This window comes from Ambystoma mexicanum, chromosome 1p (genome assembly GCF_040938575.1).
Source record: "Ambystoma mexicanum isolate Mex_15411 chromosome 1p, UKY_AmexF1_1, whole genome shotgun sequence".
In the NCBI taxonomy this organism is placed as follows: Eukaryota; Metazoa; Chordata; class Amphibia; order Caudata; family Ambystomatidae; genus Ambystoma; species Ambystoma mexicanum.
Window position 1 is genome coordinate 761,329,310 of NC_090921.1, and position 1,153,433 is coordinate 762,482,742.

A 1,153,433-nucleotide genomic window follows, 5' to 3' on the forward strand; every position below is an offset into this window, starting at 1 on the left:
CACGGGCGTTTTCCATGGCATGTGGAAAAGATAAGCACGTCCGAGTGTCAAAGCGTGTAATTGGTGGAAAGGGCCTCAGCGCGTATGCGCGTCTGTGACGTGCGTGCACGGGCGTTACCCTGTACACGGGTGCATGTTACACGTCCAATAACTGCACGTCAGAGTGTCAGCTCGTGTAATTGGAGGATAGGGCCTTAGCGCGTACACGCGGAAGTGACGCTGGACGTGTGGGCATGTTTAAAAGGCACGTGTAGAACGCCATTTCCTTGTACGTGCTTTTCCTGGAGAGCGAGTGGGTGAAATCTGTACTTCTTGTCGGTTCACACGCGATTTACTTCACAGCGTTTCAAGTTCGTACTCCCTGTTACCTCTGACAGCTTTTTCTCTTTTTGTCTTTTTTCTGGGCCTGTTTCCTCAAACAGCGTACACTTCTTCTGTTGTCTTGTCTCCTCAGACAGCGCACAATTCTTCTTTTGGCGGGGTGTTGCCAGCGCGCACTCACGTGTCTTTTTCGCGCTTTTTTTCCTGGCAGACAGTGAGTCGCGCACGTATTTAACATCTGTGCTTGCCCCGTGTGTCGCGTACCGCTTCAGAGGTCATTCTAGGCTGCGTGTGACACCCATACGTTCATTTTTGTGTTTCTGGGTGCCACAGCGTAGTGCAGGTTTATTTTTCCACGCACGTGGTCTAGGAGGGGTTGCGTGCACGTTATCTCCCTTTTTTGGGGTGCCTGTGCATTGCGTGACCCGTCATCTTTCCCCAGGGGTCACATACAGCCTTGCTAGAGCACTAGGGTACGAATTCCATCTAGTACCCTACCCCTTTGACGCCCAATTGCCCAGGACAATAGTTTACTGCAACTCCCATACGCAGAACAACATTAGTGCCATGGCTGGGAGGTGAGCAAGCGGTAAGGGTGGCAAGGGTGGCCGAGCCTCAAGAGGTGGGCATGGTGGATACGGTAGAGGACGTGGCCGGGACTTGCAGGGTGCCCCTAGCCCCCCATGTGTGGAGGACCAGTCAGGGACACCCATGCCCCCCCCTGGTTGAGGGTAACGTGGCTGACACCATCCCTGCTCAGCCCTTGTTGGACCAGTCCATTGTGGCACCAGGCCTGGCACAGGGTGAGTCCCAGGCTGACTTCCAGGTCAGCAGGTCTAGGCCACGTATGGTGGTGCACGTTGGTGTCACCAGGCCACGTGAATCAGGGGCAGCATCAGGGGACTGCTGCCCCAAGTAGGCAGGGTGTGGAGGCTGCAGGGGCAGCTGCGGCTCCATCCACTCCAGCTCTCACTCACCCAGCCAGGACAGTGTCGGTCCCAGTCCATCCTGCTGATGTTCCCCCTGACTACATCACACTTCAGCTAATGCCTGCACCAAGTCCCATGCTCAGTGTTCATTCCCACACTCCTAGTACACAGTCCACCGGGGCTCCTGCCCCTAGTGTCCAGAGCGGGGTAGGACACTCAGGATCCCCACCACCTTCCAAGCAGAAGAGGAATAGTGCTCGTCCAGTACAGGCTGATGCCCCAGACACGGCTGCACAGTCCGGCACCTCGAGGAAGCCTAGCTTCAGTGAAGCCGAACGTGATGCACTTGTGGAGTATGTGTCCGCACATGACTGGGAAATGTTGATTACTGCAGGGTGCAAGACGACACCTGCTCAATGTCAGGCCCACTGGAAGATGATCGCGGACATCATAAGCGCCCTTGGAATCGTGAGGCGCACAGCTAATGATTGCTACAAGCGCTGGAATTACCTGAAGCGCAGGGCAAAGAAAAAGCTGGCCTCAAGTCATGCCGCTACTCTAGTGACTGGAGGTGGGTCTCCAGCAGAGGACATTGAACTCACTCCACATGAGTATGTTGCTGGGACCTACGTCACGGAGGAACAGATCCAAGGCGTGGGAGACCTGCCAGATTACGAGGCATTGTCCGGTGAGTGCACATGCATGTGTGTGTCATCCATGTGCATGGTGTGTGTGTGAGGGCTTCTGATTGAGTGCCAGGTGAGGGTGTGTGTGCCTGAGTGGTTTGGGTCACCCATGTGCTTCATCCAATACATTCTGCGCACCAGGATTTGGGTATTGCAGTATCCCTTCTGGCAACAGACATTTAGCCCAACATCACGCCAGTTGCCCTTGAAGTGTCATCTTGCCACAACATTGTTGCATATTTTTCTGTGTTCATTCAGGCTGATTGTTTGCATTCCACCACTTTCACTAGGCATTTCTCAGTCCTATTGTCATATGTGTGACATGGCTATGGTACATGCCATCTGTGTGATGGCATGTGTCATGTATGTGTATTGGACATGCCAATCACAGGCCAATGTGTGATGGCACTGCTAGCCAGCATGCAGCAAATGTGTTGATCTTCCATCTTGGTGTCATCAATGTGTGCCATTTGCCTCCCCTTCATACGCAGTGACGGTGCATGCATGGGAGGGTTATAGTCATGTGGGACATGTGTCAATGAAGTACTGGTTCTGTTGCTTCTCGGCCCTAATTGTGTGCCATGGTGCTAATGCCTGTTCCCATTTCTTTCTTTTCTTTCATGTCTTTGCAGGGGATGACGCACTTGATACTGCTGGGGTTGTGGAGATGGTGCAGACCCAGGAGGGATCTCAGGGCCGACCGGGCACCAGTGAGGGACGTGGTGTGGTGGTGGGTGAGAACCTACACTTGCTGCAGACCATTCTTTCAAGGGGTGACTCTGGGTGCACCTCCCCCGAGCTCTATTTAGGTGTCGATTCAGATGATGAGACCTATGTGAGGTTGCAGGTAAGTGTTTCTGGGAGGGATTCTGTTCTGTCCGACCCACCTGCACCAGGGGTAGAACCCTCAATGGGGATGTCAGTGTTGGTAGGTCCGCCTTTGGTGGTTACGGATGCAGGGTCACACTCCGCAACATCTGATCCTATTCCTGGGCCAGCAGATCAGAGGGGGAATGCAGTCCTGCAGCCTCAGGCAGTGCCGGCACAGCAAGGCGCAGTTTGCCTTGCCCCAGACAGGTGTGGTGCCCGCCGACACGGTGGCCGTACACCACCTGGCAATACCACATGGGAGCAATCCATATACGGTATGGCAAACCAACAGGCAGCATCAGCTGAGATGATGGCTCAGGCCATGGATAGGGTGGCCACTTCCATTGTCCCCCAAGAAAGGCTGATGGAGCAACTACAGCAGGCAACAGACTCCATTTGCCAGTCACACAGGCAGGACATGTTGGCGTCCAACAGGGACAGACGGGCGGCACTGGAGACTCTGCGGGAAGCCATTTCTATAGAGTCCCAGGGCCACAGGGAAGCCCTGAGGGTGGAACTCCGTCACCTCAGGGTGACTCTTGTTGAGTTTGAGGCTTCAACTGACACGAGGACAGAACAGCAGCTGGGGCGTCTCACACGTACGCTCTCAGCTGAAATGCAGGCAACTCGGGAGGAGGTCTGGGCATCCCGTGAGTTGTTGCATGGGGACCTCCGCACGATTATCCTCCAGAACCAGACCTTCCACACCCGCATGCTTGCTGCCATGGAGGACCAGACTAGGGCTTTGCGTGGGCTGCCTCCCATAGTGCCACCACCTCCTGATGCAGCTGCAGAGGGTGGGGAGAGTGACAGCAGCGATTCTCCCACAATAGGGTAGCCGTGCAGGCCATGAGCCCATGGAGGTGTTTTTTTTTGCAGAATCCACACAGGTGGGTTTTGGCATGCACCCTGTCCTCGGACCTCCTGGGTGGCCTCCCCCATACCCCCTGGCCCATACATGGCCATTTTTGATTTTTGATTTTTGATATTTTTTTCAGTGTGTTGCCTTGTGTGGCTCCCGTGGGCATCTGCTGTATTGTGGCTGGGCACATGCAGGCTTGTCCTGAATTTGGGTTAGATGCTTGGGTTTGTGAGACACACATCCCTCCTGCTTCCCATTTCCATGGGCTTGCAAAGTGTGTGCCCAAGTGACATTGACTTACACAGTGACGTTGGACTCCCATGTGCTGTGTGGGCAGTCTGTAGTCAATACTGTGTACACATTCCTAGTGCATATTGTTGTTGTATTGTACACTGCATGGTGTATTGATGTGTGCCTCTGCATCCATCTCATCCTCCTGATTTGCAGGTCCATTCCTCATTTCTTCACAAGGCCGTCTACTTTGGAGATGGAGTCCATGTTGTAAGCAGTGCACCTACACTTTTGCGTGGCGCAAACACTGTACAGTTGGAAGTGGTCGAAGTGCTGGCATTATCAGGTAGTGAGACTCCCAATATTTTAAAATTCGTACTGTCAGGTTTATGGTAGGTTTGAGGTTGTGTAGCTGATTTGTATTATTGCTAAATATTTGCTCATGTGTGTTGTTGGTCCTGCATTACTGTGAGCATTTCATGTGTGGCCAGTTTCCATTAGGGACACTGAACTTTGTGACACTTGTGTCATGTTGTGGGGATTACTTTGTTTGCTCTCACATTGCATGACATGCCATGGTGTGTTGTGTGGCGGTGCCTGGGAGGGGTTGGGTGACATGGCACTGTTCTCATGTTATATTTTGCAAGTGGGTATTCATTTCTGCTGTATAGAAGTGTGTCGTTTGATGACACTGCATTGGTGGTGTTTGTGTAGGTAGGGATGCACACATTGTAACACTTCCAGGTGAACAATCTCAGGCTGCTATAGTTGTGACAGTTGACTGTTCCTTCATTCATCTTCATTGTCTGATTGAGGCATCATTGATTGTCAGATGGTATGTGCCAGGGCTGTGTGTACGCCGCAGGGGTGTGATTTCTATGTGAAGTAATTAGCCACCAGCTGCGTACGGGCTGCCTCACCCTGTGCCCTTTCCCCTCCCATGCGCAGCGGGCGTGCATGTGGTTGGGGATGTGGGGGCACCACCATGTCCACAGCCAGGCCCCGGCGTGTTGCAACATTGTGCAGGACACATGCTGCCACTATGATCCTGCACACTACTGGGGGAGCGTACAACAACTGCCTGCCAGAATGGTCAAGGGAGCGAAAGCGTGACTTGAGCACTCCGAATGTGCGCTCCACTATGCCCCGGGTTGCAATATGGGCTGTGTTGTATCTTACCTCGGGAGGCGTGATGTGGTTCCGAATTGGCGTCATCAAGTGGGTGCTCAGAGGGTAGGCACTGTCCCCTGGGGAGGTGGTGATGGGTATCATTAGTGGGGTAGTGACATTACTCTGTATCTGACATGCATGCATGTGCAGTGGCATTTATACTCACCAAGCAGCCATGCATCGCCATGCCGCCCAGCTTCCATGTCCCTGTTTAGGGTTGACATTCTGTAAATGAAGCTGTCGTGGGTGGACCCTGGATAGTTGTCATATACTGAGGTGATGATTCCCTTGGCATCACATACTACATGGACATTGATGGAATGCCAGTGCTTGCGGTTTCTATAGATGTGCTCAGATGCCCTGGGGGGACGTAGAGCCACATGGGTGCAATCAATGGCACCTAGCACTTTGGGGAATTTTGCCACCCCATAGAAATCCTGGGCGGCAGCCTGACTTTCTGCAGGTGTTCTTGGCAGGTATATGTGCCTGCGGACTGATGGGCGTGCAGTGATGATGGCCAACACCTGGTGTAGGCACCGTGACTGCGTGGCCTGTGACACCCGCCCCACTATGGCACTTGTCCGCTGAAATGATCCGGTAGCCAAGAAGTGCAGTACATTGAGGACCTTCTCCAGGGGGGTGAGTGCTTGGGAGCAGAGGGTGGGTGATGTGAGGTCATCCTCCCACTCACTGACCAGGTCGAGTATTATGTGAGGTGGAAGCCTGTACCTCCCATACACCTGGTCATCAGACATCCCAAAAAGGCTGGTTCTGGTTGTGAAGATTCTGGCCCTGACTATCCTCCTCCTCCTCCTGCGGTATCCCACGGCCACTGCTGCTAGGAACGGTATATTCATCCTGGCGTATGAGCTTGTTTGTTGTTTGCGTGCACTTTTATGCTGCGCGTGTCGACGTACGCCTGCTTCCTGCGAGTCGACGTACGCCGGCTTCATGCTGGCGTACGTGTTTCCGGATTGGACCGTCTTTTTTGGCGCATTGTAGGCTACTGTGTAAATCTTCCCGCCCACCCCAGGAATACACGTACCCCGCTCTACCAGGCCCAGTCACGTGTGAATGTTCACACGCACCCCTGAAATAACGTATCCTGCCCAATCGCGTGTGGAACCACCTGCACACCCCGAAATGCACATACCCTGCTGAAATCGCGTGTGGCACTTCCCGCGCACCCCTGGAATACACGGACCCAGCCCAATCACGTGTGGAACTTCCCGCGCACCCCGAAATACACTTACCCAGCCCAATCGCGTGTGAAACTTCCCGCGCACCCCGAAATGCACGTACCCTGCTGGAATCGCGTGTGAAACTTCCCGCGCACCCCTGAAATACACGTACCCAGCCCAATCACGTGTGGAACTTCCCGCACACCCCGAAATGCACGTATGCTGCTGAAATCGCGTGTGGCACTTCCCACGCACCCTTGGAATACACGGACCCAGCCCAATCGCGTGTGGAAATTCCCGCGCACCCCGAAATGCACGTACCCTGCTGGAATCGCGTGTGAAACTTCCCGCGCACCCCTGAAATGCACGTACCCAGCACAATCACGTGTGAAACTTCCCGCGCACCCCTGAAATACACGTACCCAGCCCAATCGCGTGTGGAACTTCCCGCGCACCCCGAAATGCACGTACCCTGCTGAAATCGCGTGTGGCACTTCCCGTGCACTCCTGGAATACACAGACCCAGCCCAATGGCGTGTGGAACTTCCCGCGCACCCCGAAATACACGTACCCAGCCCAATCGCGTGTGAAACTTCCCGCACACCCCGAAATGCACGTACCCTGCTGGAATCGCATGTGAAACTTCCCGCGCACCCCTGAAATACATGTACCCAGCACAATCGCGTGTGAAACTTCCCGGGCACCCCTGAAATACACGTACCCAGCCCAATCGCGTGTGGAACTTCCCGCGCACCATGAAATACACGTACCCAGCACAATCGCGTGTGGAACTTCCCACGCACCCCTGAAATACACGTTCCCCGCTTGGCGTTTGCTGTTTGGCAGCCCTGTAAACTGGTCCAGGGTTAGCGCAGCCCTTTGCGCTGAATTGAGACTTTTGATGGATTTTCCTTGCGCGAGGGCGTTCTTGGGGGCGTAACTGGCGCTGCTGCAGGGTCGCTGCACCACTCTGCGCCACGGCTGGTTTTGGAGGCTAAAATCCATGAATACGCTGTGCGATGGAATGGATTTTATTGCATGCGGCTGGCGCAGTCTATCGCACGGGAACACTGTGCGCCAGCCACGTGCTCCACTTTTGTGCGAAATTCCATGAATTACCCCGAGTATATCATGACACAGGTAAGTGCTAGTGAATAGGGAGAAAAGAAACAAAAGAGGTAAGTACTGGTTCACACCATAAGCGTGTGGACACAATGTTGATCATTATTAGGAGTAAGAGGACCCAGGTTAGTAACAGAAAAAGAGGCAGTTAGAGATATAGTATTTTAATTATGTAGCCATTTTTCCCAAGATAGGTGCAAATAGGTGTGAATAGAGCAGCATATAAATGCAAGCATGGCCACATCAGACAAATGCAGGACATAGAAGACGCCGAATGAAAGGTGGGTAACCTTTTTTATTGGTAGGATGCCAAAAGGGGTAGACGTGGTAAAAAATATGGGAAAGTATAGAACAGGCAAACAATGAATATATAATTTTAAAATGGGAAGGCACGTAGTAAGAATCTGTGCCAGATTCTAGAAAAACAGGGGTAGGCTAAATTAAGTGTAGTGGGGTAAGGAGGAGATAATGCGTAGAGAGATGTTTATTGTGTCTCAAACAGGATGAAAACCCAGCATGGAAGGAAAATGACCAGGGTCCAACGCGATCGAAAGGAAGATGGCGAAGGAAAGATGAGCACATGCAGCAAAGCTGATGAAGTACATGCAGCAAAGCTGATGAAGCATTTGCAGCAGAGCAGATGAAGACCGTTCAGCAAAGCAGAGAAGATCCTTAAGTATCAGCTTCAGCGTTATACTGGGTCAATAAGAAGTGTAATTATTATGTGCACCAACAAGTCAGAAAAAGCCTTTGAGTTAAACGGGCTGAAAGAAAAATGAAATGATCATGCATAGACATTTTTGTTAGAAGCAATGAGAAAAGAGTTTAGATCAGGAAGAAACTTGACCCCCTTGCCAGTTCCCAAATGACGTTTGTCTCCATTTCGATTTTCTACAGAGAAAAGGGATCCCTGCCCGCGATGTCTTCTTCTGCTACAGATGCGCCTAGAAGAAAAGAAGACACTGTTCTTGTTATGATCTTTTTTTATTTGTTTGTTTGTCGTTTATTGTTTTTGTCTCCTTGGTCTGAAAATGTCAACCTTAGGAGGAAAATGTATCCTCCAGAAAGGACAAATAATTTTTATAAAAAGAAGCCCATAAGACATAAGGCAAAAATGAGACAGGCAAATGTATTTATTGCCTAAAAAATAGACAAAGCTGAATATGTTTATTGTAAACAAACCAGGTCCTAGCAAGCAGACAGCATGCAGTAAGATGAAAGTAAAATGTGTACAAAAAAGGGAGAGGATTGGTAGAGGAATGGAGTTTGTTCAGAGGGCAGGAGGGCGTGAAAGATGCAAGAGGGTAGATTTTTTAAGGATTGAATTGAGAAGACAAGTATTGATGATAGACATACTTAATCTGCAAAGAAAACTCATTCAGCTTTCTATTACAGGTGGACGAAAGAGGAGGTGTATACAATGGGAGATTGATGGCACTCGACCCTATGGGCAAAAGACTGATTAAGGAACCCAACCACAAATGCCCATTTATGATGTACTTATGTTTGAGAGAACTGTTTCTGCAAAGGCTCCCCCATCCTTGTTTACCCCAGAAAAAAAACGAACAATTGTTTCCGATCGACTGTTCTTTGATGATATAAAACAAATGTATTACTGCTATATAAAGATAATAAACTCCTGGCCCAGGCAACAAGAGGGACTGTGAGACTTGCTGCAAAGCAGCCCAAAGGACAAAAAGGATCAGAACAGGAAAAAATGGAAGATGCCAAACCCAGAAAAGGTGTCGGGATCATCTATTCAACAAGAATACAACTATTTACATTTCAATTAGAATCAGCATTTTACAGGAATTTACAACAAATTCGCTAGATAATCACCTGTATGGTATGAGTAGAGAAACAAAAGGATAAAGTATGATGACATAATATCAATGAAAAATAGAACAAATGTATTATTCAGATAACATGCACTTAACAAGTTTGGCCTAGCAACCCATTTCCTCCCATCTGGATTATAGTAATTCTTCTTTGTATCTTGGCCTCCCTTACTACCTCATGCAACGATTACAGTGCATTTAAAATATCCCAACCTGCCTCATCTGGTGCGTGCATGTCAGACTTCATTTAAAAGTGGGCCATGGACATCAGACAACCTTTACTTAGCAAGTTAAAATCCCACATCAGGGCTGAAATAGCCATTTACCCTCCTGAGATGCTATCCATGATTGTGGTCTCCAGACCATAGGGCTGAAGCGGGACGCACAAAAGACTATCAAACATAGACCGACGGAAGTACACCCTTCTTCAGCCCTGTGGGCCAGAAACTGCATTTGCAAGGGATGCAAGGGCTGAAAGTTAAGGAGGAGAGGGGAGAAAACTCAGGGAAGTAGCGGTGTGGATGGGGTTGTGCGCAGACCGCACAGTGGGATGAGGGAGTTGGTGTCCACCCAAATCAGTCTTCCCACTGTGCACTTCCCACTGCACGGCTCCCCCTCCCCTGAAAGTGCCAAAGGGAGAGTTAAGAGCATCATTGCTGGAGGGGGCCTTCACCCAGCAACCCTCCATAACGCATCTCTTTTGTAAGCGATCTTTGGACATAGATCTGCAATCCATCATGAAGCCACATAGCAAAACACAAATATCTTAAGGGAAAAAAGTTCTGACCAGATTGTCCCTCTTCAGGGGTCACCTAAGGCACCACACACACGGCGCCTGTCCAGGGACGGCCAGACGGCGTCGGCGCTTTACTATGCCCAATTCATCCTCCTAAGGCCTGGGCATCAGGTCACGCTGCATCAGACGCCCACACCAACAAGCTGCAACATCAGCGACAGCTAACTGAGGCAAGCAGACCCACGCGAAAACGCACTGCCACAACAAAGCCTTGCCGCAAAATCCCTAGACGGCGCAGGGAGCCATCGTCGCATGGGCAAGTTGCCCTGATATTCCACAAAGCAGACCACGAGGTCTACCCGGAATGGCAGCCGGCATTAATGTTTACTGGGTTACTTAGCAACCACAAGGAGATTCCACTGTCCAGTGGCCTCCGATCTCATTTCCTGGGAAAGTCCACGCCGTCAGCCCTTGCCCGCCATAGCGGTAAGCATTTACTAGTTACATTGCTACCTGAACGGCCTGCTCACTCTAACAATTGACATATTGTGCGATCGGAATACGATCCCTGGCCACACCTCCCCCATCATGTCGCCACCATAACATTTCTCTCTTGATACCCTCATGACACTGTGTACCATGCTACGACCTATCTGTGGCCCACAGCAGACGTTAGCCACAAGACAGACATTTCATTCTACATACAATGGTATACCGAGCCACATGCGCCACATGATAAGGGCACTATTTTGTTGTCCTTGTAGTAGATGCCACTGATCCATATCCTTAACTGCATTATCATCGTGCATACGCCAGCTCACTTATCTCCTGAAGTGCAGCACGTTAGGTAAATACAGACCACACAGAATAATCTATCTTAACTCTGTACCCCATACACCAGCCTATGCCACCTGAACAAACATGTTAATGTCACTTCATGTCTTTGGATACTAACCACTCAGAAATGTTGCCATTTCGTTGTCTATGCTGTGATACTTGCATCTAGACTATCCTGTGATACTTGCATCTAGCCTATCCTGTGATACTTGCATGCATCTAGCCTATCCTGTGATACCTGCATCTAGACTATTCTGTGATACGTGCATCTAGCCTATCCTGTGATACCTGCATCTAGACTATTCTGTGTTACTTGCATCTAGCCTACTCTGTGACACGGACATTCAGCCCCATTTGTACACCTACTACTAGCCTACTACAGACTTTTAGTCTTCGACAGACCAGTAACTACAGTATCTACCTACCAAATTGCATGGCAAACTCATCTACAGCATGTACACCCTGCCTCTCTACGTATGCCTGTTAAGCACCTTACTCCTTGAAATGACTTCACCTAACCATCCTAGCTTAGAGCTCAGCTACCATGACTACTACAGCAATAGCTGTCCTCTCACTATGGACATCCTGCCTAAGCTCACACACCACTTCCCATTAACTTCCATGCCACCCCTATACTTGCGCCACTCAGAAATCGCCGACTAGGCCCACGCACCATCAAAGCTAACACAAACCACCACTGCGCCAACGCCCATAAATACCACAACACAAAATTAACCCATGCCGCACCTAACCACAACTCCTACAATCAACGTACCACTTCAACTAAGACAGACTCTCCACCTATACCTAAAAAGAACCTGTGTCCCGTGCAATACAAGTGCACTTTAATCAATGTACATTCTATCAACGCCCATGCTCTAGAAGTTAATGATCTTATAACCATCCAAGACCTAGACATTCTAGCCATCACAGAGATTTGGCTTCACAAAGCCTCTGGCCCAGCCATCACGCTAGCCCTACCGCAAGGACATGCCATCCTTAGACAAGATAGGACTCCCAAAACAGGAGGGGGTGTAGCTCTTATTTACAAAGAAACCTTATCTATCAGAACTGTACCTCACCAAGGGGAAGGAAATGTAGATATCCTATCAGTCAAACTAGCACTCTCGCCAAACTGCACCATAAATATCCATGTCATGTACCGTCCACCTGGCCCCACCACCAACTTCATAGGTCAAGTCACCCACCTTCTAGGGGACAATATTAAAAGAACCACCAAAACCTTACTCATAGGAGACCTAAACCTAGGATTCAATTACCCCAATGACAAAACTGCTATCTCTCTCGCTAAGGACCTCCTCGATTTAGGCTTCTCACAAAAAATCACATCGCCTACTCACACAAAAGGGTGCATCCTAGCCTGGATAATAGACCACAATTGCAACACAGTCATCGCCTCTAATACTAGCCTCCCAAGGACAGACCACAACTATCTTCAATTTGCCATCCCAGTAACACTATGCACTAAAGCGCCTACCACAGCGCCGGCTACCTTAGCCAGAAGTGCTATAAAACTCACTGCGGACAATGTCAGCGCATATCTCAACTTGCCATGCCTAGCACCACCTTTCTCCTCGGACCCCAACATCCTTGCAGAGATATTCAAAGACACCATCATTAGGGCCGTCAACACTGTTGCCCCACTGGAAAACAAAAAAGAGAACAAATCCTTCCACGCCAACTCCTGGTTCACAGAGGAACTCCAGACTCTGCGCAAAAACAAACGCCAGGCGCTCATAAACTGGCAGAGCAATCCTTGTGACACCACAAAAGATAAATTCTGATCCAAAGCCAAGAAATACAAAGACTCCATTTTCTAACTGCTAACTCTGAAGCCTACAACCACCGTATCACCGCTGCCAACTCCCAAACTAAAGAACTCTTCAGTATCTTTAAAGAACTAACTGTACCACCTATCTGCAATGATGAGATCATCAAAGACGAAGCATGGTGCACAGGCATACAAACCGCCATGCTTGAAAAAATAAACCTCCTCCAAAACAAAATATCTCACCAGTACAAAGCCTTACCCAAGCAGAGCCCTCGTGCAGAGACACAAGCCAATGCCAAAAAAAGCAACCTGCCCAAATTTCCATTCACAGAAATCACTGAAGCAGATGTTATTGACATCCTTAGACACCTCAAACCCTCACAATGTAAGGGCGATGTGTGTCCCCCACAAATCACTAAGGAATGTGCAGAACCACTCGCTCCTCTTCTTACAGCATTCATCAACGCCTCATTCAAAACGGGCATAGTCCCAGATAGCCTTAAGGAGGCTTGGGTGCACCCTCTTTTAAAAAAACCTATGCTAGACCCGTCTAACCCCAATAACTACCGACCCATAACAACAGTTCCATTCCTTCTAAAAATACTAGACAAGGCCGCCCACAAACAGTTTCAACTATACCTTGAATCGAACTTAATCTTAGGAAAGAGACAATCAGGGTTCCGCAAGGGGCACAGAACCGTAACCGCCCTTCTAGACTTAAAAAACGAAATCACAAACATCCTCAACAAAGGCAAGCCTGCACTCCTTCTCCTCCTTGACCTCTCAGCAGCGTTCGATTTGGTAGATCACAACACACTCACCAGTCATTTTACGCATGCTGCGCATTTCTCCAAGGACGCAGCGACATGGGTAACCTCCTTCCTAGAGGAGAGAGCCATGAAAGTGTTCTCTTACACAGCTCATACAGCTCCCTCTATCATCCACTGCGGTGTCCAACAAGGATCCTGTACTGCCCCCTCCGTATATAATATTTTTACCAAGCCTCTCTTTGATAAATTAGGTGCACTTGGGATCACATACACAAATTATGCTGATGACACCTAGGTGCTCCTTCCCCTGACGGGGCATTATCATCAAGACGCTACTACACTACAGCAAATCTACTCCCCCATACAAGCATGGATGGCTACTAATGGCCTCTGTCTGAACGGGGAGAAGACCAAATCATCATTCTTGGCCAGAAATCCACATTATCCAACCTTAACCCGCTGTGCCTCAATTTCAGCATAGATAACTGCATCATCCCAGTATTATCTTCGGTTAAAACTCTTGGTGTCCACATTGACACGACCCTATCCATGGATAAACAAGTCAGCGCCATAGTCTCGGCCTCCGCACTGAGTACTAAACTTATCAAAGCGATAAAACCGTTCGTAACTAAGGAAAAACTGCCTCTCGATCGCTAGAGCAACCATAGGAGCCAAACTCGACTATTGCAACGCGCTCTTAGCCGGCACTTCCAAAAAAGATCTAACCAGACTCCAAACAACTCAAAACAATGCTCTTAGAGCGTCCCTCAGCATACCGAAAAAAAGACCATATTACACAAGCTAGAAAGACCCCTCACTGGCTCCCAGTCAAGGACTGCATCTCCTTCAAAATTCTCACAACCACACACAAATGCATTAACCTCTCAGCACCCTCATACCTATCTGACACCATATCTAGATCTCAATCCACCAGACTGACCAGACTACGATATACCAATCAATTAACGATACCTTGCATCAACAGGAGCAAGGCAGGGGGAATAGGTTTCCCCTACCTCGCACCTAAGCTATGGAATATCCTCCCTACTGATCTCAGAGCCGAAACGTCTCTCTACACCTTCCGCAAAAAACTCAAAACTGCTCTCTTCAATAAACTACGCGCTCACAGATACCTACCTTTCAATGTATGTATGTAAATAAGCCAGCTCGTCCAATGTAACATATACGGACTTGAATTGTATGTAACTAAGTATGAGCACAACTGTAACAAGCGCCACGATGCCTTCGGTCTGCTGTGCGCTCAACAAATGCAAATAAATAAATAAATTTGAGGGTTGCTAGGGGTCGCAGTTTTGACCCCTGGCATGGCCTTTGCGCCCCTTGTGCTTTTTAAAAATAGCTTGTTGTTTTCGAAAACAACGAACTATTTTTAAAAAGCGCAAGTTCCATGATGCCTGCGGCAGGCGCAGCCGTGGTGAAGGCACCACTGTGTCTGCAGTGTTCTTGACTCAAGCTCATGGTTGCGGAGCAACCATGAGCTCATCCGACGTCTGTGCTCCCCCACAGGCAGCCGTAGCCCTGGAGATGAATGACTGCAGATTGTAGACAATGGGCAGACATGCAGAGCGAGACCTCCCTCCTGCGTCCAGCCACACTACTAGAGTACAACAAAGCATGCTGCCTGCCCCTTTCCAGGCTACTTTTAAACACAGGCAAGTCGTAGGTGCCGAGTGTTTCTAAATCAAACCTTTCTCCGTAACAGCTGTCACCTCCGGAAGGCGCGACACAGCCAAGCGGCGCAGGAGCCACGGGTTAAGACAACTGGATGGAAATGCAATTTCCCTGCAGTTTGCCTCTGCTTTGGCAGTATTCCATGTGGGGACTCCTACTCCAATGGGAGGGCAGTGCTTCACTTTGTCCTCGCCACTCTGCCCCACTTTCATAGTTAAAGTCGGCACCAGAGTCACTGACGCTTTACACTGCTTGGAATCGCAAGGGCTGTGCCGAGAAAGCTGCGGCCCCCGGATACCTGGACTAGGCGCATGAACCTGACCACCCTGTGCACAACACTCAATCGCTGGACCCTCGGTGGTAAGCCCGGGAAGGCGACGTGGTGGCTGGTTTGGACAGGGTAAGAGTTGTCAAACTTTCTCACCAGGGCTGCACAGTGGCTGATAGTGAGCATAGACAGGGCACACTGGGCCTCATTACGATACTGGTGGTAGCTGTGCCTGTGATACAGGCACAGCTGCCGTCAGTATAATTTTTTTTCTGGCGCCCAGGAATGGGCAATTACCGGGTCATTATGGCCTTGCCGGACCCGGTAATAACCCATTCCCAGGGGCCGGAAAATATTCTTCTCCATTCCCATTTGAGCCTCATAGGGCTCAATGGGAATGGGGAAGCCGGATGCACCAGCACCATTCGTGAATGGTGCCAGTACATCTGACATGCTCTGCTCACGGGTGCCGGTACGCCCGCCAGGTCAGACCTGGTGGGCGGAAGGGAATCGGCCCGCAGAACTCTGAGTATGCCGGTTCGGTAACTACGGTACCAGCAAGCTGATCGGTACCGTAGTTACCGGACCGGCATACTTGTAATGAGGCCCACTGCGTTTAAGTGAGCAATGCTTTTTTTTTAAAAGGTAGGAGGAGCCCCTCTCTAGAAAGAACATGGCATGATAACCTGTTCTGTGGGTTTTTCCCACTTTGAGAGTCCGCAGCCATTGCTTTTTGCTCACTGTACCTTTCACAGATGGGAAATATCTATTTGCATATCAGTCTTTGTCCCACCCACATGGGCAGTCCAGCACTGAAATGCTATGGCAATTCCCTTCTGAACAAGAGTACCTACAGCAACCCCATAAACGTGTTTCAGCCTTGTTGGGCCTCATCAGTGAGGTGGAGCTGTGCCTCTCTGAGCACAGTAAACAGGGAGTCCACCTCTGGGTTCCCCCAGATAACTTAGGGTGACTAACCCCAAGTTCCTTGCAAATATTCTTTTAAAAGGTAGCAGGCGCCCCTCTCTAGAAAGAACATGGCATGATAACCTTTTGTGTGTTTTTTCCCCCCAAGTCGGCACCAGAGTCACTGACGCTTTACACCACTTGGAATTGCAAGGGCTGTGCCGAGAAAGCTGCCCCCCCTGGATACCTGGACTAGGTGCATGAACCTGACCACCCTGTGCACAACACTAAATCGGTGGACCCTCGGTGCTAAGCCCGGGAAGGCGACGTGGTGGCTGGTTCGGACAGGGTAAGAGTTGTCAAACCTTCTCACCAGGGCTGCACAGTGGCTGATAGTGAGCATAGACAGGGCACACTGTAATACAGCCACGGCAGCCAACGGTATCATTTTTTTTCCAGTGCCCAGGAATGGGCAATTACCGGGTCATTACCGCCTTGCCAAACCCGGTAATCGGCCATTACCGGGCGCCGGAAAAAATTCTTTCCCATTCCCATTTGAGCCCCATAGGGCTCAATGGGAATGGAGAAGCCGGTTGCACCGGCACCATTCGTGAATAGTGCCGGTGCATCCGACATGCTCTGCTCGCGGGTACCGGTACGGCCGCCAGGTCAGACCTGCTGCGCAGAAGGGCACCTGCCCACAGAACTCGGAGTATTTACCGGTAGCGTAGTTACCTGATCGGCATACTCGTAATGAGGCCCACTGTGTTGAACTGTGTTCAAGTGAGCAATGCTGGAAGGACAGCTGGGAAAGGAATGCCAAACCTTTGTGCTGTGACACGGACTGTAATCACACTCGCTGATAAGAGTGCCCGGTGCTGTACCTGATCATTCCGTGCACATGGGAGTCTGCACATTGCTGTACAATTAACACATTATTGCACTGAAGCGGACAGCGTGTAAGGGTGTTGTGGGCGGGCTGACGGTGTGGAGCCTGTACCAGGACTGCCCCGGTACATAGTGCTTTACAATGGTCCGAAAATATCCCTGATGCTACGAACCTGCAGACTGTGTACATAAGGTAACCGTGCACACGGAGGGGCCATGGGGCCTTGAGGTTCTGCACCGTTGTGAAAGGTCCGAAGTATAGACTATGTGCTGTGCAAGGGCCTCCATTGGGCACAGTGCTGTTGAGAGGACTGGCCATGAACCTTCCGACCGCTAATAGTATTACAGGCAGATGATGCACAGAGCTGTGTGGAGGCAAGAGTGTGCACGGTGGCGATGGAGTTGCAGTGCGCATAGTACCGTATGTGTAAGTGTGCTCAGTGTTGTCGAGCGTAAACCTGGGTGCAGGGCACATTGTTATCGACTCTGAAATTGCTGCAGGGAGGAGCTGACAGTGTTGTGCGGTGTGCACAGTGCTGTGCAAGAACCGTTAATATGAGTTATAGTACAGATGCTCAGTACAAGGGGGAGTTCCGCCGTTTCTCACTATGCAATGGAACGCCCAAATTGTAGTTGCCAGGAACGAATGGCTCCCTGCTCCCCACCCTTTCGCCTCTGAGCTCAGTCTTTCCCCAGCAAGTCTTGCTCTCCACGTTCATGCTCTACTCCCCTAGTAAGTATTTCCGCTTTCTCCTCTCCCCACTCCCACAAACTTTTGCTCTCTCCAACTGCTTCCTCCTACTCTGCCACAGCCCCTTTGTTCACCCTCACTTCCTCTCCCACACTTCTTCCTTCTTGCGCTCTCTACTCCCCCGCAGTCTACGCTTTTTCTTGTCATTGCTTTGCTCTCTTAGTAGCATCCAACTACCTCTTGGACTCTAAACCCCCATCAGCCCTTTCTCTTTTTTAGTTTTGGCTTTTAGGTGGCATTAAAGTACCACCTATAAGCAGAAACAGTTGCATTGGAGTTCAGAGGGGGATGGGATGAGAGGAGTGACGCAGCTTGTGGGTGTTTAGTTTTTCACCCACCCATTGACTGCTCATGGCCATACTACTTCCCATGACCATTACCACCCACTCCCTGCCCACTCCGTCCATAACACAACTTCCTACGATATCTTTGAGCTAGCTTTATTAAGCAGTAAGATCAAACGTTTCATGGAATTTGCTTGACAGTGCTACTTCAAAGCCGCCTGCAGAGTTTTAATGGCTTAACTTCGGCTCCAAACGTGCAACTGGAGCATTGCCATTTCTTAAAGTGTGCCCCACCCTGTCCTAGCAGTGGCGCACAGGGGCACCTGCAAGACCGGCAAGAAGTGTTCATGCAGTTATTGCCTCTTCTATTTTGGTAATATATGCGTGTTTCAGAACAACATCACATACAATATATTAACTTAAATGCTTAGTTCATAATGTAAGCATTCACTTTCTTAAAGAGGAATTCATCTGAAATAGCTCTGATGCCACCTGGGGGACAGTGGACAAGAGACGTGGCACAAATCAACAGTTGTAGAGAAGTCGTTTGGTACCTTAAAATCAGACACGTACTGGACACGGAGTTTTATTAAATGAACTGCGTTGCCAGGGGAATACCTTCATGGGCCTGGCACACAAGTCAGCACTAGACCCAATTCGGATGTGGAGGGCAATGAATGTGGAGAGCGCAAGACTGGGCGATTCTCTCGCATTTGAGGGTACCCATCACTATTTGGCAAGCGCATTCACCGCAGATGTAATTCTGGGGAGGATAAATGGGGGTCAAACACTTTGGGATAGGATAGTATGTTCAGCAACGTGGCTAAGGGCGGGTGGCAGAGAGGGTCACAGACCTTACATTGGCCCTCATTACGACCCTTGCGGAAAGCGACTGACCGGAGCGCCACAGCGTAAATAGCGTTTCCGCCATTGCACGAAGGAGCAAAGTGCGGCCCATTCCGACCCATCGGGCACGAGCACCACGCCACGGCGGAAGTGCAAAGTCCGCGATGGCGGAAATGACCCCAAAACGGCCCACACCGCCGCCGTACGGCGCCCTAGGTGCAATACCGCCACCCCTCTTAGCGGTCACCGCAGTGTGCGCCTACCGGAAAGTACGGTGACCGGAAATATACGGAAACGGAAGTTAAAACATGGGCCCGGAACGGGAAACATCCCGGCGTACACCTATAAAACCACTAAAACCACACAACCACCAAAATCACTACCCTGAAACACACCCCAACCCGTCACCCACCCTAGCGAAACCAAGACAAATGGGAAAAGTAGCGAAGAAAGCGTGCGACCGCAAGCGGCAGGTCCACTTCTCCCGCGAGGAACTCACCGTGCTAACAGAGACCCTCCAGGAGAATGCTGCCGTCGTCTTCTCCACGCAAATGACCAGAACGGCACTTGCAAACAAGAAGACCATATGGGCTCTGGTGGCACAGCGGGTAAGTGCGGTGGGGACCGCACCCCGCACCCCACAGCAATGCCGCAAGCGATGGGACGACCTGCGGATACGCGTCCGCAGCATACTCTCTGCCAACCGCAACATTGCCACAGCCACCGGGGGAGGTCCTGAATCACCCATCAAGTTGACCCCCTGGGAAGAAATCTGTGCCTCCACCATCGGAATGGAGAGCATAGAGGGAGTCGGAGGGATGGAGAAAGGAGTGCAGACATCCGAAGATTCAGGTAGGTGTACCAGATAAAACAATGCCAAATCCACACAGTCCATCCATGTGAAGTACCATGCGTCCACATAGTGCAACAGAAACACATGTCCAGGAGAACGGCCACACACATCGGCCTGATAGCGCACGTTAAAACCCACAATAAATACATAAATAATTAAAAACCCCTAATACACGCACTACACGTGCAGCAGGCACACCCTAACTGCAGGCTGCCAAACAACTGCACCCTCACTCCACACACAAATCAAAGCACCTCCAAGGACCCGACCCAAATCACCCTCAGGTACCACCCCAGAGCATGTGATACAATGCCATTCCAATTCCCACAGACCCATCATTAACCCTCGCCCTCCTTTACTCCACCACAGGGTCCGATCCAAACGACGAGCTACAGGACACCCCTACCAGCACACCTGCAAAGAGGGCCAAGACCAACGGCCAGAGACCCTCCACCTCAGCTGCACGCATCAAGACACGGCAGCAGCACAAATCAGGTGGCAGCACAGAGGAGGGAACATCAACAGGCACCCCAGCAGCCAGCATGCCCACAACACCACCACCACAGGTCCCCCCAATGGATGCCACAGAAGGCACTGCCTCTGGTGGCAGCAGCACCATAGGTGACACCCCATTGATGGCAGCATGCTCCGACACAGAAAACGGGGATGTCGAAGTCAGATCCATCCATGACCTGTCCCAATCCCCCTGTCTGTCCCATCCCGTACAACATGAGGATACCACGCAGGGGCACCCACAAGACAACGACTGGCCATCCCCCACAAGCCCTGTGGCAAGGCAACATGAGGACAACAGCCCCTCTGTGACACCCCCGCAAATGGGCATGGCCCAGCAGAGGCAACAGTCCCTCGACAAGTTAATCGTGCAACAGCAGCAAATGGCCACGCTCCTCAAGGACCATGCCGATGAATGTGGGGGCACTAAGGCAGACATAGAAACATCAACTGAGACACTTAGGGCAGAAATGGAGAGAGGCACAGAGACGCTAAGGGCACAAATGGAGAGAAGCACCGAGAGCCTGAGGGGGGAACTGCATGCGACGTCCAAAGACGTATGTGCCGAACTTGCCGCAGTGCGCCGTGTGCTCACTGAGCTCTCGCAAACCCTTAGGGACATGCATGGACGTGAGCAGGCAGACACATCATCCGTTGCAAGTTCCGTCCAGGGCAGCCCCCAACGTAGATCTGGAAGGAACCTGCGCTCCACAGGCAGGGGTGCCCCTGATACCCGCAGAGGGGGCTTGCAATAGCGACAGCCCACTGACAATGAGCATCTTTGGACACTGGGGTTCGGGGGGGAGGTAGGAGGGTGGAGGGGGTGTGTTGGGCTCACTTGGGTGGCGGGTCGATAGGGTGTTCAACATGACATCACATATGCCATATAAAGTGCACGATCAACCAATGAGATGTGTGGACATTGATTTTTGTGTACTAGGCCATCATAGGCGTACAGTCCATATTGTGCATGTCCCAGACACGCACAGTGCCACGAGTCCCGTGTCCATGTATCAGCCACCAGGCGTGAGTGCTAGAAGCATACATCAATGAGATGCTGACGAATGTCACGGGCCTCCGGTGCCTCGCAGACTCCATGAGGTGCTGCCACATCCCCACCCTCATCATGACCATCATCAGGTGCTTGCAGTTCTGCGTCAGGGGGCATGGGCACATTTCTACATACGCACATGTTGTGGAGCATGACACATGCCATCACCATCTTTGCAACCTTCTCATGGCGGTACAGGAGTGCCCCGCCAGACCTGCTGAGGCAGCGGAAACGAGTCTTCAGTAGGCCGAATGCCTGTTCAATGACTACACGGGTACGTGAGTGGGCATGGTTGTAGTCCTCCTCATGCTGGTCCCGTGGGTTCCGGACTGGTGTGAGGAGCCATCTCTTCAGTGGATATCCAGCATCACCTGTATGTGGACGAGAAACCTATGATGTGGAATGCCATTGATACGTACGCACACCCCCCCCCCCCTTCCTGCCAGGTCATTGCCAAATCACATTCCCCACATAATCATGCATGTAATGAGACTCACCGAGTAGCCAGGATCTGTTCCCTGCGTGTCGCTCCATGTAGCGTGGTATTGTAGAGTTCCTCAAGACCATAGAATCATGGGTAGATCCAGGGAATCGGGCACAACAATGTGTAATGATCCTGTTGGAGTCACACACCATTTGTACATTCAGGGAATGAAATTGTTTTCTGTTGCGGTACTGGGCCTCCATTGCATGTGGGACGACCAATTCCACATGGGTGCAGTCGATGGCACCAATGCAACCCGGTATGCCGGCAAGTGCATGGAATCCCACTTTTGTGTTGGTAATTTCCTGCTCCGAGCGTGGTAGAGAGATGTAGTCGTCTGCGTGCTGCAGGAGGGCATCGAGCACTTGCAATAGTGTCCGTGAGAACAGTGGCTGAGAAATGCCATGCAACTGTCCGACTGTGTGCTGGTAGGTGCCTGTGGCCAGGAAGTGGAGTACAGACACCACCTTCAGTAGGGGTGGGATGGCGGTTGGGCTATCTATCATGCTGACAAGGTCAGCCTGTGTCATGTCCACAATGGCGGCTATGGTGTCCCGGTCCAGACGGTAGAGGGTGTGGATCTGCTCATCAGTGAGGTCGAACGGATGTGCTCGGAGGCGTGGGATTGCGGGCTGCCTGCGTGGTGGTAGTGGCTGTGCTGGCGGCCCTTGCTGGCCCTGCCTTGCCCTCCTCCTCCTCCTGCGTCTCCTTCGTGCGGCCGGTTGCAGTTGGTGTTCGTCTTCTTCTTGGAGTTGGAGTAGTTGCAGTGCTATCATGTCCCCCAGGGCCAACATCGCGAGTCCTGCCGGTAGCATTTCGGTGTGGTTGTGGGAGGAGACTGGCTGTGCAATTTATGTGTTTTCAGGCTGTATGGCCTCCACCTGTGGTGATTAATTCCACCTGTGCAAGCTGCTCTCCCCTTTGGCCGAGCACGTCCCGCGCACAACGCTGCAAATCTGGGAATGGCATCTTGCTATTGCAATCATGTATTTGTACCCGATGGCCGTGTAACATTGGTTGACATGTTCATTCTGCTGTGGTCCCATTGTTGCACATACTATCTGTGCAGTCGCGAACAGACTTGTGAAGGGTCAGTGGAACGTAGTACTCGAGTAACGGTGGGCCCTCATGCATCACTTTACCGAGTTGCAATGACGGGCGGGGCGTCCCATTTGTGGGTGAAGGCAGTTGACATTTTCACACACAGCCGCACTCGATGGAATAATTAGTGATTTCAAACGGCCACAGATGCCTTTTCGGCGTGATGTTGCAAATGTGGAATTCCAAGGGCGGCGCTTTCGGTTTCCAGCTAGCGGCGAGGAGATGCCCACAGGTCTGACTGCAAATATAACGTTCTGTTGTTCAATGTCCTTGAGACAGGGCCCATGGCGAGGGAGCAATGATTGATATGAATAGTTTGGGATGCGCAATTGCTACGTGGGCGATGAGGCCGGCCGTTCCCAGATACATGTTACTTCACAACACCGGAATTACGGGCTGGGGCACTGTGGATTTTGCAGGCTGCATAACGCACAGACTCAATGGATGTTTCTAATGTTATGTGAGTAATTATTCAGGCGTTTTGATTCCGGGATGAGGGAATGATGAATGGATGCATGGGCAGGTGATTTGATACAGAGTTTGCCATGTACAGGGCTTCTTGGGATCTATCCGCCTCCCCTACGCTATGTGATGCAGGGCTGCCATGGTGGGACCATCGTCTATCTGGCCTTGTTGAGCCCTCCCTGTCTCGACACGCCCTCAGACACTTGTGTCCATGCACATTAACATTCCCATCTGATGGATTCTGTTTTGACAGACGCATGCACAGGTACACTCGTTTGTGATGGTGTTTGCACCTCGATATAGATGGTTAGGAGTCGCAAGTGGTTTTGGGGTGGTGATGATCCTTTGGAGTGGGCTAGCATGCATATGGCTGTGGATTTCGTGTGATCATTGAAGTGAGTTGTTGGAATGTAGTTCTGATGGCCATTCTGTTCTTTTTCTTTTCTTTTGGTTGACAGGTATCTCCTCCCCTTTTGCCACTGCCATCTGTATGCCACTCCTGCAGATGGGTTTTACTCCCGACACCTGCTGCTTCGTGTTAATCAGTGGAGCAGCATTACGATCTTATGGGACGATCGCCAATGGCCCACATGCCCTTACGCTGTACTGGTGGCTCGGAGCAACATTTCGGCCTTTCGGCTGGACTAGTGCCTCCCCATTGGGACGGCCCTGCGGTTCTGTGCGCTTCCATGTTGCCTTTTCGTACGTGAATGTGGCTCTGTGTACCATGAGGGAACAGGACGACACACAAGTAGTGGCTGGTCATTTCTTGCGGATGCAGCCCACAATGGTGATTGGTGTTTAGGAGTTCATGGCCTGATGGCTGTATGGGCTTGGTGACTTTGATGTGCATTACATTTCTATTCTGATTTGGCCCGTGTAGCGTTTTTCTTTGCAAGTGATGTGGCATATGCCTATTTGGGGGGCGATGTATTGTGAGGAGATCTGCATTGGGTTCCAGCTTCGGAGTTTAGTTGCGTGGTACTGTACTGGGCGCGTTTGCCTACTAAGCCCGTGAGGTCAGGGATGGGGGCTGCCAATATGACAGTTTGAATGTTGTCATGCTCAGGGGCGGGGGATTGGGTTTTGTGTAACAGATGCCGGTCAGCCAGGTGGACTGGTGGAATGATGTGATTCTCGGAATATGACTGGTCACAGGTGCCTGTGTTTGCGTGCGTTTCTTGGTGGGGGACTGTGGTCATGTCCATTGGGATGGCTTCTGTGTTCGTGCCATCTGTGCCCTGCAGCTCCCATTGGCCCCTCTTGTGTTTCTTTTGTTCGTTGCCATGCATGGGTGACTTGTACATTTCAATGGTTGCATTGTGGCTTCATTGCACCTACGGGGAGTTGTACTTTGTGGGCAGGGAGCGGTGTACAGGCACTCAGTGGGGCCGTTTACGGTTGATTCGCGATGCCGTACTTCTCACCATGGCGGAATGGTACATTACGCCATGCCTGATGGCGTTAGGTACATGTCCGCTAGGGTCGGAATTGGCGTACCGTTGCGCCATGGTGGTGTTTGCGGTTTGGCATGGCGCGCGCGCGCGTGCTTGGTGCAGTTAGCGTTGGCGTTCACTACGGTGTCGCTAATGGCTTCGTACTTTGCGGTGACGGGTCATAGTCGCACCGAGCGCTATTCGATGGCGGTATTGCATTTCCGCCATCGTTTTCCGATTTCCGCAAGGGTCGTAATGAGGGCCATTGTGTCTGTTGGCGGACGTAGAAGATAAGGGTTGGATCCCAGTTTGCCCACATGGCTTAACTGTGTGACCCTGGGCAAACGGCAACCCTCCTACTCATTGCGTTGATCTCTAGGAGTGAAAGACTGAGCCAGGCTCATACCTGTGACTTGCAACATGAAACGCATGAAACGCATGGACATATACAGCAGTGGCTCAGCACAAGTACAGCAAGGGTTGCTTCTTTGAGGGGGTGGCGTCAGTAGCCTGGAGGATGGAACACAAAGGCTACTTTAGGAGTGGAACAGGCTGGGAGCCTTGGAGTGGCAAGCTACTTTGGGATTGGCAGAAGCCGACCGCTTTGTGGTTACAGTTTGGTAGTGTTGTAGCTTGCACGTGTTGTGTTTTCCTTGGAATATTTCATTATAAATTGATGGGTTTAAAAGGTGGGCTCCTTTTATACTTTGTCAGCATAGTTATTGGACATTCTCATCTCTCGGGGTATTTTTCCAGTGTTGATTATTTGAAAGGCAAATACTAATTTGTCTTTTGCACTTTCTTCTAAAGCAGGAATAGAAAAACGCCATGTTTTAAACCATCTGTGCTATCCAATTGTGACACGATATGCTGTAGAATCAATTGTGCAGTTAAAAAGAAACATGAGGCTATCCACCAGCCTCATGAGTCCTTTAAAAAAAATATAGCACTACAATGATCAGGTTTACTAGTGCAGCATGACATATCCCTGCTGCTTCTAAGCACTGTAATAGTAAGTGTTAAGTTAATAAGAAATGTAACCCCCATAGCCAAAACATTACCAAATGCTGTGCTATGGTATGCACATTTAAGGATACATAGCTGGTAAGATAGCTCAGTGTGTTAAGTGCTCACTGCTGCGGTCTATGTGTGTTCTACCATTCTTTTTTTTTATTATTTATTTTGGTTGGTCAAAGTAATTTAACCTTTCAAAACAAAAACATTTCTAGAAAATTGGTTCATTAAAACACATAGTTTCCATTCTCAATCATCATGATGTACATTCACATCACAAATTTTCATAATATTTAAGTGCACATCACATCAATTTCAATTATTTACAACTAAAAGAAAAAAAGGGAAGAAAGAAATCTGAGATATGCTCATCAATAGTTACATTCACAATAGTAATAATTAATCAGTTCATAATTCAAAAGCCACACACCGAAAAATTCAGTTTTAACAGAGTTTGCATTATTATAACACGATATTTCAGCATAGAGGACTGATTATAGATTCAGCTGGGAGCAGTATTGATTTTAAAAACTGCATAGTAGCTATTCTTATTGAGATTTTAGGTGTGGCAAACAATTCATACCATAACTCATCAGCAGAACGAGATATATAATGTGATTGAGTGAGTTTACGGATAATCATTTCTCTTTGTGTTTTTAGACCAACACATGCAATCAGTAAGTGTTTAAGAGTCTCTTCCATCTCAACAAGTTTACAAAATCGGCAATGTGCAACTTCTGCTTTAATTAAACCTCTTCTCAACAGTATTTGATTTGTTGGCCACAAATTTAAACAAAACCTTAAGATCTGATTTCTCAGTATGGCTGATGGGCATTTCAATAGATAGTCAGCCGCCTGTCGGAATTTCTTATGACCGAACAGTGCTCTATCAAAATCTTTTAATGCCAAACATTTTTGTTGTGTACATTGCTAATCAAATATATACAATTTCAATTTTGCCCTGTTTGGATTATGCAATAACAATTCCAGTGATATATTTGCTTCACTCAAATTATCGAACACAGTAGTTCTCCAATTTCTTGGAAATGGATGTTGGGAACGTAATAGTCTGCCAGTACTGCTAGCACACTATTTGCAGTTAGTCCCAGAAGACATTTTCGCAAAAGATTGCATCTTTTCCAGGCTGCTTGAATATGCATCGAAAGAGTGCCCAATTCAAACCGCAGAAGAGCGTTTGGTGTCGAGCTCGGTAGATTAAGGTTTTTTTTCCAAAATTGAGCTTCGATTCTGTCCCAGTATTCTCGTTTTTGGGGTGTCCAAGTTTCAGCCCCATAAGTCATAATGGGAATTACCTTTTGTAGGTAAAATGTAAGAACATGAGAACAAGAGAACTTACCAAACTTAGCTAAAAGTATTTTGGCCTGCGAGATTAAAGATAATAGTTTCCTACTCAAACTACTTTGTTCTGGTTTATTTGCAGAGGAGTTGCTAAACATTACACCAAGATATTTATATTCATCAACTATCGTTAGTTTTTGTTTATGCAGAACCCAATCATTGTGATTCCGATGTTTCAAATTATTATTTCTTAGTTCCATAACCTGGGTTTTTTCCAAATTAAGTGTAAGATTATTCTTGACAACAAAACATCCTAGCTGATTAAGAAGTAACTGAAGTCCACTCGGTGTTTGTGAAATAAGGACCAAGTCATCCGCATAAAGAAGCCATGCGATGGATTGCTTGCCGAGTTTAGGTGCATCATTAATTACCTTCAGAAAATCTATGCCTAGGTCAAAGATGAACATATTAAACAGGGTTGAAGCAAGGATGCAGCCTTGCTTTAGGCCGCGTTTAGTATGAATAGTTTCAGATAGCAACCCGTCTAGGTTCAATTTGACTTGCATTGTAGTATCAGAGTGTAATAGTTTTATTAACGAGATGAGTGATGTTGGGCAACCAAAATTCGACATTTTATTAAATAATAATTGTCGATCAACAGAATCAAAGGCAACTCAAAAATCGACAAATGCCAAGTAGAGAGATTGTTGTTTCATTGCATATGCTGCTTTAATAGCATTAAGTGTAGTTATATTGATAGCAGTACCTAGCCCCGCTACAAAGCCCGTCTGAAAAGGGTCACGTCTGTTTTCATTAAGTAACCAAATATTAAGGTCTCTCAAAATGATTCTGGAGAAGATTTTCCCAGGTGCGTCTAGCAATGCTATTGGGCGATAGCTTGCTGGGCTTGTGCGATCCCCCTTTTTGTAAATGGGGACTATTACAGCTTTGCACCAAGATGGAGGAATGCTTTGTTTTACCTGAATAGAAAGAAAAACTGCGTGTAAAACATTAGCCCATAGAGTCGGATTCTGTTTTAGAGTATAATTCGACAGACTGTCAGGGCCCGGAGCTCTAGATGAACTTGCCTTATTAATATAAAACAGTATATCGTCCAGATCAAACTTTAAAGAGAATGGGAAACCATCCAATCTCGATAGCTCTTGTTCGCTGTTATTTGATGGTAAGTCATACATGTTCGTGAAATATTCAACCCAGCATTTCTCTGATACACCATTAGTTTGGGATGATAATTGTGAACATGTTGTGCCAGAGTTAACTAATTTCCAGATCTGAGAAGTATTTTTTATCTGAGCTACTCAAAGCCACTGTTCACCATCTTTTTGATACATGCTTGCTTTATGCGCTCTTATCCAATTTTTATAGTCAGTTTTTATTCTACGTAGAGCTGAGTCGCGATATTTCTGCGGTAAAAGCAAGGATTGTCTTTTTTGTTTACGAAATAAAGATTTTCTGTGTCTAATTGACTGATCAAATGCATGGGTAGGACGAATATTATTATTTGTTTTATGAGCAATTGTGCTAGAAGAGGCAAAGAGGTGCATTTTATCATGATATTCTAATGGAATAAATGCTTTCTCTGAAAGAAGGTGATAATCATTAATCAAATCTTCGCCCAACGCTTCTAAGTCAGGATTCGTCCAATATAGCCTATTCAGCTGTGTGTTGACATTCAAATTTTTTAGTTGCTGTTGACAGACCTGCAAATTACTCTGAGTGTGGATAGAGAATTCAATCGTCAACATCAGATGATCGCTATCCAAGGAGGGTAAAACAAGAAACTTGGATATCTGACTGAATAGTACTCTATCTACATAAACATAGTCGATAATTGCTTTGTGTTGTCCACTTGACCAAGTGTAAGAAGGTGGAATATCAGTTTTAAATGCACCATTCAACATTAACAAATCCCAAGTTTCTACAAAAGAAAGCCACTGAGAGGCCCGTTCCGAATTCCCTTTTTTAGATGTCATGAGGAGATGAATGTTCAAATCTCCAGCCAAAATAATATGCATGATGTTAGGAGTAGCAGCAATGCTTTCCATGATGGCATTGAGAGCCTTTAGAAAAATAGAGGTTAAAATAGCTACAGGATTCCAATATAAATTAATGATTGCAATTTTTATGTTCTGAATTAAAATTACAGACCATTGCATGTAGGAATTCGGAGAGGGGCAATCAGCTACATTGGTTATAGTAGAAATATCAGAAATTATTGTTAGACCAGACATTGGTCTGCCTTTCTGGCCTTTAATCGCAGGGGCCAGATGAATATGATGATTGTCCCATGATGGAGGAATCGTTAACCAGGTCTCTTGTAGAAGCACTATATCAAAATGTGTTAATATGCATTTTGGGTTGTTCAATAGGTGCTTGTGCCCTCTGGTGTTCCAACTCAAAATTCTGATTTTGTGTGTAAGAAGGCATGACTCATCAAATACTACTTATGCATTTTTGCAACAACAGCAGCTATTGGATTGGATTACAGAAGATGTGCTTTCATTTGGCAGAGTTGCAGGAGTTGATCCCACAGCTTCTATTCTTTCTGTAGATTGCATGTCCTCAGTTGGATGATTTTCACCATTAGTAGGGATTAATTTGAATCCTAATTCAAAAAGCGCCAATCTCGCAGACCATATGATGTTAAAAATAGCCCGAGATCTAATCCACAAACATGAGACAGTTAAATCATTTTCATCAGGAAATTCAATCCTATCAATGTCTCCTGAGGCAAGACTCTCCAACATTGGAATATCAGAGAATATTTCCATGATACTCCTTCTATTCATAGTGTATTTCGGGAAGGAACCGCCTCGACAAGTAAGAAATATTGAATGTAATTGAGGTTTTTTTTTATTTCCACTACCCGAAGTCATTAGGACCGTTTTCTTTGTGCGTGGGGCTTCTTGTATAGAGTTGGTTTTCTCAATAGCTGCTGGGAGCTGAAATGAAACATTTCTAATATTAACTTTCTGATCTGCAGTTAATGTGGGATCAGAATTGTAACCACAGATAGACATTTTCATGGCAGATTTAAGTGTCTTTTGTTTTATGGTTAGGGCCACTAAGCAATCCCTAATCGAGGATAAGATATCAGTTTGCACATTTGCCTGTAATGCCGGTACTATTGGAATGTCAGAAGGATTCTTTGTACCTATACCAACTTCACCATTTCGAAGTGGCAAGGCAAGTGGGTAACCAACAATTTCAGAACTCTGCGTTAGACTTTTATTCAGGACAAGATTGGATTTCATCAGCGGATGTGACAAAACCGGATTTGGTCGAAATTGACACATATAATCATCCACGGCTTTTCTAAGTTCCGCACAAGTGAGTAAAGATCCTTGGCGATCAGAGTTATTTTCCGTGTCAGGCTTATTTGGTTCTGTTAGATGCTCCTCAGCAGGTGAGTCTGCACACTCATTATCACATCCTTCCACCGCCTTTACCAATTTGTCTAATGGAGAAAGATTTAGATCTGCCTGAGAATCCCTCATCTTGTCATTGATAGATCTTTTTTTTCCCCTGTACCAAATTAGTGTATTTTTTAGTTATAGCATTAGAGGCCAATCTTAATCCACTCACTGGTTTAGAGAGTGACTTAATAAACTGTTTGGTCTGACCATTTGATGATACCTTTTTAGATTTTTGATTTTTTGTTTTCTTCACATTTATAATAGGTTCGGATTTTTGTTTCTTAGAATTTCTGTCAAAAATCATATAAACTTCTTTGTGTACTTGTGCGCTTTCAACAATAGGAAGTATCTTGACAGAAGATGGTATGCATGATTCATCAATAGATGTTACTATGGGAAGTACTTTATCAGAGAGCGTCAAAGGTAATTCATCGATGGATTTCGTAAGCAGCGAGGGCACTGCAGCCAGAACCTTCGGTGGAATCTCTCGAATAATGCCCTCTACAAATGGGACAGCAGTTTTTAAAGTTGGTGCAAGTTTATCGGTTAAGCATCGACTGCATTGAGAACCATATTGATCCGTGACCATTTTGAGTGTAGATATAAACTCAGGTATTTGATTAAGTGCTAACAAAGCAGCTTTTTCATCAAACATCTGCCTCTGGGCCAAAGAGTCAGCAATCGATTTTTGCCAAATAGCATTGTTTTTAGAATTGTCCAAAATCGAGTTTACTTTGGTATCAAGAATCGTTTTGCAAGAGATGTTATGGCAATATTCATCATTTCTAGCGTTATTATTGGAGATTTTTTCAAGAGCGACTCTCTGGTCATAGCAGAGTTAGCTCGATCCGGCCTTCTTGGGGTCGGAGGTATAAATGAGATAGAAGTTTCAGTTTCAGAAGTACTTTGATTCTGAAATAAGGCAGGAGATTTGGAGAGATCATGACTATCTTCCTTGGCCGAGAATCATGAGTGTGATGAGTAAAGATCAATTACAGCATCATCCACATCATTGATGATACTTTTTGATTTATTCAGTGTGTTTGGAGCATTGCCTGTACGGGCGTTTTGCAGTATCATGGTGTCTGATAAGGAAATATTGCATGGTTGCTCACAACCTTTATTACTGACATTAGAGTCTAATGCTGTTGGGGAGCTCATTAAAGGTTGTTTATTTGCTAAGCATTCTTGATTAACAAGTAAAGGTTGAGCCTCTACGTTTGAGACGCTTAAGTTGGCTAATTCAGGCATTTTCGCCATCAAACGACTCACATGCAATGCTCTGAATCCAAAGTCTCGGATATCACCAGCCGGTGTATTAGAGCGGGTACGTTTCCTCCCAGCTCGTTTATCCGGTTGAGGACCTTTTGTAATAGGGCGAGCTGATTTCGGAGTTAGGAGAGGGTTGACTTTATGTGATGAGTCACATAACGCACGTAATCGTGATGGACATGGCATGTCCGTGCGTAGATTATAGATCTTTCCCCTTTTATCAGTCATGATCAACAAAATGTGTTAAGAACTATATAAATAATAAATTATAATATAAACGTTTGTGCTATTATTCGTGTGCTGTTCAGCAATTCAAGCACAATAACGGTTTACAGCATTACCACGTTTCAACTTAATAATTAAAAAAAAAAAGAACAGAAATATTTAAACACATTAAAACACATTAAAATAAAGGAAAAAAAAACGTGCAGAAAATAACATAACAGAAGAAATTCTGCAAATTAAAAAAAAAATATAATAACCCTCCCCATGCGCCGCAGCGCCGCGGCGAAGCGGCAAAGCGGGACTTTCAGGGGCTTCCACGGGTGCGCGCGCGCGAGCAAAGTTATATAGGCATGCCCACTAAAGTTGGTTGCAATGCCTAAACAAAGAGAAACAAAGATGTAAGTATCTTTTTACATCAATATCAACAGTCTCTGTGCTCCTTATAGTCTTTGTTCACCTTATGGAAGCTGTAGTTAAGAATAAGGCGAGTAATTCCAATAAGTCCAGCAAGGTCCAAAGAGCCTACCGCGGCAAAGCGGGTCTTTCAGGGGATTCCACGGGTGCACGCGCGCGAGCAAAGTTATATAGGCACGCCCACTAAAGTTGGTTGCAATGCCTAAACAAAGAGAAACAAAGATGTAAGTATCTTTTTACATCAATATCAACAGTCTCTGTGCTCCTTATAGTCTTTGTTCACCTTATGGAAGCTGTAGTTAAGAATAAGGCGAGTAATTCCAATAAGTCCAGCATGGTCCAAAGAGCGTACCGCGGCAAAGCGGGACTTTCAGGGGCTTCCACGGGTGTGTGTTCTACCATTCATAAGTTTGAATCCTAGCAAGATCTGCCACTGACCATATAGCTCAGACATGCTTGGTTAATAACATATAAAGACAGCAGCATATAGGAGTACAATGCCATGGTGTCCGCCTCCTGGTCTGCCTGATGAGGAATCGTGTATTACCTTACTTTCAGTTTGTGTATGAACTTTTGATTTCAAACTTGACTGTAATATTTTCTTGATGACATTTGTTTTTCAAAATTCTCTACCAAATCCAAGGGAATTACAGATAGTCAAGATATGTTGTCACTTTTTCTGCATTGCCTCTTTTTTTGGTTAGGTGCACGTTGCATTCGTTATAAATGTCTGGCATGGTTTCACACGCTCAAGTATGTTCACTGTCGTCAGGCTGAGAATCCTCTGTAAAAGAAAAACAGTTTTATTTTCACCTACGAACTGTATTTCTACCATAAAATCTCAGGTGTTACTACTAGGGGACCTTAACCTTGGCCTATCCGACCCTAAAGAACTGAGGTTGCCACAACCCTCGACAACCTAGGATTCCAGCAACGTATTCTTGAACCCACCCATAACAAGGGCAGAGCGCTTGACTGGATTACAGATCTCAATTGCAATATATCGATAAGTTCCAACTCTGCTTGTGCTTGGTCCCACCACCACATTATAATCTTTCACTTACCAGCCACCAAACCTCACCATCCATACCCCCTGCCATTCCCACCAGGAATAAAAAGGACATCACAAGGGACAAATTACTTCCTATCATCCTTCCTATTCTAAACAGCTGTTCCTCTCAGCATAACGACCCTACTGTCTTAATAGACACCTTTAATCAAACACTGCTCAAAGCCATTGATACTATAGCACCGTTCAAATTACGGAAATCCAAACAATGAGCCCATCTGAACTCCTGGTTCACCCCGCAACTTAGAGTTCTGCGTAAAGAAAAACAAAAGGCTGAAGCTCTTTGGAAAAGTCTTCCTCGCGAGGCCAACAAAGACCTCCTCATCACCTCCCTCAATTACAAGGAAGCTATCATACAAGCCATAAAAGAGACCTACAACCAGCGTATCTCACAAGCCGAATCAAACACTAAGGAGCTATTCAAAATTCTCAAAGAATTAGAATCCCCTTCACCTGTCCCTGACTCCTGTAGCAAAGACAGTACATGGTGTAACAACATCCAAAATGCACTCCTCACCAAAATAACCACCCTGCAATCTAAAATCAATGCCAAAGAAAACACCCTTCTCTCTTCACCTCTAACTATGCCCACGATGACCAAAACAACCACATCCTTCTCGCATCCTCCATTCAGCTTTGTGCCGCTCACCATCCCAGAGGTTGAAAAAATCATTTGCAATTTAAAACCCTCCAATTGCCAAGGTGACTCCTGTCCAGCAGGTATCATCAAGGAATCGGCACACGACCTTGCTCCCCTCATAACCACCTTCATCAACTCCTCGTTTCAATCGTGAACGGTCCCTAATAATCTGAAGGACGCCTGGGTCATCCCTCTCCTAAAAAACCCAACCCTAGATCCTGAGGTACCAACTAACTACAGGCCCATCACGACGGTTCCGTTCCTTCTAAAAATACTAGACCGAGCGGCATACCTACAGATATAGAATTATCTGGAAACAAACAATCTCTTTGGTACCAGACAATCGGGCTTCAGACCCAAGCACGTGACAGAAACAGCCCTCCTAGACTTCAAAACGCAGATTGAGGACTTAAAAGACAACGGCAAGCTGGCCCTCCTACTCCTGCTGGACCTATCTGCAGCTTTCGATTTGGTCAATCACCAAATCCTCCGCCAACATCTCAAAATTGCAGCCCACTTCTCTGACACTGCTACTAATTGTATTAGGTCATTCTTTGACAATAGACAAATGAGAGTATTTTCACCTTCCTCCTCTGCTGACCCCACGTCGGTCCCTTGCGGAGTCCCTCAAGGGTCCTGTGTATCCCCTACACTCTACAATGTATTCACCAAACCTTTGTTTGACATGCTTGACTATCTGGGTGTTACCTACACTAATTATGCGGACGACACTCAGCTACTCATTCCTATCACTGGTGATTACATTGTAGACTCTAAAGCTCTGAACGACATCTACCAAGTCATCCAAGCTTGGAGGGCCCAACATGGGCTTTGTCTCAACGATGACAAGACAGAGCTCCTCATCCTGGGAACACAACAGAGACTCAACAAGCTGAACCCTTCGTTCAGCTCCTTTAATATTGATGGTAATTCCATCAAGGTATCCAAAGATACCAAAACACTAGGACTCCACACTCTCCTTACTTAGACAAACCAACGCAGTTGTTGCTGCCTCAGCTTACACTTGCAAGCTGATCACAGCCTGCCGCCCCCATTCCTATCTACTCAAAATTGCATCACCCTCGCCAGGACTTTGGTTATGTCCAGATTGGACTATTGTAACGCACTGTACTAAGGAACCAACCAACGCAACCTTAACAAACTCCAGATTACCCAAAACAACGCGATCAGAGCGGCCCTCAACATTCCCAGATCAGCTCATATTTCTGAAACTAGGAAGAACCTTCACTTGCTCTCAGTCGGCCAAAAGATCTCATTGAAATCGCTGGCCCTCACCTACAAATGCATGAACAACCAGGCTCCCATCTACCTTGCCTCGCGATTCACCCAATACACTCCACCTCAGCCACTCAGATCTGCCCAATCTCAATGCCTCACTATCCCTAAATACAAGCTTCAAACAGCTGGAGATGTCAGCTTCCCTGTACAGGCTGCCAAACTTTGGAACACTATACCACCTACCATGAGAAATCTTACGTCACTGAACCTATTTAAACAAAAGGCTAAGCACTGGCTAGTCACCACACATAACTAATTGTCCTCTTGAACAAGCAAATTACCACAACCTTATGTATGCATGACTATGTTTGACTAAATCTGCACTGATCTTGTACTTTACTGCTCCTGCATATGCATATGTCTGACTATATCATCAACTGGAGCTCCTCATGTAACCATGCTTGAAGATATGCGCCCGGTTGCCCCTGGGCCTGGCTGCGCTATACAAATAAATAAAATACAAATACAAATACAAATAAACCAATCACTGTCCTCTGGTCATACCGCCCCCATCCAATAACAGTCCTCTCCCTAAACCCCTCCTCTGGCAGCCATCTTTAGATTTGGTAAGCACGTAAAGTGGCAGTATGACCAAGAAGAGCCGCAGAGGGGACAGATGAAGAGTTTGCATGTAAATCCATGCCAGACTCATGCTGGAGAACAATAGTTACAGGTAAGTAACTTCTTCCTTCACCAGCATGGGGTCTGCCATGAATTCACATGCTCAAGAATAACGAATACACAGCAGTACAACATTACACAACCACGGGAGGTGGCAAGGCTCAACAGAAGCAATTGACTCTTACCTTTGGAACAGACTCACCTCAAGTGAACAGGTTGCGTAGTACTGCTTGGCCGACTCTGGACTCCTCCCTGGAATCCCTGTTGAGCAGTAGAACTTTTTGAAGGTGTGCATGGACCTCCACGTAGCAGTCCTGCAGATGTCCAGTAGGGGCACACCAGCCAGGAATGCTGTTGTAGCAGCGATCGCTCTGGTGGAGTGGGCTCTCGGACGGCTGGGCAGCGGTCGGTTCGCCAACCGATGACCGTGCATGATGCAGCCAGAGAGGCACCTTGAGATGGAAGCCTTGGACAAGGCCTTCCCATGGTTCATAGGACCAAAATTCATGAACAGCTGTGAAGTCTTTCAAAAACTCTTTGTGCATGCCACATAGAACTTCAGGGTACGAGCAACGTCTAGCGAGTGCAAGGCCCTTTCAGCCGGTGACAAAGCTTTCAGGAAAAAAACAGGTAATATCAAAGGATCGTTGAGGTGGAATTCCGACAGAGCCTTCGGCATGAAAGAGGGGTGCGTCAACAGCACCACCCTCGATTCATGGAAAGTCAGGTATGACTGTTTGCAGCATAGGGCCTGTATCTCACCCACCCTCCTGGCGGAGGTGATGGCCACAAGGAAAGCTGTTTTCCATGAGAGGAACTTGAGAGGGGCCTGATGCATAGGCTCAAAGGGGACCCCCCTTGAGCCTCGTCAGAACCACGCTGGGGCAGGAGACTTCACTGGCAGGAAAGATCAGAAAAGTTCTTTGAGGACAGCAATCCTGGCTCGTGATGCAGGATTGTGCCTCCTTCGCCGGTGAGAAGATCCGGGACTGCTGTGCCACAAGTTCTGCGCTTCCCTGGAGAGCGCTGGTGATGCAGTGCCCCCCTGTTTCCTGATGTAGAACATTGTGGTGGTGTTGTCCGTGAAGATCCTCACCACCTTGCCCTTCAGAGATGGAAGAAACGACTTGAGGGCCCAAAACACTGCCGTAGCTCCAGGATGTTGATATGGAGATAATTCTCTTCTGGCAGCCACAAGCCTCTGGCGTGCAGATGCCCGTTGTGGGCTCCCGAGCATTCCAACGAAGCGTCCGTTTCCTGTAATGGGGGGGGTTCTGAAATACTGTGCCCCGGACGATGTTGGAGCGGATGCCCCACCACTTTATCGCCAACAGCACTCGTAGTCCAGAGTGATCTTGTCCACAAGGTTTCCAGACAGTTGTATCCGGTGAGCGTCCAGGAAGGCCTCAAGAGGTTGCATCTGTAACCTGCAGAGCCGGATGAGGTAGATGGAGGACATCATGTGAGCAAGGACTTGATGGTTCGCACCGTGGCTGTCTTCATGGACAAAAGCCGCTGCACCTTCCCTTGAATGGCTACTACCCTCCTCCAAGGGTGATGCCAGGCAGGAAACTGTATCGAGTCTGGCTCCCTGGAACACTGCGATCTGCAATGATGTCAAACAGGACATTGGCTAATTTATGAAAAATCCCAGATCCGTCAGTAGCTTGACATTGTGTGTCTGACGGCCAACTCTCGCGAGCAGGCCGGGTTGAGCCAGTCATTGAGGTACGGGTATACATGTATCCCTCGTAAAGGAAGATGGGCCGCCACCGGTGCCAGGCACTTTGTGAACACTCTGGGGGCAGACTTCAAGCCGAAGGGTAGGGCTTTGAACTGGTGGTGCTGTCCCTGCACCACGAAACGTTCATTGTTTCCTGTGAATGGGGACGTGGAAGTAGGCGTCCTCCAGGTCCAGCGACGTCAAGAAATCCCATCTTCCAGTTGACGATGAGGACGGGTTAGCCGATGTTTCCTCACGGCCACCGACACCACTGAATCTGGAAATGGTTGCGACCTCAGGCACTTGGGAGCGGACTCCGGCACCCAGTACTTCTTCTCCAGCCTATCCCGTTTGGTTGGAGCCGTGCAAGGGTTCTTCCAGAGAGCCAGGGCCTCCTCCCACACATCATCCGGGAGGGGAACTGCCATGATTGTCTTCCTCTTGGCCTCGCGCCTCTAGTACAGGAAACCCTCCTTCCTGGTTTCTTCGGGCACAACCTGGAACAGCTCAGAGGCTCTGGCGATCATGGAATGAAACAACCCAATTTGTGTGTTGGGAAAGCCCTAGGATGCGGGGACCCGCCACCCGCTGTCACAATGTCGTCCGTCGTCGCCGTGGCCATATCTGTCCCCGTACCTATGTTTGGGTCTGCTGGGGGAGAAGGGGCCCGACATGGGTGTGGAGGCTGAGATGGGGGTGTCGGATGATGCTTCCTCTTCTTAGCTGGCGGCTGATCGGGGGCCTGGGAGACCATTGGAACCGGCCCTGGTGGCATCTTCCTCTGGATCTCTGACATCAGGTGTGGAGGGTCGATAGGATGTCCAGAGACACATCCCACTGTCGAACTGGTGAAATTGGAACACTAGGCCCTGTGCTGTCATCGTCATCATCCTCCTCTACCATGTCCTTGCGCACCGTGCACAAGTACTCCAGGTCCTCGTCGTCTATGGATGAAATTTCCATGACCTGGGCCATGGCCTGGGAATGATCCGGAGCCTCCTTGCCCCCCCTTTTTTTACCCTGAGGGGCTGGAACTGGGTTCTATGACGGTGTCCCCATCTCTGGCATGCCGGCAGACCTTGTCAAAGTCACTACGGTGGCCTCACACCTCGGAGGGAGGGATACCTTCAGCGCTGTGGGGGCTACCTTCTCAGAGTCAGTCCCCTTAGCTTTCGAGAGAGCAGCTGCCACTAGCTCTATCATCGAGGACTATTTATCCTATGCCGCCTGGGCCTTCTTGGGAAGTTTAGCCTTCTTCGCCTCTGCCCGCGTCTTCTCTGGCTTCTCCCGCAATTTAGCCAGGTTGGACGATTTTCTTTTTGAGAAGGAGCTCGATTGCGAGTTGGCGATGGAGGCTGAGGGTGATGTCGATCGCACCCTGTCTGCCGTGGGACCCGCTTCCGCAGTGACCCCTGTGGACCCGGACTTGCGGTTCTTGGCCTTATCTTGGGCCCCATGGATGAGGCACACTCACATGACTTAGAAGACCGCTCCTCGGACCGGCTGGCCCTGGGTGAGGCATGACCCTTCTTGGAGCACGGGGCAGAGGCCTTGGCATTCAGCCACGCCGCCAGTCTACTGTGTCTGTCCTTGGTCTTCTTAAGGGAGAATCCGTGGTTTATCTCGCATTCTCCTTCCTTGTGGCCCGGAAGCAGGCAGTAGAGGCATTGCAGGTGCTTGTCCTCCACAAACACATTTCGAAGCTCGCACTTGGTGCAGGACTTGAAGAGGGTCCTTCCTTCCTTCTTCTCCTCAGTCATGGTTGGAGGGTGCTAAGTAGGCCCGATGGCCTTCTGGAAACTTTGACGATCTTCGCCCTTGAGTGGGCACTGAAATTCACTGACAACTGACCCTTGCTGTCAGCAGATGGAGAGAAGAGCACAAAGGCTCTTTTGGAACAAAAATATAACCTTTTTCCACAATAAAAAACATGATAAAACATTGAAGTACCTCACAGAGCAAACTCGAGAACTCCCAACACTGATGCGTGCAGTAAAAATCTGAAGATGGCTGCCAGAGGAGGGGCTTAGGGAGAGGACTGGCATTGGATGGGAGCAGTGATTGGTTTATGGGAGAAATACAGTTTGTAAGTGAAAGCAAAACTGTTTTTCTTTTACTGAGGAGTCCCAGACTGATGACATGTGAATCCATGCCAGACACCATGCTGGAGAAGAAGCAGATTTGCCATGAATTTGAAAAGATAATGTATGAGAAACTCAATAAAGAAGAAATCTATTAGAACAAGTGGTCCTCCTTCAGTGGCCTCTATGCATGGGATTTTGATGCACTGTATTAAAGGTATGGATTGTAACCCTTTTTGGGTAGCTTTTTATTGTTTGTCTCTGTGCTGGTTTGCCTTTTGTGTTGGTACTGTCCACTATTTTACATTGCTTAAATCACTTGATTTTTTAAAATTAATTCTATTATTGGAGGCTGTTCTGGATTCATGAAATTATATCAGAGGCCATATGTTCATATATGATAGTATTGCTAGTTCGTAGGGGTTGGTTTGTTTCCTTATTGGTGTAAGATTTGTTTACCTCTCTGCTATCTGGGACATTGTTTTACCATGTGCACTTTTTCAAGATGGGCTCTTACTCAATATGGTGGCTTGAGCTGTTAGCTCTGCAGCCCATAACTGAGAAAGCAGCTTGAATGCCCTTCATGTCGCCTTGCGGCTCAAAACTAAAGGAGAGGCTGTCGGAATACCTGCGGCACATGCAGTAACGTTCTGAAGGCTATCTGATCGGCGGTTGCTATGGGCGAGTCCGTATACATGCTCGGCTTGAGCCCAGCATTCCAACATGGCGGTCCTCTGAGGTGGCCTAGGAGCGCCCTAGCCCCTGAATCAGCTCAAGGCTACATCTGCCAGGACCACTATTATACCATAGTGGAACTCCTGAGGGCATACTTGCTTTGCCCCAGCTGCATTCCGCTGCAAGTATCAGCGGGTGGAGGCCGGCAGAGTCTCCGGGGAGCTAGTATGCTCAGCGACGCTGCCTGCAATCCTGCAACCCGTGTCGCTAGTCTTGTGGGATGTGGTAGAGCCTCAGGCTACCTTGTGTGTTTTTTTTTTGATAATATATTTTTTATTGGTTTCTTGAACAATCACAGTTAACAAGCAAACAGAAACAAAATAAAAAATCATAACTTGTGCATTCGAAGAGTAAATCAATATTTAAGTATGATTAAAGTCCGATGAGTCCCATCTTTAGCCAGCTCCATGTGTTCACAGGACGTCAGACGTCAGAGGCTACCGGGAATCGCGTTCCTCCCATTTCCCCCAGACTTTAGAAGCTTTGGTGTGGCAGCCCCGTGCCTTGTAGATTCTATATTCCAACATTGCACAGGTGTCCATATCGTCTGCCAGGGGCGTCGCTAGGGGGGGCTAGAGGGGCTATAGCCCCGGATCCTTTGCTTGTAGCCCCGGATGAAAATCACGGGGCTACAAGCAAAGGCTAGCCCCATGGCGAACATCCAACATTATTTTTTATGAAGCCTGGCCTGCAGTGCTGGAAAGGCGGGTGGGCGGCACAGGTAGACGCAGCATGCAGGCAAGCCAGGAAGCAGCAACGTTCGTGATTTGAATAAAAAATTGTGAGTGACACGAACATAGCTGCCTCCTGGCCCTGGGCTGCTACTCATGCTGTTGCCTAATGACAGTCTGCGCTTGCGCAGCAGGGAGCCGAGCCACCGCCCAGGCACAAACGCACGTGCCCTGGGTCTTTCCCTGCATGCGCACTTGCGCAGATCATGCCAGTAGCAGGTCACGCCCAGCCCCATGCCTGCAGACACTGATGCATGCTTCCAGTCCCTGCTGTGAGGAAAGCAAGCTGCCACGAGTCTGACGATGCCAGTCGCCACCATCTACTGTGTGACCCCGCAGCCGCGTCACCTACCCGCCCCCCCCACCCCTGTGAAGCTGCAGTGCACTACCGGCTGACTCCGAGCCCCATGCCGGCGCCAAGCGCTAAGGTAGGTATTGGTAATATGATATGATATGATATGATATGGTATTTGTAACGCGCCTATACACAAGTGTTTCAAGGCGCGACGAGGCAGGGAGGGGGGGAAACAAGGGGAAGACAGACAAACGATCCTACTAGGCCAGGTGTCATTCAGATCGCGCAAGTGCAGAGGTAAGGGGAAAAGGAGAAAGTGCAGGGGGAGGAGGTGGGGGGGAAAGTGCAGTACAAGGTAAGTAGCGTAATAAAATAATAAATAATAATAAAAGGGCCAGCTGGTGGCAAGTGCGAGGTAAGTGCAGAGCAAGTGCTGGGAAGGGGGCTGTAGGGATGCATTGACAGTCCCACAGTGCAGGGGGAGCCAGGGAGGCAGTGCAAGTGGAGAGTGGCTGGGCCCTGGACCGAGGTCACAGAGTGGCCCAGATGCAGGTTTAGTGCAAACTTCAGTGGGGAGTTTAGCAGGTTTAGCAGGGGAGAGGGAGAGAGAAGGCAGAAGCGAAGAGGAAGGTTTTGAGGTGCTTCCGGAACCGGAGATGGTTCTCCTCAAGTTTCAGGGAGGCAGGAAGGCTGTTCCAGAGGGAGGCCGCTGCTGCGGAGAGAGATCTACCCCCAGCTCGTTGCTTCGAGAAGCGGCTGACCATGAGGGAGTTGGAGACGGATGAGCGAAGGGCTCGTGAAGGCAGATATTTAGGAAGAGAGAGTTGAAGGTATTGTGGCCCCAGGCCCCAGAAGGCCTTGTGGACAATGCAGAGGGTTTTGAACTTAATCCTAATAGCCACGGCCGGCCCGTGGCCTACGACATGACTCGCAATGATTGCTTTCAGTCTGAATATAAATCTGCAATCCGGACAGATTCAAGTTTTTTTTACATACTTCCGACATTTAACTGTTTCTGACCAACCAATGCTTCCTTTTACTTGATCATGTTTTTGTTTTTAACAGAATAGTGCACCCGTGCGAGTATCTTTGCTAAACGCGCAGGCAATAGCACCATCCTATTTGGGAAAACCTTGACAGTCTTTCAGAAAGACACTTGGGGCCTGATTTAAAAAAGCATTTTACAATGATGCACTCCCATTGAAAAACGCTCTGTAAATCAGGCCTTTCAGCTCTTGTAATAATGGCGCCACAACGTGTCTTTACAGTGATTGCCTTATAAATCAACAATAATCAATACATTTTTTAATATATACCCAAAGTGAATTAGAGGTCTTCGTTCTGCATCTGGCATTCTCAGATGGAGTTCGATTTGCTCTTCAGTTCTGCTCTCAAAACGTTAAAGGGACCAATCGGGAATTATCCTTGCATAGACCAAACTAAGGGAGGGCACGTGAACGCCTCAACTAAACGCTCATATCAATTTGTAGCAATCCCCACCTTGTATCTGCAGAAGCCTGCGCACATATTTTTGCCTGGTGATTACTTTTTTGCATTAGTGTAAAAAAGTGAATTCCACCAAAATGTGGAATAATAGCTCCCCACCCGAGTTAAGGTAGTGATATCTGTGCTTCACAACACTGTTTTGGGGATCGATTCTCATTTGGAAGCATCAGCAGTCATTAGAGTAAACAATTGGTCTTCTATGCCATCCAGCTGGTAAATTCCCATCCCTTGTGCCCACTAGTTTTCACAAGGTAGCACAATTTTAGTGTATGAAAGTTCTGCTTGACATCTGCACCCCCGTTTGAGTGTGATTTTCTCCAGCTGTTACCACAGATGGTTTCTCGAAACAACAATGCTACAATAAAGGTTGACGAGGACTGGGAAACCAAAAAGGTATCTAGCTAGAATTCCTACATTTAGTTAATTCAACATAAATCTAAAATAAAGTCAAGCGTGAATCAAAAACATGTACCAGCCTTTGGTAAGGGCAGTTGTTTTGCCACCTTCATCCTCATTTGTGGTTATTAATATTAGGCTATGTATTGAGTGCGGACCTGGCTATGGGATGCAATGCACTGTTTACCATTCATGAGATGTAAAGTTTGGGATTAAAGATGCCTCTTTGGACACATTTAAGTTAAAATATTGGCTCTCCCCCTTCCTTGCGAATGCTATATTTCTATTTCGTTAACAGAAGTTTTTATAAAACACATCCCTGAAATGCAGTTTATTGCGAGCTGAAGTCAGAACTAGTGCTCAGATAATGTGCAACTATGAGTACTTGTTGTTTCCCAGACACCTTTTATCTTCCTTATGTTGAGATGTAATGTTTCTTATTAAACGTGCTTGCAGGCATATGTTTAATTCATAATGCTGCCTGTCAGCCTTTCTCATATAAGGTAAATTTCCTTTCCCTGATGCAGGAAAAGGTGATAGGACTTAATGTTGAACAGAACTCACAGAGGTCTGGGCTACAGTTCATAAGAGACGAGCCCAGGGAAAGTCAAACACCGGGTTCAATGTCAGTGAGAAGCTTGGGGGAACAAGACAAGGTGCTAAAATTTCCCCCAGAGTGAAAACAATGAACACAGAAATAAGTGAGGTGCACATTGCTGAGGCGACACTGGAGATCGAGTGAACTCCCATTGTGTGTCGAGGAAGTCGGGGTTAAGCAAGAAGGGCTTTCTTGGGGAGGAATAGGGCATTTCTGCACAGGTCCTAAAAGGTTAGAAACCTCACGTGTGCAAGTGTTGATTAGGTTAGATATATTCTTAATGAATTTAATAGCTTTAAGAACGTGAAGCCAGTGTCTGCCGGTCCATAATGTGCATGCAGGTGCAGGCCCTCTCCTTATGCCATGGCCGTCACTCATGCTGCCAAGAAAAGTGCTTCATTTAGGAAACACAGTGCATGACAGAATGATGGCTAGAACTATGTAAAAAGTCGTGAAAGCATTTTCTTTTGTACATAGCTTTGCCCTATATTGCATAAACTGGTGGGGAGCAGCCGTTCAATGTTACACGCGCATGCACATTGTTTTGGGGTTTTGGCGTGTTTCGTGTGCCCCTGCACCATATGGAGGACACTTGCATCCTGCTCTCAAGCAAAATAGTTAGGGCCACAATAATTTAAAGGGAAAGTACAAGAAAATGAAGGAATGTGGTCACGATCACACGATCCAGACGCGGGGGGTGCCGGTATTAGAAACCTAACAGCGTTTCTGGCTCCAGTTTCAACAATGTAGCCACTTCTAGACCAATCTCTGGTTAATTCCCTGCTTACAAATGCTCATTTCACCATCTTCTGAAATGTTGGCTGAATATGTGGGGGATATGCATTATGCCATAAATCAGTTGGGTGTCACGTTTTGGTGTTTTACCAAGAGACGAAAGGGGTCATCTGTGGTACATACTAGTCAAGAGAGTTGATGTAGAAGGCCTTGGGCTCTGATATTACGAAGACGGCAGATTAGGTTTGGCTGCTGCGCCTCTCCCGCCCCCCCTCCCCTTCACACTTTCTCAGACTGCGTGTTGCCAATGCCGGTATATAAACCCCAGACGTGATCTCAGTGTCCTATGTAACCCAGTGTTGTGCAACCTCTGCAAAGCTTAAAAACCCTGTGATCGCCTGTCCAGAGGTGGCCAAGGGAGGACGCTGCTTGCTGTGACTCACTGGGGGACCTGTGCGGGGGCTGAAATGGAGCTTTCCATGCCTCTCAGTCTCTGCCCAGTCTCGAGACTTTTAGTTGTTTAATCGGCTGCCCTTTTCTTTACAGTGTAGTGCTTGGTGCTTCGTAATTGCTAAATCAGTGTTTCGTGAATGAATGTACACCGCATGGCATGCATACATGAAAGGGGCTGCTAACATGTGAGGACATTGGCACAACACCATTGGGCAGCTCAGGTTCAAGCCCCCTCCTCCCCTCCTCCCCTCCACCGTTGGGCTATGTTGACTCAGGCAGAACAGGACAGAGTTTAAACGGTGCCCGTGCTTCGCTGTTAACAAAAACCCTGCAATTACTACGTCACTGTAGCACTTGCATTCATATGCATACATTTTAAGGCAACTGAAGTTGTGATGTGGGGTTAGTACTTGCGTGCCAGGGGAGTGATTGGAAGGGTGGGTGGGACAGCTCATTCTCACAGCAGTCTTTCAGTGTGTGGCTTCAAACAGGAAGGGGAGAGTTAACTGCTTGTAACATTGGAACTGCACTCGACCTGTCTTATTAGAATGCGTAAAGAAGTTAGATGTGTCCAAACAAGTACCTTTGCTCCTCCCTCACAGTCTCTGAAGTTAGTGCCACTCCCAACATTTTAAGTGTTAGCCCCCCGACCCTCCAAAACTTTAGCCTAGGGTCACCCCTGTGTAAGATCATGTGCTACCAGCATCCGCCTTCTGGCTTCTGAACGGCTTCACCACCAAACGGATTGAGGCCAAAATGACTGCCTATGCACAGTTCTAAACATATGCAACAGCATACATCACGTGCTCTGGCTGGCCACCATGGACAGTGTGTGTGGGTTTGGGTGCCGCTATCCAGAATCTGGAGGCTGCAAACCAACCCAAAAATTGCAATGGGCTCTAGCCCCGGATCTTTTACAAACCTAGCAATGCCCCTGTCGTCTGCCCACTGATCCAACGTCGGGGTTTCCAGGGCACCCCATTTCTGTGCGATATTACGTTTCATCAGTCCTGCAGCCGTTGCAAGGAGCAACCCCTCCCATTTATTTGCAGTGTTTTCCTCGGGTTAACCCAACAACAGAATTTGGGGGTCTAGTGCTATGTTACGACCCAGTGTTCTGGACAGCTTCCCACAGCATTCACCCCAGAAAGTCTGGATTCGGGGGCATTCCCAAAGGATATGTATAAATGTTCCAGTTTCCCTCCCGCATCAGAGGCAATGCGGGTTAGGAGCTTGCCCCCATCTGTATATCATGGTTCTGGGGTAGTATATTCTGTGTAGGATTTTCAGTTGGACTAGACGGAGCCTGGAAGAGATTGCAATTTCCCTGGGGTGCATTAGGATTCGGATCCAGTCTTCTGCGTCTATGCTACCTACTTCTTCCTCCCATTTGGATTTAAGGTGAGGGAGTTCCGGAGTGGCGAAGGAGGCCATGGCGTTATACAATATGGAGGTAGATTTGGTGGGGATGTATGCCGGGAGTATGTACGTTCTATGGGTGTGCTTTCGGGAAAAGCAGAGCCTGACTGGATATGTATTCGTAGAGCTTGAGCCAACTGAGTATAGTGATATTGTTCAGTTGTTGGGAGCTGAAATTTTAGTCGCAGTGTTTCGAATGAGGCGATTTCCCCACCATCTAGGATGTCCCCGATTTTAGTGATACCGGCTTTCTCCCATTTGGGCCATGGTTTGAGTTTGCCAAGCTCGTTCAGGTTACTATTATGCCACAGGGGTTGCGCAGTGGTGATCTTGTCTTTCCGACCTACAAAAGCATGTGCCCGTTTCCAAACCATAGTAACATGTGCTGCCATTGTTTGTGGGGGGGGGGGGGTTTCCCAGGGGCTGATAGAGCAAATGTAGTGGTTCTGTATCGTGCAGGGCTGCTATTTCGGCCCTTATGTGTGGTAGCTCCCGGTCCCCGTGTAGTAGGTCGTTGACCACAGCTAATTGGGAGGCCCAGTAGTATGCTCGAGGGCGGGGCACGCTGATTCCTCCCTCCCAGATCGATCTCTGCAGTGTGGCCAGTGCAATGCGGGGTTGACCCCCACCCCCATATGAGTTCTCTACGGAGATTATCGAGGCGGTTGAACTCGTAATCTTGGATTTCAAGCGGGGCATTCTGTAATACATAGAGAAATCTGGGCAGAGTAATCAATTTAAAGAGGGCGGCCCTGCCCATGAGTGTCAGGGGGAGAAGTTTCCAGTGACGGACATCGTCTCTAAAGCGGTCCATGATTGGTTGGAGATTATGGAACGGGTAACGAGTCAAGTCCTCCGATATCCAAATCCCCAGGTATTGGAATCCGCCTGCTTCTACTTTGTACGGGCAATCTTGGGGGATGACTTGTGTACCGTCCTTCACCGGGAAGAGGACAGACTTGCTCCAGTTAATTTTCAACCCGCTAAATTCGCCAAAGCGAACAAGCATCTTCGTCACTATAGGGCAGGTTCGTATTGGATCACCCAGATAGATCAAAAGGTCGTCAGCATAAAGAGACGCCTTATCCTCATGACCCTCCGGCCATTAAAATCCAGTCCATTCTTCGCTTTGGTGGAGCCACAAAGCGAGTGCCTCTATTGCCAGAGTGAAAAGGAGGGGGGGCAGGGGGCATCCCTGTCGTGTGCCTTTGCCGAGCGGAAAGGACTCCGAGGGCCACCCGTTTACCTTCACCTCTGCCTTTGGATCTGTGTAGAGGAGTTGTACCCAGCCCAGGAAGTTATTTCCAAAGCCCATTCCCCGCATAGTTTCCCAGAGGCTGCCCCAGCGAACCGAATCGAATGCCTTTTCAAAATCTATGGCCAGTAATGCCAGTGGTCCGTCTATGACTGGGGCTCTTTCTAGTAGTATGTGGAGACGTTGTATATTCATCTGTGTTGATTTATATGGCATAAACCCACATTGGTCTGGGTGGACCAGGGAGGTAATGACTGATTGCAGCCGGTTAGCTAGGAGTTTGGCGAGGATTTTGGTTTCGGTGTTAAGTAATGAGATGGACCTGTAGGAGGCACACTGCTCAGGTGGCTTGCCCGGCTTGGGAATGACGACAATCGTGGCCTTGTGTAAGTCTGGCGGGAGGGCACCTTGGTCCCAAGCCCCGAGGAACATCTCATGGAGGTAAGGTGTTAGCTTTTCCCCACCCAGTTTCTTCCAGGTCTCAACCGGGAATCCGTTGTGGCCCGGTGTTTTCCCGGACTGTAACTGGGCTATGGCCTCAGCTATCTCGGCTTCGGTCAGGGCTGAGTCCAATTGCACCTTTTGCTTTTCTGACAGCTGGGGCAGTGCAATGTTATCCAGGAGAGAAGGGTTCAGCGGAGACACCGGGGTGCTGTACAGAGCGGCTTAGAAGTCCGTAAAAGCCTTCGCTATTTTGCGGTCAGCGTGGCATCCTTCGCCTTGCAAAGTTATAATTTCTCTGACATGGCGTTGACCCTCGTCTCTCCTCGCGAGCCAAGCCAGCATTTTCCCAGCTTTGTCCCCCTGTTCGTAGACCCTTGCTCTGGACTCTCGATGGGCATGTTTAGCGTTGTCCAGTTCGATGTTCCGGAGCCTCTCTCTAGCGCCCTTGAAGGATCTGAGGGTCTCAGAGCATGGATCAAGAACGTATTTGGTCTCGTAGTCGTTCATTTCGGTTTCTGCTTTTTCTAGGTCGCGGAGGCGTTCCTTCTTTTTGTTTGCCGTCCAGGAGATTATCTCTCCCCTCAGCACTGTTTTGTATGCCTCCCAAATGATAACAGGGTTATCCACCGTAGTGGTATTGTTTTCAAAATATTCATTCGTTGCTTCCTTGATCCGGTCGACAAACTCGGGGTAACCCAGATAATAACTGTTCAATCTCCATGACTTGGGAGGAGCAGTACCCCGCATCCACAATGCCATTATCAGGGGTGAGTGGTCTAAGATGCCACGGGGGAGCATGTCCGCAGCCGTCACCCCCTGTGTATGTCGGTATTTGGGAGGAGGAAGTAATCCAATCTAGACATGGAGCCATGTGCACCCGAGTGGAACGAGTAGGCCTCGGTGTCAGGGTGGAGATGTCGCCAGACATCTCGGAGGCCCAGGGCTGACAGAAATTTAGCTAAGTTGGTGGAGGTGCTCAGATTGCGGTCCCTGATGTGAGTGCGATCTTTACTGTTGCACACAACATCGTGAAAATCGCCCCCCAACACCCACATGTCGGGTTGGTGTTTTGCCATAAGGATAACCAAGTCTTTTAGTAATTCCTCCCCGAGCCCCGGCGGAGAGTACACTGATGCTATGGCTAAAGTTTCTCCCCCTAGTGTTCCAATTGCCACCACATAGCGACCTCTGGGATCCCGTTCTACTGTCAATACTTCGAATGGAAGGCGTTTGTGAAGCAGTATGAGTGTGCCGCTGGATCCCAGATATATCCCGCGTGTAATACCACTCGGTAATTGGTTCTCCGAAAGAAGGTGCAATTAGTTCCGGCTAAGTGTGTTTAATTAATTAGGGCGATGTCTGGGGAGTGTCTGTTCAAGAGTTGCATCACAAGACGTCTCTTAATTCCGGAGCCTAGCCCATTCACGTTCCATGTGATCAGCTTGAGGGATTTGGGTCGCTCATGAGGTGAGGAGTGGTTCATTGTAGGTGTCATTTATAACTTCCAGGGTCGGGTTCACAGATTTATGCAAGCCGTTGCATTGGGGCATTATGCGGGGGTTGGTTACGGAGAGGGTGTGTTGCTGTTCGGGGGTAGCATACGGCGACATGTGCTGGCCGGAGTGGTTCAGTAGGTCTATGAATGCACCAAAACTTTAGCTCAAAACAAAAACAACATGAATTGCCCCTTTCCCCCACCCCATACTCCTCCTCAACACGAAGTACCTGTTGCCCAAACATGAATACAGCCTAACTTGCAATTACACTAAAACATAAACTTTCGATCGTAGATCAGTTCTGTACTGTTTGAGCTTCACAGTTTGTGCATGTACACTGAAGCTTGGGAGCTCAGTACTCTTGCTGGCTGTTGTGTGGCCGCTTCCTCGTTGGGGGGGGGGGCGGTTCAAGTTGTGGCCGCCAGCCGTATTTCTCCTTGTGATGCTTGCTTCCGTTTGAGGCAGAGGTTCCGTTGCATTCCGGTTTACAATAAAAGTACTATTTTCAAATCTTGCCATTCATTATTATTCGTTTCCTTGTGGCGGAATTGCGTCCTGTTGTTGCTGGGGTCTAATGTCTGGTGGTCTCTCAGGATGTGGTCTGTTGCGTTCGCCTCGTGTTATCTTTCTGGCACTCCAGTCACCTTCTATGTGGTTTTCCACCCAGTTCCACGCTTCTTTTGGGTCTTTAAAGTATAGTGTTGTGCCATTGTGGAACATTTTGAGCTGGGCGGGGAAGATTAGGCCATATTTCGTACCCATGGTCTGCAGTCGGTTTTTAAGTGGGTCAAAGGACTGGCGCGCTTTTTGCACTTCTTTGGTGAAATCAGGGAAGAAGGCAATTTTAGATCCATTATAAGTGACAGTCCCTTTCGCCCTTGCCATCGGTAGTACAGCATCACTGTCCCTGTAGTTCAGGAATCTCGCGATGACCGTGCGCTGTGGAGCTCCTGGTATGATCTTTCTTGCCCATTGGCATGCGGTGCGCCCGCTCAATGGAAAAGAATTTGGAAAAGGATTCTGTGCCGTATGTTTTCATGAGGCATTCTTCAAGGAAGAGTTCCATACTTGCTCCCTCTGACTTCTCGGGGAGGCCGAGTATGCGGACACGCAGTATTATTGCGCCTGGGTCTTCCTTCACTCTCATCCACTCTTGCTTCCAGGACTTTAATACGGTTTAGCATTCCAGACATGCCTCGATTGACTCCACATAGGTCATCCTCAGCCTGAGAGATACGTGCTTCGGCCTCACTAATACATGAGGTCAGCTTTTGGAGGTCGTGTCTCAGTAGGGATACGTCCGCACCAATGCTGTCCATCTTCTTCTCCATTGATGTTCTGGAGTTGCTCTGTGTGGTGGTTTTCCTGGGTTTATCTTTCCCCATATTGCCTTGATGCCGTGGTATTGTTGGGCTCTCCTTCGATTCCTGGGGGGGATTGGTAATTTTAGCTCGCCGTTAGGCTGCGAGCTCCTGAGGCCTAGGAGGACAGGCAGGGGACTGCGGTCGTTAGGTGCCCTTACTGTTACCCTCTTTCCCCTCTCCTTACCTTTGCCCCGATATCTGAGCCCTCAGGGTCGCTTCCACTGCTGTGAAGGAGAATCGGCAGGCGCTCTACGCAGAGCGGAGCGCCCGCGCCCGTATTACGGGTCTTGATAGCTGTGTCCAAGGTTGTAGCGTGCGTACCAGTCACCACCAGGGCCTGGGGGGCTCCTGGGGGTGATTTGTTGTCAATGCACTTTCGTAGGATTCGGTTTCTAGGATTGTTCTAGATTCGTCTGGTTCACAACCAATCGTTGTCCACCTGGGGCACCAAGGGGGCGCTCATTCGTGCCCAGGTTGGAATATGGGGTCTGTGCGTGTTAGTTTTGCCTCTACAGGGCATCAGCGTCACTGATTCACCCAAGGGGTATCTTGCAGGTTGTGCTGGGGTTTCGTATGGCTTGACCTGCTAGCGGTGTGCGTTGTCCCACTTGCGTGCACCGAGGTTCAGTACGTGGAGGAGCTCAAGTACATTGGAGCCTCCAGTTGCCTCATGCCTTGGGTGCTCGTTAGATATCCTAGGTTCAATCAGTCCAGGCCCCAGTAGGATCTATCAGTGAACATCTTGTTTTGAGAGGTATGTCACAGGTGTTTACAGACAATGTCGGTGCCTCGGTGGAGGTCGTGCTGCTTCGACAGGTTTTCCCCGCTCTCTGATCAATCCACCTCAGTGTGCAGTGTTCAGTTAGATTTAATATAGTTATTTCCTGTAGGTGGGTCGATGAATCCCTTTAAGTATACTAGGCAGAGATGTGTTTCCACTGGTACCCCTTATTAGGAAGCTCACTGCCAGGCTAATCGGCGCTGTGGATATGGCTTTTGCGCGTTGGGGTTGTAATCTCCACGTTGTTTGCTAACATGCACGGTAAAGCACAGTTTTTTTACATCACTCTTTCGGGCAAGCGGCTGCACGTGTTTATTGTTACGGGTCTACAGGGGATTCCAGGTAGGCAGTTAGCGCTTGGTGCCGAGTGCTGCGTCGCCCCACGGATGTAGCTGCAGGAAGTCTGCCTTATGATATGGTCCTTGGAGGTCTAGCACTCAGTCGCAGCACAGTCACTTAGGCTGTATGGTACACTTTAAGAACAGTGCATTGGAGTAGCTTGCCTTATATCAATTATTCTCGCACCACAGGCCTCTTATCTTCAGTGTCCAATTTATTTCTAGACTATGTGTTGTTCCGTAGTACCCGCTCACGCTATAAGTGCTCGTGAGGGATCAGTATGCCATCCGGAGTCGTTCTTGAGTATGCTATTTTCTCCTTGCCCTTCCTTTCAGGGGGGGTCGTGTTTACTGCTGTCTACCCGTATCACTTTAGTACGGGATCCGCTGGTTTGACCCTTCGCGACTGCAGAGCCAGCAGGCAGCGCACTACAGCCTGCTTATTTCACACTACCGCGCAGGCCCAGTGGCCCGTTCTCGCAGCCGATGGTGCCGCGGTTGTGCGTCGCGGCTCCCTGTGTCCGCAGCAGGTGGGCACTGATTCTTGGCAGCACTGGGATGATATGGCAGGGGGCTGGGGGGTTCAGTCATGCCACTCCCTACCGCTGACCTGGAGCGCTTTCCGGATGAGCCCCCGTCTGTGTCCTCCAGCACCTCCGCACTGTCTCGTCCGAGGCGAGGGACGCTGACGATTGTTCGCTTCAGAGGATGCCCTCAACACTTCCACACAGGGATCCCTTCGGTTCGACGCATCGCTCGTCCTCCCCAGGTTCACAGCACCGCAGAGCTGGTATGTGGTGCTGCAGGGCGCTTGGCTCAGCAAGGTCGCTCCGGTAGTGCGCGTTCTCCACTAGTTCGCAGTCCCGGCGGCCATCTTGTCCGACACTCGCCGTCGGTTGTCACCCACTTCAGCAGTGCATATCTCCCAAACCACGCGCCAGATCAAAAAGCACCTCACAGCGACCAGTTGCAGAAGGGTTCCGTCGCACATAGATATCTCGTTTTGTGGGCATAGCAATACAAGATTACAGGATAAATGCAGGATGTAGCTGGCGGCCCCGGGAGCAGTGAGGAATCACGTCGTCATCGTACCCTCGCTGGCCACGCCCCCTACCTTGTGTGTTTTGAATTGGTATCACGGGCCTTGCACTGGACTGGTTGACCTCATTCCTCCCTGAACGACCTTCCCAGGTTGAATAGGGCCCTTTTTTCTCCCCCATCACTTTCTCCTCCTGCAGTGTACATCAAGACTCTATCATCTCGCTGTGGCTCTTCAACATCTACCTTGCCCCTCTGGCCCATCCGTTCGCCTCCTCTCCTCACTTCCAGTATTTTCCATACGACACACAGCTCTCCTTCAAGCTTCCCTCCACTGCCTCCTCTTCCCCCTCTCTCATCCCTGACTGATATTCAGGCATGGAGTGTTGCCAATGATCTCTGCCTTGATGCCAGTAAGACTGAGATTCCTCTCATTGGGACCTCAGCTCCCTCCTTCCCTCCTATCCTCTGGCCGCCCTCTGTGGGTCTGCTCCCCTCACCCTCTTGTGAGGCAAAAAACGTGGGTGTCATTTTTAACTCCTCTCTCTCTCCTTCTCTCCTCACCTCTCAGACCTTGCCAAGAAGGCCTTCTATCAGTTGCACCTCCTCAGAGGGATTCTCCCATTTCTCACCTTCCACCAGAAACTCAATGTCTCCAGAGCTTGGTACTCTTGAGGTTGGACTATTGCAACATCCTCCACCTCAGCATTCCTTTATCCTCCCTTTGCCCACTTCAACTAATTCAGAATAGGACTGCAAGACTTATCATTGGTCACAAGCCCATGGACTGCATCTCTCCAGCCCTAAAATCTCCCCACTGGCTCCTGGTTGCTGTTAGGATCAAGTTCAAGACCCTCTGCATCATCCATGAGACTTTCTAGAGCATGGAACCCCGCTACATCCAACTCTCTCTCCCTAAATACCTCCCTAATAGAGCCCTTCGGTCTTCTAGCTCCAACTTTCTGCAGATCAGATGATTATTTAAGCAGAGAGTGGAGGGGTAGATATCTCTCCTCCGCAGGAATGGTCTCCCTGACCCTCTCAGGCTTGAGCCAGATCTCCATAAGTTCCGGAAGCTCCTCAAGACCCTCCTTTTCTCTTCTTCCCTCCCCAAATCCCCTGCTAACACCCAGTTGTGCCGCAATTATTGGCTGCCTGGCTTGTCTCTGAGTTCTACAGGGCACCAGCCCCCCCACCCTGTCCACCCCCTTCCGTGCACTTAGCATGTGGACCCTCATCCTCTCCGCACTCGCCTAGCCCCTGTGCCCCCCTCCCTTTTTACTTGCACTCTCTCCTCTTGCCCTGCATTCCCCTTCCAACCCTAGCACTTTGCATTTTGCGCACACTGGCACTCCCAACCCACCTGCACTTCTTGTTAGTACTTGCATGATCCAAATGTCACAAGGTCTAGTAGGACTGTTATTCTTATCTTATCCGATAAACTACGATCTCTCCTGTGAAGATATATCGGATGAGGAATTGGAAAATTCAACGACTGACATAACTCTAACGAATAATGGACGAACACAACCTCTACCAGAAATGAGAAAATGTACGCTACATCGACCAAAAATCATGGAAAATAAATATAACAATCCGACAAACAAAAATGAAGAAAGCATGATATACTCACATCTGATTCCCCCCCCCCCTATGTGTCAACTGGCATCCAAGAAGCAATACAGCATATTGATACTATCAGAACAACAATGAGTGACCATCCAATCTTGTCACTTACATGGGCCAAGGGCCAAATACGAAAAAAGCACCAGTTACTGATCATGGAAATAAATGCCCAGGGCACCAGATTACAAATAAAGCCGACCCAAATGGATCACCTTGTTGGGAATTCCATCAAACAGAGAAATAAGGCCTTGATAAATTGAATTACCAATGGCTTCTAGACCCGTACACTCGAAAAAGAAACTCTTCTACAAACCAAACAATTATTCATCCCCATTATTTCAATTGTGAGATCAAGAAAAGGAAACAAGATCTACGCAAACTCCGAAGAAAAAATACAGTAGAAAATCGGTTTATCGATCCTAGAAAAAAATGAAGGAACATGTTATATCATTGGTCCATCATGCAACAACGAAAGATCCGGTTATATTGAACAGAGCAAATATACTGTGACTGTTTAAAGCTATACCAGAACTAAAAGAGATATCCACAACAGATCTAAAACTCGTGAAATTTATAGACGAGGAGTTACTTGACTCAGTAGATATTGAATTCTTCCAGAAGTCACAAATGAATATGGTTCTTAAAATGCATAAACAGCTTGCATACTTAGGATTTCACTGTGTATTCGAGCAACCGCACCACATGACAACAAACGAGCTAACATATCCATGTATGCGAACAGAAGAAGATAGTGAAATCAGTAGCGAAGAATGGCTAAACACACAAGCAAGTGACATCTCATCAAATAGCTTCGAAACATCAAGAAGCGACAACATGAGAACCAACTATAAAATGGATAAAAAAGAAAACTATCGCATAAGAAGAGTGATGATTGATCAATTAAAGGAATCCGTACGAAGCTCGCCTACACAATCATAACAACCACCACATTTGAAGAACTTAAACTGGTCCATAACCTCATTGAATACCTGAGAACACGCTCACCTTTACTCAGAAGTTGCCTCGGAACTAATGTAGTCACACATAATTTTCCCGCAAGAAACGTGGCTAACAACACAACCAATATGTGATGGCTTCATAGTGCATATGAACCCAGCCATAACGCAATATAGAGGTAGACCTTCATCTGGCTTACTGACATTGATAAAGCTTGACTCAGTGTGGACCTCAATTGTTTCAACAAACCTGAATCCATGGATTCAATATACTACCCTGCAGAGATGGGATACCACGAAAACACCCCGGTATCATAACAGAGAGATCTCTCGATTAGGGATATTTAACTTATATTGGAACCCAATGGCTATAAAGAGACAACATTTCTGGATATTCTACTTACAGAAATAGACAATATAATAAATAAATATAGGTATATTAAAATTATAATATGTGGGGATCTGAATATACACATATTTGACACTCTTCGATACCAGAGACTAAAACCAAAGCAGCAGTAAGACAAACGACTAAACGGCAAAGGACACTGACAAGCCCCAGAACCAACTGATAAGCACTGAGGGCACCAGGAGGGGTGACGCCAGACAGTGTGGTACACATGCGAGACCCACGGAGACGGAGGCAACAATCCCAGCCAATTCCTACCATCCCCAACCGCAGTATAGCTACAACTAGGTACCACTAGGTTGTGGAACTAGCAAGATACCACCAATCACTGCACTAACTAAGATATGGACACTGGCAGGTTCACTGGCCATGTGGGTGGGGGTGGGGTTGGGGAGCATGCAACGCTGTTGACAGAACGGGCAGAAGAGGCAGTGAGATGCTCAAGAGGCTTCGTATACAAAACGAGCACGAACCTCCAGAGGCACATGATGCCCAAACACCCCATCGGGCGAGATTGCGCGAGCCCAACTGGTCAACCAGGATATAGATGCCAACTAACCGAGACCACTAACAATTTCCTCCTCCGCATACATCTCTCAAACTCCAAACCAAACACAACCACAAACCTCCAGCACAACAAACCGCACAAACTTCACCACACTGTGACAACAAAACAATAAATGCACATAGACCCGTACATCAGTACACGACGACTACCGGCCGCATACACCCCAGGCCCAGCCAACGGACCCACCGGGCTGAGGCTGCCAACAGTACATCACTGCTCTCTTGCACTTTTCCAACCTCCACCCACTAACTCACCCGCCCTCCCTCCCTCTTACAGAGCCGCCAGAGCGCCAGGGGACCACTCCGGTGGTGATAGTGCACGGTACAAATGTCCTTTAACATTAACATTAACATTAACTCAAGGAAAACACCTCTCTAAAAATGAATTAACTGGGAGAGTGAAACTATGGCTGAAAGAAATGAATCTAAGAAACCTGACCTATGCCGGAAGACCTCAAGACGTGAACAAACAAATGATTCCGACATGGTCCCGAGGCACCTCGAAGGCTATATTAGATTATTTCTTTGTGCCAACTGGCATCCAAGAAGCAATACAGCATGTTTATACTATCAGAACAACGAGTTACCATCAAATCTTGTCACTTACATGGGCCAAGGACCAAATACGACAAAAGCAACAGTTACTGATCATGGAAATAAATGCCCAGGGCACCAGATTACGAATAAAGCCGACCCAAATGGATCACCTTATTGGGAAATTCCATCAAACAGAGAAATAAGGCCTTGATAAATTGAATTATCAATGGCTTCTAGACCCGTACACTCGAAAAAGAAACTCTTCTACAAACCAAACAATTATTCATCATTCATCCCCATTATTTCAATTGTGAGATCAAGAAAAGGAAACAAGATCTACGCAAACTCCGAAGAAAAAATACAGAAGAAAATCATGCCCAAATAAGAATGGAAAACCAAAAATACTGCAACTGGCTAAAAATGATCAGAAACACATTAGATCAATTGGACTCAGAAAAAATGCTAGCTACACTAAAGAATCAGAAAACATGAGATTTGTGGAGTTTATCAAATCCAACGCATTCTAACCAACATTTTAATCCACAATGTTACCGAAGAAAAATGGAAAACACACTTTGCTCAATTATATGCCAAAAGCCCAGAACCTTTATCAGAAGAACCTATAAAACTAGGAGAAAGATGGAAAGTTCCATGGTTAAAAGAGGATGTAATAAAGATAATTACACACCTCAATACTTCACGTGCTCCTGGGCCCGATGTGCTAACAAATGAGAACATCAAGCAAGCGCCAGATGCATGGACTGATATCATGATCCAAATACTCATCTCAATCAACCAACATAATCAAATTCCAAACACATGAAATCTCGCTACTCTGATCCCAATATATAAACAAGGTGAAAAGGAAAATCCGGCAAACTACAGGCTGATAGCCTTATTAGACCCTCTAGGTAAAATGTTTGGGTCAATCTTGTTTAAGAACTTATGTCACTGGCCCACTAAAACAAATCGATTTGCCACCAGACAGACCGGATTTGTGCGAGATGTTGGAACAAACATAAATTTAATCCTGTTAAATCTTATTAAAAGAGATGCAAACCAACAAAAGACAACAGTATGGGGTGCTTTCGTCGACCTACACTTGGCTTTTGATGTAGTGAAGCGCCAATTGTTATGGGGAAAATTAAAGAAATGGCAATGCCCATCGAATATCCTGGAACCCATCAAACCATTATACTCAAATACAAAGATATGAGTAAGGATAACAAAAGAAGGAGTTTACACGGCCTACATTAAGACTTGGAATGGCCTCAAACAGGGCTGCCCATTGACCGCCACTTTAGTCAATCTTTTTACTGCGGATTTCGAAGTGGAAATGAGAACATCAAAATTGAAATCTCCAAAAATGAAATCTACAGCCCTCCCACTCATGATGTATGCGGACGACATCGTCCTACTTGATAAAACAACTCAAGGTCTCCAAGAGAGCCTTGATCTGATGGGAACTTATATGGATTCAAATGAATTAAAAATGAATATACTCAAAACCAAAATCATGGCCCTGAATAAGATAACAAGAAAAAATGCAAAGCCACTGATACTAAGTATAAAAGGAAATCCATTAACAGTACTATCAAAATGTAAGTACTTGGGCATGTTGTTTAACCAGTCGACGGATGAAAAAGAATGCGAAATTCAGATGATGCAAAAAATACATTCATTAGCACGACAAGAAAAGGTATTGCATGGAAAATACAGAAAATGTACATACAAACCGATTATAACATTTTACAGGAGCAAACTGGTTCCATACATCTCATATGGAACTGAAACAATGATAAATTTGAATCCAACAATATGGCCAAAAATTGAGGCAATTTTTTGGCATAAAATCATGATGTTTCCATCTTCCTTTCCTGCAGCAAGAATTTGCTTTGAAGTCACCACGCAATCTATGGCATCAATAATAACGTGGAAGAAATTGGATCTCTTCCGGAAAATCATGAATCAGGAAAAAATTCCAGCTATCGATATTCTAAGAGCAAAAGATAACGCAATATGCACAAAAGCATTAAATTAATGGAAAAACCAACTGAAAACCATTTTGATAAACAAGAACATAACTGAGGAAATGCTAATAAATCAACCACAACAGGCAAATCGAAAACTGATGCAGAATGACTGGCTAAAAACAATGACCGAAAAGACAAAATATCAGGAGAATCTAACATGCGATCAGGATATTCTTGCTCTCAATCAATTGCTGAATTACCTAATAATCTTCCCAGACAAAACAATAAGGACGCTTTACATGAGGCTACGCTTGAATATACTACCTACAATATCGAGACTTGCACAAATAAAACAACTTGATGCCTCACAAAAATTTTGCAGATTTTGCAAGAACTAAGAAATCACAGAGACGATCTTTCACATTAATATGGAATGTCCGGAACTGCAACAGGAGAGACAACTATGCAGAAACTTTTTCAAGATTGATAAAACAACGACAGACGTAGAGTGGCGATGGGCCCAGATACTTTTAGGAAATGATAAAAAGTTGATTTATACAATCATACATTTTGAATGAGAATTATGAAGATTGATGAATTTGATAATAATGTTAAATGAAAAATAGAAATAAAAAGTATAAACGATGAAACCCTTATATGTAACCAACATGCCTCTAAAACCAGATAAAATGAAAAGTTTATTTTAAAATATAACATTTTTAATAATAAAAAATATATACAAGTTATCTTTCTCCCTTGTTCCCCAACACCCCTTTTTGTCTTGTGGCACCTTGAAACACCATTTGTTGTACAGGCACCTTACACACATATCCATTAAATAAATAAATATACTCTTGTCATTATTCTTTTGAGGAAAGACATTAGGAAGTAATTTTGATCAAACAATCTGACAAAAGCAGAACCCTGGTTACACAAGCTAAACAACAGTTCCCGATTGAAGCTTACTCTCAACTGAATGAGAAGGTATATGAAAAGCCATTGCATCACATGACAGGTGAGGTTGTGCCACTGATTGAGGTGGAGTTTATATGGCATTTAGAGAACATGGATTCTGAGTAAAACCAAACAATTTCTCATGAATAAACATCAACTGACACCAGTGTTGTATTTTGCCATAAGGTTAATAAAAACCTTCCTAACCCTCTTGAAAGGCAAATTCAAGCAGGCACAACGTGTGTACGAACAACCAGCAATATGTTTACATTGATAAAGATGGAAGTTCAGCAACCTAATTATCTTCAAGTTATAAATGACTACATTTGGAAACTGGAAGCATTAACTAATCTACTTCCCACGTTTGATTTGGTTTCATGCAACATATGGAATCTATTCAAATGTCCCCTATGCAGTCAGGATGAAGATTAAACCTTGAGTCCACGGCAAATACAGGAAACACAAACATGGGAGGAAGCATAGCTCGGGGGCAATGCGTTTGTCTTGGAAGCTAGAACACCAGGCGCAACCCCTTTCTGGTTTAAGATCTGGTTTAAGCGCGTTATAAATAGACAATGAAATGAATGAAATACATGATTTCATTGACCTACTTACTGTTAAGCATCATCACAGCAACAGCTACTTTAGATTTCATAATGTATTTCACAAAAATATGGGACATCTATGGGTTCCAACATCACACCCGGGAACTCAAATATGAGCATGACAAATCTTGACTCAAAGTACATGTTGAAGAATAAAGATTATATGAACGACATTCATTTAAGCTGTTTTGTTTAAGGTGTTGTTTTGGATGGAAAAGTAAGAGGGAAAAATGGGGAAAGGGAAAACAGTTAAAAGGATGGGATGCAGGTGTAAGGGCATAAGGGAAGTTGTAAAGTTTGCTAATTTTTCAGGGAGTCGTGAAAAATCCCAACCCGCAATTTTGACATATAACCAAATTAGGACTGGCAGCATTTCTTGAACATGATGTACACACTACAATTAAATGTACAGAAAAATGCTGTGGTAAAGTCATACATTTCCTCAAATTCACTTTCACATAGAGGAAACAGATTGAATCATCATAGTACTAGCACAACGTTGCCACACTTTACCTTTGGAAAATAAAGGCAGGGAGCAACATTTCAAGTTGCAAGCTACTAGCCAGTCATAGAAAAAGTCACTCGCCACCTCAATTCTATACATTCCAAAAGCACACAATTTCTTACTCACCAAGAGTCCATTATCACTAGCCAGTGGCGAGCGCACATTTTGCATCCTGAAAAAGGGATTACCTTACTGCATCATATCATGACTGCCTCCATTAAAAGAACGGATGAAATGCTTAAGCAACTGTGAAAGGGTTAGCAATCTGACCCTGTCAACAGGGGAAAGGGAACCCTCTTAACATGGGGCAGGAGGCCTACCAGAGTGTGTTCCAGAGCCAGTCCTGCCACAGACGTGGGGTAAAGTTGGGAGGGCCCCAGGCTCTGTCCCCTTCATTTGTGCCTGGTTAAATTCACAGAGTACCACTTGCTATCCCCCCATGCCTACCCCCTCATGTGCTGGCAAGTGTTTTTTTCTCATGCGGAAATGAAGCATGCCAGCAATCCACCAGGGAGAGAGGCGCAGCGAGCCCATGACAAGCAGAGAAATGCAATTGGAAGATCGGTGGTCCAGGCACACATCTCACTCCAAGAACGAACCTCTAAATTGACTTTGCATAGCAGGCTGCCATTGAATGAACCTAGTGGATCCACAGGCATTAAGGGCTTGGGCTTAAAGGGATCTTTAGGGATTCACAGAACTGTAACCCGCCCAGGGGGAAAGGAAAGGAAGCAATTGGCCCAGGGAGTCAGCCGAGTAGAAGGGCCAGTGGGAGTGGGAGGAGGAGAATAATGGGACCTAGGAAGGAAGGGTCAGTGTGGGTTGTTTGGGTGAGGTCAACGGAAGAGAAGGATGATCTAGAGAGCAGATAGAGGAAGGGCCGTGCAGCAGAGCATGGAGGAGGATTTTAGAAAGCATGTGCAAGGTGAGGCATTGGTTAGTGACAGAAGCGGTCCTTGGATGGGAGTGCGTGTCATGTAAGTTGAGTGAGAAAGACTAGGGGATAGTATAGGGGTGTGAGTGAGAATGGTTTGGAAATGTGACTGTGGGACTGGAGATTGACTGTCGTGGACGGTGGAGGAGGAGAGCATTGGAGAGTAGTGGGAGGAGGGTGTAGTGAACAGTAGTGGGAGGAGATTGTAGTAGGCTGAGGGTGTAGTGCAGAGTCGTGGGAGGCGAGTGTACAGTAGGAGGAGACAGTAGCAGAGAGTAGTGGGAGTGGATAGTAGTGGGCAGGGACAAAATAGCAAATGAGTGGATGGCACAAGAAAGAAGTATAGGAGAGAGGGAGATATATATCGGAGGGATGGGAGAGAGAATGGACAGAGAAGGGAGAGATGGTGGCAGGAAGGTGATGGACGAGAGTAGGAGGAAGTGAAGCAGACAGAGATGATCAGGGAAAGGAGTACAATGGCCTGAGAACAGGGAACAAGTGGTACCTAGGCAATTGGAAGGTACCTATGTCAGTTACTAAGATCATTGTCATCCTTGTGGAACCCCTGGATAGGATCAACCTAGAAAATCCCAGAGCGAGACAGCGAGATAGTGTTTGCCATTAGGTCATCACAACTAGCCAGTCAGTGGTTAGATAGAATGAGTTACCGATCTCTAGTGACTACCTTGGGACTTAGGGTGCCTGGACTAGGGAGGGAAAAGCCCATGAGAGAGAGAGGGACGCCCTTAGTGAAACCTTTCTCCATAAGATCAATAGAAACCCTTGAAACTCTTTTCAGAGTTGGTGTGTTCTTAAGGACATCTGTGGAAAAAGGTTGTGAAGGTGGTGACCCTGAATTCAATTTGCATCCGGTAATATAAATCGGCACATTGCGGAAGTAGAACAAAATAAAACGTTAGTATGTGTAAAGTAGCCGATTTGCATTCATTTGCTCAGAGACCCATCAGTCTTTGCATATCCATGTTGCAGAAATGTAAAGGAAGTATTAACATAGGCAGGTTGGGATGTATGTACACCATCTGTCACTATTAACAAGGATGATTTCACGTATTAACCATCAAAATACGATGTTCAGACATTGTACACTGTGTCGCTTTAAGTGCAAGGTGTATATGCTGAAATACCCAGGTGGGCTAGACTACATGGAGGAGCTGCAAAACTGCTGGAAACAGGAGTTGAAGGGTGAGGTCCATACGAACCAGCTGAGTCCCGAGAAGCCCTGGCAGGACAGGGAGGGATGTTCGAGGGGCAATTATGACTCTTGATTGGGTGAACCTTTAACTATTTCAGCTTAATTAACAAAAACGTTCATGACACCACACACCATGACAAATATGCATGCTTTAAACATTTCTCAAACTGGTTTGCCTAAGGCAACTCATATTGGGAATACAAGCCAAGATGCCTACCGTGTTCAGTTCAAATATTTATATGCAGCTGAAAATGCTATAAGGAGGAGGAGGGCAAGAGGTCGTGATTATGTAATGAGCCGCGCGTGGCAACCCATCTGAAGGCCGACGAATCCAATTTCAGAAAGGAACACCCATCTGTATACTTTGCTGATGTGGCCATCAATGTCGCAGTTGTATCCCATGTATGTCGTTGCTATGAGAGATGACATCCTGTTTGCTCAATAAATACAAACACGATTACACCTGGATAGTGTCCACTTGATAACAAGCAACGAATGCACCGGGCCTTTCACTATGACACACACAGAGGTACGTTCTTAAAGATACTCCCTGTTGAGGGTGACTGGCGCCCCCCGCGCGCATCGCCGCAAGCCCCGGCCCCAAGAACTCAGACCCACACGTCCGTCTTGGTTCGGGCTTCCCGGTCGCTCTAACGCGGCCGGGAAACGCCCCGTTTATTTATACTGCACGCGACGGCGTGCAACATCACGCCGCCGCGTGCGCGCCCGTCATCGGGCAGCGCAACACTCCTCCTTTTTCGGGGAGAACCAACAACTATCATTGAACTATTCACTGCAAACTATACAACACTGCAATTGAAACAAGTCATGAAAACAATGGGACAACGAAAACAAATCACAAAACCCCTGTTCCATGAACACCCCTTTATTGGCATCCACCCGGGTCCCCTTAGCTAGCCTTTCTCACGCTCCGGATCCTCAGCCAATTGTCCCAGCACGTAATTGGTGAGGCGAGCTGGTTTCCCTCGCCCAGCCCTCTGGGGGTACCTCCGGCTCGCCTCCGGCACAGGTGATCTGTCCGCCGACGGACCCCGAACTTGGGACTCCGGCATGCAGGGTGGGTCTCCCTCGTTCTCCAGGACTCCTCCCAGGTCCGGATCAGGAGGTGGGTCAGTTCTAGGGTCTCTGATCTTTTTGAAGAAACTCACGTTGCGAGTCACTTCCGACCCTCCATCCGACGCAGTCACCATGGAGCCCCGGACTGGCACGACATCCAGTGGCTCAGGCTCATACGGCAAAGAGAGTTTTCCATGCGGGTGTCGATTGCGAATGAGAACCTCATCGCCTGGCTCCAGCTGTTGTGGGCGAAGCCCCCTCCGCACGTTTTCTTGCTCTGTTCTTGCTTGCCGGTCCATTTCGACTCGTTGGTCGTCAATCACCGCAGGTTCTCGGTCTCCGACCTCCGGCAACAGCCCTCGCGGACACCTTCTGAACATTGCCTCTGCCAGGGCCACCCCTGTGGACGCATGTGGCGTGGTGCGGTACACCCTCAAGAATTGGTACAGGGCTCTCTGTAGGGACTGCCCCTGTCCTTGGTTAATTCTAAATGTCTTATTGAGGGTCCTCATCAGGCGTTCCGCCTCCCCATTCGCTCGAGGCCACAGAGGCATGATCTTCCGGTGCACCACCCCGCAGCTCACCATCAGTTCAGCAAATCGTTCACCCTGAAATGGCGCACCATTGTCTGAGCACAGCGTGTGAGGGAATCCGTGAGCCGCGAACAACTTTTCCACCGCCACTACCACGTGTTCGAACGACACGGATTCCACGAACTCCACCTCGGGGTACCGGGAGTACTCGTCCACCAGGACCAGGATGTGGGTGCCCATGGTGGTGGACCCAAAATCGGCATGAACCACCTCCCACGGATGGGTCCCCCTCGGCATCGCCTTGATGACCGGCTCCCGCTGTAAGGGCGAGGCTGCCTGACACCAGACACAAGCCGCCACAAATTCGTCCACCTTGCGTTCCAGCTCGGGGAACCACACCTTCATCCGGAGGCGGGCCTTGGTCTTGGCGGCCCCTTGGTGGCCCCGGTGTGCCAGTGCGATCACCTCACCCACCTTTGACTGGGGAACTACAATCCGGTCACCCCGAAGTAGCAGGCCCGACGCAGAGAAAGACAGTTCCTCACAAACCTTCCATAGTTGTTCTAAACCAGTCCGGGCCTCCTGAGTGCGTCCCTCCAGGGCCTCGAGCGCTGATTTCCAGGAGCCTTGCTGCATGGACTGCCTCAATACTTTGAAGCACTCATCCTGTGCCGCCGCAGCCTCTAGCTCCTGAAGAGGCATGGCATTCGGCGTGGCTGCTTCTACCACGACTTGGACATGCTCCTCAGCTTCTTGCTCACAGATGTCATGGTCTCCTTCTCCAGGCGCTCCGGGGTGTCTGGATAGGTAGTCAGCTGCGTTGTTTACCCCTGGCCGGTAAACCAGGGTCACCCCATACTCCAAAAGAGCCAGCATCCACCTCTCAATGTGTGCCGGCGGTTTGGATGACGACCCTGCTAGGATGGGCAGCAGTGGTTTATGGTCAGTATCCACCGTCACCGGGCGTCAGAGTACATAGAGCCGGAAGTGGCGACATCCCCACAGCACCGCCAGCGCCTCGCGCTCAATCTGCGAGTAGCGTTGTTCGGCATCTGACAGCGCTTTGCTGGCATATGCGACTGGCCGGACGCCGCCATCACGGTCAACCTGTGTCAACACCGCACCCAGGCCAAATGTGCTAGCGTCAACGATGATCTCGATGATAGGGCGGGATCAAAGAACGACATCGTGTCCTCGGCCGTGAGGGCACCCCTAATGTCATCAAAATCCGCCTGTTCCAGCGGACCCCAATTCCAGATGGTGTCCTTTCTTGTCAGGGCCCGGAGGGGCTCAGACCTGGATGCCAGGTTCTTGATGAACCGGCCACAGTACGTGACCATGCCCAAGAAGCTTCGCACCTCCGACACAGAATCCGGTGGTTGGGCCTTCTGTATGTCCAGTACCTTTTTTGGGTCAGGAGACACCCCCCCATCCTTGAACACAAACCCGAAGAACTCCAGGGAGGGGCGCAGAAATTCGCACTTCTCCTTATGTAGTGTGAGTCCCAGCGACTGCAGCCTCTCGAATGTTTTCGCCAGACGCCTCAGGTGGTCCACCTCCGTCCTTGCGAAGACCAGAATATCGTCGCTTATGTTTAGGACGCCCTCGAGGTCGGCTAGGGCATCCCGAATGATGTTCTGGAATACTTCCGCGGCCGAGGACACCCCAAAACTCAACCTCTTGTAGCGATATAGTCCCTGGTGTGTGCCCTTGAATCGGGGTGGAGGACGACCTGATGATATCCGGCCCTGAGGTCGAGCTTCGAGAAGAAACGAGCGCCCTGCACCTCCGCAATGATGTCATCCAGCGTCGGTGTGAGGTGCCTCTCCCTCTTGATGGCCTTGTTGGGGATTCTCATGTCTACGCAGATCCTGACTGCGCCCGGTTGTTTGAGTTTCCTTGCCACCACTATGGGGGACACCCAAGGAGTCGGTCCCTCCACCTGCTCGATAATGTCTAGATCGACGAGGCTGTCCAGTTCTTTGTCTACCTGCTCATGGAGGTGGAAAGGTACCCTCCGATGTTTGAGGGCCACCGGCTGTACCGAATCATCAATGTGCAGCCGCACCGGCTCCCAGGCCATCTGCCCAATCCCCTTGAATAGGGCATGATGCTTCTCCAGCAAGTCATTAATGTCCTCCAGGTAGACGGAGTACGCGAAGCTTACGATGCCGAGAGCCTCCGCCGCTGCACAACTCAACAAAGTGTTCTTACTCACTGGGGTCACGTAGAAGCGGGCTGTGATGTGGGAGCCATTGTGTTCTACTTTTGCTACAAAGGCCCCGTCCAGAGGGATGGGCTCCACACCACCTAATGCGAAGATGCAGGCCTTTGGCGTGACCAGCCTGGGCGGCTTATCCATGGCGTTGTAATGTTCTCGGGCCATGACGTTCACCGATGCCCCTGTGTCCACGAGTACAGGGACTGGAGACTGGTTCACTTCGACCACGCACCTTGGTTGTCGTTGGTTCCTGCCTCTTAGAAGCTCCACACTTGAGACAAAGAATATGTTCTCTTCATCTTCTTCTTCTGCTTCTTCCACCTGAGCCTCCTCCTCGCCCTGGTCCACCTGGGCGACACTGGACGGCCGACCTTGGCGAGTGGAGACAGCTCGGCCTTGGCCCCTTGGCACCAGTACGGGCAAGGCCGCCCTACACACCCTTGAGAAGTGGTCTGGCAACCCGCACCGTCCACAGGTCTTTCCAGCTGCAGGGCACTCCGCTGGGTGAGGCAGGTCGTATCCGCATTTTTGGCAAATCTCGCCTGCCCTCCCAGCTCTGTCCCGTGTGCCGCCGCCATATCTCCTAACACCTCTCCCCCCTCGCCACATCGCACAGATCTCTTCAGTTTTAATGGGGCGCGACCCGGCCTCCATTCTTGCAGCTCTCGCCTCTGACACCTCGTGGCACCTTCCTAGCTCAAGGATGCGCTGGAGCGTTATCCCAGGCTCCCTCAGCACTTGGCGCCTGAGCTTGCCTGATGAGCACGCCTGGATAAGCATGGTCCTGATCATGTCCCCTGCATCGCCCCAGGCGCAGGCGACCGACAGACGCCTTAGGCGCCCATAGAACGTGTCCAAGGTCTCGTCATCTTTTTGTTTGGCAGAGAGCATCACAAATCGCTCATAGTCCGCGTTGGCTAAGGGCAGAAAATATGCCTGGAGGGCGGCCTTTGCATGATCGTAGGTTCCATTCCCTTGTGGCAAAGATTCAAAAGTCTCCTGGACAGAGGGCCCTGCCGAGTACAACATCGTGGCCAGTCTGGTGTCATCATCGACCACTTGCGCAGCCCTGAAATACATGTCCAGGCGGTCCACCCACCTTCTCCATCTGGGCCCCAAGCTGGATGGCGGGCCCGACACATCGAATTCGGGGATGGGCTGCAGGGCAGCATGCGCACGTACCTGTGCCATGGCAGGCGCTGCCTGCTGAACACCAGGAGCAGCAGCAGGTTGAACTGGGGGTTTAAGAGCGGGAACCGCTGCCTGACCATCTGCTGGAGCTGCTGGTTGCTGCATTGGAGGTAGTAGACCCTGCGGTGCCACTGGTGCACGAGGATGAAACTGCGCCGCCACACCGTGTGCTCCGTCCTGGTCCTCGGTGTCACTCATGAGTTTGAGCGCACAGGCACCCCCATAATGCTGATTGGGGCCGCAACTCAAACATTCAGCCCAAAGTGATCCTCAGCATGGACCACCTCTGGATGCAGTGACTCCTGCCACCTCTGTGATGATGAAGAGGATGAAGATAGGTGGAGTCACCAGGATGATGATGAAGGGGATGAAAAAGCAGTATGCAAAAATTGGTAGCCAAATTAATAACTGGATTCAGCAGGCCCAGCCAAGATAGGCCTTCTCCTAGCTTCCACTCGACGTAGGAAACCCAAAATTGAGTTGATGCACTAATTGGGCATACCTCCGTGCAGATGTAGCTGTCAGCTACTGAAGTGTCCAAAAATTAGGCCTGGGGTCCTTTCAGGGCCCAAACCGGAGCTCCTTGAAATCCCACAGCCCGTTGCACAAAATGGCCACCAGCCACGTGGGCAACGCACTACCCGCGGCATGAAACGAAGTCTGTCTTCCGACCTCGTTTCGGTGAAAAATTATTCTGATGATCACCGCCGGGCCCGGGCATCGTTTCCCCCACTCGTCGCCACTGTTGAGGGTGACTGGCGCCCCCCGTGCGCATCGCCGCAAGCCACGGCCCCAAGAACTCAGACCCACATGTCCGTCTTGGTTCGGGCTTCCCGGTCGCTCTAACGCGGCCGGGAAACGCCCCGTTTATTTATACTGCACGCGACGGCGTGCAACGTCACGCCGCCGCGTGCGCGCCCGTCATCGGGCAGCGCCACACTCCCAAAGTTGAATGCTTGACTTAGAAGGCCCTGGAAAAAGTGAGTCAGAAAACGCACAAAGCAATCCGGTGTGGTCAGGCCCGAAGCATTCCAGACACAGCTCTAGAACCGAATAGCGCACTAGAGTGGCATTGGCAAACCAAACCTGAGAGACAAACGTTAGCGTGAACGGCAACCCAGGGTCGGGGGCGGGGGGTGGTGTGGGTATCTGTTGGAACTTAAGCGCTTCTGTAAAATCTTGCCATTAAAAAATGTGTTTATCACACGAGTGCCATGCAGGCGCTAAAATGTGCCTAGTCCTAAAAAATAAACTGGGAGGATGGAGAGGTGTGTGAGGGAGAGGAGGTGTGTTGGTGCTGCCTCTCTCTCTCTCTCTCTCTCTCTTTCCCTCTCTCTCTCTCTCTCTCTCTCTCTCCTTCTCTCTCTCTCTCCAGTTTTAATATTAATCTTTGCTGAGGAACCACTCTATTCGTCCAGTCTTCCCTTTTGGAGAAGAGTCTTCCAGAAGTATGGCAGAAGGAGGATGGGACTTAGCAGTAATTGCTCAATGTGTCCGTTCAGTAAAGTTTCTCCTGCATTAGTTTCAGAACTGGCCCAAATATACCATTAAATGAAATTCTAACCTCCAAAAATTAGCCCAATAATGTATTTAGCAAATACCTTTCTACATGCACATCATGTACCACATTAACATATCTGAAAGTAAGATCCATCGTTGTTTTACATAACCCTTAACATTTTAAAAAAATATCCCCAAAAAGCTCCGAAATTATGCACACATAACTGATTCAATATGCCTTGAATTGTTAAGATGACATTGTTTGTATTGGTCATTAAATGCACTAACAAATAACACTAATTCACAATCTGTCCCCAAATAGGTCATTAAATAGTCCCAAAATCAGCACTACACTTGTTTTCATTTCCCTTTTGCCACAACACGTCTTGCATGCAGTGGCTGTGAGAGAGGACGCTATTAGGGCTGAGGAGCAGGTTCTGTTGGGTCCGGTCAACCCTTTATGAATTGAGGGGTCAATTAAAACCCATGGAGGTAGCGATAGAGGATCAAGGAATGTAGTAGGGCTGCCCCTCCAGCCACAAGCCCATCTCCAATTTCCCCAGAGAGAAGGGAGAAAGGGAATTGTCAGACTTGTCCCAAGAAGCAGCCCAGCAGTTTGTTGCACTATATAAGCGACATATGACATAGAATAACAAGGAGGAGGGGGCGAGTCTCTTGGGTAGGAAGCATAACTCCCAATTACATCACATGTAAAATGCCTTGCTTACGAAAGGAGAGCCTCCCTTCGTAGTAAGGCAGCAATACTCTCTCAACCACACCAGCACTTGTAGGGTCAGGAGAAGACATGCAATATTAACATCACGTGTTTATTTTGTTTCAGCAGATTTGCAGGGCGATCCAAGGTGAGGAAGAAAAGATCCCATGACTAAAAGCAGTCCCATCTCAGACCCTTTCACCACAGACAGTGAGGTACAACGGGTGCCTTCAAGCATAAGAACAGTTGGAACCAACAAAAGATAGTGACACATGCTACGCTACACACGATGTACATGAGTGAAGCCAGGGTTACCTGATGGAACCAACTATCAGAGTTGGGTGTGTGCCCTGAAAGGACTTTGCCTGGAAGTGACCTAGGGGTCATGTGGAAAGAATGAATGGTTGGAATGTCAAGGGGCACCAGGAAGTCACACACTCTGTAAAATAGGTCAGGTACACCACCTAGATTCTAGGCAGCACTGGGCTCACCTCTAAGATAGCTGTTGAATTGAACCTGCAGTCTCTTTTTACTCTATACTTGTCTGGACTGAATAATTTGGTATGTATGAATGAGCTTCACATGTGGGTTAGCCCTGCTAAATTCCCTTACAGTATGTTCTTATTGCATATTTGCGTCAAGCTCTGCTCAAGCCTGCTTGTAACCAATGGACTGGAGCCCCCAGGCCAGTGGGAAGCTTGCCCTACCCTAAGCAAGCCCCCAGAAGCCTGTCTCCACCAATCGATGCGACTACCTTGCCCCTGGGTTCCCCACTAAAAGGATGAAAGCCTCCAACCAAAGTAAGCAGTAAACACGCTAATTCTCAGCTGTTTAGAGGCACCGAAATCATCATGTTTCAGTCTAAGAAGGACCAGACCTAACACTAGGCAAAAAAACTAGGCAAGACCATACGTCATGAGAAATTGCACAGCTCAGATGCATTGATTTGCCCCTGATGGGGCACTGGGCAATATAAAGAAAGTGTTAAATATGCCTGGTGGCATTATGTTACACAAGCGACACCTTCAAATTGTTAAAGGAAACCCACAACAATTGACTAAAGAATACGTAATGCTCCACTTTCACATGGATGTGATTTAGATTACCAAAATGATGTATTTTTTTTACTGTGGCATTTAGCAATCATGATAGCGATAGTTGAAGCGTCCGCCCACCGAACCGGAAGGACCAAGGACAAGGGCCTGTCTGCGCCTGTCCGTGCACAGTCACGCCCTAGTACGCTGTTACGCTGCAGTACAGCTCATCACCTGCTCGTAACTACCAGTACTCTCACCAAAGAAACCCTGCCCAGTATACTCATATATACCTCCCACTTTTGCTTATTCAACACCCCCTATTCGATCCTCTTGCGACCCGCCACCAAGTGGCTATCACCACCATCTACGACCGCGCCTGGCTGTAATGCTCTACCTGATCCGCTACACCTCGCAGCACTCGAGTAAAACAAGCACAGTCTTGTGATCATCTCCAACGGCCACAGGCAAACAAATACAGACACCTCCACCGAACTTATGCTCTAACTATACCTATGTTATAGCCGGATATTACCGCTGTTAGCACTCTGTTCCAATCATTCTGCATTTAGCATACCCTAATATTTGTGTTGGCGTTTCTACTCTGCACCTCAGCCAGTCCTGATACCCTGTTATGGATCACATTGCATTTGATTTTCCCTGTAACTTGTGCTATTGCTGTACTCTTGCATCTAGCATACCCTGATATCTGTGCTGCTACTATGATACTGCATTTTAGGTGACCAGCCATGATATTATTCTATAGTTTAGTCACTGTACTTAGTTCTGCCAAAACAATTTCAATACTGTTAGTCTAGTGAACCTAATACACCTCAACAACTTAGTTGTCTAGTTAGTCTAGTGAACCTAATACACCCCGAAAACTCAGTATTCTGACGTAATTACCTCATTTTTAATACAGTGATGTTAGTTTGGTTACTTATCACCATGTTCCCATACTGCGAGATTCTTGATAGCACTCCATGCACAGGAAACCACCTGTTGTTTTTCAGAAATGGGCTATCTAGGCTAGCCACCACCCCATACCCTGGCCAACTCCATTCCTACCATCCACTACGCCGATCGCTACCAGTTTGATTCATACACCCACTCTCAAGTCCTTAGCAGACCCTAACACCAACCCTATTGTAGGCAGTGCCAGAACAATTCGCCTAAGATGATGCAATAAAACCCTCTGCCATCACCATACCTCCCCTATTGTGAAGACAACGCCCTGCAAGCCTAACCACCCTAGACCTACCAAAAAACAAATACTACCTACTGGCCAGGCCACTAATAGATCACCCAAGGATGCTCAACGACAAATACCTAACAACACCACCAAAACTAAACCCAAACCACTATCTAGCTTCAAAAGTGCCGTCATTAATGTCCGGTCCCTAGGAGCCCATGCCACCGAAATACACAATCTTATCAGGGAACAAAACTTGGATCTTTTGATAATCACAGAATCCTGGCTTCACCAAGGCTCAGGCCCCTTACTCGCCTTAGCCCTACCTCCTTACTACAACATACTAAGATCTGATAGGAAAAATGCCATAGGCGGAGGCGTTGCCATCATACCCAGGACCAATATACAACTTAGATCTATTCCCATTGAAGATATCTTAGGTTATGAACTACTTCTAGTGAAACTAGCCGTAAATGAGAAAACCACTATCAATATCATAGTTATATATAGAACTCCCAGTATAAACAGACATCCCTCTCCTACAAGCACCCCACATCAAACCCAATACAAAAAGCACTATCCTCGGAGACCTGAACCTAGGATACGACGACCACCAAGATCATAAAGCCACAATACTACAAGCGGCCCTTAAGGATATGAATTTCGACCAATTGGTGAATGAACCCACCCACATCAAGGGTAGAACCCTGGATTGGGTTCTTTCACTTAACACCAGACTTACCATTGACTATCACCCCATTTGTATGGACTGACCACTACTGCATAGAATTCACCATCTTGACTGATGAACCCCAACCTTCTAAACCTAAACTAACGGACACCATCGAAACCAGAAATCCCAGAAAGCTCACGGTAGAAAGCTTCGCCCCACCCTTAAAAAAAACCTACTTTCTAACTTAGACACTAGTGATGATCCTAGTGTTATTTCAGACTACTACCACAATTGCCTCACCCTTACAATTGATGAAGTAGCCCATGCCAAAAGTAAAACCTGCCGCACTGATAAAAGGGCCCACTTTTGGTTCAATGAAGAACTAGCCTCCTTAAGAAGAATCAAAAGTTCTCTCGAACATTCCCATAACAAACATCCCACCCCTGACTCCGCCAAAGCCTACAAGGACTCTAATAAAATCTACAAGTCAGCCATTAGATCCCACAAAGCCAACGCGTACAATACACGTATAAACAATGCCTCATCTGATGCCAAAGAACTCTTCTTTATCATTAGAGAATTAGAAAATCCTACACCTAATTCCACTTCAGAAAAGGCCAGAAAAGAATGGTGCACTACCATTCAAGACGCCCTATCCGCTAAAATCACATTATTACAAAACAAAATTACCACTAAAAGACGGCTCCTAGCTGACAAAAACCCTATAGACACAAACCCCCCCTCACCAACCTCCTGCGATAAACCTAAGCCTCCCATCCACTTCAGCCCAGTCTGCCAAGAAACAGTACTCAACACCATCACCAAACTCAAAGCTTCCAACTGCAAAGGGGATAGTGTCCGAGCTAAACTAGTGAAGGACTGTGCAAGCACACTCGCCCCTATCATTAATTACCAACTTTGTCAACTCCTCCTTCAACACTAATTCAGTCCCAGCCAGCATCAAAAAAGCATGAGTCACACCACTCCTCAAAAAACCATCATTGGACCCCACAGTACCCACTAATTTCCGGCCTATAACAACGGTCCCTTTCCTACTCAAAATCATTGATAAAATAGCTTATACACAAATTCAAGCACACCTTGAACAGAACCAGCTGCTAGGAACCAGACAATCAGGTTTCAGGCCCAACCATAGTACGGAAACGGCACTCCTATAGCTTAAAATCCAGATGGACACTATTAGAGATTCAGGTAAACTCTGCATTCTCCTGTTAGACCTCTCTGCAGCTTTTGACCTCGTGGACCATGATAAACTCTGTACATCCCCAGCCAATGACTTTAATTTTTCTAATGATGCCACAAAGTGGGTGAAATCTTTCCTGGCTGAACATACTTCCAGAGTGGCCATAGGCAAGGAAGCTGCCGACCCCATACCAGTACCCATAGGAGTACCCCAGGGCTCATGCCTCTCCCCAACATTTAACAATGCATATACCAAGCTCCTCTTCTCTGCCCTTGATGACATGGGTGTCATCTACACCAATTTATCAGATGACACCCAGATCCTCATACCCATCACAGGCAACTACGACCAAGACACCATAGTCATTAATACAATATACACGATCATCCAAAACTGGATGGCATTGAACAGTCTCTATCTCAATGATGAGAAAACAAACTGAAATTCTCATTGTGGGATCCCCACCTAAAACAGCCACACTTCACCCGGACTATGCCTCCATCAACATAGACGGATCCCCAATCCCAGTGCTCAAGCAAATGAAAACTTTAGGTGTCCACCTAGACGCTAACCTCACAATGACCAAATACATCAGCACCCTCTCTTCATCCACAGCATACACGTCCAAACTGATTGAATTAAGCGCCAATTCCTGACCCCAACCAATTTCCTTACCTTAGCCAGAGCGCTGGTATTATCTAAATTGGATTACTGCAATGTACTTTTGCTAGGTAGCTCTAAGGCTAACATTAGTGAATTGCAACTTATGCAAAATAAAGTTCTAAGAGCAGCATTAGGAATAAAAAATATCTGATCACATCTCACAGATTAGGAAAAATGCACATTGGTTATCGATTGAAGCACGAATAATCTTCAAAACCCTATGTGTTGCACACAAATGCTTGACTAAAAAAGCACCCATGTATCTGATTAATGTAGTACAGAAACAAGAAAGTATCAGAACACTACGTTCTAATGACAACCACTACCTAATGGTTCCCCGCTACAACACCAGAGCGGGGGCAAGTAGTTTCCGTTTACTAGCACCGCATCACTGGAACTCTTTCCCTATCCACATCAAAAAGATACCACATTCCCCAGCTTCAAAAAGCAATTGAAAACCTGGTTATTCAACCAATACTAACACCCGTCTCTCTCCTGTACCAGCTCAATGATTAGCCTTCTAAATTAGTAACCCGGATTGTACCTAACCTGTCTAATGTATGTATTGATGTAATGTATGACACGTTGCCTGCCTGACATGCTTCCTGTTTTCCCTCTACAATCCTTTCCTTTCTTGTAAGACTAATTATTAAGATGTCTGTAACCACGCCGTGATACCCCATGGTCTGGGCGTGTAACAAATTTAATAAATAAATAAATAGCATGCTTTATTACTTGCAGTACAGAAATTCCATCAATTTACAAATGGCCAAAACACTGGTCATTGCTTTACAAACTGGGATGCTCGGAAACACCTTGTGTCACAGGAGCAAAAAAGTGTTACCGTCTACTAGTGAAAACAATTGAGCCACGTAAAATTCAATCATGAAGCATTCTTTTGATGAAGAAGGTTATAGCCATGCAATCATTTAATTATCTTTTCTGCATAGTGCTCACACCATACGGTTATGAGAAATGCCCTCTCCTCCAGGACTACACTCTTGATGAAGCAACATTCAACTACTTAACCAGACAGATTTCTTTGCTCTGATCTCACTGCTGCAAACTCTCCACTACCCTGCAAGCTATGCTCCATCTCGTCTTTCTTATCTGCAAACGACTTCAGCTATACTTCTTATCCAAGTTCTTCAGAATCTGGGCTGACTTAACTGCCTTGCTCCTTCTCCAACCTTGTTTTGCGCCCCTCCTCTCACATAGGCTTTTTCCCTTTTCTCCTTTTCCCCTACCTCCCTAGCCGAAATTGAGCCGATTATCCTTGGAGCCAATCCACCCTATGTCTTGATTAATCCTTTTGCTCCAAAGACAAATCAAGGACCTGGCTACACTCGCTTGCCCCTAACCTCACTTCGCTTTTCAAATTAGTATTTTATTTAATATTTAAATCACATATAACATCAACTGTGGACAGGGTCCGGAACATGGCACCCCATCCATTAGGTTAATTAAACGACTTCAAGTTGTTTTTTCCCCTCGCCCTTTTCTTCCCCCAAAACCCCTCTTTGGTACAACTTTTTCCCCCTTCACAGAACACCACTCAACACCTTTAGGTACACTGACTCATTAACTGTTAAATCCCATGGCTACTAGCCTTCTATATGGTAACACATTTTCAGAGTCAATTGATAGGAGTCCCCTGGTTCCTTGTGCACTTGGTTGCCTCGCAACCCTCCCACCCTGCTCGTTCCAACTGTTCCGGTCCATATAATCTATGTGTTCGGTCCATATATTTTGTCATGAATTCAGCCCATTCCATCTCAAGAAGGCCTGCCAGTCCATGGAGCCCCGCTGTGATTCTTTCCATGGTATATATATTTTTTGCTACATTGGTCCATTCCCTTTTACTCAGAGGTTGCACACTTTTCCATTTCATAGCTATGCATGCCCTTGAGGCCAACAGTAATGCTGCTGCCTTTTTCAGGAGTCTTGTGTACTCCCCATCCTCCTCCTCCATACTAAACATGACCAACATGGGTGACTTGAATCGGACTATACCGTCTAGATCTTTAATCCAACCCAGGACCTCGTCCCAGAAGATTTGTACTCTCCGGCACCCCCACCACATATGCTAGTAGTCAGCTCCCTCCTCACACCCTCTCCAACATATGGGGCTTGAGTTTTGGAAAATATTTGAGAGTCTGACCACGACATAATGCCACCTATGGAATAGTTTAATGGAGTGGAGTCTGTATTGGCAGGAGATTTATGTTTGAGCCACACCCCTGCAGAGTCTATCCCAGAGGTCCAGGTCAATGTTGGTTCCCAAGTCCCGTTGCCATCGACCCCTCAATTTCTCTGTGGAGCCACTGCTCGACCCAACCAAGGCCCTGTGCATTGCTGAAATCAACCCCCTCGTTTCTGTCCTCCTATCTAGGAGTGCTTCAAAGGGTGTGATATCCCTCTGTATCTTTTCCTTGAGATCCATACCTGTGAGGACCCCTTATAGCTCTAGATAAGAGAATACCAATAGCTTCCCTATGCCCAGCGCTTCCTCTAGCTCGATTGTGGTGATAAAGTTACCCTCTCTCCAGAGCGGTCCTATCCTTTCGAGCCCCACTTCCCACCATTTTTGGAATCTTTCAGGGTATGATATCGCGTCCCTAACTCCCGGTACCCAGAGATGCCCCAGGGGTGAGGGCCATGTGGTCGCACACATCATATCCGTTCCTTGTCTCCAAGTGTCCCATAGAGTCCTCACAATAGGGGGATCACGGATCCTGGTCGGGAGCTTGTTTCTTGGGACCCATAACCATTCTCCTACTGTGGCCGGGTGTAACTGTAGGTTGTCCAACGCAATCCACTGTAGGTCAGGCTGGGACCAAAGGTGAGGTATTAGGACTCTGAGTTGAGCAGCTTTATAACAGAGCTTTATGCCTTGTGTAATACCAATACTGCACTGGGAATCCTCGCCTTTTTCCCCTGCCACAGGAACCTTGAGACAGAGCCCCAAATCTCTCGGAAGAATGAGTCCGGGACCCGGATGGGGAGCATTTGGAATGCATAAAGGATCCTTGGGAGAACCACAATTATTAACGCATTGAGGAGGCCCAGCCAAGATATTGTAAGCTTCTGCCATTTTAGGAAGTCTGCCTTTATTTTGGAAGTTTGCCTCAAATAGGCTCCCAATATCCTGTGTGACATTTATGCCCACGTGTTTCATTGTGTCCAGGCTGATCTGCATCCCAGTGATGTGCACCTTCCTATTTCCCGTCTCTTCTCCTGTCTAGGGGGAAAAGCACCGATTTGGATCTGTTGATTTTATTTATTGATTTAAACTTTATTTATATACATTGCTTGACCTTGCAACAGGGAAGATTAAATAAAACATTGATACTCAGCTTGCCATGAATAAGCACATAAGCATTAGAACTAGACATATGGTCCCGTATGGTCATGACCGACAGGTGAAGGAGTTTAGGTAACGACATGGCAACATTCAGAAGACAATAAATCGCTTAAGGAGGGGAGTGCGTAGTGGAACGAGTGTCAACAGTATCATGGTCATCATCACTCGTAGAGGAGAGTATATACGAGCGAAAGGGGGCCCAGGTGTGTTGGGGTCTGCTTACCATTGGTTGTAGGGTGACCCGCGCTCCACGGTATCAGAGGCCCAGGTGAGGGCTTGGAGCCATTGGTTGTGAGTGGGGGGGTCTAGTGTGCAACCAGTGGAGTAGGATACAGCGGGTAGCCAGCAGCATACACAATCCAACCAGCTTTCCATAGTTACGGCCCATCCGGGGGAGTTCATGAAACAGACAGGCAAGGGGGCAGAGGGCAATAGCACAATCATCAACCTGGGATACGCTTGTACACACTTCTGACCAGAATGAGGAGAGTTTAGGGCAGGACCAAAGCATGCCGAGATAGTCGCACTGTCTGCTCTGCACTTTGGGCATTCAGACGGTCGGTCTGTTGACATGTGGTGAAGCCTGACTAGATTGTAGTGGAACCTATGTAGGATTTTAAATTGAATGAGCTTAAATTTGGAATTTACGGAGACATTGCTGGTACGGGAGCACATAAACTCCCAACAACGATCTGTGATATCGACGCCTAGGTCTCCCATGAACGGACCATCACGTGTTGTAGAAGGCTATAGAACTTGGAGACCCGGCCTCTGATGGCACTTCCCAGCATAACCTCCGCTAAGAGTGGGTCGTCCGGGGGGTGGGGGGCTGTGGGGAATACCGCCACCTGCTTTTCAGGGTTCGTCGGAGACCCGTGTATTGGAGCCAGCAAGAGGGTCTGCCCCGGAAGGGATCGGGAAGGTCTGGCCACTCCGTAAAAGTCCCCATAGTGAGCACATCCCGGATCGTAGCAAATCCTCCCTCTGCCCAGCGGCAGGCCATGCTAACATGCACCTGGGGGGAGCCGGGGAGATAGTTCCATAAGGGAAAGTTACCATGAAAAGGATGTGGGGTACAAGTTTTCCTCCAAAGTTTATTCCATGCTATAATCGTGGATCCGGTGGGGAACCATAGAGTCTAACTTAAGGGCTGGGGAGCGGAGAACCAGGGAGCGTACATCCAAATCTCCAGCTGCGAGGCGCTCGAGTTTAACATGAGGGAGAAATTCATCATTGTCAAACCAGAAAGCCGCAAAGTGAGCCTGCACAGCGATCTAGTAGCCCTCGAAATCAGGGGTACCCAACCCACCCAAGGTAATCGGAGAGACCAATGTGTCAAGTTTCAAATGAACAGCTCCGGAATGCCATAGCAAGGCATTAACGGTTCGAGTCAGTGATTGAAAGAAAGCTCGTCTGGGCCAGGAGCTGTGGTAAGACTATCATCTTGAGAATAGCCATCCTCCCGGCTAATGTGATCGGTAATTTGGTCCAATTTGCCATCTTCCGATCAAGAGAGGTAAGGTAGTTTCCGAAATTAAGATCGTATATAGGGATCCAGTGACGTGAGGCTGAGACTCTGAGAAAGGTGATCGCCGCCTGGGACCAGTTAAACCCACGAAGATCTATATGGGCGGTGGTGGCATCTGTCAGTGGAAACAGAATAGACTTGGTGCAGTTAATCTTTAAGCCTGAGAGTTCACAAAGAAGGATGAAGTTGTCTAAAATAGGGGCCAGAATATTCTCAGGGGAACGAATATAAAGTAAGGCATGGTCCGCATAAATAGAAATTATCTCGGGGGCCCCCGAAAGCCTGATCCCCCTATGAGTGTGGCATTGGCAGATCCGATCAGCAAGTGGTTCAATGGCCAGTGCAAATATTAAAGGTGAGAAGGGGAAGCCCTGCCTAGTGCCTCTAGCTATCTCAAATAATGTGGAGCACCGTTCTTCAGTACGGACCCTGGCCATGGGGGAGGCATAGAGAAGTTTTCATGTCCTCTGCATCGCCCCAGGCGCAGGCGAGCGACAGACGCCTTAGGCGCCCATAGAACGTGTCCAAGGTCTCGTCATCTTTTTGTTTGACAGAGAGCATCACAAATCGCTCATAGTCCGCGTTGGCTAAGGGCAGAAAATATGCCTGGAGGGCGGCCTTTGCATGATCGTAGGTTCCATTCCCTTGTGGCAAAGATTCAAAAGTCTCCTGGACAGAGAGCCCTGCCGAGTACAACATCGTGGCCAGTCTGGTGTCATCATCGACCACTTGCGCAGCCCTGAAATACATGTCCAGGCGGTCCACCCACCTTCTCCATCTGGGCCCCAAGCTGGATGGCGGGCCCGACACATCGAATTCGGGGATGGGCTGCAGGGCAGCATGCGCACGTACCTGTGCCATGTAGTTCTTGTTTTTACCCAAGAAATAAAACAGGGACCAAAATTACATTTCTCAAGCACCAGTCACAAATATCGCCAGGAAACCGAGTCAAATGCTTTTTGCATATCTAAGGTGGCTGCCTGTTACACTCACCTGGTATCCACAGGGACGCCACCCAGCCGGGTTACTCGCTGGTATGCTTCTCAGCTTTGCCATGATGTGGTCTGCGGGGAAGGTTCTGCCTGAAAATACAGGAGGACTGTGTTCACGACTGACCGACTGGGGTAAGTATCCTCCCTCCACCCCCATATGATTTCAGTCCCTCTGGTGCCCTCTCCTCACCTTGTGGTAGAATTAGGCACACTCTCCGTCCTGCCTTCTTTGCAAGGGCGCGTTGGCTTTCATGGGCGAGTGCGGTCCAGTTACCTCACTGACGCCGGCCCGTTTGATATTGTTCAGGTAGGTCTTATTGCCGTTCTTTAGTTTTGTTGCTATCCGGCATGCCTTTCTTTGTTTAAAATGTCTCTTTTTTCTCCCGTAGGTATGCGGAGCTTCAGCGTGGCGAACTGGCTTGGTTGAGCCCCGCTGGTAAATGATGGCGCATTAAGAGCGCTATGATGCGGTAAGTAAGCGCTATGCGCAGCGCTGCGAAGTCTTGCCTTTGCTAACCTGTGTTTTCCTTCCTTTTAGGTCGCGGTGTTCTTCAGCGCAAGTGGAATGTCCTGAGTGGTGCAAGCCGAGAGGCGACCAGCCAGGTAAGCCTTTTGAGCAGTTCGTAATTTGTAAATGTCTCTACTGCTTTCTTTAATTTTGCCTCTATCTTCCTCTTTCAGGTCGTTCTGTCCGGGAGGCGTGCAGATTCTTGGAAGCTGTTCTCAGTAGCTGCGAGTGTTTAAAGATGAAGACTGCAGGTAAGATGCTGCTGCTAATGATGTTCCTTTTGTCTCCTTGCAGGTTCTGCTTCTCCGAGGTTCGAGGGAATAGCTGGACACGGTGAGCGTCACGTTGCAAGCTGAAAAGTATCGCGAAGCGTGTTGTCTTGCTTGGGTGTGGTTTAAATAGCCCCAACAAAATAGTCCAGGTAAAGTAGTCCCTAGGTTACCACATCCAAAACACTAGACCGCATAGCTTGGTTCTTAGGAACCAAGCTATGTGGATGCCTCCATGTTGGCTGACAATACAATAAAGTAGTTCCCAAGCACATTGTTTTTCATGGTGTATAAGGCTGGCGCCATACGCGCCAGGACTGGCCCCATGAGGGCTTTTGAAGAGGATGCCAGGCTCAAGAGGCCCGAGTCCTAACTCCACCTGGCCAATGGGTTTGCCAGAGGGGGTTTTGGGTGAGGGTCGTGACAGTACTCCCCCCTAAGGCCCCTCCCATTGTGTTCCTTCTGTCTGGCCCAGGTTTGGTTGGGAAGTTCTGATGGAATTTCCTGATTAGACGTGGTGCGCGGATATTCTCACTGGGCTCCCAGGATCTATCTTGTGGTCCAAATCCTTTCCAATCGACGAGATGATATAGCTTGGCCCTAGAGTATTTAGAGTCCAAGATATCTTTGACTTCGAATTCTGGTTCTCCGTCAACAAGGATGGGCTTAGGTGGTGTCCCAATCCGTGTGCCGGGTTGCATTGGTTTCAGGAGGGACACATGGAATACCGGGTGGATGTGTAGATTAGGAGGTAAATCCAGTTTCACGGCTGCTGGGTTGATAATTTCCTTAATGGCATAGGGTCCTAAGAATCTGGGATGAAAGGTCCGGGTTCCCTTGATGGGTACGAATTTAGCGGCTAACCAAACTTTGTCTCCTACTTGATAATCAGGGGCCTTTTTCCGGTGTTGGTCGGCGAATCTCTATTGTTTTTCTTTGGCATGAATAAGGTGTTCCTTTTTCCTTTTGAAATCCTGAGTAATGATTGTGTCTAGAGTCTTTACCGCTGGCATTTCCAAGCTGGCTGGAAGGTCTAGTTCAGAGGTACGTGGATGTCTGCCATAAAGGGTATAGAAGGGTGTTTGTCCCGTGCTTGAATGCAAATAATTGTTATATGCATATTCGGCTATCCATTGTAGGTCTTTCCAATTCGTTTGTTCGTGGTGCAGCATGCAACGTAAATATTGCTTGAGTGTCTGATTGGTTCTCTCGGTTTGCCCGTCCGTTTGGGGATGGTGACTGGTAGATAGCCGAACGTCGATCTGCGCCATTGCACAACATTTCTTCCAGAAGTTTGAAACGAACTGGCTGCCTCGATCAGATCCCAGAACCGAAGGGAAGCCATGTAGCTTAACCACGCCCTCCAGGAACACTTTTGCTAAAGTGGCTGCATCTGGGAGGCCTTTGAGAGGAATAAAATGGGCCATCTTCGAGAATAAGTCTACAACTACAAGGATGGTGTTGAACCCTTGGCTTGGAGGTAGATCAGTGACGAAGTCAAGGGAAAGAGTGTGCCATGGAACTGGCGGAATGTCCAATGGTTGTAGGAGACCAGATGGTTTTTGTTTCTGTGATTTATTTTGTGCGCAGACACTGCAGGACTGAATATACTAAATGATGTCCTTACGCCAGGTAGGCCACCAAAAGTTCTCTTTCACTTTAGCTAGGGTTTTGGTGATCCCATGATGCCCTTCGATCAGTGAACCGTGATAGTTTGAAATAATATGCTGTTGTAATTCCTTCTTGGGTACATATAGGCGATCCCTAAAAAAGGGTAGATGGTCCTTGATGGTATATTGTTCTCCTTGAGTTTGCCATGCGAGGTAGGCATCAAGATTCATTGTCCATTGGATTTCTTTTCGTAGTTCTGCTTGTGTTAAGGCTGTCGTGATACCCAAGAGTTTGTCTTCAGGTATAATAGGTACTGGGTCTGGATTTGTATATACTATTTCATCTATGCCCATGCGAGATAAGGCATCCACCTTTCCATTTCTGACTCCTCGTCGAAATGTGATTACATAATCATATTCGGGGAAGAAAAGGGCCCACCGTAGTTAGCGCGAGGACTGGGCCTTGGCTGTTTTGAGATATTGCAGGTTTCGGTGGTCTGTGATGACTGTAATGGTGTGTCTGGCCCCCAGAAGGTAGTGCCTCCAGGCTCTAAAGGCGGATTTGATAGCCAGGAGTTCCTTGTCCATGATGGCATAATTAATCTCTGGAGGTGAGAACTTTTTCGACCAGAAGGCCACAGGATGTAGCTGGCCGGTTTCCGGGTACCTCTGTGAAAGGACAGCCCCCATTGCGAGACTGGACGCATCAGTTTCAACGACATAAGGGAGGTCTGGACGAGGATGTCGCAGGATTGGATCAGAGGTAAACCTTCGTTTAAGTTCCTGAAAGGCTTCTTCTGCTTCTTCGGTCCAAGCAAACTTTTTGTTGTTTTTTCATAATAGTACTGTGATTGGGTGCACAACCTGAGAGAAGTCTGGGATGCAGCGGCAGTAGAAGTTCGCAAAGCCCAGCATGCTTTGTATCCCTTTCAGAGACGTCGGTGAAGGCCATTTCAGAATGGTATCTACCTTGTGCACGTCCATTCTGATGCCTCCTGGAGTAAGGATAAAACCAAGAAATTCTACGTGACGTGAAAAAAGCATTTTTCAAGCTTTGCAAACAAGTGATGTTGACGGAGCTTGGTGAGGACTGAACGAACATGCCTGACATGATCTTGTTCCGAGGCTGAGTATACTAAGATGTCCTTTATGTACACTAATGCGCACACATCAATTAACTCCCTTAAGACGTTATTCATGAAATATTGGAATGCCGCAGGAGCATTGCATAACCCGAGGGCATGACTTGATATTCAAACAAGCCGTTCTTAGTACGGAAGGCGGTTTTCCATTCATCTCCTTTTCTGACTCGGACCAGGTGGTACGCTCCTCGAAGGTCCAATTTGGTATAAATCTGGGCATCTTTAACTTGGTCTAGCATCTCAGGGATAAGTGGCAAGGTGTAGCGGTTCTTCACGGTGATCTGGTTCAATGCGCGGTAGTCAATACAGGTTCTCAAGTCTCCTTCCTTTTTCGGTACGAAGAACAAAGGACTGGCTGCGGGAGACTTCGAAGGACGGATAAATCCGTTTGCAAGGTACTAGTCTAAATAGGATTTCAAATGAAGGTTTTCTGGTTCTGTGAGAGCGTAGATGCTGCCGCAAGGGATTTGTGCACCAGGAACAAGGTCGATCTGACAGTCATAAGGCCTGTGCGGCGGCAATGTATTGGCTTGGTCCTTTCGGAAAACATCTTGGAAATCATGGTATTCACTTGGCAAGGTATTAGTTGCTCCCAGGGTTGATACTGTCGCTCCGGGAGTCACGGGGATACAGATGTCGGGTTTCTCCTCTTGGTAATAGCAGGCAGGGGAGCAGTCACCGGGGAAGGTTAATTTTCGTGCCAGCCAGTCTATCAAAGTGTTGTGAGCAACCAACCATGGCATCCCTAGTATTAGCCTGAACTGAGGTGCCTTGATGAGATCGAATGAAATAGACTCCCGATCTCTGTCCTGGCACAGCAAGGTTACCCTGGCTGTGCACTGGGTTACTGGTCCGGAAGCGATTTCTGTCCCATCCACGGTGGTTACTTGTCCATAGTTGGCTTAGAACACAAAGGAAGCCCCATCTCTGCTGCCAGTTCTTGATCAATATAATTTCCAACTGCTCCACTATCGATGTATGCTTCAACGGCATGCATTCTTGACGACTGTTGGTGGTTAATTAAGATCACTGGTATTGCAAAGTGCGAGGTCAGCAACTCTTTCTTCTCACTCGACAAACTGACCTCTACGTTTGTCGAGCTTGGTAGTTTTCCGATTCCTTAGCTTCATCCTTTTCTGTGGCCCCGACTGTTCTTCTTGGGGGTTTTACTGGACAGTCCTTCAGGAAATGTCCTGGTTTCCCACAATACAAACAAAGCTGTTGTTGTCTTCTTTTGTCCCGCTCTTGTTTTGTCAATGGCGGCCATATCCCTCCAATCTGCATGGGTTCTACAGCGTTTTTAGGTTCACGGGGTGTGTTTTCCCTTGGTCGAACATACACGGTCCGAGGGTCCGTCTTAGACCGGTCTGCCTTTCGGTCCTGCAACCGGTGGTCTAGCTGCACGACCAGATTTATGAATTCTGCACAGTCTCTGGGTGTATCAACGACCTGGGCTGAGACGTCCTTTAATTCGCCTCGTAAGCCTCGATGGAATAACGTGGTTCTTTTGTTTTCTGGCCACCTAGCTTCGGCAACCAGTCTGTTGAAGGTAGCAATGTACCGATTCCCCTGTCGGAGAGACAAGAGTTCATTGTCTACTGCTTGTTCCTGGGTATGGCGAGCAAAATGTTTTTCCATTTCTCTCTGGAACCCCCCAAAGTCATGTAATAGAGGATCGTCATGGGTTACCAATGGCACCGACCAATCTGCTGCACTACCACTCGGGTATGATAAGACAAAAGCTACCCTAGCTTGGTCGTTTGGAAATGCTCCAGGCCTACAAAGAAAATGAAGGCGGCACTGATTGATGAATGCCGCATACTTCCGTGGGTCGCCTGAGAACTTTTCTGGTGGTGCCAGGGGCACTGTTCCAGGTAACGTGATCTGTACCGGAGTGGGTGGTATGGCAGGGTTTTGCATCGTTGGTTTGCTTCCAGGTAGAGGTGACTGTCCTGCCTGTGATTGCAAGTATTGCCTGCTAATCTCTTCAGTGCATTCTTTGGTCACTATTAGGTCTCTCCGGAGGGCATTAGTCTCTTGTCGGGCAGCATGAACCTCAGCACAAAGCTCTCCTAGTAATTGGGCCAATTGGTCCATTTCTGATGTCTCCATGGCGCCCAGGTGGATTTGTTATGGTAGGCTTTGCGTTCTGTTACGCTCACCTGGTATCCACAGGGACGTCACCCAGCCGGGTTACTCACTGGTATGCTTCTCAGCTTTGCCCTGATGTGGTCTGCGGGGAAGGTTCTGCCTGAAAATACAGGAGGACTGTGTTCACGACCGACCGATTGGGGTAATTATCCTCCCTCCACCCCCGTATGATTACAGTCCCGTTGGTGCCCTCTCCTCACCTTGTGGTAGAATTAGGCATGCTCTCCGTCCTGCCTTCTTTGCAGGGGCGCGTTGTCTTTCATGTGTGAGTGCGGTCCAGTTACTTCACTGACGCCAGCCCGTTTGATATTGTTCAGGTAGGTCTTATTGCTGTTCTTTAGTTTTGTTGCTATCCGGCATGCCTTTCTTTGTTTAAAATGTCTCTTTTTTCTCCCTTAGGTATGCGGAGCTTCAGCAGGGCGAACTGGCTTGGTTGAGCCCCGCTGGTAAATGATGCCGCATTAAGAGCGCTATGATGCGGTAAGTAAGCGCTATGCGCAGCGCTGCAAAGTCTTGGCTTTGCTAACCTGTGTTTATCTTCCTTGTAGGTTGCGGTGTTCTTCAGCGCGAGTGGAATGTCTGGAGTGGTGCCAGCTGAGAGGCGACCAGCCAGGTAAGCCTTTTGAGCAGTTCGTAATTTGTAAATGTCTCTACTGCTTTCTTTAATGTTGCCTCTATCTTCCTCTTTCAGGTCGTTCTGTCAGGGAGGCGTGCAGATTCGAGGAAGCTGTTCTCAGTAGCTGCGAGTGTTTAAAGATGAAGACTGCAGGTAAGACGCTGCTGCTAATGATGTTCCTTGTGTCTCCTTGCAGGTTCTGCTTCTCCGAGGTTCGAGGGAATAGCTGGACACGGTGAGCGTCACGTTGCAAGCTGCAAAGTAACGCGAAGCGTGTTGTCTTGCTCGGGTGTGGTTTAAATAGCCCCAACAAAATAGTCCAGGTTAAGTAGTCCCTAGGCTACCACACCCAAAACACTAGACCGCATAGCTTGGTTCTTAGGTACCAAGCTATGTGGATGCCTCCATGTTGGCTGACAATACAATAAAGTAGTTCCCAAGCACATTGTTTTTCATGGTGTATGAGCCTGGCGATAGGCGCCAGGACTGGCCCCATGAGGGCTTTTGAAGAGGATGCCAGGCTCTAGAGGCCCGAGTCCTGACTCCACCTGGCCAATGGGTTTGCCAGAGGGGGTTTTGGGCGAGGGTCGTGACACTGCCACAGTTTACGTATTTGGGTCAATCCGGGCAAGAATATTAAATAAACATCTGAATTTAAGGGAAGTAGAGCATCCCGTTATGAAGCCGGACTGATCTGAGTGGACTATGTACGACATGTATGGGGCCACCCAGAGAGCGAGCACTTTAGAAAATATTTTCACATCGCATTTGATAAGTGACAGTGGACGGTAGGACCCACAGCGTGTTACCGGTTTACCAGGCTTCAGTAGAACCAAAATAGCCTCCTCCCTAAGGGAGGGGGGAAGCACACCAGCCTCACATGCTTCATCCCAGATGGCAAGTAGATGTGGAACTAGGCGGGATTTGTAGAGCTTGTAAAATTCAGTGGTAAGCCCGTCCTATCCTGGCACTTTACCGGAAGAGAGGGAGTCTATTGCCTTAGAGAGATCTTCTGCCGTAACCGGTTGGACAAGAGAGTCTCTGGTTTCTGATGACAACGTCGATAGGGTTAGACTATCTAGAAAGGATTCAATGACAGCAGTGAGGGTGATATCTGTGTTACTATACAGTCTTTCATAGAACGCGCAAAATTCATCATTGATGCCCAGGGGGGAGAGTGCTAAGGAACCGTCCGTCCTGTCAATGGCTGGGATATGAGGCGTACCGCTTTCCTGGTAGATTAGTCTAGCCAACAGGCGACCAGGATGCTTGCCCTCCCCGTAGCTCCGAGCGATCCGGGGGTCATCAAGGAACTTGCGTTCACGGTCAGCCCACTCACGGAAAGGTATCCAGAGCCGTACTGAGCTCGCCCAATGTAGCCATAGACAGAGACGTGGCGTGTTGGGCCTCGAGTCTCAAAAGGAGAGATTTGCTCTCCCTGATGGTCCTCCGGATTGTTTTAAGGATACCCGCTTCCTTGGAAAGTGCAATACCCCTGATGTAGGCCTTAAACGACTCCCACAATGTGGCCTGAGAGGCCACAGACCCGGAATTCAGTATGAAGAAGTCATTGATACTGGACCCGAGCTCTCAAACGAAGACCAGATCCAGTAAGGCGTGGGGTTTCAGTCTCCACGAGCGGGATGTGTCATGGTTTCCGCTCCAATTTAATGCCACCGTGACCGGAGAATGGTCAGAGAAGGTTCTGGGTAGGATGGTTTTGTTTGTTTGTTTGTTTATTATTTGATAATGCGCACAAAACCCAGGGGGGTAGCCGGGCGCAGCAGGTACAAGGTTACTTAAGCTTAGGTTGCATTCAGAGTAAAGGAAAAAAAAACATAGCAATACAATACATACATGTCAATACAGGAGATTGGAATGAGAAACTAACATGTTTCAGTATTGAGAATGTGTACAAAGGTAAGAAGGGTGAGAGCAGAATCGTCTTAGACTGGGTTGCAGAGATATCGTGGCCGTTGGGTAACATGACAATTATTTGTCGTTGGACCAGAGCCAGTTTTTTACCTTACTTCTGAAGTTAGAGTAGGGTAAGTTCGCTCTCAGCGCAATGGCCAATGCGTTCCAGGCCTGGGCAGCTCTGACAGGGAAGCTTACACCGCCCGCTTTGGATCGTTTAAATCTGGGATTTTCGAGCAAGAAGTGGTTGGTGGCCCTGGTGTGGTGGCTGGATAATTTTCTAGACAGTCTGGCTGAGATGTAAGGGGGGGCTGTGTTATTGAGCCCTTTGTGGGTGAGCGATAGTGTCTTGAGCAGGACTCTGTCGCTGATTTTAAGCCAATGGTGGTCTTTCCGGATATTGGAAATATGTGCTCTGCGGGGTATGTCAAGGGCTGCTCTAAGAGCGTTATTTTGAAGGATTTGCATTTTATCTATAATGGTTTTATTGGCTCCTGCATAGAGGGCATTACAATAGTCCAATTTGGACATTACTAGTGCGTTGGCTAGCATGATGCAATTAGTTTTAGAGAGGTAAGGTCTACAGGTCCTGATGAGTTTACAGGTGTACGCTGTGGAGGATGCCAGGGCGTTAACTTGTTTTTTGAGAGATAAAGTGGAATCGAGGTAAAAGCCTAGAGTTTTTACCTCAGTCGCCACCTTGATTGTGTTACCATCTATGTTGAAATTGCGATTGTTGGGACTCAATTTTTTTATGTTGGTGTCGGAACCCAAGATCAGTATCTCAGTTTTATCGTCATTTAGACAGAGGCCGTGGGAGGCCATCCATGCCTGAATGAGGAGGTAAATTTTGTTTACTAGCGCTGTGTCTTCGACAAAGTTGCCAGATAGTGGTATGAGAATCTGCGTTTCGTCCGCATAATTAGTATATGTTACCCCTAATCTTTCAAGTTTGTCGAAGAGAGGCTTAGTAAAGATATTATACATTGTTGGGGAGACACATGAGCCTTGTGGGACACCACAAGTGATCTGGATTGGGTCCGCTGCCGCTACAGGGGAGAACACTCTCATCGTACGGTTAGCTAGGAAGGATTGTACCCATGCTATAGCTTCACTTGAGAAATGGGCGGCCGACGCTAAATGGTTGCATAATACTGCATGATCCACCAGGTCAAAGGCCGCTGATAGGTCAAGGAGGAGGAGCATAGCTGTACTACCTTTATCCTTCAACTCGTCGATTTGTGTCTTGAGGTCGATGAGGGCTGTTTCAGTACCGTGCAGTGGTCTGAAGCCAGATTGCCGTGAACCTAATAGTTGGTGTCATTTAGGAGACATTTCTCACTAACATGTTAGAGATTAGCCACCTGTCAATGCGGGAGTGTGAATCGTGGAATAAAACAAAAAAAGACGAGAATCGGGGTGCAATAGCCTCCATGCATTCACTAAACCTAGTTGTGATTCTATTTCCAAAATGGTTTTGGCGGCTCTAGAGAGTTGGCAGGGTCTTGTGCCGGATCGGTCTAAGTTAACATCCACGATGGTGTTAAAGTCCCCTCCCCACAGAATAGGAATAAGAGGGAACCCCACCAGTAGAGAGGAAAGTGAGTGAAGAAGCCAGGGTCATCCATGTTGGGACCGTAGATGTTAAGCAAGACCACTTCCTTACCCCAGAAAGAGCCAAACACCAGTACATAACAGCCCAATCGATCAATATGTGAGACCTTATGTATGAATTTGAGGGATCTATGGATTACTATCATGACCCCTCCCCCCGGTTCTGGGCCGAGTAGGTGGTGTAATATCATTGGGAGCCCCATGACCTAGCAAAACCCCTCAAATCCCCCGGACAGTGCATGGGTTTCTTGCAAAAAAAGGACCTTCACCTGGTGGCGTTCCACATACAGTTATAATTTACGCATTTTAGTTGGATTACCTAGTCCACTGACGTTCCAGCTCATGCAAACAAACTGTTCATCCACCATCTAGTTGATAAATACGTATACCTGGGGCCCTGCCCATGCAAGGGCATGTACCACAAGGCATCAACCATATTAAAGGAGTTAATGTGTCAATTTCATGATTTTGGAGGTGATCTGGACCGAGTCCCAGGTTGCGCGTCAAGCAGTTTTTCAAACCTATTTGCCACTCCTTCCACCCCCACCCCCTCCCAACCTGAGGGATGATGCCCTAAAAACCCATCAACCAAACGCAACTGTAGCAACTTTGCTTGAGGGACTGTGCGTGGACCGGTGTCGCCAGATACAGCATGGAGTATTTAACCCCTAGCTCCCCTGGATTTTTCTTAACGGCGAGGAAGGTCTTGTGCTCTTGCTGGATGGCCACAGAGAAGTCTGGGTACAGGTGTATCCTAGCTGAGCCCAAAAGTATCTCGCCCTTAACTGTTGCAGCGCGCAGCAAGGCGTCTCTGTCCCGGTAGTTCAATATTCTCGCTATGATGGGGTAAGGGGGAGCGCCAGGTTTGGGCTTTGATGCCAGAGAGCGATGGGCCTGCTCAATTGCAAACTGGGGCGAGAGCTTCGGGGAATCCAGTATACTTAGGAGGAGGCGCTCCACGTACTCCTCCATTGAGCCATCTCTTTTGTCCTCCAGAACACTGATGATGTGTAGATTGTTCTGCCTGGAACGGGACTCTAAGTCGTCATTTTTCTTACTGACCAACTGGACCTGTCTAGAGAGTGCGGCAACCTCCACTCGGAGGCCACTGATGTAGTCCTCAGCCACCCTACCCCTGGTCTCCACCTCCACCACCCTGGAGTCTGTTTTGTCGATTCAGGCTTTGATAGAGCTGATTTGCCCACTCATGCCATCCAATTTCGAGTGGAGGGCAGTGAAACCCTCCCGCATTTACTCCATCATTTTTTGGAGTTCAGTGGGCTCAGAGGGTCCTGGCAACAGAGTTTCAGCCCCAGAGGTGGCTTCGCTCGTCTTTGGCATCCCCTTTTCAAACATATCTATAGAGCTCTCTTTCTTGTTGGCCCCTTTGGTCATGTTTACCCCGAGGGGGTCTGCAGGGTCGAACGATAATACGGTGTGGAAGGAGAACCTCTGGCAATCTCCCCAACAATAATGACAGAAGAAGGATCCTCCCACAACGCCCCCGTCTCAGAGGCAAAGGTCGGCCACGGAGACCGTCAGGAAGCACCAGAAGGGCGTGAGGGTGTCAGATGGCAATTGAGTGGAATCCAGAGCCCTCAGGGAGCCTGAGTGGAGGGGAGGGGCAAGCCTATCTAACATGCAAGTGTGTCCAGAGGGGAAGGCAGGTCACTGCATAGCTGGTTTCCTCAGATATAGTCAAAGCGTGGCGTGTCCATACAGTATAGAAACGGACTGTCGGGCCTCTCTGAGTGAGACCCCAAGGTATTGGGCAGGAGCCACACCTGCAGGCCGATCACAGAGACCCTGCACCCATCAAATCAAGAGCCCGAGTAGCCACAGCCAGTGGCAGTTAGGACTGATTGCAGCCCTCTACGTATGGTCCAGGATATAGTATAGACCCAAGTACCAACCTCAGGAGTGCCTCAGGTAACCAGGCCGCAATCTGAGGTCAGTATCATAGATAGACCTGAAATGTGTGGTCGAGTAGGAGCAGAGCCACACAGGTCGAAGTGGCGCAAGACGTGGAGCCAGGCCACAGAGCAATAGCGGGGCAAGACCTTGGATAACAACACCCCAGGTGTTGAGGGTCACGGGACAGGTCACTATTACAAGGGTAGCCCCCCCTAGAGTTTAAGAGGATCTTGCTGTGTGAGGGGAGAGCACTGAGCAGCGAGGAACCGTTCTGATTAAGGGACCCTCCAGGGGTCGGCAAGTGAAGCATTTCAAACCGGGGTCCCCGGGCACCCCAGGTGAAGAAGCAGAAGGCAGGGACAATCAGGCCTCTCAGAATATGTAATGTAGGAGGTTCCAGGACAGACCTACCGTGGTAGCGGTCTCTCCTCCACCCCACCGGGAGACAGTGTCAGGGGTCGCTATCCAAGACCCGCAGGTGCAGGCGAGCCCGGGCTGGAGCAGCCGTTTCAGCCTGTTGGAGCACAACACTCCGGGTCCTCTCACGCTGACTGGAGAGGTGAGTCGGGGTACAGCAACTGCCGTCCCAACGGAAGGGCAGGTGTAACGCAGGTGATGAAGTCAGCGGCTCAGGAGTCGAGCAGGGACCGGGCTCCAGATCTCCCCGAAGGATCCACCAGCGCCAGGCAGGGAAGCAGAAGTAAGCGTTGCACACAGTTAAATGTCCCTGTGTCTAGTCGGCTATTATGCAGGTCAACAGGGGGTCTCCCGACTAGTGCCAGGAATAGGGGAGACACCACCCCTCAGAAGATCTCCAAGGTGCTGTCAAGAGCCCGCCCCATGTGGAGACACACGGCGACCACAGACCCATGCACCAAGAGGGTGCCGGTGAGCACCAACGCCAGTCTGGGGCAGACTTGGGGCACAGTCGACCCTCCTTGTCAGGTGGCGCGAGTAGGCGTGGGTCTGCTCCACGTTGCCAGCGGGTCAGTGCTGAAGTAGGCGAGTAGGTTTCGATACGCAGTGCCTGTGTAGAGACCCTTGTGTGCAGAGGGTGGGTCAGTGTAGCGGAGGCCGTCTACCCCCCCGTGCCAATGCTTTGAAGTGGGGTATAGTTAATTTAGGCAAATCGAGTCCAGCTGTGAGGATCGATGCTGGGGAGCAAGCAGAGCTCCTCCCCTAAATGCGGCCCAGAGAGCAGTGACTCTCACGTCATCTACAACTCGTAGCCCATGGAGCCACGCCCGTTTCGCGACTCTGGGATCAGTCGGCCAACCGTAATACACAAATATCTCCACTGTGGCTCCCAATCGAGTCACGAAAACTTGGCAGCTGTAGCCAGATGATGTCGGACACCAGTTCGACCATGTCAAGGCTCGAAACGTGGCACCAGGAAGGATTTATGAAGTATGAGGATGTAGGTAGCCTTTCCCCTGCTCAGTATATCATAGAACAATCAGTCATGATGGGGAATAAGGCGGGGAGAAATATCTTATAGAATCCTACAGAGAATCCATCCTCTCCCAGGGCCTTTCCCAGTGGCAATCTCACGACCGCGTTCTTAATTTCTTTGGTTATGGGGGCCTCCAATATGCTAGTCTCCACGAGGGAGAGTTTGGGTAGTTGTATACCAACCAGGTACTTGTCTATATCACCCACCTCTGATTCGTATAGTTTCACCTAGGAGGCAGCGAAGGTTTCGGAGATCCCTTCCCCGGAGGGTTCATTTGTCCCTCCCGCACCCTAGATTTCTGCAAACCATCTTTCGGCTCACTGCCCCCTTAATCTAGCCGCCAATAGAGCATTTGCTTTATCTCCTTTCTTGTAACATTTGTGTTTAAAAAATTGAAGGTTTCGGATTAGGTTTCCCTCCTCTAGATAGCGCAGTTCCTCCCTTTTCCCCCTTGCCTCCAGTATGTCTTCTCGCCTCCCTGCCGGGTTGTGCGCCATTTTGTCCAACACTTTTATCTCTTCCCTCAGCCTACTTTTGATTAGTGATCATTCCCTCTTCTTCTTTGCCCCTTCCCTGATAAGGATCTCCCTCCAGGTAGCCTGACCAGCCTCCTACATCATGCCTATCTCCACTTCCCCTGTGTGATTTATCTTAAAGTATTCCCTGATTTCTTTGCCCATCTCCGAGTGGAACCCCAATATTCCCGGCCGATTACCAACTTGGGATCCTTCTTCCCCCCCTTTGCAAATCTGATCTCTTGTAGGAACAGAATGTCTAGTCCCGACCTCCGGATTTCCCTTGCAACCAGTGATCTTTTTGTGGGCAAATTCAATACTTTTACATTCAAGGTGCCCACCCTAAAGAGTTAATCCCGGGTTCCCATGTCGACTGTAGCCATCATATTATTCCTGGCCGGGGGCTCATCGCGTGCCACCTCAGAGGTTTATGTGTGCCAGTATGAAGGCAGAAAAAAAAGGTTGAGAGCCCGTACCGCGGTCCCCTTCTCTCTCCTCTCTCCCCCCACCCCCGGAAGTCCAATCCGCCCGGTTAAAGGCACCAGCTTGAAACCGAACCACCTACGGTACCCGTTCAGTCAGATCCCTTTCTCATCAAACCATTTGATCTACAGCCCCCACTTCTCGTCCCCCTAACAATTTCTCAAAAAAGAACAGATGAAATACCTTGAGTTTCTCGTTTCCCCAAACACACCATTCACAGGATAGCCGCCGGAGCGGATGTCAAACAAACTACAACTGAGAGCCTCCAACATAGGCGTCTCTTAGTTTTGATCTCCATCCTGCAAGTGATGGTCGTAGAGACGGTGCCCAATGTTTGGTCAGGTCCCCAACCCCGGTGGGGTGTTCAGATTCCTGAACTTCCGGAAGCGTGGAATACATCTTCTCGAGCCCTTCATCTGCCACTATCCTTCATCCACTGTGCCTTCCCTGGAGGCGTGTGGAGTCTCTGTATCACCCATGAGCTTCCTGGTGACCCTGTGTATGTCCCCCTCCATGACCAGCCTCTATTTGTACCCATCGATTTCAAAAGTGATGGAAAATGGGAAAACCCACCTGTATCTGATCCCTTTCTCATTTAACCACTTGGTGAGGGGTGAGCAACGCCTTCTCTTGGTGAGGATGAGCGAGGATAGATCCTGAAAGACTGATCTTCGCCGAACCATATAGCACAAGGCCCTTTTTCCTCACTATTTCAAGGATCTTGAGTTTGTCCCCGTAGTTATGAAAGCAGGCGAGGACTGACCTGGGACCTCCAGCTATGCCTCCCGCACTGTGGATCTGCTCAATCTTTGACTCATCTATTGTGTCGTTGTCAAAGATGAGTTCTATGATTTCGTACAGGGTTCTCTTCAAGTCTTTCTCAGTCTCTCCCTCTTTGTCCAGGATCCCAAAAATTCTGAGGTTGTTGTGCGTTTCATGATTTTCAAGGTCATCCATTTTGAGCATAATCTCCTCTTCTCTCCACCTCTGAAAGACACACATCCCCCTTTGAGTTTCCAAAGTGTCAAGGCATGACTGGTTGTGCTCCACCCGCTCTAATCTTTCCTCCATCTTGTCGATCCTTGGGTAATTGTATCAACCCTGCCCCCAATGTCTGCTCTCATGTTCCTAATCTCTTCCATTAGTGCCTCTACATCCTCTTTGGTTGCGGCGGATTCCTACTAAACCAGAGACATGGTGTTCCGTCTGACTAGTCCCCCTTCGGTTGTTCTTGGGGTGTATTCAAAGTTGGACAATTTGGATCTTACGTCCATGTGACACCTCTCTCTTCAGCGTGTGCACTTGAGCGTGGATAGCGTCCTTGCTGGTGCTAACTGGTGACTTTATCCACCTGTGGCGAGGGGACTGTCGAGCGTCGGTGGCCTCTGGGTCCTCGTCATCAGTTTGGTCTCTGGTTTCCTTTTAGGCCTGTCAACCTGGGCAGACCCTCTAATACCACTTTGCCCAGGGCAGGCTGTCACTTCAGTTCGTGGGTCGTAGGGTCCCTCGTATGCCAGGGCCACCACCTCGCGGACCGGGGGTCTTCTGTCCGGGTCCAGCCCACCCAGACTTCTCTAAAACTCTTCTGGGTGGTAAGGCGGGCACACACCCCTTAATAGGGGGCCAACACCCCACTGTTCCTCCTCTGGTCCTGTGACCCTGCTGGTCCTCTGGGTTCGACCGCGCTTCCACCAGACCTCCGACCTGGCTACAAGGTTCCCAGACTTTGAAGCTGCAGGCCTTGTCCAGGTCACTCAACCTGGGTGGCGGGCCAGGGCACAACACTGCCATCTCTATGTGTCCCAGACTTCAGCACCTCATGTGTAGCAGGCCCCAGGGAGCTTACTCTCACGCCTTTGCGAGGGCCCTGGGGTCACTGTGTGTGTCCTCGGGGTCCAGTCTCCCTAATCCCTCGCTCTCAGGGGGTGGGGCAACCTCGGTCAGGCTTCCGGTAGTCCTGGCTGTTTGGCACTATTAGTGCTGATCCGGGCTAAGCGAGGGCTGAGCCGGGTAAATGGGGGGGCTCTCACCCCCCTCTTTGTGGCCTTGCTGCCTAATAGGTGCTACGGTGAGTCCAGGGCCCCGGTTGCGTCCCTGAGTCTTTGGGCACCCGTGCTACGGGATACAGGGGCCTGGAATGGGCAGCAGGGCGGTGGCTCACCCACCTCTTTGTTGCTCTGCTGGTCGCCCCTCCGGCTCCGCGGGTCTCTCCTCGAGCTAGCTGGCCTCTCTCACTCACTGTGCGCTGCATTCTTGTGGCTGCAGGCCCGAGGGGTGCGGGGGCCTGAGATGGGCAGCAGAGGGGGTCTCTCCGTCTTCTTACAGCTTTGCTGGTCACTTCCCCAGCTCCTCAGGACTCTGCGTAGGATGGGCGGCCTCTATCCCTCACTGTGCTCCACATCCCGGGTGGGATGGAGCACTTACAGTTTTGGCCGTTGTTTCGCCGCGGCCGTGCTTTGCGGTTGCTTTACGGTTTTACACCGCTGTTTCACCCTCCAGGGTGGGGGGGACCTCCTATCTGCCTTGGTGCAGGGGTAATCCCGGGGGGAGAGCAAAAGTGGGGGCTAGCTTCACTTATCCGCTGGGGGAGAGAAGCGCCTTCAGGGACCTTCCATCAGCGCCTGCCAACTATAAACAAGTCTTCCTCCCTGCTCTAACGTACTGGAATGCTGTGTTCAGTTATGTCACAAACTACCTTGATACCAGCAATATGTCTGGCCCCCTCCAATTGGGCTTCCACTGTCGTCTCTCCAATTAATCACTCATGCTCAATTTCTGACCTACAGCACACCACTCTAATATTGCTTTGACTCTCTCCTTCTGGATGCTGCCTTCCACACTGCTTGCCCATTCCTTCCTCCTACAAGCTTTCTCTGACCTCGGATTTCAAGGTGTTCTTGCCTGCATTGCATCCTACTTCACGGATCAATCTTACTCCACCTTAAAACCTCTGAAAACCTCCATAGGACCAGGTGGGCTTACACCAAGGTAACATCCTGGGCAGTTTGATGTCAACCAGATCTTTAACTCCTTTTCTACCTTTATCTCAGACCTCTCTCCGTTTCTCCAACTGCCTTTCTGCAATCTGCCACCACATGGCACTTCAATGTCTGATAAACAATGGGCCTCATTCCAAGTCTGGCAGTAACCGAGCCGGAAAAACCAGCAGGTTGATGCCGGACTTGGTATGAATTACCGCCTCCGTGATTGGCGGAATCACCAGGGCATTACAAACCCAGTGACTCGGTAATTCCAGAGGCGGAATTCCGTAAATCCCCATTCCCATTGAGTCCGATAGGGGGTCATGTCCGATGGGGTCAATGGAAACACTGGTTCTGTCTATGACGGAGCAAGTGTTTCCATTTCCTTCTGCAGGCTGGTGACGTTACTCCCGCCAGCTCAGACCTGGCCGGAGTGACACCACCCGCCTGCAGAACTCGTAATCTGCTGGTCCGGAAACAAAGGTGGTGGTGGGTTTACCGCCACTGTTGATTCGGGACCGGCAGGCTTGTAATGAGGCCCAATATCTCCAACACCAAAGTCATCGACCTCCACGCCTCCCATTTCTTTCCCTGCGCACTTCTCTTTCCATCCTCCAAAAGCTTGCAACCATGGAGTTCTCTTTGAAATCAATCTCAGACTTTGATTCTTCACCTCCACTAGGACCACGGCAAGGATCAACCTCCTGAATATTCAATAAAAACTCTTATATTCACCCTAATACTCAGTCATCTTGATTACTGTCCCAGAATACCATTATGCCTGCCTCCGTTCATTGTCCGAGCAATAAAATGTGTACATTTGCTACTTGCACCCTCTACAACTCCACTCCTACTTCTACATAGAGACTCCATTTTGGATGGCTATTGATGCCGAATTGGTCCCTCTTTAAATTCATCAATGGCATATGTATTCATGGGATTGCCCACTAGCCTAAGGAACGCCATCAACTGCTACTCCCCAAACTCTATTCTTCGCTCTACCCGCCAACTCAATTTGTACTCCCCATGCCCTCCTTGAGCTGTGTTCTGCTTTTGCCGTCATTGTCTACCTCCACTGCACATTTCTTACCCCTGTAATTTAAAAACACTACCACGATCCAGGCATTCAAATTCACATTAAACTTCCATCTCTTCTTCATTGAGGCAACCCCCACCCCAGTGCTGTGATTTAGTCTAGACAGGCGACTAGAGGGAAATGGATTGAGCCGGGTATGGACAGATTTGAAAACAAGGAGCAGAGACTTGAAAATGGAGTGATTATGTATAGAGGACCACCAGCCGCAGTGATGGTACGTCGAGGTTGGAATAGATCTAGGGAGGTTGCACAGGGTGCATGTGGCAAAGTGCATGTGTGGTCTGGGGAGCAAAAGAATAAAGTAGACACATGAGTAGGCTAAAGCAGTGCTCCAGGGTACTGAGAATCATGGTGAAGTTGAGAGTTTTGAAGGAGTGGTGTGTGAGGTTTAGGTGGACCTTCCTGATGATTAGATGGTTGACCCGGGATACAGTGACTGATGAAACGATACAGGTTCTCTGCAGTCAAAGAGTAGGTTGCAAGCCTTGGGTCATGGCATGAGACGGTCATAAAGAAAGGAAATGGGGAATGTCAGAGAGGGGTGGATATTGGAGGCTGTGAGAAAAAGAACTTCAGTATTAGATGTGCTTAGCATCTGACAACACAGTGCCATCTAATGTCAGATGGTAGCGAGACTGAGTGGTGCACTTAGATGTCAGGGGTGAAGCAGAAAAGGAGTAGAAAGCACCCTATTCATGTAATGCCTCAGCCCCAGCTCTACTCCCATACCAAACGTATTGAGTCTGGTGTGAAGCAGCCTGTTGTGGAAAGCTGGTAGCACTTTAGTATGGCAAAGGCACACCTTGCCATGAATGGCTTTGTGTGTCAGGCATAGGATCTTGACGTCGATGTGTTGTTTGGTTAGAAGCCAGTGAAATCACTTCAAGGGCCATGTGATATGGTCAATTCTCTTCAGTCCAAAGATAAGGCAACATGCCAAACATGGGGCATTTTGGCTGGGGCTCCGGCATAGATTTCATGGCAGCAGGGTGGTGAGCAGAAAATGTAGTGCAGGTAAGTACAGTAGAACATGTGCAATTATGGAAGACTAACTAGGACAAGGATTTCCAGGCAGAATCTAAAGTTAAGATCAGTAATGGTATGGAGTTGGTCTTGGTGGGTTTGATTAAAATGCATACGACTATAAAAAGAGGATACATGTTTTAGAAACCCCACTTGCACGCAAAAGAAGCAACTTGTCCCCCTCAATTTTTCCATGCAAACTAGTACACGAAAACAATACTGACTATGCATAAATTTGAATTTGAAATTAACAACTGCCAACTTCCAGACATAACATTCTCCAGTTTCACCTCATACTACATTCAAGCCAGGATTCAGCAGTACCAATAAAAATCCAACCCACACTCTGTCTTGTGAATAGCAGAAACATCATGATCATATCCTTGGTAGAAGATTATTCTAAAAAGTGGCCCTAAATGATACAACAATACCCCCTTATAAGTCATGGCTGTTAATGGCCCTCCTTTTCCTCCAATAAGTGAGCATCAAGAAGACGGTGCCAACTAAGACCTGTAACTTATGACAAAGAGCGATCAACAACTTTGGGTCTGAGAGCCATAACAAAACAACAAATATGCATATACAAATGTCAGCACTTTATTGCTAATATCCAATGTCCATGTTTATTTGTAATTCTATCAATGAATCTTTCCATATTTCAGGTAATAAACGTTGCACATTTTGTTACAATACTTCACCAGGTCAGTGAACTGCTAAATTTAATTCAGCAGTTGAAATAATATTAGAGGGCCATAATAAATATCTTGACAGTTCGTAAGCACAAAATTGGCTAATGTTAGTCGGCCCAAAAGAGTTGCTTTGTTATGCACGCTTATTTTACAAAGAGGAAGCCCCAAGCAGAACAATCCTCAAAAATAACACTGTTCTGAACCAAACGCTGATTTCGAATCCCCTTGAGAACATATTAACACAGTTGGTGATCCAGAGATCATTTACATTACAGGAACATGAGTCCCATAAGAAAAAGGCAGTGTCCAATTAGGAACTCTAAAATACTCATCACTTACATTAAATAGACAGGAATGAATAAATACACATTCTATTTAGAGTACAACAATACATTGTTAGATGTTATTTTACATTGAGTTTACATGTGTCCCCAGATTTGCTAGGAATAAAGATTTCACAGATGAGCATCTAAGCATGTCAAACATATAGTTCAAACATACGAGGAGCTTTGCTTGCTGGGGAGGCTTCTGGTCTCCTTTCCATCTCTGTGGTTCCATCACTTGCACATCTGGAGTTGAAGGGCCCCTTCTTTCTTTTCAGGATAATCCATGATTATACATTCATTCATTGTTCGTATGTGCAAGGATTGTACAATAGCAATACTCAATTTGCTTCCTTCATTTAACCATCTTATATTATTGAGTCCATTTTTATCTCTGAAATGTGTTTATACTTGAATTTTTCTATTGAACAGTTTATCAGCAGGTAAAACTAGCAGTGATCCAAGATTTGCGCTACAATTGAAACACCATTCAGCACCATAAGTATGACACATTCAGAATATGTTTCAATAGTCATAACAGCCATAAGGTAGACATAGATAAGTCCCAAACATTCTAGTGGCATACCCAATGTGCACTTTTGCAATGAAAATGGAACCCAAAAGTATCAATTTACTCAACTGGAGGTCAGCCAAAAAAAGCGGATGCAACAGTGGCCCTCTGGAAGCTCGGCTAGGTATTGCATCTCCCTGCACCTTGGCCCCACTGCTCTCTTTCAGGAAACAAGCAGGAGAGAGAAGTGATAGGCTGGATCTGTTTACGAATCTAGAAGGTGGTGATCCAAACAAGTGCCAGATCACTGAGCAAGGTATGACCGATTGTTCAGTTTGTGAACATTTTTCTGCCGGTCTGACCATGGGGCCAAATTATGTTAAGGAAACGTGGCAAACATTTCCTCAGAGCACTAGTTTCAACAACATATGAAACTACTCAGACTAGTGTTCAATTGCTAAGAAAACATGTATGTATAAAACAATGAAAACTTCAAATAAGTGCTGTAACTACTCACTGTTGTTGCTCTTTCACGCGCACATGCCTACTTTCTCGTTTGTTTTGTCTACAGAATGGAAAGATGGCTGGTGTGTTTTTCTTTTTTGCTGCAGTGCAAGTTTTAGACCTTTGATAATAAAGGTTGTGAGAACTAAACTGACAAGCTCATTAGGAAAAATCGTGAGCCAATCAGATCGTAGCTACTACAGATGAAGTATTTAAATCATAGAACAGCTTCAACCCATCTTATAAGAACTCTACACTAATACATTTCCTTTTGAATAAAAAAAGTTCAGTCTTCCATCTAGGTGCTAAAAGAGTATTCACTTTGTGGTGTTTCTAATAGTCAATATTATATTTGAAGATGGTGCGACCAGAGCTTGCTTAAAACCAACAGTATTATTTAGAGGACGTTAACGATGATGTTGCTGTGTTGCATGCTTTTGCCTCATTTACCATGGGTGTTATAAGAAAATATAACCATTAGCGGAAAGCACCTGCTTCTCAAGAGAACCATTCCCAAATCTCTATGCGACTAGCTAGATAGCAGCATTCAAAACATGCAGCTCCTACCTAGATGCCTATAATGCCCTCCTGTAGAAGAGAGTGAGGGATATGGCCATCAGGTAACACAGTTTCAGTGAAAAAAGCACTGCATTAATAACTGCTAAAGAGAGCTTGTCATCTCTTTACAGCCTAGTGGGGCCTGCTTTGGATTAACACTGAGTCGGTTCAGCAACTTCAAGGGTTTGTCTTTACTGACATCATCTGCCCAATGTGAGTAGTTGGTGTGTGGGCACAGCTGTTATATATAACAATAGTTGTCAACAGTAATGAGCTAGAATATTGTGAGTGGTTTGCAAACCCTCGAATAGTTTTTCTCCACCAGACACTGGTTATAGTAAAAGGAAAAATAACCAAGGCTAGAAAGCCCACAGTGAGGGCTGCACACCCTAAAAACCATTAGATGGTTAAATCATTGTATAATAAGTTGGTGTTGCATTTATAGAAAGGTTCTCCAATTTGTACAAAGATAGAAAAGTGATGGCTTCTAGTCTTGGTCTAGGTCTTTTTTCTTTTTGCTATCATCTGCCCATAAATCATCTGTATCAAATTGGGAGCCCTTTCTTTAATAACGAGGACAAGTTAATGACATCCCTTGCATGCACATTACGTATAACTGAGAATGTAACACTAAAAGGTTGATCCGTTTTATTAGGTCACGTGGCATTAGTTTTGATGGCCTGCGTGTCACTCACTCTGTCATCAGTTAAGAAAAGAAATGAAAGGTGAATAGAGCTATGGGAGCCGGTATTGGAAATCACCAGTCCAGCACCTTGGGAATCAAGGCCAGGTTACTCAAAGGCATTCCTGTGTCTCCTTCACGGTCAAAGTTCTGTAAAGAATGGCCCAGAAAAGAAGAAAAAAAATTCCCACAACTTGACAAATACCACAATTGGTAATACAGATGACTTGGAAGATATGGGGGCGATACATGGTCAATTTGAAGTGATAAAAAATCAATGAGGGACACATTTGTTTCTAAATGTACACACAAAAGCCACACAAACGAACAAATATACAAATAGGGAATCCTGGAAGGAATTCAGCTGCCCTTATTAGGATTTAGGGTGCCATTTGCAAGAAAACCAATGAGGGACAATGTGTGGAAACGCAGGCAAATAAATAAGAAAGCACACAGAGGAACATGGCACAGCGATAGAATAGGGTACTAGAAGCAGAGGGAACCAAAACATGGGAATGCTGTGCACCATGGAGTCGAGCTGCAAAGCCCACACTGTTCAGGTGGCCGTATCACAAAATGGAAGTGACCTCCAAAAACAGGCACTCATTAAACGTAGAGGTCCTCACTGACATTCACAAAGCCGATGTTAGCTACACAAAGCCGCCTGAAAATAACATCAGACTGAATCTGTCAAAGCCAGCTTGGAGCACCCAGGAAAGTGCTACCATCAAACCAAATGCTGAACATGATGAAACGACACTGGTTAAACACAACAGACACAAGAGTCATCCAGTATAACGCAATAAGAAAACATTCAGCCCATCACATTGTGCACCTCTAACCCAAAACGTAAAGTTCGCAGCACTTGTGACTTTGCACCCTGCTACACCCTTCAGCATAAGAGGGAAAGTTAAATATTCTAAAGTAGGACAGCGACAATGCAAGCGTGACTTACCCAACCTTCATGAAAACTGCACATGGAGTCTTCATTTTAAGTGTTTTGCTTTTATTCTGTCCAAAAATAGATAGCGCATCCTCCAAGGAGAGTAAGGTGGCACGTGCATTGCACTACAAACTCCAGTGAACGCAGGGCAAGCCACGTTTGCATAGCTGAGGGAGTATATATTATCTGCAATGCTATTTAAGAAGGAGGGTGTTAAAAGGCAGAATGGGATAACATTCAACCCAACCCCAAAGACTGAGAGTACATTTCAGGGAGGGCGGGGGAAGAGGGTGGTTCTGTGGAGAAATGGGCGTTTCAGGTCAGTGGTGTGCTTTAGTGGGAGCATTCTTAGCCAGGAAGAAGAGTTCAGAAAAGCAGATTTGGACTGATCGTCTAGTAATGATGTGCACAAAGTAGCATTCACATTTGTAAAATCTATGTAGGCACTCAGTGCTCATATTTGGTGATCGTCCATGTGAAGAGTGCTCTTGGCCCTTGTTCTAGCAGAGCCCATCACAGTCTGGACTACAGCAAATGAAAATGTCTAAAACATCTTCAGGACATAAAGCCTTCACTCGGAGTTGCCTGTGCCCCCAGTCCTTGAGGCTTGAGTGTGCTGCTCGCCGGTGTGAGGGATTCAGGTGAAGGCAGACTAGTAAGTCTCTTTGTACCCCTTATCCTTACCTACTTGGTATTCGCAAGGCGCATGTGATGAATGTAATTTGAAGTCAAAGGTAAGCTTTATTTTGGACCATCACTCCCTAAAAGTAGAGTTAAAACATTAATAGACTAAAATAATATCATACATTCAGAAACGGAGGCAGTAAACCCATAGATTCCACATTTTTAAAACGTATTTTGGACAGTCAGTTTTCAGAGGTGTACATTAATTGTATCCACAATTAATGAGTACATTGACCTGCTTCTAATGGGGATGGCGTTAGGCAGGTTTCAGCAGATGAATCACACCTCAACCCTGTGAGATATCAGAAATGGTAAATGGGATGACAATGTACAACAGTAGCATTAGATGTTCACTGTCTGCCTTTATGCAGATAAACCCACTGCATGCCTCTCAAAGCTCTTGGTGCAGGATCTACTTCTGACTTGTAAAGTGTATTGCCATTCCCCTCTTGAGTTCTGTACAGCAGATGGCATGTGCAAAACCAAGCCAAGTACTTTCAACCTTTCTGTGAGATATTGGAGGAATAACCTAATGCAAACAATAAAGCACAAAACAGATGTAGGTAAAACGATGTAGTCCTGTGGCTTGAATCTGGCATGCTCAACAATGAACCACCACCTAGTGGAGGGAATCACGACTGCTGTAGATGTATGGATTTAACCACAATGGAATTGGGACAGTAAAGACTGCTGATATTTGTGTATGCATTGTGTGTAGCAGGTCTCGCTCTCGCTGATTATTCAAAGGGTTTCATGCATGCAGGTAGTGATAGGCTGCCTTATGTCTTATCCTTTGGGTGTCGAGGCAGGTGTGCAAATGCGCTGTTACATTAGCACCAGGGGAAATCAATTTGCAACGTCTCTGCAATTCCGCAATAGTGTATGTGAAAACTTTGTTTGAACATTCACAATTGTATCATAACCCCAGCCCAGGAATTTCCAGCAAAGACCCCCTGCCAGTGTAAGGGAAGGGTGTTTCCTACTCACTTCTCTCAATGGTAAGGGCCTATTTTGTGTTTCCCACAAAGGTTTTGCATATTACATTCCCACCATAAAAAAATATCTTTGTATTAAAACGGGTTTATGGTGAAAGGGTCGAATGCAATTGTTTTGAATGTAATAGTTGCGAACCAAAAGGACCGAAAAAAAAAAAGAAATCGAACGCACGTTTTTTTTTTTGGGAGGGTTCCCCCCCTAATCCCCGTTTTTGGGGTAGAAACCAGTTTTATTATTTCCTATACCAAAGCCAAAAAAAAATACATTTCAAAAAGGCATGCGACTTTTTTTTCGGTCCTTTTGTTTCAAAACTATTGAATTTCGAAACAATGTATTCGACCCTTTGACTGGACACCATTCCATTAAATTAAAACGTGTGCACAGTGTGCACAGTACAGTAACACAGTTTGAAAGCTGGAAACATGAAAATAACGAGTAGGTTGGATATATACTACTCTTTTACTGTGACGGCAGCAAAAAACACTATGCTAAGCCCAAAGAATGTGCATTGGCTCCGATCCAGAACATGACCAACCATAGCTAAATGGATCTGCAAGCTGCTTCTCTTCTGTGGGTAAGAACGCTCACACCAATGGGTAGGACTCCCCCTCTTCTTATGCTTTACATTAGGTACTGCATGTGATGGGCACTCTAAATTTCACCTGCAAAATTGAAAGTTAAGTGGGACAACACAGAGGACTTTGAAAGGCAAGGAAAAAAGGATAAGCCATTTTGGAGAAGGAGTGGCCTTGTTGAGGGCATGATGGGGGACTCTCCTGCTATGTTCTTGCGTAGTAGCCTTTATCTCTTCCCGAAGAGCCTGTTATTTTCGTTTTTTCAGTTTGTTTTGGAAGAGCCTGTTCTGGGCCACAGGTTTCTTTTGCACAGTAACCGTGCTGTGTCACAGAGGGTTTGTTTTTCTGGATGCTCGGGCACTCTCTCCATGCACTTCTGCACCTTGTGTATTTTATGCATAATAAGCACTTTATTTATTCTCTGGATTGTCTGAGCCTCTGGCAGTTGTAAAGTCATTTACAGTTTGATAATGAATATGAGGGCAGCGGTGGAGGACTAGCAGACCCTTGGAGGAACCTCCCTTAATGACAATTTGACCAAGGATGGCAGTTCATTACAAGGGAAACAGAAGAAGGGGTCAAGGGGCACAGAACCTGGGGAAAGGCAGAGGATATGAATGGAAGAAGGGGTTATAAGGCAGAGTACTTGGGATAGGGGCAGAGGACATGATATACAGTTAGGTACAGGACATCAGTTTGATCTGGTATGGTACACAGCTGTATTATAAGTTCAATCGAGGGAGAATTAAGGAGATTTCAGATTTAGAAATGAAGTAGGAAGACACATTTCACCCCTCATCATGTTTGACTGTGATTGCATACAACACCTGCAGTCATCAGAATTTCCTCAATCACCTAGAGTGGCACGCACACTACATGGTGCTAAGCCTAAACAAACCTCAGGGTAAAAAAAGTGAGTGTGAAAATGAAAGGGTGCATAATGCACTCCAGTGATGGATTGGCACCTTCTGGATTTCAAGTCTAGAGGTCAAAAAGACCATAAAAGAGGCATGAACCATTCCTAGCAATCAAGCCAAGATAAATTATTGGATTTGACCAGGCCACTTGCAAAAATCATGTGCCTCTCAGAGGGACATTTAGACATAGAAGTCCCAGTAGGTTCTATCACTCTGGCTAACTGGGCTCAGGAAGCGACATGCTTGCTTGATAATGCTAATTGTGGCATGTTCAAGAATACAGCAGAGGCCTGCTCTTGAAAATCGTTACGAAGTTAGGTGCATTAGCTTCCTCAGAGGCAGGGACTCTGGCCAACAGACTCCTTATTGGAGAACATACAAAAGAGTTGGGGATGTTTGTCAACCTATACATGGTCCCAGATGAGGTCCAAACATTTCTGAAGAAATTGCTCACACCTGTCTTGCGTTACTGGGTGGGCCAGTTGGGGTAGGAGCCATTTGCCTGCCTCTTTCAAGGGTTCCGAAGACAGAGGAGCATGGCAGTACTTGGGAAAACCTTCAAGAGGACTCCTTCCCTTCCTGAGGCCAGGGCGGTGGAGGCCGCCATTAGAGGACCTTCAGGTAACCAACCATTAGAGAAGGAGAGAATTACAGAGTGGCAGACCCCTCCAGAGGATGGCCGTAGAGTGATATTTGTTCACCATGCAGAGCTATTATGATGGACAAGGATATGGTGGCTCTGTCCTTGAAGGGGGGCATATTTTATTTATTTGTTTAATTATAATGCACCGGGGACCATCGTGCATCAGGGCGCTCAAAATCACAGGTGGACAAACATATAAAGACATCACTCAGAAAATCCCACCTAATCAAGGGGGAACAGTGTTCATACAGCAGGAGAGTTTAGAAATGACTTGAAGAGTAGGGTTTTCAAGGATGTCCAGAAGGTTTGCATATTTTTCTCCATGCGTAAAAATACTTGGCAGGGAGTTCCAGTATTTTGCTGCTGGACAGGGAAAAGCTCTACCCAAACCTTTGGCCTGCCCTTCTGACCTTGTGTGAGCTAATCAGTCCAGTATTTGTAGAACGTAAGATACGTTTGGTCTCATGTAAGGTAATGCAAGCCTTCAGGTACGCTGGGGCCTTACCAACAAGGCATTTATGCACAATCGTAACCATCTTGAAGTGGATCCGAGCATGGACCGGGAGCCAATGCAGCGATTGCCTGGCAGCAGTAACGTGGCCCCATCGTGGAATACCTTTTACAATGGGCACAGCATAATTTTGAAGGGTCTGTAGGGATTCTTTACTTGCCCGATCAGCAAAGCATTGCAATAATCGAGGCGAGAAAGAATTATAGCTTGTGCCACCGATGAGCAAATTGCCTCCGAAATAATAGGTTTAATGTTCTTAAGGAGTTTCAAGTGCTAGTGACAGTTTCAGGATATGTAGTTGCCCTGGGTTTCGGCACTAAGCGATGAATCAAGAAATACGCCCTGGGTTTTTACTTTCCCGGCCACTGGAATATTACAATTCTTAATGCTGAAAGAGGAATACTCCGTCCCTAATGTTGCTCTAGCCTGGGCATTTCCGAATAGCAAAAAGTTTGGTTTTAGCTCAGTTTAAACAGAGCCAATTTTCCGTCATCCATCTGTCAATGATCCCGTTGATGGAATTAAGGTTAATCGAATCTACTTCATGGGGCCGGCAAAATGTAATTCGCAGGGTTTCTTAAGAAATCTTTTCTTAGTTAATAAAGTATGTCCATAATGAAGTTAACTATTTGGATAATTTACTGTCATTTCAAGATGGACGATCTTTTCATGCTTGTGACATAGTGAGAGAAATTAAATGGTTGGCAGACCTCGACTTGCAAGACAACTCTATCTGACCATTCTCATAGTCTCCACTCAGAGAAGGTTCCTGTCACTTCTTATTGGCTTGAAGCACTCAGGAGTTAGTCAGCCTTCCCTTCTTACTATTCCCCACTCCATAGCCTTTCACAAAATGTCTGAAGCAGGTAGCACCTGCCCTCAGGTCCCCATGAATCAGGATGGTGATCTAGCTGGACAACATGATTTTCATGTCTCTAGTCCAAGAAGAGTTATCGACACATGTTCAGATTCCCTAGGGCATCTTCACGATGTGGGTTTCCTTATCAACTGTGAGAAGTCTGCTTCCCCTCTTGCAATCTAGAATTTCTAGGCTTCCATGTGGACACCATCTCAACGACTCTGATTCTGCCATACTGGAAAGAATAGGAAGTAAAGAAGGTGCTAATCCATCAACGTACAGAGGCTTCTCTCAGTGAGCTATTCAGGATGGTTAGCCACTTAGTGACCAGGTGTGTCCTACTCCTAAATGGTTCCACTAGACTTTGAGGCTTCGAGGGATATCCATTGCTAGCTGGAACATAGGGATGCCTGCAACAACATGCCATATTCTGCTCCATGGAGGACTGTGCGATTGAGTCGATGTCAGTGGAATTGGGTGAATTGGTTGGGGAGCCAAGTGTGGCCTACAGGTAGTAAATGATGAGTGGAGGAATTGGGTATCCATGCCAGTTGCTTGGAGCTTCTGGTGGGCCTGTTAGCAATAACAGCTTTAAGTGGGAGAATCTGTGTACTTGTGAACATCTGCATACTTCTCAAGATGGACAACGTATAAACTGCCACATCAAACAGCAGGGAGGGTAGCAGAACTAGCCAAAGACTTCTGGCATTGTTGTCTTCAAAGAAAATTAGGCATCTCCAATGTGGTAGCGTACTGGTGTTCCAGACCCCTCTGAGACAACGGATATTGCAGATTGAAACCAGAGGTTTTTGTGAGATACCAGAGGTGTTATGGTCCTTTCCGGACAGTCTTGCTTGCTTCCCGGCTCAATGGCCGACTGCCACACTTCAGCTGGAGGCTGCGATTGCAAGGGATGTTTGTAGAGGCCAGGGACCGAATCCCCCACCCCGTTCATTCTGATAGTGAGAGTGCTGGTGAAGGTGTCGAGTAAAAAGCTGTTGGGAGTTCTGGTGGCAGCATCCTGAAAAGGGCAAGCATGATTTCTAGTTCTTCTGGAACTTTCTACAGATTTTCCAAAAATGACACTTCCACAGACTTGCTTTATTCTATGGAATCTCACAGAAGCAGCCAACCCTATGATTCTGGAAGAATCCATATGCCTAATGGCCTGAAGGACTGAGTCTCGCTGGAACATTCCAGGCTTTCGGCATTGTGGAAGCTTGGGCACCAGCCATTCCTAGATGTTAGGAGGTGACCCGCACAGTATGAGATAGCCGATGTGTGTGTGTGTGCATGAGGCATTGTTCTTGTTTCAACACCACCGGTAGAGATACTTAATTTTTTTTGGTCTCCCTCTTGGAGGACAGCAAGGTTTCTGGAGACTAAGTGTATCATTCCGCTATCTCCACCAGACACGAGTACGTGGAGAGTGAACATATGGGCAAGCCCCCCTGGACTATCATTTGCTAAAGAATGGTCGTTTTCTCCTTCCCCGACCTCCAGATATTCCTCTTACCAGAACATGAACACAGACCCCAGCCTTTTCAAGGACTGAGGTGAAAATTCAGATCGCTTGTTAAAATCCTTATTGGGAAAGTTGACCATTTTACTATGCCGGACATATCAGACGTTGGGGCACTGGAGTTCACAAAAAGAGTATTTACTTTGTAAGGGGTGACTTTCATATCTTGTCATATGACAATGAGAATTTGCTACGTTACGTATCCGTATCCAGAATTTCGTAGTAATCTCACTCTGTGTGGTGCATTGCTTGAAAAATTTCAAATTAGTGATAGGTTGACTTGGCCAGTAAGTGATATACAGTTGATGTTTGGTCTTGTATCACCCTCTCAGACCCTTTCCACTCCCACATTGGCACATTCAGTACACATTCCATGAGGGGCACTATGGCCTCCAGGGCTTTTTACATGGGTATCAGGCTGGAAGATATCATGAAAGCTGCCAAATGGTTTGAGGCTTCAGTGTTTAAGGAATTCTATTTTAAAACCTATTGAAGATATAGCATTGTTGGTGGTAAGCTTTGAATAAGCATAATACTCGCATCAGTTTCCCGCCATAGAATAAAGAGTCCCCGTACTTATTAGTGCAGGGGAGTGCTAGTTGTATTAAGGCCATGTAGGAGAGTATTATACCACCTGATGGTCACAATGAAATTCTATTGACAGTGGTGTTGTGTTTATTTGTACTTTTCATTTAATTAATTGCTCCTGTTCACACCCATGGAGTGCCATTGTTGTATATCTTCCATGAGGGATCCCAAAGCTTCAGGTACACATTGTGTGCTCCTGGTAGTGGTTGTCCTCGTTAACGAGATATTGCTCAACTGTTTTGTTAGCCTGATTGGAATGTAGGGACTTTGTCCTGCCTGAGGGTGTGCTTGATTTTCCTGGATATCAGGTCATCAATTTAATTTTTTAAGCAATTCACCAAAGAAAAAGGATAAGCTATATACAGTATGTGAGATCACTAGAGACACTACCTACAGGATTGGCCAACTAGATATTGTGACTTGTTCTGATAGGATGGAAGATGAAACGACCATGTTTTCTGGGAAATGTCATGTTTATGTAAAGTTTCTTTGCTGCTGAAATTTAAAGGTAAGATTGAGAAACATAATACTAATCTCCGTGTCTATAACAGAATTGGTACTCACTTGTACTAATAAATGCTGTCAGTCTTCATTATTTAAAACATTACAGGTAAGACTTGCAGATAACTAATAGCACATTTGCGTTTTTCCTAGTTGGCCTTTGTGTTAGCCTTGATATTATGCACCTAATGAAGATGCTTCTGATATTTTAAAGAAGCTGGAAGCAGAACTAAGGGTCCTGCCCCACATTGTTAGGCAAGGACTTTTAACGTGGTCCCTGATGATATTTCAGATATATCTGTAATACATTCTGGGATAATAAGTGGCAGAAAAAGCAGGCACTTAGTTTGAGAGACACATACAAATAATGAAAGGTCTAGAGGGCAATGCACTTGGTCTGATTAAAGTGAGTGTGCATTATTTTTGCTTCCTCAAAGCCATTATAGCAGAATTGACCTGATATATGGAGAGGCAGACCAGTTGGATGGCAGAGACAATGAACATTTGGAGATGTCACTCTCCCACCATGCTCCCTCACTCACAAAGCCATAGTGGTAACGGAGCATGTCATGCTCATTTGACTGTAAGGACCTTGTGGATTCTGAATTCCGTGAATGTGTGTGGGCAAACCTAACGGAATTTGTGGCGGTCAAGGCCTACCACTGGAAGAGAGAGGAAAACAGACTTTGATATCTAGGTTTAGAGCTTTGGATGGTAACTACACATAGCTAGCAATGACTGGTACTTCTGAAGGAAGGTTACCTCAGCAGTTGATTCTGGCAAGGGCAGCCACCTGCTCGATTAAATAGGAAATTATCAAATAAATGTGTAAAATTATATAAAAGACTGCATGATTGGTGGTAATGAGAGTATGGGAATGGCCTGGCACAGTGGAATGGAGTGGTCTCTGAAGATGGCAGGGAGGTTATATACAAGCAGTCCTGCAGGAATTCCTAGACTACTATGCAGTCTACTATGCACAAATGTCAAAATTCAATAACTGGAGGAAGAGGGCAACTTAGGCTATCTGGATTCCGCTATCCTGGCTGGTCTGCCTCAGAACCACATTGACATAATCTACCCACCAATAGCTAAGGAGGACATCCTGCAACCTACATGTTCATTGCCAAGCAGTAAGGTGGCTGGCCATGGTGGAATTTCCAGTTGAAGTTCATCACAAATTTAAGAACTGCAGCTTTTCCCCTATTAGCTGAGATGTGTGCAGGGATGGTGCATTCTGGTACAGCTGCTGAGAGACATTGCTATCTGGGGGAACCACTGGCTTTCCTGCACTTTTACTGAAGTGGAAAAGTCACTTGACAGGGTGGCCTGGGGTACCTCTGTGAAGCAATGGGCAATTTCAGCTTCAATGCTTCTTTCATTATTAAACGTCATTTGTCCAGCAAGTTTGACAACACTGATCAGGGCAACCGAAACAAACTGGCGCTGTACGAGGACGATTAAATTGTGTACTCTTCTCAACCAACACAGGTGCTCCCAGGAGTTCTGCAAAGCCCCACAGATTTAGGCACCATCTCGGGTTATGAAATAAACACTACAAAGAGCCCTGCAATAGTATGGAACACAGATGCATACAGCAAACTACAAACCTAGTAAATGGCATATTTAGGAGTTGATTTGTGTAAAAATCCTGCAGTTAGGTTCGAAGAACCTTAAGAGGGTTTGAAAGGAAACACAGTTAAATAAATAGCTGAATCTTGCACATCCGATTTAACCTCTTAAAGAAGATCATTCTGTACACATCTCTGCATATTTTGAGGGCCCTTGTCATACATCTTGGTGCAAAGGAGCTTAGTCCAATTAGTGCTAGCATGACTTCATTTGTGTGGAGCAAAAAGAACTGCAGACATAGCAGGTAAAGTTTATGTTGGGAATTGGATGAAGGTGCCTTCTCGTTCCCTGACTTGAAGCACAATAACTAGGCATCGCTCATACATGTTCCTTAAAGTATTATTCTTCAAAGATGGGGAAAGCTTCTGATACATTGATATTTGAAAGAAAGAGGGGAGCAGTCAGGGCGAATTTAAGTACTTAGATACAGAAAACATGAAAAAGTTAGTCCCAAATGTGTGAGAGTGTTTATGGCATGACATTCGGTGTTGCTACAATCTGCCTGTGGACCAATTCGGCATTGCCATCTATATTTTCTGACTCCTATACCTTTTGTTGGGGGGCTCCTTTTTGAAAATGCAGGGTTAAAGGGTGAAAGGAAGCTTGATCTTTTATCCTGGGAAGATATTTTTTAACGGAATAAAGAATTTTGAACCTGTGTATTCTAAAGTTCCATTTGGCTATAGTTCTCACTACTTCACTAGAAGCTCCAGTTCTACCCTTCCGAACTATGTATTGCCTTTCTTGTAAGGACCTTTCCTCTATATCCCATCTGCAATTTAGTCATTATCAAAAACAAGACTACCTAATACAGACTTGAATAACACCTTCAATTGTACAAAGTTACATCACTGTGGTAATTGGGTTTTGAGAGAACGACTCTTGGATTCACAGCTCAGTTTCCCAGTCATCGGGCACACCATCCCCTATATGTGCTAATGTCAGATGAACACGGCGCTACTCTGTGGATAAGTGTCAGGACCAAAGGAGATTGAGAAATGCATTCCTGCTTTGGTTGTTGACACTCAGTCTGCCTATTTTGTTGTTGTTTTTAAATAGGCGCATGCCATCATTAAGGCAACTTCTGCAGCACTTTTCCATTGTCATTTTAGCTTTCAGTACATGCAGGTAACCTCTTTGTTCTGCAGACATCCAAAGCTTTGCACCTAAAGGCAACTGATGTTGTTTTGGCCCTTTACAAAATGCAATTACCCACTTATTCCATCAGTGCTGCTGCCTTCATCTATGTAATCCATTCCAATGCATCTTTCTCTTCCTTGTGTCCTCGATTGTGAATGTAGAGTTGCTCTCCACACTTTCAAGGAAATATCGCCTTCAAAAGTTTTAGTTTGCAGTGAGGCCATTCATTCTTGTGTCAAACCTCACACACATTTACAATAATTAGCTATGGTACCTGGCGGGTGTTTTAAGGAGCACTAAACGCTTCTATGCATTCCCACCAAAGCAGCCTTTGGGTTCAAGGTGCCAGGCAGGTACTGCTGCTAATTTATTGGTTTCACTAGCAGCACAAGGGGGATAGGATTCAAATACCTGATCAGTCTATACAAGTTAGAAAAAGGAAAGGTAATGAAAGCTGGTGGTTTAGCAGAGTAAATCCCCTCACAGGTAATGTTTTCAAATGCAGGCTTTCTGTCTAGAAAAAATAAATAATGAAATTATCTTACTCTTGCAGAAGGGGCAGTGAGCAACAAGGTTGGACATTTAGATTCTCCAACCTGGAATGGTCTAAGAGAGAGGGGGATTGGTCCTACTCTACTACTCTTCCATGGACAGGTACCAAAGGATCTGCTTAGGTATGGACAGGGCAGTGAGAATCATCTCAGAAACCTCCAAGCCTAGCGGGCAAAGAGGAATCCGAAACACCACTTTTCTGAGGCATGAGACAATAAAACAATTGTTTTGGAGCTATACAATGAACAATAAAGTAGTCAATTGAGCAATAGCAACATATTCCTGTCGAGAGTTAGGGTATAACAAAGGGCGGTAATGGATTTCCGGGTGGTAATGGGACTACGCCAGGTGATCGGTATACCTGTTACGTAATACCAGCAATACTGGGTGGTAGAGGCTCCCACAAACAGAGTGGGCAGAGACACAGTCATATGTCCTAGGCTAATCTGGTACAATCCACAGCAAAACCTTTTCCAAATGCCTAACCAGTACTACGAAGCCTGTGGTGCAGGGTAAAAATCCACCCAATGTTACACTCATTCAGATCGTATCATCGTGGATGATTTTTAGTGGGGGCAGAAAGTGCTGTGGCTTGAGGGAAAGTCACAAGGGGCACTAAAACTTGCTGTGGCGGGATACTCCAGGGATGGCCCTTGGCAGGGACCTGTTACATTTACACTTTTGAGTAAACAGATCCCTGCCGCATAATATTCAGAGTGCAAAAAGGAATGTAAAAAAAGCAGTGTACATGCTTGTATACGACCCTTTTGCACATCATCTTTCATACTGAGAAAATGGATTCCTATAGAGCCTGACTGCTTTTTGCTGTTGTAAAATGCAGGCGGACTGCATAGGAATCTACAGCATTTGCACCAACATGGAAATACAGTCTTGTGCAAATGTGTGAAGTATTTGTATGGCTGAGGGGTGGGGGGAGGCAGAATCGTAACTTACTATCCGTCCCTCCACTGCGCTATACAATTCATGAAAATATCGCGTGGAATGCATGTGTAAAACATGTACGCATGCATTTTATGCATACATTTCATGCTATGCCAGGAGCAAAATGAGCGCCTTACTGGAAAGAATTACTGTCTGCCTCAGGGAACAGTACTTCTTACATACCAAGGGCCTGAGTGTTTATTACCAGGATATCTGTCCTCCATTTAACACTTCTTACTGGAAGAAACATTTCATAATACATTCAGCTAAGTCTAACTGTATCCTCCCCACCACCTATATGGCGCAAACTTGACAACATGTACAGGACTGACTGTTCTTCAAGCTAAAAACAAAAGATAAACCTACAATGAGATGGAAAACGCAGGCGACACAGTGTGTAACTAACAGAACTCTCATGGAAGGTGGGATAAGACAGTAAATATAGACACCAGAGAGTGAAAAAATGAAGATGGTGGGCAGATGGGAGTTCTTCTGGCTCTTCTTGATCTTCTTAAGGGCTCGTCTTTTCACCTTCCGTCCAATTCAGACGAATAAACAGAGCTTGAAAAAGGAGAGATGAAGTCAAGGAATTAATACAGAAGGCCATCACAAATGAATAAACAAAGTAGCAACAATATCCAGAGGGCACTCCAACCTCCCGCTATTCTTCCCTACAAGCAAGTTGCAAAATGCCTCCTTTCATCCTGCTTCAATGTGCAGTTCTACATGTACGGTGCTGGGCAAACTAGGATGGTAGCGTAGACCTCCCTGTTTATTTGCCATTTTTAACTAAACAGTCACGATTTTGAGACAGAAATGTCGACGTCTGCACAAATGGTTACGTGTATTAACATTATATGATGAAGCATTTTAAAAAATACAGCGACCTCAAGATTCATCTGTCAGCATTCCTCACATTACCTGCCACTTTAGTCACCCCATTTCTTTCTTTTTCACGATTCTTTCTTCCCTCTTAGACGACCTCCCCATAACCATTCTTTGTTCCTTTCCACTCTCCTTGATCCCATGTTCTGCCCCGCCGCAACACCAAAACAACACGGTTGTCAACTAGAGGGATTATCTTGTTACGATTCACTCAAAGCTCTCTGTAAAGCTGGTCAGTGAGCTTTAAACTCGAAAAATCTAAATACTCTGCCAGAGCCACATCTTGAATTTTCTCTTTTGGGTGGTAAGCTTATTGCCTTCCATCAAAAAAACAGAGCTGGCTTATCTCTTAAATTAAGATCTATTGGGGGCGCTGTTGCACAGCAGGCTGATGCGGACGTGAGCTTCTCTCGCTCTGACGCGCCCGCCTAAATCCTGCTGTTATATCCTGGTTCCCCGGTATGTGGATTACGGATGACAGCATTCCTGGTTGCTGGAAGAGTGTGGCTATCATCTGCTCCGCTACTGTCGGAAATCGGACCCTGAAACCCTGAAAACGGACCTCTGCCCCAACCCGGCACGGCAACCAGCGCCATTTTGGGCCACACTTCTCTTCATTCCATGCGAAGATCCGGACCCGAGGAGCACCACCATAATGCGGGGAGGCTCAAAACCCCCCTTGTTTCCCCCGCATGGCGCTCTGCAGGGCGAATTTTACGCAGACAGAGCTGCGGTTGGACAGTGGTGCATCCCGCCAAAACCAAGGACAGCCACTGGAGCCCTGCCGGCAGGCATATACGCCCGGGACAATGGCGGACTAGGGGGAGGCCGGTCTCCTTTTCATGTATTCCGGATAACGGGCGGACCATAGCGGAGACGGCGGGAGAAAGGATGCTCGCTGGAGCCTGGATATCGAACACACACGCCCGGAGGAACAGCTGACACAAGGTGAGGAGTGGGTGCCCTCCCTCCCACCCTACAGCCTAACAGAACAGCATAAAGCAATAGACCACACCGGAAGGTTACTACCACGGAGGTTACGCTTCCTGGGCCTGGGCAAACTCTGCCCTCCACACCAGACTGGGACTGCCTGAAGGGAAACGTGCCACGGCCCCATCTCCCTTCAAGTGAGGGGAATCAAGACTATTTCAGTAATAGCCCCCACTCGAGCCCGGGGAATAATGTGCAACAACGCTTGAGGCTCACTGTAAAATACCCCCTTGCGGAGGAATCAACAGCAGGCAGAACACTGCTAGTTCCAGACATCCAAACTCAACAGAGGCTGGGTAGCATCTGACAGGATTCCATCACTGAGATCACCCCGATATACGACATCTGTGCCTGCCACAAGGAAACCGACGCCTGAGTGCTGGAGGCCAGGAGTAGACAGTAACTGGCGCAGAGACACTGAACACAATCACCGGGACTGGCTGTAGGCGCCACTGCTGTGGGGCCTATTGTCTACAATTGACTGCCAGAATAGTGACAGTCATCCCAGGTCCTGAAGTTGGGACCACATAATGGTCAAAGACCGAACCAAAAAACTGGCCCTACAGAGTAAAATAGACCAATTTACTGTGGGAGCTATCCAAAGGCCCACAGCCAATGCACCAGAGACCGCAGACATGGGCGATGGGCTACAGGACCCGCTCATCTCCCTCAATGATGTCATGAAGGCCATTGGTGAATCTCGGTCATCCCTGTAGGAAAAGCGGTCTATCCACTGAGGTGTCCTTCCTCCAACAGGATCTCCGCAACTTGGAATCGAGGGTGGGGGTTAGGGGAGACAGAACAAAGGATTTCGGACTCGGAGGATGCCATCAAACAAATGGAGAAACAATTAGCCACGGCCCCTCAAAAGCGGACCCACCTTGAAACAGGGCAGAAGACAACGAAGGGCGTGCACGCCAGAATAACATACAAACCCTCAGGGTGCCAGAGAGGGAGGAGGGACCTAGCGCGGAACTCTTCCTCGAACAATGGGTCAACTAACTGTTTCCCCCAAAGAAGCTGTCCAAGTTTTTCTCGATTGCACGAGAGCACAGAATCCCGACTGGATGCCTCGTGCCCGGGGCACCACCATGCACAATAATCGGCAGACTCCTTAACTTTGGGGACAGGGATGCCATACTTCAGATGCCCCGACCGCCGGCCCCATCACCTACAATGGCTACCGTGTCAGATTTTATCCTGACTACACCAGGGAGGTCCAGAAGGCTTATTTTTTTGACGCAGTTAAAAAGAAGTTACAGTCACTGGGCCTCATTATAAGTTTGCCAGTCCAGGAACTACGGTACCAGTAAGCTTGCCGGTACCGTAGTACCGGACCGGCAAACTACAAGATGTGCTCGCGGGTGCCTTTCTGCCGGCACCCGCGAGCACAGCAAACCGGATGCACCGGCACCGTTATAAACAGTGTAGGTGCATCAGACTTCCCCATTCAGCCCTATGGGGCTGAATGGGAAGCATCTTTTTTCCGGTGCCCGCAGGGTCGTAATGACCCGGTAATTGCACATTCGTGGGTGCCAGAAAAAAAATGACACCGGCAGCAGCCGTGTCTGTATTACAGGCACGGCTACCGCCGATTTCATAATGAGGCCCATTGCCTATAAAATACGCCATGTATTTTCCAGCACAGCTCAAGGTGCACCATGGGGGTGTCACCTACTTGTTCCCTCTAAAAGAACCATGGAAACGGCTTGAAACTCAGATCCTCAATAGACACAGGCCACCACGAACATCTGAAAGGCAACCGGGACAGAAACCAGGAGGCAACCAATCCCCGATCCAGTTTGACTCATAAGACGTGGAGCAGCCTACGCCTGCAAAGACTGGGAGGGACATGGACGAAAATGGATGACCAACGACGGTCACTCAAGATTCCTGAATAGATGGGAGTTGGACGGGGAACTCAACATGGGCGGCCGCTGACTACTAATGTGTGACTCATATCTGCAGCAATGGCGGACACCCCACAGATGCGTTACCGAGTTGTTTGGCACCAGGATAGCGCACAGTTCGGGTTAGGTGATTCAGCTTGGTAGGAGGTGGTGGGAGGGTACAGGGAGGGATGTGGGCATTATGGTTTTATGCAATGGACCATGGTTAGGGAGAAGTTACAGACGGGGGGTTTTGGGTATTTTTTCTCATAGTTCTGTTTGGTTGGTTGCACAGCTTGGCGGGGAGGCGGGGCACGGGGTACAGGCAGACATTATGCCGGCAGGCAGTGGGTGAACAGTTAGGCCCAACACCCCAGGGATCTGAGAGATGGACACTGACCCACACAAGAGGGTCCCATTTCAATTGAGGGAGGTCCAGGCGGATCCAAGAGGACAATTCGTGGTGGTAACTGGGGAAATATGGGGCAACACCTGGGGCATGGTGGCGGTATATGCACCCCCTCCAATCGAACTCCTGAATGACATCCAAGCGGCAATGCTTGGCAAGCAAGCAGATACGTAGGTGTTGCGTGGGGACTTTAATGAGGTAATGGAGGTGGGTAGGGACAGATCTCATAAGGGCAATAGAAACCCCGATCTCCCGACTAAACTGAATTCCTTCGCGACGGCACTGGGGCTGGTGCATGCATGGAGGATACTACACGTGATAGAATCTGGGTTCTCGTTTTTTTCCAACGCACATAAGTCTTTGTCCCGGGTAGACTCCTCCTTCGTCCCACATGGCATGGCACATAGACTGGTGTCTGCAATGTATCTTGCCAGGGGGATCGTGGACCACTCCCCCTTGCTCATAGCGTTAAAAAAAGGATGGACCAAACCTAATACCACCTGGCGCCTCAACGCATACTACCTCTGCAGAAACTGAAGATTTTCATCCAGGCTTACTCTGCAAGTACCGGATGGCGGGTGGCCTTTTTATGCTGTGATTGCTCTTGAGAAGGTTGACTCCTTTCTGAACTCTAACAGATACCCCCTTATGTCCTACCGTCTACTGGGAGCTCAAAGCCTCAAACTGTGTTGATCCGCTGGTTCGGATGATATAGAGAAATTGGTCCTTAAATGAAGCAGTGCCTGACTTTTCGTGGCGAACACTCTGGCTCCCCTTTCTATGCTCCTTCAGTTGTTTGAACTAGCACCTATGAGCGAGTGACTGTTTTGTGCACAGGATTAGGTTATTCACTACTTTATCCCCTAAAGCTAGAACTCTGGGGTCCGGCTGCTGACCTGAAGCAAGTAAGTGTGGAGCAGGGGTGGTGAGACGGACTCCGGCAGCCCCTCATGCCGTTGGCCGTGTCCTGCTCACACGTTTGATGACTCTTGCATTTTGTACTGGGCATCGGGTTACAATGGACTAAAAATGTGTTGCTTATTAGTGACTAACTGTGATTATGTATCCAAGAGTTTTCTTAAAGGCTGCATCTATTATAGGGAATATTCACTAATTATCTGTTGTCTGTTGTATTATTCCTGTAGGTCCACTATGTCTAAAAGGAAAGCAATAACTTCGATCTCACCAAAAGATTGCACTATGAAGCTCTATGAAATGTTTGAACTGATAAAAAAGTGATAAAAAAGTGAATGATTTAATTTCTGAGATCAAAGATTTGATACAGGACACTGGGGGACTTAAAGGTGGTGAAATTTGGGGGAGCCGGGGGGACTAAGGGTAGAAAGGATTGCAAAGAAGTGGAAGTTCAAAATGTTTTAGATAACTTCCCAGGTTCTAACTGTGTGGTTTTGGATGGGGATTCTATGGGAATTTTACTTGAGGAGAGAGTATCTGAAGCTACCCAAGTCTTATTTTATTTGAAAGGCCCCATAAATCCAATAAGCGAACTGAGGACACCTTGATGCTCTTTGGAGTAGGGGCAGGAAGGGGGAAGACATTTTGTATGTGCTAAAACCAACATAGGAGTTATTATTGAGATCTACCCCACTCGGGGTGGAGGACTTGGTAGATCATAGAATTCCCAAAGTCATTGATGTGCTGGTAGAAGACCAGGATTTGCCTTAACAGCTGAGGAATTAAAAGCATCAGAGGAACTAGAGTTGAATTAACTTGTACAATTTTACAGGCCAAGGAGAGTGGGGGGGGGGAGTCTAGGAGGGTAGTGATTGATCCTCCAATGCCCTATCGAATAGATTTTTACCTTTAGGTGGGCAATATCATGATCTACGGAAGGTGGGGGTGTAAAGTACAGCAAAAAAAAGTGATTATTACCAAGGGTCATGTGGAAAATGCACAAACTAAGGGGGGGGGGTCCCCAAATGTAGCAAACTGAATATGAGTATAAGTGTCATCATAGAGCCAACTGGCGAATCTACAGATGGAGCAAATTTACTTGAAACATTTCAGGGGAGCTAAGAGAGTTCATTAGCATACTTCAAGCCCAACACATTGTTAAAGCTATTCAAGACTTGACGAATGAGATCAGGTCCCTGAAAGATGCCATGCTTACACTAGCTTCCAAATTCGAACAGAAGGGGGCTCTTGATCAGGGCAGGATTCTTACACTGAAGGATGGGAAATCAGCGTTCCAAACTACCAAGGGGATCATTCCGCCCAGTTTGGTCTCGCTTCTGGCCGGATATATACCCCTGAGGGCAACAACTCTAAAGCCCTAAGGAAAGAGAAGGCACCGTTGGATAATTTATATCCCATTGTTAATGTCATTTATCGATGGTCGGCTAATAGTCACCCAGGCAGAGAGGGAGTATCACCTTCCTATAGGGGTACGGGAGATAGAGGAATATTGTTGGTTAATCATTTGTGGAGAAAGAGACCCATGAGGGGTGTTTCTGTGTCAATGTATGGTGTTCCAGGCTTCTATTGGGTACACTAGAGAGTCAGGCCTCCCTGACAAATACATGCATCCACAAGGCATGTCAAGGGTTCCTTATCCATCACCAGGGAAGACATTGTAAAATGTACAAGCATAAGGATTCAACAGATTGTATTCAGATCTTCTCTGACAACAGACAGTTGGTGGAAGGCCTTCGAACTTACACCCCATAGGGCACTTCAATTAGCCTTAGAGCTTCTTCACCATCATAAGAGAAACAGAAGGAGGGTACCACTGTGGGTAGTACTATGCCTACTCCTGCTATTTTGAACCGATTTTAGACCTGGGTCAGCCCGATACTGTGACCTTGATGAAGTAGATTTACATAATTTGGGTGGTTGTGCAGTCTTTTTGGCTGCATCTTGTAAAATGCTCTCCTGAAATATGGCAGGAATTTTCAAACACTTGCTAGCTCCAGAATGGAGAGATTATATAAGTGGCTATCAGCTAATCTTTTTCCAAGAAACCTGGGCAAGAGAAAGGATTGATTGTCATGATGCCTACCCCCAGGCATCCAGACCAAGTCCAGCAACCCCGGAAGCAGGCATCATATTACCCAGAGAAAGCCCAGCAACCCTTGTTAGGGGCTATATGGGTACAGTCCTGGCGTCTATGGCGCCAGGCTCATATGGGGGAACAGTCCTTGCGCCATAGACGCCAGCCTCACAAGTTAAAACTTACCTGATGCAGACCATGCTGCAAGAGATCCAAGCCCATGTGAGGCTTGGAAGGAACTACTTTACCTAGGGACTATTTTGTTACTCGGGTGTGGTTGTGGAGGAATACTTACCTGGGACTACTTTGGTGGCTATTTAAACCGGCCCGAAGGGGAGCACACGCTTCGCGTTATTCTGCATCCTGCAGCGTAACGCTTACCGTGCCTGCAGTCAGCATCCAGCCTCGGGCCACGCCCGCCTCGAGTCCAGAGCGCCTAGAAAGAAGGGGAAAGAAGAAGAAAGGTTAGAACAAGAACATTGGTTTCTTACCTGATTCCGGATTCATCACTCCTTTGAACAAGAAAAAGACTTTATTTAAACACGTCGCATCGCCAGCAGCAGCGCCGCGCCATACTCACCGTTCCTCGCAGCATCTCTATGATCCGGCGCTGCCTCCATCATTATGTTGCCACATTCCAGCACCTAAGGGGGACAAGAAAACAACAAGGTGAGCCGAGGGGAAACAAACAAGGACAATCTCTTGCCACCATATACTTACCTGATTTTACCGCCGGAGGTATTATTCACCAGCACGCCAAATCTTCTTACGCCGCACCTGTAAGGAAGGAGAAAGCAGCAAGTTAAACTTTGGCTTCATTTAACGGACAGCACAGACTCTTACCTGAACGCTTTAGCTGCCACAGAACTATCTTCTTTTGGGTCTAAGCTGCAAGATAAACAAAGGAATTGGACAAGAGTGATTATTCAGACATTTTTGAACTCTTAAGAACTATATGCTTACGGTCCTTCGCTAGGAGTTTTGGAGCCAAGATTTGTCTAGAACTCTTCCAATATCCTCAAGCCAGTGAAGTAACTGGTCATCAACGCGCCCCTGCGTTCCTCGCAGGATGGAGAGCTCATCATTCAAAACTATAAGGTGAGCTTTGTAAACGGGAATATCAGAGGTGATTAATGGGGACGCAGTGAGGGGCTATCACTCAGATCCACGGGTGGCTGATTCCCTTTCTCCGCCTTTAGGAGACTACTTCTACGGGTCAAGCAGATGAAGCTAGGTGGGCCAGTCCAGTCAGTCATCTCTGTACTACGCATCACATTGGTGGAGACCGTGGCTGTCCAGTTCCGCCCGACACCCCTGTGGGAACCAGGTGAGCGTAACATTGATATGCTAGTCTCATAATCCATCCACAAGCCAGCTTCCATGGGAGCTAGGGGTCGTCCAAATGGAGGGTGATTAATATGGGTTGACCCCCTGTTGAACTGGTGTGCAGAGCCTAGGCTAACTGATTTGGATGATCTCCAACACATAGTAGCATCTACTCCTGATGGATATTGTTATCTGATGTTTAATGTATATAATAGGCCAAATACAAGGTCTCTTATTAACAAGATCTACGATTTGATTAACTGCTACAATGGGCAGGATCCAAGTAAGACACATATTATTATTGCAGGGGATTTCAATCTTGAAATTGAACCTCTCATGATTCTTGAGGGCATTTGGTAGGAGCAGGATGTAGCCTGGAATCCCACCCTTGATTGTTGACAACCCAAAAAAGGGCTCATAGTCTTGCTGTCGAGACTGCTCGTATTTTGTATTCACTTGACCTGAGAGCCCGCAATGGGCAGTTTAATAATGATCAACCAGCCAACAAGACTTCTTTTGGGCCTTGTGGTTCTACTTTGATTATGTTTTAATCCCCGTTAGTGTTTGGAAGAACGTAACTAGCTTTGCGATTTTGCACAAATATGACAATGATCATAGGCCATTGTCTACTACATTCTTATTGCACAGTGATTGGCCACTAACCAGTTTGCCTGCCTCTACAAATCAGGCATTACATGCTGTGGGTCATGCACGTAAGGCAGTGAAGTGGGCCAAAATAATGGAGCGGGACATCAAACCGGACCTCTATGAGGCTTTTCTGGCCCACATTGAATTGGTCTGCATGGATGACATGCAAGAGCACGCGATTCTCGACGAGTTTGGGAAAGTGGTCGCTGCAATTTACCATCACGTTACCCTTTCCAGTAGTAAAGAAGCATGCTATTGCTAAGGTGGAACGCTATGATGAGGAATGTGAGCAAGCCAGGCAATCATTAGTTAATAGTTTAACTCTGGGATTGTAGGTGGATAAAATACTGGTGTGCAAAAACAGAGTGCGGTATAAAGGTGTAATAAAATACCAAAAAGATGCACTTTTAAACCGAAAGTGGGAAGATCTGGCAGAAGCATTTGACAGAGGGGATAGTTCTACTTTTTGGAAATTAGTTTTAGGTGTGTTCTTGCTCTGCTTGTGGAGAGCTAAAACTGATTCTAAATACAGATAAAACCCAAACGAAGTTTTTTTAAGCCTATGTTCACGAAACTACAAACCATTGATATCATGGTAGCAAATTGTAGACTCGAACAAGTTAAATTTTACGACTACTTACGGCCCCGATTCCATGACAACGGCTTCCGAACGGCGCAATTAGATAAATATTGTGCCACATTAGAAAAATATAGTGGGGCTGTACGAGGGTTCTTTAACTGGCATGGAAGGGGGGCCATTGCTCCAGCAGTGGAGCTGCACAGGAAACACGCGGTTACCTCTTCTCTTTATGGCGCTGAACTTTGGGGAAATGTGAATTCTGTAGGATTGGGCAGAGTCAAGAAGACATTCCTCAAGGATAGCCTTATGCTATCCCAGGGGACCCCAAATATGACAATACATTTTGAAGTTGATCTATGCCCCATAGGACACATGGCCTCTATGAAACATGTCCTGTTTTGGCAATACTCCTGGCCTATGTATGTATCGAAATTAGTAGCGGCTCGTCCATTAGGGCGGAGAGGGCAGTGCCCTCCCTAATCTGAGCCACTCCCTCTCTGAGTCTGACTACAGCGCAGGCTTAGCCCTGCTTCTGCCTGTTTGAATAGTGCATGTGTAGGAAGAGGGGTCCTTTTTGCACAGCCCCCCCACCACACATGCACAGTTCCGATGGGAGGGTGGCGTTTGGTATGGGCCCGAGTGGGGTGATAGCTTCATTTGCCATGGACCCGACCACTGCAATGCCTCTCCTAGGCTGGGGTGGGGTCTGGGCTGCTGGCCCCGCCCCAGGCTGTGAAATGCACTGCCAATTGGCTGGGCTAAGGCACTGTCAATCTGCCTGGCCTGCCGATGTGCCATCCAACGTCAGCAGCGCTGTCCACAGCACGAGGGCCCGAATGTTCGCCGGAGCCAGAGTCAACTCACAGTGGGTACATGATTGCTCAGCCAAGCCTATGCAAGTACATTTGAGGAAAAAGAAAAATAAAGTCTGTTTTTCTTTGTTTTATAAAAGTAAGATTTTTGCGGTTTGGCTGTTTCTGCAGACTGCATTTGCATGTGACACATGTCTCGAGACGACTCCTGTCCTGTGCCGCCGAGTCTACAATGGCTGCTCTGCTCCGTTTGTGCATCGGAGAAGATGAGTTTTCTGGCTAGGTTATCTCCAGTCGTCTGCTCTGAGCAGAGCTCCGACAAGCCAAACTTTGCCAGTGCAGAGCTCCATACCGGCCTATTTATTAAATAAATCATAAGCTCTTTTCTGTTGATGGCCTTGACTCTGGAGGCATGAGGATGCCGCCCGCCCAGAGATGCTGAGATGAGTTGGGTGGGCTCAAGTATCCACATTTGGTGTCCAAATCATGTGGCCACTTGAGCCTGACCCACCTCAGCATCTAATTTTGGAGCCATTCCTGCCACTCGCTGCGTTGTTGGATAAAAGATCCCTAGACGGGCAGAGATATCAAGTTAAAGAGCTATGCCACATGTAACTCCACAAATTTTGCCTATGCGATTCACTGTCCTTGTGGGCTATACTATGTAGGGCTTACAAGTAGACGAGTGAAATTAAGGTGGACAGAACATAAGTCCCGAATTCGTACTCACAACCAGCACTCCCTAGTAGTGTTATATTTTCAAGAAAAAAAATCATAACATTGTGCGGATGAGATTTGTGATACTTGAACAAGTGAGCCTCCCTCATAGACTTCAAGCACCTGAAAAGCCATGTAAAGTTATACCAGATGTCAACTAAGGTTGAACTGGATTCTCTGTAACTTGGTTGAAGGACTAGGAGACCACAGAGACTCACACAGACCTATGATGGGTGATGTGGATAGGCGAGTGGATGACATAACAGATTCATATCTGTTTTCCTCCGTAAGCATTGAATTTCACTGGAGAGACCAGCAGTGTGTGTCGGTTATGATCCAGCTGCTCGCAGATGGGGCACCCAATGCCTACACCTCATGGGTCTGGACATTAACACACTTCCATTACAATATGAAAGGATGTCAAAATAGATCCATATCCATTTTCCTCTTTAGGCATAGAGTTTTATTGGTGAGGCCAGTGGTGTATGGTAATGGATGCTCCAGCTGCTAACAGACGGGCACCCAACGCCTGCACCACATGGGTCTGGACATTAACACACTTCCATTACAATATGAAAGGATGTCAAAATAGATCCATATCCATTTTCCTCTTTAGGCATAGAGTTTTATTGGTGAGGCCAGTGGTGTATGGTAATGGATGCTCCAGCTGCTAACAGACGGGCACCCAACGCCTGCACCACATGGGTCCGGACATTGATACACTGCGAATGCAACGGTTTTACAGCATCATGAATGAGGTGTGGGGAGTATTCCTACGTTTATGTGGACAGAGCATTTAATAACAATGAAGATGTGGGAGTTTAGGAGATTAGGAGAACATTCAGGAATGCTTGAGAATCCAATTGAGTGCCACATATTCACATCCAATATGGCGACCAGCGTGAGCACAACACACAGGGGGAATGCGCACATGTGCTAGGAACGCACTCCCGAAATATGGAGACACTTGATCTTGTTATGAGTGAGGACGCAGGTTAACACGGCTCAAGCCCCAAGGAGAGCGTTATCTGCACAGGCAAGTGAGCTTTCAGCGGCAAAGACAGCTTTACTTTTGCACTGTATGTAATGCAGGGTGGGAATGATTGGATCTATGAATGATGCAGCCCATGTAGTGAATATCATTTTCTTAACACAGGTGAAGATATTATTTCTTTGAAGGGTAAACCAGCATGAAACTAGCTATTACGGGAGAGTCTTGTTAGACTTCTGCTGAAGAGATCTGATTAACTAGGTTTTCGCAAAACAGAATTTGTTGGTAAGTAATATTGGGGAGCGGCAGCCACAGTCAAGTAAGCATCCTTGACATCAGGGAATTGACATGCATATACTTTATTGTATTTGTAGGAGTGACCTGGGTGCAGTGAACGGTCCCACACAGGGGAATAGTTGGAAGTTAACAGAGAGGCTACCTGCCATAGAGATATATGGGGTGGGGGTGTCGAGAATAGGCGCTAAATAATAGGGGATGAGGGGCTTGGGGCAGGGGAACTGCCCAAAAATAAAAATACATGAATTTCAATGAGTTTTTTCAGTAAAAAATGCTCAGAAAAAACCCCATTGAAATGTCACCAAAATCGATGAAATGAGATAGAACTGCCACAGGTATTGTAAGAGACCAGGGGGCAAAGGGTGCCTTGAAAGGCTTCTGCACGATCACATTATTACTAGCGTAATAGATGCAAGTGCACATGCGGAAATAGCAGCCATTTTAGATATTAGCAGCCAAATTGTGGCACAAAGCTTAAAACGCAGCGTGGCAGTCAGCACCCCAGACCTAGGGCACGAACATAAGTAAAGGAGTAAGTTGTATCCCGGGCACTGATGAGAAATGCCAGAGCTACACAGATCCATAAACCCTTCATTGTCCTAACCCGTTGCCAAACTTTGCGCCCTGGGAAGAATATGCCCTGCAAGGCTATGGAAGAAGGGCCGAGTGTCTGTGAACAAGACGATCCCATGAGAAGGAGGGCACAGGCCTCCAACCCCCACCAGGCCCAATTTTAAGTTATGGCCCCCAAATGCCCTAGCATCAGGACCTCTGATTTCCAAGGTACCAGCCAGGCCCAGACCACTGATCATAAACCTGTTAGAACCCCGATTGATCAAAAAGATCGGAAAGCAGGACTTTCCTGCCTTCACTTCTAGGTCAGGTGATTTGTGCTGCGAGGTGCAGGGAAGGATGCAATTATAGCCCAGAACAAGGGTGGAAGACCGTGGAGAGGTGGTGACCTGTCTGGGAGCGAGTGAAGTGTGTGAGTTAGGATGACCTCGGCTTTCCCCCCGGGTCCCTGTCTGCTCGTACCAGGTACACCGTTACATAGATACAGGTTTGTTTTTCAGTTTGCAATATCATTGCCATCAGGCTTTCTGACTGATGATGACTGCAGGATCAATCACATGGAAGAAGATGGATGGACGGGGGTAGAACCAATGGCCTGGCATCCCCTATGGAGCAGGTAACCTACGTGTAGGGTCACACCAGCCAGCAGTGCAGGTTTCTACTGTATGTAATGATGTCTCTGATGACGTTGTGTACCTTCATAATGTGTTGCTCATGCAGATTCTGGCAGAACGTTCTGCGGCAGTAGAGTTCTTTGTTGGCGCTTCCAATTTTGGGTGGAAATAAACTTGTTATCCTTGCAAGAGGTGTATTGGGCCTTTTTCTCTAGCGGGTTGTATTTTGTCTGGTGTGAGTGTCTAGATGCTTTACTACACCTATTTGGGTATGTTTCAGAATCAATGATTCAGTTACAAATGAGTACAAATTAATTTTTATTGTTTGTAGCAACATGGATAAGGGGAAATACCACTGAAGATGGACCTGTGTCCCAAAACCCTTTGAGCCAAGACATCTATAACTTACTTTGGGTGTTTAATATGTATTAGAAAGCTTGTTGTTTGTTATAACGACAATTGGTGATCATTATTTTATTGTTAAATGTGAGCACAGAGTATACACTTTGGACCTCTACAAGGTGTTAAATAGGTGTGAGGGTTAAACACCATAGTACTTGAACATTTTATTTCAATATGTCATGTTTGTTTTATAAATACACAACAAGGTAACTGTCTATATCATTTAATTAAGAACTTCTTTGAGTACTATTAGAACAGTTTGTATTTTCTAATTTCTTGAATAAATTGTACAATCAACATTACGGCCATTAGGTTTTTTTTTCGACCAATATATGAGTGTGAAGTTGTGTTCTGGATTGGTTTATTCAGACATCTGTTTTGCTTGTTGTTACTTGGGATACTAGGTTGTATTCCTTTACAACCAGCACCTCTGAACCGTCTGTGAACTATTTAAGAAATAACACGACTGACAGCTGAGTGCAGTCTCCATTGTATTTGTATTTGGTTCAGCTGATTGTGTGCCCATAACAGCTTCTAGGTTATCCCCCACAGTTTATCAGTGTGGATGCAGTGTTGTATGGTGGCTCAGGCATGGGCGTTTGGTTTCCACTGACATTTTTTTGCCTCATTTCATTCAGTTCCATTGAAATCTGTCCATATTCCTGGGCTCGCTGTGAGGGGAAATGCCAGTTAGCTGAAAGGAAATGGAAACTGACTACGCATCCACTTCTGAGTGTTGCTTTAAGTGTTCTTTTTGAGCAAACTCTTGCAAGAGGGAGGAGAGGACACAGGTTTCACCACCATACTCTTACGTCCGTCCCCTTTTCTCCATACTGAATGGGCGTTCCTTTCAAGGGACAGGAGAGGGAACCTTTTTCACCAGAAAAAACCTTCTTCCCCTTTAAATTTAGAGGCCCGCTGCGGTGCGGCCCAGGGAGCATGCGATGCCCTGACCCCGCCCACCAGCTCCACACCTCAGTCCCCTTTTCACTTTGTGAGTTGACAGGATCTTGCCAATTATAATGCAAGGCACAATATGTTCATTTAGCTGTATTTATTCTACAATTTTCATTACAATGTATTTTTCAGGACAATATTTTCATTTTATTGTAGAAAATGTCTGAGGACAATGAAATATCAAGAAATGCATACGAGCACCAACTCATGCTCTTTCCCTCTCTTGGTCAGTGGTAGCTGTTGAGAGTTTTCATTCGATGGGCATTGATCTTTCTCACATATGTACACGAGTGACAGAGCATAGCGAGAGAGCCCCAATCAACCAAGGAGAGTTTGGGAGGGGTCTCCACCTGAAATATATTTTTCAATGATTAAAATAGGGAACTTTTTAGCACCCTTTTGTGAACAATTGGGTAAAAAGTTATAATCAACTTAGTAGGGTATCACCCGAAACAATCCAGCAGATTCCAGGCCACAAAGAGAATGCATGAGCATTTTCTAAAATGTTTTAATTATGCCTTTGCCCACAATACAGGCCAATATTCTGCCAATGTTACAAGACATTTCATGTTGGCTTTGCCCAATAATGCTAGTTATGACACTATAAGAGAGCAGCATGTCCTTGGTGCTGCGCCAGTACATGCTAGTATTGCCACATTAGACACTAACGTTGGCTTTGCAAATAATACCAGTAATGTCACTGTATAAGAACGTGTCCATACTTGCTGTGCCAATAAATAACGGTATTGTCACATATAAGAACACATGTGTTGGTTTTCCCATAGTACACTAAAGTATAAGTTACTCACCGCAGTGACTAGTGGACTCCTAGTCCATAGTCCCCTTTCCTCCATAATGTATGGGCGTCCCTCACTTGGGGCGGGAAACTGAACCTTTTTCACCAGAAAGAATTGTCTTACGCTGACTCCGCCCACCGGTGCCACTCCTCAGTCCCCTTTGACGCGTCGACAATATTACAATTGCCTAATGACACCGTTTTATTACGGGGGAGGAAATTGGGACACATGGAGGAAAGGAGACTATGCACTAGGAGTACATTAGTCACTATGGTGAGTAACTTATAATTACTTTTACGTCCCGTCCCCTTTCCTCCATACTATATGGGCGATTACAACTTAATGCAGCCCTGGGGAGGAGAGGTGCCCCGCTAAGAAAACAAGTTCTTCAGAACTGCCTGGCCAAATGCTGCTTCAGACCTGGCGCTGGCATCTAAGCAGTAGTGTTTGCAAAAGGCCGAAGGGGTTGCCCAAGTAGCCGCATTGCTGATCATCTTGCCATGAGATGTGTCTTTGGAAAGCCACAGCTGTGGCCTTGGCAATTATGGCGTGGGCATGCATGTTTGCTGGCAAAGGCCTGTGCTGCCCCTCATCCGCATCCTTGATGACCACCACCATCCACCTTGCTATGGAAGCCTTGTAGGCTTGATAGCCTGGTTTTGACCTGCCAAAAGTGATGACCAAGGCGTCCGATTTACAGAAGCTCTTCGTCCTGTCCAAATAAAATCTTAGAGCACGCCTGACATCTAGACAGTGCAATACCCACTGAGCCTTATCCTTCGGATCGGCAAAGAATGTTGGGAGTACTATCTCTCTAAGATGAAAGGAGCAAACAAATTTAGGAAAAAAAGCATGGTGTGTTCTAAGTACCACCTTGTCCTGGTGGAATGCTGTATAGGGCCCAGAAGCCACAAGGGCCTGAATTTTGCTGATCTGGTGTGCCGATGTAAGACCAACCAGTAGGGCTGTCTTAATGGTAACCAGCCTAATGTCTGCTGATGCCATGGGCTTAAAGGGTTTGTGCGCCAGGGCGCCCAGTACCACATTAAGGTCCCAGACCGGATGTGGATGTTTGACCGGCGGACATAATCTGGTTAGGCCAGCCAGGTGTCTCTTAACCACTGGATTGGAGGATGAAAAGATGTTGTCGCCGGAATTCTTGCAGGCCCCTATAGCCGCCAGATACGTACGGCAGGTGTGTACCTGCACACCTGAATGAGCCAGATGTGCAGAGAAAGACAGAACGTCGTAGAGCGAACATGTCAGCGGATCAGTCTTCTTTGTTTCGGCCCAGTGACAGAACCTGGTCCACTTGCTCCTGTACTGACTCCTGGTGGAATCGCTTCTAGCGCCTTGTATGATAGCCAGGTTGTCCTGTGACAGGTGTAGATGCTTCAGGGTAACCTGCTCAGCAACCAAGCTGCAAGGGCTAACTTCTGCGGAGCGGGTTGAACCACTGTGCCCCCTTGCTGGGAGAGTAAGTGGGTCCGGCCCACCAGGATGTGTACCAGGGGCTGATCCAACAGACAGAGAAGCTCCCAGAACCACGGCCTTGCTAGCCACCATGGTGCTATCAAGATGAGCCGAAAGCTCTGACTCCCTGACCCTCCAGATGACCCTGTGAACCAGGGGAGAGGGGGGAAAGGCGTACGCATTCATGTTGTTCCACGGGATCTGCAATGTGTCACCCAGAGAGGGGTTGCCCTGCCCCAGCCAGAAAGCACACTAGGGCATCTTCTGTTGGCCCTCGTGGCAAAGTGGTCCACCTGTGGGCGGCCCCACCTGCTGAAGATCCCCTGGTGGACTTCTTTGTTCAACTGTCACTCATAGTTGTCCATCCCCAGCCTGCTGAGCCTGTCCACCTCCAGGTTGGATTCCCCCGCAAAGTGGACTGCTGACAAATGAATGTTGTTCGACAGTGCTCCCTCCCAGATGTCGATGGAAAGCATGGTATCGCCCTGCTTGGTGATATAACACATTCAGGTTGAGCAATCTCTTTGGATGCAGACCCACTTACTGCCGATCATGGGGAGAAAAGCTTTGAGAGCGAGCCAGTTGATGTGTTCCAGCTGCTCCTGATACAACCATACTCCATAGACACTGTGGTTGTGCAGGGTAGCCCCCCCACCATCTTGGGACGTGTCAGTGGTAATGGTGATCTGTGGCAATGGCTGCCGGAATGGCCTGCCTGCCAACACATTGGTTTCTGTACCCCATCAGACCAGGTCCTGATGTAAATGCTGTGGTATGCGGACTGGCTCCGCCTGAGAGCCCACCTCCTGATTCCAAGAAGCTGAAAAATGTAGCTGGAGCTTCCTCATCTTGAGCCTTGTATATGACACAGCGAGGATACAAGACACCATTATTCCCAGCAGGTGCTCGAACCACCATGCTGAGGTTGCTGCTCTGCTGAGGAAATGCCTTGTGGCCCTCTTGATTGCTGTGATCTTGTACGCTGAGGGGAAGATCTTCTCGTACCTTGTATCCCACTTAAGACCCAGAAATGTCAGAGTCTGAGTGGGCAACAACTGTGACTTCTTGAGATTGAAAGAGAATCCCATATTGTATAGTGTGTGCATGAGAGCGGAGGCCGTGTGTCACGCTCACCTGATTCCCACGGAGGCGCAGGTCTGGCTTCGAGTGCTGATGCTTCTTCTATGGTGAAGCGCAGGACTCTGAAGATGGACTCACTGGCTCGCAGGAATATTCCCCTGTGCGTGAAAAGGGAGTATTACCTACTGACGGAATAATGCTCAAGCCTCCCACTCCCTTCCAACCCTCCACGATACCCTTCCTCGATTCCCCGTGAAGTCTCACCTTAGGGTCTGGAAGGATGAGTTCTCCATCCTGCTTCTGATGCAGGGGCGCGTTGAGACCCAGTTACTTCACTGGATTGAGGTTTGATGGGAGTTCAAATAAGCTTGACTATTCAGGTAAGGCGCTGTAAGAGTTCTGTAGCAAGTTCAAAAGTTCAAGCTTAATAATAATGTTCATTGTCTTATTGCAGCAAGCGCTAACGCTTATGTCTTTTTCCCCTTAGGGGCCGGGGTTCGGAATGCCAGAGATATGGCGCCGACCCGAAGTGAAACGTGCAGTTCCAGTAAATGACAGGTAAGTTCTGGATGAGCGTTCGGGTAATGTCTTTGCATTCGCTCATTCAATGTCTTTGTCTTTTTTCCCCATGGGGGCCGGGGTCCGGAATGCCAGGAAGCGGCAGGACCCGAAATGAAATGGGAATGACCCAACAGGTAAGTCTTAGAAGGAAACTGAGCTTTTCCTATTCCCTTCCTTCTCTCACCTTGTGTTCTTGTCTTTTTCTCTCTAGGCTCTGGGATGTGGCTGAGGATCCGGGTGATCGCTGCTGAAGATAGAGGTGCCCAGGAAAGGTGAGTGAAATGCAGCGCCGCAGCGATCGAAGCGAAATGCTTTTAAAATGATGTCTTCCTTTTCAGGATCGTCGGTGTGAAGTCTCCGTGATGCAGCTTTAGCAGGTAAGGTCTTCTTTCTCTCCAATTCTCTCTTAGCAGGTGACCCAGGATGCTGACAGGCGTGGCTGAAGTCCAGAAGCAGGAGCTGACACGGTGAGCATCCAGCTGCGAGGAGCAGAACAACGCGAAGCGTGAGTTGCTGATCAGGCGTGGTTTAAATAGCTTTGGAAGAAGTTCCAGGTATGTATCCTTCCACCGATCAGGTATGTACCCTTCCCCGACCACACCCAGGGGAAAGTAGTTCCACAGGTAAAGTAGTTCCATTCAGGCCTCAAGAGGGCCTGGATGTAGCAGCATGGTCGGCATCAGGTAAGTGCACCTTAAAACACTTGAACACATGTCTAGCTTTATGAGCCTGGCGCCTAAGGCGCCAGGACAGGAGTCCAACATGAGCCTGGCGCCTAAGGCGCCAGGACTGTGTCCAAAGGGCCCCAGCTTGGGCCCGCTGGCACTTCCCTGGGGGAAATGATGCCTGCCTCTGGGGTTGCTGGGTCGGACCTGGCTCCTTGGAGGTAGGCATCATGACAGTACCCCCCCTCAAGGCCCCTCCCAAGGTTGTTCCCTCCAGGGGTTTTGGCTTGTTCGGAAATCTCCGGTGGAACCTTTGTATTAATCGAGGTGCGTGAACATGGTTACTAGGCTCCCACGATCTCTCCTGAGGTCCATATCCCTTCCAGTCAACAAGATAGAAGAGTTTGGACTTTAACACCTTGGAGTCTAAAATGTCTTTAACTTCGAATTCTAATTCCCCTTCAATTTGAACTGGGTCTGGAGGCTTGGACAGTCGGGTCCCTAGTTGTACTGGCTTCAAAAGTGATGCATGAAAAACTGGATGAATACGCATGGTAGACGGTAAATCCAGTTTAAAGGCCACGGGATTGATTATAGCCTTGATGGGATAAGGTCCTATGAATCTGGGATTGAAGGTTTGCGGGCCCTTGAGGGGTAAATGTTTCGTTGCTAGCCATACCTGATCTCCTACTTGGTAAGGAGGAGTTTTACTTCGGTGCAAATCAGCGTTTTCTTTATACTTTTTCTTGGCTTGCTGTAAATGAGTTGCAGCTTCTTTGAAGGCTTGGGTTATTGTGGAATGCAGATGATTTACTGCGGGCATTTCCAGGGTCAGAGGTGGATCTAGATCAGAGGTCCGAGGATGGTGACCATACAAAGTATAAAAAGGAGTTTGTCCGGTTCCAGAATGCACTGAATTGTTGTATGCATATTCTGCGATCCAAAGGATGTCTTTCCAATTTAACTCGGATTGATGTAACATGCACCGAAGATATTGCTCGAGTGTCTGATTGGTTCTCTCGGTTTGTCAGTCGGTCTGGGGGTGGTGGCTGGTGGATAGCCGCACATCTATTTGTGCTAGTTGGCAACACTTCTTCCAAAAATGGGAGATAAATTGACTTCCACGATCCGAGACTAATATGGAAGGGAAACCATGTATGCAAACTATATTCTCCAGAAATTCCTTGGCCAAGGTGGAAGCTGAAGGCAAACCTTTTAAAGGGATAAAGTGGGCCATTTTGGAGAATAGATCCACAATTACAAGGATAGTGTTGTAACCAGCACAAGGAGGCAGGTCAGTTATAAAGTCCATTGACAAGGTGTGCCATGGTGCCGGTGGAATATCCAAGGGTTGAAGTAGGCCGGCTGGCCTTTTTCTTTGACCCTTGTTTTGGGCGCAAATTCCGCAAGACAATACAAAAGACTTTATGTCTTTTCTCCAAGAAGGCCACCAGAAGTGGCATTTGATTTTTTCCTCCGTTTTAGCGATACCAGGGTGTCCTTCCATTAATGATTCATGATGATGGGCAATAACAAGTTCTTGCAATTCTTTACTAGGCAGAAACAACCGCTCCTGGAAGTAGGGTAAGTCATCCTTAACGGTGTAATGAGGACACTTTAGACTCCATTCCAGTAAGGCTGAAGAGTCTAGAAGTTGTTTTACTTGCGTTTGGATGTCCTCAATAGTTTGCAATGAAGTTAGGCCTAAAATTCTTTGTTCAGGTATGATTGGCACAGGTTCTAAACTCGAATTGGGTTCTTCCATGCCAATCCGGGATAAGGCGTCCGCTTTACCATTCTTGCAGCCAGGGCGATAGGTAATTACAAAATCAAATTCCGCAAAGAATAGAGCCCATCGGAGTTGTCGTGAAGATTGAGCCTTGGCCGTCTTTAAATACTGTAAATTTCTGTGGTCCGTAATTACGGTGATGGTGTGTCTTGCCCCGAGAAGGTAGTGACGCCAAGCCTTGAAAGCAGATTTAATAGCCAGTAACTCTTTGTCGGTAATTGCGTAGTTGATTTCAGGAGGAGAAAATTTCCTGGACCAAAAGGCCACAGGGTGTAGTTGGATAGTTTCTGGGTCTCTTTGCGACAGGACAGCTCCCATGGCCGAACTGGATGCGTCGGTTTCCACAATGTAAGGGAGAACTGGGTGCGGGTACTTCAATATAGGTGCAGAGGTGAATTTGGTTTTCAGGTCCTGAAAGGCTTGTTCGGCCTCAAGAGTCCATTCAAAGCGTTTGTTTTTCTTTAGGAGAGCTGTGATGGGTTGGACTGTTCGGGAAAATTCCGGATGAATCTTCGATAGAAATTGGCGAAGCCGAGCATGCTCTGAACTCCCTTCACCGAGCTAGGAGATGGCCATTTGAGGATGGCGTCCACCTTTCGCGAGTCCATTCGGACTCCTTGAGGTGTCAGGATGAATCCGAGAAACTCCACTTCTGTGGTATGAAAAACGCATTTTTCGAGCTTTGCAAATAGTCTGTGCTGGCGCAATTTCTCAAGAACTGCCCTAACATGTTTTCTGTGATCGGATTCTGAAGAGGAGTACACCAGGATGTCGTCAATATAAACAATGACACAGACGTCGATAAGTTCCCGAAGAACATCATTCATAAAGTACTGAAAGGCGGCAGGTGCATTGCACAAACCAAAGGGCATCACCTGATATTCGAAGAGCCCAAATTTGGTGCGGAATGCAGTCTTCCATTCGTCGCCTTCTTTTATATGCACCAGGTGATAAGCTCCTCAGAGATCTAAATTGGTGCAGACACAAGCGTCTTTCACCTGGTCGATAAGCTCAGGGATCAGGGGCAGAGGATAACGATTCTTAATCGTTATTTGATTTAGGGCGCGATAGTCTATACATGTTCTAAGGTCGCCCTCTTTTTTCGGCACGAAGAACAGAGCTGAGGAGACAGGAGACTTGGACGGGCGAATAAAACCATTGGCTAGGTACTGATCTAAATACTGACGCAAATGTAGGTTCTCAGGTTCCGTAAGAGCATAAATCCTACTACAAGGTAGTTGAGCATTGGGTACCAGATTGATTTGGCAATCATAAGACCGAATGGGAGGTAACGTGTTAGCCTGTTCCTTCTGAAAAACGTCTTGGAATTCTTGGTATTCTGACGGTAGTTGTACAGGGGTGGAAGTTGCTGAGGCTAGACCCATAACTGGATTTCCTGGGTAACAAGTTGGTTTACAATTAGGAAAACATATCTTCTTTGCTCGCCAGTCAATTCTGGGATTATGTGTTTCTAACCAAGGAATTCCAAGAATTACTTGAAATTGTGGGGCCTTGATCACATCAAACACGATTGCTTCCCGATGTCCATCCTGACCCACCAGTGTCATTTCAACAGTGGAATGCGTTACAGGCCCTGAGGCTATTTCGGTTCCATCTACTGTAGTAATGACATCTTGGGTTACTTTCAGGCGGAGAAGGAGCTTAATCCTGGAAGCCAATTCACGGTCTATGTAATTTCCAATAGCTCCACTGTCGATGTATGCTTTTATAGCATGCAACAGCTGAGGCTGTTTTGGGTCCACGAGCACCATTGGCATGACAAAATGCGAGGTCAAAGAGTTTGTTTTCAAGCTCGGCAAGCGGACCCCTACGCTTGTCGGGCTAGGTCGTTTCCCGAATTAGGTGTCAATAAATCATTATCTGTGGCTCCAACCACCTTCTTAGGTGGTTTAACCGGACAATTTCGAAGAAAGTGACCGGAAGTCCCGCAATACAGGCAAAGTTGCATTTGCCGCCTTCTCTCTCGTTCCTTCTGTGTTAATGGTCCTTTAACACCGCCGATTTGCATAGGTTCGGATACGTCGGTACTCTTTGAATTAGCGTGGGTTTTGATCGGTACTCGGGTTTCGTACTTGAACCGATCTGCTTTTCTATTTTGAAGTCTGTCATCAAGTTGAACCACCAAGTCTATGTAGTCTGCACAGACCTGGGGTGGATCTACTATCTGAGCTAGAACATCCTTAAACTCTCCGCGCAGGCCTCGATGAAACAATGTGATCCTTTTGTTTTCTGGCCATCCAGTTTCCACAACCAGTCTATTAAAGGTGGCAACGTAGGACAGAAGATCCTGATTACCTTGTCGTAAGGATAGCAGTTTGTTATCAAGGGCCTGTCCTTGAGAGTGTCGAGCAAACAATCTTTCCATGCTGGCCTGGAAACCCTGAAAATTCTGGAGAATGGGATCATCCTGATTTACCAAAGGAATAGACCAATCGGCAGCACTGCCACTGAGGTAAGATAGTATAAAGGCTACCTTGGTCTGGTCGTTAGGGAAGGCCCCGGGTCTGCATAGAAAATATGAACGACATTGGTTCATAAAGACGGCATATTTCTTGGGATCCCCCGCAAAACGTTCAGGCGGGGCCAAAGGCATGTGTCCAGGTAGATTGATTTGTACCGGGTTATTCAAACCCATTGATGTGGAAGTATCTCCGGAATTAGGTAAAGGAGTGTGCCCTGCCTGGGCCTGCAATAACCTTTTGGCCAGGTCATCTGTTCTTTCCTTGGATAGGATCAGTTCTCTTTTGAGAGCGTTAGTCTCCTGGCGGGCTGAGTGCACTTCTGCCCGTAATTCCCCCAAAAGCTGGGCCAGCTGATCTGTCTCGGAAGTCTCCATAGCGCCCGGGTGGGAAATTGTGGGTAGGCTTCGCGTTCTGTCACGCTCACCTGATTCCCACGGAGGCGCAGGTCTGGCTTCGAGTGCTGATGCTTCTTCTATGGTGAAGCGCAGGACTCTGAAGATGGACTCACTGGCTCGCAGGAATATTCCCCTGTGCGTGAAAAGGGAGTATTACCTACTGACGGAATAATGTTCAAGCCTCCCACTCCCTTCCAACCCTCCACGATACCCTTCCTCGATTCCCCGTGAAGTCTCACCTTAGAGTCTGGAAGGATGAGTTCTCCATCTTGCTTCTGATGCAGGGGCGCGTTGAAACCCAGTTACTTCACTGGATTGAGGTTTGATGGGAGTTCAAATAAGCTTGACTATTCAGGTAAGGCGCTGTAAGAGTTCTGTAGCAAGTTCAAAAGTTCAAGCTTAATAATAATGTTCATTGTCTTATTGCAGCAAGCGCTAACGCTTATGTCTTTTTCCCCTTAGGGGCCGGGGTTCGGAATGCCGGAGATATGGCGCCGACCCGAAGTGAAACGTGCAGTTCCAGTAAATGACAGGTAAGTTCTGGATGAGTGTTCGGGTAATGTCTTTGCATTCGCTCATTCAATGTCTTTGTCTTTTTTCCCCATAGGGGCCGGGGTCCGGAATGCCAGGAAGCGGCAGGAACCGAAATGAAATGGGAATGACCCAACAGGTAAGTCTTAGAAGGAAACTGAGCTTTTCCTATTCCCTTCCTTCTCTCACCTTGTGTTCTTGTCTTTTTCTCTCTAGGCTCTGGGATGTGGCTGCGGATCCGGATGATCGCTGCTGAAGATGGAGGTGCCCAGGAAAGGTGAGTGAAATGCAGCGCCGCAGCGATCGAAGCGAAATGCTTTTAAAATGATGTCTTCCCTTTCAGGATCGTCGGTGTGAAGTCTCCATGATGCAGCTTTAGCGGGTAAGGTCTTCTTTCTCTCCAATTCTCTCTTAGCAGGTGACCCAGGATGCTAACAGGCGTGGCTGAAGTCCAGAAGCAGGAGCTGACACGGTGAGCGTCCAGCTGCGAGGAGTAGAACAACGCGAAGCGTGAGTTGCTGATCGGGCGTGGTTTAAATAGCTTTGGAAGAAGTTCCAGGTATGTATCCTTCCACCGATCAGGTATGTACCCTTCCCCGACCACACCCAGGGGAAAGTAGTTCCACAGGTAAAGTAGTTCCATTCAGGCCTCAAGAGGGCCTGGATGTAGCAGCATGGTCTGCATCAGGTAAGTGCACCTTAAAACACTTGAACACATGTCTAGCTTTATGAGCCTGGCGCCTAAGGCGCCAGGACAGGGGTCCAACATGAGCCTGGCGCCTAAGGCGCCAGGACTGTGTCCAAAGGGCCCCAGCTTGGGCCCGCTGGCACTTCCCTGGGGGAAATGATGCCTGCCTCTGGGGTTGCTGGGTCGGACCTGGCTCCTTGGAGGTAGGCATCATGACACCGTGTGACGCACTGCCTCTGGGGACCCAGCTCTGAGCAACCAGTCGTTAAGGTATGGATAGATGTGTTGGCTTTCCACTCTGAGCAGAGCTGCCACCACTTCCATTAGCCTCGTAAAGACCCTCGGGCCGAGTTGAGTCCAAAGGGTAGAACTCTGTTTGAAAGTGAAAACCCATGATCCTGAACTGTAGGAAGGAATGATGGGGCTCCTAAATCGTGACGTGCAGGTAAGCATCCTTCAGATCAAGGGAGCACATCCAGTCTCCCCTGCACAAAGTCTCCGCAATAAAGGCTGGAGTAACCACCTTGAGCCTTTGGAGGGAAGGGAAAGGTTCAAGGAAAAAAGGTCCAACACAACTCTCAGGCCAGCCTGGTTCTTTTTGTGTATGCCGAATATCCGGGAATAGAAGCCCCTGCCTCGCTGAGAAGCTGGAACTTCCTCCACTGCCCGGCTTGCTACAAGCGAGCAGAGGTCCACCAACAGAGTTGCCGTCCCAATCTGTGGGAGTGGAGGGGTGCTTTGACGTCCTCTGGAGGTGATCTTTCGAAGAGCTCTCTCCACCTGGCCAACCGATTCTTCAGAGCTTGCGGGGTCAATGTGTCGAATGCAGAACAGCCGTCCCCGCCATGGTCTGGGCCAAGGCACTGGAGGCAGAGTGCATGAGGGTCGGAGGCAGGGAAGGTAGGGAAGGTACCCTCACAGGCTGCACACCTGCTGAGTCAGAGGAGCCCAAGCTCCCAGTGCCGCGCCCCCACGCGCATCTAAATTTAAAGGGGAAGACACTTCTTTCTGGTGAAAAAGGTTCCTTTTTTCCCCATCCCTAGCGAGGGATGCCCATACAGTATGGAGGAAATGAGATGGGAGTATGTCAATTTAAGAAGGCATGTCCATAGTGCTGACTCCAAATTTTCGCTGTTGGCCTTGCCATTTAATTCTTCCCCCTCTCTCCAGCCTCACTGCAATCCCTGGCCCTTTACTTCCCTCCTCCTCCCCTTGCCACAATCCCTGGCCCTGTATCTACACCCCACCCACACCCATCGAAACACACATTACACTCAAAAACACATTACACCCGCACTCGGTGTTTCTGCAGAATGCATGGCTCCTGTCCTGTGCTGCTGAGTCTACATGGGCAGCTCAGAGCAGATGAGTTTCCTAGGCTATCCCCAGTCCTCTGAGCAGAGCTCCGACAAAACAAACTTTTCCGGCCCATTCCATGCACTGTTCTTTCCCATTGATGGCCTGGAGGCATGATGATGCACCAGGAATAGAAAAAAGCCATGTGATTTACAGGAAGGTCTAACATGAAACCTTTCAGCAACAGTCATCTAACCTGCTGAGTTGTATTTGAAGCATTCTGTTATAGGATTCCGTGCTACTCCCGCAAAGCAGATGTAGCCTGCGCACGCCATCCAATCGAAGGCCAGGTGGTTCATTAGTGAGGCTCCTTTCCACTTTGAAGTGAGCAGTACTTGCTAATTTTGCAAGATGCATGCTAACACGCCACCAAGCCTGATCCAGATGGAGAGAACGATTCCTGACACAACCAGTGATTTAGATGAGCATGGCAAGGAGAACACGGGTGCACCTATGCCCTCTGCCTCCATGTACTCAGCGCCTATGCATATATTTCTGAGATCCCCATGCCTCGACATTTTAGGAATTGAACCCTGTTAATTTTGTTAACATTTGAAGACCAGAAACATTCTTCTTACTTCACTGATTCAAGACCTCCCAGGTAAATAGGCTATCGCACTATAAGGCAATCCTGGAGTAACCACAATTTCCCCTGACTACCAGGGCCAATCCCTGCCCTGACATGACATCATTGGAACTTGCGTGCAGTTTATTTCTGTTGATAGCCAAAATAATCCTTATCTGTAGCTTCTGAAATGAATGTATATTGCTAGTTTGGACAATATGGGCAAATATATCCACAATAAAATAAAAACAATTGGGAAATGCCTGCAAAAACAACAGTAAACTTCAGTTAGCAAAACACAATGACCATAGTTTTACAATGCCTTCCAGTCAAATGGTCTTTTTCAAACAAAAGTTTCAAAAAGACTTTTTACAAACAATATTTCTACCAATTACATCTGGGAATAGATGTGTTCAAGTTCCTGAATTACAGACTGGTCTCAAATCCCAGCTTCTCCACTTAACCAAAGCGTGTGCTCCCGGTCAAATCCTTTTTTCGCACTATTCTTATCTGCCAAAATTAAAAGTCTGTTTAAGGTATTTAGCTCACACTGTCTGCTACTTCAAAAAAAGTCTCACTCCTGATATTATCACATAAGTAAATATGAATTGTGACAATTCATATACTGGACCTCACAGTTTATTTCTCTCCTGCCTTACTCATGGCAACAGGTTTTTATTTTAACTTCCCATGATACCGTTGCATATTGAAAACTCAATCTATAATATTTTCTGTAATATCACTTATGTCATTATTTATGCATATAAAGGGGACCCATACACCTTTTGCTGCCATCGGCCATGCAAATCTTAAGGCCCACCCTGCTCGGCAGCAAGCCACTACTCCCCTCTTTCACTCATCTTCTTAAAATATAACTCTGCATATAGACGTGAAAACATTGTGTGCTGGGCAGTGAGGCGATGTGTCACGTGCCCGGTATCGTCACACTCTTTTGCTGAACTTTCTGGGGTTTTTTTGCCAATAAAAAAGCTGTGGGTTTTGATTGAATTAGACAACTCTCAGATTGCCACACCTTTTGAATTTTGTCCTTGCTGTTTCGGGTGTGCTGTTGATGTCTATAGATTTCCTGTGCAATGACTGGTATATAATATAGCCCCAGCACCTGATGCAGAGTACTACAATCTCATCTACACCCATCACCCATTATGCACGTATTTCACTGTGTACATGAACCAGAGCATTTAGAGGGCTTGAAGTCAATTATTCTACACCTTTAAGTTTACTCCAACTTTGTGGCTTAATCTAAACAATGTACATGCCACATACAGTACTGCTCTTTCATCTGCTCTTCTAGTTTGTGAGGGTTGCTCAGTTCAATTAATAAAGCAGAGGGACAGGCATAAAGAACAGACAATATGGATAGAGAAAGTGGAACTAGCCCTCTACTTCACTAATACTAAAAAACCTTTCTCAAACGCGACATCATTTCTTACCGTTATGTTTCTCTAAATGTATGCATCCAATGGCCACCTCCTATAGGAAGTGGCCATTGGATGCGTACATTAAGAAGTAGAGGGCCAGTTCCTCTTTTTCTATTCCTTATTAGATAGGCGGCAGATGGGCGCTCCCTAAGATAAGAGGTTAACTGCATAGGGATAGCGCATGTATTCAGTGAGGGAGAGTAGTAGTGTAACCTGAGGGCATTTATTGCATTCTCTGGAATTACTCTACCGCTTATTTCACCTGTCAAATATCAAGTGTATGGTGATTGCGCTAGAACTTGGTTTCTTCATTTTATCATACCCTAAAATATGGTTCGCTAATGTATGGGTACAGCCAGTGTGAAAATGTTTTATACCGGCACATATTGTGGGCAAAGGCATCATGAACATGTGTTGGAGAAATGCTCCTGTGCATTGGTGACTTGCATCTATTGGATTTTTGAATGAGTTACCCTACAAAACCAATTGCTTTTTACCCAATTTTTAAAGAAAAATGTCCTCTAAAATGCACCATTTTAACCTATTATTTATAAAATGTTCTCAGGGAGAGACGCACCGTGAACACCCCTTGATTGGTTTGGGCTCCTTCACTACGCTCGGTTGCTATGGTATATCTATGAGAAATACTTACGTCCCTCCACTTAAAAATGTCAGCAGCCACCACTGCTCTCAGCCACGGACCTAGCCAGAAATAGAAAAGTGTGAGAGACTCATTCGCTGCCTTCCACAATTTTGTAGTCTGAGTGTTGAATTGAGGGTCGCTGTTTGAGGAAATGGGGGTGGGCGGGGGCTACTTTCCTGCTCTTAGGGACAGGATCAGCATGCTGGGTAACATTTTCTAATGACAAAATAAAATAAATATAATTTAAAAATAAAAGGCCTTAGACTATTTGATACATTCCATCATTAGGGTTGCTGTAAGGCCACATCCTATACCATCTTTTGGATTGCTTACATTCAGGCCGCCTTTCGCCTTAATCATGTGCTACCAGCCTTTCCATGCATAGGAACATACCTCCTCTATCTCAACTATTTCATGCTCTTTGTTACCCAGTGAAGTCTTCATTGTTTTTTTGTCAAGTTTAGCAGTTTGATCCTGGCAACAGAGCCAATGGGTGAGTTCCCATGCAATGCAGCTCTCTGTCTGTGGCGAAGCTCTTAAAAGATCAAGCTCTACATTTCCTGTCATGTTAATTAGATTAGCCGCCAGGGATATCAATCCCTTTGCAGTCCCACATAGTTATCAATAAAAACATTGATATGCCACCGTTGTAAAGGAAACACAGAAAGCAGACAATGTACTAAAGGGGCACTCTAGGTTTGAAGACAGGGGGTGGACACGCAAGAATTTCAGCAGCAAATGTTCAAGTTCAATGTAGATGTCTTTTATTAGGTAGAAGGCTATGTTTTAGAATACACTTGGGCCCTTTAGAGCAGGCCACGGGGACAGCACGTCTTAAAATACCCTTTGGTCTTGTTCTGGGGGCTCCAGAGGCAGTGGTTCTGTGTCAAAGTTGGTGAGCTGGTCGACTGGGTCCAACACGCGGCATTGTCCAAGCAGCAATGGCAAACAGCACAAAGAAACTTGGGACAGGCAAACAATTCCATAGTCTGTGGCCCTCATTACAACTGAGGTGCTAAGTGCACCAACTTTACCACCATGGTGTAAACTACGTTTACACCATGGTGGATGGCGGATTTACCGCCCCATTACAAGGTGAGTGGGGCGGTAAATCCCCATTTCCCATTTTCCCTTCCCCATTCCCATTTTTGCCCCATAGGGCATAATGGGAGTGGGGAAGGCGCTAATTACGGCACCGTAAATTACGGTGCCGTAATTAGCACCAAGGTGCCCTAGCACCATGGAACTTAACGCCTGCAAAAAGCAGGCGTTAAGGTGGGAATCAGGCGTTAAGGGTTAACGGTGGCGTTAACCCTTAACGCCTGAGTTGTAATGAGGGCCTGTATCTCACAAGGAGTGCAAGGCGGGATCCAGGGCAAAGGGTTGTTTCTTGACTTCTTGGTTGCTGGAAGGCCCCGTCCATGATCTCTAGGGGCAAGGGAAGTCTTTGTTCTGCACTTTCACACCTGGAATGTTACCATAGAGTGTCTGCAGGAACTGCTACTTCTGGAGACCAGTGTCCTGCTTACAGTGGTCAGGCAGCAGGTAAGGCCTTGCTCCACACCGTAGTGTCATCCCAGATATGCCCCTGGGATGGTTGGGGACAAAAGCCTGCCTACTGCATAAAAGTATCCGGTCTTCACCTCTCTGACAGATGAATTCGGGGCAGACAGTACTGCCAAACAGGTTCACAGGGAATCCCTCGGTTTCAGCAGTCCAAAGATGATTTAACTATGGAGAGGATATAACCCCTTTTATAGTGTGGGGAATCTGAGGGCATCAGCACTTCTTTCCCCAGAATATCCTCCTCCCAGGGGGCCAGGTAAATGCTACCACTTTTGGATCCTGATCGTGGCGGCGGATATGCGAGGGAGCCAAACAGTTTGCAATTGGGAGTGGGGATTTAGGGAGTGGGGATGAGGCACCCTTGGACGAGACGCGGTATCCCCCATTTCCCTTTCACCAGGAGTTGAACATTCCCAAGACCTTTATAGGGTGTTGCCAATCCTGTCCTTGTTTTCCCCACTGACTCTACTGAGAAGTCTAAAATAACAAGACCAAAGGCTATTTAAACATCCACATGTAATATCCTTTCTTTTAAATGTACAAGTAACAAATCTGTTAAAGAAACTCAACGTAAACCCTTTTCTAATTGCGACTTGCACACAGACAAACGCCAGTCTATTACTGGGATGAAGAAGAGGAGTAGGAGGAAGAGGATTGCTAACCACAGTCAGCGATCTAGTTGTGAAACATTTGTGATTGGTTCCTGGCCTGTCAACTCTCAGCATCACTTATTTAAAGATGCTGCAAATGAAAGTGAGAGAGTTCCTTGATCCCAGGCAGCTGCTTGGGAATGGCGTGGCTGTCCAGTGAAACCAGCTGGGAGGAGAGGAGTGGAAGCAGAGCCGGCGAGAGGGGAGCAAGACCAGAGAAGCCGTGGTCAAGAAGAAAGGAGCAACAGAGGCTCCCAGAGCGAGCAACCCAGACGGCAGGAGAACCGGAGAGGCCGTGGAGATGCCGCGCTGGCGAGTGGGAGAACTGCTAGGCCCCACAGCCCTCGCGGAGCACAACAAGGCCGTCAGCATTAAAGGAATGGTTCGAGCAGAAAATATTATTGTCCCTATGGGTCGGCCATGTGGTTTTAATCATAATTTGATCGATCGTACAACCATTTCCTATGCACCTTGCCCGAGTTTTCATCTCTTGAACACAAGCAAAATCAGGCAGCAGGGCGCGGCCAATTTGTGATAATCTTATCACTTTCCGCATCGCCCTGGGTGACCTGCGTTTGCGGCACTAAATCATATCCCCCGCCCCTGATCCTAACATGACTTGACGCGTACCGCCCATTTCACAACGCCAAAGCACGTCTCATGTCTACATTCTCTGCGCCTCAGCTACTGACGTGTCGTCATGGAAACGGCAGGAAGCCTCTTTCCTGGACAAGTACAAACAGAGCATTTCACAACGCACAACAGCAGATTTTCGTTTCCATTTCTCTCACTGTATTTCTTTGAGTATTCTGTAACTCGTTTCTGTGCTCTGGTCAGCTACCTTTGTTGCTTGTAGCCAGTGTGAACAGATATCAGTACCATCGCTATAATTTATTTTAGTTTCTTTACCACACAATGGCAACAATAATGCCCTACCTGTACGAGCCTGAGTATTCTGCGGAGGAATTACTGGAAAGAGCAATCTCTGTAGACGATGGGGATTTGGACAACAGTTGGGCGGACGTTTCAACAGATGAAGAGCCTGGGCCTAGTCGCATGAATGGTGTTTCCACCTGGTGCACCTGCAATCGGTGCGCGCTAATGTCAACCGAGGTGGAGAACTGCTGCTGCCAAGAAAACTCTGGATGCTTGTCCTACATATCGCAAGGCGATCCACAGCTGCAATGCGTTAACGAGCTGCCAGACTTCACGGCGGTCAGTCTCACACGGTCGGTTCGTGTTGAGGATTTTGATGGTGCTTATGCCCGAACTTCACGCATCAGTTCGCCCTCGTAATCCAAGCAACGAGTAAGTGAAGTCTGGTTGTGATGTCAGTTAGGCCACTACTATTTCACGGTTGTCCCCTATATTCTCGTAACTTCAAGATATCATTGTCATATCCGTTTAGTCTTGCAATTCTCTAGTAATAGTCGCATAAAAGTCGTTCAATATTGTGCAGTATCTAGTTAGCATTTGTCCTGTCAAAAATGCCATTGTATACAAGAATTGTCATTGACAACTAAGGTTTAATACACTTACCTTGGTCATTTCAAAACAGATAGTATCGTTTTCTTTCATAGGTGGTATCGGCTGGTTGCCTTTCGTTCGTACACATGGTGGCTTCATGGGAGGCTTGGACACCGCGTTCGAAGAGTAATACCCACCTGTGTCGTTGGCGCCATTAGTCAAACTTTCCCGAGTGACACCGGTTAGTACAGGGTATTTTCCATCGCCGAGCTGCAACCGGACCTTTACAATGAGTAGTATTTTGATGTGCCATCAAAATCAAAATAATAAAACAAATAAAACACAACATATTTTTTATCTATGGTTGTTTCATTTTTTTTAGTGAATCAAGTGTGTCTCCATTCAGCAGTGCTCCGGTGCCTTGTCTGCATGCCTCACCGGCCCATCCATCCCACCCCCCACTATTAAGGGCAGATCGCACCAGTGGATGTGCGCTGCCATGGGGGGATGTCAGGGGCGCGAAGGGCCTAGGTGCCAAACAACATGTACACTTCAAAAGGTATCCCACGCCCAGGGGCCATTGCTCACATGGCCTCCTCAGACCCTGTGTCTCCAGGAAGGCCTCCCCTGAAGCAGGCGCGCCCCTGCAATGTACATAATACCACGACATATACACGTCATTCATTCACAAACACACCCCTTTTTGTTATTCTTTATAGACCACTGTATGTTTACCATGAGAACATCTTTGAGCACTGCAAGTCAACTCGTGAACGTGCTACTCTGTGACCGCTTCGAGTGAACTCGTCAGTGTGCTACCTGTGAACATCTCCCTGTTCTCCTTCCACTAATTACTCTGTTTGCTGAATCCAACTGTTTGTTGATCAAGGTAAGGACATGTATCCTAATCGTATTGCATCCTTCGCGAGCTGTGCCTATAGTATAAGCATGTTTCATTTTCGTGCATGATAGAACATTCAAGGGACGAGTAACATGTTCTGATTTTCATCAATGAATCGTTTGTGAAATGTATCCTATTATACAGCCGCACACGCTGCACTGGTTTTGCTGTGGGGCCCAAAAGAAAGCGTGCATTGAAAAATGTATGGTCCAATTAATTCTTTCTCACATGCTCATGCAAAATAGTTTTCTAATAAAGTTGACCTTTATTTTGCAGAATTTACAACAATGCCGGCATGTGCTATTTTCGGTTGCCCTTCGAAGACCCATGACAAATCTGAAGGCATTACAATGCATGTATTGCCTAAGACTGTTGATCGAATAAGAGAATGGGTCAGACGTTGCGGATATATACTGGAAGACCTTGAAAGTAGAGTCAACCAAGTCTTGGAGGACAAGAGGGGTCATCGATACCGCATCTGCAGCCTGCACTTCTAACCGGATATGTACGACACATCCTTGTACACAAAGAGGAATCAACAGAGAGCAACTCGGAAATTGCTCCCAAACACTATTCCGACTTTACTTGTGAAAATGCCGCCACAGGTGAGTCACGCTGCAGGATTTAGCTTTACGCCTGTATTTTCGGTGTAAATGCCACTTATAGTACTTTCCATATTTATGTGATTGAATAACTGCTGAAATAATGAGTTTTTTGCTAAACATCAGTCCATGTTTTGTAGAACCCACATAGAAAAATGATTTATGGGGACGGATAACTATGCTATATTATGCGTTTCAACAAGTGTAATTTTCTAGTATTTAGTGTCCTTACATGCCATTTTGTAATGTTTGAATTTCTAAATCGAATAATACTTTCCCTTTACCACTCCATTACTATCCACCGAATATGAAGGAACACGATTCAACATCCACGTGTTGCCTGGAGTTATCAACTACTTCGAGCGCGTATCAGGTAATCTTACCTAGCTATACTGTTCCAGACTGGTTTTATGTACGGAATTCTAGATAATGTGATCATATTTTTGCAACGTATCATTGCATTATACAATGTTTCTTTACCACTTTACTGTTGATAAGTACCTTTGTCGTCTTTCCAAATTGTGTGTACCGTTTCCAATCTTTTCGACCTCACTAATGAAAGTACTGTGTTTCAGGGAGATGCTGAAGCGTCCACTACAATGCAAACACCACGCGCAGTAGATCCGGTGTCAGAGGTATGGGTCTTCATAGCTCAATAGGATGAGATAATCTGATCATATCTTCGCAACGTATCATTGCATTGCCCAATGTTTCTTTACCACTTTACTGTTGATATGTACCTTTGTCGTCTTTGTCCTGTTTCCAATCTTTTCAACCTCACTAATGAAAGTACTGTGTTTCAGGGAAATGCTGAAGCGTCCACTACAATCCGAACACCCCTCGTAGTAGATCCGGTGTCAGGGGTATTGGTTATCATAGCTCAATAGGACGAGATAATCAGATCATATTTTCGCAACGTATCATTGCATTGCACAATGTTTCTTTACCACTTTACTGTTGATATGTACCTTTGTAGTATTTGTCCCGTTTCCAATCCATTCGATCTTACTAATGCAAGTACTGTGTTTCAGGGAGATGCTGCAACGTCCAATACAATTACATTATCCATTGCGGTTGTTCCGGAAACAGCCCATACAGTTGCTCCAGAGCTAGAGGTATGCGCATTGACAGTACCATCGAATAAAAGAAAGTCGGTCTAATTAGATGTGTAATGCCAATGACTTATTTTAAATGGATACTATATTTTGTAGGGATGTATACAAGATCTGTATATTGAACCGGAGGAACGTGTATCAGAGTCAGTCCGCCAGTTTGCTGATGTTAGAGTAAAGAAGGTTTGAAAGAAAAGAAATAAAAATAAGGTTAGTTACAAACACTTTCTATTTTTGGCAAAAGTTTTGTGCTAATGCCTTAATTATATGCTTTTTTATGTCAATTGTACAACACTGTATGTTGGATTTAGACTGAACATCCCTTTTCCTATCTGTCCTGTAGTTGCCCAATCGAGTACGGACTATGCAGACACAGACAGCGATACAAATGACAGATGCTGCTTGCCAAACTGTTTTCACCATGGAGGAACTATTCATTGAGGCGCGTCGTGTTCACACTCGAGATGCCTATGTCCAATGGCCAGAAAATGAATTTAATAAGACCGGCGATTCCAGCAAAGTGTTGTTGGACCATTGCTACAATGCACCTGCTCTACCAGAGGAAGACGCAATTGAATTTATAGAAGATAGTTTTACATTACTCAATGACCACTTGACACAATCGACACCCGCCAAAAAAATGCCCCCCAAAAAACAGTCCACATTGATGTTTTCTCCTATCCATCGTCAAGTAACAGATGTTGAAATGACAGAAACTGAAGCATCAACACTATTGACCGACGAAACAGACAAAGATATCGACTATAGTGTGTCCAGTTTGGTTGATATGTCCACAACGGTTCAGTCCGAAACAACATTGTTGCCAGATGACAGTATAATAAAAGAGGCCAAATACATAGTATTCAACAGCAGCTTGATCGAGATTATAAAGATGCTGAACTGTGTGCATTCAGTGGGAGGGGAAGTATGTGGAAAGCCATTGGTGAGCGTGACTCGTCTAACACAAGGTAGTAACCTGAAAATACATGCCACCTGTGAAAAGTCACATAAAGCATTTTCATGGTCCGCTCAACCGATTCTGGGGAAACTGCCAGCTGGCAATCTACTGTGTGCAGCAGCTTTACTTTTCAGTGGCTCTAGTTTCACAAAGTTATCCAGTTTCTTTCAGTTTGTGGGACTCCATTTCATTTCTAAAATGCAATACTACAAATACCAACGTGATTATCTATTCCCTGCCATTAGTGATGCTTGGAAAATTGAACAATTGGCTATTCAAAGTACATTCCCCGACAAACGGTTCAGGCTAGCCGGCGATGGATAGTGTGACAGCCCCGGATTTTCTGCAAAGCACTGCACCTACCATCTTCAGGACATGGAAAGTAAGAAAATTGTGAGTTTGGTGGTCGTGCAGGTGTCCCAATGTAAATCCTCGGTGGCCATGGAGAAACTTGGTTTTATAAAATCACTGGAAGATCTACAATCGAGGGGAATGCAAATCGACCTCATAGCCACAGACAGACACGTTTCAATAGCCAAGACAATGAGAGAGCAGTATCCAAATATTAAACATCAATTTGATGTATGGCATGTTGCCAAATCAATCAATTACAAAATCTCGGCTGTAGGGAAAAAAAAGGTTTGGAAGGTATTTCGCAATGTTCCCAGTCTTTCAGCAACCATCTTTGGTGGAGCTCAAAAACATGTGATGGGTCTGTGGAAATTCTACTGGAAAAATGGCGCTCACTGATGCACCACTGTTCCAACGTTCACCACTGGACAGAAAACCAACAATTCCACCAATGTGAACATGGCCCTTTGTGCCCAGACCAGGCACGGAAGAAGAAGTGGTTGATACCATCTTCACCTACACACAAAGCCCTTGAGAAGATTGTGTTTGATAAAACCCTATCAAGAGATCTGAAGGGACTCACAGAATTCTGTCACACAGGAGATTTGGAGGTGTTCCACAATATGTGCCTAAAGTACAGGCCAAAGAGATTGCATTTTGGCATCCAAGGGATGAAATGTAGGACTTTACTAGCGGTATTAGCGCATAATGAGAATGTTGGCCGGGAACAATCTAGGACTGCAGGAAACTTGGGGATGCTTCGCTACAATATGGCCTTTACAAAAAGAAGCAGAAAATGGGTGGTCAAGCCAGTATATGATCAAATGGAATTCGATTTTGTGAAAGATCTCATTGTTAATGTCGTCGAGATGCATACTCATGGAATCGCGCACAAATCTGTTCTGAGCACACATACATTGCCACAAAACATTGCCAGCGTACCATGTCCACCCAAAGCAGAGCTTGTTAAATCGTTCAAATCCCGGTTGAAATGATTACCGTCTGTTTTTATTTTTGCAAACAAATGTTTCTATAATCTGTATAAATAAAGTATGCATTTTGTCTTTTGAAATCTATCCTCTCAGTCCTTTATCTTGAAAATATATTACAATTATTACGATTGCTTTCACATTTCACAGTTTAGTTGAGATACTGTGGGACCTTCATTTTTAGTGTTAATGAACAATGGGTAACAGTGTGTAAGAATATTTGGGTTTTGGCAGCTGACTTGCAATAAAGTTCTGCAAAAAGCTGAATAACTGCTGGACCTACAAAAGGGATTAGACATAGGCCACAAAACATTCTAGGTACGCAAGAAGTACCGAGTGTGAAAACATGCCATGTGGTAGGAGGCCGTGAAATAAGCAGTGCTGGCCCTATTGGCAAATTTCACCTACAGCTAAGCAGCGCCACGAATAACGAGCGGCCCCCTATTTCCTGAGTCTGTGTTTCAAAATTAATTTTATCATGGATGCGTTGACACGGGATGTTGCAAAGTAAGAATGTACGTTCATTTTGAGTGAAGGTCGGCAGCTTTGAATTTCGCCTTGGGAGCTGTGAGGCCCCATGCGTCCATCGCACAGTATAAGGTTCTACTGTTTTTTGACCTTGAGAGGCAGTGACCATTGCGAAAGGGATTGAATTGAAGGGGGGTGTAATAACGTATGATATGATTAGGTTGCCCATTCCGAAACTGCACCCTAGTTACATGTAAGTTCAGTTTATGAGAAAACGTTGACACGAACGGAGGATTCTGCATCACGGTCTGCATTACGCCTAGAGAATGGAAATTGCAAATTTAATGTAAGTTTCTCTTTAGACGATTTCATACCAGATCTAATCGAAATAAGAATAGCTGACCATTACTGATGGGTGACATTATACTTGTTCGTTCTGTTTGGCATTTTGCAATGAAGTGCTAGTACTTCTAGCTACCGGGCAACAGGGGAAGGCCAGCATCGAGACGCATGTAGACCACCACTCGTTTCTCCCTGGCTCAACGCTAATAAATCATTACATTGTTTTTGCACCTTGAATTATTGCCCCAGTTTACGCATTACGTTTAGAGCTCAACATTCTCATTTGCACTATCCGCGGAAGCAAATAGCAGAGTACTTTGATATTGCACGTTTTATTCTCTCGGTTCACATTGTGTCACCTCTACGCTAATAAAGGAAAAGAATAATTGTAATAAAGATCGGCTACTGAGACACTTTTTGATTTTTATCTTTTGAAAACAGTTACATCGTGCCGTTCTGCGATTGTCATATATTCCAGACCCCGACCAATGGCTTCTTCAACCACCAGCTGCAGCTACATGTCAATCGCTGGATCTACTTGACCGTATTTTGGGACGACAGACAAGGTCCAATCTGTCCGTACGCGGTACCGGCAATTAGGAGCAACATAACAACCTTTACGGTAGTCTAGTGCCAAGTTGAAGCACCAGCCTTGCAACTCACTGTGCGACCGAAGTGCTTTGATTACCCAAAACGAATACCCTGTGTACCCAAAAGGAACAGCGCGTGGCTCACGATAAATATTTGCGGATTTATTACCCAAAATGAACACCCTGTGTACCCAAATGGAACAGGGCGTGACTCACGATAAACATTTGCAGATTTGTTAGCTAAAACAAACACCCTGTGTACCCATTAAGGAACAGCGCACGAATCACGTAAACATTTGGGGATTTATTAAATGACAGACAAGGTCCAATCTGTCAGTACGCGGTACCGGCAAAGAAAAAAAGTTCTATTTTAATTGATTCGGTCACACGCCGATTGTTATCGAAACATTTAATGTGAAATAAATGTACTTTGCCAATTCTACAGTCTTGTTGTTTCCTTTTAAAGTACAGTTTCATATTCCTAATTGTAACACGATGCGCTGTGAGGCGATGTGTGTTGTTTTCCGGGTTCCGCGTCTAGTCGCGTAGGTGACGACTTGGTGCGTTTGGCCACGCTGCCCAGCAACGTCACGGAGAGAGGCGGAGAATATAACTGATTTGGTGATGTCAGGTTCAGGGGCGGGGGATATGATTTAGTGCTGCAAATGCAGGTCACCCAGGGCGATGCGGCAAGTGATAAGATTATCACAAGATGGCTGCGCCCTATTGCCTGATTTTGTTTGTGTTCATGGGACGAAAACTCGGGTAAGGTGCATATGAAATGTTTGTATGATCGATCGAATTAAGATTAAAAGCCATGGCCGAACCATAGGGACAACAATATTTCTGACCGAACCATTCCTTTAACCTTTGAGCCTTTCCAGGTATATAGGGCACTGCAGCGCTTCATACTGTGTACCACTTGCATAAATCAGCCTCTGAGATTCCGTCGATGATCAGAAACATTGGGAACCACTGGGAGGCATATGAATGCTGGCAAAGTCCTGAACAGGATTATAATGCAAAAAGGCAACAAACAGAAATCTGTGAGAGCAAACAAGTGTTGGCAAGAACCATTTGAAACTGTGAATTGAGAAGCGAATAAGCATTGGCAAGAGCCATAGAAACCTATGAACTGCAACCTGTCAATAGTAGCAAGACAAACATGGTAAAGCAGCATTGTGCATACAACGGAACGGATGAGATGGGGCAAGAAAGGTGTGTCGGTTGCGTGACCTATGATGGGTGGACTGTGTGGTACGAAAACTACACCTAGACTGAGGAACAACTACCTATAGACTAGCCACGCAAATTACCTTTTGAAAATGGTGTTAAGCTTTGTGTGAACTAACATTAAGGACATTTTGTTGAGAAACTGGTGAAGAGTAACCAAACCAGAGGAGCAGGGACGTATCCCTGGAAATTGTGTTTGAAGAAGCTGGAAGATTTGAAGCTTGGGGAAGGGAAACCCTGGGCATTGTGAACTGTCCTGAAGCTTGGGGAAGGAAACCCCTTGGCACACCTAGAGCTGGAAGAAGCTCTGAGCCATTATGTGAACACTTATTTCGTTTGATGCTGACATCCCTACATTTTATGTATAAGTAGATGTGAGGGCAAGTATAGGTTTTGGACACAGTTATTTTCTTTGGACTTCCTGACATACACTATCCTTAGTTTCAGGTAGGTAGGGAAATCCCACCGTAGCGTAGGGCAAGATAGGCCTTTTTCCAACCCGTTTTACTTTAAGTAAAAGTTTGTATCCCAAACTTAATTTCTGTGGTCTGTGTCAACTTTATGATGCCTTGACAATAGGCAAAATGATTAAGCGGATTTGTTCACAGAAAGCCTGTTACAGGTCCAATCCTGGCTGCTGCAACATGTGTCCTTTGCCTGCTGATGTCATATCCAGAGTGCCTTCCCTGAAGGAACTAGTATAAGAAGTTTGAATTTCAAATTTAGGTAGAAGTGCTGTGTACATGTCGACTTCCATAACTAAAATCTCAACCCCATTATTATTGCTAAGCGATTTCAACTTGGATTATCATGACCATAAAGTTTCCTTTGCCTCACAATTAAAGCTGGACCCATTAGGTTTCTCATACATCAAGGTTTGTTGTCTGGATTGGTTATCTCCACAAAATATTAGCCTCAATGAAAGCAATATTACCTAGGTAGACTGGACAGACCATGCAACTGTAGAGGAGCAGGTGAATGCTTTCTCACTTGTGTCCGCCCCTTCCCCACCGACATATTGGAACAGCAGACAAAGGGCAATGGCTAGGACCTCTTGTGTAATCCCACTACTGCATTGAGTGTATGAGAGACGTTATGCACTGAGACAGCCATGTAGAATGTACCATCGCACTGAAAGTGTGGTAGGATGCTGCATGCAAGGATGTCAGCATGCACCTATGGACATCATGTAGCGTTAAGTGAAATGTGACGAGGACAGAGCGATGTAATGAAGAAGATACATGAACCTATGCTGAAACGATATGAAAATATTTAAGAGTGACAATGTAACTGAAGAACCAAGAGAAATACGTACCTAAAGCTAAAGTAATCATGGATCTAAAGAAGAATGAAGTATCTTACTGGTTGATAACAGGAAATACGCAGTAACGCAAGATAGATGAGACATATAGAAGCTTGCTATAGAGGCATAAATAATGTAGCAAGGCTGGCCATGATAGGAAAATGGACGCTGGCTCATGTCGAATTCAACCAAGCTACCTCAGAGACAGACCAGAGACAGACCAAGGCTGCAGAATCTGGATACGCTGGAAATGCAGTTCCTGTGCAAAACAGCGATGAGTCGAGGTTGGCCTAGGATCAAGGCTACTATTTTAAGGAATAATTTCAAGTCACAAGGAGAGTTACACGGATAATGTGAGACAGTCCTCTTAGATTAAGAAGAAGACATCTGCAATAGCCAAAGTATTGAAAAACTAAAAGTGTATGAAGTCTGTGCGAGATAGAGTGAATAAGTCTCTAGAGGCCAAGAGGAGCAACAGCAGCCTGCATTATTGAATCAAATAGCAGTAAATAATAGATTGAAATGGACAGATTTGTGGTCTCTTCACATGTGACTCAGAAGTTGAAGACAAGGGATATTCATTAGAGCCTCAGGCAAACATAGTGGTGTCCTCTCACTCCCTCAAATGTTCGAGGACAGTGAGCAAGCTACAAGTTCAACTTCAGACAGAAGACTTTGGCTTATGGCTGACCGATGAGGGATGATTGGTGTCCCAGCTCTGAAGCATCCGACAACCTTCCGGACGAGTGCCGGCAACAAGTTAACCGTAAAGGTGAAACCATAAAACGAGTAAAGAAAACAACTGAGAGCATCGCCATATGAAAGATGCAACCTCGATTAAATGAGAGCTATTGGCCCTGCTGATGGACAATTTGTCTGAAATGCATTGGCATTTTTAGCATTTTGTGGCAGAGGCTGCTTATTGTGGTATGTAAAATTTGTGACATCAATACAACTAGTTTTCTTTATGAATTATGAGTGTCAGTAACGTTTTTCGCAGCACACAGTTAATATTATAAGAGAAAAGGTTTGAATGCATGTAATTGAATGTTCGTCTAGTCTCAAACTAATCAACTAGATCAAGTTCTATTTTACTGCATTTTGTGTCAAGAGCTACCCAAGCGAGTGCAACAGCAATTAAAGAACCAGGTGGGAATGGAAGCAAAGCCATGGCCAGAAAAACAATTGACGATCGTGCATCACTGCAGATTGGTACAGGAGAAGAATAAAAAGAAAGCTGAGGGCCGAAAGCAGGAAGAGGCGAAGTTAGTTCACAAAAAGGTATCTAAACTCGCTATAGAGGGAGCGGTATTGACAAGTAACAAGGGTGTGGTGATACAGGAAATGCAATCAGCACAGCAAAACAACATAACGTACCACATGGATCAGGGTGGGTACAATTTATAGCCAAGAGGAGTAGGGAATGGGCTTAAAGGAGGAGGACAATATGGATTTCATAACCCTCAAGGAAGAGGAGGATTTAATGGCGGACAGCTGCAACAATGTGGTTATTGCGGAAGAATAGGACACATATCCAGAACATGCCGAAGCAGAGGAGGCATACAACAGAATTGGCAAGTTCAAAGAGGGGGAGATGGGTTATGTTCCACAATACAACATAGAAGGTTTAAGTTACTTACCTGTTACTAACATATGTGCCCTGTAGACGCAGGTGGGCTGCCACTGGTGCCAAGCATTTCATGAACACTCTGGGGGCCAGTTCAAGCCGAAAGGTAGGGCCTTGAACTGGTAGTGCTGGCCCTGAGTCACAAAACGTAGAAACTTCCGATGTTTCTTGTGAATGGGGACGTGGAAACAGGGGTCCTCCAGGTCCAACAACGTCAAGAAGTCTTCTTTTTCCAGTTGGCCGAGCACATGTTGCAATGTGACCATCCTGAGCTTTTGGAACTTTAGGCATTTGTTCAGATGTCGTAGGTCTAGGATGGGGCTCCAGCCCCCTCTCTTCTTTCTGACTAGAAAGTATCTGGAATAGACTCTGGAGCCCCGGAGCTGTTGGGGAACCAGCTCTATCACCCCTTTTCACAGCATGGCTCGTACCTCTTCCAGAAGCTGAGAAATATGCTGGTCCTGACGGGGAACTGGAGGGATCCTCTGACACCTGCGTTGGAACACCAGGGTGTGTCCTTGGGCGAGAGCGTCCATCACCCATCTGTTGGTGGTGATCACTCACTGACTAATCTAGTCAGCCGGTCTCCCACCTGGGTGTGCGAGTGGGATCCCGACGTCCCGTTCGGTTCAGGCTTGCTTCGGCGCCGGCGTTCTACGGGCGATGGCAATGCTGTCCTCCACTACCGCAGGCCTGGGAATGGCCTCTGTAGGCTTCTTGCGTTGAGGATCTGGAAGGCTGTCGGTACGATGTGGAGAACCCTTTTGAAGACATGCTAAACTTTCCCCTGGTGGAGTGGAAAGAAGACAAGCGTTGCTGCTGGAGAGTGCCCAGGGAACAGGTCGTCTCTGTATCTGTCTTGATGGCCTGGAGGGACTCGTCGACAGCCTTTCCAAACAGATTCTCTCTGTCGAAGGGCATGTCCTGCATGTCCTGCACCTTCGTTTTGATGGAAATTAGTGGCTTTCATCCAACCTTGTCAACGAAGGCAGACACCGTTCCCCATTTGCCGGAACGTCCAAAGCCACTGTGATGGCACGATCCAACGCCACTTCCCCTTTCTGGAAGAGAGCGAGGGCCTACATCATCTTATTGTCGGGGAGGAATGCCAGGATCGGTCCGAGCTTGTACCAAAATTCCCTGTCGTACCTGACCAGGATCGCCAATGCGTTAGCTGCCTTGATAGTGGATGCCACGGTTTAAATCACCTTCCCCATGGCGTTGATCCTTTTCCCCTCGCTGTCCGCAGGGACCGAGGACGGGTTAGCTGACTGTTCCCTCGCGGCCATCAACAGCACCAAATCTAGCGATGGCTGCGACCTCAGGCACCTTGGTGCTGAGTCTGGCACCTTATATTTCTTCTCCAGCCTATCCTGTTTGGCAGGAGCCGTGCAAGGGTTCTTCATGAGGGACAGGCCCTCCTCCCAAATATCGTCCAGAAAATGCACTGCCATGATCATCATCCTCTTGACCTTGTGCCTTTGATACAAGAAGCCTTGTTTCTTGGTTTCCTCGGGCACCAGCTGGAATAGCTCAGAGGCCCTGGCGATCATGGATTGGAAATTGGAACGATCCCACCTCATCCGGTGGGGACACCCTATGCGGAGCATCCAAATGTGGGGATTCGTTGACTGCTGCAACAATGTCTTTGTCATCAGCCGGTCGTGGCGGGATCCGTTGCTGTACCCATGTCTGGGTCTGCTGGGGGAGAAGGGGCCAGACATGGTGGAGGAGGTTGATATGGATGCATCGGATGACGCTTCCTCTTTGCTGGGTGCTGATCGGGGACCTGGGGAACCACAGGTACCGGAACCAGAGGCCTCCTCATCTGGATCTCTGACAATAAAGGTGTGTAGAGGTTACAGAATATCCAAGGAAATGTCCCTCAGCTGCGAAGGCAGAACAGGAAAACTAGGTCCTGCGCCGTTGTTGCCCTCCTCTTCAACGTCCTTGTGGACCGTATGTAAGGACTCTTGATCTTCATTGTCCGTGGACGAGACCTCCATGGTTTGGGCAACGGGCTGGGAGGGGCGACCTCGCCATTCCCTTCTTTCCCTACTGAGGGTCTTGAAACAGAGCCTGGGCCGGTTTCACCAGTTCTGGCGTGCTGCAGACATTGCTAAAGTCACTGCGGCGGTGTCGCGCCTTGGGGACAGGGACACTTTGAGCCATGGGAGCTACCCTCGTAGGATCAGCGCCCGTAGCTGTCGTGGTAGCAGTAGTCATCGACGGAGTCGCCAACGAGTTCTTAACCTGTGCTGGTTGAGCCTGCTTGGGCTGCTCGGCTTTCTTCTCCTTCGTCCGCGGCTTCTCAGATTTCTCACCTAGTTTAGCCGGGGTAGATGACTTCCTCTTTGAAGACGATCTTGATGGTAGGCTGGCGGAAGGTGATGCTTACTGCGCCCTATCCACTTTGGGATCCCGGTTCCGGCGACCCCAGTGGACTCAGACTTGCGGCTCTTGTCCTTATCTTGGGCCCCCATGGATGAGGTGCCCTCAAAGGACTTAGAAGACCGCTCCTCAGACCATCCGGTCCTGGGTGAGGCATGACCCTGCTGGGAGCACGGGGTAGACGCCTTGGCGTTGAGCCATGCCGCCAGCCTACTACGCCTGTCCTTTGTTAACTTCTTGGAGAAACCAAGGCATATCTCGCACTCTACCACCTTGTGGGCCAAGGGAAGGCAGTAGAGGCATCGCAGGTGCTTGTCCTCCACAAACACATTCCATAGCCCGCATTTGGTGCAGGGCATGAAGAGGGACCTTCCCTCCTTCTCTTCTGTCAAGTTTGGAGGGCACAAAGTAGGCCCAAGAGGCCTAGTAGAATCTTGGATGGATCTTTGCCCTTCAGTGCCATGGAACTTCACTGACAATGGGTCCCCACTGTTGACAGATGAAGAAAAGAGCATGCAGACTTCTTTGAAACAAAAATAGAACTTTTTTCTGTAGAAAACGCAAAAAGCGTACCAATAGCTTGGAGAGAAAACTTGAGCATTCCCAACACTGAATCGTGTGGTAAAAATCTGAAGATGGCTGCCAGAGGAGAGGCTTAGGCAGAGGACTGCCATTGGATGGGGGCAGTATGACCCAGAGGACAGTAAGTGAAACTGTTTTCTCTTTACCGAAGATTCCCAGCCTGACAACGGGGAATATTCATGAGCATGTGAATCCATGCCAGACCCCATTGCTGTAGAACCACAGAAATATTATGCCCAAGATCACACGCAGGCTCAGACACATGCACCGCAACCCCAACAAATGCAGCAAGCGCTGCTGCAAATGCAATTGCCACAAGGGCTACCACAGCAACAAGTACAGCAGGTACAACCCCAGCAGGCACAGACACACCAGGCTATAGTACCACAATGGTACATGACCCCCAGGAGCCCAACAAGCACCCACACTGTGAGAAACCTGAAGGTGTCTCACCCGGTAGTCCCCGGGATCACTATTGGATCCAGGTCCTGGGGGTGGACCAGTGCGGGAGGATCACCTGGATGGGGGGTGGGTCTTTGGGGAGTGGAAGTGGGACACCGACGAGTGTGACGCGTACCCCCCGTATAACACCTTTTCCCCATCCTACCCCATAGTATATGTAAAAGCTCTACCCCCCTTTTTCCTACACGAACACTTTGTAGAGGAGCAGCTGAATACCTTTGCAGGAAGTCCCGCCCCCCCCATTGCCTGTATTTTGGAAGCCTGAAACTGCACCATGCTTGACACCAGTAGTTGTGACCATACTGCGACAAGTGTTCGAGAAAAGGTATCCATTAAGAAAACCATACCAGCTTCATGCACAAAGACATGATAGTCTCTTGGAGGAGATTACCGGAGGAATATGAAAACAAGAGAAAGAGAAGCTGGAGACATCACAAGATGGCAGAGTGATGCACTAAGATGAGAAGATGATGATGTATGGACCTTATAGAAACTGATGACGAAATAAGGAATCGAGTGAACGCCCTTATGAAGAAAGAAAGATTGCGTGTGTGTGTGACTCACTGTGGAAAATGCAAACCGTTCAATGAATGTACAGATGCAATTACACAAGTAGACCAAGTGATCATAGAAGCTGGCTATACATAGTGAATAGACTGCAGGCGAAGCCACCACTGTATAGTGTCTGGACATCGGTGCCACAAATTTTAGTAAGTGCAAACCCACGGAGAAAGAAGGATCGAGAGCTATGTGTGTCGCAGCAAAGAATTAACTGGAGATCGTGAACTTGAAGGGTGAAGCTGTTTGGCTTAGTATCAAAGCTGGAGCAAGCCAAGGCCGGTTATCTACCCATGAAGAACAGTGAATGTGAGAAGTTGAATTATCCCTCGTTAAGGTACAAGGAGGGAACATGAGTGCCAGGTTTATTAATGCAAGACAATTAAATATTATAAAATGGACAGAATTGCGGTCTCCTGTCACATGTGCCAAGGATGGAAATAGGAGTTGGCCATGCAGACTAGAAATGTGGTAAGTGTGTGCCCATACTCCCTATTATTCCCAAGAGAAGAGAATCTACTACAAGGCCAAGTACAAAGACAGTCTGCATGGCAGAAGACATGGGCGATGAGAAATGTCGGGCTAATTGGGTGGGAAGCAAAGTCATGTCCTCCTCCCAGCACCTGGGAATGAGCTTACGTGCTGCTAAGGAGCAGAATGTTCCAGACATGGCACAAGCGTGCTAACCAATTGTAGAGGGCCATATAATTAATGGCCTTATAGTTTAAGAACCAAGAGTATTCTGTGTAGTTAAGTGTTGAAGATGACTTGCACTAGAGGCAGGCTTAAGTTGTCCACCTGACAGTAGATGTCCTATCACAACGCGCCCCAGTATAGAAAGCATACTTGGATGTTCCCCTTGAGCCAACCACAATCCCCAGTAGGTTTTTCTTATTTGCCACATAGTATGACGCCATGTATGAAGAATCTTTGCTATATAAATGTATTCCTATGTAATTTCCGCGGAGAGCACAATCGTACATCCGTTGATGTCCATTGTAACTCCCTGTTTTAGACAATTGATATTGAAACAGTCAGATGAGACTTTGCCAACTTCCTGAGTCGGTCTGATTATTTGGTTTAAGAGTTACTTTGTATCCCATTCTTTGCATGACATGTTACTGATTAAGGACCTCATGTTCACGTGGTTGCAATGTCGGATGGTTAAAGGCCCATCGACCTGTTAAGCTCCAGAGTTTCAGACAATCTGACATCCTCTGCCATTTAGATGGAAGATCGCAGGCTTTCCTGTGACGAGCGGCCAAAGAGAAATGTTGCAACAAAATCGAGACGTGGGCAGGGTCCCTCTTTGTTGAAATTCCCACCTGGTTTCCACAGGCACTTAGCGGACGGAAGGCGAAAGTGGTCAGTTGGAGGAGGAGACAATACCGAAGGCCTTTAGTCAAATGATCAAATGGTGAGGAGATTGATGGGAATGGCAAATTAAGTGGACATGATTGTGGTCATTTTAAAGTAACTGGAAATATTGTGTGAAGAGATAGAGGAAGCGCATGACCAGTCCTGATTCAAGGGAGTTCCAAAAGAACTTGTCTCACACTCCAATCGGACCCTTTAGGCGACATATGAATAAGTTCATATAAGGAGACGGGTTAAACTCTGTTATAGAGTAATTGGTTAGAGGCAAAAAGGAAACAATTGTGGTCACAGAGTACTTTTAGCACATGTGCAAAGTCGACTACTTTGTCTTGTTTTTCTGTTGAAGAAGAAGTATTTAAGAGGCAGCAGAAGCTGTGAAATTATTGTTGAGAAGAATGGAGAAGCTATAAGTAGATACTGTAGTGGAAAAATTGGTATCAATTCAGAGGCAGACAGAGATAATTGCAAAAGGGTAGAGGTTTGAGCAGCGATTGTTGGAGCGTGCTCATAATTGTTGTTTTAAAAGTATTGAAAGTGGTGAAAGCAATTTTAATAAAATCTGGTAAGCATTATCAATCAATTGAAGCTCATCACAATATCGCGATATCACTCCTCTGATGCATTTATGTAACACATTGCCAAAGCACATGCCCAAGTTCAAACAGTATAGTACGGATTGGGAGAAAGGCACGGCAGATAAGATCTTCATGCCATGGCCACAAGAGGGATCGCTGTCAAAAGTGGTACTGCAACACATGACCACATACTTGCACGCTGCGTACAAGGGGAAGAAATTAGAGAAAAGGCTAGCTATTTTAGAGATTTGGAAGATGTACCAGGAAGAGAGGGAAGATCTGCCACTTGAGGAGTGGATGTTTAGTCAGAGAAAGGGGGAAGGTGTTGAGCCTTTGGCTCCCCTTGCCTCGCCTGAAGAGAAAGGCGTCGATATAGAAGATATAGGATTACATCCGTTAAAGGAACTGAAGGTGGCGGCAGGGTATAGTAATCAGATATAAAAAACACCCACGTATAGCAGTGACGATCAGAAGAGAGTAAGAGAAAAGAGGAGATCTTTAAGATCATACAAGGTAAAGAAGAGAAGAGTGAGCGATCGAATATATCAACAGAAATAGAACGCGAGATCAAGAACTGGAAAGGAGAGAAAGATCAAGCTGATGAGATAACGTTTGTGCAGAACGAATGGATGCGAGGACAGATATTACTCAAGTTAGATGGGAAAAGCATTGAGGAAGTAAGGCAGAGAGAAGACAAAGATGAACAGGACAGAAAAGAGAGGGAATGGAAAAAAAGATTGAAGGAGGACGAAGACAAAAGAAAGAGTTGAGAGCGGCGAGAACAGATGTATCAAGAGGAACAACAAAAGAAAGAAGAAGTGGCAGAAGAGCAAGGAAAATATGATAACAGACAGAGGGCAATGGAAGATAAGGATAGAAGAGAAAGGAAGAGAGAAGAGGAAGACGCGCAGAAATCATGGAACAAAATAATACAGACACGAAGAGATGAGGAAGAAAGGAGAGTGGGAATGAGGAGAGAAGAGATAAGACAAAGGAGGACAGACTCAGATGGGAGGCAAGAAAACAGAGAATTAGATGAAGAATTAGAACGAAAAAGGAGACAGCAGGATTCTGAACATAGCCTTGCTCGAAGGGAGCCAGTAGGGCCAAGTCCAGAAATATGATGGTACAGGATACAAGAGTTTCTTCCAATGAAGGAAGAAACGCCAGGGGCATCAAAAGTAGCATTAGACGAGGAAAATTTCGACATAGGAGGCATTGGCGAAAGGATTGATAAGGCCTATCGGGAATTAAAGGGAAATAGCAGTTATGAAAGCCGAGGGAAAGGGGATGTGTCCCAGCATTTAAATCATGAAAAGAAGAAGAAAATCTGTTCTGTCTTGAGCATAGAGCATTGTCCTTATGCAGACTGAACCTAGAACAGGGTGAAGGGGAGATTAGTCATACTTCTTGGGGACAAGAAATGTCAGACGAAGAAAGAGAATCTCTCCTAGGGGAGGAGGAAGGAAGTCCATGCACCCTGTGAGGTAGTCTGCAGACAGACAAGGAAGTGAGATGGTCGGATCTAGAACAACCTAAGGACAGGACGCCCGATCCCATACCATATCCAGAACATCCCCGAGGATGATCATATACTGAGAAGGGAGAATCACTGCCATATGTGAGCAGGTTAAGATCGTTACCATCAAGAAGACAATCAGAAGTGGTCGTACCGTCATGGATAGACAGACGATGGGAGCCGACTACAAGTTAGGGTTTAAGCAGTTTCCTTTATTGGAAAAAGGGGGAGCAAGACCACAGTATATTCCATGGCTGCAGATGGACAAGGATCATTTAAGGGGCAAGCTCCCGAGTTTGACATCGGTTGCTGGGAAATGGATATATGAGTTAGAAAAGATAACAGGAGGAAACACGTTGGCCATAGGAGACATTAAGGGTATCTTGGCAGCCATTATTGGAGAGAGAGCTGATGACATATGGACGAGAGCAGGATATGCCATTGTAACACAACAACATATAGCACATGATGGAGCACTGTTTAATAATTGTAGAGCAGACGTGTGGAGGGCTCTCAAGGTACAGTATCCTGACACATCAGATATGGGTGTAATTATGACACGTAAAATTAAAGATGAAGACCTGATGACTTACAATCAGAATATTCAAGAGCGGTGGCAACCTGAAATGAAAGAGTTGTGGGAAAAAACGGTGACATTATTTTACCACATTTTAAATCAAGGGTTGCCTGAGTCAGTTCAGAGGCAAATGAAGAAACGGGTGGGAATGGAAGCAGAACCGTGGGCTGAGATACATCTGACAATAGTGCATCATGGTCGGCTATTGCAGGCGAAAAATAAGAAGAAAGATGAGGTAAGTAAAACTGAGGAAGCTAAATTAGTTTAGAAGAAATTGTCAAAATATGCCATAGAAGGGACGGTATTGACGAGTGTAGAAGGATGGGGAGTGCAGCAAACAGTGGGTGTATCGCAGGCAAATAATGCCTGATAAATCAAGGAGGGAATGGGTTCATGCCAGGAGGCAGAGGTAAGGGATACAGAGGAAGAGGTGGATTTAAAAAACAATCAAGGTGGGTTTCTAAATACACAGAATGAGAATCAGAATGTGCAAGGAGGATTTAACCAAGGGGGACTAGTTAGGCGGTCTCCCCCTGTATGTTGGACTTGTGGGATGGTAGGGCACATTGCACGCTTATGTGGGAGCCAAGGGAAGTGTACAGAATCGACAATTCACCAGAGGGGGGACAGCTTATCCTCCATCATACAACACACAACCTAGGGAAGGGTTTGCCCAAGATCAGTGTATCAGAGGCAAGCACCGCAAATACAACAGACACCACAACCAGAGCAAGTACAAATGAATCCACCACAAGGGCAATCACAACACGCCCCCATGGAGACACAGCAATATGCAAACACGGGACAATTATTGACACCTAAAATAGGAGGTGCCACTGTGATGGGAGCGAATCCCTTCACAGGTACGGGGGTATGTATATGCCCACAATAGGACAGCTCACAGGGTGACTTGATGTGTTCAGTACCATCTATGATACCAGACCCCAAGAGGAACCAAGAGTCGATGTGGCAATAGGAGGCAAATCGCTTTCTTTTTTAGTAGACACTGGAGCTTGCACATTCGTGTATACGAGAGGGAAAATATCCAATGTCTGGAATTGCCATGAATGCTCAAGGGTTCTCTGGAGCTACAAGTCGAGTTCCTTTTACTGATGAATTACCAGTCTCTGTAGGAGAGTGAGACATGTCTGTTCCATTGTTGTATTCACAGCAGACACCAGTTAACATTTTGGGAAGAGATCTGATGACAAAACTTAACATGACGATTTCATTTACTGATGAAGGGACAATGTGTTCCACTCCTGTAATACACTATTTAAACGTGGGCAAATTTATACTGGCATTCACAGGGCAAGTGGCTCTGCGAGGCGTTCCAGTTGATCCAGAGGTTTTTCTTTATGGGGTGAGCATTTTATTAACATTGTTACCTGGCTTAGTGGGCAATACTGAGAATATCTGACAAATTATTGTTTAGACCACAGATACCTATGGACGAAGAGGGGGGCGAGACTATCCCTATCGAGTTAGAAGCAGCCATAGTACGAAGGGAAATGGCAATGCTGGAAGCAACAGGTGATGAGGGTAGACTATGGAGGACAGTGATAGCTCCCGAAGAAGGGTACAGGTTGACTGACATTACTGACGATGACATGTTTAGAGGTGACCCAACAGACAAAGTAATGTTCTTTGTGAGCATCACTCACTGCGTAAGAATAGAGAAAAGGAAAGTCCTAAAGCGAATGATAATAATGCGGTCCTTTGGACCACAGGCCGCGATGACTTAAGTTTGTTAAAGGGGATAGGGGAAGCCAAAATATAGCTGAAGCCAGGGGTAATTTTACCTCAATCAAAACAGTACCCCATGTCTTGAGAGGCCGATGAGGGTATATTCAAGACCATTTCAGCACCGATGGAACAAGGCATTCTGGTACCATCAGAATCGTCGTTTAATACTGTGGTGTATCCTGTGAAAAAATCGAAGGGAGGGTTGTGGATATTCACAGGACATGAGGCCGATTAATCAGATTGTAGACACAAGGTTTCCTTTAGTTCCTAACCCGGTGACGATACTGTGCAGTATCCCATAGAAGCACAATATTTCACGGTGATTGATTTGAAAAATGCATTTTTCTCAACCATTGCACAAGGACTCACGCGCCTTGAAAAACTTGTGTATAGGTGCGTTATAAATGCCATACCATACAAGATTTGATTTAATTTATGTTTGGCCAGACTCGTCTGAAACATAGTAGGCAGCCCCAAGAGAACTGTGAGTCTCCATCGATCTTTAATAGGGTCCTCCAGATGGACTTGAGCAATGTTGATTTGAAAACTACGGTGATACAGTACATAGATGACATTTTCATTTGTAGCACTACAGAAAATTAGTGCAGACAAGACTCCATTCAGCTGATGACTATCCTAGCAGACAAGGGATACAAGGTGTACAAGGACAAATGACAGTATTGCCAAGAAGAGGTGTTATACATAGGACAGTTGATTTCACATGAGGGAAAGAAGGTAACACCTGAAAAGGGCTGAGGCTGAAAACCGCAAAACCGCACACTGTAAAACAGGTGCAACAGTTTTTGGGACTATGTAATTATGTTACAGCACGGGTGTTCAGTTACAGTTCAGACACAGGACCTCTTTTGCAGGCTTTAAAAAGGCACAAGTGGACAAAATTAATAGAATGGACTGAGAAAATGGAGGAAGGATTTGAGGAGTTGGAAAAAAGCAATTTGTACAGCTCCTGTTTTGGGGATTCCTAATTATGCTGAGGAACTTTTATTTCATCTCGCACACAAATGGGACAGTCATGACTGCAGTGCTTACACAATGAACCACATTGGAGTACAAGCCTCCAGCGTACTACAGTGGGATTTTAGACCCAGTTATGAAAGGACACTTTCCTTGCAAACAGTAATTGGCAGCTGCCGTATTCGCAATTGACAAGTCTAAAAGCATTGTGATGGGCTGCTCAATGACTCTCTTCGTGGAGCATGCTCTGTTCGCCATCTTAGAAAAACCAAAGGGCACAATGACATCTCAGAGAGCTTCTGTCTATATAATGATTTTGAACCCGACAATCAAAATTGTCAGGTCCAAAATAGTGAATATTTCCAAGTTTATAGCTGAGCCAGTGACAGAGGGTGACCATATGCATGACTGTGCAAATTATGATGAATTTTATGATATACCTTGCAAGGCATAAAATAAGCGGTATCACATCACAATTTGCGATATAATAATGATGTTTTGCTGTTTATTTTAGGAATCATGTTGCACCAACTGCGATATGATTTCCACAGCAGAAGAAAAAAAAAAAAGATTGTGCCTTTAAAAGTTCTGCCTCCTGTGCACAACGTGCACTGCAGGTGAGGCAGAAGCACCCGGGCTGGGCTCAAAACATTGTATCAATGTTTTGTCAGCCCAGCCTGGATGCAGCGTCATCACGTGGTCAGAGGAGGTTCTCAGCCCCCCTCTCACACTCTGGCTTAACTTTGAGGTAAGGAGGACAAAGGACTTGCTAGGGGAGGTTTGGGTGGGGGAGCCGGGCCCTGCTTTTCATGCAAATGTCGTGGGTGCAAGTGTCTGATGATAATATTTATCCCGCCCGTTCGGGTGGGAGAAATATTATTCTCAGCCACTTGCTCACACCCAGAACCCGCCGTAATAACGCAGCCTGCTGCTCATAGAAGAGGCCTTCTATGAGCCACATGCTGCGTTATTACGGCGGATTACGGCGGGTGCTGGATGTTAGAGAGCAGCCGCTCTCTAACTCCCAGCCCTCGCCGTAATAACGCAGCATGCAGCTCATAGAAGAGGCCTTCTATGAGCTGCATGCTGCGTTATTACGGCGGGTGTTGGATGTGCACCCGCCGTAATAACGCAGCATGCGGCTCATAGAGGTCTTCGATGAGCCGCATGCTGCGTTATTACGGCGGATTACGGTGGGTGCTGGATGTTAGAGAGCAGCCGGTCTCTAACTCCCAGCACTCGCCGTAATAACGCAGCATGCGGCTCATAGAAGAGGCCTTCTATGAGCAGCAGGCTGCGTTATTACGAGGGATGCTGGAAGTTAGAGACCAGCTCTAACACCCAGCACCCACCATAATAACGCAGCCTGCTACTCATAAAAGAGGCCTTCTACGAGCAGCAGGCTGCGTTATTACAGCGGGTGCTGGATGTTAGAGACCAGCTCTAACACCCAGTACCAGGGGAGCGGACTTATGAATTTGCTCACACCCAGCACCCGCCATAATAACGCAGCCTGCTGCTCGTAGAAGGCGAGCAGCAGGCTGCGTTATTATGGTCTGGTGCTGGGTGTGAGCAAGTGGCTGAGAATAATATTTCTCCCGCCTAAACGGGCGGGAGAAATATTATCATCAGACACTTACACCCAGCACTCGCCATCGTAATAACACAGCCTGCTGCCTTCTACGAGCAGCAGGCTGCGTTATTACGGCGGGTGCTGGATGTTAGAGAGCAGGCGCTCTCTAACACCCAGCACCCGCCGTAATAACGCAGCCTGCTGCTCATAGAAGAGGCCTTCTATGAGCCACATGCTGCGTTATTACGGCGGATTACGGCGGGTGCTGGATGTTAGAGAGCAGCCGCTCTCTAACTCCCAGCACTCGCCGCAATAACGCAGCATGCGGCTCATAGAAGAGGCCTTCTATGAGCAGCAGGCTGCATTATTACGGCGGATGCTGGAAGTTAGAGACCAGCTCTAACACCCAGCACCCGCCATAATAACGCAGCCTGCTGCTCATAGAAGAGGCCTTCTACGAGCAGCAGGCTGCGTTATTACAGCGGGTGCTGGATGTTAGAGACCAACTCTAACACCCAGCACCAGGGGAGCCGACTTATGAATTTCCCGTGGGGCCCAAATACAGTAGTCGTAAAAATTGGTGCAACGGTGCGTGGGGGGTGGGTGGAGGCGCGTCAAGAAGGAGATTTAAGCCTTCGAGTTGCATTCCAGTAGGCCATCACTGCCCCTACTCCACCCCTCTATAACCATCCAGGTTGTAGTAGCCCTCAAAAGGCAGAGCAACACAACTAGGATGGGAGAACGAAATGCCGTCCCATCCTGTGAATGTGCGAAACTTCAGAGCAAAGACTGTGCGTGTGCCTTCTACCTTGGAGCACAATCTCACTAATTTGGTGCAAATCTCGCAAGTGGGAGCAAGGGAATCCCCGGCATGTGTGTGGGATGCAGACCCCGGATCACATGCTCACTTCTTCAGTGTAAAACTCTGGCGAAGGCTCTTTGGGCAAGCATTCAGGATGGGTCTCACACCTATAAACAGTGTGATATATTGAGTGGGCACCTCACTCCTTGGAGCATAGTATCTGCCGTTGCTGGTAATCTCACAACTGAATGTACAGTTTCACTCTTGGTCATCTCAGTGACCCCATGTATATTAATGGAGTCAGTCTCCCATCTGGGAAGACAATCATATCTCTGTTAAAACACTCTGAATTGTCACTCCAGTTTTCTCGATCTATAAATGCATACCATATTCATTCAATGTGTGTGCAGGGGTGATAACGTGTGTCTGATAGTTCTCATTCTTTAATTCAGGAGAGATAAAGGGGTAACAACCCCCTGTATATAGGATCAGGCTCATTTTGCCCCATGGCCCCTCCAGAAGAAGTGAGCAGGTGTTAAGACCCTGCTGATTCTGCTATCCGACAGACTCGAGCCTTCTATCCCTTGCCCCATCACGGCTCCCAACATCCTGAGCGGCAGCTTATGGACAGTAGGCAGCTCCGGACATGCCTGTTGCCAATTGAATGTAGACAGATCTACTATTTAGACACTGGGAGAGAGCCATGAATCGACATTGGTGGTAAAGAAGCACTCAACATACAGAACATAATGGCAATTCTCACTCTTGCATCCTAGCTCTCACACCTTAGCCCTCTCAACATGCACACTACTATCACACTCACTTATGTTTTCAAATAATGCTACTTCTCACTCTCTCTAGCTGTCATTTTTACTCAAAACTAGTTTTCATGCGTTCTTGCACGATAGCTCTCAATCGGTCACCCACAGTACATGCACCCGAGTTCTCACTCACAGCTGCGCTCTAATCTTGCATATAGCCCCCCACTCACCCTTGCTCCCTGTCCCATGTTTCTTAGTGTTCATTCTCACTCTCACTCACCCCACACACCCTTGTTCTCTCACACACAGCCTGCAATAAAAGTATTTGAGTTTTTAAAATGTTTACCAGAATCCAACTGCACTTATCTTGTCTGCCATCTCGCAGCCTGATGCCTCTGTTCAGAAGCGCATGGCAAAAGGTCCTGATCTCGATGTACCCTCCCCTTTTGCGGCTAAGCCTACATATCTACAGGGTAATTCATAGAAATTCGCACAAAAGTGGCGCACGCGACTGGCGCACAGCGTGCCCGTGCGAATGTCTGCGCCAGCCGCGTGCGCTAAAATCGATTTCCACGCACAGCGTATTCATGGATTTTCGCATCCAAAACCAGCTGTGGCGCAGCGACCCTGCAGCAGCGCCAGTTACGTCCCCAAGAATGCCCTTGCGCAAGGAAAAGCCTTCAAAATCCCCAAATAATCGCAAAGGGCTGCGATAACCCTGGACCAGTTCACAGGGCTGGCAAACAGCAAACGCCAAGCGGGGAACGTGTATTTCAGTGGTTCGCAGGAAGTTCCACACGCGATTGTCCTGTGTACGTGTGCATCAGGGGTGCACGGGAAGTATCACGCGCAAAATCAGCAGGGTACGTGTATTTCAGGAGTGCGCGGGAAGTATCACACGCGATTCCAGCAGGGTACGTGTATTTCAGGGGTGTGCGGGAAGTATCACACGCGATTCCAGCAGGGTACAGGTATTACAGGGGTGCGCGGGAAGTTCCACAGGTGATTTCAGCAGGGTACGTGTATTTCAGGGGTGCGCGGGAAGTCCAACACGCGATTGGCCCCGTGCGAGCAGGGTACGTGTATTTCAGGGGTGCGTGGGAAGTTCCACACGCGATTGGCCCCGTGTGAGCAGGGTACGTGAATTCCAGGGGTGCGCGGGAAGATCCACACACGATTTCAGCAGGGTACGTGTATTTCAGGGGTGCGCAGGAAGTTCCACACGAGATTGGCCCCGTGCGAGCAGGGTACGTGTATTTCAGGGGTGCACGGGAAGTTCCACACGCGATTTCAGCAGGGTACGTGTATTTCAGGGGTGCGCGGGAAGTTCCACACGCGATTTCAGCAGGGTACGTGTATTTCAGGGGTGCGCGGGAAGTTCCACACGCGATTCCATCAGGGTACGTGTATTTCAGGGGTTCGCGGGAAGTTCCACACGCGATTGGCCCCGTGCGAGCAGGGTAGGTGTATTTCAGGGGGGCGCGGGAAGTTCCACACGCGATTGGCCCCGTGCGAGCAGGGTACGTGTATTCCAGGGGTGCGCGGGAAGTTCCAGACGCGAATTCAGCAGGGTACGTGTATTTCATGGGTGCGCGGGAAGTTCCACACGCGATTTCAGCAGGGTACGTTTATTTCAGGGGTGCGCGGGAAGTTCCACACGCGATTGGCCCCGTTCGAGCAGGGTACGTGTATTTCAGGGGTGCGCGCACGCGATTGGCCCTGTGCGAGCAGGGTACGTGTATTCCAGGGGTGCGCAGGAAGTTCCACACGCAATTTCAGCAGGGTACGTGTATTTCAGGGGTGCGCGGGAAGTTCCACACGCGATTTCAGCAGGGTACGTGTATTTCAGGGGTGCGTGGGAAGTTCCACATGCGATTTCAAAGGGTACGTGTATTTCAGGGGTTCTGGGGAGTACTACATGTGAATTGGCCGTGTGGGTCCTCCCAGGTGTTCTCTCTACAACCTCCACGGCCCCTGCAGGCAGCCCACACCACGGGGGACTACCCTGCACCCCTGCTCATGTCCCAACAATGATCAACAATGCATGTCTCCCAGCACCCCCACCCCCCAGCAGTCAGGGGCACCCTCCACCAGGCCCCCAGTCCTGCCTCCCGGCACCCCCACCCCCCAGCAGTCAGGGGCACCCTCCACCAGGCCCCCACACATGTCTCCCAGCACCCCCACCCCCCAGCAGTCAGGGGCACCCTCCACCAGGCCCCCACTCCTGTTTCCCTGCACCCCCACCCCCCAGCAGTCAGGGGCACCCTCCACCAGGCCCCCACTCCTGTCTCCCTGCACCCCCACCCCATAGCAGTCAAGGGCACCCTCCACCAGGCCCCCACTCCTGTCTCCCTGCACCCCCTACCCCCCAGCAGTCAGGGGCACCCTCCACCAGGCTCCCACTCCTGTCTCCCAGCACCCCCACCCCCCAGCCACCAGGGGTAGCCTCCACCAGGCCCCCACTCATGTCCCCTATTACCCCCACCCCCCAGCAGTGCAGGGGCAGCCTCCACCCGGCCCCACCCATGTCCAACTCATGTCTCCCACCACCCCCACCCCCCAGCCACCAGGGGCAGCCTACACCAGGCCCCCACTCATGTCTCCCATCACTCCACCCCCCAGCAGTGCAGGGGCAGCCTCCACCTGGCCCCCACTCATGTCCCCTATTACCCCCACCCCCCAGCAGTGCAGGTGCAGCCTCCACCAGGCCCCCACTCATGTCCAACTCATGTCTCCCACCACCCACACCCCCCAGCCACCAGGGGCAGCCTCCACCAGGCCCCCACTCATGTCTCCCACCCCCCCCCACCCCCCAGCAGTGCAGGGGCAGCCTCCACCAGGCCCCCACTCATGTCTCCCAACACCCCCCAGCCACCAGGGGCAGCCTCCACCAGGCCCCCACTCATGTCTCCCATCACCCCCACTCCCCAGCCACCAGGGGCAGCCTCCACCAGGCCCCCACTCATGTCTCCCACCACCCCCACCCCCCAGGGGCAGCCTCCACCAGGCCCACACTCATGTCTCCCACCACCCCCACCCCCCAGCCACCAGGGGCAGCCTCCACCAGGCCCCCACTCATGTCTCCCATCACCCCCACCCCCCAGCCACCAGGGGCAGCCTCCACCAGGCCCCCACCCATGTCTCCCACCACCTCCACCCGCCAGCAGTGCAGGGGCAGCCTCCACCAGGCCCCCACTCATGTCCCCTATTACCCCCACCCCCCAGCAGTGCAGGGGCAGCCTCCACCAGGCCCCCACTCATGTCCCCATGCACCCGCACCCCCCAGCAGTGCAGGGGCAGCCTCCACCAGGCCCCCACTCATGTCTCCCATCACCCCCCAGCCACCAGGGGCAGCCTCCACCAGGCCCCCACTCATGTCCCCTATTACCCCCACCCCCCAGCAGTGCAGGGGCAGCCTCCACCAGGCCCCCACTCATGTCCCCATGCACCCCACCCCCCAGCAGTGCAGGGGCAGCCTCCACCAGGCCCCCACTCATGTCTCCCACCACCCCCACCCCCCAGCCACCAGGGGCAGCCTCCACCAGGCCCCCACTCATGTCTCCCATCACCCCCACCCCCCAGCCACCAGGGGCAGCCTCCGCCAGGCCCCCACTCATGTCTCCCACCACCCCCACCCCCCAGCAGTGCAGGGGCAGCCTCCACCAGGCCCCACTCATGTCCCCTATTACCCACACCCCCCAGCAGTGCAGGGGCAGCCTCCACCAGGCCCCCACTCATGTCCCCATGCACCCCCACCCCCCAGCAGTGCAGGGGCAGCCTCCACCAGGCCCCCACTCACGTCTCCCATCACCCCCACCCCCCAGCCACCAGGGGCAGCCTCCACCAGGCCCCCACTCATGTCCCCTATTACCCCCACCCCCCAGCAGTGCAGGGGCAACCTCCACCAGGCCCCCACTCATGTCTACCACCACCCTCACCCCCAGCCACCAGGAGCAGCCTCCACCAGGCCCCCACTCATGTCTCCCACCACCCCCACCCCCCAGCAGTGCAGGGGCAGCCTCCACCAGGCCCCCACTCATGTCCCCTATTACCCCCCAGCCACCAGGGGCAGCCTCCACCAGGCCCCCACTCATGTCTCCCATCACCCCCACCCCCCAGGGGCAGCCTCCACCAGGCCCCCACTCATGTCTCCCACCACCCCCACCCCCCAGGGGCAGCCTCCACCAGGCCCACACTCATGTCTCCCACCACCCCCACCCCCCCAGCCACCAGGGGCAGCCTCCACCAGGCCCCCACTCATGTCTCCCATCACCCCCACCCCCCAGCCACCAGGGGCAGCCTCCACCAGGCCCCCACCCATGTCTCCCACCACCTCCACCCGCCAGCAGTGCAGGGGCAGCCTCCACCAGGCCCCCACTCATGTCCCCTATTACCCCCACCCCCCAGCAGTGCAGGGGCAGCCTCCACCAGGCCCCCACTCATGTCCCCATGCACCCGCACCCCCCAGCAGTGCAGGGGCAGCCTCCACCAGGCCCCCACTCATGTCTCCCATCACCCCCACCCCCCAGCCACCAGGGGCAGCCTCCACCAGGCCCCCACTCATGTCCCCTATTACCCCCACCCCCCAGCAGTGCAGGGGCAGCCTCCACCAGGCCCCCACTCATGTCCCCATGCACCCCCACCCCCCAGCAGTGCAGGGGCAGCCTCCACCAGGCCCCCACTCATGTCTCCCACCACCCCCACCCCCCAGCCACCAGGGGCAGCCTCCACCAGGCCCCCACTCATGTCTCCCATCACCCCCACCCCCCAGCCACCAGGGGCAGCCTCCGCCAGGCCCCCACTCATGTCTCCCACCACCCCCACCCCCCAGCAGTGCAGGGGCAGCCTCCACCAGGCCCCCACTCATGTCCCCTATTACCCACACCCCCCAGCAGTGCAGGGGCAGCCTCCACCAGGCCCCCACTCATGTCCCCATGCACCCCCACCCCCCAGCAGTGCAGGGGCAGCCTCCACCAGGCCCCCACTCATGTCTCCCATCACCCCCACCCCCCAGCCACCAGGGGCAGCCTCCACCAGGCCCCCACTCATGTCCCCTATTACCCCCACCCCCAGCAGTGCAGGGGCAACCTCCACCAGGCCCCCACTCATGTCTACCACCACCCTCACCCCCAGCCACCAGGAGCAGCCTCCACCAGGCCCCCACTCATGTCTCCCACCACCCCCACCCCCCAGCAGTGCAGGGGCAGCCTCCACCAGGCCCCCACCCATGTCTACCACCACCCCCACCCCCCAGCAGTGCAGGGGCAGCCTCCACCAGGCCCCCACTCATGTCTCCCATCACCCCCACCCCCCAGCCACCAGGGGCAGCCTCCACTAGGCCCCCTCTCATGTCCCCTATTACCCCCACCCCCCAGCAGTGCAGGGGCAGCCTCCACCAGGCCCCCACTCATGTCCAACTCATGTCTCCCACCACCCCCACCCCCCAGCCACCAGGGGCAGCCTCCACCAGGCCCCCACTCATGTCTCCCACCACCCCCACCCCCAGCAGTGCAGGGGCAGCCTCCACCAGGCCCCCACCCATGTCTACCACCACCCCCACCCCACAGCAGTGCAGGGGCAGCCTCCACCAGGCCCCCACTCATGTCTCCGGTCACCCCCACCCCCCAGCCACCAGGGGCAGCCTCCACCAGTCCCCCACTCATGTCCCCTATTACCCCCAGCCACCAGCAGTGCAGAGGCAGCCTCCACCAGGCCCCCACCCATGTCTCCCACCACCCCCACGGGCAGCCTCCACCAGGCCCCCACTCATGTCCAACTCATGTCTCCCACCACCCCACCCCCCAGCCACCAGGGGTAGCCTCCATCAGGCCCCCCACTCATGTCCAACTCATGTCTCCCACCACCCCCACCCCCCAGCCACCAGGGGCAGCCTCCACCAGGCCCCCACTCATGTCTCCCACCACCCCCACCTCCCAGCAGTGCAGGGGCAGCCTCCACCAGGCCCCCACTCATGTCCCCTATTACTCCCAGCCCCCAGCAGTGCAGGGGCAGCCTCCACCAAGCCCCCACCCATGTCTACCACCACCCCACCCCCCAGCAGTGCAGGGGCAGCCTCCACCAGGCCCCCACTCATGTCTCCCATCACCCCCACCCCCAGCCACCAGGGGCAGCCTCCACCAGGCCCCCACTCATGTCCCCATGCACCCCCACCCCCCAGCAGTGCAGGGGCAGCCTCCACCAGGCCCCCACTCATGTCTCCCATCACCCCCACCCCCCAGCCACCAGGGGCAGCCTCCACCAGGCCCCCACTCATGTCCAACTCATGTCTACCACCACCCCCACCCCCCTGCCACCAGGAGCAGCCTCCACCAGGCTCCCACTCCTGTCTCCCTGCACCCCCACCCCCCAGCAGTCAGGGGCACCCTCCACCAGGCCCCCACTCCTGTCTCCCTGCACCCCCACCCCCACCAGTCAGGGGCACCCTCCACCAGGCCCCCACTCATGTCCAACTCATGTTCCCCTGCACCCCCACCCCACAGCACTGTGGGGCACCTGCCAGCAGGCCCCCACTCATGTCCAACTCATGTTCCCCTGCACCCCCACCCCCCAGCACTGTGGGGCACCTGCCAGCAGACCCCCACTCATGTCCAACTCATGTTCCCCTGCACCCGCACCCCCCAGCACTGTGGGCCACCTGCCAGCAGGCCCCCACTCATGTCCAACTCATGTTCCCCAGCCAACATGTCATCACAATCTAGATCCCTGGTCCCTATGGTCAGCCTCCAAATGCAAAACACCCACCCGAGTATTGCATCCACCCACTCAGAAATGGCAATAACATGATAGAACAGCAATTGCAAGTTTGGAAACGAACACATGTCCCTCACATACACCCAATGGGTGTCAGTGAATCTCAAAACCCATATCATGATATGCATGAAACCAATGAGATGATACTACACATTGAAGTTTGATCAAAAAATATGTATTAAAGGAAACATGAATTGAATCAAAAATAAACTAACAGAAATGGGAATGTAAAAAAAGTAAAAAGAAGCATGTCTGTGAAAAAGTGCAAAACCAAAAATCAGAATCCAAAGGAATGGTGTCCAAAGTCACATTCCACAAAAGAAAATCCAATGGGAAATTATAATTGAAAGCCATTGCTCCATGGGTAAATTGTAAAAAGAAAAGAAAATCCAACAGTGAACTATGTACAGGTGAACAAGCCAGGGTCCATGATCCCAAAAAAAGACAACACAACCTAATAAAAAATAACTATATACAAAAATGTGGCCCATTGTCCAAAAGGTCCAAAGAAAATGCAAAAACAAAGGAAACCTAACACTAACTACATAACTATTTACATGGGCAGCGGGCTAGTCCAACGGCTCACTGGATGTTGTCATGGGCCAGGGCATCATCGAACTCCTGTTCAATGGCTTGGAGGCGGGCATGTTCCCTGGCCCCGAGGTCTCGCAGGGATAAAGCAGTGTCCAGCTCCAACTCCCTGCGAAGACCCTCGAGGCACTCAGCCCGCCTCAGCGCCTTCCTCATGGAGTTCTCCGCCCTGACCATTGTGAGCCGTTCCTCCTCTGCCCGCTGCCGCTCCGCACCTATCTGCTGGCCCAACCGCTCCCACACAGAAGCCACTCCCATTCCAGGGTTCTCCTACCCTCCAGCCGATGCCTGCACCCCTGATGTTGATGGCCCCGAGCCATGATGCCTCCCACGTCAAGCCTGCCGCTGCCTCCGACGCAACTGCCTGTGCCAGCACGACGGCATCCAGGATGATGGAATCCACCGACGCCGTCGTGCACGTGCCCTGCCTGATGATGCCGTCACATCCTCCATCTGCTGGGGTCCAGTTGCTGGTGTGTCCACCCCTGCTGGACCTCCGACTCCCGACTGTGGCAGGGATGGGATCCCCACCGAGCCGGCTGCATTGGTCGGGGCAGGTCCACAGGGGGCCCTGGTGGCATCTGGGTCAGAAGACGGCACGGAGAACGACTGGTGCATAGTCTCCACAGAGGAGGAGAGGGTTGCCAGATTGGCCGACACATGTAGGAAACCCCCGACCATGGCTGATCCTAACTGGGCTACGTCGGCACTGTGCTCTCCGTGATGACGTGCATGCTCCTCCCGGGAAGCACGCACCTCATCACGAATTGCACCTGTGCGCAACGCGACACCAATCAGGACCTTCTCCATACGGCCAGGGCTCCCCTCGTCCGCAGGTGGAGGGGAGTCAGATGACATGGACATCCCCCCTACCTGCGGACGGGCCTGGGATGGGGCATCCCTGCTGGTGCATGGTGGTGCAGTCACAGTGTCAGGGACAGTGACATGCACAGGCCCCTCCACGGCGACCTGTGCTGCCTCCTGCCCCTGCCCCTGGACTGCAACACTTGCACCAGCAGGGATGCCCCCACCAGGCCCCATGTGCGCCTCAGTAGCGGCCTCCTCCTCCTCTGTGGAAACCACCAACCTGGATGGCTCCACCCCGTCTTCCGCCGTTGCAAGCACCTGTGGGGGCTCACTCACCCCTTCCGCTGCAGCCGTGGGGGCATCCCCGCCGCTTTGCTCCACAGAGCTGTCTCCGCCCTCTTCTTCACGTGGCGCTATGTAGAGGGAGACATAGAACACAAGCATCAGGGTACTGTACAATGGTCCCCTAGACAGGAAGCAATAGCAGATGAGTGGCACTGTCAAAGATCACTTCCATCATGTCCCTCCACAACACATGGCTCAGTGCAGGTAAAACACATGCGGTAACAGGCATGGCGCATGCTATAGACATTAGCATACATGTTCAAGGGATTCTTGAAACATACACTGTTGTTTTGGAACTCACATGCATCATGGGCCATGCCTATCACATGCACACACTTCACCCTAGTTTCATCCATCTGGCCTCGTACACCACAGACACAGTGGATACAAGGATGACTAGGCTGCATCAGTGAACCTGAACATTGCGACAGACATGTGTCATGCATCCCTGGCATTCACAAGTCACAGACATGCAGGTCAGACACACAGACATGGACAGCATACATGTACATGGCATCAGCACCAATCCCTCACCCCCACCCATGTCCAGGAACAGAGACTGGCATGCTTTCATGTGGCCATTCCGCATAGGGCAACCCATGTTGCATTTGAACACATGCACCAACCGTCTGGTTCACACATTACTGGTCTCACATGCATGACGTCCCTGCACACACACATGCATGCATGGCCTATGTCACACATACAGGCAAGTATCAGACAACCAGCACACTGCGACATGCCCTGTCTCACACAGCAATGCTTGGCCACTTACCGCTCAACTCCAGACGGGTCTGCCTCTCAAGGATCTGGGCGTGGAGCGCTGGGCCTACGCGTTCCAGGACCCTCATCTGGATGGTACTCATGCGGCCCCGGCCCCCCTCCACGAGGCGCCGGGCCTTCAAGAGGGTCCTGGACCTGCAGTCATCCCGTGCTTCTTGACATGTTGGTAGTCGCGGACTGCCACCCCCTCAGCGTTGATGGCAGTCACGATGTCCGTCCAGATCCGAGCCCGTCCTTCCTTGTTGGCGCGCTTACTTCCGAAGAGGGCATCATACTGCCCCAGGACTTGCTCCACCAGGACACCAACTTCGGTGGCAGTGAAGCTGGTGCCCCTCTGCCTCTCTGGCCGGGGGTTGCCAGTGGTGCCAGATGTTGCAGTGCCCGACATGGCAACCCCAGAGGCAGGAGTGGGTGGGCAACTGGGTCCTGGGGCTGGGCTGTGGAGCGATGGTATCCCAGTCGGGAGTCTTCTGTTCCAGCAGGGGTGGACACAGCAAATGGACCCCTGCAGATGGCTGATGTGCAGGCACCAAATGGCAGGGCACGGTGGCAGCAGGCAGGAAGGCAGGCAGCAGCAGATGGCTCGTGGGAGGCTGCTCGGGCCTCTGGGGGGCAGTAATTCGGCCTTTTGGGCAGGAGCGTGGTCTTCCGTGTGCTTACGCGTGGCCAGCTTGATACGGAGTGATTTGGCACGTGAAAATCCTGCACGTCTGCGTGTAAATCGAGGAAAGGCCCTTAGCACGTATGCACGTCAGCACGCATATGCGATTTCATTGGACCAAAGGCCCTTAGCGCGTGAGCGCGTCTGTGACGTGAGGCGCGCGGGTGTTTCCCTCATTACACGTGATGACAGAGCACACGTATGCGCGTCTGTGATGTGTGTATAAAAGGTACATGTAGAACGCCATTTCCTTGTATGTGCTTTTCGTGGAGAGCGAGTGAGTGAAATCTGTACTTCTTGTCGGTTCACACGCGATTTACTTCACGGCGTTTCCAGTTCGTACTCCCTGTTACCTCTGACAGATTTTTCTCTTTTCCTCTTTTTCCTGGGCCTGTTTCCTCAAACAGCGTTCCCTTCTACTGTTGTCCTGTCTCCTCAGACAGCGTACAATTCTTCTTTTGGCGGGGGTGTTGCCAACGCGCACACGCGCATATTTTTCATTCTTTTGTTCCTGGAAGATGGTGAGTCGCGCACGTTTTTAACATCTGTGCTTGCCCCATGTGTCGCGTACCCCTTCAGAGGTCATTCTAGGCTGCGTGTGACACGCATACGTTCATTCTTGTGTTCCTGGGTGCCACAGCGTAGTGCAGGTTTATTTTTCCACGCACGTGGTCTAGGAGGGGTTGCGTGCACCTTACTTCGCTTTTTTGGGGTGCCTGTGCGTTGCGTGACCCGTCATCTTTCCCCAGGGGTGACATACAGCCTTGCTGGAGCACTCGGGTACGATTACCATCTGGTACCCAACCCCTTTGACCCTCAATTGCCCAGGACAATAGTTCACATCGACTCCCATACGCACAATAACATCAGTGCCATGGCTGGGAGGCGACCAAGCCGTAAGGGTTGCAAAGGTGGCCGAGCCCCAAGTGGTGGCCGTGGTGGATCCAGTAGGGGACGTGGCCGTGACTTGCAGGGTGCCCCTAGCCCCCCATGTGTGGAGGAGCAGTCAGGGACACCCATGCCCCCCCCTCCCGGTTGAGGTTACCGTGGCTGACACCATCCATGCTCAGCCCTTGTTGGACCAGCCCACTGTGGAACCAGACCAGGCACAGGGTTACTCCATGGCTGACTTCCAGGTCAGCAGGTCTAGGCCACGTGCGCCGGTGAACGCTGGTGTCATCAGGCCACGTGGATCAGGGGCAGCTAGGTCATCTGCTGCCCGGCGTAGGCAGGCTGGGGAGGCTGCAGGGGCAGCTGTGGCTCCATCCACCCCACCTCTCACACACCCATCCAGGACAGTGTCGGTCCAAGTCCATCATGCTGACATTCCCCCTGACACCATCACACTTGAGCTAATGCCTGCACCAACTCCCATGCTGAGTGTGCAATCCCACGCTCCTGCCCGTAGTGTCCAGAGCGGCGTAGGACACTCAGGATCCCCACCACCTTCCAAGCGGAAGAGGAAGAGTGCTCGTCCAGTAGAGGCTGATGCCCCAGACACGGCTTCACAGTCCGGCCCGTCAAGGAAGCCCAGCTTCAATGAGGCCGAACTGAATGCACTTGTAGAGTATGTGTCTGCACATGACTGCGAAATGGTGATTGTTGCAGGATCCAATACCACACCTGCACAACGTCAGGCACACTGGCAGACCATTGCGGACATCATAAGTGCCCTTGGGATCGTGAGGTGCACAGCTAATGAATGCTACAAGCGCTGGAATGACCTGAAGCGCACTGCAAAGAATAAGCTGGCCTCAAGTCATGCCGCAACTCTAGTGACTGGAGGTGGGTCTCCAGCAGGTGACATAGAACTCACTCCACATGAGCAGGTTGCTGGGACCTACGTCACGGAGGAACAGATCCAAGGCGTGGGAGAGCTGGCAGATTACGAGGCATTGTCCAGTGAGTGCACATGCATGTGTGTGTTATCCATGTGCATGGTGTCTGTGGGAGGGCTTCTGTTTTGGGTGCCAGGGGAGGGTGTGTGTGCCTGAGTGGTTCGGCTCACCCATGTGCCTCTTCCTATACATTCTTGGCACCAGCATTTGGGTATAGCAGCATCCCTTCGGCCAACATTAGACATCCAGCCCAACACCACACCAGTTGCCCATGGAGTGTCATCTTGCCACAACACTGTTGCTTATTTACCTCTGTTTATTCAGGCAGATTGTTTGCATGCCACCACTTTTACTCGGGATTTCTCAGTCCTATTGTCACATGTCTGACATGGCTATGGTACAGTGGACTGGCTCAGTTTCGTGGACATGATTAGTTTGGACATGTCCCTGTGCTATGGGACCATTTTTGACTGGCAGCTGCAGGTTAAACATTTGAACCATTACAATGAAAATAATCAATTATATGAGCAAACTGGACTGAATGAACAATTGGTGACCTCCTCTCCCTCTTCACTTCATGGCTAGGGTACATGCCATCTGTGTGATGGCATGTGTATTTGACCTGTCAATCACTGGCCAATGTGTGATGCCACTGCTAGGCAGCATGCAGCAAATGTGTTCATCTTCCATCCTGGTGTCATCAATGTGTGCCATCTGCCTCCCCATCGCACGCAGTGACGGTGCATGCATGGGAGTGTTTTAGTCATGTGGGACATGTGTCAATCAAGTACTGTTTCTGTAGCCTCTCAGCCCTAATTGTGTGCCATAGTGCTAATGCCTGTTTCCATTTGTTTTCTTTTATGTCTTTGCAGGGGAAGACGCACTTGATACTGCTGGGGATGGTGCAGACCCAGGAGGGGTCTGAGGGCCGACCGACCACGAGTGAGGGACGTGGTGTGGTGGTGGGTGAGAACCCACAACTGCTGCAGGTCGTGCTCTCAAGGGGTGTCTCTGGCTGCACCTCCCCCGAGCTGTATTCAGGTGTCGATTCGGATGATGAGACCTATGTGCCGTTGCAGGTGAGTGTTCCTGGGAGGGATTCTGTTCTGTCCGACCCACCTGCACCAGGGTTAGAACCCTCAATGGGGATGTCAGTGTTGGCAGGTACGCCTTTGGTGGTTACGGATGCAGGGTCACACTCCGCGACATCTGATCCTGTTCCTGGGCCAGCAGATCAGAGGGGGAATGCAGATCAGAGGGGGAATGCAGTCCTGCAGCCTCAGGCAGTGCCGGCACAGCAAGGTGCAGTTCGCCTTGCCCCAGACAGGTGTGGTGCCCGCTGACGTGGTGGCCGTACGCCACCTGGCAATACCGCATGGGAGCAATCCATTTACGGTATGGCAACTTCCACTTCCATTGTCCCCCCCGAAAGGCTGATGGAGCGACTACAGCAGGCAACCGACTCCATCTGCCAGTCACACAGGGAGGACATGTTGGCGTCCGACAGGGACAGGCGGGCGGTACTGGCGACTCTGCAGGAAGCCATCTCCATAGAGTCCCAGGGCCGCAGGGAAGCCCTGAGGCTGGAACTCCTTCACCTCAGGACGACTCTTGTTGAGCTTGAGGCTTCAACAAACCGAAGGACAGAACAGCAGCTGGAGCGTCTCACCCGTACGCTCTCAGCTGAGATGCAGGCAACTAGGGCGGAGGTCCGGGCATCCCGTGAGTTGTTGCATGGGGACCTCCGCACACTTATCCTCCAGAACGAGACCTACCACACCCGCATGCTTGCAGCCATGGAGGAACAGACTAGGGCTTTGCGTGGGCTGCCTCCCATAGTGCCACCACCTCCTGATGCAGCTGCAGAGGGTGAGGATAGCGACAGCAGTGATACTCCCACAATAGGGTAGCCGTGTAGGCCATGAGCCCATTGAGGTGTTTTTTTTTCGCAAGATCCACACAGGTGGATTTTGGTGTGCACCCTGTCCTCGGACCTCCTGGGTGGCCTCCCCCACCCCCCCGGGCCATTTTATTTTGTTTTTTTTTTGGGACAGTGTGTTGCCTTGTGTGGCTCCCGTGGGCATACGCTGCATTGTGGCTGGGCACATGCAGGCTTGTCATGGATTTGGTTCAGATGCTTGGGTTTTTGTCACACACACCCCTCCTGCTTCCCGTTTCCATGGGCTTGCAAAGGGTGTGCCCAAGTGACATTGGCGTAGATGGTGACATTGGACTCCCATGAGCTGTGTGGGCAGTCTGTAGTCAATACTGTGTATACATTCATAGTGCATATTGTTGTTGTATTGTACACTGCGTGGTGTATTGATATGTGCCTCTGCATCCATCTCATCCTCCATATTTGCAGGTCCATTCCTCATGTCTTCACAATGCGGTCCACCTTGGAACTGGAGTCCATGTTGTATGCAGTGCACCTACACTCTTGCGTGGCGCTAACACTGTATACTTGGAAGTGTTCGGAGGGCTGTCATCATCAGGTGGTGAGGCTAGCTAATTATTAAGTCTGTAATGTCATGTTTAAGGTAGGTTGGAGGTTGTGTAGGTGATTGGTATTCTTGGTAAGTATTTGGTAATGTGGGTTGTAGGTCCTGCATTACTGTGAGCATTTCATGTGTGGACATGTTTCCATTAGGGACACTGTAGCTGCTGAAACTTGGGGCATGTTGTGGGGATTAATTTCTTTCCTCTCACATTGCATGACATGCCATGGTGTGTTGTGTGGCCGTGCCGGGGAGGGTGTGGGTGACATGGCACTGTTTTCATGTAGTATTTTGCAAGTGGGTATTCATTTCTGCAGCATGGAAGTGTCTTTTCATGACACTGCATTGGTGGTGTTTGTGTAGGTAGGGATGCACACATTGTGACACTTCCACATGAACAATCTCAGGCTGCTATGGTTCTGACAGTTGACAGTCCCTTTGTTCGTCTTAATTGTCAGGTCGAGCATCATTGCTTATCAGATGGTATGTGCCAGGCCTGTGTGCACTCCACTGGGGTGTGATTTCTATGTGAAGTAATTAGCCACCAGCTGCGTACGGGCTGCCTCACCCCGTGCCCTCTCCCCTCCCATGCGCAGCGGCCGTGCATGTGGTTGGGGATGTGGGGGCACCACCATGTCCACAGCCAGGCCCCGGCGTGTTGCAACATTGTGCAGGACACATGCTGCCCCTATGATCCTGCACACTACTGGGGGCGCATATAACAGCTGCCCGCCAGAACGGTCAAGGGAGCGAAAGTGTGACTTGAGCACTCCGAATGTGCGCTCCACTATGCCCCGGGTTGCAATATGGGCTGTGTTGTATCTTACCTCTGGAGGCGTGATGGGGTTCCAAATTGGCGTCATCATGTGGGTGCTCAGAGGGTAGGCACTGTCCCCTGGTGAGGAGGTGATGGGTATCATTAGTGGGGTAGTGACATAACTCTGCATCTGACATGCATGCATGTGCAGTGGCATTCATACTCACCAAGCAGCCATGTATTGCCATGCCGCCCAGCTTCTAGGTCCCGGCTTAGGGTAGACATTTGGTAAATGAAACTGTCGAGGGTGGACCCTGGATAGTTGGCATATACTGAGGTGATGATTCCCTTAGCATTACATACTACCTGCACGTTGATGGAATGCCAGTGCTTGCGGTTCCTATAGATGTGCTCGGATGCCCTGGGGGGACGTAGTGCCACATGGGTGCAGTCAAAGGCACCTAGCACTTTTGGGAATTGTGCCACACCGTAGAAATCGAGGGTGGCAGCCTGCCTTTCTGCAGGTGTCCTGGGCAGGTATATGTGCCTACGGACTGATGGGCGTGCAGTGATGATGTTCAAGACCTGGTGTAGGCAGCGTGACTGCGTGACCTGTGACACCCCACCCACTATGGCACTTGTCCGCTAAAATGATCCTGTGGCCAAGAAGTGCAGTACATTGAGGACCTTCTCCAGGGGGCTGAGTGCTTGGGAGCACAGGGTGGGTGATGTGAGGTCATCCTCCCACTCACTGACCAGGTCCAGTATAAAGTGTGGGGGAAACCTGTACCTCCCATACACCTGGTCATCAGGCATCCCAAAAAGGCTGGTTCTGGGAGTGAAAATTCGGGCCCTCACTATCCTCCTCCTCCTCCTTTGGTAACCCATGGCCACTGCTGCTAGGAATGGTATATTCATCCTGGCGTATGAGCTTGTTTGTTGTTTGCGTGCACTTTTATGCTGCGCGGGTCGACGTACGCCTGCTTCATGCTGGCGTACGTGTCTCAGGATTGGACCATTTATTTTTCGGCACGTCGTAGGCGAACGTGTGAATCTTCCCGCCCACCCCAGGAATACACGTAGCACGCTCTCCCAGGCCCAGTTGCGGGTAAATATTCCCGCCCACCCCTGGAATACATGTACCCCACTCTCACAGGCCCAATCGCGTGTGGAAGTTCACGCGCACCCTGAAGTACACGTACCCAGGCCAATCGCGTGTGGAAGTTCACGCGCACCCCGTAGTACACGTACCCAGGCCAATCGTATGTGGAAGTTCACGCGCACCCCGAAGTACATGTACCCAGGCCAATCGCGTGTGGGACTTCCCGCGCACCGCGAAGTACACGTACCCAGGCTAATCGCGTGTGAAACTTCCCGTGCACCCCGAGGTACACGTACCCAGGCCAATCGCATGTGGAACTACCCGCGCACCCCGAAGTACACGTACCCAGGCAAATCGCACGGCTGGGGGTGGGGGTGCAGGGGGACATGAGTGGGGGCCTGGTGGAGGCTGCCCCTGCACTGCTGGGGGGTGGGGGTGCATGGGGACATGAGTGGGGGCCTGGTGGAGGCTGCCCCTGCACTGCTGGGGGGTGGGGGTGGTGGGAGACATGAGTGGGGGCCTGGTGGAGGCTGCCCCTGGTGGCTGGGGGTGGTGGGAGACATGAGTGGGGGCCTAGTGGAGGCTGCCCCTGCACTGCTGGGGGGTGGGGGTGCATGGGGACATGAGTGGGGGCCTGGTGGAGGCTGTCCCTGCACTGCTGGGGGTGGGGGTAATAGGGGACATGAGTGGGGGCCTGGTGGAGGCTGCCCCTGCACTGCTGGGGGATGGGGGTGGTGGGAGACATGAGTGGGGGCCTGGTGGAGGCTGCCCCTGGTGGGTGGGGGTGGTGGGAGACATGAGTTGGACATGATGGGGGCCTGGTGGAGGCTGCCCCTGCACTGCTGGGGGGTGGGGGTAATAGGGTGCATGCGTGGGGGCCTGGTGGAGGCTGCCCCTGGTGGCTGGGGGGTGGGGGTGATGGGAGACATGAGTGGGGGCCTGGTGGAGGCTGCCCCTGCACTGCTGGGGGGGGTGGGGTTGGTGGTAGACATGGGTGGGGGCCTGGTGGAGGCTGCCCCTGCACTGCTGGGGGGTGGGGGTGGTGGAAGACATGAGTGGGGGCCTGGTGGAGGCTGCCCCTGGTGGCTGGGGGGTGGGGGTGGTGGTCGACATGAGTGGGGGCCTGGTGGAGGCTGCCCCTGCACTGCTGGGGGGTGGGGGTGGTGGGAGACATGAGTGGGGGCCTGGTGGAGGCTGTGTGGGCAGTCTGTAGTCAATACTGTGTATACATTCATAGTGCATATTGTTGTTGTATTGTACACTGCGTGGTGTATTGATATGTGCCTCTGCATCCATCTCATCCATCTCATCCTCCATATTTGCAGGTCCATTCCTCATGTCTTCACAATGCGGTCCACCTTGGAACTGGAGTCCATGTTGTAAGCAGTGCACCTACACTCTTGCGTGGCGCTAACACTGTATACTTGGAAGTGTTCGGAGGGCTGTCATCATCAGGTGGTGAGGCTAGCTAATTATTAAGTCTGTAATGTCATGTTTAAGGTAGGTTGGAGGTTGTGTAGGTGATTGGTATTCTTGGTAAGTATTTGGTAATGTGGGTTGTAGGTCCTGCATTACTGTGAGCATTTCATGTGTGGACATGTTTCCATTAGGGACACTGTAGCTGCTGAAACTTGGGGCATGTTGTGGGGATTAATTTCTTTCCTCTCACATTGCATGACATGCCATGGTGTGTTGTGTGGCCGTGCCGGGGAGGGTGTGGGTGACATGGCACTGTTTTCATGTAGTATTTTGCAAGTGGGTATTCATTTCTGCAGCATGGAAGTGTCTTTTCATGACACTGCATTGGTGGTGTTTGTGTAGGTAGGGATGCACACATTGTGACACTTCCACATGAACAATCTCAGGCTGCTATGGTTCTGACAGTTGACAGTCCCTTTGTTCGTCTTAATTGTCAGGTCGAGCATCATTGCTTATCAGATGGTATGTGCCAGGCCTGTGTGCACTCCACTGGGGTGTGATTTCTATGTGAAGTAATTAGCCACCAGCTGCGTACGGGCTGCCTCACCCCGTGCCCTCTCCCCTCCCATGCGCATCGGCCGTGCATGTGGTTGGGGATGTGGGGGCACCACCATGTCCACAGCCAGGCCCCGGCGTGTTGCAACATTGTGCAGGACACATGCTGCCCCTATGATCCTGCACACTACTGGGGGCGCATATAACAGCTGCCCGCCAGAACGGTCAAGGGAGCGAAAGTGTGACTTGAGCACTCCGAATGTGCGCTCCACTATGCCCCGGGTTGCAATATGGGCTGTGTTGTATCTTACCTCTGGAGGCGTGATGGGGTTCCAAATTGGCGTCATCATGTGGGTGCTCAGAGGGTAGGCACTGTCCCCTGGTGAGGAGGTGATGGGTATCATTAGTGGGGTAGTGACATAACTCTGCATCTGACATGCATGCATGTGCAGTGGCATTCATACTCACCAAGCAGCCATGTATCGCCATGCCGCCCAGCTTCTAGGTCCCGGCTTAGGGTAGACATTTGGTAAATTAAACTGTCGAGGGTGGACCCTGGATAGTTGGCATATACTGAGGTGATGATTCCCTTAGCATTACATACTACCTGCACGTTGATGGAATGCCAGTGCTTGCGGTTCCTATAGATGTGCTCAGATGCCCTGGGGGGACGTAGTGCCACATGGGTGCAGTCAATGGCACCTAGCACTTTTGGGAATTGTGCCACACCGTAGAAATCGAGGGTGGCAGCCTGCCTTTCTGCAGGTGTCCTGGGCAGGTATATGTGCCTGCGGACTGATGGGCGTGCAGTGATGATGTTCAAGACCTGGTGTAGGCAGCGTGACTGCGTGACCTGTGACACCCCACCCACTATGGCACTTGTCCGCTGAAATGATCCAGTGGCTAAGAAGTGCAGTACATTTAGGACCTTCTCCAGGGGGCTGAGTGCTTGGGAGCACAGGGTGGGTGATGTGAGGTCATCCTCCCACTCACTGACCAGGTCCAGTATAAAGTGTGGGGGAAACCTGTACCTCCCATACACCTGGTCATCAGGCATCCCAAAAAGGCTGGTTCTGGGAGTGAAAATTCGGGCCCTCACTATCCTCCTCCTCCTCCTTTGGTAACCCATGGCCACTGCTGCTAGGAATGGTATATTCATCCTGGCGTATGAGCTTGTTTGTTGTTTGCGTGCACTTTTATGCTGCGCGGGTCGACGCACGCCTGCTTCATGCTGGCGTACGTGTCTCAGGATTGGACCATTTATTTTTCGGCACGTCGTAGGCGAACGTGTGAATCTTCCCGCCCACCCCAGGAATACACGTAGCACGCGCTCCCAGGCCCAGTCGCGGGTAAATATTCCCGCCCACCCCAGGAATACATGTACCCCACTCTCACAGGCCCAATCGCGTGTGGAAGTTCACGCGCACCCCGAAGTACACGTACCCAGGCCAATCGCGTGTGGAAGTTCACGCGCACCCCGTAGTACACGTACCCAGGCCAATCGTATGTGGAAGTTCACACGCACCCCGAAGTACATGTACCCAGGCCAATTGCGTGTGGGACTTCCCGCGCACCGCGAAGTACACGTACCCAGGCTAATCGCGTGTGAAACTTCCCGTGCACCCCGAGGTACACGTACCTAGGCCAATCGCATGTGGAACTACCCGCGCACCCCGAAGTACACGTACCCAGGCAAATCGCACGGCCTGGGGGTGGGGGTGCAGGGGGACATGAGTGGGGGCCTGGTGGAGGCTGCCCCTGCACTGCTGGGGGGTGGTGGGAGACATGAGTGGGGGCCTGGTGGAGGCTGCTCCTGGTGGCTGGGGGGTGGGGGTGGTGGGATACATGAGTGGGAGCCTGGTGGAGGCTGCCCCTGCACTGCTGGGGGGTGGGGTGCATGGGGACATGAGTGGGGGCCTGGTGGAGGCTGTCCCTGCACTGCTGGGGGTGGGGGTAATAGGGGACATGAGTGGGGGCCTGGTGGAGGCTGCCCCTGCACTGCTGGGGGATGGGGGTGGTGGGAGACATGAGTGGGGGCCTGGTGGAGGCTGCCCCTGGTCGGTGGGGGTGGTGGGAGACATGAGTTGGACATGAGTGGGGGCCTGGTGGAGGCTGCCCCTGCACTGCTGGGGGGTGGGGGTAATAGGGGTCATGCGTGGGGGCCTGGTGGAGGCTGCCCCTGGTGGCTGGGGGTGATGGGAGACATGAGTGGGGGCCTGGTGGAGGCTGCCCCTGCACTGCTGGGGGGGTGGGGTTGGTGGTAGACATGGGTGGGGGCCTGGTGGAGGCTGCCCCTGCACTGCTGGGGGGTGGGGGTGGTGGGAGACATGAGTGGGGGCCTGGTGGAGGCTGCCACTGGTGGCTGGGGGTGGGGGTGGTGGTCGACATGAGTGGGGGCCTGGTGGAGGCTGCCCCTGCACTGCTGGGGGGTGGGGGTGGTGGGAGACATGAGTGGGGGCCTGGTGGAGGCTGCCCCTGGTGGCTGGGGGTGATGGGAGACATGAGTGGGGGCCTGGTGGAGGCTGCCCCTGCACTGCTGGGGGGTGGGGGTAATAGGGGACATGAGTGGGGGCCTGGTGGAGGCTGCCCCTGCACTGCTGGGGGGTGGGGGTAATAGGGGACATGAGTGGGGGCCTGGTGGAGGCTGCCCCTGGTGGCTGCGGGGGTGGGGGTAATAGGGGACATGAGTGGGGCCTGGTGGAGGCTGCCCCTGCACTGCTGGGGGGTGGGGGTGGTAGGAGACATGAGTGGGGGCCTGGTGTTGGCTGCCCCTGGTGGCTGGGGGGTGGGGGTGGTGGGAGACATGAGTTGGACATGAGTGGAGGTCTGGTGGAGGCTGCCCCTGCACTTTCGGGGGGGTGGGGGTAATAGGGGACATGAGTGGGGGCCTGGTGGAGGCTGCCCCTGGTGGCTGGGGGTGATGGGAGACATGAGTGGGGGCCTGGTGGAGGCTGCCCCTGCACTGCTGAGGGGTGGGGGTGGTGGTAGACATGGGTGGGCGCCTGGTGGAGGCTGCCCCTGCACTGCTGGGGGGTGGGGGTGGTGGGAGACATGAGTGGGGGCCTGGTGGAGGCTGCCCCTGGTGGCTGGGGGGTGGTGGTAGACATGAGTGGGGGCCTGGTGGATGCTGCCCCTGGTGGCTGGGTGGTGGGGATGATGGGAGACATGAGTGGGGGCCTGGTGGAGGCTGCCCCTGCACTGCTGGGGGGTGGGGGTAATAAGGGACATGAGTGGGGGCCTGGTGGAGGCTGCCCCTGCACTGCTGGGGGGTGGGGGTGGTGGGAGACATGAGTGGAGGCCTGGTGGAGGCTGCCCCTGCACTGCTGGGGGGTGAGGGTGCATGGGGACATGAGTGGGGGCCTGGTGGAGGCTGCCCCTGCACTGCTGGGGGGTGGGGGTAATAAGGGACATGAGTGGGGGCCTGGTGGAGGCTGCCCCTGCACTGCTGGGGGGTGGGGGTGGTGGGAGACATGAGTGGAGGCCTGGTGGAGGCTGCCCCTGCACTGCTGGGGGGTGGGGGTAATAGGGGACATGAGTGGGGGCCTGGTGGAGGCCGCCCATGGTGGCTGGGGGTGGGGGTGATGGGAGACATGAGTGGGGGCCTGGTGGAGGCTGCCCCTGGTGGCTGGGGGGTGGGGGTGATGGGAGACATGAGTGGGGGCCTGGTGGAGGCTGCCCCTGCACTGCTGGGGGGTGGGGGTAATAGGGGACATGAGTGGGGGCCTGGTGGAGGCTGCCCCCTGCACTGCTGGGGGTTGGGGGTGGTGGGAGACATGAGTGGGGGCCTGGTGGAGGCTGCCCCTGGTGGCTGGGGGGTGGGAGACATGAGTTGGACATGAGTGGGGGCATGGTGGAGGCTGCCCCAGCACTGCTGGGGGGTGGGGATAATAGGGGACATGAGTGGGGGCCTGGTGGAGGCTGCCCCTGGTGGCTGGGGGGTGGGGGTGATGGGAGACATGAGTGGGGGCCTGGTGGAGGCTGCCCCTGCACTGCTGGGGGGTGGGGGTAATAGGGGACATGAGTGGGGGCCTGGTGGAGACTGCCCCTGCACTGCGGGGGGGTGGGGGTGGTGGTAGGCATGGGTGGGGGCCTGGTGGAGGCTGCCCCTGCACTGCTGGGGGGTGGGGGTGGTGGTAGACATGAGTGGGGGCCTGGTGGAGGCTGCCCCTGCACTGCTGGGGGGTGGGGGTAATAGGGGACATGAGTGGGGGCCTGGTGGAGGCTGCCCCTGCACTGCTGGGGGGTGGGGGTGGTGGGAGACATGAGTTGGACACGAGTGGGGGCCTGGTGGAGGCTGCCCCTGCACTGCTGGGGGGTGGGGGTAATAGGGGACATGAGTGGGGGCCTGGTGGAGGCTGCGCCTGGTGGCTGGGGGGGTGGGGGTGATGGGAGACATGAGTGGGGGCCTGGTGGAGGCTGCCCCTGCACTGCTGGGGGGTGGGGGTAATAGGGGACATGAGTGGGGGCCTGGTGGAGGTTGCCCCTGGTGGCTGGGGGGTGGGGGTGATGGGAGACATGAGTGGGGGCCTGGTGGAGGCTGCCCCTGCACTGCTGGGGGGTGGGGGTGCATGGGGACATGAGTGGGGGCCTGGTGGAGGCTGCCCCTGCACTGCTGGGGGATGGGAGTAATAGGGAACATGAGTGGGGGCCTGGTGGAGGCTGCCCCTGCACTGCTGGGGGGTGGGGGTGGTGGGAGACATGAGTGGGGGCCTGGTGGAGGCTGACCCTGCACTGCTGGGGGCTGGGGGGGTGGTAGACATGGGTGGGGGCCTGGTGGAGGCTGCCCCTGCACTGCTGGGGGGTGGGGGTGGTAGGAGACATGAGTGGGGGCCTGGTGTTGGCTGCCCCTGGTGGCTGGGGGGTGGGGGTGGTGGGAGACATGAGTTGGACATGAGTGGAGGTCTGGTGGAGGCTGCCCCTGCACTTTCGGGGGGGTGGGGGTAATAGGGGACATGAGTGGGGGCCTGGTGGAGGCTGCCCCTGGTGGCTGGGGGTGATGGGAGACATGAGTGGGGGCCTGGTGGAGGCTGCCCCTGCACTGCTGAGGGGTGGGGGTGGTGGTAGACATGGGTGGGCGCCTGGTGGAGGCTGCCCCTGCACTGCTGGGGGGTGGGGGTGGTGGGAGACATGAGTGGGGGCCTGGTGGAGGCTGCCCCTGGTGGCTGGGGGGTGGTGGTAGACATGAGTGGGGGCCTGGTGGATGCTGCCCCTGGTGGCTGGGTGGTGGGGATGATGGGAGACATGAGTGGGGGCCTGGTGGAGGCTGCCCCTGCACTGCTGGGGGATGGGGGTAATAAGGGACATGAGTGGGGGCCTGGTGGAGGCTGCCCCTGCACTGCTGGGGGGTGGGGGTGGTGGGAGACATGAGTGGAGGCCTGGTGGAGGCTGCCCCTGCACTGCTGGGGGGTGAGGGTGCATGGGGACATGAGTGGGGGCCTGGTGGAGGCTGCCCCTGCACTGCTGGGGGGTGGGGGTAATAAGGGACATGAGTGGGGGCCTGGTGGAGGCTGCCCCTGCACTGCTGGGGGGTGGGGGTGGTGGGAGACATGAGTGGAGGCCTGGTGGAGGCTGCCCCTGCACTGCTGGGGGGTGGGGGTAATAGGGGACATGAGTGGGGGCCTGGTGGAGGCCGCCCATGGTGGCTGGGGGTGGGGGTGATGGGAGACATGAGTGGGGGCCTGGTGGAGGCTGCCCCTGGTGGCTGGGGGGTGGGGGTGATGGGAGACATGAGTGGGGGCCTGGTGGAGGCTGCCCCTGCACTGCTGGGGGGTGGGGGTAATAGGGGACATGAGTGGGGGCCTGGTGGAGGCTGCCCCCTGCACTGCTGGGGGTTGGGGGTGGTGGGAGACATGAGTGGGGGCCTGGTGGAGGCTGCCCCTGGTGGCTGAGCGGTGGGAGACATGAGTTGGACATGAGTGGGGGCATGGTGGAGGCTGCCCCAGCACTGCTGGGGGGTGGGGATAATAGGGGACATGAGTGGGGGCCTGGTGGAGGCTGCCCCTGGTGGCTGGGGGGTGGGGGTGATGAGAGACATGAGTGGGGGCCTGGTGGAGGCTGCCCCTGCACTGCTGGGGGGTGGGGGTAATAGGGGACATGAGTGGGGGCCTGGTGGAGACTGCCCCTGCACTGCGGGGGGGTGGGGGTGGTGGTAGGCATGGGTGGGGGCCTGGTGGAGGCTGCCCCTGCACTGCTGGGGGGTGGGGGTGGTGGTAGACATGAGTGGGGGCCTGGTGGAGGCTGCCCCTGCACTGCTGGGGGGTGGGGGTAATAGGGGACATGAGTGGGGGCCTGGTGGAGGCTGCCCCTGCACTGCTGGGGGGTGGCGGTGGTGGGAGACATGAGTTGGACACGAGTGGGGGCCTGGTGGAGGCTGCCCCTGCACTGCTGGGGGGTGGGGGTAATAGGGGACATGAGTGGGGGCCTGGTGGAGGCTGCGCCTGGTGGCTGGGGGGGGGTGATGGGAGACATGAGTGGGGGCCTGGTGGAGGCTGCCCCTGCACTGCTGGGGGGTGGGGGTAATAGGGGACATGAATGGGGGCCTGGTGGAGGCTGCCCCTGGTGGCTGGGGGGTGGGGGTGATGGGAGACATGAGTGGGGGCCTGGTGGAGGCTGCCCCTGCACTGCTGGGGGGTGGGGGTGCATGGGGACATGAGTGGGGGCCTGGTGGAGGCTGCCCCTGCACTGCTGGGGGATGGGAGTAATAGGGAACATGAGTGGGGGCCTGGTGGAGGCTGCCCCTGCACTGCTGGGGGGTGGGGGTGGTGGGAGACATGAGTGGGGGCCTGGTGGAGGCTGCCCCTGCACTGCTGGGGGCTGGGGGGGTGGTAGACATGGGTGGGGGCCTGGTGGAGGCTGCCCCTGCACTGCTGGGGGGTGGGGGTGCAGGGAGACATGAGTGGGGGCCTGGTGGAGGCTGCCTCTGGTGGCTGGGGGGTGGGGGTGGTGGGAGACATGTGTTGGTGATCAGTAGTGCAAGGTGACATGTGGGTTGGCTGGTGGGCATGGCCATGGTGGATGGGTTGCCTGTGGGACATGAGCAGGGGTGCAGGGTAGTACCCTGTGGTGTGGGCTGCCTGCAGGGGCCGTGGAGGGTGTAGAGGGAACACCTGGGGGGACCCACATGGCCAAATCACGTGTAGCATTCCCCGGCACCACCGAAATACACGTACCCTGCAGAAATCGCGTGTGAATCTTCCGCGCACCTCGGAATACACGTACCCAGGCCAATCGCGTGTGGAACTTCCCGCGCACCCCCACCTACCCAGGCCAATCGCATGTGGGACTTCCCGCGCACCCCGTAGTACACGTAGCCAGGCCAACCGCGTGTGGAACTTCCCACGCACCCCCACCTTCCCAGGCTAATCGCGTGTGGAACTTCCCGCACACCCCGAAGTACACGTACCCAGGCTAATCGCGTGTGGAACTTCCCACGCACCCAGGAACACGCGCACACGCTATTTTTCACACAGCGGGTGTCTGTGTTTGTCAGTGCCCCTTTGCACCTCATTTGTCCTAGAGGGCCACTGTATGGCCCATTCATCATGGCTGTATATGGGTGCTTTTTGTTAGCGCACATTTTGGCGCACATTTTTTTCAGTCGCAGGGGCGCTACCGCCTGCTTTCTTGTGGCATACTTGTTTGGCCCTGTGCGCGTCTTTGACCGTGCGCTGGTTTGCCCTATTCGATTCCATGAATACGGGTTGTAGGCGAGCGTGTGGGCGTTCCGCGCACTTGCCTCCTGTACTTCCCCTGTGACGCCCATACTTTCACACGTTGTTCCCCATTCCGAGTGTTACGCCCCGTGTTCCGCCTACTTTTGTGATGTGCGCCGCGCTATGTGCGATTTCGCAGTGGCCGTGGCACACGCTGTTGGATGACCTGTGCGCCAGCATGCGCGGCGCACATTTTTAGCGCACATCCAATGTTTTTCTCGCACATCCAATGTTTTTCTCGCGCACGGACTTCCATGAATCGCTGTGCGCTGGTTTTCCTGCGAGTTTCGCACTTGCACTGCTGAATTTTCGGCGCACATTAATTCCATGAATCGACCCCCTAGTCTTTTGAACTGTTATTTTTTGCGCCCCTAAATCGACCACCCCAGCCCCAATTACTTTTTGGTAGCTGGCATTAGTGGAAGATGGCATTTTAACACATAACAAAAACAAACAAAACTCAGAATCATTACAGATGCAGCCAATGATTCTGCAGTTTTATGCAGGAAACTTGGAGCTCTGTACAGGCGCTCTGGGGCAAAATACATGCAAACCTCCTAATTTGCATAAAGGTGAAAGGCCCCAACGCTTTCCCCGATTGCTGGGCTGGGTGTTGGCAAGTGGCTGCACTGGTATTTGTTCGGCTATCGATTCTCGAGCCCCCTCCACCCCCAGAATGAGTGTGCATTGTGGATAGGTAATGAGTTGCTTTTTGCCTATTTTGTGGGAATTGGTCTGCAGTGTAGAGGAAGATTAGGCAGAGAGGGCCTTCCCTCTGTGACTTAGCAACATGCCTTAAGAGGTAAGCAAAGCCTAGCCCAATTTTTAATTCTAAAAATATCTTTTTAATGTAATTCAAAGGCCTTCTGCAAGCAGGATGTGTTATTGGTGCAGGTGGCCGTGCTGGGAATTAATTTTCTCCTGACCGTTTCGGTGGGAGAAATCAATACCAGCCACTTGCTTGAGCTCAGCCCCACACTAAAACTGTGCTGCAACAGTGACTGCATGACCCAGCCACACATCCTTGAACTGAAAAATGTTTTAAGAGCTTTGTTTGGCCATGCAACCGGCGAAGCTTTACATTTTACAGACATTGCACTGATGTTATACTTCAGAGGTACATAGAAATAATTTCTGCATTCTTGCTAATTCTATATCTTGGGGTACAACTAATTCTGGTGACATTCAATATTAGTACAAAATTGCTAATCAAATGAGTTCATTTGCTAATCAAAAAATGTTAATTAGCAAAATCTGCTAATCAATTTTTGAAAACTAATTTATGCCCTGTTCAATATTAGTACAAAATTGCTAATCAAATGAGTTCATTTGCTAATCAAAATATTTTTTATTAGCAAAATCTGCTAATCAATTTTTGAAAACTAATTTATGCCTTGCCTTGTATAAAAGAAAATGCATTGCCAGGAGGAGAAACTCTCTTTATTGATGGTTCTTCGAAAATGTATCAAACTAGTGGAGGAAGACATTCTGGCGCAGCTGTAATGAAGCATAGACCGAGAATTCGAAGTTGTGGATTAGAGGAATAGTTCCTCGACCGAATGGTCCTTTTCAGCATTTACAGGTATCTGATAGTGGTGGTGTGTCCCTTCTCCAGGTGGACAGAGGCAGGTCAATGTACACACCCTGACGCCACTTGCGCAGCTAAGTTTCTAGTGCGCAAAGTCTTTCGAAGATGGGGTGTGTGTGAAGTGCTGAGTTCCGATAATGGGCCACATTTTGTCAATGAGTTGTTTGAACAGATATGGCTTCTATTAAATACTAAGCATACTTTTTCTTCTGCATAATACCTGCAAGCAAACAAGATATGTGAGAGGCTCAACGACTTGCTTAAATAAAGGATTGCCAAGATCAAGCTAACTCTAAAGAAGGGATGCTATATTGCCTGCCATTAGCTTTAGATACCCTAAGGAATCAGCCTGGTTCAGACCATCACCTCACCCAACACAAACTAGTAACAGGGAGGCAAATGAGAATGCCTCTTACACCTCCATCGGGGAGTAGAAGTGATGCCCAGAGGACAGCAAAAACGTTAGGAAATGAATTAAATGAATATTTGGCATGTATGACGTCTAGAATCTCTCTCATTTCAGATCAACTGAAGCGCCAGGGGGGGTCGGTCTCAGAACACAGATGAAAACCATTCAGCAACCTGATCAGTTGAACTATTATCAGCACCAAAATTGTTTATTGGAGAGGCCGTATTAATTCGATATTTTACCAGAAAGTGGCACGTGCCACTATTTAACGGCCCCTTTTGTGTTGAAAATGTCATTCCCTCAGCAGTAAAACTCCAAGGCAGACGAGCTTGGCTTCATTTGAACTATGTAAAACTGTATACCGGCGAGACCGCACCAGCCCCAGCTGTCGGTTTAGAAACAAGACAAGAAGAATTTCAACGTGTGCAGACTTGATCAATGACAAAAGGACGATAATGCTACTAGCTGATAAATGCAGATTTGGATTTGGACTGTGACTCCCCTTGGACACTTCCTATAGATATTATAGCAGGCGTGCAGTTCTTTGCTAGAGTCACAGGAAACTTTGAAAATGAACTTTAGAGAAATATTGATGTATCACGATTATGCCCAAACGACAACATCCGATTAAGAATTGGAAACGAGAGCAATGCCCCAACTCTTTTCTCACTGAGTATCTATTTGGCTAGCTCTATGGTCCTCACAGACATTGATGTACATCGTCTTGTGCTTGCTGTTTTTGTGTTTATTCTTCAAACTTATCCTGCTCTTGTCAGAAGAGACGTTGCTGTTTGCACTTTTTTACAGGATCCTTAAAATGGGCCACTGATTAGAAGACTACTAATCACAATTATTGAACAGGTATTACAACTGTAGGAGTAAAAGTATTTATTTTTCCTTAAATTATCACAGTAGAAATGAGGAATAATTAGGTGAACACAAATTTGGAGGTTGAGCAAGCCCAAGAAATTCCAGAATGGCACAAGTGGTGGGGACTAATATGTTGGTTTGTGATATACATATGTACAATTATGCTTTGTGTCTTTCTGTTTCTCCTGATTTGCCTTTTCTATGTCATTGATCTAAAGAAGGCAGATGTCCCTTTACTCCTCCCCACTCCAGGAACTATTCTTGATTTACCCATTACCGAAGAACCAAGCTGCTTTAAAGTTGTTTCCATGGGCTGCAACCATTATGTTAGGGCAACACAGGAGATGTGTGGGCGAAGATAATGAGGGCATAAATACATACTTGAATAAAGTAGAACACCTGTGTAATAACACGTGATATCAGCACATGAAAAGGGTGGGAGCGAGAACATGTAAGGGGGTTTGCTATGTGTGTTCCCTCATACCTTGTGCTTTAGAAACTTCTAGAATATTCATAGCCACAGAAGTATCAGTGAAAAAATCCCTTTCCCTGACGCATCTTGCACTTTGCCTGACAAGAGGACAGGTCCAAGGTAGAACAGCATTTATAGTGTGGATGAATAAAGTGAAATCTCAAAGAGAAGACAATTATATGCAAGATTTAAAGACCAGAGAGAAGCCAGAAACAAGGCATCGAATAATAAAATATGAGCAGCCTGGAATAGATGGAGCTGGAATCAAGGTAGAAGAAAATAAGATGCTAAATTGCTAAGGCAAGAAAGAAGAAGAGATATGGATATGTTGGGAAAGGGGACAACTACACATTAAAGAAAAAGTATTGACTCACGAAGGATGTGTTGATGGACTGGTTGTGTGCAAAGCAGCAGCACTGACCGGACAGTGGAAAGCAGTTGTAGAGAATGCAGAAACAAATGCAAAGATCAATGGCCGAAGATTACAAAATTGTTGACATGGGTTGGCGATCAAGGAAGACCATTGCAGATATTAGCCCTGAAGGACTCATCCTTATGTTTCAGAAATGGTATGGAGAAGGTTGGAGAGAATCACCAGTGTGGCCGAATTTTGGATGTAGCAGATATGAAGGATGGGACAGCTGTCTTAATGGATCATTATTGGGCTTGGGGGACCAAAGCCTACAAGAAGCTGGCCAGGGTATGGGGGAGGGACATGCTCCTTAGTGCTTGTCCATGTTCCAGCATTAGTGATTCCTCTGAGTGACTTGAACATTGGTGAATTTCCGAAAGCAGATGCCCATTTGAGAAGGAGAAGATCACTTGAATTTCTCAATCGAACGAGAAGGGATAATTATTTCTCAGCAGACGCCATAGAAGCCTTTGATGCCATCCTGTATGAGCACAGGTTGTTCAGCAAGACTGCTTCAGTATTTACAGTTATCTTTATGCCAGAGATCCAGACGATGGCTAATGCAAAGTGGTTACAAATCACTCGCTGGGAGCTTCTGCAGACAATCAACACCACCATAAAAGGATTTAATGCTATCAAGGGAGAATTCAGGGCCATACGACTAATGACCCTACAGAACAAATATGTCCTGGATATGATCACAGCAATGGAAGGAGGAGTTTGCGCCAAAATCATCAATCATGTTGCACATTCATACCTTCTCACAATGACGAGAATGGGACCTTGACAGAGGCCATAACGTTGCTGACGAACCTGCATAACAAGATGGAAGACTAGACAGAGGATGTTGCACATGACAGCTGGTTTGCATCTATCTTCTCATAGGTCCCACAGTGGATGGCGAACATCTTCAAGCTTCTTGGAGCAATATTGGTGATGGTGATGTTTGGATTCTGTGTGATCAGGATAATTGCACAGTGCAAGAAGACAGCCAAGAAAGCAGTGGTAATGTAAATCATGATTGATGTTGAATCAGGATTTGAACCCAAGGAATTGACTGAAAGAAATCAGAGGATACATAAAGGCCAGCATTGTAGCACCTGAATGAAGTCCCTGTATCCGAAGAACTGCAAGAAGTGCGTGGGACGATGGGTTTATTGTAACCCGAATGGACAGTGCAGTGACATGACCTGGAGTGAGGACGAACATGTTAGATCAGCCGCTTCCCTTTAGGAAGTGATGAAAATCTGGACTCCAAAGAAGCACTTCTTCAAGAAAGAGTATCAAGATGTGGAGACTGATGAAGGTGTGGTCGATGACTCGACCAGAGGGGGATTGTAGAGGAGAAGCTGAATACCTCTGCAGGAAGTCCCCCACCCCCTATTGCCTGTATGTTGGAAGCCTGAACTGCACCATGCTAGACCAGTGTTCGAGAAAAGGTATCCATTAAGAAAACCATACCAGATGTATGCACAAAGAGATGATAGGCTCTTGGAGGAGATTCCTGAAGGAATATGAAAACCAGAGAAAGAGAATCTGGAGACGTCACAAGAAGTGTGAGTGATGCACTAAGAAGATGAGAAGTAGTTGATGTTTGGAACCTTATACAAACTGATGACGAAATAAGGAATCGAGTGAACGTCCTTTTGAAGAAAGGAAGATTGCTTGTGTGTGTGTGTGACACACTGCAGAAAATGCAAACCGTTCAATGAGTGTACCGATGCAGTGTATGGAGTGACTGTTTCATTATCTTGGTTACCCAGATTGGTAGATCAAATATTGAGAATATCTAATGAATTCCCCATAGACGACGAAAAAGGGCAGATTATGCCCTTAGAATCAGAAGCAGCATTGGTCAGAAAAGAGAGGGTGATGCTTCATGGGACATATGATGAAGGAGGAGGGTGGAGAACAGAGATAGTCTTCAGTGAAGGATGCAAGTTGACAGATTTAACAGACAAAGAAATGTTTAGAGATGACCACTCAGATGATGAACTAGTGTTTTTCACTTAGATTAAAGTAGAGAACATAGAAATACTTCAGAGAATGGCTCTGGTAAAAAAAGACCATCATTCCTCCAGAAAGACTTAGAGAAAGTGCCAACGATTTTATGGACCACAAGCCTATATGATGTGGGTCTATTAAAAGGGATAGGAGCAGTTAAAATCAAAGCAATATTCCATGTCCATAGAAGCAGATGAAGGTTTATTTGAGACCATTTGCATTAAAAGGCATATTAGTCCCATCAGATTCATCATGTACACGGCCATGTATACCGTGAAGAAATAAAAGGAGGGTCCGGGAGATTCATACAGAACCTTCGCCCCCTAAACAATGTAGTGGAAGCTGAGTTTCCTTAAGTTCCAGATCCCGCAACATTACTGTGTAACATCCCATCTAAGGACAAATATTTCACAGTTATAGATTTTAAAAATGCATTATTTTCGATTCCCCTTCATGAAGACTAACAAGATTGGAATTCCTTTTCGTAGAGAAATACCCACCAGAAACATACTTGTTTTCCCCAGGGGTACTGTGAGTCCCCTTTGATCTTTAACAGTGTCCTCTAGATGGACCTGGGTAATATCCAACTCGAAAGTGCAATAATCCAGTACGTGGATGACATTTTGGTGTGCAGTGAGACAGAAGAAAGATGCCGAGAAGACTCAGTTAAACTCATGACTATACTCTCAGAGAAAGGATACAAGGTAGACAAGGAAAAGGTACAATATTGCCAGGAAGAGGTCTTGTACATAGGACAGTTGATCTCTCAAGAAGGGAGAAAAGTGACACCTGAGAGAGCAGAAGCAATCATGAAAACCGTAGCACCTAAAGCAGTGAGAGAAATACAACAGTTTCCAGGCTCATGTAACTACTGCAGGGTCTGGGATTTTGATTACAGTACATATATTTGACCACCTTTAAACAGACATAAAGAAACACAGGTGGACAAGAGCCCAATAACATGGACAGATCAGATGACTGAAGAATTTTAAGAATTAAAAATAGCCATCAGTACAGCCCCTGGGGATAATCTGGGGATCCCAGATTATAATGAAGAATTGTATTTATTTTCCCAGTCATATGGAGAAGTTATGACAGCAGTTATCACAAAGAAGACAACATTGGGACATGGACATAAGCCGTTGGCTTATTATAGTGGGAATTTAGATCCAGTTATGAAGGGACACTATCCCTGTAAGCAATCTTTAGATATTGCTGCATTCGGAAATGAAAAGGCTCCAAGCATGTCCAATAACGTTATTTGTAGAATATGCATTATTTGCGATTTTAGAGAAACACAAAAGTACATTGACTACACAAAGAGCATCAGGGTATGAGGTGATTATTTCCAACCCTGCGATCAAAATTTTTAGATGTAAAACAGTAAATCCAGCAACGTTCACAGCAGAACAGTAGGAGAGGATTATTATGTACATGATTGTACAACGTATACTGAATGTTATAATGATATTCCACAGGCTAAGTTGCTTTTATTGATGGGTCATCAAGAATTGACCAGACAACTGGGGGAAGGCATACTGGAGCAGTGGTAGTAAATCTGAATCGAGAAGGTGAATTCGAGGTAGTGACAAGTATGAGATTGTCTTCGAATTATTCAGCACAGGCTGCAGAATTAGTGGCGCCCATTGCAGCGCTGCAGAGATTTGAGGATGAGGACTCTGGGTGTACTCTGACTCCGTCTATGTTATGTAAACTGTACACACAGGTTGGTCAGATTGGAAAAGGAGGGGCTTCCTCTGTGCAGACGGCACTCCAGTGCAACATGCAGCCCTATTGGATAGTCTTATAGAAGCATTAAGCCTCCCATTGACCCTAGTAGTCGTAAAATGTGCAGCTCATGCCAAAAGAACAGATTTAATCTCCCGGGGAAACAAAGACGCAGATTTAGAGGACAAAAAAGAAGCCTATCATCCACCCATATGTAGTTTTGAAGTAGAAGATGTTAAACAGATGACAGGAGGATGCATGTTAGCAAAGGAGGGTTTTAACATGATGTCTTTTGTCCAGTTAATTAAGATACAAGGTCGAGCCTCACAAGAAGAACATGATTTATGGAGAAAGCAGCTGTGTTCTTTATCCCCCACTGAGTCAATTTGGAGACAAGATAGTACCGGAAAGCCAGTTATGCCTCTAGCATTATTGAGAGTAGCACTGGGGCTGCTTCACTACCCATCACACATGACTTGAGAGAGTCTTGCTACTACAATTGCAGAAGAATGGTTATCGCCCAATTGTGTGCCAGAAATGTATTGCCGGGCGCACTTTCCCAACAGTAACAGGAGAAATTCCAATACCAAATGGCCCATTTCAGCATCTACATATAGATTATGTGGATATGTTCCAGACATGAAATGGCTACAAAATATATGCTGGTTGTGTTATGTCCTTTTTCTAGATGGATCGGGCAGGTCCATGCCCGCACTCTGAGGCCTTGTGTGCCACCAGGTCCTTGTACGCAAGATGTTCCCCAGGGGGGTGTGTGCAAAGTTTTGCCATCTGACAATGTACCACATTTTGTAAATTAGATGTTTCAACAAATAGTTCTCATATTAAGTATTAAGCACAAGTTTTCTTCTGCTTATCACTCACAGGCAAATGGCATTTGTGGGAGATTAAATGGACTATTAAAGGAAATAAAAGCAAAACTAAGAATTACCTTAACAAAAGGGATGGCTAGATTGCCTACACCTTGCCCTATATGCTCTGAGTAATCAGCCTGGTTCAGATCACCATCTAACACCTCATGAGTTGGTGACTGGATGCTGTATGAGAACCCCACTTGCTTCACTGACTAAGGTAAGAACTGATGCACAGAGTGTAGTAAAGACATTAGGTGAGGAGATGATGATTGCCTAATAACAATGACTGCAAGTATTTATTTCATGTTTCAATAGGTCAACGAGGGGTGGGGTCTAAAAGAAGCGACAAAGACAACCCAATGATTTCAACGATTTACTGCAGCCACCTGTTTTGTATCCAGGAGACCAGGTGCTAGCATGGAGATGTGTGTGTATGTGGAGCACACCTCGTTTTGAAAGTCCCCACAAAGTGGAGGAAGTTAGTCCCACTGCATTAAAGTAAAAAGGATGGCAGGCTTGGCTGCATTTACATGATATCAAGCCATACAAAGGATGAATACGGATCCCTCATGCAGCTGCCTGCAGTGAAGCAAGAGAAGTTCTGTGCATGCTGACTCGTTCGATAACCGTGAAACAAGTACAAGAAGAATGAGGAGCATATAGAAGCATCTTAAACAAGGGATCAATCTTTTCAAATTTGACCAAGAATAAATAGACTTGCAGTTATCCTGGGAACCTTTCTTCTTTTCCAGATGGGGTCAAGGAACAATGGGACAGAAAAACGGAACCCAGAAGAACTGAATCACATTTCATCTTTCATGATGGCTATTGTGGACAGTATGCACACACTCTTGTATGTTGTTTTTTCCTACATATTTCAGTCTTATCCAGCTTTAATAAGACAATACGCAAATATAGTGACGTCTCGCAGTAATTCAAAGAATAAATATATCATTTTTAGAATAATAGTGGCAATTATCTTACATTTTTTGATAAACGTGTGAACCAAAAGGAGATAATAGATTTGCATATTAAACTAAATACAAAATGCAGAGGTTTCAAAATTTCAGAAGTTCACTACCATCCAGAAAGCCAATAAGTTTTCATGAAGTAATAATTGTGATATCATTTTGCATTATGATTTCTGTTTTCTTCCTTATCATGATGATGTTTAGAGATATCAAATAGGACAATACAGATATGAAGGATGTTAATTAAATAACTATTGTTCCCACTAGAGGCACAGACAACTTTTTCTATAATATAACTAACCATCTATGGTCTCGATTTAAAAAGGATGTTGAGGAGAACCATGAAAATATAAATATGTATCTTGACAATTCAGCTCATTTAAAGAATAATCTATGGTATCAACACATGAAAAAGGTGGGGAGAAGAACGTCAGATGAAAGCTGTTATGTGTGTTCCTTTACACCTTATGCTTTGGGAACATCTAAAATATTCATAGCAAACAGACGTTTCGTGAATAAGGCACATTGCCTGATGCACCGTGCACTTTGCCTGACAAAAGGACAATGCCAAGGCAGAACAGCACCCATAGTATGGGTGAATAAAAAGACACCTTAAAGACAATTAGGTACAAGATATAAGGTCAAGAAAAAATCAAGAGACAAAGCATTAGAAAATTAAATATGAACAGCCTGTAATAAATGGAGCAGGAATCAAGATAGAAGAAAATAAGATGCTCCAATGTGAAGACAATCCTGGGTAGGGAAGACAAAAATGCTGGGAAAACGGCCAGCTACGAATTAAAGGAGCAGTGCTTACCTCTGAAGGACGGGTTGATGGAATGGTTGTGTGCAAAACAGTAGCATTAAAAGGACAATGGGAAGAAGTTGTGATGGACGCAGAGGAAGAATGCAAAGATCAATGGCCTAAGACTGCATGATTGTTCCCATGGGTCAACGATGAGGGGGGACCCTTGCAAATACTACCCCTGAAGAATGCATCCTTATGTTTTAGAAATAAAGGCACAATCAAAGGTGGCGAAAATTTCAAGTGAAGCAGAGTTTGATGGCCCGGGCATGAAGGAAGGAACAGCAATTCTGATGGACCACTATTGGGCCTGTGGATCAAGAACATATATGAAATTGCCACCAAAATGGGGAGCAGTGTGTTTATTGGTACTGATAAGTATACCAGCCTTGGTAGCACCACAACATGACTTGCAGATAACACATTTTTTGAAGAAGGATGTACAGGTGTACATCCATCTTCAAAAAATGTGTTATATGCAAGTCACTTGGAGGAAGAGAAGGTTGTCCAACGAACACAGACAAAAGAGAGGGATTATTAATCCCCAGCAAAATCAGTAGAAGCTTATCATGATATTCCAGATGAACATAAGCTGTTTAGCAGAACAGCAGTGCTATTTACATCTATCTTCATGCCAGGAGTTCAGACTTCAGTGAATACCAAGTGGCTGCAGATCACCAGATGGGAGGCGCTTCAAATGATCAATATGAAAATAAAAGGATTTAATGCAATCAGAGAGGAAATTAGGACAATCAGGCGTATGGCCCTTCAGAACAGGTATTTCCTGGACTTAATCACAGCAATAGAAGGAGGCGTGTGTGCCAAGATCGGGCCTTCCTGTTGTACATTTAGAACTGCCCATGATGAAGAAAATGGGACCCCGACAGAAGCAATAACGATGTTGTCAACCCCCCGCACATGAAGATGGTGGATGAAGTAGATGAGACTGAGGAGGTTGATTTGTTTACATCTCTGATTTCGTGGGATCCAACCTGGCAAATGCCTTCAAGATACTTGCAGCAATCTTAGTGTTTATATTACTAGGATTTTGTCTTATAGGGATCATCTTGGGACAATGCCAGAAGATATCCAAGAAAGCGATTGGAATGAAGATAATGATTGATACAGATACTGAAACTGAAGAGCAAATGCAGAATGAAACCAGTACTTGTGAGAATATGAAGAAAAGCACTCTTGCACCTCCAGGAACAAAGTTCTACTACCAAGGATAATAAAACATGTGTAGGATGTTGGATATTCTGTCCACCATCTAGAGATTGCTGCCACATGACCTGTAGTGTGGATGAACATATACAGAATGCAGGTCACCTGAGAGTGCTGACAAAGATATGGATCCCAAAGAAACGACAATTTGAAGAAAAGATGAAGGAGGCTGAAGAAGAGAATTTGGTTGAAGATTCGACCAGAGGTGGGAATGTAGAGGGAGAGATGAATGCTTTCTCACTAGTCCCCACCCCCTCACCGCTGACATATTGGAACAGCAGACGAAGGGCTAAGGCAGGGGCCCCTTGTGGAATCCAACTACTGCATCGAGTGTATGAGAGACGTTATGCACTCAGCCGGCCATATAGAATGTACCCATGCACTGCAAGTGTGGGAGGACGTCAGCACGCACCTATGGACATTATGGAACATAAGTGAAATCTGACAAGGACAGAGTGATGTCATGAAGAAGATATATTAACCTATGCTGAAACAATATGAAAATACTTAAGAGTGACGATGTAACTGAAGCACCAAGAGAAATATGTACCTAAAGCTAAAGTAATCATGGATATAAAAAATAAGTAACTTACTGGTTGATAACTGTAAATACGCAGTAACTCAAGATAGATTAGACATATAGAAGCTTGCCATAGAGGAATATAATGTGGCATGGATGGCCATGATCGGGAAATGGACGCTGGCTCATGTTGAATTCAACCAAGCTACCTCAGATAAAGACCAAGGCTGCAGAATCAAGAGACGCTGGAAATATAGTCTATTTCCAGCGTCTCTGGCCTAGGATCAAGGATACTGTTTTAAGGAATAATTGCAAGTCACAAGGGGAGTTACAAGGATAAGCCCTGAAAGTGAGACATTCCTCCTACATTAAGAAAGAAGAAAACATCTGCAACAGCCAAAGTATTGGACAATTAAAAGTGTATGAAGACTGTGCAAGATAGAGTGAGCAAGTCTCTAGAGGCCAAGAGGAGCAACAGCACCCTGCATAACTGAATCAAATAGCAGTAAATAAAAGGCTGAAATGATTCAGAAGTTGAAGACAATGCTATTCATTAGAGCGTCAGACGAAGATAGTGGTGTGCTCACACTCCCGCAAAAAATCCAGGATAGTGAGTAGGCTACAAGGTCAACTATAGACTGAAGACTGGCTTATGGCCGACCGATGAGGGTTGATGGATTAATTAGAACAGGGAGTAATCTGATGCAATTCAAACCACCTAGGTTTCGTTTTACGTATGTGCTGCTAAAGAGCCAAAAGTCCATGGTTAGGATAGAATGCCAACCAATCAGTGGGTGTAAGGTGCAACCTGCTAGTCAATGTTGCATAGACCAATCCGCTGCTATTTTGTCCACTATAGTCAGTACTATACGTATTTTGAGGTAGTTCAAGGTGTACCCACCAGGTAAGGGGCATTCAGTAATATTGTTAGTACTTACATAGTATATATGTTCCCCTAACTAATCGCTCCCTTCGATAGGTTTTATGATTTGCCACGTAGGATGAAGTTATAGATGATGCATATTGGGGTATAAGACCTCTGTGTAGTCAACTTAATGTGTGAGTGTGCATGCATCAGTCCGATGCCTATCAGTTCTCCCTGCTTTATTAAATGAGAATAAAGTAGTACTTTGCCATATTCCTTGAGTCTGTACGGTTATGTGGTCTGAGATCTTTATTATTCCATCTAGTACAAGAGACGCTTCAATCTGCTAGAGCACACTACCATTTCTATGTCTGTTCCTTGATGTTTTTGTATCTCATCCCAGTGAGATGAAGAGCTAGTAATCCATTTCAGAGACAAACGAAAACTGAATTCAAGTATATCAAATCCGATCTTTGCACACTCAGACCAACTTACTGATGTATTAAAACTCTTAGAATGAGGATGGCTGAATACTTATGCTGTTTTGAGATTATTAAAAAGGAAATTGTCAAAGCCAAACATGTTGGTAAAATCTGGTTTACAGATGAACTTGCTTCTCTAAAGCTGGACGTGCAAAGTACTGAGCATAATTGGAAGAGAAATCTAAATTGGCCTAACAGCCTGGGTTTGAAATACCAATGAGCGAAATATAAAAATGCCCTTCTGAAAGCCAAGAAGCATTTTTAGATGAGAAAATTAGGGAAGCAGCAAATTCCTCTAAAATTGTATTTACATTTTTAAATGAACGCAAACCTCTACTCTAAAAGCTAGCCCTAACTTGATCACAGATTCATGGTGTATTAAAATGCAGCTACATTTGAATACCAAAATATCCAACATTTGCAATGATTTTTCAAAGTCAATAAAAGACAGGGCGGCTACCAGTCACCCTATGTCAGACAATGAATTATCAGAATGTTAACCTCTGCTGGACATTGTGCATGAGGAAACGATTTATCAGCAGAAATTACTGGCTCCTTATACAACCATCTGTGACGATGCTCTCTTTCTTAAGTATCTCTCTGCTGAAGATACAAAGCAGCTGATATTAGCACTTAACTCAACAAACTATCCTGGTGATCCTTGTAATTCCCAGTTAATTAAAGGTTGTGCTGACTCTTTGTCACCTTTGGTGACACATATTATTAATTCCTCTTTCATAACTTCCATTATTCCAGAGAGTTTGAAACAGGTGTGGATAAGGCCCCTGCTGAAGAAATCTACCTCAGATCCCAATGATTTTGCTAACTATAGGTATATTTCCAATGTACCATTCCCGCTTAAAAATCTGGATAAAGCTTTAAAAATACAGCTCCAGGAAGATTTGAAAATTAAACCACTCCTGGGGGATAGGGAGTGGGGTTTTGTCCTTTTCAGAGTACCGAAATTGCCCTTCTCAGTGTCAAGGACACCCTTTTGGAAATCACAGACAGCAGACCAACAGACATATTGAGGCTCCTACATTTGTTGGCATCCTTCAACACCCTCAACAAGTTATAAGAATGGTTGAGGGTCACAGCAACAGTGTGAGAGGAGGCGGCTACTTCGTATGAGTCTTTCCTATCCAAAAGATGTCCCAGAGTTAAGGTCAAGTTCTCCATGTCAGTGTCCAAGGTGGTGACATGTGGCGTGCCACAAGGGTAATGCATTTCCCTTTTACTTTTTAACATCGATATAAAACGGTGTGTGTGCAGTGTATTTCTTTAAGATACCATCTCTTTTATAGCAGACTATTTTACGATCAATTGCTTCAAGCATACTGCTGAACTGGGGCAGTATACAAAATACCATGAATTAATTAAGCCACAAATTCCCAAAGTGAAGCATAAAATGCCATAAAATTGTTGTGCATAAGAAATTTACAAACGTAAGGCTCACAGTTCAGTCTATGGTGGTGAAGATTTGTGGGCACATTTTAAATTCCCAGACCTAATGACTGTGGGAAAATATGTTTAATGAAGCTATGATTTCCTAAATTTGCGCTTCGCCAAAATCTAACATGGGAATCATGAGTCCATGGAATAAGAAAAACAGTTGTCCTATTGCCACTCAAAGTTTGGATGGGTTTATAGAGTAATGCTAAAGTGCAAGCCTATCAACAAAACCTGAAGGATATCTTGAGCCTGAATACTTCCCTTTCTGAACCATGCTATATTACATTGCCAGAACGCCATCCACAATTTGGTTAAAACACATGTGGGATTCAGGACAAGGTATTGCAGCTGGACACTGAGGTTGGCATCATAGAAGGAGCCACAGACAAATGATTCAAAGTTGAACAATCTTTTATTAAAGAAAATGTCAGGATATGGTAAGTTCTAAAACTATAATGGCTGGTTTCAGAAAGGACAACTACTACAAAGACAATCTCAATAAAGAAGAAAGAATAGCCATGAGGAATTTGGAAACCGATAAGTTCATTACAATAAAACCAGCAGATAAGGGAGGAGGGATAGTCGTCTGGGATACCGCTGACTATAACATCGAATGCCTACGCCTCCTTGACGATCGAGCTGCTTATCAACCTCTGGATCATAATCCCACAAAAGATCTTCAGGAAGAAATTGCCAGCCTGACACAGCATGCTCTAATGCAGGGTTGGATATGCGAAGAAGAAAAAAGGTTCTTAAATAAAACAAACCCACGCGTTCCGGCATTTTACATTCTGCCCAAAATGCATAAGAATGTTAAAAACCCCCCTGGCAGACCAATAGTGTCTGCCTGTGAATCACTTCTGGAACCACTATCTGTTTACACAGACCATTTTCTAAAACCCTTCGTTCTGAAGATGCCCTCCTATTTAAAGGATACAACGAGCACTATCAATCTGCTAAACGATCTCACATTGAGCACCGACAATCTACTCGCCACAATGGACGTAGAGGCTTTATACACATCGATCCCCCAACTTGATGGTCTAGAAGCCATACGAGAATGCCTGAACACTAGAAATGATACTGAGTCCGCCCCGGCGAATTTCATTTTGGAGTGTGCCAGGCTTGCGATGTCGGAGAATTTCTTCCTTTTCCAAAACCAGATCTACAAACAGATTAAGGGTGTCAGTATGGGAGCCACTTTTGCCCCTGACATTGCTAATTTATATATGTCACACTACGAAAGCAAAAATGTATTCTGTGAAGAGAACCCTTTCCTAGGAAACATCTCCTTATGGAAACGATTCATCGATGATATTATCATCATATGGAAAGGGACCCCTCTGGAATTACAGAACTTTCATCTCTGGATAAACTCAAGAAATCCCAACATAAAGTTCACAATACAATGGGATCACCACCAAATCGACTTTTTAGACCTTCATATCTACAAAACAGACGACCGGCTGAAGACAGAACTTTTTCGGAAACCCACTGATCGTAACAGTCTTCTCCATTTTCAAAGCTACCATCCTATGGGCTTAAAATATAACCTACCTTACGGGCAGTTTTTAAGAATACGGAGGAACTGCACAGACATGGAAAAATTTCAACTGCATGCAGAGGATTTAGGAAAAAGACTAATCAACAGGGGTTACCCACGAAAGGCCATCAGTCAGGCCCGAAAAAGAGCCAAAAACACACCAAGAGATATCTGTCTGGAAAATAAACCCAAGAAAGAGTTGAACAGGATGGTATGTGTCACAACCTTTGGACCACTAAGTCCATTGATTCAGAAAACCATAAAAAAGAATTGGCATTTGATCAAACATCCGGGGACACTGGACAAGGTCCCATGTTTTGCATTCAAAAAGAACAGGAGCTTAAGAGACGCATTGGTTCACACGTTCATAGAACCACCACGAGCAATACAAGCCACATTATGGGATATGCCTCCCTTAGTGGGCCACCACAAGTGTGGCCACTGTGTAGCATGCCCTTTAACTCTACAGAAAAAAACTTTTGAACATCACGGAGTAAAATGGACCATGAATGATTTCACTAACTGCAACACAAAGGGAGTGATCTACGTGATACAATGCCCTTGCAACCTGATATACGTAGGCAAAACCATACGGGCCATCAAGATGCGAATATCGGAACATCGGTCCTGTATCAGGAACAAAGTTGCCGACAAGCCACTAGTAGAACATTTTACCAACAAAAACCACAAAGATACAGATCTACGATGGTTCATTCTACAAAAAGTAACACCTGCAAAGCGGGGGGGGGGGGGGAGACTTAAATAAAACACTGACGCAATTAGAACAGCGTTGGGTCCACAAACTAAACACTGTGCACGCAGGTTTGAATATTGCGGTAGAATGGAAATCTTTTCTGTAGATCCCAAACATTGGCAGCGTCATTATGTATATGCACCTGTAAAATGCCTATGACCTGCGGTCAAGAAATGTAATATGAAATCTCTACCAAAGGGCTATGAATGAATTAAGATGCCTATCAGTGTTTATCAGCGGTAAAGATTTCCAACAATGTCGAATGGCATGCATAACACTGAATTGACTGGGCCACTCGAACCTGTTTACAAATTGTCCCTTGTCGAACATGTGTACAAATTGTGCTATGTTACTATGTGGATTTGTTTTCCATTACTAAAAGCATGTCAACATCACGTCATGTCACTACCCTGCCAGTCATTTCAAGCACAAGGAGCGCTTTCAGTGTTCCAATTTATTTTAATTTCCCTTTAGTTTCACTAATACGCCCTGTTCTTCAACAAGGCTTCTGAGGTTACCATGGAAACCATTTTTCAATTTTACACTTCTAAATTACTTTTTTAGACAGGCCACACCATGGCTGAGACTGATAAATGTTTATTTTTTCAATCCGAGCATTAATGGTGGAGTTATTTGTCTTTTTCGGACGCACTCGATCCAACATGGCCGACATGTTTTCAAATTTACATTCCAAATTACGTTTTTAGATTGGCAACACCATGGCCAAGACTGATATTAGTGTATTTTTCCAATCCGAACCCTAATGGTGGAGTTATCTGTCTTTTTCGGACGCACTCGATCCAACATGGCCGACATAGATATCATTTTTCAAATTTACATTCTAAATTACGTTTTTAGATTGGCCATACCATGGCCAAGACTGATAATAGTGTATTTTTCCAGTCCGAGCCCTAATGGTTGAGTTATCTGTCATTTTCGGACGCACTCGATCCAAAATGGCCGCCGTATAAATAGAAAAGGCTCCTAGTAACAGCATTACTAACGCTATGCCGCCAGGCCCCTTTCGAGCCCCGGAGTGAGTCAGCACATTTCTACAGCGCTCTCCACTGGCCCGCTATTCGTGATTCATGCACAAAGGTAAGATCTTTGTAGACACACCACCATTAGGTCAGGCATTTTGTTCCCTGAGTGGAACCCCCACTAATATGCCCCTTATTCATTTATGTGTTCAGGTTTCCGCGCGAGGACCGCATATTTAAAATCAGAGTCCATCCCACTCCAAGATCCTCACAAATGAGGTAAGATTGGTTGACCTATAACTCATTTGTTATTTAAGTATCTGTAAGACACCAGATCACTATTGAGTGCCCTTCTTTGCTTTTTAATAGGATTACACTAAGATCCTTCCCACGCCTGGCGTAATACTAGAAATTCGTGCCAGTGGAAATAATTATCCACAGGTAAGCTGGGGCCTCACAGTATTGGATTTATTCCTTTGTTTAAATGATACACGCTCGAACACACTCCCCTGACGAGTTTTTCCCTTTCCCCTGCAGCACCTATTCCACCCCGTGCAGCACTTCGTCCTGATGAAGGCCGTACATATGCTGGGACATAATTGGTCCACCTAAACGGCCGAAACACCTTGGTGTAGACGCACCCCGAACAACAGTGCATTGTCACCGTCCACTACCAATTGTCAATTCACGAACCCCTTTTTTTCTGTTGTTGCTTACTTTGTCTAATTGTGTTGTTTTATACTGAAGTATATGAATCACCATAACAAACTATGTATTTTGATTGAGTTTGCGTTACCTACACGACTGTTGTGTCAAACTATGTGACCCCATGTGTTTGTAAATATATCCTATAAGCCTGTACGGTTGGTTTCATTGAACCGTGTGATGTTATGCTGTTTGGAGAACTGTTCACTCTATGTTGATTTTTTTAACTGCATAGATAAACAAACTATTATTTTCTCAAAACAACAAAGAAAGTGAGTTTCTTTCTTTTTCTCCTTTAATGCAGAGGGTAATAAGGGGTGAAACAGTGTGTTTTCATTAGAGCACTCTTCTTTGTACCTATTCAATTGTAATTTTTGTCTTTAGGATATGGTAAGGCCTAACTTGCCGTATTCTAAGGTGGGGTTTTCCTACCCAAATAAACTAAGAAATAGCATTGTCAGTAAGTTCAACGTAAAAGTCTGTCTGTGTCTAAATCCTATACTTGCCCTCACAACTAGTAGAAAACAAGGTGTAGTGACATTAACCATAACTCAAATAGTGTTCCAAACAATGTTCTGAGCTACTTCTAGTTCTAGCTTATTCGTCAGCTTTCTCTCCCAAATGTCAATACGTTCACCGCAAAGATCAGTTTCTCCTTTTTTTCGCATTAAATGAAATACAGTTCTATCAAGGTCAAGATGCCCTTGCCCAAGTTCAACACAGTTCCAAGATAACACAGTTCTAGGACACCAAAGCTTAGAGTTCCCTTCGCCAAGCTTAATGATAATATTAAAAGAAAGTATCCTGAAGCTTTAGTCTTTAATCTGAACTTGCAGGGTTCCCTTCCCCAAGCCTGATGTTTGTCAATATTTGGTTTCCTGCTTTCACTTCAGAAAGCTTCCTCGTTGACATAAAGAAGTTCTCTAGTCAAGGCGCAGTTTTAGACTGCACAGTCCACCCATTACATGTCACGCAACCAGGAACCTGACATTTGCTTTCCCATCATCCTTTATTTCACCTTTAGTAGCTCTCTGGTGTTGGTGCAGTTTTAGACCACACGGTCCACCCATTACAGGTCATGTAACCACGAACAGTCAGGTTTCTTCAAAGTTCAAGATTGGATTTAACAACAGTTTCTAAAAGTGCAGCTTCACAACTTTACCACCTTTGTTTGTTTCCTTGAATTTACTGTGGTAAAAATGTTTGGCGCGGTAAAAAGTCACGAATTTAGCAGCTGCGGGAGTAGCCTGCTGAGATGGGAGGTGGCTTCATTGATAGCCTCTCAATTATATTTTGTGCACCAGACTGGAGAATGCCCTAAATGATTGTGTTTCAAGGCAAGTAACATAGGCAATGAAAATAGGCTGCAGGTAAGTATACGTGGTTTAACATTAGACTGGGGCACTGTAAAAAGGTTTCAGAACATGCTTTTGATTAGAAACAAATTTGCATTTTACTAATGTGCTTAGTAGCCGCAGAAGCTGATGGCACATTGAAAATGACATGTTCCCAGGACCATAAGGTAAGAAATTAATAGCTCTTGATACTTTAGAGGTCAGGGAGCTAAGCTCATGGGTGCCGAAGATAGGCAGTGGGTACACAGTCATTTTATAATTTGGCAAATTAATTTACGAAACTGGTCTACTGGCGGTTCCTGAGTGTCCCATATCGGTTTCAAATTGTCCCTTGGCACATATGAGCCTCAGAAAAGGTTTGAAGAGTTCTAAAGATGCAACATTAAAATGGTAATTTGTCAGTGGTTCAAGGCTCCTCCAGTGTCATGATCGACTATATTCTCATGAGAAATGAATGGAGATGACCGGCGGCAGATGAATAAAGATCCGCTGGTCATCTCAAATGTCTCAATTTTTTGCCAGTATTGATGTGGGAATTGTGGGTCGGACTGCTACGTCACAGAGGTGGGACGACGGAGCTCCACCAATCAGCTCCACATGCAGGACTATTTAAATGTTGCAATGTGCTTTGATGCTAATTGGTTTGTATGGTTCTCCAGCATGGGGTCTGGCATGGATTCACAAGCTCAAGAATATTCCCTGTTGTCAGGATGGGAATCCTCGGTAAAGAAAAAATCAGTTTCAATTTCATTTCTGAACTGTCTTTCTACTAGTAACCAATCACTGGTCTCTGGGTCATACTGCCCCCAGCCAATGACTGCCCTCTACCTAAGCCCCTCCTCTGGCAGCCATCTTCAGATTTTTACCACACGTTCAAGTGTTGGGAGTCCTCGTGCTATAGCGTGCTATAGCGCTCGAGCTTTTACTGCGTTTTGGGATTTTTCAAAGAGTTTACTCTCATTTTTTCAGTCAATCGAGCCTCAAGCTCCACCGATTCCACTTCCGATCAACGGGGCCCCGTTTTGGAATTTTCTACGCCCCTCAAGAGCAAGTTTTCGTCGAGTTTCGCTTCTTGGAGGATTCCAGAAGATCTTTGGGGCGTACCCTGCGTGGACATGGCCCAGGACAAAGGAAACACGACACTCGGATCCAAGCTTTTCAGGAGCTTCCCTGGATGCGGATTACAAAATGTCTTCAAGGAAGATGAGCACTCTCAGTGCCTCTACTGCCTGCATGATGACAAATCTCACGTGGAGAAGGACTTTGCGTTTTGTAAGAATATGTCCGAACAGACAATGAAGGATCGTCGTACTCGACTCACCAACTGGTTGAAGAGGATGAGCCCAGCTGCAGATGAGAAGAAGAAGAAGTCTGAGCGGTCTTGTAAGAACTTTGAGGGCGTTCAGGCGACGGGGGCCCAACAGAAGGCAAAGCACCGCGAATCCGCGGGCACCGGGAGCGCCGATGGGTTGGGCTCTTTGGCTGCCAGGCAGGGCGCAATGTCACCAACGCCATCAACCACAATGCCCTGGCTCGGGGAAAAGGAAGTCGGAGAACCCGGGTAAGCTTCGGGAGAAGTCCCGGTCGATCCGACGGCGGCAGCCGAGGGGGAGCGAGGCATCGACCCTTCCCCCAAGGTGAAGGCCTCCGGTGCGCCCAAAGTCGCAAAGGCCCTGATTCACCCGGCTAAGGCCTCAATCGAGGGAGTCGTGGCCACCCTGGCAAAGCCTGCAAAGGCTATCCCAGTGGAGACGACCTCCAGGCCTAGAGTTTCCCTGCCACCACAGAGGGAATCCTCTTTTCAGCCCATTGATAAGACCCCCGTGAAACCCCGGGCGGAGAAAGAGGGGGGGGCACGACAGCCATTATGGATACAGATACCACCTCTGAAGATGAGCTGGCTGGCGTTGCAAAGATCCTGGACAATAAGTTCGAGGAGGTCCGGTCCCACGGGAGGGATCCCGACGAGGCGGACGACGAAAGCGACGGTGGTGCCGACGAGCAGCCGCAGACCGTGGAGGAGACGGAGGATCCTACTCCCCAACCATCGCTCCTGTCACAACTGGTGCCTGTGCCACAAGATAACTCGGGAGCAATCTTGATGGCTATTCAGGCCTTGTGTACGGAGATAAGGACAAGGTTGCCCTTACCCCCAGCGGACGATCCAGCGGAGCCTGGACCGCCGGGAAGCCCACCAAGCAAGCGCAGGCGAATCCATCCCCCTCCTCCTTTTCAGCCTTCACAGCCTTTACCTCCTTCCCCTCCACCGAGAGATGAGACGGGAACGGAGATGGCGACGACGGGGACGGACGACGACGGTGGTGACAATGGAATGGACCTCCCATCACCACCCGCTCGGGCCTCCATCCCCGACGAAATTGGCTACTTCCACTCAATGATCGCCAGGGCAGCTGAGCTCTTCCAGCTCTGCCCTGATGAACAGAAAAAGGAAGGTTTCCTTTACCAACGGCAGGAGGCCAAGAGGAAGACTGTCCTCTCAATCCCGTTACTGGATGACATCTGGGACGAGGGACTGGTGCTCCTGCTCCTGAAGAACCCGTCCACGGCTCCTGCTAGGAGGGACCGGTACGAGAAAAAGTACCGGGTCCCGGACTCTGCCCCTATGTGTCTCAGGGCACAGCCAACCCTGGATTCGGTGGTCTCCTCGTCGACCAAGAAGAAAGCGGGGAGGCCGACGGCGTCAACTTCAACGTCCCCACCGGACGGCGAGGGGAAAAAGCTGGATGCCATGGGACAACTGGTCATCTAGTCGGCGGCGATGACGATCAAAGCGGCCAATGCCCTCGCGATCGTGGCACGCTACGATAGGGAGCTGTGGTTTAAGATCGCTCCCCTGCTAGACTTCCTCCCGGACGACAAGAGGGCTGAGGCCTTGGAGATCCTACAGGAAGGTGAGGTGGCTTCGGACCACGCCATCACAGTGGCCACGGACATCGCCGACACCGGCTTTCGTCAGATGGGCAAAAGCGTTTGCCTTCGCCGGTGCGGTTGGCTCGAGGCCACCGACTTCCATCAGGACGTGCAGACCAGGGTACTGGACATGTCCTTCGACGGAAACAACCTGTTCGGCAAGACAGTGGACGAGTCGCTGCAGGCCATCAAGGCGCACACTGAGACGGCTCGGGCCTTGGGTGTTCTTCAACAGAGACTGCCGTCCTTTCGGAGCTCCGGAGGCACACAAGGAGCCTCCAAAGGATTCGGTGGCAGTTCCTCGTTGTACCACAAAGCGGCCCGCTCCTCATCGCAGGAGGCCTACAGAGGACACAGCAAGCCAGGAGGATCCCGTCGTCGTCGCTAAGGAGGCCAAGGCGGCAAGGCCGCGGCGAAACAAGACTGAACCGGCCGTGGCATCGGGCCCCCACCGAAGCACCCCGGTGGGAGGCCAGCTGGCGAAATTCATCAGTGTGTGGGAGTCCATCTCCACCGACCATTGGGTGCTCGATGCCCTGGCCCGTGGGCACACCCTGGAATTCCGAAAGAGGTGTCCCCCACATTCCACCCATGGCCAGAAAGGAAAACCACATCCCACAACTGCTTCTAGAGGTACGAGCGATGTTAAGGAAGGGAGCCATAGAACTCGTCCCAAAGAGGCTCTGGGGCTCCGGAGTGTACTCGCGATACTTCCTCGTCCGAAAGAAGACCGGCGGGTGGCGACCCATCCTGGACCTTCGTCGTCTAAACAAGTACATCAAGTCCCCGAAGTCCCGGATGGTCACCCTCCAGCACGTGCTGGGACAGCTGCAGCAAGGCGACTTCCTATCGTCGCTGGACATGTAGGATGCCTACTTCCACAAATCCATCCTAAAGGGACATCGAAAGTTCCTGCGATTTGTGGTCCAAGGGCGACACTTTCAGTTCAATGCCCTTCCCTTCGGAATCTACGTCTACCCCTACCTGGACGATTGGCTCATCCGAACAAGGTCAAGAGAACTCGCCGTTGATCACACAGCGAGGACCGTCCAACTTCTCACGGATTTGGGATTCTAGATCAACTTCGCTAAATCCCACCTGGTACCATCCCAAGTCTCCCTGTTCCTGGGAGCCAGGCTCGACAAAGTGGCGGGATTGGCTTCACCGTCTGAGGAAAGGACGAAAGCCATCTTGGGTAAGGTACAATGGCTGTTGACCATGGATGTGGCCAGGGTGAGGTCCATCAAGTCCCCGCTCGGCATGATGTCCACGTGCATCTACCTCGTGCACCTATGCAGGCTGCGGATGCGACCCATAAAGGAGTTCCTCGATGCCCGTTGGAGGCAAGCAGCAGGCAGCTTCAAAGACAGGATCTCTCTCATCGATACTTTCCGACAAGCGATTCGGTGGTGGGGCAACCGCGCACACCTAGCAGCAGACATGGGCTTCCAGACTCGGCGCATCAGGAGACGGTGATGACGGACGCCTCCCTGGAGGGATGGGGAGCGCACTCCAGCGATCTCCACGCAAGAGGCCACTGGCTCCCGGAGGAGAGGTCAATACACATCAACGTCCTGGAGCTCCGAGCCGTGTTCTGGGCCCTCAGGTCGTTCCTCCCGTCCCTCAAGGGCAAGGTGGTAAGGATCTTCACCGACAACACTGCCACGGTGTTCTTCATCCGGAAGCAGGGGGCACCAGATCCCAAGCCCTATCCAAGGAAGCGCAGGACCTGTGGCACTGGCCCGTCGCCCAAGGGATGTTCCTGGTACCCTTTCATCTGGCAGGAATAAAGAACACCATCGCCGACTCGCTCAGCAGGGAGCTACGCTCGTGCCACGAGTGGGAACTTCGGTAGGATCAGGTGGATCTCCTGTTCCGACAATGAGGCTCTCCCCAGATAGGTTTACTCGCGGTGGCGACGAATACCAAGTGCCGGAGGTTCGCCAGCAGGTTTCCCCAGCCGGGGAGCATGGGCGATGCCTTCTCATACCCCTGGGACGGCCTGTTCCTGTATGCATTCCCCCCCGTTGCCATTGCTGCTACGTCTCATCAGTCAAGTGAGATGGTCCCGGTGCAGGATGATCCCTGTTGCACTGGCGTGGCCGAGGCAGATCTGGTTCCCGGACCTTCTGGACATGACAGCGTCCCTTCCAGTCAAACTTCCGACGGACGCAGATCTTCGCGCCAGGGAAGGAGGCGCCATCCTCCATCATGACCCAGGATCGTTGAACCTGCAGGCCTGACTCCTGCAGCACTAGAGTTTGGAGGGTACCATATCCCGGCAGACTGCAAGGAGGTACTTGCTAAGGCCAGGGCGTCTTCGACTCTCAAGTGCTATGGACACAAATGGAAGAGGTTCTCTGTCTGGTGCCGTGCACAGAAGATTAACCCTCTACGGATTACAGCCCCACATGTGCTGCCGTACTTGCTATCGCTGGCCAAGGCGGGGCTGGCACATGCCTCCATCAAGATCCATCTAGCGGCTATCTCCCGCTACACCAGAACCCCGGGACGATCATCTCTGTAGTCCCATTGCCTGGTTAAGGAATTCATGAAAGGACTGTTCCGATTGTTCCCGCCGGTGAAGGCCCCGGCCCCGGCATGGGAGCTCAACGTGGTGCTGGCCAGACTCGGGGGGCCGCCATTCGAGCCTCTTCATGCTGCACTGTTGAAGTTCTTGTCGTGGAAGACAGCGTTTATTGTGTCCATCATCTCTGCATGTCGAGTGAGAGAGATCCAGGCCTTCTCGTGTAAACCGCCGTACCTGACATTCCATCAGACGAGGGTAGTGCTGAGGACGCACCCATCCTTCATGCCCAAGGTGCCGTCGGACTTCCATCTCAATGAGCTCTTGGTGCTACCTGTTTTCTTTCCGTCGCCTTCGTCGCCGGCTGAGAGGACTTTGCACTCGCTGGATGTGGCTAGAGCGCTGAGGTTCTACGCGAACCGCACGAAGGACCTTCGGAAGACATCACATCTGTTTGTGAATTTTGGACCTGTGAACCAAGGGAAGGCCCTCTCGAAAGCTTCCATTTCAAGATGGCTCTCCGGCTGCATCATGCACTGTCACCGGTTGGCAAACCGACCGTTGCCCGGCGGTCCGAGAGCCCATTCAACCAGAGCGATCGCTGCTACCACGGCGTTCTTGTCTGGTGTGCCCCTGCTGGACATCTGCAGGGCTGCTACGTGAAGGTCGACGCACACCTTCACGAGATTCTACTGTGTTGACCGGGATTCCAGGGAGGAGTACAGAGTCGGCCAAGCAGTGCTGCGCAACCTGTTAGCCTGAAGGTGGGCCTGGTGAGGAGGTAAGAGATGCTTAATGTTTTGAGTTGTTGTTATGCTTAATGTTGAGCCTTGCCACCTCCCGTGGTTGTGCATGTGTGTACTGCTATGCATTCTTGAATTCATGAGCATGTGAATCCATGCCAGGTCCCATGCTGGAGAAGGAACAAGTTACTTACCTCTAACTGTTGTTCTCCAGCATGGGTCTGGCATGGTTTCACATGTGAACCCTCCCTCCTACCCCTCTGCAGTTCTTCTCTTGGTCCTACTGCCACTTTACGTGTTACCAAATCTGAAGATGGCTGCCAGAAGAGGGGTTTAAGTAGAGGGAGTAGTGTTTTATGTACAAGCGCCCTGATGCCTGTGGGCTATCGGCGCTATATAAAAACTAAATACATACATACATACATACATACATACATACAGGGCCGTCATTGGCTGGGGGCAGTATGACCCAGAGAGCAGTGATTGGTTACTAGTAGAAAGACAATTCAGAAACAAAACTGAAACTGATTTTTTCTTTACCAAGGATTCCCAGCCTGACGACGGGGAATATTCATGAGCATGTGAATCCATGCCAGACCCATGCTGGAGAACAACAGTTACAGGTAAGTAACTTGTTCCTTATAAAAACGTTTGTCTTCGGTGCATATTTCGGCAGCGTCTTTCATGCAGAAATGTTCTGGGACCTGTGTGAATTTTGCTTTCCAAGCGCCGCCTGGGCCCAGAATAAATTGCATTATTTCTTGTCTAGTGTAAACTATAGGTGTGTGTTGCTTTCATACAATTCAATATCTCTTTGCTTCTGTATTCCAATATTCCAATAAAGGTCAGCTGACTTATTTCACTCAAGACAGTATTCAATAATGTTGCCTTTTGTTCAGTTCATTTAGTCTGGTATTCACCTTAAGTTCCTTTCACTTATTTCATTCAATTGAATATTCATTAGAAGCAATGTGGTTGTTTCCATTCCATATGTTAAGTTATTTTCACTTGTTTCATTCAAAGCGCTAGGTTGCTTTTGCTTATTGCATTCAGTTCAGCATTTATTATAAGTAACATGGTTTGTTTCATTCAATTGACCGTTACTGCTTGTTCGGTCTCCTTCGCGTGCCCCAGGTCTTTTAAGTGTCCCAGACACTTACCCAGTATCAGCGGCTCCTTATTTCTACTTACGTCTTCCGAGGGACAGCCTAATAACCGTGCACTCCACTTCGCACTCGCCGGCTGTTATGCAGAGCTTCGCCTTTGCCTTCTTACAGCGCCTACTGCTCATCTACCCCGCTTAGGGACCTCCGATCAGCGTTCACCTTACAACGGGCTTCACAGGGCTTCTCGTGGCATACTGGTGTCTCAGCTTCTCATACTGCATGGATTCAACTCTGGTCCTTCTGCTCTCCAGATTTCCCTGGCCTCTCTGACTGCTGCTGAGGACTCCACTTTTATGCACCTGTGCTTGTCCAACAGGTTGCAGGTGAGCGTCAAGGGTTTGCCTTGCCTGATCTTAATTAAGCAAATCAACGGGACATGTCAGACCTTCAGGTCTCTTCTTCATCCCAGTACTTAAATAGACAATGGAGATAATCTTCACAGCTCCCAGTTGTTTCTTCCTCGTCTCAATATTGTTCAGTTTCTTAAAGGGGAAGTGAAGTGAACACTTTTATCATAACCATAACGGTTGGGGGACGACCAGGCTGGCTATCCTGAGGATAAGGGGGATATAATGTCTCGCCTAAAGGTACCTCACTCCCAATCCCCAAGGGTCCACCACCTAGGTGATCCTCCCTCGCCTGTCCAACCTCAGGTTCAGGATCCAATAGTAATGTCATTTTCCTGGTCACCTGCATAGAGGACCCAAGGGTAGTAGGAGTGAGAATACCCTTTCTCACAACACCTTACTATTGAGAAAGAAGGATATTGTCATAAGTGAATAATCATGTACCCCAAACTGCTGCTAATTCCAAACTTATATCCTGCATACAAACAACATAGATACTTAGTTTTTGGAACAGTATCTTGACAGGGACCAGTTTTCTGAACAAAAACATCCTTTATCTTAGACCTAGGTTAGGGATACTCCCATTAGCCAGGGTTACCTATTGTTGGACAACAGCCAAGTATGGGTCACGTGACTGTTTTTGTAAAAATGTTAGTCTGGACCCATTAAAACATTTTCTATTTCTCTGACCCGATTACCAGAACTTGTGCAGAGTATAGTTGTTCCCGATATCGAAAACAAATAATAATAGAGCATTAGCCAATGCATTATATGGTTGTAGTCATACCTCACTAGGATTGATCCAATATGCAGTGTCTAATTTTATATTTCAGGATTGGGATAAATGGAAAAGACACTTGCGAATGGCAATATAGAATTAGCATGAGTTCAATGGGTATGCGAGCTTCAAGCCCCATTATATATATTATGCCATCGCACTAGCGCATGTCATACTAAGATCAACACAAATTGTCTATGAAGTTTCAGAAAATAACTTTTCTTAATAACTCTACAATAATAATAATAATAATTAGTTTATTGTGATTTAGTTCAATCTAGAACTTTACACAAATTTAAACCAGAACTTTACACAAACTTAAACCCTTTCATGAAAACATTTTGAAGTAGCTGCCTTTGCATAGAACATTTCAGAATGTGTCATGCACAGCTTCACATTTTAAAAATAAATGTTACTTCGATCGCATTTTGAACAGCTTTTAACATGGGGTTTTCCAATAGGCGAAACAATATTTGTTTGGCTTAAATAGCTCAAAAGTGTCTGTATCAATTTTTGTAATGTTTGGCATGCACCTAGCTCTCATCAGGAAATGGTGCACTGAAATAAAAATTGAAAACCGATAGCCAATTTCAAGAAATAAACAATTTAAAATGTTATTTATGATGCAGACGCAAAATGAATGTGCATATTTGATACAAACTGTACGTGCACAAGTGGAAAATGTACCTTACGCAAATGTACACTACAAAACATATGAAAACTCACATCTATCATCCAGTTTTCAGGAGATGTAAATTGCAAACAGGTGCAAACTGTTGTATGTATTGAAACTCAACATAAAAGTTGTAGCTCACTTTAATGTGAGCGTTCATACCCATGAGAGGCATACAACCCTTTAGCAGAATGATTGTACATTTTATATACAAACTCTAGATGTACATGTGGGAGATGTACATTTTGAACATGCACACTAATATATGCCTGAAAACTCACATGAAAGTCAGGGCTGACTTTGATGCCAGTTTTCAGGAGATGTAAATTTCGTAATTGTACAAATTGTAAAACTCATGTACGCCTCTTGTACATATTGAAACCTCTCATCCAAGTCAAACCTGACTACAATGTAATCATAAAGGAAGCGACTGGGACATGTGCAATTTATGACTTTATACAACAAACAATCACATGCGGGACACTTACACACTTAACACTGATATGATACAGAGTCTTAGGACATACGCCCCAATGACACATTTTTATGACACATACTCCCACGACATACGCTCCTACAACACTCTACTAAGCCACACAGAGCATGCAGTCTCACCACACATACTCTTACAACACGCACACTTACAACACACACAGTTATGACATAAAACACTTATGCCACTTGCTGTTACGGAACATGCTCTTATGCCACACACACACTCACGCTACATGTCCTTACAACACACGATATCACAAAAAATGCTAACAATCAATTTACTACTTGCATACAAAATGTATAGGTACATGTAGAAGATGTAAAATTCGTACATGCACGCTACTGTACATATGAAAACTATTGCGCACACATACTAAATATAAATTGTATATCTCATGTGCCATATGCTCATACGCTAATACGCTAATACACTCATGATACATTGATTCATACTTCATACACTCCTCCCATGTTAACTCTTGATTTAAAAAGTTTATGTAACAAAACAGTAAGCATACAAAGAATGGGAATAACAATATTAAGGTCAATATAACTAAAATTAAAGTGTACAAACAGTGGGAATAGCAATGTTAAGGTACAAACATGTACTATATACACAACTGCAAATTCAAACATGAAACCAAAGAATTAACACTCATTCCAAACCACTACAAATTAAACCTTAACACTCACTTCAAGTATAAGGCAGGTTACATCAATACCATAGCCCCATCGATCCTCCCAATGCTAAGTCTTAATTCAGTCCCTTTACATAGCTAGTGCGCACTATGGGAACTAAGCACCTCCAACTAAATATAGGGCCTCTTTATCAGTTGGGTAGTTATGAAAAATCTGATATATTTGCCAAATACCACCAGATTTACCATCTTCACAATTCATGATTGGAGAGATGGAAAGGCACTAGGTGGCAGAAGGAGGGTCGACTAAAGAGGAGAGTGTAGCAGGTGCCATGTCAAGCCAATGGAGCGTCTGGAGACGTTCGCAGTTCACTTTCGGGTTGGTTCCATCACGGTCATGCTGTAAGCACAACTAGCGGTCGAGTGTATTCAAAGATGGCCGTCGCTCTATATCAACACTACAGTACCGTGGCTTGGGGTGTTGCAACCCTTGCATGTCTGCTGGCCTAGTCGCCGAGTGTTCTCGCTCCTTTGCTTTGACTTTCGCTTTTGCCCACTTACTCGCTACTATACCCCGTTTCCCCTCTGCCGACTCTTTGCTACTTGTGGCGCTCCACTGGACCTTGGTTTACCTTGGTGCTACCTTGCTACCATCCTACTTTTGTTGCCCTGTGAACTACAAGTGCTGTCATCATCCACACCGTGGGAACCGTGTCTTTCTTCCCAAAACCATTGATCAACGACCCAAAGACAGCGGGAAGGGCATCCCAAGAGAACCTGTTTTTTTTTGTGCTGCAAGGCTTTTTCCCCTAAGGGCTGTCTCCCGGGAGTCCACACTGCCGAGGTTGTCCCCCAACCAGGCGCGGTGGCCTCCAACGGAGACGGACCCTATTTCTTCTTTGGTATAAGAACAGTCAAAGATAGAAAGGAAAAGAAGAGAAAGGATCGACCACACAAGGACACACACGAAACATCAAGGGAGGACTTTGACCCTGATACAACCCAATCTGAGAGTAGAAGAGAAAGCAAAATCCCAGAAGGGTGGTCCTGGGTTAGGGATAGTCCTGGATCTGAGCGGTTGATCTTAAGGAGGGTGGGGGAACAAGCATGGCAGGCCAGATCCTGGGCCAGGTCTAGTTAGGGAAAAGACTTCCCGGGTTGGGGTACTCTGAGCCGGACTGCCACTCTTGAAGAGTTTCCACTTGTGAACAGAAGGTCTCGCTTACTAGCTGGTGTACAACACTAGTGGTCAAGCTGTCTTGACTGAGGGGGTACAACAGCTTGGAAGGGCTGCGGACCAGATGAGAGGGCCAAGAGGAATCTAACCAGAGACTGAGATCCTGTTGTAAGCTGAAGCCTGACTTCAGTATAAAATTTGAGTTGTGTGCGTTCTTAATAGATCAGCGGTAAAGAACATCTGTGGTTGTCCATGCATTTTTTATGTCATACCTGCCCTTTGACTGGCAAAGCTCCTTGTCCACTATGCTCCTGGGAGAACCCCAATATTGCATGCTTCTTTAACATTTGTTCCAGTGCCTCCTTTAGCTGTACAAGATGTTCACTTGGCACCCTTCTCACTGCAAGGAGGTTTGATCTGAAATGTCAACCTGTGGCCTTCACTACAATGTCTAGAACCCCATTGCCCAATGTTATGGACTGCCAAGAAGGAAAATTACAGGCTACTTCCTCCAACTGTGATGCTGTAAGTGGGAGGAGGTAAGGCTTTGTCAGGCCTGCTTGGTGGGTGGAGGCTGCCAACCCCTTTTTCTTTAAGTGGATTGTAGGAATCTTGACTCTTCTGCAACTAATACTGGCCAGACCTCAAAGCTGATGGGTGGTATTATGGTGGGTGTTTTGGAACGATGATGACTAGCCCTGTTTGACTGACAAAAAATATAACAAGCGCCTAGATGGTAAGGGCCCTAATGCTCCCACAGTCTCCGTATCTGCCTTGAAAATTGTTAACACAACATCAACTTGTGTCAAAGTGTGCCTCTCCATCTAATGTGAGGTCCAAGATCTTAGCCAGAAAACAACCTTTTCTCGTCAGCTCCAGTAATGACTACTGCCTAAAGACCACCCTGCTATTCATACCATTGAACGATCCCCCTAATCCAATGCCAACCTCATGATATTATCTAAGGTCAGGGTCCCTACCTCAAAAAAATCTTCTGTCTCCATTGCTTCTCCTTGGGTGGGGGTCTCAAAATTGAATGAACCGTGTACAACAGGTCCCTTCCATAGTGAGTCAGTACGCTGCAGCACAGGAGGCCATGAAAGCCCGAGATGCAGACTGAATAAGTCTTCTTTCCATATGCAGCATCCAACGTCCTTGTTTGGTGGAAGTATAAGTGAAGATTCCTTTGTACTTGACTTACATTTCAGTGCTCTAACTACAAAGAAGTCTGGGCAAAGCTGGCTCTGGCAGCATGGTGGGGGAGAATTATAGGCTTTATACATTTTGTCTTGCCAAATAGCTACTGGAGGTGATGAAGCTGGTGTCTTAAACAGCTACTGACCTATTTTCCTTATCTTGAGCATGCTTGGGACCATCAAAGCTGACTTGAGCACTTGAATGACAGCATAAAGCCCTCCTCCTGAATACCCTGGACGTGCAGATGCAGGTCCATCACTGACAAATCAGCCTCTGAAAGGGTGCAGTATTGTATGGTGGAGATATGGCAGGTGGGAATTGTAGCATCTTTGAAGTAGTAGTGTCATCCTCTAAGGATAGCTCCACATACACTCCATCAGCCTGCCCCTCAGACATCTCAACCATGCACTCAGAATTCCAATGATGTACAAGAGTCCTTTGCTCCAGACCTACATGACCTAAAATAACCTAACCACGTTGAAGATCTTCTCCATCAAACTTTGTGGTAACCCTTCTCCATCAACACCAACAGCCGAGATTGCTCAGAATCAAATAAGAATCATCCCTGAGCCTATGAGGGTCGACAATATTACCATATCGACAATGCCTGGACAGCGCCAATATCTTTAAGCATAAATTCCCTCAACAATGACCAGCGACTGGTCAACACATAGGCAAGTAACTTATAGTGACTCAGGTTTCACCGGAGACAATGGTGGGTCTATATTCACCAATCGGGACAGAGGACAGTTCTCTGCAGGAGATTCCCTCAATGCCAGATGTTCCAAAGCTGGGCCAACTGATGATGCCGGTAACTCACCCACTGGTCCTTCTGTCAATGGCACAGTTGATGGTCTCTTCTTCGCTGCTGCTGGAGTCGTAATGGCTATTACCTTTGAACTTGCTGAGGATTCCCAGGCTGGTCTCGGGCAAACGATATCTGCTGCAGGCCTCAATGTGCCCTTTCCAACATGCTTCTCTTTGTCTTTCTTTTTCCCCATCAGCACTAATTTGCTTTTAGTGGTATTTAAATGTCTTTTCATGTCTGGGCTTTTGAAGCCAGACCAGAAGTCAACTTTATGTCCTTTTTTTCTCCTGGTGGACAGTTCTTGGCACAACTCAGATGATCAGGCACAGAACAAATCATCATGTGGGTGCAAGCAGAAAATGCAAAACCCATTTAGTTCCTTCAGGCGCATACTGTTCATCAAGCAATTGGGCCACACTGTAAATAGTAACATTTTGTTTGCTGCAGAGAAAGGTTCAAAGCTATGCAACTATTCTGAAACCTTATATAACAGTATAGGGAGCAACATACAGTGAATTGTAATTTCGCTGCAAATTCATTTCACTACCACAAAAATATGCTCATCTTGCACACAGCTTGAGAGATTCAACACCAGGCATTAGTGGTGAATAAGCAGGGTTCTGAATATCTAGAAGCAAACCCTGGGATACTGACACGAAAAAGCAATAACATTTATTGTAATCTTTGTACACAGAGCAACAAAATAAAGTACACAGCTTCATAGCAGTGCCCTTCCATTGCTGCCCACTATGTTCCATCAAATGTAGCCCTAGCTCAAAACACTTTGATCAGCTCAGTTATTGGAAAGAAGTAGAAACAAAGGAAGGGAGGGCATTTGTCATGCTTCCACAGCAATGGAATTGTCAAGCATGCCATGTAATGAGGATGAGCGAGACATCCCTGCTTTCTTACCAGTGGCCTCAGAGTAGAGGATGGTGTCATCTGCACTTCTGGCTTGACAAGATATGAAAATCTTCCTGCCCTCAATTTTCTCTACATAGCTTTCCACCACGACCACAGAACCAAGAGGAAGAGGGCTGAAAGAAAGACAAAGAGAGAACTGAAACATTATATCTGCAGAAATACATAAAGAGAAGGAGGCATCCTGTTACCCTAGAGCTGCAGGTGAGGAAACAAGTAGTACTTGTCATCTCAGCAAGCCTTATCAGAAACACATATTTCCTTTTTTCCCTATTGCAGCTATACCTAAAGCAAAAATAGCTGGAGGAGAATCTCTCAGGCAGCGCTTTACTTTATATTTTTCACTATTATTTTAAAATGTAAAAACTCGTATGACACAAAATATACTACAATTACAACACACTGTTTGACTGAAACTTGCAATATTGTTCTTACACAGATGAGCAGACTAGAAAAAAATTACGAAATACAATAAGGGGTCCCTTACAAGAAAAGGGAACAGCAATTCGAGCCTGGTTGAAACCTCTCCACCAGTCCACAATTGTTTTTTTTTTTAAGTCTGGGCCCAATGCTTTCCATGATCGCCTTGGCATGTGTTGTCAAGGGGTGGCTGCGGGGTGTTCCATAGGGGTTGGGGCTGAACTGGACTAAATATTAAAGCAATCTAATGTTTTGCATGGTTCTGACTACCTAGTATTCTGGTTCACTTCACTTTGCTGTACTTTTAAAAGCCTGTGTGAAATCACTGACTCCCTTCTTCAGCAAAGAATTGCATTGCAGCTGAAATAGTTTCTGTCCTAATTTCACAGGACTGAAGTCAGAGGCAGGGTAATATGGTGAGCCCTAGGTTTCAAATGGCACATAAGTCAGACTTTACTATGTGTTTTCATGAAACCAAACCTCAGGAGTGAAGCTAGGTCTGGAAAAGATCTGGGGCTACGCTAATGTCGGGCTAACATTTTGGTTGTAGAGCCTGAGCTTCTATCTGGGGCTACAACCAAAAGACCTGGGGCTATAGCCCCCTTAGTCCGTGCCCTTAAAATGCCTCTGCCAAACCTGTTTCTTGGAGAACAATGCAACTGTCACCAAATAGTTGATGGGCTTTGTACAGTTCTGTGCAGTGGAAAATGCTCCCTGTCTTAACGTCATTTTCCAAGCACGAAAGGATTGGGTATTTGACCCTGTAAGGAGGTTAGGGACCACTCTCAACTTGAGGCTGGAAGCCTACCAGGGCTTTTTCCAGAGCCTGTCCTGCACCAGAGGTGGGGCTTGGCAGTAGGCAGGGCCCTAGTCTCTAGCCCCACGTTATGTGCTTTTTTGTAATTGGAGTGTACCACTATCATCCACCCAATGTCTGCCAATGTGGCTAGAGTTCTCTCTCTTCCTATGCAGGACTACAAATCCCAGAAGCCCCTGTTGCAGACTACAAACTACTCAACCCATGAGAGAAAGATGATTTGAGATATAAGGAGTATGCAAAAGGCAGCTTACCACGCACCAGCAACACAGACACTCCACCGCTGCAAAATACCAACAAACAGCCGCCACTGAATGTCAACAGACCCGCAACGAAAAAGAGACAGGGATAAAGGCCCTTTGAATCCATTCTTCTGTATAAACTGACACTTGGGGAAAACACTGATGTAGATTAGTCTCTAGGAGCAGATGAGCTCTGCATTCTATGGACGGGAGGAGGCCTCAACAAAGGAAGGAGGAATATAAAAGGAATGGATGGCAGTGCAGAGAATGGGTTGTTTGGCTGAGTTGAGGCGGAGAGGAGGCAGACCAAGAGACTAGCTGGAGGAAGGACAGTGGCTGTCTAACCCTGGCAGAGTGTGCAGGAGTGTTGGCTGTGTTGGACCCCTGCGAGTTCTGTGTTTGCTGCTGAACACTGCTGCACAGGAAGTTTGCAGTCTCTCTCCTATCTCTTCGGCTGAGCCGGTGCTGGTGCTTTCCTTCAAAACCTCATTCTGGTCGCAGAGCGATGCACAATGTGCAGGAGTGTTGGCTGTGTTGCCTGGGAGGTCGGGGAGAGCGAGGCAGTGAGAAATGTTGCTTTGGCCACAGCGTAGTAATTGAACCTGTGTTGGATGCACTGCGCTTTTTTCCGATGCCAAGAACAAGACTGCAGCTGAAATCCCAGATGAGTGGATTATCGGTAAAATCTCAAAAGGCATGAAAACATTCTAAGCTTGTTTTACCTCTACCTTAAGCGACCCCAAAACGTGGGTCTATATGCGTAATGAAAGATGCTAAAACTTGGTTGCAGGATTCTGCGGGGGGGGGGGGGGGGTAGAATGCACAGGTCTAACTGACGTGCTGAAGGGGAAAAAACTGCCTAAACTGGCGGCGAGCACCCGAAGAGCAAACCCCTCAACGTCTCTTCCGTTAAAGTGATACAGCAAGCTGATTTACTGATAGGAACATTACGAGACAGTCCTTTTTAAATAAAAGTATTGTTCTTGATCTAACAGATGCCGAAATTCTACAAAGTGAGGCAGCTGCAGATAACTTTGACACCAATTGTACTGAGAATGTCTCTAGTCCAAGGCGCCATTTCCACCTAGAGACAGGAAGGACAGTTCCCGATAAAGCCTTGGATCCTGGCAGGTTGCTTCTGGATGACGTTCTACTTCACTCATTGGTCCCACAGATGACTCCTAAAGGGGAACGTGTGGTTGGTCATCAGGATGACAATGAATGTCCAGGGTTTTTAACGACCATTGGTGACTTTCCTAAAAACATGCCTTCCAATGTAGAAAAGGCCCCTCCTGTGATAACCAAGGCGTCTTCAGATCGGGATAACAATGCAAGAAAGGAGGAGCCAGTATATCTGCCTGGCAAGATCCATGAAGATGAAAGGATATTTTGACTGATACATGCTCTAAGGCACTTAGTTTTCTTAGGCCTTGACGAAAACTGACATTACATCACCCGTCGATTATGTTCAACATTCTCTTAATAAAGACATGATTCTTTTAGGCAAAGATGAACAGTGCCTAATTTCCTTTTCTACTGACTTGGAGGCCCATCAATCGGTTCCTAAGATCCCACAGGGCCCGTCAACTGTGGCTTCACTGGATGATTCAGTCTTTTCGCTTAAACCCTTTGAGGACACAAAACAGGGTTTGAACTCAACAGCATTTAAGTCACAATGCAATATGATGGCTGCTTTGGCCATTTTGCCAGCGTCGTTCTTGAAGTTGTACAAGTCCATAAATGAAAATACAAAGGATTAGTCAACTTTGCTTGCTATGATCCATTCGAAAATCATCTATATTGAGTCCTTCATAACAACGTTGCAATCTAAAGTGAACGATGAGGCAGAATGTGCAAATATGATCCAAAAAAAGCTCCTAATGCACTGGACTTGGAAAGAGCAGACAAAAAATGTCCACTGAATTCAGTTCTGAAACTGCTACAATTAAAATCACTGGTGCAAAACAGAAAGGTGGAGTAATTAATTATGCCTAACTCAGACTTGTCTAATGTGACAATTGATGATTGTACCAAGCCTGGTGAAACACAAATTGCCCCAATATCTAACGGTCAAGGTAATGATCCCAGACTCGGAGAACAGAAAAACCTAGCCTTGCGATGACGCGATCTCAAACTGGATTGTATACTGGGTGGGATACCGTAATAGAATCTCAGAAGGTTGTTGACTTAACGATGAAGGCGACAACGATAACAGAGACACAGGCTATCTCAGTTCTAACTGAAAGCCAAACTTTGCCTAATAAAACGGCAGACTTACAACCGTTTTAGATTTTCCAAAAAAACAAAAAAGGAAACTCAACAGAAAGAGACGCCTCAGAGGAAGAAAACAATGAATTTACACTTGCCTAAGACCAAGAATTCTAACGCTGTTCATGTTTTCATAAGAAACCTTCCTATTCCGTAAATAATCCTACTGCTTACCACCCAGAAAAAAGAACAGTCTTCTTCATGGAAGGGCCTAGCTAATCCACTGGAAACCCCCTCAATGAAAAATCAGATGAGAGAGAATACATGGTGGAAAGTTTTGAGGGTACTGACAAAGACTGTTTGAACTGCTCCGTTTATACGATGGAAGAAGAGGAGGCTCGCAATGAGATGCTGTCTCCTCCAGCCCCGCTCGAGGTACCTGTTCAAACAACAAAACAATGTATTGAACTAGCTCAACAAGCTCCCCAAAAGACTGATTTGACTTTGGGCTCCAGTTAGTTTTGAACAATTGAGGATGTAATGGTTCCACAGCAGGTATTAAAAATCGGCCAGGCCGTTCATAACGTTGGCAGAAAAAGACAAAGTGTAGCTTTATTAAACAGTTGTGCTACGCTTAACCAAGACACCTATGAACAGAAAGTGGGAATCAGTTCAGCGCCCAGGATAGAGTCTAAGCAGATGCTCAGCTCACCCAAGAGGGGGGGGGGGGATCCCAACGAACCGCATGATAAAAAGCCTGTTACTGCAGACCTGAAATGAACACCACAGGAACCTGTTTGGTAACCTTGGAACGTTTATTACCTGTAAAGGATGGCTTGATTCAGAATCGTTCTAATGCCCTAAAGTTACTCCATAATGTGCCATTGTTACCTTTCCTTCAATCAGAAGATATCGTGATAGTGGAATTCCTCAAAAACATATAACTGATAGGGTGATTCTGCATTTGCGATCAAGTGGTGTCAAGACATCCCTGTTGGAAATGGCTCATCATTTTCTCCCAAAGGATTTGAATTTTCAAATTTGTCGGCGAAAGCTGAAATGAAGATCTTCCGCCTTTGATTCAAGACCCTCCTTACTGTCGCAAAACTCCTGCACGGAGGTGAGAAGAAATCATGACCAAACTTTTAACGATGAGAGACACATTGACGACCATAATCTAAATTGTAACAAGTAAAATGATATAGAGGCCGCCGATTAGTTAAGAAAACCTCAAGGGCCACTGAAAATTACATTTAAAAGAAGTGCATTACTATGCTTGCGAAGGATACGGACCAAGGAAAAATTGGCCTGACGGGACGACAAGGTGTTGCCATATATGCAACCAGAATTCTGATTAACCACGAGAAACCTATTGGTGGATGGCTTTTTGGAACACTAGAGGTTTCGCACATTTACCTACGGACTATGACATACAATCGAGTGAGATGAACATAATTTGCTTGCAGGAAACCTGGCCCCTCCTGGTGCCTTCTTTGGATGGTTACGCTTCCCTACTTACCCATGCCTATGGGGATGTTAGAGGTCGCCCATCGGCAGGCCTCATCACCTTCGTTATAAATGGGAATGGCAATGGAACTGTTTGAGAACCCGAATTCCTTTGTGCAAGTAATCAGCGTGCAAAAAGTCTTGGGCCAGGAGGTTCGATGAGGTCTGGTGTTTAACATCTATTAGAACACTGTGGTATCCTCCATTACGATGTTTACCAATATGGCCCTAGACAAATGGGTCTGGTAATGTAACCCACATTATATAATTGTAGGAGGAGATCTTAATTGCCCTTGCATCGGAAAGGGAACAGGTCATTCTAATCTGAGAAATAGTTTACACACCTCAAGAGAAAGTAGAGTTCATCAATTCTAACCACTCAGCAGCTCTAGGGATCTTCGTATCCTCAACGGTCAAATGTTGGGAGATCGTCCTCCAAGAGTAACTTGGTCTAATGGAAATACGTCCAGGATCTTAGATTATGTTTTTGTTTCAAGTTCTCTTTCAGGCTCCCCTCAGTCACCTCTGCTTCTTCTCTCGTCCCAAACTGTCTGGCCGCAATTCAGGAATGGTGTGCCACCAATGATCTCTGCCATAAGGCCAGTAAGACTGAGATCCTCCTCATTGGGACACCAGCTTCCTCCTTTCCTCTCTCTCTCTGGCTGCCCACTCTGGGCCCTCTTCCTGGTCTGTCCTGTGAGGCTAATAACCTTGGCGACATCTTCGACTCCACCTTCTCTCCTTACATCTCTGACGTTTCTAAGAAGTCAAACTATCAGCTGCACCTTCCTGTTCTCACTTTCCCCCAGAAGCTCACTGTCTCCAGAGCTCTGGTCCTCTCTAGGCTGGTCTATTGTAACGGCATATTTCTAAATCTTTCTGCCTCTACTCTTCAACATTTACAATTTATCCAGAACAGCGCTGCAAGACTTGTCCTTGACCTCAAGCTCAGGGATTGTATCTATCCAGCTCTGAAATGTCTTCGCTGGCTCCCCGTGGCTTCAAGGATCAAACTCAAGACCCTCTAAATTGGCACAAGGTTTTTTGGGGCATGGGACCGCTCTACCTCCAACTTCCTTCCAAAACCTCCTCCATCTCAAGCTCTCAGTTCATCCACCTCCAACTCTCTGAGGGTCAGACGCTTCTCCAAGCAGAGAGTTGGGGGGCAGATCCAGACTGGGGCCTCCCTCTGGAACAGCCACCCTGCCTCTCTCAAACTTGAGCAGAACCTCCTTCGGTTATGGAAACAACTCAAGGCCTTCCTTTTTGCTCCTGCTTTCTCTCTTCCTCTCCCCTGCTGATGCACCCGACTGCACCGTGCACTGGTCATCTAGTCACCCCCTAAACTCGGGCCCAGGCTCCTGCATGTCCAGTTGCCCTCACACTGCCACAGAGTAAGGGTGGATGAATATCTACCAACAACTTTTCAAACAAATTGGTTGCTTCAACCAGGTTTTGCCCACTAAAGCAGGCTCTAGGTGGGTGTTTCTGCTGGACCTACTGGACGTTGAATTGTTAATTAAGAAGGCTAACCACTCTAGAGCCCCGAGTCATGACGGTACCACAAACTCAATAATTAAGGAATCTCCTGAGCTTTGGATCCCTTTTTGTTTTTGAGTTATTTAAGCAGATTATGAAAGTGGGCGTGAGTCCAGGCTCTTGGAGATCAGCGATTAGTTGTCCCCATTTATAAGCGCAGCGACAGGGCAGATCCCTCAAATTCCTGCCCAATTGGGCGTTTAGACTCATTGGGCACATTATTTGCGGCCTTCTTGTTAAAACAACTTCAGAAGTGGATTAAAACAGTGGAAAGAGAGCAACCTAGACAGACAGGCTTTGTTAAGGGTGTCAGTACAGACGTAGACCCTTTTTTACAAATTCGTCTTAATTCACAAGGTCTTTTGACCAGGCCTACCAACACTTTTGGTGGCCTAATACAGGGTTGCCCCTTGGCCCAGACGTTATTTAGCTTATTTATTTTTGACATTGGGAAGAACTTGGATAAGGCCAGAGTATTTCTGCCAAAAATAGGAGGCAAAGGTGTGACAAGACTTCATTTCGCCAATGATTTGGTGCTGGTCGATATGACACCAATTGGCCTCCAGCAGAGTTTGGATGCCCTCAACCAATATATGGCCACAAATGGACTGGTGATGAATACAGCAACGTCTACCAGCATGGTACTGAGCCCACAGGTTCCCAGATCGAGTTCATTGTTCAAATGTCATGTTAAGCGAGAACCCCTAGTCTGAAACCAACAGGTAACTTATCTGGGGGGTCTTATTAACAACAGTAAGTCGAATCTCCCCCGCCAACAAGCCCTGAAGGACAAAATGAAAAATGTTATAACCCAGGGTAGGCTGGTTCAAAAGAAATACGGTACATTTTCCAACTTGCCAGTTCTGAACTTTTTTAATGCTAGACCACGTCAGTATTTATATACAGAGCCGAGGGGTTTCGGCTGCCAGCAATATTTACAGCGCCTCCAGGTTGACTTGAAAGAGCCGATCAACGATAATGCCAAGATTAAGTGGAAGTTGTGGCAGGACGATTGGATCAAAACCATAAAAGAAAAGAACACAAGATTCAAACTTCTATGAGAGACAAACATAAGTCATGCGGTTCTCTCCCAAAGCATTTAATTACATTTCCTAACAGATGGTATAGGAACCAGTTTATGAGCTTTAGGATGAACTTGCTAACACATTTTGAAAATGTACAAGCAAGTCCTTTCTGCGGATTGTGGATAAACCAAGATTGTAGATTTTGTTATAAGGAAGGGGTGAAAGAAACACTTAACCACAATTACACTGTTCTGCCCAGGCTTGACTGAATTAAGATCCAAGTACTTGGGCAGGGCAGTTTCTGAAAGACAATGTGTGTATGCAGATGAATTTTGGTCTTTCCTCCAGCCATGGGAGCACTTTGACAACATTTGGTCTTGTGAAGTAATTTAAAGATGTCTTTGACAGAGAAAGTCAAATTTAATTGGAGCTAATGGAGGTGTCAAATATGATCTGATGTACTGAACATATTTGGTATAGGGAAAGATTTGGTATTCTATGATAAAAGGTTTGTAATAAACCAAAAATAAAAAAATAAACAATATTTTTTGTGAGAGAGTCGTTCCTCTTTATGCTTCCAGGAATGGGCTCGGAGCTTCTTCCCTGGGGGATTCTCTCGAGAATCCGTGGCATAACATGAGGGCCTACGCCTTCCCGCCTCTATCTCTGATTCACCGGGCGCTATGCAAGCTCAGAAACATGACGAATTGCACTCTCCTGTTCATAGCCCCTTGGTGGCCAGCCAGATTCTGGTTTTCGGAGCTTCAGCATCTGTCAGTCTGCTCTCCGATCAGGCTCCCGCTGATTCCCGACATGCTTCACCAGAGCGATCAGCAGATGTGGCACTCCTCCCCACAATCTTTCAGCTTGCCAGCCTGGCGCCCGAGTTGAAATCTTTAGGGAGTTTCAATTTGTCAGCGGATAATATGCGTATTATCCAGGCGGCTAGGAAACTTTCAAAAAAGGTCTCAGTATAGCAGCAAATGGCTCCAGTTCTGTCACTGGTGTTTAGCTAAGCAGCTGGACCCCACAGAAGCTGCCATCAACACGGTCCTGTCATTCGTTGCTCATCTGGCAGCTTCAGACACACATGTCTTGTCTTGTAGGACTTATTTGTCGGCTATCACCGCTTAACTGTCCACAGACTCTTGCTCTTTTTCATTGTCAAACCCTGTCATTAAAAGGCACTTTGCAGGTCTACTGCATCTTTATGCACCTGTGTGCAACCCGCATCCAAAGTGGGAATTGAATGAGGTCCTCACTGCCTTATGCCATAAACCTTTTGAGCCCATGGCTACGGTGGACTTGAAGTTCCTTTCATGGCTTTTCTGATTGCGGTGACTTTGACAAGGCGTGTAAGCGAGCTTCATGCCTGGTCTGTACAACATCCATTCCTCACCTTTCATGAGGATAAGGTTGTCCTCCGGAACAATCCTTCTTTCCTTCCAAAGGTGGTATCCGATTTTCATCTGAAACAGTCTATTTCCTTACCGTTTTCTTTCCAGACCCGGCTCAGATACCGAGAGGGTATTGCATAATTTGGATGTGAGACGAGCTCTAAAGTTTTATTTGGACAGAACATCTAAACTGATGAGCTCTTCCCAGGTTTTTGCGACCTTCGTAGACCTGAAAGGAAAGCCGGCCTCGAAAGAAACTATCTCCCGATGGATTGTTTCCTGTATTTCGGAGGCTTATACCGTTCAGGACCTTCAGCCTCCAAAGGGAATTCATGCCCATCTTGTGTGGGGCAAGGCAGCTGCCTTCCAGAAATATGTTCCCTGGGAAACCATTGCCAGAGCAGCCACGTGGGCTTCCCCATCAGCTTTTTGTAAGCATTACTGCTTAGAGCCGATGCTCAGTTTGGTCAGGCTGTTCTTAAGAACCTCTTCCATCCACCCGTTTTCCTGTGAGGAATGCTTGGTATTCTCCCAAAAGTATGGAGGGAAGGGGACGGGACGTAGGAGTATAACAAAGTTACTCATCGTAGTGACTACCTTACTCCTAGTCCATAGTCCCCTTTCCTCCATACGCCTGCCCGCCGTCCACTCTAATAAGTATGCTCTATTATTGCTTAAATGGTCTCAGACCTGGTGACAGAAAAGGACTGAAGGGCGATGTGCAGGGCGGAGCTAAGGAGGGCAGGGTTAAGGCCTCGTGCGGTACCCCGCGTAAAAGAGAAGGACACATTTTCAATTTGATGCTTTTTTACAAAAGGTGCTCCGGTACCGTCCCACAGGACGGAATGTCCCAAAAGTATGGAGGAAAGGGGACTATGGATTAGGAGTAAGGTAGTCACTACGGTGAGTAACTTTGTGAACATGTCATTCTCATCACATTTTGCCAAACGAGATATAATAAGTAAATCATAATGGGCATCATTATGATTTGGGGGATTGTGGTAAAAGGTAGTGATAACAGAATTACTGCCACTTTTCCCGCTCCGATGAATTACAGGATACAGAAACCAGCACTAACTCTGCACGGCTGAATTAATAGCACCCAAAAATGATGGTAATTCCGCCAACGTTAAATTCATCCAGTGGACTGCCATAGAATCCAGTATTAATTACACCATATTAATGCCAATAACTGGCAGTAATTCTGCCAAAAAATGTGCGCAGTTGCCTCCTCCAAAAAGGTGGCTGTAAATACATCCAGATGACGGTGCACCAAATGGCCTCTAACATGGTATGAAAGGGACACACCTTCCCCAAACCCACGTCCAGCATGCAGCCCCAGGCAGTTACTAACGTTGGCATACAGGAACCCCTACTCTACATTGACCTACAGAGAATAGCACAGCAGCTGCAACAAAGGAACCCACCATTGTCAAGGTGGAGGAGACGTGTAGGAAGGAGGCCACCCATTCCCTGAGTCAGACCATCACCCTGGGCACTGAACCATTGCTCTGGGCACTGACAAATGTGCAGTTGATTAAACTTTATGGGCTAGGTCAGCAGACCATAGCAGACCTCCTCACACTCATCCAGCCTGATATTGAGAATGGGATCAAATATACGAACATATCAGCTTCAACAGCGGAGGTATGCATCAGTCATGCACTTTTGTGCCACAGGCACGTTGCATGGTTCACGGCATGTCACAGCCACCATTTTCCAAAGTGCTGGGACAAATGATGGTTGCACTATTGAAATATGTGCACTTATCGTTCTGCCCAGCACCCCTGCAGAAGTGGACGCGATGAAGGCCAGATTTTACAACACTGCCCACTTCCCAAATATAATAGCCTTGGGCTGCACACATGTGGCATTGGTGACACTCCAGGATTCAAAGCATGGAAACCGTACCATTCTATGAATGTACAGTGTAGATGCAACGCAGACATCATGTCGACCCACTGTTGCGTCCGTTATCCTTCAAGTCATGACACCATGGTAATTTGGAGACACACTATGCCTACAAACATGTACACCCACAAAGACAAGCACATTTGTATCCTGGGTATTTATCCACAAAGATAAATAAAGAAGTGAATTGGGGGTTTGGGGAGGTATTGTGCCAAAGATACACTATGCACGTGTAGCAAGAGGCTTCATGGGGCATGATCCACCAGGCCTCACTAACACTGCATGCCATTCACCCTCCACACTGAAGCAGTTGGGCTGAAAAAACGGCACATTCCAGAATGCATAGGAGAGCATACCTGGAATTGTATTTAATTGCTAGAATCGTTGCTCTCTCACTACCTAGAGTTGATGATCAGCCCAGGTGGTTACCCGTGGAAAGCAACCCACCACTCCCCATTAGTACACAATTGTCTGGAGATATACAATAATAAAATATACCAATTGAAAACACTGCAATAGGCACACATCAAATACACCACAATGACCCAAGAAAAAGCCAGCACAGGCCACAATATGCCAAGTACCCTGTGGCATGTGCATAGAGGATTGGGGATGCAGAATATGGGGGGTGCATATATATGCTGCAAATCAGGACGGCCACAACTATGGGGCATTGTCAACTGCAAGGAAAATACACCCCGATGACACTTGAGTGAACCCAAATTACTTCATGGAAGTCAAACGCCATCACCACTTAGGATGGATGAGTAAGACCATTACCTATATGAAAGTGAACCAATGTCATTCCATTTACAGGTGACTCTGGCTTCCCATAACTACCATGGCTCATGGCCCTGATAAGGAACTCTGGGACACTACAGGAGATTGCCTACAATGAGGCACACACAAGGACCAGGTGGTGCATAGAGCGCTCATTTAGACTCCGGAAGAAAGTTTCTGGTACTTTCACGAGACAGGAGGGGCACTTATGTATAGTCCAGAGAAGGTTGGGAAGTGTGACGAATCGCAGAATTCTGTCTCTAACCCCTCAGGGTTAGGCAGGTGAGTCTGCTACACGATAGCCTCTCTAGTGATAGAGGCAGGAGGGACCACACCTAGAGAGTCCCCCCCTCTTTGGGGACAAAGCCTGCCGTTCTGGAGAAGAACTCCTTAAGTCACATCCCCACTATCCTCCTTTTAAGACATTCTGTGAAGAAGAGGAGGCGAAAGCCCTCCAAGTTTGTTATTGCCAATCAAGTCCTGTGCTCCTACCTATGAATGAAAATACACAATGTAATGAGATGAAGAAACTCAGTGGAAGTATAACGAGTAGGAAGCAAACAGTAATAAAAGATTCCTGTTCCGATGAGAAACTCCCTAACACACTTACATATAAACCATCAATAATAGCATCCGCTGGGAGAAAATACGAAGAGCAAATTGATATGTGTTATCGTCATGCAGAATCCTTGAATAAACCTGCAAAGCAATACTTCTATGGTACTGACACAAAGAAAACCACTGGAGTAATACAAATTGCAAACAGAACAGAAAAGGACTTTGACGCTGCGCCAGGGAAGTTCCATGCAGCATCATGAATTGCAGCGGAGGAGACCCTGGAGAGAGAGAGGCCCAGGAGTTTCAAATCAGCTGTACGAGTAAAGTTGAAGGAGAGAGAGACGCAACCCTTCCAAGTTCAGAAGGAAAACGGCGTGCACATCCGAACCTGTGGCAAATTGAAGGAGAAATCGAAGCTGAAGGACTGCTGAGTCCTAACAGCAGTCGAGTACGAAGTGCTGGCGTGACCGAGAGTCAGTGGACTTGGAGTCTAGGAAACACGCTGAGAACACTTGTCCGAGTACACTGAGAAGCATGCTTACCAAAGCAGAAGCCAACCTGAAAGTCACAGAGGAGTATGCCGTCTTGAAAGGAGGCACAGTGACGCAACCCCTTCAAGATAAAGGTACCATGGAAAGTGGGATAGCAGGGAGGGAAGTCGAGAATAACAAAGGGGATATTCCTACTCGTCCCAGTAAAAAACAAATATCGAAGATACCGAAGAAAAGCAAGAAACATTACAACACTCATACACGTTCCATAAATTACCAAGTATGGAAAAAAAAGGGAGACTTATTATTGAAACAATCGTACTAGTCCCAGTAGAAATAAAGAGTCAAATAAAGAGTCAATAACACATGACGAGCACGATAATAGTTACTGGCATGATCATACTCGTCCCAGTAAAAATAAAGGGGCGCATTACAAATCTGGCGGTATACGTTAAAAGGGTCAGTAATGGTATTACCACCACTTCTACTGTACCGCCAAATTAGATGCTGACAGTATTACCATCAGCGGTAACACCACCAATGGTAATACCGTTGGCAGAATGAACACTGTCAGTATTACCGCTGGCGGTATTACCACTTTATTAGGAAAATGGCATTAATACTGTTCAAATTGGGCGGTAATACTGCCAAAAGCACAGTGCACCTTACTGTGCACCTAAAAGAAGGTACATGCATACAGGTAATGGAAATTAAGCCACAGGTGCACCCAATTCACTCAGGAAGGGTATATAAGGCCCACAATTTCCCCCAAACACACTTTTCAACACCATCATGTTGCCACTGGCTTTTGTGTGCATGGACATGCAGCTGCTCCAGCTCTGCATTGAGCTGTAGAGGCTCCAAGAGCAGGATGCAGAGGAGAGGAGGGGAGGGGGGAGATGCCATGAAAGGCGAGCGTGCATACCCTGGGTCAGGCCCTCACCCTGGACCCTGACTGACAACCAGCTAATTCACCCTGCGCCGGCTGAATAGGGAGACCATTGCTGAGCTGCTCATCCTGATCCAGGATGACAGAGAGCAGGATCAACATCAGCACAACTTTAGCCCCCCTGCTGAAACTTGTGTCGGCCCTGAATTTCTTGGCAACTGGCACCTTCCAGGATACTGTGGACATGCTCCACAGCATGTCCCAGCACACGTTTTCAAATATGTTCCTGCAGGTGCTGTAAGTACTCCTGCGCAATGTCTCCCAGCACATCTCCCTGCCCACCACCCCTGCACAGGAGAATGACATGAAGGCGGATTCTATGAAGCAGCACACATGCCCAAATTAATAGCTGCATTGGACTGCACCCATTTGGCATGGGTGGCCCCTGTGGCATCTGAGGAGGTATACCACAACCGGAAGCCGTACCACTCCCTGAATGTCCAGGTCACTTGCAATCCTGGACTGCTGTGCCCTGCTTCCCGCTCACAAAAACCCCCCTTGCAACGTCACACACAATTGTCACTGGTGCATCTTGGACACCTGCTTCAGCACCTTTGGTGTCAGGTGGTGCTGTGAGCGGCACCTTGGGGTGCTGAGCTGTGACCCCTCTGTGGGAGTGTCAGAGGTAGAGGGCTTAGACCCACGGCACCCGATATTCTGGAGGGTGGGCATCATGCAGACATTCAGCAAAGGCAGACATGCCCTCTGTGTGCTCACGCATTCTCTGCCCGACTGTGGACATGGCAGCGGTGGCCTGGCATAGGGAACAGGACATACGGCAGGAAATCCTTTGTAGGCAGTTCTTCATGGCCTGAGTATGATCGACCTGCTGGCCCACCAGTATCACAAGCGATGCTTGCCGCTGCTCTGTGGCATCTAGCCTTGTCCATATAGCTGTCATATTGTGCACAGGGAGAGGTGGTGGGCTGTGGGGAGGGTGCGGGCTGAAGAACAGGGAGTGGAAGCACATGTCCTGCTCCTCCTCCTTATTGGTGTAGCCGCTGACCATGCCACAATGATGTTGGGGCTGCACTACCCGTGACGGTAAGGAGTGTGTGCTGGGGCCCTGGCGAATGGGAGCCGGAGTGGAGACTGCAGCTGTATTGACTGCCACAGGTGCCGGCTGTGGCAGCTTGAGTGGCAGCCATGCCACCTGCATCACCTTTGGAGGGGCCATTGGTGTGGGGATGGTGATGTCCTCTGGACATGCTGGAGGTTACACTGCAGTGGAATGTGGCTGCCTTGCTCCGCTGCCTACAGGTCCAGCCTGTGCAAGGGTGGAGGTGGATGGTGTGACAGCAGTGGAGGGTCTGGCATTCTCATTGTCTGTGAACTGTGTACCTGTTGGGAATACAATTACATACTGTCAGTCATCTTGTAGACATCAGTGGGTTTGCAAGACACTCATACAACAATGTGTGTGTTCTACATATGCACATTTAGTTTGACTGGCATGGGTACTAGTAGGCCAATGAGTGCTACTACTAGTGCTACTACTACTACTACTACTAGGTGGAGATAGAGTCTACTATGGGTGTAATCTATGCATGCATGTGCATGTTGCTTGTTGGCCGGCCTACGTTGCTTGTTGTTGTGGGTGCACGGGGACTTGACTTGCCAACATGGACTGTCATGGCACACATGGGTGCTTCTCATGTTTCATATGTTAGCGTGCACATTTCACCTACACTGCATGTGCATTACTACATTTCCCCGCATCCCCTGGCACATACATGTACTCACTGTGCATTTGCAGTGATTGTCGCGTGTTTGCTCGTTCCCTTACCCATTGTGCTCATCTATGCTGGGGGACTCATGCTATTGGAAACTGCATACACATGTACGTGGAGGTCTGATAGGCTAACCGCCATCTGTGGCTTCCTGCTCCGGCCTCTGCGCCGAATTCTCTCAATGCCCCCCATGTGGATGATGGAGCTGGCCTTCTGCTCCCAAGGCATGAGGGTGAAGGGTTCCACTGTGCTACCTCCTGTGGCAGCACTCTCCCTTCTGTGGCGTGAGATCAGGATGCAGAACTTTAACTTCAAGTTGTTCCAACGCTTGCGGCAGTCCTCTGCATCACGTGGAATGGTACCCACAGCCGTCATCTTTGTCCCTAATGTTGGACGATAGAGCTGCCTTCCTCTGACCAGAGGTCTTTCGTTGCCTGCTTCCAAACAGCTCCTACGCATGGACAATGACTGCATCAGCCAGAGAATTAAGCTCTGATTTAGTGAAGTTAGGCTTAAAATCTGGGAGGCAAGCTTTTCCCTTTTCCTGGGACATGGTGATTCCCCAGGTATGGTGTCCAGATGGCAACAGGTAATGGGAGATTCAGCATGGATTCAGTTTTCCAACATGGCTTCCGCCGTGCTTCCTGTTCCGGCAGTGACATTATTTCTGCCAGTGGCAGTACCGGCGGGTGTGCCAGCGGTAACAGTAATACTGTGTATCTCAGCGATATTACCACCAGCTGATCACTGTTGGCAGTAAAACTGCTGGACAGTATTACTGTTATCGCCAGGGGAATTTGCGCATGCCTGTCAAGTCACGGTATGGCAGTAATTCCACCTGACATCCTGGCGGTAATAGTAATACCGCCAGGGTGGAATTACCACGGTATCTACGCTAAACTCGTGATAAGGGCCAACAAGTCAAGAACACGTGATGAGAATGATAATCGTTACTAGCACAATCATATTTGTTCCAGTAGAAAGAAAGAGTCAAGAAAGTGAGAATCGTTACTAGAAGGCTTATACTCATCCCAGACAAGAGTCAGTCTTGAAAGAAAGACAAGAGAAGGGAAATCAATATTGGAATTTCCAAGCTCATCCTAATCAGAAGCAAGCAATACAGATACAACAACAGAGTGAGAATCATTGTTGGGGCGATCATACCTGTTTCAGTTAAAAGGAACAAATAAGAAAATAAAGAGAGACAGAGAATAATCAGTAGAAAAAGTCTTGAGAGTCCCAGGCAAGATAAAGTCCAAAAAGGTTGAAAAAAATGTTGAAATAGATATGGAATATGGAATATTCCTACTAATCAAGATAAATTGAAAAGTTGTAATCCATACAAAGAATGGCCATTGATTAAAGGGACTGTAGTGAGTAAGAAAATAGAGCACGTAAGAAGCCTATAGCTTAAAAGGAGAGTGGAGAAATTATATAGAGAGAATAAAAGATTAAGAGCCAGAGAAATGGAAGAAGATAACATCTTGAGAAGCCCGAAAAGAGAACTGTATAATTTCAGAAAAGTCCTTAACCGGAAGTGATGATTAAGATCAAGAACTGTTCACTCAAAAGCACCCATTGGAACTATCTGAGGTGGAGAGACCTCATAACAGGAGAAGGGAGTCATTCTAATTTTGAGTTGTTCTAAATAGTGGTAGGATCAGGTCAGATTAGTTTGGACTGCAGACTGGAGTTGCTTTTAAGACTATCACAGATGACTGACAAGAACATTAGTTTGTTTGTTAGGTAGGGAACACACATAGATCAGGGAAAGTTAGGCGTTTGCCCATTCATGTTCAATGAAACTACCCTAAAATGGAAACTCTGAGTTTGTGTCCTTCTTCTGACTCGCCACAGAAGATAGTCCTTGTGTGTATGATACTGAATAATATGTGCAACAGGAGGAACGCACCACTGCCTGCTGAAAACAATATGGCACTGACTGACTTGTCAGAGGAGGATGACGACACATTTGGGCTGGCATACCAAACAGGATGGCCATGCAGAAGACAGGGATGGCCACTTGCAGCATCGGGTACTGATAGATAATATTTTCTGAACAATAATATGCACACTGCACTATATAAATAGAGAATTCACTGTAGAAAGATCTATTACATGACCCAAAAGACTGCCGGATCTTTGTTATGCAAACTGTATTTGTTAGAACTATCCCCTCTGTGAAAGGACGGACAATTGGACATATTTGACACAGGATCTTTACTTACAAAAACAAAAACCTCCCTCATCACTACAAAGAGGCTTTCCTGTCTAAGAAACTACATTTTAAAAGGTGCTCGCTAGGATGTCTTACACAACATAACATTGTCCCCTGTCCCAAACCTAAGCTACCTAACTGGCCCTATCACTATAAAGAAAAGAATTAGGAAATGTTGTAGATAAATCTATTGGCTTGGTTGGTTATTGAGTGGTGCGTGACCACCTCCCACTCTACGTGTTTCGCAATGTCCTTCTCAAAGGTCTTATACAAAAGTAGAGTTAGCCCTCTTGGCCGATTCCTCTTTACAGTCTTTATGCTTCAAGAAAGATCAATTGTGGTCTTTTTAAGTTTTCCCAATTCTGATACGTGACAGTTCTCAGAGGTCATCCAAATCAAATGAATAGGGCAACTTGCAGGCCCCTTTGTTATGTGCTTTATTACCCTTGTCAGTGTATTTATTCCTTGTCTTAACAGCTGGTGTATGTCTGAGGGTAGTTTTGATAGACCCTTAGCTCGTTCCCTTTGGATCCTCTGTTCGGGCGTGTTCACAACTAGCGCTTAAGCTGTGTAGGTTAGTTATTGTATAGCCACATTGCCACCAACATCAGCTGACATCTACCGACACCCACTAAGGTGTAAGGAGGCACAAGCCAATGTCTGGCATCTTGCGCCCAGCAGTAGCAGCAGTGGCAAAGGGAGCTAAGCTAGAAAAATGTTCCAAGCAGGGCCGATAGTCACATGCTGCAGGCCTAGGCTATAGACCACTTGTTTTAAGTACCTGTGTACGTTCAATGGGCACAGGAAGGATTTAAAGGATCCTAAGTAACTGTTTTTCCTGTCTATCAGGGAACAAAAGTAAATGAAAGGCCCAAGGAAATGCTAACATTTACGGAGCGAGGGAGTTAACCTGCTGCCGTCTGATATCCCACCTAGTGTAACGTTGTCAGAAGAAACTGCTCAAGCACCCGATAAAAGTAAAATTTGTAGCTTTTAAAAAAATCTTTCAGTGAAGTAGTCAAAGGCACCACTGTGGATATGGAATTACCCGGGACTGGAAATCATCCCGGTGAAGATACCATCTGCAAAATATCACGGCTGGTCTTAACTGAAGTTGAGCCGAGACCGAGTATCTCCCACCCTGCCATTGGGATGAGTCTGGAAATTGAACTTGGTGCGTGTGATACAGGGACAGAAAGACTGATTGTGTCACCTGGACTGTTCAAGATGCTGGACTCTAGCGATACCCAGGATCTGAGTGCCTTGGAACAAGACGCTGATTTGGAGGGATCGTTTAGAGAAGACCATTGTTCCCACCCTTTCCTGCAAAGACAAGGACTCTAGCTTGAGATCATTGTCGGCCCTAAACATTGTACTTCAATCGTTTATTCATCTTTTCGCCACAGTAGTGTATGAAGTAAGGGCCAACTCAACATCCCTGAATTAATTTGGCCTCAAAGAGTAGGGGCCCCAGGCGCCCCCAATAACATGATACCAACTTGTACAGCCAAAGAGGCAGCAAAGGGTATTAATCAAGGGTCGTAAATTGATCAAAAGGGCCCGGAGGTGAATTTCTGCAATGCCCAGCCATCCCAAATGACCACAGATAGAATAGCTCCTTCTGTGGTTTTGGCCACGGCCCACAGAAAGAAATCTAAGAATATGAAAGGGTCCAGTTGGCAGAAAAATAATCGGTCGAAAAAATTATTAAGAACACTGCTTAAGGCTGCTAAAAATCAAACCAAGACTGAAAAATCTTTGAACCAGCTGGGAGTGGCCCAAAATAACAGCGATTGTTGAATAGTAAACCCAGATGCCACCAAAATTAACACAGACAAGAAAAGCATTTCGAATTTCAGCAAAGGAGAAGGCAAATGATCCACGATGGAAGTCAAGAACACTGACTGGCAGACAGTGATCAGGAAAAAACTGAAAAAAAGAGTTGTCGACCTCCTCATTTGGACCTGGTGGTGGATGCTATTACCACACCTTCTAGCACCAATTTAAGATCTGACACGATCCCAGGTGGAATAAAGTACACGGTTCACATATCAAATACAAAGATTGATGTGGAGGAGTGATATTCCAAAACATCCTCACCTTCCACTATAAGTGAGGATTCATCAAAGAAATACAGTGATCATCTGCATGGGTGGCGGGAGGCCACGGACTTGAGGCAACAAGAGTCCAACTATAGAAACCCCTCACTCGGCCTAATAAAACCGTTACTTTTTGAAGCTGTGCTCGAGGAGAAAGTCCCATTAAACTGGGCGAAAATGCTGTCCCTCCTCACCTCCATACCCGACCTGTCCTCGATTTCTATGTCAGATATAAAATTCATTCATCTTTTTGATAGAGCGCAGCTGGGGAAATGTGTGGTTCACTTTAACTCAAAATTGATTGAAACCCTAGTTTTTCATCACCAGGAAGACTTTCTGCTTAAGGGCTTTGAGTGTAATTACCACAGCAAAGGGAGTGATCAGGAGAATGATCGTAAACAAAACTTATTGTGACCTGCCACTTTGAACATGATCATCAGTGGCCTACGGATAAAACCTAGCCTGATGCAGGATGGAATTGTCTTGCCCCTACATTCCCAACCATCCAACCATCTAGTCCGGGATTCTAATGTTATAATTTTATGCTGTAACACAAGTGTGTATAACACATTTTTACATGGTGAATGTTTGCTATACTTGTCAAAATATGATATTATATTATTTCAAGAAACCTGGCTATCCGAGCACCAAGTAATGGATGGCTGAATGATCAATTACAAATCAGCCATGAAAGGGCCACGAGACTGCCCCAAAGGAGGCCTATTAACAGCTTATAAAATCAGTCAAAGTCGCTCGCTAAGGAATTGGTATTGTAAATTTGAAGCCTTGTTGGCCACGGTATTCATTGATAAATCTGGCCCAAATAAAATGTACATGATGATTGTGAATATTTACATCAATTCTATTTCCTCCCCAATTTAGGAAGTGATGGACGATCTAGAAAATGTGTTTATAAAGTGGCATTGGGTCCACTTAAAAGCACCAACTGTTGTGGAGGGCGACTTAAACTGTGAATGCTTGGTGAATGAGGAGGAAGCAGATATTGAGGAGGAAACAATCTCCACCTCAGTCCCTCCTCCCATGAGGCCGGGGACAAGGGGATTTTATGGCAGAAGCCGGTCCTCATTTCTTTCTAGTCGGGGGTTTGTCCAATTCAACTTATTATTTGATGGCAAATTGGCAAAAAACATCTACCTGGCATAATGTTGGGGCTGAATCGACTGATTACGTATTTATTTCTAATATGAATGGCAGCAATATATGCTCTCCTGAGATTGAGACCTCCCGAAATGACCACTCAATGCTCCAGTTAATCCTTAATGTGGGAATCTCACCAATAGTGGACAGGAGTGGACCCACCAATCTGATCATAACTAGAACTAGCAACAGGATCAAGAAAATAGGAAATGTGAGCAAAGCAAATAGTAGACTAGGTACGTTGGGCGTCACTGCTAATACTCTCTCTATTAACCCTTTTGTCCCGAACCAAATAAAACTATATGATGTTATTAATGAAAAGAAAAAGAAAAAAAGAGGGCATTAAAACTATTAAGGATAACTTTGTGCACAGGGGGAAAAAAATATATAATATAGTAGATGGCTTAAATCACATCGACTCCAGCTCTATATTAGGGAAAATCTAAAATGTTTCAAGAAACTTGTTGTTAAAGAAACTCGCTCGATGTGGAGAATGTTAAATTGTATGGAAAATCAACAATCAAATTTGCAGTCATGTTGTGTATTAGAGGGAGTCTGGACTGAGCACCGGGGTCTGCTATATGGGAATTTGACTTTGATAGGACTGATATTAAGGTAACTGAGAAACTGAATAACTCTAGAGCATGCAGACCCAATGGGGTCTCGAATCAAGTCTTTAAAGAAAGCGCCTAGTTGTGGGCATACATTCTATTTAGACCAGGGGCGTCACTAGGGGGGGCTAGAGGGGCTATAGCCCTGGATCCTTTGCTTGTAGCCCCGGATGAAAATCACGGGGCTACAAGCAAAGGCTAGCCCCGGGGCGAACATCCAACATTATTTTTTATGAAGCCTGGCCTGCAGTGCTGGAAAGGCGGGTGGGCGGCACAGGTAGACGCAGCATGCAGGCAGGCCAGGAAGCAGCAACGTTCGTGATTTGAATAAAAAATTGTGAGTGACACGAACATAGCTGCCTCCTGGCCCTGGGCTGCTACTCATGCTGTTGCCTAATGACAGTCTGCGCTTGCGCAGCAGGGAGCCGAGCCACCGCCCAGGCACAAACGCACGTGCCCTGGGTCTTTCCCTGCATGCGCACTTGCGCAGATCATGCCAGTAGCAGGTCACGCCCAGCCCCATGCCTGCAGACACTGATGCATGCTTCCAGTCCCTGCTGTGAGGAAAGCAAGCTGCCACGAGTCTGACGATGCCAGTCGCCACCATCTACTGTGTGACCCCGCAGCCACGTCACCTACCCGCCCCCCCCCACCCCTGTGAAGCTGCAGTGCACTACCGGCTGACTCCGAGCCCCATGCCGGCGCCAAGCGCTAAGGTAGGTATTGGTAATAGCCGCGGCCCGTGGCCTACGACATGACTCGCAATGATTGCTTTCAGTCTGAATATAAATCTGCAATCCGGACAGATTCAAGTTTTTTTTACATACTTCCGACATTTAACTGTTTCTGACCAACCAATGCTTCCTTTTACTTGATCATGTTTTTGTTTTTAACAGAATAGTGCACCCGTGCGAGTATCTTTCCTAAACGCGCAGGCAATAGTTCCATCCTAGTTGGGAAAACCTTGACAGTCTTTCAGAAAGACACTTGGGGCCTGATTTAAAAAAGCATTTTACAATGATGCACTCCCATTGAAAAACGCTCTGTAAATCAGGCCTTTCAGCTCTTGTAATAATGGCGCCACAACATGTCTTTACAGTGATTGCCTTATAAATCAACAATAATCAATACATTTTTTAATATATACCCAAAGTGAATTAGAGGTCTTCGTTCTGCATCTGGCATTCTCAGATGGAGTTCGATTTGCTCTTCAGTTCTGCTCTCAAAACGTTAAAGGCACCAATCGGGAATTATCCTTGCATAGACTAAACTAAGGGAGGGCACGTGAACGCCTCAACTAAACGTTCATATCAATTTGTAGCAATCCCCACCTTGTATCTGCAGAAGCCTGAGCACATATTTTTGCCTGGTGATTACTTTTTTGCATTAGTGTAAAAAAGTGAATTCCACCAAAATGTGGAATAATAGCTCCCCACTCGAGTTAAGGTAGTGATATCTGTGCTTCACAACACTGTTTTTGGGTTCGATTCTCATTTGGAAGCATCAGCAGCCATTAGAGTAAACAATTGGTCTTCTATGCCATCCAGCTGGTAAATTCCCATCCCTTGTGACCCACTAGTTTTCACAAGGTAGCACAATTTTAGTGTATGAAAGTTCTGCTTGACATCTGCACCCCCGTTTGAGTGTGATTTTCTCCAGCTGTTACCACAGATGGTTTCTCGAAACAACAATGCTACAATAAAGGTTGACGAGGACTGGGAAACCAAAAAGGTATCTAGCTAGAATTCCTACATTTAGTTAATTCAACATAAATCTAAAATAAAGTCAAGCGTGAATCAAAAACATGTACCAGCCTTTGGTAAGGGCAGTTGTTTTGCCACCTTCATCCTCATTTGTGGTTATTAATATTAGGCTATGTATTGAGTGCGGACCTGGCTATGGGATGCAATGCACTGTTTACCATTCATGAGATGTAAAGTTTGGGATTAAAGATGCCTCTTTGGACACATTTAAGTTAAAATCCTGGCTCTCCCCCTTCCTTGCGAATGCTATATTTCTATTTCGTTAACAGAAGTTTTTATAAAACACATCCCTGGAATGCAGTTTACTGCGAGCTGAAGTCAGAACTAGTGCTCAGATAATGTGCAACTATGAGTACTTGTTGTTTCCCAGACACCTTTTATCTTCCTTATGTTGAGATGTAATATTTCTTATTAAACATGCTTGCAGGCATGTGTTTAATTCATAATGCTTCCTGTCAGCCTTTCTCATATAAGGTAAATTTCTTTCCCTGATGCAGGAAAAGGTGATAGGACTTAATGTTGAACAGAACTCACAGAGGTCTGGGCTACAGTTCATAAGAGACGAGCCCAGGGAAAGTCAAACACCGGGTTCAATGTCAGTGAGAAGCTTGGGGGAACAAGACAAGGTGCTAAATTTTCCCCCAGAGTGAAAACAATGAACACAGAAATAAGTGAGGTGCACATTGCTGAGGCGACACTGGAGATCGAGTGAACTCCCATTGTGTGTCGAGGAAGTCGGGGTTAAGCAAGAAGGGCTTTCTTGGGAGGAATAGGGCATTTCTGCACAGGTCCTAAAAGGTTAGAAACCTCACGTGTGCAAGTGTTGATTAGGTTAGATATATTCTTAATGAATTTAATAGCTTTAAGAACGTGAAGCCAGTGTCTGCCGATCCATAATGTGCATGCGGGTGCAGGCCCTTTCCTTATGCCATGGCCGTCACTCATGCTGCCAAGAAAAGTGCTTCATTTAGGAAACACAGTGCATGACAGAATGATGGCTAGAACTATGTAAAAAGTCGTGAAAGCATTTTCTTTTGTACATAGCTTTGCCCTATATTCCATAAACTGGTGGGGAGCAGCCGTTCAATGTTACACACGCATGCACATTGTTTTGGGGTTTTGGCGTGTTCCGTGTGCCCCTGCGCCATATGGAGGACACTTGCATCCTGCTCTCAAGCAAAATAGTTAGGGCCACAATAATTTAAAGGGAAAGTACAAGAAAATGAAGGAATGTGGTCACGATCACACGATCCAGACGCGTGGGGTGCCGCTATTAGAAACCTAACAGCGTTTCTGGCACCAGTTTCAACAATGTAGCCACTTCTAGACCAATCTCTGGTTAATTCCCTGCTTACAAATGCTCATTTAACCATCTTCTGAAATGTTGGCTGAATATGTGGGGGATATGCATTATGCCATAAATCAGTTGGGTGTCACGTTTTGGTGTTTTACCAAGAGACGAAAGGGGTCATCTGTGGTGCATACTAGTCAAGAGAGTTGATGTAGAAGGTCTTGGGCTCTGATATTACGAAGACGGCAGATTAGGTTTGGCTGCTGCGCCTCTCCCGCCCCCCCTCCCCTTCACACTTTCTCAGACTGCGTGTTGCCAATGCCGGTATATAAACCCCAGACGTGATCTCAGTGTCCTATGTAACCCAGTGTTGTGCAACCTCTGCAAAGCTTAAATACCCTGTGATCGCCTGTCCAGAGGTGGCCAAGGTAGGACGCTGCTTGCTGTGACTCACTGGGGGACCTGTGCGGGGGCTGAAATGGAGCATTCCATGCCTCTCAGTCTCTGCCCAGTCTCGAGACTTTTAGTTGTTTAATCGGCTGCCCTTTTCTTTACAGTGTAGTGCTTGGTGCTTCGTAATTGGTAAATCAGTGTTTCGTGAATTAATGTACACCGCATGGCATGCATACATGAAAGGGGCTGCTAACATGTGAGGACATTGGCGCAACACCATTGGGCAGATCAGGTTCAAGCCCCCTCCTCCCCTCCACCGTTGGGCTATGTTGACTCAGGCAGAACAGGACAGAGTTTAAACGGTGCCCGTGCTTCGCTGTTAAAAAAAACCCTGCAATTACTACGTCACTGTAGCACTTGCATTCATATGCATACATTTTAAGGCAACTGAAGTTGTGATGTGGGGTTAGTACTTGCGTGCCAGGGGAGTGATTGGAAGGGTGGGTGGGACAGCTCATTCTCACAGCAGTCTTTCAGTGTGTGGCTTCAAACAGGAAGGGGAGAGTTAACTGCTTGTAACATTGGAGCTGCACTAGACCTGTCTTATTAGAATGCGTAAATAAGTTAGATGTGTCCAAACAAGTACCTTTGCCCCTCCCCCACAGTCTCTGAAGTTAGTGCCACTCCCAACATTTTAAGTGTTAGCCCCCCGACCCTCCAAAACTTTAGCCTAGGGTCACCCCTGTGTAAGATCATGTGCTACCAGCATTCGCCTTCTGGCTTCTGAACGGCTTCACCACCAAACTGATTGAGGCCAAAATGACTGCCTATGCACAGTTCTAAACATATGCAACAGCATACATCACGTGCTCTGGTTGGCCACCATGGACAGTGTGTGTGGGTTTGGGTGACGCTATCCAGAATCTGGAGGCTGCAAACCAACCCAAAAATTGCAATGGGCTCTAGCCCCGGATCTTTTACAAACCTAGCAACGCCCCTGATTTAGACTGTTTTACCACATTACGGCAGGCGCTGACTGCTCTACTTCTTGGAATAATGCAATTAATGTATCAATTTTTAAACCTGGGATCAGAACAAATCCAGCCAATTATTGTCTAATTGCCCTAATCGATTCCTCAGCAAAAATATCTGCAAAAATAATTTTAAAATACCTGGGAAAGAACATATTGAGCCCCCTGCAAACAGGCTTTAGGAAGGGGGTGGGCACATTGGTCAGTGCAATGGCTTTATCCACCAGTACCTCTGATATAGGTGGGATCTTTGGTAAATCTCTATATGTGGCTGTTTTGGATTTAACAGCAGCCTTCTATAACATTGCCTATGGGAAAAACTGGAAAAGTGGGAAATCAATCGGTCTGGGGCCTACTGAGAATATTCAGCTACTCTATAGGAATAACTTGATTATTGTGAAATTGAACACTCAGGGGGACCTGTCTAATTCTATTCCTGTCTCACGTGCAGTTCGTCAGGGATACATAATCGCTTCCATTCTTTTTAATCTCTTCTTAGAGGACTTGTGGAAGGAGTGTTTATTGTGGAAGGGCTATGCGCCAAGATGAGGGGGGGGGATTTTAGGATTAATGTTACTGCCTAAGCGGGTGACCTGTTACTATTGGAATATACTCCAGCTGTCCTTCAAAAGCTTTTGGATGGAGTACAAGAGTTCTTAGGAAAAAATAACCTGAAAATTAACTCCCATAAATCATATGTATTAGCTTATTCTACCAAACGAAAGTTAAAGTTTTATTCATGGAAGATAAATAGGGTTAGAATCAAACAAGTTTCGAGAATAACCTACTTGGGTTTTCTGATGGTGACAAAAAAGCACTACCGTTACGAAAAGAGAGAATGGAATCAAAAACAAGCCCAGGTATCACTCTGATGAAGGTGCAAATAAAACAAGCTTTGCTCTTTCTCACTGTTGCTGTTAATTGAACGGAAACATATGGCAATGAGTTGATTCCTTTCTCGAATAGAAGATTTTTGGACTGATTGGAAGGTAAAATATGGAAGGTAGTGTTGGGCCTCCCTAAGTCCACGCCTATCAGTGCTATCTGATTAGAAATGGGTCTCACATCTTGGTGGGCCCAATATATAAAAAGAAGTTTATCATTGTATACCAAAATTAAGGAGGCCGAAAGCAATTCTTTGTGCTCTTACATGAACGACTTACAAAAAGGTAGTCTAGCACAAACCTTCTTTCTGTCCAATTTCGTAAAAGGTGTGATGGGTACTTGTCACTGATATCGTTAGACATCTCTGCGAGTGAACATATGAAAAAACAGAAAATAATACGTTGAGACAGAAATAATGATCACGAAGATCTAAATAGACTAGTACTGTTTAGAGATAACTATCATATATTTCTACCATCAGGAAAGTTGAGATTTTCCATACAAACATTTCCATCAAATAAATACAGGGATTTATATCTTACATTTTGTTTAAAGGCTTTGCCCACATTGGAAGCCACTGGCCCAGAAATTGGCCTTCTGCTTGAACTGCGCAGTTGTTGTGTGTGTGGAATGGCTCCACTAGAATCCTTGGCCCACCAGGTACTAGAATGTCACTCCTTTCAGGACCTTAGAATTCGCCTTTTGGGTGGCGTTTTGCTCTCAACAGCAACGGTACAGACTCAGGATTTATGGGTAAGGCTGATGACTACCTCTAATCAGGCACTAACAATTGCATTTAAGAAACTGTTAGAAATATTTTTTGGGGGAATTGAAAAGTAGAATATTAGAGGGGGAGGCAACATGGACCGAGATTTGGGATTAATGAAGGTGTTTAGTTATGGGGGGAATGTGTGATCACAAATCTGAATTGCTTGTACGAACACATAGGGCCTGATTCACAGAGCGCTTTCCAATCGGATTGCGCCATTATAAAACACTTCTGTGAATCAGGCCCATAGTGTTACTGTGATTGACGATTCACATCTGTCAAGAACTAAAAAGATGATCTATTATGGCACAATTTGCTTATCTTTAATTTTATGTAGTAGTGGTGTAAACGTTTCTTGTAAACTGTAATACACTTTGAATTTTTAAAAAAAGGGGGAAAAAAAGAAATAGGGGATCTGGGTCATTCTTCGAGCCAGCTCAGGGCACTGACAGTGTCACACTCACCTGTGTCTCAAAAGGAGCGAAGGACGAGCCTCCCTTGACCCCAAGTCTTCACTTCCTGTTTCACCCGGCAGAATACCTTGATTGAGGGTGTGCACTCCATCCTGCATTTGCAGGGGCGCGATTCACTCATGTGATTGGTGCCAATGTCTGAAGGCTGAGTTCAGATGCCAAACGCTGTTTTATGCCTTCACAGAGAGGCCGAGAGCTCAAGGCACCAGTTTCTTCACTGGCTAGAAAGTCCTTCCCACAAGTGAACATTGCGCAGAGAATGTTGAGTGTACAAAATTGTCCGTATTGTCTTTGTTTGCCGGTATTTTTGTGGGTGAGTAGCACTGCGTGTAGAAGCTAGCTGCTGGTAGGTTTGCGCAGCGCCTTCAATTCGAGCACGCCTGGTAATGTCTCTCCCTTTCCCTTGCAGGAGAAATTATGTGGTATTAGCGCCTTGAGTCCGGGTTCAGCGCTACTGGAGACTTGGTGCTTAGGTAAGTTTGCACAGAGGCTTTTGGTAAGTATGCACCGCGTAGAGAGAGAGAGAACGCAGTGAAATAAGTGTCTGTGTTATTGGAGCGAGCACAATGAATAATGTCTCTTCTTTCTTACAGGAGTTTGTGCGCTTGTGCAACTAACCTGGATTCCAGCGTCGCGGGAAGATTCGGCGAGTATGTGCAGCGTTACTGATGTGCGTGTGTTAACGCTGTTCTTCTTTCTTCTTATAGGTGCCGGTGTTGAAGTCCCCTCTTGACTGGAGATAGCTGCGGCGTGGAGTAAGAACCAGGTAAGCTGAATGATCCAGAGTGGGTAAGCAGAAGTAGGATGATCCGTAGCAGTTAAGCAGAAGCAGGATGATCTGCAGCAGGTAAGCAGATGCTGGCTGATCCAGAGCAAGGCAAGTGTGTTGCTGATACAGCTCACAGTAAGCAACACGAAGCACTGGAAGAATCTTGGATGTGGCTTATATAGCCAGCCACACCCAAACACTAGAGAGCTCATAAGTTATCATGCACTTCCTGTTTGGCAACAGGAAGTGGTAACCCGGAAGTTACTACGAACACTAGGAAGGAATGAAAGGAAGGATTTGTTATGGGTTCTTTGTGTGCCAATGCCAGGCCTGCCAAGCCTCCACCCAGCTTGCCACAACTACCTGTCTGATACCCATGACAGACAGTCACTTCTTTGATACATCTTTCTGGCTCTGCCCTTTGGGATATCTCTCCTATACTCGGTTCTCCAAGGACCCCATAGATGGGGGTGGGGGGATATCGCTTCCACTTCTGTCTGCCTTTGGGTGGTATCTTCAATGGGCCCCTCCAGCCCATGCGTCTGCATTGGCATCTACAAGGGAGAGCGAAGCAAACAAGGGGAAGGCACCATGCTGATGGCTCAATGCATGTCCCACAGCCCAGACATGGAAGAACATGAACAGAAGAATGGGGATCCATTTCTTCTTGCTCTTGGCTTCAGATCATGTTTGTCTACAATCTTCAATAGCATTCACTTTGGCTTGAACTATCCAAATGAAATGTTTGCTTTATTAAGTGCAATGTCCTCTTCTGATCGAAAATCTACCCACTGTGTCTCATTACACTTCGAAAAGTGTTCTTTGCTACTACACAATTTGTTGTAAATTGGACACATCCTTGAGGACGATACATGATTTCTGCTTCCTCATCTATAACATGAACTTTGAATTTGTAAGAAATTAATATGTGTTCAGTTAAACTGTTTTTAAATGGCTGCTCTTTCTGTGCCTCTTCTTGATATACATCATCTGGGATATGTGAGTGTAGTGTCTTTAAATTCTGTTGTGGAATCTCACTGCTCTTTGAAATTTCAGTCATGGTCTGTAATGATGGACTTATCTCAGTATAACGTTGCTCTAGTACTTTACTGTCATTGCTCTACAAAAGAATTTGATCTCTAAGATGTTGACCCTGATCTGCCTGAAACTCACACGTGGTTGCCAACGTTCTCAGTGTCGTCAATCGCACATCAATGGGTTTACTGGGACCTTGTTTCCTTAACTAGAACTTATTTTTTTGTCTTTATGTGGGGTTTCAAGAGGTCTCATGGTTCTCTTGAAGGCATTCCTCCCTTCATAGCCTTCCATGCTCGATAGATGCTTCATGATGCCCACCGCCCACTCGCCCAATGTAAACAGCACATTTCTTTAGTGGTTTAAACTTTTCTCCAACCATATCTTCTATGTAGGCTTTGAACAGTGCTATAAATTAGTACCATTTTAAGTTAAGTGTTCCAGGAGTCTGCAAGAATTGTGGGGGAGAATGCGTACTTTGCATTGTTTTTACAAGGAGGGGCTGAGAGAAGTACAAATGCCATTGGTCTATTTCTGAAACTGTACTCTTTTTTTCTGTGCTTATTTATGTCTACTTTATAGAAATATTCTTGTGTGCTTACACGTTCACAGACGTGTCCTTCGATCATGCAAGTAATGTAGAGCCAACACTGCTGTATAGGCTTGCTTCTCAGACTATACAGCAGTCCCTTTTCCTTAATTGCTTTGTGATATCACAATGGACTTTCAAGTGAGCCTTTAACTTCCTGGGGGTGGGCTGGGAGTGGGTGGATGATATAGCACTGCAATGTCAGTTCATGAAGCAGTTTCAGTGATTGCTAGAGATCTGACATTCTTAGTCTCTCATACGGCCATTATACGTGGCTGCAATGCCCAGATCCGGGGTGCGAAATTAGGATTGGATAAGCAGAAGCTAAAAGCAGCTCCTGGGTATCAAGCATTAACCAGTGGCCAGGTGCTACCACTGGGGATCGAGGGGCTAGTAAATACCGTTCCACAAATCGACCTTCCACATAAGATGCACACATTTTAATTTCTTCATTATTTATGACCCCTTCTGTTTTAAATGCCGTACAGTGAGTTGTACCACAATGTTTATTTGTAGATTGTTCCAAACACACATAATTAAATTCACATAGGTGCTTGTTCAACATCGGTTGGCCTGGGGAGTCAAATGTAACTCCTGGTAGCTGTTGATGTGAAGCTAACCAGGCTCTTCTAATCTACAAGCAGGAGCTAAATAGCTCTCAGCTTCCCTCAATTTCGAACCCCGCAGATCGCTCCAAGCAGCCTCCCCTTGATTACAAGAAGCCGATTCAATGCCTTGATTTTGTTCATCGCTGCACCTAATCTCATCGAACGCTGCCACTGACCTGACAATTCCTTATGATGCCGAGGGATGTTCATTTTGCTGGATGAGTCGCCAAACACAGCCTCATTGCTACTTGTACACACAAAGACACATCATCGTGCATTCATTTACATATCAGCACACTCCCCAAAATCCGAACACAATTCACTTTTAAAAACACAAAACTATGTTTCAAAAACTTGCAACCAGTACCCTGCCCTGCTACAATAAAATGCTGTAACATTTTGAATTTCAATAATACTGCAATACGTACAATTGAAACCACATTTTTCTATTCTATTTTTCCACTTTCTATACTCGTTTTTTGACATTATGTACCTTCTATCTTTTTCATCCAGCATTTTCACCTATTATCATTTAATCGAGCCAACATAATTCAAATTTTTCTGTAGCTTTCTATTAAGAAATCCCCATCTGCTTTGCATTCTTAAAAAACCACCTCAAAGATATGCTAGACTTTCAAGTGATCAACAATACTAGGAAAAGGAGCATATACTTGATTAGGGTCAACCACAACATTACAGTGTTAACTTTTGAAAATACGAATCTATAAATCTGTTCTATCTCAATTCATAGTGATTAAACATTTCACTTACTTTCTGTAATTAATGTTGAGGTTAGCTGTCATCACCTTGCCAGCAGTGTAGATGGCAGACATGCCCGACACAGCATCTAAAATTGTTGCAATGCAGCCTCCGTGGGTAAAACTGAAGGAGAAAGTGGGGAAAACAGAGCTTATACAGGTCGGCTTACCAACAGAAATATTCCACTCAGTTTAAATGGCTGCATTTGGAAATGGGGTGAGCTTATTGGTGTCAAACATGTTCCATTTGTTCGGGCTAGTAGGCCGCCATCTCCCTTCTCTAGATTGGTTCCTTGCCAACCCTCTCTGTCACTGCTGTTATCTTGACCACTTTCTCTCATAGCCATCTGAAGGAACATTTTATTCCAAAATCTCAGCATTATGGATCGAAAAGTCTGACAATGTTAAGTAAGTTCAGCAAGTTACCAGACCACGCAACACCTATTTCTTTGGAATTATTACTGTGTTATGGCTTGAAAACAAACCTTTTACAATTAGAAAATGTAACTGCACAATGTAATGCAAAATCGACTAGTGCAAATACAAATGCTTCTGCAAACTGCAACATTGTGCACATCTTGCAATACTAGGAGAACATTCCTTACATTAATTCATACATTTTCATATGTTAAAAAAACAAAAAACGATTCAAATTAAATTGGGAATAACGCTAACAAGAATCGTGATACAGCTAACATTAGGAAAGTGTTATTCCCTTCTAAAATCCTGATCGAAAATCCATTTGTTGGCAAGCAGTAAAAACCATTTGTAAAGCATAAAGAACATATCTCTCGTAATGATGCAAGTGCAACACACTATCAGGAGATGTCCTAATGTTTCAATCTCGGTCTTACTTTTACAAAATCTACAATTCCTCTCTGATATCAGTAGTTTTGCCCTGATTCCCAGAATTACGTTTGTAGAGAGAATGTTTAATCTAAACCTCAGAAATATCTGACACCTTTTTGGACACAGGAATTGTATCAGGTACTTCTGAAGCACCCCTAGGCCCAGCTCCATGCATGAAATGTGTTTATTAAGACGAGTAATTAAACTCTGGTCTGTTGCATTTAATAGACTCAACTGGACCTGACCGAATTGTTTACAATTCGTGAGGCTCTGGTTTGAGCTATCCTGGTGTAATTTGCTGAACAGTGAATCATGTGGAGAATCCAGAATTTTTCTATACAAGGGAATTATTTTCCATGTTACCATTGCTGTCAGGGCAAAAGGCTGCATTTGAAGCGGAGGATTTATGCTGGCACCCTTCTGGGCAGGATGAGTATATATCCCCAGAAGGTACCCTCCATCTTTAATCACAAGTTATGATGCTGCATGCCCAAGGTCTCTGCTCCAAATATCAATGTAGGTACTACCTCAGCTTTGTAAAATATAATAATTATTATTAAACACTACATGCCCATGGACCTCGGAGCACACACAAAACACAGAAAACGAGGAAACCGAGACACAACATAACATGGTCAGAAACAGGGGTAGGAGCAGACCAAGAGCTGACTGTTCAATTGCGTTTAAGATTGAAGAGGGGATCGTTAATCCATTTTTAAAGACAGCAATTGTGTCTGCTGTTCCTGGAAGAGCATTACAAGCCAGGGGGCTTGAACATCAAAGGTTGTGCTACCAAACCTGACAAGCTTGTATCTTGGTTGAAACAATTTAAGGGCATCGTGGGAGCGCATTTGGCGTCTTGGTTTGTTTACCTTAATCCACTCCTTGGGGTATTTCGGACTTGCGCTATTCCATCATTTGTAGGACAAAGTCAGTATTTATGAGTGATGCAATGCCCTACAGGAAGCCAATGAAGTTCCCTTCGGCATTGGAGACGTGATTCTGCCTTGACAGAGCAAAAATGGCACAAACCACACCGTTTTGCAAGACCTGCAGTGTGTGTAAATTTGCTTGCGAGTACCAGCCAGCAAGCTGTTGCAATAATCCAGCCTTGAGTTCACTAATGCAGTGGCTAGCAATGAGCAGTTGATGGTTGCGATAAAAGGGTGAATATGACTCATCAGCTTTGTACTGAGGCTGCACAAGGAGTGAATAAGTGAGACATGATGTTTCATAGCAAGTTCGGCTTCTAGTCAGATGGTGAGTGTCTTCACACTCTTGGAGACAGTAATGAAATTGCCAGTGATACTGAAGCTACTGTAGGCTGGACCGAGTTTCTTCAGACACTGGCCTGAGGCTACAATTAGAAGCTCTCTCTTGTCTCTATTTAGGGCTAAGGAGTTATCAGCCATCCAGGTGTGTAGAGCATCGTAGACCATATTAATAACATCAGTGTTCTGAGTGTTGTTTCCGTTAAGTACAGGGACAACCTGGGTGTCGTCTGCATAGTTGGTATACTGCACACCCAGGAGGTCCAGGAGACGAAGCAGAGGCCTGATGTAGATATTGAAGAGTGTAGGGGCAATGCAAGAACCCTGTGAAAGATGTCTAATGAGCTGGCCTCAGCCACTGCCACTCTGATGGTATGTGGCCCAAGAAAAGAAGCGATCCATTGAGAGGTCAGCTCTGAACAAAATGACTGGTCCTTTAATCTGTTGACCAACAAGGAGTGATTGACCAGATGAAAGGCTGCAGAGAGATCTAATAACATCGGTAGGGCTGGGTGTCTGTGATCCACTATTCTGGCCTATGTGGCTTTCAGATCCAACATGGCGGTTTCTGTCCTGTTCAGAGCTCAAAAGCCCGATTGGCGAGCCCCCAGGATACCCTGTTCTTTGAGGTGACTCTGCAGCTGCAGATAGGCTACCTTGTCCATGATTCTAAGAAAGAACAGCACTTTGTTTATAATGGGGCGGTACTTATTGACCAAAGCTGGATCTAAGATGCTTTTCTTAAGCAGTGGCGTAATTCAAAGCCTGCTTGAGAGAAGATGGAACCATGCCCTCACTGAAGGATAGATTGATCAGTTTGGCTAGCCATGGTATAAGCAGCTTGAGGGAGCCTTTAAAGATATCAGCGGGCAGCTATCTCCCAGACACAATGTGGGTTTCATACCAAGGATGATATTGCAGATTTCTGACTCTGGGCAGTGGGTAAAGTTAAAACAAATGTCATTGGTCTGGAAGCGGAGGTTATCCTGGCCTAGGGAGGAAGGCACTCTATGCCCAGCAGAACGCTCTTGCAGGTCACTCATGGTCTGCCTGTGGCCAAGACTTTTGGAGGAAAATGCATTGTGAATGGTCTGACACCAAGTTGAGACTTTGGAAAGAACCTGTTTCGAGGTTGGTAGATCCTTAAATTCAGACAGAATTTTAAATAGTTTGCTTGAACTTGACCGAGCATTCGAGATTCTGGAACTAAGGTGGGTGGACTTGGCTTTAGTGATGGCGATTTTAAATTCTTTCACTGCCTGTTTCTACTGAGAAATAATATGTGAGCTGGGATTTTTCCACCACTCTCTTTCAAGAGACCTTTTTTTCTGTCTGAGTGAGATGATACCATCATAATACCACATATTATTGTGGGCCTCAGATTTAATCTTTTTAGTTTTCAAAGTGGTTAATGATTTGATGGTGGAGGTAATGGAGTCAAGAAGATGTGTCACCAGGTTGGAAGAGTCGATAAAGTTATGGACGACACCATTGCAGAATATTTGGCAGGTGTAACATATTTGAAATTATGGCGCTGGTAATTGCTCATGAACATTAACTAAGTGATAGTCAGACCAGACACAAGGGGAGACCCTGACATACGAAAGGGGCAAAAGGTGTGCAGTAGCCTAGTTCAGTGTGTGTCCCCCCTATCTGTGGTAATATTGACCCATTGAGAGAAGCCACTGTTATCAAGGGCCTTAAGAAGAGAGACGGCATGTTTGTCAGATGGATCTTTGGCCCAAAGGTTCAAGTCTCTGAGAATGATTACTGGAGGCTTGGCTTTGGTAATGAGATTAAGAAGGTTGAGTAATTGTTTTTCAAACTGGGGGGAGGTCTGAATATAACCAGGACGCTCAAGGAAACGTTTGCATTAATTTTAATCTTCACAAGAAGAGTTTCACAGTCATAGTGAGTAACAACGTGGCAGTCAAGATGTTTTTGAACATGAGGGCCATGCCTCCACCCTTTTGGGTAGCACGATCAGTCTGCAAGAGCAAGTAATCAGCCGGAAGTGCTAAAGTAGTATCAATGGGTATGGCGAAATTCAGCGACGTATCCGTGAGTGTCATCACATCAGGGGCGAATTCGGCTAAATGGTCGGCAATCTCCACTCCATGTTTTAGAATGGAGCATGTATTCAGGAGTGGTATCCTAGTGTTTAAAACGTGAGTTTTGCCAAGGGGGAGAAAGCCCTTTAGAGACTTAGACTCCGAAGCAGACGAGGTTGGCAAGAATTGAGCTTTGTGTACAGGATATTTGGGCAAGCCTCATGAGTACCAGTATGAAAAATTACATCCTTAAAGATTCATGATTAGGGGAGTCTCGACCAGGGGTTGTTAGAACAGTTATTTGCTTGCAAGGATCCTCTGAGATGGTCTGTGTCATATTTTGACCTGTGAGAGCGGAATCTGCTTTGTCCCAACCACAAGGTGACATGGGGAGCTCAGTGGTAGTGTTAACCACAGGGACATTCAGCAGGTTGGGGTAGATCCAGCCCTTGTGGGCGGGAAGATTGCTTCAAATGCCCGTGTTGTGCGGTGAGGCCGTTTGGATGGTGGTAGCACAAAGTAGGGACAGGGATGGCATCATCTTGTAAAGGGCAGAGCTATTTAAAAATACTGGCCTGTTTGGCGTGATATGAGGCCACGTCATGCGTGGAGGAGGATGGAGATCTTGCACGCAGGCTTTTGTATGAGCTCGCAGATAGTGGCCCTGAAATCTCTCCACTGGCTCCCGGTTGCTACAAGGATCAAGTTCAAGACCCTTTGCATTGTCCACAAAGCTTTCTGGGCCCGGGGCCAAACTACATCTATCACCCTCTTCCAAAATACCTTCCTTCTCAAGCCCTTCACTCAGCTACCTCCAACTCTCTAAGGGTTACACACTTCCCCAGGCAGAGAGTGGGGGGGATATATCCCTCTCCTATGCAGGTTAGCCCCCGAACCATCACTCACTGCCTTCCGTAAGACCATGAAAACCACCCTATTCACCTGACAACTCCACCTTCTGATATGACGTCCATCCCTTCCCCGAGATACTACGAATTGTGTGCGTTTTTATGCATAACATGTATACCATCTCTGCTTTCCAATGCACCAACGTATGCTTACTGTAACTAAGTCTACTGCAAGTAACAGCACCACAATACCCCTGGGCTGTCTGTGCGCTATAAAAATGTTAGAAAAAAAATGTAGGTTTTGTTGCACCCCTGAACACAAGCACACACACCATTCACCATATACACACATTCACAGCCAGCCATCCATACAGAAAACATTTCTTTATGAATACAGAGTGACTTCAAAAAGATACTGGGGATCATTATGTCCCTGGTGGTAGCCGTGCCAGTAATGGGCAATTACTGGTGCATTACAGCCCCGGCGGACCCGGTAATTGCCCATTCCCGGGCGCCGGAAAATATTACTTCCCATTCCCATTTGAGTCCCATTGGACTCAATGGGAATGGGGTGGCTGGATGCACCGGCACCATTCATGAATGGTGCCGCTGCATCTGTCGAGTTCTGCATGCCGGTGCTGTTCCACCCGCCAGGTCAGACCTGGTGGGCTGAAAGGCACCCGCTTGCAGAACTCGTAGTTTGCCGGTCCAGAAACAACAGTACCGGCAAGCTTACTGGTACTGTTGTTTCCAGACCGGCAAACTCCTAATGAGGCCCACTGTTTCTTTTTGAAGTCATAAGTCTTCCCCACCCTATGACATGGAGCCCTCCAGCCTAGGGTCTTCCATTGCATGAGGTGGGGGTTCCCTCGGTTTTCAAAAACAAAGTTTCTTTTTGTAATCACTCAGCCTTCATAAAGACATTATTTCTGTTAAGGAAATCATTTCTTTATGAATGCAAAGTGAAATCAAAAAGAAGAAAACAATATTTGAAAAAGAATATTTTTCATTTTTTTCCCCTCCAAGTGGGGCCCCCTCCCAGGACATGTGCTGGGGCCCCCCCGCACAGCAGGGGCTGCTGGGGCCCCTGTTACTCCAGTGGCGGGGGCAGCATTAACTTTTGCAAGCAAGCTTACAGTTACATGACAACTGCAGCCTGCATTGCAGGCTGCAGTCGTATTTAACATGCTGCAAGCAGCATAATCTGGGGGGATAAAAGCTATTATATCACCCCACTTAAAATTGTGGGGGGATTTGTCCCTCCCACCCCGACCATGTCCTACGCCCATGCCAATTTGTGTTGAGTTTTTGTATTGTCTAATATTATTGATTCTGTACTTTGTTATATTTAAAAATCATTCAATTTCGCAAATAAAATCTGTTTGTCTGTTCTCTAGTGTATCTTTAGTTGTGACAGAATGCAATCTGGTCACAATGGACTAGCCTGCGCTTTTCTGATTTTTATTAACATAAAATAATGTGGGTTATTCTGTTCCTGAAAGGAAGTTTTGCTAATTAGACACTCTCTTTCATAAATGTCCCATGCCAATATTATAGCTCAAACCTTTGCTGTGATAGCCACAGGTACACTCAGGTTCAGCTATGCAGTGGCACAGGGCCGGTTCAAAGCCCATATGCATTCCTGACTGTTGCTGGAACACAACGTTTCTGCAGGCTGAGGTTGTTTTCTAATTTTCTGCACATTTGATCTAAATTATAATAATTGTAAGGGGATTGGGGTTGAAAGACTGAGATAGAAATGTTCAAAAGACTGAAGATTATTTTTCTGAAATAACGTTCGGTCTTTCCTCCCCCGAATATTTCTGACTTGGCCCCCACCCCCACCATGCCCCCACACCTCTACTTACCTTGCTGCCAACTCGCTGTGCCCCTGCAATGCCTGTTCCCTTTCACATCCGTGAAGGGGAAACAACACTGAAGGGTGCTTTCCCTTATTTGTTTCTTTTCTCTTCTTTTTTTGCGGTACCGGTTGCTGGGGACACCCCCACAGCCCACACTCACAATATAATGGGCAAGGGTGTGGGGGAAACCCCCCGCATCCCCTGCCACCGAATGGGGGATTTGGTCGAACTTTTCGGTCGTTCAGTATTTTCGAACCTTTGAACTCTGTCTTTTTGACTGATTCCATTGTATGCACCTAACTCAGTTTGGTGGCTCTAAATACAAGCCATGCTTAGTCGTGGCATGGTGACTGCTGAGCACACACAATCATACAGCCACATCAATTTGATATCACACTAGCGTCAGCATTGTGAGCAGGGTGAGCCACGACAGGACTGATGTGTATTGGTGTCTCGGCCGACTATCTCCACATCTGCATGTTAATCAATAGCCAGGATGCTGCCACTTTGATTTCCCAGAGGAAAGCCAACACCTTCCTCCCAGGGCACAGGGACATCTGACAGGAGAGCCCCTGGGAATCAGTGCTTCAAAGACAGCAATGACATAAGGAAAAACACTCTCACACCGGGGTGCACACCACTAGAGTCCCCTTACAATCAGCAGGCCTTGGGAAAGGGTGGAGTTAGAGTAGCCAGGAGGGCAAAGGGGCTGAGCGAAGGGTTCACCCATCTTGATTTATGTTAGGGCTCTTCCTGTCCCCCTCCATTTCTAGCAGGCAATGCACTCTTTGTGTCTTGTCAGAAGGCAAAAGACACTTGTTACAACAGCCTGGATTGAACACTTGTGGGGTGAAATATAGCCCCTGAATGCCAGAAATAAAGAGGCCAGAGTGATTTGTGAAATCTCATTGAAGTATAAGGCCACCACAGAAATTGTGATGTCAGACATGAGGCCTATTGGGCTTACATCTGAAAAGTGCAAAGATATGTGCAATGCATTTCAGCAACGAAAAGAAAGACATGTGGCTGACAATGCTGAGTTACTATATCATAGGAGAGCTGCACTTTTTTTTACGTAAAGAGACAGACATGCAATATCTTCATGCAATATGAGACTGATCTCGAAATTGTAATTGAAACTAAGCTTCTTGCATTTACAATAAATAAAAGAACTTCCTTTTTGTTTTTCCCCTCATCCAAATTACAGTATGATAAGAGAAGTGCTCACTAGATTTTCAGAGTTTGAACATGGTTTTATCATATAACTGCCCTATACGTATGGAGAATCCAGAAATGATACTCATGTATTTTGCAACTATGAGATTAAAGAAGTACACTACATATCGATATAAAGGCCAGGTGTCTTCTAAAATGGCATGTGAAATGCTTTGTGTGTGAGTTTAAAAGCCATTGCTTGCAGAATCTTACATGCAGCCTGTCATTTCTCCTAAAGATGAAACTTATCCTCCAAGAACTTTTCCTCTGCTGTCCTGGAGAGAAAGGTCTGGTTGTCAACCATCATTCAGGGTCATTGTTTAAAAATATAGAAAGAAATACACTGCTTAGATGCAAACCACAGTGGAAACAGATAAGGCCATGCCTGTTCTTCCAGCAGAAGTGACCTTGAGTCACAATTCCCATAAAATGCCCATTAGTGTTGCAGCCTGGGCCGTTACAGGCCAAGAAGGGAGGGGCGAACATAAATATGAGCCAGCCTCTGGTTGATCACATGCAACTTAAGAGACCAAAGGAAAAGGCTGCAGTTTAGTTAATAGAAAAATACATATTATTGTATGAAAAGGGCAGCGTATATGCCACAACGGTCTTTCTAGACTTTTATTAAAGGTGACAGTAACCCCCTTTGAACCACGCTAAAACAATTTTTGTGTGATACACATAACTTAAGTTATTACTGAACATTTGAACATTCCGAGAGATTTGAAAGTTGGTGTGAGGGTGAAGTAAATAATTAACATGGGAACTATGAAGTGGCATATTTTTCACTGATACGGCTCCTGAGTAAACAAATTAGCATCCTTTGATTTGCCTTAAAATGTAGTTCTTATAAATATATTCATACATGTAAAGATTTGAAAATTAGGGTACGTGCCCACCTTCTCCTACCACAGCTTTCCTAATTCACACCCATCATCTGCTTGTCCTATTACCACACTGGTGGGAGGTCGGTAGAGAAAACCAACCAATCCCTTTCGCTGGAATCATGACAAGTTTGTGATGTCATTTGCCCTATAAGTAAACCAGTTTACATTAAAACTGGGCTTTTTCCACTTATTCCAGGAGGTAACGTCCTGCTGAACTCTTGCGACAAACATCCAAGCAGAGAGGCCCCAAATCTTGCATTGGAGACAGGAACCTTGACTGACACCCTTGCTGTCCCAGAGATGCCCTACTGTTCCCTGATGTCCATTACAAGGCCTCTCCTGTAAGTAAAACTATCCCCAAAGCCATAGATTGTATAGACCCTGCATTTACAAGCATTGTTTTAGTTATTTGCTCATAGCAAAATATCCTGTTTGTGTAGATCACCAAAAAGAACCTGAATCAAAATCATAGTGATTTATTGTGTGCCACATTTGTTGGGGGGGGGGAAGGAACTCCCTGAGTTGAGTGTGACCACGTAATAAACCGCAACAAAAACTGGGGGCTCGTGCCGAGATTAGTAGAGAGTGTCCACTCGTGACAGTGCAGTAGCAGCAGGCTATTGATTTAGGTGTAATTGCATTTCACTGGATGGAAAGTTGTGTTGCATTGTCAAGGTGCCATTCAGACCTGTACCATGGGTTTCAGGGCGGTGTGTAGATAAAACAGTGTTGATTTGAGTTGTCATTTTGAGTACAAACTAAGCAGGAACAGGGTTGAGATTTTTCCCTTGCATAGAGAGCATATTAGGTGCGGAACACATTTCAGAATGAGCACCACAGAAATCAATAGCCAGGAAGCACCTTCTATCCAAATTGTTTATTAAAGGTGAATGGGTACTGTGGCAAGCTAGAATGATGCAGGAGGTTACCTCTGCAAATGTAAATATGTGGCAGGATAGTGGGCTGTTACATCAGGCCCTGACATACTTTTATATGACACAGACCAGCAGAGATGAGAAAATTAAAAGAGCTCAGCTCACAGCATATATGTACTTCCGTATGATGATTATGGAAGAAAGATACCAGGATAGTGTAGCCTCTGTGCAAAACCAATCTGAGCTTTTGGATCAAGCACAGAGAGATTTGAAACAATTAGAGGAAAGAGCACAACAGAGCCCAAATTCAGAGCTAAAATTAGAAAACATCATTTAGCAGCTAAAGATGTTAGTGACACAGCAGCACGCGAATTTAGAGCGAGAGGCTCAATTTTCTGCACGGATAGAGGAGTATCAAAAAGGTGTTCAAAACCTGAGAGCGGGTCAACAAAAATTAAGTGAGCAGGTTGTGCGCAATAGAGCCTGCTTAGAGGACATTTTTGCATTTCAAACGCAAATTAAACAACTGAACGATAAAAATAGCCAGTTCATCCTTAGGGGTGTCAATTCCCCGGTGGAATTCGATCAGATGCGATCTGAACACTCACAAAGAGAGCCCCTCAGGGAAGAGAATGGCAAATTGTGTCAGGAGAAACGTGCCCTTTGTCAGGAAGTGTGTCAGTTAAGGAAGGACATGGAGAAAAGTGAGTTATGTTCTCAGGAACTAACATGAGGAAAGAAAATTAAAAATAAATGGAACATGTGAGGCAAGCAGAGTTTGACATAGAGCAGGCAACATGGGCCAAAAGGGCACAAAGGGAGGAGATTAGTCTCCTGCAAAAGAAGAGGTCTGAATATGCCCATACAATACAAGCCTCACAGAAGAAAATTGTGTCCCTTTGTGAGGAGAACAAGGGACTCATTGTATTGGCAGAAAATAAAGTGCTGGAAGCTACTCAAGCACTGGTATCAGAGTTAAACACTCAGGTGTCTATATATCACCAAGAGGTAGGGGCTGAGAAAAACAAATCTGAAGGATTGGAAAAGGAAATAGCCAAATACAAACAGGCTTTGAGGAATCCCGACCAGTAAGAGTATGGAAAGGAACCCTCCGAACACAGAGTGATGACCTCTTTACCAGGGACCTCAAGCCAACTCACCACCTTATATGCACAGGGTGCTGCTAACTTCGTGAACTGGGAGGAAGACTGGGAGGCACTATCTGTTAAAGTTCTTAAGTTTGAAACAATACGTCAATTATCAGTGGTGTTTACAGTTCTCAAAACCTTGTTTCAGATACAAGAGGGTGGATGTCACAAGGCCACTCGGGACGAGATATAACAAAGCAAAACCAAACCACACGTTGCTGTATGTTAGTCCTCAGATGCACTCCTAGGGGGACCGCTAATCCCAAATCTAATACATGGTCTATAATCCAGGGTACAACGAGCAAAGATTTACCCGGGATATAGACTCCAACCTGAGTTAAATCAAAAATGATTCCCAATTTTTCAAAATTTTGCAAAAGAGATAATATATGTCGGCAGTGCCACAGATAACATTTTGAGGTGGGAGTATTTTACTCCCTATTTTTAAACTTTGAGAGTAAATGTGATTTTAAGAGAGTAAAAATGACTTTTCTCCCGTGCAAGAGAGTAAAATGTATGTGACATCCAGCCGACGTGTGCAAAAACTATATGGAAATCATTACTATGCGGCAGCTTTCTGCATTGTGACAGAATACACCTCTCATTATTTCTCTGTCTGGCATTTGATCTCTCCTGTATAGATTTAAATGTTAAAAACACACAAACCTAGCCAATTTCATAGTAAAGCAAGCATGAATAGTATTGTATGTTTGTACTGCCCCCATGCTAGTTCCAAATATCTGGGGAAAGAATCCATCACCAAATTTGAAGAAATTGTTGTTTAAAACTAGTTTAAGCAGAGTCAGGACCAAGAGCCGATCAGCAAGGCAATTTTCAGATCTTAAGAGGAGCCATTCAACAGCTTCCAGGCCTGGATCATGGACTATATTAGTGTACAGGGAGGTGACATTCACCGTGAAGAGAAAGTCACACCCCACGACGAATTGCAAATTTTTCAACTTTTGTAGAAAGTGCATGGTATCTCTGAGGTAAGTAGCCGTGTTCTGAATAAGAGGCTGTAGTAATATCTCATCCCGAGTGGCCTCGTGATATCCGCCCTCTTGTAACTGAAACAAGGTTTTGAGAACTATAAACACCACTGATAATTGACGTATTATTTCAAACTTAAGAACTTTAACTGATAGTGCCTCCCTGTCTTCCTCCTAGTTCTTGACTCGATCAACGGCCACACATTGGAGAGAGCACACACTGAGAATTTTCTTACATTGGAGACTACCTTGTCCTTCACGAACATTGACCAAGCAACCAACAATAGAGCTGAAACCCTAGGTTTCAGTGAGAAGGAAGCAAAACGTATACTTGCGCTTATTAAATCCATGTGAGAAGAACTAACTACTTCAGACAAACTGCAGGCACTCATTAAACAGCTTAAATGGAAGGTGCATCATGAGATCAACCTCAAACTTCATGCGTCTATGCTAGCCCAGTATTTTAAAGCCCAGAGAATCCCGCGCGGACGGAGAGTGAATCTAGAGCCCACATTGTGCAAAGAAAACCCTGCATTCACCAGATCCTCAATAAATGCTCGCTTGACTTAATACTCTTGACTATTGAAGAGCTGGCACAGAATTTGAAGACTTTGGATGAGGACATTGAAAGCATCAAAACATTGCTCAGTAAAGGCCTTTCCACTGATCAACTTCGACAGTTTTCAGAGGACAACAACCAATCAAAAACTGTAGAGATACAGACAAGAATTGGAGACTAAGAAGATTAGGAAGTTTAGGCGGGACACGCTGGACTATAAATTATACATCATTTATACATGGCAGGAGTATTACGGCCATCGCCCAAATAAACCCTACCAAGGTCATACACCTAAGCCGGGACCATCTATCTCAGAGACCACCTCATCTGACGCCTCAAGTACAGAAATAGAGGCTGTATCCAATACCAACACTGAGGCAGCTACAGGCACACGGGAAGAATTACCAACTGCATAGAGGCTTAGTTTTTTGGAAAAGGACCTACCAGACTAGGTCGCAAGAAGAAATCCGCAGAGAAAGAAGACACAAAAGAAGAGCTACAGGTCTTGATGAAAGGCCTCTCCTTTGTCCCGCAGAGTAATAGTACATTTCTGAAGGAGAGCATTGAGTTCTTTAGATTAATGCGGAAGTTGAAGCTTAAAGTGTTCTTTGACGCTCTTGATGAAGACTCGTACCTGGAGGAACCGCCTGAGTTTCTTGAAATCAACCCAAAGAGTACTTTCAACCCGCCTGTGCAAAACCACATTTCGTCAGTCTTTGAGAAAACTGTCCTGCAAGACTTTAAGAAATTACATTTTAAAAGCAAAGGGCATGTTCTCTGTGAGGGAGAGACAGACCCTTAGGAATCTATTGGACAACACTAACATCATCTTCAAACCAGCTGACAAAGGGGGTGCCCTTGTCCTTATGGACATACAGGATTACCTTGACGAAATTGAGTGTCAGCTCGCCGATACTGAAACCTACAAGGAGATATCTTTTTTCTAAAGCTTTATTTAATGTTTGTGGTACACTTCACACAGCAACACATCACAATATATATATATATATATATATATATATATATATACGAACAGCATGGCAATAAGTAACATAGGCACACATCACATCGTACAGTATACTTAATCAGTGCACATAAGGGCCTTTGGGGCTTTCTTCTTCCTCTGATACCATTTCACACAGATATACCCTAAACGGGGCCCATATATCTTTGGGTTTGTTTGTCCTTGGCAATGTCATTGCATATTGTTCCTCACACTCATTTACATACGTAAGGTCTTTGAGAAAATGGTTTACATGTGGTGCGTGTGGCCTCTTCCAGTTCTGAAGAATACACTTCTTGACCACCGCACATGACACATTAAACAGTCTTCTGGTTACTTCCGCTCTTTTGCCTATATCCCCAAATAAATATTTCTGGGGAGTGAGCTCAACTGGTATCTGCGTGATGTCCTCCAATATCTCAGCCACCTCCCTATAAAAACCGTAAGATAAATGGACAGCTCCAGTACATATGGAATGAGTTGGCCAGTGGATTTCCACACTTCTGGCAGTTACAAGGGCTGACTTGTGTAAATTTAGCGATGTTGGCTGGCGTATAATGGAGTTTATTTAATACCTTGAACTGAATTAGCCGAAGACCGGAATTAATAGATACCTTCCTGGATAATTCACAATATCTTGACCATTTTTTATCATCAATTGCAATCTCCATATCTTTTTCCCAGGAAACCTTAATGGTATTAAGCGAGGGTGTGTATGTTTGTATTGTTGTGTAACGTTTAGAGACACTAGTGCCAGACTGAGAGGACAAAGACACGAAGCACTCATGTATTGACGGCTCATCCGGAAATAGTGGCCACCTAGCCCTGAAAGCCAGTCGCATACAAAGGTATTGCAAGATACGGACTTGCCCCCTCCACCCCCATGGCGGCCACAAAGTTGTCTTAAGTAACAAATTGCCCGTTGGGGAACATGTCCCGCATCTTTATTTCCTTGTTGGGGTCCCATATCTTTTGCATGTCTGTGTCAAATGAGGGAGAAATGCCAGGGAAGTTCCAAAGGGGAGCATCGGGGCTATATTGTGTCTACAGTTGTAACCTTTTGTAAATTTCAGACCAGGCGTGGACTGTTATACTAACTGGGTCAAACTTGCATTCATCCTTGTGTTTTGCCCTAAATAGGATAGAGAGCAACTCAGTCGGGTGTGCGGCATGCCGTTCTATGGGGATATGTGGTGCAGTGTCCAGAGGGTCATACCAGTGTTTGGCAAATTGAGATTGTGCCACTAGGTAGTACAGCTCAAAGTCTGGGATAGCTATACCTCCTGTGTCATATGCTTCTACCATCTTCTCCCACTTCATCCTGGCTGTACCCCCATTCCAGATAAACGCTACAGTAATGGATCGTAGGGTATCAAAACATTGTCTTCCTGGCCATATCGGAATATTACTGAATATACATAACAGCTTTGGCAAGATCACCATTTTTAAGATTGCAACTCGGCCAATCAATGATATAGGGAGTCTGGCCCACAACCGGAGTTTGGTTGAGATTACGCTTAGCAGTTGTTCATGATTATCAGGGTATAAAGAGGTATAAAGAGGCTTGTACTTTTGACAAAAGAATCCCCAAATATATTATCTTTGTGGGTGAACATTTAAGTCCATATGTATTCGTTGGATACCTAGCGGCGGGAGTAAGGGGTAAGGGGGACAATATTCGATTTAGAGCTGTTGGTTTTATAGCCCGAGTACTCTTTGAACTCATGTATGGCTTCCATTACAGGGCCGAAATGAACTTCGGGTTCTCGTATGTATAGTAGAGTATCATCTGCATATAAGGATATTGACTGGGTCAGCCCCGCCATCCTGATTCTTCTCTGTCCCTGATGTTGCCGAATCACCGCGGCCACTGGTTCTATTGTTAGAGCAAACAATATGGGGGAAAATGGGCACCCCTGTCTGGTACCTCTACCCAAACTGAAAATATCTGAGATTGTTCGGTTGGTCAGTACCCTAACCCCAGGTCTAGTGTACAGTAGCTTAACACATTTTTGGAAATAGGAGCCAATACCAAATTTCTCAAGTACGCCAAACAGGTAAGTGGATGACACCGAATCTAACGCCTTTTCAGCATCGAGGGAGACAACCACCGCCTGAGCCTCAGGTTTAATCTGGGGCATGACCCCGAACAACCTCTGTAAATTTAATGCCGTGGACCTTGTCGGGATAAAGCCACATTGGTCTGGGTGGACCAGTTGGGTTGTGTTAGGCAAAAGTCTGGTGGCCAGGATTTTAGAAAAGATTTTAGCATCGCAGTTTATTAATGAAAGGGGTCTTTAGGAATGCATGTCTAAAAACGGCCATCTGGGTTTCAGCAGCACTGTTATAATGGCTTCTCTCATGGTTTCCGGCAGAGTCCCCAGTTCAATTGCTTCTTCCCACACCAATAGTAATATGGGGGCAAGTTCAGCGTTGAGCTCCTTGTACAGTTCCGCTCCCAGAACGTCCGACCCAGGTGCCTTCCCAGAGGATAAGGATTTAATAGCTACAGTAATTTCGTCTTAAGTTATCGGGTTATCAAGGGTGAGCTTATTCTCTAATGAGAGTTTTGGGAGCGTGATTGCATCCAGGTAGCCCACCATTTCACTTGCGGGTTTTACATCATGGTCAGCGTACAATTCTGCGTAAAAACCAGCCAACTCCTTGTTAATACCCTCCTCACTAGTGATCATGTTGCCATCTCTTGCAACTATGCCAGAGATCGGAGCATGGTACCGCTCTGCCTTCAGCAGATTCGCAAGAGAGCGTCCCGCTTTATTCCTTTCACCATAATGGCGTGCCCTCAGGGGGGTCGCCATGCATAGCAGTCCCCTGCTAGCAAGTGATTGAAGTCCTGCAGACGACTATTAATGTCTGCAAGCATCTTTTTTTCATGAGCAATGCTATATTGTAGTTCCAGTTCCCTCAGGCGCTTCTCTGTCTCTGCCAACTCAGATATGACAGACTTCTGCAATCCCGTGGATTTAGATATCAGTATCCCCCTCACCCAAACCTTGAAGGGTTCCCTTAAAGTTGCACTCCTGACAACCGACCCTGTGTTAGTTTAGAAGAATTCCTCAACTTCGATATGGAGGGCTTCTGCTACAGTTGGGTCTTTCAGGACATCAGGCGGCATTCTCCATCTTCTAACCAGAGGTTTTACATCCTCCAGCACTATTTGTAATGTTATTGGGGAGTGGTCTGACAGGGTACGGGGGAGTATCTCGCAATTGTTGATTGCATTAGTAAGATGAGTGGAGACCAACCAGTAATCTATTCGAGACTCAGTGTCATGTACAGAAGAGTAAAATTAGTATTGCCTTTCTAGTGGATGCAGAGTTCTCCAGGCAACGACCATGGACATTTGTGTTAAGATCTGTTGTATAGTTGCGGCTGCCTTTATGGGTGCTCTATTTTTACTAGAGGATCGATCGAGGATGATGTTGAAATCACCCCCCCACCCTTCTACAGCACACTTTTACCATCTAACTGGCCTATTTCATGTAGTATACTTATGTAGAAATCGGGATCATCCATATTGGGTCCATATGAATTTAACAGCACTACTTCACTTCTGGCAATGTTACCCCAAACAATGACATACCGCCCCCGTCGATCAATGTTGCTACTGACGAATTGGAAACCCAAGGAGGGATAAACCAACGTGAGGACCCCTCATGCTTGGGTCGAGTATTCAGAATAATATCTTGGCTGTCCCCAGTCCCACAGGATACTCATATTTACCTTCTGGAGTGCGTGTGTTTCCTGTAACATGACAATGTGTGGGTGATGTCGAGCCACATAGGCTCCAAACTTCCTTGACTTAGCCTGATTGTTAAGCCCACGGACATTCCATGTGAGGAGTTTAATTCTCAGCCCCTTAATTTTTGCAATGTTGTGCGCCATATATATGATGTATATTCATTTTTTGTCATCCTTATTTTTCCTGAGTATGTGTCGTGTGTAGCAGTGCATCCACGCATTTTCACCAACTGAACCCTTTCAACTTGGTCCCAAAATCCCAACACCCCTGTTCCCCCTACATAATAACGTAATACTGTTATTCCTCTCCTTAGTTTCCAGCCCCCACCACGCATCATCACCCCCACCTTGACAATGCTGCCCCCTAACTCTTAAGAACTCCCCAAGGAGCATCCCCTTAACTTGTGGAAATTTCCTGAGGGTCACTCGTTACAGCTACATGGCTGCCCTTGACAGCGACTCGCGCGCCCGATTCTATCATCCATCTATTGGGGCCATCCCTCTTGACTAAAGATCACACGTACTGTAAAGGATATAGTTCACAACGTATCTCAATATGTGGGGTCTTGTCTCTCCTCTCTCGGTCGTGGCCAAATATTTTGATCCGCTGCCTGGTCCCTGGGGGGCAAAGGAATGGAGGCCTCCACATACGCCATTGCTTTCGCAGGATTTTCAAAAGAATGTGCTCTTCCCCCCGTGTTGGATTCTCATCTTCGCTGGGAAGATGTGGATGTAAGGAACATGGCGCAGTCTGAGTTGTCTCTTGACCGGTTCATATGACCTTCTCTGTGTCTGAATGTTGGCTGAGAAGTCTGGGTATATGTGCACTCTCTGTTTTCCACGTATTGTAGTGTGCCTTTTTCTCTGGATAGCCTCAGGATAGTGTCTCTGTCCCTGTAGTTGAGGAGGCGGGCTATTATTGTGAGGGGCGGTGCACCAGGCTTGGGAGGTGGTGCTAGGGTTCGGTGGGCCCTCTCTACGAGGAAGTGATCTGAAAAGGATTCCACGCCCAGAAGGGTTTTCAGAAGGTTCTCCACATGCCTCTCCATCGGGCCTTTACAAAAGGATTCTGAAATTCCGACAATACGGATTTTATTTCTCCTGGATTCGATTCGAAAGCCTCACGCCTCACACTTGTTTTGGGTCTAATGCAGGTCATTTTTTAGTTGCGCTATGTCCTGGCTGTGTTGAGCTATAGTGTCTTCGTTTGTACTTATTCTGTTTTCCGTTTCCGTTATGCGTGCACTCTCCTTCTCCACTCTTGTCTTTAGGGAGCCAATGGTTGCCACTATATCATCTAGCTTGACGTTTACTGCCAAAAAGTCATTTTGTACGACAGTCATCAGGCGATCTTCTTTTGAGTCGATTTGGGTCTCAGTCTGACTGTTAGATATGGTTGGTGACATCTCGGTCGGCCCCTTTGGCTGGGAGCTAGCGAAACAGTCCATTCGGCCGGTCTTTTTGGCTCCCAAGCTTTTCTTCACGTGGTGGCCCATAAAGTGCAGCTCTCCACCAGAGTGTCGACTGTTTACTCCCACTTATCTGTCTCAATGTGGGGCTATTTCGCTCCGATATTCTTGCGCAGAGTAGGTGCTTCTTAGACAAGTGTTTGAATGCTCACTTTGCTGTCACCGCTCAGCTCAGCTCCTGCTGTTTCCAATGAAGTCGTGTCGTCTTTGTTACAGCCGTTGTATCAGGGAATTGGCTTAATTCAAGTTCTTTCAGGATTGAAATTCCTGTACCTTAGTGTTACATCTGAGGATCGGCAGCAAGCGCTGTGGACGGTGTCTCGATCCCCGCAGCAGCTGATATTTGTCTTAATAACTGCAAAGTGTTGCTCCCATAGTGGGCGCCCCAAAACACTCACCGGTTGTGTAGGATAGGATTGTATTAGGGGTCGTTGCGGTATCTGCTAGTACTAGGGCTCCCCTTGCTGCAGCGTTCCCTCTAAATTGCCCTAGTAGGAGTTCTGTGTATAGGTAATTCAGTGTTGCCCACCTGTTTTCAACTTATTGTCTTTTACTGCTTCAACTCCCACAGCCCTGCCCCCTGGAGTTTAAATATCCTTAATTGCAGTTCCAGATGATTCTGATAAGGTTATGTGGCTGCTTTTACTTGCTTGCTTCGCAGAATTGATACGCGGCTCATGTTTTACAAGGCATCTGCACCTTTCACCTGGTGTGTAATTGCTCCAGTGTGGGGCGAGCTTAGCTTCCTCAATATGGCAGTTGTTTAGCCTTGAATGTTTTATTTGATCCAGTGCCCACCACCACTGCACTTTATTAAGTTGTGTACAGTTATGAAGATAGAGAAAATATAAGGGATGCCTGCTTTTATTGTCTGTGGTCTATCAGGCAATATAATAGAACTGTAGAAAATTAGACCATCCAGACCAGAGATCACATCCGATTACTCTTTCAATTGTAATCGTTGGCTATTTATTTTACAAAAGCCATATATCAAATTACACAATGACAATTATATTCATGTAAAAATGTGGCTCTTTGAACCAGAACAAACACATCCCTCCATACAAACTTCATTCACAACTTCTTCATGCATTCATCATATTCACAAACGATAGAAAATGATATTTTGTTCATATCACAATAACAATAGCAATTAAAGCAGGTCTTAATTCAACACTTGATTAATTTACAATGTGTCCATCTGAAAACATTCAGAGGATAGAAAAACTGTTTGTCAACATGTTTCGGTTGAGTTCTTTTTAACGTGGGCAATTGATTCCCTTTGTGTATTATATTCAACCTTCTTCAGGACAAGAGACGTTCGCTAACTCCGCGTAGTCTCACAGAAAAGTGGGGGTGTGTAAGGCAAAGAGGCCTTGGGTCTATAAAATAAGAGAAATACAAATAGATGTTATCTCTGTTTCATGAAAACCCATTTATTGAGTAACAGCTGACTAATAAAGCTGCGTAGAACCGGCTCACCTCCTCTGTTTTTTCAGTGGCTGGGGTGTCGGTTCGTTGGAATAAATCCCGGCATGAAAAATCTCAAATAATGAGCTTCACGTACTATGTCCTACAAGGTGAAAGGACATATAAACTCGTATGTTTATGGAAGGAGTATAGCATACTATTAAAACTAAGCATTAGTTGATCAGTACTCACTCGATTAGAATGAAAGGGCTCGAGAAAGTAAACGAGCTGTGAGTTCGAGCGAGCTGCAGAGGAGAAAACAGAACAGGACAGGGCTCATAAATCTGGGTGCTCCTAAATGCACGACCATGCATCACATTACTAACATAATTAGTACGGAAGGCTTACTTTAAGGGATTGTTGTAGGTGCCAGCTCCATAGAATGGAATAGACTGTGAACCTGCAATGTGGAGACAAAGACAAGGACCCTTAAGTCTACAAGTCTGAGCCTCTGTGTATCTACGCTGTAATCAAGCTAACACGCATTAAAATTAGAAAAATTGCAAGAAAATGCTGCTTACTTATTTAGTTCCCTGTAGTAATTCCCTTAGGGAAGAGTTGCTGGTCAGTCACAGGTAACAATAACACGAGGCTGTAACAACAAGCAGGATGCGTGATGTTAAATATAGAGCAGGGTGAGCATGGACTGACATAGGCCTCTGCTCTTATTTGCTTACTCGGTATTTTCCTCAGCTTGTTCATCAAAGAATACTGTACGCGCTCCTCCGTGGTCTGTTCACTAGTACTTGCGGCGTCTCGGCGTGTGTTACAAATAATAATAACAACGCGCGGCCGCTCAGAATTCTAGTCCGTGTGGCATGCAGCTGCTCGGCATTATGGACAACGTAGTTCCCGAGGATAATTAATGCCTCCATAGTGATGTACACACAGTTACTGGACGTTCCTGAATGGCAACAATGCAGCAATAGATATGCTGCGTACGGCAAACGACCACTATTCATTAACACAGACATTATGGGATATGCAGTCCCAAGGTTTAAAATAACCTCAATTGCTGGTGTTACATTGCCTAATTAGTAGAATCTGCACGGTCTCCTATGTGAAGAGGCTACAGATGAATGGAATAGTTTACTTGCCTGTCTGTTGATGCTCTCCGGCCCGACAGTTACATAAAACAAACGGCCAACTGGGCGTTATAACTGAGCATTATGGGATATGTAGTCCCAAGGGCCTCAAATGGCCCAAGGCCTCAATTGCTGGTGTGAAATAACCTAATTCATGCACCCTGACCTCCCATGACGAGAGGCTACGGAAAAAGACTATAGGATGAATGAGATAGTTTACTTACCTGCCTGTTAATACTCTCCGGCCACCGAAGTTTATGTACTATTCAGGACGTTCCATTCCACCGAAACATTTACATCGTTGCCATTCAGGAACGTCCAGCAACTGTGTGTACATCACTATGGAGGCATTAATTATCCTCGGGAACTACGTTGTCCATAATGCCGAGCAGCTGCATGCCACATGGACCAGAATTCTGAGCGGCCGCGCGTTGTTATTATTATTTGTAACACACGCCGAGACGAGTACTAGTGAATAGACTGCGGAGGAGCGCGTACAGTATTCTTTGATGAACAAGCTGAGGAAAATACTGAGTAAGCAAATAAGAGCAGAGATAGCCTATGTCAGTCCATGCTCACCCTGCTCTATATTTAACATCACGCATCGTGCTTGTTGTTACAGCGTCGTGATATTGTTACCTGTGACTGACCAGCAACTCTTCCCTAAGGGAATTACTACAGGGAACTAAATAAGTAAGCAGCATTTTCTCGCAATTTTTCTAATTTTAATGCGTGTTAGCTTGATTATAGCGTAGATACACCGAGGCTCAGACTTGTAGACTTACGGGTCCTTGTCTTTGTCTCCACATTGCAGGTTCACAGTCTATTCCATTCTATGGAGCTGGCACCTACAACAATCCCTTAAAGTAAGCCTTCCGTACTAATTATGTTAGTAATGTGATGCATGGTTGTGCATTTAGGAGCACCCAGATTTATGAGCCTGTCCTGTTCTGTTTTCTCCTCTGCAGCTCGCTCAAACTCACAGCTCGTTTACTTTCTCGAGCCCTTTCATTCTAATCGAGTGAGTACTGATCCACTAATGTTTAGTTTTAATAGTATGCTATACTCCTTCCATAAACTTACGAGTTAATATGTCCTGTCACCTTGTAGGACATACGACGTGAAGCTCATTATTTGAGATTTTTTATGCCGGGATTTATTCCAACGAACCGACACGCCAGCCACTGAAAAAATCAGAGGAGGTGAGCCGGTTCTACGCAGCTTTATTAGTCAGCTGTTACTCAATAAATGGGTTTTCATGAAACAGAGATAACATCTATTTGTATTTCTCTTATTTTATAGACCCAAGGCCTCTTTGCCTTACACACCCCCACTTTTCTGTGAGACTACTCGGAGTTAGCGAACGTCTCTTGTCCTGAAGAAGGTTGAAGATAATACACAAAAGGAATCAATTGCCCACGTTAAGAACTCAACCGAAACATGTTGACAAACAGTTTTTCTATCCTCTGAATGTTTTCAGATGGACACATTGTAAATTAATCAAGTGTTGAATTAAGAAATGCTTTAATTGCCATTGTTATTGTGATATGAACAAAATATAATTTTCTATCGTTTATGAATATGATGAATACATGAAGAAGTTGTGAATGAAGTTTGTATGGAGGGATGTGTTTGTTCTGGTTCAAAGAGCCACATTTTTATATGAATATAATTATCATTGTGTAATTTGATATACGGTTTTTGTAAAATAAATAGCTAACGATTACAATTGAAAGAGTAATCGGATTTTATCTCTGGTCTGGATGGTCTAATTTTCTACAGTTCAGTTATGTAGATAGCCAGCAGATTACAGGAGGTCTCATGTAGCTCCCCCCGGCTTCATCGGATGCCCACGTTCACACGTTGCCGATATTGTTCATAAGCCACCAAACTTAAAAGCCTGTGGCAGTATTCACCTTTGCCAAGCTTCGGTTTCCTCCGGTGCGATTTTGTGTCTCCTTGTGTGCCGCTGCACACACCCAGCAGGGTGCTGCCCTCGGCCGTAGCCCAGCTCTTCCTCAGTACGGGCTATCCGGAGGCCGCCGCACTGCAGCTAGTGTCACTCTGAGCCTCCCGAGGCCCGACACGACCCCGGGGTCTGCGCCAGCAGTCCCCTCGACACACGCACTGTGTCCGTGAGGTACGGCATCAGTTGGAGGGCAGAGAGTCGCAGCGCCGCCGGCCTGCGCCTCCCTCAGCGCTTTCTCCCACGGCTGCGCTGCTGCGGGCTGTGCTCCACCTCTGAGCCCTTCAACTACCTCTCGCACCTACCTGCAGACTCGACCTGTCTCCTGGTTGCCCGGCGTAGGGCACCCCCGTCCAATCTCTGGGTGCACCTGCAGGATCTTACCAAGGGTGTTAGGCTCCCGGGTCGCCAACGAGGCCCCTTGCTGCCACTCCGATCGTTGTATCCAGGCGGTCCTCTCTCTCGCCGAGCCCAGGTATGTTCAGATCTACCGCCAAGAGGGCACGGCACTTACTATGTGCTGGAGCATGTTACGCTGATGCCACAGCCTCACTGATGTAGCGATAACACCACCCTTCCCCCACATGGCCTTCCAACTGCCTCCTCCCACAGTCCAGCATGGTTATTGCGTGGAGCCCTCGCACGTCATCTCTCATTCCATGCAGTGCCTCAAGATTCCGGGCCCGATATCTACACAATTACTTGGCCGATTGAAACAGCATTTGCAGGGCTTATACTTCGCACCTTCCGGGTACAGGACCTCGATATATTTGATGTCTGGGCGGCCCCTGGCAGGATTAATTTCTATCAGGATATTTCTCGGGTCGGTGCTCTCTCTTCAGGCAGCCATCCACTAAGCGTGTAACAGCCCCCCCCCCAAGGAGATATCTTTCAATCCTACCACACAGGTGATGGAATTGATATGGCAAGTACTGGATGAGGCTGAAAGTAGGGGAGTAGTATCGGAGAAGACCCATAGATTTCTAGAGAATAAACAACCTATAACTCCTGTGATGTATATTCTTCCAAAGATCGTCAAGCCACCGGGGCGCCCTATCATCGCGGCCTACGAGAGCCTGTTGGAACCTTTGGCACAACATATTGATAAGATTCTACAGCCTCTTATTCAGAACAAAGCTACTTACCTCAGATATTATGCACTTTCTACAAAAGTTGAAAAATGTGCAATTCGTGGTGGGGAGTGACATTCTCTTTATGATGGGTGTCACCTCCTTGTATTTGTCATTTGGACCAGACCAGCGGATGAACCACGAGCATTCTTTACCATGATGAATCAAATGCATCCCAGGATCCATTTAACTTTTGAGACCAGTGAATCTGTAATTCATTTTCTAGACATTGAAGTCTACACCAAGGATCAGAAGTTGGAGACATGCGTGTTCACAAAAACCACTGACAGGAACAGCCTGCTTCTTGCCACCAGCCTTTACCCTCAGAGAACTATCGATAGCGTGCTGATGAGCCAATTTCTTAGATATAGGAGGAATATCTCTGAACCATCTGAATACACAAGGCAATCCTCAATTCTTGAGTCCAAGTTCAAGTCAAGAGGTTACAACGCCACGCTCATTGGGGGCATTGCAGCTGAAGCAAGCACCATAGAGAGGGAGACACTCCTCACGCCTAAACCTCCCAAAGATGGGCAGTACCTGGTCTATGTGACCATACACTTGATTCAGAGTGGAAAAATTAAGAGAATCATCCAGAAAAACTGGCCGATGTTACAAATGGACCCTCGATTGCAACAACTGTTCCCACAGGTACCAAGGTTTGCCTATAGGAACAACAGAGCACTCCGCTCCGTTCTGGTTAAAACAGAGATACGGACACCAACAGTAAAGAACACCTTTAAGGGCACTATACTTTGTCAGAACTGTCAACACTGTGCCAATGTTATCAGAAGCAACATCATTACACACCCACATTTGGGGAAGCCCATCTGGTTGAAACACACTTGCACTTGCAATGCCATGAATGTGATCTATGGTCTGAAATGCCCATGCGGCTACTACTATGTGGGTATGACAACAACGAAGGTGAAGACGCGGTTGTCCGAAAATAAATCTAACATCCGCACTAACAACCAGAAATCTCAAGTCGCTACCCATTTCCTCGAGGCCATTTCACTGTGGCACAACTTAAATGCGTCATCCTCGAGCAAATTAAGTTAGGTTCTCGTTGGGGGAACCTGCATAGGAAACTCCTCCAACAGGAAATATTATGAATAGACCTGTTAGACTCACTTAGCCCGAGGGGAATGAACGTTGAATTTGACTTGATGCGCTTTATCTGAAATGCGTTGGACCTGATGTGTTTTCCCTTAAATGGGGGAGGGCATGGGATTGGCCCTGTGCTACCTGGTGGGATCTGCACGATGTTATTTTGTGCTGCTGTAGTGATAGGCACTGCTGCTACCCATTACTTAAGACATTGTTGTACACTGTGCCATGTTGGGCAACCAGATTGTAAGCAGGTTCACCACAAGAGATCTGGTCTAAGAAGTACTGCTGGCTACTTGATGCCGTAGTACGTGTTATATCATGGAAACTGGGTACCTGATTATGCATTAACATTACTATGTGTGTCAGAGATTGGTTTTGATTCTTGTTCATTTGGATTCTATGTTGGATTTACTATTGGAGTGGATTGTGGGCATGATATACTGAACAATATTGTGAGCGGGGTGGTCCCCGTGAGTTTTTCCAGTCGGGCACTATCCTTGTACTGGCTCTTCGGCGTGGCGTAATGTTTTATTTTGTTCTTTCCTTACCTTTTTAGCTGATGTTGCCTATAAGAGGCTTACCGCCTACTGTATGCCGCCTGTCCTCCTATGTGGTATCGAACATGGCCGGCACGGGGGCTGGAGCACAATTCCTTCTGCACTTCCCCCGTGCTTGCTGCTGAGAACTACTTAGCGTGCCCTTACGGGGTGTGTAGTGTTTAGGCCTTGTTTTTACCTTAGGTACCATGGGTAGAATCTGCCCCCCCGGGCGCCTGTGCGGCTGGTTTAGTTTACGTTGTTGGGATCGTATTCCCACAACATGATGGCGGCTTGCTGGATCTGACAACGGCGCACCTGCGCATGGTTGTCATGGCAACCGTTAAAGTGATCAGACACTCAGCCATGCGTGCGTGTACGTGTCAGTCGGTTGATTCTCTCCTTGTCTTCGCCAGGGGCAAGTTAGATCTGCTTAAATGTTTCTATCGTGAGAAGGATCTGTCATTTTGACAACCATTATATATATTTACTATCAACACTGTTATCTAGTATGTTTGAAGATCGGGCACCGTAAACATTTTCGTTAGACCTTGTTTAACTGTTTAGTCAATGCAGCCTGCACATTGATTTGCTCTCCACTTGGTATTAATTGATCCACTTGTAGTGAGCTGAGGTGGTCATGCTACATGTTATGAATGGCACCTTTAGGCAGTCCCTTTTGCCTGTAAATAATCCTTGGAGTAGAGCCCATGATAGGACAGCTAACGGAACATGCTATGCTTGGCGGTTCCCCTTTTTAGTAGTCACACAGTCGTTGCAACCGGTAGGTTTGACACCATTAGTGGTGCCGACTGGCATACTGGTTTGGGTTACAACCAGTCTTTTGTTTTTTGTTCCTCTAGCTATTGAAATTCGCCCAATACTTTCTTTCACTCAGCTGCGGTGGGGTTTACCTCTCCAGCCGGGTAAGTACCAGCCCAGAGCGCTACGCTTCACTCACTTATTCAGTGTTTGGTGTATTATGAAGTGATCAGTATTGAGTTGTAGTCTTTATGAGTTTTTTTCTTTTATCTAGCAGGTTCTGATCCAGCCCTTGAATATAGGACATGGGGTTAAAGGTTGGTGCATCACTGCTTTAAGTTATACTATACCTGTCCTGATTTGAATTCTTATATTGATATGAATCTTCTCTATAATTTCTTAGGTATGCGCATATTGAACATTATTCGCCAAGTGGAATAGATAGCTTTCTCAGCCCGGAGGATGGATTTTTAGAATCCGAAACAGGTTGGCAATGTACCAACTTCTAAGGAGCTATTTTGGACTTTGTTGAAAGACTGCTTATTATGTGCTGATTTGGCAGTACACTGATTTGATTAGGAGCTTCTGTGAACTTCTTGAACACTGTATATTGTGACAACCTGTACCTGTTTAAGATTGAACTGACATGTGCTTGTGTTACCACGTCACGTATGCTTTTCATTTCTGTACACCATGTATTTGAGTTTATTTATGCATTGAAATGATGAGATAAAGTTTTGTTTTTCCACCAACTGGAATTGTGTATGAATATGATTTGTATGCACCATGTCTTACTATGAGATTTTTATGAATCTGGACTCCAGTTGAATTACCCAATCATAATACTGACATATATTCTCTATTTTGGAAAATTCTGAAAAATTGGAAATAATTTGTGATTTAACTCAGGTTGGACTCTATATCCCGGGTAAATCTTTGCTCATGCTCATTGTACCCTGGATTATAGACCACCGTAATAGATATGGGATTAGCAGTGCCTCTAGGAGTGCATCTGAGGGTTACCATACGGCAACGTGTGGTTTTGTTTTGCTGCCAACTTCATGCCTGCCAGTTTTCAAGAACAGGCAAACATGAGACAGCTGGACTCAACCAGGCCTAGTGCAACTAAGCCGGAAGGCCAGTCCTTATTAGACACTGACTGGTATTCATCTCTAGCCAGATTTATTTTTTAAACTGTTTTTTTATTAACTTTTACAATACAAAAACCATCTAATTCAATACAACCCCCTTATGGGGCTTAACATCCCCCACCCCAACCCCCCCTCCCAGCCTCTTCTGAATCATGCATGCATATCACCATAAAGCATCAGCATATTTATGTCACAATTCCAAAACCACCAAAAAGAGAAAAAAAACCGAAGTGTTCAGTTTACAGTAGAGGGCATAACCCTCAAACAGCGCCACACCAAAAAAAAAATAAAAAAAAATAAGAGGAGCCCAGTGGATGTTCCAACATAGTGGTCGTAGTCTTTCAAGGCAATGCTGGAGCGTTCTCCAGAGCCCCTTGGGTCGAGGAGGGACCCACACAGTTCTGTTCATCCGATATATAGCTCCTGAAAGACATCCAATAGTCTCTGGGTCTACTATTAAAAGGAAGCGTCTGATTATATTGCGTCTCTCTCGGTTCACACATCGACATAAAGTTCAGCCAGTGTTGCACGGTGGGAGCTGTGGTTGTCCCCCACGAGCGCGCCACCAGGGACCTTGTGGCCACCGAGGCCATGCCTAGCAAACATTTATCACTGCCAGACTGCATGTACACCAACGCCAACAACCAAGTTTCAGGAGTGAAAGGGATCGGAACATCTACTAGCTTCTCCATGACCTTTGCCACGGCCGACCAGAAGATTTGAATATGAGGGCAAAGCCAGGCCACATGAAAGAAGTCGGCCGGGGTCTGTTGACATCTCCTGCAGTTCGGGGACCTGCGTGGGAATAGCTTATGCAGCGAGAGGGAGGAGTAGTACGCCTCATATAGGAACTTATAATGGGTCAATCGATGCCTATTGTTGGCAGAGATCGCTTTGGATTGAGTAAGTACAAAACCCCACTGTGCCTCTGTCAGAGAACATGTTAAGCTGCCTGCCAATTTAGCTTTATATTGGGAAGCTGAGGGAGACACCAACGATCGAGCCAACCCATACAAGAGAGAGACCACTCCTCTAGTGGAAATCGGATTAGTAACATACTCCAAAATTGGGGAGATCGAGGGAGCCATGGGAAAATCAGGCCATCTAGATCTCAATACTTCCCGAAGGCGGAAGTACAATAGCATAGGGATCGGAGACCAATCGCCCCTAGACTTAAGTTCTTCCCAGGTTATGAATTTGCCATGTGGCGCATCATCACCCAACGTATGGATCTGCAGGGCCTGAAAGTGCAGAATGAAAATGTGTTGAAAAGTAAGGGGTATCCTTCGGACCCTGAAAATGGCCATCATGGGGGAGTACCATGGTCCCAATCCAGCCCACCTCGCTAGCCGATCCCAAGCCTTCAACGTGGTCTCTAGCGTTGAGCCCTCTCTAGTTGAGAATGGGGACAGCTATTCGTAGGGGACCACCACCAAATTGAGTACTGGATCTGGGCAATAAGATAATAGAGAAAGCGATTGGGAACCTCTAGCCCACCCTGCGCATAAGAACAACACAATGTGCATAGAGATATACAGAGACGCTTTCCTGCCCATATCAACCTGGACATCAGTGCCCTTATATGCTTCCAAAAGGGCATAGGGGGCCATACCGGGACGTTATTAAAAATATAAAGTAGTTTCGGTAGGATGACCATTTTAGATAAAGAGATGCGGGACGCCTGGGACAGGGGGAGTCTGATCCAAGCATCCACCCTATGCTCCAGGTGGTGCAGGACCGAGGCGTAGTTCTCCGCAAAGAGAGTAGTAGGGGACTCTGACACCCAGATACCGAATTCCCCGTGGACCCCAAGCAAAGCCCCCCCCCCCCGACATCTTGAGGTAGGACCCTAGCTGTGAGTGGAAGGACCTCAGATTTAGACCAATTAATTTGTAGACCAGAGATGACACCAAAAGCGGATATTTCCTCCATCACCGGCTGCAAATTAGACTGAGGATGTTTTATGTATAACAACATGTCATCCGCGTAGAGGGAGACAATGGATTCACAGGAATGGATAGTCACACCCCGATGGAAATGCAACTCTCTCAGAACGCAAGCCACTGGCTCGATAGCCAATGCAAATAATAGGGGGGAAAAGGGGCATCCCTGCCTGGTGCCTCGGGTGGGATATACAGGCACGGAATAAAGCCCATCTGTGTATACCAGGGCGCGTGGGACCGAGTAGAGAAGCCTGACCCAATGGAGAAACGTGGTACCCACACCCGTACGACGAAGGACTTCGAACAGAAAAGGGCCACTCAACAGAGTCGAACGCCTTCTCCGCGTCCAGGACTACCACAGCAATAGGGACGTCCGGGTTCAAATTATGCATTAAAGTGAATAATCTACGCAGATTGTTCTGTGTCAATCGACCAGGGATAAATCCTGCTTGATCTGGGAGAATCAAGGCGGGCATGTGGGGGAGAAGTCGGTCTGCAAGCAGTTTGGCCAAAATGTTATTGTCTGTTTTTATCAAGGACAATGGGCGATAGGATGAGCATTGCCTAGAATCCTTGTTGGGTTTAAGCAGTACTGTAATCAAGGCAGTCCGAGTAGACTCCAGGAGAATCCCAGAGGAGGCCGCCTCTTCAAACATGTGACATAAATGGGGGACAAGCAAATCTGGGAAAGCTTTGTATAACTTAGCTGTAATCCTGTCTGTTCCGGGGGCTTTACCATTTGGAAGTGACTGTATCACTCTGCGGAGTTCCTCTGCTGTGGTGGGTTCATTAAGAAGCATCCCAACCTCCGAGTCAAGCCAGCCCAGGGCAACCATATCCAGGTACTGGGTGATGGGGTCGTGTCTGGCTGAACTATGGGCAGTGCACAGCTTCTCGTAAAACTGACAAAAACCTCATTTATCCCCACCACATCCCTGATTGCCTCTCCCCTAGGAGATTCTACTTCTAATATAGGTTCCAGGCGACTCTCCTGTCTTATGGCCCAGGCGAGGGTTCTGCTTGGACAATCTCCCTCCCCATACCTTGCCGCCAGCACCGGGTCCCCCAAGAACCTCTCCTCGCTATCATTAATGAGCAGATTTCTCGTCTTTTCGCCGACAGCTGACTGTAGCGAGGGGGAGTTCAATTTTTCTTGAAGGAGCTCCGAACCTTTGATATCTTTTTCCAAGCGGGCAATCACTCCGCAAATTCTCCTCAGGACCCCTCCGTCTTGGGACATGCACCATCCCCGTAAATAGACCTTGAAAGTCTCCCATATGACACCGGGCAAGATACCAATCCCACATTCAGCTGGAAGAATTCTGCAATGGCCTGGCGCAAGTCTTCTCGAAAGGCGCCGCCCTCCAGGGCACGAGCCCGGAACCTCCATCGGAGTTGCCTGGGTGGGGGTGATGCACCTTTGAACTTCACCAGCACTGGGGAGTGGTCCGACAGAGTGTGAGGGAGAATCGCTGCACCCTCCGCCACCCGCGACAGGTCCATGGACAGAAAGATAAAATCGATTCTAGAGGAGCTCCCATATGTACTGGAGTGGTATGTGAATTCCCGCGTGTTAGGGTGAAGCCAGCGCCAAATGTCAACCAAAGAGTAGTCTGACGCTATGGAGTGCCACTTCTGAGCAGCTCTGGGAAGTGGCCATGAGGCTGTAGTAGACCTGTCCAGTGTAGCAGAAAGAGCTAAATTAAATTCTCCCACCCAAACCACCTCATACCCCGGAAAAGACCTGAGGTGTTCCAAGCAAGTCTGGAAGAACTCGGGAGAGTCATCATTTGGACCATACGTGTTTATGAATAAAACGGACCAGGCCGCAATCTCACCAGCCACTAAAATAAACCGGCCTTCACAATCCACCACTTGCCTGTGTAATCTGAACTCCAATGATCGGTGTATATAAATTGCCACTCCCCGAGAATGCGTGGAATAAGAAGAGCCATATCTATGGACCCCCACCCCGCCAGGGCCAGGAGTTTTTGTTCCTTCCCTAAATGGGTCTCCTGCATACATAAAATGTTGATGTGGTGATTTCGGACATAGTTGGAGATAAGGCATGTTTTTTTTGCATTAGTAAAGCCCCGAATGTTCCAAATGAGAAGGACAATCTCAGTATCAGTAGGAGCATGAGGCTCCTGCGGGGTAGTCAGGTTAAGAGTATGTTGGGAGGGATTGGAAAAACCCGATACCCATACAGAGCCTCCGGTGACGTGTTTCTGGAGCACTGTACTGAAACATGATACACAAAGAGCGTACTAGACCCAGAAGGAGAAACCCCACCCCCCCAACTCCCTGAAACCAGGAACTGCAGAACCCATAGCACCAACCAATAATAAACTATGGATACCCCTACCACCCCCTCCCACGCCAGAAACCCCAAACTACCGGCCAACAATACCCACCCCCCACCCAGCTAACAACAACCATACAACTTCAAGACACTGAAACGCCTCTTGGCATGGGGGGTGCCGGCAGCCATAGTGCCTCCCAATAGCAAGAGGCTCATTTACCATATTAAACTGGTCCATTGGTAATAGCAAGCTCAGTAACTGGTTCTTATAGCTGCAATGCGAGACCCCAGAGCACGCCAAGGCGCACCCAAGCAGAGCACGGCAACGCGAGGCCTGCCTCTGAAAACAGGCGAACTAAGATGACTGACCGGGGGAGGCCCCCGCAGTTGGAAGTTCAGAGGCAAATCGCTCCGCCGACTCCAGAGTTGTAAAGAATAGTGTTTTCCCTTGACAAACGACCCTAAGGTTGGCAGGGTACATCATAGAGTAGCGGATGTCTTTCTTACGCAAACTGTATTTCACCGCCTTTAAGGGCTTCCTCATGTCCTGTACTTGTTGACTGAAATCCGGGAAAAGTCTAATTGTAGCAGAGCCCCTTCGAAGAGATTTTTTTTCCCTAGCAGTATGAAGCAAAATATCTCGGTCCCGATAGTTGAATATACAGGAAATGATGGCTCTCCCCCGTGCTCCAGGGGGGGGGCTTGCTGCTAGGGAGCGGTGGGCCCGCTCCACCATAAACATGTTCAAGACGGGAGGGTTGTCAAGGATCTCCCTAAGAAATTTCTCCATGAATACTTCCATATAGTCGATGGAGGTGGATTCCGCCACGCCTGTAATCCTTATATTGTTTCTTCTGGACCGACCCTCCAAGTCGTCGTTCTTGGCGACCACTCTTTTTACCATCTGCTGTAGGGATGCCACCTCTCGCTGAAGTACTGCAATCTTGTCCTCTCCCTCTCCAATCCGGTGCTCCACTTCAGACATTCTGCCACATAGTTTTTCGATTTGTACAGCTGACACATCCACTTTGCACGTAAGCGCGTCAATTTTTGCGCCCAAATTGTCCATACTGCCTTTCAGCGCTAACAGGGTCTGGTTGAGAGCCATGAAATCGAATTGGGATGAGCTAGGTTCAGGTTCCGGCTGCGAAGCTTCAGACCTGGCATATTGGTCCATCTTTGCCTGTTTCTTCTGATTACCCATGCCAAGGGGTGGGTTGTGAACTCAGATTGCACGTACCTGGAGCCCAAGGTTATAGGATATAACTCAACATGGAGGCAGACGGGGGGAAGGGACAGCCAAGGCAGGGGTCCCGATGACTCCGGGCGAGGACCATCTAGTAGTGAGAACCAAAAGGCAGGATAGCAGACCCCCGTCGACCAGGTACGGTCCCCAGGGTCCCAGAATTGTAGCACAGGATGCTGATGGTCGCAGAAGAGAGTCAATTAATGATGAAATGAATGATCACACCTCAAGTGATCGCCAGCAGTTCCAGGTTGTGGTACCTCCAGGTTTGAGTGGGGCTCGAGTCCCCCCCGCGTCCCTCAGACAGATGCAGCAGGCAGATAGACCCCCGCCCCCCGCCATGCAGGGAACATATGGTCCGGCCGGACCAGGACAGGCAGCTCCAGCAGGGGCCTCCACTCAAGTCCAGCACTGCTGAACCATCAGGATGGAAAAGGTCCACAGCACAGAGATAGGAGAGGAAAAAAAAGAGAAGAAAAGGGGGGGCGGGACCAAGATAATGCACCAACAGACTATGCAGGTAAGGACCAAACCAAGTCCTTAGTCCCCACTGCCCCCCACCCCGCAACTGGAGCAGCCGCCGCACCCTCCTCCCCCAGCCACCCGACTCACCGCTTATAAACTGTCAAGCCAGCGGTGCCGGGCGAGGGAGGGAGGACACAACAAGTCCCGCGAGTGATGGGGGCAAGGTCCCTCCACCAATGCTGGCAGATTCCGCACAGGCAGTGCCCGGTCAGGCCTGGTCACTCCAGCGCCGCAGGTTCCCCGGCAAAGGCAGACCCAGCCTGCGCCCCGCGTTGGGAGAGGGGGACCGCTCCTCCAGGCAGCCGCAATCCGCCAGCGGGGGACCGCCGCCACCGCACAGCAAGGGCCTGCTCGCCACAGGGGCTGCCGGCGGGGCTCGCCGCACCGACCCCTCCGTCACAGGCAGCCGACCACTCCAAGGAGCGCGAGGAAGCTCTGCGTCACTGCCGCCGATGCCGCCAGGCCACGCTGCCTCACAGTGCCACAGAAGGGGGAGGGGCGGCCCGCCGATACCAGCCACACCACCGCGCCCCCAAGGAGAGTCCCTACAACTCGCGCTCCACGGGGTTCACAGATGCAGGGAGTGGCAGATCTCAACTCCCCGAGGGCACCACAGCTTCAGTAGGGGGAATCACACCGTAGTATGCCACAGAACCACCGGATTATGGCCATATGTTGGAGCCTCTGCTGGAGCACTCTCAGGCAGCAGACATCTTACGGCCCATGCAACAGCGCCCCCATCTCTACCCAGATTTAAAAATACCCTAGCATGTACTTCTGACTAGGAGGGCTCCTATGACGAGAAGATCAGGGAGTTAGACTGGCAGAAACTAAAGTTACATAAGGGACCACCTGGCCCGCTTTGCAGACAGAAAAGAACCAGAATCCAGGCCTCAAAAGAGTATTTTAAAAACTTTCACACATTCAGGGAGGATGGGGGGGGGGGAATCTCCACCATACCCAAAAGAAGAAATTAGGAAGAGGAGTACTTCCCTGTGCAAAAAGGGGAGTTCAAAGGAAGTGACCATGAGAGTCCACAGTACCACAGGGGAGAAGAGATCAGACCATGTCATTCTGGGAGGGATTCCCAGTCCAATGGGGGTAGGGAGGGACTAGAGGACAGGGAGTGGACCACCAATAGTAGCAACTTTGAGTCAGAGGGTGAGAGGACTCAGGTGCAGCGGAAAAGGAAGGCTGCCAAACAGAAAGGTCTTGTAAAAGACCTAATTCTGCAAATAAAGGCCATAAAGAGCTTTATGACTCCCTCAACAAGAACGCCAAATGCTCAGGATAGGAGTATCTAGAGCTGTATGACCGAATGATGACATAATTTGGCATCAAGAATGACAAAAATTCAATGGAGTTCATCATATGGATGTTCTCCTCGGAATACTCCAGCTTCTTTGCAGGGCTGGAGGACCAAGATCACCATAGATGGTCCACCTGTAAGGCAGCTATCTTTAAGCATTTCTCCACTCACCGGAACCCTCAGGAGGCCCGCAAGGCGGCCTGCAACCTGCAGTGTGGGGAAGACCAAGCACCTAGTGAGTTTGTGCAAGAGTTGAAGCAGGCATTTGCCCAGACCTCTAGGTGGGTGAACAACAATAGCCGGGAGTTCATTAATACTTACTTCGATGCACACCCAAAATACATTATGACCCAACTGGTAAGGGACTTTCATGAGCATAGGACCCTAGATTGGGTGATAGAACAGGCCACCCGGATATATGAAGTACAAAAGCCGTCTGAAAAAAAAAAATATTCCTAAAAACCCCAAACCGTCAACAACCTCTGCTGTTGCAAATGTGTCAGAGGTAAACAATACCCCCATATTGGACTTGGAAATGGGCGGGGCCTAAAAATACTCCTCCTGCTAATACTAATAAGCAGAATGAGAGGCAGAGGAGACCCTCTGATCCAACCCAATTGGGTGGTAGCCAGGCAGGGTATCCGACCAACGCTCCATCTAACACTGGCACTTATATTAGACCTAGATACAAGAGTAACAGACCCATCTTGGGGTATGAATGGACTTTCACGGCACAAGGAGGGGCCCAATCAGGTAAGTACTGCCCCAGGAAACCTCCCTCAAAACTTCCCTCAGAACATCCCTCAGGAGGGAAGAAATACTACACCCCCAACCTAAGTTTCTTTCCCATAAACCCTTCAAACTTCAATTTTCAGAACAATCCACCTCTCTCTCCCTGCTTTCAGGACAATAGATTCCCAAATAAGGGACAAGGGAGACCAAGGATGGAGGGTTATCAGGGAAACTCTCAATACCCGAGCTACCCTGGAGAAGGGACAGCTACCCCTTCTGGGAGCGGCAAGGGTATGAATCCAGACCCCCCCTACCAACCAGAAAAGAAGTCTCAACTGGTGCGCCAGGTCCAACATTTAACACAAGACCTGGGTTGCATGTTGAGGGCTCAGAAGAGCCCTCAAATGGAAATTGCTGACCAGAACAGCTCAACACCCGGGTCTGGTGCCACGGAGCAATGATTGGAATAAACCCCTAACAACCAACAGGTACCAGAGGAGGGGGCCTGGGGGAAGGGAGATGCAAAGCCCTAGAGGAAGCTTCCTTTCTCACCAGAACAAAACCCCTGGAAACCTCTGAACCTGATCACAAATCTTCTACCCCCGAAAAGCTGGAACCTAGGTAACAGAGTGTAAGTAGAAGTAAGAGAAATCAAGAACAAAAGAGAACCCACTTTATGGAGGAAGTCAGCATCAACCTGTTCGAAGGGGAAGAGTCCCTGGAGGATTCAGGGAAAAAAATCTTCTCTTTTAGGGATGGAGGGATCCCTCCCCCCGAACAATGGTTCCCAAAAGAAATTAACTTAGACTGGGTAAGTATGGAGACTGACCCAGAGCAGCAAATTCCAAAACCCCAACAATGTTACCCCGATGACCCTGAAAGCAATGAGGGTTCCTCCACCCAAACAGGTTATGGTAACTGTCTACAGGAAAAGGACAGCAAAGAATCAGGGGAAAAAGGGGACTTTTTCCCACAGATATCTGCATGCAAATTCATCTTTACAGATTCCCAGACTGCGACACAGAAAACTGTCCAAGATCACAGTGTCGGAGTTCAATATAAAAGATTTTTACTGCCAAATTGGCCCAAAATGCACCTTTTCATTGTCCCCTTGAAGAGAGAGAAGGAAGATATTATGCCTCCGTCAAGGTACAGGGTCAATGTGCATTATCAGCGCTGGTGGATATTGGATCCCAAGCCACCCTGCTGTCCAAAAAGGCCTTTCACCAAATTAATTCAGGAAGGGAGAGTCACCAAATTACCCTCACACCTCTTCCTGGACAACTCCAAAACTTTGATGGGAATTATATTTCCGTCGAAGGGACTGCGGATCTGGAGATCAAAATTGGGCGACATAGGGTGAAACACCCAGTGATAGTCGTCGCTCCAGAGGGCACACCTTGTCTACTGGGGAATGACCTCCTTCTGCAGATATCACCCCTGACTGACTGTGTGAACAAGGTCTTCTGGACTCAGGCTAGCCAGCTAATCAAATTAAAACAAAGTACACATTTTATGAGTTTAAATGGCACATTCCACGTGATTGAACAATGGTCTGATAAAATAGAATTCCATTTTAGGAACAATCAAGTCCCAGACATCACTGTCATCTCGGTAGGAGAGCAAACTGGTGATGGGAATCCATTTTTGAAAATTAACCTCACTCTCAGTTGTAAGTGGTATTCCACACTGGAAGGAAATACTTTAAAATTGTTTACCAATCCACAATCGAAAGAAAACCCAACTCCTACGATGAAAGATGATGGAAAAACCAGCTCAAAGTTTGACCGACATCCAAGGAAAGGGCGAACAGCTGTTTTTTCCAGTTGAGGTAAATGAGTGGGGGGAGCCTGTTCTTGCCAGAGTATGCCTGAATAACAGAAGAAGCTACATCAGCGAAGCATTATTCAGGAAACTCCCCAAAAATCAGACCATTCCCACGTTTAAGTTGTTTGATAAGTGTGAAATGGGCCTGGAAACCCAAAATTCCAAACATATCCTGCCTAGCAGGTGCATGCTAAAAATGTCCATTGGCGACAAAAGCATAGAACATAATTGTTGGGTTGTGAGAGATGTCCCTCCCCTGCCTTTTACTTAGGCAGTGACGTTCTCAATCGATTCGCAATTAATTTGGACCTAATTAATTACAAAGCCTGGTCCTGACTGGGGGGTAACCCCATAGGCTTTGACAACACTGAGAAAGTGTTTCGGTCAGCTCAAGTGCTGCCGTAAGCGGTTGAAGTTCAAATCGGAGAAGAGGTCACCATCCCAGGAAAGGTATGACAATTTACAATTCCCCTCAAAATTAAGCGAGGACAGAACCTCAAAAACAAGAATGCTTATATAAATTTGAATCATCACCTCCAACAGGAAGGTTTGTATTTACATCCAACACCCCTAGTTGACCTAGAACATGCCACCATTCGAATATTGGTGGATAACAGCGACCCTAGAAGTATCACTTTGGGCGCAGACACCTTTATTGGAATGGCGATTGATGCCCAACATTATTCTATTGACGTAGGTAATAAGATCAGCGGACTGATTCCAAATGACTGTTACAATTTTGACAATGATATCCCTCCTGAAAGATTTACACCAGGCAAGGGGGGAATTTCTTGGTGTACTCCTCCTGCCCTTATGTTGGGGAAGAGGTGACCTGTGACATCAGGAAGGATGAGGGGGCATTTCAAGTCAACAGTGACTACCTCCCATCCTTGAAACCTCATGTCCAGGCCAACACCATAACAAGAGATCTCTCCACCCAACTGGAGGATACCGCAGAAATTGCCAAACCTGAGGTCTTTCCAGGTTTTAAGCAGCTGGTCGAAGAACGAATCAATCTCGCTAATGCCTGTGAGACCGAGGAGCAAAAGCAAAAGCTGAAACAGGTGTTTTTGGATTTTTACAGAGATACATTCAATCTCCATACCTACAGATCCCAAGATGGCTCCCGTATTTGTGAAGCAATACCGGTTGCCTCTCGCGTCTATGGAGTCACTCACAGAGATCATTAAAAACGTAGAATCCCGTGAAATAATTCGCCCAGTCCACAGTACCTTTAATAACCCGCTACTGGGGATACGCAAGCTCAATGGCCAATGGAGACTTTCCACAGACCTTAGTGAGTTAAATAAACAGGTCCACATGTCAAGATGGCCCCTTCCCTACATCGAACAGGACTGGCCCAGACCGAAGGGTCAAAGCTGTATACCACCATTGACCTGACCAACAGTTACTGGACGTACCCGTGAGTAGGGAAGACCAGTACAAGCTTGCCTTTACCTTCGGGGGCAGCAATACACGTGGACCCGAGCCCCCATTTGATACATAAACTCTGGCAATTCATTTAACATCTTTCTACATAAGACCATGCCCATGTTCTGATCCAGTTGCAGAAAGCCGAGCGAAACTGTCCTTTCAGAAGGCACAGTGGTTTAAGACCCTCTTGAACTTCTAAGAGCATGAAATCACCCCTGAGGGTCTCAGTCCCCATGTGAAAAAGGTGGAAGCATTATTGAAATTGGACTCACTAATTACAGTAGAAAGTTCATTGAAGACTACGCAGTAGTATACGAAAAGCACGACAAGGTCAACAAAGTAATCTCGTACGTGAGCAAGTCTTTATCCTCCGTGGAGGAAAAATTCAATGATTGCAAAAAGGCACTCTTGGCAATGGTGTTGCCATTGAGGAATTACTGCCCGTTCATCCAGGGGGAGCACATAATTGTTGAGACTCCTCACCAGCCCTTGCAATATCTCCAAAGGGACAGAATCCGAACAGGGAACGTGAGTATTTCCAAAATTACTTCCTGGATTTTGTTCATGCAAAGCTTTCCTTTGGAGGTCAGATATAGCCAAAACAAGAAGAGTCGCCTAGCGCAAGGTTTGGCGGACTTGCATGACTGTGCTCAAGAAAACTGTCTCGAGGACGAAAGTCTAAAGACCACAGATAATATGGAGGCGTACCATACTTCACTGCACAAAGTCTATGAGGAAGACACAAGCCAGGGGATACCCACAGTTTATGCGGATGGGTGCTCCTACCAGGTTGATAATAACAGGGAGAAGGAATTAGTGGCTGGTGTTGGGAATGCAAGGTGAATGATGCCCCAGAGCCCTGCTGGATACAAAATAGGTCCCCGACCGGGTTCAAGTGGGAGTGGGGTCCAGAACAATCCGATGCAGTAAAACAACTAAAGAGAAGCCTTTCCCCCAAGCGCCTTGTTTGGCTTAGCCCATAAAGAACAAGGATTTTTTCTAAGAGACAGGGTTCTCAAATACTTGCTTAATGGCAGTATAATACCAAAAGCACGACAAGGTCAACAAAGAAATCTCGTATTGTCCTCAGTGGAGGGAAAATTCAAGGACTTTGCCCTCTGCAGAGGAAAAATTCAACCATTGTGAAAAGAGCAGATGTGCTTCAACAGAGATTCCTGGAATGAACCCAGGCCACAGGGAAACAGAAACCCCACTCTTGCCTTGCTCTTCTCTCTGTCTCAATGGAATCAAAGAGATGGGAGGGAGGATGTGTGGGGTAAAATATAGCCCCTCAATGCTAGAAATAAAGAGGCCAGAGTGATTTGTGAAATCCCATTGAAGTATAAGGCCAACACAGGAATGGTGATGTCAGACATGAGGCCTATTGAACCAAAAACTGTCCTAAATCTCAAAGGAAAGAAAGTGGGCTCAAAACTCGAACGTGAGAATATATGCAAAATGCATTTCAGCAAGGAAAAGTCAGACATGTGGCTGCCAATGCTGTTTTACTAAATCCATGGAGAGCTGCACTTTTACATAAGGAGACAGACAGCAGCTTGTACAATATATTTATGTAACATGAGACTGTGATCCCGAAATTGTAATTGAAACCAAGCTTCTTGCATTTACAAGAAATAAAGCACTTCCTTTTTGTTTTTCCCTCATCCAAATGACAGTATGCTTAGGAAAATGCTCACTAGACTTTCAGAGTTTGAACATGGTGTTCTCATATAACTGCCTTATACATGTGGACAATCCAGAAGTGATATTCATGTATTTTGCAATGGTGAGATTAAAGAAGTACATTACATATGGATATAAGGCCCAGGTGCCTTCTAAAATGTCATGTTAAATGCAGTGTGTGTGAGTTCAAAAGCCATTGCTTGCAGAATCTTACATGCAGCCGGTCATTTCTCTCAAAGATGAAACTTAACCTCCAAGACCTTTTCCTCTGCTCTCCCAGAGACAGGGGTCTGGTTGTCAACAGTCAATCAGGGCCATTGCTTAAAAATATAGAAAGAAATACATTGCTTAGATTTAAACCATGGTGGAAACAGATAAGGCTGTGTCTGTTCTTTCAGCAGAAGTGACCTTGAAGTCACAAGTCCCATAAAATGTCCGTCAGTGTTACAGCCTGGACCATTAAAGGCCAAGAAGGGAGGGGCGAACATAAACAGGAGCCAGCCTCTGGTTGACCACATACAATTTAAGAGAACAAAGGAAAAGGCTGGAGTTTAGTTAATAGAAAAATACATATTATTGCATAAAAAGGGCAGCGTATATGCCACAATGGTCATTCCCTACTTTTATTAAAGGTGACAGTAACCCCTTTGAACCATGCTAAAACGTTTTTTGTGTGATAAACATAACTAAAGTTATTGATGAAAATTTGATATGGGCCTTCCCTCGATTCCGAGAGATTTGAAAGTTGGTGTGAGGGTGAAAGAAATAATTAACATGGGAACTATGAAGTGGCATATTTTTCACTGATACGGTGTAAACAAAGAAAAAACTATTCTCTCTATAGGAAGGGGGTGCCAACTTCAGATTAGCATCATCTGATTTGCCTTAAAATGCAGTTCTTAAAAATATATTCATACATGTAAAGATTTGAAAAATTAGGGTACTGTTTGGAACATGTCGAGTCCACATGTCAGTTTGGGATGACAACGCTTTCTCCTCCCACAGCTTTCCTAACTCACACCCCTCATCTCCTTGTCCCATCAGCACACAGGTGGGAGGTAGGTAGAGAAAACCAACCAATCCCTTTCACAGGAATCATGGCATGTTTGTGATGTCATTTGCCTTATAGGTAAACCAGTTTGCATTAGAACTGGGCTTTTTCCACTTTTTCCGGGAGGTAACCTGCTGCTGAACTCTTGCGAGAAACATCCAAGCAGAGAGACCCCAAATCTTGCACAGAAGCTGGCTGGGACCCCCTTGGAGGATTCAGAGGAGACTATCCTTGACTGACACCCTTGCTGTCCCAGAGGGGCCCTGCTGTTCCCGGATGTCCATTCCAAGACCTCTACTGCAAGTAAAACTATCCCCAAAGCAATATATTCTGTAGGCCCTGCATTTTCAAGCATTGTTTTAGTCATTTCCCCATAGCAAAATATCCTGTCTGTGTAGATCCCTTGCATATTTAATTTAAGTAAATCAATTAATTCCCCTATAGAAATCATGCAATGTGTCCTGTTAGCATTCGAAACTAACAAGCACTTCCCAGTGTGTTTTGAGCAGGCATAGACAAAGATTTACCAAAATAATCAATTCCAACAACCTGTTTCCATGTGGGTGTGCAGCGTGCAAAACGAAATTCCCCATTGATCCCCTGCATTTTAAATCAGAAGTGTGAAGCCTTGTATTTCTTTTGCATGTATGGTAAAAAAACCGAAATTGCACCTTTGTTTCCAATGTGCTGTGACCAAAACCATAAAGCCCTGTCTGTTCTTTTTAGGTGTGGCAAAACGTATTTTCCCACGGCTTTTCTTTCCCTCATATTGCATCTGTGGCAATAAGTAAAGAAAAACGATGTTCCCATTGTGCTCCCACTCTCTGCCACTGTCCTTCAATTCAGAGGTGTCAAGTCTAATTAATGTTTGGAGGTTGGGGTTGCTGGGAGAAAAGTATTATAACCAAATCAGCAATCCCTGTGTGTCTTGAATTGTGTTTTTTTGTATTGGTGGGTGATTTGAAAAGAAAGCTGTGGAAAATTGTGACTGCATATCTCAGTATTATCTGTTGGTGAAATTACGGAAGTCATTTTTGTCCTGGTGTTGCCACAGCACTGGTGGCTGATGTTTGTCTATTTGTCAAATTTGGTTTAAATAAATTAATAAATCTATATTCATACATGCCAGCTGGTTCCTAGTCCATTGTGGCAACGGGTATGTGTTGGGGTTGGTTGTGAGACGGGTTGGAGGCCTTAGCAAACTGAACCTGAATCAAAATCATATTGATTTATTGTGCGCCACATTCATTGGGGGGAAAGGAACTCCCCGAGTTGAGTGTGACCACGTAATAAACCTTGATGCCCTTTCCAACCGCCAGTCCACTGTGAGATTTTGCCTTTATAAGGAGAGGAATTGCACCCCTTCTTTGATTGATCTTTGGACCTTCAAAAAAAACAAGACAAAATCATTTGGATTTCTGCTAAGGATACAGTCTATCCCAAAGTGTTCGGCCAGGGAGGTGAAGACAGAAGGTTTTCAAAGTAGAGGAGAGCTCTTTCCCCAGACTATAGCAATGGAACAGTGGGGGGTGAACTACTGCTGGATTAAGGACTGCACTGATTGCAATGGAACTATGCTCCTGTTCAGTGGAGGTAAAGGATCTGCTGTAGGTGCAGGCCAAGCTCCATTAATTGGGAGTGTAGAACATAAGTAGTCACCTTGAACCTGGAAATCCTGTACTGAAATCTCCCAGCAACCATAGAACCAAGGAAGTGACCCTTGGCTTTCCCTGTATGTCTGATCCACTAGAGAGCTGTTCTGGGCACCTTTCGATGCCATCCAAGATGCTGCAAGAAAATCGCTGGAGTCATCACTACAACGGCTCTGCATCTCTGAGTGTGCTTGATGCTTAAGCTATGCCATCTCTGCATCTGAAAACTACTAGTCTTATAGCATCCCCAACTTGACACAGCCACTAGGTCCCTCGAGCCCCACGCTGATGCTGTGCCCAGATGCCATGTTGAGCCAGCCGAGCTCACTTAACTTCAAAGACATGTCTTCGCTTCTCCGTTCCCAAGGTCACCAAGACTTCCAGGGCTGCAGATCTCACACTGGTAGCCATTCCCAATATCTTTGAATCACAAACCAATGCAGCTGAACAGCAACACATCATTGGGACCTGTCATATGACTCAACCACTGCCCGCCACAGGAAGCAGCCACACTCCATTTTTGAAACCGTAAAGGCAGGTTCAATACTGTAAAGACAAGAATAAAGGTACTGTGAAAAGGCCCTACCCCCTGTTGCACTTCATGGGACCACAGTGACCTTTAAGCCACCTTCCTCTACTATGTTCTACAAAAGCAATATCTTTGAACAGTGACCTTTTGCAAATGTATTTCACGAACACCCATTCTCAACTACCTAGACTGCCCTTTAACACACATCTATATTCTCTGTGCTTCTTTCACAGGGGTGGGTTTTTTATAATGTGTTAATTTATTGCATTTTATTGTTTGGTTAAAGAAGCTATATCTTTTATAAAACCTTGATTGGAAATTCTTTTAGTTTGGAAACAATGTACTTAAGTTATTTGGTTGCAGCAAAACTCCCCCACAAAAGAAATAGGACATTGATGGTTCTTATATAGGATTCCGAACTCGTTTTCTATAGAAGAACTCACTCAAATACGTGAGAATAGGTGAATCGGCTGTCACTATGACACCCTCGGTCGAAACCTTGTCCGTTGCCCAAATCCCTGCCCGGGCTTCCCAATATCATTTGGACACTTAAGAGGAATTCAGACGTCCCAATTGCTACAGTCTATCCCAGATTGAGCCCTTGGGGATCCGTGGTGAAGGTGGGGGGTTGGCGGGGTGTTTACAGAGATACGCCCAGGCTTACTTGTAATATTGCTTAACAAACGTTTTGAATGTCATAGCTAGATGTTGAAGTTTGTTGACATGAATGACTTTAATAAGCTTTTTTTTAAATGAAGCCTCAATGGTTATAGCCAATCCATATTCCGTGTATCTATGAAGAGGAGTAAGGTTGTCAGTTATTGCTCTGGAGATAATTTTAAAAAAATAAGGAAAAAAAGTACTAATTCCTACTAGCTGAACCTGGCATATCACACACCGTCGTAACGTAATCTCTCTTTCTCCGTGCTCTCTTTCGCTCTCTTTCTCTCATTTTCATTCTCTCTGTTAGAATCACCTTCTCAGGTGTACATTTGCTAGAGCTCCCCAGCTGTTGCAGACAGCACAGTGAACAAAAAATAAAGATATTGTGAAGGAGGAGTTTCGGGGAGAGTGGGGAAAGGGGTACTCTGTTTTATATGGTTAAAACTAGAACCAGAGCACCAGCGACAGAGGCCGCCCACAATTTGTGTAACAGGCTGGTATTTGGAGGCATACATTGTCACTTTTTTGTAATAACACTGATGGCGTCCTGTCTATATGGGGTGTGAGTGGCACGTAGATGGGCTCTGCAGGGAGTCCTAGGGTTGTTAAAGACTTTATAAAGGGACCAGGCTACAGGGTCCACGCCTGCACTTTGTAGTTTATTTTTGTTAATTATCAGTGTTTGTGTGCAGTGAAATAAATGCAGCACTGCCAACCAATCACTGGCCAGCGCTGCCTTGGTAATAACAGAAGAAACATGCTTTAATATGAGTATGCCCCTTTCCATGGAAGGACATTTTGAGAGTCAAAATGGTGTGACAAAGACACTATTAAAAAAAGGAAATTAATTCAAGAACTAACAGTTTAAATGTGCTCTTTTCAATAATGTACAGTGGTAATTTACAGTTATCAAACCTACACTAAATATCGGAATTATTTTCTGATAGAAGGCTATCATTCCAAGATGAACAGCCGGGTTGGCTCTTTGTGTAGTCTTTCAAACTACCACTATTATACAGGGGAAGACGAAAAATAGCACCAATAAGAATTTCCGGCTGCTTTGCTTAAAATCAAAGAGCATTCTGGGAAAATACGATTGACCACCGATCTTTATGTTTGAGAAATTTGTCAGTGATAAAATGGTTTTATCCTTGAATCAGTAAGTATATACTGCTAATTGGGCTTGGTGCTCATTATATTTTGCAAGACACTTGCCTTAATATTAAAATCTTCATAAGCATGAACCATATATACATATTAGTTCAGCATCAGGATTTGTATGTGAAAATCAAATGGCTGTGGCATCGCTTGCTCCCCTTCCTAAAAACCAAGGGTACTCCTCAATGCACAGACTCCCTTAGAGAATTATATCTTACATCGGATTGATATAGTGCACATCAGACACTGAATTGTTTCTAGGGTCTCTTGAATGTTGCGTTATTATGAACTCAATCCCATGCAAAATGCGTTTGGGCCTCCTCCCGTCATTTAATCTTAGTGCGGTTTGTATGTGTCGAGGTGTGCGATTGGCCGAGTTACTTATAAACCAGCCTGGGAGGAAGGGATAGTGAAGTACTTCATATTGTGCTATAACATTTATGAACTCTGGAAATCACTCAGCTTGGACAACAAAGGGCAAGTCAGTCTCACAGCTAAATTGTTTGTTTTCCTCCCGCACGAACATATAGTAAATTCCTGACTTTTGACATTAAGGTCCTTAATTAAAAGTGGGTCCAACAAGGTCTAAAGCTTTATTAGTTAAGAGTAAAGCCTTTTGCTTCCAGATCACTTTAAATGAATGACCATGAAACATGCAGCTTGTACGATTTGCCAGTCAGAAGCACGAACTGTTTTAAATGAATTTAACATAGTACACAAAAGCCGGGCCATCCATCTCCCAATCATCTCTGTCTTCCTAGAATCCAGTGACTTAGGTGTTCTTTAGGCGCTTGACATCCTTCAGAGACAAAGCAGAAAGAGTAATGAGCCTGGAGTTGTACACTTCACCAAAAGCATGCCGATCAGAGTAAGGACATGTCGATAATTAGCCCTACTTGCAGTGACAGCGTAGTGGCATTTGAAGGTTTTGCTACAGAAATTGACCTCACACCTCTGGGGTACCCTGACAAAGAAAGCTTCGTAGCTTTTCTTCAGGGTTTCAGCTCCCATGCTGAATGCCTATCTTTGTTCTGTTGTACAGGAGGCAATACAACGTTGCTCGCTAACCTGTCCGCCACACAAACCCCAGCATTGCTTTGTCGAGGATTTTGTCAAATAGTTCCAGTCTGTGCAAGGCCGTTACTAATCATCTTATCCCTGGAGCTATGTGAAAATACATAATCTTTTACTACGAATCCAAAAAATTCAATCACCCCCCACCCCCACCTGTCTGCATTTTTCCGCACAAATAAAGGCGGGGGAAGACCCCCCCCACATCCGCCCCCACATACCCATTCCAAAATGAATACCCCTGCCCCACTTACCATCTACATATGTGCGGAAAAAGTAAAAATATTTGACTAAAAAAGCCTCCATTTTCGAGTTCGCAGTAAAGGGGTTCGATATGTTCATCCTACTCCCTTATTCACTAGGCCAGATTCAATTGTTAATATTATTTTGTTCTAAGAGGCCTTTAAACATGCAAGAAAAATATGTATGAGAAACAAAAAGATCATTTTCAAAACATTATTCTCATTCTTCATAATATATTAATTTTGTGATCAGATAGGTACCCCCGAGACATAAAACTGTGCCAATTTAAACTGCGTGTGCCTGAGAGAAAGTGTATATACGTGTTTCCACTGACCTTTTTTGGAAACCAAAAACACCAAATCCGTGTTTTTTTGCTACCGACATGTGCAGGCGAGGTTTCACATTTGAAGACAAGGGTGCCCCCCAGTGGCTCCTGCTGTATACAGCTCTGAAGTTGCGCACAGTTCAGAGCGATGTGCACATTTGTCAATCGCCTGGCAGTGCAATATGTGAGCCTGATAAACCTCAATAGGTGCAAGTCACCAATAGTGCACAGGAACACTTCTCCCAACACATTTTCATGATGCCTCTGCCCACAATATACGCCAGTATAAAACATTTTCACACTGGCTGTGCCCATACAGTTCCATGCAATCTGCACAAAATACATACCACTATTCACATATAAGAACATACTCATGTTTGCTTTGCGCATGCCAGTAATTATACTATAAGAACATGTACATGCAGTATCCCCACCTAAGAACAAACTTGTAATGCCACAATAAGAAATGGCCAGACTGTACCAAAAGGCCACTCTAGGCCGGTAATAACACTGATCATGCTTGCTGTATACACTATGCCCAATGCAAAATGTCATGCCACAGTAGGAAATGGACAGACTGGCTGCATCAAAATGGCAGTTTAGCCACATACTAACACTTATGATGCTTGCTTTATCACAGATGCCTGGTAGAAAAATGCCATGCGTGCCTGGTGTGTCAGTGCCTTGCACTCAACATAATCACATGCATTGTGAATGTGATTATGTGTGTGTGCCAAGCGCTGCGGGGCTTAGGGGGGAGATTATGTGTGCAAGGCGCTGGGGACCCTGAGACAATCGAGGCAATGTCTGTCCTAATTGTGTGCGTCCGATGGGCTGGGTCCCAGGCCTGGCATTTTTTATTGGGTATCTATCAGATACCCATTCAAAAAAGGCATGCCTTCCCTCTGAGCCTCCAACGAACAGATAATCAATTATGTGTGCATCCAAGGTGCACCGGGGGCCCAGGAGGCAGTCATGACATTGCATGCAAGGCGCTGGGAATCCCAGGGGACTGGCATTGCATTCTTTACAGGACATAGTCAGCAAAACATGCAATGCCTTCCCTCTGGGCACCCCAGTACCTCAGATGCACCCAGTACCTCAGATGCACACAATCAATGTGATTATGTGCGCATGCGAGGCACTAGGGCCCCAGGAGTTAGGCATGGTATGTTTTACTAGGTATCTACTAGGTATCTATCATACATACCCAGTAAAAAATACCATGCCTGTGCCCTGGGCCCCCCCAGCGCCGCACACACAAACACAATCAATGTGATTATGTGTGTATGCAAGGCGCTGGGTGGCGTGGAGCGGAGGCATGGCATTTTTTTTTAACTAGACATCTATCAGAGGCCCAGTAAAAAAATACCATGGCTTTCCCCTGAGCCCCCCAGCGCATCAGACGTGGAGATGATTTTGACCAGCGTGGAGGGGGGATGGCATTTTTTAAATGCTGTTGTACAATCCTCTGCCATGCACTCGCCAAAATCAGCTCTTCAGGTCCAGTACAAACACACAACGAACATTCAAACAACATTCACACGCAGCAAGCACTCGCTCATACGCACGTGCACCCATCATCATACACAAGCATCCACACATCCATCCACATAGTTAAATTAACATACCTTCTGCTCCAGTCCTGAAGTTTCCTCCCAGTATCCAGCTCCCGAATAGCACGAAAAGGAATCGGGAGGCAAGCACTTCCTGGCTCCTGCACACACACGCAGGAGCGGAGTGTCCATGGATGAACAGCCTGCTTCATTTGTATGTATGGGGAGGCACAGGAGCGGCACCTCCCACATACAAACATGCAGTCCGCTATCCAACATTCCCAAGGGCTATGCAAGGCTGGGGAAGTGAAATCCCCCCGCCTTGCATAGCTCATCGTGCATGTGCGGCTGGGGAACAGAACGTTCAAAGGAAATCACGTTTCCCTTTCAAAGTTCAAGCCAGCCCAGGAGCGCTCCCTCAGGTGCAAAAAGGAGCTGAGGGTGCGCTCAGTGTTTACACTGGCCTGGCTCCTCAGCTCCTTTATAATGGTGGAGGGTGCTGGTGGGTCAGGGCCCCTCGCCCATTATGGATGAGTCGCCACTGCCTTCACTAAAACCTTGATCTACCCTTGTTTTCAGTCACCATGACTACTGCTCCAGCCTTCTCCTGGGTTTAACCCTCTATTCCTTTGCTCATTTGAACTTGCTACTGTGACCCTGGATTAACTCCTCCATTCCAGACAGCTGTTCGTGGACTGCCCTGGTACCCCCATCTGACAAACTTTGTGACCTGCTGGACTCCCCCTCTCACTTTCCATTATCGCCACCTGTACGAACCCCCAGCATTTTCTGTGTATCTATGTAAATAGAATCCATTTCTGATTAGCAACCTAGGCGCTAGCCTGTCGTCCTAATTCTATGTGGCTCCCAAATATTCCTCTTGTCATTAGGACTCTGTCCCTACCAACGGACAGCACCATTTTACTGGAATCTTCTGTTCTATATGACTACTCTTGTAAAGTGTTTTAGGAAAAAGCTCTCTAACCCATGACTTTAAGTGGGCTGGGACTAGCCAGGGCTCAGCCTCGGCAGTCTACAAATGTCTGAACCGACTGTCCTGATTAAATCTCCTCCTTACAGTAATGTGAATACAAAGCTGCATGACAATACTGCTTTTCACCAGTCAATGTCAGCATCAGTCATGTTTATAATTACAACATCAGTTAAATACATTTTGAATTAGTTGCTTTCAAATAAGTTTGGTTGTTGCAACACATTATATTAAAGTATTGTCATTACAATGATGTAATTAGTACAAAAGAATCACAGATTTCTTTCAAAGGACCTGTGGGATTTCATGCTGCAGTGACTTATTTGGATTTGAAGTTGTATTTAATATATAAATGATTATGAATTATGTATTGGTGGAAATATGAAAGGTTTATAATAAACCGAACATAACAAAAATAAAAAAAATGTATCAATATGTTTATTTTGATCAATATTTTAAACACTTTTATATTATTTAATATATATTTTGAAATATAATTCACTCCCTTTTATTGTACATATGAAACCTCGATTGGGCCTGTTAGGTCACTCTGAATGAGGTAGGCCCCCAACTCTTCTAAAGGTTTTTGGATTTGAGGGCGTGCCAGACCTTTTTTGGGACCCACCAAGCCCTACAGATAAAGGGTGTATCAGCCACTTTTACTCCCTAAAAATAGGCAGATACTTCCAAAAAATAAAAACAGGGAGTATAAATACTTGTAACAAAACATGGGAAACGGACACGTAGGACCTTGTGTCCTTGCTTTCACTCGCACATCTGCATGAATAGGTTTGGGACAGTAGTGCACTCAGTACCACAGGATGACATTACTATTATCAATGCCTATTCAGAAGTAGTACCCCTGTATGTTTTAATGTGCATGAATAACTAGGCGCAGAGAAAAAAATTATTACATAAACATTTCTGTTTTCCAGAGAAAACATGTTAACTCACTTATAAAATTCTCCCATTGGGTATTGGACTTTCATGTTTACTCCCTAAAAACATTTGACTCCCAACTTTAAAAAATAGCGAGTAAAATACTCCCATTTCCAAATTCTATCTGGGGCACTGGCCCCACCCCAAAAATGTTCATCATGGTGCACTAGAGTCCCCCAACCACCTCGATTACTTATCCCACTTAAAGCATTGCTCTTCTCCCCTCCATAATAAATAAGAAATCCAAATGATCAGTTTGAGTTTTCCCAATTTAGAAAATTATTTTTGGACATGGAACTGCAGTATAATTAGGACAGAAGACTTGTCAAAACTGTCCAAAGTCAAAGGAATTGCCTTTACATTTTTGGGACAACTGGTAATGTTTGGTGGCATCTGAAGTACATTTCTGGACCTTTGTGACTCGTTAGTACTCAGGCGCTTGTGCCTAGGCAATCAGAGGGCTCAAAATCTGGGCTTTACACATTAGAAATGGCTGAAATCTGAGCCCATAGATCAGCTGATTGCGCTGCTGTGCCCCCCGCCCCCTTGCCCTCTTGCTCTGCAGAGTCCATACGACCCCCCCCCCTCATCAAAATGCACCCACCACCAGCTGTGCCCAATGCACTCTTGTCCGTACCGGCCTCCGGACCAATAGCCCACACTGCTTCCCTTCACGATCACCCAAAACGGAAATGGTGACAAGACTGTAGTTCCCGTCGTCATTTTCATGGCAGACATCTTTTTTAGATCATGAAGGCGGGTGTGGCTACCAGAGAAATGGAATCACGACTGTGTCCACAACTTTGGTATCATTAGGTCCGATGGAAAGCTCCTGACGAGAAGGTGCTTTGATCACTTGGGTGGGCTCAGCAGTATTACATCCTGTAATGCCGTGCCCCCAGGATGGACTGCTAGGAAGTTGTTATGGTGTATGTTCCTGGCTCTGGTATGATGTCATCTCTGCTGGAATGTTGGAATGCCTTTGGTTGTGTGAGCGTTCCAGGGTGTCAGTTGGGAGTGAGCCTGAGTGTGAGGTTGGCCTGTGGTGGCTACAGCTGTGTCCCCTCCCCATCCCCAGTCCTGTCTCCAATGACTTGTAACAAGAGTAACTGGAATCTACTGTAAATAGAGTACAATAAAGCTTCCCTGCAATACCTAAGACTCCCTGGGTGGACTACATCGATTCACATTACTGGGGACCCCAACCACGACAGAAGTCCATTGCTAATGTAACAGACTAAATGTATCTATTTGACTTTTCTGTATGAGGTTAATTGTGCAAACTGTGTAACCCTCCTCCCCCAAGGTTTCTGTGCTCAAGAGCCACATTTCTGGGACGGGGGTACTATTTATATACAGCTGTATGTAAATAAACCTTTGCTGTCTGTTTCGCTAGTGGAATACTTGGTGATGTTCTGTGGGTTTCGGCATTTGGTGCCTTCATGCCTCAGATTTGCAATGTCCAGATGAGAAAGTAAAGGGAGTAGCGAACCGCTTCCCTTTGAACGCCTTAGTAAACAAAAAGCATAGGTGCAAGGCCTAATTGAAACCTTCAAAGGGGTTTCGGGCGAGTGCTTCCAATGCAGGTTGGTGTTTCTCCCTCGACTGTGCGAAAGCGTAATTAACAAAGCAGTGCCATCGTGGATATGTCAGGACATACAAGTCATTTTAAAAAGGAGAATAAGACTTAAAATCAAAGAAATAATGGCGGGACATTTAAAACACAATGCAGGGAATCAGAGAATAATGAGCGAAATGCAAAATAAAGAAGATCAGAGTGGCGGGTGGGGGTCACAAGAGAAAAGATACAGAAGACAGGCACCAAAATACTTCCCATAAGAAAACAAATGGTATGCCAGTAGGTAAGAGATATATTAGAATACAAAATGGAAATGGATGCACCACGGAACTCAAGGAACACACGTGCAAGTGGTGCAATCAATGGAAGCAATGCTAGCGCAAGCCCACTCCGAAAATCTGGCCAGCTAGACAGGAAGTGCCTCCAACACTAGTCCTTGCCATTTCCGGGTAGGTGCAATTAATGGTGCAGAGAATGCACAACTCCAAGCCGCACTGATACATTTACCAGGAGTGGGTGCTGATGGCAATGGCAGCCTGGTAACGGTAGAGGCTCAATGGACTCCTAGGGATTTGAGGAATTTGTGTAAAGTGTTTCCGAATCTTAACGACAAACTTGAGAAATTCCCTCAGGAGTCATACAGTTATACAGTGCTATAATGCCTTGCGGGCTGATCTGAAACCACTCATGAGAGGGATCATGCCTGAAGAATGGCGCCAACCTTCGATTCAAGAGCGTATCCGGTCCACATAAAATGTAGAGTAAGGTGCAAAATTGGACAGATTACAGCTGCTTTGGTACAAAAGATTGCTGTCCAGTGCCAACATAAAAACCAGATTGGGGAAACATTTATTTTTGCAAGGAGTGAAAAGATGAGTTGCCAGCTGATTTTCTAGATCGATTTAAGGTTTTCATGCATCGTTCTGGAATAAATAAGCTGGCAAAGGTGGTACAGGAAGCAATAACAGGGGCATTTGTACAGAAGCTGCTGCCTAAATTGCAGAAACAACCTCAATATTTTCTCCTATTGTAAACATGAGGAGGATTGGAAGTATTAGTACCTGAATCGGCCCCAGCCCCCAGCTGCAGGAAGAGCGACTGTGGTTCCTCCCGCCCCACCTTTTCAAAGCATGACAAAAAGCACAGTTTCGTAGACGCAACAGAAAAATGGTTAGGATTGCTCAAGCACAGCTGATACCATACTGTAAAATAAATGGTAAATTAGTACAGTGTCTAATAGACACAGTAATTACTCCGCAGGAAAAGCAAAAGACTTCACAAACGTTGCCTTATCGACTGAAACAATGAAGGCAATCAGCATTTCTAAACAACCAGTAATTCATCCTATGACTGAAGCATGTATAGTCTCTCTTGGTTCCATTTCAGAGCAGCATGCTTTCCTGTTAAGCTGCAATTGTGAACCAATACGAATCCAAATACACCCAAATAATCCCTTACCCAGGAAGTCTCAACATCCACTGACACAAAATGGAGAAGCAGGAATATCTATAGTAATAAATTCATTACTGGATCAGGGAATATTAGCAGCCACAACTAGCACTTGTAACCCAGTTGTACCTGTTACGAAAACCGTCTGGGATATGTTATGGTTTGTGCATGATTTATGAGCAGTAAATGCAGTAGCCCATTCCCACTTGTTCCAAATACTACAACTATATTGTGGCATATACTGCTTAATGCCACATGGTTTACAGTAGTTGATTTATGTTTAACCAGCATTAAAAATGCAAAATATGATTGCTCTCCTAGAAAAAATAAGACTCCCAAAAGAACTAGCAGTCATAATTTTCGCTGCCCACCAAAGCCCGACGGGATGTAAGAGAGGAGTAGTGTCCTTTACCTTGAAACTATGGCAGAGAAAATGATGCCTGAGAAGCAAGACAGCTAATGCCTTGCAACATGGACCCCATTTGCACAACTTCAGCGCAACTTTATCCAGATGCTGAAAGTGGCAGCTTGCAATATGTGATCGTTCTAGTCTAATTATTGTCTAACTGGGTGCAGCTGTATCCCAAACAAAAGGCAGATACATATGCAGTTCTGAAGGCTATCATACAAGATTGTATTCCTAGGTTTGGGATATCAGTATCAGCAGTGATAGATGGACCCATGTCATGGGAAAACTAATCAAGAAGCTATGCAAAATACAATATAGGAGCTCCACTGTCCATATCACTCACAATCATTGGGGTTAGTAGAACGCAAAATGGGACTCCTAACAGGGAAAATAGCTACAATATTTGCAGGATCCGACTTGAAGTGGTCATATGCACTGCCACTAATGAATATACTTTAAAGGAATGGTGTGCTCAGAAATATTATTGGCCAAAAAGATGGCCAATAATAAAAAAAATATCAAATAAATATATTTTTTAAAGTCCCTATGTAAAGTATCGAGCAAATGAAGCTCAAACTTTAAAATGGGAAGCACTAGGAGGCATCCATTTTGTGAAATGGATGCCGCCTGTGCTTGCCTTTGCGGCACTAATGAAGCAAAAGCCAGCCAGCTGTAGTAAACAAAAGCTACCACTGGGTGGCTTTTGCTTCATTGGTGCCGGAGGACGGAGACCAGAGACTGCAGGCAGGAGCCCAGAAAACTTAGAAATAAAACCGCAGCTTTTAAAACGTTGTATTTATGTTTGCGGTAGCTTCAGCTTGGAGCCCCGTTGTTGTATTTAAAAACGCTGCGGGTTTCTTTCTAAGTTTCTCGCACTCCACCCAGCTGGAGGAGCCTGAGAAACTTAGAAAGAAAAACCACAGCGTTTTTGAAACACAGCCGCGTTGTGTTTCTGCCTGCCGTGGCTATCACTTTGGGTCTCCGGGGATTCTCCGGAGACCCAAAGTGAAAGCCAAGGCAGGCAGAAACACAACGCGGTTGTGTTTCCATGCCGCAGTGTTTCTGCCTGCAGCAGCTTTCACTTTGGGGCTCTCGGGCTCCTCCGGGGGGTATACAGTTCTTTTGCCGCGGGATTTTTTTTGGGGGGGGGGGTTAAAAATTAAATAAATATTTTTGGGTGAAAGGGAATAATTAAAAAAAAAAACAGAGGGTTTGGGGGGGTGACCCCCCCAAAAAAACACGTTTTTTTCGATAAAAAAAAACGGCAATTAAAAGTCCTGCGACGAAAAATCCTGTGGCAAAATAACGTAGAACCCCCGGGGGAACCCGCAAGCCCCAAAGTGAAAGCCGCTGCAGGCAGAAACACAATGTGGGTGTTTTGAAATGCCTGTGGCAGCTTTCGCGTGGGGTCTCCTGGGCTCCCCCAACCTTGAGGGAGTCCAGGAGCCTCAAAGCGAAAGCTGCCACGGTGAGAAATACAACGTTTTTGTATTTGTAAATGCTGCAGTATTTACAAATCCAAAAACGTTGTTATTCTGAATGCGGCAGTTTTCGCTTGGAGTCTCCTGGACTCCCTCAGGGTTGGGGGAGCCCAGGAGACTCCATGCGAAAGCTACCGCTGTCAGAATAACAACGTTGTTGTATTTATGATTTCCGTGGTTTTCCAACCACGGCAATCACAAATACAACAACGTTCTATTTTTTTTTTTTAAAATTCAAAATTTATTGATTTTATGCAAAGTCAACAATCATCTTCATACAGAGTTTATCAATAAGATATTGTAAATGGCTTGTAAGTAGAGTACCGTTTCCGTATGGAATGCGCATTAGTTCCTTAGAATTGCTCAATATTGCAAGTAAAATCTGTAATACCCAATCTCGCTCCCTCCCTCCCCCCTCCCCTCCCTTCTTTAACATTTCTAACTATGGGATTGAAAAACGACATTAAACAGTAAGACCACATCAAGAAAAGCTTTGAGTACAAATATAGTATTCGACCAGGACATATGACACGGCCCGTGACGCCGCGATAACGAAATTCATCGTTCATCGTTAGTATTGACAGAAATCACAGCAATAGTCTGCACACATTGATTTTACAGGGCGTGTTTGGCTCTGAACTCAGACCAGGCACTTTCAACATCCGTAAGGTCACCGCGTAGGGCGGCAGTCAGGTGTTCCATTCTGTAGAGGGTTTGGGCAACCCCAAGCCATTCGGTTTTACTCGGGAGCTTTGGCCTCTTCCATACCATAGTGAGGCAGGCTCGTGCAGCCATCAGAAGACCGAGCACCATCGTGGATGCCTTTATAACTTTGTCCTCTGTTTCAATCAGACCAAACAGAATGAGCATTGGGTGCTGTACCCTTTCTTCATTGTCCAGGTCCTTAATCCAACTAAGAACCTCCGACCAGTAAGTCTGAACCATTGTGCACCCCCACCACATGTGCCAGTAATCAGCCCGCATCCCACAGCCCCTCCAACAGTATGGGCTGACCCCTTGATACATCTTGGCGAGTCTGATCGGGTCATACTGCCACCTATACAATAACTTTAGTGCATGCAGTTTATACTGGCAGGATATAGAGGATTTCGCAGTACGTCTGCAAATTTGTAGCCACAATTTTTGCGAGATTGGTCTACCCATATCTACTTCCCATCTGCTCTTAAGGACCAGGGAGGAGGAAGTATCAGCCTCGATCAAAGCCGAGTACATAGCACTTATCAGGCCACTGGAGCCCGTACATCGATCAAGGATCATTTCAAACGGAGTAAGATCCCTCTGCAGTTGGTCCTTCCAGATTGACCTTGTCATCACCCCCTTGAGTCTTAAGTATAAGAAGACTGAGAGTGGGCCTATGTCAAGCGCCTCCTGGAGCTCCTGAATGGTTATAAAGGTTCCATTGCGCCATAATTGACCCGCCCTTTCCAGCCCTGCTTGATACCATGTATCATAGCCTCCCGGTTCTGGGATTGCATCCCGAATTCCTGGTGACCAAAGGTGTCCCAAGGGAGATGGCCATGTCGTGACGCCCTTCATTTTCCCGCCAGGTTTCCATACAGCCCACAATGCGCCCAAGATAGGATGGGATCTGATTCCCTCCCGCAATTGAGATCTGGGGACCCACAACCATTCGGACACAATAAAGGGACGGAGGTGATAATTATCCAGCGCTATCCACTGAGGCTCTGAACGTTGCCTAAAGTGCGGGACGAGAACCCTAAGTAGCGTCGCCCTGTAATATGTCTCCATATCCGGGAGGCCTACTCCTGCGTTGTCTTTGCGGAGCTGGAGTAAAGGTCTCGGAATCCTTGGCTTCTGGCCCTGCCATAGGAAGGTCAGGAACAATTGTCTCACTGCTGTGAAATATTCTGGGGGGATCCTAATGGGGAGCATCTGAAATAAATATAATATCTTGGGGAGAAAGACCATCTTTATGGCATTTAAGCGGCCCATCCAGGAGATCGTGAGCTTAGACCACCGTTGGCTATCTTTCTGTAGAGCGAGTGATAGTGGTGGAAAGTTAGCTCCATATAAGGAGTCAAGGTCACGGGTGACATTGATGCCCAAGTAACGGAGGGTAGTTAGGCTGACTTGAACTCCTAGCGGGGCAAAGCGCGCGATCTCAGAGTCCCTGTCTTTATCAATCGGGAGGAGGACTGACTTTCCTGTGTTGATTCTTAAGCCGGCCAGTGCACCGTATTCTTCAATTATGCTGAGCGCAGCTGGGATTGATTCTAAGGGGTCCGTCAGATGAAGCAGGATATCATCCGCGTATAATCCCAGTTTGTACTCCCGATCTCCTACCTTGATGCCCTTAACTCTACTGTCACTCCTTAGTTTCTGCGCCAATGGTTCGAGGGACATCACAAATAATATTGCTGACATTGGGCAACCCTGTCTCGTTCCTCTCTCAAGGGGAAACCAGCGAGAGTATCCTCCATTCACTGCCACAGACGTCGTGGGGGAGGTGTACAACGCTTTAATGGCGCAGCGGAGCTTCGGTCCCAACCCATTAGACACTAACACTCTTTCTAAAAAGTCCCATGACACCCTATCAAAAGCCTTCTCAGCATCCAATGACAGAAGAGATGGGTCCCCCTTCATTCCCTGTGCCTCGTGAAGTAAGTGTAGCGTTTTCCTCATGGTATCTGCGCCCTGCCTACCCAGGACAAAGCCAACTTGGTCGGAGTGTATTAATCTAGGGAGATATGTTTCAAGCCGGGCCGCAATGACTCTGGCATACACTTTTGCGTCGATGTTAAGGAGTGATATGGGGCGATAAGAGCTACAGTATTTGGGGTCTCGACCTTCCTTAGGAATTACAGCCAGGAGGGCCTGAGAGAAGGATGGGGGGGCCTGACCTGTATTGAAGATATGATTAAATAAGGATGCTAGGAAAGGGGCAATAAGGCTGGAGAATGTTTTATAGAAACCTGGTGTGAATCCATCATCCCCCGGGGCTTTCCCTATTTTCAACCTCTTAATGGCATTGTCAACTTCATCCTCAGTGATTGGTGTATCTAGGGATTCGGCCTCCGTACCCGTGAGAGTAGGAAGACGTGCGTCCTCAAGATATGCGTCTATGCATCCCACAGGGGGAGGGGGGTCACACATATATAGGTCTTCATAGAAGTAGGCAAATGCCTCTTGTATGCCCTCCGGGGACGTGACCGTCGTATCTATAAGAGTGCCGTCAGTCCTCTCAATTATATCGACCCATCTTTCCGCCTTCTGTGCACGAAGGCGAGCCGCCAACAAAGCGTCTGCTTTATCCCCCTTCTCGTAATACTTTTGCTTAAGGCACTGTAGGGTCTGGGCTGTTTTGCCAGCAATCAGTATCCTCAATTCCTCTCTGAGTTGTTTGGATTCAGTTAAGTACTTAGGCCTATCGGACGGGGAAGATTGCGCCAGGTTCTGGGCCACACCAAGCCTCTCCCTAATGCCCCTCTCCACTAAGGCACGTTCCCTTTTCTTTCGGGCCCCTTCCCTTATGAGGACTCCCCTCCAAGTTGCCTTGGCTGCCTCCCACACAGACACCTTCCCCACTTCTCCTGTATCATTAGTGGAAAAGAATTGCGCGATTTCGGTTTCAAAGGTCTCCTTAAAGACTGAGTCAGCCCAGAGGGAATCATTACACCTCCATTTGGTATTTCGGAGTGCGAGCTCAGTCCAAGACATGTCAATCGCAACCATGTCGTGGTCGGACCATGCGGAGGGATATATGGTGGCGGCTTGCAGCACGCGCAGAAGGTCGTTGGAAAGGAAAATATAGTCGATGCGTGTGAGTGTGTCGTGGGGGAGGGAGTGAAAGGTAAAGCCTCTTTCTAACGGGTGCAGATATCGCCAACTGTCAACAAGGCCATACAGGTCAAGGGTAAACTTAATGTCGGCCTCAGTTCGGATAACGGGCGGGTCCAATGCGTCGGCTCTGGTTTGTCTGTCAATGGAGCTGTCCATCCATGTATTGAAGTCCCCACCCAGGACAGTGTGCCCCTTAGCCATATTGAAGACCTTTTCGGAGATTTTATGAAGGAACCGATTTTGTCCCTGATTGGGTGCGTAAAGTGTGGCCAAAGTAATTATTATGCCCCCTATGTTGCCCACAACCGTGACCGCCCTACCTTCAGTATCTGTCCATATGTCAAGAACTGTCATCCGCAGAGATTTGCGAATCAGAATCCCCACCCCAGCCTTCTTCAGTATACCCGAGCTCCAGTAAGCGAGCCCAATCTCCCGTGATGGTATGGCCCTCTCCTCACCCCTCCGGTATCTTGTTTCTTGAAGGAACAGGATGTCTACTTTCGAGTGCCTGAATTCCCTGGCCACCATTGATCGTTTTGTGGGGGAGTTCAAGCCTTTGACGTTAAGTGTGCAAATGCGTAATGTGTCGCTACAGGACATAGGTGCCATCATAGATACAACGTTCTATTTTTAATTGACGCACCTCAGCTTTTTGCCTTCATTTTACGTTTTCTGTGCTTCCCATGGTTTGGGGAGCGCAGAAAACGTAAAATGAAAGTGAAGGCAGCCTCCTCAGCTCTGCTCTGGCTGCAGTAAGCAAAAGCTGGGATGGATATAGGTCTTAAATGGAGTTGAAAGCAAACTAATCCCCATGCTGATACTGTTTGGGATGGAAAGAGTGGAGGGAGAATAGAGACTGCTACCCCACATGGTGCACTTTCTGCTGCTGGCTGCAAAGGCATGTGTGGCAGCTGGGTGGAAAAGGGAGGCCCTTCTCAGCGAAAGGCAATGGGCCTTAAAGGCCTGAGATATCTACGTGATGGAGAATCTGACAGGGCAACTACATGACCGCACCCCAGCGAGAGAGTTTGAATGGTCAATGTTCCTAGGCAAATATGGTCCTCGGAAAGAACTACCAGTAGACTAAGCTGTGCCAAGGGGGATTTTTTATGAGATTCCAATTGCGGTTAATGATGCGTTTGATGTCATTACTGACCGGATTGAACGTGGTCACTCATACTAGCCTCTCGCTTTGTTGTTTTTCTTTACTTCTCAAGCATATTTCCCTATCTGTGTTGGCTGCTCTCTTCAGGTTGTCGTTGACCAATTTCTTGGGGTAGCCCCGTGCTCGTAGTCGTTATTTTAGATGTTTAGCATGTTCATTATAGTCTGCCCTTGTGGTACAATTCCGCCGTATGTCTAGGAATTGCCCATAGAGTAGGTTGCGTTTGAGACCATCTCGGTGGAAACTGGAATAATGGAGCAATGTGTTTTTATCAGTTTTCTTTCTATATGGAGCTGTAGTGAGTGAGTCCCAGATTTTCTTGTCATCAAGTTTAGGAAGGTTATCTGGTCCCTACTCCATTCGATGGTGAATTTGATGTTCACATTGCACGTGTTGATCCGTATCAATTATCCGTATCGGGGATTAATCCAAGGTCTCAAGACCACCACCCGCTGAACAGACAGTGGAGGTGAGTCTTCAATACACAACAGACAAGAGCATGTTGTTTAGACAGAGATATCATGTGTCAGTCAATTATAAAGATAACAGGTTTAGGTGAGAGATGGTAATTAGTATCACTATTCTGTAACCCTTTTAGATTGAAAGGCTCACAGATCCCATGAAGATACCACACGGACTGGAGTGTTGTATCTCATCCTGAGGAAGGTTGGCTAGAACTGTTGGGGGTAAATTTCACAAGCCCGCATCACAATGCAACCGAAACACGTGTAGACGATAATAAACTCTCTATAATAAGAACAGAGTGTCACATCTGGAAGACACAAGAGTGTTGGACTTGAAATTGCAAATCATTTCTATGCTGGGTATAATGAACACCCATGTTTGTTGAAATTGTATTAGTATGAAGATGACCTGTATGAGTGAAGTATGAATGATGAATGATGGGATAAAGTTTGTAAGGTTCAGTCTATTTATAGAGAATTTCTGATGTAAAACTAAACACTTAACATTTTCTGTTATGTGAAATAAATACCATATCAAGAAAAAATATTTTTTTTGAAAAAATCATAAAAGATTCATGTTATCTTTGAACCTATTGGTCCATATTCTGATATTTTTATACAACCTTGACACAACAGTCCCTCTTATCATTGGGTAATAATTGGACAAGGAGGTTTATAATGTACTTCATGTTCATGGTTTAGAAACTGACATTCATCCCTGGACCACTGGTGCCCCGGAAGTTGATTCATCACACCCAGGGAAAGACACACCACACGCAATTCATGCAATCAGAAAAGGCCAGACAGGTAACGCATTAAATTGAAGCATCACCCTAACAATTGCTCACCCATTGCTGCCCTGTAGATCACCACTTCCCCAAGTGTATTATAATACCAGCTGTGCACCAATTTAGCAGCCAACCACACAATAGGCGAAACGTAACTGCCCCAACTAATCCCTGCCGAGAAAATAGGAAACACACAGGGTAGAACCAACCCCTGCCCTCAAACCCATAGGGGAAGTCAGCCTCCATGCTTGGAGAGGAGGCGGGGCTGGCCGACAAACCACAACTAAGAACGTGGCAAAGTACCATTGAGCAGCAAACAAAGACGCACTTCAGAGGCACTATCAAACTGACCAATGTACTAACCAATCCTTCCTTCCGTCGCTTCCAACATAACCAACGCCACTATACACAACTAGGCGCTACCCACACTACGCATAGACACACTGAGAACTAATCTAATACTCACACTCAACCAACTCTGAGACTGTAGAAGTAACCTTAGAGGAACACACCCTTGCACATAGCCCATCAATCCACTGACGCAACACATATGAACACCAACACAATACAATAAAACACCTAACAGTCATCAACATAACATAACATGTATCTACCTGCCTGGACACATGTGGCGCACTATGCGCAGCAGCAATGCAGAACATTGCGCAGATAGTGATTCATTGTAGACGTGCCTATTGTTTAGAGTCATTATATTGCTTTGACTGATCTGGGTTTCTGTGAAGGAAAGATAGTTTAACACTTGTGTGTCAGGTAGATTAAATAGAATAATGGAAAAAAGGGCGATTGTTCGAGAACAGGTAACAATGGTGCAGATCAAGAGTTGTGGGAGTGGTGGAAATGAAGGAACACAGTTACCTGGCAAGGTGGTACTTGTAGGTCTCATGGGCAGGACTGTGACATTGACTAGTTTATTGGGTTTATCCCAACAGCAAAGCAACGTGCATTTGGGCAGGATCACTCTGTATGTACCACCTTGCCAGACTGGGTCCCTGAAGATTGGGAGAGGGACATTTTTGCTAGAGTAGCACCAGATTCAAAATGGGCAACAGTTAAAAACTACTCCATAGAAAATTCAAAAGCCTATGATTAATCCTACACAATCAGTGACAGAAATAGAAAAATGTAAAATGTCTGGACAAGCAACCACAAATTATCTGATTATTTTGCTAAACACGTGTATTTCCAGGACATATGCAGACAAATGCATAGCAGGATCATACAGGGAATTACTAATGGAACAAGGATGACAAGCAGAGATTTGGTATAGTTGAAGGATATATTTAGCAGCACTATGACTGGATATTGCCAGAGTAGATACAGCAGTACTGCCTGGGATTTATTTACCTCCTCGTCGAGGTCAAACAACAGGAAGCCAGGGTTATAATCCCAACATAGAGTAACATATGCAGTTTCATCTTGCCAAACACTGGTCCTCAATACGAGTTTGGTGGTAATTTGGCAGTAAATCTGACGAATTACCACCAAACTCAATTACTCTTACACATGGATAGCTCTGTGTGAATGGAAAGGTTTCCTTCAGGCACCAGCAACAGTATGTGAAAATTAACAAGTGTAAAAAAGTTGCACATTCCTTTATGTTTGCACAGTAACACGAGTTCTTAACGGCATGACTGACAGATTTACGACCCTCTGTGAAGCAAACTCTTTTATCACTTTGCCAGCAGCCACACCTGTTCCCTGCTACAACTCCAACAATGCTACGTATCGCTGATTAAGACATCCGATTATTCAAGCACAGATTTCCTTAAAATCCAACAACTTCTTGCTTTAGATCAGCTGTTATGTCAAAATGATGTGAATAAAAGATCTCTTGGCAACCTTGTTACTTGGTAATAAAGGATCTTTGATGTAGGTTATAGCAAAGTATTTCTCTTTGTAGAGCAATATCGTCTCAACAAGGGATAGGTTGCGTAAATAAAAGGAAGGAAGGACCTACGCGCAACAAGCAGCAAGGTTCGAAGACAGCAAGCGCTGCTTGACGGGCTCCCGAGAAGCATAAGGGGAGCGAAAGGAAGCAGGAGAGGGGAAAGAAGACGCCCTGAGGAGGGACTGCATACCAGTCAGTGCTGCGAAAGGAACACTTAGAACGGGGCGCTCCCGGGGCTGCGAGCACCCATATATTAATGCTGATCGAACTGAAAACTATGACCATTGGTCTTGGAAACCAAATTGAGGGTTTATGTATGCCGAACAAGCTGCAAAGTGTTTTTGGTTAAGAGTGCACCAAGTAATATTGAATACAGGACTAAGGAAAAGATATGATGAGCATATGGAAAATACAGAACAAGTGATGAAAGCAAGTGATGAGCACTTATGAACAAAGTGAAAGCAAGGTGGTGGTAAAGGGTGAAAACCACAGAGTAAGTTGTGTGGAAAACACGTTGTGGCAAAGCCTTGAGCCTGCCAAGGAGAATCAGAAATTAGTGTTTACCAATGACACAGGTTCAGAGAGAGAAAACCTTTGTTGGCAAGAAAGCCCGAAGAGCGATGAAACAACAAAAATGCCAAGGGTCATCAGTTGCGTGACCTGTAATGGGTGGACTGTGTGGTCCGACAACTGCGCCTAGACCGAGTGACCTATGCTTGAAAAGAGCCAAGGAAAGCAAAGATAAAGAAGCTGTACTTTATAACAGTTGCTGAAGTGAATGTGTGAACCATTGAAAAGCCAGGGTAATAACTGGAACTGTTCTTGAAAGTCAAGTGATTTGAACTGTTTATATTTTGGAAGCTGAGAGATCTAATGTCTTGTGGAAAGGAGCCCAGAGACATCGTGAACTATGGTCAATCCTTGGGGAAGTGAACCCTGAGGCCTTTTGAAACTGTTCTAAACTAGATTTGAACTGATTGTACTTTTGATACTGGAAGAACTGACTTCTTGGGGAGGGGAACCCTGAGACTTTATGAACAGTGGTGAATTCTTGGGGAAGGGAATCCCGAGACCTTTTGAATCTGGAAGAGCCGACTTCTTGGGGCAGGAACCCAGAGGCCTTTTGGAACTGTTTTGAATTTGGGGAGGGGAAAGCTGAAAAGTAAGCCAAGAGCTGGAAGAAGCTCTGAACTTTATTTGGAACATAGTTTCTTTTGTGGCTGACATCCCTGCACATTGTATATCTTTAGGTGTGAGAGCAAGTATAGGTTTTGGACACAGAGAGACTTTTGAGTTGAACTTACTGACACAGACTATCCTTTGTTTTTTTATGTAGGTAAACCCCCACTTAGCATAGAGCCTTACTCCATCCTGACATATAAAAAAATGTTTAGAAAATGTAATCTATTGTCTGTGCCTTACTTCATGATGCCTTCACACCATGCATTACCTCAAAAACAGGGTGGCGTGGAGTCATTGGAGTCATTGCAAAGAAGAAATGTGACTGGTTCTGGACACTAGAGAACATATCTGTCGCTGGCCCATCTTGCCAGGTCTGTAGGGGTGAAAATGGAGGGAGAGGTCTTTAAAGCACAGTTTTGGCCACCACAAAGAAGATAATTGGAGTCAGGTCTTACAATATATCCTTCTTCCAGATGCCCCCACTGAAGTGATATGAAAACTCTTGAGCCGGGCAATTAGACAAAAGGACTGGAGGTAGGCCAACCAGCTACCTCTCCCAGCTGTGGGGACAGAAAACAAAAATAACCATGTTTGAGAAAAGGCAACTTACAATATAGCCAGAGCATGAACAAACTATGATTTTGTGTCCTCACCCACCTGTATCCACAGGAATTTGCTGTGCTGATCCTCCAGAAGACAATCTGAATTATTCTTTAGTGTTCATTAGTCCATAGGCCAGAACACGCCTAGTTCTTCAAGGAAAATGCACCCAAACGGAACTCCAAAATAAGTCCAATAAAAGTTCATAATGTAGCTGCCCCAACAACACAAGGATATACTATGGAGGATGAACAGTAAAAGTGGGACGTATATGGGAGTGAGGGGCCCCCCAGGCCCCCTTGCGCCGTACACTCCTCAGTACGGGACTTGGACCACGTGCCTCCTGTAGTGGGATTGCCCCTTGCCCTTATGTAAGTATAGATGGGACTACTGAGCAGGACACGGGGCATCCATCTTTTGTGCCCCCTTGCAACTCCATCTTGGGTAAACAGGCCTCACTGCGATAATACAGCAAGGCTCAGCTCCCCTTCCACCGCAACAGCCAAGGAGAGAGGCACACACAAGTCGCGCAGGCAGCTGGCTGGCCCCTACCCTTGCACTCCCCCTGCAAAGGAAAACTCCGTGCTCCTATTCTCACGCTTAAGCTGGAGAACGTTGCAACAACCAATATGATACAGTTATCTTACTCTGAGATCACTGCCAGCATGAGAACCAGCATGTGAACCAGGATGAGCTAAGCACCATTTGCTCGTTCGTCCCCATAAACGTGCAAGCCACCCACTCCCATTTAGAGTAATTTATTGCCATCTTGACCCTGCGCTCCCTGTAAGGTATTTCTTTCAAGTACCAGACCCTCGCCTGCGCTGCGAAACCCATCCAACACACCCAGTACTAACCTTAAGCACCTTGCCACAATATATGTTTTTACTTATACTAATGGGTCTAAAGCTTAGGAGATATGTGAAACACAGCTTGACTCTTTTTACATGCACAATAAAGGTCAATGCCTCCAATTAAAGCCACAAATGACCCAATTGTACTGACAATAAATACTATGTGTGATTTGTGTAGAAATATGAAAAGAAGTATAAAATGTTTAGATAATTTGTTATTTAGTGTTTTACGAATGCAACATATTAGTTTAGGTAGTGACCACAGTGACCGGACCCTGACCTGCGTGGAGCACAAGATATTTGACGTCCATCATCTCGTCAGCCCCTCAGCCAATCAGAAGCAAGAGATGGCACCCACACCTACAGCACCACACCGCCTGGCCAATCGGGTCCATTTAGTATTTTTTGTTAGAGTTACTTTAATTGATATATATAAAGGTAATGATGTAAATGAGAGTGTTTTTTTTTTTGTGGGTTATTTCCTAGCTGGAGAAATAAACCATCCTTTGAACTCTTGCAGCCGGTTTTCAGTGCCTCCTTCCTCGACAGGGGTAGTGTTGGTTATTTTATTTTCTCTTACACGTAGTAAGCTGGGGAAAGGCACCTACAGACGCCAGCAGGAGAGAACAAGGTTGAGCCTTTCAGGATGGAACTGACTCACTTACCTTCAAATCCGAACCCATATTCAGGGAAATAACCCTGAAAAACAAACGGGATCCAAAGTAACCAAAAGCATGAATCACTAGATAGACGCCAATCCAGTCAGGAATCCAGCGACAAAAAGCAGGGAAACAAAATATCCAAAAAAGAAGACTGCTGCTCTCTGTAAAACTCCTACTGAGAAGTGACATGAGGTAATAACCCGCTCCTCTTGATTGTGCTAATTTAATGCTGGCTTCAACACTGGCAAAGTGGTTGTAATGACATTGAGCGATCCTTGGAAAACTGGGAGACAGAGTCCTCCACCCATACCCTTGTCACCACTGTCCAATTAAGCTACAATGGGCATAAATAGGGCATTGGTGGTTGTGCCTAGACTGTGTTGTAATAGTGTGACACACAGGTTTACCACAGATCATGACAGGAGCTCTCCCTAAAGCCTGCTTGTCACATGGTGAGTTGGGATGAGAGATGTTAAACCTGCATAGCAATGCAGGTGTTTGCAGGTTGTTCCCGGGCTTCCAAGCTCTCTCTTCCGGACTGTATTACTTCCAGTCGACAAAAAAGTAGACCTGTTCTTTCTGTATTCAGGATACCGGTATATTGGCTACCTCTTATTCCTCTAAAGACAATAGGAGGACGATGACCGGGGAGCCTAGTGTCGGTCCTGCAAGGGCGAACAAGGGAAACATGAAACACAGAGTGGACCTTCCATTTGTCTGGCAAGGTCAGTCATACAGAGCTGGATTAATCACTCGGTTAATGAAGTATGGACCTAAAAAAGGAAGCAGTAGTTTTCATGCACCAGGTATACTGAGGTGCACGGTGGATGTGAAGACTTTGTAGGTAGGGCCTGTTTGCTTACATTTATCTGCATGAGACTTGGTTCTTTTTTTGTGAAGACGCAATTGCTCTCCTACCATTTCTTGCACTTGTTTCAAATGGTGCAGGCAGTGGCTAGAAGCAGAAGCCATGGACAGATACAGGCCTTCAAAGGACAAGGTCTGTGGATGTTGTCAAAATAGGGCGCAAAAGGGGGTTGTTCCAGTGGTGGAGTTCACCGAATTGTTCAAGGTAAATTCAGAATAGGGAAACAGGGACAACTAGGTGTCTTGGAAATGTAGGCACAAGCAATGCAAAACTGCTGTTTGAGGGTGATAGGACAAGGACAACCACGATGCCTAAAAGTGCATGCCAGAAACGGTATGTGAACTGGAGGACATGATCTGAGATGATAACAGTGGGTTGTTAGGAAAGATTTTCTTTTTGCTGCTTTCTTCCCATAGACATTTATGGAACACCCTTTATTTTTTACTTTGTTTGTACTCCTGATCTGACTTTTTGTAGGTAATTAAAGCCCGTCTCCCTTAGTCAATCTCTTGTATTGTTACAATAGCACACATCAGCCTAAAGTGAAGTGAAGTGAGGATACTTTGTATCTTTATAACTGTGTCTGTATTGCCTTTTTGGGTGCATTTACAATTTGCCTAGGATGCCTAGGATGTGCTGGTGGTGTATAAGTCTTAGTTACTTACCTGTAACTGTATTTCTCCAACATTGGTATCTTTCATAGATTTGCATGCTTGAATATTCCCTGTCATCAGAACGGGAATCCTCTGTCATTTAAAAATAATTATATATATATATATATATATAAATTATTTCCATAGAAAAAAGGCAATGAGGATTGCCCATTATGTCCAATGAGACATTCACTTATGTAGTCCCTCCACCTCACTTTGGTCCTTTATGACCCTAACCAATGTGGTGGCAGGGCTTAAGCTCCACCCCAGGCAGCCATCTTCAGATTTTGAGCCAAGTGTGACTGCATATATGATGACTGACAGGCTTTGGAGCAGCCTCTCAGGGGAGGCGGGTGGAAGCATGTGAATCTATGAAAGATACCAATGCTGGAGAAGCCGAGGCTAGCCAAACAGTCCAACCCTAGACAGACCAAGTTCGCCAAATCGATCCCATGGAGTGCTCGGAAAAGAGCGCCCCCAGCAGGCCAGTCTTTACTGGGGTGCTGCGCAAAGCAGTGGTTCGCCACGGAGCCCGGGTCGGGCAGCGAGAACCCGGAGGATGCGCAGACAGGGCCTTCTCCCCCTGTCTATAGTAATCCGGAGGAAGGTGACTAAGCTTTCTTGTAATGCGTGCACCCGGAACGACAGAAGGGGACCCCTCGACAAAAGCATCCAGGCTCCTTATAGACCCAACTGGAGACAAATTTCAAATTGATGCCCATTGGGATTTACGGAGCAGCAATCTGGTCCTTGCAGTCGTTCCTATGGCCGACAACCAGATGGAAGGCTGGGAGAGCGGATATCTGGTAGGGTGATGCATTCCAATGGGCCTGGACAGGAAGGGCCTTTGGCCCCTGCCTGGCGAAGGGCTGAGGGCCGGCAGGTGCCCAAAGGGCATGGGCCAGCACTGACGGTCCTCCTCGAGCTGCGGCCAGGCGGCCTTGGAGCTTCTCCTGCCATATTAGAGCTTCTCCCTCCGGGGAGGGACAGGGACCCCGCCGGGGCACCCCGGGACCGCCGCCAGGCTTCGGGTGACCGTCGACCCAGACATGAGACAAGCACCCAAGGCCCGGGAGGGGGGGCAGCACTCCCACACAGCCCCGCTGGAGTTTTAGCAAGGCCCCTTTAGGACCCTTGGAGGGACGGGGACCCCGCTGGGCTTGGGGACCTTTTTAGACCCCTAGGCACCCAAGGCCGGTTTGCAGCCGCCCCGGCCACCTACCTGGAGCTCTGGCCCAGGCCGCATTAGAGCTTCCCCCGCCACATTAGAGATTTTCCCTCCAGGGAGGGACGGGGACCCCGCCGGGGCTCCCCAGGGCCCGCCGCCGGGCCGGTCAACAGGTGCCCAAGGCTGTGGGTTTGTGGCAGCCTGGAGCTCTGGCCCGGGTCACCTTAGAGCTCCCCCCCACCACATTAGAGCTTCTCCACACGGGGAGGGATGGGGACCCCGCCGGGGCTCCCCGGGACCACAGCCGGGCCGGGGGGACGGTCGACAGCCGCCCAAGACAGGGGGTTTGCGGCAGCCTGGAGCTCTGGCCCGGGCCGCATTAGAGCTTCCCCGCCACATTAGAGCTTCTCCCTCTGGGGAGGGACGGGGACCCCGCCGGGGTTTGCCGGGACCGCAGACGATTTGAAGACGGTTAACCCACTCGCAAGGAAGGCACGCAAGGCCAGGGGCCAGCCCCTCCAGCCACCCGGTGCTTCAGTTTGGCCCCTTTAGAGACTTTCCCTGTGGGGAGCGATGGGGACCCCGCCGGGGCTCCCCCCAACCACCACTGGGCCGAGGACCTTCAAAGACAGGCGCCCAAGGCCGGGGGGGCAGCAGCCCCGGCCACCCTGGAGCTCCGGCCAGACCCCCTTAGAGCTTCTACCTCCACATTAGAGCCTTGCTCTCCGGGACTAATCCACAAACGCTGTGGAACACAGGTCCAGCCACTGCGAGCACCCCTTGACACACGCACCCCATTTTGGACTTGACCGCACACAGGAGGCACTGGACCGAGGACTGGGAGCAACCCACGAACGCCATGGAAATCAAGGCCGGACGCTATAAGCGGTTATAGCCCTTTGCAGGGAAGGGGCCCCGCTCAGGGCACCACCTTGACACAAGCACCCCGTTTTGGACTTGACTGCATACAGTTGACACTTGCCCGAGGACTGGCAGCAGCCCACGAACGCCATGGAACCGAGGCCGGTAACAGCGAAACAGCCGCCCCAGAGGCCGCAGGGTGGCACCACCACGCCGACTATTAAGCCCCCACTGTACGGGGGCACAGGCTTAAGGTTCCAACCCTGCGCTCAAGGAACCCGACTGGAGAGGACAAGTGCAGGAGCCAGCCGTGCCAGCCGCAACTCGGGCCACCTGGTCCGCCGGCCACGACTCAGGCCATTTAGTCCTATTCCCCATCCGGGGCACAGGGATTAAGGAAGGTTCCAAGCCCCCACACGCCCTGGGGTGGCTTGCAGCCTCTCTTCCCCCACCCTGTCCGGGGGCTTAAGGCACCACCTCAACGCCAGCCCGGGGCCGAGGCCTTCTGGTCGGACAGGCTGACCGGGAAAGGTGAGAGGAGCGCTCTTCGCCCAGCCCGCACACCCCTGCGGGTGTGCACCTAGTATAGGAGGAGTTTCCTGTGTGCCCTGCAGCCCGGCGGGAGGAAGGAAGGAAGGATGGAGACCCTTGGAGGCCCTTACAACAAAAGCTTGGCTCAGATAGATCGCAGTGAGGTAGCTGCTCTGCTACTTACGAAACCCTGACCCAGAATCAGGTCGTCTACAAATGATTTAGCGCCAGGTTCCCCACGAACATGCGGTGCACTATGGGCGAGAGAGGTGGCCCCCTTCTGTCCACACTCGCATTCCCCCTGTGACACTCTACCCCCAAACATCAATTGGATTGAATTCCTTTAAATGGAAGGCAGTGGCAGGGAGTAGCAATACAGTGGATAAATCGGTTTTCGGGTGGTGCCCACAGAAACAAGATGGGGAACTAGCAAAGAAAGGGGAAATTTCGTTTGGGTGCACACTGGAAAAACGGGTTTTTAATAATGTAATACTATTGCTATGGGACAGACAAAAGGGATTTTGTTCAGCTGATACTTATTAGACAGGCAAGGCTTTAGAGAATACTGGCCAACACACAAGAGAAAACTCGAATTCAGAATACGCAAATGAAAAGGGAATGCAATTGGAAATTCGTTTTCACAATACAGTAGAGAAAGAGGAATAGAATAAGGACAACGGTTTTAGGAAGGTTAAGCACAAATTCAATGGAAAAGAAGATGCAAATGGAATTCGTTTTTTACTAAGGCTGCAAATGACAGTCAAACTCTAAGCACTAGAAAACTCACAATAGGAAAATCGTTTTTTAGTTAAAATGACAAGTGCAAATAACAGGTACGCTCTGGGCAAAGGAATAGCTTACAATAGGAGAATCAGTTTGGGATTAGGATGACAGAGCAAGGGGAACATACAGTGCAAACAAGTTACTTTCTTACCTGGTAATGTTCTTTCGATGGGATGTTCCTCCGACATATTCCACATCTATGACGGTAATCACCACAGCTGTGCTGCCTCTGAATTTTTTTCGGCGTAGGCTTCCTGCGTCGATGACGTTGATACGCTGTCCTCAAGGGCCTCAGTCGAGGGTCGACTTCACCAAAGGTTATATCTAGGACGCACGGCGCCCGTAGCCTCAGTTCTAGTTTTTTCCCCAGAACGTGTGGCACCAATCTCCTGCCAGTATGACTGCAGAAAGCCTTGCAGAAATGTAAGCTGCAATCGCATAAGTAATTCTGTAGAGGGGCAGGCTGGGAGGCTGCGATGTGGAATACGTCAGAGGAACATCCCATCGAAAGAACGTAACCATGTAAGAAAATAACTTTTTCTTTGAGGAGATTGTGTCCTCCGACGTATTCCACATGTATGACAGACTCCCAAAGCAGTACCAACGTCTGGAGGTGGGAAAAAGAATTTAGAATTTTAGAATGCCCAATCAAATTGCAGAATAGAGGACCGCCTTACCAAAGGCCAAATCTTGCCCATGGATAGAGTCCAGGGAATAGTGTTTTACAAAAGTATGGACAGAGGCCCATGTGGCTGCTTCACAAATATTACGAATGGGAACACCCCTCTGCAGAGCAGTAGAGGCAGCCACACCCCTAGTAGAATGAGCCCATAAGCCTACTGGAGGGTCCTTACCCGCCAAACTGTAACATTCAGAGATCGTCAAAATGATCCATCTGGACAAGGTCTGCTTGGAAACAGCTTGACCTAAACACCTTCCAGCGTATCCTACAAATAGCTGATCGTCCGCTCTGACCCGGGACATCCGTGAGAGATAGAAGCTCAAAGCTCTCCTCGGATCCAACCTATGGAGCCTCTCCTCTTCCTTACCAGGATGCAGAGGAGGATAGAACGGCAGAAGAATTACCTTCTGGCTCAAATGAAATTCCGACACAACCTTTGGAAGAAAAGAAGGACAACCCTGCCCTTATGGAACACTGTGAAAGGTGGCTTGGCAGAAAGTGCCTGCAACTCACTCACTCTGCGAGTGGAAGTAACAGCAACTGAAAATACAGTCTTAAAGGTCAACAGTCTCAATGGACAAGAATGTAAGGGCTCAAACGGAGCTCCCATTAGGAATTTTAGAACTAAGTTCAAATCCCATCCCTGTACCTGGAAAGGTGACGATGGAAACACATTAGTTAGCCCTTTTAGAAACAGAGAAATCAAAGGAATCTTAAAATAAGAACACTCCTCCGACGAGCGCTTAAATATTGACAGCGCTGCCAAGTAACCGTTAATGGTACCCACTTGCAGGCCCTTGTGAGTTAATGAAAGCAAAAAAGACAGAACCACAGGAATTGAACACTGAAAAGGATCCACATTCTGAACCCTGCACCAGTCGCAGAACTTTCTCCAACGGCAACGGGATTTTGTTGCTTGCCTTCTGGCCAAAAGCCACACCTCCATCACATCTTCAGGGAGGTCTCAATCCTTATACCTCAACCTTTCAGATACCAAGCATGAAGGCTGAGAGACTTGACCTCTGGATGGAGAACCCGACCCCCCTCCCGTGAGAGTAGATCGTCTTGATAGGGAAGACGGCATGGAGGGCAGATGGACATGTCGAGAAGGTCTGGGTACCACGCTCTCCTGGCCCATACCGGAGCAATGAGGATAATTCGGGAACCGAACCTCCGTAACCTCTGCAACACTTGCGGAATGACGGGGACTGGAGGAAACGCGTACAGCCCTGGGAAGGACCACTCCCCTACGAACACGTCCCCTAAGGCTCCTCTTAGAGGAAATTCCTGTGAGAAGAATCTTTCACACTTCCGGTTGACACTGGTGGCAAAGAGATCCACTTGTGGGGTCCCCCCAAGGGCGAAGATCTCCAAAAGAACTTCCTGAGCCAGCTCCCACTCGTGAGAGAGCGTGCTCTGCCTGATCAGAGCACCCACCGCCGCGTTTATTTTGCGGCCAGATGCACTGCCGCGATCAAAATTTCCTGCTGGATGGCCCAGAACCAGAGCTGCATCGCCTCTCTGCACAGTGGGAGTGACCCTGCCCCCATTTTTTTGTTTAGGTAGTGGATGGCCACTGTATTGTCCGTCATAATCAGGACATTCTTCCCCTGCACAGATGGCAGAAAAGCCTTCAGGGCTACCTGACGGCCCCTTAGCTCTAAAAGATTGATGTGGAGTCTGGACTCCGACAGAGACCAACGACCGCTGACTGTCTGGCAGGAGCTCCCCACCCCGTGAGGGATGCGTTCGTCACGATCGTCACCTCCGGCCATGGTAGCCAAAATGGTGCTCCCCTCATCAGATTGCCTTCGTCGGCCCACCACAGAAGATCCTGGGCAACCAAGGGCAGCATCTGAACGGGATCTGACATTCTGCTGGAGGACTGCGACCACTGCATCTTGCGAGCCCACTGCAGAGATCTCACCCGCAGCCTGGCCTCCGGCACCAATAGAATGCAGGATGCCATGAGGCCGAGCAACCTCAAGAACTCGAACGCCGGGAGACTCTGGGCATGTTGAAACTGGTCCACCATCTGCAGAATGTGATGAACCCTCACCTGGGGAGGCGACCACTGCCCCAGGGACGTGTCGAGCATTGCTCTGATGTACTGGAGCCGCTGGGTAGGTGTCAATTGAGACTTCTTTAAGTTGAGGGAGAAGCCCAGCTTGTGAAGGGAGTGGCAGGTGATCCTCTCGGGAGTGGCTCGGGAGAGCGCGCACTGATCAACCAATCGTCCAGGTAGGGGTAGACGTGAATCCCCCTTACCTGAGATAAGTTGCCACCACCACCATTAGCTTGGTGAAGACCCTCGGGCGGAGGTCAATCCGAAAGGCAAGACCCGAAACTGAAAATGCGAGTCGCCAACCGCGACCCTCAGGTACTTCCTGTGCTTGGGATGAATTGGCACATGAAAGTGAGCATCCTTGAGGTCGAGGGACACCAACCAGTCCTGAAGCTAAAGGGCCTGGAGGACTTGAGAAAGAGTAACCATCTTGAACTTGTCCTTCCTGAGGAGCTTGTTCAAACCACGCAAGTCCATGATGGGTCTCAATCCCCCATCTTTTTTCGGGATCACAAAATATGGGGAATACCATCCCTTGGTCCTCTCTGCCACAAGCACCAGTTATATGGCGCCTTTCTCCGGTAGGGATAGGATTTCCTGCGCAAGGAGCGGATCCGGACTCTTCAAAGAAAGATTCCCCGGTGGATTGTGGTGAGGCCTCTGCCGGAAAGGAACACAGTAGCCGTGGGCTATGATCTCCAGAACTCACACATCTGAAGTAATGGCACGCCATTCTACAAGATGCTGCGCCAGCCTTCCCCCAACTGGCGAACCATGGGCCATGGCCTCATGACTGAGCGGAAGCGGCTGCGGCTGTGCCTGAAGGCAAGGAGGCAACTGCCCGAGCGGCTTTGGCACCTCGAGTACCTTGTTTTCCACCTCTGGTACTCCTACGTTGGCCCCTTTGACTGGCAGCTCCCCTCGATCTACCAAAGGAAGAGTAGTATCGAAAGGAACCTCCCCTCCATTGCTGTCCCCCAGGATGAAAAGGCAGAGGTTGACGTACTGCAGCGCTCAACAACTTTGCTGCAGCTTTGGAGGTCTGCAACCTCTCAAGGCTCTCGTCAGCCTTTCTACCAAAAAGATGGACACCATCAAAGGGCATGTTGAGAAGCCGGGACTGCACATCAGGAGCAAACCCTGACTTCCGCAACCACGCAAACCTCCGCATCACGGTGCTTGCCGCCATGGACCGGCTGACACAGCCTGCCATGTCCAGACCCGACTGAACGGATTCACACATGGCATCCTTGCCATCCTGCATGAGGGCTAGGAAGCCATCCCGTTCCCCCCCTTCGGGAATATGTTCAGCCGCCAAAGATAAACAATTCCACAGAGTGTGAGTGTATCTTGCTAAGGCACAAACAGAGTTGGCTGCCTTTAAAGCCATACCCCCAGATGAAAATATTTTCTTCGCCCAGCCATCAAAGCGCTTGTCGTCCCTATCAGGAGGGAGGGTAGGGTACGCAGCCTGCTTCGCTTGGGCCGTAGCCGCCTGCACCACCAAACTCTCCGGAGTGGGGTGCGTAGACAAGTAACAGGGGTCACCCCTGGCGGGACAGTATTTTTTTTCGGAAGCGACTTACCCACTGCCAGGAGACTCTCCGGAGCAGTCCAAGCCGCCGCCACCCTTCTTTGTAAGGCCATATGAAATGGCAGCACTGGGTCAGTGGGTAGACCTTGGTCCAATATATCTGTCAGGTCAGAAAAATAAGGTCAGGTGCGCACTCTAGTTCCCAGTCATTTAATCTTGATGTGAGTAATAACAGGGTTAAATCCCAACAAAGTAAAAAAAAATAACAGGGTTGAATCCCAGATGCAAATAGCCCCAACAATGTTAAAACATTACCAGGGTTAAATCCCAACTGCTGCAGTTCAAATGCACACTAGTTCTACTCCTCCAAGTACTTTCAAGTCTCAAACTCTTTTCAGGGAGGCTGTGTTCCTTTTCAGGTGTTGCTGATTACTTTTTCAATTTCAGTCTCAAGGGATTCTGGTTATTGTAGTGATAGCACAAGTGTTCATTGAGGAGACCAGGAACCAACTCCCCTCCAAACACACAAATCTTACCCAAAATTGGGGGAGGGGGAAAAACCATGACTATGGCTCTCCGAAGTGGGGGCATAATAACCCCGGCGGTGCTGCCTCTGGAGCGGGGTCTCCTGCAACATTAAGTAGAACAAGGAGGTCAGGCGCGCACTCTAGTTCCCAGTCATTTAATCCTGATGTGAGTAATAACAGGGTTAGATCCCAACAAAGTAAAACAAATAACAGGGTTGAATCCCAGATGCAAATAGTCCCAACAATGTTAAAAAATTACCAGGGTTAAATCCCAACTGCTGCAGTTCAAATGCACAATAGTTCTAGTCCTCCAATTACTCTCAAGTCTCAAACTCTCTTCAGGGAGGCTGTGTTCCTTTTCAGGTGTTGCTGATTACTTTTTCAATTTCAGTCTCAAGGGATTCTGGTTATTGTAATGATGGCACAAGTGTTCATTCAGGAGACCAGGAACCAACTCCCCTCCAAACACACAAATCTTACCCAAAATTGGGGAGGGGGAGAAACCATGACTATGGCTCTCCAAAGTGGGGGCATAATACCCTGGTGCTGATGCCTCTGGAGCCCTGGTCTCCTGCAACATTAAGTAGAAAAAGAAGGTCAGGAGCACACTCTAGTTCCCAGTCATTTAATCCTGATTTGAGTAATAACAGGGTTAAATCCCAACAAAGTTAAAAAAATAATAGGGTTGAATCCCAGATGCAAATAGTCCCAACAATGTTGCCCCGGAAGTTGGACAGCGTATTGACGTCATCGATGCAGGACGCCTACGCCGAATATTTTTCCGAGGCAGCACAGCTGTGGTGATTACTGTCATAGATGTGGAATACGTCGGAGGACACAATTCCCTCGAAATCCGTTTTGTAGGGCACACTTTAAACACAGGGACAATTTTGTTTTTCGGTTCACAATGGATGAATTATTTGGGGGAACACTTTATAACTATAACAACTCACAAGACACTAGGAAGAGATAGTTAGTTTTGAATTCCAACTATCCCCATCCCGTGAAATAAATGTGGAAATGAATTGATTTACTGAGAAAAATATACACTACAGATCTAATCGGGCAACTGGGGATTCTTCAATGTGAAATGACTGAAATACACGGGCACAAAAATGATTTTCAATGGGAAAAGGACTACAAGGCACAGACAAAGAAACGGATTCTTGAATGGGGAACGTATTACAATGCACAGACAAATAAAGGACTTTTCATTAGGAAAATGACTTAAATACACAAACAAAATTTTTCCATGGAGTGATCTCTATGGCAATGCTGAAGAGGATAGGACTTATTTAATCTATGGCTGGGGATGGCTATACTTACAGGAGAGGGCTTGATGGACATCAGGGAGCATCAGAGCATCACTGCTGGGACCATCAAGGGGTCAGCCAATGGTTCGCTCTGTCCTCCCAAGAAGGGTCCCAAACCAGCTACTTCAGCTCCTGGCTCCACTCCAAGATCTAGGCCTCACTCTGCAGGGATGGTTCCAAATTGTGTCAGCTGCATGCCTCAGGACTTAGTGGGGAGAGTCTTGATTTGCGGCGGAGTTACTTATTTATAAGGCAAGTGACATCACTAATGTGTCATCGTTCTCGCAGAATGGATTGGGCAGTTTTCTAAGGCACCCTCCCATCTGTGGGACGATAGGTCCTGAGAATGTGGGAGTGTTTTGGAAAACCAGAGGAGGAGACCCATCGATCATCTTACTGGGACAGGAGGCTGGGTCCGGTGTTTTGCACGTGGAAATCTCATTGTATGACACATGCCCTTTCTCTCCATATTTCAACACATATGACAGCATTTAGAAGTTTGTAGGTTATTCTATGGCCGAGCTATGGTTTTCCCTCATTTACTCCCGAACTATATTAGTGAAAAATATGGCGCTCAGTGGGCAGAATATACATCATGTTTTCCATAGTCTCTCAAATTTGTATGGTTCTCACATTCATACAGAGGGCCACATTGCATTTTTCTTCATAACCTTTAGTATGTTGGTGTCACCAAATTGTTTTTGGTTCACCAGAAGCAGCTCACTGACAGCTGTCAGAAATCCTATCATGAATAGTGGGCGACAGATATTGCCAAAGTTATACCATAAAAAGCATGGTCCCTATTCTGCACAATGAGAGTGAAACTACTCAGTACTCCTGGCCCCCACCCTTGGGATGGATCTGTAGCTTGCTGTGACGGCAAGAGGAATTCCTGTGTTTAGATTAGCCCTGGGCTTTAAAGGCTAATTGCCAGCTACGGCCAACTTTATTGAAGTCTAAGTGGTTTGAGGCATAAAAGCTGGGGAGCAGGGCAATTCCTAATCAGACCCCACCACAAAAGTGATCTCTACCAGCCTTTAGCTTATATTTTTAACAGAATGGCCTAATGTTTGAAGGGGGAACAGACCTCCATTCCCATGACAAGCTTTGAAATCTAGTTTCACAATTTGAAGACCCACAGCAAAGAAACAAAACCTACTGGTAAACAATTCCCTTAACCTTCCCTTCTAAGCTGAAATTGCATTTTTAGCTTGCATTTTAATTTGACATGAACTCTGTAAATGCACCCCATTAATATATTAAAATATCAATGCAATGTTGTTCCCTGCAAACAGTGATTAAATTTGGTCAACATAATTACACTTCAAGGCTTTGATGCACGTCTTGTTTTACAAAGTGTTACTTAGTTGAAAATTTGAATAGTCTTTTTGTAGTCGCAGCCTAGGAAAAGGTCTTCATTTGACTGCAGCAGTTTAACCCAGTTCAGGCTTCCAACATGACAGAAACCAAACTCTTAAGTTGAAAGTTTTGCACACATTTTGAGCAGCATGTCTAACTGAAAGGGAAAAACAGATTGTTCATGCATTTGTTTTTGTCACAGTAAAAATATCCATTCTGCTGCGCAGGCTTGCACACAATCTTGGCATTCTCATTTAACATTCTGGACACTGCTGTTTCTGACAATGTGACTTCAGCTCTCTAAGACCTTTTGCAAATGTTGGCTCATGTCTTTCCCTTATGTAAGGCAATTAACATTGTTATGCATCTCCATGTTTTGATGCTTAATTTCACTCCTTTCTGCTTTGGAAGTGCAGGGCATCATTTCCACATGATTTCGGTATAGGCTTGAGAGGTTGGGGAGTCACCATAACAGACTCTGGCCTTCTTATGTCTTACAGTTTTGGGTCATTTCACCCCACAAGGTGATAGATATAGGGCAGTAGTTGGCTGGGCAAGTGGGGTCTGTTGAAGGTTTTTTCAAGAGGGGGCGCACAAGGGAGTGCTTGAGGGAAGAGGGGGAAGATTCAGTGCCTATCTGCCCCTAGGAAATGGGCAAAACAAACAATACATTAAAACAAATTATAACTTGTTTTGCGTGGGTGTGGGGGGGCACTAAACCACCATGGATGTGTTTAGTGGAAAGGGGGTGGCCCTCTCGCCCCACACCAAAAGGAAGGGGGGCATCTCATGTAGCCATCCCTGGGGGCAGATTTATTAGTGCATCCATTTGGGGTAGGTGGGGGGAAGAGGGCCACCAGAAAACATTGGAATGGCCCCCAATGCATGGGCCAGTATGTTTTGCCAACCCTGGGGGCAAAACAAAAAACATTATAACTTGTTTTAGGTTGGTGTGGTGGGGGGGCTCTAAACCACCATGGATGTTTTAGTGGAAAGGTGGGTGCCCATGGGTGTCTTCTTTTCAGAAGTGCATGGTGTTCCCCATATTCCTTGGTGTCTTCAACAACCTAGGCTCAAATCTGTAGGTTGTCCACATGAGTAAAATCTGCTCTGCCGAAAGGCTTGGGCTTACCAGTGGGTCAGCCTTTTCCTTTTGTGCCCAGGTAGGTGCACCCACACATGTGAGGTACCGTTTTCATCGGGAGACCTGTCGAAAAGCAGGATGGTAGGACGTGTGTTGTTGGTGGGGTGTTTTGGTGGGTGGGTGGAGGGAAATGTCTGAAAATTGTGTTTTTTCCACCAAATTTCAGACTTTGCCGGGGATTGTGGGTAATAAATTCCCGGGCGAATTGCGCAAGTCACACCTCTGTGGATTTCCACAGGTGTCCTCTTTTCGGAAATGCATGGGGTTCCCTGTTTTCCTTGGTGGCTTCGACACCCTAGGCCCAAATCTGTAGGTTGTACACATGAGCAGAATTCCTCAAAATCTGCTCTGCCGAAAGACTTGGGGTTACCAGTGGGTTAGGTTAACCTTTTCCATTTGCGCCCAGGTAGGTGCACCACACATGTGAGGTACCGTTTTCATCGGGACACCTCTGGAAACGTGGGAAGGTACATTTAGTCGCTGCTTTAGGCACGGTGCACTTTTGTAACCTGCACAAGTCACCTACCCTTCAAAAGGTCTGGCTGTGCTCTTTCAAAAAATGTATGCTTGCCCTTCCTCACCACATTTGTTTTCCTTATTAACACATGCTAAGTACGTCTGTTTAGGCCGTAAGAATAAAAATCCAGTGTACCATGGCTCCATTTTTGGCTTGTGGTATTGCTTGTTTTGTGAAACATTACGAAAAATGTGTGATTTCCTAACTGGAAGAGTAGGAGGAATGTAGCAGAGCATTGTTTTTCTAAAAATTCACAGAAGCCACTGCCTTACTGGGCCTACCATGTCCACCACATACATTTTTTTCTGTCATTTTCCCGTTTTTTCCCCAAACTATGGAATTCTTCCATGCATAGTTGTTGCCTGACCGGCGCACATCACCCCTTCCTTACTTTTCAGAAATGTATGCCTTTCTGTCTTCCCATTCAGCTTTCCTGCCCTTCTCTTCGATTCCGTCCACGCATGTCCTATTGGAAAAAAAGGCCAAAATCGCCTACCTCTCACAAAACGGCTGGTAACCATATCAAAGTATGTTTTTTTAGTTCCCACTCAACCTGTTCTTGAAAGCCTGGAAAATGGGGAATTCAGGACAGCAACCATTTGTTCCTAGCACTTACAAGGAAAAAGAAACACATGCTTCTTTGTACATCATTTTATTGCCATTTTCCGAAAAACCCAAAATATTCTCCCTTTTTGGTTATTTTCCCACACCCCCCTACAGCAAACAAGGATTCCTTGGTGGCGTTAAGACCACCTAAATGTGGGGAAAAAAGGGGCCAAGTTTGGCTGAGATATCTCATGTAACAAAAAATGTACAAGGGATTGAATGGCGACATACTGCAATCACCAAAAAAGGTCTTGGCACTCGGGGGTGTGTGTGGGGGAACCCACGGCAGTTAAGGGGTTAAAGGGCAGCGCCGTGTTGTTAGATGCACCAGAGACGCGTGCCTGGATATGGGCCCTTTTCTTGGCGCGGATCGAGAGTCTGTATTGTCTTCAGAGCAGTCTACAGGCCCGTTTGTCAGAGGGAGGTTCGTGAACGAGGTTGGCAGGACTGGAAGAGGTGTGGTCAGAGGGCAAAGAGGACCCAGGTGAGAGGAGAGGAGAGAGTGGTCTGACCAGGAGAGAGGGGTGATCAGTGGGGAGGAGAGTGAAAGATCAGAGTGGATGAGGGTATCAAGAGTGTGTCCAGCCGAGAGGGTTGAACCAGAAGGGAGAATGTAGAGGGAGAGCAAAGTGCAAAGGTCACAGAAGAGAATGGATGTTGTGATAGAGGCGTCCAGATGGATGTTGAAATCGCACAAGAGAAGGAGTAGGGAGGTGGTTGTACAGAGAGAGGCAGAAATCGGCCCATTTGGAGAGGAACAGGGTGGAAGAGCCAGGTGGCCTGTAGATAGTGGCAATGGTCAGAGAGGAGGAGGGAGAGATGACTAGCTTGCAGACCAGACTCTCAAAGGAAGAGTAAGGCTGGGTGCGTATGAGGGAAGAAGGGTCCCACTCAGGAAAACTTTAAGGCAACCCCACCGCCTGCATGTTTAGGCTGAGTCTTGGAGATGGTCTTGTAGCCATCAGGGAGAAGGGAGTCAAAAACAGTGACTGAGCTTGCATAAGAGCACATCTCGGTAAGAGCGAGGATGTCGAGGTCAAAATCTTGAAGTAGGAGGCAGATGTTGGCAGAGTGTTTGATGGTTTAGCGAGAGTTAAGTGTGGCTAGATGTTAATGTTAATGGATATTTGTACCGCGCACTATCACCACCGGAGTGGTCCCCTGGCGCTCTGGCGGCTCTGAAAAGGGAGGAGGGGGGTAAGTTTGTGGGAATAAGCTGGAAAAGTGCAAGAGAGCAGTGATGTGCTGATGGCAGCCTCAGCCCGGTGGGTCCGTTGGCTGGGCTTGGGGAGTTATACTGCCGGTAGTCGTCGTGTACTGTTGTGCAAGTCTATGAGTGGTTTGTTTTGTTGTTGCAGTGTAGTGTAGTTTGTGCAGATTGCTGCATTTGAGGTTTGTGGTTGTGTTTGGTTAGAGTTTGAGAGGTGTATGCAGAGGGATGAAATTGTTAGTGGATTGGTTGGTTGGCATTGCTGTCCTGGCACATGCTAACATTCACATTTCTATCTAGATCCGACGCAGGCTAGGTTAGGAATTCCTTCTAAGTGTGGCATATGCTAACATACACATTTCTATCTTGAACCAACGCTGGCTAGGTTAAGAATTTCATCTAAGTGTGTCATATGCTAACATTCACATTTCTATCTAGATCCGACACAGACTATGTTAAGAATTCCTTCTAAGTGTGGCATATTCTAACATTCACATTTCTATCTAGATCCGACATAGGTTAGGTTAAGAATTCCATCTAAGTGTGGCACATGCTAACATTCATATTTCTATGTAGGTGCTATGTAGGCTAGGTTAATAATTCCATCTAAGTGTGGCACATGCTAACATTCATATTTCTATGTAGGTGCGGGGCAGGCTAAAGTTGAGGATGACATCTAAGTGTGGCATATGCTAACATACACATTTCTATCTAGAGCCGACGCAGGCTAGGTTATCATTCAATCAAAATCCTATCTAGATGCGACGCAGGCTAATGTTCACAATTCTAAGTGTGGCACATGCTAACATTCAAGTTTTATCTAAGTGCAGCGCTTCTTGACCTTGACAAGTATGTTAGTATGTAATGCATGGCAACTTCTACAATCCCGTCATGAATAGGTTCAGTCTGGTGGTCACAAATCTCTCTGAATATGCCTGGTGCGAGTCTATGGCAGTCTATGTTATTGGAAGGTAAGACAGAGTGGCAGGGGTTTTCTGGAGTAGAGTAATTGCTCCACTCCCCACGCATGCCACAATCACAGTTTTTCTTGGTGTTTGTTGACTGCTGGCTTCACTGGCTTCCCCTGCTGACACCTGTAGACACATCTTCGAGCTGCCAATGCAGGAGCCGCCCATTGCCTTGAGGCCCAAGACGAAGGGGCTGCCGGGCAGTGGGCTGCCCTGGGGTGCCCTTGATGAGGGTGTAATGGGCCAATAAGGGCCAATGGGAGGTGGGGATAAGGGAAGCCAGGAACTGTGAAGCCCGGGGAGAGACCGCACTACCACGATGCACCGCATGCTTTTTAAGGCACTGGCGCTGTCCTGGGGGGTTGTATGGGGCCATAGGGGCAGAGAGGCAACTCACCTTGCCTGGGGTTTTCCAGCGAATGGCGCTGATGCCTCGTTGTTTGCAGGTCTCCAGGCCTGTGTGGTGGAGGGGATGGCTTGGCCAATCAGGGCCAGTGGGAGGCGGGGATAAGGGAAGCCAGGAACTTTGAAGCCCAGGGAGAGACCGCACTGCCGCCATGCACCGCATGCTTTTTAAGGCACCGGCGCTGTTGTGGGGAGTTGTATGGGGCCATAGGGGCAGAGAGGCAACTCATCTTGCCTGGGGTTTTCCAGGGAATGGCGCTGATGCCTCGCTGTTCGCAGGTCTCCAGACCTGTGTGGTGGAGGGGATGGCTTGGCCAATCAGGGCCAGTGCGAGGCGGGGATAAGGGAAGCAAGGAACTGTGAAGCCTGGGGAGAGAACGCACTGCCGCCATGCACCGCATGCTTTTTAAGGCACTGGCGCTGTTTTGGGGGGTTGTATGGGGCCATAGGGGCAGAGAGGCAACTCACCATCCCTGGGTTTTCCAGCGAATGGTGCTGATGCCTCGCTGTTCGCAGGTCTCCAGCCCTGTGTGGTGGAGGGGATGGCTTGGCCAATCAGGGCCAGTGGGAGGCGTGGATAAGGGAAGCCAGGAACTGTGAAGCTCGGGGAGAGACCGCACTGCCGCCATGCACCGCATGCTTTTTAAGGCACTGGCGCTGTTTTGGTGGATTGTATGGGGCCATGGGGGCAGAGAGGCAACTCACCTTGCCTGGGGTTTTCCAGCGAATGGCGCTGATGCCTCGCTGTTTGCAGGTCTCCAGGCCTGTGTGGTGGAGGGGATGGCTTGGCCAATCAGGGCCAGTGGGAGGCAGGGATAAGGGAAGCCAGGAACTGTGGAGCCCGGGGAGAGACTGCACTGCCGCCATGCACCGCGTGCTTTGTAAGGCACTGGCACTGTTTTGGGGGGTTGTATGGGGCCATGGGGCAGAGAGGCAACTCACCTTGCCTGGGGTTTTTTACCAGCGAATCTCCAGCGAATCTCCAGCAAGGTCTCCTCCTTTGAAGGTTTTCCAAGGAGGGGTACAGGTGTGCGGTACGCCAGTCAGAGGCTGGTGGGGTCAGAGAGAGTGGAAGAGGGAGTAGCAGGGAAGGAAGTTGGTGAAGGACAGCAGATACCTTTTTACTATGCTCCCATCAGCAATCACCCCATCAGCTGTATCTGTGGCATCTAGGATGTTTTTTAGAACCACGTTTGCAGGTTGTTTGCCCTCAGTTACAGTTGTGAGCATTTTAGTTCTGAGGGGGTTCTTGGACATTATTAGTAAGCTCCTCCAGGTGGTCCCATTGGGCTCTATTGAAACTAGCCATTAGGGCTAAATTATTGGCATTCTGCTTTTGGTATGCTGCAGGTGGTGCCACATTTTGCCAAGGGCATATATTTTTTTACTTTCTTTGCCAGGAGGAGCTTCTGATGTTGCTAATGGAGATCCCACCCTCTTACGTGTTGTTGTAACAACCAAGGAGTCTGGCTTTAAATAAAAGAGGGCCTGTAGGGGCTGGTTTGAACCTTTTTTCAACTCATGGGTTGTTTATTCTGGGGTAGATAGAGAGGGGTCTGGCTGTCTTTTAACAGATTTATGTAACAGTATTTATTGGCCAACCTGCATTTTTTCATTGAGGATGTCATCCACAAAACCTTTGACCTCCCGAGTCTCCATTTTAAAATAATGTGCAGCTTTTTAAGCAGATCATTGTAAAGGATATTGTCATCTATTGGTGATGATGAAATGGGGTCATTAATGTCTGGTGAGGGCACAGGAAGGTGTTCTAGGTTAGTGCCTGTGTCTTCTTCCACAAAGTCTTCCTCTTCGTCAGTATAAAGTTCTATTTCCACTGGTTCCTCGTAAGGGACAGTGGGTTCTGTCTTCAATTTTTTTCCAGAGGTACTTCATCCTCCTGTAAAACCGGTTTATGTTTTAATGGAAGTTTGTCCATAAACTCCATGAAGAAGGCCATCTTGTTCATTGGGAGTTTGAATCTTTGTTTTGTCCATTCGCCTGATGCACCTGGGGATGTCTCTGGAGGATGAAAAACATCCTCCTGGTATAGACCTCCTTGCTGCAGTGTGTGTATATGTTTTTTCTTCTTTAGCGAATCTGTTATTGTGGAACTACTCTCGATGTGTGTGGACTATTGTTTTTCTACATCCATCAAAATGGGCGTCTCTGGCGCATGCAATTTGGCCTTATTTATATTTGTATTAGCCTTTGATGTGGAGGCGGTCGGAGTGGACATACTCTTTTGGACATGCATCGAGTGTGAAGCACTCAGAGCAGAGGTTCTTTGTTCCACCGACCCACTAGGCACTGAGGATACCTGCTCCGCTGAGGATTTAGGATCTTTTGACAAATATGTCAAAAACTTCCTTGTGGGTAAAACGTGCTTCAATTTGCTCTGCGTCCCTGTGGAAGGAGCTGAAACGGTCCTATGTATGGGTTTAGAGTGTTTAGCCTTGGCGCCAGGGGACGCCTCCTTCGCAGCGCGTGACGCCTGCCATTCGGAGCTAAGGACCGGCCCTCAGGAATCTTCAGTTTACCATTCTGAAACCTATACAGTGTCAGATTCGCAGCCGGGGCTGTCCTGTTCTGCCTCGGATTCCACCGCACAGGCGGGGTATTACATTGATGCCTCAGCCTACATCGCCAAGATCGCCCAGAATTTCAACCGCCGATATTTTTGTATCTTCAACTTGAAGAGCTTAAACGACAGGCATTTATCTTCCTGGTGGTCTCTAGGAAGACAATAATTACACACTTGGTGGGGGTCTTTGCACGAAAACCTCTTGTTAGATGTGGGACAAAATTTAAAAGGGGGATTTTCCATGGTGAAAGCTGGTGGACAGAGAGAATAAAAGTATTAATGGGGCTATGTATGGTGACATTATCCTCGAACTATAAAAATGTAAGTGTTTTCCCCACTCTCCCTACTGTGTAGGCCGAAGCCTGAAGCTATAGGCCATCGAACGCTGACCTCGGATGCCACTGCGCGCCACCTGAGATGAACGATCTTGTGGTCATCATGCTCTGATGAATCGTGACGGTCATGTAGACTGTAAAAAGTATCAATATTACGCTTGATCATTGTTGTATCGTGCTTGTTATGTATGTATGAGCTGAGAGAATGTTGATGTGCTACAGTGGAATGTTTGGGTGCGACTGTCTGTTAAAGGTCCAGCCTCAGTCAGTCGGGTCAAGTCAGCCTGGGTGATGGGACCCAGTGGTTCGCTCTGTACCATCTTAAAGAGACTTGCAATAAAGCATAACTTAAGGAACCTAAGTGAGTGTCCAAGAAGCAGCTTTATTACGCTGGCGACGAGCAAACTAAATAACCTGCGCGAAAAGATAGTGGACAGATGAGTAGTCTGCTGAGGGGGGAGCAGCAGAGAAGAAGTGGAACCACTGCCCCCCAAAGAGAAGTAAGTCCAATCACCCAGGGGAAAAGGGTTGGGAAGCAGAAGCCCCAGCGTGGTACCCAGGGGGGAAGAGATATGAAGCAGAAGCCCCAGCGCTGTACCTTTGGGAAGAGAAATGAAGCAGAAGCCCCAGCGCTGTACCCATGGGTAAAATAAGTGAAGCAGAAAGGGGAGAAAAAGAAAAGAAGCATAAATCCCAGTGAATTATCCAAGGGAAAAGGTTGTGAAGTGAAAGCCCCAACATGGTGCCCAAGGGAAAAGGAAGGGAAGCATAAGTCCCATGCGGTATCCAGGGGAAAAGCAGGAAGCATAAGCCCCAGTGAGGTTCCCACGGTAAAAAGAAGGGTACAAAGGGGTAACCGCCATGCAGTGTGCAGGGAACCAAGCAGGCATATGCTGGCCTATATGCATGAGAAGTAAGACGCAGACTAATGAAGGAATGTTTGAAAAACGGCCCTAATCAGGGAATGAAGCCCTGAGAAGTCCCGGTTAGATACGTGCCCTGAGAGAGAAAGTAAGCAGAAGCTTTGTCATAGCTCCAAGGAGAGGCTTATGAGGGACAGTCACGGCGCACGTGAGGGATTGGCCCTAACTAATGTGCACAAGTCAGAGAAGTGCCTAAAGACTATGTGGTACCAGTGTCTTACGAGGAAAGAGGAGCAGGGAGGGCTGCGGCGGGGCCCTGTATGCGAGGAGGGCTCCCAGTAAAGCTGTGGTATCTAGATAACTGTTCCGTCTAGAGGTCCCGTTGCACTCACTGTTGAGCTGTGGGAGCGTCGGAGCAGCATATGACCTTTGGAGGTTTGGCCATGAAGGAGCTCAGCACAGCTCAGGCTCACCACAGTAACTGGTGACATAGCCTCCTTTGTGTAGAGAGATGGCAGAGGTTGGAACGCCTGCCAGTGCCACCGCATTCTGTGTATCTGTGTACGTCCGGCGGTTTAAAGTAAAGAACCCTTCAGCTCTCTGGTTTTGTACGGAACTTGAGAGCAAGGAAGGTGAGGGCCAGAGGACATTCATAGGGTCAGTCGGCGGTTAGAATGGATGAAAATAGTGAAGAACAGACAGTAAAGTTCCGTGAGGTTGCCCGCAGCAACCGCTTTTGTTTCGTTTCCAAGAAGTAACGATGGACCGAGCTCCTGAAAGGTTATTTGTGAATGGAACAATGGATACAACTGCGGATCGTCTGGCAAGTAATGCTGGAACGGTGTAACGCGTCTCATTTTATGTAACTGCTATGGGAAGTAAGGGAGCGGTTGGAAGCCGATGGGGGACAGATATTGGAGGTGCAGTTGAGACAGTCATATGTTTTTTTTTCATTGTGCATTGATGGAGAAGCAGATGGCACAATGCGGCCATTGTATCCTTTACAAAACATGTATTGTCATTGGGAAATGTTGGGGGCTACCTGTGCTTAGGCACCCAGTGCGAGATGTGTCAGATGGGGCAAGATGTGACCTGTGGAGGTTTTCTTGAACTTCAGTGTTCTCATGAGGTCAAGTAAGTATGGTACCTTATGCAAGCATGTGGTATGTTTACAGGCATTGACAATCTTATAAAGTGGTGAAAGTGCATGAAGTATGCCTGAGTATGTTGTGTTAGAGTAATATTTTGAGGATTTGCATGATACAGGTGCCATGCACCTAAGGACTTTTTGGAATTAAAGTCATGTGTTAAAGTGACCCCTGTGTTGTGAGAAGATGAGATGTGGGTTAGTGATAACGTTTTGAGGATTTTCAGGGTTAGAGCTGAAATTCAGCATGGACTTCTAGTTGCTAACATTTTTACATTTTAAGTGAAGTGTTTAAAGCAGCTAAATAATGCATGTGGAGAAGTATGCAGGCACAGTGCGCGTGGAAAGAGATGTTTGCCCAAAAAGGTTTGGGGGCCGCGCCTTTATGTAGAGAATGGGTGTATATTGTTCTACATGAATGTTGGGTAGCGCCTTCTGTTTGAGTATGAAGTGATGGTATAGTACATCACAGTTGTGGAGGACGCGCCTTCTGATTATGTGTAAATGAGGCTGTGAATGGATGGTAGCGCCTTCCATGTTTAAGTGAAGGTGACGTGAAGTACTTTGAAATTAAAGTTGAAGTGGGTATATATGTAGGTGCCCCATATAACCCATGATTAAGGGGGTTGCGCTCCCTGATATATATAGTGTGGTCATGTTGTCATAGGGTCTGGATAGTCGTGCCTCCGGTTGGAAAAGTGAGTGAGAGTATGGCTGTGTGTGAGACACAGGGTCCGGACGGTCGCGGCTACAGTCAAAGAAGTGAGTGGGAGTGTGGCTGTGTGTGTCACAGGGTCTGCATGGTTTAGCCTCTGGTTAGAAAAGTGATTGTGCAGAATGTATCTGTACTTGCAAGGGATGAGTTTCCCGAGAAGTTATGAAGTGTGCTGAATGGTAGGTAGCAAACGAAGTGAGGGGGAGACGCCCTTCAAGCATGGATGTGGAGTATGTTGCGGTAGTGTCCCCAAAATAGTTTATGAGAGTTGCAGCTCTCCTTAAAAAGATGCACAGCTAGAATGTTCCCTCGTGCTTCCCCGTGTGGTCTTGTGTGTGTATGTAGAAAGGGAGATGTGTTGTATCGTGCTTGTTATGTATGTATGAGCTGAATTGTTGATGTGCTACAGTGGAATGTTTGGGTGTGAGTGTCTGCCAAGGTTCCAGCCAGAGTCAGTTGAGTCAAGTCAGCCTGGGTGATGGGACCCAATGGTTGGCTCTGTACCACTTTAAAGAGACTTACAATAAAGCATAACTTAAGGAACCTAAGTGAGTGTCCAAGAAGCAGCTTTATTACAATCATGAGCAACAGTACTATCTCGACAAACTCTGCAAACTGCGACCAACAGGATGGCAAAAAACAATCTGAGGACCTTGTTGCGTGATGGATCATGGGTACCGTACACATCACAACAGGGATAGTATTACAGAAACATCCCATCAATGTGATGTTGTTGGAATCAAAATATGTAATCATGTAATACTCCATATCAACCACTAGATGTCGGCCTATGCAAAGCATGTGATTCTAAGCAGACCCACAAGCCTTAGAAAAATCGTTACGATACATTGGTTAATGTCACTTTTAGAGGAGCAGGTGGACGTACTATCCCTAGCCCCCGCCCCCTCACCACCATCATACTGGAACAGCAGGAGAAGGGCTCTGTGTGAGACCCCGTGTGTTATGCCTATACCTCATTGAAAGTATGAGACGATATGCACTCAGGCAACCGTATCAAATGTACACTCGCACTGAGAGTCTGGAAGGATGCTGTATGGAAGGATGTCAGCACGCACCATTGAACATCATGGAGTGCTGAGTGAAATATGACGAGGGCAGAATGATGTTTTGGAGAAGATGTACAAAGCAATGCTGAAACAATATGAAAATACTGAAGTGTGACGATATAACTGAAGTGATAAGAGAAACATGTACGAAACAATAAAGTAATTATGAATGTGAAAGATGATAAAGTAACTTGCTGACCTATAAGTGTAAATACGCAGCAATGCAAGGTAGAAGAGATGTATAGAAGCTTGCTGTAGAGTAATGTGGCAAGACAGCCATTACTGTAAAATGGAGGCCTTGTCGTGTAAATATTCAATTCAACTACCTCAGAAGCCGATGAGGGTTGCAGTGTTAAGAGACGCTGGAAGAACAGCTTTGTATGCAAAGTAAAGGGGAGTCAATGTTGGCTGGGGATCAAGGATGCTATTTTTAAAGAATAGCTGCAAAACACAAAGGGAGGCGGACGGACAAGCCATGGACGAGACATATTTCTCTAAGATTAAAAGAGAAGAAAACCTTTGCAAGGGCCAATTAATGGACAACTAAATGTGTATAAAGTCTATACAAAGTACAGTGAGCAAGTCTCTAGAGGCCATGAGGAGCAACGACACCCAGTATAATTAAATCAAATAGCAGTAAATAAGAGGCTGAAATTGTCAAATTTGTGGTCTCTTCACATGTGACTCAGAAGTTGGAAACAAGGGCTATTCATTAAGCCTCAAATGAAGATAGTGATGTGTCCTTTGAATATCCTAGAACAGAGCACAGGCTAAAAAGCCAACTACAGACAGGAAACTTTGGCTCATGGCCGGTCTGATGAGAGATTATGTACTAATTGGGAAAGTGGGGAGTAATCTGACGTAATCCAAGCACCTGGATTTCGGATTCCTTTCGTGCTGCTAACCGAGCCATAAGTCCAAGGTTGGGTGAAAATGCCAACCAATCAGTGGGTCTATGGGGCAACCTGCTATAAAATGGTGCATAGAACAATCTGCTGCCATTTTTGTTTGTATATGTATTTAGAAGTAATTTGAGGGTTGTCTTACAGGTAAGGGACAGCCAATGAAACACTAACCCATATATAGTCTATAAGTGGATATATTCCCCTAACCAAGCCCTCCTACTAATAGGTTTTACGTTTTTTGCCACGATAGATGACGCATATCGGGATATAAGACCTCTATGTAATCAAGTAATCCTCGCTCATTCCCGACGGTCTTTCCACGATTCAGGCATGGTACGCGTCTAATGATCTCTCCCTTAATGCCAGTTGGACTGAGATTCTTTACATTCGGACCGCTGGTCACACTTTCCCTCTCTTACTGTGGATGCCCTTCTTGGGCCCGCTTCCTTTACCTTCCTGTGAGGCAAAAAACATTGGTGTCATATTCAACTCCACTCTCTCCTTCTCTCCTCACATCACCGACCTTGCCAAGAAGTCCCACTACCAGCTATACTTCCTCAGAGGTATTCTTCCTTTTCTCACTTTCCCCCAGAAGCTCACTGTCTCCAAAGCCCTGGTTTCATCTACACTGGACTACTGCAACAGCCTCTTTCTCAATCTACCTTCCTCAACACTCAGCCCTCTACAACTAATCCAGAACAGGACTGCAAGACTTGTCTTTGGCCTCAAGCCCTGGGACCGTATCTCTCCAGCCCTGAAATCTCTCCACTGGCTCCCGGTGGCTGCTAGGATCAAGTTCAAGACCCTCTGCATCGTCCACAAGGCTTTCTGGTGCCGGAGCCCACACTACATCCGACTCTCCCCTCCAAAATATATTCCTTTGCGAGCCTTCGCTCAGCTACCTCACATTCTGTGGGTCAGACGCTTCTCAAGGCAGAGAGTGGGGGGGAGATCTCCCTCCTATGCATGTGCCTCCCTCTGGAATGGCCTCCCTGCCCCTCTCAAACCTGCGCCGGACCACCTAAAGTTCCAGAAGCAGCTAAGACCTTCCTTTTCTCCTCTGCTTTTTCTCTCTCTCCCCCCTGCTGACCTACCAGTCTACTCGCCGACTGGTTGCTTGGCTACCCTCAGAGGCTCATTGGGTACCAGGGCTCCTCCATGATCAGTCCCCCCTGCACTGCCTCCGGGCACTGCGTGCACTTAGGAGCTGTAACTACTACCCTATAGTCCCCTGCCTCCTTGTACTTACCCAGAGCCACGCTGCAATTAGCCAGAGCAATGCTGCCCTGGCTGCACTTCCCCCTTCCCTCTCCCTGGCACTTTCCCTCTCTCCCATGCCCCTGCACTTTGCCCTGTTGCACTTGCATGATCTGAGTGACACTAGGTCTAGTAAAATCGTTGTCTTGTCCTCCCTCGGTCTTCCCTCCCTTGTCTTGTCGCGCCTAGAAACACTTGTGTACAGGTGCGTTATAAATGACTTATCATATCAATATGCAAGCATCTATCTGATGTTTGTCAGTTGACCCCGCTTTATGTTTACCTGAGAATAAAGTAGTACTTTGCCATATTCTTTGAGTCCCTCTGGTTATTTAGTCTGAGATCTTTATTGGTAATTCCATCTAGCACAAAAGACGCTTCAAGGAGCTAGAACACATGTTGGTTGCGGTGCGGATGGTTCAGGTCTAATCGACCTAGGCCCAGATCCAGATTCTCAGACGTTTGGCTGATACCGCCATTAGCCGGAAGACCGTAGAGCTTCGTGTGGAGAATGGCGCGCAACAAATCAAGTGAAAAATATACGGTTGGCAGGTTCCCCTTTGACGAAATTCCAGTCCTCTCCCCGCAGGTTCCCCGTGGATGGAAGGGTTACTGGTCGGTTGAGGGACAGTCGATGCTGAGGGACTCTAGTTGAGCCACGGATGTAAGAAGAACAGCAGTGGCAGAAATAAGAGGGAGGGACTGTGTTGTAAATAATATATATATATATATGCATAAAAGTAACAGGATTCTGGGGGGATTATAAAGAAGAGAAGTGGATACCTTGATTCCCGGTTCCAAGGGGACGGAAGGGTACGCACTCAAAAGATTCCAAATAGGGGTGCTATGGATACCTGGGGCAAAGAAAACAAGAAGAGTGTGTATCAAGCTAAAATATTGGGCAAAAATGAGATAAGATACATTTACTAAAGATAGTAGAGGAAGGCGTACGCAGGAGAAAATGTATTAAAGAGCACATGTGTGGGGTTATAAATATGTCAGTAAAAAGCTTTTGTTGTGGTTAAACTAGTGGATATAAAACTAAGATGATTACCAAAAGATTGACATCAATTCAGAAGGATAAAAATCAAAGGCAACAAATACATAAAGATACTCTTAAAATATCAATGGTAGAACGACGAGATGTTAAAAAGTTAAAGAAAGTGTAAACGAAGGAACAAAAAAAATATTATTGTGTAAAGTTTTAAAAGTGGATACAATATTTAGATTTTTGGATAATCAAGCAGCAATTGATGGTTGCTGCTCAAATTGATCAGTGTGGTTAATTTGATAATTTAAAGAGAAGAATAAAAAAATTAAAATTGGGGAATTATAGACAGTCGAGATCAACTGGGCTTTATGGGAGACACTCCTCTCTTACACTTATGCAGGACATTGCCGAGATACACAGCTAAGATGAGGAAATATAATTTGGAATTGGTCTGAAGGGATATCCGTGAAAATACTGTATGTAAAAAAAACTGCATTTGTTTTGATTAGAATTTTTGGTAAAAATGGGGGGGTGGGGGAGTCCCCCTGGACCCGCTCTCTATCACCCACCTTAACTATTTCCCTTACCCCACCCCACCCCTATATTTTGTAAAAATGTCCCCAAAATTGGATAAGTAATTGTAAAAAAGATGCAGTCATTTTTCTATTTGTTTTTTTTTCTCGTGATTTTTTCTACGGATACCGGTTTGAAGCACGACTAATAAGACACTCATGCCGTGGCCTCAGGAGGGTTCTTTGTCAAAAACTGTATTGCGACATATGACAACGTATTTGCATGCTACATTTAAGCGAAAGAAGTTACAGAAAAGGTTGGCTGTTTTAGAGTTATGGAAGATGTCAGAGTGAGAAAGAAGATCAAGCGGAAGAGTGGATGCTTAATCAGCATAAAGAGGAGAATAAAACGCCTTTGGTTCCCCTTTCCCCTCTCAAAAACAAGAGCGTAGATACAGAGGAGAAGGGATTTTATCTTTTCAAGGAATTGAAAGCAGAACTGGGGTATGTTAAACCGACATATGAGCCCCCTGTTTATAACAGTGAGGACAATGCGGAAGAGAATAAAAACAGAGAACATAAATATATTTCGACACACGATTAAAGTTGAGAGGAAGGACAGACAAGATAAACTAATGGAGATAAAGGAAGAAGCAAAAAGAAATAAAGGATAAAGCTAAGGGAATAACAATAGTACAGAACGAATGGATGAGAGGACATATATTACACAAGCTAGATGATAAGAACATTGATCGGGTTCGGGAAAGAGAAGAGCAGGAAAGAAAAGGAAGGAGAGAGGACATATAAAGATAAAGAAAGAGAATGCAGGCAAGGGAAGAATGAAGAAGGCATGAGGCAAGCAAAGAAAAGGAGCGACCAGAAGAGAAAAGACGAGAGGAGGTAGATGCACAAAGAATGAAAGAACACAGGTTGCAAAGAAGGCAAAAGGAAGATGAATTAAGGGAGATGAAATGAACAGAAGTAGGGGACAAAAAGATGACGAGATAGATTACCTATGTCATCGAAGCATAGTGCCGTTCGAAGCACAAGAACGATGTTAGGATGAGAGAGGGTCACAACAGCCCTGCAGGGAGCTGCAAGGGGTACCAATAATATCATTGTGGCTGAGGGACGGTATACAGAAAGCGTAGAGAAACGACTTGGGGAGTTATATAGTCGAAGGAGGGATAAAACAAGGTATAAATATACAAGGATCTCTTTCAAGGGAAACTGGTGGTATGTTAGATGACGTTGTGACAGGTGACCATAGAACGTTGTCTTTACATCTTGAGTATGTGGAAAGGGATGAAAGCCATATAAACTGGGCTTAATGATGTCAGATGAAGAAAGAGAAGAAAACGAGAAAGCGCAAAGCAAGGGCGAAGGTGGTTTTTCAAAAGATTTGAGTGTAGAAAAAGGGGTACAATGGTCAGATTTAGAGGACCCTAAAGAGAGAACACCAGAACCGATATCATACACTGAGCGACCACAAGTACGAATGCACAGTGCAGAGGATATATCTCCGCCTTATGTAAGCAGATTAAGGGCACTACCAGGATGAAGACAAACAGGCGAGACTAGCCCAACCTGGAAGGCGAGAAGTGTAGGTAGATTTGATTATGGACCAAGATTTCCACAATTTCCATTATTAGAGAAAGGGGAGGACGGCCACAACATATACCATGGCCACAAATGGATAAGGACAATTTAAGGTGTAAATTACAGAGTTTAACTTTCGGTGCAGCAAAATGTATTCATGAGTTAGAGAGGATGACATCAGGAATGACGTTAGCTATAAGTGACATAAAAGGCTTGCTAGCAGCTATCCTAGGGGAGAGAGCTGATGGCATTTGGAAGCAAGCACGATACGCAGGTGTGACTGCACAAAACACGACACATGATGGAGTGCCATTTAATAATTGCAGAGCAGAGGTATGTCAGGCGCTCAGAGTACAATACCACGATACATCAGATATGGGTGCAATTATGACTAGGAAAATGGGTAAGGAGGAAGACTCTGTTGCTTACATTCAAGATATTCAAGAGAAATTACGCCAATGAACCGTGGGATAAAACTGTAGCATTATTTTACAGCATTTTGCCCGAGCCAGTGCAACAGCAACTGAAGAAACAGGTTGGAATGTAAGCGAAGCCATGGACAGAAATACAATTGACGGTCGTGCATCACTGCTGATTAATGCAGGAGAAGAATAAGAAGAAAGCCAAGAATAGAAAGCAGGAGGAAGCGGAGCTAGTCCAGAAGAAGTTGTCAAAAATAGCCATAGAGGGAGCAGTGTTGACAAGTAATGAAGGCGGGGTGACATAGGAGATGCAGTCAGTGCAGCAAAATAACAGTCTATCCCACAGATCAGGATGGATACCATTTTTGGCCAAGAGGAAGAGGATATGGGCCGAGAGGAGGACGACGAGGTGGAAAAACCCTCAGGGAAGAGGACGATTTAATGGTGAACAATCGCAACAATGCTGGAATTGCGGAAGAATAATACACATAGCTAGAACATGTACAAGCAGAGGAGGCATGCAGCAAAATTAGCAAGCTCCAAGAGGGGAGATGGGTTATGCTCCACAATATAATACAGAACCACAGGAATATTATACCCAAGATCCCATGCAGGTTCAGACATATGCGCCACAAACACAACAAATACAGTCAGCACCGTTACGATTACAATCACCACAAGGGCAATCACAGCAAGTACCCATGCAAGCATAACAGGTACAAATGCAGCAAACACGGACACAACAGGCTATGTTACCACAATGGAATATGACTACAGGAGCTCAGCAAGCACCTGCACCTAAATTAGGGAGTGTGACTGTGGTAGGAAGAAATCCTTTCCCAGGTACAGGGATTAATTTATGTCAGCCCACAGAGCGACCTGGTGTGTTCAGCACTATCAGTGACACCGGACCCCCAAGAAGAACCGGGTAAGGGTAAAAATAGGAGGCAAGTCATTTTCATTTATTGTAGGCACCAAAGAAACTCGTTCCTGTGTCCGTGAGAGAAAATACCCAATGTCAGTTATTGCAATGAATGTGCAGAGATTCTCTGGGGTGATGAGTTTAGTTCCTTTTACAGATGACTTACCAATCTCTATAGGAGAACACAACATGTCACCGCCATTATGATATTCTAGGCAAACGGCAATTAACATACTCGGGTGTGATTAATGACGAAACTTAAAATGACGATATCTTTTACTGACGAAGGAATAGTGTGTTTCACTCCAGGAATACACAATATTAATGTGAGAGTTTATACTAGCCTTTACAGGCCAGAAGGCATTACGAGGAGTTCCCTTAGATACAGAAGCTTTTTTGTATGGAGTGACTGTTTTATTATTGTGGTTGTCCAGATTGATAGGTAAACTATTAAGAATACTCGATAAGTTTTTGTTCAGACCAGAAATCCCCATGGAGGATGAAGACTGGCAGATTACCTCCTTGGAGTTAGAAGCAGCAGTGGTCGGAGAGGAAAGGGTGGTTCTTCATGGGACAGATGATGAGGCAAGAGGATGGCAAACAATGACAGCCCTCAGTGAAGGATACAGGCTTACAGATTTGGCAGAAGGGGAGTTGTTTAAAGATGAGTACTCAGATGATGAACTAGTATTTTTCATAAGTGTTACTTATTGGATAAAACTAGAGAATAGAGAGATACCACAGAGAATGACGTTGGTAAAAAAGACACCGTAATTTTTTCAGGAAGATTTAGAGAAAGTTCCAAAGATTGTATGGACCACAAGTCTATATGATGTGGGTATATTAAAAGGAGTAGGAGCAGTTAAAATCAAGCTTTGACCAGGAACACTTTTGCCACGTGCAAAGCAATGTCCCATGTCCAGAGAGGAAGATGAAGGTTTATTCGAGACAATTTCTGCTTTGATGAAGCAAGGAATATTGGAACCATACGACTCTCAACAGAACACAGCTGTGTACCGAGTGAGAAAATCAACGGGCGAGGGGTGGATTTATGCTGGTTCTTCGCCCTCTAAACAATATAGTCAAAGCTGAGTTTCCTTTAGTACCAAATCCCACGACAATATTGTATAACATCCCATTTAAGGCCAAATATTTTACAGTCATAGATTTTAAAAATGCGTTCTTTTCAATACCCCTCCATGGGGACTCACAGGATTTGACTTCCTTTTCGTATAGAACGATTCGCATGAAACATACTCAATTGCCCCAGGGGTACTGTGAGTCCCCTTCAATCTTTAATAGAGTCCTCCAGATGGATTTAGACAATGTTCAGCTCGAAAGTGCAGCAGCTCAATATGTGGATTACATTTTGTTGTACAGTGAGACAGAAGAAAGATGTAGAGAAGATTCAATTAAGCTCATGAATATCCTTGCAGAGAAAGGATATAAAGTGGATAAAGATGTTACAATACTGTCAGGAAGATGTCTTGTTTATAGGACAGTTGATTTGATTTTCATGAAGGGAGGAAAGTTAGGCCTGAAAAAGCAGAAACAATTAGGAAAACCTCCAAACCTAAAACAGTGAGGGAAATGCAAACATTTTTAGGCCTATTTAACTATTGCAGGGACTGGGTTTTCGATTATAGTACTTATATTCAACCACTTTTAAAAGGGTTTAAGGAAGCACAGGTGGGCAAGAGTAAAATAATATGGACAGATGAAATGATGGAAGGAATTAAAAAAAGCGATCAGTACAGCCCCAGTGTTGGGAATTCCAGATTATCGTGAAGTTTTATTTATTTTCTCATTCAAATGGAGAAGTCATGACAGAAGTTCTTACACAAAAGACATTAGGACATGGACACAAACCATAAGCCTATTATAGTGGGATCTGTGGGAAACCAAAGGGTGTCTCATCAACTAGTTCCATGGGATCTGTCATCCAGGTGCCCGGGGCACGGCCATCGCTATTGGATCCAGACCCCGGGCGGACCAGTGCGGGAGGATCACCTGGATGAGGGGGTCCCTGGGCAGTGGAAGTGAGGCACTTGGAGGAGAGACACTCTATCCCTGTACCCATTTCCCTGTAGGACACCCTCATTCCATGTACTATCTCAGAACTTTATCCCCCCGCACCTTTCCTACACACATACTCTGCTGCACGGACAAAACACTTCAGGGAAAGACAGACTCACACACAACCAGTCAGTCAGTTGGATATGTCCCAACATCAGAGTCAGGCAGAGTGAGGCACTTAACCTTAATGACTCGCGCCTGAATTGTGTTACCATTCCCCACTAGGATAAAAGGCAGAGCATCAGAGCACCTGGAGAGCAAGTCAAGAAGGGCAACCGAAGCGAGCAATACCAGCAGAACTAAAGGGCAGGAAATCCCGGGAAGGTGACGCAAATATGGAAGCAGAGCAGAAGGCGAGCGAAAGGCCATGGTCCTACCGGGTGTGAGGTGAAAGTCGCTACAGAATCCCAAGGGGGTAACTCCATGCTACTGTAGACAGTCACAGCGGTACCTCCTTCATGTGCAGCCTGAGGACTTGAAAGGAGGCTAGCCGCATTGGGCCAAAAGCCTTGACTGAACGGAAGGTCTTGATAAATTGTATCAGCCGCTGCTAGTGAGTGAAAAGGGAGACCGGCTTGTGATTGTGAATGAAAAGGACATTAACGTTTGAAGTGCTCATTAGGTTGTCGAGAAATCGCGAGCGAAAGAACATTGTAGCAAGAGGGAAGAATACCGAGATTGTGCATGTGAGAGAAGCTGCAAGAGAAAATAACTAAGAAACGAGGTGAATAGTCAAAGTGGTCACACGAGGAAAAAGTCAAGGGTACAAACTCCCTCGTACAGTCGAAAGTCTTTGACAAGAAGTGAAAGGAACTGCAGATACCAGAAGGCCTTGAGAGAGGAGGCTGGTATAAACCTTTAAACTATATCCAGTATTGTGGGATGTGCGTAGGACGTCAGCCTTGAGAAAGGGAAGCTTGATTGTGAAAAGTAAATGCACTTGTTACGATATAACAGAGTGGCCGGAAGTCTCTGTATCGAACTGGCAAGTACGTTAAAAGTGAAAGCATGAATGATTGCAAAGAAACAAGTGTGATGATGGTGCTTTGAAGGCTTGCGCCTGATCGAGGAAAGCCAGAACTGCCTACACAGTGGAAGATCTGAGCCCGGAGGAGGGGGACCTGAGTGAATCGGTGAAAGTGAACCAAATATTTGTTTAAAAAGACACTTGGAGTTCCTGAATGCTATAAGCTAGTAGAACTGGTAAAGCTAACTGAACTGTTATTTGAAGGCTACAGTCAACCAGACGGACGGATGTCAAGCGAAAGCAAGGGAAGGTGAATCCCGCATTTCGATAAAGTGACTAAACAGTGAGGTAAAGAAGAAGGTTAACCCAACGAAGGGGTATCACGAGAAAGCTGCAGAAGAGGGGAATACCGCATGGAGAGAGTTTGGGAAAAGTCTTGCGCTGCCAGGCAAAAGACATTGGGCCTCATTCTGACCCTGCCGGTCTGGAAACAAGGGTTCTGGTAAGCTTACCGGCACCGTTGTTTCCGAACCAGCAAATTACAGGTCTGCCTGCTGGAGCCGCCATGCCTGACGGGTCTGACCATGCCGGGCACAGCGGCAACGGTAGGCAGACCCATCCCGTTAACAACGGTGCCGGTGCTTCCGTGTACCCATTCCTGGAATGGGGAACAACATTCTACCGGCACCTAGCTCCCGGTCTGCCGGGACTTGTAATGTCCCGATGGCACCAGGAAGCTAGGTGCCGGTAACTATTACGAGACCAACGACAACCCACCGGTAGCCCTGGCAGGGTTACTGCCGAACTCGTAATGAGGCCCATTGAATAGAGGGATCCTGCCTTTTCGGAAGAAACGGCTTCGTGATTCCTATAGACTCAAGGGGTGCTCGCAGTTTTGCCACTGTTCCGCCTTGTGCCGTGATTCAACGTGGGAAAGGAAGTGTATTAGTTCAACAGTCCTGAACTACCGAAACCCGTTTGGACATTTTAGTTTGCATTACACTCTTCTGTTATACATATCATTGTCCCGCACCCTTTTGCTATATAGAGTAAGGATTTGGCAATAGTTTTGTTTAGTATAGGCCATTTTGTTTTGACACAACACCACTTGGATAGCGTTTCCTTTACTTTAATAGTCGTAGCTTGCCCCGAGCTTAGATTAGGCATTTTTCTCACCCATAAACTGTTCAATAAACACCCTTGGATTGTACTCTGTTTGTCTGTCGTGCTTCTGATAACCATCCCTTCCTTATAGATTTTAGATCCAGTTATGAAAGGGCATTACCCTTGTGAGCAGCCTTTAGCTGCTGCTGCATTCACAATTGAAAAGGCTTCAAGTATAACAATGGGTTGTCCAGTAATATTATTTGTTGAGCATGCATTATTTGCGATTTTAGAGAAACCCAAAAGTATATTGACCACACAGAGAGCTTCAAGATACAAAGTAATAATATTGAATCCTGCAATTAAAATCGTGAGATGTAAGACCGTAAATACAGCAACGTTCATAGCTGCACTAGGAGAGGATGACTATGTACATGATTGCACAATGTATAATGAGAATTATAATGAAATTCCCCAAACTAGAGAAAATGCCCTCGGGAGGGGGCGGGGAGGATGTTTTTATTGATGGTTCTTCAAATATGTATCAAACGACTGGCAAAAGGCATACTGGATCAGCAGTAGTAAAGCTAAATCGAGACAGTGAATTTGAAGTAGTGACAAGCACGAGATTACCTTTGCATTGGTCAGCACAGCTTCGGAGATTTGAAGATGAGGAAGTGACGGTGCATTCTGACTCCGCCTATGTGATGTCAACCGCACATGCAGGTTTGTCACGCTGGAAAAGGAAGGGGTTCCTCCGTGCCAACGGCACTCAAGTGCATCATGCAGCCCTATTGGATACACTTATTGAAGTAATAACACTCCCATTGACTTTTACACAGCACATTCTAAGAGGACAGATTTAATTTCTTGCGGAAACAAAGCTGCAGATTTAGAAGCCAAAAAAGCAGCCTATTTCCCAACCATTTCTAATTTTTAAATAGAGAGTGTTAACAAATGAGAGGACGATGCATGTTGGTAAAGGAGGGTTTTAACATGTTGTCTATTGTCCAGCTAATTGAGATACAAGGGAGAGCACCACAAGAAGAGAAGGAAATATGTAAAAAGCAGGGGTATTCTTTGTCCCCCATTGAGGCAATTTGGATATTGGATAGTACTGGAAAGCCAGTTATGCCTCTAGCATTATTGAGGGTAGCATTGGAGCAGCTCCACTACCACGCGCATACAACTCGAGAAAGTTTAGCTTCTGCAATAGCAGAAGAGTGGTTTTCGCCAAACCTGTTCAAGCATGTGGCACAGAAATGTACTGCAGGGCACACTTTGCGAACAGTGAGAGGAACAATTCCTAGACCCAATGGCCCATTTCAGCATCTACATATAGGTTATCTGGACATGCTGCAGACATGCTGGTCGTGGTATGTCCTTTTTCTAGATGTATCGAGGCAGGTCCATGCACACACCCTGATGCCACGTGCGCTGCCAAGTTCTTTGTGCGTTAAGTGTTCCCAAGATGGGGTGTGTGTGAGGTTTGGCGGTCTGATAATGGACCGCAATTTGTAAATGAACTGTTTGAACGAATAGTTATTTTATCAGGCATTGAGCATACGTTTTCTTCCGCTTATCATCCAGAGGCGAAAGATGTCTGAACAATTTAACAGATTAGGAGAGCATTGCAAAGATAAAGATAACTTTGAAGACAAGATGGCTACATTGTCTACCCTTAGCCTTATACACTCTAAGGAATCAGCCTGGCTCAGATCACCATCTAACTCCTCATGAGTTGGTGACTGGACACCGGATGAGAACCCCCCCCCCCTTGATCCTCCAACTAGGTTAAAAACGGATGCCCATAGTGTAGCGAAGACATTAGGTGACGAGATGCATGATTACCTAACAACAATGACTGCAAGTATTTCTTTCATATCTCAACAGGTCAAGAATCGAAGGGAGGGATCAAAAAGAAGCGACAAAGATGATCAACCCATTGAAGCAGAGGATTTGTTACATCAAACAAGCTAATACCTAGGAGCAATGTTCCCTCTAAGCTGTGCGCATGTGCGCTTGCCCAACAATCGTCTGGTTGCCGCTCAGAAGAATTTCAGCAGCGCAAACAGACAATTCCCACCTATTCAAAAAGATGTAATGATGGACAAGGCACAGCCGGTACCTAATATTTGCTTTCTCTCAAAATGAAGCTAAATTATATGAACTAGTATTGATATTCTGGTCTAGCTTATTTACATTGCCCTACTATGCAAGCTTGACCTTAAAAGCCCCCAAACCCTAACAGTAGAATACATACACAATAGGTTAAAAACTAATATGAAAAAGTTACTGCATGAACAGAAGATATAGATAAGAGATGTCTACCCTCCCTACCCATGAATCCTATATTTGACTCTACCACACTTATACCTTATGACTCGAACTCCCGCCCGCGGCCTCATTCAGATATTAGCAGACAACCTTGACTCTGCCTACCTTGGCTCTGCAAAAGGTTACCAGACTTGTACCTACATTCACTTGTTTTATGTTTCTAATATGAATGACGTTTAGGCACAAGAATTTCTGTTACTCATGGGGCCCTCGGCAAAAGCGTCATCAAAACTATGGAGCCCAACTGTCACCTGAAATATCAGATACTGAGTGCAAGTAACCAGGCTACTTGAATGTGTAATCTCATACGATGATTCCTATTCTTTGTACATATGTCAAAAAATCACTTTGAAGCGGCCCCCTTTGCAAGTTAATACATTCTAAAACTCAAATATTAATTTGCCCTCTAAGGAGCATGAGTAGGCAAATGTCATGTCTACATCATAAGCAGAGAGCTTGCAATATTTAACTGGCCTGCAAGGGATAATGGGTATGGACTATGCCTGCCATTATTCGTATATAGTACTAGGGCAACGGGGTTTATAGTCATAATGTCGAAAAAAAAAAGTCGACAAACAAAAATGTCGAAAAAAAATTTAGAAAACAAAAATGTCGACATCCTATACTTATAATGTAAAAAGTCATTTTTTAGAAAAAAAAATGTCGACAAAAAAATGTCACTTAGAACTATCAACACCTCACCCAACACCCCCCTGCCACCCCCCTCCACACCCCCCACCACCACCCTCCCACCCCTCATACTCAACACATTCTAATTATATATTTATTTATTTATTTTTTCAATAAATAAATAACCAAAAAGAGTATTATTTACTATTGGGGGGGGTCCCCCCCAACCCCCCTCACCCAACACCCCCCTGCCACCCCCCCACACACCCCCCCAACCACCCTCTCACCCCTCATACTCAACACATTCTAATTATATATTTATTTATTGATTTATTTTTTCAATGAATAAATAACCAAAAATAGTTTAATTTACTATTGGGGGGTCCCCCCAACCCCCCCTCACCCAACACCTCCCTGCCACCCCCCCACACCCCCCCAACCACCCTCTCACCCTCATTCTCAACACATAGTAATTATATATTTATTTATTTATTCAATAATTAAATAAATTAAAAAAGTATCATTTACTATGGGGATGTCCCCCCAACCCCTCTCACCCAAGACCCCCTGCGGCCCCCTCCACACCCCCCACTCCTCATACTCAACATATCTTAGTTATATATATTTATTTATTTATTCATCCAATAAATACCAAATTTCGAAAAAATATCGAAAAAAATGTCGACATTATTGTTTGTCGACATTATTTTTTTCGACATTTATTTTTCGAAATTTTGACTGTCGACATTTTGACTGTCGACATTATGACTGCCCACCGGGCAACGGATATTCAGATTACTTGAATACTTTTCACCTTGCCACCTTTCCATGTTTTCAAAGTTCCATGGGGCATAGACCTTAACAAATTATAAGCTAACTCGCTTCTATACAAAAACAGTTTCACTGAGCATTTTTATAATCCTACCCAACAATTTAAAGGTGGGGTATGTTGCAAACAATCTTGTCTACACTTCATAGCAATTGGTCCCTTACAGATTAACAGCATTTTCTTAAACTGCACATTTTACTGCTACAATCCCTTACTTTCTACAGAGCCCTGTCAACTGGTATTTGAGGCTAGCACAGGAGCCGGGGTGAGGTACAGATGGAAGTGCACAGAAGAACACTCCTTTGGGGTGAAAAACAAATCATCAACGTTCAAAAACCAAATCAGACGTTTTGGCAGCGCAGTACAGTGAAGGAAATGTGTTTATTTTCTGAAGGATAGGATACTCTAGGAACAGTCTAGGAAACCGTGTCTTTGGTTTCTTTCTCTGCTCAGCTGATGAGGGCTTTTCAATATGATAATGTGTTTGCGTTTATTGCCTCTAGCATCCACGTGTATCTTGTACAACTGATAACAGCACATTTCATAACAGGGGTCCCTAGTTAAAGAAGAAAGCACTCAATCTGTCTTACCTATGAACATTGCTTCTATTTACTTAAAAGGCAAATATATTTGATTTTCTTCGAAGATGCTCCAGAAAAACCTCAGTAAGACTCTAGTGGAATTGTGTCTAGGCTGTGGTGAGAAAGGGTGGGCTAATCTGTTAGCTGTATTATGTATCCCGTCATATCACTTCCCATGTCAGGGTTACAATGAGGGCTCTGATATGATGTTACCCCCGAATCAAATGATTTTTCAGGGAGTAAGAAAGTAATTAGCTTTGCCAGAAGGGATATTTCATGGTTATTAAAATATGTTTTTCCTTTTAAAATTCTACTTGAGATTGGGCAGTAGTATTATTTGAGTTTCTACCAAGACCACTGCTCTGCGGGTCACTGATTCAAAAAAATATCAGTGGAACTTTGTGCGTAGAAGCAGGGGGTAGGTTCCTAAATGTTCATGGTTTCCCGTTTCTGTTGGGCACATTTTCCTGTTTTTAGGGAGTAACAATGGATTGTGCAATGCCTCTCAGCTGTAAGGCTGGTTTTTAGCAAATGTCACAACTCACAGGACCACGTAATGTGGATAGCAAGCAGAGGCCCAGGAATTCTGATCATTATATTCTGTGGTGCAGTTATTCAATGATCAGCCTAACACACATTTTGAGGCATGTTTTCCTGGCCCTTGAATTACTTTATTAAAGTGGCACATGAATTCCTAAATGCATGTTTTCTGACACATTCCTTGTAAATTGCCATCATTTCATTTGCAAACATTTTATCCTGTCTGAATATTTTGACATCCACATCAGTGATAAGTGATATTTGCTTTTTTGTAATAAACATGAGTATTTTTAGTTAATGGTTTTACACACTTTTTGCATTGTCTCTAAGCAGTGTCGACAAATGAATAACCACAACTAAACCTATTGTTTATCCCGACCATACAAAGCTTTTTTGTGCATACACATTTTTTTCTCTGCACATGAGTAATTTTGGTAAGGAACTACGCATATTTTGAAGTCTTGGAATGGTTGCTGAGCTCTCCTTATAACCACATAAAATATTTGCTTTTTTAAAGCCTATATGTTTGAAAAAAGTGTTTCAAGATGCACCTTTTACACTGACTCGTAAAGAATTGGAGTGGTTGGGAAGGAGATATTCCTTTCCAAACTCTTTGGAGATAGTAGCTCATCAACAAAGCATGCTCACAAAGTAGCTTCCCTCGTAATTTTGTTGCGCACATGGAAAATAAGTTGCGCACAAAAGCTAAGCATTGCCGCACTTGTGGAAAAATAATTAGAGAGAACATTGCCTAGGAGACCAGGTGCTGGTAAGCAAATTCGTATGCCCTCAGAGCACTCCTCGCTTTGAAGGTCCATACAAGGCGGAGGAAGTCACACCCACAGCAGCCAAGCTAAAAGGACAGAGGGCCTGGCTTTGTTTGCACGACATCAAGCCATACAAAGGAGAAACCCCGACCCCTCCTGCACCTACCCACAGTGAAGCAAGAGAAGAAGGTCTGTGTATGCAGACTCGTTCTATGGCCAAGAGTTAAAATCAGGAAAGTGAAGAACACAGCAGCACCCTAGACTAAAGGCCAATATCTTTTAATATTTGACAATGAGTAAAAAGACTTGCAGTGATCCTGGAACTTTTAGAAAACCATGCATTGAGGTACCAGAGCTGAAATAAGAAAAGCACATTTCATCTTTATGTTACCTATTGCAATACCATCTCACACATTCTTGTATGCTGTTTTTACCTACATATTACAGACTTAACCAGCTTTAATACAAAGATACATTAATGTTCGCCCATTTTTGGCAAATTCTAAGAATAATTATATTACCTTTAGAATAATTGTTGCAATCATCTTATAGTTCTTGATATAAATTTACGATTCATAAAGATTTATAGTTACATATTAAAAATGTAAACAAAAATGAGGAGGTTTCAGGATAAGAGGCTCATTGCCATCAAGAAAAGCAATGAGTTTCCATGGGATAATAATAATTGTGGTGTCATTCTGCGTTATGATCTGTGTTTTCCACCTGATTATTATGGCATTTAGACAAGTTATAAGAAATAATACTGAGATAGTGGGCGACAATGAAACATTCTCTGTTGCCCAGATGGAATCACAAAAAGCATTTTTTATAATCTTACTAGGCATTCATTTCGATTTAAAAAGGGACGTTGGAGAAAATTATGAAGATATAAATACATATCTCGACAATTCAGCTCATTTACAGTATAACCTATGGTAACTAGCACACGAAAAAGAACGTCACATGAAATCTGCTACATGTGTTCCCTTACACCTTATGCTTAGGGAACTGCTAAAATATTCAAAGCAACAGAAGTATCAGTGAAGAAGGCATATTGTCCAACACATCTTGTACTTTGCCTAACCAGAGGACAGTTCCAAGGCAGAAAAGCATCCATTGTATGGGTGGATAAAGCGACCTCTCATAGAGAAGACAATTATGTACAAGGTATAATAAAGTCATGAGAAAAGCCAGAACTAATGCATCAAATAATAAAATGCGTACAGCCTGGAATAAAAGGAGCAGGAATCAAGATTGAAGCAAACACGATGTGACAATGTAAGGACAAGAAAGGTAAGGAAATACAAGAATGCTGGGAAAGAGGTTAATTACAAATTAAAGGAACACTTATTACTCCTGAAGGGTGGGCTGAAGGATTGGTTGTATGCAGAGCAACGGCATTTACTGGACAATGGAAAGTAGTTGTGGCAAATGCAGAAAAGGAATGTAAAAATGAATAGTCTAAGATTGCAAGATTGTTGACATGGGTCGATGATGGAGGACCATTGCAGATGCTACCCCTGAAGAATGCGTCCTTATGTTTCAGAAATAATGGCATGGTGAAAGTTGGAGAGAACCGCAAGTGTGGCAGAGTTTTCGGTGTACCTGGCATGAAGGAAGGAACAGCACTCCTGATGGACCATTATTGGGCCTTTGGATCAAGAGCATATATATAATTGCCACCAAAATGGGGAGGTGTTTGTTCATTAGTGCTGATAAGCATACCAGCTTTAGTAGTACCACAAAGTGACCTGCAGATTACAGACTTCCCAAAGATAGACACACACCTGAGGAAGAAATTATTGTTTTACCAAAGCAGACAGAGGAGAAGCCATACTCTCCACCGCACGTCGCGCGGCATGCATTTGTGCTCTATGTGAAAAGAGACATTCTGAATGACATGGCCATGTATGGCTTGTGCAAGTAGAAGACAGAAAACATTGCCGATTTGCTGTTTTCATCTATAAGTGGGTGCTGGTGGAGGTCATCTTGAGAGATCCTTTGGAATTTGGATTTACCCTACTAATGAGGAGAAAATGTGTGTCTGGCACAAGAAGTGATTTATTCAACAGTAAAGCAGTGTTTTGGGAGTGGTCGCCAACTAAGTGGAGACCACAGTGTGCATCTGTCAATATGCAATTTGTGAGTCGGAGAGCCCCTGAAGAAGGTTCCTCCAATAAAGTATAGGAATGAAACATGTCAGGCGTTTTTGGACTAAAAACACATCTGGGCCAATTTTGAACTTTGCTTGGGCCTACGATATGAGCTGTTTTTTTCTGTAAAAATAGGTAATAATCCTCTAGTGGATGTTGCATGGTGATTTGCATTCTTTGTGGCGATTCCGATTTTATGTGCTTGATTCAGCATTTTAGTTCTGTGTTTAATAGATTTTTTTTTATCATAATAAAACAATTTTTGTGTTTTTGAATTTGCATTTTGGTTGTTTATTTTGAGGGTGGGACAGACGTCACCAATTTGACATGCTCTTTTTCTCTTTTGTGTACATCTAATATAAAGACACCCAGACAGTAGAGAAGAAGGTTTCTATGACTTCTGTCATGGGGCATCTGGTTTATTTTCGACCAATGTATAAAAATCCTTCTCATCTCAGAACTGCAAAGCCTCCAGAAAGAGAATGACAAGACTGGAAGTACAGCAGACGTTTTGAGGAACAAATGTCAATGGTGCATGGGGGCATCATGCATTGTGGCTACCGTGGTACCATCCTTGACTCCAGAAGCAAGCCAAGCCAGCAGGTCTGACACAATTGGTGAGTCGGAGGAAGCCGTTGGCGAACTGCATCGTATTGAGCCCAAGGTTGGAAGTGGCAACATTAGATGAACGCAAGAACTTGAACATTTGGGGAAAGCCCAGAAAAGGGCCAGTTGCAGAATGGTCAGGTGCCGCAGGAGTGCTCATTCGAAGGACTCTTGCTGGCCCCTTCTACAGTGAAACGACAAGTACCAGGAGGCCCTAGAAAAGGGCGGTGTGAGGTGTCAGGGTGGTCCTACAAGGTTTATGTCAAATCTCTTGTACACTTGAAAGTCTCCGACACATTGGCAAGAGAAAGCCAAGGGAACTGAATCCTGCATCATGAGAAAGTAAAGTGAACTGTATATTTGGCAAACTTGAACACAGTTGAGGGATGCCTGCGAGTTGGGGTGAAGAATAATACACCGTGAACATTGTGTAGACAAGCATGAACCCGGCCGAGTGTTGTCCGCAGTGGGAAGTTGCAAGCTGCATTTTGAGAGGCCGCATTCAACCTGACAGAGGGAGGCCCAAGTTGCAAGAAGGATCCGAGCCCGCCAGAGAGAGATCCAAGCAGCGAAGAGCAATCGCCCAAGGTATAAGACTACAGAAGGAACTTTAGTTTGTTTGTTGTTTTTATCGATCTGGCAATCTAAGGCAAAAGACTTTGCAGAGAAGAGACTTGGAGCATGAAGGTTCAGATATCATTGAACTGGAATTGTGAGCATCGTGCTGGAGAGGCAAAGGAGTGTGGTGTGATCAGAAGTCCCGCCTTGTCCCGTTCTAAAAACACGGGGAAGGGAGACCCAGCCATACCATCCTGACTTATCATTTCGTGAACACTTCTTTCTTTTCTGATTAACATTATCCCACACTATTGTTTTGGAACTTAGCGGTAAGGAAGGTCAATAGTTTTCTTTAGAATAGGCCCTTTTTATTTTACAAGACGCCACTAGGACTGCCTTATTATTATTTGATGGTTGTAGCTTGCTCCAATCTTAGATTTAGTTTTAGATTAGGCGTTTATCTCACCCATTATAAAGTTCAATAAACACCTTTTAACTGTGATCACTTGTGTCTGTCTTTACTGTTGCCACCGCGAGTTCCTTACAGAATATAAAGAAAAGTGCCTTTGCACCTCCAGGAACGAAATTCTATTATTTCAAGGAGCATAAGAAATATTTAGGACGGTGGATATTCTGTCCACCATCAGGAGATGGATGCCACATGACCAGAAGTGTGGATGAACATATAAAGAATGCGGGTCACCTGCGGGGGGTGAAAAAGATATGGGTCCCAAAAAAACAAAAGTATGAAGAAATGATAAAGGAGAATGAAGAAAGGAATGTGGTCGAGGACTTGCCCAGAGTGGGGAGTGTAGAGGAGCAGATGGATGTACTATCGCTAGGTCCCACCCCCTTACCACCGTCATACTGGAACAGCAGGAGAAGGGCTCTGTGTGAGACCTCATGTGTTATGCCAATACCTCATCGAGAGTGCTAGGGAGAATTCTCAGAAATGTGCTAATTCCTCTCTACTTTAGAGACCCCCAGCGACTTTGCTAGATTTTAGGGCTTTTCATTTTTAACCTGGAGAGAGTGAGACCTTTTTCCCACTCTTGCATGTATTTTTTGTGATTTGGGTTCTGTGTTTTTGTGACTTTGGAGTCTGACAAACTCCATAGGCATCATCTTTGGATTGTGACAAGGCACCTTCAGTGCAGTGGCACAGGGAAGTCCCTTCGATTTCCCAAAGGTTTAAATACCTTCTCTTGGTGAAACTACTGTTTTTCAAGAGCAGGGAAGTGAAACTGACTTTACTTATATGTTACAACTTTCTAGACCCAGCACACACACTATCTTACCACAGGGTGGAGGGGTTACTTAGTATCCCCTTTGTCCAGATTCTCATGGAACATTTTTATGTTACCCTTTCTACAGTTAATGGCTGGTGGCAGTGGTTTACTTTTTACTACCATTGTGTGTTTTTAATGTGGGCTGCATTTGAGGCTGCAGTAAGGCACCCGTGGGTGCCCATTTTGTCAAAATGCCCCCGGTCTTCTTTTTTCGCCATTTCCTGCTGGAAAGGTCCTGCTTGAGATTTACTCTGCTCGGCAAACCAGGTTTGGTCCCTTTGTAAGTTTTGTCTTTGACGGGATTAACAGTCAAGCCCACCTCTGGCTCCAGTATGTCTGGCAGGAAGTGAGGGAGGTGCCCGAAACTCCCTTTGCTTAATCCCCTTGGTTACAGGAATGCACCCAAAGGTGATTGGCCGGCTGGCTGTCTGGCAAGGCCAGACACCCTGCTGTGTGATTGACAGCTTGGCTGGAAGGAATGGGAGAAACCTGCATAAAAGGTGAGGATTTTTGGCTTGGAAGGCAGAGTCGACCACTGGACGAAAGAATCCGAAGAAGAACTTGGAAGAGACCCCTGCTGCAACTCCTGAACCGTTGGTTTGCCTGGGGAAGCTCTGCTTCTGTGCTGAAGCTCCAAATTCGTTTTGACTAGAGAAGCCCTGCAAGGACGAGTTCTACCCTGGAGTTGGTAGGACCAATCAACTCCAAAGTGGACTCGTTTGGACATCCTCTCGGAGCTGGCTGTACTTCCAATACTTCCAATGCTGCTGCTGCTGGAACCGAAGTGCCAGGCAGAGGAACACCGAACGGAGTGCATCACTTTTAAGAAGGACCTGTGCTGCGGGAAGATCCCCCGGACTCCTTTGAAGCAGGACTGACCAAGCCTGAGCCACCTCAACTGAGTGCTAGACCCCAGATGCAAGGAAAGTCCAGAGTGGTATCCATGAGACCGCAGCAGTGCTATTTGCTGAGACGCAAGGATCTGAAACTGCGAAGTGCCGCTGAATAGAAGTTTGTCCTTTTCTGTCGCCGGCTGTACCATTGTGTGGCAGGAGTCGCCAGAAGTCCCCACGACTGAGGCACATGAACAACAGGATCTGCAAAGCCACACAGGAACTTTCTAACTAAAGGTACTGTACAGTCTAAGAGAACTTACCTCTTATTGTAAACTTACTTGATCTCAGTTGAGACTTGTCTTAGTTACTTCTGTAGAGTTGCTTGCATCTTCTACCTCTCACGGCTCCCAGCTTGTGGCCCTACATTGATTCTATTTTTTCTACAAAGACTTCTAAAACATTGTGCAAGACTTTTAGTCACCTACAAGAGGTGCTTCAGCTCACCTGGACTTTTGCCCAATTGACATTGGCTGGCCTGGCTCCCTGAATAACTCTTCTTTCCTCTGACATTGCGTTTTACCTTTCCTTCCAGGAAGGAGTTAACTTACTTTACATTGGGGCTTCAAAAGTACTTACCTGCTTCAGAATAATTGTGTGATATCTTTCTTTTATTCTATAACCATTTCTTTAACACACAAAGAGTGTGTATTTTAGAGTGCATTTGTGTGTTACTGATAGATTGCCCCTTCTGAAGAAGGCTTATTCAAACTAACTGTTAAATAAATTAATAATTGCTTAATCAAGAAACCTTCAGTATAAGTGTTTATTTGGGTACTTGTCTCACTGAATCTCTGTGTAACTCCCCTACTGCTCACATTGACCCTTCTTGAGATAAGCCTGGCTGCTCAGCCACACTACCAACCTGTGTAGTACAGACTTATACCAAAGGTTGGGTTCCTATTGCCAGGAGGACAAGGTTGTTGTAGTGCACCCAAAGGGTACTGCTCCAGATCTTGCCTAACAGAGTGTATGAGAGATGATATGCACTCAGACAACCGTATCAAATGTACCCTCGCAGTGAGAGTGTGGAAGGTTGCTGTATGGAAGTATGTCAGCACACACCATTGGACAGCATGGAGTGCTAAGTGAAATCTGACGAGGGTAGAATGAGGTCATGGGGAAGATGTACAAATCCATGCATGAAAATACTTAAGTGTGACGATATAACTGAAGCAATAAGAGAAACATGTACGAAACGATAAAGTAATTATGAACGTGAAAGAACATAAAGTAGCTTGCTGACCAATAAGTGTAAACACGCAGTAACACAAAGTAGAAGAGATATATAGAAGCTTGCTGTAGAGGAAAATATAACGTGGCAAGGACGGCCATTACTGGAAAATGGATGCCGGCTCATGTAAATATTAAATTCAACTACCTCAGAAGCGGATCATGGTTGCAGAGATAGAAGACGATGGAAGAACAGCTTTGTGTGCAAAGTAAAGAGGAGTCAATGTTGGCTAGAGATCAACAATGCTATTTTTAAAGAATAGCTGCAAAGCACGAAGGGAGGCAGATGGATAAGCCATGGATGAGACATAATCTTATATTTAAAGAGAAGAAAACATGTGCAAGAGCCAAGTAATGGACAATTAAAAATGTATGAAATCTATACAAAGTACAGTGAGCACGTTTCTAGAGGCCAAAATAGCAGTAAATAAGAGGCTGAAATTGACAAATTCGCGGTCTCTTCATATGTGACTCATAAGTCCAAAACACAGGCTATTCATTAAGTCTCGAATGAAGATAATGATGTGCTTTCACGCCCTTGAATGTCCTAGAACAGAGAACAGGCTACAAGGCCAACTACAGATGGGAAACCTTGGCTCATGGCCGGTCTGATGAGAGATGATGGACTTATTGGGAAAGTGGGGACTAATCTGACATGATACAAGCACCTGGGTTTCGGTTTCCTTACGTGCTGCTAGCCGAATCGAAAGTCCAAGGTTGGGTGAGAATGCCAACCAATCAGTGGGTCTATGGGGCAACCTGCTATACAATGCTGCATAGACCAATCCGCTGCCATTTTTCTTTGCTGCAATCAGTATTATACATATTTAGAGGTAGTTTGAGGGTTGTCTTACAGATAAGAGACAGCCAATGAAATACTAACCCGAATATATTCTACAAGTGGATATGGTCCCCTAACCAATCCCTCCTGCTAATAGTTTTTATAGTTACCAAGTCGGATAACGTCATAGATGACGCATATTGGGGTATCAGACCACTGTGTAATCAAGTTTATGTGTGAGTGTGCAAGCATCTGTCTGATGTTTGTCAGTTGACCCTGCTTTATTTAACCTGAGAATAAAGTAGTACTTTGCCATATTCCTTGAGGGTGTCCGCTTATTTGGTCTGAGATCTTTATTGGTAATTAAAGTTAGCACAAGAGACTCTTCAAGGTGCTAGAGCACATGACTGGTCAAATTGATACAACAGCTGTAAAGGTTGTATCGCTTGCAGGTCACACCAATTAGAATAATCAATGTCACCTGAAAAGATGCAAAGAACAGTCAGATTAATGTTTCATATTTCTGTATTTCAAAATATGAAGAACAAAGTGCCAACTAGACTTCTTTATCTACTCTACCTCCACTGGACTTTGCTAATTATTTCTCAAATAAGGTTTAACAGTCACCATCCTCTCTTTCATCTTCTTCTGCTTCCCCACCACTGCCAAGCTCTCCTTCCAATTATCTTTCCGCTTTCACATATATGACTGAATCTGGCACACTTTTCCTTTCTCAGGCCCATCCTACTGCTTTACCCTTTGGTCCACTACCTTGGTATCTTATGCCTTAGGTTTTCCCTCGTCTAATTGCTCTCTTTTTCCTTACACATTTTCCCACCCCTGTCACTTTCAATTATATAACATTTGTAAAGCTCACCCTTTTTTCTCCTTGCACGCATTCACACTTATTACTTCTCTTGCTTTCTCCCTTCTGGATTATTGATACACCCTTCTGGTTGGCTTTCCATTATGGTCCAATTTCAGTTAATCTATCCATACTCTCCTTCAACCTTTTCCTCGTACTTCTATTTCCTCTTCTCGGCTTTCAATGTCTTGGGTCCCCTTTGAGTAACGCCTCCTCTTTCATTTTCTGTGCATTGTTTTTAATGTGCCATTGTCATGACCCTTCTTATAAGTCTTTATCTCTATCTATATTCCTCCACCAACTTTTTGTTCTCAAAATCAGGTTCTGCCGTCGTTCGAAAACCCTGTGTTCAAACCAGTTTTCACTCTTATTCTACAAAAACTCCAAAATATTTCCTCTTTCTATCAGGCATTCTCCTGCTCTTTCCTTATTTTGCTCTCGGCTTAAAGTCAATTACTTATCCTCCCTATTTTAACTCTATTAGTTAATGATTGATTCTATTTGCCACATTCAAATTATTACTGTACCATTTTGCTGGTTCTGTACAGAGCTTGGATGAAAGAGCTTTAGAAATCAATAAATAAAAACACAAATACAAATATTTACCAGGCCCAGTGTCCACTTCACCCTACCACTACCAGAATGACAAAACACTAAATATTTTACCCAAGCACTACATCTTTAAAACACTAAAATGAATGCTTTGTCAGTGCCAGGGTGAACACAAAAACAATGCTTTTTCAGTGCCAGGGTGAAGCCACTTTACCCTGGAACTGACAATGACAAGAACTAACAATATGGAAAATGTGCACTACTATATCATTCAATGGTGTAGAACACTTACGTATAGCTAGTTTAAAGATATTGGGTTCACACCAGAGCCGTCCGGAACTAGGAGAGCATAGCAAACTTGTAGCCACTACCTGGTATGTAACCTGTCAGAAACTGGGTGAACGCCTTGCGTAACTACCGCTTCAAAAGTAAAATAATTAATTATGTGTATGCATAGTTCTGTTATCAATATGATACACGCGCATCCGAAGTGGGCTTCCTAAGTGGCTTTTGGGCTGCATAGGTCGTGGATTCTTTACTAATTGTGCCTTGCTGTGACCTGTTCAACTTGCCATCAGCGAGAGGAAAAACGCGTGCTGTCGCAATGTGCCTTTCACTGGAATTCCTTTCAACTTCTTTGCTCCGCCTCCTGCCCGGCCCCCCAACTGCCTCCACCCGTGCCTCTTCCTACTTCTACTGCGGTGCGCGCGCACCCGAAGTGGGCTTCCTAAGTGGCTGTTGGGCTGCAGAGGTCTTGAATTCTTTACTACGTCTGCCTTGCTGTGACCTGTTCAACTCGCCATCCGCGAGAGGAAACACGCGTGCTGTCGCAACGCGCCTTTCACTGGACTTCCTTTCAAGTAACTTGGACTTCAGTTATTTGCATTTCTACAACACCACTACTGTTTTTGTTGTTGTGCCATGGTTTCACCGCGGCTCAATGCTTTATCTAAGACCATCCCGCCCACACTTACCTGACCTCATTTTCTTTCCTCTCCTGCAGCTTCTTTGCTCCGCCTCCTGCCCGGCCCCCAGCCCGCCCCCACCCGCGCCACTTCCTACTTCTACTGCGGTGCACACGCACCCGCGTGTGTGCAACCGAAGTGGGCTTCCTAAGTGGCTGTTGGGCTGGCGGTAGCTCGGGTGCAGGCTACGCTGAAGCAATTGCCTTGTGTCTGCATTTGGGTAATTGTTTGTAACCAAATGTACATCTGCATTCTTGTTTTGTGGTTCTTAGACCTACTTATTGAAAATGGTGAAGAATAAACTTCCCATAATGAGAAAGGACGCTAGAGCTGACTTTTTTGTTGCTGTGAGTACGAGAGATGCTAGTCTCGCTCGTGCAGCAGCTTTACCATTACCTGAATCCAATGAGGACGAAGATGCACTCTTGCAATGTGCACAAGAGTGCTCTCTTATGGGTAAAACAACGGGGGATCAAATTGATCCCTCCCAGCCCTTATTCTTGGAAGAAGTGCCATCTGTGCCCACACCAGGTAACAAAACTACTAACAACACAAACAATGTTAATGGACTGCCATTTGTTTCAGAGGACACAGGCAACTTTAGCTACGATAACATTTTGAATGTTCCTTGTACTATACCATCGAGTGATTACACTCCTGTAGATAACTGTGCTGGGAGCTCGAATGATCCATCGGGCCTAGCAAAAGGCTCTGACTTAACTGTCATGATGGGTATCTTTAACAGACTGATGTCATTTGAATTGAGAAATCAGACGGCTGCCATTACAAACTTGTCTGCTGAAATTGGGTTATTACCTCTGAGACTTTCTGACGTTTTAACCCAAGTTTTTGAGACAAGGTCATTTTCTATAGAGGAGAGGGGTCATAATCTCGTACAAGGGAATAGTGGGTGTGAACCTGATGAGATAATTACCATACCCTCTACACAGGAAGAGGCTAGTGTGTTCCCAGTAATTGGTAACGAGGTTGAGAACATGGATCCTGTTGGGAACGATAATCGAGCTAATGGAGTGAATGATGCTCATAAACAAGACGACACCTTTGAACCAAAAATGTCTGAAAGGCAAGGGAAAAGACTAGCGAAAATGAAAAAAAATAATTATAATGTGACACGCAATAAATCATCGCTGAAATTCATGAGAGACAAAGCCCCTACACAAGAAGATGCTGATGTAATTCTAGTACCTGTGTCCAAAGCATCCAAAGAAAAAAAAACTCTCAAAAAATGATCAGCATTTAGAGGCCAAGGTAACAAATGATCAAGCATCGCAGAGTGAATTATCTGAGGGAGACTCTGCCCTCTGTGATGTAATCAAAAAGAATAGGGATGTTATGTTTGAAGTTTTCAAAAATAAACCTCCAACTAGCTTTGAATGGGGACAGAATAGTTATGACAACTCTACGCTGTCTTCAGTTACAAATATAAGAAACAAGGAACTCCCTCTTAAATCAGGTGAATCTAGTGATCAGAGGATGAAGTCTTGGGAATCACTGTTAATACTGGTTTAGGTAACCCAGACTGGAAATCCTCCTCTGTTGTAACAGGGACTACCTTGTGGAACGAAAAGCAGCAGGGCCCCTCTACGTCTACATATCAATTGACACTGCCATCTAGACCGACCGATAGAGTCGGATAAGGCCGACCAAACCCGCCAGGAAGGTGGCCTGCGTCAGCTGATCCTCGAGGTGTTCAAAGACAACATCCGTTAGAGATTAGGGGTAACCGAGAAGCTATACTCCAAGCATGCACAACAGGAGTAAGTCGACAACATGAAATGCAAGGATATAGCTGTTACCAAAGCAGGTGAAAATACACTACCACCTAGGGTAATATACAACCTTTTGAAAGAGTCAGATAAGGCAGCCCCAACTAACAAAGAAGATGACTTGCGTCAGCTCATCCTTGAGATGTTCAAAGACAAATTCCCATTAGAGACCATGGGCAACTGTGCGGTAACATCTATGGCAGCGGAAACCAACCTGGATAAACAGGAATGGAGATGGCTGGCCCTGTCTCTGCGGGAGTCTATTGACACATTGAAACAGTTGGGTAAGCCCCTCTATCTTCTCTAGCGACTTAAAATTAGTAAATTGGAACTCTAGAGGATGCTTCAATCTGATGCACAATGAGGAATTGATGCCTGATCTCCCTCTCTATGATTTTGTACTGCTACAAGAAACCTGGTCTAGAGTACAAATGTGTTGGGAAGTTTTCATTGTGTCATCACTTTGTGCACAGGGTGGTAATAAGGGTCGTCCTAAGGGTGGCCTTGTAATTGCTGCTAAAGAATCCAATCACCTGACTAAAATCAAAGAATGGTCTTTCGGTAATTACTTTTTGCTGGTTTCCTATAAAATGAAATTGAATGGGGTAAGCATACCTTTACTTATAGTGAATGTATACTGGAATCCCTCTGAAATGTCGGACCTGCAACTACAGAACGAATTGACTAAATTTGGATCCCATTTTGAATTATGGTCACAAGACAACCCTGGGGGCAAGTTTGTCATCGCAGGGGATATGAATGCAGATTGTTTTGGCGATCGTTTACTTGGTGATATGTGTATTTCTAACATCGATTCATAGCGTAGATTGGGGGGAAATTCCAAATTGCGTGGGAGGTTATGGACCCACTTTGCTGAAGTATGGGGTTTTGATATTATGGTTAGCGATCACTATACCTGGAAAGCAAGGGGCTACGAGTCAATTATTGATTATATCTTTTTATCAGTAGGGCTGTCGAAATGCATGATGAAGTTTAACTAACAACTTAACGAATAAACTATTTAAGTTTGATCCTGACATATGGGCAAACATTTTGTCTTTCTTATTTGATAATGTTTTGACTACCAAGTTAATCCCGCAATCATGGAGGATTTCGATTGTCATACCGATCTTTAAAAGGGGGTCCCGACAGTGTCCCTCTAGTTATAGGCTGATCGCCACAGCCGATCCGGAGTCTAAATTGTTTGCTTCCCTGGTACTTAAGGATATCCAAAAATGGATCCTAGAAAAACACATTCTTGACCCGAAACAAATAGGATTAAAAAAAAATATTGGGACTGACTGTGGTGGCTTAATACTAAAGTGCATTATGGCCAAATCAATGCAATTAGGGGAAAGACCAACTTTTGTTGCATCCATGGATTTTGTTTGTTTGTTTATTTATTTATTTATTTGTATAGCGCTCCTGACCCAGGGGTATATGGGCGCTTAAGCATCTGGTTACAGGAACATTAGTATAGTTGTACAGCATATGTAAAGGTGGCAAAAAAGCAGTCATTACAGATATAGTAGCAGATATAGTATACATTCATATATAAGGCATACATACATAGTTGGTTATTTATTGAGTAACCAAGTGATAACCTTAGTTCTGAATGGTTGGAAGGTGGGGGTGCATTTGATAACCAGCGGAATGGTGTTCCACAGTTGAGAGGCTAGAACTGGGAAGCCGGATCCACCGGCTCTTTTAAGGGAATATTTGGGCACCGTCAGTTGTAATGTATTAGAGGATCTAGTGGTTCTAGTATTCTGTCTAAATGTGAATTTATTGGTTAGATAAGGTGGGGCTAGGTGGTTGAGAGCTTTGTAGGTGAGGCAGATGTTTTTAGGTCTATTTTTTGTTGGATGGAGAGCCATTTGCATGAAATTCTTGTGGCCGATATATATGTTCTCTTCTGGGAATATTTAGGGAGGCACGGACTGCATTGTTTTGTAGAACTTGCAATTTATTGATTACCGTTTTGTTGACACCTACATAAAGGCTGTTACAGTAATCCAGTTTGGATTGAGTAAGTGCTCTGGCTAGAGTGAGGCAGTTGTTGGGGGAGATCAGAGGTCTGCAGGCCCTAATTAATTTGCCCGTGTAGGCAGTGGCTGAGGTGGTCATATTAATTTGTTTGGCGAGGTTGGTATTCGTGTCTAGGTAGAAGTCAAGGGTTTTTACATTTTTGGCGATGGGAATAGTGTTCCCGTCGATGGTGACGCTGAGGTAGTTGGGGCTGAGTTTCCAGATGGTATAAGGTGAGCCGACAATGAGCAGTTCGGTCTTGTCATCATTCAGGCAGAGGCCATCCATGCCTGAATGATGGAGAAGACTTCATTGATCCGGTTGGCGTCCAGGTTGTAATTACCGGATAAGGTGAGGAGTATCTGGGTGTCACCTGTATAATTAGTGTAGGTGACACCCAGATGGTCCAGTTTGTCAAATAAGGGCTTTGTAAATATATTATACAAAGTGGGTGAGACACAAGAACCTTGTGGGACACCGCAAGTAATGGGGATAGGGTCGGCCACTGCTAGGGGTCAGAAGACCTGCATGGTCCTATTGTCCAGGAAGGATTGGATCCATGTGACCGCAGAGTGGGAGAAGTGTGCTGCCGATGACAAGTGGTTGCACAGAATTTTGAGATCAACAAGGGCCGTTTCTGTCCCATGTTGAGGGCGAAATCCAGATTGGCGAGATCCTAGTAATTGGTTAGTCTCAAGGTAATCCTGAATTTGTAAATAGGCCACTCTGTCAAGTATTTTTAGTAGAAATGTGACGGGTAATGGGTCTATAGTTCGTGGGTATATCTGGGTCAAGAGTTTGTTTTTTTAGCAGTGGTAGGACCCAGGATTGTTTCAGATTACTTGGGACCGTAATATTGGCGAATGACAGGTTTATTAATTTGGTAATGAAGGGGTTAAGATCCCTGGCTGCATCTTTTATGATCTGTGCGGGGCAACTGTCCCCCTTAAAGTTCAAGGGTTTCAAAGATGCTATGATTTTTGTTGTACTTCAGGTATGGTTACTTTTTTGAGGGTGAAGCCTGAGTTAGTGGTGGTAGGTGAGGGAAGGGTGGAGCTGGAGGTAGGACCATGACCATGGTAGTGAGCTGTTGTCGTTTGTTTGTTAATTTTAGTTTGGAGCCCGGAGATTTATTAGCAAGGGCATTCTGGATCTCTGTGCACCATGGTTTATCCTTAGTGCATGTGTCTGTGGGAGGAATGGGGTTTTGTAACTCCTTTAGGATGTTGAAGAGCTCCTTAGTGCTAGAGTTTGCATGAGAGATCCTGGAATTAAGAGATTCTTTCTTAGCACGTATAATCTCATTTTTGAAGAGAGTGGAGATATTGGTAAGGTTAGTTCTGTTAACTACTGAGGGCACTGATTTTCATAGCGATTCAAGTTTACTTTTTTGTTGTCGGAGAAGTTTGAGCTCCGGGGTGTACCATGTATTCAGGTGTGCTTTTGGTTTCCCTTTGCGCATTTTTAGTGGGGCAATGATGTCAATGGTTTTAGCCATGGAATCATTGTAGACGTTGACCAGCAGGTTCAAGTCAGTTGTGGCTGGTAGTGCGTTCAGAATAGGGGTCCTGCCTTTGACCCGGTTGACAGAAAAACTTTATGGCAAGTTTTAAAAGATCTCGATATGCCTATCAATCTTTTGGATATCATTATGGCTCTGTATTCTGACACCTGGTTGAAGGTTAGACTCAATTCTGATGGACTACTTTCTACAGAACTTATAATTCCCAACGGCCTTCGTCAAGGCTGTATGTTGGTACCAACCATATTTCATTTATATACGAGTGGTGCGGGTTCTGCCCTTTCTAATAAGGGTTTAGTTTCTCCTAAATTGTATAACGTTCGTCTGCCTTGGATGGCCTATGCTGATGATTTTTTTATTGATGGATAATACCAGGGTTGGTTTACAGAGACTGTTAAAAGCTTTTGAGGTCTTTATACTTGGTTTATCAATCAAAATAAATCCAACTAAAACAGTAATCATTCGCCTTGGTAGTCCTAACAAGAGAAAAAGTGCCTTTTCATGGCAGTGTGGTAACAAAAAGATAAAAACACAACCTGCTCTGAAATATTTGGGCTATTACTTTTCAGGGGCTGGTGGTACCACCCTGATCAAGACTCAGCTTAAGTCAAAAGCAGAAATGGCCATCAGGCAAATGCATGCCATCGAGTCCAAATATGGGAAATGATCCATGGTACCTCTTAAGGAATTCTATCTCAAAAATGTAATAACACGATTGATGTATGGCATTGAATTGTCCTCAATTGAATTGAAGGAATTTGTGAAAGACTTAGAAAGTAATATTTGGAGGTCGGTGCTCTTTTTCTTACCAAAATGTATTCCCTGGAATTGATAAAATATGAATTTGGTCTACAGTCCTGGTCAATGCATGTATCCTGGAAAATAATGTGTTTGTGGAGAAAATGTAAAATCGCGGTTGAGGGCGACTTGTATGCATGTGCTGCTAGTGATCTCACCAAATCCTTTATACATAATCTAAATGCAGAGACGCTTAAATGTGTATGCATGTGCTGGTAGTGACCTCTCCAAATCCTTTATACATAACCTAAATGCAGAGACGCTTAAATGTCTGGGAGAGTTAGGTATGTTTGTCACTTCTTTACTTAACAAACCCAGAAAGATTAAAGAAAGGCTCAATGGTTTTAATTGGCATAAAACTAGAAATAGAATCCTAGAGTGTAATTTGTACAAACATGCATGTTCAACATGGAAATGGTACCCTGACATGGAAAGGTATCTAATGAAATATCCTAGTAAGCGTGTTCGTAATGACTTCATGCGTTTTCGATTCAATGTGATCCTAACCAATCAAATTATGGGTATTAGAAATTGTAATACTGCTGACTGGTCATGGTGCAGATTCTGCAAAATTGAGGGGGTAGTGGAATCATTACAACATATTCTGCTTGTCTGCCCGGCACTGAAAATGCATAGGCTCAAATACTTTGTGCAATATGTGCGCTCTACTCAAAATGTAAATAGAGATTTTATTTGGAACAGAATGTTACATGATAACACTGCAAATCTAACTATACGTGTAATCTCTTTTTTGAGAAATGTCTGTGATTTACACTAGTTATTGATTTGTGTGCTTTGTCTTTGTTTTCTGTTCTGATGCTGTTTGTGTTTTAATCTGTTGTTTTAGTATGTCATGATTTTGACTCCTTCTTCTGAATTAGTAGTGCTCTTTGAAAATCGTTCGTTAGATATTTTCCTTGTATTTCATTGAAACATGTAACAAACTACTTAAGGCAAAAAGGAAAAATCCCAGTTTTGAGACTGCGTCCAATTTTTAAAACATTATTTATTAATTGAATGCCCTTTAGGATGACACGTGTTTCTGTCCTTTAAGGACCTTTCAAATCAAGGCTTATTTTCCCTTAATAGGTTAAAGCAAATGGTAAGCACTCATCCAATCTCGGGTTCGATCCCTAGGAACTATTCTCGCGTATGATCGCGTAACCGCCAAGTCTCCAGAACGGGCATTCAATTAATAAATAATGTTTTAAAAATTGGGCGCAGTCTCAAAACTGGGATTTTTCCTTTTTGCCTTAAACACTTTACATGTGGTTTTCACTTGTCTTAACCACTACCCAACGGGAAGCGACCAAAGGTGAAATTCATTAGGGAGAAAAACTCATTATCACCTATTCATCAGAAGAAATATGTCGCCATGTTAGACCTGACCAGCATAGCCAAGCTCCTGTTAAACATGTAACAAACTACGTATGTTTTATAATTCTTGTAACCAGTATTTAATGCAACTTGTTCTTTCTTTTAATATTTTTTTTGTAAAGGTTTATAATAAACCAAAACAAATAAAGAAAAAAAAGTAAAAAAGTAATTTAATTATAGAGACAGATATTATTTGTCAAGTGCATTTTGGATGATAAAATACATCTTCTAGGACGTCTCCCAACTTTGTCTTTCCCTAAGAAAATACCTTTTAGGATCTCGTGGTATCAGGGTGCAAAGGCGCTGAAATCAGGTGAGTACCCAGAACGTATCCAAAAAAGGGTCTCTTCTGGGCTAGAGAGAAACATATTGGTGGCAATCCTGTCTGCGAACGAGCATGACACCCATTTCTAAATAATTTGACATTCCTTGCATTTCTGGATTGACCAAGCAGTTCTTTCCTCGTTGTCACAAAAAATGTAGGCCTCCCTGATTGGTCCAAATGCTTTTGCGGACACCGAATCAGGAAGTGATTTCGCGAACCGAGATATCACCAATGTCTTTATCTAACTTTTGCCAATTTTTAAGGAAACCACTGGACAGATTAAAGTCCCGGGAGGATAGCTCAGCGGCAACGTGCGCGCCTCGGAAGCAAGACGACACGAAGCAACACAGGTTCGATCCCTGAGTCTGCGCTTAAAAATAAAAAATCACGCAAACTAAAACAACAAACAATTAATGTAACAGCGCCTCGATGCCCGTGGGCTGTGTGAGCGCTTTAAAAATTATAAAGTAAACATCAGGCAGCAGCTCCTCATGCAAATTTAGCGCAAATCCGTCCAGTCACATGGGCTCTGGGTGCAACAGACATTTTATTTCAATGTGAGTCAGTCGGTTTTCACAACATTTGGGACACCACCCATAGTGCTCCCCACCTTGATGTAACCACATGCAACGTTCCAACAAGAATCATGTGTTGATTTTGGGGGGAGGGGAGAGTTCTGTCCAGATTCCTTGTGCAGCAGAGACGTTTCACAGGTGGGATTGTGCTATAATAAACTAAAAATATTCATTCCAATGAGACAAGAGCCAAATTATGGTAAGAAACTTGTAATGCACCCAGTAATTGGACTGCAGTTTTCTGCCCATTGTGCAGCCTTTGAATATGCTTAGAGAGACAAATACATGGGGTTGTGGCGGTTTGGTAAAAGAACTACTGAAAACGACCTGTAAATACGTTACCTAAATTTTATTTAAAAAAGTGCAACCATCTTGAAGTTCATATTTATTTCTCTAGGACTTCAATTTGCTTAAAATTACATTTTCTCTATGATCCGAGTCTGTTTCTGAGATAGGCTGCAAACATATTTCAGGATTTTGTATCACAGACCTCTTGACTAAAATGTCTCTGGTTGGCTTCTCTGTGCATTCTGGATCTGTATCAGTCTTCATGCCTGGTACTTGTATACCACAGTTCAAGCAGGATTTTCTAAACACTAGTCTTATTTTCCATCTCTATTTGAATCGATGGATAGTTAATTTCTTCCGTAATAGCTAACACCAGAATTCGTTTCTCTCTACAGGGAATTAGTGACGCGTCTCAAGCACTGCTCCTTTCAAGGATTCAGCTTCTCTTCTCAAGCAATCCTTTCAGGGACTCATCATCCCTGCTAAGCATCGCTTTAGGGGAGACAGCGCCTCTTCTCAAGTGATGGTTTTAGGGGCTAAGCACCTGTTCGCAAGAACTCCTTTTAGGGACACAATGCCTCTTCTAAAGCACTACCTTTAAGGATTTAGTGCCATATCTCTTCTCAAGCACTCCTTTTAGTGCTCGCATGTCACACACATTCACAGTCTCTGCAAACCTCTGAGGACAGCTTAAGTCTTCATTATCTCGCTCTTCTCTAATGTGATGCTATGCTTCAAGACCTATCAGAGAAAACTCATGCCCATCTATATTTTACTGCAAACTCAATACATTTGTAGAGATCTCTTAAAACTGTGATTCCTTCATACCAACATTTTGCGTTATCGAGCATGTAGTTAACATTTCATGTTTGAGTTTGATGATCCATGTACCTAAACTGCTGTGCTTTTCTCTGAGTGAGTGTCCCCAGACTGGTAACATTTCTGCTGCATGCATGCCTCAACAAGCCAACCAGTCATTATTTGGATAGGCACCCAAATTCAACAAAGCAATCAGCCTACTTACAAGCACTGTAATAAAGTCAAGAAACAGGCCAATGGGCAAGCACCAGAATCCAGACAAGCAACAGCACCAGAAGAAAGCATGACAAACATTAAAAGGATATGTATCAGAATCAAGCATGGAATCATCGCAAGGACAATAATCAGATCACAGCCAAGCAATCACCGCAAAGATTTGCTGAAAAGGGAGCCATGGAAGCAAAGGGGTTTGTCCTACAAATGAGTGATGAGTAAGTGCGAGTGTTTCTCTGGGAGGTAATTTGCATATGCATATTATATTATTGCACACCTAACTGTAACATTATAAGCAGTGCGATTCTTGTTTTTAACTACCATGTAGCAGCTGTAGGATATCCAGAAGGGTGTGCATGATAATAAATGAAGCAAAGGGGCATCAGTCTTTTTAAGTCATTCTTTCTTAATCCAGTGCTTCTAGTTTGAAATCCCAAGTCTTGCAACCCTGCTATCTCTGCGGTTCTTCTCTACTCACAAACAGTGAGTCTTCTGACTCAAGTCTCCCCAGCTGGCTTCTACTCGCAAGGTAGTCAGCAAATTCTGGGGCAAAATGACAAGTGTGTCCAACTCCAGCTTTCATCACCTGACGAACCCTATATGTGGTATGTCAGGCACAGGGTCTGTGCTGTGAATAACCTGAATGGAAAATGGACAAGGAATGGTGACAGACAGCTTCCAACCCTTATTAAGCAGCGTCAAGGGAAACAAGAAATAGGCTATTGCTTCATTAGTACATCTTGGGAATACGTCTTTCAAAACAAACTCAAAATCTCACCGCCCCAGGTCCTCTGGTCATTAGAGAACCAAAGAGTCCTCCTCACATATCCTTACTCTTTCATTTTATCCTTATATCTCTCATAACATGACTAGAATACAATGGTGTTGTGTCCATCAAATGCCACTTTCTGGCACGCCCTTCCTGACAAATACAGCATAAGCAAAAACCTAGATTATGAACAGAGTTTAAAAGAAATTAATAAAAGAGATGCTGAACATTAAGCTGCAAGATGATAAGCAAAGATTGCACTATCCCTATTGAGATGTTATCATATGTGGATCAAAGGGGAGCTTTCTGAGCGCCCTTAAGTGTAACACATTGTCAATGAACTCAACAAATTAAGCAGTGTGTATTAATGCACCAGGACACATAGCACAGAATCAATAAGCTCGCCTCACCCGGGAGCGCCTTCCACATATGGACCCGGCTGGAACAGGCAGATCACTCTTTTGTCTTCGAGGTTCATAAACATGGCATACTCCATGCCGGCCCCTTCCACATCCAAGTTCCTGGTGAAGAGGCGTGTGCTACGTGGGCTGCTGGGCTCAAAATCTGGGTGTAGAAAGGGAGATCATTGTTATGAACTTAAGACATCAACAAAAGCTGCTAGTCATTATTCCTTATGGCAGTTGGGGTACTTTAAGAATCCTCTGGGTTTCTAAAAAGTTTAAAGAATTCTCCATGGATTGATTCACAAAATTGCACTACGATTTTGAGAACTGTACCATAGTTACAGGTTTGGAATTTTGATTACAATTTAGTAAAACAACGGCATGGCAGCCTGATCCAAATTCTTAACCATAACAATTCTGCACTGAACAGGAAGCCATAATTTCAAGAGGACAAGGAATGAAAATCAAAAAAAAAAAAACGAAAGCTTCCTCTCCAGACATTAACATTCATTTTAGATTTGCAAATTTTACATGAGTGAAATCCACATAATTCACAAAAGTAAATAGAACTGCAAATTACTCACCTTTACCACAACCCTTAAGAATTTACAATATGTGGTCCCACAGGAACAAAGCAAATGGGCCTGAAGGAGGGCCAGAGTGGGGAATGATGAGGATGAATGTTCAAAATCAGGAGAGGATCCGAAAATCCATCCGGCGGGGTGTCATTTTGTACAAAACATTGGGGGTAAAAAATCATATTTTGTTTTTAAAGCCTTCTACTTCAGTTCTTTATGCTAACGTGGCACACAAAATATGCTCCCCAGGCGCTACTAGAGGTGGAGGTTTTGGATCTTGAACTTGCAAAATTAGCTTGGGAATAGTCTAATTAAAGTCGTGTTATTTCTAATACCTTATACATAACATATTAGTTGTCCACAGGATGAACCCGTTGTTATGAGGGATCTGGGTTGTTTGACAGTGGCAGAATTGTACGCGTCGGAATTGACCGTAGTCAATTTCGCTACGTATACAATTTTACTGTGGCCAAACTCACCAAATCTATGTCCCCCAAACCCCCTAATTCATCCCCCCACACACCCGCACTTACCTTTTCTCTGTCCGCTGCCTCTCCCGACCCATTTCTTTTTCTTTTGTCCCCCGCCTCCAATCTTCTTGAAGCGGGGACACTGCTGCAACCCCCCCATCCCCCAAGGCCAAAAATACCGAACATGGAGATCGGGGGACACCCCAGCAACCCATGTTCTGTATTTTTTACCCAACTTGATCGAATCAAAATCGATCGAATGGTACTGGCCGAATTCAGTCAAATGTACCATTCGATCAATAATATTTGATAACATTGGGTAATGCCGTTATGAGCTATCTCACCATCATGTTAAGAAAGGAAAAATGTACTTACGTGTAACTACAGTTCTCCAGCATTAGTATCTTACATTGATTCACATGTAGTTGAACATTCCCTGTCATCAGGCTGGGAATCATCAGTACATAAATATCATTGTGCATTGTAGAAACAAAGAACTATGTACACTTAAGTGATGAGTAATTTGGTTCATTTGCTCTGCAGCCAATAGGTACTCTTTTACTCAACCATTTCCCTGGAGGTCCTATTAAGATTACTTTAGCACATAGGAAATACAAAACGTTGAGCAAATGACCGGTCAGGGGGAGGGTCAAATATGAACCTATGAAACCTAGTTCCTTCTCCTGCATTTGATCTTTTTATAAATTTAAAAGCTGTTGAATTGATTGCAAAACAGTTAGAAATACATCACTAGACAGGGACAAGGAACTAAAAGAGGCTCACATCACACTAACACATTGGGCCTCATCACAAACTGGGCGGTATTCCCAGAGGTATTACTGCCGGGATACCGCCCGGGCTAATAGCATTACCACCAACTGGTCCAGAGCTATTAGCGCCGGTTCAAGGGTTGGGCGGTAATGGGTATTCCCCATTGGGTCCATTGGGGCATTTTCGGTATAATTAGCACGCGCTATGAGCGCCAGAAAATGGATGTTAAGTTGGCGCATTTAACCCCAGCTTTGACCTGGGGTTAAACGCTGCAAGACTCATGATTGGGCAGACCCTTAAATGTGGCGGTAATAGCGTTACTGCCGCATTTAAGGGCTACCGCCCAACTCGTGATGAGACCCATTGTGTGGGACTGCCTGTCTGACCAGACTCCTATGATGTGTTCCTGTCATGCAGTAGAACCTCAAAAAGTTATGTTGGGCTCTCCACGTGGCTGTAATGCAGATGTCACCGATCTGCACCCTCGCCACAAAGGAAGATTTAGAAGAAAGTGCCCCTGTGGAGTGTGCATTCAGCTTGCCATGGAGCTGTCTTGCCGCCATTGAGTGGCAGCAATGCAGGCTGAGAGCCACTGTGCAATGCCAGCTTCAGAGACCTCTTTCCCAGTGTCAGAAGGGCGAAACACATCAAACAGTTGGTTGACTGGCTTGGCCTAGTGAGCTGTAATTAGTATTAAGCATTCTTCTTACATCCAAATAATGCAGAGACCGGTCAGCCAAAAAAGTTCTTTTATTGAAGAAAGTCGGACGCACCACCGGCTCATTGAGGTGAAAGAGGAAGGAATTTAGGGCATAAACGTACGATTAGTTGAGAGAATATCTTTGTCCTTGTGGAGCACGAGGGAAGGTTCTTGAGCAGATCCTTGCTGAGGTGCTTGCAAATAAGAATGCTGATTTCCAGATGACAAAATTGACGTCTGCTGAGTGAATGTTATCGAAAGGCGGGCACATTAACCGGCTGAAGAATGTATGGAGTTCACATAAGAGAGCGACCTTGTGCACCGGCAGAAACACTCATGAACATATTCATCAACCTTGCAGACAACAAGGACATTAAGCCTGGCGTTCGGATGTCCCAAGAAATAGCTGCAAGGTAGACTCACATAACCCTCAGGAATGGGTTATCTGCTTTTAGCCAGGTCGAGCAAGTATCGCAGCAACTGAGAAGCTTGGCATGGCACGTGAGAGAATTGATGCATTGGTCCCACCGCCCCCGATGGCAAATCTTTTCCACTATTTGTCGTAGCACCCGATAATGGAAAGAGCTTGGACCTCCACCCATCACCTATTTTCTGTTTCTATAGTGCTTGAGGTTTGACTCCTTCCATTTGAGACTTTAGGTCAGAAAGGTTTTGACTGGTGGGTCAATAACTTTCCAATACAACATCAAGGTTTTTCATGTGACATTCGAGGCGAATGACAAAAAACCCAGCTCATATTGTAAGACTGATGTGGCAAACAATTAGGTAAGGCTAATGTCCTCCAAATTACCCCCTCCAGTTGTGACCAAAACTGTTTGTCTCAAATTTGGAGGATCTCTGATCCATGTAATAGATAATTGATAACCTTCATTTTGTAATAAGTTAAAACTGGGAACGTTCAAACCGTCAATACATTTTCCTCATCTGGGCTGCAAACATACAATTGGAATGTAGTCTAGCGAATGTATGAATCGCAGCAGGTTTGTTTATAAAACATAAAACCCAAGTAAATCAACTTGTCATCAACTTTTTCCAATTTAGCCCCTGCAAGGGAGCATGTAAACAATGTCTCTCTGCGTACATTGTCAAAGATTAGGATTTTCGACGTATTACAAATGATTTGAAGATCATTATCCATAATGTAGTCCTGCAGAGCATTCATACTATGTTGCAGTCCAATCTTGGTTCTGTCAAGAATGACAAGATCATCCGCATAGGTCAAATAATGGACTGGCATCGGGCATAACTTAGGAGGGAAGGCTTTTGCTTCCTTTAATTTGTTGCCCATGTCTAACAGGTAAAGATTAAAAAGACTAGGAGCGAAGACACAACATTGGCGGAGACCTCTGAATGTTTTCACAGGGTCAGACATTTTTTCTGAGACATCTAACCTAACTCTGATCTGGTTATCTGAATGTAGTTGCATGAAAATGTCCAGAGGAGAGTGAGGTAGGCCCTACTCCTTCAGCTTGCCCGAAGTGTCCTCTGATGGACTTTGTCGAAAGCGGTGGACAAATCGATGAAAGTTAAGTATGTGGGCCATTTGTTCTGTGTAGTTTCTCGTTGGAATAGGGAGAGCAGGATGCCATTTAACTGGGTTCCGACTCCTTTGTGAAAGCCATATTGACATTTCTCACAACGATCAAGTAGAAGGGTCCAGTTATTTAGTCTAGAAAGGATTATAGAGGCAAAAGACTTACTGACCACATACAAAAGGGCAATGGAGTGATAATTATCAGGCTCTAATCTGTTACCCTTCTTGAAAATAGGTACAATGAACAAAGTCTTCCAGGACAATGGTATATAGGCTGTTTGAATGATGTCCTTAAAAATGTCAGAGTATAGTTGCCCAGAATTTGGGATTTCCTTTCAGGGTAACATTAGATTACCTGTCAGGGCCCCGCAGCCTGGGGTGGTTTTAAGTATTAGAATCAGCTCTAGAATATCATCATATGTAAAGTCAGGAGTGCCTTGACTTCCTGTAGTAGAACATCTAGATAGTTTTTCCGTTTATGAGACTAGTAGCCTGCAAACAAATTCCAGACTATAACCGTAGGACATTACAGAGAGACCCACTTGACTGTTGTAATACATCTCCATTGAGGGAGATATGTTGTGAGGTGCGCACCCCGCTGGGGTGTGGAAGAGAGGAGGAGACTGGCAGAAGACAGGCCTCTTTGGTTGACTGGTCCCTTAGGTGTGAAGCACCCTACAGTATGCTGCCTACGTGGTAAGACTGGGACCTGGCCTTGTAGTGCTCCCCATGGAGTAAGAGGTGCCCTTGTAGGAATGAGAGTGGTAGGATTAATGAAATATCTGCTGGTTCTGCAAAAACGCTGTCTGGAACGAAAGGACTGATACTGCTTGTGATACTGGAGAGTGCCCAGGGATGCACTCTCTCAATGTCAGTTTTAATTCCTATAAGAGTCCCCTTTTTTATTTTGCCAATTAGGCCCTCCCTGTCAAAATGGCGCATTGAGCCCCTTGTTCTGGGCATCAGGCCTGAAATTAGTGGCCTTTAGCCTAAACTGGCAGCAAAGCACTGCTCTGTTGCCCATCTGCCTGAATCCAGTGTCAGCAATGTCCACTGCTATTAAGATTGCCTGATCGGACACAGCGTCCCCTTCTTTGAGAAGCAACAGGGCTTCTTGCCTTTGATCATCTGTCAAACTCCAAGAGTGGTCCCGACTTCTACGATAGCCACTTGTCATAACACGCAATATTGGCCATGGAATTTGCAGCTTTGATAGAGGTCACTGCTGTAGTAATTACTCATTTGCCAAATGCATCCAGCCGTTTCCACTCATAGTCAGGGGAAATTGTGCATGGGGAAGAGAGGTTGGATGACCTCTTCCTCACCACCTCGTGGGAGCATGGATTCTGGGCTTGGCTGCCTTCGAAGTCATGTTGGAGCGCGTTGTCGCTGCCTTTGTCAGTGTGTGTGATCGCGACCTCCCAGGCATGCAATGAGATGCTGGTCTTGGCTGGAAGGGTCTCTCTGACTTTAGTGGTTCTTCTGGACACTGTGGTGGTGCACCCTGTTCAACTTCTGACCTCTGTGGCGAACCAGAAGCAAGACTCGGACCAGAGGACATGATTCAACTTGACTATATTCAAATAAAAGAAAACCCCTCTATTCCCCTGTGGCTAAAAGGGGATACCCTCCCTAAGAAATTAAAAATAAGGTGCTTGTCAGAATGTCAGATAGAATAAGCAAAAACAGTCCTTTGTACTAACCTGACCTACTACCTGGTCCGTCCACTAGATAAAAAGAAGCAAAACAAAGAAATGGGTTTTCACTCTGGGATTTGTTTATTCATTTGTGGATTTATAAAGCATGCTAAACCTGGAGGCATCAAACCAGGTTTGTCAACACTTCCTAGCTGACCTTCTTTGCTCAGGCCATCTTCAACGTAAATGTTCCTCCCAGGACAGAGTTCCTGGCTAGGGTTTTCACAACAGTTCTCACAAAGAAAATCTGATTAAAATAAATGTTCAACTCAGAAAAAAGTACTCAATCTTTGTTCCTTCTCACCAAAGCTCCCATAGCTTTCGACTTATCTATCCCCAAGACTGTCGTATTCTGTTGCCAAACTTACTCCCTCGAATCTTCCCACTCCTGGGTAGCGTGGATGTTACACTTGTAAATCAATGTTCTCTTGACTTTCAGTATTATCAAATCTTATGTCTCTCAGGACCCCTCAGCTCTGTTGTAGGCTATTTGCAAGATCTCTAGCCTTTGCAGCTTCAAATCAGGGTTTGCGTCCCTTTCTCCTCTCAGGACTTGCCAATATGATTCACTTGACTTTCTCTACTGTGGGTTTCTTCTGTATCACTCATGAGTCCTCTGTCCTGTTTTAGAATGTTCTCGGGCTCTTTAGCCCGTAAAGGATTCAGGGTTTGGATTCCCTGCTCGTAGCACTCTGCCCGTTTTGCTTCTTTCTGCACGCTCCGTGTACTTGTTTCCTCGTGGCACCTCCGCCAGGGTGGGTCGGCGATGCCTGGGGCACGGGTTCATCTCCACCTGCCTCTCGTTGTGATGGGTTTCTCAGGGCCTCGCTGGAGTTCCAGGATCTTTTGTTTTCTCAGCCCCGGGGTATCAGAGCTTTCACCACTGGCATTCCTGGACTCAGCGAAGTTCTGCGGACTACGGGCCCACCATGTTGTCTGTGTGGTCTCGGATCTAGGCTCCCTGCGTTCCACACTCCAGTGGCAGACCCCATTTTGCTTGCTCATCCTCTGCCTTCGGCAGGGAATCTCCTCCTCCAACGTAAGTAAGGTGCTATGGATTATTTCGTATTAAGACTGAAGTGGGCACAGCATGGGTCTTAGACAAATCGAAATACTTTATCACCTTTACAACTGATGTGGTCCCCATATAGGCAGAGAGTGCAGATGTCATAAGGTGTCTTAGTCTACCCCAGGATTACTCATCCCCAAATGGGAGTACTTCTCAGTGAGGCCCTGCTTACCCAAACCCCCAGAGGGTCTTTCAGGGCGAGCTCACTTCCCTAACGTCAGAAGAGACATTTCCTGGATTCGTCACACCTCCTAGAAAATCAGGAACTCTACTGTGCAGCTCCATGATAAGGGATTTCAACAAATGCAGACTGTCCACTGACAGGTAGTGTGACGCTGGAGGAGGTGAACGAGGTGGTTGCTTAGGCATTTCTGGATGGACTGAGAGCTGAGGTGGGGCTGGGGAGTTGAAGAGGCTCAGACGGTAGCTTCCCCTCACATAGCTCCTTCTATTCCTCTGAAAGCACGCCTGGGCATTCAAAGTTTTATCAACTTAATGCTGCATAATGCCCTTCGGAGGAATGGCAGCTGTTTCTGAAATAATGTGGGACATATGTCCGTAGAGTAAGCACACCCTGCTGTTGCTGAACGCTTGTGGATGGAGAGGGAACTGAAAATGTGGCAGATGTGGTTGCATGGGTAGTATATAAGTACTCTTCGTGGGCATCATTGATTGAGTCATTAAAGGGGTTGCAGACTGGGTCATCAAAGGAGTGGATTTTGAAGGGCCTCTGATCAACGCCGAACCAAGAGCAGCCACTGGGGTGGTTGTCAACGAGGTAATTTACAAAGCAGTCGTCAACGGTGTGATAGACTCTTATGCCATCAATGGTGACTAAGATGATTTAGTCTTGTAGTCGTCGATGAACGCTCTGTGTATGCTGTGTGACTCGTGGACATCGCGCCCCCCCAGATGGCAGTTCCACCAACTGGTGACATTTTAGGACGGAAGATGGTGATTTCACTGGAAAGGAGGGCTTATAAGTGTCCTGGGCACGATCTCCTCTCTGGGTCGGTTTCTGCCTGCAATCTCACCCTCTGTGACAAACAGGCCCTTAACAAGGGTTTGCTTAAGCGACCACAAGCCGAGCTTCTGATAGAGAGAGTGTCTGAGGCAATGGTCCACCCATCGATCCTTGGCCACCAATCTACTATGGCGAACTCTTAGGGTCTTCTAAAGATTGGTAAATGGAACATGATCCCATGTCATGATCATGACACAAACATTACAAGCACTGTTATGCTTATCCACCTCATAGATGTTGCAAGTGGATCCATTCCTGAAAAGGCTTTTATTTGCTAGCATTTCAGCCATGGTGGCTAAGGGGAAACACCTCAGAAGGCTTAGACCGAAGTGTACTAGGGTGTTAATAATACCCTCCCTAAGGAGCTTTCCCTGCATGCCAGAAGTGCAAAGTCTTGACTTGCAGTGGCATCTGTATATACAACTGGTCAATCCCCAATTGTTTTGTAACTGGGGGGCTAGCGGTATAGTGGCGAGAGGTACATCAAAGAAATACAAAAAACCACAGACTACTCCCTCCTCCTGTTTCACTAATATATACACTATAAATGCTTTAGAGAGCAGTCACATGACTTACTCTTCTAGATACTCCACTCTTTCGATAGAGACCGTATTCAGAAACATCTGTTTTTGAATAAAATATGATTCTTTTTATAGAGATTGCAATGGATTGGTGAATCTTGTATGGGAAGGCCGAAGCGCTGCGTGTCGACATCATGTTAAAATTACATCCTGTGTAGTATGATGAGGATATTGAACAACAAGAATTGTTGCAGAAGTGTGGGCAGTGTTGTGTGGTCTATGGTGTTGAATGCTGTAGAGAGTTTGCGTAGGACCACGAGACATGAATCCCCTTTGTCCATGATGTGCAGCGCATTGTGGACAACCTGCATAGTAGCAGTTTTGTTACTTCAATTGGTTCTCCATCCGGATAGGTAGTCCTGCAGCAGCCTGTATGATGAATTCGTTTGTGCAATTGTAGAGTCACAGCCTTTTTCCCTAGGAACTTGGGTAGTGGTAGTCTCATCTGATCACTGTCACCTAAAATTCGGAATGGAAAAGATGCTGCTGCATCTCGTCTACCTAAATAACTGAAACATAGGTGACAGCCATCTTATGTGAGTGGAAACAACTAGACGGTTAATTCTATTTGAACACAAGCCTAAAGTATATCCCAAGAACAAAAAATTAAAAATAGAACATAGGAGTATTACAGCCAAGGATGTGAAAGAATGTAACCACCATTATAACAGATTTGTGGAAACAATAATGGAAGGTTTGACATTTTACATTTGGCAAATGGTGCCTCATGGACCTGAAATCTTTATGCAAAAAAACGGGGCATACAGCGTATCCAGTTTATAGCCAATGTATCTTTTTTGGCATGCACACACATGTATATTACAATTCGAGATCAACAATTAACATATGAGCCAAAGGGATAGAGGCCCTTACTGCCCAACATTTCTGAAATAGTAAATAGTTTTTTGATAATTTTACTCCTAATGTCGGCATGAACCAAAAGGTTTTGGATGTTTTTATTCTTTTTATAGACAAACATGGGGCGGTCATGTTGGTATGGACCATTCTGCACCATCTTCCAGTGATTAACAAAATCTCTTTTGTTCTAAAAGAAAGGTCTGAGAAGATGTTAACCACGATAATTTGATTAAATGAATTTGATGTCTTATTCTGTTCTAGAAGGGCTTGCTATGATTATTTCTATCTTTTTTAAGAGCTGTTTAACCACACTTTTGGGCCAGCCTCTGATAATTTAACATACAAAACCAAGCCATATCTATTAGTACAAGTAATCAGAGAAACTACCCCACTGGTACATTTTTAAAAACAATTAAGACAATGGTTCTTGCCTAAAATATTAGTGTTTAGGACATATAGGACTGTGCAGCAGTAACAAGGAAAGGTCTAGACAATAGAGTACATTTAAGAACTTGATAAGTGATGTGATTTCATGTATTTGTCTGATTTACACAGTGGTCGAAGTGTAAAAAAAAAATAAAAAAATAAACTATGTTCTCCTGCCCAACCACCCACACCAGCCACCCCTGCTCCCATACTTAACCCCTCGAACAATGTAAACACCATACCTTCCTTTTCTCCACTGCACCCTGCACTTCTGTGTTTACAATACTATTAAGATAGTAAGACAGACGAGAGCACAACAAAAGAAAATGCAGCAATCCAATAACAACCATTAGTTGGTAATTGTCCCCCACAGCATGCAGCTTTAAGCAGCCTCCCCCTTCCAATCACCCACAGGTCCCGCCTTTAAAGGGACATGCCTATAGCAAAAGCCACAGACCCCTGCTCAATACCTGTACAGACACTGTGTCTGCAGCAATCCATGATTAACTGCAGAAGGCACATAGTGAGAACAGGGCTTTTTGACTGCTTAACAATTAGTTCTACGTCCCAGACAGTCTATACAAAGGAACAAGAGAAACCCAGCACCTGCAAGATAGCTCAGCATGGTGTGCCATTGAAGTGATAACTGCACGGACCCAGGTTCAAATCCCTAGTAGGGGTGAAGTTACTTAATACATAAATCAGTCACTGCCATCCTGGAACGGTGCTATGGGTTAAATAAAGTAAGGGAACGATCACAGATTTCCGAAAACTGTAAGGAACATCGTACCCTTTAGTTCCCACCCACTTTGACCTCCTGATTTACATCCCCCCAATATGTGATGTGAATTTGGTTGGCATTTTCGGACTCCACATCAAACTCATTACATGTCATAAGAACATAGTTTGTCTGACCCATTTAGAAGAAGTTGATATTTAAATAACTCTACCTTGTTAATTATGTGAAGTTCACATAATTAAGGTGTCCGTCCTGATTGGTTTATACCCTGTTTATATTATGTTTTATTACTTTACACAGCTTGCCATTCAAGATTTAACTTTTCTGAATCACACTTTTAATGTGTTTTTACTCATAGGTATACTATGCTAATAGTGAGGTACTATTTTTTCATCTGTAAAACGCTATCTGGTAGAGTTGGATCAGCTGTTTAGGTTATGGTGCATACGTTAGTCCGTTTTTAATGCAAATGTTGAACTTTACCAAACTAAACTTTCAAGGCGTCTTTCCTCGTCTGTATACTCTTCTGCTGATAGCATGAAGGTACTTTCGGACCTCTAAAATGTCAATCTGTTAACATGTTTTATGCACAGTTTATGTGATGTTTTGTTAAAACATTCAGGATTCTGATTGATTCAAGCTTATCTCTTGAGCCCCAGACTTCATAGGTGGTTAGGAGTTATTTTTTTTAAAGTAAGAAAGTGGAAACATCTTTCGCTCTATGAGTCAAGGCATACTGCATCTCACCAGCTCGTCACTCATGTTCTTAGAAAGAGAGATAGACAACAACAGATACATTTTATATGTGCTTTATTTTAAATTGTGCAGAAAATACACTGTGGTCGGATTCTTCTCCATTTGTAAAATGAAAGTGTCCAGATAACGTCCAACCAAATACTAAGTGTCAGGGTGATACAGAGAGCCAATGTAAAAGGATAAATAGTGCTCAAAAATCTGTCCCTAAAGTACGCTTTCGGCCTGGGCTTCCCCCATTAATACCAAAGGGTTTCTCCATGTCATTGCCCAGTGTTGCAACTTGGAATAGTCAAAAACATATCCCTATCTGTGGCAACCAAAATCCCAGAGTTCAACAAAAGATTCTCAAGTATTCAAAAGAAGAGTATCTTGCATCAGGTTCCTCAAGGAGGATGCCATCTCTCCTAGTGCACCCATAGGTAGGTTGGCTTTCCCTTCAAGCCCTCTCTTGGTCCGGAAAACAGTCCTCTGCCACGGTTCAATTCCATGACTCTCTGGCAGACAGGGGAGATCTGCCAGACCTTTGCCTTCTAGGGCTTTTGCTCTGCCTTCAATCAGTTGTCGCTCACCAGAAGGTTTCACTGCAACTGGTGGAGATTGATGGAAAGCTGGTCCCTACTTCTAAACACCCCCTTTTTCCTCCTATGTCGCTTCCTGGGGCTGCCACGCTGATCTTTCTTCTTCCTTCTCTCCCAGTCCTGTCACCCATGTGGTGCCACCGTCTCAAACCTCAACCCCCTGCTAGGCTGTCCTCTGAACCACATGGACCTCTGGAATTCCTGGTCTTGGTCTCTCCTATGGGTTACTTTTGTATCCTCCCCTCTGTCCTTCTCTGTTGTTGCTTTACTGTTCCCCCTGTACGGCATGATCTTACTCGCTCAATTTCGTCTTACTACATCCCAGCCGGTATCCCTTGCATCCCTCTGAAGGTGGCACTCTTCCCTCTTTCTTTACAAGCTCTTCCTTCCCCCGTCTGTCTCCAAATAATCTCTTCCATACTTTCTGTAAACCTCATACTTCTTTTCTGCCCAACTCCCCTTTCTCCAGCATTGGATCTTTCATGGATTCACATGCTTACTTAGAATATTCCCCATCATCAGGCTGGGAACCCTCGGTATAGTTATAAAGACGTTTTCCATAGGAAAAATGTCAACACTTCTGTGTCCTATCTACGTCGTTTTGGGCCGCTTACGCCTGCCCCAATAGGACGTAGTGGTATAAATAGCCCGCCCCTGCGGCTCCCTACAGATTTCAACCGTCTCCAAAGTAGTGGCATCACCTCGTGTTATCTTCTATTTTACAAGGTTGATTTTGTTTTCTTTCCCAATGTCTGGGAAGGCGTTGTTACGTCTGTGTGCTACATGCGGATTGAAAAAGGTTTACGAAGGAGATGGGAACATGGATTGCCTGTATTGTCTTCATCCTCATCATTCTGCGGACAGTTGTGAGATTTGTAAAGGCTTCTCACAGAAGACCCTGAAAGACTAATAGACATCTGGTGACGTGGCTGAATGACGGCGCGAGAGCGTACCCTTCCTCGGAGGTATACTCTACACATAGTTCGGCCTCGAGATCTAAATCACTGGTAGCTCCCCGCCGCTCTGTATCTGCAGAGCTGCCGGCGAAGAAGTCACGTTCGACGGAGAAGTGTTACTCTGAGAAAAATTCTACGAGGGAATCGTCATCGAAGGAAAAGCTTCATCTTCTTCCTCCTCGTCAAAAAGGGACAGAAAGATCTGTTAAAGACCTCCTCAGGAGACCATCAAAGGTCATCCTCGAGTCGAGATTCGTTGAAGCATAAATCAAGCTCAAAAAAGGTGGGAACGCCTCAGGAGCCTGCACCACAACCACTGCTGTCGTCGACGGGAGTTCGGTCGTCGACGCCTTCATTACCATCAGCGCAGATTTTTCCTACATTCGCTTCGACGATTCAGTCAGACGACGATTGAGAAGTTGGCATCGTCGACGGTGGCCCTGTTGCAACAGGAAGCGGCCTTCTCAATATCATCTGTGGAAGATGACTGTGACCCGGTGGTTGGTCCAACGGATCTGTGATTACAGGGTGTCAATTCGTTGATGGTCTCGAGTGGGCGAAGTATCCCAGTTACATCGTCTTTACTGAATCCCCAGGCAGTGCTGTCCTTGGAAATGTTGTCCACATTACAGACTCTATTGAGCCGTTTGGATGCGAAGTTGCCTCACATTGGTACACATGCAGTGGTACCTACTATGCCGGCTGACGACGAACCAGGTCCGGCCTCGCAGTCAACGACCAGGGTACCAGCAGCCCGTCCGGTTAGCGATGATCCTCCACGCTCACACCCGGAGGAAGGAGAGTTACGAGATCCCGAGTCAGAACATGGAGAGTCTTCGTCGGACATATCATCGTCCCCTTCAAGAGATCCGACATAGGAATAGGAGGCTGAGGTAGAAGCTCCAAGAAGTCCAGCGCAACCATCACCGCCGGATGACATTGGTTCCTTCCACGCAATGATGGGCAAGGCATGTATTGAGTTTGGCCTGGCCCCGGAGGAGGAAAAGAAAGACTGCTTCTTTGTTGATCATATGGGGAAGAGGAGGAAGTCTGTATTCTCGGTCCCCATTCTAGACCACGTCTGACAAGAAGGGTTACGAACCATGCGCCATCCGTTTTCGGAGCCTGCGGTTAAAGGCAGGCTGGAAAAGAAGTTTAAAGCTCCAGAGTCTACTCCAAAATGTTTGTCTGCACAGCCATCCCCGGAATCGGTAGTCTCGGCAGCTGCTGCAAGAAAGGTGAGGACACAGCATAAATGCAAAACCCCCCCGGACAACGAGGATACGACAGGGAGATGTGGCAATGTTTAGCCCCTATCCTGGAACATCTACCGGATGAGCACAGAAAATCTGCTATGTTGCTGGTGCGTGAGGGTGAAGAGGCATCAAACCACTCAATTAACATTGCCGTAGACCTGGCGGAATCAGGTTTCAAACAAATAAGCCAGGCTTGTCTTCTCAAACCCACTCCGTTGTTTAAGTGTAAAAACTTTAGGCCAGAGGTACAGTACAAAGTGCTCGATATGCCGTGTGAAGGGGAGCAATTGTTTGGGGAGAAGGTGGACGAGGCCTTAAAAGGCATGAAAGAAGACTCAGACACAGCACGCTCTCTTGGAGCCCTACAGAGCGGCAGAACTTTTCGATCTTTTCGCCCCTTCCGAGGAGCATCAGGAAATTCCCGATTTGTGTCATCCAGGGACCGGGGTTTCGGCAGGCCATCGTACTCCTCTCAAGGCTATATGCAAGCTGCCCAAGCGACTCGAAGAGGTCGAGACTATCAGGCTTTGAGAAGAAGAGGAGGTTATTCATCGGCCACGAAAGACAAGCAGTCAAAGACCCAACAATGACGAGCTTCAGGACGTCCTGGGAGGCAGAGTGTCTCGCCGCGTCCACGAGTGGGAGAAAATAACATTGGACCGTTGGGTGTTAGACACAGTGAAACTAGGCCACTCATTGCAGTTCAAAAACGTGCCACCGCACATTCCACCTGTGTTTTCGGCGCAACCCCATCTTCAAATATTACAAGAAGAAGTGGTGCTTATGCTGCAAAAAGGGGCTATAGAATTGGTCCCGGTGGCCAAGAGAGGTCAGAGAGTTTACTCCCGTTACTTCGTTGTCAAAAAACCCAATGGCAAGTGGCGACCTATTCTAGATCTCCGAGACCTCAACAAGACACTGAAAAATCTGAAGTTCAAAATGCTTACGCTTCAGGAGGTTATCCGATCTATACAGCCGGGGGATTTTCTGGCGTCGTTAGACCTGCAAGACGCATATTTTCATATACCAATGCGTCAACGACACAGAAGATTTCTGAGGTTCGTAGTCGGACGAACCCACTATCAGTTCAAAGTACTCCCATTCAGACTAGAGTCATCCCCCAGAACGTTCACAAAGTGCTTGGCTCCAGTAGCAGCTTGGCTACGCAGAAAAGGTCATCATGTTTACCCTTATCTGGATGATTGGTTGATAAGGGGGTCGTCGCCGATAATAGCACAAGCAAGTCTAAAAGCCACCAATCAACACCTGCAGCGGTTAGGCTTTGTGATCAACTTCGAGAAGTCCTCCTTAACTTGGTGTTTTTGGGTGCAGAGTTCCAGGCGCAGTCAGGACTGGTAAAACCATCCTTGGAGAGAGTTCACAAACTCAGGCAGAAGGCAAAGGAGTGGAAAGCCAACACCAGAGTGTCGGTAAGAAGATACATGTCACTAATAGGGGCCATGGCGTTGTGTATCCCATTAGTAAACAACTGTTGCCTCTTCACAAGACCAATGCAAGAATTTCTGGCAGATTGATGGTCCCAAAGTTAGGGATTATGGTCAGACAAATTGACTATCAGCAACAAGCGCTTCAGTGGTTGCATCTCTTAGACAATCTAACAAGAGGGATGCCCCTGCAAGAACATGAGTTTCAGATGACAGTGGTGACGGATGCATCTCTGACAGGATGGGGAGCCCATCTGGAGTCCCTGCAAGTGCAAGGTCAGTGGTCCCTGGAAGGGTCGACCCTTCATATCAACGTACTGGAGTTGAGGGCAGTACGTTGGGCCCTAAAATCATTTTTACCATGCATAAAGGGATCGGTCGTAAGAATATTGACGGACAATACAACGACAATGTTCTACCTGAGGAAGCAGGGAGGTACTTGTTCCAGAACTCTCTCGACCGAAGCTCAAGAAATATGGCATTGGACTCTCGAACAGAAGATAAGTATATTGGCTTACCACCTGCCAGGAGTAAAAAATGTACAGGCGTACTCTCTCAGCAGAGAGATGAATCAATTATACGAGTGGGAGTTGAACGACCAACAACTGGCGAATATTTTCAGAAAATGGGGCCATCCTTCCCTGGATCTCTTTGCGACGAGAGAGAACAAGAATTGAGCAGATGGCCACAACCCGACTCCCTGGGGGAAACATTCTCCTTCCCGTGGATGGGCAAGTTTGTGTATGCGTTTCCTCCGTTTCCACTCATCCAACGAATTCTACAATGGATTCACAAATACCCATGTCTTATGATCCTGGTGGCCCGTTACTGGGCGAGACAGTCGTGGTTCTCTGACCTACTCCATCTGTCGATAATGCAACCAGTGAGGTTCCAGAAGATTCCGAACCTTCAGGACAAGGGAGCAGTTTGGCATCACGACCCGGACGGCCTCAGCCTGACAGCCTGGCTCCTGACTTCTCCGAATTTGGGGCTGTGACCATTTCATCGGACTGTCGTCGAATTTTACAAGCAGCACGGGCTCCATCCACATAAACTTCGTATGCATGTAAATGGAGGAGAGTCTGCATGTGGTGCAAGGATCAACCAGGATTAGAACCCCTGAACATCGCGGCAGAGCAACTTCTTGCATACTTGCTGCACTTAGCAGAAAGGGGTTTATCTTTTTCTTCGATAAAGGTTCATCTGGCAGCCATTTCGAGATTCACTCGTAAAAGACATTCAACACCACTGTTTAGTGATCGATTAGTTAAACATTTCCTAAAAGGCTTATTTCAAACCAAAAAATGACCTCCGAACTAGAGTCTCAACCTGGTACTGGCAGGACTAATGAAGGCGCCTTTCGAACCTATATTGTTGTCATCTTTAAAATTCTTATCGTGGAAATTAGCCTTTTTGGTGGCTGTTACTTCGCAAGATGACTTTCAGAACTACAGGCGTTAGTTATTGATCCTCCATACTTGAGGTTTTTCAAAGACACAGTGGTATTGGCAACCAACCCTCATTTCATACCAAAAGTTCCAACTATATTCCACAAGCATTCTTCTATTGTACTGCCGACATTCTTCGCAACACCCTCGTTTTTTGCAGAAAAAGCTCTCCATACATTGGATGTAAAAAGAGCTCTAAAGTTTTACCTCAATCGTACTCAAAATTTTAGAGGTACAAGACAACTATTTGTGATTTATGGGCCTTCGGCAAAGGGAAAAGCAATCTCAAAACAAGGACTTGCTCGCTGGGTATCGTTCACGATTGCTTTTTGCCACTCGAAAGCAGGGAAGCCCCTGGAAAAGCATCCAAAGGCCCATTCAACGAGATCCACTTCGTCCTCGGCGGTATTGTGGTCTGGAATCCCACTGGGGGATATCTGTCAAGCGGCATCCTGGTCGGTGCCGCATACATTTACCCGGCATTATTGCCTTGAGCAGCAACATGCAGAGGATATGCAGATGGGAAGAGCAGCAGTCCTACCACACCTGTTTCAGTAAGGTAAGCCCCATAGAGGGGTGTATCCTTCTATCAGTAGCTTAATTGGTTTTTACTGTTAATGTACCGTGACTGGAAGTTTTTTCCATTGCTAAATGCATGTGCGACTATGATGATATTGGTTTACATAACACACCTCCAGATTAGGAGTACTGCTATACAATCTATTCTAAGCATGTGAATCCATGAAATTTCCAATGCTTGAGAAGGGAGTAGTTTCTAACCTGTAACTCCATTTCTCCAGAATTGGTATCTTTCATGGATTCACATGCACCCGCCGGCCTCCCCTGCATGCAAACCTTTTATACCCCATACTACTTTTTTTTTTTAAAAAAATGTATTTTATTTTATAACAACCACACAGTGCAACAGAACATAAATAGAACACATCAAGCCACAACAAAGGCCAAACAACAGATATGAAAAAGAGAAGAAAGAAAAAACAGAACAGAATTAACTTAACAATCCCCTTCCCTCCCCCCTATGAGCCTGTAGGGTGTCCACCATCATTGTCCGTTCCGTGTGGTGGGGTTCCGTCGCTCTCAGATCCAGCCGAGGTCGACCCCGTACTAAACAGTTCAGCCAATAGCACCTTCCATGCCGTGAGGGAGCTCACCTCTTCCTCCCCTCCCGCCCTGCTGGCCTCCCACCATGCTGTCGTCTCGGCGGCAGCCCATTTCTGGAGGTCACGCCACCATACCTCCACCCGTGGCCTCTGACAATTCTTCCATCCCATGGCTATTCTGCGTTTGGCAAGTACATAAGCCAAATCTTTAAGCTTCTCCACGTGCCGAAGCTTGCGCGCCCTGGGATACCCTCCAAGCAAACAGGCCCAGGCCGAATCTATCTTAAGTACAATGCCCCTCCCTGCCAGCTTCTGCGCCACTTCACTCCAGTAGGTTGCAATCACAGGGCAGGCCCAGAACATGTGAATCATATCAGCGTTCTCTGTGTTACACTTGGGACACGCCTGGCGCCCAGCGTCTCGAAATCTGGAAATTCTCAGGGGGGTCATGTATGCCCTATGCGTAATATATAGTTGTATCTGTTTAAACCTGGCATTCCTCGATACTTTTTTGTGGTACCCCAGGGCGCGCTCCCACTGCCCATCCGCCATCGGGGCCCCCATCTCTGTTTCCCATTCCAACCTCAGGTACCCCAAATCCTTCCCAACCTTTGCCATCAGCATCTCGTACAGCCTGGAGACCTCATGCCCGCCCTCGGATGCGTCATACATAATCTCCAGCGTTGCATCCGGCTCGTCAGCCAATACGGTCTCGGGCCAAGTGCTCCGGACCTCCCTGACCACTCTGTGGAACGTCATGTATTGCCCCGCATGCAGCCCCGCCCCCGCCTCTAGATCTGCGAACTCCGCCAAGGCCCCATCCTGCCAAATGTCACCCAAAGTGACCAGCCCCACTGTCTCCCAGTATGTTCGCAGGATGGCCCTAAGCTGTCCGTCTTCCCCTGCCAAGGCCACCAGCGGCAGCTGCGGCATGCACGGCAGGGGATCCCCCATCATCCGGCAGGCTCTTCGCCACATGTTCCTGCCCAACGCTAGCATCTTGGGACGCCCCCTCATCCATGTGCTGGATACCCAAATAATCTCTCGCAGGTAGAAGGGGGAGCAGTCCTTACCCAACAGTCTATGTTCCGGGGTTTCGTCGTCCGAAAGCCACTTGGCCACGTACTGCAGCTGCGCTGCCACGTAGTAGGCCTCAAAGTTCGGCAGCCTCACGCCGCCTTTCTCATAAGCCTTCTGCAATTTCCACAATGCGACCCTGTTACGCGTGCCCTGCCATAAGAAATCTCTACATACCCTATGTAGTCTAGCAAAAAACCCCTTGGGTATCATGTATGGGATGTTATTGAAATAATGCAGCAGCCTAGGTAGCACGACCATCTTAAGCATAGCACCCCGGCCCATCATCGCTAAGGGTAGTTTCTCCCAAAACCTCATGCACTTCTCGATCCTCCCCACTGCCAATTCAGTATTGTGCCTGTGTTCCTCCCCGGTCGTGTGGTATACGTCTATGCCAAGGTACCGAAAGGTGCTTGTCGCCCATGGGATTCGCAATACTGGCAACCTCTCAGCCGGTATCCCCACATAGCCGCCCAGCGGGAACAGAGTGGATTTCCGAGGGTTGACCGCTATGCCAGAAAGCCAAGCAAACCTCTCCATCACCTCCAAGACATATTGCAAGTTCTCTTCAGGGTATTGGAGGTACAACAGCATATCGTCGGCATACAGGGATATCAGATGGCTCTCCCCCCCCACCTCTATGCCCACCGGGTCATACTGTTGCCGGAGGTAAATTGCCAAGGGCTCAAGGGCCAGGATGTACAACATTGGGGACCAAGGACATCCCTGCCTGGTGCCTCTACCTAACTGCCACCTATCCGACACTACTGCCCCCGTACGAACTCTGGCTAGAGGCGCGCTATATAATAATTCGGCCCACCTCCTGTACCCTGGCCCCATTCCGAAGTGATCCAATGCCGCCAACAGCCACGGCCAACGAACAGAGTCGAACGCCTTGACCGCATCCAGCGCCACTATCGCCATTTCGCCGTCTTTGCTACATCCCCATTCGACCACTCTGTGTAGGCGTCTATGGTTGTGGGTAATGTTCCTGTCCGGGACATAGCCCGTCTGGTCAGGGTGAATCAGCTTGCCTATCACTCTCCTCATTCTAGCCGCCAAGACAGCTGTTAGGATCTTGCTGTCCTGGTTCAGCATCGACAAGGGTCGATAGGAGCCGCAACCGTGTCCCGGTGTATTGTGCTTGGGGAGTGGCACTATGACCGCTTCCCTGAGTGATTCTGGTAGCTGTCCCAGCTCAAACGCCTCATTAAACATGTCCAGCATGGGTGGGAGTACCTCCTCCCCATACGCCTTATAAAACTCGCTGGGGAACCCGTCCGCCCCCGGGGCCTTACAAGTGGGCAGCTGTCGCACTATCTCTCTGAGCTCTTCCAGAGTGATCGGAGCATCCATCTCCTCTCGCTCTTCATCGCTGATTCTGGGCAGGCCTATATCCCCGAGTACTTCATCTATCTCCTCTCGGCTCCCCCCTTCCCGATCTTCATACAATGTTTGGTAGTATTCTGCGAATGCCCCATTTACCCCTTCTTGCGTATCGATCTCCGCACCCCCTTCGGTGATGACCGATCGGATCGGAGCCCTAGGGGTTTCGCTCTTATATAGCCAAGCGAGGAGCCTGCCTGTCTTGTCCCCACCCGCATGCAACCTCTCAATGTACTTCGTATAATTCAGGTTACAAAGTCTGTCCCAATGCCCAGAGCACCTCTGCTGCAGCTCAGTAACTACTTCCATATCGGTCCCACCCTTCTCCAATTCTTTTTCCAGCTCGATCTCGGCCTCTCGCAGGTCGGTCAGGATTCCGCCCATTAATCCCTTGGACTTCGCGATAGCAGCTCCCCTCATCACCACCTTAAAAGCCTCCCACAAAGTACCAGCCGACTTGACACTCCCTGTATTCGACTCAAAGTACGCAACTATCTCCTCCCTCATGTCCTCCTTGAATACCGGATCCCGTAGCGCCTCTGCCCGAAGGCGCCATGTTGGGATCCGTGCACGTGGGGGGCGCAGCCGCCAATGCATGATTAGGGGCGAGTGGTCCGAGAGGACCCTCGCCCTGTAGTCAATCTGTTCACACTCCGTAAGAATGTCTGGAGTGGCAAAAAAGTAGTCGAGCCTCGTGTGCAGTTGGTGCGGAGCCGAATAGTGCGAATACTGCCTCCCACCCGGGTGTCTCGCTCTCCACACATCTACCAGGCCTAGATCCGTTAGCAGCGACTGCAACACCTTGGCCGCTGGGCTGGGCCTAACCATTTTGTCATCCGACCTGTCCTCCCTGGGGTTAAGCACACAATTAAAGTCTCCACCCCAGATTACTGTGCTCCCCATCCCTTCACCGAGTCTCGCGCACAGTGTCCTAAAGTAAGTCGCTGTGTCCTGGTTGGGCGCATAAGTGTTTATGATACAGACAACTCTACCTTCCACAATCCCCCGAACCATGGCCAGCCGCCCGTCCGACTCCACAACCTCCCCCAAGAGCTTGAACGGGACATGTGGTGCAACCCAAACCAGCACACCCCTGGCATACGCAGAGAATGTGGATCCAACCACTGTCCCCCTCCATTTTCTCCGCACCATTTCAAGTTTATCCCGTGTCAAATGCGTCTCCTGTAACAAGGCCACGTCTATCCTCTGCCTCTTCAAATACAACATGACCTTATTACGCTTCAGGTAGCTATTCAACCCTCTAACATTCCATGTCAATACCTTAAGGTCTCCCATGATTTATCCGTAGCTCCCACTTCCCCCTCTGGTCTGATCGCCTCCCCCCAGTCCCGACTACATCCCTTCTCAGTTTCTTCCCCAGGCTCACATAACAACTAACACCCCCCACCCCCCTAACCCAACCAACTGCCCAGCTCCATCCCTGGATCTCAGGCATCCCCGTGTTCGGTTCTCTTCGGAAGCCCGTGTAGAGAACCCGACAGGGTGTCACACCCCACACAGTGACTAACCTAACCACACACTGGGGTACGAATAAAACGTCCCTCGGATGCCCCCTACACATTTATATCCGCGCTCGCGGACCATATTCGAAACAGTTAAAAAGTGCATCCCCATCACAAAGTGGCAAAGACTATATTCCAGTCCAAATGTTCAAAGTCCGCCGGGCCCACTGTTTCACTTAACTCTCCCTACTCCGTCCGCCATCTGCTCATCAGGCTCCTGAGGGCAGTTCTGCGCATCGAGCCATTCCATGGCCTCCTCAGGGGTGTCGAAAAACAGCGTCTTAGCCTTGAAGAAGACCTTAAGTTTGGCTGGGTAGAGTAACATATACTTAAAACCGGCCGTCCGCAGGCGCCTTTTGACCGCCCCAAAGTTCATCCGACTGCGCTGCACTTGTAGAGTGTAGTCGGGGTAAGCAGTGATGGTTGCCTCCCCTCGCCGTATGGTGCCCCCTTTACGAAAATGTTCCAGAATCTTCTCCCGGTCTTTGTAGTTGAGGATCTTGGCGATCACGGGCCTGGGCGGATTACCCGGCGGTGGCCTTCTGATCAGGGCCCTATGTGCCCTCTCCACTGCAAATCCCTGCGTTAGGGCACCTCCGGTGATCTCCTGCAGCAGCAAAGTCTCGATAAAATCTGTGGGATTCTGGCCCTCAGCTCCCTCCGGTAGGCCCACAATCCGGATGTTGTTTCTGCGGGCCCGACCTTCTGCCTCTTCAGCCCTGCTTTCCAAGTTGCCTACCCTCTGCACCAGGGCATGGATCTCTCGTTTGTGCGCGGTGCATTCCGCCACAGTCGGGCCCATCTCCTTCTCCAGGGTCTCTGTGCGCTCGGCCAGGGTTCGCACATCTTGCCTCAGGAGGTTCACATCCTCCTGTACCGCCCCGACCTGAAGTTCCATCGTAGTTTTCAGTTCGGCCACCGCAAGTTGGAGTTTGGTCTCCCATGTCGCCTTCAGATCAGCGATCGCTGCCAGGACCTCCTGGTTCGTTCCTCCTGCGGCCATCTCCTTGGGCTGGGCCTTCTCTTTGCTCCTGGTCCCCTCGGTGCCAGGCGATGTCTTGGCAAATTCGTCGAGCGTGGGCTGTTTATTCTTCGCCCTCAGGAGCTTGCTCGACATATCTTCGATCAGGAGCGTCCCTTCGATCTCGCTTAGGCCCCAGGCCTGGGGGCACTATGTCCCCCCGTCGCCACACAGTTTCGGCTACCTCCAGTCAGGCTTGCTCTCGCTGGATCGCGCTGAACGTGAACTGAGGGAATCGCCTCCAGAATCCCGGTCCCCGATCCTTTGTCCCAACATCAAGCGACGGCAGCCATTTTTCCGGCCCCAAAACTTCACGCGGCTCCTGAGTACACAAGCGCTGCACAATCCCGTATGAGAATGCATCCACATGTGCAGCCGAGCCTCGCATTTACAGTCATCACCGTCTATGCCACATCGTAGCGGCCGTTGCGCGGATTCAGCCGGATAATGTTCGGATCAGCGGGAGCTCCCGTTCAGGCACGTCCTTTCACATGGCGTCCAAGCCACGCCCCCACCCCATACTACTTTGGGGGTTAAAATCTGAAGGGAGCTGCGGGGCCGGGGCTATTTATACCACTAAGCCCTATTGGGGCAGGCATAAGCGGGCCAAAACGACGTAGATAGGACACAGAAGTGTCGAAATCTTTCCTATGGAAAATGTCTTCATAAATATACCGAGCGTTCCCAGCCTGACGACGGGGAATATTCTAAGTAAGCATGTGAAACCATCAAAGATACCAATGCTGGAAAAATTGAGTTACAGGTCTCACACATGGTATCTCTTAAGTTTCCTTCCAAATTCGTACTTGTCTCACTCTGTTCTCCAGTAATCTCTCACCCCCTCATTGGCTCTTCCAAAATGCTATCTTCCATGTTCCCCTCTACTTCCCAAATGTTATCCCTTGTTTCCTTCACTAAGCTGTTAACTTTCCATTCTAGGTGCTACTACTTTGCACAAACAGATTTCTCAAAATTCTCCCATCTTCTCCAAGCTTACCTCTTAAAACGGCTTTCTCCTTGCATTGCATTGGTGCTGCACTTCACAGTAGACCCTCTCTGCGTCAGGCTTTCCTGGGTCTGCTGCTTTCCAATGGCTAAATCTTCACAGTTCTATCTTACTTCTATAGCCAGGCTTTCCCTGCTTGGGGACTCCCAGGATCTTCCCTCCTCCACAAAGCTCTTCCAAAGACTGGCCACGACTACTTGGACTGGCTGCGTCTGTGTGAATGGGGCTGGTGCTGTTGCTTGATTGAGCCATGGGACCAAGGTCAGGTTAGTTTTCAGGGGAAAGTATAAAGCTAGATAGAGGCCAGGCATTATTTTAGATTTTCTGCTGGCCTCTGCTGCATGTGTGTTTTCATCCCCTTCCAATGAGATCTCTTGGGGGCTGCCTGCATCTCTCTGAGAGTACTGGTAAATCCAGCATGTTTTTTCTATATTTGCAAACTCTCCAATAAGCCTGGGGAAGTGCTGGTTACAGTGTTCAAAGGGGCCCGCTCTCTGTTCTATACCCGGAGAATGGGTCTACATACAATGGCCCTCATTCCAAGTTTGGCGGTGTGGGAAAAAAGTGGCAGTAATTCCCATACCGCCACTGTTCCCGCACAGCCAAACTACACCAGCAAAAAACAGCTGGTATTACTAGCACCAGTATTACCAGTGCCAGTAATACCGCCATGGAGTCCTATGGACTCCATGGAATGGGGATTTACCTACCTTTGCCGGCACCTGTAATATGCCAGTAATTCCGGAATATCAGGGGCTGGTAACGGTAGGTCTGTTTGACGGTATCCCGCCGGAATTACCGGCAAACTTATATTGAGGGCCAGAGACTTTCTTGCCTTCTTACCAATAAAAGTATTAACTCAGAGGGTGTTGTCTAATCCCGGGGCCCTGGATCTCCCCCGCAGGGGGTTTGTAATGGCGCCCTGTTGGAAGCACCCACCCTCAGAAGCTCTGCCTAATCGCATATATATGTCTTTTCTGCATAAAGTTGTGACTTTCAGTGCCTTTGTTACAGCATGTTTAGACTTTGACAATAGTATCTACCTGGGTCTTACCGAAAGATTATTATCAGGGTAGCAAAGAGTGCAGAAGGCCGGAGCTAGAATGCATCTTAAGGTGAAAAGTTTCATTCTATTGTGGCCGATTTAGCATCATTACACTGGCATCAAGTAAAAAGAGAATTCGGTTTAAAAACGTGTGTATTGTGCTTAAAGCCTTGAAGAGAACTAAATCCAACATTTTTGTGAACTGCTTTGTTAATAGCTCAAAGAGGTCCTTTTAGATGTGTCCATATCTGTACTTCTAGTACCAAAAATAAAAAGAGACACATTAGTGGCTGCTTCTTTTCTAACTTGTAGATAAATAACAGAATAGATTCCATTTAGAACTGAGATCTGATTCATACCCGATACATTTCAGTAAACCTCCTAAAACGTACCTGTTAAGTGAATCCATATAACAATCTTGTTGACTAGATTCCCCTTACACTGTGGTTTGATCATGTGTCCTTCTTTATGCTTTACAGCGCCATGATGCCATAGTGGTGATATGCTAAAAAATCTCTAAACATCAGCATACTCTGCTTTTAATGCAAATTTTGACCTTCACAAATTAAACCTTCTCCAAGCTTACCTCTCACAATGGCTTCCTCCTTGCATTGCATTTTATGGTGTCCTTCCTCATCGGTGTACTCCGCTGATAGGGGTTACTTTTGTACCATTAAAATGTCACCTATTAAGTAGTATTCAGGCAGTCAACGTACACGCACAAAGTTACTAACTGTATTACTTTGGATTGTACAGACCTTTTAGACGGCTAGTAAGGTTTTCTTTATTTTTTTTCAATGTATTCTTTTTTATGTGGTCTCTGGAATTTGTACATTTGGTTTGGTATTTGGGACATTTATAAAACTGCATATTACAGTATTATAAATATTGTGTTAGGACCTGGCTGCCCGATTTTGTTGGGAGAGTTCGAGAGTTGTGGTGCTTAGTTTTTTCTTTATTTTACCATCATCTTTTGACAACCATCCAGATGGAGGCTATTTAACAACGCAAGGCAGGCACGACAAATGCAAGCCCATCTGCACCCGCCCCAGGGATTGGGCTCTGGATATAAATTCCTTCAATAAATTAGATTGCCATAACAAAAAATGTGTACTTAAGAAATCATGTCTTTTTAATTTAATGAATAAGAATACAATAGATCTAAGTATTTTTAATATATTGAACAAGAAGACAAGATATCTAAGTGTTAACCAGGTTTTGGAAAATAATCCCAAATATTTTTATTGAATGCACGATTAGTGTTTAAGAACTGCTTTTAAATACATGATATGATTCTAAACTCAAATATGGTTGACGGAATCAAAGTTATCACAAGGTACTGAACGATATGCTTCCAACTACAGACAAAAAATGCATAATTCCCTAGGGAGATGTGTGGAGGAGGCACTGCTATAATATACAGGAATTAATTAAATTTGTCTGAACTGAACTCACCAGCCTGCCAAAATCTAAGACGTTATAAGTTACATTTTGATAATACGCCTCAGTAGCCTATCAAAACATTTGTATTAGTTAAGAACCAGAGTGATCTAGATAAAACAGGGTAAGTAAAATATTCCACCCAAGAAGCAGGACACATTCTAGATCAAATATTTACAGGAAGCCTGCAAGCATCTATTATTCAACCCATGTTTTTCTTGGATAGATCATAAACATGCACTTACATGTATTTTAACCATGGTTATCAATGAGCTCTTTCACTGAAGGAAGAGACTCCTTCAGTTTGAAGTTTAATTAATATATTTACCAAGGGCTTCTCACACCGACTTCACCCTGTCTGACTTTTTTGAAAATGTCAGTTTTGAGAATAATTGCCACAAAATAGAGAAATTGAGTAAGTGATACATTATTGTATCCACTCCCCTGTCAAAGCATGCTTTACCACATGCTAGCCCCCACGCCAACCTGTTTGAATGTGTGGGGCAAGTACTAATTCAGTTAGGGACATTTTATGCACACAGACTGGTATCTTTTCAAAATAGCAGATATGACCTAATCTTGCTAATTGCTTCAAGACAAAAAACCCAACCTTAGTTGCTTAATTTAAAAGCACAGTTCAAAGCAACGTTTTATTCTGCACACAAAACATATCCGCTTCTAATTGGAAAATATATCTCAAAATCTGTGGCATCCACAAACACATGTGCTCTAAAATCAAATTCTCCTGCCTGGGTCATTTTATACTATGACCATGCTAATAGTTAAGTATTTTATGTAGGCACCACACTATTTCTCTCATATCTCACTTTAGATTATGACTTTACCAACAGTTATGCATTTTGTGTAGTCCATTGTTATTTCTCTCACAGCTCACTGTACTGTTAACACTCTTAAAAATGAAATTGGGCACTTCTGATTCAAATTTAGGAAACCAGAATCTTTATGCTTTGCCTTTTCAAATGTTACTGTTGTTTTAAAAATATAAAAAAATGCTTACTTTTATCTTTAGGTTATTACCCATTAAAATTGTCTAATTTCAAGCATCGGAAATCTGAATCTTTATGCATTCCCTTCTAAAGCTTACTGTTTTTTTTAAAATAAAATGAGATTAATTAAACACATAGGAAATCATAATATTTATGCTTTGCCTTTCAAATAAAAAAAAACATTAAAATGGTTCTAATTTGGCTTCATTTGACATGCCGAAAATGTAGCTGAGCCAGACATGTCCCTCTGGGGCTTTTGCTGCTGTAATCTGCAATTGCGTCATCTACTGCAATCCCATCAGATGTTCTTCAAAATGTGCTCTCTACGCCCGCCAAGTGCTGTGGAATTCAGCGTGTGGTCTTAGCCTCTACTGTGAGATCGATATACCTTTAGTGTGCTTACCTATCTTATCAGCCAGTGTGTGTTTTGAACAAATCATTCGAAAATATCTCTGATCTTGGTTAATGTTTTGGACCAAACTCTAGAAAACAGTTTCCAATCTGCTATCTCTCCGTCTCCAGCATACACTATTTTGCGTTGCTATCTCTTATTGTAGTTTATCACCGGGTTCAAGTCCAATGTTCATTTTGAAAACATTTCTTTTAATGTTAGCGAACTTCCCTACACAACTTGTCTATTACAGAGGTTTCTCACATGCACCAGTGAATCCACGTGATGACATTCCCTTTCCATTTGATTAAAGTCTTCTATCTGCCAGTTAGGCGTATGCAAGGATGCTGTGTTTACATATCTTTGTGATGTTTTCAGCTGAGCTGTGTCCTTGGACATCTCCACGATGAGAGAAAAGCCAAATGAACGTTGCAGCCCCTGCCTTCCTGAGTCCCAGCATTATGTTTGCATGTGGTAAACAAATGAAGCTGTTATGGCTCTAATACCACCAAGCGCTATAACAGTACTAATTGTATTAACCAAATTGTTCACAATGGGCCTTATTAATTCATTTATGTGAAATGTGTACAAGATCACACGTAGGCGCTTTATTCAGTCTTAACCTCACTCAGGAGATGTTTTATGCCTTTGCTTGTTCAAATGCAATATGCAGGGGCATCCATAGCTCACAAAAATAGACTCATGGCAATATCTCTCTTTTTTAAATCCAAACTAAATATACAGAGAGACAGTCTAAAGCTATTGAATGCAGATCATAGAACAAATTAACTAAAGCAACTCCAAAGGACCTAACAACAACCTCTCTCTCAAAGAACATTGAGGCCTGATATACTGATATGCCGGTTGAACACTTAAACAAAAATTTGACCCACATCATAGACTTAATAGTACCACAAAGAACTACCTCAGCTAAAGAATATTAATCGGAAAAATAAATGGTTCACAACCATATGTCACCATGAAAGATGTCTGCTGAAGAAGCCTTAAAGAAAATGGAGATAAACTACTGTTCTAACAGTTATGCTACAATTTAAAATACAGGCAGAGAAATACAAATACATGCTAATCAATGCAAAGGATGTCTATACAGGAAGACCTGAGAATGTGGCTAGTACTATAAAAGAAGCATTTTCTATGCTACATAAGCCAGATAACCCACATTTAAAAATAAAATGGAGTTAGCTCCCTTTTGAAATATGAAACATGAGATAGGAAACTTCTTTATAAAAAAATGTAACTATATGAATTATGTTCTCTAGAAATGGAAACCTATTGAATGAATGTTCTATAAATATAGACTCCTCTACTCTTAAATTGTTTTCTAAAGAGGATTTACTCCTGGAATCAGAATGTTACTTACGCTCCCCAGTAGATGAAATTCCACAAACAATGGCGAAAGAAATACATTTTTTATATTAAACGTTTATTAAAGGATTGTTATATCATGATTTATCTACTTGGGAATTTCCAGATTAATGGGAAAAAGTAGCTGTCCATCCTTTGAAGAAACCATCCTTTGTTAAGAAGGGCGGAGCGAACTATCGGTTCCTACTGCGCAATTACCATTTTTATAGAAAGACAATTGAACATATGTTTACTAACTTGGTCTCAGATTTTGTCGAGAAGAACCAATTGGTTAACCCACTTCAAATGGGCTTCAAAATTGCCTGTATCATAGACCATCACAACAACTATGACCTTAATCCAGAAAAGGTAGATAAAGGGGGTCAGTAGCATCTACATGAGCTGTCCGTTGCTTTCGACACTGTCAATCATAATATCCTGACTGGAAACAATGATTATTGGTGGATCAGCCCTGAATTGGATATCATCCTTTCTAACAGGAAGAACTCTGTCAACCCTAACACTTTTTATTCAGTAATTTATCCTCTTAGCTGCAGATTTTCACAGGGACCAACACCGTCCCCTTTTCTTTTAAACCATAGTCCATTAATTACACTCACTCAAAAGAAGTTATTTTACAAAACAGAAATTAAACATTAGTTGGGTATGAACAATCTAAAAATAAATCCAAACACAGAAGTTATGGCAATTAATTTAAAAATGAATCACTGGAATTCACTTCCTTGGCCTGAATACCTTGGTACTTGTCTAATTGCTTTATCAAATGTAACAAATCTAGGAACATGGTTTGAGAATGATCTATCATGGTCAACACAGATACCTTCAGTTGTGAAATCCTGTTACTTGTATCTGCGTAAGTTAAAACACGTGTTATTTTGTCTTTCCTTTCCTCATCGAGTCACGTTTAATAATGCATTTGTTTGAAAGATACCAACACTGGAGAAATGAAGTTACAGGTAAGAAACTACTCCCTTCTCCAGCACTGGATCTTTCATGGATTCATATGCTGTGAATAGATTTTGCAGCAGTATACATGCTTGGAGGTGTTAACCAGCAAACACCAGTTAGACATAATGAATATGTGAACATTAATGCAAAAACAGCATACATCTGAAAGGTAGAGAACTGGAACACCGGAAGCTGCAGGGCTCACCTTACTGGAACAGTCATTGAAGGACTGCCCGTCCCATCTGCACATCATCAGTGTGTTGCTGGTGTAAGCAATAGTGCCTGGTGAAAGTGTGGGGCACAGCCCATGTTGCCGCTTGGCAAATGTCTCTGATGGGTATCCCAGACTAAATAGCTGCTGAAGCAGCAGTGGACCTGGTGGAGTGCGCTCTGGGGGTTGATTGCAACAACCTGCTGGCCTTTCAGTGGCAGAAGGATATCGTAGATGCAACCCATCTTGAGATGCCCTGCTTTGATATGTATCGTCCTTTGGTGGAAGGACCAAAGGTCACAAAGAGTTGTTTAGATGATCTGAATGACTTTGTGCGATCCAAAAAATATTTTAATTCCCTTTTGACATCCAATGAGTGCAGTGCCCTCTCTGCTGGAGAAGTGGCATTTGGGAAAAATGTGGGAAGAGTGATAGGAGCATTTTTGTGTACTTTAGGAATGAAATGTAAGTTCATGGAGAGAATTACTTTGTCCCTCATGAACCGAAGATAGGGAGGATCAATAACCAAGGCTTGGGGCTCAGAAACTCATCTAGAAGACATAATGGCAACTAAAAAGGCCACCTTCCAAGTTAGAAACTTGACATGGGCTGTTGACATGGGTTCGAATGGAGGTTTCATAAGTCCTGCCAAGACTAGGTTCAGGCTCCATACTGGTGGAATCCTTTTCGTTGGAGGGAAGGTACGCAAAAGGCCCTTTAAGAAAATTTAATTAGCCTGTCACTGAAGAGAGTATAAGATATTCTTTTCCATGTAAATCTGGAGATCCCCAATAAGTGCACTTTGATAAAAGAGACCGCCAGTCCTTCTGTAGCCAATTTTAGCAGATACAGAGGGAGCTGATGAGGTGTTATAGCTAGCAACTGTAGATCAGGTTGCTTTGCACACCATGCACAAAATCGCTTCCACTATAGGAGATGTTGGTGGATGGGGCTCTCGCTGCTTCCAGGATACGACGGCAGTCTTGAGTGATATTCAGATTACCGAATTCGGAGTGGTCAGGAGCCATGCTGTCAACTTGAGCGAGCCTGGGTCGTGATGGAAGATTATCCCGTTGTTTTGGGATAGAAGATTGGGACCCTAGATGAATGGGATTGTCCGCTGCCAACTGAAGGAGGTCAGAGAACCAGGTCTGCCTGAGCCAGTACAAGGCTACCAAGATTATCCTGCAAGGAGCCTTGCGAATCAACTGTATGGATTTCCTTATGAGGGGAAAATGAGGAAACGCTTAAGCGAAGACTCTGTTCCAAGGGAAGGAGAGTGTGTCCCCTTGAGATTGTGGATGCGGAATCCTGCTGGTGAATAGTTGGTATTGTTTGTTGCTGTTGGTGGCGAAGAGGTCCAGAGGGGGATGACCCCACTTTGAGAAGATTCTGGCAATCTGGCTGCTGTGCAGTTGCCACTCGTGTGTCTGGGAGGCATCCCTGCTGAGGGTATCTGCTTGCTTATTCTGCATCCCTGGTAGGTTGAACATTTGAATCAGAATGTTGTGCCGGATGGCCCAATGCCAGATGGTTTGTGCTTCCTGGGATAAAGCGTATGGTATGGTATTGTTCATTTATATAGCACCTATACACAGACAAGTGTTTCAAAGCGCTCAAGGAGGGTGGGTGCATGGGGAAAAAACAAACAGTCGCTCAGAGCCCTTGAAATTCTGAGACGATAATAGTCTGCACAGGCAGAGTAAGTGCGTAAAAAGTACATTTAAGATTGGGGGACAGCAAATAGCCTGACAGCGATTCTGCAGATTTAGACAGTGCAATTAAGGGGTGAAGACAGGGGAGAACAGACATACAATCTTCGGCGCAGTGCGTACAGATCAAGCAAGTGCACAGAGGGTCACAGGGAGGGAAGAGGACCAAGCGCACCCGGTCGGTTGAGACTGGGGTAAGTGCAGAGAGAGCCACTCTCTTGGGATAATTTCTCAAGTGCACTGAGTGGGGGAGGGTGTAGGCCCTGAGGCAAGTGCGAGGGGGGACTGGCAGGGGTATCAGGGACCAGTGAGACTCTGAGGTACACCCAGCGGCCAGTTAGCATGCTGTACGGAGGAGGAGGGAGAGAAGAAAAAAGCTGGGAACTAAGAGGGACAGAGAAGGATGAGGAGAAAAGGAAAGTTTTCAGGAGTTTCCAGAATTTAAGGAGATCTGGCTCAAGACGGAGGCTTGCAGGGAGGTTATTCCAGAGGGAGGCACCTGCTGATGATAAGGATCTCCCTCCAAATCTCTGCTTGAAGAACCGGCTCACTTGCAGAAAGTTGGAGGTAGATGAGGGGAGGGCTCGTGAGGGGCAGTATTAAGGTAAACAGTGTTGCAGGTAGGTGGGTCCCAGGCCCCAGAAAGCCTTGTGAGCAATGCAAAGGGTCTTGAATTTGATCCTTGCCACCACAGGGAGCCAGTGAAGGGATTTCAGTGCCGGAGAGATGCGGTCCCTGGGCTTGAGGCCAAGGATATGTCTTGCGGTTCTGTTCTGGATGAGTTGCAGAGGGTGCAGAGAGGAAGGGAGGTTCAGGAAGAGGCTGTTGCAATAGTCCAGCCTGGAGAGAACCAGGGCTCTGTAGACAGTGAGCCACTGGGGGAAAGTGAGAAAAGGTAGAGTACCTCTGAGGAGGTGTAGCTGATAGTTAGACTTTTTAGAGATGTCTGAAATGTGAGAGGAGAAGGAGAGAGTGGAGTTGAAGATAACCCCAAGGTTTCTTGCTTTGCAGGTGGGTGCGGGCTCAGGGCCAAGATAGGCCTGCCAGAGCTAAAGTGGGAAAGCAGGAGCAGGGGCCCCAATGCAAACAATCTGTTTTAGTGGCTTGAAGCACAGGTCATTTGCAGCACAACAAGACTGAATAGCGCCCAATCAGATATGAGTGAAGAGGAGGAGGCAGCTGAGAGTAGCCTGAAAGATAGTTGAGTGTCATCCGCGTAGATAATTTAGATCCCTGGGGAACACCACAGGTTGAGCGAGTAATAGTCGAGTGAAAGGCACAGAGTTCCACCTGGGATGGGCAGTCGGAGAGGAAGGAGGTTAACCATGCCAAAGCTCGACCTGCGATTCCCAGGGTGTCACTGAGACGTGCGATCAGGATGTCGTGGTTAACCGCGTCGAAGGCGGAGGAGAGGACAAGGAGAATGAAGATAGTGGGGGTGTTAGTGTCAAGATTTCAGAGCAGGTCTTCACGGGTGTTCAGAAGAGCAGTTTCCGTGCTTCTGGATGTTCTAAAGCCAGATTGATGGTCGTGGAAGGAACCAATAGATTTGGTGTGGAGGGTCAGCTGAGAGATGGCCCGTTTCTCCAGGAGGTTGCCCAAGAAAGGAGTGATGGAGATAGGGTGGTAGTTTGCCGGAATGGAGGGGTCGGCAGAGGGTTTTCTGAGAAGAGGGTGCACAAGGGAGTGCTTCAGGGCAGTTGGGAAAGCTCCAGACGAAAAGGGGAGATTGCAGAGATCAGCCAAGGCTGGGGCGAGGGAGTCGATGTTGTTTTTGATGGTTCTAGAAGGGAAGGGTCCACCTGTTTGGATGAAGCCTTCATAGATCGGTCTTTTCTGGTGACCTCATCCGGTGTGACGGGCGAAAAAGAAGAGAGGGTAAGAGGAGGGGGGGCCAAGGGAGGCTCCAGTGTTGGTGTATGCTGTGGTGTGGAAGAGAGGGTGGAAAGGATGTGTTGGGTTTTTGTGGTGAAGTGTGCAACCAGGGCCGAGGAAAGGTCCTGGGTGGGTTTGACGGAAGAAGTGGCTGCTGCCGGATTGGCCGGTTATTCAGACTTTGAAAAGTTTGGCAGTGTTTGAGGCTGCAGAGATGTGGGCTTGAATAAAGACTCTTTTCTTGGTGTGGATGCAAAGTCGATAATGCCTTTGAAGGAGGCGGCAGGCCAGTTTGTCAGATGGTTCGTCTGACGCATTCCGTTTCCGCTCAGCTGCCCTACACTTGCGTTTAAAGGCAGCCAGGTCGAAGTCATACCGAGAGTTGCACTTTTTGGAAGGCTTCAGTCGGACCCTCATGACGGGGGCAAGAATGTCAAGAGTGTTGGTGATAGAGAGATTGAGGTTAGCGAGGGCTTTGTCAGGGAGGAAGTCACCCGGAGGAATGGGAAGAGGAGAGTAGGAGGAGGCAAAAGCAGCCACTGACACTTTTTTCATGGGTCTGGTGACTTTGAAGCCAAGTGGCTGTGCCAGATGTATTGCTGCAAGAGGAGAGGAGAGTTTCAATTGTGTTGAGATAAGGGAGTGGTCAGTTCAGGAAAGGGAGGTAGTGAGAGGGATAGAGAGAGGGATGTCAGTAGAGATGAGAACATTCAAGGTGTGGCCCGCGGTGTGTGTGGAGCCAGAGGGAAGGATAGAAAGTGCGAGAGAGTCACAGAGGTTGCGTAAAGGACCTGAGGAGTCAGTAAAGTGCAGATGGATGTTAAGATCACCCAACAGGAGGAGTTGAGAGGAGGAGGAAAGTAGAGAGGAGGTCAGGTCAGTCCATTCAGAGAGGAAGAGAGTGGACTGACCTGGTGGCTGATAGAATGTGGCCATAGTGAGACAAGATTTTGGGGACACTGAGAGTCTGCAGACTATGCACTCGAAGGAGGAGTAGGCATGAGTAGGGATGATGGACACAGGTATCCATTCTGGGAAGATAAGTGCCACGCCCCCACCTGTCTTTTTAGGCCTGGGCACAGAGGATTGTGTAGGCTTCAGGGAGTAGTGTGTCAAAGCTTGTGATGGAGCTATCCTTGAACCAGGTCTCCGAGATGGCGAGCACATCATGATGCATCAGTTCGAGGAGGTTGCAGATGTCAGACAAGTGTTTGACGGCAGAGCGGGTGTTGAGGGTGGCAATGTGGAGCAGCATGCCATCTTTGAAGGTCTTCCTGGGGTGGGTGGCAGCTCAGGGGATAGTGGTCCCCTCCCAGAGGGTGGCAAGCGGGCCAGGGGGATAGTGGAGGGTGGCAAAGGAGCCAAGGTCGGCAAGGGAGCTGGGGCAGTAAGGCAGGGCAGGGGCGCCTGTACAGAGAAGGAAGGCACAGGAGGCAAGGGAGCCTGTGCAAAGGAGGTGGAAGGCACAGAAGGCAAGGGCGCCTGGTCGGAGGGAGAGATGAGTTAGAGAGGCGAGGGAGGAGGCTGTCGAAGAGAAGAAGGTTAGGTCGAGGACCCTGCACCATGATGGTACCATTGAGATGAACATTAATGATGACTCTGGAAATGGTGATGAGATCAAGGAGAACCTCCCAGCGAGTGTCACCATTAATGGGGGAAGAGACGATAGGAGAGAGAAAGCTGACCATGTAGCGAGTCCATAGATCATATAAGTTAACGCGTTACCCCTTGCTTTCGTAGGTAAAACATTGTGGTTGTGTTGTCCCTGAGGACCTGTAGCACTGAGTTTGCGATTAGAGGAAGAAAGGATTTGAGAGCCCTGTGCACTGCTCTCAACTCTAGTATGTTGATGTGAAGTAAGATTTCTTCGGGGGACCAGAGGCCTTTGACCTGGTCCTGGTCTAAATGAGCACCGCATCCCACTTGGGAAGCATCCGTCACAATGGTGAGTTAGAAATTTGGCTCTACCAGTGGCATTCCTTTCGTGATGTTGAAGGGGTCTGCCAGAGCCTGGAGATGATTACCTTGTCTGACCAGGAGCCCTGGATTTGGGACCATGTGGTCGCTAGGAATTTTTGCACCGGCCGCATGTGAAGGCGACAGTGGGGAATCAGCGGAATGAAAGAGGACATGGTTCCCAGAAGAACCATGTATGAGCGGACTGCCACTTGCTTGTTTGGTGTAAACGAGTCCGCTAGAGTAAGCAATCTTTTGACTCTTTCCGGAGAAGGTTTGACCAGATTGTGGCTTATGAGGAATTGTGCCCTGAGGAAAACCAAGATCCTTGAGGGAACTGTGCAGGATTTGTTGTAGTCGATGGTAAAGCCCAATTGTTGGAGTAGCATCTCTGTTTTGTTGAGAGACGATGAGGCTTTCTTAGGCAGAATTATATGCAGTACCCTTTGGGAACACCACAAACACAATTAAGACTACAAGTGACAGTACAATTTCACCTTTGGTACAAGCCTGTACTACACAGTTAAAGTGGTAGCAGTAGCAGAGCAGCCAGACTTATCCCAAGAGTAAGTGAGCAGTATCAAATAGTTACACAAAGGACAGCAATTACTATGATTCAGGCAAACACTGACTCAAGGTTTTCAAGTGAAAGAATATACATTTATTTCACTCTTCAGTTGTATAACATTACACCGTTCTACGCAGTTTAAAAATCACACTCTTAATACACCACACAGCTTCCCTTAAATTCCAGACAAGTTAAGCTCACAAAATGAAGTGCACTCCAGCAATTTAAAAGGGAGGGAAAGAGAAGTCAACGGAAATGAATTCACACCAATAGGTAAGTACTCAGGGCAAGCGAACAAGAGAGACTACAATGATAAAATCAGATAGAAAAGGCTTAGGGCCAAAGTCAATGGTTCAAAAGTCTTTTGCTCAAGATAATACTGTTCAGTGTAGTTCGCAGTAAAGTTCATGGCACGGTTTCCGGACGAGGTTGGTTGGTAGAAAAGTTAGTGAGAAGAGAAGGACAAGCCCTCGGATTGGAGAAAGATTTTAAACACTTTCACAGCGGTTGAACGAAACGCACAACCGGATTTGCACAGTACCTTAAAACGGATAGGGGGCTGTAGCTGAGGCAGACGTTCCTGGTAGTTCCTGCAGGCTCACGGTTCCTGAAGCTACTGTCTGACTGATCAGAAGTAGGAAGACTGGAGGTTTCTGCACTACCCACGGAAGAAACCAGCAGCAGCACCAAACAACGAATAAAAGGTGCGCTCCTTAAAACCCAAGCAGGGTCCGACCTTCCTGGCTATCCGGCCCACTGTAGCTCTGCACAGCGAATTCAACAAGAGGAGGGGTCCTGGCTTGCAGTTTGGGTGAACTGGTTAGTCTCACCAGCTCAAGAGAAGAGGTTTCCTGGAGGATCTTCTCTGTCGTCGGATTCTGGAGATTCTGACCTGCAGCAGGGCTACACCGGGCGGGTCAGTCATTGAAGGTGTCCTCTTCTTCCAGTTCTTCGATGGTTCTTTCATTCCAGTGGCGACTCTGCTCTTCCAGTCCCAGAGACCTGCTTTTTATGTAGTTTTCCCCCATTCATACAGCCTGGCTGTCAATCACACAGCAGGGTGGCTGGCCTTGTAAGGCCAGTCCCCTTAGCCAATCAGATAGGAGTGCGACTTGGGCTACCAAGGGAACCCATGGCAGGGGTCCTAAAACCCCTCCCTCACATCCTGCCTACCCAGACTCTCAGGCACCTAAAGGAGGGCTTCTGTGCAGAAGCCTGCGAAAAAGCGATGAACAAAGGGACCAAACCTGGTTTGGCACGCAGAGTAAAACATGAGAAACACTTTAACAAAAAGAAATGGCGAATAAACCCAGCCGGAGCCAAAATAAAATGTATTTGGTCAAGTGGGTTTATGTTTGAGGCTAATATAATAGCCTAAAACATTACCACGATTATATAAGATAATCGCGGTAGAAAGGTTAGGGTAGATACCACTGCCACCAGCCAAGTTTTAATGTAAAGGGAGCGAAACACGGCCCCAAGAGGCACAAAAAAAGGGGTAAGAATTAACCCTTTCCAATAGTCCATGAAAGATGGGATGTACTGGGTCTGTGGTTTAAAGTGACTAAGGTAAATTTAATGGCAACTTTACCCTTTTCTGGGGGACTGTAGTCAGCCTCAGAAAATGGAGTCGGTGGGAAGTCCAAAAGACAACCCTGTGTCACTGCACTGAAGGTGCTGTGTAACACACATGAAACAATTGGTGCCCTGGAGTAGGTGAGACTCCAGTACCCAAGATCACACAAAAAGTAGAAACACACATAGCAAAACACATGTAAGAGTGGGAAAAAAGGCCCACACTCTTAGCAGGTGAAAAAAATAAATCCTAGAAATCCAGCAAAGCTGATGAGGGACCATTTATGAGAATTCTCCCTAACAAACTTGTTGGTACGTCGATCCTCGAATTAACGAATCGTCCAAGTATGGGTAAACGTGGCGAACTTGCTTGCGGAGGAAGGCTGCTACTGGCGGCAGGCACTTTTTGAATGTCCTGGGTGCCGATTTAAGGCCGAATGTTAGAACCCGAAATTGGTAATAGTTTTCTCCTACTACGAACCAGAGGTATTTCCGATGCCTTGGGTGTATTAGAACGTGGAAATATCCGTCCTTAAGGTCTAGATCTGCGAGGAATTCCTGCGCTTGCACAGCTCTTGTAACGTCTTGGAGCGTTACCATTTTGAATTTTCGTTTTATGTTTTTGTTCAGTAGTCGTTAATCCAAAATCGGGCGCCACTTGCCATGTGGTTTTTTTACCACAAAGTACCTTGAGTAGACTCCTTTTCCTCTTGCTGAGGGAGGTACCTTCTCAATGGCTCTTTTGCATAGCATTTGAGGTATCTTGTGCTGTAAGACATGATGGTGTGAGTGAGAAACCTTTGTTGGGCGAATTGGTAACTGTGGACGCTTGAATTCCAACAAGTGGCCGAACTTGATTGCGTCTAGCACCCATCTGTACGTAGTTATAGATTGCCACTCGTTGAGGTAGTACGCCACGTTTCCTCCCACTTGACTGCCTTTGCGGCAGTCATTGTTGAGACTTATTCTGGTGGCCTCTCTGGGAGGTGGAAGATCTGCGCTTCCTTTGCCCCTGGTACAATCTACTGCGCTGGGAGGTTTGACAGTTGCGCTTGTAGCCCTGAGAATAATATGCAGGTCTACTGTAGCCCTTGCTGTCTCTAGAACGTGAGAATCTGTGGTTACCGGAGACTCATCGAAAGGAACTAAAGAGGCAAAAGGATCTTCTGTTTTGCAGAGTAGTGAGGGATTTAGCTAAATCTGAATCGGCCTTCATGGCCTTAAGGGCTTTGTCGATCTTGTCGCTGAACAGGTTTTCACCTTCGCACGGCATATCCACAACATTATGCTGCACTTCTTGACGAAAGTCTGTGCATCGTAGCCATGCCTGGCGTCTAAGCACTACTCCATTGCCGATCTGTTTAAAGTAGGTATCAGCCAGATCTACAGCCAAATTGATGCTGTGATTTGACGCCTCTTCTTCTCACAGCAACAGCATAGTCTCCTTTCTTTATGGTTCTGGTAGGTGTTCCAAAAAAGGGGCCAAACAGTGCCACATCTCTCAATCGTATCGAGCCACAATAGCAAGGGAATTGGCTGCTTTCACCATTGTAACTCCAATGGTGAGAACCTTCTTACCAAAGGCATCCATTTTCCTATTGTCATTGTCCGGAGGAGTGGCGCACTTGTGCTGTGTGCGAGCTTTGCGGCTGGCTGCAGCTGAGACCACAGATTCTGGGGCTGGCTGTGAAGTAAGGCATTTTGGAGTGGAATCTGGAGCCTTAAACTTCTTCTCCAATCTCCCTTTCACCGCATGCTGCGTTAACGAATGTCTAATGGTACGGAGACCCTCCTGCCACATGTGATCCAGAATAGGAATGGAAAAGACAGCTTTCCTTCTTTTTCCCATGTAATCAAAGAGGAAACAATCCTTCTCCTCCTCCGGAATAAGACCACACTCCTGGCATGCTTTCGACATCATGCAGTGGAACGCTCCGATATCATCCGGTGGTGAAGGTTGAGCCGGGCTACCTGGTGTGTCTTGGTCAGGATCTGTGTCCCATGTGTCAGCTCTCCTCAGAGAGGATGAGGCGGTGGAAGTCGTGTCCCTCGGATCAGTGTCCTAGTCCGTGTGGACCAGTTCACCCTCTTCTTGTTCCCTTCGTGGACTAAATGTACATGGAGGTGGCGGTCTTGGAGGAGATTGCCTCCTAAGGCGTTGCCCCTGGTGTTGAGAGGCGTAAGGCGGATCCCTCTGTTGAGAGGTAACCTGTGAGTCACCATAAGAATGGGCAGATGGAGTCTGAGGAAGGGGAAATCTGGTGTCAAGTTGTCCCAGTAGAGATTGCAGGGTGGAAAGTACCTGCATGGATAGCAGGGACTGCAGGTTTATTAGTGGATGATGTGTTTGCATACCTCCTATTCCCGCCGTTGCTGATTGAAGGGAAGGTGTGGGAGATCTTAAAGGTATGTCTACCTCAGTAGATGGTCCCAGAATAGGAGCCTCCGAAGTTCCTTCCTCAGGGTCCGACTCAAAGACTCCCTGGCATTCATATGGAGGAGGCTCGAAGTTTGATGTGATCTCGTGCTGCAGAATATCTTCTGGGATGAGCGCTGGGAAATCACTTGGGGACATTTCCTGGGAGGCCTGATTGCTGTGAACCCTAGACCCAGCTGGGGTTTTTAAAATACCCCTGCGGGACAATACATTGGCTTGCAATTGTAAAGCCTCCAACATGGTGACCGACGGACGCATCAGCTTCTCAACTGGTACTTTTTTCTTTGTCGTTGACGGGGTGGTCATCAACAGTTGGTCAACAACGGGGTGGTAGTCGTCAAGGTGGTGATCGATGAGGTAGTCGCTGTCGAGGTGGTTGACGACTGGAGATGAGCCGTCGATCCTGAAGAAGTTGCTGTCGTCGTCGTTATTGTGGTTGATGCCGTTGCTGATGGGGTTGACAACGGTTTTGAAGAGGACTTGGTGGTCGAGCGATGTTTTGAAGAGGGCTCGTGACCGGAGGAAGATCTCTGTGACTCTGACGATGAGCAGTGTTTTTTACTGGTCGTCGAGGTAGATTTTTTTTACCAACGAGGTGAAGGATAATGTCGTAGTCGGCCTGGTTTCATGTTTATCCAATGGCGAAGGTTGTTTTTTCGGGAGTCCGTGGATTTTGCAGACAGGTGAGAGCCCTTCTCTCTTGGCTTGTCAGACTTAGAGGAGTGTTTAAACCCTGCATGGGACTTTTCAGCACCGGCCATTGGTCTTTGCTTGGCCTTGTCATGGCCCAAAGACTATTTTCGCTCAGATGTCTTCTGCCTCTTAGTCACCGGCTCCTCTGACCTGGACCTCTGTCTAGAAGGCGACCTCCGGTCAGAGGGAGTGGTTGCTCGCCCACTCCGTGACCAGCCAACCTTGGACGCCGGATAGGCCCCATCATTGAGCCAACAGATAAGGTGCCGATATCTGTCCTTAAGGATCTTGTGGGAGAACCCTTGGCAGATGTCGCATCCGTCAGCCGAATGATTTGGGTAAAGACAGTAAAGGCACTCTGAGTGCCTACCCCCTCATACTCATTCTTTAGGCCGCAGGTCTGACATGGCCTAAATAAGGACTTCTTCGGTTTTGAAGTCTCCATGGTGGAACTGGAATCGAAGTATTTCGCCGTCATAAGAACCGGAAGACGAAATGTGAAGAAAAAGATGTTTTTAGAGAAATATACATTTTCTCTCAGCAGAGAAAACACGAGGAATCCCAACAGCTCGGAAGACGGTTGAAATCTGAGGGGAAGCTGTTGGGGCGGAGCTATACACTCGACGTCCCATTGGTGCTGCCAGAAGCTCCCACAACGACGATGGGACAATCAAGGTGCAACGTTTTTTCCGTAGGAAAATGACTACCTTAAAGTTACCAGGGTTTCCCAGCCTGGTGACGGGAAATATTCACAGCATGTGCATCCATGAAAGATCCAATGCTGGAGAAGCTAGGAATCTGTCGACACTGAAAATGGTATGATCTTATCTCCCCAGGACTCAATAGCTTACAAAACATACTCTTTTTAAAAACTCTTACTCTAATTCATAAAGGTATATAGTCGAAGGAAATGTTATCATCAAAACTGCACTGATACCACACTTGTAGGCCATTAAGATTTAACTCACTCTACTTATTAAATGTTTCAACATTTAACTAGACCAGAATTGGTGGCATGCATGTCTCTGTTTAAGCAGCTCATTACTAGAATGCCCTTTCTCTTTCCTTTAGTTTACAAGACAATCTTTTAAAGTTTAGGAAGGGGTTGAAGACATATCTTTTTTAAACCTTATTCTCTCTCATGATTGCTATTTTTATGTCTCTATAGGGCCAAAATACACTTTGGATTATTGTGTGTTCTGTAAAGCTTCATAAAAATAAAAATGTCTGGGCCTTGGATACGAAGGCCAAAAACTTGATATGACTACACATTTGCTTGACTACCTGGCAGAAGCTTAAACCATAGTTTTGCCATATATGGTAACAAAAAGCACCACTGCAGATGTATTATTGCCTGTAACTTTCACTAGCAGGAAACAAGTGGGGCCCCTTGTTCCCTACAGAAGGCATACCACTGCACCAGAATAACCGCATATTCGGTTAGAGAGGCATGTAATACTGTTTGAAATCTGTTGGGATGGTTATGTGGGATACTGTTCATACCTTTAAGTAATATTTCTTCTCGGATTTATATTCTAGTCATATGTCCTTGGCAACACGTTGGCTTGAATAATGATCCTCATTTTGGTCATCCCCTTGCAGAATGCCTGAGTTGTGATGGAGGAAAATTGCGATTTTCTTCATGGTGATTCTGGAACTCTTGGCCCTCTTTCATAACATCAGCCCAGAGATCCCAACTAACATATGCAAAACTCACACTACATTAGTCATGCAGCAAAAACAAACGAAATGGAGAACACTAGGCAACGCATATTTAAAATGGTGCTCGAGCCTGGCAAGCAGTGGAAAGTCTGTGTTCAAGGAGGGCTTTTTCCATTAATTTAAAGTGACAGCATCTTTTTAAGAGCAAGTTTTATTGTTTTGTATTGAAAAACAGGAAGTTATTTCGAACAGAAATGACTTAGGTAGTGCAGAGGCATTTGTAGTGTAAAGGGCCTTTAGAGAAGAGCATTGTTAAATTGATTGACATACTGGGTGGTGAAAGGGTAAGAATGGGAATATATTTCAGAGACAGCAAATGGAAGACATAATGGGCCGCATTACAAGTATGACGGAGCAGGAAAAAATTGGCGGCAACAGAATTACTGCCACTTTTCCCACTCCGCCATTATACAGGTATGGTCCTGGAGTTAAGGATTTACCTACAGCAAAATGCTGGATGTAAATCCTAAAGCTATCTATCAACATTAATCGGGGGCGACTGTGCTAGACGCGTAACCCTTCCACCAATGGCACTCGTGAGCTTGATCAAGGCTACTCAATCTTGCACTACACAATCATCCCAAGAATGCACTTGCCGGCTAATTCTATGCACCTTGAACTAGTTACTGGGGGGCCATCTAGCAGTCATTCTGCTAACCAAACCTACCAATGTATATAGCAGAACTACAGGTAATCTATCTAGAAGAACTAGCATCTCAAGCACAAATAGAATTTATGAACTTGATCTTTGCCCTACAATTATGCACTACACTATCAAACCAAGAAATGCCTCGCTTGATAATCCTACACATCTCAAAATTCCTGTGGAGAACTGAACAGCAAGGTACATTTCCAGCACTTATTACTTACTAACCCCTACTTCCCGGGAATGTCCAAGTAGAACTGCCTATCAGGGACGCAGCTAGCACCTATGCAGTAACATGAGCTTTGGGACAGATCTTCCTGTCACCAGCCATCAGTCTTCAACAAAACAATTTGACCCATCAAGAAACAGGGAGATACCACGCCCTCGGCAGACACTGGAAGCTTAACAGGAACGAGGTCCCTGTGGAAAACTCACACACTCAAAAACACACCAGTATGCTAACTCTTCCTTCTGCACCAATAAACAATAGAATGCAGCTACACCCCTCGATTAATTCGGCGTAGCTACACACATACTTACACACCTCCACAGCCCTCTCAACACGCAGCTATACCCCTCAGAATCGGCCAGCTGCACACAACGTCTCTCTCAAGCACCAGAATTGCCAGAATGCAGATACCACAGTCCATTAATCTTGCTGCAAACATTCTACTTATCTTACACAACCACCACACCACACCTAGCACTAGTATGCAGCTACACACCACCTATTACACACTGGCTGCACACATACTGAGTGCACCCAAAGCACGTTGTACTACTCTACTCTCTCTACTGACCCGGACTACGGTCCCTGAGGGAATTCAACCCCACAGCGCTTTGGAATTCTAACAATGATAAAAGGTGTTATACAAATGCCAAATAACATAACTCAACTCACCACCGAATAATCTGCAAAATCGGTGGAATTGCTTCAGCAGAATTACCACCGGAGAAATTCCATCAAAAAAGCCCCATATAGTCCTATAGAATATAAATAAATTGGGATTTACACTGCCACTGCCACTTGTGATCCGGCGGTAATTCCGCCGGACCAAATGGCGTAGCAGTAAATCTGTTGGGCGATATTCTGGTGGATTTCTTACACGGTTTGCTAGTATGCCTCACACCAGTTCAGGAGAATGGAGAGCAGAGCTCAGACATTGTTCTTGTTCAGTACGTTGCCTCTGTGGCAGCAGCTTTGTTGAGAAATTCAGGTACAGTCCTGCTAAAGAATCTGGGCATGTTACAACTATGCATCAGTCCTTCTGTGAATAGTAGACATTGTCCCATGAAATGGGTATGGCAGTTCTGCTGATAATAACCAGGTTACTCACCGTAGTGACCACCTTACTCCTAGTTCATAGTCCCCTTTCCTCCATACTCATGAGACATTCCTCCGTCCTGTGGGACGGGACCAGAGCACTTTGTAAAAAGCATCACATTTTTCAAAAATGTGTCCTTCCTCTCTTTTTACGTGGGGCACCGCACGCAGCCGTAACCCCGCCCTTCTTAGCTCAGCCCAGCGCATCGCCCATCAGTCCTTTTCTATCGCCAGGTCAGAGACCTTTAAGCAATAATAGAGGAACCTTATTAGAGGGGACGGCGGGCGGGCGTATGGAGGAAAGGGGACTATGGACTAGGAGTAAGGTGGTTACTACGGTGAGTAACCTGGCTATACTCCAACGTCCCGTCCCCTTTCCTCCATATTAATGGGAGATTCTCAGGCACTCCTTACATGAACTATGGGTGGATGGAAACCCCTTTACTGAAAAAGGTTTTTTAGCACGGCCTGCCCAAACAGAGCAGCAGATCTGGAGCTCAAATCCAAGCAGTAATGTTTACAAAAAGCTGATGGGGAGGCCCAAGTAGCCGCTTTCGCAATGGTCTGCCAGGGGACATACTTTTGAAAGGCAACAACAGCTGCCTTGCCCCATACCAGATGTGCAAGAATCCCTTTAGGAGGCTGTAGGCCCTGAACAGTGTAAGACGCCGAAATACAAGCAGCAATCCATCTGGAGATAGACGCTTTGGAGGCCTGCTTGCCTTGCGGGCTGCCAAAGGTCACCAAAAGTTGAGAAGAACTCCTAAGTTCAGAGGTTCTGTCCAAATAGAACTTAAGAGCTCTTCTAACATTCAGGCAATGCAAAACTCTTTCAGCTTCCGAAGCTGGGTTTGGAAAGAAGACAGGCAACGAGATTGATTGATTCAAATGGAAATCAGAAACCACCTTTGGTAGGTAAGAAGGATTTATCGTAAGGACAACCTTATCCTTGTGGAAGACTACGAAGGGATGCTCCACCGAAAAAGCCTGGAGCTCACTCACTCGCCTTGCTGAGGTAACGGCGACCAAGAAAGCCACCTTCCACGAAAGGTGCTTAAGATTTACCGTAGCCATTGGTTCGAAAGGCGTATGACACAAGGCTGTAAGGACCACGTTCAGATCCCACGCCGGATGCGGTTTACGAACTGGAGGTAAAAACCCGCAAAGTGTCGCTTAACCACTGGATTTGAAAGTGAGAACGAGCACTGGTCCGTGTATAGGTAGGCGGCCACAGCCGAAAGATAAGTCCTGCATGGCAGGACATGAATGCCCGACTCTGCAAGATGAGAAACGAAAGACAGAACAGTGTCAATCGTAGCTACCCTGGGGTCCAGCTATTTAGCTAAGCACCAGTGACAGAATCAAAGCCATTTGCACCTATACTACGACCTCGTCGAGGGCTTCCTGGCTGCCTGAATTATGGACATGTTGTCAGCAGACAGGTTGAGATGTTCTAAAGGTCTGAACTCAGGCACCATGCCGCCAAGCTGAACGATTGTGGGGAGGGGTGCCACAGTTGCCGATCTATGGTGAAGCAGGTTGGGAACTAACGGAAGCCTGATCAGCGCATGCACCGACAGATGTTGAAGCTCTGAAAACCAGAATCTGGCCGGCCACCATGGACCTATAAGCAGAAGAGAGCAATTCACCGTGTTCTTCAGCTTGCAAATCGTCCAATGAATCAGAGGCAGAGGCGGGAAAGCATAGGCCCTCATGTTGTGCCATGGAATCTCAAGAGCGTCTCCCAGAGAGGAAGCTCCCAGCCAGTTTCTGGAGGCATACAGAGGAAGTTTCTTGTTTGCCGATGTCGCGAAGAGGTCCACTCCCAGAGTACCCCAACACAGGAATATCTGTAAGAGGACCTCCGCCTTCAATTCCCACTCGTAGCTGACCATTGTTTGTCAGCTGAGAGCATCTGCCGTAACGTTCAGTTTGCCCGGGATGTGAACTGCCACCAGCCAGACACCATGCTGAACCGCCCATTCCCAAATCTGAATGGCTAGATCCACAAGAGGAGGAGACTTGGTGCCCCCCTGCTTGTTGATGTAAAACATGGACACCGCATTGTCCATGTGGACCCAAACCACTTTGTTGGCAATGACTGGCCTGAACGCCTTGAGCGCCAGAAAAATTTGCCTCTGCTCCAGATGATTTATATGAAGGAACTTGTCTTGTGGCGACCAGAAGTCGGAGACCTGAAGAAGATCCAACGTCGGACCCCACCCCAGAAGTGAGGAGTCCCTCGTGATCGTCCCCATCGGAGCGGGGTCCTGGAAACCCGGTCCCACCGACAGGTTGCTGAGAGACGACCACCACACCAGGTCCACTCTCATGAAAGCCGGAATCGCTATAACTTTGGAGTCCGGATCCACCGCCTGACGCCAAGAATTCCGAAGAGCAATTTGCGTCCGCCTCATCTTGAGTCGAGCAAGAGGAAGAGCCAATACACATGAGGCCATGAGGCCCAGAAGCCTCTGGAACCACCAGGCCGACATGCTCTCCAACTGTGCAAACATCTGACACGTGGTCAATAGATCCGCCATTCTGTCCCCGGTCAGGCAAGCTCTGCAGTCGATCGTGTTCCAACGAAAACCCAGGAAAATCAGGTCCTGAGAGACCGTCATGGAAGATTTCCGCCAGTTCACTGACAGCCCAAGGTGAAACAGGAGCTGGAGGAGGGACTGAAGATTGCTCGAGGCCTTCAGCGGACAAGGACTGCGCAGCAGCCAGTCGTCCAAATATGGACACACATGGATACCCTGTAGCCGAAGATAAGCTGTGATAACCGACATCATCTTCGTAAAGACACGCGGTGCCGAGCTGAGGCCAGAAGGGAGCACTCGGAACTGGAAGTGCTCCTCCCCACAGAAAACCATAGGTACCTCCGATGCAGATTCCAAATCAGGATATGCATATACGCATCCTGAAGGTCCACCACGCTGAGCCAATCGCCCCTCTGTAAAGAGGACTGACAGGGCGTGATCATCTTGAATTTCTCTTGGGGTAGAGAGAGATTGAACTGGGAAAGGTCTAGGATGGTGCGCAGGCCAGCCTGGTTGGGTTTGGGCACTGTAAACAGCCGGGAATAGAAGCCCTCGTCTCGCTCCCCTAGAGGAACGGGTTCCACCGCCCTCAGATCCAGTAACTTCTGAATCTCGGCTCTGAGGGAGGGCGACGCCGACTGCTGGAAGGGAGGATTGATGGGTGGGGTAGAGGGAAGGGGTAAGCGGAAGCCCACCCGAGTGACTGACAAGACCCAACGGTCCTCGGTGATGGTCTGCCACGCCTCCCAATGAGACGAAATGCGTCCTCCCACCGGGGTCTCGTGCAATCGCAGAAAACCGTCATTTTGTTGGCTTGTCGGTGGCAGCACCACCGGACCCTGAGGAGGAGGCTGAGGAGCGGGAGAAAAAACGGCTCCATTGCTGCCTTCAGCGGAAATTTCCCGAAGGGGTGTCAACCCTGTGGGATTTCTGGTATAAAAAACCCCTGAAACCAGAGGAGGGCCGAGGGTTTGACAATGATCTCTGTGTCCTGAAAGGAGGTTTAACCAGGACCGACAAGGACTTGGCGGTCTGAGTGCTGTCCTTAGTTTTGGTCAGCTCCACGTCAGTTGTAGAATGAAAAAGCTCCTTGCCATCGAAAGGCAGGAACAAAACCTTATCATGCACCTCCTTGGAGAACTTGGTAGCGTGCAGCCAAGCCTAACGAGAGGTCTCCACACCGAGCATGAGGCCTCGGGCCGAGGTGTCGACATGGTGAGCCGCAGCCTACAGGAGATCCTGTGCCAAGACCCTGGCGTCCGACAAACCCGCTTTGAAATCTTCCAACTTTTCAGTGGAAATAAACTCCTCGAACTCCGACAGACCTTTCCACATTTTCCTATTTGCCCCCGCTAACGCCAGTTCTGCATTAGCTTGACACAGTTGCAGAGCTGAATTAGCGAAAATATTCCTTCCAAGGGAGTCAAGAAGCTTATCTTCTTTGGTCAGAACCTGTGTAGCCGTTGTAGAAGAGGATGACGCAGGTCTGGATTGCTAAGTGGCTGCCGCCACTACCGTGGAGGAGGGGGGCGGACACAAAGCTAAGGCCACCTCTTCCGAAGAATGGAGCCTATAAGGGGATCAATCTTCTTGTTGACAAACAGTCCCGACCCGAGTGTGGCTTCTCCCATACTCTACGGACCTCGGCCAAAACGTCCTTCTGCAAGAACAAGCCGGTACACTCCGAAGGAGATAAGGTGAAATCCCCCAAAAGCACGCTCTCCTGCAGAGCAGGTGCCTCAGGTACTGGAACATCTAACAGGCACATCATGTCCAGCACCCGGTCATGAAAAGCTCTGACAGAGCGGGGCTGGTCTTTGCTGTCCTGCTCGCCCTGTACGTCATCCGAAAGGTCCGGATCAGGTTCCGTCAAATCCAGTATCCCAACAGCCTTGTCCCCTCGGGACAATAGAGGCAGGGGTGGGAGAGATGGAGGAGGCCCTGACGGTAAAGGCGGCGCCAGCGGAGAAACAGGCACCGCAGCTGGGACTGTCGCCACAGGCGGGCAAACCTCCCTGAACAAGCCTCGAAAGTACTCCTTCATGGGGTCGGAACGCATCAGAATTTGAAACCTGCCGAAAAAGACGTCCTCTGCCGACGGTTTAGGTGTGACAGGAGGAGGCCTTTCATGCACGGAGTAACTCCAGGGGCGTAAGGGAGAGGGTTGCCAAGAGGGTCCTTCCCCACTGTTTTCTACGTAAATCAAGTGCGTTGATGCCGCAGGAAGCAAGACATTGTGCGGTAGAGGCATCCGCGCGTTCCAGTCATAAACTGGGCGAAACGGATGTGCACAAGGAAACCGATGTTCACCTAAAAAAGCGCCCCCTGCACCTAGGGCCGATGGCGTAGTTGTAAGGGAAGTTTCCAAAATGGCCGCTGTGGTCTTGGCGGGAACGGCCACAATTTTGTCAGCATCTGAGGAGAACTGCGACACGTGTGGAAGTGACGCAGGGGTCTTCACAGGTGGGTCAGGGGTCTTCATTTTAGCCTTAACACAAGGAACCTCGGCCAAGCCGGTACTGTGTGGCCTAGAATGTTTCTGTGACATCGTAACAGACAAACTAGCCTTCGAAGGAAGGACCTCGGCGCTGCCGGTGACGGAGGGATTACGGTCCAAAACCTCACTCTGTGCCCCCTCAACAGAACTGGAGTCTCTGCAAGAGCGGGAACGATGAGGAACACACCTCACCAACAAGACCTTAACAGGCCTCTCAGAACTGTTGGTCACCTTAGCCTCTAAATGACGGGCCTCAGACTCTACTCCGGTAAAAGCCCCTGCACGAGGGGCCTCGAACTTTCGTTCGATGGCAACAACCTCAACCGAGGTCTCAGGGCGCACCCCAGTGATTTTACAGGAAGGTCCAACTAAGGAGACCTCAGAGCAAGCTCCGTTACCCGATGCCTCAGTAGAACTGGGCCCACAAACAGCCCCCACAGGAGGGACCTCGGAATGCAATTCGGTATCGATAGGCCCCTTACGGATGCCCTCTGAGAAAACTCTGAGGTAGAATTTTTAGGCCTAGAAGGCACCTCAGGGCAAGCCCCGGTAATAGAGCTTTTGACGCTCCCCCGGGACCGGGAAGACCCTGGGAAGGAGTCCCCCGGTCGGGGTGCCATAAAAAGTAAAGCACTCGCTGGGCGTTTCTTTTTCTCGTTGATAAAAGTTTGAAAATGCGCCAGAGGAGTACGTTGAAACACCTCCTCCCACCGCTCCAAATGACGTTGAAGCGCCCGAACTGAAAGGGAATCGCAATAAAAGCACGAGTCCCACCGGTGGTCCAGACCCAAACACTCTAAGCACAGAGGATGGGGAATCCACCCGAGCGAAGCGTCGCTGAAAAGAAGAACAATTTGGAAAGTCTAGCTGAAACGACTTAGACGGACTACCACGCGACCGCTAAGCAAGAGAGGAGGAACTGGAAGGAAAAAATCTTCCGAAGATGCAAGTGCATCCAGTCCCGAGCGAGCGGAGAAAAGGGCTGATGGACGATGCGCTGGGTGGAGCTAAGAAGGGCGGGGTTACGGCCGCATGCGGTGCCCCACGTAAAAAGAAAGGAAGGACACATTTTTACAAAGTGCTCTGGTCCCGTCCCACAGGACAAAGGAATGTCCCATAAGTATGGAGGAAAGGGGACGGGACGTAGGAGTAATTAGGGTACTGTGCCTAAATATTTATCAGACCTGTTGAGTATTGGTACAATATGTGCCACTTAAAACATATACAGTACTGCTAAGAAGTATCTCATAAAGAATACCGGTTAGCCTCACAGGGAAGGGATGCTACTGTTCTAATAATAGCATGGCAGCATACCAAATAACTGCTGGTAGTTTTCTCACTGCCTACTGTAAGCATTATAACTGCTCATGCGGTTAGGAGGGGTTGAGGTAAAGTAAGGGTTAAAGTAAAGTTCAGACCACATGCTATTCCTTTCTCCCTGTTAAGACAACAATGGACAGTGCCCATTTCAAGCACACACCCAAACGCACCCAATCTTTTACAACTACAAAACACATCTTCATGTTTAACCCACAAAGCTTTTCATAATCACAAATTCCAAATACATCTGCTTGCTGGAAGGCTCTCCAACAAATTCAGCACATTGAAAACCTCAAGCAAGAAAACAAAGTATTAAATGCCAATGCTGCTGCAACTGAGCTGCTGCTATTAAACGCAATGAAAAGAGAGGAAAACAAAAACCATAACTGCAGCCCCTGATTAAGAAACATTTAAATTTTAGACAATACTACACCAGTTTCTTAAAGCAATGTGAAATAACACTGTAGTCCAGAAAATGCAAGCAATTGAAAGTCCTCACTTCAAAGTGCCACACAGAATCTGCTGTCTTCTAAATTATTCAGCAATCAACAATTTCACCAACACTGAAAACAATATCTAGATAGCACTGTTAACACAAGAGTGTTAAAAATAAAAAAGCCACGACTCATCCCAGTTACTTCTCCCAAGAAACAGTATGGATATTTAAAGTAAAGAGGAGTGGGTTTGCAAGCTACTAATGCCCAGACTGTCAGCAGTGGACTCCATGATTTAAGGGGATGCTGCCATGAATTGGCATAGTCACAAAATCTATGTGCTTAAAAAGGCGTGGTATGCACTTTATCTGGTGGGCTGGGTACTCCTAAATTGGTGGAGAGGAGAAGCATGAGGGGCAACCGCTAAGGCAGCCTAAATTGGAAAGACTGGGTTCCGAGGTTAAGTACACTTGGGTCCAATTGTGTATGCTGGCTCTGACACCCGATCGCTGTCAGACTACCTAATGGTGCCTGGCAGATGGGTCCAGGTGGACTAATGCAATGGTCAGACAACCAGGCACATGCAAAAAAAGTCATGAAAGAAGAGTCAGGGACACTATACGTTCCCAGTCAATGTTTAAACCACCCGAGAGGTGCCCTTAATCAAAAGGGAAAGGTGGAAGACACGAGGGTCAGGGTCCTAAAAGAATGTCAGGGTCAGGTTAGCAGCCTGCCAGTTTTACCATTTCCAACCAGACCACTGCTGGTTCAGTCGAATCGTATTCCTTACATGATGAGGAAAAAATCAGTCGAGACTTTGGTCTGGAGATGTCCGTTTATCCCCTGGCAGTGACAGTGCAGAGAGTTAATAAAAATGCTCAATAATTTTACCCTCTCAGTATAATATTTTCAGTTAGTAAAACAGTTATTTTGTGTGATTTTAAGAATTTTAGGTTTAAAATGAGTGCCGATGTAATCTTATTGATTTTGTCTGCCAGATTTGAAATCCTAGTCTCTGCTTCACCCACTCTGTTGATTAGTCATCCAAAGGATTTACTCGTGATGCCTACCATAATGTTTAGAGAGCATACCTTGCCTGATATATTTTTCAAACATATTGATCATCCTAACTTGTGTTGGGAAGGGGGCAGCCCCGTCCCATCCCCTATGCTCTTTAGAGTGAGGCGAGATCTATTTGAAGCACTATGATGGGCCAGTGGGAAGGGGGAGACAGTGAGAGGGACACCTCCCAGTTTATCAGGAACCTACTCCAATATAACCAAATGGATGAGCAGATAAGCGTGAAGTTGGTTGAAATGTTGCACTGTTTGCACTGGAGCGATTGGTGGGGGGGAAACCTATGCAGTGGGGATTTTCATTGTGCATGCCCTGACGTAATAATGACGATTGAATTGATTCTACCATTGCTATGACCTTACCTAAGGTCCAGGGGGCTAGTAAAAACACATTTCATGCAAGGGGGAATTTTTGAACTTCCTAAAAATGGATGGGAACCTTGAAGGAGACATCCAGAGTCACCCTACATAGTTTCCGAGTGCTTATGTGTCTACGTTCGACTTTATGTTTGCCTCCTCTCCAATGTTTGACCAATGTATATGATTTCACAGTTCTGACCTTCCAGTACGACACACTTGGATCTAAGTAGGAACATCTTAATCACATATGCAATCTAGAGGTTTACCCTCAAGGTCGGAATTTGAAGTGGAATTCAAAGAATGTAGGCAGCCTGAACAGAGAGGTTAAGAATAGCTGTGATAGATTGTCCTCCATATTGCAGCGTGAGGTTTGCGCAACGAACATATTTAACGATATACTACAAAATTGGCTAAGTGAAATTCCGGCACAGCCGATTAAGAAGCTTGATGCTTTTAGGAAGAACCACAAGCATCAGTTTGATATCACCACAAAAAATAAGAAAACAGAACTAAGGGTGGCTATCAGAGAGGTCAGCATGGAGTATGGCACTGTAAATGAGTCTGGCTCTGAGTTAATCAGACAATTAAAAGGAAAATACAATAACTAGATCAAAAGATAGAGAGTGCTATTAAACATCAGTGAAGTGCAGTAATCAATCCAATTCATTGCGAAGAATGACACCAAGGGGCTTTGCCGACTATTACATAAATGATAAAAGCTATCAGAAGGAGAAACAAGCAAATTGTATAAAAAGTCAATACGTGGACGGAATACTTTAGAAACCTTTCTGTTAATAAAGGCAAAGTTCAGGCAGCAAGCTCTATGGTTTGCGTTACCCCATGGCAAATGAATGTTGACTTAAAGGACTTAGCAACCAAGCTGGTTGGGCTAAATAAATCTAGGGTCTGTGGTCCTAAAGGCAGATTCAGTCCTTTGGGGGAGAGAATTTAATGAATCTATTTATACAGGTCACATTAACAAACAAGTGCCCAAAATCATTGCACAGAGCAATACTGGTACCTATACACAAGAAAGGCAGGAGTTCCCCTTGAACTATCGACCTAGCTCCCTCATTGACGTTAGCAGCAAAGTCCTGGCAGGTTTCGTCCGGACGGATTTGCTTGCCTGGGCAGAGGCAACCAATCGCCTTAGCATGTTTCAGACAGGTTTCCGCAAACAAATGGGGACTTGTATACCATCTTTCCCAGAGACAGGCTTTAGAATGCCTGGGGAAATCAGTCTCTTTGGCATGTCTGGACATGACTGCAGCCTTTGTTTGCATCTTCCTGGAATATGTATACCCCTCTGCTAAAAATGCTCATTCTTTTTCATGAGAACACCTCTATGCAATTAAGTCTAAATTCCAACGGTGAATTTACAAAGGGCTTTTATACAGATACAGGCCTTAAGCAGGGGTGCGCATTGGCCTCCTGTCTTTTTAATTGTTACATCTCAGACATTCAGGAATAACTTCTGAATTGTAGGGGCCTCCTCCCGAATCTAGACCGCCTACATATTGGGTGGCTGGCTTACACTAATTAAATCTTGCTGCTGGATTAGTATAGGTCATTAGAGATGTCATGATTGCTTCATTACGTTTGCCAATGTGATGAACTTGAAAACAAATCCTATAAAGACGAATGTGATCAACTTTAAACAACACAAGAAATACCACTGTCATAGATGGTACAATCAATGGGGATCCCCTCGAGGAAGTAGTAGAATTAACGTACCTCAGCTTTCCAATTGCAAATAAGGGGCTAGTTCACAAATATCAAAAGGTAGAGCCACTACAAAAAGGGATATCTTTTTTTATTTTTTATTCTTTATTACATTTTGTTCAATTACATACAGATGAATTTTTCCAAAACGTATCATAATCAGTATTTCCTACCAAGTTACCTCCGTTCCCTCCTAGCCCCCCTAACTCCTACTCCCCCCTTTTAACTAGCCATAATATAGCTCTTCTCCCGGTATTCATTGGTCCTGTACACATCTTCTGCATTGGCCTATTCTTCTTACGTGTTTAGTTTCCTTCTTCTCTCGCAATTGGGTTAAATAAGGTTAGTGTGATGGCAGTCCATTGTAACATGTCCTCTCCTGCGTCTTGCTTTTGCTCATTAATCGCCCGTCTCCATATTTCAGTTTCTGCTATTGTCCATTTTTGCAATTCCTTCCACCATTTCCCCACAGTTGGCCCCCTCTCTGATTTCCAGTTCATGGCTGTACTGTGTTTGGCCAAAACATATATTAGGTCTTTGAGTTTACCTAGTGCTTTCTCCTTTTTTCCCCCTGCGGTAGAGACCCAGCTTACATGCCTCAGGGGATTCGATATCTAAAGGTATCCCTCCATTGGAGACCTTGTGTGCAAAATCGCCCCAGAATCTTTGTATGGTGTTACATTCCCAAAACATGTGTACCATTCCAGCATTTTTCCCCTTGCATTTGGGACAACTCTGCCAGCCTGTTCCTTTGATTTTGGCGATCACTTCCCAAGTTAGGTAGCTCTCTACGTTACATATAATTGCATTAGCTGCAACCTTGCATTCCTCAAGACTTTCTTGTGATAGTTAGCTACCTTCCGCCATTCTTTATCACTGAAGGACCTTTCCAGCTCTGACTCCCATCCCGCCCTGATTCTCAGCTCTCCTCTGGAGTGATGTTCTATCAGCACATCATATGGTCTTGAAATGGCATGCCCCCTTCTGAAATGTTGATTATTGTTTCATCTCTTCGCTGCTTATTGTACCTTACCCAATCGGTGCCCATCTACGCTTAATTGTGTTTATTATAGAGCCATGCAGCAGATACTGCCCTCCATGTATGCCTGTTATTTCCTATAATTCTTGAAATTTCAATAAGTTGTTTTCTCCCCTCAGGTCTCCAATGGTTATGATCCTGCTCGTCTCCCAGCGTGACCGCATACTAGTTCTCTGTCCTCTACCATCCGTCATTACTGCTGCTAAGGGTATCCGAGTTGATATTGGATCTTGGATCTCAAGTTTCTACATCATATTTGCATACTGACTTTCACTATTTGTGGATATTCCTGTGGCTCTGTCGGAGCTACCCATACTAGTTCTTTCAAGTGTAGGTGTGGAATTGCCGGTTGTAGGAGTGCTGTGTCTACTGTGGGGTCATCTGCTAGCCAGCCCACTACATATTGCATCTGGCATGCTAGGTAGTAAAGTTCAAAATTTGGTATCCTCAACCCCCCTTTTTCATAAGGTCTTTGCAAAGTTTTGAGTGCCACCCAATGCCTACCCCTCTACCATAAGACGTTTATGCGCTCGTACAAAAATTGCCTCGGTATATTGTATGGGACATTCCCAAAGCAATGTAACATTCTGGGTAACTCCACCATTTTTATTAATAGTGCTGCTCTCCCCAATACTGAAATAGGTAGCTTCCCCCAGTATTGCATTGACTTTGCTAGCCTTCCATCATTTTTACTGTATTATGTAGTATGTGTTCCTGTTTCGGATCATGATAGATGTCTAGTCCAAGGTACCCAAAGGAGGTTCTAAGCCACGGGAGTGTTAATGTCGGGAATTCTACTTTGTTGTCCTCAGCTAATTTGGCTAGCAGGAATAAACCCGATTTGTTTCTATTGTTTGCGATTCCTAAAAAATTCCTAAAATTGTCCAGCACATCTAGTACATGTTGTAGGTTCTCTTCAGGGTTCTGTAAATACAGTAACAAGTCATCTTCCTACGTTGACATTACATACCTCACTGCATCTATCATTATGCCTGCCTCTTTGTATTCCTGTTGCACGAATGCCACTATTGGCTCCATTGCGATAATGTAAAGCATCAGAGATAAAGGGCAGCCTTGTCTGGTGCCTTTCTGTAGCTCCCATCTATCAGAGAAGATGTTTCCCCGTTCTAACTCTCACCATAGGTTTAGTGTAGATCAATTTTACCCATCTCATGTAGTTTTGTCCAAAGCCCAGTTTAACTATTATTGCATACAGCCAATCCCAATGGACCAAATCAAATGCCTTCATTGCATCTAGTGAGGCCACAGCACAATGTTCTTCCCTGCCATTGGTGCTACTAATAACGTGGTACAACCTCCTTAGGTTCCAGGAAATGTTCCTGCCCGGGACATATCCTGTTTGGTTAGGGTGTATGAGTTCTTCGATTACTCTTCTGAGCCTGTTCGCTAGCACTGCAGTGAGGATTTCGCTGTCCTGATTCAATAAGGACAGTGGCCTGTAAGAGCTACATTCTACAAATGTGTTGTTGGGTTAAGGAAGAGGGATTATTACTGTTTTCCTCATGCTTTCTGGGAGTGATCCCGTTTTGACTTTGAATGCTTCGTTATATACTCTCGTGAGGACCGGTGCAAGGCTGTTGCATACTCCTTATAGTATTCGCCCGGCAGCCCGTCCATGCCCGGGGCCCTACCTGAGGGCAGTTTTTTGTTCTGGCCGTCACCTCTTCTGTCGTTATAGGTTCCTCTAATGTGTGCATTTTCTGCACCTCTTGTAGTTCCTCATTTCTCTCTGCGTGTGAATCTGTATACAATTCTTTGCAGTAATCATAAAACTGCTTGTTCACTCCCACCTGAGTATTGCTTATGTTACCCTCTGCATTTTGGATCGAATGTATTGGTGTTTTCCGGTTATCATTCTTATATAACCAAACCAGCAGCTTGCCAGGTTAATCCCCTTGTGCGTGAGTTTTTTCTAGGTATTTTGCATACCTGTATTTGCCCAGTCTGTCCAACTGGGTTAGGCATTCGTGTCTCAATTTTATTTCTTCAGTCAGGCAATCTTGACCGGCACTGGTCTATTTCTCAACCTTTGCTAGTTCTTGTTCTGTTTCAAATAATTCTGTGGTTATGGCCTTATGCACCCTCCCTGCCTTGGTCATCATCTCTCCTCTGGTCACTACTTTGAATGCTTCTCATATCTTACCCACTGTTTTAACACTCTCATTGTTCATTTAAAAAAACTCTACTGTGTGCTCTCACGCGTGTTCTTTGAATGCCGTATCTTGGAGTGACTCCCTTTTGAGTCTCCAGGTCGACATTGGTGATCTTGGGCTGTTACTAACCATTTTAGAACAAGTGGGGCATGATTTGACAATACCCTTGCCTTATATTTTGCATCCTCAAATTTCCTCATGTGTTCCTCCCCAGTGAACAGGTAGTCTAGGCTTGGGTGGACTTTATGTGGAGTGGAGCGGTGAGAGTAATCTCTCCCTCTGGGTGCAGTGTTCTCCATATATCCACCAAGTGAAAGGAATGTAGGAGAGCATTCAGCACCATAGTAGGTGGAGTTGGTCTATTGAGCTTTTCGTCAGACCTATCCATGTTCAGTGTGCAATTGAAGTCTCCTGCTGATACTATGACCCTGTCTCTATACGGCCCCAACCTTGAAAATAATGACCGGAAAAAAGTTGTGGAGTCATGATTCAGTGCATATGTGTTCCCTATACATATTTCTCTATTTTCCAGCATGCTTTGTATCAATAACATTCTGCCTTCATCATCAGTCTTGGTGTGTAAGATCTTTAGAGGGATAGTCCGGGCCACCCAGATGAGAACCCATCTGGTGTATGCAGAGTATGTGGATCCCACCACGAGGCCTCCCCATTTTTGGGCAATTTTGTCTTGTCTGGAATGGTTGAGGTGCATCTGTTGTATTAGGGCAATTCCTATTTTCTGCCTGCGCAATTATGTAATTGCCCTCTGTCTCATCCCATAGTCATTGAGACCCTGAATGTTCCAAGTCATTACCTCAATACTTCTCGCCATTATATACGTGTTTGAATAGTCTTTTAAGCTGCTTCGAGCGCTCCATGGTAGTTCTAGAAATGATGGCTTGATGTGTGTCAGTACTTCGAAGTACTTTATTAGGCTTTCCCCCGCTTCCCTTAAGCAACCACCCTTTACTCAACTGACCCCCTCCCCAACTTTAACTGTCCAGCCATGCAATATACGGTCTGACTTCTCCGCTTCCGCTCCCTACCTACCTAGCCGACTAACCAGGCGTTCGGTGCCCAACGGGTGGGTACTTAATAATGTACCCTAACAAATGTGTGGGGTAGTAGGAGCCTCCCTCTGTCCTGTGTTTCTCCTACCAAGCAGCATGTGCACCTCCTCTTTCGTACCTGATGCTTGCCATTTTTCTAGACGGCAATCATAATGTGTAGTCTCGGGTTTTATCACACTTCTGCTTCATGTTTGTGCTGTTGTCAGGTGCACAAGGGCGGCCCCACTACCATTTTCGTTTATCAATTGTTGCGCTTTATACTACTCCTACTCCTGGGGCTTGCTTCGTTTCTGGCCCTCATGGCGATCAGTCTTTTTCCATTGTCTGTATTTTCACACGATCCATCCAGTCTTGTGCCTCAGCTGGGCTGCCGAAGAACAGGGCACGGCCATTAAGTAGTATCTTTAACTTGGCTGGGTAAGTTAGCATGTATTTTAGACCCGTTTCCCTCAGTCTCTGTAACGCTCACCTGGTATCCACGGGGACGTCACTCAGCCTGTTCTGACCTCTTACGACCTCGAACCCTTCCCTGGAGTCTACTCGACTGGAGACTGGGCCTGAAACACAGGATTGGTAGAGTTTAACTCCCTATTGTCTCTGTGTGCTTGAACCTCTTCTTCCCCGGGGTCCAACCCTTCCCTTTGATCCACAGCTCACCTTGTTTTCTTGGAAAGTGTGCTCTCCATGCTGCTTTCAGCGCAGGAGCACGTTGATTGATGCGGGCTCGTTGCTGCCTAGTTACTTCACTGGCAAGAGTCCGACAGGTAAGTATAATGAGTCTTTTGAACAGTTCTCTAACTTCGTTCCTTTCCTTCCTTAGATGATGGCCAGCGTCCGGGGATGGCGACGTGCTGCTGAGATGTGTAGCGCCGAAAGTGAGTGAGAGCACGATGCGCGATGCAACCCTTTCGTATTTGTATTCAACAGAGTTCTTTTTCTATGTCTTTTAGGTGCCGCGACGTTTTCAGCGTGGATGCCGGTTATGAAGAAGAAATGCGGTGAGTAAGCGCGGTATGCGGGTCCTCTAGATGTTTCCACGCTAACCTGGAGTGTCTTTTCCCTCTTGCAGATGGATGAGAAGTTCCGGAGACAGAGTTCCCCCAGACCGGCTGGGATTCAGGTAAGCGTTTGAAGCTCGTACAGTCTTTAAAAATAAGCGAAGATTTGCTGAATGCTTACTAATGCCTTTTTTGTTCTTTTCCCTTTTCCTTAGGAAGGGTGTGCCGGGATGGGACTGACACCTCCGAAGATGCCCGCAGAACAGAAGGAGCGATGAATGATGGGCAGAAGCGCTGCAAGGTAATGCTGTTCCTAATGGTGTTCTTGTTCTTGCAGGAGCTGAGCGCAGAAGAAAGATGCAGGCCTACTGGAGACCGATCCGAACACGGTGAGTGTCACGCTGCAGGTGCAGAAAACGCAAAGCATGTTTCTCAGCCTGGGTGTGGCTTAAATAGTCTCTGGGTATCCCAGGTGTCTCTGGGCTGAACCACACCCAAAAGACTAGACTGCACATGCAGTTCTGGAAACCGAAATATGTGGGGGCATCCATCTTGTCCCCATCAATGCACTACAAGACCAATCCCCAATGTTATCCTACAGGAGTGAGTGGGTCTGGTGCCACAAGCACCAAGTCTGACTCCAAGTGGGTCTTTGGAGGGATGGAGAGGCCCTTGAGGGCCATGTAGGTGATCGTGGCCTGGCTCCAGCCTGACATCTTGGAGGGCTGGGGACATGAGGGGCAGGAATCATGACAGTCTCTCCTTCGTGGCTATGAATTGGGCTCTCCTTTTCTGTACCTGAAAGGTGTAGTGAGGGTATATTGCCAGTTTAGCTGAGTCCCTTTGTATACTGCGTATAAATCCTTGGCTAGGGGGGATCCTGGTGGCGGTTTCCTGGCTAAGGATTGGTGTGCACGCTCAATTGTGAAGCCTTGTTTAAGGTTCCCTGGTCCTAATTCCTGTAGTAGAAGATTTTCTACGTAATCAGTTGGCTCCGACCCTTCCATTCCTTCGGGCAGCCCTAGGATCCTAATATTTTTCCTGCATGCGCGTGCTTCGGCATCATCTGCTCTTTCTTCCAGCAATTTTACTTTCTGTTGCAGTATGTTGAAATCTGTCATCGTTTGTGCCACCTCCTTAGTATTTTCTCTCACTTGCACTTCGAGCTGTCCCATGCACTCAGCTAGTGACCTCACATCCTGCCTTAATAATCCCACATCAATCCTTACTGCATCAATCTTTGCTTCTAAGGTTGTTTGCAGTGCTGCTATGGCCGCTAGTATTTGCTGCTTTCCTTTGTCTAATATGTCTTGCATGTCCTCATCTGGTTCAGCCGTCTTCTCACCGTTAGGACCATCTTGGCCTTTAGCAAACGCTTCCATAGTGGTCTGTTTGCCTTTGGGTTTACTGCTTTTAGTCGCCATCGATTGCGCTGAATTTTTACTGCCCCGGTGCTATGGTCCTTTCTGCCTGGCTCCTGGCGCATGCTTGGTATATAACCTGAGGCTTCTCCTGCTCCACTTACACTCCTTGGTCTATCCTCTCTTTGTGTAGGGTTGGTTGCCTCTCTCGACTCTGGCACGTCTGTGATGCAAGTCTGTGCTTGTGCCTAATGTGTGCCAGTTGTGTAGTTGCAAATCTCTGGGCTTTCACATTTTGTTCTTCAGATCTCACCCCTCATTATATTGGGTAGGTCGCCACTCTTGTCTTGGCTCCTGGTCCCTTTGCGTTATAGCCCCATGCTATGAGCTTATTACTGCTTAGGTTCCTGCTCAATTGATGTGGGTCCCACTTTATGAGGTATGTTTTATTGTGTGGCTCGTTGTCCCGGTTTGTTATTTGTTGCTACAGCTTGTTCGTTTCATAGCTGGTGCCTGCTTTATGAAGATTTTCGGGCCACCCCTTTGTGATCCTGGGGCATCATTGTGTGTGTATATGTGGAGCGAGTGGGGCCTCCGTTCGGTAGTGCACAGTCCTGATCTACCCGCTCTTATCCCTGTGATGCAGTTATTGCTCCTGCTCTCCTCCCGCTCCTTACCGCTGCTATCTAGGGCTATAGGATTAGGATCTCTATTTGCTGCTTGCGAAGTCCCCCGCTGCCCGTCCAGTCTTTCCTCGCGTGTCCCGCCTCCAAGCTGCCTGGTCCGCGGGTGTCTCAATCCTTCTGCATGGTACCGCCAACACTTCCCAGCTTCCTTCCTATAGACAACTTGGTCGCAATACCGCGTTTGTCAGCTGTTCTCCATGCAAGACCACCGGGCTGTGTCTGCTTCCCTCTGGGTTGCTTCTAGCGTTGTCGCTTGTTGCTCTTGGCCATTTTCGGTCGCTACTCAGCCCAGCACGGGTCAAACTCTCCTTGTTTCACCTCAGCCAGTGTCTTTGAGAGCCCAGCCGAGAGCTCTCTGCAGTTGCCGATTCAATTTTCCTGATTTCCACTTATTTCCTGATTAAAGCGTGCCGTTTAATGCTTATCATTTGGCAGGAGATTTGAAGAGGCACGTCTGCTTCACATGGTGGTTAGTCACGCCCCCTACAAAAACGGATGACTTAATTGGTCAAATGAAGGTTATACTTGGGAAGTTCTGCAGATTTAGTTTGCAACAACTGATAGAATTCTACAAGGTTAAGGTTACAACGTCAATGGACTATGGCCTAGAAATATTAGAAATGAAATCTTGGACATGGTTGCATAAGCTGGAAGGGAATATCTATGGCTGCCCCCTCGTTACACAGAACAGCGATTGGAGCAGAATTCGGGCTTGGGTCACTAACAATTTACATGGACTAAAATAAGCATATACCATAAGATATGCTCGTTGCCCAATAAGCATAATAACCTTTAGGGGGAATTGAGGGGGATTGCAAGCAAACCTAGGGAGTCAAGGCTTAGCTCATTCATAACATCCTGTGATAAACATCTTGATGAAGTAAACAAGGACGCTGATAGTGGGCAGGAGAACTATTATCCGGTTAAAAGAAAAATAAAGCTGTGGGACATCATCGAAAGTTAGTCCATCTTATGCAAATATTCTAGGTTACTAGAATTTAGGAGGTACCCCCCGATCTGGACTCAGCCAATTGCGTATCTATAAATGTTCCGGTGCCCCGTATACTGGAATTGGCTATTACAATTTAGATTGAACATTCTGAACCCATTGGAGTTCACTGGACCGATTAGGAAGTTAAATTACTTAGAGAGAACGCGCAGACTATGCTACACAGGCACAAAGGAAAACTTAAAAAACACTGGATAATAAAGTGTGATGCTTTAGAGGTACTCAGAAGAAAACACTTTCTATGTTTTGTCCACTCAGAAGAATCCATGTGTAGAGAACAGCAGTGGTATTGTTGTATGTACACCAAACAATTGCCTTTGTCCTTGGCTTTGGTGAAATTCCTACCGGTGGCATTTGCCACATGCGACGAATAGAGTTAATTGGGGTGTTACCTTCCATGTACAATTTGGGCATTAGCACTTACGCACCAGGACTTTTGTACCTCTATTTTAATCATTGGTGACATCCCTCAAAAACTTCAACAAATAATGTGCAATTTTAAGTACTTGCTATACTTGTAGAGACACTATGACCTTCCCTTATTTAGCACGTTGAGAGTACGCAGTTGTCACCTTAGGATCCTTATGAACAAGGACTAGTCTCTCATATCTACCTCTGTCGCACAGATGAGGAACACATTTTAAGATTTTAAAGCTGTTAAATTCATGACACGTCAAACATTCGTGCGATTATGGTTTGTTCCTTTGTTATCCCTTTCTTCCCCTTTTTAATTATATTTTCTAATTGATATTTTTATGAGGAATACATTCTTTTAAAAGTGATTTTTTTTTTAAATGATAGCTACCTTTTGCATTTAATAATTTATTATATAAAGGATGTATTTTATGGAAAGTGTCAGATTGGCATGGTGACAAGAGCAACACAGACACAAAAGATAACAGTTTTCAAAACCTTTATTAAAGATATTTAGGTTGGTGAAACGCCTATCTTGTCCTATCTCTAACTGGGAGTAGTCTCGACCAGAAAACAAAAGAAAAATAGTCAGTTTTGTTCATAAAATAAAAGGGATATCTGTGTCGAATCTATGCTTGCCCTCACTTTCTAAATACAATAATGTGTTCAGGATAATATTCAAACAAAAAGGGTGTATTAAAGTAAAGTCAGGATGGCACTGAAGCTGTCCCACAGCTCCCTTCCCCAAGATGAAGTCACTTGGGAAACTTCACAGTTCGAAAAGGTAGTTACAGATCATCAATCACAGTCAACCTCGAGCTCCACTGTGCTCTCCCTTTTCCCCAGGGTGAAACAGTATTTATCATAGTTTCCCAGTAGTTTCACTTAAGTTCCTCGTGATTTGTTAGCACCAAGTTCATACACTTTGTCTTTTCCTCAATATCAAATCAAGTATAGCCTTCTGGCTAGCTCTGTACTACAACTCCCACAATGCCTCTCTCTCAGGGCAGCAATGAGTTGTAGGCTTTACCAAGTCTCTGTTCATACACGTCTTTCCAAATCATCAATAGTTCACTAACACAAATAGTTCTACTTTTCAATGGGCCTCTCGTGTTTCCTTTCCCCAAGCTATAGGCCCTCTGGTCTCAATGGTTTCACTATAAGTTCATAACACAGAGAAGTTCACAAAGCACAAAATTCAACAGTTTCTTCTCTTTATGGAAGAACAGCATTTGTATCACTTTAAGGATGTTGCTCCCACTTCACCTCACTCAAGGGGAGCCACTGGTTTGTTTTAGTTTCACTGGGACTGTATCAAAGGCTTTCGAAAACGCATAGCTTTTTACCTCTATGCGCAACCACTCTGACACTTGGCTCCCTTCTCTTCTGACTTGCGGTTGCTGCAGAGTCTCTAGCACATGGGGCTCTCCTTTCTCCTAATGTCTCTGGCACCCTCTGTGCTTCCTTCTGTTTTCCCCTTATGCATTTTGCATGCTTTCATTTACTTTGGCATTTGTGTTCGCTTTCAATTTTACATGTGGGCAGCTTGCCTGCTCTTTCAAATCACTTTGCTTTTTACCCATGGACACAGATTTGTCTATCAAGCGTGGCTCAATTCCTTTGATATTTAGAAGGGATTTGGATTCTTCATTGAGTTGGTTTAAATCGAGCAACCATCATTAGAGAGATTGCACAGATTTTTCATGTTGGAATTATGGCCATTAATTTTTTTCACTGTTTGTTTTGACAATCTTGCTTTTTTCCTATTTATTCTTCTTTTCTGAGCTGTTAGTACTAAACGCTTCATTTTTCGAGAAAGACGAAAGTTGGAAAGATCATGAGACTCGGTAGAAGGAGAGACTTCAGGAATTTCAAATAATGTAGCGCCTACATTGTCGTTGCGAACAATGATGCCGGTCAGCGGGGTGGGACTGTTGGGAGCGTCTGTAAGCCACGCTGTGTCCATGCCATTCCTTTCCATCGGTGCCCGGCACTTCTCACGTTCCTGACACTGAGAGTTCTGTCGTTTTTTAAAGTGACTCGCAATTTCAGATATTCTTTCTGTGCTATGAGTGATAAATTGCAATATAATATTTAAAGTTCCCTCCACCGTACGTTCGTTATTTAGAGGGAGATTTCTACCAGCATCCACGTAGGATTTGCTTTGACTCGCTTGTGTTGAAGAAATCTCCATGTGTGGACCTTGGGCAATTACCTATGGTGGTAGCTCTGATTACTTCAATCTTAGGGGTTAATAGACTAATCCCATGATGCATTGACGCTTTAAGTGAATAAAAGTTTGTGTGCATACTAGAAACCCTCTAACTCATTCAACTTTCCCAAGATGTGAGAGATAAACAGCCGGTCTGATAGCACAGTGAGTAGAGCGCTCACTTTGAAATGTGTGGAGAGCCTGCTGACACAGGTTCGAATCCTGGCAAGGCCTAACTCAGCCTCTCATCTCTGAGGTCGATAAATGAGCACCACACACCGGGTAATAATAAGCAGCGCTCAGATGCCTGAGGGTTCATAGTGCTATATAAATGCTAAACTATTATTATTATAGATAACTTAATATCCCGAACCTCATGATGGGTTAATTGATGACCCTTATCAAGGAGATTGAGGATGCGAGTTAGACCCAGAAAGAAGAAGTTGTCAAGTTCATTGAGGTCATGTGCTTGAGTGCTACTATCATGAGAGGTATGAGAGCCAACTTCTGGTTTGGATTGCAAGGTATCAGTTTGAATCCCAATTTGTGTATTGTCATTGAAGTGAAAGGCCCTCATTTTGGCATCAAACAATAGCCTATCAGTAGGAAATGATGGCAAACTAGCAGAAGATTGGTAGTTGGACCTTGCATATGAATTGCTAGGAGAAAGAGGTTGTTCAAACAAGTTGGTATGAGAATGATTGTACAAACAAACTTCTTCAACATCAGGGGGTAATAGAGAAGCAGGAGTGGAAGAACCAAGAGAAACTCTAATGCCTTTGCCAACACTGAAACATCTGAAATGTGATTATCAAAGCATTCAAGCAAGTGAGATGATATGGCATTAGTGTGATGAATAGTCGAGCATGTCTCCAAAGTTTGTGGCACATTAGAATCCCCATCATCAACCTCATGTAAGGCATCACCCGGTGTTCAGAGGGAGCGCACGAATCTGGGCACGCACTGGAGGTTGAATGGGATGTGAACAACTAGGCAAATAACCTGCTGAACATGTGGTAGTGCTATTGGAGCATCGCCCCCGATCACACGACAGCGTTTCCAATTCAACCTTCAGTTCACCAGTTTCATTTGAGAGGAGCCAGTGCATTCATTGAGGCATTTCCCGCTTCTAAGCCCCCTAACCAATGTAAACAAATGACAAGGGGGCTACTAGAGACAGAAATCGAGATATCGATGCGAGTATCGGGATATAATATCTTTGAACTCTTTCACAGTTTCCTAGCAGCTTGTAAATCACAACTCAAATGAACTAGAAATATTTCAATGTACCGTCCCACTAAGGTACGGATTACCAAGAAGTTTTGTAATCAAGGAGAACAGCTGTAGGTTGATCGCGATGACGCCGCGCCCTGCATTGACACCATGCAATCGCTAACGGTGTTTCGCGCGAGCAACCAGAAAATAGCAATGAAAACAGTTCTCGCTGCTATAAAACGATAGAAATAACCACACTGGCAACAGCAACTTGACAAATACGATAACAGCAAGAGCCACAAAATATGCAAGAAATTAAGAGTGCAGTACCTCAGCACTGTTGCCGAGGCTGACACGCCGCGGGTTACCAGCCACTTTTGTAAAAACAAAGACCAGCTTTAGGCTGTTCGCAAGCAGCCAAAAAAGCTGAATGAAAACGGCTACCGCCGCTATAAAACGGTAAGAATAACCACAAGGGTTGGGTGAATGCTGGCCAGATCAACACTGGGACGTAAGAAATGGCAACAGCATGTGATCGAAACACCCGCCAAAAAAGCCACCGCTACAACCGAACCCCCGCCACCCAAGCTAAACAGGCACTTCCTTGGTGCACACGTGCTGGTGCACGCGCACATACCTTTTGTAAAGGAGGTGCTCTAGGGAGTGCTGGGCTTCACAGAATGTAACTGAAATTAGAAAACAACGCTGCAAGTGAACTATTTAGGTGAACTAATAGTCCAAGCAAAGTAGCCATGGTAGCTTCAAGGTCCACGCATATAATAAACAGACCATAGCAGTGGATTTGGGAGCGTAGGTCAAGTGGGCTTCCGGAGATGCAAAGAGTCACCAGGCTAAACGGGCACTTCTGGGGACTTCCTTTGTGCACACGTGCTGGTGTGCGCGCTCGTGCCTTTTGTATAGGAGGTGCTCTAGGGGGACAGGGCTTCACAGCATGTAACTGAAATTAGAAAACAACACCGTAGATTATTTATGTGAAGTAATAGTCCAAGCAAAGTAGCCAAGGTAGCTTCAAGGTCCACGCATATAATAAACACACTGTAGCAGTGGATTTGGGAGCGTAGGTCAAGTGACAGCAAGCAAGGATTCTGGAGCTGCACAGAGTCACCAGGCTAAACAGGCACTTCTGGGCACTTCCTTGGATCACTTTGCTTTCTGTCAGCATCAGATAGCCTCCTGGCTGAAACAATACCAGTTTCCTTTTTTCTGAGTCAATGCTTGTTTATTTTTATAGTTCTTTTCTTTACCACATGGGTCCCAGACCCCTCTGAATTTCTCATTAATTCGGGTCCCAGACCCCTCTGGCTTTCTCCTACAAGTCCAGCAATGCCCTTCTCTCTATGGGCAATAGAGGACTGTATTTATAACCAATCACTTGCTTTACTTGCTTTCTGTCTCATGCCATTTTAACAATCTTGCTTCTGCTCCCTCTTCCGCTCCAGCCACCTGCATGCTCCAGAGTTTCTCTCTGTCACACGAAACTCACTGGGTAGCGTAGCTCTGGCAAACAGTTTCACCGGGATGCTTTGGGTCGGTGTCAGGGTCTCACCACCTGCCCCACAGACACCCTTGGGACCAGCACATGTCCCAAGGGAAGGAGCATTCGCTGGAACACAGCCAGAAAGCTCCAGTTTGCCTCACTCCGGCTCCTTGGAGACACCGCTCCCTAGCTATGCTGCAGCCCCTCACACACAGGGCCAGCCTCTTGGCACGCCGTTCTCATCTGGATCACACAGGCTTCTCCTTCTGCAGCTCCCTGCTCCTTGGCTCCTCTTATCCAAAATGGCTATCCAGCTTATTCTGCTGTGGCTTCTAAATCTGGCTTGGGACTGAGAAGAGATCCCCTGCTGGACTTCGCCATGCAGCATCCCTCCTGCTCTCCCAACTGTTTCTTCTTGTACTCTCTCAGCATCCTCCTTTTATACTGGGCTGGTGTGTCAATGGGCCGCAGGTGTGTGGTCAGGGCTGGGTCTGCCTGACCTTCAATCTTCCACTTAGCAAGACCTGCCTGTCCTTTAGCCTTAAACAGAGAGTCAAGTGGAGTCAGGTGTGAAAAGTCAGTGGAAAATGCCTGACCCTGCCTGACTCTATTAATGGGACAACTTGATGTTAGTGGGTGGCAGTCTTCACTTTGTTTCTTAAGGTGTTTCCAGCAGATACTCCTACTACTGCCAGTTGCCTCTTCTTCTTCCCAGTATTAGTCGAAAATTGGGGAGATGGAATGGGATTGTATGTGTCCCATGGAATCTGAAGAAGGGGTTTGAGAGGGATAATGGGGAACGAGGAAGATGTGGTGTGCTGGGAAATACCCCAGTAAGGCTGAGGGAGAGTGGGTTGGTATACCATAGGAAAAGGGAGAATACCATCTCGCCCTTGGGTATTCTCCTCCCAATCCCTCGTGACCCTCCACTTAGGTGATCCTCCCTCGCTTGTCCACCCACAGGTTCTGGATCCAACAGTGATGGCTGTCCCCTGGCCATCTGAACAGAGGATCCCGGGGGAGTAGGTGGGAGAATACCGTCAGGTTTCTTACAAAAGTTTAAAAGTTTAAATGTTTAAACTAAACGACAAATACATTTTAAAAAACTTGCTCCAGTTAAATAAAATGTATGGCAAGATACACTGGTTGAAAGCAAATTATGTTATAACCACAAGCGCAGCTTCTGCAAACAATATAAGGAATCTGGCACTGTGGTGAAATCCTGGAATTATTCACAGAAATAAGATACATTTTTCGGTATTTGCATGATAGTAATATTTTGAGGTACTGCTTGTGCAGTTGTGATATGGGTTATCTAAAGTTTGCTAGGGGGTGATGGCGATGACTACAGCGTAGTAAGGGCATCACTACGATCAGCGTTCGCTTCTATGGAACGTTGGAAGGGCGAATGAGAAGAAAAAGGAACCCTGCTACATGTGAAAACGTTGCAACATAGCGAGCGTCTATTTGTTTTAAGGTTCTCTTTTCTTCATACGCGCCAATGGAAGAAGATGGCGTTTCCAATTATTAGGAAGGGGAGCCGGAGCAGAAACAAATGGAGTGTGATGCGGGAAACCAGTGCGCGTAGAATGCTGCAAGAATGATGCAGCAATTGCGTGTTGTACGATATGAATGCCCAGAAGGACTGTAGCCACGAGAGCGCTAAAGGGGGAGTTGGGTCACTGACACAGTACGTAAGTGAAGATTCACCTTTATTTAAGTAACAGAGCTAGCGTAGTGGAACCTTGGAATTCAGCGTCCCACTCCATCGCCATCTCCCCTTTCTGATCTCCATCTGTCCAACCGTCAGAAAACACTTTGTAACAAAACTTTGACATTTCATCTGCATTTCAAATGTAGATGCCCATTCCTTTATCATTGTCGTAACATATACGGTATCCCTACAAAATATCCCCACCAAAAATATCGCCGCACATATGGCCGTTTGCCTCGCCATCAGCGATATTTTTGGTGGAGATATTTTGTGGGAACGGAGGTTGCGGGGGTGTCCCCTGCACATTTTAAAATAATGCAGGGGTTGCAGGGGTATCCCCCGCAGGGTCCATGGGTCAATATCACTGTAAAATATGGCAATATTTTTGTATCGCAATATTTTTGCGGGGATATTAACACATGGAACCACATATACTTGTCACAAAATCACTGTGCAGCCTTCTTTAATCATGGGCTCTGAACTTACACGATACAGAGACCCTCTTTGACAGTTTTACTCTGAACTGTGGGCATTCATGTTTATGAGATACCCGGGCAGAGCTACTTCTTGGCAGATAAAACTACTTCAGCTTCCCTTTCCTGCTACAGAAAGCATTTCCATTAATTGTAAATCATCTCATGCTGGGAATACAACACTAGGCACCACTTCAAATTCTGGCAACCTTACTTCTCAACCGATGCCCACTCAGCAACTCTCCCTTTAACTTTTTGATTCGCCCTCCAGTCCCTGGGTACAACTCTCCCTATTCTTATGGGCACCACTTCTCACAGTTTATGGGTGGAGCTTGCTTCTCCCATCACATTTTATGGGTACATATATCCTTCTCACTTATGGAGTGGCGCTTCCCTTTTTCTTAGTATTTTGAAGATATTTGTATAGCAATGTGACTGGAAGTTGTTGGTAAAGTTACATTAGTGTGATCATGTGTGTGAGGTACTGCCATGAGCAAGTTGTTAACGTTGTGCTTGTATGGTTGTGTGCTGCGCCTAGCTCGGAAGGTGCAGATTGGATGGTGTGAGTGGAATTGGAGTGCACAAGGTGACGCAAGAGTTTTGCCAATTGTTGAATTGATATGTTGAGTGAAGGGAGTGAGTCTTTTATGTTATATTTGATTTAATAGTAGGTTAATATGTCTCTCCCCTTAGTTAATGTATTGTAGGTAGATTTATTATAGGTTAATATGTCTGTCTCCTTAGTTGGTTGATGTATTGTAGGTAGGTTAATATGTTTCTCTCCACAGGTGGACTTTTAATTTGAATCTACAGATGGACTTATGGTTTTAGTGGATTTTTAAAGAGGTGACAAAGTCATAATGGGTGAAATGTTTTTATTAACTTTTTATTTCAGGTGGGACTGTAATGGACTACTTATTGGTGAATTGTTGATCTTGTCACCCATTGCTTATCGTTGTTCTTGTTGTCGCTAAAGGGGGAAGATGTGTTGTATCTTGCTCTGCCTGCATCTGTGGCAAGTGAGTGGAATGTTGAGGTGGAGTGCAGAGCAGAGAATGTTTATCTATGCAAGTGTTCCAGGGTTGTCCGTTGAAGAGACGTGAGCCCTGAGAGAGGATGCCGGTGGGTGTCCTATGTCCCCATAACTTACTTGAATCTATGAACTGTTCTTGATGTACATGAAACTAAGTAAACGAGTTAGCAGTTCACCTGGAGATGTCAGTCATTTGTGGCCAGGGACCCAACATAACATATATTCCTTTATTTTTCAGACATGGGGTCAACATCAGCTCTACAAAGAGAATTATTCAAGTGGCCATAGCTCATTACATTAAGTCTTGGGTTGAATCTTTCTTCGGTTAGGGATACTCGGATCCCTGTCCTTTTTCATTCTTTGGGGGGGTATGATTGACAGCCTTTTCTGAGGGTCCCTCCTATTCTCCCCATCTTTGGTCCGGAAGGCTGGAAGGAATTGTTCTATTACTAACTACAGAGAGGGTAGAAAGGCTGGTTTAATAGAACATAATAAGGTTTTATTTCACATCCTTCTTAATTCCCTATCCTACTCTATACTTTACACAATGCCATACAACAGTGATTCACATTCCTCTGTCTGCTCCCCTTCTAGAATGCGTATTTTGTAGGCAATATGGTAGATCGTATCAATGATCTCATAAGATCCTTCCCAGATTCCACTGAACGTATTTTCGCAGATTTTTCCAGCTTTCTCTGTGTGTGAGCAAAACGCATATTGGAGATGTTTCTGCAAGTTTTCCACATATTCATGAGTGGTAGAGGCGTTGATAAACATCTGTTCCTGTTTTCGGTTCAGTTGAGGCAAGACTCATTTCCTACTGGTCATAAGTTCAAAAGGGGACATTTTGATCACAGATTAAGTGTAGTCCTCAGAGTCATCAGGACTAGTGGCAATCATAAGTCTCAACTAGGACCAGAACCTACTTCAAACTTTTTTTAAAATTCCTACAATGGTCTTGTTATATCTCTCCACACCCACACTGGGTGCAGAGTGTTAGGCGATATGTAATTTATGCTTAACTCCAAGAATTTCCCTCATTTTAGTCATTACCTTACTGGTATAATGGCTACCTCGATCGGATTCAATCTTTTGAGGAAGGCTGAAATGAGAAAAGAGGAGTTTAATTAATAACATAGCTGCTGTCTCTGCCATACAATGTGGAGCAAGAAGATATTCAACCCACCTGGTGAAGAAACACGTAACAGTCAACATGTATTTGTTGTTACATGCAGAATGACTCACCAGATCAATAAAACCAATCTGAAGTTCAGACCATGGTAAGGTCATTCCCTTTTTTTGTAGATAGTCCGGTGAGGGGGAGGACGCCATTGGGACTGAGCAAATTCTAGACACCCTTTTAAGCAAATATTTAGGTCTAGACCCATGTGTGGTCAATAAGCGACCTCAGGTAGGATTGCTATTTTCTTTTGAAAACCTTATGGCCAACTGTTACTGAGGTATGGGCATGATTTAACATTATGCTTCGAAATGAGGTGGGAACCACCCACTTACATAACCAGATTGGGATTTTCTAACAAAAGTCCACGGGGCCTCAGTCTTCTAAAAATGTTAAGAATCATCCTATTACTGGATCTTCTTTCTGTGCAGTAATCAAATCACGGTCTGGGGAATCCCTGCTCCTCTGCAAAGTAGAAAGCTCACTTTACGTGTATGTTTGTGATTGAGTCACTGCTGTTACTTTAATTTCTTCAAGACGATGTTCCATATCAATATATTCACCTTGGATTGCTCTGGGTTTGGCTAGTTAATCCTGTTTTATCGGGACTTTCAACTTTTGAGTGACCCTTTATCAAACACTGCATCCATGCAAGGCTCTGCTCAGTATCAGAAAGAGGCCACTGTGACATGTGAACGCTCTTATTGAATTCCCTTAGGTATGCATAGAGTCTCCATTGTCCATCCCTAGTTCTAGATTATTAGAAGTACTGTGGATTGGTTGAATAATTTCATGGGATTCCAAGTTCTTAATAATCACTGTGCGTGATTCCATGGACGTTCGAGGTAACCGTTATTGTTTTACAAATACTAGCACCATATTAGGGTCCCTAGGCAAGGCATAAATTAGTTTTCAAAAATTGATTAGCAGAGTTTGCCAATTAAAATATTCTTGATTAGCAAACAAACCCATTTGATTAGCAATGCTGTACTAATATGTTTCATGTCACCATATTTATACCCAAGACATAACATGAACAATAATACAGCAGTTTTGTGCACCTCCAAAGTTAGACATTAGTGATACGAGTCAGGCCTTGCAGATTATTTAAAATTCCACTAGACCTGCAGGTCGAATAATTTTGTTTACTTACTCGAAATAAGAGAAATGTACTTGACCTATGGCAACGGAAGACAAATTTAAATGCGCTTTCTGTAAAATGGTGCATGTCACCACAAACTACTTTGTTTGGCACACTGCTGCCACCAAGAAGCCAGCCATGCACAATGAAACTTGTAGTTGACACTTACTGCAAACAAGTAATGCTAAATAATAAAAGTTATAAACATCCCCTGTAAATGGTATACACGCTTCATAAAATGTACTCTGCTATGTGAGTGGGCGAAAAAGCTTTTCAAGTCCTGGATAAGTGTCTGTAAAATGTAAAAAGTTAGCTGCATAAATGGACACAAATAAATAAATAGATAGGATAAAAAGGCTCTGAAAACAGTTTGGCCAGCTCCCACTCGGTGCTGATCTAAAATGCAATCATAATCATAGAACAAAGCTAGCTACAGTGTATGGTAGTGCAGTCACTTCTCCAGACAAGATTGTGAAGTGAAAGTGTTTTACTCCTTATTTTTTTAAGTTGAGAGTACACTTATGTTTTAGGGATTAAAAAGAGTATGTTCCACTCCCAACAGGTGTAAAATGTGTTAACTATGAAACTGAAATGTATTGGCAATAAATATTTATTTGCAACTAGGTATTCCTGTAAATGAAAGGATACATTTTTCCTCTTCAGATTAGGCAGTAATAATTCTAGTTTCTTCATGTGACACTATCTCTACTACTAGAGCAAGCATATCAATGGAGCTGTGTTGGTGAAAGCTGGGGGGTAAACTCATAGGCTTGTTAGGAGAATTTCACTCCCTACTTTTCTTTTTTGGGAATATTTGACAATTGTACACCACTTATCTGTAGGCTGGGTGCAGTAGATCAATAGATGTTCAGACTGGATGAAACTATTGATCACTACTTAAGCAATAAGCCCAGAGCAGAGGGAGCTGGCCCCGGGGGTGAGGGGGGGGGGCAAACTAGGTGCAATACTGTAGTGGCCATCTAACTTTGCTGGTATAATGCAACAGGGTGATGCGATAAGGAGCATGGGTTCAGATAATGGGTTGAGCACCAGTTGCAAGATGTATGCAACTAGTAGGTTACAGAACTAGGTCTGCCATCAAAAGTGTTTGGCCGTGTGATCATGTACATTTTACTCGTCAATATGAAACAGCTTTCCCAACAAAATGAAAATATAGTTGACACAATGACATTTAGATACACTAACCTTAACATGAAGACAATGCAGTGTTTTACAGTAGAAATAATGCTATTATGCATTGTATAACAACTTACATGTTTAGGGAATGGAATTGCATTGCTGTATTAAAAAAAAAAGAATTTCACACATACTCGTATTTGCCAAACGGGATATAGTTAGCTAAATACAAGTATCATCCTGATTATTTCTGGTTTGCAATTATTTGAAAAAGAAAAAAATGTTTTGCCTAGCACTCCTACACAGGCCTTTGGCGGAAAGGATTACTGCTGCACTCTCTTTCCATTAGCTACTTTGAACTTGAGGTGAACAGAGAAAAGAGGGTGGAGAGGGCCCTAAAGCCAAGAGAGGAATGCAGGACGAGCTCTGCTTTCACTGAGCAGGGTAACTTAAATAGCTAGCTTTGCTACACAAGTGCCAAATTAATTAGCAAAGCTACAGAATTGCATAGCAAATCGCTTTGCGACACTACTTATTTTATGCCTGGCTAGTTATGGTTGTATAAAGAATAAAGGTATTTTCACAATCATATGAGTCAGAGAAAACCTTGTGGAAATCCAAAAATATCTCTCTCAATTTTTGTTCCGGCTCTATTTCTCAACTATCTCAACTATATGGCAGAAACCTGGGAATATTTCTGGGGTGGCTATTTCTAAAGTATTTTCTAGTTGGGTAGAGACGTCTTTGCTTATGGCATCTGCCATGGCAATTGATTCCTCAGTATTGTTAGTAGTTACTTGTGACTTTGAATACTATTTCATCTTCCAGCATTTAACAGGTAACCATAGGAGAGTTTCTCGACTATTACCATCAGTATTGTATTAACAATCTTCTGTTATGGAAGCAACTATAGGATTGGTCAAATCCATGAAAAATTATTTATAATCAACTTCCATTCCAATGGAAGTTTCTGGGGATAAAATGAAACTTTGGGGTTCATTATTATCAACTAATATTCACATGCTGTCATCTTTGAGTTCTACTAATGGATTTGGATGTAGAGACAGGCCCGGTTGCTCATGAATATTATTTAAGTTACCAAAAGCTTCCTCATTAAACATGGTATGTCATTTTCAGATTTTTACTGGCAATGTGTATTGTTGCATATTTCCTGAAACAGAACGATCTTCTTTTATTTGAAATTCAGCAGCATTAGGCAGCAATTGAGCTTTATTTAGATCATCCCCAGATAAGACTTTGTTATTAATAAGATCCACATTTATTGCAAATTGATGTAGTATGTCATAGCTAATATAAAAATCAGAGATGACATATCTCACAACTAAATAATTATGATTTCATGTTTTATTTCCCATGTGGATCTCCAGAATGTGCCTGCTGGTAATCATATGTTTTGAATCCATTGCATCAAGTCTATATTCCCATATTCCCATTTATGCATCAGATTAAATGTGGGACTCTTCTGATCCTTGTATAATTTCCTAAGCAACCTTTCGCTGATGAAACTTGTTTCTTAAGTTAATCAAACTCGAACGGTTTCCTTACCTTCATTGAGATGAATAGTGAAGAATAGGAGTTCTCCTTTTCTTTGTAGAGGAATTAAACTGCTGTCACGGATAAAATTTCCGGTATTTCCACTCAAAGTAGAGTAGCACTCGTTCTTTTGCAGGAAGATTTTTTCTCAAAGGTTCTGGGTAAGTCTCTTCACTATCATCTTATTCTTTCACGTCTATAATAGAGTGATGTCTTAGACTGGAGGTTTCTGAAAAGGAATCTCCACTCGGTCAGGATACATTTCAATCAAATAACAAATTCCATTCAAACTGACATAGTTGCCATTTCTCTTTAATTTGATTGGGCTTTGAATTTGGATCCAGAGGTCCTGGCTCACACAGCTATCAGAGGTGAAAGCCTCTGAAGCCAATCAATTCCCAGTAAAGCAGGGGTGCCCTGGGGTACCACGACCAGTGGATAAGTGAGTCAATGTTGCCCTCTTTTGATTTCTATTTCATTAACCCCATCTACTGGTATCTGTTTCTGCTCAAAATTGTACAACTCAACTCAGAGTTTCAAGCACTTCTCTAGCTACTAACAGAATATAGATTTTCCATAAGCTTGACCTTGGGCAGCCCTCTTAGGGGCATTATCCTCAGTGTCAAGTTCATGTGGGTTGGTCAAAGAATCTGTAGGAATGAAAATACATTTGGGATGACAAATGGGATAGGGACCTACCCTGTTTCTATGTGTTCCAGGTCACTGCCACCACTTGGGATGTGACGACTAGAACATTCCAGAGAAGAAGGAATACCCTTTTGTTTTGGGGTTTGTCGAACTTGTTGGATTTTGATCATCTTGGGTCAGGTATCTAGGGGTTTCTTTGGTACTCTCTTTTTATCCAGGTTTCCTGTCAGCCCTCTTTGAACTCATATTCCCTGCTCTTGCGGAGGAGGCATTACATCTGGGAAAGAAGCAATGCTGGCTTTCATCTGGAGAGAGTTCTCTTTTTTTCCGATGTAATCGCTACATTTTCCTCACACAATGCCACTTTATTTTTCTCTAGTTTTATTTTAAGGAATAATGAGGGGTAACCACCTGCCTTTGATAATTGTTCAGCAAACTTAAAGGAGAGTTCCGGGACTTTTTTTTTATTGTCCCTACGGGTCGGCCATGTGTTTGTAAGCATAAATCGGTAGATCATAGGAAACTTTCCTATGGACCTTACCCGACTTTTCGCCCATTATCGCACTCGAAATCAGCCTCCATTTTGTGATAATCCTATCATTCCGCCGCATCGCCCTGGCTCACCTGCCTTTGCGGCACTAAATCAAATCCCCCGCCCCTGAAACAGACTTTATCAAAACATTCATATTCCCCGCCTCTATCCGTGACGTGACTGAGCTGCGTAGGCAAACGCGCCCAGGCGTCTTCTACGCGACTCCACACAGACCCCGGAAATCAACACAGATCAGCTCACAATACAGCGCACCACAATTCGGAATATGAAACTGTACTTTGAAATCAAACCGCAAGATTGTAAATGTGGTAAAGTACATTTATTTGACATCAAATGTTTAGAGAATATTCAGCGATTTGCATTTTTATTTGCTCATGTTCCAAAAAGTTCGTATTGAGGAACGCGATGGTCCTTTGCTGTACACAGGGTCTTAGAGCATCTCACAATACAGCACCACAATTCGGAATGTGAAACCGTGGTTTAAAAGCAAACGGCAAGATTGTACATTTGTCAAAGTACGTTTATTGGACATCAAATGTTTAGAGAATATTCAGCGATTTGCATTTTTCTTTGCTCTCGATCCAAATTAGTTCGTCTTGAGGGAAGCGATGTTCGTGTGCAGTACACAGGGTGTTGGTTTACGATAAAAATAAGCTCTTCTGTCGCACTGATAATCGCATGGCTGTTCCAACAACGAGGCACTAGGCCACCACAACGGTAGGTATGTTGCATCTAACCGTCAGTACCGCGTAAGGGCATACTTGTACTTGGCGATCGTCCCATAAAATGGTCAGGGTGGTAACGTTGTTCACTTGGAGAAGCAACTGGCGGCTGTAGAAGCCGTCCGCCGGTGTCTGGTACTCGTGACACAGACAGTAGTGAATGATGTACCTAAAAACATAAAAAATGAAATTAGTCTCACCATCAGATCCTTATTAAAATTATTCATTTCATAGCGAGGACAGCGCTACTGGGTGTACACAAGTGTTTAAAGGCGTGGCGAGGCATGGAGGGGGGGGAGTGGAGTACAAGGTAAGTAGCATAAAATAATAAATAAATAGGGCCAGCTGGTGGCAAGTGCAAGGTAAGTGCAGAACAAGTGCTGGGAAGGGGGGGCTGTAGGATACTGAGACAGTCCCCCAGTGCAGGGGTTGACAGGGAGGCAGTGCAGGTGGAGAGTGGAAGGGCCCAGGACCGAGGTCGCAGACAGTGGACCAGTTGTAGCAGGGGAGAGGGAGAGAGAAAGCAGAAGCAAAGAGGAAGGTTTTGAGGTGCTTCAGTAAAAGCAGATGTTTCTCCTCCAGATAGTGCGCGGTAGAAAACACTATGCCACATAGAACGAACAAGTACAACTGAACCCGTCTTTAAAGCCACTGTATAGTAATGAAATTGCGGTATAAACTCATCAAAAGTTACTTACATTATATTTGCATTTTCCATTGTGTCTCTGTGTAGGGCAGACCCGAAAAACCACTCCTTCTTTGCCGACGTTACTTCTTCTAATGAACGTGGCTCATCGTTTCGTTTCTGAAATTTTATTCATTATCTTTTCTTAGTCTTTCAGGATGGTCCCGGCCTGTCAAGGTCAAATCACAATAGAACCTTATATTGGGTCGTGGGCCGTTCCGCCACCCGAGCAAAACATCAAAGCAGCTGACCTTCACTTTGAGCGAGCACACATTTCTAGTTAGCTCCAGTTAGTGTAAGGGCATCTTGTCTGCGTGCCTTTTTTTTTATTGTCCCTATGGGTCGGCCATGTGTTTGTAATACGGAAACATTCTATAATTTTTGTAAAAATGATTTATATTACTGTTTGGTTTAATTGCAATGGGCCTGCAACATGAGGAGACTCGAGAGAAGAGAGAACAGACAATCGAATTACAATCATTTAAACCGTGATGTGTATTTCTCAATGAGCTCTGCTTTAGGTGGACATGGAACAGAGGCAATGTTGGGTGGCAATGCAGTTGTCCCCTGCATAGGTTCGTTCACCACTCCATGTATGTGCCTATCGAGGACATCTACGATAAGTCTCTCAATAAACTCATATTGCATATCCTCAAACACTGGTTTGATCACCCATTGTTTACTTCTTTTAGTGAAGGCCTTATTGTAGCGAAGCGTCCCTAAAGTTCCGGTCGTCCTACTTTGTTGACGGCCAACATTATGGTTATGTGCCAAGACCGCTAGAAGAGTCCGATTTATCATGCCTTCCATGCCAAAATGCAATCTTTTGGGCCTGTACTTGAGGCACATATTGTGGAACACCTCCAAATCTCCTGTGTGGCAGAATTCCGTGAGTCCCCTCAAAGCTTTTGTTATAGTTTTATCAAATACAATCTTTTCAATGGCCTTGTGAGTGGGTGATGAAGGAATCAACCACTTCTTCTTCCGTGCCTCCTCTGTGGACAAATGGCCATGTTCACATTTGTGGAAATGCTCATTTGTCGACCATCGATGTACGTTGCTACAGTGCAACATTACTGACCGCCATTTTTCCAGTAGAATTTCCAACGACCCTTCACATGTTTTTGAGCTCCACCAAAGATGGTTGCTGATTGACTTGGACCACTGTGAAATACCTTGCATATCTTTTTTTTTTCCTGCAGCCGACAATTTTTTATTGATTGATTTTGCAAGATGCCAAACGTCAAATTGGTGATTTATATTTTTGTACTGTTCTCTCATTGTCTTGGCAATTGAAACGTGTCTGTCCGTGGCTATCAGGTCGATCACCATTCCCCGCGATTGTAGTTCTTGCAATGATGCTACAAAGCCAACTTTCTCCATGGCCACTGAGGATGTACTTTCTGACACCTGCACGACCACCGAACTCACAATTTTCTTACTTTCCATGTCCTGAAAGTGGTAGGTGCAGTACTTGGCTGAAAATCCTGGGCTGTCGCACTGTCCATCACCGGCTAGCCTGAACCGTTTGCCCGCGAATGTACTTTCAATAGACATTTTTTCCATTCTCCAAGCTTCGCTAATGGCTGGAAATAGATAATCGGTTTGGTATTTGTAGAACTGAGTTTTCGCAATGAAATGGATTCCCACAAACTGAAAGAAATACTCTAACTTTTTAAAACTTGAACCACTAAAAAGTGCGGCCGCTGCACAAAGTAGATTGCCTGCTGGCAGTTGCCCCAGCATGGGTTGTGCAGACCATGCGAACGGATGATATTGTGTACAGGTGGCATGTATTTTAAGGTTAGTGCCTCGAATTGCACGAGTCACATTAATCAATGGCTCCCCACATACTTCCCCACCAACCCAATGCCCACATTTCATCATCATAATAATATCCATCAAACAGCTATCGAATACAATGAATTTGGCCTCTTTCCTTATACTGTCACTCTGCATCCCAGCTGGTTCGGCCTGTAACGTTGAGGACATGTCACTCGCATGAAAGGTACAATCTCTGATATCGTCTTCCGCTATGCTGAGTGATATTGATGGTGTTTCATTGTCGTCCACTTCATTCTCTTCCATTGCAACATCTGTTCCTTGTCCGGAGATGGGAGAAAAAAACAATGTCTTCAACTTTCGCGTGCTCTTATTTTTTGCGGGTGTGGATTCTGTGAATTGATCTACGACTGCATCCAAACTACCAGGAGGACATTCACTATCAATGGCTGGTGGTGGTATAGCTCCGTTGTCAATCACTTCATATTCTTCCCATTGGCACGATGCATCTCCAGTCTCAAGTCCCTGCCAAAAGGTTTGACAAGCAACATCTCTCGTTCGCTTCACTGTCTGTGTAGATCTAGTTCTTACACCCACTCGCAACTAGAGGACAGATTAGAAAAGGGATGTTCAGTTTAAACACAACTTACAGTATTGAACTATTGACAGTGAAAGACAACATAATATAGTGAACAGGACACTAACCTTCTTTTGCTTTCTTTTCTTTGAAACTTTCTTTCCTCGAACTTCAACATCTGGACGCTGTTGCTCCGACTCGTGTGTGCATGTCTCCACTTCCTCTCGCGCTGCAACGACTATACTTTCATGATAAGCACATCCATCACTCACTGAGGCTCCATCGACTCGCTGAAACATAGAACTTTCATTAGTATGTATAATAATATTGAAAACACAAAATGTACTTGGGGACCAATACCCATACGTACATCTCAATAGCAAAACACGAATGAACGCATTGTGTAGAACATTCAAACGACAATAGTTCACGCATTGTTGATCTAGTTAGATTGAACTGTCAAGATCCATACCTCGGGCTCCGCATAGACTTCCATTGATGATATTATTGAAGATGACGCTTCAGCAACTCCCTGAAACACAGTAATTGCATTAGTATGGTTTTCTATTTTGTTTAAAAGAACATAAACTTTCTGCAGGCGTCAACGGCTCATCTAAATAGACCTGCACAAATGATCAGTTGTCTAAAATAAATAATGGATATCCAAATATGATTCGATTTGCTCCATCGTTGGAAGTGTCACCACCCAGAGATCTGCATCAACTACTAGGGGTGATGTTCTTGTTGAAGAAGCTCCGTCAGCTCCCTGAAACATAGTACTTGCGTTAATAAAGAAGGAAGTATAGCGGATGTAATCACGTCATTTGATCTCGCATGATTGATCTGTCAGTATCCATACCTCGAAATGCATAAGAACATCAAGGGACGCTGTAACTGCGGTGCACACTTCTGCAAGCTGTTGCGCCGACCCGTAACTGCATGCTCCCCCTTCCTCTTGGACTAATGCTCCATCGACTCCCTGAAACATAGGACTTTCATTAGTAATGAACACAATATTGAAAAAAGAAGACACATAGGAGGGCGACGACAGAAGGACATACCAATGGCTAAAAACGAAAGAAACATTGTGTGTAACAATCACGCTACAAGAATGCAAGATCTGATGATCTCCATCGATGGAACTGTCCGGAAACGTACCTCGAGCATCTGAGTGACATCTACGGTTGTCGTCAATGCGTTGGACTCCTCAGCATCTCCCTGAAAGACAGTACTTGCATTATTTTGGATAACAATAATTATAACTGAAAACAAAGACTAGAGGACGAGTACTGTGGTGTACCATTAGGTAAAATAATTACACGATCAATTAAAACTATTGATTTACATGCCTAAAACAAGTCAGTGTCAGAATAGCTAAGTATGATTACCCGATAGGCGCTTGAAGTGGCTGATGACTGCAATAACGACACGGATGGAGAATCTTCAGCCTTCATATTGAGTGGATACATAAATGGGGAAATTATTGTTAGCTAATGCTACACACTACCGCAATGCCGAGAGATAAATACGTAAACTTGACTCACCAGTGGAGGGATGTGGACGAATAGAGTGGGAATAGCGGTTGAGAGCAATTTTCGCCTCGCTCGCGGTGTTTTCGTCCTTATTAGCAATGATGTGGAGTACATGTCTGGGCTAAAGTGCCTGCTGCAGATGCGGTATCGATCACCCCTCTTGTCCGCAAAGACTTCTAGGACTCTACTTTCTATCTCAGAGGCTGGATATCCGCAATATCGGACCCATTCTCTTATCTGATCTATTGTCTTAGGGAAAACATGCATTATAGTACCTTCAGATTTGTTATGGGTCTTCGAAGGGCAACCGCCAATGGAACAGGCAGGCATTATGGAAAGTTCTGAAAAGTAAAGATCAACAATTCTCTATGAATACCAATGTGTTAAAACATTAAATGACACATAAAAGGTTCAATGCAAGGTCCGTTTTGGTTCTTGGAACTATACATGTTATTCACATGCGGATAAGTATTTCAATAACTTTCAAAAAATAGAAAAAGTAATTTGACTAAACTCAGAACATGTGACTAGTTCCTTGCATGTACTGTCGTGAACGAAAAGAAAACATGGATGCAATTTGATGACTACTAGCAAATAGATATAAATTAAAAAATTGGACGCAAAATGATTATGGTACATGGACTTACCTTGACGAACAAACAGTTAGATGCAGGGATCAGAGTAGTTTCTTGTCGTAGAACAGGGAGCAGTTCACAGGTTGCAAACTGACGAGTTTGCTCAAAGTGGTCACGGAAGTTCACAGAGACGAAGAGCAGATAACCAGCACCTTCACGGGTTGACTAGCAAAGCGCAAAGAAGTTCTCATTAGAAATATGAAGTGGGTTATAAAGAATTCGAAACAGGGGTGTGTTTGTGAATGAATGACGTGTATATGTCGTGGCATTATGCGGTCTGCAGGGGGCCGTCCAGCGTGAGGGGGGATGCTTGGCAGGAGACACGGGGTCTGGAGGTAGACATGGGAACAACAACCCATGCTCTATAGACCACTTTGAAGTGTACATGGTCTTTGGCACCTCTTGGCCTTTATCGCTCCCTGACAGCTCCACTTGCCAGCACAAGTACCCCGGTGCGAACTGCCTTTGATAGGGCGGGGGGTGGATCGGGGCGGTGGTCGTGCAGACAAGACACAGGAAGACTCGTGAATGGAGACACACTTATGTGGATTGCAGGGGGCCGTCCAGCGTGAGGGGGGATGCTTGGCAGGAGACACGGGGTCTGGAGGTAGACATGGGAACAACAACCCATGCTCTATAGACCACTTTGAAGTGTACATGGTCTTTGGCACCTCTTGGCCTTTATCGCTCCCTGACAGCTCCACTTGCCAGCACAAGTACCCCGGTGCGAACTGCCTTTGATAGGGCGGGGGGTGGATCGGGGCGGTGGTCGTGCAGACAAGACACAGGAAGACTCGTGAATGGAGACACACTTATGTGGATTGCAGGGGGCCGTCCAGCGTGAGGGGGGATGCTTGGCAGGAGACACGGGGTCTGGAGGTAGACATGGGAACAACAACCCATGCTCTATAGACCACTTTGAAGTGTACATGGTCTTTGGCACCTCTTGGCCTTTATCGCTCCCTGACAGCTCCACTTGCCAGCACAAGTACCCCGGTGCGAACTGCCTTTGATAGGGCGGGGGGTGGATCGGGGCGGTGGTCGTGCAGACAAGACCCGTTTGCCGCAGGGCCTCACCAAGGAGAGGCCATCTAACTGAATGTAAGAGGATGGCTGCAGGATCTACTACATGGAATGCAGGGGGGTGAGTTTATAAATACCTCACCCTCCCAGGAGAATATACACTAGATTCATTTAAAAAATCAAAACAACCATTGTTAAAATATATGTTGGGCTTTATTTTAGATTTTAATTAAACATAAATAATAAACATTACACATTGTAAAGTTGAGGTTGCAGCACATCGAGGGAAAATCCGCGGTATTGTCCACTGTCACTGGGGAAATGTTGTCTAATGGCAAGTACCGCACAGGCAGGTATTACTCTCCGAACGCGGTGTCCGAGCCTCCCGTGAAGCCACCAAGTGAAGCAACGATAGGCCACCAGCCTGTACCACCTGTGAAAAAAAAAGATGCAAACTGTATTAAACTGACCAAACTTTCTTATCAATGTCGATTCAGGTAACACATGTCATTTTTCTTAGAAAAAAATTATATCTAGAAAATGCACTATATGGAACAAATTTACATGCGTTCGAATGATATGTAAATGTAATTTTATATGTGGGAGACGACCATGAAATAGTGGTGGCATCACTGACATCACAAACAGAGTATACTTACTCGTTACTCGGATTACGCGGACGAACAGTGCCGCGAAGTTCGTGCATAAGCACCATCATCATCCTCAACACGGTCCGTGAGAGGCAGGCTTCCCTGAACTCTGGCAGCTCGGTGATGCATTGCGGACTTTGCTCGCCTTCCTGCAGACTTTGCTCGCTTTCCGAAATGTAGGCCAAGCACCCGGAATTTTCACGGCAGCAGCAGTTCTCCTCCTCAGTTGGCATTAGCTCGCACCGATTGCACGTGCACCAGGTGGAGACGCCGTCCATGCGACATGGTCCAGGCTCTTCATCCGTTGACTGGTCCTCCCAACTGCCGTCCGAATCCCCATCGTTTTCGCGTGCTTGACTTTCCAGTAGTTCTTCCTCGGTGTACTCGGGCTCGTACATATACGGCATTATTGTGGCCATTGTGCGGTAAAGATAGTAAAATAATTTACAGAGATGGTACAGGTGTTCACACGGGCTACAAGCGGCGAAGGTAGCTGACCAGAGCACTGAAACGAGTCACAGAATACTCAAAGTAACACAGAGAGAGGAATGGAATCGAAAATCTGCTGCTGTGTGTTGTGAAACGGTCTGTTTATACTTATTGGGGAAAGAGGCGTCCTGCCATTTCCATGGCAACACGTCAATAGCTGAGGCGCAGCGATTGTTGACACGAGACGTGCTTGAAATGGGCAGTACGCGTCTGCTGATGTCAGGCTCAGGGGCGGGGGATTTGATTTAGTGCCGCAAAGGCAGGTGAGCCAGGTCGATGCGGCGGAATGATAGGATTATCACAAAATGGAGGCTGATTTCGAGTGCGATAATGGGCGAAAAGTCGGGTAAGGTCCATAGGAAAGTTTCCTACGATCTACCGATTTATGCTTACAAACACATGGCCGACCCGTAGGGACAATAAAAAAAAAGTCCCGGAACTCTCCTTTAAGGGTATTTTCGAATGTGGTAAAAAGCTTTCTCTAAGGTTTGGCATTTTTTTTCTGTCTGCCCCCTTCCTTCTCCTCCCCCGCCCTTCTTCATCTCCTGGAACAATTTCCAATTCTCATTGTCCACCCTGACCTGTTGTTCATCATGGTAAAAGTGTCTATGAGCAATGAAATCAGGATTTCCCTGTTAGGATCTGATGTATTGGCCAATGGTCTCCGTCAATTGCTTGACCTGTCGCTCAATTTGTGAAACATTTTCTCCACTCTCTGGACAAAAGGGTCGTCTCTGGTCACATCTCTGGTCTTCTCTAGAAGGGTAACTGTCTCTTCGAGGGGAATAGCTTTGGTAGTTCTGAAAACTATTGTTTTAAGTATTACTTGATGTCCACTCACCTTGGCACTGGGATCTATTGTCATGGAACCTATGAGGGGGAGAGTACATTTCTTGGTAATTAGTCATAGGAGGTGGGGATTGGCTTCTTTCCCAGGAATAATTCTGAGATTTCTCTGATAATTTAATCATGAGTTCTGAGCATTTTTCTCTGCAGGAGGAACATACCTATAGTCCAGGATAGGTTTTGAGCCTAGATACCAAAGACTGATGCAGGTATCTGGTTTTGTGGGATCAGTATTGTGCATGGTGGACAACTAGTCAGATGGCTTTGAAGAGAGGGTTTGCTCTGTCCGTTAGGTTTCTTGAGAATTATTTCTCTTAAGACAAGATACATTCCTATGTATTAGTTTATTAATTTTGGAACTGAAATCAATAGAGAATATCTTGATAGTAGGATATGGAATTACCATTGACTGAACAAAATGCCAAGGGTCACCTTCCCTAGATATGAGAAACAAGTTTTCTTTCGGATATAAAGAAAAAATGGAATTTAAAGTTGGATTACAAACGGTGTGAACAATGATTCATTGATTCAGTTTTATTAAAAAAAAACACAATGAAGACTTATGAATTTAAACTAAGTATTCCTGTGAAAATTCTTTCAAGGAACGGCTGTGATCTAATCATTCAACATTTAAAAGTGGAGAAAATTATATGAAATTGAAAAAATTGCTGTGATTTAATCATTGTTAAGCGGAAAGAATCATATGAAACGGTGAACTAATCAAAGGACGAACCATCAAAATTAACTTAAAGAGTTGTTTTGTCTGAATGTTAGAAATTAGGCAAAAAAGGTCAATGCATGCAGCTCTATTTATTTTTAGACTACATTTGCAATAAACAAACAACTAGATACATACCTGATACAAAGTTAAGTCAAGAAACAAGTGTGAATAATTAAATTAAGAATACAATAAGCAAATGATTGGGTAGAGGGAATGTAATGTAATATGAATATAGTTGAAATGAATGCTACGTCAATGAATTAATTTTACATTTTTCTGTGGTCTTCAATTGATATTGTTTTTAATAATGCACTTTGAAGTGCAACATTAATGTCTTGGAATTATGCAATATGATATGATAGGTTATTTATAACGCGCTTAATACCCAAATGTTTCTAAGCGCGGACCCGGTGATCGAACCTGTGTGGCTCTGTGTCGTCTTGCTTCCAAGGCAATCACGTTGCTGCTGAGCTATCTTCCCTTTGTGCTAGGATCTTTCCTTGTGGTGTTGCACATACACTTATCAACTTAATAAAAATAATTGACTGGGAGCATTACCTTGTTTTCAAAATATATTTGTTTCCCTATGTAGTGAAGGCAAAGCCCACTATTATATAAAGGTTTGTTGTGTTATCGTGACGATTCACAAGGTTTTGTCACTTCTCCCCAATGGGTAGCCCCTTCTCATGAGGCTAGGAAGTTGAGATCGCTACCCAATAGTCCCCCTATGGGTGGTTTAATGCGGAAGGACCTCATGGGGAGAAACTCCCTCTTTGGGGACAAGGACGGCCATCTTGGGGTTAGCCCAGCAAATAATAAAACATTGCCACATTCTCTAGCCCATCCTTCCATCCCCAACCTTCTTTATGAAAGTAGAACCATATACTACTGTGATGCAAAAGAAAAAAATGGGCTTGAAAACACCAAGACGAGGAAGAACACAGAAAACACAAAGACTGCTCCCAATACTGGTACTAACACGAGGTGGCCCGAGGAGGCATGGAGATCAACCAGTCAAAAGTAACAAGGTGAGCTGGGTGTTCTCTCAGACAGCCCTTTAACATGAGTAGCAATACCCTGGAGATGGATGCAGATTTTATTCATACATCAATAATCAAGGCGACACAAATAGCTTGGCAAAGTTTGTCTGTTTTAATGTCAAGTATCTAAAATAGGCAGTACAACGAACATCAGCAATCGCTCAATACTCTGACTCTACTTACTTCATTAAAAACTGGGCTTTTATACCCATAATTGGTCATCATTGACGTTTTGACCTACGTCATTACCAACGTCATCCTACGTGGCAAACTACAAAAACCTAACAGCGGATGTGATTGGGTCTAAGTGAAGTTCTAAGTATAAGCTCTATATCTGTATGGAGTAGCGAAAGAAGGTGGCAGGATAATTAACATCAGGTGGGGCAACTAAGCCCTCCCCTTAAAATGGCCACTATGAACGACACTAAATGTACAATGTCCCATTGGCTACACAAGCCATAGGACCCACAACTACGCGGCCCCCTATAATTGGTTAGCTTCTAACCCCCGTCAGTACTTTTCCACCTACGTCTAGCAGCATGCAGACCGAACAACCAGGTGCAGGTGAGCTTGTTTTAGCACCAGCTTCCCACCAATTAGCATATCATCCATCATCACCTCAATGGTCCAGTGTCAATTAGTGTTTGAAGTTTGGCATTGAGTATGTACTGTGTCCTGAGAATTTTTAGGGAGTATGGGCACCAGCAGGCCTCCGTGCGTAGGTGTGACCATCTTGCCCATCCAACTTCCTTTTACCACGTGACTGGATACCATGACATCGAGCCTTTCGTGTACTTGATTTTATTCTCCAATAGTCCTCTGCCGTCTTTTGTTTTTGCTTGACCTCTGAACAGGATCTTCTGTTCTTTCACGTTAATTGTATCTAATGTCAGCCAATGGCAGTTTGATAAGACCTTTGCTTTCTTGGCTCAGTCAACTCGTTAGCTGAACTTTTATTCTGTTTAATTCAATTGCTTTTCTTAACTGCGACACTGAAATGAGGCCTTCTTGCTTTGTTTAGTACTGCTTATATGCGTAGTGTAAACATCCATCCTTTACTTGTCCAATTCTTGATTGCTTTGCTGCTTGCGTTTCATTGCATCTGTACACGTTTAAACTAAGTATCTTCATCAGGTCTGTGGCATAGGTTTCTTCATCTTGATCCCAATATGTCACTTATCCTTGGTATTTCTTGATGATTTAAAAATTGCCTGCATCCTTGGTCTGTTTATCTCTTCTATGGGTGTTAATTCGATTTTGGGTGACATCACCATTCATCTTTGCCTTTTAGTTTCTCTGCTTCTTCAGGAATCCCGTTCAAATGGCCATCATATTGTCTTTTATGCAGGTATGGGTTCTTTACCTCCCATACTCTCTTAGGTATAGGTACTCTTATGGGTATTGCACAGAGTCCACGCTTTTCTCTTTGCTGGTTCAACTGTTCAGTGTACGTCACACACTTCGGTTCCCATTCAACAGGTAATGGATGCAGGGCAGTTGGAGTGGGGGTATTTGGCTCCTCCTCTACAAAGGGACTTTGACAGCCCGCCCCTCAAGAACGGGCAACATTTTATAAAAACAGACAATGGACTAGGAAAGTTGTCAATTCAAGTGCAGAGATCAGCTACAGAGCCTGCAAGGAGAAGCAATAGACACAGAGAGCGTTCAGCAAGGGGAATCCAAAGTCTGATTGCCGACCCAAGGAGAAGAGGAACCGAGGATGCCGGCGGTCGGCCGTGTGATTCGTCACAGGGTTCTGCAGGAGCAGACCTGTGCACGATACTAAGGGCATGGAGCGTCGGGCAGCCCAGCAACTGGAAATGCCACAGAGCCACAGAAGCTGACAGGGAAAGCCAAGCCAGCCGAAAAGTAAGACTGCCATCCCTGGAAGCCCCGCAATCCTTACCTGGCTTTGTGCTAGGCATAACGCTGACGGACTCCCGAAGGGTCAAGAGTGTATCCAACCTCCTCCTCAAAGAAGACAAGCCCCATGGCCACCAGAGAAGGGACTGGGACCCTTTCCACCATAACAGTGGCCCACTGGCCACCAGAGAAGGGTTTGGGACCCTGTCCACCATAACAGTAGGAAGAGGAGACAGCTGGCCATACAAGAAGGGCCAGGGACCCCAACAGACATAAACCAAAGTACAGTGGAAGTCTTCATTATAGTGGCAGTGATAAGTCTACTAGTTACAAGAAAAGGTTCTGTGACCCAAACGTGAATGAGCGTAATTCCCGAGGGACTCTTCCTCATCACAGGGGTCAAGAGGAGACCACTAGAGCCCAGAGAAGGGTCTGGATCATAACAAGATTTGGGACCTTATTGAAAACAAGTCACAGTGGCAAATTGTGTATCAAGCTGGAAGCAGTGAGAAAGAACTATGCCAAGCAATACCAGGAGAAGGGAATCATTCTCCTGGTACCACATCAGAGGTTTTGATAGAAAAGCCAGGGGAAGCGAGTCATTCCACCTTGCCCTGTGTTGAACTGTGCCAAAACATAGTAGAAAAAGGGAGACATTCTTTTAGTCCTGAAATGAGAGTTGAGGTGAAGAATCCAGGGAATGGGAGTCATTCCCTCTAGCCTTGTTGTGAATTGTACCAAACCATACCAGAAGAAGGGAGTCATTCCCCTTGATTTTATTGAAAATTGTATAGACACACCAGGAGAAGGAAACATTGTGTAAAGACTGACTGAAACCCGCAAGCCAGGCAGATCATTCCCCCTGGTATTTTTATTTTGAGAAAACATTTTGTTGAACCCCATCCAAGAAACAGGAGAAGGGAGCCATTTCTGTTAATTTACCTTTTTAGTTGTAGTGTGAGGGACAGAAGTAGGTTGTGACACAGGAGGTTGGAATTTACTTTGATGGACATTCCAACACCTCTTGGTTACACGTTAGGGATAGTAAGGATCTTTTTCACCTAAATAAAGGTAACCAAAACCATGTCACCTTGTGTCAGCATCCTTCTTCGATACCCTTAAATAACCTAACAGCAGAGAAATACATCTTTGACCCCCTCCACCCCCACTGTCTTGAAGTCCAACTGAGGACTATTCTTTGAGTCAGCTACCTCAATGGAGGCTGGAGCAGGAGTTTGTTTGTGGATCTTTTCTTTGCTTTTGGAAGTTGTTGGGTTCTGTACCTCAGAGATCCTTGTGGCCTGCCCGATTACCCTCTCCCTGATTGTGAGGATTTGAGAAGCTTTGACTGAGTCACTATGTATTTTGGAAGGGCGCAGAAGAATGGAGTCTTGAAATCTCGACTTTATGTATCAGCACGTCGAGCAATCTGGGCAAACGCGTGCCTGAGGTCTTCAGCAAACTCACTGGAGCAATATTTCAAAATGGCCACCTTGCAAGAGGACACTTTATAATAATTATGATCTTCCAGCTCAGCAAAGAAATGTAAAACACTTGAGAGAGCATCCATTTTAGAGAAGATATGTCATTTTGATCATTTTTCAATCCAAATTATGCCTTCATCGGTTCATACAGTTCTAGATGTTCCCAAACAGAATATTTTATGCCAAGGGGTCGTACAGCTTTTTATGGCATTAATCAGTTTGATTGGGTCTTTCACAAACTGTAATTGTGGTTTTCCTTTTCTATGTCACTTTGCCTGGGTCCAACTGCTCTCATCAGAATCAGAAACACTACTAGAATCCCCCTCCCTGCTTATATATTTCCTCCCCTCTTGTCACTATGAGCGTAAGGGGTTTTCCTGTGTACATGTTACTGAGGACCCCATCTCTTTTCTCTTTCCCATTGATCTTCTGGGTTATAGGCCTCAAATCCTTTCTGAGGGGCTGGATATTGGGCATGTCATCTTATTGTCGCTCAAACCCAGTGTTTCCCCATCAGTCCTCCTAGCCACACACAAACCCATATCCACAAATACGCCGACGACACACAGCTATACTTCAAAATCGACTCCATCAAGGACATCCATAGGCTCAAAACCTGCCTCTTGCTGATCCAGTCGTGTATGTCCAATGCATACTTGAAGCTCAACCCCTCCAAGACCGAATTCCTACTTCTCACCAACAACAATGAACACCCAGATGTACAGACGTAGGTATCAACCATGAACTCTGAGGGCTTCACACCCAAGCTCACCTCCTGCGCCAAGTCCCTCGGGTTCCACATTGACAAACACCTCTCCTTCAAGACACACATACCTAAGAAAACTCAGACAGCTTGGTGTCAGATCTCCCTCCTGCGAAATGTCAAGCCCTTCCTCCCTCCGGACAGCTTTAGATCCACCGTTCAAGCACTGCTCGTATCACAGCCAGACGGGGGCAATGCACTCCTGGAATGCCTCTCCTTGTGCTCCCTTGTGCCCCTGGGAAGTGTGCTTGACGTGATCGCAAGGCTCATCAATGCGACCGCATCACGCCGGCCCTCATCGACCTTCACTGGCTCCCACTGCATGGAAGAATCACATTCACGTCCTGCTGCATCATCTATAAGGCAGTCACCCTCAATTCACCCAGCTACCTTTCAGAGAAACTCAGCCTCTCCGGTGGACAGTGCACCACCAGAAGCCAGGACACGTGCAGACTTGAAATCCGCTGCTGCAAAAAGGAAAGGACCAAAACAAAAAGCCTTCTCCTGCCTACACCCAAGACTATGGAACCTCCTCCCTGTCAGCATCAGACTCGCGCTCCTACAATTCAGAAAAGAACTCAAGACGCACCTCTTCAAGGAGTCTCTACTCAACACCTAGGCCATCATGTCGCCCCTCGCGGCCCCATGACTCGCTTGACACTGCCCGTGCTTCTGCTCACCGCCACCCGGTACAGCTGTACCCCTCCACTGTGCTGCTCTATATCCCCATCCCCTGTTCTGTTACCTCTGAAAAGCGCTCCGTTATGCATCTCTATTGTTGTAACCCTCTGTAAAGTGCCCCATTGCTTCTCAAAGCTAGGTCAGCGCTCAATAAATATAATACTAATAATAATAATAATAAAAATGTACATAGGGGGTCTGGGGCATCACCACAGTCCCTGGCAAAGATAGGGGCTTTTGAAATGTCCCTTCTAGGTTCAATTATCTGTCTCTCAATGTCAGCCAAAAGCTCTAAGTGGTCTCTCTGTTGAATCATACAATGTAATTCATATTCCTGTAACTCATTTTAATGCCTTTAATGCCTTAACTCATTCTCTGATTGGGTGTGCCCTCACCTCCTCTACTATCCACTGATGACATGCTAAGTGTCCCACTCCCTTCTCCTCTTACCTGGATTTATCAGTATACCTCTGTATCTGACAGGGAAATCAGGTCAGGAAAACAGGAGCAACATTTGCAATCACTATAAAAATCCACTTGAATCTTTTTTGTATTTGCAGTGTATGGTTTTTAAAAGCCTCCATGGCCTGGCCCCCTCTTATATGGCTAGAAAATATTCCATGAATTTCGCCTATTTGACCTCTATAGTCCTCACATCAGAATCTCTTGGTTATCTTGGTTATCCCCCCTCTAGATTTAAATCTAGGGGTGACAGGAGATTGCCTGCAGCTGAGCCAGCACTCTGAAATGCCTTACAATCTCAGCGGCATACCATTCAGACTCTTTGTGCTTTCTGAAAGGAGTTAAAAATGTATCTCTTTTATTAAAGAACAACATCTCCAATAACAGCCCTTAGATCTCTTTCATTTGCCATCTGCACCTAGATGTGGTAGCCACCGCCCGGTGCACGTTACAAATACCACAATAACCAGGTTACTCAACATAGTGACCACCTTACTCCTCGTCCATAGTCCCCTTTCCTCCACACTTATGGGACATTCCTCCGTCCTGTGGGACGGGACCGGAGCACTTTGTAAAAGCATCAAAACATTTTGCAACATTTTATGTCCTTCCTCTCTTTCTACGCGGAGTATAGCACGCGGCCGTAACCCCGCCCATCTTAGCTCCGCCCCGCGCATCACCCATCAGTCCTTTTCTATCCAGGTCACAGACCTTTAAGCAATAATAGAGGAACCTTATTAGAGGGGACGGCGGGCGGGCGTATGGAGGAAAGGGGACTATGGACTAGGAGTAAGGTGGTCACTACGGTGAGTAATCTGGTTATACTCCTACGTCCCGTCCCCTTTCCTCCATACTTATGGGAGATTCCCAAGCACTCCTTACAGGAACTACGGGTGGATGGAAAAAAACCCTATTGAAAAAGGTTCTTCAGCACAGCCTGGCCTAACCGAGCATCAGATCTGGAGCTGAAGTCTAGACAATAATGTTTACAAAAAGCCGATGGGGAGGCCCAAGTAGCTGCTTTTGCGATGGTCTCCCAGGGGACATATTTTTTAAAGGCAACTGAGGCTGACCTTGCCCCGCACCAGGTGTGCATTAATACCTTTAGGAGGCTGCAGTCCTTGGACAGTGTAAGACTCTGTAATACAGGCAGCGATCCATCTGGAGATAGTCGCCTTAGAGGCATGTTTACCTTGTGGATTACCAAAGGTCACCAACAGTTGAGAAGAGTTCCTAAATTCCGATGTTCTGTCTAGATAGAACTTAAGAGCCCTTCTCACATCCAAACAATGCAGAACCCTTTCTGCTTTTCTGAAGCAGGGTTCGGAAAGAAGACCGGTAGGGAGATCGATTGGTTCAGATGGAAATCAGAGACCACCTTCAGCAGGAAAGAAGGATTTGTCCGTAGGACCACCTTATCCTTGTGGAAAACCAAGAAGGGATGTTCCACCGATAAAGCTTGGAGTTCACTTTCACGCCTTGCTGAAGTAACGGCAACCAAAAAGGACACCTTCCATGAAAGGTGCTTGAGGTCCACCGTGGCCATTGGTTCGAAAGGTTTATGGCACAACGCCGTAAGGACCACATTCAGATCCCACGCCGGGTGCGGTTTGCGAACCGGGCGATAAAGGCGCGTCAAACCCGCAAAATGTCTCTTAACCACTGGATTAGACAGAGAGTAAGAGCATTGGTCCGTGGATAGGTAGCGGATACCGCCAAAAGATAAGTTCTGCAAGACAGAACGTGAATGCCCGACCTTGCTAGGTGAGACACGAAAGACAGCACAGTGTCAATCGTAGCCGCCTTGGGTCCAGCTGGGTCTAAGCACCAATGAAAGAGCCTAAGCCATTTACTTCTATACTGAGACCTTGTCAAGGGTTTCCTGGCTGCCTTAATAATGCGCAGGCACCATGCCGCCAAGCTGAACGAATGTGGGGAGGGATGCCACAGCTGTTGATCCTGGTGAAGCAGGTCGGGACTCACCAGTAGCCTGATCGGTGGATACACCGACAGGTGTTGAAGTTCTGAGAACCAAAACCTGGCCGGCCACCACAGGGTTATGAGCAGAAGAGAACAGTTCACTGTATTCTTCAGCTTGCAAATCGTCCGATGAATCAGAGGCAGAAGCGGGAAAGCATAGGCCCTCATGTTGTGCCATGGAATCTCGAGAGCATCCCCCAGAGAGGAGGCTCCCAGCCCGTTTCTGGAGGTATACAGAGGAAGTTTCTTGTTTGCCGCTGTCGCGAAGAGGTACACTTCCGGAGTGCCCCAATGCAGGAAAATCCATGAGAGGATCCCCACCTTCAATTCCCACTCGTAGCTGACCATCGTCCGCCGACTGAGGGCATCTCCCGTGACATTCAGCTGGCCCGGAATGTGTACTGCAACTAGCCAGACACCATGACGAACCGCCCACTCCCAAATCTGGATGAACAGGTCCACGAGAGGGGGAGACTTGGTGCCCCCTTTCTTGTCGATGTAATACATTGTCCATGCGGATACGGACCATTTTGTTGGCAATGATCGGTCTGAACGCCTTGAGCGCTAGGATGATCGCCAGAAGCTCCAGATGATTTATGTGGAGGAACTTGTCCTGAGGCGACCAAAGATCCGAGACCTGAAGAAGATCCAACGTCGCACCCCACCCCAGAAGGGTCCGTCGTGACCGTTACCATAGGGCTGGGTCCTGAAAACCCGCACCCACCGATAGGTTGCTGAGAGACGACCACCACTCCAGGTCCGCTCTCATGGAAGCCAGAATCATTATCAACTTGCAGTCCAGATCCACAGCCTGACGCCAAGAACTCCGAAGTGCCATCTGAGTCCGCCTCATCTTGAGACGAGCAAGAGGAAGAGCCAAAACGCACAAGGCCCTGAGGCCCAGAAGCCTCTGGAACCACCAGGCCGACATGCTCTCCGACTGCACAAACATCTGACACGTGGCCAACAGATCCGCCATTCTGTCCCCGGTCAGGTACACTCTGCAGTCGATCGTGTTCCAGCGAAAACCCAGGAAAATCAAGTCCTGCGAGACCGTCATGGAAGATTTCCGCCAGTTCACCGACAGCCCAAGATGGAACAGGAGCTGAAAGAGAGACTGAAGATTGCACGTGGCTTTCAACGAGCAAGGGCTTTGTAAGAGCCAGTCGTCCAAATACGGATACACATGGATACCCTGCTGACGAAGATAGGCCTCAATTACCGACATCATCTTTGTGAAGACACGCGGCGCCGAGCTGAGGCCAAAAGGAAGCACTCAAAACTGGAAGTGCTCCTCTCCTACAGAGAAACAGAGATATTGTTGCGCTCACCTGGTATCCACGGGGATGCCACCCACCCCTGGTTGGATGATTTGCACTCTCAAGCCCTCTGCGGTCCCTTGATAAGGCCTCTGGTTAACGATTGGTCTGCAATTAGGAGTGATGGATTCAACACCAGATTGTCTTTATGTTTTCCCACCTCCCTTGGCCTCAACTCCTTCCTCCCCCTTGGGCATTCTCCTCACCTTAATATTGTAAAAGGTGGATTCTCCGTCCTGCTTCACCTGGCAGGGGTGCGTAGATGTGGGGAACGAGCAGCCACCAAGTTACTTCAATAATAATTTCTTGCTTCTTTCCTTTTAGGTATGGAAAGGTATTCTGGTGTTATCCAAAAGTTTGAAGATGAGCATGGGCCGGTAGGCGAAAGCGCGGTGTGCGCGATGCTGTCTGGTGATTAATGCGCGATGCGCTGCGCTGTTTCGCCTTTTACATTGCTAACCTGTGTCTTTTCTCTCCTTGCAAGTTGCGATGTTCCTCGCCGAGTGTCGTAATGATACTGACCAGGAGATGACTACCCAGGTAAGAATTGTGTGGCTTTCTTCATTCGGGAGGAAACGTGAGTAAACGCTTACTAATGCTGTCTTTCTTTCTCCTCTTTCCAGGTTATAGTATTCCAGGATGCATGCGGTGCCGGATGATGGAGTTCGTACCTTCAGGTGAGTGGAACTGAAGTCGGCGATGGATTGAAGACAGGATACTGCTCCAGGTAAGTTTCAAAGTGTTCTTTCTCTCTCTGCAGGTCCTTGGTTTCAGGTAAACTGGTATCAAAGAACTGGACACGGTGAGCGTTACGCTGCCCACAGCAGAATAACGCAAAGCATGTTCTGCTGTTTGGGTGCGGTTTAAATAGTTTCAGGTAAAATGGTCCCAGGCCTGCCACACCCAAAGTAGTCTAGGTAAAGTAGTCCCAGGCCTGCCACACCCAAAAGACTAGACCGCATAGCTCAGTTCCTTGTAACTGAGCTATGTGTGTGCCTCTATGTTGGCTGAACCCCCTCAAGTTAAATAGTCCCAAGTAAATAGTCCCATTCTAATGTTGGTCTTCATGATGGTTATGAGCCTGGCGCCGAGGACTGACTCCAAGAGAGTCTTGGATGAGGTTTTAAGGCCTTTGACCTGGCTCTAACTGGAAGGCTGACTTGCCAGTGAGGGCCAGGTGCAAGGGTCATGACAGCACTCCCCCCCCCCAAGGCCCCTCTCACGGTGGCACTTCTGCCTGGTCCTGGTTTGGCTGGGTAATTCTGATGGAACTTTTTAATTAAGCAAGGTGCATGGATGTATTCACTAGGTTCCCATGATCTGTCTTGAGCGCCGTATCCCTTCCAATCAACTAAGTAGTATAGTTTGGATCTGGTGTATTTTGAGTCTAGGATATCCTTTACTTCAAACTCTGGTTCTCCGTCAACTAATACTGGTTTTGGTGGTGTTGTAACCCGAGTACCGGGTTGTACCGGTTTCAAGAGTGAAACACAGGATGAATCTGCATAGTGGGTGGTAGGGCTAATTTAACTGCCACTGGATTTATTATGGATTCAATAGAATAAGGTCCCAGATATCGGGGACGAAAGGTCAGAGTTCCTTTTATGGGCACATATTTCGATGCCAACCAGACCTTGTCTCCAATTTGATAGTCGGGGGCTTTACTACGATGTTGGTCAGCGAATTTCTTTTGTCTGTTCTTGGCTTGGAGTAAATGTTCTGCTGCTTCTTTGAAGGCCTGGGAAATAGTCGTATGTAGGTTTTTAACCACTGGCATTTCCAAACGGGTTGGGAGATCCAATTCTGAAGTGCGTGGATGTCTACCATATATAGTGCAGAAAGGGGTTTGTCCAGTGCTGGTGTGTAATGAATTATTATAGGCATATTCAGATATCCATAACAAGTCCTTCCAATTTCTTTCCACTTGATGTAACATGCAACGTAAGTATTGCTCGAGGGTTTGGTTTGTTCTTTCTGTTTGACCATCTGTTTGAGGATGGTGACTTGTGGATAGTGGAATGTCAATTTGGGCCATTGAACAGCATTTCCTCCAGAAGTTGGATACAAACTGACTACCTCGAACTGAGATGAAGACCGATGGAAAGCCATGTAGCCATACGATTTCCTCCAGGAATACTTTTGCTAAATTGGATGCATTTGGAAGACCCGTAAAATGAATAAAGTGTGTCATTTTAGAGAACAAGTCTACAACTACTAAGATGGTGTTGAATCCTTGACTGGGAGGTAGATCTGTAATGAAATCAAGGGACAGTGTGTGCCATGGTGCGGGAGGAATTTCCAATGGTTGGAGAAGACCATCTGGTTTCTGCTTTTGGGACTTGTTTTGTGCACACACACCGCAATGTTTGGATAAATTGTATGATGTCTTTACGCCATGTGGGCCACCAAAGTTTCATTTTTACTTCAGCTAGAGTTTTGGCAATTCCAGGATGACCTTCAATCAGGGAGTCGTGATAACTCGAAATAACCTGCTCTTGTAAATCTTTACTTGGCAAGTATAGACGGTTCCTAAAATATGGTAACTGGTCTTTAATGGTGTAATGTTCTCCTTGAGTACACCACTCTTGTGAGAAAGTGGGATCCATTAAGAGTTGGATCTTGTTTTGGAGTTCACCCTGTGTCAATGTTGTCGTAAGACCCAGGAGCTTGTCTTCTGGAATGACGGCTACTGGATCTGGAGTTATGTATACCTTTTCATCAACACCCATGCGGGACAAGGCGTCAGCCTTTCCGTTTCGGACTCCTGGCCGGTAGGTGATCACATAGTCATATTCAGCGAAGAAAAGAGCCCACCGCAGTTGACGGGATGATTGAGCTTTTGCTGTTTTTAGGTAATGCAGGTTTCGATGATCAGTTATGACCGTGACAGTATGTCTAGCACCAAGGAGATAGTGTTGCCATGCCTTGAAAGCTGATTTTATAGCCAAGAGTTCTTTGTCTGTGATAGCATAGTTGAGTTCGGGAGGTGAGAATTTTCGTGACCAGAAGGCCACAGGGTGTAACTGGCCAGTTCCTGGGTCCCATTGTGAGAGAACAGCTCCCATAGCCATGCTAGAGGCATCTGTTTCAACTATGTAAGGGAGGTCTGGGCGAGGATGCCGCAGAACTGGAGCAGAAGTGAATTTTTCTTAAGTTCATGAAAGGCCTTCTCTGCTTCTTCGGTCCAATGGAACATTTTATTGTTTTTTCTCAATAGTGATGTAATTGGATGCATTATTTGGGAAAAATCTGGGATTAATCGGCGGTAAAAGTTTGCAAAGCCCAACATACTCTGGATTCCTTTAAATGAAGTTGGTGACGGCCAGTTAAGAATGGCATCTACCTTGTGCCTTTTTTCGAGTTATACTTTATGTTGGCAGAGTTTAGTAAGGACGGAGCGGACATGCCTGACATGGTCTTCTTTTGTAGAAGAATACAGTAAGATGTCATCAATGTAAACCAGGGCTCAAACGTTGATTAACTCCCGCAAAACATAATTCATAAAGTATTGGAATGCAGCAGAAGTGTTGCAAAGTCCAAAAGGCATTACCTGGTATTCATACAAGCCGTATTTGGTACGAAAGGCAGTTTTCCATTTGTCTCCTTTCTTCACTCGAACAAGATGGTACGCCCCCCTAAGGTCCAGTTTGGTATAGATTTGGGCATGTTTGACTTGATCCAATAATTCGGGAATAAGGGGCAGTGGATAACGGTTTATTACTGTGATCTGGTTTAATGCGCGATAGTCGATGAAAGTCCTCAAATCTCCTTCCTTCTTTGGTACGAAGAATAAGGGACTGGCTGCCGTTGATTTAGATGGGCGGATAAATCCATTTGCCAGATACTGATCAAGATAAGATTTCAAATGGAGGTTTTCTGATTCAGTAAGTGCATAGATTGGACCACAAGGAATTTGCGCACCAGGTATGAGGTCGATCTGACAATCGTAGGGCATGTGCGGTGGTACAGTATTGGCTTGTTCTTTCTGGAACACGTCTTGAAAATCCTGGTATTCATTTGGTAGAGTACTAGTTACACCTAGTACAATCACCGCCGTACTGGGTTTAGCAGATGTACATAAGTCTGTTTTCCCCTTTACTTGGTAATAACAGGTGCAAGCACAATCATCGGAAAAGGTCAACTTGTTGGCACAAAATGACACAAGGAGAGGTGGGGGGACAGGGTATTTATACTGCTCCACCAAACTAGCCCCCTAACTAAGGAAAACCTTCACACATAATACAAAAAGTTTGGTGGACAGTGTAATGACCAGGTGAAGCATCTACCTTTCGCTGGATCAGGTTTCCAAACTGGAGGGGGATAGCATGTATATCACAACATTGGAGTGAGGAGACAACCAGCCATGTTAGCGCTGCAAAATATACATTCAGAACAAGGATTTACCAAAATATATACATTTTATTAAGTTAATTAACAATGGTTAAAAAGAACCTTCAGAAAGACAATTCAGACTTAACAACACAATACAATAGAAATGTGAAAAGTGCACAAGAAAAAACTCAAGAAAATAATACACGGGAAACAGTGATAATAAACGGAACCCTATTCAATCAGGTTCCATATTCAGAATAGAGGAACAATCACTATTCAAAAAACACTCAGAGGGCTAAAAATAATTCACCCACGATATGCTTAAAACTCAAATATCAGCCTATACGAAGAAGAAGTGTGGTGGAGCCGCCTGATGAGTGGTTCAAAGACTTCATGGTCCCTAGATACGGCAAACATCTTAAAGGCTGCCTTGGACGAATGTGCTAAACAAACAACAGTTTAACTAACTTATAGTGAGAACGGTCTACTAGACAAGCCAAACATGAAAGGCGTTGGACGAAGAACAATGAAACTAAAGAGAAACTAATGAAACTAAAAGCTACGAAAGGAAGGAGGAACAAACTGAAAAAGCTTAAAAGGAGACCTGCAAAATTTGCAAAATCATTGAATTGATAAACGCAAAAAAAATTATATCAATAAACTCACACTGCATCATACTCAATCAACCCAACATGTTTAATTCCTCATACAACCACATCACACACAGTAAGGGGAAATTAATCAGGGGCTTGTATTAAAAAAACAACACTTCACAAAACCAATTGTTTGTGCAACTTTGAAGGCTAAAAGAACCGGCCAGAGGGCCATCTTAAAAAAACTTTGCAGATTCTCCTGGTCGCTACCAGGGCTAACCAATAGTATACACTATCAATGTGATGTCGTGGTTAGACAATAGACAGAGGTGGTAGATGCAGCCGGATTGCTGCCATCAACTCGATCTCGGATCCTGCCGGAGGTAGGTGCTGTACACCTGTAAACAATGAAAGAATAGGGTGTGGATAAAAAGGCTAACCACTAGACCTCGATCCCACCAGAATGTTAAGTTACAATTCTATGGAGTACGTATTTGAATTTATAGGGTATCTCCAAACCCCATCACACATTGGGAATATAGTGCTAAGACACAAGTTGAATTATTTTTGAAAAAAGAGAGAGAGACCAGAACATTGGGTAAAAGGTAGGTTAAATAATGTGACTACTGAGACTCTCATCCAACAGCCACCATCCAAATGTCACGCCTGTAGCGGAACTCAAAATACCACAGTGCTCCCTCCGTCACAAGGAGCTAAGGTAAAGATCACACACTAGAAAACCTCAACAATTGCCCGGTCACTAAGCGGCAGCTATGGGGCACTGAAGGATATTGTCTGTGTTTATAGCAGCCTCTCAGCCTACACAACACCAAACTGATTCAGCAAGGGTGTCTGATCTACAAGAGACCTCGACAGGTACCCACTGAGTAAAGCAGCTGATCGTTTGAAATTGGACAATCATACCTTACTTAGGTTAATCAAGCATATGTTGAAAAGCTTCAAGCGTGAAGGGACGGCTTTGGTCTTAAAGGGCACGAACAGTACCACCTGGGTTCACCATTGTGCTAGAAAATCAAAACAATTGTAATTAGACGTTATGTTGGTAACTCTCACGGCCGTATCATGTTGAAAATATACAATGTGGCTGAAAATATGGTACCTGTGAAGTACACCTCATGCAGCCTGCGAATAATCAAGCCGCAACTTCAAGAGGTAACCGTGCAGCAGGGCGTCGTAGTCAAATGGCGAGCATATCGTGTGGCTGATCAAAACCTCATTAGGTCGAAAGAGCCTGTTCAAAATAAGGAGACATTACGATTCAAATAAAATGTCTCCCACTGGCTTGCAGTGTGCCCGATTGTGCAAGGGGAAGAACCCATCAATATTCAGGCCCAGGAAAAGGGTCAGATGGGAGGGGTGGCACTCAACTAATATGCAACTGGTAGGGTTTCAATCAAGGGTTCAAAGTACCCCCTCTGTGAAGGTGACGCTCCGGCAACGTTTGCGCAGGGAACCTGGAATCAAGCAAGGAGTCCCAGATTGCACTTACCAGCGGGGATACTTATACGGGTTGTAGGTGTTCCACATCGCAGCTGTGTCAAGAACTGCCTACCGGTGTAAGGGGCGGTCTAATGCGCTGCAGGTGTGTATTATGGCGCTAGTGGTTATGGTAGTTAGAGTCCACATGCAGCGAACTCGACCAGGGGCTCAAACCGGCCGTTCTTCTAGTCGGCGCCCGAAAAGACACGGTGCTCATCCGAAGCACTGATCATCCCCGAGTTTAAAACAGACCAAAAGGGGAGAAACCTCTATGCATTCAAATCAACAAACACTTGGGACCCGCTAACCAATCATTCACTGGTAAAGTTTCCTCCTATGCAGATGTAAGGAGGGAAATGCGCGCCGTCACAGGCCATCAGCACATACGAGGAGACCTGTGCGTGGAAAAAGCAACCACATACTATCTATCACCGCAAGCATTAATAACTGTTAAACATAATGCGTCCCATTGGTCGTATTGTTACATGTAGTCCCGGTAACCACCACAATTATTACCCGTAAGTTATTCTTCAATTAAATTACACGAGTCAGGTAGCTATCAAAAAGAAAAACTGCTCGACTTCTAACACACAGCCTACGGAGATATATTTACATAAGTATCCCCCGATGGCATGGACAAGATGCCCACTAAGATTAGTGGTCCGGGTAAATCAACCTATACATTACAGAGTCAGGATGAAGTTTGAAGCATCACTGCACGTCGATTTGGACAGACACACGGGATTATCCCATATCGTATTACACCAAAACCCTATAAGGGCAGGGGCAGAGATACACTAAAGAAAGCAGTGCAAATGTAACCACTAGTACACTGCAGGGTGAAGATGGAATACACTATATCACTCCTCATCAAGCTAGCGTGTTCATACGCCCCACTCAATTTTGTCATTAAGCCCAATCTCAGCATTACGCGATAGGAAGATCATGTGTTGTTCCTTCTGGAGTAGCTTGATCTCCACTTTGTGCACAAATTCAATCCAGTGCTCAACTAGAGTCCTATTTCGAATACAACTCTTATGTTCCCCAATCCTTATTTTGATCTTACGTTCCGTTTTGCCGACATACATTCCATACATTCCATCACAAGGACACCAAATTACATAAATCAGCATGTTGGAATTACAATTGCTGAACTGATGTTGGCACCACACTGTTTTCAGACCCAGATTCAATTCTGTGCTTCTAGAGGTGTAGTTACAGCATGAACATTGTCCGCATGCAGAGTGGCCAGTTAATTTTGGGATGCCCCACCTTTCAGGCAATGTACTCTGTCTACTGGGTCTCAAGCTAACATCATTACGTGAAATGAGTTCCTTTAAGTTGCGGCTCCTTTTAAAAGCGACAATCGGTTTTGTAAGCGGTTTAGGGCCTTGTTGTAGGATATTCCAATTTTTAATCATCATGGTTTTGATTTTGTTCGAGATGTGGCTATAGGTATTAACAAATACCAGTTTGTCATCACCATCCGTCTTGGAGTGGGTAGAGTACGCGAGAAGGGCCTGTCTATTGTGATTACGGGCATACTTGTTCGCCGAAAGTGAGTTTTTTGGGGTAAACCCTCTCAAGCAATCTAGTGCTTAGGGCCTCAGCCTCTTTCTTAAAATCCTGTGTCGTTGTGCTGTTTCTCTTCAGGTGTAAAAATTGACCTAATGTGTCGTCGTGCTGTTTCTCTTCAGGTGTAAAAATTGACCTAATGGTAAATTATCCCGAACGTGTCGGGGTGAAAACTCTCATAATATAATAGAGAGTTCCTGTCAGTGCTTTTGTGAAAAGGCTTCGCACTAAGCACATTATCAGTGGTGCTTCACATAATCATGATGTCTAAAAAATTCAATTCAAGATTACTCTGAGTGAAGGTGAACTTAAGATAACGATCTTGTTGGTTCAACCATTCAAAAAATTGGTTCAGTTCTTGTGTGTTGCCAGACCATATGACGAAAATATTGTCAATATATCGTTTCCATATACGGATGTTAGTTTACCGATAGAATTTTATTAACTTCAAAATGCTCCATGTAAAGGTTAGCCACACTCGGCGCTAAAGTAGCGCCCATTGCGATACCCTCTTTTTGTTTGTAATACTCACCATTGAAATGGAAGTAACTCTCAGTGAGTGCCATTTCGGCACACCAGAATACAAATGACATGGGAATAGAAGAATCTGGATATTCACGAAGAAGACGCTCTTCAAGCATGTCAAGAGAGGCCCTTTGCGGTATACTTGTATATAAGGCAACAACATCAAGCCCTACCAACAATTCGACATTCGAATCGAATGTCATGCCTTCGACCTCATTGATCATCTGGATAGTATCTTGCACATAGGATTTCATTTTGCGCTCTAGAGGTTGAAGGAAAAAATCTGTGAATCGAGACAAAGGTTCTAACACCAAATTTACCCCGGACACGATGGGCCTGCCTGGCGGGTGTTCAATACTCTTATGGATCTTAGGGAGGGTGTTGAACTGTGGAGTTTGAGGTTTCGGGGCACTTAGAAAATCAGCTTCTTTGATGGAAATCCAACCGCGTTCTTTGGCTTTGTTAACTTTAACATTGATTTGTTGTTGTAATGCTATCGTCGGATCAGTAGAAAGTGGTGTATATCATTCAAGGTCGAGAAGTTGTCTATTGCATTTGAGAATATAGGCCTCACGATTTTGTAGAACAATCGCGCCACCTTTATCGGCTTTGCGAACGACAATAGATTTATTGTCGAGAAGGCCTTTGATTGCTGCTTTCTCACACTTACTTGTGTTATGGAAAACAGGCTTGTTGGTGCTTTGAGACTCTAATTTCTTCATGTCATGGAGTACTCTTCTCCCGAATCCTAGTGCCTCGGCTGTTCTTTCGCTAGCTGTTACACAAAAAGTCGACTTATTGTGTAACCCTGTGTCAGTCTCATCCATTTCCAACTCTTTATCTTGAAAGAATTGTTTTACATGTACCTTTCCTCATGAAGGCATGGAATTCCTGTCGGAATAAGAAGTAATTGTGTAAATTGGTGGAGACAAAACCCATCCCTTTCTCAAGAGCTGTAGTCTCATCAATGGGTAAGATTATGGGAGGCCAGGTTCACCACAAGGCTTGCATGCTTCTTGTTACCCGTGCCTCGGGTTCCCATCCCATTTGGTCCTGATCTAAAAAAGATGGTTGTGGTGTCGTAGTGCCTCTATTCCCGCGTGCCCCTCGATTGCTAATCCATTAGAGGGTTGTGAGCTACCAACCATGGCATCCCTAAGATTAGTCGAAACTGAGGAGCTTTGATGAGATCGAATGCAATAGATTCTCAGTGTCCATCCTGGCACAGTAGGGTTAGTGCTGCTGTACATTGGGTTACTGGTCCGGAAGCTATTTCTGTCCCATCAGCAGTAGTAACCTTTTCAGTAGTCGACTTAGAGCATAAGGGAAGCCCCATCTCTGCTGCCAGATCTTGGTCTACATAATTCCCAACTGCTCCGCTGTCTATGTATGCTTCGACAGCATGCATCCGAGATGGTTGTTGGTGATTGATCAAAATTACTGGTAATGCAAAGTGTGAGGCCTGAGGCTCATCCTTCTCGCTCGACAAGCAGACCTCTACGCTTGCCGGGCTTGGTAGTTTTCCGACTCATTGTTATTATCTTCCTTCTATGTGGCTCCAACAGTTCTCCTTTGTGGTTTCACTGGACATTCTTTGTGGGAGTGGACTGATTTTCAGCAAATAAGCATAATTGCTGTTTTCTTCTCTTGTCTCTTTCAGTTTTAGTTAAAGGGGGCCGTACACCTCCGATTTGCATGGTTTCAACCGTGTTTTCCAATGTACGTGGAACATTATCCTTTGACCGGAAATACACAGCTCAAGTGTCTAACCTTATCCGGTCCGCTTTTCGGTCTTGTAATCTGTGATCTAATTGCACCACAAGGTTGATGAATTCTTCACAATCTTTAGGTGGGTTAACCACTTGAGCAAGGACATCCTTTAGTTCCCCTCGTAGACCTCGATGAAATAGTGTGGTCCTTTTTTCCTCAGCCTACCCAGGTTCAACGACTAGTCTGTTAAATGTTGCTATATATGTAAGCAAGTCTGGACTTCCTTGACAGAGTGACAAAAGTTTGTTGTCTAATGCTTGGCCTTGGGTATGACGAGCAAAGAGTTTTTCCATTTCCATCTGGAAACCCCCAAAGTCATGTAACAACGGGTTATCCTGAGTTACCAATGGTACCAACCAAACCGCAACACTGCCACTCAGATATGACAAGACAAAAGCAACCCGTGCGTGGTCGTTAGGAAAAGCCCCAGGTCTGCAAAGGAAATGAAGACGACACTGGTTCAAGAACGTTGCGTACTTCTTGGGGTCCCCTGTAAATCGTTCAGGTGGGGCTAAAGGAACTGCCCCAGGAAGGGTTATTTGTACTAGATTGGTGGAAGAAGTTGGTATAGGTGCTGGCGAAATGTTAACAGGCAAAGGGGTCTGTCCTACCTGTGATTGGAGAAATTGTCTACTTATTTCGTCGGTACGATCCTTAGTAACAATCAAATCCCTCCTAAGAGCGTTGGTTTCTTGCCTGGCTGAATGTACTTCAGCGCGTAATTGTCCCAACAACTGAACTAACTGGTCAGTCTCTGAAGTCTCCATGATTCCCAGGTGGATAATATTATTGAGGCTTTGCGTTCTGTTACACTCACCTGGTATCCACGGGGACGCCACCCAGCCCTGGTTGGATGATTTGCACTCTTGAACCCTCTCCCGGTCCCTTGATAAGGCCTCTGGATAAAGATGTGTCTGCAATTAGGAGAGCTGGATTCAATACCAGATTGTCTTTATGTTTTCCCACCTCCCTTGGCCTCAACTCCTTCCTCCCCCTTGGGCCTTCTTCTCATCTTAATATTGTAAAAGGTTGATTCTCCGTCCTGCTCCTCATGGCAGGGGCGTATAGATGTGTGGGGCGAGCAGGGACCAAGTTACTTCACTGGTGCAAGCCCCCCTGTGGTAATCCAGGCTTGCTGCGACTCCGTAGGTTTGCTGCTTTACAGTCTTTATATGCAGTTCTTATGTTCCTCTTAGTTCGAATAATAATGTCTTGCTTCTTTCCTTTTAGGTATGGAAAGGTATTTTGGTGTTGTCTTGCAGTCTGAAGATGGGCATGTGCCGGTAGGCGAAAGCGCGGTGTGCGCGATACTGTCCGGTGATTAATTCACGATGCACTGCGCTGTTTCGCCTTTTATATTTCTAACCTGTGTCTTTTCTCTCCTTGCAGGTTGCGATGTTCCTCGCCGAGTGCCATAATGTTCCAGCAATGATACTGACCAGCAGATGACTACCCAGGTGAGAATTGTGTGGCTTTCTTCATTCGAGAGAAAACACTTACTAATGCTGTCTTTCTTTTTCCTCTTTCCAGGTTATGGTATTCCAGGATGCATGCAGTGCCAGATGATGGAGTTCATACCTTCAGGTGAGTGGAACTGAAGTCGGCGATGGATTGAAGACAGGATACTGTTCCAGGTAAGTTTCTAAGTGTTCTTTCTCTCTCTGCAGGTCCTTGGTTTCAGGTAAATTGGCATCAAAGAACTGGTCAAGGTGAGCATTACGCTGCCCACAGCAGAATAACGCAAAGCATGTTCTGCTGTTTGGGTGCTGTTTAAATACTCTCAGGTAAAGTAGTCCAGGTAAAATAATCCCAGGCCTGCCACACCCAAAGTAGTACAGGTAAAGTAGTCCCAGGCCTGGCACACCCAAAAGACTAGACCGCATAGCTCAGTTCCTTGTAACTGAGCTGTGTGTGTGCCTCCATGTTGGCTGAACCCCCTCAAGTTAAATAGTCCCAAGTAAATAGCCCCATGCTAATGTTGGTCTTCATGATGGTTATGAGCCTGGCGCCAATGGCGTCTTGGATGAGGTTTTAAGGCCTTTGACCTGGCCCTAACTGGAAGGCTGACTTGCCAGTGAGAGCCAGAGGCAAGGGTCATAACAGATATCTCCTGTGTGGATTCCAGGTCAGAATATGCATGAACGCATCCTGAAGGTCCACCACGCTGAGCCAATCGCCCAATCGCGTGATCATCTTGAATTTCTCTTGGGGTAGGAAAAGATTGAACTGGGAAAGGTCTAGGATGGTGTGCAGGCCAGCCTGGTTGGGTTTGGGCATCGTAAACAGCCGGGAGTAGAAGCCCTCCCCTCGCTCCCCAAGGGGAACGGGTTCCACAGCTCTGAGGTTCAGCAGTTTCTGAACCTCGGCTTTTAGGAAGGACGACCCCGACTGCTGGAAAGGAGGGTTGAAGGGTGGGGTATGGGGTAAGGGTAAGCAGAAGCCCGCCCGAGCGACTGACAAGACCCATCGGTCCTCGTGATGGTCTGCCACGCCTCCCAATGAAACGCAATGCGTCCTCCCACCGGGGTCTCGTGCGAGCACGGAGAACCCTCATCTGGCAGGCTTTTCAGTGGTGTTACCACCTGAACCCGAGGAGGAGGCTGAGGAGTGGGAGAAAAACCAAGTCCGTTGCTGCCTCTGGCGGGAATTACCTGAAGGGGTATCCACTCTGTGGGATTTCCGATCTAGAAACCCTCTGAAACCAGAGGAGGGCCGACTTTTCGACAATGGTCTCTGGGTTCTAAAAGGAGTTTTAACCAGGACGGACAAGGACGTAGCTGTCTGGGTGAAGTCCTTCATTTTGGTCAGCTCCACATCCGATGTGGAATGGAAAAGCTCCTTACCGTCAAACGGCAGGTCCAACACCTTGTCTTGCACCTCATTTGAGAACTTGGCGGCATGCAACCACACCACCTGTCGAGAGGTATCAACTCCCAGCATAAGGCCCCGAGCCGAAGTGTCGACATGATAAACCGCGCCCTCCAGCAGATCCTGGGCCAAGACCCTGGCATCGGACAATCCCGCCTTAAAGTCTTCCAGCTTCTCGACCGGAATGAATTCCTCGAACTCCGACAGACCTTTCCACATTTTCATATTCGCCCCCGCTAACACCAGTTCTGCATTGGCCTGCCAGAGCTGCAGGGCCGAGTTAGCAAAAATCTTCCACCCAAGGGAGTCGAGGAGCTTGTCCTCTTTCCCCAGGACCTGAGTAGCCGTCGTAGAAGAGGATGCTGCAGGCCTGGACTGTAAAGTGGCCGCAGCCACCACCGTGGAGGAGGGTGGTGGACAAGATGCTAGGGCCACCTCTTCCGAAGAATGCAGCCTGTATCGCATCTCAATTTTCTTATTGACGAAAAGTCCAGAGTGTGGCTTCTCCCAGACTCTACGGACCCTGGCCAAAACATCTTTCTGCAAGAACAGGCCGGTACGCTCCGAAGGAGATAAGGTGAACGCCCCCGAAAGCACACCCTCCTGCGGAACAGGTGCCTCGGGCACTGGAACATCCAATAGACACATCATGTCCAGCATCCGGTCGTGGAAAGCTTGAATAGAGCGGGGCTGGTCTTTGCTGTCCTGATCGCCCTGCGCATCATCCGACAGGTCAGGGTCTTGCCGAACTACATCGGGCACTGCCTTGTCCACCGGGGACAATGGAGGCAAGGGCAGAAGGGTAGGAGGAGGCACCGCGGGAAAAGGCGGCACTGGCGGAACCACCAGAGGCGCGGGTGGAGCCGGAGGCGCAGGCGGGCATATTTCCCTAAAAAGACCCTTGAAATACTCACTCATGGGGTCGGTAGGCATGAGCGTCTGAAACTTGACGAAAAAAGGCTTCCTCCGGAGAAGGCTTTGGAGCTGCCGGAGGAGGCCTCTCATGAGGAGGATGATTCCAGGGACGCAGAGGGGAGGGTTGCCAAACAGGCCCATCCCCAGAGGTGTCCACATAAATCAAGGGTGCCGAACCCACAGGCAGCGAGATGTTGTGCGGGAGAGGCATCCGAGAGTTCAAGTCGTAAACTGGACGAAAGGGATGCGCACAAGGAACCTTATGTTCACCCACAGAACCAAACCCTATACCTGAGGCCGATGGCGTAGTTGTCGGGGAAGCGCCCAAAATGGCCGCCGTGGTCATGGCGGGAATGGCCACCATTTTGCCGTCACCTGAGGGGAACTGCGGCATGTGTGGAAGTGAGGCAGGGGTCCCCACCGGTGGCTCAGGGGTCTTCATTTTAGCCTTTACACAAGGAACCTCGGCCGAGCCGGTACTATGCGGCCTGGGATGTTTCCGTGACATACCAATAGCCAAACTAGTCTTCACAGAAAGGACCTCGGCACTGCCGGTAAAGGAGGAACTTCGGTTCGAATTATCACTCCTTGCCCCCTCAACAGTTCTGGCGTCACCACAAGAGCGGGAACGGTGAGAAACACCCTTCACCGATCAGGCCTTCTCAGGCCTCTCAGAACTGTTGGTTTCCTTAGCCTCTGTACGAGGGACCTCAGACCCAAGTCCGGTAACAGCCTTCCCACAGTGGGCCTCAAACATACGTTCAGTCTTACGCGGTACTTTTTAGGGAAGCCGATAAGGAGGCCTCGGAGCGAGCTCCGGTACCCCACGACTTAGTAGAACTAGGTCTACACGCAGTCCTCACAGGAGGGGCCTCGGATTGCACTCCGGTGTCCACAGGCCCCTTACGGAGACCCACAGAGAAACCTCTGGTACTCTTTTTTAGACCCAGAAGGCACCTCAGTGCAAGCCCTGGTGACAGAGCGGTCGACGCTCCTCCCGGCCCGGGAAGACCCCGGGAAGGAATCCCCTGGCCGGGGTGCCCTGAAAAGTAAATTACTCACTGGGTGTTTCTTCTTTTCGTCGATGAAGGATTGAAAATGCGTAGGAGGAGTGTGCTGAAACACCTCCTCCCACCACTCTAACCGACGTTGAAGGGCACGGACCGAAAGGGAATCACAATAGAAACAGGAGTCCCAACGGTGATTGGGACCCAAGCATTCGAAACAAAGAGGATGGGGGTCCGCCCTTGCGAAGCTCCGCTGACAATAACAATTTGGAAAGTCTAGTTTAAACGACATAGACAGACTACTACGCGATCGCTAGCGAGAGCCAGAGAGGAGGAAAAAAGGAAGAAATTCTTCCGCAGATATAAGTGCATCCAGTCCCGAACGAGCGGAGAAAAGGACTGATGGGCGATGCGCGGGGCGGAGCTAAAATGGGCATGGTTATGGCGCGTGCCGTAACCTGCGTAGAAAGACAGGAAGGACAAAAATGTTTGCAATATTTTTTGATGCTTTTACAAAGTGCTCCGGTCCCGTCCCACAGGACGGAGGAATGTCCCATAAGTATGGAGGAAAGGGGACGAGACATAGGAGTATATTCAAATTCAAATTGCTCTGATTTCACGACCCTTAATGAAGGAATCGCCTGACAGATTCAGTGCTTGTGGTCGTGATCTCTAGTTAGTTATTCTCTAGTGAAGACAGGCAATTTTTTTGCAGCACAAAGTGCATTTATTTTTTGATCAGAATAAGGACCACATTCATGTCTTACATCATCCGATGTAACTGCTACAGTATTTATATGCATAAACTTAAAATTCAAATTTTTGCTACTAAGGGAATCCTAGGCCAGTTTGTCATCCAAGGCACAAATGCTATGAGAGTACACTTTGTCTTGCTCTTGGTCACCAGTACTACGCGTTGATTTTTTTGATCTGGATTAGTTGTCAAGCATGGGGCGGTCGCCTCCAGAACCTGGGCACTATGGATCAGGCCCTGCAGTGGTTGACCTCCTTTCTCCTGAACCGACCGTCCCAGGTCCAACTTGGATCCTTTCTCTCCAACACCTCTCTCCCCACTTGTGGTGTTCCCCAGGGATTTATCCTCTCACCCTGGCTCTTCAATGTCTACTTGGCCACTTTGGCACACCTGATCGCTACCCTCTCCTCTAAAATTCATTGTTATGCGGATGACCCTCAGCTCTCTTTCAGGCTGCCCTAGCCAACTGGTAGTATGCCTCGATCAGAGCTGTTAAAATATTTGCAAGAGAAGATTGGGTGAGGCTAACGCCAGGTCCCTCGACATGTCTCCAGTGTGTCATTCAAAGTACTAAATAATAGACCCTCCTCTGTTAAACCTTCCAAAGGCTCCAAGAGGACTTCAGGTAATATGTCCTTTTGGCACCTTTTGCATAATGACCCCTCCGTATCGTGCACAAGTATGCTATTTTCCGTTCAAGACTGGTACATAAATGGACCAGTAAATTTGTCTGGGACGAGTTCTTCAAAATAACCCCTCCTTCTACTAATTTGCTGACTGCAACAGTAGAAAATGATGAATTGGAATGGGTAGGGCAGCTGAGAGAGATCTGTGTTGTGCCATGCTAATTGGAGGTGTTGTTTTCCTTGATATGTGACTGACTTTTATATGTATTCTTTTTCTGAAAGTCGTCTGTAGTTTTTAGACTGGGCTCAGTAAATCAGACTTCTACCTTAGCTATTTTGCTCTGTTCAAACCTTTCTTTAATTTAGCCTGCACAAATCCTGGACTTTAATTCACAGCAGCCTACCAGGAAGGGCCAGGTCGCTTCCACAATCTTCCCCTCTGATACTCAAAGCAAGCGCAAAGGGATTGCTATGTAGATTTAATCCTGAAATTGTTCACACCCAAGCACAGTACTATCCCACTCTCCTCCCACTACCCCCTCCTGATATTGAGACTATTCATTTAAAATTCAACCAAGAGAAAATGCGACCATATTTCTTAAAATAGTTTACATTTCTCGTGTCTTGTCCACAAAACCCTTTCCATCAATGATCTTATTCTTAAGGCTCTTCCCTTCCTTCTCCTTAATGCAGTGAAGAGAACTGTTACCTAGCATTAAAACAGTCAGCATGGTTCTTTTATTATAAAATGTCCCTTTCAGGCTATGAAACACCCCTTCAGCCCAATGTAGAAACTGGGCTTAATGTATCCTACTCAATTTACCACCATAGCTTTTCCTATACAGTTATGCACTTTTAACTCACCAACAAATAGGTAAGAAATCCTAATGAAATCACTCACTCTCTCCAATGGCATATCCTGGAGCTGCCGATTACTGTGTATTAGCATGAATAGAGATGAAAAAAGATGTCAGTACTAGCCTTTCAGCAGTGGCATTCCACATAACCAGAACGGACCTAGTAACCATGCTGATGTTGAGTAAAGGTGGCCGACAGACCTTTTTTAGCCAGAGAACCAACCATAATGGAGACTTACCATAGCATAATCAATTCCCCATAAGAACCTTTCTGATACCCAGTTATTCCACTAACTTACGATTGACAATGCCTGTTATTGAAAAAATCATGTTGGGTCATGAGGATGTCCCTCAACCTCCTTGACCTTTGCTCTGCTTTTGACACGATCAATCGACTCCACAAGAACCTGGGCACCATGGATCAGGCCCTGCATTGGTTGACCTCCTTTCTCCTGGATCGACCCTTCCAGGTCCAACTTGGATCCTTTCTCTCTAACACCTCTCTCCCCACTTGTGGTGTTCCCCAGGGATTTATCCTCTCACCCTGGCTCTTCAATGTCTACTTGGCCCCTTTGGCCCACTGTTACGCTCACCTAGTATCCACAGGGACACCACCCGGTCGGGTTACTCGCTGGTATGCTTCTCAGCTTTGCCCTGATGTGGTCTGCGGGGAAGGTTCTGCCTTGTGGTAGAATTAGGCGTGCTCTCCATCCTGCCTTCTTTGCAGGGGCGCCTTGTCTTTCATGGGCGAGTGCGGTCCAGTTACTTCACTGACGCCGGCCCGTTTGATATTGTTCAGGTAGGTCTTATTGCTGTTATTTAGTTTTGTTGCTATCCTGCATGCCTTTCTTTGTTAAATTGTCTCTTTTTTCTCCCTTAGGTATGCAGTGCTTCAGCGCGGCGAACTGGCTTGGTTGAGCCCCGCTGGTAAATGATGGTGCATTAAGAGTGCTATGATGCGGTTAGTAAGCGCTATGCGCAGCGCTGCGAAGTCTTGCCTTTGCTAACCTGTGTTTTCCTTCCTTGTAGGTCGCAGTGTTCTTCAGCACGAGTGGAATGTCCGGAGTGGTGCCAGCCGAGAGGCGACCAGCCAGGTAAGCCTTTTGAGCAGTTCGTAATTTGTAAATGTCTCTACTGTTTTCTTTAATGTTGCCTCTATCTTCCTCTTTCAGGTCGTTCTGTCCGGGAGGCGTGCAGATTCGAGGAAGCTGTTCTCAGTAGCTGTGAGTTTTTAAAGATGAAGAATGCAGTTAAGATGCTGCTGCTAATGATGTTCCTTTTTTCTCCTTGCAGGTTCTGCTTCTCCGAGGTTCGAGAGAATAGCTGGACACGGTGAGCGTCACGTTGCAAGCTGCAAAATAACACAAAATATGTTGTCTTGCTCGGGTGTGGTTTAAATAGCTCCAACAAAATAGTCCAGGTAAAGTAGTCCCTAGACTGCCACACCCAAAACACTAGACCGCATAGCTTGGTTCTTAGGAACCAAGCTATGTGGATGCCTCCATGTTGGCTGCCAATACAATAAAGTAGTTCCCAAGCACATTGTTTTTCATGGTGTATGAGCCTGGCATCATGAGGGCTTTTGAAGAGGATGCCAGGCTCTAGAGGCCCGAGTCCTCCACCTGGCCAATGGGTTTGCCAGAGGGGGTTTTGAGCGAGGGTTGTGACACCCACCTGATCGTTACCCTCTCCTCTAAAAGTCAGTGTTATGCGGATGACACTCGGCTGTCTTTCAGGCTGCCCTCTGCATCCTCTGCTCGCTCGCTCATTCCTGACTGTCTATCCGCGATTAAGGATTAGTGCACCTCCAACGATCTCTGCCTTAATGCCAGTAAGATGGAGATCCTTCTCACTGGGACCCCTGCTCCCGCTTTCCCTCTATAACTCTGGCCACCCTCTATGGGCCCTCTTCCTTCGCCTTACTGTCAGCCAAAAAACCTTGGTGTCATCTTCGAATCCACTCTCTCCTTCTTGCCTCGCATCACAGACCTTGCCAAGACGGCTCACTACCAGCTGCACCTCCTCAGAGGTATTCTTCCTTTTCTCACTTGCATCCAGAAGCTCACTGTCTCCAGTGCTCAGGTTCTCTGTAGGCTAGACTACTGCAACAGTCTCTTTCTTAATCTGCCTTCCTCTACTCTGCGCAACTAATCCAGAACAGTACTGCGAGACTTATCCTTGGCCTCCAGCCCAGGGACCGTATCTCTCCAGCCTTGAAATCTCTCCACTGGCTCCCAATGGCTGCAAGGATCAAGTTCAAGACCCTCTACATCGTCCACAAGGCTTTCTAGGAGATGGGCCCGCATTACATCCAACTCCCTCTTCCTAAATACCTTCCTTCGCTCAGCTACCTCCAACTCCTTGAGGTTAAGACGTTTCTCCAGACAGAGAGTGGGGGGTAGATCTCTCTCCTCTGCAGGTGCCTCCTTCTGGAATGGCCTCCCTGCGCCTCTAAAACCTGAGTCGGACCACCTGAAGTTCCAGAAGCAGCTCAAGTCCTTCCTTTTCTCCTCTGCTTTCTCTCTCTCCCTCCCTCCCCTGCTGACCTACCCGTCTTCTGCGCCGACTGTGCTTTGCTACCCTCAGAGTCTCACTGGGTACCAGGCTCCTCCATGATCAGCCCCCCCTGTACTGTCTATGGGCCTACCGCACACTTAGGGGATGTAACAGTTACCCTAACAGTCCGCTGCATCCTTTGCATTTTCCCAGAGCCACGCTGCCCTAGTTGCACTCCCCCTCCCCCACTCTCTCCCTTGCTCCTGCACATTGCGTTGGCATACTTGCACAATCTGAATGACGCAAGGCCTATTAAGATCGTTTGTTTTGTCCTCCCTCTGTCTTCCCTCCCTTGTCTTGTCGCGCCTAGAAACACTTGTGTACAGGCACGTTATAAATGACATATCATATCATAAACCACTTTCCCTTTTACAACTGATTCACAACACCTCCACGCCCCGTTACGTTATGTTAATTTAGTCTGAATACTTATAGATTCCATTTTAACAGCACTTTAGGGTAATGCCTGAAAAACTCCAAAGTCTGGGAAGAAATCCATCTTATTCACATTGATCCTCCCAAACCAACAGCCAGCAAGGTCACAATCCACCTCTTGGAGTATACTGGTTTACCTGAATCTACAAATGGCCTTAGTTTCATTGGGTATGCCTATGCATAGGAATTGGAATTGTTTTTGCCAATTAAAATTATCAAAGGACTCTGTTAGATAGGTTGTTACAATGCACATGGACTCAGGCAGGAGAAACACATTATGTATACACTAGTGAACACAACCATCCACCCACTGCCAATAACTATGCACAAGGCGGGTGCCGTCCAACTTGCCGAATATCGTGATGGATTGGCCATGAGCCTGCCTGATGTCAACAGATGAGACTGTGGGTGGAGGGTTGGGGCGCACAGATCTTCCCTTCAGATGAAAACAAAAACGTCTGACCTAGAGGTGTCTGCATATCTCTTTGCACCCAAAAGGATTTAATGTCTAAATTATAATCGTGCATGCTACTGGCAGGCGCCAAGATTTTGCTAAACAGATCTCGACAGTGTTAGTGTTTGCACCTTTGTGACTAGTATATTTTTAGTGAGGAGACACTTTTCTTTCATTTGTTTCAGTTTCTGTCTTGTTTGGTACAATATGGTTATCTAGCAACAAATGTCCAGGATTCTGACAGGGAGAAATCAGGTAATGAGAGACATAATATCATTCAAGAATAAAACTAAACAAACAAGGAAAGGTAATCTAAAACTAATTGTCTACTTACCCGGGAGATGAAGGACAGTGACATTGTACGATGGGAGGCTTTTCCAGGTCCCATCTTTTGTCAGTTCCATGAATTTATTATAAAGATCCAACATTTCCTTCTTCCAGCTGGAGTTGGGGAGAGAAAAATCCTTGCGGGGGTCTTGAAAAGATGAATTTGTCTTAAAATGAAAATAAATAAGATGCCCGAACTTAGAACACATCTGCAGATTTACTGTAATCTACCTTCTCACATTCTTTCTCCAAAAGCCTATTAACTCTTCCAGCTATGCTACCATTTTCTTTGAGAACCACACCTGGTGATGGCCCCTCAATACATCTCCATTACTACGGCTACATCGACCTGCGTTCCTCATTCCACTTTGGTCCCACATCACAACCTCAACCTCAACACATTCTTATGCCATATATTTTCACAATTTTTACACTCTGGTTTTCATAAATATTTGAGTTTTCATTTATCCTTGATCAGGCCCCACAGAAGGACATTCAAGATTTTTACAACAATACTGAAGATGAACCTTTGGTGAAATAGTGAATGGGAAACTTTATGTACAATACAACAAAATTGAAATTGCTTTCTAGGTAAGGGTTCTTCTTGAGTTACAAAGTGAGTGTAGAGGTCTTGAGGAGTCATTTGTATTTTGCGGTTTGTAAAGATGTACCCAGTGGTAGGCAGTGGGTAAAGCAGCTAGGCGTCATCTACAGAAAGCGGATCCATAGGGCGCAGTATGAAGTGGCAGTAGGAAAGCTCCTATCTTGCACTCACAGGTGGTGATTTCGGAAGTGGAGCGTTCTGAATTGCAGTAAAAGGGAGTGGTCTGACAGGACAATCCTTAGAACAGTCTTCCCAACTCCAGTCACACCATGCACCCACACTGGGGCACCTACCCACAGGCTTCAGAAACCCCTTCCACACATAGAAGCAAGTGAAAGCATAAATATGCAAGTTGTTGAGCTGCACACGTGTGAACAGGGAACCATGAAATTATATTGAACAGATTGAAATTGAAAGGTAAACCTATCAAACAATGATTTTTGTTACAAGTGCATACAGAGACTACCGACCCACCCGATTGTCACTTAGAAATATATAATACCAAACAGGTCCTGTGCCAAGTAACTGAGAAAGCTAGCAAGAAAAGCGCAGCACCAATGAGTTGGACTAGCAGAGGTTTCCCATGGAAATGATTATTATTCCCAAGTAGATGTAATTGAGTGTGTGTTTTGAATTACCTCCCCATTTATCTTGAAATGTTATTGGTTGGATCTTTTTCAGGGTTTCTTCGGAAGGCCATCACTTTGGTCTTTGTTTCGTTAATGTAAATGCACTATATCCTATAGATCTCGCATCTCAGTTCTGCACCTCCGATGCTCTCTCAATCTCTCATGGTCCTTTGCTCTCTTTCCACTGTAGATACTCTCGTTTTCCCCCCACTTACGGGGTGTCTCAATCCAACGACCCCTTTTGGGGCCACTTTCTTCTCCACTGTGTGTTTTCTTTGCACTCGGTCTTGCTTCAATCCTCTCGCCGTCTCTCACTCTCCTGCGTTCTTACTGCCATATTTGCCCCCCAGAGGCACTCTCTCTCCTTTGCTCAGTTCTCCAAACTCATTCCCTTATCCAAGCATACAACCTCAGTCTCCATCATTCATTCACACTCAGGTGTTGATCCATTAACTCGTTAATCCACAAACTCTTGCCTTCATTCTTTCTATCTATCCTCACGCTCCCATACCATGCATCTTTACACTCTCATTACTTCATACATCTTCAAGCCCTTTCATTTATCCCACCACTTTCCAATTCATCGCTCATCTTCCTTTGCTTTCTTTGTTTCATATATAAAGTGTGAGCCTGGTTTAGAAGCAATGGAGCGCTGTGCATAGGGGTACACACCTAGGGACTTACAGTGCAAGAATAGAAGAGGTTGCTGGGAGGGGTATGGGAAAAAGGAAACAAATTAGGTTTGAGAAGTGCAGTCAGCAAGCTGTTCTCTCCATATTTCTGATGTGTATGATGGAGTGGCCAGTCTGATCTTCTTTGGTAACGTGTGTCCATGGAAGTGCAGCATAGAAGCAAAAGACCTTTTTTTTTGTTCTTTTGCAGTTCTTTGTTTCCCATCTGGCAATTTGTGGATTCTGGAGGCAGTTAGCCCTCTGGAGATAGTGAGTCCACTATCAGAACACATTCATGAATTAAACCCAACTGCACCCAGTCTCTGCTTACCCTTTCCTCTGCATGTCCTCCCACCTTCGTACTTGTACCTGAACAAAGAAAAGATTTTCACCATACAAAAGCAAATGCTATGGTCAAATTGTAAGAACTGCGTCCTCCTTGGGAGAGGCTAGAAACTGCTTCTTTTGCTGTCAAAATAAAATTAACGTGCATCTGGAAGCTCACATGTGTTTATGGCTCTGCCCCATTCAATGTGCAGAAGCGAATGCTTGCCCTAAAGCCTTCTGGTTTTGTAATAACTCCTGTGGACTGGAGCACGTCATCGCTGATGGAATTCTTCTTGAAAGCACGAGGAACAGCTTGCTTTCAAATCATTAGGGTGTGGGATAATAATGTAGGCACAAGAAAAGCGTTCAAGAAATGCCATGTCAGGGTAGTTGAGCAGTTAGCTTCCCTTCCCCATGTTTTCAGCACGGGGCAAGGCGGAAAGTGCGGGCTTCGCACACATTCTAGCTTCTTGGCCACGAAGTAACAGTTCAACACATAGGCATCAGGGCCTTCTGCCAAATCTCTCTCGCAATGACAGTCTCTTAATGCAGGCGGCCTGATGCAGCAAACAAAACACAAAAGTTCCACTGCTTTGTCAAGGTTTCAGTTTTACAAGTTCAAGACTGGTCGCCCTCCTTTCGAATGTGCAATGGGTTTTTGCTTAAACCGTTGCAGGACCACTTTGATTTACTTCACACAATTTAAACTTCACATCGATCTTCTGCTTTCGTTTCCTTTTGTCAAGATACTGTACAGAGACCTTTGATTGAGCACATTCACAGTGCCGGACCACTCTGTCAACAGTATTGTATCTTTTCTTCTAATGTTCAAATATTCACCAGCAATCTAGCTTCTCTTGCGTCTTTCATCACACGCGTTTAATGTTACTTCCAGCGCTCACTTTACAATGTTGCTGCTTGCAACCTTGGCATCAACACAGACCGTTCTCCCCAACTCACCGCCTGTGGTGTTCGCTGTTGCTTCTTTGTTCTTGGAGCCAAGGAAGATACCGTAGCGTTTGCTGCTCTTCCCCGCCTTGGTCAGTTACATAGGAGTACCATCGATATCTCCGACACACAATGCAGGATTCTTTAGCCTTGTTTCTGGTCTTACCTTTTCTGCCTTGAAGGTTTCTTGAATGTAACGGCTTCCTGTCAACGAGGTCGAGGGGGTTGCCCCCCTCCAGAACCTCTCGTGCATGGTCGTCTTTCTCCCCTCGTTCAACTGCCAACTCGAAACTGCTGTACCTTTGTGTGTTTTGCCTCGCTCTCGTACTGCGCCTTTTATTCAAGTGTGGAAGTGTAGTTGAAGTCAGGTGTGAGTGTCATAATTGCCTGACCTCGTCTGACTATAGTATTGGGACAGGTCATTTACACAGCTCGGGTGCGAGTCTGTTTTCTCCCAGAGCGGGCTATCCGCGGGAAAGTGTTTGTGCAGGAAAAGGGTGGCCGGGGGTTGAGTTTCTAAATATCCCATCGGGTAGGATGGGCGAAAGGTGTTACAGGGAAGAGGGGGATACAGCGTCTCACCATCCGGTGTCCCACACCAACTAACCGAGGACCCCTCACCCAGTTGATCCTCCCACACTGGTCCACCCCCAGTAACTGGATCCAAAAACAAACATATGTTTGAGCACTCCCGTTACCACCTGTGAGTCATTCCTGGCCTGTGTGTCAACACAATAATTTGTGAAAGTGTGTATTGAACTCCATGTGGCAGCCTTGAAGATAGCTAGTAGTGGCACGTTAGCAATGAATGCGAATGTGGCCCTTGTACCAGGTGTGGAGTGTGCTTTAGGTGTAAATGGCAGCGTCTTATTTGACAATGTATAGCTTGAGTCCTTAGCTCTAACTAAGTGTCCCTAATGACGAAAGGAATCTGTTCCTGGTTTCATCCAGGAGACAGCCAAAAGGGCACTTGCCCTGTCCTGGCTCACTACTTTCCTGAAATTACTAAAAAGAGGTGCACGCCCTTGGGAGTCAACAAATTTCTTTTATCATGTTGCTACCCCGCGTGTCCTCCACGAGAAGCATCACGTTGCCAAGCAACGCCACAGGGATTTAAATCCCTCCCTCCCGCCGGCAGGCGGAAGCCGGCCCGCATCCGGTAAGGCCCGCTCAGATAAGGCCCCTGTTGTACGCCGGATTGCACTTAGCTGAGATCATCGGCGAAATTATAAGGTACTACTTTCTGAATCTTGGCCCTGTCCTTCCTCTGCTCCCTCAATTGCTCTATCACACGCTGCCCCCACAAGCCTACGTTTGAATTGATATCCATAGCAAGTAACATGCTGACCTGCACAAAGAGCAAATCCAAACACACTTGCCCACCCAGCAACCACGTATTACAAAGCTACACAGTGACCCAGCCAGCTACCTCCCATCCCATTTGGTGAAACAGCCTGAAGTAGCCCGCACTACGAGATAACCTTCTGTCACAGTGCTGCAAGCCCCGCATATTGCCTCCGGAACTTAGATGTGCCCTTGTTCCTGACCCCAATTTGTATCTTGATTCAAAATGTGCCTTGATTTTGCTGCCCACACTGCATCTCATATCTAGAAGTGCCTTAGTTCTTGACCCCCATTTGTATCCTGATTCAAAATGTGCCCTGATTTTGCTGCCCACGCTGCATCTCATATCTAGATTTGCCTTAGTTCTTGACCCCCATTTGTATCCTGATTCAAAATGTGCCTTGATTCTGCTGCCCACACTGCATCTCATATCTAGATGTGCCTAAGTTCTTGACCCCCATTTGTATCCTGATTCAAAATGTACATTGATTTTGCTGACCAGACTGCATCTCATATCTAGATGTGGCTTAGTTCTTGACCCCAATTTGTATCCTGATTCAAAATGTGCCTTGATTTTGCTGCCCATACTGCATCTCATATCTAGATGTGCCTTAGTTCTTGATCCCCATTTGAATCTTGATTCAAAATGTGCCTTGATTTTGCTGCCCACACTACATCGCATATCTAGATAGGCCTGAGCGCTAACCCATATTGCAACTTGTTCCTTAGCTTGCGCCTGTTTTCATTGCCCAAATTGCATTGCATTGCCCTTGCCCTTTATTGCTCACTGTACTCGCACCTAGCTGCACCACTCGCTGACTGCCACTCCCAGTATCCAGTGGCTCTGTTATCTAAACTCAGCCCCCACCTACTTTCGCCATGCCTCATCCCCAATCCACCAGCTCACCAGCTGCCCAACTACCCTCCAACATTCCTCCTACTTACTTCCTACCATCATTCTTCACAGAAAGCAACACCACAGCACATCATCCTCCACCTAGCATAACCTCTTACACTAGACCCACCAACATCAGGAACCAACTCCTGGGTCTCCGTTCAAGATACCCTAGTATCACCCACCAACCCCCACCTATCACACATAACACTCCTACTACGCCAGCCCCTACGGTCCAACCATCCCCACCTACACCTGCCATGACGCACCCCAACCCTGCTTCACCTGCACCACTCAACACCACCCCTATTTCATCCCAACACACACACACACCTACAGTGTGCCCTTATCAATGCTAGATCCATCCCTGCCCATGCCACTGAAATTCACGAACTCCTAATCAACCTGGACCTCGACATCCTAGCCATCACCGAGCACTGGCTTCATAGCGCTGCAGGGCCAGCCCTCAACCTTGCCGTCCCACATGGTTACTCCATCATCAGGCAAGACCGCCTTTCTCAGTAGGAGGTGGGGTAGCACTCATCCTGAAAGATCACCTTGAGGACAGACAAATCACCTCTAACCTAGGTGACACCATAGACTCCCTAGCTATAAAAATCGCCCTCTCCCCCAACTCCACCATCACCTTCAACCTCGGCTACCGCCCTCCTGGCCCACTGCTGGAGTTCCATGAGAACCTTATACATCGCCTAACAGAAAACCTAAAACTCACCTCCAAAAGCATCCTTTTAGGTGACCTTAACCTGGGGTACAAAGATAAAAAGGACAAGCCAGCTAAATCTCTTTCACTAGCCTTAAAAGAACTAGGCTTTGACCAAAAAATAACCTCACCCACACACAACAAAGGCCCTATCCTGGATTGGATAGCCGACCACAACTGTCACATCGACATTAGTTCAATCACCCCGACTCCTTGGTCAGATCACCACCTCATTCACTTCTTCATTCCCTCCGCATCTAACACAAAAAAGCCCAACCCCATCCCCCCAGCACTGGCAAGATGCACTAAAAATCTTACTAAAGATAAGATTATACCTCACCTATACACCCTCTCCACAGATCTCAAGTCATCTGACCCGTCAGAGCTAGCAGATATCTACAAGAGCACCATAAGCATTGCCATCGATGCCATCGCCCCTTTACAGACAAAAAAGCCAAAACAATTAAACACAATTAAACACTCAAATACATAGTTCACCACTGAACTCAAAGAACTCCGCTCACAGAAAAGAAAAGCACTGAACTCCTGGCAGAAATCCCCTTCCCCAACCATCCTATCCTCCTATAAAAAAAATCACTGCCCAATACAAAAAAGCCATAATCACAGCAAAGACAGTCTCCTATAATGAAAGAATTGCTAATGCAAGCTCCGAATCCAAAGAACTCTTCGCCATCTTCAAAGAACTCACCACACCAGCCACTAAATCACAAGACATTGTTAAAGACCAAACCTGGTGCAACTCCATACCATCCGCCCTGTTAAACAAAATCAAACTCCTACAAGCAAAAATTAAGGAGCACCAATCATTAAACTGAAGAAAGACATCGCAGTGTTCACGCATGAGAAGAAATACCCCAACATCACGGACAAGTATTATGAGGAAATAGAAAAGAACAGCAACCAGAACCAGCAGACCGGACAACAGAGGGGTCGACCTTATCAGCGAAATAACAGACCAAGGTCCTCATTACGACCAGGGCGGTAAGGGAATACCGGTACCAGTAAGGGCACTGGTGCCGGTAATCCCTCACTGCCCTATTCCGAGGTCCCTTTGCGGGTCCTCCCTTAATGCCTGGTTTTACCAGGCGTTAAGGACAGGACCCGCAAAGGGACTTTGGAGCCAATAACTGTATCGCAATTAGCGGTACCGTTATTAGTGCCTTCCCCATTCCCATTTGAGCCCTATGGGGGCTCAAATGGGAATGGGGAAGGGCCATGGTGAATGGGGAATTACCGTCCCCGCCAACCTTGGAATGGGGCGGTAATTGCTCCATTCACCATGCCCGAATCGGTAAGGTTTTGGAGGCAACCATGGCGCAAATAGCGCCATGGTTACCGCCTGGGTCGTAATGAGGCCCCAAGACCTAATAATTGGAACTTTTCCAGCGGCAGCTCAGACGAAGACAACACAAGACCAGCAAGATCCCAGAGATTTGAGTACTAACAGCAGAACCAACGGGGAAATTGCCAGGGTTTTCAACAGCCCAGAGGCCGTGGAAAGACCAGAGAATGTTGTCAAGATCAATCGCCATGGGTCACCTGCAACAGAGGGAGAGGATGGTACGCCCAAAATGCCCAAGAATCATGAATCAAAGACGGAATACCAGAAACCAAGATATACCCATGGAACAATCCTTGGTAGTGAACCTATCTGACACAATACGTAGCCAAGACCAATTGGAAGTCCTACAAAAGGGACTATCATTTGTCCCCACCAGTAAACATGATCCCTTCGAATTACGTATCGAGGTAACACAACTGATGAGGAAAATACGCTTAAAACAATTCTTCATGGACAACATGTCCCCACCTAACCAGGGAGCCACCAACCTGCACAATACATCACAGTACTACCCCCCTCCACGCTCAATCGTGCCAGAGTCAATCACCTTCGAAAAAGCCATATTAAAAAAGATTGAAGAGATTGAGAAAGAAGAGAGTCATCCATTCTTCAACCTCAAGAAAAAAGAACATCAAGCGCTAAAAGAATTGCAGAATAATGACCAGATCATAATCAAGCCGGCGGACAAAGGGGGAGTCATTGTCCTTATGGACAAAAAGGATTATCAAGCAATGGTCAACACTTTGGTTACCGACAGAACAACATACAGACAGCTTGGAGGCGACCCTACGGAATCATTAAGGAGAATGATTGACCCAATCATTGAAGAAGGCCTAGCACAAGGATACTTCAGCAAAAAAGAGGCAGACTTCCTTTCCCCTAAACATCCAAAATGTACGGCGTTCTACGCACTACCAAAGATACACAAAAACACCACACCAATTATAGAAAGGCCAATTGTGTCAGGGATCGGCTCCATATTGGAACCTCTATCCCAATTTGCAGATTACTTCCTCAAAGATGAGGTTGTACATATTAAATCGTACACTAAGGACACTGCTGCTGTCCTTAACTACCTAGAGAATCTGGTACTACCTAATGACGATATCTATATTGTAACCATGGATATAGAGTCTCTATAGTCGAGGATACCACAAGGCGAGACATTGAAAGTTATAGAGAAGACATTACAAGATAAGAGACCAGAAATACAGATACCAATTGTATTTATTATGCAATTGGCAGAGATTGCTTTGACTAAGAACTATTTCCTGCTGGACAACAGATTTTTTGAACAAATATCTGGGACAGCCATGGGGGCCCCTTTTGCCCCATCCATAGCAAATCTATATGTAGCTGAATTCAAAGAGAAAGTTATTTACCATCAAACTAATCCCTTCTTGAGGAACATATTGAGCTGGCAACGTTATATCGACGACGTCCTGATGCTATTTTAGGGCACCGAAGCCACATTGAAAGAATTCATAGAATGGTTAAATATGCAGAACCCATATTTTAGATTTACTTCTGAATCCAGCAAGGACACTGCAACTTTCTTAGATTTGAAACTATTAAGAAAAGGAACTAGAATTGAACCAACAGTAAACCAGAAGCCTACGGATCGTAATTCACTACTGGAATTCAGCAGTTTCCATCAGAGATCCTTAAAAGAGAATTTACCCTTCGGACAGTTCTTACGTTTTCGACGTAATTGCTCCACAAGAATAGAATATGACACCCAAGCTGAGAATCTGGCTAAAAAACTACAAGAAAGAAATTACCCCCCGCAAAATTATCAAACATTACAAGAAAAGGGCACGTAATATCCCAAAGGAGACAACCTTGGAAGAGCACCCTAGAAAAGAAAGGGATGACAATCAGATCACGGCAGTCTTTAGCCACTCTCCAATAATTAATCGAATAAAAAAAGAAGTCAAAAGACTTTGGCCTATCCTGAATGTGGGTGAAAGAACTTTGGACCCACTGACCTTTGCCATCAAGAGGAGACGGAACATAAAGGACATTCTAGTACACACGTACAAGGAAAGAAATGAGAACCAACCAACGGTATGGGACACAATAAAACCAACAGGACATACACCGTGCGGTACCTGTGCGGCCTGTCCATTTACAGATGGATCCACCACAGTGGATATTGGTTGGAATACACCATGGCAACAAAGGATGCTGACGAAATGCAACACCTCCAATGTAGTGTACCTCATTAGGTGTCCCTGCAATAAGATCTACATTGGGATAACAACCATGAAAATAAAAACAAGAATAGGTGAACATCGATCCAACATCATGACAAAAAGAATTAATGCACCACTAGTGGAACACTGCCTACTGCATAAACATTCTGGGAATGATATGTATTGGACTATCCTGGAGAAGGATAAAGCCCCACGGAGAGGTGGAGATCTAGCAGCCATGTTACTGAAACGAGAACCGCACTGGATTTTCAGATTAAAGAGCCATATCACTGGCCTGAATGAAGGTATATGTTGGCAAACACTAGCAGTCCAGAAATAAGTCCCCCTAAAACAAGTCCGGGAATAGGAGATAAAGACCCACATAAGGGCCATAGTAACTATATCCCTTACAAACACACTCTGGAAATTGTGACAACTTTATCAGGTCCAAGATGTATTTAATAACTACACTTTCCATATAGGACCACATATATACTGTTTACACTATGCCCTAGTAAGCATAATTCAGAGCAATTGACAAAATAGTGCATTAAGTCATAATGAGAGCAGGTGTTCGTTTGATTGTGATTTGGTATGTTTTTGACCACGAGTGATGTAAGGTTGTGTCACACATTCCGGACTAAAAAATAGTTAAGTTAAAAACAGTTAAGGGAACATAACGCTACACTTTACGAAAATAATGCTGAAAATAAAGAAAGGACTAATGATGGCCACTAGATAAATAGCCCTTCCCAAGATGGCGGCCACTGTTAGAACAGGGAATCAGATCTGCAACAGAGCTGACACACGAATCCTCAGGTAAGAGAATAATGGCTTTATGTAGCCTTAAAAATCCACAAAAGCCGCGTCTAGTGAGAAACATACCGACTTTGCATGTGAGATGTATGCATATCATTGAACAAGTATTATCAACGCGCAAACAAAGGCAGCATTGCTGACTTTATGGTGATATGTAGACTCGAGAAATACGTAAAAGCTGTGTGCACTAAAGAGCACACTGGCTTTACACAGGTGGCATACAGCTTATAAGGATAACAAGCGCTATTGACGCGCATACAAACGCAGCATTTCTGCAAGTAAGGAAAAACACTGTAACATAGTTGTGGACGGGGAAGAGCGAAAATAAAGCCGCTTGTCGTCCGCATTTGAAACCGCGCAGGCATTCTATCTACGCTGTGCACATACATAGCTCCACACACAGATTAACAGGTTTATGTAAAGTCAATGCGCAACGCGTTACGGCATTCTCAATATACAGGTAGACACCGCCATATGCACAACCTGTCTCCTATTAAGACTCAAGATCCCGACATAGACGGGGAACAGTGTAATGACTACACAAGGGAAATTATAAAATTATGAGGGGAAACCAAGTGCAGCTAGGCATCACTCGCAACCGCCAACCCACCCAACCACTTAACATCGGTTGGGGAGATACAGTAGCCATCAGATCTAAAATTGATATGACCATGTCTGTCCCCCATGACCTAAGGTTTTCTTGGGGGTAATACTCACCTTCAACAATACTATTTCCTTACGACTTGCAAAATAAACAGCCCCGCCACACAAGACCAGAAAAAAACAAGAACAGATGTGAATACCGTGCACTGATACAATCAAGGTGACGGTAAGTGAAACAACAATCAAGCAGCGCACCTTACTATGAATTGAAGTAAGATAGGTGTATCTGACCAGGAGTTCTTTATTTATTTATTCACTTACTAGAGACCATAGATCCTGAGAGGAAGAGAAAAATCAGAACTGATCACAATAGACAACAGATATCGGTAAGAATCCACACTGATAAGAGTACCACAGAATGTACAGTAGTCAAAAACTTCGAGGCCCCTGATGTGTGCATTTTCCCTTACAGGGAGCTGAAACACAGATGAGATGTCCCATCTAAAAATGGAACACGCCGGATCCAGGTAAAGAAATTGAAAGACAGAGAATTGTTATCATTGTCTAGTTATGAATGTATAGAGTGCTAAGAAACACCTCTATAGTCCTGAAGAAAGCGGCAAACCATATCCCCCCGCTGAAACCGGTTTACAAACACAGGCTCAGGGTGATGTCCTGATCCACTTGTCTCATAAAGAAGCAATATATGAGCTTGGTAAAGATTATCCATTGCGTTTTTAGTATTTAGCAGGAATTGGACCTAGTCATTCTGGACCAACGATCGCTGTAATTTTTACATATAAGTCACACCGAGGGCTAGCAACATGATTAAAGAAATTTGTTGACTCCCAAGGGCGTGCACCTCTTTTTAGTAATTTCATGAAAGTAGTGAGCCAGGACAGGGTAAGTGCCCTTTTGGCTGTCTCCTGGATGAAACCAGGAACAGATTCCTTTCCTTGTTAGGGACACTTAGTTAGAGCTATAGGTCTAAAATATTTTAATAAAACAGATCTTGCTTGTGACGTGTTAAAATGTATTGGGGGGACACAGAATCCAGATACCCATATCACTCTCATTGTATTGACCACACCACTTATTTGACAATGTGTAACAGTGCTGGATGCATTTTACAATGCATACAGAGATAGTAGCCTTTGAGACAGGGTCCTCTTCACTTCTGACTGCTAAGGAAACAAAGAACTGTTATTTTTTTTCTGAGTGATTTAATCTTGTTGAGGTAGTACATAACTGCCTTTCGAACATCCAGTGTGTGATGTGATCCGTCCCCTGAATTTTGGAAGAAGCTGGCAGTTCAATTGATTGATTGACATGAAACTTAGAAATGTATTTAGGTGAGAATCGTGGGTGTTTTCCTAAAACCACCTTGTTTTTGGGTATTGAGAATAAGGGTTCTGTCATAGGCAATGCCTGAAGCTCATTTACTCTCCGAATAGATGTAATTGCTATAAGAAAAGCAACCTTTTAAGTGAGATTTTTTAGCCTTGTTTTGTGCGTTGGCTCAAAAGGGGAGCCAAGAGTTTGCTTAGGACGATATTTAAATCCCATCCTAGTAGTGGGTTTGCAATCAGAGGGTGTCAAAATCCTGTTGCAGCAATGACAACTCAGAGGCTTGTTAGGATGAGGGTCTATGCTTTTATTCCCAAATATGTGCACAACAAAATTACAGGCAATACAGGGAACCCGCTCCAATTCCTGAACGCTGTTATCATACATCTGTGAAAGGGATGCTCCACCCATGAGCTGATCCCCCAAACTCCTTGACATTGCATTTTATCACTCTGCTTCTTTTTACCAGCTACCTTGAAATTGAAATGGCCGCAAACTAGAATTTTCCACCTAGTTTGCCCAGTTCTCTTCCTGCTATGCGATCCACTCTGCTTAGTTTTTTTTCTTTTACATGATGAATACACAAAGCTAACTAGATTTTTCTGCAAAGTAGTGATCAATAGTTTTATCCCGTCGGTACATCTACAGATCTCCAATATAGTACACTGTTGTTGGCCTCCAGAGCTCGCTTTGCTTTATGATTGCATTATGTATTAGCACCTGCAGGAGATCTGGCCAGACTGTTTTCAGAATCTTTTTATTATATTCATTTGTGTCCATTCATGCAGCTAACCTTTTACTATTTACATATTCATCAATGGATCACAAAGTCTACTTGCCCACTTGCATAGTCGAGTACATTTAATGAATTGCAGGTAAAATTTGACATTTAGTTAACATTTACTTTGTTTGCAGTAAATGTCAAATACACGTTTCACTGTGCATGGCTAGCCGCTGGGTGGCAGCAGTGTGCCAAATAAATAGGGTTTCTAGTGACAAGCACCATTTCAGTGAAAGCACATTTCATTTTTTTGTAAACCACTGCCATGGGTTGAGTGTTTTTCTCTTAGGTGGAATAAGTAAACTAAGTTACTCGAACTGCAGGGCTAGTGGAATTTTAAAGAAGTTTCAAGCCCGGACTCATCTCACTGATGTCTTAATTCAGTGGTACACAAAGATGCTGTATTCTTGCTCCTTTTATGTCTTGGGTACAAATTACGTCCAGTGACATTAAACATATTAGTACAGCATTGCTAGTCAAATGGGCTTGTTTGCTAATCAAGAAAATTATTAGCCAACTCTGCTAATCAATTTTTTAAAACTAATTTATGCCTTGACTAACCGCGTGTGCACTGCCTTCCCGAACTGGGAAGAAGGCCATTGTTCTGTTCTCTCTCCTCGGCTCTCCGTTACGCAAGCTCAACTCGGTTCTGGCCTGCAGTCACAAAAAGTCTTTCTAAGTTCCTGCTAGACCGCATCCCGACCGGAACTGCTCTGCTTCATCGGCAGTCCTCAGCTCTGGCAGCAGGACTCAATATGCCATCCCCCTCCTCCTGCCCAGGCGGTTTTTCTGTCACTGTGCTTCCCTCATCTCTGTTGCTTCTGCTCTGCTCTGCCGCATTAAGTTCCAATCCAGCCGTCCTGAAGGTATGGCTCCCCTTTTCGCTGGCCTGTGCACTGTCCTTATTGAGACATCTCAGGGATCCTGTGGCTTTCTGCGAGCCTCAGCCTCTGCCATCTCAAGGTCCTCTGGACATCCCTTCACAGAGGGTAAATCGCTTTTACTCCTTCCATGAAGTCTTTGATGACTGGGACTCTACGCCAAGAAACAATAATCTGCAAAGTTGTATAAGCAGGTAGAGCTCCTACATGGACTTTTAACGAATTAAAAAGAAGACTGGAGTCTAATGTGATGAATCCTGCAGGGTCCTCACAAAAACCCTACCAAAAGTCTCCTCCCAGGTGGCCAGGGAAAGACAGGCGCTTTCTGATCCTAACCTTGGTGGCAGTGTTCTGTGGGAGGATCACCTTGGAGGAGAAATGGTCCAGGGGAATTATAGGACTCAGTTGGGTGGGACGCAGTTTTTGTCTTCCTCCAGGGAAGAAAAGTCAATGATATCCTTCAAAAAGTTGTCTGCCTCAAATTTCTGACCCCTCACACGAATGAGTGCAATAGGTAATGCACTACATGTGATTGTGAGCAGTCAAACAGGTTGACATTTGATTTTTTTACACCATACCACAAATCCTTTCCAAGGGCAGTTGTGCGCTTTACAATGCAAATAAATAAATAAATAAAAATAAATTAAGATGGATCCCTAAGTGAAAACCACTCACACTCGAATTTACATTTTTTTGAAAATATTTTTCTGTCACCTTTCTTGATCCTGGATAGGGATACATGAGATAACACTTCCTGTATGAGGGGACTGTAGTAACCACAAAGCACAAACTGCTAGATGTTTGCACAATTTTGTAGTTTTATTCTTAATTCATTACCCATTATCCCTTAATAGGATGTTCAATTTTACAAATAACTTTCTTCTTTACATCAAGAATTTTTCTTTTATATAAAAAACGGTCCAGAATCACATTCCAAAACATGTACATGTTTCGACCTCCAATGGGTCGCTATGAGGTGGCAAAGCAATTTGAGTGCAACTTACCTTCCATTCCATTGGATGTCGAAATATGTACGTGCAGTAGCATGTGATTATGCCAAGTCATGCATATTTATACAGCTCAACAAACACTGACAAGGGAAACTTGGGGCTTGGGCTGTTTTTTTACATAAGAAACATTCTTGATGTAAAGAAGAAGCAAAAATAATTGCAATATTGAACATCCTATAAAAGGAATAAGGAACGTAGAATTAAGAATAAAAACTACAAAACTGTGCACATGTGCAGTTTGTTCTTAGTGTTTACTACAGTCCCTTTGTACATGAGGCAAATTAAAGGTGACCAAACTATCACTTCAGGAGTCAAGCTGCTAAGCTGAGTGCTTGAGGTTGATGATGTAAGATGAGCCCCTGATTCTTTCACAACATGTTGCAAATACAGGTTAGTTTCATCGGTGGGCAAATAAACATTGTGAGAAGGTGGGAAAACCATGCCTGACAAGCCCACATTGGAGCTATTTGAATCATGTTTAACTTCTCCTTGTTCATCTTGTGGACTACTCTGTTTCAGAGTCAGGTCGGAGGAAAAGTGTTACAAATATCCCTGACCAACTGATCCACAGTGTGTTCCCCCAGGATTCCTTCTGCAGGAAGCTGGAGGCGTAAATTAGGCATTTTGCCTTTTCTTTTGTGGCAAATAAATCTATGTAGGGTTGCCCCCAGCATGCAAAAATGTTGCTTAGAATATCTGAATGTAACTCCCAGACGTGTTCTGAGGGCTGATATGTGATCTGCTTAGCGTGTCTATGAGGCAGATGCATTCCCCTGGAACATGCTGAGATTGGAGATGTATTCCTCTTTGGAGGCTCCTGTTCCAGATCTTCTGTGCTATTGTGGACAGACTGAGTGAGTCCTGCCTTGATTGTTGACGTAAAACTTGGCTGTTGGGCTGTCTGTAATAATTAGCACATTTTTCCCAATTAACTGAAGTTGGAAAACTTTTAGCACTTTGTACATTGTTAGCAATTCTAGAGTATTGATATGTTTCAAGGCAAGTTTGTATGTCCACATCCCTTGTGCTGTTTGACGGAGACAATGGGCTCCCCTACCTGAGAGTGTTGCATCTCTTATGATCGTGAGGTGTGCTGACAAAATGTTTTCCTGTAACATGTTTTCTTTTGTCCACCATTAAAGAGATGAAACCAGTATTTGCGAAACCTCCATTAGATTATACCAATTGCCCTCTGTCTGGACCATTGTTTCGCTAACCACTGTTGCAACGGACGCATGTGTAGTCTCGCATGTGGCACAATGAAGATGCATGACGCCATCATGCTGAGAAGGTGCATAACCTTTCTGTTATCTGCCGGCCGGCTGTATAACAAGGCATTTGTTGTATTAAGTTTTGGACCCTCTCGTTGGAGGGGAAGACTAAGGTGTCTTCGGTATCTATCGCTGCCCTCAGGAATTGTTTTTGCTGACGGGATTAGGCTGGACTTTTTTTCGCTGATATAAAAGCCCAGTTTGTGCAAAAGATTTATTGTTTTCTGCGTATTTAGCTGACATATTTCTTGTGTTTCTCTTGTTAATAGCCAGTTGTCCAGATGATGGTATAATGGTATACTGGAATACTTTCTCTGCATAGGTGCACTGCCTCCAGTACCTTTGTGAATCCATGAGAGGCAGATGCGATCCCAAAGGGAAGCACCTTGAATTGATAATGCACTTAACCTACTTTGAACCATAGGTATTTTCGATGTGCTGGCAGCAGTAAAATATGAAAGTATGCATCTTTCGTTTCGAGTGTTGCAATAAAGTATCCTCTTTTGAGCAGTGGGATCACTTCTTGCAGTATTGCCATTCTAAATTTTTGTGGTGTGACATAAGTGTTTGCTGGCCTTAGGTCGAGCACTGGGTGTTTTGTATTGTCTTTCCTTGCAACAAGGAAGTTCACAGAACAAACACACTGGTTTACCTCTGATAGTGGAACGGGTTCTATGGCTCCCTTGTGTAGCAGTATTTGAATCTCGTCTTGCAGAATCGGTAGATGTTCTACTAGGATTGGTACTGGTCTCGGTAGGTGATTGCGTGGTTGTTCTTGAAACTCAATGCAATACTCGTTTTTTACTGTTGACAGCACCCACTTGTCTGAGGTAATCCCCTCACATACATAGGCGAATGATGTTAAGCAACCTCCTACTGGGGAGGTATGGGAGGGGACCTGGAACAGAGAGTGATTGTTTTGCTGAAGCATGCAAACCTCTTGAGGTTTGGCCGTTCCTTCTTCCTCGTCCTCTTTTAAATTGTCCTGCAAACGAGGACTGAGAGGAAGACAATTGTCCCTGGAACCCGAACCATGAGGAGGAAGCTGCAACTGAGGAGTAAGTTGTCTGTGCTGCAGACCTTGAGTAGCTTTAGCCACGAAAACTCCACAGGCTTGTGTTCTCCTCTGCTGAAAAGGACAGTTTGAAATCTGGTTCAACATTTTAAGTGTTTAATGGTTCTTTTTTGCAGTTTCTAGGGCCTGATCAACTGCTTTGCTAAATAGTACTAAGCCCCACCCCATGTTCAGATTCTAACTAGGAGAGCAAAGAGAATTACTTACCTCTGGGATCTGGCCTCTATACACTGGGGTGGAGTTGGGCGCTTGTGAATCAATGAAAGATACCAATGCTGAAGAACAGGAGTTACAGGTAAGCAACTTACTTTTCTCCAGTATTGGATCTTCATGGATTCACAAGCTTTCAATAGAATACATAGTTGTACCATTTAAATTGTCAGGCGTCGTAAGGGGTAAAGGCCTTACTTACTGGAACAGACGCTGCAGGACAGCTCTTCTCACTCTTGCTTCTGCTGTTTTCTGTCCCTCTAGTCAGTAGTTCCTCAAAGGTGTGGGGCACCGACCAGGTAGAAGCCTGACCTGTGTCCAGTAGCGGGACTCCTGCCCACATACCAGCCGAGGTTGCGGTTGCCCTTGTGGAATGGGCCTGTACTGTGCCCCTTAAAGGCCTATTGGTGTTCACATGACAGCAATATTGACAAGGAAATCCATCTGCCTAGCCCCTACTTTGAAATGGCCTTCTTGTTGGGCCACAGGCCATGAACAGCTGGGTAGTGTCTCTAAAGGACTTTGTTCTTTCCAGCTAGTATTCTGATGTCAAAGGAGCGATCAAGGAGTGCAAGACTACCTCTGCCTGCGAATAGACATTTTGAAAAAAGGCTGGCAGGACAATTGTAGTATTTACAAGGAAATCTATGTGCACTTTTGGGATGAAGCAGGGGTTTGTATTTAGCACCACCCGGTCCATACTGAAGCGCAGTGACTGCCAGTGCCTGGATTTCTGACACTCTCCTGGACGTTGGAATTGTCACTAAGAAAGCCACTTTCCAAGAGACATATTTTATATGCACTGTTGTTAATGGCTCAAAGGGCAGCCTCATGAGCCTGGGTGACACTGTATTGAGAGTCCATTCAGGCACCGATTTCTTGGTAGGTGGGAAAGTGCAGAAAACCACCCTCATAAAGTGTTTTATTATCCTCTCACTAAACAAGGGTGTGGGGTTCCTTTTCCTGTTGTGATCGGATATAGCCCCTAAGTGCACTCCGATGGACGCATAAGACAGCCCTCCTTGCTCCATACTTAACAGGTATGGTAGATGACACTGCGGTTCCACCTCTAACGGTTGTAGGCCATGTTGCCCACACAGTGTGCAATATCTCTTCCATTTATGCATGTAGGACCTGCTGATATACACAGCCCTTGCCGCTTGCAAGATCTTTCTGCATTCTTCCGCCACTTCTAAAAGGCTGAGGTTAGGAGCCATGCAGTGAGCTTGTGCGACTCCCGATCATCAAAAGTATTTGTCCCCTGTTCTTCAACAGTAAGTCAGCAATTACTTGTAATGGGATTTGTTGATCCTCTGACATGTGCACTAGATCAGAGTTGTCCACCTTCTGAATACTCCAGCAAGCTGTATGTTGTTGAGCTCCCATTTGTGGCATTAATGGGTTTCCCTGCTGAGGCGGTCTGCCACCATGTTCTGGACTCATGGCAAGCCTGTAGAGATATTTGATTGTGTATCGCCCAGTGCCATAGGTGCTGAGCTTCCCATCATAATGTTTTGGACCGCAATGGTGCTTGCCTTCATAGATAATAGATGGCTGTGGTATTGTCTGTGAATATTCTTACTGTTGTCCTTTGCAGGATCGGCAAAAATGACTGATGCACCCACCTAACTGCCTTCAATTCTAGGACATTGATATGCATGTTGGTATTCCATTTATGTCCACTGGCCCTTCACGCACAGCTGGTCCCCATGAACCCCCCATCCCAACAGGGAGGCGTCAATGACCAGGGTTCTTTGGTGGGGTTGGTCTTGCCGAGACATTGCTCTGGATAGGTTGTGTGGTACTTTCCACCAATTTAGTTGCTGGACCAGCTTCTCTGTGACCCTGATCTTGTCGTCCTAGGTACCTGTTATCTGCACCCACCTGTCGGCGCTGAATTCTTGTAGCGGTCTCATTTGCAGTCTGCAGTTTAGGATCAAGGATATTGTGAGAAACCTGAAGGTGTCTCACCCGCTAGTCCCCGGGGATCTGTCATCGAGGTGGCCAGGACAAGGCCATCGCTATTGGATCTAGTTCCTGGGGTGGACCAATACGGGAGGATCACCTGGATGAGGGGTGCTCGGGGAGTAGAGGAGGGATGGCGAAGGGAGGGACGCGGTATCTCCTTTCCTGTAACACATTTTCCCCACCATACTAGGTAGGATACCTAGAAGCTCAACCCCTACACCCCTTTCCCGACACACACACTAATCATTACACACACCTGACTACCATCATACTTCCCCACATAGATAAAAGGCGCAGCATGAAAGCACACTTTAAGCGAAGAAAAGCACACGAGGAAGCAGCAGTTCCAAGATGGCGATTTAACAGACTGGAGAGGGTTGCAAGGAGGGAAGTACCCTTGACCTCTAGAAACCTTTACTTTAACGAGCCTTGGAAAGTGAGAAGCCTAAAACCGGGAAATGACACTGATCTATCTGACACTGTGCATCAAAAGTATCTGGAGCGCTCCTGTGTTTATAACCCAGGCCGGGAGGAGCGATTGCCGCCGTGGTACTGTCCTTGGCTGCTGCAAGAAAGCCACACCACTAAAAGCAGCACAGCCGTTGAGTCGGAGAAACCAATACGAAATCAGCTTATGTTTGAACCAAGGTTGCAAGTGTAAACATTGTATGAAGAAATCCACAAAGGACAGTGTTTGAAGCGCATGTGATGAGAGGCACGAACAAGTGGAAACTAAAGGAGTGATGTACTTTGAAAAAGCCAAATAAGATACGGGGTACAGAGTGGTCTGGCACCACGTGGATGCTAATTCGAAGGTCTCTGCAAGGTATTCAACTGAATGGCAACTGCATTGTGAAAAAGGAACTTTACATCAAAGTGGTCCTGCGATGGATCGAGTTAAACCCTGTGCACATTCGAAAGTCTTCGATAAGTATAAAGTATAAAGTGAAGTGCAATTGGTCCGAGCCTGGCTGAGGGAGACTAACTGAAATGTGAAGAAGGGATCTGAGCCCGGCTGAGGGGGATCTGGGGTGAACCGTGAGTCACCCAAGAAGGAATACCTTTGAAATCATAAAATAAAGGGATCTGAGCTCGGCTGAGGGGGATACAGGGAGAGACATCCAAATCATATAATTATAAGAAGAAAATAACTTTCTATTTTCGTTTTGTAAATTAGGCCTTCCGAATCAAGAGACTTTGATGGAAAAGAGACTTGAGCACAAAGAGGCCCTGATGCTGGAATTGGAACTGTATCTTGTTGTCTAGGAAGCCAGAGTATGTGCTTGGCTCGAGTGAACCGCCTTACCCTGTGCTGAAAACGTGGGGCAGGGAAGCCAACAGCCCGAAAATCCTGAATTACCATTTTGTGAACACTTCTTTCTTTTTCATGAACATTCCCCAACACTATTTGTAAATTAGCGGTAAGGATTGGCAATAGGTTTTTAGCATGGGCCTTTTTATTTTGACAAGACTCCACTACATTCTTTATTATTTGATGGACGCAGCTTGCTCCCATCTTAGATTCAGGTTTAGATAGGCATTTATCACACCCCTTTGAAAGTTCAATAAATACCCTTAAACTGTGTTCACTTGTGTCTGCCTTACTTCGATACCATAAAGAAAGAAAGATGATTGAAAATTCGAACCCTCCCGTCCCCTGCACACTAATATACAGTGATTAAACCATCTAGATTGCCTTTAGACAAATACTTATGTATAAATTCTTGTACTCGATTTGATAGATAGAAACTTTCTTGAAAAAACAACAATAATCAAGTGATTTTTTTGTAGTAAAATATATACGTATATTTTTTGCATATACAATATTGGTTATAAGGAGCAAGGCAAACAAACAAACAGAAAATGTGATTGTTCAAGTCCAATCTATTTCAGCTGACGCGCTTCAAGGACTTAGTTCCTCTTCTTAAAGAGCCTTGATGGACTGCAAGAAAATGTTATTTAAAAGGAAAACATGAATATCAGTTTGGAAACTCGAGTATTTCTACAATACATCAAAACATTCCCAAGTGGGTTTAACTCATTTTGATTATTTAAGATTAATTTAGTAGACAAGTTCTTGTACTACCCCAATTCAGAAGCATAGATGTTCAAATTGGGGGTGTGGCCGGCGCGCATGGCGTAAGGACGAGACTTGCCAGCGCTCCTGCCCGAGATCCTGATACGGACCGAATGGTTCGACAAATACTTGACGAACAGTCATGACATTAATAGCACCACAGAAAGGAACCGATTTCCAACAGTCGGTGCTGTTTTCATGAAAAATCGGACTACCAGAACAGGCGGTTGGAGAAATCAAAGTGGAGCCCCCCCGACCCGCAAGATGGAGGCGCCTGAGGCTCCGCTGTAGACCGCAGAGACGCGGAGCAGGCAGCCCGCGGGAGCGCGGGCGGCTACCCTCAAACTCACCCAACAAGGGCTCCCTGAGAAGCACCAACAACCACCGTAGGACACGTCCTGTGACCCTGCCACACGGGCCGAACCAGAGACGGTTTCGGCGGGCGCGAAGCCCAGAGGCGGAAGAAGGCGTCAGTGGCGAGCGGCGGCGAGGAACGGACACCGCCCAGCGGGACCCCAGCTGACGAGGCGTGGAGGGAGAGCCGGTGCTGCAAACGCCCGGAGCGGGCTGGAAGAAGAAACCCACCGGGATGAGAGGCCCGACGGACATGCAGAAGAGGTGGATCAACCTCCAGGGACCGCAGGAGGTACGGGCAGAGACCGAAGAGGACTGCAGCCCAACACAGAACGGTGAGTCTGGGTATGGCCGCATCCTGCTAGGAAACGAGGAGGCCAGTAGAGAGACGGAACGGAGGGGCCCGGGCGTAATCCAGAGAGCCCGGGGGGGTGCTGCAACAACGCAGTAGCGTACCGGCAGAAGGTAGGCCCCACACGAGGATTAACCCGTATGTTGCATGAACTCTGGCAGCCCGCGCCCTAAACCCCAAGAACATGGCCACCATCCAACAGACGGCCCAGCAACACTAGCGCTGCGACGGCCTGGAAGCAGGAAGGCACAGGCACCGTACCTACCACCTGGGAATGGAAGGAAAGCGGCACTGTAAGGGGCAAGACACTGAGAACATCAAACCTCTTCAGAGGGCCCTGGGCCCAGAAGGTTAGCACACGCCAGGCCCACAGTAGGAAAGGCTGAGACAGCAAGGGGCTGAAGCCACGACTGTCCAGCTACAGAAAGCAAGCGCGGCTGCCGCCAATCCGGAGTAACACTGCTCTGGGCACGCACAATAGTGTGGAGGAGACACACCCTTCAGCGGCCAATAACACAATGACCACCTGATCCTGAAGCGATAGCTGTTGAAATAGCAGCCAGTGGACGGGCGAGCACCACCGACATGAGGTAGCGAACTGAATGCCCAGAGACAGGAGATGTCAACCCCCCAAGGGCAAAGCGAAAACTGCAACAATGGACTCCTACACAATGGTTAGACCCAAACAACAGCAGGAAGCAAGGACTGCAGAGGAGCTACCGACCCAGGAAGAAGTACCTACAAACCCGCAAGTACGTAGGTCATAGCAGCGTTACGCACCTCTACTGAAACTAGAATAGATGAAGTAAAATCGGACATGCAGTTGATAAGGCAGGATGCCCGCAATCTCACCGAGAGAGTGACCACAGCGGAGGCTGCCCTACACGACAATGTAGAAAGCACGACGTATCTCAAATCTAAGGTCCAGGACCTGGAACTGAAGGTAGCACGGCTGGAGGCGAGGTCGGAGGATGCGGAAGGGCGAGCCTGCCGCAACAACATTCGAATCCTGGGGGTCCCGGAGGGAATGGAGGGCCCGGACCCAACAGAATTTATTGAGACAATGCTACAACAGGAAATTGGGGCCGGCAACCTGACCCAGGGATTCTCCATAGAACGAGCCCACAGATCTCTGCAAAAAAGACCTCCCCCGGGCTCACACCCGCGCCCAATGATCGCAAAAATTCCTACATTTTCGCGACAGAGAGACAATACTGTGATTCTCGAGAGAAGGAGGGGAAATCAAGAGACAGGATGCTAAGATAGTCATGTATCCGGACTACACTCCCATAGTGCAAAGGGCAAGGAACTCATTCATCCCGGTGAAAGCAAGACTACGAGAACTCAACCTCAAGTACATGGTAATGTACCCGTCGCGCCTCAAGGTAATATACAAAGGAAAAGCCATCTTCCTAGAAACTCCCGCGGCGGCAAATATGTGGCTTGAGCACAACAACCTCGCAAATGACAAAGAAGGGGCAACAAAGGAGATCACAGGCTACTGAACAATCAAATGCAACAGGAAACGACCGATGCTCGTACAATGCAGGAAAACCGCAGCACCACACCAAGAACCACAGTAATATGAAAGCAACATCGGGCAGGAGCGCACCAGCACACACGAGCGCCGATGACGTCGAAACACCCCTTCAGGAAACGTGGAGGGCGACCGCCAACACACAACCCGCACCGGGAGGCCTGGAAAGACCCAAAAGGCTTGGGAGCCCCTGAGCGCTGCAAGTTCAAAGCAACTGCTAGGGGCAGTTCAAAGTTGCACAGTTTGTTGTTCTCATTCACTAGAATGAACGTTACTATTGTTGGTAAGTCTCCAGATGGACGGGAGGGGAAGGAGGGAATCGAATGGAAGACGGGGGGGCCTGGACTCTAACCCACGTACAGGAAGGGGCTTCAACACCAGAGCCGCGATCACAAATGAGGCAGAGGGGGATGCAGGACAAACGTAATATCCCTTTTGAACCACCATGACCTCAACAGCAATTAAAATAATGACATGGAATGTGAGGGGTCTGAGAACATACCTTCGCAGAAACAGAATTAAGACCTACCTATACAGAAAAGGGGTGATGATAGCACTGCTACAAGAGACCCACTGCCCGGCAGACTCTGTGACTAAACTCCAAACTCACTGGGGGGGGGGGGGGGGGGGACAGGGATTTGGCACCACTTATTCCAAATATGCAAGAGGAGTTTACACCTGGATACACCTACAGCTCCCATTCCGCCTGGTTAAATCAGAGATAGACCCAGAAGGCAGATTCGTAATGTTATGGGGGCACATTGAACAGATGGAATTATGCATCATAAACTCCTACTTCCCCAACAACAACATACCGGCCCACTTGAACTCACTGTATCCCAGAATTACGCAACACAGAAGCGGCCTGTTCATCTGGGGGGAGACCTCAATTGTGTACACGATCCAACACTGGACAGGTCCATACCCCATTCGAAAGGCCCACCGGCAGCAACAACAGCACTGACCGCAATGATAAGACAGGCTGGATCTGGCAGATGTATGGCGAGAAACACATCCAGCAATGAGAGGCTACTCATTCTACTCGTCCCCGCATAATCTACACATGAGATTAGACTACACCCTTATAGGCAGGGAACACTTACCCCAAGTGGAAGAGGCACAGTACCTTGGGAGAACCATCTCTGACCACTCCCCACTTTTAGTGACATGGAACCACAATGGCCCAAGACCCCCGATCCCCATGTGGAAAATGCCTGTAGATGCCCTGACGGACCCAGCCGTTAGAGAGGGATTACAAGAATCTATAGACAACTACATAGAAGTTAACACGGGCAGCGTGGAACTCCGAAGTACCGAATGGGATGCTCTAAAAACTGTGATAAGGGGGGAAACCATTGCAAAGGCCGGGGGAATCAGGAAAATACTCAGGAAAGAATTAGACCAGGTGGAGAAGGAGATTGAAAGGCTGGAGGCCACCCCCACAGGCACTCAGCAGGGAGAAATTGAACTCTAGAAACTCAGGGAGAAGAATGCAACCGCTTGGAGCAGGCTAAAAAAGTTTGACTACACTGCCAAAACAAACAGAGCACATGTAGAGGCGGACAGACCGGGCAGGCTACTGGCCTGGCTCTGCCAAAAGGAACATCCCAGACACTCCACCACTACACTGAGGGACGAAGAGGGGAACACGCATCACATACAGCAGGACATAAATAACACCTTTAAATGCTTCTACGAGCACCTATACTGCCACAAAGAACAGGTTTCCCAAGAACAGATAATGGACACACTGGACGAGATAGGGCTCCCCAAGATGTCCCCGGAACAGGCCAACACACTAGAAACAGACATCACACTCGAAGACATAACGGAGGTCATTAGGTTCCTGGCCACGCACCAGGCACCTGGCACAGGCGGATTGCCCTCAGAATTTTATAAATCTTATGAGCCCTCCCTGAAGCCTCTGTTACATGAGGTATACCAGGAAGCATAAGAGAGGGGGATACTACCTGAGAGCATGAGAGAAACGCTGGTGGTCCCGACCCTCAAGCCCAATAAACCGGCGGACTCGTGTGACTCCTACCGCCCATTAGCGATGCTTAATTATGATGTAAAAATCTTAACCACGATATTAGCTAAGCGGCTGTCCAGAATTATAGGAGACATAATGCACACTAACCAGTGCAGCTTTGTACCGGGCCGCAATACATCCATGAACTTGCGTAGGCTGCAACACATTATAGCGCACACCGACAACGATAAGGACTCATGTGCACTACTATCCCTGGATGCCATAAAGGCGTTTGATTCCATATATTGGGAGTGGCTAGTGGCTGTACTCAAGGAATTTGGCTTTGGACCGGGGTTTATTAGATGGATCAAAATACTATACGCTAAGCCGAGAGCAAGGGTGAAATCTGGGAAACACGTGTCAGAGGCCTGGGGCATAAAAAGAGGGACCAGGCAGGGCTGCCCACTGTCCCCAATGTTGTACATACTGGGACTGGAGCCCATAGCCATTTACTTCAGAAAGCAATTTTTCGATGCCGGTATAAGGCTGGGAGGAATAGATCACGTCATCTCACTTTACGCAGATGATGTACTCATATACGTTAGGAACCCACAACACAATGTGCCCACCATGCTAGATGTTTTGGATAATTACTCCAGGGTCTCAGGAATCCAATTCAGCAAGCCAAAATCCTGCCTGTTTCCCCCTAGCGGCCCTGAGACATGAGGACATGGAGGCACTCCCGGCAGTGGGGATAAGATGGCAGACCACCTTGTTCCGATATCTCGGAATCCAAATAATGCACACCCCTGCACTGATGCACGAGCACAACACAAAAGCAGCACTCACAGCTCTGCGTAAATCAATTAACTTCTGGGCGAAATACCCCCTGTCAATGATGGGACGGGCCTCGATAGTCAAGATGATTGTACTACCAAGGTTCTTGTACGGGTTCCAGAATGTGCATTACTATATTAAAAAACCCTCTTCCGACTGCTCGAGACGTTAATAAAAGAGTTCCTATGGGGGAAAAACAGACACAGACTAGCGCTGTCGACGTTAGCCCTACCACACAGCCAGGGATGAATTCAACTTCCGAATCTGGAAAAATATTACCTCGCAGCCCAGCTAAGCTTTCTGACAAAATGGCTAGCCGATGAGCCCACATCTGAAACGCCCCTGCTGCAAGCAATGATCCTTCCGTACCAACTGAAAGAACTGGTCTGGACACCCTCACAACTATTGGGAAATGTACCCCCCCTAGCCGCCCTGGGGAAAAAGATATGGCACAGAACGAAAATGCTCACCCACTCACGGAACACCTATGCACCAGAAGTACCACTGCTCGTAGACCTTTGCAAAACGGCCACAGACCTGAAACAAATCAGATTATGGGAAAGAGAATGGGTCTACACCTGGGGCAGACCTCTACGAAGAGGGCACCTTCAAAGAGTTTGCCTCACTACAAGAAATAGACGCCATCCACACAGGCCAGTTCCTATGTTATCAAAGGGTTCGCACTACAGCACGACGCAAATGGGATACGTGGCCTGAAGAACCGGACTCGGACCCATTCTTAACAATGCTATATAACCTGGGGGAGGGCAGCAGACCATTATCCCAGATATGTGGCCATTTGAGTGACATACCCAACCCCTGGAGCATGGAAATGAAAAAGAAATGGGAAAGGGACAAAGGCAGAGAAATGACAGAGGGGGAGTGGAGCAGAGCGCTTATATTTCCCAAAGAAGTGTCAAGAAACCACAGATTCAGACGGATACAGCTGAATGTACTGCACCAAACTTACCTGACCCCACACCGAATAGCCAATTTTAACAAGCAAGCTCAGCCGAACTGCACCTTGTGCATGGGGAAGAGGCCGACCTGATACATATGCTGTGGGAATGCCCCAAAACAAGGTCGCTGTGGGGCAAAGTAAAACAGACGTGCGAGAAGGCAGGCATGACCAAATACAAATGGACACTAGAGGAGTGCCTATTAGGAATTTACCCCAGATTGGCCAAGCTTAAGCACACAGTACGACTCATGGACTTGGAATGCATACTGGCCAAAAGAACCATTGCCATGTCCTGGAAAAAACCAGCGTGACCACAATACAAAATATGGCACAGTGAAACAGAGCGGTGGGTGTTAGCTGAGACCAAAGCTTGGGAGGATTGCGTCGCCAGATCCACTGATGAATCCAGCAGGGCGCTCGAGGCATGGAGAGAACTCACCAGACATATGTTATACCCCTCTGACGATAAGCCCCCATGAACTTAAGGCCCCAGGCTAAGCATACCCACAGGATAAACAAGGGCAACCCAGGTGAGGCCACTGGAGATAAAGCTGGCCCTCTGAGGACACCCCCTTGCCCCCTTTAAACCGTCTGACTACCCCCCCCACCTCCTCCCGAGACAAGAGACACGGAACTGTAAGAACAGAACATGGAGACAGTTGTTGTTGTTTATAATAATGTTTAATGTTAAGTTAAAATGCATTGCGATCATATATGTGCACGGCACTTTTGAATGTCATGTAACTGATATCACTGAAAAATGCCAATAAACAAATTTAAAAATAAATAGATGTTCAAATTTCTAATAAACCCCCTCCTCAATTGTTCAATAGCCTTCAAATTGATACCCCTCCATTGTTATGTGTTTCTGTGATATTAACCGATTGTCACCAGGGGCACACCACTTATCTAGGCTTACTATGACAACTTAAGGTTGATCCCCCTTCCCGAGTTATAACTATATTTCTAACAATCTGATGAAATGCATCAGAAAAATATTAAATTGTAAAGCAGTTCTCTTTCGCAATCATGCTTCATGCTGGGACAATCCAGGTATATTTGACGGTTATGGGTTAAAGGATCGAATACAAAGGATCAAAATACAATACATTCAAGTCAAAAGGACCGGAAAAAAAAGACAGAATGCCATTTTATTTTTTTATTTTTTTGGGGGGGGTCTCCCCCCGAAACCCCTGTTTTTAGGCCAAAAACCATTAATTTAACCTATACCAAAACCCCCCAAAAAAAGACATTAAAAAAAGGCATTCAGTCTTTTTTTTCTTTTCGGTCCTTTTGACTCGAATGTATTGCATTCGATCCTTTTGTTTTCGAATGAATGACTGGACACCATATTCGACAACTACGTTCAATACAGTAGGAATACCTTAATTGTGGAAAATAATCAGTCCTTCCAAAGGATCAGACTTTGTAAATCGCGTGCAGTGTCAGAGTTCCTATGTGGGGCAGTATGACGGTACCAGTGTATAGTGTACCTAGAAAGAAATAAGATAACAATCGTGTAATTAATGGATTTTCGTGCACATGAATTGGAGGATTCACAATTCATTTAGAATGTGCCATTCACAAATAGTAAGGTATACCTCAGATGAAAAGGTCTTCATCGTGAGCCGTATGTGGCTGCAGACATGGCTGTCACTCAGTGGACTACCACAGAACTGGGTCTGCTGATAAGCAAATTCGCTGGGCGGCAATAAAGAATCCCAGGAAGACTACTTGTCTGGAGAGCTGCACACAGGATTTCCTGTAGTTGATGGTAAATCCAAGTTGTGTCAATGTTAAAACTGTGATTGTAAGGAAGTCTTGAGCCTGCATAAGTGTGGGGGCCTGTTCCGTCCACGTATGCGTTAACGTGGAGACATTGCCTTTGCAGTTGGGCTGCTACAGGTGGGAGACATTTTGTGAAGGTTCTTGGAGCTTTCTGTGCGCCTTGTGTATCAGTATGGTGAGCAGTTCCGTGATGGTGGCACAGTCCAATCGATATAGGGTCACTAATTGGCTGTCTGTCAGCGTCCATGGGGATGGGCGGGCACATGGTATGGGTGCCCTCCGCAGCACCCGTCTCCTGCGCCTTTGAGGTTCGTGTCTGCTTCCCTGCTGTGGTCTGGCATGCTGCTGCAGCTGGAGGTTGTGGAGGTCATAATCGACATCTGCTTGGATGTGTGTTTGGGGAATGTGTAGGCCTTTTATGCTCCTCCTGAGCGGTTCTGGTGCTCCTGTGCCTTAATTTCTGCCACCTGTATGCATTCACAACCTTTGTAGAGTTAACTGTGAAGTGACGATACAGGGCATACTGCCATGCAAGGCAACACAACGCAATCAGGGCACCTATTTTTTTTTTTTTTTAAAGCGGTTTTAATTATTTTTAAAACAAACAAACAATACAAACCAAACTAGCAGCGTTATTTGCAACAAAACACATGAACATCAATTAGTGAAAACCACTGCTCCCCCAATCCCTCCCCCCTCAAGAGCTTGTTTATCCTTCTCATTCCGTATGTGCTGCATGTGGCAGGGTTCCCAATCCAGTCTCAAATGCGTCAATTCATTCCCTACCCGGGTCATCACCATCTCATACAATCTAGAGATTTCATGCCCTCCTTCTGATATGTCATATATTGTCCCCATGGTAGCATCTGGCTCCTCCGCCAATACAGTCTCAGGCCAGGTTTTACGAATATTCTGCACCAGCCTTAGATAATTGACATACTGGCCTCTATGCAAGCCCGCCTCTTCCCCTAGTCCTTCAAAATCCTTAATGGCCCCCTCTTGTCAGACATCCCCCAATGTAACCAGCCCGACCGACTCCCAATAGGTCCTGATTATCATCCTTGTTTGTCTTCCCCTGCCAAGGCGACCAGCGGCACCTGCGGGGAACACAGGTACGGGTCCTCCATCATTCGACATACTCTACGCCACATCTTCCACCTAAGCAACATCATACCCGGGCGCTCTTTCATTTCAGGCCTAGGAAAACAAATAATTTCCTTCAGGTAAAATGGAGTGCAGTCCTGTCCAAACAGCCTAAATTCGGGAGTTACCTCATCAGAGAGCCATTTGGCCACATTTTGCAACTGGCCAGCTACATAATAGGCCTCAAAATTAGGCAGCTTAATACCCCCTTTTTCATAGAAATTCTGCAACTTCCATAGCGCCACTCTATTCCGAGTGCCATGCCATAGTGAGTCTCTGCACATACTATTCAGCTTGGCAAAAAACTTCTTAGGTATCATGTACGGAATATTGCTGAAAAAATGTAAGAGCCTGGGTAGGACCACCATTTTGAGCATCGCCCCCCGTCCCATCATCGCCAGCGGCAACTTCTCCCAAAACTTCACACTTATACAGATTTTTCCCACAGCCACCTCAGTGTTATGCAAATGTTCCTCCTCTACCGTGTGATACACATCTATTCCGAGGTAGCGGAAGGAGCCAACCGTCCATGGTATCGACAACACTGGCAACCGCTCCGGAGGGGTTCCTCTGTAGCTACCCAATGGGAACATGCTCGATTTTTGGGGGTTCACCGCTATGCCAGACAGTTCTGCATACCTTTCCATTACCTCTAGAATATATTGAAGATTTTCCTCCAGATATTTCAGACATAATACTAAATCGTCAGCATACAGGGATATTAGGTGTTTCTCTTCCCCTACCTCAATGCCTATCATGTCATATTGTTGTCGAAGGTACACTGCTAGGGGCTCCAGGGCCAGAATATATATATCGGGGACCAGGGGCACCCTTGTCTGGTGCCTCTGCTAAATTGCCACCTCTCGGATATCACCGTTCCTGTACGTACCCTAGCCAGCGGCTCACTGTACAGCAACTTCGCCCACCTAACATAGCCCGGCCCCATCCCGTATTCCCTCAGAGCCTCCAGCAACCGGTCATCTCACTGAGTCGAAAGCTTTGACTGCATCTAGGGACACAACCGCCATTTCACCCTCACTCTTGTTCCCCCCTTCAATCACCCGGTGGAGTCGCCTATGGTTGTGGGTTATATTTCTGTTGGGGACATAACCTGTCTGGTCCGGATGTATCAGTTCACCAATAACTCTACGCAACCTATTGGCCAGGACCGCCGTCAATATCTTGCCGTCCTGGTTCAACATTGACAAGGGCCTATAGGAGCCGTAGCTATGCCCTGGCTTGTTGGGCTTAGGGAGCGGTATAATTATCGCTTCTCTAAGCGATTCCAGCAGCCGGCCCACTTCAAAAGATTCATTGAGCATTTCTAGCATGGGGGGGGGGGGGAGTACCTCCTCTCTATATGCTTTATAAAATTCGCTAGGGAGTCCGTCCGCACCTGCGGTTTTACAGGTGGGCAGCTGCTTCACCAGCTCCTCCAATTCCTCTAGAGTAATCGGTGCATCCAGCTCCTCCCTTTCTTTGGCACTAATCTTAGGTAATCCCATATCTCTTAAAGTTTCTCTTATCTCCTCTCGATTGCCCCCCCCCTTTGTCCTCATATAGTGTCCTGTAATAGTCTGAGAATGCCTCATTGACTCCTTCTTGGGTGTCCGCTACATCCCCATCCTCTCTGATTATCGTCCTAATCGGGGGCCTAGGGGTTTCGCTCTTGTATAACCACGCCAAGAGACGGCCCGTTTTATCCCCACCTGCATGCTGACTCTCAACATACTTCTTATAGTTGAGGTTGCAGAGCCTTTCCCAAAGTTCTGCACACCGCTGCTGCAGTTTGAGTACTAGTTCTGCATCCCCTCCTCCCCTATTGATTTCCCGTTCCAGTTCATCCTCAGGTTCCCCTAACTCCATTAGGACCCCACCCTGTAGGCCCTTTGATTTAGCAATGGCAGCACCCCACAATACCACCTTAAAGGCTTCCCAGAGCGTGCCCGCTGAATCCACACTGCCAGCGTTCTCCTCGAAATAATCTGTGATCTCATCCCTGATATCTTCTCTAAAAACCGGATCCTTGAGTGCCTCATCCCAGAGGCGCCACGTCGGTATCCGCGCTCTGGGGCGGCAGTACTGCCAACCCAGAACCAGAGGCGAGTGGTCCGACAGGACCCTCGCTTTGTAGTCTATTTGGGTGGTCTCTATCACCACATCTGGCGTGGCAAAAAAATAATCAAGTCTCGCGTAATGCGAGTACTGTTTCTCATTAGAATGTTTCAGCCTCCAAACATCTGCCAGCCCGAAGTCGTCGAGCAGTGTCTGCAATACCCTGGCCGCTGGGGTGGGCCTATCAATCTTATCAGCAGATCTGTCTACCCTGGGGTTAAGCACGCAGTTAAAATCCCCTCCCCAAATAACCGCCCCCCCACACACGCACCCAGTTTGGTACACAGAGTCCTAAAATATGCTGCCGTATTTTGATTGGAGGCATACGTATTTACAATGCACACCTCCCTATTCTCCACCAGTGCCTTCAATATGACTATCCTCCCCTCCGTATCCACCACCTCTTGTGTAAGTTGGAGCGGAACATGCGGTGCCACCCAGACCAACACTCCCCTAGCGTAGGCAGAATACGGAGAGCCCACTACAGTACCTCTCCACTTCTTCCCCACCAGTTCCAACTTTTGCCGGGTTAGATGCGTCTCTTGCAACAGTGCAATATCAATCTTCTGTTTTTTCAAATACATCATGACCTTGTTCCTCTTTAGGTAACTATTGAGTCCCCTGACATTCCACGTTACGATTTTAAGATCCCCCATAGCTCATAAGTATCCTCCCCCCTTCCGTGTAACAAATCCCACCTGCCCACGCGATACAGATACATCCCTCTGGCTTTTTCTTGTAGCTTCTTGTACAAACTCAAACTCCCTATAACTATACACACCCCAAACTCCCCACTTCCCTCCCCACCCTCTACCCATCTCTTCCCCAACACCACACACCCCAACTGCTGCCCAGCTCCATCCTCGGAACTCAGGCACCCCCACATCTAGCCCTGCAAGCACCAAACAATGCCCAGAGCTCAGTAGGGTGAAGTCGCCCTAATGGCCACTTAACTAAAGTTACTAAGTAGGGTAAAGAGATCCGCTCTGCAAGGCTCCCCTAAATACAACAATAGTCACAGTGCTCATAGTATCTTGTGCAACAGTCTGACCTTCTCTTCCTAAGGCCGCGCAAATGACTATAATCAAGTCCCATAGATCTATTCTGCGCCATCTTTTAGCACCCTCCTCGTGCAGTACTTATCTCTTCCATCTCCTCTTCCCGTCTGAACGTCAGGCTCCTGGGGACATCCCTGCGCGTCGAGCCCTCCCATGGCGTCCTCCGGTGTCGCAAAAAACAAAGTTTTGTGTTTATGAAAAACTTTCAATTTCGCCGGATACAGCAACATGTATTTATAGCCCGCCTCTCTCAATGTCCGCTTTACTGTCCCAAAGTTCATGCGGCTACGCTGCACAGTCAGGGTATAGTCCGGGTAGGCCGTTATGTTTGCCGCTCCTCGTGTAATCATTCCTCCTTTGCGGAAGTGTTCCAGTATCCTCTCCCGGTCCCGGTAATTAAGGATTTTGGCTATTACTGGCCTAGGCGGGTTTCCCGGCGGCGGCCTCCTTGTTAGAGCTCTATGCGCATGTTCCACCGCGAATCCTTGAGATAAGGCTCCTCCGGGTATCTCCTGCAGCAGCATAGATTCAATGAACTCTGTAGGATCGTGGCCCTCCGATCCTTCTGGCAGGCGCACGATACGAATGTTGTTCCGTCGGGCGCGTCCTTCTGCCTCCTCCGCCCTGCTCTCCAAGTTGCCAACTCTCTGTACCAGGGCATGCAATTCGGCCTTATGGGAGGCACAATCTGCGGTATTCGGGCTCACCTCTTTCTCGAGGGTCTCCGTGCGCTCCGCCAAGGACCTGACGTCCTGCCGGAGTAGATTCACTTCCTCCTGCACCTCACCGACCTTAAGGTCCAATGCCGTTTTCAGCTCAGTTACGGCCAGTTCAGGTTTAGCTTCCCAGGTCGCCTTCAAGTCCGCAATCACAGCCAGGACCTCTTGGTTAGTACCCGTCGCAGGCATGCCGCCTGTAAGCGACTTATCCTTACGTTTGGAATTTTCCGGACCAGGGGACGTCTTAGCGAAGTCGTCCAAGGTGGGCTGCTTCGCCTTCGGTCTCACTGTTCTATTAGACATGACTCAGAGGACCTGTGTTCTGCACGAGTTACAAATGCGCACACAGTACGCCTCTATCGCTCGACCACCGTGCGGCCTGCTCCTTCCTTTGTTCCGGTCGTTGGTCGGCCATTTTGTTTCATCTTTCGTCCCCAGCGCTCCTTATCTTTTTCGCACAAAACTCCACCACCGTTCCTCCCACGCCTTCCAAAAGTTCACCAAGCGCAGTCAGACCGTTCACACGCCGGCATGTGTGTTTTCAGCAGTCGTAGGCACGTCGTTATGCACTATTCCGCCAGGATCATTTCAGGATCTCGGGAGCTCCTCCAGATCGCATCCTCCTACATGGCCCTTGTAGCCACGCCCCCGCAATCAGGGCACCTATCAATCCCATGAAAGGATTGTCATGATCCGTACATGACATATTGCCACACCATAAGTGACAAATGCATTGCTGATGGCATTGCATTGACAAACACTTGATGGATGCCGACTCCCACAATGTGATTGATTTGATTTATTTTATTTATTCTTCAATTGTTAGGCACCTATACAACAAGTAAATACGGTTCCAAAGCACCCACAGGGCAAAGGGAGGGAACAAGGGAGTGAAACACATTAAAAAACACAACAATATTAAAAACAGTAGAAGGAAAAGGATAAATGACAAACCTACTATGCCTTGTGAGTATTCAGAACGTGTAAGTGCAGCAAGGTAGAGGACAAAAGGGGGGAAGTGCTGGAGTGTCCGTGCTCGTGGGTGAGCCACTGATAAGTGCATGGTAGAAGTGCATATTATGGAGAGTGCTACATGGCTTGAAGCCGCGGTGGGTATAATTGTGAGCTTCCAAGGCAGAGGGAGTGCCAGGGCAAGTGCTGAGGGTAGACAGGAGCTGGGGAGATTGGGTGTGGAAAATCAGGGGCCCGAGGATCCAAGACACCAAACACTACAACTGTGAAATTAGCATAGGAGAGAAGAAGGGAATGAGGAGGTAAAGAGGAAAGTCTTGAGGAGCTTCCGAAATTTAAGAAAGTCCTGCTTAAGGCGCAGAGGGGGAGGGAGGCTGATCCATAGGAGGAGGTCAGCAGAGGAAAGTGATTGACCACCTACCCTCTGTTTCGCGAAACACTTTGCACACAAAGAGTTGGTGCCAGAAGAACGTAGAGGTCTAGAGGGAGAGTATTTAGTGAGATAAAGTTGAAGATAGTGTGGTCCCTGGGCCCAGACAACCTTGTGGATGATGCAGATGTATTTGAATTTAATCCGTACAGCAACCGGGAGCCAGTGAAGACTTTTTAGGGCAGGAGATGCGGCCCCTGGGCTTAAGGCCAAGGATACGTCTTGTTGTTCTATTCTGGATTAGCTGGAGGGGTCTCAGAGTGGAATAAGGTAGATTCAGGAGGAGGCTATTACAATAGTCAAGCCTAGAGAGAACCATGGCTCGGGTAAAATTGAGCCTATGGGGGGAAAGTGAGAAAAGGGAGAATTCCTTTGAGAAGGGAGAGCTGAAAGTGGGACTTCTTGGCATTGTCCTAAGTGTGAGGTAGGAAGGAGAGAAAGGAGTCGAAGATGACGCCAAGGTTTCTGGCTTCAGTGTAAGGAGCAGGGGGAGAGCCAATGGGGAAAGGCCAGAGTGAGGGGAAGAAGGAGGAAGCAGGTTGACTGCAAGTGTACCATGTAGGCCAGGTACCATCAACCTCAATGCACATAAGGTGCACCATACACATGCACTGAGGCTTACACATAGGGGTAAGCACATCAGGACCATATACATGTACCCCGGCACACACACTGCCATGTCTCACACAGTCCATTCCTGTCTTGCAGGTGACGCTGGCTATCCGCGGTTACCATGGCTGATGATGCCAGCGAGGAACCCTGGCACACCACAGGAGATAGCCTACAATGAGGCACAGAGGAGTACCAGGTCATGCATTGAGCGCAAATTTGGATTGCTGAAAGCCAGATTTAGGTGCCTTCACCACATAGGTGGTGTCCTCACGTACAGCCCAGAGAAAGTAGGCAAAATAGTAGTCCTATGCGCACTGATGCACACCTTGTGCATATGAAGGAACATAGAAATGCCAACAGATGAGACCCAGTCCCCCCACCCCCTAGCTCAGACGAGGAATATGTTGAAGGTGTAAACAGGGCACCAAAGGACATAAGTGGGGATGTGAGGGAAGGGCAAAGGGTCTGGCAGGACCTCCAGGACAATTCCTTCTGACTTGGGACGCGTGCAGCCCATACGTGCACTGAATGCACATGTCTCAACAACATTGAATAAAAACTGTTCAAATGATCATGACAACTGTGTTTATTCATGAAAACAAGGAAGACCCAGCCCCAACTCCATCACCCACCCTACACCCTAGACCCAACACCATAACCCACCAGACACCCTAGCCCAACACCATCACCCACACCACACCCTAGCCCCAATACCAACTCCCACTTTCCCCCTTTGTCCGCAGGCTTTGCAGCAGCATGTGATGCACGGTGATGTGAGCGCCTGGGTGGGGTGCTCGTCAATGACCCCTCATAAGGGGCAGCAGACTGCGAACTTCCCTACATGTTTCCCCAGAGATGGTCCATAGTGAGGTAAATGGCCTTGGCCTTATGGCAGGATGACAACTGTTCTGCCAGCTCCCGCACCCTCTGGCTCGTGAGACACTGGCTGGCATTGCTGTGCGCCGTGCTCCTGCACAGATGGTCTATGGACCTATACAACTGTCTAGATTCCCCTGAATGCAATCCTGCATAGCCTGTGAATGCCCCAATTGTTCGTGGGCTGTGGCGCGCATCTCTGCCTGTCTCTGCTCCATCCTGTCTAGATATTCCTAGATGGCCTGCACATCATGGTGCGCTGAATGCTGAGCAGCCTCAGCCTGCTCATCGGAGGACGACTCCTGTTCATAATTTATAGCGGAAGGTGGTGTGTGCAGTGGGGAGAGGCTGCACAGTGGGGAGGATAAGCAATAAATGCTGTCTTCATGCTTATCCCCTTCTTAAACATTTTTGAAGTCACAGATGGAGCAGGTTCTAAGAGGGATTTCGTTTAGACCTGCTACTTTATAAATTCGATATAAAAACACTCATATGATAATCTGTAGAAACCTTTCTGCTGAGAGAATGGTGTGAGGACTTCTCTCAGAACGATGTGCGTTTAGACTCTGAACATGGCCTCTAGGGATGGGGCTTAGCACTCAACATCCCACTGGATGGGCCCAAAAGCACTGAAAATTAGGTGCATTGACTACAAAACAAAGTTTTTTCCTTAATATAAAAATAAGGAAGTGTGTAACAGAAGATTCCCAGCCTGACGACTGGGAATATTGAAAGAATATAAATCTATGAAAGATCCAATGATGGAGAACGTTCATATTATTCCTTCTAGAGGATCTATGTGATCAGTGTGCCGCTGACAATTTTGACTTAAAAAATGCTGACTACATTCACAGCGACGCAATGATCACATAGTAAAACATATGATGTATCCTCAGAATGTTAAAATCAAGATCCCTTTATGAAATACTGATATTATAGAATTCATATATTTGGAACACATTAATATAATGCAGACCAGAGTGAGCAGTGGACATACTACTACACCTGGTTGCAGGTAATTGGCACAAGACCCAGGAATATAAAAAACTAAACAAATAAAAAAAAGTTTCTGAACAATAATGAAGTGAGGAGGAGCTAGTGCAGGATTTTGCGCTTAGCTTCAAGAAAGTACTGGGTAGCTCCCTGGTCGATGCAGTGGCAGAAGGAGTTAGACCTCTACAAGAAAGGCTGGCAACATTAGAATCTCTGCTAAGTAAGAGACAAACCACCACCAAAGTAAAACAAAAGAGCATATCCACAAAAGGGCCTGCGATTCAAAGCCCTCAGGGGAGTACCAAGACCCGGTAGAGAAAAGCCTCTTCGACTCCCCCGGATCACCAACACAGGGCAGACCCAAAGGCCACAGAGGCAGCTGACGCATTTAATAAATTGAAGCAAGCCTTTTTGCAGCGAACAGCAGTGCCAAGCCTCCTGAGCCCTGCCCTGAGGAAGACAACATGGGCAATACAAATGAGGACTCCTCAGAAAGATCATCCGAAACTGTGGTCTCTTCACAAGAAGAAGATGACAAGCCAGTAGAAGAGTGGGTAGTAGGGGTGTCACGGTATTAGTTTTATGACGGTACAATAACCTTCTTGCCAAATGACGGTATATCATGGTTATCGCGGTGTAGCAGGTGGAGTTAACTAATCTTAACAAATATTTTCTAAAAGGTCATAAATAGTCAGATTTATCATCACAAACAAAACCAGGCACCCAGGGCCAGAATTGGGCTTTTCAACATACTTTCCACTGAAATGCCACCCCTTGCTTCCACCAAACACAAACAAGCGTGTGGAGAGGAGGAGGGGTGGGGGGGAGCCCTGCTGAGCCTGGCAAAGCAAACTGAATAGCTTTTCTTAAGTGGTCATTTCAGCTTTTAGCCCCCCCACTGGCTACTGGTGAAGATGAACATGTTGCCATCTTGATAACCTGCACGCCACAGATCAATGGAGTCTGATGGTAGTATACGCTTGTGCGCATACGCACACACACACTCTCTCTTTATGTTACAGCCTTTAGTTTACTTGAGGGCCAAAAGGTGGTAATCACGGACATATTACACTTTGGTATGGCAGCAGGGAATACCCGCAGAGATGAGTAAATTTCGCACTGTGACTTATTATATGTAAATTCAATGATGGAACCAGGGAAATCCCCCATTGTCATATGTTTAGAAAACATTATCCATTATAAATATATAAACCCCAAACCGCCAACCCAAAGTAAACCCTTTTCCTTCTTGGCACTGTATTTATTCTTCCTATTGCTAACATATTGATTTTGTATCAGGCATGTGTGGTTTATGGAATGGCATTAAAAACTGCTCCAACTGAAACTACTTGGCAGACGGCACATCCAACAGTGCAAGACCAAGACTGCACAGCACTTGCTTACTGCAGCCTTTCCAAATCAGATTGAAAATCACACTTAACGGTATGAACGGTATACCGGTATAAACAATGTGACGGTTATTATTGTTCAATTAAGTGGTTCACGGTATCTTTAACAGTATTCCGTAATACTGTGACATCCCTAGTGGGTAGTACCAAGAGGCGGCAAGAAGGCGAGAAAAGAGAAGCACCTTGAAGGTGAATAAGTAGAATTGTCAGATATGTTTAATCCCAATGACATCAGAAACCCTAAGTCATCAAACTGGCAACCATTGCCCAGGGTGGCAAAATACATGGTGCAGAGAAACAGAAAAGCGCTAGAAAAAGACTGCGCATGAGAGCAGAATGCCCTCACCAATAGCTAGCAGGGAAAGTAGCAGAAGCCCCTGAGCTTGAACCCCAAAATGTTAGCCTTGGTCACTAAATCTTCCAAGGACCTACGGAAGGGGGTAGACAGGTCTTGGAAAAGTTGCCAGGAGAAATTACTGGATCTTACAGATCCACTAGAAAAAATAATGGACCTAGCAGAGAGAGCTAGGGATACCGGAGAAGAAATCAATGCAGAAACCCTAGCCAACTGGGCGCAGAGATCATTGTGTCTATTGGGAAACTCCAATTGCGCAGTCTCCTCAGAGAGGAGAAAAGGACTCCGCGTGGGCTCTAAATTCTGACAAGGTCGGGGAATACTCCTCCTTTGCGACCTATGCGTTGTTCAGACATGCCGTGACCCCAAGGTTACCTTATATCTTATGCTTTCCTGATAAAAGGGCCAGACAGACCTATATGCGTTTCCGTTTGGATCTTATCCACACGGGAGAGCGGATTCGGTCTTGGGCCGGTTATGGAGAGTCGGCAATGGGGCATGGATGTCGATTTTGCTTGAACAGATTGGAAAAGGAAACGCTACAACATCTATTTATCTACTGTAAATTCTTTGCGAATCAAAGATTGTGTTGCTTGGCTTCTTTGTTCTTTTCTTACTCAAGCTTTGAAGCCAATCTAGTATGGATAAGATGCATGCAGGGTTCCTCGAATGCTATTATACTAGCAACTGTTAGACTGGTTACTTTGATTGAAGAACAGCTATTGACGATGAATCACGCAAGTTTTAACAGCATAAGGTTGGCTCTTTCGCATAGGTAACAGGAGATTTGGCTGATATGATTAGTTTGGATATGAACTTACTGTCGTATTTAATTATGTTTTGTGTGTTATTGAACTTTGATTGACTGCTTGTTGTGTCTCTCTTCCTTTTTCGCTCACCTCTGCCCTATCATCTATAAGGGTGCTTTTGGGAGGAGGTTGTCCTGTTAAGTTGTATACGTTTACAGTATATTGTAGTAGTTTTATGATTGCTAACACCCTGTTTCCGCTCACCCGAAGGATTTTATTTCAAAGTCTGTTTTAGAGGAAATGAAATTTGGTTGTATTTGTACATAAGAGATCTTTAGATGTTTTTTATGTTTATTAATATTTGTAAAGGTGTAAAGTAAAATTTACTACCGAAACAATAAAATAAAATAAAAAAAAAAAAAAAAAAAAAAAAGAAAAGGACTCCTCCTGAAAATAGACTCGAAGTTGAGCGACCTAGCCAACTACAAGGCAGGAGAAGCAGCCCAAGGCCTACTCTTCAGAGAAGCCTTCGGGAAAGAAATGGGGATATTTGTAGGTACCTACACCTCCCTGGAAAAAAGTGCAAGCCTCAATAAAAAAGATTTTCCCGGGGAGAGTTTTTGCTGGGACCGGCCGCCATCGAGGTGGATCGGCCAGTCGATTCAAATCCTCATGAAGACATCAAGGAAATAGAGCCCACTATTGCGAAGGGAGGCAGCAAGATTCCTTCTTCCCAACCAGAGGGAGAATCCCCAAAGGACGCAGGGGAACCAAAAGAGCACACAGCTCTAACACAGGTGAGACACATCAAATATCCGACAGTAGGGGGGAGGACTCGCCAGTTCTGGCCGAACTGGTGTGCCGTTTCCAGCGATGCATGGGTACTAAAGAGAACGCTAAGGCTACAAATATAATTTGTTCAAGACCCTCTGCAAGAGGTGTATCCGCATCCCATTCACATGACACACTCTGAAAGAGATATTCTGCACAGCAAGCTCAAGAATCTCCTTGAAAAAAGGGCCATCAAGCCATGCACTCACATCCCCAGATTTGTGAGCAATATGTTCCTGGTCTACAGAAAAGGGAAGGTGAGACCAGTCATAAACTTAAAGGAGTTAAACAGCTGGGTGACGTACAGACACTTCAAGATGGAAGGGATCCATCCACTGTGAGACATTCTAAGAGAAGGGGACTGGTTGACAAGGATAGACCTAAATGACGCATATCTCACAGTATCAGTAGAGGTTGCATAGTCATTGTTTCTAGTGTTCCGCTGGGAGGAGCAGTTATTGCAATTCAAGACGATGCCTTTTGACCTTGCACCAGCGCCATGGGCATTTACAAAGATAATTATATATCTAGACGATATCCTGCTGTTAGTAGACGACAGGGAGAAGCTAATCCTGCAGACATCCTAGTTGCAAGATCTCCTGACACCGCTGAGGCCCCTGATAAATCAGAATAAGTCGGACACAAACCCAACGAAACATCTCAATTTCTTGGGATTCATGGTAGACACAAAGATGGCAACGTTAGAGCTGCTAGCCAGGAAGATCCAGGGTATCAAGAAAGAGATATGGGTACACCTCGACAAGCAGGTTGTCTCGCTACGAGTACTACAAAGAATTGTAGGACTGTTAGCGTCCTCCATTCAAGCCATCTTCCCAGGCCCCCTTCATTACAGGGTGCTGCAAAGGCTAAAAATAAGACACCACCAGCAAGGACTGAGGTACCATCAATCAATACCACTAGACCAAGAATCGAACACAGAATTACAATGGTGGTTGCAGAATATGGAAGCATGAAACGGGCGGGCCATCTTCGGAGATCGCCCAGACCTAGTAGTGGAGTCAGACGCCAGCAAAGCAGGCTGGTGAGTGCGCTGCAGCGCCTTAGAGACAGGAGGGAAACGGAGCGTGGACGAGCTGCGCCTTCAGATAAACTGTCTCGAACTGTTAGCTGGATTATTTGCGATAAAAGCTTTCAGGAAAAGCAAAGCTAACAGTTGCATCCTGCTGAAGATGGACAACATCTCAGCTGTCAAATATATAAATCACCTGGGTGGGGTGAAGTCCAGATTTCTAGCAGAACTAGTGAAGGATTTCTGGCCTACAGTCGTGGATTTCAGTGACAGCCGAGTATCTGCCAGGAACTCTCAATGTGAGAGCGCACTGGAACTGCCGACACCTAACAGACAGCGGCAACTGGAAGCTCGACACAAACATTTTCAAGCAGGTGGAACAACTATGGGGTCCCATAGACACGCATCTGTTTGCCCCCAAACAAAACACCGAGAAGGACAGGTACTTCAGTTGGAGACCACATCCGACAGCACTAAGAACAGACGCTATCCTGCAAGATTGGCATGGGAAACTGCACTATGCATTCGCTCCGTTCATGATGTTGAGCAGGGTGCTAGCGAAAATTTGCAGGGAGAAGGCTACAACAATAATTATAGCTCCCATATGGAAATCACAAGTATGGTTCCCAAATCTGATGGAGCTCTCCGCAGACTTCCAGCGGATTCTCCCGGCAGGAGAACACCTAATCATGGACACAGCTGGGTTGTTTCATCCTCTGCGAGTGAAGGGGACGCTCCCCCTCATAGGCTGGAAGGTATCACGTAAAGATGGCAGCTGGTAGGAATTTTGGAACAAGCTGCAGGACTAATCACAGACTCATGGGATCCTTCAACGCAAAGCAGTTATGACGCAGCATGGAGCTGCCGGGCGACCTCCTGTAATGGGAGGGGTTTTCATCCCGTTTCTGCCCCTGTAGCAGAGATTCCTAATTTTCTAGCATTTCTCCTGGGAGAAGGCAAAGCCTTTGGATCTTAGGAGTTTATAGATGAGCAATATCAGCAGGGCCTGAACAAGTGGACGGAGCACCATTAGGGGACCATCCAGCTGTAACTAGGCTCATGAAAGAAGGCCGCTTCCGAATACCGCCAGAAGCTAGATACTCACAGATGTGGGACGTGAACATAGTGCTATTGTTTCTAACAAGATGGCCGATTAATAGATATTTATCTCTGACGCAGCTATCAGGTAAACTGGCTATGCTTTTAGGTCTAGTGTCATATAGGAGACTGTCAGACTTCAAAGCATTAGACGTAGACAAAAAGGTATACAGGCCCAATGAGCTAAACGTCATGCTCTCTACAAGGACTAAGACAAACTCTTTGTCAATCTCATACCCTTATGTGACCAACCAGCCACAGTTATGCGTAGCAACATGTAGACGAGAACACGAAAGTAGGACAGTGGAACTGCACCCAGCTGGCGTGTCACAACTGCTAATAGCACGTTAAAAACCACATAAAGCAGTAGCGACAGCCACCATAGCAAGATGGGTCCGCGAGATCATGCAGTTACCAGGAATTGATCTGACAAAATTTGGAGCTCATTCAGTAAGGGAAGCGATGGCGTCCAAAGCATTCAAAACAGGAGTAGCTGTGAGCGAGATATTGCGCGCAGCAGACTGGGCAAGCGATAGCATTTTTAAGACATTTTACTTTAAGCCAGTAGCGTCAATGGCAGAGAGAGTAATGAGAAGCTTTGAACAAGCATAATACTCACCTTTTGACATAGAATGAAGATTAGCCCTGCATACTGTGCAAGGAGTCTTGATTCTATTAAAGACACAGGGGTAAGCATTATGCTTCAACTTCTTTGCTTCAACTCTTCAGCAGTTTCAACAAATAACAGAAAATGCCATACAAATTTTATTTCTTTTTTTTGTTGTTAGTTTAATGTGCCCGCACGCATTGAAATATAGACTTGATCCTTGCAGCACCGACTGCGGGAAAAGTACATTTTAAATGATAAAATATTGCACATTATAACAAGAATAGCAAAGATTCCGACCTTTGAAGATGTATTATTTATTTTAAAATGTGTTCATGAGTGACTGTGTTAATTTTAAAAAACGAGATGCTGCAGCATAACGTACAGAAAGATTAACAGGGTAATTCATAGAATTTCGCAGAAAAGTGTCGCAAGCGGCTGGCGCAGAGTGTCCGCGTGCGATTGACTGCGCCAGGCACGTGCGCTAAAACCGATTTCCGCGCACAGCGTATTCATGGATTTTAGGCTCCCAAACCAGCCGTGGCGCAGAGTATCGCAGCGACCCTGCAGCAGCGCCAGTAACGCCCCCAAGAACGCCCTCGCGCAAGGAAAAGCCATCAAAATCGCTAAATCATCGCAAAGGGCTGCGCTAACCCTGGACCAGTTTACAGGGCTGCCAAACAAGGAACGCAAAGCGGGTAACGTGCATATCAGGGGTACGCGTGAAGTTATACACGCGATTAGCCAGGGTACGTGTATTACAGGGGTACGCGGGAAGTTTAACACGCGATTGGCCAGGGTACGTGTATTACAGGGGTATGCGGGAAGTTTAATATGCGATTAGCCAGGGTACGTGTATTACAGGGGTACGCGGGAAGTTTAACACGCGATTAGCCAGGGTAAGTGTATTACAGGGGTACGCGGGAAGTTTAACACGCGATTGGCCAGGGTACGTGTATTACAGGGGTATGCGGGAAGTTTTACATGCGATTAGCCAGGGTACGTGTATTACAGGGGTACGCGGGAAGTTGAACACGAGATTGCCCAGGGTACGTGTATTACAGGGGTAGGCGGGAAGTTTCACACGCGATTAGCCAGGGCACGTGTATCACAGGGGTACGCGGGAATTATCACATGCGATTTGGCTGTGTACGTGTATTACAGGGGTACACGGGAAGTTTTACACGCGATTCGGCTGGGTACGTGTATTACAGGGATGCGATTTGGCCAGGTACGTGTATAACAGGGGTGCGCAGGAATTATCACACGCGATTTGGCTGGGTACGTGTATTACAGGGGTGCGTGGGAATCATTACACGCGATTTGGCTGGGTACGTGTATTACAGGGGTGCGTGGGAAGTCACACGCGATTAGGCTGGGTGGGTCCTCACAGGTGTTCCCTGTACACCCTCCACGGCCCCTGCAGGCAGCCTACAAAACAGGGGACTACCCTGCACACCTGCTCATGTCCCCCTGCACCCCCACCCCCCAGCAGTGCAGGGGCAGCCTCCACCAGGCCCCCACCCATGCCTCCCACCACCCCCAACCCCCAGCAGTGCAGGGGCAGCCTCCACCAGGCCCCCACCCATGTCTCCCACCACCCCCACCCCCCCGGCACCAGGGGCACCCTCCACCAGGCCCCCACCCATGTCTCCCACCACCCCCACCCCCCCCCCCCGCCACCAGGGGCAGCCTCCACCAGGCCCCCACTCATGTCTCCCACCACCCCCAGCCCCCACCATCCAGGGGCACCCTCCACCAGGCCCCCACTCATGTCTCCCACCACCCCCACCCTCCCGCCACCAGGGGCAGCCTCCACCAGGCCCCCACCCATGCCTCCCACCACCCCCACCCCCCCGCCACCAGGGGCAGCCTCCACCAGGCCCCCACTCATGTCTCCCACCACCCCCACCCTCCCGCCACCAGGGGCAGCCTCCACCAGGCCCCCACCCATGTCTCCCACCACCCCCACCCCCCCACCACCAGGGGCAGCCTCCACCAGGCCCCCACCCATGCCTCCCACCACCCCCAACCCCCAGCAGTGCAGGGGCAGCCTCCACCAGGCCCCCACCCATGCCTCCCACCACCCCCACCCCCCAGCAGTGCAGGGGCAGCCTCCACCAGGCCCCCACCCATGTCTCCCACCACCCCCACCCTCCCGCCACCAGGGGCAGCCTCCACCAGGCCCCCACCACCCCCACCCCCCCCCGCCACCAGGGGCAGCCTCCACCAGGCCCCCACCCATGCCTCCCACCACCCCCAACCCCCAGCAGTGCAGGGGCAGCCTCCACCAGGCCCCCACCCATGTCTCCCACCACCCCCACCCTCCCGCCACCAGGGGCAGCCTCCACCAGGCCCCCACCCATGTCTCCCACCACCCCCACCCTCCCGCCACCAGGGGCAGCCTCCACCAGGCCCCCACCACCCCCACCCCCCCCCCTGCCACCAGGGGCAGCCTCCACCAGGCCCCCACCCATGCCTCCCACCACCCCCAACCCCCAGCAGTGCAGGGGCAGCCTCCACCAGGCCCCCACCCATGTCTCCAACCACCCCCACCCTCCCGCCACCAGGGGCAGCCTCCACCAGGCCCCCACCCATGCCTCCCACCACCCCCAACCCCCAGCAGTGCAGGGGCAGCCTCCACCAGGCCCCCACCCATGTCTCCCACCACCCCCACCCTCCTGCCACCAGGGGCAGCCTCCACCAGGCCCCCACCCATGCCTCCCACCACCCCCAAACCCCAGCAGTGCAGGGGCAGCCTCCACCAGGCCCCCACCCATGTCTCCCACCACCCCCACCCCCCCGCCACCAGGGGCACCCTCCACCAGGCCCCCACCCATGTCTCCCACCACCCCCCCGCCACCAGGGGCAGCCTCCACCAGGCCCCCACCCATGTCTCCCACCACCCCCACCAGTGCAGGGGCACCCTCCACCAGGCCCCCACCCATGTCTCCCAACACCCCCACCCACCAGCACTGTGGGGCACGTGGCCAGCAGGCAGTCAGGTAGCAGCAGGTGGGAGCGTGCTCAGGGCTCTGGGGGGCAGTAATTTGGCCTCCTGGCCAGGAGCGTGGTCTCTCGTGTGTGAACGCGTGGACAGCCTGATAGGGAGTGAAATCCCACACGTCAGCAAAGGCCCTTAACGCGTAAACCCGTCAACAGCATATGCGCGCCTATAGTCACCTGCACGTGCAGGAAATTGTTGCGTGACACGTCCCAGTGTCAAAGCGTGTGATTGGTGAAAATGGATCTACACGCAGAAGTGACAAAGCGTGTGATTGGTGAAAATGGATCTACACGCAGAAGTGACAAAGCGTGTGATTGGTGAAAATGGATCTACACGCAGAAGTGACAAAGCATGTGATTGGTGAAAATGGATCTACACGCAGGAGTGACAAAGCGTGTGATTGGTGAACGTACACGCCGCGTAAGTGACGCTGTACGTGTGGGCCAGTATATAAGGTAGATGTAGAACACCATTTCCTTGTACGTGCTTTTAGAGCGAGTGGGTGAATTCTGTACTTCTTGTCGTTTCACACGCGATTTACTTCACGGCGTTTCCAGTTCGTATTCCCTGTTACCTCTGACAGCTTTTTCTCTTTTTTCTCTTTTACTGGTTTACCTGGGCCTGTTCCCTCAAACCCCTTCTACTGTTGTCCTGTCTTCTCAGACAGCATACACATCTTCTTTTGGCGGGGGTTTAGCCAGCCAAACGCGCTCATTTTTCACGCTCTTTTACCTGGCAGACGGTGAGTCACGCACGTATCCAACTTCTGTGCTTGCCCCGTGTGTAGCCTACCCCTTCAGAGGTCATTCTAGGCTGCGTGTGACACGCATACGTTCATTCTTGTGTTACTGGGTGCCACAGCGTAGTGCAGGTTTTTCTTTCTGCACACGTGGTCTAGGAGGGGTTGCATGCACGTCATCTCCCTTTTTTGGGCCTCCTGTGCGTTGCGTGACCCGTCATCTTTCCCCAGGGGTTACAGTCAGCCGTGCTAGAGCACTAGGGTACAATTACCATCTGGTACCCAACCCCTTTGACCCCAATTGCCCAGGACAATTGTCTACAGCCACTCCCATACGCACATTAATATCAGTGCCATGGCTGGGAGGCGAGGATTCCGTAAGGGTGGCAAAGGTGGAAGAGCCACAAGTGGTGGCCGTGGTGGATCCGGTAGGGGACGTGGTCGTAACTTGCAGGGTGAGCCTGTCCCCCCATGTGTGGAGGACCAGTCAAGGGCACCCATCATCCCCCCCCTCCCCCCCCCCCCCCTCCCGTTGAGGCTGAAGTGGCTGACACCATCCATGCTCAGCCCTTGTTGGACCAGCCCATTGTGGCACCAGACCTGGATGACTCCATGGCTGACTTCCAGGTCAGCAGGGCTACGACACGTGCGCTGGTGCACGTTGATGCCATCATGCCACGTGGATCTGGGGCAGCAAGGTCATCTGCTGCACCAAGGAGGCAGGGCGGAGAGGCTGCAGGGGCAGCTGCGGCTCCATCCACCCCAGCCCTCACACACCCAGCCAGGACAGTGTCGGTCCTAGTCCATGCTGCTGACATTCCCCCTGACACCATCACACTAGAGCCAATGCCTGCACCAACTCCCATGCTGAGTGTGCAATCCCACACTCCTGATACAGAGTCCACCAGGGCTCCTGCCCCTAGTGTCCAGAGCGGCGCAGGACACTCAGGATCACCACCACCTTCCAAGCGGAAGAGGAAGAGTGCTCGTCCGGCACAGGCTGATGCCCCAGACACGGCTACACAGTCCGGCCCGTCCAGGAAGCCCAGCTTCACGGATGACGAACTGAATGCACTTGTCGAGTATGTGTCCGGACATGACAACGAGATGGTCATTGTTGCAGGATCCAAGACCACACCTGCACAACGCCAGGCACACTGGCAGACCGTTGCGGACATCGTAAGTGCCCTTGGAATCGTGAGGCGCACAGCCAATGATTGCTATAAGCGCTGGAATGACCTAAAGCGCAGGGCAAAGAGTAAGCTGGCCTCAAGTCATGCCGCAACTCTAGTGACTGGAGGTGGGTCTCCAGTAGTAGACATGGAACTCACTCCACATGAGTCAGTCGCTGGGACCTACGTCACGGAGGAACAGATCCAAGGCGTGGGAGATCTGGCTGATTACGAGGCATTGTCCGGTGAGTGCACATGCATGTGTGTGTCATCCATGTGCATGGTGTGTGTGTGAGGGCTTCTGTTCGGGTGCCAGGTGAGAGTGTGTGCGCCTGAGTCGTATGGGTCAGCCATGTGCTTCATGCAATCCTTCCTGCGCAGCTGCATTTGGCCATAGCAGTATCCCTTCTGCCAACAGTAGACATCTAGCACAACTGCACGCCAGTTGCCCTTGAAGTGTCACCTTGACACAACATATTTGCTTCTTTTTCACTGTTCATTCAGTCAGTTTGTTTGCATTCCACCACTTTCACTAGGCATGTCGCTGTCCACTAGTCACATGTCTGACATGGGTATGGTAAAGTGGAGTGACTTTGTTACCTGGATATCATTTGTACACACATGTCCCTGTGCAATTTGACCATTTCAGACTGGCAGCTCCAGGTGAAAAATCTGACCTGTTAGAATTAGAAAAGCTATTACATGCGGGAACTGGACTGAATGAATAGGTGCTGCCCTCCTCTCCATCTTCACTCAATAGCAATGGTACATGCCATCTGTGTGATGGCATGTGTGTTTCACCTGCCAATCACAGGCCAATGTCTGATGCCACTGCCAGGCAGCATGCAGAAAATGTGTTCATCTTCCATCTTGGTGTCATCAGTGTGTGCCATTTGCCTGCACTTCATACGCAGTGAGGGTGCATGCATGGGAGGGTTTTAGTCATGTGGGACATGTGTCAATCAAGTACTGGTTCTCTTGCTTCTCAGCCCTCAATGTGTGCCATGGTGCTAATGCCTGTTTCCATTTCTTTGTTTACATGTCTTTGCAGGGGAAGACGCACCTGATACTGCTGGGGTTGTGGAGATGGCGCAGACCCAGGAGGTGTCCCAGGGCCGACCAACCACCAGTGAGGGACGTGGTGTGGTGGTGGGGGAGAACCCACAAGTGCTGCAGGTCGTGCTCTCAAGGGGTGTCTCTGGCTGCACCTCCCCCGAGCTGTACTCAGGTGTTGATTCGGATGAGACCTACGTGCCGTCGCAGGTGAGTGTTCCAGGGAGGGATTCTGTTCTGTCTCACCCACCTGCACCAGGGTCAGTACCCTCCATGGGGATGTCAGTGTTGGCAGCTACGCCTTCGGTGGTTACGGATGCAGGGTCACACTCCGCGACATCTGATCCTGTTCCTGGGCCAGCAGATCAGAGGGGGAATGCAGTCCTGCAGCCTCAGGCAGTGCCGGCACAGCAAGGCGCAGTTCGCCTTGCCCCAGACAGGTGTGGTGCCCGCCGACGTGGTGGCCGTACGCCACCCGGCAATACCGCATGGGAGCAATCCATTTACGGTATGGCTACCCAACAGGCTGCATCATCCGAGATGATGGCTCAGGCCATGGATAGGGTGGCCACTTCCATTGTCCCCCCAGAAAGGCTGATGGAGCGACTAGAGCAGGCAACCGACTCCATCTGCCAGTCACACAGGGAGGACATGTTGGGGTCCAACAGGGACAGGCGGGCGGCACTGGCGACTCTGCAGGAGGCCATCTCCATTGAGTCCCAGGGCCACAGGGAAGCCCTGAGGCAGGAGCTCCTACACCTCAGGACGACTCTTGTTGAGCTTGAGGCTTCAACACACCAAAGGACAGAACAGCAGCTGGAGCGTCTCACCCGTACGCTCTCAGCTGAGATGCAGGCAACGAGGGCGGAGGTCCGGGCATCCCGTGAGTTGTTGCATGGGGACCTCCGCACACTCATCCTCCAGAACCAGACCTACCACACCCGCATGCTTGCAGCCATGGAGGAGCAGACTAGGGCCTTGCGTGGGCTGCCTCCCATAGTGCAACCACCTCCGGATGCAGCTGCACAGGGTGATAATAGCGACAGCAGTGATACTCCCACAATAGGGTAGCCGTGTGGGCCATGAGCCCATGGATGTGTTTTATCTTCCCAGGATCCACGCAGGTGGGTTCTGGTGTGCATCCTGTCCTCGGACCTCCTGGGTGGCCTCCCCAACCCCCCCGGGCCCATCAATGGCCATTTTTGATTGTTTCTTATTTTTATTTTTATTTTGATTTCTTTTATTCCCAATTTTTTTGGGACGATCTGTTGGCTTCGATCTGTTGGCTTCGATCTGTTGGCTTCCGTGGTTCCTGTGGGCATACGCTGCATTGTGGCTGGGCACATGCAGGCTTGTAATGTATTTGGTTCAGATGCTTGGGTTTGAGTCACACACACCCCTCCTGCTTCCCGTTTCCATGGGCTTGCAAAGGGTGTGCCCAAGTGACAGTGAATTACACAGTGACGTTGGACTCCCATGAGCTGTGTGGCCAGTCTGTAGTCAATACTGTGTATACATTCATAGTGCATATTGCTGTAGTGTTGTACACTGCATGTTGCATTGATGTGTAACTCTTCTTCTGTGTCTACCTCCCAATTTGCAGGTCCCTTCCTCAAGTCCACACAAGGACCTCTAGTCTGGAGATGGGGACCATGTTGGCAGCAGTGCACCTACAACTCTACATGGCGACAACACTGCACAGTTGGTAGTGGTGGGAGTGCAGGCATTTCCAGGTGGTGAGACTACTAATATGTAACATTTGTGATGTCATGTTAATGGTACTACGTGCTCAAGTATGTTGTTGGTCCGGCATTGCTGTGAGCATTTCAGGTGTTGCAGGTTTCTAATAGTGCCACTGTACATAGTGACAGTGATGTCATGTTGTGGGGATTACTTTGTTTACCTGCAATTAGCATGACATGGCACGGTGTGTCGTGTGGCAGTGCTGGGGTTGGGTTGGCTGACATGGCACTGTCCTCTTGTTGCATTTTGCAAGTGGGTATTCATTTTAGCTGCTTCCATGTGTAACTTCACAAAACTGCATTGGTGGTGTCTGTGTGGGTAGGGATGCACACATTGTGACACTTCCAGGTGAACAATCTCAGGCTGACATGGTATTCCCGGTTCATTCTCCAGACATTCAGGATCAGTGTCAGGTTGAGTCATCATTGATTGTCAGATGGAATGTGCCAGGGCAGTGTGCACTCCACAGGGGCGTGATTTCTATGTGAAGTAATTAGCCACTAGCTGTGTACGGGCTGCCTCCCCCCGTGCCCTTTCCCCTCCCATGCGCAGCGGCTGTGCATGTGGTTGGGGATGTGGGGCCACCACCATGTCCACGGCCAGGCCCCGGCGTGTTGCAACGTTGTGCAGGACACATGCTGCCACTATGATCCTGCACACTACTGGGGGAGCGTATAACAGCTGCCCGCCAGAACGGTCAAGGGAGCGAAAGCGTGACTTTAGCACTCCGAATGTGCGCTCCACTATGCCCCTGGTTGTAATGTGGGCTGTGTTATATCTTACCTGGGGTGGCGTGGTGGGGTTCCGAATTGGCGTCATCATGTGGGGGCTGAGAGGGTAGGCACTGTCCCCTGTGGAGGTGGGGATTGGTATCATTGGTGAGGTTGTGACCTTGCTCAGTATCCAACATGCATGCATGTGCAGTGGCATACATACTCACCAAGCAGCCATGTATCGCCATGCCGCCCAGCTTCTAGGTCCCGGCTTAGGGTGGACATTCGGTAAATGAAGCTGTCGTGGTTGGAGCCGGGATAGTTGGCATATACTGAGGTGATGATTCCCTTGGCATTACATGCTACCTGCACGTTGATGGAATGCCAGTGCTTGCGGTTCCTATAGATGTGCTCAGATGCCCTGGGGGGACGTAGAGCCACATGGGTGCAGTCGATGGCACCTAGCACTTTGGGGAATCGTGCCACTGCGTAAAAATCCAGGGCGGCAGCATGCCTTTCTGCAGGTGTTCTGGGCAGGTATATGTGCCTGCGGACTGATGGGCGTGCAGTCATGATGTTCAAGACCTGGTGTAGGCACCCCACCCACTATGGCACTTGTCCGCTGAAATGATCCAGTGGCTAAGAAGTGCAGTACATTGAGGACCTTCTCCAGGGGGCTGAGTGCTTGGGAGCACAGGGTGGGTGATGTGAGGTCATCCTCCCACTCAGTCACCAGGTCCAGTATGATGTGTGGTGGAAACCTGTACCTCCCTTACACCTGGTCATCAGGCATCCCGAAAAGGCTGGTTCTTGGTGTGAATATTCTGGCCCTGACTATCCTCCTCCTCCTCCTTTGGTAGCCCACTGCCACTGCTGCTAGGAACGGTATGTTCATCCTGGCGTCTGAGCTTGTTATTGTTAAAGTCCGCAATTTTATGCTTTGCGCGTGTTCTAGGCGAGCGTGTGACCCGCGCACCCCTGGAATCCAGTTCCCAGTCCAATAGCGTGTGGAAATTCACACGCACCACGGGATACAGCGTGTGACCCGCGCACCCCTGGAATCCAGTTCCCAGTCCAATAGCGTGTGGAAATTCACACGCACCATGGGATACAGCGTGTGACCTGCGCACCCCTGGAATCCAGTTCCCAGTCCAATAGCGTGTGGAAATTCACACGCACCACGGGATACAGCGTGTGACCCGCGCACCCCTGGAATCCAGTTCCCAGTCCAATAGCGTGTGGAAATTCACACGCACCACGGGATACAGCGTGTGACCCGCGCACCCCTGGAATCCAGTTCCGAGTCCAATAGCGTGTGGAAATTCACACGCACCACGGGATACAGGTTCGCTGACGTACTTGCGTGTGTAAGTGGCCGCGCACCCATTAAATACACGTACATAGGCCAATCGCGTGTACGCGCACTTTTGTCCAATTACACGCGATGACACTCTGACGTGCAGTATCTCCACGTGTGCCCCGTCATCACGTGCTGAGTGGGGAACACCCGTGCGGGTCACGTCACAGACGCGCTTACACGCTGATGGACTCTGGTCCAATAGAATCGCGTATGCGTGCTGACGCGCTTACGCGCTAAGGGCCTTTCCTCGGATTTCACGCTGACGTGCAGGATATTCACGTGCCAAATCACTCCGTATCAAGCTGGCCACGCGAAAACACACGGAAGCCCACGCTCCTGCCCAGAAGGCTGAGTTACTGCCCCCCAGTTCCCCGAGCAGCCTCCCACGTGCCATCTGCTGCTGCCTGCCTGCCTGCGTGCCTGCTGCCTCCGTGCCCTGCCATTTGGTGCCTGCACATCAGCCATCTGCAGGGGTCCAGTTGCTGTGTCCACCCCTGCTGGAACTGAAGACTCCCGACTGGGATTACATCGCTCCACAGCCCAGCCCCAGGACCCAGTTGCCCACCCACACCTGCCTCTGGGGTTGCCATGTCGGGCACTTCCACATCTGGCACCAGTGGCAACCCCAGGCCAGAGGGGCAGAGGGGCACCAGCTTCACTGTCACCGAAGTTGGTGTCCTGGTGGAGCATGTCCTGGGGCAGTATGATGCCCTCTTTGGATCGTCCCGCGCCAGCAAGGAAGGACGGCAGAGGATCTGGGCCGACTGTGTGGTTGCCATCAACGCGGAGGGGGTGGCAACCCGCGACGTCCTGAAGATCAAGAAGCGCTGGGAGGACTTGAGGTCCAGGACCCTTGTGAAGGCCCGGCGCCTCGTGGAGGGGGGCCGGGGCCGCATGAGTTCCATCCAGATGAGGGTCCTGGAACGCGTACGCCCAGCGCTCCACGCCCAGATCCTTGAGAGGGAGGCCCGTCTGGAGTTGAGCGGTAAGTGTCCATGCATTACTGTGTGAGACAGGGCATGTTGCGGTGTGCTGGTTCTATGATACTTGCCTGTATGTGTGCCATAGGCCATGTATGCATGTATGTGTGCAGGGACATCATGGTAATGCATGTGCGACCAGTGATGTGTGATGCACATGGTTGTTGCATGTGTTGAAATGCCGCATGGGGAGCCCTATTCAGATTTTGAACATGAGAGCATGCCAGTCTCTGTACCTGGACATGGGTGGGGGTGAGGGATGGGTGCTGATGCCAGGTACATATATGGTAGCCATGTCTGTGTGCCTGACCTGCGTGTCTGTGACTTGTGCATGCCATGGATGCATGACACATGTGTGTGACAATGCAGAGATTCAGTAAAGCAGCCAAATTACCCTTGTATCCGCTGTGTTTGGTGTGTTTGGGGCAAGATGGATGTGACTGAGGTGAAGTGTGTGCATGTGATGGGCATGAGCCATGATGCATGTGAGTTACATATCATTGAATGTTTCAAGAGTCCATTGGACATGCATGGAAATGTCCATGGCATGCACCATGCCTGTTACTGTGTGTGTTTTGCCTGGACTGACCCATGTGTTGTGGAGGGACATGATGGAAGTGTACTTTGACAGTGGTGCTCATCTGCTATTGCTTCCTGTCTAGGGGACCATTGTACAGTGCCCTGATGCTTGTGTTCTTTGTCTCCCTCTACGCAGCGGCTAGTGAAGAAGAGGGCGGAGACGGCGCTGTGGAGCAAGGCGGCGGGGATGCCCCTACGGCTGCAGCGGAAGGGGTGGGTGAGCCCCCACAGGGGCCTGCTACGGTGGGAGACGGTGAGGAGCCATCCAGGTTGGTGGTTTGCACAGAGGAGGAGGAGGCCGCCACTGGGGCACACATGGGGCCTGGTGGGGGCATCCCTGCTGGTGCAAGTGGTGCAGTCCAGGGCCAGGGGCAGGAGGCAGCACAGGTCACCGTGGAGGGGCCTGTGCATGTCGCTGTCCCTGACCCTGTGAGTGCACCACCATGCACCAGCAGGGATGCCCCGTCCCAGGCCTGTCCGCAGGTAGAGGGGATGTCCATGTCACCTGACTCCCCTCCACCTGCGGACGTGGGAACCCCTGGCCGTGCGGAGAAGGTCCTGATTGGGGTCGCGATGCGCACGGCTGTGATTCGTGATGCCGTGCGTGCTTCCCGGGAGGAGCACGCACGTCATCACGAAGTGCACCGTGCCGACGTGGCCCACTTGGGATCGGCCATGTTCGGGGGTTTCCTGCATGTGTTGGCCAATGTGGCTGCCCTCTCCTCCTCTGTGCAGGCTATCCACCAGTCGTTCTCCTTGCCGTCTTCCAGCCCAGATGCCACCAGGGCCCCCTGTGGACCTGCCCCGACCAATGCAGCCAGCTCGGTGGGGATCCCATCCCTGCCACAGTCGGGAGTCAGAGATCCAGCAGGGGTGGACACCAGAGCAACTGGACCCCAGCAGATGGAGGATGTGACGGCATCATCGGGCAGGGCACGTGCACGACGGCGTCGGTGGTTTCCATCAGCCTGGATGCCGTCGTGCTGGCACAGGCAGTTGCGTCGGAGGCAGCAGCAGGCTCAACGTGGGAGGCATCATGGCTCGGGGCCATCAACATCAGGGGTGCAGGCATCGGCCGGAGGGCAGGAGAACCCTGGAATGGGAGTGGCTTCCGTGTGGGAGAGGTTGTGCCAGCGGATAGGTGCGGAGCGGCAGCGGGCAGAGGAGGAACGGCTCACGATGGTCAGGGCGGAGGACTCCATGCGGAGGGCGCTGAGGCGGGCTGAGTGCCTCGAGGGTCTTCGCAGGGAGTTTGAGCTTGACACTGCGTTATCTCTGCGGGACCTCGGGGCCAGGGAACATACCCGCCTCCAAGCCATTGACCAGGAGTTCGATGATGCCCTGGCCCATGACAACAACCAGTGAGCCGTCCGAATAGCCCGCTGCCTTTGTATATAGTTGTATAGTTAGGGTTAGGTTTCCTTTGTTTTTTTGATTTTTTTTTGGTTGCGATTGGACAATGCACCACTTTTTTGTATATAGTTCACTTTTTAGTTAGTAGTCAGTTAGGTTTAATTTGGTAGGGCTCATGGACCCAGGATGATCTTCTTCATTGGCTTATTTTAATTTTTCAGATTATTTTCTTGGACATTCTTCTTGTTTTGTTTGATTTGCTTTGTGTTTTTTCTTATTTCATTTCCATTCTACTTGCTGTTAAATACATATTTTTTTAATCTTCAATGTGTCGTATCATCTCATTGCTTTCAGGCATGTCATGTTGGGTGTTTTGTCATTCACTTGCAGCCATTGTGTGTGACAGACATGTGTTAAATTGCATTATTTAAATTGGGGGTGTAACATGTAATTGCCTTTGATATGTGGGTGGGTGTGATAGTTGGTTGGGCCTTTTGGCAGGGGAGGATGGGCATTACGGACATGATTGGGGAATGTTGGGACCCAGGTGCAGGGGGGCATGGATTGGACATGGGTGGGGGCCTGGTGGAGGGTGACCCTGCACTGCTGGGGTGTAGGGGTGGTGGGTGACATGAGTGGGGGCCTGGTGGAGGGTGCCCCTGGTGGCTGGGGGTGGGGGTGGTGGGTGACATGAGTGGGGGCCTGGTGGAGGGTGACCCTGCACTGCTGGGGTGTGGGGGTGGTGGGTGACATGAGTGGGGGCCTGGTGGAGGGTGCCCCTGGTGGCTGGGGTTTGGGGGTGGTGGTAGACATGAGTGGGGGCCTGGTGGAGGGTGCCCCTGGTGGCTCGGGGGTCGGGGTGCTGGGAGACATGAGTGGGGGCCTGGTGGAGGCTGACCCTGGTGGCTGGAGGGTGGGGGTGGTGGGAGACATGAGTTGGACATGGGTGGGGGCCTGCTGGCAGGTGCCCCACAGTGCTGGGGGGTGGGGGTGGTGGGGGACATGAGTTGGACATGGGTGGGGGCCTGCTGGCAGGTGCCCCACAGTGCTGGGGGGTGGGGGTGGTGGGAGACATGAGTGGGGGCCTGGTGGAGGGTGCCCCTGGTGGCTGGGGGGTGGGGGTGGTGGGTGACATGAGTCGGGGCCTGGTGGAGGCTGACCCTGGTGGCTGGGGGGTGGGGGTGGTGGGAGACATGAGTGGGGGCCTGGTTGAGGGTGTCCCTGGTGGCTGCGGGGTGGGGGTGGTGGGTGACATGAGTGGGGGCCTGGTGGAGGCTGACCCTGGTGGCTGGGGGGTGGGGGTGGTGGGAGACATGAGTTGGACATGGGTGGGGGCCTGCTGGCAGGTGCCCCACAGTGCTGGGGGGTGGGGGTGGTGGGGGACATGAGTTGGACATGGGTGGGGGCCTGCTGGCAGGTGCCCCACAGTGCTGGGGGGTGGGGGTGGTGGGAGACATGAGTGGGGGCCTGGTGGAGGGTGACCCTGGTGGCTGGGGGGTGGGGGTGGTGGGTGACATGAGTCGGGGCCTGGTGGAGGCTGACCCTGGTGGCTGGGGGGTGGGGGTGGTGGGAGACATGAGTGGGGGCCTGGTGGAGGGTGCCCCTGGTGGCTGGGGGGTGGGGGTGGTGGGTGACATGAGTCGGGGCCTGGTGGAGGGTGACCCTGGTGGCTGGGGGGTGGGGGTGGTGGGAGACATGAGTGGGGGCCTGGTGGAGGCTGACCCTGGTGGCTGGGGGGTGGGGGTGGTGGGAGACATGAGTGGGGGCCTGGTGGAGGGTGCCCCTGGTGGCTGGGGGGTGGGGGTGGTGGGTGACATGAGTGGGGGCCTGGTGGAGGGTGACCCTGCACTGCTGGGGTGTGGGGGTGGTGGGTGACATGAGTGGGGGCCTGGTGGAGGGTGCCCCTGGTGGCTGGGGTTTGGGGGTGGTGGTAGACATGAGTGGGGGCCTGGTGGAGGGTGCCCCTGGGGGGTGGGGGTGGTGGGAGACATGAGTGGGGGCCTGGTGGAGGCTGACCCTGGTGGCTGGGGGGTGGGGGTGGTGGGAGACATGAGTTGGACATGGGTGGGGCCTGCTGGCAGGTGCCCCACAGTGCTGGGGGTGGGGGTGGTGGGAGACATGAGTGGGGGCCTGGTGGAGGGTGCCCCTGGTGGCTGGGGGGTGGGGGTGGTGGGTGACATGAGTCAGGGCCTGGTGGAGGCTGACCCTGGTGGCTGGGGGGTGGGGGTGGTGGGAGACATGAGTGGGGGCCTGGTTGAGGGTGTCCCTGGTGGCTGCGGGGTGGGGGTGGTGGGTGACATGAGTGGGGGCCTGGTGGAGGCTGACCCTGGTGGCTGGGGGGTGGGGGTGGTGGGAGACATGAGTTGGACATGGGTGGGGGCCTGCTGGCAGGTGCCCCACAGTGCTGGGGGGTGGGGGTGGTGGGGGACATGAGTTGGACATGGGTGGGGGCCTGCTGGCAGGTGCCCCACAGTGCTGGGGGGTGGGGGTGGTGGGAGACATGAGTGGGGGCCTGGTGGAGGGTGACCCTGGTGGCTGGGGGGTGGGGGTGGTGGGTGACATGAGTCGGGGCCTGGTGGAGGCTGACCCTGGTGGCTGGGGGGTGGGGGTGGTGGGAGACATGAGTGGGGGCCTGGTGGAGGGTGCCCCTGGTGGCTGGGGGGTGGGGGTGGTGGGTGACATGAGTCGGGGCCTGGTGGAGGGTGACCCTGGTGGCTGGGGGGTGGGGGTGGTGGGAGACATGAGTGGGGGCCTGGTGGAGGCTGACCCTGGTGGCTGGGGGGTGGGGGTGGTGGGAGACATGAGTGGGGGCCTGGTGGAGGGTGCCCCTGGTGGCTGGGGGGTGGGGGTGGTGGGTGACATGAGTGGGGGCCTGGTGGAGGGTGACCCTGCACTGCTGGGGTGTGGGGGTGGTGGGTGACATGAGTGGGGGCCTGGTGGAGGGTGCCCCTGGTGGCTGGGGTTTGGGGGTGGTGGTAGACATGAGTGGGGGCCTGGTGGAGGGTGCCCCTGGTGGCTGGGGGGTGGGGGTGGTGGGAGACATGAGTGGGGGCCTGGTGGAGGCTGACCCTGGTGGCTGGGGGGTGGGGGTGGTGGGAGACATGAGTTGGACATGGGTGGGGCCTGCTGGCAGGTGCCCCACAGTGCTGGGGGGTGGGGGTGGTGGGGGACATGAGTTGGACATGGGTGGGGGCCTGCTGGCAGGTGCCCCACAGTGCTGGGGGGTGGGGGTGGTGGGAGACATGAGTGGGGGCCTGGTGGAGGGTGCCCCTGGTGGCTGGGGGGTGGGGGTGGTGGGTGACATGAGTCGGGGCCTGGTGGAGGCTGACCCTGGTGGCTGGGGGATGGGGGTGGTGGGAGACATGAGTGGGGGCCTGGTGGAGGGTGCCCCTGGTGGCTGGGGGGTGGGGGTGGTGGGTGACATGAGTGGGGGCCTGGTGGAGGGTGACCCTGCACTGCTGGGGTGTGGGGGTGGTGGGTGACATGAGTGGGGGCCTGGTGGAGGGTGCCCCTGGTGGCTGGGGTTTGGGGGTGGTGGTAGACATGAGTGGGGGCCTGGTGGAGGGTGCCCCTGGTGGCTGGGGGGTGGGGGTGGTGGGAGACATGAGTGGGGGCCTGGTGGAGGCTGACCCTGGGGGGTGGGGGTGGTGGGAGACATGAGTTGGACATGGGTGGGGGCCTGCTGGCAGGTGCCCCGCAGTGCTGGGGGGTGGGGGTGGTGGGGGACATGAGTTGGACATGGGTGGGGGCCTGCTGGCAGGTGCCCCACAGTGCTGGGGGGTGGGGGTGGTGGGAGACATGAGTGGGGGCCTGGTGGAGGGTGCCCCTGGTGGCTGGGGGGTGGGGGTGGTGGGTGACATGAGTCGGGGCCTGGTGGAGGGTGACCCTGGTGGCTGGGGGGTGGTGGGTGACATGAGTCGGGGCCTGGTGGAGGGTGACCCTGCACTGCTGGGGTGTGGGGGTGGTGGGTGACATGAGTGGGGGCCTGGTGGAGGGTGCCCCTGGTGGCTGGGGGGTGGGGGTGGTGGGAGACATGAGTGGGGGCCTGGTGGAGGGTGCCCCTGGTGGCTGGGGGGTGGGGGTGGTGGGTGACATGAGTCGGGGCCTGGTGGAGGCTGACCCTGGTGGCTGGGGGGTGGGGGTGGTGGGAGACATGAGTGGGGGCCTGGTGGAGGGTGCCCCTGGTGGCTGGGGGGTGGGGGTGGTGGGTGACATGAGTGGGGGCCTGGTGGAGGCTGACCCTGGTGGCTGGGGGGTGGGGGTGGTGGGAGACATGAGTTGGACATGGGTGGGGGCCTGCTGGCAGGTGCCCCACAGTGCTGGGGGGTGGGGGTGGTGGGGGACATGAGTTGGACATGGGTGGGGGCCTGCTGGCAGGTGCCCCACAGTGCTGGGGGGTGGGGGTGCAAGGGGACATGAGTTGGTGTTCATTAGTTCAAGGAGACATGTGCCTTTGCTGGGGGGCATGCCCATGGTGGGTGGGCTGCCTGCGGGACATGACCAGGGATGCAGGGTAGTCCCCTGTGGTGTGGGCTGCCTGCAGGGGCCGTGGAGGGTGTACAGGGTACACCTGGGAGGACCCACACTGTCAAATCACATGTGGAACTTCCCGCGCACCCCTGATATACACGCGCCCAGGCTATTCGTGTGTGGAACTTCCCGCGCACCCCTGGAATACACGCGCCCAGGCTATTCGCGTGTGGAACTTCCCGCGCACCCCTGAAATACACGCGCCCAGGCTATTCGCGTGTGGAACTTCCCGCGCACCCCTGAAATACACGCGCCCAGGCTATTCGCGTGTGGAACTTCCCGCGCACCCCTGAAATACACGCGCCCCCAGCCTATTCGCGTGTGGAACTTCCCCCGCACCCCTGTAATACACGCGCCTAGGCTATTCGCGTGTGGAACTTCCCGCGCACCCCTGAAATACACGCGCCCAGGCTATTCGCGTGTGGAACTTCCCGCGCACCCCTGAAATACACGCGCCCAGGCTATTCGCGTGTGGAACTTCCCGCGCACCCCTGAAATACACGCGCCCAGGCTATTCGCGTGTGGAACTTCCCGCGCACCCCTGAAATACACGCGCCCCCAGGCTATTCGCGTGTGGAACTTCCCCCGCACCCCTGAAATACACGCGCCCAGGCTATTCGCGTGTGGAACTTCCCGCGCACCCCTGAAATACACGCGCCCAGGCTATTCGCGTGTGGAACTTCCCGCGCACCCCTGAAATACACGCGCCCAGGCTATTCGCGTGTGGAACTTCCCGCGCACCCCTGAAATACACGCGCCCAGGCTATTCGCGTGTGGAACTTCCCGCGCACCCCTGAAATACACGCGCACAGGCTATTCGCGTGTGGAACTTCCCGCGCACCCCTGTAATACACGCGCCCAGGCTATTCGCGTGTGCAACTTCACGCGCACCCCTGGAATACACGCGCCCCCAGGCTATTCGCGTGTGGAACTTCCCGCGCACCCCTGGATCTTCCCGCGCACCCCTGTAATACACATAGCCCGCTCCCCCAGGCCCGATCGCGTGAGGAACTTCACGCGAACCCCTGTAATACACGTAGCCCGCTCCCCCAGGCCCGATCGCGTGAGGAACTTCACGCGAACCCCGGTAATACACGTAGCCCGCTCCCCCATCACGCGAACCCCTGTAATACACGTAGCCCGCTCCCCCAGGCCCGATCGCGTGAGGAACTTCACGCGAACCCCTGATATACACGTAGCCCGCTCCCCCAGGCCCGATCGCGTGTGAAACTTCACGCGAACCCCTGTGATGCACGTACCCTGCTGAAATCGCGTGTTAGACTTCCCGCGCACCCCGGTATACACGCACACGTATTTTTTGTCAGCGGGTGTCCGTGTTTGTGGGTACCCCTTTGCACGTCATTTTTCCTGGAGGGCCACAGTATGGGACATTCATCATGGCAGTATATAGGTGCGATTTGTTGGCGCACCTTTTGGCGCACATTTCTTACAGCCGCAGAGACGCTACCGCCTGCTTTCTTGTGGCGGTCGTGTTTGTGCCTGTGCGCTGGTTTGAGCGTGCGCTTTTTTCCCCTATTCTATTCCATGAATACGTGTTGTAGGCGAGCGTGTGGGCGTTCCGCGCACTTGTGCCCTGTACTTCCCCCGTGACGCCCACGTTTTGGCAAGTTGTTCCCCATTCCGAGTGTTACGCCCGTGTTCCGCCTACTTTTGTTGCGTGCGCCGCGCTATGTGCGAATTTCGCTGTGGCCTGTGCGATTTTCGCTGTGACCTGGCGCACGCTGTTAGATGGCCTGTGCGCCAACGTGCGCCGCGCACTTTTTTATCGCACATCCGCTGGTTTTCTCGCGCACGGCCTTCCATGAATCGACGTGCGCTGCTTTTCGTGCGATTTTCGCAATTGCACTGCGATTTTCGCTATTCCACTGCGAATCGCACGTTTTTGCCCACTTGTGCCGCGCTAATTATTCCATGAATCGGCCTCAAAGTGTTTAAGTAAACTGCGAAGCAGCGCAGAAAACAGAATAAATGAATGGAACTACTGTTTGAGTAAAAACCCATTATGCATTTGTGAACACACTTGGCGGCTGTCAAGAAAATATGATTGGACCTTGTCAAACCCCCATTGTGTCCATAAATGCATGAAAAAGCATTTCCAAAAAGCATGTTGTCAAACGGCAACGTGGGGCGGGTAAACAAGATACATTAATAAGACACTGGGAGGCTGTCAGAAAACCATGAATGCACATTTGCAAAACGCCTCGTGTATACGACTCTGCACAGCTCTCATAAATGAGACGCCAGTCATATGTCCACGGTGTCTGCAAAGCGGTGCAGACTTATAAAAGGTTCTGCCACAGTCACAATAAGTCCGCATTATTTGGAATGGCGCGAATGCACAGTAAATGATATGCTGAAATTCTGTGGCGACATTTTCGTACGATACCCTTCTGGAGACCTTGTTTTACAAGAAGGTGGATAAGATACTACCCTGAATGTGATTATGGACACGTTTGCCCCACTAATGGAGATAAAACGATTCCATGAGAAATGGTAAGCAAGAAGCATAGCATTTTGTACTTTTCCATCAGTTCACTGCCCCATCAATATCCCAAACAAACCCCTTGTTATAGCCTACACCACCTCCTCAGCACCAATGAGTTCAAGCAAAGTCAACACTTTTCATCCGTGACAGCTGAGGCCCCATAATATTGTCAGTTCGATTTTAGGTTAATTTAAGGCAGGGGCGTTGCTAGGTTTGTTAAAGATCCGGGGCTAGAGCCCATTGCAATTTTTGGGTTGGTTTGCAGCCTCCAGATTCTGGATAGCGGCACCCACACGCACTGTCCATGGTGGCCAGCCAGAGCACGTGATGTATGCTGTTGCATATGTTTAGAACTGTGCGTAGGCAGTCATTTTGGCCTCAATCCGTTTGGTGGTGAAGCCGTTCAGAAGCCAGAAGGCGGATGCTGGTAGCACATGATCTTACACAGGGGTGACCCTAGGCTAAAGTTTTGGAGGGTCGGGGGGCTAACACTTAAAATGTTGGGATGGCACTAACTTCAGAGACTGTGAGGGAGGGGCAAAGGTACTTGTTTGGACACATCTAACTTCTTTACGCATTCTAATTAGACAGGTCTAGTGCAGCTCCAATGTTACAAGCAGTTAACTCTCTCCTTCCTGTTTGAAGCCACACACTGAAAGACTGCTGTGAGAATGAGCTGTCCCACCCACCCTTACAATCACTCCCCTGGCACGCAAGTACTAACCCCACATCACAACTTCAGTTGCCTTAAAATGTATGCATATGAATGCAAGTGCTACAGTGACGTAGTAATTGCAGGGTTTTTGTTAACAGCGAAGCACGGGCACCGTTTAAACTCTGTCCTGTTCTGCCTGAGTCAACATAGCCCAACGGTGGAGGGGAGGAGGGGACTTGAACCTGATCTGCACGATGGTGTCGCGATAATGTCCTCACATGTTAGCAGCCCCTTTCATGTATGCATGCCATGCGGTGTACATTCATTCACGAAACACTGATTTACCAATTACGAAGCACCAAGCACTACACTGTAAAGAAAAGGGCAGCCGATTAAACAACTAAAAGTCTCGAGACTGGGCAGAGACTGAGAGGCATGGAATGCTCCACTTCAGCCTCCACACAGGGCCCCCAGTGAGTCACAGCAAGCAGCGTCCTCCCTTGGCCACCTCTGGACAGGCGATCACAGGGTATTTAAGCTTTGCAGAGGTTGCACAACACTGGGTTACATAGGACACTGAGATCACGTCTGGGGTTTATATACCGGCATTGGCAACACGCAGTCTGAGAAAGTGTGAAGGGGAGGGGCGGGAGAGGCGCAGCAGCCAAACCTAATCTGCCGTCTTCGTAATATCAGAGCCCAAGGCCTTCTACATCAACTCTCTTGACTAGTATGCACCACAGATGACCCCTTTCGTCTCTTGGTAAAGCACCAAAACGTGACACCCAACTGATTTATGGCAAAATGCATATCCCCCACATATTCAGCCAACATTTCAGCAGATGGTGAAATGAGCATTTGTAAGCAGGGAATTAACCAGAGATTGGTCTAGAAGTGGCTACATTGTTGAAACTGGAGCCAGAAACGCTGTTAGGTTTCTAATACCGGCACCCCCCGCGTCTGGATCGTGTGATCGTGACCACATTCCTTCATTTTCTTGTACTTTCCCTTTAAAATATTGTGGCCCTAACTATTTTGCTTGAGAGCAGGATGCAAGTGTCCTCCATATGGCGCAGGGGCACACGGAACAAGCCAAAACCCCAAAACAATGTGCATGCGCGTGTACCATTGAACGGCTGCTCCCCACCAGTTTATGGAATATAGGGCAAAGCTATGTACAAAAGAAAATGCTTTCACGACTTTTTACATAGTTCTAGCCATCATTCTGTCATGCACTGTGTTTCCTAAATGAAGCACTTTTCTTAGCAGCATGAGTGACGGCCATGGCATAAGGAGAGGGCCTGCACCCGCATGCACATTATGGACCGGCAGACACTGGCTTCACGTTCTTAAAGCTATTAAATTCATTAAGAATATATCTAACCTAATCAACACTTGCACACGTGAGGTTTCTAACCTTTTAGGACCTGTGCAGAAATGCCCTATTCCTCCCCAAGAAAGCCCTTCTTGCTTAACCCCGACTTCCTCGACACACAATGGGAGTTCACTCGATCTCCAGTGTCGCCTCAGCAACGTGCACCTCACTTATTTCTGTGTTCATTGTTTTCACTCTGGGGGAAATTTTAGCACCTTGTCTTGTTCCCCCAAGCTTCTCACTGACATTGAACCCGGTGTTTGACTTTCCCTGGGCTCGTCTCTTATGAACTGTAGCCCAGACCTCTGTGAGTTCTGTTCAACATTAAGTCCTATCACCTTTTCCTGCATCAGGGAAAGGAAATTTACCTTATATGAGAAAGGCTGACAGGCAGCATTATGAATTAAACATATGCCTGCAAGCACGTTTAATAAGAAACATTACATCTCAACATAAGGAAGATAAAAGGTGTCTGGGAAACAACAAGTACTCATAGTTGCATATTATCTGAGCACTAGTTCTGACTTCAGCTCGCAATAAACTGCATTTCAGGGATGTGTTTTATAAAAACTTCTGTTAACGAAATAGAAATATAGCATTCGCAAGGAAGGGGGAGAGCCAGGATTTTAACTTAAATGTGTCCAAAGAGGCATCTTTAATCCCAAACTTTACATCTCATGAATGGTAAAGAGTGCATTGCATCCCATAGCCAGGTCCACACTCAATACATAGCCTAATATAAATAACCACAAATGAGGATGAAGGTGGCAAAATAACTGCCCTTACCAAAGGCTGGTACATGTTTTTGATTCACGCTTGACTTTATATTAGATTTATGTTGAATTAACTAAATGTAGGAATTCTAGCTAGATACCTTTTTGGTTTCCCAGTCCTCGTCAACCTTTATTGTAGCATTGTTGTTTCGAGAAACCATCTGTGGTAACAGCTGGAGAAAATCACACTCAAACAGGGGTGCAGATGTCAAGCAGAACTTTCATACACTAAAATTGTGCTACCTTGTGAAAACTAGTGGGCACAAGGGATGGGAATTTACCAGCTGGATGGCATAGAAGACCAATTGTTTACTCTAATGACTGCTGATGCTTCCAAATGAGAATCGATCCCCAAAACAGTGTTGTGAAGCACAATATCACTACCTTAACTCGGGTGGGGAGCTATTATTCCACATTTTGGTGGAATTCACTTTTTTACACTAATGCAAAAAAGTAATCACCAGGCAAAAATATGTGCGCAGGCTTCTGCAGATACAAGGTGGGGATTGCTACAAATTGATATGAACGTTTAGTTGAGGCGTTCACGTGCCCTCCCTTAGTTTGGTCTATGCAAGGATAATTCCCGATTGGTCCCTTTAACGTTTTGAGAGCAGAACTGAAGAGCAAATCGAACTCCATCTGAGAATGCCAGATGCAGAACGAAGACCTCTAATTCACTTTGGGTATATATTAAAAAATGTATTGATTATTGTTGATTTATAAGGCAATCACTGTAAAGACACGTTGTGGCGCCATTATTACAAGAGCTGAAAGGCCTGATTTACAGAGCGTTTTTCAATGGGAGTGCATCATTGTAAAATGCTTTTTTAAATGAGGCCCCAAGTGTCTTTCTGAAAGACTGTCAAGGTTTTCCCAACTAGGATGGTGCTATTGCCTGCGCGTTTAGCAAAGATACTCACACGGGTGCACTATTCTGTTAAAAACAAAAACATGATCAAGTAAAAGGAAGCATTGGTTGGTCAGAAACAGTTAAATGTCGGAAGTATGTAAAAAAAAACTTGAATCTGTCGGGATTGCAGATTTATATTCAGACTGAAAGCAATCATTGCGAGTCATGTCGTAGGCCACGGGCCGCGGCTATTACCAATACCTACCTTAGCGCTTGGCGCCGGCATGGGGCTCGGAGTCAGCCGGTAGTGCACTGCAGCTTCACAGGGGTGGGGGGGGGCGGGTAGGTGACGCGGCTGCGGGGTCACACAGTAGATGGTGGCGACTGGCATCGTCAGACTCGTGGCAGCTTGCTTTCCTCACAGCAGGGACTGGAAGCATGCATCAGTGTCTGCAGGCATGGGGCTGGGCGTGACCTGCTACTGGCATGATCTGCGCAAGTGCGCATGCAGGGAAAGACCCAGGGCACGTGCGTTTGTGCCTGGGCGGTGGCTCGGCTCCCTGCTGCGGAAGCGCAGACTGTCATTAGACAACAGCATGAGTAGCAGCCCAGGGCCAGGAGGCAGCTATGTTCGTGTCACTCACAATTTTTTATTCAAATCACGAACGTTGCTGCTTCCTGGCCTGCCTGCATGCTGCGTCTACCTGTGCCTCCCACCCGCCTTTCCAGCACTGCAGGCCAGGCTTCATATAAAATAATGTTGGATGTTCGCCCCGGGGCTAGCCTTTGCTTGTAGCCCCGTGATTTTCATCCGGGGCTACAAGCAAAGGATCCGGGGCTATAGCCCCTCTAGCCCCCCCCTAGCGACGCCCCTGATTTAAGGTTTAGTGTCCATGCTAATTAAGGAAGAAAAAACATAAAACAAAGCAATGATTCTACAGATTCTATGTCAAGACGGAGGCGAGCATCATGCTTTATTTTCCATTTATTCCTGTCTCCAGCAGTTTCAACAAAAAACACATTTTTAACTTTCCATCTGGAGAATAATTTTTTTTTTTTACTTTTTCAAAACCAAAAACGACATTTCCCTTAGTCCCAGGCCAACTGTAGTCCCAATGTCCTGACCACATGACCTTTGTCCTTCCACTTCCTGTTCTCCTTCTCATCGTTTCCTGCTCTCCAAGCAGATAAGTGCCTTCATTTATAGCTGCATAGACGTTATTCATGACAGTAGCTTGCGCATCATACGTAACAAGAATATAGAAGTAGTAGCGGCGCACAGCATATTTGTGTGTCATCTGTATTAATACTTAAGAGGAGCCGGCGGCCCGCATCACATTTTCGGCACGCTTGGGGCTCGCCGACCTCCTTTAAATAACAGGGAAGAGAGAGAGGGCTGAAGTTGCGCTCTCAGCGCGAAGCAAGCTAAGCGGCCCCCACCTTGTTGGGGGCGGAGTCAATCCTCACAAGTGCGAGGAAGCACCACAGTAAGCAGAATGAGAGCGTAGAGCTCATTGGAGGGAGAGGAGCCCCCACCCTCGCATAGGAGGAGCCTAAACACATTAGAAAAGCAGAATACAACGCTGGACTCTCGCTGCACCGGAGGCATTCTAATAGCTCCGGAGAGCCAAGAAATTGTCATGCAGTGTGCCGTACACCCACGGATCGGGAATTTCAACACCAGAGAACTGAATAAAGAAAAAAGAACCCTCGGTTCACACAGCTAATAAACAGATATATAGTGGTCGCAGAGAGCACAATCTAGAAGACTGCTTAGCAGACCAGGGTGCCGCCTCAACTACATAACAATAGTGAGCTAGTGGACATGCCACTACACCTGGAAAGGTAGCACAAGGCACTTACCAACACATAAAGAATGGCAGATTTTGAATAGAGAGAGGAGGAGCCTATTCAGAGGATCTGGCCTATAACTTCAAGGAAGTGCTGGGGGACTCACTAATTGAGGCAGTGGCTCAAGGGGTAAGACCCCTCCAAGAGAGACTGGAAACAATTGAGTTATATCTGAGCCAGAAAGAGACAAGCACCCTACCAAAAGAAAGCACGTCCATAAGGGTCATGCTAGAGGACCCACTGGGGTGTAAGAAGGCCCAGAAGGACGTTTCTGCAAAGGCCTGCCTACATGCCACCTTGCCAGTCAGCCAGCCTGCCTTCAAGCCCGCGACTCATCCAACTCGCCCACCTGCTGCCCAAGTGTGAGCTTGACTACTGGCATGACTATGGGCTTGTTAATTGGGAACTGGCTACATTTTAACAGGCAACTCCGCTCCTGTGCACTCCTCCTACCTTACCTGTCGTCTTATAACTTCCTGATGCACACGCATTAGCGCGTGCACATTCGCGAAGCCCATCCGGAAGTCTGAGGTAGGTTGCTTTGCTGCTTGTACCCCTGCTTCAACCTTTGTGTGTGGATTGTGCCAGCATTGCTGTAGCAGCGAGGAACCGGTTATGGAGTTAGACAACGTGGTTGCTGAAGCTGACATTTCTTTATTTCCATCTGTTACAGAGAGTGAGCTTGACTACTGGCGTGACTATTTGCGCATTCGAGAAGTCCATTCAGAAGTCTGAGGTAGGTTACTTTGCTGCTTCGCTGTGATGCGGGCAGGGATGGCTATTACTGTGCAAGTCGCATTCTTGCTCTATTTTCCTAATATTACTGTTGGTAGTTGTTATTGCTAACAAAGATATATGTTAGTTTTATAATCTGGTCTTGGTGGTTTTACTCCTGGTATAGTTAATGCAGGCTCATTTACGCTACCTGCAAACAAAAATGTCTTTGAGTACCGTGGTTACAACTGCGTCGGCCTCCTCAAAGAGTGGCGCATCTAATATGGCATCTATGACACTCTCTGAAAAGAAAGTTAAAAAGCCAGCTGAAATTCTAAAAAGCAAACCTGCCAATGTAGACATCTGTGAATTTTGCAAAGTGCATTCAGAGATTACTTCTATAACATCTGAAGCTGACTGTTTTATTACTCCTTCTGAAACTGTTAGCCCTGTTTTCTTTTCCACTTAGGTGAACGTCAAACACATTCCTATTGTATGTACTGACACTATCACAGATTCCGTGTTGCTACCAAGTGAGAAAGATGCCATAACAATAGCTTTCGATCACAAGGCAAATCAACCATCTTTAATAAATGACCCTTTGGCCACAGACGCCTTCATAATGAGAGACGTACCTATTCTTGACATCCGTGCTAGTACAGGGATATATAATTCTGAGCATTCAGCAGGTGACACTATATCCTCTTGCCCACAGGCTGACATGCTTGAATCCAATAAGGGTTTGTACTCACCTCCTGTCATTAATGGTGCTGGTCCACCTTACAGCATTCAATCTTTGTCACAGTCCCCAGATATATTTGAGATATCCATGCGAGACTCAGTTGATTTGTCATTTATTCATACTACTCCTTGCAAGAGCGGACTTCCCCAAAGTGGATTACCCATCTCATATTCTAGTCAGGAATTGCCTAATACACAGTTGCCTCTTCTAGAAATAACATTAATGGCAATGAACACGACTATTCAATCACTAATTAAGTTGTTTGAGACATTAAACTGTAAAATTACAAAGCAATCAGAACAAATTGAGCAGATTGCACAGTGGATGAATGTTATACAGAGAAAGGAAAGCAAAGAACTAGATATGACGCATAATAATTATAATTCGTCATCCACTGCCGAAAAATCATATTGTTTTGAGGAGCGCTCATACATCAGTTGAAAATTTGCCGAAAAATCATATTGTTTTGATGAGAGATCATAAATCAGTTGAAAATGTGCGATGTTCACTGCCTGTCATTTCTCACATAATACGAGCGGATCCAACTGTTAACATAGAGCAAACTCTTAACACAGATAGTCCGGTGGAACATAGTGAAGCAATTATGATATCGCCACAAGCTGGTAAGCCGAGCTCGCCACCGTTGGTGTCACATTAAATGTTTAATTTGCAAAATGCAAAAAATAAATCCAGGTGTATGCAAATACTAACAGCTGCAACTAAAAAGAAATCTAAAAACGAAAAAAGCAATCAAACCTGTGTCTTCATCACAAGTTTGACAATTTGTACAGAAAATTCAGATTCTGAAAACAAGAAACGGAATTGCTAGCACAGCTGTACTTGCTAAATATAAAAACATGGCTTGTGGTACAAATGAGATTCATGGATCCAAAAAGAATCTGCCAAGTACTTACCAACCCTTGGATGACTTGGTGACTACCATTGAAGATGATCAAAGAATTAGTGGGGTTAGCCCGTGGTGTTGGGCGAAAACTCCAATGAAAATGTTCTATCTCAAGGCGGGAAGGCTAAGTATAACATAGAAACGGTCTTAGGTGAAACCTTTTTACCGCAAATAAGAGCAGAAATACAAAAGTCTATCCAAGATTACTTGGTAAAAAAAGTCCAACAGTATACTCCCGCTGATATTCATGATGGTGCATCAATGGTGGTTCCAAAAAGTGGGGCTATTCAGGAAGAACATCACGTATATAAGCAATATGTGGATTGCAATGCTGTCAAACGTAGGGCCTCTTGCCCGCCTGCACAAGGTTCAGAAGTATATATTATTTCTGAATTCAATTCTATCAATCATGCTAAAACTAAAAACCGAAACCAGTTTCATAGATTGATAGTAAAGTGTCGTCCAGCCTCGTTCGTTTCCTATGATCTCTGCCGTTCCAGTATTTTAGCTATATTTGGCGAACTACAACAATTGAAAGATATCACCTCATCTGATATTGATCAGGTGAAATTCTTAAATAACGAGGATTTGGGGAGAGTAAGATTGTGGATACGATCGGGTGTAGTCCAGAACACTTTATTGCAGGTGAAAATGGACCTCTTCAGACTGGGCTTCGTGTTAGCACAGGATCCGACGGTATTTAATCCTTCCTCCAGTAAGGGTTTGCATAACGATTCTGATGAAGGGCCGAAATATCGAAGGTTCAACAAAGAGATGCATTCTCTTTCTGTGAATCATATAAGCCAGTCTACGACACTTCCAGTACAATGGAGTACAGGTAACGAACGCTAGCTAGATGTCACAAATGTAAACAAAATAATCACACTAGCAAGTTGGAACACACAAGGACATGTTCATCTCCTTAACGAGAGTGCGAGTGCAATCGATGTCTTTGATATACTAAACTTGGCTGGTCGAGCAGCCGGTGTGGGAAAAAAAATTTTAATCTAATTCCGGCTATAATTAAGAACAAAGGCCGCCCAACTTCAGGCCTCATGATAGTCACCACTAAAGCTACAACCTTGGGCATCACCAAATTCCCATCTGCAAATGGTTAAAGTCTGTTATCCAGGTGGTGTAATTGCATTGAATAATATCTTTAGAAATCCGGCTGCTCTGACTGACCAAAAATTCTTTCATGATCTTGAAGTATTGCTTAATGTAATAGGTGGTACTGCAGAGATCACAAATATTATCATCGCAGGGGATTTGAACTTGCAATGTATACCCAGCATTAACAATAAGAAAAATATAGTGCTTGAAAAATGGTCATCCCTCATGGACAAGTGGCAATTATATATGCTTAATCTTTCCCTTGAGGGAGATGTGCCTCCTGCTCCTACTTGGTGACGAGGGAAATGTCAATCTACCATATATTATGTTTATGTTGAGTCTGTCACCTACTCTAAAATTGAGAACTTTGAAGTGGCCAAACAGCATCACAGCGATCATGAGATGCTTACATTACAATGCCATCTGCACATGACGGCTGGACAGACCACACAAAGCCGATATTCTAAGTGTTTGCAGCTGAATAATGCAAGTACTCGTTTTGTCTGGGATAACAATTCTCTAAACATTCTCAATGAAAATATCATTGAATTTCAAGCAAAAAAAACGGGTGATACTAATATAGCCAGTGATAAGTACATTAATGCCCTGCAGTTATTAATACCTACAACTCTACCAAACAGATGGAGAATTGATGCTAAAAGTTTTACATGAGAAATATTCTGCGCAAATATGGGGATATTTAAATGTAGTTCCCTGTACAAATTAATGGAGTCACAACTGAGCAGTGGATTCAATATTATACTGATATGTATGCTTGTCCCAAGATCACTGAAGAGCTGTCCCATGAATCTCAGTACTACGTATCGGATGAATGTTGAAGAGGAGGATATTCTATATTATATAATGAAATCAAGTAATTCGAGAGCTCCCGGCCCTGATGGCTTACATGATAGAATATTCCAGCAACATCCTCAAGAGTGGGTTGGTAATATATTCCAATATGTCCTCACTACTGGAAACATCCCTGATTTGGGGCATCATTCTACCGACCGATCGCCCTGCTTGACACCCCGGGCAAGATTTTTTCTAGATTTTTTCTTGGGGACTTTAATCAGTGGGCAATCAAATACTCATCGAAATCCCTTTCACCTGGACGCGTGGCAGGCCTGGGCACGTCAATCAATGTATTAACTATTACAGCTATTCAACATCATCATTTTATTGGCGGACAACCTCTCTACATGGCCTTTGTAGATTTTTGGTGCTTTCGATTCAGTTTCGAGAGAGATTTTATTTGATATATTGAAAAGAGCAGACTGCCCGTCAAGTCTTATTGCATTAATCCAGGCCCTTCATACATGTGTGAAAATACAAGTAAGAACTTCTATGATGGGTGATCTGACATCATTCATTGAAACTTATCGAGGGCTGAGGCAGGGATGCATACTTGCCTCAGCCCTCTTTGATTTTTTTTATATCAGACATGGGTGATGGATTTTGGGACATTGATAGTGATGCCCCCAACCTGAATGGTCAACAAATTTCAGCATTATTTTATGCAGATGACCTTGTGTTGATGTCGAAGACACCACAGGGTCTCCAGCGCCTTTTAGATGCCTTGTCATCATATGTTGACCAAAATCTGTTGATAATGAATCTTAGTAAAACAAAAGTGCTAATATGCAACAACAAAAAGGGATCTGGAAGACTTAGAAATTGCTTGTTACAAAATACAGCTCTAGAAACTGTTCAACAGTATATATATTTGGGCATATCACTCAGTAATGCCAGGAATGATAAACCATCTCTGGTGAATCTTGAGACAAAAGTATCTACATGAATACCTCAATCATTTGCTACTGAGACAAAATATGGAAAATTCTCACTCATGCCTGTAATGACATTTTATAGACAAAAGGTCAGCCCGATATTGTTGTGCGGGGCTGAAACAAAGCCTATTTGTGCTGAAATGTCATGCCAGAAATTTGAAGGTCAATATTGGAGGCGCATGTTGAGTCTGACAAATTGTGTGCCAGTTATGTGGATTCGGTATGAATTCGGTTTGATTTCCTTGTATTGCATATATTTATGTCTAGTGATTTAATTGTTTAGAAAGTGTCTGTTGACACCAGACTCAAATATTTTGATAAGTATATTGTCAAACTATATGTTTACATCAACTCACAGATTTGTCAAGAAATGGATGGATCTAGTTGTTCAGACTTTAGCTTAAGGAGAAATTTCGATCCAAACTCTATTAGAGAATCTGAATAGGGCAAAAACTAAGCTTTTCCAACATGATTGGATTCGTACTAGAGATAAATGTCTGAATTATAATGATTTTAAAAATAACCCATTCCAAGACAAAAAATGTAGGACTGTTGAACCATATTTGATCCAATCACTGTCAGTGTCACATAGGCTCGATTTTCTTCGATTGAGATTTAATTTATGGCCCACGAGAGACATTTTAAAACAGGGGTGGGCAGATCTCTAATCATGAAAATGTCTGCTGTTTTTGCTTGAGTATGGAGAACAAAGAAACCTGGCAGCACCTGATCATTGATTGCACAATGCTTCATGAATTACGCACATTGCACTTTAAAAAATTGCCATTGGAGTATCAAACAATTACTTATGAACAACTGTGGCAAATCCTTATTATGGGTCAATGGTCCGTATATATCGAATTGCTGTTCTTCAATTTTTATATACACTGAAATTAACTGACTAGAGTCGTGCAACCTATGAATAACCAAGAGGCTGATTATTATACATTGTCTGCATACACAATATTCTATTTTTATGTTTTTTTTATTGTAAATCATATGATTTTTATGCATTTAAGAAAAACCTTGTATTTTGAATTTTATAAATTGTAAATTTGATTTATCAGCTAAACCTAAAAAAAAAGGCGGCCCGAAAGCGAAATAACTCTTCTGACCCCCCCCCAGGGTCATACAGACGGGGCAGAAGAGAGAGGCCACTGAGGCTACCGACGCGTTCAAAAAATTGCAAGAGGCATTCCTGCTGAAGTTGGGAGTGCCGAGCCTCAGGACCCCCTACCCAGGGGAAGAGAATATGGGCAATCAAGAGCAATTCCCCAAAGAGGAACCCACAGAGTCCCCGAGATACTCGCAAGAGGAGGACAAGAAGAAGGAAGAAGAGGAGGTACTATCTCCACCTAAGAAAAAGTTGAGGAAGCTCAACAACACAGAGGACGAAGAAGGGACATTGGATATGTTCCAGCCAGAGGACATCCGTAACCCAGAGTCCTTGCCATCACCAGGAGTTACTAAATACATGACCCACAGGTTACGTAAAGCTCTAGAAAAAGAGGTGAGGCAGAGGATGAGGGCGGAATGCCCTAAGTCTGAACTGCCAAGAAAAGTGTCAGAGGCACCAGAGCTAGATCCAAAGATTTGTTGGCCTTTGTTTCAAAGACCACCAGAGATCCCAGAAAAGGGATTGACCGATCATGGCAAAGTTGCCAAGAGAAGGTCCTCGACCTAGCGGGACTGCTAGCGAAAATGATGGACTTAGCCAAACAAGGAAACGCTAATTGTGCCATCTCATTCGAACACAGAAGAGGACTGCTCCTCAAGAGGCGATCTGGCATCCTACGAGGCAGGCAAAGCAGCCCAAGAACTGCTATTTGGGGAGACTTTGTGAAGGAAATGGGGAGGTTCGTGGGAACCTACAGCACCTTGGAGAAGGCACAAGCCTCTATAAAGAAAATATTCCCCGGAAGAGTTTTTGCTTGGACCGGTCAGTACCGAGGCTGAGCGACCGGTCACTACCAAGCCACGAGGAGGCCTCAGAACAACAGGGCCCACTATTGGGACCACAGGCCGCAGCACACCTTCGTTCCCCCCAAGAGGCTGTTTCCCAAGAGGAAGGCGAGGCAGAGGACAGGGAAGAGGACAGAACTTCCCCACAGGTGAGACAACACACATATCCGCCAGGGGGGAGGGGGTAGAGAACATTGAGATTTTGGGAGAATTGGTGCGCGCTTTCCAGCAACACCTGGGTATTGCAGACAGCCAAAGGCCTGCAGTTAGAATTTACAGAGATACCCACACAATCCCACCCCCCACCCTTATACTCAGTGCAAGCAGAGAAGGAGGCACTACACGCAGAGCTGTGAAGTCTGGCAAACGAAAGAGCGATAGAGCCTTGCATTACAACCCCGAGATTTATCAGCAATATGTTCCTGGTACACATGAAGGACAAAGTAAGGTCTGTAATAAATTTGAGAGAGATGAACAGTTGGGTAGTGTACGACCATTTCAAGATGGAGGGAATCCATCAGCTCAGAGATACCCTCAGACAGGGCGACAGGCTCTCGAGAATAGATTTGAAAGATGCATATCTCACAATACCATTCCAAGAGGAGTATCGCCCCATCCTAGCATTCCACTGGGACGGGCGATTCTGGCAATTTGTGACCATGCCGTTTGGGCTAGCCTCAGCACCATGGGCATTCGCAAATCATGAGGCCCATGGGGATAAGAATGATTATATATCTAGACGGCATTGTGCTGATGGCAAACAGCAAAGAAACACTCCAGTACCAGACAAACTGGGTGACAAACGTTCTGACGTTGCTCCGGTTCCTAGTGATCCGAGAGAAGTCAGAAGTGATACCAGCGAAGAGGATAGAATTCCTAGGGTTCGTCAAAGACACCAGGATGGCTACACTAGAATTACCAGCCAGAAAAATAAGGGATATAAAGAAAGAAATAAAGAATTGCCTCAGCAAATCTGTGATCTCTCTGCGGACGATAGCAAAAATAGTGAGTCTATTAGCAGTATCGATCCAGATGATATTTCCAGGGCCCCTACATTATCGAGCCTTCAACGGCTGAAGATAAAACACTTGCATCAGGGCTTACGGTACCATCAGCTAGTACCTCTAGATATAGGGCCTCATCACGAGTTGGGCGGTAATGCTGGCACTATTACCGCCGGTGCTATTAGCCATACCGCCAAACCCCCGGCGCTATTAGCGCGGGATCACGGGTTTGGTGAGAACGGTTAGTGCCATTCCCCATTCGGCCCATTCGGGAATTCCTCATTCCCCATTGGGCCCAATGGGGAAAATTTGCGCTATTACCGCTGGCGGGAAATAGAGCAGAAAATCTGCAAATTTGCCGCAGATTTCCCCCCAGCTAAAAGCTGGGGGAAATCCGCCAAGGCCATGATCTGGCGGAACCTTAAATGTGGCAGTAATAGCGCTACTGCCGCATTTAAGGGTTACCACCAGACTCGGGATGAGGCCCATAGAGTCGAAGATGGAACTGGAATGGTGGTTCCAGAATATGGACGCCTGGAACGGGAAAGACATGTTTGGCGATCGGCCCGATCTGGTGACAGAATCAGACGCCAGCAGAGCAGGCTGGGGAGCTCGCTGCGGAGAGCTAGAGACAGGGGGCAAGTGGAGTACGGAAGAACTCAAACTACACATCAACTGTCTAGAACTATTAGACGGGTTGTTTACGATCAAGGCATTTACGAAAGACAAAGTGAATTTGTGTATCCTGCTGAAAATGGACAACATATCAGCAGTCAGATACATCAATCATTTAGGAGGGACGAAGTACAAATTACTAGCAGAACTAGCCAAGGACATTTCTTCCTAGAGTCAGGGACATCAGTAGTAGCAGATTATTTCATGGGTTCGCTGAATGTAGTAGCGGACTGGAACTCCAGACACCTAGCAGACTCCAGCAACTGGATGCTAGACAAAGAGATCTTTCGGCAGATAGAAGAGATATGGGGACCAGCACATATAGATCTGTTTGCATCCAGACTGAACGCTCACAAGAGCAAATACTTCAGCTGGAGGCTGGACCCGACGGCAGCAGGAGTAAATGCATTTCTGCAGGATTGGAGAGGAGAGATGCACTACGCCTTCCCGTCATTCATTATGATAAACAGAGTGCTAACGAAAGTGCGCAGGGAGAGAGCGACAATGATAGTAGTGGCCCCGATATGGAAATCGCAAGTATGATTTCCAACACTAATGGAACTAGTAACCGATTACCTGAGAATAGTACCACCGGGAGAAAGCCTTCTCATGGCCCCAGTTTGGTCACATCATCCTCTGAGAGTGAGAGGGACTCTCCCGCTGAGGGCGTGCAAGATAGCAGGAGACGCTGGAATCTCCCAGGGATTTCCGCGCAGGCTGCTAGTCTCATCGTAGAGTCAAGGGCACCATCGACTAGAAGGAGCTACGACGCTGCTTGTAAAAGATGGTCGCGGTGGTGCAAGAGGCGAAGTGTTCATCCAGTTTCAGCCCCTTTAGTGGAGATATTAAACTTCTTGGCGAAATTACTGCAAGACGGGAAGGCTTATAGAACAATTGGAGTAGTCCTGAAACTATTGGCCAGCTGGCCAGGAAACAGGTATCTGTCATTGAAGCAACTATCAGGGAAACTGGCAATGCTGTTATGCCTAGTGTCATGTAGAAGAGTAGCAGATGTCAGATCCTTAGAAGTAAATAGGAAAGTATATGGACTAGAAGGAGTAACCTTCACCTTAGCCAGAAGAACAAAGACAGATTCTGCCACAATAGTCTACCCCTACCTGCAGGAACACCCGAAGTGGTGCGTAGCAGCCTGCATAAAAGAATATGAGCATAGGACAGCAGAAATGAGGCCGATGGGAACGACGCAATTGCTTATAGCACGTAGAAAACCTCACAAGGCAGTAGTGGCAGTCACCATAGCAAGATGGGTCAGAGAAGTGAAGCAATTGGCAAGGATAATTATGGCTAAGTTTGGAGCACATTTGGTTAGGGGCATGATGGCTTCGAAGGCGCTGGAACAGGGCGCGATGTTGCAAGTTATTCTACGAGCGGCTGACTGTGCCAGTGATAATAATACCTTTAGAAAATTCTATTTTAAGCCTGTACATTCAGTTGCAGAGTCAGTGATGACGAGATTTGAACAAGCATGTTTGCCTCTGTCTTGACATAGAATGAGGATTACCCCTGCTAATAGCACAGTGAGTCCTGATTCTATTAAAGACAAGGAGGCAAGCATTACTTTCCCGCCCTAGATACACGGGAGAGTTAATGTTGAATTATAACTATGTACTCATGATACATTTCTCTCAGAATAGGGTGTGTATCCGCCTCCCTAACATGAGCTGTTTTATCTTTCATTAGGAGATGACCAGAAGAACAGTTGAGCCAGATTGTTGAGAAAAACAGCTGTCGAGAGCAGGAGCACCAGTTCTAGTGCATAAGAGTTGCAGAACAGGACAGTGGAGAGAACAGAAACCATGTTGGACTAGTTGAGAGTTCATTTCAAGTTGGATTACAGTTAAAGAGCAGTCAAGAAGAGGAGGAGAACAGGAAGTGGAAGGACAAAGGTCACGTAGTCAGGACATTGGGACTACAGTTGGCCTGGGACTAAAGGGAAATGTAGTTTTTGGTTATTAAAAAGTAAAAATATATATATATATGTTTGTCTCTAGATTGAAAGTAAAAACATGTGTTTATTGTTGAAACTGCTGGAGACAGGAATAAATGGAAGATGAAGCATAATGCTTGCCTCCTTGTCTTTAACAGAATCAAGACTGTCTGCGCTATTTATTAGCAGGGGTAATCTTCATTCACAGTCCCCGTTATGTCTAGACTCAGGGCACAGGGTGCAGGCACATAGTGCACCCAGCCGAAGTACAGAAGTACAGGGATCACCCTGTGGGAACGTGGGCACAGGGACGGACCATGGCCTGAGGTCACATAGGCCAATACAGCCGGAGTTGCCCCGCAGGGGCTCCGGGACATGCACGCAGAGTTGCCCAGTAGGGGCTCTGCTAATTACCAATCGACAGAGACAGCGTTGCCCAGTAGGGGCACTGTTATGGTTGAAGGCCCTGCAGGGCATGCCCTCGGCCTGCTACAAACCCAGCATAGCGAGCTGCAAAGATAACATGGCAGGCAGGAGTCAGTTGGTAATGACTGATGAGCAGCTAACCAACCGATCATCCTTTTTATTAGCATGGTCACGTGGTCACCAACATGTGACATACGAACAAGCCCTTAGCAGGGACTCATTGTCCTTAAAGAGGCTGCACACTACAGCCCCCAATTGTGGGTCCTTAATGACTACACCTAAAATAACAGGAATATCATCGGATCTAGAAACAAATAAATAGAATTTGAAAAGTATGGTTACCCAGCTTGGTACTGGGTTGGAAACCAGCTGTACCTCATTGCAATGAAAAAGGACTTCGGCTACCTTTGCTTTTATGTTTGTCCTTAGGATCCTGCTGTTAACAGAATGAGATAATAATAATTTAGCATTTATATAGCGCTACGAAACCTCAGGTATCTGAGCGCTGCTTATTATTACCCACGGTGTGTGGTGCTCATTTATTGACCTCGGAAGGATGAAAGGCTGAGTTTGGCGCTGCCGTGATTCGAACCTGCGTCGGCAGGCTCTGTACGGATGTCAAAACGAGCGCTCTACTCGCTGTGCTATATGACCAGCAGGTATGGCACTTGTGGAACTGTAGATGGACCCTTGGTCCCGTGGTTAGGATTATATTTTTTCTTCTCCTTCGGGCCTTGTCTGTACCACAGGATGCACAAGTGGTCCTTCCACTCAGTAAACATGAGCGTTTTATAAACTGGCAGAACCACCACCTTCACTGAAGGCTCCACCTCCAGTGGCTGAACCCGATTTACCACCAGAGACTTTTTGTAATTCCAAAATATGGAGTTCCTGAGTGGCCCAATGAATGACTCGGGGGTAATTCCTTTTTGCCTGGTACCAATAAAGCCTCTGAACGTCTGCACCAACATGTTTGAATTGTGCGGGCACAGGATGAAGTCCACTACTGCTTCTAGAACTGGTCTGCATACATTTTAATTCTTGCACAGAAGGCATAAGAGTGCCCAGCAGGCCGATTGCCCAGCTTTGTGAAACAGACTATGCATTCAACAACCCAGAACAGGCCTGTCCACTGCATTCCTTAAGGTCAGTGTGACTGCGTAGTTGGGTGGGTGTGCAAAGTGATGCTGGTACATAAATAGTTTTAGGTGATACAACAGGGTTTATTTTTAAGCCAAACCACAACAAATTAACTGTCATGTATGAAGAGAAGTAAGTAGTAGGGTTCATCCACCTAGACTTAAATGTACAACAATCAACCATTGGTCTTTAGTTGAAATTAATCCAGGCATCAACGGGGTGTCACAACTTTTATTTTCTGTTATGGTGTAATAGTTCCATTCCATCAATATACCAATTCCAAATTTTCTGTTAGGCCACTTTTAGAGTCTACATGTTTCTCGTTCCTTGATTTGATGTTCATCAGGGCTCTTACATAATTAAACAATACACACGTGATGAGAAATAAGATAATCAGGGGTCTGACGGTCTCCGGGCGTTAATTCCAATGAGCGGAATTAGCAATTTATGTCGGAGCACAACGTGTCGTGAATGCGTACACCACTTCGATGGTAATGCCAATTGCATCAGGCGGAATTAGCACCTAATCCGAACACTCCGCCCACAAACTGCCAAAACCCAGCACAATTACCATTACCGCTGGTCAGTCGGCACTAATAGCGCTGGCGCAAATTAGCCTCATCGCTGGAAAGTGAAGAAAGGCGGCAGCCATCTTAAAAAATAAATAAATCCACCCACAATCCCCCACTTCCTGCAGCCATATGGGTCCAAAAGCCACTGGCATCATGTCGCAGGAGAAGGCCTGAGGGAAGATGCCCGAAAACCATCTCCGGTATATTCAGTGAGGGGGCGCTACAAGTCCTCACTGATGAAGTGGTGGGACATTGTGACGAGTTATATGGAAGCAGGCACAGGAAAATATCGGGGCAGCGGAAGACTGATATCTGGCAAGCAATAAGCCAGAATGTGACAGCGTTTTTTTTTTTTTTTTTTTCTCCCATACACCCAGAGGGGTGAGGGCAGGAGCCCCCCCAGCCCTACAGCCCAGCAGAGGATCCACAGCAGGACCCAGGCACGGAGCGTGCCACTGTGCAGGGCCTGCCTGACCCTGTCCGGAAGAAGTGCCTGACTCGCCCATGCCGGGCGCATCGCGGCACGATATCGAGGCTGAACCTCGATTTGATCTGAAAGAACCGCCGGCAGGCGGAATCGCCGGCGGCCAATCCTAAGGCCATACAAAGGCCTGTTCTGCGCCCAGGTTCCCCCATTTCTCCCATACACCCAGAGGGGTGAGGGCAGGAGCCCCCCCAGCCCTACAGCCCAGCAGAGGATCCACAGCAGGACCCAGGCACGGAGCGTGCCACTGTGCAGGGCCTGCCTGACCCTGTCCGGAAGAAGTGCCTGACTCGCCCATGCCGGGCGCATCGCGGCACGATATCGAGGCTGAACCTCGATTTGATCTGAAAGAACCGCCGGCAGGCGGAATCGCCGGCGGCCAATCCTAAGGCCATACAAAGGCCTGTTCTGCGCCTGTTACGCGCATGGCAGCGCGGAGTGGCCATCAACTCGGCTCAACCTACACCCCACCCTCCACCAGAACCCTCTCGCATAAGGAGAACGTACTGTAAGTACCTGCAAGTACCGGGACATTACTGCACGCATGTACTTTTAGCCACCTCTACCCAGATGGTCTAAGGTCACTACTACCAGTCACACACCCTCTGGTCATATACTGTGTTGTGCCCTATGGTCGCATAGTGACCACACTACTGTGTTGTGCCTTATGGTCGCATAGTGACCACACTACTGTGTTGTGCCTTATGGTCGTATCTAGACCACACTACTGTGTTGTGCCCTATGGTCGCATAGTGACCTCACTACTGTGTTGTGCCTTATGGTCGTATTTAGACCACACTACTGTGTTGCGCCCTATGGTCGCATAGTGACCACACTACTGTGTTGTGCCTTATGGTCGTATCTAGACCACACTACTGTGTTGTGCCCTATGGTCGCATAGTGACCTCACTATTGTGTTGTGCCTTATGGTCGCATACTGTGCCCTGATTTTGCTGCCCACATAGCATTCTGATTCTAGTTGTGCCATGTTGAACGATACCCTCGCCATGCCTCAACAATCCACTAGCTCACCAGCTGCCCCACTGGCATTCCCCTCCAACATTCCTCCTACCTACTTCCTACCATCATTCTTCACTGAAAGCATCCCCACAGCACGTCACCCTCCACCCAGCATAACTTCCTACACTAGACCCATCCACACCAGGAACCAACTCCTAGGTCTCCGTTCTAGATACCCTAGACTCACCCACCAAGCACCTCCCACCACTCTCAACACGCCTAACACGCCATCCCTTACAGTCAAAACACCCTTACCTAAACCCACCATGCCGCACCCCATCCCGGCGACACCACTCAACACCACCCCTACCTCGGCCCAACACACACACAACCTACAGTGTGCCCTCATAAACGCCAGATCCATCCCTGCCCATGCCATTGAAATTCACGAACTCCTAATTAGCTTGGACCTTGACATCTTAGCCATCACCGAGACTTGGCTGCACAGCGCTGCAGGGCCAGCCCTCAACCTTACTATCCCACAGGGGTACGCCATTATCCGGCAAGACCGCCTCTCCTCAGTAGGTGGTGGGGTAGCATTCATCCTGAAAGATCACCTCGAGGCCAGACAAATCACCTCCAATCTAGGTGACACCATAGACTCTCTAGCTATAAAAATTGCCCTCTCCCCTAACTCCACCATCACCTTCAACCTAGTCTACCGCCCGCCCGGCCCACTAACTGAGTTCCATGAGAACCTTGTACACCGCCTAACAGAAAACCTAAAACTCACCTCCAAAAGCATCCTTCTAGGTGACCTTAACCTGGGGTATAACGACAAAAATGACAAGCCAGCTAAATCTCTTGCACTAGCCTTAAAAGAACTAGGCTTCGACCAAAAAATAACCTCACCCACACACAACAAAGGCCGTATCCTGGACTGGATAGCTGACCACAATTGTCACGTCGACATTAGCTCCATCACCCCGACTCCTTGGTCAGATCACCACCTCATTCACTTCTTTATTCCCGCCGTATCTAACACAAACAAACCTAACCCCATCCCCCCAGCACTGGCAAGATGTGTAAAAAATCTCACGAAAGATAAAATTACACCCCACCTTCACATCCTCTCCACAGACCTCAAGTCATCTGACCCGTCAGAATTAGCAGATATCTACAAGAGCACCATAAGCACCGCCATTGACGCCATTGCCCCCTTGCAGACCAAAAAAGCCAAAACTATCAAACACTCAAATACCTGGTTCTCCACTGAACTCAAAGAACTCCGCTCACAGAAAAGAAAAGCACTAAACTCCTGGCAGAAATCGCCTTCCCCAGCCACCCTATCCTCCTACAAAAAAATCACTGCCCAATACAAAAAAGCCATAATCACAGCTAAATCAGTCTCTTATAATGACAGAATTGCTAATGCAAGCTCCGAATCCAAAGAACTCTTCGCCATTTTCAACGAACTCACCACACCGGCCACCAAATCACAAGACATTGTTAAAGACCAAATCTGGTGCAACTCCATACAATCTGCCTTGTTAAACAAAATTGAACTCCTACAAACAAAAATTAACGAGCACCACAAAAACCTATCACTGCACCTCAAATCTCCCACCACCACGAGCCACATGCCCACCCCTAGCTCGGGAACCACATCCACCAAAGCCCCCACTACCCCGTTCAAATTCAGGGAAGTCACAGAACACGAAGTTATTGAGATAATGAACAAGATCAAACCATCCAATTGTAAAGGAGATCCCTGCCCCGCCAGCCTGATCAAAGACTGCACTGAAACACTCGCACCTTTCCTTAGATCATTCATTAATGCCTCTTTCAAAGCCAATACTGTCCCTGACAGTCTAAAAGAAGCCTGGGTGCGCCCGCTTCTAAAAAAAACTACCCTCGACCCTGAAGTAGCTACCAACTACAGGCCCATCACCACTGTGCCTTTCCTGCTCAAGATTCTGGATAAAATGGCCTACACACAAATCCAGGATTATCTCGAAACCAACCATATCCTAGGAAAAAGACAGTCAGGCTTCCGACCAGGTCACGGAACAGAGTCAGCCCTACTTGATCTGAAAATACAGCTTGCAGACATTATGGATAAAGGCAAACCTGCACTCCTTCTCCTACTGGATCTATCTGCCGCCTTTGACCTTGTCAACCACGATATCCTAGGCATGCACCTAAAAAATGAAGCACACTTCTCCCCGGAAGCCATTGCATGGGTGGCCTCTTTCCTAAATGGCAGACGCATGAAAGTCTTCTCAGACACTGCCTCGGCAACCCCTACCACCATCCACTGCGGCGTCCCACAAGGCTCCTGCACCGCCCCCACTCTCTACAATATATTCACCCTTCCTCTCTTCAATGACCTCGACTGTCGTAACATAGCGTACACCAACTACGCAGACGATACGCAGGTACTACTCCCTCTAACTGGTACCTACGAAGAAGATGCGACAGCATTAACCAAAATCTACACAGCCATCCAAACCTGGATGGCGGCCAACGGCCTCTGCCTAAACGGGGACAAAACCGAAATCCTCATAGTAGGGACCAATGAAACTCTCAACAAACTCCCCCCCCAATACAAATCCTTCAACATCGACAACTCCACCATCACAGTCTCCAAGACTGTTAAAACCTTAGGCGTTCACCTAGATGCCTCACTATCTATGTCTCGCCAGGTCAACGCCATAGCCTCTTCCTCGGCACTTACCACCAAGATGATAAATGCTGTCAAGCCTTTTCTCTCCGCTAAAAACTGCCTGTCCATCGCCAGAGCCACTATAGGGACAAAACTAGACTACTGTAATGCCCTGTTCCTAGGCACCTCCGCCCACAACCTAAAAAAACTCCAAATCACGCAAAACAATGCGCTCCGGGCAGCACTGTCCATTCCAAAAAGAGAACACATCTCGCAAGCAAGGAAAGATGCTCACTGGCTACCCGTGAAGGAACGCATACTCTTCAAAGCCATGACCATCACACATAGATGCCTATCCCTGGATGCCCCACCCTATCTCGCAGAAAGAATCACACCGAAAGCCTCCATCAGACCCACCAGAGCTCACCGCACCAACATGATTGATGTCCCCACGTTTCAAAGATCCAGGGCGGGAGGAACCAGCTTCCAACACCTCGCACCTAAAAACTGGAACTCCTTACCTACCTCACTAAGGAACGAAAAATCATACCATACCTTCCGTAAAAACCTCAAAACCCTCCTATTCCGCTAAAGTCTACCACATGCACTCTCATGCTTGCATTGTAACCACAGCATAGCATAACCTTTAAGCTCAATGTTTATTACCAATGTGAAATGTACTCTGTAACTCGGTTTACATCTGTAAACACATTCCTATGCTTGTGTTCATGACTAAGTCTGCTGTAACAGCGCCACGATGCCCCAGGGCAGTTCTGTGCGCTTCATAAATGCAAATAAATAAATAAATAAATAAATGGTCCCCCGGGATGTTGAAGACTGCCGGAAGGGGTGGAATGACCTAAGGGTCAGAGTGCGGGGGCCTCCTCTCCCAACACAGGCAGGAGACCATGGCCACAGGAGGCAGCACCACAGAGCCCTTCGGAGGAGAAGGCAAGCAGCATCCTCTATATGGAGGGAATCGACGGAGTTGGCACTGTGGAGGCGGGTGCCAGCAGCCAGGTGGTGAGTCACCCCTCAGTGCACATTGCAAATGGCCAATCAAAGAAAGTGTCCCTTAGCAAAAAATTTAGCAATGGACAGGGACACATGCCAGCAGGCCCAGCATCTGGCCAGGGCAGTCAGGGTGACCTGATGGGGTGGCACATCAGCCCTCCTCCACAGCAGCCTGGGGGAGGCCACAACGTGCACCCCTGACCTGGTGTGGAGTTTCAAGTTGTGTCAAGCAACCTATCGAATTGCAATGCACCCCACCCTGCTGGCACTATCTGTGCCAGCAGGAGTGTGGTGTGTGAGTATCCATGACAACGAGCAGCTGCCACACCAACATGTGCCGGGCCCCGTCAGGCAGCCCCATGCTGGTATGGCAGACTAGCCGCATGGCTGTGTTCGACTCCCTGCACCTACATAGGTACAGCGAGCCAAACAAAACCAAACAGAGCACTGCTGCTAGATGCACAGTAGCATCCCATTGAGCCATGACAGTGCCCTGGATGATGCAACCAAATCCACTCCTGCCAGGTGTGTGTTGCCAGGGGAGGGGCTGTTGGGGCATGAGCACATACAATCGTCCCACTGCGTTGCTAAAGCAAAGGCTGGGCATGGATGCCAGCACATGAACATGAGAGTATGCCACAATGTGCATGACCCTGCAGAGCCTCTTGAATGCATGGTCGACCCAGCCAGCTGCACCTGCATGGACAGGCTGCCTTGGCCACACAAAGGCCCAAGGCAACCTGGCCATGGGTCACAGACACACAGCTGCGGACAGACCCACCCTGCCGTAGGCACATGCAATGGCCCACTTACACCCATGCCCTTCTGGCCACATGGGTGGGGTGTCACTTTGATCAATAGCATGTGGGACTTGCATGCTAATGCGCATGAACGCACAATACCCGACAGCATGTCATTTGTTCCCTACAGGCTCTCAGGTGGCTAAGGATGAGGCTGAGGATGAGGGGGATAAAGGGAAATGACCATCAGCGAATGTGGCCTCCAGGGCATCGACGTAGACTACAGCCCCTGAAGGGCGAGCAGATGTGACATGCAATCGCAAGGCACAGCATGCCACACCAGGCTCCAGCAAAACCAGGCCTGCTGGTGGCAGCGCAGGCCCTGCACCCACCCCATGGACCACCCAAACTACCGGCCACAGCACCTGTGACTGATGGCCAATATAGGTTGACCATTATAGCCATATGCATATCACACACACCAATTCAATTTTCTCTCTCATTGCAGGGACACCCAATCCATGGCCCTGATGAAGGCAACATAATTTGCTGCAACGTCACTGGATAAGGAAAAGCAACACCATTTCTAGTGCCCGACCACAATTACAGCTAATGACTAGAGACGTCGACCGAGGATTGTTGATTTTAGCCGATCATTTTTTGTTTATCAATCTTTCTGTATAGTGAAATACACAAAAGAAAATGCCTAATGATTGACAGGCCCATGCGACCGGACATTTGAAAGAATGCTGGTGCCCATTCGATCGAAATGCAGCACTGCAGAACAAACACTGTCTGAATCTACTTCGACACTGTCTTTTCTGTTCTTTCAACCGTTTTCAATTCATGTCGTATCGTTAGAAACCCAGAAGTAGGAGGCTACAACAAAAACTTGTAATCACAAAAAAACAGGTAATAACAAATGTGCTTATGCACTATTTTGGCCTTAGATGTACTACTAAATGCATTGTGAATGGAAATAAGGGATATTGTCTTGCAAATATCTTTCTACTTTTCTAAACATATGTACATGTCGTTGTATTCACCACGTCTATATGTGTTAACAATTGTTATTTGTCTAAAAACTTACCACCCTGAGAAATGATGAAATGATCATGGCAATGCTTTGAACATGTTGTAAAAGAAATAAACAGGGTAAAGTTGTAAAGCCCAAGACAAAGAAAAAAACAATTAGTCAGCATTTCATCTGCCACAACAGAAATAGCCAGACTAATAATTACTTGAAGGTGAGGATGCAATTAAACACCTCGTACCAAACAAATCATAACATGCAGGATTGATGCACATTAAACTACAAAGTAGCAGGACCTTCTTGGTACAGGCAGGCGTGACGAAGCCAGTCTGGAGCAAACCACAGACAGCCACAGGGCGCTGTTGAATCCCACAGCCCAGGCAGCATGCAACATGGCCAGCAGGCCCACACCCTCGTATGGGTCTCCATGTTTCAGTCCAGGCATACCACATAGCCCACAACACCTTCACCAGCCCACACCTAGCCAGATCATCTTGCAGAGGCTGGATGCCATGGAGAGGCGCCAAGTCGAAATGGAAGCTGTTGCCAATACCCACTCCCTCCACCTCCAGGCCATACGGGACTGCGTGTAGGGTGCTACTCGCAGGATTGTGTGGACCATTGAGTGCAACTGGGTACAGGCGGCTGCTACAATTGCTGCACTGACAGTGTACAGCCAGCGAGTGAGGGAGCTGACAGAGGGCATCTTTGCCTTTTCAGAGACCATGCAGCAGAGCATGGAACTGACTCTGCAACATATCTGGGGGCCAGAGTCCATTGCCTCCAGTTCTGCGACTCCTACAGAGGGATCATTGCCAAGCACCCCAAGGCGCCGTTCCCGAGCGCAATCTGGGCCCAGAGTCAATTTGGGAAGTCCTGAGGTGAGAAGACGCCACGCAAGTAACTCTGTCCTAGTTGTCACCCACAGTGGGCATGTTGGGGTGGTGTTGTGGGTTGCTGGGAGGGGGATAGTGTGCTGGTGTGGTGCTGTGGGTTGGGGAGGGAGATAGTGTGTTGGGGTTATGTTATGGGGTGAGGCAAGGGGGATAGTTTGTGCACTTCCACATTAACCCATTGTTCAACTGAATCAATGCAAGGGCATTCCTCATTGTGTGAATGTGTTTATTCATGAATGTGTGAGTCTACAAAGTGGTGCATGGTGTGTGCCATGTCAAAATATTCCTAGCGAACCATTCATCCAGCTCGGACGCCATTTCTGCAAATGCGTACAGGCGCCTCTGCCACAGGCACTGTGTCCTGTGGGGCAGCATAGCACACACCAGCACAATTTTCCCCACTTGTTCTGGGCTATACATTAGTGCACCTCCTGTACGGTCCAGGCAGCGGAAACGGGCCTTCAGGAGGCCAAAGGTACGGTCAATACAGACCCGCTGTGAGCGTTATTATAGGCCAACTCCAGGTGTCATGAGCCAAGGGAGCTGCGGGTATCCGGAGTCACCTGCAAGCAGAAAGGCAGAGCCATGAGTCACAGTGTATTGTGTGGGTGATGCATTTCACAGCATCAGGGCAAAGGGCATCATGTGCATGCATGTGGGGCTTCAATGCAAGCCATCTGTTTAATTCACTGCATGTGTATGTTTTATCTATCACCTCATGCATTGTAGTGAGACCACATGCACCCTGTTTTCTTGTAGCAGATGCCATTTCAGGTGTCTATCAATGTCATGTTAAGATGAGATGGTGGCTGTCTTGTGCCAGTAAATTGCTCTCATGCATGTAGCCTGATGGATTATTTTTTGGGCCTCCATAGGCTTCTGGGGGCAGCGGCTCTACATTGATGGCTGAGTGTACCTAGGTATTTATCTGTGGCACTGGCAGGGTCATTGGTGTGGGTTGTCATGTCACACTTTATGTATGGATCTAACATGTTGCATTGTGGTACTTGTATTCATGTGTGTGTTGGTAGTCCTTACTTTTGATGTGCATCGGCACATCCATTTAGATACGTCCAACATGTACATGTTCTGTGGGGTGTACGGTGTAATTTTTGGAGGAGGGTAGGTCCCACTAGTACAATTGCTTGTCAGGGCATGCATTCTGCATTTGTGTCTATGCACCCCCCCCCCCACACCAATGTGGCTGGATGCATTGCAGCACCTTTATGTATTGGGTGATGCCACTTTTACTCACCCACTATCCACGTCCGTTGTCCTCTGTGCCTCTCCATGTATCCAGGCAGTGTACTATTGCATAGGACCATGGCGTCATGGGTGGATCCAGGGTAGCGGGCACACCAGTGGGTGATGTAGAGGTTGGGATCACAGGTCACCTGCATGTTCAGTGAGTGTTAGTGCTTCCTGTTGCGGTACACCGGTTTGTGGTCCTGGGGGCCACCAACGCCACATGGGTACAGTCCAGGGCAGCAATGAGATTTGGCATGTGTGCAACTGTGCCTTCATAGCGTGCACCTGTGCTGGGGTGGTGGGCAGTGAGATGTAGCATGTGAGATGCTGCAGGAAGGCCTCCACCACCTGGACTAGCACAGCACAATATGTTGGCTGTGCCATGCTGTTCAGCATGGAGTGCGGGAAGCTGGCAGTTCCAAGGAATTGCAGGATGGACACTAGCTTTAGCAGTGGGGGCACAGCTGGCCTGATGTTGATCCTGCTCCCTATGTCCCCCTGGATTGTGGTGAGTAGCTCACTTATGTTCTCCCTGTAGAGGGGCGGCAAAGGGTTACCAGCGGACTGTAAGAACCCAGTGTAAGGGCCTGACCGTGGGTATTGGTGCACACCTTTCTTGGCATCTCCTCTTCCTCTTCGTTGCACCCTGTGTCCTGGGCTGGTTATCCTGCCTAGGTAGATCCAGGAGCAGCATGAGCAACTGCATGTCCCATCTCGCAATGTGTAGTGGCAGCATGGTGTTGGGAACTGCGTTTGGGGAAGGCGTGTGCCTTATGTAGCCCTCTTGAGTGGATTGGGTTCACCTGTGGCTTAATTTATGGCATCTGTATGCATTTACCTCCACCTAGGGGTAAGTGTGCTTTTATTTTCGGCTGTATTTGCGCTATATTTCGGGAGAAATTCTGTCGCGTCAGGACTTAAGATGTGTCAGTAATAGCGCTTCCTTGTATCCCGCTGATTCCACTGTAATTGCTCTGGCTGTAATTGCGCGGGCTGTATTAGAGTCAGCGGTATTTGCGCCAGCTTATGAATCGCCAGAGCAGTAATTGCAGCGGTAAATCCTTTACTGCCGCTTTTAAGGGTTACCGCTGGGGTCGTGATGAGGCTCATGGATTTATAGCAATCTTAAAAAGGGAAAATGCATACAAAATAAGTTCATCCCAAACTGCTAAAAATCACCATATGTGATTACACAAATAATAGAAAAGTGCAAAAGCTCCCACGTTAACACTGAACAATGTACAGTAAAATTGATTTTACTACAAATGATTTAAGGGGAAAAATACTCAGGAACACCAATTGGAAAAACTAAAAAGGCCATGAAAAAATATCAACGCACATGAAGTCAAATATATAATAATATGGTCTTCACAGACTGAATTTAAACAAGGAATACCTCCCACTCCCTGGTACTCCAACACTGATGGGTAAGGCTCCCCTCAAAGCAGATAGAGAACTGCTGTAACCGGAGTCCCCGGATCGGGTATGGTGCCCTGTATCGCAGCCTCTCATGTTGCACTACAAAATACAAGTGTGGGGACGAGGGGAATGACTGCACTCTAAATGAACAGACCAGTAAAACTAATTAAAAAAATCGGTCCACATTGCTGCCATGTTGGGAGTAAAAATGGAGGAATGGAAATACGTTTTGGCATTTGGAAAAAAACAAAATATACATTTGAAAAAGTATGTATAGTTCAAGCCCAAACTGTTTCCTTGTACTGAAAGTATTATGTCTCAATGATAAAATGGAGCATTTTATTTACAATTGTACTAGGCATAAGAGTTTTGTTGTATAATAACTTCTCAGATCCTCAGTAAGGTTGTAAATTGGATTTATTGGTAAGGCAGCATACATAAAGATGGTAGAGCAGTATGGTTGCATACTATCTAGGTACGCCGAAGTCTTTGGGCTTTATACTAGTATTTTGGGCTGTGATGGGTTTCTAACTCCCCATGCAGGAGGAGTGCCTGGAGCTGCTGCTGCCCTGTGGCTCTCAAGCCGCTTCAATGCGGATGTCGCTTGCTGCGGCATTCCGCGCCTCTCACCGGCATATCTCGCAAGACCTGGCATTGCCGGGTCTCGCGAATAATCCTACATATCTTCCTTTGGTAATGCAACAATGTTTTACCTCATAACATAATCGTTATACGTCACAGGTATTCTGCACTCTTTGCTTGGCCGATCCTACTTCTCACCTTCACTGACCGGCCTGTGGAATTCTTTGTTGGTCATCTCTGGCTGTTCGTTCACTGTTTCGCTGTCTCTGTGGGGTATTCAACTTCCCTGGCCCTCAACAAGCACTTGTCATACCTGAGCTTGACACCAGCTTCTTGTAGCTTGTTGAGGACCTTACTTAGCATAATGTCGTGCGTGTGCTCGTCTGCAGCGTAGACCAATATGTCATCTTGAAAATACGAGACATTACCCACGTCCTGCAGCCGTGAATCCATCAATTGCTGAAAGGCAGAGGCTGCTGATTATAGGCCGAACAGCATCTTGATAAACTGATATGTGCCGCACGGGGTGATGAGTACAGTGAGGGGCCTAGATTCCTTATGTAAGGGTATCTGGTGATAGGCATCCCTCATATCTAGCTTTGAGAATACTTTGGCCTCCATCATCAGTATAAGTTTGTTAATGCTGGGTAGGGGATAGCTGTCCCTGATTACCTCTAAGTTTAGGCTGCGGATGTCGATACAAACTCTCAAGTCTTCAGAGTTTTGTTTTTTTAGCAGCGCCATTCCCAAGCTTCCACTTCTTGAATGGTGGCTTCTTTCACAATCTTTTCCAGTTTCCCTTTGAGTATGTTTCTGGCCGTCGTCGGCATGGAACGTACTTTGTGCTTCACCAGGACTGCACTGAATTTGAGCATTATTTTAGGAACATACTTCTTGATTCTGCCCGGCCCGTCCTAAAACAGTTTGAGGAAATACTCTTTGGATACCGGCACTGCTCCTACAATGACTGTCAATACTTGATCCTCCGTGCTGGGATCCAACTTAATCTTTAGACTGCCTTGATCGTTCCACCGCAGGACCGCTGTGCCTTCCCTGGCCAAATAAACTCAGGTCCTGGTCTCCCTTCTTTTGAACTCTACAACTGCTTTGGCACCTCCACAGTGGGTTTGTGTTTGGTACTGCGTATTTCTACTCTGTCGGTGCCCATCATTTCCTTATATGTGTGTATGGGCAGTATTGTTAAGTCAGAGCCTGAGTCAGCCATGACTTTTGCTTCCAATCCGTCCGCTCTGATGGTACAGTGGGGTTTTTCTCTCCTGTCCTCTGCACTGTTGACCATTATGATGGTGGCTCTTCCTTCCTTTTCAGACAAAGTTTCTCCTTCCTCGTCTTCTTCCGCCTGTATGGTGTTTACTTTCTCGTTACGCCACCTGCATGCCATTGCGGAATTCCCAATCCTTTTGCAAACCGAGCAATCTTTGTCCCTCACAGGACATTCCCTGTCATTGTCCAAGTGCTTTTTGCTGGTGCAACTATGACATTTGAAGGGTTCCTTCCTCCCCCATCTTCCTTTGCTGGGTTCCACTGACAGTTTATCTTTTCTCCCTCTAAACGTAAGGGCATGCACTATGGTGGCACTCGAGTTACCTGCAAGCTCTGTGCGCCTTACTGCCATTTCTTCGACTGCTCTCGCAATCTCAACTGCTTTCTGCAGCTGGAGTTCTTTCTCCATGATGAACCTTTCCTGTACCTTCCTGCTATTTGTGGGTACTGTCAACATGTTGCAGATCATGCTTTCAGAATTGTTCACGAAGTTGCACAGGGCTGCCAACTCGCATAGCTTTGTGGCGTATTCAGCCACAGGTTCAGACGCCTTTTTGTTTGCGCCCATTAAATCTGATTCTGTATAATACTCTGTTTTGTTTGCTGGCGAAACGTCTAACAATCCTCCTTATGGCTTCCTTGTACACATCATCATCCCCCGCCACCGCTTCTGGTGTAAGACTGGCAAAGACTCTTTGTCCTTCTACTCCTTATGTATTCAGGAGCATTGCCTTGCACCTTGCATGGTCTGCTCCTCGTAAACAATTATGTTGTATAATAACTTGTCAGACCCTCAGTAAGGTTGTAACTTGAATTTATTGGTAAGTAACTAAGATGTTAGAGCAGTATAGTTGCATACTCTGTAGGTAATGTGCAAGTCTCTGGGCTTTAGGCTAGTTTTTTGGGCTGTGATTGGTTTCTAACTCCCCATGCAGGAGGAGTGCCAGGGGCTGCTGCTGCTCTGTGGCTCTCAAGCCGTTTCAATGTGGATGCCGCTTGCCGCTTGCTGCGGTGTTCCACGTTTCTCACCGGCAGAGCTTGTGTGATGCGTTTCCGGGTCTCGTGAGTAGTCCTACAAGTTTACTAGGTCTAAAGTGTATGGAACAATAATAACCAATAACAAGCATTGGCAATGCCAACAGTTTTGGGTTCTGTAGAAATGAAAAGGGTATTTACCAGGCATGCCCGTAATAGCACCAACTGGTCATTATTGTAGTATACTATTGTAGTATACCTGGGCATATGATAGCAGTGCCTCACAAATGGCCATTCAATAACTATATACAAGCCAAAACTATTGGCTTTGCTAATGCTTGTTTTTAACAGGAATTCAGTGAATGAAATGCATACTGCTTAAATACATTTTTATTACATCAGTAGCTCATTTACAGCAACAATTACACTATTAGCTCTCTGAAGACTGCTTTGGAAAAACCCTGGCAGGCAGGGCAAAGTTTGATTTTAAGGCTTCATAAAGTTAGCTCAGGAAGATGTGCTTTGGGTGTAGAGGGGTAGGAAGTGGGTGGGAATGGCCATTAGAATTAGCATAGCCATGGGCAGTCAATGGGTGGTTAAATAACCAAACACCACCTACAAACATTGGGCCTCATTACAACCTGCCAGTCCGGGACCGTGCAAAATCCGTGACGGCGGAAAAACCGTCTGATTACACGCTGTCGGTCGCGCGCACCACACGGACTCGGAAAGGTTGTTACTGCCGTCACGGAAAACCCCATGGAAATGGAAATAACGCAGCCACAAGTGGCGCAAAACCCGTTTCCGCCTCCGTCGCCACGGACACGGAACCGTAAATACCATGATTGCCAAAACAGGAAACAGAGAGGCGGCCATCATATAAAAGCACAATCCATTGCCATCCAGAGCCAGCACAAGCACAATCCTAACTCTGAGAATCCAAAAGGGACCACCAGCATGTCTGCCAGGATTCCTGCTCAGAGGCAGCGCAAACAGCGCTTCAGCGAGGCGGAGCTAACCATCTTGGTGGAGCACATTGTGGACAATGCTGAGATGCTGTTCAGCGCCGACCAACGGCGTGCCACACAGCAGCGGAGGAAGGAGGTGTGGGCCGAAGCTGCACGCAAGTGCACCGCTGTGGGCGTGGCAGTGAGCAGCGTGAAGGACTGCCACAAACGGTGGGACGACCTGAGGCTGAGGGTACGCAACCTCATTTCCACGCACCGCCAACGCAGCAGTGGGACAGGCGGAGGACCCCCTTCCCCACTGAGGCTGCAAGCATGGGAGGAGCGTTGCAGCAGCGTCCTCCACCTAGAGGGAATCCATGGGATCGGGCAGGCTGAGGCATGAGTGAGCCCACCTGCAGATGCCGGTAAGTGCCCAAACATGAATGCCACATGTAAATATGCAGTTGTGAGTACTGGGCCAAAGGACCCATTAACAACCCCCCCCCCAGGCAGTGCATGTGTGGGCCAAAGGACCCATTAACAACCCCCCCCAGGCAGTGCATGTGTGGCCCAAAGGACCCATTAACAACCCCCCCAGGCAGTGCATGTGTGGCCCAAAGGACCCATTAACAACCCCCCTCCCAGGCAGTGCATGTGTGGCCCAAAGGACCCATTAACAACCCCCCCCCCCCAGGCAGTGCATGTGTGGCCCAAAGGACCCATTAACAACCCCCCCCACCAGGCAGTGCATGTGTGGGCCAAAGGACCCATTAACAACCCCCCCCCAGCAGTGCATGTGTGGCCCAAAGGACCCATTAACAACCCACCCCCCAGGCAGTGCATGTGTGGCCCAAAGGACCCATCATGATCCGTATGGCAACCAATATCACTGAATGCATACACCAGCAATCAGATGCATGTGACTAACACTATTCAATGTACAATCTTAATGACGCATGTGATGCACCCATCTGCCACCACAACAACACTAATTGCATGCCCTTTGTGTCCCCACAGCCGTTTCAAGTGACAGTGATACTGCACAACAGGCCAGCCAATCTGCACCGGCAAGTACACTAGCCACCGCCACCACACAGGAGGATGCTGCCGGCAGTTCTGCACCTCTGGCCACATTACCAGCCACTACAGATGTGCGGCCCACCACCACCACCGACATCCCCACCGTCTCCACACTAGCTGAGTCTAGACAGGTGCCACGGGAACCTATCATGGCCACCCAAAACAACACCGAAGGCAGCAGCACTGCAGAGGGGGCGGCCTGCAGTGATAACAGTTCCCCGCAAGAGCACTCGGAAACGGGGCCACAAGGTGAGATGCCCACATTGGAAGACCTGGGCTCCTTCCATGAGCTGGGGTTCAGCCCCACTTCACTGGGGAGTCCCATGAGGTCGCCCACCCCATCCATGGCCGAACTGAATGCCCGCATGCAGCGGATGGAGGACCAGCAGGCTACCCTCACCCAGCTGGTGGAGAGGCAGCTAGAGGAATCCAGGCTGCAGAGGGAGAGCTACAGCGCCTCAGTGCGTCGCCTGTCGAGGTCCATCGGACGCTTTGCGAGCACTATAGTAACCCTTGCACGCCATGTGCGGGAGGGCAACGACCACACCTCCAGGCTTGTAGAGGCCATGTTGGTTGGCCAACAGGCAAATCTGGCACGGATGCCCTCAATCCCAGATTCTGGCCAATCAAACACAACCACCCCATCCAGCTCCACTACTGCCAGTCCAAGGAGGCGCTCGAGTAGGCTAACGGGACCCTCGGGCAAGGTTGCACAGGCACAGAAGCGCACACGGAAGTGATGGCATGTGTGTGGGGCAGTGCAGGACACATGTGGACTACAAGGGTGTGAGAGGGGTGGGCACGTTTGGGTGGTGGGGTAGGTAGTTTTGGGGATTGAACAATGGGCTCTGGGTGGGAGTGGGCACGTTTGGGTGGTGGGGTAGGTAGTTTTGGGGATTGAACAATGGGCTCTGGGTGGGGGTGGGCACGTTTGGGTGGTGGGGTAGGTAGTTTTGGGGGTTTGAACAATGGGCTCTGGGTGGGGGTGGGCACGTTTGGGTGGTGGGTGGCCCCGGGTGTACAGCTTCCCTAACCAATGCACCTCCTTCCCTGTTGTTATTACATCAATACATCACCATTTCAAATCAAGACATACATGTGTGGACATTGATCATTTATTTTGCAGTGCAACTATTAATTCATTGTCGTCACCATGTTTGTGCATTTCTGTGAATGTGCTGTGACTCAAAAGTAAATGCGAATCAGGGCATCCCGTGCTCTCTGGCCATCATGTGGACCCCCAGGGGGAGGCGGTGCCATCCCATCCCCATCTCCATCCCCATCCCCATCCATCCTCATCTGCGTCTGGTGGCATTGGGATGTTCCTGCGCAGGCATATATTGTGCAGCATGGCACATACGAGCGTGATTTTACCCGTCTTCACTGGGCTGTACAGCAGTGATCCGCCAGATCTGCTCAGACAGCGGAAACGGGCCTTCAGCAGTCCAAATGTCCTCTCAATCATTCCACGTGTGCGGATATGTGCCCTATTGTATGCCTCTTCATGCCTGTTCCTTGCTCTCCGTACAGGTGTCATCATCCATGGCGTGAGTGCATATCCCGCATCACCTACATGGGATGTAGATGGGGGAACATGTCAGTGTTTGTGGCATCATGTCCTCATCTGCTGCTGTGCATTCTTGTATCATCATTCATTCATTCATTCATTCATGCATATGTACCATGCAGTGTATGGAGGTATGTTTTGGGCATCATGATGTATGTCGCTGACTGCATATGGGCCTACACATTAACTTGCATGTTTACTGTGCCCTGCGGGTGACATTTGATTGTGTGCATGTCACGGTGCAGTGCTGTCCACACATGGCAGAGTGACTCCACTGTACGGAAGTAGTAAATACACGTCGTCTCATTTACACGGCTCTCGTGCTTTTTGAGGCAGTGTTTCAATTGAGGGTGGGTGTCTGCAGTGGCACAGGGTTCATGGGACAGTGACGGGATTGGCTGTGCCAGCGTGTGCACGGGCACATTGTGGTGCTCTGTCATGTCTTCCTTCATGATGTTTGGCATCCGCTGTGTATTTGGTAGATGGAAGGGGGGTGATGCATGTGCGGTCACAGCGGCACACTCACAATGCTCATTGGCCTGGACACACACACACCACTCCGACAGGGTTGTAGCATCGTCAGCTGTACTCACCCAATAGCCATGTGCTTTGTCCGGCATAGCGTTCCATGTACCGTGGCAACGTGGAATTCCGCAGTACCATTGAGTCATGTGATGAGCCTGGGAAACGTGCGCAGCAGTGTGTAATCAGTTGCATGGCATCACAAACCATCTGGACATTCAAAGAGTGATACTGTTTCCTATTGCGGAACACCGCCTCAATTGCATGTGGTACTGTCAGCTCGACGTGGGTGCAGTCAACTGCGCCTATGCAATTTGGCATGCCTGCTATGGCATGGAAGGCCAACTTGGTGGCAATGACCTCGGGGAGGGCGCGGGGTAGGGCTATGTGTTCTGACACATGGCGCAACAGGGCATCCAGTACCTGTACCAGGATTTTGGAGAAACAGGATTGTGAAATGCCGTGCAGCTCACCAACCGTGTGTTGATAGGTGCCAGTGCCAAGGAAATGCAGTACTGAGACAACCTTCAAGAGGGGGGGGATGGCGGTGGGGGTGTCAATTAGGCTGCTGATGTTGTCCTCAATCATGGCGGTGATGTGCAGGATTGTTGCACGGTCCAGCCGGTATAGTGTGTGGATCTGTCCTGGGGTGAGGTTCCAAGGTGAGGCCCTGATGTGTGGTATGGCTGGCTGGCGGCGGGGTCGGGCTGGCTGGGCAATGGGGTTTGCCATAGCTGCAGGGTTGGCTGGTTGCCGCCTGTGCCTCCTCCGCCTACGCCTCCTCCTCTGCGCCATTACTGCCACCATGTGCAGTGCTGCCTGTTGGTTGAGTAGGCCCAGTCCCAGTGCTACTAGACCTGCTGCCTGCATGGTTCTGTGTTGTGTTGGGCTGGGTGTGGCCCTTTTGTAGGCTCCCAGTGGCCTGCTAGGTCCAGCTGGGCTGATTTGGTGCACCTGTGCCCTGATTCAGTTCAGCAGGCAGTGTATAACGCCATATTCGCGGTGGCGGCGGTTCCGCCACCGTGATCACAGTATTTGCGACATTTTTTTGCCGGTATTTCCGTGTCCGCGCTAGTTGTGATGCTCACGGTGTTTCGTGTTGACGGTAACAGAGGGGTTTCCGTGCAGACGGACTTAACGGGAACCCTATTTCCGCGGTGGCGGTTTAGGGTGGTGCTATTACCGCGGCCGCGGGTCATGATTGGGCGGACATGGAAACGGTGCCGGTATGGTTTTACCGGCAGTGTTAATTCTGGACCGGAGTACTTGTAATGAGGCCCATTGTGTCCTTCATATGCCATCTCTCTCTAGCTAGACTCCAATGCATTACTTGTAGATTATCAGTGGCGCTAAAGCGCCATCTTATAATCACAATTTTTTTACCTCAGATGGGACGTGTGGAGGAGAAAAACAACCCAAGAGCTCCCCTTGAGCTCTGCTTAATCAGTGGTGGAGCTCTTGGTCTTTCCAGCTCTTGGCTAGTTGAATTTCCCAGTTCATGGCTTCTGTTCCGTCTTTCAGTAACAGAACATTCGCCATTTCTTGTGATGACGCAAAAGTCTTCATATGGGGCATCAATTTTTCGCTAGGCGAAGATGGAATGTAAACATGAGTTTAAGAAATTTGGGGAAGTTGTAGATACAGCTTAATTTATGAGAGTAAGATCTACGTTTCTCTGATTCCAAAATGCCCGCTAACAGGAGAGCACCGTAATCAAAGCTCTCCTGCCCTCAAACACCAATTTTAGGAGTCTTCTTTAAAAGTTACCCTCCCCGGCCGTGAATTCTCGAAATGGTGGCTTGCAGTACATGGTTGGTGAAGGAATAACCTCGTAGAGGCAGTAAAAACGCTGGATTGGGCAGATTCCGGCAAGAAGGAGCGGGCCAACTGCAGCGAGGAGGCGCTTGAGGACCCAACGGATCCCTGCAAAGCTACCCCATGATCCCTGCAGGCGAGTGACCAGATCCGGCAAAGGAGAAATGCGGAAGACGAAGCGAGACCAGAGGAGACCTCATGAGGATTGGGGGGGATGAACCCGCATGGTAGTAGAGGGGGAAGACCGAACATCAGGAGAGCAGTGGAATGCCAGGGATGAGGCGAGACCGGAGAGGACCTCCCAAGGAGTGGGGGCCTTCCGCGTGGAAGTACAGAGAGAAGCCTTAAGGTGAGGAGAGCGGAAAGGTGTGCAGAGTTTGACAGCAGGGATGCGTGGGACTACTAACACCCAGGGCTGCGACGAGAGAAGTGGCGATAGCTCCCCCGTCACCACCCGCCCCTGGAGCAACATCTGTAGTGAGGGCAACAGGAGTTTCCGAAGCGAGTGGAGGCCTGTCTTCCTCCTCCCCTCTACCACCAGAAGGAATTGAAGGAATCCCCAGGGCGGCCCAGCAGGAGAACGGAGTGGAGGTGAAAGTAGTGGGGGCGATCAACCCTAGTAGACACTTGATACCTTTGGGGTGTTGGGCCCAGAGAGAGGCACAGGGCTCTGGGAGCACAAGAAAGAACTAAAGACGGAGTACACGGGGGAGAGGTGTTCTCCTGTAATGTGCTCAGAGGTACACGGGCAGTGCCCGAAACATGCAAACCTTAAGAGGGTTGTGTGAACCGCAGGGGCTGAGCTAAAGTAAGATCAAGTGGCACATGTGCTGATAGAACCCTGGGCTTCTTGGATCAGCTAAGGGTATGTAATGAGATCAGCCACAGCCGCAAACTGCTAATGCATTTGAGATCATGTAGACACAGAGGATCACTGTCTGGGCATAGGACCCTCACTGGTGCAGTGTGAATGAAGCAGACCCAAGCGACGGCCGGAATGACATTCTTTTACGCCAAGGAATCTGACACCAAAGATGTTGAAGAACAGAGGAAAAGAGTTGCAAAAAGAAACCCCAGGAAGACACCATCCAAAAGGTATGGAGAAGAGTTATAGAAAACCCCTTGCGGGAGAAGGCAGCTCGGGAAAACAAGAACATGTGGGTCTCCCAGGGGACACCGGACAAGACCAGGCTGTCACGCAAAATATTCTTAGACAATATTTCCAAGACTTTGGGGATAAGATCGCAGGGACTGGGCCAGTGCAGCTAGATAAGATGCAGGCGAATTTGGCATCAGTGCTACACAAGATAAAGGTAGATGTGAACAAACTAGAGGAAAGAGTGGACAAGAACAAGACAGCACTCCAGGAATTGGCAAATGATGCACCAAAAACAGACAAATTGGTGGAACACCTAGCGTGAGCAACCCACAATCTGGAAATGCAAGCAGAGGATCTTGAAAATAGGTCTAGGAGATCAAATGTTTGGGTGAAAGAACTGACTGAAGAGATTCACAACAAAGTCCTCAAAGTGGCGATCCAGCAAATATTTATAGATCTATTAGAACTGGAAAGTGACGCTGAACTGAAACTGGACAGAGTTCATTTAGTGGGCCCGTTGTCGAAGCAGCAGGGAGCTAGACCAAGACATATTTTGGCAGCCCTACATGACTACATTCAAAAGGAAGAGATCCTGGTGGCAACAAGAAAAGTGAAGCAGCTAAAATGCAATGGGTCTGAGCTACAACTCTTCCAGGATCTAGCCCAAATGGCTTTTATTAAAAGGAGGAAAATGGGTCCGGTTGTGAGATTTCTTCTTGAAAAAGACATTAGATATCGTTTTGGCCTGGTATTTGAATGGGAGGGCTGGCAACATCGCATTTCATCCTGCAGTGATGGTGCGAGCCTACTTGGGATAGAGTAGGAAGTGGCAGGCTCCAGAGGGCTCAATGAAACAGGACGGGAGACCAAGAAGACGTGGGAATGGACTACGGTGAAGCAAAGGAACTTTAAGAGGATTCCGAAGGACCCCATAGCTACTAAACAAGGACATATGTTCTGAAAAGTATACATAAGTTAGCCTGGGGAGCACAATTGTTATAGTTTCCAAGGTGTTGCAGGGGGGATTTGAGATCGCTACATGGGCTTGGCAGAGCCTGCACTTGCTATGGTTGGGTTGAGGCGCTGACTTAATCCCAGAGAGGGCGAATCGGGAGGCGTTAGAGGCCTGGTGAGTCCACCCAGACAGGAGGTGTGGGGGGGGGAGGGAGAGGAAGGGAGTGGTCTGAAGGGGGTAGCAAAGGGGAGGGGTCACATTCAAGAATCCAAGGGGTATACAAATAGGTTCATAAGCAGTGCAGAAAATGGACAAAGTGAATAACATAATCATCATCTCTCTGAATATCAATGGTTTGAACTCCCTCCTGAAAAGGAAGACATTAGAAAGATTTTTACAGAGGGAAAAACCAGATCTCCTAACTCTACAGGAATCACATGTGCAAGTGAGTGATAAGGACAAAATTAGACTTCAGGGTTACCGTCAGATATTCCAATCCAATGAGGGGGAAGAAAAAAGGAGGGGTGCTGATAGCCTTACGAAACAACCTCAACATTACAGTTATGAAATGGGAAAAAGACGGCAGTGGGAGATACCTGGCAATGGTACTAAAGGTGATGGGGGATCTTTATACGATAGCAACAATTTATGTGCCTAATTCGGGACAAGACTGGTTCATTCAGCAGAGGCTGGCTAAATTGGGAAAATTTGCTAAGGGAAAAATTATTTTGTTAGGTGACTTTAAAGGAATAGCGCGCTCAAAAATATTATTGTTCCAAACGATGGGCAATAATCTAAAACATGCATTAAACATCATTTTAAAGAAAGTTCCTATGTAAACGTTTGAGCAAATGAGGCTCAAAGCGTCTACATGGGAGCATCCATTTTGCCATTTCAGGCAGCCTCCTCAGCTCATGTTAAGCTCTGCCCTGGTGACACTAGACAAGCAGCAAAAGCCCCCTACTGGGAGCTTTTGCTTACTACAGCCAGAGCAGACCTGTACATGGAGGAGGTTGTCTTCACTTTGATTTTACGTTTTCGGTGCTCCCCAAGCCCAGGGAAGCACATAAAACGTAAAATGAAAGGCAAAAAACAAAGGCGCAGCAATTCTAAATACAACATTGTTGTATTTGTGATTGCCATGGTTAGAAAACAACGGAAATCATAAATACAACAACGTTTTATTTCTGACTGCGGCAGCGTTTCGCTTTGAGTCTCCTCGGCTCCAACCGACCCGAGGGAGCCCAGGAGACTCAAAGCGAAAGCCGCCGCAGTCAGAAATATAACGTTGTTGGATTTGTAAATGCTGCAGTTTTCTTTCAAGGTTTCTCAGGCTCCTCCGAGCTGGAGGAGCCCAGGAAACGTAGAAATAAAAACGCAGCATTTACAAATACAACAATGTTGTATTTAAGTTTGCTGTGGCTTCAGCTTTGAGTCGCCAGGGCTCAACATTCAGATTATGCAGGTTAACAGAAACAGGAAGGGCGTGGGGGGGCAACAGGGACCAAGTGCGCCCACTCCCATCAGAACCTGGGTTAAGTGCAGATAGATACCACTCTCATGGGTCATAACCGAAGTTCAGTAGTGCTGCGGCAAGTGCAAGGCCCGGGGGCGAGTGCAGGAGACTGTCGAGGAAGCTTGGGACCTGTGAGGCACTGAAGGTGCACCAGGCAGCCAGTCGGCGAAGCTGAGCAGAAGTAGGGGAGAGAGAGTGAGAGAGCAGAAAGAGGTGGTTAGCAGGGGAAGGAGAGAGGGGAGGAGGCAAAGAGGAAAGTCTTGAGGAGTTTCCAGAACTTAAGGAGATCCGGCTCAAGACAGAGAGAGACATGGAGGCTGTTCCAGAGGGAGGCAGTTGCAGTGGATAAAGATCTCCCCCTAAGTCTCTTCTTGGAGAAGCGGCTCATCCGCAGAGAGTTGGAGGAAGAAGAGCAGAGGGCTCGGGAAGGTGAGTATTTAGGAAGTGAGCGTTGCAGAGAGAGTTGGCCTAGGGCCCAGAAAGCCTTGTGGATAATACAAAAAGTCTTGAAATTAATCCTTGCAGCCACAGGATGCCAGTGAAGGGATTTCAGCGCCGCAGAGATGTGATCCCTGGGCTTGAGGCCAAGAATAAGTCTTGCGGTTCTGTTCAGGATGCGTTGAAGTGGCCGGAGTGTAGAAGAGGGCAGGTTGAGAAAGAGGCTGTTGCAGTAGTCAAGCCTAGAGAAGACCAAGGCTCTGGGGACGGTGAGCCTCTGAGGGAAGGTGAGAAAAGGTAGAATACCTCTGAGAAGGTGCAGTTGGTAGTGGGACTTTTTAGAGATGTCTGAGAGAAGAAGGGTATAGTGGAGTCGAAGATGACCCTCAGATATTTTGCCTCATTGGTAGGTGGAGGCGCAGGGCCAAGGGAGGTCAAAGGATAGACTATATGTGGGTATCCAGCAGTATGCTGCGTATGGTGGTAGAGATTTAGGTGGGTGCAATAGCACTATCGGATTACGCCCCCATTTTGCTGAAAGTGAAGAGAAGAGACCTAATCCCGGGTTGTGGAAATGGAAATACCTTACTTATATTTTAAAAGACGGAACACTGAGGTAGGAAATAAGAGCAAGCATAGAGAAATTCTTCCAAGACAATAAACTGGGAGACACAGAGCAAAACATGGAGGTGGTATGCATTTAAAGCCATGATTAGAGCAAAGTTTATTGCGACGAAAGCCCGAAGAGATAGAGAGGAGACTTTTGGAAACAGACTTTGAGGAAAAATTGAAAAAGGTTATGTCTAAAATGGGGGTTGGAAATAGTGGCGAAACCCAGAGAGAATTTAGGGCCATAAAGGGACAATTAGAAATTCTGCAAACAAGAGCGGCAAAACGAGTACTTCTGTATCTTAAACATATACTATGTAAAGGCAAACAAGGCAGACAATTTGCTGGCTAGGCTATTAAGGAAGGAAGAGAAAGCTAGAACCATAATAAGAATTAAATTTAAAAAAGGTGGGGAGACTTTAGAGTTAAATGAGATAACCCACAAATTCACAGATTATTACTCAGATTTATATAAATCTGATTATTCCCCTATATCAGACTCAAAAGGAATACTTGGAGAGATGCGATCTCCCAATACTAACAGAGCAAGACAGATTGGGCCTAGACCAAGACATTACAGAGCAGGAGGTCTGTAGGGCCATAGCATCACTGCCAACTAACAAATCCCAATGGAGATATGGCTGATTTTTATAAAACATACAGGGAACAATTGATTCCTCACCTGGTCCAGATATTTAACAATTTTGGAGAAGTGGGGAAAATAACACCAACAATGGAAGAGGCTAAGGTGGTCTTGCTCTCGAAGCAAGGAAAAGATCTGGCAAGCTGCAAATCATATAGGCCTATTGCACTAATTAATATAGATGCAAAGATCTATACAAAAATATTGGCGACCAGGATGGACCATCTTCTCCCGGGACTCATCAGTACTGAACAATTTGGCTTTATAAGGGGTAGACACACTGAAGACTATGCTAGAAGAATACCACACCTAATAGAAAAGGCTAATATAAAGAACACTCCGGCTCTCTTGATTGCTTTAGATGCTGAACAAGCTTTCGATAGGGTGGAGTGGCAATGTTTGTTTTCCACTATGGAGAAAATGGGGTTTGGGGCTAAGATAATCTCAATGATAAAGGCAAATTATTCTAACCAGACGCTGCGGCTGATGATCAACAGACATCTGTTGGGACCTGTTAGTGTATCTAGAGGAACAAAACAGGGGTGCCCTCTATCTCCATTAATATATGCAAATCAGTTGGGACCACTCTTGGCCACTATAAGGGAAACGCCAGAAATTTTAGGAATACCATTTGGAGGAAAGATCCATAAAATAGCTGCATTTGCGGATGATATGCTTTTGACGATTACCGACCCGGAAACGTCTATTAGGGCTTAGAATAGCAAATTGTCTAATTTCGGGTAGTAGCAGGGTACAAAATTAACACTAACAAATCTGAGGCCTTGAATTTAACATCATCGCCAGAGAAGGAACAGGAGCTTAAAAGCCTTTTTCAATATAGCTGGACAGGCAAGGCCATGAAATACTTGGGGGTCAACATCACTAAGGATTTTGAAACATTAGCTGAAGCAAACTATTCCCACCTACTGGGGACCATCAGAAAAATGCTACAAGAATGGGGTCCACTGATGATATCATGGATAGGACGGACTAATGTGCTGAAAACAGTTGTACTTCCAAAATGTCTATATCATTTAACAACGCTACCGACAAAAGTGCCTCTTTGAGCGGTCCAAAGGTACATAAGGAAATTCATATAGAACAATACAAAACCTAGAACTGCCAGACGAGTAATGACCATGTTAATAAATAGGGGTGGGATGGGAGAACCAGATATCTGGGCATATTATTTGGCGGCACAGACCAGAGTAATTAGGGACTGGTTAAAGGATGACAGGCAAAAGGTATGGAGACAAATGGACAAGACAGTAGCAGGAGGTTATCTGGAGGAAGTGCTTTGGAAACCCAAGAGGGACAGAACACACAATACCTACTGCAGTATGATTGGATCTCTTGTGGGGGCCTTGTGGGATGAATTGGTCATCAGAGCGGGATTTACCATCTTCCCATCTCCATTTACCTCTATATTCCATAATCCTCATTTCTCCCAGGAATGGGGGCGGGGTCTAGTTTTAGTAAAAGGGAGAAGGACGGATGTCTTAAGATACGTGATATTTTCGAAGGGGGAGAGATTAAATGCTTTCACCAGTGCAAATTAGACTTTTTACTGGAGGAAGGGGCGAGATTCCGGTACACACAAGTGAGACATTGGCTGCTAAATCCAGATACTAGGGAGGCAGCAATAAGATCAAACGAAATGAGGAGGTAGGATATAAACGCTATATGAAGCAATGGGAAGAATCATTGGACAGCCGATTAAAGAAACAGCCTGGGTACAATTATGGGATACTTTGCCCAAACACACTAGGTCAATTCAACTACAGGAGATATGGGTAAACTTGATGTTTCAGTGGCACCTTACCCCGGGGGCGTTACATAAGATCTTCCCGAAGATGTCCAAGGAATGTTGGATGGCATGTGGTGAAGGGGGATTAAGGGGAAGGGAAATTTAGGCCTTGCAATCTTAGGTCTAGGGGGAGTACTGGAAGAGTTACCCTTGAAAGCGCAACGTAAGGTATATGTGATTTTAGTGATGGCTGGGGCATTTAGATTGCTCAGAAGTGGCAGTCAAAGGAGCCACTGATGGAGCATGAATGGGTGGGGAAGTTGTGGCATTTTGCAGCCTTAGAATGGGTATGCTATTCATAACAAGGCAATTACCAGGGATTTGTAGCGGACTGGGACTTGGCAATGACATTCTTACAAAAGGACTCCAGGCAGGTGACTATGGTGCCCGAGAAGGATGAACCTATTGGGTGTCGTATAAACAGTGGATACCAGCGTCAGAGGTCTTAAAAAGAGGGGAGAAATCCAAAGGCAGGAATGGACTGTAATCTCTATGGGAAATTGGACTATAAACCTGAAGGCGAGAAAGGAGACACATATCGGATATTAGTTGGGACAAATGGGGCCAGGGGGAAGTGTTGTAAAAATTGTTAATGAAAATGCCAATAAAAACATATGTGAACAAAAAAAAGATCTACGTTTCTCCTTGGACAGATCAGATTATCTCATGCTGTAAAAACTTGTGGCAGTAAGAGACCAGGAGACAGGTCTAGAGGGATTGGTTTTGTCAATTAAGAATCTAGAGGACACCATGGATGCATTACAGACTATGAATGGAAAGTTATGATTTATATGTAAGGTGTTTCCTAATGCTGTGCTTCATTGTGGCAAAAAAAGATTCTCAATAAAAAAAGCCCAATGGGGCTGTGAGGCATCTCAGCATCCTCATGGACATTTCAAAATGGCTGACGTCATTTCAACACCATTGAATGCAGCAACAGAAGCCCAGTGCTCTGCCCATCCTTCGCCTGATTGGCTGTATCATTGCTCTTCTGCTCCATCCTGGAAGCCGGCAGGCTATAATGGCCCCCTCCTCAAGGCCCTCTCAGGGCTCCAGGGTCTACCCTGTCCGGGCCTGGGGAGGTCTCGTAGGGCCACCCAGCTCCTCCTCCACACCATTCACACTACCCACCACCTTTCACCTTCCTGGGTCAGAGCTGCAGCATGCAGCCAGCTACTCTCCGAACTTGATCCTCTCCTGGAGCTTGGAACTCCCATTACAAGTATTCCTGCGAGTAATGCCCTGGACTGCCTTGATATCTAATCTCCAATTCCTTGTCATATTCTTTCATTCATGTTCCTGGTCATACATTGCCTACATAGAATTGTTTATATTTCTATGTAATTCACCCTTCCTATGCCTTGACATTGCATCAACCTAGCTGTGCTTTATAACCTTCACAGTCGTGTGCTTGCACACATTTAGGACCTAGCTGTGCCTTAAGACAATTTCTGCTGTTTTCTTATGCCTTACTGCACCCCAATTTTGTACTGCATTTATGTGCTTCTGGAAATTTTGATTTTTGGTGTGCCTTGATGCCGTGTGCCTTACATCTTTCTCAAGGCCGCCTGGTGAGTTTGTGTTTGTGCCATGCAGTCTCTCCTTCTATACTCCATCTTCACCTCTCCTCCACCTCTATGGCACTCTCCATCTCCCCCATCTATTTTAACTGCTATGCTATCACCTATCCTCCCTCTCTCATGAAGTCTGGAAGAAAAAAGTTTTAAAAAGACCTCCTGCCAACTAACCCTGGTCTACCCATCGCAGACACCTATGTCAGCGCAACCTCCAGACAGACTGCAACCAATATCCTCTTTTCTGTCCCCTCTCCAGACCTATAGACCCCTCATCTGATCTCTACTCTCTATCCTTTCTCATCCTCACCCATTAACGGTGGCACTAGATGGGAAGTACTATTGGTGGGCTTCTCATCATCCAGGTGTATCATTAATGTCTTTCGCAATGGCACCATCATGGCTCAAGGTCCTCAACCTAACCTCCACCTCTTTGACCGGCGCCTGCCGTCCCTCATCAACTTCCTTCCTACGCTTGCCTCCTTCCTCTCTCTCTGACCCTCCTCCGATGGGTGTACAACGCCCCTGTACCCCCTCCTCGGAAAATATTTAAAGGCAGAGACCTTCTTCATCTAGCCACGCTTAATGCCCCCTCTGCTATCGAACACTCTGCCGACATCTGCCTCCTCAAAGACCTTGACTTTTATGTCCTCGCTCTTACAGAGACGTGGTTCAATGACAGCTCAATCACAGCTTTTGACTCCCTTCTCCCTGATGGCTACAAGATCATCTCTAGGCCTCGCCCTTACCATGCTGGCGGTGGGGTTGCCTTGATCTTCCCTGAGTGGTTCACTTCTTGCCTTATATAACCAGAAAAAAAACAGAGTGGGAACCACCCCGTCAGACCCTGTGCTCCTCCTTGCTCCTCTTGTGGAGCTTCTATTTCATTCCTCAATCATTAGTAGATAATAAATTCAATACATTCTGCATTTAATTCAATGGATATTCTTCAATCATGAATTTCCGGAAAATTTGCAAGTATTCGTAAGTATTTTCTTCACAAGCGTTGCATAAAAAATGTGTGTTTTATTCACACAATTTTATGAATCACTGATTCCTCAATTCAGAATGTAAGCTAATTTAGCCAATGCATTTCGGTGCAAAGCACCATCATCAGGGCTGTAGTTCATATAGAAAAGTATTGTAATTAAACAATCAACATATAAGTATCCATTTTCGGACATTGCATTAATTAACAAATATACATAACAACAACAACTTGCCTTATACCCACCATGCTCTAACTCCTATTTCGAGAGCCTTGTCTGCAAGCTGGGCATCTCTCCTACTTCTTTCTTCCCTGACCATTGCCACTATCTACAGGCCGCTTGGCTCTATCTCCGTGTTCCTCTCAGAATGGGCCGATTTCTCTGCCTTTCTTTTGACAACTACCTCTAAACTCCTCCTCCTGGGTAACTTGAACATCCACCTTGACTCCTAAATCACGGCCTCCACTCTCTCTCCCTCGCCATTCTCTCCTCTGGTCCTACCCACTCGACTGGACACACTCTCGATGTCTTCATCCATACTGATCTTTTGCTCTCCGCCCACTCTCCACACCGCTCTCCTGGTCAGACCACTCCCTCCTCTCCTCTCACCTGTGACCTCTCTCTCGGCACTCTGCCACACCTCCCCCAGCTCGGCCAATCTTGTTCATGGACATCCACCCGATGAAACCTGTGTCAGTTGCTGCCTTCGCTTCCACCTTCATCCCCCCTCTCCTCCCACTGCAGACTCTTCCTCTGACTCTGCTCTTAGCAACCTCCATCTTGTCATCACTAACACACTTGACATTCTTGCCCCAGTCATGAGGATCTGCCTGAAACATGCCACCAAGCGTAACACTTGGTACAATTCTTATCTAGCAGCCCTGAAACGCAGGTGCAGAGCTGCTGAACGGAAGTAGCAGACCTCAAGCCCATCCTCTGACAAACAGGCTTGTTGCCTTCGCCAAAGGCAATATTGTCTCCTCATTGGCTGCAAGAAGACGGCCCACTTTCAGGCTCACGTCTCTGGAGCATCCAACAACACAGCTGAACTCTTTAAAATCTGCAAGGAAATAGCCAATCCTTCTGTAGTCTCCACTTCGCCTCTTCCCTCCCAGGCTCACTGCACTGGCCACCCACTTCACTGCAAAAACCCAGGACACCCAGAATACTCTAGCTTCCTTCCCTCCTCTCATTCCCTGACACCCTTAGCCTCTCATCTTCCCTCATCCACCCCATCACATCGGAGGGGTCACTAGAGTTGTCAGCTCTATGAAGGTCTCCTCGAAACAGGTCTCCCCTTATTGTTTCAGAACTATTAAGGACAACATTAGCTCCCTTGCTGATGTCTGCAATCACTCTCTTGCTACTGGGTCTATCCCCTCTTCCCTCAAGCACTCCCTTGTACACCCCTTCTGAAAAAGCCTTGCACCGACCCCTTGTGTCCGGTTAACTACCGTCCCACCTCCATCTCCACTTGCGGTGTTCCACAAGGCTCTAACCTTTCACCCTGGCTCTTTAATATCTATCTCGACCCGCTTGCTCACCTTATCTCCACTTTCTCCCCACACATCCAGTGTTATGCAGACATGTCTTGAGCCAGATGTCCTCAAATTCCGCAGGCTACTCAAGACTTTCCTCTTCTCCTCCTCCTTCCCCCTCTCCATCCTGTGCTAAACCCCACAGTCGCTGAGATGGGTGGCCTGGGCCCTTGTGTGTCCTTCTGGGTCCTTCCATCCAATCATCTTCAGCCTCCACCCTCCCCCTGCACTTGCCTTTGGGCACTTATTGTATTGGCAGGTCAGCGCCCTTTACCAAGTGGCCTCTGCCAGGCACTTACCTTTTGCCCTGTAACGGACTCTCTGGCACATCCCCCTCTGTGGAACCTCTAGCACCTACCCCCTTCCCTTGTCCCTTCTCTCGCCCTGCACTTGCACGTTCCGAATGTTCACAAGGCCTAGTAGGACCGCCTCTGTCATTGCTCATCATTGTTATTTTATTTGTCTTGTGTTCCCTTGTTCCCTCCCCTTTGAAACACAATTTCTTGATGTATAAGCGCCTTACAAATGCACACTAAAATAATAAAATAAAATACATTCTATTGCATTCCTGACACAGGAGATAAGAACCGATGAGCGTGAAGAGCTGCAAGCCGCTGTCTGCAGGTATATGAAGAAAAGAAAAGAAAGACAGTAAACCATTTCGTCAGTCCGCAGTTTAGATTCTTTGCCACAGAGGTAATAAAAAAAAAAAAAGTATTTTTACCTGTAAGTACAGAAAGGCCACTAGACTTTACCTGCTTGTAGAGCAGTAACCCATTTAATAAGTAGTGGCATGGATTCACATCATCATGAATATTCCCCGTCGTCAGGCTAGGAATCCTCTGTAAAAAAGAAAAACAGCTTCACTTTCCCTTACAAACTGTATTTCTCCTCTATACCAATTACTGTCCTCTGGGTCATACTGTCCCCCTCCAATGACAGCCCTCCCGCTAAGCCCCTCCTCTGGCAGCCATCTTCAGATTTGGTAAGCACATAAAGTGGCAGTATGACAAAAAAAGAGCCACAGAGGGGACGGACGGGGTGCTTGCATGTGAATCCATGCTAGACCCCATGCTGGAGAAGGAACAAGTTACTTACCTGTAACTATTGTCATGAATAACGAATACACAGCAATATAACATTACACAACCACTGGAGGTGGCAAGGCTCAACAGAAGCAGTTAACTCTTTCCTCTGGAACAGAATCACCTCAAGCAAACAGGTTGCGTAGCACTGCTTGGCCGACTCTGGACTCCTCCCTGGAATCCCTGTCAACGCAGTAGAACCTCGTGAAGGTGTGCATGGACCTCCACGTAGCAGCTCTGCCGATGTCCAGCAGGGGCGCATGGCTAGGAATGCCGTCACCACAGCAATCGCTCTGGTGGAGTGGGTTCTCGGACCTCCGGACAGTGGTCGGTTCACAACCGATGCCAGTGCATGATGCCGCCGGAGAGCCACCTTGAGGTGGAAGGCTTGGACAAGGCCTTCCATGGTTCACAGGATCAAAGTTCATGAACAGCTGTAAAGTTCTAGAAAACTCTTTGTGCGTGCCACGTAGAACTTCAGAGCACTAGCAATGTCCAGCGAGTGCAAGGCCCTTTCAGCCGGTGATAAAGGTTTCAGGAAAAAAAACAGGTAACATCAAAGGTTCGTTGAGGTGAAATTCTGACGGAACCTTTGGCATGAAAGAGGGGTGCGTCTGCAGCACCACCCTCGATTCATGGAAAGTTAGATATGGGCGTTTGCAGGATAGGGCATGTAGCTCACCCACCCTTCTGGCGGATGTGATGGCCACAAGGAAAGTTGTTTTCCACGAGAGGAACTTGAGAGGGGCCTGATGCATAGGCTCAAAGGGCGCCCCCATGAGCCTCGTCAGAACCACGTTGAGTTTCCATGCCGGGGCAGGAGCCTTCACCGGCGGGAAAGAACAAAACAGTCCTTTGAGGAATTCCTTGACGAGTCGATGAGCCAAAGTAAAGACCTTCCTGGAGACCTGGTGTAGCGGGAGATAGCCGCTAGATTAACCTTGATTGAGGCGTGCGCCAGTCCGGCCTTGTCCAAGGATAGCAAATATGGAAGAAGCTCCGTGACCCTCGGAGGGGCAATCTTCTGCGACCGGCACTACGTAGCGAAACACTTCCACTTGTGACCGTAGCACTTCAAAGTGGACGGCGCTCTGGAATTGACGAGGCCCTCCCTGCAGTCCGCAGGTAACCTATATCCTCCAAACTCTAGGGCTGCAGGAGCCAAGCCCTCCGGTTGAGCGATCCTGGGTCGTGATGCAGGATTGCGCCTCCTTCTCTGGTGAGAAGATCCGGGACTGCTTGTAGCTTGATCAGAGGTGACGCTGACAGGCTGAGAAGGTCGGGATACTAAATCGGTCTCTGCCACACCAGGGCGAGGCGTATCATCCTGTAGTGACACTGAGTGTTTTGATGACTCGTAGCAGGAGAGGCGACTGAGGAAACGTGTACAGAAAGGTTGATATGGAGATCCTTCTCCTCTGGTAGCCACAGGCCTCTGGCGTGCAGGCGTCCGGTATGGGCTCCAGGGAAGCGTCCGTCATGACTGTTTCCTGGAATGAAGGGTTCTGAAAGCGATGTTGGAGCAGTCGCCGCACCACCTTATCGCCCGATGGAACTCGTTGTCCAGCGTGATCTTGTCCGCAAAGTTTCCGGACAATTGTACCCAGCAAGCGTCCAGGAACTCCTGAAGAGGTCGCATCTGTAACCTGCAGAGTCTGATGAGGTAGATGCAGGATGACATCATACTGAGCAACAACTTGATGGTCTGCACCATGGTCGTCTTCATCGACAACAGCCGCTGCACCTTTCCCTGAATGGCTGCTACTCTCTCCTTTGTGGGTGATGCTAGGCAGGACACCATAATGAGTCCAGCCTATTCTGCGATGGTGCCAAGCAGGACTTTGGATAGTTGATGGCGAATCCCAGATTTGTCAGTAGCCTGACGGCCATCTCCGTGTGTCCGACGGCTGACTCTCGCGAGTGGGCCCGGATGCACCAGTCGTCGAAGGACAGGTAAATGTGAATCCCCCGTAGACGCAGATGGGTCACCACAGGTGCAAGGCACTTCGTGAACACTCTGGGCCGACTTCAAGCCAAAGGGTAGGGCCTTGAACTGGTAGTGCTGTCCCTGCACTACGAAGTGTAGAAACATCTGTTTCCTGTAAATGGGGACATGGAAGTAGGCGCCCTCCAGGTCCAGCAACATCAATAAATCCCCTCTTTCCAGTTGGCTGAGCACGTGCTGTAATGTGACAATCCTGAATTTTTGACACTTAAGATACTTGTTCATCCAGCCCCCCCCTCTTCTTTCTTACCAAGAAGTACCCCGGAGTCGCTGGGGAACCAGCTCTATCGCCCTTTTTCGTAGCACGGACCATACTTCCTCCAAGAGCTGAGGGACGTGCTGCGCCTGACGTGCCACCGGAGGGATCCGCGGACACCTGTGCTGAAATTCCAGTATATGTCCTTGGGCGAGAGTGTCCAGCACCCACCTGTCGGGGGTGATCTTTTCCCACTCGCTGACCAACATCGTCAGCCGGGCCACAGGTGGGGGGGGGGACGTCTTGGCTGGTGCCCTTCCTTGCTGGTGACAATGCTGTCCTCCTCCCCCGTAGGCCTGGGAACTGCCTATGTGGGCTTCCTGCGTCGTGGATCTGGAAGGCTGACAGTACAAGGAGGAGAAACCTTTAGAACACCCGCCCGACTTTCCAATGGAGGAAGGAAAGTAAGAGCAGTGCTGTTGGAGGGTGCCCAGAGCACAGACCATCTCCGTATCCGCCTTGATGGCCTGCAGGGACTCGTCAATGACCTTCCCGAAAAGGTTCTCCGTCAGCATGTCAAGTACCTTCAATTGGACCTCCTGGCGGAAATTCATGACCTTCATCCAGCCTTGGCAACAAAGGCAGACGACGTTCCCCATCTGTCGGAATCCTGTGTCGGCAACGTCGATCGCCACTGTGATGGCGTGATCCGAAGCTACCTCTCCCTCCTGGAAGAGTGCGATCACCTCCATCCTCTTGTCAACGGAGAGGAATTCCAGAATTGGACCCAGCTTGTACCACAGCTCCTTGTCGTACCTGGCTAGGATCGCCAGTGCAGAGGCCACCTTGATGGCGAACGCTGCGGTGTAAATCACTTTCCACCCCATGGCATCCAACTTCTTACCATCGCTGTCAGGAGGGACTGAAGACAACAAGGACGGGTTAGATGACCGCTTCCTTGCGGCTGCCGAAATCACCAAATCCGGTGATTGTGCGCATTCCGGTACCCGGTACTTCTCCAGCCTATCCCGCTTGGCTGGAGCCGTGCAAGGGTTCTTTGAGAGGTCTAGGCCCGCCTCCCACACATCGTCCAGGAGTGCCACCGCCATGATTGTATTTCTTTTGGCCTCGCACCTATGGTACAGGAATTCCTCCTTTCTGGTTTCTTCAGGCACAAGCTGGAATAGCTCGGAGGCTCTGGCGATCATAGAATGGAATGATCCCACCTCGTCCAGTGGGGACGGCATAGGCTACAGGGACCCGCTGCAACGATATTGTCATCGTAGTCTGTCGTTATGGCCGTATCCATCCCTGTACCCGTGCCAGGGAATGCAGGGGGAGATGGAACCCAATGCAGAGGTGGAGGCTGAAATGGGGGCATCGGATGGCGCTTCCTTTTCTTTGTCGGCGGCTGGTTGGAGGCCTGGGGGACCGTTGGAACAGGCCCTTGTGGCATCCTCTTCTGGATCTCCAACGCCAATGTGTGGAGGATTGATAGGATGTCCAGTGACACATCTCTTAGCAGAACTTGGGTGATCGTAACACTAGGCCCTGCGCTGTCGTCGTCGCCCTTCTCTTCCACGTCCTCGTGGACCGTGTGTAGGGACTCCAATCCTTGTCGTCCGTGGATGAAATTTCCATGGCCTGGGCCACGGCCTGGGACTGATCCGGGGCCTCCCTGCCCCCTCCCCTTTTTTCCACATTGTGGGGCTGAAACCGAGTTCTGTGGTGGTGTCCCCTTCTCCAGTGTGCTGGCAGTCCTTGTCAAAGTCACCACAGTGGCCTTGCGCCTCAGAGGGAGGGATACCTTCAACGCTGTTAGCGCTACCTTCTCAGGATCAGCCTCTTTAGCTTTCGAGAGAGCCACCGCCACCAGCTCTTATCATCAACGAAGATATATCCTGTGCTGCCTGGTTTTCTTTGGCAGCTCGACCTTCTCCTCTGTCTGTGGCTTCTCAGGCTTCTCCCGCAACTTAGCCGGATTGGACGACTTCCTCTTCGAGGAGGAGCTCGATTGTTGGCTGGCAATGGAGGCGGAGGGTGATGTTGATCGTGCCCTGTCTGTCGTGGGACTCACTTCTGCGGCGACCCCGGTAGACCCGGAATTGCGGTGCTTAGCCTTATCTTGGGCCCCCACGGATTAGGCGCCCTCAAAGGACTTAGAAGCACACTCCTCAGACTGACCAGCCTTAGGTGAGGCATGTCCATGCTCGAGGCATGGGGCAGAGGCCTCGGCATTCAGCCACGCCACGCCACCAGTCTACTGTGCCTGTCCTTGGTCGTCTCCTTGGAGAATCCGCGGCATATCTCACAATCTCCTTGCTTGTGGTCCGGATGCAGGCATTAGAGGCATTGCAGGTGCTTGTCCACCACAAACACATTTCGGAGCCCGCACTTGGTGCAGGGCTTGAAGAGGGACCTTCCTTCTTTCTTCTCTGTCATGGTCAGAGGGCACAAAAGTAGGCCCGATGGCCTTCTGGAAACTTCACGATCTTTGCCCTTGAGGGGCACGGAACTTCACGGGCTCTTTTGGAACAAAAATAGAACCTTTTTCTGTGAAAAAAAAACGTAGAAGTAGCTTGCAGAGCAAACTCGAGGACTCCCAACACTGAAGCTTAGTGCTTAGGGAGAGGGCTGTCATTGGATGGGGCAGTATGACCCAGAGGACAGCGATTGGTTTAGAGGAGAAATACACTTTGAAACTGTTTCTTTTTTACTGAGCATTCCCAGCCTGACGACAGGGAATATGCATGAGCATGTGAATCCAAGCAAGACCCCATGCTGGAGAAACACGCATTGTTTTTTGGGGCAGCACGCTATGATTTGGGCCTATTTTTAGTTTTGTATTTGATACACTGCAGCTATCAAGATTACCATTAGAGCTGTAACATAAAGGAGTGAACTATATTAGGAGCAGTAAAGAGACATTTGCCAAGATCTGGAAACATCTTGTATTTAGTGCGCGCCCTAACATTATCCCAAATTACAGTTGGGGGCATGCAGATAACCCTTCAAATGTTGGCAGAGGCCCTAACTCCAGAGACAGTGGGTGGAGGGGCAAACTTATGTGTGCTGGTGCTGCATCTACTGTATGCATTCTAATGAGACTAGTCGAGTGCAGCTTCAATGTTACAAGCAGTTAACTCTCTCCTTTAAGGCTGAAAGCACCCACTTAAGGACTGCTGTGAGAACGTGCAGGCTCCTGTTTCCTCTCTACCCTTTCAATCACTCCCATGGTATGCAAGTATTAACCTCACATCACAATTTCAATTGCCTACAAATGTATGCATCTGAATGGAGGCGCCAACAGGGTTGCACCACTGACAGTATAGAATTTACCATAAGCAGCTGAGTCAGCCCGACATGATTTGAAACCGCAAACTGCATTTACATACCCAGGTTTGCTGCAGCCCCGTCCATTTTTGGTCATAGAAGAGAGGCAGTTGACAGCGAGGGACTAGGACTATACCATAATGTTCTAATGACTGCAAATTCAAAACACTGACCAGTCACTGGTAGCCACAGGGCGAGGAGCTGCTTATCTCTCACTGCAGCAATGAGAAGCTTAGCTAAACACACTTTAGGAGACGTACATCAGTAGGGTTTATATTTGTATTGCCTTCCATACAGTACTGCTTGGAAAACAGCCAGCGTTTAATGGTTAAAATATAAACCCTCATTCATAAAAGAACACAAGCAAAGGAAACTAGCGCAAGCACAAAGCGAAGAGAAAATAGAAATGAAAAGCACAAGTTTGGAACAGAGCGCCGTTTGAATAGGTTTTATAGAGGATGAGGAATTTCGCTTTAAACAACAAAAAAGTGAAGTAAATATCGATCTTCAAACTAAGAAAAGTCGGACTCACAAAACATGTTAAAAGGTAAACTAAAGACGGCCACCAGGGGAAAGCATGGCGAGCAGTACCTAGCTGCTTCAGCTCCGGAGCCCGGGACTGTAAAGGGAGACTGAGCCCCCACAGGTGGCAACGAATATCCCCCAAGGGAGAGACAAGCCTGGAGCATCCCTGCTCCAAAGCTGAAGAGAAACTGACGTCAGAAGGCGAAGTTAGCCGTTCCGACACCAGGAGAGGGAGGAGGAGGCACAGAGGAGCTGCACAACGGGGGAAGACAGGCCACGCGATACCCGCACAGGTCCTGCAGGAGAGGGTCTGGCACAGAGTAAGGGCCCTCAGTGCAGCGAGCGGGCTGTGAGGCGGTGACCCCCCTGCTCCCCTTGGAGACCGGAATGAAGAGGTGGCCTGGGTGCTAGACCATCTGAGAGCTGCAGACAGCGGAGGCACAGATGGGCCTGTGGTGAGTGTGGCGAGTCCAGTGAGGGATCATTCAGACTCTAGCTTCCCTGGCGGTCTTCAGGGCCACAGGCAGCACACAGGTTCGAGTGCGGAGGCGACAACACCTCACAGGGTGGGGGGGCATGGTAAGGATAGAGGTAGCCCCAAAGGTGCTCTGATAGAGCGGGCCTGGAAGTCTGGGCCAGAAGGAGTGAAGTGCTGGAGACCACCTGGTGGAGGCCTGCGGAGTACCCTGGTGAGGCAGACCCGGGAGAGGCCTGTGCTGCGGCCCATGAGCTGGTAGGGCACTTCGGGATCGGTGACCTGCTGCAGGAGGCCCATCAAGAGAGTCCAACCCTAGTGATAACCAGAGAAGGTGGTGGCTGCCCAGCGACACAAGTCTAATATGAACAGACGCTACTGGAACACCTAGCACAGTGACCCCTGAGGAACACTACAAAGGAAACGCAACAGATGAAGTGACAAGGTAGGGCAGAGACACAAGGGCAGGCCCTGACTGCGCTGTGGAGGGAGACTGCTGGGAGCTCTCAACCGCAGATTGAAAAGGGAGGCGAATTCTCAGGCCCGGAATTGTGAGAGGAGGTGTGAACCCCTGGGCTGGCTCCAAAGCAGGGGCCCGCCATGTTGGACACTACAATAAAATTGCCCCCCTTGGCCCAAAACTAGAGGAGGGTAAGATTATTACACGCTGTCACGAGCCACACTAAGAATACTTGTATTTGTGTTTGTGTCCTAAATTAAATGATGTATATATCTTTTCACAATTTTTCTTTAGTAATTGTAAATATGTTAGTATGGGGGGGAGAGGGTGATTTTGATTGTAATGTTTACCTAGTGTTATGTGATTGACATTATGGGGGTAATTCATAGAATTCAGCGCACAAGTGCACACGCGTCTGGCGCACAGTGTGCGTGTGCGACAGTCTGCGCCAGCTGCGTGCGCCAAAATCCATTTCCGCGCACAGCGTATTCATGGATTTTAACATCCATTACCAGCCGTGGCGCAGAATGGCGGAGCGACCCTGCAGCAGCGCCAGTTACGCCCCAACCCCTCCCCGTGCGCCATGTACAGCGCACAAATCCCGTACATGGCGCACAGGCCCCCAACCACGGAAACACCTGTAAAACTCACCACGCACCCCACCGAATACACGTACACCGCTGAGCGGGGAGTTTCACATGCGATTGGCCCTGTGCAAGCAGGGTATGTGTATTTCGAGGGTGCGCGGGAAGATTCACACGCGATTGGCCCTGTGCGAGCGGGGTACGTGTACTAATGGGGTGAGCGGGGAGTCCCACATGCGATTGTCCCTGTGCGAGTGGGGTACGTGTATTACTGGGGTGCGCAGGAAGTTTCACACGCGATTGGCCCTGTGCGAGCGGGGTACGTGTATTACTGGGGTGCGCGGGAAGTTTCACACGCGATTGGGCCCTTGTCATGATCACAGGCCAGTTCGTAGGTTAATAGTAGCCGTAAGGGTTAATTCCAGGCAGATAGTGGTGTTGCCCGGGGATAGACAGGTAATTTCCATTTGAATCAATAGGACTTCCTGTTTTCCTGCAATGGCCGCCTCATTGTGCCATCCAGAGACTACTCTCACAGGTCTAGTCTATTTCAGTATTTTCCTATATATTGCAGGTTCACCTGTAGACTTGCGCTTCGCGTCGTTGACTGCTTGCAGTACTAACGCTTACCGCGGTCTCTCAGATGTTTCCAGTCAGAGCCCTAGCCCTTGCCCGTAGTTTCTACTCATTTCTCCTTCCCTGCCTTCCTTCCATTTAGTCTAGTTCCAGCCCTTACATTTTATTCTCTTTTCCGTCGTGTTGTGAAACTTCTCCTCAGTGAATACTGGGAGGGATACTGGAACAATTCTCAAGTATTCTTTTGTGGTGTTGTAATGGCGAAGGTTTATTCTCTAGTATTCTTATGCTAGTCAGTGTTTTATTTGTCGCCATTTACGCTGCAAATTTCTAGTCACAGTTGACAGTTGTAACTGCCGGCAAGGAGCGCACGCAGCTGTTGCATTATTATCAGAGCTGCTAGTGTTTCTACTCGATGAGTCAAACATATAATTGTCTGCGTGTTGTTAGTTTTTCCGAGTGGAGCTGCCTCTGACATTTAGGCATTGTTTTCAGGCTATTGTGTATTTGCTGTTTATATTAAAATAACGAAATTTCTCCTCAGCCAAGTTGATAAATGTAATTTACCCGCACATTACTCGATAGTCAATCCCTTATATGTATATTTTCTGAGACATTGGGTGGAGGGTTGTTACACTCACTACCGTTGGTTATTATAGGGTTATTCCTTTTCCCTTAATCTTCACTTAGGTATTTAGGATAAGAGGTGACTAGAGTTTGGGTTTTACCTCATGTTCTAGAACTCTCTAGTCATCTTACCCCCTTTAGTGTTGCTGCCTCCATTATACCAACATTCTTCAGGACTTGCGCCCCTGTGTGAAAACAGGATGGAGAGCTCATAAAAAAATAATTATCAGGTGAGCCTGGGGGTATACTTGGGGACTAAAATCCTAAACAGTCTGTTGAAAGAGAAATTCCCAAGGGGTGGATATTAAGGAAAATTGTTTGATGTTTCCACAGTAATTCTCTGTTCCTTGAAGAAAGGATTGGTAAAGTTCTCTCAGGGCGTTCCTGCAGAGTTCAGGTAAGCGTTACAGAACGCAAAGCCACCGATTCTGAATTCAGTCTGCCTGGACGCCATGGAGACACCTGAGGTGGATCAACTGGCGCAGTTATTAGGGGAGTTAAGAGCGGAAGTCCATGCCTCTCGTTCTGAGACTAGTGCATTGCGCAGGGAGTTAGTGGTCAACAGGGATTGTACTGAAGACTTAGCACGCCAACTCTTGCAAACACAGGCTGGTCAAGTTCCCTTGCCCGCAGCAAATCCATCAACCTCCCTTCCAGCTGCTTCCCCAACTCCAGTCCAAGTAGTAGTTCCAGGAAATATTCCTTTAGCGCCTCCTGAATGCTTTTTGGGGGATCCTAAGAAGTTTGCAGTTTTTATTAATCAATGCCGGCTCCATTTTCTCTGCCGCCCAGGGGTTTTCCCCACAGACCAGGCTAAAGTGGCTTTCATACTATCCTATTTGGGGGGTTATGCTGCAGATTGGTGTATTCCGTTAGTTAATAGGGATGACCCAATCTTAAGGAATCTTTCAGACTTCCAGAAAGAAATGGAAAAACTGTTTGCGCGCCATACCCAAGGGCAGGCTCTGGATAATGAGTTGCTCTCATTACGGCAGGGAAATCAAGAATTGTTGGCTTATGTCGCAACTTTTAATAGATTAGTGGCAGAGACCAGTTGGCCCACCGAGAAAAGGACAACCTTATTCCATAGAGGGTTGCGCAGTGAATTAAAGGATGTGCTAGCACAGGTAGTCAATCCACCGGAGGGGATTGCGGAATTTATTGACCTGACCATCCAATTGGATCAGCGTTTACAAGATCGAAGAGTGGACCGTTCCTGTTCCGAGAACAGAACTTATTTTGTTCGCCAGAAGGAAAATCCTATTAGAACTGGAACTGAGAGTAACACAGAACCAATGCAACTAGGGGTTGTCAGAGGACCCATTTCACAGGCAGAAAGGGACAAGAGACGCCAACAGCAATTGTGTCTCTATTGCGGAAAGCCTGGTCATTTCCTCAAGGATTGTCCTGTTAAACCATCTCGGAAACCCATTGGAGGTGTCAACCAGGAAAAGAAGGATAACATTTCGGAAAACTCCAGCACCCGACAAGTTTAGAGGTCAGCTTGTCGAGCATGGAAAAAGGTTTAGTGACCTCACACTTTGTATTTCCCATCATCCTATTTAGTCAAGAGCAGCCTTCTAAAATGCATGCTGTACAAGCCTACATTGATTGCGGAGCTGTCGGTAACTATATGGATTCAAAACTGACATCCAAGATGGGGTTTCCCCTTGTGGACAAGTACGAAGCTGAAAATGTATCGGCAGTCGACGGTACTCCCTTGGCTTCGGGTCCTGTTACACAACGAACGGATAATCTCACTATGATTTGTCAGGAGAGACATAAAGAGGATTACGTTCGACCTTATAAGTGCTCCACAATTCCAGATTATCCTTGGTATGCCCTGGCTCGAGAAACACAACCCAACTATAGATTGGCGGTGTAGATCTTCGACCTTTGCCGCAGAATGTGAAGACTTATGCTGTTTAAAGCATAATTTGGAGAGTTCCGGTCAAGATACAAGGATTACCGACTCTACACTTGGGCTAATCGGTGTCTTACCACCTGAGTATAAAGAATTCCAGGAGGTTTTCGAAGAAGAATTGGCGGAGGTGCTTCCCCCACACCGGCCCTACGATTGTCAGAATGATCTTATTCCAGGGGGGCAAATTCCTTGTAATCGAATTTATTCTTTAACTGAGAAGGAAGACGCTCACCTGAAGAAATACCTAGACCAGTACTTAAAAAATGGTTTAATTCGACCCTCAAAATCCCCCGCTGCCTCTCCTTTTTTTTTCATACCCAAGGAGGAAGGAGATCTCAGGACCTGTATTGATTACCATGCCCTAAATCAAATTACTGTTAAAAATCGTTATCCCATTCCTCTCATCTCCAATCTGTTGGATCAAATTAAAGGAGCACAAATCTTTACCAAGTTAGATCTCGGAGGCACCTACCACCTGATTCGAATAAAGGAGGGTGATGAATGGAAAACTGCTTTTCGCACTAAGTATGGTCTTTTTGAGTACAATGCCCCGGCAGCATTTCAATGCTTTATGAATGATGTCTTAAGAGATCTATTGGACATTTGCGCAGTAGTTTACATTGATGACATTTTAATTTTTTCAGCAGACCCCCAGGAACACGTTAAGCATGTTACTGCAGTTCTCCAGAAACTGCGTGAAAATTAACTTTTTGTTAAATTGGAAAAGTGTTTATTTCATGTTTCCGAAGTCGAATTTTTTGGCTTTGTGTTATCTTCTCAGGGAGTTTAGATGGACATTCGAAAGGTGGATGCAATACTCACTTGGCCAGCCCCTACGTCAGTAAAAGGGGTACAAAGTTTTTTGGGCTTTGCAAATTTCTATCGACGCTTTGTGGAAAATTTTTCACAATTGGTACACCCAATCACTTCACTGCTCAGAAAGAATGAAAGATTTGAATGGACAAAGGAGGCTGATGTCGCCTTTGAGAGTTTAAAGGTCAAATTCACTGAGGCTCCAATTTTACAACATCCTCAACCTGATTTACCCTTCATTGTAGAAACCGATGCCTCAGATGTGGCGATGGGTGCTGTCTTGTCACAACGCAATCCAGAGACTCAGATATTACATCCGGTGGCATTCTGGTCAAAGAAATTCTCCACTGCAGAACGTAATTATACTATTACCGACAAGGAGTTGTTGGCGATTAAGTGTGCATTAAAGGAATGGAGACACTATCTGTTAGGGGCTCAACACACAAGTACCATTCTCACAGACCACAGAAATCTACAGTACCTATGTTCCATCAAGGCACAATCTGCTCGACAACTGCGAAGGGCCCTGTTTTTTGCCAAATACGATTTCATCATTACTTTTCGACCTAGAGTGCGTAATGGTAAGGCTGACGCATTGTCTCGAATTGGCAAGGGAGAGGAGGCCTTTGTTTCCCCAGTTCCAACCAATATCATCACAGGAGAGAGAGTCTTGGGTTTGATGCACGTTATGGATCCATTTTTCGAAGACTTGCGGAATGAAGTAAGGAAGACTTTGACTCAGGAAGAATTGCGAACATGGGTTGATCAAGGTACTCAATTCAGTATCCAGGAGGAAATGCCTTACTACCAAGATCGTCTGTATTTACCTACTGAGGCGATTAGAAATCAAGTAATTTCCAATTACCATGGCTCCTTGATTGAGGGTCATCCAGGGGTGACCAAAACCTTGGAAAAGATCAAAAGATACTATTGGTGGCCTACTTGGCGTAAGGATGTGACTCGCTTTATTCAGACCTGTGGAAATTGTACGCAAAATAAGAACTCCAAGAAAAAACCAGCAGGTCTTTTTCAACCCTTGAATGTTCCGCCAAATCCGTGGCATACCATATCCATGGACTTCATCACAGACCTACCTCCATGTGACGGTTACGAAACTATCTTGGTGATTGTAGATTTATTTTCTAAAATGGCTCATTTTGTGGCATTAAAAGGACTTCAACTGCTTCCAGTTTAGCTAAGACCTTTTTGGAAAATATTGTTAAACTACACGGTTTCCCTTCCATTGTAATTTCCGATAGAGGTAGTCAGTTTGTCTCAAGATTCTGGAGGAAAGGCTGTGCCTTAGCCAAGATTGATGTACGACTATCCACAAGTCATCACCCACAGACTGATGGTCAAACGGAGCGCACAAATCAGACCTTAGAGCAGTATTTGCGTTGTATGCTTCACCAGACCGATGACTCCTGGTTGGACATTTTGTAGGTGGCAGAATATGCTTACAACAACTCAATTCATTCTTTTACAGGACTCACGCCCTTTTACACTCTCCATGGTCGACATCCTCGAACATCTGCCTTCAATCCTCCAGCACCATTAGAGATGCCGGCTGTCAGGACCCTTCATGAAAAGATCTTAACAGCGACAAGCAATGCTCAAGCTAGTTTAGCCACAGCAAAGAATTCGCAAAAGAAGTTTGCTGATCGACATCGAAGAGATACCCCAAGTTTTCAAGTGGGCGACTCTGTCTGGTTATCTTCCCGAAACCTGGCATTAAAAGGTTCCAAGAAGTTTCTTCCCAGGTATTTGGGACCATTTACCATCAAGGCAGTCATTAATCCAGTGGCTATGAGATTGACACTTCCAAAAAAAATGCGAATCCACCCAGTTTTTCATGTGTCCCTATTGAAACCAGTTGAACCAGAGACTCGTTTACTTCAGGCACTAACTCCAGTAGAAATTGAAGATGATCAGCCAGAATTCGAAGTAAAAGAAATTTTGGATTCAAAGGTGGTGCGGCGCAAATTATATTACCTGGTCGATTGGAAAAGTTATGGTCCGCTAGAAAGATCTTGGAAACCATTAGAGAATATTCATTCCCCCTCGATTAATAAAGAAATTCCATCAAAACCACCCTACCAAACCGGGGAAGATCTTTGAGGGGGAGTACTGTCATGATCACAGGCCAGTTTGTAGGTTAATAGTTGCCTTAAGGGTTAATTCCAGGCAGATCGTGGTGTTTGCCGGGGATAGACAGGTAATTTCCATTTGAATCAATAGGACTTCCTGTTTTCCTGCAATGGCCGCCTCATTGCGCCATCCAGAGACTACTCTCACAGGTCTAGTCTATTTCAGTATTTTCCTATATATTGCAGGTTCACCTGGAGACGCGCGTTTCGCGTCGTTGACTGCTTGCAGTACTAACGCTTACCGCGGTCTCTCAGGAAGTCCCTCAGCTGTTTCCAGTCAAAGCCCTAGCCCTTGCCCGTAGTTTCTACTCATTTCTCATTCCCCGCCTTCCTCCCATTTAGTCTAGTTCCAGCCCTTACATTTTATTCTCTTTTCCGTCGTGTTGTGAAACTTCTCCTCAGTGAATACCAGGAGGGATACTGGAACAATTCGCAAGTATTCTTTTGTGGTGTTGTTGTAATGGCGAAGGTTTAGTCTCTAGTATTCTTATGCTAGTCAGTGTTTTTTTTTGTCAATTTCTAGTCACAGTTGACAGTTGTAACTGCCAGCAAGGAGCGCACGCAGCCGTTGCATTATTATCAGAGCTGCTAGTGTTTTCAAGAGGCGCTCCTCTACTCGATGAGTCAAACATATAATTGTCTACGTGTTGTTAGTTTTTTCGAGTGGAGCTGCCTCTGACATTTAGGCATTGTTTTCAGGCTATTGTGTATTTACTGTTTATATTAAAATAACGAAATTTCTCCTCAGCCAAGTTGATAAATGTCATTTACCCGCACATTACTCAATAGTCAATCCCTTATATGTATATTTTCTGAGACATTGGGTGGAGGGTTGTTACACTCACTACCGTTGGTTATTATAGGGTTATTCCTTTTCCCTTAATCTTCACTTAGGTATTTAGAATAAGAGGTGACTAGAGTTTGGGTTTTACCTCATGCATGTTCTAGAACTCTCTAGTCATCTTACCCCCTTTAGTGTTGCTGCCTCCATTATACCAACATTCTTCAGGACTTGCGCCCCTTTGTGAAAACAGGATGGAGAGCTCATAAAAAATAATTATCAGGTGAGCCTGGGGTTATACTTGGGGACTAAAATCCTAAACAGTCTGTTGAAAGAGAAATTCCCAAGGGGTGGATATTAAGGAAAGTTATTGTTTGATGTTTCCACAGTAATTCTCTGTTCCTTGAAGAAAAGATTGGTAAAGATCTCTCAGGGCGTTCCCGCAGAGTTCAGGTAAGCGTTACAGCCTGTCCGAGCGGGGTACGTGGATTTCGGGGGTGCGCGGGAAGATTCACATGTGATTTCGCTGTCAGAGCGGGGTACGTGTATCCAGTGGGGTGCGCGGGGAGTCCCACACGTGAATTGACAGTGTGGGTCCTCCCAGGTGTGCCCTCTACCCCCTCCATGGCCCCTGCAGGCAACCCACACCACAGGGGACTACCCTGCACCCCTGGTCATGTCCCGCAGGCAGCCCATCCACCATGGGCATGCCCCCCAGCCAGCCCACATGTCTCCTTCCACTAGTGATCACCAACTCATGTCCCACAGCACCCCCACCCCCAGCAGTGAGGGGCACCTGCCAGCAGGCCCCGACTCATGTCCCCCAGCACCCCCACCCCCCAGCAGTGAGGGGCACCTGCCAGCAGGCCCCGACTCATGTCCCCCAGCACCCCCACCCCCCAGCAGTGAGGGGCACCTGCCAGCAGGCCCCGACTCATGTCCCCCAGCACCCCAACCAACCCAGCAGTGAGCCTCAGGTCCTGACTCATGTCACCCAGCACCCCCACCCCCCAGCAGTGAGGGGCACCTGCCAGCAGGCCCCGAATCATTTCCCCCAGCACCCCCACCCACCCAGCAGTGAGCCTCAGGCCCTGACTCATGTCCCCAGCACCCCCACCCCCTAGCAGTGAGGGGCACCTGCCAGCAGGCCCCGACACATGTCCCACGGCACCCCCACCCCCCAGCAGTAAGGGGCACCTGCCAGCAGGACCCGACTCATGTCCCCCAGCACCCCCACCCCCCCCAGCAGTGAGGGGTACCTGTCAGCAGGCCCCGACTCATGTCCCAACAAGCAACATGTCCTAACAAAACAGACCCATGTCCAAAAAAGCCAACCCTAATCCCCTTTTCCCCCCAATCCAAGCATGCAACCATCCACAGAACCCACTCCCAAATTACCCATGCCATGATAGTCGAAATGAACCACCCTGCCCATGCAGGAATGCACAACGTAGCCACACAGTGGCAACACATGACTGAGGAAATGTTCAATGAGACATTCACAAAACCAATTTCAGAACACAACACCAATTCAGAAGTAATAAAAAATGTATAAAAAACATAAAGAACTGACTTGGAGGAATAGTAAAATGAAACTCAATGTACAATGACCGATGTAGAAAAAAAATATTGTAAATCCAATGAAGTTAAAAAAAAAAATCATGTAGAATAAAAAAGTGGTCCATTGCCAATGTCCATAATAAAAACATAATCCAAATAAAAAATAAACCATTGATCCAAGGGAATATAGAAAAAGAAAGTATGTACAAGTCTGCAACTATGAGAAAAGTCACTGAAATGCGCCAGCGGTTGGATCAGCTTAACTGATTTTTCTCCTGTAGCCAAATAGCACTAAAAGGAAAACACTTTTCTTTTCCACTTTTTTCCTGTTCCTTTTTCTCTTGCCTACAGCCATTTGTAAAAATCTATTATTCAAGCCTGATTTAACAGAAGGGACCAGTATATAAATTGCTGATTAAGGATGTTGATTTAAGAAAATTATAAGCAAACAGTCATACCAAGTGGGTGAGTCATTATTATTGAAAACATAATTTCAACAAATTTAAGAATAAAAGCAATTTTTATTGACTATATAAAAACGGATAAGGGAAACACTTATCTTATACTTGTTTCCTTCTTCTTTTTTATTTTCCATTTTTTCTCCACAGAATGATATTATTGGTTTTTCTCCTGATGAAATATCAATTGTTTTTCTCATGATGAACCATTGCAACTGGCAATGGGGAAACACGTGTAGAGAAAATAACAACATTTTTTGATTGTGGATTAAGTAGTCCAAGATATATTTTGACCTGAAGTAGTTCAAGCTATATTTTGACCTATATGCTACAATTGAAGTAGTGTGAAGACAACACTATGGGCCTGATCACGACCTCGGCGGTAACCCTTAAATCCAGCAGTAGCGCTATTACCGCCGGATTTAAGGGTTCGCCGAATCAGGGCTTCGGCGGATTTCGCCCCAGCTCTTGGCTGGGGGGAAATCTGCTGAAAATTCACGCTATTACCGCCGGCGGCAAATCCGCCGGCGGTAAGAGCGCAAATTTTCCCCATTGAGCCCAATGGAGAATTCCCGAATGGGCTCAATGGGGAATGGGGACTTCCAAGTCCGCCCAACTCGTGATCCCGCGCTATTAGCGCCGGGAGCTATGGCGGTCGCTCTAATAGCCCCCGCGCTAATAGCGTTAGTGTTACCGCCGAGGTCGTGATCAGGCCCGTCATTAAATTTGATTTGATTCACTGATTTTGACTCACTGAACGGAACCATTTATTTGATGATCTAAGGAGCTCGCGCATTTGAGTGACTTTTCTCATATATCAATCACTTATGCAATTAGCATGTGTAGTAGCCGCACAAAATTATGGGAACACTCAGGCTGACAACTTCGCAACCTTTACGAAGTAGAAACAACCTATTTACTCTTACCATTTAAACTGATGTCGCCAAGGTTGAGCTTAGGTTGGCTACAAACAGAGGTTTTCTAAGTCTGCGAATATATACAATGTAAGTCCAAATGGTCCATGATCCACAAACAAAAGGAAACCTACACAAAAGTCCTATGAAGAAAAAACTATATACACACGAAGTGGAGCAATGTCCATTAACTCCAAATTAAAAGAAAAACAAAGGAAACCTAACACTATCTAACTATATACAATGGCGTCGGGCAAGTCCTGCGGCTCACTCTGTGATGTCCCGGGCCAGGGCATCATCAAACTGGATGTCAATGATCCGGAGGCGGGCCTCTGCCCTGGCCCCGAGGTCTCGCAGGGATGCACTCATGGCCTGTTCCAACTCCCTGCAAGTTGCCTCGAGGCACTCTGCCCACCTCAACGCCCGACGCATGGAGAACTCCGCCCTGACCATGGTGAGCAACGCCTCTTCCGCCCGCCTCCGCTCCCCATCTATGCGCTGGCCCAACCGCAGCTACACGGAAGACACTCCCATTCCAGGGTTCTCCTGCCCTCTGGCCGTTGTCTGCCCCTCTGATGTCGATGGCCCCGAGCCATCATTGCTCCCACCTAGAGCCTGCTGCTGTTGCTGCTGTCCATGTGCCCTGTCCGATGCCTGCACATCCTAATCTGCTGGTCTCCAGTTGTTGGGGTGTCCACCCCTGCTGGACCACCGACTCCCAACTGTGGCAGGGATGGGATCTCCACCAAGCTGGCTGTGTTGGTCAGGCCAGGTCCACAAAGGGCCCTGGTGGAATCTGGGCCGGAAGACGGCAGGGAGAACGACTGGCGCATAGTCTCCACAGAGGAGGAGAGGTCCGCCAGAGTGCGCAACACATGTAGGAACCCACCGACCAGGGCCCCTCCCAACAGTGCCACGTCGCAACGCTGCTCTTCGTGATGGCGTGCGTGCTCCGCCCAGGAAGCACGCACGTCATCACAAATGTCACGCGTGTGCAACGTGACACCAACCAGGACGGAGCCTATACGTCGTGGGACCCCTCGTCCGCAGGTAGTAGAGAGGCAGATGACGTGGCACTCCCCCCTACCTGCGGACGGGCCTGGTATGGGGCATCCCTGCTGGTGCATGGTGGTGCAGTCACAGGGTCAAGGACAGCGACATGCACAGGCCCCTCGCGGTGACCTGTGCTGCCTCCTGACCCTGGCCCTGGACTGCACCACTTGCACCAGTGGTACTACCCCCACCAGGCCCCATGTGCGGCTCAGTAGCGGGCTCCTCCTTCTCTGTGGAGACCATCAACCTGGATGTCTCCACACCGTCTTCTGCCATTGCAAGCCCCTGTGGGGGCTCACCCGGCCCTTCCGCTACAGCCGTAGTGACAGACGCGGCACCAGCCCCCTCACTCCCAGATGATGGCAATTCCTGGGAGGGTGGCTGGTCCATGCGTCGCCGCCCGTTGGAGGCATCCCTGCCGCTTGGCTCCACAGCGCCGTCTCCGTCCTCTTCTTCACTTAACGCTGCGTAGAGGGAGACATAGAACACAAGCATCAGGGTACAGTACAATATTCCCCTAGACAGGAAGCAATAACACATGAGTGGCACTGTCAAATATCACTTCCATCCTGTCCCTCCACAACACATGGGTGAATGCATGCAACACACATGCAGATACAGTCCCGGAGTCTGCAATCAACATCAGCATCCATGTACAAGGGCCTCTGTTAACCAAAATGTTGCCTTCAAACTCACATGCATCATGGCTCACACTGATCCCATGCACACACATCCCCGGAGGGTCATGCATCATGGCTTGTACACCACAGACACAGTGGATAGACACAGTGGATACAACAATGAGTGAATCTACACATCATCACAGACATGTGTCATGCATCCATGGTGTTTCAAAGTCACACACACATTTCTCAGACACACACACATGTGCATCATACATGTACATGACAGCAGCACCCATCCCTCACACCCCCTCCATGTCCAAGAACAGAGACTGGCATGCTTTCATGTGTGCATTCCGCATACAGCTCCCCATGTTGCATTGGAACACATGCACCATCCATGTGGTTCACACATTACTGGTCTCACATGCATGACCATGATGTCCCTGCACACACACATCCATACATGGCCTATGTCACACATACAGGCAAGTATCAGACTACCAGCACACTGCAACATGCCCTGTCTCACACAGCAATGCTTTACCAATTACCGCTCAACTCCAAAAGGGTCTGCTTCTGAAGGATTTGGGCATGGAGCGCTGGGGCTACGTGTTCGGGGACCCTCATCTGGATGTTGCTCATGCTGCCCCGGCACCCCTCCGCGAGGTGCCGGGCCTTGTAGAGGGTCCTGGACCTCAAGTCCTCCCAGCACTTCTTGACGTGCTTGATGTCGCGGGTTGCCACCCCCTCTGCGTTGATGGCAACCACTGCGTCCTCCCAGATCCTCAACCGTCCTTCCTTGTTGGCACGTGATGTTCCGAAGAGGGCATCATAATGCCCCAGGACATGCTCCAATAGGACACCAACTTCCTTCACACGGAAGCTGGTGGCCCTCTGCCTCTGCGACTGGGGGTTGCCAGTGGTCTCAGATGGTGTTTGCCCCGACATGGCGACCCCCGTGGCAGGCATGGGTGGGCAACTGGGTCCTGGGGCTGGGCTGTGGAGCGATGGTATCCCATCCCAGTCGGGAGTCTTCTGTTCCAGCAGGGGTGGACACAGTAACTGGACCCCTGCAGATGGCTGATGTGCAGGTACCAAATAGCAGGGCACGTGGGCAGCAGGCAGGCAGCAGCAGATGGCTGGTGGGAGCGTGCTCAGAGATATTGGGGGCAGGAAAATGGCCTTTTATGCAGGAGCGTGGTCTTCCGTGTGTTTTATCGCATGGCCTGCTTGATACGGAGTGATTTGGCACGTGAAAAAATTGCACGTCACCGTGCTATTGGAGGAAAGGGCCTTTGCGCGTAAGTGACGTTGCACGTGTGGGCTGGCTTAAAAGGTACAAGTATCACGCTATTTCCTTGTATGTGCTTTTTGTGGAGAGCGAGCAGGTGTATCTTGTACTTCTTGTCGGTTCACACGCGATTACTTCACAACGTTTCCAGTTCGTACTCCCTGTTTCCTCAGACTGCGTTCTTTTCTTCTTTTGGCGGGGGTGTTGCCAACGCGCACATGCGTGTCTTTTTCACGTTCTTTTTCAAGGCAGACGGTGAGTCGCGCATGTAATTTCCAACTGTGGTTGCCCCCGTGTGTCGTGTACCCCTTCAGAGGTCATTGTAGGCTGCGTGTAACACGCGTACGCTTATTTTTGTGTTTCTGGGTGCCACAGCGTAGTGCAGGTTTATTTTTCCAAGCACGTGGTCTACCAGGGGTTGCGTGCACATGCGCATTTGTTTTTGGGGTGCCTGTGCCTTGCGTGACCCATCATCTTCCCCCAGGGGTCACATACAGCCTTGCTAGAGCAGTAGGGTCCGAATTCCATCTAGTACCCTACCCCTTTCACCCGAATTGCCCAGGACAATTGATTACTGCAACTCCCATACGCACAACAACATCAGTTCCATGGTTGGGAGGCAACCAAGCAGTAAGGGAGGCAAAGGTGGCCGACCTCCAAAAGGTGGGGGTGGTGGGCGCAGTAGGGGATGTGGCCAAGATTTGCAGGGTGCCCCTAGAGCCCCGTGTGTGGAGGACCAATCGGGGAAACCCATGCCCCCCAATGGTTGTGGGAAACGTAGCTGACACCATCACAGCTCAGCCCTTGTTGGACCGGCCCATTTTGGCACCTGAACTGGCACAGGATGACTCCCATGCTGACTTCCAGGTCAGCAAGTCTAAGCCACGTGTGGCGGTGAAAGTTGCTGTCACCAGGCCACGTGGATCTGGGGCAGCAATGTCATCTGCTGCCCCAAGTAGCCAGGGTGGGGAGACTGCAGGGGCAGCTGCAGCTCAATCCACCCCAGCTCCGAGTCTCCCAGCCGGGACAGTGTCGGTCCAGGTCCATCAAACCGACGTTGGCCCTGCCAACATCACCCTGCAGCCAATGCCTGCACCAAGACCTATGGTCATTGTACCTTTACAGGCTTCTGTTACCCAGTCCACCTGCGCTTCTGCCCCTACTGACCAGAGCGGTGTAAGCCACTCAGGATCTGCACCACCTTACAAGAAGAAGAAGAAGGGTGCTCTGGCACTACAGTCTGAGACCCCAGACACGGCTACACACTCAGGCACGTCAAGGAAGCCTAGCTTTAATGACGCCCAACTTGATGCACTTGTGGCCTATGTGTCGGCACATAGCCGCAAAATGGTGGTGACTGCAGGGTGCAAGACCACACCTGGTCAACATACGGCACACTGGCATACCATCGCGGACCACATTAGTGCCCTTGGATTTGTGAGGCTACAAGCGGTGGAATGACCTCAAACGCAGAGCAAAGAACAAGCTGGCTTCCAATCATGCCTCTACTCTGGTGACTGGCGGTGGGTCTCCACCAGAGGACAACCAACTCACTGAACATGAGTCTGTTGCTGGAACCTTTGTCACAGAGGAACAGATCCAAGGCGTGGGAGACCTACCAGATTACGAAGCATTGTCCGGTGAGTGCCCATGCATGTGTGTGTAATCCATGTGTATGTTGCATGGGTGACGTGTTCAGATTGAGTGCCAGGTGAGGGTGTGTAGTCCTGAGTGGTATGGGTCACCCATGTGCTTCCTCCAAAACATTCAGCGGCCTTGGATTTGGGTATGACAGTATCCCTTTTGACCACAGTAGCCAATTAGCGCAACATTACTGCAGTTGCCCTTGAACTGTCATCTTGCAACAACATTGTTCTGAATTTTTCAGTGTTCATTCAGCCTGATTGTTTCAATTTTCCCATTTTTGCAACGCATTTTCCAGCCCTAATGCCACATATGTGACATGCTTCTGTCATTGATTACACCCCAAATTGGGCCACATTTATTACCCTGTTATGGGAATGATTAGACCATTCAGGCTGATTGAGTAAGGGCCTGCTCACAAAAATATTTGGGGCCTGTTTGAATGTGGAACATGATAGTTTTTTTGTGTCATGTTGAAGTGACCAACCATTGATGTATGCATCTGCATGCCATCACTGTATTAATGTACACTGGATGTGTTGCAGTGTGTGGCACATGCATATTTTGTCACACTATTTTGCATTTTTCATCTCATCATGTCCATCTCACATGGATGGGTGACAGTACTCATTCACTGACATATGGCTGTACTTGTCAAATGTACCATGGCTATGCTCCATGCCATCTTTGTTCTGGCATGTGTCATGTATGTGTATTGGACATGCCACTCACAGGCTAATGTGTGATGCCAGTGCTACCCAGCATGCAGCAAATGTGTTGCTTTTCCATCTTGGTGTCCTCAGTGTCTGCATTTTGCATCCCCTTCCAACTCATTGACAGTGCATGCATGTCAGGGTTATAATCATGTGGGACATGTGTAATTCATGTACTGGATCTCTGGCTTGTCAGGCCTATGTGTGTGCTATGGTGCTCATGCCTGTTTCCATTTGTTGTCTTTCATGTTTTTGCAGGTGATGACGCACTTGATGCTGTTGAGGGAGAGGAGATGGTGCCGACCCAGGAGGAATCTCAGCCACGACCGGGCACCAGTGGAGGACGTGGTGTGGTGGTGGGTGAAAACCCAATCTTACTGCAGACCATACTGTCCAGGGGTGTCTCTGGTTGCACCTCCCCAGACCTCTATGATTCAGGTGCTGAATCGGATGATAAGACTTATGTGCTGTCACAGGTGAGTGTTTCTGGCAGGGATTCTGTTCTGTCCAACCCACCTGCACCAGGGGTAGAACCCTCTATGGGGATGTCAGTGTTGGTAAGTCCACATTTGGCGGTTACGGATGCAGGGTCACACTCCACAACATCTGATCCTGTTCCTGGGCCAGCAGATCAGAGGGGGAATGCAGTCCTGCAGCCTCAGGCAGTGCCAGCACAGCAAGGTTCAGATTGCCTTGCCCCAAACAGGTGTGGTTCCCGCCGACGCGGTGGTTGTATGCTACCAGGCAATATTGTATGGGAAAACTCCATGTACAGTATAGCAGCACAACAGGGAGCATCTGTTGAAATGATGGCTCAGGCAATGGAGAGGTTGGCCACTTCCATTCTCCCCCCTGAAAGGCAGATGGAGCAACAACAGCAGGCAACAGACTCCATTTGCCAATCACATAGGGAAGACATGTTGGCGTCCAACAGGGACCGACGGGTGGCACTGGGCACTCTGCGTGAAGCCATATCTCTAGAGTCCCAGGGCCACAGGGAAGCCCTGAGGTTAGAACTCCATTTCCTCAGGGAGAGTCTGGTTGAACTTGGGGCTTCCCGAAATTTTAGGGCAGAACAGCAGCTGGAGCAGCTCACACGTTCGCTCTCAGCTGAGCTGCAGGCAACCCGTGAGGAGATCCGGGCATCACGCGAGGCCATGCATTCAGAAATGCAGGCAACCCGTGAGGTGCTGCATGGGGATCTTCGCACTATCATCCTCCAGAATCAGACCTTCAACACCTGCATGCTTTCTGCCATGGAGGACCATTCCAGGGCTTTCCCTGGGCTGCCCTCCATAGCACCACCACCTCCTGACGCAGCAGCAGAGGGTGAAGAGAGCGACAGCAGTTCTCCCACATTTGCGTAGCCGTGCAGGCCATGAGCCCATGGAGGCATTTTATTTTTCGCAACATCCACGCAGGTGGGTGTTGGTGTGCACCCTGTCCTCGAACCGCCTGGGTGCCCCCCCATCCCCCCTACCCACATGGCCATTTGTTTTTTTTTTACAGTGTGTTGCCTTGTGTGGCTCCCGTGGGCATCCACTGTGTATTCCAGCTGGGCACATGTATGCTTGTCCTGTGTTTGGGTTAGATGCTTGGGTTCCTGACACACACACCCCTCCTGCTTCCCCTTTCCATGGGCTTGCAAAGGGTGTGAACAAGTGACAGTGACTTACACAGTGACAATGGGCTCCCATGAGCTGTGTGGGCAGTCTGTAGTCAAAACTGTGTGTACATCCCTAGTGGGGATTATTTTTGTATTGAACACTGCATGGTGTATTGATATGTGCTTGTGCATCCATGTCTTCCTCCTTATTCACAGGTACCTTTCTTCATGTCTTCACAAGGCCGTCTCCTTTGCAGATGCAGTTCATGTTGTATGCAGTACACTGACACATTTTCCTGACAGCAACACTCTGCAGTTGGAAGGGGTCGATGTGCTGGCTTATTCAGGTTGTAAGACTTGCACTACTTTGATTTTGTACTGTCATATTTTGGCAATGTTTCATCCTGTGTTGCTGGTAAGTATTTGGTCATGTGTGCTGTTTGGTATTGATTACTGGGAGCATATTGTCTGTGGCCTGTTTCCATTTGGGACAGTGCACTTTGTGACACTTGTGTCAAGTGTTGTGCATTCCTTTGTTTGCTTTCACATTGCATGACATGCGATGGTGTGTTGGGTAGCAGAGATAGGGAGGGGTTGGGTGACATGGCGCTATTTTCATGTTGTATTTTGCAAGTGGGTAGTCATTCATGCAGCATAAATGTGTGTATTTTTGTGACACAGCATTGGTTGTCTTTCGGTAGGTAGGGATGCACACAATGTAACACTTCCAGGTGACCAATCTCAGGCTGGTATGGTTGTGACAGTTGACTGTCCCTTATGTCATCATCATTGATTGTCAGCTGGTATGTGCCAGGGGTGTGTGCACTCCACAGGGGTGTGATTTTAGGTGAAGTAATTAGCCACCAGCGTACGGGCTGCCTCACCATGTGCACTTTCCCCTCCCATGCGCAGCGGCCGTGCATGTGGTTGGGGATGTGGCGGCACCACCATGTCCACTGGCAGGCCCCGGCGGGTTGCAACGTTGTGCAGGACACATGCTGCCACTATGATCCTGCACACTACTGGGGGCGCGTATAGCAGCTGCCCACCAGAGCGGTCAAGGGAGCGAAAGCGTGACTTGAGCATTCCGAATGTGCGCTCCACTATGCCCCGGGTTGCAATATGGGCTGTGTTGTATCTTACCTCGGGTGGTTTGGTGGGGTTCCGAATTGGCGTCATCATGTGGGTGCTCAGAGGGTAGGCACTGTCCCCTGGGGATGTGATGATGGGTATCATTAGTGAGGTTGTGACATTACTCAGTATCTGACATGCATGCATGTGCAGAGGCATTTATACTCACCAAGCAGCTATGTATCGCCATGCCGCCCAGCTTCTAGGTCCCGGTTTAGGGGTGACATTCTGTAAATGAAACTATCATGGGTGGACCCTGGATAGTTGGCATATACTGAGGTGATGATTCCCTTGGCATCACACACTACCTGCACGTTGATGGAATGCCAGTGCTTGCTGTTTCTATAGATGTGCTCAGTTGCCCTGGGAGGACGTAGAGCCACATGGGTGCAATCAATGGCACCTAGCACTTTGGGGAAGTGTGCCACCCCGTAAAAATCCTGGACGGCAGCCTGCCTTTCTGCAGGTGTTTTGGGCAGATATATGTGCCTGCGGACCTAAGAGCGTGCAGTCATGATGGCCAACACCTGGTGTAGGCAGCGTGACTGCGTGGCCTGTGACACCCCCCCCACTATGGCACTTGTACGCTGAAATGAACCAGTGGCCAAAAAGTGCAGTACATTGAGCACCTTTTTCCAAGGGGCTCAGTGCTTGGGAGCACAGGGTGGGTGATGTGAGGTCATCCTCCCACTCACTCACCAGGTCGAGTATTATGTGAGGTGGAAACCTGTACCTCCCATACTCCTGGTCATCAGGCATCCCAAAAAGGCTGGTCCTGGGTATAAAAATTCTGGGTCTGACTATCCTCCTCCTCCTGCGGTGTCCCACGACCACTGCTGCAAGGAACGGTATATTCATCTTAGCGTCTGAGCTTGTTTGTTGTTTGCGCGCACTTTTATGCTGCGCAGGGCTGCGTACACCTGCTTCCTGCTGGCGTACGTGTTTCCAGATTAGCGTATCTTTTTTGGTGCACGCGTTTCCCCTGTTCGATTCCATGAATACGTGTTGTAGGCGCGCATGTGGGCGTTCCGCGCATTTGACTCCTGTACTTCCACTTCCCCGTAACGCCCACATTTCACGCGTTGTTCCCCATTCTGCGTGTTCCACCCCATGTTCCGCCCACTTTTGTTGTGTGCGCCGCGCTATATGCGCTTGCGCTATATGCGCTTTCGCTGTGCGCGTCGCGCACGCCATTTGATGACGTGTGTGCCCGCGTGCGCCACGCAGGATTTTAGCGCACAGACTTCCATGAATCGATGTGCGCGGCTTTCGCACGCTTGCGCTGCGATTTTTCAACTTGCGCTGCGATTCGCACGCTTGCGCAGAGATTTTCGGCGCACATTAATTCCATGAATCGGCCTTTGTGTTGATGAACTGGTTACTTATGGTTTGGCTATACAACCCTGTTCTATATTGAGTTTAAATATATTTGTTGACATACTAATAAAAAGATGTTTAAAAAGAAAAAATTCTTGGGGTCTGAGGAGGTCTGTTCAAAGGGATTTGCTGAAGGTTGGGAGATGGTGGACCTAAACAATGGGCAGGGGAATGATCGTTTGCAGATCTGTACATTGTATGTTAAGGGGCTTAACTCACCAACCAAGAGGTCCCTAGTGGCCAGAGAATTTTGGAGATCTGGGATGGATGCTCTCTTTCTCCAGGAGACACGGTTTTCCAAGGGTGAAGAAAGCAGAATTCCCTGTTGTTTGGTGGGACAGAAACACTGGCGTTCTGGGAACTCAAGAAAGGGGCAGTATTCTGCTACATAGGAGATTAAAAATTGAGCTAGTGAAAGCGGTTCTACTGTCTGGTCTCATACAGGGGGTGAGTTTCACATTTGTTGCACTGTATGTGCCTAATCATGGTCAGCTATGCTTCCTCAAGCCCATGCTAACAAGACTTCTGAAAGAGGTGACGGGTCACCTGGTGTTGCGGGGGGGATCTCAACATGTGAGCAAACGTGCAGTGGGATGGAGAACCATGGGAACAACGGCAAGGGCTGCACATGGGGTGGGGGATGGATTACAGGCTTTTTTTGACTCATATGGCCTATGGGACGCTTGGCGCCTTTTCCACCCCCAGAAACAGGGATTTACATTTAACTCCATGCCCAATGGGACATATACTAGGATAGATTACTTGTGTGTGCCAAGAGAGCTTCTCAGGTGGCATCGGGTTCCCGAGATCCACCCGATTGCATGGACAGACCACACCAAGGTATCCCTGGACTTGCCCTGGCTTGGGCTAAGCCCTGGGAAATCAATATGGAGGTGCAATGAGTCCCAGTGGAAGGGCACAGCCTTTAGAAGGGAGCTTGAAGAGACGATGAAGTATTTCTTCTTGAATGATACGGAGAGGTGGATCAGGGTACGTTAGGGATGAGGGTAAGGCGACATGGAGGTGTCTCCTGATTAGGGAGGGTGCATGTAAAAAAGAGGGAGCTGACCTTTTTAGAAAATAGACTTCGAGCAGAGATAGGAACCTTGGAGGAAAGAATGCAAGCCACGGAAAAATGGGCAGGGGAGTGGATAGAGGAAGTGAGGGGCAAGAGGGAGGAACTCTGTCTCTTAGAAGAAGGAAAGATAATCCGGAAGCTCCAGTTTCTAAAGCAAAAGTATTATGAAAAAGGAGTCAAGGCGGATGCGCTGCTGGCAGCGCGGTTGCGAGGCCAAAGGGCGGAAAAATGGATAGCAGGTTTGAAGGGACCGGCGGACACCCTAATGATATCACCTGGGGGACTAGTCGAAGGTTTCGCCGACTTTTATGAGGATCTATATAAGGGGAGGAACCAATCGTCAGGGAACGGGGTGGAACCCTATTTGAGGATGTGTCCCCTCTGGCACTGACCCAGGAAGAGGCAAGATCGATGGGGTAGGAAATCATGCAGGCCATACAGAAATTATACTTCGGTAAGGCACCAGGGGAAGACGGGTAAATTGCAGGCTTTTACAAGACATTTGCAGGGACCCTGGTCCCACATCTAGTAAAATTGTTCAATAACATACTGGAAACCGGACGGGCCCCGAGATCCTTCATACAGGTGCTCATCTCGGTTATACCCAAAGAGGGTAGGGATTCCCGGCTCTGTAGCTCGTATCGTCCAATCTCTCTCCTCAACGTGGATGCAAAATTGTTCACGTGTGTGCTGGCAACCAGACTAGACGCCTACATGCCGAGGTTTGTACATGCGGGCCAGGTGGGTTTCATGAGGGGCCAACAAAGGAGCGGACACAATGCCTAAAAGCCTCCATCTGATCGAAGGGACCAGAGGCGGGGGAGGGAACCCCACGGTCCTATCAGTTGACGCAGGAAAAAGCATTTGACAGAGTGTACTGGGGGTTCCTAAGGGCAGTTCTTCTCAAGTTTGGAATAGGGGAAAAGTTCCTGCGGGGAACCATGGCAATGTATTTAGAACCGATGGCCTGTGTGGCTGCAAATGGGAATTACTCACAATGGTTTGGGCTGCGTCGGGGCACCAGACAAGGGTGTCCTCTCTCACCACTTCTTTTTGCGCTGTCCCTGGAGCCCCTGACCCAGAGGCTGCGTAACTACCCCGGTTTGAGGGAATTATCGTGGGTGGAGTTGAGTATAAGGTGGGTTTATATACCGACGATATCTTGTTGCAGCTTAGAAACTCGCTGTCCTCAGTTCCAGTGTCCGCTGGAAATAGTGGAGCAATCTGGGGTCTTTGCAGGCTTTAAAATTAACAAAGGAAATCCAATCTCTTCCCACTGGACCCAGAGGGGGGAAGACAATAGGCAGGACATAACCACACTGGGAATGAAGATTGAGGAGGATAAACTGCGGTACCTAGGAATAAATGTCACAAGAAGGATGGGCAACCCCCTGCCCCCCTGCTAACAAGGCTATTCGATGACCTGGAGAGGTGGGGTAAACGGACGATCTCATGGCTGGGACGGTTAAACACAGTAAAGATGAACTTCCTCCCCAGAATGCTTTACTTATTTGAAATGCACCGAATTGAAATTCCAGACTCATTCTTTCGGGAGGTCAAGGGCCGCCTGCTGCGGTTCTTGCGCAGGGGAAAAAAGCCAGGGTGGCATATGAAATACTGATACTCCCGAAGGACGGGGGGCTTCCTAGACATATACCCATACTACAAAGCCACGCAACCTAGGGTTCTAATTCCACATCTGAGGGAATGGCAGGACTCCCAATGGGTGGACTTGGACAATTTCCATCTTAGTCCGGGGACAGTGGGGGAGTGGATCTGGCTACCAAGAGATCGAATCCCGAGAAGGATCAGGGAACATTCTATTGTGGGGGTTATTTGGGAAATTTGGAGGAAGTGCCCAGAGATGAGGGGGGTGACCATGTGGCCCTCCTCGATGAGCCACTTGTGGGTTCTGGGGGTGAGGGATCTGATCACAAACCTGAACAGGTTCCAAACATGGTTTGAGGCTGTAGAGGAATGGCAGCTTAAACGTGCTGGTAGACTTGGAGGAAGCTCTGGGAATAGGGAGTCTCTCTGTGTTCTCATACCTACAATTGAAGGGGGTGATCACGGTGGAGCCCTGGAAAGATCTGATACAGAGGGAAGATCCTGGACTTGAAAAGGGAAATGAGAGGCTTCATTTTGTCATTATATATGGCACATCTGAAAGTGAGAAGGGGAAGCAGGGACAAGCTTCGTAGGAAATGGCAGGGAGATTTGGGAGTTGAATTGAATGACCACTTGTGGGACCAGATGTGCCGTAGAGCATACAGGGGTTCCATTGAGTGCCAGTATAAACTTCATGTGATTAAACTTCTCCATAGATGGCAGTATGACCCAGTGCAGCTCTCAAAGATGTTCCTGAGGCAAGTTCTCTCTGCTGGCATGAACGTGGGGAGCGGGCCGATTATTGGCACATGTGGTGGGGCTGTTAGAGGGTTCAAATGTACTTGGACGAGGTGCTGGGATGGATCAAGGAACTGGAGGGAATCCCCGAAGACGCCACTGTTGGTACTATTTGGGCTGAAGGACGGTGAAGGGGAATATAGCAGCCTTCCAAGGCTACCACACTTTCTATCATTAGAGGGCAGGGCATGCTTGGCAAGGTACTGGAAGAGGTTACTGCTACCGGGGAAAAACGAACCAGTAAATGTCGGGAAAAGTATATATGTGATGGACAGAATTACGGCGGCTATACACGACAGGGGGGCAGGAGCTGAAACGGAATGGGGGAATTCAGGAACAGATATATGCCAACGGAAACCTGAACTAGAGGTCAAAGAGCTGGTGAGGGATTGGTGAGAGGGGCGGAGGTGGTGCGAGGTGGTACTTCTACAAAGGTGCAAGAACTGTGAAGGTTAATAAGCACAGGACAATGATCAAATGCTGGATTCTAAAGGGGAATGGTTCAGACGGACCATACTCAGGGGAGATTTCCTGGAGTCAGGTGGTTGTGACAGCAAAAGAAGGGGGGGTTTATACAGAGGAGACATTTGTTGGGTGCCATTCTTATGTGGATCATTTTGGTCTAATACTGATCATTGGCAATACTGTGCATTGTTTATTGGAAAAAGATAATAAGGTTTAATTTGAGAAAAAAAAGTAGAACTAAATGCGACAATCTTAATGGTTTTAGCGGGCATCCCCTAATTTGCTCCCCCCCATATCCCAGACAGAGGCAATAAATACTTTCCCAATCATAATAACCACAAAGACGATGTTTATTTGTGGGAAATACAAGATCATATTTATTGGTGAACAAATTGGGGGGGCGGACTCAGCCTCCTTCAGCAAAGCAATGTTCTACAGACAAGATTTCTTTTCCCGGTGGCACTTGCCACTTACTGTTTGCAAAGTAGTGGACTTCTGTCTCTGTTTAGCCACTGCCAGTCAGGAATAAATGTGAAAGTAGCGGCCTTCGGTCTCCGGTTAGCCACTGTCGGTCAGGTATAAATATCAAAGGAGTGGATCTCCACCTCCGGTTACCAATTGCCAGGCAGTAGCTCCCATGCCCTCGCTTGGAGCGAATAAACCTGGGACCACTGCATTCAGTTGATGAGGAGTCTCAAATGTCCGTAAGGGAGTCAGTGCCCGTTGTCCGAACTTGGCTCGAGTGTGGTACTCATCTAGCAACCACCGAAAATGGAGGTGCTCAGTAGTCCATGCCAGGATAAGAACCTGCGGCGTGCAGTTCCCAAACCCACATTGCTGTAGCGAGCGCTCAACCCACTGAGGTATCACAGCTCTTTGAAATAGAAGTTTACATGTTAAAACTGTTGTTGGAACCTTTCTGTTATTTAAAGAAGCCCTGCGTTAGTGCACTTATAAAATTATTCCCACAGTGTATTATAATATGAACCCAGCAATGATCATTATGCCGACACAGACCTTGCTCACTAACATAACGGACCGTAACTAACGTCATTATTACCCAGAAATATTCTACAAACTGGCCAACTGTTCCCTGATGTTCCTTGCTCAATAAATACCATGCAAGCCACAAGCATGGAGTGACCAACACTAGGCTGTTGTAGCTTAATGATCAGTAGCTCACTATGTTAGCTGTTGTTCCACCCGTTCGGCCGTAACATGCTTTCTCTGCTCAGATTGCACAGCAGAGTGGAAGGGGGAGGGTTGTGCTGGACAATGCACACATTTCCTACACGTTGTCCACGCATCCGTGCATCCTGTGCTATTGCCTATTGCAAGGCCCTTGACCAACCAAGCCCGTGATAACAATGTGTACACCTTCCACTTCTGGATCCCTGACCTGGGGTTATAACCATATTTTAAAATTGCCAATACACTTAAAACTATCTGTCCAATTTTTCCTTGTATATATGTGGCAAGAGCACGCTGTTTGCACCCCCACCTCTCTCACAACAATTCTGTACTTGCATGCTATGGGAGTTTCCCACCTTACCAAAATTCAATTCTGGGAACTTTGCTGTGTTCCTGGCCACACTCCTGAGACAAACCTGATCTGGTCCTCCACATCCTCAGATATTTCCATTTCCTATGACAGCACATAAATATACGTCCGTTAGTAATGATCCCGCAAGTATGCAAACCAATTCTCGCCAGTTGGCCCCATTGGCAATGATGACCCCTCCGGTGGGTTAGTAGTTTCCCTTTTCATTTTTTTTTTCCGGCCATACCACTGGAGCAACCCATTTGATAGGGGGAGCTCTGAATGGCAACTTTGTATTGCCAGCATAAAGGTCCGGAGACCAATAACCGTAAAGTAAAACAAATAACACATCCATTCCCGCCAGCATTTATCAACCCAGTGGTATATATTCATCTCATTTCTTAGCTTTTGAACCCACTGCACTGCATTACATTTGCTTACAAAGAAAACAGAATTAACGTAGGCTTTGGCACAACCCACAGCTCCTTTCTGCGAGCACTCACCATGTAGGTATCAAGGCATAATTAAAAAATGACTAGCAAACTGCAAGTGACTAGACAGAGCAGATACGAGCCGTCTGTGTTTCAGTACCCATTCCTTGGGGACAAATCTCTTACGCGATGTAGCTACTGACAAATCGTTCCTAAAGGCACTGTAATCCTGCCCTTACCAAACGATCTTAAATTGAGAGGTCTCTGTGCACGTCGTAATCATTTATATATTGAAAGCTCCACACTTAAACAGTATGCAAGTAAATATCGATAAGCACAAACTATAATTAGCATCCAAGTAAAAACGAACGTAGGACGGTCAATACTCTCTCCTTATGAAAGCACGACTGTAAATGGACATTTATTTCTACAACATGCCCGCGAGGCTGTTAATGTCCCCATACACAGCAGGGCCAATCAGTATCTACCAATATGCACAAAAATGAAAAGCATTACAAATCTACATTCAAAGCCCTTACCTCAAGCTCTTATGTTAAAGCTCTTATTTAAATGGCAATAGTTTCTGCTTTAAGGGTAGCGCTTTCAGCGCCACCTAACAGCCAAAACTAAAAAGGAGAGTCATTAAAACTGCAATATCTATCTATCTAAAAGTCATAATGTGTTTGTGTGTGGCAGGATTTGTAGAGAAGCATTTTTCCTTCTACAATTCCACACAGTTTCACAAATCTGCACCAAATTTCGCATAGTTGGCTGTTCGACCCTCTGGACATTACTGGCTACATGACATTTGAACACCCTGCCCTTTCCCCGGATTTCAGCAAAAGTCAACATTTGTTTGTGGGTTTGTGGCCTGACGAAGCAGTGTTCTTTATACAATTCCACACCCTTTCACCAATCTGCACCAGATTTTGAAAAGTTACCTGTTAGGACACTCTGGGCATTACTAGCTACATGTTTAGCATGCTACATGCAAAACATGCTAGTTTCTGTGTTCACACACTCCACCATCAGCTAATACCAGAACTTTGCGAAACTGAGTTTAGAATCAAAACAATCTCAGGGATTTTCCTTTTTGGCTGCCAATGGAGACATGGGGAGAGGGTGGTCGCCGGTCCGAAGCAGCCGCAGCAGAAAAAAGTACCTGCAAATTGCATGACAGGAGTGCCTGTCAACCGTGCAATTTCGAGGAGCATAAACGCAGTGGGCTTACTTCTTTCCTCAGAAGGAGTTCTTTTGCAGAGATCACAGGAGCTTATGGCAAGTGAGCCCTCTAGTCAAGTGCAAGCCCAGAACCGATCACTCTGCCTGGTGCATTGAGCTGCCCCTGTATGCTCCATGTCTGGGGATAATATCCCCTTGCCAATCCCCAATGTCAATTGCCTGGAGAGCTGGAGCCTTTATGCTAATCAGCTGCACATCATGAAGGAAGTGATCAATATATTAAACTTGGCCCTTGACAAAACGAATGAAGCGTTAAAACTCCTTCAGGCCATCATAAGCTGTCTGACAGTGAAATGTGTTTAACTAGAAGCCCAAAACTTGAAAATAAGGAATCATGTTTCCTCCTGGTGCGTTTTAGAGGGAAGGCAGCACGCACACAAGTCTGTCCCGCGGTTTCCCCCTTATCCCGTTGTGCAGGAAATAGACCCCCAGGCAACCTCTGCAGCCAAGAGAAATAGCCCTCCTAATAGGATGGTTATATCTGTAAGTGGAAGGGTGGTCCTGAGGGGTGATGCATCAAGATCTGGGGAATGTGGGACTGCTGCTTCTAGTGCAGATCTGTCTATGCCCACCCCATACAGGTGTATTCACTTGTTTACATTTACCTCCTCAAGCAGCCCCTCTACTTGTTGTACTAAAGGAGGTGCTGACGCTTAGGTAGGATCAAGTAGAAGGAAACAACTTGCTGATCTGCAAAGTGATGCACCATATTAACGCAATGAAATGGGCGTTTGGGAGCCTGGATGACATATTCTAATGGCTATAAGAGTGTCGTGGGTGGCCAGCGGGACCAAGACATCTGAGGGAGACCTCACGGTCATTACTTTAAGATCACCTGTATTTTCAGAAAATATTTTTAAGAGGTTCCAGACAAAGGCAGTGCCACGAGGGGTCTTCTATAAGGGGTTTTTCTATTATCCCCCCACAACGAGGGTGCAAGAGCCTCCAAGTTTTAATAGGAACCAGCCAATGAGGAATTCATATAGAGATTTCATTGCAAAGACATTTTACGCAATACCGGTCTGGTTGAAGGTTCAATGGAGCAAGAGCCAAGTAATACGATCTACAAGAGACCCATGAATCAGCAGTCTCCCTATGCCTCTTGGCTGATATATAGTGGGACTCTTTTAAAGTTTGTAAGAACTCTGGATGTGGCCCCCCCTACAGGGGACATGCGCTGAATGTGCTCCACGAATAGATGGTTTTACATGTGATTTTAATACTGATGTAACCCTAATAACTAATCTGTCATTTAAATGCTTCGTAGTCTCATTTTAATTATTTTTTACAATGCAAGGAGGGACCCGACTGATTGTAAATCTCTTAGGATGTCGTAAATCTCTTAGGCTGTCGAGTGATGACGATTTGGGAAACACAGAGGATGAAATAATTTTGATTGGTGGGGATTTTAACCTCAAGATAGGTTCATACAGCGATCATTACCCATTCGAAGAATAAGAAGATGCCACCTTTAAAATTCCTTGTATTTTGATGCTCGGCCTTAGGAGGGATGGCCGATGGGCGAACTTACTGGTCTACATGAGAGGGGGTTAAGAAAACTTAACAAGCGAATACCACCATATGTCTCAGGGAGGCCAATTTACAAGCGGCTCACGGAAAAGTAGCTCTATAGACTACTTCATGACACGAGTAGAGGATTACTCCTTGGTGAAAGAAATGAGGGTGGTTGATTGCGCTGAAAGTGGTCACAATCACATAGTTGTGTTCTTCGACCTTAGAATAAATTTAAATCCCAAACACTCCAGAGAATTCAGTTCATACTCTAAAACCAGCAGAAAGAAACGGACAAGCGCTCAAATGGTCAGCCACTCACTTCCTTCCCAAATGTACTCAGTTAAATAACCTAAAACGTATCAGAAGGGAGGCCTTATTGCTGTTAATGGACCCAAGTCAGATTGTCGAATCATATACCAGTATAATAAAGATTGCCCACGCTGATAGCTCAGGAAGTCTTCATTCTATTATAGACCAGGAGGCGAGCATTATGCTATATCTTCCTTTATTTACTACCATGTCAGCACTTTAAAACTTTCAACTTTAATACTGAACATTTCTGTTTTCAGAAACAAAGTTTAGAAAACAAAATGCAGAAGTTTAAAGATCCTTTAGTCCATAGTCTTATTCGTTTAATCTGCATCAGGGAACTACAAGCCCCATGAGTCTTAGGTCTGAGGTAGTCCTGACCTTTCCCCTCTGCCCCTATCCGAGGGCAGCCCTCTCCAGAAGAACCCCTCTGCCAAGGTCCTTTCCTCTTTCTTTATGTCTATCCACTCGAACAACTTAATTTTTGCAAACCAAACCGTCCATTATCATTGAACAGAGAATTGTTCCTTGAAACGGAGAACTTTTGCGGTCCAATATGACCAACTTGAACTGTTTTCCTGCCACTGTTGAGTAGTGTTTCATCCGGCCGTCTTTTGCTCTTCTCCTGTAAATAATGGAGAGCAAATCATGAGGGTGGGAATGAGCAAAGGAGTTACATCATAACCAATATAACAATGCAGACAATAATCTTGCCATTCCGGGTGGGATATAATGCTCACCTCCTTGTCTTTAATAGAACGAAGACTTCCTGAGCTATCAGCGTGGGCAATCTTTATTCTATGACAAGACAGGAGGCTCGCATTATGCTTGTTCAACGCTTGATACCACCATATTCGTAATCTCAGAAACAGGCTTAAAATAGAATGTCTTAAAGGTTGATTCGGAAGACCAATCTGCTGATTTCATAATGTCCTGAAGAGACACCCCTATCGCAAAAGCTTTGGAAGCCGTCGCTCCCCTAGCAGAGTGCGCCCCAAAAAGTGACAAATCAATTCCTGCCCATTGCATGATTTCTCTCACCCATCTAGCAATGGTCGCAGACGCTACAGCATGATACGGCTTCCTGCGCGCTATAAGCAGCTGTGACACCCCTCGCAGTCTAAGATGCGCTGTTGCTTTTTCATAATCTTTAATACACTGCGCAACGCAAAGCTTCTTATTACTTGTGAAGTATGGGTAGTCTATTACTCTCGAATCTGTCTTTGTTCTATTGCAAATGGTAAATGATACCCAGTCTGGATAGAATATTTTGCTATCGACTTCAAGCGCTTTGACATCAGAAACTCTCCTACAGAAAGTAAGGCAGAGCAGCATAGCTACTTTTCCTGATAGCTGAGATCGGGATAAATTTTCGTTATCTGGCCATCTGAGGAAAAGACGAAATACGTCTCTCACATCCCATAACACTTTGTACTTGGGTTCCGGTGGCTTCCTGAGCTTCATCCCTCTTAGCAATCTCACGACCGCTGGGTGTTCTCCCACCGTGTTACCTTCCACTTTTTCGTGACTCGCTGAGATAGCGGACCTATAGACTCCCACTGTTCTGAAGGCGCCGCCTTCTTGAAATTTAAAAGCTAAGAAGTTGAGAACCTCTACTACAGGGGCTGAAACGGGATCCACACCATGGTCCGAACACCAGAAGGCGCCCAGGAATCTCTGATGCAATCTGCAGCGAGCTGTGAAATTCCTGGCCATTCCCATCTTTTTCCTGAAACTCTGCAGGCTATCAATTGCAGCGTGCCGGCTGCTATGAGCGGGTGAGCTTGCCCTGATGGGTCGAGAAGAAGGTCCGGCAGAATGGGAACTATCCTCAGAAAATCTGTAGAAAGTTCCATCGCCACTGGAAACCAAGGCTGAGCCTTCCATAAGGGTAGGACTATCACGAGCTCTGCGTGATCCCTGCGAATTTTCGCTAGCATTCTCGTTATCATAATGAATGGCAGGAAGGCATAATGCACTGCTCCTGTCCATGACTGCAGGAATGCGTCCGTGCCCGCTGCATCCGGGCCTATCCTCCAGCTGAAGTATTCTGGCGTCTGAGCGTTCAGTCTGGACGCAAACAGATCTATGTGCAGGGGCCCCAGAGTTCCTGCAATTGTTCGGGGGTGAAGCTTCCAATCGCTGGAGTCCACAAGATAACGTGAATTCCAGTCTGCCACTTTGTTCAGAGTTCCTGGCAAATACTCTGCTGATACGGATATTCTGTGCTGGAGACAGTAATGCCAGAAGCTCTTCGCTAATTCTGCCAGCATTTTGGATCTTGTCCCGCCCAATTTGTTTATATACCTTACTGCGGAGATATTGTCCATCTTGAGCAGGACGCAGCACTTTACTCTCTCTTTCGTAAATGCGCGAACTGCGAAAGAGCCCGCTAGTAGCTCGAGGCAATTTATATGGAGCTGTAACTCTTCTTCTGACCATTTGCCTCCTGTCTGCACGTGTTCGCACCTGGCTCCCCAACCTGATCTGCTCGCATCTGATTTTATTGCCAGATCTGGGGCGTCGCAGAAAATGGCGGGACCACTCCAAGCCTCCATATTCTGCAACCACCAATGGAGCTCTGTGAGGGCTTCGTGGTCCAGAGTTACTAGTTGGTGGTAGCGAAGGCCTCCTTGCAGATGTCTTATTTTGAGCCGCTGCAGAGCTCGATAATGAAGCGGTCCCGGAAAAATTGCTTGAATAGAGGCTGCTAGCAGACCTACTACTCTGGCTAGATTGCGAAGCGAGATAACCCTTTTCGCTATCACAGCTCTGAACTCCTTCTTGATCGCTCTCACTTTGTACCCTGGGAACTCGAGAGATGCCCTCACAGAATCTATTGTGAACCCCAGGAATTCTATTCTCTGGACCGGAGTCAGCTGAGATTTCTCCAGGTTCACTAAAAAACCGAGCGAAGTCAGAAGTGAGAACACCCACTGGACGCTTTTTGTCAATGATAATTTGTCTGGGCCAAAGACGAGGATGTCGTATAGATAGATAATAATACGACTTCCTCTCTCTCTGATGGCAGCTGCCACTGGTTTCATGAGCTTGGTGAAAGCCCATGGAGCGGAGGAGAGGCCGAACGAGAGGCAGGAGAAACGCCATACTTCTCTGTTCCATAGGAAGCGTAGATACTTCCGAAACGCTGCTGCAATCGGAATCATAAGGAATGCATCTTTGAGGTCTAGGCGGACCAGCCAGTCTCTGGTACGCAACAGATCTTGAAGCAGATGAATCCCTTCCATCTTGAAATAGTTGTATACCACCCATTCGTTTAGATCTTCCAAATTTATCACGGGCCTTATTTTGTCCCCTCTGTGAACTAGGAACATGGTGCTGAGGAAACCGGGACCCTGTTGGTACTCGCGCTCTATCGCGCCTTTGCTTTCTAACTTCGTGAGTTTGCAGTGCAGGAGCGTGCTTCCTCTTGCGTCATGTGTATGGGGCGAGGTTCTGCTGTCTGCATGGGTGTTCCTAAGAACTCTAAACGCAGTCCCACTACTGCTTGCAATGCCCAAGCATCGCTTGATAAGGCTTGCCATTCGTTCAGGTAGTGGAGAGTTCTCCCTCCCACACGCAAGCTTGCGGTACTCACCCGCTGATTTCCCCGGTTGCCGGTACGATCCTCTTCCTCTTCGCCCTCTTGGAAATCTTGTTCTGGCAGGGAAGAAGGTATCCTGCTGTCTAGAATCCCAGTAATTTAATCGGTGACCCTGGGGTCTTCGCTGGAAGGTATAGCGACCGAACAAGCGACCCCTATGTCGTCCGGTCCCGGCAAAAACTCGCCCGGGGAACATCTTCCTGATGGAACTCTGAGCTCTCTCTAGAGCAGTATATGTGCCCACGAATTGAGACATTTCTTTAGCGAACGCTTCGCCGAACAACATTCCTTTGGCGCCTTCACCTGCCTCGTAGCTGGCGAGATCACTCAATTTGTTATCTATTTTTAACAGGACTCCTCTTCTTCTTTCTGAAGAGATGGCACAGTTGGCGTTGCCTAGGAGGTATACCGCTCGTTGCGCCCAGTTACCTAGGACTGTCACGTCTACTGGGATACCGGTATCTTTTGATTTCTCCGCCAGATCCATGATCTTGGCTAGGGGCCCTGAGATGTCTAGGAGCTTGTCCTGACACCCCCTCCAGGCACGGTCTACTCCTTTCCTTATATCACAAGCTGCTTTGGTCACAAAGGTGACCATCTTGGGGTCTAGGTCTGGAGTATCTGCTAGCTTATTCAGCAGCTCTGCTCTGGGGCACTCCGACCTCATTTGTGACCTTACTTCCCTTTCCAGGGGTTTTCTAATGTGCTGGGCCATGTATGCTGCCACTCTGGGTGACGGCTCCCAATCCGATGACTTGGGATGCCGAATGGCCTCTGGATCGAACATGTCTGTTGTATCGTCGATGCTGTGGGGGTCTTCTACATCTTTATCAATGTCTTCCTCCTCCTCACCCCCTTCATCGTCAGGCGAATAGCCCTCGTCTTCGTCCCCTAGATTATACACCACCTGGGGAAGGGGGTCTGTCCCGACTTTCTTTTTTCTTTGCCAGGAAGGCTTCTTTAAGCCTGGCGACAAGATCGCCTTCCAATTTGGGGAACAGTGTTAACCCTTTCATCAATACCCGGGGGGGTCAAAGAGTGCTTTCTCTTCCGGGCTACTTTACACCCCTTCTTTTCAACCCCTTTCTGGGTGTGTCCTGCCGACGTTCCTTCCTCAGGGCTGCTAGCCCGTCTTTTCCTGGCTGTAAGCTGATTCTGCTGCTTAGCCATAATCATTTCTAGAGTCTCCAGCCTTTTCGTAATAGGTTGCACCCCCTGTGAGACAGCTTGAATCAAGGAATCCCCAAGTACCTTTTTAAAACTTAATGATAAGTCAGAATCTTGTTGGGAAGGGTCTTCTACCCACTCTTCTTGGCTCCATTCTGGGGAAGTGGAAGGAGTATTAGTGGGGGTGCCAAAAGTAGCCATGTCCTTGGTGTTGGCAGAGCCAACTGTGAGGAAGTCAGCAGCTGCAAATGCTTCTGCACACTTCTTAACACGTACTGTACATTGCTAGCAGCGTGTGTGTGAAAGCGGCTTCTTTTTTTTTTTTTTTTTCAAAAATCTGACTGGAGCTCTATTAAACCAACTTCCTTCGTTCTCTGTTCGTGCGCAATGCGCGCGGAAGCTGGATTCCCAGGGGACGCTGGGAACTGTGGAAGGTTCCAGCTCCCCTGGGTCCTAACGGCTGGCGTGCTCGCCAGCGCCGAAATACGGAAAGAGAGAGAGCGGGGCACAGTAGTCTAACGCGGGCTAAATATGCTCGCGCTGCCCTAATGATACGCGCCATGGTAAGAACACGCGTGCGTTCTGAGGCGACTACAAAATCATTGTAAATGCGTTTCGTTTTCCTGCGCGAGCCGTTGAAAATGGGCAATAAGCATTACTAAGTGTATTACAACAAATGTCCAAGCATTTAATACCCATATACAGGTAATATAGAGTTTATCTAGCTCTTCCACTGAAGAAACAATAAATCATGTCACTTATCTGTTGGCAGCAGAAAGAAAGAGGAAAGGACCTGGTCAGAGGGGTTCTTATGGAGAGGGCTGCCCTCGGATAGGGGCAGAGGGGAAAGGTCAGGACTACCTCAGACCTAAGACTCATGGGGCTTGTAGTTCCCTGATGCAGATTAAACGAATAAGACTATGGACTAAAGGATCTTTAAACTTCTGCATTTTGTTTTCTAAACTTTGTTTCTAAAAACAGAAATGTTCAGTATTAAAGTTGAAAGTTTTAAAGTGCTGACATGGCAGTAAATAAAGAAAGATATAGCATAATGCGAGCCTCCTGTCTTGTCATAGAATGGTCAGTTTGGATTATATTGGTTGGCTCCCCTGTTGACAACTGAAACTCGCTGCTGGAGCAGGAATCAGAAGTCTCCTCCCTAATATAATATGGTGTGTAGAAGAGCAAAAAAGGAACTCCTAGCCAAACTAAAGAAGGTAAATAGTGATAAGGTGCTAATATTCCATAAAAGGCATGCGTGCCTGCAGCCAACCACCCTGGGGAAGTAAGAGCAGAAAGTAAAGCTATGGGAGACCCTAAAGGAAATAGCGCAAGAAGGCAATCACCGTAGGTATTGGGTGGTAATAGCAGAAGTAATCATAGGAGCACACCACTCATCAGGGCCAGAGAATCTAGGCTGCTTGGGTCAAACATTTTTTCAGCACTGTGATTCAACACAGGGCCATGTTTTGTCTAGTGCAAGTCCTTCTGGGCCATTATTTAACTCGACTACCCCTAGTGAAGCCTCTATGATGTTTGCTCATGAGGAAGTTGTGCTCCTGAAAACATCAAACATCCAACAACAACAGTCCAAGTCCCACTTGACGTATTTAAGTTGAACCCTGGGTTGTGGGTTATGTTATGTTGTCTTATACCATGCATCATTACCATTGGGGTGGTCTACAGGCACTCACGTGGCTCTGTAAGAAAGAGGGCGGGGTGGGTTAGAGAGGGTAGAATGATAGGATAGATCCAAGACCAGGAGAAACTGGCATCTGTGTGTTTTGGCTTGCAGATGGCTTGATTGCGTACACTGGCTTCTTATATCCATAAGTGAAAGGCCCAATGCCTGGGTTGCTTGTTGTATGCAAATGTTTGTTATGCTGGGGGTGTGCTTGTGTGTTTCATGTGTAGTTTGGCTGGTAGTTGTTGTTGTGCGCATCGGCTTGTTGAATCCGTAGGGGTATGGTCCAGTGGCTGGACTCTTTGTTGTATGTGGGTGCTTGTTATGTTGGGTGTGTGTTTGTATGTTTCATATGCAGTTTGACTGGTAGTTGTGGTTGTGCGCACTTGCTTGTTGTATCCGTAGAGGTATGGTCCAGTGTCTGGGATGGTTTGTTGTATGCAAATGTTGGTTATGTTGGGTGTGTGTTTGTGTGTAGTTTGGCTAGCCCAGAGGGCATGTATAGTACTTGGCTACTCTCAAAGTTCTTCCAAGTGTGTCCTCAGAGCACATCCAGCTCCAACTCAATGGTACCCTCCAATTCTTCTAAGTGCAATACACTGGCTGCCCCCACCACCCCTCCAAGCTCAATACATTAACCACTCCTACAAAGTCCTCTAAGTGCAATATATCGGCTACTCCCACTAGCCCCTCTCTACGCAGCAAAAATGACCAGGCACCAAGTGTGCTTTTGAGTGCAGCAAGATTAGACAGCTAAGGTGACAAATGGCTAATCTTAACAATTGTTTCTAAGTGAGACGCACGGCTGAGCTTCACAATTCTGTCCATTGCAACACACTTCCTGCCCCCAATATGCATCTAATTTCAACACAATGTCTGCCACCTAAGTGCAGCACATTTCCTGCCCCGAAAATACATCAAAGTGCAGCACAACGTCTGCCCTCCAAGTACATCTATCAGGCTATCTAAGGAGAGCAGCAGGTAATCTGCACAATATTCAGATTTGATGGTAGTAATGAAGAAGGGGCAAGGTTTTAATTGTGCACAATAATGGCTGTGCTCACCGCCCTTACGACCTTGCCTTAGTTGTTGCTGTAGGGTGCTTTATCAGGTGTCCAATTGGCAAACATGGGCAAACAGGGATGAGGCTGCCCAAGAGGAGCTGCCCTTTGCCTTGTGACCCTTAGCCGGTTGCCCATGCAAGGCTGCCCTGGGGGAGCCACTAAAGATGACTGTATCGGTCACATGGGCATGTGGATGGGCCAATCAGAACATTGGAGGGCAGAGAACAACCAAACGCAGGAATCCTAGAAAACAAATGGATGTGTTGAGGCACTATGCAGGTTCAGCAGTTGTCTGCGACACCTAACCCAGGTGAGAATGCGGCTCAAATGGAGTGCAGAACTCCAGGAATCAAAATAAAAAGCATTACTGTGCAAGACTGTTCCGGTCACGTGGGTGGGTGGATGGGCCAATCAGAGCCCTAGAGGGTAGAGACCGCAAGTAAAACGAGTCTGAAAATGAACAACCAAACGCAGGAATCCGAGAAATCAAATGGGGGCGCTGAGGCACTATGCGGGGCCAGCAGTGGTCAGAGACACCTACCCCAGATGAGGTTATGGCTCAAATGGAGCGCCAAACTACAGACTGCACAATTAAACCACTGCTGTGCTTGACGACTGGTATGGTCACGTGGGCTTGTGGATGGGCCAATCAGAGACCTGGAGGGCAGAGACCACAAGAGGAACCAATGGTGTCAAATGGGTGCCAATTTTAACAGCTGTGTTCAATGCTGTTTGCGAGTAGGGTGTTGTTCCTTCTTCCCGGAAACAGAAGGCCCTGGCTCCTATTTTCAAGACGGGTAACAGAGGGGATCCATAATGCTATCAGCCCATTTCTCTGTTGTACGCTGCAGCTAAGTTATTTGGAAGGTTGATCCATACTCAAACACTTGACTGGGCGAAGGAATTCTATCCCTTAGCTGAGGCACATGGTTTTCGGGGCTGGGGGTGAGATAGGCATGCATGAACAATCTCTGAACCTTCTTCTTTTAACCAGTAAGTTAGCAGAGGGTCATGGCTTGCCTTTGTACTTCGTATTCATGGCTTTATCATCAGCATTGACTAGTGCTCAATTATGGTCAGCAATGAAGAATAAAGGGACTCCCTGTGCATTATTAAATGTTTTGGTAAGCTTGCATTCGGATCTTGCAATTAAGATAAGATACGGACCAAACAGTGAGGTTTTCAGCTCCCTTTTAATCAGGTAGAGGAGCACTCCTCTTCAACTGATACATTAATGATCTGTAAGCTGAATTTGACGAATTAGTGACATCCCAAGGGTAGCAATTAATAAATACCCAGTCCTACTCTATATGGACGATGCAGTCTTATTAGCTTCACCCCTAAGGCCCTTCAGTCTCTTGTCAATCAATTTACTGAGTTCATATATGTTGCAATGTGCTCTCTTAGGTCCTTCCGGTAGAATATGGAACTGTATGATGTAATGAGAACTACAATCAGCACACGGGTGGAATATTTATGTTTAATGTTGATCAGTTGAAGATTGGAGCATGCAAGATGTTCAGGGGGTCTTTCTATGTTGTTATTACTCAATAAAGATATTTATTTCTGATAACCCCAAACGCATGAGGAAGCTTCAATACAATGGCGACAAGGCCAGCAGCAGGCCCCCACCATCCACACGAGTCCTGTAAGGAGAAACGCCCAACAGGAGGAAGATTGCTATAAAGTATGGCAAAAAGCTGTCCAGAACAAAAGTAAACGAAAATCAGGGAGAGAGAGGAAGAGCAATCGGAAGAACGCAGCACGGACACACGGACATCACTAATCAGTGAGTCAATGTGTGTGTGGCTCTGAAGTGATTTTAATAAGACTTTAGTAACGTATTGTCAAGTGTTAACAGTTGGGAAGTAGGGAAGTGAAACGCTGTGTGAATGCCACTCTGCAGAAATCTAGTAACTGTGCGCAGCTACAGAGGCCAATAACAGAAATATTTATACGGAGTTAGGTCGCTAAAGGTCTTACCAGATGCTTTGCTACGGTGTCCTTAGCAATGATGTGACGTGTGGCCTAGCACAGGTCGCGTTGTCACGGCACCCATAGCAACGCTGCGCTACTGCAGCGGTTGCTATAACAAAGCTAGGAAAGAGGTCCAACTTTGACGTACTGTTACACAGCGTCCATAGTAAAGCAAATAAGACGGCCGCGGTAAGGAAAGTAACGCTGGGTGTTGTGAAGAAACCAGCACCCCAATGAAGGAAGAGACTGCACGTGCGCCTAGGGCCTTAGGGGAGGGGTGCGCTCACGCGCAACAGTGAAGTTTCTTTTTCTTTTTTCTTTTCATTGTAAGCAAAGAGAAGTGGAGAATTGAGAAGTCTACAGGTACATTGGGCATTAAAGGAACACATCCGCCCAAGCACGTGTTAAGGGCATCATATTGCACTCGCTTTACAGGTGTAAACGCAAGAAACAGATAAATACATTAAACATAAGTACAGGAGGTATCAACATAACAGCTTTGGTGCAAAGGAAATGCACTACAGCATACATCAAAGAATTCTGATGAACAATGGCTGTTGCAGGAGTGCCAGGTCCACCGGTGTTCATGGCTAGTCCAGGTCCATTAAAATGTTTAAATGGGCAGCATGTAAAAAGGGATTTATTCATTGTATAAAGGCAGCATGCAGGAACTCCATATCAGCAGAACGTAGGGTCTCACTCCTTATGCACTTTTTGGGATAAAAAGGGCAAAGGATCTACGAGACTTCACCAGATATATCGGACCTGGACCAGGAAAGTGGAATTCATGTATTCGATATGGCCATGCTAAAACTTGACCAGCATTTTGAGATTAAAACTAGCACAGTCCTGGAAAGATACAACTTTGGGGTGCGGAATCCACTTGAGGAAGAATCAGTAGAGGAATATATAACAGCGTTACGACAACTGGCCATCAACTGTAAATTTGGAGAAAGATTAGATGAGCTCATAAGAGATCAATTTATGATTCACTGCTGTAATGATGAGCCAAAGGAGGAGATATGACTAAAGGATGACCCAAGTTTGGAAGAAGTGGTGATCATAGCAAAGAAGGTTGAGCATACCATGGCATGTGTTGCAAAACATGGGAAGAAGGAAAGCAGAATAATGACTAAGGAAATATTGAGAGTGGGTGATGTGAACAGAGAAAATAGAAAATTCAAAAAGAAAGGAGTAATGTGTATGGCCAAGGGGAAGGTGACAAAGTGGAGGGAAAGCGTGATAAAACAAAAGGTGGGAAGGTGGAAGAAAAGCTGTTTTCAGTGTGCAAGTGCAACCCATTTTGCCAGTTCCCCAGTGTGTCCAGGGGGGAGAGTGATGTGCAATAGGTGCAAGATGTGGGGGGACTATGCTAATTGTTGCAGAAAATATTCCATACCCAGTGGGAAAAAGTTTCTATATGTATTAGATGAGTCCCATGGATCATTGGGTGAAGTGGGGGAAGAGCAAGTGGAAGTGTTGACAATAAATATGGTTGTGTGTGTTGGGATGATACGTGTGAAAGTCCATTTTCCGAAGTTCGGTTAAATGGCAAGGAAGTGTGAATGATGGTGAACTCTGGGGCGAATTTGTCCTTAATGTCACTAGATGTATAACAGCGGGTGTTGGGTGGCAAAATGTGTGACCTATTACCACCAGATAAAAGGCCTGGAGGTTATAACCTGGGTAGGATAGATGTAATTGGATATTTTATGGCACATCTCGAGTTCAAGGGAAGAGAGAACAAAGGCAAAGTATATGTTACCAAATGTGGAGAAACACTGCTGGGGTGGAGGGAGCAAAAGGGTCTTCAAATAAGGTTAGACCCCAAAATGGATGAGTAAGTCCTAAATGTGAGTGAGGATGTGAATGTGGTTGAGAAATCTCAGGTGTTTTCAAGGGATATTGGGTGCGTGAGAGGCATGATACATAAAATCGTCTTAAAGAAAGGGAGTAAACCTCTGGTGGCAAAATTGCTGTCAGTTCCGATGGTGCTCAGAGATGGTGTGAATTTAACTGGAGTTCACTGCTTTCAGGATGATATCCTAGTGTGTGGTGATAGTTGGGAGGAGCATGAGACAAATTTGAAGGGAGTGGTGGAAATTTTGAGCAGAAAGGAATAATGCTGAGGGTGTAGAAGTGTGTTTGGAAAGAAAGTTGTAGAATATTTAGGACACGAAATATCAAGTGAAGGGTTGAGGCCAAGAAAGGATTTAGTAGATGGCATTAGGAAGGTTAGATCACGGGAAGGTAAGGGAGAGTTGAGATCTTTCCTTGGAATGATAGAATTCGATCAGAAGTTTGTAGCTGTTTTTGCGGACAAGATTGTAAAAATGCAAAGCCTGCTCAGAAAAGGGGCTGAATTCGTATGGGATGCAGAGTGTGAACGGGTGTTCCAAAGAATAAAAAATGAAATGGACACGGCTAAGGCACTGGCAGTGTTTGACACAGGTAGAAGGAGCGTCATTTATGATGATGCTAGTGATTCTGGTCTCGGGGGTGTATTGGCGCAAGTTGAGGAGAGTGGTAGCATGGTGATTGTCGGGCATGCCTCAAGGATGTGGAGGGGCGCCAAGAGGAACTATTCAGTGTTAGAGAAAGAGGCGCTGGCATGCCATTGGGGAGTGGAGAAATTCCAGAATTTTGTGTGGGGTTCAGAGTTTACCATCAGGACCGACCACAGACCCCTGAAGGCAATATTTGAGAACAAAGGGCTTGAGAAAGTGTCGAGAAGGGTGGCATACTGGGTGGCTAGGATGCAGAGTCATACGTTTACCATGGAAATTGTATCAGGAAAGGAAAATATGTTCACAGACCATGTGTCAAGATTGGTAGAACGTGAGGATGAAGTGGTGAGGAGCAGATAAAGGATGTGGTTACTGACATATTGTATGTCACCCATGATGGCATGATAACGTGAGGAGTGATTAAGCGTGTTGAGAGAGGAGGATACATTTGTTAGGGTGATGGGATTTGCGCAGGTTGCATGGTCAGAGAAGAGACTATTGAGTCGTGAGGGGAGGTCATTTTGGGAAGTAAGGTCGGAACGATGGGCCAAGGGAGGTATCCTGTACAGGTGTGACTGAGTAGTGGTTCCTCGTGTGTTGAGAGGAAGACTGGTGGATATTGCCCATGAGGGCCATATTGGAATTTCAAAAATGAAAGGAATTTTGAGAGATGAGTATTGGTGGCCTGGGTCTGATAGATACGTGGAGAGAATGGTTGGGAGTGTGTTGAGTGTGATGTTTAGGATAAGAATGTGGTGGCAAGGCAACAGCCGATAGTGAAGGTGGCTGATCAAAGTGTCGCCCCCTTGGTTGGGAAGGGCATGCGAGTCGGAATGTGTTGTAGAAGAGATGAGAGAAAGAATGGATAAGAGGAAGGATATGTGGGTGAAAAAGGTGAATGAAAAGTTGGGGAGGAGGAGTACATAGGTTGAAGTAGGTGATTGGACACGAATTAAGAAAGGAGTGGTGACAAAGGGGAGTTGTTATATAGCAAACCTGTATGTGTGACAAGTGTTGAGAGGGGCCGTAAGGGTTCAAGGAGGTCAAGTGTGGAACCTGGCAAGGGTGCAAAAAATCAAGCCAGTGCAGTAGAAAATCAAACCTTGACTGTTCAACTGGTCCAATGTTAGGTATGTTGATGAGATAACCACCTGTTGTATATAGTTTTATTAATATCACATGTATATAGTTATTAGAATGTTGGGTAGGGGATGGAGATGTGTTGCAATGGGCTCTCTTAGGTCCTTCAGGTGGAATATGGAACTGTATGATGTAATGAGAACTACAATCAGCACAAGGGTGGAATGTTTAGTGTTGATCAGCTGGAGACTGGGGCCTGCGAGGATGTGCTGGGATTCTTTCTATGCTGTTACTACTCAATAAAGATATATTTTTCTGATAACCCCGAACGCATGAGGAAGCTTCATTACATTATACAGGGGAGGTCTAGCAATCCATAGCGAAATGTGCAAAGTGATGATGGTGGGGAAAAGGAAACCGCAGACTATGGCTATTTGTATTTGTTTATTTGTATAGCACGCAAAACACAGAGGTATCTAGGTGCTTAGACTTAAGAGATTGTTTACGTGCTTCCGTTACAGAGTAGGAAGCTTAAGAGGTGCATTACAGCACTGTTGAGCGTGCAAGGTAATACATCATACGCAAAGTGCAAAAGAGAGGTACATGGTGATCACATCCATTGAGCAAGACCCCATGTTGCAGGGTGACAGATACACACAGATGCAAAGTTAAATCAGAGGGCGTATACATGGTGCCTACCCAGTGTTGCCGGGTGGCAGCAGCACACAGATGCGAAAGTCCAGTATTAGGCAAATACATGGTGTCTACCCCATGTTGTAGGGCGGCAGCAACACAGATGCGAGAGTCCAGCAAAAGGCAAATGCGTGGTGCCTACCCCATGTTGCAGGGCGGCAGCAACACACAGATAGGATAGCCCATCAAAAGGCAAATACATGATACCTACCCCATGTTGCAGGGCAGCAGCAACACACAGATGTGAGGGTCCAGCAATAGGCAAATACATGGTGCCTACCCGACGTTGCAGGGCAGCAGCGACACACAGATGCAAGAGTCCAGCAATAGGCAAATACATGGTGCCTACCCCATGTTGCAGGGCGGCAGCAACACAGATGCGAGAGTCCAGCAAAAGGCAAATACATGATGCTTACCCCATGTTGCAGGGAGGCAGCGACACACAGATGCGAGAGTCCAGCAATAGGCAAAAACATGGTGCTTACCCGATGTTGCACGGCGGCAGCGACACACAGATGCGAGAGTCTAGCAATAGGCAAATACATGATGCCCTCCCCATGTTGCAGGGCGGCAGCAGCATGCAAGTGCAATTTAATTAGGGGGCACTTTTGGATAGGGGGAGTGGGATGAGGGGAGGACATCAGGGCAAGAAAAGGGGGTGGGGGCACACAATATCACATGCGACCATGGGGGGTGTGTGGGGAGCACACACAACATCAAAAGCGACCAAAGGGGGGTGGGGGCACACACAACATCACAGGCGTCCATGGGGGGGGCACACATCACAGGCGACCATGGGGTGCGCACTCACATCACAGGCATCCATGGGGGTGGGCACACACAACATCATAGGCGACCATGGGGGGGAACACACAACATCACAGGCGACCATGGGGGGGGCACACACAACATCACAGGCGACCATGGGGGGGCACACACATCATAGGCGACCATGGGGGGTATGGGGGGCACACACATCAACACAGGCGACCATGGGGGGGGGGTGGGAGTACACACATCACAGGCGACCATGGGGGACTCGGGGGAACACACAATATCACGAACAACCATGGGGGGCACACACATCACAGGCGACCATAAGGGGTTGGGGGGCACACACAAGATCACAGGCGACCATGGGGGGGGGCACACACAACATCACTGGTGACCATGGTGGGAGGCACATACCACAGCAAAGTAGCACATGAGATCCAATTGCTCGCGTATGTGACAAACCAGCTAACATGCTTGGCATAAGCGAATTGGTCGAGAATCCTTGCCAATTGAACGCCAATTCAAAAACACACTCAAGCACCTCTACTTCAAAAAGTGTAATAGGCAGAGAGAAAGCTCAGAGTTTGTGAAGACAAGGGTGATAATGCATGCATCTCTCAAATGTACTCGGGGATGTGAGCCTTATCTATCATGGGTCATGCAAAGGTGAGCTTGTTCTCGGATGAGAAAATGTAGACATAACATTTTGCCATTTTAGAGAGAATCCAGCAATTGGAGCAAAAGCAAAGAGTTGTCTGTATCCAGGTGTGCTCCAAACGTGGTGGAAGATGTGGCACATTTTATGTTCTTTAGCCCAATATATCTGGACCTAAGGCAGAGAACTATCATTCTGATCCTTAAGTGAATGTATCTTACGAGTTACTGATCAGCTCTTTCCTTTTTAATGTTGTTGTGCCCTGGAGTTGTATCATTCATTTATTGATTAAACTTTTATGGAATGTTTTCACTCCGAAAAAAAGTATTAAAGAAATGAAGAAACACTATGATATTAGAAGCCACCCACTAGGGAAATTGATATATGTGGATCGAAATTAAAGGTTTTAGACCATACAGGAAGTATGTTTTGGGCTTTAGGCTTATTAAAAATCTGCTCTGTTAAATAGTTCCTTTTGTTGAACTGTATATGTATAACTAAGGATGCCAGCAGCATCATATATAGGGCAAAGTTGCACATAAGTAGGGTCTTTGAGATATCAAATAATGTTAAGATTTTATTACAGGTTCTAATCTTCTTGTATAATTGGTTATTTATAACACACTTAATACCAAAGAGGTTTCTAAGCGCAGAACCAGGATTCGAACCTGTGTTGCTCTGTGTGTCTTGCTTCCAAGATAAGCGTGTTGCGACCGAGCTATACTATCCATGGGAAACAAACCACAAAATCCAACAAAAGGGCAACAATATCAGGATTATAACATCAACTACATATTACATTTCCTACTCAGAGTCTCACATACGTTTTCCAGTTTGAAGATAGATTATTATAGAAATGCCTAATCCTGAGTCCTCAATGAACCCAAGTACCAAATCTTACCTTTCAAAGATTACTGTGGCCTCTTGTTGTAAATGCAATATTCAAACGCCATCTCTAGCAGACATGGGGCCTCATTACGAGTCTGCTGGTCCTTAAACAAGGGTAGCATCGTACCAGCACCCTTTCCGGACTGGCTCTGCCTGCCGGAGCAGATGTGCCCGGCAGGTCTGACCTGCTGGCGCATCGGCCCCGGTAGGCACAGTTGTCACAGAAGTACCGGCACTGTTACTAACAGTGGCAGTGCTTCTGAGTCCCCATTCCTGTGGAGTCCATTGGACTCCACAGGAATGGGGATTAACATTTTCCGCCGCCTGATATCCCGGGCCACCGAGACTTAAATATCCCAGTGGCACCGGGATCTCAGGCAGCAGAAACATTGTTAAAGTCCAGCAGCAACCCGCCAGTAGCACCAGCAGGTTACTGTCGGACTGTGAATGAGGCCCATGGTTAAATGTAGTATTCCTATACATTTTATTTGTTGTCTCTCTAGAGGGATCATTGGTTTAATGTCTTGCATGGGGACACTTCTAGTTTTGATTTTTGTCAAAATGTGTTAAAGAATTGCATGGATTATTGCAATATACAAAATGGTTAATTGTATGTTTCAATACTGTACAGCTTTGGATTTGTTCTTCACATACTGACATGCTTTGTACCTGCCAAATAAAAAAAAAAGTTTGCTGATAACCAATTGCCTGCAAGTTTGGTAGTTTGTAAGAAACTACAACATCGTTTCAAGCTCATGTTTTTTGTCTTTTTGTAGTGTGGTTGTTCCTCAATACGTTAAATGCAAGTTTCTTCTCAAAGGGGAGAATGTTCCAATTGTTCTCAAGTATATCATAGATATTGGTGCTCCTATAATTGTAAGTGGAAAGAAATTGTAATTGATTAGTACTATTGTCAATGTTTTTATTCTTCTTAATAGCAGGGTTTGGTGGCGTTTTAGATGAGACGATTTAATCTACCTGTTAGAATTTTGTTTTCATATCCTGATGTTCAAATCAATTGGTTACAAGATCTGCTTGTTCTTTAAACACGTAGTCATTGCTACAGTTATGCTGAATCTGTAATAATTGCCCAGACAAGTTATTGGAAATTTGTGTGGATTGCCACTTGTTCACTCTGATATTTCAATTAATTTTGGTTTTCATTGAATTGTTCTCAATATAAATCGGTAGATCCAGAAAGTGAATACTAGAATCATCCAGGTCAGTTAAATGAATTCAGTGAAATCTTGCAATTCCTCTGATGTACCATTCGCAAAAATCATAAATATCATCAATTAATCTATCTGCACTTATTGTTTTAAAACTTCCAATGATATGCGATTTAAAATGCCCCACTACTATGTTGGTGTAAGTAGGGGCAAACCTAGCACCAATGGCTGCACCTTTCTGTATGAGCGATCATTGCATAGAAAACAATTCCAATATCAGCTTATAATTCTCAAACAGACCAATATACCTGTGTTCCTAAAAATACTTAATGCATTCCATATCTTGTTCATGTTGGATGGAAGTATACATATATATCACATCAGAAGTAACAAGGGTGAGTTTGTTCATCCGTTAAATTCTTATAGTTTGATTATGTCCATTAAATCATCTATGAACAAAGGTAACTGTTGTACAAAAGCGTGTATTTTAATGGCAATACATTCTGATATCCTTTCCAACAATTAATGTATTCCACTAATCATTGATCAACATAGTGGAAATATGTGTCCTGTTCTGTGTATTTTGGGAAAATGACATAGTGTTCTTTTTGTAGCATGACAATTTAGCAAGTTTTTATGTGCCTCTTTATTAGTAAGCCATATTATGTGCCATTCTAATTATTTTTTAAAAGTTTTGATTAGTTGTAAAGTTGGATTATGATTTTGCTCTTCATAATGTGATGTAACCTGTAGTTGACATAATGACTCTGTATTCCAACAGGGTACAGCACCAGGGCGATGCATGCCTTGCTTTGGAGCACACTGTGAGCTACTCCCCCCGCCCTCTCCCAACTGTGGGTGATTGGTGGTGAGCAGGTTCCCTGCAAGCCTAACAACTACAGCTACCAGACATCCTTACAGCATAATTTACATTGATTAACAAGACCTGAAGACCTGCACTGGCTCTAGGGAAACAGAGTGTCCATTCCATCCTTGTGTAAATGAGGTACAGTATTAACTCCTCTAATGCATTACTGTGTGTGTGTTGGGGATGCCGAAGGGATACAACCCCATTACCTTCATTCCACCGGTTTGTGTTTGGTCAGGGAACTGGTATAGCTCCCTGGGCATGCTTACTTTATGGGAAGAGACTTCTCTGACAGTCAGAGCCATTTCCCTTCTTAAGGGTTCACTACTGATGGAATGAGGGTGAAGGTGCTTACAGGGGTCCATGTTATTATCCCCTCGGTAAAGCTTCATATTTATAGGGGTAGTGAGGAAGTAAAGACTCCTGTGACTGTCCTCTGCATTAGGGCAGGAACCCAGCTTGGGTGGCATAATGATACCCCCATATACCTCCTCTGGGTCCAGCATACATTAGCTCAAGGTAGCACCCAGCCCTGTTGACTACCCCGCGGAGGTTTCCCAAGGTTAGGCAGGAAACTTAGTTGTCAAGTCTTGCAGGTGCTTAGCTACTACTCGCAGGGTGCAAGGCTGCCAAAAGGAAGTTAGGGGTTAGCATTCAAGGAAGGAATCAGTTTTGAAGGGTTTGGGATTTTTAGTTGGTAGGGATTCTTGGATCTTGGGTAGGTATTCCTCCACTGTCCTTGTGGAGGAATTGGTTTCGTCGCCAAGCAAAGGTGGGGGGGGGGTTAGAACTCCATCAACTGTGGAATCTACAGGCAGTACAGAAATATGCCAGAGGTTCTATAACCGCCTTTCATACAAGTTTCTAATGAGAACAGATCCTATGAGGTCTTAGTCTTGAAGAGAGAAGCCTCTTGAGATAATACAATCTCTGAACCTTCGAAGTGGGACCTTTCCTGTGATTATGGTGGAAGCATTGCATTTTTTAACTCATTTTTTAACGGTGCCATAGATTGTTTGAGAACATTTGAATGGCACTCCATTTAGATCGCCCCATCTCCTCCTAGTAAGTGGAACTAGAATTCAAGGGGGTTGAGGAAAGACCACTAGTTAAAAGACTGCAGAAAGAAAGCCTTTAAGTGAGATTTTCTCACTGCATTCTCACACTTGAGTGCTTCCAAAGATATCGCCTCAGTGGATAAGCGTCTCATCAGGATCCTCATTGGTTTAAGAGGAAGGGACCCTTTTGGAGATAGCGTCTGTGAATGTTGTTGCTGTGTCTGCGCGCAAATGGAACTGTCTGCTCCAAGTAGTAGTGTCCCTGCGCATTGCTTTCATGCACTTATTCAGTAAAAGGACTATCCTCCCTGCAGAGGGGAAAGCATTGCTTTGTGTAACTTTTGCGTAATATACATTCTGAGAATGTTGCTTTTGTGTAATATACATTCTCAGAAGGATTCCTCTCCCTGAAGGATACATTCTCAGCGTGACCGGAACAGAGCTCAGCCCAAGACTTTCTCACCAGTCCCAATTCAGAATTCCTGCAAAAGCCGCTGAGAGGAAGTGGGGGCAAGAACTGAAGAAAAAAACCTTTCTTCTTTTTTTCTCTTTGAAGAAGATTAAACTCTTAGAAAAACAGAAGGGGCTAGAACAGTGTCTTCAAAGCGAATTGTACGGAGGTATCAACAGAGACAGTTAGCGAAAGTTTCGTTCAGAGAATACCTTTAGAATTTATGATAAGAAAACATGGAGACTCTGAACCAAGAGTCAGAACCCTCTCTATAAGGCAGGAGAGAATATTCAGATGCCTAGTAGGAAATTTATTTTTAGTCCACTATTTGAAATTTCTTCGTAAAAGAGGCTCACCAGAGTTCACACAGACCTGACTGGAAATCCAGTGCCTGCTAGCTAGAGCACAGTGATCAACAGGTAACCAAGAAGGAATGAAGGAGAGAGAGAGAGACAGAGAGAAGTAAAAGGAAGGGTCCAGGCGGTGACATAGAAGTGACTAACTACTTCTTCTTCCCTTTCCTCTCACCCTCTGCAGGACTCGTAACAAGCTGAACAGACATGGCTGTGCGTTTTGTTATTTTATCCACTTCCCCCTTTGTCCTCTGTGTGTTTGAAGTAGAGCAGAGTATTAAAGGGATAGAGGCCGAACACTCTGGCGGCTCAGCAGTTCCTGCGAAAGTTCATAGGCAGGACCTGACAGGAAGATCCCCCATATACCTCCTAAAGGACCACCATCCACTAGCTCGAGGTGGCACATGGCCTGTTAACCTCCCGACTGACGGTTCCAAAGGAACTTGTCAGACCAGTGACAAGTATGCCAGCCCTGCAACAAAAGAAAAATTATGAGGGAAGAAATACATATTCCTTTAGAAGTGAAAAGAAAAAAGAAAACGTTAAATAGAAATAGTGAATGGCTATGTAAGATAAAATAAAGCACAACCCAAATAAAAGACTTAATAAAAGGTAGGTGGACACAGAGAAAATTCCTTACCCAAACAGTAGGTGGACAAACAGGAACTGCTGGTTGGGCTGTTTGTGTTTGAATGCATGGCACTGGAGAAGAGACGTAATTCCTGGCGAGATACTTGCCGAAGGGAGCACTACATTCTGAAGTTCCAGCTTTACAATAATAAATGTCAATTTTCCAGTCAGGCCTTCTACTGTACAAGTACAGGGTTCCCCAGCAGGGAAGGAGGGACAGCAGTGGACATAAGAGTACTAGATCCTCCTGAGTGGAAGACATTCCATAGACCAGGGTATTTGACCCATGTTCGTTCTCAGTAGAGGGGCTCCCACACTCCTTTTGTAATTTATCATCAGCAGAACCATTCATTGGTAACGAAATGCCAAATGTCATGCTGAATCTTGGGAGTCAATTGCAGTTTGCAAGGCCTTTAACTTATCTATAAATTACTTTTTCTTCCTCACTGCTAGAGAATTCTATTGATGCCTTAATATGCAGATCCTGCATTGGTCAACTTGGTCAGGGCTCTTTATCAAGTTAAGTAAACCTGACTTGGCTTGTCTCCATTAGGTGTCAGACCAATTAGAGCTACCTTCCACATCATTCTTAACAGCCAAAGGAGTGCCCATAATTAAAGAAGCCACCAGTGTTACAAATGCATCAAAGCACTTGATGGGATGTCTATGAATATGTGACCATCCCCTTAACAGGGTGCAGAATTTGTACTCACCACCTGCCAGTGGCTTGTGAGATCTGACTCTTGGGGAGTAAGAAACAGTGTGCTGCGTGTATGTATAGAATTAGAGTGGCAAGTGACTTTTTTGTGACTTGATAGTAGCTTGCAACTTCAATTGTTGCACCCTTGATTGAGCTTGTACAGGGGCAGAATACATTATCAAGGTCTGGTATCGTTTTATTTTCACTTCTAAATGCACCAAATTACACTCCCATAATAACTAGCAGTGATTAGAACTATGCATTTCTACCTGACCGCCACATTTGTTCATGATTAATTGGGGTTTCGACTATCAGTGATCACTCACTAGTCAAACCTGCACTTCTGCATGTTGTGCTGTGTTATTAGGATATTTATCATGCACTGCTGCCATTTGCAAGGTTTCCAGGCGCTCTGGTGGATCTGGAAGATAGTGAATGGGTTTGGTTAGTTGGGAGGAGCGGAAAAGGCAATACTGTAGTACTTTGTTTTGAGATTGCAAATCTAAGTACCCTGAGCCCTACTTGCTTGTGGGATTTCTAGGTGTGAAGTGTAGGAAGCATTGAAGGCGATGGGCCTCATTATGACCCTGCAGGTCCGGAATTAACGTGCCAGTAAGCACATTTATCTGCACGTTTCCGGTCCGGCAGATTACAAGTTTGCCGGTGGGGTGGCCTAAATACCGGCAATCCCCCCATGGAGTCCTCTGGACTCCATGGAATGGGGATTAACCTACCATTGCCGGCACCTGTAATCAGCGGGTAATTCCAGCATATCAGGCGCCGGTAATGGTATTACCATTTGCCAGTATCCCGCTGGATTTACCGGTGGGATACCGGGAAAACCCATAATTAGGCCCTTTGTGTCGAGAGGGACAACCTCGTGCCTGTATTGTGGGCATGTGTTGGCATTACATTCTGGGGAAAGGCTCTTTTATTTCTTTTTTTAAAGCAGTGTGCAAATGGCTGGTTTGTATTTGTGTGTGGTTAGTAAGGTGGAGAGAAATTCCAGGTTAGTGCAAAGGTGGGGAATTTCTTTGGGTACAGCTTTTAAATTATTGGTTGTGTCATCAGTTGATGCATGAAGATTATCTGTGTTGAGGTTTAAATATTCTGGGAGACAGGGAAGGCATTCTCTTAGCATTTTTGCAGTACCTTGATGTGATGTCTTGCGGTCGTTTCAGTTTCCCGAGTGCCATGGGATGTGTTCTCGGTAGAAGAAGGTGGAGGTTTGGGGGGGGGGCATTGAGCAGTCTTGTTTTACCTGCTATTTTTTTTATTTGTATTGTTATAGCTGATTTAATCAACTTTACAATATTCTTTTTTAAGACAAAAGCATAGAAAGCATAAAAACATGATTAATACAAAGAAAAAGAAAACAAAATTTCAACATAGGATAAATATATAACAATGGTCATCTAAATCAAAAATTACCTCAATTTCATTTCGCATTTACAAAGAACCATGTAATGACTTTGTCCTAGCACAAGTTCATCCTGTAGTGCTCTCTAATTCCTTATTCAAGTTATAACATAGAAGTGCTATTCCCATGTTTACTTTATCATAGGGCTCTACGGAGGCACTCTCTATCACATGATGGAATACATGAGAATTACAATTAAATCAACTGGTTATGTTAGTTTCCTCCAGTTTCAATGCGTCTAGAAAATTAATTGTGCCAATTCTGCGCAAGGTCGTTTGCCCTTGGAATATAAGTTTCCATAATAACTCTGGGGAAAGTTCTTTATACTCTTTGACAGTCGATTTTAAATATTGAATGCGCGTTGCCAGAAGTGCTTCACATTTAACCAACAAGTGTTGCAATGTTTCATCCTTGCCCAAGATCTTAAAGAAACGACAAACATTTTCTTGGCGCTGGATCAATTTTCGTTTGGCCTCAACTTCTTTCGTATACCATAAGTTAAACCTCAGACGCAAGAAGTCGGATCTGTTTTGCAGAAAGGGAGATTTTTGTAAATACAGTCCCGGCTCACTAAATTCTTTATGGCCAAATGGATGCTTTCTAAAGTCGCGATACTCCAGGCATTTTGCTCTCGTCTGAATCCAATCTAGTTGGAACAACATGGTTTTAGCCCTTGTCGGATTCTGGATCAAGACATCCAGTGAGATATCTGCATTTGGCAAAGCCTGCATAACTGTAATTCTCCATTTCCGCACAAACAGATCATCAGCTCCACACGTGCTTAGATAATATTCCAATTAACAGCATTGATTCTGCAGTCATAATACATTTTCTCAATAGCGGCATCAATTGCCACAGATTGCAGATAATGATATTAAGCCTAGATCATTCCTGATCCACGCATCAGGGATACAATTAGGCAACCTCAGGATATGCTTCCAATATTTGGCCTCAAATCTCTTCCACTCTAGTTTAGATGTAACCTTTTTCGTTTCCGAACCATATAAAAGTATTGGGGTACTATTTTGCAGATAGAACTTCAAGGCAGGTATAATCGAAAAAGTCCCATATTTAGATTGGACTATGACTGACTGTGAAATGGACATATTCAACTTAGCTTACACACATGTCAAATGTATCTTATCATCATAGACTGCAATAGTCACACCCAAATATGTGTACTGGTGAATGCATTCCAGTTCTTTATCTTGAAGTAACCATCTGAATCTCTTATCGCTCGCTTATTGTTTCCACTACAAACCATGATTTTTGTCTTCTCTAGATTGATAGTGAGAAGATTTTCCTGAATATAAGTATCCAATGCATTTATCAAACGTTGTAAACCATCAGGTGTTTTTGATATAAGGACTAAATCGTCAGCATATAACAATGCCGCGACGACCCTGGAAGGGAATTTAGGAGCATCAGACATTACTCCCTCAAAAGCTCTCTGGATATCTGATATAAAGAAGTTTAAGAGGGCCAAGGCAAGAATACATCCCTGCCTCAGCCTTCTTCGCGTGTTGATATAAGGTGTCAAAGTACCCTCAAGATCTGTCCTGATTTGTATTTTGCTGTTGGTATGCAAAGCTCTAAACAGACCGACGAGATAAGAGGGACAACCCGCAACTATCAACTTCTCAAAAAGCAGCTCTTTTAATACAGATTTGAAAGCTGGCCACAGATCTACGAAGACACAATATACTGGTTGATTCATGGGGACGTAATGTGAAGTAATTGATTTAATTGTAAGTTGATTGCGGTTTCCATTCCTGTGATGAACCCGGTGTGAAATGGATCACGTTGTGAGCTTTGCAACGTCCATAAATTGAAATCTCTCAGTATAAAACTCGAGAAAATGTTTCCAGTAGCGTCAAGGAGGGCGATGGGTCTGTAATTAGCAGGACAGGACCGATCGCCCTTCTTGAAGATGGGCACAAAAACTGAACATCTCCACGAATCAGGGATGATGTTGCTCCTCAGAATGTGATGAAAGACGACAAAGGATCTTAGCCCATAACTGGGGATGTTGCTTGAACATCAAATTGTTTAAGCCATAAAGGGCCCGGGGCTCTAGAACTACTAGATTTCATTATGTAGAAGAGAATGTCATCTTCCAGAATTTTCAAATTCTTATAGCTAATGCATGCCTCTGAAGTCCCTTCCACACCACCATCCGGACGGCAATCCATTCATGGTGTAAAACTCCATTAATCAGGACTGCCAACTGTCTCAAGTGCAAGGCTACATTCAAAAAGGACCAAATCTCAGCCGTGTTTTTGGAGTGCACAGCCTCCAATATAACCTCACCATCACTTCGGTATAGATTAGCCCTATGCGTGTGTAGCCAATGCGTACTTGCATTTAAGTGCTCAAATGGTTTTGAACTGTCATGACGCAGGTAGTAAGAGAGCTAGTTTTTTATCTCTGCGTAGCTCCGCTTTTCGTGCCTGCACATCAAGGTCAAAAACATGTTTTGGTTGGTAGTAATTATGAGTGGTAGAGCTGGAGTGATGTTTGAACAATTACAGGGTTGAAGTGTACTGTTCGCCAACCCACATAGTATTTATGGTGACACTTTCAAGATTGTTTCTCAATAATTGTAAAGATTTTTCATTCCAACAAAAACATGTCTTAGCATTATTAATGCTTAATCTTAATATCGGCTGATATCTCTTATACCTAGACTTCACAGGGCTTTGAACATATGACCATTGTGTCAAGAGAAGTTAATGGACATTATAGGCCTGTGAAATAATCTCGAAGGAGACAGTTTGGCCAAAAAGTATATCTGTCCATGAAAATATAATCGATGACAGATTCCCTTCTACCATGCTGCCAAGTACTCCTAAGCGGACTATCACCTTCAATCGCTCCATTAAGCATAAGAAATTGTCGAGTACACATAAGGGACAACCACGTCTGACGAGCACAATTCTTTTTTAAGTTGTTACGTGACATGCACTATAAATTTAAGTCTCCACCCAAGATCGTGTTAGTGATTTCTGGAGCTTGTGAAGCCATATCTAAAAGCTGTTCCAGATCACGAAGAAATGTGTCATCGGAAATGGCTAAGGGATTGCGGTACATATTAATTAAAGCTATCATGCCACCCTGACATTTAATTCTAACCACCTGAAGGTAAAAATTGGGGGCAGCCCATGGAATGATCCAAACCCCTTATTACTTGCCACTGCCAGCAATAAGCCAGAAGAAGAACTACCTTTGCCATTAGACTTGGCTGGCTGTAAAATGATCTCGTAATGAAATGCTACTATATGGAATACTGCTAAGGTTGTCGCACTAGAGTTAAGAGCCGCATGTGTTCCAGCTTGCAAATTAAACTGTCCTTGAATCCTGTGGTTCAGTTAGTTACAGCCTTATAATGTATGTGTGGCAAGATGGACCGAGGCTCCTAGAATTTTTATTTTTATTATACACTTTCTAGGGATTCTTAAGGAAGAAGCGGAATGTGCCGTCTTCGGCAAACCTCGCGGTGTGTCTGCTTTAGATGATGAAGGATCTTGAGCAAGAACAAAACCCAAGGCAAACAGTTCCATATTGGCTTGCCAGATGACATTTCTTACCACATTTGAAGCCAACCTTATTCTCACTATCGAAAGTTCTTCATCATTCACAAACTCAACCTGCGTTATATTGGCCAAACTAACGTCCCGCAGGCTCGCTATTTCCTCAAAAATGCCTAGAACAGATGATCTGTTCAGCTAATAGGCAGGAAAAGGAGCTGGCCAAGACTTCATAATGAAACAATTGTTATTTTGGCCTGATTTAGGTAGCTGAACGGTTCGAATATCACCATTTACTGCACAGATTTAGAGTGTCTCGCTATGACAGCATCACTAGCTGTACCACGAGCTGACTGGTTGGAAGGAGCATCAATCTCATACACGGCTTCCGATGCGACAGCAGTTGTAATGTCGGTATCAGGCCTTAGCATGCTCTGGTTTTGCAACAGAAGAAATTCTTTTAGCGATGTCTGTATCGCTGCTCTGATTTGCGGTAAGATTTCACTAACCACATTAGAGTCCTTGTTGTCAGGCAGAGTTAAGATTTGGGGAAGCTTATCTTTAGCCATATTAGAATCCTTCAAAGAGGCAGTAGCTGCGTTGGAGCCCTTGGGGGCTAACAAACTCAACATGTCAACTTCTTTAATTGTGATCTTCACTGGTCACAAAAGTGGGGTCAAGTGTGTTGTTTTTTTTCCCTTCATTGGCCCCTGCGACAGCCATCGCCGAAATCAAGGCGTTCAAAGGCGCATAGTTTTCAGGACCGGGGGCTTTAGCCCTGAGTGCTTTGAGTTTATTTTTGGCTAGTCGTTTATATTTGTTAAGCACCGCATGATGTCTACAAGGCCATGGAACTACAACTAGTGTTATCGGTTTTACAAATTGACATTTGATTTCAATTACGAAACAGCTTTCTTTTAAATTTCTGTTTTTAAGTTTGATTTAGATTGAAACATAGTGAATAGAAATGGAGAGTTCACTAGTGGTTTTGAAACTACTTTTTCTAAACCAATCACTGAATGTTCATCCCCGTGTTTGTTTGCCCCACCCAAAATTACAGGCAGCCCGATGGCGCCTTGCTTCACCCTCTCCGCCTGGTCCACCAAAACGGAATGAATGATAGGTGAAAATGTGGGCAAAACACCCTTTGTCGGCACTTGAGCAGCGGCCTTCTGTACCTCCTCAAGTGTCTGCATTTGCAAATCTCCCAATTTATTGGTAGTAGATGATTTCGCCCTCGCTTTGTGTTTTTTATCAAACTCATTCATCCACAAGATGATGTCATCAATCTGTTTAGATTAGCATGCAATTTTGCAATCTAAGGTTTCAAACAATTTAGTAAGTGAAAACATAGTGGTGTTTATTGCATTAAGTGTCATTTGAAGCAAAGATAGTTGATTTGTCGCAGTAGCATGAGGCGACAGGGAGATCCGAGGGGAAGTGAGGAGGGGATGGGGTCTTCAGGGTGTCGGTTGAATAAAAGACAAGGACAGGTTAGCTACAGTGTGGTTAGTTTGAACAAACATACAATGAGATTGATCTATGCTATTATTATGTCTCGAAGGGTGAGCAGAAATGGGAGAAAAGCACGCTGGGACACCAACTGAGGTATCTGTCACACCCCTTGCCTCATGACAAGGCATTGAGAGATCAACCACTGCCCCACCGCTAGGACCACAAAAATCATGATTAGGTACTTCAGACATCGGTATATCATTAAGATTACTGTTACATGGAGAGTTGGTTTCAACCAGCTGTCAGGATAAATCAACGATCACGGCTTCAATGCACGGCACAGTAGATGGAACACACGCACCAGTCAAAATTTGAATGTCAGTTAAAGAAACACTTAGAATGTCTGCCTGAGAGCCTTGAACATCCTCTGACTGCATACACCCAGTGATGCTCTCCTCCAGACGTATACGCTCATTGACTACATCTTCGGGCCCCTGCAACCAGGGATGACAAAAATCACGTATGTCTTCAGCTACGTTCCGTTTGTCCAGCATTTCTCACTGTCTCCAGAGCCCTGGTTCTCACTGTCTCCAGAGCCCTGGTTCTCTCGAAGCTGGACTACTGTAACAGCCTCTATCTAAATCTTCCTGTCTCTACTCTCCGCCCTTTGCAACTCATCCAGAACAGGACTGCGAGACTTGTCCTTGGCCTCAAGCCCAGGGATCGTATCTCTCCAGGACTGAAATCGCTACACTGGCTCCCAGTGGCTGCGAGGATTAAGTTCAAAACCCTCTGCATTGTCCACAAGGCCTTCTGGGGCCTTGGGCCAAAATACCTTCAACTCTCTCTTCCTAAATATCTTCCTTCTCGAGCTCTTCGCTCATCCACCTCCGACTACCTCAGGGTCAGCCGCTTCTCCAAGCAACGAGCTGGGGGTAGATCTCTCTCCGCAGCAGGGGCCACCCTCTGGAACAGCCTTCCTGCCTCCCTGAAACTTGAGGAGAACCATCTCCGGTTCCGGAAGCACCTCAAAACTTTCCTCTTTGCCTCCGCTTTCTCTCCCTCTCTCCCCTGCTAAAATCATTGAACCTGCACTGAATCTGCAACAGGGCCACTCACCGATCTCGGTCCTTGGCCCAGCCACTCTTCCATGCACTGCCTACCTGCACTACGGGACTGTCTCTGCATCCTACAGCCCCTTCTCCCGGCACTTACCTTGCACTTGCCACCAGCTGGCCCTATTATTTATCTTGTATTCTACTAACCATGTACTGCACTCTCCTTGCACTTGCCACCAGCTGGCCCTATTATTTATCTTGTATTCTACTAACCATGTACTGCACTTTCCCCTCTCCCCTTCCCCTTGCACTTTTCCCAGTCCTCCTACCCTTGCACTTGCGCGATCTGAATGATACCTGGCCTAGTAGGATCGTTGTCTGTTCTCCCCTTGATCCCCCTCGCCTCGTCGCGCCTTGAAACACTTGTGTATAGGCGCGTTACAAATGCCATATCATATCAGCATGAAGGAGGAAATCCTGGTTGGTTCTCTACAAAGACCCTTACTTCTGGCAACAGAAACACAATAACAACCTATCCCAGTAGTAAACACTAATGGAACTTGAGCAAAGCAATGGAAAGCAATGGACAAGGTCATCGCTGTTCAGCAGTCTGCTCAAGCTGCGCAGCTGCGCTGCGAGCAGAGAACAGCAACTTACGGGCAACTTGCTGAGAGCGTGCGCGTAGGAGCGCGCGGCTTCCCCCTTTTGAAGGATTGTGGGAAAAGGGGGGTGTCTGAGCCTAGAAATATAAGAAAGATTCTAAATTAGGCTTTCAAAAACAAATTAGTACAATGTTACTCAATGTAAGGCTTTCAATAGAGTCCAAAGTCCATCAACATATGCCAAACGATGAATAGCAGCCAAAATCCACGTGTCAAGAGGAATAACGGTCAGAGTCTTCAGCCGAACAGCAACTTACGGGCAACTTGCTCGGAGCGTGCACGCATCTTCCCCCTGTTGAAGAATTGTGGGAAAAGGGGTGTGTCTGAGCGCCAAACGATTATTAGCAGCCAAAATCCACATGTCGAGCAGAATAACAGTGAGAGTCTTCAGCCGAACAGCAACTTACAGGCAACTTGCTCTTACCTGCTTAATGGGTGTAGGTTCAAGTTTTGTTGTGTTGAACATTGAAGAGCTAGGTTTTTAAGACTTTTCCTGAATTTGAGGTGGTCCTTTAGGGTACAGATTTCCCTTGCTAGCGTGTTCCTGTATTTGGCCACCACAGTGGAAAAGGTGGAGCCTCCATGTCTTTCTCTGCAACATGCTTTGGTTTCTAAAAGTATGTTCCTTGATCGTAGGTCTATGGTTGGTTGGTAGAGTGATATGATATGATAGGGCATCTATAACATGCCTATACACAAGTGTTTCAAGGCGCGATGAGGCAAGGGAGGGGAAACAGAAGGAAGCCCGAGACAGCGATCCTACTAGGCCAGGTGACATTGAGATCGCGCAAGTGCAGGGGAGGGGGGAAGGGAGATAGTGTGGGGGGAAAGGGAGGGGGCAGTGCAGTACATAGGATGACAGTGAAATAAATATAGAAAATAAAATAGAATAAATAAAAGTGCAGCCAGCTGGTGGCAAGTGCAAGGGTAAGTGCAGACATCAGGTGTCAAGTGCTAGCAGGGGCTGTCGAGATACAGAACAGTCCCCAAGTGCAGGTGTTGTCAGGGGGGCAGTGCAGGTGTGCAATAGGCAGGGGGGGGCCTGGGCCCGAGATCAGAGGGTGGCCAGGAAAACCAGTGCAGCTTCAGATTCAGCCGGGAGATCAGCAGGGGAGAGGAGGAGAGAAAGCAGAAGCAAAGAGGAATGTCTTGAGGTGCTTCCAGAACCGGAGATGGTTCTCCTCAAGTTTCAGAGGGGCAGAGTGAGATTTCGTTTTGAAGGAATTCTGCTTCTTGACCTTTAAGGTTCTCTGCATCGCCCACAGAGTACTTAAACTGGATCCCTTTTTTGATTGGTATAGCCTGTGTTGTGTTCCCTTCTATTGAGTCTGAGTAAGAGTCTGAAAAGACATCGCCAATGTGACAGGCCTGGTTCAAAGCAGTGGGGTGAGAATCGGAACAAGAGAAAGGACATGTAGTTAGAAGCTGGCTGATGTTGGTTGTACTAATGGGCATGGCCTTTGTTTGGGCATTCTTCAAGTAGTGACTATCAGCAGTCATCCCGTTTTTGATTTTTGTATATGAAGTGAAATGGCATTTGGTTGATTTTGCTCACTCCAATTTGTATGTTGGCTGCATAAAACTGAAAAGAGAAATCAAAAGGAGTCAACGAGCTTTGGCAAGAATCGAAATTAAGGTTGGAGAAGGAGGAGCTAAAAGCAGCTCCTGGGCATCCAGCATTAACCAGTGAGCAGGAGCTGCCACTGGGAAACGAGTAGCTAGTACATAGCTTTCCACAAATCGAACTTCCACATATGATACAAAAATATAATTTTGTTCATTCTGTATGACCCTTTATACTTTAAATGGTGTAAAGATGTATCCTAATGTTTATTTATAGATTGCCTCAAACAAAAAGAGTTTAATTCACATAGGAGCCTTTGTTCAGCATCTGTTGGCCCGGGGGGGGGGGGGGAGTAGCTCCTGGTAGCTTTTTGTGTTGAGCTAACCAGGCTCTTGCAGGCTACTAGCAGGAGCTAAATAGCTCCCAGCTCCCCTTAATTTCAAACTCTGAATGGAAAGGCTGGTTCTCAAAACAAGAAATGGACCCTGACCTAGGTGAGGTGATTCAAAGGTTTAGAGAGATGAAGCTCTAAGCACAACATGATCTTTTGTCAAGCATAGGCATCTTGGAGCTGCGCATGCCTTTATGCAGGATACTGCATATGGAATGGCCTGTTTGGTTGCTGAACTGAAGATGGTTTGATGTTCATAATTTTGTGTTGGAAAAGTCAGACAGTTAGATGGCTAGTTTCAGAGTGGAATCTTGGACCATATTCAAAGTCCTGGGTTGCGCAGATTGTAAATAAATCCCTGATCACATTAAGGGTATCCTCTATGTGTGCTTGAAAGAATTCCTTATTTTTTAGGGTGAATGCATTTTACTGCAGGTGGGTAGTTTTAGCCTCTTCAAAGAGGGATTTTTGGCCACATGCAAACAAATATCCTGCTCCATCTTTGCTTATGGAGCCTAGGTTCGATAGGTTTGTCATGTTGGCCACCTTGCAAGTCTCCTTTGGTATAAAAAAGCATATAACTGCTAATTTGAACCTTGAAAGCACCATTCTTCAAAGAGGACATCAGGACTCTTCGTCCAGATATGAAGGGCATGCTAAATACTGTTCTCTAACCTAGGGCACAGCTCCCGATGCACTCAATCACGCTATCATACTCTTCTCAAAGACCACTTGGAATGCTTTTTTATTCTGTCAATTTCTACTGAATTTATACATTTGGGATATTTGTGTTTTGTTTATATGCCTTATTGTCATTCCTTATTGGTTTTGAACTTTTAATATTGCAGTCAACAGTGACTGTGCCTTTTTATGTATGCTTGTAGATTGTGCTGGTTTTGTGCTAAACAATAAACTTGATTACGTTAAAGCCAACAGAATACCCATTTCAGTTGGTAAACTACAGCCTGATATTCAACCTCCCATTTCTAAACAGTTCTTGGAAGTTGAGGATTACCGCCAGGTGTAAATAATTGTGTGAAAACACATCCTTAATGATAGACAATCTTGTATAGACGTCACATGGTCGCAGAATCCATTATGACGGATATCAGGGAAGATGTTCTTCCAGCAGTAGACTCCAATCATTCTGCAGTTCTGATCTTACTTGATTGACCTAACCGCTGCATATGACGCAGTCAATAAACGACTGTATGGAAATATGGAAAACTTGAGAGGTATGTTTGGTACAGCAGTGAAGTGATTTTGTTCCTTTCTCTCTCTCTCTAGTCAACCAGTTCATATAAGATCTGCCAACGCCATGATAAAAAGTCATCATATGCAGCTTTTCTTACTTGTACTCTTACATGCTGCTCTTTAACATGTGCATGCACCACTGGCAAAGATCATGACACCCAGATCCATCTTTGTCTAGAAAAGGAACAGGCTTTTCGAAATAGAATCAATGAATGCCTAGAGTGCGTAATCTCTACTTTTACTAAAATTGCAAAAAATCACAGATCTTGATGATGGGTAATGCCAAAAAGTTGACTATTACCTTCACACAGCCACACGCTCTGGGAGACATACCAACGCCTCGGGAGAAAGAGATACTCAATCTGGTTTGATACCAACCTTTGTGTAAAATGAATGCGGTCATTGTGTAAAATACAAATGTTCAAGTTATGACCCCCCAGACAAGTCCATCCTCTCCTCCAAACCAAAAACTGGGTGGCAATTACTAGTGCTTTAATATCCTCACAACATGATATTTTCAATTCAGTATATGTAAGACCCCCCCATAAACTGAGCTAAAAAAACGTTCGAGGATTCAGCGTTGCGTGAATCTCAAAAAGATGGGCAACATCTCTGCGGCAGTCAAAAATGGAACTGGTTAGTGTGACAAAATGTACAGGGGTGTGTAATGACTAAACTGCTTTCTCAGTCCCACACTACTACTTAATAGTAGTAGTAGTGATCCCAATCATAAAGGTGAAACAGGCACAGACATACAGGTATACCTCCCCAGCCTCTTTACGAAGTGCTAGCCCAGTGCTATCTAGATCTTTAAGAGGGGTGTGAGCTGATACAGGTGCAAAACAAACTACAATAGTATGGTGGTACCAAAATAAAGCAATGTCCAACAAAGGTTCTATACAAATAGGGACTCTAATAAACACAATCAATGCAACCAACTAATTAAAAACTCGTAAGACCCTCCCCAGTAAGAGAAACACAAAGAATGCAGACTTTGATAAGAAAGGGCACTCTGGGTTGATCAGCACGGTTGTACAGGCAAAGGATTTCAGCAGCAATGCCAAGTTCAAGCATATTTCTTTAAAAGGCAGAGAAGGGGGGTTTAAAAGTCATCATGGTCCTTTAAGGTGGACCAGGGGACTGGGCCTCTTCAAATACATTTGTCTTGTTGTCTTGGGTGCTCGACAGAAGCTTTCACTTTCAGGTGCTATCCTGCAGTGATGTGGGTGTCAAGACATTCCAGTCGGTTTGATGCAGCAGCGAATCAGTGTCGAATTGGTTCTGAGACATGGCTCTCAGTGGATCGAGTCTGCGCTTGAGACGATTCAAGGCGATGGGGCCCAACAGCTTGTGTCGGAGTTGAGTCAGGTCGAAACGAAGCATCCGCTGGGCCACCTCAGCATGCGAGCCGGAAAAGACAATGGTTTTCAATGTGTCAAGGTGACATTCGAGTCGGGTAGAGACAATGCTTCTGCTGGGTCAAGTCAGTACCCGGGATGTGGAGAGTTGAATGCTTCCAAAACAGTAAGTCAACGGTCGAGTTATGACAGTGATGCTTTTCATGTGGTCGAGTTGGCGTCATGACAGCTTGAAGAAGCATGTAAGCAGTTTGAAATTAGTGACAAAGAGGCGACACAGTCCCTACAGTGGCTCGAAGTAAGTCGAGCATGGGTGAGCCGGATTGAAGGTGTCCAAAGGCAGTAAAACAGGGTTCTGGCTTCTGGATTTCTAGCTTGCTGGAATGCCCAATCCACAGTTTCTCAGGGACAAAGTCCTTAATTCTGCACTGGCACGCCAGGAAGTTTGTTTGGGATCAATTGACGTCCAGTGAGCAGGATCCTGGTTCCCGTGCACAAGCAGCAGAGAGGCCTTAGTCCACAGCAATGTCAGCCCCAAAGCTTCCCAGGGATGGTTGGGCGTCAGAGCTGTCCTCTGTTTTGGAGCTCTCTGTCTTCACCTCTATGGTTGAGAACTTTGGAATAGACTGTATTCCCAACAGTGTTCCAGTAAATAATTTCTTTAGAGCCCAAAGATGAAATCAACTAAGAGATGGGTTTCCTTCCCTTAGCAAGGCAAAATGTTATAGGAGATTGGTGCACAGAAGGACATCCAGACCATGTAGCTAATGCACATCAGCTCTGTCATAGCTGAACTACTGCTCAGCAAGCTGTCAGAAACATGACATCCAAATGCTGTGGCTAAAGAATGAAGATTACCCCTGCTAACTGCGCAGGGAGTATTAATTCTATTAAAGACTAGGAGGCGAGCATTATGCTTCAACTTCTTTAATTTACTACTCCTCAGCAGTGTCAACAAACCAATAAAATCAACAATAAACAGAAAAACGTCTCAACAGACTTTTCTTGCTTTGAAACTACAATCCCCATAGTCTCTGTAGTCCATATCCTCCATGCTCAGCTATGACCACTTCCTGTCCCTGAGCTCCTCCTCTCTTTTACTCGCTCTGAAAAGTCATTCAATAAACTCCACACAAAGTCCTGCTAACTGGGCGAAGACTTAAACCACTCCAAACCGAATGTTGAACTCCCTCGACTCCAGGCGATTACCACTGCTAGTCTCCTACATCAATTTTTCTTCTGCTCTTCCCCTAGGAGAATGCGAAATAGAAAAATCAGGGTGGCTTCCATGTATTGCTCACACTACAACATTTCTTAACATATGCTAAATCAAATCTATCATACGGCAATACATAGCTTGGGCGGGAATTTAATGCTCGCCTCCTAGTCTTTAATAGAATGAATACTCCCTGCGCAGTTAGCAGGGGTAATCTTCATTCTATGACAAGACTGGAGGCGAGCATTATGCTTGTTCAAAGCTTCCCAACACCTTGACCGCTAAACTCTCGGTCGGTTTGAAATAAAACTCTTTAAGTGTTCGACCATTCGTCCAATCTGCTGCTAACATAATATCTCTAAGAGACACTCCTGTCCTAAAGGCTTTAGATGCCATAGCTACTCTTACTGAATGCGCTCCATACTTTCCCACATCTATACCTGCTGCTTGCATGATTTCTTTCACCCATCTGGCAATAGTAGCTGTAGATACGCCCTGAAAAGGCCTTCTGCGCACTATAAGCAGTTGCGTGGTATTCGCTGCCCTATGTTCTGCTGTCCTGCTTTCATATTCTTTGACGCAGCTAGCTACACACCATTTAGGTGTACTCGTAAAATATGGATAGTGTACTGAGGAAGTACCCGTCTTAGTCCTCTGCACTATGGAGAACATTACTCCCTCTGGTCCAAATGACGTCCTATCTACTTCCAGTGCTCTGACATCTGATATCCGCTTGCACGAGACTAGACATAAAAGCATTGCCAATTTCCCAGACAATTGTTTCAGGGATAAATATCTAAATATCTATTCCCGGGCCAGCTCTACAATAGCTTAAGGACGACTCGAACGTCCCATACCGTCTTATATCGCGGTTCTGGAGGTACTTTAAATTTGGCTCCTCGGATGAGTCTGACCACTGCTGGGTGTTCCCCTGCCGGTACTCCGTCTATCGGCAGATGTCCTGCTGATATTGTGGATCTGTAAACTCCTACAGTGCGAAACGCTTTCCCATCTTGTAATAACAGTGCTAAGAAATTCAGAATCATCACTACAGTTGCAGAAATGGGATGAACACCTCTCCCCTTGCACCAGCCAGACCACTTGGGCCCAAGCCGCGTCGTAGCTCCTTCTCGTAGACGGAGCCCAGGATTCTGCGATGAGCTGAGCAGCCTGCTGATAAATGCCTGGCAGCGCCCAGCGTCTCCGGATATCCTGCAAGCGATGAGCGGGAGTGTCTCCCTCACTCTCAGAGGATGATATGACCGCCCTGGGTCCATGAGCAATTCCTCCCCTTCTGGGAGTATTCTCGGCTGATCTACTGCTAGCTCCATAAGCGTTGGGAACCACACTTGGGATTTCCACAGTGGCACTACTATCAACAGCTCCGCTTTCTCCCTCCGGCACTTCGCCAGCACTCTGCTCAGCATCACAAAGGGGGGAAAGCATAGTGAGGGCCTCCGCTCCATTCCTGAAGGAACGCGTCCGTCCCCAGAGCTCCCGGGTCCAGCCTCCAGCTGAAGTAAGATGCCGTCTGGGCGTTCAGCCGAGATGCAAAGAGGTCTATGTGTATCGGGCCCCACCTCTCGCTCATCCTCTGAAATACTGCTGGATCCAGTCTCCAATCGCTGGAGTCCGTGAGGTAGCCCGAGTTCCAGTCCGCTACCACATTCAGTGACCCTGGAAGGTACTCTGCTATGACTGATGTCTCTGATCGCAGGCAAAAATGCCAGAAGTCCTTCGCTAGCTCGGCTAGCATTCTGGATTTGGTACCCCCTAGATGGTTTACATAACGTACTGGCGATATGTTGTCCATCTTCAATAGGACACACGATCTCATCTTCCCTTTCGTGACGGCTCTGATCGCAAATGATCCTGCTAGTAGCTCGAGGCAGTTTATGTGAAGCCGAAGCTCCTCCTCGCTCCATTTCCCCCCCTGTCTGTAGGTCTCAGCACCTTGCACCCCAGCCCAGCCGCTGGCATCGGATTCTATGACTTAATCCGGACGGTCTCTGAAAATGGCTCGCCTATTCCAGGCATCCATATTCCTCAACCACCATTCCAGCTCTGTCTTGGACTCGGGATCCAAAGGCACCGATTGATGATACCTCAAGCCTTGCTGCAGATGCCTGATCTTTAGCCTTTGTAGGGCTCAATAGTACAATGGACCTGGAAATATGGCTTGAATGGAAGCTGCTAAAAGCCCCACTATTCTTGCCAGCGTTCTGAGGGAAACTACTTCTCTTGCCAGACACCCTCTTAGTTCTCTCTTGATATCGCGGATCTTCCGAGCTGGAAGCTCCAGCGTCGCTTTCCTGGTATCCTATACGAAGCCCAGGAAATCCAGCCTCTGTGCTGGTTCCGTGTCTGACTTTTCTATGTTCATTAGGAACCCTAAGGACGCTAGTAAGTACTGGACCCATCTCGTCTGATATCTGAGGGTCTCTCGGTCTTCTGCTAGTAGAAGAAGATCGTCTAGGTAGATGATTAATCTTATCTCTTTCTCTCTTATTGCCGCTGCCACTGGTTTCATCAGCTTGGTGAGGGCCCAGGGATCTGATGCAAGCCCAAAGGGCATAGTCTTGAATCGCCAAAGCCGCCCTTTCCAGCGAAAAGCCAGGAAATTCCTGAACTCTTCTGCTACTGGAATCGTCAGGTAAGCATCCTTCAGATCCAGTCTCGTCAGCCAATCTTTCTCTCTGAGCGAGTCTCGGAGCTGGTGGATGCCCTCCAGCTTGAAATGTCGGTATACCACCCAGCTGTTCAGCTCCTTTAGATTTATTACGGGTCGGACTTTCTCTTTTCTGTGCACTAAGAACATATTGCTTATGAAACTGGGGTCTCCCGGGCACTTCTCTATGGCGTTCTTCTTCGCCAGTTGTAGCAGTTTGTGATCTAACAGTTCCTGCTCTGTGCGCTCTAGTCGCTGATGGTGTGGCCTGCGTACTTGCACAGGGTGTTCTATTAATTCTAGATGTAGACCTATAATCGTTTGAAACACCCAGGCATTGCTGGAAAGTGCGCGCCTGTTTTCCCAGAACATACCAGTTCTCCTCCCCACTGGAGGGTAATGTGCTGCTCTCACCTTGTGTGAATCCTTGGTCACGACCTGCTCCTCTCCTTCTGCGACCTCTTTGGAATCGCCCTCTGGTTGGGAAGAAGGAGTCCTGCTGCCTATTCTCCCAGTATTGGGCTCTGGGATTCTGGGGTCTTCGTCCTCCCTGGTTACGACCAGCCGAACGACCCCTGTGGCGGCTGTTCCCGGCAAAAACTCGGTTCGGGAAGATCTGACGAATCGAAGCTTGTGCTTTCTCTAGTGATGTGTAGGTGCCGACAAAGCGGCCCATCTCCTTGTCGAAGATTTCTCCGAAAAGGAGTCCTTGTGCTGCCTCTCCTGCCTCATACGAGGCTAGGTCACTGAGCTTTGCGTCTATCTTCAGCAAAAGGCCTCTCTGGAGTTCCGAAGCGATGGCGCAGTTCGCATTGCCTAGGAGGCATACTGCTCTCTTGGCCCAGCCTGCCAGGGCATCAGGGTCCACTTCTTCACCCGTGTCTCTTGCCCTCTCTGCCAGGTCCATGATTTTCGCCAGCGGGCCCGCTAGATCGAGAACCTTCTCCTGACAGCTTTGCCAAGATCTATCGATACCCTTACGGGGGTCCTTGCTGGACTTTGATACGAAAGTGAGCATCTTGGGATCCAATTCCGGAGTCTCTGCTACCTTGCCGAGGAGGTCTGGTCTAGGACACTCTGCGCGAAGGCGCTGTCGGACTTCTTTGTCCATTGCCTTCCTCAGTCTCTTGGTCATGTACTGGGCCACCCCTGGTAATGGTTGCCAGTCTGAAGATCTTGAATTTCGGATACTGTCCGGATCGAACATATCCTCTTCCACCTCCTCGAAGCTTTTTTCTTTGTGGATTCTCTTCCCTCCGCTGGGTCTTACTTCCTCCTCCTCCCTTAACTCGTCCTCGTCTTGGGAGGGAGGGTCTCCTTCCTTTGGCTCCCCTTCCGAGCCTGGGTTCTCCTCGCCATCATCTTCGTCCCCTGGGGTGGGGGTCGTGAGGTCCGGCACTGTCTGACGCTGCAAATATGCTTCCCGGAGCTTTGCGAAGGCGTCGACGACCTCCGGGGCCTTCTCCTTTGCCCCTTCTAGTGGGCCCTGGGGGGGTCGCAAGAGGCTTTCCTCTTCCGGGCCTTGGTACTCCCTTTAGACCCTGCTTCTGAGGGTTCTTTGGGCATGCGCTCTGTCCGAGTGGTGCTGTCTATGCGCTGGTGGAGAATTGCTTCCAGGGACTCCAGCCTGTCTTGTAGGGGTTTCACCCCTAAAGCCACTACATCTATGAGTGAGCTTCCCAGCACCTCCTTGAAGCTGGCAGCTAGGTCAAGCGAATGCTCCTCTTCACTCCACTCAAAATCCGACATTCTGGGAGGGTGCTGTGTGCCTGTTATACTTGTCAAGGTGTCTTAGCACGCCCTTTCACTCTATAGATGCGTCTGATACCTCCAAATGTATCAGCTTGTGTATCTGTTTACCAGGTTCTTTTAATCATATCTTTTTCAGTGGCTGCACCGGACTAAATTGTATTTATTTGGGCCTGGAATAGGCTTCTGTCGTGGTGTGCCTTTAATTGTGGAGGGCACTGTGCTTTGTTTTAAGGCTTAAGCCTTGATCAGCCTTGTGAGGCTCCAACACTTCCCCGTGCTTAGTAAATCCAAACACACGTGCCCTGAAGAGGGCTTGTCCTCTGAGCTATGATGCTCCCTAATATTGCGGTCCGGCGTGACTGAGCCGGTTATACGCACTTCATAAGATCGATCAAATCACCGCCGGGCCCGGCTCCGATACGAAAGCTCCGCTCCGCGTCGCAGGAAACAATGCGACACGGAAGCAGGCTTCGTATTGATCTCCTCCTTTCCAAACAAGGGGGCCGCTGCTCCACACGCTGCTAGCCCCGCCTCTGCGAAAGAGGGGGCCGGAGCGCTTTGCCGTTCGGCTGCTCTGCCCCTTCCGCGGAGGAGAGGGGCTGAGAGCTCCTGTGCCCGCACGGCGCTGCGGTCACTTGCTATCCCCCGCGGCGCTGCATAACCACCCCTAAGGTGCCAGTCATGAGGCACGGGGTGTGCGTGCAGCGGGGTCCGCCCGCTCGAACGGGCTGCTAGCCAACACGCACGTGATCGAACGCTGCTCTCTACTCTGGGGCTGCGCCAGAGGCGAGACGGCTAAATTCCTAATGTGTCTCAAACGTTCTACAGCCCCTTATTCTATGCGGCGCTGACACAGTGAAATATACACTCAAAACCTTCTTCTCACATCCTGCTATCTGTTAACCTCAATTAATTCCATACACAGAGAGATAGACAAAATAGTACTTATCTGCTTGAAGAGCAGTAAAAGAAGAGGAGGAGCTCAGGGACAGTAAGTGGTCATAGCTGAGCATGGAGGATATGGACTACAGAGACTATGGGGATTGTAGTTTCAAAGCAAGAAAAGTATGTTGAGACGTTTTTCTGTTTATTGTTGATTTTATTGGTTTGTTGAAACTGCTGAGGAGTAGTAAATTAAAGGAGTTGAAGCATAATGCTCGCCTCCAGTCTTGTCATAGAATTGTGTGACCCCCAGTAGCTACCATGCCGTAACCAAGCATGGCTATGATTTACAATTTAACGTCACGCCAGGCTGACTAGGACACACCTTTATTATAGTTTTGAATCAAAGTTGAAGAAAATTCAAAAGCCACCTCTGCCTGTTGAAACTATAGAGTTTAGCCATCGTTATTTTAGGTGGTCTTTAAGAAACTTTACTACTAATTGTAATTCGTCAAATGTAATGTATGTGATCATATGCCAGTGCTCACTAGTTCAAATTGCCATAACCAACAGAAACATTTCTATCAGGATTAATGAACAGCAGAGTAGGATCCGCAATGGCACGATCTCAGCACCATTGGTTCAACCATTTCAGGCTATGAGCCATCGGGAAGATGACTTGAGGTGGCTGGTTATTGACCAATTAAAACCAGACAGGAAAATGTTTTCCTTGCCTGCTCGTTTATTTAAACCTGAACAATCTTGGGGTTTTCAGATGAGAACCCATGAACACAGGTTGAATGAAGACCTGCTTTGGGCAACGATTATGAATTGACATACATAAAGGTTGCATCTTTGGGTGGATGGCAGGCCCTCACCTGACAGCAGTCAGTTTCAGTGGGACTACAAAGCCTTTTTATATCCCTTATGCTTGTGTCTGTTTGGGTATACCGTTAGATTAGTCATACTTGTGGGTGTTGCACCAATAGCAGTATGAGTGTCATCATTCAGATGTACGCCGTACCTTGAAACAAGTAGTATATTGGACTCCATAAGTGTTATGAGCATTTTTGGCAATGTAGTTTGTAGATTTGTGCCTAACACACTAGTTCATACCGAGATGGCGACTAGGTCGTCTCGGATAATTAATTCCAAGATGGCCATGTGGCTGAATGAATCTTATACTGTCTAGTGCTTTGCCCTAATGTAAAAGGCATATGAAGGGTCACCGGTTTGAGCTATCGGGCTTGCAGCAGTCAGGAGTCGGTCCGTGTGTCGTTGGCACTAGGAAGGTCCAGGGTGCAGCAGGTTTCATTTTGCCACACCGAACCCCTTTTGGGACTTGTGATACAGTGAGTGGAGGGGAGTGCTGCCATAGTAAGGATCACAGTGATGCAGAGATCAGATGCAGTATGAATCAGTGAATGGTAACAGGTAAGAGCTTTCGCCCCCCAGACCCCAAAGAATACAGTGTTCTTGGTGATAGGTTGGACGAAATGGATGTAGGACAGACAACAGTAATCAGGATGGCTTGTTCAAAACTGTATATTGGGGCATGAAAAACACAAAATCGGTAACAAGACACAGATTACTTAAACAGTGCTGCTTTCTTCTGTAAAGTATCTTTGGAATGATAAGGATGTGCTCCTCCTCTTAGTACCCTTTTTCTAGGGTTCTCCACTTAGGTAAGCCCACTCAGGGACGGTCTTCCACTTGCAAGAGATGGAGTACCAATCACCCAGAGTTCCAGCTATGTCTGCTTTTATACCCTGGTCCTTTCTAATGCACCAATCCCTCCACAGAACGTCTTGACCATTCATAGGTTTTTCTTTGCTTAGGACTCTGCCTCACCCCTCATGCATCCCGGTCACCATTGCTGCCATTCTTAGTCCTTCATGTATGGAGGCTTTGCTCCCTTTCCTCAGTTCCGAGTGGTGTTATCGCATCATGGCAGCTGCCATGCTTCTCCCCATTCTATCTTCCCTGTGTTCCCCTTCCACCGAAGCAGACTCGCACGTGGCATTCCCCAGGTCTTCCCTGCTCCGTCCAACTGCCCGTCTGCTGTTTCCTGCTCTGGGTCCTTGTCTGGAGCAGTTCCACGGAGGCCAATCTAACCACACGTCTCGGAGCACTCCATCCAGCATCCTGCTCCTGTCTGGCACATGTAGCTGTTCTGCTTTGTCCATCGGTGGCTCCCATTTCCTCTTTGCCTTGGAGATCACAGGTAAGTCTAGGCGGAATAACATTCTTCCCATGTAGCCACCTTAACCTCCCGAGTGCAAGGAAATTGTTTTAAGCAGGTAATATTATATTTGAACTCTAAAGCCCATATGTATTTTTAATCCATACTTCTTTGCACGTAGTAATTAATGCACAGTATAAAATACATTTTTGACTCAAAGTTCATCTTCAGATCAGGCAGTAAAAGTAACTTTCTGTAGTGCTGCTCCACTGGTACCACTGATCTCAACATGTCTGTAGAGCTGAATGCGTGAAGGCATGTGAGGCTTCAATGCCCCCACTGCTTCCTAGTTTTTGTTGGAAGTATTTGCCTGCTTTTAGAGAGTAAATGTGGCTGGTAGGGCTCTGATCTCTGGGGCCATCTCTCTCCTGTCCATGGGGTTATTGAACTCTCTTCTTACCCACTTTCTGTCACCTACACATATTGCTCCCAAACTTCTTTCAATTATCCATCCTAACAAAACAGAAAATCACACGCATCGAAGACCATAAACCGGACACCTATACAACCCCTCTCTAATATATTACATATACATATACACACACACACACACACACACACACACATTTGCAGGTGTTCTTGACAGTAGGCAGGTTAGAACACCCTAGGTGTTCATACATGCACAATCTAAGCACATTCTGGTAACCTAGAAGGGGAAACCACACTGCCAAGAAAATGCAAGCGGGCCACCCTAAGCATCCAAACAGGTTTTGACCAAATCACACACTGGTTTGTTTGTTTTATTATTTATAATGCGCATCATACCCGGGGGTAACAAGGTGCAGCAGTTGCAAGTATATGCAATGCTTAGTTACAACAGAAAAGGTATAAAATGTACATACAAGTCATTACATACAAGAGGGTATATACAGATGGTACCTATTTACAGGCGTAAAATACAAAAGGGTATATACAAATGATACAAACATCTTGCAGAAGCAATATATACATGGTGTTTATAGCTATATGGTGGGCGGAGATAAGTACAGGAATACAGGCGGTGAGGTAGGGCAGTTGTACTTACCACAAGGCTAATAGGTCGAGAGAGGCAGGGAAGGATTCACTCCATAAAGGCATAAGGTACCGTAGCAATGAATTCTAGCTGCTTGCTAATGAGGGGGTTATCGTTTTACTGGTCATTAAATTTCAGCCATGAAATGATGTTTGATCTGAAATTTTGGTAAGATTGGTCCGTTCTCAAAGTGGGCGGCAGGGAGTTCCAAAGTTTGGCTGCTTTCACGGGGAAACTGTTGCCTCCGATTGTGCCGCGTTTGAAACTAGGTATGGAGAGGCGATCTCTGTTAGTTGATCTAGGAGTTCTCAGGTAGGTCTGTTTTTGGAATCTCTCGGCTGGGGGCAGCATTGTTAAGAGATTTGTGGGTGAGCTATAGTGTTTTTAGATGGATTTTGTCATTGGTCGGAAGCCAGTTGTTTTGTCGGCTGCTCTCTGAGATGTGGTCTCTTCTGGAAATGCCTAATGCCGCTCTGAGGGCATTATTTTGTAATATTTGTATTCTTCTGATGGTTGCTTTAGTTGATCCTAAGTAGAGGGCATTGCAATAGTCCAGGCGAGACAGGATGAGAGCTTTTAGCCAGGATGGTGCAGCTACTGTCAGAGAGAAATGGCTTGCTAGTGCAAATGAGTTCGCACGTATAAGCTGTGGAGGACGCTAGGGAGTTGACCTGTTTGGCAAATGAGAGGTTTGAGTCAAGATAAAAGCCTAGTGTTTTTACCTCGTGTTCTACTTTGATGCTATTGCCATCAATTATGAATGAGGAGTAGTCAGATCCTTGTTTTTTCAGATTAGAGGGGGTGCCCAGGATGAGGAGTTCGGTTTTATCGTCATTCAGGCATAGACCATGCGTGGCCATCCATGCCTGGATGATGATGTACACTCTATTCACCAAGGTCAAACACTTTTCATAATCCCCTGAAAGTGGGAGGAGGATCTGGGTATCATCTGCATAGTTAGTGTAGGTGATACCGAGATGATCCAAATCATCGAAAAGGGGCTTGGTAAAAAGTTTGTAGAGTGTGGGCGAGACGCAGGATCCCTGAGGCACACCACAGGTGATAGGTATGGGGTCAGCAGATGCTAGAGGTGAAAAGGTGAGGTGAGAAGGTGAGAAGACTGGTGATATGGAAGCTACAAACTAGTCCTTTATGAAGAAACCAAGTCATGCTCAGGTGCCGTGGAAGGGTCAAATCCAACGAACATGAGGAAACAGACACACTGTGCTATATATTTATACAGCACTATATGAATTACTCCAAAAAGATTTCAGAGGCCTCTGCAAGTAGAAATGTGATGCTATTACAGAAAGAACATTAACAATTATACCTCTTGGGTGACTATAGAAGCAACAAGCAACTGTTAGGTTGACAAGAAAGAAAATAGGATCGCGTAAGCGATAACTGGTCTCAACCAACAGCATAGATTGGTGAGTAGGACTGTTAAAAGGTAAAGGGGGATATGAGCAAAAAGACAGGTATAAGATGTAACCAAATTAACCACAATTGTGTGGTTAGGCATGGCGATAAGCTCTGATGTATTGGCAGTTGTCTTGTGGATGAGGAGAAGGAATCTGTCTGCAAGGTTGGATACAAAATTGGGAACTATACCTAACTCTGCTTTTTGTTGGGGGTGTGTGTGTGTGCATATATATATATATATATATATATATATATATATATATATATATATATATATATATATATATATATATATATATATATATATATATATTCCTACATTTGAAGATATGGACCCCATACTTATTGAGGAATGGACTAGTCATACCAACACATGCTCTTTCAAGATGATAGAGAGCTTGGTCAAATATGCTAAACTCGACAGAGTGAAGCTCCTTAAAGACATCGAAGAGATGGAAGAGCAGCTTTTTTCGTCTGAAGATGGGGATGAGTGCAAAAGACGAATGAATCGAATGGAGGAAAACCTTGAAAGACACAAAGGTGAAATAAGAACGAGGAACCAACACAAGTTCAAGCGGGATCAGCTAGATTACGAGCAAGGCAGAATATATACATTCGCTAGAAGATTTGATGCCCCCATCAAAACGAGACTGGAACAAATTGCCACCAAAGAATTAGTGAAATCAGCTTCGGCTACTGTAGATCTGAGTAGCTCTGAAGTAGACTCATCAGATACAGGAGGCAGGGGTTCAAAAAAGTTTAACTTTTTAGAAGAATTCAAATTACTGCATTTAGACAGCAAGATGGACAGAAGAGGGCGAGGCCAACGCGGAGGACCAGGAAGAGGTGCAGGGGCAAGAGCCGGTCAAACAAAACAAGGCGGGGCAACAAATGCAAACAACCAATCCAATATGACAACGAGATCTGGGACCAACCAGACGGGAAAACCGAGAGGGAAGAAAACCTCCAGTTGAAAATCTTTAATATTTCCAAAAGTATGTTAACTGAGAATGAATGTTCGGTACTTTCCCTAGGTCTCTCGTTTAGCCCCACCTACAAATATGACTATACCGCTGCCAGAATTGACCTTTTCAAATTCATCAGGAAATTAAAGCTCACTAAGTTTCATGCCACCAAAGTTGATGAAGGACGAGGTAAAGAACAAGCTAAAGGACAAGACATTTCTCCTTTAACAACTACGGATCTCACCAGTCTAATATGTTTAGCGCATATGGAAGAGACAGATCGATCAGGAACGGATGAAGTTGCCACTATTGACAACATGACACTGCAGGAGCAGTATGGGATTGTTACCGATATCAACTAGCCCACTACTTTCAAGCCCAAATCTATTTTTTGTCCCAATATCATATGTGGACCCATTGATGTTTTTGAAGATTTGGTTATGAAAAACTTTAAAGAACTCTCCAGCAAAATACAGTCCACGCTCATAAACCTCAACTATACTCAGCTTCAAGCATTAGAAACTCTGAAATTAGACCGCTCCATCGTCATACGTCCATCGGATAAAGGTGGAGGCATAGTTGTCATGGATAGTGACAAATATGAAGCAGAGGCAATTCGACAACTACGTACCAGTCAAGAAAGAAATGTTAATGGAAACTGATTGCCTCTACCTTAATATGCTTAAGAACTGGTGTGACTTGGAAATTATTGACAGGGATGAATATTTCCATTTGAAAAATCCTCACCCCACTACCCATCTCATTTATTTTAATCCCAAGGTGCATAAAAGTACTGTTGACCCGCCTGGTCGTCCTATAGTCTCCTCAATGGGAAGCCTATTGGAGAATACTTCTAAATACCTGGACCATTTTTTTCAGCCTTTTGTGACCAGCCTGAGTTCTTACATACGAGACACCTCTGATTTATTAACCAAGCTTAACAATGTTAATTCGGAACCTGAATACATGCTGGTTTCCTTAGATGTAGTATCCTTGTACAGCTCCATACATCATGCTGCTGGTATAGAAGCATGTAAATTCTTCTTAGATAGTAGGTCCATCAGCTACCACCAGCATAATGACATGCTCTTGCTCATGCTTCGATTCTGTCTTGAACATAAATTCTTTCTGCATGACACCCAGATTTACAAGCAGACACAAGCAGACACAGGGGACGGCGATGGGGTCCTGTATGGCCTCCACCTATGCCAATCTATACATGGGGTGGTGGGAGACTCAGAGGGCCTGGACGGAAGAATTGGAGCACTTTACTAAACATATTATTGTTTGGTATTGTTTTATTGATGACCTATTTTTCATTTGGGATGGCTCAGAAGTAGAACTGGAACAATAGGTTAACATTCTGAATGACAATACATTAGATCTGAGACTTACAACAGTATGCAGTAGGAGGGAATTGGTCTTCCTGGATGTAGAATTTCAGATACTCAATAACAATCTTACATCCAAACTCTATAGAAAAACCACCAGCTCCTATTCAACCCTCCATGCCAATAGTCACCACCCAAAAACATTGATTAAATCCATCCCCTATGGTGAATTTTTGAGAGCCAAACGTGCTTGTAGCAATAATACAGACTATATATCAGAAGCCAAGCATATAGGTCAAAGTTTCATTAAGAGAGGCTATAGTAAAAATACTATCTCAGGTTGTTTCAATAAAGCTGAAAAAACTACTAGACTAAACCTCTTCTCTATCAAAAAAAGAAAACAAACCTAGCAAGATTCGGTTCATTACAGGGTTTAACAATCAAGCCAAAGAAATGAAATTCATCATGAGAAAGCATTGGGGAATACTTCTCACAGATACAGACCTTAAACCAGTGCTAGATGCCACCCCTAGTATTACTTTTCGTAAGGCCCCGACTTTAAGAAACATGCTATCTCCTAGCATGAGGCCTACTGAGAAAGTTGAAATGTCATATTTGCTGAATAACAATTCACGTGTTGGTTTTTAGAAATGCGACAGCTGCAAAATGTGTAAGCACGTATCTAAAATTCCTTTTGTTAGCAGTAATGGCCACACTTGGAAGTGCAAACATAAGATTTCATGTCTTACCAAATTTGTAGTATATGCCATTACATGCACGTGTGGCCTACATTATATAGGCTCTACCATTGGACGGCTCAAACTGCGCATTTTGCAGCACTATAGGGCGATCAAGAATGGCGATATGACATACCCCCTCACTGGCCACTTTAAGGATAAACATGATGGAGATGTGAACAAATGTCTTTTCAAGGCTTGGCGCATATACCCTCCCATAAAAGATTGGGTAATCGTGTACTCAAACTTAGGCAATTGGAGGCTACCCTCATATGAAAACTAGACACATTAAGACCGAAAGGACTTAACACAGATTCAGAGATGTATGTGTTTTTACACACTTGATCTTGGGTTTAGATCTCCTTTGTCTACCTGTAGCCTTTAAGATCCACAGGTATATTTTTTGGGAAGTAAGCAGAGTCACGAGTGCTTGGGTGTTCACTAGATACATCCAGTAGGGTTTTTTGTAGTGTTACAACCTGAAGGGGACGGACGGACGCACGCACGCACGCACGCACGCACGCACGCACGCACACACACACACACACACGTGAAGGTTGGGAAACCAATCTACCCTGCGGGAACAGATTTACACCATCAATCACATTTAAGTGGCAGCAAAGATGAAAACCCTGACAACCCTGGCAGGCAATCCAGGAAGCCACCCATCTATAGTTAGCTTTACTTAGCTTAGCACATCAAATTCTGGTGTAGCTGAAGGTAGCAAAACCTCCATACACTGAGGGAACAGGTGTGCACTAATATTCAGATGCAGGGTTTACGAAAGGTCTGCAAAGTCTGACCATCCTCAGAAAAGAAGCCTTGCTCACTAGCCAAAATGGGATAACGATGGAAAAGGGGGATGAGAAAGCATTGAAGAGACTGCTCCCATCTACAGCACTAGTACCTGAAATAAACTTGCAGTCACCAAAAAGAATATAAATGTTCAATATTGTGCTATACAAATCCTGCCTAACAAGTACAAGGCATGCTAATGTCCAAGGAGGCATATTGGCTACTTTGTTAAGTAGCTAGCCCTCACCAACTGCAAATGGTGGGAGATCAGAGATAGCCTGCTGTGCTACCCATTTGTAAAAAACAGACAGGTCTATGGAATTCAAGGGGATGGGGGAACTTGTTTTCCTCCCCAAAGATGATTTTTCTTCAGAGGTCCTGGAACGTAGTGTACTGCATGGACAATTTAAATACTACATGTTTCAATAGGCCTCAGCGGATATGGTGAATCTTGCAAATCTCCATTTATGAATAAAACAAATGTGCTGGCACTCACTTCAGTCGCCTCCAACTGCTTGCTAAGGTGTACTAATAAAGGATCTGGAGTCCTGTCAAGCTGTGTGTTGCTGTCCATCTTGCAACACTGACTACTATGGAGGCAGACAGTCTGAGAACTTTACATCATGTTCCACTTGATTGTGAGCTCATCACAGTTGTCTCCCAATGGTTCTGTGACACATTAGGACTTCATCAGATTGGCCTCCCTGCCACATAGTACAACTTCAAATCTCTCTGGATCCCCTCTTGTATGTATACTGGTCAGTGCATTTTACAGAGGGTCTAAAGAATAAACTGTTTTGGAAACGTCATCCTACCAAAGTTCTTCAGATGCTTCAAAGCCAATAACACACCAAATCCATGCCCATGAGCACAGAAACGACAAAGTATACTCATATAAACATCATAATAAAATAAGAAAGCCATCAATGACAATAGGAATCAGAAATCTAGCCCACAAAATATTGTGCTTGCCATGATACAAAAAGTAAGCTGTTGCTAATCTGGTTTGCACAGCAAACAATTAGATGTAGCACTCAAGGAACATGGGGAATCTAAAAGGTGACACACAATAATTAACTTAAAAAAGATGAATACATACAATCACCTGGCTGATCAGCGTAAGAAGTTATTGCTATAGTGCAGCTTTTGCATGGCCTGATACTGCTTTGGGTCCTTCATGGGAAAAGGTGGGGTTATCACCGGGTAATTTTTCGAGGAAGGCCTTGTTTTGTAATTGCCCATGTGTGGGTGCTTTCTGTGCCGTAAATGGTTGTGTTTTGCTGGGTGTTGGTGTTCAGCAAACCAGACCAATTCACTTGTTTGCCAGCAAGTCTATAGTATGGAAAGGTGTGTGATATGGATAGGGAGTAGGGAGTTTATCGAGTGCTTAATATGTGCGATACTTGTTGTCTGGAGGCAGGTGGAGGGGGCTATTGTATTGTTTAGTGGGTCTCAGTTGGTGTAGCAGGCTGAGTTAGCTGTTGGCAACAGAATACAAATGTAAATCTTACAGAATACAACAAAGGTTGCAGTCATCAGATCAGTCTCAAGTTTTGAGTCAGTGTTTGTGTCCAACTGAACCTCAATTCATTGCAGTGTAACCCTTTAAATCGGAAATAGCTTTTCACTGAATGGTGAGATACATCAGATTATGGGATGATTAGCATCAGGTATGTCGTCATGAGTTGTGTTGCAGAGATCCTTGCATATTTAGAGACAGCCTAATGCACAAAAGAGGCAATACAGAATATCAGGTCTAGGCACAAAGACCTTGTGATCTGTCTTGCCTCCTGCAAGATGAACCCGGGGCAGTGATGTACAAGGAGCAGGAACCAGGCTGACCCAGGTGACTATAAACAGGAACATGCTTTATTGTCTATTAGTTACATTGTTAAGATCAGAAGTAGGAGAGAAGATCTACAGGCCTCCACCGTGGTTCCCTGCCCAGCTCCAAGTCCCAACCATCAGTTCATGGAACTCTCATGCGCCCCAACACTCCAAGCTCTGCATGAGCATTCTACAAGGCCCTGCACACATGCATACAGTCAGACTAATATCCAGGCTACAACACATCTCCCCCCTTTAAACAACCACAAGAACATAACACACCCACAACCATGCTAGTACAACAATCATATACAACCATAACTCCTTCTACCCTGGCCTGCCACGCCAGGGTCTCGGTGCTGCAACCACCAAGCACAAACCTTGCCACAAGGGACAAACAAAACAAAACCACAAACTAAACCTTCTTAAACTAAACTCCTTCCACTAGGACTGCCACACCTGAGAACAAACCAACGTCCCTGAATGACGCACCTTACCTACCTAAAAGGCCTTGCCACGATCTTCTAAACTATCGCAATGGCCAAACCAATGTCCTAAAACATGCCAACTAAAATTCCAAACACACAAACATGTACCCACAACAGCCATGCCTCATCCCTTCTCCCACAAAGAAAACATGAAAAAGGATGAAAAATGTAAAGCAAAAGTGACACACAAAAGAAAGATCACAAAATCACAAGAACGCAACCACAAAAGAAAGAATGTGGTGCATGAATATGCATAGTGAAAAACCTATGCAAGGTGTCAAGACCAAAACAAAACACTACCAGGATGAAAAACAGTAGTGCTCTACAAAACTCCAACATTTGCAAAAACATCCAGACGCACAACAAAAGATGGGAAAACTGTGGTGCAGTCTGAAAACTCCAAATGTACACATTTGGTAATTTCAATGAACATAAAATTCTATAAACCCATGCCAGTGTGTGGATCTACCTGATCCACATTGACCACAACTTCACACCAAAAGAACACTGGCCTACAATATGTGTGCCCTCGACGACAATTAAAAACCAAAATTAAACTGGCGTGCTAAAAAAAAATACTAAAGCTTCCTCCAAAGCGCACCGCCTGGCACAACAGAAACAAACATTTGCTCCTAACAAAAACTCCGTCAATATAGAGGAAACTGTGCGGAAAACCTACAATGCACAAAACTACTACTCTGAGGACCCCCAACCCCAGATTTCATACGCACAACCTGCGATGAAAAATACTTACAAACCACAAAATGTGCCCCCTTGCCCTTGTCAAGCACTACCACCCAAACCAAAATTGAGTGTCCAACCTCCTTGGGGTTCCTACTGAAGGTTTTCCTACATCGGCAAACACACCTGGCCAGGGTGTGTACCAACCCCACAACATGCATGCAACTCCTAATTACGTACTCCTAATATGCACAACTACTACACAACAAACGTGCACACTCCCACATGTCAACATCCACAAACGTGCAACACCCCACACACACAGAACTACTACACGCACACAACTACCACACACATGTGGTACCTCTCACAACATACTACAATTGCAGAACCAGCTGCCTCTGGTGCGCACCCTTGCATCACCTACTCCCACACAATCACATTTGAGCTCACCAATGCAAACTCCAAATCACTGTCCGCAACACACATACTCTACATATACATTTGCATCTACAACTAACATTTTCTACATAGGGATGTAGTAGATGGTCAAACGATTACCCTCCTGGGTTGCTGGTGGTGTCCTCTTCCTTGGACGTCCTTGCAACTCATGGCCACTCACCCTCTTGACAGTGTTCAAGTGCGTTTCATAGCCTTCCTCCTCCACAGGCTCTCCTCACATTGATGTCCGATATGAAGCAGCAAATCCCTCTGGAGATCTCCAGCAGTTTCTTCGGATCCTTGTGTGTTTCTGCCACTTTTTGATCCGCATTTCTGCTTTTCAACAGGGTTCAGTTGTGGGGATGTGGGGGCTATTTGTCTCATGGTTATATCGCAAGAGAGATTGGTTGGCCTAACCTCTTTCTGGCTGCCCTCAGCCTGCTCTCCTCTCTCGCTCATTTCTGACTGTCTATCCGCGATTCACGATTGTTGTGCCTCCAACAATCTGTGCTTTAATGCCAGTAAGACGGAAATCCTTCTCATTGGGACCCCTGCTCCTGCTTTCCCTCTAACACTCTGGCCACTCTCCTTGGGCCATCTTCCTTCGCATTCCTGTGAGCAAAAAACCTTTGTGTCATCTTTGATTCCACTCTCTCCTTACATCACAGCAGACCTTGCCAAGAAGGCCCACTACCAGCTGCACCTCCTCAGAAGTATTCTTCCTTTTCTTACTTTCCCCCAAAAGCTCACTGTCTCCAGAGCCCTGTTTTCTATAGGCTGGACTACTGCAACAGACTCTTACTCAATCTGCCTTCCTCTACTCTCCCACCTCTGCAATTAATCCAGAACAGGACTGCAAGACTTATGCTTGGCCTCAAGCCCAGGGACCGTATCTCTCCAGCCCGGAAATCTCTCCCCTGGCTCCAGGTGGCTGCATGGATCAAGTTCAAGACCCTTTGCATTGTCCACAAGGCTTTCTGGGGTCGGGGCCCACACTACATCTAACTCCCTCTTCCAAAATACCTTCCTTCTCGAGCCCTTCACTCAGCCACCTCCAACTCTCCGAGGGTCAAACGCTTCTACAGGCAAAGAGTGGGGGGTAGATCTCCTCTGCAGGTGCCTCCCTCTGGAATGGCCTCCCTGCCCCTCTCAAACTTGTGCCGGACCACCTGAAGTTCTGCAAGCTGCTCAAGACCTTCCTTTTCTCCCTTTTCTCCTCTGCTTGCTCTCTCTCTCTCCGTCTGTCTCTTCCCTGCTGACCTACCTGCCTGCTACACCGATTGGTTGCTTGGATACCTCCAGAGTCTCCCTGGGTACCAGACTCCTCCATGATCAGTCTCCCCTGCACTGCCTCCAGGCCTACTGCACACTGAGGGGCTGTAGCTGTAACCTCTACAGCCCCCTGCCTCCTTGCACTTACCCAGAGCTGCACTCACTCAGAACATTGGTGACCTGATTGCACTTCCCCTTCCCTCTCCCTGGCACTTCCCCCCTCTACCTTCCGCATGCACTTTTGCACTGTCGCGCTTTCATAATCTGAATGACACACGCCCACATTTAAAGCATAATGGGTCATATATAATGGCCAAAAAAAATAGTTTGCATCTCACATGGGGATTCAATTGGGAGCAAGCAATATAATATTTCCTGGTTCACCAGATGTAAATCTTGCTTACTGGGTGATGCCAGACACCCAGGAGCAGCTATTCACGTGTTCCAGCAGGATCACCTCTCTTGTCATCTGGTGGCTTTTCCCTTTCCGGAGGAGCCATGACCGTGGACATCAAAGATAACTAAAATGAATGGTAGTGCAGTAGAGGTCGGGTAGCCAGAGATTTCATGGATGGGGCTGAGCCTGGGGGTCAGGCCTGACTCTAGGAGTCCATCACGGGCCGAGCATGGGAAATGGCTTTACAAAACGAGTGGGGGAGGGGTAGGGGAGTAGGGAGACAGGGTGGGACGACAAGGTCAAAAGAGATGGCGACAAACCACCAATGAAAATGCAATGTTTATTTTATTTAAAAATGTAACATTGGGCAACTTTTTTTTTTAAGTTGTTCACTGTACATGAGGGATGCTAAGTGTTTCTCTTTGATACAAAAAAAAATATGTTTAGTGGGCACACTGAAAAGGAATGAAAAGCTGATCATTTTTTAATCAACACCATACTCATGTAATTCATACATGGGTCAGAATGACCCTTTTGTGCATTAAACAAATATACAGTATGTCAGAATAACTACTGTACATTAAATAACTACTGTACATTATCCATTTCCACCATAATTATAAGGGGAAAATGGATTAAAAAAAGCACCAAGTGTTATTGCTGGAGTACCACGGGCAGTATTCAAGGAATACCACTACCATTGCCATTGTTTCAGTGGTAGTTATAATTAGACAGACTTCTAGCAATAACACCGTTTGGCAGTTACTTTCACCGATTCCTTTTGCTCTCTGCTTAAGAGATGACCCTGAGTGGAGGGTATCCTAGTGGGAGGTGTGGAATATAAATTGGGTTTACATGCTGATGACATTTTGATGCATTTTAGGAATCCAGTGTCCTAGGTCCAAACAGTGATGGCGATAGTGAAGCGATATGAGACCCTTTTGGGTTTTAAAATGAATACCGGAAAATCCATTCTGTTTCCGTCGAGTCAGATGAGGTGCGATGATAGACAAAGGCTGTCGGCGTTGGGGATGAGGATAGAGGAAGACAAGTTGCGTTATCTAGGTATATATGTAACAAGGGAAATAGGTGGGCTGTACGAAGCAAAGTTCTCACCACTTTTAGGGAAGTCATTTGATGACCTTGAGACACGGGGCAAATTCACAATGTCATGGTTCGGACGGTTTAACACTATAAAAATGAACTTTCTACACAGAATACTGTACTTGTTTCAGATGATCACGATTCAAATTCCTGATTCTATGTTTTGTGAGGTTAAGGGCTGCCTCCTGAAGTTCCTGTTGCAGGGTAAGAAAGCACGGGTGGCATATGAGGTTATGGTGCTCCCAAAGGAGAGGCGTACTGGACTTGCCGGACGTATACTGTACTACAAGGCGGCACAACTTAGAGTTCTAATCCCACATTTGAGGGAGCAAGGGGACTGTCAATGGGTGGTGGTAGATAACTTCCATGTCAGACCGGCGACGGTGGGCGAGTGGAGGGAGCAACGGGTGCCGAGAAACCAGAACCTGAAGAGATTAGAGAACACTGAATTTTAGGGACCATCTGGAATATATTGCAGAAGGGCGCTGAGATGAAGAGGGGGGGGGGTCATGACCTGGCCATCTCCTCTGAGTCATCTGTGGGCTCCAGGTGTATGAGACCAGATCCCGAATCTGGATAGGTTTCAGACTTGGTTTGAGGCAGGACTAACGCGGATTGGTCAATTGTGGAGAGATGGCAAGTTAATTTCGATAGTGGATTTGGAGAGGGAGCTTGGAATAGGAAAATTGTCAGTGTTTTCATACCTACTGTTGAAGGAGGGAAATACAGCTGAACCCTGGAGGGAAATGGTGCAGAGAGAGCTAACCCCCTTTGTGAAGGTTTTGAATTCTAATCGGGAAATTAAAGGTTTGATCTCAGACCTATATAGGGCCTTGATGGAAGTTGGCAGGGGGAGTACAAAATCCAGGTCAAGTGACAGAGGGAATTGGGTCTGGAAGTGGATGATGAATTATGGCATAGAATGTGCAGTAGGGCGTACAGAGTCTAGATTGCATGCAAGTATCAACTTCATGCGATTAAATGACTCCATAGCTGGCAGTACGACCCAGTGTGTCTCTCCAAAATGTTTCCAGGGGCGAGTTCTCTTTGCTGGCATGAATGTGGAGAACAAGCTGATTACTGGCATATGTGGTTGAGCTGTGACAAGGTTCAAATTTATTGGGATGAGGTGTTGGGGTGGATTAAAGAGTTGGAAGGGGTCCCCAGGACGAAAACGCTGTTATTAGTTTTATTTGGCCTTGAGGGTACTGAGGGGGACTAAAGCAGTCTGCCACATTTTTTGTTGTTGGTAGGGAGAGTGTGTTTAGCGATGCACTGGGAAAGATTATTACTCCCCTGTAAAAAGGAATGTATAAACACAGGGAAGTGTATATATGTGATGGAGAGGATCACAGCGGCAATACATGGGAGAGGGGGAAACCTTGAGATGGAATGGGCTGAATTTCGGACCAGATATATGCCTACACGAGCATGAATTGAGCAAGGCAGAGATGAAAAGGGGACAGCAAGAAGTGGGGAAGATGCTATTGAAAGGAGAATATTTTATATTGGGCAAAAGGATGCACGGTCTAATGTAATGTTATGAAATGTGAAAGAAATTCAGGTATTTATGTGGGGTCGATGAAACAGACATTAAACAGTGCTAGTTTAACTCGGGTCAGGCGGAAACGTTAGTGGTGGCGGGAGGAAGGCAAGGGATGTAGAGGATATATACGGTTGATCTTACAGTGGACCTTTGTTACGTGGTCCTTTACTCTCGGTTTAGGTTTTGTTATTGGCTGTACCATATCTTATAATATTGGAAAGTGTCAATAAAGGAAAATTTAAAAAATGTTGACAAAAGTATAAATACTTATATTTTGTGCACGTGTTTAAAATCCTCAGTTGAATTAGAATGACACTAAGTTATATGTAGATATGCATTTTTCTCCCAAACTAAAAATCATTGAAGGATACAGCACCAGTCCTGATGAAGATGAAGGAAAGTACTTTGTTAGCCAGGGAATGAAATGCGACACCTAACACAGCCTTATCCGAAGCAATGAAACAAGTGCAGATTTAGTCTGTACATGTCGTTTGCAAATCTAGATAGATTTGTTTAGAATTAATAATTACGGCTCATTTAAAATGTGGGATTATTACATATATGAGGAGGTAGCGCTTCTGAGGGGAGTGCATTTCACCTGGGAACCATAGGAGTCCTCACTAAGGGACCTCAAACCGCCATGTGCCAGAAGACCCTTTTTCAATTAAGTTCTATAGGATTCAGAGAATCGTACACACCCTCTAACCAACCCAAGGCATGAAAAAGAAACCTGTTCCTTTAAGCAAACAAAGGATTACTTACTTTATTTTCTTTGGTGACGCGGCAGAAGAAAGGGAATAGAGGGGATTACGCAAAATCATTGCATTTAATACAGTTTTGATAACACCAAAAACAAACATGTGTCCCTTGCATTGCAACCATGTAACAAGCATTGTTCTCATGCCCCAGCAAGGTCCACAGGAGATGAAAAGATGCAATCCATTTGCTATCAACACATGGCATTCAAGAGTAATGATCCCTCCCAGGGCAAACCCAAATATTTCCTTACTTTTAAAAAAAACACACTGGGCATATGGAGAAACATCTAGCAAAAAGCACTCAGCCTCAGGGAAGGGTCGATGGAAAAGATATTGCTAAAACCAGCCAGCTTGAATTCTAAAAAGGAGGCCAGTCGTTATGTTAATTTAGGCTATCCCAGAGAGACTGCATGGCCATGGGCACATGGTAAAACCAGAGAGCAACACCACCACACAGGTGCAAACTATCACACCGAAGCATACCCATTCAGAGATTGTCAGTCCAGGGAAGAACTTTGAGGTCGAAGGCAGATCCTGGTGGACAAAAGTACTGAGAGTTGGCCTGAAGGAGAGATCCAGCAGAGATCAGCAGCCCCTCAGAGACTTGCAACAGTGAAGGTCCACTAGCAAAAGGAAGCACCACAACAGAATGCTTGAAGGCGCAAGCCCTAGTTTATGGCAAGCTGAGAGAAGCCTGGGAACAGAGTAAGAGGGGTAACATTTTGGAGTGCAGAGCCAATGGGACTATTGTGGAAGAGAGAGAGAAAGGAAAACAGGAGAAGATTTTTGAGAATAAGGACACTGGGAACAGTGTGAAAAAGAAAAAGGTACCATATTGGTGCGTGGAGCCCAAGGCACTATTTTGGAAGAGAGACAGAAGGAGAAACAGGAGGAGACTTTTGAGTATAAAAACATATGGGAACAGAAGGAGAAGGATATCAACTTGCAGTATGGAGTCAAGGGTACCATCTAGTAAAAAAGAGAAAGAGATTGTGTATGGGAAACTAGCAGTATGCTACGACAAGAGAGTACTGTGACAATAACAGATGAGGTTTCAGAGAGGAAGATTAGATTGGAAATAAGACAAAGGTCGGACCTGGGAGAGTGAAGTGAGGGGTACCACTTGGAGATTAGATGAAACAGACCATTTACCCAACAGAGCATACAGACGAATGAGACGATTGAATAGGAGGAGGATAGTGCAGTGTTGACGAATAAGGAAGAGGAAGAGGAGATCATTGGAAAGACTGACGATATTGAGAAGAGATTCCATCCAGAGGCAAAGGGTTGAGGGAAAAAGAAGATAGAAGGACATTATAAGGAAAGATGAACAAGGGGAAATACTATAATGGAGGATACATTTAGGACACAGGCAGTTCCCCTTTTCTTAGTAGAGTGCAGAAGGACAACCTGGGATTAGAGGGGACCAAGGAGAGTATCAGAGACACTTGAAAGGAGAAGGCAGTGAGTGGGCCGGGTGAGCTTACCAGCAACAAAACACTTAATGCCCCAGCAGGCTAGAAGTTCCAAACTTACCACCCTAGGAGCCCCAAAGGGAGGAGACATAAGAGACAGAGTTCTGGCAGTCCCCCAAAGCATCAGTCTGCCTAACAGCCAAAGGACCAGAAAAAGTGCTGAGAGATCAGATCACACACCCCTTGGAGACACCTGCTGGAGAATAGACGCCCTCCTTGAGGAGACAAGACTTTGTCTGAGACACTTATTATGTTGAACAATGGGATCACTTTTGAAATGTGGACTTTTGCTTCTGATTATCATGTACTTTTGATTATTTCTGTTGAACTGTGAAACCCTGAACACATTACCAAGATGCAAAAGGAGAAGACACTGTTCTTTTTTAAACACTGTGTTAGAAGCCAGATTGGGATTGTTCGTTAACTGTAGACATCCAGCACTTTACCTATGGCCACCCTTTTCATCCCGACACTTAGTATTGTAGGCAACAAATGTCTTGACACTGTAAATAAATACTGAGAACATATCCTTTTGTTTGAGTCTTAATTCTGGTAGCCCAGTGACAAGCGGACTAGTCACACATAACATTCATAAGCTTCACATAATTTTGCACAATGTCTATTTTTTCTGCCTTTAGATGTGTATATTATATCGGCACAAATTAAAGATTTCAGTCAGTCAAATGGATTTATTTCAGTACACATGACGCTCCATACATAATCACTAAGTTTCATAGCAATATCTGTTACATTTCAGTTGTTCAAGAATAATACACAATGGGCCTCATTAGGAGTCCGGCGGTAACTGCGGCGGTAAAACCGCCTGATTACCGCCAGACTCGTATTACCATTCCACCTCCGTGATTCCCGGAATTACCGGGACATTACAACCCCGGTTTTCCGGGAATCACGGAGGCGGAATGGCGTTAATCCCCATTCTCATCGAGTCCTATGGGACTCGATGGGAATGGGGATCATGGAAACACCGGCAGCATCTCGTAATGCTGCCGGTGTTTCCTCGGCCGCCTGCAGGCGGGCGGTGTTAAACCCCCCAGGTCAGACCTGGCGGGAACATCACCTCCCGCCTGCAGGAGTCGGGATCAGGCGGTCCGGAAACAACTGTGGCGGAGGGTTTACCGCCACCGTTATTTCCGGACCGCCTAAGTTATAATGAGGCCCAATGTATTTACATTAAAGATAAATAAAGAAAAAGATTACACTGCGTTTATTGCCCAACAATAACTAGGTTGAATAGAAAAATGCTATTGGGAAACCTGAAACATTTTTATATTCTTGATTTTAAAGGACAGCATGTTTTGCTTTTGGGGCAGAGGGGGGAAATACAGCACTTTGTATTTGTATTTTATTTGTAATTTATATAGAGCTTTAAGCCAAGGTGCTGTACATAGTGATCATAATCAGTACAAAAAAATGTACATGAAAATAATCAAACTCATACATCAGATTGAAGAAGATAATTCTTCAAAGTGGTGCGAAATAGAAAACAAGAATTAACAGAACAAAGAGAAAGTGCAAGAGCATTACACTGGAGGGGAGCTAATAAAGTAAAAGTGCAAAACCGTGACCGAGCACACGGAGAACGAGGAACTGATAAAAGAAATTGAGATTGGGAACGAAGAGAACTAGAAGTACAGTCAAATAAAACAAGTGAGGCACAGATACTCAATCGCAAGACCATAGAGGGATTTAAAAACAAGACAAATAAAATGTAATTTAAGTTGAGATTCGAAAATGAAAGCCACCCATGAGAGGATAAAGAAGATGAAATTGAATCTCGAGGAGAAAGAAGATACAAAAGGCGAATTGAAGCATTAAAGAAAGACTTAAGATGTGCAAGGCGAGAAGCTGGAAGACCAAATTGAGATTTAGAACAGTAAAAAAGACGCCCGAACATTAGTGAGAAGATCAAAAGTTTAGTGGCTCAAAAGTTAGAAAAGGACGTGCTTTCCGGATATTATACGGATGATAGCGACAGGCATGTGAGGAGACAGAGTTATGATGAGAACAAGATAAATCAGAATCAAGATAAAGTCCCAAATTGCAGGCCGTTGATTAAATAGATAGCTGAGAAGGGGTAAGCGAAATATAGGGAGGAGGAGAGGGAGGGAGAATCGTGTTAGCAGAAAAGAAGAGAACCTTAGTTTTAGCCGCATTTAAGACAAGAAAGTGATCAGACATTCAAGAATTAATAGCAAGAAGACAGGCAGGAAGATTATCATGAATGAAAGAAGTAAAAGAGAAAAGGGAAAGGAAATGTTGAGTATCATCTGCATAAAATGATGGGATATTCCAAAAGATGAAATAACTTCAGCCAGCAGTATAAAGTGAAAAGAGAAACGAGAAAAGGACCCAAGACAGAACTTTGAGGAACTCCATGAACAAGAGATAAAATATCAGAAGAAGAACGGGCCCAAGATACCAAAAAAGTACGATTAGATAAATATGAACGAAACCAACAAAGAATAGCACCAGAGAAACCAAAGGATGAACGAGAAGACAATAATAGAGTGTGATGATCCACAATGTCAAAAGCAGCCTACGAGTCCAAAAGAATAAAAGAAGAGTGTATTGCGTAACCTTGCTCCTTGCATAGTAGTTCCAGGCAGATCACTGGATGGAACAATTAGGGAAACTCCTATTGTAAAGCACACACCATGATAATATGGATGGAAAGCTTTCCAGACAGCAAGCAACTTATGGGAAACTGGACTCTGCTGACCATGGTACCCAACGGTCACAGATTAGAAAATAATCAATCTGGATAAATAAGAACAGGAGGAAAGAGGATAGTCACAACTTCAAGAGCCACAACAAGAATCCACGAAGAATAAAGAAATTGTTATTCTTCATAAAGGAACTGTCAAAACCTGTAAATGTAAAAGAAGCATTTGCATGGGCTCAATGGTGTAAAGTTTACATAGGAGCATCTCGGAGTGCAGGCTTACAAAACAAAATGTATTCAATGTCCTCACACAGCTGCAATTCCATTACCTAGCATTCACAGGCATTCCGATAATGAGCTAGGTACACAGCCTTTGTTACTATAAAACAATTAGTTAATTATTTTAATCACCTGTTCCTGATTGAAGGAACCTACCAATACCTGCTTACAATTTCTTTCCTGAAACAAACACCATAGACAGGCTGAATATATGCTCTGAAGAATGTATCTAACAGAACTCCTCCACCCCTCACTATTGTACTGTTGCCATGTCAGTGTTGGTCCTAGAGCTTTTCTATGTGTGTAGGGAACACTGGATCTTCCAAAGTCAAACTTTCTTGCAACAGGGGCGTGTCCCAATTCTTCACTCCACCATGCACTGCTGAAATTGAAACCTAGTTTGCTCTGCCAGGAGTACACTTTAGGTTTCTGAAGCACCCTGAGTGCAACACAGAGGTCATTAGTGCATACAGGGGACTATACCTGGCTTCAATACAAGAATATATAGAAGACGATTTGGCACTGGATTTATGGAATGTTAACGCCCCAACATGTCCATTAATATATTTTACTAAATTCCTGGCTGTGAAACAAATTCTGGTTAACATATAAAACTGTTACCTTTTGCTATTGGGGTAGTCATAAATGTGCTAAAATCAATTTTAATTAAATCCAATGAGACCAACACATGTTACTTTTAGGGTTTGATATGAATGCTTCTGCCCCAAAAAAAGAAATGTCACAATAGTAACTCAATTTTAGCCAGGTTGTTTAGCAATCTTGTTAAGCAGAGATTCCTATAACATGATGCTTGGAAAACTGCATTTATGGGTGCAATCATGTTTTCTAGAGAGGTTAGAAAGTTGCAAGCACTGTCTCTTTATGAAGCATGTATCGATTTCAGAGAGGCATGGCTTTGTTCTGCACAATTCTCAATATAACATGTTTTGTCACATTCTACGACCACAAAAAGAAAAAGCCTAGTTCTCCATGTCTATTAATCAACCTTAGTGAAAATGTACCGGGCAAGCGAGAATCGAAGACCTCCCCTTTCCGCGGGATAGTATCATGCAATCATGTATTTCACACTGTTGAGGACTGAAGTGGTTCTCCTCCCAGATGGTAGTCATGATAATTACAGAAAGGTAGCATCACAAACGTTTAAGAGGTACAGCTCAATATGTAACTTTGACAGGGCAATCAACTGTGCAAACATTTCCCACTGGATGCATTATTCAGAGCTGATGCCCTAACTGCCCAAGCAGTCCTTCTCAACACAGTTTGTTTGCAGCTTTCCCGTGTGTGTCAGGTCACCACCTGGTAAAATGTTCTAGGGTGGTAAATTGTGCACAACACCATGGTCACAAGTAAAGCCTGGATCAAAAGCAAGTTACACCTGGTGCATTACATGTTTGGTGCCATCGGAGAAACCCCTGATGCAGAAACATCCTTTTTCTTGGTGGTCAGAGTTGTTGGAATTTTTTTTTAAAATATGTTATTTATAATTTCAAACACATTAAATGCCATACAGCATATTACAACCTTGTTCCCATCAGAACATATGCACATCATAAACCACTATATTAACAAGAATATAGTAATGTTCCAGTCATAATCTACATAAAATTTGCATTAAAATACAACAAGCTAAGCGATACGCATGTTCAAAACTGACTGGCAGAAAACCATCATGAAAATAGTTACAAGAATATGACGAACAAACACTAAAAGGGGGAAAGGAAGAAAGAAAAAGAAAAACATGATTCCACAGTATATGACCAAATAATACAGACCCCAATGTCTTATGATCTACATATCGATTCAAGTTATCCATACATTTCATTGAAAGCCAACCACACACATCATCATATAAATCAGATTGCTCTCTTTTTTATACATCACTTTCTCGTAGTTGGATAATACAAGCAAGTCATTTACTTGCGTACCAATGTACCAATGTGAGGTTTTTTCCTAGTTTTCCACACCCTTAAGATTTGTTTCTGAGCTACTACAAACGCAGTGTCAATCCACATTACCAAACCATAGTTGATTCCGAAGATACATCCATCTAGAAACAGAATTGTATGCTCAGGGTGCCTAGGAATACAAATGTTTGTAACCATATCTATCTGATCTAAAACATCAACACAAAACACAGCCATTTTGGAGCAATTCCGTAACATTTGCAGCAATGTCCCTCTCTCCTTCCCACATCCCAGCTTCATCAATCATCCATAAGACCCAATGAGTGCATCTTGTCCCGGGTCCAGTACAATCTGCCCAAAATGTTCTGCCGTACAAGTCGCAAATTGTGCTCCAACTTCACCAGAACTGCCCTTCTAGCCGCCTTCAATCATTGTTCCTGAAGTACCTCATGGCCTAAATCTGTACACTATTTTAACTGCAGACGGTCCCAGCCACCAGATATCCCAGCTTCAGCTGGCATAAGTCTAAGAAATGTGGACGCCTTCCGAGGAGGGGAATCAAAGATCTTGCATAATTCTGGTCTTTCAGCTAGAGGCATATTCATCATATGAAGTCTTTGCATTATCAATGCAATCTGATCTGCAAATGTTTTCCTCCCCCTTATAGCCAGATTGTATTTCCCATGTAATCCTTCAAAGATAATTACATGATCACCTTCTAAAAGATCATCCACTTTCAGTATACCCTTGGAAAACCAGTTTATGCACTATATTTTGGTGAGTTATGTTGTGAATGGAGGATTTGGTTACCCATATCTGGCTAAGCATAATAATGGTTTTATACTCAAGAAATCGGTGCTTTATTTTAGACACAATGAAGTGGTTTCCCCCATTTGGTTAACTATGGAGGCTCAAACAGCTATGCCTTTTGGATTTACAATATCTATTCTGTGACTAAAATACGACAGGCTTCTCAGTTATTGCCAACTGTATTGCTAACCCAGAGAGTGGTGCTTGCTTGGTTGAAGAACAATCACAATATCTGGTTACCCACAAATGCTTCTCTATGGAACAATCCAGCGTTTCAAACACAGAATAGAATGTTATGTTGTGAATTTGTTATTTTAAAAGCAAATGTTCCACAGTCAAGTCACTCTGAAGAAGCAATCAACATTTCAAGTGGGTGGGGACGTTCTTCTAATAAAGCGACAGAAAATGTAACTCATGATAAAAGAGAAAACTAAATTATACTGTTCCACTAAGGAACCAACCAACAATACTGAACCATTCATTAACATTTACAAATCACTTCAATATTGGAGCAATGTCAATTTATAAACATGCACACTGCACTGTATTATGCTCATGAAAATCGACGGCATGTCTCTCCCGATTTCAACCAAAAATTCTGGTACACTGAACTGCTGCTGTTTTTAAACTTCGTATAATTTTATAAACTTAATCAGTCACGTTTGCATTTATTTCCTTAATTACCATAATTATTAACATTACATTTAGCGACATGCAGGTTTCATTGACACATGTTGCATACTCTGTGCATCATCAGAATTGTTCACCCTGAAAATAAACAAGGGTACATTTTCCCTGGCATGGAGACAAAAATTAAAGGTACAGGTTTGCTGACTGAAATAATCTCTGAGTATGCAGATATATTTCTGTCCCCTGGTCTCTCAGCTCCCATTAAAAACAGACATAATTAATACTTCAAATCAAATCCCATGGGATACAAGTAACATTTGATCTATGATGGATTCAGTCTGTTTATATACATCCATTAACCAAGAGTTGGGTTTGACAAAGGTCAGATTCGTCCCTTTCCTCTTCACGAAAGCCCACGGGGAATACTCCTACATGGAATGTTTACAACTAAGAAGCACTTCTTAGAGAAGTGATTCAAATAAGCTACCATGAAAACATATCCATATAACAGCATGAAAACTAGCAATATACAGGACATATGAATGTACAAACTGCATACATACGATCATCGTCCTTGCTTGACTGCAGCATGGTGTAGTCCGATATAGTCCGAGAGACACTTGACAGAAGGCTGGGCATCTGTGGAAATTAAGTGTGGACTGACCAAGGCCAAAGACCAGTCTAGCACAATTCCTCAACATGGCTTCAAATCGGCCGTTTTCAAAAAATGTGTGTAGAAACAAACGAGTCAGCTCAATGCAGATCTCCTCAAACACAGACTCCTCAGCTGCCTGGAAAATGTTTTCCTAGAGAATGGGAAGGGGCGAGGAGAAAAATAGGAATGACGGATTACTTAACTCCAGTGCAAACAGCATCTATTTAACATGTCAACAAGTGTGCCAAGAAAGGACACGTTTCAAGGGGTTGCGGCCGGCTGACAATCCAATGGGTGGAACGTGAAAAAAGATGTTTTTCGTTTTTTCACTGTCAGGGAAACCCATACATAAACACCTACCTGAACATATGCTGCTTGCACCGTGATCTGAAACTAGAACTTAAGCTGTCATGAATAGAATTCAGTAAGGTATTATAGCAATAATCACATGCTATGTGGACTTCACCAGCCGGTAACAGCCCGCAGCCAAAGTTATAGACCCGAGCAAAGCAAGCGCCTTAACACCGGGCCCCCGTCACATTACTGGGTGAAGCCCGCAGAACACGTTATTATTGCTATTGACAGGCCAGGGCAAACCCTTGAGGTGCTAATAGCAATTGGGGGGAAACAATAGCTGTGCTGCTTTATTTGCAGCAGTGGCCAGGAAGAGTCAGGATTGCCACAGAAATGGAAGGCTGGGCTCCGCTCTGAGCCACTCTTCACTTTCCATGGCTTGAATCGGAAGCCAAGCGGACAGTGCGGTCCGGGCAGAGGAGCCCTTTTCAGGTAACAGTTGGATGGGGTGGGAGGTGTTGAGGGGCTGGATTTGGGGGAGGGAGGGGGGAAGGGTAAACAGCAGCGCAGGGTTGATTGCGGGTGGGCAGAGCACTCTGGTTGCTCCTGTAAGGAAGGCATGGTATCAACAGTAAGACAGACACAAGTGACCACAGTTCAAGGGTGTTTATTGAACTTCAAAAAGGGTATGAAAAACCCCTATCTAATCCTAAATCTACAGATGGAGCAAGCTACGACCATCAAATAATAATGACGTAGTACACGTGGTGTCTTGCCAAAATAAAAGGGACTTTGTGCCCAAGTCTCTTTGTCTTCCAAAGTCTCTTCTTGCGGAGGGCCTGATGCAACAAACAAACAATACGTTATTTTACTCTCTCTGAACTTCAAACGTACTCAATTTCTCAGGTGATTCACTATTCACCCCAGGTCCCCCTCAGCCAGGCTCAGATCCTATTTTAACACAATGTTCAACCAGTCTCCCTCCACCGGGCTTGGACCAATTTAATTCACTTCAACACAAACTTGCTTTATCAGAAAAGCTTTCAATTGATCTCCCTCGTTCGGGCTCAGACATACCTTTCTCTATTTTGTCATCAATTTATTCAATTTATCTTCCTCGTTTGGGCTCGGATCAGTCTTCTCTAATTTGTCATCAACTTGCTTGGCAGTATCAACATCAAAGATTTTCGATTGTGTGCAGCATTTTGCTTGACTGGTCGCAGGACCACTTCGTTGTACAGTTCTTTGCCACTCTTTCACCTTTCTCAACTCTCTGCTGCTGCTTCCTAGTGTGCTTTGCCTTGCTCAGAATGTGCTCTCGTGCTCCGCCTTTTATCTGTGTGGGGAAGTGTAAAGGAAGTCAGGTGTGTGTGATGGTCAGTAATTGCCTGACCCTACCTGACCATTGTATTGGGGCATGTCAGCTATACGGTTCGGGTGTCAGTCAGTTTTCTCTCATAGCGAGCTGTCCATGAGAAAGTGTTCGAGTTGTGAAGGGGCAAGGGGTTTGAATTCCTAAATATTCTACCTGGTAGGATGGGGGTAAAGGTGTTATAGGGAAGGGTATACCGTGTCTCGCCATCCGGTGTCCCACTCCCACTCCCCGAAGACCCCTCACCCAGGTGATCCTCCCGCACTGGTCCACCCCCAGGAACTGGATCCAAAAGTGATGGCCGTGTCCTGACCACCTGAAAGACAGATCCCTGGGGACCAGGGGGTGAGGCACCTTCAGGTTTCTCACACTCTGAGCCCGGCTTGCATTGTTAGATTAATATATATTGGCACATGTGCAATAACAATAACCCTTTCAAATAGAAAATGTGCATTATAACAATTATAGTGCACTTTTCAAACCTAAATGGCACACGTAGAACACAAAGTGTGCAATAATTTCAATCTATATTGCAGACCCTTTTTAAAAACCAAAGCATTGTAACACAAGCTATACAATCAACTTTGTTGCTGAAGCAGCAACTGGGTACACGTTCCCACACCAACAGCGCACAACTTTAAACGCATACAAAGAAGACAACCATACGAAGGACAGCAAAAGCTTCAAAGTTTATTCATTTGACAAGTTTATATATAATCACTAAGGTAATAAGAACGTTTGCATCAATAATACATTATACACACTGATAATAGCATCTAGAAAAATGCAACGTATTGCGTGGAACACTACCAAAGAACAACATTTTCGAACAATACAAAATGACCTAAACAAAACTCACAACTGCACATTAAAAATGAATGCAGATAATGTTACAGTATATACCACTCTAATACATTATGTATGAAATGTTAAAGGTTCCAGCACAGCGCATTGTTGCCACCTGCATGGTCTCTTGGTGCTCTGGCAGATCAGCAATGCAAGGGGGGATGTATGCCTTCAGTAACATTAGAAATAAAATATTGTTGTCACTTGTTAAATGTACTCAACTCTAAAAATGCTTGAATTGTTACTTTTTATGTTGTAGTTAAATATCCAATGTAGATAATGCTGAACCAAAAAATTTGATTTTTTCGTTTGACTTTAAAAAAAGGTTCATACAAAACTATACAAACAATATGTAGAGTAAAATGTTATTCTTTGACAGTGCATTTTCAAAGCAGAACATTTCCCCTAAATAATTTAAATCTATATTGCAGACCCTTTTTATAAAAGAAAGCACCCTTAACTTTAAGGACATCGAGTGACCATGCAATATGGTTAGCCAGAAATGGTACCGAGGGATCCATTCGAAGTTTACAAAACCTCTAAAATACTGTAACCGCATACTTTGCAAGACTGGGCATTGTAATAGATGTATTAGGGATTCTGACTCCGACCCAATTTTACAGAGTCTACAATATCCCTTTGATTCCTCCAGAGGGTTATGAATAAAGATGATTTGGTTTGTTTTCATAACATTGAATCTAAACCTCATAAAACTGTTCCTCACACTTCTGCTTGGATACTTTATGAGGTAATTCGCCATTACTCCAGGGAGTTTTTGTGGTGAAGCAACTTGGGAGTAAATGCGAAATCCAGTATTTCCAGCCTGTTTGTCACAAGAGTAATAACTGTTAAACCCATTTTATCCAGGGCCCTCTGACAATCTTCACGAAGATCCTTTATAAAGCTTTCTGTGTCATTTACCCCCAAGAGGTTATAAAAGGTCCAATCTGGACTAGAATCACATTTTCTTAACAGTGACAATCTTTTCCACAATACAATGCTGGAAACTGATTGATGGCCCAGCTCATATCTAATGATCTGTAAATGAACACATTTAGGAAAATCATACTCTCTATTACCTTGAATCCCGACATTGACCATCTTGGAAAATATTCTAGACCATAACATATGCATGGCAACACTTTCAGTCTGTAATATTCACAACATGGCACAAGGGAGCATTTTCCATACTCTGTCTAGTTGATGCATTTTTCTAATCAACCCCAGCGCCTTGAATTCAAATAGTTTCTAAAGAAGATTTTTGTATTCTTTGCTACAACAGGGTATCCCAAATATTGCATGTGATCTTTGATAGCAAGTTCATTCTTTTCTCACTACCATCAGAACTTAGAAATGTTTAAACGTTGCCCTTTAGACAATCTCATTATCACTGTTTTCGTGGGGTTAATTTTGAGCTTAATAGAGTTCATATATTCACCAAAGGCAGAAATCAATCTTTGCAATCCAATGGGTGTGGAATCCACCAAGATAAAATCATCTGCGTAAGCCGGGCAATTTATTCTTAATGACCGAATTTTAGGAGACTCTAGAGACTTTTGGTCAAGTACCACTCCTACATCTGCCACATACAAGTCTTGTATGAGTCTTGTACGAGTCTTGGGAGAATAGCTCAGGGGAGGATAGCTCAGTAGCATTGTGCTCGCCTTGGAAGCAAGACGATACGGAGCAACAGAGGTTCAATCCCCGGGTCTGCGCTTAGAAACCTCTGGGTATTAAGCATGTTATAAATAACCTATCATATCATATCATACACATTGTACAGCGTAGGACCCAAGATACATCCCTGAGGAATACCATTATTTGTAGTGAACGCATGGGACACCACGTTTTCGGAGTTTAATCTAACTTTCAAGATGCCTTTGGGCCAGGCACAATATACTTTCATCATGGAATCCCTATGTAAATGCATCAGGATACTCAGTAACCCTTTTGGCATACCATACCAACTTTCTCCACAACATCTTTCTATTCACAGTGTCAAATGCCATGCTGAGATCCATTGATGCAATAAACACAGGAGAGCTCGACATAGACCAAGCCAAACCCTGTAAACAGCTGAGCAGCAGACCCCCACAATCTGTACCCATGTTTTTACGAAACCCCATTTGTCTAAAATCAACGATAGGTTTCATTGTACACCATTCCTCTATGTGGTCAAGCACAATTGCGGCAAAGAATTTCGAGATCATGTCCATTAATGAGATGGCTCTATAACTGAATGGTAGAAGTTTAGAGCCCTTCTTATATATTGGTATCATGTGAAATAGTCTCCAAAACTCTGGGATGTCTTGTAATTCAACTATATTGTTGAATTGGATGTGTAAGATTTTGGACCAAAGTCCCACATTTTGTTTCAGAAGGGTATTAGTTAAATTATTCAGCCCTCCTGTTATGCTTGATCTAAAATGGCGCTGGTGCGCAATGTATTCTGGGAGCGCTTGGAGCCATGATGGATATTTACTTCATACCGCAGTGAAAAGCTGGACACATTTTGCTGAGTGTTAGATTCACGGTGCCGAGAAAAACATGCTTTCCAAACCTGGTATGCGGTCAAGGACATTTCTGCTGGGAAAGCTAACGTTGTTATGGCTTGCTACTGTTCTCCGTGGAGAGCGTTTTTAGAGAAGGGAGGCACTGTGCTTCTTGAGGGAAGCTCTCGATTGACCCAGCTGGCAACCGACGGCTGTTCCTCAACTGCGCAAGTGCAATTTCCAGAAGGTTCAAGAATTGACTCCCCTTTGTGGAGTGTGTATATATGCGGAAGCCCGGAGGGGGTCAGGTGAGACTTCAGCCGGAGAAGGACGCTTACGTCCGGCCTTCCTGTGAGCTGTGGTACTCTCGGCCTGGCTGTTCCCGGGGTCTTCCAGCCGCTTCTGGGCGAGATGAGGAATTCTGTTACGCTCACGGTGATGTATTTCCTTTTGAATTCTTTATTTCTTCTTCTGTGATTTATGTCCATATTATTTTTGTGAGTTATTTCTATGTATTTCTGAGCTTTGAATAAATAGCCGTATAAGAGCTGATTATCTTCTAAGAGTGCGTGGCCGTGAGTTATTGCGTCTGTCTACGTTCAAAGTATTTGCTCTGTAATTGCATTGGTGATTTATGTTTGTTCCGTGCACTTTGGGGAGAGCAATAGATTTTTGGCATCACGAACAGGATGCTTGTGATGAGTTGTGCAGAGTATTCAAGATTCTGTTGAAACGTAGATAGGATTTGGTTGTCATGTAAGTGAAGTTTTTGAATAGTGAAGTTTTTTTTCTCTTGATTCAGTGTGTGAGTGCCTGTGGGAGTGATTGTAGCGTGGAGAGAAGAAAATATATAGATTCAACGAAAAGTCATGTTTTTGGCTTTGTTAAAAGATGGCGTGCCACGCGAAGAAATTGATGTCATCGAAACCAGAGTAATGTTTGAATTATACAAAAAACGAGGACTTGCAGCCAAAGAGCGCTATAAAGAAGTTAAGAAACAAGTAGTCACCACGCCACAGGGGGACATCTCACCTTCTGCTCACCCTGCAGAAGAACAAGACGAAGGGTCTATGGGAACACCTTCCCCGTACCAGCCAACATATGCTGATTTGAGAAAAGTGGTGAGTGCGATGCTAGAGGCGGAGTCGAGTCACACTCATTCGAAGTTTGACTAGGGCTTCGGCCAAGCTCCGGCAGCGTCTGCCCGCATAAAAGTGGATAGGCGGCCTCATGTTGATAACCAGGACTAATGTCTGGCAGAGGGACTCCCAGAACCCCCCTTGTCAATTTGCATAGTTAAGTAACTTTGGGTCTCACCCTAAGTTACTAGGGGAATCCAGACGTGGACCCCTTGCTCACTATTCTTAGAGAGGCACAGCTCCTCCCTACTGATGAGGTCCAACCAGACCGAAACACGTGTCTGGGGATGCTTTGGTACTCTTGTTCAGAGGAGAATTGCCTAGCATTTCGGTGCTGGACTGCCCCAGGGCAGGACAAAGACTGATATGTTTGGGATATTTCTTCTCTGTGAAAGATAGTGAGCTAAAGACTCTGGGTAAGTCCCTCGTAACCAGGACTAATGTCTGGCAGAGGGACTCCCAGGACCCCCCTTGTCAATGTGTATAATTAAGTAACTTTGGGTCTCACCCTAAATTACTAGGGGAATCCAGACGTGGACCCCTTGCTCACTATTCTTAGAGAGGCACAGCTCCCCCTACTGACGAGGTCCAACCAGACCGAAACACGTGTCTGGGGATGCTTTGGTACTCTTGTTCAGAGGAGAATTGCCTAGCATTTCGGTGCTGGACTGCCCCAGGGCAGGACAAAGACTGATATGTTTGGGATATTTCTTCTCTGTGAAAGATAGTGAGCTAAAGACTCTGGGTAAGTCCCTCGTAACCAGGACTAATGTCTGGCAGAGGGACTCCCAGGGCCCCCCTTGTCAATTTGCATAATTAAGTAACTTTGGGTCTCACCCTAAGTTACTAGGGGTATCCAGACGTGGACCCCTTGCTCACTATTCTTAGAGAGGCACAGCTCCTCCCTACTGATGAGGTCCAACCAGACCGAAACACGTGTCTGGGGATGCTTTGGTACTCTTGTTCAGAGGAGAATTGCCTAGCATTTCGGTGCTGGACTGCCCCAGGGCAGGACAAAGACTGATATGTTTGGGATATTTCTTCTCTGTGAAAGATAGTGAGCTAGAGATTCTGGGTAAGTCCCTCGTAACCAGGACTAATGTCTGGCAGAGGGACTCCCAAGACCCCCCTTGTCAGTTTGCATAATTAAGTAACTTTGGGTCTCACCCTAAGTTACTAGGGGAATCCAGACGTGGACCCCTTGCTCACTATTCTTAGAGAAGCACAGCTCCTCCCTACTGATGAGGTCTAACCGGACCGAAACACATGTCTGGGGATGCTTTGGTACTCTTGTTTAGAGGAGAATTGCCTAGCATTTCGGTGCTGGACTGCCCCAGGGCAGGACAAAGACTGATATGTTTGGGATATTTCTTCTCTGTGAAAGATAGTGAGCTAAAGACTCTGGGTAAGTCCCTCGTAACCAGGACTAATGTCTGGCAGAGGGACTCCCAGGACCCCCCCTTGTCAATTTTCGTTAAGATTTTTTGAGGGCCAGGAAATATACAAGGGGTGCGAGCATTGATAGACACCGGGGTGGAGGCCTCTTTGATTCATGGTAATCCAACACGATTTAAAGGCAAACAGTTAACTATTACAGGTCTAGGGGGAAAGGAGACCCCCGCAGTACAAACGAGAGTGGAGATGAAAATAGGCAATTTGAATAGGCAGAAATACCAAGTGTTGATTGTCCCGATTCCTGAATATATAATTGGCTTTGACATTTTGGAAGGGTTAACCTTGGGACTTGGCGGTAAAACGTACCAGTTTGGGGTGAGTGCATTAATTTGTACACCCATTACCGTAGGCAAATTGAAGATGCCCCCAGTACAAGTGCCAATGGCAATCAAGCGAGTAGCAATGAAACAATACCGCATTCCTGGGGGGACCAAGGACATTTCAGACACCATCAAAGAATACGTGGAGGCGGGTGTATTACGCCCTATTACCACCTCATGGAACAATCCTCTCTGGCCTATTAAAAAGGGAGATGGGTCGTGGCGGATGACGGTGGGTTACAGGGAGTTGAATAAACACACTCCTCCCTTAGTGCCCGCAGTCCCAGCTGCTATTACATTGATTGAAAATGTCCAAATGTTTGAGGGGACTTGGTATGCAGTGATCAATTTAGCTAATGCATTTTTCTCCGTGCCAATTGCTGATGAGTGTCAAGAACAGTTTGCATTTTCGTGGAGTGGACGTCAGTACACTTTCACGAGGCTACCTATGGGGTACATACACAGCCCGACGATCTGTCACCGGCTGGTGGCAGAGCACTTAGACAAGATACTGTGTAAACCTGACATACAAATCCCTCATTACATTGATGATATTTTGATCCAAGGCACGGATGAGCACAGTGTGCAAAGCCAGTTAGATGTCCTTATGGAAGGATTGAACAAGGAAGGGTGGGAGATTAATCCGAGTAAAATTCAAGGTCCAGCTGAAATAGTGATATTTCTAGGGATTCAGTGGCACCATGGGCATCGAGAAATGGTGCCAAAAGCCTGTCAGAAAATACTTGAATTCACTACTCCAATGAACAAAAAGCAAGCTCAGCAGTTTATAGGACTGTTTGGGTTTTGGAGACAGCACATTCCTCATTTAGGGCAGATATTGGCCCCTCTCTACAAAGTGACACGAAAGAAATACGAGTTTCAGTGGGGGGAAGAGCAGCAAAAAGCTTTTGAGATGGCGAAAGACACCGTGCAGCAGGTGCTTGATTTATGGGCCTTGAAGGAAGGAGAAGTGGAATTAAATGTGTCTGTACAAGACATTTATGCTAACTGGAGTGTGTGGCAGAAACAAGACAGGAAACGTGTACCATTGGGATTTTGGAGTCGTAAGTTGCCTGACGCTGGTAACTCGTACACTCCATTTGAGAAGCAATTGCTTGCGTGTTATTGGACTCTTGTTGATACCGAGCAGATGACGGTGGGCCATGATGTATTTATGAGACCAGAAATACCAATTTTGCAATGGGTACTGAGCTCTCCTAAAACGCATCGAATTGGACATGCTCAAGAAGCCAGCATAATTAAGTGGAAATGGTATATTCAAGACAAAGCCAAATCAGGAAAGGGTGGAGTGGCAAAATTACATGAGCAAATAGCCAATATACCGCCCTCAGATTATATACCACCGGAAGTATCTGAAAAACGTGAGTCTCCCGTGAAATGGGAAGTCCCTTACAGCGATTTGACCGTAGAGCAAACAGAGCATGCCTGGTTCACAGATGGTTCAGTGCGATACGTGGGAACTGAGCGGTACTGGAAAGCAGTGTCGTACAATCCCAAAACAAAAAAGATGTTGACAACGACAGGGAAAGGGAAGAACAGTCAGTTCGCAAAACTCTACGCAGTTTACCAAGCATTGAAACAAGAGACCCCTGGTCAATGTTATGTGTACACAGATTCATGGTCAGTGGCGAATGGATTGTGTGGTTGCCAACTTGGCAAAGGAATGGATGGAAGATTCATTCAAAAGAGTTGTGGGGAAAAGAACTGTGGCAAGATATTGCAGAAATGCTATTGCAAAGTGAAGTCACTGTATATCATGTGGACGCGCATTGTGCCACAGATTCATTAGAACGTTGGTTTAATTCTGTTTCAGACGAACACACCAAGATTTCATCAGTGGATGCAGAGGCTCAGGAAGACGATTTGGAGGGTTTGGCCAAATGGGCCCATCAGAAATGTGGGCAACTTGGAGAAAAGGCTACTATCAGGTGGGCACAAGCTCGAGGAATTGGTCTTCCTTTAGAAATAGTGAAAACAATCATTCTGCAATGTCCCGTGTGCCAACAGCAATTACATAGACCTATAACCCAAATTGTTCGAGGCACATTAAGAAGAGGAAAATTACCAGGTCAAATTTGGCAGATTGATTATATCGGTCCCATGCCAATCAGCAGAGGTTGTCAGTATGCATGCACTATTGTGGATACATACTCAGGATATTTGATGGTTTTGCCGTGCAAACGTGCAACCCAACTGAATACCATCAGGTTGTTAGATCAGATCATATTACATTATGGAGTGCCTTTGCAAATTCAAAGTGACAATGGGTCACATTTCAAAGGCAGACTAATCCAGGAATTTTGTCAGGAAAAGAGCATTGAGTGGGTGTATCACATCCCCTACCATTTAGCTGCTGCAGGGTTCATTGAACACATGAATGGGTTATTGAAAGAACATTTGCACAAATCTGGAGATGGCAGTTTGGCAGGATGGCGTGATCGTGTGTTTGATGCGGTGCAAGTATTAAACAATAGGCCTGTATATGAACATGAAACTCCTTTGATGCGTTTAATGACTCCAACTTTACAGGTTCAACCCAATTCAGTCAGAGAAACACGATTATACTGGGAAATTACTCCAGGTTCTTTAGCTCCCTATCGAGCAACTCCAGAATCAGCAGGGGTAGATTTGCATTCCCATGAAGAAATCAGATTAGATCCAAGAGGAATAGTTGTAATTGAAACAGGAATTGGAGTACAGATTCCCCCAGAGCATATGGGATGGATTGCCCCTAGATCTGACCTAGCATTAAAGGGAGTTCAAGTGTTGGGAGGGGTAATTGATGCTGATTACCAGGGCGAGATTAAAGTCATCCTAATGAATAGTGGGGATCAATTGTTATCAATCCACAAGGGTGATCGAGTAGCCCAATTGATAGTCATTCCCATTAAATTGTCCATGATTAAGAAGGGGGAGCTTCCTACAGTGTTAACTACCCGTGGGGACCGCGGTTTTGGTTCTTCAGACAGTATGGTACCGGTTGCAAAGGTGTAGGTGGAAAAGCCAAGTGGCCCACCAGTGCCCGCAGATGTCATTGCATCAGGCAAAGATCAAGTAGTTTTAGTTATGGAGCCTGGTAGAAAGAAATGGCAATATGTACCCGCAGACAAATGTTACCTGAGAGAGTGATGTGCAACACTGATATCTCTTGTCTGGGTTTGCTTTGTAGATCCTGTGTCTGGTTGGTGTAACTGTGGCACTAAATGGACTCTATTTGGCCAAGTTAAACAGTCTGCTTCTACCAATGAAAAAAGTCACATCTGTGCCAGTGATCAAGGGGATACTGATAGTGATGAATAATGTTGTCCCCAAGCAGCCTTATGCCAGTGCTGAAAAGCCAGCCAGACAGAAGACACGGATTCGTGAAATGCGACAAACACATCATGAGCCAGTGAAAACAACCTTGATGCCAGTCGTGCCAGACGCGATCGTAGGGAGGCGAAAAAACTCTCCTATGATTACCCAAGAAGAGAATATGTGGATTTATCTGGCACAGGAAGTACTGAACATATCACACTTTTGTCTTACTGATGTGCCCAATGCTGAAGCTTTATTGACTACGTGTTTAGTAGCGGAACGCCTGTTCCGGTTTTAAAGCATATCTTCGGCGTCACACACAACGATTCTTTAGTTCAAGACTCAGGTATTAGACAATCTTTTTCAGTTTACGAATACTGTCGGTTCTGCCAAGAGACTGACCATAAATGGAGAAATTTGACACGTGTTATTACTTACAATATAACTCAAGGTGATGTATGTTAGGTTATGACCTGCAAGGCACAAGAAATTGGCAAATGCCGACAAATAGAGTTGACCAATCAGCGCAATTATACGATGTTCGAGAGGCGACTATGTTCTCGAGTATCACGCAAATGCACCAGTGTTAATAACACTATGTCCTGCAATCATACAGTAATAACTGCTAGTCACTTGAATCATGTGAAACTTCCAACAGGATGGCTCTTTTCATGTGGTAACATTACATACACTTATATTCCTGCTAACATTTCTGGAGGTCCATGTGCTTTAACTCGATTAGGACTAATGATGTTTCCTTTACACCCAGCGATAACTCGAGGTAAAAGGTCAACTTTCGAATCTGTAGGTCTATCTCCTGACTGTGATTCACATGTACAATTGTTATCAGAAGCTGAGGTTCTAGCATTAACCCTTTCATTGGTGGGAGTTTGAGGTTTAGCTGCTGGAGGTTACAAATCTTTGATGAAATTAGCATGTTTAGTAGTCAAAAGTCTTAATCACACTTCACAAGCTTTAGAAGAATTACTCCTTGATAGTCAAGTTATTAGAAAAGCAACTTTACAGAACAGAGCTGCTGTAGATTATCTATTGCTAAAACATAATTTAGGGTGTAATGCATTTCAAGGTATGTGTTGTTTCAACTTAAGTGACCATTCACAATCTATTGAAAGTCATATTCGTGGTTTGAGGGATCTCATTTCTCAAGTGTCTCAAGATCATAATAGAAATTGGTGGGATTGGTTATTTTCATGGATACCTGATATTGGGGGTACACTACGTTACATTTTTGCTTGCATTTTTATTATATTATCGATCATAATTGCTTGTTGCTGTTGCATTCAATGTATTCCCAATTTAGTTTTAACATTTCATAGGTTTCAGAGACCGGTTCCTGTGCCACCAGGGTATGGAAGGTAAATATCCAAGGGTGGAATTGTTATGCTTGATCTAAAATGGCGCTGGTGCGCAATGTATTCTGGGAGCGCTCGGAGCCATGATGGATATTTACTTCATACCGCAGTGAAAAGCTGCACACATTTTGCTGAGTGTTAGATTCACGGTGCCGAGAAAAACATGCTTTCCAAACCTGGTATGCGGTCAAGGACAAGGACATTTCTGCCGGGAAAGCCAACCTTGTTATGGTTTGCTGCTGTTCTCCGTGGAGCGTGTTTTTAGAGAAGGGAGGCACTGCGCTTCTTGGGGGGAGCTCTCGATTGACCCAGCTGGCAACCGACGGCTGTTCCTCAACTGCGCAAGTGCAATTTCCAGAAGGTTCGAGAATTGACTCCCCTTTGTGGAGTGTGTATATATGCAGAAGCCCGGAGGGGGTCAGATGAGACTTCAGCTGGAGAAGGACCCTTACGTCCGGCCTTCCTGTGAGCTGTGGTACTCTCGGCCTGGCTGTTCCCGGGGTCTTCCAGCCGCTTCTGGGCGAGATGAGGAATTCTGTTACGCTCACGGTGATGTATTTCCTTTCGAATTCTTTATTTCTTCTTCTGTGATTTTTGTCCATATTATTTTTGTGAGTTATTTCTATGTATTTCTGAGCTTTGAATAAATAGCCGTATAAGAGCTGATTATCTTCTAAGAGTGCATCGCCGTGAGTTATTGCGTCTGTCTACGTTCAAAGTATTTGCTCTGTAATTGCATTGGTCATTTATGTTTGTTCCGTTACTTTGGGGAGAGCAATACACCTCCTGCCCTTGAAGGATTAGACCTCATGATCTTCGCCGCAATGTTAACTACAGAGGTATATATGCTCCACCCCTGGGTCTGCCCGATTTCTTCACACACTTCTGAGGATGGGGGTTTATGGATGTTCTTAAAGTGCAACACCCACTCATCCTCTGAAATCGGGTTGGTAACTAGTTGGTGTTTTTTTCTTCAGCTTGGTGTACTACTTCCCAAAAGCCTCTGGAGGTGTTCCCTTTCAAACTAGCTAACATTAAATCACCATCTTTTTGATATAACTTTGCAATTCTCAAACTTGAGCAAGTTCTTATAGTCTTGTTTAAATATGGAGACCTTTTCCTCCCTTCGACTCTGTTTTCATTACCCCTCTGGATAATTCTAATCCCTCTATGTAGTTTGGTTTTCCTCTCTTTTCCCTCTTGGGTGAATACATGCCTGTCTTTCGGATGTCCACCCCTTTTCCAATGACCCTGAGCCGACAGCCTTGTCATATTTCCCCTCCAAGAAGGTCAGAAAACCTTGGACTGAGTAATTGACCATTTTCCTTTCCATCAGGGTCGAATTGAAATCCAACATCATTGTGGTGTTAAAATTACCCATATTCTGTGGAAATCAACTAAATCTGTTGCCTCTTACATTGACTAGTACTTTGCTCAAACCCTCCTCATAGGTCAAAATGTTCCCAACGCAGCTGTAGGCATAGCTGTGCATGGTCACTAAGTTTAGTTGGCCTGATTTCATAAATAAGAACCTGGAAGGTTATGTGACAGGAAGACATAGTACATTTCTGAAGGGCCCATAGCTGATCATGTGGCCGAGTCATTATATACTAATGTCATTCCCCAACTCTCAGCAAAGTTTAACCACAGGGAACCATGGACTAATTTTCTTTTGTGTTTCGGCACTTGTCCTAAATCCACCATGAGGTAGTTTAGAGTATCAATCCTTTCTATGTTACAGTTTGCGTTCATATCACTTGCGAGCAATAAATCCCCACCTGGATGATCTAAGTACCACTCTTCAATTCTGTGATTCAAGACTCTCTCCAGATTATACTCTGAGGTCCAATAAACACTAATTAGAACTACAAAGGCTGATTCTTTATCCAACATCACCGCCAGCCCAATAACAAGAATTATGTCCATAATTCTCCATTCCCCTACTTTCCGTACATTTCTCCCCTGCTTAATGGCCACAGCCAGCCCTCCCTTGGGCCTAACCTTCAATCCTTGCGGGGCATGGATGTTAATTACCTCATAGACATCAAATATAAAATTTGCTTTGGCCCAAGTTTCTTGAAAAATTAAGTCATATACATTTAAATCCTCACATAGATTTTCATTGGACACTAAGTTCCTCTACCCTGTAGTATTCCAGGTGAGGAGTTTACAGGACTGTTTTACTCTAAAGTGGCTGACTCAATGTTTTAAGTTGGGCTATTGAGTCTTTCAATGTTAATGCCAACCATCGCCAGTTTGGTGCTTCGATGAATGGGACTCCTTCGCTCCGACTCCCCTCGTTCCTTATATCCCTCCCAGTAATCTCCAGGTTTTCCCTCCACCTCTTCTCTGAATGGGTATCCCTATCATTCTTAAATGTAACAATGTCATAGTCCTATTTCTGTAAGTTAGTTGTTTCTTTTAGAATAATGTCCCGTACCAGTGGGGAGTGTATGACCAGCCTCAGATAGTCGTAGCGTTGGGGATGAATGAGGTCAACCAGATGAATGTCTCCTGAAGCAATCAAACAAAGTGCTGGTTTCTCATCAAAGAGGGCCAGTATGCCCATTCGATAATTCAAAATAATACTAGGCACCTCTGGCTATTTGATTCATGCAGCTTAAATAATTGACCCCTTATGGTGTCTTCTTCCCCTCTATTTTGCTTTGCTTTCCTGCTGTTGAGCAGGTCTTCTGCCCGATGTTCAGATTTCTCCCCCAAGTGCACCCCTTCAAAACTTGTACGATGCTCTAATCTCCTTTTTTTTTTTAAATTTCACTTTTATTGGTTTTTGAAAGCTTAGCAATCACATAAATGCAGCTTACATCTCTTGTTTACAAAGAAAGCGAGCATGTAAGTAGAGTTACAGTCTCTTATTTTGCATAACAAGAAAACCCAACCTTTGTTTCTGATTATATCCCACCCCCCAACTCCCGCCCCCCGCATATGATATCAGACCTGGAACTAAAGAGAGCGTTAAACAAAACCATAAAACCGCCATTTTAGTCATGGCATTGGGCATAGAAGTCATGCATTGATTCAGCTGACGAGCACTCGAGTCATTTCAGGCATTAAACCATAATAGCCTTAGGTAAAGCGTAATTCAGACACATTTCACGAAGCATATGCGGAACGAAACTCCGACCAGGTGTTCTCTACATTAGTACGGTCCCCGTGCAATGCTGCAGTCAAGCATTCCATTCTGTAGATGCTCAATGCGACCACTAGCCATTCACTCTTGCTGGGGAGCGTGGGCCTTTTCCATATCATGGTAAGGCATGCTCGAGCAGCCATCAGTAGGCCCTGCACCATTTTGCACGCCACCACTATCTTATCCCCAGTTTCAGTTAAGGAAAACAAAACGAGCAGTGGGTGCTTCTCTCTGTCCTCTCCGTCAAGGTCCCTGATCCAGCTAAGGACTTCTGACCAGTAGATTTGGACCTGTGCGCATCCCCACCACATATGCCAATAATAGGCCCGCCTCCCACATCCCCTCCAACAATTCGGGCTTACTCCCTGGTACATTTTGGCCAGCCGGGCAGGGTCGTATTGCCACCTGTATAGCAGTTTGGTAGCATGTAATTTGTATTGACACGATAGGGATGATTTCGCCGTTCGTCTGCACATTTGTAACCATAGCTTTGGGGAGATTTGTCTGCCCATATCTAGCTCCCATTTGCCCTTGAGCATCAAGGAGGGTTTAATATCGATTTCAATGAGTGCGAGGTACATAGCACTGATCAGACCTTTGGAGCTTGTGCATAAATCAAGGATCTTCTCAAACGGTGTGAGGTCTCTCTGTAACTGTTGTTTCCATATTGATCTAGTCATTACCCCCTTGAGTCTAAGATACAGGAAGACCGAGAGGTTACCTATGCCGAGGGCTTCCTGCAACTCCCGAATGGTAATGAAGGAGTCATTTCGGCGCAATTGGCCTGCCCTTTCTAGCCCCGCCTGGTACCATGTTTCAAAACTTCCTGGCTCGGGAATTGCGTTGCGGATCCCAGGTGACCAGAGATGCCCCAGTGGGGCGGGCCATGTTGTGACACCCACCATTTTCCTCCCTGGTTTCCATATTGACCATATCGTGCCTATGATGGGGTGAGATTTGACAGTATTACGTAGTTGTGGTCCGGGCACCCATAGCCATTCACACATTATAAAGGGTCGAAGGTGATAGTTATCAAGTGCTATCCACTGAGGCTCAGACTGCTGCCTGAAATGTGGGACAAGGATTCTGAGCTGAGTGGCTCTATAGTATGTCTCAATATCTGGAAGACCCACCCGAGCGTTATCCTTTCTAAGTTGAAGGAGGGATCTCGGGATTCTTGGCTTTTGGCCTTGCCATAGAAAGTTTAGTATCAATTTCCTCGTATCTGTAAAGTATTCTGGGGGCATTTTAATAGGGAGCATTTGAAAGAGATATAGTATTTTAGGGAGCAGGACCATTTTTATAGCATTTAAACGCCCTAGCCATGAAATGGTAAGTTTGGACCACCTTTGGACATCTTTCTGGAGAGCAAGGGACATTGGGGGAAAGTTGGCCCCATACAAGGATCCAAGGTCACGGGTGACGTTAATGCCCAGGTATCGGAGCGTGGTGAGGCTGACTTTTACTCCCAAAGGGGCGAAGCGCTCGGCATCCGAGTCTCTGCGTTTATCTATTGGAAGGAGGACAGATTTCCCTGTATTGATTTTCAGTCCCGCAAGCTCTCCATATTCCTCAATAATACTAAATGCTGCCGGGATCGAGTCTAAGGGGTCGGTCACATGTAGCAAAATATCATCAGCGTATAGGCCTAGTTTATATTCCCGGTCGCCCACTGTGATACCCCTAACTCTGGTGTCATTTCTCAGCTTTTGTGCCAATGGCTCCAGAGACATCACAAATAGGATTGCTGACAATGGGCAACCTTGCCTTGTGCCTCTCTCAAGGGGAAACCAACGAGAGTATCCCCCGTTCACCGCCACTGACGTCATGGGGGAGCTTTAGAGTGCTTTAATGGCACGGGAGAGCTGTGGTCCTAGCCCATATGAACTCAGTACCCTCTCCAGGAATTCCCATGAGACCCGATCAAAGGCCTTCTCGGCATCCAGAGACAGAAGGGACGGGTCCCCTTCCATCTCCTGCGCTTCATGGATTAAATGCAGCGTTTTCCTCATCGTATCCGCGCCTTGTCTGCCAAGGACGAATCCAACTTGGTCGGAGTTTATCAGCCTAGGGAGGAATGTTTCTAACCGGGCCGCAATCACTCTAGCGTATATCTTCGCATCGATGTTAAGTAAGGAGATGGGGCGGTATGAGCTACAGTGTCTGGGATCACGGCCTTCTTTTGGAATGACGGCAAGGAGGGCTTGTGAGAAGGACGGAGGTGCTTGGCCTGTGACAAAGATGTGGTTAAACAAGGATGTAAGGAAAGGGGCAATAAAGGGGGAAAACGTTTTGTAAAACACAGGTGTGAATCCATCGTCCCCCGGGGCTTTCCCCGTCTTCAATCTCTTGATGGCCTCTATGACTTCCTCTTCCAGGACAGGCATGTCTAAGGAATCCGCTTCAGTGGGTGTTAGTGTGGGGATCCGCAATTCCTTCAGATATGTGTCTATACTCCCTACGGGCGGGGGGCGGGTCGCACATATATAAGTCTTCATAGAAGTAGGCAAATGCTTCCTGTATATCTTCAGGGGCTGTGACTACCGTGTCCGTGAGAGTGCCATCCAGTCTCTCGATCGCTTCAACCCATCTCTCCGCTTTTTGCGCACGAAGGCGGGCAGCCAAGAGAGCATCAGCCCTGTCGCCCTTCTCATAGTATTTTTGTTTGAGATATTGCAGGGTCTGGGCCGTCTTACCGGCAATGAGTATTTTCAACTCTTCCCTGAGACGGCGGACTTCAGCAATATATACAGACCTCTCGGATGGAGATGACTGTGCCATATCCTGGGCCTTCCCAAGCCTTTCCCTTACGCCTGTCTCTACCAGGGCACGTTCACGTTTTTTATCGGCTCCTTCCTTTATTAATATTCCCCTCAGCGTTGCTTTGGCGGCCTCCCAAACGTATGTCTTCCCCACCTCCCCTGTATCATTGATAAGAAAAAAACTGCTTGATCTCAGTCTCAAGGTTTTCCCTGAAAACCGAGTCAGCCCATAAGGAATCATTACATCTCCATTTGGAGTTTCGTGGGGCTAGATCGTGCCAGGGTATATCCACCATCACCATATCGTGGTCCGTCCATGCGGAGATTTGTATACTAGCTGCCTGCAAGATGCGCAAGAGGTGCTCTGAGAGGAAAATGTAATCAATGCGCGTGAGTGTGTCATGGGGGAGGGAATGGAAAGTGAAGCCTCTCTTTACGGGTGTAAATGGTGCCAAGAATCGGTGAGGCCAAAGAGGTCAAGGGACAATTTGATGCCTGCCACGTTTTTGGTACCGGGCGGGTCTACTGTATCTGCTTTAGTTTGTCTGTCTAAGGAGCTGTCCATCCATGTGTTAAAATCCCCGCCGAGGACCGTGTGTCCTCTGGCCATTCCAAAGACCTTCTCACTGATTCTATGCAGAAATCTGTTTTGCCCCTGATTAGGTGCGTAAAGTGTAGCAAGGGTGACTATTGTGCCCCTTATGTTAGCAATGACTATGAGAGCCCTCCCCTCCTGATCTTTCCATGTCTCCATAATTGTGCTCCGCAGGCTTTTGCGGATTATGATCCCCACTCCCGCTTTCTTCAAAGTACCCGAGCTCCAAAAGGTGGGCCAAACTTCCCGCGATGGGATCATTCTCTCCTCACCCTTTCGATATCGCGTTTCCTGAAGGAAAAGAATGTCAATTTTCGATCTCCTAAATTCCCTGGCCACCATGGATCTTTTGGTAGGGGAGTTCAGACCCTTGACATTAAGTGTGCAGATATGTATCGTATCCGTGCAGAGTGTGTGTGCCATTTTAAGTTATGTACTTGTATGTGCACCTCGAGTACGCCTGTCTCAATGCCATCTTTGTGTGTGGAGCCCTCACATTTACGCATATTGTGCTGTTCCTCTCTTCAAGTCTGAGTGATCGATAAAATATTCCCCACCCGCCCCACCCTCCCCCCCTTATCTTCTTTATGTTCGGCGCCCGATCCGTCTGGGTTAACCTCACCCAGTCGAACTCGGACCATCAGTGGTGACCGCAAGAACAAGCGGTCCCATCTTACTACAAGCATATATAACAGTGAGCCCCCAACAGTCAACTCATACAGAGACTTTAACAATCCGCAGCTTCGGGATAGTACTATCAACTCCCCCCAGGGTGTCTTTACTGCGTGGATATTACTTCATATCCTTCACCAAGTTCCTCATGCATACAGAATCAAGTGCTCCATGCGCACGGGCAGGTTAACATATTGCAGTCGAGGAGCGCATCGAGGGAGACATATGCAACAATGATCTTCAATGTGCGAGTACCATCCCGGTCAACACCGCGACCTGGTTTCGCGCCACCCCGGGCGGGGTCTCAAGTGGCGTGATCGGGCAAAAGTGCCCATCAGAAGAAGCCATTATCTTCAGCAATGGAGCACGCAAGTCCTCTATCCAAGTTAATGTTCCATGTCTTGCGAGTTATTCATTCTCCGAAATTTCCTGGACCCCTGGATCCGCCTACGACGGGGACCCTTGATACGCCATTCAGCTTCCTTTTTGTTTGGATCTCCCTGGGAGGGGTCCTCTGCCTGTTCGCCCAGGAGATCAGCTGTGCAGTCTGTAATTTCCTTCTCCGAAGCAAGCTTTATTGTCGAGCCTTGCCACTCAAAGGTGAGAGAGAATGGGTAACCCCATCGATATCTGTTTCCCTTGTCCTTCAACATCTTTGTAATTGGGATACATTTCCTCCTCAGGGCAAGCGTGAGTGATGATAAGTCCTGATAAAGAGAGACGGTTGTGTCACCCATGGTGAGTGGCGGGGCATTTCTAGCTTTTTCCAAGATGCGGGTCCTATCAGCGTAATTATGGAATCTGACTAGGACTGAACGTGGGCCCCCTGCCCTGCCTCCTGCTCTGTGAATGCGGTCGATTTTGGGTTCGTCTATCAGATCATCTTTAAAGAGGAGTTTTAAGATGCTGTGAATGGTTTGTTTCAAATCAAGGTCAGTTTCTCCTTCTTTTTCAGGAATGCCGTGGACACGTATGTTGTTACGGCGTTCTCTGTTTTCAAGATCGTCCACTTTCAGCTTTATTTCTTCTTCCCTGTGCTCCAACTCTGCAATACGAAGGTCCATCTGGGCTTCCAGCGTGTTTAAGGAGGTTTGATTGTGCTCGAGCTGCTCCACTCTGTCATCCATCCTTTGCGTAATCTTGTCAATCCGACCCCCTATGTCTGCCCTCATACTCCTCATTTCCTTGAGTAGGTCAGCTACGTCCCCTTTAGTTGCTGCGGCCTCAGACCCTTGGGAAGCCATCGTTTGCTCGTTGGGGCCCTGGGGGTCTTCCTGCGATGGGGCAAACTTATACTTTGCCAGTTTGCCCTTAGGGTCCATGGGTAGTGGGGTCACAACCATACAGTGGGTTGCTCTCAGGTCAACGTCTGCACAGAGTTCCAGTAGTGAAGTGCCTCTTGTGGTCCAGATAGATTCCGTGCTGTTGAGACCTGTTGAGGTAGGTCAAATCCCTTATATGTTCAATAGATGGTGTACTGGAATGCTGTATGAGGGCGGGGGCCTCTGCAAAGGAGCCACCTCCAAGGGGTACCTGCAGCTTCGTCCGGAGATCCCCGCAGGAAGAGTCCTGGCCAGGCGGGGTGTTAGTTCAATGGGACCAGCAGGCGCTAGGGGCGCGATGGAGGCCGAGGAGGGCACACGCCCTGGACACCAGGGGCCCAACCCTCAGCCCACTGTAGCCTGGGGAAGAGTTGAAATATGAAGCGCCGTACTGCGCAACGCGCATAGTCCCAGTACCCCGGAATGGGGATGTGTTTGCCCCACGTTGAGTGCGTCTTTCCCTCAGATGAGCCCACAGAAGAGCTGAAAGTTCAGGGGGGGTTTGGTGGATCCGCGTAAAGAGGGCCTTCCTCCACCGCCGCCCGGGCGGAAACCCGCGCACCGGTCACCGGGGCTCGGTGCGCAAGCCGCGGCCCGGAGTCCGGGGGAGGTCCACTATGGGCGCGTATGCGGTCTCCACCCGCGTGGGGCCACCGCGACGCGGGGGTTGCTGCGGTCTGACCACTGAGAGTCGGGATTCTGAGGTGGGTCGCGTGGCTCGGGAGGGGCCACGGCCTAGAGTCGGGGACCGAGTCTCCCGCGTCCGAGCCCGGGGCGGGCTCACTCTTTGTAAACCTCCTGCAGGTCGGGTATGGCCCGTGCGTACCTTCTCGCAGGGTTCAGCCGAACCGGGAGTCCGCGTCGCAGCAGGCTTCGTGGAATCATGCGTATCCCGATGCGACGTGTGCTGGGAGCCTCCAGGCCTCGTCTGTCCTTCTTCGTCGATGTGACGCAGGAGAGTGTTTCTCCAGAATGCAAGGTCCGATTTTGATCGGATTTGGAACCTGATGGTGCCTGGGTGGTTCCGACGCCAGGTTCCGTCGCTATTTCAGCCGGCGGGGGTCTCGTGGTGGGGGCTCAACCCACTTTTCGGGACCCTTGCGCGGAGCTCACACGGGGACCGTCTCCATCCGTGCGCCCCCTGGTGGCCGACCTCTAATCTCCTTTTTAAATTCTTTCGTGCAAAATGCGCTCTACCCATATCCTCATCTTCTGCTGACTCCCCAAAGTTGTTCTCAGCCAAAATATTCCTAACTATACTTCTAACATCTAGTTCAGACAAAACAAGGACCTTCAAAGAATCCCCGTCTCACCCCACTTGCTTGACCAGGCACCCCAACCTCATGTATGGTCCACAGAAACACCCTCCAATTCACCAGGTACTACCATCAAAGTCTTCACCGTTACACCCTCGATATTTTGACATCCTCCATGAGAGTTCCCTACATCCTTTTGGCATCCTTCATGAGAGTTCCCTACATTCTTTACAAGTGCAGGACCTGATGCCAAAGCTGCTTTCTCCATATTCCAAATACTTTCATTACCTACCCGCTGACTAATATAGTGAGGCCTGAGTAACTGAGACTGGGGGTGTGGGGCATGATTACAAATATCGTAAGTTTGTTTTGAGATTTCTACGATATTCTTTTTCATCTGATCGATGCCACCTTGCCTCTTTTTTTGTTTCAATGTGTCCACCAGCCTGGCATCCACATTTACGTACTCGCTTTGGTCATTAGTCCTTTTTGCAGATTCAAGGAGTAAACATCCCTCTGAACAGGAGTTTCGTTCTTTCACATAATTTGTATCCAATGTCTGCTCACCCCAGCCTGATAAGACCTTGGCTTCTTGGGGCTCATCCAGCCTTATCTCTCTGAGTTTCACTCCTGTTAATTCGATTGGTTTTTCAACTGCGACACACTGGAAAAGATGCCTTCCTCCTCTGGTCCAGCTCTGCTATAATATGTAGTGGAAACATCCATTCTTTATTCACTTCAATATATGTATATGTTGACGCATGCCGCAATCTATTCACTATAAAGCTAGCCTCAAGAATACTTAGTCTGCTTGCGTTTCTTTGCATCTGTACAGGTGTAAAATAACTTATCCTCATCGTTACTGTAGCATAAGTTTCTTGATCTTGATCGCAAGATGTCACTTATCTTTGATACTTTCTTGGTGCCTTATAGAATATACTCATTTTCTTGTCTATGCATCTCTTCTATGTACGTCAGTCTGGCTTCATGTGTGACGTCACCATTCTGCTCATTCATTCATTCATTCATTCATTCATTCATTCATTCATTGGTCCTGCTTCTTCTGGGATTTCATTCAAATGGCCATCATACTGTCTTTGTATGTAGGTATGGCTTTCTCAATGGGAACGTTGCCTCACGGATTCTCTTCGGTATCAGTATTTTCACTGGTACCGCATAGGATTCAATCTCTGGTTCCCAACATATAGGCAATATGGGCGAAGTGGTTGAGGTGGGGGTACTTGGCTCCTTCTCTACACTCCCCCCTCGGGGCGATTCATCGGCCACTCTGCCATCATCCTTCGTATCTAGACATCCTCGTCTGAAGAAATGCTTCTTTGGGATCCATATCTTTATGGCTCCTTTCAGGCATCCAGATGATTTTACGTGCTCATCCTTGTTCTAAGTCATAGGCATGCACTGTCCACTTAGGCTGCAATAGATCCACTTTCCCACATACTTCTTATGGTTATTCGGATACAGGAATTCCGTTCCCTCAGGTGCATGGATACTGGCCTTCACAAAGTCTCCGACTTCTTCATCTGTCAAGTCTCGAGCCTTCCCTCCTGATGCAACATCAATCATGATTTTCATCCGTATGGCTTTTATTTGCTGTCTTTTTGCATTGTGTGATTATTATCTTGATCACACAAAATCCAAGCAACAACAACACGATCAGGGCTCCAAGGAACATGAACATGTCTGCCATCCATTGTGGATCCCAAGAAAAGAGCGATCCAAACCAGCTGCGTCAGCAATGTCTTCTACTTCACCTGGATGTGTAGTTTCGTCAGCATTTCTATGCCCTCTGTCAAGGTGCCATTTTCCTCATCGTGAGAAGGTATGAACGTGCAACATGAGTCTCCGATTTTTGCACAAACACCTCCATCAATAGCTGTAATCATGTCCAGGACGTATCTGTTCTGAAGAGTCATCAGTCTTATGGCTCTCATCTCTTCTCTGATAGCATTAAATCCATTTATGGTAGTGTTGATTGTCTGCAGCAATTCCCATCTGGTAATCTGCAGCCATTTGGTATTTGATCCAACCTGGATTCACGGCATGAAGATCAATGTGAATACTGACGAAGTCTGGCTGAACAGTCTATGCTCATACGGAATGGAGTCAAAAGCTTCTAGCTACTTGGCAGAGAAACAGTTCACCCTCTTCATTCGATTAATCAGCTCCACAGATTTGCCATTTTTAATATATGCATGTGCCCGTTTACTTGTTTTTGTTCTGCTACTGTTCAAGCTTTTCAGATAGCTCAGTCATTCATATTATAGATGTACTGCGTTTTAATACTTACACCTATTTGTTGAACATTTGACTAACTTGCTTGTTTTTTAATATATCCATGTGTTGCCCTTTCACTAGGCCCTTTTGCTACATCCACGCCTCTATTTCCCCTTCTTAAGGGGTGTTATTTGATTGTGTTTTATTGGCTGTGACGCTTATACTTCTGTGTCACCTTTTAACTGCTGCCACACCTGCCCTACTGCATCTGATCCTTTTTTAATAGCTAATCTTTTTCTATTCTGTGTTGCACACGCAATTTGGATAGGTTCCATTATTGTTTGAAAGTTTTTGGCAGGTCTAAACGGAAGGCCAAGGCACCACCGCTGGTGGCTAATAAAATGAAAAAAAGTAAAATCTGCTCTAGCCGTCGGACTCAGTGGTTCTGATGGTAACACTATTCCCACCAAAATTAAACTAAAAAGGGCAAAAGGCGCCCAGGTGCTGTTGGGCCAATCAACATTAAACGTGTATCACACAAATGGCGGGGAAAATAGAAGAGCGTATACAGCATACAGAAAGGGCCATAGAGGTTGATATCCTTCATTCTATTGAAGAGCGGGACACTATATTGCCCCCCTTACAATCCCTAAACACATAATTGCCAAGTCTTTCATATTGCCTAGACAATACCGTTAATGGAAGCAGTGTTGAAGGGGTCCTCACTGAGGTGGTCTGTCTTGTGGGGCTGGCTCTGTGGGTGGGGAATTCAGAGGAGGGTGGGTCACCAAAGGGTGTCCTGGGGGGAGCGGAACGGAATCACCCAGTAATTTTTTCTGTGAACGACTCCCTGGACTCAGCATCCAGTGATTGTAAAATACTGGATGAGGTTCTGGATAAGAAATTAGTACTGGTCCTCTCGGGAATTGTGGCCCTTAAAAATACATTGACCACTTCACTTTGCATTATAGATGACCTAATAGAGGTATAAAAAATGATATCCTGGAAATCAAACATCTGGTCCTGGAACGGAACAGTCCTGTAGCTAATGAGATAGTGTCAATAAGCTAATCCCTCCAACCTGCAGTTATGGCTAATAATCCCTTTGTGGGAGGCCATGCCGGCCAGAAGTCTCAGGTAACCGTTCCAGCCCTCCCTGCCCCAGTATGTCCCCTTTACTGAAGGGCGTGTAGAGAGGGGTAACACTGGCCCCAGGGTAGCATCCGCTGTAGGGTCACATAAGATCCTAAAGGGTAATGGACAACCTGCCCGGCAAACGATCCTCAATCTGCCACCAGAGGTGGCACCTTTGGTGGGAGCAATTACAGGCTTACCCAAATTGGACCATGGTATAGTAGAATCCACTAATTCTCTTTTAAATAAAATGGCACAATGGATTAACACACGTCTCCGGGGGATAAAGGTTAATCCTAGAGGCTTTTTGATTGCTAGAAGAGTTTCATGAGTGGGGCAGGAAACCAAGTGGGCAGAGGGGGATTATGTGGGCATCTCCATGACTGCCCCAGCTATGCTTGACTATTTGGTTTCCTCCCTGAACCCAGAATGGCGCTATAACAAAAACCTTACCCTAAATAGTGCCTTCTTTCCTCTGGCTGCCTTCTATCCCCTGCAGCCCTCCATGCCAGTGTCACGGCATGGGCCTATGACCGAGGATGCACGGGTGACCCCTGTGTTTATGAGTAGAACAAGGACAGGCCCCCCCAAGTGACCTAGAGGGTGCTTCATGTCAGGCAAACCGTTTCCAGGTCCTTGGAGAAATTGAGGAACTGGACTGACTTGCTGTAGTAAGGGAGGAAGTTCACCATGTAGGGGTGTCCCGTCATGTCTGTGCCACCAGGCAAAATAGCAGTGAATACCATCGGGTTCCGCAACATACAGCTATGTCCTTCTTATGCTGGAACATAGCGGGTGCAGCTTCCAAACTCTGTAAGAACGAGGTAGTGTCAGCTCTTCAGACCTACGATATAATATTCCTCCAGGAGACTTAGGCTCTCTCTCCACTCTCCTTGAATGGATTTTTCTCGAAGTGCGTAACAGCTAAGAAGGGCGGGCGAGTTTGCTGCTATGGAGGCATGGCACTTTTGCTTAAGTCTTCCCTAAACCTTACTTTAACAGTGAGAGAAACCAACAAAGTGAATCTCCAGTGCATCAGTGCACGACCTGTGCAGGGTCGAGCACTGACTTTAGTGAATTTCTACACTAGCCCACATATTTTGAATCAAGGGTGCCCTGGGGCACTCGGGGATCTTATCGATCCAAAGCTCACATTTAGTGGGAGGCAGGTGGGGATTTCTAATGCTAAAATGGGTATGGGGATGTTGCCCGAGTTGGCGGACCCTGGGGAAGACTTCACCTATGGGATAGAAGCTATCCAAATCGTTGATGAAAGAATGTGTGCACGGGGTCTGCAGTTCACTGAGTGGTTTTGGGAAAGAGGTATCCAATCCTTAAATGGTCGAATTGGCCTGGATCGACCGGGAAAGCCCACTTTTTATGGCACCCAAGGGTTATCCACAATAGATTATCTCTGCATTTTTGAAAGGGGTTAGCCTTTAATACTCGATTTTGAGGTACTTGAAAAGCCATTTAGTGATCACCACCCGCTTAGATTGGTATTAGGAGTAGCCCAGACTACAGCTCCACACGGAAGTCTGCCTCATTTGGATCGTGTGAAATTAACTCACTGTGCAGGCGTAGAGTAAGATGGGGTAAAATGGACCCCATGTTCACACAGTTTAAGGTGTGAAACACCAATTTGGAACAAATTGCTACCATTCTTATGAATGGGTTGGATCCAAAATCAATAGTTTTGGCCTCACAAGAAATATTGAAGTCCCTAAAAGACCTCTTCCAGCGGAACTTCAAAATAGGGACACCGAATAAGCAAAGCTGGCTTGACGAGCATTGTCGTGCAGCCCAGAACAACCTTAAAGCGCAACTGCATGCAAAGGATAGCACGAGACGAGAGATTATCAATGCCCTTGGCCTCTATTAAGCTGCTCTGTCAAAAAGGAAAAGCCAGTTGGAGGAACTGGCATGGGACGAACTGTTGCAGGCAGTAGAGCAAGGGGACCCCAACACTACGCCATATGCAAGAACCAGAACCCATAAGGAGAACAATGTAAGCGCAAAGGCATGGTCTGACCACTTAAAACTTCCTTTTATAAGGCTGATGCCCCGATTAAATTTGCTGGGGTCTGTGGTACCACTCTGCGCTTATCTGTTGAGAAGGTTCAGGGGGCAGTTAATAAGCAACTCCACAATCCAGCGCCAGACCTGGATGCTATCCCAGCTGACTTCTTTTGTGATGAGGAAGATCAGTGGGCTCCCTTGCTCACTAATTGCTTCAATGCCTTTTTGGAACTTGGAGTCTACCCAATCGCTTGGCGGCAGGCAATAATCTGCCCAATCTTCAAGAAGGGTGACCGAGGTAGCCCCCTATCTTACAGACCCATCTCTTTGCTGGATACTTTCTTTAAAATCTTTTGTCGGGCTGTTCTGGTTCATCTGGAGCAATGGATCTCTGGCTCTGGGATCTTAGCAGACATCCAGTATGGTTTTCGCCCAGGTTTGTGGACTCAGGACCAGGTCTTGAATCTCTATCTGGTGGGCGCCTCATCAATCTTTGTGAGGGGTGAGCCTCTCTACTTGGCGTTCATGGACCCGAGCACAACATTTAATAAAGTGGACAGAGCTCTGCTCTGGGCTGTGCTCAGATCCATGGGCTGTCCTGGGGAGTTGGTTAAGGTGCTCCAGCTGATTCACGAAAATACGTCGGCCTGTGTCAGATTTGGTGATCAGGGACAGAGTGTACCAGGCACTGGTGGAAACTAACTCAGATTTTATTAGGATGGGCCGACTAACGCTCCCAGTACTGGGCTATGCTAACTATATGGTACTAATTGCCCGCATCCCCATGGTCATACAATTCTTGGTTAATGCCCATACCCTGTTCATGTCCAATTTTAAACTGGTAGTAACTCTAAGAAGTCGGCAGTGATGGCATGTATAGGCAAGGGAGGTAGACCACTCAAGATGCGTAAAATATGGAGTGGCGGAGAACATATTCCAAGGGTGAGTACATTTGAATACCTTGGAGTCTCTTTTAATGAAACATGGTGAGGGTCTGGACATATTGAAAAACAGTGTTTGAGAATGAGGCAAGCTTTGAGGGGCTGTCTCGATTCCAAAATGTTTGCTTGGGGCAACCCATTAAGCTAATCTTGGAGGTGTATAGAGCCCAAAGAAAAGCAACCACAAACTACAGGGCTGCAATGTGGGGCCTGGAGAAGGCCATCCACATTGAAACTATAGAGAATACTTTTTTTAAAAAACTGCTTGGCCTACCTCAGTCTGCCCCGAATTATGCTACACACCTGGAAGTCTGATGCCCACACATTGGTGAGGAGTGGCAGATGGCTCCACTCTTACACTGGCTGGCGGTATGGTCAAACCCCAAAGCCACGCTAACACACACAATCATACGAGCGTTGGCCGTGAGCCCAACCCAACACAAAATCCCATGGCTCTCATACATTAATAAATGCATTTCCCAGTTAAACGCGGAGAGTCTGTTATGTCCCTCGACCCTCCTGTCACCTTGCACTGTAAGTAAATATAAGCAACAGTGTAATGCAATTCTTGTGTCTTACAGAGAATTGCTCGCGTTAGGGGAAGCAGGAAACAGAAGGCACATTATCATAACAACTGTAGAAGGTACCCAGGTGTATCTGTTGCATAGTCATGAACCATCTGACCGGTGGGCATTGACAAGGGCGCGTTTTGATTCCCTCTGGCTTGGGGTTTGAACCAAAAATTGGTCAAATAACGAACAATCTATAGCTTGCCCGTGCTGCGATTAGCCTGAGGAGGACTCACTGCATTTCGTAATGTTTTGCCCGGCTTACCGGGATATAAGAAGTGAAACAATACTACCACTGCTTAGAAATGCTGGTTTTGCTCAGGTTAAACCTGCCTTGTTTTATGTACTGTCGGCAGCTACTACTCCTGTGGCTTGGGGGTGTGTAGTATACCTAAGAAACGCCTGGTATCGGCGGAACAAATATTCTGTATCTTGATTGTATGCTCGGAAAACTGATACAAACTATTAATAACTTGGTATGGGCAGAACAACATTTTTTCATGTAATCTGAGAGTACACGTGCATCTAATTTTGGCATTTTTTAATTCTATTTTATATTGGGCCATTTTTTATGACTTAACAAACTCTGGCATGTATTGCTCTTTTAATCATTACTGTATATTGTATTAATCATGTATATGTTTATGGATATTCTTTGTCTGAATAAACTATATTGATTGAATATTTTCCCTCTCAAGCTCTTTGCTCATCCACCTCCAACTATCTCAGGGTCAGTCGCTTCTCCAAGCAGTGAGTTGGTGATAGATATCTTTCTTCGGCGGGGGCCTCCTTCTGGAACAGCCTACCGGTCCACCTGAAACTTGAGGCGAACCACCTCTGGTTCCGGAAGCACCTCAAGACCTTCCTCTTTGCTTCTGCTTTCTCTCCTCCTATCCCCTGCTGATCTGACTGAATCGGAAACTGCACTGTCTATCTGGCTACCCTCTGATCTCGGCCCCAGGTCCCCTCAGCGCCAGTTGCACACCTTCACTGCCCCCCTGGCAACCCTGCATTTGCGAAGTGTTCTGTACCCCTTCAGCCCCGACTAGCACTTGGACACCTGATGGCTGCACTTACCCATGCACTTGCCACCTGCTGGTCGCACTTTTATTCAGTCTATTATTAATTTATGTATTGTCTTTATTTATCTTACTGTTATCTTTTGTCCTGCACTATCGCCTCCCCTTTCCCGCTGCACTTTTCCCCTTTTCCCCTTTCCCCCCTCCCCTGCACTTGCATGGTCCGAATTTCACCTGGCCTAGTAGGATCGTTGTCTTTGTCTTCCCTTTGTTTCCCCTCCCAGGCCTCGAACCGCCTTGAAACACTTGTTTATGGGCACGTTATAAATGCCATATCATGTTATACTGTAAGTGAGAGCAGTATCACTATGAACAAAATGCAAGTATAAATTGCGTATAAATATGTCAATTTACAACAATAGCTTCTTGCACATCGTGGACGTCTGCCATAATGATGTTACTATTGATGCTGCCCATTTTTACTCTTTTTTTTAAGGAAGGAAAAAATAACCTTTAATCGGGCAACATTACACTGTTACTTCCTGGTCTGCGGGTCTCTCAAGCGCGATAATCAGTGCCACTTATTCTGCAGCCTGTGCCGAAAAGTGAGACGGTAGTCAGGCACTTATCAATACTTCAAACTCTCCATTGGCCATGTGCCTTACCACAGCGGCACCTCTATATCTTTGTCCATCATTCTGATCGATTCTAGAAGAATCGTTAATAAAGAGAATCTCCCCAGCTGCCTATGCATTTTCCTTCACCCTCGGGAGTTCATCAAAGAATTCCTCATAGTTTTAGCAACCATGTGCATGCTCGTCCTCTGCCAGTGGTTCTGCTACAAACATGGCATGATTCACTGTTTTCCAACAGACTATTTTCATCACCGGATTCGATATGACTACCTCATAGGCAGAAGCTCTTTGAGAAGTCAACCTGCTTTTAGGTTCTTCCAAAATCCCAAACAATGCATGTTCAACAAATAACATCATGGAACACCTCATTACTATTCTAGCAGCCTTTTCAATGGTGAATGCGGATGACTGTTCACACGGAAAGTGACCCCTCATTACTCGGTCTACAATCCCACTGTAATATGCAAGGGGCTTGTACCCCAACGTGGTTCTCTGTGTGAGTGCAGCTGTCATAACAGTGCTATTCATGTGTGAGAACAAAAATAATTCCTCAGCATAACTGGGAATCCCTAAAACTGTAGCTGTACAAATTGCCTTGTTTAACTCACCAAACCCTTCTTCCATCTCATCAGTCCAGACAATGTTTGCCCCATTTGCCTGTGCTTTCTTCAGGGCTTGCAACAAGGGCCTGATGTATGAACTGTAATCAAAGACCCATGCTCTTACATAGTTACACAGTCCCAAAAGTCTCTGCATGTGTTTTATCAGGAGTGGCTTTACTGTCTTCAAAATAGCCTCAGCTCTCTCAGGAGTAACTTTCTTTGCCTCATGCGAAATTAACTGGCCTTTATACAGTACTTTCTTTTGACAGTACTGCAACTTCTCCTTGTCTACTTTATATCCTTTGTCTGCAAGAATAATCATTAGCTGAAATAAATCACGTCTGCACTCTTACTCTGAGGTGCTACAGACCAATATGTCATCCACATATTCCAACACAACACTTTCCAAATCAATATTGCTTACGTTTATCTGCAGGACTCTACTGAAAATCGACAGAGACTCACAGTACCCCTGGGGCAGGCGGGTACTTTTCAGACGAGTTTGTCTCAACTTAAATGACGTCAAATCTTGTGAGTCTTTATCGAATGGGATTGAGAAAAATGCATTTTTCAAGTCAACCACAGTAAAATATTGTGCTTCAGCAGGGATATTACATAAGATTGTCGCAGGATTAGGAACTAGAGGGAACTCGGCCTCTACAATCTGGTTAATCGGGCGTAAATCTTGAATTAAACGCCACAAACCCCCTTTCCCTTTCTTCACAGGATAAATTGCGGTATTACACAGTGACTCTGATATCATAAGGATGCCCTGCCCCATCATAGCAGATATCATCTTAAAAATACCTTCATCTGCCTCTCAAGACATAGGATACTGTCGTGCTCGAGGTAAAATTGCTCCTGGTTTCAATTTAATCTTAACTTCTCCAGTTCCCTTTGATAGGCCTACGCCATAGGGGCCCATTGTCCATAATGAAACTGGCACTCTCGCCATGTCTTCATCGAAAGACTCAGGGGGTTTCTGTGCTAACATCATTTTCTGAGGAACCTCGCGTTTAATTGCGTTTAATTGCTCTTACCCAATAAGTAATGTTCATCTCAAATACCACATCATCTGACGGATGATCTCCAAACATATCCTCATCAATGATGTCAGTCAACCTATAACCTTCCCCAATGGCGATCATCGTCTGCCTTCATAATCATTTCCATCAAGCAAAGCCATTTCTCCTTGCACTATGGCTGCTTGTAACTCTAAAGGAAAGACTTGCCCTTCCTCTTCATCCATAGATATATTTGGCCTGGATAAAAATTCATCAGGTATTCTCATACTTCTGCCCACTAAACCTGGAAGCCATGTTAACAGAATACGTACCCCAAAAGTTTCTGGTTCCAACGGTACTCCTCATATGGCCATTTGTCTTGCAAATGCCATAATAAATTCACTCACGTTCAAATAATGCATTCCTGGTGTTGAACATACTATGCCTTTTTCAGTGAACAAAATCGTCATGTTCAATTGGTCATTAGATCTCGACAGGTATCTGCCTTGAATATAGCAATAGCACAGACATGTCACACTCTCCTATAGAGACTGGCAATTCTTCAGTAAAAGGAACTCTACTTGTAGCTCCTGTGAGTATTCATGGCATTTCCAGACATTGAAAATGTCCCCTCTCGTATACATGAGCGTGTTGCACCTGTGCCTACTAAAAGATGTGCCTCCTATGTTGGCGTCAACCCTCGGTTCCTTTTGAGGATTGGGCGGCACTGATAGTATTGAACAAATGAAGTCTCCCAGTGAGCTGTCGTATTGTGTATACATTCTTATCCCCGTACCTGTGAAAGGATTTCCTCCTTCAACGGTGACACCCCCTATCCTAGGAGTCATTAACCGTCACATGCTTGTGCTTTGCTATATTTGCACAGGTGACTGCTGTGACTGGCCTTGTGGCGGATTCATTGTTGCCTATTGTGTTTGAAAGCCTTGTTGCATTCTCAGCACTTGTGTTTGCTGCACTGTCTGATTCTGAGCAAACCCATCTCCATTCTGCTGCGAATATACAGGTGAGTTTACTGTCCCCCCCTCTTGAAAATTGCCCATTCTGCACATATCCTTGACTTCTACATGTGTGAGCAAAGTGCCCTGACATACCACATGTCCAACATATAGGAGAAGGTCTCCTAATGTGCCCCTCCAGCATGGCTTGACTATTATTCTGTGTGTTTTGAAACCCCCTTTGTTCTGTAAGTTTCCCTGATTATTCTGGAAGCCTCTACCTCGAAAACCTTCCCTTCCCCGTGATGCAAATCCATTATTACCTTGATCGAACTGCCTTTGGTTATTCACCTGTGGCATGCTTGCTGCGAACCCGATCCGTCTCCACTAGTCAACATCGCCCCTCCAATGGCATACTTTGATAGTTTTTCTGCACTAACATTGCCTCTTCACCTTTCCTAGCATCGTCTTTCTTTCGATTCTTCTCTCTTGCAACAGCCTGCAATAATGCGCAATTGTCAGCTGAATCTCTGACCATGGCTTTGCTTCCATGCCCACTCATTTCTTAAGCTGAATTTGTATTGCTTCTGGCAGCCCTTGGCACAATATATGATAAAATGCAGGTATGGATTTCCCCAAGCCTCATGTGTCTCCAAAGCCCACTGCTCTTGGAAATTCTGAATATAAACAAGAGGATCATCCTCTTCCTGCATCTTTTTTGCCATTATAGCTCCCATATCGGATATGTCCGGATACAGTACTAGCGCTTTCCAGACCACCGCCTTACAGTTATTGAACTGTATCATGAACCCCATCATGAGCAGTGTTTACTTTGGTAACACTAGAATACCCTGCTCTTGACCAAATGTCATCAGCCCTTTCCCCAAGGATGGCGATCAGGAGACCTTTAATGTCCCCTACAGCTAACGTGTTTCCTCCTGTCATTTTCTCAAACTCATATATCCATTTCCCAGTGCCAGAAGTTAAACTAGGGAGTTTACACCTTAAATTATCCTTATCCATCTGTGGCCAAGGTATATACTGTGGCCTAGCTCCTCCCTTTTCTAACAAAGGAAACTGTGAAACCCCAAACTCACATTTGTCTCCCATCGTCTGTCTATCCATAGCAGGGTCATTGGTTCCACTCTGCTTCTACCTGGCAGTGACCTTAACATGCTCACATAAGTTGGCGAGTCCCCCCTCTCACCATGGGATCGCCCTCTAGGTGGATCTAGCCGCGTCAATGATTCCGACGCCCGAGATTTGGGTAGGTCTAGAACCGACCATCTTACTTCCTTATCCATTGCAAATCACCATTCAGAGGCACATGTATTGCCTTCCTCCTCCTCATGGAAGGTTTTCCTGTCCTCGTCTAACATAGCCTGTCCCCAACTTGAGTGACTTCTCTCCTCTTCATCTCTATTCAGTCAGTCTATCTAAGGACAGCTCCTTTGTCTCAAAGCTGCAAGAGGCTCCCTCTTTGTCATACAACTGCATACTCTGGAGTCGGTAATTTTTACCCATCCCCTGTAGCACTTTCTTAGTCCTCATATCATGAAAGACTTTATCAATAGCATCCCCAATGCTTCTAGAGTCAAACTCATCCTCTAGATTTGCTCTAGACCAAGGTTGTCCAACATACGGCCCGCAGGCCACAAAGCGGCCCTCCATGCCATTTCATGTGGCCCGCGAGACTGTACAGACAACATTGAACAAATAAAGAAATACACCGGGCCGTGGTGGAGGACTGTTACTGCCTCTGGTTCCCCCTAAAAGGGGGGGGGGCACCAGAGGCAGTAACAGGCCACGGCCCGGTTTATTTATTTATTTGTTCAATGTTTGTCGGGTCCGTGGACCCGATTAATTTATTTATTTCTGCAATGTTGGGCGGACCCAACATTGCAGAAATAAATAAATTAATCGGGTCCACGGACCCGGCAAACATTGAACAAATAAATAAATAAACCAGGCCGTGGCGGAGGACTGTTACTGCCTCTGCCACGGCCCGGTTTATTTATTTATTTGTTCAATGTTTGTCGGGTCCGTGGACCCGATTAATTTATTTATTTCTGCATAAATAAATTAATCGGGTCCGTGGACCCGACAAACATTGAACAAATAAATAAATAAACCGGGCCGTGGTCTGTAACTGCCTCTGGCGCCCCCAGCACCAGAGGCAGTTACAGGCCACGGCCCAGTTTCAGGGGCTCAGAGTATGCGGGTGCTCCGGCCCCCCAGGCCGGAGAGAAGAGACGCAGTATGGATGGTCCTTTGTTCCATCCATACTGTGTCTCTCTCTGGCGGCCCGGGTAAAAGCCGGGTAAAAAACAATGTTTAAAAATTGTGGGACGGATGCAAAGCAAGATGCTCTTGTTTTGCATCTGTCCCTCAATTTCTAAAAATCGTTTTGGTTCGGGTATACTTCTACATCTGTGTGCACGGATGTAGAAGTACACCCAACCCAAAACGATTTTTAGAAATGGAGTCACAGATGCAAAGCAAGTCTGTCCCTCAATTTCTAAAAATCGTTTTGGGTTGGATGTATTTGTACATCTGTGCACCCCGCTTGGCAAGAGGGGTGCACAGATGTAGAAGTTCACCCAACCCAAAACGATTTTTAGAAATGGAGGCACAGATGCAAAGCAAGTCTGTCCCCCAATTTCTAAAAAATCGTTTTGGGTTGGGTGTATTTGTACATCTGTGCACCCCTCTTGGCAAGAGGGGTGCACGGATGTAGAGGTACACCCAACCCAAAACGATTTTTAGAAATGGAGGCACAGATGCAAAGCAAGTCTGTCCCTCAATTTCTAAAAATCGTTTTGGGTTGGATGTATTTGTACATCTGTGCACCCCGCTTGGCAAGAGGGGTGCACGGATGTAGAAGTAACCCAACCCAAAACGATTTTTAGAAATGGAGGCACAGATGCAAAGCAAGTCTGTCCCCCAATTTCTAAAAAATCGTTTTGGGTTGGGTGTATTTGTACATCTGTGCACCCCTCTTGGAAAGAGGGGTGCACAGATGTAGAGGTACACCCAACCCAAAACGATTTTTAGAAATGGAGGCACAGATGCAAAGCAAGTCTGGCCCCCCATTTCTAAAAAATCGTTTTGGGTTGGGTGTATTTGTACATCTGTGCACTCCTCTGTGCACCCCTCTTGGTAAGAGGGGTGCACCGATGTAGAGGTATAATGTACCCAGCGGGATCAAACCTGTGTTGCTCCTGAGCTATCCTCCCGAGACTCCGAAGATCTGAAGTACATTTAATGATACAGAACCAGAACTATTGAGCAAGTCTAACATCATCTTCATCATCATCATCAGAATAAATCAACACTGTTGTGGTTATACAAGAGCCAATATATTTAAAGGGATGGAATTACTCCAAATGTAGCAGCACTATTCAATAACCCAAAGTGCTTAAGCATAGTTAATGTGACAATATGACACTTCTCACCATTGGGACAGTACTGCCTTGGACAGAGTTTGACAGTGAAGAAGTGAGCAAGTGATCCGGGGTATGCAGCCCACACACACGCATGGCATTCCCATGCACCCACTTGCGCGAATTGCACCAAATTAGTGAGATTGTGCTCCAAGGCACACGCACAGTCTTTGCTCTGAGGTTTGACACACTCACAGGATGGGATGGCATTTCGTTCTCCTATCCTAGTTGTGTTGCTCTGCCTTTTGAGGGCTACTACAACCTGGATGATTACAGAGGGGTGGAGTAGGGGCAGTATTGGCCTACTGGGATGCAACTGGAAGGCTTAAACCTCCTTCTTACTTGCCTTTCGTATATGCAATACATGCTAGCCAATGTTTCCACTGTTCTGCACCCACCCGTCCCCCTCGCACCAAGTTGGCGACTACGTGCAAATGCGGTCATATAACTGCTCGTGATGTCACTTCCCATATTTGGGCACTCCCCGGGAAATTCATAAGTCGGCTCCCCTGCCCGAATTATTTATTCAATGTTTGTCGGGTCCGTGGACACGATTAATTAATTTATTTATGCAATGTTGGGTCCGACCAATAAACCGGGCCGTGGCGGAGGACTTTTACTGCCTCAGGTGCCCCCTGGAATTGGATTATGCTTCTTTCATTACCACAGAAGTAATGAATGTGTATTAGAGAGATAAACTGGCATATGTATTGGGCACACTGCACATGCTCAGGCAGCATCAATCATGCTTTGTAGTGGATAATGCTGGCCTAAATTGGGAACAACCTGCATGGACATGTTGCTACAGAGGAATATTTTGGGCACAACCAGCATGTCAATGTGTTACATCAGTGACAGTGCTGTCTTACACTGTGGACACATTGATCATTAAAATGTGTTGTGTTCTACAATGTTCTTGTCTGCTGTTAGTGACATGGAATGTACATATTCCCCTTTAGAACTGATTGTAAACGTATGGCTTTTTGGTCACTTTTCCTGCTGTAAAATGCACAATTTCAGCCCCATATTTGGAAAAAAAATCTTGGGGGGGGAGACCCCCCCCCAAACCCTCCCTATATTGTAATAGCTCCCTCGCTACGCTCGGTCGCCCCCACTATTTCCGAGAAATATCAACACATACACACTGGAAGAAATCACAAGAAACAACCTTTCATGACTGCCCCCGACACCAAAAGCTATCTTTGGGACTGCATGGCTATGCCTTTGATGCTATTGTGTGAAAGGTCACACACCATCGCTTTTGAATATACTGCTTTGGGTCAGGGTGTTCACTTTTGGCTCGCCGGCCCTCCGGGTGACAAAAAGTGAATGCTTCGGCCCCACATTCAAAAAGGTTGGACAAGCCTGCTCTAGACGGACCTGCTATTGGCTCATGTGCTGGAAAGAACTCTTCTATGTCCGACCATGCCACTACTGGATTAGGATCTATGAATTCCTCTTCCACACGTTCAGGATCGCGTACTCTCTGCCTCCTCTTTCGTTCTAGTTCATCATCAGACTTAGTTTCCTTGCTTCTTCTCTTACTCTTGCTTCCTCTTTTCGTTTCATATCTCTCCTCTCATTTGCCCTTCGTATCTCTTCGTCTTTGTATTCTCTTATCCCTTAATTTCTGTTCCTCCTCTTCCTCTCTTTCTTTCTCGTTCAATTGTCCTTTGTCTATTGTCATACTTTCTTTGCTCCTCTGCTCTTTCCTGCTTTTTCAGTTGCTCATCTTGATACAACTGTTCCCGTCTTTGTCCATCCTTCCATTTCGCTGCATCTCCTTTCAATCTTTCCGCTCTCACTTTATCCTTTTTGTCCTGTTTGTCTTGATCTTCCCTTTCCCTTTCGTCCTCGATGCTCTTGCCATAAAGATTGAGCAAAATCGGACCACCCATCCATTTGTTCTGTATAAGTGCCAACTCATCAGTCTTATCTTTTTATTCCAATTCTTTATTTCCCGTCCTATATCTAAGGATGTACTTGGTCGATCACTTCTCTCCTTGTCACGTCTCTCCTTGTCCCTCGGGATCTTAGAGATTACATTTCTTGGGTATCTTCTCTGCACCCTTGTCACTGCTTTGCGCAGGCGACTCATATGTTTTGTATACATTTAATGCCAGGTTGCTGTACCCCGTCACTGCCTTAAGCTCCCTTAATGGGTACAACCCATCATCTTTTTTACTACTGCCGTCTGCTTCAGGGGCAGGGGCGAGCAGAAGGCTCCTCACCCCCCCTCTTTGCATATATTGAATATCCACGCTTCAGGAGGTGGCTCTTCTCTTTCCTCCTGGTACATTTTCCAGAGCTCTAAGCTCGCTAATCGTTTATCTAACTTTTTCCCCGTATATGCTGCATGCAAATATGTCATCATATGCTGCAAAACTGCCTTCGATAAGAATCCCCCTTGTGGCCATGGCTTGAAGATTTGATCTGCCATACCTTTAACCCACTCTGCACTGTACTGCTTAAGTTTGGGTGCGTGTTTCGGCAACTGTTTGCAGAGGTGTATAAATGGAGTAATATCCTCCATTCGGACTCGTCACACTTGACTGTCAATACTCACCCTTGCACTTAGCAGATTTCAAAACTATGTTTCAGAAAAACAAAACAATATGATAGTGCACCAAATTGTCACAGGCTCCAAACCCTCTTTATCACATTTTTTTCTTTAATCTACTTTTTTCACTAAACACCATCAATTCAATTTCCACTAAATAATTAATTCTCAAATCTCATGTTTTCTTTTCTATCAATTCCTCTATTGTTTTTTCATCATATTCAATCACATAAAACAAACAAACGGACATACTCAACCGGCCACAAATATCTCAGTCTTCTCTTTAAGACTTATCCTACCCCTAAAAATACCCATATTGGGATGTGAATTGTTCTCTTAAAACTTGTCTTTAACCAAGTTCATAGTCTACATCACCCATAAATAGGGCTCTAGAAACGATTCCGTCCGTTACGTCTTCACGACGGAGGAAACTGGGCGTACTCTTTATCGTGGCACCTTCCCTCACAATACCTCTTAATTGCTTGGCCTCTTCTCAAGTCGATTACTTAATATTCAACGCTCAAGTTACTTTACCCCAACCTCCCTCCGTTACTCGTTTTTTCCCTTAACACTTTTTTCACTTACTGCCCATTCACAATTTTGCCACCTCACTCAGTGTTTACTCACCATTCGTTTTTTCGACTTCAGACTCTCGGGATCATCCATCTGGCTAGATTCCCCCTGCCCTGACATTCAGTATAGGCCTTTAATCATCACTGATACTCCTCCAGGTGAGACCTATAGTTTACAATCTGTGTCCAATAACAAACTTTTAGAATTTTATGTCCCCAAATCTAGCTTCTTTTCACCTCAAATAGAAATGGGGGAGTTGTACTAATGGACCTTATGTCACCAACTTCAGATCATTGAATATCCTGCATGCTACGCTGAACAATGTCCTCAATGATGATATGGAGTGGATTATCCTCCTGGCCAGTCCTTTTCAAATCCTCCCGGTTTAGGCAAGCCCACGCAAGGGAATTCCTTCAACAGTTATTCTATAGCTAGGCACTGACACTGGCTCACTGAAATATCTTTAAGACAGAAACTACAACCATTCCCTCATGCCTTTTAACATCTCGTTCAGCATGTCCATTTATGCATTCACACTACTACTCATTGTTCGAGTCCCGGTCCTCCAGTGTATATTGGACCTTGCACCTGTACACTTGCCTGCACGTCCTCACTGCAAATAGGAGAAAAGTAGAACTAATTCTCCTCTGTTACGCCAACACAAAGGTATGTCAAACCCCGATCTTAAACTCAACCTCCAGAGTTATGGCCTTGGCTCTCCTCTGGGTACTTTGCGGCTGTCTGTGACTTCTCATGAAACATGACCACTCCAGGACACTACGTCTCTGGTTTGAAGCATGGGTCAGGCCGCTCAAAAATAACTGCAGCAATTGGGGCTGATTAGTACAGTTACCTCCTGAAGATGGGCTCCCCACTTTCACTTCGTACGTCCTTTGGAAACGTTCTTCTCTTCAATCCGTTCCATATTGGTTTCCACTTTGCTTCATGACAATGTCAGGCAACAGAGACGCGTTAAGCAGCCACATCTTTGGCGCCCCCTGGTGGTCTCCACTTTAACTTTTTTTTTTTTTTACATAGTTCTGTTCCTCTTATGTACCCAAAGTTATTGCCTCCAGCGTGCAACAACATTAGAGCAGCTATATTGTCACTTGCATGAAAATTAACACATGTATCCACTATTTCCTCCAATTTTCCACAGAAATATTCAAGTCATTCAACGTTAAGATTCTCAAATGGTAGAAGCTTAAGCACTTGTCTTACATAATGCTCATGGAAAAAATCCAGGAATTACCAATAATAAAATACCTTTTTCTGCATTTGAAAAAATGAAAAACACAAATTACAAAATATACCTTCAACATATTTAACATGCAAAAAAAACAAATATATTATACAAATGAAGTGCTAAAATGTAAATTACCATGTTTTACATTAAACCCTTTTATAACACTTACCTCTAGTTCCATTTGTAATAAACTTCAATGGCAACTTCTACAACCTCTGTGTGTACAACACACAGTGGTTTTATGTTTTGTTTAAATGCGTACCTACGTTAACATTATTTTTCAGTTACGGTTAACATATAATGTACCAGCATGTACTTACATCAATAACTAAACATATGACTGTGATAATTAAACCTAACTCATGAAAACACGCTCGCTTACACCCTAATCTGCATGTTTACATTTATAAAGAAATAAAATAAACATACCGAACATACTAAAAAACAATCAGTACAATGCTATACATTCATTGTATTTAAAACAGTTAATTCTTTTGAAAACATACACACTTTCAAGTAAAAAACAACTACTGTGGCATATTTTAAACTACACCTATACTGCTTAATTAAACCCCTCTTAAGTTGCCAAAGATACACTACAAAGTAGGCTACTGCTATGAACCTGCATACCCACGTGCAAACAATAAATAAGCATGCTAGGGTACTGTAAACTAAGTACTTGCTGCTATAGAATCATACAGGAACTGAGCCATGCTGCTTACTTTTTTCTAATGAAAAAGTGATATGACTGAGAGTAAGAGAAAGTATCTGTAAATTATACTGAACAAGGAGAAAGTGGACTAGTACTAATATACTTTAAAATGAAACAACCTTGTTGGTAGTAGTGTAGAGAGATAGGTGGGTGGAATCACTGTACAAACAATGCAAAATAGTATAGCTGCAAATGGTGTATTCTTCTTTCTTATACAAAGTTCATCAACATTTTATTACCGCACACACAAATACAAACAGAATAATTGTATTAATACGAAAAGGTGTAAAGTGCATGTTGGTTTATAAAAAAAAAACAAAGGTGATCACAGCACTTCATGTATAAACAATCAATGATACAATGTGTTGCATTGATGAAAGAAGAGGGTTCTGACATGATTATTATATGCCCAATTCTTTCCGTAGCTCATGAAAGGACCATGACCAACATGTTTCGATCCTATGTACTGTTGTGGGATCTTTCTCATGGGCTAGAACCTCAATTAGTGGTGCATAATAACCAATAATCGCCAAGGAAGCAAATTACTGACATGAAATAGTCAGGAAAACTAGTGTGAAAACATTGTCAAGTAAATGTGTAGAGCAGGTTAGTTACACGATTCCAGTCGTCTGTGGTCTAATGATGAAGGACCTGTGCACGCTATTGTAGTCGGTTTAACTGGAATAGTGTAGATAGGGAAATGAGCATCATAAGTATGCATGTGATGCTGATGGCACTGCCGTAGTCGATAGACGCAAATTAACTACACCTTTAAAAAAAAAGATGAACTTGTATTATTAGCATACATGTTTAACTTATTTATTTTTAAAACTAACAGTATTCTTTTTTTATTGCAGAAAATTGAACAATGGCACATTTTAGCCAAATAAATCAGGAGGCAGGTTGGTAAATCGGTTATTTTTATAATTTCTGTTTACGAGTGAATGGAGTACATACTTATGTGTTAACAGTTTTTAAACAATATAAACCACTTACTAAGTTACAAAAAAGGGGAATATTTCTGTATGATTGTGTATGCACATTTAAGTCACAAATAGTACTAATACTGATAGCATGTACATAAGCACAAGTTCCTTTTTTGTATACGTGTATGCATAAAATGGAAATGTGTACAAATACAACATTCAAGTAAATGCTAATGTTTGTACTGTAATACAAAAAGGTACAATTACAGTATATATGCATAAATGTATTGGTGTACAAATAACACACCAAATATATACACATGCATAGGAAAGTAGATACCAATGTTTGGATTTGTGATTTACAAGGAAGGTAAATAGGTATATTTGTAGTTTCAAAAAACTGAATAATGTGTTAGTCCGGTTAGTAAATGGATTATTTTAAAAATCTATATTTACTAGTAAATGAAGTATGTGCTTACGCGTTTACTGTTGAAATATAAAAATGTGTTATAGTATGTTATTAAACATATAAAAGTACACTAATTCAAACACAAATACTGTATATACGTACTATTTTATTGGCCTAAATATTTAAAAATATGTACATGTAAATATGCTACAAAGCAATCATATACGCATAACTTTAATTACGTAATAATTTGTACATTAGACACTCACTTGTAAATGCATGTATAACGTACACTTCATTGAGAAATTAATGTATGTACTGTGAGGAACTCATGGTATCAAAAGGAGAGTCACAAACAAGAGATGCAACTTCAACAGCTTTATTCATAACTTTGCAAGGGGTTGGAGACTTCCTAACGGGCCCTAAATCTAAAGTGGGAGTAAACTCGACCATAAAGTAAAAAAACAGTCCTAGTCAGTACAGTCAAAACAAAAGGTTCTAACCCTAATGCCTGCCCTCATTCTAATCACAAAGGAACAAGAGAAATGTACACAAAATGAAAAGGATAGTGTTCTCAACAAAAAGGATCAGGATGGCAAAGGGTTTGAAGCAATGATGAATCGCTTCCCCATGATTTCACCTTGGGATAAAGGGATTCCAGGGCATTGGGACTTAGACGGCACAGTTTTCCCCAGTGAGGCACACTCTGGCTTAATGGGCGAGTCATAAGAATGTTCAGGCTTATTTCATAATCAAATGTCAGTTTGGGCTTTCCAAAAACAAAGGTTGCAAATGTTTTCCACAAATAGACTTCTTGGTCTTGAAACAAAATATTAATAGTCATCATTTTTCACAAAGGTCTCAGGGAAACCCTTCCTCAAGCTTTCTTTGTCGCAGACTTTCGAGACGGCATAGGTTTGGCTTCTGACGATGCCTGACCACTTCGACAACCGGTACCATCACTTTCTCCCAATGCTTTCTGGTACTTGTAGTTGCAAGCTTATGGGCTTCTCTCTGCCGGGCTCGGGCTCGAGCCACTCACAGTATTACTGGTTCCCCTTAGTTGGGCTCAAACCTTTTATCTTTCACATCTGCCTCCCTCAGTCGGGCTCAGGCCTTCAATACCTTTTCCACAGTTCACACAAGCCTCCTTCAATCGGGCTCAAGCTTCAATCCACGTTATTTTCTATTTCCAACAATCCCTTTTGCCTCGGGACATTGTGTGCTACGTTTATAACGCCTTCCCCTTTATCTTTACATAGTTCAATAGTTTCTTCTATTCAGGCATGTTACTACAGAGACTTTCGACTGTGCTGTCTCCAACAGCAGGACCACTCTGTATACCTTGTATTGCACTGTTTCTTTAAAGCTTTGCTCTTTCTCTACTTGGGGTTACCATATTATGCACAACCTTTTCTTGATACAGTTACTTTCAACCAAAAACCACTGAGTCTTTTTATTGGTAGGATAGCTCTGGGGCAACATGCTCGTCTTGGGAGCAAGACGACACAGAGCAACACAGGTTCGGTCCCCAGGTCTCCGCTTAGAAATAACCCATTACTATTACAATTACAATTTTGTAAACTCATTGGCTGTGTTTTAATATTGTTCGCGTATCAGCGTATCATAGTTCAAGGTTCCTTTACTCGTAGATTTAGAGAACCTCCCCAATTCAATCATTCACCGGGATGGAAGCAGGCTTCTCATCAAGGTTCCCCAGAAGGATGACTTCCAGATCGGGTTATCAGCTGCTTGTTGCAAGCGCGGTTCTTTTGTCTGGCTTTCTTGAGACTTCTCTACAACTTAAATATTCCTCTGCCCTCCAATCTTGCATTTGCAGCAGCTCCTGAAGTCCAGTCCCTCCTCAATGCCCACCTCGCTCTGAGTGTACCTGTGTTCTCAGACTTTTATCCCAGGCGGGGATGTTAACAGGTTTCAGGTGAGGATGATTGGAAAGGGAGGCCTGACCTTGCCTGGCCTCATTACCGGGACACACCCATTGAAAAGAGTTAGCAGTAATCTTCATGACTCTGTTCCTGATCTTCCTTGGTCTAGTAGTACTCAAGAGTAGGAAGGGTGGGAGTTGTAGTGTCCTACAAAGTCGTTTGAGATGGGGCAGGGAAGGGGTTGGTAAAAGGGGATATCATGTCTCGCTAGTGGGTGTTCCACCCCCACTCCCTGAGGAACCCGTACCCAAGTGATCCTCCCTCGCTTGTCCACCCCCAGGGTCAGGATCCAAAAGCTATGGCCCCCCTCGCCACCCGAGTAACAGATACCTGGGGTATAGGTAGTGAAACACTCTCGTTTTTCACAGTACTCATTATGTTTAATGCATGTAATTTATACACTCTTTCATATCAGCATAAAGTACGTATTATTTATTTAAGTTAGGAAACCACTTCACAGTAGTCACATATGCATACCTTTGATTGTGTAGCAATAAATAAATTCTGCATACACTTGTTAATGTATATATAATGTACACTTCATTTATAAATTAATGTGCATACTCATTCTGTTTGATGCATGCAAGTTATTTACATTCTTTCATATAAAATAAAATAAGTGCACATTGTGTATATGTTAGGAACTTTTAAAAAAAAAACTGTCAGGTTTAACAGAAAGTTAACATTTCCTGATTCTTTTCTTACTTATGTACACATAATGGCAATATCGTACAACTGTTACTAACCAATTATGTACTATAGCTTTAATTACAAAATAATGCATACATTATTCGAATACTTAAATACATATATGACAGGGTGCAAAATGTGCACTCGCCACTGGACATTTGCTAGTGACATTTGATGTTTGGTGAGCAAGAAATGGTGTGCTGTATGTATTGATAGAATTGAGGTGGGAGTGATATTTGTATGGCTGGCTTGTAGCTTGTAACTTAAAAATGTTCTCCTTGCATATAATGTACACTTACCCCCAAATTATTGTATGTACTTATTTTCTTTAACGCAGGTAATATATACAATTTCTTCTTATGAACATAAACTACTTTCTGTGCATATATGTAACCAAGTTACAAAAAAGAGAAGTATGTAAGGTTTAACAAAAGCGTTCATTAAAGTATAAAGTGAAATAAAATACAAATATTACTTTTCAACAATAAATAAACACCACACGCCGTGACCGCAGCGGGATCGCCTCGTCTACAGCACCAGCCAATCTGAGACCTAAAAGGGCCATTAATAGGCATCGTGGCTCCTGTTGGAATTCTCGGATCCAGAAACCCCTGGTCGACTCGCTCCAGTGTATTAAATACGCTACAGTCCCCTCCATGATGCCATGAGGGACTCCCAAGCACAGCCACAGCGCCAAACCCTCAATTGACGATAACACCCACGGACAAAACTACGCTTCACATCTCTCCTGATGAAGGCCACCCCACTAACGTGCTAAAAAAAGCCCCCGTTGGCCGAAACACTACAGTGTCGATGATCCGTGACACAACTGTTTAACCCCCGTTGTATGTTTATATATAGTTTTGTGTACACTTTCTGTTAAATACCTGTGGACTAAAAGTAGCCCTGGGCAGCACTTTCTCAAATTCTGTTTGACCTAATTGTTGTATCCACATGTGCACCGTTTTGGGAACTTTTCCTCCACAATCAAGAGGTTGGTACCCAGATGTACCCCCCCATTGTTAGAATATCAAACCTGTCCGTGTCACTTTCATTCTTACCGAAAGAAATGTAAATACCTAACATTTTGTGTGAAAAAACTGTTTTGAGATTAAATACATTTATCCAAAACATTACAGCTGTATGGTAATCTCACATCCCGATTCCTTTGATATGAATACTTTTACCCTCCTGGGTATATCAGGACTCCGGCAGGCACCCTTTAGATACATGTTGTAGATAGTACTTTGAAATAAACATAATTTTAATTACAAATAAATAATCACACTTATACAATTAAAAATGAATACACAAATGTTACAATGATTGCATGGTTATTAACATACACATTTCACTATTATAACAACATGTAATTTGTGTCCCGAACCAACTGCATTAGGCCAGCTCACCTACCTGGACTTTCTCACACCCCTGTTCCCCTTGTCAGTCCAGAAAAACCAAACACCCCTTGAGGGTCCAGAAATGAATGATAATTGGTTGGCCGAAGACCAACCGCCTTGTTTACAGTGATAAGAATATATATTCATTAGTTATTACGTAGCTATTAGTTCAACTAGAGTGAGGCCATTTTAAGATGACCAGAATCGCCATTTTGTTTTCTCTCTCTGCTCTCTCTAACGTTGCCACTTTGCCTCATGTAAAACTGCTTTGCTGTAGATATTATTTCGCTTCAATGGTCCAAGGCTAAGAAACAAGTTGAAACATTACACTGGAGAGGCAGACAGAAATGCCCAATTCCCTCCCTCACATATCCTTGAAGACAGGTAGCAAGGCATTTAATCAGTACACGAATGCCAGTGAGTCTCCTGAAAGAATAGCAGTGTACGAAACTAGCATTTAAAGAGTTGAATTATGCTCTTCTTTACGGCCCCTCTTTCTGAGCCCAGTGAGGCCCCGGAGAGCGGGCTGACCTCTAGAGTGAGAATCGAAACTAAGAGATAGTGAGGTTTGGTATGTGCCAGTCTCCTACGCATAGCTTGCCCATGAAAAACAGAAACGCTGTGTTCTCGCAAATAAAGAATGGTGTCTGTAAAATTGAAGATTGCAAACCGTTACTAAATATGGTGGTCTAAGGTGTCATATTTGTCAGACTGGTCAATCAGCGCTTCTATTTCAAAGGGAAATGAATTGGGGGCGGCATCAAATGTGTCATACTGTGTCATTGCTGATTGTAAGGTGCTCGGTTTGTATAGATGTAAATGATGTACGTTTCATTCTCTCTTGCGTCCCCCGAGGTCTGTTAGACACACGTCGCGGGGCGTGGGACCATTTGGCCAACTGGGACTTCTTTGTATTGCAATAAACCCTAGATTTTGGGAACAGAACCTTGTGTCTGGCGTATCTATTCGAGTATGGTGACTTGCCTTGTTTCCACATTCGAGGGTCCCTCAGGGGCCCCTTCACCCTGTGACACCTACCCCCCCTTCAGGAGCTTGAGCCAGCATGAGGGTGCAGGGAGTTTACCTCTCCTTCCACCCTGCTTGGGGCACATCTGTGTCCTGAGACACCTGCAGGAGAGGGGACCACACTGCCCACTGCGCTACACAGACCATATGGGCTGAATGCAGCTCAGCCACCTATGGAGGCAATTGTGACTGCCACAGCGACAGATTCCACTGCACCTTCAGGTTACCAGCTAGAGGTGCGCATGGCTCAGGTCCCCAGACCTGGAGGTGCCAGTGTGGAGTTCCAACGACTGTTGCTGGGGGCCCTGCATGAGATAGGCCATGGAGGTGAGGGAAGCAGGAGACAATTGCAGGAACAGAGGGCTTTGAGGGAGGAGGTGGCAGGGCTGAAAGCAGAATTGAGGGTGGACTGAGGGCAATTAAGGGTGCTCTAGGTGTCATTCAACAACATCTGTTTCTAACACTGACAGCCCCTTTGCCTCACAGGTTCTCCGCTTTCCAGAGGGCACATGCAATGGGCCCTTCCTTCCCCTTCTCCTCCATCTCACCAGGCTAGTGGCCCCTGCATGGCGAGGTGAAGGAAGAGGGGGCTGAAGTGGTAGTGGTGGGGGTCAGTAATCCTGAGTGATCAGAGGCCGGCTCATGATTGTATCTCGTTTAACCTATTGTGTCCATCTGATTTCCCTCTCCCTGCATAGTGTGCCTTGTATGTTGTTTATTTCTTGTCACCTTCCCGTTGGCCACTTGTACCCCCGACTCCCTGAACTCACCGTTCCATTCATGTATTCCACGTCCATGGTATTGTGCACCTTTTCTCCCATTTTATGCAACACCATCATGTGCTGTACAATATAGAACAATTATAATACACTTTTTACTGTGCCATCTATGACTCCTGCCAATTTTGTGTTGCGTGTGTACTTTTTGGCAATCTAGGTTGTGGTGTATAGGACAATCTCGGCTGACCCTGCACATGGTCACGGCAGGTGTGTACTTTGGCATGACATCGTAAGGCAATACACATATGTAACATGTATGCTCACTTGACGATGTGTGCACATTCAAGTGCTTGTCAGTGGGATCATGTCATGTTGCACAAGTGCATCCATATGTATATCAGAAGAAATGTCTTGTAATGGAGGCTGTGTGTCCACTCCATCTGTGACGTGCACGTCAGTTCATGAAGCTGCTGGGATATAGGTTTGCAGGCATGGAGGTGATCTGTCATTGAATAGGTCCATACATCGAGTCCACATCTTCTTGCATTGCATCCAATCATGGATGAGACAGTATGCTGTATGGTAGGTCAATAGCCCCCTCTTATGGTAGATGGATACATATGGTAATTAGGGTCAATACTTCAATCTCCTGTTCAGCATTGTAAAAATCTGAATTATTTTCTGTTGAGGGTAGCATAGGATATAAAAGGTATGCTTACATGTCTCAAAAACATACACAACACAGACAATATGCTTAGATATGAAGGATATCTATTATATTATATATATACATTCAATAGCTATCACAGAGATGTATCATGAATAATGTATCTGCAAAATGTAGTGCTTAAATAAATACAGCAAAATAGCTCTGTGACATAATAGATAGTACATTAGCAACATAATCCATTCTTATACAATGGATTAATCAGTTCAAATGGCTGCAAATCTCAAAATCCAACAAAGTGTTTAGTAAAAACTGAGAACACAGTAATGAAGTCTTGTGCAGAAATGGGAGTGTCAAGAAAAAATGATGGGAGAGAGACTTAATTACGACTTGTGAAGAAGCGAACAAATTGAAATTATTTCGACAGCTATCCCAGGAAAGAAGACCGTATGGCCACACGCTGGAATATGTTTGAACATTTTCAGATAGCTACTTCAGAGCTCAACTGATGGCACAGCTGATGAGGACCAGATTCAACTTGTATTCGACAATGGAAATTATCATCGAAAGAGTGGGTCGCAATTTGGAAACCCTGTGGTGCAGGTTCTGTAAGGAACCAGGCGTTTGGGAAACTCTCTCACATATTTGCACTCAATGTCCTGTTCTACCAGAACGGAGGTCCCTGCACTTTGCAAAATTTGGGGAATCTGCTACCTCGCTCTCGGCTGAAGACTGGTGGCGCAGGCTACTAAGAGGGGACAAAATCAATCCAACGATTACCATGGTTACATTTTTGGAAACTGTTTTTCTGAAGTCTGAGTAGCGTCTTAAGGGTCTAGGACAAAGAACAAATTGTGTGATATTGAACGGGGGGCGGTAATTGGGTGAATGAACTCGGATTTGTCGACATTTGCTAAAGGTTTTGTATTAAACTGTTTTAAGCAATAATAATAAAAAATGTTTTTTAAATGGGGGTGTATTTCAACAGAAGCCACTATGTTTTGTGATTTAGATTTAGCATCAAATGAGAGAATACACTGTCAGGGTAATTCATAGAATTTCGCAGAAAAGTGTCGCAAGCGGCTGGCGCAGAGTGTCCGCGTGCGATTGTCTGCGCCAGGCGCGTGCGCTAAAACCGATTTCCGCGCACAGCGTATTCATGGATTTTAGGCACCCAAACCAGCCGTGGCGCAGAGTATCGCAGCGACCCTGCAGCAGCGCCAGTAACGCCCCCAAGAACGCCCTCGCGCAAGGAAAAGCCATCAAAATCGCTAAATCATCGCAAAGGGCTTCGCTAACCCTGGACCAGTTTACAGGGCTGGCAAACAAGGAACGCAAAGCGGGTAACGTTTATATCAGGGGTACGCGGGAAGTTTTACACGCGATTAGCCAGGGTACGTGTATTACAGGGGTACGCGGGAAGTTTTACATGCGATTGGCCAGGGTACGTGTATTACAGGGGTACGCGTGAAGTTTTACACGCGATTAGCCAGGGTACGTGTATTACAGGGGTACGCGGGAATTATCACACGCGATTTGGCTGGGTACGTGTATTACAGGGGTGCGCGGGAATTATCACACGCGATTTGGCCAGGTACGTGTATTACAGGGGTGCGCGGGAATTATCACACGCGATTTGGCTGGGTACGTGTATTACAGGGGTGCGCGGGAAGTTACACACGCGATTAGGCTGGGTGGGTCCTCACAGGTGTTCCCTGTACACCCTCCACGGCCCCTGCAGGCAGCCCACGAAACAGGGGACTACCCTGCACACCTGCTCATGTCCCCCAGCACCCCCACCCCCCAGCACTGTGGGCCACCCTCCACCAGGCCCCCACTCATGTCCCCTTGCACCCCCACCCCCCAGCAGTCATGGGGCAGCCTCCACCAGGCCCCCACTCATGTCCCCTATCACCCCCACCCCCCCAGCAGTGCAGGGGCAGCCTCCACCAGGCCCCCACTCATGTCCCCTTGCACCCCCACCCCCCAGCAGTCATGGGGCACCCTCCACCAGGCCCCCACTCATGTCCCCTATCACCCCCACCCCCCAGCAGTGCAGGGGCAGCCTCCACCAGGCCCCCACTCATGTCTCCCACCACCCCCACCCCCCAGCATCCAGGGGCAGCCTCCACCAGGCCCCCACTCATGTCTCCCACCACCCCCACCCCCCAGCAGTGCAGGGGCAGCCTCCACCAGGCCCCCACTCATGTCTCCCACCACCCCCACCCCCCAGCAGTGCAGGGGCAGCCTCCACCAGGCCCCCACTCATGTCCCCTATCACCCCCACCCCCCAGCAGTGCAGGGGCAGCCTCCACCAGGCCCCCACTCATGTCCCCTTGCACCCCCACCCCCCAGCAGTCATGGGGCACCCTCCACCAGGCCCCCACTCATGTCCCCTATCACCCCCACCCCCCATCCACCAGGGGCAGCCTCCACCAGGCACCCACTCATGTCCCCTATCACCCCCACCCCCCAGCAGTGCAGGGGCAGCCTCCACCAGGCCCCCACTCATGTCTCCCACCACCCCCACCCCCCAGCATCCAGGGGCAGCCTCCACCAGGCCCCCACTCATGTCTCCCACCACCCCCACCCCCCACCAGTGCAGGGGCAGCCTCCACCAGGCCCCCACTCATGTCTCCCACCCCTCAACCCCCCAGCACTGAGGGGCACCCTCCACCAGGCCCCCACTCATGTCTCCCACCACCCCCACCCCCCAGCAGTGCAGGGGCAGCCTCCACCAGGGCCCCACTCATGTCTCCCACCCCCCACCCCCCCAGCACTGAGGGGCACCCTCCACCAGGCCCCCACTCATGTCTCCCACCACCCCCACCCCTCCAGCAGTGTGGGGCACCCTCCACCAGGCTCCCACCCATGTCTACAGTCAACCCCACCCCCCAGCCACCATGGGCACCCTCCACCAGGCCCCCACTCATGTCCCCCTGCACCCCCACCCCCAGCAGTGCAGGGGCACCCTCCACCAGGCCCCCACTCATGTCTCCCACCACCCCCACCCCCCCAGCAGTGTGGGGCACCCTCCACCAGGCTCCCACCCATGTCTACCACCACCCCCAACCCCCAGCCACCATGGGCACCCTCCACCAGGCCCCCATCCATGTCCCCCTGCACCCCCACCCCCCAGCAGTGCAGGGGCACCCTCCACCAGGCCCCCACTCATGTCTCCCACCACCCCCACCCCCCAGCATCTAGGGGCAGCCTCCACCAGGCCCCCACTCATGTCTCCCACCACCCCCACCCCCCAGCAGTGCAGGGGCAGCCTCCACCAGGCCCCCACTCATGTCTCCCACCACCCCCACCCCCCAGCAGTGCAGGGGCACCCTCCACCAGGCCCCCACTCATGTCTCCCACCACCCCCACCCCCAGCAGTTCAGGGGCACCCTCCACCAGGCCCCCACTCATGTCTCCCACCACCCCCACTCCCCAGCAGTGCATGGGCAGCCTCCACCAGGCCCCACTCATGTCCCCTATCACCCCCAACCCCCAGCAGTGCAGGGGCACCCTCCAACAGGCCCCCACTCATGTCTCCCACCACCCCCACCCCCAGCAGTGCAGGGGCACCCTCCACCAGGCCCCCACTCATGTCTCCCACCACCCCCACCCCCCAGCAGTGCATGGGCAGCCTCCACCAGGCCCCCACTCATGTCCCCTTGCACCCCCACCCCCCAGCAGTCATGGGGCACCCTCCACCAGGCCCACACTCATGTCCCCTATCACCCCCACCCCCCAGCCACCAGGGGCAGCCTCCACCAGGCACCCACTCATGTCCCCTATCACCCCCACCCCCCAGCAGTGCAGGGGCAGCCTCCACCAGGCCCCCACTCATGTCTCCCACTACCCCCACCCCCCAGCAGTGCAGGGCAGCCTCCACCAGGCCCCCACTCATGTCCCCTTGCACCCCCACCCCCCAGCAGTCATGGGGCACCCTTCACCAGGCCCACACTCATGTCCCCTATCACCCCCACCCCCCAGCCACCAGGGGCAGCCTCCACCAGGCACCCACTCATGTCCCCTATCACCCCCACCCCCCAGCAGTGCAGGGGCAGCCTCCACCAGGCCCCCACTCATGTCTCCCACTACCCCCACCCCCCAGCAGTGCAGGGGCAGCCTCCACCAGGCCCCCACTCATGTCTCCCACCCCCCCACCCACCCCAGCACTGAGGGGCACCCTCCACCAGGCCCCCACTCATGTCTCCCACCACCCCCACGCCCCAGCAGTGCAGGGGCAGCCTCCACCAGGCCCCCACTCATGTCTCCCAACGCCCCCACCCCCCAGCATCTAGGGGCACCCTCCACCAGGCCCCCACTCATGTCTCCCACCCGCCACTACCCAGCAGTCATGGGGCAGCCTCCACCAGGCCCCCACTCATGTCCCCTTGCACCCCCACCCCCCAGCAGTCATGGGGCACCCTCCACCAGGCCCCCACTCATGTCCCCTATCACCCCCACCCCCAGCCACCAGGGGCAGCCTCCACCAGGCACCCACTCATGTCCCCTATCACCCCCACCCCCCAGCATCCAGGGGCACCCTCCACCAGGCCCCCACTCATGTCTCCCACCACCCCCACCGCCCCAGCAGTGTGGGGCACCCTCCACCAGGCTCCCACCCATGTCTACCACCACCCCCACCCCCCAGCCACCATGGGCACCCTCCACCAGGCCCCCACTCATGTCCCCCTGCACCCCCACACCCCAGCAGTGCAGGGGCACCCTCCACCAGGCCCCCACTCATGTCTCCCACCACCCCCACCCCCCAGCCACCAGGGGCAGCCTCCACCAGGCCCCCACTCATGTCTCCCACCACCACCACCCCCCAGCAGTGTGGGGCACCCTCCACCAGGCTCCCACCCATGTCTACCACCACCCCCACCCCCCAGCCACCATGGGCACCCTCCACCAGGCCCCCACTCATGTCCCCCTGCACCCCCACCCCCCAGCAGTGCAGGGGCACCATCCACCAGGCCCCCACTCATGTCTCCCACCACCCCCACCCCCCAGCCACCATGGGCACCCTCCACCAGGCCCCCACACATGTCCCCCTGCACCCCCACACCCCAGCAGTGCAGGGGCACCCTCCACCAGGCCCCCACTCATGTCTCCCACCACCCCCACCCCCCAGCCACCATGGGCACCCTCCACCAGGCCCCCACTCATGTCCCCCTGCACCCCCACCCCCCAGCAGTGCAGGGGCACCCTCCACCAGGCCCCCACTCATGTCTCCCACCACCCCCACCCCCCAGCCACCATGGGCACCCTCCACCAGGCCCCCACTCAGGTCCCCCTGCACCCCCACACCCCAGCAGTGCAGGGGCACCCTCCACCAGGCCCCCACTCATGTCTCCCACCACCCCCACCCCCCAGCAGTGCAGGGGCAGCCTCCACCAGGCCCCCACTCATGTCTCCCACCGCCCCCACCCCCCAGCATCTAGGGGCACCCTCCACCAGGCCCCCACTCATGTCTCCCACCCGCCACCCCCAGCAGTCATGGGGCAGCCTCCACCAGGCCCCCACTCATGTCCCCTTGCACCCCCACCCCCCAGCAGTCATGGGGCACCCTCCACCAGGCCCCCACTCATGTCCCCTATCACCCCCACCCCCAGCCACCAGGGGCAGCCTCCACCAGGCACCCACTCATGTCCCCTATCACCCCCACCCCCCAGCATCCAGGGGCACCCTCCACCAGGCCCCCACTCATGTCTCCCACCACCCCCACCGCCCCAGCAGTGTGGGGCACCCTCCACCAGGCTCCCACCCATGTCTACCACCACCCCCACCTCCCAGCCACCATGGGCACCCTCCACCAGGCCCCCACTCATGTCCCCCTGCACCCCCACACCCCAGCAGTGCAGGGGCACCCTCCACCAGGCCCCCACTCATGTCTCCCACCACCCCCACCCCCCAGCCACCAGGGGCAGCCTCCACCAGGCCCCCACTCATGTCTCCCACCACCACCACCCCCCAGCAGTGTGGGGCACCCTCCACCAGGCTCCCACCCATGTCTACCACCACCCCCACCCCCCAGCCACCATGGGCACCCTCCACCAGGCCCCCACTCATGTCCCCCTGCACCCCCACCCCCCAGCAGTGCAGGGGCACCCTCCACCAGGCCCCCACTCATGTCTCCCACCACCCCCACCCCCCAGCCACCATGGGCACCCTCCACCAGGCCCCCACTCATGTCCCCCTGCACCCCCACACCCCAGCAGTGCAGGGGCACCCGCCACCAGGCCCCCACTCATGTCTCCCACCACCCCCACCCCCCAGCCACCAGGGGCAGCCTCCACCAGGCCCCCACTCATGTCTCCCACCACCACCACCCCCCAGCAGTGTGGGGCACCCTCCACCAGGCTCCCACCCATGTCTACCACCACCCCCACCCCCCAGCCACCATGGGCACCCTCCACCAGGCCCCCACTCATGTCCCCTTGCACCCCCACCCCCCCAGCAGTCATGGGGCACCCTCCACCAGGCCCCCACTCATGTCCCCTATCACCCCCACCCCCCAGCCACCAGGGGCAGCCTCCACCAGGCCCCCACTCATGTCTCCCACCACCACCACCCCCCAGCAGTGTGGGGCACCCTCCACCAGGCTCCCACCCATGTCTACCACCACCCCCACCCCCCAGCCACCATGGGCACCCTCCACCAGGCCCCCACTCATGTCCCCCTGCACCCCCACCCCCCAGCAGTGCAGGGGCACCCTCCACCAGGCCCCCACTCATGTCTCCCACCACCCCCACCCCCCAGCCACCATGGGCACCCTCCACCAGGCCCCCACTCATGTCCCCCTGCACCCCCACACCCCAGCAGTGCAGGGGCACCCTCCACCAGGCCCCCACTCATGTCTCCCACCACCCCCACCCCCCAGCCACCAGGGGCAGCCTCCACCAGGCCCCCACTCATGTCTCCAACCACCACCACCCCCCAGCAGTGTGGGGCACCCTCCACCAGGCTCCCACCCATGTCTAGCACCACCCCCACCCCCCAGCCACCATGGGCACCCTCCACCAGGCCCCCACTCATGTCCCCTTGCACCCCCACCCCCCCCAGCAGTCATGGGGCACCCTCCACCAGGCCCCCACTCATGTCCCCTATCACCCCCACCCCCAGCCACCAGGGGCAGCCTCCACCAGGCACCCACGCATGTCCCCTATCACCCCCACCGCCCCAGCAGTGTGGGGCACCCTCCACCAGGCTCCCACCCATGTCTACCACCACCCCCACCCCCCAGCCACCATGGGCACCCTCCACCAGGCCCCCACTCATGTCCCCCTGCACCCCCACACCCCAGCAGTGCAGGGGCACCCTCCACCAGGCCCCCACTCATGTCTCCCACCACCCCCACCCCCCAGCCACCACGGGCAGCCTCCACCAGGCCCCCACTCATGTCTCCCACCACCACCACCCCCCAGCAGTGTGGGGCACCCTCCACCAGGCTCCCACCCATGTCTACCACCACCCCAACCCCCCAGCCACCATGGGCACCCTCCACCAGGCCCCCACTCATGTCCCCCTGCACCCGCACCCCCACCCCCCAGCAGTGCAGGGGCACCCTCCACCAGGCCCCCACTCATGTCTCCCACCACCCCCACCCCCCAGCATCCAGGGGCAGCCTCCACCAGGCCCCCACTCATGTCTCCCACCACCTCCACCCCCCAGCAGTGCAGGGGCAGCCTCCACCAGGCCCCCACTCATGTCTCCCACCACCCCCACCCCCCAGCAGTGCAGGGGAACCCTCCACTAGGCCCCCACTCATGTCTCCCACCACCCCCACCCCCCAGCAGTGCAGGGGAACCCTCCACCAGGCCCCCACTCATGTCTCCCACCACCCCCACCCCCCAGCAGTGCAGGGGCAGCCTCCACCAGGCCCCCACTCATGTCCCCTATCACCCCCACCCCCCAGCAGTGCAGGGGCAGCCTCCACCAGGCCCCCACTCATGTCCCCCTGCACCCCCACCCCCCAGCAGTGCAGGGGCACCCTCCACCAGGCCCCCACTCATGTCTCCCACCACCCCCACCCCCCAGCGGCAGCCTCCACCAGGCCCCCACTCATGTCTCCCACCACCACCACCACCCCCCCAGCAGTGTGGGGCACCCTCCACCAGGCTCCCACCCATGTCTACCACCACCCCCACCCCCCAGCCACCATGGGCACCCTCCACCAGGCCCCCACTCTTGTCCCCCTGCACCCCCACCCCCCAGCAGTGCAGGGGCACCCTCCACCAGGCCCCCACTCATGTCTCCCACCACCCCCACCCCCCAGCAGTGCAGGGGCAGCCTCCACCAGGCCCCCACTCATGTCCCCTATCACCCCCCACCCCCCAGCAGTGCAGGGGCAGCCTCCACCAGGCCCCCACTCATGTCCCCTTGCACCCCCACCCCCCAGCAGTCATGGGGCACCCTCCACCAGGCCCCCACTCATGTCCCCTATCACCCCCACCCCCCAGCCACCAGAGGCAGCCTCCACCAGGCACCCACTCATGTCCCCTATCACCCCCCACCCCCCAGCAGTGCAGGGGCAGCCTCCACCAGGCCCCCACTCATGTCCCCTTGCACCCCCACCCCCCAGCAGTCATGGGGCACCCTCCACCAGGCCCCCACACATGTCCCCTATCACCCCCACCCCCCAGCCACCAGGGGCAGCCTCCACCAGGCACCCACTCATGTCTCCCACCACCCCCACCCCCCAGCAGTGCAGGGGCACCCTCCACCAGGCCCCCACTCATGTCTCCCACCACTCCCACCCCCCAGCAGTGCAGGGGCAGCCTCCACCAGGCCCCCACTCATGTCCCCTATCACCCCCACCCCCCAGCAGTGCAGGGGCAGCCTCCACCAGGCCCCCACTCATGTCCCCTTGCACCCCCACCCCCCAGCAGTCATGGGGCACCCTCCACCAGGCCCCCACTCATGTCCCCTATCACCCCCACCACCCAGCCACCAGGGGCAGCCTCCACCAGGCACCCACTCATGTCCCCTATCACCCCCACCCCCCAGCAGTGCAGGGGCAGCCTCCACCAGGCCCCCACTCATGTCTCCCACCACCCCCACCCCCCAGCAGTGCAGGGGCAGCCTCCACCAGGCCCCCACTCATGTCTCCCACCCCCCACCCCCCCCCCAGCACTGAGGGGCACCCTCCACCAGGCCCCCACTCATGTCTCCCACCACCCCCACCCCCCAGCAGTGCAGGGGCAGCCTCCACCAGGCCCCCACTCATGTCTCCCACCACCCCCACCCCCCAGCATCCAGGGGCACCCTCCACCAGGCCCCCACTCATGTCTCCCACCCCCCACCCCCCAGCAGTCATGGGGCAGCCTCCACCAGGCCCCCACTCATGTCCCCTTGCACCCCCACCCCCCAGCAGTCATGGGGCACCCTCCACCAGGCCCCCACTCATGTCCCCTATCACCCCCACCCCCCAGCCACCAGGGGCAGCCTCCACCAGGCACCCACTCATGTCCCCTATCTCCCCCACCCCCCAGCATACAGGGGCACCCTCCACCAGACCCCCACTCATGTCTCCCACCACCCCCACCCCCCCAGCAGTGTGGGGCACCCTCCACCAGGCCTCCACCAGGCCCCCACTCATGTCTACCACCACCCCCACCCCCCAGCCACCAGGGGCAGCCTCCACCAGGCCCCCACTCATGTCTCCCACCACTGCCACCCCCCCAGCAGTGTGAGGCACCCTCCACCAGGCTCCCACCCATGTCCACCACCACCCCCACCCCCCAGCCACCATGGGCACCCTCCACCAGGCCCCCACTCATGTCCCCCTGCACCCCCACCCCCCAGCAGTGCAGGGGCACCCTCCACCAGGCCCCCACTCATGTCTCCTACCACCCCCACCCCCCAGCATCCAGGGGCAGCCTCCACCAGGCCCCCACTCATGTCTCCCACCACCCCCACCCCCCAGCAGTGCAGGGGCACCCTCCACCAGGCCCCCACTCATGTCTCCCACCACCCCCACCCCCCAGCAGTGCAGGGACACCCTCTACCAGGCCCCTACTCATGTCTCCCACCACCCCCACCCCCCCAGCAGTGCGGGGGCAGCCTCCGCCAGGCCCCCAGTCATGTCCCCTATCACCCCCACCCCCCAGCAGTCATGGGGCAGCCTCCACCAGGCCCCCACTCATGTTTCCCACCACCCCCACCCCCCAGCCACCATGGGCAGCCTCCACCAGGCCCCCACTCATGTCCCCCTGCCCACAGGGCCTGACAATCCTCAAGCATGTGCCTCATGGCCAGCCACCACAGCCCAAAGACACAACCAAGTATTACATGTGCCCATGATACTACTCCAATGGAAACAATGTAAATCAACACATGTGTCTCACACACACACACACACACACACAATGGTTGCAAGTGAACCTGAAAACCCATATCATGACATGCATGAAAACAATGAGATGAAACCACACATTGAAGAATGAAAAAATCCAAATAATGTATTAAAAACAACAGCAATGGCAATCAAAATTAACCAAAATACACAAGTAAAATAATAACAAAATTAAGCTGGTTGTCCCTTTTCAAATTAAAATCAATAAATAATAATCCAAAAAAAATATCTTCCAAAGTTCAAGTCCATGAAAAGGAAATGAAGGGAAAAAAGAAATAGAAAACCATTGCTCCATGGGAAAAAATATTCATAGTAAAAAAAATATCCAAATCCAAAGTCCAACTATGTACAAAGTATTCAGGGTCCATCATCCCAAGAGAAGAAATGAAACCTACCAAAAAACCTATCTAAAATGGAACTATATACAAAAGGTGGAGCAGTGTCCGTCGACTCCAAATAAAAATGAACTATAAAGGAAACCTATCACTAAATAACTATTTACAATGGCGGCGGGCCAGTCCAGCGGCTCACTTAGTGGTGTTCCGGGCCAGGGCATCATCGAACTCCTCGTCTATGTCCCGGAGGCGGTCCTGTTCCATGGCCCCGAGGGTCCGCAGGGACACCGACATGTTCACCTCCAACTCCCTGCGGATTGCCTGGAGGCACTCGGCCCGCCTCAGGGCCCTCCGCATGGAGTTCTCCGCCCTGACCATCGTGAGCCGCGCCTCCTCCGCCCGCCACCGCTCCGCATCTATGGCGTGGCCCAACCGCTGCCACACGGAAGACACTTCCCGTCCAGGGTCCTCCTGCCCTCCGGCCGATGCCTGCCCCTCCGATGTTGAAGGGCCCGAGCTATCGTGGCTCCCACCTACAGCCTCCTGCTGCTGCAGCTGCTGCTGTCCATGTGCCCTGTCCGATGGTGCCTGCACATCCTCCTCCAGCTGGGGTGCAGTCGTAGATGTGGCCACCCCTGCTGGATGTCCGACTCCCGACTGTGGCAGGGATCTGTTGTCCACCAGCCTGGCCGCACGGTCGGAGGCAGCTCCACAGGGCACCCAGGTGACACATGGGTGGGAAGATGGCATGGAGGACGACTGGGGCATAGGGGGTTCTGTGGAGAAGCGGGTCGGAACAAGGTCCAGGAAACGGAGGAATCCAGCCCTGGTGAGCTGTCCGAGTGGGTCAACGCGGTCAACGAGCCATGCGAGAAGACGTGCAGACTCATCATGAAAAGACTGCAGGTCAGCTCGCATGGCCCGTTAACGCAGCGCCACCCCACCCTGGACAGGCTCAACCTGGTGCAGGATAGCCACATCCGCAGGGAGAGGAAGGCCAGGTGTTGTAAGCCAATCCTCTCCCTGAGAACGGGTCTGGAGGTAGGCATCCCCGCTGGTGCAAGATGATGCAGTGACAGGAGCAGGGACAGGATTGCACACAGGCACCTCCGCGGCGGCCTGTGCTGCCTCCTGTCCCTGATCCTGCACTGCACCACTAGCACCAGTGGAATCCCCACCTCCAGACCCCGCCACTGTCGCTTGCACCGCCTCCTCCTCCACCAAACCCCCCACCAACCTGGATGACTCCGTGCCATCTTCCTCTGTTGGGCCCTGTGGGGTCCCAGCTGCCCCTTCTGCTGCCGAGGAGTCCAACTCCAACCTCCGCCTCTTGGACCTCCCCTCAGCAGCTGCGGCCTGGGACGCGGCACCGGACTCCTCACTCCCCGACGAGATCACAACCTGGGAGGGGATCCGGGCCTTGCGTCTCCGGCTGGTGGTGCGACTCCTGCCGCTGTGCTCCACAGCACCTTCTCCGCCCTGATTCATCAGTTGACGCTGCAGACAGGGAGAAAGAAAACACAGGCATCAGGGCACTGTAAAATGGACTCATACACACATGACAGTTATACATGAGTGGCATTGGTAAACCTCAGACATGGCATCACAATCCCCAACACACATGTCATTTCAACTTGCACACATGAGCCATACCACAGCCATATTGCAACAGCCAGCACCATCCATTCACATACAACAGCATGAGCAGCCAAAGGTCATCCACACATCACATGCAACATAGGGAGTACACTACACATGCACACACAACACCAAACTTGCATGCATGTGTACACCTCCGCCAACTGTCGCAGTGTTTTGATCGACATCCATGTCACACCTGACAATCATTCCTCCACATCCTGTGCCATGCAAGCCCACACACACAAGCACCATCCATGTGTCACACATGAGACCCCTCGCATGTGGTGTCACCCTCACGGCCCTGTACACCCCCCCTACTTGGCCACATAAAAATACATGTTCAACCTGCACACTCCTGGCACACCACCACACGCACAGCTTACAATCAGTATGCATGTACACTTACCGCTCGACTCCAGACGGGTCTGCTTCTCAAGGACCTGGATGTGGAGCGCTGGGGATATGCGTTCCAGGACCCTCATCTGATCTTCCGACAAGTGGCCCCGGCGCCCCTTAGCATCCGCTGCCTTCAGGAGGCGCCGGGCCTTGTTGAGGGTCCTGGACCTGAAGTCCTCCCAGCGCTTCCTGACACGTTGTAGTCGCGGACTGCCACCTCCTCCGCGTTGATGGCAGTCACGATGTCCATCCAGATCCGAGTCCGTCCTTCCTTGTCGGCGCGCAACCTTCCGAAGAGGGCATCATACTGCCCCAGGACATGCTCCACCAGGACACCAACTTCGGTGGCAGTGAAGCTGGTGCCCCTCTGCCTCCTTGGCCGGGGGTTGCCACTGGTGCCAGATGTTGCAGTGCCCGACATGGCAACCCCAGAGGCAGGAGTGGGTGGGCAACTGGGTCCTGGGGCTGGGCTGTGGGGAGATGGAAAAGCAGTCGGGAGTCTTCGGTTCCAGCAGGGGTGGTCACAGCAACAGCACCCCTGGCTGAGGTGCAGGCAGCAAATGGCAGGGCACGTGGGCAGCAGGCAGTCAGGCAGCAGCAGATGGCAGGTGGGAGCGTGCTCAGGGCTCTGGGGGTCAGTAATTCGGCCTTCTGAGCAGGAGCATGGTCTTCCGTGTGTGAACGCGTGGCCAGCGTGATACGGAGTGATTTTGCACGTGAAAATCCAACACGTCTGCGTGTAATTCGAGGAAAGGCCCTTAGCGCGTAAACGCGTCAGCACACTGTACATTCATTGGCCCAAAGGCCACCAGCGTATGCACGTCTATGAAGTCACGTGCACGTTGAATAGGGCACACGTTGGAAATGTTGCGTGTTAAAAAAATGAAAGACACGTCCGAGTGTCAAAGCTGTAATTGGTGGAAATGGCCTTAGCGCGTGCGGAAGTGACAAAGCGTGTAATTGGTGGAAATGGCCTTAGCGCAGAAGTGACAAAGCGTGTAATTGGTGGAAATGGCCCTAGACGCAGAAGTGACAAAGCGTGTAATTGGTGGAAATGGCCTTAGCGCGTACATGCGGAAGTGACAAAGCGTGTAATTGGTGGAAATGGCCCTACACGCAGAAGTGACAAAGCGTGTTATTGGTGGAAATGGCCCTAGCGCGTACACGCCGCGTAAGTGAAGCTGGACGTGTGGGCCTGCATAAAAGGTACGTGTAGAACACCATTTCCTTGTACGTGCTTTTCGTGGAGAGCGAGTGGGTGAATTCTGTACTTCTTGTCGTTTCACACGCGATTTACTTCACGGCGTTTCAAGTTCGTACTCCCTGTTACCTCTGACAGCTTTTTCTCTTTTTTCTCTTTTTCTGGTTTTCCTGGGCCTGTTCCCTCAAACAGTGTTCCCTTCTACTGTTGTCCTGTCTCCTCAGACAGTGTACAAATCTTCTTTTGGCGGGGGTGTTGCCAACCAAACGCGCTTCTTTTTCACGCTCTTTTTCCTGGCAGACGGTGAGTCACGCACGTATCTAACATCTGTGCTTGCCCCGTGTGTAGCCTACCCCTTCAGAGGTCATTCTAGGCTGCGTGTGACACGCATACGTTCATTCTTGTGTTACTGGGTGCCACAGCGTAGTGCAGGTTTTTTTTTCCACACACGTGGTCTAGGAGGGGTTGCGTGCACGTCATCTCCCTTTTTTGGGCTTCCTGTGCGTTGCGTGACCCGTCATCTTTCCCCAGGGGTCACATTCAGCCTTGCTAGAGCACTAGGGTACAATTACCATCTGGTACCCCAACCCCTTTGACACCCAATTGCCCAGGACAATAGTTTATAGCCACTCCCATACGCACATTAACATCAGTGCCATGGTTGGGAGGCGAGGATTCCGTAAGGGTGGCAAAGGTGGACGAGCCACAAGTGGTAGCCGTGGTGGATCCGGTAGGGGACGTGGTCAGTACTTGCAGGGTGACCCTGTCCCCCCATGTGTGGAGGACCAGTCAAGGGCACCCATAATCCCCCCCCCCAGTTGAGGCTGATGTGGCTGACACCATCCATGCTCAGCCCTTGTTGGACCAGCCCATTGTGGCACCAGACCTGGCTGACTCCATGGCTGACTTCCAGGTCAGCAGGCCTATGACACGTGCGCTGGTGCATGTTGATGTCATCAGGCCACGTGGATCTGTGGCAGCAAGGTCATCTGCTGCCCCAAGTAGGCAGGGTGGAGAGGCTGCAGGGGCAGCTGCGGCTCCATCCACCCCAGCTCTCACACACCCAGCCAGGACAGTGTCGGTCCTAGTCCATCCTGCTGACATTCCCCCTGACACCATTACACTTGAGCCAATGCCTGCACCAACTCCCATGCTGAGTGTGCAATCCCACACTCCTGATACAGAGTCCACCAGGGCTCCTGCCCCTAGTGTCCAGAGCGGCGCAGGACACTCAGGATCACCACCACCTTCCAAGCGGAAGAGGAAGAGTGCTCGTCCGGCACAGGCTGATGCCCCAGACACGGCTACACAGTCCGGCCCATCCAGGAAGCCCAGCTTCACGGATGCCGAACTGAATGCACTTGTCGAGTATGTGTCCGGACATAACGAGATGGTCATTGTTGCAGGATCCAAGACCACACCTGCACAACGCCAGGCACACTGGCAGACCGTTGCGGACATCGTAAGTGCCCTTGGAATCGTGAGGCGCACAGCCAATGATTGCTATAAGCGCTGGAATGACCTAAAGCGCAGGGCAAAGAATAAGCTGGCCTCAAGTCATGCCGCAACTCTAGTGACTGGAGGTGGGTCTCCAGTAGAAGACATGGAACTCACTCCACATGAGTCAGTCGCTGGGACCTACGTCACGGAGGAACAGATCCAAGGCGTGGGAGATCTGCCTGATTATGAGGCATTGTCCGGTGAGTGCACATGCATGTGTGTGTCATCCATGTGCATGGTGTGTGTGTGTGAGGGCTTCTGTTTGTGTGCCAGGTGAGGGTGTGTGCACCTGAGTCGTTTGGGTCACCCATGTGCTTCATGCAATACATTCTGCGCAGCAGCATTTGGCCATAGCAGTATCCCTTCTGCCAACAGTAGACATCTAGGCCAACAGCACGCCAGTTTCCCTTGAAGTGTCACCTTGCCACAACATTGTTGCTTATTTTTCTCTGTTCATTCAGGCAGATTGTTTGCATTCCACCACTTTTACTAGGCATTTCTCAGTCCTGTAGTCACATGTCTGACATGGCTATGGTAAAGTGGAGTGACTTTGTTACCTGGATATCATTTGTTCACACATGTCCCTGTGCAATCGGACCATTTTGGACTGGCAGCTCCAGGTGGAAAATCAGACCTGTTTGAATTAGAAAAGCTATTACATGCGGGAACTGGACTGAATGAATAAGTGCTGCCCTCCTCTCCATCTTCACTCAATAGCAATGGTACATGCCATCTGTGTGATGGCATGTGTATTTCACCTGGCAATCACAGGCCAATGTGCCAGGCAGCATGCAGAAAATGTGTTCATCTTCCATCTTGGTGTCATCAGTGTGTGCCATTTGCCTGCCCTTCATACGCAGTGAGGGTGCATGCATGGGAGGGTTTTAGTCATGTGGGACATGTGTCAATCAAGTACTGGTTCTGTTGCTTCTCAGCCCTCATTGTGTGCCATGGTGCTAATGCCTGTTTCCATCGGTTTTCTTTTATGTCTTTGCAGGAGAAGACGCACCTGATACTGCTGGGGTTGTGGAGATGGTGCAGACCCAGGAGGGCTCCGAGGGCCGACCGACCACCAGTGAGGGACGTGGTGTGGTGGTGGGTGAGAACCCACAACTGCTGCAGGTCGTGCTCTCAAGGGGTGTCTCTGGCTGCACCTCCCCCGAGCTGTACTCAGATGTTGATTCGGATGATGAGACCTACGTGCCGTCGCAGGTGAGTGTTCCTGGGAGGGATTCTGTTCTGTCCCACCCACCTGCACCAGGGTCAGAACCCTCAATGGGGATGTCAGTGTTGGCAGCTACGCCTTTGGTGGTTACGGATGCAGGGTCACACTCCGCGACATCTGATCCTGTTCCTGGGCCAGCAGATCAGAGGGGGAATGCAGTCCTGCAGCCTCAGGCAGTGCCGGCACAGCAAGGCGCAGTTCGCCTTGCCCCAGACAGGTGTGGTGCCCGCCGACGTGGTGGCCGTACGCCACCTGGCAATACCGCATGGGAGCAATCCATTTACGGTATGGCAACCCAACAGGCAGCATCATCAGAGATGATGGCTCAGGCCATGGATAGGGTGGCCACTTCCATTGTCCCCCCCGAAAGGCTGATGGAGCGACTACAGCAGGCAACCGACTCCATCTGCCAGTCACACAGGGAGGACATGTTGGCGTCCAACAGGGACAGGCGAGCGGCACTGGCAACTCTGCAGGAAGCCATCTCCATAGAGTCCCAGGGCCACAGGGAAGCCCTGAGGCAGGAGCTCCTTCACCTCAGGACGACTCTTGTTGAGCTTGAGGCTTCAACAAACCGAAGGACAGAACAGCAGCTAGAGCGTCTCACCCGTACGCTCTCAGCTGAGATGCAGGCAACTAGGGCGGAGGTCCGGGCATCCCGTGAGTTGTTGCATGGGGACCTCCGCACACTCATCCTCCAGAACGAGACCTACCACACCCGCATGCTTGCAGCCATGGAGGAACAGACTAGGGCCTTGCGTGGGCTGCCTCCCATAGTGCAACCACCTCCGGATGCAGCTGCACAGGGTGATAATAGCGACAGCAGTGATACTCCCACAATAGGGTAGCCGTGTGGGCCATGAGCCCATGGAGGTGTTTTTTTTTCCCAAGATCCACACAGGTGGGTTTTGGTGTGCACCCTGTCCTCGGATCTCCTGGGTGGCCTCCCCAACCCCCCCGGGCCCATTAATGGCCATTTTTGATTTTTATTTTTTTTTGGGACAATGTGTTGCCTTCCGTGGCTCCTGTGGGCATACGCTGCATTGTGGCTGGGCACATGCAGGCTTGTCATGTATTTGGTTCAGATGCTTGGGTTTTTGTCACACCCACCCCTCCTGCTTCCCGTTTCCATGGGCTTGCAAAGGGTGTGCCCAAGTGACATTGACGTACATGGTGACATTGGACTCCCACTACATGTGTGGGTAGTCTAGTCAATACTGTGTATACATTCCTAGTGCATATTGCTGTTGTGTTGTACACTGCATGTTGCATTGATGTGTAACTCATCATCCGTGTCTACCTCCTAATTTGCAGGTCCTTTCCTCATGTCTACACAAGGCCCTCTAGTTTGGAGATGGGGTCCATGTTGGCAGCAGTGCACCTACAACTCTAAATGGCGGCAACACTGTACAGTTGGAAGTGGTGGGAGTGCAGGCATTTCCAGGTGGTGAGACTACTAATTCCTTACATTCGTAATGTCATGTTAATGGTAGTTTTGAGGGTCAGTGGCTGATAAGTGTTATTGCTAAATACCTGCTCAAGTGTGTTGTTGGTCCTGCATTACTGTGAGCATTTCAGGTGTCGCGAGTTTCAATTAGGGACACTGTACATTGTGACACTTGTGTCATGTTGTGGGGATTACTTTGTTTACCTGCACATAGCATGACATGGCACGGTGTGTCGTGTGGCGGTGCTGGGGATGGGTTGGGTAACATGGCACTGTCCTCATGTTGCATTTTGCAAGTGGGTATTCATTTTAGCTGCTTGAATGTGTTTTTTCACAAAACTGCATTGGTGGTGTCTGTGTAGGTAGGGATGCACACATTGTAACACTTCCAGGTGAACAATCTCAGGCTGATATGGTTTTGACGGTTGATTCTCCAGACATTCAGGATCAGTGTCAGGTTGAGTCATCATTGATTGTCAGATGGTATGTGCCAGGGCAGTGTGCACTCCACAGGGGTGTGATTTCTAGGTGAAGTAATTAGCCACTAGCTGTGTACGGGCTGCCTCCCCCCGTGCCCTTTCCCCTCCCATGCGCAGCGGCCGTGCATGTGGTTGGGGATGTGGGGCCACCACCATGTCCACGGCCAGGCCCCGGCTCGTTGCAACGTTGTGCAGGACACATGCTGCCACTATGATCCTGCACACTACTGGGGGAGCGTATAACAGCTGCCTGCCAGAACGGTCAAGGGAGCGAAAGCGTGACTTAAGCACTCCGAATGTGCGCTCCACTATGCCCCGGGTTGCAATGTGGGCTGTGTTATATCTTACCTCGGGTGGCGTGGTGGGGTTCCGAATTGGCGTCATCATGTGGGGGCTGAGAGGGTAGGCACTGTCCTCTATGGAGGTGGTGATTGGTATCATTGGTGGGGTTGTGACCTTGCTCAGTATCTGACATGCATGCATGTGCAGTGGCATTCATACTCACCAATCAGCCATGTATTGCCATGCCGCCCAGCTTCTAGGTCCCGGCTTAGGGTGGACATTCGGTAAATGAAGCTGTCGTGGGTGGACCCGGGATAGTTGGCATATACTGAGGTGATGATTCCCTTGGCATTACATACTACCTGCACGTTAATGGAATGCCAGTGCTTGCGGTTCCTATAGATGTGCTCAGATGCCCTGGGGGGACGTAGAGCCACATGGGTGCAGTCGATGGCACCTAGCACTTTGGGGAATCGTGCCACACCATAAAAATCCAGGGCGGCAGCATGCCTTTCTGCAGGTGTTCTGGGCAGGTATATGTGCCTGCGGACTGATGGGCGTGCAGTGATGATGTTCAAGACCTGGTGTAGGCAGCGTGACTGCGTGGCCTGTGACACCCCACCCACTATGGCACTTGTCCGCTGAAATGATCCAGTGGCTAAGAAGTGCAGTACATTTAGGACCTTCTCCAGGGGGCTGAGTGCTTGGGAGCACAGGGTGGGTGATGTGAGGTCATCCTCCCACTCACTCACCAGGTCCAGTATTATGTGTGGTGGAAACCTGTACCTCCCATACACCTGGTCATCAGGCATCCCGAAAAGACTGGTTCTGGGTGTGAATATTCTGGCCCTGACTATCCTCCTCCTCCTCCTTTGGTAGCCCACGGCCACTGCTGCTAGGAACGGTATATTCATCCTGGCGTCTGAGCTTGTTATATTGTTTGCGCGCAAATTCATGCGTTGCGGGTCAACGTATGCCTGCTTCCTACTGGCGTACGTGTTTCTTTGCGCGTGTTGTAGGCGAGCGTGTGAAACTTCCCGCGCACCCCTGAAATCCAGTACCCAGGCCAATAGCGTGTGGAAATTCCCGCGCACCCCGGTATACACGTGCGCTGATGTACTCGCGTGTGTAAGTGCCCGCGCACCCCAGAAATACACGTACATAGGCCAATCGCGTGTACGCGCACTTTTGTCCAATTACACGCGATGACACTTTGACGTGCAGTCTTTCCACGTGTGCTCCGTCATCACGTGCTATGAGGGAAACACCCATGCGGGTCACGTCACAGACGTGCTTACGCGCTGAGGGCCTGTGGTCCAATAGAATCGCGTATGCGTGCTGACGCGCTTACGCGCTAAGGGCCTTTCCTCGAATTTCACGCTGACGTGCAGGATTTTCACGTGCCAAATCACTCCGTATCAAGCTGGCCACGCGAAAACACACGGAAGACCAAGCTCCTGCCCAGAAGGCCGAATTACTGCCCCCCAGTGCCCCGAGCAGCCTCCCACGTGCCATCTGCTGCTGCTGCCTGCCTGCCTGCCTGCTGCCACCGTGCCCTGCCATTTGGTGCCTGCATATCAGCCATCTGCAGGGGTCCAGTTGCTGTGTCCACCCCTGCTGGAACTGAAGACTCCCAACTGGGATTACATCGCTCCACAGCCCAGCCCCAGGACCCAGTTGCCCACCCACTCCTGCCTCTGGGGTTGCCATGTCGGGCACTTCCACATCTGGCACCAGTGGCAACCCCAGGCCAGAGGGGCAGAGGGGCACCAGCTTCACTGCCACCGAAGTTGGTGTCCTGGTGGAGCGTGTCCTGGGGCAGTATGATGCCCTCTTTGGATCGTCCCGCGTCAGCAAGGAAGGACGGGAGAGGATCTGGGCCGACTGTGTGGTTGCCATCAACGCGGAGGGGGTGGCAACCCGCGACGTCCAGAAGATCAAGAAGCGCTGGGAGGACTTGAGGTCCAGGACCCTCGTGAAGGCCCGGAGCCTCGTGGAGGGGGGCCGGGGCCGCATGAGTTCCATCCAGATGAGGGTCCTGGAACGCATACGCCCAGCGCTCCACGCCCAGATCCTTGAGAGGGAGACCCGTCTGGAGTTGAGCTGTAAGTGTCCAAGCATTGCTGTGTGAGACAGGGCATGTTGCGGTGTGCTGGTTGTCTGATACTTGCCTGTATGTGTGACATAGGCTACGGCGGAAGACGGTGAGGAGCCATCCAGGTTGGTGGTTTCCACAGAGGAGGAGGAGGAGGCCGCCACTGAGGCACACATGGGGCCTGGTGGGGGCATCCCTGCTGGTGCAAGTGGTGCAGTCCAGGGGCAGGGGCAGGAGGCAGCACAGGTCACCGTGGAGGGGCCTGTGCATGTCGCTGTCCCTGACCCTGTGAGTGCACCACCATGCACCAGCAGGGATGCCCCGTCCCAGGCCCGTCCGCAGGTAGAGGGGATGTCCATGTCACCTGACTCCCCTCCACCTGCGGACGAGGGGACTTGTGTCCGTATGGAGAAGATCCTGATTGGGGTCGCGATGCGCGTGGGTGCAATTCGTGATGACGTGCGTGCTTCCCGGGAGGAGCACGCACATCATCACGAAGAGCACCGTGCCGACGTGGCCCAATTGGGATCTTCGATGTTCGGGGGTTTCCTGCATGTGTTGGCCAATCTGGCGGCCCTCTCCTCCTCTGTGGAGGCTATACTCCGGTCGTTCTCCTTGCCGTCTTCCGGCCCAGATGCCACCAGGGCACCCTGTGGACCTGCCCTGACCAATGCAGCCAGCTCAGTGGGGATCCCATCCCTGCCACAGTCGGGAGTCGGAGGTCCAGCAGGGGTGGACACCACAGCAACTGTACCCCAGCAGATGGAGGATGTGCCGGCATCATCAGGCAGGGCACGTGCACGACGGCGTCGGTGGATTCCATCAGCCTTGATGCCGTTGTGCTGGCAGAGGCAGTTGCGTCGGAGGCAGCAGCAGAGTCAACGTCGGAGGCATCATGGCTCGGGGCCATCAACATCGGAGGGGCAGGCATCGGCCGGAGGGCAGGAGGACCCAGGACAGGAAGTGTCTTCCGTGTGGCTGCAGTTGGGCCAGCAGATAGGTGCGGAGCAGCGGCGGGCGGAAGAGGCGCGGCTCACGATGGTCAGGGCGGAGAACTCCATCCGGAGGGCCCTGAGGCGGGCCGAGTGCCTCGAGGCAATCCGCAGGTGGTTGGAGGAGCAAATGGCGTCGTCCCTGCAGACCCTCGGGGCCATGGAACAGGACCGCCTCCGGGACATAGACGAGGAGTTTGATGATGCCCTGGCCCGGAACACCACGGAGTGAGCCGCTGGACTTGCCCGCCGCCTTTGTATATAGTTATTTAGTTTTAGGTTTAATTTGTTTCTTCTTATGATTTGGAGTCGACGGACACTGCTCCACTTTTTGTATATAGTTGCATTTTAGTTAGGGTTTTTTGTAGGTTTCCTTTGTTCAGTTGGGCTCATGGACCCTTGGATGTTTTGTACATAGTTCTTCATTGGATTGTTTTATTTTTTTATTTTTTATTTATTCTCCATGGAGCAATGGTCTTTGCATTTATTTTTATCTCTCGGATTGATTTTATTTTTAATGTGACTTTGAACAACATTTTTTTGGATTTGGATTTGTAGTTTTGATTTTTTTGGACGGACATGCAGCTTATTTTTTTTTCATTGCCATTGTAGTTTGTTTCATTTCATTTGCATTCAATTTTTTTTAATACAATTTTGTTTTCATACTTCGCTGTGTGGTATCATCTCATTGGTTTCATGCATGTCATGTTAGGTGTTTTCCCATTCATTTGCAACCATTGTGTGTGACGGACATGGGTTCATTTGCTTTATGAACATTGCGGGTGTAACATGTAATTTCCATTTCCATGTGGGTGAATGGGTTACTTGGTAGGGCATTTTAGCTGTGGAGGCTGACCATAACGCACATGATTGGGGATTGTGAGGACCTGGGTGCAGGGGGACATTAGTGGGGGCCTGGTGGAGGCTGCCCCTGCACTGCTGGGGAGTGGGGGTGGTGGGAGACATGAGTGGGTGCCTGGTTGAGGGTGCCCATGGATGCTGGGGGGTGGGGGTGGTGGTAGACATGAGTGGGGGCCTGGTGGAGGGTGCCCCTGGATGCTGGGGGGTGGGGGTGCAGGGGGACATGAGTGGGGGCCTGGTGGAGGGTGCCCCTGGATGCTGGGGGGTGGGGGTGGTGGGAGACATGAGTGGGTGCCTGGTGGAGGGTGCCCCTGGATGCTGGGGGGTGGGGGTGGTGGGAGACATGAGTGGGGGCCTGGTGGAGGGTGCCCCTGGATGCTGGGGGTGGTGGGAGACATGAGTGGGGGCCTGGTGGAGGGTGCCCCTGGATGCTGGGGGGTGGGGGTGCAGGGGGACATGAGTGGGGGCCTGGTGGATGGTGCCCCTGGATGCTGGGGGGTGGGGGTGGTGGGAGACATGAGTGGGGGCCTGGTGGAGGGTGCCCCTGGATGCTGGGGGGTGGGAGACACGAGTGGGTGCCTGGTGGAGGGTGCCCCTGGATGGTGGGGGTGGTGGGAGACATGAGTGGGGGCCTGGTGGAGGGTGCCCCTGCACTGCTGGGGGGGTGGGGGTGGTGGGAGACATGAGTTGGACATGAGTGGGGGCCTGGTGGGGGCTGCCCCTGCACTGCTGGGGGGTGGGGGTGGTGGGAGACATGAGTGGGGGCCTGGTGGAGGGTGCCCCTGGATGCTGGGGGGTGGGGGTGGTGGGAGACATGAGTGGGTGCCTGGTGGAGGGTGCCCCTGGATGCTGGGGGGTGGGGGTGGTGGGAGACATGAGTTGGACATGAGTGGGGGCCTGGTGGGGGCTGCCCCTGCACTGCTGGGGGGTGGGGGTGGTGGGAGACATGAGTGGGGGCCTGGTGGAGGGTGCCCCTGGATGCTGGGGGGTGGGGGTGGTGGGAGACATGAGTGGGGGCCTGGTGGAGGGTGCCCCTGGATGCTGGGGGGTGGGGGTGCAGGGGGGACATGAGTGGGGGCCTGGTGGAGGGTGCCCCTGGATGCTGGGGGGTGGGGGTGGTGGGAGACATGAGTGGGGGCCTGGTGGAGGGTGCCCCTGGATGCTGGGGGGTGGGGGTGGTGGGAGACATGAGTGGGGGCCTGGTGGAGGTTGCCCCTGGATGCTGGGGGGTGGGGGTGCAGGGGGACATGAGTGGGGGCCTGGTGGAGGGTGCCCCTGGATGCTGGGGGGTGGGGGTGGTGGGAGACATGAGTGGGGGCCTGGTGGAGGCTGCCCCTGCACTGCTGGGGGGTGGGGTTGGTGGGAGACATGAGTGGGGGCCTGGTGGAGACTGCCCCTGGTGGCTGGGGGTTGGGGGTGGTGGGAGACATGAGTGGGGGCCTGGTGGAGGCTGCCCCTGCACTGCTGGGGGGTGGGGGTGTTGGGAGACATGAGTTGGACATGAGTGGGGGCCTGGTGGGGGCTGCCCCTGCACTGCTGGGGGGTGGGGGTGGTGGGAGACATGAGTGGGGGCCTGGTGAAGGGTGCCCCTGGATGCTGGGGGGTGGGGGTGGTGGGAGACATGAGTGGGGGCCTGGCGGAGGGTGCCCCTGGATGCTGGGGGGTGGGGGTGGTGGGAGACATGAGTGGGGGCCTGGTGGAGGGTGCCCCTGGATGCTGGGGGGTGGGGGTGGTGGGAGACATGAGTGGGGGCCTGGTGGAGGCTGCCCCTGCACTGCTGGGGGGTGGGGGTGCAGGGGGACATGAGTGGGGGCCTGGTGGAGGGTGCCCCTGCACTGCTGGGGGGTGGGGGTGGTGGGAGACATGAGTGGGTGCCTGGTGGAGGGTGCCCCTGGATGCTGGGGGGTGGGGGTGGTGGGAGACATGAGTGGGGGCCTGGTGGAGGGTGCCCCTGGATGCTAGGGGGTGGGGTGCAGGGGGACATGAGTGGGGGATCGGTGGAGGGTGCCCATGGTGGCTGGGGGGTGGGGGTGGTGGGAGACATGAGTGGGTGCCTGGTGGAGGGTGCCCCTGGATGCTGGGGGGTGGGGGTGGTGGGAGACATGAGTGGGGGCCTGGTGGAGGGTGCCCCTGGATGCTAGGGGGTGGAGTGCAGGGGGACATGAGTGGGGGCCTGGTGGAGGGTGCCCCTGGATGCTGGGGGGTGGGGGTGGTGGGAGACATGAGTGGGGGCCTGGTGGAGGGTGCCCCTGGATGCTGGGGGGTGGGGGTGGTGGGAGACATGAGTGGGGGCCTGGTGGAGGGTGCCCCTGAATGCTGGGGGGTGTGGGTGGTGGGAGACATGAGTGGGTGCCTGGTGGAGGGTGCCCCTGGATGCTGGGGGGTGGGGGTGGTGGGAGACATGAGTGGGGGCCTGGTGGAGGGTGCCCCTGCACTGCTGGGGGGTGGGGGTGGTGGGAGACATGAGTTGGACATGAGTGGGGGCCTGCTGGGGGCTGCCCCTGCACTGCTGGGGGGTGGGGGTGGTGGGAGACATGAGTGGGGGCCTGGTGGAGGGTGCCCCTGAATGCTGGGGGGTGGGGGGAGACATGAGTGGGTGCCTGGTGGAGGGTGCCCCTGGATGCTGGGGAGTGGGGGTGGTGGGAGACATGAGTGGGGGCCTGATGGAGGGTGCCCCTGGATGCTGGGGGGTGGGGGTGCAGGGGGACATGAGTGGGGGCCTGGTGGAGGGTGCCCCTGGATGCTGGGGGGTGGGGGTGGTGGGAGACATGAGTGGGGGCCTGGTGGAGGGTGCCCCTGGATGCTGGGTAGTGGGGATGGTGGGAGACATGAGTGGGTGCCTGGTGGAGGGTGCCCCTGGATGCTGGGGGGTGGGGGTGGTGGGAGACATGAGTGGGGGCCTGGTGGAGGGTGCCCCTGGATGCTGGGGGGTGCGGGTGCAGGGGGACATGAGTGGGGGCCTGGTGGAGGGTGCCCATGGTGGCTGGGGGGTGGGGGTGATAGGGGACATGAGTGGGGGCCTGGTGGAGGCTGCCCCTGCACTGCTGGGGGGTGGGGGTGGTGGTAGACATGGGTGGGGGCCTGGTGGATGGTGCCCCACACTGCTGGGGGGTTGGGGGTGGTGGGAGACATGCGTGGGGGCCTGGTTGAGGCTGCCCCTGCACTGCTGGGGGGGTGGGGGTGGTGGGAGACATGAGTGGGGGCCTGGTGGAGTCTGCCCCTGGTGGCTGGGGGTTGGGGGTGGTGGGAGACATGAGTGGGGGCCTGGTGGAGGGTGCCCCTGCACTGCTGGGGGGTGGGGGTGGGGGGAGACATGACTTGGACATGAGTGGGGGCCTGGTGGGGGCTGCCCCTGCACTGCTGGGGGGTGGGGGTGGTGGGAGACATGAGTGGGGGCCTGGTGGAGGGTGCCCCTGGATGCTGGGGGGTGGGGGTGGGAGACATGAGTGGGTGCCTGGTGGAGGGTGCCCCTGGATGCTGGGGGGTGGGGGTGGTGGGAGACATGAGTGGGGGCCTGGTGGAGGGTGCCCCTGGGGGTGGGGGTGCAGGGGGACATGAGTGGGGGCCTGGTGGAGGGTGCCCCTGGATGCTGGGGGGTGGGGGTGGTGGGAGACATGAGTGGGGGCCTGGTGGAGGGTGCCCCTGGATGCTGGGGGGTGGGGATGCAGGGGGACATGAGTGGGGGCCTGGTGGAGGGTGCCCCTGGATGCTGGGGGGGTGGGGGTGGTGGGAGACATGAGTGGGGGCCTGGTGGAGGGTGCCCCTGGATGCTGGGGGGTGGGGGTGGTGGGAGACATGAGTGGGGGCCTGGTGGAAGCTGCCCCTGCACTGCTGGGGGGTGGGGGTGCTGGGTGACATGAGCAGGTGTGCAGGGTAGTCCCCTGTGGTGTCGGCTGCCTGCAGGGGCCGTGGAGGGTATACAGGGAATACCTGGGAGCACACAGCCAAATCGCGTGTAGAATTTCCCGCGTACCCCTGTCATACACGTACCCAGCCAAATCGCGTGTGGAAATTCACGCGCACGTATCCTGCCAAATCGCGTGTGGGACTTCCCGCGCACCCCTGAGATCCACGTACCCAGCCAAGTCGCGTGTGGAAATTCCTGTGCACGTACCCGGCCATTTGGTGTCCTACGGACAGCTGTCCCATTCGCCAACGTGTCCGCGACGTCATCATGTGACCGCACCCGCACTAAGCGTAACGAACACTGTTTGGGCCCCCGGACACCTAAAAGTGTTTTTCAACAATCCAAGGTATTTCCCTGGGAAAGTTCACCCTTGCACGTGTCCCAAACTATGTCCCTGGTGATCTGCATACTTTATGGAATTTTTTGAGCTCTTTCTTGGTGTTCGAAGTGTCCTGGGACGGCGCAGGTGTCCACAGACATTGAAAAATCGGAGCGCAGGGAATTAAAATTAAAAAAGTGTGACCCATTTACCCTGTGAGGTTAGCTCTGAAAACCCCCTTTTTTTTTTTTTTTTTGCAGATGCTTCAGAAACACCTTTTATTTTGTATTTGGGAGAGGGGACGGTTTCCTTCTTTTCCTCCAAAAATCTTCACATTTGCTTCTCCAAAGCAACCCTTAGGTTCGAAAACAGCATGGCATTTCCCAAAAAAGATAACGACATGCCATCTTCCTTAACCCTTTAAGTGCCAAGGGTGCGGTATCACGTCCTTGGAAGTGCATACGCAGTGCCAAGGACAAGATAGCTCATCCTTTTCGGCACCTTGTTTTGAGCAATCCCTGCAAAGCAAACTGTAATCCAACCCCCGGGCTATGTGAGGGGGAGGTCCCCCCTCACTGCCAGGGGGCTGGATTACATTCAGTTTCACGTTGGCGTGCGTAAAGCACGTCGGCGTGAAACTGAAAGTAAATTCCACGCAGCAGCCATTTTCGGCTGCTACGGGGAAGAGAGAAGGTAAGAGCCCTTCTTGCTCCGCCTCGATCTCCGGCTGTATTTCAAGCCGGAGATCGAGGCGGGTATCGTTGGAAAGGGGAGGTTTCTCCCCTTTACAACGATACCCATTGTGTGGCATTGCTGCCCGAGGATCGGGCGCAGGGCGCAAGAAGGTATGACATCTGTTGTTGGCGACGTGTTTCGGTGAGTGGACACAGGGAAATGTCTCTGAAATTGGCTGGAAATGAAGACAATTCTCAGACATTTCGCTCTGGCCCCCCGTGCATGGGGCCACAGCGCCAGAGGGAGGGTTGCATACGGTGGGGCCCTCCATTTGGGGTGGGGGGGGGGGTGAGTGCCACCCCCCATTGCAGTATAACATTCGCTGACAATTTAGGGTGGCCCTCAGCCCCCCTTAAAAAGCAGTCTACGATTTTGTATTATTTTCTTTGTTTACCCAACTTACCCAACTACCAACCTCTGTGGATTCCCACGGGTGTCCTCTTTTGGGAAATGCATGGGGTTCCCTGTTTTCCTTGCTGGCTTCAACACCCTAGGCCCAAATCTGTAGGTTGCCCACATGAACAAAATGGGCAGTGGCGAAAGGCTTGGGGTTACCAGTGGGTTACCCTTTTCCTTTTGCGCCCCCGGTAGGTGCACCCACACATGTGAGGTACCGTTTTCATCGGGACACGTGTGGGGACGCGGGAAGGTAGGCCATGTGTTGTTGGTGGTGTGTTTCGGTTAGTGGCCAGAGCGAAATGTCTGAGAATTGTCTTAATCTCCAGCCAATTTCAGAGATATTTCCCTGTGTCCACTCACCGAAACACGTCGCCAACAACAGATGTCACACCTTCTCGCGTTCCCACAGGTGTCCCGACGAAAAAGGTACCTCACATGTGTGGATGCACCTACCGGGGACGCAAAAGGAAAAGGGTAACCCGCTGGTAACCCCAAGCCTTTGGCCACAGCACAATTTGTTCATGTGGGCAACCTACAGATTTGGGCCTAGGGTGTCGAAGCCAGCAAGGAAAACAGGGAACCCCCTGCATTTCCCAAAAGAGGACACCCGTGGGAATGCACCAAGGTCTGACTTGCGCGAAGGGGGCCAGAATTTATTACCCAGAACCCCAGACAAAGTGAACATTGTGTTTTTTACCCATCAAATATCACACTTTGTCTGGGATTGTGGCTGATAAAAACTGGGGCAATTTGCGCAAGGCAGACCTCTGGATTCCTACGGGTGTCCTCTTTTGGGAAATGCATGGGGTTCCCTGTTTTCCTTGCTGGCTTCGACAACCTAGGCCCAAATCTGTAGGTTGCCCACATGAACAAAATGGGCAGTGGCAAAATGCTTGCGGCTACCAGTGGGTTACCCTTTTCCTTTTGCGCCCCCGGTAGGTGCACACACACATGTGAGGTACTGTTTTCTTTGGGACACCTGTGGGAACACGGGACGGTAGGCCATGTGTTGTTGGGGACGTGTTTCGATGGGTGAGCCGAGCGAAATGTGCGGAAAATGCAGTTCTTTTCCCACATTTCGGACTTTGCAGGGGTGTCTGGGTAATAAATTCTGGGGCGATTTGCGCAAATCCTACTTCTGCGCATGCCCACGGGTGTCCTCTTTTCAGAAATGCATGGGGGTACCTGTTTTTCTTGGTGGCTGCAACACCCCAGGCCTAAATCTGTAGGTTGACTCCCCAAACCCTTTGGGGGGGATAGCAGTGGTTTAGCCTTATTCCTTCTCGCCCAGGTAGGTGCACCAACACGTGTGAGGTACCGTTTTCATTGGGACACCTGTGGGAACGCGGGACGGTAGGCCGTGTTGTTGGGGGCCTGTTTCGATGGGTGAGCTAAGCGAAATGTGCGGAAAATGTGTTTTTATCCCACATTTCAGACTTTTGCGGGGGTGTCTGGGTAATAAATTCTGGGGCGATGTGCGCAAATCATACCTCTGCGGATTCCCACGGGTGTCCTCTTTTTGGAAATGCATGGAGTTCCCGGTTTTCCTTGGTGGCTTGGACACCCGAAGCCCATATCTGCATGTTGTGCCAGTCAGCAGAGAGTCTGAAATTCCGGTCTGAAAACAGACTTGGGGTTACCTGTGTTTTAGGCTTTCCCCTTGGCAGCCAGGTAGGTGCACCCACACATGTGAGGTACTGTTTTCATCGGGACACCTGTGGGAACGCGGGACGGTAGGCCATGTGTTGTTGGGGGCGTGTTTCGATGGGTGAGCCGAGCTAAATGAGCGGAAAATGCGTTTATTTTCCCACATTTTGGACTTTGCAGGGGTGTCTGGGTAATAAATTCTGGGGCGATTTGCGCAAAACATACCTCTGCGGATTCCCACGGGTGTCTTCTTTTCGGAAATGCATGGGGGTCCCTGTTTTTCTTGGTGGCTGCAACACCCCAGGCCTAAATCTGTAGGTTGACTCCCCAAACCCTTTGCGGGGGATAGCAGTGGTTTAGCCTTATTCCTTCTCGCCCAGGTAGGTGCACCCACACATGTGAGGTACCGTTTTCATTGGGACACCTGTGGGAATGCGGGACGGTAGGCCATGTGTTGTTGGGGGCCTGTTTCGATGGGTGAGCCGAGCGTAATGTGCAGAAAATGTGTTTTTTTCCCCACATTTCGGACTTTGCGGGGGTGTCTGGGTAATAAATTCTGGGGCGATTTGGGCAAATCATACCTCTGCGGATTCCCACGGGTGTCGTCTTTTCAGAAATGCATGGGGTGCCCTATTTTCCTTGGAGGCTTGGAGACCCGAGGCTCATATCTGTATGTTGTGCCAGTCCGCAGAGCGTCTCAAATTCCGGTCTGAAAACAGACTTGGGGTTACTTGTGTTTTAGACTTTCCCCTTGGCGGCCAGGTAGGTGCACCCACACATGTGAGGTACCGTTTTCATCGGGACATCTGTGGGAACGCGGGACGGTAGGGCATGTGTTGTTGGGGGCGTGTTTCCATGGGTGAGCCGAGCGAAATGTGCGGAAAATGCGTTTTTTCCCCCCACATTTTGGACTTTTGCGGGGGTGTCTGGGTAATAAATTCTGGGGTGATTTGGGAAAATCATACCTCTGCGGATTCCCACGACTCTCCTCTTTTCGGAAATGCATGGGGTTCCCTGTTTTCCTTGGTGGCTTGGACACCCGAGGCCCATATCTGTATGTTGTGCCGGTCGGCAGAGCGTCTCAAATTCCGGTCTGAAAACAGACTTGGGGTTACTTGTGTTTTAGGCTTTCCCCTTGGCGGCCAGGTAGGTGCACCCACACATGTGAGGTACCGTTTTCATCGGGACACCTGTGGGAACGCGGGACGATAGGCCATGTGTTGTGTTTGTGTGGTTTTCATAACGTTTTGACCCATTTGCTGGTGCCCTTTGTCACACAACCCTTTCATTTCCCAAATGTGCCCTACATTTAGTCACTGCTTTAGGCACCATACACTTTTGTAACCTGCACAAGTCACCTACCCTTGAAAAGGTCTGCCTGTGCTCTTTCAAAAAATGTATGCTTGCTGTTCCTCGCCACATTGGTTTTCCCGATTTACACATGCTAAGTGCGTCTGTTCAGGCCGTGAACGTAAAACTCCTGTGTACCATGGCTCAGTGTTTGGCTTGTGGTATTGCTTGTTTTGTAAAACACTACAAAAAATGTGTGCTTTGCTAACTGCACGAGTCGGGGGATGTAGCGGAGCATTGCTTTTCTCAAAATTCATAGAAGCCATTGCCGTACTAAGCCAACCATGTCCAACACATACCTTTTTTTTCGGTCATTTTCCCGCTTTTCCCCCAATCGATGGCATTTTCCCCTACCTAGTGTTTGCCTGACCTACGCAAATCACCCCTTCCTAAACTTGGAATTTTGTCTACCTTTCAGAAATATATGCCTTTCCATACTCCAATTCGGCTTTCCTACCCCTTTCTCCCATTCCGTCCATGCATGTCCAATTGGCAAAAATGGCCAAAATCGCCTACCTCTCACAAAACGGTTGATAACCACATCAAAATAATTTCTTTCCGTTTCCACTCAACCTGTTCTTGAAAGCCAGGAAATTGGGGAACTCAGCACAGCAAACCATTTGTTCCTAGGTCTTACAAGGAAAAAAACCACAGGCTTCTTTGTACATCATTTTATTGGCATTTTTTGAAAAAACCCAAAATTTCTCCCTTTTTGCTTATTTTCTCTCCCCCCTACAGCAACCTAGGATTCCTGGGTGGCGTTACGACTGCCTACATGTGGGGAAAAAAGGAGCCAAATTTGGCCGACATATCTCATGTAACAAAAAAGTTACAAGCCATTTAATGGCCACATACCGAAATCACCAAAAAAGGCCATGGCACTGGGGAGAAATACCCATGGCACTTAAAGGGTTAAAGTAATCAACATTACCAGAGTCAATGTTGTCATTTTTGCAAAAGAACATGCCAGCTTTAGTCATAAAAGCAAACATGCCTCGGTTGATTAAGCACCTAACAACATTTTGCAGAGGACAAAAAAACAGAACTATTGTCCCATATTCACCTAGGTATCAAACCAGAACAAATGATCTTGGCATTTGGAAGTAGTTTCATTACTGCCTGAACCAAGCTTTGCAGATCTTGCAACAAAGTAGGGGCACTGACATAGCCCAAATGCAAAGCACCACAGTGCAGAACAACCACATGTGGACTATTATACCTAGCCATATCCTGACAAACTTCTAGCATTGCCTGCAAATTAAAACCAGGCACAGTGCACCACACCACCTCCACTCCTTTTGTGTCAAAATGGTTAGCCACATTCCTAGATTTAGCATACTGCTCCAAACCATTCACAAACCAAGCACCACCACCCTGACTTTCTCCACCTCTGTCATTTTCACTACACACAGCCTCTCTCAATACGAAGCAAAACCTCAACACCTGATTGGCTAAGCCTCAAAATACACTCCCATTTCATACTCAGAAGCCCCGGATGTGGCATGTCCTGTCTGCGAACAGCCACGCTGTCCGCGGGGCGTGTAAGTAACACCGGGGCAGCCCTTCTACCCTTTCCACTTCACTCTCTGCACCATTCGCTCATTGGATACTGGTAAGCAGCCACACAACCATCCACCAATCACATGCAAGACCGCTACATCTAACTCCATCATCACAATTCAGCCCTTTAGATGCACTGTTGATCATTCTGAGTACAATTGCGCTGTGACTCCAAAGCACCTACAGCAACTACTAGTGAACATTTCTACTTGCAGATTCATGCACATCCACATGCATGAACACAAACTATAGGTATGAATATTTTTTGCACAGTACATCATACATGCCAACATTCCGACCCACCTGGAAGGGATATTTCCTCCATAAAATCGGGAGACATTTGTTTCATAAAAATGCATTGGGCAAAGGTTAATTTTCGGCGGGAGAACGTGAAAAATAACAATATTATCGGGAGGATTGGCATGTATGGTACATGTACATCTCTTGTATAAATATATATATAAACAGATTAACTCCCACTTACCCTGTGTAACCTGTAAAACAAGCTTACTGTCATTTCTCCCATCTGCTATGATCAAGTGTCACTTACAAAGTGGTCTCTCCAAATTTTTATTTACCCATATTATTAACTGCAATGTGCAAACTGTTATTTTCTTCATTCATTCTATCATTTCCATAACCACTGCCACGTATTTAACCACATTTCAACCATGACAGCATTTAATGCATTATAGTGCATAAGATGTACATACAATTTCCTTTCTATACATTCTGCACATTTCACATACATTCTATCATTTCAACTTCCTTTACAAATGACTATATTAGCAATCAGACACAACACACACAGCTATCTAACAAAGTGTCATTTCGTGTTAAAAGATGGGAGAAATAACAGTATAATTATGGAAAAAGGTTTTCTAGTGTGTTATAAAATTACGCGCAGCCAGAATGAGTACATGCATCTTTATTTATGCACACAGATAGCCAATATCATTTGAAAGGCTCCCAACTGAAACACCACTGCCTCTACAGCTGTTCTTCCAATCTACACCGCTCTCATTCCAGCTGGTTGCCCATTTCGTTCTAGATTTCACAACAGCATTCAACTATGCACAGATGCAGTCATGTCTATCACATCATCTACAACTATGTGCAGTGTTGTAAGGCAAGACATACAACATCTCCCCACTTCCCTTCAGTCTGCAACACAAGCACCAGGTCCTTCCTTACAACCCTTACTTTATTTCAGACTCTCCCATCTCCAAGCTCGACAGAATCAACCAGTACTTAGTAATCACCTACTGAGTCATAAGCTACTCACTGCATCAAATCCTTCTGATTTATTTCCCACACCTTCCCAAATACATATGTTGCATACTTTGCATACTTTTCCAAACAGTTCCTGCCATTTCCCCTGTAAAAATAGCAAACAAAGCATACAATTATTTCTTCTATCTCCTAGTATCCAATAACACCGCCTTACAAAGGCAAGTGTGCTCTATGCGCTTACTATTGTATTCATTTCTAAAGCACATTCAACTAACTGATTCTAAATAAAATATACAGAATGCACATAGGCAAAGAAAGTGCATGTACATGCTATGCACAGTTATCAGAAAGCACTACTACTGCAAAATAACGAAATCTATGTCTACGTTAACAACTGTGCTATTAACACAAATATTTACTAACTTTTGCTTTCACAATTACAGTGAAGACCACTTTCCTGAAAAGCAGCAGTGTCTGAAGTACGAACGAGAACTTGGAAGAAACCTACTCTTTCCATCCAAAAAAGTAAGTGCAATACTGCCATAATTTTCTGTCACTGACACAGTGTGGAATTCTAGTATTCTAGAACAAACAATTGTATTAACCCTGAAAACATTAGATTCAGTGTTAGTGCTTGCCCTCACCAGCTCCATACTTCCTATTGCAATCTGAACACCAGTATAGTAACACACAAATACAAGAATAGCCTTCCCAACCTGATGTAGCAGCCCTTTGTAATCACACACCTCTACATACATCCTTACCATCATACTCAGAGACTCATGGACAAAGCACACATACTCTGCACAAGATCCCGACCCACACTTTCTTTTTTTCTCCAACAGACCCCAAAGAATGCCTACCAAAAAGCAATTTGTTAAAAAACCAATGCAAAAGTAAACAAAATCAAACCAAAACTCTCTAAAATAAGCATCCACTTCTAGCAGAATGTGTACAAAAAGTTCAAACAAAACAGCTAATACAGTCATTAAGCAAAACAAAACAAGCTTCCAGTATAGAAACTTTGCCTCCTCTTTCAAAATGTAAAACGAAGCAAAGTGATTAACAAGACTGCAGCTACCACTAGTGCCAACACTGCACCTATAAATCTTGATCTACCGGCAAGTACGCATACCAAAAGAATTTTACAAAAAATGTTCTGCACCAGAGTCCTTCAGAAACTTATAAAAACAGGAGTGAAATCACGCGCAACCCTTAAAACATACCATAGAAAACTAATCCTAGAAGCTCTCATAGACAGTGCAATCCTTCTCAAAAGGAAATTATTTTAGTTTTAAACAGAATGAAACCACTAACAAAACTAAGTACTAAACTACAAAAAAGACTTCTCAATAAACGGAATATCAACAAAGATAACTTCACAAACATATGTGGAGGTGAATGGAGTCACACCACGAGCACAGAACCAAATTTCAATGAAGAAGCATACAAACAAAAGCAAATAAACCCAATTGCCATACATAGCAGTGGACGAGGGTATGAAAAACTTAACAATACCATTATGGAACAAGAAACGCTGCTCACACAAATATCCCCAGAAAACTCAGTATCACCTGTCCATTCAACTGAACCAATATGTCCAGTCTACAAATGGCCGCGCACATTAATGTAAGATTGCCAAAAAATCTTTCAAATCTTTACGCCAGCTCCTCAATCAGTATGTGAAAGGCAAAAACAAATTCAAAATTAAACTACTACAAGACCCCTGGCCATTGCGCAAATACACAGGGCTGCAAGGACATTCATTAGCCTGGATTTCTGAACCTATCTGCAAAAGCACCTTTCACCATATCAAAATGATATCAACACACCATACAACTATAATAAATCTGGTCCATAAACTGTACTATGCCAAAAGTCCTGCTTTAGCACTAGCCAACTTAAATAACAATCTTCGACATGTTACAGCCAAACAACTACTCGAAGAAATAGAGCATATCCAGAGAAAATATTTTGGAATTGAAAGCCACTTACAAAATGCAATAGATTTACAACAGACTACCAACAACTGTACAGATGACAACCTTCTATTACACACATACAAAAAAGAAATACAAAATTTTAAAAGTACATCTGCTGAAGCACCCAACCATTTATGTGTATGTTGACTCGGCTTTTTATATAAATAGCATAAAAACTGTAGAAATAACGTACAAAATAGAAGACAATGAAGATTCCAAATGGTTCCAATTAGCTCTCTATCTTATAGCAGAAAAGAAATACGAAATTACTGATCCCTTAATACTTTACAGTTACTGAACTACAAAACTTGACAACAACCAAACACCTTCACGTGCTATCACAAATAACTTGGAATTATTCCCATTACCTAAACCCCTGCAACAACTCAAATTATATGAGAGCATCATGATTCAAACAGTGCACCCATTTCAAGCAATAATACACCTTCAACCAAAAACAGCAAAACTACCTCCCTCTGAATTAGTGAAAGGCGTTTGTGGCAAAGTAGTTTATTTGCCATTAGATCTCAAAGAAAAGGTACACACTCTGGGAGTGCAACGTCCAATAGATCAATCTTTAATTATCTTAGTAAATTGCGTACCTACAAAACAGAAAATAATTTGGCAACAACTCGTGCCCTTACATAACGTTAGACAAGCCCTGCAATATCTAAAAGACAACCATGAATACTGCAGAGAAATTAATATTGAAGAAAACCTGAGGGAAACCACTGAAATAATTCAAGAGTCATCAGAAACTGGTCAATTTGAACTTCTAGATCCTGCTACAGAATCCAATATTTTAGACCATTATACAATTCACCCATTACACTCTAAAGATGCCATAGATGATGCACTGGAAACATACCAAATGCGACAAGCCAAAAGATCTCCAATCAACATATGGGAAAAAAGTATAGAAGCATGTGCCTTTCCTTTACTCTTTACTACTGGCAAAGGAGGAAGATACGATGATAGACCCACACAAATAACAGAATACCGCTCTTTACGAATGTATTCTGAAGACCCCAGATTCCGACAAAACGTGGAATACATATTCCACCTTCTCTTTGAAAGTGAACTAGAAACTCTATGCTACGGAGTTGCACACACATTGAAATCAGGTACCCATTTTCAAAATATGTCAGCTATGGAAATTACTACAAAAAGTGCAAGAAAAACATCAGATTTTACTGTCAAGCATTACAAATCTTTTAGCAAACATGTGTGGTACAAAAGAATACTGGTTCCGACGTCAGGGAGATGTACACTGTATGACAAGAAACCTTGGCCCACCCACTTGGTTTGTGACATTAAGTTGTGCAGAATATGTGTAGAGGCACCAGACCAGCCAGAGAAGTGACAAGCAGTTTATTGATAGATTACAAGTCACTAAGATAGAGACCCCCAACCCTCTGCCCAGCATAACATCAACCGTCTCTCCTCAAGCAATAACATTCCATATGATGCTATCATCATTCTTCTGATCAGATCTGCATTGTCAGCCTGCACTGAGACATTACCATAACAATATGCATGGGAAGATTTACATAATTTCCTATTCATAGCAAACAAAAACAAAACAAACCGATATAAAAACACCAGGAGAACTCTGCCCTCTAGATCCTGTGAATGTATCAAAATATTTCCATTGTTGCTTCATTGCTATGCTACACTTCATTTGTAATAAAACTGTTCCTCCCCTCGGAGAAGAGCAACACTTCTTTTGGAGAAAAGAATACCAAACCAGGAGCAGCACACATCCACATGCTTTTGTGGATTAAGGATGCTCCTAAATTTGGTCAGGACAGTGATGCCACTGTTTTGCAGTTCATCCAAAAAGATGACACTTGTGAAATCCCTTCACAAACAACACCTTCATGCACAAATTTTACAATTTCAAAGACACAAATGTGGGAAATATTGTTGTCGTAAATATAAAAACAAAGGGAAATACTACACCAAATGCTGCTTTGGTTTCCCGAGACCAGTCTCAACAACAGGTCAAGTAAACAACTTCATGTCTTCAATTAGATATAGGGCCTCATTACACGTAATGCGGTAAACCATGGTGCTCTTAGCACCATGGTTGCCGCCGGTACCATACCGGTACCACCATGAAGAAAAGGGGAATTACCACCCCATTCCAAGGTTGGCGGGGCGGTAATTCCCCCTTTCTCCATGGCCCTTCCCCATTCCCATTTTTGCCCCATAGGGCTCAATGGGAATGGGGAAGGAGCTAATTATGGTACCGCAAATTGCGGTACCGTAATTAGCACCAAGGTCCCTTTGCGGGTCCCAACATTAAAGGCTGGTCTACACCAGCCGTTAAGGTCGGGTCCCGCAAAGGGACCTCATAGTAAGGCGGTAAGGGTTTACCGGTGCCCTTACCGGTACCGGTAAACCCTTACCGCCTACCGTGTAATGAGGCCCATAGTGTCAAAGGTAAATCACCTAAGAACACATATTACATAAAAAGAACAGAAGAATCAAAATACATCAAAGATTACAATGCAATCATTGCCCTCCTATGGAATTCAAACATAGATGTGCAGTACATTGCAGACAATTCCACTGCAGTTGCACGATATGTCACAGCCTATTTAACGAAAGCAGAGAAAACTGAGCTTCAGGACCTCTGGGATGACATATCATCTGACAAAACACTATCACAGAAATTGTACAGTTTAGGCATAAAAATGCTCCCTCATAGAGAATGTGGCTGCTATGAAGCTGCAGACCGTTTAATCGGTACTGCCTTGTATGGAAAATCTGACAATATAGTATGGCTAAGTCTTGGTCCTGCTAAATCTAGAAAAAGAGTTCTCAAATCATTTGAGGACATACAAACAATAGCCAAAAATGATCCCAACAGCCAAGACATTTTGAAAAACTATTTACTAGACACATACTACCCAAACAGGAGTACCACTTTGGAAACCATGTGTCTCTACCACGTAGCCCAAAACTTCACATACAAAAATAATATTAAACCAGATGAAAACAAAGGTAGATACACATTAGCAAATTGTGAAGGCAGCTTAGTGAAACTTACCAAACACAGCTTAATTAATCATATCAAATTGTCATTAAAAACTCCTCAACATAAAGAACTGTATTACATGTCCCTGCTACAACTTTTTAAACCATGGAGAAAAGAAGAGTTACTGGATATGTATGACTCCTATGAAGATGCTTACAAAGGAAATGAAAGCACTATTACAGACGGAAACTTTACACAATACCAAACAATGTTGCACCATGAACAGCAATACGAAGAAGAACTCCAGGCCCAACTAGATGTGGACACTCCTGACAGTAGTCAACCTTCTGTAACAGGAAGCCAAGAACCACTTGGACAGCCATTAATAGCAAATGAGGCTGAATTAGCCATGACAGAAGTAGAAAACACCATGTGTCAGTATGAGAAATCTACAGAAGACTTTGCTGTACTGAAATCACAACTAAACAATGAGCAGCATAGCATTTTTCAATAAGTAACAAAACAAATTGAACATGGTGTGCAACATGAAAATAAAAACTGTACCTGCCAAGATTACAAACCTATACTGCTATATGCGAGTGGTAAAGTTGGTTCAGGCAAAACATTCTTAATCAAAATCATCAGCAAGCTCCTCCAACAATTGACAAACAACAAACTGTCAGCTGTTGTAACTGCCCCGACAGGTTTAGTTGCCTACAACATAGGCGGTGTCACTTTAAACCGATTACTACTCCTTCCAGTAGAACACCAAAACAAATTGGACTATTACAAACTTTCTACAGAAGCTGCAATGAATTACGCAGAGTTTTCAAACAAATGAAAATGCTGCTAATAGATGAGGTGAGCATTGTCCCCAACCTAATGTTGGCTTTAATTCACCTCAGACTACAAGAGGTCTCAAAACAGACTATGAAGAGCTCTTTGGAGGAAAACACATTATTGTTTTCGGAGATCTTCAATTAACACCAGTGAAAGCTGAACCTATTTTTAAAACCTTAGGGCACAAATTGTGCCGTAACACTCTTGGCAGCATAGCAAATGTCAACCTTTGACAACATTTCCAATACTGAGAATTAACTGAAAATATGCGGCAGTCTGCAGACCTGACATACGCCAACATTTTAAAAAGTATTAGAGTTGGTGTACTATCTCAAGAAGCACAAACTATATTAAAAACCAGGCACATCAATGCACTCAATGTCCATAACTCATGTGCTACTGATGTCATGAAACAATTAGCAAACAAGAATGTCAATCGTATGTCCTTGATGCCAACTCTTGCAAGCTGTTCAAAATTTAATGAAATCATATTAGAAAAAGAAATACAATCAATAGTTCAAATTGCCTCCACAGACAAACTGGACATACATGGTATGACACTAACCATGTGTCAACAAGCCACAACAAGGCTAAACACCTTGGAAAACTATCTCTAAAACAGCTGGTTTGGAGAAAATATTAAAATTATCTTTAAACTGTAGATTAATACTCAAATGTAACCTAGACGTGGAACAAGGACTAGTTAATGGAGCACTTGGTACAGTTGTTGGCTTTCAAACATACGCACGTGACAACAACATTCAGTTTGTCAATATTCTCTTTGACAAACTATCCGAAGTTAAAAGGATAGGACGCTCAACAGCCCGCTTCCTTCTTTTCAAAGACATGTATGTACGCAGAGAACAATTTTCTCAAACTCTAGCATACGCAGTCACCATTCACAAAATCACAAGGTCTTACCCTAGATAAAGCATTGATAGATATTTGTAGCACAGTCTTTAAAGAAGCCATGAGCTATGTAGCACTATCACGCTTACGTACACTTGACAGACTATTTCTAATCAACTTTGATGCAAGTAAAGTAAATACTGATATTTCTTGCATTCTAGAATAAAATAGACTGCGTACACTCTACACCCCCATCTAAAAATCTATCCTGTTCCGCAAAAAGTAAAACGTTGTAAAAGAAAACTACTTCAGACTCAATCTATGCAGGATCTCACAGCAATTCCTCCAAAGAAAGTAAAAGAAGCTAATACTTCATTAAGGACCACAACCAAAGAAGAATCTACTGCTCAAAGTAACTCAACTACCTCTTCAAAGAAGCAACGCACACTCCCAACAAATGACTTGGACACAGAACTGTCAGGTCCATTCAAATTTCTAAATATTCTATTCCAATTGACACCAATTATTGACAACATTTACTTACACGGTACAGACCAATTGTCTTTGCAAATGTTAGTCCTTCATAGAAATGCAACCAACAATCCTGACAACAGTTACAGTGTTTCTGGAATAAGGCAGGAATTGGACTACTGTGCTGGAATGGTCAAATTCACAAGAAGATCCACAAGAATTTCTGATGTACTTGTTATAAGTACTAGCAAACAAAAACATACCTATAAATGAACTCTTCCAGATTTCATACATGTGGAAACATACATGCACTCTTTGCAGGCATGTACTACAAGAAGAAGTTCCTAATGAACGCTTCGTGTATGTATCCATACCTAACTGTGAATACATTCCATTTCAGCGACCTGTACAAAATGCAAACCATGGCAGAATATGTACTACCTCAAATTTCAATAATCGTTCCACTTTACAAATACAGACACATAGTAAATACGTAATAGTAATGCTTTTACGTTATAATGCAGATGGTACCAAAAACAACTGTAAGATGACTGGATTCACACATGGTCAAGTATCACTTGGTAAGAAAACCTTCACAACAATAGGTATAATCTACCACGCAGGAACCACAACCAATGCAGGTCACTACACTGCATATATAAAAAAGAATTGTGGATGGTTCGAATGATAGTAGCATTACTCTAAAGCAGAGATTACCAGCAAATCTTGTAAACACTTACCTAATATTCTTAAAACCAAAATTTAATAACTAATCTGTGTATAAACAAAACTTGAACTTCAATATGACCAGTTAGAATACACCAACAGGTATCTAACTGTCCCAAAAATCTGCAACAAGCCAACAGATAGATGAATACCACTAAAATGGTAAAAGAAATAAACAAATAGAATACACCAACTGCTATCTAATTGCAACAGTACTACCACCACTTCCAAATGAAAAACCATACACCTATTCAATTCCTCCTATTGAAATAAATGAAAGAAATATATTGTACCACAATGTAGAAAGGATTTTTGAATCCAGCATGGATTATTTTCCCACAGACCCAATGATTTAATCAACAAACACAGGAACTGAGCAAATTGTACAGTACACTGGTTTGAACTATAGTACTTCTAAAGTATTAACTATGAGGGTCGACAAAAAACAGAAATGTCTACTATGCAATGCAATACTCATTATAAACGACCTACACTAATATTTGATTTTTTTCTTTTATCACAGTGATTGAAAACAAATGTGTGCTCCAACTACCCACGTCATGAAAAAACTGCATTATCAACCACAAAAAGTCAAACAGTAAGTATATAACGATTGGACTCACAAACACCACAGCATAACACACCCATTCAAGCAAACACCTGACCATAAACCACAATCCCAAATGTTTGCTTCCATGGGTATCTTATGCTGCAGCGCTTGTTGCCAAACACTACAATCTTGACTGCATGGCCTGGCCAAAACTCTTAATACAGCCTCAACAAAGGAAACAGTAAGTATATAATAATTAAACTCACAAACACCACAACATAACACAGCCATACAAACGAACACCTCACCAATAAATACAACTCAGAATGCCTAGTCTTCAATACCAACAATCTGAACACAATCCAACAAACAAACAAACACACATCATCTCACTACCCTATAAACACTATTACACTACTACCAATCAGCACTCACATTTTTGGAAACATATCCCCCAAGCAGCCCACATACCACAATCAAAATGTTTGGTAGCATTGTAGAGTTATGCTGCAGTGGTTGTGGCCAGGGCCTAGAGTCTTGGGTGCATGGCCTAAGGCCTTAGGCCATGCACCCAAGACTCTAGGCCCTGTCCACAAAAACTGCAGCATGAAACACCCATAGAAACAAACACCTGCCAAATGACCACAAGCCAAAAACATAATACATCCACCTCAGAACTATGCACTTCAATTAACATACTGAAAAATAATTACACCCAACGTACAAACTACATACCCCCTTCACCCAATGGTCTTCTAACGAGCCAAAACCAACATCATATTAAACTAAAATAGCCAGTAGTGCGCCCACTGTTTAGTATGTACGCGGACAACCGCAGATACCGCCAACACCGCAAGCACATCATGGCCTTCTCCCACCTAAACAAATACAGCATTTGACCCATCTCTTACTCCCCCACCCTCTCCAAGCACTCATACACACCAACACACTCTCCAAAATTGGATTTCTGCTCACTTCCAGCGCATGTCTGCGCATCAAATATGGCGGGCACATCGAAACAATTTGACGCACCTCACGCCTCATCCCAGCCAATCAGAGAACGCGTTGCATGTCTGCGGACACAATGTAAGCCGATCATACAATCGCTGTCCTGGCCGCGGAGCGAACAGGGAAGTGTGTCCACGGAGCCGAAATAGATATGACTAATTGTTTTAACCTTACGTTTTGGTTGTTTAAATAAAAACTACTGGATGGATTTACACCAAATTAACAAAAGCACACTTTCGAGACCAAGCCGCCACTCCTGCCACAAATTTGGTGAAAATCCATCCAGCGGTTTGGGCTGTAGGCGCGACAGACATTTTTTCCCATTATGTCTATGGAAAAAAAAGAAATTTTGGGATCCTCCCTAAAACTTTGTCCCCCCCACCCCTTGACCACACCTCACCAAACTTTGCAAAAAAATTCAAAGTGGGCCATATACCTTTTTTACAAAGTTTGGTGAGGATTCGTCCAGTGAGAGCGAGGTTATAAGCCACCCAAAAAGTGCTCTTCCTATGGGTTTAGCAACTTAACCATAACTACATAGCCGCTACCGCGCGCTGTGTAATAAGAGTAAATGGATATTTTTGGGGGGATTATATGAGAGGAAGAGAGATATGAATACCTTGAATTTATGGGCTCAAGAGACAGAGAGGGCATACGCTATAGCTCCATATCGGAGTATTAAGGCGTCCTAAAGGCAGATCCAATTTGAAGACTGTGCATCAAACTTCCAGATGGAGTAATAAATAGAGAGGAGAATACATTCACTAAGGCAGTGAATAAAGACGCGCGTAAGGAGACAAATTGAAAGTGCACATATGTGTGGAGTTATAATATGCTAGTATAAAGGTTTGTGTTGTTTCTAGCCTAATAAATATAAAACAATAGTAAAACATTAAAATTAAAGTGCTCATCAGAAGTTCCTAACCAAAATATTGACGTCAATTAGGGGAGTAAAATCGAAAAGAAATAAAGAAAAGAACTTTAAAATATAAATACTAAAGCAACACTATTATAAAAATTGATAGAAAATGTAAATGAAGGAACCAAAATAACATCATTACATAACACTTATGAAAAAGATGTGGATATAATATTCTGATTTTTGGATAAATAAGCAGCAATTGATGTCTGCTCAAATTGATCACTGTGGTTTATTTGAAAAAATAAAGATAAGAATAAAAGGCCATACAAGTATTCACATTCTAGGTGGACTTGTCATCATGTGAGAACTTCCACCAGTGAACAAAAGAACATATGAGACTAAGTAACAAGAAAATTAATTGATGTATATATGTCTTTATGAACATTTTGTGATTAAATGTTATAAGTGAAAAGGTGTCATTTCTGAAAGCACAGGAGGTATGTCTATGGCCTTAGTGGAGTATAGTGATACAATTTAAACTAATATTATGAGAAAGGTTAAATACTAGTGGATGGATAAAAGGAGATAAAAGATAAGTACCAGTGGACACAAAAAGTGTGTGATTCTCCTTATTTGATCATTATTAGGAGAAAGAGGTCCCAGTTGAGTACATCAGTGAGGGATACAGTAGTTTTAAACTGATAGCATTTTTCCAAGAAAAGGGTAACAAGTGTAGGCATAGAATAGTATAGGTATGCAAGTATGGCCATATCTAGTGAAGAAAGCAAAGAAGACCTTTGGATGTAAGAAGGTGGAGAAATAATTTTATGATAACATTTTATATATATATATGATATATGTATGTTTTAATAAAGGAACAAAAAAGAAAATGTTAAGTGATATAAATGTAGTGATAGGCAAACATTGTATGCATATATGCCACACTCGCCTGCACTTAATAAGACAAGGGCTTATTCCCAGTGTCATGGTAGGAAGATCAGGTTAGAAAGTGTTAATTATGTCTCAACAGAATAAACACAGTAAAGAAAGAAGTGACTGCGGTCCCACACCATTGAAAGAAGGATTACAAAAGCACAAAGAGAACCTTGTCTACAGGACAAAAAGTGCTAAAAGACAGGCCTGCCAATAAAAAATAAATTAAAGTGCACCATCGTTTATACTTAAAAGAAAATAAAGTTGCATTCTACCTGGCCAGGGATATAAAGAAATGACCCCAGCATAATCATGTTAAGGAAAAACATAAGCGATAAGGCGAGGGCCTCTGTACAGAAGGAGAAAGAAATGCCTGTGTTAGAGAAATACAGTTTTGTTAGTTTATCATGAGTGTGCCTCTATTTGATATTATCCATGGATGCGCCAAGAAGAAAGAAGAGTGGCTAAAGAAGATATTTAGTTGGATTTGTTATGGTGTCTCTTTTGTCTTTTATTATTTTTATTATTAAGAAAGGGATAATGTAACCCCAGTGAGGTGAAGAATAACACAGCCACGTGTAAAAAACTCTATCAAGAATAGAGGAGAAATCTTTCCTTTTTCACTTAAAATGAGTTTGGAGATGACGTTTGAGTTTAGCATGGCACCAAGAAAGACACAATGGGCCTCATTACGAGTCCGGCGGTAACCGAGGCGGTAAAACCACCTGCTTACCGCCGGACTCGTATTACCATTCCGCCTCTGTGATTCCCGGAATTACCGGAGCATTACAACCCCGGTTTTCCGGGAATCACGGAGGTGGAATGGTGTTAATCCCCATTCCCATTGAGTCCTATGGGACTCAATGGGAATGGGCATCATGGAAACACCGGCAGCATCTCGTAATGCTGCCGGTGTTTCCTCGTCCGCCTGCAGGCGGGCGGTGTTAAACCCGCCAGGTCAGACCTGGCAGGAGCATCACCTCCCGCCTGCAGGAGTTGTGATCGCCCGGCATGGAAACAACGGTGGCGGCGGGTTTACCGCCGCCGTTGTTTCCATACCGGGCGATTTGTAATGAGGCCCAATGAGGTGTAAACCTATGACAAAGGTGGGGCATGTAAGAGTAAAAACAAACACATGCAACTGCTTTTGGTCCCACGTCACAGGCACACCCAGATATAGGCATAGATGAACATAGGTGACACTATGCATGAAAGGGAGAAAAAGTAGCCATTGAATTTATATTAAGAGGACATTTAGTAGCAAGTATTTTAGGAGACATGAGTAATGTTTTAGAGAAATAGGAGCATTGAAGTAGTAATGTTGGAGGAAGTATTGATGATAGAATGCACTTATTTTTCAAGAAACTCACCCAGTTTTTTATATTTCAGATGTACAGTAAGCACCTGCACTCTGAGTGATCGCAGCAACCGAGCCCAAGAGCAGGGAGAAAAGCCCTCATTGTCATTAAAAAGGGAGCAGGGCACCCAGCCAGATGCCAGTTTGTTATTTGATTTAAGAAAAGAGAAAGAAAGAAGAAACATTTCTCTCTATGGACTTCCCAATCCTTGTGTCCCCAGAACATCAAATGTCCCCTAGACTGACTATTTTATTAGAATCAGAAGATTGAGGGTTTGAGTCCTACGTGATCACAAAACGATGCGCCCTAAAGCATGGCCTATGAGCTAAAGGGCCCCTGAACTTGCTGCAAAGCAGCCAATTCGAAAAATAAATAATGGACCACTGCAATGTCCGTGGACTTGCAATAAAAGAACAACAAAGAATTGGGTGGAAGATGCGCAGATGAAAAACAACCAAGATGACGGGCAGGGAATGAACGTTGAGAAGCTGGCGAATGGGAAATAAATTAGTGTGAACACCCGCTAGTCCAAGGAGATCTGTCATCCAGGTGGCCAGGTCACGGCCATCGCTATTGGAGCCAGTTCCTGGGGGTGCACCAGTGCGGGAGGTCACCTGGATGAGGGATTTTAGGTGAATGGAAGTGGGACACCGAAGGGTGAGACGCGGTATCCCCTTCCCTGTAACAACTTTTCCCCATCCTACCAGGTAGAATACCCAAAAGCTAACCCTCCCGCCCCTTTTCCCGACACAAACACTTTCTCATGGACAATTCATTGTGAATGACAACAGACTAACACCAGAGCCGTATACCTGACATGTCACAACACCATGGTCAGGCAAGGTCAGGTAATTTTTCTCTTTTTAATACTTTATTTTTGTGTTTTATCAACAACACAAACATACATGGAGTCTGATTCTGCTGCCCTCCTGCCCCCCACGGCAGCCCACACCACTCAAAAATACAAATTCGCTGAGTAACAAACATAATCGCTATCATTGCTTCCTTCAACGTCATCAGTCCGCAGTTAATCAGGTATTGAATATACGAGCCCCAAACCTCTGAGGAGGAGCTTGCAAGGGTAAAGTCCGAAGAAAAGCTGTCTCAATGTCATGACAATAGGCAATATCCTGGAGCCACCCTTGTGCGCTCAGAGGATGACCCTTCCCCCAGGCCATGGCTACCCTCCTGCGCACTATCACAAACAATAGTCCCGCCAAGCGTCTCAACCCGGGCTGCAGGGGCCTTGTACATCCAAACAACGCCACAATAGGGTCTGGTTCCATCCGTTTCCTCAATGATCAGTGAGATTTTAACACCTCCGACCATAACCTGGAGACCTGTGGGCCCTCCCACGCCAAATGGAGAAACCCTGCTGGAGCAAAAGCACACCTTACATATGCAGCTGGGGTGGTGGGGAAGTGTTTGTGGAGCCTAGCTGGGGTATGAAAGACCTGGTGCAAGAAATTAAAATGTGCTAGCTTATACTTGGAATTTAGGGACACATTCTGAGTTTGTCTCAGCACATAAGCCCAGTCATCGGTTCCCAGGAACTGCCTCTCATCGCCTCCTCAGGGCCTCTCCCTCCCACAATGCGTCTACACCAGATCACTGTAGATCCGCGAGACCAAGCAGCCCTCCCCCTGAGCTTGGATCATCCTTTGCAGTAATGGCCACACCAGCGGCTGAAATGGAAGTGCAGTGAGGAGGGCTTTATGCGAATGGTGCAATCAAAAGTAAAGAAAAACATCCAGCGCCAAGCTACAACCCTTCTCCCTCGCCTGCTGGACTGTAAGGAACACACTGTCCATGAACAGATCTCTGAGGGTCTCAATACCCAGTTTGCTTGCCCATCGTAGATAAACCCGTTCACTAGTTATAGTCAACCCGGGAATGTGCCGTGCTGGCAGGAGAGGGGAGTACAGAGTGGGGATGCCCACCTTCCCCGCCATTTTTTTCCAGACCGCACAGGTAATCTTAACAACGTTTAGTGTGTTGGGCAATGCCTGGGGCTCCATGAGAATCACGGCCCACAACAGGTTGGGGCCCACAGGTGCCCTCTCCACTTGTAAGTGCGGTCTCACAAAATGCGTAGCGTACCAGTGCCCAAGAAAATGTGCCTGCGATGACCAGTAATATCGCTCAAGATCAGGCAGAGCTAGGCCCCCCTTTGTTGTTGGCTGTACCAACATTGTGTATGCTACCCTTACTGGCTTCCCAGCCCATATCAGATCGGGGATGAGCCCACACAGTCGCTGAATGAAGCTGCTCGACAGTAATAGGGGAACGTTAAGAAAAAGATACAGGAATTTGGGAAGTATAATCATTTTAACGATAGAGATATGCCCAAGTAGCATGAGCGGAAGTAGCTGCCATCTGCGTCTCTTGAAGATTCCCAATTGCCCTCCCATAATTGCCATGATACAACACCCCTAGGTTCCGGACTCCGGTAGTATCCCACCAGAGGCCAAACTCATCTTTAAACTCCTTGGTCCCCTCCGAGAGGGGGAACACCACGGATTTGCTGTGATTCATTCTCAGGCCTGAAAAACACCCAAATCTCAGCACTTCCTGCATCACGGGACACAGGTTGTCCTCTGGATTGTCAATGCAGAGAGCCACATCATCCAATTACAGAGATATAATCAGTCTGTGTGGGCCAAGATTAAGTTCCCTCTGCATGTGTCACTCTCTCAGGATCGCCGCCAGCGGCTCCATTGCAAGGGCAAATAGGAGCAGAGAGAGAGAGGGTAACTCTGCCAGGACCCCCGTCCAATCTCGAAACCAGCCGATCTTGCATGCCCCACTACGATTTTTGCCCAGAGGTTGATGTATAGGAGAGATACCAGTTTGATAAAGTAGGGGCTGAGACCAAGCTCCTGGGGTACAAGGGATCAGTTGCCATCACTGTCAACCACTTTGTCACGCCAGAGAAAGTAGAGGTTGTTGGCTACTGAGGAAAGTCCGCCGGTGGCTTTCCTGCCACCAGAAGCTGACAAAGATGTCACTAGGACACTGACGAAGTGAAGATCCGAAGTCCAGCCCGTGGTGAAGTCCCAATCGGCAAACCTATCCCAAGGTATGTGCTGCGGCTGCACCACCGACAGACCAGAAGACCGCCGAAGCATCTCCTGGCGCCTGCTGCTGGGCCTACACCAAGTCTTATTTGTGACACTGAACACTTTCCATTGAGGTGTACCACATGCCTCATCTTCCCAGGACTTCCACAAACTATCGTCCAAGAGCACTGCGAAGGTCGAAGCTGCTGTCTCAATGCCAGTGTTCACTTTTCATCAAGGAATCTCGACGCCCTGTGGCTCCTGCTTTAAAGGGAGTCCACTCTCGAGGGATCTGTCGATGAACCGTCGAAGAAACTCTTCCAAAACAGGTACATTGGGGTAGTTGAACTTTTTTGACCAGGAAACAAGACTGATTAAACATTGATGGACTGGGCTTGTTAATACTTTTATTACAGGTTGCCCAGGTGGGGTAAGTCCCACTCAGAATTGTGCCTTAGTAGCTAAAGAAGCATTCTGCCATTGTTTAACCTAACTTGCCTTTCTTCCTAGGATGCTGTTACACATTGGTGCATGATTTGTATGTCATTATAACTGTGAGCAGTTGATGCATGTTAAAGGAATCTAAAGCTAACTGTGGTACCACAAAGACATTGTATATATTTGCCATATTAGAATGACCAGAGTACGAAGTGTGTTAATAATTGTGTATGTATCTCTGAACCTTATTTTTATATAAAGAACTGTGTTAACAGTGGGTGGACATTCCTTTGTGGGGGCTTGGGGACTCACTGTACTTAAAAACCAACCCGCATCACCTCCTGATAGCTTAAGCCTTGGTTGCTTGTCAATAGCTACCATATAGAAAACCTGGGGTGCACTGTGCCTCGATTCTGCCATATAGAGGGCAGAAGTAAAGCTACCCCCACTCCAGTCTTTACTGTGTACGGTGTTAGAACTGATTTTCTATAGGCTGGCCTGGTGGACAGATGTATAGAAGACCAACCTATATTGTGACAGGGGCAACTCTGGGGAGCTGTAGCCAAACCAGTTCAAAGTAGCAGTGACTAGGGTCTAGGCTAAGTCTCAAGAGGTGGTAAACTTGTAGAGGGTACACAATGAGTACGCACAATGGGAATCACAAATAACACTTAGACTGTATGTATACAAATACAGTTATTTATGGCCAAATAGCACTATGAAAAATGACTACTAACAAGTAGAAGTATCACACAACACTAATAATAGATTACATATATACAGTCACTGGTTTAGGGCATAACACAAATCAAACCCCTGTAAAACAAAGTACAGATTAGATTATGCCCAAGAGGTCCACAGAGAATGAACCCTAACTTCAAAGGTCCTTCCCTAAATTGTCTGGGGGCTTATGCCCAAAAGTTCTGGAAAGTACTGACAAGGTTTGTGAAACTAGAAACAAAATGAAGGTAGGGTCTCTGGGGTCAAGTGGACAGCTCCAAGGGTTAAAGAACAATGTATAACTAATAAAAGTGTCTGGGGCGCTAGAAAGCCCAACTAAAATGGCTGCTGGTCCGTGAGGCTCTACACAGCCAACTCAGATCCGGGAAGTTATCCGGTTTCCCCCTCATTGAAACCACCCTTCAACAGTAGCAACGTGGAGTTGGGGTCTGGCTGCTTCGTTTGCTCACTGTTAAAATGGGTTTCTGAACTCTGACCTGGTGGGCAGAGGTTCAGAAGGCCAGCCTAATTTCTTGGAACAGGGTAACCTCTGGATAAGGCAGACCAATCAAGGTAGCTGTGGCAGGCGGTCAAGACTAAGTCTCAGGAGGGGTGAGGTTGACTGAAAGACCTCAATGAGCACACAGAACAAGGACACTTACAAATTACTCCCAGGCAGGTGTTATATCAAAAATATAGACACATTTATAACAAGGCCTTTGTAACTCAGACCATAGCAAAAGAATCACAGCAATACTAAGTAAACCAACACAACAATATCAATACAATGTATATACAATACAAATGGGGTACAAAGGGTTAAATGCACGAAATATGTTCAAAACCTAGATGGGGAGAAAACAGGCAGTGCAGATAGTCTTTGGCCCCTTCGACATCGACAATACACCTAACTAAGAGGAAGTCCAAGCCCTAAGAAGGGAGGAGCCTTGTGCTCTATAGTACATGCAATGTAAGTGCACGCGGTTGTTCCAATGGGCAAAACAGAGATCTCTAGCAGCTCAGGAAGGTGGATGAGGCGATGAAGAATAAGTTCCCACTATTCAGGGAGGACCTCAACTTGAAGGCAGAGGCAGTTCCAGAGTACGGGATGGGAGTCGCTAGTTCGCACTAGCAGTGGAAAGGAGAGGGACCCTCAGGGGACACTTGTGCGTAAAAAGAGGCCCTGGTGCTAGGGGTCACAGGTTAGTGTTGTAAATTCTCACCGGTCCCAGGCGCACTCAGTCCCAAACTTCGTCAGTTCAGTCCACTTCGCTTGCAGGTTTGAACATGACAAAAAGACATCTCTGCGGCTTTCAGTTATGAAATACAGTGATGATTCCCAAACGGGACAGTGGTGATTTCTCTGCTTCGGGTGGATGAATCGATCCAGTTTCACTGAAGCAGGCTTCAGCGGCAAGAGGGTCACAAATGCAGCGTACCTGAAAAGGTTGTTGCCGCAGCAGGGCAACACTAACCGCATATGCTCTGGTCCGGGCGCACTCGTCTCACTTCAGACCTGGAAATGAGCACTGCAAACGACTGGGCTATATTGTATGGTGCATAAATGGGCAAGATGGACTTGTATGTGACAACCAGGACTCATGCTGCAGTGATCCGGGGGAGGGGGAGTGGAGGTAATGGTGGCACAGGGTACCTTTTGGTGTTAATGTCTTAAGAAATGTTAATAAAAAGAATTTAAAAAAAAATAATAAAAGTGTCCCCAACTTTCAGAATGCTTGGCCCAGCAAGCTATTGTAAAACCAAAGTATAGTAAATGTTTTATGAAAGTTAGGAAGACTTTTAAAAAGGAGTTTAGGGGCAGGTAAGAACCCCTGTAGCTTACCCCCAGTACTCCGATTCTTCCTAGGACTTGGCATGTCAATGGAAAAAGGTCAGAGGTTGCTATTCCCGCCCTCAGCCTCAGTCCTTGATTCGCAGGGGTTGCAGGTTCGAGCTGGTCTCCGGTCGGTGTCTCTCGCTGGTGCGAGGACTCTCGGATGAAGAATGCAGAAAAACACGATGCAAGACCCTTCTCAGGACTGAATTCGACGCAGGTAAGCTGTTTCAGACGGTGGTTACTGCAACACCGTGACGCAAAGGGCCTCACTTGACGCCGTCAGATTTCTCCTCCTATCTCGGGCCCCCTTGACGCTAGGACTCCTAAACCTCGCTGAGGAAATTCCTGTAGGACAAGCTGAGGATCCCCCCGAATTCCAGGCCTCAACTCGGAACGGCGCCGTTGGCAGCACGCTAACCCACACTCAGAGCTGGTCAGCCACAGGACGGTCCTGGGACCCTTCCAAAGGGTCTTCTTCGCCGGGGACCGAGCAAACGTCAGGAATGGATGTTCCCTCCACTCCAAGGGTCGCAGCTCCTTCACAGGACTGCTGGAGATCACAAGGAAGACATGGCTCCAACCGGACAGCAGCAGAAGTTAGTTGCCAGGCCTTCTTCAGTCGGGTCTCCGGTCTCTTCACAGGTCTCGCAGCTGGACAGGAGTCTTGGCTCCTTCAGGTTACTCCAGGATCTCTGAAGAATGGTTGCAGGAGTCCTCTTATCCTAAAAGCCAGGTAGGAGCTGAGAGTCCAAATAGCAGGACTAGGCACACTCTCCCCCGAGGTGTGATCCAATCAGGACCACTTGTGGGAACACTCATGCATACCACTCAGACACATTGAAACCAGTTTGTGAATTGGAACCAGATCGTTCCAACACACATCCTGCCAGCAAACACACAAGTCCTCCAGTAGCACTGCCAAACGCCTCTGCTTTCCCGGGCACTGAAAGTCCACATAAGGATTTTCCTGGCCAAAGACAAGATGGCAAAAGGACAAGCAAAAATCCATGTGGCACGGTCATATTTGGACACTAGCCACAGTTAGCCAAACGAGGTCAACGCGGTAAGGCTTAAATGAAAAGAACCAACAAAAATTGTGAAAAGTCACTGCTTCCACCAGCTTGTTCTTTTAGCACACCTAGAGTAACCAAAAATCCTTTGAGTATTAGTCTAGGGCAAAACAAAAAGTGTATCGAATTGTACTGCATTGTAAGACGCATTGTACAATGATAAAAAGTTACCACAAGTGATAACAAGTTACTAAAAGTAGTAACAAAGTCGAATGACATGTCCGTTTCCCCATAACAGATTAGCAAAAGACAGTGTAGTGAAGCTTAAGGCTGTAAAAAATAAAGGTCAGGATCAAAAATAAAAGCAAAAAGTTTGGGGAGGTCCATAAAAAGGGAAGGAAAAGTGCAGCAAAGAAAATCTTTCCTAACATACGGTGCAGTGCATATACAACTCGTAAATATGACCGCATCTTCAGTGGGTATGAACAAATCGTTCCAGTGCTTACTGTGAAGGAAAGAATCACACAGGCTCAGCGATACTCAAGATTTGACTCGGTCGTCTCCTTAAGACCATTGCACTGTTGCGTAACGCCTGTGAGAATGTGTCTATTGTACACAAAGGCCATGGTGGCGCTATGCTTGTAATTTTCAATAAAATGCCCAGACAGCTGCATGCCTGTGCACAGACGCCCACTGGCATAAATTTCCCTTGTGTGAGGATTATTGATTTGTGGCACATGGGAAGTGTGCGCGACTTTCGCAGCATCTTCAATATTGCCAAATTCTGAAGCAGGGTGCCAAGCGGCACAGTTTTGTTTGGCTGGCATGAAGGCTGGCTAAGTTTTGAAGTGTGTGGCAGACTGTTTGAGCCTCTGTGTGGTACGGAGTGTGCTACACACACTTCCAGGTGTAGTCTCAAGGCGGGATGGTTGAAGTTGTACCCATGAGAAACCCCTCCAAAATGGAGGTAGAGATAGAATTACGCGGTCTATTTCGTAAAATACGATTGCGTGATTTTTTTGGGAATCAGGCCCATGACAATGATGACGATGGCCTCCATACCACTTTGAAATGTAAATCGACCTTCACTCCTACTTTACAAATGGTCTCTGACGAGACAGCGGTATTTGAAAAGGCGGTCCTTAAAGATTTTAACACCTGCTATAGTACCCCTTACAAACATAGCAGGGGTCCTTGTTTCAACTTTGGTAGACAAGATTGGGCCAGCCTTCAAAAACTCAAGTCAGACACCTCGACAATTATAAAGCAGGCAGACAAGGGTGGCGGAATTGTTGTCATGGATTCTATTCAATATGACAATGAAATTTTGCGCCAGCTTGATAATTCAGCTATATACAGGAAACTTCCGAGTGATCCCACAGAGAGCATTAGAGCCCAAATTGCAGTTATTGCCCAACGAGCATTAGAAAGTGGAGCCATCAATGATAAGGAATTTCGTTTCCTTACTATTAAGGGAACCAGGACTCCGCTTATCTATGTACTTCCCAAAATACACAAGGATCTTCTTAATCCGCCGGGACGCCCCATAGTGTCATCATGCGGATCTATATTAGAACCCATTGGTCAATTTCTAGACTATTTCCTTAAGCCATTGGCGGCCTCTACTGAAACATACCTGGCTGACACCACTGATGCTATTAAACATCTTGAGGGTTTTCCTTTCAATCATGATTCCGACATACTTATGACTCTAGATGTGGAGTCATTATACTCTAATATACCACAAATGGAATCTTTAAAAGTAATGAAAGACTTTTTGGACTTACGGCCAGGTATTCAAGTAGTCCCAACTGAAATATTAATAGATTTACTGGAGATAGCTCTTTCACGTAACTATTTCCGTTTCAAGTCTACCTATTATCTACAAGTGAAAGGAACAGCGATGGGGGCAGCCTTTGCCCCCAATTACGCCACACTTTTTATGTGGAATTTTGAAAACCGGTGTATCTTGTCAGATATTAACCCCTACAGAGATGCTATTAAATTGTATAAACGTTATATCGATGATATAATTATAATTTGGGACAAAACAAAGGCAGATCACCTTTTATTTCTTCCATGGCTAAATGCGATGGATACGAACCTTAAATTTACTATGTCAGCCAACAGCACCTCTTTGCCATTTCTGGACCTATTAATCAAGAATTCTGAGGGCCACATTACCGTCGACTTGTATCGAAAAGAAACGGATCGAAATACTATTTTAAGATTTGATAGTTTCCATCCCGAATCATTGCGCAAGAGCATTCCTTACAGTCAGTTCCTTAGGGCTAGACGGAATTGTACCAAAATTGAAGACTATAAGATACAGGCGAACATTATTGAAGATAGACTGCACCAGCGAGGCTACCCTAAATATTTACTTCGTCAGGCTCGTAAAAGAGCCAGATTTCAACATCGAGATATCCTCCTTGAGAAACATTCTCGGGAAGACATCACTAAGGAGCGGCTGGTTTGTGCCATAACTTTTAACACCTTTCACCACAAGATCAAACAAAGCATTATGAAACATTGGCATTTGCTCCAATTAAACAATCCAGGCCTTGCAAAACCTATTTTTGCATTCAAAAAAGGCAAGAACCTTAAAAGTTGGCTCACTAAAGCTGACAGGTCGAGCACTGGACCTAAATCAAATACGGTGACAGGATTGTGGGGTGGTAAACCCATCCAAGGTCATTTTTCATGTGGTTTTTGCAATCAATGTGCTTCCACAGTCACTGGAACTTCTGTAGTGATTAATGGTAAAAATTGGAACCTTAACCATCACACCACGTGTAACACTAAAAATGTTATTTATGGAATTATCTGCCCCTGTGCCTTAACGTACATTGGCAGAACATCCAGGCCTATCAAAATTAGAATTGGTGAACATAAATCTAAAATTCGAAACAAAATTGTGTCTGCTCCTTTAGTGTCGCATTTTGTTGAAAACAATCATGATCTGAACAGTTTGAAATGGTGCGTCTTGGAAAAAGTCTACGGCACGGATGTTAACAACACAGCAGTCCGATTGGCGCAAAGGGAACAATGGTGGATGTATAACACCAATAGCTATGAGACAGGATTAAACCGCCAAGAAGAATGGCTCCATTGTATACCTTAACATGTAACATAAATAAATATTTCTTCATTAGAGCCTTGTAGGCGTTTTCTTATTTGTTTTCGCCCATGATTATTTAACATATCCATACCAGCCAACCGTGCCTTTGTTTTTGTATTTTAGAGATTAAGTCCCTTCTGAGTACTAAAGTAACCTAAAATTGATGTAGGCATTTTTATCTTGATTAGGGGGTCGTCCGCGTGTATTGATGAACAAAGCCGCGGTTATAACACTCAATCGTGTCTTTTCACGCCGGTCTTTTAAATATAGCCCCATTATGTAACATCACTGGCTTATTCTGAGTATGCTACATTTGTTAGCATACACTCGCTGTTTCTCTTCGTTGCGAGGCCGCCCCTAGTCCTTTTTTAGTGTTCATGGGACTAAGAGCACACATACAGTCCTATTTCTGCTTCCAGCACCGCATGTGTTTATAAACACGGCCACGGATGCAACACCGGACGGCGTGCATCCCAGGCGGCTGCTTCTAGAGACGAGAGTGAAGGCTCGTTCCGGGTGAGAATTTTGGTATTTGTGTATACACTCATAGGTTCTCCCCTTTCCGAGGCGAACTTAGTCTCCATTACAGTACCGACGGGACACAGGGCATGCATGAAGTACTATTCATGTCTCGAGTCCCGCGTGTATTTATATATTTAGTCGAGGAGACCACATTGGACGGCGTGAATGTACGCCGGCTGTTTAAAAAAACCAATATTGATACAGTTTGCTTTTCTTCTTAAAATGCTTTTTAACCGCTGCATTTAATGTTTTGCAATCACTAAAATGCAAACTTGTTCCATATCTTTCACTTAGGAACCTATGGTCCTGTATTTGTTGGCCTCTCCTTCCGGCTTGACCCCACACCGTCCAAGAATCTTGGATTTGGAACATTCACCACAATTGAGTCTATTGCGGTTATGACCATAGTTTGAATTATCCAAAATTTTAAGGTTAGTAATAGAAGGGGCAACACCCAGATCTGCTCTCTGTGGAGACAGGGGACACTGTGTTTTAGCAATTGAAGTTTGAGATAATCTTGGGATATCTCTCTTAGCTTCCTATTTTTGTCTTTTCAGATGTAAATTCATTTGCATCATCAGTCCTGCTTGGGTGGCGGATCGAAATTAACACATTTTTTCGGCACCACATTTGGACCAACTTAGGTGAATATATATATATATCCCCAGGTTTTATCTTTATGGCTTGAGGCATTGAATATTAGGAGGCTCACTCATTATATTCTGTATTTTAACATAAAGTTTCTTTGTTTTTTCTATTTTGTCTGTTTTAATGTGTTTTATTAAGGGTCAACGTCTCTAACAGACTTCTAGATCTACAATCAAGCCCTCATGAATTGCACAAAGGTTTACCTGTGAGAACTACTGAATGATAGACACAAATTTAAGCATTAGTATGTTCCAGGTTTATATTGGCAATATTTAGTGCGCCCTGAAGAAGGCGAATACTGGCTCGTTTAACTGAGCCAGATAGGTTGATTTCGCCGAAACTGTTATGATATTTGAAGATCATGTATGCATAGTATTGAAGATCATGTATGCACAGTAGGCACCTAGCACTTTTTTGCTTCCAGTACCTTATTCCTTTGTTAACAACTTGGTACTTAGCACTTGGTTGTATTTAGTACCTTATCCAATTGTTAACTATTTGCTTTTTCTACAGCATTTCCACTATTTGAATGAAATTCTAAAATGAGATAGTGATATTTTACCTCGAGTTATACGAGGTTATGAATTGTGGCAATTAAATTGCGATTGAATGGTTTAAAGTATTAGATTTGATAAGTAGATTATACTAAAATTTAATTCATCTATTTTATTGTGGTTTTGATGTTTGTTTATTATGCAATTTTATAATGGCAATAAATTTCTATTGAAAATGTGAATATTTATGACTGGGCTTCCTTCTCTTTTTCGCCTCTATTCTCCATAACTGAGTACTCAAACTAATACAGTACTCTTCCATGTGAACTCCTTTTTTCCCCTTTGGGATTTTCTTGTGTTACATTGTTGTTCCCCAGTTCCATGGTTTAGGGGTTACCCATCCGCTGTGATGTATTATTGGTGCAACTCTGTGTTGCATGGGTTGATCGAAAGGTCAATTTGAAATTTGAGACAATATTTCGGGTTATTTTTCCCGTATTGCTTTATACAGTGTTCCTTCCTCTGCATTGTAGATCTTTCTGTTCCTCTATTTATAGTGCGGAGTATACACTAATCTACTCTACATTTTTCTTTGACCATGGCAGCCATCGATGTGGTCTCGTTTAGTGAAGAACAGTTGGCTGATGCCATCAATGTTCCATCATTTTTTGACAACATTGAGGGGACTTTGGGCCCTAACGACGGTTCTTCGATTACTAGTGACAGCATTATTAAAATGAAAAAGAAAAAATTTCGAACAGAAATGCATAGTCACTTGTTGACAGAATATTTAAAAAAGAATATCATCCCCCAGGGCCTTTTGGTTAGAAATGAGCCATGCTTATTTATAGACGATGAAGAATACAAAACATTATTCTCAGGAGTCGCAACTAAATGCAGTCGGGACTGGATGTTGCTGACAATCAATACTGCCCTCAAGAAAAGTTCCATCATTGGGGACGAAATAGATAAGGCAGAGACAGCATTTGCCCTGGATACCACCATTATTAACATAAAGGAGAAATTAGAGCTTATAGAAAAACACACTAAAGATTTTGTTAAAATCACTACTAACAAAAAGATGGACAAACTAAAAAAGGATATCCTAGCCTTTTCTAAGGAGGCGGCCTATCCCTATTTGTCCTCAGATTACCAGGGCCCAGGACATTGGCGAGATTCTAATAACCCTCAACAGGGCACTATTCCTTTTCAAAAGAAAGTTACGTTCTCGGATACATCATCCGACGGCAGCGGATCTTATCCCACTAGAAATTCTCGAGGTAACAGGGACGGAGGCAGGAATTGGAATAGAGGGCATAATCGAGGCCGAGGACGTTCTTATTGGAATTATCAAAATCGTACTCGTCCAGTTATTTTTGTTCCTCAAGGCCCAGACACTCCTTTTCCTCCACCCAACCTCCCTTTTCCGCCCCCGGCACAAGGGGCGCCCCCATTACAAAACTATTTCGAAACCAGGAGAAGGGCATACCGCAGGTAGCCCCACCATCGGCAGTATATAACATTTCTAAGAGACAACTTAGTGAACATGAGACTCGAATTTTGGAGAAGGGTTTCTCGTTTGTACCCATGAGAAACCCCTCCAAAATGGAGGTAGAGATAGAATTACGCGGTCTATTTCGTAAAATACGATTGCGTGATTTTTTTGGGAATCAGGCCCATGACAATGATGACGATGGCCTCCATACCACTTTGAAATGTAAATCGACCTTCACTCCTACTTTACAAATGGTCTCTGACGAGGCAGCGGTATTTGAAAAGGCGGTCCTTAAAGATTTTAACTCCTGCTATAGTACCCCTTACAAACATAGCAGGGGTCGTTGTTTCAACTTTGGTAGACAAGATTGGGCCAGCCTTCAAAAACTCAAGTCAGACACCTCGATAATTATAAAGCAGGCAGACAAGGGTGGCGGAATTGTTGTCATGGATTCTATTCAATATGACAATGAAATTTTGCGCCAGCTTGGTAATTCAGCTATATACAGGAAACTTCCGAGTGATCCCACAGAGAGCATTAGAGCCCAAATTGCAGTTATTGCCCAACGAGCATTAGAAAGTGGAGCCATCAATGATAAGGAATTTCGTTTCCTTACTATTAAGGGAACCAGGACTCCGCTTATCTATGTACTTCCCAAAATACACAAGGATCTTCTTAATCCGCCGGGACGCCCCATAGTGTCATCATGCGGATCTATATTAGAACCCATTGGTCAATTTCTAGACTATTTCCTTAAGCCATTGGCGGCCTCTACTGAAACATACCTGGCTGACACCACTGATGCTATTAAACATCTTGAGGGTTTTCCTTTCAATCATGATTCCGACATACTTATGACTCTAGATGTGGAGTCATTATACTCTAATATACCACAAATGGAATCTTTAAAAGTAATGAAAGACTTTTTGGACTTACGGCCAGGTATTCAAGTAGTCCCAACTGAAATATTAATAGATTTACTGGAGATAGCTCTTTCACGTAACTATTTCCGTTTCAAGTCTACCTATTATCTACAAGTGAAAGGAACAGCGATGGGGGCAGCCTTTGCCCCCAATTACGCCACACTTTTTATGTGGAATTTTGAAAACTGGTGTATCTTGTCAGATATTAACCCCTACAGAGATGCTATTAAATTGTATAAACGTTATATCGATGATATAATTATAATTTGGGACAAAACAAAGGCAGATCACCTTTTATTTCTTCCATGGCTAAATGCGATGGATACGAACCTTAAATTTACTATGTCAGCCAACAGCACCTCTTTGCCATTTCTGGACCTATTAATCAAGAATTCTGAGGGCCACATTACCGTCGACTTGTATCGAAAAGAAACGGATCGAAATACTATTTTAAGATTTGATAGTTTCCATCCCGAATCATTGCGCAAGAGCATTCCTTACAGTCAGTTCCTTAGGGCTAGACGGAATTGTACCAAAATTGAAGACTATAAGATACAGGCGAACATTATTGAAGATAGACTGCACCAGCGAGGCTACCCTAAATATTTACTTCGTCAGGCTCGTAAAAGAGCCAGATTTCAACATCGAGATATCCTCCTTGAGAAACATTCTCGGGAAGACATCACTAAGGAGCGGCTGGTTTGTGCCATAACTTTTAACACCTTTCACCACAAGATCAAACAAAGCATTATGAAACATTGGCATTTGCTCCAATTAAACAATCCAGGCCTTGCAAAACCTATTTTTGCATTCAAAAAAGGCAAGAACCTTAAAGGTTGGCTCACTAAAGCTGACAGGTCGAGCACTGGACCTAAATCAAATACGGTGACAGGATTGTGGGGTGGTAAACCCATCCAAGGTCATTTTTCATGTGGTTTTTGCAATCAATGTGCTTCCACAGTCACTGGAACTTCTGTAGTGATTAATGGTAAAAATTGGAACCTTAACCATCACACCACGTGTAACACTAAAAATGTTATTTATGGAATTATCTGCCCCTGTGCCTTAACGTACATTGGCAGAACATCCAGGCCTATCAAAATTAGAATTGGTGAACATAAATCTAAAATTCGAAACAAAATTGTGTCTGCTCCTTTAGTGTCGCATTTTGTTGAAAACAATCATGATCTGAACAGTTTGAAATGGTGCGTCTTGGAAAAAGTCTACGGCACGGATGTTAACAACACAGCAGTCCGATTGGCGCAAAGGGAACAATGGTGGATGTATAACACCAATAGCTATGAGACAGGATTAAACCGCCAAGAAGAATGGCTCCATTGTATACCTTAACATGTAACATAAATAAATATTTCTTTATTAGAGCCTTGTAGGCGTTTTCTTATTTGTTTTCGCCCATGATTATTTAACATATCCATACCAGCCAACCGTGCCTTTGTTTTTGTATTTTAGAGATTAAGTCCCTTCTGAGTACTAAAGTAACCTAAAATTGATGTAGGCATTTTTATCTTGATTAGGGGGTCGTCCGCGTGTATTGATGAACAAAGCCGCGGTTATAACACTCAATCGTGTCTTTTCACGCCGGTCTTTTAAATATAGCCCCATTATGTAACATCACTGGCTTATTCTGAGTATGCTACATTTGTTAGCATACACTCGCTGTTTCTCTTCGTTGCGAGGCCGCCCCTAGTCCTTTTTTAGTGTTCATGGGACTAAGAGCACACATACAGTCCTATTTCTGCTTCCAGCACCGCATGTGTTTATAAACACGGCCACGGATGCAACACCGGACGGCGTGCATCCCAGGCGGCTGCTTCTAGAGACGAGAGTGAAGGCTCGTTCCGGGTGAGAATTTTGGTATTTGTGTATACACTCATAGGTTCTCCCCTTTCCGAGGCGAACTTAGTCTCCATTACAGTACCGACGGGACACAGGGCATGCATGAAGTACTATTCATGTCTCGAGTCCCGCGTGTATTTATATATTTAGTCGAGGAGACCACATTGGACGGCGTGAATGTACGCCGGCTGTTTAAAAAAACCAATATTGATACAGTTTGCTTTTCTTCTTAAAATGCTTTTTAACCGCTGCATTTAATGTTTTGCAATCACTAAAATGCAAACTTGTTCCATATCTTTCACTTAGGAACCTATGGTCCTGTATTTGTTGGCCTCTCCTTCCGGCTTGACCCCACACCGTCCAAGAATCTTGGATTTGGAACATTCACCACAATTGAGTCTATTGCGGTTATGACCATAGTTTGAATTATCCAAAATTTTAAGGTTAGTAATAGAAGGGGCAACACCCAGATCTGCTCTCTGTGGAGACAGGGGACACTGTGTTTTAGCAATTGAAGTTTGAGATAATCTTGGGATATCTCTCTTAGCTTCCTATTTTTGTCTTTTCAGATGTAAATTCATTTGCATCATCAGTCCTGCTTGGGTGGCGGATCGAAATTAACACATTTTTTCGGCACCACATTTGGACCAACTTAGGTGAATATATATATATATATATCCCCAGGTTTTATCTTTATGGCTTGAGGCATTGAATATTAGGAGGCTCACTCATTATATTCTGTATTTTAACATAAAGTTTCTTTGTTTTTTCTATTTTGTCTGTTTTAATGTGTTTTATTAAGGGTCAACGTCTCTAACAGACTTCTAGATCTACAATCAAGCCCTCATGAATTGCACAAAGGTTTACCTGTGAGAACTACTGAATGATAGACACAAATTTAAGCATTAGTATGTTCCAGGTTTATATTGGCAATATTTAGTGCGCCCTGAAGAAGGCGAATACTGGCTCGTTTAACTGAGCCAGATAGGTTGATTTCCCCGAAACTGTTATGATATTTGAAGATCATGTATGCATAGTATTGAAGATCATGTATGCACAGTAGGCACCTAGCACTTTTTTGCTTCCAGTACCTTATTCCTTTGTTAACAACTTGGTACTTAGCACTTGGTTGTATTTAGTACCTTATCCAATTGTTAACTATTCGCTTTTTCTACAGCATTTCCACTATTTGAATGAAATTCTAAAATGAGATAGTGATATTTTACCTCGAGTTATACGAGGTTATGAATTGTGGCAATTAAATTGCGATTGAATGGTTTAAAGTATTAGATTTGATAAGTAGATTATACTAAAATTTAATTCATCTATTTTATTGTGGTTTTGATGTTTGTTTATTATGCAATTTTATAATGGCAATAAATTTCTATTGAAAATGTGAATATTTATGACTGGGCTTCCTTCTCTTTTTCGCCTCTATTCTCCATAACTGAGTACTCAAACTAATACAGTACTCTTCCATGTGAACTCCTTTTTTCCCCTTTGGGATTTTCTTGTGTTACAGGGATGGTTGAAGTTCCCTGATGAATGCACTCTTGATTCCTGCCTTCCTGTTTCTGGTGGCACAGCGCACTTTGGGCTTTAATTTGCAAAAGCTCCAAATTAGATTTGCTGTTGTGATTTTGCGCACAGAGAATGGTTGCAGATATTGGCCATCCAAGCTCTCATTAAGAAGGGAGAAAAAGAAGACTTCTCTAACCAACAGTGGACAGATGCCCCCCTCCATCTACTTATTTCTCTTAATCTCTTAACATTGCTTGCGGCCCGATACCTGCTTTCACTGAAGTCCCCTGCTTTCACTGAAGTCCCTGAAAACCAGCCCAAACAAAAAGAAAACACAGAACGCCACTCTGTAAGTGACATCCATTAATCGCCAGCAACTGAAATTGCATTAAAGGAGAGTCTCAGCCCCTCGCCCTCCCCCTTTTCCACCATGTTCAAGCTGGGGAAGATTGTTTACAGTATATGCATCAGTTTGAGATTTGTGTAATGTGAAAAGTGTACAGGACAGATACTCGGTTCTCAAGTTAAGTTCAAGGTCATAACAACCCTAAAGAGGTTCTGTAAAGCTGCCCCCCATAAAAAGCAAACTCTCTCGCATTCAAAGGTTGTCATTTTGTATTGTGATGCTTTTGAATATTTGTATCACTGCTTGACGTTACGGATGCTTTACCAGTGAGGCATATTCTGCTGTATTACTTTTACACCATATATTTTAAAGAACATATAGACAGCGTGTTTACCCGAGTTGATTTTTCCATTGACTTTTCAGTTCACAATAGGTCGAAGTTGTTCCAGTCTTTGGGCGCAGGGGACAGTGTTCCAATTCCCTTTATGACTTGTGCTAGCATCCATCCAAGTTTAGTTTATGTTTAACACTTTGGGGAAAACACTGCATGATTTAATAAATACAAATGCAAAACAGGTTACTGCATGTTCTAGTTATACTTATGTCCCATTCTCTACATGGGTTGATGAGGTTCCTGGAGGGTTTTTCTTTCCCCTTTAATGCAGTTTGTTTTTTACAACCATTGCACCTCAGCAGTTAATTGAAGATAGTTTGCCTGTAAACTTTATACCTTATTTATTGAATGCTTGACGGGGCTAGTTGTTATCACTATGTCATTCATTTGAAAGGATTTTTTTGATCATTGTTTAGGATGATGTGAGGGTGAAAGCTTTTTATGATGGTTGTGTTTCTAATGATGGGAGGACCAGTTCATTCTTGTTCGATGTGTAGCTTGGATCCATTTTCTTGTTTTCCCAGACTTTGCTGCAGCCTTGTGTAACAGAGGACTGCCGCAGTAGTACTGACCTGGGTGTGAAAGGAGTGTTGTTAATTGCTTTGCTATTTGAAAGTGGGATGTCACTTTATTCCCTTAAGGCAGTGGTCTTCAAACCTTTTTATGCAGAGCCGTATCGCCCCCCCGTTGAGCAAACGTATATTTTTTGGGCCCCGGCCCCCCAAGCCACAAATGCTTATATTTTCTATTAAATTAAGTCACCAAAATTCTATTTTAAAGAGCGTCCTCCTCTCCCCCACCCCCGGGCCTCCTTCGTGGTCCCCCAGTTTGAAGACCACTGCCTTAAGGCACCCTAGCTGTTCAGCATAGGAACCACCTTTTCGTGGTTGGGGCGATTCCTCCCCCTTTCTAGCACCACACAATCCCTGTTCTGACCAGTCTGATCGCATTCAAACCATCGGCAAGTAGGTGATAAATGCTCCTACTGGCTGCCCCTCTCTGGCTTTAACGCTGTTGCTGCTCCAATGCTCCACATGAATAGGTCCATGTCTTCCTCAGATAGGTGCTCCCCGACCCTCTAAGTAATACATCTATGTGTATCAGGCCGTGGGTCAAGGTATGCACGTCATTGAGACGGTTATATCCGTGAACCGTGTTTTAGATCATCACTCACCCATTTTAGGATGAAGATTCCCACAATCATTCACCACAGCTGACCGTTTTTCAAACGTGAACATGTCCCAAAGTTTGTTCACTCACTCATTTTTGAACAGTAGGGAGCTGCTTTTCCATTTTTGTGCAAGGGCCACCCTCCCTGCTGTCAGCATTGCTTCACTAATTTTTGGGAGTCTTGGATCATTGCTTTCTTCATCAGGGACGCCCAGGAGAACCTGTAGGGGATCCAGTTCGGGGTATATACCTACGGTGTCCTTGATCCAACTGAGTACCTCCGACGAATAAACCTTTGCCTTTGGACAGGACCACCACATATGGTACCAGGAGGCCCCCTGACCACAGAGCTTGGGGCAGAGAGGGGAGGATCCCAGGAACATCTTAGAAAGTCAAAGGTGGGAGGGGGGGGGGGTAAGTGCCAACAATGCAGGACTTTGAAATTATGCTCCATTGCCGAGGTGTAGAGGCTACCTGTGAACATTAGTTTATATATCTTACCCCACATATCATCTGAGATTTCCCGCCCAGCCTGTTTGGCCCAAAATTGCTTAAAGTCCTGTCTCCCTTCTAGCTCCGAAGTGACCAACACCTTGTATCATTTGGAGAGCATTCCCTCTCATGATGTGGCTTCATTAATTACCTTCTCCAAAGGATGTGAGGGGTCGGGAAATCTAGGGGACCATCTGGAGTCAGACATGAAGCCTTTTAGACGCACATATTCAAACACATTCAACGATTCCTTACCTAAAACCTCGGCCAGGGCCTCGTATTCAATGAAATGGCTTTCTGGAAACAGTTGACCGGCTCTTTCTAACCCCACGTCCGACCATTTCTGTGAGTGATGAAAGCCCCGACTGCTCATTTCCAGCAGTGACCCCCGCACTGAGGTTACCAGAGACGGCCACGATGAGAGGCGGTCATTACATTTACCCTTTTTCCACAAACTCCACAGAACTGTCAGAGTCGGGTGTTCCCTAATATTTACAGGGATAGTTTTCGATGGGGACCATAAGAAATCTTGCACTTTCTTTGGGTGGGTGCGAAGGTCTTCGATGTAAGACCAATACGTACACAGTTCGTCCCTAAAATGTTCCAACAAGGCTCTCTGAGTTGGGCCGCTTTGAAGTGCAACCAAATGTCGGGGAGGTCAAACCCCCCCCCCACTATCCCTAGGGAGGGTTAGGGTCGAAATGTTGATTCTAGGCATCTACCCTTTCCATATGAACTTGTTAATCATCACCTTTAATTTAATACAGAAGGACTCGGGGAGGGGAGTCGGGAGAGCAGTGAACAAGTAAAGCAGCCGGGGAAGGACATTCATTTTAACTGTCACCATCCTCCTGAACCAAGAGAGCGTCAGGGGGCCCAGCGTGTTAAGTCCTCACTGATCCTTTCAAGCATGGGAGTAAAGTTACACTCTACCAGCGATGAGAGGTTCCTGGGGATACTGATACCCAAGTATGGGGTGGCTGTGGTTTCGACACTCGTCCCACCAATAGTCCTCTTATCTCTGGTTGCAGAGTCTTCGGCTCTGATGGGCATAATATTGGATTTAGGGATGTTTTTTTTCAGGCCTGAGAAGCTACCAAATGTTTTTATCTGGGTGAGAAGTTCAGGCAGGGACTTTTCTATGTTTGTTAAGTAACATAGGATGTTGTTCGCAAACAGGGAGAGTTTAAATTCATGGTCTCCACACTATATCCCAGAAATCTTTTGATTTTTTTTCTTATTGCAATGGCCAGGGGTTCCATTGTAAGGGCATATAACAAAAGAGAGATGGGGCAGCACTGTCTGGTTCCCCTGGACAGGTGGAAGGGGGTGGAAAGCACGCCATTAGCTGCCACCCTCACCACTGGGTCATTATAAAGGTCTAGGATCCACTGCCTGAAGTTCTCACAAAAAGCCCATCCTCTGGAGGACCTTTCCCATGTAGCACCACTCCACTTTCTCTGAGTCTATGGAGACCAAGTAGGCCCCTATTCCCTTATTTTGCACCACATGCAATAGGTTAATAGTGTTTCTTATGTTAGCCAAGCCTTGGTGGATCGGAATAAACCCCTACCTGATCCCCATGGTTAAGGGAGGTCATTGAGTGGTGGAGCCCATTGGCCAATAGGTCTGCCAAGATTTTTACGTCCGTATTCAATAGGGAGATGAGGCGGTAGGATTGGCATTGCGCCAGATCTTTAGCTTCTTTGGGGATGAAAAGAATTAGGGCAAGAGCATGGACCTCGGGAGCCTTCCCATTTCAAGCGCATTGTTAAAAGGTTTAGTCATGAATGGGGCTAGCGTGGAGCGGAATTTCTTTAAAAAGCAGACTGTGAAACCATCCTCCCCAGACACCATTCCCCCTTTACGCTACCAATGGTGTTGAGGATTGCCTCCTTAGTAATAGGGGACTTCTAATGCGGCCACTCTGTTTGGGGGCAGACTAGGGATGGTGAGGGAGCTAAGGAACTGGTCGACCCGGGATCCCTCTTCCCTGAATTCGGAGGTGGAGAGGTTTTCATAGAATTTATGGAGTTCTTCCGCTATCTCTGTGTCATCAAGTATTCTTTCACCACTAGTTGGTTGTATTACTGACACCCTTCTAGTATTTCTTCGCTCCCTTAACCTCCAGGCTAGGATTCTATCGGCGCATTCCCCCTTCTCCATGTATTTCTGGAGGGCTTTCAATTTGGCCCTGTATATCTGGAGTTTTTACCGCGCTGCTGGCAACATTTGGGACTGGAGTTCCCCTCCTGTCCCCCCGGTTGTAGCCTTTCTATTTTTCCCCCTCAGGGACAACTCCTGAGCCACCCTTTCCCTCTTTCTTTTGGCACCCATTCCTATCAAGACTCCTCTGATCGTTGCCTTGAAAGCCTGTCATACCCCTTGGGTCCCCACCTCTCCATTGTCATTGAGTTGGAAGATTTCCCTTATTGACTTAAGTAGTGTTTGGGCAAGCTCCTTATCCTTTAACAGCAGGTTGTTCCAGGACCACCTAGATTTCTGTTTCCCTGGTTCCCATCCCCCCAATTTAGATTTTTTACAAGGTCATGGTTGGACCACGGATGGACTCCGTAGTTGATTGCAATATTCGGCTTTTCAATGGGCTATCTGCCAGGAGGTAGACTATTCTTGAGAAGGTGTTGTGCACTTTCGAGTAATACGTGAACGGGAGGTCCCGACCGTGAATCTGAATGAGAGAATCCACCACCCCTAGCTGCTGCAAACAGAGGGCCTTCTTGTACTTTGTGGAGACAACACATGGAGGTCAGCCCTTTTCCAGATTACGTCTGGGTTAAGGACCATATTGAAATCGCCTCCTATGATCAGAGCGCCTTCCACAAAAGACTGAATCTTGTCCTTCATCCAGTCCCAGAAATAGTCCTGGGCATACAGGGAGACTACTCCACGCTAGCCATACTGGACTGAGATCAAGTCGTTGAACCTCCTCTTACCAGAGTAGACTAGTGTGTGAACTGACCTCTGCAGCATGCCCTGTAAGCGCTTTAGAACCCTTCCCCACTTAAGAATGGCCTTGTAATGAATATTGAACTGAAATTCCTCTTCTAACTCCCCCAACTCCCAACATTCCCCCCCTTGCATCTGGACATCGCGTGACATTGGCGATGCCGTGGGCCAGACCACCAATCACTACCCCACCCACAGGCTGCCAAATCTCACATAAGCACCTCTTAGCCCCCTTTGGACAACCCCCTTCCTTCGTAGTTAGCACGGCCCCCGGGCCCCATGTAATAAGGAAAGATCGCCACAAATGGAACAGTATGACAAACATGTGGGAACAGTGTTCACTGAGGATTCACTCTTCTTCTGAGGTTCAGGTTGATAGCCTGTTCTCATCTGTATGCTGCTGAAAGTCTCCTTGTCCCTACAAAGTTGAGGGGGGATGCCGGGTTCAGCATCTTGAATTTGGAAAGCCCTGGACACGTCTTCTATCCACTCCACCGGTGCAGCCTCTCCAAGAATTATGTGAGTCACTCTGGTAAAGTCATCTTCTGTGACCAGGATGTATTTGTACCCCTCGAGCCCAAAGGCCAGAGAGATGGGGAAGCCCCACATGTACCGCATTCCCTTAGCGCATAGCCATTTGGTGAGAGGGGTGCACAGCCTCCTTCGGGTTAGGGTGAAGGGTGATAGGTCTTGGAATATGGATATTTGTGAGGCTTCCCAGTCTACAGGACCCTTCTTTCTCGCCATGTCTAGTATCTTAGCCTTCTCCGTGTAGTAGTGGAATTTGACAAGCACTGATCCGGTCCGCGAGCACCCCCACCCTGCTCTGTGAGCTCTGTTGTTATAATTGTTGAAGACCTTTCTGACAACTTTGTTTATGGTTTTGATTATGTCCCCTTGAGTTTCTCCTTTTTTTTCCTGGGAACCCAAAAAACCTTAAGTTATTTCGGCGCTCCCGGTTTTTCGAAGTCATCCATTTTCAAAGCACATTGCCCCTCCCTCCTTTCCAGTTCCTAAATACTCATTTCCATTTGGGTCTCCAGTGTGTCGATGGAGGGCTGATTAGCCTCAAGCCCTCTCATCCATGTGATCAACCTTCTTATCTAGGCCATCAAGCCTCCTGTCAATGTCCGATCTAAAGCCCTTTATTTCCTCCAACAGCACAGCCCTGTCCTGCCTTATGGAATGGGTGTCCTCCATGACTCATGGCATTGGGGTGATCGTCTGGTGGCGCCTGGTTCCTTCTTTGTAGTGGAATTTTTTGAGTGCGGGTGCCCAACTCATGGATGTAGCCCCCCCAGCACAAAAGGCAACTTAGAGGCGGTGTCTTAAGCTTGGCTCCCCACTGCTCCTGCCCCCACTTTGGTCCCTGGTCGGTAGAACCTTCTCAAGGACAGTGAGTGCCGCCTTGCTGTGGGGAGACCGGACCCTGAGTGCGGGAGGTAAGGGTGGCACCCGATTCTCCGCGTGTCAGCTACAGGATTGAGGTCAGCGCCTGCCGGGTGCAATATTCACAGGGGCCTCTCTTTAGGCTCTATAGCCCCTGATGTTAGGAGATGGTGTTGAAGGTAGCTCCGGAGAGGGGGAACTGGAAATGGGCAGGCAGCTATGGGGGGCTGTGTGCCCTTCAGTCCCCTGTGGTAGTGGCAGTGTAGAGCCCTCGCGGGACTTGGGGGGGGGGGGGGAGGGGGCCTCTGAAGGTACGGCTCCTCACTCTTGGAGGTAATTTAGTTGATGGGCTCCTTAAGTCCTGCCTCCACAATACAGCTCTGACTCAAGCTCCTGGTGCTCCTCTCCTGTTATGGGCTCACTGCCCAAAACTGATGGTATGTCCTCCAAACTGGCGGGGACCGCATTGGCCAACAGCAGATTGGAGTGTGTGGGTGTGCCCCAGGCATCCCCCCTTCAACGTGATGTTCGCCCAGTCTCTCTCCCTCGGGGCTGGCTCACCCAGCGTCCCTGCAGCAATGCACCAACACCACTGACAGCCCTCACTCCTCCTCACCTCAGTCCCCTGCGAACCGGGGGCTCCTCTCTTCTCCAATGGGGGAGGAGGGGCTGGGGCACCACCCGCCTCAATGGCTTCACTTTGGTGGGGGACTTCGGGGCCGCCTAACAGCTGTTGTTGCATCCTTATTCTGAGGGCCTCCCTCAGGCTGCCGGCGCAGGTCCCTTCGTCGTGGAACTTGTCAGCAGCTTGGTGAATGGGCCTTCCCCGGGCCAAGGATTGTGGCACGTAACTCTGCTCTACTGGTGCTCCAGAGCGAGGGAGAAGTCTCCGGCGATGCACCGTGATATAACGCTCTGGGGGGGGGGCGCTTCTGCTCGTGTTCTGGGGTGCCTGGGGGGGCTCCTCTCCCAAAAGACCCCATGGATGAGGAGCAGCACCGAGGCGTTACTCCATCTCTGCGCCACCTGGTGGCCAATCCAGGTGCTTGTCTTTTAAAGGATACACACAAATGACTCTGCAGCATTTTAGGTACAAGAGCATATTGCCTCTCCAGAACACCCACCTCTAACTTTACTATCGAGCAGATGGAACTAGTTGAAGCCACAATGGGTGAAAGTCTTGGAGGAAGTTACCGAGATGCTTCACTCAGAAATGGGGACACATCAGGCAGGAACATCTATATCAAGCCCACTTTAAATTAATGGTTTTGGGTACAGACAGGTTTCACAAATACTTGGAGCATACTACATGTACTTTTGTTTTCTTCTTTTAGGCAATAATTAATATCATGGCACTTTTTAATGTGCATTTCTTTGATTCCGACAATTCTCTGTGTATTTGAAACGATGGGGAATTTGAGCCTTTGGCCATTGCTGGTGAAGTTAATTGTGAATGGCTGATAGAGGGTCTTGATGAAAGCAGAAGTTAAATACGTGAAGAAAAGAATTTCAAAGTATTAGAGCTTTTCCAGTCAGCAGGTAAGCAATGTAATTTTCTTTTTGTCCATCCATTTGATGTTTGGGGGAGGAGGCTATATCTGACGTCCCTATGTAGAGGCATTCACTTTTTTCACACATACAGATGAGTGCTGCACAATGCACACCATTCTTTTACAGCACCTCTTTCCTCTAGAGTAACTCTCTAAAGTATAGATGGTCTACATGATTTCTCTTATGTTATTGGGCATTTTGTAGATGGCCTTTTACCATTGGTATGATCTCAAAGCGCTCTAGGTTGAATGCCCTCAGGGACCGTAGTCCAGGTCAGAGTATGTGTGCAGCTAGACTGAGTTCTGGGTAGCTGCATGGTAAGGAAGGGAAAGTGCCAAGGAGCGCAAGAATAAGCAAAAATGATATCAGCGGTACAGATTGGATCGCGTTTAAGGGGAGTCCCTTACCCCAGTGTACAGCTCAAGTAAAAAGTCTCTTGTATTGAAAGTCACATTTTGAAGTTTTAACTTGCCTTTTTCAAACCCGCAGTCAAGAAACAGTGTATCGAGACACAGAAAACATTTCACAAAACAATAAAAACGCATTGTGATGCAGAGGGACTCATTCAGGCTTTAAAAGGAAGGGTAGAGGAGGAAAAGCAGTTATTGGTGGAATCTGGGAAGCGCTGAAAAACTTGAGCGTTGGATGAACTACAAGAAGAAGATGCAGTGAAATAGACACAAGAAAATAATTATATTGTAAAAGCTGATCAGTGGAAACAGACTATTCCCAAACTTAGTAATGGCTTTTCAGTTAAAGTCTTTTGGCAGAGATGGCTAGTTTTCTACATTCCCCTACTTTCCGCCTCAGAACCCGCCTCTGTTACTTCACCCGCACAACTGAAAGACACTGCAGTAAATCAGAAGATGTCTCAGTGTAATGTTGCAGTTCCCAAAGATGTAGCTGTGCAACAACTACTAAATATTGGACCATCAAGTAACCATCAATTGCCTGCTACACATTTGTCGGACAGATCTAATTTGACAAGCTCACCACGTTTTCACCAGTGTGTCCTTGTTATAGTATGACGGTCATGCCTGTTTAGACGGTGAAGTGGCACCTACATGTTCCCACACACCTGCTCAATCATTCAGTGTACGGTCTTTAAAAACAATGGAATTGGAACATCGCCACAACCGAGTGCGATGGCTACGTCAGCCCCTGCTACTAATTGACAACGTAATTGTAGCTCGCTTGCTGCTGTGTGAAACTGAAGATGCAAGTGCTCGTGTGTGTAGAATTCTAACAGTTGATCTGGTGAATTTGTAGGTTGGTGCCAAATTGTAAATGGTACATGTTTTTGTGCTATTGGGTATTGCCTTTGATTTCTGGTGGGGTCAGCCAGTGTTTTCTTGAGTGTGGTGAATGGTCAAACTAATTGTTAGCTGCTCATAGTGATATTGGGTGAAGTGATTGTCGGCAGTCTGTCATGGAGGCAGACCTAAACGGATTCTGTTAGGCCACTGAAAGTGTCTATTTTAGTGCAGTGATTTGTAATTGTGGGAGTGATGCCATGTTAGATAGAGGTGAGAACTGAAATGAGGTAGTTTACGAGTTGGTTCATGACATTGTGGGGTGGTTTTGTTTACTAAATTGACAAACTTAGTTAACAACATTTGAGTGTTCTAGCATAGAAGGAAAAGATGGAAAGTGATGGCTGCAAATTCCCTTGAGGTTTTCCGGTACACTATCCATAAATCTAACTAGACTCACCCTACAGTAATACCACCCGTCTAAGATACAAGGGATACATCCTGGGGTAATCAAAACCCTTTTCCGAAATCTTTTGGAAGCAACATGAAATAGCTCCTCCTGAAGTTGTGTGCAATAATCATTCACAATTCCAAGCCCATCCTAAAGTTGTCATGGAACCATCCTTTAGTAGTCACCCACCCATCCTGAACTGAAGTTGTCATGGTGTCATCCTGGAGTAATCCCCACCCATCCTAAAGTTGTCATGCAGTCATACCGGGGTAATCCCCACCCATCCTGAAGTTGTCAAGAAGTCAACCTGGAATAATCCCCATCACGAGTAATCCCCATCCATCCTGAAGTTGTCATGGGGTCATCCTGGATTAATACAAGATCATCACTAGAAGTAATCATAATTCATCCTGGAGTAATTCCTGTGATAACTCTAGAGTCATCTCATTTAAATATGTTGGCCTATACACACACTACAGGGTGGTTTTGGATGCTCTCCTTAAACTGGCCACGGATGACTCTAGGAAGGTGTCACCGGAAGACTCCAGAATGATTTCAGGAAGATCTTCCTTTTTGACTTGGAGACAGACACACACAGGAAGGTTTCAGACAGAGTAATCTCCATAGATCAGCAGTGTGCATCACAGCAGCAGCTGGCTCAATGCCACACAAGAAATATCTGCCCGCTGTCCATCTGCTCTGCCCCTACTTGCAATTTAACTGGATTACGGTTAAATCTTGGCCCAGCTAAATTCAGTGAGCCCTCACCAAGGGCAGTATTTCCGTGATGTGTGCCAGCCTGTTAGAATATAATAATAATAATATGCATTTTTCTTAGCCCTAAAATAATCGCTTTTTGCGATCAAACCCCTTTCTTTTAGTAATGTTCAAAAAGGGGACACAATTGTCAGTCTCACTGAGTAAATCGAAATGGAAATGTGTTTGTGGCTTTTCTGTCAGTCATTACAAGAAAATACTGGGTCTGTGTAGAGTGCATGTTTTGCCCGCCTGGCCTTCACTGATAAACTTAGGTTAAATAACATTAAAGGCAGGTCATCCCATTCAGCGAAGTAAGAAAAGCTTTTCAATATGGTTTCATTCTCTTAGCTAAATGCTATGTAAAGACTGACTGCACTAAGCAGCGGTTAGTTACACGCTGGGTCATAGTGTTCAGCCCTTCCATTTTTGTTAAAAGCACAAAAGATATCTTTTTAAAGGTTGTGCAAATAGGGTGAACCTTGTTGGAATGAAGGGCAGGCGGGTTCTGTGTTTAAGGATCTCAAACGCAAGTCACCATCCGTGAACTGGGGGATAAAGTATATGGTTAAGCCATAAGCAAAGTAGAGACTTGACATAGCAATAACATCTTTTGAATATGCAATATTGTCCTGCCCTCTTGGGATTAAGTGAAGTACTGTGTATGTAGTTTAAATATATTTGGGTTGTTATCGTTTGCAAATGAATAACAAGTGACCTATGTTGATGCAGGCTCCATTTTGTATAAGAAGTGACACAGAGAACCAATCAGGAACATCACTTCTCCACTCTCCATGAAATACTGGTTGTGGATGAACCTGAAGTCCGCTGTGTATGATAATTGTAAATTAAATGTTACCTTGCAATCTTTAAACTCTGTCTCCGATGCCCTATTTTGTTTGAATTATAGTGCTTAAAAGTCTCAGGCTGACTGCACTCACCTCCTGATAATAGTCTGAAGGCTGTTAAAAATTGGGCAATGCACAAAACCAAGTGCTCGCTCCTGAGCTCACTATGGAGGCTGCCTCAGAAACACTGCATTGCCTTCCCTTCATCAACCCCATGGCTCCCACTTTCACATCCATCATGCTCTGCCACCTCATGTAGGTACTGCTGGCATTGTGTGGGGCATTTTCAATCCATCTCATTTAGGCTACACTGTCTTTGCAGGCGATGTCTTAGTTCTTAATTGAGCCTTATTTGAGGGGTCTAAGATTTAACATTTGTTTTGGCTGTTTTCCTGCAATGACCTTACAAAGTATTTCTCCATTGAAATGTTCTTCACTGGAAAGCCTGAACAAGTAGTTTCAGAGAAACCCTGTTGTGAATTGAAAAGGTTGAGATCGAAGCCAAGAGGTGTAAATCCAATTCCGATAGCAGTCCGGTTTAATCCGATAATTTCCCAGGGTTCAAAGTCTCCAACAGGCATGTGTATCCCTGTGCCCAGGGATCCAGGATAGATTTTGAAAAGTTAGTATTTTTCTCCTTATTTTTCGGAATTGAGAGTAAAATGTTTTAGGGAGTGAACAAGCAATTCCCAGTGAGGGTATTTTTCAAGTGAGTACAAATTTTAACTGTAAGACAAATAGGCCACAATGGCACATGAGCGCCTAACGTGACTGGAAGGCGCCACGAGGCACAGCACCACCTCACTGATGAGGCCCGACTAGGCTGAAACACGTATCTGGGGTTGCTGTTGGTACTCTTGTTCAGAGGAAAGTTGCCTAGCATTTCAGTGCAGGACTACCTTCGTGTGGGACAAAGACTGATATGCCTATGGAAATTTCTCCTCTGTGAAAAGCACAGTGAGCTAAAGCATGGTTGAGACTCTCCCGGGAGCCATCCACCCAAGAACAGGTCAATGGGCCATATGTGTGCCGGTAGGGGGGCTCCCAGACCTCTTTATGCACATTACAGTATCCCCTTCGAAAATGAATCATTTTTTAGCAAAACCTCTGCCATCAGAGTTTGATAACGTCCGTGATGCCTTATGGGCAGTATTAGATAATGATGTTGATCTTATGGATATTGCCCTAGTAAAAATACAAATACGACAGGGAGCAACATATCAGTGTTTCTCAATACAAAGTATACCCTGAGGGATATTCAGCCCTTGAAACAATTGTCTCAGACTTAGTAAGACAAGTGATCGTAGAAGAAATAACGGGGAGTATATGCAATGGTCCCATTTTACCCGTTTTTAAAAAAAGGGGACACAAAGCCTAACATATCGTCTTGTAATTGATTTAAGAGCATTCAACAAGATAGCAGTACCTCAGTTTCCAATAGTTTCAGACATTACCACCATTCTTACCATGATACTACCATTTGCAGAATATTTTTCAGTGATCAACTTGAAAAAAGCTTTTTTAGTATAACATTACATCCAGACAGATTTTGATTTGCTTTCTCCCTTGGTGGGAGAGCGTTTACTTTCACTACAATACTGCAAGGTTATACAGAAAGCCCAAGTATATACAGTAGGGCACTTAAGGAACAGTTGGATTCTCTGAAATTATCAGTATCTGTTACATTGATGATTTGCTTATAGCAGGGAATCTGTAAACATGCAACTATATTGTTATTGTCACATTTAGCTCGCCATGGTCATAAAGCATCTTTGAAGAAATGTCACTATTGTAGATGGGAGGTAGCATATCTTGGGTACCTCCTGTCTAAGGAGGGTCGGAAACTAGCACCAGATAGAGTATACAAGCGATTTCTAAAATGCCACAGCCAAAAACACAAAAACAATGAAAAGCGCTTATAGGGGCTGCCTCCTATTGTGGACAATGAATACCCAATTGATAAAGTTTACGACTAAAAATGTAAAAATGTACGGAATCCAGTGCCATGGACTGATGAACATCAAGAGGCATTTGTTTTGTTGCACCAGCGCTTTGTTCTGCTCCCGTTTTAGGGACTTTGGATAAGGAATTTGTTTTGTTTGTGCCTGAAGTTTATGGATGTGCTTTGGCTGTACTGACACAGGAACATGGTTGAAGGAATAGACTATGCAGCTATTTTTCTTCCACGTTAGACCCTGGTGCATGTGCTTTGCCTAAATGTTTGCGTGCAGTAGTAGCTGCAGCTTTGTCAGTAAAACAATGTGAAGGTATGGTTTTAGGTCACTCTTTAACCGTGATGGTACCTCACTCGGTCGAAGCACCTACCTCAGCAGCATTTTTTTTCTTGTGGAAACGAACGCTCCAGAGCCGTGAAGGGGCTCTTTCTGGTCCTCTGTTCTGAGCCTGCTTCCTGGAGGAGGCGTGGCTTGAGTCACACACGTGAGGCATCACGTGACCCCAGCTGACTCAAAAGACAGAGACACTCACCCTCGCGGCGTTAAGCCCGAGAGGAGTAAAGCTTAGGGACTGTTGAGCGACTGTTTGGCGCACTGTGGCAGCACCAGATAGCCGAAGAGCACGTGTCGTCCCAATTCCATCACAGAAACCCCGCAGCCACCCTCTTATCACACTCATCACACACATGCCTCCTCTATCACCCACGGAGGGCGACATTAGCCGGCGGCTGCGCAGCAGCAGCAAAACAGACCAAGAGAACCTGTATGATCGCCCAGCACGTACTAAAACAACCGACAGGCACTGGAAGGGCGAGGCTTGTCCATCAATAATACCTACTACTCCAGAAAAACGTGACTCTGATCACGGAAACTTGAAGCCCGCCACACTAGCAGGGGGTCAGGAAAGTCTCGCCACTACAACTGGAAATTCGCACAGTCACTCCAGCCATACAGCAAGAACGGAGCGACTCCAGCCGCCCAGTCAGACTACCGCCTCGACGTGCGACCCCCTCCCGGTGACCACAGGAGGGTGGGCTCGGCAGGGTACCGCAGAGCATGCCAGGCCAAACACGAGCCATCTGCAACCTATTCATCCCACTGACGGAAAAAGTGACCTGGAGGCCTCGCATACCTCGCCAAGTCACACTCAATCAGCACCCCAGAATCTTGGAGAAAACTTAGATCGGGCTACCATGCCGGTCAGCAGCGCGGCGCGCGCTGACGCGACCGCGGCACAAGAACACTCACGCGATACAGCCATACAGGTCCAGGCTCAGGTCCATCAGAGCCGAGCCTATCAGATGAATTCTGAAAAGAGATTTCATTTCAGAAAGACCCAGCTAACCACGAGACGAGGCACTCCTACCTCCTCATGGGACACGGAATCTGAAGACGACGTATTTACGAACAAAGGGCTGGAGGAGTACTCACCATCAGAAACACCCAGCACCACGGTCCCGGAGCAGGCCCAAATTCAACCAGTAGTTACTCAATCCGTGGGGTCCATAGGGTCCCTAGAAGGGAACGAATCCCCAGTCCAGGACCCAGACCGACATCTGAGTCCTCAACCATCAAAATCACCAGAAGGCACGCCTTTGGTGCTGGCTGAATCACAGCTGAGCGGCAACGACCAACACGGCACAGTCTCAACAAACTCACCCCAGAGAGGAAAGACTCCATGCAAAAAGGATAACTTTAATCTGAATGTAATAAGGGGAAAAAAAACGATATCAAAGACCCTGAAAAAAAAAAGTCACCTCTAAACCATTAGGAGGGTACAAAGGTAACCCGACCCTGACAAACCTAAGCAGCTTAAAGGACTACTTCCTAAAGCAACACAAACGAAAGATTAGCCAAGAGTCTGAGCTGTCAGACGCCGAAATTCTAGAGGCTATCCAAGATAAATCTCCACTGAGCAAAGCCAGAAAAACTGACACAAATCTTCAAGGACGGACTCAGACGGCACATGCAGTCATCGATCATGAGCCCATGCAACCGGGAGACCTGAATCAAAGGAGACCAGCGCCACCTGAACTGTCCCAGCAAGAAGAAAGAGGAAAAGACTCGAACAAAAAGAAGGCAGACGAAATAAACAAGCTCCCCGAAGTCTCTCTCAGTCTTCCAAAGCTGCCACACGCAAACTTGCAAACTCCCGTGCCCACCTTAGAGGGACCAAAGCAGACCTACAACTCCTGCCCCAGCCAACAACGAGAAAATGATGTGTGGAACAAGTCGCACACTTTGGAGAACCTGACCCAATCATCGGCAAACCCTCCTAAGCCTCCCCAAATGAACGTGTCAACGGTAGAAAGAAGATCCTCAGAAAGATTAGCGCCACTCCATGCCGCCAAAGACTTAAACACCCCGCAGAAAAGCAGACGCCCTGGAAACACATCAAACATTTCAGAAAACGACTCTCCTGCGACAAAGAAAAAAAAGATCTTCTGTCAGTGATGTCCGCTTTCTCAATAGTGCTAAACCCTTTCACAAAGCTGTACGAATCAATACACGAGGCCTTGAAAGACAATACAGCAATGATCAGCGAACTAAAGGATAAGCTAATCTATGTCGAAGGCTACCTTACAGCAATGGAAAGAACGTCAAACTCCACACATTCAAAATGGGAGGAAAAAATAGACATCGTGATGTCAGAACTACTAAAGAAAGAGGGCACTAGGTATGAAAATGTGGAACCACCAACCAAAACCACACAGTCCACACAGACCGAGAAGAACAAAGAAGTTGCCCCAATCTTCACAAAAATTCCTTCAAAACATAAAACTGAAGAGACTACACGAGCACTGTCCCCCTCTAAATCCACAGCTAGGGGCAAAGTCATAGAAAGGATCAAGAATGGTACCAAACCCTTTGTGTGGCTGCGCCCAACGGAATCCCCTCAAAAAACCCTTCAAAATCGAAATTGTACTGGAGAAACAGAGACGGGCGCTATCCAAGGGGAAGTGAGTACAAACCCCACACTCACAAACTTGAAGCAGTCGACCGCAATAGATAAAACCAGAATAAGCGTAGACTCAACTTCATCCTCAGACTTGTCAAACATATCGCTGTACCCCGACGAACGGGAAACAGATTCTCCACTACGGTCAAACTGCGACGACGCTCCAAAACATACGCAAACAAACCCTTTATCTAATGACGAACCTATTCAAGAACAAAAGAATAAAAATCACTCCAAGGTATCAAGGGAGCCGCCCAGAAAACGATCTCGTTCAAACTCTCCATCCACTGCCTTAGAAGCCCTGGAAAACTTAAAGGAGACTCATGAACTCGTTGGACTCGAGCCTCATAGAGACCGAGATCAGAAACACTACAAACCGAACTATCCTGCCAGAGTTCAGTCATCGAAGGAACAAAGAGAAAAAAAGGACACAGCTTCAGACAAAGATAAGATCAATGAAGGGGGAAAAATCTTCAAGCTAGAACAAACATCATCTAAAGATTCTTACCTGGTCCTAAACCGCAGAACAGTCTTAAACAGACTAGGGAAAATAGGAGCACTCTGCCACCTAAGAATGGAAGACTTCACATTGGTTGAACCCTACCACCGGGAACATAAAGCAAAAGCCTACCTCCATTTAAGAAGAAAAACTGCATTGGAGTTAACTCCCGACGTGCACAAGGGCCTCCAAAAAATGGGCCTAAAAATCTACTGCCTTCAGAAACATTCGAAGGAAAACATCAAAGCGACAAAAGAAAAAACTGAAGATCCAACTCGAGACAGGGAGCGACACAGAGAAAATTACGCACAGAGGCTTCCAAGAAAACAAAACGCGGTATATGGCGACGAAAGGTGGGGGCGGAGAAACCAAACTACCCTTCAAACTACTACCCGAACTAACAACTACGAAGCTTCAAAAACACAAAGTCACCACGAGAAAAGAGAAACAAGACAATCTAGAACGGAACTCACAAAGGAGAGCAGACCACGAGTACGCAACCCATGGAAATGGATTTCAGAAACCTTTGCGCAAACTCACAAGAAATAGCAACAAAACCAAGGACCACATCCGACGGAGAAACAATACACCGGTCCTTCAAACCCTCTACAAAAATGCTCCCTAAACATGGCCTCGTGGAATACGAGAGGTCATCAACATCTTACAACGCCTAGTGACACAAATTTAGGTATGTTTGAACTGATCTGTCTTCAAGAAACATGGTTGGTTCACAAACCAGCCATGGACGGATATGTAACAGAAGCCTCACCCGCCTGCAAATCCATCCCAGGACGCCCCTCCGGAGGCATACTAACAGCTATCCGGATTGGCTCAGGGATTACTCCAAAAGGGAAAACAGCAGAGGGTTACGGAATGCTGACGACGTTGGCCACATGGTGCCATCAAGACTTAACCAGAGACGCTTGGACAAACTCGGACTTAGGCATAATAAACCTCTACTGGAACCCGGCGAAAACCAGCACTACAGAATTTTGCACCATGGTCGCCAACCAAATTGACGACCTAACGGTGGAGCGGAAAGTACCCAACATCATCATTTGCGGCGATCTGAACTCTAAATGTGAGGGGAGAGCGGAAAACAAACAAAGCCCGAATTCAACGATGGACGAAAGAGGTCGAGCCTGGTCCCTCCTAATGAAATCAAGGAACTTCCATAATGTATCATCACTTCAAGATCGAGAATCACAAATCCCTACGTGGGAAAGACTAAGCTCTTGTGCCACGTTGGATTACATATTCATCACGGAAGGGCTGATAGCTTATTTCACCGACTTCACAGTGGTAAAAACACAGGAAAGCGACCACAACCTTTTAAAAATGTCATGGAACGGAACAGCCCCATCAAGACCCTTCTATTCTGCAGCAGTGGAAACTAATGTACAACAAAACAGGCTTCGCTTAACCGCCGAAAATGTAAAAAACTTCTTTTCTAATATTGCGAGGAAAACAGTCCAAATAACAAAGAGCAAAAGCGACAGACGACCAGAATACGTGTCGCTGTCGGCCGCACACAAAACGAAATTTGCCGGAACAAAAACAGGGAAACCGACCCATACGCATTCCTTCGATACTGAAGTGGCAATAAAAAGAAAAAAGCTTAACAAACTGAAAAAAACGGCCATACGAGCTGACTCGCTGGAAACATGGCTGAATTACCATGCAGAACAAAAGTCCTACAAATCATGGCTAAAACAGCACCGGTTGCTCATGTACCAAAACGACGCTGAAGAAATGCTCTACACTTGTGCCACAAGGAACACTCGAGACTTTTGGTCACTACTAAAATCAACTAATGGGCAGAAGGCAAACGCGCTGGCAAACTGTGTCCCAGAGGCAAAGTGGATTCAGCACTTTACGGAGTTATACCGCTGCCCCACCTCCACGTCATTACATCTCCCCGTCCTCTCAGACTCCCCATGGATCACCCTCTCATCGGTCGAGGACATCACAGAAGCAATCAACAATCTTAAATCTTCAAGGGCTCCTGGGCCAGACGGCTTGACTAACATTGACCTTAAGGCACACCCACTACTATGGGCGCAAGCAATTGGCGAAATATTTACTCAAATTCAGAAAACAAAAGAAATTCCCAAAACCTGGACAGAGGCTGTATTGGTACCTATCTATAAGAAAGGAAACAGAGACATCCCCGCCAATTACAGGCCCATTGTCTTATTGGATGTTATAGGGAAGATTTTCGCAGCACTACTCCTCCGCCACTTTAAAGTCTGGGCCAGTGCCTCCCCGGCACCCGACATGCTTCAAACAGGATTCCAGAAGGGAGCAGGAACGTCAATCAACCTACTGTTTCTCAACATACTGAAAGCTAACGCAAAGAGGGGTACGGGAAAGGTCCATATGGCAATGGTGGACTTGTCCCAGGCCTTTGACCTGGTAGATCGAGAAAGACTGTGGACCAAGTTAGCCAACTGGAAATGTCCAGACTCGATTCTCGCACCAGCAATGGCACTCCACGAAACCACCTCACTCAGAGTCCGCCTAAACCAACAAGGCACACTCTCAGATCAAATCTTTACAAAACGGGGAGTAAAACAGGGCTGCCCGTTAGCCCCAGCTCTGTTCATCTCGTTTATCAGAGACTTCCAAGACACAATGAAATCAGTAAGATCTTTCCCACCGAGAGTGGGCTCCTCTAAAGTCCCAAGACTGTGGTACGCCGACGACTTAATTCTGATTGACCAGACGGCAGTAGGCCTTCAGAGACAGCTAACAAATCTGGCCCAATACATGGAAGAAAATAACCTGCAAATAAACAAAAGCAAAACTAAAATCCTATCCTTTTCAAAAAGCAAAAAAAAGAGAAAGAAGTGTCCGGTATGGTTTCTCGATGCAGAAAAAATCGAAGTAGTAGATGAGTTTAAGTACCTGGGCATTCAACTTGACAACACTTTAAACGATTCTTCACTTCAAGCCTCGTTATGGGCAAAAATCAAGAACCTTGTCAGCCCAATCTCGAGCTGTCGACAGTAAATTCGGCAAGTTCTCTTGGACCCCGGTACTGCAATTTTATAAAACAAAAGTAGTACCGGCCATAACATACGGAATGGCAGCCAACTTAACTCTACCTGCTGAATTTTGGCTGAGACTGGAAGGATTTCTATGGAAATCGGTCTTGGGACTTCCTACCGCAGCCCCCATGCCAGCCATTCGGCGCGACCTTGGCCTTCCTTCACTAGCCTCAGTCGTCATGCAAAGCGCGATTCTACTTTACAGGAAAATACGAACTCCTGACTCTCTGCCGATTTTTCGGATATTAGAAAACGAACTGGAAAACGGGAAGTGCACACCATTCACCAACTGGGCGAAGAAAATTGGACAAAAATTAGAAGAAGTCCACTGCACGGACGACCTCCTCATCTCAAATCCTGGGCGTGTGAAGCAAAAGCTTTTAGAACAAGATTGGATGTGTACCAACGAGAAAATCCTAACGTATACATCCCTAAAAGATCTGCCACCTACTTACAACCGCCCAAAGATTCCGCTGAAATATTGCGAAAAATTTCCTGAAAAAAGGCTGAGAAAAATTCTTTTACGAGCCCGTCTGAATCTTCTGCATACGAGAGAAGTTTTGGCTAAAAGGGCACTGGCAAATTCTCCTCACTGCCGGGTCTGTGGACTGGTTGACCAAATAGAATCTGTCCGTCATCTACTCACCTCATGTCCTGGACTGGCACACGAAAGAAGGGCCTACTTGACACCACTCATCACGTGCCCGCTCACACTCGACGAAGAGACAATATGGTTTCGGTTAATTGCAGGCGATTCCACCAGATGGTCCAGAGCGGCAGCTAAATTCCTTGAAGTAGCCCTGGCAAAAGCCAGTGACAGTACTTCATCGCCTGCAACACCAACAACACCAGCAAGTGATCTTCAAGGAAATTTGAGAGTGGTGTCTTAAGTCCTGGTCTAACTTCTTAGAAGTAGTACGAACACAGTTCACTACAGCACAGATTTGTAAAAAAAACCTTAAACAGGTTAACATACAATAAAAAAAAAAAAAAAAAAAAAAAATAGGACTCAGACCCAATATATGACTACGGCCCGACTTACCAGATATGAATCGATATTGTTTGCACTACATATCAAAATTAAGCACTGCAATACACTCAACCCCGCCGAGCTATTACCCACACCAAATTAGAGTATCAGGGACAATGAGGCAGCCGACCGTGATTATATCTTTGCAACTGAAGAAGACACCAAGGGCCGAATTGAATTGCGAGATACCCCCCTTCCGCAGGTGGAAGGAGAATTATATTGTGACAGATCAGGTTTTAAAATGCCTGATGGACAACCGCAGTTTACGCGGTTACTACTTTATAGTTGAGACCAAACGAATACCCTTTAATTCAGCACAAGCAGCAAAAATCAGAGCTTTGACCTGGGCTTATGAATTATCGGAAAATCTTTCTGTAAATATTTTTACTGATAGTCAGTGTGCTTTTGGACCAGTACATAATTTCGGAAAACTATGGCCGGAAAGGGGATTTTTGACTTCGCATGGAACCAAGATACAAGCATGGTTCCTTAATATTGCGACTGTTGTCATCTCTAACGCTACCAAAGAAACTAGCTATAGTCAAATTTGCTGCCCATCAGAAAATAGTGACTGAAATTCATAAAGGAAATGATTTTGCTGACTCCATAGCTAAACAAACAACGTTAGATTGTACCTCGGGATGTAAAATGCTGAGAATATTAGAACGGCTCAGGATTTAGGATGTATGGAGGAAACCTCTGTAAGCATTAAAGGAATACAAGCAATGGCCACTGATGAGGGAATAAGGGGGTGGGAAGACAACTTTGCTATACAGGATGAAGAGGGGTGGTGGGACACAGGGTCTAAAAAAAACAATGGATATTACCTAATGCCTATGTACCTTTGGTTGTGCGCATGACCCACGGGCCCGCCCACATACACGCTAAAGCTATTTGCAAACAATTGGAGAATGGTTTAATTCGTTGATTATCACAACAGCTGAGAATGTGGTTAGAAATTGCATGATATGCTTAGAAAATAATATAGCCCGAGGGAATACGGTCTACGCAGGAAATGTTGACCCTCCTACCTTCCCATTTAAAGTTTTACATTTCGACTTTATTGAATTAGAAAGATGTAATAATTTGAAATATCTGCTAGTAGTTATCTGTGCCTTTAGCAAATGGGTAGAGGATTTTCTCTTGAAAGAAAACATAGCCATCTCCACTGCGAAAGTCATGTTGAAAGAATATTTTCCCAAGTTTGGATTACCCAGGGTAATCTGGTCTGACAACGGCCCCCACTTGATTGCAGAAGTAATACAAAACGTGTGTAATGGATTGCAGATTAAAAAGAAATTTCACACAGCTAACCATCCTCAAAGTCCAGGGTTAAGAGAGCGCGACCATGGAATAAAATAATTAAACATTTTTTTAAAAAATAGCTAAAGTTTGTGTGCACACTGGACTTAAATGGCTGCCAGGCGCTTTAACTTTAGCATTACTCTCTATGAGGACTACAGTTGCGTCCACATCTGAGTTGTCCCCTTATGAAATCGTTATGGGCAGACCAGCTAATGTTTGGGGCACTCCTAGACCATGATCATTGAAGGACAGTGAGCACCCACTGCTTGTTGATTATTGTAAACAATTGACTGAACAATTGCGTTCTATCCACCAGCAGGTGATGGATAGATTGCCAGACAAAAATGTGGGAGAAGGACATCGGGTGAAACCTGGCGACCTGGTGATGGTCAAAAATGTTCAAAGAAGCACTGCACTGGAACCATAATGGCTAGGACCATACCAGGTGTTGTTGGCCACCCAAACTGCAGTTCAAGTACAAGGGAAAAAGCACTGGATCCACGGTGCTCACATCAAATTGGTTCCTTTGCCCTCATCCTCTGTCGTCTGAAATGAAGGATTCGTGCACCCCTGTGAGTCTGTCAAATCCCGATATGAAGTCTTCAATACAGACACCCACCTTGTTTGAATACCATACTTCGTTGCCCCATCCAAGGGAAGAGGGCAGGAGCCCTTTCCCCATCGTCGGATACCGCAACAGCTGGTAAGCTGCAACGAAGGCCTGCCTGGCCTTGTCCTACTTCCTGCCTGACCCCCGCATGCCGGGCGCATCGCGGCGCCACAACGAGGCTAAGCCTCGCTTATCCACGCCACTACATCCGCCGGCAGGCGGATCTGCCGGCGGCCCTTACGAAGGCCATACAAAGGCCTGTTGAGAGCCTGACTGGCCTCACTTCGTTGCCCCATCCAAGGGAAGAGGGCAGGAGCCCTTTCCCCATCGTCGGATACCGCAACAGCTGGTAAGCTGCAACGAAGGCCTGCCTGGCCTTGTCCTACTTCCTGCCTGACCCCCGCATGCCGGGCGCATCGCGGCGCCACAACGAGGCTAAGCCTCGCTTATCCACGCCACTACATCCGCCGGCAGGCGGATCTGCCGGCGGCCCTTACGAAGGCCATACAAAGGCCTGTTGAGAGCCTGACTGGCCTCACTTCGTTGCCCCATCCAAGGGAAGAGGGCAGGAGCCCTTTCCCCATCGTCGGATACCGCAACAGCTGGTAAGCTGCAACGAAGGCCTGCCTGGCCTTGTCCTACTTCCTGCCTGACCCCCGCATGCCGGGCGCATCGCGGCGCCACAACGAGGCTAAGCCTCGCTTATCCACGCCACTACATCCGCCGGCAGGCGGATCTGCCGGCGGCCCTTACGAAGGCCATACAAAGGCCTGTTGAGAGCCTGACTGGCCTCACTTCGTTGCCCCATCCAAGGGAAGAGGGCAGGAGCCCTTTCCCCATCGTCGGATACCGCAACAGCTGGTAAGCTGCAACGAAGGCCTGCCTGGCCTTGTCCTACTTCCTGCCTGACCCCCGCATGCCGGGCGCATCGCGGCGCCACAACGAGGCTAAGCCTCGCTTATCCACGCCACTACATCCGCCGGCAGGCGGATCTGCCGGCGGCCCTTACGAAGGCCATACAAAGGCCTGTTGAGAGCCTGACTGGCCTCACTTCGTTGCCCCATCCAAGGGAAGAGGGCAGGAGCCCTTTCCCCATCGTCGGATACCGCAACAGCTGGTAAGCTGCAACGAAGGCCTGCCTGGCCTTGTCCTACTTCCTGCCTGACCCCCGCATGCCGGGCGCATCGCGGCGCCACAACGAGGCTAAGCCTCGCTTATCCACGCCACTACATCCGCCGGCAGGCGGATCTGCCGGCGGCCCTTACGAAGGCCATACAAAGGCCTGTTGAGAGCCTGTTCGGAGCCACAGGAGCCAGGGGCCAGGAACTCTGCCCTTACCGCTCCAGCCGCAGCAGCACACCACGGAGGAGGGGCATGAGCACTAGCCTCCCGAGCCGAGGAGCATCTCCAGCTACACACGATTCGGCCGTGCGTCAGATCACCCTGCCTCACCGATTTCCCTCAAGAGCGAGGGTTGCCATCTTATCTCAGTCAGGTATGGCCATCGTGCACATTCATTGATCTCCAGTTGCTCGTCGATAGCTAAAGCGCAACGCTTCTTGGAATCGACTGACTCCGTCAGACTCTTCCGCCTGGCCCAGCAATGGCGGGCGCATCGCGGCACCAGAGCGAGGCTCTGGCCGCACGAATCAGCTGTTGACCTCCCCATTCATAATTATCCCCTCCGCCGGCAGGCGGGAACGCCGGCCTCTCAACAAAGGCCCGCACTAAGGCCCCTGTTTGCCCCCTGTTCGCCTCCGGAGCCTTGGAGCCAGTGTCTACTTGGACCTCTAATCCATTGTGAGTAGAGGGGTTACCCTCAGTCTACACTATTGTGCTTTCTGGTATGTCTTCTGCTACTCCGCAATCACAAACATTTAAATTTGGTTTTTCTTCACCCTCGATAACTGTTTGCTATATACACTTATGCCTCCAACTCTGTTGCCTCTTTGCGTTACTGCCACCTCTCAATAGTACAGTCACTTTCTGCCCCTAATGTGGTATGTCCCATGACTGCAATTGTGTTGTGCCTTATGGTCATTATCTGACCACTGCAATTGTGTTGTGCCTTATGGTCATTATCTGACCACTGCAATTGTGTTGTGCCTTATGGTCATTAACTGACCACTGCAATTGTGTTGTGTCTTATGGTCGCTAACTGACCACTGCAATTTGTGTTGTGCCTTATGGTCGTTAACTGACCACTGCAATTGTGTTGTGCCTTATGGTCGCTAACTGACCACTGCAATTGTGTTGTGCCTTATGGTCGCTAACTGACCACTGCAATTGTGTTGTGCCTTATGGTCGTTAACTGACCACTGCAATTGTGCTGTGCCTTATGGTCGCTAACTGACCACTGCAATTGTGGTGTGCCTTATGGTCGTTAACTGACCACTGCAAGTGTGTTGTGCCTTATGGTCGCTAACTGACCACTGCAATTGTGTTGTGCCTTATGGTCGTTAACTGACCACTGCAATCGTGTTGTGCCTTATGGTCGCTAACTGACCACTGCAATTGTGTTGTGCCTTATGGTCGTTAACTGACCACTGCAATCGTGTTGTGCCTTATGGTCGCTAACTGACCACTGCAATTGTGTTGTGCCTTATGGTCGTTAACTGATCACTGCAACTGTGTTGTGCCCCTGGTCACTAACAGACTAGTGCTACTGTGTAAATGTCATATGGTCGCCCTCGCATTCCTTACCAGACTTCGCGCGCTTAGACTCTACCAGGTCAACATGCCCCCCACCAACAGTCTAACTACTGCAAACTCACCACTGTACTCTTTCAGTACCCTACTGACCAGACTGCTGCCTACCCTTCTCATCCTTATACTGCACCCTGGCTGCACTGCACTATACCATACCACCACCTCTATCTACCACTCTCACTTGCATCATACCTTAACTATGCCATCCCACGCTCACCACACCAACCCTTATCTTAATAACCCAGCCCTCTGGATCCAGCACTTCGCCACCAGACCTTTACCCAACCTACCCTGCTCTATCTCCTTGAGAAATGCTAGACTTGGCTCGCGTCTCACCCACGCTTCCCATCATTTAGCTCACCGCATCAAACTGCCTCTCCCTCTGTCACCACCTACACTTTCACCTAATCTACCACCATCTTCCAACTCCCCTAACTTAAACAACATCAAAGGCGCGCTAATCAACGCCAGATCACTCCCGGCTCACGCCCTAGAAGTAGCTGACTTGATCCTCAACCTTGACCTCGACTTTATAGCAATCACTGAAACCTGGCTCCACCCAGCTTCAGGTCCTCTTCTCTCCCTCGCTATCCCTCCTGACTATAACATTATCAGACATGACCGTAATTCCATCCAATCTAAAGGAGGTGGCATCGCTATCATCCACAAAAACGCTCTGAACTTCCACCTCTCAGCCACACATCACTCCTCCACTCTGGAAGCACTGACAGCTAAACTAGCTCTCACACCCAACCATTCTATCACCTTTCATCTACTCTACCGGCCACCCGGCCCACTATCTACCTTCGCGGAGGACCTCTCCAACATCTTCACACACAACACCAAAGCTACCTCCCAGGTCATGATACTGGGGGATTTCAATTTAGGCCTCCACGACCCCAAGGACACCGCTGCTTCGTCTATTGACAACATCCTCACTAACGCTGGATTCACTCAGTTCCTAAACCAACCTACCCACAACAAGGGCAGAACCCTTGACTGGCTAGCCGCCCTCAACTGTCCCATCAACATCACCTCCAACCAACAGTGCGCCTGGACAGACCACAACTTAATTACATTCAATATTGAGTCCAAACCTATCAGCCTCCCTCACAACATTGCCCCGGCTATGGCCACCCGTAACAAACGCAACATTACCTGCGATAGACTCCTCCCCCTCCTCCTTCCAGCTCTTAATGTTCGGGATCCATCATGCTCTGACCCTACGGCCCTGGTTGACACTTTCAACCGGGCCATGCTTACAGCCTTAGACACCATTGCACCCTCGAAACTGAGAAAACCTAAACCTCGAGCCCACCTAAACTCCTGGTTTACACCCCATCTCAGAGCACTACGCAAAGAAAAACGAATTGCAGAATCCCACTGGAGAAGCAATCACTCTCTAGCTAACAAATCACGCGTACTCCTGGCCACCCTTAACTACAAGGAAGCTATATTCCAGGCAAAAAAAGACACATATAACAAACGCATCGAGCAAGCCAAATCTAACACCAAAGAATTGTTTAAAATCCTAAAAGAACTTGAAACTCCTGTTACCCCTCCTGACACATGTACCAAAGATAGCACCTGGTGCTCCAAAATCCAAGAAGCTCTCCTAGGTAAGATTGCCACTCTCCAAATTAAAATCAACAACAAACAATCTAGCCTTCAATCCAACCCTCTACAGATCCCTATACCTACCATAAACCCCTCTATCACAGACTCTCTGACTCCTTTTAGCTTCTCTCCACTCTCCATTCTCGAAGTGGAAAAGATTATCACTAGCCTTAAACCGTCCAATTGTCAGGGTGACCTTTGTCCTGCACCTATTATTAAGGAAGCTGCTCACGACCTAGCACCTTTCATCACTACGCTCATCAACTCCTCCTTTAGCTCTGGGATTGTACCGGACAATCTTAAGGATGCATGGGTCATCCCGCTTCTGAAAAAACCTACCCTCGATCCCAGTATACCCACAAACTACAGACCAATTACCACTGTACCTTTTTTACTAAAAATCCTTGACCGCGCGGCCTACCTACAAATTCAGGAATACCTTGAATCAAATAAACTTCTGGGACTCAGGCAATCAGGCTTCCGGCCTCGCCATGGCACTGAGACCGCCCTTATTGACTTAAAAACGCAGATCGAAGATCTCAAAGACAAAGGCAAACTGGCGTTATTACTTCTCCTGGACCTCTCTGCTGCTTTTGATCTTGTCAATCACAAAATTCTCTGCCATCACCTCAAATCAGCCGCACACTTCTCAGAAAATGCCGCCACTTGGATCAGATCCTTCCTGGATAATAGATCTATGCGTGTGTTCTCCCCACTTGCGGCCGCACCACCCGCTCCGGTCTCTTGTGGTGTGCCTCAAGGGTCCTGTGTCTCGCCCACGTTATATAACGTGTTTACCAAACCCCTTTTTGATATTTTGGACCATTTGGGCGTCACGTATACCAATTACGCTGACGACACACAGATACTAATCCCCATCACTGGAGACTACACAACTGACTCCCTTGCCATCAACGCCATCTACCAGGTCATCCAAGCGTGGATGGCCCAGCACGGCCTCTGCCTAAATGATGAAAAGACAGAGCTCCTCATTCTTGGTTCACCACAAAAACTCACTAAACTTGACCCTGCCTTCAAGTCTTTCACCATTGATGGGAACACCATCCCGATTGCTAAGGACACGAAAACCCTAGGGATTTACATCGACTCAACCCTATCCTTGACTAGACAATCCAACGCAGTCTCATCTGCAGCAGCGCATACTTGCAAGCTCATCACCGCCTGTCGCCCGTTCCTAACCACTGCCAACTGCGTAACCTTGGCCAGGACCCTTGTACTATCCAAGGTTGACTACTGTAATGCCCTCTATCTAGGTACTAATCTCCGCAACTTAAACAAGCTACAAATTGTCCAAAACAATGCGATCAGAGCGGCCCTTAACATTCCTAGGCGCCAGCATATATCTGACACCAGGCGCAACCTGCACTGGCTCTCTATCCCACAGCGCATCTCCTTGAAGTCCTTGGCTCTCACACACAAATGCCTCCAAAACCAAGCCCCTCGCTACCTGGCAAACAGATTCTCTTTCCACAATTCCACCAGACCTCGCAGAGCGGCCCAAGCCAACTGCCTTGACATCCCGCGTTTTAATCTCCAAAGATCTGGTGGAACCAGCTTCCCCATCCTGGCAGCCAAACTCTGGAACTCACTCCCCAATGACCTTAGAGCAGAACCTTCCTTCCTGAAATTCAAATACCTTACCAAAGCATGGCTATCCGCCCAAGACTGCTAACACCAGCTTACTGCCCTATTTGCACTTTGACCTACTCTGCATCCTTTATTAACTATCCTGTAAATCACTGCCTTATCGATATTCATTTGAATGTATATTTTGTAAATTTTGTAAATCTTCCTGTAATAATCTTGTAATACTCTGTCACATTGCCTTGTCATGCTTTCATCTTGTTGTAACTAAGTTAAGCGCCCGGTTGCCCCTGGGCCTGGTGCGCTATAGAAATAAATAAATAAATAAAATAAATAAATAAATACTGTCCCAGGAGCGACCAGATACAATCTGAGACCCAGGAAAGAATATGATTGGGCACCAGAAACCTACAATTGCAGATCTGGTACTGATGTCAGTCTGTGCCCACCGGAAACCTACAAGTGCGGGTCTGATATTGAGATCAGCTTTGCACCCACGAGAAATCAACGTGTCCTGATCCCTGTGCACACCAGGATGTAACAGGGGATCTAAGGACTGAAGAAAACCTGCATTATAGAATTGCATCCACTTGGTGATCAAATTCGAATTAAAAACAATAAAGTGACTCTACCTTCTCGCTCACAAAAACTTTGGACAATGGAAGACCAAATAGTAATATTGACCTTTTGTACAATTTTAGTCATGGGACTTTCTGCCTTCTTTTTGTTCCTTGAACATCACTCTGTATAACTTTTAAAGCCACTTTTTCCCAATGACACTGAAACCACTACCAGGCTTCCTTTTACCCCCATGTCTTAACCCACACCCATCATCCCTTGGATGTATTTCAGAGATATGGTTACCGAAATAATTCATATGTACAGGTTTTGGACAAAGTTCAAAAAGCTATTAAGAGAACAAATTGGTGACTTTGTTCACATGTCCCGCAGAGTGGAGGTGGCGTAGGAATACCCTATTATGCAGTCCCAGTTAATCGATCAATATTATGTGCTGTACTTTCTCCATCTCATAGCAGGTTGATAAATGATTGGGATAGAGCATGTGCCCCTCCTGGAAGGATAATGCTTAACACTACTATTAAAAACCCTGAAATATGCAATAACACCCTTAATAGCAATCGTTCAAGTCTTAGTATGTCGTCTACCCTTCCATGGAGGTCCTAGCGCTCGCTGCTGCGATCTCAGCGTGATCTGCAGGTCGCAGGTTTGAATCCCGGCAAGGCCAACTCAGCCTTTCATCCTTCTGAGGTCTATAAATGAGTACCAATTTCGGTTGGGTGATATTGTATATAAATATGTGCTCTGTAAAGCGCTTTGGATTAAGGCGCTATATAAATAACACATCATTATCACTATATGAATGTTACATATCCTTTATTCCAGGTAACTCATAGGATAGGAGGGCCCCTGTTTGCTATAGGAAGGGATACATATAATATGCAATCCTTTGATACAATCATTAACTATACCAATTATACAAATTCCATTCTTCCTTATGGGAATTGGTATTATGTTTGTGAGAACGGAAAAGCATATAAGTGGTTGAAGAAGGGTTGGACAGGCATATGTTAACTTGCCAATATTTCCTGGAGTTTATGTGGCCTCCAAAGATAATATATGCCAGTGTGTAAAACTACAGAGAGAAAAGAAAAGTGAACCAGACTGACACTGAGGCCCAGGTGGCAGTAGATTTTGAGAAAGGAATAATACCATTGTTAGGGGTTGCCCTTAACTCCAGAAGCATTGTAGACTCAGCAGAGTGGTAGAAAGTATGTTGAATGAGACCAAATATATTTGTGAATTTAACAACTGAACAGAATGCTATTAGATTGGTGGCAATTCAAAATAGGATGGTGTTGTTCATTTTCACGGCCGCGAGAGGAGGGGTCTGTAAAATAGTGGGCTCCTCTTGCTGTACCTACAGACCTGATGGCTCTAAAGATATTGTTGATGCTATTGATCAATTACATGTATTAGGAGAAGCAGTACATTATGAGGTTGGACAGGAGAACAGCTGGTCCCAATGGTTTTGGAATTTGCTAAAGGATTGGGGAAGGAAATAGCAGTCTATATTGTTAGGGGTATTAGGCTTAATGTTAGGTTGCTGTTGACTTCAATGCAGTCCTGTAAGTTGTTCCCTTATATTTCAGAGCTGTGTTAGGGAAGTAAAAAGAATGAAGCACCTGCCCATGGATAGTTATAAAATGAATACCATGAGGATGGAAGAAAAGCAAATTCAGGATTTAATGGACATAGCTATTGAAAGTCTAACTGATTCATGCGAAAAGGAATTAGCTTAGGCTAAAAGGAGGGTTTGTTAGAATATAATAATAATATTCATTTAGTAAGTAATATTGAGTAAATCGAAATGGAAATGTGTTTGTGGCTTTTTCTGTCAGTCATTACAAGGTCTGTGTAGAGTGCATTTTTTAGCCGTCTGGCCTTCACTGATAAACTTAGGATAAATAACATTAAAGGCAGGTCATCCCATAGAGCGAAGAAATGTTTTCAATATGGTTTCATTCTTGAAGCTAAATGCTACGTAAAGACTGAATGCACTAAGCAGCGGTTAGTTACACACTGGGTCATAGTGTTCAGCCCTTCCATTTTTGTTAAAAGCACAAAAGGTATCTTTAAGGTTGTGCAAATAGGCTGAACCTTGTTGGAACGAAGGGCAGGCAGGTTCTGTGTTTAAGGATCTCAAACACAAGTCACCATCTGTGAACTGGGAGATAAAGTATATGGTTAAGCCATGACATAGCAATAATATCTGTTGAATATGCAATATTGTCCTGCCGCCTTGGGATTAAGTGAAGTACTGTGCATGTAGTTTAAATATATTTGCGTTGTTATCTTTTGCAAATGAGTAACAATTGACCTATGTTGATGCAGGCTCCATTTTGTATAAGAAGTGACACAGTGAACCATACAGGCACTTCACTTCTCCACTCTGCATGAAATACTGGTTGTGGATGAACCTGAAGTCTGCTGTGTATGATAATTGTGAATTAAATGTTACCTTGCAATCTTGAAACTCTGTGCCTCATTCCGAGTTGGGCGGTAAGGGTTTACGGGCACCGGTAAGGATGCCGGTGTCAGTAAACCCTTACCGCCCAATTCCGAGTTCCCTTAGCGGGACCACACGTCCTTTGCGGGACCCGCTAAGGGACCAGGGCGCTAATAACGGGCCTGCAATTTGTGGGCCCGTTATTAGCGCCTTCCCCATTCCCATTGAGCCCTATGAGGGCTCAAATGGGAATGGGGAATAGTTTACTGAATGGGGACTTACTGGGTCCTCCAAGGTCGGAATGACCTGGTAAGTCCCCATTCAGGCAGACCTGACCCGGACTCGGAATGACCCAATCTGTCTCAGATGCTCCATTTTGTTTGAATTATAGCGCTTCGAAGTCTCAGGCGGACTGCACTCACCTCCTGATAATAGTCTGAAGGCTGGTAAAAATGTGCGCAATGCACAAAACCAAGAGCTGGCTCCTGAGCTCACTATGGAGGCCGCCCCAGAAACACTGCATGGCCTTCCCTTTATTAACCCCATGGCTCCCACTTTCACTCGCCTCATGCTCTGCCACCTCATGCAGGTACTGCTGGCATTGTGCGGAGCATTTTCAATCCTTCTCATTTAGGCTACACTGTCTTTGCAGGCGATGTCTTAGTTTTTAATTGAGCCTTATTTGAGGGGTCTAGGATTTAACAATTTAACATTTGTTTTGGCTGTTTTCCTGCAGTGACCTTACAAATTATTTCTCCATTGAAATGTTCTTCACTGGAAAGCCTGAACAAGTAGTTTCAGGGAAACCCTGTTGTGAATTGTAAAGGTTGAGATCGAAGCCAAGAGGTGTAAATCCAATTCCGATAGCAGTCCGGTTGAATGCGATCATTTCCCAGGGTTCAAAGTCTCCGAAAGCCAGGTGTATCCTTGTGCCCAGGGCTCCAGATGAGATTTTGAGAAGTTAGTATTTTACTCCTTATTTTTCGGAATTGAGAGTAAAATATTTTAGGGAGTGAACCAGCAATTCCCAGTCAGGGTATTTTTCAACCGAGTACAAATTTTAACCGTAAAACAGATAGGCCACAATGGAACATGAGCGCCTAACGTGACTGAAAGGCATATAAAAGCCTTGAGTAAGGCTTCAATGCCTTCCATTCCCGCCTTGCCATATTTTAATGCATTTGTGTGGCGGAGAGGACAGGGGGGACACAACGAGCGTTTCTGCCGCCTCCCTTCCTTTCCACCATACCAATGTGCCAACATTTGCGCTAGCATGGATTGTCATGCCGCCACGTATGCAATAAAGCTGGCGGACCACAGAGGGAAGTAACACAAGAAAACGGCGTTAGGAGAACACAATTTTGAATGGAGGAACAATACCAGTCCTCTTTTTGTTGAAAAACACACACAAACAGACTGTCCCTGTAATGAACACCCTGTCCCTATCCCACATAATCTCTCTCTAGGGATCGGATGATGCACCGCCTCTCTAAAAGGGATGGCAGAAGGAATTTCCCTATCCAACAAGTGTGAATTATTCACTACTAAAAGTCAGATACAAGTCATCAAATACACTTCAAGACAAAAAACCATTAGATCATGTCTTTTTCGGAGCAGCATGGACCTTATCTACTATCTGGAATTTGTCTCTATGTTTTAATCAACAGTTTTTAGTAGTAGTCCTGTCATCTCTTGCACTTGTTCTGATCATATAGAAACACTAAGCTCCTCAAAAAGAGCAAAGAACCTAGAGGCTATAGAGCCATCTAGTAATAAAACACATTGTTTGTGACGTGTGCACTTTTCATAAATAGCACATCGTCATCAGCACGAGCGAACTCAAGCAAGGTTGGGTCGACCAGTTTCGATGACCATCATCATTGGGGCATCGTCTTCAGGACCAAGTGTAGTTCTTAGAGGGGTCACTCCCTCTGTGAACCTTCATTGCAATCCAAGTTACAACACCGTTTCAAAAAGGGAAACATATGGTAGAGAAGGACGGGGGGATAAATATGCCTCGTGGCGCACACATGTTTTTATTAAACTGCGTGCTGTTAGTATGTGTACTTTTAATTCCATTATTAATTCTGGTGCTGTGAAAGGATCTGGCTAGTGTATCCTTCAAAAACACCTTTTCCGTGCAGGAGGGGGAGGAGAGAGGGAGCGCCAGTATAAGGCCATGGTGATGGCTAGGTAATCAGGAACCACCTGCGTGATGTATCTTAATATAGGGGCACCTCCATAATGTGCAGAGGCATGCAGATCACCTGTGAACCATCTGTTATGTTATGTTAATGGTATTTATGTAGCGCACCGTCACCAACGGAATTGGTCCCCAGGCGCTCTGGCGGATCTGTAAACGAGAAGGTGGGAAGGGTTAGTAAGATGAAGAGGGAGTAGGATAGTGGGAGGGGTGGTATACTGTTGGCAGCTTCAGCTCGGTGGACACCGGGTGCTGAGCTTTTGTGCAAGTATTGGATCGGTGTCACTCCGCGTGTGCTGTTGGTGCGGCTTATGTGTTGCGGTGTGGTGAAGTGTGTGCAGCTTGTTGTGCGAGAGATGGTTGTGTGAGTTTTTTCAGTGATCCAAGTATGCTGAGAGTTTGAGCTTATATTGGTTAGTGGGTTATATGGCATTTAACATGCTGACCTAAATAGTTCTGTCTAAGTGTGGCACATGCTAACATTCAAGTTCCATCTAAGTATTGTAGGTGCTAACATTGACAATCCTATCTAGATACGGCGCAGGCTAATGTTCTCAAATTCTAAGTGTGGCACATGCGAACATTCAAGTTCCATCTAAGTATGGTAGATGTTAACATTCACAATCTCATCCAGATACGGCGCAGGCCAGCGTCCACAATTTCCTCCAATTGTGACACTTGTTAACATTGATTAGTATGTTAGGATGCAATGCAAGGCAACATTTTCAATACTGTCATCAGAGGCGTTGCTAGGGGGGGGTGAAGGGGGCTATAGCCCCAGGTCTTTTGGTTGTAGCCCCGGATAGAATCTCAGGAGCTACAGCCAAAAGACTAGCTAGCCCCCAGATCAGATAAGTTCAGACATTAGCGTAGCCCCGGGTCTTTTCCAGACCTAGCAACACCCCTGACTGTCATGGAGATATTCGGGCTGGTGGTTACAAACCTTTATAAGTATGCATGTGCTAAGTCTATGGCAGTCTATGGCAGTCTATGTTATGGAAATGTATATCACATAACAAGTCCTACCCGAATCACGTGTGATAGTTGTTTAGCATGTAAAGGAAGATGTGATACATCAGTTGAGGCGAAGATAAGTCTGCAACTCTGTTCAATTTCTATGAGTAAAGATTTTTGCCGGCAGCGTTTACTCACTTTGCAAATGATGAAAATTTGCCGGCAGGTGGCGGTCTACGTGTATGTCAACGCTCCCCACTGGCACATTACTTATTTGACGAAAATGAGATCCATATAGTTTCCTAATATACACATCTTTACACCTACTCATTTACGTACATTTCTAGGTTCATTTTTTATCTTAAAGTCCCTCTTCAGATCAGGAACAAATAATATTTAGAGAACCTTGCTGTGGCAATGCTTTGCTGGTAGTATTAATCCGAACATATACATGGAGCTGTGTTGGTGAAGGGGGGGAGGGGAGCAAGGAGGAGGGGAAATCTTGTGTATGTCAAATGTTTCTTTCTTTGTTGGAGTTGAGGTCCTATTTTTTAGGTTAGTGTATATGCCTGCTTTTAGAAAATAAAAGTGTCTGGCATGCCACCTTTCTGTACAGCTGCCTGTAACTGCATGTTACCAGAACACTCACTAGTAGGATGCTGTGGCAGTGGTTCACCTAGCCAATGAGTTCTGGAAGTGAAGATGCTGGCAAGTTACAGAGGAAACTGCCCGAGAGGGAGACCACCAGACCAGCATAGGACACAGCAACTCTATAGGGCATTTGCTCGATAGGCAAGGCAGAGTCTGATGGGCAGAAGTCCGCAAGAGTCCTTTCAATAAAACGCGCAGTGAAAACGTCTTCCTTCACATATGTAGTGCACAGCATGCGCAAACTTAACACATAACATACGCATGTATAAGACTATACCTTGGCACCAAAGATCATCTACTAAAGCAACTGAAACTATCAGAGCACAGCTGCAAAATTGTTGTTCAGACTAGGACCAGAAAGACTGCACCAAAGCAGCAGTACGAATATTCTGGCTACTGGTTAAGAAAAGACTACAGTGCAAAAGCGCCTTGCATCTCCCACCAGGCCCTTCAAGGCCGTTCAGATGAACTAATCCCTGGGATAACCATCCCATGCCATTCGAGGATGCCACTCGGATTCATCAGAGACCTACTCGTGACAATTTCACGATACATCAGAAAGATGCACAACGACTTCCCTTTCTCCAACTCAGCGGCCAAACTAGCGTCCCCCCTCGTAAGAGGAATCCACACCATCCGAGATCGGCTAACCTCCTGAAAAACACCAAAGACTTGGTTATTAAATAAGCCGTACATAACCAACCCACTACCGCCTCGATCCAACCATCACCAAATCGAGAAAAGCACCCAACTGAATGCAACCCCTCGACATACACACCCTGATTCACGTCAATAAGGTTAATTCCAGAAAGGCTCAAAGCAAACCAACTAATGAGAAACTGAAAAAGAATCACTGCTACACTTCAACATCAGACTGCACCTCCTTCCCCAAATGGCAGCTCGAAGCCCAAGGGCAGCTTAACTCAACCAAAGTGCCAGAGATCGACTAAGTGTCCTGCCACACTTCCGCACTTGGGCTGTGTGTTAAAGGTGCCACTGTCGTTGTGACACATACACAAATGCCAGCCGTAGTGTATAGATTTCAGGGCAGGCCATTGAGAGGTCCATTTGGATATAATGCAAGATCACTGGCCCAAATGTCAGGGCTCACTGATAAACCTGCACAGTGATAAGCGTATCACGAAGAATCCACCTCGAAGGGGCCCACTGAACAACGAGGAACACTTCTATGGGGCCCCAGAGTAAGGTAGTCACCAAGGGTAATATGTCTGTTGTAATGAAAAGGATACAGACCCCAAAGACTACAGTCACATATATGTCCTTAAGTAGCATCTTCTTCATGTGTCTTGACAGGTCACAAGCAAGTAGCAATTAACAGGGAGAGGCCCGCCAGTTGATCCATCCTCTAGTAGCCAATATCTACATTGTCAATCCTGGAACATTCAATCAGGCACGCAGGCATCACCCACTCAACATTCCAGAGCCCAAACAAGATTTCATCAGCAGCCAATCTCCCAGGCACAGACATAGCAGATAAGTCACCACACTCCTATCTCCCAAATGACCAACACATATTACCACGCATGTCCTTTCTAAAAGAACACAAAGCACAACACCATACTTCCCCGTCATACTCTTCCTCGGCACCATGCCCTAGATGTTTGCCTAATTTGCTACCAGGTATTTTTCCACTGAGGTGCCCCCACCGAATTGTGCTTCTAGACTCTACCACCATAGCAGTGCTAGTAAGTGTTCCACTGCTGTTGACTCCTAGGTGTCCCCGCTATGATTTTGCTCCTGGGTGTCCTGTCAGTGTTTGCCCAGTGTGATTCGTATTCTGGGTGCCCCATTGTCCCGAGTTCGATTTTGCTGCAATGTGATTTTGGTCAATAGGGTCCGCAATGGTGTTTGCTCCTGAATGCTCTCCCCTCCATTATATTGCTAGGTGTTGCCCAATGTCCCCTTCGTGTGGAAGTTGCGTCACTGAGGTGCTTCTAAGACATTCGTACGGCTACATCGGAACACATACTCCAAATGCCCATCGGTGTCTCAACTTCTCACTCAGCAGGCTAATCTGCTCAAATTCTACTTTCCATCTAGCCAAACCAGACACAAATGAACACCCCCTCCCAAATTACACCATAAACATCAGCACTCTACAATATCTTGCACTTTCTAACAATCAAACCCAGCCTGCCTCTTTTTTTCTGAGCCCACTGTGCCAAGAAACCATGCGAATGGCAACGCAGCGCTTTATAAAACCATTTGACACAAAGTAGTGCATTATGAGCTGCATTTGAAGCTTCACGAACTCAACACACGAACCACATATGAAGCAATCGTGCAAGCTTTTCTTTTTCTTTCGTTATTTCTATCCTGTTTTCCAGGGTGTAAAGGACCGCAGATCATCAAAAGGACATATGATAGAGAAAAGGGGTCATAGAAGAACATGCAAAGACAAAGAAGATGGGGCAATCCGGCATGTGCGTATGTTGGAAAAATGTCCCTAACAAAGTAAGCAATAGCTGTAACTCAAAATAAAGCGTACTTAAACCCCGAAGTGTCTCACACCTGTGGTTTGAGCGAAGTGAACCCTCCGCTGCCAATCGTTATTATCTCTAGTTACAGGTTCGCTCAACTCTGTGCACCGAAAAGATGAAGGCGAACCAGGCCAGGAGTTTAAATAATTATTACAGTTACCCAAACAAAAGCACGCTCACAATATACTCCAAAAAAAGGTGTACGGTACTTGTGCCTAGGACAGGCTAGGAAAAGCGGTCACAATTTAGCGTCGTCATGTATGAAGCGCCTGAACATGTTTTTCCCTATAATTCCTGATGCAAGAGAGTCCCCACACTCTTTGGCGAGGTGTGTGTGTGTGAACCTGACATATCAACGACGGACCTCTCCGTAGGCCACTGCCAAACCTGTCAGAGGGGAGTGGTGCTGCTTTACACACAGAGACACACTGCTCAAAGCGAAATGTAACCAGCTGAAGCGAACGCATGGCAAGTCTAGAGAACAGATTGTGCTTACTTGGGAAACGTCGGTGCGCTGGGTGACTTTGCTCCGATGGACCACAGGGGCTTTGCACACCACAATCCTGTCCAGCTGGAGGAAGGCTCAATCCCACGGAAGGCTTAGAACATAACTCGCCTGCCGCACACAGTGCTCTTCAGCTTTCATTTCAATGACAGCCGGCTGATCCGAGCACTTCCGGGAACTGAGGCTGCGCGCGCATGCTCAGAACTCTGCCTTCGCCGCCTTCTACTTGAAAGCGGCATTTTGGAACGGTTGATACTAGTTCCCGCCCGAGAAAAGGGAGAAACGACCATTGGTTGCTAGGGCCATTTCTCAGATGGGAAATAGCTGCTTCAGTGTGAGTGGGGTAGTTCCCATTCAGGTCCATCTTAAGTACTTTTGGGGCCCAGGGCACAGGCACCTTTGGGGCCCCCTCCACCGATCCAAAGGAATTAAGTGATACAGAATATCTAGGGGTGCACCCCTCATTGCGATCAAAGCCCATAACTTGATATGCTGCCTCACAGTGAACAAAATAAGCATGGGTACTCCTTTTCAGTCCCCTTACCATTCTTGTTTTAATTAGAATGATAAACCAGTTACATTTCAAGGTCAACATTCTCAGTCCACTACACAGGTTCTTATGTTCTAGCACAGCTGCATGACAATGTTCAACAATAGCAGCAACTAGGAAAGTATACTGGCCAAATTATAAATATGAGGCACAGATCATTTAAAAAGTTTTACATAATACAGAATAGACAGAGGATTCAGATTAGCAGCCTCATGGAATACAAAAGTGCTCAAGCGTGGATACAAGAGACCCAATAGGAAGCAAGGAGAAAGCTAAACATACCATAGCATAGATAGTGGATGAAAATTAGAAGCTGCCAAGAAGGTGTCCATATCCAGAATAACAGATTAGAAGAGGGACATGGTTTTCAAGTAGTGTTGCCATTAGAGAGCAAAGGAACAAGTGGCTTTGGTGCACAATATATCAATGCTCACTATTATTATGGAGGAAGCAACACTATAGCCAGTGAAGCCATGAGTGAGGCTTTCCCGACGATCATACTCTAAGAACAAAATCACTCTTGATGCCCAGGATCACACATTGGTAAAGAAGTGAAGTTGGGATATGTGCCCACTGTGCAATTTTTGCACTTCACCACTTTCTTTTCCTGTTCTTAGCATGAACTAAAATAATCCCATTTTATAGAACTGACTTGGAAAGTACACAAATCACATAACCCAACATGACAATTAAAACATTTTATAAAAGCTGATTGTGCTAAATGGGAATGATTCTAGCTTCATTTTCTCCATCATCAAGGGAAGTATATAAGTAGCACCATACTGAATGATGCCACCTTAAAATATTCCATCTTGGTTTCTCTTTTGTATTTTAAAGCTTTAAAAAACATAAAATAAAGGCTTGTGAAATTGTCATTTATAAATGTGCATGCAAATCTTTCAATTGTACAAAAAAGCAAACCATTTATTTTGTCAATTAAGCAGACCTTAAATATGCTTGCCAGAGGCCGGCAATACCTGGACCGTTCTCTTCTGTCTAGAACCCATTCCACTCAAATGGCCTACATAAACAAAAAGAGCAGGTAATGGGCTAAACAATGCCATCAGCATGTGAAATGGCAACCCTTTTCACAGAAGACAGCACAGTAATGTTAGTGCTATAAGATGAATGATTAGTCCAGGATCACTGTGTTGTCTGCTGGTAAAGCCATGATACAAGCATGAACGCTTTGGTTCCACAGTCTTGAATTTGGATTACTAATCACCTCTCGGACTAAAACTTTATGCTCATCATTGGAGGTGGCTTCTTAGTTTTTACAAACCAATTTCTAGACCTTCTCTGTGCTGATATTATGTTACTCTATATAGTAAATGCTATGTGCTGCAGGTATATTGCTGATAAAAGCAGCAGGTGTGCTACAAAACAAATACAAAACAAAGTACATATCCATGCAGCTGGAATTTGTAATCTTGCATATGAACACAGATCTCTGCAAATAGTGCTTAACACACTGAGCAATCTTCTGAACCATTGTTTCACTCAAATGTATTAATATGCATTTCAACTTTAGCTGTTGTACATGATTAACAGAATTCCCATGGACAGTTGAAAATGCTGTACAACTTGTGCCGTAGTGAATGAACAAACCATGCATTCCATAGTGAGCACAGAAATCATTACAAGTTGAATTCATCAGAGAATAATGTACTTGTCAACAACAGACAGGCAAAACGTTTAGAGCCTCAGCAGCACATTATACAATATACTGGTGTGTGCTATTTAAGTTTGTTGAACAATGAGAACTGACTTCTTTAGATCAAGCAGCTTTTGGGGGCCCCACCAAGGTGGGGGCCCTGGGCAAGTGACCCTTTTGCCCTCCCATAAAGACGTCTCTGTTCACATTAGCGAATTGGCCCCTTTTGCTTCAAGTGGACAAGTCCTGCATAATAATGGGAACTAGCCTACTCACACTGAGAAGGCTAGTTCCCATTACATAAATGGCCCTTTTTGCTCCCCTAGTGGCCAAGTCCTCCATAATAATGGGAACTAGCCTACTCACCCTGAGAAAGCTAGTTCCCATTAGACGTGAATGGGCTAGTTTCCATTAGCCAAGAGGACCTTTCTGCCTCTCCAGGTCGGAGGGACATTTCTCTAATGGGAAATTGCTGCTTCAGTGTGAGTGGGCTAGATCCCATTAGACGAGAGGACCTTTCTGCCTCTCCAAGTCGGAGGGCCGTTTCTCTAACGGGAAATAGCTGCTTCAGTGTGAGTGGGCTAGTTCCCATTAGACGAGGGGACCTTTCTGCCTCTCCAGGTTGAAGGGCCATTTCTGTAATGGGAAATAGCTGCTTCAGTGTGAGTGGGCTAGTTCCGATTAGACAAAAAGGACCTTTCTGCCTCTCCAGGTCAGAGGGCCGTTTCATTAATGGGAAATAGCTGCTTCAGTGTGAGTTGGCTAGTTCCCATTCGACGAGAGGACCTTTCTGCCTCTCCAGGTCGGAGGGCCGTTTCTCTAATGGGAAATAGCTGCTTCAGTGTGAGTGGGCTAGTTCCCATTAGACACGGCCTCTCCAGGTCGGAGGGCCATTTCTCTAATGGGAAAAAGCAACATCAGTGTGAGGGGGCCAGTTCCCATTAGACAAGAGGATCTTTCTACCTCTCCAGGTCGGAGGGCCGTTTCTCTAATGGGAAATAGCTGCTTCAGTGTGAGTGGGCTAGTTCCCACTAGACAAAAGGACCTTTCTGCTTCTCCAGGCCGGAGGGCCATTTCTCTAATGGGAAATAGCTGCTTCAGTGTGAGTGGGCTAGTTCTCATTAGACGAGGGGACCTTTCCGCCTCTCCAGGTCGAAGAGCTGTTTCTCTAATGGGAAATAGCTGCTTCAGTGTGAGTGGGCTAGTTCCCATTAGACGAGAGGACCTTTGTGCCGTTCCAGGTCGGAGGGCCGTTTCTCTAATGGGAAATAGCTGCTTCAGTGTGAGTGGGCTAGTTCCCATTAGACGAAAGTAACTTTCTGCCTCTCAAGGTCGGAGGGACGTTTCTCTAATGGGAAATAGCTGCTTCAGTGTGAGTGGGCTAGTTCCCATTAGATGAGAGGACCTTTTTCTTGCCCCTCCAGGCCGGAGGGCCGTTTATCTAATGGGAAATAGCTGCTCCAGTGTGAGGGGGCTAGTTCCCATTAGACGAGGGGACCTTTCTGCCTCTCCAGGTCGTAGGGCCATTTCTCTAATGGGAAATAGCTGCTTCAGTATGAGGGGGCTAGTTCCCATTGGACGAGGGGACCTTTCTGCCTCTCCAGGGACATTTCTCTAATGGGAAATAGCTACTTCAGTGTGAGGGGGCTAGTTCCCATTAGACGAGGGGACCTTTCTGCCTCTACAGGTCGTAGGGCCATTTCTCTAATGGGAAATAGCTACTTCAGTGTGAGGGGGCTAGTTCCCATTAGACGAGGGGACCTTTCTGCCTCTCCAGGGACATTTCTCTAATGGGAAATAGCTACTTCAGTGTTAGTGAGATAGTTCCCATTCAACGAGGGGACCTCTTACTCTCCTGTTGATCATCAACGTGTCCCGAATGTACTCGTTCTGATAATGTTCAAAACAACACTTTATAACCAACCCTCACAGTGCTGTAACAAACTCCTCAATGGTCTCACAATATTTCTGTTGTCTGATGGCAAATTGATGACAAGCCAAAATGTTATTCCCCTTCGCCTTGTAATGCTTGTCCATCTTGGCTATGCATATATCAGACTGAGTCGGTTGCCCTGAGTCGGAAACTTAGAAAAAATCCTAAGAAAAAGACAAGCATATTGGATTTGTTCATTGGACACCTGCCATTCTGATATAAATACGGACCAGGAAATATATCACTTTCTGTAAATCATGCTATTTTTTTGAATGTATCACAAACAACAGTAGTTATGATATCTACCATTTATATATGTCAACACTATTTCCTTTTCTACAGATATAGACAATGTACTAGGACCAACAATTTTTCTGTCGTGAATTGTTCTAAATGCATGTTTTTCCTATTGATAATAACCCAAAACGATTATCCATATCTCAAAGTGACTATTCAGCTTCGAATCAATATCAGAAAATAGTAAGTACTAATAACAAATTAAAATTATAATAATTCACACACTAGACAATACTTACCCCAAATTAATAAGTGATCTTAATATTAAGACATATAAAACTTAAAACAAACCAGACATTCAGTATAGAAATTATAATAAACAAAATAGTGTCAAGAACAAATGCGCAACATTGCATACAGAGAAGCGCAAACATACAATACATTAACTTTTCTCAACAGAAGATGGCCGCCGCGTTGCAATTACGCATGAAATCATCGCGCAAACGTAAGCGTGCATGTCATTGCATATTATAAATAGAAAGGAATTCGTACACAACATATGGCAACCATACCGTGGGATGGGATAAGTGTGAATTTTCGAAAATACACAGGTAAACCGTGTTTTTTATGTAACCAAAAAGGAATAGCTGAGGTTTCCTCATGGATTTAGTAGTGCTGATGCAATAAGATGTAATTATTAGGTTAAAACCCAATGTCGCAACTAAATTTTTCCTCCCCTAGGAAAACCAAGTACAGACTATGACGCAATTTGATGATGTTCATCGCATTTAAAAAGGTAATTCAAGAAGTCACTAAGTTCTAATTCTATCAAGAAATACCAGTAAGTACAAAATATATATTTTATTATATAAACAAAATGGTTTGTTCCATAGATATAATAGGCAAATACTATTGTCTGGTTTGTCTTTAGGTCCCCTGTCCTAATAGTAAAGGGAAAAACTGCACCTCTAGATGAACCGTCAGACTTAACAACGGGGAAACACGTGTTGAGGTACAAAAAATGCAAATTCAAAATACTGAATGAACACAATTCAAATAGTAGAGGAACAAAAAACAGAACTTTGAGGAATATTGAATGAACATAATTCAAAAGTAAAGCAATATACAAGGAATGAAATTGAAAGAAAATAAAATTGATTTGAAGGTACAACACAGAGGCGCAAGATATGGCAACCTAAATACCATTGAGTGAACAGCAGGGCTCTAATATAGCTAGCGTGTTTTTAAGCTTCCTGCCCTTGTGTATGGTGTGTAAGTATGTGCACATATGTTGGAGCAGATCTTTAGATTGAGTGCCTTCTTGTGGCCATGACATGTTCCAGCAGTCACTTTCACCCAATCAGCATGATACTTAATGATTTTAGTACTATATTTAGGAATCGCTTTGCATAGGTGAATCATTCGGGTATCTGACACGGTAACAACTTTTAAGCAGTGCGCTGCTTGGCACTTGCACAGAATAAACAATACAAATAGTGGTCAGTTTACCAATAATCAGGACAAAAATATTCTTCACAATACTCTCACACTTTTCCCTTACTCACATCTCCACCCCACTTCAAATATACACCACCTATTAAATCAGTTTTCATTGTCTGGGGCCATGCCCCAATATCCAAACCCTACCTCTGGGCCACAACAACAAAATCCACTCACAATCTAAATGTTCATACTTACCCCATCAACCTCTACCAAACAATACTATCTGCTACGCTCACAACACACAAAGAAAAACACCCTTACATGGCCTGCCTTACAAAACAACACAATGCAGCAATCAACAGTTTAATCAATTAAACCACAATACAACACAATAAAATACAGCTGTCTTCCATTTTTTTCTTTTGCCCTGGGGTATCCTTATCTCTCTATCTCTTTAACTCTACCCTCAAAAGAAGGTTAGGCCCTTAGGGGCCCTACTACGCAGCCTTCCAAAACCTTGTCTAGGGATATCCTTTATCAACTTCACTGGGCCTCAATACAACTGTGCTGGTCCGTTAACAACGGTGCCGGTAAGCCTACCATCACCATTATTACCGGCCTGGCACAGTACAACTCTGCGGGTGGGTGCCGTCCCGCCCGCCAGCGTCAGACGGGCCGGGCAGGACAGCACCCGCTCGCAGAGTTCTCACGGGAGCACTGACACCGTTGTTAACAGTGCTGGTGCTCCCGGGTCCCCATTCCCATGGAGTACTATGGTACTCCATGGGAATGGGGACTTAGCGCCTGACTTCCCAGCTGCCAGGGTTGTAATACTCCGGTGTTACCCGGGAAGTCAGGCACCAGAATCTTTTTTCGGGTCTGGCAGCAAGCAGCCGGTATCACCAGCAGGCTTACTGCCAGATCTGTAATGAGGCCCACTGTTTCTTAAATACCATACAATACAATTCCCAACCCCCAAACGTTACCATGAACACAGCATACTCACTTTCCGTGGACCTTTGAGTATTGTGGGCACCTGGGTCCCCTCATTTGCCAGCTCCTCCTTTGCTTTCAGTGGGCGGTGGAAGACCAGGCAGGATTCCACACCAACGCCGGCCCCTGCTGTCCTCCTGTTAAGTTGTGCACACAAAAAAACACTGCTCTCCTGACCGATCCACTGTCAAAAAATGAAGGTGCTGGGGGGCACCACAAAGTCCACAAAACTCCAACCATCCTCTGTTACCAGATGAAAATCAGAGGTCCAAACCAGTATAGCCCTCTACCTGGTATTGCCAATAAAGAGACAACACAGAGTGGATTGTGGTATGCCAAATGCAAGGAAACACAGCCTTTATTGGAAGAATGCAGCTGGGGAGAACACAAGATCACAGCAAGGCTCTCTCTCTCAATTTCCTCACCGTTTTGAACAGAAAACGCAGTTTATATAATGCTGGTGAGTCACTCCGATATCATCAAAATCACTGAGCTATGCAAACCTATCTCTACTGCTCATTGGTCCAAATTGCTAAGCTACATATAGTATCTATATGTCCCACCCTACTGATTGGGTAACTCTCTATCTAAGGTCCCACCCATAAAACATCCCATAAAAATGTACAACCTCATCATGCTTGAATATTATTGGTAAGCTCTAAATTACTTCTGTGGTGAAAAGGACATATGCTTATCGGTTAACATGCGGTCACACTCTCCGTAAACCTGCGGCATGATGACATGTTTATGTAGATGGAAGGAGAGGAGAAGCGTATCGGCTTTGTTCTTAATTAAATACAACAGCCCATGTTATCCCTGCCATGATGTGTCTGAGTTTCAAGGACCTCTTCCTTGCCCACTTCTAATAATTACGGCCCTCCTCTATCTTGCAACAGTAAACACTCCATTCTGTTCTTGACACATTTATGAATAACTATTGTGAGCATGCCACTTCCACCATGTTAAGATTTCGTTGTGGCAATTATTTGTCATGTTAGCCGCATTCGCGTTTCTCTGTCAAGACCTAGCCGATCGCTGAGACATTAATCTGTCAGCCACTTAGGAAACTTCCTGGGATGTTCAGTTCATCCCATGGACTTCAAATAGTCTGACGTGTTGTCGTAACTTGATTTACCTTAATAGTTGAATGCTCAGAATGCCATCTTGTTCCGTTATGTAAACCTCCCCTATGGTGTCCTGGGCCTTGCCATTCCTTTGAGACAGCTACCATCCAGCCACAGCAGCATTTTCTTGAATTAAATGTATTTGTTTCAAATAGCATGCTTAGATGAGGGCTTCTCTTAAAGCTACAGAGCTTAATTCTCTGCTGTGCTGGTGTAATTTAAAAGGGCAACTGCTTGTCCCATTCTTTCTTCTGCAGGACACATTTGCTTTGCTATCTACCGATTTCCTGGTGCATGCCTGTCACATAATTTACCTCCTTATGTGTATGCCGCAACCTTATCTGCCTACAATTTTCTGCCCTACTTGTGTAGTGAGTCCCTATCTTGTGTACACGCCATCCTGTCACCTAATTTATTCTATTTTGAAACACACTAATTGTGCAAGCTAATGGTTTATCTGTTCCTTACTTGTGAGGCGCAAAACGAACTATTCTTTGTGTCAGCTGCATTTCTAGGAGAATTTAAAGTGCAGTTTCAAATGTGTCCTTTCTTATCTTATGATTTAATTTCTTCTGACAAAGCAGGGGGGCAATACCTGAACATGTTCTCTAGTCAATAATTGCGCCACTTCAAAAGTGTTCTTCCTTTGTGGAGGAACACTTTTCTATTTTTTGCCAGCACCTCAGAATCCGGCCTGAGTCTTTACTCTTCTTGGGTAATTCATTTGAAATATTATATACCAAGTCACTGGTGCACCCACAGCACACTTAGAAGTCCTTCCACATCTCCCTCCTCCAGTGCAGTCTGTGATTGCTCTCTCTATCTCCTTGAAGCCCAGAATATGTCTCTGAGAGGAACAGGAGTTGCATTGCTGTTAGGAAAGTAAAGCAGGAAGGGAACGAGTCGGGACACAGCAAAGGTGGGAGCATGGCAGATATCCAGGAAAGGAGCCCAGCCTTTCAGAATGCGAAGATTCTCCAAGCAAGACCGGATGGAACGGAGCGGAATACTTGCCTTCTGATTGACTTAATTAATTGCTTTTATAAGTCACTGTTTGACACACGGGCGCAGTTGTTAAGCATGATATAAACAAAATGTGTAGTCGAAAAAAAATGTTTTAATCAGCATTGAAAAGCAGGCATGGATTGTGAAACCAACTGGTGATTTTGTGGGTTCCCAGGGTGTTGGCTTTGAGGTGCAGATGACTCTAAAACCATGAACGCAGTTAGCACCACTGAAGAAGCTGGAATTTTCAATGAGGGGACATTCTTGGGTTCAAATGATCTTGAGTAGCATCAGAGGACATGCTATGAAGAGCAAGAAGGTTCAATTACACATTTGCCTATCAATGGAATGTCTGTCAGCTTTAACAAGGGGTAGGACTATGTGCGTTAGTGGTAGAGATGATTATCTCATATTTCTCCATGGCAACTATGAACAGTTCATCCAGTACCTTTTTCTCTTTCTATTCTGGGACTTTTCATTAGCAATAGAACTTTAAGCCAGCTGGACAACTGGAGTAATCCCATGCCAAGCAAAACCAAACTGAGGACCAGAAGTGCCAGGGCTTCATAGAGTGATTAATTACGATGATTGTCTAGAGAGTAATGTCTTCAAAAGGTTTTTCTATGTACGTGGCATCCGAATTGGAAAATTTACTTTTGATGTCCCACACAGCAGCCCTAACCATCACACAACACAATTAGGTGTGGAGGCATTGGCTGTAACACACGTGTTTATTCCTTCAATGCCTGCTTCATACTGCTGGATGGAAACCCCAACTCCTCCTCTTCCTCCCATCCCACTCACTGTGCCTTTGGGCGCCCTCCCCTGTCACATGACCCAGTGTGTCAGCTGCCTGACATCACAATGCTTGGATTTGATTTACTTTTAAGAAGACAGGAAGAAGTAGGAATGGGTTGAGAGAGAGAGAGAGAGAGAGAGAGAGTGAGTGAGAGCATGGATTTTCTCAAAGTGTGATCAACAACTCTTCTATATTGTTTTATACACCCTGATCGATGTCTCTAGCTTCTTCCATCCATATTATCACCGATCCACCTGAAGTCACTCCGTTGTTAGAAACTTCATGGGTTGACTACCAACCTGCAATGACTAAATACATCCTATATTGTTAGTTCTTTCAGATTCCTTTATTTCCAATTGTTTTTGTTGTTTTAGTCTTTGCACATCTTGTTAGCACCATCGTAAGGCACGTCATAATAACGACTTGGTTGTACTTTATTAGCAAATTCGTTTTCTGACTAAGGCGTTGATGAAAAAAGTATCAGCACAACTCTGAACTTTTCTCCAGCAACTTACTGGATATAGACCAAATCAATGTGACGATCAAAGCCCTGCTGTCCCCTTGTCTATTTGTGATCTGGTGTGGCATATGTGATGCTATCGTTTATGGAAGATGTCCCACTTAGGCCCTTCCATGAATAATACATATTCCTTAAGGATATGATGAGGCCACTCTGCCCTCAGTGTTTATGATCAGTCCCACTAAACTAATAATGGAGCTACTTTTGAACTATAAGGGTGTGTGTGAACAGGCTACGACATGTCCTGAAACCAAAACCGTTGTAACTCAACAACATTGTTATCAATTCTCACACCTCTACCCAATACACAATCATAATAAAACAGTACTTGAGAGAGAATCTCTAACTGCATCCCCCCTGCTGAAGCATCCCAGGAAACACTCTTATTTAACGCCAACTACCATGAAGGAAGAACACACAGCACTATGTGTACACCTGCCCCATTGTGTCCCATTTCTCTGAGCACCTACACTTGCCAATGCAAGTAAAAAGGAGTAGCTTGCCACCATGTTCTCTCCCCTCCAGCTCCTGAGTTGCCTGCGTGATGCCCACTTCGAAAGGGGCATACTTCTCTAGCACAAGCTCAGCTTTATGTGAGGACATTGGGCTGTACCAGAGAAGACTTATTGGCAGTTGACAGCAAGGGCTTGCAGCTAGCTTGTAGAATATGCATCCCAGGACACAAAAGAACATGCATTGGCATGCACAGCAATGTCAGTTTGTGACGTTTTCATGGTGTAAAGGGGCGACCCGCCACAAAGAACCACGCTGACTTGGGTAATAAGTCCAGGGGTCTTTATTGGGACTTCACAGTCACTCTGATAGGTCAGTGAAAGGGGATTCTTGGAGAATTTGGTGCTGGGGCCATCCCTCTCCCTCACTCAACTTCCCTGGTCTTCCCCACCTCCCTAAACCAGGCGTCCGTAACAGGAGGTTAGTAGCTTGCGTCAGGTAACCCCTACCGTCTCTTGTTCTTGTTAAGTGTGGCTTCCCTAAGACGTTGGCTGCCCGACTCCTTAGTGGTCTTCTAACTCTCGCTCTCATAGACCGCTTAGTATTCGTGGGAGTTAGGGATGTTGCCTTCTTCCGCCTGGTGTCACTCAATCTCCTTCCACACATGTTATTACCTGAACATTGACTACACTGTGTTCCTAAGATGTTCTGCTCCCATCACGTTACTATCCCTCTGATCTCTCACTTCGCCTTTCCACCTCCACCCTTTGATGGACTTCTCTCACTTCTCAACTCTATCACTTCTTACTGTCGCTACCTCCATTGTTCCTTTCCCTCACTCTACTTCCTTGTCTCTTGCTATTCTTCTGTTATTTTCTCTCTCTCTCTAATCTTACTACTAGCTACTCCTATTCTCCCACTCTCTGTCACTCTTACTACTCTTCCTCTACTACTGGTCTCACTCTTTGTGGTGTTGGGAAGGGGCTCCCTGTCCTCGGCCCCTGTTGTAATCCATGGACCCGGATTCGGGGGTGTCTTCTCTCATCACTCAATACAGGACCGGATCGGACATCGAGCTTAAGACCCACCCTGGACTGACAAAAGGCAAAACATCAGGTACATGGGAGTCACGGTGGGCACACCTTGATAGATTGTGACACCTTCCCCCTACCCTGGAGGCCGACATGAAAGACCTACAGAAATTATGGCATGAGTTGCAGGCACTGCGTACCGAAGTCTCTAACTTGAAATCCGAGAATGTGACCTTAAGGGAGGCATTGTCCACCACTGCCTCTGCAGCCCTTACCGAGAGTGCAATTGGACAGTCTAGTTCTCTACGATACAATGGGGACCCTAGGAAATTGACTGATTTCTGCAATCATTGTACCATTCAGTTCATGCTTAGACCAACACATTATTTGACTGATAAAGCTAAGGTAGGTTACATCATCAGTCATTTGACAGGGACGGCTATGGCTTGGGCTGTTCCTTACGTGTCCTCTCCTAGCCCGTTATTGGACGATTTTGCTGGTTTTGAAAAGGCCTTCTTCGATGTCTTCAAATCCCCTAACCAGGCTGCTACCTCCCAGAGTCAGTTGTTGGAATTGAATTAAGGAACCCTTTACCTATCACCCTTTCTCTTTACCTCCTACCCTTACTACTGTCAATCTATTTATCTACTCCCTTGAGTGCACTATCGCCCTATACTACTAACTACCACTCTACTGCCCATTTCTCTCGCTCACTACTCTGCTGCTATCTCTACTCTCCTTTATTTAATTAATAAAAATGCCCTGGTGGTTTAGTGGTGTTATGTGCCTGTGAGGGCTCCTCTTCTGCCAGTAGTGTCTGGTGTTTTCCAACTGTCAACCAACGCTCTGCTCACGCAAGTGACAGTTCCTTTTTTTTCTCTTTTTAGAGTAACGGAGCCCTTGTGCAATCACGCACAAGGGTCTTTTAATCAGAAGCGAGGGACCTTTACTCCAATGATTTCTTTTTCCGGGGATCCCCAGCGCTGCTTCATGCTGGGGATCCGATTCCCTTTGTTACATTTTTGTGATTCCCGGTGTGGGTTCATGTGCCAGGGATCATCTGTCTTTTACCCGCACAGGGCTTACATGCTCACACCATTTGAACTAGCCTCAGCCCTAAGGATAGCCTTGGCCTGACATTTATCCAGCCATGATTTAGGACAGGCTACCGGTTTCCACCCAGTACCCTGAATTTCAGGCACCTCCCACAGTACCCCTGAACTGCTCTAGTGAAGGAGGGATGGAAGATTGAGAGTAATGGTCTGGAACTGACATTTCCGTCTTTGTCCTGTTTTTAGTGTTCGAACCGTTGTCTTTTTGTGCACCATTTGACACGATATAAATAAACAAATAAACCTCACACTGGACCCCTGCTGTATCAAATGTTAACTTCATAACAGGTCTGCTCTCCCTGGTGGTCCGACAGAGTGCAGCCGGGGCCCCATGTAGGTTTTCACGTGTACATGGCAGAGTGCTCTGCACCAGTGGAGGAATGAATAAGGGTTCATGTACCACATCCAGCGTAGCAAGAGTGAGTGGAGCAGGATCGGGAACAACCTCTGAAGGAACACTCTCTGGGATCTGGCTCTGCTAGTGTAGGGACCCACATGAGTGTCCGAGCTAACCCTTGGCCTAGGTAGATGCCAAACTGATCGCCCTCTTCATCTGCGTCTTTACTTGCTCCCAGCTGGTCTTCTAATGTTCTCTCTCCCTCCGTAGCTGGAGAAGCTTCCGGGGATTGGGACTTCAAACGATCTTCTTCAGGCCTTTTGTTGCACAGTCGCTGCTGTCTTGTTACCAGCCCCTTGACCGTTTCATACTCTGTCACCGCCGGTGTTAGCTCAACCTCCACCCCGACTGGGAGGAGGTGGTTACGGTGCAAGGTCTTGATATTCCTTAGCCATCCTTCCTGTGGCAGTCGGTAGACAGGAAGCTCTCCCGGATTATGCTATATGATGAAAGGCTGAGACTCCCCTTGTTTCCTAGCTTGTTGCATCCCCCCTTTCCCAGGCTGTGTGTGGATCAACACACGATTCTTAGGTTGAAGAGTGTGAAACCCGACCTTGATGTCATAGCAGCATTTGGTCCCTTCTGCTACCTTCTCTGCGGCAGCCTGGGCAAACTGATATGACTGCTCCAGTTGACGCCTGAGCTGTTTAACATAGCTGGCATAGTTCTCGCTGCCTATTCCACCTGCGGACACTCCAAAACACAGGCAGCCTGGGGTCCCTTCCAAACATCAAGAAATATGGTGTAAACTCTGTGGCATCATTCTTCATACAGTTGTATGCATGGGTCAGGGTGGCCACAAACTGACACCATCAGTTCATAAACATGAATACCTCAAATCACTGACCACAGCCAAAAATACTGCATTTTGCTGGAATCAGAACATTTGCTGTGTCATATGATTTAAGTGGAAATGTTGATATTTGCAGAATCCATTTTCTTCACGTCCTCGACCTTTATGGTGAGCTGTGCCTCCCTTAATCTAGAAGGTATACGTATGCTAGAGATTATGATGTTTCCGTCATCCAGAGATGGCAATTTTTCAGTTCAAATTCAAAGTAGTGCTTTACTTATATAGTGGAATGACTCATGTTTTTCTTATGTCATATTTAGAGACAACATGTCAAGGCTCTTCTCATTGTTTGCTCAGACACTGGACTGGCATCACAATTGACAATGTAACACTGTTTTCACCTTACGATAAAGTAAGTTCTGTGATAAAACAAAATGGTGACTAGTTCAAATAAAGATTCGATTATTCTTTGAAAGAAAGACCAGAAACAGGAAACCAAGCACCACTACGGAGGGAGAGGCTGATGGTATAATTCAGTCTTCAGATTTTTGGGCCAGGCATTGCGGGTGAACAGGCCACCGATAACTCAGCAGAATCCTCGTAATCCAGTGCCGACACCACTGTCACCTGTGGTGATGAAGCCACACCAGGGCTCATAGTAGATTTAGGTAAAAATGAGAGTGACCCACTACTAGCGCGAAACAGTGGCATGTACAGGGAGTGGCATGGGGTGGCAAAGGCTATCTCTGGAATCTGATTGGCCACCACATGAGCCAGCACATTATCCTAACCTACGATAATTATATGTGTGTGGGCTCATACTTCATGCCACCCCTGAATAAGTCAATGCCCCACTTGGGCCACCAGTTAAAGGAGTCTGGACACGCCACTGCTGCACTAAGCGAGCTATTCACAGAGAGAATTTGTGGGTCACAAGCAGTAATCTCATTAAAATTGGTTAGCACAGTTCAGATGGCCTGAGTCCAGTACAAATTAGAATTGCCTGTTTTGCTTTGCATGCCATTGATTTATAATAAGAACAGGCTGTCCAGAACAAACCCTCAAAGAGATTGGCATTCATAATTGATCGAATGCCTCGAGGAAGTTTGCATTTCAAGACTACTCCTCTGTACCTGCTGGTGCAATGGGAGCAGGGTGTGCTTTTGGAAATAAACAAAAGATGGCAATGTTTTGCATCAGCTTGATGAAGGAGCACTGGATGATATCAGGAATCAGTGTGACTATTTGCACAGTGTCATTGAAAAATTCCACTCCTTGGCACAACAGGTATAATCTTTCCCTGGCCATTTAGAAACCCTGCACTGTCTCAATGCAGGTAACTTTCCCCAAGCTTTTCAGTTACTTCTGAAATGTGATGCTGTTCTCTGCCAAATACAAAATGCAAGTGAAATCTGCAAAACTCTATGGGATTCTGGCTGATGATTTCAGAGATGATTCCAAGAAAGAACAAATGAGCATCTGCTTGCGCTACATACTTGAAGATCAACTGGTGCAAAAGGCATTTGCTTCAAACCTGAGTTTGATGCACAAAATTTGGCCAAGATAATCTGCATATGCTGGTGCTAGCATTATGAGTGGCCGCTTTAATGGTGTTCAAGAGCTCTAAAGGCAAAGTCACCCACAGGCGATGTAAAACTATTTCACAATATTTCAAATCTATTCAAATAGTTCCAACTCTTCAAGCAATTCACACCTTTTTTAGCTTCTGTGAAAAATCACCAAGAATTTGTTGACGCAGAGAAAACTCTAGGGCTTAATCAGTTTATGGAAATCTCTGAATTGAGTGCAACACAGTGGGTCTGTCTAAAAGAGCTACTACTGCCTCAATGAAATCATGTCCTCAAATGAAAAATGGTGCTACTCTCCAGCCCAGTGACCAGTGAATGTCCTAAAATGAAAGATAATCAGTGCTACTCTCCAGCCCAGTGACCAGTGAATGTCCTCAAATGAAAGACAATCAGTGCTACTCTCCAGCCCAGTGATAACAGAATAACCAATTTATTGTCCTCAATAAAGAATCTACTCATAAACAGGGTAATCTACTAGACTAGGTCGCAGTCAGGAATTTACCCCTAATTACACTGGATATTAAATCGTATGCCTGGTCCGACTACTTCTTTGTCAATTTTAATCTTCAGCTTCCCACCATTTCCATTCAAAGGAAGAATGCTGTTAAGGAAGTTATTAGCAGGAATGTTAACAAGATTAAGGCAGCTGATTTGGAATGCTGTTTTAGCAAGCTCATGGTTTCTACCTCAGATGGGGATTCTCCCGACTCTCTACAATTGGAATATGAGAAGGCCCGAACCACATTACTGGACAATGTGGCATCCTTGAAATCCAAGTCCATTAGAGAAAGGACTAACAGACAAAAATGGTTTACACCAGCTTTGGCAATATGTAAGCAAAAAAAAAGGAAAGCAGAAATAATTTGGGTTAAACTGCAGACACAAGAAAGTAAGGATAATTGGAAGGACCTAGAGAAAGTGTAATGGAAGGACATTTTAGGACAAAGTAAGATTAGTTCATTATGCAAATACTGAATCCAAAGAATGATTCAAAGAAGCTTTTTGAAATGCTTAAGAACCTGGAGAAACCACAGGCTCAAGTAAAAAATTGGACCCTATGGATGAGGACTGCCAAGCAGCTCAGAAGGAATTTGCGGACAAAATTAGGACAGCACAGGATAGCATCGCAAACAATCTGGATAAGCATTTGATTTCCCCTGCGCCTATAGCTGACGGGGCATCATCATATATTAATATCCCCTCTTTCTCCTTTAGAACTATCTGTAGAGATGGGCTGGAGAAAGTTCTTAAGAAAACGTCATCCCTTAAAGAATTGTCCTGGAACATGTTGGAATCTTTGCCCCATTTTTGGTTCGCTTCGCCAACGCTACATTTGCAACCAATCATGGCCCAGACTTGCTGAAAAAGGTGATTGTCACCCCCCTGATAAGAAAACTAGGGCAAGATCACAAAGGTTTCAGTAATCTAAGACCCACAACAAATGTGCCTTTCTGGCTGAAAATTATTGACAAATTGGGGACTATACAGCTTCAGGATCATGTGGAAAGCAGGAAGATCCTTTATCCTAGACAGTCGGGCTATAGGCCCTCACATGGCACAGAAAGCCCCCTTTTTGATCTACAGTCCGAAATGCTTAATATCATTGACAAGAACAAATTGGGGCAGCTGATTTTATTAGACCTATCAGCAGCCTTCGACCTTGTAAATCACAAGAAATTGTTCAGCAAGCTTGTGGACCAGGGAGGGTGCTCCAGTGAAGCAATAGGCTACATGAGGTCCTTTCTCCAAGATAGGAAATCAATATAGTTTGGGGTAATGCATGGTCCAAGCCCGAGCTAATCAATTGTGGTGTACTCCCCGGCACTATTCAATATATTCTGTCGCCCCCTATGTGATCTTTTAGATTCACTAGGTGTGCGATTTACGAATTATGCTGATGACACTCAGCTCATTATGGAGCTGAGTGGAATTTATGAGAAAGACTTGGGGAACATCGAACAAAGGTATAAGTCTATCCAAATTTGGATGACAGCAAACAGACTTTCGGCCTCATTATGAAAATGGAGGTAGTCATGCTGCTTTTAGCAGCATGGCTACCCCATACCGGGTACCGGGTAAGGGTTCCCTGAATGGGGAAATACCGGGCCATTCCAACCTTGGAGGGCCTGGTATTTCCCCATTCAAGGAACCCGGACCCGGTACATCCCCATTCCCATTTGAGCCCGAATAGGGCTCAATGGGAATGGGGAGGATGCTAACAACGGGGCTGTTAGTGACGGGCCCGTTGTTAGCATTCTGGTCTGCTCGCGAGACCCGCTAAGGACGCCTGGTCTTACGGGACCCGCGAGCAGACCTCGTAATGAGGCGGTAGGGGGTTAACAGCGCTGGCAGCTCTACCGGCGCCGTTAACCCCCTACTGCCAGGGTTGTAATGAGGCCCTTTGTATTAATGTGGCAAAAACAGAGTTCCTTATCTTTGGTTCTACTCAAGCACACACATCAAACTAGCGATACAGTATGAAAGATTTACCATAGATGGGCACTATATCAAGACACCGTCCAAGGTGAAGACTGTGGGGTGATTTTCAAACCATCTCTCAGTGCTGAAGCCTATGTAAACAGTGTAATCAACAAATCTCCATATCATCAGAGACTGCTCATAATGGTGACCATATGTTTCTCTGGTGAATTTCACCACACTAGTCTGAGCTATTATAAAGCCTAGGCTCGACTATTGCAGTGTGCTACTGGCTGGAGCGAATAAAGGTTGAAGTATGGATCATTAAAGGCACGGCAAGACAAGATCGATTTTTGCCCATAGAAGGGAGTTGCATTGGCTTCCAATTGAGGATATAATATGTGTTAAGATTAGTACTATTGTGCACAGATGTTTATATGGACAAGCACCAGAGCATCTAAAAGAACGTCTGATTCTTGAAAAACGTGCCAGAGTCACCTGCTCTAAGCACTTAATGTTATTGATCCAGCCTAGAAGCAAACGAATTAGAGGCAATGGACGCATTATAAACGAATAAACATAAACAGTGGCCAGTGCATGTCTTCAAGTGAACGGTCAGTGCTACTCTTCTGCCTCAGTGGCCAGTGCATGTTTTCAAGTGAGGAAGACAGTCAGTGCTACTCTCCAGCCAGTGGCCAATGCATGTCTATAAGTGAAATACAGTCAGTGCTCCTCTTCAGCCCAGAGGCCAGCACATGACTTCAAGTCAGTGCTACTCTTCAGTCCAGTGACCAGTGCATGTCTTTATCACCTGGGGCAGACCTTGGACCAGTGCATGTCTTTATCACCTGGGACAGACCCCAGTCAGTGCTGCTCTTCGGTCCAGTGACCAGTGCATGTCTTTATCACCTGGGGCAGACCCCAGTCAGTGCTGCTCTTCGGTCCAGTGACCAGTGCATGTCTTTATCACCTGGGGCAGACCCCAGTCAGTGCTGCTCTTCGGTCCAGTGACCAGTGCATGTCTTTCTCACCTGGGGCAGACCCCAGTCAGTGCTGCTCTTCGGTCCAGTGACCAGTGCATGTCTTTCTCACCTGGGGCAGACCCCAGTCAGTGCTGCTCTTCGGTCCAGTGACCAGTGCATGTCTTTCTCACCTGGGGCAGACCCCAGTCAGTGCTGCTCTTCGGTCCAGTGACCAGTGCATGTCTTTCTCACCTGGGGCAGACCCCAGTCAGTGCTGCTCTTCGGTCCAGTGACCAGTGCATGTCTTTCTCACCTGGGGCAGACCCCAGTCAGTGCTGCCCTTCGGTCCAGTGACCAGTGCATGTCTTTCTCACCTGGGGCAGACCCCAGTCAGTGCTGCCCTTCGGTCCAGTGACCAGTGCATGTCTTTCTCACCTGGGGCAGACCCCAGTCAGTGCTGCTCTTCGGTCCAGTGACCAGTGCATGTCTTTCTCACCTGGGGCAGACCCCAGTCAGTGCTGCCCTTCGGTCCAGTGACCAGTGCATGTCTTTCTCACCTGGGGCAGACCCCAGTCAGTGCTGCTCTTCGGTCCAGTGACCAGTGCATGTCTTTATCACCTGGGGCAGACCCCAGTCAGTGCTGCTCTTCGGTCCAGTGACCAGTGCATGTCTTTCTCACCTGGGGCAGACCCCAGTCAGTGCTGCTCTTCTGTCCAGTGACCAGTGCATGTCTTTCTCACCTGGGGCAGACCCCAGTCAGTGCTGCCCTTCGGTCCAGTGACCAGTGCATGTCTTTCTCACCTGGGGCAGACCCCAGTCAGTGCTGCCCTTCGGTCCAGTGACCAGTGCATGTCTTTCTCACCTGGGGCAGACCCCAGTCAGTGCTGCCCTTCGGTCCAGTGACCAGTGCATGTCTTTCTCACCTGGGGCAGACCCCAGTCAGTGCTGCTCTTCGGTCCAGTGACCAGTGCATGTCTTTATCACCTGGGGCAGACCCCAGTCAGTGCTGCTCTTCGGTCCAGTGACCAGTGCATGTCTTTCTCACCTGGGGCAGACCCCAGTCAGTGCTGCTCTTCGGTCCAGTGACCAGTGCATGTCTTTCTCACCTGGGGCAGACCCCAGTCAGTGCTGCCCTTCGGTCCAGTGACCAGTGCATGTCTTTCTCACCTGGGGCAGACCCCAGTCAGTGCTGCCCTTCGGTCCAGTGACCAGTGCATGTCTTTCTCACCTGGGGCAGACCCCAGTCAGTGCTGCCCTTCGGTCCAGTGACCAGTGCATGTCTTTCTCACCTGGGGCAGACCCCAGTCAGTGCTGCCCTTCGGTCCAGTGACCAGTGCATGTCTTTCTCACCTGGGGCAGACCCCAGTCAGTGCTGCTCTTCGGTCCAGTGACCAGTGCATGTCTTTCTCACCTGGGGCAGACCCCAGTCAGTGCTGCCCTTCGGTCCAGTGACCAGTGCATGTCTTTCTCACCTGGGGCAGACCCCAGTCAGTGCTGCCCTTCGGTCCAGTGACCAGTGCATGTCTTTCTCACCTGGGGCAGACCCCAGTCAGTGCTGCCCTTCGGTCCAGTGACCAGTGCATGTCTTTCTCACCTGGGGCAGACCCCAGTCAGTGCTGCCCTTCGGTCCAGTGACCAGTGCATGTCTTTCTCACCTGGGGCAGACCCCAGTCAGTGCTGCCCTTCGGTCCAGTGACCAGTGCATGTCTTTCTCACCTGGGGCAGACCCCAGTCAGTGCTGCTCTTCGGTCCAGTGACCAGTGCATGTCTTTCTCACCTGGGGCAGACCCCAGTCAGTGCTGCCCTTCGGTCCAGTGACCAGTGCATGTCTTTCTCACCTGGGGCAGACCCCAGTCAGTGCTGCCCTTCGGTCCAGTGACCAGTGCATGTCTTTCTCACCTGGGGCAGACCCCAGTCAGTGCTGCTCTTCGGTCCAGTGACCAGTGCATGTCTTTCTCACCTGGGGCAGACCCCAGTCAGTGCTGCTCTTCGGTCCAGTGACCAGTGCATGTCTTTCTCACCTGGGGCAGACCCCAGTCAGTGCTGCTCTTCGGTCCAGTGACCAGTGCATGTCTTTCTCACCTGGGGCAGACCCCAGTCAGTGCTGCTCTTCGGTCCAGTGACCAGTGCATGTCTTTCTCACCTGGGGCAGACCCCAGTCAGTGCTGCCCTTCGGTCCAGTGACCAGTGCATGTCTTTATCACCTGGGGCAGACCCCAGTCAGTGCTGCTCTTCGGTCCAGTGACCAGTGCATGTCTTTATCACCTGGGGCAGACCCCAGTCAGTGCTGCTCTTCGGTCCAGTGACCAGTGCATGTCTTTATCACCTGGGGCAGACCCCAGTCAGTGCTGCTCTTCGGTCCAGTGACCAGCGCATGTCTTTATCACCTGGGGCAGACCCCAGTCAGTGCTGCCCTTCGGTCCAGTGACCAGCGCATGTCTTTCTCACCTGGGGCAGACCCCAGTCAGTGCTGCCCTTCAGTGCTGCCCTTCGGTCCAGTGACCAGCGCATGTCTTTATCACCTGGGGCAGACCCCAGTCAGTGCTGCTCTTCATCAGTGCTAGTCTCTTACCCAGTTAGGAGTATGTGGATGATGATTTCTAAGCAGTGGCCATCGGCTAAATGAAGCCAGAGAGCCTTCCCATTCATCTTCAGAGAGAGTCCTACGGTGCTGTTACATGAAGGTGAGCATTCTCTCTATATAGTCTATTTCTGATTTCTGTTTATCTTGCAATAGGAAATGTAAATAGTGTAGGGGCACCCACATAATGTACTTTGCATATCTTTCTTTGTGTTCAATAGGTTGAAGAGCAGAGCAGTGTGTTCCTTCTTTGCTAAGTATTGCGCTTTTCCAATATGCACAATTCCTTATTGTTCAGTCTCCCAACATGCCCAGACCACAATCTGTGTAAGGATGGAGCTAGACGCAGGTTGGCCAATATGCATGTGGATTGGGTGTATGCATATACAACAATGTGCTCTTATTGCATTTTCTTACTATGTAACTTTAGTATTTGTAACTGAGTGTGCAAAAAATATATACTCTTTCGGAAGAAACCTACTTTTAATCTCTCTTTGACAAGAAAGGTGCCTGCCAAGATGTGTTTTCAAAATACACCTTTCGCCGTCGATTTTATAAATCAGTTTTGAGAACACCACCAATCCCCACCCTTGCAGACACCTTATAAATGAAACCAGTAGCACTGCTCACAGAACATTAACGTTATGGCTAAGCATAGTGGCCGTCCCAGGAACCCCAAAGTTACATTCCTAGCATCGTCCCCTCTCGAATGCTAAATTCAATTTGCTGTGTTGTCTTCTTTTATCAGACAAGTCACCCACTGCAATAGTTGGTCCTTCGCCATGGCACCATAGGTTTTCCTTGTGGTAAGCATCTTCTCACCTTTGGTTCAAGCGGCCATAATGTTATCTCAATGGGCATTTGTATAGCACTTTTCACCGTTGGTATGGTCGCAATGCGCTGTAGGTTGAACGCCCTCAGGGACCACAGTCCAGGTACGTGGAGATAGAGAAGTGAACAGTACCTGTGTGCACTCGGTATGTGTGCAGCTAGACTGAAATTCTCGTGGGGTATAGTTCATTCTAAGGCTGGGAGTGGTGTGCAGGGTATGTGAGACAGGTAGTATGTGTGCAGCTTGGCCGAAATTGTCGTGGGGTAGCTGCATTCTAGTGGAGGTGGTGCTCTGCCGTGTTTAGGAGGTAAGTGAGATCATGGGCCTCATTATATGTTTGCCGGTCCAGAAACAAGGGTGCCGGTAAGCTCACTGGCACCCTTGTTTCCGCACCGACAAACTACAAGTCTGCCTGCTGGGGCCGATGTGCCCGACAGGTTTGACCCTGCAGCAGTCAAGGTAGGCTGACTTTTCACAGGAGCACCACACCGTTAGCAGCGGTGCCGGTGCTCCTGTGTTTCCATTCCCATAGAGTCCGATAGGACTCTATGGGAATGGGGATTTATAAACATGCCAGCGCCTGCTTCCCGGCCGCCGGACTCGGAATGAGCCGGTGGCACTGGGAGGTCAGGCGCCGGTAAATTATTCTGAGTGTGGCGGCAACCCGTCGGTAGCACCGGCAGGGTTACCGCCGGACTCTAAATGAGGCCCTATGTGTGCATTCTAAAGGTCTAATAATGACTGGAACCCATTGGGGGGGATGCAATGGCACTTTCCATCGGACCATCCACCCAGGTAAGGCTCCCCCTGTGGCTGCCTATGTTGATTAGTAGGTCGTGGAGCGATACTCTTGCAGGAACTGGAAGATGGCCCCCTGGATTGTCTCTTTTTGTACATTAGCTGCATGGAAACGTTTGTTGACCATTCACGTGAATCACCCCCACATCGTTCTTGGCTTGCTGCCAGTACAGAGTGATTCACCTATGAGCAGCGTCAAAGTGGACTAGGAATTCATGAACTTCACATCCGTAAAATTGTCAGTCCTGGTATGACGTCATAGACTCAGGGAAAGCATGTGCTGTCAGCATTCTGCACTGATGAGCTTGCAAATTCGGTATCTGTCATTCTAACGAATGTAAAAGTTTGTGTTTTCCGAAACTATTTTTTCGAAATAATCACTATAAACCAACTCGTTATCCGGTCATTCTAACAAATGTAAAAGTTTCGAATGGCACATATTCAAATTTTTGTTGTCGAAATGCCATTCTTTTGAATGACAATTTCGTTGAAAAAAATTTGAAGGTGCCATCGACATGTGATGGTAAGTCTTAGTGCAGAACTGGGGCCAGGGTTAGGATTTTGTTTGGGGTTTGGGTTAGTTTAGGGGTTAAATTAGGGTTAGGGTTAGTGTTAAAATAGGGGTAGGGTTGTGGCATGGATTAGTGTATGGGTTTAATTAGGGTTAGGGTTGAGGCTAGGGTTAGGGTTTAGGGTTAGGTTTTAGGGTTAGGGTTGGGGTTAGGGTTGGGCTAGGGTTTAAGTGTTAAAATAGGGTTAGGGGTTTGGGTTAGTTTAAGGGTTACATTAGCGTTAGGGTCGGGGCCAGGGCTAGGTTTAGGGTTGGGGCTTGGGTTAGGGTTGGGGGTGGTAGGGTTGCGTGGGGGCTGGGGGGCTGAGGGGAAACCCCCCCCCAATATACACAAAAACTTTGAAATTACAGCACTGGACAGCTCCATGTAACGTTTCAAAGTTACAAAAAAAAAGCATTGAAATGCTACTTTTAACATGTGAAAGTGCATTTCAATTGAAAACAGTCCATGACTATTGTGGACGGATTGGTTTAGAAAGAAATGCACTTTGCATGTTAAATATAACCTGTCACAGCTTTCTTTTTCGAAACTTTGTTTTCGAAATGTTTGTTTTTCGAAACTTTTCTTTCGAAATGATCACTATAAAACCTGCAAACTCCACTTCTGGTTAGCAGGAGTACTCGTCCAAGTCCACAGGGAAATGCAATCCGTCAGGAAGAGTGCCAAAGTAAACACGTGTATGCTGCCACAGATTATTCTTGGAGATAATCTGATGGGCACCGAGCAACTGGCATACCCTTTTTGATGTCATAGTATATATTGTCCTGCCATCTTGTCTACTGCTTCCTACAAAGAAGGAAATTACACGTTTTCCCTCCGGTGGGCTTTGGTATTTGTTCTTGGAGACCACGAAGAGCCAAAGTAACCATCTGTTGAGTGAGATTCTGTGGGACAACAATTCTGTAGTCAGTTAGCACTCATCCATGTGCCATGACAGCCACATCCTCTCTCGTTCTAAACAATCTCTGCTCTGCAGGGTAGCTACCCACATGCCTGTCTTATGTGTGTGCTTGTCTACAAATACTTACAAATGATTTCCCCGAATTGCCACCTTCACAATCAACCGTCATTGTTCACCGGAGCCACTTCTTCAAGAAACAGGGCCATGGCGGCTGCATAGTCACCACGAAGCGAACATTTTCCTGTATCTCTGCCTCTCTTCTCACCCTTCTTCATAGCCACCCCCGGGTGGCATGGCAGGTAACCATCATGTTTGCCATTTTCAGGATGGAATTCCAGAGAAGGCCGCTGCTCCTGGATGCCAACTATCCATGTTGCAATCCTGGATAGAGGTTGTGGTGCAGGGGTATTCATGGTGAGCAATAGCCCCTATTGATCAGTCACCATCACAAACTGAATGCCATACTCATAGAAGTGATGCCAGCCCCACTGTAAAGTGACTGCCTGTGAATAGATTTGCTTGGTTGGCATCAGGGAGCAGCTATCATGTGCCACCTAGATTGTTGAACCACCTGCTCCCATTCTAAAAAGATCAACCCTGGCTACACCGACTACCATTGATTGCCCATTCAATCCCCTGCAGTTGGTCAAAATAAGTCATTGGGGCTCATTATCATTTTGCCGGTATTCCGGTGGTAAATCTGGCAGAATACCGGCAAACGGAATCATCGATACTGCTACTTGGTCAGGTGGTATTACCACTGGAGCTATTACCTCCAGCGGTAATACCATCTGATTACAAGAGGCAATTTGCTGGTGCAAATCCCCATTTAATGGAGTCCATAGGGCTCCATTGGGGATTCTTGCCAGTATTACCGGCACCAGTAATATTGGCGATTTTTGGAGGTAAAGTGGAGCTTCAAGCTGGAGGTAATTCCTACACTTTACCTCCAAAAATCACTGGTATTACCATCCAGTAATACCGGCAAACTTGTTGTTTGGCGGTGCAAGGAAAATGGAGGTCAACAGTATTATCTCCACTTTTATCCACACCGCCAAACTTGTAATGATCCCTGTTGTCATGGCAGAGACCAAAGCATCATTTATAGCTTTGCCATTTTGCAGACTTTGGTCCGTGAACATGGCACACATTAGATTTTGTAATATCCCTCAGAAACCCTGTGATGGTTGCCGCTTTGGGATGAAACTGTCACAGTGGTATACCACTTCCATTAAGCCACACATCTCAGTATGGTTGAAAGGGGGAGTGCCTGCCTTAATGCCATTCAACTTGCACAGCTCTGTGGATATTGCCTCTGACATAAAGACATATCCAAGAGATCACAGCTTCTGCTTTGTGAACTCTAACTACTTCTTACAGTCTAACACGAGGCTGTGATATCTCAGCTGCTGTTAAGCCGCTCTGACCATCATTAGTGGCTCATATCAAAACATCATTACTGGCCTTCAGCACTGCAGCAATTCTAGCCATGAGAACAGGTAAGGTGTTTCGATACACCTTAATAGAAGAGGAAACAGCAAAACTAAGCTCTTTGTAGTGCTGCAGCCCTAGCCCCATTGAGAACTTTGTAGTATATTGTGAATCAGGATGCAGTGGGAACTGAGGATATCCAGTATTTAGAACTATCTTTGTAAAAAATCATGTGCCTTGCAGTTTAGCAAGGATGTTGCCAAATCTGGGCTGACGTTTGCACTGTACGGCCTTGCTTGGGAGGGTCCTGACTGGGGTGTTGCTAGGTCTGGAAAATACCTGGGGCTATGTTAATGTTGGAACTGTTGGGACTCGGGGCTAGCTAAAGCCTTTGATTGTAGCTCCTGAGATTCTATCTGGGCTACAACCAAAAGACCAGGGGTTATAGTTCACTCAGCCCCCCACGCCCCAGCAACGCCACATACCTCTGAACATCTTGTGGCAGCTTGGGATTTTTGGGCAACTGCAGTAGGAGAGTCCCAAGGAGTGGTGCCTTTATCCCGTTTAATTATGTCTGTCACCTTAATTATTTTCTTCCGCCACGTTTCTACATTGACTCTCAGATGACATGGAATGTGTTGGTGTTTCAACACAACTGGCTACTCCAGCTCCTCGTGGTGCATGGCAATTCTTTGCTTTGCAGGCAGCCACTGCCTAGAAAAAAAGCATTGAATATCAGGAGGATATCCTCCAATTGTCCTTCACACACTTCCAATGCATGGTGTGTGGCGGTTGAACAATTCTAGCTTGGTACCACTGAGGAACGTGTCTGCCAGCAAATGTCTGAAAGAGCTTGGTTGGCCCCTTCTCATCACTGTGGCAGACATCTTAGAGTGTCAATGTCCAGACCTACCGCCACCCTCATTGCAAAACTCCTTACCTCATGGGTGCCAGCACAGTCATGTCAGTGTTTTAACTACACCAGACTCCTTGAATTCACTGATGCCTCGTAGACAATGAGCAATGTGCCATCAAGCACCCAAATACCAACCTTGCTCAATTATTGCTCGGATTTGCTGCTACGCCTGTCCTGTATCACTGAGATGAAACATACTTCATGTACCTCTTCCATGTCCGAATGAGAGGGATCTGCTGCTTTCCCACCCAACAAATGTTTCACCTCAGCTTATTTTTGCAACCTTTGCCTCCTCAGCCGTTTCTTTGCAAAATGATTCAGCTTGCCACAGTTTGAGCACTCCAACCTCCATGTCAGATATTGACCTTTTCCTGGAAGCATCTTGCAAAAATACCCACATTCCTTGCTGATGCCGCCGTGGTCGCCATTAAGCTTAGGACAAGTTCTTATTTGCCTGATGGCAGATTGGCAGTCTTTTACAGTGCATACCTTTGACACCTCAATGTTGCCTAGTACAGCCTTCATCTGATCCTCGTACCACTACACGCCTGTGCACCGTGCCAAGTTTCATAATATGTGCCTGGGATAGGGCGGGTTCTCGCAATAGTTGTCTTCTCAAACGTCTTGGAAAAGCAGCCCTGAATTCGCTGGGTGCCAACTTTCCTCAGTTTCATCAATGAAAGTGCAGGTGCGCACTAGGTGCCTAAGGCAAGCATGATAGGAGTCAACAGATTAATTGCACGCCAGTTGGTACCTTACGTAATCCACATTGGTTGGATGAAGAAAGTCCCTCTGCACCCATTGGGTACGATTGATCTGGAGCGGTCCGAGTCTTCAAAATATGGGGCGCTCGGGGACCAGTACAGACTAGTAGAAGAGTCTTCTTTTCCTCACCCCATGTGTCTTGTGGCCTTCAAGGACACTTCCAAAAATTCGCTCCACAAATGCATGTTTTTTCCCCATTCTGTAATGGCTTGGCAGGCTGAAAAAATATGGTTTGGGCGGTTGCCCAGAGCTGTGTCCCTGGTTATGATTTATTCAAAACCTTCCAGCCATCAACTTTTGGTTTTACTTCAGTCACCCCACGTGGCACAGGTATGCCCAAATGTAGGTCCAGAGCCCGCTGGACCTAGAGACCTAACCTATTCCTCACTGATGATGCCCAACATAGCTGAAACTTGTCTGGGGATGCTTGTGGTCTCCTGCAGAAGGTATGTGCCCTAGCAGTTTGGGCTGGACTGCCCCTTTGGGAAGGGACCAGACGTAATTTGTCTTTAGTTTTTCCCCTTCTGTAATGGCTTGGCAGGCTGAAAAACAATGGTTTGGAGGGTTGCCCTGAGCTGTGCTCGTGGTTATGATTTATTCAAAACCTTCCAGACATCAACCTTTGGTTTTGCCATGTGTAAATTGGGCCTCACGTGCATCACACTCTCGGCTGGGTGTAAAGGATGTGGCCGAGGGGGGTGGGGAAAAAGACATAAACCAGCAGGGTTCAAGGAGCTGGGACATCTTCATCACACGCCATCCGTAATCCCTGTTGCAAACTTTGTGGAGGAGTTGCCTATGGTCAATGGATCTCTTGAAGAAGTTGGCATGAAAGAAAGAATGCAAGACAGTTAATCACACTACTGGCAGAATATCTCGCTGGTATCTGGGGCGCACAATGGACCTTTCAATTTCGTGATACTGCAGTGCCCACCGTTTCAGAGCTTGAGGAATGCATGTGTGCAGGGAGACTGCAACCACTACACACAGCATCAATCTCCGACAACTGCCAGGAGATCAACAGGCAACACGAGACTCATAAGCTTCTGTACAAAATGATGGGGGGTGGGTGAACTGAATAAATGAATGAGGGACAATAAAAACAAAATCAAAGAAAAGCATTCCCAGCTTGCTTAAGGGCTGTGGTCTGTGAGTCCTTTCCTCAATTCCCTTGGGATAGACCTCCTGATGGTCAAATGAAAAGCCGCTCATAGCCGTTGGCGCACAGTGCTTAATTTGTAAAATGAATAAGTGCCATGGCTCACCCTTTGTTGCCACTAGCCATGGCTGCGCAACACTTTGTCACCATACGTAGAGGTTAAGGCTGCGACTCTCACTGGCTCATTGTGTGTGATGGATGCACTGACTATATAGGAGATGTGTGATTTACAAATATCAAGTGCACATTGAATGATCATGCCTTGATATGAGGTAAATGTTAGGATGCTTCTTTAAACACAGTCTTTGTTCAAAATGTGCCCTGACTCTAAAGGTGGCAAGTGTAATACCGTGCGCATCTATAAAGAGAAAATAGAGAAAACATGCTTACCTCATATGGTAAATTGATGGAGAAGTGCAGGCAAAACCATCACGAAACCAATCAACCTGACTGTCAAACACTGCATCAAGCTCATCTTCAATAGGGTGACACTCTAAGAGAGTCTCACTCCTCAGCAGTTGCCTTTTCCCCAGACTTGCCCTTTGGTTGGTGCTGCTGACTGGGGACTGTCCTGCTGTTGTCAACCCACCCTGCCATGTCAGCTCTGCTGGTCATGACAGTAGAGAGCTTCACCAATGTCATGCAGCTTAACGTGAGCACTGTGCAGGCATGGCCCGTGTCCAGCAACGCCCCCTTCCAAATCATTTCCATAGATGAAAATGTATAGCTAGCAATGACATGCCGACACAGGTCATGCCATCCATCAATAACAATGAGCCGGCTCAGGGTGCAGAGACACGTGACCACAGCACAATGTTATTGCTTGTTGTGTTACCGACTGACAGTTAATTTGCCAAAACACAGCATTATAATCAAATTGAGTCTGAGACAATAAGTGGCACTTCTTTCTTGCCTTTCTCCAGGGTTTGCTCTGTCGTTGTCTTGGTAAGAATGTTCATCTTCTGGAAAGGACAACTCCTCCCTTCAGTTTGGGTTCTGAGCTTGCTGGTTAAGCCTCTAGAGCAGTGGTCTTCAAACTGGGGCCTGGCCACACTGGGGAGGGCGATGGATGTCCGGAAGGGGCAGACTCTTTAACAACCGATTAACATGACTGTATTTGATATAAAATATAAACAGATGTTCTACTACTTGTTATTTTTCTATTTAAAGCACTCACCTCACTCCTTTTTAAAGAGCCTGCCCCATGTTGACATCCTTACAGCCCCCTATAGGGGTCAACCTCTAGTTGGGTGGGGCAGAAACAATGTTTTTACCCAAAGGGGGGCTTGGTGTGAATACGTTTGAATGCCACTGCTCCAGAGTCTGTTTGAAGCAACAGCAGTCTGGGTATATTGGGACTACAGGGCCTCAGTCACACCCTGCCACAGCCTTCGTAAGCACTGGTTCACTTTGTAGTGGCTTAGGCATGTGCTCTGAGATTTGAACTTCTCCCTAGGCCTCTCTGTTCTTCTCCCTGTACCTCAGCTACTGCCATTCCACTGAAGGCCTCCTCGATGCCCTGCAATGCTCAGGCTCTCTGAGACACCCCGCCTCTCCTATCACATACTTTTTCTACCTCTCCCTCGGATTCTTTCCAAACCTCCTTCCTCCTATTCAATTCATTTGGCACAGGAGTGCGCCTACCTTTCTCTCTGCCCTCCTTTTACCCTTCCCTTCCTTTTACACCCTTTTCCTCTAGCTCTGACGTTTTTTTTCTTGCCTCCTCCTCTTCCTCTGCAACTGTTCTTTAATCCGCCCATTCAATGCTTCTTGCCTTCACTTCCCTCCTCCGTCCTTACACTCTGCTTTTCTTTATTCTCCTTTTCTTTCTGTCTTTTCTCCCCTCTTGCTTTCTCTCCCCTTTCTGTTTCTTTCTTCTCTCCTCTGCTCAGATCCTTTCGCTTTACATGGCCTCTGCTTACTTTCCCTGCATACAGATCTTGTCAGTCTCTTTCCCTCCTTTCTCTTTCTCCTCATTGCTCCACATCTTCACATCCACCCCCTCATCCCTCCTGTTCACTCGTTTCCTCATTTCTTGCTTCACTACATAACACCTCCCAAAGCCCACACCTGGCACTAAATGTGGACGGCTCTTTAGTGGTGCAGACCAGCCCCTTGGAACACAAAAGATGGACCAAGCCCAACTCTCGGGCTTCATAGGCTGAGTCCATACATTGGCTCTTTGAATTTCAATGGTATTAATCAGCAGTTTCTGTTGGTCCACACTCCTCAGTGCTTCTCCAAGGCCGAAACCTTAAGAGGGTTGTCTGCCATATTAGATTGCAGATTATTGCTGCATTGGCTACCACTGGCTCCTGGCTTACTGGCACAGATCTTCTCCAGTTCGAGAATAGTTACTGCGGGCCGGCACAGGGCAGAAAATGGCAGATCTCCTGTTCTTTATCTGAGTCAAACCATGATATGATGAGTATGGACGGCAAATCCTGGTTGAAAATCTTCAGGACAATTCTGATTATTCCATAGCACAGTTTCTCTTTGAGGTGGCCGCAGTAATATCATAGTTTGTTCAAGGATAGTTGTTTGGGGGAAAAAGTGGGTCACAGGAATGATCAAAATATATGGTCTGTGGTTGATGAGCCAACAGGAGAACGTTAGGGGGTGATTGTCATGACCTACAGAACGCGCCCCTTTTGGACTTCCTGGTCCTTATCCCAACATGGCCGTCCAGCGTGAAACACCTTCCTCACTCTACACGTTGGACGTAGCGTGTTCTATTAATAGACCACGCCCCCGCGGCTCTGCGCGTCTCCATGCTATTGCGAAGTAGCGACCAGACGTGTGCTCCATAGCTTCGGTATTGTTATCTTTGGTTCTATCCCAACCAAACCCATTCCTGGACCCCTTCCCTACTTTCTTGCTTCCTGGCCTCATGTGCTGAGTAGCGCACTCTCTTAATTTCCCAGATTCCTGGATCGCTGCATCCTGGAACTTTGAACGCATGCTGGAGTCGGAAGAGACTCGTGCAGCCTTATTCAAGACCCGATCCGTCCGCAAGAAGGCATCGACCAAGAAATCCAACAAAGTTCGGACTCAGGTGAGAAAGGGGGAGCTCCTTGACAGTGATGGGATGATCCAACCACTAAAGGATTATTCACTCAAGACAAAGGGTTATCCAAGTGCTTTCCCTTTTCCTCTTCTCAAGCACGCTGTGCACCCCTTTCCTGCCTAACAGATGTTTTCCTTCCACATGGGCGTGAGATTCCTGGTTCTGACCCAAAAAATGTAATACATAATCATACTTGTTAACATGTAAATAAAGACATAAAAAGATCATACATTAAATAATGCAGGTCGCTCCCCAACAATTGTGCATGTATAGCGGGCTTTACTAGTTGGTAAATCTAAGTACACAAAATATAGATCAAATTAAGGTGAGAGTAACCAAACTCACACTACAATTGCATGAAAGACAGTATCAAATCTGTTTTCAGCCACAAATGTAATGGCTATAAGTGAAGTTTACAAAGAAACAGTGAATTCACATAAAGAACAATCCCTTCTCCTTTTGAAACACTATTAACATGGAGTGTCCATTGTGATAGAAGTCAATAACAGACAATTTCAACATGCTGACACGTTTCGGAACAAAATGGTCCTTCATCAAGGCAGTTAACCTGTTACTTCCATAATATCATTAGCATCTGCACATTGAAAAAATATATCTATGTATCAACGTCATGATGCATATAGTAAACCTATCCTATCCCAGTAACCTGTCTTGGGAGGATAGCTCAGGGGCAACGTGCTTGCCTTGGAAGCAAGACAACATGGAGCATCACAGGTTCGATCCCCAGGTCCACGCTTAGAAACCTCTGGGTATTAAGCATGTTATAAATAACCTATCATATCATATGTACAGTTTACAAACCACATGGGTTAAACAATCCGGGTAAGTTACAAAAATACTAACCTTTCCTGTGGAAGATTCTATCACTCAGGTAAAACACCTTGGAAATGTTCAAAACTCACTTATTAGGCTCCCATTGTTAAACATGTAAATCACACCGGTAAGATCCCATAATGGCATGGTTCCACTCACCCAAGGATGAGCGGCCATTCATGTATAAACACTCCTAAAGAGACTCCTCTTTCTTACACTCCCATTGATCTACCAAAAGGCAGATGACTGCTCTCTCCTACCTTCAACCCACCAAATACATCAGGGGGTAACCTGCTCCATCATACCTGTAGGTAAAGTGGTGACAATTTACTCAGACAGCAGGGCAACAGACCGGCTAACTGGTCTGGTGCCCTGCGTCCATATTTATGGCAGAGACAAATGCTGTCAAGCATTTCCGGGTCTGCGAAGGCAAGGTTGCGGGAGACGCCAATCTTGGAGTGGCTAGTCGCCATGAAGTGACATAAGCACGTATTCACAACGCACAATGAAACTACAGATAAGCAATCACAGTTACCATGAAAAAAGATAGCAAAACGGTGGCCCTTAGTAAATGAAATAATATAATATATGCAGTCAATAAGGTTGCTGCCCGCAAATCACACTAACCGCAGCTCCCCTGTCCTGGGCCACAGGACGAAAGATGCAGTATGTGCAGATAAGTTTAGGGGTAACGGATGGTAGCTGCATTAAAATTATATATATCACCACGCACCAAAGATCTACCGGGTAAGTGCTCTTTATGAGAAACCAGAAGGTGTCTCACCCTCTAGTGCCTGGGGATCTGTCATCCAATGGCCAGGACACGGCCATCGCTTTGTATCCAGTTCCTGGGGGTGGACCAGTGTGGGAGGATAACCTGGGTGAGAAGCCTTTGGGGAGTGGGACACCGGATGGTGAGACGCGGTATCCCCTTCCTTGTAACACCATTACCCCATCCTACCAGTTAGGATATTTAAGAAATCCACCCCACCCATTTACAACGCAAACACTTTCTTACAGACAGTCCACTATGAGAGAAAACCAACTAACACCCGAGCAGTATACATGATGTGTCCCTGGTGAGGCAGGGTCAGGCAATCACTGACCATTACACACACCTGATTCCATTACACTTACCCACACGGATAAAAGGCGAAGCATGAGAGCACAATCTGAGCAAGGCAAAGCACACGTGGAAACAGCGGTTCCTAGATGGCAGTTTAATACAAGGAGAAAGACGGCACAACCAAAGAGGATTGCAAGGAGGGAAGTGCCGTTGACCTTCTTACCGAAAGACGTTACTTTCAGAAACCTTTGAGAATAGGAAACGTAAGACTAGGAATCGAGGCTGAAGAATGCTGCATTGTGAGTTGAGGTACATGGGGCTCTCCCGCGTCGATAGTCAAAGCACCAAGTGGGTACTCATTCCAAGGTCTCTGTTAGGTAACGAGCTGAAAGGTGGCAAATGTGATGAGTGATAACAAATTATAAAATCGAAGTGGTCCTGCAACGGGTCAAGCAAAACCCAGTGCACGTTCGAAATACTACTATAGTTTTTGAAATCGTATATGAAGTTGGTCCGAGCCCGGCGGTGGGAGATCAACTAACAGCTTTTGGTTACAAGAAGTTTGTGTAAAGTTACAAACTTTCAATTAAAAGGAATCTGAGCCCAATTTAGGGGGGATCTGAGCCCGACTGAGGGGGATCTGGGGTGAACTATGAGTCACCCGAGAAAGAACACTCTATGAGGAATTACATACATAAATAATGTACGAACATTGTGGTGAAAAGATCTGAGCCCAGCTGAGGGGGCTCTGAGGTGAATAGTGCATTGCCTGAGAAATTCAGTACTTGTGACAAGGAACTTATTGTTTATTTGTTGCATCAGCCCCTCTGAATCAAGGGACTTTAAAAGGCAAGAGAATTGGGCACAGAAGGCTCTGATGCTGATGAGTGAACTGTATCCTTGTGCTGGAGAAGCCAGTAACTGTGTTAAAGCTCGATTGTACTGCCTTGTCCCGTGGTGAAAACGTGGGGCAGGGAGGCCAACAGCCTGAACCCCTGACATATCATTTTGTGAACACTCCTTTCTTTTCGTAACATTATTTGCCACAATATTTGTATTTAGAGGTAAGGATTGGCAATAGGTTTCTTTTAGTATAGGCACTTTTATTTTGACAAGACACTACAAGGCGTTATAATTATTTGATGGTGGTAGCTTGCTCCCATCTGTAGATTTAGGATTAGAGTGGCATTTTTCAAACTTTTTTTTGAAGTTCAATAAACACCCTTCAAGTCCCTTGTGTCTGTTTTACTGATGATACCATGCCTTTCTTACACCCATGAATAAGAGCGTGTGAACTATAAATCAAGAGAGGTGTTGCTAGTTTTTCTACAAGATCACAGGCTCAGAGACGCAATTAGCCCGACAGAATTTATTTTTCCTGGTTTCCAGATTGCCCAATCCACCTAAACTATCAATCGCTTGTAATGCTAGAGAGAGACACAAAAAGCAAACAAGTCAATTATCTGTGAAATGCCCAATTAACCATTCATCTTCAGTACCTGAACCTATCCTGAAGCCTAAATGTGGAGGCACCTAGACCACACGTAAAAACGATTAATTATTTTGGACGTTGCAGTCCTTTGCTCTTACTTACCAGACTTCTCCAGTGACCAGTGGAGTAACTTTGCTGAAATTGTTGGGGGGTTGAGGGCCCAGAAATGCGAAACGGACAAGTAGATAGTTGTTTCACAAGTAGCCATTTTGTTACACAACAATGCTGTGACAAACGTATATCTTTCCCTAACCTAATAAAGAGCTGTACCCGTCGTTATGATTAATTCAAAACCTTCCAGCCATCACTCTTTTGCTTTGCTTAAGTGACCCCGAGTGGGACGGGTATGCTCAGATGTGGGTCCCAAGTCTGCTGGGTCAAGAGACCTAAGCTACTCCTCACTGATGACACTCAACAAGGCGGAAACATGTCTGGGGATGCTTGTGATCTCATTCAGAAAGGATGTGACCTATCAGTTCAGACTGGATTGCCCCTTTTGGGGTGGGACCATGCTTGATTTTCATATGGTCTTTCATATGGTCTTTCCCCTTCTATAATGGCTTGACAGATTAAAAAATGATGGTCTAGAGGTTTGCCCAGAGCTCTGCCAGTGGTTATGATTAATTCAAAACCTTCCAGCCATCACTCTTTTGTTTTGCTTACTATGATAATAAGTCATCAGATATTCAGGTATTAGGGAGCCTTGATCCTCAGAAGAGGTTAAATATTGTATTTCCCCTTCCCGGAGTCCTCACATTCCCTTGGTGGCCTTCTGTTACCATGTGATCCACCCTGCTAATACCACTCCCAGGGTCAGGGTCAAGTAGCCGGCTGACTTCCCCTGAGCAGATGGTAGTAGACCTTAGGCTGGGAATCTGTGAGGATTTGCAGAACTCATCACATACCCTTCCCCTAAAGACCTGTTCTCCCATTCCAGGTTCCCTTTTAGCCTCTGATCCGCCAGTCACCCTCATATTTAAAGAAGCTATATGTGTTTCTTAGTTCCATAGTGGATCTTCCGAAAAATGTTCTTCTGTGTCCCAGAAATTTAGGCAAAATAGGATGAAAACAATGTATTCTTCTTTTCACAGATAAAATGTGTTGTTTTTAATTTGAACTGGACAACTCTGAGGATCCATTAATCGAAATGGAGAACGTTACTACCCAAAACCATCTTACTGGGAAGATCAAGTATGTCTACAACTAATAGCGAGACTTCCTTTCCCAGTATGGTAATATCAAGGTGGGTTAAAGTATGTCCTTTAGTTTGGACATGAACACAACCTACATTTCTTTGTCCGAGAATTTTCAAATCTGGAGGAAGAATATCAACTTTTATAGCAGATTCTCTACCTTTGTCCAATTGGGCCCAGGTGGTTTTCCTCTGCATTACAACTGGGCTTTGATAATAGTTTTTCACCCCTGCACAAAGCATCACATCAGGTTTTTAAACAGAGATTGTTCTTTTAGAATTAAAGGAAATGGTACTTTTACTAGGAAAAACAAGCTTTTCTTCTTCTCTTCTCTCTTTAGGGGATTGTGAAAAATGTAATGGCCATTTATAAATAGAATGGTTGAACCTCACATGGATAAAACACCCAGTTCTATGGGAGAAGTATTGTCTGCTAAACCTAAATCTTTGAAGTATGCGGTTTCAAGGTTCCTGTGAGTTTCTAATAAAGACTTTTGAGATGTACTTTTAATTGAACGGCATACATCATGGTATTCATTTTGTTTTCAAAGGTTTGTATTATATATCTGACAATGTCCTATTTCCCTTCCACCAAGGAAAGATTGGTGTTTTAAAATGGAATCGTTGATATAATCATTATTCTTATCAGAATTCCATGAATGTTCTAATTTTTCACATTACATATTAACCTGTGTGTGGTAGCAACATTTTTTAGAGTCTGTTTGTTCAGATTCAGAACATGTCATCATATATGGGATTTTCCCTCTTCTTTATCAAGAAATTTACAATCAGCCTCATTTATCAAACAAGGGGGGGGGTGTTTTTTCTGATGCACTGTGATGGATATTACGTTTAGATTTCTCCTTGTTCCGTGCTTCCCAAGCAACATTATATATCAATCTTCCTACTCTATCCCCTCTGTGCATTTCACTAGGATTTGTTGAAGTGTTCAGGAGCATATATTTTAATTCCTTGCCACAAGAAACCAAAGGATATATGTTCAATCCCGTTTCTTGCAAGGGTTTAATGTAGGAAGATAGATAAACAGGAAACTCTATTTCCAATGATAGAGAAATTAGGAGTTCATACTTCCCTTGGATCACATAGTATTGAGGAAAGAAAAGATGGTAAATGTTACTCTCTACAGGTTGTCTCACAGAACTGATGGCCTACGTTCATCTGGAGAGGGAAATGATTATTAGGCTTCTCTCTTAATATTCCTCCTCCCCTGATGGACATGGGGGCCAAATTCATTTCTTCCCCATTTGTGAATGTTATAGAGTTAGGTTCTGATGATTGTGCACATGATCTAAAACACAAGGGAGGGACTATGTCCAGACCAATCTTGTTCTGATCCGATATCTGTGAAGTTGGTATCTACCATCTTTATGTTGCTCCCCAGTTTGTATCAACTGATTCCAATCCACTTCTGACACCATATGTGAGGGGTCACAAATGCGAGTCGGACAACTAGATGGCGTTTTCTCACAAGTAGCCATTTTATTAAACAATAAGGTTGAGACAAACACCTATCTTTCCCTACCTATCAAACTAAGGTTGAGTGAAAATTACCTGATTTCCAAAGATCTCTGTCCCTCGCACTCATACATACAACACAAATCATACAGGGACTCTTCTGGCTCTTTAAACTCATAAAATAGCATTTACATTCACACAGAGAAATTATAAACATAAATCCTTGTAACCAGGGTTGAATCCCCTTTCCCTGGATCAATTCAACATGTTTCCAACCAAAGTTCAAAAGCAAGAATGTTCTTTTCAATAGACAAGTTCCACTTGAAATATAGCACACATTTCAGTTCATTTCATATGTCCTTCACTTGGCAATATAATTGCCTTAGTTTTAAGTAGCACGTCTCATTTTTCAACTGCTGTTCGATGAACCAAAATAACTTCATCTTCATGGATCAAGTACATATGCAGTATAATTATTCTCTTCTCTGAAGACCAATCATCTTTCATTGAATCATATTTCTTCTTCATAAGCAGCACAGCTTTGTCGGGATGATCCCACAACAGTTCACTAATACACATAAATAGATATATCACTGTCTTTCCACCACAACCTCCTAAAACATTGTAATACTTCAGTTTCTTTTTCCTGGACCATTCACCTGCCAGGACTAACCACTAAATGTCCCTTTCCTGGTATCCTCACCTGCAGGATAAACACTCCTACTACTACTTACAGTACTTTGTGGTGAGGATTTGCTTCACACTTTCCACATTCACATCTTCAGTGGGGTAAGTTAAATCAACAACTGCTTAATGAATGATTCTTTTTTTAAACCACAAGAGGATTATATTTCTTCTTTAAGGATACAGGACATTTTGACAATGTCTCTTGCATTGATTCATTTGCCACAGGCAATGCAGATTATATGTCCCTCCCCCTTGATAAATGTTACAAGGAGGGCTTCTATTCTGCCATCTTTGGTTTTGCCTATTTGCCTTTCTTTGGCTTAGGCAATGCTTGTCACAGTCTTCTTTTATAAATGATCTTTCTTTCTGTGAATTCCATTCACTTTGTTTAAATATTGTTACCTTTGGGCTTTGGTAATGATGGTTACAATATTCGGTTTTACTGTGATTGAATATTGTTCACTTTTGGCTTTGACAATGTGTAACGCTCACCTGATTCCCGTAGAGGCGCCGGTCTTGACTGGGCGTATACCGTATCTTCAAAGGTGATGTGTAACACACGGCTGGCTCTTTGGGCTGGACCTCTGTGCACTGTATGTCTGACTCGAAGGGTAAGATGTCTGCAGATAGAAAATATGGGATTAAGGAACTGGGTTATTGAATGTCTCTCTCTTCTTCCCTTTCTCTTCTCCTGTAGAACCCCAAAGGTTAACGCTCTCACCTTAGGTAAGTGAACGCTGTGCTCTCCATCTGCCTCGGGGCAGGGTGCTGTAACCAGTTTCTTCACTAGATAAGGGGAGCAGGCCTCTTGACTTCAGAGGACTGCTGTCCGTCGTTTACTGCACGAACGGTAAGTTTCGAGTAATTCTAATGTCTTTAAAGCCTTTAGTAATGATGTCTCTTGTTTTGCAGGGTTCCGGCGATGGCGGATGACGGGCTGAAGTGAGTTGAAGATGGAGCCCGTGTGATGAATAGAAGCGCCTGGAAGCACGTAAGTAAGCGCTTGTTGCCTGCTTCACGATGCGCTCTAACTGTCTTTTTATTTTGCAGGTACAAGTTCGGAGCGGCTGCAGGGTGCCGGAATACCCACTGGGTTAGATGTGGAAAGGAGTAATGGCACGTGAGTATTAAAGTTCCCCAATGTCTTTAAACGCACCTTGTTTTGTCTTTCAGATGCGGGATGCAGCGCCGAAGGCCTCCGGAGCGTGCGAAGAGTTGGTAAGCTTTTGTCTTTCAGATGCCGGAATGCAGTGTGAAGACCTCCGGAGCGCACGAAGAGTAGGTAAGCCTTTGTCTTTCAGATGCCGGAATGAAGCGCGAGGCGTTGGTGACAGCCGATGGACCAGGTAAGTGAAGAGCTGTCACTGAAGACCGTAATGCAAACCTGTTCTTTCTTGTCTTTATAGGTGTTGCTGAAGACTGGATTCAGGATGGTAAGCCTTTTTCCTTAGGCCCAGGATCAGATGCAGAAGACACGATGAGCGTTCTGCTGCAGAGGATGCAGAATAACGCAAAGCAAGATTCATCCATCGGGTGTGGTTTAAATAGCCTCCTGTAGTGCTTAGGTGTCTCCTTCCACAGCCACGCCTAGGTAAGAAAAGAGTTCCTGCTTTCCAGAAGAGTTCCAGTGTTCTGAATCTAGGGAGTGGTTCCTGCCCCACCCAACAGGAAAAGTAGTTCCAAACAGAAGAGGATCAGAGGCTCAACTGGCAGGCAAGTAAGCAGCATGGTCTGCTGCAGGTAAGTCCACCCAAGCATTATGAGCCCGGCGCTTCCAGCGCTGGGACTGGGCATATTTATGAGCCTGGTGCCACTGTCGCCAGGACTGGGTCCAAAAGGTCCCAATTGGGACTGGTTGGCACTCGTAACCTGGGTTATGGATCTGCTTCCAAGGGAGTTGGGAAAACCCTGACCTTTTGGAAGCAGAGATCATGACAGTACCCCCCCTCAAGGCCCCTCCCAAACCGGGCTTCTCCGGGGGTTTTGGCTTGTCAGGAAATGTTCGGTGAAATCTTTTGATTAGGCGAGGAGCGTGGACATATTCAGCAGGTTCCCAGGATCTCTCTTGGGGGCCGTAGCCTTTCCAGTCAATTAGGTAAAATAGTTTAGATTTGGAGATCTTGGAGTCCAGAATGCTTTTGACTTCAAACTCGAGTTCTCCATCAACTAGCATAGGTTTTGGAGATTTAGTTAGTCGGGTTTGAGGTTGCACGGGTTTTAATAGAGAGACGTGGAAGACCGGATGTATCTTCATGTGCGGGGGCAAGTCCAACTTGACCGCTACTGGGTTTACTATGGTAGTGATGGAATAGGGACCAAGGTATCTTGGGTTGAATGTGCGTGGCCCTTTTAGAGGTAGATATTTGGTGGATAACCAGACTTGATCCCCTACTTGCTATTGAGGGGCTTCCTTCCGATGTTGATCTGCTCCTTTCTTGTATTGTTCTTTAGCCCTTTGAAGGTGAGAAACAGCTTCCTTAAAGGCTTGGGTGATTGTAGAATGCAGGTAGTCTACTGCTGGTGTTTCAAGATCTTGGAGGGGATCCAACTCCGAGGTTCGAGGGTGACTGCCGTACAAAAGAAAAAACGGGGTTTTCCCAGTTCCCGAATGGACAGAGTTATTGTAGGCATATTCGGCTATCCAAAGGATGTCTTTCCAAGTTTTTTCAGTTTGTTGCAGCATGCAGCGTAAATACTGTTCCAGAGTTTGATTGGTCCTCTCGGTTTGTCCGTCAGTCTGAGGGTGGTGACTGGTCGATAGTCTCACATCAATTTGAGCTGAACGACAACAACTTCGCCAAAAATTAGAAATAAATTGACTACCTCGATCCGAAATTAGAACCGAAGGAAAACCGTGCAGTCGGACGATGTTTTCGAGAAATTCTTGGGCCAGAGTTGCTGCTGTTGGCAAGCCTTTGAGCGGAATGAAATGCGCCATCTTGGAGAATAAGTCCACGATTACTAGAATCGTATTGTATCCAGAGCATGGAGGTAGATCGGTGATGAAGTCCATAGAAAGCGTATGCCAAGGGCGAGGTGGGATGTCAATAGGGCGTAAGAGGCCTGCTGGTCTTTCCTTTTGACTCTTGTTTTGGGCGCATACTCCACAGGACATTATAAAGTCTCTGATATCTTTTTTCCAAGACGGCCACCAGAAATAGCGCTTGATCTTTTCTGAGGTCTTGGCCATACCGGGATGTCCTTCCATTAAAGAATCGTGATAACAAGAGATTACTTTTTTCTGTAAATCTGTGCTGGGTAGGTATAATCGTTCTTGGAAATACAATAAGTTGTCCTTTACTGCAAAGTCCTTTCCCTGCAGATGCCAATTCTGTATGTCTGCTGGAGTTACAAGTTGCCTGGCTTTATCCTTAACTTCCTCTATGGATTCTGTGGCGATTACACCCAGAATTCTTTGTTCGGGAATGATTGGTACAGGTTTAGGGTTGATCAAGTGTTCTTCCACTCCCATCCGAGAAAGGGCATCAGCTTTACCGTTCTTTGTACCAGGTCGATAGGTAACTATGAAGTCAAACTCGGCAAAGAATAATGCCCAACGGAGTTGTCTAGAGGATTGGGCTTTTGCGGTTTTCAAATATTGCAGGTTTCGGTGATCCGTAATCACAGTAACGGTGTGTTGGGCCCCCAGCAGATAATGCCGCCAAGCCTTAAAGGCAGACTTGATAGCCAGAAGTTCCTTGTCAGTAATCGTGTAATTGATTTCAGGAGGCGAGAATTTGCGGCACCAAAATGCCACGGGATGCAACTGATTGGTTACCGGGTCCTTTTGTGATAGAACTGCCCCCATGGCAAGGCTTGAAGCATCAGTTTCCACGATGTAGGGGAGTTCGGGGCGAGGGTGTTTTAAGATTGGTGCAGAGATAAATTTAGTCTTCAAATCCTGGAAAGCTTGTTCCGCCTCGGTAGACCATTCAAAACGTTTGTTTTTCTTTAACAAGGCAGTGATGGGCTGGACTATTCGAGAGAATTCGGGGATAAACCTGCGGTAAAAGTTAGCGAAGCCTAACATGCTTTGCACACCTTTTACGGAGGATGGTGATGGCCATTTGAGAACTGCATCGAGCTTCTTTGAATCCATACGCACTCCGCCAGGTGATAATATGAATCCCAAGAATACAACTTCAGTCACGTTGAAAACACATTTTTCCAACTTAGCGAAAAGTTTGTGTTGACGCAATCTTTCGAGGACCATTTTCACGTGTTTCCGATGTTCAGATTCCGATGAAGAATAAACGAGGATGTCGTCAATGTAAACAACAACACACACATCTATGAGCTCTCTGAGGACATCGTTCATAAAATATTGAAAGGCGGCCGGGGCATTGCAAAGTCCGAAGGGCATGACCTGATATTCAAATAGCCCATACTTGGTGCGGAAGGCCGTCTTCCATTCATCGCCCTCTTTTACTCGTACCAAGTGGTAAGCTCCTCTAAGATCCAGCTTTGTATATATGCATGCTTTTCTGACTTGGTCCAGGAGTTCAGGGATCAAAGGTAACGGATATCTATTCTTAACGGTGATCTGGTTCAGGGAGCGATAATCTATACAAGTTCTAAGGTCTCCTTCCTTTCTTGGAACGAAGAACAAAGCTGAAGAAGCAGGGTACTTGGAAGGACGAATAAACCCATTTGCCAGGTATTGATCCAGGTATTGTCGAAGGTGAAGGTTCTCAGGCTCGGTGAGGGCATAAATTCTACTACAAGGAGGAGTAGATCCAGGTATCAGGTCTATCTGGCAGTCATAAGACCTATGAGGAGGTAGAGAGTTAGCCTGATCCTTCCGGAAAACATCTTGGTATTCTAGGTATTCGGGAGGTAACTGGGGAGTCTCTGAAGAAATTGCTGCCAGTGCAACACCAGGTGGAGGGTGACAAGTAGAGACACATTCTGGAAACTGGACCGTTCTTGCTCGCCAATCGATCAGAGGATTGTGTTTCTCTAACCAAGGTATTCCTAGAATAATTTGAAACTGAGGGGCCTTGATCACATCGAACACGATCTTCTCATGGTGTCCATCTTGACTTACTAGCGTCACCTCTTGAGTGGTATGCGTTACTGGCCCGGAGGCTATCTCCGTACCATCCACCGTAGTAATGACGTCCTTTACAGCCTTGGGACAAAGAGTTAGATTCATCCTCAAAACCATTTCATGATCCACATAATTGCCGATGGCACCGCTGTCGACGTAAGCTTCAATTGCATGTAATCGATCCGGATTATCAGGGCTAATGAGGACCATAGGTATCACGAAATGCGAGGTCACGGAACTGGTTTTCACGCTCGACAAGAGGACCTCTATTCTTGTCGGGCGAGGTCGTTTCCCTGCTCAGAGTTTGTAACTTTGGTAACTGCAGCTCCTACTGCCTTCTTGGCAGGTTTCACCGGACAGTCTCGAAGAAAGTGCCCTGAGTTTCCGCAATAGAGGCATAATTGCAACTGTTTTCTCCTTTCCCGCTCCTTTTGTGTTAGAGGACCTTTCAGACCCCCTATTTGCATGGGTTCCCCGGAGTCTACTCCTTTGGAAGGAGTTGGCGGTTTGGAAAATACTCGAGCATCAAACTTGGAACGATCGGCCTTCCTGTTCTGCAGTCTGTGATCTATTTGAACGACTAAGTCTATATAGTCCGAACAATCATGTGGGGGATTCACTACCTGGGCTAACACATCTTTGAGCTCTCCACGTAGACCTCTATAAAACAGCGTAATCCTTTTGTCCTCAGGCCATTGAGTTTCCACTATCAGTCTGTTGAAAGACGCAATATAAGCCAAAAGGTCTTGATTACCTTGTCGCAACGAAAGAAGCTCATTGTCCAAGGCCTGCCCCTGTGAATGTCTTGCGAACAGTTTTTCCATACTGAGCTGAAAAGCTTGAAAATCATGGAGGACCGGATCATCTTGATTTACTAGAGGGATCAACCAGTCTGCCGCATTGCCACTAAGGTACGAAAGCACGAAAGCTACTTTAGCTTGATCAGTTGGAAAGGCTGCTGGCCGGCATAAGAAATGCAACCGGCACTGATTGATAAATACTGCAAACCTCTTTGGGTCACCAGAAAATCGTTCGGGCGGAGCCAGAGGTACATTCCCAGGTAGGTTGATCTGCACTGGATTCATAGAGGATGTAGAAGGAAGATTTCCCCCAGATGCGGGTAACGGGGTCTGTCCGGCTTGTGACTGTAGCAATTGTCTAGCGAGATCATCTGTTCGCTCCTTGGAAATAATCAGTTCCCTTCTTAGAGCGTTCGTTTCCTGACGGGCTGCATGCACTTCTGCCCTTAGTTCCCCAAGTAACTGGGCTAGCTGGTCGGTATCCGAGGTTTCCATAGCGCCTGGACGGGAGTTTTGTGGTAGGCTTTGCGTTCTGTAACGCTCACCTGATTCCCGTAGAGGCGCCGGTCTTGACTGGGCGTATACCGTATCTTCAAAGGTGATGTGTAACACACGGCTGGCTCTTTGGGCTGGACCTCTGTGCACTGTATGTCTGACTCAAAGGGTAAGATGTCTGCAGATAGAAAATATGGGATGAAGGAACTGGGTTATTGAATGTCTCTCTCTTCTTCCCTTTCTCTTCTCCTGTAGAACCCCAAAGGTTAACGCTCTCACCTTAGGTAAGTGAACGCTGTGCTCTCCATCTGCCTCGGGGCAGGGTGCTGTAACCAGTTTCTTCACTGGATGAGGGGAGCAGGCCTCTTGACTTCAGAGGACTGCTGTCCGTCGTTTACTGCACGAACGGTAAGTTTCAAGTAATTCTAATGTCTTTAAAGTCTTTAGTAATGATGTCTCTTGTTTTGCAGGGTTCCGGCGATGGCGGATGACGGGCTGAAGTGAGTTGAAGATGGAGCCCGTGTGATGAATAGAAGCGCCTGGAAGCACGTAAGTAAGCGCTTGTTGCCTGCTTCACGATGCGCTCTAACTGTCTTTTTATTTTGCAGGTACAAGTTCGGAGCGACTGCAGGGTGCCGGAATACCCACTGGGTTAGATGTGGAAAGGAGTAATGGCACGTGAGTATTAAAGTTCCCCAAGGTCTTTAAACGCACCTTGTTTTGTCTTTCAGATGCGGGATGCAGCGCCGAAGGCCTCCGGAGCGTGCGAAGAGTTGGTAAGCTTTTGTCTTTCAGATGCCGGAATGCAGTGTGAAGACCTCCGGAGCGCACGAAGAGTAGGTAAGCCTTTGTCTTTCAGATGCCGGAATGCAGCGCGAGGCGTTGGTGACAGCCGATGGACCAGGTAAGTGAAGAGCTGTCACTGAAGACCGTAATGCTAACCTGTTCTTTCTTGTCTTTATAGGTGTTGCTGAAGACTGGATTCAGGATGGTAAGCCTTTTTCCTTAGGCCCAGGATCAGATGCAGAAGACACGATGAGCGTTCTGCTGCAGAGGATGCAGAATAAAGCAAAGCAAGATTCATCCATCGGGTGTGGTTTAAATAGCCTCCTGTAGTGCTTAGGTGTCTCCTTCCACAGCCACGCCTAGGTAAGAAAGGAGTTCCTGCTTTCCAGAAGAGTTCCAGTGTTCTGAATCTAGGGAGTGGCTCCTGCCCCACCCAACAGGAAAAGTAGTTCCAAACAGAAGAGGATCAGAGGCTCAACTGGCAGGCAAGTAAGCAGCATGGTCTGCTGCAGGTAAGTCCACCCAAGCATTATGAGCCCGGCGCTTCCAGCGCTGGGACTGGGCATATTTATGAGCCTGGTGCCACTGGCGCCAGGACTGGGTCCAAAAGGTCCCAATTGGGACTGGTTGGCACTCGGAACCTGGGTTATGGATCTGCTTCCAAGGGAGTTGGGAAAACCCTGACCTTTTGGAAGCAGAGATCATGACACAATGGTGGTTACAATATTGCTTTTCACTATGTCTCTTAAGATAAGAGTTGCAACAAATTGTCTTAATTCATTTGTTCGGTATTCAAAACTTACTTTCTGAGCCAGCTGTATGTTTCGGAGTGTCCCGCAGTAACCTAACAAAGGCCAACCCACTGGTCTTTCCTTGCACCTCTGCTGAACCTGCTGCTTCTGTTTCTTCTTTTGTTGGGGGAACCCAGGCATCTGACAGTTCAGGTAATTGTTCCATTGCTCACGTCTCCTGCAGTGGATCTGCCTCTGCTCGCACTCCGGTGAACGCCACACACAGGAACAGCACGCAGGATCAGGAGAGCTTCTCTCGTCCACGGGACAGCTAGTTTCCATACCGCTTCCTGCTATGCAGTCTCTGCATCCCACAGGGTACCCGACGTCTGCCACAACTTTGCCACAGCGTCCCATTTACAAAATAGCATCAGCCTCATCTCCTACTGATTCTTCATACTCCTGCTGCTTCCACTGCTTCTCTCTCTTAATGGCCTGCACCTGAAGGGCCTTTAAATGTTTAAAGGTCCCAATCAGTTGTGGGTCATTACGACCACGAGACTGCACACTACAATTCTGTACCTCTGTGCTCCTCTTCCTCATCTGAGTCCTCAGAGCATTATGGGACTTGGATTTCATAAAGATTATATTCTTTTTTGGGTTAATCTACTTTTGTTTAGTGGTTGATAAGATGTATATTATGGGGAAGTCCTCAAAGGAAATAATGGTTGTTTCTTGTTTTTACAATTCAAACATACTGTAGAATTATGGCAGTCAGAAGTAGTGTTAATTCCCTGACTTTTACATATTTCATTACCCTGTTTACAATAGGGTTTTTCACTCTTAATGTCGTGGGTAAATCTGGGAGAGGAAGCCTATGATAACAAACCCTCACATATTCGGGTATTAGGGAACCTTGATCCTCAGTAGAGGATAATTGCTGCATTTCCCCTGACGGAGTCCTCAGATTCCCTTGATGGCCTTCTCCTCCCATGTGATTCACCCCGCTAATACTACCCCCAGGGTTAGTACCAGGTAGTGGCTGCCTTAACCTGGTCGGATGGGAGGATACTTTAGGCTGGGATTCTGTGAGCATTCTGCAGGATTCCTCACAGGCAGGGTGGACATGACATCTAAATAAAAGGGGCCCCTGTCAAACGAGTGGGACAAAATGGTGTGCTAACTCCCCCCTCCCCCCAAAGACATTCATGCCAGTGACTCCCAGGTCCTGGCTGTTACTTCTGCTACCTCTTTCTTCCACCTCCTGTCTTGCTAGGCTCTTCCTCTCCAGGCTTTGCAGCACGTCCCAGCACTTTCTTGAGCAATGTATTGATTCCCCATGAAAGAGTGCACTGCCTTAGTAGCCAGCAAATAGGAGCAACCTTTCTGCTGATCTCTGCTCCTGCAGCCATTTAGGAGGCTCTTGCACTCCTTGCACTCCTCTTAGAGGATGTGGCAAGTGTATACGTGGTTATAAATAAACATTATGCTATTGTATCATTTTGCTAAGATTTCAGAGCAATGAAGTATATTATACAGATTCAAAAAGATTACTTCAACTATTTAAGTCAAGTAAGTGTTAAAGGAAAACGTACATTGCTACAATTATGGTTTATTAACAGCAGAAGGATTTACATATGCATATGTATTTTATAAAGAACATTGGATGAACACTGCATTCTTTCTTTCAACATGCACACAATATTCTATGGCCTCTCATGCCATTGTCATTACAACATTTCTTTAGGAATGGCAATAACTGCTGCACAGTGCATGATGTAGAGGCTCCATTTAGCTCTGTGGTAGAATTAAAAGTGATGCAGGTGTGCTTCAAGCAATCCCACTTTCAGGTGGTGAGTTTCCTCCTCCTTCCTCTCTGCCATACTAATGCTCCAGCAACTGCGCCGGCATGCCTTTTCATGCCGGCAATAAATGCCGGAGATGCCAATGAAGTCTGCCTGCTTTGTGCACCAGCAGAAATCCAGCAGACCTCATAGGCACCCATGGGCGAGGATGGCAGGGAGTATGCACAATTACAATGAAACCTTGGGAGCACTGCTTACCATGCGGGCATGTTAAGCAGTGCTCCAAGTTGAAATTAAAGGGCTTCATTTAATTTGTGAGTGCTGTCTGCCATGCAAGCATGCAAAGAAGCGTTTACTCACTTTGTAATAGGAGTGCAAATGGGAAGGGCAAAAGGCGCCATACACGAGTGAACCCTACTTTTTGCCCTTTACATTTTCGAACCGCAGTGCAAATGATGAACATTGGAGGCACTGAGACGTTTACATTGCTGTGCAAACATAACAGCTCTCCGCCATCGAATTACTCACTTATTGAAAACGAGCCCCGTTGTGGTGAGCGTGGATATTAAAAATAGCTTTAGAACTAGAACTGCTGGCGGGGGATCATCATCCACTCTGTGATGCTGACCAAGGAGGGGCACAGGGGGCATCCCTAAGGTCACCCATCCTAGTCATAGCCGTGTCTGCAGAAAGTTGCCCACCCTGGCAGAATCCCTGTCGCAGGACAGAATCTGAAAAGGCAAACTAGAGAAATGAGGAAGTAGGTGCTCATCATCCTGCACCTGTGGAACTCTGCAAACCATGAAACCACAGCAATCCATTCATACAGTGGGCAAGCTGGCAAGCCTTGCCCGTGGTCTGGGATTCAGGGCTTTCTTTTCTCAGACCACATGTCCCTTAGTTATTATGACGAGATCAGGCTCTGTGCCTTAAAAAGAATGCCACCCCAAAACCCACTGGTCCCAGAAGGGAAACGAATGACGTAGAGACAGTCGGATTGAATTCAAGATGGCGGACAGCAGTTTTCTAATCTCATTGTGCGAAATTGTGGGACAGTCAGCTGCACAATTCAGACCAACTGGGGGAGTTGTAGTTCACCCAGATTTTACCCAATAACCAAAGTCTACTTTACAACACATGCACAACTGGAGTCAATCTCACCTTGTTACCTCAGGGAAGCGTTGAAAGGATTTGTCTTTGGAGCAAATTAAGTGCAGCTGGAGCCTGGCTGTGTGAATGTGTGCAAATGTGAGAACTACTTATCAAACCTGGTATTTCTTGTGGCATTGACGAAACACACACATGTCCTGAGGACAAGCACTGGTACTCCTACAACAACAGGAGAGAATAAGCTTGCTTCTTTCCAGTGAGTGTTTCTAGTTACAGATTCAAGTACTGAAAGCGCCTGCTGATACAAACTGTACCAACCTTCATGGGAAACTAGCCAGGCGTGGGCGGATCAGTAGGGCATACCCTGAGCAAGGTTCGTGGGAATAGGGAAGGGAGCGCTTAACAGGAGAAGGAATGAGAAAGAAGTAAGGCATGGGAGATCACGGGGGAGAAATCTCAGTAGAGAGGAAGAAAAAGTAGTCTCCAGCACACATCTATGGCATGCTAGGGAGTCCCAAGAACTGGTAACACATATGCTGTGGATCAGACTGGGAACCGAAAATGGTTCATGAAACTTTCAAGAGCCAAGGAGGAGCATTGATAAGCAATGTTACGAGTTCTTCATTTGTATTTATCTTAGGTGACCTCATTTCCTGTAAGGTGCGAAAGGTGTCGAGTCTGTGGTCAATGTTTTGGCAATCTTGGGTCGGGATCTACTTCTGTGCTATCGATAAAGTCTCCTAATCTGGGACTCTAATCTGACTATCCTCCTTTTAGTTCCTCCTCTGCCACCTGGCCTATATTTTCCAGCGTAATGTGATTCTTTTTTTTCTATTTGTTATTGTGTTCCTGAGAGTATCCCCATGTTAAGGTTCTCGTATCTAAGATAGCACTGTCTGTTTACTGCATATGAAATCGCTGTGCCAGTTGTGGATCAAGTATGAGCCTAGCTGTTTACCAGGATCTCTCTTCCTGACAATATCCTTCTCAATTTGTTAGGTACTGTTATTGGCCTCCACACCATCCTGAGTCAAGGATGTACTATGCTCCATTTCTCCATCTGTTGCTTCTGACAAGGTCCTCTGTCTGGCTCTGGTGACATCGGGTGGGATGACCACATGGTCCGGGGGTCATCCCAAGCTAGTGGATGAAGCGTCTGGGGCTGCTATGGGGAGGCTCCCCAAGTCAACCCCACTTCGATCGTGCCTCATGGCAGGCAATGGTTACATGAGGCCTAACAGCACTGTCCATGTAAGAGACTCTGTTCTTGCACTGGGTGATTGAATTGCAGCAAGGAGTTGATATAATCATAGGCATGGTCCCTTTAAGGAAATGTATCTCCGAGATAGATTAAAACAATAAACATGTAGCTATTGACTTTCAATTGAGGGGAACCATATTCAGGGGGAATGTAATAACCCATCCGAACAAGATTTTTGCAATCAATTATTTTAGATCCTTGTATGGAAACTGGAATCCCCAGTTTAATGGCCTTATGCACTATTATATCACTCCCCTCCCTCTGGAACAGGGAACAATGCATCGTAAGACACTTTACAGGTGGCTCTCCACTCTTCATACCAAGGAAATTAATCTGAAACACTGATGGAAAATGCAAGCAGAATCATCTGTGAAACCAAGTAATAGTCTGCCTAGTTTTATCTTTCTAATTAATGAAACAACCATAGAAGATTTAGTTTGCATTACTTGTTAAAAACAAATGCACACCCTTCAACAAATAGGTGGATGTTTATTCAGAATAATACAGTGCTTAACTTCACACACTTTGGATGGCACAGACAAGAATTACAGTAGCATTTGCAATCATCAGTGTGCATTTGAAAATGTTGGAATCAAAATAGTAAAGGAATCTACAAGTCGCTCACTTATTTGGTCTCTGGTGCTTCTGTGTCTCTTGACATTGCAATGCAGTTAATTGAAATGCCACTTTATTTTCCAGGCACAAATGAAGAGGGGATCTGACCCACTCAGAGCTGTCTATATATGCGTCTCCCGAACACCATCCCATTTCAGCCCTTTTAAGGAATACACCAAATAGGTTCATTTGCGGAATCTGAATGACACCAGGCCTAGTAGGATCGTTGTCTGTCTTCCCTCTGTTCCCCCTTCCGTGCCTCGTCGCGCCTTGAAACACTTGTGTATAGCACATTATAAATGTCATATCATATCATTTAAGACTTTTATTTAGACTAATGGCTTTAACAGAACACCAGCCGTTAACATTTCAAATGTAAAGCTTACAGAAATCACAGATATACCCTACCTATGTTAGATTCTTCGGTGAATGTAACATTTACATTTTATTTTGAGGATATCAGTTTATTTACCTCTAACTTTTCTTTAGATGCCATGGGGCAGCAGGGCTTTGATTAGGATGGGCACTCTAATGGCTCCTTCTGGCAGAACTCTGCTTCCTGCCTGGTCATCAGCTGGGTATTTGGCCATTACCAGAACCCACACCCACACGTTAGATACCTCTGGTTCTGCTTCTAAGCACTTTATTCTCTCTACCTGATCCCAGGTTTGAAAAGGTGTTCAGAAAGTTGCTTTGGGATCCCTCCTCTGGGACTGCTGGTTTACTCTGTTCTGTTGAATTTGCTCTGTCGACTTATGTTCTCTTTGATGTTCTCTCTGGATCTCCCTTGACTTGTCCTTGTCTGTGGTAGACATTTTTTTTTATCAGACCTCCACACCTCCCCTTTTGGCTAATCTGAGATGCAAATATTTTCTATTGGTCCTTTAATCAGATTGTTTCCCCGGTTTGTATGACATTTAAATTTCACCCCATCACATGATTTGCTAGGACTGAGAGAACTGTTGTTAGAGCGTGCATTTCCTCTCAACACCTCTCACATTGAACATTAGAAGCATTTGATTTGTCAAAATGTATTTTCTTTTATTCAATTCACTTTTCTCTAGGCCCAGCATATACATTGTTAACAAAATGCGTCTCATATGTCAAGTATTGCTTAAATCAATGCAAGCCTAACATGGTTTGAAAGTCTGCATTTTACTGATAACAGCCATGTATTTGAATTTTCTGTATCTGGGTTAAAAAGATATGGGCATTTCCAAATGCTAATATTGCTCTACTTTAAACTTGTCTGTTTATAAATGTGCCGTTGCAGTATTATTTGTTCAGCATATTTCAGCCTCATGCTTGGAATGCTTTGTTAATGATAAAAGTTACAAGTCTGTTCATGTGTGTATAAACAAATCAGTCATCCATCTTCATTTTCTTCCTGTTAATGGTACATTTCTAAGAGTTTGCAGGCTGTTGGGGTCATAGGTGAAAGCCCACCTGGCTCTAGAAATTACATTATTTGTTTGGGCAGACTTCAGGTAACCTGCTAATTGGTAAAACACGAACTGAAATCTGTTATCTGTACATAAAATAGCAGGTACATTCGTAGTGCTATTCCCCAGGATAGTATGTCATAAACCTGCCAACAACTTCCCCAGCAGTCATTGAACAAGTACAGACACAAACATTACCAATTAGGACACCATGGTTATCATTCTGTTAAACATGCTAGTTTTTTGGCAAAGATAAGGATATCGTCTTGAACTTTGGCTTGTTAGCTCTCAGAAGCTGTTTTTACAAGACCTTCCCACACATCAATATACAATTTAATACATTTGGTTCAGAGCAAACCTCCACAAACTCTGTTTGTCATAGGATACAACAATCTGAAATCTCTGAAGGTTCTGCCTCCAAAAAGAGGTTACTACCAGACTGTCATGCCAAAATGTACTTTCCTTAGACCACTAAAGCATTCCATCATGTTCTTTTAAGTTGAAATAACACCAGATGGTTCTGGTTAATTACAGTTTTGCTTCCTGTGAAAAGCCAGGGGAACACAGACAACTTTCAGGCCTTTCAAAAATAGGTCAGAGTACCTAGCATTTACAAAAGTTAAATGTGGCAAGTGAATTTGAATGGTTTAGGTAAGTGTTACCTGTATATAGAAAATGTTAACCTTCATGGTGTGTACACAAGGCAATACATATGGTTGTAATGGACACCCTACAATAGAGTACAAACTGTTTTTTTCTAATATTAACAGCAGAGCCCCAGTCCGACATCAAAGACACTTCGAACATTTCTACGTGGCTTGTCCAGCACGCTCACATAGAAATCAGAAGCAGAGGGAATTTTAATGTTCATTTGTTACTTCCCTAGAGCCCACATAGAAAGAACAAGCCAAGAGCAGAGCGAATCTAGCTACACTGCTTGCTCCTTGATAATCACAAACAACAAAAGCACATTGCATTTTCTGGTCGCACTTGAACGGCAAGCCGGCTTCATCAAAGAATGCAGCGCTTGTTTTCCTGCAGACACACAGAGTGTTCACAGCGCTACATCACAATTTGTAAAAATTCAGAGAAGAAATTAGCCCATGTTTCAAAGAATATATACAGCAGATGAATGTTACAGAGAGTCCTGGGAGACACAGGTGGAAAAGGGAATTAAATTAAAATCCTAAATGATGGCTCAGCCTTTGGAAAATATTGGTCTAGTCTTTAAATCCCAAATTTCAAATTGCAGGTAATTTAGAAGAGCCAGTCCCTGACCCTCATTCAAGTAGCATCACAGGTACAGACCCTCACAAAACGCCCAATCACAGGGGAGGGTCTTCAGGTATATACAGAACCAGGTTCTCAGTCAAGCTATGAGGGTGGTTGGAGTAGGAACTGGTGGTGGGATCCTGGCAGTGTATGAGTAGGTTTAAGAGAGAGCAAGGGGTTTGGACAAAGTTACAGAAAATATTTTGCAGGGCACTGGAGAAAAGAGGGAGGGACATAGAGGAATATCAGAAGGAGGTGGATAAAGAAGGCCAGGGGAGGTGGTAGAGGAATATCGGGACCAGGTAGTGGGAGAAGGTGAGGAGGAGGTGGTAGAGTAATATCATAAGGATGTGCTTGAATAATGCCGTGGGGTGGTGGTAGTAGAATGACAGGAGAGGTGGTAGCAGACTATTAGGAGGAGGTGGTCAGAGAAACTAGAAAAAGTTCAGACAAAAGTTGCCAATAAGACTATGGAATATTACCTCAGTGAAAATTCAACCAACTATAATATTTGTTTCAAAGTACAGCATTCAGAGTATCAAGATTAAGAGTGTTATCAAAACACACTGGAGCTTTGTACAATTTGATAAAACATTGGATATTTTCCAAACATTGCCCACATTTTCATACAAAAGGAGCAATAACCATAGAGACCTGTTGGTCGACATAGATAGGATAAGGCACCGGAGATAAATACAAAAAGACAGGCACATACCCATGCTTACATTGCATTAACTGCAAAAATGTCTCTAAATGGAAAATAGTGGTCCACCCTACAACAGGTCAACAAATCAAATTGAGACATTTTGCTACATGTGATACTAGTAACATGATATACTCGATCAGGTGCCAATGTGGTATTTATTACATTGGAAAATCCAGGTTACAGTGGAATGTACATTAGTCAAAAATTAGAAGAAACAATGTTTATTCACCAGTTGCTAGGCATTTTAATGACTAAGGAGTACACATCACACAACTGTGGTTCCAAATTATGGAGGTAGTTTATCTCAAAGCATGCAATATACCTGCCATAACCAAACGTGACCAAAGAGGGACTAACTGGATAAGCAGCCTGAACAGTGTTTTTCCTGAAGGAATGAGTGAAGAACTGAATATCAATTATTTTGTTTAGATTGGTCATAGCAACTACCGTATAGTAAGCCAAGCACTGTGATTTTACTGATATGTATGATGTTCACAGATGCGATGATTGAGAATACAATTAGCAGAAGATATCTGTTCACTTCTGAGGATTGATGTCATATGCTCATTTCACTATGAATTTTACACATGCAAAAGAGTTTTTTTTAAAAATCTATGTCAATGTACAAGACGTATACATATTATCTCAATTGTTGGAACGGCTACTAACTGCAATGGAGAATACTTAGAGAAGAGGTTATTTGTTAACTCTTGAGGATTGATGTTACATGTTCACATCATTATATGTGCTACACAAGGTAAACTATTTTTTTTATCTCATCACATGTACAGAAGTTATACATTTTCCTTATTTGTGGTAATTGTCACTAAATTGAATGGTTATGCATTTTTAGCAACTGGCAGATGTATGTCTCATGGTATTTGAGAAATTGAACGAATACTTAAGTGGATTTCAAGACATATTATGTCTTTTTTGACCGTTGTGATGAATCCGATGTACTCATCACTAACTCCCCAATGGTGACCTTCTCCCACGTGGCTAAGGGACGGCAGCCGCTACCTGATCCTGACCCTGGGGATGGTTATATGAGGGAGGAAGGAATTACTCCATTGGATAAGGCATTCCTCCTTTGTCCCTGACGAAGACCCTATAATACCCACATTTCTGATGGTTTGTTGTTACCCCACTATAAAATTCAGAAATCACCTCCTTTCTACCACTCTAGACAAAACTCCAAGTACATCTACTTTATCTCTGATAAAGCCTCAAGTACTGAGATGAGGCAAAGGAGGGAAAAGTTCATGCAAACCCAAACCCAGTCCAACAACTAACATGCAAATAACAAGGGGGATCCTGGGAGTCCCTCTGCCAGACATTAGTCCTGGTTACGAGAGCTTTACCCAGAGTTGTTAGCTCACTATCTTTCACAGAGGAGAAATATCCAATACATATCAGTCTTTGTCTTGCCCTAGGCAATTCTCCTCTGAACAAGAGTACCAACAGCAACCCCAGCCATGTGTTTCGGTCTGGTGGGACCTCATCAGTATGGTGGAGCTGTGCCTCTCTAAGAATAGTGAGCAAGGGGTCCACGTCTGGATTCCCCCAGTAACTTAGGGTGAGACCCAAAGTTACTTCAAATATGAAAATAACAAGGGGGGGGGTTCATGCAGATTAGTTTGATATTTAATTGTTTTGGTTTGAATTTAAGAATTGGAGATGCTTTAGAAATGATATATTGATTATCCCTTGTTTATTTTACAAATCTTTAGCTTAACACAGCGTGCTGTTTTGTCCATAGCTATATTTTTCTTCATGACAGGTATGTTTTTAAATTTCCCTACTTGGAGTAAAGGAGTGTGCTTGTACACAAAGTGGAAACACACTATACAATGACCATGTTTGTTTTTGTATTATTTCCAGATGTGGTCCCTGATGAAGCACTTTCTAGTCTGAAATGCGTTGGCTATGATCGTCGGACTCAGAAAAAGTTATAGTGAATGGACTCACAATGAAGCGGTTGTTTTTTATCACAAGAGAGAAATATCATTGTATTGCATATGGGCGCATGATTAAGCTACAGTAGTTTAGGACTTCAAGGGTGCAACCAGTACTGTGGGAGTTTCCCATGGTTGTTTGTCCACATGATACCTCTGCATTGTGCTGGCTAGGTCTGGTTTGCACCAACAAACAACACAATTATCAATCAAATATTTGGCATAACTATTTGAGGTGGTACTTATCACTCCATAACCTCTACGGTGATAGACAGTACCACTTCGACAGGAAGAAACTCCCAAGGTACCAGGTGAGTACAGAAACAGACAACTCCGACACCTCTGGCTGATTTATATCTCTTTTTCCATTGCCAAACGAGTCTAAAGTTAAAGCAAGGGCACCTCTGCACTCTCTCCACTGTGTAGCGCTAGATGCAAAGTGCAAAGGTCATGACCAGTATTTCTACCTGGTGACATAAGAGACTGTGCTCAAGCTTATGTAAACTCGTACATGCTTCTCTAGCAGGGTGTTGGTAGTGACGTGGCTGGGAATGCTCACCTTTGAATGAGGAGCAGCCATGAGAGCTGTTTTCGAATCTTGGTTAATCCAACATCTTTTTCTATCTGGCCTTTCTTGTTTTATTTTATTTTATTGCTTTTGTTTACCTGTTAATAAATTAAACAAACACGTACGTCACGCGGCGTCACCAGGAATCAAATGTAGGGTGGGGGCATAGAGGGGGCCACAGACAAAAGTGGGGGGGTGCCTATGAAAGGGAATGTGTGACGTCACAAGCACTCCTGCAGAGAAGCTTTTGTGCATCCCAACTACCAAACTCCACTGCACCTCCCCTCCCATCAGAATGTAGGCCAAACACCATTACGGTTTTGTGTGTGTGCGGATGAACACAGCACTGTATACAGTGCAGAGTGAGTAGGCCAGCTGACATGGGGGGGGCCCAAGGGAGGGCCCAGGATTTCAGAGGAGGGACCCAGTAACCCCACTAGCAACGCCACTGCGTACGAGCCAAAACTTTGTTTGCGTTTAAGGCAAAGGTTTTCTGCACCACTTGGTGGCTGAGGGTGGTGTGCCATGGCCTGTAAAATATCACTTGATAATTGGGAGCAATACTTCCATGCATCAAAGTGCACAAGTCTGGAACCCACTGACATCCAATTCCACTTTTTAATTACAGATCTACTATACAAAAGGAGTTCTTCGTTGAAATGTGCACTTTCGTTTCGGTCACCTTTTTAATGTCTTTCCTTTTTATTTTCGGTTACCTCTTGCTTAGCACACACCTTTTCCATCTCTTGTCTGTTCTGTTCACAACCATCTCCACCCGCTCTCTGACAGACACCATGCTGTGCATGATGGGTCATTTGTGTAGGTTAGTGATTACACGCTTCACTGACCTATTGAAACCAAAATCTCGGGAGAAAGTCATCCCTTTATTATTCATATCTAAATTCTCCCGTCAGAGTTTCCAAATCAGCAAAAGCATTAAGAAACATTGGGCAATACTACATAACGATTCATCACTTTTGAGATTGTTTCCAAAGGCACCAATGATGTTTTTTAAAAGAGGTAAAAATCTGAGGGACAAATTAAGCAAGGCAGAGAGACCGTCTAGAGAAAACCAGCAGTTTCTGACTACCCAGAAGAAGGGTACTTACCCATGCCTTAGCTGTACGCACTGTAATAACATCACCAGGGGTAACATGTTTTCTCATCCCCAAACAGGCAAGAAGATAAAAATTCATGACTACTCTACCTGTTTGACACCGGGGGTTATTTATACGATCAAATGCCCCTGTGGTAAACTTTACGTAGGTCAAACTACGAGACCAGCCAAGGAACGTTGGTCACAACACAAATCGAACATACGATGCAATAGCCAACTATCACCAGTGGCAAGACATTTTAACTCTGAACACCACACAATTGCCCAGTTGCGGTTCCAGATTCTTGAGGTCGTAAAAAAAACCCAAAGAGGTGGTGACTATCACTCTATGCTCCTTAGGAGAGAACTATTCTGGATCAATTATTTAGACACTGTGCATCCCAAAGGACTTAATGAAGAACATTCACTTAACTGTTTCCTATAATGTATCCAACATTTTATGGTTGGACAAAAAGGTTTTGAATATGTAATATTTGATTTGTTCTAAATCTTTTATTGTGATTTTTCACTCTTGGTACTCCCTAGTTCTTAACCATAGTGAATTTATCTCGCCTTTTTCTCTATGCAATATTCCAAACCTTGTGAATTGTACATCTCCATGTATATCATATCAGACTATGTGAAGTGAATGACACTTTCAATTAGTCTGACTCACCAAAAAACACTGTTATAAGAAACCATCTCTGTTATTTATTACACTAATATTCCATAGATGAACAGTTAATGTGCTTTTTGAATTTTCTTGTGACATTAATGTATACTGTGAGGGGCATTGTCGCCTCTTATCCATCATTTCCAATATACCGTGGTTATGTAGCTTGGGTGGGGATGGACCTTGTGACATCGTTGGCCACCCTACTTAGATATAGACCATTCAGGGTTTTTTCTCCTCAATATTTCCTCCATGACTAAATTCTTCACGCTTTCTCTTTAAATACATATTTCTCTCCTCTCGTATCAGATCATTTTCTAGATTGTTACGATCTACTGGATACTCTTTGCGCATTCTTATTTTTCTTTATAGGAACTCTATTTATTTTATCTTATTTCTTGGTCACCTTGTGGTTAGTTGTTTTATTTATCTGAATATCCCCTTCTCTTGCTTTTCTTGTTCATCCTTTCCGATGAATATACAAGTTTTTTGCACTTGCGACACACTATAACATGGCCGCCGAGTTTTTCCTTGATGGACATCGTCTGTCCCTCTTCTAGCTCCATTAGCCCAAGTATCCGTATTGGATACCACGATACACGTGCATCGCATTAACTTCTTTAAAATGGCATCCGTCGTTACCATGGTAACGGTCGCCGATGCTGCCATGTGAGTTCAGGACTGCTTTCTCGCGGGCTCAGGTAAGAATGATTGCATCTAATACAGAATGAACAGGATGCTAGGGACTCTCCACTAAGTATCATACCATTAGAATTCATTCTATAACAATATGTCGGTTGCCTTCCTTTAGCGTTGACGTTAAGGAATCGATCTGTGATTGTGCAACTCACAATAGAATCCCCGGCACGAATCTTAACACGGTGTTCCCGGATCCACAACCGGATTACTGTTGAACACGTTAAGAGCCTATTCTTTGGCTATTAATTATTTAAGTATGTTTTTCATTTCTTCTTTTTCTAAGATTTATTCTTTTTTAATTGACCCTTTACTATACATTATCTACATTTTTTCTGCTGTTCCTCCTTGCAGACCGTTGTCAATCCTTGATTTTTTTTCGAACAACGGGCTACTTGGATTATCGCCCACGGCCACTTGTGGATAACAAGAGACTTCACCTTTTAATTTACTCAGCTCTTACACAGTATGAGAACAGTGTAAGTCATGTGCACCTTGTAGGTTCATTGATCTTATAATATTTGTTATCTACCCTTGATGGACACCATTCCCTCTTGATAGGGGCTTCCTTGCTATACTTGTTCTGACTATCTAATAGTTACTATTGGATGCCTCATGGCATATTTTTTATGCTATAACTATGTTCTACACTACTCTTTATATTAGTGTTCTATTTACCTCTATGTTTTACAGATTGAGCTAGCACTTGTAGTTCTCTCCACATTTGGCACTACTTGGCGGATCTCCGGCAGCCATCTTTTGAAGCAGCCCGCTGCATCTGCTATATGCACTACGCCTTCTTTTCCCTTGGGTGGTTGAAATCGTTTCTACATCTTACACAAACAGGTAATCTTGACCATTTATTCTGTTAAACTGCCTAATTGGTAGTCTGATGCGAGGGCCATTGGTTACATGGGACCCATTCCCACTCAAGCTAGTTTCCCCTCTCTAAGGGGTATCAATTAATTAGCCATTTATGCATTAAGAACCAACTGTATTACTTTTTCAAGAAAAGTTGTGGGTATTCAAACCTTTTGTAATGAAAATTGATGTGGATGAGAATTTATCAGCATTTTTGTGTGTGTTTAAAGTTCAGAAACAGTGTCTCAATTTATTTTTCAGTATATAGACTTTTCAGCATTTATGGTATAAATGTACAACCAACCTTTCAAGTTTCATCCTTGTAATATATATATATCTGTTTATAGTATGTCTAGGCCTATGAAGAAGAGGGGTTTGTCCTCGAAACGCGTCTCTGTTTGAAAACAGACTACTGTCAACATTTCTTCAACTTGTTTCCTCTCTGTAAAAATATTGTGATTGTTTTTGTCTTTGTAGCTAATTTGCAATCTAAAACTTAATATATACACGTATGTGTTTTACAACAATCTCTATGGTTGATCATCATTATTTACATTCTAATTTTTTAAGGAATTACTTTCTTTAGGTCATAGTAGTTGGTTTATCCAACACATAATAGTGTGCAGGGGACGGGAGGGTTCAAAGTTTGAATCTTCTCCTTCTTTGTTTGTTATTTGTGGAGGTCTTGTGCCAGGATCTCAGTTCCTCCCCTGCACCTTAAATTCAATTGAGAACATTATTTACTATAAGTTCACCATACTAGGAGTGCACCAATTTCGGAATTTTATTAAGTATGGCTTGGGGGCTCATAGTGCAGGCAGCCACGTGTCAGCCACTGCAAACGTTTGGTCTCAAATGGCAATTTGCTTCTTTGTCTTTTTGCAAAGGCATACATGCCAACGTTCTCAAGCTCTTGGGAGGGAGATTTTGCCCCAGAAAGTAGGGAAAAAAGGAATTTCCCTAGAGTATTGCATTGGCGATTTAATTATTTTAGGCAGGAGTAAGTAAAAAATAGCATTTTTGTATCAACAACTCGGGAGTCTCCCGCCTAGATCAGGAGGGTTGGCATGCATGCAAAGTACCTCTTCAGTGGTTGCTTTCTCTCTACCCAGTATGCAAAGTCGACTGGAGCTATATTATTGGCTGTTTATGCACAGCACTTTAGAGCAGATAGTTGGGGTACACGTTCATTCTGTGGGGCAGCTCCCCCATCCACCTTCATAACAGCGTCCATCATGTGCTCCCTTTTCGACTTTGTCAGCTACGAGTACATATTGACGAACTCCACACTTTTTCACGGTTCACAAATACTGCATCAACTCTGTTTGTTCTGTCAATAGCTCAGCAGCCAGGTGCATGAGATCAGAACCACGTTCATATTTACTTGGACACACAGTACACAGTGTTAAGTGGGCATGCGTATAATGTTCTGCTTTGCAGTCCTTTTAAAGACTGATGTCATGCCCTCCCCAACCTTCCAGAACGTCTATACCTATAGTGTAGGCCTTTTTTGTTGCAATGCATTGTCGTAAGGCTGAAGGCACAACACTAATGCAGGTATTTTTCCCTTGTTCCTCAGATATGCATTGCCAATTTGTTTATGATGCGGCATTACAATGCCAGCTCATGGAATGTACTGAGTCCACTTGCTTGTGCATCTATCAATCAGGGGCGTTGGTTCTTTTGACTGTATCAGGGTTGCTCGCAGCAGTAGCTTCTGGTGATTGTTTGCAATGTTGGAGCGAAAATAGGGGGAGGGTGAGTTTGCTACGGAAAAGTGTTTTTTTTTTTTTTTTTTTTTAAACTTTTGTTTATTCATTCAGCTTGGTAACACAGATACAGGTGAATAACAATAGAGCCTTCAGAAGCAAAACAGGGCAATCGGCACATTACATGCAATACATATCAATGGAATACATAAAGGAAAGGGTATCGACATATGCACCTGGGGGGCCCATAGAAGGTCGAAACGAAGGTAAATGAAAGATAGCTCAGGGGCCACCTGAGGCTGGGTTAGGAGAGGGAGCTGGGGATACGGAATCTGAGTCGGTGTCAGTGGAGGACATGAACGAGCGGAACTTCTGCCATATATCTCTAGGCCTGGAGCAGGCGGGTTGTTGAACCGCCCAGGATTCTTCAGTGTCGGAGGCCCACGTAACTGCTCTGAGCCACTGCGCGTGGGTGGGGGGGATAGGCCGTAACCAGCAAAGTAGAATTGTACGCACCGCTAGTAGCATACAGAGACCAGCCAGTTTCCTGGAGTCGCGGTGGAGTTCAGGGAAATCATGAAATAGGCATTTCATTGGAGATGGAAGGAAGGGGGATTCGAGGATGGTCGATGTAGTGGAGCACACTGAGGTCCAGAATTGGGTGAGTCGAGGACATGACCAGATCATGTGGATGTAATCAGCATCCTCATAGCTGCATCTAGGGCACCTGGGGGAGGAGTCGCTAGAGATGCGATGTAGCCTGGTCGGGGTGTAGTGGTACCTGTGGATCACCTTAAATTGGATCAATTTGAACCGGGAGTTGAAGGACACCCCGTGGATCCGTGCATACATGTGGGACCAACGTTCATCGGTTATCTCGAGGCCGAGATCTGTCTCCCAGGAGCGCCTTAGTTTGGGGAATGTAGGGGGTGTCCTGGTTTGAAGTAAGGTGTATAGTCTGGAGATTTTGCCCCTCATTGGGTCAGGTGAGGAAAGTTCGGTGATTGCAGGTTCATCAGGTGGCAGTGTTGGGAAGTCTGTGTACTTGTGCTTGAGTACTCTACGTAGGGATGAATACTGAAGCCAGATGGAAGGTTTCCGTCTAAGGGGGGCCGGGAGGTCAGGCCATTCTATAAAATTACCTTGTTCAAATATATCGCGCAGCAGTTCATAACCCGCCTCGGCCCATGTGCGAACCACGGAGGGAGGGACTCGTGGGACCCCAGGGAGGAAATTCCAAATTGGAAAGTTACCGTGAAAAGGATGGGTGATGCCCAATATTTGCCAAGATTTGGACAAGGCCATGGATGTGCATGTCGCTGGGTCCAGTGAGTCTGATACCGCCGGGATTGGCATGATCACCAGAGATCGGATGTCGCGATCGCTGACTGACAGCCTTTCCAGTCTAACGTGGGGTGGGGGGTCCGATATGTTGAACCAGTGTGCAGTATGTTGGAGTTGAGCCGCCAGCCAGTACTTGAGGAAGTCTGGTGCCCCAAAGCCACCAGCTTCCATTGGGGCAGAGAGGGTCTTAAGCTTAAGGCGGACCGCACCGGAATGTCAGAGGAAGGAATTAAGAGAGCGTGTCAATGTCTGAAAGAATTCAACTCCCGGCCACAGCGGAATATTAGCAAATCGGTACAGGAGTTGGGGAAGTACCACCATCTTCAGTACCCCTATCCTGCCTGCAAGTGAGATCGGAAGTTTGTTCCAGCCCTGTATTTTTATCATAAGGTTTGTGAGGTATGACTGAAAATTATCTTCCAAGACCCGTTCAGTGTGACGTGACACTACTACGCCCAGGTAAGTGAATCTAGATTGGGCCCATGCGAATCCCATGGCATCGGGAGGGGGGAGCGTGCTGGGTGTGAGCGGAAAAAGGGTTGATTTAGAGCAGTTCACTGTAAGACCAGAGATCCGTCCGAAGAGAGCGACGTCTGCAAGTATTGGGGCTAGATTAGTTTCGGGGGAGCGGATATAGAGAAGAGCATCATCGGCATATAGAGAGACTATATCTGAGAAACCGGCAGTACGTAGACCCCTATGCGCATGGTTCTGGCGAAGCATGTCCGCAAACGGCTCCATTGCCACAGCGAAGATTAAGGGCGAAAAGGGACAGCCTTGTCTGGTGCCCCTAGCTATTTGGAATAGGGGGGAGCAGCGGTCCTCAGTGCGAACTCTGGCGACGGGGTTGGAGTAAAGTAGCCTGATCCAGGATACAAAGGTGGGACCAAATTTGCATTTATCGAGTACCCGCCAAAGGTAGTTCCACGAGACGGAGTCAAAAGCTTTTTGCATGTCTAGGGTCGCGGCCACCGCGTGTACGCCAGGGTTCACTCTGCTTATAATGTTGAAAAGACGTCTCAGATTTAGGGAGGTGGAGCGGCCCGGGATGAACCCTGCTTGGTCAGGGTGGATGATATGTGGCATGTAAGGGACCAGTCATAGAGCGAGTAATTTTGCGAAAATTTTAACGTCACAGTTGATCAGTGAGAGCGGGCGGTAAGAGCCGCATTGAGTGGGGGATTTATTAGGTTTTAGTAGGACTGTTATGGTGGCTTCGCGGAGTGAAGGGGGGAACTGGCCCGCCTCCAACGATTCCTCCCAAAGAGCCACCAGGCGGGGGAGCAGGAGTGATTTGAAATGTTTATAAAACTCGACAGGGATACCATCTGAACCTGGGGCCTTACCCGAGGATAGAGAGTCTATAGCATCCGAGAACTCCTCAGGGGTGAATGGATTCTCGAGGGATCCGATGGTGTCGGGAGAGAGGACCGAGAGTGGGAGTCCATTCAGGTAAGCATCGATCTCTGCATCGGTGGCACTGTCAGAGTGTGCATATAGGGATTGGTAGAAGGAAAGGAATTCCGCATTGATATCTCCAGGGGAGGTGGCCATGGATCCATCAGGTCTCTGGATTCCGGGAATGGGTGGGGAGCCAAACTCATGGCGGAGGAGTCTAGCTAGGAGACGGCCAGGGCGCTCGCCCTCACCATACCTCCTCGCCCGCCCGGGATTATCAAGAAACTTCAGCTCGCGGTCCGCGAGGGCGCGGAAGGTGTCCAATTCAGTGCCGATTAACGCAAGGGTTACAGGGGTTGGATCTAGGGAATACTGAGCTTCCAGTGAAGATAACGTGGCCTCGCTCTCGGCGATCTCCCTGCGAATAGATTTGAGGATACCATTTTCCTTGGAGAGGGCAATGCCTCTGATGTAGACCTTAAAGGATTCCCAGAGGGTGGCCTGCGAGGACACGGAGTTGGTATTGATCTCAAAGAACTCCTCGATCGCCGACTCCATCTCAGAGCTAAATACCCAATCGAGTAGAGAATGTGGCTTCATTTTCCAGTATCTGGATCGATCCGGGCCCTAGCATAGTGTAACGGTTACAGGGGAGTGATCGGATAGGGTCCTGGGGAGGATTGTCATGCCAGATACACTCCTTATTAGCCCATCAGACACCAGCCATCTGTCAATCCGAGAGAAGGAGTCGTGAACCGTAGAGTAGAAGGAATAAGAGCGGGAATCAGGGTAGAGAAGCCTCCATGCGTCAAATAAGGACAAGCGGGGAAGAGAGGAGCGTGTAGTGTAAGCCGCTCTGGAGAGTTGACGGGGTCTGGAACCAGATCTGTCCAGATCCACGTCGAATATTGTGTTGAAATCGCCTCCCCAGAGAATCGGTATCAGAGGGAAGCCATCTAAGAGAGTTATAAGATCAGAATAGAATCCGGGATCATCAATATTGGGGCCGTATATATTCAACAGGACTACTTCCTTATTCTGTAGGATACCATGGAGTAGAACGTATCTGCCCAGGGGGTCGATAATCGTGGCGATGGGGTTGTATCTGAGACTTCTGTGAATAAGGGTCATAACCCCGCGGCTCTGGGTAGAATAGGTGGTAAAGTACCTTTGGGGACCCCATGTTTTAGCAAATTTTTCGCAGTATTCTGTGCATGCATGTGTCTCCTGAAGGAAGAGGATTTTAGTCCCATGTCGCTCGGCTTGAAGTTGTAGTAACCTCATTTTCTTATAATTACCCAATCCCCGTACGTTCCAGCTCATAAATGTCAGGGTTTCCTCACTCGACCCTCCAGGGATAGTCATAGAGAAATACGGGTGGGTGGAAATGTGCTCCCCATGGACGGTGCTCAATGCGGATCAATTTAAAACGCCGACGGGGCCATGATGCTTCGGGCTCTGCCCTTTCTGCGAATACCAAGCTGCTTTTAACATTTAACCCCGATCCCCCCTCCCCCTCCCACATCCCTCCCCCAAACGAAGGGATGAACAACCCACACCCAAACAACCAGAACAAGCACAATGGCATCAACGCCTGGGGGGCCTGTGTACCGGCCTGGCGGCGATGCTCCGAACCATAAGGCAATTTTAGGATAAACATAGTGCCCACTAATATTCCCCGTTCCCACCCAGGGGAGGGTCCATGGGTGACGGTGGGGGGAATGGACAGCAGGTGGTGAAACAAGAGAACTGGAATGAAAAAGTATGTATAACCGATCCACTGGACCGAGAATCGTATTAGCTCAACTACGAGAACTGAGAGAAAATCCTAAGGAGAGGTGAACAAGGGGGAGAAAAGCATTTGACGGGCATCCAGAGCCTATCAGGGAGGGGGGTGGGCCGAGCAGGAGATTGCCCAGCAACCAGGCCATATTGTGATAGGCCAGTGAAACTGGAGGCAACAATCACAGTGAGAAACAACAACAGTGATACCAACATTTTTGTCAAAAATGTGAACGAGGCAGTACACGGGAGACTTATCAGGTAATAGCGGAATGACAAAAATTCAGCCAAGAATTAAGGCAGGATTAAACGGTGTCAATTCAAAAATTAGGGCGATCCGTTGCGGGCCAGTGTCAGTGACTGTCACGGGAACATTTCAGCCGGGAAAGCGTTCATCAATGAACCTGGATGCCTCCTCGGGCAGCGTGAAAAAGTAAACCCGGTTTGTGTGTTCGATACGCAGTTTAGCGGGGTATAACATTGCATATTTAACCTGGAGGTCGCGCAGCCTCTTCTTCACTGCCAGGAAGGTTTTTCGCTCACGTTGAACTGCCACAGAGAAGTCTGGATATAGGTGGATCCTGGCTGCGCCCAGACGAAGGTCCCCATTGGCCCTCGCCGCCCTGAGGAGTGCATCGCGGTCGCGAAAGTTTAAGACCCTGGCTATGATCGGGCGTGGGGGTGCTCCAGGTTTGGGTTTTGCCATAAGTGAGCGGTGGGCCCTCTCGATCGCGAACTGCGGGGAAAGTTTAGGGGAGTCAAGGAGTTGGAGTAGCATGCCTTCCACGTAGTCTTCCATGGGTTCATGTATATCATCCTCTGGCACCCCGATTATGCGGAGGTTGTTGCGCCTCGAGCGGGATTCGAGGTCCTCGTTCTTCTTCTCTACCTCCATAACGCGGGTAGATAGCGTGGAGACCTCCGCACGGAGGGAACCCAGACCGTCCTCGGCGGTGCCCACTCGTGTCTCGATCTCGGCAACACGACTATCAGTCCTCTCCATGTGTGCTTTGATGGATGAAATCGTGCCGTTCATGTCATCGAGTTTACTATGAATTGTGGTGAACCCCTCTCGGATAAACTCCATCATCTTCTGGGAGTCGGATGGTTCCAGTACCGGTGAGGGGGAAGGTTCCAGTGATGACGCCTCAGCTCCGGGGGTCCCCGAGGGTTTCGTGAAAATATTGATCGAGGATTGTTTCTTGCCGGTTCGTGTTGACATGTTGCCGGTAGGGGGGGAAACTTAAGTACAGAAGAGAGAGGGCAGGGCCACAAGGGGAGACGCCAGGATCGTCAGGGAGACGTGTGAACGGGAGGCCCAAGCAGAGCACCAGGAAGGAAGGGGTATGGCGTCTCCGATGGGTGGCCCCGCCGGAGCACGAGGGAGCCGATGATCTCCGGGCGGACCCGAACACCTCACCGGAAGTCTGTAGGGGTGGTCAGGGTCCGCGTGGTATTGAACAGTAGTAGAGGCAGTAGTAGCCGGAGTCGCAGGTGTTAATGTGGTGTAGGAGACCACCACAATACAATGCAGTGAGGCGGGTGGTGCACGGTGCAGATCACTGAAGACGAGTGAAGGGCCCCCAGAACCCCCTTGGAGATTAGGCCCACCAGTCGGGAGGTTCGGTGGGAAACCGTTGATGATGTCTCCGTGTAGATAAGCGTGCCGGGTACCACCTCCTGAAGGCTTGAGGGGGGATTGGTGGCTGGGGGAGAAACCACTGGAGAGGAATGCCACTGTGAGAGGCAGTAAGGCGGTCAGTGGAAGGAGGGAATCAAGGGCAACTAGGGCCCAGGAGCAGTGGCACTTGGAACGTTGGTGGTTGGTGACCACAGCGCACTCCGGTGCGGGAGGAAAAGCAGCCGAAAGGGGCTTGGCAAGGGTAAACTCCACGGAGTGTCTCAGAGATAGATTATCAGGTCGGCGAGATCTGCCTCCGCAGGCCACGGATCCGGGAAGAAACGTTTATGGTGCGGCACAGTTGAAATGGAGCGGGCCCGGGGTGCACTCACCTCGTGCCAGGGGGCCCGAGAGATACCCGTGGCCCCTGAGGTATAAGAGTCGTGGGGCCGGGGTCCGGGGGAAGGGGGCAACTCACCGCCCGGAGCAGGAACACCAGAGTCCCAGGGTGTGCAGCACGCCCCCCAGGATGGGGCAGCGGAGCGAAGCGCTCTGGAGTCCGGAGTAGGGGGGCACCTTGGTGTAGAGGATGAGGCCAGCGGTGCCCGTAGCCGGTGGGGGGGAGCGACCGCACAGAGCAATCAGAGCGCCCAACCCCCACAGTAGGCCGCAAGCCGCTTGTCACCGGTGCGGTCCCCCGAAGTCAGGAGCGGGGCCGGGGGAGCACCCGCCTCCGCCCAGCCCACGATGGAAGTACGGCAGCACGCCGCCCAGGATGGGGCAGCGGAGAGGAGCGCTCTGGAGTCCGGACCAGGTGTCCACAGGATTCAGAAAACGGGGCCAGCCGCCCTCGTAGCAAGTGGGGGAGGGCGAGCGCACAACCGAGTGAAGCGCCCCTCCCCCTCAGCAGGCCTCAAGCCGCGGGACTCCAGCGCGATCCCATGGATCCGAGTGCGGGGTCAGGGAGGCACCCGTTCCCGCTCAGCCTGCGGCGGGTCGTATCTCCGCAGCAGGAGCGGCACCGTGGGCGGCGGTTGGACTGCGGGTGCCCGGACTCCTCAGCAGCCCCTCTGGAGTGTCGGATGGTCGTGGTGTAGGGGCAGACAGGAGAAATCCGACGAGAAGGTGCCTCACAGAACGGAGCCGAAAATCAGGCGGCCATCTTCGCTGAGCGCAACAGCGCCCCCCAAGTGTTTTTTTTTTAAATAGGTCAAGTGGTGCATGTTTTGTATACTTTCTGGGAAAAGTTGGGGCCAAATGCCATGCAATTTACAATCGGCTATATAGGGAAACCTGAAAAATTCCAACTGTCAGGTTGCCAGCAGTACACTGGAGCATTTTCCAACAAATTTGCAGGATGAGGATGCCCACAATATATGTCGCCATGCCAACATTTTCCCCTCCTGCCCTGCTAACTATCGCCCAATCTCCATCACTCCCTTCCTGGGTAAGCTCCTGGAGAAATTGGCCATCTCCCAGCTAAATCTTCACACCAAATCTGTTGGTTGTCTTCATGACCATCAGTCTGGCTTCAGAGCTGCCAGAAGCACGGAAACTGCTCTCCTGAACATCCGTGACTCCAATACCCCTTGCGTCCTCATCTTGCTTGATCTATCTTGTGCCTTTGGCACTGTCAACCATGCCATCCTGCTCAACCGTCTCTGTGATAACCTGGGTATTACAGGTCAGGCTCTGGCGTGGCTGACTTCCTTCCTCTCCGACAGACCCTCCCAGGTCCAACTTGGGTCCTTCTTCTCCTATATGTTTTTCTCTACCTGTGGTGTCCCCCAGCGATCTAACCTCTCTCCCTGGCTGTTCAACCAGTACCTGGCACTCCTTGCCCACCGCATTGCCGCTTTCAGTGCAATGCGGATGATACGCAGCTCATTTTCAGGCTACCCTCGGCCTCTTCCTCCCCTTCCCTCATCTCTGACTGTCTGTCTGCTATCCAGGATTGGTGTGCCACCAAAGGCCTCTGCCTTAATGCCAGTAAGACTGAGATCCTACTCATCGGCACACCCACTCCCTCCTTCCCTGCAGCCCTCTGGCTGGCCTCTCTTGGCCCACTTCCTGTTCCCACCTGCAAGGCTAAGAATCTTGGGGTTATCTTCGACTCCACACTATCCTTCTCTCCTCACATCTCCGACGTCTGTAAGAACTCACACTACCAGCTGCACCTCCCCAGAGTTATTCTTCCTTTCCTCTCCTTCCCCCAGAAGCTCACCGTCTCCAGAGCCCTGGTTCTCTCTAGGCTGTACTATTGTAACAGCCTCTATCTAAATCTGCCTGCCTCTACTCTCTGCCCTCTGCAACTTATCCAGAACAGGACTGCGAGACTTGTCCTTGGCCTCAAGCCCAGGGATCGTATCTCTCCAGGACTGAAATCTCTGCACTGGCTCCCAGTGGCTGCGAGGATTAAGTTCAAAACCCTCTGCATTGTCCACAAGGACTTCTGGGGCCTGGGGTCGAATTACCTTCAACTCTCTCTTCCCAAATATCTTCCTTCTCGAGCTCTTCGCTTATCTGCCTCCAACTCCCTCAGTGTCAGTCGCTTTTCTAAGCAACGAGTTGGTGGTAGATCTCTCTCTTCTGCAGGGGCCTTCCTCTGGAACAACCTTCCTGCCTCCCTGAAACTTGAGAACCATCTCCAGTTCTGTAAGCACCTCAAAACCTTCCTCTTTGCTTATGCTTTCTCTCCCTCTCTCCCTGCTGAATTCCTGGCTGAATCTGCACTGGTCAAAACTACCCGCCCAACCTGTCTGATTCGGGTGCAGGCACTGCCAGTTGCACACCTGCACTGCCTTCCCTGGCAACCCTGCACCTAGGGACTGTTTCTGTCTCCCTACAGACCCCCTACCAGCACTTATGTATGCACTTACCTTGCACTTGCCTCCATCTGGCTGTTTTTATTATCTTATTTATTCTACTACCCCTTGTACTGCACTTTACCCTCACCTTTCCCCCCTCACACTTTTCCCCTTTCCCCCGTCCCATGCACTTGCGTGATCTGAATGACACTGGGCCTAGTAGGATCGGTGTCTGTTGTCCCTTTGTTCCCCCCTTGCCTTGTTGCACCTTGAAACACTTGTGTATAGGTGCGTTATAAATGCCATATCATATCATAAGGACAGTACTGTCCCTGTAAGAACACATTTGGGTTGGCTTTGACCAATATTGCCAGTTCTTCAACTGTAAGAACATACCCAGGGTTGTTTTGCCCAACAAGGCCAGTACTGCCTCTGCGAGAACACACTCAGCTTGGCTTTACCCAGTAATGCCAGCATTGCCACTGCAAGAACATACTAATAAGGACTCTGCTCAATACGGCCATACTGCAATAGCACACCCATGATTGATTTGTTCAATAAGGTCAGTACTGCCTATGTAAAAACACACTCATCTTTGCTTTGCTCAATAATGCAATTTATGTCCCTGTCAGAACACACTTGTGATGGGATTGCACCAAAATGCCATTATTTGCCCCTCTACAAACACACTTGTGTTGGCTTTGCCCCAACATGTCAGCATTTGTCCCTGTAAGAACAGACGTATGACTACTTTTCCCCAAATTGACAGTGTTTGACCGTATAAAAATACCCTTGAGATGGCTTTACCTCAACAAGCTAGTATTTGTCCCTTTAAGAACACACGTGTTATAGCTTCACCCCAACATGCCAGAGGTTTCCTTTGTAAGAACACACTTGATATCGCTTTGCCCCACAAAATGCCATCATTTGCCCAGTAAAAAAGCATGTGATTGTTTGCCTGAAAATACCAGTATTTACACCTGAAAGAAAATACTTGTGATATGTTTGCCCCAACATGCCACAATTTGCCCCTGTAAGAACACACCTGTGATGGTTTTCAAAAATGACAGTATTTTCTCCTGTGAAAATAAACCTGTAATGGCTTTGCCTTAACATGCTGTTACTTTCCCCTGTAAGAACACACTTGTGATGGCTTTGCCCAAAAGTGACAGTTTTTGTCCTTTTATGAACACACTTTTGATGCCTTTGCCCCAACATGCCATGCATTGCCCCTATAAAAATACAATTGTGATGGCTTTGCTCAAACAAGCCAGTATTTGCCCCAGTGAGAACATACTTGTGATGGCATCTCCCCAATATGCCAGCATTTTCCTCTTTAAGACCACACATCTAATATCTTTGTCCCAAAATAACAGTTTTGTCCTTTTAAGTAAACACTTGTGCTGGTTTTGCCTCAACATGCTAGTATTTGCTGCTTTAATGACACACGCGATGGGTTTGCCCCAGCATGCTAGTATTTGCTCCTGTAAGAACACACTGGCAATGGCTTTACCACAAAATGACAGTATTTGGCCATGTAGGAACACACGCATGATGGTTTGCCACACAGTACCAGTACTTGCCCCATGCAAGAACACACTTGTGATATCTTGCCCAACATGACAGTATTTGTCCTTGTAAGAACACACATGCAATGTCTTTGCCACAACATGCCATGCTTTGCCCCTCTCAGAACAAACTTGTTATGGGTTTGCCTCAACAATCCAGTATTTGCCCTTGTAGGAACACACTTGTGAGGGCTTTGCCCAACATCAAAACAAAAGAAGGTTTAGAATTCATATTAACCTCTGTCATTGCTCTGGCATCCCTGCGGACCATCGTTCTTTGCCCGCCAAGCCATTACAAAAGGGGAAAGACCATATGCAAATCAGGCGTGGTCGCACTCTAAAAGGAGCAGTTCAGCCCTGAACTGCTACGTCACATCCCTTCTGCACGAGATGAAGCAAAATTGACTGTGCCCTGTAATGTCAATGTACGGCAACCACACACAAGGATTTAAATGTGATCCTCTGGGCCACTGGAAGCCAGTGGGGTGACCAAAGCACAGGACTAACATGAGCGCCATAGGGACAGCCAGTGGCCCCCCGAGCAGCGCTAGGAACAGAGTGTTACAATAGTCACTTCGACTAGTAACCAATGAAGCAACTACCAAGGATCGCAGATGATAAGGGAGAAAGGGCAGCATTTTCCAGAGCACTGGAAGGAGAAAGTGCCCCATTTTGCACACTGCACTCACTTGAGAGACCATCGAAAGTGAGGAGAAGATAAGAACCTCTATGTTTTTTTAGCACTGTCACTGTAGTAGGAAAATCACCCAAGGTAGATGGCCAAAAGGAAGACACCCATGGAGCTGTATTAGGGGGTGATCCCTCCACCAGTACCTCTGTCTTGCCCACATTCAGCTTAAGCCAGTTCCTATTTATCCACTCACACATGGCTGCCAAGTACTCACACAAGCACAATGACACCTCAGCCTGGTCAAGATCTAACCGGGCAAGAATCTGGGTGTCGTCCGTATAGGAGTAACATCGGATGCCGTTGGAGTGAATGAGGTGAACCAGCGGCTGAACATAGATGTTGAAAAGCATAGGAGACAAGACAGAGCCCGCAGGGGTATTACCCAAATTGACCTTTTACAATTGACCTTTTGCACAATTGACCTAATTATAGTGGTCCTAATTGACCTTCTGCACAATTGACCTTTATATTATTTTAGTTATTTAGTTAGTTATTTTATATATGTATTGGGTTGGTTTTGGATTAAAAATAATAAAAGGGGATTGGTTGGGAGGTTGTGGGGTTTTTTGGATTGGGTGGGGGGTTGCAGGGGGCTCCCCCTGCATATATGTCCTAATTGACCTTCTAAATTAGGTCAATTCTCCTGAGGTCAATTCTCCCGAGGTCAATTGTGAAAAGGTCAATTAGTATACAACCGCTGGAGGAACACCTCGGGAAAGTGCTAAACGTGACGAAGAGAAAGGGGGAAGAGAGAGCCATTGGGAAAGAGGTAAACCACACCAGGACGGGACCGGAGATGCCTGTAAAGGCCATGTGGGCCAACATGATGAAGTGGTCAAATGCCGCAGACAGATGTAATAGGATCATGGCTCCCACTCCACCCCAGTCAACCAAAATGGCCGATCATCGACTATAGACACCTGGACACGCTATAGTCTTCGCCCTGGACAGAAGCCTGACTGAAATGGGTCCAAAAACCCAGAGGTTTAAGGAAAAAATGACAGAAGGGGAGATACCAGGGATCCAATAACTTCATAAAAAATGAAAGGAGAGAGATAGGACGAAAATGAGACAGTACCGAAGCGTCCTGCGAGTTTCTTTTTCAAGAGGGGAATAACTATTGTTTGTTTAAGCTCAGTAAGAACAGAACCTAACTGACAGGCTAAATGAACTGCCTCTGTGACCTATGAGATCATGCCAGGCATGATTGCTTTAAGAGTGCCCACAGGAACAGGGTCAGATGGAGCCGCAGACTTGAGTTGGCTAACTGCCCTAAGGACTTCCTCCATAGGGAACTCTGGAAACTGCGACCAGGAGTGATAGGCAACACACGCTACTCGCACCATAGACAAATAAGATAATTCTGGCTATTAAGATGGATACTCTTCCGAATGTCAGCGACTTTGGTGATGAAGAAGTCAGAGAGTGAGTCGCACAGAGTTTGGGTGGAGAGAACTGCGGGTGAAAGCAGATTTGCAGAGGAAAATTACTTAACAACCGAGAACAGTTCTTTGGATCGATTCAGGGCCTGCTCTGATTTACACGTGAAAAAACTCTGTTTTGAAGACCGGATGCCTAGATAATAATCTATGGTGAGCTGACGATAGCGGCTCTTCGACCGCGCGACTATAGGTGTGGGGCCACTTGTGCTCTGCCTGCCTAAATTCCAAGCATGTGGTTTTAAGTTTGTCTGTGAACCAGGGTTCTGAGGAACGTCTCTGAGATTGGATAAGTTTAAGTGGAGCATCCTGGGCAGCCACAGAGCTTAATGTCCTTTCAAGAAAGGAGAAATCAACCGTCTGGGTATTGCTACACCTATCGCTAAACATTAATAACATAAGATTATGATCAACTGAGCGCCAACTGCACCCTCAGATTGGCTACTAAAGGGGGCTTATCTAATGTTACTGTATCCAACACAAAGAAAATAACAAGACAATGGTCAGCCAACAGCACCTGCTTCACTGGGAGGACACTGATACTAGAGGCAGATGAAAGAATGAAATCTAAAATGCCACCCTGCACATGGGTGGGCTCATGTACAGTATGGTGGAGGAGGAAATGCATGAATGACTCAACTGAGCCAACACTGGAACCTGCGCGAAGTTGTACCGAATGTTAAAATCAACACACACACACACACACACACACACACACACACACACACACACACACACACACACACACACACACACACACACACACACACACACACACACACACACACACACACACACACACACACACACACACACACACACACACACACACACACACACACACACACACACACACACACACACACACACACACACACACACACACACACACACACACACACACACACACACACACACACACACACACACACACACACACACACACACACACACACACACACACACACCGTAAAGAGCCACATAGCTCAATCTAGACCTGTAAAAGCAGACTATGCAACCCTTCTGAACCATAGATTACCCTACTGCCCTCTATTGATAGGAAAAGGAAATGGCAGCCCTGGTTGAGAAGGGTTGACAAGGCTGGATTATACAGATTTACTTCCCATGAAGACCAGCCCCAGGTAGCGAAGAAGAATCCATCTTCCTTCATCAACATTACCATCCCCATTAAGCTCCTTGAGTGCCTAGAGACCTTCTAGGCATACCAGTCCAGTACCTTGACCTCAGTGGAGCCACAAACCAAAATCATCCCTCATTTAAGAGTTACTCCCAGCTTTATTGTTTGTTGCCTAAGAAGTTGTATAGGAGCAGCTGCATGCCTCTGCAGGAAACCCTACCCCCCTGCCTCCCATATGCTGAAGACCTAAGATTGTGCTGTATTTGGCACCAGCATTTGTGCCAATACCACAGCTTGTGTTCGAAAGAAGATACCCATTGAGTCAACTGTACCAAATTTATCCTTGCAGCGATGACAATCTAAGGGAGGAACTCCCTGAAGGAATATGAAAAAGAGCAAAGAAAGGAGCTAGTGACATCACAAGTGACATATACAACGTCCCGCGATACTGGCTGAAGAGGATGTATGGATCCTACAGAAACTAATGATGAAGTAAAGAATCAAGTGAACTTTTAAATAAAAAAATAACATTACACATGCGCCAAGTGCTGCAGAGAATCAACAGTTCAATAATTGTACATACGCTGAAACGCAAGTAGACTAAGTCATCATAGAAGCTGACTAAACGTAGTGAATACAATGCAGGCGAGGCCGTAATTGTATAGAAGCTGGTCATTGGTATCATGAATTTAGTAAGCCAGGACTCATGAAGAGGAAAGGGAAAACTGTGTTGCAGCAAGAATAAGCTGAATTGTGGAGCTACATGGCGAGGTTGTCTGGCCTGGAGTCAAGACCTGAAGCAGCCATGGTCAACTATCTGTTTTGGAAAGGAGTGTACGTGCAAAGGATGAATCATCCCTTGTTAAGGTGCAAAGAAAAAACACCAAGAGTTCCAAGTTTAATTCATTTAAGGCACTTAAAGCCTGCAAAATTGACCAAATCATGGTCTCCTGTCAGGTGAACCAAGGATGTAAATAGAGTTCCCACTTGGACTCCCATAACACTATAGTGAGTGCTCACACTCCCATGTATTCTGAAGACAAGGATACTTTTGCAAGGCCAAGTTCAAAGGCAATTGTCATGGCAGAAGGCATGGGTAATGAGAGATGCTGGGCTAATTAGGTGGGGAGATAGTGTCATGCCCCATCTCCTTGCACCTGGGTCTCTGCTTACGTGCTGCTATGTGAAACGAATGTTCCAGACATAGCACAAGCGTGTCGACCAATTGTAGTGGTCCATATAACGAAGGACCTTATAGTTTGAAAGCCAATGAGAAACTGTTTATCTAATGTTTCTGAAGATTACATGTTTTAGAGGTAGGCATATACTGTCCACCTGACAGTGGTCAGCCAATCTGAATCCTAGTTCCTATAGATAATATACTTATATGTTGCCCTTAAGCTAATCCCGACCTTAGGAGGTTTTTCATTATTTCCCACATAGTATGACGTCACCTCTGACTTATTTCTGATGTATAAACTATGTTTTGTGAAAAGATTGCTGAGAGAACATGAGGGTATGTCCGTTGATGTTTGTTGTAAACTCCCTGTTTTAGATAAGTGTTAATAAAACAGTACTTTGCCATCTTCCTGAGATGGTTCGGTTATTTGTACTCAGAGTTATTCTGTGTGTTCCAAACCATTACATACATGTTCCTAAAGGGCCCTAAAATCAAAGTATGTGGAAGAATGTGTGTGCTCTCCTGCCTATTTGGGCATTGCCTGAATAGATCTGGGCAGTGGAGGAATGTTATTAAATCAAGACACAATTTTCTCAGGACTAACCTTATTAGCTTTAGTAATCGTGAGTAGACTGTGAAATGTTGCCCTGAAGCCCTTATCTCTCTGGTATTATTGACAGGGAAGACAAAGGCCCCAGGGAAACCCTCTGGGGAATAAAACCCAGATGGTTCTGCTGAATGTTGTTCTTGTTGTTCTAGTATTCTGCACAGATGGAATGCTATTCTCCCTTACTTCTTAGGATTGGTGTTGCAGTGTGGAATCCTGTATATCTTCAGAGGGGGTAAGCCTCAGAAATCATGTGCTGTAGTGAACAACAATATGAGGGTCTGTAGAAGTGGAGAGTTATCATGTAGTCTCATTGTAAATATCCTAATTCATATCAAAGAGAATATCAGTTTTACCCATATCCGGCACAGTGTTAAAGGCAGAGGCTCTGGGACGTGGTCGAGGTAGAGGTCAGAACACAATCCTCGATTCTAGCTGTGGCTATGGTAACTGATCTGCAGGTAAATGAACCGTGAGAGAAAGGTGGAAAACACATAGATTAAGGAGGAAGGCATGAGGCAGAAAAAGAGAGACCACAGGTACATAGATTGAATAGATAAAAAACGTGCATGAGTCTTGCTAATGGAGTAGCAATGCGCCATTGCCCATGGTAACAGCTCCCTTGTAGACTTCCTGGAATCGAATCCAATGCAGACGGCGGGCAGCAATGACAGAGTACATTGTACTACGAACAGCTAGACCGTCACTTGGTGCAGTCACCGCCATGTTGGATAAGGAAACTGTAACATTGTGGATCCGCCACAACCTATGCCACAAGGACTGCTGCATAAAGCGAGACATGATGAGGAAGGCCTCAAAGCCTGTTCCTAAGATGCCAGACAACCTCTGCAATTATCCTTATATTATGCTGTTTCCATTCTAGAGTGCTGTCCTTAATGTGAATGTCTCCTTTGACCTAACTAGTCTGCCATGGATTATTTTACAACCTTACTTCTTATTTAATTGTCATACTGCATTCCAGTGGCTCATTGACCAATTCACTACATAGAAGGGCAACACGTATTCTCTCTTCTCCACTGGAGGCCAAACAGGTATGGCTCGGGATGGAGGGAGATCCTTTTGTCAAGCTCGGACACCTCTGTAAGCAGGTTCGGCTTTCACATAAACCGCTCGAGCTATCAGCAGAGGGGAATCCATTATGATTATCTCGTTTGTAACTCCTAGGCCTTCTTGAGCACACCTCAAGGCCATCACGAGTCCACAACATGACTTAAAGTAATACCACCACCACATTAGTGGTGGCCTCCATGAAAGTTCTCCCAGCCGATAAGGGATGCTGCTGTCCCATCTTTAGACTGCATTGTCTACTGGCCAAAACACTGAAAACTATGCATTATTCCCAACAATCACTATCTCCCACCTGTATGTTTTAATTGTCCTCTATGTTGTGAATGGCGTGTTTACTTTTTGTCTTCCTCACCATTCCCATTCTCTCCCCCCTTTCCCAGTATCCTTGGCTTTGTTTCCTTTTCACTCCACAGACCATGAATGGTTTGACTGCCACCCTGAGCAGGGCCATAAATCACTTCCAACTTCTAGGGTGGTGATGTGCAAAGTGCAAAAAAAAAGACAATATCCATAACATAAGATATAGTGGCTCCACTCTTCATGACCATATTTGTAAAAGGGGCTTGCATTTAGCAGGTAAGGTAGCTAAAGCTTGACAACATGATTTGCTCAAGATCAAATCACTTTGGTCAAGAAGGGGAGCACAGATTAGGATTCAAATCTTCTGTTTCCAAAGTCCGAAATTTGGCCCAATCCCTACATCCCGGCCTGCTCTCCTTGACTTACATTTTCATTTGATATCGCACTTGACACTGATGTCCAGTTTAGCTCAAAGCATGCACACGTTTGCCAGATAAGGAACCTGAGGTAGATGGGGAAAGATAACGGTGCAAAATCGCACTATTTTGGACAGGATTAGAAGCAGCAGTATAATTTCATAAAAATCATAAAAACCATAGATCTGTGGAATGGACAGCAAACATGCCTGGATTCTTCACTGACACAAGCTATACATGGTCTCAGCTGTCCAATGTGTAATTATTAATAACCCCACATTAGATCATTATTGTTACTCCAGTCTGATGGTGTTTTCTGATAGTACTGCAGAAAATCAATATTGTAATCCGTTCCCATTCTCATTTTTGCAAATCTGATGCCAGATGATCACTATAACACATCCCCTACCTGTACCTTGCCCTACAAATCCCCCGTCTGAGTCCCAATTTAAAAAGATTCCTGGTGGCAAACTCCATTAAGCTGCCTTATAAATAGTTATGTCTGCTTGCTTAGTGACTTCATAATCTGTCTCACAGCCAGAAATATTTCACTGTGATGCATGGTTTGTGGGGAAACGTGTTTGGTGGGAGATTTTGCAGGACTGTGCCAGACCCGGTGTTGCCCTCAAAACTGTAATAAATGCAGTTGAGTAGTAATGGCATTTTATTATTACAGCTGACTAAGGATATATCTATCATACAGATGAGTAGTGATATATCAAATAGACTGTAATAAAGTTTGTATATGGCCATTGTATTTATTTATTGTATTTATTGAATATTTGTGATGACATTATTAACAGCACTGGCGCACAAAGGGGGCAATACAGATTCCAGGGACAGTCCCTGTGTAGGTGCCTTTATAAGAGGGAAGCCAATATCTGATTGCAGGCCTGAAATGGAGACCAGGAAATATACCTAAATAAGATATACATTCAAGGTGTGGAGCCTGAGCATTTAAGTAAGATACATTATTATATGTGGTGCGGCTTGACATAGTTTGACGTTGCTGGTTATTTTCCTCTAGCAAGCAGAAGCGGAGGAAAGAGGGAAAGAGCTGGGTCATAGAGCATTGTCTACCGTTCACCAGATACCAGCTAGCAGCTATCTCAGGGGAGAGCCTGGGTGCCGGTGAGCTTGAGCCTGTAGCCCCTGAACAGCCTAGTGCAGTCCAGCGGCAGCATTGCTCGTCTTGTGCGAGTTCTCTGGTTCTCCAGGTAGGGTCCATGCAATGACCTATGTTCTCCTTTGTTTCTCTCTATGCCCCTTTTGTTTGCTCACAGTTTCTATTGACTTGATTACGGGCCCAAATCTGCAGCGAGTGCAACCACACCCTGCAGTAAAAGGGGGAGGGCCAAGTGCCTGCCGTGACACCACCAATCTTACAAGTTTCAGGTCTGTCTGTCACACAGACTGACTGTAGTTGGTTCAGACCTGTGCCAGTAGCAACATTGGTTTAATAAATGTTGGTAGTACTTTTCTGGGACACTGAAGACACTACAGAGACTGTGGCTGTAGCAAGTGGTGACTGTGGGGGTTTCCGTTTGAGCCGCTTGCTGCAGAGTATCGGTAGCGTTTGGAACATTTGAATCTTCCTGTCAACTGAACGCCGTAAAACTTTCTATTTTATTTTCTGTTCATATCATTCGAGATTGAGTCGGAGCGTGACAGTGAGAGAGAAGCAGGCTGAAAGGCAAAAACAAAAGATACAACTTGTGAAGTGCAGACACATCCCAACCCCTGGATGACACAATGGAAAGAACGTTTTCGCAACTTGGTGGTCCGTCAAATCGCTTGAAACAAGGGAACTTGTCATGGTTTTTCCTTCAAAGACAAACTAATCTTTATAGTCAAGCAAATCAGTCAGGCGGCACTATTTCTTTTAAACAAAAAATATTATTAGATAAGTATGTAAGCAGATAGTACCAAAACAGGTGAATAATTTTTAAGGCAGCACTATTTCTGATGTTACTTTGGCAAGGGCCGACGTGGAAGTAAACCTAGTCCGTGATGTCTCTGGTCTGGTCCTGACTGAGGTGCAACATCAGGTAAACATGATGCGAATGAGTGCATCAGCCAGGAAAATGAAATTCAGGCTTTGAAGAGTCCGATAGTCAGGCTCAGCATGTCCCCAGCTACATTAAAAACGCTAAATGGGGAGGACTTGGAAGTCATCCCCGACACTACAAACCCAACAATGGACTCACAAACCGAGATACCGGATAGGCCGGACAGATCATCTCCACGGGTCCAGTGGGCCGACTTGTCGGGCCTGGATCGATCCGACTCTAGTGTGGGCACTTTGGCTGCCCTGAACCTTGTGCTTCAATCGTTCATCAGGCTATATGATAAAGTGGCGTATGAGGTAAGAGCAAATTCCGTTGTATTGAATGAAATATAGGAATCTGCTCTCCTCGGGCAGGAGCTATATGGCATGCAATGGTGTTACATAAGACGCCACAAAATATTGCAACAATATGGCAACTCTGATTTTGATTGGGTCTAAAGATATTACGGTAAAAAAGGGTAATGCAGCAAATCAGGAGCAGTCTTCAAGCGCATTGGATATGAAGGGTACCAATGATGAAACCGAGGTAATGGTACCTCTCAAGAAAACAATCAAAGAACATCAAAGGTGCTACAAAGGTTAAAAGTTGAGGGTCACGTAAGTTCTTGCATAAACTCTTGACTGTAACAAAAAGAAGAGAAAGACTGGACGAGGGAGAAGTGGGGAAGGAGGGAATGGCAATTATGATTGCGGATAGTCAAATGGACACTGAATACTAAAGCAGGGGATGCAAGGGAATTTGGTAAGCAAGAGTCTGCCCACATGCTAACTCCATGATGGGTCCCAAAACCAATAGGAACATGAAAGGTAACAAAACAAATGAAACATCAGTAGGGAAGGTATGAGTCTCGAAGACATAGTGATTAAATGGCAAAGAGATAATCCTGATAGCCCAATAATCTTGGGGCAAATTTTATTGTGGATGTGATGTGAGAGAGTGTGAGGATGATGAAGGTTTTGTAGAAAAAACTGTTACTGAATTGGCCTTGCGACTGTGAATAGTAATTGTGGGAGAGTGTGGTCTCAAATTTTAGCAAGATGTTTTTTTTTATAGACAAATCTTTTGTTTGATAGGTGGAAAGATGAACCAACCTGGTCTAACAAACTTACCTCATCCACTATTGATTATATTGTTTTGAAAAACATAGGGCAGGTGGATGTCCGGCCATGTGAAATAACAAGAACAGAGTTGAGTGATCATGCACTCTTAAAATTGACCCTATATAAGAGCAAGGGTGATGATGGTAGTGAATGTAGTCAACCACTGGAGCCACAGCATTTGGTTGCAACTAAAAGTAGAATTAGGATGCTTTCACTTAGCCGTAACATACGAAAAAGCAAATGATTGGCTCGAAACGTGGTTGGAGAAGCTTATGGCTGAAGAATAAATCGGCATGCCTCTTCCATGGAGTTTGCTCAGCTCCTGGCTAGATTGGGTAAAATGCGAGCAGTGAAATACGATTGTCCCCAGAGACCTTTTATTGAGAAGGGGAGAAATTATGGGGACAAAGAAGTGATAAAACGAAGACATGACCTCCAAAAGTCCATTAAATGATTGAATAAATGCTTAGATCTGTGCAGGGAAGAAGGAGGGAAATTAAAAAGACTGTCAAACAAAAATAAAAAAATTGGGTGAAGAATCACAGACTTCAGAAATACATTGGTAAGTATGAGGAGCGTTTTGCTAGGATTATAAGGAAAGGCTCACAGGCAGTGTGGTGGATCTTAAATAATAAAAGTGAGTGTCAAGTAAAAATGCAATCATGTTGTGTCGTGGAAGAGGTGTGGGTGGATATTTTCACCAAAACATTTAAATATAACATGGATACTATGGTGCTGTGGGTAGAGGAAAGAAATAAGCTAACTCCTTGGGCATTTAATTTTGATAGATTAGATATTGAATTGGCAATTAGTAATTTGAAGAATTCCCAAGCTTGTGGGCCGGATGGTGTTGGGAACAGTATCTACAAGAACAATCCAGAACTTTGGGCTGATATTTTATACTGATTGTTTTCATACTTTGCTGTCACTGTGATTTGCCCCGAATCTTCGTTAGTAGCGACTCTTCTGTCAATATTTAAAAAGGGCTGCAGGGGGGACTCTGTGAGCTATCGCCCTATTTCATTGATTGACTGCTCTTTGAAAATCTTTGCAACGCTGGTGTTGAAAGAGTTTACGGCATGGGCGAAGAAGGTGCAAAGGTTCAACCCACTACAAACAGGTTTCAGAAAGTGGGTAGGAACCCTAATTAGTGGTCTTGCTCTATCTGCCTGTATCTCAGACATTGGTCATATTTTTGGCTGTTCTTTATATGTTGCCGCAATTGATTTATCAGTGTCTTTTGACAATGTAATATAGCCTCAATATGGAAGAAATTAGCCTGCTGGGGGATTGACCAGGGTTTATTATAGATGATTCAGATGTTGTACTCTGGCAACTCTGCTAAGGTTTGGCTGAATAGCGTTGGTGATTTGTCTAGGAGTTTCCGTTTGGAGAAGGGAGTCCACTAGGGGTGTGTCCTTGCCCCAATTCTGTTCAATTCATATTTGTGGGAGGAGGTCAGGTCCTAGAGGGATTATTCACCTAGGTGGTCTAATCTTATGGTTAGCTGCATAGTTTACGAACACAACCCTATCTTAATGGACTATACACCGGTGGGATTGCAGAGATCATTATGTGGAGTTGAGACCTAACTGAACACAAAACAATTGGTCATGGGGTTACCAACTAAATCCTATATTATGACTTGCTGTAATCAGAAAAAAAAGTAAATCCTTTGTTTGGAAGTTGAATAATGCAATAATAACAAGAGTAGAGTCACTTTGTTATTTACGGCTGGTGATCGCTTCCAAAAGGCAGCTGGTAAAACATAAACTTAGGATGGAGGCTAAGACCCTTTCTTGCCTGTCCTTGATGAAGGTAGTAAAAAGCAAACGGTGTGCATATTCTTTGAAACCCTTAATAGAATTTAATAGACTAAAGGTGTCAATGACAGTCCTCTATGGAAGTGAATTGGTGAATTTCAAAAACAGGAGGTTTTTGGATACACTGGTGGACAACATTCTAAAACAAACACTGGGAATACGAAGATCAGTCCCAATGATCATTGTCAGACTGGAGTTGGGGCTGACCACTTGTTGGGCACAATATGTCAAGCAAAGTCTATCCCTCTGTAACAAGGTAATGAACTCAGACAAAATTAGTCTGGGTATGTACTTGTAGGATCTCCTATTGAAGAGTTCTAACCAGTTTTTTTTAAAGGAAATGAAAATGAAGATGTGAGCTTTTTTTGATGATGGTGGACATTGATAAAAAGATTGGACAAAATGATGGATATTCAGAATTTGGGGAGATTAAAGAAATGCTGTTTGTCCCATTTGTTAAATGAAGAATGTATCTTAATACATTTTCTTCACAGGGGTATCATGACTTGTACTTTAAGTTTTGTTTAAATTGTCTGCCTACGTCAGAGGTCCTTGGACCAGAATTAGGTGTATCTAGGGATCTGCGTGGGTGTCGGATGTGCTGTATTTCACAACTGGAGTCACTACACCATATTGTAATGGAATGCACCTCGTTTGTTAACGAAAGGATTTTGAAGTTGGTACCATTTATGCACTCTACTGCTCAAGAACGTATGGATAATTTATGGGAGAAATTAATGACTACCTTCCAATTGTCTCTTATTTTGCCCTTGACAAAATTCCTGCAATTGACTTTTGGGGATGTAAGGAAAAAGATGTTAAAAGGTGAAACGGACCTATGTAGGTTTTGGGATTTTTAACGATGTATAGTTTTATGTTTGGTGGTCATAGTGTATGTTTAAGGAAATATAAACTCTACTGTATGTTTGCTGTGGAGCATCTACACATTTTATTAATTATGTTTTAAGGAAATGATAATGAATTGAATGTATGCTTAGGAGTATTTATGAATCCTAAACAATTGTTTTTCCTCCTTTTGTGTCTTTCTCTTCCTTTAATAATGTGGGTGAATTACTACTGTGTGTTTTATGGATTTTAGGGTGTTGATTGGTTTCTAATTTCACGGAAATGTATGATTTGTATGATTACATTTGTCTAAGGAACTATGTGTGTTAAAAATGCAATAAATAATAAAATAAATACAAATTACTATACAAACCTATGCAACATTATCTGGAGAGGTACACTGGGGCCAGAAAGTGGGTGGTGTGATGCGGGTGGTCTGCCTCTTTTATAACAGGATATGGTCAATGTGAAAATATTTCTTGCGTTCATTCCTGAAGCCAAGACAAGGGACATCGCTACTGGCTTAAGTGCTAGTTCAGGTCAAGTGTAAAATGCTGGCAACGTACATTAATATTAGTATTACGTGCATTAAGCTCATGGTTCTAACTGATGCCAGAGCTGAATGGAATAAGACCTCCAAGAAACTCAGAGTCTTTGGATGGGATAAGAGCACAGCACAGCACACATATCCTTGCCAATAGTATGCTTCAAAAGTCCATCTGTGAGGGAAGCAGCAGGGTGACCCGATGAAATGCACCAGGTATAGCTTCTGCACCTTATCTTCAGTCAATAGTTTGAAGGTCCTTATCCTCTTGGCTCAGGAATTGCCCTTTGTGCTGGAAAATGCTTCAGCCTGTCCTCCACATCACAAGGGTCTGTATTCTACCACTACCAGGTGATGCTTCTGGTGGCGCATCCTGCGTAACGTGTTGATATGATCTTAGCATACTTTCTATGGTAGACTTTAATCTGAATCCACAGGTATCTCTCCATCTCTTCGATATTCACGCACTCTTGGGTACCTAGGGATGTCTGTATGTCCCATCCTTGGGCTGCGCTAGGTACCTGTGACTCATTGGTGGCTGGAAAACATCAGATCCCTCAAGATCTCTGACCTCAAAATCCCACCAAGCCTTCTTCAATGACAATCAGACCTAAATTGAATGTGCCAGAGTCTCACTCTGCCAGAGTTAAGGCAACTTCCAAAATCAGCATGGTTCAGAAATCTCTTCTGGCCATTGTGGCAAAACAGTCATTGTGTTGTTGGCCTGATCTATTGATGTTTCTTCTGGACTGTGTCTGGTTGCATTGTCACCCTTGGGTGCTGTTCCAGCCGGGGAAGTACAGCAAGTACCTGAGGGTTGCAGGAGCTCTGGTGCTGGATTTTTGCGGACATGCAGTTCCTCTGAAGCCATTACCTCCAGCAACTCTGCCAACAGGCCTTCAGGTACCAGCCGCCAAGCTCCTCCACCTCTGCTGTGGTCTCTGATGTATCCTATTTTCCTGCTTCAGAGGCTCCTTCTGGAGCAGCCCTAGCCTGTGATGCCAGGGCACATGATACACATGTTCAAGGTTAGTAGGGTATTGTTAGTACTTTCATGTCAGGGCCAGGGTGTGATTAGCAGGACATGGGGGACAGGAGACGAGAGCTCATTCTTACACAGTGGGTTAACAGCTTGTAATATTTAAGCTACACTGAATAGTCTCTTTAGAATATGTTAAGAAGTTAGGTGCACCCACAAGAAGTTCACCCCTCCCCCACAGTCTCTAAAGTTAGCTCTTCCAAGTTGAGCACCTGTGTTATTGAGAAAAAGAAGCAACTCACAATGGAGGTGTCTACCTAGCAACGCTGGGAAGGTGGCTGGTGAGTATAGGGGTTGAAGGGGTGGAGCGATGTTCCGGTAGGGGGTAGTGGGAAAGTAAAGTGTGAAATGACCGGGGGGGGTGTTGGGAGAAGAAATTAAAACAGGGCTCTGGGGGTAAATAACAGTGTGGGATTAGTAAGGAGGAGAAGGGAAATTAGGAGGGGAAAGGAAGGAGCGGGCCGAAAGATTGTGAAACACATTTTTTTTAAAAAACATTCCTCCTCAACTTCTCCGGCTGTGCTGCTGCTCGGCTGGCATTGTGTCTGCACTGTTTGATCTGGACGGCGAGAAGCGAGCTGCCTGCCTGCTGCCTTGCACCGTATGCAACCGCATGTGAAACGGAAGCCCCAGTATCAAGGACAAGCAGCAGCTTCTGACAGCCTTTCCCTAAGCCCTCCCCTCTAGGCTTAATCACCAATGGGAGCCCTAGTGGGGCAGGCTTATCTTCAAGTTTCAAACTTGCACATCAGTGCAGCACTGGCAGGGCCTTGGCCACACCAGCAGGTCATCATAACAGTGACTGGAAGGCGGCCTGCTGTTGGCCAAGGTGGATCAACTGTCAAGGTGACACTCTGGGGCAGGCGAGCGAGTGAGTATGGATCCCCAAACAAAGGGCAATTCATACTGCATCTCACCTCTTAGTCCTGCAAAGCTGTTCATGGTCTCACCTTTCCCGCTCATTCCAGTTTGCACCTTCATCATGCAAGTGGTAAACCAGGGCTTTAAGTGGGCCGGGGCTAGCCAGGGCAGTGTCCAAAAAGGGCTCTCGAGCCAGAGCACTGTCAGGGCTCACCTCTGACTAGCCCCATCCACACCAACCCCTCAGGCAGCCTGTTTAGCCACAGCGCTGCACAGTAGAAGGGTTGCCTGCAGGTATCAACAATTTGGAATATAAAAAAATGCCATCACCTCTTCTTTTTTCTAGTCCCACCTGCAGTCAGCCCTTTAAGCATGCAGCACTTTGGCTAAACGAGCTGCCTGCTGCGTGATGTCTCTTTACAAAGAAACAGGAGGAAATCTGGGTTTCTGAGTAAAGAGCCAAAACGCATCAGGATGTCCTTCAACTGAGGAGCGCTGCAAGGTTAAAGGGATTCCTGCTGCGTGTTGGCTCTTTACTCAGAAACAAGAGAAGAGGCTGGGCAACCAAGCACCCCTCCTGTTTCTGAATAAAGAGACATCATGCAGCATGTAACCCTTTCACTCAAGGAGTCGTGTGATTAAAGGGTTGCCCGTGGGGGTCAGCAACACCTGCAAGCAACCATTTGACCACACAGCTCTTTAAATGAAAGGCTGGCTGCAAGGGAGGGGGTCTCTTGTTAGGGGAGTGGGCCAAGTACACTGTTACTTAGGCCACACTCCCTAATGAGAGCCCCACTCGATTTAGCACCCCACTTAAAGAACTGGGGTGAACACACTTGCATTGTTGCCGAAATCTCCAGGTACTCCTACAGCTCGGTGGAAACAATGGAAACCTTCTTTTACATTGTTTTTGGAGCAAGGGGCTCAGAGTACAAGGGTGCTGGTGGCCCGACTCCCCCACTGCTCCAGGAAAAGCCAATTGCATGAAAGTCTTGGTATGTTACACTGGGACTTTTTTCTTTCTGCCACCGCCCTCTCTCCCCTTAAACCTCCCTCCCCCCCCCCGCCACGCCAAGAAAAGTAAAGGTCTGCACCCCTGTTTAGAGCCCCATTGATGGCTTGAATGTTTCTACCTAGAAAAGCGTGCCCTTCTGCTGAAAGCATCAGGGGCTTCAAGCTGCAGCTTTTTCACGCTAGAGCCAGAGGTGAAACAAGTGGATGGAGACTGCAATCATCTACATCATTTTTGTCGCAGCCTTAAAAGACCGACCAAGCACATGTGCATTTGGGAGGTCTTTGACCAGCTAATCAGAGATCAACTTCTTCTATACTGCTTCACAGTGTTTTAAGTGGGATTACAAATCGAAGGGGGGCTCTCGTTAGGAGGTGTGGCCCAAGTACAGGTATACTTAGGCCACACACCCTATCGAGAGCCCCTCGCCTAAGGGAGGGGGGCTGCTAAAAGAAATAGAGCTGAGGTGCACTGGTGTTATTACCTTTGATGCGCCCAGCTCATCCTTTTAAACAAAAGAAAGGGCTGGTAGCACCAAAGGTGTGACACCAGTGTGCCCTTTCATTCAAGGAGCCTCATGGTGCAACACTTTAACTACGGGCTACGTGAATGAAAGGACTGCCTGCTGCTGATGGCTCTGTACTCTGAAACAGGAGGAGGGCTTGCTGGGCAGTCCAGCCCTCCTCCTGTTTCAGGGTACATAGACATCAGGCAGCCCGCACTGCACAGTTACACCTGCTGCTTGTAGGTGTCAGTACTTCATTTTAGAAAAATGAAAAGGCATTGCCTTTTCTTTTTTTTCCAATCCGAAGTGCTGACACGTGAAGGCAGCTTGTGTAACTGTGCAGCGGCTACATGGACTGCCTTAGGTAACGGCCTGACTGCGTCTAGTCGAGGATGGGCCGTGTGGCGCTGCCCCATGTGGGACGCGCACGCGGCGGCGTGACGTTGCACATCGCCGCGTGCAGTTTAAATAAACGGGGCGTTCCCGGACACGCTAGAGCGACCGGGGAGCCCGAACTAGATAGACGTGTGTCGTGTGTGGTCTGTCTAGTGCGGGGGCTCACGGGCCCGCATGGGGGCCAGGACACACCCCCAACAGTGGCGACGAGTGCAGACGGATGCCCGGGCCCGGCGGTGAAAGGCATTCTGAATTTTTTTTTCCATGATACGGAACGTTCGTGAGTGTTTCGCTTCACGGCGTAGCTGCGAACCGTACATGCGGCTGGCGGCCATTTTGTTCATCAGGCCGTGGAACTTCACCAGGCTCCGGTTTGGAGGGTGAAACTGATCCAGGTCTAATTTTTGGATATCCTGATTGCAGGCAGTATAACCTGCATGCCCATGCCTGGTTTGTGTATTTTACTCCAGTTTTGGGATTCCTATGTCGAGTGAAAGCTAGGGGAAGGACTAAAATGGCTGGGCCTGATTAGTCCACTCCACTGTCATAGCTTAATTTTTGGGACATCCACACCACTGTGGCCTGCAGCAAGGTGGAGACACGGCTCTTCTTTGTTCCCTTCATCATCAGGACACTGTGGCTTCTTCTTTGTCTCCTTCATCATCACGAGGTTGGCTGCAGTGGATGCTTTTTTTCTCTCTTCTGGTGGCTCGTGGTTGGAAGCTATCCCAGATGAGCTTGGGGACTAGTCATCATCACCTCTCCCCCAGTTTGGACCGCCATTGTGCCTGGAGAGGGGGAGGAGGTCTGTTGGTGTGGTGCCGGTGGGTAATTGAGTTGCTGCCCTCAGGACACAAGGTGGGGGTGCCTGCGCGCTCAAGCCCATGAGTGACATTGATGATCTGGAGGGTGGGGCCGTCGCAGATGCTGAAGACCCTCAGGACGGTGACCAGGTGGCACAGCCTCAGCAGGCCCTACAGCCTCCAGCGCTTCTAGTACAGCAACCAGCGTCACAGCCTCAGCAGGCCCCACAGAAGCCCCCGCAAGCACCCCAGGTGCTCCACAAGGACTTCCCATCATGGCTCAGGCTAGAGCCCAGGCTGCCCAAGCTGCCCTGCAGCCCATCCCTGAATTTGATGCATCGGGCCCACCTTCCAGCATGGGGCCTCGGTGGAGAAGGTGGGTTGCCCGCCTGGACATGTATTTCAGAGCTGCCCAGGTGACAGACGATGACAGCAGGGTTGCCACCATGTTGTATTCGGCGGGGCCTGCGGTCCAGGAGATCTTTGAGTCGCTCACCCCGGTGGACCAGTCTTACGATGCGGCCAAGGCAGTTCTGCTTGCTCATTTTCTGCCCCTTGCCAATGTGGACTACGAAAGATTTGTCATGCTGTCGGCCAAGCAAAAGGACGATGAGACTCTGGATACCTTTTATGGTCGCCTGCGCTGCCTCTCCCAAGGATGTGCATGGGGGGATGCGGAGGACATGATGCGCACAATGCTGATTCAGGCATGCTCCTCCGGCAAACTCAGGAGGCAGGTCCTGAGAGAGCCGGGCCTCACTCTACCCCGCATATTGGAACTAGGCCGGTGCCATGAGGTGGCCGAGGCTCGCGCCAACAAGATGGAAGCGGGGTCACGCTCGATGAAGTCGGAGGAGGTGTGTGCTGTCTGACGGGGTGGCAGAGGAATGAGAAGACCTGGTGGAGGACCCCGGGACAGGGCAGGAAGATCAGGGGAGTCGTGCCAGAAGTGTGGCTATGACCTCCCCCACCCGACAGAGTGCCCGGCAGCAGGGAAGGTTTGTGGCCGGTGCGGCCTGCCTGACCACTTCTCAAGAGTGTGCAGAGCGGCACTGCCAGTGATGGTACCGAGAGGTCCGGCCCGGACGTGGACTCCGCGCCAGAGCCGACCACTGAATGTGGCCCAGGTAGACCAAGGTGAGGAGGAGGGTAGACCAAGGTGAGGAGGCGGCCCAGGTGGATGAGGCAGAGGAAGAGGAGGAAGAGAACATTTTCTTTGTTTCGAGCGTGGGGGTCCTGAAGGGGAAGAGCAGGAGACAGCCAAGGTGTGTGGTGGAGGTGAACCACTCGCCGCTTCCGGTGTTGGTGGACACGGGGGCCTCAGTCAATGTCATGGCGAGGGGACACTACGATGCCATGGACCCGCCACCAGACTTGGCCATACCGAGAGCCCGCATATTTGCTTTTGGAGGACTGGAGCCGATACCGCAGGATGGGGCATTTGTGGCGAAGGTGGAGCATGAGGGATCGATGATCAAGGCTCGGTTCTATGTCACCTCTGTGAGTAACAACACTCTCCTGAGTTGTGCCGCTACAGAGGCCCTTGGAATTGTCACCTTCGCGTACTCGGTGTTCTTGGAGGACATCAATGACCTGCTCGATAAGTACGCTGCCCTCTTCAACGGCATTGGAATGATGACTGGTGACCCGGTCAGGCTGCATATCGATGAGTCTGTACAACACATCGCCCTAAAACACCAGAGGGTGCTGTTTCATCTGAGGGAGCAGGTCGACAAGGAGCTAGACAACCTGGTGAGTCTGGATATCATTGAGAAAGTCGAGGGCCCGACGCCGTGGGTATCCCCTATTGCAGTGGCGAGGAAACCGAAACAACCGGACTCTGTTCGTATTTGTGTGGACATGAGGCTGCCCAACAAGGCCATCAAGAGGGAGCGGCATCTCACCCCTACTATCGATGATATCATCGCCGAGGTACAGGGGGCCCGATTTTTCTCCAAGCTAGACCTACGAGCAGGATACCATCAGGTTGTCCTCCACCCTGAGTCCCGGTACATAACCACGTTCACCACCCACCGGGGGCTGTACAGGTATAAGAGGTTGAGCTTTGGGGTGTCATCGGCTGCTGAAGTATTTCAGAACATCATACGGGGCGCCCTCGCTGATCTGGAGGGTGTCCTCAATATTAGTGATGACATTCTGGTATTTGCCAAGACAGAGGTGGACCATCTGAGGAGGCTGGCAAAGACCTTTGAGAGGCTGCAGTCGCTGGGCCTCACCCTTCACAGGGATAAATGTGAGTTTCTGCACCCCTCCATTGAGTTCTTTGGGTTCGTGTTCAAGGAGGGGGGAGTGTCACCAGATCCAAGGAAGGTCCAGGACATTAAGAAGGCGCAGCCCCCGGAGTCGGTGTTAGACGTGAGAAGCTTCCTTGGCATGGTGACCTACTGCGGGCGCTTCATCCAAAATCTCGCCTCGAGGTCTGAGCCGCTCAGGGCGTTGACAAAGAAGGAGACTGTCTGGCAGTGGGGCCCACTGGAGCAGTCGGCTTTCGAGGACAACAAGAGCGCCCTAACAGCGGAGGACACCATGGCGTTTTTCGACCCGGCGCTGCCGTCGGAGATCATTGTGGACGCGAGTCCATTTGGCCTGGGGGCGGTTCTGACTCAGGTGGACGGGGATGGGAGCGTTCGCCCAGTGGCGTATGCCAGCAAGGCGCTCTCGGACACGGAGCAAAGATACTCCCAGATTGAGCGGGAGGCCCTGGCGGTCCTCTGGGGTTGCAGACATTTTCGACTCTATGTCCTGGGGCGCCCAGTGACCGTGGTGACTGACCACAAGCCCCTGGTCCCGATTCTGGCCGGGTCATCCTCGAAGCCCCCGGCCAGGATTGAGAGATGGATGCTCGCCCTGCTCTAGTATGGAGTCACCCTGGTGTACCGGCCGGGGGCCAACAATGCAGCGGACTACCTCTCCCGGCATCCCGGAGTGCGCGGGGGAGAGGAGTATGACACCTGTGCAGAGGAGGCCGATGACCATGTCCGGATGGTGGTGGAAGGGGCCACGCCAAATGCAATGCCCCTGTCGGAGCTGGAGGCAGCAGTGGCAGCAGACGAGTGCTTCCAGATCTTAAAGCACTCCATGCAGCACGGCTCCTGGAAGTCCATCTTGGAGGCTCTGGCGGGGCGGACCCAGGAGGCCAAGACTGGACTCGAGCAGTCGTGGAAGGTGAAGGACGAGCTGTCCTTCTCGACGTCGGGTCTGCTGCTCCGGGGTGATCGCATCGTGGTCCCCCAGTCCAAGTTACAGGAGGTGATCACTCTGGCCCACCATGGACATCAGGGCGCTGCTAAGACCAAGGCGAGGCTGCGGCTGAAGGTCTGGTTCCCGGAATTGGAGAGAAGGATGGATGACTTTGTAGTGGCCTGTGTGTGGTGCCAGGCGGCTTCCCCCATGCAACGAGAGCCGACCATCGAGGCGATGCCCCAGGGGACCCGGCCCTGGGATGTCGTCCATGCGGACTTTGGGACAACGTCTGTGGGGACCCACTTCATCGTAATTGTTGATGAGTACTCAAGGTACCCGGAGGTGGAGTTCGTGGAGTCGGTGGCCTTCGAGCATATGGTCGTAGCGGTGGAAAAGGTATTTGCGGCCCATGGTGACTCTGTGTTCGGACAATGGGTCGCCATTCCAAAGTGAGCGGTTCTCTGAGTTCATGGAGAGCTGCGGAGTCAAGCACAGGAAGATATCCCCGTTGTGGCCTCGCGCTAATGGAGATGCCGACACTTAATAAGACCTTCAGGATTGGTCAGGGACAAGGGCAACCCCTCCAACGCGCCCTTTATCAATTCCTGCGGGTGTACCGAACCACTCCACATGCCTCCACCGGGGTCGCCCCTGCGGAGGCGCTGTTCAGGCGATGCCCCCAAGGTCTATTGCCTGAGGTCCGGGAGAAGGAGCCCGGGGTGATCGACAAGCAGCAGGTTGAGGTCGATAGGCGGGCCAGGATTGACCAGGAGAACCTGCAAAGGGGTCTTCGCCCCCAGAGGCTGGAACCGGGGGACGAGGTGCTCATTCGAAACAGACACCCCTATGGAAAGCTCTTGCTCCCCTACGAACCGGAGCCATTGGACGTGGTGGCTGTGAAAGGGTCCATGGTGACGGCCTCGGGTGGAAGATCTGCCGTCACCCGAAACGTCAGCTTCTTCAAGAAGCTGGGTGATCCCCGGACTGAACCACCCCGGGACCCTGATGTGGTGGAGGTGCCTGAGGACGTTGGAGTCTCCGTGGGCACCCAGAACTCTCCAGTCTGGGGAGCTGTGGCTGATGGACTTCCCGTGCCGGAGGTAAGCGGGAGGTACCCCCAGAGGGCTGGGCGAGAGAAACCCGCTTATCTCAGCGAATACGTGTTGGGACATGTGGACAATCAACCGGAGTGAGGGGACCAGGGTGGCTGACATTAAAGGGGTATGGGCTCAGAATACTGGTGTTGTTTGTGTGTGTGGTTTGCAGTGTTTAAGAAAAGCAATTGTGTTTCCTCCCGAAAAAGGAGGAGTGTGGCGCTGCCCCGTGTGGAATGCGCACGCGGCGGCCTGACGTTGCACGTCGCCGCGTGCAGTTTAAATAAACGGGGCGTTCCTGGACGCGCCTGAGCGACTGGGGAGCCCGAACTAGATAGACGTGTGTCGTGTGTGGTCTGTCTAGTGCGGGGGCTGACGGGCCCGCATGGGGGCCAGGACACACCCCCAACAGGCCCCGGCAGAGCACCAGCTCGGGAGCCCTTTCTGAAAACTGCTGAGGCTGAGCTAGCCCTGTCCCACTTAAAGCACTGCTTCTTCGATCCCAAAGGTCAAGCATTTTGGATGCACAACGAGTTGTTGCTTGAACAGGCCACCACCATTGCAAAGCAGTAGAACGTTCCATTCGGTGCATGAAAGAATCCACAAAACAAATACCCACTGAGGAAGTGTAGACTGTCCGACACAATGTAGCAGACAGTCAAAGATGTTCTGCCAATCGGCACGCAGCATGAATAATTACGTGAATGTGTCAGATGCAGCAGTCACACGCGTCTTGACACTTGTCTAGCATGTAACGAGTAATGCACAAACGGCAGGAAAATCTGGTATTTTCCTTTTGGCTGCCAAAAGGGACACATATGCACCATAGCAGCTGGGAAAGAGCATTCAGAAAGCATGAACAGCCTAGTTTTCTGTGTTTCTGATGAAGCAGTGCCAAGAAACAGAAAGAGGCCCTATTGTGGTGGTAAATTACACTCCACTCACACGCCTAACAAATTATGTCTCGTCCCCTACCTTTATTCCTGAATCAATGTTTGTGCAAGCATTCTTTCAATGTCTCCATCTTGATTCTCCATGAATATTTTGTTCTCCATTTTTTCCACCTAATTATCTGCATTGTTATCTATGATTGACTGGTATTCAGTGCAGTGGTGTGTATGGGATGCAAGGGTCCTTAAGTCTTCTCATGTAATGGTTGTGCCCAGTCGTGCTCATTAGAAAACCTGATGTTAATGGCCTGGGCCTCTATGTCGACCGCTGCAGGATAAATGCTAATATCATCTGATACAGTTTTCCTTGCCGAAAAATACTGCGTTGGTCCTTCTTCTCACCAATGGCAAGTTCTCAAAGTTGGATATCACAATGCTCATCATCAAGTACATCTCCATCATCTAAAGCACTCATAGCCTTTGTCACCACTGATGGTGTGTTTCTGTATACCAGGATGCTGTTTGGCCTCTCTTCGGCTGACTCTGTTTTTCAACGCTTAGTAATTCACCTCCTATAAGGGACACCAATCTACTATTCTTCCCGAATGATTGTGTGTGTTCTCTGAGTCAGCATATACTACACTATCACACACTAGAGACAGAGCTCTGGAAAATTGAGTCCAGTGGCATGACCTTGGATGAAGATAAATGCAGATTTCTATAGAGAAAGGTGGAATACTTAGGCTATGAACACTCCGCAAATGGCATGTTGCCAAAAATGTCTCTGGTCAACGCCATCCAACATGCACCAGCACCTGCTACCAAAGACATATTGATTTATTCAGTAACTTCATGGAATATGATTTGAATGTATCCCAAACATAAAATCCAAGACTGAACCAATGAGGGTGACTTAAAAAAAACCTGATTACTTTCCATCGGCGAGCTGCTTGCCAGGGATTGTTCAACACCATCAAGAGGAACACTGTAAATGCCAGTCTAAAGCCATGTCATCCAGAATCCCTCAGCACCATCGCTGTAGACAACAGTGGCTAGGGCCTCAGCACAGTCCAGATGCAATCAAAGAATCCTGATCCTCATGTGGTAAGGTTGCCTTTGCTTGTCGCTCACCCACTGATCCTGAAGACAATTACACTGCCATAGAATGGGAGATGTTAGTTTGTACCTTGGCAACAGAACACCTCTGCTCATATAAATGGATATGCAGTTCTCACCTTCACACTGACCCATCCCCTCGTCCGCATCCTCGTACCAGGGGACATGAAGATTTCCTCCAGACTGGCGCACCTAGAAGCCAAACTCCAAGAATTCAATTTCAAAAAAGAAAACTCCAGGATGGAAGAATCAACAGGCTGACTGTCGATTCTTCCATCCTGGAGTTTTCTATTTTGAAATTGAATTCTTGGAGTTGGCTTCTAGGCGTGCCAGTCTGGAGGGCTGGAGGAAAAAAAACAAAAAAATAAAAAATAAAAAACAGGTTGACTGTCTTTCTAGGCTGCCCATTCGCAATTCCGACACAGTAGATTGCAATATGCATGGCTACCATTCACAAGGCTTGCCTAAAATCCAACTGCATTATAAGTGAAAGTGTTGGAGGGATCAAACTAATGTTGACTCTACCCTCATGGGACTAAAGAAAGAAGGAACTACTGGTTTCATTACAATCCTTCTGGAAGATTGAGGAGTTTTTAGAGGAATCTGTTTCAGTAGTGCAGGTGGATGAACACTTTTCTCCCCTATCACTGCACAACACCCCCAATGTGTTAATCCATGAAATGTACTTGGGGGCTACCCTTACAAGACTCTATGTGACAAATACTGGTGGCAGGCAATGGACAATGATGTTGAAACCAGTGTTCTAATTTGCATGACATGCATGAAAGGGGGCACATGTTTGAAGACATGTATCCTGCCAATGACTCCAATGGCAAGTGTGGAATGCACAGGCTCTGTATGGGAAAAGCTGAGCATTGATTTCAATGGACTAACAGAACACATGGCAATGTAGTAAATGACTCCACGGTAGGGGTAAACTACTATGCACTAGAAATTGCTTTGTTTTCAGTGAAATGAAAGGAAACTGTTATCACTAGTTGGTACTTATAGAAAAATAGAGACTGTCCAGCTGGCGTTTGTCAACCAGATACATCTTCTGACTGTACTCCTGAAAGGGGCCCCTAGGGGTCCCTAACATCCATGGAAACAAGGCGAGTCACCACACACGATAGGTACGCCAGACACGAGGTTGTATTCCCAAAGCTACGGTTTATTGCAAAGCAAAAGTCTCAGTTGGCCAACTCGGTCTAACGCCCCGCGACGTGTATCTCTAGACCTCGTGGGACGCAAGAGAGTGAATTATGTCCATCAGTTACATATATACAAAATGCATATCAAACAATCCGCTATGACATGTTTAACACCCCCCTTTTATTGGGTTTCTTTGAACTTGGTGTGATGATGGACATCTCCGACAACTATGACACCTTCAAACATCTATTCTAGTAACAATTTGCAATTTGTGAGTGCGAAGGCATCTTTCAGTTGTTGAATAGAACACAGCGCTTCTGTTCTTGGAAGCGAGCTACATACGGGGGGTGGAGAGTTGCATTCCGGACCTTGCTATCTATTAGGTGCTATTCGTGTCCTGGGAGCCGACACGCTCTAGCGGGCTCAGCAAAGGGGGGCCGTAAGAAAAGCATAATTCAAGCATTTGGCTATATTATTCTAACATATTCGACCATATAACGAGACCGGCTGGCAGCTGCGAAAAGATTAAATGCCCTGCAGCTCTGCTTCAAGGCTACATTTGGGAGGGAGCCGGGCATTCTTCCTGGTGCTGCTTACGTTCGTGTTCCAACACACTCTTGTTATCCTCTCGGCCTTGTGGCCTTGTCCTTTTTACGTACAGACAACAATGTTTTACAGTCGAGCAGTGTAAGCGGAAAATATACTGCAAAGCAATAGGAACAGAAAGCAATGAGCAATGGTTAGAAAACAAAATGGCGATTCTTGTTACATCAAAATGGCCGTTCATTGGTAAACTCGAAAACCTATATTCTGTCATATCGTGCATGAGACGGTTGGCCCACGGCCACCAAAATATATTTGCGGTCACAAATTAGAGGTATCCATTTTTCTAGACTGACAGACCCTCCTTTGGCCGTATGCCAAACGTCTCATCTATTTATTGAAACCTCCTCTAGTGATGATGAGTCTGAATTTTTCATGCTATCGTAAACATCATCGTCTTCATCAATATCGATTGCCAACAACTCTTTTATTTCTCTCATCTCATTTGGGTCTTGGTCAGTTCGACCATGAGGTTGTTTTTTCTTTGTCATCATATGCATACATCCAAAGTATACAACAACAGCATGTTAGGAATATTCCAAACACCACTACTAATATTGAGATCAACTTCCATCCCCAAGAACGTAGTATTCCCCAAAAGCAAGATCCTATTCACCAGCTTCCTTCTCCAGCAGGGAGTTCAGAGCTTAGGACGTGCATTTTCTTTGCTGCTTCAAAGATCGTGGGGGAATAGTAATCGACATAAATGCAACACGCTGATCCCACTATTTTGCAAATTCCCCCACGATCAACCAGGATCACATCGAGAGCCATTCTATTTTGCAGTGTCATTAACCTGATTCCTCTATCTTCCAACGTCATGATAAATAGTATATCTGTTGTTGTGTTTATTGTATTTTTTTAGGATTCTGGACAGTTGCCTTATATTATAGGAGTTCACTATCTGCCCTAAGAATGTAATGAATGATTTTGCTACAACAATTGCTATTAAAACACCCTGGTCAGTCCTTTTGACTCTAGTTCTGGATAGTCTGGCCATGTCTGCTGTTTCTAAGAGGAATACTCCTGGGAATAGTAGACCTAGGTAACATGTACCTCCCCGGTTTCTGGGCAACCAAGGATATGCTTTCTCTCCACATATAAAATAAACTGGATCACCTACACATACTGGTTCTATTTCCCATTTTAATACCACTGTATTCATGCATCCAGTATATGTTACGACTGAAAAAGAGCCTTTCTTTTTTAGACAAAAAAGGACAGTTCTTGGGCTATAATTCACCATGTAAGCTGGGGAAATTGCATCTTTGTCCCCTTCTGTTCTTACACGAAACATCATTACAGATGTTTTTTCTGGTGGGGACAATCTATCTCGTCTATTTTGTCGTGTTATCTTTCGTGTACTTTTCCTCGTGGGTACTGGGGCTATTACTTGTGCTTTATGGAAAATGGAACAACCCACAGGCTTCATTATTATCTCCTCAAACTCATTCATGTTGGTTCTGTCTAATTGGCCCATACTACTCTCATTCCATTTCCCATAAAACATTGCACCTAAAGCTGCACTACATGCAAAACGTAATGGTAGTGGCTGTACATACCACCCTATTCCTTTCCCAGCATGCTGTGGTAAATGGGCACATGCCCATCAATTTGTTTTCTTCAGAATTGCATGTGTCATGTTCATGATCAATAGCAAGGTATTATTCCCAAAACCTTCCCTGTGTCTTTCTTCCATTGGGGGCAGGGTATAAGTAATCACCTGAACCGGGCTTTCAGTAGTGGATATATTAATTATTGGTAAAAACATTTCTAATGGGTGTATTGCTTCCACATACCATAATATTAGGGCTGTCGATATTGATGCTACCACGCTCATAAAGCACATTATTATTGTCAGTGCCAGCATACAATTCGTTTTACCATGCGTTTTTCTTAAGCTTACAGTCTTTATAATTGACTCATTCTCAGCGGTGGTGATGCAGGAGGAGGCTGGAACCGGTCCCGGCATGTTTCTCGTTGTCCTTCATCTTCCTTATCACAGTTCGTTGTAGATATCTCTCTTCGTCGTGCTTGCTCTGATGTCAATAAGTTCAACGGAATTTTCACAGTTCAGTTCTGCCTGTCCTTATTAGCCTGGATTTGTTTATTTGTTTTTAGGCAAGATCACTTGTCCTTTCTTATACTGCTCAGATGATCCTTAATCAGTTATCTTATTGCCTTAGTACCATGTGCGCCCAGCTTGTCCGCTCTGGTTCCTGACACATGTACTTTTAATCAGTTATCTCATTGCCATAGTACCGTGTGCGCCCAGCTTGTCCGCTCTGGTTGTACTTTTATGATCGCACCGAGAGGCCTCGAGTCTTGAATTGTACGACTTGCACAATTCTCACGCTTCTCTCCTCTACACCTCTAGTTCCTTCTCCGTCCATGAGCTGAACCAGAGGTTGACATAAACATCAAAAAAGAACTGCGGATCACTTTGTCTTTCGAGGCCGAAACTGTATCGCCTTACTCCTGGTATCGTGTGATCCGTGAACAGTGCCGGTGCACTTCCAGATTCAGGCTCAAAGTCAGCCTGTGGCGTTACTGCAGGTGCTGGTGTGCGCCGTGCCAATGATGCAGATCCGTTCTTTGGCGTGTTGGCAAGTGCTGGTGGGCGCCAAAGGGGTACACGATTTGTTTCTGCTGGTATTTGCAAGGCAGATTTTGTGTCAGTCAGCAGTGATGTCGATGCTGCTGGGCAATGTTAAGGCACTCTTTGCCCTTCCCCCTCTTTGGCAATCGTCTCAGGCTTTGTTTCGAGTTTCACTTCTCGTTTTGGCAGATTTGGTGGCTGCTTACTGGCAACAGTTTCTTCCGTTTCTGGGACCGCTGTCTCTTTCCGGTCATCGATGTCAGGCAAGTCTTTCAGTGAAGTTGGAATCTTCTTGGCATGGGTGGCATGGATCCATGACTTCCTTCCATCCACCCGTATTGCCGTCTGCGTCGCAAAGAGTACTTGATAGGGCCCGCGCCACCTGGGTGCTAACGATTAATTTCTTTCAAAACTTTTTAGCAGCACCCAGTCGCCTGGCTCCAGGGCGTGCCCCGGACCGGTGTATCTCACTGGTAATGCCTCCTGCACCTGCTGATGAATCAAACGCAATTTGTGCATTAAAAGGCCACAATAAGTACTAAGCACGGGATGTTATACCTCACTAAGTTGTTTTGGCTGTGGTGCGCACCATACACTTGCCGGCCTCCCCATCACAATCTCGTACGGGGAGAGCCCAGTTTTAGCCTGTACAGACGTACGCATGCATAATAGTGCTATTGGTAATGCATCCACCCAACTCAACTTGCTTCCCGCACAAATCTTGCTAATCTTTGATTTAAGAATCCCATTGTGCCTCTCCACAAGACCGGCAGAACTTGGATGCCTTGAACTATGGAATCTCTTATCTATCTGAAGACCAGCACATATCTGTAATACCACTGCACCCACAAAATGTGGTCCATTATCGGACCATAGGACACGGGGCAAGCCAAATCTGGAAAAGTACTCCTTAAGCATTACTTTTGCCGTGCTCATTGCTGTGCAGTCCTTCAAGGGATATGCCTCTACCCACTTACTGAATGCACAGATCACCACCAAGACGTATTTTAAGTTTTGGCATCTCTACGAAATCAAAATGGATCGCCTCAAATGGCATAGAGGGCGGCCCAAAACTGCCTGTTGGAGTCACTGTTCCCTTTCCTACATTGTGTTGCAAACACATGATACAGTTCTGCACCAACCTCTCTGCATTCTTTTTTATGTTTACATTCTGCCATACTGTAGAAAGGTGCTGTATTATCTTCTTCGCACAGATGTGCATAGGGCTATGGGCCATTGTGACCATTGCAGTCACATACGAATTTGGCAACATCCAGTTTCTGGTTCCCTTGTCCACCCAACAACCCTCCAGATCCAACTCAGCAGATCCCTCTGCCCACCCCTGTATTTCATCGGCCGTAGCTTCGGCCTGCATTTCTTTGACAGTGGCAACTCCATTTTCTATCATACAGGGTACTTCCTCAGTCTGAACCGTCATCATTTTGGTATTCAAATCAGTGGCAGTTTGTTTCGCAATTCAGTCTGCAAACGCGTTTCCCCCTCCTACTTTGCATGTTATCTTTTTGTGTGCCTCGCATTTAACTATTGCTAGGTGCTTTGGAAGCGTGAGTGCAGACAGCAATCGTACAATCAAAGGGCCATGTTGAATTCTGGCGCCATGTGATGTCAAAAACCTCCTCTCAGCCCAGAGTCGACAAAAGTTATGAACCACTCCAAAAGCATACTGGCTATCAGTATATATATTCACATTCAACTTTTCAGAAATCTCGCAGGCTCTGGTTAATCCTATTATCTCTGCGGCTTGTGCTGAATTGTAGGGAATTCTTTTGCTTTCTACAACGCTATCTAGGGTAGTGATAGCATATGCGGCAGTTGTCGTGCCATCTGGTAATTTAAAACATGAGCCGTCACAAAATAACTCTCCATCTGGCTCTTTCTGTGGGGTATCACTTAAATCAACTCTCCCCTTGGTTTCTTCCTCAGTGACCATTAAGCAATCGTGGGGGGGGGGGTGATTCATCCTTCCCAATTTCTTTTATGGTTGGTGGCATTAATTCTGCAGGATTCAACGCGCTACACCACATAATTTGGATATGGGGCGCGAACAAGATAATCTCATATCTTGTCAATCTAGCAGAGGTGAGGTGTTGCGTCTGTGTCCTATTTAATAGAACGTCTATGGCATGTGGCACCATCAGAATTAAAGTGTGCCCCAATACCATCCCTCCCGTTTGTTTCACTGACGCAGCAGCCGCAGCGACAGATCGCAAACATTGTGGTAGTGCGCGCTACAGGGTCCAGCGCCGAAGAAAAATAGCCGCATGGCCTATTTCTTCCACCTTGTTCCTGTGTCAAAACCGCCAATGCACATCCTTCACTTTCACACACAAATAGTCTAAACATTTTCTCATAATTCGGCGTAACCAAAACTGGAGCCGAGCAAAACGCAGTTTTCAATCCATCAAATGCTTTCTGACATTCCTCATCCCACTGCAAAGGCATAACCGCATCCTTTCTAGTCAAATTCATCAATGGCTTCACAATCAATGCAAAATTACCAATCCATTGTCGGCAATATGAAGCCATGCCTATTATGGCTCTGACTCCTTTTTGTGTCTTTGGAATAGGCATACAACAAATACTTTCTATGCGTTCTGGCATTAGTCTTCTCCCTCCTTTCGAAAGTAGGTAGCCCAAATAGGCCACCTCCTTTCGATTATATTGGAATTTCTTTAAACTAGCTTTATGGCAGTGTGCCGCTAGGTGTGACAATAGTAATACAGTGCTTTCTTTACAAATCTCCTATGTGTCTGCAGCTAGCAGTAGATCGTCTATGTATTGCAAGAGTACACAACCCCCGGGTAATTCTAGCATGTCTAGCTGCTCTTTTAATGCTCTACTGTAAATACTTGGATTTTCTGTGTAACCTTGCGGAATCTGCGTAAATGTAAATGATCGTCCTCCTAATGTGAACGCAAACAAATATCTGCTGTCCTTGTCCACTGGAATACTGAAGAACGCGTTTTTCAAATCCACTACACTAAAGTATTCTGCTGAAACAGGTATCATTGTCAATATGGAAGAATCGGGCTGTTGCATGTACTGCCTGTAATTTCCTCGATTACCCCTAATTTCACCAAATCTGTAACAATACTCTTCAATCCTTTCTCACCTTCAGCCGAAATTCTGTATTGGGGTATTCGTGGTAGGGTAACACCTTCTTTCAAAATGATCTTTACTGGCTCTATCTTTAAACATCCTACATCATTGTCATGCATTGCCCATATACAGGTTGGTACTTTACTTAGTTCCCCTGGTAAAGTTTCGGACATGAATTCTGACACAGGGGCATCGTGTGGCCAAATCGTTAGGAACACTCGGTCTGCCGTGCAATGTATAACTGAACCTAGTTTTTTCAAAAAATGTAATCCCAACAAGTTCTCCCCACAATTTTCTGTTAAAAGGAAAGAACAATGTTCAGCAAATGGTCCTATTGTAACTGGGACTGGTTTGGACACTGGGTTTATAACTGGTGTACCTGCGAACCCTACGGAAACATTATTTTGCCCTGACAGTGGTATATCCGGAACCAAGTGGTGGTCTATTGAACACTTCTGCGCTCCTGTATCTACAAGAAAGCGGTGCTCCTCATTCCCGACTCTCATTTCTACGTAGGTTCCTCTCTGATTCACGGGAATAGACACTGGTTCCGACCCCTGTCCTGGGCTGTCCTATTGGGGAAATAACACATCGTCCGATGTGTAATCATTACTATTACTGTAATACGTGTTTGGCTGTGTATCGAAAACATTCCCACTCTTTCCTCTATTTCCCCCACTCTGGTTTCCATATTGTTGATTTTGCTGTCCCTGACTCTGGTTTGGGGCAATTTGGTTTTGGCCTTGGTTTTGATTACCTCCGTTATTGTGATGCTGCTGCATACTATTCCTATTTGGTCCATTCGCTCCTGGGTGTCCTCTATGCTGTCTCCTCTGACCAGACCCATTTCTATTCTGTAAATGCGGACATTGCGCTTGCCAATGTCCTTCCTCCTTACAATACGCACACTGATTTGGTCCCACTGTTCCCCCATGCATATTCAAATTACTCCTTCCTTGTGCGTTCCCTCTCCCTCTATTATGTCCTACTACTTGCTGCATTAATACCTGTGTTCTCAATAGACATTCTTTCAAGTCTGCCCCCACCTGTTATAGCAATGATAATTCGTTCACCATCTCCTTCTGTCCCGGTGATGGTAATTGCTGCCGTTTATTATGCGACCCCTTTTCCCCCTTCCCAGGTCTCCCGATATCCCTACTCCTGTGCGCAGGTGTAGTAAACATTTTGACAGGTGTAGTAAACATTTCGACATAATCATTATCTAATTCATATCTAAGCTCAAAAAGTCTATATACATGTTCTCTCACTTCTTCATCCCTCTCCCTACAGCGTGCTAATGCATTCAAATCTAACAATCGCTGCAGTGGTAATTTCCCAATTAACTGTTTCCATTTCTCCACCAAATATTCACCCATGCATTCCAACACTACCTGCCTTTCGTTGCTTCTTTGGAAGTCATACATCGAAGCCAATGTTGTCGTCCCATCATTCCCGTCTATATACATCTCTGCCTGTTGCTGCAATTCCACCTTCCTTTCTTTGCTGATCGCACTGCGAGTTACCCTTGTGCATCCACGTTGGTCAGTCCCGACTCTTGCCCCCGTGGTTTCAACTTCAACCCCGGGAGGAACGGACGGTACCGAGTCTGTGTCTGAGGCGGGAGGTGCGGATGGGACAATGGGAACAGTGAGTGTCTGTTGTGGGCCTGGTTGGCTAATAGGAAGTGTTACGTGCGCGGTCTGTGGCTGTGGGAGGGCTTGAGCTACCGGAGGGGGAGCTTGGGCTACGGGCGGGGTTTGGGCAATAGATACTGACATGTCTGGCCTCACTTCTGATCTTGGGCCTTGTTTTGTATGGGTCAATATATTTTCTATCAATTCATCCGCTATGTGTAATTCCCGTTGTGGATATATATTTTCTATATTCAACTAGTCCCGCCTACCTGCCCTTCTTAGACTCTCAGTCCACTCCTCCTCTTCTTTCTCTTCCGCTACTTCACCTTTCGATTTATGCCTGCGCGCATGCTTCGCTCTGCTTTCAAATCGGAGCACTTCTTCCTTTCTCCAGTCTTTAATAGTCTCAAATGCTGCAGGACGCGCTTTCTTTCTTATCAACACCCTTTCCAGGTTGTCTATCCTCGCTATCTCAAAACTACCATTAATTGGCCACTGATGGTCTTGTTGCTTTCTGGTTTGCCTATGCCAAGTCTCACAGAATATTATCGCACCCACTCCATACTTCACATACATCTCATACACCGGCGTTCCCCCAGGTGGTACAATTTGGCCATCTTCCAAAGATTGTCTACCACAGCGGAAAAACCCTGCTAAGGTGGACAATACTCCAGGCATGTTTCAACCTTCCCCCTGGTTAATCAATCTTACCTAGGGCGTTTGATTTTGCAAAGTCAACTCTCAACCAATATCAGGATTACTTTGCATCGGGGAATGACTCACCTGATAGATGAAGTCGTCTGTATACTGACGCACCAAATGAGGTTGTGTCTGCGTTTCTTGGCTTCCGCCTCATTTCGGGACCCTCGCCTCCTTGTTCTCTAGCCAGGCACGTCGATCAGGGATCAGATGTGTGCAGATCTGCAAAGGAGTCTCTCATCACTTTTACAGGGCGCCCCGAACACCTCTTGATCCCAGCTCGATCGTCCCGTCCTCGCCGTTCTCCGCCTTACTCAATTACAACATTATGCGATGGAACAAGTGGGGGAGGGTCCCTATTCGGGCACCATCTTGAAAGGGGCCCCTAGGGGTCCCTAACGTCTATGGAAACAAGGCGAGTCACCACACAGGATAGATATGCCAGACACAATTTTGTATTCCCAAAGCTAGGGTTTATTGCAAAGCAAAAGTCTCAGTTGGCCAACTAGGTCTAACGCCCCGCAACGTGTATCTCTAGACCTCGAGGGACTCAAGAGAGTGAATTACGTACATCAGTTACATATATACAAACTGTATATCAAACAATCAGCTATGACATGTTTAACACCCCCCTTTTATTGGGTTTCTTTGAACTTGGTGTGATGATGGACATCTCCGACAACTATGACACCTTCAAACATCTATTCTAGTAACAATTTGCAATTTGTGAGTGCGAAGGCATCTTTCAGTTGTTGAATAGAACACAGCGCTTCTGTTCTTGGAAGCGAGCTACATACAGGGGGGGAGAGTTGCATTCCGGACCTTGCTATCTATTAGGTGCTATTCGTGTCCTGGGAAGCGACACGCTCTAGCGGGCTCAGCAAAGGGGGGCCGTAAGAAAAGCATAATTCAAGCCTATGGCTATATTATTCTAACATATTCTACCATATAACGAGACTGGCTGGCAGCTGCGAAATGATTAAATGCCCTGCAGCTCTGCTTCAAGGCTACATTCGGGAGGGAGCCGGGCATTCTTTCTGGCACTGCCTATGTTCGTGTTCCAACAAACCCTTGTTATCCTCTCGGTTCTGCGGCCTTGTCCTTTTTACGTACAGACAACAATGTTTTACAGTCGAGCAGTGTAAGCGGAAAATATACTGCAAAGCAATAGGAACAGAAAGCAATGAGCAATGGTTAGAAAACAAAATGGTGATTCTTGTTACATCAAAATGGCCGTTCATTGGCAAACTCAAAAACCTATATTCTGTCATATCGTGCATGAGACGGTTGGCCCACGGCCACCAAAATATATTTGCGGTCACACAGTAGAGGTATCCATTTTTCTAGACTGACACTCCATTAATTGCCCCCTAGAAGCCTGGTGATCAGAGGCAATTCAAAACCTAGTAGCGATCCTATGCAACCACCAGATTGTTTTAAAAGTTTTCTTTTAGCTTTTGTTACCCAGCTTCTTGAGGATGCGCTTTTTCTTTTTTAAGGCTGCTAACTGGTGGCTGGATAGTGGAACATTCCCCTTTATGGTGTTGCAGGCATTCTCAGCTATAGATGCTACTAAATCATCAGAAGCTGAGCACAGAATGGCCTTGCATTGTTATGGTGGTGCTGTTACTAGCATTTTAAGGCGAGCATAGTTCCTACATATACGCGCTGTCATGATGGACTGTCAAGGGTACTAATAAGGAATATTTTTCTCTTCATCAGGGTTTTCTAGAGGCCTTTTGTATGTAAACAGCTGGGAAATCAGGATGGAAAAGGCCTGTGTGCAGTCTGTAGTCCTCTAAGGTGTCTGTTTTTAAATCCACCAATAAGTAACCATAAGGTTTCCGGGTAGAGTCTTCAATGGCCTCCATGAAAAACCAGCTGTTACCCGGATACATTTGTCTCGCTAGACCAGAGAGATGTTGTTTATCTTTGGGGTTCTTAAACAGAACGATATAGCTGGCGTTTAATGTTATTGAACGGTTGCCCTTGCCCATGTAGAATACATTCTGAACAATGTAGCAGATACTAAGGTTACAAGAGTGCGAATACTGAATGAATACTTTTTCAAGTTCAGAGCTATGCGCACCCTCCCTCATCAGATCATCTACGATGATCATGTTGACAAGGGTTGGCGGTAGCAAGTGGTCGTCATTCAGAGAATCTGATAAACTCTCCACAAATTTCATGTGAAATATTTTAGCGGTTAGCTCATTATACCAGGGTTGCCAGCAAAAATAAAACCATATGATATTATCTGGTATGGCTATCATGACCGTGGGGACATTTTCTAGAATTTGTTTACTAAAATAGCTTTTACTGCAGCTGGAAGGGCCCGCTAACACTCATGAAAAAGGGTGTTGAAATTACGTGTCCATCGTACGCGGTGCGTCCTTTTCAATAGCCATAGGGTAATGTCTTGTGGTCATTTGTGAGAACACGTCTATCAAATACGACCCTCAAAGTCCCAAGCACTTTTTCTCAAGCACTGTGGATGGTTGCTGCACCACAATAGTCTTCGTAGTGCTTTTTAAAGAGTACTCTCACACTAACTCCTTCAGACTGTCAAAATTGATTTTCATGCTGTTGCTGATGTTCAAAGTGATGCCTTTCACTTTCTTACAGACCACCCCGTGGATGTCTGATATGAATAGGTTTTGGGCCCTGTTGAAACAAATTTTATAATGTGCTCACCCAGCACTCATTTGCTTGTTAAATTACCCAGATAATCACCCAGTGGGGGGGGGATCTCATGCCCGGGTGCACTAACAATAATGACTGAATCAGTGTTGTGGTACAAACACCGCTCTTGGATAGTGTCCATTACTTTATACAGTTCAAAACGGGCATGAGCGGTTGTGAAACACGCAATAATTATGTTTATATTGTTGGAAGACATCGGGTACTCTTCAGTGTACTTCCAGCAGAGGCACATCATTTCCTCATCTATAAACTGCAGGCTTGAAATGTCATAACTGGCATCAAAAGGATAGGCTGTTAGTTTGTCAGGGTTGGTTATAACGGCAGTGTACGTTAAATTGGTTCTCTGAGCAAACTTACCCCGTAAGGAATTTAAACATAGCTTTGCTAGTTGATGCCTGGAGGGGTTATTCTCTATGAATTCTGGTCTTAAACACATACCCTGATGTTTGTAATACTCATCTATGTACTTCTGATGGGACGCAGGGTCCTTGCAATCCTCATGGTGTCCAGAGGCTTCCTGTTTATCTCGTAGGAACAGACAGATGTAGTCACAGAAGAGCTCTACCTTAATGTTATCAAAGTGCCATATTTCACGAATCTTTCCCAGACGATACCCTTTCTGCAATGCTGCTTCTTACTCGACGGTGCACCAGGTACCCCTAATCGAGCGTTCCTCATCACTATATGTGCATTTTGCAGTCTGTTGTGACTTTGCACATGTCATATGTAAAGGGAACATCAACTTTCCTGAAACCCTTTTGGGGAGCACCAGAAAATAAAGCTTCTTAGGCGGGTACACCTGGCCTGTGATCAGCCCAAAATATTTCTTAATATCCCCAAAACCTTTGTAGATGATACAGGGATGCCCTAATGTGTAGGGTTTTGAATTGTTGACAAAGGCGTAGAGGCTGGTAAAGTCATAGTAGTGTATCTCCTCACCCGGGGTTGTCTCGTGATAGAGCTTGACCGCATTAGTCCTGCCTCCAAAAAGAGCGTCATGTGTTTCTAGGGGTTGTGGTAAATTTTGCTGTTTAAGAAAAATCTTTAACTCACATTGTTTTTCAACATTTCTGACCATGCATCCTCCCAAAGCGTAATAACGCACAGACCCCGGGTCTCAAGAAAATTCTTTTTTAAAAGTTTTCTTCTATAAAGATGGTCATAAGTACACCCAGTCTAGGTATTATAATCATCTTTCTTACCAGTGAAAAAAACACCTGTTAAACTCATAGGCCTGGGGTTCCCCATTTAAAGAAGCATAACCTAGAAAATAGGTGCCAATATTTTTCTTACCTCCCCGCAGTGCATGCAGTATAGATATCTTGACCAGCTCATACAAATACATTAACCACTGGATGGAGGGTGTGGAGAAGCATTTTTGTTTACTGTGGTACATATCTGGGGGTATGAGGTATATTGTTTCCGGCTTTAGAAACATCTGTTTGTATATATTCATACATATGCTAGCCAGTGTGATAAATGTAAAGGGATCGACATAGGTAACCCATTTTATCATCTCAGGGGTTACAGGGTGCAGAATGTGCTCCTTTCGGGTCAGTTCGATAATACCGTCTCAAACAATATTACATGATGTTCTCAAAATATTTACATCTTCACTACAGTAGGTTTTTAGCTCTCTCTTAAAATCTTGCTGGCCTCTGTATACCATTTAAGAAATGCCTCCTTACCAGCAGGCATCATGAATTCTGAACCATAACACTCAATAGGAGGAATGGGTCACACATAATTTTGATTCTGTTCAGTGTTAAAGAAATGTGGGAAATAACCGTTGGACCACAGGAAACCAAAAGCTTAAGGAAGTTTGCTTAATTTCATGGGTAGAAAATTCAAGTTGTCGATAAAGCGAATTTTAAGGTCTGATACCTAGAGGAGCTCCAGTTTTGCACCCTGAGTTATCAGCTTTATGGCGACTCTCTCGTTAATCAACTGCTGTATCAAGAAGAACCCATCATATCCATGGCTTTGTAAGCCAAAAAGCTATAGCCCCGGTTTTCTGAGCAACAAAAGTTGTAATAAATCGACTGATGCATTTAGGGTCTTCGAATTCCCAACTCTTATCCCTAGTCAGATGTCTGCCATAACTAAAGTTGGGGATGTGTATACCTGTCTCTTGCATGCACTTCATGTATTTCTTGGTCTTGGGTACATCTTTTGGGGATGTCATATAACACATGTGCTTATCTAACGTCCACCTCACATGGGGGACAGATCCTACCCTTACAATTATGGTTGACCTTTATAAAGCGGCCGCAGGACCCAGAGTCTGTTTTAAGATAACATTCTGCTAAACCTTGAGATGCTTTCTCAATGTGTTTTTGAAGACATTCTTCAGACCTGGCAAATGTTTTGCACTTGGGACATTTTTTTTAAAACTTTCTTTATTGTTTTGTAGCAACAAACTTCAAGACACCATGCAACCCAACTTACCCCCCCACCCCCTCCCATGCATGGATACATTTAGCAACAGCAACAACACATTTCAGTTAAGGTTATTCCGGTATCTCCTAGAGATATATAGACACCAATAGACTATCACACCACTGCATCTGCAGGCACAATTCTAACAAAGGGCCTTTAACTCGTGGCGAGCTCCGGATCCTGTAGCTCCCAATCCTTTTCAAGCAGGTCGCTCCAGAAGGGGGCCCAATAGTCAAATTGGCGACTAGAGGCAGGGAGCGTCGCTGCATACCTGGTCTCTCTCTGCTCGCACAAGCGCATACTGTCCAGCCAACGTGAAAACGTGGGGGCGGCAGGTCTAGCCCAAGCCCTGGCCACGAGAGACCTGGCCATCACCGTAGCCATTCCCATAAGTTTTTTCTCAGTACGAGTTCCACCCTCAATCAGAGCCAGTAGCCACAGTTCTGGTTCATAATCCCTCACATCTGGTAAGATACTAGACATTGACTCCTCTATGGAGTCCGAAAACGCCTGATTCCTGGGGCATTGCCATGCTACATGGTAGAAGTCTGCAGATTCCGCCCCACAACTCTTACAGGCAGACGATCTGTCTGGGTAGAACCCATGCAGAGTATGCGGAGAATAATAGGACTGGTGTACAAACTTGCAATGTATCATTCTGTACCGACAGTTTATGGATATATAGCGGGTTTGCATGCAGACAAGTTTCCATTGCGCCTCACTTAACACCTTTACCAGCGCCACCTCCCATTTGGCTTTGTAAGGATGACTCACTGCACCCTTCCCAGCCCTAATCAGTTTATAGGTAGTGGACATCATTTTCCCAAACGAGACAGGGTTGATCAAGTGATTCTGCACAGGAAGTGGATCCGGGGCTTGCGGGAAGCTAGGCCATTTATCTTTCAGGATACTTCGCAATTTATAATAGTGCAGCAGTGTCACTGCATTATGCTCCACTCTGAGTCGGAGATCCTCCCATAACATGAAGCAACCATCCCGTACCACATTCCCCAGTGTCCGAATACACAATGCCCAAAAAAGCTCCCTGAATGACCACTTGTGTGTAAGTGGGATCCCAATTACACTGTATAGAGGAAAGTCAGGCAAGTAACAGGGGATAGCACCTATCAAGTGACACATCCGACCCCAGGCTTTACTTGTTATCTCTATGGGTTGATTCTCACCCCGAGGGACTGCACCCCTATGTCCGCAAAGCATGCCCAATAGCGCATCTGGGCTAGTTATAGCCCTCGCCAATCATGTATAAGGAGAGACCTTGGGCGGAACATTCCAGTCAGGTATGTATTGCACCTGCGCTGCCAAGTAATACATATACATATCCGGATATTGTAAGCCACCAAGTTCATATGGTCAGGTCAATGTTTCGTAGGCTATCCTGGGTTTCTTCCCAGCCCATACCAGTCTGATCATCATTCCCCGTACGCGGCTCCATTAAGGAACCGAAGGCCACACTGGTACATTGTTATAAACATATAGAAGTTTTGGAAGTATCACCATCTTGGCCAGGGCTGCACGGGCCACCTGTGAGATAGGAAGGTGAATCCATGCTTCGACTTTTTCCTCTATTGCTTCCAATGGGATCGTATAGTTATCTCTGTATAACCTGTCCCTATCAGTGGAGACTGAGATACAAAGATACCGTATTGATTGTGGGCCCCAGCGAAACCTATCACCAACATCTGCCTGCTGCACAGAAGGGGTCACGGGGAGAATCTCAGACTTTTCACAATTAATCCTAAATCCTCTTCACCAAATCGAACCACTTCTTGTACCAGAGGGGTCAAATTTTTGCGTGGGTGCTTTATATACAGAAGTATATCCTCTGCATATAGGGATATAGAGGAGAGATGTGTTTTAATACGAATCCCCCGGTGCGCATTTAGCTCTCGGATATGGCAAGCCACTGGCTCCATTATTAGCGCAAATAAAACCGGGAAAAAGGGGCAGCCCTGACAGGTGCCACGTTTGGGGTAAATGTACCATGAGACCAGACCATTTGTGTATATCGCCGCGTGAGGGGCTGTGTATAATAGTTTAACCCAGTTAATGTAGGTAAACCCAAATACTGAGCGTTGCAACACTTCAAATAAAAAAGGCCACTCGACCGAATCGAATGCCTTTTTGGCATCCAACACGGCAACCACCATTGGCACCTTCTGATTGACTTTATGGACTAGGGAATAAAACGGCGCAGGTTTTGCCGAGTGGATCTACCAGGGATGAATCCCGCCTAATCCGGTAGAGCTAACGCTGGCATATGAGGGAGGATATGGTTTGTAAGGATCCTAGCTAGTATTTTATTATCCGTGTTGATAAGTGACAATGGCCTATATGACGACATTAATCAGGGTTTTTGCCAGGCTTCAAAAGGGCTGTCACCAGCGCCGACCTAGTGAATTCAGGAAGAGCCCCACTGTCCAGGGCCCTTTCGTACATTCTCATCAGGTGGGGGATCACCAAATCAGCATACGCTTTATAAAATTCCATAGTTATGCAATCCATCCTGGTAACTTTCCCATTTGAAAGGGACTTAATAGCATCACAAATCTCATTTTCAGTAATGGGAACATTGAGAGCACTACCCGGCTCACGAGCGAGCGAGCCACCATAGGGCTATCTCATTCAAATAATGTATCAGGGGTGATCATAATATTCCCTGAATTCCTCACTGATCCCCTATGAGTCAACCTTGATTTCCCCATCTTTACTTGCAATATCCACTATATATGTGCTCTGGCGCTCCTTACGGATAGCCCATGCCAGTGTTTTGCTCGGTCTATCCCCCTCTCCATGCCTGGCTGCAAGGATTGGGTCCCCTATAAACCTATCTTCACTGTTAACTAACTACCAGAGCTCCTCTTTAAGTGCCGCCAATTCACTACGGAGTTCAGGGAAACCTGCCTCCCTTGCCTATTCTCTCTTTCGCGGATCTGCGTTTCCAGCCTCCGCATGGATTGGCGAATGGCCTTAAGCACCCCCCCTCCTTGGATATACAACATCCCCCTATATCATCCCCCTATATAAGCCTAAAGGCTTCCCATATTACACCCTTGTCCGGGACTGAACCCTCATTTGCTTGAAAGTAAGTAGCAATTTCCTGTTCCAGTTCTGCACGAAATACTGCGTCCTCAAGCGCAGTGGCTCTAAATCGGCATTTTAGTGGGCCTAGAGAGGCCTTAGAGGTCTCCAGACACACCTATACCGGCGAGTGGTCTGAAAGGGTCCGGGGGAGGATGTGCACCCCGGACACTCCGCCTAATATATGATAGGTGGCCATTATATAATCAATCCTAGAGGCACTACCGCAAAACCCTGAGAAGAATAGGTATTCCCTGACCTCCAGGTGCGTGTATCTCCTTACATCCAGCAGCCCATAATACAGGGCTATGGAAGACCACGCTTTAACCACCTGCGGCAGTGCTGTTTGCGTTGTAGATGACCTGTCCAAGTCTAGCGTGAGGGCCAGGTTAAAGTCACCTGCCGACAATATTTTGTATCCTGGAAACTTGTGAACATGGCTCGCACATTGGTGAAAGAAATCGGGCAAGTCCGTGCTAGGAGCATAAATGTTCATCAAAAGGATATTTGTACCCTGTATCTCACCCGCCAGCATTATGAAACGCCCCTCTTCATCTGCGATCTGCGCCCCTCTTCATCTGCGATCTGTGCGTGTAGTCTGATTTGCAGTGCGCTATGTATACAAAATGGCAACCCCTCTGGAATGTGAAGTGTAGAAAGAGTTATATCTGTGTACATCCCACCCTCAGGTTAGGTGTGTCTCCTGAAGACACATCACGTTCGCGCCATGGTTCCTGCCATAGTTCGCTATTAAGCAGGTTTTCTTCTGATTAGTAAACCCCCTGATATTCCAGGAGAGAATTGTTAGCATCGCCCCAGGCCTACCCCCAGATGCTGGGTTAGTCATATCACCAGTGACGCCCTATTATACCCCGCCATGAGTCGCATCATGTGAACATTTGGTATGACACCCCATTTACCTGCATCCACTGAAGCTGTGTACTCCATGCAAGTTACCAAGTGACAACATACAACCCCAATCCCACAAACAATTGAACAGACCCGCCAAACAGCTGGCATCCCCCCAACCCCACCCGACCCACGCCAAAAACAGAAAACTACCAGCATCCCATCAACACCCCCCTCCTCAACCATCCCAATGTTTCAACCAAAACAAACCGCAGATGGTATGGTTAGTGGAGCGCTAGAGGCGGCCTACGCGCTCCTAAAGGCAACAGCAACTGTAACACCATATCTGGGACTTTCCCTGATGTTCCGGGTTATTAGTCAAGTCAGTATTACACAAACCATTTCAGGGCTCATCACGACTTTGTACTCGCTCAAGGGTGTCGCGGGGAGCAGTCCTGTGGTTCATGAGGGCTAGGCAAGTTCAACGCAAACCGCTCCACCGCTTCTGGTGATTTAAAGAAGATTGTAGAGCCATTGTGTTGCACCCTGAGCTTGGCCGGGAATAGCATTACGTACTTGACCCCTTTCCTGCGCAGAGCTGCTTTTGCCGCTTGAAACGTCTTCCGACGGTCCTCTACCCCAGGACGGAAGTCAAGAAACAGCCTGATTGTGGAGGAACCCCAACGCAGTTCACCCCTCTCCCTGGCAGCACGGAGAATAACATCACAATCCCTATAGTTGAATATTCTGGCTATGATCGGAGGTTCAGGAGCCCCTGGCGGGGGGCGATTAGCCAAGGATCTATGAGCCCTCTCGACCATGAACATTGATGTAAGTGGGGGATTATCCAAGACTTCTGCCAACAGTGTTTCCACAAATTTCTCCATGTTGTCAATGGCCGTTGACTCTGGCACCCAGAGGATCCAGACATTATTCCGCCTAGACCTCCCCTCTAAATCCTCACTCTTGGCCTGGATCTTCTTAACTGCCAGCCGCATTTCCGCCATTTCTCGCTGAAGAGTAACCACCTTGTCCTCACTCTCCCTAATCCGCTGCTCTGCCTCAGACATATGGCCACATAGCTTCTCTATTTGCACTGCTGACACGTCAACTTTGCACGTTAAGGCATCAATTTTGGCCCCCAGTCTGTCTGTACTACTCTTCAGAGACAGAAACATTTGGTACAGGATAGCCACATCCAGCCGAGCTTGGGGGTCGGGGTGGCTAGCTGAGGCCACTGGCGATGTTTGGGCCTGATCAGGGTGGGCAAACTGGTCCATCTTGGCCTGTTTCCGATGATTTCCCATTCTAGCCAATGTCTCTAATCTTGTCACAGTAGTAACGGTGCTCATGTGGTTCCTGCAGAATGCTGTACCACCAACTGCCCAAGGAGAAGAAGGAACCACGCGCTGCCCCCACAAATAAACTAGGGCACACCACTACCCAGTCTGGTGTCCGGGCGGGCCTGGGGCCAAAAGCAGCGGCCCTAGTGCTCCGGCACCGAGTCTCCGGACCACCCCTGTTGCCCCCGGATGCTACTTGTTAGTACTGTACGGAGGTGCTTAAGCAAGGTCTGCGCAGCGGTGTGTCCACCATTCATTCCCCATCTGCAGTCCCAGCCACTGACCTCTAATGTTCTCTAGCAGGCAAATCTTCCCAACTTGGCAGGATCCCAGGAGCCAGCTGAGCACATCGTGTCCAGGACCATGCAGAATGGTGAAGGCTACTCCCCACTAGACAGCAGCCTGGAGTCAATACTTGGATGTGTGTCCATTCCCCGTATCTCTCGAGGGGCTCCCGCCAGCGTTAACAATATGGCTCCCCCCCCACGGGGGTGTGAGCACCATCAGGGTCTAGGCAGCCTGAGACCAGCCTCCATCGCCCTGCCATCAACAGCCAGTCCTTCAGAATGTGTCCAGAGCCAGGGATATGGAGGTCCTCAGCACACCAGGCCAAACAGGGACCTGCAAAACAAAGGGGGGTCTGGGAATCTCTCTACCAGCACAACACAGCCCAATGACCTGTTCTTGGGTGAATAACCCTTGGGAGAGACTCTACCAAGTCTTTAGCTCACTGTTCCTTTCACAAAGAAGAAATTTCCCCGCATATAAGTCTTTGTCCTGCCCAGAGGCAGTCCAGCACCGAAATGCTAGGCAATTCTCCTCTGAACAAGAGTACCAAAAGCAACCCCATACACGTGTTTCAGCCTTGTTCGGCATCATCAGTGAGGTGAAGCTGTACCTCTCTAAGAACAGTGAGCAAGGGGTCCACGTCTGGATCACCCTGGTAACTTAGGGTGAGACCCAAAGTTAATTTATGCAAAACAAAGGGGGGTCTAGGAATCTCCCAACCAGCATGAACGCAGCCCAATGACCTGTTCTTGGGTGAATAACCCCTGGGAGAGACTCTACCAAGTCTTTAGCTCACTGTTCCTTTCACAGAGAAGAAATTTCCCCGCATATCAGTCTTTGTCCTGCCCAGGAGCAGTCCAGCACCGAAATACTAGGCAATTCTCCTCTGAACAAGAGTACCAACAGCAACCCCATACACGTGTTTCAGCCTTGTTGTGCATCATCAGTGAGGTGAAGCTGTGCCTCTCTAAGAACAGTGAGCAAGGGGACCACATCTGGATCACCCTGTTAACTTTGGGTGAGACCCAAAGTTAATGTATGCAAAACAAAGGGGGGTCTGGGAATCTCTCTAATAGCACATGGTCCTGGCCAACACCCGCCTGCGCCGCAAGGGAGGAGGGGGAGGGTACAGTGAAGCCCCCCAGCACGCCGACTACCTCCTCCAAACTGGGGGTGTGCCACGCTCCACAGAAACGGCCCACCGACCCCCCGCAGGCAAATGCACCTCACCACAGGCAGCCTCTGCAGATATCTCCCCTACGGCTCCCATGCAGGCTCTAGCAGGATCGTCAGCTCCTACACCATTGCTGCCAACCCACAGGGCGCCCAGCAGCCGACACCAGCTCTGCTCTGCCGCTCGCCCGGCTACAGCTCCACGATGCCCCTCTGACGGGACAGGGACGCTCCACCCGAGATCTTTCTCAAGGGTCATCCCACCAGGCATCCCAGACCAGGCGCTCCTCTTCTCACCCCCTCCACCGGAGCTCAGCAGGGCCTCTGTCTTCAGTTCATCCCTCACATGAGGCTGAGGTCGCAGCAGAAAGCGCACACGCCGGCACGCTGCTATCACAACCACAGTCGCTGCTATTGCCACTCAATTCGCGTCCCAAAATGCTGGATTTTTAATCAGGATAATTAAGCTGTCGCCGGAGCTTCTAAGGCTGCGGCCATTTCGCAAGCCGCGCAAAAGCGCCCCCTGCACTTGGGACATTTAAAGCCTGTTTCAATGATCACCACGCAGCCGTCTCTCTGACACATGTTGCAGTGGAATTGGCACCTGTGAGCCACCTTATTGCTGTATATGTGACAACAATTAGGGCATACATTTCTGGCCCCTAGGAAGCCCTGAAGGTTTAAGATCCTGTAATACTGTTGATCGTGATGTAAAATAAATACGCATTCTTATTAGCGGTTTCACCTGCTGGAAAATATTTCCATAGCCGGTCCTCATTATACAGAATTTTGATTGGTACACCGAAGTAGTCTTCAAATAAACGCAGCTCGTTAAAACCAACCTTGATATCAGGGGTTATACCCAGAACTTTGAGATCCTCCAAAGCCTTTTCTGTATGTAGCCATCTGTAACAGTTCTAGCGTCCAGCAGGCCTATAATGCTCGCAGCCATACATATGTTCAAGGAACCATAGTTAAAATTCAAGAGCCAACGTTTCTTCGTGTCCACAACCATACTGTAAAGGTTTTTTTTCCAGGAGTCTGTAAACGCCGCCCTCTCTAAATCTGACATCCACACTAGTATCAACAGTTCTGTTACGGCTAACTCTGCCTTACTTTGTAACAGTTTTCCTATGTCTTCTAGATACTCCAAAACATCAAAGGTCTGAAGAAATGAACATCTGGTGAAAAGAGGATGGTTTAAAGCCCTGCTGTCTAAACAGTTCTGTACAAAATCATTAGGCCAGACCGTTTCAAGGATTTGTGAGAACAGCCTAACAACCGCCACTGTTATCATTAATAAAGTTTGTCCGGTAGATCTTAATTGATCTCAATTTACAAAGTGGAAAACTTAATTGTATTCAACACTTTTAAATGTTAGTAGATCACACTGGTATGTTCCCATACTCTGTTTCGGACAGTGGGGGTGTGCTTTGGCACTGTGATGCTAAATCTTTCCAGACATGCTGAGTGATGATAATTTTTGCCTTTCTCCAATGTTTCAAAAACATTTTCCTCTTACTTTGGGTTCAAAGCCATTTTAATTGCCAGGCCGGTAAGCCTTTTACAGGTAAGCACTGCTTTTTAACAGGGTTTAATAGTGTAATCGTATCCTTCAACACTAGCATTGGGGTCTTAGGCTCTGCGCTTAAGTCTGTGCTGTCTGTATACCGCCCGGTGTTGACCCCAGATCTTAAAGACGTTAAGTGGTCTGAAAAATCTGGCCTGGCATGTATAAGATTTTTTAACAACCGTTTCTTTTTTTTAGTGTGTTTTTAAGTGTCAGTGGTCTTTTATTTGTTATTATTTTTCTAGGCAGGGTATGCACCCTGTTTTTAGATTCCTTGGTGAACAGGACGTGTTTGGCCTTAGAAACACGTATACACATAGCTGCTAAACAAATTTTAACAAGCTTGTGTCTCAAGCTACAGGCCTGGCGTCATAATCTAGTGATGTAACGCAGCCCTAATAAATGTTTTCCTTTTTGATTTTTTAAAGCTGGTATCCCAAATAATTGTTTAACAACACTAACCTTTTAGAGTCTTGAGTATTTACACAGACGTTCAGTGTATTAAGATGTTTAGACTTCAGGGATTTTAAGGACAGTATATCATGGTCTGTACAATAAATGAAAGTTGTACGGCACAGCTTGTTTACACCGTTGGGCCCTCTGTAAGAAAGATCAAGGGTTTCAGGACATAGCCTGATCCACATATAACAGAGACGTATACAAAATCTTGAGACTCTATTTTTAAGGGGGAATCTGAAATAACTAAGACCGGTTCTTTTAGGGGTGAATCGTTAATTATTATAACAAGCTCAGAATATACGGTTGCTTAGTACTCCGGTCCACACTCAGGCGCTCTAGATATTCAGAGTTAGTAACATGCAGCTCAATGTTGGGGGACCACGGGTGGGTGCTACCAGAGGCTCTGGCTAAAACGGTTCTGGAGCTCACAACTGAAAACACAGGAAGCTGTATAATTCCACCCCCGATCTGAGCAGCCGGGTTAAGGTTAACATTCGTGGGTTCTAGAACATTAGTGCTATGCAACGGTATACATGATTCAACAGGCTGTGTTATATGTGTTTTGTCTGATTTAGCACTTTGTTGATTAGCAGTATTTAAAACATTTTCAACCCTTTGAGGTCCCCACCCCTTGTTAAAAGACAAATATTCTGTATACCCCATAACTGTTGTAATTTGCGGTGTACAACAGTTGTGTATGTGCCTGACCTGCAGTCTTCGGAGTGTATGAGGGTAGGACCACATAGGTGGCTTGCGCTAGAACATCTTCCTCCTGCGCAACACAAGACCCTAAAAGAAAAAAGAAAAATAATGATCAGCTTTAACGAGGTGTTACCAAAAATAAAAAGTAGACCAAACACTACTCTACAATGAAACGGCAGGGGATGTCTAAGGCGTTGCAACACCACATTCAAATATTAACAGGCGTAGCTGAGAAAAAAAATGGTAGCCCAAGCTATACTCTATAATGAAATGAGAGGGTATGGCTACATTGTTACAAAACCACACTGAAATATTAACAGGTGTAGCTGTGGAAAAAGGCTTTGTTCATTAGTAGGCATAAAAACGTACAATGTGTATCCCCCGCAGGTTGTTTCTGTTTTAGTGATGAGGCCAATGGCGATGCTCCTTCAGAGTGTGAATCTGAAGAAAAAAGAAACGTTTACTACCATAGCTTCCAACCAAAGCTCCATGCTACTTCCTTTTTGTTTTTTACACAGATGACCAAAGTTTGGAAAATCCCGCCTACACCGTTGACCTTTAGCATATCCCTAGTGACAACCAGCATTACCTATTACAATGACCAATGACTCTCTCACAACCTTCGAAAGCCCCGCATCCAGATACCTTTTTTTAGGTTGGCATAATTGTGGTCACCTGGCTTTGAAATAAAAAAACATGCATTATTACATAAGGAACATTTTTTTTATTAAAACCTACTAGTTATATAACTAAACAATATTTAGCTGCTTAAGAATACTTAACTACTTAACTAATTCATGAAAACATCCCCAGAAAAATAAAACCTTAAAAATATACATATATAACCTCCTATAAACAATTATAATGCACAACATAAGTCTCTATGTTATGAAAACCATTTTCGTCCAGAATTTGAAGCAGTAATTCCGAGCCCGTACAGCATTCACTCAAGCCTGCATCCAAAGCCGCGTAAACCTCAGCTGGAGCATGTAAAAACAAAAGATGAAGAGATTTACATCCCATGAGGCAGAAATACCCCCACCACCGCCCTAAATATAAGGCTATAAACCACAACACAACCCGAGGCCAAACACATTTTATGGCACCAGTATTTGGATAAGGAATTGAAAAAAGGCATACGATTAACAGACAGTTTTTGAATATATAACATCTCAGCTGCTGTCTCCCAACCTGCTGAGCTATCCTGGTAACCTGCTGTAGAGCATGTCTATGGAGCCCTTGATATACTAAAAAGCACTGCATTACCAACAGTATTTAGGATGCCCACCCAACCTCTTTAAAATATAAAGATGTTGTATGTTTGTCAAACCTAATAATCACAAAATTTAAAAAAATGCTTCCGGTGGGCTGACAGACGTTTTTTTAAGAAAAGTAAATGGTGGTTCATGGGTGCCAAATTTTGATTTTCACTATATGGGGCAGAAATACCCCCACAGTCGCCCTGAGTATAAGTCTATAAACCACAACACAACCCCAGGCCATACACATTTCATAGCACCAGCTTTTGTATAAGGAATTGTAAAAAAAGGCATACGATTAACAACCGTTTTTTGAATATATAACATCTCAGGTGCAGTGTCCCAGCCTGCTGAGATACTCTGATAACCTTCTGCAATAGAGCGTGTCTATGGAGCCCTTAATATACTAAAAAGCACTGCATAACCAAAAGTATTTTGGGTGCCCACCCATTATTTTGAACATTTCACAGGAGAGGACTATGGCTCTGATCACCCACGCATTGCCATTAAAATAAGTACAGTTACTGGCCACCAGGGGGCGCACAGATGAGTTTCACCTCCATGTGAGCTCCGATCTCATGGTCTCCAAAGCGGAATGAGTCCCCACAGGAGGACCCCCCATCCTCCAGAATTTTGATGAGATCGCAATGGGAACCTGCCCCCCCGAATCCTGGTGAAAATCTGACGAAAATCGGTGCTGGTTTATGTGAAAATCACCAGTTCAAAATACACAGCGACTCCCAAGGCTTGACCAGGCCCTGTGCATCCAAAAACGAAAGCAAACAGAAACAGCACGTGCAGCTGAAGATCCCTGGAAGTATCCAGCAATGGAGCCTTCCAAGAATGGAGCCTTGCGGTGGGCGCTTCCCTCCCGGCTCAAAGTCTCCTATCAGTGAAGGTGCCTTATCCCTGATTTACCAACTCGGTGGCTTCCGCCCCCCTCTGATACTACACACCGGCAGGAAGCGCTGTCGCGGGCATGGGCGGAATGACCCATATGGAACTAGGACGCCCTCCCCTGCAGACGAACAGAAGGTGTGCGGCACACCAGTCCAGGACACGCGACCCTGCACGGAGTGCGGGTGGATCACAGGGACCTGCGTTAGAGCGTGGTCTCCTCCCCGTTGCTGCATGCATATAGAGACTCTGTATGGCTACAAATGCACCCTAACTTTCCTGAATAAACATTACGAGCAGCAGATCCTGCCCTGTTTTTTCTATGTTGGGCAGACCCACATGCACTCCGTAATACGTGCTTATTCTTTACTCCCAACTGCGTGAGACCTGGACCAGGGCGGCAAACTCTGCATGCAATAGTGCCCATACTCCCCCGAGAGCTAGGACACAGATTCGGGATGGGGCCCCTACCAAACGCATAAGCCCCGGCCGCCTCAAGCTAATTAAGAGTCCTCACATACCGGGGACTGTCGGACACTGGGATCACCCCCGCATTGCACTAGAATAATATGAGGCCAGTCAATCAGCGTCAATACTCAAACCATGGACGCACACGCAATAAGACGTAGACACAGATGCGCCTCTGCAGGATACCTCAACAACGTGACAGGCGTCTTAGAAAATACGACACAAATCAGAGCCGGTATACTGATTATTGACCCTACACTCATCATTCTGGGGCCGTCTGATCTGGACGTGGACGGGGCCAGCTATTGGGGGACAACCAGGTCACAACTTGAGGTGAAGGAGAGATATTGTGGGCCTGATCCCCGCACATACAAGGATAAGGTGGACAAAACTTGGAAGGGTCGAAACACCCGTGGTACCCAGCACCTTTGGACAGGAGACGCGGTCCCTGGATGTTGCATCACAGCCCTATCTGATAAAGACTGCTGGAGTAGGAACATTAGAGCCCCCCACCAAACGTTTGAGGGGAACCACGGACTAGATGCTGCAGACACACCAGCCCCATAAGACAACACGGACCCGGCCTCTCACAGCAAGAGCCACACTGGTGTCCCGATGACAGCTCCACAAAGGCCATTCAGAGGGTTGGGCCCCCGGCATCAGGGCGCGTGCCTCCTCTAGCGCAGCGGATACTCCTTACCACCTGTGAATGGCTACTAATGGACTGAGTTGGCTCCCAGTGGGGCCACCACCCTTATGATACTCAGCCGCTCGTTGATGATCATTTAACTTGAAGAACAAGACCTAGAAGAATTGGTCGCAGGTTGAGGTCTGTCACTCCAACTGATTTCAAATCCTTTGACTCCTGAATACCAACAAATGCGAATCAAAATCATTGGGATACTTCCCCCACCCAGAAGAGAGAGACGTGACGTGGGAGAAGACGGCCCTTATGGTTGGACCCCGGACACAGGGCGTGTGCCCTCCTTCAACTAACTTACAGCATCAGAACTTGTTTGACAGCCCTCCTACGCCAGGCAGGCCGCCAAAGGACTTTCAGCTCAGAGGATACACGGCTGGCCTACCATCTTGCTTCCCAATACGTCCCTTGAAGATTCTGGCCACCATCTCCTCGTAACAGGAGACCGCCCAGCCATATCGATCTACATAGGATTGTGCTGGAACGACCCTCTTTACCACACTGTAGTGAGCTGAAGCTTGCAGTGGAGGACCTGTCTACTAACATATGGACACGAAGCAGAAACTAGCCAAGTCCGCCTAACTCCCTTTACCTCCTGCACTTGAGAACTCCCAAACACAATCATGGACACTTCCGGAACCGAAGCAGCAGCTACCAAAGGCGTTGTTGCGGCCCTGATGAATGAGATCAAGAATATGGGAGCCAACATAGGTGGGAAAATTGATAAGAACACGCAACGGATGGACAGGATTGAAGAGAGACATAAGGGAGTGGAGAACAATCAAACCTCACTGGACACTCTGGATACTCAAATGGAATGCAGAATTGTGGAAATAGAACAAAGAAAGGAGGATTTTCGCCTCAAAATGGACGATTTGGAAAATCGGGAGCGGCGAAACAACCTGCTCTTTTTGCATCCCCGAACATGATGGGGAATCTAAAAGGGACCTCAGGAAGACGCTTCATGACATAATTAAGCTATTATTTGCTGACGAAGCAATCGATGACCTAAAGGTGGAGAGAATGCACAGAGCAGGACGCCCAACAGGTGGACCAAGGTTGGTCCTTGCCCGCTTTCATAACTATCAGGACAAGGCCAGGATCCTAGAGAAGGCCAAACGCAATGGAGCAGTTACCCTCGGAGAGGCGCGGATCACGATCTTTCAGGAACTATCTTCTCCTGACCCTGGCCATGAGATGAATGTGCGGACCCATAACAAAATACACCATACACTGCAGAGTACCACAAGGTTCCTGCACGGCACCCACTCTGTATAACATCTTCACTCTTCCACTGTTTAACGATCTTGTTAGTCGAAACATAGCTTACGCTAATTATGCTGACGACACACAAGTCTTAATCCCCCTCACCAGCATCTATGAACAAGATGCAGCAACCATAACTAATATCTACACTGCAATCCAAACCTGGACGCCAGCCAATGGGCTTTGTCTAAACGGAGATAAAACCAAGATCCTCGTTGTAGGCACCAAAGAAACACTAAACAAACTCTCTTCACAATACAACACCTTTAACGTAGACAACACAACCATCACAGTATCCTCTGCAGTAAAAACATTAGGGGTATGCCTTGACTCCTCCCTATCCATGACCCGACAGGTTAATGCCATAGCCTCATCCACAGCACTCACCACAAAAATCATGAACGTAGTCAAACCTTTCCTATCCATACAAAACTGCCTATCTATTGCCAGAGCTACTGTCGGCACCAAACTCGATTACTGCAACACCCTCTTCCTGGGCACTTCTGCACACAACCTACACAAACTACAAGTGATACAGAACAACGCCCTGAGGGCTGCGTTAAGTATCCCCAAAAGAGAACACATATCCCAAGCAAGGAAACACGCACACTGGCTTCCAGTGAAAGAGCGCATTCTCTTCAAGACACTGGCCATTACACACAAATGCCTTTCATTCAATGCTCCTCCTTACCTCTCCGAAAGGATTACCCCTTGCACATCCTTCAGACCTACCAGATCCCACCTCACCAACCAGATCTACGTCCCCTCTTTTAAAAGAGTCAAAGCAGGTGGTACCAGTTTTCATCACTTAGCACCAAAAAATTGGAACACCCTCCCCACAGCCCTGAGAAATGAAAAATCATACACTATGTTCAGAAAAATGCTTAAAACCAAACTGTTTAATTAAGTACTCTATGCAACTGCCTAACTCTTTCCAAACCAAGCCTATGTTTCACTGTAACCTTGTAAGGAACCTGTAAGCCTGCCTGCATGTAGCTAACTGTATTCTACTAAGATTGTAAGCAACAAGCCTCCTGTAACAAGCGCTACGATGCCCCAGGGCCACCAGGCACTATACAAAATCAAATAAATAAAAATAAATAAAATGGCTGAAAGAGCACGGGGTACGCTATAGGTGGGGCTACCCCTTCTCCCTCTCTTTTGAGCATGAGGGTAAGAAAGAGCGACTACGGTCTAAAACATAAATTAAGAATTGTGTATCAGAATTGCTAGGCACCAATGAAGAGGGGGGAGATCAAGAGGGAGCGGAACAAAGCGGAAGACAGTGGCATATCCTGGGGCGACGGGGGAGATGAGTCAAGGGATCAAGGAAATTCCGAAGAGGCAACACCTCGCCGGAGGGAGAAGACTGATTCCAGTTGTTACTTCAACAAATCTCATAAAATGTTATGCCACTCAACGTCAACTTAGCCCACATGGTTGTACATAAATGTTGCGCTGGAGCCAGGACCGGTGGAGGGGTCCTCACCCTTTTCAGTGCTCCTCCTCCATTGCCTGACCTTTGCTGAACTACGACTTTGGCATACGCTGGAGATCAGAAAAGAGCTGAGTGGCTATAGACTGTTGGGCAGTACCCCGTGACTCCTGCTCCGCACGTTCCAGGCGTCGAGGAGATCCTATCAACCTGGACGTCCCCGGAGAGGGGAAATGAGTGAGTTAAGGAGATTGAACCTGTGTGAGATGCAAGTTTTCAATTTTTGAGGTGTAAATGTTTTGTTCTGTGAAGGAGGGGGGGATGGGAGAGGGGGGCTCAAACGATATTGTGATGGTATTATGTAGAGAGACCTTGAAGCAACCGTCTCCACTGATGGCCCGATACTGGATCAGTGTTTCTAACTGGATTCGGTCGGAGGCCATCAGCCGAGAATGGGGGGGCAGATGGGCGAACAGGGGCAGGGGAAGCAGGGTGGGGAGGTGGGGGGGGACAATATCCTCACTAGTTCTCAGATTGGTGTATAGGATGATACTTCATGGCTTGCTAGGTTGCCGATCCCCACTAAGGGGTCACTTGATAAACGTGAGTATAGATGGCGGTTAATTCTGACTTACAGATGAGAGGCCTACTTAGTGTTGGAATACTAATTGTCAAGGGGCTCAACTCTCTGACCAAAAGATTCCCGGTACATCGGGAATTCCGCAGGGCAGGTTTTGATGTTCTCCTTCTCCAAGAAACAAAATGGGGGGGGGGGTTGGCATTCTCATCAGAAAAGGATTGGACTTTATGGTCACCAAGATATGGGCGGATGTAGTGGGGCATGCCCTGATTGTTGTGGGCTATATAAAAAAGGTGAATGTCACGTTCGCCACAGTATACTCCCCAACCCAGGACAATCCCGATTTCTTGCTAAAACAATTCCCAAAATTATGTTGGAAGCAACAGGTCATGTCCTCCTTGGAGGTGACTTCAATTTATGGTCTGACCGCAGTATGGACCGGAGAGTGGGTAACCCAGACGCATGTCAACCGGCTGAGGGTGGTTGTATTGCGGTGGCAGACATGTTCAGAATATATAGGTTGCGAGACGCATGGGGAAAGCTCCATCCTGATGAATTGGGCTACACCTTTTATTCTGCCCCCCACAACACATTCACTAGAATCGACTATATATATCAATCTGAGAAACTAAACAACGCAATGACGGATTCATAGATTGTCCCTGGTCTCCTGGTCGGATCATGATATGATCACGGTCAGAGTGCACTGGGACAATTTACCGACGAAAGGAGGACGATGGCGGTGCAATGAAAACCTATGGAAAGACCCCATCTTTAAGATGGAAATGGAGAACGAGATTAACAAATATTTTAAAACAAACAACGCAGGGGAGGTCTCCAGCCTGACAGTGTGGGAAGAGGGGAGGGCAACATGGCAGGGTATTCTAATCACAGAGGGTTCGAACAAGAAGAGGGAAAGGACCCTGGTTGAAAATAAACTTAGAAAAGAGATTTACCTTCTAGACGGAGAAGTGAGCTGTGCTGAGGAGGGGAGATCTGACAATATTCTCGAGGCAAAGTGAAAGAGGGAAGAGCTACGACTTCTAGAGAGCGGGCAAATAACCCGTAAACTGCAACTTCTGAGACAGAAGTTTTATGAGAAAGGGGATAAGGCTGACGCATTGTTAGCCACTAGACTAAGGGAACAACGGGCAGAATGTAGAGTCCTGGAAACAGAGAGGAGGTGGAGCCCCTGAAGTGCAATGACTGGAGATGATCTGAAGCCTTTGCCACCTTTTACGAGACCGTGTACAAATCGGAGGTAGATTCCGGTCAGCTCGGTGCCGAAGGATATTTGGCTTCCATTAAAATGCCGAAAGTCTCTTACGATGAATCCCAAGGATTAGAGACCCTGATAACAGAAGAGGAAATCAAAAACGCAGTTCAGAGATTATCCCTCGGCAAGGCCCCTGGGGAGGATGGCTATACCGCCGGGTTTTACAAGTCCTTTCTCGCCCCCTTCTTCCTTTCATGGTTGAACTCTTTAATGAGATCCTCGACACGGGAAACCCCCTGGATTCTTTTGTCTGGGCTCTTGTCTCTGTAATTCCTAAAGAGGGAACAGACCACAAGCAGTGTGGCTCTTATCGTCCCATATCTTTGTTGAATGTGGACGCTAAGATATACACTAGAATTCTCGCCGCTAGGCTAGAGACACTCATGCCACGCCTGATATATGCCGACCAGGTCGGCTTCATACTCGGTAGACAGGGAGCTGACACTATGCAGAAGACCCTACACCTGATTAACGAGGCCCCAAAAATGGCGAATGACCCTGCCCTCCTATCGGTGGATGCAGAGAAGGCCTTTGATTGGGTTGAGTGGGGGTTCTTGATGGTGGTCCTCGGAAAGGTAGGAATAGGCCCAAAATTTAGGAGAGGGTTTCAAGCAGTGTGCACATCCCCCAAAGCTTCTGTCTTCGTAAATGGGGAATATTACCACTGGTTTGAGCTAGACAGAGGGACACAACAAGGAAGTCCCTTCTCAGCGATACTCTTCGCGCTCTCACTGGAACCCCCAGCTCAGAAGTTGAGGAAGGACAATCAGGTAGAAGAACTCCAACTGGGAGGGAATAAATATAAGGTGGCTCTATATGCCGATGACCTGCTCCTGCACATCTCAAATCCTACATCTTCCATACACAGAGCCGTCCAATTAATAGAAGAATATGAGGAGCTTTCAGGCTTCAAGATAAATAAAGCCAAGTCAATACTGTTCCCCCTGCATGAAACCACCCAAGCAGACGTTGAAAGGCTCTCTCTGCTGGGTATAACAGTGAAAAATGTCTAACTCAAATACCTGGGGATATACGTCACAAGGGACAAAAATAAACTTTATGAAGCTAATTTTCCCCCTCTCCTCTTGAGATTCCACGCTGACCTTACCAGATGGGAGAAACTCACGATATCTTGGTTGGGAAGGCTCAATGCGGTTAAAATGATATGTCTCCCCCGATTCCTTTGCCTGTTTCAGATGCTCCCTATTAGAATGCCGAAGCTCTTCTTCAACGAGGTTAAGAGAGCTATAGTAAGGTTTCTCTGGCAGGGAAAGAAAGCAAGGGTCGCCTACAACACCCTGACATTAATCAAAGACAAGGGTGAGGGGGTTTGCCAGATTTGAGGAGATACTATGAAGCTGCCCAACTACGAATCCTGATCCCTCACCTAACGAACCATAAAGAACCCCAATGGATTGCAATGGACAACCATTACCTGGCCCCAGCAAATGTCTCCGAATGGCTTTGGGTACTGAGGAACAAATTGTTACGGAGACTGAAGGACCACCCCGATACTGGGAACCATCTGGGAGGCATGGAGGGTAAGGAATGACTTGCAAAAGATTACCTCATGGCCGCCCCCCCTGAGCCACCTATGGGCTCTAGGAATCCGAGAAGACATCCCCAACTTGGAGAAATTTCAAAACTGGTTTGAGGCAGGGCTAGAGAGGGTGGGCCAGCTGTGGAGGGATGGCTCCTTTATTACAATTTCAGAACTTGAGGAAGCTTTGAACCTAGGCCCCTTGTCTGTCTTCCAATTCTTGCAGCTCAAAGGTACCCTGACAAGAGATAAGTGGAGAGATAGTATCAGTAGAGATCTCACCCTGTTCGAGAAATTGTTAAACTCCAGAACGGAAATCAAGGGCTTGATATCCGCCATGTATAAGGAACTAATTGAGGCTGGGAGGGGAACCACCTTGCACCTGAAGAACAGATGGGCGAGAGACCTTGGTGAGGAAATTGACGTGGGCATGTGCGGGAGAGTGTGCAGGGCCGCTTCCCAGGTCTCGATATCTAGTCACTATATGCTCCATGCAATAAAATTATTACAGAGATGGCAGTACGATCCGCACAGGCTCTCCCAGATGTTCCAGTCGATGAGCCCGCTGTGTTGGCGGGAATGTGGAGAAATTGCCAACTATTGGCACATGTGGTGGGGCTGCCCCCGAGTTTACTGGGACGAGGTCCTGGGGTGGATCAAAGATCTAGATGGAATTCAGAGAACCGCAGACCCTTCCTTATCCTATTTGGATTTGAAAGAAACAGAGATGAAAGGAGAAGAATCAAGGGTCTGGCAGCCTATCTTTTGTTAGTGGCACATGCCACACTGGTAATTAAATGGAAATCCCAGAATTTGCCAAACAAGAGTGAATGGGTCAATGTTGCTTCAAAGATATGTGTAATGGAAAAAATCATGCAAAATCCACACAAAGTGACCTAATGTGGGGTGACTTTGTGAGTAAATACTTGCCCGTGACTATAATTTGACTGATAGAGAGAAGAGCCAACAACCTTCCCCACTGAGCAATGGAGGAATGCTAAATGCATCAGTGAAAGAGTCCCACATTACGGCCCGGAGGTGGACCTAAGGAGGTAACTGGATCTATGGAAGCAACCAAACCGATTGTTGTAACTGAAAAGTTGTCATAACTGCACCAATCCCAACACTCAGAAACATGTACATTTTTGTTGGAAAGAGGCACTACTGTTTCATGGGGCGTCGGGGTGGGGGGAAACAAGTTCTTTGAACGTTTCATGCATAAACTGTTGAGGGAGAATGTGTTGGTTTATAAATAACGTACAAATAACTTTTATTTTAATGGAGATGCGAGGGTGCCCAGAGCCACTTCCGGTCACGCAGGCATGGCCATTAAAATAAGCACAGTTTCCCCACGTCTTATTTTACTCTGCATGCATGCCTTGGGGGCTCTGGTGGCAGGGATCTAATTTTGCAGTTCCCCATCCATCAGAGCCCCCAAGGCATGCATACAGAGCCACTAACAACATGGACATATTTGTGGGGCTTGACATATCCAGAGTTAAGGGTTTTGAAAACACAATTTTTTAAAGGGAAGCACAAAGCCCACATGCTTTCCTTTAAAAAAATTAATTTTCAAAACCCATACCTCTGGATATGTGGAAAAGCCTCACAGCTGCTCTGCTCGGCATTTTGCAATTGCTACAGGCTGTGCTTCTAATTAGCTCTGGTCCCTGACACAGCTGATAGCAAATGCAAAATGCCGACCAGCGCGGCTGTGGGGCTTCACCTTACAGACAGCTACATGCGCTGGTTAGTATTTACACTGCCTATCAACTGTGCATCTAAACAGCTGTCTGTAGACAGTGCTAAATCGGTTCAAATTTCAAAGCTCTGTGCACTTAAGGCCTCGATGTTACATTTTAAAATAAAAACATCCAGGCCTTATGTGTGCATTTCAGTGCACTGCACAAATAAGGCTTCGATGTTATATTTAAAATAAAAACATACATGCCTTATGTGCGCATTTCAGTGCTCTGCGCACATAAGTCCTGGATGTTACATTTTAAAATAAAAACATACCAGCTTTTTTGTGCGCAGAGTTCAGAAGAATGTGCACGATTACCTATCTGGTGCCCCGCGGCGGTAGTGAGAACCAACAACCCTGGTTGATAGCAATAAATAAAAGGCTAAACAACACGGGGTGCTGGTTCCCACTACAGCCCTGCAGCACAAAACAGGTTGTCGTGTACAGTCTTCTGAACTCTGCGCACAAAAAGACGGGCTGTTACATTTAGCATATGCTTTAAATATAAATTCGGTCAGCTCTCAAATGCAGTTAAAAAACATTACAAAAGACACACATTTTTTATAGCACAACAAAAATACATGGTAAAAACATGAAATAAATACCTGGAATGTATACAGGGGAGAAATCTACGACATCATAAAAGCTAGGTGTTGCAAAAACCTATAAAATAAAAATAAAAATATGTAAGCATCCAGTATTTTAACAAGCTATCTGTTGTTACACTTTTTCAGAAAGGGTCTGCAAACACTTACTTCATGTTCTGGAGTATCCTGCATTCTCTCTATCAGCCAAGATGCTCACCAGCGGCTGCAAAAATGTGATTGCCTTAAAGACCAGACACCACTTCACATGCCCCTTTTTATAGATTTTATTTTTGAGATGCAGGATTTTAGCTATGCTTGAGACATAGGCCTTGGACCGTCACCCTATAGCATACCATCTGTATCCTTTTGAGTAATTACCCAGACGGCCCTGAGCCCTACTACGTACATCCTGTTGGATGGGCATGAAGTACAGTTTCATTTTCGAATTCCTGGAATGCAAAGACGTATATTCCAGGGCCGCATTTGTGATGCTGCCATCTGATTTTTTAAACGGATGTTCCGCAAACCCTGTAACTGAACACATTGCATCATGGGTTTGTTTCAAAGCCCTGACCAGCATCTGCTATAAATACACCCAGCCTGTGGGTCACACAGTTTGCGCAGGCCAGAGACCTCCATTAGCTGGTGTGCTGTACCCTCAGGACACTGCAAACTAACATTTTCAAAGAACACATGCAATGATTCACAAAAATCTAGTGTGTTCAGAACTAGGACACCCCTTAACCATATTATTATTTCTAATTGATGATCTGATTAATTGTATATAAAACATGTTTGATAATTATTCATATTTTATATAAATATTAATATTCAATTTGTTTATATAACATATACATATATTTTGTTATACTGTATATATATATATATATATATATATATATATATATATATATATATATATATATATATATATATTTTAACACACTCCAGACCCTAATGGTTAAAAGGCATTACAGATATATTTAACATTTATACAGCTACACCTCCAGGCATGATTTAACCCATTGGCCAGCAAGATACCCCGGGATTCAACAATGTGTATAGCTTCCCATACCTCCTGTTATTGCTGGCACTGTGCAAGCATGTTTCCTCAGGGCTTCAGGAACGGCGTGTACCTCCCTCCAAAACACCTGCTGTATATATACACCCTTCACACCACACCCCTAAAGATGGCCCTGCGCAGACATCATCTCCAAAAACTGCGACACACTTCCGGTCTTTGGGGGGACATCCGGGGCAGAATGGTCAACCCACATACCCATAACCTAAAAGAGGTGAGTCTTTCATCTGAAGCACTCTAGGCCACTTCCGGAATAGGTCAATCATCATGTTTGGACTTCCGGGGGACCACAGAGGGGCACTCTCGGGACTACAGGCTTTGTGGGGGCCTCCCAGGTAGCACCTATGATGTCACATTTGGTGTAATACAACCTCTAGGGCCTAAGTTCCGGTTAACCACCACTACATCGCTTCCGGGATATGTTTTCTGCTAGGGCAGGACTTCCGGGTCACACGCATGATGTCACATCCAGACGGGATTTCTGCTAGGGCGGGACGTCCGTGGTAACTTATACTACTGAGATGCGACATGCCAATAATCATCAACCGCCACGTCCTATCTGGGCTTCCTTTCTTGTTTGTCTGTTAGTGGATGACTGAAAGGGGCATCTTCCGCCAATAACCAGTGATGTAACACCCTTTCTGTGTTTGTTTGTTTGTCAGCCAACCATTTTATTTAGTGCTGGCAATAACATTTCCTAGTTAGAAGACCACAGCCCTGGGATGGTATTCTCTTGTGTGCCATTGAACTTGTGCGACAGTACAATATTTAGGAAGAAATTAAAAGTGATGTACAGTTGCTATGTTTTCCATGAAATCCCCATACTTATCTATTTCTATACAGGAATTAAAAGTGATGTACAGTTGCTATGTTTTCCATGAAATCCCCATACCTATCTATTTCTATATACTCTTTCCCATTTCCCTGCTACCCGATTCATATTCACAACCTCTGCCTAACCCATTTCCCCCTGTTGGTTGCCTTGGGGTAGACAGTTATTTCAAATTCAGGCACATATGGCAACTAAGGTGACAAGGTTGTGTCATACGACTTCTGTGATTCTGAGGGGGTGTTAGGCTTACCCTACCTGGACTTAACCCTTTCTAGTTTTGGCTTTAATTTGTCACTGCCTCGTCTCAGTTGCAGAGGTGAGGTTGCAGCAAGATGGTAAAAGAGGAGATACTGTCTGTTTCTATTGCAGTGCAATGCCATAAAACGGTCTCTGCCTACGCTGTGTGACAGAGCCTGCTTTCATGCTCTGTTAGGGGAGGGATGGGGAGCTTGACCCCAGCCCTCTTCCATGGCGTGCGGCTGCTTCACTGAAAACCCTCTCCCAGCCCCTCCTTACCACGTGGTACCATCCCTGGCCGGGGACCAGAGCCGCAAAGTACGTGGCCGCAGGAGCTGCAGGAAAGATGAAGCAGAGACCATGGCTCGTGCTGCTGCTCACAGAACTGGGAAGTGGGTGCAGCCGAAAGCAAACTGAGATACTGAAAGAGAGGAGAAGTCCTGCAGCATGACAAACTAGGAGGAGCAGACGCCATACATGATGGCGGTGTTAACGTCCAGGTGGTGAAGGTGGAAGAAGAGAGGTCTTGTGCTATGGCGTAGACCTTCCAGATTGAGACCCACCGGCCAGATTTCTGCTGGGAGGGTGTGGCAGTGAAACCGCACCTGCATTCTGGAGTACCAACCTACAAAATCACCAGGGATTTTCTTTATGGAAAAGGGCGCTACAGGAAGCCCATACAAGCGTGGAAAGGCAGTTTCCTCATTAGCTGTCTTACCTACTGTCCACTGAACTAAACCACATGGATCAATGGGGCGGGCCTTTTGCCCCATTTGAAGTTACCTAAATCCTCCCCACACACCCTCCCCTGGAATCATGCAAGTAACTGCACAGGGGCAGATGGTCAATCCTGGGGGCAGGGAGGTTTATTTAAAATACAGAATAGGGAGGGTTTAGTGTGGGTGTTAGTAGGGTGCGGTCTTGAGGTGGAAAGAGGACGGCCAAGAGAACAAAGGAGGACAGAGAGAGTGAGGGTGGAGGTTGTTGTAGAAAGGGGTCTGTAGAGTGGTTGAGCATGAGCGAGAGGAGTGAGTGAAGTAGTGGTAAAACAGATGGTAGAGTAGGAGTAGATGAGTGGTAGTAGTGGTTGTAAGTGGAGGTGTAGGTAGTGGTAGCAGTAGAGGGTTAGTGGGAAGTGGCAATGAGTAGTAGTGAATATTATGCATGAAATATATAATTAGATATATACAACAGGAGTGCTCTGGAGTAGTTGGCTCAATTCAATATTGATTCCAATAGACAAATGTGGCTGTCCCACAGACCCTAACAACTATATATTACTAACTATGCTAGATTCAAGCAGTAACGTTTTTGCAATCCTTTTGTTGCAATTATTGAATAAATGGGAAGCGATAACCATCTGCTAAAACCCCAACAGCTAAGATATAGGAAGGGCTATTCTACTATACAGGCTATGTGGGCCCTTTGCTTGCTGGCCGCCAATGTCTTGAGTGGGGCTGATGGTGAACTATTTATATGTTTTGTCGATTATTCACAAACTTGTGATTGTGTTGGCCATCATATTTTGTGGATAAAAATGTGAAAGTTAGGATATTCGTAAATACTTGTTGTACTTTGTCAGGGCCCTATATACTGACACAACAGTTACGGTTTGCCTTTCTCAAGATGATGACATCTCCTACTTCATTCCTACCAACAGGGACTTAAAACAGGGGTGCGTACTTGTACCCCTGTTGTTTAACCTCTATGTGGCTAACATGGGGGAGAAAGTAAGTATGACACAGACTTTTCTGCCTCGTATTGGAGGGGTGGTGTTCCCGTGGATCACTTACGCAGACGATAACGTTCTACTTAGCCACACCCAGCTTCGTCTTCGTCGAGTTATTGAAAACCTTGTCCAGTTCATGGAGAAGAATTGCCTGAAGATCAACCTTGCAAAGAGTATGGTTATGCATATACGGAGCAAAGGTCGACATACTATTGGGTTTGGCTGTTATATCTATTTGTACTTTATTTGTATTTTATAAATATTATAAATGTATATGTATTTTATAAATATTAATAGGCGTAGCTGAGAAAAAAAATGGTAGCCCAAGCTATACTCTATAATGAAATGAGAGGGTATGGCTACATCGTTACAAAACCACATTGAAATATTAACAGGTGTAGCTGTGAAACAGGCTTTGTTCATTAGTAGGCATAAAACCATACACTGTGTATCCCCCGCAGGTTGTTTCTGCTTTAGTGATGAGGCCAAAAGCGATGCTCCTTCAGAGTGTGAAACTGAAAAAAAAAGAAACGTTTACTCCCATAGCTTCCAACCAAGGCTCCATGCTACTTCCTTTTTGTTTTTCACACAGACGACCTAAGCTTGGAAAAACCTGGCTACAGAAAATAAAATATTCAGGTTTTACACCATTGACTTTTAACTAGCATATCCCTAGTGACAACAAGCATTACCTATTACAATGACCGTTGACTCTCTCACAACCTTCGAAAGCCCCACATCCGGATGCCTTGTTTTGAGGTTGGCATAATTGTGGTCACCTCGGTCTGGATTTGAAATATAAAACATACATTATTACATAAGGAAAACAATAATTATTAAAACTAACTAGCTATATAACTAAACAATATTTAGCTGCTTAAGAATACTAACTACATAACTAATGAATGAAAATATCCCCAGAAAAATAAAACCTTAAAAAGATACATTCATAACCTCCTATAAACAACTATTATAATACACAACGTAAGTCTCTGTGTTATGAACACCATTCTTGTCAAGAATTTCAAGCAGTAATTCCGAGGCCGTCCAGCATTCACTCAAGCCTGCATCCAAAGCCGCGTAAAACTCAGCTGGAGTATGTAAAAAACAAAAGATAAAAACATCATAAGCCCAACCAATCCCCAGGCCAAACACAGTTTATAGCACCTGTTTCTTTTCTGTATAAGGACTTGCAAAAAGGCATATGATTAATTAACAGTTTTGAATATATAATATCTCAGCCGCTGTCTCCCAACCTGCTGAGCTATTCTGGTAAGCTTCTGTAGTAGAGCATGTTTATAGATCCTTTAATGTGATCCCATAATGTACTAATGATCCTTTGTACAGCGCCTTCAACTAAGGCGCTGTACAAAGGATCAAAAACAGTACAATAAAAATGAATAAGCAAAACAATTCAGAAAACAATCAATCAGGGATATTGCTGCAGATGAGACGTCAATGACCCACGGAATAATGAATAGAAGGAAATAGAGCAGAGAGAGTAAGGCAGAGCATTCCAGCAAAGAGGAGCAAGAAGCTCAAAAGAGTGAAAACAAGACTGGGCACAAGGAGGACAAGGATCTAACAGTAAAAACTAGGAAGAAGAGCGAAGAGAGCCAGAAGGAGTATAGAAAGCTATCAAGGCGGTAAGATAATTAGGAGCAAGACCATGAAGAGATTTGAAAAGAAGACCAAGAAAATTAAACCTAATTTGCGTATGATAGGGTAACCAACCAAGAGATGCAAGCGAACAAGAAATAAATTCCCAAAACAGGAGAAGCCATAGAAGGTGGATAGAAGAATTAAATCCGGTTTTAAGAGCAGCAAGCCGAGATTTGGGAGGCCCAAAGAGGGCAGTAGAGGAATAGAAAAGTCTAGAAAAGATTAAAGAAGAGATTAGAAGTTTAGATGCTTGAAAAGTAAGAAAAGGACGAGCTTTACGAATACTGATGGAAACAACAGGAACGAGATGTTAATGAAATATGGTGAGAGAACAAAAGATTAGTATCAAAGTGAAGACCAAGGTTTCGAGCCGTAGATGAAATTGAGAGCCTAGATGGGGGAAAGAGAATAAAAGAAGAAGGATGAGGAGGAAGGGTATTAGCAGGAAAAAACAGAACTTCAGTCCTCCCGGCATTAAGCGTAAGATAGTGGGAAGACACCCAAGATTTAATAGCAACTAGACAAGCAGAAAGAGTACGATGAATTTTAATGAAGAAAAGGAAAGAAAACGCTGAGTGCTATCAGCGTAAAAGTGGTCAGATAGCCCAAAGGAAGAAATAATAGCTGCGAGATGAGAGGTATAAAGAGAGAATAGAGAAGGGCCCAAAACTGACCCCTGGGTTGCCCCTGGGAAAGCGGGAAAGATTTAGAAGACTTGCCAGCACAGGAAACTGAAAATGTTCTGTGAGAAAGATAAGAATAAAAATCAATATAGAACGGAGTCAGTGAGACAGAAAGAGGAAAGTGAGGCCAAAAGTAAAAAGTGATCAACAGTGTCAAAAGCAGCTGATGAATCTTGAGGGATAGGAAAGGATGAATGTTTAGTGTATCACGCAGAAAGAAGAGAGTCCAACACAGAGAGAAGAGCAGTTTCAGTTGAGTGAAGCTGACGAAAACCAGATTGGAATTGTGGAAGAATAGAAGAGTTGGAGACAAACATAGAAATTTGAGAGTAGACAAGCCGTTCTAGTAGCTTAGAAAGATACAGTAATAACAAAATAGGAAGAAACAATCAGAGGATCTGCAGTAGGTTTCTTTAAGACTGGAATGATCGGGCGTGCTAAACAGACGTCGGAAAGGTAGAAGTACAGAGACAAACGATGAAAAAGGAAGTAAGCTAAGGTACTAGAATGTGCATACAAGGTACATCTATCTTGGGCTACCCTTCTATAATGCTCCTACATCCTCACAATACTATGCCTATGTTACAGCTAAGGCAATGCGACGCTGGCTGGTATTGAGGGATTTTATCAGGTGGGTCAGTGGAGAGTCAGTAGAGGGCCTTTTGGAAATTTACACCAAAGCCATTGTACCATGTATATTCCATGGTTTAGAAACTGTTCCTGAAAATCACATGGATTGGTTAGATAAACTAGAAGGTAAAATACTTAGGTCACTACTGGGCTCTCCTACGACCATTCCTGTGGCCGCGCTTAGAATGGAATTAGGCACCACCTCTTTGCATACAAATAGGATAATAACCTGCAGTAAGTTATTACTGAAAATAAACCAATCTAGCGTCACTATGAATACTCCCGATATATTTTGTATGGCCAAGGAACACGCACATTATCGAAGGTCCAATACAGCCCATTTTTAATTGGTTGATTTAGTACAAAATGATGTGGCAAATATTGGACTGCCCTTCATACAGGCAGTAGATATTGTTTTGTATCTACACAAACTAAAACTCAAGTCACTGGAAGGGGACCGAGTAAGATCTACGGGCATATTAGAGAACAAAAGGTGTTATGAGGAGCACTCTAAGCAAAGTTGTAGATATCATAAACCGTGCAGTTACCTGATTAAAGCTCGCTCTTGCACACTAAGATGCTTTATTATCTACCTGCAACTAAATATTTTGCCGGTATTAGATCACACAGGCTCTTGGTAGAACATACCACGAGAAAAAAGATTTTGTTGTTTGTGTGATAAACTTATTGAAACTAGTAGGTGCATTTTGACGGCATGCGAGAATGTAACTGATCTTTACATTAAGGGCTATGATCATTTTTTCACAGGGCCATGCAGTATTGTAACAGATCAGTTTTGGTCTATGATTGTGTCGGCAGAGTCGCCTGTGATTACTGCAGCTGCAATGTATATTTGGGAGCGTATACAATACATGTTATTAGCGTCCTCTCCAAAATCTCAATAATGTAATCTGCATATGCTCCTATCTGTAAACAAAAAGGAAGGATGGCAGGGGTGCTACTCTGGGTCCCAGCTGTAGTAAGCTGAAACAGTTCAAATATACACTAGAGATACCAGAATTCCCTGCTGCTACCGACTGGTACTTCCCAGAGGGATTCAACCCTGTACACCTGAATCCAATCAGCCTCCCTGATGATTGCTGAGGCATGAAAGGGCGTTAGGAGGAGAAGATCTTTGGATTGTTGAGCAGATTGCAGCTGGGACCCAGAGTAGAGCCGCTGCCACCCCTCTTTTTGGTGCACATGTAACTTGAGCCTTGGGTTCCAGAGGGGCTGCACACGGGCTACACATGCCTGACTTTGGAGGGCCACACTGTTGGTAACTCCCTCCGCCTCCCTATTGAGGGCTGACATTGCAAACTGGGGGAGAGTTGGATCCTGGCTGGCTCTATACTACAGATACCAGAATTCCCTGCTGCTACAGACTGGTACTTCCCAGAGGGATTCAACCATGTACACCGGAATTCAATCAGCCTCCCTGATGATTGCTGAGGCATGAAAGCGCGCTAGGAGGAGAAGATCTTTGGACTGTTGAGCAGATTGCAGCTTGGACCCAGAGTAGCACCCCTGCCACTCATCTTTTTACTTGCACATGCTCCTACTTCTGTATGATAACTTGAATGTGTTGTATATGTGTTGATGGATGAGGTTTTAACAGTTTTTATGTGAACATTTTTTAAATTGTTGTTTTAATTTATTTGTAGTTGGTGTGATGATTTGTAGGCAAAAGGCTTTATTGTGTTAGCCCTACACATTAAATACATTAAAAAAAGTAGTTGTAGTGGAAGCTGGTGCAAGGTACTAAGAGGAGAAAGAGAGACGTAGTAACAGAAGTAGCCGAGGAGTTCTGTACATCTTTTAACTGCCTCACATAAACATGTTATGACACCAAATCCTTACATGGACATGAACATCTTGGTAACCCTGACAAGTAAACATATTATCACTTCTTTTATAACTGTATGGATAAAACACGTTTTGTTTCCAGGTCTGGTTTAAAGTTGCATCTTCCTCCATTGCCATGTCCATGACAAATCAGAATAAACTTGTTTTGTAATCTCCTTGGAGTTATAGAATCTTCACAAGGTTCTACAGCATTGTATATATGTGGGAGCCATCCTTCTGGAGCTGAGAATCAGCTGCAGCAGGAGGGCTTCTTTTCTTTATGAAAATAAATGCTTCAGTTGGAGAAACTTATCTGGCTCCTGGGAATCATTTACATCAGTTATGTTACTGAAATGAATTGAGCGCAATGTCCACCAAAAGGCATCTTGGTGCTATGCCACAGGAAAAAAGCTGAAATGAAGAACAAGTACTAAAAAAGAAGTGTCTTCAAAGAACGGCAAACCAGGAGGTGGATTTCAACAGCGTGAAGTATCACAGGGAGAGAATTCCATAGCTTAACTATCTTGTCTCCATTAAACTTAAGCAAAACAAAAGAGGTGATGGCTGAAAGGTTTCAAATTAATCTGAGCCTCTGGCATTGCTCTGGCCAACCTGCCAGACCATCGTTCTTCGCCGGCCAACCCATTAAAAAAAGAGGAAAAACCTATGCAAATCAGGTTGGTCCCACCCCAAAAGGCGCAGTCCATCTGAACTGCTTCGTCACATCCCTTCTATGAGGTGCACCTCACTGGGGAGGCCAACAAGGATGAAACATGTCTGGGCTACTTGTTTTTCCGTGCAGAGGGGACCTGGCCCTAACAGTTGGGGCTGGGCCGCTACCATTGGTGGCAGTACCTGACTGATTTGCATATGGCTGGATCCCTTTTGCAATGGCGCAGACAGGCTTATAAAAGGTGGTGTGGAGGGTACCCCAGAGCAATGCCAGTGGTTCAGATTCATTCAAAACCTTCCACCAATCACTTTTGTGGTTATAGTTTGTCTCACAGTGTGAGAGAGGGTATGCCCAGACATGGGACCCTTGCTCGCTGCACCATAGGGAACCAAGCTGCACTTCATTGAGGAGGCCCAACAAGGCCGAAACATGTCTGGGTTTGCTTGTGTTCCCTTGCAGAGGGGACCTGACCTAGCAGTTAGGTCTGGGCTGCTATAATTGGTGGCGGTACCTGACTGATTTGTTTATGGCTTTTAAAATGGTGCAGACTGCTACAAAACGGTGTTGTGGAAGGTTGCCCAGAGCAATGCCAATGGTTCAGATTCATTCAAACCTTCCACCCATCACTTTTGTGGTTATCCATTTAACTTAAGCCAGTTATCGATCATCCAGCGCCCCACAGCCTCCAAGCTACTCTGTCGCTGAGACTCAATGTCAGGCTGAGACAAATTCAGGCGTACAATGATTTGAGTGTCATCGGAGGCCATGGGAGTTAATGAGCCCAACCAAAGGCTTGATATAGATATTAAATAAAGAAGGGGACAAAGCAGAGCCTTGAGGGACCTCCCACTACAGAGGCACTGGTTTAGAGCAGAAAGTGGGAAGAGAAAGGGATTGGACACGGCCAGATACAAAAGAGCAGAACCACAAAAGCACCTGTCCAGACCAACCAGTTTTAGTCAAGCGGCCAAGCAGGATGGAGTGGTCAACCATAACAAAGGGAGCTGGGAGCTCTAACAGTATTAGTGCCCCCATTCCACCCTGATCAGAAAGACATGCTAGCGCATTGACCACAGAGACTATCACACTCTCCATGCCCTGACCAGGATGGAAGCCTGACTGAAAAGAGCCAAAGAAATCAGCAGATTCTAACAACTTCATAAGAAATGATAACAGTGAAATAGGACATAAATTAGACACGATAGAAGGATCCAAAGAGGGCTTTTTCACAAGGGGAATTACCAAGGCATGCTTTAATCCATCAGGAATAATGCCGTAGAAAAAGAATCATTCACTGCTTGTGCAACCCAAGGAGCAATGACAGGCATCTCATCATTTAGGATCGCATGAGGAATTGAGTGAAGAGGAGATACCGACTTCAGTTTATTTGTGGCTGCAATTATGTCATCAATAGAGAAAGAAGGGAAAATGGACCAAGATAGAGCCAAGGGATCAGCCAAGGGAGTAAAAACATAATTGCCTGTCTTCAGTCCTGAGCAGGCAATTCTATCTCGAACGTCTGCAATTTGTTTAAATACAAAGCTAAGAGAGTTACATAGACTCTGAGACGGGGTGGTCCTACTTGAGCAGTAGGGTGGGTGGATAGAGAACAGACTAAGTCATACAATTCCCTAGGATGATTAACAGCTAGTTCCACTCTGTCTGTAAATTAAATCTTTTTTGCTTCATGAATAGCCTTATGATAAGAGATCATGATTTGACACAGTATAATTTTAGCAGATGGCCAGTATAAATCCCTCCACTTCCGATTATGATCAGCTTGCCTACATTTAAGTCTCAAGGACTTCAGGTCCTCATTAAACCATGGCTTCGAGGGGCAGCCTCTTTGTCTGCAAATCTCCCGTGGGGCCATGCAGTCAGCAGTGCTGTTAAAATCTCTAGGGAAGACAATGTGCAAGGTTGCTCCATCACACAGTGCAAATTGATCTGAGTAGCAATATCAGCTGTCGGAGCCGAATGCCACCTCCAACCCCAAATATCTGGTCTAGCAGAAGGAACCAACGGAATGTTAAGCCGCAAAGAAAAAGGGACAATAAAATGATCTGACTAAGGAACTGGTAGACCAGGTGAAACTAAGGCCAGCACATCGGGAGCAAAAGCCAGATCAAGCGTATTGCCTAGCCGATGTGTGGGTTCAGAAACAAGCTGGAAAATACCCAAATCAGACAAAGCTGCAAGAAAATGGGCCATAGGGAGAACATTGACTTTATTGAATTTAAAATTAAAACCGCTTCCGATCAGCAGAATAGAATGTTTCAGCTGCAGTTCGACTATTAATTCTAAAAAGCAATCAAAAAAGGAGAATGCCCTGGAGGGCGATAAATAATATGAACATATTGCGTAAGAGAGGCAGTCATTACAACGTGAGCAAAAAGTGCCTCCATTTTAATATCATGAACAAGGGGCACAGCTACAGCTGTCAGCGAAGATGTATGGATCATAGCAATGCCACCCCCTGAATGTGGGGAGATGCGATCACACCGAATAGTATTATAGTCAACTGGGAGACATGGACACCAAGGGGCCAGAAGGGTCACTGAGCCAGGTTTCAGTGACGCAAACTATATCCGGTGTGTAATAATCCAATACATCATAGCAAGCTGATGCATGAGCGAGCATTAATTAAATATAACTAAGAACTGCTGACAGAGAGATACCTTTGTCTGTCGCATTAACTAACGAGAAACCAGATGGCAGTACATTGTCAGCATGGCCCGGAGAAGTAAACGAAACAAGGCCCATTCCTATCGAACACCCCGGCTCAAAAGGAGCCAATAAAAATGGAATCGAAGTTGAAATAAAACATGATAATGATGTGTCAATAACAAAGTGAAAAATAAATGCATCCAGTCACCCACCTGACTCAAAATGAGCCTAAAAGTAAATAAATAAAATTCAAACTAACTAAAACCAAGCAAACTTAAAATAAAGTAAATATAATTAAAACTAGATAAATCAATAAAACACAATTAAACCAGTCAGCCGGAGCAGCTGTACCTGATGTATCCTGGTAGTAATGGCAACGGTAGTGGAGTACAGTGGCAGTAGTAGTAGAGGGGTAGTAGTGGCAGAGAGATAAAGTGGTAGTAGAGGAGAAAAGTAGATGAGGAGGACTGTACGTGGAAGAAAGAAGGTAACATCTCCACCCAGGGTGGAGGCAGGAAGGCAGAGTGTAACCTCTGAGAGACAGTAGCTGGGTCGGGAGGAGAATGTCGTAGGCCCCCAGTGTAGAAGATGGCAAGATGTGATTGCGCGTGTGTGCTGGACGACTCAAACAGTGTGGGCAAAGTCACCATCCCCATACTCCCGAGAACAATGAGCAGGGCTAAGTAAGGGACTGCTGGAAGGCCTATAGAAAGACAGACAGCCAGCATTTTAGGGAAACTTCAATAGCAGAAGACAGAAACAGATAGTATGGGTTACCTGACTGTAGCACTAACACCTGCCACTGGTACCTGGGCTAGGGTTTCAGATACTCAATGGAGAGTAGAGAGAGGGACAGCCCAAGCCCTAATTCTCTAACCCCTTTGTTTTGGTCTGTCGTTTTGGTGATTTTATCTGAGTCCACTGATTTGTGAAGTCCATAGTAAACACCCTTGGAAGAGAGTGCCTTGTCCGAGTGGTTTTTAGTGACACCCTAATGACACTGTGTGAGCCTACTTCTTACAAAACTTTCATCAGAATCATAAAATAATATTGCCACATTACTAAAATTGCGCTGGAGCTCGGTAGAAAAATCCTGCCCCCCATTACTGCACTCAAGCAGAGCAGCGGTTGCGGGGGATAAGATATACATTTTCTTTAAAAGGACTCTGCAGCATCAGCACTGCACTACGTAAGTGGGAGGAGTTAACGCTGCAGGGGTACATGGATGCCGGCGGCGCACAAAGGACTGCACCACAATAAAGGTAAGTGGGGGTGGGGTGGGGGATTGCAGGTCGGGGCAGGCACAGGCGGGCAGAAGTTATCTAACTGATCACTGCACCGTGCCGTAATTGCAGTCGCTATTTACCTCTGCGGAATTATGGGTGGAGCAGTGATCACATCGATTCCTTTAATTTGTTAGGCAATTCCTTTATCTACATGGGCCAGACCTCCTTTATACATATCAGATTTACTGGGGAGTCTTCAGCCATGCCAGGTACTTCTTGTGTTCCACAGGCACATTTTATTTGGTGACTCATTAAGCGTCTACCTCAATTTCTTTTTCTAGTTACAGTACTAATCATAGGTATTGAATCTTCTTTGTTGGCATAATAATTGATCACATATCACGCGTTATAGTTCAATTTCAACATACTTTTTGGTGCAGCTAATCCTATGGCTTTGATTGAAAGCGTGGTGAAGCTCTAGAGAGAAGAGAACACGGCTTTGGTGGGTACAGTCCCAAAGTACCCTCTCTTTGCCCGTGGAAGAACAGAAATATATTTGTGGAAAGTAGTATATACATTTAGTTGCTGAAACCTTTTAATACAGATGCCTTGAGTGTAAGTGCTCCCAGTTTTTGCAGAAAGGGGAAATAAATCATGTTGTCCTTATTCCTCTTTTCAGTTATTTGGTTCTGGTTCTTTTTCGACAAACTCCAAGAAACAACTCATTTGGGTCAGCTTCGTTCTTCCCCAATTAGAGTACCTTACGTAGTACCTTTTCCCAGTTCTACATAACCTATGCCTCCATCCCTTCTTGATCCGATAGCCTCTCCGAATGTACATAATCATTTGTATGCTAATGATATGCACATTTGTCTGCACGCCAATGATTTGAACACGCTCTGCAACAGTCTAACAATGATCAGTAAATGGATGAAAGACAGTGGTTTGAAGGTCAATGAATTCAAAATGGAAGTGCTTTTGGTGGATCCCCTTGCTTACGTTTGAACAAAATGTGTCTCCCAGCCCCTTTGAATACTTATGGATAAACCCCCCCCCCCCACTTTGCTGACAAAGTAAAAATCTTAGAAATCCTTCGAGTCGCAGCCTGAATACCCAAACCAATCATCTTCTGAAGAGTTCCTTTTGTAAACTGCTTTGCAGTGGTCCTCATTTCATTCACTCAGATATGCATCATTTGGTAGTGATTGCTCTGATTAACTCTTCATTTTTTAGTATGTTAACTCTTTATAAGTCGGCCTACCAGTCTATCAACTGAATCACCTCCAACGTGTTAGAAATGAGGCAGTGGACTTATCTTCAGCCTGAGAAAGCAGGAATCCCTCATTTTGTTTCATCCTCTCAAGCAGGGGCGTTGCTAGGGGGGGGCTAAGGGGGCTATAGCCCCTGATCTTTTGGTTGTAGCCCCGGATAGAATCTCAGGAGCTACAGCCAAAAGACTAGCTAGCCCCCAGTCCCAACAGTTCCGACATCAGCTTAGCCCCGGGTCTTTTCCAGACCTAGCAACTCCCCTGCTCTCAAGACTGGCTCTCAATTCAGTGTCATGATGGAATCTCAGTATGCTGCCTTGCCTTCATAATCTTTGAGTGGATTGGTCCCTCTGTTTGTCAACTTAACTTCCTGGGCCTCATTACGAGCTTAGCAGTATTTCTGTGTGGAAAACCCTCCAAACTCATTTACGTTTCCGTCACTCGGAGGTTATGTAACCTGGGAAAAAGACCATCCATTATTAAAAAGGCATGTTCTTCTACCTTCTGGCAGAAAAACCGATATCAGTCAGAGTCTATTTGGTTTTAACTGTCCCTGGCTCCTTATTTTCCATGGTTGGTTTTGGTCTTTTGGTTGCAGCCACTGCATTCCAGTTTCTGCTGCTGTTGCTGCAGTCAGGATTGGAAGTTTCAGGTCTGACCACACGCAGCTCACGTTCTTCTGGGCCGTTTTGGGGGTGCCCTGGAATACTAACAAAAGATTGGCGAAAGGCGGTTGCCAGCAGACGCTGAAGAGATACCCCCTCTTCAGGGCGTTTTTACTCGCCTTTGCGACTTTCTGACCTGGCGAAACGGAGGAGGAATGTACAGGCGGAGATCGTATCTCCGCTCTGTACTCCTCCTCTGCCTTGTCACTGGATGACAATTTGGGTGGGGAGGTAAATCAAGGTGTAAAAGTATTAAGCCTTGCTTTTACGCCCTTATTCACCAATCTGCCCCATTTAAGAAGAGGCACAGCATGTATTTCAAAGGTGTAATCCTCATGTAACACTTTTAACATGAGGCTTTCTGCTGTACATTTGAACTTTTGCAATCGAAGTTTCACATGTGGTCCCTGACCACTTATTCACGGCAATCTGGTCTCAAAGGCCTATTAGCTGGAGAGATGACTGATTAATGGTTTCTTAGAGCATTAGTTAAATTATACTTTCAATGCCTTGTGACAATATGTTCTTTAAACATTATGGTTCAACAGCAAAAGTCTAATTGTTCTTCCTATTCATTTGTTTCTGAAAAAGCACTTAACCGTACAGTGAAATTGTCATTTGTCAAAGTAATGGTTTTCAGAGATTCTATGTCAAGACGGGAGGTGAGCATTATGCTTCAACTGCTCTTCAGCAGCTTCAACAAATAACTGAAAAGGATCTTAATATTTCTCATTTTCTTTTTAAAAAATGGTTTAACTACATTTCCCTCTCATCACACTCCTTTATGTAGTCCATAACACTTCCTGTCTCTGGCACTAAACCACTTCCTGTCCTTTGCTCTACCTCTTCTGTTCCTGCTCTTCAGGAAGATAAGTAGCAATTCTTACTGTAGAGTATACATATATCATAAAAATGACATATACTGACAAATATTGCTGCATAAGCGATTTCACCTTAGCAGGGGCTTTTCAAGCACAGCATCCCTTAACTAGCAAGTTAACAAGATGCACTTTCCGGTGCAGCGTTCTTTTTTAACTTATTTTGCTTTGAGTCGACTTCAGGCTCTGCTAGGCAAGCAGTGCGAATTTGAGTGAGGCACAGCAGCAGCTTCAAAACCGCGTGAGCCGAACAGAGCCCGGTCTTCACTACAAGCACTTCCTGGGTCCAGCTCGGCTCGGCTTAGCAGTAGCAGCTCCAGAGTAGTGCCACAGCCCCCACCATGGGAAGGGTGGAGCCGAGCATAGCCATGTTGCAGATGCGGCGTGACACAGCATTGTAAGACAAACTACCAAAACGCCCGAAGCTTGCACTACAGGCAAAATAATAGTACGTGTTGCGTCACGTGGAGCCTCTGAACGCCGTCTGGACAACGGCACTGAATACAACTGCTACGGCATTACAAAAGGCGCAAGCCACATATAAGGGCATACCAGCAGAGCAGTGGATGTACAACTCAACCTGCAAGTTTAGGTATTTGGCACTCAGCCCCCTAACTTCGTATAAAATGCCGGAATATGAATGGAGTGAAGAGGAACAAGTGCAAGATCGAGCACTTAGCTTTAAAGAGGTGCTAGGAAGCTCACTGGTCAATGCTGTGGCTGAAGGGGTTAAGCCCATTCATGTGAGGCTAGCTACACTAGAGTCTTTCCTAGGTCAGAAGCATATAAGCACCAAATCCAGTAAAGAGAGCACATCCATAAGGGCTGCCGAGAAGCAGGATCCTCAGCGGAGTAAAAAGACCCAGAAGAGGAAATCCTCTTTGACTCCACCCGGGTTGTCAATACGGGGCAGAAACAAAGGCCCCAGAGGCAGCCGATGTGTTTGGCAAACTGAGAGATGCATTTCTACAGAGAACAGCAGTGGCATGCCTCCTGACACCTTACCCAGGGAAGAGAATATGGGTAATACTGATGTGGACTCAACAGAGGCTACAACCTCATCTCAGGATGAGGACAGTAAGCCAGAAAAAGAGTGGGCTGGACCCACGGTGGGCAAGAGAGCCTGGAACAAGAAATACCTCATAGGGGAAGAAATAGGGATGTCAAATAGGTTTAACCCTGATGATATCAGAAACCCCAGATCCTCAGACTGGCAGCCATCGCCAAGGGTGGCAAAGTATATAGTGCAGAGAGTGCAGAAAGCACTGGATAAAGACACAAGACTGCGCATGAGGGTAGAATGGCCTCTCCCGGATCTGGCTGGGAAAGTGGCCAAAGCTCCCGAACTAGATCCGAAAAATGCTAGCATACATCACAAAAGCATCCAAAGACTTGCGGAAAGGAATTTAGAGGTTATGGAAAGGCTGTCAAGAAAAAGTACTAGACCTTACAGGGCCTTTAGCTAAAATAATGGACCAGGTGGAAAGAGCTTAAGATATAGTTGAGGGGATCGATCCGGATACCCTAGCCAACTGGGGCCCGGAATGCAGTCTGCCTGCTCGGAAATGTCAATTGCCCAATCTTATCCAAAAGGAGACGAGGACCCCTTTTAAAGATTGATACCAAATTAAGTGACCCCGCCAATTACGAGGCATGCAAAGCAGCACAAGGTTTGCTCTTCTGAGAGACCTTTGGTAAGGAAATGGGGAGATTTGTAGGTACTTACATTTCCCTAGAGAAGGCTCAAGCCTCAATTAAAAAAAAAGGTTCCCTAGTAGAGTTCTTTCCGGGACCTGTCGTTATAGAGGTGGAACAAACAGTCACTTCCAATCAACACGAAGACCTCAAGGCAATAGAGCGCGCTACTGTGAAGGGACAGAGCAAGACTCTTTTTTTTCGACTGTAGGAATATTCCCCAGAGGACGCAGGAGTAGGGCACCCAGAAGAGCACAAAGCTCTAACACAGGTGAGAGCCATTCCCTATCAGCCAGTAGGTGGGAGAACAGTTATGGCAGAACTGGCGCACGCTTTCCAGCAACGGTTGGGTGCTGCAGACAACACAAGGGTTACAGATAAAGTTCATATAACCCCCTTTACAAGCCATGCTCCCTCGTCCCATGCATGTGCCACAGGCAGAACGGGACCTCCGTCACAACACACTCTCCCGGCTCAGGATGAAGGAGGCCATCGAACTATGCTCACACACACACCATTTTTTGATCAATATGTTCCTAGTTTACAGGAAAAAGAAAGTAAGACCAGTCATAAACTTAAAGAAGCTAAACGGTTGGGTGACAGACAGACATTTCAAGATGGAGGTTATCCATCAGCTGAGAGACCTCCTAAGAGAAGGAGACTGGTTAGCAAGGATAGACCTAAAAGACACATTCCTCACCATTCTAGTAGACAACGCATATCACTAATTTCTTGCATTCAGCTGGGAAGAGCAACTATGGCAATTCAAGACGATGCCCTTCAGGCTCGCGTCAGCGATGTGGGAATTCACCAAACTCAAGAAGCCAGTAGCATTAGTTATCAGAGAAAAAGGGATTCGCATAATTATTTACCTGGCCGATATCCTGCTTTTAGCAGGCAAAAAAAAGTTCTAACATCTCAAACGGCCTGGGTGAAAGACCTCTTAGCGTTACTAAGTTTCGTGATCAATCAGGAGAAATCAGACATGACACCAACGAGACGCCTCGATTTTCTGGGGTTCATGGTGGACTCAAACAAGGGGACGTCAGAGTTACCGGCAAGAAAGAATTGAGATATCAAGAGAGATGTCCAAGTATGTCTCTCCAAGCAGATTATCTCTCTATGAGTTCTAGCGAGAATAGTGGGACTACTAGTGGCCTCCATTCAAGCCATATTTCCAGCATCCCTACATTATAGGGTATTGCAGAGGCTGAAGATCAAACACCGTCAGCAAGGTCTGAAGTTTGATCAGACAATGCCACTAGAGCAGGAAGCAAAAACAGAACTGCAGTGGTGGCTGTAGAATATGGAAGCATGGAAATGGGGGGCCTTTCTCGGGGACTGCCCGGACCTAATTATCAAGTCGGATGCCAGAAGGGCAGGCTGAAGAGCGTGATGACGCACGTTATAGACAGGAAGCAAATGTAGTTTGAAAGAATTACAGCATCATATAAAATGTCTAGAACTATTAGCTTGGTCATTCGCGATAAAAGCGTTCAAAGAGGAAAAAGCAAACTGTTGCATCCTGCTGAAGATGGACAACATCTCAGCAGTCAGATACATAAACCATCTGGGAGGGACAAAGTCCAAACCCCTAGCAGAATTAGCTAAATTCTTTTGACATTATTGTCTGTAGACAGGGATCTCAGTAACAGCCGAGTACCTTCCGGAAGCGCTCAATGTGATAGCAGACTGGAACTCTCAGCACTTCACATATTCCAGCGATAGGAAGCTCGACGTGAACATTTTCAAACAGATGGAGCATTTATGGGGCCCATTTCACACAGCCTTGTTCGCCTCCAGGCTGAACACGCAAAAGAATAGGTACTTCAGCTGAAGACTAGACTCCAGCTGAAGGCAAGGTGCAGATGCGTTTCTAGAGGATTGGAGGAGGAATCAGCACTACGCGTTCCCCTCCTTCCTGATGATGACCAGGGTACTAGCAAAGATTCGCAGAGAGAGAGCGACATTGATAGTCATAGCACCCATATGGAAGTCTCAAGTGTAATTTCCAGCTCGGATTGAACTTTCCTCGGATTTCCTGCGGATTCTCCAATCAGGGCAGCACCTGCTCACGGACCCCACTGGGTCATTTCACCCTCTGACAGTGAAGGGAATACTTCCCCTGATGGCGTGCAAGGTATCCGACACAGATGGACAGGAATTGCAGGGCTTATCACAGATTCGTGGGCACCCTCCACTCAGAGGAGCTACAATGCGGAATGGAATAGGTGGGCAACCTGGTGCAAAGGGAGAGGTTTTCCTCCTGTTTCTGCCCCTGTAGTAGCATTCCCTAATTTCCTAGCTTCCCAGAGGAGGGAAAAGCCTTCAGGACTAAATGAGTATATAGGTCAGCGATATCTGCAGACCATATGCAGGTAGACAGAGCACCTGTAGGAGACCACCCTTCAATAGTTAGGTTTATGAAAGGTGCCCATTTTCAGATTCCCCCAAGTCCAAGATACACGCAGCTATGGGATGTGAACATAGTGCTGAAATTCCTAGAGAACAGATGCGTAACTGTCCTTGAGTCAGTTATTTGAAAAGCTTGCCATGCTGCTATGTTTAGTATCATGCAGGAGAGTCTCAGATGTCAGAGTGCTAGACACAGATAAGAAAACATACGGACCAAATGGGAAAACCTTCACCCTTACTAGGAGGACAAAGACTGACCCCTCGTCGATCTCATATCCATATCTGACTGGACAGCTGTAGCTCTGCATAGCAGCGTTTATCTGGGAATACGAGCTCAGGACAGCAGAACTACCTCCAGCAGGAGTGTCTCAATGGCTAATAGTGCACAGGAAGCCATACAAAGCGTTGGCTGCGGCCACCATCGCAAGATGGGTCCACAAGATCATGCAACAAACAGGGATTGACTTAGATCAGTTTGGGGTGCATTCAGTGAGAGGAGCTATGGCATCCAAAGCATTCACAGCTGGGGTAGCTCTGGGTGACATTATACACGCAGCTGATTGGGCCAGCGACAGGTCATTTAAGACCTTTTAATTTAAGTCAGTGCTCTGAGTAGTGGGAATAGTAGTTAAAAGCTTTGAACAAGCATAATGCTTGTCTCCGGTTCTCACATAGAATGAAGATTACCCCTGCATATTGCACAGGAAGTCTTGATTCTATTAAAGACATGGAGGCGAGCATTACTCTCCCACCCAGTGCATGCACTGAGAGTTTATTCTGTTTTTTTTTTTAAACTTATTTTTATTATTTTCTCAAATGGTTACATATAAACAAAAATCAACAGTTTCCCCTAAACTCCCCCCTCCCCATCCCACCCCCATCCGGAAGAGTTCTCCATGTTCTATTATTCTCTTGATCGGATATGAGGTGAAAATGTCTGTTATTCTGATGTTATGTGGGCACCATTGTTCCATATAATCTGATTGTAGACATTCAACTACACCCTCCCATTCCTTCATGAAGGAGCCTTTTGTTCCTTGAAGATTATGCGTGATCTTTTCCATGGTCATTTGCGACCAAACTTTTCGTAGCCATGTGAATATTAGCGGTGGGTCTTTTTTCTTCCAGTTCTGCGCTATTGTGGCCCAAGCCGCAATGATCAGGTCCATAAAGCTTCTCCATTGTGCCCTAGTATACTTTCTGAGTAGTTGCCCTCTCAGTCCGCAGAGCCACACTTTGGCCTCGAATTGGTTCGCCTCTGGGAATATCTTTTTTACTTCCGAAATCACTTCTGTCCAAAAGCCTTTGACTACTTGGCAGTCCCACCAGATGTGTCTCCATGTGCCGGGATCTGTGCAGCCTCTCCAGCAGCTGTTTGACGTTTGCGGGTACATACTGTTGAGCCTCTCTGGTGTGTAGTGCCATTGGGTGACTATCTTAATCCAGATTTCCCTAGTCTGGGCTGCTCTTGTCAGTTTCACATTAATTGACAGTAATGACTGCCACTGTTGGGTCGGGATATCTTCTTCCAGTGTCCTTTCCCATTTTTTCATGTATGCCCATTTTAGTTCTGCATCCTGAGTGTTTATGAAGTTGTATAGGGCGGAGACTAATTTCTTGTCTCCTGAGTTGGAGAGGAGGAATTGCTCAAAGGCAGTAAGTTCCCTAGTTGCCGCCTGTGTTATTTCGGGCGTCGTTAGCCAATGTCTGAGCTGTTCGTATTTGTAGCTGTCCGCGTTTGTGAGGTTCCACAGTGTCTTGCATTCAGCGAATGATCTCACTCCCTTGTTCACAAACATTTCCCCTATTTTCCTGCATCCTGCCTCTTCCCAGTTTTCGAAAGCGCTGTGCTCTTGTTCTGGTGGAAATTGTGGGTTCCTGCATATAGGAGTAAAGGGGGCGGTTGCTGTGGTTAACTTCCCTTTCCACGTCTGCTCGTCCCATGCATTCAATCTGGATTTCATGATCTCGCTAATGCGCAGGTTTGGGTGTCTTTGATGCTTAGGTTTCCATAAAAGATCCTCCAGAGGAGTTCTTGTGAATGCCCTATCCTGTGATACCCAGATCGTTCGCTGATCGTCCCCCAGCCATTCTTTCAGGATCCATAGTACTATCCATGATAGTAGTTTCTAAAATGCGTGAGTGCTAATACCCCCTCTCTAATGTGAGATATGAGGACTGTTATGGATAGGCTTCGGGTTTTCCCTATCCAAATGAATGACGAGATTGCTTTTCCCAATGATTTGAAGAAGGAGTTCGGAATGACGATAGGGAGGGCCTGAAAGTAATACAGCAGTTTAGGGAGAGTGTTGATTTACACCGACTGGATTCTTCCCCACCATAAAATATTTAGCGGAGACCACCCTTTCCGTGATTTCCCCATTTACTGCAATCCTGATGGAATGGGAGGTATAGTTGGCCTTGACCATGTCTATATATTGTTTCCCAAATCCCATGTGCTCCAAGGTTTTAAAGAGAATGGACCATTCCACCCGGTCAAAAGCCATCTCGGCATCCAGTGATAATAGCACTGCTGGAGTGTGGGAGAAGTTTATTTTTTCTATCAGGTGTAGGAGCCTCCTTATGTTATCATGGGTCTGCCTCCCCGGGATGAATCCCGATTGATCTGTGTTGATTAGGGATGTAAGAAGCGGGGAGAGTCTGGCTGCCAGGATTCTTGTATACATTTTGGAATCTAAATTTATCAGGGCGATGGGTCTATATGAGCCTGGGAGGGATGGGTCTTTCCCCTGTTTATGGAATACTAATACCTTTGCCTCGTTCATGGATGGGGTTACAGTCCCACTGTCTTTAAAGGAATTTAGCAGTCTGGTAAGGATTGGGGGTTAGGATGTCTTCGTATTTTTTGTAGAATGAGGCTGTGAAGCCATCCGGGCAAGGTGCTTTGTTGAGCGGGAGGTCTTTTATAGCCTTCTGTACTTCGTGTTCCGCTATCTGGGCATCTAGTGCCGTTTTGGCTTCTTCCTGTATTTTTGGAATGGGGATTGATTCCAGGAAGCTTTCCTGGTCTGCCTCATGCGGATACTCTGTTGCATAAAGTTTCTGGTAGAATGCCCTAAATGTCTCACCAATATCATTGGTATGCGTTAGTGTATCCCCTTGTGTGTTTTTGATGTTCCGGATGTTCATAATCTTTTGCTTCGCGGAGAGTTGTCTAGCCATATATCGATTTGCCTTGTTGGCTTTGATGTAATATCTCTGCTTAAGATATAGAAGGGATCTTTCGGCCTTTTTGTTACGAAGAAGTTCTAGTTGCCCTTGCGTGTGTTTCAGTGCCCTTTTTAAGTGTCTGGTGGGGGTAGTCACAAGTTCATTACGGATTTCCGACAATTTCTTTTCCAGCTCTCGTTCCCATTGAAGCCTTTGTTTGTCCCTTGTTGCTTTCAGGGCGATGATGTGACCCCCGGTTACCGCCTTGAACGCTTCCCACAAGGTGCCCAAGGGGACATCCCCTGTGTCATTGTGTTCAAAGAATTATGTTATCTTATCCCTTATGGTCTCCCCCATCACTGGGTCTGATATTAGATCCTGCGGCAGCCTCCATCACCAAAGGCCTCCCTCTGTCCCCGCAGTCGTTAGCTCCAGCCATAGTGGTGCATGATCTGACAGTGATATGGGACCCAGCTCCATCCCTCGTATCTTACCCAAGATCCCTGCCGACACCCAAAAGTAGTCAATCCTCGACATCGTATTGTGTACGTGCGAGTAGTACGTAAATCTCTTATTTTGGCCTTCATGCTCCCTCCATGCATCACAAAGCGCCATATCTTCCATAATTTTTTTGAGGCGTTCGGATGGGGCGCCCTGGTAGTGGGCTCCCCCCGCACTCCTGTCTATCAAAGGACACCAGGCCATATTAAAATCCCCCTCTATTAATAGCTCGCCTTTTGCATACCCCTCCAGCTTTCCCATTGTATCCCGTAGGAAGCCATCTTGGCCTGTGTTAGGAGCATAAATTGTAGCCAGAGTTAGCGTTGCATTGTATATTTTGACAATGGCAAATGCGTATCTTCCCTCTTTGTCCATCTGCCTGTCAATCAGAGTTGCTTCCATTCCCCCTTTTGTAGCTATCATGACCCCTGCTCGTTTCTCATTAGCGTTTGATTGCGCTAGTACGTTGTACCCTCTGAGGCGGATCTTCCCCCTATCCTGCGCTCTGATGTGAGTTTCCTGGAGCAGGAGCATGTCAGCCTTTTCCTTCCAGAGCATATTCTCCACCTTCTTCCTTTTCACGGGGAGTTCAGGCCCCTAACATTCAGAGTTAGAATCCTTATTTTCCCCATTTCAGCCAACCCTGTGGGTTGCCCAAATAGTCTGGGAGCCTTGGCCCCCACCCTCTTCCGATAATTCCCCCCCCTTCCCTCCAAACTCCCCAACTATCCCCAACCCAAAACCGTATAACATTGCACCCGAGGAGGGCCAGGGTACCTAAGGTAGCTGTGGCGTTCAGCCTATCACTCCCTGCCCTCTGTGCACTCGAGGCTAACATTGCGGGGGTCCTAAACCCTGCACCTTCCTCAGGCCTTGATGCGAGTCGTTCTTGTCCTCACCGGGCCTAATTGATCCGATTATCACAATCCCCTCACTGGTTTCCATTCCGTGTGCCCCGGATAAAGATCGAACCCCTTCCATGTATACTTTATTGGAGTCTCTATTCTTTTGCGGTTGGTTTATGAGTCCCTCTCCCATTCCTTTTCTTTTTCTGGCGGACCATTTCCCACCCCCTTGGCCTCTTTTGTTGTTCCCTTCTTGTCCTTTCGGCTCCTGTCGGTGCTTCCTCTGCCTGGATGTCCATAATGTGTAGCCCCTCCTCCCAGGTAGTCACCCTCCTTTGCTTTCCTTCCCAGTCGAACAACAGCCCGAATGGGAATGTCCATTTGTATTTTATTTCTTTCGTGACCAGTTCCCTTATCAGTGGGGCCATTTCCCTCCTCTTTAGGAGTGTTACAGCTGACAGGTCTTGATAGAGCTGGATATCTACCCCGTTCATCCTAATTTGATCTAGCTGCCTAGCTCTCCGTAGAATGAGTTCTTTTTGTGGATACGAGGATATAGCTGCAAGCACATCTCTGGGTCTTTCTCCCGGTGCCCCTGTGCGCTTAGGCCCCACTCTGTGGATGCGGTCTATCCCTATGTCTTCCGGTTCTCGTGCTTCTATGATATCCCTGAAGACTTCCTGCACCGATCTCTTCAGGTCCTTGTCCGATACCGATTCAGGCATGTTTTAATGCAAATGTTCGATCTGCGGGACCTGTTTTCCAGGTCCTCGCACTGGATTTCCAGATTGTGGGTCAGTCGCACTAAGTGCTCTTGTGTTTCGCTATGTTGTAGAGCCTCGTCTTCTACATTCTGGACTATTTTCTCGAGGGTATCTGTCATTTCTTCGAGGTTGGCTATATCATGCTTCACTTCCTGGATTGCCTGCTTCATGTTGTTTTTAATGGCAGCGAATTGGTGCTGTACTGTCAACATGAGCTTGTCCTGTTGTTCTACAAACCAGGCATGCATATCGTCTTTTGATGGGGGTTGGGTGCCAGAGAAGGCATGGCTCTGGTCCAATGTCTGTGCAGTAGAGTCGTCCTGCGACCTGCCTCTGGTTGCCACCGGGGTATCTGATGCCCACATCTGTAATAAACTAGGGTCCTGCTTGGCCACCTGCTGCGGGTTCTGCTGGGCTCCCCCCCTTTCCCTTTCGCTTTGGACATTGGCTCCTCTATGTTGCTCTGTCGCCTTCTTTGTTTACCCCGGGGTCTCACTGGGTCTTGCCGGGCGGCTGCGCTGCGCTGTGCTGCGACCCGTAGGGAGCGCTTCCGGGAGTCTCCTTCTGGGTTTAGAGGTGTCCCCACTTGATAAGCCTCCAAGTGGAATTTGCAGGGGGGTGAATGGGCTCAGGCGCTCTCTTATTGCTATCCCCTTAGGCAGGGTCCTTGGCGTGGATGCCTCTCTGCTGTTTATGGGTGGCGGGGAGCTGCCCCTTTCCAGGCCGTGTGTCTGTGCAAAGGACATTGGTGGGGGAGGAGTCCTCCTGCGATGAGTCTGGTATTGCCCAGCGTTCTTTATTTCCCAGCTCTGCTATTATGTGGGGCTTAAGGATGTCCCCCCCAGCTTATGATCGCTGGGTCCATTCACAGTTCCATTGGGGCTGCAGGGGGGGGAGCGGGGAGGCCTCTCACCTGTCTGCCCGCTGGACGGCGGCTGCCACAACTGTCCCCCGCCTCGCTGTGGCAGCGCTAGGTCGAGCCCCGCAGTGACGCTCTGCTTCCTCCCGACGTCCTCTGCAGTATCCGTGGGGTCCGGGGGCTGCCCAGACCGTCCTCTGGAGCCGCCGACGTCTGTTTCACCCAGCGGGGCTCTGCGGCGCAGGAACTCGGCCTGGATCTCCCCCGCCTCCACGCTGGCCCCCCGGAGCGAGCCCCATCAATCCTCGTCAGGGGAGGCGTGGGGGGCAGTGATGTCCGCGTTGCCGGTGTACTGTACCGGCTCCCTTCCCATGTGTGATGGCCCCCACGGGCCGTGAAGCGCTGCTGCCCTGGCCGTTGTGCTGCGTCGGGGGAGCCGAGGCCGCATTGCGGGAGGGGCGCTCCGGTCCCACGGCGCCGATGAAGAGCTGGTCTCGGGGAAGTCGCTTCCCTAACCGGTCCAATGTCTCTGGGAGCGGACGGGTGCTCGATGAAGGAGCTGGAACCCTCAGGTTCGTGGCATATTATGGTGCTGCTGAAAGGCTCGGCAGGAGCGAGACTCACATACGTCTTCCTGCACCGGCGGCCATCTTGGAAGTCAGTTTATTCTGTTTTAATGAAGAATTGATTCCTAAGGAATAGGGCAATGCATTATCCACCCTAATGGTATTTCTTTCTGGTCCGACAGGGGATAACCAGAAGAACGGATGATCGTCAGTCTGAGGAACTGAGTTACGGGGTGCCATAACTAGTGGATGATAATCAGCCATGGATAACGTCATGATGACTACAAGTTGATAGAGGACTATATGAATTTTGTGTTTTTCCGGACCGACAGTTACAGTGTTATAGATCAGTTCAGAGCATCCAAAGAAGAGGTGGAGCAAAGGACAGGAAGTGGCTTAGTGCCAGAGACAGGAAGTGTTATGGACTACAGAAAGGAGTGTGATGAGAGGGAAATGTAGTTTAATAAAAAAAGAAAAAGAGAAATATTAAGATTATTTTCAGTTAGTTGTTGAAACTGCTGAAGAGTAGAATTAAAGAAGTTGAAGCATAATGCTTGCCTCCGTGTCTTTAATAGAATCAAGACAATATGTAGGGGTAATCTACATTAGCATTTTAAAAAGGAGTCCACAAATATAGCATTTTACTCAATTGAATTATGCAACTTATGAATCAAAACAAATGGTCTTTAGCAAACAGAGCTGGTCAATGTATATTCAGGGCATTGTTGTAAATGAGCGGTTAATAGGTGTTGTGCACAAACCTTGTAGGTTTCACTTTAGTTGATGTTCACTGATTTAAGTTTCACCGGGCAATCCCAAATTCTCTCCTGTCTTAAAACAGCATGTGTAGCATATTACTTCAGAATTCAACAATGTCATTGATTGCAATGAAAGTAAGTAGTTCATTTCCCTGAAAAACACTACTATATTTCTGGTGTGATTTAGAATGAGGGTTATGGTTTCATAAATAATATTTTATTCTTGTAGTATTTCATTTCCTTGGAAGTAACAGGTAAAAATTTTGTAATTCTTCAGCTTGCACCTTGGGTAACATAACATATATATTTTTTTATTTTGCTGGTTGAAATGTTACCTTACGCAATACTAACACATTGTATTAACTAATTTCATAAAATTTAACTAAGACTATATTTAAAAAAATAATTTGTACAATAAGCCACCCATAATTAGTTTAGTTTAGTTTGTTTATTTGTATAGCGCTCCCAGCCCAAGGGCATCTGGGCGCATTTCTTACAGATCTAGTTACAGAAGGCACATTAGCAATATAGAAGGAATGTTACAGATTACGTTAGAAAAAGACACTGATATATACAGCAGTTACATAATTACACGGTACAGGAGTACAACATTTCTTATGATTACAATTTTTACATAAGTATACAAGATGCATGAGCTAAAAGTGGCACATTTATACGGAGATCATAAATTTACATAAACGCAGGAGGTATGCCAATGATTACAAGGTTGCAGGCTAGAGGCCGGATGAGTTAGGGTTTCTGCGTAAGAAGCCAAGTTTTGGCATTTCTTTTGAATGGGTGGAAGACTGGTTCGGATCTTAATGATAGAGGTAGTGAGTTCCAAACCTTGGCTGCAAGTACTGGGAAGCTGTTCCCTCCTGCCTTTTGCAGTTTGAAGCTTGGGACTTTGAGGCAGTGTGCCTGGGCCGATCTCATAGGGCGGTTTGAGGTATTGCGTAGAATGTTTTTTGTCAGATATGGAGGAGTGAAGTCAGCCAGACATTTATGGGTCAGCGAGAGAGTTTTTTGGGCAATCCTTTGCTTAATCGAGAGCCAGTTGAGGTAACGTCTAGCCTCCGAGATGTGATGGAATCTGGGAATATTTAGAGCTGCCCATATGGTGTTATTTTGTAAGATTTGCATTTTTTTCACATTTTTCTGACTAGTTCCAAGGTAAAGTGCGTTACAGTAATCTAGCTTAGAGAGTACTAGTACTCTAGCTATGGTAATGTAATTTGGTGTAGAGAGAAAGGGTCTACTAGCTGTAATTAGCTTGCATGTGTAATTAAAACAACTGCAACACGCGGCAGTATGGGTATGGTTGTGATAAGGAACTGATATTTTCCTGGCCTGGATACTCCCCTTACGCTTCTCAAGAGGAAGAGCTTCCTGTGTATAACGCAGTCAAGCAGCAGTCAGGTGACGGGAAGGTTTAGAGTAGTACTGGGAGGTGAGCAAGTCTTTTTAATATGCCATTTTCATATGCTGTGCATAGTAAAAGGCTGCATCTAAATGAGGAGCATCTTTTGCATAACCAAGCTTTGATTCCCGTTGTTCTGGGTACTTCACACACTCTCATCCCTACACTGGGCCCCTTGAATATGGACTCAGACTCCTTGCTTAAGCCTTTGGTTATAACAATAGATTCCTCCTCAAGTGAGCCGCTGCTACGGGATAAATTTGGTCTTGGTAAGACTCCAGGTAATACAATTATGACTTATTTTAGTAAGTCCGACCCTATTGTTGGAAAGTCTTTCACATTTGAAGCAGTCCCGAGGGAGTCTGGGGAGATATTCAATGCTGTTTTTCTTGCGGGGGCACAATCTGATAGTATTCAGGTGGACATTCTGCGGCTAAGCACTCAGGCAGCCTACTCAATTCCAATACAATTAACAGATGCAACGTTGAACTCTGCAGTTTTAAGTCTTATTAATGCAGACCATGTTTTCACTCCAGCGCCTCACTTGCAGGATTTGGCGAGTCCACGAATTTTTCTTTCTGCTTCCCCAGTTCTTTTGCCGGATTCGCCAGAAAGCTCACCCTCTGGCTCCTCTACCTCTTCGCATTCATTATTCTCACCTTGATCTACCCCATACCTTCCTTGGGGCAACGTCGATTCGTGCATTAAACTTTGCGCTTACTTCTTTAGTATAGTTGTATGACGTGATCAACACTAATATCAAAGACCACTCGACACTTCTTGCTATGTTGAACTAAAAAATGATATTCATAGAGGGCTATATCACTACGTTTAAAACTATTGTGCCACATTCAGGCAGAGCGTCGACATCGATCATCGGGCAGGGGTGGAAGGGTGCGAGGGGGTTAGGGTTTTTATAGATTTGGGGTTGTTTTACTGTGGATGCCTGAATGTGAAATGTGTGAGCAATTTTGTATAGCGCACATTTCTCATGCGGTCATTTCGTGGTGAACATTTCAGTCGCGGTAAAACAACCCCAAATCCACAGTAGATCTGTTAGATATATCTATTTATTCAATTGAGGAGTGTCCAGATCGAACACAGTAAAATCCGGCTCACCATCAGATGATGTATTAAGCACGAAGTACCTGATGCTTCTATTGTGCCCCTGCAGCCTCTGCACCCTTGGAACACACCTCAGTTTTTGACCTTGGAGCAAAAAAAGTGTAATTTGGACCCAAATCTCTCTGTATTACCTACCTCTCTACAGTTTCAGCTGTGGACAAATCACCACATACATTTGTATATAATGAATGATCTGTACTTAAAACGCAGGATGCATACAAATGTTTATTCTTAGAACGGCTTCAGATATCTACTGATTTTATCATTTTAAATCACTGTAATGTTTTAAACTTGTTGTATACAATTCCATCATTACATGCAATTGAGTGCTGTGAAATTGATTATGTTGAATTTATTGATGAGTAGCAGGTGTACCCGTGCTTCGCACAGTAATTCCTACTTCAGTCCTAGTTTGAAGTCTATTTAATGAACTAAACCAACGCTTCTTTGTAGACAATATTGCTAGTCTTTCCTGTGTGAACAAATTGACTTTGTTTCCAACTCTGGAGCAACCCACATAAAGCTGACCATGAGAAAAGCATGAATCCCATAAATCGGTTCCAACTACTTTCAGTTGGAGCATTGAGATTGCACAGCAACATTATTGGTGTCCCGATCTACATCCGAGGCAGCTGTGACCTCAACATAAGTGCAGTGTGTGTAGGGCTGACGCGTGTAAGCCTGAAGTGTCGTACCCATATGTGTACCTCTGAAGCATGTGAACTGTGTACTGTTGAGATGGCATACATTCATCAACTCCTGTGGCAAATTAAGTTTCTGCAATAATCATGAGAGATTTGTTACGATGTGACGGACAAAATCGTTGCGGACACTATTGAAGAGACATGCACATTTTCCTGTCACACGCATTACTACAAAAGCACCCTATTGTGCCATCTGTATGACTTCAAATGTGAGTGCTGCTAATGTCAGCTAGAATGCTGATAGTGGGGAAAGTTTAGAAACAATGTACTGCTGAATATTTCATAAACTGGTGAAGTTTAGGAACAATAAACACAGACCTACGGCAGAACTACAGCGCAAAGAGCCATATGGCAGTCTAAGCATTGCAGACAGCTTAAAAAAAAATCCCAAAAAGGTATATTTTATACTTGTCTACACCATGAAACCTACCCAAATTTCAAGTTTGTAGCATGTTGGGAAGGATGCTGAACATTTCAAACAGACACACACACACACATATTGAAGCATTGCAAACTGCTTAAAAATAATATGAGAAAAATTGATATTTTATACTTGTTACATTTGGCCTCATTATAAGTATGGCGGTAAGGCAACAACGGGGCCGGTATCGGAACCAGCACTGTTGCTACAGTACCGCCATACTACGAGTTGTGCTTGGGGGTCTCGCTCTGCCCGCCAGGTCTGACCTGGCGGGCAGTGCGGCACCCGCAAGCACAACTCGTGGATGCACCGGCACCATTCATAACGGCGCCGGTGCATCCGAGCTCCCCATTCTCATTCAGCCCTATGGGGCCGAATTGGGATGGGGAGTCCCTCATTGCCGGCACCGACAAATGGGCAATTACAGGGTCCGCCGACCTCGGCATAACCCTGTAATTGCCCAATCGCTGGGGCCGGTAAAATCACGGTCCGGCGGCAGCTGGGCCTTTGTTACAGGCACGGCTACCGCCAAACCCGTAATGAGGCCCATTGTCTACACCATGAAACCTACCCACATGCCAAATTTCAGGTTTGTAGTGTTGGAAAGTATGTTGAACATTTCAAACAGACACCCACACATATCCACACATTTCTCTTTTATGTATATAGAGACAAACACTTAGACTGTGTATTCTTGCACACTAACTCTCGACTGGTAAGACAAACCCTTCTTGAAGCAGCTCTGTTGCTCCTTCCGATGGGTTTTCATTTTACGGACGTTGAGAGAAAGAAAATTCTCTCCAATCAGGTGATAGAGTTTGATAAGAAGGCAAAGGAGAGAGACTCTGCTATTTGCACACATCAGCACACTATAGGCGGTAGAGTTGAAACTACTAACTGCAAGGTATATGTACCTGTTAAACAGGACAATGAGAAGTTGTATGTCCGTCTTTGCAAATTACACTTGCTAGATCAGGCACAAACTCACAAAAAGTTGTGACCAGTAATTTACGAATTTCAAAGAATTTGCAGGAGGAAAATGGAAGGGTATCATGGTGGGGTTGTGGAATACGCAGGATTTGTTTCAAGAAGGAGATTTTAGTTTTGACTCCTATGATGTTCAGTTATTCCAAGAAACTTGGGTGAGGATACCTCCACTGTTGGATGGTTATTCAATTCTTTCAAATCTGGCTGTGTAAGGACTTAAGGGGTGACCAGCCTCTGGCCTGCTTATAGCTGTTCAAAATGGCATGGGACTTGAATTATCTAATTGGAAAACCCCAAATTCATTTGTACAAGAAGTTAAGCTAGCTTGGGACCCCGTACAATTTCCGGGTCAGGTACGTTTGTTTAATCAACATATATTGGAATCCGACTGGGATATCCTCTGATGCTTTTTTGGACTGTGTAGCTTATTTACTTGATTGTTTGATGGATACCACTTTTAATGCAATTTTACTTTATGGTGATTTGAATGTGACGTGCTTCGATACTATTAAGAAATTGCTTCTGCATAACACAGGCTGTTCTGCATCAAGGAAACAAAGTCTCTCGTGGTTATCACTCATGGAATTGGAGGCTCTACACATTCCTAAAGGTCATGTTGCTGGTGATATTTCAGTGAATGCCAACTAGACCAGAGAGTCACAATGCGCCATTCTGGAATACATGGTTGTGTCCGGCAACATTTTTTTTGTATTCTTCCACTGTAAAGGTCATTCCCACCTCTCGCAGTAATTATTTGATTCTGAGAAAGATTTGGTCTTTCCCTAAAGTGGAAGCGAATGTAAGATATGACAAAAAATTGAAACTAACTCCTCGGAGAAACCGTTTGTTGAATAAAGCAGATAATGTGGAAACATGAAATAGTTATTTTGCTGCTGCTGTTGAGAGTGACCTTGGTTCAAATTTAAATTCTATTGTAGACTATGTACCCATTTTAACTTCTTTTTATGTAGCAGGAGCAAATATATTTAGACCGCATTATAAGCACATGTAATTTATTTATCAAGAAGTTAAATTAGCAGCTAAATATTATGCATCTGGGCAATCTGTCGAAGTGGGACCAGATAGGCAGGATCAAAAAACTAAAATTGAGGTACAAGAACTGGTTGTTTGCCCGAAAGGCATGGCTGGCTCCGCGAGATGCTGAGAAAATGTAAGCTACTTTAATTACCCACCGTACAGGGGACGCCTGGAAGCTTTTTAAAGGCCTTAACACCTCCTAATTAGCTCTCCAGATTAATCCGGTGTCTGCGGCCGCATGAGTCCAATAATTTGAGCATACATTTGCTAAGAGTTCACAGAAAGTAGCCCTTACCCCTTTTGTTCATTCTATTAATTGGGGTCTTAACTATGATAAAGAGTATATCTTGTGCCTTATTAAGAAATGTAGTAACTCATGTGCCCCGGGCCCGATGGCTTTTCGAATGCTATTTTAAAAATGATGTTATGGACTGAGTTCCTATTCGCTCTTTTTAAATAAGTGCTGAAAAATAAGTGTTTACCTGCATCTTGGAAATCAGCAGAAGAAGTCCCGATTTTTAAGAAGGGTGATTGGGCAAATCCTAAAAATTATCGTCCGATCGAGTTGTTAGACGCCCTTGGGAAAATCTTCACCTTATTAGTACTATCCCAATTAAATTCTTGTACTAGAGAGAATTTTAAATACAACATTAACCAGGCAGGTTTTGTTAAAGGCTTAGGTACAATGCTAAATGGTTTTATTTTAAACCGTTTTAAGAAAAGAGCACTGCCTGAGGGCACTACAATTTATTTACCCTTCATTGATTTTGCTCTTGCTTTTGATAGCATTTATTGTATCTTATTGTTGAACAAATTGTTAAGATCCAGTTGTCTTGGTTGAAATTTTGATAGAGTTATCAGTTCGACATCCCTGCGGATTAGATCAAATCAAATTGGGAATTTAACCAAACAAACTTTTCATTTAGAGGTTCGAAGCAAGGGTGCATCCTTGCACCTGCTCTGTTTAATCTCTTTGGGCCTCATTACGAGTCCGGCGGTAACCCAGCCGGAAAAACAGGCAGGTTACCGCCGGACTCGTATTACCATTCCGCCTCCGTGATTCACGGAATTACCGGGGCATTACGGAGTCGGAATTCGGTAAATCCCCATTCCCATTGAGTCCTACAGGACTCAATGGGAATGGGGAAGTGGAAACACTGGCACCATCTCGTGATGGTGCCGGTGTTTCCACGCCCGCCTGCAGGCGGGTGGTGTTAAACCCGCCAGGTCAGGCCTGCAGGACTCGAGATCACCCGGTATGGAAACAACGGTGGTGGCGGGTTTACCGCCACCATTATTTCCATACCGGGTGACTCGTAATGATTGGATCTTGACAAAACTTTGAGTAGGGCTCGATCATTTCCCCCATGTATAAATGATGCAAGGGTGCAGAAGTAAAGCTCAGATACAAGGGTCACAAATGAGTATGGTCCACGCTGCAAACATTACAATTCATAGTTCAAAAGTAAAACTATTTTAGAAAGCAGTAACGTGCTTTATGTCTAGCATCTCAAAAAGCTCAAAAACACTGTTACGTGAACTTATAAACTAAAGTGATAAATCATATACAGGATTTTCTAAGTGTGCCTTTTTTACACATACAGGTTTTAGTAAATTGGTAGCATAGAAGATAAAAACATAAACACCTGATGGACAGATTTTCAAAACAGATTGGGCCTGATTCATGGAAGTGTTTTATAATGGCGCAATCCCATTGGAAATCGTTCCATGAATCAGGCCCATAATGTGGACAAGCTAAAACAAAGATTGAACATTTACAAGAAACAAATCTGGAAATAGTTCATCACTTTTTTACTAATCCATATTTGTGCAACTATTTGCTTCGGGAGGTATTGATAATACCTCTATTAGACATGGTATGAAAAAATATATCCATGTTCTAAGTCTGCCTACGTGTTAGTAGAGATCTTGTTTTACATTAGTGCCCCTGCAAATGATGAGGGCACTGTGGCACGTTTCGGTGGCCCAACTGCTTGGCATTCACTAAAGCCTTCCTCAGGGCAGAGAAACAAACCCTAGGGGAAAGCAGACAAATTCTGGTTCAGAAAGTGTAAAAGTGCTTTGGTATGATATACTATTAAGATTCAACAACTACCCATGGTGTCAAAAACTCCCTGGGTTAGCATTGCCCTATAACGGGGAAGGGGGAGTTCCAAAGAGTGGAGTCCTCTGGCAGGGGGCACTCTGTACTGGAAATCAGCCTGTGGGGCCAATCAGTGGTTTCTGGGGGGCAGGAAAAGAAGTCAAATATAGGAGTTCTGAGATGGCCTGGAAATGAAAGTCGAGGACTACTAGAACAACCCTTAAGTTTTAAGGTTGATACCTTAATTCTGTGTTTGCGGCCCTGGTTCTTGACATCTGATTCCCTGAGTTGCGTAGCGTATCCACACTTCATGGTATGTGCACTTGGCGTGATCCTGCACAACAGTAAAATGAGGTGGAAATTAAAAGTTTTGTGGTAAGTTTGTTCAACATAGCTTTAAACATGAAGTGAGACATAGAATGGCACGTCACAGTTTGTAGATCCCCAACTCTTAGTATCAGTCTGCACTACTTAGAGACCTTGGTACAGTGGCACAGCAGTCAGGCTTATCTTAAGAGGAAGAAGTGAGCTGTAGGTAAGTACACTGATCCCAGGTAGTAATACACATCAAAGAAACACTCACACATACATTTATATTAAAACATAGATGTATTATATTTACACAAAAGTCACTGTTAAATACGTAGCAAAACAAACCAACACACATAGGTATACTTTTCATTACTTTCAAAAGGCCACTTCTTAGTTGGTAGTTGCTGAACGCATACAATTTTTACAGGAGTTTGGCAGGTCTACCCTCCTATTGGTAATAACGCACACCCACAAAATAATACAGTAATTGTATTTAGTTAGCAAACACAGGTAAGATAGTTATTTTGGGGAAGGAAAACAGTTGGTTAGGGTTGTCCTAGTAGAGCTTCAGGTTCCAGAGGCGGTTTCCCTGCACAGCAAGTATTTTAAAGTCCAAAACGCAACCCTAGCTAAAAGGCAGTTCAGAGAGGCTTAAAGTCTTGAAAAGCAGCAGAAGTTAAAAGTTCCTGTGAATACTTTCTAGTCTCTAGGAAAGAAGATACAAGAACACTTAACCAACGTTGGAGACCCTGCTACAGGACTCGCTAAAGGGATACAAGCAGCGACTTGAGTTGGATGTAAGAGGGGGTTGCCCTGGACACCTCTACATTCACTACAATGCTCTGTAGCAACTTTCTGGAATAAGATAAGCCCTACCTTTCCCCCCCAGTACCTTAGGTCTGAAGAAAACAATTGTGGTGGATGCTCTGCGATTTTGCAGCTCTGGACCTAACCTCCGGATTCCTTAGTCTGATGATGAAAGGCAGGATAATGGACAGGATCTCTCAGCAGCGGTCTCAAGGCAGGACCTCTGGCACACCGTTCATCGACTTCTTGTCACTCTGCAGTTTTGGCGCCTTTTCTGCATCACCAACAAAGGACGAGATTCACTCGGTCAATCTTCTTCAGTTCGTGCAGTCCCACACTCTGATGAGGGGGTGTAGATGGGTTGGATTGGGTCTCTGGAGTATCCTTGAGGGCTCAAAAAAGATTTGGACAAATTTGGCCTTTCCACGTTGATGCACTAGAAAAGGGAAGGAAGAAGGAAGTGCAAAGAGTATTTAGGCAATTCTGCAGTAATCACAATCCTAACTGAAAGGCAGTCCAGTCCCTAAGAAGAGGGGAGCCTATTGCTCAAATGTACTTGCAATTTTGGCGCACGCGGTAGTGCAGATGGGCGAACCGGGGTCTCTTGTAGGGTCTGTAGCAGCTCCGAAAGGCAGGTGAGGTGATTCAGAATAGGTTCCCACTATTCGTGAAGGGTCTTCCCATGAGGGCAGAGCAGGTTCCAGGAGTTGGGAATAGTTTGCTAACTCGGGCTAGCTGTGGAAGGAGTGGGGCCCTCAGGGGCCACTTGTGCGTAAAAATGGATGGATGCACTATGGACCACTGGTAAGGGTTGCAATTACTCAACGACCCCTGGTGCACTCCAGACCAAACTTAGGCAGTCGAGTCCAATTCGGTCGCAGCAATCTTGTGGCTCTGCGGCTTCTAGCGACAAAGTTACAGCGCTGATTCCCAAATGGGACAGTGGCGATTTCTCCACTCCTGGTGGATGGATCAGGCCAGTTTCACTGTAGCAGGCATCAGGGCACAGAGGGTCACAGCTACAATGCACTTGCAAAGTTCATCACCACAGCTGGGCGACACAGTAACCGTGTGTACTCCGGTTTGAGCACTCTCTCTTTACTCCAGACCTGGGAACGCCAAGTGTATGAAATTCGGTGTGATAGTGCCATGAACACAGAGCTTGCGACGTACCAGGCTTCAAGGACCTCCTCAAAATGGCAGAGGTATCAGAGCAGAGATCCTGCGCACGCTGGTCAGCCCACTAGTTGGCCCCCGGGACACTTCCAAGAAGGCTTACTTGAAGGGTTGGATGAAGGTGCAGAGAATAGTTAGTCCCACTATTCCAATGGGTCGAAGCGTCTTCACAGACCTTTTAGTACGATCAGATGCAGAGGGGCCGAAGGGGACAACAGCGAGCTCTGGGTGACAAACCTTCCAGCGGGTCACACAGCGATAACTCGACTCGGCTTCTTAGTTTCAGGATACTTGGATCCTATCCTTCGTTCAGTGAGAACTCAAGACATCGACATGGTATGGGTGTTTGGAGCCCTTTCTGATCCAGAATCTCCTTCGCACCAAAACAAAGAGGACCCAATGGGTGATCTGCTCACAAACAGGCACACCATATGTGGACCAATCATGGACCACAGTGGTCCCAAGCATTCACAGCACACCAAACTCTCTGGCACCCAGGATGTGTATTGGAACCAGACAGTCCAACCCACATCCTGGAAGCACATACACAAGGCATGCAGAAGCCCGCGAAAGCTTGGCATTTCGTGGGAGAATGCACGCCCAAATAAGGACTGACCCGGGTCTGCTTGACCTGGGGAAGGTGAAGGGGCAAGATGGTCAAAGGACAGGACAAAGAACCTTGTGGCATGGCCATTTTGGAGCCAGGCCACCTATTCGTGCCAAACGCGGTAAACGCAGTTTACCTGGCAGTAAAGGGTTAAAAATACAAGAAAAGATAAGCTGCCACCAGCCCTAGTAGGGCCTTAGCTACTGCCTGAGCGGTAACAGTTCTCATTGAAATAGCTTTAGGGTACCTAGTGGCATGGTCCACTACAACCAATATAAACCAGTTGCCTGCAGAGGTTGGAGTGTCTAGAGGACCAACAATGTCAATCCCCACGCTCTCAAAAGGAACTCTCACTACTGGGAGAGGCAATAAAAGTGCTACATTCTTGGCTCCACTCTTATGTTTCACAATTTCGGCACCCATCTTGGGCCAGTAAAAGTACAATGATATCCTCTCTTTGGTCTTCCTGAAACATAAGTAAACAGCAAGGGGGACATAATGTGCCAACTGTCGGAATTTGGATCCCAATACTTGGGGTACCACCAATCTCCTGCAGTCCCCTGAAATAGATAGCACAGGCTTTATGAGTCCCAGCCACATAATTTAGGCATTATTCTTTTATCTCACAACTGATATGAGGTCACATTGGCAAACCCAGGTTATGGTTGTATTTACGAATCCTTGTCACACAGTTCAGGTGATTTACTTTTCTCTGTATAATACACGAGAGGGAGGGGCATCTGCCCGCATGTTGCATATTGCTAAATCGTGAGCTTGGCACCCAATTGGGACTAACCATATGGTTTTTTCAGCCAACTAATTCATCCCAAGTTGTTTAGTCACCGTACCACACTCATTCTCTCATGTTGATTTTGTCATTCTTTTTCATTGCTTCCGTAATTGAATTTACTCTACTGGAAACGGTAATTAATTTACAAATTCTAATTTCATCTTATCATATTGGTTTAACAATTTTTGCAATGTTATGTATTATACAATTATGTTCTTGTATTTTCTGCCACCCCCCCCCACCCCCCCCTGTTTTGTATTTACCCAAATGCTATGGTGTATTTAAATTGGTGCACATGGTAACGGCTTGAAATTGTAATTTGATGTACAGCCTTTGAAAAAGAGCTTTGCTCGAAACACGTGTCAGGCTGTGGAATGAAATTAAAATTATAACCAACTGGTTGTTATATTCATTGTTAATTGGCGCAGTTCACTGTTATACTCATCTTGCTATTACTGAGGGTTCTTGGTCTAGGCACCCTCAAACATTTCATGCTGAACGCTGCCTTTTTATCCTTAAAGAATTGGCACTAGCGCTGGCTGTTCATAGTGACCTTTTTGGACCACATTGTTCTACTACATATGGTTTTTTATAATTCTTTTTGTGATGTAATGAGTTTGTATTGTTCAATGGACTGGTTTACTGTTTGTATTTATTGGTTCATCTCATCACTGTTTTTTCTTTTTTCCTTTTCTTTATGTCTTTTGATGTGATTTGTTGGAATCCATTTTGGAAATATTATGATTATGTACACACTTTCAATGATCATCATGTATTTTGGGATTGATTAATATACAATGTTTGTCTATTCTACCTCTCTGCCCGGGATGATTTGTGCATGGTGTCATGCAATCTGACATTATCATTTTTTGATTTCACATGGATGATAATCCAATATAATGTATTATTTTGTGTTACGGTATATGCATAACAGCCTGGAAGAAGACCTGTGGTCAAAGCACGTGTCGGCTGTTCTATTGTGATTAAAGTGGCTGCTCTTTGAAAAACACTGTGATCAGTTCAGTGTGGTTGTGGTTGTGGTTTGGTTGATTTGTGTATTTTACTGGACACTTCTACCTGCACATCACCACCAGCAAAAGATGCTTTAAATCTATAATTTATCTAATCGTGCTCTCTGACACACTAACAAGTTAATTGACGAGACAAGCGCTTATGGTTCCTGCGTTTTCACCCCATCACCCTTGATTTTGCAACTTAACAGTGAACCACAGCTGCTGTCAATACCTGACAGGTCTTATTGGATCATTTCCCAAACTTTAGAATATCTTTTGACTCATGATGACAATATCAAGGCTTTGTTTGCACCCCAAGGTTCTACTTTACATCCCTTTAAAAGGATTTTTCTCAGACCTAGGATCTCCATCATACATTTTTGGGGCTTCAAAGACATAGTATCCGCAAAATAAACACATTTAGGGAATTGACAATATTAAAACAATATCTTGCTCAAAATGAAATTCCACAGGGCCTTAGAACACTTATCTTGCCAGATTGTGAAAATCCTTTAGGTAGTGATTTAGCAACCCAATGGGAAGAAATCCTTAATAATAGTTCCAAGACTATGATTGCTTTGCTCATTGAACATGCAGCACAAGAACATGCCCGCATTATTGTTCAAATTGATACTTTGAATCAAGTGATTGAGGCAGTAGATGCACCAATAGCTACTAAGAAGAAACACTAAAAACAATGTTCTCCATCCTCCATAAACATAAGGATGAGATCAAATTAAGGAAATCATGGAACTTAGCTAGGGACAATCAAGACTGCAATGACGATAGAGTTTATACTTATCAACCTAAATTTGATGAAATACCAAATCCAGGGGCAGCAGCGCGGCCTCGTCTTCAGTGAGTTTGGACATTGATAGTGACCCTGATATACAAACAGACACTAGAAGTGAAACAGGATCAGTATCATCTAGTGAAACTGGCAGCAATATAGTACCTTCTACATCCTCTTTTTTGGAGCACATATGCCGCTTCAAGAGAGGCAATCGCAGGCAAATCCTAAAAAAAAGTAATGTTCCAAGACCCCGTAGTTACCAGAAAATTAAACTTTCCTCCAAGTTTTCAGGAGAAAATGTGATTGATACATTCTATAAAGAAAGCGTTCACTAGAGACATAGGGCCTCATTCCGAGTATGGCGGTAAGGGATAGCGGCCACCGGTAACGAGACCGGTGGCGGTATTCCCTTACCGCCATACTCCGAGTTCCCTCTGCGCCCTCGCCCTTAACGCTTGCTTTGAGCAGGTGTTAAAGTCGAGGGCGCAAAGGGGCCTCCAAGCCAATAACGGTGACCGTAATGAACGGTCACCGTTAATTGCATCTTCCCCATTCCCATTGAGCCCTATGGGGGCTCATTTGGGAATGGGGAAGAGCCTTGGTGAATGGGGAATTACCGCCCCGCCAACCTTGGAATGGGGCGGTGATTCCGCCATCCACCAAGGCGCTGCCGGTCCGGGTACGGCGTCAACCAAGGCGTTAATAGCGCCATTGGTTAGCGCCGTACTCGGAATGAGGCCCATAGATGCCTTAGAGGATAAAATACATCTTAAACACATTTCTAAATTAACATCCCTTGAATCTCTGGCTTCAAAATCTGGAAGCCAATACTTCCTTGACCATTAAGGAAGCCGATGGAGGAGATAATGTAGTCATTTTAGATAAATCCGACTACATACAAATGGCGCAGAATCACCTCAATGTGCCGGGCTGCTTCACTGTGTTATTACCCAATCCAACTAGAAGCATTGTGACATTGGCAATGCAAGTGATCACTAAATGGTAGAATAAAGGGCTTCTTACAGATGCAGAAAAGCCATTTTTGAGTGTAGAACACCCCACCATTCCAACTATATATTTCCTTTCAAAAATTCATAAGCTGTACGATCGAATACCTGATGGCAGGCCCATTTTGAGTGGGAAAGTTTGGGTAACTGAACCCAAGTCGCAGTATATCAATGAATTGCTGGACAAAGGAAGTCATTGATATGCTGACATTCTTACGGGATACCATGCATGTATTACAAATACTCAATGAATTGGAAACAGGCAGTGGTTACTTATTGGTGACACTGGATGTCAAATCCCTATACACTTCCATTCAACATGAACTAACGATCTTGAGTGTTGATTACAATACAGACAAAAGTCAGCTTTGTATTTTGAGCATATTGAGATTGTTAAGGAGTTACTAGCATTTGCATTAGACAATGATGTATTTCTGTTTAATAGTATATTTTACAAACAGCAGGTGGGCATAGCCATGGGGGCTAGCTTTACACCGGGCTTAGCCAACATAGGTATGCATTAATTCAAACAATCACATGCATTGACTAATCCAGTATTTTTGCCATACATACACCTATGGCAACATTACATTGATGATGTCTTTTTGATTTGAAAAAACATAGAAAGTGATTTACAGGATTTTGTCACATTTCTTAATTCCAATAATTGGGGGCTTTCGTTTACCTACATATTCAGCAGGTCAAGTATAGATTTCTTAGATTTAAGAATTACTATGACTCCAAACGGTTACATGACTCACAATTAGGAAAGACACAGCTTCTAATTCAATTTGACATGCCACTAGTTGTCATAGGAAAACTGTTATTTGGAACATACCGAAAGGTGAAGTGATCAGGGCCAAACGGAATTGTGATTATCGTGGAGATTGTGAAAAGATTTTTAAACAGGTTTTTAGCTAGAGGTTACAGTCCAACAGTTCTGAACCCAACAGAGAATCAAGTGAATACATGGATGAGAGCCACTTTGTTGACACCAAAATGCAAAGATCAGGCCTTGGATTCCCAACCACTCAGATTTATTGCCTGTTATAATGCGGACAGCTATCACATTTTTCAAATGTTTTAAAAAATAGGCACTTATTACGACAGGACAAAGATTTAACTAATGATCTGGTAGCTACTCCCAGCATTACGTACAGTAAGGCTCCCACACATAGAAATGTATTGTGCCCCTCTTTCGTGAGAGATACACCCAAGTCAGGTGATTGGTTGTCCAAAATGCAGAAAGGTGGTTTTCACAAATATGGAGCATGCTCCATGTGTCCATTTGCATTTGAAACAGATGAGCTAAAATGTGGTAGCTCAGGCATACGTAGGATCAACAAATTCATTAACTGTAACACCAAATGTGTTATTTATTGAATCACATGTGTCTTTGGGTCGCATTAAATTGGCAGTAAAATTTGTGCTTTGAAAGTGCGGATATGGGAACACCTGAGCACCATCTCTAGCCAAGCTGCTAAATACCAGCTTGCAATTGATTGGTAGCGTCACCACCATCTTGATAATACTAAAGATGTATGGTTTGTGGGATTGATGCAAGTGACTGTGAGGAACTCATGGTGGCAACATTAAAGACAGACACAAGTGATCACAGTTCAATTGTGTTTATTAAACTGTATTCAGGTTGGAAAGATGCCTAATCTAAAGCTAAATCTAAGATGGGAGCAAACTACGACCATCAAATAATAATAAGGCAGTACAAGTGGCATCTTGTCAAATAAAAGGGCCTATACTAAAATAAAGAACTATTGCCAATCCTTGCAACTAAATAATAAAGTACTGTGGGATGTGTTCACAAGATGAGAAAGAAGTGTTCACAAATGATAAACCAGGATGTTCTAGCCAGAGGGTCTCCCTTCCCCACGTTTATTTGCACGGGACAAGGAGGGACTTCTGAGCCCAGCACACAACTGGGCTTCCACAGTATGAGAGTATGGCTCTTCTTAGCGATATCAGGATCCTCTGTGGTCAAGTTTCTTTTACACAAAGTCTCTTGCCCTGAGGGCCTGATGTATCAAAATAACAAAACAAAGAGTTCCATTCAACACATACAGGACTACAGTCCCGTTCAATGATATCAGGACCTTCGGTGGTTAAGTCTCTTTCTGCAAAAGCCTCTTGCCTCTGAGGGCCTAATGTGTTCAAAATAACAAAATAAAAAGTTCCTTTCGGTATATATGTTGGATGATGAGTCCTCACCCCTGGATCACCCCCTTTCGTGCTCAGACCCCTCTCGAATGGCAGCCTCCCTCTGCTAGGTTCACTACGGCTTTTAGTCACAGGATTTTGTGACCTTGGGTGATGGCTTTCACCTCTGCCCCCCCCCCTCAGGTAGGTAACCAGAAAATTGGGACTCTGGGAGATGTAGTTACCCATGGTAATGTTATTCTGGTTCCTAATTGGTTTCACAGACAAGGAGGGGTTGTTGGATTTTGATATGGGAGAATGACTGTGGGGAAAAAGGGTTTAATTTGGAATAGCCTATAAAGGTATCAAGGACTTCGTTGTCCTCCTCCCTGGTGTAATATTGCATCTCACCTGGGCATTTCCCTGAGCATAACGCCAGGTTCCCCTACCCAGGTAATCCTCCCTCGCTAATCTGCCACCCAGGGTTGGCATCTGAGAGTGCCACCCCTTCCCTGGCCACCTGAATAAGGGATTCTTGAGGTCTGCTTGGGAGAATACCCTCAGGTTCCGCACATGACCCTGCCACCAAGAGGAGGTAACCATGAATTAAAAGGCAATTAGAATACTGCATGATTTGTAAGTATAGGACTATTCATCAAGGTCTAAACAAAAACCAGGAGTTTTCTGTTTTTCTTTAAAGATGTAATTTCATAACACAAATGCCCAATTACAGACTGACAATAATGTTGTCAACACAGCATAGTATCTTTGTAACCATGGTGTATTTTGGGGACACATGCAGTACAGTGTTACTCCCAATGTGGTACAGTATAAAACACATGGATAGGATTGTCCACATTTAAATTGCCATTTTTTAAAAAATAAATACTAATTTTATGCATACACTATTGTAATTTAGCACATGGTATATGTAATATTGCTAACTGTCTGCTTTTGTAGGTATGTCAAGATTGTGGTACATTTATAAAATGGATAACATTATAATGTCTCATTACAAAAGGCAGTTATTATGAACGTATTTCACTGTTTAAATACGCCCTTGGGAAACATCAGAGCTAAGCAGGGTTACAGATTGGTTTTGTTTTCGTAACAGAATGTGTTAGGGAGAATTCTCATAAATGGTTAAGTTCCCTTACCTACTGAGTCCCTCAGCAGCTTTACTGGATTTCTAGGATTAATTTTTTTCACCTGGTAAGAGTGTGAGCCTTTCTTCCCACTCTTACATGTGTTTTGCTATGTGTATTTCTACTTTTTGTGTGATCTTGGGCACTGGAGCCTCACCTACTCCATGGCACAATATTCATCCATGTGTGTTACACAGCACCTTCAGTGCAGTGACACAGGGTTGTCTTTTAGACTTCCCACCAACTCCATTTTCTGGGGCTGACTACTGTCCCCCAGAAAAGATATAGTTGCCATTAACTTTATTTAGTCACTTTTACCACAGACCCAATACACCCCATTTTACATGGAGTATTGGAAAGGGTTAATCCTTATCCCTTTTTGTCTGTGTCTCTTGGAGCATTGTTTTGCTCCCTTTACATCAAGACTTGGCTGGTGGCAGTGGTATCTACCCTATTTTTTATACCGCGGTTATCCTAAATAACCATGGTATTGTTTTAGGCTATCATATTAGCCTCATACATAAACCCGCTTGACCATATATATTTTATTACGGTTCCGGCTAGGTTTATTCACCATTTATTTTTGTAAATGTCTTTCTCGTGTTTTACTCTGCATGCCAAACCAGGTTTGATCCCTTTGTTCATCGCCTTTTCGCGGGCTTCCACACAGAAGCCCTCCTTTAGGCGCATGAGAGTCTGGGAGGCAGGATGCGAGGGTGGGGTTTTAGGACCCCTGCCATGGGTTCCTTTGGTAACCCAAGTCGCACTCCTGTTTGATTGGCTGGGTGACTGTCCTTGCCAGGACAGCCACCCTGCTGTGTGATTGGCAGCCAGGCTGTATGAATAGGGGAAAACTGCATAAAAAGCAGGTCTCTGGGACTGGAAGAGCAGAGTCGCCACTGGAACGAAAGACCCAATGAGGAACTGACGGGAGAGGACCCCTACGATGACTGAACCGCCCGGTGAAGCCCTGCTGCAGGTCCGAATCTTCAGAATCCGACGACAGAGCAGATCCTCCAGGAAACTTCTTCCCTTGAGCTGGTGGGACCAACCAGTTTGCCCAAACTGCAAGCCAGGACCCCTTCTCTGGTCGAATTCGCTGTACAGAGCTACAGTGGCCCGGATAGCCCGGAAGGTCGGACCCTGCTTGGGTTTTAAGGAGTGCACCTTTTATTTGTTGCTTTGCTATGCTGCTGGTTTCTTCCCTTGGTAGTGCAGGACCCTCCAGTCTTCCTACTTCTGATCAGTCCGACAGTCGCTTCACGAACCGTGAGCCTGCAGGAACTACCAGGAACGTCTGCTTCAGCTACAGCTCCCTCTCCATTTTAAGGTACTGTGCAAATCTGGTTGTTTGTTTTGTTTTGCCACGGTGAAAGTGTTTGAATTCTTTCTCCAATCCGAGGGCTTGTCCTTCTCTTCTCTTTAAACTACCTTTTCTACCAACCACCCTTGTCCAGAAACCGTGCCACGACCTTTACTGCAAACTATCCTGAACTGTATTAACTTGAGCAAAAGACTTTTGACCTATTGACTTTGGCCCTAAGCCTTTTCTATCTGATTTTACCATTGTAGTATATCTTGTTCGACTGCCCTGAGTACTTACCTGTTGGTGTGATTCAATTTCAGTTAACTTTGTCTTTCCCTCCCTTTTTAATTGCTGGAGTGCCTTTTTGCTCCCACTTCATTTTGTGAGCTTAACTTGTCTGGAACTTATTGGGAGTTGTGTGGTGTATTAAGAGTGTGATGTCTAAACTGCTTAGAATAGTGAAATGCTATACAACTGAAGAGTGAAATAAATGTATATTCTTTTACTTGAGAACCTTGAGTCAGTGTTTGCCTGAATCATAGTAATTGCTGTCCTTTGTGTAACTATTTGATACTGCTCACTTACTCTTGAGATAAGTCTGGCTGCTCAGCCACTGCTACCACTTTAACTGTGTAGTACAGGGTTGTACCAAATGTGAAATTGTACTGTCATTTGTAGTCTTAATTGTGTATGGTGTTCCCAAAGGGTACTGCATATAATTCTGCCTAACAGAATGCTAAATCTCAATATGGTGGTTTGCTTTTACAAGTTAGATACTTCCGGTTTTAGAGGGCGTGTGGGTATGTTATCTGGCATTCATGGCAGATACTCAGTGGAGTCTTAGTTAGGACAACTGGCAGGAGATGTGAGTTTTCGTTACATGCAACAGTGGGTTAACTTTACGGTCCAATAGAATATTTCAGGCCTTACAATGCAAGTGCTTTCTATTTTTTCAGCAGTTGCTATACCAAACCGCACTGACGCTTTACTCTTTGGGACTGCTCAGGTATGTTCAAGGCTTGGGTGGTGCCTTTGGGTTTAACCCATGAAGTTAAAGGGTTATGCAAGCTAGTATGATATTAAGTTATGGTTTTTGTCCTTCTATTCACAGTCCTCTCTATCACCCAAGTCTGGGTGTTAGATAAGTAACCCATTACAGGTAGGCAGTCTTTTTCATTTAGGTCAATTAGACGGGAACACTGATAATTGCTTTGTAGCGCACTAGTCGATTGGAGAGGATTCTTGCACATACCAGTGCCGGCCACATAGTTTAGGCATTATTCTTTTTATATAACAACAGATATAGAGGTACACCTGCAAATCCTGGTTATGGTTGCATTTATGAATCCTTGTCACACAGTTCAGGAATTTACGTTTCTCCCGATAATGCATGAGAGGGTGGGGCACCTGCCCGCATGTTGCATATTGCTAAATCGTGAGCTTGGCTCAGATGTCACCCAATTGGCACTAACCATACGGTTGAGTACAATTCTTTTTGTGATGTAACAAGTTTGTATTTCTCAATGGACTGTTTTACCATTTGTTTTTATTGGTTCATCTCATCATTGTTTTTCCTTTTTTTTGTCTTTTTATGTGATTTGTTGGTATCCTTTTTTTGATTATTATGATTATGTATACACTTTCAATGATGATTGTGTATTTTGGGCTTGATTAATGTACAATGTTTGTTTATTCCACGTCTATGCCCGGGATAATTTGTGCATGTTGTCATGTAATTTGATATAATCATTTTTGATTTCTCTTGGATGATAATCCAATATAATGTATTATTATTTTGTGTTATGGTATATGGATAACTGCCTGGAAGAAGACCTGTGGTTGAAACATGTGTCGGCTGTTCTATTGGGATTAAATTGGTTGCTCTTTGAAAAACATAGTGATCTGCTTAGTGTGGTTGGGTTTTCATTGATTTGCTCACTGTAGAGGAGTCCATCCCCTCAGTATAGCCTATGTTTCCCAGGGTATTGCCCTTAACTCTGTGAAGCTGCCTGCTGACACAGACCTTCTGGAGAGGGATCATCTCTCGGTCCCCTTCTGAAGTCTGTCCTTGAGGGTCCACCTTCTGCAGGCAAAGTCTGCAGCTCATGATGGTCTCTTGGATCCAGATCTTCCAGACAGGGTTGAATTTCCTCCACCTCTGACTCATCAGAAGATAGTTCTTCTGGGGATTCGTCTGGCACCATCCCAGCCTCAGGTGTGATCTCTAGGCTTTCTACAGGAACCATTTTCCTTGTGGATGTTTTGGGCTTGGGGCCTTTCTTTCCTTTGGTCACTCTGGGTTTCCCTGTGGTCTCAGTTGGGAGGTCTCTTAAGGTTGCTTCCCTTGCTTTCCTGGTTTGTTCTCTTCTCTTCTTAGAAAGGGGATTTGGGGTCCTGGAAACTACAACAAGGGCCTTCAAGTCATTGCCCAAGAGTACCCTACCTAGCACTTCCAACTGGACACTCACAGTGATCTTAAAAGTGATGCCATTACACTTAATGATAGCTCACAGAATGGGACACATTTGGACTGGACCTCCTGCTAACTTGGTAAGCCTTTTGGGAGCCTTAGCAACTTCCTAGTTTGAAAGAAACTTTCATCTGCCACAGTTATACTGGCTCCAGTGTGTCTATTGGCAGGGTTGTCCTGACCATTTACAAGATCACTGTCTTTATAATACTCTTTAGTATTATCAGGAATGGAATTATAGATCTCAAAGTTCTGTTGTTCCCACAGTCCCAGAGATACTAAAGAAACTCTAGCTTGAACAACAATGGGCTCTTCAGCTTGCGCGTGCAATGTAGCCACTGTCATTGGTATATCCACATTATGTGTGAATGCTGAACTGACAGAGGGGATCCCTGAAGGTTTACCCTTACATCTGGCATCTCCTTCCACATCACCAGACCCACAAGCCACACATTTCTCAAAGGTCTTTTTGAATGGGGGTTTCTGATAACCTCCCTCTGGTTTGCGCCCAAGAGGTTTCTAGCCCTATAAAGGTTGTTTAGCGGGATATTTACCCATGTTATATTTGTGGCTCGCTTCTGTTGGTGGTGGATTTTTAGATTGATCCTTCTCATCCTTCTTATGCCTCTTCTCATCCTCTTTCTTGTGAGGAGCTCCAGAATCCTTGTGAGTAGACCTGTCGGCCACCCACAAGTCATCAGCTACTGCTAGTTTCTTGGGGTCCAGTTCCTTAGAGTCAGCAAGGTGCTGACTCAGCTCTGGGGAACATGCATCGAAAATACTTTCCAGCATGAAGAGACACCTCATGCTTCATAAGAGCTCCCCTTGTAGTCCTTATTTACCCATTTAGGTTTTTCAGGCTTTCACATACCCAAGTGGCACACAAGTTAATATCTCTCTTCTTGTGGCCCCTAAACCTTTTTAGGTATTGGGAAATGGTCTTCCCAGACCTGGCTATGAGAGCAGTGTTTACCAACTGGTAATCTTGTCCATCAACATCATTCAACTGCACCACAGCCACTCTGGGGGATCCTAGAGATTACCCATGGCACAAACTCACTTTCACATTTACCTTGCACTTAACATGTACATTCAAATGTATTCAACCAATCTAGAATATCAGTTTTTGCATCATACAAGCTCACCAAATATTTGGGGAGACAAGGTTTCCTGCTCCTAGAGTGGTCTGGCAGAGAGGACTCTGAAACAAAAGTGGAATCAAGGGACACATTTTTCATGTCTAGCTCATGCTGCATCTCTGTTTCCCTGAGTTGCTGTTCCTTCATCATTTCTTTGTCTCCCATCTCAGACTGAATCTCCAGTTCCTGAATTTTCATTTTCTCTATCTCTAGAACCAGCTCAGCTGACATGTTAGATACAGGTGGGGTGAGTCCAGTGGATTGGAACGTGGATCAATAATCACGTTAACATCCATATAATCACCTGCCTCACTTTCTGAAAGTTGAGGGCTAAGGGTTAAAATTTGAACATCATTATTTTCCAGATCAATTCTGGGATAGAGGATTGGATTTACTCGTTTTTTTTTCCTTCAGTACTAAGACATTTCTCCTTACACATTTCTTTCAGTTTTTCAACAGTTAGAGTTATACAAGCTTCTGCTTTATAGTTTTCCATAGTGGACCTGGTTTAGTACTTTACAGCATAGTAGCCTTGAGGATGGATTATTTGAAATATAATACAACCAAAAGTAAATGTAATCTAACCTACACGGATCCCACCAGCTGTAACACCAGTGTTAGGGAGGTTATCCTAAAGTCTCACATTAGAGGAAAGATTTTAGTAAGCCATCCCAGTGCTTTGTAGATCCCAACTCTTAGTATCAGACTGTACTACTCAGAGACTTTGTTAAAGTGGCAGAGCAGTCAGGCTTATCTTAAGAGGAAGATGTGAGCTGTAGGTAAGCACACTGAACCCAGTTAGTAATACACATCAAAGAAACACACATACATTTATATTACACAAGAGTCACTGTTAAATACTTAGCACTGTGCAAAACCAGAAGGTGCCTCACCCTCTAGTCCCTGGGGATCTGTCATCTAGGTGGCCAGGACATCAGCCATCGCTTTTGGATCCAGTTCCTGGGGGTGGACCAGTGCGGGAGGATCACCTGGTGAGGGGTCTGTGGGAGTGGGACACCGGATGGTGAGACGCAGTATCCCCTTCCCTGTAACACCTTTTCCCCATCCTACCCGGTCAGATATTTCAGAACTCTTCCCCCCTTTTTACAACACAAACACTTTCTCACGGACAGCCAGCTATAAGGGAAAACAGACTAACACCCGAGCTGTTTACCTAACATGTCCCAATACTACGGTCAGGCGAGGTCAGGCAATTATCGACAATCACTCACACCTGACTTCCATTACACTTCCCCACACGGATAAGAGGTGGAGCACGAGAGCACACTCTGAGCAAGGAAAAGCACACGAGGAAACAGCAGCTTCGAGATGGCAGCTGAGTAAGAGGGGAAAGACGGCAAAACAGAAGGGGATCGCAAGGAGGGAAATTCCCTTGACCTTTCCGAAAAGGAACCATTACTTTCCAGAGACCTCAAGAATAGAACATGTAAGACAAAGAAACCAGGCTGAACAATCCTGCATTGTGTGTCGGAGATACCCTGGATCCGTCTGTGTTGAATCTATGGTTACAAGCAGTAACATTGTATGGTGAGCGCTGGAACGAACATTGTTAAACCGCGTGTGATAAGAGATGCGCGTGCAGTTAAACTGCTGATGTGTGAATGAACTTTAAAGCAAGCTACAAAACCTTTGACGAGTGGTCCGGCATCGTGTGGGTGCTCAATCGAACGTCTCTGTAAGGTATCCAGCTGAGAGTAATAACAGCAGATCAATTTGGTCTGAGCCCAGCGGAAGTAGACCAATTGAATCAGAACGAATAAATATGAATCGAAGTGGTCCTGCGACGGGTCAAGCAAAAACCCATGCACAGTCGAACGATTTTGATGAAATAGAGAAAGTATGGAAAAGTACATGAATTTGGTCCAAGCACAGCAGAGGGAGACCAATTGAAGGTTTTGTGTTAAAGTGGGTCTGAGCCTGGTGGAGGAGGACCCGAGCTGAACAGAAAATCACCTGAGAATTTGTACATTTAAAATCCTAAGAAGAAAGGAACTTTGATGTTAGCCGTGTTGTATCAGGCCCTCTGAAATAAGAGACTTTAAATGACAAAGAGACTTTGGCACAGAAGGCCTTGATGTTGAGGTTGTGAATTGCATCCGCATGCTAGAGAAGCCAGAGAATGTGCTAAGCTCAAGTGTGCTGTCTTGAAAACATGGGGAAGGGAAGCCAACAGCTTGAATATCCTGACATATCATTTCTTGAACACTTTTCTTTTGTATAACCATTATTTTCAGCACTATTTGTATTTAGAAGTAAGGGTTGGCAATAGGTTTATTAGTATAGGCCCTTTTATTTTGACAAGACACCACAAGGACTACGTTATTATTATTTGATGGTCGTAGCCTGCTCCTATCTTTAGATTTAGGATTAGATAGGTGTTTTTCAAACCCAATTGAAGTTCAATAAACACCCTTGAACTGTATCAATTGTGTCTGTCATACTGTTTGATACCATGCCTTCCTTACAGCACAATAAACCAACACACATAGGTATCATTTTCATTACTTTCAAAAGGTCACTTCTTAGTTGGTAGTTGCTGAATGCATACAATTGTAACAGGTGTTTGACAGGTCTACCGTACAATCGGTAATACTGCGCACCCACAAAGTAATACAGTAATTGCATTTACTCAGCATAAACATGAAAGATAGTGATTTTTGGGAAGAAGGAAAACAGTTGTTTAGTGTTGCCCTAGTAGAGCTTCAGGTTCTAGAGGCAGTTTCCCTGCAGAGCAAGTCTTTTAAAGTCCAAAATGCAACCCGAGCTAAAAGGCAGTTTGGAGAGGCTTAAAGCCTTGAAAAGCAGCAGAAGTTAAAAGTTCATTTGGATACATTCTAGTCTCTAGGAAAGAACATACAAGAACGTTTAACCAGCGTTGGAGACCCTGTTACAGGACTCACTAAAGGGACACAAGCAGTGGCCTGCATCAGAGGTAAGAGGGGGTTGCCCTGGACACCTCTACGTACACTCCAATGCTCTGGAGAGACTTTCTGGAATAAGGTAAGCACTACCTTTTTACCCACAGTACCTTAGGTTTGAAGAAAGCGTTCGCGGTGGATGCTCTGTGATGTTGCAGCTCTGGACTTGACGTATGGATTCCTTGGTCTGATGACGAAAGGCAGGACAATGGATGGGCTCTCTCAGCAGCAGTTTTGAGTAAGGACCTCTGGAATGGCTTTTATCAACTTCTTTGGTCACTCTGCGGTTTTGACGCTTTTTTTTCCGCAGCACCAACAAAGGACGTAATTTACCTGATCAATCTTCTTTGGTTCCGGCAGTTCCAAACTCTGATAAGGGGGTCTGGGCAAGTTAGATTGGGTCTCTGGAGTATCCTTGAGGGCTCAGCAAAGACTTTGATGAATTCGACCTTTACACTATGATGCACTTGAAATGGCCAGCAGGTCTCCTGGTATTGGGGTTCCACAGTTCTGAAAACTACCAGGACCTCAGGAGATGGCTCAAAACAAAGTTTGTCTTTGGTCTGTTTACTTCCATCAGTCAAAGGGAAGAAGTTGTCCTCTTTGGAGTTCCTCTGTCGCATAGAAAACAGGGTCAGGACAGCAGTGGTCGCTTCACGGTGTTGCAAATGGTCTGCAGGTGTCTTCTTCTTCGTTTACTTTAGCTTCCAGTGGTCGACTTGCTTTGCACTCCCGGAGCCTCACTTTTTATACAGTTCCAGCACTCTGCTGGAATCTTCCTCAGCAGTTTCCAGAAAGGGGTGTTTGGCTGTCCAATCAAGACAGTCAGACCCCCAGTGGGAGCTGGTGTCATTCAGGCACTCTGGCAGACAAAGGACAGGGGGTGGTAAACTTCTCCCCTACTTCCTGCCTGCCTAGACAGTCTGGAGCCTAGGCTGGGACACCCAAGGGCTGACGCCAGAAGGAAAACACACACACAGCCTCCCCCCTCCGAATGGTAGAAGGTCTGACAAAGAACAACCTTGCTAGTAATGGCACAAAAAGAAGGGAGGCCAAACTGTACACTGCCAAGGCTATGTAAAAATTACAAACTAGTTGGTATAACACATCCACTGCCACCAGCCATAACTAGGAGATTGTCTATGTGACTACAAAGTCACAGGAACAGAGAGAAGGACGATACTAGGTATCCCTTTGGCACTACACATAAGGTGGTGTGTACCAATCTCTCCGACTATAGAGTTTTAGGAGAGATACCAAGTATCTCTCTCTCCTTAAGAACTGTAGTTACTCTGGGATAAAGAAAAAGAATCTCAGAGGAGGACCCTAAGAGTCCCCAGCAACACTGCCCATAAGCAGCAGCGTGCTGCAATAGTAAAATACAGATGCCTTTTAGAGTTATGGGGGGAAAGAGACTCCATAGTATAGGTAAAATATAAAGAATAGAGTCCCAAAAGAAAGCACCCATAAGAATGAATGAGTGGAAAAAGGCTTCACTCATCCAGGATTTCCAAAAAAGGTCCAGAAGTCCAGCACAATGTGCCGGGGTCTCACCAGGAGAGGGGATGAAGCATAACAATGATAAATCTCCCTAACAACTGGTAATAAAGTGATGCAAAATAAGATTCCAAAATCCAGGGATGGGCTCCTTTCTCCTAGACTTTTCCTTATATATAGTAATTTTACAATTTGAAAGGAACTGTTCCTTAACCTCACGGTTCTGGCACCCTAACCGCTTGGCACGCTCCAACACCAAGCTTAGGATTTTTTCTTTTACCATTCTTACGGTTCTTTACCTTTTTATCCTTAATCTCTCAGCTTGATTTGCTTCTCTCCCAAACAAGTGTTTTCTCTTGTAGTGGCTCTTTTCTTTTTTCAGGGTCCCAGACCTTTTTTGCCTTGAACTTTGGTTTCACATATGGGGGCGAGTCCCAGACTCGCAAGGTTGCAGAGTATCTACTTGGTTCACTCTCCTGCCAAGTGCACAACTTTATCTCATTTACTTCAGGGTCCCAGACCATCTCTCTCATCAGGGTCCCAGAACCTCTTTCTCTTGGGTGCGGACACCAGACTTGCACATTTGTGTTGTATCCCCTTGCTTTACTCTTCTGACAAGTATACACCTGCCTCTTGTTTCTTTCAGGATCCCAGACCCTCTCCTTCCTTTGGGTCCCAGACACTCTTTCTCTTAGGTGTGGGTCCCAGACTCGCCCGGTGGTGTTGTATCCATTTGGTTCACTCTCCTACCAAATATACAAATGTTCCTTATTTTCTTCAGGGTCCCAAACCCTCTCCTTCTTTTGGGTCCCAGACCCTCTTTCTCTTGGGTGCTGTGTCCGCTTGGTTCACTCGCCTGCCAAGTATACAACTGTCTTTTTTTAGATTTAGGTTCCCAGATCCTCTCTCGTTAGTGTCTGGGCTCACCCCATGCTTCCCCAGACCTCTCAAAGCTCCCGGCAACCTTCATACCTGTTTGCTTCCTTCTTGGCAGTGAGAACAGTTCCTGGGCAGCTTTGCTCTTCCTGGAGGCTCCGGTAGTGTTCGGGTGTCCAGCAGTGTCTACAGCATCCCTACAGGTCGAGCCTTCTCTCCGGTTGCATGCCCCCTTTCTTCTGCTCTTCACCTTCTGTCTGTGTGTGGCTGCCGCTGGTCCTATTTCGGGGATGACTCTCACTTTCTCGCTTCTCCTCTACGCATTTGTTGCACCTGGAATGATTTGGAACTTGCACGTCGGATTCATGTGTTCACTAGATTCAATCACTTGGCTCGGAAAACTAGACGGCTCGCTTGGTCTCACGCAATTGATCCTTGTACTCCTGGCCCTCTTCTTCATCACAGTATCAGCCTCAAAGTTACATGTATAATAATTGGTATTATTTGGACTCTCAGTTTATCATGTAGGTCAGCTTGACTGAATACATAATTCTTTGCATTATTGGATTTCTCAGTATATCATGTGAGTCAGTTTAGTTTGGCTAACCTGACAGCAATACATATGAGCCCTATCCAGGCATGGGGAAGGAGGGACCAGAAGAGTGTTTTGACCTGGTACAATGGGGCGATAGAACGTTCTCTGATGATGGTCATTCCCAATCGTATAGGGGGATACCCTCCCCATTTGATCCGCCATCGCTGCACCACCCTCAGGGGGACTATTTTACAGTGAATGAACACCCTCACCCCATGGAAAAGGGCTCACCTTAGAGAAGAAGGGACGACATCCACAGATTTGTCACAATGTCCATCTGATTGGTTGGCCATTATACAGGGATGACTTAGTCCTGCTCGGCCAAACCCAAATTGGCCTACATAGGCAACTTGATATGCTTCACATCTATGCTACAAATAATGATTTGTCTTTTAATGTATCCACGTCAACTGTAATGATTCTGCAGCCTCCAAAGAAAAATCTGAAACCTGTTTATAAATGGCATCTGACAGCTATGCCATTGATGAGTGTGGACTCTTTTACATATTTTGGTTTTTGTGTGAATAGTAGCTCGGCAGACATTCCAAATATTAATATACTTATACGGAAGGCTTGAGCTCGTGCGGCGCAAGAATTTGTCCTAAATAGGCGTCTTGGGTGATTTTCCTTGATTTCTATCCTTCAGTTCTATACAATGATGGCTGCCCGTCTTTAATTTACGGGGCAGAAACCTCTATCTGTACACCGACTAAAGTGTGGAATCTACTAGAGGGGCTCTTTTGGAAAAAGATTTTGAGTCTACGAAAGTGTCCCTGTACAGCTCATTCGGTATGAGTTGAGTTGGGTTTGCTCCCCTTGCATCATGCTATGACACAGAGGAAATGTATGGCTTTTTATAGGAAATGTCCGATGGCAGACAGGAACTCCATGTTTCAGATGCTGAAGGATGCCTTGGTCGATTAAGGATGAAACCCTCGCGCTATGGGAACTAGGTTGTGTAGAGATTCTACGTTCTTCAGATGTTACGGTAGAACTCTTGGTCACTAACTGGATGGTTGTCAAATCTAAACTGGATGAGTGACTGGATCCATAATCAGACAGATTGTAAAATGCTTACGTTATTTGATCATTTTAAACATGAAACTAAAGCATTGAACCAACTTCTTCCTGACTATTTAAAGACATGTGCTAATGCGGTGTATAGAAATCAGTTTTTAAGACTACGTTTTAATATGTGCCCAAAAATTAAAGTGCTTTGTGTTCTTCCGAAACTGGAATTGAAGGATCGTTGCTGCAGATTCTAGAAGATCTCCATCAAATGATTGCTTTGAAACATTGGTTATTATCGTGCACTGGGTTTGACTGAATTAAGGACTTTGCACTTTGATCGTTTCTTATCGCAGTTTAAAATGCTTAGTGCGGAAGACTGATGGGTGATTATTTGTAGTGGTGACGGCACGTCTTTGGTTTTAGCCACAATTAGATTTTTAAATGCCTTATCTTTGTAAATAATCTGTGAAGTTTTATTGTATTTTTGTAAAATTACTTCTGCTTTTTTATAGAAATTATCTGGTGCATTTTAATCCATATTTGATGTGAAGTTAATATGAATGTATATTTCTTTTAGCGCTCAAATAAAAAAAAGGATACATACCAGAATGATGTCTTTATGTCAAAATCCCTGCACCTTTGATCACACCTGACTCAAGTCACCAAATCCCTCACTCTCTACACAGAGAGCTTCCGTCAGGTTGAGCGGTCAAAAATGCATCTACTATTGGTTCCCTTGCATGTCAATTAAAAGAGGGTCTTCCCAAGTTATATAGCCTTTGCCCGCACTACGCTGCCCACTGCAGAGAAGACTATGGGGCTCATTACGAGTCCGGCAGTAACCATGCTGGTACTACATAATGATTTACTGGCGCCAAACTTGCCAGAAAGACTGGGGTATTACAACCCCCTGCGTTCGGGAAAGTCAGGCGGCAGTAAATTGTAAGTCTCCATTCCCATGGAGTCCAATAGGACTCCATGGGAATGGGGACCACAGAAGCACCGGCACCATTATTAACGGTACTGGTGCTTCCGTGATGGTCTGCGGGCGGGTGCCGTTCTGCCCGCCAGGTCTGACCCTGGCGGGCGGAACGACACCCGCCCTCAGACTCGTAGATTGCCGGTCCGGAAACAACGGTGCCGGTAAGCTTATCAGCACTGTTGTTTCCGGACCAGCAAACTTGTAATGATGACCTATGTCTCTGCAGTGGAATGCGATTATTCACTGCTCAAACAGAAAGTGAGAAACATACAAACCTGTGCTTTCTAGCAGCAGCTTCTGTGGGGGATCGCACATAAACACCCAAGACACACAGACTACTACTGCTCCAAATTTGGGGAAAGGGTTATTACGAGTTGGGCGGTAAGGGTTAACGGTCACCGGTAATGATGCCGGTGCTGGTAAACACTTACCGCCCTATTCTGAGGCCCCTTAGCGGGTCCCAGCAGGAACGGCCGGTCTGACCAGCCATTCTCTGCGGGTCCCGTTAAGGGACCTTGGAGCTAATAACGGGCCCGCAATTTGCGGGCCCGTTATTAGCACCTTCCCCATTCCCATTGAGCCCTACGGGGGCTCAAATGGGAATGGGGAATGGTTAACTGAATGGGGACTTATAGGTCCGCATTCGTCGCAATGTCCCGGTAAGTCCCCATTCACCCAGACCGGACCCGAACCCGGGTTTGGAGGCAGCCATGGCGTCAAACTCGTAATGACCCCCATTGTCTCACAAAAAGTAGCCAAATTGGACATGATAGTGCCTCACTATTTATTGCAGTGTTTCTGGAAGGAAATGTTTTTTTTTTAAACGGACCTTCCATCTAAAAAATATGTTTAGGCAGTATATATGGGAATGTACGTTTCACATATGAGTGGAAGGTGGTAGGTAGGCTGGGATGGAGAAAGTGGGACCACAGTTTTTCTATTTTCTTGGAGGGATATGTGACTACATGTTACACATAGATTCCTGCAACTCCTTTAACTATCACAATGTTGTGATGAATTTGTGCCTTGAGGGGTGTGACAGAGTCTGGGACTGGACCCTGTCAATGGGGGACATAGACCTGTCCTAAACTGGGGCAGTGTGCCCACCAGGGCGGAAGCCAGTGGCAGCCTTTCCCACTGGCGGGAAGTGAGTGTTGAGGGAGAGGTCCCTGGAACCCCCTGCCGTGCCTTGAATGGAAATATGGGTACTACCTTCAGTCACAGAATATTTCACAGAAACTTTTTCTGATTTTTCTGGCCGGAATTATCCTCTTTTATTTAAATCCCTAAATCCCTCCAGTACCAATGAATCCAGTGAGGAGAAGGTGAGAGACGCTGCGGACCACACGTTCTGCACAACGTGGCAAAAAGTACCTGAAACTTGGAATAGGGCAGTACGGGATTACCGGCACTGGTCTCCTTACTGGTGCCCGGTATCCCTTACCGACCCACCTCGTAATGAGGCCCTAGACAGTGAAGGCCTGTCTTCTAGTTCTGTCCTACCGGCACCAGCGGAGTTCATGAGCGCACATGTCCTTGCTTCTGGTGGATCATAGGCTTCCAGAGATGCTGGGTTTTTCAGTGAGGTAGCTAGGGGACTTCAGGGTGACACTCGAGAATGGTGGGCCCTAGGATGTGAACACTCCGTGCTTTGCTCTAATTTCCGCTGATCTACTTATTGGGTTCTGCAAAGGCACAGGTTTTGGGGGTGACGCCCACACCTCCTTGGTGTAGTAAAGAAGAAAGATCCTGGTTATTTCTCACTTAGTATCTTGAAAAGGATGAATAACTACACATTGTTGGTTTCCGGGGGGCGTGGCTTGAGCAGCCATGGAGTAGGACGTGCTTCCCGTGGAGTTCTGGAGGATCCGACAGATGATCCGTACAAACTACCTTTAAAAGTGCGCCACTGGTTCCAGAATCGATCACACACGCATGGGAATGGATGCTTCGCTCATTGTATAAAGATCGAGAAAAATCGTAAGCGGGAGTCTGGAGGAATTGCTCGACGAACGACGGTGGCGGCTCGGTCCATTGTCACACAAGATGGCTGACAACAAAAGAAACAAAACCAGGGTACCCGAAGAGGACGAATAGAGGCGGCGGCCATGGGGAAAGAACGACCATGGCGAGGTGAAGGCGGAATACAAAAACCCCCGGGGGAGCCGTAGGTCTTGAGTCGTGAAAGCTAGGGTGCTGGCCCGGACGGCAGGGGCCCGAGGGCAGCAGAGGTGTAAAATGCAGGCCGCACCACGACCAGCACGGAAAGCGCTCGCTCGGCATTGAACTAGCAGCGGCGAGAGGAGGTGGAGGTTGCGACTGCCTGAAGACCACTGCGACAGTCGGTAAAGAGCGGAAATTGTGGCTGGGGAGACACTTTGTCGCTGAATCGTGATAGGGAGACCCAACGGTAACCAGAAAATGGTGGCACGAGGGGCCGTGGGCAAGAACAAGACCAAACAACCCACGATGGACATTTTTGCGAAAGCACAACTGTCTCCTGCGGCCACCTCAACCAAAGGCCCGATGGCACAGGCTGAGGGCGCGACAGCGGCTGATAATCGTCAGATTTTGGAAGCCATTACGGAGCTGAAGGAATCTTGGGGGGTTGCGATGATGGACCTACGCACTTCCCTGGAGGCTAAAATTGAAGCAGTGGGCATCAAAGTCTCCCTGCTGAGACAGGATGTCAGGGGACTGGCGGAACGCACAAGCAGCCTGTAGGGCGCTGTGAAATCTAATACAGACACCGGTGCCAATAATACAAAAGAGATCCATGTCCTCAAGCAACAGGTGGCCAACTTGGAGTCTCGAGCAGAAGAAGCAGAAGGGAGAGCGAGGAGAAACAACATTCGTGTGGTGGGTCTGCCGGAAGGCGAGGAGGGCCAGGACCCGACTGATTATATCGAGAACTTACTCCTACAAGGAATCGGGGCCGGTACACTCTCGCAAGGATTTGTGGTCGAGCGTGCACATAGAGCCCTCATGCGGAAGCCGAGACCGGGGGCCCCTCCACGAGTGATAATTGCCAAGATACTGAACTATAAAGACCGGGAAAAAATATTGGAGTATTTTCGGAAAGGGGGAACAATCGAGAGGGCCTCGAGCACTGTCACGGCATACCCGGATTACACTATGCTGGTCCAGAGGCAGCGGTACAGCTATGTAACCATCAAAAGGAGGCTGCGGGTGGCTGGGATAAAATATATGCTGCTGTACCCTGCGAAATTGAAGGTCGTGTATAAGGGCAAAATGCACTTTTTTGACACTCCGGAAGAAGCGACAACGTGGTTGGATCTGCAGGGCTGCCCGGATCAAGACACGGAGGAGACACAAAATGGACGTGAAAAGTGACTCAGACACGGTATGCATTTTGCTATGGCGGCGAGCGAACCTCCTAGGCGAAGGCTGAGAACGATGGGCCTGGCTGTAGGAGGCTGATATCCAATAACGTATTGCGGATTGTGAGAGACTTGATGGACTTGAATATAGTGGCAGTTACATATATTTAAACTGTATAGCAATGTGTAGTTCTTTGATGTGCTATTGGAGCAGCAGGGCGGTAGCACCCTACCCCCCGAATTGTAGTTGTAGTTATAGTAGGTTGGCCACCAGGGCGGCCTCACCCTGCGGAGCTTCGAGTACAGGCGAAAGCCGGAAAGAGCTAGATGCGGGGGAGCCTGAGATCCAGGGATGGAGCTGGGCAACAGTTGGCGGGGAGAGTGTTGGGGAAGGGTTGGGAGGCGGGGGGGAGAGGGAGTGGGAAGTTCGGTGTGTTTTTGATTAACAGGGTTTTAGAAGGGGATGCGAGCCTATATAGATTGGAATGGAACTCAAGGTTACACTGCACCTGGGGGGGAGGGAATCGGATCATACTGGGCCATGGGGGACCTTAAATTACTCACATGGAATGTGCGGGGGCTTAATAGCTATTTAAAAAGGAACAAGATTAAGCTGTATCTGCGCAGGCAGAAAATAGATATTGCATTGCTACAGGAAACCCACCTTACACGTGAGAAGATGGACACGATTGCGGGAAAGTGGAAGGGGGTGCTGGTGGGCTCTTCGTACTCGGCCTACGCAAGAGGAGTACTTATATGGGTGGCACCACATGTCCCGTTTCAGCGGTTGAAAGTGGTGGCTGAGACAGGCGGGAGGATGGTTATGCTGAGGGGATTGGTAGAGAATAGGGAGATAAGTATTGTTCATACGTACACCCCGAACCAGAACACGGCGGCGTACGTTAGGACACTGAGTGCGAACCTGAGCATGTGTGTGGGAAGCGTGGTGATCTGGGGAGGGGACTTCAACTGTGTATTGAACCCGAGGGTGGATAGATCGGATGGGAAATTGGATAGACCGGCCCCTGCAGCCAGGGCGCTACAGACACTGCCTGATTACTTTGGGTTGGAAGATGCATGGAGAGTGTGGCACCCTGGGGAAAGGCAATATTCGCATTACTCGTCCCCACAGCAGTTATCAACAAGGCTGGACTATGTCTTCGCATCACCAGAAATGATAGCGGAAATTGCGCACATAGAGTACAGGGCCAGGGTCCTCTCGGATCACTCGCCCCTGATTCTTGCGTGGCAATATTGCCCCCCGAGGGCGAGGATCCCGACATGGCGCCTACGAGCGGAGGCGTTGAGAGACCCCTTCTTTAGAGAAGATTTACGGGAGGAGATAGTAAATTATTTTGAAACCAATACTGGGAGTGTGGACTCGGCAGGGACACTATAGGAGGCCTTTAAAGTGGTTATGAAGGGGGCGGCCATGACGAAATCCAAGGGCCTACAGGGTGGGGTTTCAACAGAACTGAGGGAGACAGAAGCAAAATTGGAAGAGGCCTTAAAAGCCGGCGACGATGCAGCGGAGAAACTAGATTTGATACTTAAGCTGCAGCAAAAATGTGCGGATCACTGGGAGAGGTTGTGCAACCTTAACTATAAAAGGTACATAGAGAGACAGCATGCGGGAGGTGACAAACCGGGGAGACTTTTGGCGTGGTTATATAAGAGCGAGACCCCTAGAGCTACAATCAGAACTATAGAGAGGGAAGATGGTAGCGTAGAGGACCCCTAGGAGGGGGTTAATCAAGCGTTTGTGGATTATTATAAAGTGCTATACGGGGAAGACGGGGAAAGTAGCCGGGCAATGATAGAAGAAACGCTTGAGGATATCGGGCTGCCCAAGATAAGTGAGGAGGGAAGAGAGGAATTGGACTCCCTGATTACCCTGGAAGAACTGGGGAAGGTGGTGAGGCAGGTGCCTACTAGTAAGACCCCGGGGCCAGACGGGCTCCCAAGTGAATTTTACAAGGTAAAAAATGAGGTGTTCGAGACGGGCCGCCTGCCGGAGTCACTGAAAGAGGCTGTTATAGTACCTCCCCCCAAACCAAATAAACCAGGGAGCAGCTGTGGTTCCTTCAGACCTGTGTCAATGTTGAGCCAAGACGGCAAGATATTAACTGCGGTCTTGGCGAATAGACTGAAAAAGGTCATTGGTAAGTTAATACATCCGGATCAAACGGGCTATGTCCCCCATAGAAACATCACCAATAATCATAGGCGACTTCAGAGGATCATTGAGTTTGGCAGCGGAAGTGAGGAGGAAATGGCAATCATGTCCCTGGATGCGATCAAGGCCTTCGACTCCATCAAGTGGCCGTGGCTGCTGGCGGCCCTGAAACACTATGGGTTAGGGCCTGGCTATGTAAGATGGGCGGAGATTTTGTATAGTGAACCGCTGGCCAGAGTAAAGACAGGATCTGTGATATCAGAGAGGTGGCAGCTTAGTAGGGGTACTAGACAAGGATGCCCGTGGTCCCCTATGCTCTACATTTTGGCCCTGGAGCTTCTCGCGATCTATTTGAGGGAGCAAAATGACACCATAGGCATCGAGGTGAACGGGGAGCGGCACTTGGTCTCCCTATATGCGGACGACATGTTGCTGTATGTGCGGTATCCGGAGGAGAACCTCAAGTACATTTTGGAAGCGCTTGGGAGATACGCGGTGCTATCAGGCATAGCAGTGAACCCCCAGAAGTCTAGTCTGTTCCTGTTGGGGGGGTATACAGGGGTTCCAGCGGAGAGGTTACCGGTCTTACAGGTACCATGGGCGGTTTTACTTTTCGGTACCTGGGGATAGATATATATCACACCGTGGGGGAGGAGCATAGGTGTAATACAGAGGTGGCAATCCAAAGAATTGAGAAATGCATGCGGTTTTCGGCAAAGCTGCCTTTGGCGATGATGGGGCGGGGAGCGATGCTAAAGATGGTGGTCCTGCCAAGGCTCCTACATTACTTCGGGAATATTCCGTATCTGATTCCTAAAGGGTTTTTTGCCAAACTGAATAGCATGCGTAGGGACTTTCTGTGGCATGGCACGCGAAACAGAGTGGCGTTATGGAAGCTCCAGAACTTCCATGACAAAGGGAGTATAAAGCTGCCCAATTACGAGGCGTACTAAGTGGCGAGCCAGTTGCAATATGTTGCCAAATGGCTATCTGATGAAGAGACCTCCGAATTTAGGCTGTTTGGGCGGGTTTGTGCACCCTTTTATTTGAAAGAAGTTATGTGGGCACCCAGGGCGGAGATGGTGGGGCGCCCTAAAATGATGCTGCTGGGGTGGAAGGTGTGGCGCAGGGCATGCCAATTGATGGGGAACCCGTCCCCATGCTCGCCGCAGATGCAATTGGTGGTATTGACAGGGGCAGACGCTCAGCTGCGACTGATACTCCGGACCCACTGGGACCCGGCTGGGGTGGCAACGATGGGGGATATTTGGCAGAGGGGCTCTTGTGTTACCTTTGAGGGGCTGCGGGAGGAGGCTGGGTTGCACGAAGGCCAGTACATCACGTACCACAGAATGGTACAGAGGATTAAGAGAATGTGGCCCGAAACTGTGATGGAGAAAGAACTGGACGCCACCATAGACGTTATATATGATATAGCTGAGGGGGGCCATGAGGTCTCCAGACAGTACGAGATGTTGATGTCTAAACTGGGGAAGGAGGTCACGCAGCTGAGATTGGAATGGGAAACGGAGGTTGGGGCCCAAATGGGAGATGGGATGTGGTAACGTGTGCAAAGGTATCATAAGAAGGTGTCTAGAAACGCGAGACTGAAACAGATACAGCTTTACATAACACACAGGGCTTATATGACGCCTTGGAGGGTATCGAGGTTCGAGAATGCAGGTCGGCAAGCATGCCCCAAGTGCGACGAAGAAAACGCAGGCATGGTGCATATGTTTTGGTCTTGCCCGATCATAGGGAGGTTCTGGAGGGGTGTAAAAGAGAAACTACAAGGAAGAGGGGTCAAGATAGTAGTGGACACGGTATGGGCCTGCCTGCTGGGGGTTTCCCCAGACGACGGAAACTCAGGCATGTAAGCAAACTAAGGGACCTGGCTTATGTGCTTGCAAAGAGAAGGATTGCCATGGGATGGAAGTCATGCCATGTGCTGAGGATAGAGGTGTGGTGGAAAGACTTGCAAAAATGGGCAGAAGCCGAAACCATAGCATGGCAAGAGGCGTGCAGCAATGGGGGGGAGGAGGAGAATGAGTCCCTGATGGCCTGGAAATCACTGATAGCCAGATTGTTTGGGTCATTAGATGACCCGACTGAACCTGTTGAGGAGGAGACCGAACCACAGGGTGTGGAATCTGATGACTCAAGGTGATAGACTCGCAAGGGGGTGGGGTAGTGGGAGTAGTGGTTAGGGAATTTAAAAAGTGTAATGAAACTGTTGGACATGCACTGTTTGTTTGGTTTTATTGTTTGTTTGTTCAAAAATTTAATAAAAACTTAAAAAAAAAAAACTACACATTGTTGGTTTCTGTGTTTTTTATTATTCAAGTGAAGACATTTAGGCTATCTTAACAGGAACCCCACCCGGGGCCGCAGTGCCCCCCTAACAAAACTATAACCTTGATAAAGACCCCAGAGGTCGAAACACTTGTCGGCTGACCACTACCAAGACTAAATGTCTTCACTTGAATAATAAAAAACACGGAAAACAACGATGTGTAGATATTCATCCTTTTCAAGATACTAAGTGTGAGGTAACCAGGGTCTTTCTTCTTGACTTCAGAGTGACAGCCTTGCAGATGATGCAACAGGATTTGAAGATGATGCAGGTTTTCATTGGTAGCCAGTACAGTTTGATTAAGGCTGAGGTGATTTCCTCAGATTGGCAGAGTTTTTTTGATGAAACATGCTGCAGCATGTAGTACACATCTAAGGGCTGCCAGTGTAGTCACCGGAAGGCCTTCCAAAAGAACATTGCCACCATTTAGGTGGGAGAGGACCAAAGCTTTGAAAGCAGACCTGGAGTTGTTTTCTGTGATTAATGGCTGGATATTCTGTAGGAGAGGAAATTGACCAATGAATTTGTATCTTTCTTGCTATGTACTGTTTGGAGGAGAGGTTTATGTTGGTGTCGCACCCAAGGGACTTTGCGCATGTGGCCAGCTTGGGTGTGAAGCCCTCGAGGTTCATAGTAGAGAGCCTGGTCTGGATGTCACGGTGTTCAGTGTTGTAGAACAGCAATAGGAATTCAGTCTTGGAGGGGAGCTTAAGGTAAGCACTGAACATCTAAGACTGGATCAATGTGAGGCAGGCCTTCAGTGTGTGGATGTCTTCGATGGAGGACATCTTGAGGTAGAGCTGCGTGTCATCTGTGCATTGGTGGATGTGGATGTTGTGTCAAGCGAGGATGGTTCAGAGCAGTTCCATGTAAAGATTGAAGATCATAGTGGAGAGGATGGATTCTTGCGGGAATCTACAGGTGATGGGTACAGTTGGTGATCTGAAGGGATCCGTTTGTGTGAACTGGTGGGAATTAGCAAGGTATGCTTTGAACTAGCTGAGAACGATCTGGCTGATCCCCATGCAGTGATGCAAATTGTCGTCGAGTGCCTAGTTGTCTATTGTTTGAAATGCTTCTGAGAGGCCAAGAAGAAACAGGAGACAAGGATGATCGTCATCGAAGATTTTAAGGGCATTGTCGATCACCTTGATGGTAGCCATTTCTGTTCTGCATCTGCGTCTGAAGCCAGATTGGTAGGAATGAAGGAGTTTGTTTGCTTCGATATGTTGGAGAAGCTGCATGGCTACTTCTTTCTCTGGGATCTTACCTAGAAAGAGAAGATGGGTGATAGGGTGGTAGTTGCTGAAGTCATCAGGGGTAAGCGATGGTTTCTTGTGATGTGGGCGCATTTGACCATTGTTAAGGGTGCAAGGGATGGTGCCTTGAATTAAGGAGATGTTGATGATTGTCAGGAGGCAAAGCAGGAGTGCTTCAGTCAGAAGGGTCTTGAGCATGGAGGCAGGGAGGAAGTCATCTGTGTATGATGTGGCCTTGGGGGATGCTAGTGTGGCAGTAAGGTATGCCATACTGAGTGTCATGAAACCATATAACTATGGTTTTGCGATATGGGATGTGTAATATGCTATCACTTGTGGCGTTGGTGGCTATGTGTTGGCGGATCATGCTGATCTTGCTGGTGAAGAAAGAGTTGATGGCAGTGGATTTTACGATGGAGTGTGGTACGGGTGAGTCGGGCAGAGGGTTTATGCAGTGTTTGATGGCTTTGAAGAGGGCTCTGCTTTCACTGTTGGCCTTTGCTATGTTGATTTGGTAGTAGTTGTCTTTGGCAATGGTGATCAGTTGTCTGCATGTAGCACAGAGTTCCTTGAGCAGGGCAAGGTCAGATGTGCTGCAGGACTTTTGCCAAGTCTTTTCTTGTTTTCTGATGGTTCTTTGTTGAGGTTCAGTTCTTGACTGTACCAGGATGCGGAAGTTTAGGCTTGAGGGTGCGTTTTTTCACTGGTACATGGTTCTTGATGCTGGTTAGGAGGATGGTGTTGAATTCTTGGAGAAGCGAGTCACAGTCTTTGTTCGTCATAGGCAGATCAGCCCCTGCAAGGTGGAGTTTGGTGGAGTCTTCCCTGAGAAGTTTTTCCACTGGGAAGGTCTTGAATAATCTAAAGGCTTGCTTTTTGGGCTTCTGTTGGGTTAGCTTGACTAGTGTGGTGTGACTATTTTCAAAGGGAATTGCCAGATTGTCTGACCAGATGAGCAGGATTGGAGAGCTATGATGCAGAGTGAGCTAGGCTGTGATGACGAGCTGCAGGATACTACATTTCCTGTGATTTGGGTCTTTCATGTGCTGTGTGTGGTTCAGAGTGTCATGTAGACAGTGGAGATCTTCCTTCATTGACTTGGTTGCTGGGTTGTCAGGGATGTTGAATTCACAGAGGTAGATGTTGTGGGCTTGCGTGAGATACATGGTGATTTCCAAGTCCATTAAGTGTTCGATGAAGGAGGTGTTGGCCTTGGCTGGTCCGTAGATGAGGTGAAAAGTGACTGTCTGGTGGGGAGAGTGGGAAGTTGCAGGAAAGGTTTTCGAAAAGCAGATGGTGGCGATATCCATTTGGGTGCATGGCCATGATGCTGTGTGAATGATGGCAAGGCCTTAGCCGATCTTGTTTGAACTGTCTTGTTGAATTCTGTAGCCTTTGGGGATGAGGACAACAAGGATAGGGGTGGAGGTGGATGTCATCCAGGTCTCAGTAATGAAGATGGCATCCAAGTCATGTTTGGTGATGAGGTTTGGCGATGTCTACTGCATCATCCATTGCTGAGCGGACATTGGCAAGCATCAGTTTTTGTGTAGTGGTGGAAGATGGAGTACTGCTGGGCTCTATGGTGACGCAGGTGAGTTTGCTGCGATGCAGTGCACATGGTGTGCCTGGTGAGCGGCGATGGCATAGAAGGGCTTTTTGGTGAGGGGGTGAAACAAATATTAGAATGGACTTACCTGATGTTAGAGGAGCATGGGTTCTGGTCCTGGGCCCTTCTGCTCTGAACAGGTCCAAACAGGAATTGTCCTTTTCTTCATATGCCCTTCGTTTGGACACCCGGGTGACAGACACCCTTAATCATAGAGTTAAGAAAAGAAAGGTTGGGTGGGGATTAGGCCACATGACCAAGATCCGCATTCACCTGCTCAGCAACTGCCTTTTGAGGATGAGGAAAGAGGAGAGGAGAAGAGAGAAGAGAGGTCAGAAGAGAGAGGAGAGGACAGGGGTGAGGAGATAAGTGAGTAAAGTGAAGATGAAAAGGGTGAGGGAACTGGAGAGGTGTGAGTAGAGGAGAAAAAGGGAGAAGAGATGAGAAGGGTGAATGGAGAGAGGGAGAGAACATTGGAGGGACAGAAGAAGAGAAAGAAAGTGGCAATACGACTGGAAAGGATGGAAAAAGGGGACAGAGAATAGAGTGGAGGGGTTAGTAGGATCATGGAGTGGAGAGAAAGGGAGCAACACATGGAGAGAAAGGTCCATATTGTCTGACATTGGCAAAATAGAAAATGTCATTCCTGTTGAGAAACTTGGGAGTGTTCAGTTAGGGCACCCTTAGGAGAACACCAGAGGTAGCCAGATAGATGAGGCTTTTGCCTACCGGCCCTTGCCTGTAGCTAGCCTCAGATAGTAGGTGTTACCATTCACTAGATGGAAAACCTGGGTTTTAGGGATACCTAGGTTGGGGTCGAGAGAGCTAGCGGGAGGTTGAGGGAGGGATTTAGTGAATCCGGCTCACAACCTGGCCAGAGTAAAATCTATGCATTTCTCTATTTATAAAATGAAGACTCTTGAACCATCCTTCAGAGTCTGGGAGTTTGTACTCCCATCCATGACATTTGGTGTCGTTCATTCAAGCCCTGATGTAGAGGCCACTCATGGGGGAAAACAGATGGAGGGACAGAGGCAGAAGATTCATGGGTGACTACAGCTCACTATGGCCGAGATAACCCAAAAGGCAAGTCAAGCAGCAACTCAAATGGCCAACAGTCCCATGTGGGGAAGGGCTAACATGGGGATATGAAGTCTTGCAGCTTTGTAACCCGGCTCCTAGGGAAAATATAGCCCCAGTTTGGCCTGCAGAGTCAGAGTAGTGTTGGAACCAATGGAAAGGGGATTGAAGCTAGACCTAAGAAGGGAATAGTATAAAAGGCAAATGCGGGTGAGCCAAAGTGTGGGTTGTATGGGTGCAGTCAAAAGGAGTGTAGGCGGACTGAGAGACCAGGCAGAGGAAGGACAGTGGAGATGAGTGCTGAAGAGTTGGTGGTGGAGTTAATGCGGAGTGCCCATGAGTTGTTGGTTGTGAGAGAGGGTGCTAATGTTTGTGAGTATGAGATTGTGAATATGTGAGAGCATGTTTTTAGAGAGAGACGGGTCAGAGGGAGTAGATGTTGTGAGAATAGAGGAGAGGGGATAGCAGAGGGGTTAGTACAGAGGAGAAGAGAGAGGCGAGAATAGGGATGAGGTGAGAGGTGAGTAGAGATGAGGCTGAGGTGAGAGAAGAGAAGAGGGGTAAGTCAAAACATTATTAGAGAGGAGAGGGGCGAGGAGAGCAGAGAAAGAGAAGGCTCAGTAGAGAGTGTGAACATTGGAGGAACTGAAGAAGAGAGAGAAATGGGAGAAGACAGTAGGGAGTGAGAAAGGACAGTAAAAGGGAGGGTAAGAGAAGTGTAGTGCGGTTAGTAAGATTAGGGAAAGGAGAGAAAGGGAGCCACAGATGGAGAGAATGGACCAGAGTTTCTGACATTAGCCAAATAGAAAACATCATTCTTGTTGAGACACTTGGTGAGCACTAGGTGAGAGCACACCTAGGAATACACCAGAGGGATCCAGATAGATGAGGCTTTTGACTTCAGGCCCTCACTTTTGGCTAGCCTTCCATGGTAGGTGTTACCAATCACTAGATGGAAATCCTGGGTTTTTGGGGTGCCTAGGTTAGGGTTGAGAGAGAGCCAACGGGAGGTTGACCAAGGGAAAGCCATTAGTGAACCCCACCCACAACCTAACCCGAGTAAAAGTTATGCACTTCTCTATTTGTGAAATAAAGAACATTGAGCCATACTTCTCAGCCTGGGAGTTTGTACTGCCATCCGTGACAGGGGGTGCGTACAAACACATCCCTGCAGCAAGCACTTTAACTGTAAGGGATCAAGAGTAAGACTCTGACACAGTGGTATTTTTGGTGTTGGAATAAGTCTTTTGTTAATGAAAGAAAAAAGAGGTTTGGGAAATCCTACCTATCTCTGACTATAACAGGGGTTTCCCTGTATCAATAAAATTAAGGAACGTCTGCGTCAAGATGTCTAAATCAAAGTGTTCTCTAAAATCAATATAACGTGAACTAGTGATGTCTTTTGGCTGAACACCTGCCACTTCCTTCCAAAGTTCCAAACACAAAGCTCTCAAGTGAAGAAAAGAAAACCAATAAAGTTCCACCAGAGAAGGGGTCTTCCCTTGCTCTAGAGTTTTTCTAGATGTTTAAATGTCACTTTATCATGTCCCACAATCTCAAGGGGGACGGCTCTTCTCTTGAGTTTCCATCAGTTACACAGCACTTTCAGATATGCAGGTTTTCCTTTGAACCTCTGCTTCCTTTTGAAAGGTATATGGTTCTTCCCTTTCAGTCCACAACTCAAGGAGGGGTTTTCTGCCCCTGAGCCTTGTCAGCATTTCCACAGTTTCACCTTCATTCTACAATTGACATACAGGGTTCTCCCCCCCCTTTTGTCCAATCCCTGGTTTACTCTCCTTCCAGGGATTTTATGACCTTGCCACTTGGGTGCGCGTGCCAGACTCACCGAGTGCCTCGTTTACTCCCCTGCTAGGGCCTTTCAGTTCACCCAATATTTGGGTGTAAATCCCAGGTTTACACCTCTCGTCAGTATTCACTCTCTTTTGTATCCAGGTAATATTTATATTCTTCATATATTGGCTCACCAGCCCTTTTCCAACAGTCTCAATCTCTGTATTAAATGTCCCAGTTCCCTTAGTTGGGCTTACTCACTTTGTTAACGGTATGCGACAGCTTGCATGAAGGACACCGGCATCCCAATCTCTTTATCTTAGCTTACCGGTTTTTGTTGGGTACTTTGACGTCCCTCCTGTCTCACCGTTTCCTCGCCTGGCGGACACTCCTCTGTCCGACTTCCGTGGCCGTCACTCTCAGCAGCTTCCTCACTCCGGTCTACAGCCTGCTTCCCTCCCGTGTCTAAACCAGTGTCAGGAGAAGTGAGACTCCCACTCTGTTCAGCTGGGCTGTATTTTAATATCCCGGCACCTGGTAAAATCCTCCAACAACTAGAACGCAGAGTTCAATTACCGCTTCTAGTGATCTTCATTACTCCATCCCTCCTCGTCTCAGTGTTATTAAGTAAAGTTGGTGATCGGTTAAAAATGGAGATTCCTTATTCACATCATAATATGCCATACTAGAATCGGGGGAAGGTCAGTGGTTGTTACCAGGGAACACAGCCAAATGTCTGTTCTGTGCCAGCAGGTTCACTTTGCCTGCCTGAGGGTTATCCTCCCCCATGCGGTCCTCCTACAAATAGTGAACCACAGAGTCATAGTCAGGTAGCTTCTGCCTTTCCTGGTCACACGAGGGAAGAGTTCCCATGGAGAAGCAGTGACAACCTGGCTAGATTTATCACACACCCTACATTATCTTACAGTGTTTGGAACTTGCATTGAGTTGGTAGTTTGAGTTCTTTACTTTGCTATCTGACTGTTCTTATTCTGGCATATTATTTTGACTACTAATCAGTTTTATGTAACACATATCTGTTTTAAATGATTTGGCTCCTTTTTGCTATAACATGTTGTCTGTTATGTCCGTTATGCTCATGCTATGTAATACTTTTTGTTTTGAGATTATTTGTGTGTTTTTTCTCATAGTTTGAAGTTGTATGTTTTCGAGGTGATAACTGAATTATCCCAATGTTTAGAAAAATTGGCAGGTTGAAAATAATAGTAGTGCATTTGATTCCTTGGTTTTAAGCAGGTATTGCATTATGCGAAAGGTCAGCATGGTGTTAGTTTATTGCCAAATAGCAAACAGCTGACATGTTCCCCAGGCTACATCGTATCAGCAGCATTACCCCTCAGGAGCAGCCCTGCATCCACACATTCAGAGCCAGCACCCCAGGACAGAGCTCAATGTATTGTGAATGTGTGACTGACTGCAGCAGTCACCCTATTGTAATGTAAGTTTTATGTTGTATATATGTTGTGAGTCTATGTATATATGTATGAATAGATATGTGTATATGTGATTAATGTTATGTAGGGTAAATGTTAAGTAGGGGGAAGTAGAGAGTTGCGGTATTAGGTGAATGTTAAGTAGAGTAACTGTTTAGTAGGGATAGATAGGATATAATGTAGACGGCCATTGATAATAATTGGGGATAGAGGGGAAGTACCCTGGTGTGGGGTAGAGGGCTAGGTTGGCAGCCTGCCTGAGGCTGCCGTGCAAGATAGGACCACGCACAGAGGCCATCCTCTGGCCTCACTCTCCATGTGGGTAGTACCTGAGTTTAAGAAGGGGATTGGTTGCGGCAAGCTCATCCTTAGGGTCAGTGAGAACCTTCCAAGGAGGGGTGAGCTCACGAAGCTGGTCCCCGCTTAGATGGAGCTCACGTCAGGGGAATCTTAGGGTGTAGGTGTCAAGAACTGGTATGTTTTTTAAAGAGGGATCCTCATTGGTATTCCTATAAAAGTTCACTCTGGTGTCTATGTCTGTTATTCATCAAAGAGTTCAGGGTGTAGCCCATCTCCGGTTTTACAGCAATGTTATTTGGCAGGTGCAGCGCCCCTCCCTACCGAGTGGGCTGGGGGTCATTCATGGGAATTGCCTCTGCTCTGGGTAAGGGAAGAGTACACCCTTGCACGGACCAGGGCCTGGAAACCAGGGGTTACAATTGGTTTCCCTGATCTTAGTGCCTAGAATAAAATGGGTTTGTGCTGTTATTCTTTAGATGTTCAAAATCAATCAGTCAATGAAAATCAACAAATATATGTTGCTCGCATGCTGAGAAACCCTTCCTGCTAATCAGAGAACACTTCACTCTCCTTCAAACCCCACATGAAATAACTATCAAAAATGTGATCAACTATAGGTAATACCGAACACTGTGGAATGAAACATAGTGACGATCACAGGTAACAATTGAGTAATCTGGAGTCAAATTCCTAAAGTCGATACAAATAACCACAGGGACATAATCTGGAAGATGGGATGTTTGTGTTGTAGAATGATTTGTGTGTAAAGTGACAGAATTTAATTTATAGTAGAAAACTTCAGTTGATCCACTAGATGGCGCATTTGTTTCATAAATTGAATTACATTTAATACGATTGGACTACAATAACATCAAATCCCAGCTGACACGGTGTGGGCAATAGGGCTCATGTTCAATTGAGCCGCAATGTCAGTGGAAGATGTAAAAGCCTTGTATAAGGATTATACGCCTTTCATTGATGCCACGGCTCATTTTCATTCATTTGTATTGCAGAGAGGATGGCTAGAACGCAACTTGCATTTCCACTGCCTCTCTTCCTCTCCGCCATAAAAATGCTTCAGCATTTGCACTGGCATGGATTTTCTTTGTTGGAGATCCATATGGTAAAGCGGGCAGATCAGCTTTATGTACCAGCATGCCGCAGGCCCACCCCATAGGAATCTATTGTACATGTGTGTACAATTGAAATGAAATCCTTCCCGGCATGCAAGCATGTCGGGCAGGGTATGATTTCAATTGTGAGCACTGCTTGCCATGCAGGATGGCAAGAGGTGCTCACAATCAAAAGCGTTTACTCACTTTGCACTCCGCAGTGCAAAGTGAGTAAAGGGCAAAAGGCAGTGCATACACTTGTTCGCTGCCTTTTGACCTTTACATTCTCACCCTGCAGTACAAATGATGAACATTGGCAGCAGTGTCCTGGCTATGCCTGAGTGAAAACGTACCAGGCCCCTGCCATCAAATTATACCCAGGACCAACATGAGCTCCAATATGTCTTCTGGTCTTTATTAGGTTTACACTTAATTACTCTTGCTTCCTACTACGGACAAAAAAGCCCTAGTAGGAAGCAAGAGTAATTAAGTTGCTACTGCGGAGTGTATCAAGCATCTGTAAACTTGATTCTGTGTGGTGGAAACACTACTTTTAACATTGTATACTTTTATGTGGTGTATATGTGTTTTTAATGCTTTTTTGATACTTGTGCAATGAATAAGTAAATGAATTAAAAAGATGACATTTTAGCAATTAATGTGTACATGTTATTAATCATATCACATACAGCCCATAATTGTTAAGTGGCTGTATTAATGTTTCTGAGTTCTGAGGGTAACAAGTCTTGTTAGTGATAATGTATGTGTCCCTTCTTTTGGTTAAAGAGATATATTGAATCCTCACTCGGTAGCAGGGATTACCACCATAGTGTGGGGCAACCCCTGAATGAAATAACCCCACTCCCTTTACCACTACTCCCATTCTTCCATACCCCCAAGCCCCCCCCCTACACACACACAGTCGACTCAAAAGGTATAGACCATATTTACAACGACCAAATAGAGGTTGTTGTAACCATGGAATATTTGCTGGCCTATATTGGGACATAGCCCGAATGGGCTTGTGTTTTACAGGGGAATTCTGGCATGTATTTGGGCATTGCCGCTATGGGCAAATAATTTGTAGGGCCATGCTGCCATATTGTCGGCAGAGGCATCATGAACAAAGCCAAAATGTCCGTGGGAACGAATATCAGAGGTGGGTGTGGAGTGGGGAGACCTCCTACAACTATGATATGACTGTTATTTTCGGCTCTTCCAGTGAAAGAAAGCTGAAGATGGCGCCACACGCTTCCAGTCCACCATGCAGGCAAACGCTGTGAATGACAAAATATTATCTTTCAGGTCATGTGGTGTCTAGACAGGTCTCCCTATGCTGAGGCACCGTGTGCTGATTGTATGAAGCAGCATTGCACACTTTCTAGGAATGCGGTTAATCGTATGTTGTTGGTAAAGCATAAATGGTTAAGACAAGTAGGCCTGTACCCAATACGCCCACCCAAGTCCTTAGTGGGGGCAAGAACATCGCCTTGCACACCCTTCTGTGACTAGATTATGGACAGTTCTCTGTAGTCCTTCTCTTGCAGGTATTGTCAATTACAAAAGCCATTAGTGCAGGGAAAGCCCCTAGCCTGGGTCTTTGCAGTTTATCTCCACCCAATGGGCCCGTTGGAGAGCCTGGTGGTGGCAAGAGCTCATTCATGCACTCTAGGGTGGGGCTGCTTTGTGGCAAACCCCTTCTCTTGCATCTGTATCTTAATGTGAGAACCCCCCGGAAATGTGATGCTTCATGTCAAGTAAATGTATGAAATTTGAAACCCCCTTTTGAGTAGAGAAACATCACAAATGTTATCACTGATAAAAGCAAATTAAAAAGCATAGTAGTTTAGATGGTCGGAGATAAAGAATAACAAAAGCCTTGACATTCAATGAAGAATCTTTCGTCAGGAGTCAGTTAAGTTGAATCACACTCATGCAACACAACCCTAGAAGTTTAGTGAAATAACTTTAGTTGAAGTGATGCTAAGGCCCCCATTGAATGCAACAAAACCACAGAGATTCAGCAGGTGTTGGTAGCTCTGCCATCTCGAGTCAGTGCACCCCCTTATCACAGCCAATGAGCACACTCATGATATCACTGATGACATTGCGTATCCCATCCCTTATGACATCACTCATGTCATCATTGATTACATCGCTCATAAATGAGCACACTGATGAAATCACAGATACTTTCCCTGATCATATCATGGATTACATCATTTCTTTAATTTGATTATCCTGATGGACATATCTAAATCCTGACTAGTATCAGTGAACCAGTTATAGCTTTATTCCGGGTGGCGCCATGAAGGCATACAATAACATTTTTAAAACATTTTCAAACAAAAGTTAAAATCATTGCCTGGAACAAATGGGTATACGAAAAGGATTATTGATGAAGACAGCTCTTCAGAGAGGCCTGACACCATCTGGTCCATGGTACAAAAGAGAAATCAATAAAAAAAATGAATTAATTCTAAATAAGCACTGGCACGTTCTTAAATTGGACCAAGACATAGCAAGTAGCAGAGTAGCCAATTCCACATCCAAACTCTCAGAATTGCTATCAATAATGAACATTATGAGGACCAGTCATTTTAAGAATATACAGCAATTAGAATACACTTGAATTTGAGAAAATTGCAACAAAAGGTCCGATGACAGCACACATCATTTGAACTACAAGACCGGTAGCACTGAACTTCCTTGGCCAAAGGTATCTTCTACAATTCTTCTACCACCATTTTGAATGCTAGTGTGCCAAATGCTATACCACATGTGTCCACCACCTCTGAAAATGTGACCCCCAATGTAAAATCTGTGATTTGCAATTCTTCTACCACCATTTTGAATGCTAGTGTGCCAAATGCTATACCACATGTGTCCACCACCTCTGAAAATGTGACCCCCAATGTAAAATCTGTGATTTGCAATTCTTCTACCACCATTTTGAATGCTAGTGTGAAAAATGCTATACCACATGTGTCCACCACCTCTGAAAATGTGACCCCCAATGTAAAATCTGGATTGTGCATCTCCCCTAACACCCAGAGCTCAACCCTCCCCTCCACCAAACCCTCTCTCACCATGAACCCCCTCTCAGGCACTACTGAACCCCACATGAAATGCGCCATGATTAATGCTAGGTCCATCAATGCCGACGCCCTAGACATACACGACCTCCTAACCTCCCACAACCTAGATCTACTCATGATCTCAGAAACATGGCTACATGAGGCCTCCGGCCCGGCTCTATCCCTCGCCCTACCCCCTGGCTATTCCATAACTAGACAAGACCGCCTCTCCAAAGGTGGAGGTGTAGCAATTATTGCCAGAGACTCGCTCTCTATCAGAAAGATAGAGAAATCCTTGACCAACAACAACAGCGACTACCTCCAAGTTAAAATAACCCTCTCTCCCCATTGCACCATTACTGTACACACCATTTACCGCCCTCCAGGCCCAACAGGAGACTTCCAAGCCTCTCTCATCCACCTTCTCTCTGACAACCTCAAAAAACAGTCCAAAGCCATTTTCCTTGGGGACGTCAATCTAGGGCTCCGGGATAGTAAGGGCGTAGCAGCCAAATCCCTTGACTCTGCCCTCAATGCTCTAGGCTACAAGAACACCATCCTTAGCCCTACTCACACTCAGGGCAGAACGCTTGACTGGATAGCACAGCATAACTGCCTACTCATCATTACAGGTAACAATCCCACCCCGTGGTCTGACCACCACATCATCACCTTTAGCATCCTCACCACTAGCTCCCCTGCTGCCCCCTTGCCTCAACCGCTCCCACCTTGCCTCGCCAGAAGCTCCCGCCAGCTCACTAAGGTAAGGCTACTGCCCTTCCTCCAAGGCCCAGCCTTCAGACCACCTTTTTCACCAGACCCAGAAACACTTGCAACAACCTATGATACCGCCATCAAAGCAGCTATCAACTCCATTGCCCCTCTCAAACCACGCAAATCCAAACCCACTACCCATTCCAACTCTTGGTTCACCACTGAGCTCCTCACACTCCGCAACGAGAAAAAAGCTGCACTCACACAGTGGCAAACGTCCCACTCTGAAAAAGACAAGATGATCTTTAAAGCCCTATCCACCAAATATAAAAAAGCAATCACCCAAGCAAAGGCCAAATCCTTTGAATCCAGAATCTCGGAAGCCCAATCTAGCACAAAAGAAATCTTTGCCATTTTCAGAGAGCTCGAGTCACCCACTCCCGCCCCCCAGAATTTCACCAAAGACAAAGACTGGTGTGACAAAATACAAACAGCCATGCAAACCAAATTAAGCCTCCTCAAAAGCAAAATACTAGCCACTAAACAAGCCCTACCCAGCAGGCATATCCCTATCCCATCACCCGCCCCGGATCCCCCCTACCCTTCTCCTTCAAACCCATCCAAGAAAAAGACATCATCAACATTATGAGGAACATCAAGCCCTCTAACTGCAAAGGTGATGCATGCCCAGCCTCCATTATCAAAGACTGCACGGAAGCGCTAGCGCCCTTCCTAACAGCCTTTGTGAATGCCTCCTTTACCACAGGGAAAGTCCCCGCCTCCCTGAAGGAAGCTTGGGTCCGCCCTCTTTTGAAAAAACCAACTCTCGATCCCACCTCCCCCAACAACTACAGACCTATCACCACTGTCCCATTCCTCCTCAAAATATTGGACAAAGCAGCCTACTTGCAGGTCCAGCACTTCATTGAAGAGAACAAACTCCTTGGACTCCGCCAATCTGGCTTCCGCCCTAGACACGGGACCGAAACCGCCCTACTTGACTTGAAAAACCAAATGGACGATGCTAGAGACATGGGTAAACCAGCACTTCTCCTACTCCTTGACCTATCCGCGGCATTCGACCTCGTGGATCATGGCGTCCTACGCCACTACCTTTCCTCCACCGCCAAATTCTCCCCAGAGGCCACAGCTTGGATCACCTCCTTCTTACAAGACAGAACCATGCAAGTATTCTCTGACCTAGCCGCCGCATCACCAACTATTATACTTTGTGGTGTACCCCAAGGCTCCTGTCTCTCCCCCACCCTGTACAACATCTTCACACGACCCCTCTTCCTCATCCTCGACGCTATGGGCATCTCATACACCAACTACGCCGACGACACCCAGATCCTCCTCACTCTCACAGGTTTCTATGACACCGACTCCCTGACCCTCAACAACCTCTACAACACCATCCAAGCCTGGATGGCTGACAACGGACTATGCCTCAAATCTGACAAGACAGAACTCCTCCTGGTAGGTTCCCCTGACACGCTAAAAAACCTAGATGTCCAATTCAGCCACTTCACCATTGACTCCATTAAAATCCCGGTCTCCGATTCTGTCAAAACTCTGGGAGTCTACCTGGACTCCAGCCTATCCATGGATAGACAAGTCAACGCAATAGCATCCACAGCTGCATATCATGCTAAACTTATCAACGCAATCAGGCCCTTTCTATCCAAAGAGAACTGCACCAACATAGCCAGAGCCATCACCGGCTCCAGGCTAGACTACTGCAATGTACTCTTTCTAGGAACCTCCAACAAAAACTTAGAGAGACTACAAGTAATACAGAACAATGCTCTCTGGGCAGCCCAAGGCATTGCTAAAAGAGAACACATCTCTGAAGCCAGAAAACTAGCCCACTGGCTCCCAATAAAGGAAAGGATCGTATTCAAAGCCCTGACACTGACCCACAAGTGCATTCACTTTACTGCTCCTGCTTACCTTTCTCAAAGGATCCACCCTGTCTCCACCACCAGGCCAACCAGATCCCCGTACACAAACATGCTCTCTGTGCCACTAGTAAAAAGAGTAAAAGCGGGTGGATCCAGCTTCCCCTACCTCACGCCCACCCACTGGAATGCCCTACCTCCCACCATCCATGGCGAGGACTCCCTTACCACCTTCCGCAAAACACTGAAAACTACCCTCTTCACATAAGGACCGACACATCAGCACGAATACCTATCATTTATGTTTGCAATATACGACCAAATGCAATATTTGTAACAATAGTATGATTTCTTGTACTATTCATAATGTGTCAACAATCGCTATCATATGTACCATGTAACTAAGTTATTGCAAGTAACAGCGCCTCAATGCCCCTGGGCTGCTTGCGCGCTATATAAATTTAAATTTTTTCTGAAAAGCACAATGAGATGCCACATTCCTGCAATTTGTTTTGGCTTTGATTACATCATCATGCCTCCTAGAGATGGAGGAAGAACTAGGATATGCTCTCATTTGGATCTTAATGAATATGGTCCAACTAAAAGGGCATAACATGGATGAGGAATTACATGTATTTTTAGAATGAATCAGGCATTCAAACCAGAGAGCGATACAAATTGGAGAAAAAAACATCTTTTCCCTCCATTATGATGGCAGCTAAAATGCCATGTCTACTTGTCACACGTGTCAGAACCCATACGGGTAGAGGATGTGGACATGTGTTTTAAAAAGTCTAGAAACTATCAATGGTAGATGTGTGTGATTACAAAGTATCAAATAACGATATCTCAATACAGACAGTTGGAGCAAGGTCATACATTATGAACAAACATTGTTTAGACATGGATGATAATAATCCTGCACTACCACATAGGCCGACACAGATCCACATTACGTAAAGAAAATATGCATTTCAGCAGTGAGGGCTTAAACTTTGCATGACTGTATGCCAACATTTGCCACAATCCGTCCTGTGGTTAATGCCACAGGAGAAAAAAGACACAGGTGAGCAGAAGTCATATACTAGATCTGCTATGATGGATGCTCCTCTTTCATCATATCCAAAGTGAAAAATACATAATCGAGACAACATTTAAGCTTTATAGACCTAGCACAAGGGCTATACCAGGAGTTATGGGCTGTTATCACTAAGTAAAAGCCCCAAACGCAGCAATCGCATTCAATCTGACTGGAGGATGGCACAGGGGCAATGCGCTGGTCTTGGACGCAAGACCACACAGAGCAACAGAGGCTCGAATCCTGGATCCGCGCTTAGAAACCGAACTCAGGTATGCTATTAGGCACGTTATAAAAAAAACAATAAAATTAAAAAAATAAAAGTAGGGTTGTGGCACATAACACTCAGCGAGACTGTTAAGTTACGGAGCAGCAGCAGTTATTGATTAAGTATTTATTGTCAAAGTAAGAAGACTGCAAAAGACAGCAGGCGCCCTCCTGAGAGGCTGGCTCCAACTGCCTTCTCATAACAAACCAAAACAATCTACATTCTAAATAGAACTAAAACACACATGAACTCCATATGGAATGAATGTTACATCATAATGTGAATACATAATATAATGCTAAGTTACAGTAACCTTTTGCACAGTAATGAGACCAATCCCAACACATCTCCTTCCTTTAATAAAAAACTTTAACCCACATAGTAATCATTGAATTTGGTTGGTCTGTTCCTGACTCTACTCTCTTTCAGACCAATGTCAATGCTACTATTTCTGTCACACTCAGCATTCACCACTCTATCTGCATGTGGTCCAAAAACTGGAGCTTCTTCTGTCTCATGATACAACTCCTGGTCCCACTCTTCACTACCTTCAGCAGCATCCTTGTTACTTTTGGCTAGCCTAGACATTGCCCAACATTCACCACCCTCCATAATAACTACATTTCCCCTTATACCTGCAATTCTTTTGGGACCAATAAACTTACTAGTGATGCATTTGGGAGATGCTCTAGGATTTTTGATGTAAACCCAGTCCCCAACAGACCAACTCACTCCTCGAACAGACTTCTTGTCATCAAAACGAACTTTGTACTCATTCTGAGTCTCCCTAACTAAATCCATAATTTTTTTTCTGTCAATATTCACACTCCTAGCTAGATTCATCCAACCCGGACATAGTTTTGTCCCCGGGTGTCTACCCTTGAGAGATGAGAAAGGTGAAACACCAGTAATGGAGTGTGGAGTCACACAGTAACTCCAGACCATTTCTCTCAGAACTGTCTGCCACCTCAATCCCGATGCCATGGCCAACTGCAGACCACCCTTGAGAAATCTATTCATCCTTTCCACTAAGCCATTCGCTCTAGGTTGATACAACGCTGTCCTGTAATGTCTGATACCGTATCTATTAAAAAATTCCACCATTCTGTCCGAACAAAATTGGACTCCATTGTCTGAGACAAGCTCCGAGGGAAACCCCTCCCTGTAGAACACTTCCTCAAAGAAAGTGATCATTTGAGACGTGGTTGCCTCCCTTATAGGTTTCCACTCGACCCATTTTGAGTGATAATCTACAAGTACAATGATATATTTGAAATCTTCACCCAACTCCTGAATGGGTCCCATCAAATCCACTGCTAACTTCCTCCAAGGCTCTGCTGGGACACTAACCGGCCTTAAAGGTGTTTCTCTAACAATTTTAGTTTTATCACTTCTTTCGCATTCTTTACATTTCCTGACAACTCTCTCCACTTCACCATCTATACCTGGCCACCAAAACGACTGCCTTATGTGTCTTTTGGTGCCCCACATACCCAGGTGACCCTGGTGAGCTATTTCCACAAGTTTGGGTCTAACTACAGAGGGAGGTATAATCCTCAACCCCTTCCTAAGTTGAGACCCATTTCCCGACAAATTCAATTCCTCTTTGATATTATGGAACGCATCAAATTTCTTCTCCACAAGATCCTTTCTAGGCCAACCCGTTTTGACCCACACCTTCACTTGGCCTAAAACATCATCAAGATTGTCAGCAGACACCCATTCTTCTTCACTTATTGCATTCTGCACCATTTCACAAATACCGACAGAAGACTCCACATTCACATTATTGAAATCTTTGGTCTGGATAGGTAGTCTGGAAAGACAGTCAGCAATGACATTCTCATCACCAGGAACATACACCATCCTGAAATCGTATGCCAACAAATCAATCATCCACCGGGATATCCTGGGCGAACCCTTGGTCCAGTCGGCACTGCCCAACAACTGAACCAAAGGCTTGTGATCAGTTTTTACAAGAAAAGATTGGCCCCAAAGGAAAAATTTAAAATGACTTACTGCCCATGAGACAGCTAACGCTTCTCTCTCCACTACAGAGTAGTTGTTCTCTGCCCCCCTCAGTGGCCGGGAGGCAAAAGCTATGACATGTTCAATGCTCCCCTCATACTGAAAAAGGGCAGCTCCAAGTCCTAACATGCTCGCGTCTACAGCTAACACAGTCTTCCTTCCAGATACAAACCCACCCAAGGAAGGAGCCTCAACTATGCCCTCTTTAATTTTAACAAAGGCTTCCTGGCATTGATCCGACCACACATATCTGGAGCCCTTCTTCAATAAATCTCTCAAAGGAGACGATATATTTGAAAACCCATCAACAAATTTGTGATAATATTCCGCCAACCCCATGAACGATCGTAACTGTTCCTTATCACGGGGTTGGGGAGCACTCACAATGCTGTCCACCAAAGACTTCCTGGGAGAGATACCCTTGCAAGAAATCTTGTGTCCCAAATAATCAACCTCTGTCATGGCAATTCTGCATTTTTCTCTTTGTACCGTTAAACCAGCACTCTTAAGTCTAACCAAAACAGATCTTAACACATTGTCATGTTCAACATTATTCTTAGCAAAAATGAGAATGTCATCTTGAAACACAGTCACGTTGCTAAGCCCTTTGAGAACTGTTTCCATCACTCTCTGGAAAACAGATGCCGCCGAGGCCAAACCAAAGGGCATACGCTTATACATAAAAACACCTTCGTGAGTGATAAATGCTGTTAACTGTTGACATTTCTCAGACAACGGCACCTGATGGTACGCAGACGACAGATCAATAATGGAAAACAGTTTAGGCTCTCCTAGAGTGGACAGAATTTCCGAAATATTAGGCAATGGATGTCTCTCAACCACAATGTTCCTGTTCAGACTGCGTAAGTCTACACACAACCTCAATTTACCATTGGCCTTAGTAACTAAAACGATAGGGGACAACCATTCCGTAGCTACTACTGGTTCAATAACCCCTTTGGCCATCAGACTGTCAAGTTCTTCCTTGAGTTGCGCCCTCATCACTACAGGTTGAGCATTATTTCTCAATCTAATGTGATGCTCAAAATCTTTAAGTTTGCCAAGACCCTCCGTAAACACCTCAGGAAATTCCTTGGTCCAGCAATCTTCCACTTCAGCAATTGATACTGGAACAGGTGCACTGGCTTGCACTATTATTCCCAATTTCTTCTGTTCCTCCCAACCCAGTAAAGAGGCTCCCTTCTCGGCCACAAGGAACATGGCTTGACAGATTCTTCTTTTGTAGCACACTTCCGAAGAGAATTGGCCGACAATATTTATATCAGAGTTGGCATATCCACATACTCTAATACTGGTGGGAAGAATAACAGCATCATCCTTTTTGAGGACATTTCTCACAGTGTCTCTGGATATGATGGACCAAGCTGAGCAAGAGTCTACCTTCATTGAAAGTTCAACACCATCAATGCGGAATATGTCGACAGGGCCTTTAGTATCAGTGGATACTTCCGATACTTGAAACACGTTTAGGGGTCATCTCCTGAATGGCAGAAGTTTGATGAGCATAGTATCCTGTTTTACTGTCAAACTCCTCATTATTCTCCATTTTGGGTTCCACACAGTTGATTGACTTACTCCTACAAACATTTGCAAAATGACCCCTGCCTTTACATTTGAAGCAGTCCGCATTCTTGGCCGGGCATGAGGGAAAACTCATTCCATGTCTGAGGCTGCCACAACGAGAACACATACCCTTTACATTCCAGGCCCCTCTCTTCATTGTGGAGTAATTACCCCTCTTCTTTTGATCCACCACACACACCGAGGATTGATCAGCATTTGATTTGTCAATCTTAAGTTCCTTCACGTACTCAGAGGTTTGTTCAATGCTTCTCGCCATCTCAATCGCCTCTTGAAGAACCATGTCTTTTGCCAGCAGCTTCTCCTGAATTCTAGGATTGTTTGTGCATCTGACCAGCTGGTCTCTGATGAGTGAATCTGTTAATTGCTCAAACTCACACGTATAACTTAATGATCTGAGACAGGCAACATATGATTCAACAGATTCTGATTTCTCTTGGGCTCTCTGAAAGAACTTGTGCCGCTCAAAACTGAAATTCTTCTTCGGCTCAAAGTGGTCTCGAAGTTGCTTAAGGGCAAAGGAGTACTCATCCATATCACCAGCTCCCAGGTCACGATTTCTAGGAAGTCCATCATAAATCCTGCGCCCTTCGGTGCCTAGATTGTGAAGAAGGAGAGCTTTCTTTCGTGCGGCAGGAAATCTGTCTCCACCCATGGCCACCAAGTAATTCTCAAATATATCTTTCCACCGATCCCATGGAATGACAGGGCGACCTGGCTCGCTGACAAAAGGAAGAGGAGGTGGTATGGAGGTCATGTTTGAGCAAGAGACAGATACACTGTATTCCCAAGCGAAATCAGGGAGTTGGACTGTGTGGTTGCTTTGAAACTGCTGGGGTTCCCTTGGTTAGCAGTGAAATATATTAGTAGATGCCCAGTATTATGCTGGTGCTTGGGCACCAAATTCACAGCCTGGTAATAGTAAACCTTTTTTTTTTTTTTTTTTTAAAGGCTTGAACGTTTAACAAGTGCAGAATGTCACAAGGGAGATCCGGAGTGTACAATGTGCAGAGTCTCCGTCAATGGCAGCATCTGGCAGGCATAACTCAACAATAGAGAGCTGTAGTGGGCGTGTCTCGGAGTATGGGATGACAACGAGCCCCTTTTGTTTTCTTTTTTTTTTTTTTTTCTGGCGAGACTCGCGTTACTTTGACGAGCCGCAGCGCCCGCACAGCTGCTTTCCCACTGTGCGCATGCGCATGAACGGCTCTCGTCCTCCGCTCGCGAACTTTTTTTTTTTTTGTTGTGCAAGCGCTCGCGCAGTGGGCCGACACGGCGCTCGCTCTCCGCTCGCGAGCTCTCACTCCACTCGCGAGCCTTCCTCCTGCTCGTGCGAGGGCTCGTGCCTTGGATTTACACGGCGCCTGTTCTCCGCTCGCGATCAGGAGCGCAAACGGCTCTCCCAAAACAGGCACCTTTCCCCCACACGAGCTTCACACATACGCCTGACCTGCTCCAGCTGCTAATGTCCTCTAGTGGCCTCGTTTTCCGTTGCGGCGCCAACTTCCCACGCCTGCTGTCACGGCCGCAGGGATATCAATGATCCAGCAAGACGGAACCCGCCGGGGCCGTCGCACCACAGGTTGAGGTGATCCTCGTCGCCAATGTTAAGTTACGGAGCAGCAGCAGTTATTGATTAAGTATTTATTGTCAAAGTAAGAAGACTGCAAAAGACAGCAGGCGCCCTCCTGAGAGGCTGGCTCCAACTGCCTTCTCATAACAAACCAAAACAATCTACATTCTAAATAGAACTAAAACACACATGAACTCCATATGGAATGAATGTTACATCATAATGTGAATACATAATATAATGCTAAGTTACAGTAACCTTTTGCACAGTAATGAGACCAATCCCAACAGAGACCTGATGGCCGGGTCTATAAGTTATCATGTACAGATATACAAAGCTATGTTTTTCTTTTTTTTTTTTTAAAGCGTGGGAGGCATTCTGCTTGGTGCGGTTGTGGGGAACTGGCTGGGATGCCAGTGAGCATGTAGCAATGTGCTGAGTGGGTTGGAGGCCGCAGAAATGGAATGGTGGTTCAGGAGGCAGAGTCAAGGCCGGGCCTAAACTGCCAGGTGTGGCCCAGTGAGGACTATGTTTAACGGCTGAGGGATCAAAGCCATGGACCAGGGCTGCAGTAACCTGGAGCGACCCAGGTTTGAGGAAAGGAGTGAGGGGAGGACAGGTGAATTTGGAGTGCTTTAGTCGCATTTGTCAGGTGCAGCCCAGGCGAGAAGGAGAGTGGTGCAGGCAGTGGGGCTCCAAGCGGCACTCTCATGATGGCAGCAAATGCTGCGCTGAGAACCCTATACACTGTGCACACTGGTTTCCTGGGATATGGCAGATTTCCGACCCATACTGATTGATGTAGCCCAGAAATGGTACATTGATGAGATGCTATGTCACTCCTTGGAAAATTATATATGTAATGTCACAGCATGCTGTTGCCAGTAGATGGCAACAGTGACCATTGAATGGCTTTCAGAAGACCTGAAAAGCTTTACTAATACACAGATGTCTGTACTCGTCAGTTAAACCTAATTATTTGGCTTTGATAGACATTGTCCCCCGTCCAGCTTATCAGGGGAAGGGAAGGTTAGTCTTCTTTCTACCCCTTATGGTATAACCATCTATTTTTGGCGTCTAGTTCTCCCTCTTCTGCTGTACACTGCTTCTTTGGGCTGTCAGAGAGCATATACATGCAAAACTATAAATCATAACGACAACTTAAGGAAGAGACATTCCGTGTAAATTGCAGAAAGGTATTGGAACTCATTACAGCTTCCCTGGCATGCTAAGCATGCTGGTAAAAATGCCAGTAATTCCGGTACTGGCATTTTTACCGTACCAGGGAAACACGAGTTGGCCGATGGGGGCCACAGACCTACTTGCAGGTCTGACCTGCTGGTAAATCATGCCCCCGCCAGCAGAAAAATGCTGCAATTACCTCCATGCACTCCTATAGGACTCCATGAAATGGGGATTTACCGACATTTTCGCCAACTGAAATATCCCAGTAATACCGGGAGGATAGCTCAGCAGCAACATGCTCGCCTTGGAAGCAAGACGACACGGAGCAACACAGGTTCGATCCCTGGGTCCGCGCTTACGCAACTAAGACAAAAACTCCTGTAACAGCGCCTCGATGCCCTGCTGTGTGGAGCGCTTTAAAAATGCAAGAAATAAAAATAGATATCAGGCAGTGAAAACAGTAGGGGTAGTTTTCTGGTATCCCACCGGAATTACCAGTGTGATACCAGCAAACTTGTAACAAGCCTTTTCAATAGAATGCTTTTGTTTAACTAGGCAATATTTTTGGGGAATGATACATTACTTGTCAAAGAGCAGACGAAAATTACTAGAACACAGTAGTTGAAAATGAAAAATGTTTCCTCTTTCTATATGTCAATCCTGGTGTTTACCTTCTCCTGCATTTAATAAAGTCCTGTTAAGTGGGTGAAACTCCTTGTAGGGCATACCTATGTGGGATTGTGAGGGCGCCTTAAATTGCCATCATGTGACCCCTCTAATGCCAAATTATGGCCAACAGGAGCTCACTGTGGGCATCACTGCATATCACCCTGGAAACTAACGGTCATTGTGAAAGTTCTCTTGGTCTAGTTCAAGACATGTATTATACAAGTGTTTGAGTAGTGCATTCTCGCAGAAATATAATATACCTATGGGCCTGTTATGGGGGTACAGTAGCCACTAGGCTTCCACTATGGGGTTAAAGTGGCCCACTGGCTACTTTGGGTGGCTTGGCAGGGCCTGCAATATGGCTGAAGGCCATGCCTTGGGAAATAGGGCAACAGGTCATGGGCGCCTTCTGTGGGCTCTACTTTGAGGTGGTGTCACAGATGCTGTGATAAGCGATGTCATAAGAGATGCCATTGTGAGGTCATGTGTGTGCTTGATCATGGGCTGCGCAACGGGCGACGGGGGGGGGTCAGAGTTCATTTAAGTGGAGGACCTACTAATACTTGATGAATTGCAAGGAATATGTTGAATTAAACCATCACCTTAACATCACATCAACTAAAGCTTTTTCACTGAACATATATATGAATATATTCCAAATCCCATAGGGAATGATTGCTCTCACCTACAGCAAACCCCACTGGACATATTCACGCCAAGTCTGCGCAAGAAGCAGGCATATGCTCCCACTCGCGATTCTAGTTTGTTTTGGTGAAAACCAGCATATTCTTAAAAATACCACGAGAAGGGCCTGATTCACATAGTTTTTCAATGGAATGGCCTATTATAAAATGCTTCTATGAATCAGGCCAAATGTGTGTAATAATTAAGGAAGTCCACCCTCATTGGTAAGTTCTTTAGCCTTTATTATCATTCCCAAGTGAGCTAGTGCGTGAAACACCGGCGTCCCATCCAGCCAGTTTCATCCTTCTCATTCTCTTCCCAACGGCTCCCTCAGAACCCTCATCCGACATTCACCTCTCAACATTCCAACAGCTCATTGCAAGTACACATCACAACACTTTTCCCCCCGTAAGAACTGAAAAATAGAGTGATGCTTAACAAAACCAATTGATAACTCCATTTAAAGAAAACTCCTCATAGCACCTCATAACACTCTTCCCCCAGTTGGCAATAACACTAAAACCAAATGAAACACCTAAACCCAGTGTGGAAAAACACTACATAACCAACCACCTGCCAACAACGTGTGGCCACCACGCTATCAACAGGTACACCAAACCCCTTACAAGCACATAAGCAACACCCGAAAGAGTTACTCCACACAAGGTAAGCCAACCGGACACAAATCAAAGTCCATACCAATAAGAAACCTCCGTATAACCAACTGAAATTACCCCGAAAAAGGCCCAATAACAGGTACACAAAAATATCTGCTCAACTCCATACCAGTACCCCTAACCAACACAAACCAACCGGGCACCAACCTACGAGAACGAAAAATAATAAAACGAACATCCACCGTCCTGAGCTGCCCCTCAGAACTGGAACTGCCACATCCACTATCCAGTCAAGCGACAACTTAACTAACTTCCTGAATCCTCAGTGCACTAACATCCTTTTGCCCCGAGCTGCCCCCCTGAGCCTCGAGCCTGCCACACTCAAGCACAAACCAGCCCTGACAGTGCAACAACAAGCACAACCATCTGATAAGATACCTAGTCAAACCACCTAGGGACAACCATAACATAGTGAACTAACAACTGGTCTAACCATCAACTACAACACGTGACCCTAGACCCCAATCACAGCCAACCTAACCACATGTGGTCTTAACCACAGTCACCACATCACACGTGACCCCAAGTCACTGCCACCACAACTACATGTGACCCCTAGTCACTGCCACCACAACTACACCACACCTACATGTGACCCCAGGTCATTGCCACAACACCACATGTGACCCCAAGTCACTGCCACCAAAACTACACCACACCTACATGTGACCCCAGGTCACTGCCACCACACCACATGTGACCCCAAGTCACTGCCACCACAACTACCCCAAGTCACTGCCACCAAATCTACACCACACCTACATGTGACCCCAGGTCACTGCCACCACACCACATGTGACCCCAAGTCACTGCCACCACAACTACACCACACCTGCATGTGATCCCAGGTCACTGCCACCACAACTACATGTGACCCCTAGTCACTGCCACCACAACTACACCACACCTGCATGTGACCCCAGGTCACTGCCACCACACTACATGTGACCCCTAGTCACTGCCTCCACACTACACGTATCAAACATAACCCCTTAAAGAACACAAAGGACCCGGCCGGAACCCTATTGCGCCTCCTCGGGAATAGAGCACTCATCACCAACTACTGAGTGCCTACACATCAAGGTGATCAAATACCCACAAAATAGAACTGTGCACCCAAATGCGCCCACCAACACTCACACACACACATACCCCACACTAAAATTATGTAAGGGCACACAAACATGCTTATTTGCAGGACTGAACAACACTGGCGAACCAGCACACAATCCTGGCATTTGAGGAAACCCCTTCCCTCATATCTGCCCACACAAGGCAACATTAATACTCACTTCAAGAAAGCGAGAAACGAGGATCACACACACCCTCAAGTCCGTCCCCTTAAGTCACGATCCAAAACTTCTTGAAAACAAAGAAGATTAATGAGAGTCCACCACCACCCTCAAGTCCGCCCAAAAATGGGCAACGACATCAAGTTGTACATTTCCCATTAAAAAAACGTCTTGCAAGAAAACAACCTGCAAGAAAGATACAGTTACAACAATATCGTTTTCCATAACCTGCAAAGGAAATTAATAGCATGCTATTATAAAACAACGTTGCAAAGCACAACGAAACACTAAGATACAAGTATGTCAAAGACATAAGAAAAAATCCAGGACAATGCGCCCTTGAAGGTTGTGAAAGGTGTTGAATTTTATTTTAATTTTCCAATTTAGGAACATCCAATATTGAAAATTCGCCCTTATGGTGATAACACGTGTTTCGGCCCCATGTGGCCTTTCTCAAATCAGGGCTAGTGCGGTCATACTAGTAATGACAGACATTTATGAAGGGAAAATACGCAATATTAAATAAAATAGTCAAATATCTATGATGCCAAACCAACAAAACAATTGGACAGTATCATGTGTTGCAAGATCCAGTTACAAGCAACAAATCACCATCATAAACCAAGAGAAACATCATAATCAACAAACAAATTGAGAAATAATTGGCATCATTACAAAAAAACAAATCGCAAACAACAGGTCATACATATATGATGTTAATGGGGTAACGAGAGAAAAAAGGGTGGGGAGGGGGGAAAAGACAAACACACATACAGAGACAAGAGATGGGTAATCAGTTAGTCACGGTTTGTCTCAGGCTTGAGTTTGTAATTAGAACAAAAGCTTCTGAATAATCTAACTTACCCACACCGGGGGTGAGTATCTCCTCTTGCGATAGGAATATGTTGGCCCAAATCCCATTTGTATATAATCTATTGTCAAAACAAATTGGATTTTTAGTTCCAAATCATGCACCATATATTTGTATTATGAAAATGATATTTTATAGGGTAGAACATTGATTAGGCTTCAAATGCTGTGAGTAAGCATCTTCTAATGTAGTAGAAGCTATCTATTTGAATAACCTTGTATTAGATGCATAAGTTATTATGTATTAACGAACGCTTCAAATGCGCGACAACACAGTAATTCGTTTGGCTAGAAATCATCTCTCTCTATATTCGCTCGTGTTGTGATCTTATATCAGACATTTCTAAAGTTCACGGTGAGAAATTAACTGGGCCCAAAGGCCAGCGTAAAACGATACAGCACTGCGCGAGGGCAGCGAACACCACTCACCTTCTAAGCAGAACTGGAATCACTCGCGTTGGCTTCGTACAGAGAAGCTGGCCGCCATTTTGGGACTATTTATTTAGTTCCCATAGCGACACGACGCCAAGTCCACTGCTTGGCTTTCGTTGCTAAGTAACCAGTGCACGTAATGAAAATCCCAGCATGGAGCTCCTGTTCTGCCCGCGGTTGCATGCGTATGAGTGCTCAATTTAGCATGAAAACAGGTCATATTAGGCAAACTGTATTCTGAGACAGGTCTCATATTTACAAAGATGTCCAAATTATTATGTTATTATAAATTGGTTGTCAGAGTATTTCACATTTGCATATTCCCATCAGGCTAATCCAAGCGACATGTCTCAGTACTTAGTCTGCATAAATGACTGCCTTGAAGGTATATACCCATTAAACTCCTCTGATGTATTGTTTACCTATGGTATCCAAATTATTGTAACTTACATATTTCTGTAGCGTGAGAGCATGTACATTCCATTGTATACTTAAAGCAAATGGTTATTCCAAGAGCGTTGGAGAGTGTCAGTGGCAAATAAGCATTATGTAAAGACAAAATGATTGATCCTTTGTGTAACTCATAATTATTTAACACAACATAAACTAATTCTGGTCTAATACAAAATAGAAAAAAAACAGATAACCAATGAGACAAAATAAATAAAGTAAGCAAATGGTATTGGAGCATCATTGGCATATAAGTGTTTTTGACGCAACATAAACTTTTTCAGATCCAGTGCAAAGGAAGGGGTAAAAGTGAAAAGATAAAATTATTTGGCATATAATAAGTAGAGTAAGCACATCGCAGTAAAGCATCACTGTCATATATATAGCACAAAACCAAATACAATAAGGCAACTAAAAATGTTTAAAGTTCTATAAAAAAGATGCCATTTCAGTATCCAAATTCAAACCAAGCATGGTTGTGTTGAAAAAAAAAATATTCTTGCTTCTGCTTGTCTCAGTGCTCGAATTCTGTCTCCACCTCTCTTATTCAATTTAACATATTGTAGGCCAATGAATTGGATATTGGTTTTATCATCCATCTGATGGTTCCTTTGCCAATGTACTGCTAGGGATAAGTTCGGATCTTGACTTCCAATTTTGACCATGTGCTCCCATATTCTGATCCTGAGCTCTCTTTTAGTGCTTCCTATATAAAGTTTTGTACAGGTGCACTTGATGGTCCCCCTCTAGCCTGGCTTCTGTCAGACCTATCCAAGGTTCTATGTTAGAGCAACAAAATGTTCTGTTGGTCTTATTAAATCGAGGTATATGTGCCACTTACCTGTTATCCATTTAAGGTGCTCAATGAGAAGAACATGAAATGTACTAAATATGATAAGAAAGCTGCGTGTACATAGGTTTTCCTCTAAAAATGTCACCTGATGGTATTTTTATGCATCAATCTGTTTCTGCTTTGTTTATATGCTGACCGCATAATTTGTCACACGCACTACTTATGGGTCTATGCAATTTCTGTTTGTTTAAAAGTGAACACTTGACTGAGGAGAGTAAATAAAAAATACTCCCAGATTTATATTAACTAAGTGCTTGTGATATATTTTTTCTCCTTGATGCTTTCCCATCTTTCCCCTGGATATGTATAAATAATAGCTATAACAGGGATTCAGATACATATCAAATTTTATTTGCATCCCAACAAATTGCAATTAGCTTTGACTGTTTTAGCCAGGACAAACCCCCCCTTGTGTTCTTTTGCACTTGATGGCATAAACAACATATTTTGTTCTACAGTTAATTGAATGCGTGATTGTAAACACTTTTCCATTTTGTCCCTCTAGGCTCTTGGTTCTGTCACCTGCAAATTTGCACATACTGAAAAACCACACTTTCTAAATCCTGGTTCAATTGGATTGAGCCAGGTGGTCGCACTGTTACTTTGTGGGTCTGGTAACAGGGCTGATGATTGTTTTGACTGTATTGACTTTTCTGAAGATAATTGTTGGTTTATCATTAACAAATGTGCACAAATGTTCATCCAACTTTAGTAAATGCCAATGTTTCTGTAACGTTTTTCTGATTAGTTGATGATCTTCATTGAATTGGGTTATGAACATGAGTTTCATTTGTTTTTCCTTTCTAGGTTTCTTCGCGATCAGTGTTTCCTCTTGTTTTAAATTTTTGGTTTTCTCAAATGCTTGTTGTAAGCATTTGTTAGAGTAACCTCGTTGTTCGAAACGATTTCTCAAGAGTTCACATTCTTGTTTAAATCTTTGGTCATCCTTGCAGTTGCGCCTTGCTCAGATATATTCACCAAATGGAATGTTATGAATAGTGGCTCGTTAGTGACAACTGTATGCGTGTAGAACTGAATTAACTTCCGTTGGTTTTCTAAAAGTCCATGTTTCTAGATGCTCATCCCGAACATGAATAGTCAGATCTAAGAAGTTTATTGATTGCGTATTGTATTCTCCTGTAAATTCAATCTCAAATGGGTTATGGTTCAGTCTTTCAGAAAATTCCTTGAATGTAGTTTCTGGCCATCCCAAATCAAAAAAATGTCATCTATATACCTTGTCCAAAGTTTAACTTGTTTCTGAAATGCTGGGTCTTGATACACTGTATGTTCCTCCAACATCCCCATAAAAATGTTGGCTAGTGATGATGTGTACTTAGTGCCCATGGCCACTCCCTTAAATTGCTGGAATAAGCAGTTGTTGAAATTGAATAGGTTTGAGTCCAACATTATCTGCAGCATTTCTTTCAACATTTCAATTTGACAATAGAAAGAGGCGGAATCGCCTTTGAAGGTATGATCAATCGATGCCAGAGCCCATTTGTGTCGTATGGACGTATACAGCGCTTTTACATCCAGAGTGGCCAGTATGAAGGTATCCTGCCAAACAAATGATTGGAGTGTCTGTATTAAACTGGAAGAATCCCGTAAATAGGATTTAACTTGGATTGCACGTGGTTTTAAAATCCCATCCAAATATTCAGATAAATTCTCTGAGATCCAACCAATACCACTTAGTATTGGTCAACCGTCTGGTATGTCTTGATAGTATTTATGGATCTTCGGTAGGAAGTACATTGTTGGTGTTACAGGATTTTGTGTAGTGAAATAGGAACGTTCTTCATCTGTAATGAGGCCCTTTCTGTGCCAGCTCATTATTGATTCTTCAATTTGATTTAAGATAATCTGTTGGTCTGTTAAATTCAGTTGTCTATAACATCCCGAAGTGATTTGATGCCATTTATAAATAGTCCTCTCTGTCCATAATCACAATATTTCTGCCTTTATCGCAAATATGCAAATGTGAAATACTCTGACAACCAATTTATAATAACATAATAATTTGGACATCTTTGTAAATATGAGACCTGTCTCAGAACGCAGTTTGCCTAATATGACCTGTTTTCATGCTAAATTGAGCACTCGTACGCGTGCAACCGCGGGCACAACAGGAGCTCCATGCTGGGATTTTCATTACGTGCACTGGTTACTTAGCAACGAAAGCCAAGCAGTGGACTTGGCGTCGTGTCGCTATGGGAACTAAATAAATAGTCCCAAAATGGCGGCCAGCTTCTCTGTACGAAGCCAACGCGAGTGATTCCAGTTCTGCTTAGAAGGTGAGTGGTGTTCGCTGCCCTCGCGCAGTGCTGTATCGTTTTACGCTGGCCTTTGGGCCCAGTTAATTTCTCACCGTGAACTTTAGAAATGTCTGATATAAGATCACAACACGAGCGAATATAGAGAGAGATGATTTCTAGCCAAACGAATTACTGTGTTGTCGCGCATTTGAAGCGTTCGTTAATACATAATAACTTATGCATCTAATACAAGGTTATTCAAATAGATAGCTTCTACTACATTAGAAGATGCTTACTCACAGCATTTGAAGCCTAATCAATGTTCTGCCCCTATAAAATATCATTTTCATAATACAAATATATGGTGCATGATTTGGAACTAAAAATCCAATTTGTTTTGACAATAGATCATATATAAATGGGATTTGGCCCAACATATTCCTATCGCAAGAGGAGATACTCACCCCCGGTGTGGGTAAGTTAGATTATTCAGAAGCTTTTGTTCTAATTACAAACTCAAGCCTGAGACAAACCGTGACTAACTGATTACCCATCTCTTGTCTCTGTATGTGTGTTTGTCTTTTCCCCCTCCCCACCCTTTTTTCTCTCTTTGCCCCATTAGCATCATATATGTATGACCTGTTGTTTGTAATTTATTTTTTTGTAATGATGCCAATTATTTCTCAATTTGTTTGTTGATTATGATGTTTCTCTTGATTTATGATGGTGATTTGTTGCTTTTAACTGGATCTTGCAACACATGATCCTGTCCAATTGTTTTGTTGGTTTGGCATCATAGATATTTGACTCTTTTATTTAATATTGCGTATTTTCCCTTCATAAATGTCTGTCATTACTAGTATGACCGCACTAGCCCTGATTTGAGAAAGGCCACATGGGGCCGAAACACGTGTTATCACCATAGGGGCGAATGTTCAATATTGGATGTTCCTAAATTGGAAAATTAAAATAAAATTCAACACCTTTCACAACCTTCAAGGGCGCATTGTCCTGGATTTTTTCTTATGTCTTTGATATACTTGTATCTTAGTTTTTGACGGGTTCTCTTTGGCTTACCGTCAATCCAGTGACCTGCGACGAAATATTATAAATTCCTTGGAAGTAAGGGGTTATTCCTGTCCCCACCTACATTTAGTCATAAAGAGTGATTTTTTGATTCAAATATGTAATGAGTCGCCCAACCGATCAGCTGTACCAAGAAGCCTAGTTTTCCTCTTTTTACAACGAAACACTACACTGCTCTGACCACACACACACGGGCCACAACATAAACATGCGCACCACTCATACCAAAGGCCCAAACCATGCACACTGAGGCCACAAAACATATACACAGCAAACATACTGGCCTCATCCGCTTACACAAAAATCAGTCCTCTGACAGGACAAGATTATTCATCCTGATATAAAAATCACGAAGTTTAGAATAATACTCTTTCAGGATGCCCAACAAATCTCTATAACGCTGCCAAAACGTCCTGTTCCAGAGAGTTTCTTCCCTGCAGACTGCACACGAACGCAGACATGGCCTCTTACTGCGAGGCCTGCGAGGGGCAAAAAGGCAACTTTCTTTTCAAAGAGCACTCCGGCATTTTCCATTTCAAGGGGTGCTCCGGCATCTTCATGTTCAGTATTTCGCAATCCGATCCACAGGAAAAGAACCCCTCATGTTCAATATTTCCCGAGAGTCCGTACACAGATCTATGCGGAAAAGAAACAACTGCCAGTGTTCTCGCTCTCCCTTCCGCATTGTCATTGCGTTGCACGCAGCACGCCACGCTGCATTCCATCATTGGCTCCTGCAACTCCTCTCCTACAGCAGTCGACGTCACCATAGTAAAACTCGGCTCTGAGGGAGCAACAGGTCGATCACAGAGCCACCCATGAGAGAGTTCCTCCCGCAACTGCCACCACACCATGGCCATAGTGCCACAAGTACAAACAGAGCACCAACCTGCTTCAATGTCCACAAAGTTCAGAAGTCAAGCGCACCCCTCACACGGAACAGGGTCATCAGTACATCAATGCATGTCCACTCCCGACGCTGGCCCCAGGCCACATCTGGCCCGCTACGGCGCCACTCTGGCTTGCCACAGAGGACACTGCCCGCTCTCCGGACTTCCAGTCTTCTCACAGGGCAGGGTCTTCGATCCAACCCCTCACCCCTCTGCTCCTGACACTGGCCCCGGACAGCAACCAGTCCGCTACAGCACCAATCCAACTGGCTTTTCCGATGCCAGCCTGGCTGCACACAAGGGCTAGTACAGTATTGACACAGGCACCTTCAGCCTCAGGCCTTGCTCAACGACCGGTACTGCCGGATGGGACGATACCTGGAAGACGATGTCTTCACCCGTTCTGCCGCCCCTTCCACGGCAGTAATCCCATCCTCGTCGCCAGTGTAATAATTAAGGAAGTCCGTTCTCATAGGTAAGTTCTTCAGCCTTTATTATCATTACTAAGTGAGCTAGTGCGTGAAACACTGGCGTCCCATCCAGCCAGTTTCATCCTTCTCATTCTCTTCCCAACAGCTCCATCAGAACCCTCATACGACATTCACCTCTCAACATTCCAACAGCTCATTGCAAGTACATATCACAACAATGTGCCCACAAATAAGCGTGATTGAGTTAGAGATATCAGGGTCCTTGATATCAGGGTCCTTGATGGCTGTTCTTGGATCTCACTGAGAAGAATCCAGAAATATGATTGGCTTATGAAATATTAAGGAACTGTAGTCGAAAGAAATCAAAATGAGTTGATACCAAACTTAGATGAGGATATTGCGGGCTCACTGCGCACATTGGCGAATGTTTCCTGCCCAAGGCACACTGTCGGTGTTTTGGCGATGTCAAAGGCTATTGCCATAGTATGCACTAGAAATGGCTGCAGGGGATGCCCAATGCACCAGGGCTTCATTTGCAAAAATTAAGTGTCAGGGCCAAAATATTTTCCTGGCAGCTTCCTGCTCACTATTGCCATCACCAACTGCCGCTTTCCATGGTCTCAACATATTTGGGGTCAAGGCTGCAACTCTCACAAGCTCATTGGGGGTGCTCTAACTGTAGCAGATGTGTGATTGACAAATATCAAGGAACATAACATTACTTAACATACTAGTGGTGTCTTCAAATGGCAAAGATGTCCAAATGCTCATTTAAACACATCATCATTAACATTTTGCTCTGATTATTTAGGTGGAAAATAGACCAATCAAGTGTTCCTCCTATGGTAAATTAATATACAAATGCAGGCAAAACCATTACTTGCTTGTCAAACCCCTCCGACAGCCAAATAAACGCTCCATTACGAAGAGCGCGAGTGGCCATCATACTCGTGTGCCTAAAACAGCCAAACGAAACAACAATCTGTGCCGTAGAACGCACTATGACATTACTCCCCTTACCCTCTTTTCCCCGACATGAATCCCACATGAGCCCACCCCAACAACCGCTGACCGCGGCAAAAACTGAATATGTCCCTCCTCGTTGCCGTAGCCACAAGCCCCCCTCCCGGAAATGGTGGCCATACCTGATCGGCAGAACACGAAGGAACCCTGCCACATTGCTAGTCGGCCCCACATAGCCTCAGAACGTCCTCTAGTGATGGAACAAACTCGCCCCGCCTTCAGCAAAAATCTCTCCACCATCTCCCTATCAGATGAACTTCCACTTCTACCAACGATTGGCAGTTTAGTCCACGTCCATATCACCCCCACCGCTCTTGCAGCCCCCCCCCCCCAACGCCACCAAAACTCAAGTATCTACCCATTCCACATGGGAAGCACCCACTCCTTGGCGATCCGCTACTGGCCAGAAACCCCACAATGCACCGGTACTGCATATGAACAACCTAGCCACTATGCATATGAACACTTGCATCAACTTTGATGATTCCACCACGAAGCCTGGCATGACTACTACCGCAATTACTGCCACCGCAGCTGCTCCCCTACCAACCTTGAGTCCATTACTAATGCTGTAGTGTGCCCCATTGCTGCCACAAATGTTGGTTTATGCCCCACTACTGCATAAATTGTTGACTTATGCCCTACTGCTGCTGCCTGAAATGCTGATCTATGCCCCACTGCTGCCACACATGCTGATTTATGCCCTACGGCTGCTGCCACAAATGTTGATCTATGCCCCACTGATGCCACAAATGTTGATGTATGCTCTACTGCTGCTGCCTCAAATGTTGATTTATGATCCACTGCTGCCACAAATGCTGATTTATGCCCCACCGCTGCCTCAATTGTTGATTCTTGACCCAATGCTGCCACGAATGCTGATTTATGCCCCACCTCTGCCTCAATTGTTGATTCTTGTCCCACTGCTGCCTCAAACATTGGTCTATGCCCCACTTCTGACACAAATGCTGATTTATGCCTCACTGTTGCATCTACAAATGCTACATATGTAGCAGCTCACCTTATCTACCACGATACAGCCACAAATATGGATGCATATCCTTGTGCCACCATGACTAATACTGCTGTGCCAGCAGCAGTGCCCGTGACTCACTATGACACCACAGCTACACATGTTGCCAGTTGCTCCATGGTGTCTATTACCACTGTAGTCAGTACTGCCATGCCTGCAGTTATGCCCTCATATCCCCCATGCTGCCAAGCACAGGCACTGACCCTTGACTGGCTAGCAGACCTCAATTGTAATATCTGTATTGAATCCAACACTCCTTGTCCGTGGTCGGCTCCTCACATCATTACCTTTTCAATCCCACTTGTGCACACCAAACCCCCCACCAAACAGCTACCTCCATCATTGGCATGCAGCTCCAAGAAACTGACAAAAGAGAAACTACTACCTCTCCTTGTCCCTCTCAATGCCGAATCCCTGAAGGCATCGGATCCACAAATCCTAGCTGATCTCTACACCAGCACACGAACTGCTGCTGTTGACTCTATTGCCCGTCTAGTCCCTAAAAAAGCAAAGTCTGCAACTCATGCTAACTCCTGGTACACCCAGGAGCTTGGGGACCTAAGAACCAGAAAAAGATCTGTGGAATCCTGCTGGGAAAACACTCCCTCCAATGTTCTGAAACTGAAATTCATCAGCCTGTCTAAACAATACAAACAAGCCATCATTTCAGCTAAATCATCCACCTTCAACACTAGAATAGCCGATGCTAACTCAGACACGAGAGAACTTTTCATCATCCTCAAAGAGCTGGAATCTCCAGTCCACCAAGTCCCCACCCTGAATAGAGGCTCTGTCTGGTGTACAAGCATAGAGAATGCTATGCTATAAAAATTTGGCATGCTACATAAGAAAAATACTCTTTCAGAAAACTAGCCTAAAAAACTCCTGCCAGGACAACCCGGCCAACCACACCATTATCATCGACACCCCTGAAGCCCATGACATCCCGCTGTTCAGCTTCAGCAAAATAGCCATTCAAGATACCCTGCATATACTGAAAAGCCGTAAGCTCTCAAGATGCAACAGCGATGTCTGCCCACCTTCACTCATCAAGACTGCGCGGAAGCACTGGCCCCAATCATCACAGAATTTATCAATGCCTCTTTCACTACAGGCACGTTCCCATCAAGCCTTAAAGAAGCCTGGGTGTTACCTCTACTAAAAAAACGTTCTTGACCCAGCCCTACCTAACGACAGACCTATCACCACAGTACCATTCCTACAGAAAATACTTGATAGAGCAACCTATGTCCAGATTCAACGTCATCTAAAATCAAACCACATCCTAGGTGTCCGTCAGTCGGGGTTCTGCCCAGGCCAAGGAATGGAATCTGCTCTCCTCAATCTCAAGAACCAAATGGATGAGATCAGGGACGAAGGAAAGCCGGCCCTAATGCTGACCACAACATACTATGCCATCACCTCACCTCCACAGCCGCCTTCACCCCAGAAGCAGCATCTTGGATAACCTCCTTCTTAGAAGGCAGAGTTATGAAAGTATTCTCTGACAATTCTTGCGCGGTGCCTGCCCCTATCAACTGTGGAATTCCCCATGGGTCATGCGTGTCTCCCACACTTCACAACATCTTCACAAAGCCTCTTTATGACCTTTTGGACTTACAGGGCATAGTATACACCAACTACGCCGATGACACCCAAATTCTCCTCGCCCTCTCTGGCACCCACGCCAATGACGGTGCCCTGCTTGACACCACATATGCCACCATCCAAGCCTGGATGGCGACCCATGGCCTCTGCCTTAATGACGAGAAGACAGAACTCCTCCAAGTTGAACCCCACTCGGTATTAAAAAAACTTGGCCCATATTACACGACCTTCAACATCGACAGTACAAAGATCCTAGTCTCACCTGCAGTGAAAACCCTAAGAGTCTACTTAGGCACTACCTCTCCCTATCCCATCAAGTAAATACAATGTCCTCCTCAAAAGCAAACTCCTCAACGTAGCCAGACCTTTCCTCTCTACAGAGAGCTGCCTAACAATCGCCAGGGAAGTGGTAGGCAGAAGGCTAGACTACTGCAACACCTTCTTCACAGGTACATCTACACACAATATACAGAAACTACAGAACATTCAAAAATGTCCTATGAGCTGCCCTGAACCTGCCTAGGTCCAAACACATATCTGATGTCCTGAAAGCAGTACATTGGCTTCCATCCGACAACGGATCCTATTTAAGACACTGCTCATCACTCACAGGTGTATCTCAAAATCGGCACCCCCCTATCTGTCCCAAAAAATGGTTATGCACCGAACGAATAGTCCAACTACAACCCCATACACTCACAGACTAATGCAACCCAAATTCAAGCACGCTAGAGCTGGAGGTTCCATCTTTCCAGTCATTGCTGTAAAGCAACGGAACCCTCTCCCACCAGCAATAAGAGCGGAACAATCCTACTGGGCCTTTCGCAGAGCCTTCAAAACCTGGTTGTTTGCATTAATACCCTACCTTGCTGGAAGTCACTCTTATGAACGTCATCTCTGATTGATGTATATATGTAACCTCATGTCTTGATTATTATCTAAAGAGATGGACACGCTATGTTCTTCTTGCCCACGGGCCACATGTAACTGGTTTCCGTAAGCGCCCTGATGCCTGAGGATTTGTGTGCACTATACAAAATATAAATAAATAAATAAATAAATAAATAAATAAATAAGATCTTCCTGTATAGATTAGCATTCAGGATAGGCGCTCTGCCTCAACAGTGGCCTTTTCCGTGCCTTTGCCGCTGTGTTGGTGCTGCTGGCTGGTCACTGTCTTGTTGGCAATCCACGTGGCTGTGGCAGTGCCTCTTGGTACTGCAGTAATGGCGCTGCAGCAATGCAATGCAGGCTGGCCCGCCAGAGCACTTTACAGGCATGGCAAGCATGAGTGCCCAGCATTTTCACATTCCAATTCACTGTTATTCACGAAAATGTAAAACAAGCACTACTGCTCCAACTTGGGTCATCAGGTCCAAGAATAACAATGAGCCAGCCCAGGATGCAGAGACATATGTCCAGTGCATACTTCTGTTGCTTGCTGTGTGCCAGCGACTGACAGTTAAACAAATCAAGTGCTCCAAACACTATATCATGATTACACGGAGTCTGAGACAATACGTGTTGGGGCTCAGAAATATGTTCCAGGGCCAAGTCTTGGGAGAATAGCTCAGGGGCAATGTGCTCGCCTTAGAAGCAAGAAGACATGGAGCAACACAGGTTCGATCCCCGGGTCTGCGCTTAGAACCCTCTGGCTATTCAGTGCGTTATAAATAACCTATCATATCATATTAAGTCCTGGCAAACACCCCTACAAATTAAGCACTGCAATGTGCACATCTGGTGGCTTGGGCTTTCCAGGTGGTCATTGTGCATGGCGACAGACCCATGCCCTCTTTTTACGGTTTTTAGTAATTTTTTTTGATTTGTGTAGGCCGTCTAACCAAACGACTGATTTATTTCAGCCGACTTTAGGCAGCCTACAAAAATAGAAAACAGGAGATTTCCTCGCCCCTCAATCTCCACCTCATACCCACCACCATCCACACCCCACCCTCTCCTGCCCCATTTGACTGAACATTACATCTAAATGCAGTAGGTCCACAAACATAAGAATATTACCAAAATTACCAGTGCTCTCACTCTCACTCACACCATCACCCACACGCATTCTCCACCAAACCAAATGGACGAATTCAGCAAAATAAATATGGTAAACGGAATTTAAGTTGCGCACCACAAAACACACTTCACTTGGCACCTTACCACCATATGGCTCCAACACAAGGACTGCCCACAATAGAACCATCACCTGCCAAATATGAAGGCACATCCTAGACCGGGACAGTCTGAGACAATACGTGTTGGGGCTCAGAAATATGTTCCAGGGCCAAGGATCGGGAGGATAGCTCAGGGGCAACATGCTCACCTTGGAAGCAAGAAGACACAGAGCAACACAGGTTTGATGCCTGGGTCTGCGCTTAGAACCCTCTGGGTATTAACTGCGTTCTAAATAACCTATCAAGTCCTGGCAAACACCCCTACAAATTAAGCACTGCAATGAGCACATCTGGTGGCTTGGGCTTGCCAGGTGGTCATTGTGCATGGCGACAGACCCATGCCCTCTTTTTACAGTTATTAGTAATTTTTTTTCAATTTGTGTAGGCCGCCTAACCAAAAGACTGATTTATTTCGGCTGACTTACGCAGCCTACAAAAAATGAAAACAGGAGATTTCCTCGCCCCCCCCACCTCCTACCCCCCACCCTCCACACCCCACCCTCTCTTGCCACATTTGCTAAAAATCAGGGGTGACACCCCACAAACCCCCCTCCCTCAGCCCCCGCCGACCCCCCTACCATTACACACAAAAACACACATCAACGCACTTACCCGTTCTCCCTCGTGGCCGCTTTCAGGTCTCGCCGTGCCTGTCAGCCCCTGCACGCACTCATGTGCGTCACAGGGGCTGGCAGTTCGATTCCAAAAAGACTTTCTAAATCGTTTTTTTTAGTTCGCTTTTTAAAAAAAAAGTTTTTTTGATCGGGAAAGCTTTTTACATCAGGTGACTTGTGAGTGCCACAGGCCATGCCCTGAGCAAAGGGCCCAATGGATGTGGTCATAGACGCTGACCATGCCCGGTGGGCACTGGAGGTATAGTAGAGCATATCATTAAAAAGGATTTGGTGCAAAAACGTTGCTTAAAGGGAAAGTATGGTTAGGATTAACTTAAAATAAACTTTGACGTTCAGAGAAAAAACGTGCTTAAAAGGACATAATTTCAACACAAACCTCGACACATTAACCAGCTGTGTTTTCCAAAGCAACTATGACTCAGCCACAGCCTTTGTATGACAACCATAACCATGCCGCTGCCATGCACTGCTCATGGCATCTATCACAGTGATGATCCTTGGAAATTGGGTATTCAAATGAACATTTGAAGTTAGTTGAAGCCTAACTGGTTTGGGCAACCACTGTATTTCTTTAGTTTTTTGTGCTGTTCATGCCCTGTATGAACTGTGGGTCTATGTCATTTCTAGTGCCATGTGTGGCATCGTGAACTGCGCAAGGTGGTGGCTGAATCAGGATTGTTTTACAATGAGGTAACTGGTAATGCAACCCCACCATCCAAGCCACCGGATATGTTACTGTGCACAGCCATGCTACCCGATGTGCCCATGGCTTGTCGAGTGGTCACGTTTCCCAGGGCAGTGCCTTCAGCCATGCCCACAGCCCCTCAGAGCGCCTGCAGTGACTCAGGACCATGGGCATTGGCTAATTTGTATGGGGCATGAGATGTCCGGTGGCCACTTTGCCCAAAGAATACCCTTTAACCATGCCATGCCAATTCAACCCGCCCCACCCAAATTGACAACTGCTTGAGGGGACTGTGGGCAAAAAAAGGAAAAACATTTCACTGCACCTCAGGACCGGGATCATGGACATCAACTGCCATTTCTGGGGTCCCCCTCAAACTCTTAGGGGGGAACCCAAGAAGGCTGCAATATGAAGCTTTTCCAAATTGTTGCATTTTGGGTTTACCTATTCTGACTATGAGGACATTTCCTGTATGTGTGTATGTCTGGGCTTAGAGTGTTGGAGATGGAGTGTTGGCTTGTTGGAATGTTATGATGTGAGTTGCTTAGATTCCAGAAAAGTCAGTTGGGACTTATGCTTGGCACAGGGGGACTGGTGGATGTTTCTCTCCCATGGACTTGTCTTATGTTTGCCCTACTTAGCCCTGTGTACGTACCTGTAACTAAAAGAACCCAGAAAAGACCACCTATCACAACTGAGACTGAGCATCTGTACAAAGATAAACTTCTTAAATGTAACACTGGCGACAAGGATTTGTTGAGTCTGAAGGTACCAGGGAAGGTAAAGGAGCAAAGGGAAGCTGTTACAGAAAAGGACCTTAACTACCAGGAAGACATGGGTGGCAAGGAAATTGCCCACCAGAAAGCAGCTGGGATTCAGAGGCATCCACCGGCCCCCGCCCTGACCCCAAGGTATGTGTGCACCTTGCCTGCATGTAGGATGGCAGGCTCAGCTTGGTGACTTTGGCTGTGCGATTGTCAATGTAACTGTGATTGGCCTTGGAAGTGAGCAGCGGCCAATAGTGACAGTGCGTAAGGGGCCAGGGGAGCTATCGAGTGATTATTGTGGCCAGCATTCGAGTGTGTAAACAGGAGGACTGACCAGAGATACAGTAAAGATGTAAAGTGAAGTGTTTACCGTGCTGTTGGCTTGGATTTTGCGTGGCGTTGGGGTTCAGCCTGCTGCTTCCTAGTTTTCGGGCCTTCGTGATCAAGGTGGTGATTGGTCCAGAGAGCTGTGTCTGTGGCTGCGCTCTCCAGCGTTATGGTGACATCGCAGGCCAGTGTGGGGTATCGGCGGACATTCGCTGTGAAAGAACGTTAGTCTAACGTTGCTGGAGCCAGCAACAGTTAAGGTCTTCGTCACTGCAAGCTTTGAAAAAAGGACCTTCCTAACATGGTCCCAACGTGCTCTGAGCGTACTCCTGTGCAAACGGCACTACGGTACGGCGGCTACAGCAATTTACAAAAAAGCCTAGTAGGGGGCGTGCCGTGCGAATGGAGCAAAACTAAGGCGCAAAATGTGAGGAGTTCCAGGTCAGGGCCCTGGACGACCTGGCATGAGTGAGGGCAGAGGAAAGCAGAGCGGGGGACGGTCACACACGTTGCTGGGTCCGTTCCTTTAACAGGAACTAGGGACGGTGGCTCTGTTGCAGGGGAGAGGAGACTCTCTGAGAAGGCGGACCCAGGCAGGGCGGAGCAGTGACTGGGTGGAGGGTGCTGGGTTCGAGGAGGAGGAGCGGTCTCTGGAGACGGATGCAAGGAGTGAGAGTGCTCAGAGGAGGTGGTAAGAATGGTAAGGGCAAAGGGAATGTTGGAAAGAAAGGGGGGGTGGAGGAAGAGGAGGCAAAGAGGGGAAGACATCATCTGTGAAATCTACACCTGTGGAGGGGGGAAGGGGGAAATCAGGGATTGCAGCAGATCCCCGCAGAGGGATGATGAAGGGGGGCTGGTCCGGGACATCTCAGGGTCAGGGACTCCAGAAAAGTGCACTTTGAAGGGGCTGGAAGCCTCAGTGAGCGGTATGTCTGAGGAGAAGATGCAGTCTGATAGTGTGTGGAAGGTAGTGTTGAAACCTGAAAATTGTGACAAGACGTTTCTGGGGGTGAATCCGATGGAGATTGCTAGATGGTTGAAGGCAGCAGTGGGAGATGTTTCCCGGGTACAAGTGGTGGCTGGGGGCCGGTTGTTGGTGGAGGGGTCGGATGCTGATAGCAAAGCAAAGATTCTGGAGGTGCGTTGTCTGGGTAGACATGTGGTAAGACTGTTTGATAAAAGTGGAGTGTTTTGTAAGGGGGTTCTGTATGGAGTGACGGAGGTTATGAGTATGTCTGAGGTGGAGGAGCAACTGGCGGGAGTTGGGGTGGTGGAGGCGTGGAGGTTGGGGAGGAGGGATGCACATGGGGATGTGGTGTCTACAACTGTGGCAGTGAGATTTGAGAGAACGGAGTGTCCGGAGGTGGTGGAGATGGCTTATCAGAGGTATTGTGTGAAAGTATATGTGGCAATGCCATTAAGGTGTTATAAGTGTCGACGATTTGGACATGTGGCGAGAGCATGCAGGAATGAGAGACACTGTCGGAGGTGTGGTGGAGATCATGATATAAAGGAATGCAAGGTGGGGATCCCGGAGAAATGTGTGAATTGTAGTGGGGAGCATTCTTCCGCGTTTAGGGGGTGTGAGAGTTACAGGGTGGCGAGAGAAGTGGTACAGGTGAGGGCGGCGGAAGGTTTGTTTTATGCGCAGGCTGTTGCAAAGGTGAAACTGTTGTGATGTCTTATGGAGAGCAGGGAGCCTTCAATGCTCTCCTATATGATGATGCTTCAGCCCTGTATGATGTCATGGAATGTTATGATAGCATCTTTTGTATAATGTTCTAAGGTTGGTCAGTTGGAGGAAAGTGCTGTAGGAGAGGAGCCTCTGAGTGTTGGGGGTCTTCATCCTTTATATGTAACTTAAATAAATACTGTTATACTGCTTACCTTCCTGCGCCAGCCTCTTCATAACAGAAACCAGTACGGGTAGTGAGTGAGGTGAGTGAGAATAAGTTGGTGGTGGATGAGGTTGTGGGAAGGAAGAAAGTGGTGGGTGAAGTGAAAGGTGTAGAATTGGTGGTTGTCCCGAAAACTGAGTTTTTGTGCTTTATAGTGAATGTGCTCGATCTGGTTCAGGGGAATGTGTCTATCAGTCCATCAGATCTTACGAAAGGAGTGGTGGAAGCTGGGAGGAGGTTTTTGAATGTTGTAGATGTATCAGAAGAAGATGTGTTTAAGAAGGTTGCTAAAGTGCGGAAGCTGAGTGGGGTGCCGGCATGAGGATTTTGCAGTGGAACGCGAGGAGTTTGTTGAGGAATGGACAGGAGTTGAAAGCGGTGTTGTGTGAGGAATTGAATGTTGACGTGGTTTGTATTCAGGAGACGTGGGTTGAGGGGTGATTTGAGATTTGTGATACCAGGTTTTGAGTTGTTTCGTAAGGATAGGTTGGAGGGGAGAGGGGGGTGTGGCTTTAGCAGTTTGAAAGGGGTTGACTGCAAGGGAGATTGTGGTGGATGGAGCAGTAGAGGCGATTGGGGCAGGGATTCGGGTAGGAGGATCGGAAGTATTGGTGTTGAATTATTATAATCCGTGTGAGGTGGCGGAAGTGGGTGTGTTGACTGGAGTGATAAGAGGACATGTGGGACCGTGTGTTTTGTGTGGCGATTTTAATAGTGCCAACACGTTGTGGGGTAGTGATAGGACAGATACGAATGGGGAACTGTTGGAAGACATGGCGGATGAATTGAGTCTGGTATTGCTGAATGATGGGTCAGGTACGAGGTTGGATGTGAGGACTGGGAAGCTGTCGTGCTTGGATTTGACCTGGGTGACTGCTGCAATTGCGGGTGAATGTGATTGGGAGGTGCGTGTGGATGGGGACATGTGGAGCGATCATTCTGCTTTTTTGGTGACTGTGAGGGGAGAGGTAGGGACCAGGTCACGTATGTCTGGGAGTCGGTTGAATTTTAGGAAGGCTGATTGGGAGGTGTATAAGGGAGTGTGTCGGGATTTGATTGTTCCAAGGGGAAGAAAGGGGGGGTGGATGAATGGAATGAGCATCTGGTGCAGGGAATGAGAGCAGCGTCTGTGGCAGCAATTCCGTAGATTGAGAAGGGGAAGGGTGGGAAGATTGAGGTTCCTTGGTGGTCGGTGGAATGTTCAAGAGCAGTGGCGGCACGAAAGAAGGCTAGAGCAAGAGCGGTGAGAACAGGAATGTTGGTGGATCTAGTGGCATATAAGAAGGCTAAGGCGGTGGCGCAGAGGGTGAATAGGGAAAGAAAGCAAGGATATTGGAGGGGCTATTGTGGGTCCCTGGGGAGTGATTCTGGTGTGTATGAGGTTTGGAAACAGTTCAAGCGGATGTCCGGATTAATGAGGTCGCAGGGTGGTATGTCTGTGTTGTTGAAAGGAGAAGAGGTGATTAGTGAGGATGGGGATGAGGCGAATTTGTTGGGGGAGTATTTTGCGGGGGTTCACAGTTCGAGGAACTTCCCAGAAGAGGTGAGGATACGAATGTGTGTGGTAGAGGAGGAGACGCGAGAGGTGGTGGCGAATGTTGGACCTTGGGAAGAGCAATATGAGGTTTCATTTTCGATGGTGGAGTTGAATGGAGCGATTCGGAAGGGGAAGTGGTCTAGCCCTGGGGTGGATGGAGTTATGTATGTATTTTTGGAGAAGTTGCCTGAGGAATGCAAGTTAGAGGTATTAGCGCTGTTCAATGAGATCTGGAAGAGTGGAGTTTTGCCGAAGTTGTGGAAAAGAGCGATTGTAGTGGCGATTTTGAAGGGTGGCAAGGTTCCTACAGAGTGTAAGTCGTATAGGCCGATTGCGTTGACTGGTGTGCTGTATAAGGTTATGGAACGGATGGTGGTTGAGCGATTGGGGTTTTATTTGGAGTTGAATGGGTGTTTGAGCGACTTTCAGAGTGGGTTCAGGAGGAATCGGTCGGTGGCTGATCCATTAGTGAGATTAGTGACTGGGGTGGAGGAGGCATTATGTGATGGAGAGTTGGTGGGAGCGTTCTTTTTGGATTTGGAGAAGGCGTATGATATGGTGTGGAAGGGAGGGTTGTTAGTGAGACTGTTGGAGATGGGTGTGAAGGGAAGAATGTTTCGGTGGATCAAGGCATTTTTGGCAGATAGGACCTTTCAGGTGAGAGTGAGGGGGGTGCTGTCTGAAGTTTGGAAGATGGAGAATGGGACGCCGCAGCGAAGTGTGATTAGTGCAATGCTGTTTAATGCGATGGTGGATGGGTTGATTCGGGCTTTGGCGGGAATTGGGTGTCAGGTGGATTTCTTCGCAGATGATGGTGTGGTCTGGGTAAGAGGGCGGAGTTTGTTGTTGGTACAGAGACGGTTGCAAGCTGCGATAGTACGCATGGAGGAGTGGTGTGGGAAATGGGGCTTCTCGGTGTCTGTGGATAAAAGTGTGAGTATGGTGTTCTCAAGGAAAAGAGAGCAGCAGGAGTTGAATTTGGTTTTGAAAGGTGTGAGGGTGAAGAGCGTGGAAGAGTTTCGGTACTTGGGGGTGATTCTGGAAAGAAAGTTGAATTGGAATGTGCAAGTGGATGGTGTGGTGGATAAGTGTAAACACAGGCTGAATTTGTTGCGGGCGGTGACTGGGAAAGAATGGGGTGCGCAACAGAAGTGTTTACGAATGTTGTATAAGGGGTTGATTTTGAGTGTGATGGATTTTGGGTGTCAGGTGTCAGTGGGTTATACGTCGAGTCAGAAGTTGCGGTTAGATAGGGTACAGGCGAGGGCATTGAGGGTGTGTTCGGGTGGGATGAGGTCCTCTCCAGTGAATGCGGTTGAGGTGCTTGTGGGAGTGATGCCATTGGGGTTGAGGAGGGATGCGTTAAATATGAGATGGAGGGTGAAGTGCAGTGCGAAGAGTGTGGCTCATCCGGTGCGTGAATGTTTGAAGTATAATTGGAGGTTTGACTATTACAGGGATCGGTGGAGGAGGAAGGGGGGCACTTTTGGGTTTCACATGTGGGAGAAGGGAGTGCAGTGGGGTGTGGGTGCTTTGATGATTGTGACAGATACGGATTTGGAGAGAAGGCCGAGGTGGATGATGAGATCTCCAAAGGTGTGTTTGGAGTTGGCAAATGTGGTGTCGAAGAAGAGAGGTATGCGGGGTGAGATCAAAGCTTTGGGTCAGGAGTATGTGGCAGGAAAGGAAGGATACAAGGTGTTTACGGATGGTTCAAAGGATCCTGTGTCTGGGAGAGTGGGAATGGCGTATTATCTAGAAAGTATTGGGGAGTATAAAATAGGACGACTGACGAATGATGTGTCTATTTGTGCGGCTGAGTTGGTGGCGATTGCATTGGTGATTGATAGGGTGTGTGAGTTGGGGTATGAGAAAGTGGTGGTGTTCTCGGATTCATTGAGTGGGTTGCAGGCGATTGTGGCAGGGGATGGTGATAGGAAGGATGTGATTTTGGACATTAGGATGAAGATTGATCAGTGTGTGCGCGGGGGTATGGATTTGGAGTTGGCGTGGGTTCCCAGTCACAGTGGCATTTTGGGAAATGAGTTGGTGGATCTGGCGGCGGGTGAGGGTATGAGGAGGGGAGCGGTTGATGTGAGGTTGCCTTTGAGTGTGGATGAGGTGAAGGCTGTGATGGTGAGACGGGTCCTGGATGAGTGGCAGGAGAGGTGGGTGAGTGGGGTGAAGGGCAGGTGGATGTTCGGTGTTCGTGGGAAAGTGTCGGTGAAGGTGGATGCAGGGAGTTCAGAATGGAGGAGGGGGGAGGAGGCGATGCTGAATCGGTTGAGGATAGGTCATGTGGGGCTGAATGACTGTCTATTTCGAATAGGGAAGCGTGAATCAAGGGACTGTGCGATGTGTGGGGTGCCTGAAACGGTGGGAATTTTTTTGATTAGGTGTGAGAGACATGTTGCAGAGAGAGAATTGATGAGGGTTCAGTTGACTGCGTTGGGTGTGGCTGAGCTGAGCGGGAGGGCTTTGCTGGGAGGTGATGGGGAGAGAGGCAGGAGGAGGAGTAGTGTGATGTTGGATTTTGTGAGGCAGACGGGGAGGTGGGAGGAATTGTGAGTTTAAATGGAGCTAAATAATAATTAGTGGGTACGGTGCACATCATCCTATAGGATGGGGAAGCGCCTGCGTGGGTCCGCCCACGCCTCCGATAATTAAGAAGAAGAAGAACTACGGTACGGCGTAGTAAGAGGGTTCAAAGCAGAACTTTGGACCAGCGTATCTTTAATATTGTGCGAATGGTGGCGCAGCGTTCTGCATCAGCTGTTTCTCTACTGTGATGTTTTCTGCAATTGGACTGCTACGTTGTCTTTATGGACGCGTCAGCCAGGAATGATCGTGTTCTGGGATGGACACGTTGCTGTGTCAGGTGGAGTTTCAACGAGAAATGTTGTCAACGTACAAGGAGACTGCCACATCTTATGAGAGTATTCACAACACAATCCCAAGTATAGGAAGTTTTGTATGGTGCTGCTTTTGGCAATGGTGACTTAATTGTATTACTACAGTTCTTTCAACAATATTCTGGTGAAGTGCGCTAACTTTGACAAACTTGTAGTGCATTATGTGATATCTGGATTAATATCGCAATGTGTTGTGGTGAGTCACATATGTTTGCCAGTCATCAGGTGGTGATGCTCAGTTCTGCTGTAACTTATGAATGTGGCTCTGTCACAGTTTTGGTGTTATGAATGTAAAAACATGTGGTTGAAAACTGGGCATGAAGCTTTTGTATCAAATTGGGGGAAGTGTTCCCAGTCTAGGATGTGCCTTAATATTTGGCATGTGATGGTTGTATTGTGGGCAGTTCTTGTGTTGGAGCCATATGGTGGTAAGGTGCCAAGTGAAGTGTGTTTTGTGGTGCGCAACTTAAATTCCGTTTACCATATTTGTTTTGCTGAATTTGTCCATTTGGTTTGGTGGAGAATGTGTGTGGGTGATGGTGTGAGTGAGAGTGAAGCGCTGGTAATTTTGGTAATATTCTTATGTTTGTGGACCTACTGCATTTAGATGTAATGTTCAGTCATGGTTTGCTTTGTATTAACCTAACAATTCCTCCACAGGTACATTCCAAGTTGGACTCCGCAAGCATGACATTTTGGGACTCTTGTATGGTGTAACTCAAGTTCTGTTTTACCAAGTTTTAATGCTGAATTCTTTCATTTGGTTTGGCTAGGGGAAGGTGTTTGTGTGATGATGTAAGGTGAGTTGTGAGCATGTGGTTGTTCAGTTGTGAACATCTGGTTGCCCGGATGTGAGCATGTGGTTGTTCAGTTATGACGTGGGTGCTCAGTTGTTTGTTTGTTTTGTTCAATTGGGAGCATCGGGTGCTCAGTGTTGGTGCAACTAAGTGGAGCATATAGTTGCTCAATTCTGGTGCCAATAGTGGTGCAAGGTTAGATGCCTTGTGATCAAGGCAGTGTGATCATGGGTTGCTCAATGGTGAGCATTTGGTCGCTCAGTGCTGGCGTGAGCATGTGTTGCTCAATGGCGAGCATTTGTTTGCTCAATGGTGAGCATTTGGTTGCTCAGTGCTGGTGTGAGCATGGGTTGCTCAATGGTGAGAATTTGTTTGCTCAATGGTGAGCATTTGGTTGCTCAGTGCTGGTGTGAGCATGGGTTGTTCTATTGTAAGCATTTGGTTGCTCAGTGTTAGTGTTTGTAGATGGAGCATATTGTGGTTTATGACTTGTACCAATTGTGGTGCATTTGTGGATGCCGACTATTGGTTGGTTTTATACACTGGATTTGGAATTGTTGCTTTAGGCGGTCAGTGGGGCTAGAACCCTGATTTTGGTTTGTGTTTTGCACAACTAGTTGCTGGTGGATGATGAAGTATGTTTATAGGGTTGATGTTGAGTTGGTAATGGTTGTGCACTGGATTGTGGGCTGGTTCCCTTGAGCGAGTTCCGTAATAGGATCTGTTATGGTACTGGTGATTGTTCTGGAATTGGTAGAGCTATTTGGTAGCTACACTAAGGATTTGGAGGGGAATAACTTTATGCTTGGAGTGGTTTGCTGGATGGGTATTTAGAAGGATAGTTGTCTGTGGGATATACATTTTTAGTAATGACTGTGCCTTCTGTCTCTTCCATAGTTTTTGCAGTGTTATGTAAGGGGGAGATGTGTTGGGTTTACCTATTCTGGCTATGAGGCTATTTCCTGTATGTGTGTATGCCTGGGCTTAGAGTGTTGGAGATGGAGTGTTGGCTTGTTGGAATGTTATGATGTGAGTTGCTTAGATTCCAGAAAAGTCAGTTGGGACTAATGCTTGGCAGAGGGGGACTGGTAAATGTTTCTCTCCCATGGACTTGTCTTATGTTTGCCCTACTTATCCCTGTGTACTTACCTGTAACTAAAAGAACCCAGTAAAGACCACCTATCACAACTGAAACTCCTGAGCATCTGTACAAAGTTAAACTTCTTAAATGTAACATTGCAGCAAAGGGTCTGCAGGACTTTTACACATTCTGTGGGCATAAATGACGGCTGGAAGGAAAATGAATTCCACGCTTTGGTGTTGTTCTTCATGTGTTTGTGATGTTTCCTATTTATCATGCCGCACTTTGATGGTGATCCTTTGGCGCATATGAATTGTGCAGATGCAGACCAAAGAAGAAGAGACACCCAGAAGTGCAGGCAAGGGATATTATTCACTTAGAAAGAGGACATGAATTCCTTCCCCTGTGTTGCCGGGGCAACTGACCACTGCGGGACGTACACATACTCTAAAACTGAAAGGATACGCCAGGTGATGTCACCGTACATACACTCTTCATGGGAAAAGTACACAAGCAGGAGTGCAGCTCGGATTACAACGCTTCCCCCTTCCTGCAGGGGCGAAGGAAAAAGGCAATATGGGAAACACGTAGCGAAAAGGTGCCAGAGGTTGAATGTTGCACCTTCCTGTGGATAGGTCCTTTCGTCAACATTATCTTCCCCCACCTGAGGGGCCCTGCCCTCCATTGGTCTGGAAGTAATGCCTCACCTTGCACCCCCTTGTGCGGACACACTGACCACATCTACCCTCTCAGGGTTCAATTTGCAGCCAAGAAAACAAAAGCAGAGGCTGGGCCCTCCAGCCCTCCTCCTGTTTCAAGTACAGACCTTTCATTGAAGGAGCCCGTGGTTAAAGCAGGCTCCTTTAATGAAAGGGCTGCCTGCTGCGTGCGAGCTGGGGTACATTGGTGTCACACCTTTTGTTGCGCCCAGCCCCTTCTTTTGTTTAAAAGGAGGGTCAGGGTGCATCAAAGGAATTCATGCTAGTGTGCCTCAGCTCCAACTTTTACCAGCCGCCCCCCCTGCCCTTAATAGGCGGGGGCTCTCGTTAGGGGGCGTGTCCTTAGACCACACCCCCTAACTAGGGTGCCCCCTCGATTTCCAATCCCACTTGAAGCACTGGCCAACACTGACCTTATTTGACTTGCCTTTAACTGCACACACTTGCAGGGGATGGGAGAATATCCTCAAACCACCAGGTCACCATGACCAGGGGATTTTAACCCTAACCTAATTCCCGCAACCCTACTCCAATTCCCCAGATGCAGTGGCCAGAAAACTGCTGCATTCCTAGAACCGTGTGTTGACTACCGGCCCACGCTCATCTCTTTCACGCACACCCATTAGGTCCCTGGCTTGGAGGCTTTTCTTGTAGAAAACACACCACAGGCAAAGCTTGGCCACAACACACCGGTCCCACTTGGCTTCAATAGGGGCCACAGCATTTCCTTTCATGTCAGTCTTCCATGCACCCTGCGCTTCTAGGGGAGACTGCAGAGTCTCCTTGAGTGCCCCGATACACCTTTCAACCTTCCCATGAATGTCAGGATAATACATGTATGTCTTTATATGTCGGATCCCACATTGCTCCATGAAGTTGGTATCTCCCCAGAGCAGAAAAGCACCCCATTGTCAGTAACTACAAATTGTGGACCTCTTCAAACTGAAAGACTGCTTGCAGGAATGCAATCACCCTGACAATGCCAGGTGAGTGAAGAAGCGGCTCCACGGGCCCTCTACTGTAAAAAGACCATAGCGTATTGTTTTACGGCTGAAAGACCCTGGAAGATCCTATAAGGGCCACTCCAATGTTGTTAAATGTGGCGCAGGAAAGTCCTGCTGGTTGCATGTGAGTAGATCGTATCTTAAGGTCTTTTCACCCCCTGCACACACACTGCACTCACACACCAAGTGGTCTACCAAACAGTCTATACCAGGACAACCGTTACTCTCTCATCCAGAGTCATTTGGGGGCTGCGTTTGCCATATATCTGGAGTCACTCCACTCTCCTAAATGTCTGCAGCTGCTAAGTGGGCGAATCATCTTCTCGCCCCTGTACACTAGTCCTCTTGGATCTGTTGATGGGGCCTCAGCATGGCATCCAAGGCCTTAGCTGTGGACCATCCCCAGGATATGTTCTCTCGATCCTTCTGCTTCTTCCACCCTTGACCCCATCTCTTGGGAAAACTTCCCACACTTAAACCCACTTCTCTGACAATCTGCAATACAGAACATCGAGGAACACGTGTCAGGGAAGTTCTCATTTACTTGTAAAGGCGCAAAACAATCTCGCAGGGCAGTTTTTTCCTGAAAGTTGTGTGTCGCTGACACTCTTGGAGCCTTGTGACCAAACTCACCAGTCTGGACGTTCCTTTGACAATTTCTGGTTTGGAAAGTTGGCCCACAATGTTCTGTTCGCTGCTCGGAATGTGAATCCCACACCTGCCGGCAGAATGTTTCAACTACCGAGACAGCTCATGTTGCTTTCTCTGCTGCTGAGTTGTTGCACCCGGGAATCATGGACTATGTTGTATTTCTGTGACAGCTCGGCTCCCAGCCTGTAGGCACTGGCAATGATGGCGAGAATGCTGGGACTCTTCAGGTTGAGGGGAGCAAAGCAGGTGCTAATGTTATTTAGTTATTATTCGCGTCACTTACCTGAAGCTTCATAACTGCTCCTCCCACCACTCAAACTGAGTGCCTTTCTGCAAGAAAGAGGTTAGGGTCCTTGTGATTGTGACAGCGTTAGGGACACACCTGAAATAGTACTCAATAAGGTACGATGTCCATCCATCGCTTTTGTTTTTTGCTGCACTTTTTGCCAAACATGTTTTGCCGAACAAAAACATCGACAAATATGGAGGGCTGGGGGTTCGGGGGGGGGGGGGGGCTAAGGACATATACGGGGTAGGGTGGGGTGTAGGGAATTAATAATAGAGGAGGGGGTTTGAGGCTGTTAAGACGGATTTCTGAACTCTGTCCTGGTGGCGCAGAAGTTCAGAAGGCCAACCTAATTACTTGGAACAGGGTAACCTCTGGACAAGCCAGACCAATCAAGGTAGCGATCGCGGCGGTCAAGACTAGGTCTCAAGAGGGGTGAGGGTGACTGAAAGCCCGCAATGAGCACACAAAGCAAGAGCGCTTACAAACTACTCCAGACAGTTGTTATATCAAAAATAGATACACATTTATTTTAAGGCCTTTAAAACAATGACCGTAGCGAGAAAATCACAATATCACAATATTAACCCAAGACATACCATATCAACACAATATATATACAAATACACAGTCGCAAGCGTTTAAAGCACGAAATATGTAGTCCACCTGAAAGGAAAGGAAAACAGGCAGTGCGATAACGCTTTAGACTCAGTTCGCCTTCAGAGGCACCTAACTAGATGGAAGTCCGAGCCCTGCGAAGAGTGGAGCCTTGTGCTCAAAGTACCTGCCACGCCGGTGCCAACGGGCAAAAGGGGAAGCACTTCGGAGGAAGTCAGGCAGTTCGGGTTAGTGCACAGCAGAAGGAGAACAGGTTCCGCAACTCAAGCGCAGCCTCCACATCGAGCAGAAGCAGAGCGCGAGTACGGCCAAAAGGGTGCTGTTTTTACACAGCAGGGAAAAGCAATGGGATACTGCAGGAGGGCGACCAGATCCTAGCTAAACTACTCACCGGTCCCCGAAGCAAGCAGACCCAGGCTTCTCCACGTTAGTTTCAGCAGCTGGCAGGTTCAGAAGAGCAGGGAACGCCTCGTAGTCGTGTAGAGCAAAAAGACGTCCCAATCGACAAAACCAGCACAGTTTTGTTGCCGCAGCAGGACAACGGAGCGGCCGTGTGTATTCAAGCCAAATGTACACTCCTCCCTTCAGACTTGGGAACGCCAAGTGTACGAAGCGTGGGAGAGTGACAAGGACTCGAAATACAACACAACCTGGCGGCGGTTACAGAGCAGGACTCCCTTGTAAGCTGGTCAGTCAACTGGATGGCCCAGAGACACTTCCGAAGGCTTACTTGGCAGGAGATGATGAAGTCGCCGGGAATAGCTGTTCCTGCTATTCCAAAGGTCGAAGCACCAGTACAGGCCTTCTGGTTCGATCCAAGGAGGAAAGGGCTTCACAGGACGACAGCAGTGCAAAGGAGGATTCCTTCAGCGGGTCACCAGCGATTCCTCGGTCCAGCCTCTGGGTTGCAGGATACTTGGCTCCTGTATCCCTTCGTTCGTGAGAACTCAGGAGATCGACATGGCAGTGGTGTTTCCAGCTCCCTCTTATCCACGGTTCCCTTCGCGCCAAAACGGAGGGGAGCCAATGGGAGATCTGCTCATCAACACACATACCATACGTGGACCAATCACGGACCACGGTGGTCCCAGGCATTCACACCACCCCAGACTCTCTGGCACCCAGGATGTGTATTGGGACCAGACATCCCAGCCCACACCCTGGAGGCACACAAACGACATGTAGAAGCCCGCGAAAGCAACCACGTTTCGCGGGAAAGTACATGCCCAAATAAGGAAGGCCCCGGGTCGCCCGACCTGGGGAAGGTGAAGGGAGCAAGACGGTCAGTGGACAAGACAAAGGAGCCTCGTGGTCTGGCCATTTTGGGAGCCAGGCCACCATTTTGGGTTCAGTGCGAAAAACGTGCTCAGAACGCCAAAAGGAGCTCAAAATAAACAAAATGATCGCTGCCACCATTCGAGTCCCTGAATGACTTGCACCGATCAAATACCATCCTAAAAGAGTATCTAGGGTCTGTAGAAGGCTAGAGACCCAAGAGAGCTGTAACTTAGCTTACAGTGCCCTCTTGTGTCATGTTGCACTAAAGCCGCAACATGATAAAAGAAACTACGGGAAACAGCGTTCCCCGGTACTGACTGTTTTAAGGTCATGTCAGTTTCCCCATAAGAAAAGGAGCGAAAGCCCAGAGAAGTGCGGCAGAAGGCTGTACTTCTCTGGCAAAGTCAAGAACAAGGTTAAAAACAATAGCAAAAAGTTTAGGGGTTGCCACATGGAAGGAAAATTCCCTACAATTACGAAATCTTTCCTAACACTCGCCCCTCCCAGACTATGGACAGGGGGAACTAATCCACCCCTGGATGAGTCTCTTGTTCAGGTCGGTAAAACATTCTGGACAACCCATCAGCATTGCTATGTTGGACACCTGGCCTATGCTCAATAGTGAAGTCGAAGCCTTGTAGACTTATGGACCACCTAAGCAACTTTGGATTCTCCCCCTTCATGTTCATTAGCCACTTTAACGGCTTATGGTCAGTCTGCACAGTGAAGTGGGTCCCATAGAGGTAGGGCCTCAACTTCCTTAGGGCCCACACAACAGAGAAACATTCTTTCTCTACCGTGGACCATCTGAGCTCTCTGTCCTTAAGCTGGCGACTAATAAAACCGATAGGGTGTTCCTTACCCTTCTCATCTACTTGTGATAGTACAGCTCCTATCCCAGTGTCAGAGGCATCCGTCTGCACGATAAAAGGTCTTTGATAATCAGGGGCCCTGAGCACAGGGGCCTGGCACAAGGAGTCTTTTAAGCCATTGAAGGCCTTCTCACACTCGTCGGTCCAAGTTACCTTCTTGGGTTTCTTCGGAGTTGTGAGGGCAGTCAGAGGAGCAGCTATGGTGCCATAGTCTGCCACAAAATTGCGATAATACCCCGTGAGTCCTAAGAAGGCTCTCACTTGGGTTTGCGTAGTGGGGGTAGGCCAGTCTTGTACTGCTTGTACTTTACTGGGAAGAGGCTGTATCCTCCCTCCACCTACTTCATGTCCAAGGTAAACCACTGAGCCTTGTCCAATCTGGCATTTACTAGCCTTTATGGTCAAGTGGGCTTTCTGAAGAGCCTGGAGCACAATCCTGAGGTGTTTCACATGGTCTTCCCAGGTGGCACTGAAAACTGCTATATCGTCCAGATATGCAAGACAGAATTCGTCCAACCCATTCAACACATGATTCACAAGCCTCTGGAAAGTGGCAGGTGCATTCTTCAACCCGAACGGCATTACCCGGAATTGGTAAAGGCCGTCTGGAGTAGAAAATGCTGTCTTCTCCTTGGCATGTTCTGCTAAAGCTATTTGCCAATAGCCAGCAGTGAGGTCAAACGTGCTGAGGTACTGGGAGGCACCCAAAGTATCCACCAGCTCATCCGTTCGAGGCAAGGGGTGTGCATCTGTCTTGGTGACAGCATTCAGAGCCCTGTAATCCACGCAGAACCTCAATTCAGAAGTGCCTGCTTTTGGAACCAACACCACTGGACTGGACCAAGGACTACTAGAGGGTTCAATCACCCCAAGGTCTAACATCTTGTTGACCTCGGTCTTAATATAAGACCATACTTTATCTGACATCCTGTATCCCCTACTTTTGGTAGGTACACTGTCTCCTGTGTCAATGTTATGTTTGCACCAAGGTGTCAAACCAGGGGACTGTGAAAACAGGGGGGAAAACTGCCTAAGCAAACTTTTCACCTCAGCCTGCTGATCAGAAGTCAGGTGAGGGGCCACTCGGACACCCTCAACGGAGCTATCTGAAGGACCGCTCTGGAACAGGTCGGGGAGAGGTTCTGACTCCTCTTCCTCAACATCTGAAGCCAGTAGCAGTGCTGCGATTTCGACTCTTGGGATGAAAGCCTTCAGCCTATTCACGTGGAACACTTTTGGAGCCTGTCCAGGCCTTCCAAGGTCCACTAAATAGTTCACCTCACCCAGGGGCTCCACCACTGTGTAAGGGCCTGACCATTTGTCCTGTAAAGCTCGAGGCCTTATTGGATTCATGATCAGGACTTGCTGACCAGGTGTAAAGTTGATGAGGGAAGCTTTCTGGTCGTACCAATGTTTCACCAGCGCTTGCCCTGCCTTCAATTTATCACTAGCCAAGCCCATCAGAAGTACCATCCGTTTTCTGAGCCCTAGCACATAATCAACTACATTGGTAGTAACAGGGGGAGTGGGCATCTCCCATCCCTCTTTGACGATGGCTAAGGGTCCCCGCACGGGATGACCGAACAGAAGTTCGAAGGGGCTGAAGCCAACACCCTCCTGTGGTACCTCTCGGTAGGCAAACAGTAAGCATGAAACAAGAAGATCCCATTTTCTTCTCTGGGGCTCCTACAGAGCCCCAATCATGCTCGTTAACGTCCTGTCGAAACGCCCCCCCAGACCATTGGTCTGGGGGTGGTATGCAGAAGAGAACCTGTAGGTGACCCCACATTCTTTCCACATAGCCTGCCTATACTTCGACATAAAGTTGCTGCCATGATCCGACACAACTTCTTTAGGGAAGCCAACCCTAGTAAATCTGCCGAGTAAAGCTTCTGCAACTGACTTGGCAGTTACAGTTTTCAAGGGGATGGCCTCAGGATACCTGGTTGCATGGTCGACCAGCACCAGGATAAACCTATTGCCTGAGGATGTTTGCAGGTCAAGGGGACCAACCATGTCGATCCCTACCCTTTCAAATGGTACCCCCACAAATGGGAGCGGTACCAACGGAGCTTGGATTGTCGCGCCAACCTTACCAGACAACTGGCAGGCGGCACAACTCCTGCAATGACTTTCTACTTGCTCCCCCATCTTGGGCCAGTAGAAGTGCACGGATAACCTTTGCTTGGTCTTCCTCATACCGAGGTGACCAGCAAGGGGAACTTCATGCGCCAACTGCAGGAGGAAGGGCCTAACAGCAAGGGGAACCACCAACCTCCTATGGTCTCCTTCTGTAGACTCTGTGGGCTCACTATACAGGAGTCCACCTTCCTGGTAAATCCTATGCATCCCAGGAGGTTCACCCTCAAGCTGGGAGCAGGCCTGTCTCCTTAGGCCTTCCAGAGATGGGCACTCACGTTGGCCTTTACTGAATTCGTCCCTATCAGGACCTCCTTCAACTAACAAGTCTTTTAGTTCAGGATGATCGTTGGGGTCGAATACTTCAGGCATCGCCACCTCCTCGTCAGGCCCGGGCGATTGACCAACTTCCTCCACCGCAGTGGTAGGCGAGCTCGGGGGAATATTCTCTTTCCCTCGTCTTGACTTGTAGACTCCTTTCGCCTTGGGTTTCCCCTTCGGCTGGGGCGGCGTAGTGGACTTGGCCAATGCTGCCCGTGCTTGAGACCGTGTGTAGGGTCTTTCGGCAGTGTCTCCTACGAGCCCTAAAGCTCTGAGATCATTGCCCAACAAGACCTTTCCCGGGACGTTTCTCTGAATGCTCACTGGAATCCTGACTGCTGTACCATTTAAAGTAAGATTTACAGGGATCACGGGAAACATACGGAGGGGGCCGTCAACCAACTTAGTGGGCATCAGAGTAGCTCTGGCAACTTCCTCTGAGTCTACCAAGGTAGAATCCACTACAGTGCGACTGCACCCACTATCCCTAAGAGCTGGAGTATCCACTCCATTGATCAGCACACTGTCTTTAAAGTAGTGCTTGGTATTATCCGGAATCCTAGCATAAGCCTCTGCGACTTTAGGCTCCCAGGAACCCAGGGACACTAAAACTACCTCAGCCTCTATTCCGCTGGGAAATGAGTCTGAGGAGAAGGATGCTCCTGTAATCTCTTCTTCCTCGTAGGAGGAGAAGGCCAGATTAGCGGAGTGGACCCCCAAAGGTCTAACCTTACACCGGGGATCCCCCTTCACATGGTCAGTTGCTCCACAAGAAAAACAAGCCCCAGTGGGTCTGTTTACGTAGGGAGGCTTATTGTAACCAGAGTTCTGTTTCGGAGGCTGACCTCCACTACCCTGTGAGTTCTCTTGTGTCTTACCCTTGTTTTTCTTTTTGTGGCCCTTATGGGAAGAAGATTTAGCAGATTCCCCACCCTCCATATCTTTGGACTTTTTCCCTTCCTCCTGCTTACCAGGATGAGTTTTGTCCTTATGGGACACTCGATGTGACACCCATAAGTCTGCTGCAATGGCCAGCTTCTTAGGATCTATCTCCTTCGAAACGGCCAAATGCTGCTTAAGCTCCGGGGAAGAAGAAGCAAAAATATGTTCCAGCATGACAAGATTTATCATGCCTTCGAAGGTAGAAACCTTATAACCTTCGACCCAGCCAGTTAAGTTTTTCAAAGATTCAGCGACATAAGATACCCAAGTACCACCTTCCTTTTTCTTATACTCTCGAAAACGCTTTAAATATTGGGCCAGAGTCTTCCCAAACTTTAAAATGAGAGTTTGCTTTAACATTGCGAAATCAGCCCGCTCAGCCTTCGACATTTCCATAATGGCACTGCAGCCAGAATGGGGCAGTCTACTGAGCAACCACGCAATCTTATCAGCATTGTCAACTTCTTGAACCTCGCATGCATACTCAAACGCATTCAGCCAGTCCATAATGTCATTCCTTTCTTCATACACACTGAGCAGATCTTTCGGAAACCGTGGATGAGAGGAAGCCCCAGACCCATGTCTAGGACCCTTGGATCCATTTGCAACCTGAAGCTTGGCCAGTTCCAACTGGTGATCCCTGTCTTTCTGTTTTTCTGCCTGTTCGATTTTTAGTTTGGCTATGCTGAATTCAAGCTCCTGCTGCCTAAACCGCAGCTCTTGCTTCTTGAATTCAAGCATAGCCTCCCCATCAACACTGGCAGAGGAAACATTAGACATTACATCCTCCCTGTCCTCGTGGTCGCGATGGATCAGTGCAGCGGCAGAACCGTCGGTTCTGCCAGTGAGAGCAGCCCCACCACCTTCTGCACTGTCCTCGGAAGTTATAGCGTCAAGCTGCGCTTCTTGCCACGCCACAATTCTCTGGATCATTTCCAATTTTGTGCCTTGAGAGGAAACACCTCTCTCCGCACACATCTTTTTCAACGTTTCTGATTTGGAAGCATTTAAAGTTAACAAGGTATTTGTTTCCATACTGTTTGATAGGACTATGGCCTTTTTAAAGTTATATTACAACAATTCACTACGTGTACTGTTTGGAATAACCTGAAATGCCTTAGTTCGAGCACAACACTGGATACCTTCAGTCGTATCCCACCGCTGTACACCAATTTGTTAAGACGGATTTCTGAACTCTGTCCTGGTGGCGCAGAAGTTCAGAAGGCCAACCTAATTACTTGGAACAGGGTAACCTCTGGACAAGCCAGACCAATCAAGGTAGCGATCGCGGCGGTCAAGACTAGGTCTCAAGAGGGGTGAGGGTGACTGAAAGCCCGCAATGAGCACACAAAGCAAGAGCGCTTACAAACTACTCCAGACAGTTGTTATATCAAAAATAGATACACATTTATTTTAAGGCCTTTAAAACAATGACCGTAGCGAGAAAATCACAATATCACAATATTAACCCAACACATACCATATCAACACAATATATATACAAATACACAGTCGCAAGCGTTTAAAGCACGAAATATGTAGTCCACCTGAAAGGAAAGGAAAACAGGCAGTGCGATAACGCTTTAGACTCAGTTCGCCTTCAGAGGCACCTAACTAGATGGAAGTCCGAACCCTGCGAAGAGTGGAGCCTTGTGCTCAAAGTACCTGCCACGCCGGTGCCAACGGGCAAAAGGGGAAGCTCTTCGGAGGAAGTCAGGCAGTTCGGGTTAGTGCACAGCAGAAGGAGAACAGGTTCCGCAACTCAAGCGCAGCCTCCACAGCGAGCAGAAGCAGAGCGCGAGTACGGCCAAAAGGGTGCTGTTTTTACACAGCAGGGAAAAGCAATGGGATACTGCAGGAGGGCGACCAGATCCTAGCTAAACTACTCACCGGTCCCCGAAGCAAGCAGACCCAGGCTTCTCCACGTTAGTTTCAGCAGCTGGCAGGTTCAGAAGAGCAGGGAACGCCTCGTAGTCGTGTAGAGCAAAAAGACGTCCCAATCGACGAAACCAGCACAGTTTTGTTGCCGCAGCAGGACAACGGAGCGGCCGTGTGTATTCAAGCCAAATGTACACTCCTCCCTTCAGACTTGGGAACGCCAAGTGTACGAAGCGTGGGAGAGTGACAAGGACTCGAAATACAACACAACCTGGCGGCGGTTACAGAGCAGGACTCCCTTGTAAGCTGGTCAGTCAACTGGATGGCCCAGAGACACTTCCGAAGGCTTACTTGGCAGGAGATGATGAAGTCGCCGGGAATAGCTGTTCCTGCTATTCCAAAGGTCGAAGCACCAGTACAGGCCTTCTGGTTCGATCCAAGGAGGAAAGGGCTTCACAGGACGACAGCAGTGCAAAGGAGGATTCCTTCAGCGGGTCACCAGCGATTCCTCGGTCCAGCCTCTGGGTTGCAGGATACTTGGCTCCTGTATTCCTTCGTTCGTGAGAACTCAGGAGATCGACATGGCAGTGGTGTTTCCAGCTCCCTCTTATCCACGGTTCCTTTCGCGCCAAAACGGAGGGGAGCCAATGGGAGATCCGCTCATCAACACACATACCATACGTGGACCAATCACGGACCACGGTGGTCCCAGGCATTCACACCACCCCAGACTCTCTGGCACCCAGGATGTGTATTGGGACCAGACATCCCAGCCCACACCCTGGAGGCACACAAACGACATGTAGAAGCCCGCGAAAGCAACCACGTTTCGTGGAAAAGTACATGCCCAAATAAGGAAGGCCCCGGGTCGCCCGACCTGGGGAAGGTGAAGGGAGCAAGACGGTCAGTGGACAAGACAAAGGAGCCTCGTGGTCTGGCCATTTTGGGAGCCAGGCCACCATTTTGGGTTCAGTGCGAAAAACGTGCTCAGAACGCCAAAAGGAGCTCAAAATAAACAAAACGATCGCTGCCACCATTCGAGTCCCTGAATGACTTGCACCGATCAAATACCATCCTAAAAGAGTATCTAGGGTCTGTAAAAGGCTAGAGACCCAAGAGAGCTGTAACTTAGCTTACAGTGCCCTCTTGTGTCATGTTGCACTAAAGCCGCAACATGATAAAAGAAACTACGGGAAACAGCGTTCCCCGGTACTGACTGTCTTAAGGGCATGTCAGTTTCCCCATAAGAAAAGGAGCGAAAGCCCAGAGAAGTGCGGCAGAAGGCTGTACTTCTCTGGCAAAGTCAAGAACAAGGTTAAAAACAATAGCAAAAAGTTTAGGGGTTGCCACATGGAAGGAAAATTCCCTACAATTACGAAATCTTTCCTAACAGAGGCGACCCCCTGAAATATAAAAAATAAAATATTTGATGCATTTTATCAGCAGAAACGTTTCTGCAAAAAAATGGTGCAGAAAAAACTGGAGCTGAATGAACATAGCACCCTGAATGACCTAAGTTGCTTCTGGTTCTCAGGTCTGCGGTCACTCTCGATGGCTTGTGCCTCTTCGGCTTTGGTTTTACCATTTGGGCAAAGGCGCTTTGGCTCACATAATGTATCTCCCCCCACCCCAGGAAAACACATCTCTCTTGGGGTTATGCCACTTCGCAACAGAATGGTCAGCACCTGGCTCATGCCGGATGTTTGCCCTTCAACGGTGGTGGAATAGACAAGAATGTCCTAAAAACAGACTACCCCCACAGCCTCTTCCAGCCACCTGGAAGACGGGTGTCACAGTGGCTAAGCCACGAGGCAATTTTAGGAACTGCTATAAACCTTCAGGTGTCACAAATGTGGTGTAGCCCATGGATTGTCTGCATGCGGGGGCATCTGGTGATATTATGCCCCACCAGACTCAACAGTTCCGAATGCGGGGAAGAGGATATGTGTTAACACCAGTGTTAATTTCGAGGCTGCAGAGGTCTACACACATCTGTAGATGGCCATCTTCATTCTGTGGGAGGGCAACCTTAGAGATCCATTCAGACAGTTCCACTTCTCTGATGTTTCTGCCATCATTTAGTTCCTTTTGGATCCCCACAGGCTGCTCCCATCTAAGGAAGAGGACTGGACTCACCCTGTGCTTCATGGGAACAGCCCCTTTTCCAGGCCTGGTTTGAAGCTGCAAGTTTCTCAAGCAACTAAGCCTGATGGAAAACACATCAGAAAGCTTCTCCCCAATCCCTTCAACTTCATCTGTGGACTGACGGATCGTCACATTGCGTTCTGCATCAAGTTGAACCAGTAGAGCTTCTCCTTTCTTCACCTCACCACATACACCTTGAAAAAAAGGCATGCCAGTCTTTATAGGCAATCTGCACATAAACTTACCCAATGGCACTATCTTGTGCCCTGAATATCACTCTGGGTCAACATGTAGAGGCTTCAATTTTACCACTGGGTGTCTGAGACGGTACTTGTTGAAAGGCCCTCCCACCCCCACAGGTGGCCAGAATGAAAAATAACTTCAAAGTGCACGCCTGTGATAAGGATATCATCCGTGGGAGCATATCATTGTCGTTATCCCCTACTGGATGAACTCACTAACCACTGATGATTCCTGATCCCCCACCAGCAGCACCTGTGGAAGCTCCTTGCTCTGCTCAGGCCTCTTCATTCCTCGCTCTCTTCACCTTGCAGACCCAGGTGAAGTGCCCATGATTCCCGCAAATGGCACCAAACGTGTCGGTGGCCGGACAAGCCTTTGAGCGTGGTCTTTCACTCGGTATCTAAAGCACTCACACTTCTTGCTATCTCCTACCTTCTTTACCCACCCGCGAACAGAGACGTCCCCGTCCGCCACTCAGTCGGCTTGAGGGCTCATCGAACATTTGGTATTCATCCGTTCATATCGTGTTCTCCTGCTTAGTCTCTGCAATGGAGATGGCTTGCTGCTACGCGGGGCTGCTGCCGCGAGATATCCAGAATTTTGACAATTTTGACCTATATTTTATATTGACTATTATTTGTTGTAGACTAGTATTTTATATTTTCCATACATTGCCATGAGGTATTATTTGATACAGAGCTGCGTCATGAACTGTACTAACAAAACTGCTTGTTTCGCATAAATAAGTTTAAACGAGAGGCGTCACATTTTTGTCTATGGAATTTTTGTCGCTCAGGTTGGCAATTAAGCCCAGATCCTCTTCACTACTGCCATTTATTTTATCACAACAGTTTAAAACTAAGGAAGTTGATTGGAGGTTTTGACTTCTTTTTGATTTGGGGTTTACTGCATGGAACAGAGAACCTATGCTGAACCTCTTTGAACACTAAGCTGCTAGGTTTTTGAAATGTTAAATTATTAGTTTGACCAACAACATTCGCATTTATGAGCAATAAATTCTCGGACTAGGAGTTTCTAGACTCGGGATTGTCAGCCTAGATTTAGCATTCTGGAATTTGAACTGCGACATAGGCCTATGCAAATACGCTCCAGTCATCCGGGATTGCCTGAGAACATTCTAGAGCCCCTTGTGAATCCTGCACTGCATTGGCAATCTGTCTTGGAAATACATTCCAATGATTACAACACATATTGCCATACTCTCCTTCCATAACTTTGGCCAACCTTTGACGGAGTGGCATGCTGCCAGAAAAATCATTTTTTGCCTGCTGCATCACCACCCCTTTTATTTTGTAACATCTTTTCTTCCCGGTTTCTTGTCCTCTAATCGTCCCCTAATTAATCCTTTCATCCAGCACACGAAGATCCGGATTACTCAGGCGGGATGACCATATGCCAATCCTCTGACCAGCTTGGTTGCTCTGAAACTACCAGAGTGGTGACCGGGGGCACTGTAAAAGTTACATAACATAACGTCTGTGTCCCCAAAACATGTTTTTAGTGGGTGGGGAGAAAACCCACTAAACAAATTGCCCTTTTCAACTTACTTTCTGTACTTGAAAACATTTACAAACTTCGCATAATTTTGCATGAGGGTTTGGGAGTGGCCAGATCAGTTGCTTGCTAAATTTGGTGGACTTTCATGGATGAGGTCGTAAAGTAGAGAAAAATGTTTTTGCTTTTCCTATGTAATGTGAACATTGCACAGAGTTGTGGCAGCGACACTGTGGTGGGTTTAAAATGCTTGAATGCTGAAATGTGAAAGCAACATTAGCCATTTAAGCCAAGTCACACACAGCACAGCGCCACCCAGTAGCCGTCACCAGAATTGCACCTCCAGTTCAGAGCAAAATGGATATCATATCCCTTGTTATCAACATGGGTTCTTCAGTTACACAACATGGGGTTTATCAAGCATTTCACCTTTATTTGTCCACTAGATAAGAATGGATTACTATGTCGGATAGTACTATGGAGTACTAGGCCGAAGACGAGGGATGTGGGGGTAATGCAAGAGATTATTAATATAGAACTGGGACAAAGAAGAGGAAGGTGGTAGGAAAGGCAGGATTGCTGATGGGGTACTGGGACGAAGAATAGGGAGATGGTTGTAGCGGGGGACTTTCAAGAGGTAGAGAGAGGTGGGAGTAGTGTGGTACTTTGACAAGGAAGAGTGAGGTGGGGCAGTTGGGGACTGTGATGAGGAACAGTGAGGTAGGGTAGTGTGGGACTGTGACAAGGAAGAGTTGTGGGGGTGGAGGAGTCTGTGATGTCAAAGAGCGAGGTGTGGGTTCCTCTGGGACTGTCAATAGGAAGAGTGAGGTGGGGTAGTGGGGGATTGTGATAGGGAAGAGTGAGGTGGGGCAGTTAAGGAAGGTAACGAGGAAGAGTGAGGTAGGGGTATTTGGGAACTGGGATGAGGAAGAGTGAGGTGGAGGTAGTTGAGGACTGGGACGAGGAAGAGTGAGGTAGGGTAGTGTGGGACTGTGACAAGGACAAGTTATGGCGGTGTGGAAGAGCGAGGTGTGAGTACTGTGGGACTGTTAATAGGAAGAATGAGGTGGGGTAGTGGGGGATTGTGATAGGGAAGAGTGAGGTGGGGCAGTTGGGGAAGGTAACGAGGAAGAGTGAGGTAGGGGTAGTCGGGAACTGGGATGAGGAAGAGTGAGGTGGGGTAGTTAGGACTGGGACGTGGAAGAGGAAAGTGGGGGTAATGACATGGATTACTATTGGGGGACTGGGGTGAGGAAGAGGAATGTGGGGGTAATTATATGGATTACTATTATGGTACTGGGACGAAGAAGAGGGATGTGGGGGTAATGACATGGATTACTATTGGGGTACTGGGACGAGGAAGATGGGTGTGGGATGGGTGTGGGAGTAATGACATGGATTACTATTTGGGTACAGGGACAAGAAGAGGGAGATGCGATAATGGCGAGTTTTTCACTGCTGACGTCAGGAGATAATCAAAATCTTCACTGTCAAATCAAGTAAAAAGCTTGTCCAATCAAAAAAAAAGGCTATTGTAAACATGCATTTGCATCACTTGATCTTCTGTTATTTTTTTAAAGTAATGAACCAAATAAAACCTTTCAAAGCAAATCCAACATCACCAAATAATAATAGCCCCCTACTACCACTTTCCACACATGTTGGGTCAAATTAGGAAGCAACCTTGTAAGAAAATGTATAACAGGGATTGCTTCCTAAATTAACTTAAACTAATTCTCGTAACCAGCAATTACTGTGATTGCCACATCTCAATATACTATATTTATACATTACGATTTTCTTTTGCCACTCAAAACAAATCTAGATTCAGATTTCAATCTCATAACAGTGGATTTTCAGTAATAAAAAGCCTTGGGTCTAGGAATGCATCATGTGAGCTTTAAACAACTTTTGCCAAATAAAAAAACTACTGGAGGATTTATGCCAAACCAACAAAGGATTTCCTTTGCGCATTTTCTACTAAACTTGTTTCTTATTTAGCAAAAATCTATCCAGCAATTTGGGCTGTGCGTCTGATCGAAAATGTGACATTTTCTCTAAGGGAAAACCAACACAAAAGTGAAAATCACACCCTTTTTGAGCCTTTATATCTTTTGAATGATAACACGGGTGGTCACAGAATTTTCCAGCCCTTGGGGACCTGGGCCAGACATCTTATTTGAAGGATTTCATTGTGATCCATCCTACAGCTCAAAAGTTATTAGACATAGAATATTCACATTTTCTATGGATGATAGGGTTAACCTTATATGGTGCGGGTCCTCCTTCGCGCTATAGATAACCTGGTGGTCTCGGGCTGAAAGTCTTTTCAGTTGCCGTTCCTTGCAGCATGGACTGGGCAGGGGAGGCACTGCCAGAGAGGCACCGCTCTCTTGTTGCTGCTGCTGGCGCTCTTTTGCAGCGCCACCGCTACGGAGCTCTGCAGCATCTTATTCTTCCGTGCTCAGGAGCTGTGTAGCCCTCTTTCTATTTCTACAATCATGGAGTCCCTAATTTAGAATCTATTCTGGCAGACATTCTTAGACTTTACTTTGTTTCAGTGGGATATTTTGTTGCCGTCAGAACAACGTAGGAGATGGAAGATACCATGGAGGATTCTAGTCAAGCTAAACCAGCTAAATTGCATCTCCTTTGGGGGTGTCTAGGCAGTTTACTCAACAATTTCCTCTACCTTAGCTAACATTTCCGAAGCTGAATAATATCATATGATAAAGCACCTTCGAGGAAAAAGACCCGGGCAGTTCATAAGCATAAGTCCTTTGGTATTGCTAAAAGGTAAAAAGGTGATATGTGTGCACAGCATGAAAAGGCAGCCCGAATAAAAGGCAAAGCTTTCATGTTGAAACAGAAGGGGGTTGTTAGAACACAAAGATGGAAGCATGATTTGCCCTATTCTCTTCCTCAGAGAGTGAAGTGGATTGGTGCCTCAGATTCCTCTAACCTGATTTTGAATTCAGAGGGTCAGAATCGGCATTCATACGGCTCTGCACCCTTTATGGGTGAGGGATATGCTTCTCTTTCAAATTAATCATCTGAAGCCACACAGGGAATTTTAGACACACGTGGTGTGCCTTTATTCCATCTCTCTTGAAGTAGCACACCCTATATCCTGGGAATGGCTATCCCTTCCCCATCTGGGTAAATGCCTAGATGCCAGTCTCAGGAAGCCTTTAGAGAAGGAAGAAACGAATAAATTATGGTCGGAGTGTCCCAGGCCTTCTACGTCTCAGAAAATCACTGTGACTCCAGAGTTGGACCCTCAGTTGGCCATTTTCTTTAGACAAATCGGACAAGGATCCTAAGAATGGCCCTGGAGCAGGAGGTTTGGTAGATCCCGTACCTCTACATCAATGGGTCCAAATGGCTATTTGTTTCTGAAGGGGTTTGTATTGTCGTTGGACTCAAAATCAGCTGATTTGTCCACCAGAGAGCCTAGGTTTGAAGCAGGAAGCAATCATTTTGATGACAAATTCATCAAAGACATTTGCAAATATGTTGGCCTTTACACATCCATGGACAAGGTTCGAGCGTCCCTAAAAGAGTTTTTGGGGTGCATATTATTGGGCAGGCCAGAAAAGGACTGGGTCGCTTGCTTAATGAAGGCCCCAACAGACAGAGGCACTTTACTCAGCAATCACATGGTGATTTCCAGTCAACTACCTTTTGTCCCCCAGCGTACGAGGGGATGGAGGTCCAAATCGTCGTTCAAGAAAGTCTTTCACAGACAAAGATCATACTGATGTAAGCCTTTTGCCCTATCCCCCCAAATATCTTTCAGGGAAAGGTAGGGGGCAGGTTGACTGGATTTTTCGATTTTTGTTGCAAAATCACTCACAATCCTTGGGTACTGCAGCCCACATAGGGGCTTCACATTTGTTTCTACGTAACACCAATCCAGTCAGGACTTCCACCTCCAAATATTTTCCTCCAAAGTAAATGCCTAGCTACTGCATCGTGAAGTTCAAAACTTCCTAAAAAAGGTGCAATTCAACAGGTGTCCTTAACTTCCTTTGGTTTTGTAAGCAATGTTTTCCTTATAGGTCCTCTTAGCTTAAATAATTTCCTTGAGGACACTGGCTCGGATTGTAGGTCTTTTGTCTGCATCGATCAAGACAATTTTTCCAGGCCCACTTCATTATCGACCTCTTCAGAAAGGTCTGAGGTATGCAGATCAGACTGCCCTCTCCAAAGAAGCAAGTGTAGAGTCGCAATGGTGGTTGGATGACATCCAAGCCTGGAATGACAGAGTCATCTTTCCAATGGCTCCAGATCTCATTGTCGAATTCGAGGCCAGTCTGGTAGGCTGGTGGGGCTCATGGTGGTCTCTTGATGACAGGAGGGAAATGGATTCCCTAGAAGGAACTGAATATCAAAGGCCTAAAATTAATGGTGGGTTCCTTCGCCCTAAAAGCATGGCAAAGGACATTGATGCATTCTTTTGAAAATGGACATTTCGACAGTCGAGTATGTCAACAAGATAGGTACCTGAGATTCCATATGGGGGATGGAGGGCACAAGATTTCTGTCATATTTTCCTGGACAGAGAGATCGTATTTCAAGCAGAATATGTTCCAGGGCTATACAACATGGTAGCGGATTAGAATTCGAGGCATCTGAGGGAATCCAACTATTGGATATTTCATCTGTTTGTTTTTCAACAAATGTAACATCTGTGGTGTCCACTGGAGGTAGATCTGTTTGTCCCATGCCTGCATTTTCAGTTGCCAAAATGTTTTAGATGGAGGCTGAAAAGAGCCGGAAAAATGTGGGAGGGGCTACTTAATGGTTTGGTGACTTAAGGGCCATTGATGGGATAATAAGGCAAGCACTTCTTCCTTATTTCCCATACCAGGAACAGCCTCAGATGAGAACAGTGATGCAGACAGACTGGCTGAACATTGCAGTTTTGAAGTTTAGATGTACTGAAACCTCACAGAAATCCAGCTTCAATGTTGGCACCTGCGTTTTATACATTTGTAAGTGCTTCCCTTTTGAGGTTGAAGTTCTGTGAAATAAACAACTCTGGGAGTATATGTTATAATATTTAGGGAAGGGTTGCATTTGAGCATCAGGTATTCACCTAACATGAGTTCTTTCTATTTTTCTTTGTTTAGTAAGTGCTTCCATGTTAGGTGAACAATTGTTGCAATATCTCCACGACAGAAACCCATCTTTCAAAATCTTCACTAAGCAAACTCAGAATAGAGTGGGAAAAATGTGGGAGCAGCTAATTAATGGTTTGGTGCATTGGGGGCCCATCAACGAATAAAAAGGCTTGCACTTCTTCCACAATGCCCATACCAGGAACAGCCTCAGATGAGCTCCCTCTTCCTCTCCCTGCTCCTTCTCCCACTCTCCCTTAGCTTTCTTTCTATGCGCTTAGTCTATCAGAAGTGTCTCTGGACCTAGTACGATAGCAACAAATGTATGTCTCCTCCCCCTTCCCTTACATGTTTTCCTACCCTCCCCCTCAAGCACTATCTGAAATGCCGTCAGGCCGAGTGCGATAGTTGCTTGCTTTGTTCCTCTCCCTCCTTTATCCTCCCCTCTCCCTCCTCTCTTGTAAATCTCCTGCTCTACCAGAAATGTTGTCAGGCCTAGTATGGTATTCGCCTGTCTGAGTGCCATTTCCCCTCCCACCTCCCCCCTTCCTTTTCTATGTCTTAGCTCTTGCACTATCCAAAATGTTGCCAGGCCTAGTACGATAGTTAATTTCACATTTTTTTGTTCATCACCTGTAACAATGTCATTGTATTTTCCTTTGTTCCCTCCCTTGCTGTGAAGCGCTTTGAAACACATTGGGGCTGATTCATGGAATTATTTGCGCCGAAAAACAGAGATTTGTGTGCCATTCTGCCCGCAAATCCCTGTTTAACAAATGGGGATTTGCGGCCAGAATGGCGCACAAATCCCTGTTTTTCGGCGCAAAAATTGCATGAATCAGCCCCATTGTGTATGGGCGCTATATAAACTATCATATCATATATCATATCATATCAACAGTACTGGATGCATTCCATCATTATTGGTTGGTCCGAGATCAAGGGGTACGCCTTTCCTCCTTTCATAATAATTCTGAGACCTATTTGGCAGGTGAGGTTTCAGAAGTCTTTATTGGTCCTCGTAATGCCCTTTGGCTATCTCAGCGAAAGTATATTGCTATTTTAGTGCTATCCACAGATTGTTGTTGTCACAGCGTTTGTGTCTCCTTAAGAGACCAGCGCCGTGTCACGTGGGTAGCGTCACGTGACGGGGACGCAAGGGGGAGGGAATGTTCTAGGCAGTTTGTGTTGTGCTAGGAATAAAGTAAGACGTACGCACAACCTCGGCGTGTCTGTCCTTCTTCCATCGGGCCATCCCGGCCTAACAACTAGCGACGAGGTGCTCTCCAGGACAGCCTCCTCCACCTCCTCCTCCTCCATCTTCCGGCAGCGGTCCCGCTCGGAAGCACACCACAGGCACCTCCAGCCTGCTGGTGCCCATGCCGGATCCCAGGCCCCCCTCCTCCTCCCACATCCAACGGACTGATCCCGGCCCGCCTTGCATTGCCGGCGCGTGTGATCCCACACCCGCCCATCTCCTCCTTCTCCACACTGCGACCCGACCCTGGCCTGCAGCGGCGGATACCTGATCCCAGGCCCGCCCTCCCTCCTTGGTACACACACAGCCACGCAAATAATAAAACGTGCGCTGTTGGCGGCCAGCCAAGTCTGAGGCCGCTCTCCTCCTTCTCCTACATGAAAACGTGCAAGCCACATGCACAGCAACACGCCTGATCCCAGGCCTATCCATCCACGCAGAGAGGCGCATGATCTCAGGCCCAAGCACTCCTCAATCTAGGGCAGACCTCAACTCCACGTGGCCCATCCTCCAGCGACAACTCCACGTCGGCGAAGACAACTCGTTCAGGGTGCACGTGAAGTGCCCCCACACATCGACTTCACAGCAATCCGCCAGCGGTCGCAACCAAGGCCCAGCAGACTCCAGCAGGCTCCTGAGAAAGGTGGGTGATACCCCACACTGACAGCCAACACATAAGACGGCTGCCCCAAGCCCATCCAACAGCTGCAACCACAGGGGGCCCAATTCGAGACGATCAACAGTGACACTCACCCCGCTCACCACCTCACCATGAGCTCGCCCCAAGATCAGCAAGGTCCAACCCCTCCAGCTCCTACAGCGAACACAGCAACCACGGCATGGCGTATGCCCCCCCCCTTTCTCCATGATGCCACAAGCGGACAAGGGCCCAAGGTGGGTTGAGTGGTTAGAAGACTTTAATACCTTCATAGATGCCGCAGGGGAAGAAAAGTCACCAAGACTATGCAGCATGTTTCTAAACCTTGCAGGAAATGACATCAAAGCCCTGCTGAAAACCATTCCAATGGCTGAACAAG

General features: G+C 46.7%; 3 protein-coding genes across 7 annotated transcripts; 2 read left to right on the forward strand and 1 right to left on the reverse strand.

The window, feature by feature from the left end:
• Positions 1 to 101,600: 101,600 nt before the first annotated feature.
• THEM4 (thioesterase superfamily member 4) lies at positions 101,601 to 883,252 on the reverse strand. 3 transcript variants are annotated; one of them, XM_069650885.1, is made up of 7 exons: positions 883,076 to 883,252; positions 730,229 to 730,471; positions 514,269 to 514,428; positions 395,882 to 396,035; positions 267,204 to 267,314; positions 235,159 to 235,283; positions 101,601 to 117,852 (listed from the first exon to the last, which is right to left on the reverse strand). In XM_069650885.1, exons 2-7 carry the CDS (start codon positions 730,364 to 730,366, stop codon positions 117,803 to 117,805), a joined length of 738 nt encoding a protein of 245 aa, XP_069506986.1. In that variant the 5' UTR covers positions 730,367 to 730,471; positions 883,076 to 883,252; the 3' UTR covers positions 101,601 to 117,802. The 3 variants fall into 3 exon arrangements, with proteins under 3 accessions (XP_069506986.1, XP_069507002.1, XP_069506992.1); XM_069650901.1 differs by lacking the exon at positions 514,269 to 514,428; XM_069650891.1 differs by lacking the exons at positions 730,229 to 730,471; positions 883,076 to 883,252 and adding an exon at positions 713,846 to 713,953.
• On the forward strand, positions 583,358 to 836,832 carry LOC138580361 (uncharacterized). 3 transcript variants are annotated; one of them, XM_069650841.1, is made up of 6 exons: positions 583,358 to 584,568; positions 584,711 to 584,773; positions 628,004 to 628,122; positions 682,360 to 682,584; positions 773,193 to 773,237; positions 826,673 to 836,832. In XM_069650841.1, exon 6 carries the CDS (start codon positions 834,631 to 834,633, stop codon positions 836,827 to 836,829), a length of 2,199 nt encoding a protein of 732 aa, XP_069506942.1. In that variant the 5' UTR covers positions 583,358 to 584,568; positions 584,711 to 584,773; positions 628,004 to 628,122; positions 682,360 to 682,584; positions 773,193 to 773,237; positions 826,673 to 834,630; the 3' UTR covers positions 836,830 to 836,832. The 3 variants fall into 3 exon arrangements, with proteins under 3 accessions (XP_069506942.1, XP_069506959.1, XP_069506949.1); XM_069650858.1 differs by lacking the exon at positions 773,193 to 773,237; XM_069650848.1 differs by lacking the exon at positions 628,004 to 628,122.
• On the forward strand, positions 840,078 to 844,249 carry LOC138580372 (uncharacterized). Its single transcript, XM_069650873.1, has 2 exons — positions 840,078 to 843,421; positions 843,568 to 844,249. The coding sequence occupies exon 1, from the start codon at positions 840,078 to 840,080 to the stop codon at positions 842,256 to 842,258; it is 2,181 nt and encodes a 726-aa protein (XP_069506974.1). The 3' UTR covers positions 842,259 to 843,421; positions 843,568 to 844,249.
• Positions 883,253 to 1,153,433: the final 270,181 nt, after the last annotated feature.

Bases quoted from the DNA above. Each gene is read 5' to 3' on its own strand.
- THEM4 (XM_069650885.1), bottom strand. From the start codon at position 730,366: ATGTTGAGGAATTGTGCTAGACTGGTCTTTGGCCTTGGTCAGTCCACA. The intron at 514,429-730,228 runs GTATGTATGCAG...TTTCATTTTAAG, and splicing joins GTCAAGCAAGGACGATGATC to ACAAATTCATCTTTTCAAGA. The intron at 235,284-267,203 runs GTAAGTGAAATG...TCTTTCTTTCAG, and splicing joins CTCAACATTAATTACAGAAA to CCCTCTTCCTCTTGGTTCTG.
- LOC138580361 (XM_069650841.1), top strand. From the start codon at position 834,631: ATGGTTGAAGTTGTACCCATGAGAAACCCCTCCAAAATGGAGGTAGAG.
- LOC138580372 (XM_069650873.1), top strand. From the start codon at position 840,078: ATGAGAAACCCCTCCAAAATGGAGGTAGAGATAGAATTACGCGGTCTA.